General features: G+C 42.7%; 31 protein-coding genes, 3 long non-coding RNA genes, 1 other non-coding gene and 2 pseudogenes across 60 annotated transcripts; 22 read left to right on the forward strand and 15 right to left on the reverse strand.

The window, feature by feature from the left end:
- Positions 1-8927: 8927 nt before the first annotated feature.
- Positions 8928-14698, forward strand: LOC133491350 (uncharacterized protein C11orf87 homolog). The gene has a single exon (XM_061802327.1). The coding sequence runs from the start codon at positions 10097-10099 to the stop codon at positions 10496-10498; it is 402 nt and encodes a 133-aa protein (XP_061658311.1). The 5' UTR covers positions 8928-10096; the 3' UTR covers positions 10499-14698.
- A 7598-nt stretch (positions 14699-22296) lies between these two features.
- On the reverse strand, positions 22297-36760 carry mybbp1a (MYB binding protein (P160) 1a). Its single transcript, XM_061802317.1, has 27 exons — positions 36510-36760; positions 35259-35354; positions 35059-35142; positions 34902-34976; positions 34566-34673; positions 34272-34462; positions 33515-33682; positions 33122-33239; positions 32595-32884; positions 32420-32524; positions 31797-31922; positions 31344-31550; positions 31137-31245; positions 30183-30270; positions 29401-29567; positions 29219-29326; positions 29021-29143; positions 28375-28545; positions 28146-28303; positions 27923-28057; positions 27186-27270; positions 25862-25993; positions 25709-25777; positions 24637-24750; positions 24287-24388; positions 24083-24207; positions 22297-22871 (listed from the first exon to the last, which is right to left on the reverse strand). Exons 1-27 carry the CDS (start codon positions 36684-36686, stop codon positions 22502-22504), a joined length of 3801 nt encoding a protein of 1266 aa, XP_061658301.1. The 5' UTR covers positions 36687-36760; the 3' UTR covers positions 22297-22501.
- A 725-nt stretch (positions 36761-37485) lies between these two features.
- Positions 37486-41668, reverse strand: tbl2 (transducin beta like 2). The gene is made up of 7 exons (XM_061803618.1): positions 41477-41668; positions 40429-40547; positions 40138-40322; positions 39524-39675; positions 39308-39434; positions 39093-39245; positions 37486-38145 (listed from the first exon to the last, which is right to left on the reverse strand). Exons 1-7 carry the CDS (start codon positions 41601-41603, stop codon positions 37683-37685), a joined length of 1326 nt encoding a protein of 441 aa, XP_061659602.1. The 5' UTR covers positions 41604-41668; the 3' UTR covers positions 37486-37682.
- A 423-nt stretch (positions 41669-42091) lies between these two features.
- pom121 (POM121 transmembrane nucleoporin) lies at positions 42092-50908 on the reverse strand. The gene is made up of 13 exons (XM_061803617.1): positions 50305-50908; positions 49725-49931; positions 49484-49633; positions 48369-48449; positions 48119-48290; positions 47546-47634; positions 47373-47452; positions 47147-47265; positions 46925-47024; positions 46440-46691; positions 44763-46274; positions 43421-43525; positions 42092-43155 (listed from the first exon to the last, which is right to left on the reverse strand). The coding sequence occupies exons 1-13, from the start codon at positions 50847-50849 to the stop codon at positions 43055-43057; spliced, it is 3513 nt and encodes a 1170-aa protein (XP_061659601.1). The 5' UTR covers positions 50850-50908; the 3' UTR covers positions 42092-43054.
- A 366-nt stretch (positions 50909-51274) lies between these two features.
- On the reverse strand, positions 51275-61035 carry zw10 (zw10 kinetochore protein). The gene is made up of 16 exons (XM_061802628.1): positions 60772-61035; positions 60091-60225; positions 59913-60014; positions 58885-58962; positions 58224-58383; positions 56734-56883; positions 56301-56501; positions 55412-55548; positions 55147-55329; positions 54345-54574; positions 53980-54051; positions 53738-53907; positions 53248-53378; positions 53035-53166; positions 52238-52440; positions 51275-52124 (listed from the first exon to the last, which is right to left on the reverse strand). The coding sequence occupies exons 1-16, from the start codon at positions 60874-60876 to the stop codon at positions 52004-52006; spliced, it is 2310 nt and encodes a 769-aa protein (XP_061658612.1). The 5' UTR covers positions 60877-61035; the 3' UTR covers positions 51275-52003.
- A 1941-nt stretch (positions 61036-62976) lies between these two features.
- Positions 62977-68620, forward strand: mks1 (MKS transition zone complex subunit 1). Its single transcript, XM_061802630.1, has 18 exons — positions 62977-63434; positions 64000-64121; positions 64207-64259; positions 64326-64493; positions 65143-65240; positions 65331-65459; positions 65553-65657; positions 65741-65849; positions 65958-66014; positions 66619-66661; positions 66757-66819; positions 66896-66966; positions 67042-67111; positions 67190-67297; positions 67862-67995; positions 68078-68160; positions 68228-68325; positions 68425-68620. Exons 1-18 carry the CDS (start codon positions 63358-63360, stop codon positions 68514-68516), a joined length of 1680 nt encoding a protein of 559 aa, XP_061658614.1. The 5' UTR covers positions 62977-63357; the 3' UTR covers positions 68517-68620.
- A 412-nt stretch (positions 68621-69032) lies between these two features.
- ap2b1 (adaptor related protein complex 2 subunit beta 1) lies at positions 69033-81714 on the forward strand. 2 transcript variants are annotated; one of them, XM_061802626.1, is made up of 22 exons: positions 69033-69327; positions 70841-70895; positions 71010-71115; positions 71251-71386; positions 72080-72325; positions 72492-72682; positions 72903-73124; positions 73200-73320; positions 73428-73523; positions 74728-74843; positions 74951-75116; positions 75305-75403; positions 75824-76083; positions 76162-76354; positions 77228-77269; positions 77773-77928; positions 78038-78183; positions 78271-78400; positions 78488-78572; positions 78869-78955; positions 79902-80056; positions 80492-81714. In XM_061802626.1, the coding sequence occupies exons 2-22, from the start codon at positions 70859-70861 to the stop codon at positions 80564-80566; spliced, it is 2865 nt and encodes a 954-aa protein (XP_061658610.1). In that variant the 5' UTR covers positions 69033-69327; positions 70841-70858; the 3' UTR covers positions 80567-81714. The 2 variants fall into 2 exon arrangements, with proteins under 2 accessions (XP_061658610.1, XP_061658611.1); XM_061802627.1 differs by lacking the exon at positions 69033-69327 and adding an exon at positions 69395-69631.
- Positions 81715-81782: 68 nt separating this feature from the next.
- Positions 81783-85673, reverse strand: LOC133491478 (serine/threonine-protein kinase pim-1-like). Of its 3 annotated transcripts, XM_061802632.1 has the most exons (10): positions 85501-85673; positions 84699-84977; positions 84511-84615; positions 83467-83561; positions 83306-83350; positions 83024-83239; positions 82669-82849; positions 82433-82606; positions 81956-82066; positions 81783-81854 (listed from the first exon to the last, which is right to left on the reverse strand). In XM_061802632.1, exons 1-9 carry the CDS (start codon positions 85649-85651, stop codon positions 81975-81977), a joined length of 1338 nt encoding a protein of 445 aa, XP_061658616.1. In that variant the 5' UTR covers positions 85652-85673; the 3' UTR covers positions 81783-81854; positions 81956-81974. The 3 variants fall into 3 exon arrangements, with proteins under 3 accessions (XP_061658616.1, XP_061658617.1, XP_061658615.1); XM_061802633.1 differs by having other exon boundaries at positions 81791-82066; positions 84699-84961; XM_061802631.1 differs by having other exon boundaries at positions 81791-82066.
- An 812-nt stretch (positions 85674-86485) lies between these two features.
- LOC133491917 (hepatic and glial cell adhesion molecule-like) lies at positions 86486-91808 on the forward strand. 2 transcript variants are annotated; one of them, XM_061803647.1, is made up of 7 exons: positions 86486-86581; positions 88405-88746; positions 89457-89738; positions 90265-90358; positions 90429-90496; positions 90568-90641; positions 90708-91808. In XM_061803647.1, the coding sequence occupies exons 1-7, from the start codon at positions 86488-86490 to the stop codon at positions 90837-90839; spliced, it is 1086 nt and encodes a 361-aa protein (XP_061659631.1). In that variant the 5' UTR covers positions 86486-86487; the 3' UTR covers positions 90840-91808. The 2 variants fall into 2 exon arrangements, with proteins under 2 accessions (XP_061659631.1, XP_061659630.1); XM_061803646.1 differs by having other exon boundaries at positions 90568-91808.
- Positions 91809-92180: 372 nt separating this feature from the next.
- On the forward strand, positions 92181-99204 carry tmem120aa (transmembrane protein 120Aa). Of its 2 annotated transcripts, none has more exons than XM_061804286.1 (12): positions 92181-92366; positions 93566-93684; positions 93814-93945; positions 94030-94089; positions 94174-94269; positions 95507-95596; positions 96023-96088; positions 96179-96240; positions 96331-96423; positions 97717-97781; positions 98693-98761; positions 98829-99204. In XM_061804286.1, the coding sequence occupies exons 1-12, from the start codon at positions 92292-92294 to the stop codon at positions 98940-98942; spliced, it is 1041 nt and encodes a 346-aa protein (XP_061660270.1). In that variant the 5' UTR covers positions 92181-92291; the 3' UTR covers positions 98943-99204. The 2 variants fall into 2 exon arrangements, with proteins under 2 accessions (XP_061660270.1, XP_061660271.1); XM_061804287.1 differs by having other exon boundaries at positions 92237-92366; positions 93461-93684.
- A 2108-nt stretch (positions 99205-101312) lies between these two features.
- LOC133491831 (E3 ubiquitin-protein ligase CBL-like) lies at positions 101313-113798 on the reverse strand. Its single transcript, XM_061803476.1, has 15 exons — positions 112925-113798; positions 110563-110810; positions 109415-109561; positions 109180-109336; positions 107857-107978; positions 107576-107713; positions 106564-106651; positions 106354-106485; positions 106060-106275; positions 105343-105459; positions 104869-105155; positions 104572-104745; positions 103754-103845; positions 103069-103257; positions 101313-102986 (listed from the first exon to the last, which is right to left on the reverse strand). The coding sequence occupies exons 1-15, from the start codon at positions 113066-113068 to the stop codon at positions 102658-102660; spliced, it is 2580 nt and encodes an 859-aa protein (XP_061659460.1). The 5' UTR covers positions 113069-113798; the 3' UTR covers positions 101313-102657.
- Positions 113799-114498: 700 nt separating this feature from the next.
- alkbh4 (alkB homolog 4, lysine demthylase) lies at positions 114499-117440 on the reverse strand. The gene is made up of 3 exons (XM_061803477.1): positions 117281-117440; positions 116319-116507; positions 114499-115364 (listed from the first exon to the last, which is right to left on the reverse strand). The coding sequence occupies exons 1-3, from the start codon at positions 117437-117439 to the stop codon at positions 114843-114845; spliced, it is 870 nt and encodes a 289-aa protein (XP_061659461.1). The 5' UTR covers position 117440; the 3' UTR covers positions 114499-114842.
- Positions 117441-117700: 260 nt separating this feature from the next.
- On the forward strand, positions 117701-127291 carry lrwd1 (leucine-rich repeats and WD repeat domain containing 1). Its single transcript, XM_061803238.1, has 16 exons — positions 117701-117742; positions 118849-118935; positions 119019-119253; positions 119583-119702; positions 119771-119917; positions 120236-120370; positions 121327-121674; positions 122215-122329; positions 122403-122497; positions 123428-123638; positions 123727-123799; positions 124887-125030; positions 125108-125211; positions 125564-125722; positions 126163-126269; positions 126379-127291. The coding sequence occupies exons 2-16, from the start codon at positions 118856-118858 to the stop codon at positions 126523-126525; spliced, it is 2220 nt and encodes a 739-aa protein (XP_061659222.1). The 5' UTR covers positions 117701-117742; positions 118849-118855; the 3' UTR covers positions 126526-127291.
- Positions 127292-127966: 675 nt separating this feature from the next.
- On the forward strand, positions 127967-143386 carry bckdk (branched chain ketoacid dehydrogenase kinase). Its single transcript, XM_061802315.1, has 11 exons — positions 127967-128365; positions 131275-131343; positions 131420-131530; positions 132972-133019; positions 133856-133975; positions 134047-134145; positions 135219-135292; positions 135540-135668; positions 136866-136955; positions 137035-137190; positions 137794-143386. The coding sequence occupies exons 1-11, from the start codon at positions 128126-128128 to the stop codon at positions 137936-137938; spliced, it is 1281 nt and encodes a 426-aa protein (XP_061658299.1). The 5' UTR covers positions 127967-128125; the 3' UTR covers positions 137939-143386.
- Positions 141493-146281, reverse strand: orai2 (ORAI calcium release-activated calcium modulator 2). The gene is made up of 3 exons (XM_061802316.1): positions 146116-146281; positions 144302-144555; positions 141493-144215 (listed from the first exon to the last, which is right to left on the reverse strand). The coding sequence occupies exons 1-3, from the start codon at positions 146252-146254 to the stop codon at positions 143691-143693; spliced, it is 918 nt and encodes a 305-aa protein (XP_061658300.1). The 5' UTR covers positions 146255-146281; the 3' UTR covers positions 141493-143690.
- LOC133491345 (uncharacterized) lies at positions 146204-151489 on the forward strand. Its single transcript, XR_009792389.1, has 4 exons — positions 146204-146320; positions 148193-148348; positions 148687-148736; positions 151356-151489. It is a non-coding gene; the product is annotated as an uncharacterized LOC133491345 (long non-coding RNA).
- On the reverse strand, positions 148449-168416 carry usp28 (ubiquitin specific peptidase 28). Of its 4 annotated transcripts, XM_061802314.1 has the most exons (27): positions 168296-168416; positions 166988-167056; positions 164637-164714; positions 164380-164500; positions 164088-164172; positions 163354-163516; positions 162235-162321; positions 162025-162162; positions 161863-161933; positions 161185-161261; positions 160966-161114; positions 160743-160870; positions 160524-160619; positions 160262-160441; positions 159361-159563; positions 159195-159265; positions 158306-158534; positions 157032-157391; positions 155878-156011; positions 155135-155428; positions 154710-154805; positions 154419-154597; positions 152769-152847; positions 152510-152589; positions 152289-152412; positions 151337-151535; positions 148449-149492 (listed from the first exon to the last, which is right to left on the reverse strand). In XM_061802314.1, the coding sequence occupies exons 3-27, from the start codon at positions 164703-164705 to the stop codon at positions 149317-149319; spliced, it is 3588 nt and encodes a 1195-aa protein (XP_061658298.1). In that variant the 5' UTR covers positions 164706-164714; positions 166988-167056; positions 168296-168416; the 3' UTR covers positions 148449-149316. The 4 variants fall into 4 exon arrangements, with proteins under 4 accessions (XP_061658298.1, XP_061658297.1, XP_061658295.1 ...); XM_061802313.1 differs by lacking the exons at positions 166988-167056; positions 168296-168416 and adding an exon at positions 166426-166476 and having other exon boundaries at positions 157032-157388; XM_061802311.1 differs by lacking the exons at positions 166988-167056; positions 168296-168416 and adding an exon at positions 166426-166476.
- htr3b (5-hydroxytryptamine (serotonin) receptor 3B) lies at positions 167407-171030 on the forward strand. The gene is made up of 9 exons (XM_061804337.1): positions 167407-167437; positions 167629-167792; positions 167882-167926; positions 168002-168111; positions 168324-168493; positions 168882-169039; positions 169999-170209; positions 170285-170479; positions 170765-171030. Exons 1-9 carry the CDS (start codon positions 167407-167409, stop codon positions 171028-171030), a joined length of 1350 nt encoding a protein of 449 aa, XP_061660321.1.
- Positions 171031-171990: 960 nt separating this feature from the next.
- Positions 171991-176885, forward strand: htr3a (5-hydroxytryptamine (serotonin) receptor 3A). 2 transcript variants are annotated; one of them, XM_061803381.1, is made up of 10 exons: positions 171991-172231; positions 172475-172638; positions 172760-172804; positions 172940-173049; positions 173129-173298; positions 173638-173798; positions 174516-174726; positions 174812-175048; positions 175529-175725; positions 175822-176885. In XM_061803381.1, exons 1-10 carry the CDS (start codon positions 172159-172161, stop codon positions 175828-175830), a joined length of 1377 nt encoding a protein of 458 aa, XP_061659365.1. In that variant the 5' UTR covers positions 171991-172158; the 3' UTR covers positions 175831-176885. The 2 variants fall into 2 exon arrangements, with proteins under 2 accessions (XP_061659365.1, XP_061659364.1); XM_061803380.1 differs by having other exon boundaries at positions 175529-176885.
- An 8192-nt stretch (positions 176886-185077) lies between these two features.
- zbtb16a (zinc finger and BTB domain containing 16a) lies at positions 185078-311920 on the reverse strand. Of its 2 annotated transcripts, none has more exons than XM_061803920.1 (7): positions 311891-311920; positions 305794-307094; positions 261984-262081; positions 232706-232792; positions 201947-202117; positions 192868-193038; positions 185078-187203 (listed from the first exon to the last, which is right to left on the reverse strand). In XM_061803920.1, exons 2-7 carry the CDS (start codon positions 307011-307013, stop codon positions 186974-186976), a joined length of 1977 nt encoding a protein of 658 aa, XP_061659904.1. In that variant the 5' UTR covers positions 307014-307094; positions 311891-311920; the 3' UTR covers positions 185078-186973. The 2 variants fall into 2 exon arrangements, with proteins under 2 accessions (XP_061659904.1, XP_061659903.1); XM_061803919.1 differs by lacking the exon at positions 311891-311920 and adding an exon at positions 308889-309218.
- Positions 311921-325684: 13764 nt separating this feature from the next.
- Positions 325685-544017, reverse strand: ncam1a (neural cell adhesion molecule 1a). 2 transcript variants are annotated; one of them, XM_061803332.1, is made up of 19 exons: positions 543816-544017; positions 382448-382522; positions 379388-379597; positions 379176-379319; positions 375282-375419; positions 375068-375185; positions 373432-373592; positions 372076-372218; positions 365630-365780; positions 364099-364283; positions 363931-364027; positions 361757-361924; positions 358173-358298; positions 350170-350294; positions 347803-347983; positions 332543-332744; positions 332249-332365; positions 331026-331376; positions 325685-329088 (listed from the first exon to the last, which is right to left on the reverse strand). In XM_061803332.1, exons 1-19 carry the CDS (start codon positions 543865-543867, stop codon positions 328980-328982), a joined length of 2853 nt encoding a protein of 950 aa, XP_061659316.1. In that variant the 5' UTR covers positions 543868-544017; the 3' UTR covers positions 325685-328979. The 2 variants fall into 2 exon arrangements, with proteins under 2 accessions (XP_061659316.1, XP_061659315.1); XM_061803331.1 differs by lacking the exon at positions 331026-331376.
- Positions 409305-409423, forward strand: LOC133492326 (5S ribosomal RNA; annotated as a pseudogene).
- A 1864-nt stretch (positions 544018-545881) lies between the features above and the next one.
- On the reverse strand, positions 545882-575289 carry LOC133492179 (uncharacterized). Of its 2 annotated transcripts, none has more exons than XR_009792569.1 (3): positions 575152-575289; positions 571892-571965; positions 545882-545965 (listed from the first exon to the last, which is right to left on the reverse strand). It is a non-coding gene; the product is annotated as an uncharacterized LOC133492179 (long non-coding RNA). The 2 variants fall into 2 exon arrangements; XR_009792568.1 differs by lacking the exon at positions 545882-545965 and adding an exon at positions 562509-562652.
- Positions 575129-863196, forward strand: cadm1a (cell adhesion molecule 1a). 3 transcript variants are annotated; one of them, XM_061804228.1, is made up of 12 exons: positions 575129-575250; positions 787017-787034; positions 803658-803804; positions 814323-814475; positions 816590-816727; positions 821264-821422; positions 824422-824518; positions 834074-834246; positions 840869-840967; positions 846850-846882; positions 861159-861287; positions 862847-863195. In XM_061804228.1, the coding sequence occupies exons 1-12, from the start codon at positions 575178-575180 to the stop codon at positions 862963-862965; spliced, it is 1338 nt and encodes a 445-aa protein (XP_061660212.1). In that variant the 5' UTR covers positions 575129-575177; the 3' UTR covers positions 862966-863195. The 3 variants fall into 3 exon arrangements, with proteins under 3 accessions (XP_061660212.1, XP_061660213.1, XP_061660214.1); XM_061804230.1 differs by lacking the exon at positions 575129-575250 and adding an exon at positions 728105-728164 and having other exon boundaries at positions 862847-863196; XM_061804229.1 differs by lacking the exon at positions 846850-846882 and having other exon boundaries at positions 862847-863191.
- Positions 726042-726160, forward strand: LOC133492323 (5S ribosomal RNA). The gene has a single exon (XR_009792621.1). It is a non-coding gene; the product is annotated as a 5S ribosomal RNA (ribosomal RNA).
- A 19239-nt stretch (positions 863197-882435) lies between the features above and the next one.
- On the reverse strand, positions 882436-890389 carry LOC133491999 (uncharacterized). Its single transcript, XM_061803830.1, has 2 exons — positions 888978-890389; positions 882436-886470 (listed from the first exon to the last, which is right to left on the reverse strand). Exons 1-2 carry the CDS (start codon positions 889644-889646, stop codon positions 884404-884406), a joined length of 2736 nt encoding a protein of 911 aa, XP_061659814.1. The 5' UTR covers positions 889647-890389; the 3' UTR covers positions 882436-884403.
- Positions 890390-890475: 86 nt separating this feature from the next.
- sc5d (sterol-C5-desaturase) lies at positions 890476-897885 on the forward strand. The gene is made up of 6 exons (XM_061803831.1): positions 890476-890628; positions 891581-891798; positions 892742-892874; positions 892949-893049; positions 893602-894038; positions 896909-897885. Exons 2-6 carry the CDS (start codon positions 891589-891591, stop codon positions 896982-896984), a joined length of 957 nt encoding a protein of 318 aa, XP_061659815.1. The 5' UTR covers positions 890476-890628; positions 891581-891588; the 3' UTR covers positions 896985-897885.
- Positions 897886-898438: 553 nt separating this feature from the next.
- Positions 898439-913333, forward strand: LOC133491904 (tubulin-specific chaperone cofactor E-like protein). Of its 4 annotated transcripts, XM_061803621.1 has the most exons (10): positions 898449-898554; positions 899043-899075; positions 902852-902915; positions 905347-905494; positions 905566-905705; positions 906105-906286; positions 906384-906640; positions 907523-907649; positions 907837-907953; positions 910609-913333. In XM_061803621.1, the coding sequence occupies exons 4-10, from the start codon at positions 905356-905358 to the stop codon at positions 910952-910954; spliced, it is 1308 nt and encodes a 435-aa protein (XP_061659605.1). In that variant the 5' UTR covers positions 898449-898554; positions 899043-899075; positions 902852-902915; positions 905347-905355; the 3' UTR covers positions 910955-913333. The 4 variants fall into 4 exon arrangements, with proteins under 4 accessions (XP_061659604.1, XP_061659605.1, XP_061659606.1 ...); XM_061803620.1 differs by lacking the exon at positions 899043-899075 and having other exon boundaries at positions 898439-898554; XM_061803622.1 differs by lacking the exons at positions 898449-898554; positions 899043-899075 and adding an exon at positions 898561-898741.
- Positions 913334-916888: 3555 nt separating this feature from the next.
- On the forward strand, positions 916889-939363 carry tecta (tectorin alpha). Its single transcript, XM_061803619.1, has 25 exons — positions 916889-916938; positions 920255-920319; positions 920399-920538; positions 920655-920942; positions 921677-921814; positions 921988-922153; positions 922708-923120; positions 923749-924319; positions 924461-925071; positions 926301-926871; positions 928822-929450; positions 930122-930440; positions 930552-930764; positions 932217-932416; positions 932963-933343; positions 933413-933711; positions 933914-934194; positions 934271-934381; positions 934489-934691; positions 935506-935669; positions 935741-935989; positions 936936-937098; positions 937180-937264; positions 937352-937471; positions 938898-939363. Exons 2-25 carry the CDS (start codon positions 920256-920258, stop codon positions 938978-938980), a joined length of 6462 nt encoding a protein of 2153 aa, XP_061659603.1. The 5' UTR covers positions 916889-916938; position 920255; the 3' UTR covers positions 938981-939363.
- Positions 939364-943954: 4591 nt separating this feature from the next.
- LOC133491905 (ubiquitin carboxyl-terminal hydrolase 2-like) lies at positions 943955-952236 on the forward strand. The gene is made up of 12 exons (XM_061803625.1): positions 943955-944353; positions 945946-945993; positions 946079-946205; positions 947661-947772; positions 947874-947984; positions 949533-949597; positions 949683-949786; positions 949869-949949; positions 950033-950111; positions 950280-950387; positions 950473-950596; positions 951734-952236. Exons 1-12 carry the CDS (start codon positions 944198-944200, stop codon positions 951822-951824), a joined length of 1206 nt encoding a protein of 401 aa, XP_061659609.1. The 5' UTR covers positions 943955-944197; the 3' UTR covers positions 951825-952236.
- Positions 952237-960246: 8010 nt separating this feature from the next.
- Positions 960247-967126, reverse strand: LOC133491886 (uncharacterized). 2 transcript variants are annotated; one of them, XR_009792505.1, is made up of 6 exons: positions 966994-967126; positions 963233-963286; positions 963056-963174; positions 962614-962716; positions 961698-962066; positions 960247-960400 (listed from the first exon to the last, which is right to left on the reverse strand). It is a non-coding gene; the product is annotated as an uncharacterized LOC133491886 (long non-coding RNA). The 2 variants fall into 2 exon arrangements; XR_009792504.1 differs by lacking the exon at positions 966994-967126 and having other exon boundaries at positions 963056-963839.
- Positions 967064-982600, forward strand: tlcd3a (TLC domain containing 3A). 3 transcript variants are annotated; one of them, XM_061803588.1, is made up of 6 exons: positions 967064-967203; positions 967358-967420; positions 971248-971334; positions 974121-974340; positions 978505-978600; positions 979782-982600. In XM_061803588.1, exons 3-6 carry the CDS (start codon positions 971273-971275, stop codon positions 980064-980066), a joined length of 663 nt encoding a protein of 220 aa, XP_061659572.1. In that variant the 5' UTR covers positions 967064-967203; positions 967358-967420; positions 971248-971272; the 3' UTR covers positions 980067-982600. The 3 variants fall into 3 exon arrangements, with proteins under 3 accessions (XP_061659572.1, XP_061659570.1, XP_061659571.1); XM_061803586.1 differs by lacking the exon at positions 967064-967203 and having other exon boundaries at positions 967280-967420; positions 979782-980067; positions 980146-982600; XM_061803587.1 differs by lacking the exon at positions 967064-967203 and having other exon boundaries at positions 967280-967420; positions 979782-980067; positions 980212-982600.
- A 2953-nt stretch (positions 982601-985553) lies between these two features.
- LOC133491884 (smoothelin-like protein 2) lies at positions 985554-996066 on the forward strand. Its single transcript, XM_061803589.1, has 12 exons — positions 985554-986220; positions 990755-990815; positions 990891-990950; positions 991150-991260; positions 991897-992016; positions 992082-992210; positions 992306-992368; positions 992506-992563; positions 992657-992779; positions 993115-993229; positions 993552-993703; positions 995755-996066. The coding sequence occupies exons 1-12, from the start codon at positions 985777-985779 to the stop codon at positions 995879-995881; spliced, it is 1563 nt and encodes a 520-aa protein (XP_061659573.1). The 5' UTR covers positions 985554-985776; the 3' UTR covers positions 995882-996066.
- Positions 996067-997213: 1147 nt separating this feature from the next.
- LOC133491573 (adapter molecule crk-like) lies at positions 997214-1006077 on the forward strand. Its single transcript, XM_061802858.1, has 3 exons — positions 997214-997898; positions 999704-1000296; positions 1002683-1006077. The coding sequence occupies exons 1-3, from the start codon at positions 997679-997681 to the stop codon at positions 1002815-1002817; spliced, it is 948 nt and encodes a 315-aa protein (XP_061658842.1). The 5' UTR covers positions 997214-997678; the 3' UTR covers positions 1002818-1006077.
- Positions 1006078-1006697: 620 nt separating this feature from the next.
- LOC133491574 (14-3-3 protein epsilon) lies at positions 1006698-1013076 on the forward strand. 2 transcript variants are annotated; one of them, XM_061802860.1, is made up of 7 exons: positions 1006698-1007021; positions 1009640-1009839; positions 1009931-1010037; positions 1010684-1010890; positions 1010975-1011111; positions 1011235-1011289; positions 1012002-1013076. In XM_061802860.1, exons 1-6 carry the CDS (start codon positions 1006958-1006960, stop codon positions 1011240-1011242), a joined length of 723 nt encoding a protein of 240 aa, XP_061658844.1. In that variant the 5' UTR covers positions 1006698-1006957; the 3' UTR covers positions 1011243-1011289; positions 1012002-1013076. The 2 variants fall into 2 exon arrangements, with proteins under 2 accessions (XP_061658844.1, XP_061658843.1); XM_061802859.1 differs by lacking the exon at positions 1011235-1011289 and having other exon boundaries at positions 1006702-1007021.
- A 2665-nt stretch (positions 1013077-1015741) lies between these two features.
- LOC133491575 (glutamate receptor 4) lies at positions 1015742-1127828 on the reverse strand. 5 transcript variants are annotated; one of them, XM_061802862.1, is made up of 17 exons: positions 1127709-1127828; positions 1104531-1104685; positions 1098970-1099128; positions 1062311-1062550; positions 1055339-1055523; positions 1053578-1053631; positions 1050701-1050859; positions 1047177-1047344; positions 1046964-1047068; positions 1043402-1043512; positions 1037840-1038046; positions 1033578-1033951; positions 1026421-1026619; positions 1025755-1026002; positions 1020851-1020965; positions 1018168-1018305; positions 1015742-1015971 (listed from the first exon to the last, which is right to left on the reverse strand). In XM_061802862.1, exons 1-17 carry the CDS (start codon positions 1127816-1127818, stop codon positions 1015807-1015809), a joined length of 2892 nt encoding a protein of 963 aa, XP_061658846.1. In that variant the 5' UTR covers positions 1127819-1127828; the 3' UTR covers positions 1015742-1015806. The 5 variants fall into 5 exon arrangements, 4 of the variants coding, with proteins under 4 accessions (XP_061658846.1, XP_061658845.1, XP_061658847.1 ...); XM_061802861.1 differs by lacking the exon at positions 1020851-1020965 and adding an exon at positions 1022048-1022162; XM_061802863.1 differs by lacking the exon at positions 1015742-1015971 and adding an exon at positions 1022048-1022162 and having other exon boundaries at positions 1018169-1018305.
- Positions 1100258-1100378, forward strand: LOC133492337 (5S ribosomal RNA; annotated as a pseudogene).
- Positions 1127829-1141554: the final 13726 nt, after the last annotated feature.

Below are 1141554 nucleotides of genomic sequence, written 5' to 3' on the forward strand. Positions count from 1 at the left end.
GGCTCATTTGTGACCCTAATGAGGTCAAGATCTATGGACGGATGAAAATGAACGAGGAGCAGGCACAGCGCGGTTTATCTTAGACTTTTCCTGTAGGTGGCAGTGGTGTATCTTGAGAGCAGCCACTCTGGCAGACTTTAAAGTGTTAACATGACACCAGTGAAGATCAGTCAAGAGTTAAATTGCGTCTGCTGCTCGGCTGAAAATAACCTCTAAAACCAGGCAGTCGTTCATCATGTGATGTCACGGGTGGTTAGAAATACATCAATAACAAACACTTATACGGGGGGGAAAAAGTGGACTCCATGAAAAAAGAGCCCTGGAAAGTTTAAAAGACATAAGCTCCTTGACGTCAGTTTCAGTTTTCAACACGAAAATGGTTGCACATGATTCATTCTAAGAGGATGCATGAAAAAGACTCAAGGATGTATACCCAAAATGGAATAATAAGGCATTTTGGTTTGAAGCACGTATTTTTGTGGTGGGGGCGAGTCGATGAAAAAGAGGCCAGGAAAATATGAAATAATCGGCGTGAAGTTTCGTGGGCATGTCTATCATAACAGGACGTGCTAAAAAGTCTCAAGGACCCATGCCCAAAATTGAACAGGAAGTCGGCCATTTTGGTTTGAAGGAGTGATCTTCTCCCAAAACAGACTTCAATCGGAAGGGGTTATCCTAGACAGATGGCCGACGTTAAATTCCAAAGCTTTTCTACCTATGCCAACTAATGCGGGCGGAGCACTGTGTCGGCGTTTGATGGTTATTTTGAGGATTTTCCGCAAAAAAAGGGCATGTGGGAGCTCAAATCCCTGCATTTATATGTTCAGTGGCTGAGGAAACTAGAAGCAAACCCAGTAGGAACATCTTCACTTGCCGTGTTACAATAGTTTACACAAATCAAGATAAAGCTTTCCAAAAGCAATGTCTTGTTGCGCGTTCCTCCCACACCTCCTAACCAGCCTTGATCACAGTTCACAGGTGGTCTTTTTGGAGATTTTTTTTTTTTGCTCCCACAGCTGCATGAGTGGGATCCCCGCAGCGTTCCACAGTTCCTCCACGCACAAAACCCACACAGCCATGATCAGTTGCTTAGGAACAGCATTGTTCATCCCGTGTGGGTGCGACCATGTGTGGCCTTTTGTTCACATCAACTTATGTGTCATGCGAACTCGTGCGTATGCGTTGTGTCTGATTATGATGATGATGATGATCACATCACTACGCCTGAGGTTTAAGAATAGAAACAAACGACAGTCTGCCGAGATTCTGTCTTCTTTTTCCCAGATTTTTTGACGGGTACTAGTTTTAATTTTTTTTTCGGGTTCTTCAGTACGCCTCAAAATGGGCTAGAAACACATACAAGTCAAAGTCAGAAATTAAAAGTGAATCATTTCATTTTCCATGTAAACTAAAGATGCGAAGTAAATCCCGGTAAAAGCGCAGCTGCGTTTATTATATTGGAAGTGAGTCGACTCGCCAGGCTGTGTTTGCACTGCGGCTCTGCCAAAGCATATTTATGTGCGTTGCAGCTTCCTTTCGCATAGAATTTTTAGACACCGTCCACACTTCACACGCTATCTGATGCACTTGACATTGTGAAGAAAAGCAATATTACGTTGTGCTGCTACTTTGCAGAGGCGGCCACGGTAAATCTGCTGTTCATATGAGCGTAGACTGAAACGAACGTTTGTGGGATCAATTTTTCAATCATATTCCTCCCAAAAACTGCCACCATGCATGTCTACATTTATCAATCATTAAGGGTGAGTGCTTTTAAAAACAACAGTCCTTTGACTTAAGTGTTCAATTCTTTCTGTAACCAAGCTTACCCAACTGGAAACATGAATCTTAAATCAACTTTCCCCATTGAAATGAATGGAAATGCCATTAATCGGTTCCAGTCCCACAAAAATAACAAATCCTGAAATCATTGTAATGCGCACACACACGCACACACACCTTCACTAATCCTTGACAACAGTCATTAAGAAATAGAATTAATCGATTTGTGCAGAATGTTTCCCTCTCTGCATGCCCCATTCATTGCTTCCAAAAAGCCATTTGTGTCGTAATGAAACCATAATGCTGTGCGCGTGTGTCCGTGGGTGTGTGCGCATAGATACCAGTGTGGTAAACAGGCTTTTCTGCAATTAATTTGAAATTGTGCTGACAGAGACTCGCTGGGAAACAAGCCATGTGTGCGCACCCGTGTGTGTGTGTGAGCGTGGAAGGAATATCAAGATTATGGCCGAAAGCTTCTCAGCGCCTCCCTTGTATGGTTTGACATCATGAGCTCAAAGACAGACACACACACGCGGGCAAATACACACAAGCACTGATTGGAAAACAATGCGGACACGTCGATACGGGAAGCACCGGCAGATTTGCAACCCTTGAAGCCACTAAAGATTTGGAATCCTCGAAGCCACTAATGCTGCAGTCAAGAAGGAGAAAGAAGGAGAAGTGTGTATGACTCAGTACTGGGGAAAGGGAAAAAAAAAGAACTTTCACTTATAATGAGGGATTTACAAGCAGAAAGTGGAAGATAGTGAAACCATCAATCAAACGTGTCATCGAAGTGACCTCTAATTCAAAATAAGGCGCCTGACCAGATATCTCACATTTACATAGAGATTGTGTGTGTGTGCGTGTTGATTTAAATCATATAGGTGAAATCACTTACATTTTGTAAATATCAATAACAAAGACTCAATGCGTATAAAACTTAGCTGCGGTGACCCGCACGGGTCCATACTTAGACCAGTACTATTTTGTCTTTATATGCTCCCCTTGGGTAGTATTATGAAAACCACTTTATTAACCTTCACTGCTTTGCTGATGACACACAACTCTACCTAGCTATGAAACCTGAGCAAACGAATCAACTGAGAAATCTTCAGGCATGCCATAATTAAATAAAAGAGTGGGATGATCAGTCATGCATTGTAAAGTGCCCTGAGACAACTTCTTTTGCCTTCCTGTGCGGAGTTTTCATGGTCTCCTCGTGCGTGCGTTTGTATTCTCCAGGTCCTCTGGCTTCCTCCCACATTACAAAAAAAACTGCATGAAAGGTTCATTGGAGACTCCTAATTGTCTATTGCAAGTCAGTGCGAATGGTTCCTTGTCTATATGTGCCCTGGAATTGATTGGCTGGAAACGCATCCAGGGTGTAACCCATCCCTTGCCCAAAGTCATCTGGGATAGGCTCCAGCTCATCAGTGAGCCTGATGAGGATATGCACTACAGAAAATGGATGGATTGATAAATGTACACAGCGTAGGTTCTCCCAGTGGTGTTGCCATATGTACCACATTTGCATGCCGATTAGCGGGAGCTGAGTGCAAATCCGGTTACCACATGCGTGTCCATCTCCAGGTGTTATCAAGCCAAAGCTGTTATAGAAACACATTAGCACTCTAGTTCTACACTCTAAAGCGGGGGCTCAAAATCTTTTAGGGCCATGGACCCCTGAGAAGGGATTTATTAACTACCATGTTTACCACTAAATACCCTAGGCATTTAAAAAAAAAATCCTATTTTTGGGGAAATGAACTGGGAATTTTAAAATAACATAGTAATGGCTATTTGAACACCAACACGGCTGCAAAACACATGGCCAGACAGTGTAAGAACCCCTCACAGGCGTATACTGTCATGCGCAAGGCTGGACCATTGCCAAGAGGGGCGTGGCCTGGCCATCACGCTAGGCGGTGTTATCTCTGGCACTCGTCACAGCTGTTGCGCACTCGGAACTCTGATTGACCATGTATTTAATTTTGGAGTTTTGTCACTGGTGTTGCCAGTTCGTTGCCTTGTGTCAGTGTGTTCCGTTCACTGCCAGTAGGATTCTCCACCAATGAGAGTAAGTGCAGTGTTGGGCTATCCTCGTAAAAGCGATTTTGTGCCCTTTTGTTAATCACGTCGGGTTATGCTCCTTAGTTTGCCCCATAGTCATCTGACCTTGCTTTACATCTTTTGGATCCTGCCTAGCTTAGCGTATCTGTAACTCTGCCTTGTTTTGGACTGCTTTTTGGAATCGACCAGTTTTTTTTTTTAAATAAAACCACGCCTAACATCATGCCCTTGTCTTGGAGTCGTGCATTTGGGTCCGCCCCAGTACCGTTGGTCTGCGATATATATACTGTATTCTTTATCCTCTGCACATACTGCTAATTTTACTGCAGCTGACTATGCTTAGAAGAGACCATGTTTTTCATGTATTTATTCTCTAAGTATCATACTGAGCCGTGGTGGCCAAGATCCACATGCCAAATGAACACGTCACTAGGCATTGAAGCATGAAATCATGATGCACCAATAATTTTTTTTCTACATTTGTATGTTTTAATTCAGTACAGAGGCCCTGTAGCTCAGTGGTTAGAGCACTGGTTTGGTAAACCAGGGGTTGTGGGTTCGTATCCTACTGGGGCCTCCACTCCCTGAGAAGGGTTGCGTCAGGAAGGGCATCCGGCGTAAAAATTGTGCCAAACATATGTGCGTTCATCTGAGATGACACGCTGTGGCGACCCCGAAAGGGACAAGCCGAAAGAAACTTACTTACTTATGTTTTAATTCAGTACAATACTGCAAATTGCTAACATTTGTTTGTTCTTGTGGGGCTGGATTATATATCTGTCTAAATGCTACAATATCCAACTACTGTGTATCGAGTTGGATACACCCTGATGTGTTAAAGGACACCATTTTGGTGCAGCTGCAACGCTAGCCCACAAAATACATGGCTAGAAGTTAATGGCCACCAGGATGTTAGCTTTTTCCTGGCACCAAACCACTTTGAGCCCATTTGAACACCTGAGAGGACGTTCCTCTAATGCAATGAGGCAAGAATGTTAATGAGGGGAACGTTATTTATCAATGTGGGAGTTGGCCACGTTCCCAAGTAAAAACCTTCTTTATTTGAATATTTATGGTGCTTGAAATAATGTTGTCTTGGTGCTTAATCCTTGTCTCTCACCAGTTATATTTTTATTCAATATTTTTCACATCACTGCAAAGAAGCCCTGGGGAATGGTCCATAGAGCAAAAAAAAAAAAAAAAAAAAGCACACATGGTCTTTTAACTAATACAGCAGCGACGCCTCATGACCACCAACAATTTACAGATACTTTGAACAAGGAGAACAAAATAACACATCACATGATGTTTGCCTTGCCGCTCACCTGTAAGAATCCGGCCGCATACTAATAATTTAATCTGGCATCACCAGAATCAAATGTTTTATTGTTTGTACATTTTATGGAAACTGATCCATAGTAGACATGATCTGCTAATGCCACGTAAGTTTTAATGTTGTCTGTTGCAAAGTGTTTGAGTTTGTTTGGGGCAAAAAAATTGAAAACATGATTGACCAGTGATTGCCATAATATAACATAACATAATGACAGTGACTGATGATTGATCAGTGTGGACTCTGAGAACTGTCAGGAACCAACGGTGCGGGGGAGGACCCAGATGCAGGACTTCCGGGCATAGGCATAATGTTCAATGTGGTTTTATTCAACAAAGTGGTCGATACCAAAAGGCAGTCCAAAACAAGGGAAAGGCACAAAAACGCTAGGCAAGGCAGGATCCAAAAAGACATACAGCAAGGTCCGATGACTTTGGGGCACACTAACAAGCTGAACGGGACAAGATCAAACCAAAGGGCAGAGAATTGCTGTAACTAGGGGTTACTCTAACTTACGCACCGAAGCGGAGAGTCCCACGGGCAGTGAATGCAACTCACTAACACAAGGCAATGAACTGGCAAATGCCAATGCCAAAAACCCCAACTAAATACTTGGGCTAATTACAGTGCCTAATCTGAAACAGCTGTGACAGGTGTCAGAGGTGACACCGCTAAAACCACTGGCTTGGCCACGCCCCTCTTGGCCAAGCCTTGCTTGTGACAGGAACGAAGAGTTAAATCTGATAGAACGGAGAGTACGGGTGGTGGTATGCTTGGTGAACGGAGATCATTGATAGGTGAGGTTTTGCAGGGTGATCGTTTCCCCCAATTTAAATTCAATGAAAATACCATTAATCCATTCGAGCCCCACAAAAAAAGATTTGTAACGCATCTCTTCAAATTCAAAACAAATCGGACGACGAGCGGCTCGGTATTTGGGAATTGTGGCGTATTAACCAACTCTGGAGACCTCCCTGTACTATTTCATAAGGAATTGCCTCATTATTATTTCCTTCATGGGTGCTGCGGCTGTAATTCAAGTCAAAGCGAAGGCCGTGATGCTTTCATTTTCAAGTAAACACCAAACATGGCGATTTCCATTTGGAATGCTTTGCTGACCTCGAACACCGGCACTATAAATCTGTGCCTCTGCATCTCCACCACCCAACAACCTTAAAGACTTCATTTATGTCCTTTCCATTAGATGCTATGACGGACATTATTCAGTTACGCGTAGAGTCAGGCCAGGTTTTTCTGTATCCCTGCTGTGACGCGCTATAAATCCATCTGAAAGAGTCGCCGAATCCAAAGTGTCCAATGTCGGCCTGATTAATTGCATCAAGGTGACTAAAAGGCGTCCGCGGGGAGAACCAAAGACAACGGAACCTTCAAATCTTAGGAGGCAGTTTTTGCTTCGATCCACACTCTAGAATTTGTACTTCTAGACACACTAATTGATTTCAAACCCGCTAACTTTCGTACCCGAGAAGTGTTGTGTTTTTGTTCGTTTGTTTTTCGTTTTTAAACAACTTAAAACCTAGACTGTAGTCAAAATATCCCACATCTCTCCCAATTCTGACTGGTCATTGTCGCAAATAGAATTTTTTTAAGTTGCTTAAAAGTGTTTTAAAATGAATCAATATATAAAATGTTTTGTTTTTTTTAAGATCCAAAAAGTACGGAAAAAGTTCGGGATCAATTTTCAATCATTTCAGTGAACCGTCACAAAGTCTCCAGTTTTTCAAGTTGCAAAAAAAACCCAAAATTATATTAGGTCCTGAAGTACTGGGTAAAGTACTGCTAGCTTCTATTTGTGTGGAAAAAGCAATTGACGGTAAAGACCATAAAATAATTTCTAACTCATGGAAGCAGCAGCTAATATGCTGCACTGTGTGTATGTGGCACATGGAGACATTGCCAAACATGAACACACCGCGGTACGTGGTAAACCCAACAAAACTCAATGCAGCTCTGTCTCTTACCTTTTGGCTTTGACATGACAGCAGAGGTATAGGACACTCATGCAGGATGCAGATGTGTCAGACAGTGTAGGCCGGTGGTTGTCCCTTGAAAGTGGTTCTGGATCTTCTTCCCTGGCCTGGTTGATAACACATAAGTGTGGAAATGGGCAGATGATAAAGGATTCACTTAGTTGTTTGATGTCACACTTGATTGCTGGGCAGGCACTTTACAGACCCAAATATTTTTTTACACACGCCCTTCAAAAGTCAATTTTTCATTATATGTACCGTAATTCCCGGTCGACAGAGCGGACCTGGTTATAAGCCTCACCCAGTACATTTGTAAAGGAAATACCGTTTGGTGCATACATAGGCCACACCCGTGTAAAAGCTGGTTAGCGCTAACACTAGCGCCGAGCTAACAGGGCTGGTTAAAAAAAACATGCTGGTAAAAATGTAAATAAAAAAAGACACGTCAGTAACACACGCTAGCGCAGCGCTAACAGGGCCGGACCGGTAAATGTCACTTCCTCGGCACATATATTCCACCGGTCTCACTCTTACCTTTTCGGCTCGAGTCCCCCCTTGCGGCCGCAAATGCACAAATTAGCGGCATCATCGCATAAACCGCAGGGTTGATAGCGTCTGAAAAAAGTTGCGGCATATAGGCCGGAAATTACGGTATCCTTTCAGTCAGATGATCTCCAGATCACCTTAGTTCGATGGCTGGATTTTACATTAAAATGTAGATTTTTGCTAATGACAAATTGTGCCGCTTTAGCGCTGCATGAATATTAAAACAAGCGCAATGTTCACTCCGATTAGCCGCCACTCTCCCCACAATAAATGCCTGGCTCTAAACTGGGCTTGAATGGTCGCATGAATGTTTCAGCATGCACTTATCTACAGTGAGTTCATCATCCCGGGACCTTCACACACTCCCGAGGCCCATCCATTTTTCATGGAGGCCTGCTGGTATCTTCCGCGGGAACGACTGGGGAATGAGTGTGAGAATTTTTTTTTTTTTTCCTGGCGGGGTGGAATACCAATAAGCAGGGTGGCCTTCACGTCCGGCAATGTTCATTCACAAACATAGCAACAAAAAATAAATGGAGAAGAACGTGTACCTTGAGCTCAACTTTAGCTGCTAAAGCATGCAGAGTGCATCCCACGGCACAAGGAACATTTTGAGTCCCAGTGGAGAATTTGATCCGGCCCGACGTGCAAATCTGAAAACAAATCAGAGGAACTGTTCTTTGGACAAAATGATGAAACATGGATGAAGGGAGGTAGGAAAGAGGGAAGTGAGGCTGGAAGTGAGGATAAAGAAAAATGAAAGGAAGAACAAAAACAAGGAAGTTTGAGGACTAACTTGCCCATTGTTGTAAATGTGTGTGATGGCGACCAGTCCTGAGTAAACTCCAGCTCTTGCCCAAAGTCCGCTGGGATAGGCTCCCTAATGAGGACGAGTACTACAGAAAACAGATTAATAAACTTTTGATAAATTTAGCAGGGACTTCATAAAAAAGGGAAATAGCACCTGCAGCTTTGCCACCCCTTGAGTTAATGTGTGAATATGAAGGCATAAATTAGCGTTGATAATACAGAAGCTTCCTTGATACACATTGCCCAGTTCATCAGCTGAGACACTGGAAGGATTATAAATATCAGACTCATTTTTATCAGAGCACTCTGCAGTAGTTCTCAGCCACCTGATAAAAATAAACTTGATGAGAAACTCTTGATACAATTGTACTTATTTTCAGATTTGTCCAACCTTTTAAGACCACGAGTTGTGCTCCTTTATTTTCTCGTCCTCTTCTGTTTTCTCGTCTGTGTGGGGATTCTGAGTGCACAGTCAAAAAAGTATGAATTTCCTGTTTTCCTCTTTGCAAATCATGAACTAAGACAATTAATTTTCATCTTTCCTGATCTTCTGTGGCTTAAGAAGCATTACATTACTTTCGACAATCTTCAAAGCCTCACCATCTCAACTTTGTAGTTGACCCTAGCTGATCTGTCACGGGTAACCTTAAGTCATTATTAGTAATTTTCCAACTCCTCTGTTAGGTGTGCTGAATTTGAGTCCGATACCACACGATGTCAATAAAGGTTTTGTGAACATGGGTGACCGATTGCGCATTCATTCTTCTTACATTATTTCCCGCGGGAAAACAATCGGATGACACTCAATAGTTTAAAGCTGACTGCACCCTCGGGGAATGCCCACTAGCTTCTACGCTGATCACGGCCCCACAGTGAGAAAGTACACTTATCAATTGGCTCCAAGGTAAACCTATTGTACTTTATGGAGCATCACTTTCGGACGCCTGGAAGCAGAAATCATAATTAAGAAAAAGAGCAGCAGCCGCCAGTGGAACTTTAATGCAGCTGCAGCTCCTCATTCACATGCTGAGTTGGAGCAGCAGAGGAGGAGGAGGAGGAAGAGGGAGGAGTTTTTTCTTCTTACCCCCCCCCCCCCTCATCATCTAGCTCCAGCTCTGCTCATTGTTGGACAACGCTCTTATACACACTGAGTGAGGGACTCGTGACGCCGGGGCAAGGGGTTGCACATTGAGCGAATTGCGGCAATTAAAGACGAGAGAGAGGAACACCCCCAGGCTGGATGCTGTGAGGTCCATCATCACCATCATTACTATCAACATATTCTGAAATGCGTCACGGCATTTACACACTGGTCCCCGCACTGACTCTTACGCCAGGTAAGCCTTTTGTTGATGAAATTATTGTTTTTAGAAAGGTGTACAATTTATGATAAATTACAATAGGCCATCTTGAATGAGATTTGACTGTGAAATGGTTGCAAATGGCTTGTGTGTTGTCTGCTCGCCTCCCCATAGGTGAGCGCATGCGCTGCCCGGCTTCCCCGCGTTGAGCCCCCTCCACCCCCGCCCTCCTTCCCGAGCACACGCAGCACGAAGGCCGGATGACACCCCCGAGCTCCGCGTTGTCCCCGGCTCCCCGGTGCCTGCCGGGCCTGGGCGTCAACGGCACATGCGCGGAGCAGCTGAGCGTCGCGTTCCCTCCGCTGTCGTCCACCCTGGCCCTGCTGGTGCTCGTGGCCGTGCTGGCGGGTGTCGTGCTGGTCTCCGTGGCCACGTTCCACTTCCACAAGAGGAGGCTGAAGAAGCGGAAGATCCAGAGAGCGCAGGAGGAGTATGAGCGCGACAGTCGCAGGGCGGCGACGGCGGCGGCTGCAGGGGGGTCTGCGCGACCGTGCGTCATTGCGCGCCCGGTGCGGTGTGGCGCACACCGAGTAGAGGTGGTGACGGAAGAGGACCACGCTGGTGATCCAGTAGAGCAAGGAGTGACCCCCGCGGACTGCTAAACTCAGGGAACGAGACTGTGGAATAAACAGGAAAAAGCAATAAGGCACAAAGAACTCTCGTCCATTCTCCACTGCTGCTTCTCCATCACTCCCGTGCAGAATACTGAGCATTGCAGGCCTGTAGGATAGTACACCTACGCACACAAATGCATAAGAGCAGTGATTCCCAACCTTTCTTGAGCCAAGACACATAGCGGTGCCTTGAGATATGAGTTTAATGTGTTCCATGACTACATTAGGATCTCAAATCGTCTTTCCCCATTGAATTGAATGAACATGTAATTAGGTAATGCATTCTCACCACCGAATCATGAGAAGAATTGTACTGAACAGTATTTTATACAAAGCTCCCAGTAATTATAACTGGTCTCCACATAACCTGCAAACACAGGAAATACGAGTTAAAAAAAAAAAAAAAACACAACTGAACCTAATGCTGCACTTAATCTTATGCTGGACCACGAATAACAAAAATTTGCAGATAATTAACCCATTGAAAAAAAAACCTTACCTAACCCAAACGAAGTCTTGAAAAAGCGCATCTACATCTACATCACCATTAAGCGTTTCCGGATTGGTTCTTACCCCCAAAATAAAAAAAAAGAAAGATGAAAAAAATAAATACTAATCTGCAAATAAGTGAGTTACAGGTGCTGATGTGGTGGCCTGATGTTGTGAAGTTTGGTCCCACCATCTAGGAATCGAAGTCTGACGCGCACTTGTCTTTCAAGTTTCTCCTCACACCTCAAGGCAAAAAAATACCCGTATTTTTAAATAAAAAATGCATAACGACAAGATAAAAAGAAACCACAACCCAAAAAAAATGGATAATGTCCATTGGATAACTGCCGTCTAGTGGAAAAGCATTTAATTGCGGTGCCTGTCAATAGATGCTGCTGGCATAGATAGATGAACAAATCACTGGTAGTAATAAATTTCTGCACTATAGTTGGGAATCACTGCAGAGGTGCCCAAAATCCATTCCCGGAGTTTATTATTTATTTATTTTTTAACCCTCAGCGATGTAGCCACCACATAGTTCTTTTGCGGCGTTCCCAATTGTTTTATGTGTGAAGCTGTACAGTACGCCAATACCTGGAGTAATTAACACCCCACAAAATTGTTTAGAAATGCCTATATGAGTAGTTTACACAGTAAACAGTAAACTTCAAACTCTTTAATATCACAATATAATTTCAACAACAGCACCCTTAAAAGTAATTAGCTTGCACGTTTTATTTACAAAAAAAAAAATGCTCTAAAAATGGACATGTACAAGAGGGATCGATTTTCTATGGCGACATGCAAAGCTGCTCTCTCGGTCGAGATGCACCACTTCAACATACTGCCTTGACATCAATTGCTGCGGTACTTCCTTATTTAGACCAAGCGTTTGCGGTACGGTTGGGAATTACAGAACAGAGCACAAATGACCTGAATCGATGAGTTTTTCAGAAACATGGCAAGTGAGCACTTTTAGCATTACAACCTGAGCCGCTTATTTACGACATGGTAGAAAAATTCCCAGACGGATGATATAAAAATGCTATTTGGTTGAAATTCACTATCAAGTAGATATCCTGCCTGCTGACCAACTGGTAAAACTGTCAGTCCCCCGACCCCGACTTAAAATATCAGCTTGCTGGCATACTTCCACATGACTTTTTGCATTTTTAAGGCTCGATCATGCTCTTTCATTTTGTGGGAACCGTGACACCTTGGTTCTTGACCACAATCCATTCCAGAAAACGGTTCGAAAAGTGAATTGTTCGAAAACCGAATCAATGTTTCCCATTACAATGAATGGAAAAAGAAATAGTGTTCCGAGCTTAAAAAAATTGGGCTTTTTAAAGCATTTTTTAATCTTTTCCTGAGAATAAACCGCGTACTAGAAATACATGCATAGTTTAAATACTTTATATAATAAAATGATTTAAGAAATATATTTATTTTTTGCTTAAAATGTATGCTTTAGTAGTAGAGTACGCAAGGCTGAGAGTGCATTTCCGTATCTGTAGCGACTCGTTCCATAGCCTTGTAAACTTTTTTTATTAACAAAAGTGCAGATTAAGTTTAAACGGACATTCGAACAGCGTCGTGGGTGGGTCAGCTGGTCTGGCCGCGTGCAATACGTTATTTCCGGGTTTTGTTGGGGGTGTTCGAGTACCGATTTTCATTCGAAAACAGAAGCAAAAAAAAAAAAAATCTCTAAATTTTCGTTCGAACACTGATTTGTTCGAAAACCCAGGCTTTATTGTATTTCTATTGTACTACAACCCTACCCCGACGCAAAGCGAACATAGACCAGCCATGAACACATTTTGAGGTATTCAGTTTCTTACATTTCCTCTAAATTTACCTTCTCAAAGAGGACACTGTTGGAACGAGGTCCTAGATTTACGGGGTGTCCTCTGTTACTACAAAATTCCATTCTAACGAGACATTTACCTCACTTATACACCAGCGCAGTGGGTGGCATCCCTAACTTGGAAATTTTTTAAATTACCAAAAATGTGCATGAAAAACACTTGCGCATAAAATAAAACAATCCAATGAAGAACGGCAAAGCGGGGGGGCTTCTTATACCACGTGATCTTGCCGCATCTAGGAGCCAAGGAACTATGTTGAAGTGTGGGTGGAAGAGGTTCCTTTAGACAAAAGTAGTGCTTTGCTTCCATACTGCTGAACTATGGTGAGGTGCGTTGAGGAGTTTCATCTTGACAAAAGTCATGCTTGAACTATGGTGACGTGCGTTGAGGAGTTTAATCTTGACAGAAGTCATACTTTGTAGTCATCGTGCTGCAGTGAACGATGTTGAAATGAGTTGAGGAGGTTCGTTTGGAGAAAAGCAGTGCTATGCTGCCATGTTGACATCAAACACCTATGTTGAAGTGGGTTAAGGACTTTCATTTAGACAAAAGTAGTGCTTTTTCTGTCATTTTGGATTCATTCAACTAAGATGATGAGAGTTGAGGAGCTTATTTTACACAAAAGTAGTGCTTTGCCACCATCTTGTGGCATGCTGGTGTCAAGGAACAATGTTAAAGTAAGATGAGGAGCTTTACTAAAACCAAAGTGATGCTTTGTGGCCTCATTTTGAAATCCCTCGGCAATTGTAAATTGTTTTTTGTGTGGGGGTGTTAAATACTCTTGGATTTGGGTTCACTGTACTGTATAAATGCAGTGATGTTTCACTATTTTTGTACATACACAAAGCATAAATGAGCCATAAACATGAAAAATTAAAACATTCCAAAGCAGGATGGAGGCAAAAGGAAAAAAAGAAAAACTGCAAAATGATTTGCTTCATCACCTGGAACACGGGCTAAAACATCGTCAGAAGCGCTTATCTCAACAAAAACACAGGATTGGTTTTAGCACAAAGGAAAAGTGTGAAGAATCTCTGGATTTCTGGACTCAGCTGCAGAGTGGAATCATTATTCTTTCTTTTTTCTTTTTTCCCCGGGACACGCCCGCTCTAGAGTGTCTCACTCTGAACTTTTGCCTGCTCCGCCTCTCTTCGGACCTCCTCCTCCCTCTCGCCTAAGAAGCTTCTTTAAACTCTGGAGACGTTTAAATTTTAACTGCTCTCCGGGATGTGACACACGATTGTGTTGAATTATTCACACGTGGTGACACAACACACACACACATACACACGTACTTAGCTGATCTTCCTTGGCATGCCCTCTGACACACTAGCAGTATGTAGTTAGACTCTTAATGGATGTTGTGGTGCTGTTAGGCAGTGCAAAAGCTGCAAATAGAAACATTTGGCTTCTTTGTTTGGGCATCGTATTTCTTCCTTCCTTCTTTCCTTCAATTAAGTGACATGAAGTGCGCCAATGTCTGTTTTAGACATCTTAGCTCTAGTTATGCAAGACTTTTTGGCTGTAGGAATGTACATAAGATCCGTTTTTGTTTTTCTTCTACTGTGCATCAGATAGTAGCTAACGTTTCAGTGCTGATATTTGGAATATTCACGTTTGCGATTGTGATCCAAGAGAATCCTTCCCTCGAGCGGCGGTTTTCGTTTCTTTGTAATCTCTTTATATAGTATCATAAAATAGTGGGCCTATACATAGTCATGGATTTTATCTGTTCACTGTACATGTATGACATCATGAGGAATGTTTCCTGTAATCTGCCTTATAGAAGGAATATACTGTATGTAGTATTAAGAGTTTATAAATAAACATTGGGGGGTAAACGGTTGTCTTAATCTGTGTGGGTGGAGTTTCTCTCCATCAGTAGCTCCCGACCAACCATTTGGTACCGCGACCCACGCAATGCAAGTATAAGAGCGGTACAGTTACAGTGTGGGAGAAAATTTCCACTACCATTCTCGAAAGTTTCCATGAGAATCTAAGATGGAAATTTGGGGCAATATTTCACATCACTAACTTTTGCGGGAATCACAAAATAATCCTTTAATAAGGAAGGAAATTCAAAAAGTATTATTATGATTAATTACGGTAATTGGGGATTATTAGACATCTGAGTCTGCTTCCTATTCCGACCTGGTGGCAGGGAAAACGAGGAGTCTTCGGCGAACCCAATCGTAAAATAAATAAATCCTGCCGAATTTGGACCGAATGTTGTGAATACTCGACGAGAGGGACGCCCCTGGTGACGACTTCAGTGGACTAAGAATCATCATCTCTGAAATCTTAGTACCCAAATTGGAACCGTATTCGTTTGCCTTTGAAGCAGTGCGGCCTAGCTTAGCCTAGCCTAGCTTGCTAACAACAAGACGCACCTGTAATCAAATATTTGGAAGAAAGCATCAATCGCTAGTGCCTACAAGACCTGCAAAACCTACGTATCATATACAACGAGGTCCCTGAGCACTCGTAGTGAGGAAGTTGACCGACTTAAACTACCTTTGTTTAGCTGGCTAGACATCCATGTAAAAAAAAAAAAGAAATACTGCAACTCTTGTGGCCAACATTGCAGTAGCCTAACTGGTCAATTTTCCCCATTTCACTCGAACAGCAGCATATTCGAAGCTCACGCATCCTTCCGACTTTGGCTCGCAACACAGAGCAATAAAATGAACCCAGCGACGGCTCCATCTTATAAAACTCATAAAATGGGGCCCACTCACATGAAATCTGATTATTGTAGTCAAGATTATGATACAATATATTTTCCCAAGCAATATTTAAATTCCCCATTTACAGCCAAGCTTCATTCCTGCTCTATTCACCTCAATTACGTACCGTCGAGCATTTCCAACTTTAAATAGTGCCGTAACTTTTGTAAACCTAAAAGGTAGTGACGCTTCCACCCAACATTCCTTTCAGCGCTTGTTTTGTTATGTAACTGCTCAGATTCAAGTCGACAAATGACCTTTTCGTGGGAGCGCGTGCCGGTGTGCACAAAGAACCCCCCCGTCGAATACAAATCAGATTGGAACGCCGTTCGTCCGCTGTGACATTCCCACTCGTCTTTCCCCTCTGATTAATTGACTTAAAGGTTAAACGGACTCTCTGGCTCATTCTACCCGTTTTCCCTGGTGCCCCGGCGGCGCCTTGGTGGAGGTCACAGGAAACAAATCGGCAACGGACTCGAGTTGGCCGAGTACCAGGACGCTACGTGGCAGACTGTCCCTCAGCGAAATAAAAGAGCTGGGAATAAAAGGCTGCCTTCTGGCTGGGATGGAGGCTCGGCGCGATCCACAATAACCTCATTGTCATGAGTGCAAGGGAATGAAACGATTTGTCTCGGCTGTCAAATGGGAAATAAGTCAGGGGGGAGATGATTAATGTCGAAACGTGTCCTTCACATACATGTGCCCGGCTTTGACGCTTTTATGATATACTCAAAATTGATTAATCACTCTAATGGAATAGGAGCAAATCCTGGCGAGGGGCGACAGATGTGATACTCGTGTTTGTTTACGATCGCAATTTATGAATTTTTGGCACATCTTCCAGCAAATAGGGCTAAGAGGTATGAAGGCTCTTATATGGATATGGATGAATATGGATATTAGCTCTGGCTTAAGTGACCAGGAGTGGATGGGGTGGGGAGCGACCAGGGAATATGGATGTGGAGGTCAGGCCAGCCAGGAATAGAACGAAGACATGTCAGGAAGATATCTGACTAGATGGGAAAGTGGCCGTGAATAGATGAAGGTCAGTGAGGGGGCCGAGGTCGTCGATGGCCAGGAATAAGTGGAGGTGAGCCAGAATCAAAGGAAACATTTTACTCTGGGAGCAGGCGAGCAGTCGAAAGTAATCACCGATAGAGCTCGTGCACGTGACGCCATATTGCCGGTCAAACAGAGCTGCTCGACATTATGGGAGACGTTGAACCGGACGAGATACAATACCCGAGACCTGTTGTGCTGTTGGTTGTCACAACAGATGAGACGGATATTCAAAGATATCATTCTATGGAATACCAGCTGAAAAGACCAGAAAAGATCAATGGATTTCGGCAATTAAACATGATGGATGGTGCCCAACCAAAATAGACGCATGCCTGTGTAGCGTTCGCTTCATTTCAGGTGGGAATTATTCTTCTCAATCTCAAATTACCAGGAAGTATTTATAATGCCAAGTTGCCTCATTTGAGAACAATGCGTGTTAAAAAAAAAATGTCTGTCGCAGGTTAAGTGTGGCTGCAATCGCTTCCATGTACGTTCCGCGGAGTGGACTCCGTCCTCTTTTTTTTTTTTCAATCATAGTTAATGAATGCGAGTTTGTGTAAAATCAGAGGTCATTTATTCAAATATTGGTATTTGTATTGAATACTAGCTGAAAAGATCAATGGATTCCGGCAAAGGTTAACATGTGGCCGAACACACTTCCGCATTCACGAGCAGTCAACCCATCACTGTGTGGGATTTATTCCTGATGAGAACAGATCTAGCAACAAAGTATTTGTATGCGTCCAGACTTTTATACGCTTTCAAACTTTTCTGTTTGAATATCGATGACTTACTCACCAAATCCATGTGTAGATCCAGTTGTCCAAGACAAGCAGAAGCGAATTAACAGTCCGATTTCTTCATTCTTCATTCAAACATCGACTTCGGCATTAAATACGGATCCTCTATGCCGCGTTTATCTAATTTTTCCATGTACCTTCGTTTATTTTCACCTTCTAAATGTCTAACGGTGTCGGAAAAAACTCTGGGAGATGTATTTTCGTGTCGTCTCCAAGCAACTTCGCAATGAACAATGATTTCCTAGATCGGCAATATGGCCAATCACGTTATTTCGGTGACGTAGGTGCACGAGCTCCATACCACCAAACTACAAGAGCAATCCATAACCCTAAATCTGTGGTGTGTATGAAAACAACAAAGTCAACAACACACAAGCGTCACACTTTACTTCCTCAAGAAATCTTGTGATCGAAACTCAAGATGAAGTCGACCAACAAAGACAAATGAAAAACTTTCTATTTTATGAAGATGGGGACGAGACTAGTGACGAAGAACTTATAGCCATCAACCACAGAGGAACTGATGGAAGTCAGCAACCACGGTGTGGATGAGACTCGCATCTGCAGAGCGGCTGGAGGTCAGTGATCGTGGAATGGAGGGAGGAAGCTCATTAGGAAGGGAGAAAGTTAAGTGAAGGTCAGAGATCAATAAAAGTCGAGACATCAGTGACAATTAAATGTACGTTGGGCGGGGAACGCACGGGTGTCAGTTACTGTGGAATAGATAGAAGCCGGCAACTGAGGAATAGACGGCGGAAATGAAAGTGGGCCGTCAGGGGTGGATGGAGGGCAGTGACAAAGCGTGGAAGAAAAACACCAGGAGGACGCAGGGATGCAGGCCTTGGGTGGATTTCGGGAAGAATGAAAAATGATAGAATTAGGTCACCAAGAAGGCATGAATGGCTGTGACCAAGATTACAAGGAAAGTACCAGGAGAGGATGCCTGGATGTTGGGGAACATGGAAGGAAGAGAGTTGACTAATAGACTAACATGGGTGATTGCGGGGTTTCAGTGACGGTGGTATGGATGGATTTCACTTGTAAAAGATGTCAGTCACCAGTAAAGGTTGGAAAATAGAATGAATGGCTGAAGGTGAGTCGAGATGAGTGGGTGGATTGATAATCATGTTTAGCAAATGTAAAGTTAGCAGACACCGCTTGTAGTGTTATTGTACAATGAAAATTCACGTAGGTTTTCTCGGGGAATAGCCTAGATTTCAAATGGAGCCTCATTTAATCATAGTTAAGTCTTTTGTCATCCCGGGAGGCGTGAAATAGATTAGGCAATAAGAAGGTGCTTGGCCAGTCAGTGGGTTGACTCCTCTGAGGATTTAGGCTCGTTTTTATGATAGAACAATTTTGTGTGGGAATATTTAGACTTCCACAAATAGCAGAACGCTTTCTCACAACCAGTTACCAACTGCTTCTTCTTTTTTTTTACAGTCAAACATGATTCCGGAAGGCTTTGCAAAAGCCAATTATTGGGATTGAGCAAAACTTTACTGACTAGTCCACTCCCAGTCATTATCATCATGTTTGGCTGAAGTAAATCGGATTGGGGAGGGAGGGGGAAAGTGCAAAAGCGCTCTAACAACAAACATTTGTCAAATCGATCACTATTAAGTTAAAGATGATAACATCATTCATGCTAACATGTAGCTCCACTGAAGCGCACGCTACTTACTTTCTGAAACTTCATTCAATCTCCAGAACTGACTTTTAAAGAGCTGGCCCTGTGCTGCAGTGATGAATCAGGAAAAACTACAGCGTGCGATAAAGGAATGCACCAGATATGTCACAACTGCAAGTAAACATTGATTCAGACCAGTAGTCATTCAATAGAGTTACCACTGAGAACCGCTCTAGTCGAGCAACTAAGAACAAGTCGTTCATTAAAAGTATGAATATGTTGTCTCCAGTTGAGTATGTATATTTACTCAACACCATGTTTTGTGTCGTCAATCAAGTGGAAATCGCATAAGATGATGCTGGGATGAACCCTAGGGCCTCCTGTTGTAGCGGACGCACGTATGTACGTATTTCAAGTCTGAGCTGAACTACAGTGTTGAAGGGCCACACTCAAAGACAAATTGAACGGTAAATACTTATCAGATGTCCTTGTAAAACACTGAAACTCCAAGTGGGAACACTTTATAAGGCAAAGGCGTGAATTCAGATGTGACCATCACTTACCAGCATTTAACTTTGCCACACTGTTCCTCGGGGCCGCATTAGCAGATTGCTTCCCGGATGTCGCTCGGGGGGACGCGGAGGACGCCGCTGGGCCGCCTCCCGCTTATCTCATCTTCCTCTTCCCACTGCTACTGTCAGGGTTCGTCAGATGATTTGTCACCTCGGTTGCCGACTCATGATAACAGAGAGCTTTTTTTTTCCAGCCGGCTGCCATCTGAAGGAAACAAAACACTTGAGAGGGAATAACAAGTGGGCTACGGTAAAAGCCATTCCTGGATACTTAACGAACAATTTAATTGGGTTTTACATTATCAGAATTTTTGAGGCCACTCAACAATCAGCGAGTTAAAAAAAAGTGATAACCAGTCACCGATCCAATCACAAGATGGAGCATAAATTACCTGTTCATTTACTGTATATATATATATATTTACTGTGTACCCAATTCCCTAATGGGACAAGCCGAAAGAAACTTATTTACTTGTGCACCTAATTATTAAAAAATATATATATTTACAATAATGTATTTATGCCAGTGAGGCATACTAACAGATAAAACAAATTAATGGGCTTTTATTAGATGGAAGTAAATACATACAGCAATTAATGTGTCACCTTTTTGGATATTTTGGTTTGTTGTGAGCCGTGAGATTTTTCAACTGTCAAGTATCGGTATGTGCTTTGGCTCCAAAATGGTTGGAATTTACACTCGTCCTAACACCAGGCTGACATAGGGACAGAAACAGAAAATTTGTCTCATCAAATCGACGTAATGTCTAAATTCATTATAATGATACTTCCTCTTTTCCTTTTTTTTTTTTTTTTTTTTTGGGGGGGGGGGGTCATTTTGCGTTATAGCGGGAGTGAATTTTATAACAGGAGATGTTTGGCAGTGTGAACGATTTTTTTACGAAACCAAGTGCTCTTTTTTTGCACTCCCAGTTGAAATTTACATGAATACTAAACACGGAACAAAGAGAATAACACGAACGTGTATGTACAGATTTGTACATTCACGTTGGTTTCCGCTAGCTAAATGCTAACGCACAGTCCAAAACTGCATTGCTAATGAAACTAGCAAATATGTTAATTTAAAAAACTTTAAACAACTTACGCAACATACGCAGACAGAGTCAAACGATAATACCCAGAGGCATATATTCTGTATCCTTTGTCAAGAAAAAGATGAATATTACAGCAGTTTATTTGCAATGGTCTTTGTGTTTCGACAAATATGCTATCTATTTTTCAACTTCTATGAGACGATCTATACTCATCTCCCTACATGTCTATGCATCTAAACATTTAGAAAATATATTCCAATGTCTATTGAAAGAAATTAAAACATTATAATTAAAATTTGGATATAGTTGAAAACACTTTAGTGTAACGTTTATGTACAATTTATATTCTTAAAATGAGGGGGGGGGGCAAGTGGGCCTATTTAAAACGCTCCATCTGTACAATCAAAACATTGGAAGAATGTGTTTGAATTTGAGGGGATCTGTACTTTAAACAAGGTATTAAATTTATTAAAATAATCTCACTCCTGTCCTTGAGTTGTGGTGGAGGACTTTGTGCTAAATTGTATGCGGTTTCACCCCCCCCCCCCCCCCCCGGGCAGGGTCACTCATGGCTTTGAGACCCCCCCATGAGGGATAAAATACCGCCCGGTTGCATCATGCTGTGACTTGGCCTCACTCGGGACCGCTCCCCGCGGCTCCCAACAAGAGTGAGATCGCGGAATCAGAAGGCGTTCCCCGGTACCGCGGCCCAAATGAGCTCGGTGATGGATGAGGCGGCCGCTCGTTTGACAAGTGCGCCGGATTTATGGCAGCGAGGCCTCACTCGCCGTAAAGCGCATCCATTGTTGGGAGCACTACATCAGCTTTGTGACAGACAAATTACGCTTTGCTGTGATGCCCCCCACCCCACTTTCCCCACTCTTTCTTTGTTTGTTTGTCGGGACAAAGCGGCGAAACGTCAAACCCCGCGAGGAGATCATTTTTCACTCAAGTTACGTAAGCTACTTTTCGTCACTCGGACGACTTTTTGTGCAGTGCAACGTTGATTCATTTGGATAAGATTCTATGTGTGTATACAGTAATTTGATTAAAATTCAGATGAAATTAACAATGGAGAAGTCATAAGTCTATAAGGGGAGTCCTGGAATGCAAAACAATGACTCTACAACCGTAGAAGTGAGAAAATATTTTGATATTGTTATATTATTGATGGGCTCCAGCACTCCCCGCGACCCTCGTGAGGATAAGGGGTGAAGAAAATGGATGGATGTTGTGGCAGTCAGTTATGCCTTCAGACTAACAGTACTTTGTGGTGCTTGGTAATTATGTTTTTTCTTCTGCATTTGGTCTCGTTGAGAGTGTATCTGAGCTTTCATGCTATTCTCCCATTTCTGCTTCACGCTTTCTTTGAAAGAAAAGCAATTTTCCAACTTTGCGGCATATGAACGCAAAATCCGTCATTACTGCTAATGCGCGGTTGCCTGCACCTGACAACATCAAACAGATTTGAATTTAAATGGGAGTGTTTGGAGCTCAAATACTGCTTGCCGTTTTGCTTTAAAGGATCTCACACTTCTAATTAATGTTGCATAACACACAAAAGGTTGAGGAGTGGGTGCAAAGTGGCAATGAATCTCCAGCAGGAGAAAATTTATTGTGGTATGGGCTTCTTTTTTTCCCTTCCCTCGTTCTAATAATAACAATGACGCATTAGAAGAAAATAAGCACTCTCATCCTTACACTCTTTAGGGACGCATTTTGAAAAACACAAAGCAGTCGATAATGGATGATGGACAAAAAAAAAAAAAAAAAGTAAAAATCTGCTTTATTAAAGAGTCTGGCTTTGTAGTGGCCCTCTATCTTTTTTCTTTCTGTTTTTCTTTTTTTTAACCAACTTGCTGTCATCTTGCATCTTCTTCTTCTTGGCAGGGCTGGCATGCGACGGCGGCGCGCCATCCGCCGCCCGCTTTGTCTTTTTCTTGTTATTCTTCTTGCCTTGTCCTTTCTCTACCCCCGCTTTGTCCGCCGTCGGGGCAGAGTTGGCGGCGGCCGCAGCGGGCTCCAAGACGGGCTGCGGCCGTTTTTTCCTCTTTTTGCTTTCTGGCAGGAAGCCCTTCTGCTTCTTGGCAGGCTGCTGCTGCGTCGGCAGCGGCTGGCCGGCGTCCTTGTTGGGCTTTATCTTCTCCGTTTTGGGCCTCCTGAGGATGGTAGAGATAAATACATTTTTTAAAATTTGGAATACAATCCCCAACACCCGAAGCTCTGCAAAGCCCCGACAGAAGAAGCTGAAGTCATTGCTGGTGTCGAAAGAATAGAATAGGGGTACCAAGCGCTCCGTTATTCACTGAAAAACTCTTCTGTTCAGTGTTTTTGTTTTGCCGCCATCTTGTGTTAACTAGGTCCCAAGGAACTATGTTGAAATGGATTGAGGAGTGTCATTGAGACAAAAGTTGTCATCTTGTCCCATAATTTTTTGAAAAACTCACCATGTCAACACAATAAACTACATAGGTGCCATCTTGGTGCCAAGAAATTTTGTTGAATTGAGGAACCTTTAGACAAAAGCAATGTCTTGCATTAATTTTGGTGAGAACCGATCTTTTGATACATCCATCCATCCATCCATCCATCCATCCATCCATCCATCCATCCATCCAGTATGGGAGTTGCTTATCCTCACGAGAGTTGTGGGAGTGCTGGAGCCTATTCCAGCTATCCTGCCTGGGGTACACCCTGAACTGGTTGCCAGCATCTACTGAAAAACCTCCACCCCAATAACCCTTTGACAAAAGCCACGCTAAAATTAAACAATGCCAACTAAGCACCTCACTTCAATCGATAGGTTTTCAATGACGTCACCACCGCCCTTAGACCAATCGGATAAATTAACGATAGAAAAAAAACTTCACGCTTCACCTATCACTTGTGTTCTCTGACCTCAATGACACACAAGATGGCGTAATTGGAACCCTATCCATTACCGTAATGTCCAGCCTATAAGCCGCGACTTTTTGCACACGCTCTCAACCCTGCGGTTTATGTGGTGATGCGGCTAATTTGTGCATTTATTTTTTCTAACGACCGCAAGGGGACACTCGTGCGGAAAAAGTAAGAGTGAGACCGATGGAATATATGTGCCGATGAAGTGACTTTTACCGGTCCCGCCCTGTTAGCGCAGCGCTATCATGTTACTGCTGTGCCTCAGTGATTTTTACCGGTATGTTTTTTTTTTTTTTTTTTTAACCGGCCCTGTTAGCGCGGCGCTAGCTAGCACAAGCATTAAACACTATGTACCGTGCTGTATCTGTAGGCCGGGAATTCCAGGAAATGCATCGAGAAATGATAAAAGACTCCAGGCTTCACTGTGACCGATACAACCCTGTGTTCATTTTCCGCTCGCAGCACTCACATGACTCCAAAAACTTTCATGACGCTCCAGTAGTTGTCCTCTAGCGTGCCCGACTTCTTGAAAGCCAAAACTTCAGTCATGGGCTGCAGGGCGTCCTTGATGGCCTCTTGGTCCACGGGCAGCTTCTACGCAAACAAAGGTACCAGATGTTGGGGTCTCTTCCCTGTCCCGTTTCCCTTCAGTCCTCTCCCAGTGGCGACTTACTTGATGGTGGATGTGCTTGAGGAAGAAGCGGCACAACTCCAGAGCCTTGAGCAGCCTCTCCCGCAGAGCTTTGCTGTCCGTTTGACCCTCCAGCTTGAAAGTCTGAGGAGAAAGTAGCTGATTTAATAAACTTTGCATTAGGAACAGAACCCATTAGGGAACCTTCCTATTTGCATTTTATATTTAATACAGAACCTTGATTCAATCATGAATGTGTATGAAAAATGTGCACGTCTGTCTGAGTTTCTGTTAAACGTGACAAACATTGAGTGAATTCTGCCTAGCGACGAGGATGTCACTGGCAAAAAGGCACAAGAGCGTCGTTTATTTGAGGTGACGGGTCGACTCACCGCGGCCAGCTGAGCCGCCACCTTGGTGCAAAACTCCAACCACGGTGCGCCGCTCATCAGCTGCTGCACCTCCCTGTTTTGCATGGCGCGCAGCACCAAAACGCACGCCTGGCCCTGCGCACACAAACAAAAATCTCAATACAGTATTCCCCCAACATGCACCAGTAGCTGCTGCAAGCCGCAGTTTACGCTCAGATTCTCACACGCAGACTAACCGGTCAACCCGACTACCGATCCGTATGCCACGCCCCTAAAAGGCACATATCTACCACAGGAACGCTAACGCAGATACCCATACAGTGATTTACACTTCGTGAAACTAGTTTAAAATTTACATTTTCTTTTTTTATGCTATACGATGTTATTTTTCCTTATTAAAAACACTTAACCAAAAACAATTGTTTCATCATTGTCGATGGAGAATACGCTTCTTTCATTTTAATTTCTCAATCAGATAAACGTTTCAGGCAAAGAGCTATTTATAATACACTGTATGCTATTTATTTATTCATGTATAATTGCCAATCACATGTGGGCGTGCATATATACCATATTTATAATTGATGTATGTACTGTTGTGACATTGCTGTTCCCATTGTCATTGCCTGTTGTTTTAAATATGTACATGCAATTACATCTCAGTAGATCAGAATACTGTATCCTGGAAAAAGTTAATTTATTTCAGGAGTTCAATTTAAAAGGTGAAAGTCATATATTACATAGATTCAATACATGTAGTGGAAAGTGGAGTGTGTTTTGTTACAACAGTTTATGATTATTACTTAATGCAAAAAAATAAATAAAATATAACTCACAATTTGCCATTTCAAAAGATTTGAATATTTATAAACCATGCAAAATTATTTTAAATATAGGAGTTAGGTAGGGAAAAATCTTGTGAAATGTTTTTCCCTGTGTGTTGTAGCTCGTTTTTTTTTACTGACTTCAATGAACTCTTCTACCATATTTTCATTTATTGAGATGCACTCGGCTATAGACTGCTAATTGATTCAGCAAAATGGCTACTCTAATATATGTGACGTTAAAAATTGCTGTTCGGAACAACGAATACCTTTTGGTGATCTCTGACGCTCGATGTGATGTGCTGCACGGTCGCATCCAACAGGTGAACACACAAAACCTGCGTGTTACAGCAACGCACACGCGGCTTGCATTAATTAGCGCCACCATAAGACGAAACATCTGTCGCGCGGCGCTCGCTCACGGGAAATCTGTTGAACAGGTCGGTGAACATCTGGGTGGTCAGGGGGCTCTTCCTGCGACTCATGAAGGAGTGCAGTGCCTCCCGAAAGAGGCCGGACACCCGCTCCACGTCCACGTTGCCCATGAACCGCAACTGCGCACACACACACAGACACACACAACATAAGAGACACGAAATAAGATTGAAATGCATTTTGTACACCAGCCTTGACATCATGATTTCCTCAGAGGTTCAACACATAAATCGAATGGGGGGGGGGGGGGGGGGGGGGAGAGAACACATTGTATTATCTCTGTGAAGGTATTGTGGAGCTTATTAGATACGTCGGTGATGACCAGGTTTATACGTCTCGGGCTCTCCGCTGGGGATGGCCCAAATTATCTTGCACTGACCCACTTTTTGACCCAGTAACAGACAGGGAAAAAAAAAAAATAAATGCAAAAATAAAGAAACATCTTGCCTTGGACCCCAGCTACATTAAGCACCAGAGATCCTGTTAGAATGTACAACAGCCTTGAACAAAAGATTATTTTAATAAGTGACAAGTCACCGATTATTATTTTGCGCTTGAACAAAAAATTGCATAAGATGTAAATGGCGGTTTATAACTGCAGCTGCGCTTGTATAACCATCAGCCTGAGAAGGGTTGCGTCAGGAAGGGCATCCGGCGTAAAAATTGTGCCAAACAAATATGTGCGTTCATCTGAGATGGCACGCTGTGGCGACCCCGAAAGGGACAAGCCGAAAGAAACTGCAGTTGCTTCCAGCTTGAAGCCTTTAGAGAAGGTTCAAACTACAAATAAAGACAATCAAGATAGTTGTATTTACCTTGAAAATCTTTGCCGTTTGTATCAGCAATGTCTATGAATGATGGCGCAAATTCAAGTGAGGGTAATAATCTGGCATCTAACCATTTTAGCTGCAAATGTTAAGTGCATTTTGAAATGGGAACCAAAAACTATGGATTATGCAAACTGCTTACACTATAAATGCTATGGATTAGTATTAATGCATTAAACTCTTTTCCCCACATTTTTCTTTTGTATTCTGGGTGAAAAACTTTCAGGATTTGTTGCTAACACAGTTAGCCAAGATACGAGCGCAGCTCTTCCAACTACACCACGGCTAACACAGATTAGTATTAACGTGCATGTGCGTTAAAGCCGGAGATAACAGCGGCGAGCAGCGGGATTTTGCACACTGTAGGCTGTCTCCAGAGGAAAATAACAATGATGAAGTTGATTAAATCACTCGTCACCCTTTTTGTCTATGTCTGGCTGGCTGCTTCATTTTTGCAGAAAAGAGGGAAATAGGAATTACGTACCTCTGCTGCAGTCCCGGACGCTCCCTCCTCTTTGTTCTCGGCTGTGGGCGCTCCTCGCAACACTTTCACCACATACAGGGCAGCGCTGCAAAAGAAGCACGTAGATTAGATACACTTGAACAATATCAGAAGGTAATTCATAAACCACTGCAGAAATTCTGGTGAGATCATCCTGGTGAAAACATTGGCCAAGAATGCTTGAAAAAATTAGCTCCTCCATAACCGGTTTCACTAATTGACACGAAACTGGGTAGTTACGTCTTTTATAACTCCCGCAACCCTCGTGAGGATAAACGGCTCAGAAAATGGATGGATGGCTGTCTTTTATAACAGAACACGTGAAAAAAAATCTCAAGGTTGGAACAAAATTGGACCGAGTTAAACCAATTAACACAAAATCTGGTGGGAACAAAAATAGTCTCAAGGGCCCATGCTGCAAATTAAACAGAAATTCAGCAATTTTTATTCGATGCAGCCATTTTGGGGGAGAATTCAATGGAAAATGGGTGCACGGTAAATTAGAAAAATTAGTCATTAGCGGCTTTAGAGATTGACACAAGATTGTGTGGACATGTCTATCGTAACAGGACACATGAAAATGTCTCATGGACGCATGCTGCTAAAGTGAACAGAATGTCAGCCATTTTGTTTTGAAGCAGACATTTTGGGCAAATTCCGGGACAGTGTGACGGAGCACGGCTTACGGCTTTTATTCTTCTTATTCTTATTATAATCACCTGAAGTAGTAGAGCCCAACAGATGACTCGGACAACTTCTGCATTTTCGCCATCAGGTTGCTGAGAAGGTTATGGAGCTCCTCCTGTCTGTCTTCGGTAGTCTTGCAGTACACCTTGGCCCGGCACAACTGGTTCCTACAAAATACAAAGACGACAGACGGAGCAAAATAAATCATACCGGCTTTGTTTTAAAAGTTAAATCAAACATGGGCAGGTGATTTACTTGAAAATGTCTGCCGCCCTGAGGAGGAATTCCTGGTCCTGCTGCTCCTTGCCTGAGTTCATCACTCGCTCGATTATGTACAGGAGAGGCTCCAGAAGGTCCAGGACCAGAGGACTGTCAGCCTGCCGGGCTACGAACACCTCCACCAGATCCAGCACCTACAAAGTCGGTCGGAGAGTCAATTCTGACGTAGACCGATGCGCCGTGGCGACGCTATTCTTTGACCTACCTTAATCTTGAAATCGCACACCAGTGTCTTCTCTTTCCGGATTTTGACCTTGGCGTCCTTCTTGGCCTGGTTCTTCTTTTTCTGCTCAGAGAATAACGTAGACAAGCTCTTGTCCAGCTCCATCATGGCGTCGTCAGACAAGTCATCGTCGCTGCCCTCCTGGTCTTTGTCCTGGACACGCGGAAACAGAGTAAGACGTTATCATAAACACAAGTCCATTCTTCCATCCATCCATTTTCTTTGCCGCTTATCCTCACGAGGGTCGCAGGAGGGATGGAGCCTATCCCAGCTCTCAACGAGCAGGAGGCGGGGTACACCCTGAACTGGTTGCCAGCCAATTGCAGGGCACATAGAGACAAACAGCTGCACTCACAATAACACTTAGGGGCAATTTAGAGTGTCCAATTAATGTTGCATGTTTTGGGGATGTGGGAGGAAACCGGAGTGCCCGGAGAAAACCCACGGAGCCACATGCAAATTTCACACAAGCCGAAATGTGATTTTTTTTTCCCTCCACATTTTTCCTGCCTAATAGACGATCTTGCATGTCATGGCGCCCCTCAGTGGCGAACGTTAGTATGACACACACATGAAATGAAACCAGCGTCCATGTCGATCTTGACATTAGTCCGTGGAAAAGCCTCACCAGAGTATTCTTGTGCTGGAGGACCTTCATCAGCTCCACTCTGAAGCTTTGGTCCACCTCCTCCACGGCTTCCTCATTCTCACCCTCCTCAGAGTCAGTGCAAGATTCGTCGGACTCGTCCTCCTTTTTATGAACAAAAATGACTTCAGAACGATGTAGAGAAGAATGAAAGAAAGAAACAAAGAGAAGATCAAGCACCATCTCCACATCCTCATCACGTTTCGGTTTCTTCTGCTTGGCTTTTTCGGCGTCGTCCATGACGAGCACAGGGCCGTCATCCTCGCCATCTTTATCCGGATCCAGGACCTCAAACACCCAAATCAAGATTTTGAGTGACGGCGCCCTGGCACGCAGTCAAGGACAAGCGGGTTGTGACTTACATCCAAAATGGAGGTGAGGGCTGCGGCGTTGACGTGGGGGGAAATGGAGGCGAAGACTGTCTTGCACACCTGCCTGATGTGTCGGCTCGGCTGGGACAGGAGCGACAACAAGATGTCCACCAACACCTCCACCCACTCGGGCTCAGCTGCCTCTTGCGTTTTGCTGCCTGCGTGGAGGAAAAGTCACAAATCAACATTTAATGTGACGTTGTTATGGTCAAAATGCTGCTGTTTAAACTGTCGCATAATTGTATTCCATCTTTTCTGTTTATTAGTCTGTTTTTATTTCGATCACGTACATGCTTTTGCTATCGTAAATGTGTTTAACTTTGGATATTTGTTTTTATTTTGCTAATGCAACCTTCATTTTACTGTTAATTTTTGCAAATTTATCTTCGCTGCTGTGAAAGTATTTGTACTGTCAAATTAGTTTCAGTTGTTGCAAATGTGTTTTTACTTTCACAATGTTAATTATTTGGACAACTTGTGTTTACGTTTGCTGATACGTTTCCATTTTACTTACTTTTATTACGTTTGCAAATAGATTTTTTTTTCCCATCGTGCAAATTTTTATTGTACAATGTCATTACATTTAACAATTTGTTTAAATTTTCGTAAATTACTAACCGTGGTAAATTGGTTCTTTGTAAATTCCACTTTGATATTTCAAGTTTACACTGTTGTAAATGCATTATTTTAATCAGAATTTTTCAAATTTTATCTGGTACTGTACTTTGCAAATGTGTTTTGACTGTTGCATATTATTATTATTAGTCTGTTACCTTTCTTCCTTTTCTTGGCTTTCTTCTCCTGGCACGCCTCCACGCAGCTCTGCAGATCCTTCATGACATCCAGCAGCTCATCTGGAGCCTTCACCAACAATAACATGCTTATCGTCAGCCGGGGTTCCTAACTACTGTGATGCGTAAGATTAGTGTGCTGTGAGAGTATTTGCTTAGTTGCAGAATTTTGAGGAGGACTTTTTTTTTTGGGACTCATTCCAAAGCCAAGTCTTACAAAAGGATCGTGCTTTGGAGTCATTTTGTTTTCTATATTGAAGTGAAGAGTGGAGGTTTATTTGAGGAGTTCAAAGCCCTGTCTCATGGATAAAAGAACTTTGGCGTGCTGTGGGATCCATTGGGAATAGCAAACTTTTTCGTGTGAGCATCAATAACTCGCAGGGATAGGGGACCAAACTCTTCTGTGTACGCTGTGTATCACAGGTGTCAAACTCAAGTCCCGGGGGCCAGGTCCGGCCCGCCGCATGATTTTAGGTGGCCCGCGAAGGCAAATCGCGTATCGACTTCTATGATTTTTGTCCAAATATGGACCAAAATTTCAAATTGTCATATGATAAATTAGAAAATTTAGATATTGCAAGCATTTTGGCGTGCTCAATCTTCAACAGTAGTTGAAAAACCCATTTCCCTTGATTTCTGATTCTAAAAGAAAATAAATAAATTTCATTTGTAAATATGATGAGGCGAAAGATTTTTATGTTTTCACAGTCATAATGGCCCTCTGAGGGAAACTGTGATTACAATGTGGCCCATGACAAAAATGAGTTTGAAACCCCTGCTGTACATAGTTACAGATACATTTTTGTTTGGTGGGGTAATAGAGTCATTCCATTTGTTAAATGTAAAGCATGTGCCTTGGCTCAAAAACGTTCGGGAAACACTGATTTAGAAGATGTGTGAAATAAATACAGTTTTTGTTGACTTGGTCAACCGTACCTTGAAGAGGTGCATGCCCAACAGGAGGAAGAGCTGCTGGAATGCCCTGCTCTCCACTGAGTGGCCTTTCTTGGTTTTCTTTTTCAGGCTCGCCACCGACTCCAGCATGCTGGGAGAAAACAGACGTAGAAACCCAATTATTACATGCAATGACTAACGTTAAAAATTGTCATGGGGGAGAGAAGAAACCAGAACGTGCAGTCTGACCTGTCCCAGGCCTGCTTCTGCTCCTCACTGAAGGGACAGACAGCACGGACAAATGTGGGCTGGTGGAGCAGTTCTTGGGCGTACTGGACCAGACGGTAGATCCACAACGAGCCATCGGACGTGACGCCTAGCGTGCGCCTGTGGGTCACGGCTCCACCTTTGGATGCATCATCAGCCAGGGGCAGGTTATGCATGGAGAGGAGGAGCCTGGACGATGGACAAATTTTTTTTTTATTGTCATTGGATAAGATTACTAAAAAAATGCATTTGATTGCATCTCTCATGTAGCTGTGGGGAAGACTTCCAAGACTAAATATGTTAATGACCCTGCTATGGCTGGCGTAAATATTTTATCATCTCATCAACGTGGACTTCCACCCAAATTTATAAGGAGCATTGGAAGAATGCCTACCCACCAATGATAAAATTTAAAAATAGACGACGAGCACTCACCCGAAGCAGGAATTGACCAGCACTGCTCTGGTTTTCGGATCCAGAGGTACGTCGAGCTTATCTTGAGTTTCTGGAATGTCGATGCAGGCCTTCTTGGTGTTGAAGAAGCTGTGGAAAAAGATGAATCTGGGAAAAAAAATGGAATCATTAATTGTGGCCAGTAACATTCATTTGTAACTCTAGTTATGTAGATTTTTAAGGTATCTATATCAATATATTGCAGTTCTTGAGATACAGAACACATGTATAGCTGAAGGACTTTGTATGATGACCAAAAAAAAAAAGTTTTTTCAGTCACATTTTGGAAAATTATGCACGAATTGGAAAATTCTGCAGTGCAAATATATTGAAATTGGATATACACCTGGATATTTCAGGTATTTTCATTTGTATCCAAATTATTTTTATGGAGCAACTGAACTGTTCTATAACTATTTTACTCAACTTAATAAACAAGTGAAACATATTTACGGAGCTTCAAAGTAAAGTAATTTTTTTTTTTTTTTGCAAGGTCGGCAGTGTTCATTAAAAGGAGTGAGATTTTATCACTGCTAGTACAATATTTCATGCTTGTCTCACCCTTTTGAATGATTTGGTATATTTTCAATAACTGCTTTATATACCTGGCAATCTCCATAATGAACTCCTCATCCTTCTTGACCTGGTGGTTGTCCACAATTGAGGCCAGCCTATCCACAATCCACTTCCTCAGGCGGAATATGAGGTCCCTGAGGATTATGACGAATGGGTGAGCGGTCACTCTGCTTTCTGGGTTCACCGCGGTTCCTCTGTACTCACTCTTCCAAATGGTCCTGGCGCTCCTTCTGCCTGCGCGAGGTAAAGTTGAGCAGCTGGCCTATACGAGGTGTTAGGAAGGTGGTCTTTAGCCACGCCACGTAATTGTGCAGCGCCGTCGGCTGCAGGTGCTGGACCACACGCCACACGGACGGCACCACCGGGTAGCCCTGGTGGACGAGCGAGGAGAAGCCCACCATCACCGCTAGCTGCTTTTCGGCATCCTGGCAGCCCTCCAGGAATTTCGACACGGAGGCTTCCATCTCGGGCGCCAGCTTGAAGCGTTCTTGTTTCTGGAAAATAGGTGAATGTGACATTGAATACCTATTGGTGAGTCTGCATTTGGGGCAGAATCCACAAGCTCGCTAGTTAGCTAATACCTGTACTTTTAACGAGGGTCGTGTGAAGGTGGTTTGTGTGTGCTCAATAATTGAACTCCGTGATTACAGTCGTTTCATAACTTTACGTACTTGCTAGACGCATGGTGTTCATGCTTTATGAGCCTCTCCATATTAAGTATCCAGACTCACCTGAGCAGACACCACATGCTCGCCGTAGTGAATCATCACCTCCCCGGACAGAACCTCTTTGAGCTGGGACAAGGACAGAAGCGGCAAAGCGCTGCCCAACATTCGGAAACTCAAAAAGCTGCAGAAATAAACACATTAAATGGTTTATTTTACACACACGCCCCCCCAAAAAATCTGATTTTACATGCATGCGGACTTTATTTCATTAATATTAAACTAATTGTAGGTATACTGGTGGAAAGTTAGGGTGTGGAGCTGGATGCAAGTAGGTTAGGATATTAATTAATCCAGCCTGTACGAACTGATATTTAATGTTTGTGCTTTTGCTTTTGTCTGAGTGAGTGAGAGGGAGATCTGCCCCCATGTCTCAATACTTTTGTCCACTTGACTCACTGTGTGGGTCCCCAATGCTCCTTCAGCATTCCCTCCACAATGGCTTTATTCCAGAAGAGCTGGAAGCTGTCCTCCCTCAGGGAGAGCTTGAGGAGGTCCAGGGCCACCGCCGGGAGCGCGCAGTCCTTCTTCTCCGAGCGGGCGGCCATCTTGAGTACGTGCGTTAGCCTATAAGATAGAACAACGCAAACCTCTAAGGTTAACAGAAGAGTGCAAGAGTGTGCAGTGTTCCTGGGGCCGTAATTTTCTATATATGCCACAAGATGGTGGCAAAGTACTACTTTTGTCTAAGTCCCTCCCTCCCGAACTCACTTCAACAGAGTTCCGTGGCACCAAGCTGGCAGCAAACCACTACTTTACTGTAAATGAAGCTCCTCCATATGGTTCCTTGGCGTTATGTTTGCCACAAGATGGCGCCAAATCAAGTTCATCTTTTTGAAACTTCACAATTCACTTTAATGTAGTTTCTTGGCACCGAAATGCCACAAAATACTGGTTTGATCAAAATAAAGCACCTGAAATCATTTCAACATAAGGCACCAAGATTCCACAAAATGGTGACAAAGCACAACTTTGGACTCCTTAATTCACTTCAACGTCTTGTCTTGGCATTAAAATGCTACAATATGCCACCAAGGTAATACTTTTGATCTGGCCGGAGTACACAAAGAAAGTATTTCAGCAAATAACAACAAAGTTTTCACAAAAATGCACAAAAAGGGTTGAGAAAAAAAGGGAAGTATTTTATTTTTCTTACTTTTCAATGTTGTCACTGTTGATTATGTTGGAGGAGCCCAGCAGCTTTTTGAGTTTCTTGGGTTGGAGGATTTGCGGAAAGCGCTCGAGCGCCACCAGCAGCAGCTGGAGCTGCTCCGGAGTCTGGAAGGCCAACGCCAGGTCCGACTGCAAGGCGCTCAGCAGGACCTCCTCAAACACCTGCTCGGGAACCTGCCGGACACAAACAGTGCATTTACCTTCCTTGCCATGTGTCACATAACACCCACGTCACACCACTTTAAAATCACCGCTTCATTGGGAATGTTGCCGTTACCTCTGTGAGGATGTCTGTCAAGGTCTTGCTGGGCAGGTCCTTCAGGTGTTGTCGCTCCTGGGTGAGCCTCTGCAGAATCTGCACACAACCCAGGACCACCGGCGGCTCCTGCGTGGTTCCACAAAATGACAGCTAGGGTCAAGCATGCATCATGCAGTGGACATTTTCAAGTCAAACGCCTCGAAAAGCCAGTGTCATTTTTTTATTTTATAATTACAAGTAGTCTGTCTTTTGACATTTTTTGCTTCAGCCAACCAAGTGAGCTGCCGCCTATATTTGTTGGGTTTAGGTGCACGAGCACCCCCACACACACAAACAAAACACACACTTTCTTACACTGAATAGGCGCCCTGACTGGTGCAGCGCAAGGACGCCAAACAAGCTCCCAAACGCTGCATTTCTGACAAATTTCTGCAGGAAATGGGGAAAAAAACCATTTTGACACAGTATTTTCAACCATAGAGAAGAAAAAAAATCATTTAAAAACATTCACCTTCGTGGCTTTTTGTACATTGTGCTTCTCCCTGATTCTGTCGAGGATGTCCTGCAGAGTGAGTTCCTCAAAAGCGCTCAGGAGCTGGAAATAAAATAAAAAAAAAGCAGTTGGCATCTCAGCGACACGTCACATCAACACTCACAGGCCGAAATATTAGGTAAGCTCAATGAGGGGGCTGTGTCAGAATGTCCACCCACCTGACCCAGAGCTAAGCTGAAGCCGGGCCTTGCTGCCTCCCGTGTGTGAGCGAGGCCATCCAAGAGCCTCTTGACTGTGTACTCCAGCTCATCTTCCTGTGGGCAACACAATACACACAGACAGACACAACAATAAAACATAATGGTAAATATTACGCCGGGACGGTGGAGCGGCTCTAGATCGTTGGCCTCACAGTTCTGAGGACCGGGGTTCAAATACCGCAGCCGCTCGTGTTAAGTTTGCATGTTCCCCCTGTGCCTGCGCGAGTTTTTTTTCCGGGCACTCCGGTTTCCTCCCACTTCCCAAAAACATGCATTCATTGGAGAGTCTAAATTGCCCGTAGGTATGATTGAGAGAGAGACAGTTGTCTGTCTCCATGTGCCGTGCGACTGGCTGGCAACCAGTTCAGGAAGTACCCCGCCTCCTGCCTGAAGATAGCTGGGATAGGCTCCAGGACTCCTGCAACACTCGTGAGGATAAGCACCTCAGAAAATGAATGGATGGATAGTAAACATTACAAACAAAACATTATCATAGTAATTGTTATTACTTACTTGTTAATCATCTTTTTTAAATGTATTATTTACCAAATGGTTGGGGTTTATTACTGCCATTTTTTTAAATCTTAGTGTAGCATGCTGCCTTCAATATACGTTTGTTTATGTCACATCAATAAAATGTTAAAAAACATATATAACAAAATAAAACTGTCAGTAATAAGATTATTATTTATTTATTATAATATTCACTACAATGACAAACTTGTATTTATTATTTTACTTTACGGTTTCATAATTAATTGTAAATATTATTGCTATTAAATAATGGTTATAAATGATATTTGTTGTTTTCTGTTACAGTGACTGGATGGTAAAATATCGAATCAGCGAAACAATAAATAAAATGAATCATGATCATTTTCTATGACCAAAATAAAATTAAATAAACTACTTAGTATCCGATTAGAGGGGAATAAAACTAATGATAATTAAATGAACAACTTGTTATGGACTGGAAATGTTGGCAGCACAGTTATAATGTTATACGCATTTTATTAGGCACAAAAATCTGAGTGAGGGTTTAACTACAGTACATTTTTCAGCTTGAGAGTGAACTCGGTGGCTCGTGTACGATGTAAGGACTAATTTAAGGATTTTGACATTATAATACTCGTGAAACATTACTATAACCAGTTATTTATGCAATGTAATGTACTCAATTTAAAAACAAAAAGGACAACGTGTAGGCACCTTATTGTTGTCTTTGAGGTATTTAAGAAGGTTTTCCACAGCGCTCAGCCGAATTTCCTGGTCGGGTTTGGCTAAGTCCCAGAAGAAATCGAGAAAGACTCGGTTCTGTTGGAGGGCCCCGGCCGTACGGAACGGTTCGTCCGCTTTCACGTGGAGCTCCACCATGTTCACGGACATCTCACCGCAACATGCTCCGAAAAACACGGGGTGGAAAATAACGTGCTTGCCTCTTCCTGGTGCGAAGCGACTACTTCCAGGTCAGCCGTTTTCAAAATGGAAAAAACTTTATTGACAAAGATAAAATGTCAAATTGGATCCAGTGGATTTAAAAAAGAATTTTATAATAAACTACTACAATTAAGTGGGTGCATTGATGATGCTTCTTCGCTTGCTTTCAAATGTCTAGTTTTACAATTTTTCTTTTCGTAAACATTTGACAAATCGCTTTTGCTAAGTTGAGCCAACCTTATTTACATTCAGTGGTTGACAGACCCTATTTTTCTTGTACAGTATTTTGCCACCTAAAAAACAATATTTATTCACACAATTCAACGAATAAAAGGCCTTCTCTCATTGAGATGCTGAAACACTAATTTCAAATATTTCTCAAGCTTTATAAAGATTTCTAAATTCAATATTCCCTCACGCAATCATGGACATTCGGGAGGAACCTATCCTCTATTAGGTGAAACATTTGACTTATTTGCTCCTTTTATGCTCAAACCAAAATTTTAAGTGTTGCATTAGACTCAAGTATGTATGGTGAAGTGCGTTGAGCTTCGTTTTTCTTGTTGCATCTACAGGCAATTTTGATTTTTCCAATTACGCTTCACTACTTGTTTGCTACCTGATGTTTACCGTCCACTATTTTTAAGATCTGTGATTGACTGATGTCACCATGTTACCTATGATTAATTTGGGATTTTTTTTACTTTTCTGACAAGATTGTATTTATTTCATCTTGGAATCATTTCAGTTCAGTCATCTTTAGTACAAAAGGTTCGAAAAAATTGCGAGAAACTCAACTTGCATGTTCACATCTTGAATCGCAGACAGAGTTGTGAGAACCACATATTTGACGGGATAAGGCGCAAACAGACTGTTTATCATGACGTAAAAAGATTCTCTTTTTATTAAAAATTGCATGGAAAGGCAGTCACTGTTGAGGTGTTTTCAGTGGACGGAGGAGGCCAGCTTGGCGGCACGCAGGGCCTTCTGGGCGTCGCTAATTTGCTGCTGCAGCCTCTGCTTCATGCCCTCATTCTGTGCCTTCTTCAGCATGTCCTGCATGTCCTTAATGATCGCCCGGTAGCCAGGAGCGTTGTGAAACACTCGGATGGCCTTGTCGCCGCTGCACGCCAAAAAGCGCCCGGTGACATCAAAGCGGAGGGCCGTGACCTCGAAGCTGTGTATGCTGAGAATCTGCTCTTCCAACTCGCCGCTGGAGGCGTTGTACAAGGCCACGTTACACCCGTCACTAATGGCCACCACTCGGCCGTCGGGCGACAGCGCCGCCAGGCTGCCTTTGGACGACGAGCAGGGGACGGTCTTGAGCAGATAGGGATCCTGCTGCTTTTTGTACTCTACGTCCGTATTCCACAACTTCCAAGTGCCGTCTTTGGACACTGTCACCATTCTGAAACCAAGAAAAGAGAAAGGAAGTGACAAGAGTTCCTAGCGGAGACCGTCAGTTGTCTGATGTGTTCATGTTAAAATGTGCGCCCTGCAAAATCGATGCCATTTTATCTACGATCTTATGCCGACACATGCCTATACATTATATCATCTTAAAGCCTTCAGTGGCTGGAATTGGAATCTTAAACATGTACAACATATTTAGAAACCAATGTTTGAAAGACTTCACAGAGTTTTTAAAGTGCCGCTGTCATGAAATGCATGATTTTTAGTATGTAATTAATTAAAAAAAAAAAAAAAAAAAAAAAAAAAAAGGCAGCCAGAATGGACCCATCCGTATTTTCACTACACAACATGATTTTGACATATATGGCTTTATGTCACTCCCGCCATGAGAATGCTCTCGAGGGATTTGTTTTCGAGAAGAAGCAGGAAGTGACATCAGAATCAGATGCCCACTCAGGCAGGCTCGTCTGTTTCCACTAGTTTTAGCTGCTGGAAGGTAGCTTGTTCTTCCTTCGTGTTAGCCAAAATGCCGGCTCGTTGTATTGCTGGATATTGTTCGAACACTCGGGAGGATGGATTGATTCTTCATACTCTTCAAAAAGACCCGGTTCGTCGTGAAAAATGGATTGCACGGGTGCAAAGGACGAGAGCTTCGTTGGTTCCAAATGACAGTTTGTGTGTATACAGCTACTAAAAAAAAATAATAATAGTTTGGGGGAGGGGGGGCGTAATCCTCTCAGAATGTAACAAAAGGTCCGCGCACGGAAATTAGGGGTGCTAAATGTGTTGATGTACCCGTCGGCCCCTTCGGCCATGTTGGCTCATATACACTGTCTAGGAGTCTGTTGTTGGTTCGAAGTGATCCGCATATCATCTAAATATGGCTCGAAACGAAAATAAATTCAATTAAAAATAATTTATATAAAAAAACTTGTGACTTACTTGTGCGAGTCGTTAGAAAAGGCAAACGCGTGCACTCCTGCGGAGTGGCCTTTCAGCTCGAAGGCTCGCGTCACCTCCTTGAACTCGCCCGTCTTTGAAAAGCACACCTCCCACACCTTGACGTCTGGAGTGAAGCCACAGGATGCCACAAACCTGAGGGAGGAAAAAAAACCTCTTTGTTCGAGAAACAATAGCGGCCGGAGGGGATTTCTCACCTTCCACATGGGGAGACGGCAACATAAGAATTGGTCATCTGGTTAGTGTTGATAGAAGCCAGTATTTCACCTTTCAGGTTCCAAATGTTGATGGTGGTGTCATTGTAGGCGCTCATGAGGAACTTGCCTGCACGAAACAGTCCATCGACCCCATCACATTCAGCACCGGCGTTGTTGGTGGTGTTTTACTGAAATGTCATTTATTGCGCCATGTACCGGTATCCGCCATGCCGATGTTGATGATGCTGCCCTTATGTTTGATCGGGAAGTCCTTGGCAGCCGGTTTGAAGCTCATAGTGCCGTCATCTTTTTTAATCATTTTGAAGACACGGATGGTGTCGCCGTAAGACAGCCAGGTGATAAACGCCCTACGGGGGGAAATGCGAGCACACAGTTAGGGAATAAAGTGAGTGAGGTGTAGCCTTGACAAGACGTTTTTTTACACCTTCCAGCCTCCCTGCTACTGGAAAGATTTGGCAGGATCTCTGTTTGAAAAAAATGAATTGCGAAAAATCATCCAGGTTCACTCGAGAGTAGGGACACGCTTTTGAAATTAACTCAAGCCTTAGTAGTGCTTAATCTCGCGTTTATGGGTTAGACAGGGTTTAGTTTTAGGGATGCTTTTTGTGTCTTTGCTGACCCTGGGTTAATGTCATTAAAAAAAAAAAAAAACAGTTTGCGGGTAAGGCAGGAAGGAAAGAGGAAAAAAAGGTAGCAATGTAAGAACAGAGCAACGGAAGGCACAGAAAAACAGGATTACTTAAAATGAAGGTGACAGGGAAGGAAAGACAAGCGCACAGCCCTGGGCCACAACTAACCACGTGACTCACCTGGAGTCCGGGGTGAAGCACACTAGGGTGGCATGGTCTAGCTCCACATTGGCCCTCATGTACTTGTGATCCCGGTTGAGGAAGTCTTTGGTGCTCCATATTCGCACGGTGCGGTCATCGGAACAAGACGCCAAGTACTTCCCGTTACTGCTGAAATCCAGGGACGTCACAATCCCACTGTGGCCCTGAGGAAAATGGAGAAACAAGATATTGTGTCGAATGAAGAGCAACGCTCCTCGTCTATGCCATTTATACAGGAAATTGTGAGCGTCTAACAGCTTTTGGGTTTACCTTTAGCGAGCATGCCAGCAGAGGATGGCTGAAGTCGTGTTGTGGAGATTTATTTTTACGGCCGCGCAGCAGCTTCTCTTGCTTGAGTTTCTTGGCTGCAGGACCCTTTGCCGTGCTGCCTTCAGATGGAAGAACAGAAACCCATCGGAATTGCAATTTTTGGGCAAATGGACAGGAAGTCCTGTGAATCCCATTGATGATGTGCAGAAAAATTACCTAAAAGGCCACTCTATTATTTTTTTTAAATTTCCGATTCCCAAGACGGCAGCTTCACCCTTATGAAATTAGCCACAAAACACCCTCCCATTTTTGGAAAGGTGAATAGGAATTTAAATAAAAATTTAATGGGTAGATTCTTCATACGAAATTTTATATTATTTATCGTGTCAGCAGTTGGCTTTCCACAGACAGGAAAAACCTTGTCCTTTTCCTAATTATTCCACTAACTAGTTAATTATTGGTATCGGTGCATCATGGAAAATAGCATTGGAATAGGCCAATGATATTATCCTTATGATCACATCCATCAAGTGACTTTACTAGTTGCTTTGGCTAATTAAGGATTAACTGGTACTATTTAGTGATGCATCATGGAAAATAGCATTGTGGTTAAGTGATGGGCCAATGATCATTATCTGAAAAATGCATAGGAATTTCTAAAGAATTAATAAATTTATGTGCATTTTATTCAGTTAAAAAAAACAAGTCAGATTTCCCATAGTTTCTATTGGAAAGCAAAAGACGTTATTCACCCCAAATGTATGAACTTCAAAGTTTAATAACTTTGTCAGCTATTAATTTTGATCTCATTGGAAGTTCTTTCAGCATCAAACCAATTTGAAAATTTTGAATAGGTACCAAATTTTTGTATCACTTTTAAGTAAGCAGTGACAAATGTGTTTGTGCGGACCTAAGCATCATACACGGTTGTTCTGATTAATAGTCCGCTAGAAAAAAAAAAAAAACAAGTTGGCGTGTTGACTTTAGGTGACAGGCTAGCACGCTAACGTGAGCACCAACATTCGAGCAGCCTCCTGTAAACTCTTACTTGCGCAGTCGCTCGTCTGCTCGGCCTCCCCTCGCAGCTCCTCTTTCCTTTTCCCCAAGGCGAACGCGACCAACGCCACCAGGCCTCCCAAAAACAAAGTCAAAGTGACCAAAGCGACCACCTCCATCGCTGCGCCTAGTGGAAGTTGCGGTAGGTTCGTGTTCTCGCTGCCACGTAATTTGATTCGCGCCGCTAAAGATGATGGGATTGTTTTTTTTAATTCGTGACATTTGGTCGGCAACAGATGAACGTTGAGAGCACACCCGCGCCATCTGCAGGCCTGGTGTGGAACAGCGCAGCAAAAATACTGTTGACACGTACACACAAGTAATAAGTCTGGGTAGAAACAAAATAACCACATTCAATAAAACAATTTAGTGGGTTGAGCCAATACCTGATCAACCATGTTCTTGCACAAGAATGTTTAAAATATTCATTTAGCCCTTTCATGGTCCACATTTACAAAGAAGTGTTGACAAGTCAGCACTGTTATCAAATTGTAATATAAAAATAGCCTACACCGAGTTAATAAAATATTCACAGGAAACCTCACCGGTGCCTTTTCCTGTGATGCTGATAAAAGTAAAAATATAGAATTCAGACTGTAATGGCTTCTGCACTTTTACAATGGAAGATCCTTCCAACCATTTTTATTGAATCAGCAATCACTGGGAGCTGCACATGTAAATGTCATAAATACCTCTAATTGACAAATGGTGGCACTACTTGGCCAACAAACTATTCTGATCGATCTCTAAAACACTAGTCGAGATTGCCTTGAAATGAATTAAAAAAAAAAAATCATCCAAGCAGTTGCGGATGACGATTGAGAGGTAGTGTGACACAAAGGAAGTTAAAAAAAAAAAATCATTGTTTTTGTCACTGAAGCTGAACAATCGCCTTTGGTTTATCGGTATTGTTGTGGGGACACGTCAATTTTGAATGAAACAATTTTAAAATGCAATAATTCAAGGTTTGAGGTTTTGTCTGATTTTCGCATTGTGTGGACAGGTGCACACGGGCTGTGTATAGAGCAACTGGACTTTTCATCAGTCCATCAAAATGCATCCATGTGAGGACTTTCAGGAATGTTTGCAGTCAACAACCACGACGGGGAAGCAATCAAACCTTTCTACTTACTCAATTGTCCTTTATGTACAGACATGGTGGTCGCACACACACAGGCAGGCAGTAGAGTTGAAAAAATAATTCTAAAAAAATGCAAACCGGTTGACGTTTATTTACACAGCATTGCTGCGTATCCTTCCGTTTGTGTCCTCGCCGTCTTCCGTTCGAGCTTTCCGAGAAGGGAGACGAACATACAAATCAGTCTGGGTAAAAAAAATAAATTTTGTTGCCGTTCTCCTTAAGACTTTGCCTAATCGCGGTCTCCAAACTGACGCTGACGTGATTTTCACAAAAGTACTTAGTTTCCACCCGTACACTTGGAAGTTGTCCAGGCAGCTTTCAACATCCTTTGCAAATAACGCAAGCGAAGTACTTTGGTGGCAGTCTTGTTCGTGAGTGGGGAGATTGGTGAAACCTTAGCAGCGACTCAAAAGTTCAAGCGATGCGAAGTTACTTCTTCCTGTTGTGCTGCCTCCGCGCTTGTAGTCTCTGCCGCGCCCCGCTTGGCTTTGAGCCCGCCCCGATGGAGAAGGAAGGAGTCGCTGGTGAACCTAATTGGGGAAACACACCAAGTGTTAAGCGGGGTGGGTGCACAGATAATCCAACTAGATTTGAGCATTCTTCCTCCCTTCCGATTATATTTATATTGTAGTCTTCTCTATATATTATATTCTAGACTCTGCACTGAGCAAAATGCAACTGAATTTTGTTCCTCGTACACTTGTGCATACCTAGATGACAAAATCTGCAAGAGTGCACCCAGCTTTAGGAGCCAGTACCTCACAGTAAATGTAATATTCTATATTGACAACCTACCAAAAGGAACAGCGTTGAAGCCCTGGACCGGAGTATTTGGACTTCCAAAAGGAATCGGACCAGCAGCCACAGCAGTATTCTGGCCAAAAGATGGTGTGGATGTGGCTGTAGAAAACAGTCACCAAACGGTTGGAATGAACAAGTGAGAAAACACACTGGATTTAATGAGATATTCAAAAGTGATTCCTAAAAACTAGCACGTTATTTTTTTCGTAAAAAGCTGAATAAACCTCATGAGTGAAAGACCGGCTGAAAAAACTGCAAGAACTCTGCCAACCTCACTCCATTCACTTTCCACTGGTTGAAGGTTCAGCAAACTTTAGTGCTCAAGACCCACATTTCATTTTAAACACACTGACCAGATCGTAGATGGCTCCCTGACAAGAATACGCATCTAAGAGTTGAAACAGAAACTATACCATCAAGTACGATCACAAAACAGTTTAACCTAATTTCAAACTCATCTTACATTACCCTGAAAGATAAATGGCTTACAGAGAATTTGATTTCACATATGAAATATAAGTGGGAAAGGCATCTTTCACGAACAACTCAGGCTAAACTTGGCGACTCACTGAAGTTAACTTTGTTTCTTGGTCACTCATTCAACATAATTCCTTAACAACAATGTACTACTTTCCTACTAGACGGGGGGGGATTTGGCATCTTGTGGCGTGTTAGGCTGTTTCAGCGAGACCAAAAAGAATTTTCAGCGCAAAACTGGAAATATAGGTTCCGTAGAAAAACGCAAACAAGAATAATTTCTGTGATTAATATGAAGTTCTTATGGAAAACTGCCAAACACATGTACATCCAATACTAAGAATATTAACTGGTTTCACAAAGTGTAATTAGTCCATGTTGTGACAAGCCGAAAGTCACAACTGTGGTGTTTTGTGTTTAAGGGGCGTGGCTTAAAAAGTGACAACATAAACTAGGGTGCTACTGGCCAGTTTGTCTGCTTGTGTGTTGATGGCCTACAGCAGCTCCCCAAGAACATTCTCCTATTGTATTTGTGTGTTTGACTGTAGTGTTCAATTAAGAGCTAAAAGACTACCCGAAGCTCCTTTGTAACTTAAATTTGGTCTCACAAAACTCAGTTTTTTTTCGGCTTATCCCAGTAGGGGTATCCACGGCATGTCATCACAGATGAAACGCTATTTGTTTGGCAGTTTTTACGCCAGATGCCCTTCCTGACGCAACCCCTCAGGGGTATTGGTTTCACAAGACTATATCGATAAATAAATGGATGAATAGAGACCAAGCAGGAGCTTGTTACTCATTGTGTATTGCAAAATAAACATAATCAAACTAAACTGCAAATTGGACAGTAATAACTCACCAGCAGCCCCAAAGGTGAAGCCTCCCATCTGCGGTGTGGGATTGTTAGTAGCAGGTGTTCCGAACTGTGGTTGTGAAATGACGGCGCCAAAGTTAAACCCGCTGGATGCTGGTGGTGCAGGGCCCGAGGGGGTCTGCTGAGGACCGGCGCCACCAAAGGAGAAGGATGGGGTGCTCTGGGCCTGGGTGGCTTGACCAAAGCCCGGCGCCGCCGAGGGCGCCGTGGTGCTGCCGAAAGCAAATACGTTCGAGCCGCCCCCGAACGCCGGTTTGGGTGCCGTCACAAAACTGGAGGAGGCAGTCACAGCGGCTGCAGTTCCCCCAAAGTTAAAAGGTGCCGGGGCGGGGTTGGACGAGGGCCCAGCTGGCGCGACACTGCTTCCGAAGGTAAACGGCTTAGGTGCGGCAGTGGCTGTGGAACTGAAGGTCGACTGAGGGGCCAGGGTTTGAAACGACGGCTTTCCAAAGGTGAAGGTGGACTGGGTTGGGGCCTGAGCGACAGCGTTAGTGGTGGCGGCGGTGGATGCGGGCGCGGCCATTCCAAAAGCTCCAAATGAAGCTTTGGTTGTGTTCTGACTGACTGCGGTCTGACCAAAGGCAAACATATTCTGGCTGGGGACTTGAGGGGGTTGCTGCGCGGCTCCGAATGTGAAAGCGTTATTGGAGGTTGTGGTGGGGGCGGCGGCTGTCGTAGCGCTGGCAGTCGGGGGCGCAGCGGTTGTAGTGGCGACGGCTCCAAACTGAAAACCTGTTGTAAGAGCTGGCGTTGAGGTGGTACTCGAGCTCGTTGAGGGTGGTGCCGACCAGTTTCCAAAGATGGATTTTACGGCTGACTGAGCTGCGGGATTTGCGGTGCTGCTGCTGGTGGTGGTGGTAGTGGAGCCAGTGGTGGCTGCTGCAATGGAGGTCAATCCAGAGAAGAGTGACGGCGTAACGGCACTGCTTGTTGAGGCACCGAATATCGAAGAACTTAAAGAGACTGTCGCGGTAGAGGTCACGTAGGGTGGTGGTGGTGCAAAGCTGGCACCGGCGGTGCAAGAAACCGTTGTGGATGCTGTGGCTGAGTTTTTGTCTGAAAGAAGGGAGAACCCAGATCCAGTAGAGCTGCTTCCAAAAATGGCCTTGAAGTTTTGGACAAGGGGTTTACTCTCCACGGCTGCAATGGTTGACGGCGTGGAGGCGGTGGTAGCGACGGCAAAGATGGGTTTGAACCCCGAGGCCAGCAGAGGGTTGGAGACACTGACCGGCGCAGTAGCGATGGAGGTGGGGTTAGAAGCAGAGGATGAGACAGGAATGTCGTTCTGGTTCAACATTCCAAACACCCCGGTCGCCGGTAGCGATGGAATGCTGCTGGCGGGCTTGGAAACCTGGCCCAGGACCTGCGTGAAGGCAGAGGGCTGGTCCACGTTGGTCGAAGGGGGTTGGGACTGAGAGACGGGAGGCAGCTTCGGGGCATCTGTTAGTGCCTTTGGGCTTAAGACAATGGGTGTTGATTGTGAGCTCAATGCAGACACTGTGGGCATTATGAGAAAAAAAAATTAAAAGACAATTCATCAATGCTGTGCATCCAACATATGATACTGTGATTTCATCATAATTAAATGTGCGAACGCACCCATCACATGTTCCAATGAATTGTCTTGGAACCTGTACTTATCTGACACTGGGTGGTCCCTACCTGTGGTAGTGCTGGCAGCGGAGGCGGAGCTCACGGGACTCTTCATCTTCAGAGCCTCTAGGAGGGTTTTAGAAATCGCAGGGGCTGGGTTGGGATCCAGGTTGATGGTGATGGAGGTTTTGGGCAGAGGGGCAGCCAGGAGGCTGCTCAAGGTGAGGGTGCTGGAGGCAGTGGTGGTCTTGAGGGTTAAGATGGTAGACGAAGCGGGCATAGTAGTGGCCGACGGAGGGGCTGACATCTCTGGTTCGGGAACTAGACGGGGACGAAACATGTTCAGTGTTCAAGCTGATGTTCAAAGGTTCAGGACATGCATGATTTAAAGTGACAGAATACAGATTTTTTTTTTTTTTTTGCTTCTTAACAGGGTTGATGCCTTGTACTCCGCCCCCATATATGTAAATGGCCCCCAGGGTATTTGAATTCAAGATCTTTGTGAGGGTGAACGGCTCAAAAAATGGATGGTTGGATCTTCCGCATCAACTCACTGGGTGTCTCCAGGACCTTCTGGATCTTGTTGATGGTGGCCTTCTTCTCTTCATCCAGATCTTTCACAGTGATAGTGTAACCCAACTCAGGTGGAAGAGGCTGCAGATCAACAAATACAGATAGTTATAAAATTAATTCAAAAAAAAAAAAAAAACACTGGACCTCCAAGTACATGCAGTTCATAAAAAACATTACATACACCTTCATAGTCACTTGCTTACCAGTGAGATTTGGTCATCCCGATTGCTGGATACCAGCTGGATCTTACGTTTTCTCTTCCCACTGCTCCCAGAGATTGTTGAGGTTGTGAGTGTGACCTTGGGGATTGGAGTCTGTTTGGCTATAAGTCCCGCCCACCAAAAATAAAAATAAAAATTAATACGCAAAATGGCCCATATCATGCTTTATCACAGAGCTTCTTGGGCAGAAGAGATAGTGCAAATTTACATGTATCAAGTGATTTTTCTGTCACCGCCCTTTCTGATCGCACAGAGGACGCCGAGCTGGGAGAAAGGCCATCATCCTCTCTGGTTAAAAAATAAATAAATAAATAAATAAAATAACCCAGTTATAAGATGTAACATTCACTCAAACGTGGAGGATTTAGCATCTAAACACACCTCTGTTTTTTGGCAGTTCCGTCTGGTGTCTGAGAGCGGGAAGAACCCGGGCTGGACATAGGAGAGCTCGGCGCAGATGGCTTCTTAAACTGTCAAATGCAAGCATGATTAATTCAGCGCTTTGCAAATTTATAAATCCGTAATGTTTAATAGATGCAAAAATAGCATTAAAAAGGTTTGATCATATTGAAAATCAAGATAAAATGGCAAAAATAACAGCAGGATAAAGCGCACGCTCGAACACAGCAGTAACACGCCAAAACACAGCTTTATCAAGTTAAAAAGATTCAGGGTGAAAACAAGAAATCGTATTTTGGATTCATGAAAATGCAACAGTGGAAAAATTATTCATGGCAGATGCAAATCCACCAACAGTTTAAGCAAATTGCAATATTCAAGAAACAAAACAAGCTGAAATGATTAGTTAAAAAATAATTTGATGAAAAATGGCACCACCTAATTTTCTTGTTCTATAATGCAAAAATCTATTTTTCTCAAATTCGTCAATGTGATAATCGATTCAAAACCCGTCCTAAACGCAAGAATAAAACATGTCGGGTGTTACGTGTTTACCTGCATCAGGCCCTGTGTAGAACTGTAGGAGCTTTGGATGGGGTTTCTCTTTGAACCCAGCATCCCTCTGGGAGAGTGAACACCACTCGCAGAGCTGATGGAGGAGGTGCGGGACCTCTTGAAGGTGGACTCCTCTGTCACTGAGATCATACCTCGTTTTAGGCTTCCCGGCCTGGATAAATAAAACGATAAAATAGTACTATGGAAGAGTCAATCAATAGAAACAAAAAGCAAAAGGATTTTAGCTCACTTGGGGACCAGTTGTGATGGGGCCCCGTTGGGCAAGAGGGGCTCAAAAGCAGATTGAGCACTTCCTCCGCTGTCGTTACGCCTGAGGAATAAATTGAAAGCATGCACAATGATTTAAATGAGATTTAAAAAAAAATAATAATAATAATAATTGCTGATAATTTTGGTCATGATCATCGCAATATGAACTGTTCACGCCGTTCAATCTCTGGTACCAAGCATGAGTAGTTCAGATTTTTTTTTGTAGTTGATGTTACGATGAAGGTTTCAACTAATCACTGATATTAATTAGCTGTCTGCACAACGGTTTGTCTTCAGTCTTCAAAGACAAGCTCGCTCTTCCCAGGTGCACCGCCCCCAACTTGCACATTTAGACACTTTCATAGCCCATCAGAGAGTAGGGAATTATATAATTCTAAGGCCATATCCCTTAATGCAAGTGCAGGGTCATCCCTTGCTTCAGTACTAGAATAAGGGGGAAAAAAAAAGGAATGAATCCCAGGAGGGAATCTTATGCCAGTTTATTATAGCGACCCTGCATTTTTTCTTTACGTGGATTATTGCTCAAACTTCAGTCCGTCTAGGAGGCCACGAAGGTATATGGAGTTGACTTGTGATTGGTGGGGAAGGGAAAAGCACTTGTGTTTTACACGAAGTGTTGGTAAAAACAAGGTGGATGTTTTTTGATGTAGTTACGAGATTCATTATCTAGCAGGTGCTACTGTACTCTACTTTTTCTGTGAATGCAAGGCATTCGGAAAATAAGATAACTGACAGCTAACAAAAGGATTTTGGACTTTCGTCAGCTCGTGCTAGCGGACACCTTTTCAGATGGGCCTTCATAGCGTATATCATAGCGAATAAACTTTCATATTTTGCACCAGTTTCATTTTTAGAGATATTTCCACATGCACAGGGTGCCACTGCGTGCTAGCTACACAGATTCACGACCTGAAGCTTTCGGCAAAGCGCCCATGTTGTTCGTGCCAAAACACGTGAATGGTGATTAGTCAACTTCAAGCTCTAACAGTCATAAGTGAGGCGATAAAGCAGACACGTCAACAGGTTGGTTCAACCCCGAATAGGAAAATATGGCGTCAACTTTTGCCCATGTACCTTCTCTTGCTTGTCTGCTCAGTGGTAAAGTTTCTGTCTGCATCGTCAATCTCTCGTTTGCGCCTTTCCTTTAACACCTTAAGGACGCTCTCTCTGGAGCAGGGGTCTGCGGGGGCCTTGGGCACAGCAGCGCAACTCAGGTGCTCTAAACTAAACACCAAAAGAGAACAAATACCCCAAAAGTCAATAATCAGTAGTGCCTCTCAAATTTACCAGAGTAGCAAATAATGTTCAGTCAAACCTAGAGCTGGTGTGGTCGGGTCTGGCTATCTTCACAGTCACGGGACTGTGAGGCGCCAGTGAATTCCGAGGAGTCAGGATGCTCTTCTTTCTGAAGCCATCCCATCTGATGGGAGGTAGAACCCCAACAGAGGTGGCGCCTGGCTGCTGAAGGGGGTAATGCCGCTGGGGGGTGATGGTGAAGTGTCCCACCGTGGCCGATGGCTCCCTGAAACAATGAAGGAAATATACACTCTTTACTCATAATTGGTTGACATTGGGCAATCCAATTTCCTTTTTTTTTTTAAAAAAAAAACAAAAATTAATGTATCCTCAGACGGATGTTTATCATTCCTTTAGTGACAGTTCCCACTTCATAAGCAATTTAGTGATGTAGCAATTTAAGGGTACTTCCGAATTTTATTATTTAACTACAGAAGAGGGTAAGAATATTAGACAGTATGGTGCAGTGGAGTGTTGAATAATACTTAAAAAGGATTTCAAGGATCTTGACACTGAAGACTTGTCAGTGGAATTAAGAGATGTGTAGGGACTCCATTGGGTTTGCTTTGGGCCCCCAAATCATTGGAAGATAAGCATACCCGGCAAATGACAGCCTCCGGTTCGGTGTGTAGACAGCATGGTTGGGTCTGGATAACTTCTCCCGCAGTTGCTCTCTGGGGTTCCGGACCACTGTGGGCCTACCAAAGTCGCTGGTGGGACTTTCTGGTTTGCCAATGTAGCTTCCCATGAGAAAGTCACCGGGGCTAAAAAGAAACGTGTCGCTAGCTATGGGTCCTTCTCGATAGATAGCAGCGTCGGACGGCCTTTGTCTGAAAGCTCCAACAGACGCCTCGCGTGGCTCACGTCTGCCGACGTCGAGCTTCGTCTTCCTCCGCGAAAGCACAGACACGTCGCTCACCCACCAGTCCCAAAAGCGGCGCACGTAGCCGGCTGGAGCGATAAATCCACCCCGAGGATTGAGGCCTATTCTGGCGGGAAGCGGCGCTCCGCGAAACAGGAGGCACGCGCCGGCACAAAACACAACAGTCCCAACAATGTAAATAAAAGAGGGAATAAAATAAAAGGCTATACTAACTATGCCTAACGCAGAGAGGAGAGCTAAATTTTTCTCTCTAGGAGACATGGCGGCTGCGCGCCCATCATGCTGCTCTCTCGCTGGCAACTGCTTCTTCTGGGTTGAAATCTGGGTAGTTGTCTTTGACCTTTGGTCCAACAGCGGCATCCAACGAAAGATAGCGACATTACATCCACCCATCCATTTTCTGAGCCGAGGCACAGACAACCATTCACACTCACGAGGGCAATTTATAGAGTATCCAAATAATCAATGTTTTCAGGATGTGGGAGGAATTATTTTATCAGTAATTATTCTGATACACAGTTTATAAACGTCAATCATTTTAATATACTTAATACTCATGTACGGTAACATGTATAGTACATCTGGGAGTTGGAGTTTCTCTTGTTAGCTTAGCCAGAGGGGCCACATTATGTTTATAGTATAATGTGCAACGAACACATTTTAGCCAGAACAGTATTTTTAGACAGTTTGTTGACTTTGACAGTTTATTTTATTACAGCACCACAGGTCTGAGAGGAAATGCCATGTATGTCACGTCTGACAATGTTACGTGAACTTAAGGGCTTAGTGTGTAGAAATTCAACATAGAACGAAAACATAGGTTTGAAAAAAAAAGTGTTTTTCATTGATCATTTAGTCCTCCAAACTATTAATTTTGGTCATAGCCATGGCTCTTCTGTCTGCGCTCTATTAGCAACATATTTGAGCAGAAACGGTGAACTGAAACATGTAGAAAAACTAACAATACTCAGGCATGTCTCCTTTATTCTCACTGAAAAAACTACTTAACATTACTGCATCTTACCGACTCGGTGTAACTGTGAACTCTTCATTTGTCTGTATTATACTGCCCCTGATGACTAAAGCGCACAAGCAGAAGTAGCCGAATATGGGGCTGTTAAAGAATGAGGTTTCGATTCATTTCAAAGATGAGTTGCGTTACAAGCGTCATCGTGAAATGAATAAACTCTTAACTCAAGGCGAAATTGTAGTCCAACAGGAGTTCTCAAAAATTTGGGGTCCAAAGATACTTTTTCCCCAGGGAAACCCTCATACTCCCAATGCTACATGAACCAGACTAATTAAATAACGTACCCCAACGTGGAGTAGAAAATCATTTTCAATGAAAAAGTCATATTACGAGAATTTCTAACTTTTTGGTGGACTCATTGATGGTCATTTCCTCCTCCAAAACCTTATTTGATTTTGGTCATAGCCATGGCTCTTCTGTCTGTATTCTGGAACAAGGCCCGGATCAGACTCTTCACTTCATTGCTTGTGAACTCCAAAGCCAGAGGACCTTTACTGTCTGCCCACCTGAGAAGAGAAATCACACATTAATTTATATTCAGCAGAACTATTCTGTAGTACTGTGTGCTTGTGGGTGATGTGGAAATCAACTAAGATTTGTTGTTTTTTCAAGTGGGTACCTGTCGACAATCTCCTGGAGGTTGGCGCGCAGCACGATAACAAGCTCCTTGAAGGTGCTCCACTTTTTAACATGAAGGTGAACCTCCTCCTGGTACGTTTTGTTTTTTTGCTCGTCAGTCAGTGGGACAAAGATTAGCGGGCCTTCCTCGATGACCATCTGGCAGAGGGTGTGCAGGTGCTCGCCGTCCTCCGAGGAGATATCCTGGAGTCAGACACAAATGACAAAAAATAATCTGAACACAATGAGTATGAAAATGACATGTTTGTTCACTCTATATAAAGTACCTGTGTCTCTAATTGTTCAAATAATATATACTGCAGTATTTCCTGGCCTACAGAGCACACCTGGTGATAAGCCTCGGTTCACAAAAAGAGTTTATCGCGAACGCGGCGGTGCTAAGACTAGCGCGGTGGTGCTAACGCTAACCAGCCGGTGCTAACGCTAACTCGGCGGTGCTAATGCTAACGCTAGCACGATGGCGCTAACGCTAACTAGCGTGGCGGCTGTGAAAAATAGTCACGGCTTGTAGGCCGGGAATTAGGGTACTTGACTGTTTTTTACATGGGAGGTTGTGATCCCCATTAACTGTGAAAAACGAGGGATTACTGTATGTCTTTAACCGTAACACTATTTTGGCTGTGGTGCAGGTCGGTATGGGAGTGCTTCTGGGTACAGACGTGGACCGCGGTCTGCAAGCTCACAGCTCTAAATTGTTCATAGGTGTGAATGTAGTGTTGAATACTTAATACACCGTTGGCAGTGACAGGGTCCAGGTTAAAGAAAAAGCCAACAAACCTCCAACATAACGATCTTGGCAATAATTTCCACGACGGCCGTGTTGAGGAGGCTGCCCATGGCTTTACAGTAGATGTCAACAGGTAGGACATCCTGCCAGACCTTCCCCAGCTGCTTTAACTGATGGATCACCTGCAGACAATTAGGTGGACATTGTGCTGTTACAAGGGCATGAGATAAGAAAGCCGAAGACCCCCGTTAACCCCTACCCACCTGCCTCACAGCCTTGCTAGCCGCTGTGTAGTTGTCGGCGTCGTCCAGGTTGCAGAAGTTGTGAGCAGTGGACAGCCGCTCCAGCAACTCTGTCTTCTGGACGTTTAGTTGCGTTAGGAAGCACTGAGCACCTGGATAACATGCAACCCCCCCCCCCCCCCCCCCCCCAAAAAAAAAAATAAATAAAAAAAAAAAAAGGTATTTTTTGGAGGGTTGGGCAAAATGTTTTTTCAAGGAATATATTTGATTTTTATCATGAACAGCTACATTATAGAAATATTTATGGCAATTTTCTACAGAGTATCTCAAGGAAGTGTTTTAGGGACCATAGTTTTTTTCTGTTGAACCCTCAGTGTTGCAAATGCAAAACGTAAAAAATAATAATAATAAATAAAAAATCATTGTCAACAAAGCATCACCAATCACCTCTAAAGGTTTGACAATTTTGAACTGAGTTCTGAGTCTCCTTTAAATGTCAAAACAATGTTACCTAATTTCCTAAATGCTGGCACCATGTCGACAAAGGTGACCACAGACTGGCTCAAGGGCTGCGAGAAATGGGGTCTGAAATGGTGGCCCAAGGTGAGAAAGTGGTGGGCCAGGTACATGCAGTTGTTATGCTGGATGGCAGCCAGCTGGGGAAACTTGAGAAGGCTCTCTCTGAGGAAAAAGATGGCAGTGATTCATTTTCTTGTAAACTAAAATGTGAGATGTGCCGGAAACCGATCTTACTTGTGATATGTTGGCACAACGTCATAGAAGAGCTGAAAAATGTTTCGGACGGTGAAAAACAGCTGGGACGCGCTGTGGAGAAAAAAAGATGCTTGAACACATTTCTCTAGAGGTGGTTTACCTGACACCATTCTGAACCGGAAACATTAAAATGTTTCGTTTAATAGTCAGAGGATGACGCTCTGTGGCGACCCCTGACGGGACAAGCCGAAAGGAAAAGGTTTATTAGTCAGAATAAAATGCAAACATTTGGTAGTTGTAACAATGCAATCACATACCAGTTAGCTGTCATGTCCAGTGCGTAATTGCAACTTTTTTTTTTTTTTTATTTGTGAAACAAAATAGAACAGACGGTGAGAACACACCATTGTGCAGAACTTCCGACAGCCTCGCCCAGTGTACTGAGAGCCAGCTCCATCAACTGCTGTACAGACTCGCTGATGCGACACGCCGGAAGACACAGGCTCCACGCCGACAGCTGACTGGCATTCTCAATGGTGGCGGCGGCCTGCTTGCTGGGAGCTTCCTGCTTCGCTCGTGGCAATGAGTCAGGAACAGGAAGCTTGGGAAGACGCAGCTTGGAGTCTGGTGTGATCTTTGTGAAAATCAAAATGGTGAGTATATTTAAAGTCAAAACTAAAATGGCGAGATACAGGAGTACCTTGACTTACGAGTAACCCAACAAAAGTTTCGAGATATGAGCCATCGCTTGGCCAATTGTATTACTTTGGAATCAAAAATTGGATATACGAGCACTTAAATGATGGCGGCAAATTCAACTAACTTTTTTTTTTTAAAAAAAAAGGCAAAACGCTTCAAACTGTCACTCTGAGTTGAAGTTTTCTGTCAAACTTGACATAAAAAAAAAGAGAATTTGTCTTGCGCTCTTTAAAGCAATCACATAGCATAACTTTGCCGAATATGGAAATCCATGAGCTTTATGCTAACACACAAAAAATGCCATAGCCTGGCTAATGAACAGCATCTATGGAAGTTTTAACCCTTGAACCAACATATTTGAACACAAAAGGCGAAGCAACATATGTAGAAAGACTATCAACACTCAAAGGCTTATATACTCGATCCTCTACAAAAAAAAAATACTTTACTGCATCTTACTGACCCACTCACTGTAGGTTTACATCCAAAGTGTCAAATGTGTCGTACCTTGACGGTGTTGTGGATTTCGCTCGTCATGAGTTTGCGTGCTGCCACGATGACGTCCTTACACTTCTTGCTAGCAAAGTGACAGTTGACGTTCCTGGCGTATTTCAGTAGGTCTGTGGATTCGCTCCGTAAAAACTCAATTTCCTTCAGAGCCTTCTCAAACTCCTCCGTCTCCTTGATCACCTGTGACAATTACATACTGGTCACATGACGGGTTTCTTGCGGCCTTTAAGACATACAGTTACGCCACAGTCAATGGGCATACTGTGTTGTATTTTTCTAGTTGGCTGCTGTTGGTGGGGATAGAGTAGAGCAGACACTCGTGGATGATGCACCGGGAAAGCTCCTCCCATATCAGCTCTCCCAAGATAGTAGACAGCTTTTTGTCACGGATCGCCACATCTAGGGGGTGAAAAATCAAACATGAGCACAAGGCGTTGGGATCACATTCAACTTTGTTGCGGAGTTAGTTCAAGTCGGAGATTTTTGCAGGGGGCGAACCGGAGAAGCTGTCTTCTATATTTATATTGAGGAGATGATGAGCAATCCAATCAGAGCAAAGCTAATTTACATGTCGCATATTAAAATGAAATCCAGCTGTCTGAACATCTTGAAAAAGGACTTTTCACCACATTCTATCAGACAAACCTGATAAAAGTACATCAAAGATTATTTAAAAATCAATTGATGACATGGGACCTTTACATATTTTAATATGGCACTATAATATTGTACATGCATACAGTAGATACATTTTCTCTTGATCTCTGGAGATATTTGGGTCGCATTCCTTGGGTATGGAAAGTGCTATGCTACAGAAATGCTGTACTGTAAATAATGATTACTTGATTCATAAGACTTATTAAATTAAAATGTATTCATCTAAAAACACTGATCATTTACATTCACGGCTCAATATAATTCTAAGCAATAACTTAAATGACTGTTTCAGAGTGGATTTTTTGTAATTGGGCACCATTTTCCAACATTATTTTGGCCACTGATATGTATAATTTTGTAGACAGTACACTAGCTTGTGAGCAGGATCAGAAATGAAATTCTATGATATTCTAGTGCCGATCTTAATGAGATTTATTTTGTTTTGGCGGATCCCTGTTCTCTCCCGACAGCCATGCTACTTAAGCGTGATTCACCGAGGAGGTTTGAATGAAGAGTCTTCAGCACCAGGAGCACTTTGCTGTAGACCTGCGACGGAGTGGCATGCTCCTTGTGGCTGTCCTTCAATTGCTGGAAGGTCAGGACGATCCCCTTTCCTTGCGGCTGCTCGGACACAGACAATTCCAGTGACGGGTGCAGCACCACCGGCTTCAACATGTACTTCAGCAGCACGCGACCTGGAACATGCAACAACAGCAGTTCCTATTTTTGATACCTAAAGTAGTCAGCATATCATGTCGGTCCCAATTCAACTGGAAGTGGCATTACACACCTCCCTGCCTCTTTTGTTTTGTTTTTTTAAAGACTTGAATACTATTTGCCAAATTTATGCTTATTGCAAAGTTTGTTGAGTTCACTGCCAAGATAAAGCACTTGTATCTCAATGTTTGTGTTGCCGTTTTCGCTCACTGAAGAGTTCCATCTTGTGCTGAAGGTTTCCCTGGATGGCCAACGCTTGCAGGACGCTGCACAACTCAGCAGATGGCTCTGGTTCGCTGTCCTTTTCAGAATGGCTCAGACCCAGCTCCACCTTGAGAAAGGAGGCAACACCTGGAGGGTCTGTGGGTACAATAAAAAAAAAAAAAAAAAATCATCCATCTTATGTTGTTTGTCCTCACTCAGCACTTTCAACAAATTGCCCAATTGCACAGCCTTAAGAGTGTGTATTTCATGAATTGTGGGTCTTGTCGGTTTTCTGAGAATCTACTACAAATACTGGTAACTTGTTTGACATGTGGCAATAAAAAAATATATACTGAAAACATGGATTCATCTGGTGAGTCACAATGAACTGCTAGTATTTTGAACATTACTGTATATAGTTTGCTTTCCAGAAATTCACATACTCATGTTTTCAGGGGGAACCTATCCTCTGGTACTTGCTGTTAAACTCACAGATTAATGTTTTGTGCTCATTTTGAAATGCCCAAAAAGCCACAAGATTGTGAAAAAGGTCAATCGCAGTTGTTGTTTTGTCTGGCGAAGAAAGGGTGCACTCTCTTTTATTAGGTTGGGTGCTTATTTTGTCAGAGAACACAATATTCTGTGAGTCTTGAAAAATCAGTCCAATTGGGGTGGCTAAAACCTTTCCTCCAAGAGTTGCATTCAGAAAAATGGGTACATGCTGGGACCACTTAATTTTTTTTCTTAAACCAAACAAGCTAAAATCAATTCGCAGTGGATATATAAAGGGTAAACACCCGTTTCAATGCCAGGTTTTTGCAATAAAAAAACAACAACAAAACTACCATATTACCTGGAACATTTATAACTCAGTTGATTAAAAAAAGCTATATAATAAGTGTATAAAAAAAAAACTGGTTTGAACATCACTTGCAAAAAACAGTCGAGGTTCTTTACACTTGCAATGTGGACACGATGATGGTTAGGCGGCACAAGAAAAATCACCACTGATTCTTCTGCATCCATCCAAATCTAAAGTAGCGCAGAAACCAAGGTAGTTTTTATTTGTCTGTAACACAATCAAATAATCTAGATGCCATACATTTTTAAGTGTAATGTTTGTTGTAGCGGCATTGTGGGACCGCTGGTAAAGCATTGACCACACAGTTCTGAGGACCCGGCCCCACCTGACCGGAGTTTGCATGTTCTCCCGTGCCTGCGTTGGTATCCTCCGGACGCTTCAGTTTCTCCCCACGTCCCAAAAACATGCAACATTAATTGGACACTCTAAATTGCCCCTAGGTGTGATTATGAGTGCGGGTGTTTGTCTCCATCTGCCCTGCGATTAGCTGGCAACCAGTTCAGGGTGTACCCCGCCTCCTGCCCGTTGACAGCTGGGATAGGCTCCAGCGCTCTCTGTGACCCTCGTGAGGATAAGTGCCAAAGAAAATGGATGGATGGATATAGAAGCGTGATACACTTGTTTTCTTTCTTACCCTTTAAGGAGGGTAATTTCCAGATGACGAGGCGCTTCCATTCATCTCCCAGATGATACAGGAGGTTTTCCCTCTGCACGGTCAACTCCGAGCTGAGCGCGCTGATCAGAGGGAGCTCTGTTGCCTTCCAGACCTTGAGGGACTCCACGCTCGCCTTTGCCTGACAGAAGCAAGACAGACTTCAATCAGTGTCTTATGTTGTAGGTCTACACTCATCAACCACTTCATTCGGGTCGCGGGGAGTGCTGGAGCCTATCCCAGCTGTCAACGGGCAGGAGGCGGGGTACACCCTGAACTGGTTGCCAGCTAATCGCAGGGCACATAGAGACAAATAGCTGCACTCACAATCACACCTCGGGGCAATTTAGACTATCCAATTAATGTTATATGTTTTTGGGATGTGGGAGGAAACCAGAGCCTGACAGCTGGGAGCCTGGAACAAAATTACTCATTTTACATTAATTCCTAGAGGAAAAATAGTTGACGCGTAGCTAAATAAGACAAAATATTGTATTACAGTTACATTTATGATAGCGATGATTAAAATATTTTCTTCTTGAATGAAGCAATTTTGATGTGAAAATCTTGTAGCGAACTACATTAGATAGACCAAGTGTACCAAATTAGCAGTGAAGGGTTTTGTTGTGCAGTATTATCGTACCTTTTCCAGCTGGTTAGCAGCATCAACATAATTCTTCTGCGGAAGGGTTTTCTTGAATTCCTCCATTGCATTGTGAAACTGAGAGGGACAGAGACATTATGATTCTCAGTAACAGGTGGGTTGTTCTTTTTCACGACCACAGGGTGAGTACATATACATATATATATACATACATAAATAAATAACTCCGCAAATGCTCCACATCAAATTTACACCATAAACTCAGTTCCAACATATTCAATTTAAGGATGAATGAAGTCCCACCTTTACTTTTTAGTACCAATTGTGGGCCATTATTATTATTCGATAGATGAGCAACAGGAACATTTATACTCAAATTATTCAATTGTGACACCCATAGTAGAGTTTTTTTTTCATTATGCTTTTAGTCTCAGTTACACATACTCATTGAAGTAAACTACTCATACCACTGGAAATGAATAAGAGCACCAAGTATTACAGAAAATATGTTAACTGTAAATGTTGCTCTTATGAATATTCTTGATGGAATTTTTACTCATTTGATTATTGTTAGCATTTAGTCTAGGTTTGGGTTTACACCCCAATTTGTATTTACCGTATTTTCGGGACTACAAGTCTCAACACCCGATGAAGTCCATAAAAACGAAGATAAAAACATATATAAGATGCATTAGGGTATAAGTTAAGTTTTTTCATAATAAGTCTATTTTTTTAATTAATTAAATTTTTTAAAGCTATGTAAAAATGGAAATGACATCTAGCGTCAGTTCCTATATATTGTTTTAAATGAAAATGACATTTTGTTTTTACTATTACTGGATAAGACTATTACGTGACTGACTGACCTTACTATATATTTATATATATATATATATATATATATATATATATATATATATATATATATATAGACCTTAAGCTCATTGAAAGGTATTTGCGGCCATTGATGATTTTGTATTTGATTACACCTGCAGTAAACCACCAGTGCTGCCCCTGTTTGGGGATATTCTACAAAATTTTGTAATGTGAGACAACATGCCACATACCTCTTTTAGGTGTCCAAGCATGGTGATGATGCTCGTGTTTCTCTCCAGCTGCTGCTTCAACGTTGTATACTCGGCTACAGCCACATGGACATTTTGTTGAATCTGTTTTTAAAAACATTGACAATTTTACACTGAGACGAGCAGTCAATTTCATTTTTTAACCCAATTTTATGTGTACCTCAGTCTCAACAAGATTTGTAAGGGACTCCATTTCTTTGGAAACCTCATCGACCTGCACCATGAAGTCCTCAGATGCTTCTAAATTCAGCAGGAATTCACTGTAATTCTTGTTTATCATGTCACACACTTGCTCCTGTAATATAGTGGGGAAGTACATAACATGACGGCAAGGGCATGAAATAAAAAGAGACCGAAATTCATTGGGTACTACATTAACATTGGTTTATCTTGTTGTTTTTGTTTTCAGTTGGGTCACTGAGTGAGTACAGTAAAAACACCTTTGTGTTGCTGTGTTGAATGATGATCAGATGACCCAAATAAGATAGTGCTCTGAATTAGTTAAGGTTTACTTATAACCAGATCTTTGCAAGAAAATAAAAACGTGTTTAAAGAAATCTACATCAAACGCCCAACATTTGCTTTCGAAAGGGTTTATCCTTGTCACGGAACGGAGCCACGTAAACAAACTGGACAGAGTAAGCAGACCACAAACTTTCCCAAATTAGCTCATCGTTGTAGGTAAAATATGCATTTATAATTTATGGCTGGATGTTCCTAATATTAATAGTCAGACAGGAACGTATTATTTTTTGACGTGAGCGTTATCAGGTAAAATTCAACCAAACTTTCAGCAACTTAGCATCACGCTAGCTAATGCTATGCTAGCGCAGAGGTTTACCTTCGTATCGTCTATCTTGCGCGACATTTTGCTGATTTTATTGGACAGGTCCTCTTTCTCCAGTTTGCCAGACCTGGCGAGGACTTCGGTGACAAACGACGACATGCCGTTACGCAGTTATATTGACAGATATGTGACTGGGATCCTTCGTGAGGACTTGGAAAAATGGATGGCTATGTTCTTTTTTTTTTTTAATAACGCCAGCACGGGTCGCGCCAGGCGTTTTGATTGGCTACACTCCGACTCTGTCCTACTCTTCTTCGTCTCTCATTGAAGTGCAACGTTGACCACTTCCGCCTCCAAACATCAACTGAAAAAAATTAGGCTCTGAATTATTAACCATTGATTGACTTTACTCGTTGTATCCACGTTTAAACGGATTTAAAACAAGGCAATGCCAAACCATATGATGATTAATTAAGTGGGGTCGATATTTATTTTCTTTTATTCACCCTCTCTTTTCTTAATTTCACACTTTTTCCCCATCATCCTTTCCTTCTTTTTCATGCCTTATCTTCTCTTACATCCTGTTTTTATTCCTCCCATCTCCATCCTTCCTATCGACCTTCCATGCTCAGCCTCCTTTTTTTCATTTATTTCACACTTCATTCTTTCTATCCTTTTCTTTTAGTTCAGACTTCCACCCTTTCATCCTTCTTTCCTCACTATCTTCCTTCCATTTTCATCCATGTCTTTCCTTTAGTTCATCCTTCCCTTTCTGAACTTTTGAGCACCATTCATCCTTTCTTCCTGCCTTTCCACCCTGTCTTTTCTTCCATTGCTGTATTCACCCTCTCTTTTCTTAATTTCACACTTTTTTCCCATCATCCTTTCCTTCTTTTCATGCCTTATCTTCTCTTCCATCCTTCATTTCTTCCATCTTTCCTTCCTTCCCTTTTCATCCACTCGTCTTTCCTTGAGTTCATTCTTCCCTTTCTGAACACCATTCCTGCCATTCATCCTTTCTTCCTGCCTTGCACCCTTTTGTCTTTTCTTCCATTGCTGTATTCGCCCTCTCTTTTCTTAATTTCACACTTTTCCCCCATCTTCCTTTCCTTCTTTTCATGCCTTATCTTCTCTTCCATCCTTCATTTCTTCCATCTTTCCCTCCTTCCCTTTTCATCCACCAGTCTTTCCTTTAGTCCATCTTTCCCTTTTTAGCACCATTCCTGCCATTCATCCTTTCTTCCTGCCTTGCACCCTTTTGTCTTTTCTTCAATTGCTGTATTCACCCTCTCTTTTTTTAATTTCACACTTTTTTCCCCGTCGTCCTTCTTTTTCATGCCTTATCTTCTCTTCCATCCTTCATTTCTTCCATTTTTATCCACCCGTCTTTCGTTTAGTTCATCCTTTGTTCCTGCCTTGAACCCTTTAGTCTTTTTTTCCATTGCTGTATTAGCCCTCTCTTTTCTTAATTTTACATTTTTTTCGATCCTTCATTCTTCCGTATGTAAGTAGGTCCTGTGGCTCAGTCGTTAGAGCATTGTTTTGGTAAATCAGGGGTTGGAGGTTCGAATCCCACTGGGGCCTCCACTCCATAAGAAGGGTAGTGGAATATGCTCACATTGCTGTGCTATGCTATTTTTATATTTTGCGGTATATCGTTTCTATTTTAATTGATCATCTAATTTGTGTTTCTTTACTTAACAGAGGAGTAACACCAAGTCTATCTGTTAGTATATCATTTGTATATATACAAATAGATATAGACTACATGCATTATATGCTGATATTATACAATAATATGACTCTTTAATTTATACAATCCTGTCACATATCTTATACGCATAATTATGTGTAACGTTTCACAGAATTATGGGAAACGATTCACATATTTCTGGGATAGGTTTCACAGAATTATGGGAAACGTGACATTTTTTTGGTGTGGCAGTAATACGCTTCCGTTTACATTTACTTGCTGCACGTCTGTTTTGTATTATTGCAACGGGTACATGTTTACACTTCAGATGGTACAGATTTAAATATTTAACTCTTCTCGAGGTCATGTATGACCATCGATACAAATAGAAAAAAAATATTCAAAAAAAGGTTTACAAATACAGAAAAGACGGGAAGAAAAATGAAGAATAGATAAAAAATAAAGCGAAAAATGCCATGGCTCATGCTGCAGCCCAGTTACTTTGTTATTGTACGCTAAATTAAATGTAATTCAAATTTTACATTATTATTAATACATAGTTAATCATTCATTCCTGCTCTCATAAATCATTCGTTTTAATACAGTATTTAATTGTGTATTTTTCTTTAAATGAATTTTGGGCCATCCATGTGATCAATAGGTGGCGGAAGCGGTTGGGACCTGCCGTGAAAACAAACCGAAGAAGACCGATTTCTTATCTCTATGGAAACGCCAAATAGCAGCTAGCAGTAGATTTTTAGCATTTAGGTTAATCGCTTGTTCTCGGGCATTAAATCGTTCTTTAATATTTTGTGAGGAAGAGTTGGTCACTTAGCTGCCTTCCGAGGTAACGTGTGGAAGAAACGACACAACTGTCCCGCTCGCTGCTCAGGAAAAGCGACTGCTAACGAACCATATCGATCACAAAGTGCTGATGTTCATCCGTCATGACTGACTGGTGTAGCAGTGACACCGGCGAGGCTGTCTACCGGTCTCTTGATGCTATTATAAACCTGAGAATAAGGTTAGTATTAATAGTTTTTTATTTCTCATTTTAAAGACAAACTGTTTTCCAGTCGTCGTCGGTATAATCCGGATTAGGATTGGTATACACTACAGTACTGGCAAAACATTCGTAACAGAATGAACCTAAAATGCACATTTTCACAGGTGAGCTTCATTTGACCTCCTCTGTATTGTTTTCAATGGATCTGTCCAACTGCTCAACGTTTCAGTACTTTTCTCAAACAGGAAAGATGGGCAAAATGAACAGGTCTTCATCGTGCTGATCTACATTTTGACATCATAAGAACAATACGATACCACACAATTCATTAGCATCATCCCAAACAGTATGTTCAGTATGTGGCCACTGAGGCTGTCAAAAATGTCATTTGCAGGTTGCAACAAAGAGACCGTAAAACTCACAGAAAGGAGGCGGTCTCAAAAACATCAGACATCAGAAAAGAAGACAGAACAAAAAACACCAACATGATTGTATTTTGGTCACAGAATGAACTAAACTCTTATCTCAAGGGACGTGTGTACTTTAACGTGATGTTTATCCATATATGAATGTCTAATTAAAGGGTGTCGTTGGAGAGGGTGACCACCACAGCGAGTCTTTCCCAGCAACTCCAGCAACAAGTTCTTTCCCAGCACGATGGGGGAGTCATTGAACTAGTACCCCTCACCTCGCAAGCCCAGCCCGGTGAATATATATTGTTTTTCTATGCTTGGGTAGTGACCGCAGATTTCTTCTAGTAGTCAACATCCTGACATGTTTTTGTCATCAGGTGACAACAAGGAGGACATCATTGTTGGCTGGCAGGAGAAGCTTTTCAGTCAGGTAAGACCCCCTTTACAATGAAAATAATTTCACTGATTTGAGTTTATTTCACCTGTTCCTCTGCAGTACGAAATGGAGTTGTTCCAAAACGAAGCTGCATGTCAGAGCCCGCTGGACCGGCAGTACCACAAAGACGTCATGGCCCTGACCAAGGCCAAGGGCCGCAACAACCGCAGGATTTTCACCTACACGGATTACGATCGCTACACCAACTGTCATCCGCTCCAGCAATTGGTGTGTTGTCGACCACTTATACACATATATATATATATATATATATATATAAATCATCTTGAATGCATGTATACATTGGTGAAATTTCTGGTAATTTAAACAAAATAAACACACATCCATCCATCCATTTTCTTTGCCACTTATCCTCACAATTGTCACGGGGCATCCTTGAGCCTATCCCAGGGCACACAGAGACAGACACTCACACTCATAATCCCACCTAGGGGCAATTTAGAGTGTCCAATTAATGTTGCATGTTTTTGGGATGTGGGTGGTAAACCGGAGTGCCCGGACGAAACCCACGCAGGCACGGGGGAGAACATGCAAACTCCACACAGGCGGGGCCGGGATCGAACTCGGGACCTCAGTACTGTGAGGCCAACGCTTTACCAGATGATCCACCATGCCGACCCAAAATAAACATGAAAAACAAATTTAAAACATATGAAATACAGGAATGATCTGGACATTGTAATATGAGTAGTGTTTTTTTTCTCCACCATTGATGGAAAATTCCGTTTATAAAGTCTAATGAAAATTGCACATCATCCTTTGCTTTCATATTGAGTCCCATAAAACCCCCCCAAAAAAATCCAGCACTCTTGTAAGTGTAATTTTTGCTTTTTTTTTTTCCTCAACTTGAAAGCAGCAGGGGAGCGATTTACTCAACACAACCAAGACAAAACCCACTTTCCTGGCCGAAAGGATGGCCACCGTGCGACACCGAAGGCAGGACAGGAGAACCATGTGGGTTTGAAGCCCCGCCCCCCCCTCGACCCACCGCGACGACGTTACTTCGGCGTATGTGCGAAGATGGATCTGTCCTTTTTCTCGCAGGGACTCCAGTTTCCCCAAGACCAAGATCATCAACTGGGAACCCAGCGATGAGTTCAAGAGGAACAGTCACGAGGTGAACAACGTCATGCAGACAATGCACATCATGGGAGACCTTGGGCCTCCCGGAAGGTAAGACCAGCCACCCCACACTCACACGCGCACCTTTTTTGGCTCATTTTCCCTCCATTTCACCAGCAAATAGAAGCAAAACTTTTTTTTCAGGTTGGGCCAGAAGGAGAACGAATGTTTGCTGTTCACTGTAAAAACAGACAACAATGGGACAATCGTCGTCAAACCCGACTTCAACAAGGGCAAAGAGCCCTATAGGCGAGTTCACGGAAGACTCACCGACTGTAACGACGTTTGAAATGTCGTGTCCAAAAACGTTGTTTTTGTTCTGTTCGTTGCAGGATAACAACTACTGGGACCAACAAAGAAATTTGGCATCTCACGATCGAGAATGTATCAGCAACAATGAAGTCGGAGGAGAAGGAAAGGGAGCAGCACTTATACAAAGATGTGACGACACATTTTTTTCCCCCCAGAATATGATGTCAGATTATTAAACATTACTGTGGTGGGCATAACAATGTTAACACACTTATTTCATTCTGTTTATGTCCGTAGCTCTACGTGAGGCACAAGGAGTTCCCAAACAGCCTCGTCGGACAGGACTTTGAAATGGTACGTACAATAATTTGAAGTATGTACAGTACAGCACAGGTGTGAAACTCGAGTCCTGGGGGCCAGATCTGGCCCGCCACGTGATTTTATGTGGCCAGTAAAGCCAAATCATGTGAGTCAACTTCCGTGATTCTTGTTGAAGCTGTACCAAAATTTCAACTTGTTATATCATAAATGGGGGCGGCATGGTAGATCAGAGTAAAATTGGAAGTTAATTAAAATATTTTTGAGAAAAAAAGGATAAATATTTTTTTAATTATGTCACAATTGTATCAGATAATTTTGTTGCCCGGCTAACGATGGGAGATTATCTCGATTTTTTTTTTTTTTTTTTAATCTCAAAATATTCTTTTAAAAATACATCTTTTTGTTTTCATTGTAACCCTGTGCTCCTTCTTAGTATTTAACTAAAGTTCGGTTTTCTAATAATTGAAGTAATTTTTTTTTTTTTTTTTTTGCCGTTGGAGAAGAAAATAGACCCTGGATCAGCAGAAAAAATTGACAGATTTTTACATAATAACCTCAATGTCAATTCTGCAAAATTTTCAATAGGTTGAATGACAATCTTAGCCATTAAGTTTCTGATCTTAGTGTTTTCTTGTAGCCTCCTGCAGGTGTTCTGCGCTACCTGTTGAATGGAGAGATTGGTGAGTAAGGCTCAGCTCGTCGTTGAGTTTTTGGGTTTTGAAATTGTCTGCATTTCAAATTAAAGCCTCCGTCTTCCTCCCCCATGTCTGTCCAGTCTCTGCCAAGGGCTTTGAGTATGATAACTTATATATTCACTTCATAATGGAGCTCCCAAACAGTGAGTCACTGTCGCTTTTTACACTGTCGTCCTGATACAAATCCTTGAAAATAACCGTTTATGTGTTGTGGACTAGACTGGTCCGGCTTGCCAATGCAGTCCCACTCTGGCGTCACGCACACATCTCGGACCAAATCATTAGGCAAGGTACGTATTTCACAAGCTGTTGGACAAATTTCAGCACAGTGGAGACGCTGACATTTTTTTTTTTTTTGCCAACAGGATAATGTGGCGTACTTCTGCTACCCTTTCACCTTTGAGGTTTTCTACATGAGTGAAAAAGAGAACAAGGGTTCGTGTCGGGCCACATTTTTCTGCATGTGTGGAATTTTACAAAGAAGAAACTAAATGGGATTTTCTGTCTTTTCAGAATCAGGTCCCCAATGGCCGGTGTTGTATTTTCAGGTTCTCTCACTGGACTCTTGGCAACGATACCGAACCGAAGGCTATGGCTACCTGCTCTTTCCCTCCATGCCTGGTACGCTTATACCTTCAGTTTTTAATTATATTTTTTGTCAAAGGGACGGCACGGTGGAGCAGCTGGAAAGCCTTGGCCTCACAGTTCTGAGGTCCCGGGTTCGATCCCCTACCCGCCTGTGTGGAGTTTGCATGTTCTCCCCATTTGCCTGAGCGGGTTTTATCCGGGTGGGCACTCCGGTTTCCTCCCACATCCCAAAAACACGCAACATTCATTGGACACTCTAAATTGCCCCTTGGTGTGACTGTGAGTGCAGCTGTTTGTCTCCACGTGCCCTGCAATTGGCGGGCAATCAGTTCAGGGTGTACCCCGCCTCCTGCCCATTGACAGCAGGGATAGGCTCCAGCACTCCCCGCGACCCTTGTGAGGATATGCCGCAAAGAAAATGGATGGATGGATTATCTATGGTATATAAATGTGGGGCTGCCTGACGGCAGCAATATTCACATAATTGCAAAAGTAAATTCACACACCTGTGCATAGCACATTCAAATTTGTTTGGTAAATTCAATCTGAGATGTGTAATATTGGTAATAATATAAACATTGTGTGTGTGCTCTACAGGTAAACACACGCTGATATGTCACACGTGGCGACCGCTGCAAATGGGCACCGTTTCGGCACTAAGGCGCTTCTTCATTGGAGGTTCCCCAGAACTGGAGGACCACACCTATGTGAGGATTCCAGGACATTTCAAGGTGGGCTTAAAAAAAATAATTGGACACAAGTGACACATATTGCAATACGTTGATTTTTTTTTTTTTTTTTAAATGTCTGCAGGGAGAGAGGCTAAGTCGCTTTGGCTTTTGTACCCAAACCTCAGGAAGTGTGACTTTTAATCTTCACTGCATCCAGCAATCCAGGTAAGTGGGTAGTTTACAGAATTCTGAAAGAATTTTCTTTCTCACTCTGCTAGGATGTATCCTTTAGGGCTTTGGTGGATTCGACCAGATTGAGGAGAAGGAGGCAGCACAATTTCAATCAAGCCCAAGGATTTCATCATCATGATACTCTCTTGAGCACCATGGGTAAGCAGAGTACTTTTGTCAATGTAACTGTAAAAATCTACTGTCACAATGTAATATTATGATATGCAACATTTTGATGTGTGCATCCGACTCCACCAGAGGCATTTCAACGGGCCAGAAGGAAAATGCAAGAAGTCCGAGAAAGTCTTCCCATCGACTTCCTTGAGTCTGTCTCCCAAATTCAAATATGATCATCTCCCAAGAGCATTTGAAAAATTCTAAAAACAAAGTAGGGCTGTAATTTTGATAGTAGAAAATCATATACCTTACATGACTATTTCCTGTTACATTTTTAAATATATACTTTTTTAATATATTAAATAAAGGATGATTAAAAAAAAAAGTCTGCGCTGCCCATTCGTCTGATTTTGTTTTTGTGCTCAGTTTAATTTCAAATATTACTCACACATTACTTTATAATCCAGTATAGGCGATCAAAAAGTTTGATTTTTAGCTTCATAGGGATGACATTTGGATTTGTGCTGATATTTTTCGTTCTAATCGATAGGTAGTTGGAATCATAAAACGTTTCCAATATTCAACGATATAGACTTCATATTTAATAATCTTTAAGTAGGAAGTGACCCTTGTGAGGATAAGCCGTTCATAAAATAGATGGATGGATAAACATGTCCATGTTAATATCTCATAAAACAGGGCCTTTTATCCTTGCCATGATGCATTCAATTACCGCGGGAAGTATGTCGTTCTGCGTAAACGTCATTTCAGTTCAGAGCTACGGAAAAGCACAAGACCGTGCGTATTTTCGCATCCTGATACATACAAGAAAATAAAATATTAATTAAGGCCCAATTAAGCTCTTTAAATGAATGCAATGTCGTGATTCTCGAGCGCGACTTTTCGCATTCCATTGCAGTCCAACACAAGGGGAAAGTGGTCCGTGAACATCACCCGTAACAGATTCTCCATCTTCCTCCGGCTGCGACCAACCTTCGTCCTGCACCTACCAAAAGATTTCAGCTGGTCTGTACACTCAGTTCGGTACGTACATGGCTTTATTTTGACACGAAGTCTGCAACACTGTTGTTATATTTTTGTGGGGGCATTTTTCGTCGTCCGTGAACGTAGTCGTGGCCAAGCTTTTACCATCATCTGCAATGGAAATGGGGCCGAGTCTGTCGTTCTTTTTTTGGGTCATATTATTGTTTTAATAACTAGCATTAACAACGACTATATAAATGACATTTTTGTCACAATTTTATTGTTTCTGTTAGTATTGCCTGTCCGGAGAATTCTATTAGCTTACGACAAGCTAGTTAGCCAGTTAGCAGTAGCGAACATCTGGGTGAGCTTTTCAAGCGATCTTTTACGAAACCTTAACACATCCACATGCGCACTATTATGAGATTTGGTATGTTCCTGACGATGAACGAATACATAACGACACACTAGGCGTTTGTGTGAAAGACTTTTAAGATGCTACGTCAATAGAAAATAGGCGGAACAAGCGCTGTAGTCTCTTTGGACCATTTATTAGGTACACCAAAATGAGATTGGAATACAAGAACTGGGTTTAAAATTCTGCCAATATAACACAAGGGATAAAAGTACTCACACTTTACGCTTGTGAAGTACGGATACACGTGTTAAAAACAGTTTTTAAAAAGGGGGAAATGTAAAAATACTGATTTAACTTGATTTCCATGGTACAATATGGTCCATAGTACCATAGCACAGATTGAAAATTACAAAAGGAAATCTTTATTTTTACTATCAGTTGTAAACGATACCAGTTTTGAAAACTCAACAAAATAAAAAGACATTCAATGGGCTTATCGAGGAGGAAAAAAAAGATGTAACGTCCAAGATGTTAAAACAACATGCACGTACAGTTTTGCTAATCTTGGGAACTCAATAACCAAAAATCCTAAAGGGAAAGCAAAATAGCAGCTAAACTTTTTTAGGCTGGCATTGAGCACTACTTGTTTGACGTGAATAATGATTGGAACAGACAACAACAAAAAACATTCTCTGGAAGGAATTAGACTATTGAATACTGTATCTTGCTTCCCCGAATCTGTGGCATCGCTTGTATTTAAGCTCTGGTTCATGTTACTCTATACTGTCCTAAAGGTCCCAACTACAGTTAACTTTATTGCTCATTACATTTTTTTTACGATGTGATGTAATCTGTAGACATGTAAAAAAAAAAAACTACCTAGACAATTTTGACAAAGGTGCAGAACGTACAATTATCTGTTCACATTTGTAGAGATTAAAATAGAGTGTGACATCTTGCACACTGTGGTTGCAACATATATGAACAACAGTTGAAGGGAAACTCCAAGCCTCATTCTGTAATCAGTTCATACAACAAAGCCATGTATGAAAGGATGTTTTATGTCTTTTGTTGTTTTTTTTGTTTTTGTTTTTTTTGTAGTCACCCTACAGGGTGACTTTCGTCTGAATAGATGAGATCTTGTGGAGTGTATGTGTAAACAAGAGCAGAGCAGCTTTTGCCAGTGGTGTTGAATGTTCTGTACTTCTTCTGCAGACTACACCAACCACAATCATGACGGACTCGAAATATTTTACCACAAACAAAAAAGGCGAGTACACAAGTATTGCAAAATCCATTGCCGTTGCCGAAGCGATAGTTGAAAACAATTTATTCACACCAATGGGAAGTCAATTTGAAATTGACTTAATTTGTGCTCTTGCAGGGGAGATCTTTGAGCTGAAGGCCGAGCTGAACAATGAGAAGAAGGAGAAACGAAAGGAGGCTGTCAAAAAAGTCATTGCTGCCATGACGGTGGGCAAGGATGTCAGGTAACAATGTACAATCAAACTACTCAACATAGCTACAACTAAGGGTGGTTAATTGAGGAGGTTTAATTATTAGATTATTATCAGACCTAAACAATTAAAACTTCAGGTCTACAACTTGACCGAGTCTCTCTACAGCTCTTTGTTCCCGGATGTGGTCAACTGCATGCAGACCGACAACCTGGAGCTGAAGAAGTTGGTGTACCTCTACTTGATGAACTATGCCAAGAGCCAGCCGGACATGGCCATCATGGCTGTCAACAGCTTTGTCAAGGCAAGCTCAACCCCCTTACCTGGGGAATCCAGCATTATAATCCAGAGACTCTATTCTGCTGCAGCGCTATTTTTCTTGCCGTCCTCATTCAGCTTTGAGATTAAATTACTCGTCGAGAAAAAAATAGGGGAGAGCTTTGTTTTCACCGCATCTCGATCAGAACGGTGCTGTCAGTACAGTGCTTTTTTTTTTTTTTTTTTTTTTTTTAACTGTTTCCTGTGGTACCGTTTCAATATGGATAACTGACCATGATATGAAAGCATGTTAGTGTATTTGTTAGAATGTCTGCCTCACAGCTTTGAGGTTCCGGGTTTGAATATTGGCTCATGCACTTCTTATGTTAAGTTTGCCTATTCACCGTTTGCTTCCTCCCACACTCCAAAACATGCCTGTGAGTCTAATTTGTTGAGAATCTAAATTGTCCGTAGGTGTGAGAGTGATTCGTTGTCTTTGTGTCTGGAGACCAGTTCAGGGTCCTCTCCTACTTCTCGAAAAAGTCAGCTGGGATAGGCTATAACTAATAAGCACCGATGGATGGATGTGTAAATATCACCACTTATGGTTACATTGTGTTGTACCAGATGCAACTTCAATTAATCCTATATTTGTGAAATAGTTTGACCGCTCTCAATTTAAATTTTTGGCCGCAGTGGGAATAATATTGCTGATTACGATTCTTACGCCGCCTTCCAGGACTGCGAGGACCCCAACCCGCTCATCCGGGCCCTGGCCGTCCGCACCATGGGCTGCATCCGGGTGGACAAGATCACAGAGTACCTGTGCGAGCCGCTGAGGAAATGCCTGAAGGACGAGGACCCATATGTGAGGAAGACGGCAGCGGTGTGCGTCGCCAAACTTCACGACATCAACGCCCAAATGGTGGAGGACCAAGGGTTTTTGGATTCTCTGAGAGATCTCATTGCTGATTCCAATCCCATGGTAAGTGACTTGGTCTCTGAGATCCACTTAAGACAAGCAGATGCCTCCTTTAAATAGATGAGAAATTGGTCGTAAATATAATTGTCTGTTTGAGTTAATTGAGGCTGTTTTTCCACACATGCACACTAAAGATTAACAGCTGAGTATTTCCTCACGTCCCTTCGAGGTCGTCGCCAATGCGGTTGCCGCTCTGTCCGAGATCAGCGAGTCGCACCCCAACAGCAACCTGCTGGACCTCAACCCCCAGAACATCAACAAGCTGCTGACGGCCCTCAACGAGTGCACCGAGTGGGGCCAGATCTTCATCCTCGACTGCTTGTCCAACTACAACCCCAAAGACGAACGTGAGGCCCAAAGGTAACTCGTTTTTAGTCACATCTACAGTTCAACTCATAGCATCTTCAACTTGATTTACAACATTTGTGATGCAAAATTTAATGTGCTCAAAAAGTTTCACGTGAACTCTCAAGATCACCGCATTGCTATTAATTAGTAGACAAGAAGTATCCAAAATAAACTACAACAAAACTAATTCTGAGCTTAACTTGTTCTCTCGAATTTTTCTCTCCCTCCAAAGTATTTGCGAGCGCGTCACGCCCAGGTTGTCACATGCCAACTCCGCAGTAGTCCTCTCCGCCGTCAAGGTACTGATGAAGTTCTTGGAGTTGCTGCCAAAAGACTCAGACTACTACAACACCCTGCTGAAGAAGCTCTCACCGCCGCTCGTCACCTTGCTCTCCGGCGAGCCCGAAGTCCAGTACGTGGCGCTGAGGAACATCAACCTCATAGTCCAGAAAAGGTGCGTGTGTGAAATTTAACCTGCAAGTGAATACAACATATTTTTGACACTTTAATCATGTGGTAATTTGTGCAGGCCTGAGATCCTCAAACAGGAAATTAAAGTCTTCTTCGTCAAATACAACGATCCTATATATGTGAAGTTGGAGAAACTGGACATCATGATCCGCTTGGCTTCACAGGCAAACATCGCTCAGGTGTGTTACAAAAACCATCTGTCTGAGGACATTTTGTTACATGCGTGCTTGTCCTCACTTTCAAAAATTACAGTTGAATTATATTCTTCGTGCTTGGTGCTTTACAGGTCCTGGCTGAGTTGAAAGAGTATGCCACGGAGGTGGACGTTGACTTCGTGCGCAAGGCTGTGCGCGCCATTGGCCGTTGTGCCATTAAAGTGGAGGTATGACACAAGATATTACGTATTTCCGTAAATAATGTTTGGAAGCCTTTACAGTATTTACATTACTTTAGAGAGGAGCAAGTATGTTTCTAATCACTCATACGGGGGTATCTGTTCTAGTAAAGACAAATACAGCCACCATAGAGAGGGGAGCTGTTAAGTAAGGTATTATAACTGAGGGAAGATGTTAAAAAATATGGAATTAAAGAGAAGGTGTTAAATAAGCCAACTATTTACGGCAGGTGTTAAATTATCAGATATAACTAAGAGCAGGCATTAAATAATCAAGTGAGGCTGAATGTCGATTACCGTAATTTCCAGCCTACAAGCCGCGACTTTTTTTACACGCTTTCAACCTTGCATCTTATGTGGTGTTGCTGCTAATTTGTGCATTTTTTCTAATGGCCGCAAGGGGGCACTCGAGTGGAAGAGTGAGAGCAGTGGAATATATGTGCTGAGGAAGTGACTTTTACTGGTAGTTTTTTTTTTTTTTAACGACCCTTTTAGCGCTGTGCTAGCGTGTTGCTGCTGTGTTACTGTTGTGTCTCAATGATTTTTACCAGTATGCTGGGTTTTTTTTTACCGGCCCTTTTAGCACCGCACTAACACTACCGCCGAACTAGCATGTTTCTACTGTGTTACTGCCACGTCTCAGTGATTTTTTTTTTTTTTTTTTTTTTAATCAGCTCTGTTAGTGCTGTGCTACCGTATTGCTACTGTGTAGCTGCCGCAGCTGTTTTTTCTTTGTTTTGTTTTGTTTTTACCAGTATGTTGTTTTTTTTTTTAAACCAGCCCTGTTTGTGTTCCCGTATTGTTGCTATATTAAGATAAGCTATGGTATTAAAACTTTGAAAACGCTTTCTGTGTACCGTCTTTCTTTATAAATATCTCGGGTTTCAATGTGGGCACGTGCAGCTATTACACAGGTGCGTCTTATGTAAGTACCAAATAGTATTTCCTTTACAAATGTACTGGGTGAGGTTTATAATCCGGTGCGCTCTGTAGGCTGGAAATTACGGTACTATAGAATAAAAGCAATTATTCACGAGTGCAGTATTGTGTTGAGAAAAGCTTTTCACAGGACAGCTTAACACTGAAAGCCACAATTGTCTCCATGCCAGTCCTTAGGATGAGGCACGCAGACAAATTTTGTAAAACTTTCACTATATTGATGTCTTCCCGTCCCCGTGGTGAACCATCCCAGCAATCGGCGGAGCGCTGCGTCAGCACCCTGCTGGACCTCATTCAGACCAAAGTCAACTACGTGGTGCAGGAGGCCATTGTGGTCATCAGAGACATCTTCCGCAAGTACCCCAACAAGTATGTTTTTTTTCCCTCTCCCAACGACGACTCATTTCAACGTCACTGAAGCTGTAATGTCCCAGTTACTAGTGTGTCAGACTCCTGAGTGGCCCGACTTGTTCCAGGTACGAAAGCATCATTGCTACCCTGTGTGAGAATCTGGACTCTCTAGATGAGCCCGACGCTCGCGCCGCCATGATCTGGATCGTCGGCGAGTACGCAGAGAGGATCGACAATGCCGATGAGCTGCTTGAGAGCTTCCTTGAGGGCTTCCACGATGAGAGCACCCAGGTACATGTTTGTTTATATTCTACCATATCTCCTTTTCCTTCCAGTGTTCACAAATAGCACTGAAAAAGTTAATTTCTATTTGTCAATTTGACAAACCAATTCATCCTATCAACGTGTTAAAAGTAGGATTTCCCCGTCTTTTGGAGAGCAAATTGTCGACAGGAACAATATGGAGTTTTTGCTTGCAGGTCCAGCTCACTCTGCTGACCGCCATCGTCAAGCTCTTCCTGAAGAAGCCATCTGAGACTCAGGAGTTGGTGCAGCAGGTCCTCAGCCTGGCCACTCAGGTGAAAAACACCTCCAGGAGCTTTTTAATTCAAAGTTTTTCCCCTTTGCTTTCTCCTCCCTGTGAAATCACCAGGTCCTCTGTTTACGACGGTACAAGTGTGAAACATTTCAAAGTTACAAATGGCAGCAACATAATAGCTGGTCATGTTGGATAAGAATGCATGCTCTGCTCCCTTCGTACTTATACTACTTTTGATCAATGTTTATGGGTTAGAAGTGTTTCTCGTGCAATTGTTTACTGTAATTAGGACTTTACTACTGCTTTACGATAGGTTAGTGATGAAGACTCGTTTCCGATTTACATACAAATTTGGAGAAGGTTGCCATCGGTCAATAGGAACTGGAGGATGACACTGTGTATTTTACCACAATTTCTCTCCCGGACCAAATCCATTGGTTGATCCTCTCATCCTCTACAGGACTCTGACAACCCAGATCTGCGTGACAGGGGATACATCTATTGGCGCCTGCTGTCCACGGACCCAGTGACCGCCAAGGAAGTGGTGCTGTCCGAGAAGCCCCTCATCTCCGAGGAGACTGATCTGATCGAGCCCACCCTGCTGGACGAGCTCATCTGCCACATCGGTTCTCTGGCGTCTGTCTATCACAAACCACCAAGCGCCTTTGTGGAGGGCAGCCACGGAATCCACCGCAAGCACCTCCCTGTCCAGCATAGCAGGTACACACAGCCGGTCCTGGCATGTGCACTCCCCCGTCTACTTGTACATTTCTCTCAGTCTCGTGCACCACTTGACAGCATTGACACAGGGGAGAGTCCGGTGAGCGGCGGGCCAGCCGCCGCCATGGACCAGCCGCACGTCATCCCCAGCCAGGGCGATCTGCTGGGCGACCTTCTCAACCTCGACCTGGGCCCTCCGGTCAACGTGCCCCAGGTCTCCTCCATGCAGATGGGTGCCGTGGACCTCCTGGGAGGCGGTCTGGACAGCTTGGTGGGTTTTGAAAACAACCTTTAGAAGCATAATAATTTTAACCTAAGTTTTTAAGCATGTACTAGTATGAACTGACTCAGCTAACTCAGTTTAAATATTACCGTATTTCTTCAAGTACTCCCCCAATCAGTTTTCAGGTGCATTATCCATGTGAAATGGCAGTAAATAACATGGTGCCCACTGGTACAAGGTAGTCCCCAAAGACCCTTGAGAGCCTGTTGTAAAAATAGCTCACTAGTGATGGAACATTTTGATCTCAGATGAATGTTGTAGACGTGATTGTTTGAAAATCTAAACAACGTCGGAGATTTATAGAAAGTGTCGCATAAGGATTTTTATTTCTCCTAATTATTGTGAGGAATCACTAATATGTTAAGTGTCTTCACATAAACGAATCGTGAACAATTTATGACTCAATGATCAAAGGGAATTTCAGAAGATTTATTTCAGAAGTGTGTATCAAATTGGTAGCCCTTCACATTGGTACCCAAGAAATAGGTTTGTTATAAAAATTTGAGAAGTGGGGCCAGTACTTTTTCACAGCATTGTACACATAAAGTGTCCGTGTAAATAAGTGCTTATGCTTTATGCATTTTTCAGTAAACTGTGTTTTGCAGCACCGAGAACACATTTCGAGGATATCAAATATTTGGATGATGCCATTTTTTTTCCATTTGTCTTGTTTTCCACAATTAATTGAAGGCTCCTTTTAATGGATTGCATTTGCTAAGAAAAGTGTGTCTTTGTTTGTGGTCTGTCATGTTTGGTGTTTTTTTTTTTTGTTTGTTTTGTTTTGTTTTTGTGGGAGGGGGCTCTCTGCTCTCTCTCTCTGTCTCTCTCTCTCTGTCTCCCTTCCTTCCCCCTCTTCTGTAGCTGGGGGGAGACCTGGGCGGCGGTGTTGGGGGAAGTCCAGCTGTAAGTCCAAGCCCCTTCTTCTTTGGCTGCCCGCGTGCTGCATGCTCCCGCACTTACGAACCCACAAGTCTCGAATCGCCTTCCTCTGCGATTTCAGCTAGACGCCCGCTGTGTTAACACTTTGCACGTATTGGCCCGTGGTGAGGCATTAGGACCTCTGTTGTAGTCACGATTTACATGTTGACATTTAGAGAGCTTTGAGGGAGATGACTGACACATAATCACAACCGTTTTTGTATTTTCGGATAATATTTCTGGGATATTGAATAGATTCCAAACATCTTCAATGGGCTAAAACATGCAAAGTCACACCTTCCTCTCATTTTTACTATCCTCACGTCTTCTTCTCATCAGGGCTTTGGTAACCCGGAGAATATTTGCATGAGCTTCTTATGTGACTCTTCTCAGCTTTGTAGCATTTTTGTCACCGCCCTGTTAGTGACGCTGACTTAAATGTGCCCGATTCACCACAATCATCTATTCCTGTGATGTTGTTGCGTCAGGTGGGCCAGAACTTCATCCCGTCGTCTGTCCCGAGCGCTTTCGCTCCTTCACCCACTCCTGCACCTCCGGCCGTCAGCAGCAGCGGCCTCAACGACTTATTTGAGCTCTCTACAGGCATGGCAATCGCATCCGGAGGACACGTGGCCCCGAAAGCTGTGAGTTTTATTTCTTAATTCCGTGTTCTATTTAGGGTTAGGGTTAATCTAAATTTGGACTTCTCATAACGACTAACTTTCTGACCATTTACACTGGCCGTTTACCCAGGTGTGGTTGCCCGCGGTTAAAGCCAAGGGACTGGAGATCTCCGGAACCTTCTCCCGGCGCCAGGGCCACATGTACATGGACATGACCTTCACCAACAAAGCCCTGCAACACATGACTGACTTTGCCATCCAGTTCAACAAGAACAGGTCAATTAGCACTCTGGTTGTTTTCTGAGTTGAAACCCCCCCAAACTGAAGATGCAATGATTTGTGTGTATTTGTGATTTATGACAGCTTTGGGATGATTCCCACCAGCCCGCTGCCCATTCACACTCCACTGATGCCGAGCCAAGGCATCGACGTCTCTTTACCCATTAACACCATTGGGCCAGTTATGAAAATGGACCCTCTAAACAATCTCCAGGTACAGAAACTCCCCAAATTGACAATTAATAAACCAGACAGGATTTTATTTATGATACAATAAAGCAGTTTTCTGCTTTGTACACAGGTGGCCGTGAAGAACAATATAGATGTCTTCTACTACAGCGTCCTCATCCCGCTCAACATATTCTTTGTTGAAGATGGAAAAATGGGTTTGTCGTCATCTCCGTAACATGTATCTGCTTTATTTTCCACCAAAATGTGCAGTCCAAATTGGTTATCGCAAAAAAAGTTCTAATTAAAAAAAAATTCTGTCCCTTCGCAATAAAAAAAATTATGAAAAAAATGTGTTGATCAATTCTGATAGCTTTCTCAATGTTAAAATAGTGAAAAATGTGCTGTTTTTTTGCCACCATAGTTTAAAAAAAAATCTCGTATTGATGAGTTATTTTGATACTCTGCACAACTTTCTCAAATGTTCTCCAGCATGTCTTTTTTCTCTCCTTAGAGCGGCAAGTTTTTCTTGCCACCTGGAAAGACATTCCCAATGAAAATGAGCTGCAGTACCAGATAAAGGAGTGCCACCTAAATGCAGGTAGGCCCCACAAACCATAGCAGCAGCTTCAAGTGACACTAAAGCCCCCCCAAAAAATATCTCCAAGCCCTCATTCACTGCCATGGATGGCTTTTGAAGTCAAATGTCTATGTTAACTAGGAGGGCTCACTTGTTTTTTCTTTGTTCGCCCACATGCTTGTCTGATAGGATGCATCACAATCTCTTCTACTCGAATGGATCATCAACCTCTTTTGATGATACTCGTGATTTTGTACATTACCAAATAGCTGCTCACCCGTGTTAGTTGTCCAGTAGGACCTCCCATTTGAGCTACCCTTGTAGATGTGTTGCTGGTAGCAAACTTTACATTACTTTCTTGCTCTTGTGTTTGAAATGGCGCGTGTAAAGTGGAACCTATGAGGTCGAATACAACGCCGAGACGCTCGTCCCAAAAACATGCAACATTATTTGGACACTCTAAATTGCCCCTAGGTGTGATTATGAATGCGTCTGTCTCAATGTGAACTGCGATCGGCTGGCGACCAGTTCAGGGTGTGCCCCGCCTCCTGCCCATTGACAGCTGGGATAGGATCCAGCACTCTCCGCGACCTTCGTGAGGATAAGCGGCTAAGAAAATCGATGGATGGATGAATTTGGTTCATTTTTTAAAATGCTTTTCTGATTAACATTCACAACGGCAAAATCTTCAGTTTAAAAAAAAATAGTTATGTAGTTTCTGCAACTTCCTAAAAGGTTTGGTTAGTTTGATCTCAAATTTTGTGCATCTTGAAAAATTTGTAGGATTTTTTTAGGATTACCTCACTTGTTAAAAACCAAAACAGTCCATCCATTTTTCACTGATGTTAGCCCATTTAAGGTACAGTCAGTTGGATCTCAACATTGGACTTCAAAGGTTCCAGTGTCGCATCAAAGCATATTTTTTCCCATTTTTTTAATCGGGTAACCCTCAATCCTGATCTCGCAGACACGGTGTCGGGCAAACTGCAGAACAACAACATATACACCATTGCTAAGCGGAACGTGGAGGGTCAGGATATGCTCTACCAATCCCTTAAACTCACCAACGGCATCTGGATCCTGGCCGAGCTGCGCATCCAGCCCGGCAACCCCAACTACACGGTACAGTACCATGTCTGCAGAGGATATAAAAAGTTTACACACCCGTTAATGCCAGATTCTTGTTATATATCGGAAGTATGAAGCTTTTGTGCAAAAACCTACTGTACCCGACACATGAAAAAGACCGTAGATTGTTGCCACATAAACTAAAAATTCAATACTTGCCCCAAATTCCTGCATTTTTTTTCAACAGTTTTTAGTCCCTTTTGTGCCACATTTTCTTCACCTGACAATTTACTTCAGTGTTCCATGGTATGTTTAATACTTCAAAAATTCTTTGTCCCTGCTACCTTTGAAAAATGAGATTCCTGTTCAGTTCTCTTTATGTGGATCATAGCATGTGCTGTAAAATGTCTCAACAAGGGTGTGTAGACTCCCCCCCCCCCTCAATAGCCACCAAAAAAAACTAATTTTGTTTCCTGGCTGGTTCCGCAGCTGTCCCTCAAGTGTCGGGCTCCTGAAGTCTCTCAGTACGTGTACCAGACGTACGACGCCGTGCTGAAGAACTGAGCCAGTTGGCTTCACTTCCGCCATCCAACGGCAGTGTAACATACCTGGTCGAAATGGTGACCTCCCGGTAGATCAAAAAATATTGTTAAATGTTATATAGTTGTTTATGCAGGTGTGAAGTCATTGTGTTCACGGTTACAACAAAACATTCACGACTTAACAGCTTCTTTCTCAATAATTTTAAATGAGGAAAAAAAAGGTTATTTTGGCAGATATTTGTTAATCATTCCATTCTTAAACATCTTAATGTTGTGACCAATCTCAATAGAGAAATTCCTTTTCCCCTAAACATACATCAAGGCCTATTTAATTTTTTTTATACAACCCATTTAAAATAATGTTCAAACTCAAGATATATAATACCACTCCATCTTTGTCACTTCAGCTATTTTTTTTTTTTTGGATGAGTTAGCATTTCCCGTTAAGATGGTGTTGGAGTTCATGACCAAATTATTAGAGTGCTGTCACTCTAAAACTAAATATAATGGAACCTTTTAGTGCACAATTACAACTGTAAATTTAAATTTGGTTACTCACCAAAAGTTGCGAGCCAGTTTTCGTCATCTTATTATTGGACACGCACATAAATGCCATATACTGTTCATCTACCTCCTTTAGCCTTTTGGTTTGAGTGCTTTCCATGAATTCTTCATTGTCTTGGCTGTTGTCGAGCCACCTCTCATCCTTTTGCACCTCAATCCAAACTTGCAGGACCAAGCATGTAAGATGCTAGTTTTCATTGTTTTATTCTGACTATTGCTTACCGCTTGTGACCCTCAATGGTTGGCGCTTCGGGCGGCAACGGCCAAGGGGGCTTGTGTAGATTAGCGAAGATGTCGTTTGCGTCAGTATAAACGGCCTACCGTGGCATTACCCTTTACGTGATAATACATTGAAGCCGAATTCGAATAGAAACGGCTGTGTGAGTGTATCATTTGTGTTTGTGAGTTTATGTCAATGTACACTTTGGACCCCTTGTGGATTTTCTCTGGATTTCTGTATTTTTATGCACAGTAAGCTGCACTCCAATAAACGCGTTAAAGAATTGTCAGCCATGAAAGTGAGACTAGTTCATACGTTTTTCGCTGGAACATAAATGTTATTGCACCACTTCCGATATCAATAAAATTTCAACACCATGCGTACTGTGGTCAGTAGAAGTTTGGGAAAAAAAATTTAATGTAGAAAAACAGTTTGACTTTGTGTGGGAGTGGATGGGGAATCCTCACTTTTTTTTAATATATATATTTAAAGCTATCAATTTGGTGACATCTTTCATCCTGGCAATCTGAAGCAAAGACACATTGCAGGGGTGAATTCACATAAAATGTGACTGAAATTGTTGTTGTCTGCCTTTTAAAAAATGAAGCCCCCCACAAAACATCTTACCACGACAACGCTTGCGACGTTATCTGAGCCAGCGGTGGTTCCGCAGCTCTTTCAAGGTGGGCCGTTCCTCGGGTGCTGCTGTCAGGGTCTTCTGCAGGAAATCCCGACAATCTTGGTAAGACAAACGCGAAGATGGCAATTAAACGCTTTCAGACTTAAAAACGGGATCAGTCCATGCAAACTCGACACAGGAAGTGATTCAAATCCTGGAAAAGAATCCACTAGACTGAGTCAACCCCACATTTTCTATTTAATTCTTTTTTTTTTCCCTTTTCATCTTTATTTAATATTTTCATCTGTCTTTTAAAAGTTTATTTTAGATAAATTCTCTGCATTTTCAGCAAGTTAGTAACATTGTAAATCTTGGACTAAACACCTGATCAATTGGGTATTAATGACAAGCAGCGAGAGTTAATTGTGGTTCATTCTTAAATATCAGAAATCAATAAAAAAAAAATTCCCCAATGTGTTCCTTACCATCTGAAATTTTGTCGCTGATTTTTATCTCCTCCCTGAGGAACCCCTCCGTTTGAAAGTCCACGTCATGGTGGAGGATTTCAAAGAGCACCGTCCCGATCTGCCACGCGGTGGTGGGCCCCGCCCGGTACCAATGATGGCGGAGCCATTCGGGGGGCTCCAGAGAAGGAGTTCCTGGAAGGCCATGGGGTGCAATCACGGAAAGCGTTTAAAGGTCCAAAAACCACAAATCTTACCGAAAAACAGTCTGTAGAGCGATCTTTTCTTGGTGAAGCAGCTCAGGCCAAAGTCGATGATGCGCACGTGGAGCCCGTCGGGGGTGCTCTCGATCAGGATGTTTTCAGTCTTGATATCGCGGTGGAAGATGCGCTTCTCCTGAAGGTTTTCAGCCACATCCAGCAACTGTTTCAGGATGATCTGTGAAACAAACACAATGGGACTACGGATAGACTTAGTCCTGGACAACTGTCTTTTGTCTTTGTGCTGACCAAAGGATAGAAAATCTGTGGATTTGTCTCTGTCCTTCCATCTGTCTACGCCTTGTCCTGAATCTTAGGTTTGACAATTATCAAAGACCTCCCTCTGGCGTACCTTAGCCTCGCTCTCGTCGAGGCAGCCCCCTTTCCTGCTGATGTATTCGGTGAGATCCTCGGCGGGAACGGGCCTCTCCATCACCAGAATCAGCTTCTGGCCCAGGTTGTACCAGTCCAACAGCGTGACATACGGCGAGCGGCCCTCGGGCGAGTCTTTGGCAAGCTTTTTCATAACCGCCACCTCCGAGGACATGTTGACCCTGTCCTTGTGTTTCTGAACATCGCACGAGGAGCTTCACTGATCCGGAAAACAATCCCACAAAGCTGTTGTCGCGGTTACCTGTAAAGTTATATTGTTGTCTTTTGGGATGTGTTTGATGGCCACCTACAAAGAGCAAAATTTTGAACTGAAGTCCTGAATACATACGCTGGAGACCATTTGGAGAATCTAGTTAGCAGCATTGTTTGGATCTATGTAACACTCACTTATGTAATACTCACTGGGAAATTGTCGACTTTGCGGTAGCCGGCAAAGACGGATCCGCAGCCTCCTTCAGCCAGCAGCCTTTCCTGTACGTATTTAAGCTCCAGTTCAGCTAAACAGCCACACAAAGATGTCTCGCTTGAGTTGACTTGTCAAGCCATCCATCGTTCCAAGCCGCTTATTCTCACAATGGGCACGAAGAGCCGGAGCCTATCCCAGCCGGCTTCGGGCGAAAGGCAGACTACACCGTGAATTCGTCGCCATCCGTACTGAGCGGGAATGGATCCCACGCTACCCGCAGCAGAGTGAAACGTGTGTACCACTACATGATTTGTAAATCCATCAATCTTTATGTTTTTCATCCAAAAAATGCGACTCAAAGGGCTTCGGATGCATTGAAAATGTAACAATTCTACACGCCGCTTCTCCACTAGGACCGACCTGTACCATGTAGAACGTATTGAGTGAGGGAACCATTTCAGAGGAGCCGTCTGGACCAGAACCAGACCATAGACCGCAGTCACAGGCCAAGATGGTGGAGCCCCCGAGAGCCTGGGGCCCGCTGCGCTCCTAACGATGTGACCGAAGGCGATCGATCTTAGTTGCCGACTTACACCCGCCAGCTTGCCGATTGTCCATTGCTGCAATGGAAAAACTACAACCCTGGTTCTTCTTTGCAGGAAATGGTTTGATTTTATTGGACACCCACCATGGTACAAGTGTCAAAGAGAAAGAAATGGGAGAGAAAAAAGGAGTGGATATTTTAGAGGCTGTCGATAGCCTCATTCGTTAGTTGCATTCGTACCGTGCAGTGACGGAGACTCCACACACTTTGCTTTCTTTTGTCTTTTGCCAAAGGTACTTATAGAATGATAAATATAGTGAAGTTTTATTGTAAAATATACTGTATCAGTACAGTCCGGTGTCGTGGACATCACTTTCCATGTCATCATCTGTCCATTTTTTTTAAAATATGTTTCTCCACATTTGACTTGTCTTATTTTTTCTGTTTTGGGTATACAGGTTGTTATCTTCAAACAAAAAAAAAACGTTACACTAACCCCAGCAAACTCCCGAGACGTCGTCACCGCTGGGTTTAATCTTTTTTGGGTGAACGCTCAGTTCCGCGCCGCCTTTCGCCCGGTGACCTCCCGCTTCTGCATCCGCTGTAGGAATTTGTAGAATCGCGACAATAATAACCACAAGCTGTGCATTATTCCCACGGAAGGCAAGAGTTTGAGGCACCCACCGTAGTCACCATCGATGCGCTTAGAGTCCTCGTCATCCTCGGTCAGCTCGCAAAATTTCCTTTTCTTCCTGATTAGAGCCTTAGCGCCTTCCTCTACTTTGACCTCTGCTCTCGCGAACCGGCCATCTCTCTTTGGGCCATGAGAGGGTTCGCACAGGATCGCTCGGCCCGACCTGAGACAGCGCGCCTGGTCGGGACTGGACCTCGTTTTCGCGCCGCCGGCGCCACGGCCTCCGTTCGGGGCTTCCCGGCTCTGCCGTGCGCTGCAACACGTTGGTACTTTGAACACAATGTTGAGTTCAGTTGGACTTTTTCTTGGTCATCTATTCGCACAGCACTGTTTTGGCTGCTTGATTTGGTGAACGTGCACCATCTCACGTTGCCAAAGCGCTTTTATTACACGTTAATAACACTCAGTTTTGATGAACACCATCAGAGGTGTGTCTGAAACATATTTATATTTTGGTTGCCTTATCAAAGAATGTGTCCCCACTGGCCAGGTCGGAATAGTAGGAACTCCTTAAAGTAGAACGCGGTACGAAAACTCCAGCAACAATGACTAAAAGTGATTGGGGAACGGTCAACCAATACCTACTAGTGTCAACCAAAACAAATTTGGATTAGCTCTTATGTAGGCTACGTTTACTCTGTTCTCGATTTGCTGTGTTTTCTCGTGATCTAATGCAGCATCCGTACGGGAAGGGGGAGGGCTGCTGAGGGCAGGCGCCAAAGCCAAGCCACGCACCTGGTTTGAACATAAAACTTTTCCCGTGTAAATTCTAACACGAGCATCAGTACTTACCTTTTGTCATGAGATTCCTCAGCTTTGCAAACAAAAGGCATTTTTTGTTCCCAGAATTCATCTCTCGCGGGGCCCCGACGGTGGCAAAAATGAACAGACAAACCAATGCATGTTTTTTTAATATGCATAAAGCGACAACGACCGTCACCATTATTTCTCCGACGGATGCCGCGGCGAGGGGGCCGGCGCTGTGGGTCGCCCCGCTGCCCCTCAGCCGGAGGCGTGCGCGGCTGGCCCATGCGCGTGTGGCGCCACGCGTGGGCACGTGCATGCTTTAGTCGAGTGGCTGGGGAATGCGTGAGGGGCTTTGGCGTTGAGCTCCGGGTGAGGTCCGCGCGGCTTTTCAACGGGAGTCTTTCGTCCGACGTGCGTCTCAGTGACACGGGGTGCAGTGACGTCATTCGCACCCTCTAATGCAAAGCTCTCTTCTTGAATCCACGAATATTTTGCAGTCCTGTCATATTTTTTTTGCATTGATTCAGCAGGTCCCCTCCCCCCTAAAATTAGGTAACTAAAGACGTCTAGTATACACTGGTTATTTTAATACATATATATCATCAAATAATTTATTGATTTGGTCGTGATATATCATTTAAATGGGCACATTTGCAATTTTGCATATGCATTTACTATTTTATGAATACGTAATTGGTTAGTTACATTCTGGATAATATTAAAGCTAAGACTGCATTATTGTAAAATAGCGTTTAACAATTATACAAAAAAAAAAAATTGTCTTGACCTGGTACATCTGCCTGCTTTAAAAATGCAATCTTGCCCATGAGCGCAAAAGTTTGCGCACCCCCTTGCATCATTTTCATTTTAATTTTATGACTCAGGAGAAACTATTTTCGTTATAATGACAATAAATGTTATTCATTCATTCACTGAGTCATTGCAATTGTGCTCCGCCTGTGATTACGTCACCTCCCGGATTGGGGGCGTGGTTAGCGAAGCCGGAAAGTCACAATGATGAAGATGATGACGATGATGATGATGATGATGATGGCAGAGCCAGACTCGAAAGTCAAAATCAGTCCGTGGATTCTATTTTTGTCCTGTATGGATTTCTTCCACACAGGTTAGTCGCGTTTTGGCTGCGAATCTTAACTTGAAACTTGCATACACACAAATTAAAGTAAAAATAAAATTGTATGAGGCCCATTAAAATAACGGCGAAACTTTGCTTTTGGCAAATTAATACAGGACACTGAGACTTTTTATCATTGTACAACTTGTATCATTGAATTGAGTTTTACTGATCGTTTTTAAATTTGAGAAATTGAGATCATTTCAGTGAGAATTAGATATGAATTAAATTTTGGCATCACTTTGCCTGATTGTAAATAGTTATGCAATATTTGATTTGATTATGCATGTTTTTTGTGTCATCTTGGACAAAATGTGCCACTGATACAATATTATGTATGATACTCAAGTGAATACAGCAAAATAAAGTGGAATCATACTCCATAAATCTGAGAAATTTGATAGGTAAAAGGAAAATAACAAATATCGGTAAATATTATTTCTGTATCCCTTTTTACGAAGAACTCAGTGTTTCAGAGTTAAAATAATCATATAGTATTGATAAACATTTTGCTACAACTACAAGAAAAAACTGAATACATAATAGATAAGCTGCTATAATATGATTTTATCTTATCTTTAGTTTTAGATGGATTGTTTACATGCGCTGGGTCCCTATTCAGTGGTCCCAAGTATGACAACTTGCTGTCTGCAGTTTTTGTGTGTGTGTTCCATTTTCTTTCCATTTCTGTGTGATATCCGCATTTCTTGAGAGAAGTTTTTCTGTTTTTTTTTATTTTATTTTTTTTTGGGGGGGCGGGGGGGGGGTTTCTCCTACGGCATTTTGTCCGGCCATTGTTGCGAACTGCACAGTCACTATGAGCGGCTGTGTTTCTGCACCGCCAGTTTGGGGATTGCCGGGCCCGGGCGGCAGCTGTACGGCTCTCGGTGCCTGCCAGTAGGGAAACAATGGGCACTTTTGTCAGCGGATGCTGACCCGTGCGTCCTACAGACGTTGGCAGCGGTTACCATGGCGATGCCGAGCTGCCGTGCAAAGAGTCCCCGTAAATGTGGAGGTCTCGAGGAGGCCCCAGTTTTCCTTTAAAGGAGACAAAAAGTGAAAATAATGACCAAATATGGTTTCCTATTAACAAATTCATCCGTTTTTTTTCTTGTGGTACATTTTCTCAATTATTTGCTGAAAGTCTCACAAATTTGCATTTTGTGTTTCCTTTGAACATCCCAAAACCTGCCCAAAAGAAAACAATCAATTGGTACCAAGGAAGTATGTTGAAAAGATGCATCTTGACTGCTGCAAGATCTTATGTCAGAAAGTAGCCAAGTTTAGCCTGGGTTGTTAGCGGGAGTTACAGCGGGTCTTCACTGAGTGACTATTAAGAAGAAGAATAGAGGTCTTGTTGTTGCGTGAAAGTTTTTTTGTTTTTTTGCAAAGAGGACAAATAAATACTTCTGCATAATTTTTTTAGATTAAATAATCTGTTGGGCAGCATGGTGGTTCAGATTGTAAACGTTGGCCTCACAGTTCTGAGGACCCGGGTTCAATCCCACCCCTCCTTGTGTGGAGTTTGCATGTTTTCTCCGTGCCTGCCTGAGTGGGTTTTCTCCAGGTGGGCACTCCGGTTTCCTCCCACATCCCAAAAACGCACAACATTAATTGGACACTAGATTGACCCTAGGTGTGATTGTGAGTGCGGCTGTTTGTCTCTATGTGCCCTGCGATTGGCTGGCAACCAGTTCAGGGTGCACCCCGCCTCCTGCCCGTTGGCAGCTGGGACAGGCTCCAGCACACCCTGCGGCCCTTGTGAGGATAAGCGGCTAAGAAAGTCTAATTTTTGTTTGCTTGTTTCTCGGCAGGCGTGGTGCTAGCAGTGAACATGACGCTCCCCACCTCCCTGGTCCGTGGCACGCTCGGAGGCGAGGCCCTCCTCTCTGTTGACTACGTCAGCCTCAGTGCCGACCTCCCCGTCATCAAGTGGCAGCTCCGCCGGGAGAAGTCGGTCACCGTGGTGCAGTCCATCGGAACCGACATCGTGGGCACGCTGAGGCCCGAGTACAGGGACCGCATCCTGATTTTCCAGAACGGCTCCCTGCTCTTGCACAACCTGCGGGCGTCGGACGAGGGGCCGTACGACGTGGAGATCTCCATCACGGATGATACGTTCACGGGCGAGGGCAGCGTCGCGCTCACTGTGGATGGTAAGAGGTCTGATGTCGGGGTGTCCTATTGAATATTCTTAGAATCGAGCAATCTAGCGATGAGCCCATAATTAAGTTAAATCCATGCAAAACCGAGCTTCAACTTTTGGGGGAATTATTCCAAGAATCAGCCAACTATTGCTTTGTCGCAATTTTATGGCATCTTAATGTCAAGCAACTATGTTGAAGTAAGTCGAGCTTTATCTCGACAAAAGTAGTGGTTTGACACCATCTTGTGGCATCTTAGTGTCAAGCAACTATGTTGTAGTGAGTTGAGGAGCTTTATCTCGGCAAAACTAGTGGTTTGGCACCATCTTGTGGCATCTTAGTGTCAAGCAACTATGTTGTAGTGAGTTGAGGAGCTTTATCTCGACAAAAGTAGTGTTTTGCCACCATCTTGTGGCATCTTCGTGTCAAGCAACTATGTTGAATTGAGATGGGGGGCTCTATCTCAACAAAAGTAGTGCTTTGGCACCATCTTGTGGCGTCTTAGTGCCGAGCAACTATGTTGAGGTGAGTTGAGGAGCTCCATCTCGACAAAGGAAGTGCTTTGGCACCATATTATGGCATCTTGGTGCCAAGGCACTATGTTATAGTGAGTTGAGTAGCTTCATTTAGACAAAAGTAGTGCAACCATCTACTGGAGGGCCAGTTTTAAACCTGCATCAATTAATCACTGAGTTGCCTGAAAATGTCTCGCTCCTTCTCAGAACCTTTGTCCAGCGTTCACATCGACATGGAGTCGTCGTCCGTGCTGGAGCGCAGCGAAAACGTGGCGCTCAACTGCTCGCACGACGCGGGCACCCGGGCCACGTACAGGTGGTTGAAAGGCGGCAGAGCGCTGGGCAACGACAGCAGGCTGCAGCTGTCCCGCGACAACCGGATCCTCACCATCGCTCGCGTCACCATGGCGGACGACGACGTCTACAGCTGCGTGGCGGAAAACCCCGTGAGCGCCGTGGCGAGCCCGCCCGTCAGGCTGAGCGTCTACAGTGCGTAAAAGCTACTGCATGCCGGGTGAATGTGCGGCCTGCACGTATGAATTTCATTCATTTCAAAGACAGTTGTATTTCAAGTCATCTTTTCGCATTGAAATGAATGGAAATGCAGTTAATCGGTTCCGGCCTCCCATAAAATTACCAAGAGCTTGGAAAATTGAATGTATTTTTCACAAGAAAAATAGCAAAGTCTTGAGTATTTTAATTTATGAAAGCATACAGTAACACATTTGTTTCATAGAATACATAATTAAACAGTTTGTGCGTCATATTTTTATTTTATGTATTCATTGCGTGTGCCAATTGGCGTGTCCACCTTGACCACCAGGGGGCAGCATAACAGATGCATAGGAGTACTGCCTACACGAAAAACAAACACAAATGATGCATTTGTCATTTTTGTCTGAGGATAAAGAATCCGACTATGAGTGTATCATATTCATGTTCATATATCTGGTGCTTAAAATATTCTCAAATTAATCAAAAAAAAATAAGATTTACTGTTGTTGTATCCTCATAGAAAGAAGTTCTATCTATATCATCCTCTCCACTGGTGGCATCTTCCTCCTGATCACCTTGGTAACCGTGTGTGCCTGCTGGACACCATCCAAAAAGTATGTTCATCATGATAATAATCATAATAATAATGAAAATAAATTTTGAAATTCAAGCATTTTGTGTTAGGCCAAATCGACCACCAAGAAAGTCCTTCTCCAGGTTTTATAACCAGCGCGCGCCGTCTCGTCACTCGGGTATGAAATCATGACGTGAAAATGTAATTTATGCCGTTGTGAGCGGAATTATTAATTATTTTGAATCTCAGTTGATGCAACTCCAGAGGTGACGCAGCGCAATGGAAAGAACGCCATGACGTCACTTTACATCCTGCAGCAAAAGGTACTGTCACTCTTTTTCTGGCTTCTTCGGAATTCACCCGGTGGGATTTTTTATTTTTTTTTGCAGGATCTTTCCCCGGGCGACGCATCCGTCAACAGCATCGGGTCGGCTTCGGAACCGGAGAACCCGCCCGGCTACACCAACTACATTGATTCTCTAACGCGGGCTTCTGCTCACTCCAAACAACTCCAAGTATAGCGAACGATAGAAGCTATGTAAAATGAAATCCTGCATGGATTGGGACTATTAAAACGAAACAAAACAGGAAAACTGGTTATTATTTTACTGCTATGTTCAATATATTTGTTGGGAATACAGAAGTCTGATCCCAGACAAGCTACATTTACATATTTTTACACAATTAATTCATCGTGATTCATTTGAAGGCAATACTGCCTCACATTCTTTCCCTTTCAAAGAATAATAATAATAATAATAATAATAAATAATCTATATTAATAATGTAATAATAAGTGTAATTATTATAATTAAAATTAATTTTGAAAAATTCAACATACTGCTCTCATTAAGGTAGACATGTTCTGCAAATAAACTTGTATTTTTTTTTCCAGAAAAAAGTTATGAAAGGTGTGCATTTTCAAGATGATTTTTTTTATATTTTCAAGGTCAAGGTTGAACAAGGTTAGGGTTAGTTTTATTTTTGTCAGGTTAAAGTCGAAATATGAAAAAAAATGATAGAACATTATCAGTTAAAAAAAGTCTGAGATTTTTGAGAATATAGTTGGAATTCATAATTTTTTTTCATATTTCGACTGATTTACAAAATATACAACTTTATTTTCATGTTGTATTTTTTACACCTTTATAAATATGTACATATATATATGATATGAATGTGAAAAATGCTATATATTTAATTTCCCTCTTGTCATTTTCTCTATTGTGAAGATACTTGACTTTCAAAATGTTTTGGACTTTTTTTGGAGTTGCCAAATACTCATCTTTTAGAGAAATCGATGTTGATGTCATAAATGTATGTAAAAATGTATGTAATCGAAAATATCCTCGTAACGTGGTTTTAATCTTTAATCTTGGAAAAGTTATTTTCTCGAGTTACTTATTATTTTGAAAAAAATACAAATTCCTTCTTGTTGTATGCAACTTTACTCTCAAGATTACGACTGTAATGTATTTGTTTTCCCTGGAGTGGTGGTACGAGATTAAATAAATGAAAAAAAATATAGATATACATTATACAAGGCAAGATGTGTTTATTTTTGAGTGCAGTACAGTGTTTTAAAACGCTGGAGCTGATTGGCTAACGTGCTTCATTCTCAACCAGGCCTCCTATTGGTCATTTTGCGTTGAACATTAAGAATAATTTAACCTTTATTTAGCAGGTATAGAAGATTAAATGTATTACTTTTATTATTTAGACTTTTTAAAACTACTTTATAAACAGCAAAATACTTACTAATACGGTACTTCTAACAGGTATTAGCAATTATCGGAAAGATTTTTTTCAGAAGGGGAGATTTACACCCTCCCCTTTTTTTATTTTGAAAGCTATAACCGGAAACACGTTGTCGGAATGAGACGCTTGACAGCAAGCAGCAACTGTTGCCCACTTTTCACAACTCCGTAGACGTTTTCGCTACCTTACGCCACATCGCCCAAGGCGTAGCCGAAATGTTCAGCCCGACGGGTTTATCGGAGTGTTTTCGCGAGTGGGGAGAATTAGAGAAGGACTACCAACAAATTCAAGTAAGTACTTTTCACCATGTTAGTCTGACGTCAATGTCGCCTTGAACCTCCCTTTTGACATTTTTTTCCTTTCCTCCCTCCATTACCCGCTCGAATTTGACTTTTGCTTCTTTTTATGCAGTAAAAAAAAAAAAAAAAAAAAAAAAAAACGTACAAGAGGGCATATGCGGTTAATGTGTGAAATCGCAGGTGTCACGTGTTTAGCGAGCTCCAGGCTGCGTTTTACATGGGTCCCCGCATTACGACGCTATACAGTGACCGACGGAAGGTTGATCAAAGTTCTCAATCATAGTAATAGCATGGAAGTCGATTAGTGCCGCCAGGATTTGAATTTGAAATGTAAAGTGATCACATTTTCAATAGTTGTATTTCAGTGTAACTTTTCAATGTCAACAATTCAATTGGCTACAATTCGTTGTCCGAAATTCACCGTCTGTGCCACCAGGCAGGGTTACTTCCGGTCAGAACCGAACACCCAGCCAATCCATTTACGCGTTCTTGGTATGTGACGTCACGTGACTCAGAAAGCGTAACTGCTATTGGCTGGGCATTCTGCCCCGTGGCACAGACTGTGAATTTTAGACAGCGAATGGTTTGCCGGTTGAATTTCAGACAGCGAATTGTAGCAACTCTTGACAATGTGATCACTTTACATTTCAAATTCAAATCCTATTTCACTTTACATTTTCCTGCTCGGTGATGGTGTTGGTGGTGTTGGTCTGCCCGGCGACTGACTGTCGACCAGTTCAGGGTGTAGTCCGCCTTTCGGACAAAGCTAGCTGGGATAGGCTCCGGCTTTCCCACAACCCTCGTGAGGATAACCGGCTTGGACAATGACATGAGGTGACATTTCAAATTCAAATCATGGCGCCACTAATCTACTTCCATATAACAGTAGATATTATTTGGAAAAACCCTTGTAGGCCATTTGAAAAATGTAAATTGAAAAGCCTACTTATAAATGCGTCGGGACTGAACTAAACCCTCCAGTACTATAATTTTGGAATAGAAGTACAATTAATTAGTGTTATATTTATAATAACAGCTATGAATTTAAGCAAACAAACATGCTTGATGCATCGCTATCATCGCAGGTATAATCTGAAAAATATCAAAACCCTTGAAGTCAACTACGATTTTCCCACCGGAGCGGTGGAAGGAGAAAAATGGATGGGTGAAATCCTGCGTTTGCTCAACAGGACACGCACCGTCTGTACAGAGTGAAGCTCGAGGAAGTCACCAAGTTGCAAAACAGCTGCTCTTCCGCCATCTCACGTCACCGAAAGAAGCTGAAAGAGCTTTCGACGTCGCTACGGCAGTAAGTTCGTCTCCCTATTTATTTATTTTTTATCGTCGACTCTTACACAAGCACGTCAACGCGCAATGGAACAAAGTGTCGAGCTGAGACGCGCCGCGTGGGGTCTCGCACGCTCCTTCCTATTTTTAGATGCGGAGCCCAGCACCCGGAGCAAAAGTTAAGTCCGGCGGAAGTGGACTCCATCGGCGACATCGAGGTGACAATCGGCGAACGAGCGGATGCCTTCTCCGAGATGGAAGCCTTTCTGCCGAAGAAGAACGGGTTTGATTCCTTTCATTATCTGTTTCAGGGATCTTTCTGTAACAAGTTTCCCCTTGAAATAATATAAAATTTTTCCCGTTCCAGGTTATACCTCACTCTTGTTTTAGGGAACGTCAACGTCACGCTCCTCAATAAGCAGTCAAAGTAAGTCTTGGCCGGCCTGTCGTCACGACGACCGTTTCTCCCAGCGCACGCGCTAACGTCGTCGGCATCTTCCCTGCTGTACAGATTCGCCTACAAGGATGAATATGAGAAATTTAAGCTGGTGCTCACCGTCATCCTCTTCCTCTTCTCCTTCACTTGTCGCTTTTTATTCAGCTACAGGTAAATATGACAGTTATCTCGCATCATCTTTCCCCACATATGAATGGAAATGCCGTTATTCCGTTTCAGCGCCTGGAAAAACACCAAATAAAAATTGGTGAAATTTTTTTTAAATAACTTATTTGGTAGTTAATTTCGTGGTCTGTGAATTTACCGATCCTGTGACTTGTGGTAGCGCTATACCATGAACTCATCCAAACTTATAAGCAATTTAAGCGTCAAGTGTCATGCCTATAAACGTTCTAAAATAGATATTTTAAAGAAAAATACACTTATTTACACTTATTCACTTCGATGTCCATACGAAAATATAAATATGAGCGGAGAGCGCGTCATCAGTGCGGAAGTCTCATTCGACATTCAAATGGTAGCCACATTGCCTGCAACGTCTGTCCATTGCATCACACCGGGACATTCGCCATTGAAAACATGCTGTGCCACCTACTGTGGGACACGGAAGCTCTTTTCAAAGAAGAGAACGTCTCACAATCGAGTGAAGTGACCGGGGCAATATTACCCTATAGTTTTGTTTCGTTTCGAGCCATATTTAGATGATATGTGTATCACTTTTAACTAACAACAGACTCCCGGACAGTGTGTATGAGCCACTTGAGTGGCACAGACGAGTTCATCGACACATTTAGCACCCCTGACTTACATATACGGATCTTTTGTTACATTCTGAGAGGATTACGTCCCCACTCCCCACCCCCACTATTGTTTTTTTTTTTTTTTTTTTTTTTAAGTAGCTGTATACACACCAACTTGTCTTTTGGAACCCACAAAGCTCTCGTCCTTTGCACCCGTGCAATCCATTTTCCACTATGAACCGGGTCTTTTTGAAAAGTATGAAGAATGAATCCATTCTCCCAAGTGTTCGAACAATATCTAGCAATACAAAGACCCGGCATTTTGGCTAACACGAAGGAACAACGAGCTACCTTCCAGCAGGTAAAACTAGTAGGAACATACGAGAGTGCCTGAGTGGACGACTGCTACTAACGTCACTTCCTCCTTCTTCTCGAAAACAAATCCCTCGAGAAAATTTTTCATGGCAGGAGTGACAAAAAACCATATACGTCGTAATCATGTCGTGTGGTGGAAAAAAACGGATGGGTTCATTCAGGCTGCTCTTTTTTCATAAATAACATACTAAAAATCATGCATTTCATGACAGTGGACCTTTAACCACTGTTACCATAACAGTGCCAACTTAATTTTTTTTTTCTTCTTCCAGAGCCTTAGACGCCTTATTCAACTTCCTCCTCGTGTGGTACTACTGCACGCTCACCATCCGCGAGAGCATCCTCATCAACAACGGCTCAAGGTGCGCCCTACAAGAAACCGCTCGCGTACTTCGCCGACGGCCATCCTGAACTGGACAAAAAAAAAAAAAAAAAAAGTTACATTCACAATTTGACTCTGTGGGAATCAAACCTCAGCGAGTGAACCGATATTACACCATCAGTGACTCTGCATTAATCCTGATGGCAAAATTTAGACATAGTGATAGGTGTGACGGTCTGAGTGCTCCCCCGTGCTGAAAAGTCTCTATACCCATATACTTATGTACGTTCGCTGTGTTTTAGACTTTCTGAGACATCCAGAGTGAACATGAACACTTGGCGACTAGTTGTTGAATGGCACATCTTGAAGCACGGATGGGAATGTTTCAGACTGGCCGGAAGTTTACAAAATATACGCACATCCCGTCACACCGGCTGTCTGGCACCTCAATGTCGTGTGCTTTCAGGATCCGGGGTTGGTGGGTTTTCCATCACTACGTGTCAACCTTCCTTTCTGGTGTCATGCTCACATGGTGAGTCTGTGCTAACTTCACCTCTCTCAAGTCATGTCCTTTTTCTTTTTAAGCCCCCCTCCCTAACATTTTTGTCACCTCTGCTCACAGGCCCGAGGGGACTCTGTACCAAATGTTTCGGAACCAGTTTCTCTCTTACTGCTTGTACCAAAGTAAAGCAGCCCACGCCATGAGTAACTACAACAGGGACGTTCAAAAGGCATTATTATAATTGTGTGATTGGGCTTATCTCTCCTCTGCAGGTTTTGTCCAGTTTTTGCAGTACTACTACCAGAGTGGCTGCTTGTACAGACTGCGAGCCCTCGGAGAACGACACAACATGGACCTCACTGTTGGTCAGTTTCACACGTTCCAATTCTGAGTCCCGGTCTGATACCTTGGCACATGCATAAAGAAAGAAGAGGGGTTGGGGGGGAGGACGAGCGTCCAGCTTGTCTCGATTTGTCTTATTTCTAGTATTTTCACAAATGTATCCCAGTGTACTCTTTCATATGAATATACATCTAGTGCAGTAGCGAGTAAAACCAGCTAAAAAAATTAAATATTTTTAGACCAAAAAAAAAGATAGAAACAAAGGACATTTCCAAACATCCATTTTCTTTGCCGCTTATGCTCATGAGGCTTGGGGGGAGTGCTGGAGCCCATCCCAGCTGTCAACGGGCAGGAGGCGGGGTATACCCTGAACTGGTCGCCAGCCAATCGCAAGGCATATGGAGGCAAACAGCCGCACTCGCAATCACACCTGTGGGCAATTTAGAGTGTCCAATTAATGTTGCATGTTTTGGGATGTGGGAGGAAACTGGAGTGCTCACCTGGAGAAAAGCCACGCAGGCACGGGGAGAACATGCAAACTTCACACAGGCGATCGAACCCGAGACCTCAGAACTGTGAGGCCAATGCTTTCCAGCTGCTCCACTGTGCCGCCCAAATTACATTTCAATTCTGATATTTTTCACCTGAAACATATCAGCAGAAACGGGTTCAGCCCCAATTTACCAATCACGCCGTCGGGTTTAATCAGATTCAGAGATCTGTCCATCCATTCTCTGAGCTACTTATCCTCAGAAGTACCGCAGCCTATCCCAGCTGTCAATGGGCAGGAGGCGGGCTACACCCTGAACTGGTTGCCAGCCAATCGCAGGCCACATAGAGAGGAAAAAAAAAGTTACACTCACAATCACACCGAGGGGCAATTTTGAGTGTCCAATTAATGTTGCATATTTTTGGGATGTGGGATGAAACCAAAGTGCCCGCAGAAAAGCCACGGGCCTACAGTACCGAAAGAGAAAGCATTAGCGGGGGAAAAAAAAAATTTCCATTTTTTTTTTTTTTTTTTTTTTATCCCAGTAATGAGTAGTAGAACATATGTTGGGTTCACCAAAAACATTTGTGTGAATCGCTAAAAATCAGAGATGTTATTGAAAAAAATATAATGATAATATGATGACTCCTAACCACGGCTACACTGTTTGGAAATAAATGTGATCTGGAACGTATCCACCCTTCAATAAATGGGTTCACTCATTTGGATACATCGATCTCTCATCCAGCCATCTGGTCCCGCCTTCTTTCTTTCTTTATTTTTTTCAATAACTTTGATCAAGTTTCTTTGTTTTGTGATGGTTCAGAAGGTTTCCAGTCGTGGATGTGGAGGGGGCTGACTTTCCTGCTGCCGTTCTTGTTCTTTGGCCACGTGAGTTCAATTCAATACGAAAAATGGTATCCAATATACTACACTTGACTAAAAAAACAATTATGACATACCGTAATTCCCGGCCTACAAGAGCGCACCTGGTTACAAGCCTTACCGAGTACATTTAGAAAGTAAATACCATTTGCTACATACATACGCCGCAGCTGTGTAAAAGCCGCAGGTGCTCACAATGAAACACGAGATATTTACAAAGAAATACGGTACATAGAAAGAGCTTAACGCTAGCACGGCGCTAACCCTAACAGGGCTGGTTAAAATAAAACTTACTGGTAAATATCACTGAGACACGCCAGTAACGCAGCAGCAACACGCTAGCACAGCGTTAACGCTAGCGCAACGTTAAGAGGGCCGGTAAAAATCACTTCCTCGGCACATATATTCCACCAGTCTCACTCTTACCTTTTCCGCTCGAGTGCCCCATTGCGGCCGTTAGAAGAAAATGCACCAATTGGCCGCATTGCTGCATAAACCGCAGGGTTGAAAGCGTGTGAAAATATTCACGGCTTGTAGATTGGAAATTACGGTAGTTAAATAGAAGGAAAAGAAAGTAAACAAATGCTGCATTTTTTTTTTTTGCCAAGTAATCTTGAGTAATATCAGGTGTTCTTCGCAGAAGATAAAGAATGTATGGCAGTGACTGTTGCGATATTATCTTTACTTGTGTTGTCTTGTTTTTAAGTATCCGTTACTGCAAAGGTTCTAACGCTGCTACGTTAAGACTATAGCCCATCTCTTGCGTTTCCCATGATGCACAAGCACGAAGCGAGCAGAACTTGAAGGCAGCGTGGTTTGGTTTAAATACGCAACGTGTAATTCTCAAGCTTCGTTTTTCACCTGGGCCCTTGAAATGAAACAAAAATGAAGCGCGCTGTTGTTCCTCGTCCTCACAGTTCTGGCAGCTGTACAACGGGCTCACGCTTTTCAAGATGTCGCAGCTTCCGGAGTGCAAAGAATGGCAGGTGTGTAGCCCAATTTGCATCCACAGAAAAAAAAAATGGAAATGAAAAACTGGTGTTTGCATTTCAGGTGGCGATGTGCGGCTGCTCCTACGTAACGCTCTTCCTGGGCAACTTCTTCACCACGTTGGGCGTGGTGTACCACAAGTACATGATGAACCGAGACAAGGCCAAGTCCTTGTAGGACTTCAATGTTTGTAGCTCCTTTTCCAGACCTCCATTTTACCATTTCGCTTATGCGCTCGCTCGGCCCGCGTCGCCGCTCGAGTGTACGTACTGTGGATGTGATCTGTTTGGGTATGACTCAGAATATCATATCAATCGTCAGCATGTACGTAATTCTACGAGGCAAGCTTTTGTCTCGTGTATAATTTCCCTTCAAAACGTGCCTAATAATAATAATAATAATAATAAAAAGCACTCCTCCTCAAAGGCATCTTGCTTTTTAGTGTGTGATGTAATTGAGCCAAAAAAAAGCTTTAAAACATCCTATAGTTGCAACGAGAGTGCGGGGAAAAAGCATTACTTTTGTCTAAATTTAGCTCAATTAATATGTAAAAATTCCACAGCCTAGTAGCAAAACACTACTTTTGTCTAAATGAAGCTCCTCAATTCACTTCACCGTAGCCCAGGGGTATTAAAGTGATATTTTGTTGGCAGGAAGAGCGCCAGAATAAATGCTCCACATTTCAAAACAACAACAACAACAAAAAAAATCTTGACAACAAGTGACTTAGTATCCTTTCATCCATTTTCAATACAGCTTATTGGGCGGTCGAACGGAGCCGCTCGACATTTTTGGGGACGTTGAACCGAAGGAGAATGTTTACAATGCCCGAGACCTGTCGTGTTGTTGGTTGCCACAACAGACGAGAGAGATATTCAAAGAGATCATTCTATGAAATGCCAGCTGAAAAGACCAGAAAATATTGATGGATTTCGGCAATTAAAGGGGATGGATGGTGCACGACCAAAATACACACACGCCTGTGCAGCGATCGCTTCATTTCAGGTAGGAATTATTCTTCTCAATCTCAAATTACCAAGAAGTATTTATAATGCCAAATTGGATTGTTTGAGAACAATGCGTATTACAAAAAAAAAACCTGTCTGTCGCAGAGGTTTATGGAGGTTAAGTGTGGCCGCAATCGCTTCCGAGTACGTTCCGTGGAGAAGACTCTGTCCTCTTTTTTTTTTTTTTTTTTCAATCATAGTGAATGAATGCGAGTTTGTGTAAAACCAGGGGTCATTTATTTAAATATTGGTATTTGTATTGAATACTAGCGGAAAAGATCGATGGATTCCGGCAAAGGTTAACGTGTGGCCGAACACACTCCCTCGTTCACGAGCTGTCAACCCGTCACTATGTTGGATTTATTCCTGATTAAGAACAGATCCACCAACAAATTATTCATATGCGTCCAGACTTTTCTACGCTTTTGAACTCTTCCGTGTAAATCTCGACGACTTACTCACCAGATACATGTGTAGATCCAGTTGTCCAGGACAAACGGCAGCCAATTAACTCGGCATTAAATACGGGTCTTCTATGTAGTTTATTTACCGTTATTTCCCGCCTACAAGCCACGACTTTTTTTCACAGCCGCCACGCTAGTTAGCATTAATGCCGCCGCGTTAGCACCGCCACGTTACCATTAACAGCGCTGCCTTAGCGTTAGCACCGCCACGTTACCATTAACAGCGCTGCCTTAGCGTTAGCACCGCCACGTTAGCGTCAGCACGGCCGTGCTAGTGTTAAACTCTTTCTGTGTACCAAGGCTCAGTACCGGATGCGCTCCGTTGGCCGGGAATTACGGTCATTTTTCAACGTACCTTTGTTTATTTTCACCTTCTAAATGTCTAACGGTATCAGACAAGACTTTGGGCCTCGTGCTATAAGACGTAGTTTTGTGTCGTCTCCAACTGACTTAGAAGAACAATGATTTGTTAGACCGGCAATATGGCGACGTAAACAAAAGTCACGTGATTTTACGACGTAGGTGAACGAATTCTGTGTGTGACTTTTCTGACTTTGTTTCCAGTCAATCATCAATGCACAAAGTTATTTATGCATACATTCACACCTCCGGTACAATTTAGCCCAAACATACAACCACACAGGAAAAGGGCCCGAGTAGAAATTCACACCCAGAACCTCAACTGCGATGCGCAGGTGCTTATCACTAGGTGTCAAAGACCTTGGTCGACTCCCACAAAACCTCCGGGTCTCAACTGCTGTCTTGTGGCTTATGTCTCAATATGTAATAGGTCACATTCAATAACCACCATTTAAAAAAAAAAAAAAAAAAAAATATATATATATATATATATATATATATATGCTCCATTTAAACTTCTTTTGATAATATGGATTATTTCCATTTGACTTACCCAATAAAAACTGAGAAAAACTTCATGTAACGCAAACTTTAAAAGTTTCAAAATTCAAAGTGAAATTTTAATAATCCATATCAAAGTATGTATAACTATGAATACTTTTATAGACTGAAATAAATATTTCAATGATCAAGCACAGGCCCCAGCATTTTAAAGAAAATAGTTTAATTAAAAATCTTAATGGCTTGGGCATGAAATCATGGCAACACAACAAATGCAGAGGATATTAAAAAGACAATAAATAAATCATTTAAATAATGACAAAGCAGCAACAAACATTTTAGTAGGCGAGTTGAGAGAAAAAAAAGGCAAGTTTAAAGACTTCTTTTAAAGTGTACATGTTTAAGCGTCCATTTTAAATCAGACATTTTCTGTCTTGTAAATGAGGCGTGTTGGAGGTGACCAATCGAATGAGAGAGCGCGGAGGGGACGAGGGGGGGGGGTTGTCTTTCTGAAAGACACAAAAGTGTAAGTCGAGAGAAGACATATAGCACGGAGGTTATCGTCAATCACGCGAGATCCCTCGAGTGGCTCTCCAAAATAAAAACGTATCACCTTAAAAAGTCCTCCTTAAGGCCTTAAACATGTGACATGAAGTCAATGTGCTACCACGTTAGGTTACATCAGTCCCGAGACGACAATTCTTTAGTACTAGCATTGAAACTGTTAATCTCTTTTTCTTATTAATACCATCTGTGGCTACTGGAGGAAGAAAAGTCTTCCGAAATGGCGAGCAAACCTGCCGAAAGGCACATTTAACAGACACGAACTGACGAGATTCGTTCGAGTAAACCCGGAATGGAATGCGCTCGCTCTTCGCCCGTCCGCCGCGAGCTAGGGAAAGCGGCTTTCTTACTTTGTTGGCGCGTTTCAGTCTGAAAACGGTCCAAGAGAACCTCGAGGCTGCGTGTAGCGCTAAAAAAAAAGGTCGAACACGTCTCAGAAGTCAGGCGACGCACGGAACTAAGGATGGGCAAATGGGCTGCGGAACAAATAGAAAAAATGTCTTCAAGCTCGACACGATGTTACTGTTGAAGCTTTAATGGGCTGTCGAACAATTCGAGACGAAGCGACAATGACAGTGATGTCATCGACGTTACCTTAAATGGGCTGCAAAATAAAGGTATCGGGACCTCTCTGCCTAAACAGGAATCAGAACAAATAGTAGCAGGAAGTTGACGTAAACAAAGGCTGTGGAAACGAACACGCCCAGAAATATATGCTGCCGTTTGGCTCCAAATGCCCATCTCCGTTGCAGAACCACGGACAACCTTGTTCGTACGTTATTGTTTTCATTATTAAACAAAGCGGGTCGCAACGTAACACGACGACATTAACGGCTAGCGGCGCTTGTGTCACATTGAGCCCAGGCGGTGGTCCCTCGAGTGGTTACGTCGTACACGTTTATGAACATTTAAAGGCTTTTAAAGTTTTTCCTCGCGGGATGAAGCGTGAAAGAGTTCGGAGGCGACCGATGGCACGAGACGGGGGTTGCGGCGGGACTATGTGACGATGTGCGCGGGCGACGGAACCGACACAAACTCTCTGAGGATGTTCTTGGCCGTCTCCAGGTTGTTCCTGGCGATCATCAGCGCCTTCTGGATGTCCTGGATGGAGTAGCCCTGAGACATCAGGCACTCGATCTCGCCGCTCAGGGCCACGCCGGCGGCCGAGGGCGGAGGCGGCGTGTGCGAGGCGGAGGGCCGGAGGGGCTGCTCCTGCGAGACAGAGGGGAGCTCGCGGTTCGGCGGCCGGATCCGCCGGTCTGAGTTGGCGCGGCGCGGGAGGGGTTTGGGGGGGCTTTCGGGGTCCGCGCCGGCTGCGTACAAACCTGCAGTGGCAGGAAAAAAAAAGTTGCAAAAAAAGGCTGCATGAAAAACAGAAGCAAAAGGAGAGCTCCGAGCGTCACGTACCGGCTTCGGCGGCTCCGTCGATGCTGAGCGTGCCGAACGCTTTGGAAGGACCGTTGAAGTCGGCCAGGGCACGCCGGGCGGGCGCCGGTGGGGCCAGAGGGCGGGGGCAGTCGTACTCGTACGCGTCCTCGAAGGAGCCGTCCGTGGACTTGGGCTGGTAGACCACGGAGGAGGAGTGCTGAGGACGTTCTGGAATGCACACAGACACGTAAGAATCCACAATACACATGCAGTTGGACAGGAACATACGAACATGCACACGCAAATATGCAAATTGATCCAACAAAAGTATAAGAATACAAAAATACACAGAAAACAAATGAAATATTTTGTTTTTTTTGCCAGGACAAATGGTTAATCCAAGAAATAGCCTGTTCACGCCATATCTGCCTGGGCCCTTGTAGACATCATTCAAGTACGCACGTGCTTCTATTTGGTGTGTGGATAGCGACCTCGAGTGGCCAAGTCAAATATCTGCACCTCACAAAAGTGCAGTTTCAAAAACTAAACCCATTGAAATGAAGAACATTTTAAAAAAAGATACACACATTTATATAGGGATATAAAAGGTCACTGATGCAAAAGATTCAAAAACACGTCAGGGACAACTGAGCCGCCGGAACAAAACATGCCGCAACGTTTTGGTTGCATCGGTCAGCTGTGACAAGGAAACTGAGCGTTATACCGTGATCGCTGGCCTCTGAAGAGGCAGCCTGGGCCTGGATGTTGCACATGGCCTCGTACACCTGAGGGTCGCCGGAGTCCACGTCCACGCCGCTACAACCGCGACAACAAAATGGTCAACTATTTGGCGATTACATATTTGACATCTTACATTTTAGCAATGTTAAACAACGTATTCAAATCTACAATCACACGTAGCGTCAACAATTGTGAGACTTCTGCTCAGTAAAAATCTAATGGTTGAATTATAGCATAATTCCAGGCCTACAGCGCGCACCTGGTTAGAAGCCTCACCCAGGAAATACCATTTGGTACATGCATACGCTGCAGCTGTGAAGAAAGACGGTACACAAAGAGTTTAATGCTAACGCTAGTGCCGTGGTAACAGGGCCGGTTAAAATAAAAACAAAAAAAAAAAACATACCGGTAAAAATCACTGAGACACTACAAAAAGACGCTAGCGCAGTGCTAACAGGGCCGGAACGGTAAAAGTCACTTCCTCGGCACATATATTCCACCGGTCTCACTCTTACATTTCCGCTTGAGTGCTCCATTTGCGGCCGTAAGGTAAAAAAAAAGAAAAAAACGAAACCCACAAATTAGCCGCAGGCTTGAAAGCGTGTGGAAAAATGTCGCGGCTTATAGGTCGGAAATTACGCTAATCAAATGGCAATTACACCAAAAAAAAAGTCTATTTTGTGTTGGCTAGGGTTTTGACACCATATTGTGGAAACTAAATACTACAAAAATATGGGGGGAAAAAAATGTACAATTCACTGTCAATTCATTTGGATTGACGTGATGTCAACAGGCAATCACCTGACGCCATTGTGGTGGTCTGATTGGTTGGGAGGAGGCGGCGGCGGCACCAAGGAGCCGTTAATGATCCACGCGGCGCCCGATGCTGGCAGGGAGGTGGGACTCATGTAGTCGTTCTCCTCGCTGTCGGTCGGCAACTTTTCCCTGCTGGACACGGCCGACGTCGGCAGCGACCTGAACAAAATGAGTCCGAAAATGAAACATTCCGAGCCTCATCAGTGGAAATATGCAGACTTTATTGTTTAAATTATTATATATTATCATATTAAAAATGTGGCGATAGAGGGACTCGCGTACCTGGCGGCCAGGCAGTAGATGGCATTGGTGGCCGCCTGCGCCTTGTTTGCCTCGGCGCCGCCGCTTTGAGGCGCGGCGGGCAGGGCGGCGGTGGGCGCCTTGCAGACGGGCCGCGGCACCATGTAGTTGGCGGTCCAGGCGGGCGTGTCGGGCGTTGAGGGCAGGGGTCTCCTTTGGAGCCTGGAGTCCGACGCCGCCAGCGAGGGGCGCTCCGGAGGGGGCGGCGGCGGCAGCTCTCGGAGTGCCGGGGGCAGCGGGAGGGGTTTGTCCCGGTGTGTGGGCCCCATCTGTTTGCGGCAAGGAAAGACAAGGGGAGGCTCTTTTTTAAATTTAAACCCGGCTGCACGAAGATTCCGGCCATCTTTTTTTGAGGGGGGCGGAGAAAATTCCAAGAAAAGCTTAATGAGTGGTTCCAGCAGTCCAGATGTTATTTTTTCTCTCTATGAGTGGACAGCGTTTAGTAGACTTAAAGACCTTAGGGCAGGCTCCTTGGACCAGTTGGCTGTGTGAGCTGGAGGGTCTCTGCTGAAGGAGGTCCAGCCGGGGCGGGACCGGAGGCAGCTGGGACACGGGAGATGGCGGGCGGTCCACCTACGCAGAAGCAAGCGTTTTACAACCAAATACACAAGCAGTGTTCTCTTGCAAACTGCAAAACTACAGTTGCCACACGACAAGATGGTGCCAGAGCGCTACTTTTATCCAAATGAAGCTCCTCACCCTACTTCAACGTAGCTCCTTGGCCCCGAGGTGCCACAAAATGGCACCAAAGCAATATTTTCATTAGAAGACTCATCCCCACGCCAACTAAATGGTAAGTAACGTTTTTGTTTTGTTTTTTACTATGTTGTACATATCGCTTAACATTTAACCAGTCAGACTTAACGGCAACAATCGGATACGTCACGTGAAGTCTACACGGGACTGGGGGGGGGGGATTCAATCCGAATTGAGGATTTGGACTCCCTTTTAAAATCCAGCCATCATCCGTCTCCATTTGCAAATGGCTTGGCTCTCTTTGACGATGTTAACGTTCATGGCCTAGCAAACATGGAGATTAGTAGTTTAACGATTCATTATTTAAATCTATATAATATTTTAGTAATAAAATAAACAATTTCCCCTCCCGCCCCCCATTTTTTGGCACACTCTCACGACTAAAGACGTGGCCCCTGAGCACAAAAACGAGCGTACCTTGCTACAGGCCAGCCTGCTCATGACGAGGTTCTGGTCCTCCAGACGCTCGTCGTCTTCCTCGTCGTTGGTGGTGGCCGCCTCCGCCCGGCTGGCTCCCCCCTGGAAGCCGGCGAAAGCCCCCCCGCTGGCCTTGGGGTGGAAGGGGTCCACCACGATGGGCTCGGTGCCCTTGATCTCACAGCGGCAGAAGGGGCAACCCTGACCCTCCGAATCCTGAAGTCCAACACGTGACAACGCATTTGTAGACAAAAACGGAAGTGCTGTCAATGGCCGCTATGGGCCGCCTCTCACCTGCCAGGCAGTCAGACAGGAAGTACACATCAGGTGTCGACACGGTTCGATCTTGACGTCCTTGTCGTTCTCGGCGCAGATCTTGCACAGCTGGAACGTGGAGCCCATCTCGCAGTATAACTCGTACTGCTCCTACAAGCCAGAGGGAACCCACGTGTTGACCACAGCAGTGTGCGCGGGCGCGGGACGCGTTGATCTATTAGAACCGACCTGCGTGACTTTGATGTGGTCTTGTGGAGACGGTTCACACAGCCCTGTTAGGTCTGGGTTCTGTGCACGACCATCTGGGAATAGGTAGCTGTAGAATACACGCACACAAACGAATCATCAAAAATGACATTTATGGCTTGACATTTGAGTTTAATTCATAACCTAGAAAAACACCCACATCTCAAATCATCTTTCCCCATTAAATTTAATGGAAATGGCATTAATCTGTTCCAGCAATCCCAAAAACAGCAAAAATAAATAAATAAATCCTGCACCATTTGTGTACAAATATTCATTGCTTAACACACCTCTTCGGACCGGACAAAATATAGGTTGGGGAGGTCTGGTTGGTTTACCATAGCGCCGATAACTAACATTTCCAAGATGTTTAGAACGGCACATTGTGAAGAACACGGAAGTGGTTACCACCACATTTACTGATTTTTATTTTTTTATATTAAGGCCTAGAAGAGTTTTAATACAAATATTTACAGCAATTGTGATTTCTATTTGATTGTTTTACATGTATGGCCCAGATGTTATTTTCCAACAAATACACACTGGAAAAATTGCCAACTGCTACCAAAGGAGATCAAGTTTTTATCGGCTTTTGTTTTTTTATGAATAACCCAGTGGTAAATTTTGGTTTCTGGGTTATCAGAGCCCCTCACCGTAGCGGGCCCCCCGTCTGCATTTAAGGGAATTCCGCAATGCAAAGACGTTGCGACAGATGAGCGGCCTTGGAAAGGAGGTGGAAAAATCCCCCGGCTTTAGCAGCCGCTATAAAAGGGTCTACTGTTCTCCGTGCTTGCAGTTTACAGTCGTCTCGCTTGTTTACATATTTTGTGTCGGATTAGGTCAAATGGAAAACGCCAGGGTTGAGCTAATTACTTGCATCTCCCATCCCGTGTTTTGACGCATGCTGTCCCATTTGATGTCTTGCGCTTGTTTACGGGACGACGGCGGCCCTTTCGAATCTTAGGTATGCAAAGGTAAAGCCGACTTGACTCACAATCCCTCTCTGTAGCCGTCGATGAGCGCTTGGAACAGAGGCTTGTTATGAGGGATGGTCTGCAGGATGTTGCCGTCTGCCGTCACGTAGCCGATGGCCCACTGGCCCAGTCGCGTGCAGCTCAGCCTGAAGATGTAGCTGAGGAAGAGGAAGCAGCGCATCATTGTCATATTTTTGCTCCTCAAATTTAATATACATTACAAGAGGACATAAAATTTTGGGGCGAAATTCCAAGATCAAGCTAAAATGCAATCTAACCTAATATATAATCTAATGCTTACCTGCCAGGCTTGTGGATGAACCTGTGCAAACGAGCCTTGACCTCGTCGTACGTGAGGAAGGCCATGTACCCCGGGTGTGTGACAGCCAGACTGTTCCAGTTCCTCAACAGAGATGACCATGGCTACACAAACGCAAAAAAAAAAAAAAAAAATCAACGGAACGTGTTTTTGGAGACACTGAGAAATCAGGCAGTACGGCAACATCGACACCGACACGTGCCGATACCACCAGTCAGTCATCTTAAACACTTGTTGCCATTTAAGACCATCTTTAACACAATGCGGTACAGCTCCACACTTCCCACATAGCAGCCTCATTACTGTCAAACCAACGGACACTTCAATGGGCTTTGAGGAGCCCATTTACTAAATTACTTATTGCAACCTTGCATCTCATAATACTGTACAGATGTAGCTCATAAAATTAGAGCTGTGTACAGTACTTTTCAAAGGGTGTTTATATTTTTTTCACCAGGAGTTATATTCGCGCAAAGATCATTTTACTATTGCTGCAGTGTCTCAGTGATTTTTACTGGCGTTTTTTTGGTTTTTTTTAATCGACCCTGTTATCCCGGCGTTAGCGTGGCACTACCGTTAGCGTTAGTGCGGCGTTAGCGTTACCGCAGCGGGTCTAGCGTTAGTGTGGTGCTACCGTTAGCGTGGGGCTACCATTAGCATTAGTGTTAGCATGGCGGTAGCGTTACCGCAGTGAAAGGGCCAGTTTAAAAAAAAAAAAAACATACCGGTGTGTCGGTCTGAGCGCTCCCCCATGCTGAAAAGTCTCCTTGTGATGAATGCCCATCAGTTAGTTACTAACAGGGGAACTCTGGGTACGTAGCAGACACTTACTGGGAAATTTCCCCGGTCTCACAGTTCCTCTTCTTCTACATAGAGAGAGCTAACTACGTTATAACCTAACCCAACCTTAAAACAAAAAGTGATTAAAAAAAAAAAAAAGATAGATATATGTACGTTCGCTGTGTTCATCTTTGTGAGACATCCATAGCGAATATGAACATTCGGCGACAAGTTGAACCATGGATGGGTATGTTTCAGAATCACCAAAAGTTTACAAACTATACACGCATGCGCATTACTCACAAAGAGACTTTGCAGCACGGGAGCGCTGAGACCGTCACACCGGTAAAAAGTCTCTGTGTGCCGTCTTTGTGAATATGTCATGTTTCAATGTGGGCACTTGCGGCTTACACACGGCTGCGGCGTATGTATGTACCAAATGGTATTTCCTTTACAAATGTACTAGGTGAGGCTTATGACAAGGTGCGCTCTGTAGGCCGGGAATTACGGTACATCCTGGCAGACCTGGAAGAGCCTGGTGAAGATGTCGAACTCAAAGACGGAGATGTAATCGTTGCACGTGAGGTCAATGGTGGACTTGAGCGCCATGGCCTCCAGGCCCGAGCTAATGGGGTGGAACTCGTGCAGTGCCTGGCGGAACGTCCTCCACGGGACGATGGTCCTGGCGGAGCAGGCACGAGCCGTGGTCAGAAACCTCAACAACGCGGCAGGCCGTGTCGTCCGCCCCTCGCAAACTCACTTATCCCCGAAGGAGCGCCTCCAAAACTCAGCGGCGTCGGCCTTGGTGATGCGGAAGTTGTCGCCCTGGAATAGCCCGTTTGGGAAGATGGCTTTGAGCTCGGCCAGCATGTGGCTGAAGATGAGCGACAGCTTGGTGAGGTTTCGCCTGAGGGGGGAGGAAAGCAGACAAATGTGACAACATGCGATGGACCCCTCAAAACTGAGAGTGGAAGTCGTAGGACAACAACACAAATCACGTGACCTCACGAGGAGGAAGGAGACTTTCGCTTTGTAATCACTTTTAGAACAAATAGGGAAGTCGATGTGTCCGTCGGAGATCTTTATCCTAGAACGGCCACTCGGCCCGCTGCTGCTGCTCGGTGCATTGCGACACTGACGGAAAATCCGAGGTCGCATATTGCTTTTTATTTTGAGCATCACTCAAAGCGCAATATGGCTGAATCAGCCAGTATCGGTCAGCAAAAAAAAAAAAAAAAAAGCAAGTAACATTGAGAGACTATTTATGGCATCGGCAGTCATCTATACAGATTCTGTGGAAATTGGGAAATATAAATTTATAGTCGGCACAAGCAATTATTCATCAGGATGGCTGTAAAGTATCTTTAAGCCACTGAGAACGAGTGTGTGCTAACTTCATTTTGGTCGTTTTTAAGTGAAGCACGGGAATAAATTGAGAAAAGGCGTATTTTTCAGATGAATACTGGTTTATAATAAAAAGGTCCATATGTGGTTATTAAAACTTAGGCACCCCTTGATCATGGAACAAATTCAAATTCTATAGCATTATTTCTTACGGAAAAAATATATCCAATAACCAACTTGTTTACAACAGCTACTCAGAAGTCATCACTGTCAGCACTGAGCTAAAACTGGAATATGCAAATATCTGACAAAATTGTACATCCTCCAAGTTTTTTTTTTTTTTTTTTTAAATACAGCCTTGATTTGCATGTCCATAACAGTTTCTTTGTAACGGAGTCACCATGGTGGCAAACAGACTTAAAATGGGGTCAGGAGAGTGGTGGCAAATAGGCGAACCTCTGACGACAGCCATTTTGTTTTATTTATGTTAGCAGAAATGAAAAGACGTACTGTACACGTGCGTTATTCGCGGTTTTACGGCGATGGAAAACAGATGACGCTCACCTGGGCTGCGAGTTCTCTTCGTACATCCTCTCCTTGGCCTCCTTGAAGAGGCTCATGGTCTGCTTGGTCTTGTTGGTCAGGTTGTCCATGACCACGCGGAAGTACTCGTTCTCCCCCAGCATGTCCATGCGGTTTTCGTAGCGCGACAGGATGGTGCGCAGGTGCTGGTAAGTGTCGGGCAGCAGGTCCAGGATGTAAGGCGGGCTGTTCTTCAGCGCCACCTTGGGGTTCTGGCACAAGCGCACCACCTGGAGCAACATAGAAGCGGAGGACAACGTCAACGGGCGTATAAGTATGAAATCACGATGCACAAATTGTTTGATTCTTTACATTTTATTAAATAGTGTTATGACTATGACTGTCTATTTAGTACCTTGTGGGGTTGGAACAGATTAATGACAAGTCCATTCATTTCAATGGGACAGCTGGTTTCAGCTAGGAGTGTTTTGTGTGCGATTATGGAACAGATTAAACTCGTAGAGCAAAACACACTATGATATTTTGCAGCAATTTGTAAATTAAGAGTGTCTTGTATTAAAAAAAAAAAATGAAATCCATCACATGCTTTTTATGGATCATGATCTGCAGCTTTTCAAAAGTAGGTCATCTGGAGATTAAAACTGTGACCAAAACTTTTAATTAGTTCACTTTACTGTATGGTCTCTGAGGAAATTACGTACAGGTTTGTAAAGGTCACCACACTAAAGCCTTTATTAATGCTACAAGATATGTTTTAAATAACATTTTCCAATCTGCAAAAGACAGGTTAACCACTTTATAAGAAAAATTGAGCTCTGACGCTCAGAACCGTGAAGCAGACTTACGACACGCTACATTGACGTGCTGCTGACATCAACATCTCTTACTTGGTGAAACTAATTTGTACATGTAATTGATTTGTAACTAACTTTATCAATGCCGTTATACCAGATGACAACCCAGATACTTTGCTGTGCCGCAATAACGATTAATTTCATAGGCCTGATAGCATTTTTAACTTAATGAGACAAAAGAAGATACCGATGTGCTGATTAAAAGAAAAAAAAAAGTTTTTTTTTCCCCCACTGTGTAGATCCTGAGTCATCCAGATCATGGTATTCTGTAAAGGTTAAATTGAGGCAACAGGACACTTCTTCTTTGTTGAAATTGCCGTTTTCCCAAAACATTACCCAAAAAAAAAAAAAAAAGAATCACTTGTGCAATAATGCTGACAATTTGCTGGTCTATAGTTATCATCTCGCTTTTCCTCTTTGAAATCAACAGCATCGTTCTGTGGCTGCGTCGATTCCTTATTGCCGGCCATTTTCCGGTATTTCGGGCTTTTTTTTTTTTTTCTAATGGTTCCTCCTCATGCTTTAATTAGAGGTACGCTCATCGAATTGTTAGAATCGAGTATCCGACTGAATATTTAAGTTATTCACTTCAATGTTTCGGATTTTCACCTTTGGGGAAAATGACAGGGCTCGTACTTCGACAGACTCCCGCTGAGAAATTAACCCCAATGAGCCCAAACCTGAAAAAGGGGCGAGATAAATATTGTGTCCATTTTCTTTGCCGCTTATCCTCACAAGGGTTGTGGGAGTGCTGGACCCAATCCTGGGTCAGGCAGGAGGCCTGGGTGTACACCCCCGAACTGGTTGGCAGCCAATCGCAGGGCACATGGAGACAAACAGTTGCACTCACAATCACACCTAGGGGCAATTTAGAGCGTCCGATTAATATTGCATGTTTTTGGGATGTGGGAGGAAACCCACGCAGGGTTGGGGATCAAACCCAGGTCCTCAGAACTGTGAGGCCAACGCTTTACCAACTGAACCACCATGCCGCCGTATATATCATAAATATATATGCGTGTGTATATATATTTTTTTGATGACCTGAATAATGTGGGTGGTACATCGCGTCAAAATTAGATAGATTTTTGGAGGGTTCACCATGAAAAAACAACAACAAAAAGTGTGTGTGTGTGTGAGTGGGGGGGTGGGGGGGGAGGGCGCCAAGACCGCATCATTCCTCTCTTCTTGCACCTGTACTTGGTTTTTAGAATCTGGAATCACCTCATCGCGAGCTCTCGCATGAAAAGCTCACTGAGCTGAGGTTTCACCGGATTTGACGACAACTGGCGTGAGTCCGTATTTCTTTCTACTTTAGAAAGGATTTTTGGTGTGTATGAGGCTTCTTTACACCCTATCGACTCATCACGTCTTTGATTTCAGGATCAGTCCATTTTTAATTTTATTTTTTCACTAAAGCAAAAGGGCAGTGGAAGATCATTTATCATTTGCGATATGATGGGATTCAGCGGCTTCGTGATCACGACGCCGACGCTCATGTTTAAACCCCCCAAAGAACCCGAGGTTACCTTATCCATGAGCTTCCAGCACTTCTCCACCATTTTCTTGTCCACCACGGCGGGTTGGTGGGGCTGCAGGGGCTGCTGGTGGGGCTGAAAGGCGTCCTTCATCAAGCCGATGAGACCCGCGCCCCTCCTCGGATTTCCGGCCATTAATTCGCTCGGTGACCGGGGGTGGAGGGGGGGTGAGGCCGGTTGACAGCCTCGGGATGAATCCTCAATCTTGACTCCCTTTTTTTTTTTTTTCCGACACTTACGCGCACCGCCGACTGCGATGGTTATCGAGCAAGCTGAAGAGGAACAACAACAACAAAAAACACAAAGAAAGGGGAAGAAAAACGGCGCAGTAGAAACGATGTGAAGGCGACGCTGCTAGCTAAACGAGCTACATTGGCGGAAGGACGTAAAAAGCCTCTTCAGCTTGCAAAAACTCGACAAAAAGCACCGCCGTAACGCGGTGTCGGCTGCTTAACGACGGCTCCTCCCGTCGAGTCAAAGCCGCCCCGCGGTGCCAGTCGAGCTAATAATAAACCGGCCCGTGTTAATCCGCCGCCCGGAGCGATCAACAAGCAGGTTGGAGACCAGGAGCGGTTTACAGCTCGCAGCCGACGAAAAGTCAGCCAGCGAAGCCGCTCGGAGCTGACGCGGATGTCCGGCTGACACCTCCAAAATAAAACACGTGTTCGCTTTTTTTTTTATGCAAATACTGTGTGACCTGTTGCGTAGCGGTACTCGGTTCACGAACGGTGGATCAGCTGGTAAAGCGTTGGCCTCACAGTTCCGAGGACCCGGGTTCGATCCCGGCCCCGCCTGTGTGGAGTTTGCATGTTCTCCCCTTCCCTGCGTGGGTTTTCTCCGGGCACTCCGGTTTATTCCCACATCGCCAAAAACATGCAACATTAATTGGACACTATGTGTGATTTTGAGTCCGACTGTTCAGGGTGTGAGCTGCCTCCAGCCCGTTGACAGCTGGGATAGGCTCCAGCCCTCCCCGTGACCATCGTGAGGATAAGCGGCAAAGAAAATGGATGGATGGATGGATAGAAGACAAGAACACAATCTTCAAGAGGGCACGCTCGGTTACGACTGGAGGTAGTGTTAATAAGAGATTAAAGCTGTATGAAATTCTTGTATGTAGTCGAAAAAAAAATAAGACAATATTCCAAAATCACAAATATCGTAAAAATGAAGCAAAACATTCAGGGAAAATACAAAAACATTACATACAAAAGGTACAAATACGTAATACTACCAAAAAAAAAATTCAAAGATAAACCCAAATGTGTTAAAAAAAAGTTGAATGTATTTGGGGGAAATATACAAAATATTTTAATGAAATATTAGCTCAAGACAGCTCCTCTAGAGTTTATCAAGGTTACCATTTTTCATTTGTTTTACATTTCTAACCTTTTTGTTCAAATATTGATTGTAATTATGACATTTTATAAACTAGTTTCCATTCAAAATGTCACTTGAAAAAAATAGTATAATTTGTACCAAACATCAGTGGAGGTGTAATTAAGACATGTTCCATATATAATATTAAGAATGCATATAGAAAAAGTGGAAGATTGGTTGAAAAGTTGCAAAAACAGAAGCGATCACGTTTCAGCGGAGGCAATTCAAATTGCGTTTAATGAGCCAAACGTCACTTTATTGAAAAGAGCTCAACGGTCATGTTAAAAAAGCAACGTGAATTTTGCAGTGCAACCTCCACCCCACTGTAATCGCTTAAATAAATATATTCATTTATTATGAATGCACAAAATAGTCGAACGTCCCAAAAATGAGCTTCTGCACTGAATTTTAAATGATGTTACAGTGCACGTGTAGAGATGTGCCTGTGTTCAGAATTATGCAATCACACGCAGTCGTGTTAAAAGTAAGTCAGCGCGCTACGCCTAACAAAACAAAGTTCGTCGTCGGTCTAAACGGGAGCTCCCCTGAAGCTCGCCGCGATGTCGACCAGCCGAGCTCCGAGCTCGGCGTGCGGCCCGCCGGGGAGAAATTCGGCCGACAGTTCCCTGTAGGTGCTGCAAACCCTCCGTTCCCGCACGTCCTTCCGGAGAATGCCGTGTTTCCAGCGGTGCCGCGCCTCCCCGTACAACGCCACCAAAGACCTGCACGGGAGCGCCACGGCCACGTTCACCTGGCCCGCGAGTCCCAGCTGCGGGAGACCCTGCTCCAGCGACATGGTCAGCGTGGTGCCGGACAGCATGTTGATGGTGACCAGGCGCTCCCCCCACAGCCAGGAGTCGTCCAGGTGAGGGTCAATGGCGGAACCCCGCTGGGGGTGGTAGTCCAGATTGCATTGCTCCACGGGCTGGAAGCCCGCCAGACTTTCCTCCTCTTGCATTCGCAGCACCAGTTTTTTACTCAATGCGGGGAGACCGCTGAAACTGGCGGGGCGCACTTTCTTCTTCTTGAAGTTTACTTTTGGCCCAAAGTCCTGTAATAACAGCATTAAATGTTCAGTTGTTATTACAGTGTTATTACAGTGGTGGGGCAACTCGGTGGAGCAGGTGTTAAAAGCGTTGGCCTCACAGTTCTGAGGACCTGGGTTCAATCCCTGTGTGGAGTTTGCATGTTCTCCCTGTGCCTGCGTGGGTTTTCGCCTGGCACTCCGGTTTACCCCCACATAAAAAAAAAAAAGCAACATTAATTCGACACTCTAAATTGCCCCTAGGTGTGATTGTGAGTGCTGCTGTTTCTCTCTATGTGCCCTGCGATTGGCTGGCAACCAGTTTAGGGTGTACCCCGCCTCCTGCCCGTTGACAGCTGGGATATGCTCCAGCACTCCCCGCAACCCTCGTGAGGATAAGCGGTGAAGAAAATGGATGGATGGATAATTGGACGCTCTAAATTGCCCCTCGATTTGATTGTGAGTGCGACTGTTTGTCTCTATGTGCCCTGCGATTGGCTGGCAAACAGTTTAGGGCGTACCCCTCCTCCTGCCTGACCCGGGACTGGCTCCACGACCCTTCTGAGGATAAGCAGCTAAGAAAACGGGTGGATATTACAGTGGTGCCTTGAAAACATGAATGGAATTGTCATGAACCTGCAACCCCCCCCCACCAAAAAAAAAGTTTGGAATGCGTTTTCTTAATACAAAAACATTACTAAATAATTTACACTTTGTAAGAACACAATAACAATAATTACATAATTAAATGAGATTAAAGGGAATGTTTTTGCCACACTTTTTGCTTAAATTCAATGCATATTGTGCTTCTCACGCTAGTCTGCGTGCCTTCGCCACTGGGGGGCAGTATAGGAGAGACTGCACTGAAACTGGAACTGCACGAGAGTGTCTGCTTCACAGAAATATTAGTCATTCTTCGCAGAGAATAAATAATATTTCCCTATGTATACTGCACTAACATTGTTCTACATCTTTGTGTACCTGTTTCTTCCGACCCGACTGGGACAGATTCCAGACGTCCTGGTCCATGCTGCTTATCAGCTCCTTCTCCTCCTCCTCCGATAGGAAGTCCTCCCACAAGAACACGCCGGGAAAGGGGAACGATGCCGGCTCGCCATCTTTGCGCACGGCGAGCTTTGTCTCGGGGTCGTAGAAGAAAAGGTGCCTGATCTATTTCGATGTAGAAATAGTTGTTAAATTGTATTGTTAGACAGGAAAAAAAAAACAGCTTTAATTTAATTTAAAGTGAGCCATTATTCATCGGAGGGAATATGTTCTAGATCCACTTATGATAAGTGAAATTTCACTATCCAGAGTGTGCAAATGGACAGGTTTCCATTACGCCATCTTGTGTGTCACCACCACCCTTAGACCAATCGGATAAATTAAAGACAGAAAAAAAACTCGACGCTTCACCTATCACCTGTGTTCTTTGAACTGTACGACACACAAGATGGCGTTACTGGAAACCTCTCCATAATGATTGTTTATTTTGTGTTTTACTATTCTCCCATTGCCAATAAAAAGTTGAAAAGTCAATCCACAACCGTAACTCTCCTTTCCCACGTGAGGGCATTACAGTAAGCATACTTAAAAAATAACTATTGATATATTCTCTAAATGTTTGATAATAAAGTAGATACAACTACTATTAGCATCATATACTATTTTGTGTTTTTTTTAGGTGATATTTACGTCATTTTTACTTATACCTGATGTCTGTGTTATTTGATTTTAGTATACGTCTTTGAGAGATTAAAGCTAATACATAAAAGTAAGAAACACTTACACGTCAACAGGATACTGCAATTTTTGCGGCGTGTGTGCGTGCGCGAATCCATAATAACACGATATCCAGTTTGCACCGCGAGGGGACCCGTAGGCTCAATATATCACAAGCGACTAAAATGACCGAATGGCAATTCACAAACACAACAAATTACCTTCTCTTCGGCCAAGTGACTTTCTTTTAACTTCTCACACAGAAGACATCGCCGGATACCTTTGCATGCGCAAGAAGCAGCAACACCACCCGGAACCATCATCGTCCCGACCTGCGTCTTCTTCGACTCAATGTTAGAGGGACGCGTCGCCTCAAACATAGATAAATACTGCCATCTTGCGGATAGTTTGGGAAGCTTGTTTTAGCTTCTACCAAGTCATTAAATCACCATTACAAACAAATCAGATTATCCAACATTATTTTGGCGCAGGTTCCAATAAATGGATGCATCCATCATTATATATTCAAAATGCAGAAACGATCCTGTTTAGGGTTGCTGGTTTTTCAATAAAGATCTTAAAACGAAAAAAACACTTCCGTTTTAGAACACGCCCACCGGAATTACGTCTTTGTACCCGGGTAAGTTTCAGTTGTGCGTATTTGTTGCTGAGCTCCATCCATCGTAAGTACATTTTAAAGCTTATATTACCTAATTTAGCTATGTAGTTTCATATCTTTACGCAAATTTAGGCATAATAATATGTATGAAATAGAACTAGTTTAAGTTACGTCCTAAAAATTGACTAACAGTGGTCATGACGAGTTCAGTTTACAGTACAGAATGTACAAAATGGCGAGTTTTCATCCATAAATTTTCAAGTCAATGCGAATGTAGCGTGGGACCGAGTTGTTTTGATCCACGAGGAGCATCTTAAGTAATCACTATCTGTTTGTTCCTATGGAAGAAACATTTAAAGCTCAAAAGATGAGAGTAAAAAGGGGAAAGGAGGGAAAAGAAAGCTCAAATCAGTCGAATATTTGTTCTAGTACACTGGTAGACAAATTAATTCACATTAGGAGGTAAAAAGTCTCCATATGTTGTAGAGATGGGGTAACCAAGATTTGTAGCTCATATTCGTCTCCAGAAGAAGGGGATATTGGTGTACAATTTTTGCATGATACAAATTATAACACTTCGTTTATTAAACAGCTTTTGAGATTTTAAACATGTATACCTTTTTTTTAGGCAATAGACATGATTAAAATGCTAATAAAAATCCAGAGAGTTTTCATGCTCAGGAGTATGTCTTATAGATTTAAATAAAAACAAATAAATAGCTCCCCGAAGTTTTCCACGTTGAGTAGTTTTTCAAAATGTCAACAAAACTGAAATTTTATTCTTATTTTCAGTATAAAGTTCAAACAAAAATCAAAAAGTCCAGGAAGATCCCTGGGTCAGAAGTATTTTTAAAAATAATTATCTGAAAATTTAAATAAATTGTTCTTTTAAGCTTACCCAGTTTTAGGCAAGCAAGCATACATTGACGTTAAAAAAAAAAGATATACCTTACATCAAATTGCCATATATCGGTCAAAGACACCAGACCCATCTCTACATTAACTTATACATGTCGCTGAAACCTTTGATATTATTCTGTGTAGGTCAAATTGGGATTTGGGTATTTGGGCGTGGTTGCGACTAGTTCATCACACCTCCAACCAGGCGACTGTTCTTTCTTCGACTTGACCTCGTCTTTTACTGAAAGTGCTTCACATGCGTTTCCCCAGAGAAACAATGAAGAAGATAACTGAGAAGGTTCTACTAGAGAAAGGTTCTCCAAAAACCAAAAGACTCGAGGAGATCAAGTCATTAAAGTAAGCATGTTATAGGATTTATTTACAACTTTTTCCCCCGCCGGTTCCTCGCGACACCAAAGCAAACTTGAGCTCCTTTGCAGTCTTTCCAAGCTCGGACTGAAATCGACAGACTTGCCGGTCAAGCTGCTGTCCCGCCTCCGGTCCCTGGAACGCTGGGATCTGTCTGGGAACAGACTGCAAGAGTTCCCCAAAAATTTGGAGCTACCTAAGCTCATCTTCCTTGACCTCAGCGACAACCAGATGGAGGACGTCGACTCGATTGCGGCTTTATGCAGCCTGGAGGAGGTCAAGATGGAGGACAACCTTTATATCACCGTAAGGGGGAAAAGAACAGGTTTATGGAATGCTAACTTAGGTGAAAAACTATTGAAATAGTATTATATAATAACAATAATATATAAGTAACATTGAGGGAATGTAGCAGCATCCTAAGAGGTAGTTGAAAGTTTTGGTAATTTATTATTTTTCAGTATTGTATTTCTAATGTTTTTAAATATTGTATTATTTGTTTTGTTCATTTATTATTACTTGTACTTGTTACTTATTTTTAAAAAAATATATATTTTTAAATAGGAGACAGGAAATGAAGCTTTCTGAAATGTATAATTTCATTGTTTTAGTCACTGTCGTGTTTTCTTCCGCAGGTAAGTGACAGTTACAAGCTAATGACGCTGCTGGATAATTTGCGCAGTTACAACGGCAAACACATCACTACCACGGCCAATCACGTGCGCTTTGTGTTCACAAAGAACCTGCGCACCAGGGTACAGAAACATGGCGTCTCTCTAGCGTGTTTCCGGTCGAAGATGTCCCCTGACAATCTGTCTCGTAGATCATTGCCTTGTGGGAGAGGAACTACAGCCTCCCGGATCCTCTCACAATGGATAAAATGGCTGCCCTGGAAGAGGACTTTGTTGATGCGGCGCGGAGGCAGGTGAAGTACGGACCCAGTTCGCTCAGCGACTTCACCAAATGGAAGGTAGTGAAAAATGGCTGTGCGATTTTTCTCATATTTACTGTCTCTAGCACCTTCTTTTCACTCCCTCTGATGATTTTAAGCGTAGTGGTGACATTGGTAATTTAGACATTTTCACTCAGGGGTGTAGTCACTTTTGTTGTGAGCGATGTGGACATAAATACTGTGATTTATGTTGAGGAGTAAATCAATAAATAAAGTAAATCGTCTTTGTTCTCCAAGCTTTACAGTTATGTGTTATAACCGGATCATGGCACAATATTTTTTGCAGCTCATCCGGCAGGAACTGTAACGTCAAGTTTTCCATCGTGTGTCTTTCAGGTTGGGATCCTGGCTCGGGAGTACCTGCGCTCTCTGACGGAACCAAAGGAGGATTTGTCAAACAAAACCACCGTAAGCCAAATACACGGTGATCGCTCCACGAGATCTTCAGTTTCCAGTGTTGAAAGCGACTCGGTAAGAACTAGTTTACGTAGCGGCGTGAGTCATGCAGCACAAAAGGCTTCGCCCAGTTGCCGCCGTTGTTACTGTTTTTCATTGGATTTATACGTATGTTTTAAAAGTGTCTTTCGCAGAAATATTTATTCGTATTGTGACTTAGAGTACTAACACATCAGTGACACGTAAGAGTACAAACCACGGGCAGGCACGCTCAATTATTTTTCCACAAATATTTATGATATGTGTTGGGAAATCATTTGTCCCGTACTTGTGTTCATGCTCCGGAGATTATGTTTTAAGTCAGACAAGCTTTATATATTCATTTAATGACAATGTGATAGTAATAAATTTCAAAAATGGACTTGAATTAATGTGCCGCAAAAAAGGGTTTTACAAGAGATTAATTAACATGAAGGAAAGACGATTTTCTTTGATGAACTGAACGCTGTTGAAACGCAATTGGAAGTTTGGTGTATTCAACTGGGGTAGTTAGTCAAGAACAGATCCAGTTTCAACTAACCTGCCATAGAGAGCATAAATTGTTTTACATGTCGGAACAATGTGAAGCTCTGCAAACTGGTGCTAAACTGCAGTTAGGGGACAAAAATAATGCTACGCTGTGCGCAAAGTTTGCAACACTGCTCTAATGTCAGTATGCTTCATAAAACTGCAAAGCTGATGCTGTCAAATGCTGATGGCTTCACACCTGTTCAAATGACAACTGAAACAAAATAGACAAAAGGAAGTATAAAGTGACTTTTGGGACACGCAGCATTTATGACACATTTGGCTCCCGTGTTGTGTTAGTGGAGGTTTGTGATAGATTCTGGTGGGTGAGTTCCAACCTGCATAGAAATTTGAGTAAAGTCGCTCTTGTAGAAACGGAACTCCACGATAAAGTAGGGCCCGTGTGTAAAAGTTTGCACTAAAATCATCAGACCCTGCATTCATGCTGTGTGCTCATCATCCAGGAGGTCCTCACCCCCGTGAAAAGGAAGCAAGCGCCGGCATTGAGAGACAGCGACTTGCAGCTATCTCCTCGCAAAATGGCGCGATCCGAACCTGCGGTGTCCTCTTCGGCCGAGGGCAGCGCCGGGAAAATCAAACTCCGTCCGAAAAGCCGGACAATCACCAGTGGCACCGTTCCTGTGAGCCCCACCGCTGGGGGTCAATGTCTCTCGACATCTACCCGTTCCTCTGCGAAAAAAGAGGCCGCCAGCAAAATTGGGACACCGCCCAGAATAGTGCCAGTGAATGGTGCGAAGAGTGGACGGAAGGAGACGAGTGATGATGTGATGAAGAGCATCAACAAGACACAGGTATACAAGCGCTAAACTCATTTCGATTTGTTTGGCTTCTAATGGCTCTCTGCATGTGTCAAGGAATTTTCAGCACAGTGGTGGTGGTATGACTTATGAACCGAAGCACTCATACCTGAAATCATCCTATGCCACTGAAATGAGTGGAAATGGCAGTCTGTTTCAGCTCCACAAAAAAATAAACAAAATTAGTTTTTAGTAACTAAAATAATACTCTACAATCTTATACTTTGTAAAAAAACAAAAAAAAAAACAATCAAAAAGAAATTGTATAATTCAATGTAAAAAAAAGTTTTGTGCATCTTGATTTCATGGTTTAGTTCACATTGGCGATGTACTACTTTTAGTGAATGCGCCCATTGGCCACGAGGGGGAGTATTTTACAGAAACTGTACTGCATATGAAGAGGAAAGTCATGACTAAGTGACTCAGTAAGCTGCTATAATTATATTACGGGTATATTGCCAGCTCCAATCAAACCCTAGCCCCTACAGGAAAAGTTAAACATAATAATGATGGTCCATGTTGATTGTTTTGCAGCCGGTGCGTCTGGAGCCTCTTCACGTCTTGCAGTGTCACAGCAAGCAGGACAACCCAGAAGACTTCTCCACTCAACTTTGGTCCTGTGCCTTCCAGCCTCAGCCTGACTCCTCTGGTAGTTGTTTAAGACTCTCGCTTGTCTGATTAGTCATGACCTGTGGTGATGACATTTTTTTTAAATTGCACAGGAAGTCGCTTGGTTGCTACATGCGGTGGAGACTCTTTGTGTGTGATCGACTGTGAGACTGGCGTGGTAATGAAGAAGTATAAAGCGACTGGAGAGGTTTGTCTTGTGACTTGTTCACCTCATTATTGTTTCTCTTTATTACCCCGGCCAAGGAGGAGTTTTTAGGGGGTTCAACTCCTGCTACTGTGCATGAAAAAGCCTGCATCCAAAAAAAACCCAAACATTTTTCTCAGAATAATAAAGTAACTTCTAAAACTGTATATCCCATAAATTTATTTTTAAAATATATTTTCCAATCAACTGTTGAAAAAAAATATTGTCCTGTTTTTGGGCGGTATTATAAAAAAATATTTATATATTTAAAAAACAAATACATTATTTTTAATAGGTGTTTATATTTTTTGTATTCATCTCATTGTCCAGTAAAAAAGCCTGTAACTTGAAGTATACTGTGTTTTTATATAGAATTTAAAATTTTAAACATTGAAAAAATAAGTTTGGAAATAGACTTGGATGTTGGATGTCAACAGTGCAACATTTTTAGATTATTTTTATTCAGTGTATTTATTTGTATTTATCAAAATATGCATCAGCATCAAAATCTGTAGTTTCAGATTGCACACTGTTTATGCTGATTGTTGAAATTCAACATGGAAAATGATCTAAATTATACACGGTGGGCCAAAAGTAGAGTTATAGTTTCACATTTTTGATATGTACGTTTTGTCCAAGCTATTGATGCCATTGTAACTTGAACGGTTGGCTGTGAATGAGCGAAGTGCGTTTGTTTTTCTATCCAATAAACTATTGGGAGATCTAGGTAATTATACAAACCATAATTCTAAACTGGTATTACTAAACCTATTTTTGCCTACACTGTATGTTATCTTTGTAATTCATGTGTAGCATAGCCCTAGTTCCGATTCTGAATACATATAAAAACCCAGAGGAACTGTTATACAAAGCCCTTAATCTCCTCCAACCCGATAAATAAACATGAATAAGTTTGGTGTTTCTCTTCAAAAGGAATTTTTCTCGCTGGCGTGGTCCACTGTGCAAATGTCCCGAGGGGCCGATGACCCGGTGCAGCCGTGCAGCATCCTGGCGGCGGGCGGGAAGCGAGGCCTGGTCAAGCTGATCCACCCCCGGTGCAACGTGGCCTATGGCGAGTTCCGGGCGAGCCGCAGGGCGTTGTCAGTTCTCTGTTTCAACCACCGCCAGGGCAACTTCCTCTTCAGTAAGCAAACACTGTCACCTCGACAAAATAAAACAACAGTTTCTCCGGCGGGATATTGAAAGAGCCACTGTTCTTGTATCTCTTGCAGCGGGCTGTTACGACAACAAGATAGTCCTGTGGGACATCGGAGGGGTGGACAGCAAGTACAACTTTAAAGTTGTGTAAGTCCTTTAAAAAATATATATTTTTAAGAAGTGTGTTTGACCATATCGGTGTCTCGGTTAACCAGTTAACAGCCAGACCACTGTGCGCTCTCAGTCTGGAATTCCCATGTCACTAATCACGCAAGCCGCTGCCTTTTAAAGCCATACACACTCAAAGTCACTGATACTACAGTAGAACAATGACCCAAAGTGGACAACAACACCTGGACTTCCCATGCATGTGTTTACTACCCAAAATCCATTTTTGTTCAATTCCTTGATGAGATATTATTAGAATACAAAGTTCTAAAAAATATTCAACAGCTGCAGCCCTACAATAGACTCGACACATACCGTAATTTCCGGCCTACAGAGCCCACCTGATCATAAGCCTCACTCAGTACATTTGCAAAGGAAATACCATTTGGTAAATACATAAGCCGCACCTGTATAAAAGCTGCAGGTGCCCATGTTGAAACCCACATTGAAACATGGGATATTTACAAAGAAAGACAGTACACGAAAAGAGTTTTCAAAGTTTTAATACCTTAGCTTAGCTTAACATGGTAACATGAACAGGGCTGTTTTAAAAAAAAAACAACACACAGCCGCGGCAGCTACACAGTAGCAACACGGTAACACAGCACTAACAGGGTTGGTTAAAAAAACATACCGTTAAAACTCACTGAGACATGCCAGTAACACAGCAGCAACATGCTAGCGTGGCGCTAACGCTAGCGCGGCACTAACAATGCCGGTTAAAAAAACATACCGGTAAAAATCACTGAGACACGGCAGCAACACGCTAGCGTGGCGCTAACACGGTTGGTTAAAAAAAAAAAAACATACCGGTAAAATCACTTCCTCAGCACATATATTCCACCGGTCTCATTCTTTCCTTTTCTGCTTGAGTGCCCCTTGTGGCCGGTAGGAAAAAATGCACAAATTAGCCTCATCACTGCATAAACTGCAGGGTTGAAAGCGTGTGAAAAAAGTCACCGTTTATAGGTCCACTACTTAATCTTCTGTCTCTCACTAATAATGGAATTTTTTAAATTTCAAGTCGTATTTGTAGAAGTTTATTGTCCTCATTTGTTGCCTCCAGGCAGCTTCTGGTCTTGGAGAGCAGCTCCACCCCACTGCACATCTGCCTTCCGCCCACCAGGCCCGACACGCAGCTTTTGGCGGCATGCGACGACGGCCTGCGCTACTACAACGCGCAGCTCACTGCCAACGGTGCCACCAAGAGGTCGGTGTGAAAAGTTTGACTCTGGCAGTGGTCAGCTCAAACATCATTTAACGCAAGTGTCGACACGGGTTCTGAAGGTCTAAAGAAGCAGAGGTAACCTTTCCGGTTTATGAGAATGAAGACAAAGACCTCAACTACCACACCATTGATGGGCTCCGTTTCCTCACTGATGACATCGTGGGTAAGTGGACGCTCATTAGCCACAGCAACTCTTCATTCAAAAGAGGTGCGCTGGTGCTCTCCCATGGCATGGTGTCAAGAAACTACGTTTAAGTGTGTTGTGGAGTTTCATTTAGACAAATATTGCATTTATAAATCGTTTGCGGCACTGTTAGAGTTTTGCTAATTTCAATTTATTTTAAGTTGATATTTTCAATTGTTTACAACAATAATAACTAAAATAAATAAATAAACAACCAACAAATAATGATCCAATTATTTTGTGAGATAAGAGGAGGAATTAGATATGAGACAGAAGTTAGTGGGCCCACCCGTGTTACAGCTAACGCTAAAGTTGTTGTCGTCACGATCAGCCTCCAAGAACTTCACGCACAGCTGCATCTACCTGTGGAGCTGGAACCGGACACGATCGCAGCAGCCCGACAAGAGCCGCTGCGTACGCGCCATCGTCCTGGCCAAGCTGCGCTGGGCCCGCACGGAGATTCCTTACCTGGCGCTCAACACTTGCCCCGGTAAGCCCCGCAGCCCACCGGGGCCGACGGGAAACAAACTGACACGCATGCCAGTCGTTGAAAATGACAACAAAACAACAAGATAGGGCACAAATATACCTCCTGTCGGCGTGTATTCTTCCGCACGGCTGTGGCTTTTTGTTCATTTTAATTTTTTTACCTGGATTTAAAAAAAAAAAAAAACTTTCGAGATGAATCTTTTCACTCTTCTTTTCTAAGCAATTATAAACATTGCTTCCTCCTGTCTGACTATGTTGGCTCCTCAGTCAATGAATATGTGAGTAGGGTTAGCCGCTTGTTTTACTCATTATCCTCTGAGTCAATTTACATATTTACTTATTACAATTCAGAGACGGTAATATTGTAATGGAATTATCCAGAGGACTGACAAATGAGTGGTAATGCATAATATATGAAATAACTAACCCATCTGCCTTCAGGACGTTCTTACGTCGTTTGTGGCGACAGCGAAGGGAAGGTTTGGACGTACCACATCGCTAACCTCCAGGACAGGTTCCAGGCTGAGAAGCCCATCGGACCCACGGAGGTAAGTGGGTCCGGGTCGTCAGCGTTTAGCCGGAGAAGGGAGGAAAAAAAAAAAAACAACCTCTTCGCAGGTTCTGGCCACCCGTTAACGTGTCGCCCGTTCTGCTCAGGTGCTCCAGTGGCCCGCTCCCGTCCGCGAGGGCCTGGGCCAATTAGAGGGGCCGTCCATCAACTGCTTGGCCACGGACCCCGACCTCCAGTACCTGGTGGCCCTCAGTGACAAGAACATGGTGACGGTGTGGAAGAGGGCGCCCTGAGAAATTGAATACGAACTATTAATACGACTTGTATGATGAAGTGTCCGGCGAGAGTCGACACTCGTCCGTGTACCCAATGTTCTTTGGGTTCCATTCCAAAATTCAAGAGGTCAGTGGTTTCGGAATACGGTGTAACGTGAGCCACTACTACAGTATGCAAACACGCATACCACCTCAGCTATTTTTTTTTTTTTTACTTGTAATCCCAGTATAAGATCCTTTTTGATATACAGTATTTTAATCTTCTAAACTGGCCAGTTGTACTGAAGAAATGGTCACTGTGTGACATTTTTTTCCGATGATTTCATCACTGTACTTTTATTTGAGAGAGTTCCACAGAAACACAGTATTGTGTTGAAAGAGCAAAGTTAACATGACACATTTTAAGTACTGTGATTTATTTTTTTTCTTTAACCTGTATTGCATTTTATGAAAATGTTCTGACACTGCCGGCACGTTGGATCAGCTGGAAGGCATTGGCCTCGCAGTTCTGAGATCCCGGGTTTGATCCGCTTGCGTGGAGTTTGCAATTCGTTTGTAATTTTTTCATTTTTGATCCTACTGGATACTTTTGTTTAGCTCCTGTAGAGGACCTAAATACTAAATACCTAACTACAACATATTTTGAATAAAAGTGAAATTGTCATTGTTTCACGGTTGGCATTATTTTCTTTTTCATCCTTGTAAATGTTAAACTATGGTTCTGGCACAAGGCCATAAAAGGTGGCAGAAATGCCCACAATAATTTTATTCTGGTATATTTTTAAGAAAAAATGTACTGACTAAAATATTAACTGATTAAAATATATATTTACATACAGTAAGGTGTCTGGTCCATAAATATAGGGACATTGGCAAAGTCCTCACCTTCTTGGTGCTAAACATCTGATCTAATTCATAAACTTTCCCAACTTTTAACTCGCAAAAGTTATTCTCATTTGAAAATGGTAGTTGCACAAAGTATTGATGGATTTAAAAAAAATAAATATTAAAGGACTTTGTCACATTTATGTTAATATAATTTAAATCCAGTGTGAGCGTTTCACCCGAATTTTTATCCAGTTTTTTTTTTTGTTTTTAACCTGCAGAGTTTGTGTTCTGTCCAAGTTGGAGGGAAAACAACACTACCATTTTTATATTTGCAGATGCTGATTACAGTCATACATTTCAACGTTTGACCTGTATAAACTGATTAATATTTACCAGCGCTGCTGGCGTTCGCCTCTCAGCTGCGAAATGTTTACCAAGTTTTTCACACGTTTGGGTGAGAATGCGTGGGGACATAAGCTCCGCCCCTGTTGCCCTTTATTGGGCTGCTGATTGGCTCGGCTGTCGTCATGCGTATGGACGTAAGGTCCGCCCCTGATGCCCTGATCGGCCCGTCGATTGGCTCGGCTGTCTCCTGGTGAATCTCTTACCCCCCCCCCCCCCCACTAAATCATTGTGGCAGATGCATTCCTCCTTCCACTAGACCTGGTCGGTTTTGTAACATAAGAGGACGTGCCTTTGTGCACCGTCCTCGACGTGACCCCCTAATGCCGGCCTCGTAACAGGCCGGACCCAATTCCGGGAGAAGGACCGCCCGGGACTCGCGGCGGAGATGCTGAGCGGTGCGGCCAGCCGGGCCAGGCCGAGGCTGGGCAGCCTCTTCCTCGCGCCCGCCACCACAATGGCACCAGCGCTACCCGCAGCTCAACCACCACCGTCGGCGTCCAACGCGGGCGGGCGCCGACTGAGGTCCACGTCCTCCCTCCAGGGCGTCTCCGAACTCGCCCGGGAGCGCTCCAAGACGGTGACATCGTTTTACAACCAGTCGGCCATTGACGTCTCGGCGGAGAAGGTGAGGAGGATGTCGAGTTCAGCGCGGCTGATTGTGACGATAGCTAGCCTGACAGCAATGCTAACGGCTAGCTGGAAGTCAGCTGCGTTCACTGACGGTCATTCTCTTTCATGACTTTCTTCCAAACGTTCCTCTGGAGCCCCTCGAGCTTCATTATGGACGTTTATACCCATCATTAACACGTTTATATCGGTAAACTTCTACTTGTGTAATCAACGAGTAGTGTCATACTTTGGTTAATAATGGCGTCGATATAATCAATGCCTTCTGAAATGGTGGCGGCCGGGGTCACGTTAATATCACGCTCGGCTTTCTCCCTTTAACGACACCGCACTTTTTCAATCAAAAGTTACTTGTTTCGTCACATATTTTTTAAAGAAATGTTTTGTTGTTGTTGACATTCATTTCACTGGTGGTCTAGAATAATTTGCACAGTTGTCGGAGAAACCTCACCGGTCACGTTCATCGTAACCTATTTTTGCTCATGGGCCCTGAACGCAACAGGATGTTTTTCCCTTCTTCCCACGAGGAGTTCTCAGTTTCAATCTTTTGACACACTTTAAGAATAACTCTGTTACAATTATTCTAATTATTTTTTAATATAAATCTTTATCGGAGTGTATTTAACCTGAAAACATTTAATGCGTGCTGCATATTAGTTAAAGCGCTCACTTTATTCAACCGAAAACATGGACGCCAAGATGTCGGCCTAAAGTGTGAAATCACTTACTTTTCGTCTAAATAAAACTCTTAAACTGACGTCAATGGAGTTCTTTGGTACCCAGCTGCTGCAAAAGGTGGCAAAGCACTATTTTTATCCACACGGAATGTCTCAGTTCATTTCATAGGTCATTGACAAACAAAGCGCTACTTTTGTCTAAATCTCACTTCAGCAGACTTTGAAGTACCAAATGAGCTGTCTGAAAAAAAAATAACAAAAGAGTTGTGTGCGTGAATAGGTGCCACAAAATGGTGGAAAAAGCATTGTTTTGTCTAAATGAATTTCTTCAATGTGGTTCAGCATAGTTCCTTGTCACCAAAATGGGGGAAAGTCCAATTTATGGCTAAGTAAATCTCCTCAATTCACTTCAACACCTGTGAATTAAGCAGGAATTTGCCCTCTGAAAAGTATTTTAGTGAAAACATAATGTATGAATTACTGATATAAGTTGACATTTCTTAAGATGTGGCTGTCGTTCCTTGGCACCAACATGGTGGCAAAGTTTATACTTTTGTTTTGGCTAGAACGTAGCAAGAGTGAAGTGAAGATGGCACTGTCCCAAGGAAAGAAATTTTTATTTTTAATCTGCGTTCAGTTGTTTACAAGTCCAGAGCAGTTGTTTTGTTTCGATGTCAGGCGCCCAAGCAGCTCGGGATGCACGTGAGTCCAGAAAAAGAAGACATTTAGGGGAAAAAAAAGGGGAGTTTTTATCTTCCCGCGCTGCTTCCAGATGTGCATAAATCACCAGCAGCATTTTTGTGCAACGTTTTTCTCTCTGTACCATCTGCAGAAAAGAAGCGCAGTGGATAAGACGCGTCTGACGTGGTGTTTTTAACTTGATTATGAATTCACGTGCACGCCTGTGAAGTTGATAGCTTGTACATCCATGTTTCCCCAACCTTCGTGTCCAAAGGGATTATTGACGTCAGAAAATCTCCACCTAAATTTGGCAAAAAGTGTATGCAGAGTTCCTCCATAAATTCCATTCGTCACTTGATGATTCACCTCCATCCATTTTCTTAGCTGCTTATCCTCACAAGGGTCGCGGGGAGTGCTGGCGCCCATCCCAGGGAGGAGGCGGGGTACACCCTGAACCGGTTGCCAGCCGATCGCAGGGCACATCGAGACAAACGGCCACATTCACAATCACGCTTAGGGGCAATTTAGAGCAGGGGTGTCAAACTCATTTTTCACGCGGGCCACATTGTAGTTCAGGTTTCCCTCAGAGGGCCGTTACGGCTGTGAAACAAAAATATTGAATCATCTCATCATGTTTACGTCATTAATTTATGAACTAGTTTTGGAATCAGAAATCAAGGGTAATGTTTTCTTGAACTATTGAACTATTCATGTTTGGTATCACAAAAATGTCCCAACATGATCATTTATGAAACATGACCATTTGAGTTTTTGGTACCGATTTTTACAAGAATCATGGAAATCGACGCTGGGCCACATAAAATCATGCGGCGGGCCGGATCTGGCCCCCGGGCCTTGAGTTTGACACCTGGGATTTAGAGCGTCCAATTAATGTTGTATGTTTTTGGGATGTGGGAGGAAACCGGAGCGCCCACCCGGAGAAAACCCACGCAAGCACGGGGAGAACATGCAAACTCCACACAGGCAGGAACCCGGGTCCTCAGAACTGTGAGGCCAACAATTTACCAGCTGATCCACCGTGCCGCCCATCAAAAACATAAAAAGCAAACTTAGTTTTCCCCATTTTAGTTACATATTTTTCACATAGTGTTTCGTGTTCTGTTTTTCTTTTTTATTTGTAGTTACGTCATCACGTTGTGATTCTAAAAGCTGGGATGTTCGATCCTTTTTTTTTCAGATCGACACTAGTACCAGATACCATTCGCTCCTGTGTACTGAGTGATTAAGATGGCGCTAGAACTTTCGATACATCCAATTTCAATGAACACAATTGCATATCATTATGAACATACTTTTTTCTTTTTCTCTCACATGCACACAATGAGTGACCCTGTGAAACCGCTGAAGTGGAGCGCCAACTACTGGCAAGGAGGACTTGTGGGTTTTTTTTTTTTTTTTTGTCTCCAGTACTAGTGGCTGGTATCAGCAGGCTTCACGTGTAACAGAAACCTCGAAATAAAGCGGGTATTATTATTATTATTATTATTACTCGCCCATCCCTATTTAACGGCGTGTCTGTGTCTTCCAGGCCTCGGTGCGACTCACCTTAGCCACCTTGCTGTACGCTGGCAAGTCTCCGGACGGACACCACATCCTGGTAAGCGCTCGGTCCCGCCCCGGCGGCACCCGCGTCCCGCGCGCCTCCTTTTTGAGCTCTCGGTCCGATTCTCCAGAGCAGCGCAAAGTACCTGCACAAGGAGTTGCCGGTGCGCATCGCCCACCGCATCAAGGGCTTCCGGAGCCTGCCCTTCATCATCGGGTGCAACCCCACCATCCTGCAAGTGGTAAGCAAACGCCCCTCAGTTCTTTCCTTCCTGACCGTGGCAAACAAACTCTGAGGTGTACCTAATGGTATGTCCATTGTGGGGCGAGGGGGCAACCGTGACGGGCACAGCGGCACCATAAAAAGTTGAAGTAGCAGCCCGCAGCGCGAAAGTCGTGGCTGAACTTTGCCTCACTTTATCCGAGCTGCCAAAGGCAGCGTTGCGGGCCCTGGTTGCTAGGCAACCCTCTCAAGCGTTAACTACCAAAAAGAGGCTGCCTGCCACATGTTCTTTTTTTTTTTTTTTTAATTTTTAATCAAGCTTCTTACCAGTAAATGCCATTTTTAATTTTTTTTTTTACTTTTAATAGAATAGATGACTTATAGCTTGCCATTTTCTTCTCATCAAGATGTTGTTACCTCAGCCAAGCACAAAAAGATGGTTTTGTTTTTGTGTGTGTGCGGGGTTACTTTGCTAACATATTTATTCAAGTGTTTACATTATTTATTCAAATTGCTCTCATCAGTGGTGCAGGGGGGAAAAAGGGACCCATTTGTAACATTTTGAATGAAACTATACATAAATGCGTCAAGATATTTGAAACAAAAAAGGTGAACTAAATATATCAATTCAATTTGAAATGAAAACTTGAATGGTTAAAATGGTTATTTCAGCTTTCTGATTGAGCAAATTATGAATATGTTGTTTTTCTGCAAACTTGTATGGAATCAATGTAATTATATATAATACTTTTTAATATGTAAATATTGTATCATTTTAAGTGAACAAATCCTGGTTGCGTACTTTTTTTTTTTTCTTATCACACATTTATAAATATAAAATAACAAAAGTAGATCCACCCATTATTTTTTACTGTGCTTGAGATAATTTAAAAACCACAATTCTGTTCCCTGCTTTTAGTTTCCACTTCTCCAATCTTTTATGCTTTTTTTTTTTTTTTTTAAGTTGTTTTGTTTCCTGTTAAATTCACCCGACGCAGAAAGTCCATGATGGCGAAACTCATTGTTCCAAGTGCCTCACTTTCATGCAGAAACTTGACGACGAGTTCGCGTGTGTGTGAGTTCCAATGTATGAGTCAAGTGTTCTTCTTTTTCTTTCAAGCGGGACACCATCAGGGAACAAACATTTTTTTTTTCCCCTCTCATAAGTAACGTGCTGCCTCTTTTTTTTTTTTCTTTTTTTTTGATGAACTTTCCCCCACATTCTTTCTCGCCCTCATCGCACGAAGCACTCCTCTGTCTCCTCTCGATAAAACATCTTTGTGCGGTCAGCGAGTGACCCACTTAACAGTTGAAGTCGTCAAAGAGCAAACTTGTTCAAGTTTAGCAGCGTGCGAATGACCAGAATTTGTTGAAAATGTCCCGTGAGGCCCACTTGAGAGGCTTCCTGCTTGCAAGTAATGAAGGCTCTTCCCTTTTTTTTTTTTTTTTTTTTCTTCCAGCATGAACTCTATATCAGGGCATACCACATGGTCAGCGACTTTCCTCCTGTGAGTAACACGCGTACACGGACACACACATAAATGTAAACACCCGCAGGGTCAGGTCGAGTTCCTCATCGAGGGTGTTTCAAGGCTTCTTTCTGGGTGCAGTCTTTCACACCAAAGAGCTTAGAAAAGTGCCAGTTCAGGGCCGCAAGACCCGCCTGTGGATTTTCCCCGCAGTCGTATAATTAGATGACGCCTGGCGTCCAGTTTGATGAATTCAGTCGGTACTTGCTGAATTTCCCAGCAGGACCGCGCAGGGCAAGTGAGCTTTGGGTGGTGGTGGCGGTTGTTGCGAAATACCCTCTGAGACGCCCACTGACTCAGATGGTTTTGGCAGCGCACTGTTGTCTATTAAGAAAAGATATTGTACATGGGGGTAAAAAAAAAAAAAAAAAAAACCCAGAAACTAAAATCCTGGCTTTTGCAAGAACTGAAAAAGGGACCCCACGTAGAATCCGTGTTGGGGACCTTCACACAGCGACGTGGGGAAAAGGGGTGAAAAATGATGCCTGTCAAAGGCTGTATAAAAACGGCATTTTGTCGCTCTTCGTCTGAAACATTTGATCTTCCAATTTGGTCTATTTTTTTTTTGTTTGTTTTTTTTTCCCCAATATTTCATTCCACAAATCAAAACAATTTGTTATCATGCAAAGTTCATACACTATAACCCCGAAATGTGTAAAACTGCCGAGTCGGCTTCGTTGTCCTTTTTGATGCTATTGATACAGAACGGCAACGTAGGCAAACAGATTTAAAGTTGTTAGCAGGAAAAAAAGATGATCATACAAAAATAATACGTGTCACGGTAATGTGAGGGTAACGCAACGTGCCCGGTGCAGATCAAGGATCAGGACGTGGAAGCTGGCTTCTGCAAGCTGGTGCAGCAGCTGCTGGACGACCACAAGGACGTGGTCACCATGTTGGCGCAGGGTTTCAGGGAGTGTCGCAAGCACCTCCAAGTAAGACCAATAAACGCCTCTGTATTATTATTATTATTACAATTGATTCACGCCTTCTCTTGTGATTCCAGGACGAGACTATACTCCGCAACTTCCTGGACACCACACTGTGTTCCCGTCTGGGCATCCGAATGTTGGCCACCCACCACCTCGCCCTGCACGAAGACAACGTACGTCCCGCTATCTTTTTGTCCGTCTGTCTGTCCAGCCATCCTCACTACCTCCTTAATTAGCTATGATTGAAAGTTTTCTAAGCTAGACTAGCTACACTACAGATCGAGTCATCTCGATTGACGCATATGTTATATATATAGCTATACATGTTGGGTGGCTAATTAATTTAGCAAGACAGTTTGCATCGCGAGTTAGCCCATCTATCAGTTTAGGAAGTTGATCTTGTTCCTCTATCTTGGGTTTCTACTCGGTTTACATACCGTATTTTCCAGTCTATGTAGCGTCCCCCCAAACCCCCATACGCCGTGGTTTTATTGGTACGTTGTGAAATAAGATATTCATAGAGAGAGACTTTTTGTAAGTGTCTATTCACATACCTTGTTTCCAAACAGTGACTGTAACACGGCAGTAAAACGGCTCAAACGTAACAGAAGTTCATTTTTCGTCCTCCTCCTCCTGTTCACTGAAACCACTAAAGTCGTCATCTTCAGTATCAGAGTTGAAGAGCCTCAGAAAGTCTCGTCGTACATAATTTCAGTCTCTGTCGCTCTCATTTTCGTCTTGAAGTTGTGCTGTTCTCTTGTCGCCTTTTAATCCGTTGGTAAGACGAGAGTCTTTCATGCTAATCCACTGGTAGACGTCAGAAAAGGAAGACCTTCACAACTGGCCAGTTTTGTGAAAGATTTTAATGGTTTAAATTAAAAATATATATTTTGTGTTTGTGCTTACTACGCGTGCTGAAAGTAAAGTCTTATTCTTCTTTTACACATTGTAGGCAGCCCAAACACGAGAGCATGATAGGGAACGGCCATGTTTGAACTATTTGAACGTTTGTTTTGTTGTACTCAAACTCATATCCACCAGCAACAAACAAAAAAAAAACCCAAAACAATATTTTAGCCGCACCATTAAATATGCCGCAGGGCTCCCAGCGGACTAAAAAACTACTACCAGCTTGTTATTTGGAAAATATGGAACTTTGATCAAACTAATTAACCTTTCTATTTAGCTTTTCGTTAGCTGTCCTGCAATTTATCTTCCCTCCATCATCAATTTTCTGTCCGTTCAGGCCGACTTCGTGGGCATCATCTGCAGACGTTTGTCCCCCAAGAAGATTATTGAGAAGTGGGTGGACTTTGCCAGGTGAGCGCCTCCGATTGGTTGTTTGACGCGATCGATTGCCAGAGCGATAAGTGCGTTTGTTTTATTTTGTCACCCGCGGCTGATTACCTCGCACACACAGAGAAACGCACTATTCTGCGGGTTATCGCTCGGGTCGATGCTTTTGTCAGCTTATCACTTTGACTTCGTCACCTCTTGTGTATTTATTTGTAACTATGTACACGTACGTGTGTTTAACCCCGCACCCCCCGTGTGTGTGCGCACGCAGGCGTTTGTGCGAGCATCAGTACGGCAACTCTCCCAGAGTTCGCATCAACGGTCACGTGGCGGCGCGCTTCCCCTTCATCCCGCTGCCGCTCGACTACATCTTGCCCGAGCTGCTCAAGAACGCCATGAGGTACGGGCATGCAAACATTTTGGGAAATTGTCGGGGAAAAAGTCATTTTTCTGGTTCCAATGATCAAACAGATGGCAACAACAACAACAACTACACTGTTTATTTTATTTTGCTATTCAACGGAGAAACACGACATTTGCGGGCTGTTAATTGGCTGCTTTACCGTAAATCCCAGCCGACAGTGCATTTGTAAAAGAAATACCATTTGGTGCATACGTACGCTGCAGCTGTGTAAAAGCCGCAAGTCCCCACATTGAAACACAAGATATTTACAAAGAAGGACGGTACACAGAAAGAGTTTAACACTTGCGTGGCGCTAATGCTAGTGCCAGCGCTGCGCTAAAGCTAACAGGGCCGGTTTAAATAAAACTTACCAGTAAATATCACTGAGGCATGCCAGTAACACAGCAGCAACACGCTAGCCCAGCACTAACAGGGCCGGTAAAAGTCACTTCCTTGGCACATGCAGTGATGAAACGTACAGTGATGAAGCCGAATCGATGTTTCCCATCAAAATGAATGGAAAAAGAAATAATGCGTTCCATGCCCAAGAAAGTAGGATTTTTTTAAAGCTTTTTTTTTTAAGCTTTTCCTGATAATAAACTGCATAGTAGACATACATGTATAGTTTAAATACTTTATATAATAAAATTATTTAAGAAATATATATTTTTTTGTTCAAAACGAATAACAAAAGTGCGCTGGTTGTGCCGTGCGCGTTATGTCATTTCCGTTTTTTTTTTTTTTTTTTTCCCAGGAGCGTTTGAATTGACAATAACAAAACTCATCATGGGTGGGAACTTCTTGCGCCGTGCCCATTGTTATTTCCGAGGGGCATTTGAATTGACAATAACAAAGCGCGTTGTGGGTCCGCTGGTGTGTCCGCGCGCAATATGTTATTGCCGTGTTTTTTCGGGGGCGTTCGAGTACAGATTTTCGTTCGAAGACAGAAGAAAAAAAGATCTCAATTTTCGTTCGAAAACGGGGACATTCAACAATTCACCGGTCTCATTCTTAACTTTTCTACTCGAGAGCCCCCTTGTGGCCGTTTTAAAAATGCACAAATTAGTCGCATCACCGCATAAACCGCAGGGTTGAAAGCCTGCGGGGAAAAAAGTCGCAGCTTGTAGGCCAGAAATGACGGTAGTCCACGTTAAGAAATGCTTGGGCGGTTGGTCAAATGTCTCATGTCGTCAGGGCGACCATGGAAAGCCACTTGGACACGCCCTACAACGTCCCCGACGTGGTGGTCACCATCGCCAACAACGACATGGACTTCGTCATCCGGTCAGTCGCTTTTCGACCACCCTGAGAGCTTTTGAATTTTTTAATTTGGGCTTAATTTTTTGGTGTGGGGCGCGTACAGGATTTCAGACCGCGGCGGCGGCATCCCGCACAGGATCATCGACAAGGTGATGGACTACCACTTCAGCACGGCCGAGGAGAGCGCGCAGGACCCGCGCATGAACAACTTGTTCGACAACATCACCAACAGCGGCAACCATTCTGGACCGATGCACGGGTGACGATCGCACTCGCTAGCTTTTCCCAAATTGCACGGTTCTCCGAACCTTTGATTCAAATCAAAATCGTGGCGAAATAGTTTCAGAACGGGTCTTAAAGATTCCTCGCAAGTGTGTTGAACCTAAAAGTTAAATACAGCTGAAAGGTACCCAGGCAGCAGTTGTTTTGCACACCACTAGGGGGAGTTTTCTCACACTTCAGTGTCAATGAAAGTTTTATGATCGCAACAGTTCTGACATTGAAAAAGATTTTCAAATTTAATTTGGGGAGTAATAATTACAATCAAAATTAATGCGGAGCGGCAGCTTTTATTCATGCATCTTGAAATTGTTTGGAAAAATGACCACAATATTTTAATGCGCATCTTAAAAACCAAACCATTTTCATTGGTCATAAATTTACAAATTTACCGCTTTCACCCCCCCCCCCTAGGAAAAAACTTTGTGCGTGCATCCCTCAAAATTGAAATCCTCCGTCCCCTTAAAATATTTGTGTGGGCGTCTCAAAATACACACATTTTTAAATACAGTATAAAAAAACGCTGCAAATATTTGACTTCAAAATCTTTTTTTTTTTTTTTTTTTTTGGGGGGGGGTTTCAGGTTTGGTTTTGGGCTGCCGACTTCGCGGGCCTACGCCGAGTACCTCGGGGGCTCGCTGTCCATCCAGTCCATGCAGGGCATCGGCACCGACGTCTACCTGCGCCTGCGCCACATCGACGGGAAGGGCGAAAGCTTCCGAGTGTGACTCCGCCCTCGCCTTTGCGGTTCCTGCAACATTTCGTCTTTATTTTTTTCTTTTCTTTTTGCCTTAGAATTATAAGCTATGTTAGCTCTCAAATTGAGGACTTGTTTTTTGGGATTAGTTATCGGTACAAAACTCTGCGTCATGTCTTTACAAAAAAAAAAAAAAGTTACTCCTCATGAAGACACTCCAAGTTCGAAAGATGAAGGATCAACTCACTTGCCCAAAAAAAAAGCATGTTTTCATTTTTTTGGACTGGCAGATTTTTATTTTTTATTTTTTTGGGACTTATTGAAGCTTTTTGCCTTTTTTTTTTTCTCTGCGTGGTTCCTCACTGGTTCTCATTGCCTTTGCCGTTTTCCGTACTGTACTTTTTGACTTTTGCTGCGTAACGGTAGCACGCCGGAGAAGTATCAGCGTCTTGTGGAGTTTTGCTTGTTTTAAGCGAGCTTGTTTTTTTTTTTTTTTCTTTCAAGGTTTCCCCGCAATGTCCAGGCCAGCACTGACACAAAGGTGTGCAGCAACATTTTTATATTTTTTTCATAAAAAAAAAAAAAACCCAAACATTTTTAGCCTGTCCATCAAAAAAATAATCTAAATCTCAACAGGAGTTGAAGAAAACCCACTAAAGTTGTTTTTGTTTTGCATTTTTAAATATTTTTTTCTTCAAAACCTTTTTTAATGTATTTTCAGTTTTGTTAAAAACGATCAACACTTTTCATGCATGCATCTCCACAATTATAAAATACAAAAATCTGACTTTTACCTGCATGCATAATCAACTTTTATTTCAGAATTTTTTTCCACTATGTATGCCTCTCAATACGCCCCTCCCCTTTGAAGTAACAAAAACTTTTTTCTGCATGTCTTCAAATTTAATTTTTCTGGGACCCCGCCATCCCCAAACCAATCTCATTATTTATGTGCATACATCCGTACCAATTTTTAAAAATTATTTTCACCCAAAATAACCAAACATTTTTTTATGAAAGCATTTTTTTGAGGGGAGGGTAGTGTGATCAAATCTTTTTTTTAGTTCTTACTTTGAAAGAAAAAGGTAGACTCAAATGAAAGTGAAAGATGGAATTTTTTTTCTCAAAACAAAAATTCGACAAGTTCTGGTGCCAGGGAACGATCTTTTTGACGTTTAGCTCTTTTAAGCTCAGCTCAATGGGTGTCCCGATTTCTCATTTTTCGCAACATTGGTTTTTTTTTTTTTTTTTTTTTAAATGAATGCCACTTTTAAGTGACTGAACTGAAGAATGAATGCAATGAACTCGTATGGTTTCAATAGACCATGTGTGTAAATATGTAGTTAGTGCATGTGAGCAGTGAATAGCACACGAAAATGAAACATTGAAGCCCGGTGCCCCCATCTGCTGGTTAATAGAAGAAAACTAGCTGACTGAAGAAAAAACTAAAAACATTTTCAAGTGAAGTCACTGTCGCCTGACTTTGGCACCGAGTTTTTGTCTTCTGGCCGTTCAAGGTTTTGTACATTTTCTCTTCACAGAGAATTTAGTGTACACAATGACGACAAAAAGATGTATGATGATTATTTGCCGTTTTGCCACCCTATGTTTTCATGATGTTCTCTGCATTAAAACTTTGCATTGTTTTGGACTGTTGTCATTCCATGGTTCGACACTACAGTACTGGATTTTATCCCGATGTATAAATACACATGCAAATTAGATATGATTCACATCACATTATACTGGAAGTATTTATGGACAAGAAAAAAAAATCTTGTTTCTATTTTAGCATACACTTTTTAAAATTATTGTTCATTTTTTTTTAGTACATAGTCATTCCCAAGAGCCAAAACATGTTATGTTTCAGTGCAATGAAGATGCAGCTGCCTGTAATTATTCACACGGCCACCAGGTGGCATCGTGTGCACAGTCTAGCCCGACTATCTTCGGACAGGAGACAGTGAAAATGTGTGTTATTATTTTGGTTAAAAACAAAATAATTCAAAAGGACATTTAAAAAAACGCATTGGTTCTAAAACAAAAATGCTTAAAAAAGAAAGAGTAAAAAATGTCAAACCATGTTAAAGTGCCACTGTTATGAAATGCATGATTTTTAGTGTTATTAATGAAAAAAAAAAAAAAAAGGCAGCCGGAATGGGCTAATCCCTTTTTTCACCACAAAATAGTATTTTGACGTATATGGCTTTTCGTCACTCCCGCCATGAAAACCCTCTCGAGGGATTTTTTTTCGACAAGCATATGCTCATATTTATTTTTTCGTATGGACATTGAAGTGAATAATGTAAGTATTTTTTCATTACGATATCTATTTTAGAATGTTTATAGGCATGACACTTGACCTTTAAGTAACTTGTTACCTCTCTGTGAGTTAGCAGCGAGCATTAATAATTGATGTGAAGGTCAACTTTATAGAATACACACGCTTGTTACGAGAACTGCGGTTTATGTTCAATATTAACACAGGAGGCGTTTCAAGCGCTGCCCGGAGGAGGAAGGCAAAGTCAAACAACGTGAAACACTACCCGTGTTTCTATCGCTAATGAGAACAAAGGAAGTTAGTTGGAAAGCGAGGAAGTACTGGAGATCTCGCGCAGGTGTAAAACTCAAGGCCCGGTGTCTCTCTAGAGAAGATGGCAGCTAAGAAATTCACGTTTTCTTGGCCAGTCAAGGACGTTGCGGCGTTTGTAGCGAGCTAAGATAGTTGCCGTTTTGGTAGCTAGCTAAGGAAGGGCAGCTAATTAGCGAAGACTTAGCTAATTAAGAAAGTTGCTGTCGTCGTAGCTAACACGTCACAATTGGGAAAAACTAAAACGTTCTTTTGGTTTTGAACAGTCATGTGAGAAAATGGAAGTGTATCGCTTCAAGCAGCACTCGAAGGCTTTTGTGAGATTTGTCAACAAAGACTTTAAAAAAAATAGTGTAACAGTGTAACAGACCAAATTTGGATTAAGACTTAACAGTTAAATCATCACTTGTGCGGTGTGGACATCCGTCCATTCGTGACAAATATTAACATGGCAAATATGGCTTTGATAACATTGACACAAAAATAGCTTATAAGGAAAAAAAATGTATACACTCACAGGCTACTTCATCAAAAGAAGTATAATCTAATCGGATATAATGCAGATCGTTGGAGCATTATTGGTAACTAGGCAACGAATTTTGTCAAATAATTTCATACATGAGAGCAGGGGCATAGTAGTTACAAAATTCCATATGATAATTTACCTAATGAGATTGGAAATTGAATTCAAAAGTGCGTCGTTTCACTTGAACGGCAACAATGTTTACATGACTGGGTGGGTGAGGGGGAATTACATTTTATGTTTAAAAAAAGTAATTATACAACTAAAGCCGTGGTACTGTACAGCAAAATCAAGCACGCCTTGTGACTTTTTCATCTTAACGAAGGCAGTGTTCCTAATAATGTGACCTGTGAGTGCATAGCACAAAAAGGGAACAACGCATCGCTGTCCAGTGAAAAACATTTTTTTTTCTATAACTGTGTATCTATTTTACCTGAAACAAAGAAAATCACTTTTAGTGTTTTCAGATTAAAAAAAAAAAAAAAAAAAAAAAAACACAAAACAGATATACAGCATGTCATGTGAAACCGTGGCAACAACAACATGGCACAAAGAACAGCGTAGCCCTTTTTTTTTTTTTTGTGAAAATATTTCACGCCAATGAACAGACAAAACTAGATACCCAAATATTCCTTTGATATCCAGCTGAAGGTCACGCGATCTGAGGAACAAAAAACGCTAAGAATGACGACAAAGCGCCGACTGGCAAATGGACCTCACGCTCGGAGTGGCAAAAAAAGTTACGTGAAAAACGCAAACGCTGACAGAAAGTTGATATCCAACAAGAATAAAAGGAGAGGGGAGGGGGGGGGGTTCATAAACTTTCCATGGAAATAGAAGGCAATGAGCCAGGGAATTATAAACTTCTACTAATGTGCTGAATTTTTAGGAAAAAGGGGGTACTAGTACTGTATATGGACCTAAAGCACAGTAAAAGTAATATCAACATTGTAGTAGTGGGCCAAAATACAGGAAGTCCCATCGCTCAGTGGTTTGAACATTGGTTTGATAAACGAGAGGTCGTGAGTTCGTATCCCAAAGGGGTCTCGGCTCCCCCTGAGGGGTTGTGTCAGGAAGGGCATCCGGCGTTCAAAACGGTGCCAGACAAATATAAGCGATGTGGCGACCCCTAACGGGACAAGTCGAAAGAAACTTCTAGTAGTAGGCCAAAAGCGATACTAGTAAAAAAAAAAAACAATTTGAATTGGTGCACAGAGTGTGGTATTGAGGACAAAGCGCGCACTAGTAAAGTCCGTTCTTGGACCCCTCCTGTTCAGCCTCTATATACTACCCTTGGGTCAAATTCTTCAGAACTTTATGACTATCATAGCTATGCAGATGACACGTAAACACCAAGTCCGAAACCTTGGTGTTCTGATTGATTCCGACCTGACTTTCAACAGTCATTTCAAAAGTCTTTCACCATCTGAAGAACACATTGAGAGTGGAGGCTTGCATGTCTCAAGCAGACCAGGAAAAACTCATCCATGCTTTTATCTCCAAGTAGACTTGACTATTGTAATGGTCTTCTGACTGGACTCCCCCAAAAAGAGTATTAAACAGCTGCGGCTGGCGTTTTGACTGGAACAAAGCGGTCAGAGCATAAGTCCTGGATTCCAGTCAGCTTTAGAATAGATTTGAAAGTCCTGCTACTGGTCTATAAATCACTAAAATGTTTTAGATCCCGAATACAAGAAAGAAATGGTTACGGAATACAAACCCAGTAAAGCTCTGAGATCGGCTGACTCGGGTCACATAGTGGAGCGCAGAGTACAAAGCAAACATGGCGAAGTAGCATTTTGCTATTGTGCCGCACACAAATGGAAGAAATTGCCACTTGGACTTGTACACGCTTTTAAACGTTTTTGTCTCTTTGTTTTCGGGCGCTTTTGATCACGTAAAGCACATTGTATTACCTTTCCGTATGAAATGCGCTACACAAATTAATTTGCTTTGCGTGAGTACGCGGACCTTGAGCTGGATGTCAAGCCAATCAACTAACCTTTATTGAAAGCCATTTGAGCATAAAGCCGGTTAAGCATTTGGTCAATATTCTTGATATCCATGTTTTCATCATACTAGCAGGAGAAAAGCGGTAGCAAAATGGGTGGGTGGGTGGGTGGGGGGGGGTGTGGACAATTACAGTACTAGTAACCCACAGTTTTACTAATGCTTCATTCAACATAGCTTGAGACTGCACTGTTGTAGTGTTTTGTTTTTAACGTCGCTATTATATTGTTGAGTCGCCTCAACGTTTTTCTTTTTACATACTGTGCAGCTGTGATATTTTTCAAGTGCTCTGCAAATGAAGTTGCGTTCATCACCTTGTCGAAGGAAGTTGGAAGTTGTGAAAAAAAAAAAAACAACTCACGAGTTGCACATCTCACGAGTGCGGAACTGTCTTACTGGTGAGAACTAAAGAGCTTAAGCCGGATATGGCATAATGCGCTAATGGCTTTCAATAGCATGTATAGCACAAATTGTACAACTGAAGCACAAAATGGATGCCCACCCCCCACTTAAAAAAAATAAAAGCAAAACAGACCCTTTAAATCGCAATGCACGTAGCCCAAAATGGACGCCTTTAACACACTAGTGTACAGTAAGTCGACGTTTTTGGAATAAATAGCAGCGAGCGCCGTTTTTTTCTCCCCCGTTCAGCAAAGGAGCTCACACTACCTGCAGCGCCCTCTCCTGGCCGTCCAGCTGCACCTTGATCTTGTGCAGCTCCTCGATCTCCTGGTGGTGGCGCTCCGTCTTGTGACGCACCAGCGAGCGGTAGAAGTGGACGGTGAACACCACGAAGATGACGCCCACGGGCACCATGATGATGGTGGATGCCAGCGCCGCCCGCCAGCCGCCGTCCTGCACGGCCGCCGACCCGCCCGAGTCCACGGGCAGGAACTTGATCCAGCAGAGCAGCACCACCTCGGCCAGGAAGAGGAGGATGCCCAGCGCGGTGGAGAAGCCCCACGCCAGCTCGATGTAGTGGTGCATGCGCTCGTGCGGCGACTCGCTGACCGAGTTGAGGTTGTGGATGTTGCTGACGGCCTCCACGTTGGGCAGGATGCACGTGCTGATGAGCAACGCGAACAGGTGCACGGCCACCAGGATGGTGGTGCAAACGCTGAACGCCACCAGAAGCGCCCGCGGGTAATTGTACTGCATCTCCAGCTGCACCTCCACCATGGCGACCTCGCACCGCAAAACACAAGCAAAAAGCATTTCAAATATGCGGGGTGGGGGTCGTCCGAGAAAAGCGCCGGCTGTACGTGACTGACCATCGCGAAGCCAGAGAGCAGCGCCGAAGTTCTGCTGGAGGCCTTGAGCTTGGCCCTGCTCAGGTAGAGCTTCCTCCAGGACAAGGCCTGCACCGAGTGGTGGTTGGAGCTGACCAGCTCCAGGTAGCTGCGCCGCACCCAGTCCCTGTAGTCCATGCCGCCGCCGGCGCCGCCCCCGCCGCCGTCCGGGGGCCGCTCCGACATGCCCGGGGCCGGCGAGCCCGTGGGCACGTTGAGCTCTCTGCTCATAATACCTGATCGGGAAGAATTAAAATAAATAAATGCTACAATTTCACTTCATTGGTCTGAAAATTGTTATTTATTTACGACAGAGGATGCATCTATGTTCATAATTCTATGCCAGCGACATAACTGTTGAATGTTCTTCCACTTGTGCTGTACACTAAAGTTCGTCTCCATGTGCCCTGCGATTGGCCGACAACCCGTTCAGGGCGTACCCCGCCCCCTGCCCGTTGACAGCTGGGATAGGCTCCACCATTCCCTTGTGAGGATAACCAGCTAAGAAAACGGATGGATGGAAGAAATTAAACCAAGATAAACAGTCTCAATTTTTTCCTCCCACCATTCATGGAACTGATAATAGCAAAATCGAATTAAAAAAAATTAAATCGGGAATATATAAAAAAAAAAGTGAGATCATGTGGTTGCACAAGTCTGCACACCCTCCTATATCCAGGGACATGCCTGTATTCAGAAGTAAACAATGCATCCATTTTCTGAGCCGCTTATCCTCACAAGGGTCACTAGCATAATTAAACAGTCACATCGAATTGTTAAACGGGAGTCAGCAGACACCGGTCATCATTTAAAGTAGGACTGATGAACGCCAAACAAACTTCAGATGTTCTTGTAGTTTCCCTGAAATCCCAATTTGTAGCATAATTGGCCCACCAGTCCAAGTCAAAACGTAATTTCAACATTACACACTGCGGGAGAAAAAAAACATTCAATTTAAATGCCTTAATGAAACATTTTATCTAAATAAATATTCACAAATAAACAGTTAAATGTAAATGGATTTGAACAACAACAAAAAACATCAGGCAAAGTTGATTGATTTATAACAATAGTTTGTCAGGCAAATCTTTACTCCGAAGTCAGCATAGTTTGTGATTGACTCCGTTCAAATTGTTATTGCTGGCGTAAAGCGAGGACTGCATTCGTTATGTGACACTAATTGTGTCAAAACGCCACATTTTTAATAAACCGTGCAACAAAATAATTTACAAGCCTTTACTGGGCCGTGTCAGGTAGCTCAACTAACCTGAATGTTCAAGTTTAAAAAAAAAGAAAGAAAAACAAACGTCACGGGCTAACGTCGCATCTTCCGCATTCTATTACGTGCAAATTAAAAGGAGACGAATTATCCTCGGTATGACACCGGTGACATTCGGTACCGACTAACATAATCTCTACATTTTAATGAAAATCTTCACTGAAATTTAAAAAATGGGAGGGGAAAAAAGCCATGTTTATAGAGCCTTTGAGCACATATCGTCAGCAGACCGGCGGCGACGGGCTGTTTAAAAGTCAGCAGGCAAAAGTGGGATCCGACCACACACTTTCGCGAAAGTCATACTTATTTCGGAAAAAAATAATTTATAACATATTAGGAGTATAAACGTTGTGTTTTAACAGCTTTTCAGGCGAGGTTCCCCCACCTCCCCCTCCAAAAAAATCATTTTTTCGAAGATTTTTTTTTTTGCTAGCTATCCAAGTTATTTAGCTAGCGAGGGGCTAATCGAGTTTCCCGGTCCATTCGGTGATAAAAATATGGTTTTATTTGGACTCACCTGAACGACAAAATTGGAGTGGCAGTGAGTGAGCTGCTCGACACAGGAGAGAAAAAGAGAAGCTTGCAGCCGCTCTGCGGACATTCCACGTCCCTCCTACATTGACGAGTGAGCAACAGCTTCCGGGTTGCATTTCCATGGACTTGACGACTTCTCCACTTCCGCCCCGAGTCCAATCGTTGGCAAGTTTTGTTCACACTTTGAGGTGAATATTATGCTCACGATGTTATTATTTGTTGACAATTTCTCCTGGTAAATGCTTCATCATGCGAGCTGTTTTAATCGAGTTGTCAGTGTTGTTTAAAAAAAAAAAAGGGTAGATAAAGCGAGATTTGGGCTGGGTGTGTCTTCAACATAAAAGCGTAGAGTTTTTTGGGGGGGACTTTTAGAGTGAAAAGACAAGAAGACCCCCTTCTTAAATTCTTATATTTTTGCACATTTTCCCACTTTAACTCAATTCACCGCCAGCCCCCCCTCATCCCCATGTTAACATCGATATTTGAATTCAACAGCTGTCACTGTCAGTGAAAGATCATCAAACAAATGTAAATATCTGACAAATACAAGTGAACTTAAAATGCTCTTTTTAAATGATTTCATTGCTTAAGGAAAAAATATTAAAAACTACCTAGCCCTATGTGGAAAATTAATTAATTAACCCATTGTTAAATAACGAATTAATTGTGGCTAATGACAATTTTGGGTTAATTTTCACTCATCACATCCAAGCTTGGTTACGCCCAGACCAGTTCGATCAAGAAATCACCAAAACAGAATCTGTCCCGACAAAAGATCTAATTAAAAACTGCAATAAAATGTCATGATCAAAAGAAATTCCAGAACAGTCAAGAGTGGGAAGTTAATTGAAGACTCTATGGTGGTTTGTTTATATGTACCCCTGCGATTGGCTGGTGACCGGTTCAGGGTGTACCTCACCCTGAGTCAGCTGGTATAGGCTCCAGCATGCCAGCGACCCTAGTGAGGATAAGGGATGAATGGACATCAGTTTGGATTCAATTGAGCCATAGGGAGAGCCATTATCCTCACACGGAGTACAACGGTGAGTCACCCAGGAGGCCACAAAGGAACTCGGGGCAACTTCACAAGAAGTGGAGGCCTCATGACACAACACTGGATAAAAATGGCATCCATGACAGAGGTCAAATGTCAAAACCACTGGTGGTCAAAAAGAACGGAAATGCTCGTCTTGCCTTGAGGGGACCATCTTAATGATTCATGAGACTTTGGGGAGAATATTATATGAACTGAGCCAAGGAAAGTGTGTGTATCGTTCCATCTGGCGTTAATGTAGCATAGCATGTAAGAAAAAGAACATCATACAAAGAGTCGAACATGGTGGTGGTGTAATGGTCTTCGGCTGCTTTTCTCCTTCTGGACCTGGACAACATGCTGCGAGTGATAGAACACTAAAAATCCCGAGGGAGAGTGTTCATCACTTGACGAAAAAACTGAAGCGCACTTGGGTTCTGCGGCAGGATAACGATTCACAACACACCAACAAGTCAACTGATGCCTTTAAAAAAAAAAAAAATGAAGGTTTTGGTGTGGCCAAGTCAAAGTCCAGACTTGGTGCAGTAACAAACATAATTTTAGAAGGGGGACAAAACTTTCTCATGGCACTGTACGGCATATGGGAATTCTGTACAGCTTTGAGTCCAGCATTTCAGTGCGGAGCGCTGCATGTTATTTATGAAATATTTCTATTTATGGCTTTGTTTTTTTCTATTTTTTTTGGGGGTGGGTAGGGGGGGATGCCTCCGAAAATCCCCTCTGCATTGCTCCACTGATGTAGCTGTGCACATTGGACAGCTGCCACTGAGCCAGCTGTCATCTACGCATAAACAAAATGATTAAAGTGTTTTATTTGTTTTAAGAATTGCATGGCAGGGCAGTAAATGCACAAAGCAGAAATAGTCAACGTAAGTTTGAATGTGATTGGTTCACGGCGAACACAGTCACAACCCCGATTTATAAAACTGTGTGGTTTCGCTCACATTACCTCAGCTGGTTTGTTCATTTCCTTTATAGAAAAATACATTTTTTTTTTCCCACACAGGCAAGGTGACTCTGCATGTGCACTGCGATTGACCGGCAAACCAGTTCAGGGTGTACCCCGCCTCCTGCCCCGTTGACAGCTGGGATAGGCTCCAGCACTCCCCGCGACCCTCGTGAGGATAAGCGGTGAAGAAAATGGATGGATGGAGTTGCACAGGTTAGAGGTTGCAGCAAAGATGGAAAAAGCTTTGAAATTATGTTTCTTTTTTTTTAATGATAAAATCTTCAGACTTGAACAAGGGTGTGTTGACTTTTTGGATAAACTCTACGTATAAAGATGGGGTGAAATAATTTGCAACGAGAACAGAAAATGTATATCATTTATTGAGTAAAGGCGACGGGGATTACGGTGGCACACAAGATAGAAATGAATTGTTCTTGCACTTCAAAATCTCATTTGAGAAGGTTTATTCACCCAAAACTGGGGGAAGGGTTCATGTCAAAAATTATGCCAAATACACTTTTTTTTTTTTTTTTTTTTTTTTTTACATACAGGGATTAAAGCACAGTGTTTGCTCCGTGAGGATCAACGGAACCCCCAGAAGGTTGGTTAAAAACGGGCCTCTCGTTAAGAAGCCTATTGCACGTTCTTCTTATCTATCGCATCTCTCCGTCGCTCTGTTTACGTTTTGACTTTCAATGTACCAAAGTCTGCGCTGGAAAAATAGAAAGTCATAAAAAAAACAAAACATTAAAAAAAACAACAACAAAGGTAAATCAGCAGGATTTGTCTGAGGACAAACGTGACATTTTACCCGTGTCACTTCCTGCAAGTTCTCGCCAGGAACAATACTGTGCGTGACACTTAAAAGTGGGTGGAGCTTGCTAAAATGTGTGTGCTAGGGGATGGGAATTCAACTACATTTCCTCGATTGATTAATCGAGAAAATGAACGCTCGATTAAGTGCCTGAAGACGCGACGACTCGCCAATCGATCAATTCGTTATCCACCCATCCCCTCGTACTAATCCGGGTCAAAACGGCTGCCCCGCTACGTTCAACCGGCTGATGCTAATGCGGATGGCGACATGTGAACAGGAAACGTCACACGAGTTCAAACCCGGAAGTCCGTCGGCCATCACGCGTGGATAAAATAAAATAAAAAAAAAAGTCCGGTGACCGACGTTACTTGACGGCGACCACGGCGGTGTTGCGGATGGACTCCATGACGGCGGCCAGGCGGCTGCACAGGTCGTGCGCTTGGTTCACGTGGACCTTAGGGGGGTCTTTGAGGACCGCCGTCTCGGCCGAGCAGTCCAGCACGCGGGGCAGGAACTCTCCTAGTTTCATCTGCAGCGAGTCTGCACAGGGAAAGGAGAAGGGTGGTAACGTTGCGTTTTTTTTTGGGGTAAAAAAAAAAACAAAACACGATAATCGGGCCTGATTTAAGAATTTCTCCCGAGTGTCGGATGTGTCTAAACAATTATCTTGACTGATTATCTTGTGTTGTGTGTGTTGGGGTGCGTTAAGAGGGACTTTCCGTCCTGATCTGGTAAATGTTAAACCTGTGACGCGTACGTTCATCCGTGATTTTGGCTGAGCCAGGGACTCTCCCCCGGTTTTGATTTGCAAAGCAAAAATAGCTCATTAGGAAGCTTCGCCGTAACTGCAAATCACAATGACAAAAGAACTGGTTGTTGACAAAACGCCTGAACCGCAGAGCACAAAAGTTGACGATGATTCCGGTCTGTCCAGAACCAGGCACGTGATGTACCCGTGCGGATTACTGACAAGACGGAAGCGCCTGTCGCTGACTCTGCCGCTCGCACGAGATAACGACCAAAATGACATCAAAGATGATAACGTTACACACACGTCCTCGTATTTGCAGAAATATTTTATTGTACACTTGGATGAAGTGACTCAAAGTGACAGAAATATTGGCATTCAAAAACTCCTCATTGCACATCGAAGTACAGTAAATCAATTTCTATCCATCCAAGTGAAGTCAAAAAGTCAATTCAAGTCTTTCTTTTTCGTATTTTGGATGCTTGGTGGCACAATGTGGCATCTGACAGGTCAGCCTTGGTACTGCGCGCGGAGAGGGAGGAGACTCGCGATTGATCGTGTTGGTTTGTCTTGAGTGTACTGCACACCGTAAGAGCAAAAACAACAGCAGTTTTGTCTGGTGTCTAGCCTTGAGGAATTGGCACACGTTTACCCCGCTTAAAGGTCAAGTGTCGTGCTTGTAAACATTCTAGATTTTGGAATGAAAAATACATATAACATTAGTCACTTCAATGTCCATACGGAAAAATAAATATGAGCGGAGAACGCGTCATCCGTGCGCAAAGTTGCGGAAGTGTCGTTTGACATTCAAGTGGTCGCCATATTGGCTGGATCTTCTGTCCGTGACGTCACACCGAGGCATTCGCCATTGAAAACACGCTGTGCCACCTACTATGGGACACGAACGCACGCGTTCTGACACGGAAGCTCTTTTTGAAGAAGAGAACATCTCACAACCGAGTGAAGTGACCGTTGCAATATTAGCCTATCGTTTCGAGCCGTATTTAGATGATATGCGGATCACGGCCAAACCGCATGTGGACAAACCACCTCCCTGTCCGATCCAACTCCCCGGCAGTGGTGAACAACGGCATCCGCAGCCGCAGGTGACGACGACGTATTTAGATGATATGCGGATCACGGCCAAACCGCATGTGGCCAAACCGCCTCCCCGTCTGATCCACCTCCGCGGCAGAGATGAGCTACCGCGGCCCGGCGCCGCGACGTGCCACCCCGGATCTTTTTGAAAAGTATGAAGAACGCATCCATCATCCAGAGTGTTCGAACAATATCTAGCAATACAACGAGCCGGCATTTTGGCTAACACGAAGGAACAAAAAGCTACCTTCCGGCAGGTAAAACTAGTAGAAACAGACGAGACCACCTGAGTGTGCTACTGCCCTGTACGTCACTTCCTGCTTCTTGTCGAAAACAAATCCCTCGAGAGGATTTTCACGGCGGGAGTTACAAAAAGCCATATATGTCAAAATCATGTTTTGTGGTGAAAAAACGGAGTGGTCCATTCCGGCTGTCGTTTTCCCATTAATATCATACTAAAATTCATGCATTTCATAATAGTGGACCTTTAAAAAAAAAAAAAAAAAAAAAAGGTGTGTCAAGCCACTGTGGATCATACCATCCATATCTTGCCCCAGACAGCAACACCACTGGCTGCGGATGCTTTCCATGGTGTCACGGTCCTCCTGCGACGGCGGCACCTCGCGACTCATCAGGTGCAGGCAGGGGATGACCACCTCGTCCATGATGCCCACGCCCTCCTCCACCTTGCACTCGTCGCCGCTGGCGAAGAGCCGCGTCGCGCTTTCGTTCAGGGTCTGCGGAGGGGAAATGTTACCGGTTCAGAATGGACATGTCTCAAGCTAGTACCCAAGAGCGCTTTCATCGTAAACAATATATTTACGTTGTCGCTTAGAAGTGGGCGGCAATGTGGCGCAACTGGTTAGAGCGTTGGCCTCCCAGTTCTTAGGACCTGGGTTCAAATCCTGGCCCCGCTTGTGTGGAGTTCGCATGTTCAAATCGTGCCTGCGTGGGTTTTCTCCGGGCACTCCCGTTTCCTCCCACGTCCCAAAAACGTGTGCATTGGACACTCTAAATTGCCCATAGGTGTGAATGTGAGTGTGATTGGTGGTTTGTCCGTCTCCATGCGCCCTGCGATTGGTCGGCAAACAGTTCAGGGTTCTGAAAGAGACCTCCATTTTATTTCTTGTAAAGCACATTGAGTTACCGAACGTATGAAATGCGCTTTGCTTTTGCCTGTGGGAAGCCTTTGGGGAATGTGCCTCGCAGTTTGGAGGTTCTGGGTCTGAGTCCCAGTCCTTACTGTATTCTACTCGTGCTTGAAGGAGGTTCTCTCGGTACGCCCACATCGTTCGACAATCCAAAAGCATGAACGTTAAGTTCTTTCAAGCCCCCCAATTGCCCATAGGTGTGAATGCGTGTGTAACCCCGATGAACCGGCGACCAACGCAGGGTGAGCCCCGTTCTCTCGCCTAAAGTCAGCTGAGAGTGACACCGCCTCCCCCGTCACCCGCGTGGATGTTTGCACGGGAAAATGCAGAGTCGCTCACCGTGAGACACTTTCTCCTGTACAACGCAATCAGAGACGTGTCCACGCCGCGCTTCTCTCCGCTCCTCAGCAGGGCGGCGTTGGCGTCGTAGGCGTGGGCCAGGTAGGTCAGGGCCTCGCGCATCCTGCAATGCAAAACAAAAACCGTCACAAACCCCCCCCCCAAAAAAAAAAAAAAACGATCTACGGGACCCATCGCGGCGATTATGCGGTCACACTTACTTGCCGTGCTGGTAGTGCTCCAATCCGGTCAGGAGGTAGACAAAGACGGTTCGAAACGTTCTGTAGTCGTCATGCCACTGCTGTGGAACGTCACAAAATATTTGCGTGAGAGAATATTTTGCAAGTACAGTATGATTACGCTTATCAAAATATGTCGTCTATACATAGTATGCATGTCTACCAAGTCTTTAGGTGACACGTTTAAAGAGTAAAAAAATGCAAGTGCAAAAGGCTGCATTATGATATGAATCCCTCGTACCAGGTACTCATCCATGTCCATGTCCTCTGGCTTGATGAGGCGCAGTTTGGCTCGGGCTTCCCTCATGATGCTGATGGCTCTGCCGGATCCACAGAGGGACCACATGAGATGCTTTTAATTAATATATATACATATTTTGTTTTACAATTTACTTACTGAGCACAACATTGGGTACACAAGCACCAAATAAAATCCATATGAGGACATTCTCACGTTGAGGAATTGTGCAAGGGGTTCCCCGGAGCCACGATTTGCAAGTTATTATTTGGACACGAGATGGCAGTATTTTTACATTCTGCAATGAGTTCAGCTGATGAACAAATTTCTTTATTGCCCTAATAAATTTCCATGCATGCATCCATCCATTTTCTGAGCCACTTATCCTGACAAGGGAAATCAATTTTAATAAATAATATAAATAATAATACATTTTAATATTATTAAAATAATAATAATACATTTTACATAAGATAGATTTTACACAAGATACATTTCACACACAAAACTCTACTGTTTAATACATCACAATTATATAAATGATATATCAAACCTTTTGCACTCCACAGTGGCCCTTTTTGTCCACCTCGTTTCCTTTTTTGAACGATTATAGCGAATGTAATGTAATGAAATGAAAAAAAATGTAATGAAAAATCCCATGGTTGCAGAATTTTGTCTGATTATGTAATTTCCAATTTATGCTCTTTAAATACACCTGTAATATAATGTTAATATTAAACGGGTTCCTTTTGGGTCGAACATCGACACTTTTGGCCAATTTAAACACCTAAAAACTCAATTTAAAAATTCCTTGTTATTTCCGATCACACAAATTAGACTCATACAATTTTGAATAAAATGTCTCATTCTTGACGCAAAACATTTTTTCCCCTCATTTTCTACCAGATTATCTCATTTACCCATATTTCAAATATTTGTATTTCAAGTAATATTCTTAGTTACCAAAAGAGGTGTCAAATGGCATACTGTACACAAATGGAGAAAAAAATAAGTATGCAATTTAGGAAAATTATAATAAAGAAAAGTAGTTCTAAGACCGGCATTGTCGATCAGCTGGTAAAAGATTGGGTGGCCTCCCAGTTCTGAGGGCCCGGGTTCGATCCCGGCCCCGCCTGTGTGGAGTTTCCCCGTCCCTGTGTAGGTTTTCCCCGGGCACTCCTGTTTCCTCCCACATCCCAAAAACATGCAACATTAATTGGACACTATAAATTGACCCTAGGTGTGATTGGGAGTGCGACTGTTTGTCTCTATGTGCCCTGCGATGGCCTGGCAACCAATTCAGGGTGTATCCCGCCTCCTGCCTGTTGACAGCTGGGATAGGCTCCAACTCACACTGCAACACTCGTGAGGATAAGCGGCAAAGAAAATGGATGGATGGATGTTTCATTCTTGACGGAAAACATTTTTCCCCATCATCAGATTACCTCATTTATCCATTTTTCAGATTTTTGTATTTCAAGTAATATTCTTAGTTACCAAAAGAGGTGTCAAATGCCATACTGTACTCAATAATTTAGAAAATTAATTATGCAATTTAGGAAAATCATTTTTAAAAATGTAGTTCTGAGACCATACATTGTTTTACATGGGCATTGTGCAAACAAACTGGAATTTCAATGGCAAATATGTCACCTGTCATCGAAGCTGAGGTTGCGGTCAGTGAACTGCTCGAGCAGCGTTCTCTCGATGACGCGTTTGGGTGCTTTGTTCTGGAAGAAGTAAACCAGAGCGTGCTGCAGACGTGCGTCCTCCCGCGGCGTGGCCTCTTCCTGGGAGAGCTCGTACAAGCGGGAGTACTCCTCGTGGAAAGCCTGCCGGAAGAATTTGGATTTTGAATCCAATTTGAATTGATCCCAATCTGCATAAATTGGTGCAGTATGAAATGATAAATTGCAGGCATCTTCGGGGGAGCGACCGGCCCACCTTGATGAGTCCTGCCTCAGGGCCCTCGGAGTCAAATGCCTGTCTGGCCTTCGCAATGGCGAGGATGATCCCCTGCATGGCTGGAGTCAACATCATCTGTCACATGAGCACACGTGAAAAATAAATAGATACAAAAAAAAAAAAAAAGTAATTTTCAAGTATAGTTATCTTGTTTTATTTAGTGCACGGATTCAGAGAATAGAATTCATGTGAAACTTTGAGGCTTATATTTTGCATCGATCTTTTTTGTAATCAATTATTTGATGAATCGTTTCAGTCCAAGATTCAGTGGATCATTTGGGAAGCGATAAAGCCTTCCCCTCCGAGCCCACCCCACACACACTTTTTAGACATTTTCCTACATTTCTCAGTATGATTCATAAACGTGTATTTCTTGTTATCAAATCTCAAGTTTTGACGCTCACCTCTTCATTGTATCCGTCAGCGTCTGCCCTCACCATGATCCTGCCGACGTTGGGGATCTCTACCTCGGACACTTCGTTCTCGGGCTGCCGCCGTCTGGCGGGCACCCTGTGCTCCTCCGGCTCCTCGTCCACCCGATCCGCCTCGTGCTGAGGAGGTTCCTCGGAGGAGGCCTCAGCGTCGCCTTGCGCTTCTTCTTTTCCCTCTTCGCCCTCCTCCATCTTTGGCTCTTCCTTCGTCACCGAGAGATCTGACGGTGACGGGTTAGTGCTGAGCTCAACTTCGGGAGCGGGTGCCTGATGTGGAGAAGACCAACACGACCGCATATCCATCAATTATGGAGCATGATTTAAAACCACATGAAGTGAACGAGATCTTGGCAATGTCAGGTCGCGCGTGTCTCTCGACACATCACCGTCACCTACAGTGTGTCCAGGACACAAGCATGCAAACCAGAACGTTGTGTGCGCGGCTTTGTGTACTCAGAAATAGTTTGTACTTCATTTGCCAATAATAGAGAGCAACATCCACTGAGCTGTCAAAAAGATCATGTGGTTCCACCAAGTGTGCACGTCCGTGACTTTATCTGGACAGCGTGACGTGACCACGGCCTGGATGACAATCACCGTGTTAAGTGGGGAAATGGGACCCTTGAACCGAGGGGCCAAGAATACGTGACCTATAATCTAGAAAGAGAGTAGTGGGGAAACTGGGAAACAGCTGGTTTTTACAGGGATTAACACACCTGGCTTTCAGGCTCCTTTTCGGCTGCGAGGGTGTCGTCGTCGCGCTGGTAGGACCCCGGGGCGTCGCTTTTGGAGGGCTCGCCGTCGTCTGCCTGGCAGTCAGAACTCTGAGGGGGTGGTGATACCCCGGATTCTTTGCAGGGGGGCAAAGAATGAGACAAATGTTTATTTTGACTTGAAAATGACATTAATGAGCATCAAATTTGAACCCTTGCTGGGCACAGTACAGTTCAAAGTCACATTTATTTTATCCAAACTTCCATCCATCCATTTTCTTCGCCGCTTATCCTCACGAGGGTCACGGGGAGTGCTGGAGCCTATCCCAGCTGTCAACGGGCAGGAGGCGGGGTACACCCTGAACTGGTTGCCAGCTAATCGCAGGGCACATGGAGACATATTTTTGCGACGTGGGAGAAAACAGGAGTGCCCGGAGAAAACCCACGCAGGCACGGGGAGAACATGTAAACTCCACCGAGACGGGTCTGGGATTGAACCCAGGACCTCAGAACTGTGAGGCCAACGCTTTACCAGCTGATCCACCGTGCTGCCTTATCCAGACTTTCACATGAAACTCGAGGCAATGCCTCGAGGCTTGTTAACTCATTTAATTGGGGTGCAGATTTAGATAATTGATCTATAATTTTAATACTAATATGTAAATATCCTTACAATTGTATTCTAAAACAAATACAATAGCGTAATCCCAATTATTTGTCACAATTATTCTCCATGATAGAGAAAAATCTTTATTTTTACTGCACTACATTTCAACAAATTATATTGAACAATTTTCAGTGCAGAACGAATCTTTAAAATATAATCAATTCTCTATCAATTTTCTTCACCGCTTATCCTCACGAGGGTCGGGGGCAGCGCTGGAGCCTATCCCAGCTGTCATCGGGCAGGAGGCGGGGTACATCCTGAACTGGCTGCCTGCCAAGTGCAGGCCACATGGAGACGTACAAGGTATTTTAGGGATGTGGGAGGAAACCGGAGCGCCCGGAGAAAACCCACGCAGGCACGGAGTGAACATTAAAACTTCACACAGGCGGGGCCGGGATTGAACCCTGGACCCCAGAAATGTAAGGCCAACGCTTTACAGCTGCACCATTGTGCCGCCTCTCAGCGTTGACAGTTCAGAATAGATACAAACCTTCTGGGGGTTCTCCAGATTCTGGCTCTGTCTCTTTTTGGGCTTCACCTTCTGGTTCCGAAGCAGCAGCTCTCTGGCTCGACTCCTCGGTCTGCTGGGGTCCCGTCTGCGGCACCGGCTCAACGGGCGCCGAGGGCTGAGCGTCGTGAGCCGCGCCGGCGTCGGGCGGCTCGGCGGAAGAAAGCGTGGACTCGCCCTGAGGCGCCGCCGCCGCCGCTGCCGCCGCCTGGCATAGCTGCTCCTCCCACTCGCTGAGCTCCTGCTGGAACCAGCGGTTGTCCTGGTGCACGTAGCGCCTCAGGACGGGGGGCAGCGAGTCCATGCCGTGCAGCACCTGGCCCGTCTCGTCATCTGTGTCTTCTGAACGGAAGGTTGCTATTATTAGGATTTGACAGTTACCTCAATTATTTTTTATGACGGCGACGTAATTCTTTATAGGCTTTCACCCGTTTATAATGACATAAAAGTATAAAAAATTTGACATTCCCTGGATCCAGAAGACATCCACAATATGGGATGGGTTTTATGTAAATGTTTTTTAAAAGCTAGACATTTAAATATATATATATATATATATATATATATACACACATATACAAGTTATAAATAGATATATAAAAATATTTTATCCATCTATATTAAAATCTTTTTTAAATATGATTTTATTATTTAATTTTCTAAAATTTATTTATATTTTATTTTTATACACTGTTTACATGTGATCTTGTAAAAACTAATTTTATTCATAATGTGTTTATAAGTTGTTTATATATTAATAGCTATTTACATGTAGATCATTTTTTTATGTCATTGTATATTTTCATAAAATGTTATTCTTTGTATGTGTCTCTCTTTTTATATAAAGTTTTTAGTTCAACATATTTGATGTACATGGTCAACAAGTGTGCTTGTAGTTTTAATTTACATATAAATACTGTAAAAATTGCAACTGCACAAACTAATCTACATTGTATTTTTAAATTCATTATTAAGTATCTATTTTATCATCTATGACTTGTTTGAGTGAACACACATTTATCATTTGTTTTTCACTGTTTATATTTAAATACATACATAATTAAAGATCTATGTATCTAACAGAATAGCAAACCTGAAAGGAATTATATTTAATTTAAATTTAATATAATATATTTATCTACTATATTAAATTTTGCATTTATTTCACAGGCAATCAAAGTCTTCGTGGCTGTAGAATACCAAGTTTTATACAGAAGAAATAACCCCAATTGGGACCGTAGGGGGCAGTCCAGTACCAGTAATAAGATGGGGTAGCCTGTCATCGATGTACATCAGGCAGTAGGCGCTGGCGTTGGTCATGCCGCCAAAAGAGTCTCGCTCCAGCTCCTCCCACGAGGACTCGGTGATACTGATGTCATTGTACTTCATCCAGCGCCGGTTGGCGTGGTTGTAAATGTACGCCCAGTAGTGGCCTGCCGAGGCCTGGCCCTCGTGGACCAGCACGGCGTGAAGTCTGTAGGGTACCTTAGAAAACACAAACAAACATGACAACATTACCCTCATTATTCCGAAAATTGTACATTTACACAAAATATCACAACATATATTACGTGTGAAAACAAAACTTTCATTTTGCAAGAATGAAATACAAATATTACGAGAATATATTAGTAATTAAAAATGACGAAGAAAATCTCATTTCGCGAGAATGAAGTCCAAATTTTATGCCTGAAGTCAGCTGAGACAGGCTCCAATGCAGATAAGCACTATGGAAAATAGATGAATGGAATATTTTGAAACACCTTGAGACAATTTAGAGACTTCAGTGTATGTAGCGTGCACGTTTTTAGGATGTGTAGGGGAAACTGGAGTACCCAGACAAAAACCGACACAAGCACGGGGAGAACATGCAAACTCCAAACCGGATTTGAACCCGGAGAACTCAGAACTGTGAGGCGGATTTGCTAACCAGTCGCCCCACGTGTTGCCTTTAGCAAAATAATGATTAAAAAACAAAACAGTAGAAATGAAATTTACCCCCAGGGAGATCATTAAAAAGTGTCCCTTGATGTCGCTCTAAGTGCAGACAGTATATTCCAGATAAAAGTCAATACCTGAACGTGATGTGGGCCTTGTATACAATTGCACTAAACCGTGTGACCGAGGGAGTCGTGCAAACTTTACCTGGCAGAGGCTGTTGTCTGAGTACATGCCCTCCAGCGTCTGAGTAAGCCTGTCAATGTTGGCCTTTAGCTCTGCGGCGGCAAAACAACACACGAGCGCGGAGGCGGTTAATCCAAGTGACTGATTGCGACGAGCACGGCGCAACTTCCAAAGACTCGCTGAGTACCGCTGATGTCGTTCTCCACTTCCGTCCTCCATCGCTGGAGACAGCCTTTGACAAAGTGCACCTCCTCCTCGGTGATGCTGTGGGGGGCCGGATGGGGTGGGCAGTCGGCGGTGTGTCGGCACTGGGTGAAGGGTTTGTATATTGGGGTACGCTGGCAGCTGGACACCAGACCCTCCTCTTCTTCTGCTGCATCTGCTGGCTCACTGAGGGGAGAAATATTGGCATTATCCAACTACCCGGGCATCCTTTTTCCATAGCGCTTGTCCTCATTCGGGTCACGGCCGAGCCGGAGCCCATTCCAAACACTACATGTCATGATTTCAATTGAAAAGCCTTTTTCTAGCATATTTTTGGGGCGGATTGTTGCCCCCCACCAAAGATTTTGCACATACCAGACACTGCTGTGTCTGGTACTGGTGTAGTGAGTCATCTTATGTCAACTTATTGACGTTTCTTTGAATGTCTCTATAATAAGCAGTTATTTTGTGTTAAATTCCACTTTTACTTGATATAAATGGTAATTTACTGGAAATATTGTTCACTAAAATATTCAGGTTAGTAGCAGTGATGAAATGTGACACATCTATTGTATGTATTACTTTTTCTCTTGGACTCAGTTGCAAAAGTTCACATTTTGGACTGTAACATCTGTGAAATTATCCATCCATCCATCTGCCAAGCTGCTTATCCTCACAAGGGTCACGGAAAAGCTGGAGCCTATCCCAGCTAGCTTCTGGCGAAAGGCAGACTACACCCTGTACTGGTCGCTAGCCAGTCGCAGGGCAGATATTGACACCATCACTGAGCGGGAATCGATCATGTACCACTACACCATCAGTGACTCCCCCCCCCTGTGAAATTATAGCTTGAATTCTGCGATTTCCAGTGAGAACCTGCTCACCTGTCCTCTCGGGCGGCCGCCTCGCTGAGCGGGTGGCAGGGAGGAGGGGGTGAAGCCGAAGGTGGCCGGGCGTCTTCGGCAGGGGAAACGGCGGAGGGCTTGGTCGAGGCGAATTCTAAGACAAATTGCAGCATGTCCGCAAGAGGGAACTTGTTGGGTCCCGAGCCGTATTTTTTGTAGCTATGGAAAACACAGGGAATGCCTTGAAGGGGTACTGCTAGTGGGTGGGGGGACAGATTTAACGCCAGGATCTCTACTTTACCATTCCAGTTTCTGTTGAAGAGCTGCAAGCTGCTCCTTCAGTTTTTTCACTTCTCCTCTCCTCTCATGTGTGCACGTCAGGTTTTTGTGAAGATATCTGTTCAAAAATGATCTTTGAAAAGCTTTTTCTTTTCTTTGCAGTCAATCCTGTCGTACTGTGTGAACATTATGAACTGACTGTATATGATTACCCGTTTATTTTCCCTTCCAAAATAATCACCTGTCCATGTAGATGATTTGTGGAAACTCCAGCTTCTTGTGTATCTTCTCCGGGCGGCCCAGCTGCGTGTTGAACTCAAATCTGGACAGCTCGAACGTCAAAACGGGTGGCAGCTTTTTGAACCATCTCTGCAAAACAAATAAACAAAAGAAAAAAAATCAATAACAGAACATGTACAAACTGCATATCACATGCGCAATAAAAGTCCCCCGACGCGGCAGACCTCTCGACCAGGTGGAGCGCTGTGCTCCGCGTGGAGTGACTCGATCTCCCTCTCCACCATGGCGCCTTCCAGGCACTCATCCAGGTTGTTGAAGCCGTTCACTTGTAAAGGGTACTGGCCGAACTGCTCAATGTTATATGAGACCTGACCTGAACGGACACCCGTAGATATGAGCGGTTGCGTTGTGGTCGCGACTCTGCAACTGAAGTTCGCACGTACCCTCGTGCTTCCGCTCGGTCACAAAGGTGCCATAGAAAAGCTGGACCATGGGGTTGTGTTGTTTGTCTGCTGCGTTGCTGAAACCAAAAACACGTTATATAGTTACATTCAATTAAAGCGATGCAATATGATCCCATTATGTTCGCAGACTTTTTTTTTGTGGAAATCCCTGCGATATTGCGGAAATCTGCAGTTTATAGTGATCTTTTTCTTTGTTGGTTTTACAGAATACAGTAAATCTTGTAATGTCCTCGCGAGTGGCAAAGGGGAGTCACAGAAACGGATGCAGTTTTCTGCTGTTGTTGATCGCCGAGAGAACAGTAAAAAACATACACAATAAGCACAATTGTGCCGGTGCTGCTGTTGACCACAGCTCACGCCGACACTCACGTCAAAGTTTTGTATTTTAATGTTGTGACAAAGAGCTATGTATTTTCTCTCGCTTTCTATAGAAACAAATCTTCCCTACAAACAATATTTTTGATACATTTTATGCTTTTTTTTATGGTACGTGTTTTTAATAGGTCAAATAAAGCGCGCGGGGGGTGTAAAAGCAAACTAAAGTGTTCATGTGGTATCTCCACATCGTGGAATTTCAGCCATAGAAGGAGGGTCCGGGACATGATCGGATGAACGGGGGCTGTTCACTGCAGTCGCTAATCTACTCTTTGGACTTACTCTCCATTGGCCGCCAGCTGAAAGGCGTCTTCGAGCCAGTCGAGCAGTTTGTGGGAGAACTCGCTCACGTCCTGAAAATATATGGGGGAAAAAAAAAATCAAACAAAAGTTGGCATTCCGCCTATGTGCAAATAATTGACTCGACTCTTGCGTGTGTCGTACCTGCTGGGCCTCGCTGGTCCTAAAGGCCTCTCGCAGTAACTCTACGGCAGCAGAGGGGTCGACGAACCTGCGCGTGGAGCCCACCATGAGGGCGAAGAGGCAGCGCAGCTCCTGCATGAAGGCGATGTTCCTCTTGTCCTGTTAGCCGAAAGTCCACAGTCACACTTCAGCCATCTGTCTGATGATGGTGATGATGATGAAGACACTCACCGCGTGGCTCTTACACCTGTTCAGGATTTGCTCCGACAGACGGTAGTTGAGTACCAGCCTTTTAAACACAGGCAGGTGGAAGAGCGACTGCAACACAAAAAGTCCGATTGAGGTAACTTTGCTTATTACTACTATTACTATGTAGTTATTACCTCTGCCAAGGCAGGTATGATTTGATGGCCACTTGCTAGCTTGCCAGTATTACACAAAACTGCCGCTCGCTGTTGTTTCAGTCCTTACTGCTACCTTGTGGCACCACCCTGTTAATTCTTTTCTGAGAGGACAATGACTCCCCTGATGCTACAGGACAGTACTAACTAAGTTTTAATGTCCCTTTTCACATGCATTAAGGTGCTTTCCTTTTAGCCCCCCACGTGTGTTTCCCATGCAGGAACAATTAGTCTTATGTGTCACAATGATGCGACCGGCGTCAAGCACTTATGAGTCTCCTGATAACATTTGAGTGGGAAATTCATGCAGTCTGATCTCATGGTTACACTCAGCGTTGGCCACGGAGGATAACGAGAGCTGCCGAGTGAATCATGCGGTCACTTTGGCTCTAATTTAATTGTGTAATTACATTTTTGGGAGATCACATTCGCCTCTGTTGAATCTACAACCCTCGCTTCGATGGCAACGAGATTAAGATGAAGTTGTGTATTTCAAATGCTCAAGATAATATTAGCGCAAATGGGGGTGTTACGATAGGCGCCCTCAAATGTAGTTATAGTGTGTGTTGCTTTCTGATCAACTTTTTTACTTTTTCCATATCGACAGACGAGGAAGGTCGTCTATAGTTATTCTTCCTTCATTACAACAACAAATGATCAATTTATAACACTCTGCTCACAATCTGACTTTTATCACAGAAGGTACTTGAGGTTACACTTTATCATTTACAAATGTATCATGGTGATCTTAAAGCAAATGTGTTAATTTTTATAAATATTTGAAATCTCGGACTACAAAATTAGAGATGTTGGAAAAAGGGAAAGTCCGAGTTTATAAATATTGCTGGAGCCACGTTCCAGAGCTGTTTAGGGAACGAACAGGTGGGGGATGTTCAGCGAGCTCAGCACTCGGCGTTTTGGTGACAGACAAGAGCGAGTGTCGCCTCACCTGGATGACGGCGCTGAACCAGCAGGTGTTGCCCACGTTGCGAATGCCGACGGGCCAGTCTTCCTTGCGGATCCAGTCCGCGGGGCTGCTCATGTCGCTCTGGGCCTCGCACCGCTTCCTCTTACTCCTCGCTGAGTTCTCCTCGGCGCTGGCCTCCAGAGCACTGTCGGGAGATCGGAGCATGCACGAAAAACATGGATACGACATGTAGGGCCCACCCAAACATATTCGTGGTTGGCCATTCACCCATTAGTGTAATTTCTTTGGAACTTATGCTCTGTTTTTTGCATGGAGTGCTTGTGCGCGCTTGTTTTTCCATTTATGATGTAAGGTAAGTTTGCGCTCGCGTGTTAATGTGGCGACTATGCAGCTCTTATAAGCCGCATGCGAAGGTGGTTTGTTTTGTCACACGATTGAACGACTGAATGCAGTCGTTAATGCAACACGGTTTCATGATTGTGTACATGCAAGATGCACGGTGTTGATGCCGTGCTGATGATTCTTTGTGGGTATTGTTACCAATCACAGTAAAAAATAAATAAAAAAATCAATCCAAACACTATACAGAGTTAATGTTCTTCTTTTATGAGCCTCTCCGTTTTGAGTGCTTTGCCACCATTTTGTGGCAGGGCTCGGTCCTTATCCCCCCGCAAATAGAAAGGATTCACGGAATGAAGACAACAGTGTGTTTGGGTTGGATGCGATAGAAACTGGGGGAAGAAAAAAGCTGGTACCGGTGGAGCTCTTTCTCCTCTTCCTGAACCTTCTGGGACTCCTGCAGGCTCAGCTCGATGGCCGTTTGCAGCTCATCATGAACACCTGAAGAAAGAACATCTTCATAATCATCAATATTATGCCACCATTTTGCTAAAGGGATTCCATGTGACACACAGTGGAACATCAGTAACCACCACGACATCATTTTGAAACTAATTGGGGGATACTTTTCTAGTCAACTCTTTAAAAAAAAAAAGGCAAAATACATACCAATAAAGGCTTTCCCTCCTAACAGACAAATTGTCCTACCTTTTTGTCCTTCCCAGGCCCCTGCGGGTGTCCCGGACTCTCGCGGTTCTCCGGCATCCCCGGCCTCCGTCGGCTGACTTGTCAGCAGTCCGACGGCGTGTCCGATGTCACCCCGACAGGCCTGAAAGGCGGCAGGGAGATAAGGCAGGAAAAGATCCAGGCCACGTACTCTGTCTGCATACGTGCGCAAGGACACTTCACTTGACTTCACTCTCGTGACATCCAATAAACGATGAGTATCAAACGCTCTGACTTACTTTCAACGCTCTGCAGAGGATCTGTGGATCCTGGATGCCGGTGATCTCCCTCAGCTGGTTGATGAGCATCTCAGTCTGCTAAGGAAACAAAACAATAAGCTAGGCTTGACTTTAGGACTTATTGCATTATAGAGATAAAAAAAATGTCCAAAATTACTTGAGGCTGAGGAATTATGATTGATCAATTCATTACCCTCAGTCAATTAATGGTCTTCATAACTGTGTCCATAAATGTTCACGTTTTACAGCGCTGAAATTCTTTTTAGCAGTTAAAAAGGCGAGATGTGGTGGCTATAAAATGTCTACACACCCCTGTTCAAGTCCAACCTTGGTTTCATCAGACCAAACACAAAAGGAACCCGCGCTGTGTCCAAATCGGTGAAACCCTGATAATATCATAAACGTGGAATATTACCATTTTTATGATTGAAAAAAGGAAGTCAAGCAGCATCTCGGTGTGGCTCGTGTTCAACCTTCTCACGATGTATTCATTACTTATCAATATTTAAAGGAGCAACATTGAAATCACCGAAACTTGTCTTGACCAAGGACTTTTCGCCCAGCGTTCCTTTCCCTTTCCCGCTTGCCTGCCTGAAAACCATCAGGACGCATGCAAAGCATGACGACGCCTCATGTGAGGCACACTTGAAGCCCGTGACGCACACGGGCATGACAAATGCCCAAATGCCAAACTGCCATTGTCATACGAGGCCGAGACTTGGACCGGTTCAAGAGCACAAACAGAATCAAGTCACTGTCCTGAGTGGCAGATAACGCTTATGTATGTTTGGGAAAAATGATTCCTACCCGCGATATGAGTCGATGCTTAACAAATGCGACATGCTAATGAGATCCACTCTGGTTGACTCTCATGTAAAAGAGAGAACAAACAAACTGTGGAGCGTGTTTTCACCATTGTGGACACAAAGCATTTAAATACAAACTGGGGGTGGCGCGCTGAGTGTGACGAGCTATATTCAGCCCGTCGCTGCAACAGCAGGTGGATGCATCACACGAGCGCACACAAACATACAGAAAGCCAAGAGCAGGGGGCCCAGACTTATATGGCATCCGGGGGGTATACAGTATCTGAGAGCCCCTTGGTGAGCCTCTATTTTAAGCTGCTGACATGGATAGGACAGGCTTCTGTTTATCATTCCGCTCGGCATGCCAGCAGAACTCCATCACTGACCCGCTGCGACTCGCCTTCTCCCTGATCTCTCGCACACAAACACAAGCGCACTGACGCACGCCGCCGCTTTGGGTGGCGTAAATTAAAAATATTTAGGTTTGACAACCTAGAACACTGCAAGAGACGTCACTCGGGGGTTCACAAAAAAAATACAGCCAGACTGTTCATAGGTTTCTTCACAGTAAAATGTTTTGGTGACTTGTTGAATTTACCATATAGTATTAACATTACAATTTGAGCTCAATTGAAAACATAACACTTAGATCTACAGCAAAAAAAAAAAAAAAAAAAAAAAAAAGCAATGAGGTATGATAAATTACTGTATATATAATTTAATGTACTTTTATGGAATATTTAAAAAAATCCCCTTTATTCAGATGAAAGTGTAAGTTTTTCCCCTCTCATATGATGCTTTTGTATATGGGAAAAAGGTCAACATAACCCAGCTCGTACTGTCGACGGAGTTTAGTGAGACGGCCACCCAACAACACAGAAGGGTTAGTGTTCGCCCGGGTTAGTCGGTCCCCCACGGGATTTCACGCTAAGAACACCCCCGTCGTCCATTTTTTTGACTTATTTGTTTGGTTTTGCGCTCACCGAGTTGGCTGAGTTTTCTCCATTTTCGCCCTCTTCGGCTCTCATTGCAAAAAAAAAAAAAAAAAAAAAAAAAAAGCGAAGGCGAATTTCTTCCCGTTTTCGAATTTCAGCCTGGAGCGCGGAGTCACTGCCACTCCATCGGGCACACGCAGCCAGCCAGAGAGCAGAGACCCGCACGCGCGCGCTCGCCTCGTCGGTGTGCGGTGCGCGCGCGCGCGCACGCCCCAGCAGGGGGTGGAATCGGACGTGCGCGCGCACGGGCGACGTGATTGACGGGGAGGGGTGCTGTGGGAAGTGCACACGCGCATGGTGCCACTCAAAAGTGCCCTTGAGGTCTTCGGGTTTTCTATCAGCTGTCCCGTATGTGATGAAATTTAAAAATAATGGTAATAATAATCTTTAGAGAAAAGTCGCAATGCTGCTAAAAGTTGTCATGTTAAAAAAATTCACAGAATTAAGCGGTAATGTTACAAGAATATGGTCTGGCATGCATCAGTCATCTTTTATTGTGTTTATGTCAGACTTTAAGACTTTTATTTGAGGAAATTTTGTCATTGTTTACCTTGTGTTTTTTGTGTATTCTTGCCGCAACACCAATTTCCCTTCACCGGACAATGAATAGATTATGATTCTGTAATGTAAACAAGAATGAAGTTCCTGTGTTACTAGAATAAACTTGTAATCCTGCAAGAATATAGCTAGCACATTTTTATTCAGTTCATACTCGCGAGCGTCTGTGATGGGACTTTTGACGGGCATCTACTCTCACGCGTTTCATTATTCTATGGGCGGTATCAGCTTACTCGGGTAGGTGAAGATCAATATCGGAAAAAGCAAAAAAAAAAAAAAAATGTCCACACTATCCCGGTCTGTGTCGTGGCTCTTCATTTCGCACCGCCCGGGCTTCTATTTGATACAACCGAGGATACTTTGGTCGTTAAAACGTTAAACAAAGGAGAAAGAAGAAGGATTTCAAGCTCAATGTCTGTCATTTGGTTACTGCTATTGTCAGGTAAGATGTTGTTCTTTTTATTGAAATACAGTCATGTAAAACGAAATAAATTCTGCATGAGCAGTATTTTTTTTTTAAAACCCATGGCGTCGATCGACTTTCGCGGGGCCGTGCCAGCACAGAATGAGTCAAAAATGGCCACGTTTGGCACGCAAACGCTAATTTGATCGCGCCGCGGACGCGTCTCGCAGGCCACATAGCTGAAAGCGTTCCGGAGAAGCCCAAAAGGTCGCCATTGAATCAAGTGACAAGAGCGCTCCTGAGGAAATATGACTGCGGAGTTCGTCCCGTCCACAACTGGACCAGCGCCACCACCGTCTACGTTGACTTGATATTGCAGTCGGTCCTTGATGTGGTAAATACTCACGAGCCCTGTTGATCAAATCTTTTCGGCTTGTTGTGACCTTTGGCTTCAGAGGCAAAAAAGTTCTGGTTTTGTTTCAGGATTCAAAAACGCAGACTATTACCACAAGTATTTGGTACAGGCAGGTAATTTAGTGACATATTGACATGAATTGTAGATAAACAATCATGTTTTGATCAATCCTCATCTTGTTTGTTCAGATCTGGACCGATGAGTTTCTGGTTTGGGACCCGGCCGAATTTGACGGCATCAATGAGATTTCGCTGTCATCTGACGCCATCTGGATTCCCGATATCATCGTTAATGAACTGTACGTCGAGAGCAGTCGTAAAGAATGTCCACTTGGATCATGTATCGTAGGTTGTATCGTACAGTTTTAGAAATTGAGCGTTGCTATTTCTATGACAAACAATTTGACCAAGGGAGCTGCCAAAATGGACGACCAGTTACATAACCGACCGGATCAAAATTCTGTCCGAGTGCGAGGCTCTCACCTTCTCTCTTCCCCGACTCACCCTCCAGCGTCGACGAGGGCGGGTCGGCGGCCATCCCTTACGTCTACGTCAACTCGTCGGGCCGTGTGAAGAACTACCGGCCCATGCAGGTGGTCCTGGCCTGCAGCCTGGAGATGTACGCCTTTCCCTTTGACAGGCAGAACTGCAGCCTCACCTTCCGCAGTTGGCTCCACTCAGGTGGGCTCTCAATCGACACGACGCCAACGCTCAAAGTGCTGCGGACTGCAACGAAAACGCCCAAAGCTAAAACTACAATCCGGAGCACATACTTCGAAAGGAAGCATTTTATAACCGAGTCGGTGCAGAGCGCCACTAGCTGTGCTAGGTGGAGCCATTCAGTGTCATCAAACATTTTAACTAGTGTCTATTGAAGTCTAATTATTAACATTATTTATGAAGAGATTGCCTACACAGTGAATGAAGGTTTTCTTGGCAGCTCGGAACAGTTGTTGTTATTTTGTATGAATTAAATAGAAAGTGGAGGACCTAGTAAAACCTTCCTCGTGTCTCCTTGCCTCCGTTCCGTCATCACCCTCGATCGCCTCTCGCTCGCGGTCGTCTTCAGTGGAGGAAATCGACCTGGCGCTGTGGCGGAGCGCCGAGGCCATCGCTAACGATCAGAGGGAGTTCATGAATGACGGCGAGTGGGAGCTGCTGTCCATTCCGTCACGCTACTGGCGCCTGCAGCAGGATGACGCAGACTACGCCCACGTTTGCTTCCACGTATGTCCTGTTAGAAACATGTTTTATGGCCCTTTTAATGCCATCAGCACCATAAAGAATAATACATATTGACATATGCTTCCTTTGCAAGTGGGGAATCGTAATTACGCACTTGAGATCCGCACTCGGGCTTCAGCGTTTGAGTCCAATGTACGCGCCCCTTCAAGTCACAGCAAATCTACTTTTGAGAGTGCGCGCAGAACAACCGTCAAGCGTCAAAGGCCGGCCAGCGGGCTAACGGCAAATGATGAGGCTCGGTCCGTTTGCGGGCGGCAAGAATAAGAGGGGCTCTGATAGACAGGGAAAGGGCGAGCGACCATAATGAGACTGTCTCAGCGGCTGCCTGATCAATGGACGTCTTGTTAGCGGCGAGGCAAGAGCGCTTTTGCAGGTGGAACGCTGGCTCGGCTGCTATTCATGCAGCTCAAAGGAGCCGAGGGCTGTTCGATGAAGGAGAACTTCACGGATCGCTGAGTATTAGCGAGCATTTCTTTTAGACAAAGGCGTTTCTTTTTAATTCAGTATCGTCAGTAAATAACTGTCCCCCTGCGCGACCTTTCCTCAGAACACGTTTAACGGGACAATGCACGGCTTCGGTTGATGATGTTCAATATTACTGCTCGGCGGCTCTTGCACAATCTCATCTGAGCCGATACGTGACCACTGCAAATCATAAAGCCGGTTTGAAATGTTTTGTTGAATTAATAGCTATTAAATTAAAAGCTGGTAGCGTCGATTACAAATGAGGCTTGCAGTCTTTTATTGCTACAAATTTGAAGGGCAAATAAAATCCTTGTCGTTATCTTCTGAAACCAAATGATTTATTTTGCGCTCGTGTTGTCCATTGTCACTCAAATTCAAGGAACTAAATACTGTTTCTTGATGTAGCGAATGAGCGGCTATTGTAGGTCTTGATCTGAGCTGTCAAAGGGTTCCTAGTAGCTTATTTTGTGGTCCAGGTTTTGATCCGAAGGCGGCCGCTGCTGTACGTGGTGGGCCTCCTCATCCCCAGCATCTTCCTCATGATGGTGGACGTGATGAGTTTCTATCTGCCCGTGGACAGCAGCACCCGCATTGGCTTCAAGATCAGCACCCTGCTGGGCTACACCCTGTTCAGAGTCAACCTGACGGACGAGCTGCCCGCCACCGCTGTCACGACCCCGCTCGTAGGCAAGAGTACCATTACCGTTTTCCATACATCGAAGAACTGACCTCGCATTAAAAATCGCTCCTTTGTGTTCGAAGGTGTGTTTTTCGCCGTGTGCATGGCGCTGCTCATGCTCAGCTTGATCGAGTCCATCCTGGTGGTGAAGCTGCTGCACCACAGCGAAAAGGAGTTCCGGGAAATGTCCGTGTCGGCCTGCCTGCTGGACAAGTACGGCCTTGCAGAGAGCACCCTGACCTCCACCCGAACCCTGGACCGGCTCAACCAATCCCAAGGTGATGTTACAGATCTAGATTGTGGATTGTTTCAGCAGTTACTGGGGTTTCAGAGAGTCTAGCTGTTTACCTACTGTACTAGAAAATACAACTTTCGAGGAGAGTATTGGGCGTAGAGAGGTGTGCAGTGCTTGGTTCTAGAGAGGGTTGGGGGAGGTGTGTCAGAACGTAGCGTAGTCGTCAGGTTGTTTGTGAAGTCGAGATAAAATGAAGAACTTGCGGTTGATTGTAACATCTTTATTTGCATCAATCTCTAAATAATACCTTTCTTGATCTGGTGCTTAGATTTTGAGTTTGAGGCCTCACCAGAAGAGGACCTGGAATCGCTTACTCCTATCGAGCAAAATCCTTCCAGCCTCGAGTGGCTCCTCAGGGAGCTGGTTTCCCTGCGTCTGGCCTTTTCCCAGGAGGACACAGAGGCTTCGGCTCAGGCTGAATGGCTGGCACTCTGCTCAAAGCTCGACCGCTTCCTCTTCCGCCTCTACCTGATTGTTCTGGCCGTGTACGCCGGGTCCCTGCTGCTGTTGTGGGCCAGCTGGAGCTTCGCCTAACGGCACACTGATTTCCTCACTAATTCTGCAACGTGCTTCATTTTTGCCTTATGGAATGAGATTCTTTAAAGCTACGCAATATTCAAGCCCAAATTAGTGTTGGAATACTATTACTAGAATAGATCATGATCTCAAAAGAATTGTATCATCAGAAGAATTGAAAGAACAAGATATAGTCAGCAATTTGCTTGATTCTGTTCTCCGAATAAGTTTTGCAAACCTGCTTATAACCTGCCCGAGTGCTGAACTACTTCTGTTCCTAAATAAAACATTACTGTCATTGTCAATTTGTCTATTGTATTTCCTTTCATTCTTTGCTGTATTGCAAATACATACATAGCAGAGAGACGAGTGAGACATCAGTGGAGAAAATCAGGTATAATGATTTCCCAACAGTGGAAATATACTTAGTGATACTGCACAATGAGACGACACTCAGGGGAGTGAACGGAGCGCCGCTCAGATCGCGCTCATACTTTCATCCCACAGTCACAAAACAGATCAATAAAACCCGCCGGGGGCCCGACGATGGCTGCGTTTCTCGTCTCGGTTGGTTTCCTAATAGTCTGGATGAGAATATCAAAAGTGCGCCATTGAAAGCCGTCGGTGGAAGGATCTATATTAATGCAATTTTTACACTAACTGCAAAACTCCTGTGCCAGTGGATCGGGTTACGCGACGGTTCGGTAACACATCTGATAGCTGGCTGTGTGAGGTCACAGATTTTGAATCAGTCGACGATCCAACAAGCTCCATACTACATAAACAAAAGATTACTTTATTAAACTTATTCTGTGACAGCCTGGACATTGAAAATGATTAGTGGTATCGTAAACAGAAGGATAAATGGATGGCTATCACTATTAAAAACCTTTTCCAGATTGCAAACCACTGTGACTGATCGCTAACAAGTTCTGCAGCCTTGCCCGATTGCTAATGACTCAATTAACTGCCCTGACACACAATCTGGTTGCACACCCTTGCACTCGCTCGGCTTGGGTTTGGCTCATCGCATCAGTGCTCAGTGTAGGAGTGGCCTCTCACAGTTGGATGGCTTCCCCCTCGCGAGCCAGGCGACGCTAACAAGGTTTTCACGACACGACGAGAGGACTCAGGCGAACTATCACGATGAGACCGACATCGGCCTGGACTTCATTGGTTCTCTTCTTTGTTGTTGAGGGGACATCGAGAGCTTGCACGGGTACAGTACATTTTTATTCTCATATCTGTTTCACAGGTGATGATAAATATCTGTGTCCAGACTTCATTTAATTGCTCAGCTAAGAGAAATCACCTTTGGTATTCTAATAGTTTAATTTGGCAGGTACAGCACGTGTAATAAATCAGTTTCCAATAGAAAAGAGAAATGTCGGTAAATGTCAACAACGCGACGATTTGAGTGGTCTTCTCTCTCATAATTGGATGAACATTTAAATCATTCCAGTGAAGAAATTGGGCAGCAGCCCCGGCAGGTTCGCCAACGCCACGTTGGTACGTCTCTCCGAGTTTTTGAGCGCTGGCTACAAAAAAGGGGTGCGGCCGGTCAAAGACTGGCGGACGTCGACCCTGGTGGCCATCGACCTGATGGTTTACTCCATCCTCAATGTGGTGAGGATGTTGCGAATTGTCTAAAAATGCTTTCAGATATGTCCTGAAATTCTGATTGGTCAAGTGAATATTTGATGACTGTCAAGGGAAGTCTTTGCTATTTTCTTCTGTGATTCAACAGGATGAGAAGAACCAGGTTTTGACAACATATGTGTGGTACAGACAGGTAAACTGACAAACTGCAATGTTACTCGAACGAAATACCGTGCAAATTGACGCCGTACCAGTCGATGTATTCATCAGTGCTATTAGATCTAATGTAGTGATTTCATTAAGTTTCTCCCATTCTGGAACTTCCAAGTCCTGGACAGATGAATTCCTCGTCTGGAATCCCGAAGACTTCGACGAGGTCAAACAGGTTTCCATACCAACCGCCAACGTGTGGGTGCCGGACATCCTCATCAATGAGTTGTAAGCCCGAAAACTCTTCGTCGTCTCCTCCGCTATCGCCTGCGATATCGCTGACGTTTGACGTCCGCCTTGAAAACAGCGTCGACGTGGGGAAGTCTCCCGACATACCGTACGTCTATGTGACCCACGACGGGTTGGTGCGCAACTACAAACCCATCCAGGTGGTCACCGCCTGCACGCTCAACATCTACAACTTCCCGTTTGATGTCCAGAAATGCAGCCTGACGTTCCAGAGCTGGCTTCACACTAGTAAGCCCCACTCACTCGAAGAACAACAAGTTTGGGGCAGATGTGGAAGTCAAATATTTGGTGTTTTTGCAACAAAATCACAGGCTTAACAAATGGAATGTTATGGCATATGCCATGAAATATTCAAATAAATTGCACTGATATACTTCATGTTAGGACGTTCCTTGAATTCCATTTGCTAAACGGTCCAAATTGTAAACTCCAAGGCCTCTCACTAGTCCCAAGTCCTAGCTTCTCCGAGCTCTTTCTGCCCCCGCCGGGATGTGTGCTCGGAGAGAAGGGCCGAGCCGTTGCCATGACGGCCGTCCCGCCGCTGCTGACATTGTGTTCGATCGGCAGTTGACGACATCAACATCACGTTGATGCGCAGCCCCGAGGAGCTGAGGGAGGACAAGAGCGTCTTCATGAACCAGGGAGAGTGGGAGCTGCTGCACGTTCTGTCCAACTACAAAATCTTCAGCGTGGACAACGACGACTACTACGCCGAGATGAAGTTCCACGTGAGTTGCCGCTGCGGCCTCACCAGGCAAAACTTTGTATTACTCCTTCCTTTTAATCATCCTTGGTACAGCATTTCCAGTTGCTTTCAGGCCATTGAGGCAGGCCGGACTGTGCAATGTTCTTCCTTTTTTTTTCTCCGGAGGCCACATAGAGAAAAGGTGAAGGATGCAAACGCCACTTTGAAATTCTTGGACTCCCTGCTATGTTCAACCGATTAATCGATATTTTAGGGCAAGGCCAGAGGAAACCATGCGTAGGAAACAAAGAATGTCCAAGATTTGGTATTATTTCACACTTGACAAGCTGCAGACCCGTTAACGGTTAACCACTTTAAAGCCAGCGCCAGCCTACTGTAGGTCAACACAGCCAACTTTACACTCTCATTCGCTGGACTCTGATGTCACACAACAAGGCCAAGCCCCGCCTTTTAAAGCTATGTACATTCAAAGTCACAGATACAGTGTCGGACATGAGGATGGTGACCATGAGTAAACAAAAATAAGACCTTCACCTCTCGTGCGTATTTTACATTGCTATTTCTAAAGCTTTAAAATGTACTGTATGTAAAAATCTAATAAATATGGAGTTGCTACTTCATGGAGGAACGGAGGGAGGGACTGAAAGGGCGCCGGAAATGCTCTCTGGAAGTCGCGCGGGAAGGTGAAATAGTTTGAAATGAAGACCACCCCCGCAAAAAAAAAAAAAATTGTCAACAGGTGGTGATCCGTCGGCGGCCGTTATTCTACACAGTCAACCTGCTGCTGCCCAGCATCTTCCTCATGGTGATGGACATCGTGGGTTTCTATCTTCCACCTGACAGTGGCGAGAGGGTTTCCTTCAAGATCACCTTGCTGCTGGGCTACTCAGTCTTCCTCATCATCGTGTCCGACACTTTGCCCGCCACCGCCATCGGGACACCCCTGATAGGTGACCGCTACCCGCATGTCCAGGGCCCACGTTGTTTGATTCTGCGTGTTTCACTGATATTCCCTTCGTCTTGCCGGCGCCGTAGGCGTGTATTTCGTTGTTTGCATGGCGCTCCTGGTGATCAGCCTGACAGAAACGGTGCTGATTGTGCGTCTGGTCCACAAGCAGGACCTGCAGCCCCCGGTGCCCCACTGGCTGAGGTACCTGGTCCTGGAGAGAGCTCCGGCCCTCTTCTGCATCTACAAGAAGCACCGGCTGTGCTCCAGATTGTCCTCACAGAACTCCAATATGGACGACTACAAGGACAACAATTACGGAACTGGTGAGCTTCTGCTGATTCATGTTGCCTGGTACGCATAAAAATCCTGGTCTGGTCTATCTTTGTTTTGAGGTCATAGCTTGGGTCACCGTCAGTATTGTCCATCAACCATCTAGAACGCTTAGCCTCTTTGGGGTCAGGGGTACCTGGAGCCCATTTCAGCTGATTTTTGGTGACATTTGACTTCAGGTGACTTTGGGAACGTCCATCTTGTTGTCTAGTCCAGGGTGTACCTTGCCTCCTGCACAGTCACCAGGGATACACTTGACCCTAAAGCGCGATAAGAAATCAAAAGATGGATTTATCACAGCGTCAACCTTTTTGTTTTGGGAAAGTCCAACATCAACAGTTTGTCTTCTTTTAAGGATGCGGACAGCAAACCGCTTGAATTCCGGTGGAACTTGCATTTCCATCGCACTAGTTCTTTCCATGTTGTACTGTTATTCAGGTTCACGTGGCTTTCTGCTCATCTCTCCTCATTAGCTCAGTGCACGCTCCATCACACGTGTGAGATCGGCCGGCAGCACGAGAGGGAGGCGGCCCTGCTGAGCCGGGGGCCGCAAACCTCCAGAGACCCGTCCACCCCCGTCGTGAGCAACATTCTTCAAGAGGTCACGGCGATACGCAGCTTCCTGGAGAAACGGGACCGTGGCAACGAAGTGGCCAAGGAGTGGCTGCAGGTGGGCTATGTTCTGGACGTTCTGCTCTTCAGGGTCTACCTGGTGGCCGTGGTGGCCTACAGCATCACACTGGGTTCGCTGTGGTCCGTCTGGCAGGTGGCCTGAGGGCGCAATGTTGCGGTCGCTCCGTGGGAAGTGGAAATTACACACCAGTGGGCTAAAGTTTGGAGACACTTGCATGGTAAACCCAACATAAAGCGAATCCATGGAGTCCGTACCTTTGTACGACCAATTGAATTTACCATAAATGATGCTGAGACAAAAGACTATTTCGGGTTTAGCAAGTTCCGTGAAGGCCGTGCGCTGCTTTTCCGGGCCAGCGTTGAGATGTTCGCAGAGCCCAGGCTTGACCGATTCTTCCACTTACAGGATTATTGTTAAGATAGTTAACAGCAACACGATAACATGCATAATTAATCATTCCATTTGGTTAATTTCTCAGCCACAATGTTCCTGGTTCAATTTCAACCTGTAATTATACAACAGTGTCAGAATTTCTTTTTATTTTAATCCCAATATTCATAGTTAATGGGTCACTACGTACGTAATATTTGTCATTGCAAATATGGAAAATGACAAATGATAAAATACAGCATATATTTATTGCAATTACTGAAATTTGTACAGATGGCTTTGCTGGTTAATTTAGATAATGTATTAACTATTAAAAAAAAAAATATATATATATATGAATAAAATATACTCCACATGAATTTTTCCACATGAAATTCATTCATTCATACAATCAAAATTTTTTATGATATCGAAATATATACATTATCTATGCCCAAATCATTTATCCATCGTGTAAGGGAAAAATTATGTAAAGGATCAGTATTATGATGCAGTTGTGCCCGCCGGTAATGTTGTAGTTCTACTTAAATGCCCGAAAGGGGCGCTGTGCACTATCACATCGAAGCCTTTCCAAATGAGTGAGAAACAGGCCTGGCAGGATTAGACAAAGTTGACAAAAGATTTATTCAGGAATGTTGGAAATATTTTTGACCAAACGACAAAACGAATCGAATTGATTTCAGTGGACAGAATATGAAGTAAATATGATGTGAAAATGTACAGCACGTGTCATTTTTATATGTGGAAAAATTTCTACAAGCTACCGTGAGTGCGACGTTCTCTGTTGCTGTCATTGTTCTGTTTGCAGCAAGAGCGTTGAAGCTAACCTCAGTTGGATTTTCATGCTGGGATAATCTTCGATTATTTAATAAATCACATAATGGGAAACATGAAAAATGTCTTTGCCATTCTTGTACAACTTCAGTTACTCAACTGCGCGAGATTGATGTTGTTCTATTTTGCGCTCCATAATGCGCTGCACATTTTCATTGCGCAAGGCTTTCACTTTGCACGGTCAAGTGTGCAATTTTCGAATGTACGTCATTTGCTGATGCGTTCCTGAGCCCGCGTCAATTTCCTGGACACAATGATGCCGGTTTTTAATGCAATGCTGGCTGAGGGACGGAAGGTCACATGCCTTCTACTTTGCTTTTTGGGCTTGCCACTTAAATGTAAAGATTTCTCCAATTTCTCTGGATCTTTTGGTGATATTATAGACCGTAAATGATAAAATTCTGAATAAACTGAAATTGTTGGACTATTTATCCACACAGTTGTTTACAACGTGGTGTTGCCATTCCTTTCCTGTGAACAATTGAGTCTTTCAGGGAACGCTGCTTTTGCGTCCAGTCACGACACTCACCTGTTGCCGATGAACCCGTTCACCCGCGGAATGTTCCAAAGTTCTGGTTTTTGAGCATCCCTCAACTTTCAGTCTTTTGTCATCCATATTCCAGCATCTCAACTTCAACGGAAATAGAGTTTGTCTCCTCAAAACACTGCTGGAACAGATTATAGCAGGGAAAAGGTTAGGGAACACAAACAGATTGACCAGTGATGTCAAGAATAAGAATGTGGGTCAAAGGTCCAAGATAAAAGGCAGGTGACGACCGACCACAAGACGTCGAATGACGCAGACTCCGGCGGCCCTTTGGTCCTTCCTTCCTCGTCGGCCACAATAACATCAAAGTATGAGCTGTGAACACATTTGACTGGCAGATTTTCTGTAACTTCCTGTCCAAAGGACCCTAAACAAACAAAACACGACAAACCTCCAAAAAACTGATAAGAGCAAAGCTTTGGTTTCTGTCAGTAAGCGCAGGCACGTTAAGTCTACAGGTTACTCTGTAGTACCGACAAGGGCATCCTTGGCAGTTCATCAAATTTATTGATGAGTCCAAGTTTATTTGTCCAGATTTTTCGTTTGTTGCACCTTCTGTAGTTAAAAAGACATTCTCACCGATGTGTATGGTAGCGTTGCTAACTTTGGCATTTGCTAACGACATTCAGCTAATTTTCTAAACGGATTTAGCGACTATTTTTCCATTCATTTCATTTCTCTTATTTCAGTGGAAGTCAAAGATGGGTGAGTGCCCCCCCACACCAAAAAATCTGACAAGTACTGTATGTCATCCTTGGCGGTCGTGGGTGTTACATTGCGGTGTCACGACACGTTAGCGACTCATCACGTACGTGAGAAATGAAGAACGGTTTTTGTTCCCAATTATAGGTCAATGTGTTAATCGAAATGTTATGTATCAAGAGCACTAGCGGCATCAGTACTCAGTATTGGAGTGTAATCTCAAGAATAGCTACTTGTAACCACTTGGGAAAAATGTGGTATTGAATATCCCAAGTGGAAAATTAATCCAAAGTTAATTTATTGTAACCACACAACACCTATCCCTATACAACTTAAGTAATTTTAACCTTTACAGGTAGCCATTTTCAAAGGAACGGTTAAGCGCAGGTTACTGTACGTTGTACAAGTACGTCTCCATTTCGGAAGCTTAAAATCACAAAGCTACATTGAGCGTTCACACAAGAACGCCAAATTGAAAACTATCATGTATACTTCTTACAATATTGCCAAGTACAAAAGCCACCCCGGCTAACATAGCTAACTAGCTGAGAAGTAGCAAGCTATGTAGCGAGCTAAAGTTAGCGAGCGAAGTTGCCATATATACTCAAATAATAACAATAACAAAAAGTAGAAAATAACTTTACTTGTCTGTTAAGCAATTTACACTGTACTGTGTACAGCATGTCAGAATGAAGTTTTGTTTTTCCTCCCGCAGGTGTCGCCATTTTCCTGTTTGTCGACAAAGCTTGCTGCATTCCGCGCATGCGCTCATTAAAATTAGTTCATTTAAAAACAAACAAAAAAAAAAAGGGTTACACTTTTATTGATGACTTAGAAGTTTAAAAAGGGTGGATTGTTAAAATCTATCCAAAAGATGAAATGATTGTTTTATTGGTAATAAATCACCACGTAATCCATTTGAGGCAAAGTACTACATTGGACAAGTAAAACTACTACTACATAAAATTTAACAGTACACGAAAAAGCAGAAAATTGTAACATTAAACATTTTTTTAAACTTATATTTTACGGTTCTTTTCCCAGAATTTTTAAAGCTTGAGGAATTAGCAGATATTATAACCGACCTCTTAATCTGGGAGCTACACATTATTACCAACAATAAATAAATCTAATTTTTAACTTTATTTTTCAAGACTTTTAACACTTGCAAATTTACAGTACATGAATTGTAAGTTTGAGTTCTTGTGATCTTATTTTTCCCCCCTGCTTATTCTACTTCTACGTCTACATAGAATGCACGTGAAACTAAAAAAAAAAAAAAAAAACAAAAACCTAAACATTTACGTTCATAATCTTCTGAGTAGGAATGCATGAACAAATAAAGATAATTGTTGATTAATTAAGGAAACAAAGCGAGTGAGAATCCTAAGACAATTGACAAAGTCCATTGTTTATTTCCTGTGAGTACAATTGATTTTTATAATGAGACCCATAAATAAAACAAACAAACAAAAACAAAAAACCAATCCACTACGAAAAGACAATATACTGGTTAGTAGGATGTAAAAAAAAAAAAAAACATTTTTTTTTCCACGATCAAAAAGGCACAACATTGACGACTTTAGTGACAACATGGAAGGACCTGCAGCATGAAATCTTTTTTTTTTGTTTTTACACACTCCATCAGAGAACATTGACATGTTACAAAGAGATGTCTGATTCTACATTGAACTAATAATCAAGAAAAACAAAAAAAAAAACAAAAAAAAACTATCAACAGTGGTGAGAAATATGGAAAACATATTGCCACAGCGGAATGGTGGGGGAAAAAATAACTGCAAATTGTCGCTGGAAAAGACAAAGGACCTTTTATTTATTTATTTTTTGCAAAGCTCTAATGCAAATTTCAACAACAACAAAAATAAGCAATAAGAACAAAAAAAAAATAATTAAAAAAATAATTGGGCACCTTCTAAGATTAGGCTAAGATTAGGTGCTGAGGTAGACAAAAACTATAATTGAAATCATCATCAAAATATTAATTAAAAAAAAGAAACTATCATCTTTAAATTTCTTAATAATACAGAGACTTGTGCTGCCACCAAAATGGAGGAAAGAAGTAGCAGAGAAAGAAAGAAAAACAACAAATGCTTTGTTGCCTTTAAAAAAATAATAATACTACAAAAAAAAAAAAAAGCTTTGTTATGGTTGGTCCGAACGGGGTTGAAGTTATTGGTCCTCAGTGCTAAGATAAAAAAATAACTTTTTTTTTTTTAAATGACAATTTTCTTATCAATGTACGTTCGATGGTTGCATGGGTGTGAAATGGCGAGAAGAAACACCACACCAAAAACACACACAGGCACGTGCGAGTGCCAGCTCCAGGGATGCCATGAGTGACGCTACTTTTTTTTCCCCAGCCAAGAGTCCTGAACACAATGGTGCCTTGAGAAAGGAATTTAATTTGCTCAAAACTTAAACCACATCTTTCAGCATTAAAATGAATGCAAATGCCATTAATCCGTTCCTGGCTCCCCCAATAAGCAATTTTTTTCAAAGAATAAAAATAGCACTCCATAATATTTGTCAATTCAAAAACATACAGGTAATGAATAGAATGTAAAAAAAAAAAAAAAGTAACCAGTTTTAGCCACACTTTTTTTGCTTCAATGAAATTGTGCTGCTCCTTTTGGTGTGGTCGCTATGGCAACCGTGGGGCATTGTAATACAGGCATCCAGATACACGCGTTCGTCACGGCTTCCCAGTAAACTGCAGTAATATTACTCATTCTTCGTAGATGATATTGCTGGTGTTGAGCAAAATCCTTGGATGTCCTGAGCAATTGTTTTTTAAGAAACCCCAAAAGTGCCATGTTTGATGATTTATTCACACTTCGTTGTCGAGCAGCCATTTTAAACACTTTAATAATTTGTAAAAAAAAAAATAACAGACCCACTTGAGTATCAATTTGTGAAAATATAAAAATAACCACTTTTGGACATAAGTTTCCACCCCATGCCAGCGATGTCTGTATCTGTATACTGTCGGTCTCCATGTGTTGCTCAACAGTTTGTGTTCAAATTGTTGAAAGCATTATATTTATCCCGTCTATGACGTTTCCCATTATGTTTGCGTAAAGCTAGCGGACTTTAAGCTAAACCTCAACTGCCTTTTTTGAAAATTTTTCTTCAAAAATTTACAATGCTGCTTGTTGTGAAGTGAGTTGCATTCACTGGCACCAAATAGTGTTGGAGCTCAGAATTTCAAGGGTCAAAGAGAAAAACAATAGTCCCAAAAACTCAAATGTTGGGTCACACTTGTTGTATCTCAAGGCACTACTGTACTGAAAAATCGAATTAGCGTAAAAAAAATAAATAAAATAAAAAAAAATGGTGTCAACCTTTCATAAGTGTATTCACATTTTTGCAGAACGCAAACTTGATGCAGACTCCCAAAAAATGCTAGAAAAAAAGCAAATTTGGTTTTCATGACATCCCGCAGCTGCTGGCAGACGCTTTTTTTTTCCTTTTTTGAAACATTTCATCCGAAAATACATAAAGAGCGCATATTTTTTTTTCATTAACAATTTTCCTTTTAGGCACACAAAGAGTACAGGAAAAAACAGAGGAACACTGAGGGAAGAACGAGAACAATGCCAACGTGTCTTATAGAGTTATAATATTTTTTTTTTTTTTTTACCCAACATAGAAAGAAAAAAACAGTGGCATATTATAGAAGTTTTGTATTTGATTTAGTGCATTTGTCCACTAGTACGCACACACACGCATAGCTACACACTCAGGCACGCGCACAGAAAAAGTAGAAAACGTTCGGAGGACCATGACGAGTGGGTGGGTTGGGGTGGGGCTCACATTACTAACTTGACAGGAAAGTGTTGCATTGTGGGACTGTTTTGTTGTCGTTATTTGCAGATGGTGTTGTGTGTTCTGGGAAAAAAAAATAAAAATTACCACACCCCTTGGCTCACAGTGATATGGGACGTGCCATCCCTTCAATTTTTTTCTTTTCAAGTACAAAAAGAAATTAAAAATAATTATAATAACACGCCCACAGTCAAGTTTGATTGATGGGATGGTGAGTGACAAGTATTTTTTTTTTTGTCACATACAAAAAAAAGTTGGCCGTAAGATTTTTTTAGTCCTTCACCTACAATGCAATTGACATCCAGAAAGCAACACGTATAATTATTATCATCATTATTATTACAATATGTCCACACAATATCAAGAGGAGCACGGCAAAAAAAATTACACCCAGAGGAGACAAAAAAAAAGAAAAAAAAAAAGACAAATATTTGTTGCCCTGCTTGAACTCTCCACAAATGGGGGGGAAAAATGAAACAAGACCGACACGGAATACAAAAATATCACAACTTTTTTTTTTTAATATCAAATTGCCTCTGTCGGCTCTCGTTCAGGAATTCAGTTTTTGACATTTCTTTTTCTCTATGATTACTGAACATCCAATTGTCCATCGCTGCAAAAAAAAAAAAAACAAACAAAAAAAAAGACCTCCAGCACCTTTTGTTCCACCGTTCACGATACAAAACTACAAGTCTATTCACATATGTTCAAGTGTCTACGTTTTTTTTTTGAACTCACAAAGCAATATAGTGCTTTTTCCTCTTCCGCTTACCTTCCTCCTTTCTCTGCGTGTCACTTAAGGCTTCAAAAATTGCTTTTTTGTTTTGTATTTTCAAGTTTTTTTTCATTTTTTTTAATCATTCCCAAATGTTCCTTTTCTCTGACTACTTTGCCCTGTGCCACCAACCTCTAGAGTGGTCATTTTTTTTAAAAACTGTTTTACATTTTTTTAATTCAGAAGTACAGTATTTCCTCATATAGTGCCTGGCGGGAGGGGTGGGGGGTTAGCTACTTAACCGCAGATGGGAGAGGTGCGTTTATTGTTGGAATGCAGTGAAACCTCCTCTATTTGCAGTTGACAGAGACAAAGCCTGACTGTAAATAGTGAAAAGTCGCAAATAATTGACGCTACACAAAAAAAAAGGTGAATCAAAAAAATACAAATGAGAGAGGGATCAAAAAAATTTAAAGCGAGAACTCTGGTATGAAAAAAAAATTCAAATAAGTGGAGATCGGGTAACAAGTACGGGAGGGAACGTGTCAATCGGATTTGAAACTTGAATCCACGTTTTCTTCACATTAAGGGTTCTCAAAAAATATGCGACCAGTCATATTTTTTAAATCGAATCATCATGATAATGTAGAAATTTGGTGAAATAGTGAGAAGCAAATGGGTCACAAACACAACATTGCGGAGTCGCTCCGTCGATTGGAACGCAAATCGGTCACGAAAGATGAGCGCGCCGCTGCGATTCATCAGAGTCAGCAGGTGCTGCTGCTCTTTTGGGTAGCAATGCGGTGGGGCCGTTTAATTTCCCGACTGTAGATGTGTGGAGGGCATTTAAAAAAAAATAATAATAATTGTGTGACATTTTATTTTATAATTCTTGTAAAGTAAAGCTACATCAAATTCAAATTTGATTGGAATGCAACATTGTGGAGCAGGCACATCTGATCTTTTCAACACAGTGGAGTAGTGAAAATGGACGTTGTATTAACTCATACTACTCGTCATACTTTGACAAAGACAGGTGCTGCTGTTTTGGTGACCAAAGGAGTTGCTGTAAGAGGAAAAACGATCGGTGAAAATTGAAGCAATGGACGACTCCCCATTTCAATTCAGCCAAAAATGCTCTTTACACAGTGGGTGCTGCTCTTTTGGTTAGCAATAGTGACCGAAACCGATTTGATTACGCTTCAAAGTCGTTTTTCACCCCCCCCCCCCCCCCCCCGCTTATTTGTGGAGACACGCGACACACCCGCGTATATTCGAGAAGCGGCCGTCGTTTGAAGGAATGCAGTGACTTAAATTAGAGGAACAGAACAAATCAAAAGACACAAGCATGAGATGAAGTAGCAATGATGAAAAGAGTCATAAAACGACAATGTGCTTTTGCCAAAACAAGAACTTAGAGAGGTAGCTTTTATAACACACACACACAAACTAAAATAAAAAGACCACACCAGCTGACTCTTCCACAAGCGCAGTTAAAAATAATACCAAGTTTGGTGACAACGCACAGACAAACTAAATCTCATCGCTGCCGCGGCACTTTTGAACTGTATATCTGCGTACCAAAACACACACTACTTCATCACGCTGTGCAACGCATCACTCCGACTCGCGACGCAAGCAAAAACGTGTGAGAAGAACGCAAAAACAAAACAAAATAACAACACATAAAAAAACCATGAGGTCACTATGAGGTAATTCAAGTATGAAGTGAAAACGAGGAAAAGAAACCACAGACAAAGAGTCAATTTATCCGTCGCCCTATCGGTCCTGCCCCGCCCCCATCGATCAATCGACGATTCCCGCTTCCTCTTCCTTGGATAACAGTGGTGTCCATTCTTTGCCGGGCAGGTGGGCAAATTTCCTCGCCTTGGCGAGCAAGTCTTTTCACATTCACGTGTTGGGATCGTGCCGGCCGGCCGGTTTCGGTGTGGGGGGGGGTCGGCGTCCCCGCCCCTCCCCGCCCCGCCGGCGTCTCTCCCCGTTTCTGACATTCACTCCTTCGAGAGCAGCCATTTTCCTTTCCCAAGTCTGTCTTTTTGTGGTTAGTGTGAAATAAACGAGAGTATAAGTGGATGGCGGCGGTGTATTACGGTGATTAATGTGAATAACATAGCTCGATTGATATCAAACAGAGACTGTTGTCGTAGTTGCGGTGATACACTGTTGATGATGATGATGTTGATGATGATACAGAACGTAATAAAACATAAGTCAGCCTTTTGATACCCGAACCAGGAAGACCAATGCCGACAGAAGGAAAAAAAAAAAAAAAGCAGCACTATAGCCCCGCCCCTACCCAAGCCCCTCCCCCCACCCAAGCCCCTCCCCTTCCTACCCATTCAGGTTCATCCTTTGTTTTTAGTGCTCCCGTTTTGTCATCTACTGCATATTCCAACCGGCTCGGCTGACGATTCTCAGGGGCTATCCGGGAATACTGCGAAAAACTGGGGAAATCGACTCTTCCGCGTTCAAGTATTTTGTTTCAGTTCTGCTGAGTCAGCATTTGATTTTATTGTTTACAAGACGAACTTTGTTGGAAGAGTTGGGGCGAGGGAAAGAGGAAGGAGTCATCCAATTTCAGTGCAGACCCAAGAACTGTTTCTGTAAGGACACTTTTTGGAAATTTTCCGACGGGATCATTCGGGAATCTCAACGAGAAATTTCAGGTGTTTATCTAAAACGCACGTACAACTGTGTACAATTTGAATCAGGATTGTTCGCCTTCGAGTGACCGCAACACTAAGGATGCTTGGCGATGCCGTCATGCAATTTTTTTTTTTCAGCAAAATAAAGTAAAAAATAGATAAAGATCACAAAACCTTTCCAGAAGAAAGAACTGAATTAATTCCAGGGAGGCTCTGGGGAATTTGACATTGCAGGAACTTCTTTTCTCAAGTTTGATCATTTTCTCTGAAAACGTCTGCGCTCTACATAATTGTTTTACAGTGTTTTTTAAAAATTTTTTTCTGTACCAGGATCAAGAAAAACTATGACTATGCTGATTTGCACAAAACCTTTCAAACAGGGGCCAAGGAAGAAGGAAAAAAAATCTTGGCGATTGAGGACTTTTGAGCACTTGGTCACTTTTTTAGCACTTGCATCAGTTTCAAAGTGAACAATCAAAATCCAGGAAATGTGGGCTCTTGACAGAGGCCTGCACTCCACAAGGTGCCATTCGAGCTTCCTCTAACAAGGAGTATCGTTAGTATGATTACGAAAAACAAAAACAAAAACAACTAATTGGCAGATTACTACAAAACCGAGCGGAAAACTGGGACGTCGTCCAATTTTCAGTCCGCGTCGCATCTCGCAGTTGATAAATCAGGAATCTGAATGAACGAGGGAACGTACAGTATCAACACGTATGTACAATTTGACCCAATTTGGGATCGTATGATCTTGGCAGAATCGCGACTGAGGTTTTTAATCTCTCGTCGGAGTGATTACGCAAGAACTATTTACCGTATGGGAACTGCCCATGGAAGAAGCCGATCCAGGACGTTTCCCCAATGATTATGAGCACAAAAAAATTTGGAATTTTGGGACATTTGCCTCCAATTCCTCTGGAATTGGGTATCTACAAAGTAAATTGGGTACTGGCAGGCCTTGGCAGAGGTCTACGCTCGTATCAGTTGCGACGGCAACTACCAGAAACACAAAGTGTTTAAATTTTTTTTCCCCTCGAAACTGCGATTTCACATTCACATCATGGTCACCTGATCCAATTTTGCTGGGAGATTAGTCGTGTGAAAAAAAACAAAAAAAACTGATGACAACAAACATCGCTAGTGTCGCGGGCCAAGAGAGATTCTATGAATGAAAAGTGTAAGATTTCGTCTGGGTTCGATAGCCCTTGAGAATCTGTCAACGTTGTAGCAGCAAGACTTTCCCTGCAGCTCATGTTTGCATCACGAGGCAACCTGAAATGAAAAAAAAACAAACAAAAAACAAACAAACAACAACAACACAGTAACACAATACGCGCGTGTGCGGGAATGACCCGGTGATTCCGAATGAACGGCAGACACTCAACGTCTCTGCGAGTCTTTCCGGGAGGACCCTTTTTGTGTCGCCTCTTTTGCAAGAAAGGAAGAGAATGCGCTAGGTTCTCTTCAGTCTTTCGACGCTCAGCTTTTCCATCGCCTACCCTCCATCGCCATATCTTCATCTAACGCCTTAATTACATTCTCCTCATAACCCACCCCTTCCCCCCGATACCTCCTGGGCTCTCAGACGTAGCACAGGTACAGGTAGGTCTTCTCGATGCGCCAGTCCGGAGGGATGTCTTCAGGCTTGTGGCCCTTCATGTGCTTCTGCATGGCCGACAGGCTAGGGCAGTACTCCAGGCAGATGGTGCATTGGTAGGGCGAGGCGCCGTTATGGGTGCGCAGGTGCTTGATCATGGCCGAGTAGTCCCTGGATCGTTGGTGGCACAGCTTGCACTCGAATGGCTTCTCACCTGAGGGACGGCCAAGGGCGGAAGACAACGAGGTGTCACGGGGGGAAAGTTACACACACACACACACACACACACACACACACACACACACAACACACACACACACAAAAAATGCATTTGCGGGGCGGACAACGACGGGCACCAAGAAGTCTGGGCACTACGGCGCAATGGAGACTGTGGAGCGAAATACTGCAGCTCCAAATTCATCAGTTAGGAAGGTAAACAATGGAGGAGAACGAAGGCAAGGTGTACTTAGCTCTTAATCGAGAGATTTTATCTGAGGGGAGAATGTGGGCAATGAAGAACACACCACACCAAAGGGTAGGCTATGGAGTCAAATAATACAGCACAAACTCATCTGGTGTGATGTGAAAAAACAACTGAGAAGAACAAAGGTCGACCGTATTAACTTTGCAGGGCAAGGATGCAAATTTTATCCAAGAGGAGACTGAGGGGAGTGGAAAAAAAAAGGAGGGCCGCAGCAAAGTTGAGAATGTAAAATACGGCATCACAAACATTGAGCGAGAATGAAGGTCTTCTGTAATTACGCTTAAACGTGAGATCCATTTTACCCAAGGTGAGACTGAGGGGGGGAGACAAAGTGATGCACTTTAGCAAAAAGGAGACTGTGGGCTATCATACTGCAGCAGAAACGGATACCATCACTAGAATGCTAAAAAAAAACAGAGGCAAACGAAGGTCTCCCGGATTTACTGTTCTAGAAGGATTATCGGAGTGGGACTGAGGGGACGGAGGCACACAAATAGTGTGCAGCAAGGAAGCAAATTGGAGACTGTGGAGTACAAACATCCGACGGAATGCTAACAAATCATTGAGAATTTTGTTGTTTCTCGTGTTCACTGCACAACAGAAGTCTTCTGTATTTACTGTACTTTACGATGGATGAATCCTTTTTTATCTGCGAGGAGACTAAGGGCAGTGAGTATTTGCGCTGCTGCAGTAAAAACGCAAGCAATGGACTATAATTGGCGGCATGGTGGATCAGCTGGTAAAACGTTGGCCTCACAGTTCTGAGGACCCAGGTTTGATCCAGGCCGCTGCCCGTGTGGAGTTTTTATGTTCTCCCCGTGCCTGCGTGGGTTTTCTCCGGGCACTCCCGTTTCCTCCCACATGCCAAAAACACGCAACATTAATTGGACACTAAATTGCCCCAAGGCGTGATTGTGAGTGCGACTGTTTATCTCTATGTGTCCTGCGATCGGCTGGCAACCAGTTCAGGGTGTACCCCGCCTCCTGCCCGTTGACAGCTGGGATAGGCTCCAGTGCTCCCCGCGACCCTCATGAGGATAAGCGGCTAAGAAAATGGACAGATGTTTGCCTTTAACATTGTTAGTTGTCCAAACGGGATTAAGATTGGGTGGCAATCAACCCCTGCATATGTACGTCATCACGTGACGAAGCATTAGCCGATACGCTAACGACGCTAATGATGCTAATGTAGGCGGGGACGATCCAATTTCAGACATGTAAATGGCGACCTTTTGTCACTGGCATTTGAGCGGGGGAGCCATCGCTAAGGATTGCGTCGCCGCCGCCTCGCAAATGTCGCACGCCTTCCCCTGCTTGACCTTGACCGAGGGGCCCAATAAGTGTAAATATACGTCGGGCCACCCGACAGCTGCGGCCATCGATAACCGCACTGTAAACAAGGTGGCCTCATATAAGAGGCTAATAATGAATTGCAAATGCCCCCCTCCCCCCGGTCGCTATTGATCCAGCATCGGCATGTTCCGAGGGAAGGGTAGGTGGGGTCCTCGCCGGTTGTCGATGATTCATCAAGCGGCTGCCTTTTATGTGAGCTGGCCTTTGACGGCGAGCTTGTCGCTTGCTCTCGTTATCTGCCGAAGCCCCACCAGACACCCCCCCCCCCCCCCCCCGCGAAAAGGAGCTGGATGTGCATGTGGAGGAGGGAGCCAATTATTGGACAGGCTGCCTTGATAGCGAGGCTTAACGGCTGCCTCGCTGAAAGCGAGACGGGAGCGCTTGAGTGCCGTTTGTGCGGATTGGACCGCGGGTTCTCAAACTGGGGTGCACGAGCTGCAGCGGCGCATGCAAAATAATTTTGCCAGACAGTACTACGTTGTTGCATTTCGAAAAAAGATATAGCATGATGGCCGAAGTCATTTATGAGCATTTTGAAAGACGACAAATTTGACGTAACAGTCCAGTTGCTTTGAATCAAACTTTGCAAATGACCATAACTCTTCAAAAGCATATACACTGTGTGTGTGCGCGTGTACAGGAAATAGATAAATATATGTTATTGATAGTATGACAATAAGTCAAAAGGGATTCAGACATTTTTGCAATTAGGCTAACCCTAACCCATGCATACCACACCAATTACTCATCCATACCTTACCAGTGGGTTAATTAAAAGTTAATTAAAAATATATGATATGATTATGACATATCCAGTGCATCTTAAATGTGGATTTATAAAGTTTTTTTTTAAGAACAAAAGCTTTATTATTACAGGATAAATAAACATTTTAAACTATCACTTATGAAGTATTTTTTTTTTAGAATAGTCCTTTTTTTTCTAGAACAAAAGCTGAATTATTTGTGAATAGTCCAATTTATTCCATGAATAAATGTCTCTTTCCCTCAACGAAAGATACAATGGTAAAAACAAAAAAAGGTTGTATTTTTTTTTTATTTAAACGTAGCATTTTCGTGAATACAATCATTGTTTAGAGAGGCATTTTTCACATGATAATATTAAAAAATAAAGCAGTATTTTTTGAAATTCAATTGTTAAAATGTGACTTTCGTCCCTTGTTAAACTTTCCATATTTTGCAGTACGATAAGAACATTTTTCGTGAATCGGACTTTATTTTTTTTTGGGGGGGGGAGGCGGGGGGAAGGCATAACAACGATGTCTTCATTTTGAAATTCATTGCTTAAAATATGACTTTATTAAACTGGGGATTTTAATATCAAACGACATGACGCGGTTGAAAAAAATAACTGTTCTTATATTCTTTTATCATGAAAAACAACTTAATTTAAAAAAATGTTTTCTCGGAAAAAGTTCCCTTGGCCATCCGATACAATAACAATATGTATTTGTTATTGTAACATGGCTTTCTCCCCATAAAAAACACTTTTAGAATCCTAAACCAGGGTGTAGAGTATGTTTAATGGATGCTAAGGATTATGAGGGGATGCTTTGAAAAATGTCATGACCCCAAAACTTTAATAATGCCAAAATGTGTGTGTGTCGGTCCCTGTGAGGAAACAGTGAGGAAGCAGCAGCGTTCCGCCGGGCTTCGCGATCCGTCTTCGCTGAGCTCCCTTCCTCGGCGGACGCTCCCTTATCACTGTGTCAACATCTTTATGGGGCTCTAAATATACCGCGATCAATACGCAGTCTTTGGAGACATTTACTGTAGCGCAGCAGCACAGATATTCATCTGCTGTGCGTGTGTGTGCGTGCGTGCATCCGTGTACTGCTCCATATGCTGCCGCCACAATGGTTGACAATGAATGCGGAACCAAAAAAGTGCATTTACACTCAACATGAGGAACACATGCACGGCCAAATGACATCCAAATTCAACAGCAAGATTATAACATATACAGTGAAGAAAATAAGTATTTGAACACCCTGCTATATTGCAAGTTCTCCCGCTTAGAAATCATGGAGGGGTCTGAAATTTTAATCATAGGTGCATGTCCACCGTGAGAGATATCCTCTAAAAACAAAAATCCAGAAAGCACAAAATATGTTTTTTTAATGATTTATTTGTGTGATACAGCTGCAAATAAGTATTTGAACACCAGAGAAAACTAATGTTAATGTTTGGTACAGTAGCCTTTGTTTACATTTACAGAGGTCAAACATTTCCTGTGGTTGTTCACCTGCAGGAGGGATTTTGGCCCACTCCTCTACGCAGCTCTTCTCTAGATCAGACAGGTTTCTGGGATTGTCGCTGAGAAACAAGGAGTTTCAGCTACCTCCAAAGATTTTCTAATGAGTGTAGGTCTGGGGACTGGCTAGGCCACGCCAGAACGTTGATATGCTTCTTACAGAGCCACTCCTTGGTTTTCCTGCCGGTGTGCTTCGGGTCAATGTCAGGTTGAAAGACCCAGCCACGACCCATCTTCAATGCTCCAACTGAGGGAACCACTAACCCAAAATCTCACAATACATGGTCACGTTCATCCTCTCCTTAATACAGTGCAGTCGTCCTCTTCCATGTGCAGAAAAACACCCCTAAAGCATGATGCTACCACCCTCATGCTTCACAGTAGGGATGGTGTTCTTGAGATGGAACTCATCATTCGTCTTCCTCCAAAATATGGTTAGTGGAATTATGACCAAAAAGTTCCATTTTGGTCTCATCTGACCACATAACTTTCTCTCATGACTCCTCTGTATCATCCAAATGGTCATTGGCAAACTCAAGACGGGCTTTGACATGTGCTGGTTTAAGCAGGGGAACCTTCAGTCCCATGTTCAATTTCAAACCATGACGTTTTCGTGTATTACTAACAGTCACCTTGGAAACGGTGGTCCCAGCTCTTTTAAGGTCATTGACCAAGTCCTGTCGTGTAGTCCTGGGCTGATTCCTCACCTTTCTAAGGATCACTGAGACCCCACGAGGGGCTCAAAGGGGATCTTATCTTGCATGGGGATCCACTCCGATTGAGATTGACCGTCATGTTTCTAACGATTGCTCCAACAGTGGACCTTTTTTCACCAAGCTGTTTGGCAATTTCTCTGTAGCGCTTTCCAGCCGTGTAGAGTTGTACAATTTTGTCTCTGGTGTCTTTGGACAGCTCTTCTGTCTTGCCCATGTTACAAGTTTGAGTCTTACTGATTGTATGGGGTGGACAGGTGTCTTTAAGGCGGACTAACAGGTCTTTGAGGGTCTGAATTCTAGCTGATAGACAGGTGTTCAAAAACTTATTTGCAACTGTATCACACAAATCGATAAAAAAAATCATACATTGTGATTTCTTTTTAGATGATCTCTCTCACAGTGGACATGTACCTCTGATGAAAATTTCAGACCCCTCCATGAGTTCTACGTGGGAGAACTTGCAATATAGCAGGGTGTTCAAATACTTATTTTCTTCACTGTACATATCAAAACTACACTGAGTATTAGGAATGTACACCTATTTTAGTGACGTGACCGCATCAGCGTTTACAGAATATATTCTAATGGCTTCCACAAAATTGTTTGTGCTTTGCTCGGTGCTGCTGTTTTGGTTCGCAAATGTTCAAACGTGAACAACAGCATTCACTGCGTGATCAGCGCAGTAGTTGAACGATTTTCGTGCACTTACGCAGCCAAATAAAATTAGATATTAGTAACTGCCCTTGCTATGCTGCGCTACTTAACTACGAGCATGTTAGCATTTTATATGTCCCTACAAAAACGATCCAAATACGTGTGAATTTAATCTTTAGTTATCTTGTGACAGTACTGTAATGCATAAATACTGTAAGAGCATGATAACCAGTGAAATACATATTTTTATCTTGGAAAAGGCAGCTTTTTCTTTTAAAGACCCTTCCTTGTAGTGGACCTCATGAGAGACTAGTGTCCACTTAGCGCCATTTGGTTCATGAAAATCGGAACCGCACGTAAAGTATCCGAACCGAGGACACAACTTGGAAGTGTGTTTACCTGTGTGCACGCGGTAGTGGGTCTCCAGCTGGTGCTTGAGGCTGAACTTCTTTCCGCAGCCATTACATTCATAGGGCTTCTCCCCCGTGTGGATGCGCTTGTGGCCCTTCAGCGTGCTCTCGTCGCGGAAGCAGCTCCCGCAGAACTCGCACTCGTACGGGTGGTCCCCGGCTGCAAAAGTGGGGAGGCGGGCACCTCAGTCAGGCTTGTTGCGTACCAATTTACATAATAACCACCCCCACACTGAATTTCCATGAGTTAATCAGCAAGGGGTGAAGCTCCAGAGCCACTTTCAAGTAGTGGCTAGATGGGGGTTTTCCTTTTTTTTTGCCATTCGGAAAGCATCGTTTTGAACCATTTTAATAACACGGTGAATGTCATCAATTCATTATTAACGCGACTGAAATTATTACTGACTGGGATGCTTTCCCGTGCTTTCATGCTGTTATTTTCCTCAACAAGAAAAATAAACAAACCGAGATTTCGCCTGCCTTTAATGAAGGAAATTGCCAGGATTTATTTTTCTGTGTTCTCTGCCATCTCCAGTCAATAACGCATTGTTTGTGTTTCCATCGATCAAGCTGGAAAATCACCTGAAATGCGGGTCCTTAATTCCGCCGAGGTATAATTTGCTTCGGGAATTAATTGTATGCTTTTGTTCAACGAGAAGCCTTGATCTAAAGTGGATCTATAAAGTGTACACACCCCTCTTCAAATGACAGACTTTTGTGATGTATCAGAGCCTAAAATGCCACTTAATATTGGAAGAAGTTTTGAAATTATTTAACATGGTCCGTTAATTTGTATGACAAGAATACGAGCATTTGACGACTTTGCATGTCCGCTGTACATCCATCCACCTCCGTGTAACACTCTCCATTCATGTAACGTGGCCATTTCTGAATGCATTTCACTCCGACGCTGCAGGTTTAAGACGCCATCAATGACCTATGCTTTTCATTATCTGCCTGTCCAAGCAGCGACGTGCCTCCGAATAAATTGCATTTGTCGTTACTCCCGCCGCGAAGAGACAATCTCACAGCGCCCCCCACTCCCCACCACCCCCCTCTGCGTGTTACGTTATTTAAGGCATTATTGTACGCAGACGCCATGCTGTTGCGCGCAGACAGGCGGATGAAAGACGTACTTTAAATGCTGATCACATTTGGGCCGCGCCGCACTTGTCACGGGAGACAACGCGTTCAAAAGGAACGAGTTTCCCTGTAATGTGACAGTCGTGTGCGAGATTGGGGGGCGGGGGTGGGTGGTGGTTAGAGTGTGTGTCGAGGATCAATAAATGTGACACTCCTTATTTGTCTGCATGAAGTTATCAGCGCCTCCTGCTGTACGCAGAGGGGCGCCGCGGCCCACGGCGGAGATGGCCATCCGTCAGCGCGGTCGCGTGCCACGCCGGTGGAATAACAATGGCCTGGCATTCAGCTGCCTTTAATTAGAACGTCTGATCGCAGCAAGTGAGCGAGATGCTAATATTCGAGGCGGTGACACTCAATGGTTTGTTTACGCTTAATTCCTTCCTGTGGCATTTTCATGAATACACCACACAAAAATCTCCAACAGCAAGTGAAAGATTAAGAGGTTATGAGAATAATACCGACAGAATGCTCACGAGAGTTGATGCTGATCTCAAATGCTGTAGAATTAAAATTTAGCACATGTGCAAAGTGAAGAATGATGCAATACTAATTACTTACCAACTGGGATGTTAGCATCGAGTAAGATAACAAAATGACGCTGATTTACGAGGGTTTTGCATCTTTCTAAGTACAGTTTCTCAGCACCCTTGATGAAATGCTAACATACTAGCAGTTTTTATGCTAACATTGAGCTATATAGCAGCACAACGGCTGAGTGGTACAGATATTTTTAAAATTATCCTGCGTTGTATTCAGTACTATTTCTAACGAAAGCTGATTGAATGCAAACATACAGCAAGGCAGCCATTTCAGTAGCTAACGTTCTAAGGCAGAGTTTTATATTTTGCCTGAATTCATGTGCAATATACAATGAGAATAGATCAAACATGAGCATGGCTAATACATAGCAAGAACTCTGACCGAGTTAAGAAAGCGCTACAGCTATTTTTTCCTCTTTAGTAAAGTACGATCGAGATAAACAGACGAGAAAGTGATACCATTGGGTGATATTTATTCACTTTTCATCTTATTCTTTAATCGGGTACCTTACGGCCATGCTACCCTGAGAATGCTGATCGTCAGATCTCGGAAGCTAAGCGGGTTTGGCCCTGGTTAGTATGGGGGACGGCCTGGGAACACCCGGTGCTGTAAGCTTCTCCCCCCGGCTAAAATGCAGAGGGGTTGCGTCACGAAGGGCATCTGGCGTAAAACTGTGCCAAACAAGTGTGCGTTCATTTGAGATGACACGCTGTGGCGACCCCTAGCGGGACAACCCGAAAGGAAAAGAAAAATTCTTTAAATCGGGTACCATATCTAAAAACAGCTAAAATCCTAACAGTTGGTATGCTAACATATACCAAGCTAGTAACCTGAGTAGAGCAAGCCCCAAGTCAGACTGCTTAGGATTTTATTTTTTCCTATGTAATCAGGCACGATTCATCCATCCATCTTATTCTGTTTCTCCAGAGTCAGGTCGCGGTGGGCCAGCAGGATTTCATATCCTGCAATTTAGTCAGGCACTGTTTCAAATGGAAAATGATAACAGCCGAACATGCTAGCAGTTGGTATGCCAATATATATACAAAACAACAAGCTGAGTAGAGAAAGTGCTAAGGCGGATTGATTCGGGTTTTATGTGTTGCTCTGTAGTCAGTTACTGTTTCAAATTACAACTACAGGGAGTCCTCGGGTTAAGACGATCTCAACCTCGACTTTACAACGGCCGTTCCTCGTTCGCCATTTTGTCTGGCTAATGCTCCTCCGTGTTTGCGCGGGAGTATCTTTTCATTTTTCACCCTCTTTTTTCTACATTATCGCCCCAAAGAAGAAAGCTGTGTCTTTTAGCAATGCTTCTGAAGCCATAGGAAAATTAATTACCATGGAAACGAAGCTCAAGATCATAAAACGATTGGAGAAAGGAGAGAGACCAACACCGCCAAGGCTTCAATCGGTCGACCGTGGTGACTACTATTAAAGACAAAGCCCATATCTTAGCTCTTGTGAAGGGTTCCGTTCCTGTTGGAAACAATGATCACAAAACAAGGTTCTTCGATACTGGTCGAGATGGACCAGATTGAGGACCAGGTTCCTTCGCAATAGCTCAGCGCAGCCTCCCCTTCTTCTTCTCCATCCACCTCTCAGCAGTCATGCTAAGTACATAATCTTTATTTCAATGAATTTGTTTTTTTTATACAAAGTATTTTAATGTAAATTCTAACTTTAATGGTGGAATCCGACTTAAGTCGCTACTGTAGGAACAGATCTCAATCGTAGACTGAGGACTCCCTGTAATTAAATGCTAACAAGCTAATAATTGTTCGGCTGACACGTCAAGAAGGAACTCTACGTAACTCCATGTAGTCTTGTTTTGTAGAAAATACTAAGCACCGATCAAATGCTAAACATATAGCTAGATAGCAACCTTATTTGTGAAAGCACAAATCCAGAACATTAAGGTTTTTAGGTTTCGATTGAGAATTGCGAAAATGTTCACGTACTAGCAGTTGCTAGAGTAACATATAGCATGATTGACAACAGTTACTTGTATTTGAGTTCTTCGCTCAATCATTCACTATCGCATTGAAAATCTCACTCCCAGGGAATGTGGCGGGGAGCCAGCGACCCAAACGCTACTTTTTCTCTCTCACTTTATCGCCATTTTTTTTTTTTGTGTGTCCGTAAACTTTATCATCACACACTCAGCGAACTCACTTTTGGATTCTTCAAAAAAAGAAAGAGAAGGAAAGAAAAAAAAAGTGTGATTTAGTGCGCTATTTGCATTTATTTTACAAGCGGATACCCGGCATACAAGAAGAGATTAGAATGTGGAGAGAATAACGTATTCCGACGGTTCTCAGGAGACAAATCATACTTTGCACAACACAAATAACTAATGCAAACAAAAACACTTTTTCAAGGGTCCATATTATGGAAAATTGACTTAAATTGCTTGTATACAAATATGTGGGTGTCTGGAGCATCTGTCCACCCATTAAGTGTGAAATTAAAAAAACAAAAGCATTTTTCTTGAGAGTTTTTTTTAGGTTAGCGACACTCGTGTTTATCACACACTGTATGCTACGAATAATGTGTGATTTTAAGGATTATGGAACGTTCACTTTTTAAAGACAATCTCATACAAAGAAAACATGTCAAGGTTGTAAATTGTGTTTGTGGCATATTTTGGTTATTTTTGAGTTTCCAATTTAGAGGGGGTGGTGCTGTTCTAATAGGAAATGGGTGGAAGCTGGCATTTAGAGTGCTCGGCGTAGTCTAGACCGACTACTTCCTTTCTCTCTGGGAGCAGCAATAGGGAGGCCGCAGATGATGGCTCAGCACAGTGAGGTGGAACCACATTGCACAGGGGCACTGGACCCTCGGGTGCCCCTGGCCATCGACACCTGCGTCTCTCTGCCTACACACATACACACACGCGTGCGGCAACATCTCATGTGACACCCCAAAGGAGTGCTGAGGGTGGCGATGCCTCAGGGCACCATTGAGAGGGGGGGGGGGGGGAGAATTCTGGAGTGTGTGTGTGTTAATTCTATAGGTTTTAAATCACGGGCGCACAGCCACGGCTGATTTATTTGCTCGCCCAAATACAGCTGACAACACACACACACACACACCACACACACACACACACACACACGTTTGGGCACAGACAGCCAGTGAACAACAATGGAATATTAATGAAGGTCTGCTGTGTAATGCGTCCGTGTGTGTTTTAAGAGAAGGCACAGCTGCCAACACTGTATAATTGAGCACACGCACTCGAAACCTTAATGCACTGTGCATACATGCAGTAAAACTTACAGAAAGACCAAATGAACCTAAGCGAGTGTGTGTGTTGACGACAGTGCAGGTGTTTGGAGGAGAATAAAGATAGACAGATTAAGATGCTGAAATAAACACCATTAAATTCTACGTCTCTGACGCCGATCCCGGTCTCACGCCTCTCGGCTGGGTTGCGGAGATAAGGCGGCAGACAGGTAAATGAAGCATGTTGTAATGAATGTCTCGGGAAAAAAAAAAAAAAATATATATATATATTTTTTGCCCGCTTTTACTGTTTGTCATTCCGTCCAAGTGAACGTGAAATCAAGCAACGAACGCGCTCATCTGGAAAGCACGTCCACTGAAATCACAAAGACCGACTGAGGATTTTCATTGGGAATTGTAAAAACGTCTCTCTTCAGGTGAAAAATCTACTACGGGCAACAATTCTGGAACATTTCTTTCCCAAACATAAGCAAAAACCTGACCTTTTCTGGGAAAAATTGGTACATATATAGATGTATAGACCAAACAAGATATTTTTTTTTCCTTTTTAACTCACAAAATTAATTAATTCTCTTTGACCTATTCAATTATGTTACTGCTGTATGTTTTGTCCCCAAAAATACCACAAAGTACTATTTTCACATTAAAAACACTGCATAAACGTTTTTTTTTTGTGTGGAACAGACAAATGGCATTTCTCTTCATTTCATAATGGAAAGACAATTTGAAATACTAACTTATTTTACCTACAAGTGTGGCCACGGAACGAATTAAACTCCTATGTCAAGGGACCACGGTATATTTTGATCGCAAAAGAAGTCAAAAACAAATTTTGAATTTTTTTTTTTTTAAATTCAGGATGTGACAGTGACAGTATGGCATCATATAACTATAAGCATTCATTGTTATATTATACTTTTCTGAAACAAAAATTACATTACATTATCACAATACTATACCTCACTGTAGAAATCTGTTATCATAATGCTACGTCACTATCATATCACACTTCGCTTTTATACTCTCATGATATCATGGCACAATGTCCGAATCATATTTTAGATATCATCATCAGCTCACAAGGGTCGCAGGAGTGGGCGAAAGGCGGCCCACGCCCTGAACCGGTCGCCACTCAGTCGCAGGGCGACATCACTGAGCGGGAATCGATCCCACACTGCCCGCACCAAGGACTCCACATCACAATATTGTAACATCAAAGTATTGTGAGAAGTTAACCTACTTTCGATCATATCACATCACAAACAGTTTCATGACATTCCACTGCAACATTCTATATCACTATATCAGAGTCTCAATAGCACAGCATGTTATTACACTGTTATGACATATCTTCTGATTATTATATTAGCAAATAATCATAGTATCATGAGGTATATGATACTGTGATATCATATCACAGTGTCATGTTATCACATTTCCATATCATGATATGGTATATGTATCTCATTTAATTGTCAAGCGATCAGAGTATTATGCTACCATGCTACAATAATAGCATTACGATATTCTATCACGATATCATGTGATATCAGGTTATATGATGAAGAAAAAGCATTTTCTAAAGGTTCCACTGAGACGCATTTGGCCAGTGTTCTCCGTTTCCCCCAAAATGTGCACGAAATAATTAACTTCAAAGCGCAAATTCTGAGAGAACGACGTGGCGTTCTTTTTCTTTGGGCCGTTGGAGTAAACGAGGACCTACTTCCCACTTGGTAACACCCCCCCCCCCCCCCACCAAGCCTTTCTCCTCCCCGAACACAAGTCATATTTAAACGACGCTCTCATTTGTGATTTAACACCCGGCCAAGCATTTCCAGCGACATTTGCACCAGCTGGGCGGGCAGGTACTGTACAGACCCCCCCCGACAACCACTCTCTCCGGACATCCTATTGGTCCGACTTGTAAATGGTGGCTGACTGCTCTCATCTCACCGCCTTTCCCTTTTTCAAATATTTATCCAGAGCGCTGGTGAGCTAAATCGGCCGTGACAGTGAGACTGTTATTTAAGGTCGCAGACAAGCTGCTGAGGCGGGGGAAGAAGAAATAGTGAGGGAGGGTGGGTGGTGGTGGTGGGGGGGGGGGGGGGAGAGGGAGCATCCATCCTTCACTACTGGAATGGAATTCATTTCCATTTCTTCATATCTGTCCATTTGGCCACGTGTCAACAATGCATTAGCATCCTGCTGTGGTCTAAGCACACTCCGCAGCGACACAAATGAATAAAATAAGTCACGACCGCCGCAGAATGGATTTGACTGCTGACCTGAATGAAGATGAATGGCGGAGCGGCGCTCGTGGACGCTTCGCTACTGCCCCACCCCACCATCCCAGACAAAACAAGGCTTTTTACTTACTGTAATCTATTTTTAGCCTTGTCTCCATTTTTCTACCGAGGATGAACGCGGCTAAGGGAGAGTAGCAACAGGTTATCGTAAACAACTTGTTGGGCATATACCGTAATTTCTGGCCTCCAAGCCACGACTTTTTTCCGCACGCTTTCAACCCTGTGGCTTATGGGGGATGCAGCTAATTTGTGCATTTTTTTTTATAACAGCCGCAAGGGGGCACTCGAGCAGAAAAGGTAAGAGTGAGACCGGTGGAATATATGTGCTGAGGAAGTGACTTTTACCAGTATTTTTTCTTTTTAACCGGCCCTGTTAGCGCCGCGCTAGCATTAGCGCTTTTCTGCCGCGTCTCAGTGATTTAGGTATGTTTTTTTTAACCGGCCCTGTTAGTGTTGTCCTACTGTGTTAGCTGCCGTGGGTGTTTTTTTTATTTTTTTATTTTAACCAGCCCAATTCGTGCTAATGTGTTGTAACTTTGTTTAGCTAAACTAAGTTATTAAAACTGTCTGCCGTCTTTCTTTGTAAATATCTCGTGTTTCAATGTGGCCACCTGCGGCTTTTACACAGGTGCGGCTTATGTATGTACCAAATGGTATTTCCTTTCCAAATGTACTGGCTGAGGCTTATAATCAGGTGCGCTCTGTAGCACGGAAATTACGGTAAATCTACAGTTCATTGCTGTGATGTTTGCTCATTCCTCTTGACATGTATTTGTTCCTGTTCATTTTACTAGTGTGTGTGAATTAGCAAATCTGCAATAACTAGATATATGAAATTCAATTTGATTTTTATTTATTTATTTTTTGCAAAAATCTAAATACATTTTATTTTTCAATAATGTGTCTGTCCACTGTATTTTCAGGACAAAAACAATACAAGGTTTCTTTACAATTCAATTTTGTTTAAATATAGTCACTGCTGATTCTGATATTTTGTATTTTTATATTTTTCCAATAGTCTTTCTACATATCATGCTCATGTTTTGTGTAAAAAAAAAAAAAAGACATTTAAAAAAAATTTGAAATATATGTTTAAATTTGAACCAGTTCAGGGTGTACTCCACCTCCTGCCCGTTGACAGTCGGGATAGGCTCCAGTACTCCCCGTGGACCCCGTGAGGATAAGTAGCAAAGAAAATGGATGGATGTTTAAATTTGGTCACTTTCCAGTGTATACTTTTACTTTAAATAATTCTAAACATTTTAAAGAGGTGTTTCTTCTTGGAGTTACAACAACAATAGAATTAAATCATGGCATATAAATATTGTCAGCATCTTTTAAATGGAAAAACTATCAAAATATTTTCACGTTTTTTTCATTATCTGAGAAAACCCTAATAATAATATCTGAGCTTTATCAAAAACCTTGTTTTTTTTTCTAATTCTAAAATCTCTACACGAGAAAACAAGGAAGCGGAATTTCCAAATATATCCACGTTTCTAAATTTGCAGGGATTAAGCGTGATTATTTGTGCACGTACAATAGCTCCGCGTTCCGCACCTATAAGACTGTCTTCAAATGCCAGTACCCTGTTAACAAAATGCCCAAAATACAACTTGTGATCCCTGTGACTAACCACGCTAAACATCCCGTTTTATCAGGATAAATCCTCCGTGCGCTGCTAATCGTCACACATTTCACTTTGAAGTGTCAAAACGCCACAAAAGATAATCCGAAATAACAATTAAGCACGCTGGATGATGCAAGAGGGCTGCACAAGAGTGTATTTGAAATTGACTCGAGTGAGACCGTCTGCGTGGTGCCTTCACTGACCTGTGTGGGAGCGCAGGTGGCGTTTGAGCGCCGTGTGGCTCGGGAAGGTCCGGTTGCATTCGCTGCAGATGTAGCTGCGCACGCCGGCGTGGACTTCCATGTGCTGCTGCAGCGCCGTCTGCGTCTGGAAACGCTTGCCGCACAGCAGGCAGAAGATGGCCATGTCCGAACCTGCACAAAAACAGTTTTTTTTTTTTTATCATTAATAATTCAAAATTTCCTCCATTATGTTTAAAAACAGTAGTCGATAGTAAAACCAGATAGGCTATTACAGAATATAATGACAATGTATCCACTTATATATCATCATGATAAGTATCACGATGTCACAGTATCACTGAACATGTCATAGTACTATTACAGTATATCATAACAGTATAATAAATTCACAGCACCGTATCATGATTCACCATCCATCCATCCATCCATCCACCTTCTTAGCCGCTTATCCTCACAAGGGTCGCGGGGAGCGCTGGAGCCTATCCCAGCAGTCAACGGGGAGGAAGCGGGGTACACCCAGAATTGGTCGCCAGCAAATCACAGGGCACATAAAGACAAACAGCCGCACTCCCAATCACACCTAGGGGCAATTTTGAGCGTCCAATTAATGTTGCATGTTTTTGGGATGTGGGAGGAAACTGGAGTGTCCACCCGGAGAAAACCCACGCAGGCACAGGGGGAGGACATGCAAACTCCACACAGGCGTGTCCGGGATCGAACCCGGGACCTCTAAACTGTGATGCCAAAGCTTTCCAGGCTGAACCACCGTGCCGCCACCTTATCACCTTGATATCACAAAATGTTATCACGATATCAAAATACCTCCATATCACGATACATAATGATATACCACAATTCACAGCATCAAATTTCAAATGTTTATATTGCCCCCCCCAACCCCTCCACCCCTCCGTCATAATGCCGTGCCCCAAGTTGGAAAACGGAACACGCGTGAACATTTGAGCACCTTGACTGCGGTTTACTGTATTCAGGTGAGGAAAAAAAAAAAAAAGCCTGGCGCACAAGACATTCAGTGTCGGCGTTTGCCACCCGGATAAAGATCTCGTATGCAATACTTCAATCCTGCCTCGACTGTTTCGCACTTTCCCGCTGAGATAAAGAGCACACAGCTGCAAGCAGACAAACACATCACATCGCAAACACACACACGAACAGTTTGAACACACTTGCCTTAACACTTTTTCAATTACTAGGCCGGGTGAAACTCTAGGGAAGGGCTTGGGAGTGTTTGGAAGCCAGTTTCTATTTCATCAGTCAATAACGCATCTTCAGGGCCAAGCTGACACTAATTTAAAAATCTATGAAGAGCGCCGCGCCGCCTCATGTTCATAACCAGTGTGGCGGCGGCGGGCAGAGGCCAACACGGGGCCCTCCGCGTTGGATCAATTACCGTCTCACCAGTGGAGGGTGAGGAAGGACGATGGGAGGAAGCGGGAGTACCTCGCCGTGTAGTACATAAATTGGAACTGAACGCTGCCGCCAATAGTGGAAAAACTGCGAGTCATCGGGGCCCTGTTCTGAACATCTTCATCATTTCCTATACAATCTTGGGATTACTTTATATTTTGAACAAATTTACCAGAGATACACATGTACAGTATCCTTCTTTCGCAACCTGTAAAAATATACATTTTTCAGCAATAAACACGTGTCTTTTGTTAGCTTGAGCTTTTTTTTTTGTCGCTATTTTGTAAACTTCCGGCCAGTCTGAAACGTCCCCATCCATGCTTCAACGTGCGCCGTTCAACAACTTTCGCTAACTCGGAAATACCCGCAGGGACGAACATTTGTTTGTTTGGGAACACTCGTTCAACATTGGTGACGATTCGCCGTTGTGGCTCGACTATTCTGGTCTTGAACGCCTGTTTTGCGTTAGCTACTTTATCGTGTTTGTGTTGCGTTCATGTGTAGGAGATTAAATTGCCAGAAACTTTTGTTAGCTCCCTCTATGTAGAAGAACGAGGAGGAGGAACGAGTAAATAAGCGTCGGCTCCGTACCCAGAGTTCCCCTGTTAGTAACGAGTGCGCATTCATCACGAGGAGACTTTTCAGCACGGGGGGGAGCGCTCAGACTGTCACACCTTCTGTAACCATTCACTAACAACCCAGGTTAAACTGAGTCCAACAAAGACGGGAGAACAGTCGCGATCTATCGCTATCGCGTCTTTGATACCAATTACTGGACCACCTTCCTGTTTGAACAGGGCTTTGGCAACAAAACCAACGCACCCCACAAACACCCCACAAACATGGCCATCGTGCCGCAACCACGTGCTACAAATATTGCGGGCGTGCTTCGACAGAGTCCATAAAAATGGTGGAAATAATGGAGCAACACACTTTTTGTGAACATGGCGGACACACTACATTCGAACGGGTGTAGCGGTACAAGAAAAGTACCAAAATACTTGGCCGTCGGGAAGAATTTCAGAATATGATTAAAAGGATTTAAAAATAAAGAAAACTGAGTGCAGAAAAAGACCTCATAAACAAGACTTTTATTTAATTGATTTCATTTTAGGGGTTTAATAAAAGGAGTGTTGAGCATTAATTATTGGATTATCGGATGTGACTTTACAATCGCAAAAAGTGGCTCTTGCAGAACGGTGAAGCTTTGCAGGTTGAAAAAAAAAAAAAAGTCCCTCGAACCGAGTGGAGAAGATTCAGAAGCGTGATATTGTCTGAATATCTGTGATATTCCCCGAGTATCTATGTGCGCATTGTGATATGTTTTGGCTTTAAACACTTCATGCACTTGGAGTTGTGCAAAGCAGAGTTCAGAGAACCGTAGTACACACCTTGATTAAATTAAGCGCCGCAAACTTAGTCGTCGATGGAGGCACGCACGCCTGCGTGTGTGCGCCGTTTGCCGCTGATGGATGAAGAGAGCAGCGGAGAGATAAAAGAAGAAAAAGCAGGAGAAAAGTAGTTGACCCAGAAGGTCCATTACAGTGTAAAATTGAGTCAGCCAGAAGTGACAGCTGAAGAGGAAGCACTGGAGGTGGCGGCGGCGGCGGTGGGGGGGTGTGGATGTTGTGTGCGTTTTTTTTTTTTTTTTTTTTTTAGCCTCAGTCCTGTTTGGCTGTTTTGGAATAATTTAGCTCGCCTAACCAGCGTCTCGCTCTGTCTCCCGAATCTATTTATAAAGAAGCCCCGGCCCCTGCCTGGCCGCGGCGGTGCCGGCGCATCCTTAATGGCGGCGAGCGGGTAGCGGCGGGGGCCGCTGTTATTTAAGTGGGTGACGGGCGAAGGCCGGTAATGGAGAGGAATACTCCCCGATGGAAGGTGACGGTGGGTGGGCGGGCTCCTACTGACTAGCCGATTGAGAACATGAAATATATGACGTGTACGGGAATTAGTTTTGGAGCTCCACTGTGACAATAAGATGTTTGTAAAGAGGGGAGGAGCTACGTTTAGCCAGTATTATAAGCGGAAGTTACGGAGGGTGTTCGCTACCTGTGAAGTACGCATGCACTTAGTGTACAGGATATTTTGCCAATAAATCATATAAATAATGTTGAAAGGCAACTTTGAAATTATATTGAAGTCCTTTATTTAATTATACAATTATATTATATTAATTATATTGAATATTCTAATAATACCGACAATTACTGGTGCTTGGAGTTTTTCGTTATTTGCAGCAGTGCTCAGTTCGTATGCTAACATTTTTTTTTAAAATGATGAACCCTCCCGATAGAAAAATGAGCCCTACGAGGTTGGGGGGGGGGGGGGAGCAAAATCCCACAGTAACCGATATGTCCCCCCCCCCACCAAAAGGTTCAGAATTGCAGATAGATGGCACACAATGGCAGGAAAGCACTTTCTGTCCAAATTAAATTCCGCAACTCACTTCAACACCAACCAAAGATGTCGGCAAAGTAAAATTTAAAAATTATTTTATATACCGTAGCACAAAAAAAAAAAAAAAAAAATAGAGGCTAGGTTTTTTTCCTAATTGAAGAATTTGAGAATGCCAAGCCACGAATACGGAGGACTCCGCTATGCTTTTTCATTGAATCGTGACCCAAAAAAAAAAAAAAAAAAAAAAACTAAAATGAGCGGCGGCTTTGAGTTCGGACAACTTACGAAGTGGCCGCGGTGGTTGGGTTTTGCGCAACGACGACGGGGGTCGCAATGCGGCGAGTCAAAGGCGGTAGCCGCCCGAGTTAATGAGCCGGCGAGCCGCGGGACCTCGGCGCGAGGGGTTCAATCACGGGCCATGAGCACGGGCCTCCTCCTCCGTGACTGCTCCAACTCATCAATAGTGATCTATATGATGCCCGCCTTTCACCGTGGTCACACCAATATGCTCTTACTATGTAATACATCACATATTTAATCATACAGACGCAGCGCCACTCCATATATTTTTGATATTTCCAAGTCTTGGACTACTCGTTGGTGTGCAGTTTACCCATTTAGAAATGCTCATAAACACTCATAAATTTGCGTTTTACTTGAACTTCTTCTGCCTTATTTGCTGAAGAATTCACCGAATTCACGTTTTTTTCTGCTCAAGATGGCGACAGAGCCGAGGTTAATAGGAAAGTGGTAATTGTTTCCAGGAAGTAATACAGTAATAAGTGATACAGCTCGAATGAGAGACAAACATTACACAAAGAGGACCCAACCTTAGCCTGGGTTGGTATGGAGAGTCTTCGCGACATATGCGCGTACAGCGTATGCGCACTTGAAGCGGACAAAATCAAATCAGTCATTTTAAAAAAAGTACAGGCTAATGAATTTGAAATCATCCAACTATTTTGGGGCAACATTTTGAGCTAGAATTAATGGCAGTTATCAGCAGATTACTGTAAATTATAACATGAAAGTTTGAAAAGGTTACTATTACCATTTAATATTGTAGTAATTTGAATGTCATGTGCATTATTATTATTATTAATAACACCGTATTTAGCATCTCTGAAAACAGAACATCTGTGAATGTTCATACTGTTTTATCATTATTTATATAATACTGTATATACAGAGGCTACTCTTACGTTACACTTTAGGATTTTTGATTCATTCTTCTGTTACTACTACTACTACTACTATTACAATTTTTTTGTGCATTTTTATTTTCCACTTTGCAGTGTAAAGCCTCTAATCGATCACTAGAGGTAAACTGACAAAAGTGACAGCGATGCTCCGTTAGCAGGATTTATTTGGGGGGGGTGAGCATATACCACATAAATCTCGCGTCGGGTTGCATCGCACACGAAAAGGTCGTTGCGCGTCGCAAACGCAATTCACCTCGATGTAAACAAAAAGGTCGCACAGTCAAAAGCGATAAGTGACGGGTTAGCGGGGAGGAAAGGCTAAGGCCGTAACATTAGGCACACGTGCACAAATGCAGTTAACCCCCGCTTATTCGCTATTCATACTTTTTTTTTTTTTCCTGTGGAACCTTACAATGAGCTATAAAGTGATAGAGTTCACCTGTTCACACTTTGTGTTCTTTCGGTAATGTCGCAAGATGCTGCAAAAAATGTCATGGTCCATGAGGGTGAACATGACTCTCCTAATCGCTAAAACAACCCAGGCTAAAAACAAATCATTTACTATTCGCCAGTTGCTTTAGTAGCATTTTCTGGCACCTTCCAAAGATACCATGTTGACATGAGAGATGGCGCATCATTTAGTCAACCCATATCTTTGTCTAATAGAGAAAAAGTGCTTTGCCGCCACCTTGTGGAATCTCTTGGCAATTGCAAATCCTTTTTTTAAGGATCATTCTTTTTGTGGAATTTTGCTCTCTCATCTATCAGAATGTGTGCGGTTCAATATACTACTTTCCTACTTAGACATGGCTTGGGCAGCATCTTGTGGGTCTTTACACCAACAATATTTGTACTGAGCTGTATATATTAGGGAATATCTATCATTCAGTATTTTTGAGGCATATATTCATATTGCTGAGTCAAAAATGTCTTCAAATGCCCAATAGGAAAGTAGTAATTAGCATTTTTACAGGTTGTTAAGCGGCAACATACATGCCACAGTTTTGTTTTTTTTCCTGTGAGCCAATGAAAAGTAATTTTGGAAAATGACTTGAATGATATTAAAGTGATAGTTTATGAAATGGGTTTTTAACCCAGGCAATTATGAATATTCTTAGTGGGCCACCAGTGAGTCACGACTCCCTTTAGTTTTTAAAAATATTAGCAATACCTCACAGTATGCCTCCACGCAAGTTTCTAGATAATCCCAATAAATGTTGATCTGATAAATGCTTGCAAAAATGCATTTTACAAATGCAGCAATTAATTGTATGCTAATCACGGGCAGAATAAGACACGATTACTTTTAAATAAACTGGAACGTGGACAGCATGCAGCATGAATTAGTGAAACCAATCTAATTGGACATTTTATTGCTGAAGTAAATGTGATCTGTGTTTAACAGCTACTTAAAGAAAAAGCTGTAATCCCGGCTAAGTAGCATTGTAAACAACAATAAACAGAGTCCCCTGCATGTTTTATATAGAGCATCGAAACGCAATCCCTCATGCGAGTCCTTGGAGAAGCAGCAGTTCACGTGACAAAAAAATTTAAGTAAAAGCTACCGCTGTTGTATTCTTCCATTTTTGCCTGGCGATTTTTTATTTTTTTTCCCCCATCGGATGACGATAAGTCAAAGTCGGTGGGGAGGGTGGGGAGGTTGGTGGCGAGTGCCGACGGACGGAAGACGAACGACGGTCGTCGAGATTAATGCCACCAGATGCCAGGCGAGATGCCATATTAATTACCCGAAGATAATGTCATCAAAGCCATATGGCGGCTCCACCGGCCATTGAGTTGACGGGGAATCTTCTTTATTGAACCGTCACGCCGCCGCCAGACTGAGCGTGGCGCTTGCCCGCTGTTGCGGAGATTCTGGTGGCGGGCACACCACGATCGCCATAGGCGCTACGAGAACGTTCATAAACGTCGGCGCAGATCGGAATACAGGAAAATTTGACAATTTAGTAGAGTGTGGCGAAAAAGCGAAGTGTAGAGAGTCTCTGTCACTGAAATAAAGGAGTGCAGTCGATGAATTGAACAATTATTGCCGTGTTTGTTACTTGCCCGTTTCCTGTCCTTTGCATTATTATAATACTGCTAAAGTAGCCAGTGCAATCCGGTTCTTCCTTGAGAATCGCATGATTTAAAAAAACTAAAATCAAAAAGTAACGGTGATAGTACGCAGACAATCGCCAGGTGGGTGGGTGTGAGTCGCAGACTTTCATTTCTTCCCAATTGCACCCTTCAGTTACGTCACTCAGTCTCAGCGTGCGGCGGGCCCAATTATTTTCTCTCCATTTTCCCCCCACTTGTTCAGCAGACACCTTAATGAGAAAATAGACGCGGTAGGTAAAACCCGCGTTCTCACAAACTAAAAAAAAAAAAAAAAAAAAGGTTTTCCGATGTTGAATATACGATCCCGCCTTCAAGCGACTCCTCCCCCCGCTGTACTGCAGTGGGTATAAATTCGGAAATGTCGCCCGCGTATATGTGCTTCCCCCGCCCGCCGCCGCGCAGACTGTAAAGATCATAAAGGACGCACGCTGGGAATTAACGTCAGCGTGAGGAACGGCGGCTGAGGCCTTTTAACATGATTCACTGCGACACGGCCGCCCCCGTCTCCCCCCGCGCCGACTCGCGGATCATTTACAAAGACGGACCGCGACGGCCGTCCCATCCGTCCGGTCAAAGCAGCCGTCACCTGCCGTCACCGCTGCGACGCCCGAGCGCTCCCCAACCCTCCTGCTCCGTCCCCCACCTTCCAATCCCCACAAATCCGATTTAATCAGACAACTTGTGCAGCGTGGCTGGAAGTAAGAAAAAGGATAATTAGTAAACAGAGGAGCTCCTCGCCGGGCTTCATTGGCATTCGGGCCAGGTTACTGTGTCGCATTTAAAATGCGCTCTGATGAAGTCTACAGAATCAAACCATTTGTTACTCCTATTGAGGAGGCTTCAGGCTACCGGCAATTAAATTGGAATTAGCGGCGAGGAATGAGATCGGGCAGATTCATAGCGAGCGGCTGAAGAGAGAGGCCCTCTCTGTCTGGGCTTAGCTCAGATGTAAATTCGCCGCTGCGCAGTTTGTTTGTTTCCTGCGACAAAAAATGATTTTGACTAACCGAATACCCGCCCCGCCACTGTCTAATGACACACAAGGGCGGGGCAAAATAACAAAATAAAATCCCCAAAACATGCAACATTAATTGAACACTTTAAATTGCCCCTTGGTGTGATTGTGTGTCTGTTTGTCTCGATGTGCCCCGCGATTGGCCGGCGACCGGTTCGGGGTGTACCCCCGCCTCCTGCCCGTTGACAGCTAGGATAGGCTCCAGCACTCCCCCGCGACAGAGTGAGGATAAGCAGCAAAGAAAATGGTTGGATGGACAAAATAAAATCCATAAAAATACTGTAATTTAGTTTCGACGGAGTCGGGATGATCCTGTGCCGTTTTATTTTATAATTGACAGTTAAAATATTATGGGTGAGGGATGCATATTAAAGGATACATATGATGGAAAACTTTTTTTTTTTTTTTCCAATGGCTTCTACAAAAATGGTTGAGCCTCTGACGTGCGTCCCCACCCATCCAACGTCAAAACAAGGAAGATAAAATTGTGCCTTAAGATACTGTACAAGGCACTTTACGCTTAATCTATCTAAAGGGGAACGAATAAGTTGTATGTGCCCCCTACTAGTCGAAATATTAGAATGAATATTGGGTTCGTGGAATAAGTCCGTGATGCTGGCTGAAAAATAGGTTAAAAGGATGGAGGGGGGTGGGGGGGTAAGCATAGTAATAAAATGATGAATCCATGATTTGGAATCCATGGATTCATCTATTCACTGATGTTTTTTTTTAATTATTAAAAACAAAGAAAAAAAGTCCGGCCACTCTGTCTGTCAACATGTTGCTGCACCATTTGTGTTCAGACATTGCTATCTGTTAGCCCGTCTGTGGCGTTTTATATTTTTCCCGCATTAAGATATGCTACATGATTGTTTTTATGACATGACACAATTCTTTGTTTGATGTTTAGTTGGACAGTCACCAAAAAACTTGCCATGAATTTTCTCGTCATCCAGTTTCCATGTATTGCTCATATTGTAAGAGGCCGTAATAAGAGCCGCAAGCCCACATCCCCTTTACACCATCTGAAATGTTGTCATGCCCCTAAATGATTTCCAGGGTTTTCCATTCATTGCTTGGTATAAATGTAAGGCTTTTAGCGAGCCAGGCGGCCGGGGAGCGACTAATCCAGCGGGACCCGTCGAACCTGAATAACCACCACCCATCTAACATGCCACCTTTCCTGCAAAGGAATCCTAAATCTGTCCTCGTCCTTCCTAGCATTGATTCTCCTCACTGGCCATCTGGACAGTCAGTGTAAAAAAGGCGGTGAAAAAAAGGGGGGCTATATGATGAGTGTGGGGTGTGGCTTGGAGGGGGGCACAACCCACATTAGTCACAGTCTCTTTGGTCATTCCACCTGTACGCACACACACACAGAAAATGACCCTTGAACCCCCCCCCCCCCATCCCTGAAGCCGCTGACATGGTCTTTCCTGGTGGACAAAAGGCTTTTAGCACTTTGCTCGGCTGTCCGACACCGACTCCTCGGACAGGATGGATGGATGGGGGGGGGGGGGGGTTTGAGGTCTTTGGAAAAAAAAAGGATGAGGGTTGTTAAGAACAGAAGAAGGATTTCTGCGCTGATACATGTACTTTAAAAGTAATATTAATAAAAGGGTATTAGCTACAAAAGGCAACTTTGTGCTTCTCAGGTTGGCTTACGTGAGAAAATGGCAGGACAAGGGCAAAGTCACAATCACTTGCTGTTCATTGCGGGGGCCACGGTTGCACTCAAGACACGGAGGTGGGGGGCAGTGGCTTCAAAACACACTGGAACTGACAAATAATGCGACGGAAACTAGCAACATGGAGAATAATTGCGAGGTCGTTCTTGACCGAGGAGTCGGGTAAACACTCCCCAAGGCCCAGCACACGCAAATACAATTGAGCTGTTTTGTCCCAATTTTGACGCTTCCTGAACCAAGCACGTCACGCGGCGGACTATCTTAGGCCTTCTTAAATGAGCATTTTGTCTAAGATGTGTTGACAGTCTATTTGCCCCAATAATTACATCTAAAAATGGGCTGGCGCAACAATCTTAAATATTGAACAATATTTATGACTTCATTGCTTGCAAATCAGAAACTTTACTGCAACTAATTTGCAAAAAGGGGTTTTGACGAATGTAACATCATTTCACAAGATTTTTTTTTTCTTAGGCAAATACTGTCATGATGAGAAAAGTTTGAGATTTTTTTTTTTCTGAAATAAAGTTTTCATTTTTAGGTCTTAATTTTAATTTAAAATATTTTAAGTCACATTTTAAATGCATTCTTACATTTATGGGATTAACTAAAGCAAATAATTGGTTAATTTTAGGAGGGAAAAAAAAATCATTTTTTCTGTGACTTATTACCGTAATTCCCGGCCTACAGAGCGCACCTGGTTATAAGCCTCACCGAGTACATTTGTCAAGGAAATACGGTGATGCGGCTAATTTGTGCATTTTTTTCTAACGGTCGCAAGAGGGCACTCGGCCGGAGAAGGTAAGAATGAGACCGGTGGAATATATGTGTCGAGGAAGTGACATTTACCGGCCCTGTTAGCGCTGCGCTAGCGTTGCGCTTGCATATTGCTGCTGTGTAACTGGCGTGTCTCAGTCATATTTACCAGAAAGTTTTATTTTAACCAGCCCTGTTAGCATTAGTGGTGGCGTGGCTCTTGCATTACCGCTAGCGTTAGCCCGGCGCTACCGCTGTGCTAGCGTTAAACTCTTTCTGTGTACAGTCTTTCTTTGTAAATATCTCGTGTTTGAATGTGGGTTTCAATGTGAGCACTCACGGCTTTTACACAGTTGCGGCGTATGTATGTACCAAATGCCGCATCAACCGCAGGGGCTAGCGTGTGAAAAAAGTCGTGGTTGTAGGCCGGAAATTACAATAATCTAGAACAGTCTTTATTTTATGAGGAACACGTTACTCTTTAGCAGAATGACGTCTTTTTTTTAATTAAAAAAAAAAAAAAAAATCGCCTTTTGAAGTCTTAAGAGTCTTCTATGAGTTGGTCTGTCAGTACTTATTTGGCCTATGTAGCCAAATAAGTTAGCCCAAATATTGAGAACGAAGTACAATGCAGTGCACGAACTACTACCAAATGTCAGCCTTATTCCTCTCGCACATATTTTTCACGACAGCTAACGAAGACAGCAATGAACATTGAAAGTCTTTTTTATTCCTGCGCAACATCTGGTTGATGACTCATAAAAAACACGAGCACGGGCTAAAAAGTGATATTTGGGTTGCGAAAGAGGCATTCAGGTGCATGCAGCGAATCCAAGAGCCCAAATCCGATGATGTGTGGTGTTTACGTGCGTCTGCGGTGAACGACATTAGCCTTATAGGGCGTTTCATTAGCCGTTGCTCAATGGAGGCAATAAAGTGCAGCTCAGCCATCTGTGACCTTGGAGCCAAAATGGTGGACGGGACCGGCGAGGCAGCTCTGGTGGGCGAGGAAATCGGCGGTGGGGGTGGAGGTTTGGGGGGCACAAAAAGCTTTTTATTTATTGATATCGACCTCACGCGCGTGTCCATCAAACTGCACTGAGGGGAGGGGGGGGGAAAGCCGAGGAATGAGGGAAAGGTTTACAGTCCTGCGCCTCCATTTGGCTTAATTCCATTTAGAGGAAATTGAGTCGGAGATGCTGGAGTTTGTTCTCTCTCTCTCCGTTACTGCCATGTTGTCTCAGGTCCTATTTCAGTCGCTCGACAACAGTATCACCAGACGGACATAATGTTACTACGTTACAACGCCACTTAAAACAAGATTATTTCTCATTTCCTTTGTTTCCTATAAAAACAATCATTTCGGAGGCGGGCCGGCCTGCCGAATCTGACCAATTTCCACTTTAAGAGAGTCGAAACATCAATGCCACATCGACTTCATTCCTATTATCGCTCGGCGTGTGGCATTTCCTGAGGTCCACTTTTGTTCTGGGAGAGATTCAAAAAAAAAAAAAAAAAAAAGGAAGAAAGGAGATTTCCCTGGAAGCTCTGGAAGCTTAACATTCTCACAAGTAGCTGCAGGAATCGAGACAAAAAAAAAGATCCAAAAATAGGCTTCAGAAAGCACTTAAAATGAGAAAATGGTCCTTCCGAAGCTGACCGCTTCCAATGGTCTAGTCACTCAACAGAGGGCAAATATTTTGTTTACTGTACTTAAGTAGAATGTTGTACTGTATATTGCTTCATTTATGCTTCTGGCAAATTTTACTCTTACTCTGCTACATTTCTGAAACAAAATGTAGTGTTGTTGTGGTGTCATAACCCTGAAAGCAAGATATGTGAATACAAACGGCGGCGCAACACATGGCGACATAATTCTCGCAGATCTCTATTATTTCTCTTCTGTGATACATGACTAATATTGCTGCGCCTCGTTGAAGACTCGTGTTATTTGAGTTTACTCACTAGTTCCCGTCTCTTGAACATTCCATTTTTGTCGAGCCCTCTCTCCGTGGCATCCGATGGTAAATGAGATGGGGAAAATCGCAATAAATAATGAATGAATGCTTGCCGGGGTGGCTTAATGAACCAAAACACCAGCATATCGACTGAAATGTATATAAACACCAAATCGGAATTGATGGACTTGGCCCGGCAGCGTAAGTCCAGCCTAAATGATGATTTCAAAATAAAAATGAGTTTGACGTGTAATCCTCGCGGCCTAAAAATTGTCTGAAAATGCAGATAAGGCTCCATTATTGCTCCTGTAGGACTTTTTCCAGCCATGTGGATTAGCGCCAGATAATCATATAACGGCCATGATAGTGCCCATCCGCGCTCAACGAGCCCATAAAGTCAACTCTGAGTAAAGAGCAGCGCCGCTGCACACGCATGCACACACGCACACTTTGGCGATGGGGTGGGGAGTGCGGGGGTTGTGCGTGGTTGGGTGGGGGGGGTGCATGTGCTACGCAGCTGCACGACAGTGCTGCCTCCGACCGGCCGGGGGCGCCGCGGAGGTGCGAGTCCTCACATGACCTCGTGAGCAGGAGTTGACAGGCAGTTCACCGGGGAGGGGGGTGGAAAAAATGGCGTGGGGGAGAGGAGTGGGGGAAAAGCCTCTTACATACGACACCAGACACAACGTTGGCCGCCTCGCACGCGCTTAATGGCTGAGAATGGAGATTAGAAAGAAGTTTAGAGGGTCAGGTGTTTGGGGCGGGTGGGTTTTGCGGGTGTCACCGAGGTTATTTTCTCTCTCTTTCTCGCTCTTTTTTTTTATACACACATTCCAGCATGGGAACGAATGCGAGGTTACAGCACACACGGCAGCGTTCTTTTTTTTCTTTTTGAAACTACACGTCGTCATGACAAGTTACACGATACACACGACCCTTGTGAGGATAAGTGGCCCGAGGAACAAATTCAGCTCGTGAAATGACAAATGAGCCTCAATGAGCAGCAGATGTGCAACGCACGGCCAACGTTTTTCCCCCAATGCCATCCAATCTGGGCGGCGCACGGAGTTCAAAAGTATGAGGATCATTTCGCCCGCAAAAATGCGGTAAGAACTGGGCTGAAACAAATCACAAAGGAACAGGAAGGTTCTGACATTGAGATGTTTACAAAAACAAAATTCTGCAAAATTATTATTGGCTTCCCTCTCGGCATTACAGATACAATACGGTACTTTGAAAGAAACAAAATGTGAAAACTAGAAGCAAGTCGCTTGCACTTGCAGCTTTATCTCCTGGCTGTATTTCTCTGTTGGACAGAGCTTGGCAAATTATAGCATACCGTGGGAGTGAGGTCCCTCGCTAGGCTAGCTGCGCGACCCAGACGAGAAGCAATAAATCCTCTTTTCCTCGGACACTGCGGCCGTTCCTCACGTACACCGGGGCCAGAAAACAAACCCGCTGATGTGTGGTGAAAAAAAAATTAAAATAAAAATCCTCCTGACATGAACCTTAGCAAGCAGGCATAGCATTTTTACAACTAGCATTAGCCGTAGCGCCATATAATGTCTTTTATAGCGCACGAATGGTGTAAAAAAAATTCTATAAATATTTTTTTACTTTTCTAGACAGCTAAACACCAAAAGTTGTTCGCTCAAAAGTTGCTTCGTCATTTTTTTTTCCCCAAGCAATAAGAAAGATTTATGGCTACTGGTGGGTCCCATTCAAAGAGGTCCTTGTGTTTTTACTAGCGTGTAGGCCTTATCTGAAAATGCGAACATTTGGCAAAAAGATTACGAGCGCAAGAATGGTTGACTTTTTTATGGGTGTAGAAGTCCTTTAGAAAAAAAAAGTTAGCTTTTTACGATGGTGCAACGCAAACAGACAGACAGTTGTTTGACTGATGGCCAGAGACGTAAATTATATGGAACAAGACACCATCAAGTCTACCATAAAAAAAACAAAACAAAAAACCCATGATACTAGGTTTTTAACACAGATTCATTTTGAGTTTTCTAAATAAAAAAATCTCAGGGAAAAAAAAACTCAAAAGCCTGCATTGACAAATTATGTCAGCAATTGCTGTAATTTTATAATTATGGAATTTTGTTTTTAAAATTTTATCCTTGATTAAAACTAGTAACATTCGGAATCGAACCACTGTACTGCATGAATTCCTTATTAAAACTTTTTTTTCCCCATTTGTGTTACAGATAAAGACAACAAATTTGCTGGTTTGGCAACGGAATTCCACCCCCCCCCCAGTTTTCAGCAGTCCCGCTTATTAACATTGCATACGTTCCCAAAAACATGGTCTTTATTTTCATAAAAGAAATATAACTTGTATTTTTGCTTCCGATCCTGCGAAAACAACTTATATTTGGAGGTATATGCTTTTCATATGAAAACTCGTGTACAGTATATATTGGAATATTGCTTTCTGATGTTCTGTTAACATATGTATTGTATTGTGTGTCGACGTGCAAAATAATAAAGTACACGCAAGTCGTTAATTTACAAGAGAGATTTAAAAGCTAGAAATAGAATTACCAATAAGAATGCAACGGCAGTATCAGTTTGGGAGCGTTTTTCTTATGAAGTACATGAAGTAGCCTAATCAATGAAGTATAAACGCCCAAAGCGGCATCCAAAATGAAACGCAGCCATTTTAAAAACAGACTTTCTCTTCTTCTTTGGCGTGTTTAGGATTCGTGGCCTTTCACCTGACCTCGGGAACTTTGAGGGTTAGGAGGGGAGAGGCGGGGCGGGCGGCTGCAGTGCTCGCGGTGATGGGGGTTAAAGTGTAATCCCGGCCCTGTGACCACAAAGGCTTTGGGCCCCTCAGGGCCAAGGACCAGGCACATTTTCTGAATTGCGACGTTATCCCCGCGCCAAGGCAGAGAGAGAGAGAGAGAGAGAGAGAGAGAGAGCACATATCAAAGAGTCTGATGGTGGACTCGTTGGCGCTCGGCTCGTCGACATCCTCAATGAAACATTTGCTCAACAACCGCAAACTACAGGCAAACCCTCACAATAGTTTTTTTTTCTTGGTCTTGGGGCCGCATAGTTTGGAACAACAAACGTTTTTTTTAGGTAAAAGAAAAAAAAATGTGGTGACATGAGTTTTTCACTGGACAACCATAGTATACCACATTATTAACTTTCTGTGACCAGCCAGGAATTTCAGCATATTTTATTTTATTTTTTTAAGCAATAATCATATATTTAGGTGTCCTGTTTATGAGTAACTCCATGTGACTTTACCTGTTTTGTGAGGACTTGATCACTTTCCACTGAAAAGCATGCATGTTCAAATTATGTGATTACATTTTTTTTTGTTAAACCCTTTAACCATAATCCCTTTTCAAAACAAAATAAAAAAATGCAAACAATTTCAGATGCACTTTTTTTTTCCCCCTAGTGGACAGCATATCCAAAGCTCTCTTTTCATCATTTGATATTACATTATCCAAAGACAAAGATGTCCAACTTTTTTACTGTACTTAATCTTAAACAAAAATAATTAATAATAATTAACTTTTGGGAGGTTTTATTAATTTATTTTTTTAAAACTACAACCATCATTTAATTATTTCAATGGAGAAAAAGGCAACATTTGGAGACATAGTTGTCCCACTTTTTTACTGTACTTAATCTTAAACAAAATAATGAATAATAACAAAAAATTTCTGGGAGGTTTTATTTATTTATTTAAACATGAGAACCATAATTTAATTATTTCAATGGGGAAAAAAAGGCAATATTCGGAGCCTTACACTGTCTTTATGTTCTTAAACATTCTGATAAAAAATGTCAAGTAAAGTTGTTTCTAAGACTCAATTTTTAGCATTTACCGTCAAGTTACGGAGCAATGAAATTTATACAAACGCTTTTTGCGACACACGTTTTTGATACGCTTCTGCAAAATGAGGACATCGTGTATTTTATCTGCATGAATAAAAATTGGTATTGAGCGAGAACGGCACATTTTTGGACTAAAACCTGTTGATGTCCGCCCATCTATTAACAGCATTAATTGCCACAAGTGAGGTATTTCACTGATATTGTGTCGCGGCTAATTGCTTACTTAAGTCATTCATTAAAAAGAGTTTCCACGGCAGTGTGCATGCTGCATTAGCATGACTTCTATTCCATGGGGAGGGCTGACGGGAGAAAACCTTAACAAACGCTTTTTAAGGGCTCGACCGCCTGCCCGAACGCCTCTTTGCATGGCGACCTAAAGAATTTGCGCTTTAAAGAGCGGCTCGAGAAGACAGAGAAGTGAAGCGGACCAGAGAATGGCTTTAATTGACGCCTCCTCCATTTTCCCAGGCGCTAGGTGAAAGGGAGGGAGGGGTCCGCTGGGTATCGGGGAGCAGTGGAGGGGGGGGGTTGATGTGACACTGGTCTCCTGGTGTTTCCACTGTACAATAGGAAGCAGATTTGCAGAAGAGCTGACCCCTGACCTCTAAAGCCCCAGAAAGGGTCCGGGGTGCACCCCTCCACTCACCCCAAATCAATCAGCTCCCAGAGCCTGGACTGTAGCTCACCCAATCCCAAACATTCCACACATGGAAATCTGTTTTTGGACAACAGTCTGGGGAGGGGGCGTTGTGGGGAAGTGTTGCTTTGGATAGAAAATACAGTATTCAACCAAAACTTCTTTTCATATCAAATTGTAGGGCTTTAAAAACTGGCAATATCTCAATTTAATTTATTTTCCAATGTTATAAAATGCTTCAATCCAACTATATATACAAGTAATAATAAAAATATATTTTGGATTTTACATTTTTTTAATACATGTACAACAATTTAGTTTTTGTAAAAAAAATAATTATGTAATGTAATTTAGCGGAATATATTTAATATAAATTAAAACATTTTTAATCAAATACATACTTTTTTAAATATAAAAGATCAAAAATAATTAATGTTTTTATAACAAATTAAAACTATTTATAAAAGCAGTAATAATCCTTTCTGGGGCCCAGGGGGAAAAAAAAGGCATTCTAATCTACTTAAAGCTTCATTTTATCTTTTAATTCCTTCAATTTAATGCCATCCAGAAGAGTTAATGACGTTAACTCAAGACGCATTAAGCGACTGATGCTTTTGTTTCCTATTAAAGTTCCTCAAGGTCAGGCTTCGCATTTGGGAGGTGGAGAACATCTGGCTGGTGACCTCGCGCGCTCTCGCATGAGCATATGCGAGCGCATACATAATTAAATGCTAAATTAATTTCAAAGAGACAATTTTCACATTAGAGCGCCGCGATTACGAATGAAGGTCAGCGAGCTACAATAATGGCGGCTAATACGATGTCGTACCGGCCCGAGCGCACACACGCCCACGCACAACCCGACGCACAGCGACGGCCGTTGTTTGGTCCTTGAACAATGTTTAACTCCGAATCATGTGCGACTGCAAACACTTGGCCTCTGGAGTCAGATAAGACACGGCGGGCCAAATAGACCGGCATTAATAATTAATGAACGCCCGTGCAACTTCTTATCATCGAGTAAAAAGATAAATATTTAGCGGCCCACGCCGCTTGTAAATGTCCCTTGTAATTGCTTTGATGAGCTCACAATTAGCGGCAAGAATGTGTGCGAGCCAGTTGAAAAAGATTGGCAGAAAGAGTAGAAACACCGAAACGGGGTTATGGCCACAAATCACAGCAATCCCTACACCATCTGATACAGGGGGGGAAAAAAGTCATTTCATTTTATGCAATTAACTGGACTGCTAACACTATTGTAAACAATATTTATGACAAGTGTCAGAATTTTTTAAAAACATCAAAATGTATTGTGGCAGTGCATTATTTAGTCGCGTATGGCAGAGGTATTGTATTTTGGCCTAAACTGTTGATGAGCCTCATGTTAACGTGGTTGGTTTTCTTTGAATAAATATAACTATCCATCCATTTTCTTAAACGCTTATCCTCACGAGGGTCATGGGAGTGCCAGAGCCTATCCCAGCTGTCAACGGGCAGGAGGCGGGGTACACCCTGAACTGGTTGCCATAGAGACAGACAATAGTCGCACTCACAATCCCATCTAGGGGCAATTTAGAGTGTCCAATTAATGTTGCATGTTTTTTGGGAGGTGGGAGGAAATCGGAGTGGAGGGGAGAACATGCAAAGTCCACACAGGCGGGTCCGGGATCGAACCCGGGACCTCAGAACTGTAGCTTTCCATCTGATCCACCGTGAAGCCTAAATATAACTACTGATTTGTAATTTCTGTAACATGGGAACGTAATAGTGTACATGCAAGAAGCAAGGTGCTAATGTTTTATCCATTTTAAGTACTTTTCTGCAATCTTGTGGCATCAACGCACAATTATAAATGAGTCATTCACGACTTTTTGCTGTTCGCAATCTCCGTCCCTGTTCCTCGCGAACAGCTAGGGTTTGGAGTTTTTCCAAAACAAAAAATTATTTTGTTAACAATTGAGGAGTTTAGCAATCCATGGATAATGTGTCCGCGAATATGTGACAGAAAAAAAAAGGATGCGACTGAAATGCCCATTCTCGATTGAGTTTAGGTCTGTTCGAGCTGGCCTGCCTATTACTGAAAGTTGAATCAAGCCACTATTACTACAAAAACTACTACCAACCCTAAATAATCATAATATAATTTGAAATACACTTCAATAAAATACAGAAAAATAAAATCAAACATGTGCATAAATGTACCAATATGGATGTACGAATAAAAAAAATATGAAAATACACAATACACACAACAAAAAAAAAAATCAACGACTAAGACAAAAACACACCTAAAAAAGATTCAACTAAAAGAATAAAAATAGAAAAAGACTAAAAATACAATGTAAAAATATTAAAGTGGGCAAAGCTAAATTTGAAAAAAATGATGCAAACAAAACTATATTAAAACAAAAATACAGCATACCAAAAACCATAAAAAATACAATAAAAACAAAAAATAATTACAAAAACATAAAAAGAAATACACTGACATAAAATAAAAATACAAAATATATACAATAATTTAGATACTCCACTGACTTGCAACAAGGATGAGGGCCTACTTCATTAGTCTTGCTTTTGGTGGACCAGACAGGACCTCCCTTGAATCCTGTAAGCGGTATTAATGGTACTAAAGGTACTTATTGTAAATATGAGAAAATAATATCTACACTTAAACTCAGAAAAAATACAAAACTACATCAATAACTTCCCAGAATTTGTGTATCATTATTATTTTTATTATTATTATGGAGAAAACATTCCTCATTAGTGATGACCAACCACCAACCAATATAAATCCAGTGTTTTATTAAACAAGTCGGGATTTCATATTGAGTAATAACATTTGTAACTACATTGAGAGATTATTTTAGCGCATATACTTCATGTGGCTTCTTTTTGAGAGGTCTGGCGTGACATATTTTTTTTTTCCGTGGACAAAGCACTATGTTTTGGCTCGAGAAAAAGTGGGGAAACACGACGTAACGTAGACATTTGGCAAAAGGACAACACTAGAGCCCAGTGATGAAAGCATTCCAGGTTGCATCCCAAAGACACCCAAAAGTGTAGCTTGGAGCAGCAGGAATGTCATGTGATCAGGTGACCTGCAGATTCCCTTCTCACGGCACACCTGAGCAAACACGCCTGGCGACCTTTTGCCACTGCTAGTAAACAACTGAAAAGGGTCGGACGAAATATCACACACCTTCTTTTCAGAATCATACTAGAATGGTAACTGGACTTAAGAGTTTCATTTGTTCCACGATCACGCACGTAACACAAACCGCTTTGAAATCAAGTGTCTCCATTGAAATAAATGGAAATGGCAATAATCCGTTCCAGCCCGTGTAACACAAATACTTTTGAAAGGTTGTTAAATATTCTCCCCGATGTCAGCAGAGATAAGCTCATGAAGATAAGCGGCTCAAAAAGTGGATGGATTGATGGATGGACGTTTTTTTAAATATGAAAAGTATCAGTTGATAATATTGCATTACATAATAACAGTGATAAAAAGCTTCTTTCGGCTTGTCCCGTTAGGGGCCGCCACAGCGTGACATCTCAGATGAACGCTCATATTTGTTTGGCACAGTTTTACGCCGGATGCCCTTCCTGACGCAACCCCTCTTGGGGAATATAATAACAGTGATGGAATAATTGCAAAGAATGTTAAGAAATAAAACATGAGGAAACATGAAGTAGACTACTAAACCACAGTGGGTTTTCTTCGCAGAGGATAAAGAATACATGCCTGTGTATTGCTGTATGATCTGCTTCCATGTTTACATTCACAGTTTACATTCAAATATCAATTGTGTAAAGGTTTATGAATATTGCAACATCAATGCTAGTTAACATGATGATTATGCTAGCTAACGTACGGAAGAAAAAGTCACTGGTTTGATTAAATAAAGTGTAATTGTCTGGGAGGGGAAATAATACAGCTTGTGATAAAAAGCAAAAATAAATCAAACCAACGATGTCTTAGGGATTGATAAACTTTTAAGTTGGAGCACTCATAAGTCAAGGCTTGATTGTAATAATAAATATTAGCTTTCGCTATCCTTGCCTCTCTTTCATGTGCTTATGCCATCTATCGAAACAATCGCGTCTCACGGGGAAACATGCCATTAAGTGATAAGAGACCCCCGTCGCTGCGGGTCTTATGGCTCCCCACTTGAGTTTCCTTTTCAGCGTATTGTTCTGGCAGGACACATCGAAAGGCAACCATAATGACGACGCTCCAGGCCTCCAGGAAAAAACTCCTTCGTGGCGACAAAAACCCAATTTTTAAGTTCAGCGCCTATTCCCGTTAAAATGCATTCAAATTAGTCCCGTTCCACTGACATGCTATTCATGCAGAAATCAAAATGAAACAACAACCTTGCATTTCTATGACATGTGCCACAAAAAAAAAAAAAAAAAAAAACATAACTACACCTTCAAAATCTTTTGAATGAGACATTGGCTTTTATTAAGCGAGAATATCATCTTCGTTGTTGCCGCGACAACCCTGGAATGCCTTTTTTTCCGCGGAACAGCCAGAACACTAAGACTAAAATAAATAAAAAATTATGAAAGGGGTGGTATGTTTTTTTTTTTTAATGTAACATTCCAATATAAATACCACATTTAAAGACATAATAAACAGACTTTTGATATGCAGTAAATGACTTGTAAGGACCAGCAAGGACTACTCACTAGCCTTGATGGTAACGGTGCTAATCTGAAACATGCGCATGTACAAATAAAGAAAATCGCATCTGTGCCTTTACTCGGGCAACATCTTGATCGGCCATTTAGTGGTTTGGAGCATCAATGGACGACCTCGGACTGCTCTCGTGGTGCGCTAGTACTAGCATTGGTGCTAAAGTAAGAATTGAGTGTTGTATTGCTGTATAACTCAAAAACTGAATGAGTTTTCTCAGTGTAACTGCGACGCATAAAATTATTTCCTCTTTCGTGCTCCAAAGACGTATCAGCGCAAATTGACGCGATCTAGAAAGTGCCGAAATAAGGCCCGCAAGCCATTTTCATTACTGGGATCTTGCAGGCTCAAGGAGGACTTCGTAACAGGAAATCCCGAGAAGAGGGATAGCGACCTATCACGAGGTTTGATGGATGTCTTTTCATGGCCTTAATTGATATGCCGCTGCGGAGTAAAAAAAAAAAAAATAAATAAAAAAAAGGAATTTTTTTTTGCGTCTCCAAAACTGGACTCGTCTTATGAATGTGACCGGTCGAAGGGAGCGTCGCTAAGGACAATTGGCCATCTTCATTATCGCGGCTACTCCGTGCCATGGTCTGGAAGTAAATTAGTGAAAGCTGGTGTCGATAGGCAAGAGGACACGATGCTTCTTTTGTTGGGTGGGGGGGGGAGGTATGGGAGGGGTGGGGGGGGGGGGAGAAAGGTTGGAAGTACTGCTGCTAATCTCCTTGCTTCACAATTAAGGAATAACAAGGCCTAGAAGACTGGCTCCATTGTGAGCCCCCTAATCGAAAGGGTATTTGCGCTCTAAATTAAAAAATAAAAAGGCGCGTTGATATTTTAACACTGTCCTAAGATGTCGGCAAACAAGCTACGACGTAATTTCAAGGGGGAGATTTAGGCGGAGGAACAGCGGGGACAAAAGAAAGCGCCTCTGATTGTTGAGCCCATGTCGCTCGCTTCCAGGGGCCAGGGCTTCCGCGCCTCGGCGGGATTAAAATGGAACAGGGGATGTGTGGATGTCCACTTTTTCTTTTCTCTATCTGTGCTGCTTTTTTTTTTTAAATCATAGATATCCCGTGATACTGTGGAAAATATGGACCCTGTTGCCCCACATCAACCTGCGGTAAACTTCCTGGGGATGCCATGACATCATTATCGCTGTTTTGTTTCTATGATTGGTTAAGTCAAAGAATATAAACAATAAATGTGGAAAAAAAAAATTAAATATTATTCAAGTACTGAAAAAATAAATTAAAAAACATTAAAAAGGACAAATACAATATATCAAAAATGAACAATTTAAAACAAAAAAATAAGTAAAAAATAATGAAAATTAAGATAATAATGCCAAAGAGAAATATAAAATGTAATGCAAATAAAGTAAAGAATATAAAAAATATAGAACACCAAAAATAAATGAAAAATAATAAAATGCAAATTAAAAAGTAAATGAACAAAAGTGTGAAAACCAAAAAAAAATCAAATGAAAACAAAACAAAGTAAAAAAAAATACTACAGAAATCAAAATATAATATACATTTTAACTAAAACCGGAAATATATGTGAAAATAAAAGTTCCAAAAAGACAAACTAAAAAATAAAAAGTGAAATAAAAAGGTATGAAAAATTATTTATGCAAAAAAAAGTAAAACGAAACTTACAGTGGAACATCAGAGTTTGAATGACTCGGGGGGGGGGGGGGGGTCACACAAATTGGACATCAAACCCCTCCTAGGGTTGCCTGTTGGCAGCTGGAATAGGCTCCAGCACACCACGCGACCCTCATGAGGATAAGCGGCTAAGAAAATGGATGGATAAATTAATGCATTTTTTTTGTTTAAATACAGAGTGTACACGTTTTTACATAAATAAGAATTAAAATGAGGATTTATTATCTGGAGGTCGGGGCTGGGCTAAACTCATTGACATTTCTTATGGAAACTACAAAATAATATATCCATCCATCCAGTTTCTGTACCGCTTATCCTCAAAAGGGTCATGGGAGGACTGGAGCCTATCCCAACTATTTCCAGGCAAGAGGTGGGGGACACCCTGAACTGGTCGCAAGCCCATTGGAAGCCACATACTATATAAACACTCACACTATCACTTTTGCGCAATTTAAATTAATATGCCATGCATGTTTTTGGGATGTGGAAGGAAACTGGCGTACTAAAGAAAAAAAAATAATACAAAAACAAAAGACATTGAAGAAATAAACCAGAATATCTATTGAATAAAATTCATGTGAAAAAAAAAAAAAAACTGCAAAGCTTTTCATTGTATTCAGACGACTTATATTAGACAAAACATGCAAATAGAGTGGGTTTGGGAGGGGTTGGTGTTGGAGAAAGGGCGGCGTCCAGGGGAGTTAAGATGCTCCGACAAGGTGGGGGCACGCTCCTGCGGGCGGCGTGAAGGGTTGCTAAGGATATTGGCCGGCCAGATTTGCAGCGTGTCCTGCTGACTTCCATTTTATGGACCGTGAATCGCGGCTCCCGCTGGGAGTCCATAATCCGCCCCCCCCCCTCTTTGCCGTACCCCCTGCCCACCCGCCGCCGCGGCCCCATCATTTTATTGCCTTTTCTGGATGTGTGGCCGCCGTCTGCGGATTCACCCGTCCCGTTCCAATTTGTTAGTGGATCCCACCCACTTATTCGGGTCTCATAAGAATACCGCTTCCCGACTACCGACGAGCTGTTGTCCCACCGTGTTTCACACTGTGCTGCCTCAATGGGGCTGTGCCCACCAGTTCACGGGGGTTCGCGCGGGGGGCGGCGGGGCCCAGTCGGGTTACTTCTCAATGAAAGACCTCGGTGCCAACTCTCATTCAGACATAATTTCACGTTTAAGCGCGTCTCCTCCGACCGGCTCTTGCTTCTACGAGGCATCAATCAGCCCCATTCCTCCGCCTTGGAAAAACTCATTTCGATCTTATCGGGGGAAAATTTGTTTGCCGTGCAAAGAGGAGGCGGCCATTCGCAAGAGAAGTGACTGTAGTCAAGGTAGCACCACTTGATTTAATTTAGCCGCGATAGAGTCTCCGACCACTTGTACACTGATTATTTTGGAAGGCAAGGTGGGGAAGACGGTTGCAAAGAAAAACTGAAAGAAGGAAGCAAAGAAAGGGAACATTTCAAATGAGCATATGAAAAGCAGACCATTTTATTTTTTTTGGATTGATTATTTTGTGTTTTATTTTTAAAGTAGTAGTGGAATAATTTCATATCATAGTTCTACATTGTGCTAGCGTACTTGCCATTGCATTGCATGAGTTCAGTTTATTTGTAAGATCGACTGCGTATCTAAAATCGGTTGTAGTTCAGTTCCATGTCCATTATGCAGTAGAAAAATAAATCTTTTGTTGAATGGACCTTGTAGCGTAAATCTGGACTGAAACCTCGGGCGTTAACGTAAATGTTTTACCCTCACTACGATTGCTTATTCTAATGAGCTTCACATTTACATTCCTGTGACAAAGTCTAAATGCTGTGCGTGTGTTTTCTTTGCGTATAGCAGCTCTAATGCGCCCTGACAACTTAATAACATCACAATTAAGTCGATACTAAACAGATGCCAGGCTCGTGTGATTTGAGGCACTTTTGACACCCACGTGTTCAGCGCCGCCGTCGGCCTCGTTTGCTTCCGCGGACACAAACCGACGCTTATCGGATCGTCGTCCTGGACTTTTCCGTTGCCGCTTTTCAGCACGTTCTTCATCCCTCGCTCGCCTCACCGCCACCCTCGCTGCAGCTAAACTATTCCTGGCTTGAAAAAAGAAAGTGTTTACTCTGGAATCACGCTGCGCTCCCGCTGATGCTTGCCCGCGAGACGCTTTGCATATTTTCCGCCCATCTTATGAGGCTTGAAAAGGACAGGGAGGGAGGGGGAAAAAAAATTGAGAGGTAATGAAACGGGCTACGAAAATGAGCCTCCTTGCTCTTTATTGTTATCGCTGGGTTTACTCTGGGTGGGGATGATTCATGTAAAAACTGTGTCAAGCAACAGAGTCCTGCCCAGGCCACCGGCTTGGAGTCACACGGGGTGGCGGGTGGCGGCTGTCGCCTGTGCCGCCACGTCGAGTGACTGCTCGCTTTGTATGTACTTTTCCATGCAAATGACAAGCCCTGTGTGAAAGCTAAAATCACAAAAGAAGTGAACTTGTTCCTTTCCCTCCATGACCTACTTCTGATCTTTCTATGCTGTTTTTACAGTTGCATTAGACGGTAACCTTCAGCAGACATTTCCAAGCATCGGCCTCTCCCTGCGTTACTACTGTGTATTGCACAAGTGTTGTTAGGCTGGAGTCGACAGCGGCGATCGATAAAACCCTTTACTGCACGCAGACGGGGAAGAAAAAAAAAAAGAGCCCATTCAACATAATACAATAGGATAATGATAAAAATTCGTGAGGAAAGAAAAAAGATCATCTAGAAATGTAGGTTCTGAGGGATCACGCCTGCAATCAGGAACCTGCCATTATATTACTTATATATATATTTAGCGCCTCCCATCCATCTAATATATTTGGTTCAAATACCGAAGATGGATGAACCAAAATGTCGGATTGGTTGTGTCTTTTTGGCCAATGTATCTTGAGACTTTTTGTAGGTCTACTCATAATACGTATGCCAAATTTTAAATTGGCCATTCAAACAGGCTTCATGGTCTGAAATGGACCTTTACGACCTGTAAATCACTCATACAGTAATAGCCAATAAGATAGCCGCATTGTCTTAAACACTGGCTTGACTGGCCCCTCTTGTCGTCATGTCCCACAAGCAATGCTGGCTGTCAGTAGCGTGCGCTCGGAAAAGTTAACGTTACGAAGAAAATGGCCCTCAGAAGCGCTTGGGGAACGTGCAATTCTGATGAAAGATATCCTGCTCGGTTACAAAGGGGCCCGGTTGATTCATTTTCCAAAGCCTAAAACACAGTCGACGAAATGTCTACGATGGATTAAGGCTCGCGGAAGACCCAATACGATGGCCGCTTTAAACCAAAACAGCGGACTTGCTGTGTCTTTTTGGGTATGTGTTCTTGACATTTTTTTTTTTGTGGGTCTAGTACCAACCAAATTTCATGTTAAATAGTGAAACACAAAACTTCATTTGCAGAAACTGTGGATTATTCTGTACTTGTAAAACCGTCCTGAAACTGCACGCCGATAGCACGTGAGTAACCTGACATTTACTTTGGCCATGTCAGCTTTGTGAAGTCATGACATTTTATTTTTTGACTGATTTTACTTTGCAGTTAACACAGAGTTACTTTATTTTGCAGTTAACATCAGACTATGTTCCTGTCGAGCGCAGAGTGGAAGCAGCTCACCGCCAAAACATCCTCCCCATGGTTTGCTGGTTGACAGTCCCCCACAAAAAAGCTGCTAAAATTAGCCCCGGCTGCATATGTTGCATAACAGCCGTAGCACACATAAACAAGGCAGAGAGTAAATAGGCTTGGAGTTGGAAATATGACAGAAGCAGGCTTTTATTTTGGTTTTGAGGATGAAAGCTTCCCCAACCGCCTGGGAGAATGTTTGCTTACAAAAGTCCCACTTTGGAGGGGGAGATTCAACTCGCATCAGATATTCTTGGAGTTGTTTTAATATTTTCCATTACTTGTAAAGAAGGGGGAATATTCATGTTGATTCCTGACGACTGAAATAAACGCCACGTGATGTTTTCGCCGGGAATGACGACAACTTCAGGAATGCATCCGCAAGCTCCAAACCGTCCCGTGGTTTTGTTCTTTTCTCGCCCCGTCGAGGTTGAGTCAGGCTGGAGCTGATCGCTCCGTGCCACAATAGCGGCCATTCAACGTGGCCACCCGGCGAGGCCAAATACTGTGTCATCAAGAGGGTTGTTGGGCCACATCTGGCTACTGTACGCACATGACATGACAGCCTTTACCTTTCATAGACGAACACTGTGACCTGTCTGTATGAGGATATTGTTGGTTAAAAGAGAGTCATCCCTTGGCAAAAAAAGGGGGCTTGCATACGCAAAGGGTTCATGTGAAGGGGATTCGCACTGGAGTTCATTTTATCCACGAAACCATGATGAGTACAGTCGTACCTTGACTTAGAAATGTATTTTGAATTACTACTACTGTTAGGGGTCGCCACAGCATGTCATCTTTTTCCATCTCAACCTTTCCTTTGGTCTTCCTCTCGCTTTTTTGCCTGGAAACTCCATCCTCAGCACCCTTCTACCAATATACGCACTCTCTGGCCTCTGGACATGTCCAAACCATCGAAGTCTGCTCTCTCGAACCATGTCTCCAAAACATCCAGCTTTGGCTGTCCCTCGAATGAGCTCATTTCTAATCCTATCCAACCTGGTCACTTCCAAGCGAGAACCTCAACATCTTCATTTCTGCCACCTCCACTTCTGCTTCCTGTTATTTCTTCAGTGCCACCGTCTCTAATCTGTACATCATGGCCGGCATCACTACTGTTTTATCGACTTTGCCCTTCATCCTAGCGGAGACTCTTCTCTCACATAGAACACCAGACACCTTCCGCCAACTGTTCCATCCCGCTTGGACCAGTTTCTTCACTTCCTTAACACACTCTCCATTGCTCTAGATCGTTGACCCCAGGTATTTGAAGTCATTCACCCTCGCTATCACTTCTCCCTGGAACTTAACTCTTGCCCCTCCACCCCTCTCATTCATGCACATATATTTTGTTTTACTTTGGCTAATCTTCATTCCTCTCCTTTCCAGTGGGGGCCTCCATCTTTCTAATTGTTCCTCCACCTGCTCCTTGGTTTCACTGCAGATCATAATATCATCTGCGAACATCATGGTCCAAGGGGATTCCAGTCTAAGCTCATCTGTCAGCCTGTCCATTACTACCGCAAAACAGGAAGGGGCTTAGAGCGGATCCCTGATGCAGTTCCAACTCTCACTCAAATTCTTCTGACACACCTCCGGCACATCTCACCGCTATTCTACTGCCCTCATACATGCCCAGTACTATTTTAACAGATTTCTCTGCCACACCAGACTTGCACATGCAGTACCACAGTTCCTCTCTTGGTACTCACAAGCCGAAAGAAGAAGAAGACCTTCAAAAATGTTTCTGCGTACTAAGTTTCGGCCAGACCCAACCAACTTCTGCAAATCTGCACCAACACAGCCTATACAGAATGTATTATTTATTTTATTGCAATAATACTTCATATTTATCAAAACCTGAATTTACCGGTAGCTAAAAATGTAAGCGTGGAGCGTTTGTGTCGGCAAAATGCACGACTGTAGTCAATACATTGGGCGTCGATCACTGCATGGCAACATTGTTTAGGCAAAGGGCGACTGCTCGGGTGTGAAAGTGGCTCATCCGACTTCAACACGCGAATGATATCGCACACACACGCAGCCTTCCCATGTTGACATTCTTTGGCTTGACATGTAGAAAATTGCAAGCACGGGGGCGATAGCCCCCCCCCCCCCAAAAAAAAAAAACCTTCCATTGCTTCCAGACCGGACTGTCTATATTTAGAGCTCTCCTTTCCGCTGTTACGGCTGCCGACTCATTAGCCTTGTTTAACCTCGCCTATATGTCTGCCGCGCTGATTGGCTGAGGGAGTTCCTTCTCAAGAAACTTTGCAGAAACTGCCTTCGCCTCGCAGATGTTTTGGATGGGAACGCTGCAAAAATGGGGACAAAGTGGCCAAAAAATAGGCAGGCTGCCACTGGCGATGATGAGGATGAGTGACCGTTTTAGGAATCTCCTTGCATGCATATTCCCATCCCCAATCTTGAACCATCTAATTCAGTTAAACCCGAAATAAACGGTTGTTTAATTGCGTGCACGGATGTTTTGCATGGCACCACTGCATTGCCCCAAATTATAGAACAACATGATCCAAAGGAAAAACATGTAAAGTGGAGCGTCCTAAGTTCGGAATTGATTTCATATTTACACTTGGAAGACCGTTATGAATGTTGAAAAGAGAGATCGTTGAGTTTCGTATCCAGCATGAAATGCTTTTTCATGATGGGATATGAAAACCCCACGAATTCTAACGTTCAGGATTTGACCATTGTTTTCAGGAATAAACTGCCTTGGGAGTTGCAAAAAAAAAAACATGGAAAACAACTGTGCCAAAAATTGTACCTGTCAGATATCGACCAAATGTTTACGGAAAAGTACGTCTCAATAGTTTACATTTTAATACCACTAAAACTGTACAATTTGGATTTCCAACCCAATTTACCAATACTACCATTGCACAAAATTTAAAAAATGTGCAATTCCCAATACGAACCAAATTTGGGCAAAAAAAATCTTTAACACAATGCACAAAATGTAAGCAAACAAAATGCTTGACTTTCCAGGCGCAAAAATGCAAAATCTGAATTGGGAAAAAACATCTTTAACAAAATATGTAAAATGTCTGTAAAAAAAAAAAGCCTGAATTTCCAGGCACAAAAATGCAAAATCTGAAAAATTCTCGAGCTGGAATTCTAAACATTGTTGGGATGATAAAATAAAAAAACGCAGATATATGAACTTGTCAAACCTGAAAATGTACAAATTGTATAAAGATCTGTCACTCACTCACACACACGGATCCAAAATTAAGATCTGAGCACACCATTAGGTCTACTTAACACCAATGGACATCAGAGACAATCCTTTCCGTCGAAATTAAACACCTCATTCCGTCTCACATCTGCTGATGGAGGAGGATTTACTTCCGACTATTTTCCAGCTTGGCACGCGCGTGTTTGCGTCTCAGTAGCGGGAGGGAAAGGGGGGATCGTGATGAACAACGTCAGGTTCTGCCAAGTTTTCCGGACTATGTTGATTACTCTTGCGCCCGTTGTGATTTAGGGCTAATCCAAGGCGATGCCATCACGCCGTCAATCATCATGTCCTCCACGCCAGACGAGAATGGCCAATGCAGGCTCGTTGTCAAAAATGAAATATCTAAATGTACTGCGACACTCGAGGCAAGTGGTTCTGTTTGTTCCTACCGGTGTGGATCTGCCGGTGGGCCTCCAGCGATTCTTCTGTCTGGAATTGAGCGCCGCACTGGTCACATACGATGGCCTTCTCGCCAGCTGGAGGGCACCAAAAACAAAAGGAAAGGCCATGTTTACTACATGCCAGGCAACTCGGAGACACAAAACAACATCGGGAAACACGAGTGCAGCACACTGTTAAAATGGAAATGCTTCATATTTAAAGATACAATTCTTGGTCAATGTTGACATTTCCAAGGCAACAAATTATGGTATGATATTTTAATGGACCTTTCCGACTTGTCAATCACTTGTACAATAATAGCCAATCAGATAGCTGCATTGTTTTAACCCCTGGCTTGACACGCCCCTCTCGCCACATTGTCCCACAAGCAATGCTGGTTGTCAGTAGCGCGCGCTTGGAAAAGTTAATGCTACAAAGAAAATGGTCGATGCGCTTGGGGAACGTGCAATTCTGATGAAAGATATCCGGCTAGGTCAGAAGGGGCCCGATTGCTTCATTTTCCAAAGCCTAAAACACGGTTGACGAAGTGTCTACGAAGGATGGATTCTAGCGGAAGACCGCATGCACAACTAAATGTGAACAATATCAAGAAACACAAGGCTGTGTGGTCGAAGGTAAGTGAGGGAGAAGTATCTTCTCTGAGTTTGATTGAATTATGATCCGTGCTTTATACATTGCAGGAGAACAACTTACACTTTGTTAGTGTATCACTGACCTGCTGAATGAAGTGCGTAATGTTTTATGCCGAAGAGTCGGGTTAGTGACACGTAAATGCGCCATGTCATGCAAGAGAAATGTCTATTTGCCCATTTGTATCACAGACTTTTCAGACAGAGCACTGGGTTCAATCCCGAGAGAAGTCAAATGAATACATCCACTCATTTATAAAGACTGCAATGATATTACTCGTCATCTTTCCAACTAATAAGTACTCTGTGCTTTACCTGCGCAGTACGATTCCACTATTTTATCCTGTTGGATTTCAATATGAGGTTCGTGAGGCATCAAACTTTTTTGCATCGATCGCCAATATTTCGCGGTCACTCTGACATTGCGTCCTGTTCCATCTAAAATCTTAAATCTGTGTACATATCCTTGTAATATTAATAGTTGAGACCTCTCTGTAGAACTCTCTTGGACAAGTCTGACACATTTGTCAAAAAACATACCCCGATATTATCTGGACTACGCGATAGAGAATCGACTTCAAACATGTTATGTTCAATCGCCATTTTGAAAGGTTGTGGGACGCGGCTAAGGGGGCGGCGCTTCAGGTCGCCATCGGAAAGGTCCATTATTTGTTTACAAGTTGGTGAGTCTCTGGAGTGCCTGCCTACCCATCCAGTATGTAAATCAACAACGAAGTAACACTTTGTGAGAATGTGCTTGAGAGTGAGCCCTTCTGAATTTACATAACACTGTGCACACAGTTTCTCCACTCATGACTTGGCATCTAGTCTGGGCTAAGATAAACCACTTCAATGCTCTAAGCTTGACACAATGAAAACACCACGATGATCTTTGGGGATAAACTACCATCTATATTTTCAACACCCGTATGAAGGTTAATCCGACCAGAAAAATGTATCTGGGTCAAGTACTTTGAAGCAGGTATTCAAACCACTACTGTACGCCCATTTATCTGCTGTCAATGTAAACTGCCACTTTTCCTGTTCTTGCATTCCTCATATAGACAGTTGATCGTGCTGCCTCCAGGCTGCAATGTGTCACATTCACTTATTGAGATTGTGCACAACCTTGTACAGCAATAAACGTACACATACAGTGTGCATATCACATCAGAGAGCGGGCTAATTATGGTTTTATGGGCTTTGGCACGACGTACTCTACATGCCATACGCATCACTCATCAAACACATGCACCAAGTGAACATCTGGTGGTCGTGTTTGTGTGTGCATGCCTGTGTGTGTGTGGATTTGTGTGTCCAGCCCGAGCACACTCCGATCTCTCTCGGTTTGTTCTTGGCAAGGCCTCCTGGGTTACGACACCTCCAGAGAGAGCGCGAGAGCACAATGAAAACAGGAAGCCGATTCTTAGATGACAAAAAAAAAAAGAGATGAAAAAGAGTGAGGGGAGAGCGATATTCTGTGTGGTTTTGCAACCGCGGTGACACGAGGGAACGGCTTGTACTGTAACGAGCACCGACTGAAAAAAGCAGAAATGACACACAGCGTACATGACACGGTGTGCCTGCCAAAAGACTGCTTATGCAACAAGTTATGCAAAGGAAAAAAAAAAAGAAAAGAAAAGGAAAAAAAAAAAAGACAGTGAGCGCGCTGTACGAGTGAGCGTGGCCAGATCGCGCAACGCGACCTCATGAAAAGTGGCAGATCTAGGACTCATTTCTGTTTCTCACAGACGCACGCGAAAAGACTTCGACGCTAACTGCATATTCAAGAAGCATCATTACCGTGCGTATGGTGGCTGCGACAACAAGCATATGGTGGATTAGCAGCCACTTAACCTTTGCTGATCAAGACGGCAAAGTGGAAAAGACGCAACCAAGATGGTGCTGCGCACCTTCGCTTGCACACATCTGCAACCAGCTGGCAATGTAACATGGCACCTGAGTGAACAACTCATTTACCTTGGGAAACGGCAACAATGATACAACCGAAACGTCATGTTAATCACTCGCTTTTGTCTTGTTTTGCAGCTCCTTTTACTAGCAAAATGAATACATACTGTAAGTACTACTGTAAGCCAACCCGCAGTAGCTATACTAGAACTCGTGACGACAATCATCACAAGCTTACAAGACAAGCCACAACATATGGGACCCACTGCACAAACACAACAGGCCATCTGAGTTATTAAGTCACATTAAATTGAAGATATGATTTAGACACAGTATGCCATGTACATCCCTTACTCCTGTCTTTGCGGTGCACCTTCTTCTTGTAGCTCTTCACAAGCAAGATGAATATAAAATATAGAAGTCAAAAACCAAAGCAGCTAAAATGGAAATTATGACAACAATTTACCCTAAATAGTAACTACCATACATAGGGCAATATTCGCAGCAACAGAAGGAGCCATCTGAGCGAATACATAATTGCAGTGACTAGGAAAACAAAATGTCTAAATGATTACGGCATATCATGTAAGATACGAGCTTGTGCCTTGGTGTGTAGCTCATCCACATAGTTCCTCTTGTTAGTAGAATTACTTCAGCCATCCATCCATTTTCTTTGCCGCTTATCCTCACGAGGGTCGCGGGGAGTGCTGGAGCCTATCCCAGCTGTCAACGGGTATGAGGCGGGGTACACCCTGAATCAGTTGCCAGCCAATTGCAGGGCACATCAAGACAAAGAGCCGCACTCATAATCACACCTATGGGCAATTTGGAGTGTCCAATTTATGTTGCATGTTTTTCGCATGTGGGAGGAAACCGGAGTGCCCGGAGAAAATCCACGCAGGCACGGGGGAGAACATGCAAACTCCACACAGGCGGGTCCGGGATCGTACCCAGGACCTCTGAACTGTGAGGCGAACGCTTTACCAGTATCAAATGTTATTTGATATTGATGGCAATGCCTGCTTGCAAATGAACATGGCATCAAAGTGAAAACCACTTCGATTTAATTTGGGCAAAGTCATGTAATATGACCGGCGGCACAGTCAACAATGATTTTTAGTTTTTCAGATACAGTACTTCAATTAATTAAAAAAAAAAAAAAAACCTTCAAGACTGAAAACATCAAACGATCGAATGAATCACAGTAGACAATCCGCATGCTTGACACGTTGACTTGTGGTCCAGTCATAAACCGATTATTTACTGTCGTCGTCCATGACCATTTTCATCGCAGATCGGGGAGGGCAAGTTACTCTTTCCAGCCATTCTACACTCTTTCGTTCAGAATTGAGGGAAATTGCTCCAGATTGTCTTTTATGCATGTACCGCCGTTTTACCGCGCTTGTTTTCCTTCATTCTGACAGCAGAAGGACGTCCCCTTTGTAGCTTTTGGAAGTCCGGCCTTTTGTTGGCTGTGATCTAGAACACTTGAGACAAAGATAACAGCTGATGTGTACCCCCCCCAACCCGCACCCAAAAAGCCCAATTTCAGTGTTCACCCGCACGCCATGAAAGGGAGAACTAGAGATTTATCACTTTAATTTGGCAGGGAAAGTTACTAGTGGTGCGAAGGGCTCCCCGTGCCACCCAGACCTCCCTCTTCCGCTGTTAGCACCTAGCGTGCTAACAAGTGACTTGGCCGGGGGTGGTGTGTACCTTGGCTTTGCCCACTCGCCCCCGGGTTTTTGTGCCACGCCGCGACCTTGCACGAGTTGATCCTCCTTGAAGCGAGGCGCTCGGCGGACATCTCATCGCAATTTATGGGCGGGAGACAACGGCAGGGGGGGCACGGCCCGCACTAAACTCCCTCCCACCTGGTTCCTGGCCCATTTAGCGTTTACCACATGGCATCCCGCAAGACTCGCTGCTGCCATCTTGGCTTTTAAAAGCTGATTTACTACAAATGACCTCGCTTTTACAATACCATAGATGGCATTGTGTTGATCTTTGCCTCTAGAAAGCCACGGCTGCCTTTAAAAAAAAAAAAAAGTTTATTAACCAGATTCAATTCCTTTCACGCATAGTCGACACCTGAAAGCAACGCGGTGCAAGGACACGGGTTGATCTCATGGCCACTGAGGGCCGATGAATTCGCCATTCTCTCTGATGGAGTATTTATTCATCCGACGAGGCGAGGAGCATTTATCATCTTTCATTCACAGATGCCATTCATTCAAAGTGTGCTATAAATTTAAGGGAAAACCAAACATAGAACGTCAGACACTAAATACATAATGTGTATAAATTTGCTCAACAATTAATTACACAACCCGTCACCAGGATGATGCAGTGTTTTAATCCAGGCTCTTTTTTTTTTTTTTGATTGAGTTTCCCTTTTTGCTCAAGAATGATGAAATGGAAGCAGAATTAACATTTTTTACGTACAAATTTGAGAAGTCATACGAAATAATACATAAGATCAAACCACGCACAACTTCTGTTCATGAATTCAGGAAAAAAAATACAGGGTCAATCATTTGAAATTGTAAACTAAATATGAATAAAAAAACAAGTCTACAGTCAATCAGTACATTTGAAAATTAATGGAAACGGATAATAAATACATTTTCACATAAAAAAATACAAGTGATCTTAAAAAGCTTCTTGCGATATCAAATAAAAGATAAATAGATTTTATCTGCAATTGGTACATGAAGAATCACTGAATAAAATGTTTTAATTCTGCAAACTGCTAAAGTTTATTTTAAAAAATCCAATAGAGTACATTTGTTAAGTAGAGTTCAGTTATATTTCACTTTGAAGTAAAATACATTTGCATTAACCCTTTCTGGGCAGGGGTTGCAAATTTACAACCGGTTTAATATAATCAAAAATTTCAAGTCCAGAGTATCATTTTCTGAAAGTATCACATTTTTTTCTCAGCAAAATTTTATCATAACAGTTTATTTTCAAAGGCTGATTTTGGTGCTTTTTTTTTTTTTTTTTTTTTTTTTTTTTAAATTTAACTTGCATGGAATGTATTTTCAATGAATCATTTAAGTGCATTAAAAAATTCCTATACTTTAGCATAGTGTTAATATAAACACTGTGCATAATGTTACAGTGGCTTACAATAATAAAATCGTTTCAGCAATAAAGCTTAATGCTTAAATGGACACAGTAGGGCTGACTATGCGACCATATTTTAATGTTGGCCATGATGGTGGTACTTGGAGAGTCAAGCATTTTTTGAGGTGGGACTTGGTGTAAAACGTTCGATCCTATATTGCTCCAAGTAACACAAATAATATTTTGTACTACAAAGCAGCATGTTCGGGACACAACGGCAATCCGGTATTATTGCACGGCGTGAAAAAAAAAAAAAAAAAAAAAAAAAACAGTTCCCGTTTCACTTCCTCCTTGGAGAACTGTTGCACAAGCACTTATTTCATAAAAATCTGAAAAAAAAAAACCCCAAAAATAGAGAACAAGGCACAGAAGGGGAGTCCTGCTGTCATTCGAGCGAATGATATAACGTCTTCTGCTTTTGGTGCGGTTAGCGTCTGCGGTGATTCTCTTTTGTTTTTGCAAACCAAGCAAATTTGTGCAAGCTCTGAAGTCAAACGCCTTGAATGAATATATTGCAATTCGGAGATGGAGCCAAATGTTTGGGAATAATGCACTCAATCGTGGATTTGGGGCAGGTGTCAACTGTGGACCGGTAGCCACTCAATTGCCGGACATACGAAGGGCAAAACATTCCTGCTCTCATTCACATCTGTGGGCAATTTAGAGTCTTCAATTAACCTAAACTGTGTGCATTTTTAGAACGCGAACAAGCCAGCATGTCGGGATTCAAACCCAAACCACAGATCGGTAAGAATCTTATCCAGATACAGTGACCTGGTGTTAAGGGAATAAGAATTTGAAAATAAAATAAAAGCATACCGTGGAAGCTATGTAAAGACTCACGTCCAATGCAGCAAAAGAAATCTACGGTTGCTTGATAGCTCTACCCCCCCCCCCCCACACTATTTAAGTTGTTTTATTCTTTTGACACTTCTGTGATAATAGGAAATGTTTGAAAATTAGATACATGCAGCCAGTGGCGAAGTAAGATAGAAGCGATTCTACATTAAATGTAGCTCGAGTACACTGAAGACACCCACGAGAGAAATGTAGCGACATGATCAACAGCTAAACTACATCAAATCGACTTCAGATGGGTGGAGCCTCTCGAAAGAAAAACTACATTTAAAAAGGTTGCACTTGGTCTATTGGTGTATAAATGAGCACTTAATTTTTAAATGTTTGGATTATCATGCTTTTTAGTGGCACTGCAATATCAATATGGCTGGAATAACAGTGGGGGAACCCTCAAACGTGTATCCTTACGTTTGTGTCGGCCGTGTTAGATGTTGGCGAGATCGCCTTTTTGGGCTTGCGCATGTCACGACGGAAAGTGGAACTCTTCCGTCAGGACTCGATAAGTAACATCGTCTCCAGATGCGCGCTTTCAATCCCCACTCCGCTCGATTTTCCGACATCATCCGGGGCGGGGATCAGCGGGAGGATTTGTACGTGACGTTGGAACAGAAGAAAGGCCTTTGAGTTGAAGAACTGCTTGGGGAGATATAGCTTATGTGAACTTGACTGCTCTATGTAATTGCTGACGTATCTTAACTACCGCTCCTCAAAAACGTTTTGATGTTAAAAATACATTAAAAAAAAGAAAGGACGGCTGTAACTGAGCATGACCACGTATTCTTATGCAGCTGCGCAAACTACTTCGCGACATTATTGTTTTTTTTGAAACATTGGACGTGGTTCTCCCTCTCAGTATGTCAGCGGTGTAGAGACACAACCAGAAATACATTATTTGTTGTGAATTTTGATTTACGGAGCAATTAAATGAAATTGTATAACTAAAGCAACACGGTGGTTGCGAATCACTGGATTAGATTACATTTGCGGTTCCAATTATGCTGGTTGCAATTGGATCTATTGGTACAATGAGTTGTACGCATTGTCTCGCATGACTCACATGGAAGTCGGGTCAAATTCCTTTGAGTGTAGTTGGTCAAGTGTTCATACTGGCATTATTTGTTAAAGCAACATGGCGCGCAACAGCGCATTGTCTTGATTGCTAGCACAGGCGTTCCCTGGCCCCGTGACATTTAAGGTGACAACTGTTCGAGGTTTTGTGCGCGTAGAAGATGCGCAGACTCGCATGACTTGCTACTTGTTGATCCAACCTACTTCCTGTCGCAGGTATCATTGTTTGCAACAGATGCCCTCCTTCGGGAGCACGAGTCGAAACAGAATCTTTCATCAAAGACGGTCTCAGAATTAAACATCAGAGCGAGACAGCCTGTCGCCGCTCGTAACGACATAAAGTAGGCCATCATCTCCAGCGAAACATTTACATTTACCCAGCATCCTTTGACTGACTTTTGTGTTAGCGTAGGCTTTTTTTTCTCCTCCCGTTTATTTGACAATTTTAGTCTGCCACATTAAGGTTTAATCTGGAAACAGGAAGAACTATTTATGATCGTGTATCAGGCAGACTTGTTTGATCTTTACACAATGGTCCCTTAGAAGTCAAATTTTTGAGAAGGAATTTATTTGGATGTTGGATTTTTTTTTCTTTTTTTGATAAGGAATAATGGAATCGCAACTGATATGTAGCTGGAGTTAAACTTTTGCCAACGTAAACTTAAAAGTAATGTTTCAAGCAACACTTTAGCCTAGATAGAAAAGCAAAAAAAAAAATGTTTGTGGCAAACGGCAGAATTATATTGTCCCGCTTTTTGTGCATTTTTTTTCCCCAAAGATTCTATTTTTGTTTACCTGACAAACTAGGTCTGCTCTCAAAGCATTTTTTTTTTTTTTATCTGGGTCTGGACCGCTTTACATGACTCATTTCCAACTACATGCTCGCCTCCCGGATTTCGTCACGCAGGCGTCATGTTGTTACTACTTTTTAAGAAATGTATTTTGGCACAAAGCCAAGGGGGAAGAAGGGAAAAAACCCCAAAAACCTTTGGGATATTCCAAAGCGAAACGCTGCCTGTGCAGCTTTGCCATGGCTGCAGGAGGAGGGACTTGGCAATCCTATTTCTGAAGGCAGCGAGGCTAAATGGCAAATGAAAAAAAGGCTAATTATGGCAACTGGACAAGCAATATCACACCCAGTGGTTTTTAATAGAGTAAACAGTGTGTGTCAGTGTGCGTGTGTTTGTAGTGGTGGTGGTGGTGGGGAAGGCAGACAAACAGAAGGGCCGAAAAAAAAAAAAAGACTTCAACTAAATGTTTGTTGAGCTGAAGCAAACCGCTGACATAAAACTAGACCGTATGAAAGGAAAAAACTATCAACATGTATGAAAAAAAGCTTCACATACAACAGTTTTAAACTGTACCGACGCCAAAATTAGGCTGTGTTCACACTTGCCGGTGGGGGGGGGAGATTTTGATGAGCCCCAGGCTTAACGACAGAGACCTTGTAGCACCGGTCTGGCTACGCATGGCAGCTTTAGTGCGGTTCAGTGAAAGTCATCAGCCTTACATCCTAACACCCTGACCGTTAAATTGCTAACTTTGAAAGCATGAATTTAAAATTATCCAACCCCAAAACAAACACCCAACTTAAACCTAGCCAAGAAAAAAAATATATATACCCTGTCCCCAAAACACTGAACACACATAATCTCAACCCTAAAATATTGTTAATTACTGATACCAAAATGCTCCTATAAAAAAAAGGAAAAAAAAAAACAGCAACAGATTAATTCCAGAGCTTCCGTGAACAGACTGCACTCAATTTAAGAGGGTAAATTGTTATTTTTAGGTCACGTCAAAACACCTACGGGTAGCAACACAGTGCATGAAAGAGATTAAGACAACTATCAAACATACTCACAAATGAGATGTTGAGAGCAAACAGTGTCATAGATAAATAGAGATAATCTGTCAGCAAAGGGGGTATGGTGGGACTGTTTGTGATGGGGGGGGGTGCGGAGAGGACCCCATCAAAAGCATCACAAACGCGCTTGGCTGGAGAAGACTCGTCGGCGGTGAGGAGAAGGAGAAATCAAAAGGAAAGCGGGATGGAGACGGGAATATTCAGGTCGCTCTTGACAGCTTTACAGTCGGTTGCGCCAGGCGGGAACGTCTCGGGACAAATATTGACTCACAACCCCCCCCCCCCACACACACGAGTACGTACCGGCTTGTACAGGAGACCTTGTTCAAAAATGGATGAGCTCAGATTGCAACATCAGTCAACTGTTTTATCCCCCCCCCCCCCCCCCCAAATCCTGGCTCTTAATCCAGTTTGCCAGCAAACCTATTTGCTCGTCCAGTAGGTCACATATACACAGTATTCCGGGTCTAACTGTTCCCTATAAGGCTTTTCTCCGAATGGCCCAACCGTTTCCATAGATTTTTGGCCCGGGGGGGGGGGGGGAATTTTAGGCCACGCAGCCACTAAACAGTCTACCACCTTCGAGGATGCTCTAGAAAGGATGCAATGAAATTAAACACTTTTACAATATTTCTTTAGTGGTCGTATGTTCAATGTAAATTACTATCAAAGTTCTGTTCTTCTTTTTTGGGGTGGCGCAGAGACCATCATTTATCGACCAAACTGGAACTTTTCTCGCTCTCCGGCTGGAACGCCAAGAAAATAAATCCAGTACAGGTTGTAAAAGAAAGAGCGCAAATTAGGTGGTTCTTGCCAGACACTGACCAAATGTTCCAACTACCCCAGTGCGCAACCACACCCGCCTTCCAATATCTCGGCCCGGCTAACCTCCGCCCGGCCTCCAGGGTGAAAGGTGCCATGTGGTTTCAGCTCTGCTTTCAACCAAGCCTCTTCCATACACACACACACACACAAACACACAACTGTTGTCCACTATCCGCAGACAAAGAAGAAAATGCATGTGAACACTCCTGCATGTGTTTATTGTTGTGTACGTGAAGGAAGGAAACAAGAGCTGGACGCATAGACGAAGCATAACCCCCCCCCTCGGGGCTCTCCTGGTGTGAAGAGGCAGGAAGCAAGTAAGGCGCCCGAGTGGCCCCGGGGCCCCGCTGGTATTAATAGAAGCGAGCCGCGTCAGGGTGGGTGGGCTTCTTTTGGAATATAAACGTGGATGTGTGCCCACCAGTGACCCTCCGCTCATGGTTACCCTAATTAGATGATCAGTTCCACAATTTTTGTAGAGAATCCTGAAAAGAAGAAAAGTGGAACCTGGACCATATGATTGTCGCTTTGCATGTGCAATATAATCCCGATACAAAATTAATAAAATAATAGCAAAATTGAACATAGCACCTATGCTTTTGTTATTTTTGAGGATAGAGTTGCATATTTTTCCAGGTGACAGTTTTTCGTCAGATATTTCCACACTGCTGGTTTGTAGCGCGAGCCCACCACCTCTGTTGATTTCAGTGAGGCGCTCATGCTGTCAATGCCAAAATATATTGCTGATTAATCAGTTTTAAGACAGTACAGTAATCGCTATTGAGATCGCAGTGGTGAAGTGGACACACCGACAAGTCAGTTCAACCCCTGGTGTTACACAATCAGGATTTTTGGGCGGGCAATCTCGATTAGCGAGTTTAAAAAAAACAATAATGGATCCGATCACATGAGTCAGCTGAAATGACCTGTTCAGTTACTGTACATACCTGTGCACGTAATTGTTTAAAAATACATATTTTTACAATAAATAATGTATCTTTATGAATCAATTTATGCCAGGGATGCATAGTGACAGAACAAATTGTCTTCTATTATTGGCAGTAGATACATACAGCAATTAATGTACTGTATCTACTTTTTGTGACATTTTTGTTTGCTGGTGTGCCGTGATATTTTTTTTACAATAATAAAATATTTTTCTCGGTTCCATAACTGTTGGAATTTGCTGCTCGGGTCGGATAATCTGTTCAACAGAACGGCAGCATGTTTACAAACAACCACAAGCGGTAGCACTTGCTCGCTAGGCTAAGTAACGTTTTGTTGATAGCTTGCGAACCGTATCGCACTAAAAAAAGTACGTCGACATACGACCTTTCCTTTTCCGCAAACCTCCCACCCCCACCCCATTTTCTTCGTATAATACCGTCGGCACGATCCACTCGTGTTGTCATCACTTCTGTAATGATTGTATCCCGGTCGCAGATCGTAAAAAAAAAAAAAAAAAAAGGCTGATCCAATCAGGCCGATCAAATCGGTGGAAAGTCTAGTGTAATTTATTAGCAATGGTTGAACGACCGTGCTAGTTTTCTGTAAACAGATCGTTTCACCCGACTATCTGACGTTCGTCACGGGAAACCATCGCAATATTTTTGACACAAGCTTATATTGGTGCCAATTCTACACTTGGTTCTAACAGACCCATCTGGGACTCCTGACCACCTTGTGAACTTTGGCTCCCACCGTGACCGCTGCAGAATGAATTTTTTTAACTAGCAGCTAACCGGGCACGCGGCATCATTTACAGGGTTGTTAATGTATTTTTTATGGTTAAACAAGGTGGAACGGTGGTGCCGCTGTACAGCATTAGCCTTACAGTTCTGAGGACCGGTGTCACAGTCTGAGCGCTCCTTGTGCTGAAAAGTCTCCTTGTGATTAAAGCGCATGCGCGTATATTTTGCAAACTTCTGGTCAGTCTGAAACATCCCCATCCATGCAACTTGTCGCCGAGTGTTCATGTTCGCTATAGAAGTCTCAGAAAGACGAACACAGCGCACGTAGATATATGTGTACATCTTTTTATCAACTTTTGTTTTAAGGTTAGGTTAGGGTTAGGCTATAACATATGTTACATCCAGCTATGTAGAAGAAGGGGAACTATGAACCGGGGGATTTCCCAGTAAGTGTCTGCTACGTACCCAGAGTTCCCCTGTTAGTAATGCAAGCGCATTAATCACGAGGAAACTTTTCAGCACAGTGAGGCGCTCAGACCGTCACACCAGGCTTCAAATCCCGCCCCGCCTGTGTGGCGTTTGCATGTTCTCCCCATGCCTGCTTGGGTGGGTTTTCTCTGGGCACTCCCGTTTCCTCCTACAACCCAAAAACATGCATTAATTGGAGACTAAAAATTGCCCCTCGGTGTGTTTGTGAGCGCGGCTGTTGTCTGTCTCTGTGTGCCCTGCGATTGGCTGACGACCAGTTCAGGGTGTACCCTGCTTCCTGCCCGACGACAGCTGGGATAGGCTCCAGCACTCCCCGCGACCCTTGTGAGGATAAGCGGCTCAGAAAATGGATGGATGGATGGTTGGGGCAGGGAAAACTAATTTGGATGGTCGGGGGGAGGGGTGCTGTAAGACGTTTAGAATAAGTTCACCAATCATAGACAGTAGCAGGTAAAAGTAAGGTCTGCCCCGGGCCAGGTTTTGATTTTGGTTTTCGGTTACCGGCTTGGGGGACTCGGCCCATTTTAACAGGACCCTCCTGGCCGGGGCTCATTGAAAACCTCTCACAGGGAACACACAAAACTTTCACAGCTTTGTTTGCTGGAGAATTTTTGGCTGACGCTAAGGAGACGAAAGCCCCAAGTATTTTTTTTTTTTTTTTTGTATGCAGTGAAACTAAATGGTCAAAGCAGCAGAGAACTAATGCAGTCAGACACCAGCGACCCCCTCGCAACTACGCGGCATGATTACCAACAAGTCCCTCACCTAGCCTGGTCAATAACCTGTAAAGATTTACTGTTTAGGGCCCATTATTTCCTGCTTTCAAGTCACACATTGTCAAAGGCAAGGCAGAGTTTATTAAGGCTGCAGTCGTGAGGGCTGAGAGCAAAGTCATGGGTGTGTATGTATATATTATTTTTATGCCAAACACTTGGGTGCTGAAAGTTCTTGGAGAAGGAGGGAAAAGTGTTAAAATAGAGTAAGGAATTGATTGTAGTCTTTTGAACCTCTACGTTGCCTCAAATATTTTGTTTTACATTTCCATATGCATATGAATCCCCCAATTTATGAGTGTTTGACATCCGAGCCATCACTACAGTAATTTTTATTTTTTTATTATGTCATTATATATTTACACTCACACATTTCCCATACCGCTTATCCTCACTAAGGTCACGGGTGTGCTGGAGACGACCTCAGCTCTCTTTGGGCGAGAGGAGGGGTACACCCCACACTGGTCGTCGGGCAATCGCAGGGCACATACAACAATTCGCACTGACATTCACACCTACGGAAATTTATAGTCGTCAATTCACCAACCATGCCTGTTTTTGGGATGTGGGAAGTAAAGTGGAATTTCAAAAGGAAACCCACGGAAACATTGGGTTAACATACAAACTCCACATAGGTGAGGGTGGATTTCAACCTGGCTTCACAGAACTGTGAGGCAGATGTGCTATCCAGTTGTCCACTGTTACACCGTATGTTTCTATATCACGTAAGATAATAGTGTTATTTTTCGTGATGGAAATTGAGGAGGGGAGGAGGGGTTGTAACTGATTAATGGCATTTCCATTCATTTCAATGGGAAATGATGATTTGACAACATGATTTCTTTTGAGTTAGACACACACTTAACACACGCATGCACCCCTCCCCCACATTTCTACTGCAAATCCTGCAGTCGTTTCATGAATGGACTACTTATTTTAAAAAAGGAATAGATATGGTATGCTGTAAAGTTGTGTTCACAAAGGGCAAATTTAGTTTTTACATTTTCAAAGACGGCAACCATCTCAGGGTGGCCCCAGCACTCCCACAACCATTGTGAGGATAAGCGGCTGAGAAAATGGATGGATGGAGACAGCTTGATAGTTTCTACTCTCTATAAAGTATTACAAATGGCCGATTTAAGGGCCTCCACAAACACGACAAAGATGTTTCCACAAAGGCTGTTGACATGAACGCTACAACTTTCCATATTTCCCCACAATTGCAAGGCTGCGAATTTTATAAGAAAATAAAACTGTTCAGAACTTTGGCCGAGACAGATCCTTGTAACAATATAATATCACACATTGAAACAAATTCGGATAAAGACTCCAATCATCTGTTTTGGTGCATCACAGGAAGTCCAACACGGATCACAGTCATGGGAAATTCTTTAAACGTGCTTTTTTTTACGGCTCTCAGGTGCATCGATTTAGATGGTTGTTTTCATCTTCTGTTTCATCAAACAATTAAAACGTTAAAATGTTCCACATAAATGGAAACACGTGGCGTGTTCAAACGCCTAAAAAAACTATTTTCGCTTTTGACGCCAAGGCCGCGTTATCCGCCAATGGGCGCCACGCTGAGTCCTTTTCCATGAAGTCATCATTTGCACTCGTGAACACGAAGTAAGCGAAGGATCATTTTTAGGTCATGTTGAAAACCCCTATCAGACAACACAATTCATGCAGATTTTCTGCAAAAAAAACCAAAACAAATGGTCCGTAATTAGTTGAAAGCATATTTTGTAAATTCTTGAACTAAAAGATAACATCAGATTAAATACTGCATTGCTACTTTAAAAAAAAAAAAGTGTAATAGCTGAAGTCGATCATCCCATAATTTGTATCATTCAGAATGAGAATGTTGTAGAAAACTTGCAACTAAATCTTATCATAAGAACAACCACATTTTTATGACTTTGGATGCGTTTGACTTCTAGCGTCAGCTACAATGCAATATTTTGAAATTAACTTCATTGAATTAAAAAAAAAAAAGTTTCCATTCTTGAGTTCAGTGAAGATAAAAATGATTAACAATAGCACTGTACAATTTACTACTATTCATATACACCAGTGTTTATTTTAGTTATTCTTGAACCATTTGTGTTTTATTTTTGCAATTTTATTTGTGAAAGTTGTTCCTTTTTTTTGCATCACATTACCTTTTTAGCATATTGGTTTTTACATTCAAAAAGCAGTTAACTACTTTTTACAAAAGGTACGCCATTTAAAAAATGTTAAATAATGAAATGTGCGGCACGTGGCATTATGCCGTGATTCAATGGTTCACTTGTTTTTAAACTTGGAAATGTTACTTAAAAATAGTTAATACGGGTTTTGGGACGAGACCTTTTAACCTTCAAATGGGTGAAATTCTTTCACGCCGTGAAATTACAATTGTCTAGTCATTAACCAAATATTGAAGCGATCTAAATTCCAAAAAGAAGCTATTGATGTTAATTTTTTATTTTTATTTTTTAAATGGTCTTATCTGTTCACTGGGGAGTCCTTCTAAAGCGTGGCTATTTTCTTCCGCACATTGCACAATAAACAGCTCCCAATGTCAACTTCTTTTTAAGGATGAGGAAGTGCAACCTGCAAGCTGAAACACTTTCCAGTTCCTCCTTCCCTCCCGCAGCCCGAACCTGCCAACTTGCAGCACGGGCCTCTGGATATAAATACAGCAGAAGTGATACTGTAGAGGCGATGACAGGCCTTGGCGGGCGGCCAAAAGCATGCGAGCCCGCGTGTGTGTGTGTGTGTGTGGTGTGTGTGTGTGTGTGTGTGTGTGCGAGCATGAGCGTGTCTACGATCAGCTGAGGCAGAAATAGGCCAAATGGTGACTCGGCGGTTCAAAGGGTTCAGCGTGTCCCGAGTCGGAATTCCCCCCCGCCTCCCTTTCTTTTTTTTTTTTTTTTTTGTGCTGTTACCTCACCTGGGTTGGCGTGGAGGAGCAAAGAAATGGGGGGAAAAAAATACAATAAAAAAAAGGGTTTATTAATTAATTTCAGGATTATTTACGCAATGTATTTTTTTTATTATTTAATCTACTTTGTAAGGTGTAATATAACTATCATTATGTTGTAGTATGTTAATAGTTTATTGTTATTATTACTGTTAGGAACCTGTTACAGACTCTATGATGATATGGGGCTGCGTTAGTGCGAAGGGCATGGGTAACTTCGGCACCATAAATGCTGAAAGGTACATTCAGCATTTGGTTTGAGTTCTGAGAAACATATGCTGCCATCCAAGCAAGCGATGTCTTTTTCGTGGAGGCCCCGGCTTATTTCAGCAAGAGGAGGCCAAACCACATTCTGCACGTGTTCAGACAGCGTTAATACATTTAGCAGAATTTCTTCTTCTCATTCCTTGTTTTAGTAAATGGTTGAAATGCATGAACTTGACAACTATTAACGTCATGTATCGTTATCAGTAAATAACACAGACGTTTTTACAAGTAATTCTGAACGCTCACCTCGTTATTGATTACCTTTGTCTGCAACTGGGGTTGGTTGTTGGCCTTGGGTTGACATTTTAATGTAGCAGCTGTGGAAAAGTTCATTTTTGTTGCTTTCAGTTGTTTGACGTGTTTTTGTCGTTTCACGTGAACTTCCAATGCCTTGAAACCTCTTGATCCATAGTCAATATTATCCTGCACAATGCTTTACCAGGTCAATCGATTTTGCGAATGAAGTCGCTTAATGGAGTGGTAACTTCCTTCTTTCCAACGGTATCGACGATTTTCTCGTTCCATCCAGTCCCATCGGAACTTATTTTTTTACATATCTATCAATTTCTTTCACTCGAGAGGCGTCTTTCCTCTTGAGCGCCGTCATCGTGTTCACTTGAAAATGGCCCCGTGATCTGGCTTGTATGCAACAAGCGTTTTCATTGGTCAGGAGGAACACTTTCGACCAATCGACAGACGTGTATCTAATATTCCACCTCGCTTGCAAAAGTCGGACCTGGATATGAACGAATGTGGATTCTGGCATCGGTTACGATCGGAATATTGCAGAAAAACGGAGAATATATATTTATATATATATATTTAATCAATGCAATTTAAAAAGATGGAATTCCGCCCATAAATGGAAAAATTAGGCCGGATTTGGGTGGTTAAATTACTGGTACATTTATGTAGCTGGGAATATGTAGCATTTGTTAATTTAATTACAAAAATGGAAATATGAAGGGGGAAAAAAGTATTTCTACACTTTCTACCAGGATGAACTACTGGAGATTCAGCATCAAATTTCATATTTTATCCCCCCAGTACAACAGCTGTGTTAAATGAAATAAATTGTTGGTTGAATGGTTTTTATAACAATTTCTTCCCTCCCTTTGTTGTGTAAACTGCACAAATGTTCTCTCTGGGGCGTGTGCCACAGATATCCCACCCTTGCTGTGCAGGTAACTTTTCGTGCTCTGGAGGGTTCGGAGATGCAAATGAAAAACACCAGTGTTCCCTTTCTTGAGGCATCGCAAGACAAACCTTTAAAAGATGCTGTTTACCACCACATTAAAGCGCCCCCGTCCCTCTGACCGAGCGTATTAGTATTCTCTGCCCGCTCGCGCCCCCCCCCCCCCCCCCCCCCCAACAGTTATAACACGACATCCGCGCCATCTTTTATGTCGCGCCTCCCAGTGGAATTAGCGGCATAAAAGCAATCCTTGTGTGTCCCGGCTACTTCCAGATGGCTTTGGGAGCGCTTTTATCTACCCGTTGTCGTCGACATCTCCTTTCACTTTTCCCCCCACCCCGACATGAAAGTGCTGTGGGCAGATCTTTGCTTCACCGACTGCATTCCCCCCCCCCCAAAAAAAAAAAAAAAAAAAATATAAAGACCATTTCAGGAGGGAGCGCTTCCATGAATGGGGTTCATAAGTGTTCTAATCTGCAGTGCGAAAATTGATCTAAAAAGTTTCCCAGAGCTATCGGCCATCTTACATAATGGAATCATAACAAGGAAGTGCCTGGGAGAATATTTACTTTCATCACTGTTTGCTGTCACAACGGCTTTGTCGCTCCCAGATGGGAATCTGATTCAGGACATTTCAGTCCAAATTGTAAACAGCTTTCAGCATACAAAATGAATTTTTTAAAAAGACACTGAATTGAAGAGGATGGAAACTACTAAATTAAGCGCGACAGAGGTTGTACGATGTGGAATATGATCCAAATTTCCCCGCAAATGGTTGTCAAACCTCACACAAAAAGGCCAGTTGTCTCGATTCAACCAACAATCTACACACAATCTTTTCGCAAGCACATGTATTCTTTTTTTAAATGAATATTGTGACAGTAAGTCAAAAATGACAAATGCAATTATGCTATCAGGTTAACGATTAAAGCAATGAATGAAAATGTTCACAATGTAGTTGTTAATTTGTTCCATGTCACATTGCCTGCACAATTAATAAAGGTTTTACGACAATTTGACTTGACTTGTCCTGTTTCCATGACTTCCCGTTGGAGAAACGGCTTTGTATTATTGCCATCCTCAGGCTAAAGTTTTAGAACAATTTCACAGAAGACAGGGGTAGAAAAAAATGAACAATTGTTATGATAAGTAAATAACAATGCCTACAGTATGTGCGCTGTCACGACACAATGGGAGACTTGTCAAACAAGGTTGACTCGCATTGCTGGCTGCGTCAGCGCATGCCGGAGGCTCATTACAAGAAAACGATGATGTCGATAATCTAATATAGCGTGCAAGTGTAAAAAGTGCAGGAGGTATGAGAGCGAGTTATATCGTTACGGGGGGACAAGGTTCAGCTGTGTGCTGTGAGGCAACACAACCGCGAGGCATTTTTTGGTGGAAACCAGACGACAATGACAACTTCGGCGACGTGGCAAATTTACAACAAGCGCTGATGCCAGCCAGATATGCGGCACCGGCCCTGCAGCCGTCCCTTAAAATGTCAACAACTTCTTGTGCATGTTGTCGTCGAAAGATACTATTGACATCTAAAAAAATAAATAAATAATGGGAAAAATATAATCCACTGCAAAATGTTCAAACGTTTTCTGACTTCAAATTTATGCTGTTGTTAGGATAACATGAGTTTGTTAAACAAGGTGATAAGCAATAATGAATTATTCCGGTGTCAGAAACTGTGACAAGTTAGAAATTCTCTCTGGCATGGAATTTCACAAATGACATGCTATGACATTGAAATTGTCGTGAGAATAACCCGAGTTTATTTGTTGCTAAATAAGGCGATAAGCAGTCATAAATCATTATGGTTTCAAAACTCCACTGAGGTGTAAGGCAATGAGTTTTAAAATTCTTAAGAAGGGAGTCATGACGTTTGAAATGAAAAATAGGTTGACGAGGACTTTATATTTAAAAACATTTATCAATGAGCTTCAAAATTCTTGTTCCGAGATTATGTCAGATGGAATATTCGAAATGTTAAAGGAATTTCTTCTTCTTCTTCTTCATTGCCTTTCGGGTTGTCCCGTTCGGGGTTGCCACAGCGTGTCATCTTTTTCCATCTAAGCCTATCTCGTGCGTCTTCCTCTCTAACACCCACCGTCCTCATGTCTTCCCTCACAACATCCATCAACCTTTTCTTTGGTTTTCCTCTCGCTCTTTTTCCCGGAAGCTCCTTCCTCAGCACCCTTCCACCAATCTACTCACTCTCTCGAACGCTGGACATGTCCAAACCATCGAAGTCTGCTGTCTCTAACCTTGTATCCAAAACATCCAACTTTGGCTGTCCCTCTAATGAGCTCATTTCCAACCCTATCCAACCTGTTCACTCCGAGCGAGAACCTCAACATCTTCATTTCTGCCACCTCCAGTTCTGCTTCCTATTGTCTCTTCAGGGCCACCGTCTCTAATCTGTACATCATGGCCTTTATAAACTCTGTCACATACACCAGACACCTTCCGCCAACTGTTCCACCCCGTTCGGACCCGTTATTAGCCGAAGTAAAACATAATATATGTGTGTGAATGAGAGGGGTGGAGGGAGAAGAGTGAGGCAACAGGGAGAAGAGATAGCGAGGGTGGATGACTTCGAAAACCGCATTTTCCGCACTATAAGGCGCACCGCAGTATAAAGCGCAGCTTCAATGAATGGCCTATTTCAAGACTTTTTCCATATTTAAGGTGCACCGCATTATAAGACACATAGAACAGATGCTAAAGTAGAGGCTGGGGTGACTTTATGCATACATTAGATGTAGTTGCACTAAAGCCTCAATATTGATCCATATTTAAAGCGCACAAGATAATAAGGGGTACCTCGGCTTTTGAGAAAATTAAAGTCTCATTATGCCGGATGGAATATTCGAAATGTTAAATTAATTTCTTCTTCTTGTTCTTTTCCTTTCGGCTTGTCCCGAGATGGGTCGCCACAGCGTCCCACCTTTTTGTATTTGATGTGTCTCCAAAACATCCAACTTTGGCTGTCCCTCTCATGATCTTATTTCTAACCCTACCCAACCTGCTCACTCCAAGCGAGAACCTCAACATCTTCATTTCTGCCACCTCCAGTTTCCAGTTTATGAGTGGGGATTTTGTGCCAGAACCACTGGAAAATGCACAAAAACATCTGTTGAAAGTTCACAAAACCAAATAAGCATTACAATTACTTCCAAATAAATGAGTTCATTTTTACCACAAATACTTTAAAAACCAAAGCAAGTTAATAGAGTGAACTGTTGAAAAATGCTGACTTCAAGTTTCACAAAGGCCTAACAAGGGGTTTTTATTTTATTTTAACAGAGATAATTAAATTGTGAAATAAGGTAGGGAGCAGTGCCGAATTACTTTGGTGTCAAAATTCTATGACATGAAATTTCACAAAAAGCGTTTGCCTTTTGTGCCTCAGCTGCACTTGTTGATGTAGTCGTCCCTTTGTTATGATATGCACAAACTATATTCCCGTGGATCATTGCATCTCCATAACCTTCACTCGCTGAGTTTGTGTGTGTTTGGAGGTTACTTAAGGCTGTTTTTGCATGCATAACAAACACACAGACGCACACACAAATACTTCCAAATAGAAAGAAAGAAAGGGGGGGGGGAGCCGAGGGAGAGAGAGAGAGATGCAGCGTCGGCGACAGTGGGGATGAGAGCCGGCGAGTACGGGGACACAGATAAGGTTGCGGGAGCGGGAGGCTAAATTTAAATGGTAATTGGCCGACTTCCACAAGCTTGTGGGCATTTTAATGAGTCATAATAACTTCATTTAAAACCAGCTGAGCAGAAAATAGATTGGAGAGGAGCCCGTGGCTAGTATGGATTTGTGTTGTGCCAATGCAAGAGACAGAAGCACACACAAAAAAAAGCCCCAAAACTCGAGGGACATCTATCCAGGGCATCGCACAAAAGAAGACAGACTCGCTCATACATTGTTTCTTGATGTAATGTGCTACGAACACTAACTATGGCAATACACATATATTCAAAGTCACCCAACCGATTGGCTGTTTTATTTCCGGGGGGCAGTGGGGCTGGGGGAATGACTTTGTGCGAGAAATTTCCACCCAATCACATTTAGAGGTGAGTCAAAGTGATGAAATGAAAGTTTAATCAATGGTCAACGGGTCACTTTATGCTAATGAGGTATGATCCACCGTGGCATTAACTTGTACAACACGGTGAGCTGGAAATGAGTCCGAAATTTCAAGCCAATCACACTTCCACTTCCAAATTTTACCGGGATATGCTGTGACTTTTGTCTACGTTGACATTTGTCTCCAGTTAAAGCCAAAGTGTCATCCCTATAAACATTCTCAAATAGATATTGTAATGACAAATACATACAACATTATTCACTTCAATGTCTACACAAAAAAATAAATATGAGCAGAGAGTGTGTCATCCATGCGCAAAGTTGCGAAAGTCTCATTCGACATTCAAGTGGTAGCCATATTGGCTGCATCTTCTGTCCGTGGCGTCACACTGGGACATTCGCCATTGAAAACACGCCATGTCACCCACTACGCGAGACGAACACGCCCCCTTCTGACACGGAAGCTCTTTTCAAAGAAGAGAACATCTCACAACTGAGTGAAGTGACTGGGGCAATATAACCCTATCGTTTCGAGCCATGTTTAGATGATATGCGGATCACGGCCAAACCGCCTTCCCGTCCAATCCACCTCGCGGTGGAGATGAGCCACCACGGCCCGGTGCCGTGATGAGCATCATCCGCCGATCACGGCTTCAGCTGGGGTGGCACAGACACATTTAGCACCGCTGATTTACAGATTACGTCCTCCCCAAATATTATTTTTTTTTAGTAGCTATATTGATATCTACCTGTCATTTGGAACCCACAAAGCTCTCGTCCTTTGCACGCGTGCAATCCATTTTTCACGACATACCGGATCTTTTAGAAAAGTATGAAGAGCGAATGCATCCTCTCGAGTGTTCGAGCAATATCCAGCAATACAACGAGCAGGCATTTTGGCTAACATGAAGGGATTATACTAGTTTTACCTGCTAGAAGGTAGACAACGAGCTACCTTCCAGCAGGTAAAACTAGTATAAACAGACAAGACCGCTTGAGTGTGCTACGGCCCTGTACGTTATTTCCTGCTTCTTCTCGAAAACAAATCTCTCAAGAGGATATTCATGGCGGGAGTTACAAAAAGCCATATACATCAAAATTATGTTTTTTGGTGAAAAAAAAACGGATGGGTCCATAGCGGCTGCCGTTTTTTCATTAATAACATACTAAAAATCATGCATTTCATGAGAGTGGACCTTTAAAAAAAAAAAAAAATGCATAGAGCAGTAATTGTGTGTTACAATTTTCAATCCAATCACACTTTTGTATGTGGTGAAGGATTGTACCCGAAGTTATGCTTTCACATGCTACATGGACATGAGTCGTAGGTTGCCCACCACGAGTAAGACCCCCAGCCCAATCAAATGACTCAAAAATTCGCATACTTCCCCGTCTCCATGCACTTACACGTGTCTTGACCGTGTGTTTTCTACAGTCTTTATCATTCAAATGCGCAGGAGAGCAAATTAATTAGCCAGCTTTTGGCAATAATTGACTTTGACCACACACACACACACACACACACACACACACACACACACACACACACACACACACTACACGTTGACAACACCAAAGCAGCTGGGCTGGTGGGAGGGAGGCAGGGGAGGGATGATGAAACGAATCCAAAATTTAATCGACTGTGTTGTTGTTTTGAGCAGAAGGCACACAGTGTACTGTACAGCGAGGACCCATTAAAAAAAAACTGGTGGAAAAGGGGAGAGAGAGACAGACTTTGGTAGACGTGCAGACGTTTCAGCAATCACGCTCCATCAAAACACTTGTCTTGCATAAAAAATAAGACCTGGCATCACTGCGGAATACCAAATCAGGCCCATTAAGCAGAGCAAAGGACTGCTCGCTACTTAGCAACCCCAGAAAAAAAGGATTTAAAGTTGCCGTATCTCCATTCGAAACCCGACAAGTTCTTGTTACGCTGAAGTGTTTGATTGACAGGCTATGGGAAACGAAAGCGCGACGGATATATCGCATCAAGTTGACGCCAAATATTCGTAGATCGGCGTCCATGGATTCACCTATTCACCGATTGTTCCTGTTTTTGCAATTTTTTTCCCCCTATATTTTCCAATTTCCAGTATTTTTTGGGGTAACCAATCTTTATTAGCAGTTTATTCCCGCTAACTAGAGAATTCACGAGGCTATATCACAAAAGAAAATGTCAGAGTTCGAGTGTCTGCCAGACATGGGATCTTGAGACTATTTTTTTTTTTTTTTTTACATCATGCCCACCACATTTGCCATGTGGAACTTGCTTTGGGGACTGAATTCTCAAAGCATTCCCAGGGGTATACAAACATTATCCGACACTATGAACAAATGTGCCCTGGGACTCACTGGCGACCAGTGGCACTCCTGCAACCCTTGTGAGGATAAGGGGGTTTGGAAAGTGGATGGATATTAACAAGAGAAAAATTATTAAATGCCATCAAATTGCACATTTATTTACCCTGATAATGTCTATATGGCTTTCTATCACCTCTTCATGTATGTGTGCAGATGCATCATCAGCTGGAGCACCTGGAAAAAAAAATGCTAACGTATAAACTGCCCTCGGGCTGTACTTTCATTTTTCTTCTGAACTACTTCTTTTTCCGCAACTTGCTTTTAATAGATGGACTTTCCCCCCCACCGCTCAGCTCCACTCTCACTCTCTCTCTCACACACACACACACACACACACACACACCACACACACACACACACACACACACACACACACAACACACACACACACACACACACAACACACACACACACACACATTTTGGAATTTGTGGCCTGGAAGGCAGTCAGGTTTCATTAATTTCTGGGTTTGGGTACAGTACAGTGTGTTCCTTGACTCACATCTGTGAGCGATCATAAATTCTGGTATGCTGGCAGAACATCCAGACCTGCCGGCACAAACGTGTCGTCATCAGTGTGAGGGAAGAGGCGGCGGCGCGCCAGGACTGCCGCTCCGCCGCCACACACATAGACACACATACTGTACATACATACATACATACATACATACATACATACATATGAACACACGCAAAGTGAGAACGGTTGGCAGAGGAAGTGAGTTGTTTAACTTCATTCTCCATCTGAATGCTGCGTTTTACTCATCTGCACGCAATGGGATTAGATATTAACATTACTGAATCTAAATTATAACCCCCCCCAACAATAAACACATACAATGTGTTATGTGTAATAAACCGTTTATTCTATTGGTAATTCTGTATACTCCTTCAGAACATTTGAATACAAGCAGGCTTCATTTGGAAGAGGCACTACTTTAAAAAACTCCCAAATTTACGAATCGATGCATATTCATAAGCAGTATAAAATAATAATGATACTTATACTAACAATAATAATATTAAGGGTTCTATATACATGTAACTACTGTTTAGTCATATATTTTAGATCACATATATTTTTATGTTTATTTTAAAACAAAACAAGAGTAAAACAAAATAAAAAAAAAAAAACCCTCCCCCCCAAAAAATCTTAATTTAGGGAAAACCAAAATAAAAAAACTTAAAGGAAATGCAATTCCAAAAAAACATAAAAAACATTAAATGAGTAGCACAATACTTTTAAAATTGGTAAAGTGCTTCAAAAACTACAGAATGATCCCTCATGGTCTATGATTAAGTCCTCTGACATCCTAATATTAATGGTCTTCCTAGTTGTTGCCAACAGGGATTCAGGGGCCATCTGGTGATCTCATTATGTAATGTTGAATAAAACAAAATAAGGATATGGTCAGTGTGATTTGGATAAAAAGGTTATTTGATCGAAAAACAACAACAACGAGACAAAAAAAAAAGGATATTCATGGAACATTTCAACAGTTACTTAGTTTGGCAAAAGCTGGGGAAGTTTGAAAACATTTATCTAAACATTATAAAAGCTGCAAAAAAAGTTTTATGGATTTATTTATTTGGTCTGACATCTCTTTAAACATGAACATGTTTTCTTTCCCATTTTATTTTGACAGGTACAAGCAAAGGCCAAATGAAGGAAGAGTTCTGGAAAATTTGGAACGTTTTGGTGGCGCTAACTAACCATCAGTGACAGTGCAATGGAAACTAAAGACTGAAGACTAGAACGTTTTTTTTTTATTCTATCAATACAAGCAGAATGAATGAAATGTTGGCAGGTACTTGAACCGAATCAAATAAAGTTCTGACAATATACAAGATGATGATATGATCAGTGGGTGACTTAATCTCATCAACAAGTGGAGGCATTTTGTAAGCTCTCCAACAACATAACAGAAAATTATTACCCTGAAAAGATGCAGACTTTAGCTCTGAGGTGGATGTTTTAACTTAATAACATTGCAAGAACAAACATAACATGAGGGGAGGGATGAAATAAAATGAAATAAAAACAAGCTGGCACACTGTAGACCGACTGTACTGTACATACTGTACCCTCCCTCAGTGGTGGCACCCAGCCCAGACGGGACACCGGCCAAAAGTCTACAAGCATGTGCACACAAACGCAGACTAATAGATAGGTAGCTGGGCTGGAAAACAGACCGGCTGACAGACAGGCGGGCAGATAAATAGTCACAGGCAACGAGACAGGTACGCAGAGAGACTAGTAGGTTGGAATACAAATGGACAAAACAAAACAGTTACACTGATGAGCATGTGAGTAGGAAGCCAGGCGAGGATGGACAGAAAAATCGGTATGGAAAAACTGAATCAAATGGAAAGACAATAACGATAGAGGGACAGAAAAATCTGCAAGCAGGTAGGGAGAAAGACCGAAGAGAAGCTAGACAGAAACAGGGAGGCAGACAAGTAGGGCTACCAAATGGGCAGACGGACAGATCGGCATGTTGGGGGGGGGGGGAAGAAGGCGATAGCAAAATTGTCAAGACAGACAGACAGACAGGCAGCTATGGAACTGGGTAGGAAGAATTGACAGATAGACGGGTAACGCAACTGGTAGAATGATGGGTAGGCAGGTGGACCCGTAAGGAGTCAGAAAGTCAGGGAGCTCGTTCAGGAAGCAGCGAGACAGGCAACTAAATGGGCAAGATAGACATAGGATTCAGAGATCTATTGTAATTGCAACAGGTGGAACAAAAAAAAAAAAAAAAAAGTGCAGATCATTCAGTACATAGATAGTATAGAAAACTCTAATAACGATAAAACAATCAAGGTCAAAAATGAAAAGTAAAATAAATAGGCATTACAGAAACACCGATTGAGCAGATATTTACATAAGGTGCACCTGAAATGAAATCTTGCACATTGTGAGTTACTGAATGGCAGAAAGGACTGGCAGACAGGTGCAATGCAAAAGTTGCAAACCACTTGCTTGTCCTATCGAAAGCGATCCCGTGTTCAAAACTTTAGACTTGTAGTGTAGATCAGGTTAGGGTCTATGGCAACCGACAGGTCGGTTGCTTATTAAGCTAAGCGGAGAGACAAATAGCCAAAGAGATAGGACGACAGGAAGGTTGGGTAGGGAAGAACAAGCAAACGGGTACTTCGACAGAAAGACAGGTTCCGAGTTTGGTAAGCAGGGAGACGGGCAACAAAATAGGCAGCTAGAAAGGCATATGCCGTAAGACAAGCAGGCAGGTAGTCTACGCATAGCCAGACAGAAAACCAAGAAGATTAAGACAGACAGACAGACAGACAGACAGACTGAGACAGACACAAAGAGAGAGACAGTGGTAGAGAGAGACTGGAGGGGAGGGGGCAGACAGCCGTGGTGTTGCTGGTGAAACAACCACAACACGCGTCGCATACCAAAGAGCTATTCTGCTCCCTCTCTCTCCATCTCTCTGATATTCTGTCGGCTGTGAAGCGAGCTTGAAGGATGATGATGGCGGCGGCATTTGGGACTCGGCGAAGTGTCATCATTACACACAAAGTAAAAATGGAGACGCCTTGTCAGATGGAGAAAAGCCTTGAAAGTCAGAAAACGGTGGAGGCGGAAGAAAGTGAGAGAGAGAGAGAGAGAGAGAGAGAGAGAGAGAGAGAAGGGGGGAGAGAGGGAGAGATAGAGAGAGAAGTGTACAAGAAAAACTATCAAACAATCTTTGCCACGGCGCTGTCTCTTCCCTAACCGTCGCCTGTCTGCAGCACAAGCGCTCCTCTCGCCTTTTTCATCAGCAGATAAAGTACCTCAGAAGCAGCGTGGCGTAGGTTGTCGCTCGCTAAAAAAAAAAAAAAAGTTTGTGCACTTCTACCAAAAATACGCTGGTCGCATTCTCCTCGCAGTATGTGATCAGAGGTAGAAACCCATGTGATGATGGCAAGTACGAAGTATCGTTCTCCTTTTCTCCGAGATGTTAAAAAGCGCGTGATGAAATCCACCAAAATGACGACGAAATGAAAGAGGACAATTTAAATCTGAAAGGCCTCTTCGATGTCGGGAGTTGAACTTGTGCTTGTCATTGATCAGATCAGCAAATTATGATTATCAGCATGGGGTCCTCGCTTCACAATGCATAAAATTTCAACCAGAATAATACACGATTACAACGCACAACGAAGCTTTCTCAGTTACTCATTGGACCGTTTTAGATGTATGGGGTTTATCAGATAACTATATACAAAAATTCTCATGACTTTACTACTGCATTTGCTTAGGTTAGTTATATACCAAATAATATTACGATACAGTGCAATGAAAACTCGCATACCAAAAAAAAAAAAAAAAAAAAAAAAAAAATCAAACTGACAAGTGGACACAGTCAGCTAAGGATGCCAAATGGCAACTTTTGCAATGTTTCCACAGAGTTCTCCAGTTGACTTCGTTTCCCCATGATACAGTTCAGTTTGGGGCTAGCTAGACACGCAGCGTGATATCATAGCAATGGGAAAACAATCGCCGAAAGGCTACAATTCTTCCCTCGACAGACAGCAGTGTGCTGAACTTCAGCCTTCACGGGCAAACCGTCCCGCTATCGGAACACGACGGATAAACTAAATAAAACAAGATAAGCTTCACTCAGGGAGGTTTTACAAATGAAACAGGAAAAAAAATGGCCTGCAATTAACAGACAAGCAGTCCAGGGTGTACACTGCTCCTCACTTCAATGTCAGCTGTGATGGACTATATAGTTCACCTGCAACCCTAATGGGGACGAGCGCGATAGAAAATGCTCAACGCATCAGATCAAACTCAAACATCCGAAACAGTACCAAACCTTTCCCCCATACGACTTCTGAATTTAAAGCTGCAGTATCAGAACGGGATGGTGGTACAGAAATGATTGTCATGTTCTTTGTTCGTACTTGTCTTTAAGGGCAATAAATGTCATAAAACCGTGACGTCTGAACGGGTGACGATTCACAGGCATGTCTTGGGTTACACTTCCAAGAGCTCCTCGGGCCATTTCATAGACAAACCGGTTGAAAGTTCTACACAGTCAGGGGGAGTTGTCTAAGTGAGACAAAGCAGGCCGGTTACCAAGTAACGACCGGAGCTTGGTTTGATTTGCTCACCTGAATGAGACAGCAGATGCATGCGTAGACGCAGGCTGTCCAGAAAGCTCTTCCCGCACAGCTCGCATCCATAGGTCTTCATTCCGCTGTGCATCTTCCTGTGGACCGACCAGAGTGAAAAAAAAAAAAACAAAAATTACAATCAGGACCTCGAGCGACACGGGATGATTCGACAGGCGCATCCGGTTCGCAATTCGCCATCACGCCAGCCTTCTCGCAGTGAGCCCCCCGACCACGAATGCACATTGTAAATAACAGCAGGCGTTATTAACTCCCTGCATCCAACGAGCTGCAGATGGCAAAGGAGCCATAAAGGCAAACAGAAAGATTTATTCAACACTTCTCCAAGCATTTACGGGCCACTTTTTGATTAGCACTCTCGACACTTGCGAGAGGAATCCGATAGCCGACGTTAAGCTGTAACAGTCTTAAGGTCACGAGGTTGGGCAAGACGAGGGGTCAATATTTGATTGTAGGGGGCCGAGGAGGCCTTGAAGGTTAGCTAACTAAATAACGTGACAACACACAGTCTGGCCTTCGCCAAAGGGGGCTCCGTTACGAAATACTCAAAGAGCCTTGGGCTTGGAACAAAGCCAGTAAAACTCTTGAGAGATATCTGAAAGTGCTCTAAAGCAATTAAGGTGACACGAATTGCCACACAGCCGCTGCAGTCGCCTTGAGCCCGGAGAGATCTTCAAACACCTCGCCTGAAAAAGGTGTACGTACGCACGCACGCACGCACGCACGCACGCACGCACGCACGCACGCACGCACGCACGCACGCACGCACGCACGCACGCACGCACGCACGCACGCACGCACGCCGCACGCACGCACGCAACGCACGCACGCACGCACGCACGCACGCACGCCGCACGCACGCACGCACGCACGCACACGCACACGCACACGCACACGCACGCACACACACACAACACACACACACACACACACCACACACACACACACACACACACACCACACACACACACACACAGCTTTGATTATTGGCGCAGTCGCCACGTTCAAAGCTTGATCCTTTAAGCTAAACGATACCAAAGTCTGATCACTAAGCTTCACTTGTGAACGATGCGGAAATCTAACAAACTACATACGAGGGGCAAAAATATAAATCAGAGGAACTTGGCAATATTCATCGTGTGTCATACGTTGAAGTTCAAACACCCAAAAGTTGGAAAATTTGAAGTTCAACCCACATTTTTGTGAGGTTAACACAAATCCTGCTCTTGCAACACTTTTTCCCAAAAGGACAACAGGGGGTGAGAGGGGATAATTTAACAGAAGCTACCATGAAGTAATGTAGTTTTTAAAGTGCTTCTCACAGGTTTGATACTATGCCAGACGATTCTCGATTGGGGGCGGATACCTCTTGATTATCAGTCAGCTCCTCTTTCAATGGAATTTTGGGATTTCATGTTGATCATTTTAGCATTTTGGATACAGGTCTTCTACCTGATCTCATTGGAATGCGCACGTCTACCAGCTGTGGCCGGTGAGCCCATTTGGTAGGCCAGGGAAGACAAAATGTCAACAAATGTCAAATAAAAATGAATTTGCAGTCACCTTCGCTGAGCGATCAGCCGAGCAAATTCTCAGGGAAAAACAATGCCCTTGACAAGGGATTCACTCAACTCGAGCGAGGAGATGACAGCCATCCATCTCGGCTGCTCTCAGCGAAGCTGAAGCAGACGGTGGCGATGCCTCTCTAACCCCCCCCCCCTCCCCCCACCCCCAAAAACAGGACTGATTGATGTCACGCATCGAATGCAAATGGTTGCGCTGCTTCATGAAAGTCACAGCTAAGGAACCACTATTCTGTGTTTGGCGCCTTTGGAATAAAATGTGCAATTACAGTGCAATGTTCCGGCCTTGACAATGCTCAGGGAAAAAGGACGAGAGGAACTGGAATTGTCGTATCCGGGCAGTTTCCGGTCATACATGTAATTGGACGAATCAATAACAATCAAGCGAGGCTTGGCTACATTGTAAAGGTGCGTGACCTTATCCCGTCAGGCTACGCACAAGCTTCCATCCCCGTACTGGAAGTCATTTCCTCCAATGTTAATGCAACAACACAGGCAACGTTTTCACTTCACTTCATCAGCCGTAGGACCGTTCAGAATGAGAACTGCTGGCAGGTCTTTGCGATGCTATACAGCACAAGAGTACTTGCTGTAATCAAGAAACACAACCATCAAATCCTTCAATTTTATGTTGGGTTTTACATGCTTCTCATTTCTACACAAATGTGAAAATTCTCCCCAAACAAATAGTGGTGGTGGTAGGTTAGCTCTTCAGTTACCATACCTGGGTCCTGAAAAGTAGAATGGGGCAAATTCAGTAGCTATATGAGAGCTTTTTTCTTTATGAGAATGACGCCATAAACAGTTTAAAGACTACAAATGGATAGTTTGTGCAGTAGTGTAAAAATTCAGTGTCGTGCAGCATAAGAAGGCGGGTCAGTTTGCACCCAATTTATTGTTTTTCTTGGCCTCTTTAATATATGTATGGTCTAGGTACTGTAATTGTGACTTTACTACAGCATTAGTTCGACTATGTCACCTTTAGACAAAATAAAAATCCATGTTAATTGCCATTGCTGAAATGGAACTCAGTCGGAAAATAAAAACAGCTGTGACAAACTAGGAAATGACTCAGTTGAGCATAAACCTCAGCCAATGTCAAACAATCCTCAACCCCCCCCCCCTCCATCCCCTTCAGAAAATCACCAAAACTTAATGGGGGTCACGCAAAAATTGTTAGCATAACAGATAAAGAGAAAACTATTAATGTCGCATGGCAGTGGTAAAAATTCCGACTGGAATCAAACTGTAGTCCGACTACTCTGGATACAGTATTCTGTTGAACATGGTATCGAATAATAATCTTAGTTAGTGAAAACTGCAGACTTACTTGCTGGAATATTTTGGGTCAAATGAGCTGTCGGAATATCCGTTTTTCACAGATTTTTCTTGTTGTTTACCACATGGCATGCCCTGTTCTTCTCTCTCTTGTTTGCAATGTTGGAAAGAATTATTATGATTATCTGCCAAGGTAAAGCCAATCCGATGGAAGAGCGAAGGAGGCTTTAAAGAGACAGGAACTAAAATAGTACTCGTGGTCAGTGTATGATGATTTTCATTTAGTTCCATTTAAAACTGGTCTTCCTAAACTGGGGGTGCGGAAATTTAATTTGCTTCATGATATAAAATGCTTACATTTCACCAATCCCTCCAAGATTTGTAGCTCAAAATCACGAGGGGGGTGAGCCAACTCTGTCGGGATGGCGAAAGGGGTGGATGGCTTTAAAAAGGTAAACCCCAACTCCAGTGGAGTCCGTCCATCCATCTTCAAATGAGCCCGATGGCGGGCACAGACTTAAGATGAATTGAAACCAAATGACTGCGATTCCCTGACAAAATGTCCGTCGGAACGACACGGATTCGCCAACAAGCAACATGGTGGACAAAAGATGGTGGACAAAGGACGTCTTTTTTCTCCTCCTGTTAAGGATCATAGGTGAAGTACACACTTTCGCCAAGATAAGAGAAAAACACACTTAAGCGGTAAAGCGCAACACACACAGCGGCACAAAGCCTTTTCAAAGGGCTTTTGTGTCGCCCCTCAATCTGACTATTGTGTCGCCCAGACAGAGAACTGATAAGGTATGGATGGTCTTATTAAGGCCACTCCAATTGGGAACCATGCCATGCAGCCTCAACATCAATGTGGTGCGTGTGGATGTGTGTGTGTATGTGTGAGTGTATTGTGCATAAATAGCAATGGCTTACTGAAACACTACGATATTCGAGGCTTGATAAACTGGTAACAGTCTGGGACAATCTATTTAGCATTTAGTTTTCAGATGTGACAGTATCCAACTTTTGATGTACAATGGCGTTATTTAATAGGTACTGTACGTAAACTCAAATATCAGTAAAAAAAAAAAAAAAAAAACTTTGTTTCCCAAAGAGAAGCAGTTTTATTTGAACTGGATGATCGCTTAGCAAGCTGGAGTCAAGGAGCCGACTCCTCGATGTCGATCGGATTTAGTTTTTTGTTGTACATTTACTTTTATGAATTGCCCCCCTTCCTGAATAGTTTCTCTCTGTTCAAATCCGTAAATGTTAATGACTATTTCTCCGAGGTAAAAGCAGATAGTATAAGGCACTATATGTAGTCACTGACAATCGGATTTTAGGATGAACGCTAGGTGGTAGAAATGACATTGGTAGCTCAAGTTAAACCTGTAGCTCTTTTTTAGACGTAATAATTTCCATCAGGAAGAACTCGTGAGAAGTAAATACCCTTTTTATACTTAATTTTGGTAAGGGAGCATACTATATTCCCTGACCGTGTTGAGCTGGCCCTTTTCTGATTATTTTATATGTGCTCAAGCCCACATAGGTCCTGGTATGGCTCTACTCGCTATTGAGACCTGACTACCAGGGACTATTTCCAGTATGTGGATGCAGAGGTAAAAATGACAAATTGCCCTGTTGCTGGCACGCTACGCCACAGTCTCCACTTTGTTGCCCTTAGTCTCCTCGAGCATACAAGTTTGAGGATGACTCTCCTCGCTTTTGATGCTTTACCGCAACCAAAACCAAAGGACAAAATGTTCAGTACATTGTTGTCGTTTGGTTGCGTGGTAGACACTAATGCATTCAATATGGTTGTCGTTGTTGACTGTCGTAGTATTTTCAAGTGAAAAACCAACCGCATCAAGTTGAGGCCATACAGCGCTGGGGAAAAACATCAATAAATTACTCCAACTGCACACACTTGACGAACTTTTAACAAGCATTTTATATACACTTACAGACTGGCGCTTTTTAGCGGAGCGCATCATCTATTGCAGCGTCACACAATTGATCACCGCGGCAAGGTTTAACGAGATGTAAAAGGATACTAAATTGTCACAGCTCATGATTCCGCTCAGAGAAATACACACGCGCGAGCCTCTTTCCTAAGTGCGGGCTTTCATGTCGCGCGTCTGAAATACATGATTAGTGTTTGTGTGTGTGCAAAGTGATTCGAAACAGACTGACTGCAGCCATTAAGGAAGTTCACATAAACCTCTCTCAGGCCATTTGCCGGCTTAATAATCGACTTTGTCCGACAGTCACTTTTGACAAGCGCCGTAAATTTGAAATTTATATCAACAAAACATATGCTAATCACCTCCTCGTAAAACAAACACCCCCATGCTTGAAATGCGAATTCCATTATTCAGTTATAAAAGCTTGCCGCTCCATGTAATTTTTATTTTCATTTATTTCCTTTTTTTTTTCTTTTTTTTTTGCCTGTCTTGCCGATTTTGCCGGTGGACTTGTCTGGTCGCATTTATCACCACTACACTCAGAGAAATAAATTCTAGTACCCGTGCTCACAATTCGTCATATTAGAGCGGGAGCCAAACCCCTAGAAGATGGCATGCAAATATGCAGATACAAAAATCATTACGTGACATTACAATTATACTGTAGGTAGATGTGCTGCAGGTGTGTCAGAAGAATTTAAGGAGGAGGTGGGACTGCATAAGGGATCCGCGCTGAGCCCCTTCCTGTTTGCAGTAGTAATGGAAAGGCTGACAGACGAAGTTAGACTGGATTTCCCTTGGACTATGGTGTTTGCAGATGATATTGTGATCTGGAGTGAAAGCAGGGAGCAGGCAGAGGAACAGTTACAAAGATGGAGGCACGCACTGGAAAGGAGAGGAATGAAGATTAGCCAAAGTAAAACAAAATATATGTGCATGAATGTGAGGGACGGAGGAGGAAGAGTGAAGCTCCGTGGAGAAGAGATGGTGAGGGTGGACGACTTCAAATACTTGGGGTCAACAATCCAGAGCCATGGAGAGTGTGGTAAAGAAGTGAAGAAACGGGTCCGAGCGGGGTGGAACAGTTGGCGGAAGGTGTCTGGTGTGTTATGTGACAGAAGAGTCTCCACTAGGATGAAAGGCAAAGTCTATAAAACAGTGGTGAGGCCGGCCATGATGTACGGAATAGAGACTGTGGCACTGAAGAGAACTCGAGGTAGCAGAAACGCAGATGTTGAGGTTCTCGCTTGGAGTGAACAGGTTGGATAGGATTAGAAATTAGCTCATTAGAGGGACAGCCAAAGTTTGATGTTTTGGAGACAAGGTTAGAGAGAGCAGACTTCAATGGTTTGGAGACATTTGGAGGAGAGACAGTAGAGGAGTGATGAGGATGGAGCTGTCAGGGAAAAGAGCGAGAGGAAGACCAAAGAAAGGGTTGATGGATTTTGTGAGGGAGGACATGAAGACTGTGAGTGTTAGAGAGGAAGGTGCACGAGATAGGCTTATGTGGAAAAAGATGACACGCTGTGGCGAACCCTAACAGGACAAGCCGAAAGGAAAAGAAGAAGAGGAAGAAGGTTGAATCTGCCTTTGGCTGTGAAACATTTTCATTAAACAGGGCCAGATTTACTGTAATTGTGGAGTGGTGGCTAATCATAGTATGAAAAGAAAACAATACATGCTAATACTTCAAAGGAAAAAAAATCGTTTGCGCATGTGTGCTTATAATGGTATGCATAAATTTGGGCCAGGAAAAACCACGTACTTGGAAGAGACCGCAAAACCATTTTTGTTCCCGCCGCAGCCTTGAAAGCGTTCCTCTCTATCTTTCGTCCATCCTCTTATTTTTCTCCTGCATCCAGCACTTCCTTGAAGGCAGCGATAAAACTACCTGGAACGACGCTCGTAAATAAAAAGCTGCGGCGGAGGAAAAAAAACAGAGGGATGTGCGGCTTAAGATGGAGAGAAGAGGAAAACACAAAGATAAAAGGGGGCCAATTGATAAGAGGCGGTAAATTGAAGTAAGGCTGCTGCTACTGGGCGACGTGTTTGTTAATTCATTCTTTGGCCGTGAAGAAAAAGAAAGGATAATTGCGGCGGGAAAGGAAGGGGAATGGAGCTCATGCTTTAGGGATTTTAGCATCCCGTACGGGTCTGAAAGAAAATTCACTTCTTTTTCTCACCATGCTCAAAAAAAAAAAAAAAAAAAAAAGGCCTACAAATCCAAACACCTTTTTTTTTTTTAATTTTCAAGCTTAAAATTGGCTCACTAAATATGCCAATTTAAGACAAAAATGTATGATTTTAAATCATTTGGACTTCACGACTTCAGCTAACATCTTTAAAGTTTGAAAACTGAATATTAATATGGAAGTAACAGATGACAAAAATGAAGTTAGCTAGCTTGCAAAGCGACGCAAGAACCCAGAGTAGCAAGTTAGCGTATCTCCCCTACAGTTCTATTTCTGGGGTTGTGTGGGTTTTCTCTGGGTACTATGTCTGTCCCTCACATTCCAAAAACATACACATTAGCTACATTAAAGACTTAAAATGATTGATATAGCGATTGGAGGAGCTAGTTTTTACATATGCAATAAAAAATATGGAAGGCTTGATTGATGTTAGATTGCAGGGACCATTGTTAGCAAAATAACATTTGTAACATGTTAAAGAAAGGATTATGCAAGTATTAGGCGATATTAATTGCAAATAATGCAGAAATAATTTGTAACTCCCCTGAAAATCTGCGTATTTGCTAAAGATGCTAATGGTGCATCCATGCACAGATGTGAGGTTTTGACACATCCTACCATGACAATTATTAATTTGAAGGACATAAGAAAACAATATAGAGAAAACTCCTCTGATGCGTGGGAGATAGGGACTGAGCCTTCCCTCATATACCAAACGTTGTGAGAATTCAAGGGCCCCCCTAAAATTTTTCCTGTATTAACAGTTTGAACATAATTCTGTGACCAAGCATGATAACGAGGGAGTCAAATCTCCTGGATATAATCGCAAGATTGGGTCAACAAATATGTGTCGGATCATACAAAACGTTAATGCTACGGCCGACAAAAAAATGAACAGATCATACATTTCCCATCTTGGCAACCGATTGCGACATGGCTCACTATAGATGATTGGTTTCACCATTACATGTGAGGAGGGACTTCATTCCCCCCCCCCCCCCAGTCCATTTAGGGTAGCATACGGACTGGGATTAGTGGAGAACAATTTTTTTTTTCTTTACAATCCCGTCTGCATGTAACTCGATTATAGCACACATTTAATGGTAAAGAAAAAACCAAATGGGGACACCAGTGACACCTCATTGATTTGTTGCAAACACACACACACACACACACACACACACACACACACACACACACCACACACACACACACACACACAAACCGAGCGCGGTTTCAAACATTTACATGGTTCCATTTTGTGGTTGTCTGGAGAATCGGGTGGTTAAAAAAAAAAAAAAAAAACGTCTCCCTTTCTGTCATTTTATCCCGATTCCATTACGCTACCCCTATGCACCTCCGTGCTCAATCACAACGCATCAGGCGGGCTGGTGCAATGCCGCTGTTCAGCCCCAAGCCCTCGTGTACACATCAATTGCTTACCAGCATCCCACCTCCCCAAATGCTGGACCCCTGGAGTCCTGGGGAGGGTGGGATGGCTGCTCATAGAAATTCCAGCCACACACTGTGATGCTCAAACATGGATGACAAAAAAAAAAAAAAAAAAAAAATACAAGATTGGTTTATTAAAGCTACCAGACAAGTACCTCCCAGGTCCAAGGTCCCTGGATTTTCTCACTAGAAAAAAAAGTAGCCATGCAGCCACGGAGGTAACATGCAAAGTACACACTGGGGGTGCTCGGAAATGTGAGGCAGACACTCTAACCAGTCGTCCACCGTGCTCCCTTCTTTAAGTAGATTTAATATTATAAAGCACTAACATTCTGTATGGTTTGGAAATTATTACTATGATTAATTACAGACAAATAAAAACTACCTAAATAATGAACCAAGTAACAGTAGGTGAAGCCTTGGGGCTGGGGAAAAACTAAATCTCCAAATTTTACAGCTACAAAAATTCTACAGTTACTGTTAAATTCCCGAAACATCTCAAATGTTTTGCATTGATTCATGAGCGATGCATAATGTATACATCCAGCTTCCTAGGATTAATACAATAATCAGCGCTGTTGCTCTTCATCAATAGGGGGTGGTTAAATAAAGAGGAAGTGAATAAATGCATGCTTAGGCCCGGATTTTTCCCATTCAGAGACCTTAAAAAGAGACTTTGGCAAGTGAATAAGTAAGATGATATAAAATATGAAATATTTTTGGTACATCTGTAAGACCAACCTCAATGACTTCAATCATCACACCATCCAAATCAAGGTTTTGAACATTTCTTTTTGTTTGACAAGGCTGCCACTTTGCACGTTTGGGCTGATCCGAAAGGCTCCGGCATGTGTGTGCGTGTGCGCGCGTTTAGAAGCAGAGCACCTATAAAAAGCAGCTAGAAAAAAAAAAAAAAAAGTGTTCCCCTCTCGCCTCATGCATTATGCAGCGGCATCACCTTCCATCAAGTGGCAGAAAAACCTCAAAGATGTCTAAGTTTAGCTGGCAGCCTGAAAGCCAAACACACGGGAGGAGGCAGACGACATTATTTTGACTGCTCGCTGTCTGTCGCGCTAAGCACCTGTTACATCAATAAAACAGAGGGGCGAGGTGGGGGCGGAGGAAACCAGTGCTAAATGCAGATTGCGGCGCGCAGGTGAGATGAAAATGACGACGCATCAAAGTTTCGACCTTGGCGGAAAGTTTTTGTCTTAGGAGATTCCCTGAAGGCGCCATGTCAAAACAAGAGTCAAAGAAGGTGGGAGGGAAAGAAAGACGGAAAAAAAAGAGCGCTAGAAGACTTTAAAAATAGCGCTTGAAAGCAAAAGCTCGCTTTTATAGGTATGTCGATCCGTGGTAGAACAGGGTTTTAATTTGATTTTAAGAATTTTGATCCCGATTCAAAAGAATCATTGCCCGAGTACACTTCAGTTGTATTTAACTTTTAAGTTCAATACATACTTTTTAAAACATTTATTTCAGAACAATCTTTACTTAACAAAGCAAAAGATTTTAAGTGAATCATTAAGTAGTCCCTCCCCACCCCCCAATGAAAGCACATTGTTAATGTTTAAACTGTATTCATAGGGTCTTACAAAAATAGAACAAAAACTTTCTTAACTTTTAGGCCGAACAGACTATGTATGTATTTTAACGTTGATCGTAATCGTGGTACTTGGAGCATTTAGTATTTTTGTTTTATAGCAGACACTTGCTTGTTAAAAAATTGACAACTGTTGGTCTTGGAATTTCATGTCGCGAAGGGAAGCTGTCTTCGGGGGTCGAATCCCCCCCCCCGAGCCCCCCACTATGGCTCGTGCACGTGACGTCACTATTTTCACGGCGCCATATTGCCGGTCAAACAGAGCCGCTCGACATTGTGGCAGACATTGAACCGGAGGAGAATATTGACAATACCAGAGACCTGTTGTGCTGTTGGTTGTCCCAACAGACGAGACAGATATTCAAAGGGATCATTCTATGGAATACCAGCTGAAAAGACCAGAAAAGATTGATGGATTTCGGCAATTAAACATGATGGATGGTGCCCAACCAAATACACACGCGCCTGTGTAGTCATTTCATGTAGGAAGTATTCTTAATCTCACATTACAAAGAAGTATTTATAATGCCAAACTGACTCATTTGATCGGTCGCTGAGAGGTTTAGAGGTGTGCGTGTGTGTGTGGCCGCAATACGCTTCCCGTAGGAGGAGCTGACTCCCTGTCCTCTTTTTTTTCCCCCTCAATCATAGTAGATGAATCCGGTTTGTGTAAAGCCGGGGGTCATTTATTTAAATATTGGTATTTGTATTGAATACCATCTGAAAAGATCGATGGATTTCAGTTAACGTGTAGCCGAGTACGCTTCCGCGTTCACAAGCCGTCTCCCCGTTGGAAACAGATGCAGCAACGAAGTATTTGTATGCGTCCAGATTTTCCCCTACCCTGCCCTCATTTATTTGTCTGATGTAATTTTACGGAGACTGTGTTCGGTGTTATTCATTTATTTAAAGTACATGTTTATATGAAAATGAAATGTGACTTGAATTTGTTTATATGAAAATGAACTGTGACTTGAATTTGATAGTATTCTAAAAGTAACCAGTAGAAGACAAAATAAGTTTATTTAGAGTGGACGTATATTATTTTTGTCATATTAACTTTCATTCGATAATATGACAATGATGTGCATTTTTTTTAACCAATTACAACTGAAATCAGTCAATAAAAATGGAAGAGGCAAAATCAGAGACGCTTTTGTAAGTTTCTAAAAATCTCATTTGCAACTAAATATTTCAGTAACTGATTAGAATGCTGATCAGTTTACTTGTATAAAAGCTGTTTAGAACCTTGATTTTACCGAATGAAAGGAAAATTAAACAAAACAAATTAAAAACAAAATCTGTTATACATGAAGCCGGTTAAGAAAAAAAAAAAAAAAAAAAGTCAAGTTAATTAAAGTCAAACACGGTAATAGCTTCAAATCTGCCGAGTCGTAAAATTGTAAGCACCGCAAATGGAAGATTTGCATTTCAGCTTGTTGCATCACTTATACAATCAAGTCATGAAAGATACGTCTGTGCATTCTGTAGGGGATGCTAAACTTTTAAATTTACATTATTTATACAAGTCTGCATCAAAGTCTCGAAGGAATCCGTAAATGTCCTATTCAAATGTTTATCGGTAAAATCTACCCAAAAATGTCATGTTTGAGTGGTATAAATACTAACCCTATTGTATGGTCATTTTCTCTTAAAGCTACACAAAAAAAATGTAGACTTAAAAAAATGTTTTGCTGTGACTATTTTTAATTTAACTATTACAGTAATAACAATGCAACATTTTTAAAAAAAATGTTAGTTAGTTGTTAGTATAGATATTCTCTCTGCGGTCATTATTTTTATTAGTTTACAAGTACATGAGGAGAGCGGTTTATCATTTAGTTACATAATGTGGATTAAATAAATGTTGCTCATAGATTTATCATGAAAACCTACATAGAGAAAATGGGGGAAAAAGTAAAAAAACATTGACATAGTACTGTTTGGTTATTACAATTTAGTTATGTTATAAAAATGCACATACTGTACAAAAAATGGAAGGATAATGTAGAAAGATCTTATCGGTAGTGCTTGGTTAGTCTAATTTTATTCTATTCTTTGGGCTACATTTTAATACTAAAAATTGGAAAACAATGCTATTTTTATTCTTTATTTTATTCTTAAAAATGTGGAAAATGTTTAGTTATCCTCTTGATTTTTTTTTCGTATAATTAAAATTAATTACTTAATTCACTAAATAATGAATAAGAAAAGATGAATATAATGAAAAGTGTATATATATATATATATATATTCCCCCCCCCATTTTCTGGGTTAATTCTCTCACTATAAAAAAAAGGGGATAGGGTGAACAAACCCTAACATGTGTGCTACTTCCCAGATGTTGACTGGCTGGTTGTCAATATTCCGACCATGCCGGCGTCCCATTGCCCATGCAAACACACTTGCTGGTCTGGAATTGTCATTTCTCTTTGGCAAATTTGGTGTTTTGGGATGAATCTCCAAAACGATTACACAACTGCCGAGATGGATTTCCTGTTCATACTTCAGAAAGACTTGCCGATGTGAATATGTTTTACATCTGCAGAAAAACAGCTAATTGGGTAGATGACAATAAAAAGTATTATTCTTAGCTGACACTGATCCACAAGATTCACAAACTTTCATGTTTGGCCCTTTTTTTTAATGTTGCGCTTAGAATAAAAGTGTTGATCCCGGTGGGAATGATTAAATGTGACTCGCACAGTCTTGGAGGACTTCAAGAGAGACGCAATGATAATCAAGCGTGACAATTGCTCCTATTTCTGGCAGCACTCCCATCTTACCCCCGGAGCTTCCCAAAACCTGATGTTGGGAATCGTCTTTGGGTATTACGTAAGTGGTTCTTTTATTCGAGTTTCTTCTCTCCTCTCGACCCACCTAAAAGCTGTGCTTCCCCTGTTAGCGTGTGCCTTCGACTGGGGGCGGTCTGCGCCAAGAATTTGTCGGTTTGAATCAACGTTGACGGTCGTGTGAGACTTTTTGGATTTGGCCACGAAACGCGACTCGACACGGAGCCGTGCCAGCGCGCGGTAACCTGGTGGCGCGCAGAATCTGAGGGAAGCAAGAAAATTAATAGCACACACCTCTTAAATGCATACGCCACACAGACGGGACCGGGATTTGAACCCTGGTCCTCAGAACTTAGAGGCTAACGTTCTACTACAGCTGCGCCACCATATATATATATATATATATATATATATATATATATATATATATTTCATGTTTTCCAAAAATGTTCATATGACCTGCACAACTATGCTATTAGGCTCATGATTACCAAAATTATAAATTTCACATAAAACAGAAGAAAAATAACTAGAAAACTTAAAAAAAAAAAAAAAAAAAAAACCTGAGATTCTGCATACAAATACTGAAACATTCCAAGAGGAATTTGGACAGCCTGTTGCCCAGTCCTTAATAATTAAAGAAATAATGAGGAAAATATGGTGTAAACATGGCAGATTTTTGTGTGGAATTTATCTACTTGTTCATCACCTAAATTAGCAGTAAGTCTACCTTAGCTCACGCCAAGAAACCCGTGCAGACTTGCCGATGACACGCACCACTCCACAAGGCCCCGCCTCATAAAGGCACATAACACACAGCCTCTGCACTACATACAGCATTTTTCTATAAATTTTATAATGGCATTTTTGTTGTACATTTATGATGCATTCAAAAGTTTAAAAGCAAATAAAGCAGGGGAGATGGAAAGCTGTACTTAAAAAAAAAAAAAAGCCATCAAAGATTTTCACCTAATGCGAGAGAGTCAGCACCATTCGCTTTCGTCCAAAAATGACACTTTTTTAAATTTTATTTTAATTATTATTATTTTTTTTTTTAGCACGAGAATGAAAGCATGACTCGGCACTGGTGAGCCGCCAAGGGAGGTTTTCACCACCAGCCTCTTTCTAATGTAATGGGTCTCTTTAACACGACAGCAGATGCAAGTAAAATCTAATAATCCCCAACGTAAACGCTTTTTAAAGCCTTGCGCTGGATCTGTGCCACTATTATTGTATGCACACGCACGCACGCACACACACACACACACCATGAGGTTACACAGCTTTAGGAGGGGGGAAAAAAAAAAACAAAAAAAAAACGGAAACTACAGGAGCGAGCTAGTGAAAGGATAAAATATGTGCTGACAGCTTTTTGGCCAGGGGCTTGCGGCATTGAAAAAGTAGCGTCTGGGTGTCGGGCCGAGGTTGTGAGCGCATAACACACACGCGCACACCCGACTGCCACCACCGCGATTGGACTACATGACGGATAACGTACTCTCTCATTCGAACAGGACGCTAATGTAGCTTTAAATGCTCTTGGAACGTTTTCATTAGGAAGTGGAATGGCGGTCGGCTTGTTATTTGTGACACACTGGAGTGGAGGAGCATCGGTGCGTCATTTATACGCTTATATAAAGCTACAATATGCATGAGTGACAAGACGTATGACTTTTTTTTTTTTTTCTCCCAATATATAGATATGTTTTGAGAGTCGTTAGGGCAAGGCCAAATATTTGTTTTAAGTTGCGGGTAAAAATTTGCATCATGAGCGCTACATTACAGGAGCAAACGTCACAAAAAGCAGCAGGTTAGTGTATTTTCGGTGTTGTTACCCATTAAGCAACGACTTTCTAATCAAATAGTGTAGGAACATGTAGATAATTTAGAGTAACAATGTCATTAATATTCTTTATCGTCTGCAAAAAAAAAAAGGAAAAAGTTGGGGAGAATTTCCACAGTGTGTACCAAATGTTCAAACCATTCATTTTTGATGAGTGATGTAACATGAGTTTGAAATAAATTGATTTGGATCAAGGTTTTTGATACTATATGCATCCATCCATTTTCTTTGCCGCTTATCCTCACTGGGTCGCGGGGAGTGCTGGAGCCTATCCCAGCTGTCAACGGGCAGGAGGCGGGGTAGACCCTGAGCTCGTTGGCAGCCAATCGCAGGGCACATGGAGACAAACAGCCACACTCACAATCACACCTACGGGCAATTTATAGTCTCCAATTAATGTTGCATGCTTTTTGGATGTGGGAGTAAACGGGAGTGCAGGGAGAAAACCCACGCAGGCACGGGGAGAACATCTCAACTCCACACAGGCGGGGCCGGGATCGAACTTGGGTCCTCAGAACTGTGAGGCTTTATCAGCTGACCCACCGTGCCGCTGATATTATATTTACATGTCAAATTATTAATAGAGGCAACTATTAGTGAAAACATTTTTTGAGGAAGTCAGTTACAGTATTTGCAGTTTTTGGTGTCATGGTTATTATTATATTAGTTAAAATGAAAGAGAAAGGTATTGTAGACGGCTGGTGGGAGCGTGTGGCTCACAGTTCTGAGGACCGGGGTTCAAATCCCAGGCCCGCCTGTGTGGAGTTTGCATGTTCTCTCCATGCTTGCGTGGGTTTTCTCCAGGTACACCTACTAAAAACAAGCACGTAGGTAAAATTGCAGGGAAATTGAAGACTAAATTGCTCGTAGGTGTGAACGTGAGTGTGAACGGTTGTTTGATTGTCTATATGTGCCCTGTGATTGGCTGGCAACCAGTTCAGGGTGTACCCAGCTTCTCGCCCGAAGATAGATGGGATAGGTTCTGGCACGCACACAACCTTTGTGAGGATAAGCGCCTCAGAAAATGGACAGACAAAGGTATTAAGGCTTGAATAGTACAAACCTAGTTGAGAGTTTATCGTAGATGCTTGGTTTACGCTGGTGCTTCATCCATAGGGTGGAAACGTAAACCCAGTTTGTATGCAAATCGGAATCCACCGTAGGCCATCACTAATGTAAGATTAACACGGTAGCAAAGTCATACTTACTGTGTATTTTTTTCTGAACAACAGTAAAGACTAACCCATAAATACAAACTAAATAAAAAAAAAAAATAAGTGCTAACTGCGCTCTTGTGCACGATGACCTTGTATTCTTACAGATTTGTATTGTTTAAATACAGGGTATAGATGTTTTCACATAAATATGAGTATTTTGGGAATTTATTATTTGAAGGTTCCTAAGGAAAAAAATGTTTTGGATGTCGAACAAATCAAACTTTGAACACTTCACAAGAATGTTTATGTTCGAAAGCCGAGGTTTGACTGTTTGAGTTTCAAAACCATTTCCGCATTTGGTGAACATGAATGAATATTAATCCGTTAATAGTGAAAAATAGAAATGCAAAAAAAAAAAAAAATCTAGTGACTGGCTGTAAGCAGAACTGTGATAGAATTCCATTTGCATCATAAATTTAATCTGTTTTTAATGTTATTGATGTTGACATTGCATCCATCTGACATGACGCCTTTCGCATAAACTTCCACTTGTATATTTTCTACTTAATAGCACTTAACTTAATTAAGGTGATGGGTGATGCCTATCAGTGCTGCCTTTTTGCATGAGGCAGGCGCCAACCACGGCTGTTTGTCAGCCAACGGCAGAGCGCATAAAACAAGTAACCACTGCAACTTACATTCAAACCTATGGAAAATGTAGTCTTCAATGAATGTGCAGTAGGGTTGGAAGAATATAATCCAAATCAAATTGAGCCGGACATTTAAAAAGCAGTCACACCTTTTTTTTTTTTACCATTTCTTAACAAATAATGCAGTTTGACGCCCATCTCAATTTGGATGGTCTGGCAGGGGTCTGTCACTCTCAAAAGCGCCACTCGGTTTTTGTTTTTCCTGACATAGAATTTAAAAAAAAAAAAAAGAAGAAAAAAAAAACGCTTCTCATAGAGGCTGTTGCCACTTTGACAGGAAAAAAGGGGTTTGTTTTTTCTTTCTTGCTTCTCTTCCAAAACTGCAAATCAAACATCTGCTGCACAAAATGTCCCAACTGTCTCGAACAGAGTGAGCATCTTAGCGAGGCTCATGTTTTTGTTCAGGATACGCCAGCTGGGATTGCTTTTTTTTTTTTTTTTTTCCCTGTGTCTAAATGTGCGTGTGTTTGAGGTGCTGAATCAATCATACATGTAGATGCAATCCAATAACGCTTCCGAGCGAAAGTGCAGCTGAGGTCCGCGGAGATGGACGCGAGGGAGCGCTCATGTTGGCAAGCTGCTCGGCGGCTCCGTCGCAGCAGATGCAACACCAGAGAGAAGGTAATTAATAGCCCGGTGAGGCCGCAGCACACGCACACGCACATGTTAAATAATAATGTCTCCATTTGCCCCTCGGAGCAGCTTTGCGCCAACAACCGGCCTTCGCCTCATTATGCCAATCACATGGAGGTGGGAGTGAGGGGAGGGGTGCCGTGGGGTGAGGAAAAAAAAAGTGCAGCACCCCACACTGCCCTTCCACATTTGGACAAAACAAAAAAAAAAATCTTAATGAACTTAATGAGAGACATTGCACTGAACTGGCCGGTTATGAAACATTTTTGTTTTTAGGGGACAAAGAAAACCATCTTCTTCACAGATTGAACACATGTTGAAATCAGCAGCTGCTAAGTCTGCACTCGTCTGCCTGGCAAATGGATTTTTTTTCTTTAAAAAACTACAGCACGGGGGCCGTATATACAGCCCGACGGAGCATTTGAGCCGGCCTATGTGACTCTAAAAACAAATCATATGTTAATTCTTCTTGGACCTGAACATACTTTTCTGTTTCTCTGTTTTGACTGGGATCAATTGAGTATTAAGATATACATATAGGGCAACATGGTAATCTAGTGGTTCGAATATCCTTTAAGAATCAGGGATGGGATTTAAGATCTTTTTTGCAATCCTACTCCCCCTTTCCAGAAAAAAAAAAAGTAACGTTCGTTGAAGACTCCATAAGTTTGAATACGAGTGTAAATGATGTGCCCTGTGCCTGACTTGCAAACCATCCAAGGTGCACCCTAACTATTGTCTTAAATCAGCAGCTATAGAATCTAATTCTCGGGTGAATCAAATGCGACAGAAGATTGATTGATGGATTTCATTCATCAATCATTCAAAAATATGCCAAGTTAACTGACTCAATACATTGAATTCGACAGTGATTACCTTTGTTGAGTGGTGTGAGGCATGGAAAAAGACCGGCAATAACATCTCTGGATTTATATTTGGAGCATATATTGCTACTGTCCAAATTCTACAAGGTCTTATTTTTTGAGGGGATAAAAGGGTATTACTGTCACACTTTTTTTTAAACTTGTAAATAACAACATAAGATTTCCTACTGGAACAGAAATACATACACAATTTATCCCATCTGGGGCACCCTTAAATTTTGTGTAACACTGTTTACAGTATGGAGCATAGACGTTGTACAACAAAATATCCCAGTTTCTAGTGATAAGTCAATATAATAAGTGCCCCATGAAACATGGCGAACTAGTCTTTCTGGTCGTCTATACATCAGTTTTCCTGCCTGTCGGGCAGAATTCTCAAATTTCCAAACTCCAATACTACTTTTGAATAAATACATAAATAAAAATATGTAAAATTTGCTTCTTACCAAAACTCTGCGTCATTCAAGTTGGTTTACACCTTTTGTTGCGATCGTAAAACATTGCTCACCAGCATTCACACAGCACCACCCCAAAGTAATGTTGAATAGCTAATAGGTATAAAAAAAAATTAAACAAATGAATAGCTAATAGGTATAAAAAAAAATTAAAAAAAAAACACACACACAAATCTCCCAATTTTATCATGCTGTCAAGGACACTGTCACTAATTTGTCATTCATCCACAACAAAATCTGGCCTCCCTTGTACTTTTCCAACAGACAAAAATGACTTGAATACCTCACAAAACAATTGTGGTTACATCATCTTTCCAAATTGTTTGTTAAAGGTCTAAAAGCAGTGAGTTAAGTAATGAAAAAAAAAAAAAAAAACTGAATAAGCAACTTAAAAGGCGGCCATTAATGCACACGTACTGACCATCTTGGCTGGCCAGTTCCTTCTGCACTGAAGCATTACAACGATCCACTTTATCTAACGTATTTTCAGTCTGTACTGTCTTAAAAAAAAAAAAAAAAAAAATCTGAATTTTAATCTGGAGGTGACATAATGTTGCGCAGCTCCCGCAGAGTGAGGGAAAAGAGGCGGAGTTTTATAACACGTCAGAGTTGAGCATTAAAGAAAGTTAATAGATTTGTCGCAACTGGCTAGAAATGTGTAAAAAAAAAAAAGAATTCATAATGACAGATTAAAAGAATTGATTTGTAAAAAAAAACATCAAATTCACCATATTTGGACATGATGTTTCATCTTGAAAGCGATGTATACAGTATTAATTATCTATGAACAGTTTACGTATACACAGTCTCATTCATTATTATTGTAAATTTCGTGATCTTCTTTTTTTCAATTATTTGACACCATTCTAGCTGTATGTGCCACAATAATAATGGAATTTTCCCATTGTCGGACTGGTACTGGCATATTGTACACTACTAGTCCGTTGAGCACCACTAGGCTGCGAACAAGCCGGCGTATTTAGCGAGACACCTGCAGAGGTTCTGCTCAGGTGTCATGACAGCTTTAGGGTCATTTGGCTAAAGGTGCACCAGGGGGGGCGTCATTCAAACGCGCCTCTTAACAAACACATTTCCATCTTTGCATTCGCCTGTCCTCCCAGCCTCCCTCCCCGGTCGCCTCGCGTTGCTGCCAAACTCCCCTGCGCGTGTTAGCCTAAACAAGCAATTTACCGTTTTTGTTGTTTGCCTGACCTAGAGAAAACAATTTCAGAGGGGTCTTCCTGCGCTCTTAACAGCCTCGCGTTTGAACAGGTAAAAGCGACTGGTGTGCCACAATGGCCCCCTGTTTTTTTTTTTTCTTTACCTTTGTTTTTTTTTTTTTTTTTTGTCCTCAGAGAAGATGAATTGGTGAGCTGTCAGCTCAAGACAGGCCGAGTAGCAGTGTTTCTGTAATGGGACACTGGATGTGTCTTTGATTAATGGAAGAGCCATACTGAGCTGTTAGGGAAGCTGCTGCGGCCCCAGCTAGAGCGATTGAGCGGCGGATACGTGCTGACAGATCTGTGAGCGAGCGCAGCCTCCTACAAGCGCCCTAAAATAATAATTTTTAAAAAATAATGATAATTTAAAAAAAAAAAAAAACATACACCCGAGTTAACATGCAGCCTATTTACAAATCAACAGTATATATGCAGTTTGGTTCGGACCTCCATCTTGCTGTTGCAGAATCGTCAACCATAGGAAAGCCAGTGCATTTGGTGGAATCTCTCTCACTAGAGTTCCAGCTTGTTCTGGAATATGAGGAACCCAAGATATGTCATGTCTCAAAGGTGATTGTGTTGGGGTTCTCAAGTGATCACATTCTTCACCGGGATCACGACTGAAGGATAAGAACCATCTGGACAAAGCCGCAACTGCAATAATAGCTCAACAGAGGCCGATCCTCAGTCCACTAGAGCTTTTACCCCCCACCCTCGGAGGACCAAGATAGCCATCGGGCGTCACTTCCACTAGGAGTAGGTGATTGGCGGCTACTTCCTTCCTGGGTCGGGCGTGGGTTAACGGGGTCACCTGGATGCTCATACAATGCAACACCCGAGGTATCATTAGGGCAAAGGGGTGAAGGGGACGATTGTTTCCGTATTGCACAGTTGAGTTCTAGTTCGAATCCGCGTGTGGCTGCAATGGCGACGTATCTTGTATGATTTTGTCAGAGTTCAAAATGTGACCAATGTGGCCTTTGGTGATATCTAAGGTAATTGTAGCGGAATTGGAAAGTCCAACAGACCTAAACAATTATAGATTCTCACATGGGAACTAAAGACTTGCATAAAAATATAAATATAGATATCTAACCAACAAATCATTTGTCAGAATGTTGGTAAAAACCCAAGATAAAATACTACTGATAGCCTTTTCAAATAAAACAACAGCAAAGGCCACGTACAGGAATAGCTCTAAAGTATAAACTGTGATGCTAATTGGTTGCTTATGTAAGATCAATGACACAAAAGTTATGTGACCAAAAATTCCAAATGCACCAACAAGGATGATTCTCTACAGCAAATAAATTAAAAAAAAAACACAGGAGCTGATTGCAGTTCGGGGAACGACCGGTATGTTCAGCAGGGGCAGCGAGGTCCAAGGAGAGCAGCCATGTTTGATCGAGAACTGAGACAGTCAATTTGCGAATAACGGTGTCGCTAATTAATCAATCAATGCGTCTGGCGGGGAGTAGGCACAATTGTCAAGAATGTTTTGTTTGCATTTGTACTCGCTGCTTCAAGTGCAAATTGATTTCCGATGTGATTTTTCTTAAAAGAATGTATTTTTTGGGGAGGCTGAGCAAAACCGAGGCGATAAATGTGATGAGAACAAAAAGTTAAACAAAACTGGCTCTGCATCAAAATGTCATGGAATCTTTTTTTGGTCTTTCAACTTAAATCAACAACCATCTGTGGAAAAACAACGCCCTTTTGAAAATGTAGCGTCGGGAGCTTGATAGTCGATCAAAACGGGAAAAATCTAAAAATCTGGTTATTGTTTATCATTACTGGTGCTGAATTATTATGGCCTATTTAGAAGAAAACATTAATATCTTTAGTCTTTTTTTAAATATTTTGATTGTTTAATATTGGATACGACGTAGATCTTATTTTATATTTCAGATGAGTACCTGGTTGTTGTTGTTGTTGTTGTTTTACTATGGAGAATACAACATTTAATACACTAGCCTGGATAAATATTGATTGACAAACTTAACCTTAGAGTATTTACCTTATTTCTTCAAATACCATATTTTCTGCAATATAATGGCCCATTTTAGAACTTTTTTTCATATATAAGGCGCAACGCATTATATGGCTCATAAAATAGATGCTACAGCAGAGGCTGGGTTTACGTTATGCATCCATTAGATGCAGCTACACTAAAGGCTCAATATTGATCCACATATAAGGCGCACCGGATTATAAGGCACACTTTTGAGAAAATTAAAGGTGCGCCTTGTAGTGCGGAAAATACGGTAATTTCACTGCATTTTATACATTTGATGGGACTTCTACCATGCAGAATACAACACATTTAAAACACATTAAACCAAACAAATATTGACTGATACAAAAAGGTAACTTTCCTGTATTACCAACCTCATTTCTTTATATTTTGAACTTCAACTTACTATTTACCTAGGTTGTGTTTTTAAACTCGGTTGAAAACAATTTAAATGGAAAAAATGTCAATTGATTGAGAAGTAAAATCAACTTTTCAGTATTAAGCATCAAGTCGCTGAGCAGATGTCATTCCCGCATTATATTTGAGTTCATGTGGAAGTTAGTGTGTATGTGTGTGCATGTGTGTGTGTGTAGATAACAGGAGAGCTCCTAACCCCCCCATTCCCAAAACTACTACTATGTAAGAAGAAAAAAATAATTTAAAGTAAAAAATTAAGCGAAGTACTGTCAGAGATGAAAAGTAAGTAAAGACACTTCTGGTACTCGCCTGACCTCGAAACACTCCCCATTTCCCTTACATGTTCTCAGACAGTTCAGAGGGGGCTGGGCGGCTCAGACAAGTGAATATCTGCTTTAGTTCTTCCATATAAAATAAAAACAAGCTTCCATATAGTGTAGTGTAGTAACAGAAAAGTTTTAAGAGCAAGTATAAACCTTTTAAGAGGAAAAAAAACGGCATGCACAAGTGCTGCACGATTGCAAAGGGGAAAGGAATTTATTGAGGGCTGGGGGTTGTCACACTGGTTATACTGGTGTTTGGTGGGAAGGAGAGAGCATAGTCTTGCTGGGGTGGGGTGGGAGGTCAAAGGTCAGCTGCTTGCACTCAACAGCTGTCCTAAAAGCAGTAGAGATAAGGACTGAGAGCATCCTGTGTCTGTGCGTACACGTGTTTTTGCAAATGTGTGCATCGGATAGCAGCCGGTGGGCAAATAGATACAGTAAAGCGTGACAAACTGGAATCTTCACCTCAAAAGGAGTGGATTAGGACATCGAGGAGAGAGAGGTTGATGGAAGGAGGTCAAGGCTTGACCGGTAGGCCGGGTCATTCATCAAGCACTAATGGCCGGGGCTTTATGCTGTCGCCGTGAATGACCTTTGTCCGAAGCCATGCGTGGCTTGACCGCCGGACAATGGGCATCGGCAAAAGCATCCATTCCAAACACGTCAGTCTGGTTCTGAAGGAAGCAGCCGTTGATTACCAATGTGTCCGTGTGTGTGCATGTGTGGGGGAGGGGAGGAGGGAGGATCTTAACCTTAACAAAAAAAGTTTGTACACAAGTTAATGTCTTATCTCCAAGCTACGAGATCACAAGCAAAAGCAAGCTGCTGGAAGCCAACGTATACTAGACAGTTTGTTGGACGGATCAAAATGCCAGAGTCTGACTCTCTGAGTATTGAGCTGCATGTATTATCTGTTTAACAGTAGCAATTGTGTTTGTAGGATAGCTGCATGATACAGTAGAATGTCAAACAAGAGCATTCAATCTACGAGGGAATGACTATACTCTTGAGTTATAGGGCCTGAATGACCAAAAGTCAGTGCATTCCAAAACAGGCAGAAATATACAGAAGCTGATCTAGCAACAGGGCACACCCATTTTTGTGTCTTCCAAATGCTCTAAATTGCTGCCTAGTTCATTCTGCACCTTCTAGGAGTCGTAAAAACTATATAATTTTGAGTGCTTTGTGTAATTTCAACAAACCTGAGACCTGTGCCAGGAGAACGTCTTTATATAGCGCATCTGAAAGGGCAGGTGCAAACTGGCAAGGTGACGGAGAAGACCTTTGCTGCTCGTGTAAATATTTTTTGGAATTCCACAAACAGAAACGATTGCAACATCATATCAATTTAGAAATGTGATTTTTGGATCTTGTGTCACTGATGGTGCATGTGCTACACTCACCCAAATTTGGTGCACGCAGCCTGGCTTCGGTTTCCACGCAGTAACACAGTGACGGTGTGAATGTGAGTTGGGATGGTTGTCCATATCCATTATCCTTGTAACTGACTGGCAAAGAGTTCAGGGTGTAGTCCACCCTTCACCCAAAGTCAGCTGGGATTGGCTCCAGTGCCCCAAGATCCAAACCATTTTGGAGATTCTGAATGATCTAAGGGCTGACTTGGAGCTGGTCACAATAAGGAGTCATGCCAAATCACCTGGGAGAAAACTCCTTTCACCTCATTTTCTTGTGTGACCATTGGTTCGGGCCTCTCCCAGCGCATTTTTTGGGGGCGTGCTGTCTCAAGTTTTAACATATGACGCGGGATGGGTACTCGGGATGAATTAAATGAACCAAAACATGGCAATTATTCAGTTGATGGGTCCCCCCCAAAATGTCTTTCCTGTAAGTAATAATTGTTTGTCTTCCACTGGCACTTCCAGTTGCATCACTTTAAACTTCATTTTGCACTTGCAGTGCTTTCCCAAATGTTCTACATTTAACACCATCAGGACAACTTAAAGTGATCAACTTACTGTACATAACACTGTAATACATAAAATACATAAAACTAAATGCTATGTAGTTACACTGTACTGTACATACATGTAACGAGTACGGGCAATTTGTTGGACTGAGTAAACAGGCAGTTTAGTGCCAGCTATTAGTAATCTTGATAAAAGATTGCAATTTTAGTAAATCACGTCTAACACTCCCACCAGCAACGCATGAAATGTGTTATAGTGAACATGAAATTTAGCGCCTTCTATTTGGGAAGTTTGTGAATTGGGCCGTTAATAGTGAACAGCTGAGCTTATTTGAACAATGTTGCTAACCAAAATAACAGCACCCAAAAGCAGTCTTTTAAGTGAAAGCATCTTGTCGTATGCATGTCGTAAACAAATTACCTGCACGGTAGGAAAGATGATCTTAGGTGGATTAGCAATATAATAGAAGAACGTGATTGTGTCACAATGTTGTGTAAATATCGCTTCTTGATGTCTCTGTGCCTTGCTTTATAAAAGCCTTTCTTTTTTTTTTTCCAACTCTAGTTTCACATGACAAATACGGTAATATATTGTCAGAATAATTTCATTTTCAGTTCCTTTCTAGGATGCACTCCAATGAACTTAGTGGTGTTGCGCTAAAAATAAAGGAAAAGTTGGTTGAATGAGGGATGCTTTTCTTCCTTTGTGAAACAATCACTTCCTTATTGGAAGGCATGAGCACATTGTACCACATGCTGAATAAGATCAAATACCGCAAAGCAGGAAGTTGCTCCTGGCATGGCAACACAAACACCTTACTCATTATTTCATACATAAAAAGGAATTGAATAAGAGGGAGCATTCATATCTGGAAAAAAAGAAAGTTGGTAAAAACAAAAACAGTCCTTATCTTTTTAATAATTCTTGGCTGTGCGTGCCTTCTGGCAGGGATTGCGAATCTCGTACAGGTTTTAATAAATGCCACTTTGATTGTTCCGCCGTGTTATTGGACAGTCCATAAATGAGACTTGTTTTCAATTATTATAATTATATGGAGACTCATCTCTCCTGGACCCATTCGTGCTTCCTGGCATGGGACGGGTTTAATTAGTGGCGTTATGCAGTCGAGGATGTTGACACAAGGTGTAAACATGACAAATGAGGACGGGCTTTATCGCGCTAAGATGATAACTGGAGATAATGGTTTTGTCCCATTTTTCATGATTATTTAAAAGAAATGTATTAGTTTGTGTTAAAAAAAAAAACAAAACAAGCAAACAAACATCAATTAAGTCACTGATGGTCGGGGATAAGCGTTAGGGAAAAAAATGGATGGGTTTGATCACCCATCAGAGAAAGCTTTCTTCTATATAGTTTTAGAAAATGAGTGACTGACTAGCCAACTACTTTTTTTGTCAGGGTTTTTTTTTTTTTTTTTTTTTTTTTTTTTTGCTCCGGACCAGTTTACAGATTGGCAATGCTGTCTAACAAAATACATTCAAGGATGGCTCAGGTAGCGGGAACAAAAGGCAAATCCCGCTTTTAAGGTGTCAAAACGGTGCTTTGCCATTGTGGCTGATAACAAAGCCGCTGAAGGAACTCACTTTGAATAAAATGCAGGAAAAAAAGACGCGTGGTTAGAATGCATTCAAACTTGGAGTGTTAACAAATGTAATGTCGCCGCCATGCTTTATACACGCTGCCCTTAATGCAGAGTTGCTGCAAGGTTGTCGTGTACAAGAGCCCTTAACATCAGAGGGTTAAAAAAGAACATTTCTGAGTGGAAAAACTCGGCTTTGTACTGGGAAAAATACAATTTTTCCCTCCAATCAAAGAGCTTTATGTACTTGCACAGAAGAAGCAAAGCAGCAAAGTTAAGCACGAAAAGAATCGCCATCACAAGATATTCCTGTTAGCCTATATTAGTGACAATTTATTGCAATGTCAAAGATGGACACAGCAGTCAATGCACTTTCAATCACTTAAATTGTATCAAAGTAAAAACAAACAATAAGCACATTCATACAAGAGTTGGCACTCAACAATCAATGTGAAAACTGGCTAACAGTTAACCAGTTACCAGCTAGCTACAAACTTGACCTCAAAACATATTTGTATGACAGCTAAACATGGGCATATTGTATCATGTGGGAAGTTGAGAAATTATTGTCCAGGTCCAATTGTGTGGTACTGATTTTAGGTTTCCAACGTAATCGACAGTACATCAGACAGTGGACTGAGCAACCGGATCTTTGTTTTCAAAATCCACGGCGGTGAAACCTGAAACTGATCTGAATGCAAAAATCTGATCATTTCATCTTCAACACCGACAACGATTGACAGGTAGTCCATTATGGTACTATGATCCATCCCATTGCATTTCAATAAGGCAGTGTGTTCAACTCAGTCAATGAGAGCCATAAAAAGAAAATACATCTGAATGAAAATTGCTCGTCGGGATTCGTTTATTGATGATCTAATGTTTATGCAGCGTCCCTGTATCTTGTGGCTACAAGCGGATAAATTCCATTTTACATGGCCCTCTAAGACACAAGAGCCAAGCACACATCTGTTGGATTATCTGACACTAAGAATTTATTATTCTGTGTGATCCGAAAGAGATTATTAGGAATCATGCCAAAGTGAGTGTGTGGGTGGAAAAAAAAGGGTAAAATTATTCAAACGGCGTTTACAAGGAGTGGCTACCTTTGATCGATCAGTCATAGCACTTTAAAAAAAAAAAAAAAGAGTTGCCGCTACCGCTAACCTCTAAAGGAGAATTTCATCATTCTAACTCTGAGTGGGAAACAAAATATGGCCGACAACTTGAATCACAACTAATCTGACATTATGCACATGCACGTCGGTCGTGTGTCGGGTCACGGAGATGCAACGGCGCGGAAGGCATTGCTCCAACGGGCTGCCCCTTTGCGTCAGATTTCTTCATCTTATTTGGGTTGAAGCACATCCCTCGCATTTCGGGTTTGAAAAGTTGGTTCCGACAATGCATTGAGTTGGGTGGAGGATTTTACGATCTGAAAATTCAACTTCTGAATATTTTGCATTCAACATGGTGCCCGATTTAGTAACTGATTTAACTCATGGAGAACCATTTTGTGCAGGCACAGTGTTGTAGAGGTTAGCATTTCAGCCTAACAGTAAAGAGGGCCTGAATCGAGATTTTAACCCTCAAGCGTGGGGTTTGCATGTTCCCCTGTGTTTGCATGGCTTCTCTCAGGGGACTCTAACTTGCTCTCACACCCGAAAATGGTTAGGTTAATTGAAGAATTTGAATTTCGCATAGGTGTGAATTAGTGTGAAAGGTTGTTTGTCTATATGTACACTGTGACTGAGGGGCGGCCAGTCCAGGATGGACCCCATCACTCGCCGAAATTCAACTGGGATAGGCTCGAAGTCCCATGTGACCTCAATGAGGTCAAGACTTACAGAAAAAGGAGGGATGTATTGCAAGAGACGTGTTAAAAACCACAAAAACAAAAGGTTTCCACCGACATTTTTTGGGCTTTAGCTTTGATACTGGCTAAATATTGTGGAAAACACAAAAGGCAAATCTCTCACACTGAATGATCATGCTCATAAGTGATTGGTTGTTATGTACCTGGACAGTTTTACTAGCAAGCTACACATAATGACATTACAAGAGCAATCTAATTGTATTAGATGTAAATGAAGAAAAGTGTATCCTTATTAGCCCTATTATTCTCGCTGGTGGAAAGTCAAATAAGCAAACAAATCGTGCATGTGAAGCCGCGCACTCCACAGCACTTGCCGGATTAACCCAAAAAGTCATTAGCCGAGTACTTTTAGTGCCAACGAAAAACGTTTACAAGGACTTTCCATGGCTGCAGACTCGAGCGCTTTTTTGCAAGAGCGGCATGAAATCATGGGCAAACTGTTTCAAGAACCAAGTACTACAAGGTAAGACTGAAATCACGGAGGGATAGAAATTAATTTACAATTTGGGGATGGGATTAAGCATCCATCAGTCCCCAGTTGTTGTTTTGTGACATTATTGGTATTGTTGGAGAAAATGTGGGATTATCGTAGACAATTTTAATCTAGATTGGACAGGAAATTCGAGAAGGTCAGAATCTCTTTTGGGAGGTCTACAAGGAGAATGTATGAATTAAGGTTTGCATAAAATCTCAATTATTTCCCTATCATTGCATTATGATACAATGGGCCCTCATGGAAAAATATCCTAGTAATATAGTGAGCTATACTCCAATTACCACTCCGAGAACATCTTGGAATGATTGGCATTGAACAAAGTTGTGGGCAGTCACTGGTTTCATGTAAAACAAAATATTGTTTTTGCAAATGGTGTGATTGGAATATTGTTTGATGGATGATGAGATAGCACAGTTCAGTGGTCTTGGGTTTAAATCCAGGCACTGGCCTTCTTGTGTGGAATTTACATGTTCTCCGCAGGCCTGAGTGGATTTTTCCCAGGTAGTTGGGTTTCCTACCACATTCCCAAAACATACATGGGAGGTGAATTGAAGAAAAAAAATTGTCCTTTGGTTTGGATGTGAGTGTCAATGGTTTGTTTGTCTATATGTCAGCCCTGCAATTGGCTGGTGGGTAGTTCTGGTTGTAACCCGCCTCTTGCCCAAATTCACCTGGGGAAAGTAGCACCACACCAGTGACCCTTGTGAGTGTAAGTGGCACAGAAAATGGATGATTGGATCAGCTACACAAATCAAAACATTTTGATGTCTAGACCTTGGCCCTAAGAAATCCCTTGCAACATTTTGAAGATCCCTCTTCCAGGCCTTCAATACAAAACACTCCAAAGAAAAAAACTGAAAATATAGTGCCTCCTTGGGATTTTTTTTGTAAACCGAGGACCTCTTTTAGTGGAGTTCTGTACCAAATCGCCTAACTTTTTCACACATTTTCCCATCGCCAAATCAAAAATCGACATTTGTGAACTCACTTTTTTTTCTGTAAAACCCCACCAAACCTTAATAGAAAAACGCACCCATCTGCTGAATTTTCTGCCCTTTCTGTAACACTCTAAGATTCTCTCTAAAGGCCTCTTCAAAGGATTCTTCAAAGTCCAGTTTTATGAAAGCAAACGATTTGCTAACCTTGACCACCAGCAGATAACCAGCTGGCTTGACCACAAACAGCAGCATGATGGAAGAATTCAGTAAAAGTCCGATAGGCAAGCAAGGTTACTTGTGCGATTGAGTGCTGAAAAACCATCTGGTAAATTTCTCAAGATGATGCAGATGAAGGTCCGACTCACTTTTGGTCTTGGTGGAAATAAATGGCTGATCAGCTAGGAATGGTTCACTGCTCAACATAAAGTAGAGTAACCAACTAAAGACATCGATCCACCAATCCATCCATCTATCTATTTTTCTACCGCTTCTCTGGGTCGGGTCATATGGGCAGTCGCTTCACGAGGGATACCCAGACTTCCCTTTCCCCTCCTCGAGCAGTCACCTTTTTGTGGTGGAGGGATTTGTGTGTCCTGATGATCCTAGGAGCTAGGTTGTCCGGGGCTTCATGCCCCTGGTAGGGTTACCCATGGCAATAAGGTTCTAAGTGAGGGACCAGACAAAGAACTACTTCAAAACCCCTATGATGAGTACAAATATTGGATCTCAGTTTCCCTTGCCCGGACGCGGGTCACGAGGGCCCCCCTCTGGAGCCAGACCTGGAGGTGGGGCTTGAAGGCGAGCGCTTGGTGGCCGGGCCTGCACCCATGGGGTTTGGCCAGGTAACATGGCTCCCCCTTCTCATGGGCTCACCACTTGTGAGAGGGGCTATAGGGGTCGGGTGCAATGTGAGCTGGGCGGTGGCAAAAGGCGGGGACCAACTAAGGACAATTGCTTGCAATATATAGAGTACTAAACCAGATAATCTGTAGGTCATTTTTTAAAGGTATTGTTGTAGAATGAGTTTGAAATCATATTCATGTGCTTTGGGATGATAGATTGGGCTGTACATTATTTAAGAGTTCAAACCATTTGATATATGGAATTATAATGTCTGTAATTTTAAAATTTTTCCCAATAGCACTTTGGTCCGTAAACCCCATGAAGGTCAACCGTTCAGTGAAAACTGTCAATTGTTGTGATGCAAACATAAATTTTATATGACATACCATCTTTTCACAAATTTATATCACGACAAAAAGCCGCAGTATGTCAATAACTTTCCAAAAGGAAAAGAACAGTGACAACAGAAAACCAAATTGACTAATTGGCAAGCTGTGTATTTCAATTTAGACAGTTCTAGTCTATTCAATTTAACACTGTGCGACTGTGCGGACTCGACAGAGCTAACAGTCTGACACCTTGCCAACAGTGTACCTTCCCGAGCCAATAAAATCATAAAAACACCTTACAGGTCTTCTTGCCTCTTTGAACAGGCGTGATACACAAGGCAGCCGAGGAGACGGCAGACGTGATGGTGCGAACTGTGACAGTCGGGCGCTAGACACGACTTTACGCCGTCACGTACACGGTTCAAGTGTGCACGGATGTGGGGAAATATGGTGAGGATCAGCGCAATTTTTGGGCAAAATGGCGGTTGGTATCCAATGTGGGAGGCCCCGGGAGGGCAGGCACTGTTTACAGTCACACAAAGCCAGAAACAACGCCTGCTGAAGGACGAAAGCAGTTTTGGCGCCGAAGACGTTTTCCCATTTCTTCTTTTGAAGGTTTTCCTCTGTTTGGGGTGGAGTGTTGTGAAAGCGAGGGATTTGGGAGGTGGGGGTGGGGAGGTGGTGGCAGTGGTTTATGTTTGTGTACGCGCTGGCAGCTGAAGAAATCGGAGGGTCTCAAGCACATCTAAGTTTGGGCAATTAGTTCCAGTGCCACTATTAATGTGCTGAAGGGGTGCGCTCGGCAGGGGGTTGAGGGCTCTGCTCAAAGGGCTTCGGGCCTCGCTAAAAGAAGGGTGGACAGGGGGTTGAATATGGCCAACAAAGGTGGGGGTCAAGACCTCAGGGCCATGTGAAAGCTGCACCATGTCCAGTGAACACCCCCCCCCCTCCCTTTTCACCCACTACCACTTGGACCAGCTCAGTCGCAGCTCTGCACAGAATAACGCACCGATTAGTGCACCATTCTACCTTCACTTACAAACCCTATATGTCATTTGAAAATAGAATAAGAACGCTTTTATTGTCGTGGGTGAAATCTCCAAAGGTGAAGACGAATAAAAGTATGTCACACAATCATAAATGAAAACTTACACTGTAAATAATGAAAGATGATCCTGGTTTTAAATACAGTAAAGTGTGTCAGAGTGAAATAAGGTCCGTTATGAAGAATGAATAAGAGGAATTTTACATTTAAATGTCTATTTGGTAATGTCTTTTGCAATTACAACGCCAGCGTTAGCCCATTGGTTCTTGCTTTTAATGTCCTGAAACGTCTGCCAGAGGGTTAGCAGTTCCAACTGTGAGTATCCAAGAAGGTTCGTGTCCCTGAGGATTTAAGATGCTGACTTCCTTATGCAGTGAGAACACTTGTATTGTAAACATTCTGGATCATTTTACATTTTTTAAAAATGTCTCAGTGACCAAAATTACTGATATCTCACTGACAAACAGAGAAAGAATATCAGACGAAAATGTCCAACCAACATGCGACCGCGCATTCGACAGTGAGTGGCATTTTCCCCTGGGTAGTGAACTGCATTTCTGATCACCTTCCATAATACGTCAAAGGCACTTGGAGGAAATGCAACAATTAGTGGTTGGTGGTTCTGACTTGTGTGCAAGTCAACAGAACTCATGTCGTCATCAAATCCACTGTTCTTAAAATGTTTAACTCCGCTGTTTGTGAAACCAAGTTTTAAACATATTTGTCTAAAAACAAAACAAAAGACTGTAATTGTCCACACAATATGGCTTCAGTTGGTTTGGCACCGCCCAAAAAGGGTGCAAATAGGAAAATAGAACCATTACTGTGCTTGATTTGGCAGGGTGGGTCAAAGTGCTGACCGCTGGACAGTTTGACAGCAGCCTTTATGTTTCCACTGGACAATAGGGGTGAGAAATGGGTGGCAGGGAATGCTGCACAGGAGCTGTGCATACCCCCACAACTGAAGCTTGCTTCATCTGTAAAGTTCTTGCCTCGTGACCTCTCACCCCTACTGTCATTGTCCCAGTAAAAATAATCAAATCTGTTTCGGCTGCTTTTTTGGCGTGTCCTGAAGGGCGGGGCACCTCAATCCTGGCTGTGTGGTGCAGTACGCCGCAGTGGAGGGTTGAAACAAAGATTTATAGCGAGGATCGCGATGCTGCCAATCATGTGAAAGTGGGAATTGGGTTGGTGATATTGAATGGCAATTTAAGACTTAGCCTCACTTTAAATGGACTATTAAAAAATAAATAAATAAATCACACTTGATTAAAAAAAAAAAACACAATCCCTTGTCTCCTCGACATTCTTTGAATGTCAGTGAACACAGTTTGGGAATGACTGTGATCGAGCAGCCACTCCAAAACTTTTTAAGGCACGCAAACCCGTTCAACATCCCGACAGTGATCGGCCCACCCCATCTCCCTCACGCACAGTCTAAAAAGAAAACACACCACACAGTTTGGGAATCCCTGCTATTGAGGGTCAAGTTTTGTAGGTCAATGCGAGACGGATCCCAGTTGTGACAAACTGTCTACTAAACTAAACAGCCCGAGAGTCCATTGTTTGTGCTGTCAGGAGTCCAAGCCTTCGCTCTCAAACCAGTTTTACCTGATGGTTAGTTTAAACGGGTATGGAGAGAAGTGTAGCCAGCCCCCCCCCCAAAAAAAAAAAAATGGAAACAGAGTATAAATTATGATTAAATAAGTTGCAGATGGACAATTTGCAAAACCCACTAACCAGATTTCATCCATTAATTGGCATGGAAACGATTTTGTAAGTGTCATGAAGTTGGCTTCAAATGTACATTTTTAACCTATTCAGGACTCTGGTTTATGGTGCATGTGTGTTTCCTTACCAAGAAGCAACTTCCCCCATCATGCAGACAAAAGTCCAATCTGTAACCTCTGCTGCCCCCCCCCCCTCCTCGACCCTCTCCCCCAGTGCTCTTTGACCCATACTGGAGGCCTGGCTGAACACAAACAGTGGTCGTCGCCTCAAATACCCCTCTGAACCCTCATCCAAGCCGGGCTCCCATTTCACCCAGCCAATGAAAAGCCATACTGTAAATATCGGGGTGCGAGGTCGACCCCAGCGTTTATCTTTTCCGGAGACCCCTGCATCCAGTGTCCAGTGTACTGTAACAGAGCCTGACACTCACAATAGAGACCCTCTTGGGTGTTAGGCAGTGGGCTCTCTTCCCCACTCGGCCCACTCAGAATGGGGGGATTAGTGGGGTGGTGGTGGTGGTGGGGGGGTGTTGGTGGGGGTGGGGTAGGTCCCTGTCAGGCTCTCCGAGGGGGTCAACCCCCTCCAAACCAGGAGCGCAACCCCGTCCAAAGACACATTAGCCTTTGTCCGTGATGAGGGACATGGGAGCAGGGAAGGAAGGCGAGAATGTTGAGGCGGGGCTCAGGCCTGGGACCAATCAGTCTGACAAAAAGCGGGATCAAGTCTCTGGCTCCAAAAATCAACTTGTCTTTTATTGTACAGAAAAAAAACAAATGTAATCAAATCAAAAGTGAAGTGAAGGTTGAAAAATCAGTCATCTAGAGTCTCAGAGTTTTTTTATCAGGTCTGAAGAAGATATGAATCATACAAAGTTATGAGTTGTGAGGTGGGAAAGTTCAAGAAAATTAAAATTACAAAATCGATACAGCTATTGTAAGTTAGATGTTGTCTCATTAGCATTCATATACAGTTGTATGTTACTCAATTGCTTCTATTCTCGGTCTTCTTCTTTTCCCCCTGTGGCTGGTGATCCCTGCTTCTAGAGGGTCAACCAGTGGCGGTGCCATGACGCCTTCACATTTTTCTGCTTGTTAACGGCAGGGTGGCTGGGCCGATAGTGTTGGGAGTGGACCGGTATCATCATTATTGATGTCATCATGGGACTATTACAGTTGTTGATGCAGCCGTTATTGAGACTATTGTTCTTAACCGAGCAGTTTAGAGAGACATTCACCTCACAAAGTGTGAAATCTGTTTGAGGTGTTCTCGCTTAGAGGGATTTTTTTTTTCCATTGCCTCCGTCAACAAGTGTGTCATCATGTGGGGTTGACTTACTCAATGTTCAAAAGGCCTTGAGATAACTTTTGTTGTGAACTGCCATTATATAAAGACAACTGACTTGGTTTTGAAGCAACAACCACCGGTGAAGATGCACATCATCTCTCATTTGCACAACGAAAATTGCAAAGAGACAATTGTGTTATTGTTTTGGTCACAAATCATTCTGACAACCTTGACATCTGCGTGTGAAACTGAACAACTGCTTCCAATATGTCTCAAATTAAGACTCAGAATTGGATCTTATGCTACACAAAACAAAATAGGTAAAAACATTCAACCGGGTGTCTTGTTTTCAAATAAATTGTAAAGAAAAAAAAAACGTTCTGCATTTATTCATGAAGAAACAAGGTTTCTTCTACTAAAGCAGAAAGCAGGTGATGTCTTCCAAGCGTAGTCGTGTCTGCCGGTGAACCATCGCCTCTAACTGAGCGCACGAGGCAGCGCGAGGGGAGGCTAAGAGACGAAAAGACACCGAGATGGAGGCTCCGGGTCAGAGGCTAAGTGAAATATATCCCCGCTTCGAGGCATGCAAGTGAGAGGATGCAGGAAGCTGAGGGCCAGAGATAAGGACCGCAAGACGTGGCCGATAAGCGCCCAAACACCTGCTGAGGGAAGGTCTGCGCCGCCAGTGGCACTCCGTAAAACACAAGCGGCGCTGAGGGGGTGTAGAGGAAGGTGGAAGAGGAAAAGAACAAAACCATCAGCTGGGCGAGAACGGCTGCTGTAATCTGCTTTTCTTTCCCAAAGGTGAAAGCAGGGGCTGAAAAGTGAGGCAGCGGTGGGGGATGAAGCACCGCCCTGCTTTACTGCATGCCTAATGGCAAACGACTTCAAGTATACAGCGTCATTTGTAAGGTCGGCGGCCAGACAGCAGTGACAGAAATGATGCTGCTTGAGTCATGACATGCCACAGCGACCAGCTTCAGCGATCAGTCCACAAAATAGAATGCCCCCCCATGCCTCTTTACCCCCCCCCCAACACTACAACCAGTACCTCTTTTTACTAGCCCATTCTCGCCTTTGCTTGCCCAGGGACAAAAAGACAAGCACAGAACAATCTGGAAGCAGTCAAAGGAGACCTTGAAGATGCCAGACAGCGGGACAGACAGGATCCGTCAGGTGTCAAGAGGAAGAAATATAAAAGAAAGTTAAAAGTTCCAAAACTAAACCACCATTTCCAATGACCTCTGCTATTCAAAACCTAGCCAGAAATTGTCAGGTCAATTAAAAAGGTGAGAAGGACGAATCCCCTTTCCAAAAGAATCTTTTTTCCCCTTCGACGCTTGAGCTGACAAACGGCCTTCCAAAATTTCGGCATTAAATCTCTTAAATGGCCATCTTTTCATCGCGATTCCAAGAATGTGCGAACGAACAAGGTCATCTCATCAGTTATGCTGCATTTCTATGAAGCTACATGCATACTGATGATGTTCCATCTCGTGCAAACGCATTTGCTAGCTGACAACCCCATTGCTCGTGACCATTATTAATGAATAGAATAGTTTTCAACACCTCAAATGTCTGGACAAAATTCTCTTTTCAAGGGACCTATTATGAAAAATGCACTTATTTTTTTGGAGAGCTGCCTGTTTTTGTTTAGTTTGTTAATCTTCGCTGGATTGTGACATCCCAATTTGAATCATTTGTAGAGCATTTCTCCACCTGTGACTTGGCAACTCTGCTGGAAAAAGACCTGACGTGACTACAAAGTACTACTGTCATGTTAAAACTGCAGTGACAGATTTACATTAGCCAACAACTCTCTCTTTGTAAGAATCTCAAACACAGTTGCCTCCTTGCGGTTGGTGTAGATGTTGACGAGTGAAAATATAAATTGCCTTTTGATTTCGTCTTTATGTGGGCTCATTTTTCTCTTCCGACTCCGGGCTGCTTCATATAACAAGTAACAGCTGGCTAAGTTGCAGCACTCCAACTCAGCCCCCCGGTCATGGTAAGAGACAGAACCACTCACCCAATACAGAGTGGTTGACTAGTATATGTAACGTGATTTAGTTCTCTACCCTTTGTGTATTGTGCCCAAAGAATGTAAGATACCTTTTATTAAAGACATTTGTGTATGGTTTTAAATGAAAAAAAAAAAAAGCATTGTCTCCTTTAAAACAATAAAATAGTTAAGTTCAGTCAATTTGTATTACTTGACCATGAGAGTTAGTAGCCAATGAAATGGGGAAGGGAGGATAGTGAGAAAACCTGTTTGATCTTGTGTTATTAACGTTAAATATTTACAGAAGGTCAAGGTCATTGTTATCCCCGATTACACCTTAAACTCAGCTGGGCATCTGCAACGCATGAAAATAAGAAATGCACAGTGGTCACAAATCAAAACACCTCATCACCGTCATCATTTCTTCACTTTTTAATACTATGACTTCAAGCATACACCCCCCCCTATTCACCCCCCACCGCCAGCTGGCATGTGAAGGGCGGGGAACCTCTCCATCATCAAGCTGCCTACCTCGGCTTAATCTCTCCGGGCGTCTTTGGTCAGCAAATACATGAATCAATTATGGTTTTAAGCTTCATGCTGTGATTTATCCAACTGATCCCTCCTGGATTACAGCTCATCTCAGGAACTAGTGGTCGGGGTAGCTTGACACTCATCATCAAGGTGCTCCGATCCTTGTCGGGCGACACGTCAGGGGCGTGCCACAAGTAGCTATTGTACACGAGGCAATATTTTGGGAGTTTACTTTCGAACTAAGGTCATAAATTTCAATTTCTGAATGGCAGCAGTCAATCCTTGACTTTAAAAGCAGATCACCTTTCAGAAAATAAAAGCACAAAAAAAGAACATTGATTGCGGAACATATCTTACGATATTTTTAGATTTAATTTTTTTAATGCCAAATAAACTGCCATTGTTAATAATAGCAAACTTAATCCCAGGATGTTAATTTAATATAGTCATTGTTGGTTTTGAACTTGTTTACAACGAGCTAACAAACTCGAGATTAAGGATTTCTTTGCACTCTAGATTCAGGATTTCTTTGGCTCCTTTGAAATTTGTTTAAATGGAAAGTTAAAAATCCAAGAGTTTGGGAAAGTCGGAATTCTTTAGGGATGCATGGACACCCTATATAATAAACAATACAATTGTGGATCTACCCTGGCTGCCGTTTTGTTGCTCGACCTTTGTGATGGCGAAAACCAGCGACGGCTAATTTCACGTCCACCTGCTCCCCGCCTGCTTGACAAGACAGTAGATTACGCCTCACTTTCGTACCTGAGAGCGTTTTGTAACAGGTGACGGTGGAGAGAATGGGCTAATTTTTATGACTAGCTTCTTAGCGTGCCGCTATCACTCCACTGGGGCCCCTTTTGCCAATCGCTGGCGAGCCATTCAAGTAGCAACAAAGAGGCTAATTAGAAGCTCTCTCACTGCAGGCTGCGTGGGCCTCCGGTTTCATACTTCCCAGGGAGGCTGGGGGCCCTCCCAAGGTTGTTGTTGTTGTTGTTGTTGCCCCCCCCCCCTCCCCCTCGTCATACACAGAGGATATTTGTGAGCACGCTCGGGTTAGCCCTCTAGGTCTTACACATTTACTCATTGTGGAGATCCTCTCTATGGTCTGCCAGAGTGACAGAATCAAGGAGGGAGGGAACAGGCACGTTTCCTTTTATGTGGCAGGGACCTGGAGAGAGGATGCTAATGGGATATCGATGGGATTAGAACCCAGAGCGGAGCAGGTCCAAGGTTCGACGAACTGTTAAGTAAAACCCATTCATATCTGAGGCTGTAATTCTTTCACCAGTTTTCTAAAATGGAAAACCTTGATACAGATGCCTTGTGAGAGTCGAATAAAAGCAGTGAGCATCCTTTTAATAGTGGCAAAACATGCCACAGCCTCTGGGGTAGCAGATATACATCAGAACGTTTAAGGCCGATAACACATTTGCATGTCACCTGATAACATGCTGTAATTAGTACTCCCCTTGAGCTCCTGTACAAGACTATACAAAATAAAGATAGACACACACGAGGCACAGTACAGTACATTATCCTTATTCCTTACTGCAGACCAAAATCCCCGCCAGATACAAAAGATCTGTTTGTTTGTATTTGGTAAGCGCCCCCCACCCTACAACCCCTGCCACAATGTAACGGCAGAGGCAACGCCTGCGACGGCGGCAGCATCCGCTGGTCGCATCAGGTCAAGCTGCTAACTTTTATTGCACAAGCGCCTTCTTCCTCTCTTATCTCAGGAGGGAGGTGATCTAATCAGCTTGCCGATTAGATCACTGGCTTAGCCACCCGCTTTCCTCCGATTCTAAAGGAGCATCCTTGCTCCCTAGGAATCAGCATCAGGAGCACGTGCTGAAAAAAGAAAACCTTGATAGGGACTAAAGACATTTGAGTGCTTTTGTGTCATTGCTTTGACAAGATGGAGCCCCCCACACCACTCGTGTTAAGTCTCTAATCGATACATCTCCCTATCCTGACAATATGGACAGAGCACAGCTCTGAGATCAGAGCGATGGCAGTGTAAATCTTTACCGTTCAACCGGAGCCTTTTAAAATCAGTCTATAATTGGGCTGCAGCCAGAGGTTGGATTGGTAGAGGCGATCGCTACGCGGTGGGTCAAATGGGTGGGTCCTAAGGGCGTTAAACAAAAGTAGCAGCTTTGGACAAGAGCGGGAAACCACCTGTGTGAGGATGAGGGGCCTCAGCTCTGGAGTTTTGGACTCGATGGTTATGTGATTTTGGATCACTAGTTAAAGGTTAAGGATGAACTCCTCTCAGGTTAGGGTGAACATGGCCGACCACAAATCGTGTTTGTGAAGGATGATGCATTGAAATAAGAACAAAGGACTTCGGTGAATGTTCTTCTTGACAGAGCTGAATATCCAAGACTTGTTTTGGGGAAAAATGCGAATTGGTAGAAGCCTGAGGTCTACTACTTACAGTTGGGGCATTTTATTCCAAACCGGGACTAAATTTGCTGTGATTTGAGGTTGTCACTAACTGGGTGTCTGTCAGAAAAGCTTTTTTTCAGCTTTTGCAGAAATATTTTGATTGGGCATGAAACTTGTCCTCGAGTACTTTGAATAATGTAAAACTACCGATGAGAAAATCCAGGAAAAAGCGACGTGCAAGGCCATCAAAGGACTGTTCAATGTTAGTGGAAAAAAAAAGCAAAAATTTTACTGATATTTGACATTTCATCAAATTGTACTAACTTACAGTAAAAAGCTCGGAGTCGGCAGCAAGGTATGCCTTAACTTTAACCACTGCAGCTTCCGAAATGATGCAGTATACACTATTCCCTCGCTACAACGCGGTTCACTTTACGCGGCCTCGTTATGACAGATTTTTTTTTTTTGTGCGTGTAATTTTTTTAATTTTTTTTACACCATATGAATGCGCATTGTGTTCTGTATCCTGATTTGCTAAGATCCTAGGATAAAGTTGTATATTTTTTTAATCTACAAAGGTTTGACCTTTGAAAGTGTTTAAATGAGAAATATCAATGCCTTTCTGAGAAACGTTTATAGTGTGGTGAAGGGTTGAAGAGCCTTAAAACATAATAAATGAAAAAAAACTAAAAAAAAAAAATCAATCTGTAACCTAAAAACTATACTCTAAATGAAGAAAAAAAATGTGCTGTAAATGAAAAAAAAAAAAAAATTAAATCAACTTTTTCAATACAACCAATATTGTGTCCACACATGGAGGACTGCAAAAGTGAAGAGGAAGACTCAAGTGGATTCAGTTAACAGCACAATGTTGAATATGTGACTATCTAAGAATCTGGATACTGCGCTTGCAGATTTAGTTTTGGCACCAGCAATATTTTCAGGTTAGAGGGTGGGTGTCCAATAATAACAAGGAAGCGGTGACTGGTTGGTCGTTGCCAAGACACACAGGAATCCATGTGTGCGAAAGCAACCAAACATCTTCCGCCGGCTTCACCTCAGCATGAAGACCACGTGTGTGCATACGTTATCACCTCCAGGAAACTGCACAACTCTATCTGGACTATATCTACGCTTGGTTTAGCAAGGAGGGTAGCAAGGGGGTGATCAGCCCCCCCACTCTGATATATACAGATTAGAGCCTTGGGCCCGTTTAAACACCTGGAGCCCCAGGTTATTAGAGCGCCCTCCACAGAAGCATAAGAAATGGAAGAGTGAGTGCCGCCGTCGTCATTGTCGGAGAAGTAATGAACAGCAAAGCATGAGAGAGCAGCCGTTAATACGACCGTGATTATTTCCACTGCCGCCGATCCAAATAAGCAATAATAGGAATCGCGAGTGCAAACAAGCAAACAAAGAGAGGAGCAGGAAATCCTCATCGCATCTTTTAAAGTGGCCCGGCTGTATTCGGAGAATTTAAAGCACTGATTGCTTTCTGGAAAATGCTCACCTGTGTTACGCACATTGCCGCGTGGGTCGCTCATTTGCAAGAGATGGGGACAACAAACGCAGGAACGATAAACGCCAGACTACTTTGTGCACACCAAGGGCTCGGTTCAGAATACCAATACAGTGGAGAACTTTTTTTTCCCTCCCCTTTTTATATCAAAGCACTATGCATTCATTTCCACCCCAATAAATTGCTCGCACTTGCTGTTTATTGATTCATTTCTCAGTCCAAGATTTACTGAAATGTCACTAGTGGAAACTACAGCACCAACGACAAGGGCAGTCCACGGTCCTGCAGTAACCCATCCATCCATTTTCCAGGTTCTTTATCCTCACAAGGGTCACGGGAGTGCTAACTTTGGGCGAAAGGCAGACTACACCCTGAACTGGTCGCCATCCTAATTTATTACAAATCAATTGCACAATTTCATGGGAATGCATATTGTCCCTGTGTGATGAGGAAATTGCATCTCCACTTTTAATATTTGTCTCCATGTTTACCTATGCGTACTATTGAAATAGCATAGCCAATTACATCAAAGAAAATCACTCCTTATTAATTAGGCCACATTTTGAGGATGTCGATTTACTGCCAGAAAATATTTACCTCTATGTAGAAGCAAGAATGATGTTTTTTGTGTTGTTTTTAGAATAAACCGATAAACATTTAAAAACAAACTAGATGTCTAATTCATGCACGCAAGTGAAAACAAAAAACAAAAAAACATGTAGTTAAATTAGTCCTCAAATTACAAATTCCACAGATTGCATTGTAATGTAATGCTCTGCTGGCTTTTTTGGTTTGTGGAAACATGATGCGATATCTTGTCAGCCACTGTTATCAGTTCGCTTAAAAATGAAAAATAAACATAGGTTTGTTTTGCCCAATTGCGAAAAAAAGTGGCGTTTTGTTGAAATTATACAAAATTAAACTTGGCATGTAGGTATCGGACAGGGAAGCTATACCTGAGTGGTGTTCCTATGAAAATATGGACGGCTGATTTTTTTTTTTTTTTTTAAAACAAAAGTTGCAAACGATCACTTTTAATCCTACACAAGCACAGGAAGAACCTGAAACAGACCTTAGAACAGTAAAGCAGACACGTGTGTGCAGTGTTATTCAAATATCAAAATGTAAGTTTAATTTGCACAGTAACAAAACTATTTTGAAAACCTCTATGCGGATAAAGCCCTTCCCGAGACGGTTCGAAACTACAAATGGGTATTTTGTTCATTTTATTGATATAAACCAGAGTGCATTTGAGTGGGAACTAAATCTCAACAGGAAATGGTGCTTTCGGGCGCATTCATTTCAACATACACACACTTTCAATATATGGAGTCACCTCACACCAGTGACCTGTGCCACATCTGGAAACAATCCCACTCATGTTTGACGTGACCTGCCTGCACCAAGTGAACTCTGCCAGCTCTGTGTGTTTGTTGCCGAGGCGGCGGTGACCCTGAAACAGCGGCAGCAGGGAAATGATGCGTAGTTAGTCAAAGGCAACATGACTCCTACTCACCTGAAATAAAACATCTTATGTTTAACGTGAAAGGAATCGCCGCAGACGGACAAGCAGCTGGTTCGCGCTGAGGCGCATCTGAATCGTCAGGCAGACTTTTTTTTTTTTTTTTCTTCAAAACGCGTGATGCAACGTTTGATTTTGACACTTCAGGAGGCCGTCAGGACGGTTAACAGAGTCTTGTCGATGGATCAACCCGCCTAAATTAACCCATTAGTATGCTGAGGGGTAGAGCTGCGAGATCAATGCATGAAACGCAGTGGAAATCTCCTTTGATACGAGATTTCCCAGTACGGTCCAATTGATGAAATTCCTCTTGAACCACGGGCAACGTTTCACACGGCAGACTTTTCTCAATGCGGCGCTGTCCGTCCTTTAATGCGCCCGGACTTCATTTGTGGTGCGTTTTGAAAGCTGTTTAAAACTTGCCCAATGCCACCGCAGGTAGAACGAATGAAAAGTTGCTCCGACTTACATTCCAGTGAAACTTCTCGTTTAAGAAAGTTTGCTTTTTCACCGCAACAAAAGTAGTTGCATGACACTCGGATTCAGAAGGGAAATCATTCCAGGTATGAGCCCCACAAGAGGTGAAAGGTTAATCCTGAAGCGAACTTTAACCACAGTACATTCCCATTGATATGCGCAAACACTGAACGTAGCCTTCAAGGAGAGATGCGGTGAAAACCCGGCGTGCGCATCAGAGATAGATAAAATGATGCGACGACACTCAGAAGGCCACCGAAAATGTGATATTTTCCATTTAATCCCTTCGCTTCACAGGCCTTGAGATGGCCTTTTAATGCTGTGAGTGAAAACAGCAGTGTCATGCTAGTTTACTACCACTCCACTGTCCTGGAACTACCTCCTTATACCTGGGTGCAGCGCTCATTTTGGGGAATGACCATCATTATGGCTTCTCCTTGTTGGGAAAGGGCACAACTTTTATAAAATATAGAAACATTTATGGTAGGAGACATTTGAAAATTCTATGAGAACAACCTGTCACGACTAAAGACCAGTATAACTGTAAATAAAGATGGCGTATTTGCGTGGCACAGGTAGAGTAAACGCAACCAAGAAAAGAAAAAAAATCTCCAGCACTCCTCATATAAGTATAATCCTTCAACATTTTGAAATTAAAAGGCTAAAAGGTGTTTAAAAACAAAACAAAACAGTAGAACCCTATTCAAAGTTCAGTAGTGGAGAACCTTATCCAAAGTTCAGAAACTCATCTTACCTATGCTGCTCCACTGCGTCGTTATCTGGAAGTTCCACTCCACAAACATTGCAGCGTTCGTGCTGGTTCCTGCCGTCGGGTTTCATGCCCACCGCCAGCTCGCCGAGCTTGCTGAAAAACTCCCTCTGGATGAAGCTTTGTGGAAGCAGTCCGCCATAGGCGCTCAAGTCCACTGACATGGCCAAGGCCGGCGACATGGGCAGGGCGGAGGCCATTGAGACCGGCATGGACATGATGGCGTCGCCTTTGTGATTGACAGGGAGGGAGTAGAGGGACGCCAAGTGTTTCTCCGCCATCCCGGCCATGGCTTCTAAACCCATGTGGCTTACTTCGGCTTGAGGATCGCCCATGCCATCGTCGCGAACGTAATGCAGCTCGCGAGCACTGGTGATCACGCTGCTCCTGGTTGGCGTGCCCGGTCCGTCTCGATTCCGGTCATCCCCTCCTCGCTCACCGTTGCTGGAACCGCCGGACTCCATGCTTTCATGGCCATTTCCGCCCACGTCCACCTGCATCATTTCGGTCTTGATCTCATTCATGAGATGGTGAGTGTTTCCATGTTCGCCGCCAAAGCCTTGCTGAAGCAGGGTCTGGCCGATGCTCATCAAGCTGTCCACGGCAGCTTTGGTGGGGCTCAAGTTGGAGACGCCAAAGGATGTGGAGACTGAAGGACTCTGGTCCACCATGCCAGACATGGCAGACAGTTGCTCTGTACCCGACAGGTAGAGGTTCTCAATGGAATGCTTTTTGGAGTTCTTGACTCCGTTGTGGCCTTTGCGCTCATCGTCCTCCTCGGTGCTGCCGTCGTTAACACCGACCTCTGCGTCGTTCTCGTCCGACGACTGGATGGTCTCCAGGATCTTGAGGCATTGCTCCTCCAAATACTCGATCTCCAGGATCTCTGCCGCATACAGCAAGTCATCCAGGTCCTCCACCTTGGCCTGGAGCGTGGCAGTGTAAGCATAGTCCAAAATCTGCTGGAACGTCTTTGGCGACAGAAAGTCCAAGGTGTAATGTTGGCTGCTACGATGAAAAAGGATCTCAAACATTTTGCTGGTGCATGCCAACACAGTCCGGTGGGCGTGGAACTCCTGACTGTCCACCATGATTACCACGTCGCACAGCGTGCCCGCCAGGCGCATCTGGTTGGCCTTGTGCAGGAGCGCCGTGGGGTGGTTGGGGTTCTGCAGCTGGATCATACCCATCTTTGTTAAATCCATGACGTCAATGGAAGTCCACGAGGCCAACTCATGAGGCTAGCCTTCCCCCGCTCCGCAGTGGTTTGAGCTACTGTGGGAAACCTGCAATACAAGAGAGGACGTTGTCGGACTTCACGCTTGAAACGATTCGAAAAAATATCAAAATGCTCAAAGACTTCTGAATGAGTGGGAAGTTATTGTGGTCTTTTAAATCCAAACATCCCCGCAGGGATACTAAAGACCGCCAGAGCGAGAACATCGGCACCGACTGTAGATTTGTGAAAAGAGACAATTTGTGAGCAGTCTGCCTGTCTTGCCTTGCATACCAATCAGGCCAACATATGTCATGCAAAGGGAAAAAAAAGAGGAAGCCCGAGATGTCTTCATTCGTTTAGCTGACCGGTTAAACAGGCGCGAATTGAGGCAGCCTCACAAAAGAGTGTCAAAGCGGCCTTTTTGGAAATTAAATAGCAGACTCGTTCAGTATTCCCATCACAGCCCCGGGGGGGTGAGACAGCGGTGGGAGCGGTGGACAGAAATGGCTGGGAAGGAAAAAGGAAAAGAGGGACACAAGCGTGCAACAGTAAAACATCCAAAAATGAGCAATTAGTCCACGGGGGGAGTCTTGTGGGCAACATGTTGAGCCACCTACTAACTGAACAGCGTCCAAATAAATAGTTCATTGTACTTGACATGGACAGTTGAGCCATCACATCCACGCTCAATGTATATTGTCAAGCATTTCAAGACTGGTGGGGGATACAGCCCTGCAGCCGTTCTGGGGGAAAAAAAAAAAAAAAACCACCACTAATTGCATCATGTGAACAGCATCATGCAATGCTGCATCATGTGCGAGACTCCCAATATATACGTGCAGCTTTTGTTTGAGCAAATGGCCAGTGAACAAAATACTACAACTGGTTTGCACGAGTGGCATCGGTTTAAAACGGGAGGCGAGACGTGATGACGAAACGACAGCCTCTCTCAGTCAGTCAACGGAGGTCATTCGCGACATTATCTTTATTACAGCTTTGCCAATAGCGACCAATTTACGACCCCCCCCCACCCCTCTGTAATGCTTGTTGCGCTCTTTCGCTTGTGTGCGCACTTAATGGTGCGCCCCCCCCCCCACCCACCCGAGCGGGTTGTTATTAATACTATACCCCCCCCAAAAAAAACGTGCGTCTAGACGGTGCAGACACAACACGTTTGGCATTTAAATACACGCAAGCCGCTTCCAGATCGATGCGATCATGCGAGCGGGACAAATGTGCACGAATTCGATATTCCGACACATGCTCGGGGGAGGAAAGTACGCTTCATCGGCTCACAGGTGGTCACCCGAGGAAATGACGCCAAAACAAACAATTGAACGGCTGTCAATCAAATAATTAAATAAACACACAGACACCAATTTCTATATCATACAGTCCTTAAAGCGGAAAATAAGAGCGTCGGTTTAAAAAAAAAAAAAAAAAAGAAAGAAAAAAAAATCACGACGAAACATCACCGGGTTTAAAGTGTCCTTTGGTCTCCAGTATGCAAAACTCCTCCAGGTGGGCGCTGCTTGTCTTTGCTTTTTTTTTTTTTTTTTTTAACGTGTTGGTTGTGGTGGGAAGGTGGGGTGTGTGGGGGGGGTTAAGTTCCCGTCACGTTAACCATTTCCACAATGTGGCAACTTTAAGGACCTTTCATCCTAGGTAAGAGCGGCGTCCATGCTTGTCAACAACTCGGCAAGGTTGAACGGGGACACGGCGGAAAGGTGCACCCCCCGACACGCTGAACGAGCGCAACAAAGTAGATGGAAAGGCTTTCTATTGCAACAATTCATCGCAAATATGACAGAGAAGCGGTGCTAGTCAAGTGGCGCTAGCTCGTGTCAGTCGCGGTTCTCACCTGAAGTTAGCGAGTCACGTCCGGAGCGCACGCGGGCTAACAGAGGGGGACGGCGGGCTCGTGGAGCATAGTAAGCCCCGCTCTCTGGTTCTCTCTCAACGCGCACTAACTCCTTCCCTTGTCTCGCAGCCGGAGCGAATCAACACGGCGCTGACGTCAAGGCTGCGGACGAAGCAGCGCGAACGGCGAGAAAGTGAGACACCTAGGGGGCTGTCTAATGTCCACATGTGTCGGTCTTGTGCCTGTCACGCAGGCGGTGGGAAGGCGAGGCGAGGCCAAGCCAAGCCCCCTTTCCCCGTTCCTTCGTCAGCGCGCAGGTCGCAAAGTCTCGTGTGACTTCGCTCGAACGCAGGTTTGCGGGGCGGGTGTGGGTCTCCTTTTCGGTGTGTTGGTGAATTGGGTGGCGGGATGACAGTCGACAGTCAGTCGCACTTTTCCTGCTGAAAGACTTCCGCACCCACACCACCCACATGTGTGTTGAAAACTTTCACAAGCAAATGTTGAGGCCTCCACAAATATCACCGTGAGCGAGGCAAAGTGCGGGTGTTAAAGGCTTTCGACAGGGGACGAGGGTGTTGAGACCTTCCACCGGGAAAAGTGTGGGTGTGAAAACACTCACCTCCACCCCTTAGGTGTGACAAAAAGCATGACAGTTGAAACACACACATCTCCCGAAACATAAAATGTGGGTGTTCAAGCCTTTAACTCGGAAAAGTGTGGGTGTTATGAGATCGGAGAATTTTGATGAGGAAAAAAAATGGTGGGGCAAAAGAAGGTGAGTGTATGTTGGCATGACTTCATACCACAGACAGTCCTTGATCCTGAGACATGCCTTTGGGGCGCGGTTTATCGCACAACATTGCAAACGTAGACCTAAGTTCATTTCCTCTTCCTGTTCCGTCTCGCAACCAGGATGACCCAACCAAGATGTTTCCTTAACTCTAACCAGGAAATGCGTTCACCTTTGACGGGGGCGTCTCGCAGGGGGAGGTGTGTGTGTTAAATGTTCTGATTTTGTCCCCTTGACAACTTGATATCTTCATTTTTTTTTCATAACCTGGAAGAGGTGCAAATACTTTGACATACCTTAATCCTGAGGTTCACCCGTTAAGATAAGAAAACAACAAAAAATACTCGATGATACCTGTTGGGCAGGACTGTCTCTCTCCGATCTACTTGGGGGGGGGGGGAAGCTTGTTTAAAAATGTATTTAATATTCACAATAGCAAATCCTGATGTCAGACTAACTGGGACAAGAAAAAGAACGATAGCTAACTGAGTGTAATGCTAAAACCGGGCTTCTTCACAAGACCGCGTTCAAAAAAAGTTCTCCACGGTCCGCCGCGGCGGCACGAGTCGAATGACGCGTAGACGAGGTGATGACTTTAATCGGCGCGATATCTCGGCCGCACATCAACACGTCACCGGCCAAAGCTGATAGGATGCGTGCGGGTCGGCGCGCTCTATCTGAGGGAGGAGCCGACGGCTTGGCGGGCTGAGGAACGTCACTCAGTGAGTCCCATCAATCACTTATTGATAGAACGTCGCTCGCGCTTGATCTGGCCAAGCATGAGGGAGGTTTGTAGATATCCCGTAGCTGCTAACGGTCCACATGTCGAGAACTTCATCTTTGCAAACACTGAAAGCAAGCAGACCGAAGCAATGTTTGGACTACAATACCCCCCCCCCACATGTTCACTTATTTTTGTAACCCAGCCCCCACTTATTTAGTGAAAAACTCAACTATTCGCGGTTTTTGTCCTGTTTCTAAGACAACACCAGATGCCGCCAAAACCATGTCTAACAACAAAGTCGTACATGCTAGTGTCAAGGAACTATGTTGAAGTGATACATCTTTACTTCTACTTTCAACATATTACTTTCTATTATTATTATCCATCCATCCATTTTCTTCACCGCTTATCCTCACGAGAGTCGCAGGGAGCACTGGAGCCCATCCCGGCTGTCAACGGGCAGGAGGCGGGGTACACCCTGAACTGGTGGGCAGCCAATCGCAGGGCACATGGAGACAAACAGCCGCACTCACAATCTCACCTTGGGCCAATTTAGCGTGTCCAATTAATGTTGCGTGTTTTTGGAATGTGGAAGGAAACCGGAGTGCCCGTAGGAAACCCACGCGGGCACGGGGAGAACATGCAAAACCCACACAGGCGGATCCGGGATTGGACCTGGAACCTCAGAACTGTGAGGCCAACGCTTTACCACCTGAGACACCACCCCGCCTCTATTGTTATTAGAATCATGTAAATCTATGTTAATGCTATCTTACAGTGAAAAACATCATTGGTGAGTTAATGAAATTTAGCATCACTAATCTGTGCATTTTCGGGCACCAAATTATCATTTTGTGTCGTTTGGTGGCAACTGGAGTGTTGGCCTCACAGTTCTGAAGACCGGGGTTCAAATCCCGGCCCCGCCTGTGTGGAGTTTGCCCGTTCTCCCCGTGTCTGCGTGGATTTACTCCGGGTGGGCAGTCCGTTTTCCTCCCAGATCCCAAAACCAGGCATTATTTGGAGAGACTAAATTGCCCCTAGGTGTGATTGACGTGACCTGCGATTGGCTTGCGACCAGTTCAGGGTGTCCCCTGCCACCTGCCCGATGATAGCTGGGATTGGCTCAAGCACTCCCGGGAATCCTCGTGAGGATAAGCGGCTCAGAAAATGTTTGTCTATATATAATACAGGATTTTTAGTAGTTTCGCTCGATACTATATACCGATACCGTTATGACCAATAGACCGGATTTCTAGCACCACTTTAAAATTTTTCTGAATCATTCATTACATGCAACATTTTGTCCGATAGGCTTGCGTGAAAAGTTTCGCCAACAGGTTCCGGAATCACCTCTGACAGGACACGTCGGAAGGGAGGCCGAGGACCAGGGGACTTTTATAAAAATCCAATTTCCGTCAGACCGCCTTACAGTAGCGCTCTGGGAATCTTTAGATTCATCCAGGCACGGATCACAGAGTGCTTCATTACCTTTGAGCTGCGTGCTGCGCAGTCTTAGCCGGGGATAAAGAAAAAGGCACTCCCTTAATCTGTTTATAATCCGGCGTTTTACTGAGGGGGGGGGGGGGGGGAGAGATGAAGGCTAAATTATAAAAAAAAAAAAAAAAAAAAAAGAAGAAGAAGAAGCAGATCATGGGCACGCTTTGATATAATAACAAGGATTTAGCGAGGGAGCGACTGAAGAAAGTTTGGGGGCTTGTGTCAGATTAGACACAAAGAACATTAAGTGTCAGATGAGGAATTAGAGACCCTGATTGGGTGTTTATATATACCACACAGTACACACACAAATTGCACTTTAAAAAAAATAAAAGCCTTTGAATCCAAAGCACATGTTGATAATTTCATATTGACTTCCAAAATTTAACTTTCAGTCAATTTATGCTATTGATAAAAGGGTTATATTTCAATGTATTTCACGGAATTAGGGCACTTGCTGAAATTGAAATTCACATTTTCACCCTTTGATGATAATTTCATTCATCTTCATTTTAGTTTTGGGACATTTTCAACATATGTCATCGTTATTGTATGTATTTTATGATATGTAAATAAATACATATTTTTCAATGTTTATTTGAATATTTATTATGTTATATCTATTTATTTTATGTATTTATTATTGTATGATATTTATCTTTGGAGGTTTGGGGACTTAAAAAATTGTGGTCGGGGGCCAATTTTGAATTTTAAATTTTTCTCAAAGATGCTAAATACATCACAATACTTATGAAATTATTATTTATTTAGTTGAACAGTTGCTTACAAAAGCGTTTTGTTTTATTTTTTAAAGAACAAAATAGTTTTCCTGCACGTGCACTGTACGTATAAAGTTGATACAAAAATACTCCATTTTGCGATATTTTTGTGAGGCATTATTTTATTTTTCATTGAATGAATCGTGAAGGAATGAATTATGTCGTGCCACAAAACTGAAGTGCAGACTAGAGCCAATATTAAATTGTGTATGAACTCCTAGTTGAAGGCAACACGTTTCACTTTAATGGAGTAAAATGTTTGTTTGTCATATGTTGCTGTCTGCTGACCCCCCCCCCCCAACAATTGTGTGGATCCTGTAGGCATGTGTATGGAGGAGGTTTGTGTATGTGTGGGGGTAGTATAAGTTTTGTGTGGTGGGGGTGCGGGGATAGGGGTGGGGGGGTGTCCTGGCCCCCACACAGTGGACCTTTGTGAAACCCAACCACACTGAATGGACTCTTTTTACACTTGTGTAAACCTCGGGTTTAGGGAGGGCGTACGGGGGCAGTGAGGCCCCACCTCTTTGACCCCTGGCCCTCACCTCTGACCTGTGCAGGATTTTGGTCTGGAAGTGCTTCCCCCCACCCTACCCCACCCAAATATTTAAGATAGAGAAGTCGTTTGAAAATCTGGTCATGTGACGTCCATCAAAAACTTTTTTTTTTCCCCCGTAGGATTTCATCTCCATTTTGATCCCAAAAACTGGTTCCATTGCTGTGTCTTTAAGAATTCAGCCCCGGGAGCTGATGTCACTTATTGGAACAACATGCCGTTGGCTCGACCCGTTCATGAGTAGACCCCCCTTCCCCCCCCAACCCAAAAAAAAAAAAAGTCCCTGAAGAAATTGTGCCTGAAAAGATACAGGAGGTCTGCCATTTTGGTTTGAAGTGGCATTTTCAGGATCATTTTGGCCTTTACAATGTGTATACAACCCGAATTTGTCCATGTATTGCACCATCATTGATCACTCATGTACAGGTATAGCTAATAATTATAATCGATCAAGTCGTATTAAAGTAAGTATAAGAAAAGCATGAAATTGACGTTTCTTCCCTTTGGACATTTGAAAGGGATCAAACGCGGTCTTGGTTAATGTCTGAAATGGCTGCGTTGACCCAAGTGTTCGTATTCACCCGCCGCCTGTTGACTTGTTCATTTCAAGGTGGCAGCCGTGCGTTCTCAGGGTCTACGTTGAAAGAATCCCTCGGATCAATACCGCCGTTGTCCCGTCAAACCGGGCCTGCCTGGGCGGTTCCGGGTGAACGCCGTCTTTATCTGTGACCTCTACTTAAAGACATAATTAAAGGGAAAATGTGGCTGGCACTAAATAATATGTTCACTACATATATGGAGAAGTGTAGACAGCTATATTTACATACAGTATTATTTGCTTTCTAGTCATTAAATTATTAGAATAGATTAAGATAAAGAAACAAGTGGTGGAAATATTTCCATTAGCTGTCTAACGGATATTTCATCCAATGAGGCTTCAAATGTCCCCAAAAAGCCAGCTTATGACGGTGCAGCTTGACCTATCCTATCAGGAAGGCGGGCGGGAAGAAAAGAAAATATCCATAAAACATCCATCCATCCATTTTCTTTGCCGCTTATCCTCACAAGGGTCTCTGTCAACAGGAAGGAGGCGGGGTACACCCTGAACCGGTTGCCAGCCAATCGCAGGGCACATGGAGACAAACAACAGTCGGACCCACAATCTCACCTACGGGCGATTTAGTGTCCAATTAATGTTGCATGTTTTTGGGGATGTTGGAGGAAACCGGAGTGCCCGGAGAAAATCCACGCAGGCATGGGGAGAATATGCAAACTCCAGACAGGCGGAGCCGGGATCGAACCCGGGTCCTCAGAACTGTGAGGCCAATGATAATAATAATGCACAATATTTTAGACCAGGGGTGTCAGACTAATTTTTCTTGCGGGCCACACTGTAGTTCTGGTTTCCATCAGAGGGCCGTTATGTCTTTGAAACAAAATTATTGAAACATCTCATCATAATTACATCAATTTATGAACTATATTTGGAATCAGAAATCAGTGGTCATGTTTTTTTGCAACTATTCACGTTTGTGAACACAAAAATGCTTGTAATATCACAACGCTATCATTTATGACGCATGACAATTTGAAATTTTGGTACTGATTTTTACAAGGATCATGGAAATTGACACTATAGATTTTGGCTTCGCGGCCCACACAAAATCACGCGGCGGGCCCGATCTGGCCCCCGGGGCCTCGGGTTTGACACCTGTGTTTTAGACCGTTTGGATATTTAAATAAATAAATAAAGTATTTTAAAAGATGCAAGCATATATGCATTGTGGACAAAACAAATATGTACTTTGTTTAAAATTTCATTATTGGGAAAAAAAACAAATTATTAATTGTAATCTGTATCAATGTCTTAATTGTGTTTTGACATGTCATTTTTCTCTCTCTCATTTTTTTAAAAAATCAATTATAAAATTGTTGCCATATTTGGCCCGTCATTAGAAGACTTTTGAAGTCTTCACTTTTCTCTGTGACAAAATATGAAGCATCAAATGCTTGTCTGATTAACCCTGGCATGTTTATTAAAACACACACACACACACACACACACACACACACACACACACACACACACACACACACAGATGAGGTGATCTTTGAAGCACCTCCATTTGGCTCCAGTGTGAGCGAATTTGTCTACCTGTGTTCAATTTCCCGGCTTTGATTCGCTCCATCCTTTTCTCGAAGCGGCGCCTAATAGCCTCTTTCCCCGCTCGGGAGATTGCACGGGCACGTCGGAAGGGGGCAAAAAAAAAAAAAAAAAAAAAAGCCCCCGCAGATAGACGCCATTTAAAGTGCGCCGCTTGCGTGCTTCAATTAATCTGGCATCGGCGTAATGAGTCAGGGAAAACCTGCAAGGTGAGATGAGGGCTGATGGAGCAGGCGGGATGCACCCAAACGACAGAAGAAAAGGGGGAAAAAATGTGCAATTTGCTCATTGAGGAAAGCAATTTCAATTAGTTGATTGAACAAAATCCACACACGTGTTTTTACCATCAATTAGTGGGAAATTCAACAGAAAAATGGCCACAATCTTTGAAAAAAAAACCATTTTTTTTAAACTGTACAGGTTTAAAAAAAAAAATTATATATATATATATATATATAATATCGATGTATGTAATCTGATGAGGGGGGAAAAAAAAATCAACATTTAACGTATTTGCAAAAAGTGGACATTCCCAGCACATTGAGTAAAAACGTAAGAGAAAAAAACATTTCCGAGAATAAATTGGTAGAATTACAAAGAAATATTATGTGATATGTTTGTTTTATTTAATTATTATTTTATCAAATTAAATGTATTAAATCAAAATTATTTATTTAATTTATTTGAACACATAAAAATAGCGAATTCTCTGGACATTAAGGGAAGAAAATCATAAATTTGTAACATTATAAAGAAAAGTCCCCAAAACCGTTCAAATATGAGAAAAGTGCTGATAGGTAAAAAAAAAGATACACTTTAACACAGCCAAAAATGCATAATTACCTGGTCAATAAGTCAAATTATGAAGTAATAATCAGTAATTTGCCATGCTGTGATAATATAAAATAAAGATAGATAGATAGATAGATAGATAGATAGATAGATAGATAGATAGATAGATAGATAGATAGATAGATAGATAGATAGATAGATAGATAGATAGATAAAAAATAGTAATTAAGTAATCACAAAATTAAGAGAGTTCATTTGACATCTGTAATTTTGCGATACAAAAAATAAAATATTACAAAAATAAAGCTGCTTTATTTTGAAAATGTGCAAAATTTATGAGAACTAAGACAAAAATATTTAATAATACAAAATATCAGATTGGACCATGGATTAAACGTCATCTTCTTATTGTAATTTCATTTTTCAACTAAAATCCTTCTTAGTTTAGCTACAGGGAAGTTGAACCGGATGTGGTGGGCGACCGTCCGAGTGGCATTTCATGCTGAAATTTCGCGAGTGCCTCACATGAATGAATCAATTCTCCAACCCTTCACAGTATTTTAAACACGTCTTGTGATCATGAGAAATTAATTGACGGAGAGCAAATAAACGGCATATTTATGTCCAGTCGTTTTCGTCCTTTTTCTTCGCACGAAAGGCGGACTACAGTCTTCTCAAACGTTTCGTGGACACCGTGCCCAGCGAAGTGACCCACTCAGACCACAGACTGAAATCCATTTTTTTGCAAAATCGAGAGGAAAATCCACCGTTTCCTCTGTGCATGATTTTTGGAGCGCAAGGGAAAGTTGCCCTGGTAAAAATTTTCTATAGAACATTTCTAAATAATTTCTCGAGAACTATAGAACTTTAGGGCCCAAATCCGATTGAATTTCTATAGAAATTCTATTGTTCTGTAGAAATTATATCGAAAACCACAGCCAAAGTTCAATAGAACAAATTGTTCTGTACAAATTGTATAGAATTCTATAGATTTCTATAGAATTTCTACAGAAAATTTTTAACAAGGTGAGCTCCTCCTCAGCGACGTGTTAGCATTAGCGACGCCTAGCATTTTCTTATATCATCGTCAATATCAGGAAGTTGTGCTCGGTCAAACTTTTGTGCCAAAGAGACAGACAGACAGACAGACGTCAGCCATTTCAAATGCAATGGAACGGCAGCTGGGGGTTCAAACTTCAGGTTAATTGCCTCGCGGGCCTTGTGATGCTGTCTTTGGAGTCAGTTCCTTTGAACTCTGCCTCGCAAAAAGTGACCGGGCAAACGTTATCACCGACGGAGGTGGCGCGAGTTGCCAAATCCGACTTGGAAATTACGGTGCAAATCCGTGCTGCTAACGCGTACAGCAGACAGATCGCCCGAAATGAGCGACTCGCAGAAACAAGTCTACAAGTAGGGTTCCCGTCATCCCCACGGGATGATGTTCAAAAGGAACTGCAAACCGGAAAGTTTCCCAAGCTAAATCAGGACTAAAAGGAAAAAAAAAAAAAAAAAAGGATAATCAAAGTTGTGGACTGCAGCCATCTGTAGTATTACTGTGCTTCAGCTGCCTTTCATCCGGCGTGAAGAAAAGATCCACTTCACCTCCTGCGACACACAATAAGAATGAACCCACTGGAGTGGAATGAGTAAAACTCACCGAGTCGTCGACTGTCTCTTTCATTTTCACCATTTCTTTCCCCAAATATGCAGTCTGTCTCTCCTTGAACTTGCAGTTTTCCAAACAGTGCTACTGTCCCGCATTTGCATTGAAGAAATGCTTTCAGCAAGTCATTGTGCGGATCAGAGGCAACCAGGGGGGTGTTCATAGTCCTAAAGCAGCGGAGTGACTGCGCGGCCCGGTAATCACCTTTCAAGTCTTCTCGGGAGCAAGAAGGCCCGCTCACCGCGGGATGTCCGCTGGAAGCTAATCCGTTAGCACACCTCTTCCCATCGCTCGCCAGTTTCCTCCCGGCCATCGTCAAACAGGCTCCTTACTGTACTATACATACTAACTCAAGATTGTAGTTATTCTTTCTGGTTCGGATTAACATAGACATGCATTACGATATACTGCACCTGTCTGATTAAAAACCAGTGGAGTCGAACTCGAACTCTATAAATTATGCTCTGTAGTGGCTCAAACAATTCCATTCGGTACTCCATTGTGCTGATCAGAGGCAGCCGGGCGGCTTGTCTTCATAGTCCTGAAGCGGCGGACTGACGGCGAGGCACGGTAATGACCTTTCAGTCTTACCAGGAACAAGAAGGCCCGCTCACCGCGGGATGTCCGCTGGAAGCTAATCCGTTAGCACGCCTCTTCCCTATTGCTCGCCATCGTCAAACAGCTACTGCACTGTACATACTAACTCAAGATTGTATTTATTCTTTCTGGTACTGATTAACATAAACATGCGTTCCAGATATACGGCACGTGTCTGTTTCAAAATCTATAAATTATGCTCTGTAGTGGCTCTAAAACGATTCCCTGAGGTACTCCTTTGTTAAATGCCTACGTTTTACCACACAATGATAGTGTGTTAATCCAGACAAATGAACTTGATAAATGTAATATGAGCATATGCAAATGTAGTAGAGTGGAGGTATGTAGACATTACATTACAGTCCATGAAATATGTAAAAATATTTCAGGAGAGTTGCACGCGCTAGTTAAACTTGCTACATTAGAGGCGCGTACACCATTTTAATGCAAATACAGACCGAGTATGTTCAGCCGTGAGTAAGTTTTAGCAAGTGAGACAAAGCTCGCGTCGACTCGTTTGCCGTCGGACATGTTGTCCTCTTTTTGATTCCTACCTCGGTTGATGATCAAGAGCCCGCAGTGCCTTTCAGACAACGTGTGATCTTCATTAAAGCACGGCCCGCAATCAAGCGTCTTGTCGGCTGCAGTTTATTCATCCGGAACGCTTGAAGTGATCTGAGGAGAAGCCGTATTTACCATCCTCCGGAACAACAACATAACGCCAGTTGCCCCCCCAAAAAAGACAAATAGATCACCTTGTGCAGTCAGATGGTGTTTGGAAAGGAGCTGTTTGGAAATAATTGCAGCTGTTTCATGTTGGTTACTTGCCGCGCGGACCCTTCGGCCGCCCTCCGTTCTGTTGTCTGTTTTTTGGCCAGGGAAGCCCAGCGGGTAACAATGCCGGCAGCTGCGGCCGCAAGCTGTGAGCCAAGGCTTTTCATTTAGCCACAGTTTTTTTTTTTTTTTTTTTCCCTGCTTAAGAAGTGATGTGGGAAGTTATTTCTTTGAAGGGTACCACACCCTACCCCTCTTCTCCGACAACAAAAAAAAAAGCCCAAAGTTGCGTCAAATCCCACTCCGGAAAAAGTGAGGAAAACTAGCGGCCTGGATTACAGAGCGGGGGATACTTCCGATATGACCTCACGAGCAGGCAAATTGCCGTTTCGGGTTTTTATGAACATTTTAAGTTGGTGCTGATCATACGGAACAGCGACACAGAAAAAAATTCAGACAAATTTTGTTTTTACAAGCTGTGCAAAAAGTGCTTGCGATACTACCTCAGGTTACGGAAAATTGCCCGCGGACTTTGTCACCCCCATTCCAAGTTGGTGCTGATCATACAGAACAGCGAAACAGAAAAACGGCAGACAAATTTTGTTTTTACAAGCTGTGCGAAAAGTGTTTAGGATACTACCTCAGGATACGGAAAATTGCTGGTGGACTTTGTCTCCCCCCCCGCCCCATTCCATGTTGGTGCTGATCATACAGAATAGTGCCACAGAAAAAAGGCAGACAAATTGGGTTTTTACAAGCTGTGCGACAAGTCCTCACGATACTACCTCAGGATATGGAAAATTGCCGGTGGACTTTGTCCCTCCCCCCATTCCATGTTGGTGCTAATCATACAGAATAGCGCCACAGAAAACAGGCAGACAAACTTGGTTTTTACAAGCTGTGTGAAAAGTGCTTGGGCTACTACCTCAGGATACGGAAAATTGCCGCTGGACTTTATCCCCCACATTCCATGTTGGTGCTGATCATACGGCACAGTGACACAGAAAAAAGGCAGATAAATTGGGTTTCTACAAGCTGTGCGAAAAGTGTTTGGGATACTACCTCAGGATACGGAAAATTGCCTGCGGACTTTGTCCACCCAGCCCATTCCATGTTGGTGTTGATCATACAGAATAGCAACAGAGAAAACAGGCAGACAAATTTGGTTTCTTTGTTCCACCGGTTCCATGTTGGTGCTGTGTAAAGAGAACAAAGACAGGTTTAAAAAACAAAACAAAAAAAAAAAGCAGAAACATTCCATGTAAATGATTCTTGTGATACTACCCCAAAGGTGGGAAATCACTGGGTCAATTTTGTACCCGCGTTCTGTATGTGTGCTCATTATACCGAGCAGACTCGCAGAAAAAAAGCCTAGAAATCCTGGTTTTTGCAGCCAGTGTAAAAGGTCTGTCTGATAGTATCCCCGCAGGCGAAATATTGCCCGGTCCCCCATTCCGTGTCTGCGGCGTCCATTCACACCGAGCGCCGTCTCCGCATACTACCTTAGAATGTGGAAAATTTCCAGGGTTGAGTTTCGCGTCAGTGGTGTTACCAACAGGAAAAAAGGTGCGAGGATTCTGGCTTTGACCCGAAGTGGTAAAAAAAAAACAAAACCCTCTGATACTACCTCGGTTGTTGCAGTGGCGGAAAACTGTCTAACCTTGCAGAAAGCGTATAAGCTGGTTTTGATACTACCTCTAAAAGCGGAAAAACTGCAAGGTCGACAACATTGCCTCGTTCCGTGTCTGCTATTGCTTATGCCATTTATCCTTATCCTGGCAAATGTTTTTTGTTTTGTTTTGTTTGGATGTGTTTTTGGTGACTGCTCAAGATGTGAAAAAATCCGAGCGTTCCCGAGAGAAACGTTTGGCCGCTCGAATAAAGAAGACGGCGGAAGCGGCCTGGCCAACAATCAAATAAAGCAAAGGGAATTTTTGTTTCGTCGAATTCCAAGTTGCGCTGCAGCCGTCATTGGGAGCAGATCGGACCCACCAAATGCGCATTGTGAGGTTTTCGGGCCGCCTCGTCGTACTTTATCGACGTGACCACCGTGTTTGCGGTTCCCCCCGCCCCCCGAGTCATCTGGTGCCAGCATGGCTTCAAAGACGCGTCGTCATCTGCTTTGCGGAATAACTTCAACAATGAGAATAATCAGAATAATACGGTGAATTTCTTCCAGTGGAGTCGACTAAAACCACTCATTTGTCTGCCACTTGACTTTTCGTAAAGTCCTTTGCGGGCATTGAGTAAAAAAAAAAAGCCTTCACATGTCTGATTTTTACCGAGAGAGATTAAGGGGGGCGGGGGGAATAACAACATCTCAAAAACATGGTGTGACAATGAATAAAACAAATCAAATGTCCGGAATCACATCGCAAAACAAATAAATAAATACACACACAAAGTATGGAAGTAAGGAAGGCACTTGAGTTGCAAAAAAAAAAAAAAAAAAAAAATCAATTAAAAAAAAATCATGAATACAAAAAAAAGTCAAGCATAAAAAAATACTGAAATATATTGTGCATAAATTATGTGGCGGCCGTACTGGAAAATTCCAAAATATTCTCTGAACATGCAGCAATAAAACAAAATATTTCTTCAATTAGAATTACAGTAAGTAGGGAAATTAATTCATTAAAGAATGAGATTTGTGAGTGGGGTCAAATAAATGAATAGTAAATCATTTAAAGAAATGCACTGACAAAAATATGTAAACAAAAGTGTATGACCATGAATTGATAAAATAGGTCCATAATCGGACATTAAATAAATAAAAAGAAAATGCATAAAAATAAACACTAGATAAATAAATGCAAAGAAAGACAAATGAATAAACATAGCAGACGGATACAGAATAAATAGATGAATACCATTTAAATAAATACATTAAAAATGGAAAAAACTGAAGTCATGTCTATAAAATTATTCTCTCAACAGATCAGAGTTTGAAGAAAGAAAACTCTCCAAAAAACGATGAATGAATGGAACTCAAAAATCTACTTGGTTTGAATAAATACAGTTTAAAATAAATGAAAAATATTCATCACGAATTCATGAAACAAAAACAATTCTCCAGTCAAACCGAAAACAAATGCAAACAAAATAAATAAATTAATAGCTTGACAAATAAATGAAAAATAAATACATTAGCTCAAAATGTGCAAAGAATAAATTGACACAATTCCAAACTGAATGTTAATTTAATACACCTCAAATATGCCGTGAAAAATGTTGAGAAATATACAAATATATAAACATAGCCACATTATCAACAACAATGTCAAATGTTTTTTTTTTCCTATGGCCAAAATAACATTCATTTTGCAGATTTGTAGCAACTCATATTGTTGAAATGTGCTTTTAATTTTATTTTCTGTGGGAGTAAAGCTGTGTTCCAGGCCACCAAGTGCCGAACAGTCCCCAAAACCGTAAGACAATACTCCTTTATAAAAAGCACGCGTGACAGCCGAACAACGTGAATCATAACATTTTTTTACCCCCTCGTTAAAGTGGGATGGCCTGCAGAGGACCCAAATGGATTTAAATGGCGGGGGTGGGGGATGGGGGGGGGTGGGACTACAGCAACATCTCATGAAGTCAGACAGGTAGAAAACCCCAAACCACGTGCGCCGGTTTACTTATCAGCGCGCAAGATCATTGTTGGACCACACTGGACCATTGTTAAGGCGTTGTGATTGGGGGAGGGGTGGACCCCTCCCACACCCCCCCACACCTAATCTACTGTGTGCAGAGGTGGAGGATGGAGGCAAATAAGTACAAGAGGGGAAGAAAGACTCCAACTGAAATCTGATTACCTTCCACACAGTCCGAAGGCCGGACGGGACCAGCACACGGTCGGCAAAAGTTGCCCGGAGGCGAGATACGTGCAGTTGTCATGGTGACACACACCCTCGAGTGTGATTCAGTTTTTCCCAAATCTGCGTGTTGAATTTGAAGGCCCAACGCTGCCCGCCGGTCCGTCCAAGGCTCATTCTTAACGGGGATCATCATCATTCTGGCACATGAGCACAGCAGACAAGATCCAAAGTGACACAATACGCTAGATACTTACTTTATGATTGATTTAACTTTCATAAGTACCTTCTGATTTTTCAGCACATTGCACAATTTTGTCGTGTGAATGATTACAGGTCACAACTTCTCAGCAAGCCGCAGCAATACTCTCGGTAGAGGATAAAGAATATCCACCAGAGAGTGTTGTTTTGTCTGTCGACATGTGCTGCTCTACCGTTTGTCTTCAGAAATCTGTGGGTTAAGGTTTTGTGAGCATCACTGGTATTCATTAGCCCATTTATGACATTTTGCATCATATGTTAGCATCAAGCTACCGATAGGCCAATTGTGTGTGTTTTACGTACATAACATGCAATTCTTTTAGTTTCATGTTTAGTTTGACAGTAAACTTCACCTAGGTCTGGCACTAAATAAATTAAAGCTTCCTTTTTGAAGAATTGTCCATTCTGCCAAAAGGTTACGATGTTGTCAAGTCACTAGCGCCGCACAGTGCTTGTATCTCAAATTTGTACTCTCAAGCCAAGGAGAACATTCTGCTGAACAACGGTACATATCTTGAAAAACTTCTCAGCCGGGTCACTTGTATATTATTATACTTTACTTTATTCACACTGTGTTCCTTTTCATCATGTTGTAAAACTATTTCTTGTATTATTTAATTTTTTCCTGCATCTATGTGTTATTCAAACAATAAAAATTGAATGAGTCCAAATTAAAGCCACATTAAATTCAAATTATAATAGTCTATTCAGTCTTTATTTGCATATTATCTTACAATATTGATATTATGCTCACAACATTTGTCAGCGACCTATTGCGGCTCAATAGTTATGTTGTGTTTGATTTATCACATACCGTACGTTTAATCAATTAACAAAATCTTTTCAAGATGGTGGCACACACATTGGATTGTTGCAGCTCTCCTATTGGCTGTCATTAGATTGTGCGATCTAAAATGAAAAAAAAAAAAAAAAAAAAAAGGCGGGCAATTTTTATTTTAAATTTTTCAAATCAACTTTTACCGCCGCCGCTTCCACAGGCGTTAGATTAAACTATTCTGCCACCTTTTGGAAAAATGGAGAAATTACATTAAAAAAAAAAAAACACGACGGCATTACACGCTTTCAACACTTTTGTTCACTTTGATTGTACTCGGTGATCGTCATGAAGTTATAGCATCTTAATAATGGCTGTTTAACTTTGTTTTCTGTAAATGAATTCTATTTTTCTTCATTCTAAAATTGTTGTGTGAAAATGTGTTCAGTTTGGGATGAATTGGGAATCTGCTGCCTGTCGGTGGTCAACATGCGTTATTACACCACAAGGACAATCAATCTGTCGTGCCTCTTTTTTTGGTATACATTTAAAAATGTTTTTATTTATTGTAATTTATTTACATATTTCTACAAAACATTTTTTTCTCAATTGTTTTTTTTATGTAAGTACATTATTTCTGTGAAGGAAGTTGATGCATGAATGAAGAAATACAATCCTTGTATATTTATTTTAGATGAGATTATTTTATATACATATATATATATATATATATATATATATATATATATATATATATATATATACACATTATTTTGTCGAATCATTTGTATGAATGAAGATGAAACACGGATGTACAAAATATTGTATTATGTCTATATCACACAGCTGACTTCCTGGAATTGGCTTAAATAATAATGAATAAGTTAATGAAAAATTATTAAATGTATTTTTCCTAAAAACAATTTAGTGGAGTACACTATTTGGTGTCCCAGTTGAAAAATGTTTTTTTAAAAATTGTAATTAAATTGGTTTTCTTCATACATGGGCCAATTGAAAATGATCTTTAAAATTTATTTTCATTATATCCTGCGTACTTATGGCAGTTATGAAAACAAACTGACAAGCTATTTGTAATTCTTTCACATATTACAATTTAAGATGACCAAAAATATTTAAAAAATGACGTAATATTTATATATATATATATATATATAACTTTTTTTTTTTGAGTTAATTGTTGAAATGAAGAGAGAAAAGGCAAAGTAGAGTAACTCCCAAGTATAGTTCCAATTTTGACAGAAAGTGGCCAGCCCATTATTGCATTTAAAACTTTTCCTTAGCTTAGGTGCTAGTGAATCGCCATGTTAGTATTAATGTTATTTAATTAACATTTATTTTTTATTTTTTGTGAAATATTATAATTGACAGAAGTTTAGACTTGGACCACTATTGCACTAAACCCGTGACACTGCGTTGCAAAATGACCAAAACAGACTTTGCCCACTCTTGTTTTCAGTGGCCACCCCCCCCCCCAAAAAAAAAAAAAAAGATTAACATTTTTCAAAAATTGAAATACTGAAATAAGTTTTCCACAATATTGTAATTTATTCAGATACACATTTAAGTGTAATGCAATTAACTGATGGATGGAACCCAGAAAAAAAAAGGTGTGGAGGGGAAGGGAGGGGGGGACGACAGTGTCAAGAACCCATCACATATACAAGATGCCTCTATTTTGGAATATTATAATATAGTCAACCAAGGATGAATATTAAATAATTAAAAAAAAAAACAACAACAAGAAATGGGAACGTACGCCATTGTGGTTATAGTCAAAGGCACTGCGTCATTTCCAGTTCGCTTACGTCTTTGTGAATGTGTGTGCTGCGCGGCTACGTTATGCTAGCAAAGCGAATTCCGTGAAGGAGGCGGGGGCGAAAAGCCGCGATGGACTCACACATTGACAGTTGCAGTCGAAGAGGAGGATCGACTCTGTACAATAAACAAACAACAACGTGAGCACACTCATTTACAAATTGGAAAAAAAAAAGTTTTTACATGGCCAAATCTGAGGCGTGTGCACAGGAAAATTGCGAGAGGCTTACTAGCTCTTTTTGTAGTGTGGCTAAGCTAACAGGGTTAGCTGGAAAATTTACAAATCTCGTGATACAGGTTAGGGTTTGACAACCAAAATACAAAACCACGTATGTCCGAATTGTGATTTCTTTGTTTCTTGGTAAAAAAAAACAAAAAAAACAGCAAAAATAAAAAAGAATTTCTTTGTTGAAAACGATGTTCACTAGCTTTAGTTTGTAATCTATAAATTGTTTATGACTGAACACAATTTGTTATGACGACAAACTGTTTGCATGTGATGACCAATTTAAAAATTTTAATATTTACTCACTATCAAGTGAAAGCCATGTATCCACAAATTTCGTCTCAAAAGAACTTTCATTTGTGACGTAAATTACTCTTTGATGCCATTAGCCAGTGTTTTTTTTTTAAATTCAATAAATAACTTTTTTTTTGTGGCTGTACACCAGTCATTAAAAATGACAACAAAAATTGTTTACATGAAGACCAGTCAGAAATTTTGCTTTGTGATGTTTATGTTGCCATCCTTGTTGCCAAACTCAATTTGCCCTGTTTTTGGTATAAAACTAAAACTTGAATTAACAATTTACAAATGTTGCCATTTTATGTATTTCATCAATTTTTATTTTGTTGTCTGAAAACAAAGTAAAAGCATTCTGATGATAAAACAACACAATTGGAGACTTTTCATTGCAGTCTATTAGTTTGTTTCGAATGTCGTTAGCTAGCATTACCTTTCTCCAAATCTCTGTTAAAGATAAAAAGTTAAAAGTGATAAACAGCTCGAGACAAATTTACAAATTTTGTCATTCAATTTAGTAAATTTTCCCATCAGAAAAACAGCCCAAAAATTTTTTAGAGATAAAAAAAAAAATTGCAGAGAAATGGTTTGCTCTGTGTTGTAAGGGATGATTTAACATTAGCTTTTAACCCCAATTGTTTTTCGTAGTTGAAATAAACGTAAGCGTGTGACGATATTTGTGGAAGCCAGGGCCAACCGGACTAATTAAAAAAATCCATGGCACGTCACTGGCGGCATGTTGAAAAAAAACAGCAGCAAAAAAAAACAAAACAAAAAAAACAAACAAAAAAAACCAACAACTTGGTTTCCCGAAGTTAGCAATATGTTAATAACATGCGTCAGAGGAGATAACCGTGATTAACTTCGGAACCGAATAAATCGGTAGTCAAGGCTGATGCAAAAAAAAAAAAAAAAAAAACTGTAAAAATCTGACGTCGGAAACCGAATGCCGAGTGTCACGGTGAAATGTTTTGGCAGAACACACGTCACGAAAAAATCAGAACTTTGCGAATCTGAGGTGATTTTATATTACATTAAGTATGAATGCCAAATGTTAACAGTTGTACTAACGCTGATTTTTTTTTTTTTTTCCTTCGGCAACATGAACCCCAAGATCTTTCTCCCCTTTTCTCGCCTTCTTTTTCCTCTTCATGTTTTCCAATAGAATCATACTTTGTCAGAATCCTTAGATTAAAAACATTATAATAACAACATTATCACAATAAGAACCCAATGACAGCAACATGTACAGAAATACAGTAATTTTGCCCCCCCCAAAAAAGGCATGCTGACACTAATTACTAAATCTGGCAAACACTTAAAAAAGCTACAAAAGCAATAACATCTGCACATAATTCATGGATAACAACAACAAATGGCCAATGAAGAGCCACAATCCCAAGTCACACGAATCGCGTGAAAACTTTTTTTTTTTTTTTTTTTTTGATTTTTTGTTTTTTTTAATAGGTGAAGGCAATTATCTGTGAAGTAAAGCTACAGTCCAACAGAGTCAAATCTTATCGAATCTAGTTCATATCTGTGATGGTGCGAAAGAGCGTCAAAGGGCCACGCGGAACTGGAAACTTCCACAGTAAAACGTGCAGGGGGGTGAGGGGGGGGGGTGCTTAATGAGAAAGTTGCAATGTTTACAGACCCGACTTTGTAATAAAAGCTTTCATGGGGAAAATCGGGACAAAATCCCAATGATGTAAAGGTTTTTTTTTTTTTTTTTTAAATAATACGAAAATTATATGAAGTTATTTATTACATTTGTTTTCGTACAAGTTATAACTTAAAAGAATGACCCAAAAAATTGTTGCTTGTCACATTACAAATTCAATCTGGTAAATGTGCCATTTTTTTCCCCACGTTAAAAAAATGGCGCTACTCCTTGTAAAATTATGGCTTTGCTCATTTTGACTGATGACTCATGAAATTACAATTACGATTACATATTTTTTTTGACCTAATATTAGAAATTAGAAAAATTGCAAATACACTCTTGTAAAGTTTAGACTTATTTTTTTCTTGTAAAATGACAACTTATTTTTGTGATATTACAATATTCTTCCCATACAATTGCGACTTTCTCATGTGCTGATGTTCTTGTGACATTATACATAATTGTCTCCCCCCCCCACTGTACGGCAACCTGTGAAATGATGATTTTATTCCTGCAAAGTTACACGCTGTTTTCTTTCCAAGATTTTGATCTTTTATACAATTTTTTTTTTTTTTTTTTACCACTTCAGCGTGGCCCACGCACTCTTTCCTGCGAGAGGGCAGTTGACTAGAAATGTTTCTTTTTTTTAAAAACGACCTAAGGCAAAAAAGTCTTTGACATATTGTTGGTCCAAAGACACCAAAAGACACTAAATCCCATTCCACGACTGCTTTACCGTTGTTCTTTTCTGTCGGGATGGCGGGCTCGCCGCGAGAAAATGACGTGGAGGTTTCAGTGACTGCGACCCGAAAACCGACCATCCACCCCGCCCACCCACCCGCTTTGACCATCATAAACCAACCCCGACCCTCCGAGTCTCCCCGATTACGCTTTGCTCTCATTGCCGTTGGTCTGCGCCGCCTCGTTGGGGACCGTCTTCACCTCGGCCGCGGTGTTGTTGGCGTCCATCTTGACGTCGTCCTTGGTCATCCCGCTGCGAGGACGGAACACAAGGGAGCTTCTGTTAGCTTTTGTGAGACGCTTTCGAGAGAAATCTGTTCCGCCCGCCCCTCGCCCTCATTTTGGAAGCGGGTTTCACACATAACGGGATCACACCGCGGATTCCCCGAACGACGGCGTACGGGTGTCGCGGCCGCTTCCCGGCGCCGACGACGGCCGGCGTGCCAATGAAGACACGGGAGACACAATGAAACCAAAAAGAGCTGACATACACAACGCAAACTACACTCTCACACACAGACACACAAGCGCATTAGCGGGCCGTTTGGGGCGAGACGCCCGTTAGCGTTGTTGTTAGCGTGCGCTTGGGGAAAAGATGAAAATAACATCTGACACGAAACTCTTGTCGGATTAGAAGGGGGGGTCGGGGTGTGTGTGGGGGGGGAAACGAGGTCAGCATTCTCTATGGGAATAATGTGGCGCGAAAATAGCTTGTAAGGATCTAAAAATATCTGCGTTTCATTTAAAAGCACTGGCAAGCACTTTATTCCAGATACACATATTTTTATTAATTTTTATTTTTCATTATGGGTAATAAGGGATAGTGGCAAAAAATCAGTCACTGGGAATGCTAACTTCATTTTTTGGTCATTTTTAAGACAAGTGGAAAAATGAATAGAGGTTTAGTTCCAATTTTTACCTTAATTAGCTTAATTTTTATCTGTACCTATGTATAATGCTCACTATTGAGTTTTGACAAAATTACAGTACATACAAAATGCACTCAAGAATTTCACGTTTTTGTCTTGGGTGCTGGTACATCTACATGTTACCATATCTGACGATCGATTTGACGGACATTTGGATTAAGACCCCTACTGCAAGAGAGTTTAGCATCAGCCAGTGATTTTTTTTTTTAAACTGTAAGTTTATACATAGCAAAATAGATCCTTAAATAATTGCATTGGAGGAAAGCTGCACTCCAGCTACAAGCCTCACATGGAGATGCTAGGAAACCCAAAAGAATGAAGGCAGGAAGTTCTGCTAGCTACGACTTGTAAGCTAGCGAATGATTGGAAGGAGTAGATGGCGTCAGACACAAGCAGGTTTGAGGGCGGATAATAGCGAGCGAGGTGGTGGATGATGATGCTGCTTCTAGCCCGCTGGCGTCCCAGACAATCAGAACCATCTTATAGCGCTGCTAAAAATTTTCTCGCGAAATTCTATAGAAATCTATAGAATTCTATAGAATTTGTACAGAACAACCTGTTCTATAGAAATTTGGCTGTGATTTTCTTCAGAAATTCTGCAGAAAAAATAGAATTTCTGTAGATATTCTATGGGACTTGGGTCCTAAAGTTCTATAGTTCTTTAGAAATTCTTTAGAAATGTTCAATTGAAAATTTTTAGCAGGGAGGAAAGTTCACCACTTGCTTCAGGGAAAAAGTTAACAAGTTGAGTTTTGTTTTCGCAGTTGTTATGATTGTGTATACACCATATAAATAAATAAAAAAAGAAATTGAATATGATTTTCTTTCAACTAATTACAGTCCGTTATTTTTCAAAATCCAACTAAATTCTGCACCCTACGATGAAACTAAATCAAGCGTAGACCACCTTAATTGGCGGGGTGGGATCAAAATTTGAAACATTTTCTGGAATATGAATTTGAAGAAAAAAAAGAATAAATATGTCCTGTTGTTTTTGTAGAAAATTGTACTAAATGTGTGTGAGAAATGGCACTAGCTAGCTTTTAATTCCTTGGAATTCAAGATGGGGTAAAAAACAAGTTACAGAATACTGACGTATTTAAAAAATGGAAACAGGCCTAACTTTATTTTAAAATACGCCCCACCCCCACTAATTTTTTCCCCCAAAACCAGGCAGAATTTTCCTTTAAAATTTAATTTTTGAGGCGTTGGGACACTACTGGTGTAGTGGAGACAAATGTGGAAATGCAAACGTTCATACTCATTTTGGGCGTGCGTGTTGGCATCAGTGATTTGACGTGAGTCCTTAGTCAAGCCGTCTACTTGACTCGGGGGGCTCTCAGGGGCCTCCCGCTGCTTCCACGGCCCGTCACCGTTCGCGCTAACCGGCTCTGAGGCGCGGCCGGCTTTAGGGGCGTCGCTCAGGTTGACCAGCGGGCCGACGTCGGGTCGGCTTTCGACCGCGCCCGACCCTGCGCCGGGGCTGCTTTTCACGGGGTGGTCTTTGGCGAGGCCGGGGGCGCAAGCCGGGGTAAAGCGCTCGGCGACCGAATTAGTAGCATTGGACTGGAGCTCGTTTACCGCTGTGGGGCCGCCGTCTGCGGCGGTGGGCCTGTTTTCAGGGGGGTGGGGGGGGGTGGTAATGGTGGTAGGTAAAGGTGAGGCGTGGCGGCACCGGCAGGAAAGGTGAGGGTGAGGAAGTAAAGAAGGGGGAGAGGAGGAGGAAGAGTTTAGGCTGAGGGAGCGCTACTGTGCTACAGTCAAACAGATAAATCTAAATGCAAATTAGCAAAACAACACAAACTTTAAAAGCGACAAATTAAGTGGTGGGGAGGGCTGGTGAGGGCGAACTCATAATATCTCTGAATTGAAAAAAAAAAAAAAAAAAAAAGCAAATTAAAGCTGATGACCTTTTGTGGAAAATTCTTGTTAGAGCTGGAAAAGCATCCAGAATTTTGAGCTGAGTTCAAAGTTTGGAATATTTATGAATGAAAAACAGCCATATATGTCCTTGTTTTTTGGGGTTGTTGCTTTTTGTTCAAAATTGGACTGAATTCTATTTAAAATGGCTGCTAAGAAATGTTATATCATTAGCTTTGGACACCTTGAACTTAAAGTCAAACAAACATTTTCATATTTTTTTGAGACATTTGTGATTTACACAACACAAATAACCACAATAATTAGCTTGTTTTTAAAAATGAAAGTACATTACCTTCCAGCCATGATATTCATGAATTTGAATAAATGAGGATAATAGCCTGAATATAGTTTGTAAGCTACCTCGCTAGCAAACAAGACAGACAGAAGATAGCTAGCGTGCTAGCTAGCTAAATAGAGAGAAAGATAGACTTAATTTTAGCCTGTATCAAAGGATTTAAAAAATATATAGTTTTTTTTGTAGTTCTACGGTACTTTCCTCCCACGAGTAGAAAGTGAAGAAGCAACCGCCACCTCAGCAGACGAGACGACAACCGTACTCACTCAGGTTCCGTCAGAGGCGTGGTCTCGTTGGGCTCCGTGGCTACGACTCCCTCCTGGTTGTGCGTTGGCTCCTCCTCCGTCCTCACCTCCACGATGGGCTCCTTGGACTCATCCTTCCTGTTGGCACAAGACACAAGAACAGGTCAACGTAATTCTGGTCATTGTTTTTCTTCTTTTCAGCCTTGAGAGCTCGAGTCGATGTGGCATCTTCACAAAAAAAAAAATTCAGTTTCAAAAGGGTGTCAGGGGTTTATTTCTTTACATTTTTTGTCAGGGCTCATTTTCAGGACTCACGTGAAGGCGGCCTTGCCCTCCTCGATGTCCTTGGTCTTGGCGCCCGGGCCGGCCTTCCCGCAGAAGTTGACGGCGATGCACATGAGAAGGCCGCACTTGTTGAGGAAGTAGCAGGTGAGGTCGACGGCCACCAGCAGCACAAAGAAGACCACGATGAGAATGCCCACGATGGCGCCTGTGCTCAGGCCCGACCCGGACGCGCCTGGAAATGTAGTGACCACGGGAAGGTGTGCTGTCAAGTACCGAGTATGCTACGATGCCAACGCCACAATACAAACCATCAGAAGAATTTTTTGTTCAATAATATATTCAGCTTGTTAGCTTGTTGTTTATGCTAGTTGCTATGCCACAAAACTCAGGAGCCTTATGTGAAGGTGTTGAATAATTTAAGTACGGTGTTTATGCAACAAGAGTCAAGAGACTGCGTACATGCTAGATTTATGGTACTGATGTTTTATGAGCCTTTCAGTTTTTAGTGCTTTGCCGCCATCTTGTGCCACCTACACCCAGTTACAAATTGCTTTTAGGGAGGTGGATGTGACTTATTTGTAGGTTTTTGCTGTTCGTGGCAGGGCGTGGTCCCTGTCGTGAACAATGTGACTTTAAGGAAGGTCCTTTGTGGAAGAGCATTGCTGTTGTGCTGGCTAATAGTTTAACATGGCCGCCGGACCCCAGTCTGCGGTGGTGTCACGATGACTGATAACACCTCTTTTCCACTCCGGCCGCAAATACATTTTCCGGCAACGCACGCTCAATTGAATTGTAATTGGACGTCTTCCTCTCCTCGCCGGGCACGCCGAGGCCTCGCTTCCCAACTCGTGGTAAACACGCGACGACGCTTGTTTCCCCCCACAACCCCGTCGACTCATTTACATTTTAACAGGCGCAATAAATCATGTCACCGTACGTTCAAAAACGATAGTGGCGGCAGCGTAGCGCTCGGGTTTTGTCCCGCAGCGGGGGAGCATAAATCAGGAAGTGTCACGACGGACGATGCAGACATTTCTCTTCGCGGGCCTTGTCAGTTAGCGGCGCTCTGAGCTACACGCGATAAGCCTTAATAGCACAGAAAACCGGATCCTTTTTTGAAAAAAGCCATCAATACAGCTCTAAGATGACAGCTTACAAGCTGGGACGATGCCTTTAAGTGACAGCTAATGATTTTTACTTCACGGCTTGTCCAGGTAGTCTAGCAGACTGATTTTACATCCCTTTGGATACTAATCAAGTCCCAGTCGCTTTTCAAATATTAAAACGCTAATTAAAAGACTATTGGAATAAAAATGGCCGAACAGATTTCGAGGTACAGAACACGGTACTGGTGAAGTTAGCCAATACCAGCTACTGATACATAAGGGAAATAAATCTGACATTGAGTTAAGGCACCGGTGTCAAACTCAAGGCCCGGGGGCCAGATCCGCCCCGCCACATGATTTTATGTGGCCCGCGAAGGCAAATCTTGCATATCAACTTCCATGATTCTTGTTCAAATCTGTTCCAAAAATATCATATTGTCACATCATAAATCATAATGTTGAGGTATTGCAAGCGTTTTTACGTGACCAAACACCAACAATGGCTGAAAAACCCATTACCCTTGACTTCTGATCCCAAAAGTAATTCATAAATTTCAGGGGTCAGTATGATGAGGCGATAAACGATTTTTATGGTTTCACAATCACAACGGCCCTCTGAGAGAAACCGGAACTACAACTACAATGTTTGACAACCCTAAAAACCCTAAACCGCGGCGTTTAACATATCGGGAAACCAACGTCAGAAAGAAAGAGATCGATTTAAAAATACCAGTTATTATGTGAATTAAAATTTTACGTCCCAAAAGAACCTTTGGTGTCGGATTTACGCAATCGTGAATACTTGTCCTAGTATCAAACATTCCGACCAGTAAGTAAAGGTAGCACATTTTCAGCATTCCGGTATCTGTTTTGTGTTGTCTCGATAAGCATCAGTATTTAAACCCCCAAATAAAAGCCGCATTTCCCGACTGATTGTATTGTGTTTACGTATGTGACACATACCTCCTCACAGGAAGTTACGGTCTGATAGGCAAAGGCGCTACGGACCTCGCCGCAATAGAAGCGAGAGTTCCAATTTGGCCGAGAGAAAGTTTAGCGTATGGAAAGACGGGATGATCAAACGATAAAAGGGGCCACAGCGAATAGAAGAGGAAACGGCTGGGAGGACGTCAGGCGACTTTTCCAGGTGGACCTGAGCCACGCGACGTCCTCTCACCGAAGGAAGGAGACCTGGAGAGAGGACAGACAGCTTGTGGACACGGAGGAGGAAAACAACGCACGGGCAGAAAGACGGGAGGACAAAGACAGACAGACAGACAGACAGACACAAGACCAAAACGCTGACGCTTAGCTAAGTTTGTCTTCCAGAAGAATGATAAGAATAATAATAAGAATGTCTTGGAGACAAACACATTGCGGCACCTTCCAGACCTAACGCGTTGTAGCTGAAATCTTCACAGATAATTATTGTCGAATCTGCATCCAAAAATAGAACAGTAGTGAAGTTACTAACCCCCCCCCAAAAAAAAAAACCCATCATTAAAAGTCCTCTTTTTTTGTCAAGAAAAAATATGTGGAAAATCACACGAATACTCCTCTTTTTTCATTTTTTAAGAAAACAAAATCTGATAAAACTGACAAATAGGAATGGAAATGATCAAACTGGTCCTCAGAACTGTGAGGCCAACGCTTTCCAGGTGATCCACCGTGCCGCCTTCTTATTTACATCCATCCATCCCTTGCCGCTCATTCTCAAGAGGGTCACGGGGAGTGCTCGAGCCTATCCCAGCTTCCAACAACACCCTGAACTGGTTGCCAGCCAATCGCAGGGCACATTGAGACAAACAGTTGCACTCACAATCACACCTAAGGGCAATTTTGAGTGTCCAATTAACGTTGTGTGTTTTTGGGATGTGGGAGGAAACCAGAGTGCCCGGAGAAAACCCACCCAAGCAGGCACGGGGAGAACATGCAAACGCCACACAGGCGGCGCCGGGATTGAACTATGAGGCCTTCTTATTTACATTTATTTAAAAAATATATATATATATAATTTTCCAAAGAGATGACAAGAAGTAAAACTACAAAAGACAATGTTTTGGATGTTGACGACACAAATTATGTGGTGCGGGCGACTTGAAATGTACACACTTTGTCTTGCGTGCTGATTAGCAACAGTTAAAACCCCCTTGAGAAGCGATCAACGCGACAAAAGACACCTCGACAGCGTTGTCGCTTCTGATTATCGTCGCGCTGATGGAACATGACACGAAACCGGCGCGTCAGTGCCGATAAAAACAAATTGCTTCACGTCAAGTCCCGAAAGGGGAGACGAGAGAACGCCAGAAGGCGGAATGTCATCCCGCAGGATGAGGCTTTAATAAAAACCTTTCCTCTGTTTTCTCATCTTCCGGGTGGTGTCATCGCTGCGCGGACCGCAGGCGCTTGTTTCGTCCCAGCCCGGAGGGGAAAACTTGAGCCTCGCAAGCGCACGAGAGGCTTTTACAACTCAGATGGAAAAACATATTGCTCATTGCCTCGCGATGTTTCAATCCAATTCAATGGAGGGAGATTCTTTTTTTTTTTGTGGAGAGGTGATTAAATATGGTTTTTTTTTGGCAGAGGGGGGGAAAAAGCAGGAATAATTATAATAATAGGAGAAAATAAACAATTTGCTATAATATTTAAGTATTTTGAGGAAAAAAGTAATCATGTCCTGAGGAAACAAAAACACTGGAAAATGCAGAAATATCAAATTATGAAAAAAAAAATTCAGACAAAGTAGTTACATGAATGAGATTGTATTTTGTGAAAAAATAGTATCACTGGGAAAAAATAAAAGTGATGAAAAAATGTTTTGGGGGAAAAACAAGGTGCAATTAAATCCTACTTGAGAAAGGAAGTTCTGGGAAATTAGAACTTAAAAAAAATAGTACAGTGTGTTCACAGGAATGCAAAAAAGTTACACTACAAGGAAAAACAAGTTTGAATTTTTTTGGGGGGAGATTAGAAAATGAGTCCTTAAGTTAAAAGAATACAACAAAATTACAACACTTATTGAATTATGAGGACATAATATGACGACATAGATGTAAATAAATATAGTGAAAACAAATTTTATAGTATGACAATAGCCAAAGCGCAAAATCCAATTTATAGAGTAACTTTTCATGATAACAAAAACATAAAATAATAATAATAATAAAACTCAAAATTTAATAAAACAGCGATTCCCCAAGTGTGGGCTCCCTCTTGGGCAGGGGTGTCAAACTCATTTTTTGTCGCAGGCCACATTGTGGTTCCGGTTTCCCTCAGAGGGCCGTTATGACTGTGAAAGCATAAAAATCGTTTATCGCCTCATCATATTGACGCGTGAAATTTATGAATTACTTTTGGAATCAGAAATCAAGGGTGATGGGTTTTTCAACGATTGTTGATGTTTGGTAACGTTAAAAACGCTTGCAATACCTCAACATTATGATTTTGGGACAGATTCGAACAAGAATCACGGGAAGTTGACATACAGGATTTGCCTTCGCGGGCCACATAAAATCATGTGGCGGGCCGGATCTGGCCCCCGGGCCTTGAGTTTGACACCTGTGCACTCAGGGTACTTCACAGAATTACTGAATGAAATGAAACTAATTGCTTAATGATACAAAAGTTTTCTTTTTATTATAACTTTGTTTCCAAAGCCAGTTCAGTTCATTTACATACAGTTGATTTATAATAAACCTTAAGTATAATAGTCCGATTTATTCTTTCAGAACTGTTTTATTTTGCATAAATGTTTTAGTGGGCCATCACGTGCGTGTCCGTCCACATATTCTAAGAGGCAAAATATGAGCAAAAACTTTGCAGGGATGTTCAATGACATCATCGTATCGAGGCCCGGGTCACCTTGACCACGTGGGATGACAACCGGAAAATTGCGCTTTTGCGCCGATGTCGCTTTACCGCGTCAGTTTTTGGTGAATGCGGGTGTGTCTGAAAACCCGCGTTAAATGATTGATGAGCATCCAGAAGGAAGCAGATGCCCGAGTCTCCCCCCCCGCCCACTCCCCCACGTTCATTAGCGGCTGCCATGTTTTAATTAGCCAGGCTGAGGAAACAATCACCATGCGCATCTGTTGGATTAAAATAAAAACATACACGTGTTTCGATAGCGCTCAATTGTTGCGCCGCGTGCCCCCCGCGCGGCTAATTGCTTGTCGGTGTCACCCAGGGGTAATAAGAAAATAAAAACAAAATAAAGCTGCAAGCGGCGGTGAACGGGCCCCTCGCCACAGAATTTAGATGACGACGCCTCAAAATTACAATTAAACATTCATGACGTGTTCCGCCCACATTCGATGGTAATGGATCTTTCAAACAAAAATGGCTGATTTCCTGTTGCATTTCAATCATGGGCCCTCGGGACTTTTTGACGCATTATCTTGTGACGCACGCGCCCACTCAACTTCATGCCAATCGCCTTTTCTAACTTTTCAGGGGCCGCCGCCGAGTGAGAGACTTTTTGACCCCATGCTGTGCCCGCATTAGATAGCATGGGCAGAACCCCCCCCCCCAAAAAAAAAAAAAAAAAAACCCAAAACACTACCATTTCGCCTTAACCATCTCTTTTCAAATATTCAGTTGGGTGGATTTCCTTTTTGAAGTTCGTCAAAGTACCAGCCCTAAAACTCATACGTGGTTCCTTATCAGAACTTCACAGTAAGCTGCACCAATAAGAAACGAAAGATTATGCCTACATATCTTGCTTCGCCGTTTGTGTTTGGATATCCTATTAAGCTTAACAGAATTGATTAAGGCAAAGCTATTTGGGAGATTTTTTTTTCCATCCATCCATCCATCCATTTTCTACCGCTTCTCCGGGTCAGGTCGCAGGGGAAGTAGCTTCAGCACGGAATACCCAGACTTCCCTTTCCCCAGCCACTTCTTCGAGCTCTTCTGGATGGATCCTGAGGCGTTCCCAGGCTAGCCGAGAGACATAGTCTCTCCAGCGTGTCCTGGGTCGTCCGCGGGGTCTCTTTCCGGTGGGACATGCCCGGATCGCCTCACCAAGGAGGTGTCCAGGGAGCATCTGGATCAGATGCCCCAGCCACCTCATCTGGCTCCTCTCAATGCGGAGGAGCAGCAGCTCGACACTGAGCCCATCCTGGATGACCGAGCTTCTCACCCTATCTCTAAGGGAGAGCCCGGACACCCTGCGGAGGAAACGCATTTCGGCTGCTTGAATCCGGGATCTTGTTCTTTCGGTTATGACCCACAGCTCATACCCATAAGTGAGGGTAGGAACGTAGATTGACTGGTAAATTGAGAGCTTCGCCTTTCGACTTAGCTCCCTCTTTACCACAACGGACCGATACAAAGTCCGCATCACTGCAGACGCTGCACCGATCCTTCTGTCGATCTCTCGCTCCGTTCTTCCCTCACTCGTGAACAAGACCCCAAGATACTTGAACTCCTCCACTTGGGGCAGGATTTCATCCCCGACCCGGAGAGGCGCACGCCAACCTTTTCCGACTGAGGACCACGGTCTCGGATTTGGAGGCGCTGATTCTCATCCCAGCCGCTTCACACTCGGCTACGAATCGCTCCAGTGAGGGTCGGAGATCACGGCTTGGTGAAGCCAACAGAACCGCATCATCTGCAAAGAGCAGAGATGCGATGCTGAGGGCACCAAACCGGACACCTCCTACGCCTCGCCTGCGCCTAGAAATTCTCTCCATAAAAGTTATGAACAAATACAAGGGCAAACCCTTGACAGAGTTTTTTTTTTTTTTTTAAAGTTTTAAATGTAATTTTGACAGTAAACCCCAACAGCTTGAAAACTCTTTTGGAGGAATTGTTCACTATCTGCCAAACTGCTGCTTGTTTTCTAGTTAGTTCCGCATCTAAAATAATAATAACTGGGGCACGGCGGACCAGCTGTAAAGGGTTGGCCTCACAATTCTGAGGTCTCAGTTTCGATCCCGGACACCCGCCTGTGTGGAGTTTGCGTATCCTCTCTGTGCCTGTGCGGGTTTTCTCCCGGGCACTCCGGTTTCCTCATGACAAAACATCCATTAGTCGGAGATTGGTTGTTCGTTTCTATGTGGCCTGCGATTGGCTGGCAACTAGTTTAAGGTCTACCCTGCCTCCTGCCCGTTGACAGCAGGGATTGGCTCCAGCACTCCCGTGACCCTCGTGAGGATAAGCGGCAAAGAAAAAGGACGGATGGTGAATAATAACTGTCCAAATGATGGCTCGTATCTCATCAGGTGGCTTTCCTCCAGAGGTTTTTCTGTATTTCATAACGCCGGCTCGTCTGTGAGACTAATAAGTGGCGGTGGTCTACTACCAACATTAAAGATGTTTTTCATATTCAATAAAAGCCTTTTTTTTAAACTCAATAAAAGAGTAAGTGGGTAAGAGTACTTTGACGGCCACACGTTCCGCTCCAGCCGATAAAAGCATCACTTTGGTCAAAGAAAAACAGACACACTTTATTTCCACCCCAACAACAGTTACATGGAAACACACACAGAAATGTACTTACAAAAATGTCTCCAAACCGAAAGCAAGAAAACAAAACAAAAACATTCCACATAATCCAAAATAATCGCTCGTTCTGTCTTTTTGAAAGCGACGCATGTAATTTCACCCCTCCATCCCCCTTTTTTAAGAGATTCCCCTCTGCTTTCGGGTATAAACACAAGACGAGCGAAAATAACATCTGATTTCAGTCTGAAAAGATTATTATATACACACATAAAACATCGTATTTTTCCCTTCACTTCTTTCTTCTGTCCTTTCAAGGCATTGACGTCATTTTCCGATGCCAAATGGGGGAGAAAAGTGCATCGGAAGTCATTTGACGTTCCAATTTGGAGTGTGCATCCTTGTCCGCTTTAACACATTCATAATGCTTGACCGAAGGGAGCGGTGGTGAAGCGAATTACCGGATTGGTGGGGGCGTGGGGGTCTGGGGGGGAAGGGGGGGGGGACACGTCATGCTCTCTGCATGCCAAGAGAGGAAGAAATAAAAGCCTCTTTTTACTATTTGACTAGCTCGATCTATTGCAGACACACAATCTTGTAACTTTCAGAATCACGTTAAGGCATTATGAATGTGTTATTTCTAATAAACCGCCACCCGTTATCCGACTTGCAACATAAACACAACTAGGGATGGGCACTCAGGGGGAGGGATTATCGACTAATTCAAAATTCAACAATATATTTAAAAGGATGTCTCATCTGTTTTGAAATGCTTTTTGATCTTCAGTAGAGCAACGACGGGATTCCTAATGATCAATAAATTGATTATTACGCCCATCCCTGAATGGTAACCAGGGGTGTCCAAAACGCTTTCCATCAAGAGCAACATTGGGATAATAAAAATAAAAGAAAATTCCGCTTACATACACAATAAAGCAATTTCATATGTTGTGCAGTTGAATCTTTAAGGGAAGAAAATAACGTCACGACGACTGAATAAATAAAGTTTCCAATTAGAATTTTTCCCCATTAAAACTGCATTTACAGTTGATATGAAAAGTCTACACACCTCTGTTAAATTAAATTACATTTTTGAGGTGTTAAAAAATGAATTTGACTGAAACAAACCACGTTACAAAATTTTCAACCAGTGATGTGACCTTTTTTTTTTTAAATTATCATTAAGATGACCTCTTTATTATTATTATTACTATGGTTAGGCAAGTGTGTATAAATGTGATCCATAACATTCAAACACATGTTTGATTGGAGTCAGCACATTTTGTCATTTATCTTGGACTTTTTTTTTTTAATGTTACAAATTCCTGGCATTTGAAGATTGTTATGTAGACTTTTTATATCTGAAAACCAGAGCCCTGTCCATAGCTGAAACACAAGCAATTCGGATTTTTATCATTTGCCTTTCATCTTTTGATGTCAAACCCAAACGTTCTCAATCTGTAGAGCTAACGTGCAGGAATTAGCCTCACGTTTTCCATATTTTGACCTTAAAAAAATTGCATCAGCGCAACTTTTTTGAGAGATTGTGTATGGGGAGAAAGGCGAAGTGCATGGGAAAATTATCATTTTTGGAAATATCTGAGTTTGTGTGCACCTTTACAATATCCATCCATTTTCTTAGCCGCTCATCCTCACAAGGGTCGCGGGAGTGCTGGAGCCTATCCCAGCTGTCAACGGGCAGGAGGCGTACACCCTGAACTGGTTGCCAGCCAATCGCAAGGCACGTGGAGACAAACAGTCGCACTCAAAATCACACCTAGGGGCAATTTACAGTGTCCAATTAATGTTGCATGTTTTTGGGATGTGGGAGGAAACCGGAGTGCCCGGAGGAAACACACGCAGCCACGGGGAGAACATGCAAACTCCACACAGGCGGGGCCGGGATTGAACCCGGGACCTCAGACTGTGAGGCCAATGCTTGACAGCTGATCCACCTTGCCGCCACTTTACAATATTTGTCCACTAATTCCCAAAGTCAGACATTAGAAGGCGAAACGGAAAAGTTGGGTTTTGTGTGCACTTTACACTGTTTGCTACTTAGAAAGCATGATGCAAGAGGAACTGTTCGAAAGTGGGTCGTGTTCAGTTTATTTTTAGACTACGCTGTGGCGGGCCACTTGAAAAACGAGCACAACGGCCGAAAGTGGCACTTGAGAATCCCTTTGGACACCCCTGATAGAAAAAAGTCCTTCCATATAGCCATGTACAACAACTCAAAGGGGTGAGGGGCGGGGGGCGTGGGGGGAAACATAACAAAATCAGAAGACTTAATCCCGACAAAGAAAAGAGATGCACGTACAGAGCACCCGGTAATAAAGATCATGGCAGCAACATCTTGGACTCGCCATCTTGTTTTGAGCTTGTGTGTGGCTGCACAAGGCTCAAAAAGGCATAGAAAGCGAAAGGGGAAACGGGGGATTCAGACCCCCCCCCCCACCAAAAAAAACAAAACAAAACAAACAAAAACTTCTCCTCAGATGAGATCAGTTTTACGAGAGCCAGAGCGCAGTCAGCGAGGCGGAGAGCAGAAGACCCGGCAAACTGTACGTCACGCACTGGCAACCCAGCGTCGCTGCGAGCGTCCACCAATATTTCCACAACAGCGCGATCGAAATGCGACGCGAACAAATGAACCCCCACAATCCCACCCCCACCCACCCCCCCCGCCGAAGAAGGCGATCGGTGGGTACGACAATGTCGCGGTCCGCAGGTGCCCCCCCCCCCCCCGGCAACGCGCAGACAGGACGGGAGACAACATGGAGACGGGTGGAACAACAGGGAGAGAAGAGAAGGGGGGTGGGGGGGAGAGAGATAGGAGAAAAAAAAAAACAAGGTCAGAAATACAGAAAGCACAAGCCCTGAAAGGTTATAAAGATTTTAAAGTGAGGAGGTTTAACAAAAAATCATAATAAAATGAAGAGAAGTCATAGTGTGTTAGTGAGCAAGGCAGATGGTTTATTTTGCCAAGCGTGGGTGAAGGGTGGGGGGGGGGGAGCGATGGTGAATAAAGAAGCGTTTGCTTCTTGATACAGTTGCAAAACCGTGCAGGACGGAGCCCCCATCGGGAGTGGGCGCCGATGGGCGCCGGTGCAATTTGAGGGGAAAATCCATTCACAAAATCTCCACTGCAATGCTCAACTATCCACACGGTAAAACGTGGTTGACGATCGAGGAGCAGACAACTTCTGATAAGAGCTAGATGATGTGCTATGAATAATAAAGAAAATATTAATGATCCTGAAAAGGGGAATGCCTGAAATGGGGGGGGGGTGCTGAGGCTGTCCGATTAAAACTTGTATTACCATATTCTGATTGTGTAGCGTATAGGTGTCAAAGGCAAGGCCCGAGGGCCAGATCCAGTTCGCCACGTCCTAAAATGCGGCCCACTATGGACGTAGATTAGTGCCACCGGGATTTGAATTTGAAATGCCACAGAAAATGTTTTCAATAGTTGCTACAATTCGCTGTCTAAAATTCACCGTCTGTGCCACCAGGCAGGGTTACTTCAGGTCAGAACCGAGCACCCAGCCAATCCAGTTACGCTTTCTTAGAATGTGACGTCACATGACCAAGAAAGCGTAATTGCGATTGGCTGGCTGTTCTGCCCGGGTGGCACAGACGGTGAATTTTAGACAGCGAATTTGAGCAACTACTGAAAATGTGATCACTTTCAAATTCAAATCCTGGAGGCACTAATCGACTTCCATAGCCCACGAAAGCAAATTGTGTGAACCGACTTCATCTTTCTTGCTAAAATACCACAACTGGTTGAGAATTACAAGCATTTTTTTTAAACAGTCCCATTTTGAAATAAAATGTACAATAATTGAACAGTTTTCATGAGCTTTTGATTCTAAAACTAGCTATTAACTATCAATTTGTTGTGTATATGTAATAATAAAAACATAATAATAATGTTGGGTCCTGTGCTGTGAGATTTTGCACTTGTAAAATAGGAAACACCAGTTTGGAGTGTTTAGCCTGACTACTGGTCATGGTGGGGGGGGAGGGGAGGACAGAAGAACGGGCCCATGCATTTCGTTCACGTCATGAATGGATGTCCCCTCGCGCACTACAAGCACCTCAATAGCTTCTAAGCGGGGTGCAATCGCGCAGCCAAGGGAGGTTTGGCTGCATCAACAGTTGACCAGCACATTTCAAACTTTACAACATCGACAATTGTGTCACTTTTGCCACAAAAAAAAGAAGAGAAAAACAACAACAACAACAAAATATGATATGGCAACCACATGATGGAACTAAGCCATGTAAAAACAATCCTGGAATTAAAAGGGAGGATTGACTTGGACGATGCCCATGAGAACTGGCTCTCCCGAATAATTGGATTTTGTTGTTGCAGTTTCTTTTATTTTTTTTTTTTATTTTACACAATCCAAACCTCCCACAGCTATTTGGCTGGTGCCCAGGAACGGAAAGATACCGTTTTTTTTTCTGGGTTTTTTTTTTTTGCATGCCATGCGCTGACAGCCATGTAATGCCGATTGTGTCCAACAGGGTCAAGAGGCCAGAGAGTATTTATAAATATGTAAATACCATGCAAAGACTGAGAGGGGTGCATCCACAAGCAACCAGGCAACATTCTCATCTGTATGGTAATGCGTATGTACAATGCAGTGCGATGAGTCCAAAAGTGTGGTACCGCTTTTGGTAAAAGGGCTCCGTCTCATGGTAAGTGAAAGAATCACTGCCTGACTACAGCTCAGTTGTATTTAATTTTTAAGTTCAATATATTTGTAGTTAATTTGTTCGAACTAAATATTTTTTTTAAATGTTTTAAAGTAGAATTTTTATTTGTACATTTCATATGCAATTTTATGCATAACATAATACAGAGAAAAATAATGACACATTTTTTTCTTTTCCCCATATAAAGAAAAAAGTAAAAATTTTACTTTTTGTTTGTTTTTCCACTGGAAAAAAATAGATAAAAGTTTATATTTGCTCCAAAAATCTAAAATTCCAGATCCAAAAGTCCATTATTCTATTCTTTTGTGTTCTGGGGGTTGTTGTCTTTAATACAATATAGTATATCTCAATATAAACATTTATTATTTATACAGTATATGTGTGTGTGATGTGTGTAATATATATTTTTCTTTTTTAATTTAAAAAGAAATGGAGAAAAACATGCATTTCACTCCCCAGCATAAATAGAGTGTCTATTGTCCAAACATCTATCTTTCCATTTTCTTCTATTAAAAATCAATTACATTTCCAGAAACAAGCGTTTTCAATCAGATGGGGGTGCAATATTTTATACTGCATGCAAATGTCTTGAATAAACGCATCTTTGTGATTTTTATAATTAAAAGGGACTTCCAAAAAATGGACATCATATGTGGGTGCCTTTAAGGTTTGATATTGAAAGTAAAATGGGGCATTTTTGGAAAAAGATGCATTTGTATCGAAAAATGTTCCAAAGAGGCAAAAAAAAAAAAAAAATTGGTTAATTTTTTATTATAAGTGTTTTCAATATCAGCCTTCAGACTTCATTTCCATGTTTTTTTGTGTTCTCTCTTAGTGCTACAATGTGAAAATCCACTGATTTGTCCTTGGATAATCTCCACGATTGTTATAAAATGAGGCAATCAACTGAAAAGATTTTCCCATACAAAAGAAGAAAAGACTGGTTAAGACTTTGGGGTGAGGACGGGTGAACATTTTCTGAAAGTTGTTTTTGTCAAACTTTTTTTTTTTCCCTATTTTTTAAGCCTGCGGTGTATTGTGGCGGGGAAGCGGCCCAACTTCAACATTATTGCACACAGCACAACAGCAACAACAACTGCGGGTAGGCCGACCGGGACCGCTGGAGTCGAGCTTTTAAGGATAAAAAGCACAAAAAAAACAAAAAAAAACAAACTCTTGTTGCCTGCCAGACGAATATCTGCCGCCGCTTTCTTGTTTGCTGAGCGGCGGCCGCCTTAACGATGTGACTGAAGATTATAAGGGCGCGGCGAAGCATGATGCTAAGCTACGTGCCCACGTTTGCTTGCGCGCAAAGGTTCTCGCGCTGCAGTGTCTGCTCAACAGTTTACCGTTATCTTGCCTAGCCTGGCCGCTGGAATCCTGCCAGGTGCTTTTCAAATGCAAATCAGTTTCTGTTTGGTTGACAATCTGCACTTTGCATTTTAAATGCCACCCGCAACCGTGTTTTATGGCCATAATTTTACTTTTTTTTTTTTTTTTTTTTACAAAGAAATAAGCCACTTACGTAATAATATAGTAAAAAGAATGGGATATTAGCAGTTTTACCTCCACAGAATTTCAAAAATGCCTTTTTAGAGATAATAAATTCCTTGCTTTGAATTGACGTCTGGTACTCTATAGATAAATGTCCCTGGCCACAAAATGAGAAAATATGACAGTATAAAAATACCGCATGGGATTCTAAGAATGCATTTTTGCATAAATTGAATGCCTTACCCCTAATAGATGACTGGTATGGTTTGCATTTGAATAAATGAACATAGATGTCCTTAGGCATTAAACAAGTCGATATGGTGATTCCAGTTTTATAGCCAGGGTAGACCTATAATGCATTTTTACAACACTAAACGCCTTACCCCTAATGGACGCCTCGAACTTTATGCAATCAGTCACTCACATTTGAAATACGTACGGGGTGTGGTCAGTCATGCCCTCAGATATAAAGTTACGGGTGTGGTCCGCCAGTCATGCCCGCAGACATAAAGTTGCGTGTGTGTGTTCTGTTCGTAATTATGAGTGTACCCCTTTAAGAGCGGAGGGGGGTGGTGTCAGTTAAACTAGGAAGTAGAAGTAGGCTGAGCAGCAGCTCGTTCCATGCTAAAAACAAAAAAAAAAAGACGTCAGGCTGCGGTTCACTGCACTGGATCGGTTTTCATGAGCGCTGAGTGTGCGACAAGTGCGCAATTGCGCAACGGCACAGCTTTGAGAGAACATTGGTGAAGATTACACAAAATAAGCTATGTCTTTCAATATCGATGTATTTCTACTCGTAACAAATTTTACGCGCAATATTTTTCGTTTTCGACTGTGCAGATTTGCGAGTGCGACGGCGCGCGGGCGTAAAATCGCAGTGACTGTGAGGAATTGTTGCACTAGCATTTTTCTGGCCAAGAAATCACAAAACTGAATAAATGCCATACTTCAGAACAGAAGCCTTGTTCGGTCTTCAGCTGAATAAATAAATGCCTAAAGATAGCATGTGTTAAATGAATACATTTTTAAAAATTACGTTTCTGGCCACGGTAAAAAAAATACTTCTACACTATTAATTATCATTATAAAAAGCATTTTTTTTTCTTTTTTTTTTTTTACAAATAAACACCTTAATCCCAATTGTCGGTTTGTACTCTCTGCAGTTGTGTAAATACATGCCCTTAGAAAGTACAGAGTGAGTACCTTTCCGATCAGAGTGTTATAAAAATGCATTTTCACTCATAATGAATGCCTTACACCCCGCCCCCCCCCCCCCCAAAAAAAAAAAAGAAGCTTGCAACTCACGACGGATATTAAAATCAATAACTCAGGCCATTACTAATGTACTGCGGTTGATGTACTAGTCGCACTTTTCTGGCCACAACATGATAAAAATCCATTTTTATATTTGTACATGATTAAAGGCTAACCCCTAATTGCCTGGTCCTTTCTGCTACTGCCTGTGTGTGTTTGTGTGTGTGTGTGTGTACCCGAGCGAGGCAAAAATGAATAGAGTACCTGGCATGGTGGTGGGTTCTGTGGCCGTTGTGAACGACAGAATGCCGGCCTCGGACTTGCCCTTCTGGTTCACGGCCACGATACGGATCTCGTACTCCGTATTCCAGTCCAGCCCGCTCAGCACTATGTACTCGCTGCCGCGCGGCATGCGGATCTCGGGTTTCCAGTCGGACACATGCTTCTGGGGAAGGAAGTGGCAACAAAATCCGTTAAGCACTTTGTTTTCTAATCGTCGATAAAGGGGTTAAAAAAAAGATGCCACAGATTTTTAAAATGCTCTATGAAAGTGGCACTGACAGCAAAATATACATTTTAAAATAGGTATTGTTATCAAAACTACATATAATATTAATCACTTTGATGAGTCGGAAAAAGTGAGCTGGGAGCATTTTATTAAAGCGCAAAGTAGCGAAAGTATGACTCGACATCCCAGTGGCGGCCGTATTGTCTGTGACGTCATTTGCAGATGGCACACTGGGGCAGTCGCCATAGAAAACCACCAGCGGTGGCAACCACCCCGCGCGCATCGACTCATTTAGCAACCCTGACTTACGTACTTTATTAAGTTTTTACGATGTATATCTTTTGGTACATTCTGAGAGAAGGATTACGTCGTCACAAGCGGACGGAGCTTTTTATGATTGCTGCTTTTGGAGAAGTTGGTCGAGTTTGGTGTTTCTGTTTAGTACTTCTGTTTTGTGTTGTATTGTCTTGTGTGTGATTAAATTGCCTTAAATGAAAGTGGTTTGTTATATTTTGCCGGTTTGACCAAGGGGATTTATTCTAAACTCACACAACATACTACAAACTGTGAGACAAATTATCTCCCCCAACTATTATTTTTTTTAAAATAGCTCTATACACACCTACCTGTCATTTGAAACACACAAAGCTCTTGTCCTATGAACCTGTGCAATCCATTTTTCACCACGAATCGGGTCTTTTGGAAACGTGTGAAGAGCGAATCCATCCTCCTGAGTGTTCGAGCAAAATTCAGCAATACAACGAGCCGGTATTTTGGATAACACGATTAAAAAATGGATAATTTCTCGCCAGTACAACAGGTATAAACACTCGACTCCACCACTGTAGGCATCTCCAAAAAACATCACTTCCTGGTTCATCTTCAACACAAAATCCTTGAGAGACTTTACATGGCGGGAGATGAAAAAAAAAATCCACATACGGCAACGTTCTGACGTGCTGTAAACAAGGGGACGGGTCCATTCCATCTGATTTTTTTTTTGGTTAACAACATATTAACTTTTATGTTTTAGGTGTCAGCGGCACTTCAAAGTCAGCCCAACATTTTTTCCTCGTCCACATTTTTTTGTGTGTGCCTGTACATGTATATACTGTAACTTCATACACAGTTACATACTGTATTTGTCGTCATTTTATCTTTGTGATTGTGTATTGTTCAATGTCCTTGGGCTGTTTTGGAAGGTTCTTGAAATAAAAACAACATCCTATCCAAGGTTATAACAATCATCAAATTGGGGCAAATAAAAACTCAGATGATTCACACAAAAATCTTGCTTTCTTCTTACTCGGCTGCTCCTCCCCATTGAATACACATTTAAGACTGTCAATTGCATCATCTTAATTCGTACTATTAATTATATTATTATAACATAATTTAGTAGTAGAAGGAAATTGTAGAAATCTCCCAACTCAATTGAACTTTTTTGAACAACATTTTCAAAAACGATTTCGGAGCAGTTTGGAAATTTCAAGTCTGGGATTTAAAAAAAAAAAAATCATGATGCTCATTTAACATTAAAAGGAACACTTGAAAAGAGAACTCTCATATGCCACCGCAAGACCTTTGGGAAACTTCAAGTCAGGAAAAAAAAATATATTAATAAAAATCCATTCTGAAACTTTTGAAGTAGTAACGATCCTCTTTCAGTCAAATTCCAAAAACGGAAACCAAACCAAATTAACAAATTGGAACAGGAACTAAGCCGAGCAAAACTTCGAAAAATGTATCGAAAGAAACGGAATCAAACTGGGTTGAGCCTTGCCGTTGAGTAGCAAAAACCTGCAAGAAAATTGATGCCCACCTTAAAAAGGTTTGTAATTGCCTCTGGATGCCACGAGGGGGCTGCATCTGAATGAAGCTGCTCAACTGACTTCAAAATACCGTTGTAGTTCCTAGAGGTCAAGATGCCCTAATATGTTGCAAAACACTACTTTTGTCGAATTTTCTCTACTTACGCCGTTCAACATAATTCTTTGACATCAAGATCTCGCAAAATAGCGTCAAAGCGCTAGATTCATTGCGGCTGGTGAATTTTTCAGCAAAGAGTAAACATACGGGAAACACTAAAATATAATGACATAAGGCGACTGGAAAATACTCACAGCCTTGTATCGGACCAGGTAGTGCTTGATCGGGGAGCCGCCGTCGTCCTGCTTGATCCAGTTGACCTTAAGAGCGTTGCCCTGATTTTGGACCATGGCCTCCAATTTCGGGGCGCTGGGTTCCCCTATGCAGAGCAAAACGAGAGTGACAAATTGAGAGGGCGGTTGCTATGGAAACGGCTACCAGTAAGAGAAGCTGTTTTTTTTTTTTTTTTAGGCAACCACTATTGTGGAGTAAAGCGTTTAAAAAAAAAATGTCAAGGCACTTTTAGGCAGCAGGATGCTGGCTTTCACTTTGAGGCTGCTCATTAAGGGCAGCGTCCTGTGAGTAATGACCGCCGGGACGCCGGATAACGAGCTGCCGGGCGTCCATTGGACATTAATTGTAAGGAAGTTCAGTCGGTTTGTTGTTTGTTGACAGTCTGTGGTGGGAGACGCTTAGTAATTACGAAAAAAAATGTACCGGCTCCCCGGGTTGTACAAGAGTCTCAATATCACTTTCGAGATCACATATGGCAGATCTATAACGAACATTGGCTCCAAATTTGAACGTTTGCCAATCGCATTTAGCAAACAGGCAACAGTAAACGCTGAGGAAAGGCAGTATTGATGTTAGTGATTGAATCCCGAGACTTTGTGCATTCCAGTTAGCATGACAAACGGAGACACAAGTGAACGTTAGAAGAGAGAAGTAGTTCAATAGGGTGGGCAGGCAGACAATGTAGTAGTATTGCGGTTAGCTTGTTTTGTTGTTGTTTTCCTCGTGCAAGGGGGAGAGATTTTGTGAGAAAAGGAGAAGAAGAAATTCCTTCATGCAGGCTGTTTAGGGTGCTCAGGTGATATGTGTAAAAACTGAGAAAATGGAAGTGGAGTGTCATACTGTACTGAGTCAGCAGGATAAGAAGGGGCAATTAAATCATACATACTTGGATTTCACAAACTAGCATACTTTCTATTTTTCTAATGTACTTTTTTTCCATTTCCAAAACAGCTTCCGTGCATATCGACAGTGTTGGACAAGACATAATAGATAATAATCATAATAAATGACACATGCGCATAGACAATTTACTGTGAGAATCACCTGAACAGAACAGAACAGGAAGTAGTAGAAGATGAGTCATCAATCTGCATGCAGCACTACAGTCATTGGCCGTCCAATCAAATACAATAACCACATTTACCATGAGTAGCCAGGAAGTAGTGAAAAAATTATCTATAATTATTAAATCATGTCTTCAATTAAAGGTCATCACAGGGGGACATGAAGTAATTCTGCTCCGAGTTCAACACATTACAAAAATGCAATGAATCAACACAGTATTGGCTTAAACCAATATAAAATGTACATTACGTTTTTCACGTTGAATTTTTTTTTTAATGTTGCGTATTGGGTGTGGGTGGGGATAGTGCAATGGCATATTCAAATTAAAACAATCAATATAAGACTACCAAATACAATAGATTGTTATCTGCTTTCAGACAAAAACCTAATTAAAAAAAATTAAAAATAAAAACTCTTTTGTCAAAGTCACATACTCACTCTAAAACAGTTCCGCTGCGACAAAAACATCAACGCAGTGATTATTGCACTCCTGCGCATTGGTGTTCATTTTTAACGGTTCTTGTCTTCGAGAGTCATTTAGGCATGAATCGCAGCCGTGGTAATTAACGGGTTACGACGGAATTCGTCGGTTTGAGCGATGTCTTATTAACGGATGCCGCGTTAGAAACGTCTTCCGCTTGAAACGGCCTCGTCTTACAAAAACGCGCTCCTTAACAAGTCATTTGTCTGCAAGTAATAAGCAAAAGTTACCTTCTGTTGGCCGGCGATGTCGACATCATCAGCACCCATGCAAGAGCCACATGTCAATGTCACATGATGCGCAACCACACGATTGGTCGAGGGAGGGATGGGGCGGGGCACAAACCAGGGCGGGGCATGTCGGGAGTGGGAAGGAGGGGTACAAAAGGGAAACAGTTTTGGAAATGATGAAAATGTTAACATAAAAAAAAAAATTAAATTAAATGAACACAAACAACAAAAACACAAACAAAAATGTTTTTTTTTTTTTTAAACACAAGAGTGAGAGTTGAAAATGTTACTTCAAAACAACATCAATAAAGCTTTTATAATGGTGACATTTGAGCCTAATTTGACATTATTTTGTATATTATTTCTTTTTTAACTTCCAAGTTGTTCCAAACAAACAACCAGACTCAGTTCAACATTTAAAAATGGCCAATCCTTAACAAAGCCTTACCGTATTTTCTGCACTATGAGGCGCACCTAAAAGCCTTTAATTTTCTCAAAAGCCGACGGTGCGCCTTATAATCTGGTGCGCCTTATATATGGATCAATACTGACCCTTTAATACAGCTCCATCTAATGGATGCATTATGTAACCCCACCCTCTACTGTAGCGTCTATTCTATGCGCCTTATAATGCAGTGCGCCTTATATATTAAAAACTTTTAAAACAGGCCATTCATTGAAGCTGCGCCTTATAGTGTGGAAAATACAGTACTGAGTTTTATCTGTACCTTCATCATAGAATGGAACTTTGGATTATGAATTTAATGGCGCGTGAGATGAAACGCTCACAAACTGAGGTAATGTTTCCCACTGGAATGGTCGGAAATGCATTTAATCCATTCTTATCTATTTACCTTATTTTGCTCGTTGTGAGGTGAGAAATACTGTGCAATATAGAAATAGGTGAAAACACCACTTATGATAATGGAAAACTGTTTGCTTGCAAATTACTGCGTAGTTAGCCTTTTCGGGTACAGCAATGCTTACTTTTGCTGTAGTGACTGCTCGCCGTGAATGGCCGCCATCTCTCACGATGCACAACGGCAACGTTTTGCGTCACACTGTGGGATGTGGCGAGCATTTTACTAATATATAAAAAAAAAAACTAAGATAACCTGAAGCAGGAAGCCGATCATGTGTAAAAAAGCATCAAGTTCTGATGCCAAGACTTTTTCTAAAATGAATTCTTCGCAAACCGACTCATACATGAATTTTCTCATTTGGAAATCGAGGTTCCAGTGGAATATAGTTTTTCTGCTGTGATAGCAACATAAAAAGAAAAAAAAATGAAATGTTATTTCTTGACACTTGAAAAACCACAACAACACAGATTGGTCGTTAAAGGTTTGCATAAGTGGTCTAAAGTGCTTGTTCTATGTAATGCTAAAGCCAGTCTATAAATTGTAAGTATGACAAGTGTGATGACAATAGATTTTTGTTAGGAACATGAAGTTAGAGACGTACTTGTTGTGTCAAATATGAATTTTGACATCCAAATCTAGACTATGTAGTCACAGGGAAATTAAGATGGAGTGGGGAGGAGTTATTTTTGTTTAGGTTGTTACTTTATGGTCGCAAACCGAGCGATCCGAAGAGTCACCAAAGACAAAGATGTTTGATTGTAGCGCTTACAGTCACTGTAAAAAAAAAAAAAAAAAAAAAAAAAAAAAAAAACAGCATCTGACAGAATCGCTTCAGTCCTACTTTATGGACTGGACTGGACTGTTCTGTTCTGTTGCATCCAAACAAGTCAATAGTTTGATGTTCTGTCTGCTCCAACTCTGACCCACATTGGTTGCCAATCTTCTACCACCAACACCACCACCATCATCATCATCGTTAGTTAGAGCTAATCTCCAGGGGCCGACGGCGCCATTCCTCTTGCCACACACATTTCAGTATCACATCCGCTTGGAACTGGCCATGGCTTTAAATATCCGTGTGAAAAGTCAACTGCTTCCGATTTAAGAAGCCTCGTTCTTATGATCAAATTGCGATTTAGCGTATTAGCATATTTCAACAAACAAAGGCCAGGGAGACATTTATTGACTTAACTGTAGATAGGGGGAGGTGTCTATTACTCTGAAGGGTTTATTTTCATTAACTTTTTTTCGAATAATAAACAGTATTATCAGTGTACTACTAGGAGAAGTGCATATTTAAACAAATTAAAGATTGCTATGGGGAAATACGATAAGAAGCAAGGCGGACTTGGCAGAAAAAGTGGAACATAAACATGGATGCTCACATCATTGTGGAGCGACCACGTTGAGAGGAATGCTAATCATGGTTTTGCCTCCATAGTTGCCGCTGTTCTGGTTAGGAACCCAGCTCAAAGTGGCTCAACAATTGACTGTGCTATTAAAACCTAATTTGGGTCGCTCCAACAAGCGGGGAACTTGGTGAATAAATACAGTTCTAACAACCCCCCCCCCCAAAAAAAAAAAAAAAACTTAGAAAATTTGGGCCTGTATTGATATTACAAATACAGTAAAGCCTCGGTTACCGAATGTCCCCGTTTTCAAACAAATCGGTTTTCAAATGAAAAATTTGAGATTTTTTTGCTTCTGTTTTTGAACGAAAATCGGTACCCGAACGCCCCCGTAATGCGCGCGGCCAGACCAGCTGAGCCAGACACGCTTTGTTGTGAATTCCCACGCCGCCGAAAAAACCCGGAAATAACATACTGCGGGCGGCGCAACCAGTTGACCCAACCACGACGCGTTTTGTTATTGTCAATTCGAACGCCCTCCCGAAAAAAAAAAAAAAAAGAAATGACATAACGTGCGTGGTGCAACTAGTGTACTTTTGTTATTCTATAAAACACCTGCTCTGTACACAGACGTGTCCCGGTAGAGACTGTTGTTTTTCTTCTTATCGATAACTACCGTATTAACCCTCAATCATGGCTCCAAAGAAGGCAAGTTGCTTGTTTAAAGTTATTCTGCACTTTAGTTAATAAAAAAAACCAAAACGTCTAAACGTTTAAAAACGCTGGGGGCCGAATCGCTACAGATACGGCAATGTACTCCCAGCCTAGCGTACCCTACTAATAAAGCAAACATTTTTCAGAAAAAAATAAATACATTTCGTCAATTATTTTATTATATAAAGTATTTAAACTATATACGTATTCCTACTATGCAGTTTATTATCACAAAAAGCTAAAACAAATGCTTTAAAAAGCCCATTTTTTTTAGGATTAGAACGCATTATTTCTTTTTCCATTCATTGTAATGGGAAACATCTATTCAGTTTTCAAACAAATCACTTCTCGAACCGTTTTCTGGAACGGATTGTGGTCATGAACCGAGGCATCACTGTACAAGAAGTAAACGTGTTACAATGGCTCCGGTGGATTCCAATTAGACACGCTACATATAATTGGCACTCCAGTTGTATTTAACAAACGTCACAAAAAACACATTCATTTCAGTGCAGTTAGTAAATCCGGCACTATGCTAGTCCGTCCGGGTACGCTGTACTATACTAGCTATATCTCTGCACACCAGCGGCAAGCGAGTTAGCTGCGACGACTTCGAACACAACGCGACAATCGGTGGCATACTCACTAAGTGCCATACTGGTGGTGACAATAAGGGGTGGAGCCTCTGATGTTGCTGAAAGATGGCAGGGAAATCTTAATTGCTTCGTACAGTTGTGATACTACGATAGATAACTCTGGATATGTATATTGTATTAATCCGGTAGCACATCGTAGAGCAGCAAAATGACAGCTGTTATAATGTTCAAATAAACAGTATGTATACCAGTAAGTACAACCTACATCACTTTTTTTAACTGCAAAATTCATCCATCCATCCATTTTATTAGCCGCTTATCCTCACAAGGGTTGGAGGAAGTGCTGGGGCAGGAGGCGGGGTACACCCTGAACTAGTTGCCAGCCAATTGCACGGCACGTCGAGACAAACAGCTGCACTCACAATCACACCTAGTGGCAATTTAGAGTGTCTTATTAATGTTGCATGTTTTCGGGATGTGGGAGAAAACCGGATTGCGTGGAGAAAACCCACGCGGGCACGAGGAGAACATGCAAACTCCACACACAGGCGGGGTCCGGGATCGAACCCGGGACCTCAGAACTGTGTGGCCAACGCTTTTCCAGCTGACCCACCGCGCCGCCCTGCAGAGTTCACATAATCTTAATAAATAACTAATAAAATAATGAAAAAAAAATCTGCCACATTTCCAATTCTTTTCAAAACTCGGCTGATTTCTGTACCATCCAAATTCGTCCCGCGGCAAATGAAAATTCACATCTTTTCAGCATGAAGACGACATTAGAAGAACTAAATATAAAAGCGCTCTCCTCCAAGCACTAACAAGCCCTGTAAAGATTGGTGGGACTTGGAGCTCTTTAATGTGTAATCCTTACGGGGGAGATTTAAATGCAAAGACGTCCCAGCCTTTAACATTACGACCGGTAAGTACCTCATTGATTTCCTTATGATAATACACCTCGGTTCCCAGTTGCGTGTACCTCATTTAAAAACCCTCGCTCGACGCTAACGAGCTGAATTTGCAATTTACTGGCCGACGGGAAGAGATGTTAAGGAGGAGAAACGCTAAGGGAACGGTAAAGGGAAAAGCTACGCTATATATAAAAAAAAAAAGGCCATCTATCGCACTGCTTAACAAACCTGAACCCGCTTTAGAGAAATGGAACGGAATGCCACCTAGAAATAATAAAACAAACAAACAAACGTTGAAGTGATTGCTTGGCATTTGTTCTATCAAAAGGGGGGAAGGGGGAAACCAAGCGGACAGGGCAGGACAGAAAAGACAGAAGAAACTTACGTGTGAAAGAAAGGCCTGAGCGGTCCGATGGAAAACACAACAGATGGAAACCGCCGTGAGAAACAAACAAAAAGAAGAAGAAGGAGAAGAAACAGAGACAATGAAAATGAGAATTGAGAAAATTCCCCAAACGTGGCCTCGGGAGAATGACTTGGACTGACATTAACGTGAAGTGATGAGAAAATCCGGTCAAGTATGCAAGGTGTCGAGGAGAGAACCGACAGACGGAGGTCTGGTATGGATTTAAAAACAAACTGTCTACGATTTATTTATGAGCCTTTGTGAAGAGGGCCTGGGAAAACTCAGGTGTGGATCAATATGTGAAAAGAACTGCGTATGTGTGAGCTTTAGATGCGATATGTAAGTGCCTTATAGTAGGAGAAAAAAAAAACCATCTTGGGAAAACGCTGCCATTTGCTGCCAAGAAAAACAAAGACAGGTTACGAATCAATGCGAACGGCTATTTAAAGGTACGGTACGTCCTAAAGATGCGCTTACAACGATGAATCAATTAATTGAGTTCTTTAAATAGGTTGTTTGTATATGTGATACTCATGTGCAGTGGTGATTTTGAATATATATTTTTTAGGTGTCACTTGGTGTCCAAAGTTGGAGAATTAGATTACATGAGAGGAAAGAAATGGCATGGTAGAGAACAACAAAGTACCATTTTAAGTCGTCACACTAGCAACTCTAGTTATTACACTTTATCTTTTTCATATCGGGACATTAAAAAGACCAACGTTTTGAGGATATTTGAACTCGGTTGCTAACCAAAACAGCAGCACCGACCAAAGCACGTAGTCAGTCCGTCGTGTGAGTTAAAGTGAGGAGTGAGCAGTGTACATCCTTAACGGCCATTTTGAACATAATGCGGCTTATCACTTCCGTCCAGCGTGCCTCCGTTGTTGCTGTAACAGCACGTTATAATAGCGCAACGCCAAGAAGTGCCACTGCTTGCGAAAGTATGCTAATCCGTTGTAATTATGAATTCCAATACAGCAGCTGCATCAACTCCAAACCGACAGTTCAACCGGTGAACAGGATGTATTTCATTTCGACGCATTTGGTTTGCAAGAAAAGGAAAATCACCGAGGAGCAAAAACATTATTGCGCTCAAGATGCTTACCGACACGCAAAGGCTCATCTCAAGCAAATACCGTGAACGGTATGACGAAACTAAAACATATGCTTTAATTTTGCCTTTGTTAATAATATTCTTTTCTTTACACATTTGTCTACATTAAATGAGTGTCATGCTAAAAATTGCTTTGTCGCAATGACATCACCCGGAAACCTGCCTACGCTGAAGTTACGGCTGCCAAAAAGAATAGAGGATGTCGGGGTCGTGGGGGGTGGGGGTACGTACGGATTGGTCCGGTCTTGAACTTGACGGCCGCGCTGCTCTCGCCTTCTCCTTTGCCATTGATGGCGGACATTTTGACCTCGTAGTTGGTGTTTGGTATGAGGTTGTGAATGGTGATGCTCATCAAGTCTGGAGGAAAGACAGCAAACTTTAATTGTTCAGTATGCAACAAAACTGGGAAGAGTTTTTAAAAAAAATGGATTTATTTATAAAAAAAAAAAAATTATTGTCCACAAAATCCATTATTTCTTCCATTATTCTTTTGAGTAATGACTACCATTTTATTACAAGTTTTTCAAATGGTCATAAAACCCACCATTTTAAATTTGTTTCCATTTAAATTTTACAAGTTTACAAGTAATTTGAAAAAAGTGCATATCCTTTATCAACCCATCAATTTTCTGAGCTGCTTATCCTCATGAGGTTCGCGGAAGTGCTGGAGCCAATCCCAGCCGTCAACGGGCAGGGGGCGGGGCACACCCTGAACTGGTTGCCAGCCAATCGCAGGGCACATAGAGACAAACAGCCGCACTCACAATCACACCTTGGGGCAATTTAGAGTGTCCAATTAATCTTGCATGTTTTTGGGATGTGGGACGAAACCGCAGTGTCTCCCGGGGAGAACATGCAAACTCTACACAGGGGGAGGCCGGGATTTGAACCCCGGTCCTCAGAACTGTGAGGCCAACACATTTGCTCCACTATTTCACCCGCATATAATATTTTTCAAATTGTATTGTTTTGTACTTTTAAGATAGCATAAAAATAATACCCACAAAACACATACAATTGTAGTATTTCCCCATTTTAACTTTGTATTTTGTATTTCAAACTGCCCATAAAATCCAAAACATTTCAAAAGTATTTTTAAAACATTTTTTTTTAATTCAAAACAAGAAAAAACTCTCACATACAATAATGCCCATTAAAAAAAAAAACTTTAAAAAAGAAAATCCATAACTCATCTTGGTTATACAATATTTTAACATTAATGTCCAATAAAACTGTATCTGTGCCATTTTGCGAATTCATATACACCGCATATGCAGTGAGTTAAAACTGAGCATTATTATTATTTTTATTATTATATATAAGCTTTTTTTTTGGTATTAGATTGCATCCGATTGTGTCGGAGTACTGTGGCAGTACTTCTTTCAAACATGTGATGGCAGTCCTGCTTTGGAGAGGTGAGAAATCCAAGCCGAACAGCGTTTCACCGTACAGTGCAGCGTCTCCCAAAAAGTGAGGACATTTTCACTTTTCCTTTTTTAAACATTTTATTTCTCACTTTTGAAAGGATTTTAATCATGTAAAGCACATTGAATCCGAGTACCTTGTGTATGAAATGCACTACACAAGTACATTTGCTTTGTGTTACGTCGCTTCCGCAAGAGGTCTTCTCATTTTGCTTGCCAGCGTTTTAAACATTCATCCACCCATCCATCCATTTTCTTATCCGCCTATCCTCACAAGAGTCACGGGGAGAGCTGGAGACCTATCCCAGCTGTCAACGGGCAGGAAGAGCAGACCGAAGCAATGTTTGGACTACAATAACCCCCCACATATTCACTTCTTTTTGTAACCTAGCCCCCACTTATTTAATGAAAAACTGAACTATTCACGGTTTTTGTGCTGTTTCTCAGACAACACCAGATGCCGCCAAAACCATGTCTAACAAGAAAGTAGTACATGCTAGTGTCAAGGAACTATGTTTAAGTGATACATCTTTACTTCTACTTTCAACATATTACTTTTTATTATTATTATCCATCCATTTTCTTCACCGCTTATCCTCACGAGGGTCGCGGGGAGTGCTGGAGCCTATCCCGGCTGTCAACGGGCAGGAGGCGGGGTACACCCTGAACTGGTTGCCAGCCAATCGCAGGGCACATCGAGACAAACAGCCGCACTCACAAACCCACCTTGGGGCAATTTAGAGTGTCCAATCAATGTTGCATGTTTTGGGGATGTGGGAGGAAACCGGAGCGCCCGGAGAAAACCCACACAGGCACTGGGAGAACATGCAACAGGTGGGGCCAGGATTTGAACCCCAGTCTTCAGAGCTGTGAGGCCAACCCTCTAACCAGTTGCTCCACGTTGCCTCCTCGTTTTAAACATTGACGGCTGAAATTTACAGTTGTACAAGCTGTAAACCCAACACTTTACACATCCACAAAGTCTCATTTCTTGAGTGGCTTCCTACGAAAATGTGAGGCGTGCACGCGCTTGTTGCGAGACGTGCACTGTGTACTTGGTGCTGCTGTTTTTGGTTAGCAACAAACGAGCTCGGGGGTTGAATCTTTCATGTCACTGTGCAGACAAAAGCATTTTCGCAACACTCGCTAAAACCTTACACATGACCTGTTTATGTGCTTCAGTAGGTGCCGCTCTTTCGACTCACGAATGGGTTTTTGCACTGAACTCTTTCAACTCTGCGTGAACCACAAGTATATGAACTGACACCATTTGTAATTTTTCCCGATGGTTGAAAGGAAGGCGTCTATTTCGGTAGAGGCGAGAAGTTTATTTTTTCCAATGAATGACAGACTGCGACTAGCTGGGGCTCTCGGAGTAGCGGCAGCCAATTGACAAAATGTGATATTCAGCGACGTGACGACAGCTGGAGAAAATCCAGGTCCTGTGTTTGCAGAATGTTTGAATTTTACGTCTGTTTTCTCAGCCGTTGATTCGCTAACAGTGGGTTTCAGGATGTCATTACTGTAAAGTACCAACTGGAGCTTTATTGATTTAATTAAGGGGACTGTTGGGGCCATTTTTGTGATTCGGAATTCACCGATGAATGTTGAACGTGTGCGCACAGCGAAATGCAAAGTGCATCCCTCGGAGCGCTTGTATTTTATTTTATTTTATTTTATTTTTTTGCTTAGCGCATTGGTTTACATGACAGGTGGCTCTCGGGCCGCGAGATGACAGCAACCAGCGAGCAAAGCCGCTGACAGATACGCCCCATGCGGGGAAACAGGACAGGAAGCATCCAGATATGCCAGCGCCACCGCGTCTCGGCGGGACTGGGCTATTATCTGGGGCTTGAGCCGACTGTCATCTCAGCCTCACTCTTGGCCAGACGTCGGCTGCATGCGGCACTGTCATGTTTGGATTAGCTCCTGGTGATAGCTCAAGTGTTATCTGCCCCTCCTTCCGTCACGTCAAAGAGTCATTTTCTTTTTTTCTTATCCACAAAAAGTTGACAGAAGGGAAGTGCTAGCGTATTGGCAGTACAGTTCCCATCAGGTTTTGATTGACCAAAGCACGGAAAATGCATGCCTGCGTTATCATGAAGAAAATAGCTTATTTTCATGATTCTTATGGTACGAGTACCACGAGTGCAGGGGTCGAGTACCTATGGCTGCGACTGCCGTGGACAAAGCAGAAGAGAGGCCGTAAATAGGAGGCCAGCGACCAGATGGATGATAAGATTTTTTTTTTTTTTTTTTTTTTGGCACACAGTCACGCAATTGACCAAAACTGCTCGGATCAACACATTGAGCACCCCTCCTCTATAGTCTCAAAACACGGTATGAATGTCATTTGATTTTTGCACAATTTGTCTCATTGATCGGCCTCACCTTCATTGGCGTCGTATTCCTTTCCAGTCCAGTCCTGGCCGTCCAAGCGCCATTCCACCAGATACTTGATAATGGGCACTCCTCCGGAAGAGTCCGGCTCGTCAAACTCCACCACAGCTGAGCTGGAGAACGGCTCCAGTCGTTGGATCTTTGGCGACGAGGGCACCTCTGCAACGCACGAAAACAGGGGAGACGGGTTCAGTGCCAGTAGGGAACGATGTTGGCGAGCAGAGAGCGAAGATGGGGTGGAATACTAAGACCAAAAGGGGGGATATGTAACTGCGCCGACTTGGTAAGCACATCCTGTGTTAGCGCTGTTAATACAGAATAGCTCCATGGGGGAGAAAAAAAATCTGGAAAAAAGTCACTATTTACAGTGTAAAGTGGCTTTTGACACAAATTTAGACGTTCTAAAATTGCAGGGTCGATTTCACCCACCCAACTCTGTCTGAAAGGCCTCCGGTGATGACAAGAGACCCATTGGTTTGCGACGGTAAATGTTACTTGTTCCACCATGAAATTAAGGTGACTGCTACATTGAGCTTTGAGCTACATGTCAAATTGTTTCTTCAAAAGCGTCCTTTTGTCTATTTAGTCGCTTTAGGCATCCCAGAGCAACCCGTTAAAAAAAAATACAAAAGGCTATATGGTGGGTAGGTAGTATGTTACGCAATTGGCGTTTGATGATGTTACCACGGTTAATCTGACTTCACTGTGTTTGGTCAAGGTCTGCGACGGCCTCCCCAGTCTTGGGGGGGAACATTTTCAAGGTGGAGCGTTGCCATGTCCAATCCATCTCAGCAAGCATTCCAGTGGGATTTTCAATGCAGCATCATAGCAATGTGTCACATTGTAATTTTTCCTCTCTTTGTTGCCTGTCCTGCGGAATGTTGCGTTTTATCGGTAAAATCTAATCAGCTCTGGGCCAGGCACCATCCATCATTCTTTAGTCATTATTGCTTATCGTGTATGAGTTTGTGAGGAACTTGGAGTCAATAACATCCCCCCCAAAAAACGCTGCATCAACATAACATAAGAACATAAATACATGGTGGAATACCCTTTACACACAGAACCAGCATCGTACCTCAGTTATGGCTCTGATACTATCTCAAAGGGCGGAATATTAACAGCTTGATTGTTGCCCCATTCAGGGCCCATGTTATGAATTTGATTCAACCTCAAAATATTACTGGGATGACTTTCTAGCTTCTACTTCGGTTCTGTCTTTTTATAACTGCAACATGAAAAAGACATGGGTACAACCTAGACCAGGGGTGCCCAGACTTTTTTTTTTTTACCCCGAGATCTACTTTTCAAGCACCCAGCCTTTCACGAGCTACCGATGATGGGAGGTGGGGAGTGCGGCGGCGGGAGGATGATGATGACGCTCCCAAACCGTTTTAAGGTTAATGTTGTGTTGCCTCCTATATTTAAGAAAAAAAAAAAACAGAATTAGCTTTTTGTGCACTGTATTGTCTATGGCTTCATCCTGGATCCAAGGTGGAATTTTAAAATGACACACTGTCTCATCCTGCACTTTCTACTTTGGCTTCAGATCAGACCTTTCCCACTCGGAAAAAAGAAAATCTCATCCAGTTTAACCCCTTTTTTCTTCAATTATTCACATACTCCCAGTTTTTAAGAGCAGTGGGGTGGTTTTGAGGTAAACTAGGAAAAAGAGTGTGTGGCGGAACAGCGGTCGTTATTAGAGAAAGTTCCGTGTGCTGCCTAAAACAAACCAGTGGCTTCTTTTCATTTTTTTTTTACAGTACGTATGTGAATTGTGCCATTGGATGTAACAACCAGTCACTCATTGAATCACATTGCAAAATGCCACAAATGGAATAGCTGTATACAGCGTTAAACTTTCAATTTGCATTGGATTATTATTTTATTTTCCGAAGGGACTGCATCAGTGGTGCACAATTGCACACCTGCGCAATTTAGAGGGAACACTGGCTGACATCGATTTTTTATACTTTTTGGTACGCTGTCCCGCGATCAACTGGTCAATTGACGCATTGAGCATCCCTTACCTAGACTAATCTCAGTTCTTGAACTTCACACCCTGGTTCTATAATAAACCTCAAATAACCTGAGCACCAGCAAGGAAATGTCAAAGCAAGAATCTTTCTAAAATGTTTGTCATGTGATCTAAAAGAATCCCAAACCTGCTTGGATGAGGAGAAACTCCTTGGACTCGATACCCATCACATTGCTCGCTGTGCAGTTGTAGCTTCCAAAGTCACTCTGAGATTCAGGGAAAACCTGAGCAGACAAATAAAAATAAAGACTAAGGAGCTGCTACGTAACAACAGCGCTGTCGTTGCAAGTGTTACCTCCAAGTAGCTGATGCGCGGCGTGCTATAGAGCTTCAGATTGGTGGTGTTGTCAGAGGGTACCTGGAGGCCGTCTCGGAACCAGGTGACGGAAGCCCCGGGGTGGGCCTCCACCTCGCAGCTGATGTTGGCCGGGTTTCCCTCCCAAGTGTACACCGTCACCACTCCCATAATCTTTGGAGCATCTACAAGATCATCACTCCTACATGGTTAGTGGCTAACCTGGAGCGCTGGTTTCTTCAGTCTAGATGTTCAGTTCTGCGTGATACGCTGCGGACCCCGGCAGCCTTGAAAGGATACAACTAAGTGCTCTCCATAAAGAAACTACAGTGCTCTAATCAACCTTTGTGCGAAAAAATTCACAGGGTGAGCGGAGTTCAGTGAATTAAATATGGCCATGCTGAGTATTTTATTGTACAATTTTCATTTCCCTCAAGAAACCCAGCAGTGTTTGTTATTGCCGCCGGTGTGAAAAACCATATAGGAGATTTTCCACAAATTAATGTTCATTCATGCTCTATTGAAGCAAGCTGTCTATATTCAACCAGCTCCTATTCAGAGTGAATGGGCATTATTTAGATCACGCCATCACATCTGGAATCAGCATTCGCTGATTCGCGTGGCAAAGGGTTTTGACGTGAGTGTCAAGTGAAGAGCCGCGCTGTAAATAAAGGCCAACAGGTTTGAGTTTTCTCCTGACTGGGTAAAGAAACACTCTGTAGATCTCAGTGAGATATTGCGAGTGTTATTGATTTGTCTGCCAACTGGTGCAAACAACAATAGATGAAAGGGGGGCGGGCAAAAAAAAGTTGCCTGGATGTTGTCAAACTCCATTTCACGGTAGCTCACCGTGGACGATTGATGAAGTATCACCGATGAAGAATGTCAGCAACTGAACTTGGTCTGGCGTGATATTTAAGATATTCTAACCTTTACTCCGGTTAATATCTTCATGGAGCTTTTGTTCACATGGTACAAAGATCATTCCTGACAATCGCTGGATGAAAAAGACAGATGTTATTCATCAAGTATTTTACCTCAGCTAGCACTTGTTTTGACAGACGGTTAAAGATCTTGATCTCTTGTGTAGGGTTAGGATCAATAGGGGTTCTTGTTTGCCGCAGAACCATTAATAATCCCTCAACATTTTCAGAAGATTGGCCGAGGAATGTGTCTGCTGAAAAGGAACCCAGGATTGATTCAATCTTTAACCTCGGTTATATTTTGTGCTAATATAATCTGAAATCAATGGGGATTCGTGCTCCGCCCCTGAATGACAATCCACAAATGTTTCACAAGGATGGGTTGAGGGCAGTGATTGGTCCAGTGTTGACATTGGAGCGAAGACCTGACTTAAACATTTGTTGAGATGAAAAGCATTGGCTGATATGAAATAATTCCAGGATGTTATGGGTTGAAGATTATAAATACTTGAAGCAAAACCCAAATTACTGACCGCAGAAACCTTTGATTGATTCTTGTATATTCGTATATGAAATTAGTTGAGAATTTGGGCATCAGGGGGACTTACAGCGAACTTCCAGGTACACGGGCTGGGTGTCCTGACCAATGGAGTTGCTGGCGCTGCACAAGTACTGTCCGGCGTACGTGAAGTCAACGTTTTTCAAGAGCAGGGATGAAACCCGGGCGTGACTCCGTACCACGATGTTTCTGTCGTGGCTCTGTGAGCGAGAAGAGATAAAGGAAAGCGATTGTGAGGGCTAGACCACGCATGGATTTCGTTTCCATCAGAAACCGTCCAGAAGGGAGCGCTTTCCTGGGTAGAAAGAAACGCTGGAAGTTAAAAGTAGAATCTGTTAGAAAGACTACAACAGAGAAATGGGTCCAGTGACTGTACAGGATTTCATAAAATGTATTATTCTAGTAAAATGTTAGTTGGCTTCCGCCTGCTTGGTGGCAAATGGGGTAATGTAATGAATGAATGAATGGGGGAAAACCTTCACACAGTTGCTACTCCCCAATTGACCAATTTGTGTATTTTCTACATTTTTTCTTCCTATACTCACTTACTCGCAGAAAAATATGCCCATGTGCTGTTTTTATGTTCTTTTCCCAAGATCCCAAAATGGTTGCAAACTCGAGGAGGTCACAATAAGTTTGGGGACCGCAACTGACTCGCCACCGCATGTGCACACACATGTACGTAGGGTACATTTTCCCAATACCAAATCATCGTCGTCTAAAATTTGAAGTTGAGTTAAAAATGATATTGAACTGTTTTGCGATCATCCATCCATATTGTGGAGCCACACCCAGCAATCTTCGGACAGGAGGCCGAGGTACACCCTGAACTAGTTGCCAGTCAATGGCAGGGCACATAGAAACAAACATTTGGACTCAAAATCACACTTACAGCCAATTTACTGTCTCCAATGACTGAATGTTTTTGGGATGTGGGAGGAAACCGGAGTGCCCGGAGAAAACCCACGCAGGCACGGGGAGAACGTGCGAACGCCGTTCAGGCGGGCTCTACAAATACTCAATTTTTCTCACGTTTCCTTTTAATAATACAAATACAGTACATTGTAAATTAAAATTATTTTGGGCACCCTGTATAAATGATGACCTCATAACTGCGTACTATGACGACCCGGAGTACCGTATTTCCCGCACTTTAAGGCGCACCACATTATAAGGCGCACCTTCAATGACTGGCCTATTTTAAAAGTTTTCATACATTAGGCGCACAAGATGCTACAGGAGAGGCTGGGGTTACGTTATGCATCTATTAGGTGGGCTGCACTAAAGGCTCAATATTGATCCATATATAAGGCACACCTGATTATAAGGCTCTTAGGTACGCCTTATTTTGCGGAAAATATGGTAGTTTTAGTGTACAGTACATGAGATTCTCAGTATTCTCATATACAAGATTAGATGAAAACAGGTCCATAGAACCGCATGCTGTCTTACGTACACGCGCAACATAAACTTACTGTATTTGAAATACGTGTAAAAATGAATATTAACTTGTAAAAAACATCAAAACAAAAGGAAACGTGACAATTATCGTCATTAAATTGGCGGAAAAATCATTCGTACGCTTTTGATTATTCAGTCACCATTAGCATTAATTTCTGAACAAATTCGCATTGTCTAATTAAAACAAATCATTTGCATTAATGAAATCCTCCTTGGTCCTGTGTGTTGCTCTCCATTAGCCTGTTTATCTTTGTCACGGCTTGTCTGTCTTCACGCTGCAGAGCTCTCAGTTTTCAATGATGGGATGTACATGCCGAAGGAATATTAATAGAAAGGCATTAGCAGGAATAGAAGATGTGTGTGTATGTGTATATATCTTATATGTATGTGTTACTCGGGTGAGCTGTCGCCCAGAGGGAGAAAAAGCTTTCAAATGTGTTTTTATCAGCCTGCAACATGGTGCTTCTTCATTATTCATAGTCCTGTTTTTCAACCTCCACCACCTTCAGTGCGTAAATCTCGTAAATCGAGGCACCACTGTAGTACAACATTTCCAAATGATCATTCGAGCGTTCCAAAAACGATTAAACAGCAGAGACGAGGCCTCATTCGTCCCCGTTTCTGACGAGGGCTGCTTTGCATGTCACCGCAGTTCATCACTGCTCCTGGCAGGTTGCAACAATCAGCCCACGGCCGAATTTGAGCGTTGCTCCTCACTCCTTTAAAAGACAAACAAACGCCGCGAACTTGACGAGGCTGCCCGGGACTTTACGACAACGCTCGCTGGCCGCTCTTGATTGATGATTCCGCAGACGCGTTCAGCCAGAGAGCAGCGCTATCAGCGACCTAGCTAAAGATCTGGCAACATCAATGCCGGCGTGATCGATGCGGGCGCATGAATCAATAGATGATTTTCTGTGGCGGCGCAGCTAACGATCCAACAGGGGTTCCTGTTGTAATTACTGCGGTGTGGTGTGTTTCGGAAAGTCCGCAGCTCAGACGGATTGGAAACATCGGGATTAAAATCATTTGATAACTTAAATCGTGGATTTCATGCCCTCTACCCTGTTGAGGTAAGAACAGGGTGAGAACTGTAAAGCTGTATAAGATATATATATATATATATATATATATATATATATATATATATATATATTTTTTTTTTTTTTTTTGCTATCAGCACTCTTCTAATGGCAAAGGGCAACCCTTGATATCTAAATCTACTCAACCACCTTCTTCTTCTTTCGGTTTGTCCCGATTAGGGGTCGCCACAGCGTGTCATCTTTTTCCATCTAAGCCCATCTCGTCCATCTTCCTCTCAAACACCCACTGTCCTCATGTCCTCCCTCACAACATCCATCAACCTTTTCTTTGGTCTTCCTCTCGCACATTTGCCTGGCAGCTCCATCCTCAGCACCCTTCTGGCAATATACTCACTCTCTCGCCTCTGGACATGTCCAAACCGTCGAAGTCTGCTCTTTCGAACCCTGTCTCCAAAACATCCAACTTTAGCTGTCCCTCTAATGAGCTCATTTCTAATCCTATCCAACCTGCTCACTCCGAGCGAGAACCCGTCTACATCTCCTCAAGTCGCGAGTGGTGTAAAAATGTGAAACAAATGTAAGAGACTAACAAAAACAGAATAATAAAAGTAACTTTGATTTGATTTCTAATACCAATTCCCCATTCTGTGTTCTTATGAAAATTTAGCAGGATTTTATATGAAAAGCACAGCACTGTCTTTTGGATTAAAGGTGAAACATCTTGGACAAACAACAACAGTCCAGTTGCCTTGAGACAACTTTTGGGGATTAGTACGACCTGGAAGACTCAGAATCTACAAAGATGTACCGCATTGCTAAGTAGAAGACGGACAAAATTGTAGATTTAAACGAGTTAGTTCTGTTACTGCCCTTTTTATGTTACAATAAGAATGCTTCCTTTGTGTACTTAAAGAATATTGTGGCAGAAAACTCTGCGTGACACTCGTTCTATGACCAATTAGTGCACCGTGGTTGTTTTCACAGGTTTTTGTATCAAACAAAGCAGACGGTATTTCCGTTGCTGGAGGGGCGGCAACCCCTCAATTACCCCACCAGACCGTTACAGTACTAAATAATAAGAGGCTTTGCAAAGTATAGGAAAAAAGGTCTATTTGATAATGAACTAACCAGATGAAATTAAGTGTGGTACGTGACTAAATGTGGACACAGTTAGTGATCGGCTAAGAGCACGCAAGCTGAACGTGGGTTGAGTGAAAAACACTTTTGGGAGGTGCTCTAGCGTGTTAAGTCTGGGGCCCGTGCAACTACGGCTACAACTTTTTTAAGTCGCCATACCTCATATTGGTCGGGTCGTGTCCACGAAGCCTGGAGAGGACAAACACACAGACAAAAAAAAAAAAAACAACAACAACAAAAAAAAACCACACAGTGGAGCTTTTGAAAAAGGACTCAAGTGGCGGGGACAGACTGAGCCACATGTCAACAACAGCAACGGTTTTTAACATCGGGAACCTAACATTATTATTATTCATTTTTTTTGTACAAACGTTCTTCACATGGAGTAAGAATGTCATTGAACGATTATAGTGTTTAGAATTTCTAAACCTATCATAATTATCAAGATTTTCCAAAAATAAATGGAAAAAGTATGGAAAAATTAATGCAACACATTTGAATTTAACGGAATCAGAAACCCGCTACACTTTTTGCATTTTAGAAATAATAAAGACCAGTAAACAATTCGTATTTATACATATTTTTAAGAATATGAAGAGAATTAAAACAGAAAAGAAATGTTTTCATATGCTGTGACCTTTTGAGTTGACACAGTTCTGAATATACATAACCTCATACATTCTCTATAATAGAGATCAAAATACTGGTAATCAAATATTGATCAAATAAGTAGAGAGGAAGCAAACAGATCATACACACACCACAGAATCTGTTTTATCTTTAAAGAGAGGAAAAAAAAATCAGCGATGCAATTTTTTTTAGATTAAAGTCTGAAAATGAACATTTCATGAAGGGAAGATCCCATGAAATATGAAATACCCAGGGATAGGATGGCGTCCATTCCTAATGTATCCTCATCTCCCACTAATATATAATAAGGCAGTCGTATAGAAATAAATACAGTTTCCATTTGTAAGCAGAACACTTTTGGGACACCGGATGGCAAAGACAAAAAATGACAAAGACCTCCAGGGACGCGAAATACAGTCACGGTGATAATTAAAATTTGATGTCCGGCTTGTGGAAAAGATTGTATAACCAACTTCAGATACAACTATGAGCTATTTCAAAACACACGCCGAAGAAATTGTGAAGAAGGAACTTTTTCGCCATTCTGCATACTCCAAAAATGACCCGCTGTGCCGAAGAAAGCTATATTTTGCTTTTCAGTGTCTGCACTCTACTGCGGGAGTACAACAAAAATGTGTGTCTCCGGGAAAAGTGCAGTGCCGATTAGTTCCTGACAGATGCCCCCCCCCCCGTTGAGTTTCTGCTTCAGTGTGAGCCTGACTTCACATCCTACATTCACACTAATTAAGAGTTCGCTGTAATCATAGCGGAAAATCACATCTGCCAAGTATCCGTCTCGCGCACCGAAAAGCAAAATGTCAGAATACATGTCAACTTTTTGAAAAGAGCTGTGCCGTTTCATGGCTAAGCTTGACCAACTGTTTCTACTACCCCCCATCAAGTCATCCTCTTTAAAACCGGAGATTGAATAAGTTCACTTAGCAGGTATTCTCGCGGCTTGTTACACGAAAGAAAATGTCCTCTTCACGGAAGCCTGAAAAACATTTTCAGTCTGGACTTTTGAATTTGTCCATATTTTCAGTCAGCGTGTATTCTTTTGTCATTCTGTGACTCTAATCTTTCGCCCCGGTCTCCTGTTCACGCGATCATTGGTTGGTTTACACGTCATTTGTTACAAAAACTGGCCCAAAGCAAACAAAAATTTTGAGCACGGTATTATACACACTGCAATGACCTTGACTCAATTCATTTTAATCCTCAACAGGGTTTTTTTTTTTTTTTTCCTAAGCAGTTTTTTTCAAATATCAGCTTCGAACAGGAGAGATTAAAACGCAATCAAGTCTTGTACTCTTGAAGTTAAACTGCTTGGAAATGATAGCACAAGAACAGAATTTCATTAAGCAAATGATGTTCAAGTTCTACTTCAAGTGGGGAAAACAGCATTTAACATCGCTTAGTGTGAGTCTGTGCAGTTGCGCAACCTCAATAATAAAAGTATATCTATCAAAGCAAGATTCAACAGATTTATCATTTATCTTTCCTTTGGTCGGAAGTGCGATACGTTAACTTGTCATTTTTCATTATATCTATCATACTTTGGGTGAAAAAAACAAGGGTTGGTCGTTTTGTTGTTTGGGAAGCTAGCGAGTTAGCTAAATGAACGCTACTGAGCTGACTCCCTCCCAAAATTCAAATAAATACGGGCAACAAATGGAAGAGCTTGTTTTTTCACAGTATACTGTGGAAATTTTAAATATTTATGCTGGGGTTGCAACGTCCATTCATAACACCATGTTATCCTTCATTAACGAGGAAGTGACTTGTTAGCTAGCTACACAAAAGACATTTCGTTTCATGCTTCTTCTTTTTTTCCCCCGGAAATAAGTACCTTGTGGAGATCTTCCATTGCTATTATAGTTTCTTCTCTTAAAGGAGGACATTATATCACCTAATGCCAAAGCAAGAGGATTGATACTTGTTTTTTCATCCTTCCATTTTGTTTGGAATTAGGCTAAACGGAGTTACCAAAAACAAAGCTACGCGGTTGTTTTAAATTCTGCACATAATGTATCGTGCCAGTAAAATTAAACTGTGAGTAGCAATTAACGAAGAGGTTGAGGCTGCAACTGTGTAGCATTATTATAATATATAGACATGAATATACATGAATACATTAATATACATTATATTCATTAATATAGTGTATAGTATAATATAACTGTAATATAATATTGACAGGCCACATAGCAAATCCAATCATTACCTGCTCGCCTTCGGAGAACATCCTGTTTTGGAAACTCCAGGAGATGGAGGGCGTCGGGTCACCCGAGGCCTCGCAGGTAAGGGTGACTTCCTTGTCGAACTCGGTCGCCGTCTGGTTGTTCAGGTAAGTGATCTTAGCTTGCACTAGTTGAGAAAGAAAAATAAATTCATTAAAAATTCTATTCCCGTCATCTTTTTAATACTCTCGCGTTCGCTGATAATCAGCTCATGGATGAATGTTCAATTATTTCTGCTGAAATGAATGAGGGAACCGCTCGTGCGCACACACACACACACACAGACACACACACACACACACACACACACACACACACACACACACACACACAGAGACACAGTCACAGAAAAGAACTTCAAGATAAAAATAAAATATAAAAAATAAATGTTTGCCTGAAGCCTCGGGAAGCTGCCGGCTGCTGATCGGACCACACAAGCAAATGAGTGTGAATCATTAAAAAAAAAAAAAAAAAAAAAAAATATATATATATATATATATATATATATATATATAAAATACATTAAATGAGGTGGTAAGATAAAGAGAATAAAAAGTGTAAAAACTCAAAATCTACAAATGATTGTATTTTTTAAAAAATGTTCTTTTGTTTTTTTCTGCAATATTTTTGTTTTGAGAGTTGCATATATAGACAAAACGTTCATTATTATTATTATTATTACTATTATTAATCGAGTGTACTTTATATTCACAATAAAAAATAAAGCAAGTCATTATTTTATGCTAGTATTTTTCATGCATTTATCTATACTGTGCAAAATAATCATATTCTTATTTTTCTTTTATTTTTAATTTAATTATTCTTTCAAGCAAACTAAACCTAAAATAATATCAGGTGTAATAATTAATAAAATAATAAAAGGATGAATTTAGTTCTAATTTTTTGTTATTAAAAATAAATACTTTATGTAATGCATTAATTTAAAAACGAACAGAATGTATTCTGTAAGAATTTTGGAGCATTCATATTTAGAAAATGTAATACTGCTTGATTATGAAAATACTTGAATACTACTACTTTAAGTATAGTTTATTTAAAATATTTGTACTCCACTTTCACATACAAATTGTTTTATTCATACGTTCATATTTCTACTTTTTCATGATTATTATTACCAATTATAATGATTTTTTTTTTACTTAGTTTGCTGACAGTAGATGACTTTTTTTTTTTCCATTAAATGGAGAAAAGTAGTTACTCAAAGTGTGCTCAGTGCTGGAATGAACATATTTTCAATTAGTAGATAAGGAAATGTACTATTAGTGGTATTTATTTTACTTTACTTCTATGGATGGAAAAAAAAAAAATTCTCCCCTTACCGAACACATTGAGACTGACTTCCTGGCTCATCTCGCCTGCTTTGTTCCTGGCTGTGCAGGTGTAATCTCCCTCATCCACTTTGACGACATCTTTTATCACCAGCTCGGAGCCGTCCTCATTCAGACTGTACTTATCGCCTGACTCAAGAATGACGTTGTTGCTGCCGAGCGAAGAAGAAAAAGAGAGGAAATAAGGGATGAATAGGAAGGACAAACCTTAGTTCCTGTCGCGAGGGGACTCAGAAAATGGATGGCTTGGCTTCGGCAAAAAATAACTTCTTTGAGGTTTCATTTTTTTTACAAAGAACAAATTCACTATATAAAAAAAATTAAACCTCAATTCAAATCAATTCAAACGCAATTTTGTTCAGTCTCCTGAGATTCAACTGGGCTACAATTCGCTGTCCAAAATTCACCGTCTAAATTCAGTGTTCAGAAGACAGGGTTACTTCAGGTCATAACTCAACCCCCAGCCAATCTAGTTACGCTTTCTTCGTCACGTGACGTCACATATACTAAGAAAGCGTAACTGGATTGGCTGAGTCTTCGGTTTTGACCTGAAGTAACCCTGCCTGGTGGCACAGACGGTGAATTTTAGACAGCGAATTGTAGCCAGTTGAATTTCATGAGACGGAAAATACTGCGTTTGGTTGATTTTTTTTACATGGCGAATTTTTTAACATTGAAAAGTTAAACTGAAAAACAGTAACATAACATTTTCAGTGGCATTTTTAATTCGAATCCTGGTGACACATATTTACTTCCATATGCAACTCCTAATTGTAGTGTGAGTTCACCAGCCCGCTAATGCTAACAGCTAAAGGTCCATTCAGCAACGACATGTTTTCTTCTCCCAAAAATGTTTTTCCCTGAATTTAACAAGTTTCTAGGCTTAGTTTCTAATCAAAATACTAATTGTGACTTCTCTAACACTTTCACCTGCATCTGCTTAAAAAAAGAAGAAAAAATAGGAGTGTTTAGATACTTTCATGAAAAATATGGCATGGCCAACAGTTTTCTCCTCACGTACATCGCCTTCCCAACCCAACCCTCTTGTGGCCGAGGCCTCATCCTCATCATCATCATCATCATCATCATCATGTGGAGAACAGGGTGAGCGAAACACATCCATCAAATAGCACTAGAACATAGGAGCCTTATTTTGGATTCTGCAGCCAGTTGGTTTCGCTGTGTCATGTCTTGACAAAAGACTGCTAATTTCCTCAAATACATTGGTCGGGTTTTTCATTTAAGACAAATAGAAGCCTCCCTCAGATGGATGAATCTGTTTTTGCATAATTGCAATTGTTCACGAATGGATGTTAGCTAACCGCTGAATTCGGTTAAACTATGGAACGCACAATTGTCTGTCAGTGACCTATGCTGATGCAATACTGAAATCATAATACTAACCCATAAGTACGGTGACAACGTTTTCTCACACCACAAACTAGTTCATTGTAACCTTCTCAATTGAGGAACATTGAAAATGGAGGAGCCACTTCTGTTAATCATACCAATTGATTTGTACAAGTAAATAGTGAAAATGTCCCAATAAAATGTTCATGCAATTCTTAAATTCACATTGAACAAGTTCTCCATCATCGCAATGTATTCAGGTCAAGGTCAGACTTACTAGGTCCATGTGACGCTGGGTTCGGGGAAGCCGTCGGCGTCGCAGGCCAAGAGGGTGGAGCCGCCCATGTCGGCCGTGGCGTTGACCTCGGACTGCCTGGCGCGAATGGTGGGAAGGACTAGAAAAGCCACAAAGGTCGCAAAATGACAAAAGGAGTCACTCACTGTAATGACCATATTACTACGACTTCTGAGGGTGGAAGGGAAAAGCTCACCGTTCACGACAACGTCGATCATTTTGAAATTGATCTCTCCCGTCTCCATGACGCGCGCCTCGCAGATGTACGGTCCCTCGTCGGTCTTCTTGATGCCGCGGATCAGCAGGTGGCCGTTCTCCATCACGTTGTATCGCACTGCAACGGGAACCAACAAAATAGTCCAAAAACTTTTCGAGAAGGTGGAGTATTTGCGGTGCCACGGTGTGGCACAGTTCTGAGGACTGGGGTTCAAATCCCGGCCCCGCCAGTGTGGCATTGCATGTTCTCTCTGTGCCTGGGTGGATTTTCTCCGGGCACTCCGGTTTCCTCCCACAACCCCAAAACATGCATATATTGGAGACCCTAAATTGCCCCGAGGTGTGATTGTGATTGCGACGGTTGTCTGTCTCCATGTGCCCTGTGATTGGCTGGAAACCAGTCCAGGGTGTACCCCACCCTGCTTAATCGCTGGGATAGGCTCCAGCACTCCCGTGACCCTGGTGAGGATAAGTGGCGATCCCCGATGAAGAACAATTGTGTATATTACTTGTAGAGTAGAAAAGAAAAAGTCCCAAATTTATAGAACAGATTCCATAAATTACTGTATTTTCTGCACTATAAGGAGCACCTAAAAGCCTTTAATTATCTCAAAAGCCGACGGTCCGCCTTATAATCTGGTGCGCCTTATACGTGGATAAATATTGAGCCTTTAGTGCAGCTCCATCTAATGGATGCATAACGTAACCCCAGCCTCTACTGCAGCGTCTATTCTATGCGCCTTATAATCCAGTGCGCCTTATATGTGTAAAAAGTTTTTAAATGGGCCGTTCATTGGAGGTGCACCTTATAATGCCTTATAGTATGGAAAATATGGGACCCTAAATTATAATTAATTGTTGTAATTTCCTGCATAGCTGTTTTCATTTCACTGACTGGAAAAAGGGGACACATGCCTTTTAATACGTAGTAATAATCCCATAAATTTCCAAAGTGTGCGACCAAACAAGCAATCAGATGCTTACCTTAGGGGGAAAAGAAAGTCTTTAGGTCCAGGCCGAAAAGCCACCTGAAGTGTGAATTTCCGACATTAATTACTCCTCCCCGTTCAAAGCAGAAAAGGGGGAGTTGTAATGACTCAACGTGAGGCGGTTGAGGCCAAATTGAAAAAGCTCAATTATGCTAGCTAATCGAGGAAGTGCTTTAAAAAGGGGAGGCTGCGAGCGCCTCGCCTCCGTGCGCAGCTTGACAACCTGTTGTCGCCTCTGACTACAACGGCCATTAACGCAAGGTAATGGAGTGAGCCGCATTAAACGAAAGCAGGCGGCGGCTCTCACGCTTCACTCGGTCCGACTTGACCCGCCGAGCCTCCTTGAAGCTTAGCGGGACGGTCGTCTTTTTCGCATTTTAGACAAACTCTGTGAAGTTCATTGGAAGAAGTTTAGCTCCCATCTGAGATGGGGTCTGGTGAGGACAACAAAGAAATGCGCCCTTTAGACTGACTAAATTTTTGGAATTTTGAACCGATTAAAACCCTCATTGTGCCTTGCAGACGGCAAACTTTTGAAAACGGACCTAAAAAGGGAAGGTTTTTAAAAATAATTACAGGACAAGCAGGTGATGCATAGTGTTTCTTGATAAAGTGACATCACCAACCAAAGCCCTGACATTTTCCTGCGCTAATAAAAATGTTTTGCTCTAAAACCGGGCAGCTGAATGATTTCTCCACAGCAGGACCATCGCAGCCCGACGTCCGCCACTCCTGTGATGACAGTCAATCGTCGCAAATTTTGTACGCGTACGAGTCAGCGCTTGCTTCCCCGAGTCACAAAACCTCCATCCAGCCGAGATGAGTGCCTGGGAAAACAACAAATTGCCTGGAACCGCAGAAAAGAACATTCTAATTCCAGGCAGGTGTTGAAGCTTTTCTTGATGTTTTTCTTTCTTCTTTCCTGCTGTGTTTTTTTTTTTTTTTTTGTGACTCCTCGACGCAATGAAATGTGACAGCGCAAAAATTGGAACGCGACCGCATCCTCGACTTTTCAGAACTTCCGCTCGATTGTGGGGAAATTACCTTCAATATCGGCAGTCAGTCATGCGACAATGGATCAAACCGACTGTATTAAAAAATACATTCCGTATTTCTGAAAGCGACAGGCGAGGGAGTCTTACATGACTTTATACTTCGGTTCCCGCTCAGGTTGATGGGGAGCCCAAATTCCCTCCAGGCATCTTTTCTTTCTGACGCTATTCAAATCAATCTGCTCGGTAAAAAAGAATCAAATATTCACATTCATGCATTATCGATGATATTTTAGGAGAAATGGGCTTTGTTCCTGAGTGATGGCAGCAGAACAGGTGACTTAAAAAAAAATTCTTCCCATATAACCCCTAAAATGTGAATAATACAACGTATTTTGAACTTGTGGTGAAAAGAAGTCATATCATCAAATATTCTGTGATTAATTTCACCAAAAAAATCATGTATTGGTTATTTTTCTGGGACTTGGGTTTCTCATTAAGATCGCACCGTCCTGGAGGGTCGGATTGTATTGTCATTGGTTGGATTTTCATGACTGCCCGCGCATCATTGGATGAAACGCGCATCAAACATTATAGCAGCACTGTTGATTGCGTCAAACTCATTTTTGTCACGGGCCACATTGTAGTTATGGTTTCCGTTAGAAGGCCGTTATGACAAAAACCATAATCTTTAATCCCCTCATCATATTTAGACATGAAATTTATAAACTATTTTTTAAATCAGCAATCAAGTGTAATGGGGTTTTGAAACATTATCCATATTTGGTATAACAAAAATGCTGATAATATCTCAACGTTGTCATTTATAATACATGACAATTTGAAAATTCTGTACAGATTTTCACATAAATCATGGAAGTTGACGCAAATGATTTGCCTCCGCGGGCCCCAAAATATCATGCGATGAGCTGGATCTGGCCCCCGGGCTTTGAGTTTGACACAGTATCCGTAAAAAAAACACTACACTACTATCCATCGATCCATTTTTTTGCCGCTTATCCTCACGAGGGTCACGGGGAGTGCTGGAGCCTATCCCAGCTGTCAACAGGCAGGAGGCGGGGTACACCTGGAACTGGTTTCCAGCCAATCGCAGGGCAGATGGAGACAAGCAGTCACACTCACAATCACACCTAGGGGCAATTTAGTGTCTCTAATTTGTGTTCCATCTTTTTTTTGGAATGTGGGAGGAAACTGGAGTGCCTGGAGAATACCACGGGCACGGGGAGAACATGCAAACTCCACACAGGCGGGGCCAGGATTGAACCCGGGTCCTCAGAACTGTGAGGCCAACGCTCTAAACGGCTGCACCACCGCGCTGCCCTGTAAAAAAAACAACACTTCTTTACTTGGGAACGATTTGTTGGTTTTCCACATCTGGCTTTTATTAACCTTCTTTTATTTCTTGTTTTATGTTTTTATTTAGTTCATTACTAAATTATTTTAACGTGTGGCTATAAAAAACGTTGGAAAAAGTTTCAATAGAAAGGAGACCCAATAAAATGAGTACAGTATACACCTCTCAAAGGCAAGTCATTGTGTTAAATAATTTGTTGCGCACATTGCCACACGTTACAAATCAGAGACAATAATATGGCCATAGAGCGAGTGATCTCGACTGTAATATTGTGTGGTGACGCACAAGAGGGAGACCTTCAACAGGGGCGTGGATTTTCCAGAGAGGGGCAGGCGATGAAAGATAACTGGGAGTCGTTGGCTTCAAAGGGAGTGGTGGGTAAAAGTGGCACGACTGGTTCACATCTCGCCATCTTGTTATTTATCGCATCTCCACAATTACGACATTTTCCGGTCACTCAGCAATGGTGATTAGCATATCGGGACGAATTGGAGGGAGTTTTATTCGGATTATCTCACCATCTTTGTTGGGCTGGATCCTGACCCCTTTATGCTTCCAAAGGATGAAAGGCACCGGCGACCCGACCACGTCGCAGATGATGTCGGCGTCATCGCCCTCGTTGAACTCCTGCGGGCTGGGAACATTCTTGAAGGTGATCTTTTCTGAAACCACAAAGTCAAAAACCGATTGATCCCATGCTGCTCAAAATCAAAAGCCCCGGTTGACTTACGGAAGATCTTGACTTGGACCGTGGCCTGAGCCTCCTTGTCGCCGTTCTTCGCCACGCATTTATAGATGCCGGCGTGGTCGACGTCGGCGTGGTAGATGGTTAACGTGGAGGTAGTTTCATCGTTGCGGCTCACTTGGATGTTGGGGTTGTTTGGCAGGATCTTTTCCCCGTTGGGCGCGAACCAGTCAATGTCTTTCGCATCTCCCACCACTGAAGAAATAAAAAGTTATTTAATGAATGTGTTTCATGATTTCTAACTAGCTGGCAAGAAAAGAGCCTCAAGCTTACTAGTTCTGCTTGAAAGGGATAGCTAAATAAAAGTCGGCTCTATTCCTGCTCCTCTAATGCGTCGACTTACCAGAAACGCAGTATCAAAGTGTCTAGTGGATCTCAAATGTTAAATTTGGACAGTGACCGGATTGCACCTCTGATATTACCGTAATTTCTCGAGTATAATCCGGACCCCCAAAGTTGACCAAAAAAAAAAAAAAATCTTCTACCAATGTACAATGCGCACCACCAATTTCCTCAAAATATTAGGAATTATCTGTATTTATATTTTGTTTAATAAATGCTCAATCATTGAATAACATTTTATTAATACTGTTAACACATATTACAGTCTTAAATAAATTATTTAACGCTGTTTAACTTAAACATTTTTTTTGCATTTAATATTTGTGCATCAAATGTTTGTGCATTGTGGAGTTTGTCCTCTACATGACACATCCTTGGCCAAGACTTAAAAAAAACATCTGACTCATCTCCATCGGGTCGCCGGCGTCATCAGCATGAGTGATGACACACTTCTTTTAAGCCTTTCCGGGCAGGCGTTGCAAATTTGCAACAGGTTGAATAGAATCGAAAATTTTAAGTCCAGAGTATCATTTTCCGAAAGTATCAGATTTTTCTCTCTGCAAAATTTTATTTGGTCCAGAGAGGGTTAAAAGCAGCTGCACAACTACCCGTTGTAGTCGACATTTCTTGTCTTGGTTTGAGTTAAAACAAACTCATGGGCAGTTGTGTCTGATCTTTGGTGCAGTAGAAACAAGCATGCTACGCGAACGGTCGTAAAATGCAAGCTCCCCGAGGAGGATTCAGGGCGCACATTTCCGTAATATATATAAATGTGTAACATAAGACATAGAATATCATACCGAAATATATATGTATGCCTTTTTTTTTTAACCATCCTATGTACCTGTATACAACTATTCAACGTGATTGTAGTTTTTATTCTTCATCCGTACCTATATATAATGCGCTCTATGAAGTTTTTGAAAATATTTTGGGAAAAATTTGCCCATTATTTTCACGAAATTACGGTACCTCAAAAGCCGACAAATTCACGGGTCAAAGTCAACCGCACTTATCCAGCTTTGGTACCTTATACAATCCGGGGAAAAAGTACCAAAAATGTTGTCTTGTATTGCGAATGGGGAAAAAAAGCTATTTCCATGTTCCGTTGTTTTTGACAGCAATTGGGCCAAATGACGTCTTCGTGGATCTAACACGGTGTGCAGCCACAATGGCAAATAAATATCCATGTACACCGCTGCTGTGCGGCAAAGGCAGTGTGAAAGCTACAAATAAGCGGTTTCAACCATTTTACAGGGATAAAATCCTGCGCCTATATTTTAAGGGCTTTGGAAAATTGGAGCAAAAATCCCTTTTTTTTTTCTCTTCCTGGAACCAAAGTGGGAGAGCTGAAACATATTCCGCGGGAGCCAACAGCAATAGCTGAGGGAAAACGATAAGATTTTCTTCGGAAACAGGCCTAGCAGGAGATGACCGAAAGAAAAACCACGTGGCGTTGGAACGCACAACGTCCGGCTCAGTTGGGATCTCCGGAGTAAAATGGCTCACTGGCAACCAGGCACTCGGAACCAAAGACTTTTTGGCGACAGTACTGCAGATAACTTGAGTATTTCAACAAAGATGCAGTTGGAATAATATGAAGTGGTATCCTGAACGCCTTGTCAATTGTTAGGTGAAACGCTCCGCATGGATGGCCGCACACGCTCTCTTGTAATCTGACGGACATCTGCCAACGACGGCGTCTGGAATGACTGACTGACTTCACGCAAATACCATGTAGACGACAAACCGACACCTCAGTTTGTCCGTCGCATTCAGTGGTGGGTCGAACGGTGCTGACTCTAAGTTGGGTTCTCAGCCATCTCCACTTTACTGGAGTATTCACTTTTACTGTATTTTGTAGTTTTTAATCCTTTCTTTGTCAAAATAGGCTTGGTCATTTTTTTTTTCCAACCTCTGCAAAACATGAAGACATGACGTATATAGAAGTCAAATCAACCTGAGATTGAGATGTCGAATAATTGAGATCTTGAATGATTAAGATCTTGCGTTCGTTCAGGGTGGTGAAAAACAGGGATAGCAGTGACAGGGAGGAATATTAACCAGGCAAAATTCAAAAAAATCTAAAAAAAAACTATACATATATGCAGTTGTCATCATTAACTATGGATTTCTTTGTAACTTTTCACGTTAACCAACCTGTGGGAAAATATTTTGACGTTTTATTTGCATAAATGCCGAAACAATACAACCTAACTCTTATGCAACAACATGCAACATGGAAGGTGATTTTTCTTCTTCTTTTTGGTATGAGCACTATGTACATTATTAAAATAAAAAATAAAAACATGTTTTTGTGGAGACTTTTTTTTCTTCTTTTTTTTTTTTTTTTACATTTTACAGTCTAGTTTTAAAAAAAAAATGTTTATAGGCTCCAGCACTCCCCGCGACCCTTGTGAGGATAAACAGCTAAGAAAATGGATGGATGGATGGATGATTACATATGTATAGGAATAATGAGAAAATCATCACTTCCACAATTACCAATCTTTTTACCCAAGAACTGAATCAGTACTTCAACTTGATTACAAAACTGTGACTATTTTGACTACTTTTGGCACCTCTGCTGAAACTTGAGCATGTTCCCCCCCCCATTTTCTATTCTCAATTGTGAGAACTGTTTGTTTATGGTAACTGGACAAATTCTCAATGATTCCCATAAACGTCCAGGTGCTCACTTACCTTCGCAGAGGAAAAACTTGGACTCTCCCACGCTGATCTCTCTGTGTGTTGGAGTCACCTGCACCTGGATGGCAGCTGCAAGGAGAAAGAAACCAAATAAATGTTCGCTATCACTAAAAACAACTACAACTACAACTACAACTAACCCTTTTTTTATTGTGATTATTGGCAGTCCCAACACACAACAGATTGGACACATTCTAATTCTGAAAATGTTGTTGTCGGTCCGGCAAGAAGACAGAAAAGCAAACGTGATTAGCTCCTTGTCGGGACTTTATTGCTAAATAAGCAGAGATAAATCACTAGTCTCCTAATTATCTATGGTGCTGTTTTAGACTTTCGTCTTTTTGACTTAGTCGCTGCCATCTGTCCCTGTCCTTTCTATTTCTGTGGAGCAGAAAACCTTCAAGCCGCAAGTTTACAACCAAAACTCCGCAACGTCAAGTTAAACGTAACATTGTTTAGTTCAAGCTTACTGTTCTAGTCAATTCTGGACACTTTTTAAAAAACAACCGTCCATTTACCAGAAGTTGCAACACTGGTTTTGAGAGAGATTAAAAGGACAAACTTTAGTCGAGCATACAGCTTTTCTTGGCAGTCCTGGGAAAACAAATAAAAGGTGACAACGCTGCAATGGGCCGACAACGGCTTTCTGTTGTTCGTGAAACATGTACCTGTGACCTTGCGAAAGTGAAGCCGCTGACCGTGAGGAAGAAAAGAAGAAGAAGCAGCACAGTGACTGTCTTAGTAGTATTTTTAGCTGTGCACTCCATAGATTCATTTTCTCTCTGTGTTGATAAAAGGCACCAAGCTCAAACAATTCCAGGGCACTTTTCTCTTTCGGCAGATTGCTAGGATGATGTGAGGTGCTCAATCACAGAATTTCCTTCAACAGGTCTCTGTAAAAGGAGAAACTGGTTTATCGCACTCCTTTTCATAACTACAATAAAAAAAAATAAAAGGTTGTTTTCCAGTCATTGCTCGAGATAACTGCTTCCAATTGGGGCTCATATGGGAAAAGTCCCTGATAAGAGTGGAATGTGTGACCCTAGGAATTTGCCCAATATGGCTACTTGAAACCAAAATGGACAACTTCCGGATTGATTTCATGCAAGGGTCCTTCTGCCTTTTTTTATCCACTCAAATTTATGTCCATCTTCACTGAAAATACCCCAAAATTCACAGTATTATAGCATATTAAATGTGCAAATTGTCATTAAGGGTGACATCACCAATGATGTGATTTTTTTTTTTTGTTCCCTCTACCCTTGATCGTGACCTGGTTGGCAAAAGCTTCCTTACGACACCTCTCATCTGTGATTGGTCTGTGTGTGTGTGTGTGTGTGTTGCACGCTGAATTCTGATCTCGTGTTTGATAAAAGAAATCCCGCTGAGCCTCGGCTATGTCGACACGTCACACAAGCAGGTGGGAGTCTGCCTCGCGTCTCACCAGGAGGTTGGTGGGAATTCTTCCCAAGAACTCCCGCTACGATCCGGCACAGAGAGACGGGGATGGCTTCTTGACCAAAATAAGACACTCGTGTGGATATAAAGGAAAGGGTTTCAAAGCTACAGATTGAGGACCATGTGCAGTACATACCGTGCGAGCATTCGATTGGACCCACCAGGCAGTTCTAAATAAATAAGAAAAACCTCAAAGGAAGCTATAAAAAGCCACAAAAATCATTTCAACAAACAAGTGCTCATCTTATTCTGAGAAGACAGAACTGAACCAAGCAGCTAAGGACTTTTAACTTCTTCACCAAGGAGATAACATGTTCAATGATCTTTGGGTTAGTTTAATCCCCAAAAATGTACATTTCCAATTCAACGTGTATCTCTCTGATTCAGTTTTAGGCCCCCGTTAACGTGCCTGATGCATGGAAAAATCAACGGTCCCTCGCGTACTGTTTGCATTTTCAGGTTGGAGGTAGATACAAAGAAAACATCGTATCCATTTCGTACCCTCGCGTAGATACCGTGAACCCCCTCCAAAGACAATCCCACTGATTAAATCTGTGGTGCTAAAGACAACAAAAACAAGTGCAAGGTGTGAGAAGAATTGCTTTTCCCTGAGTCATTTTCTCACTCTCCAGCCTCAAAATAGCTAACTTGCCCTCTGCCTCCAAGGAACCAGGCCAGCTGCTGAGCCTCGTGCGTCCAACACGTGTGAGACTTTTCTTGATAAAAGCCAAGAAAGACGAAAGATGATAGCCCGTGGTGCTTTCCCTCCCACAGGTACTGTTAACTCACTTCCATCACCTCACATGACCCCAAAAAAGTACGACGACGTGCTGTTTAACATGATAAAATGTGCTAGCCAATATATATATATATATTGAGCCACAGGAAAAATTGCATGGTTGGAACTCACCACAATGCCCCATTTTACAGTTTAAAAAAAGGGTGAATTTTCTGATTTAAAGAAATGCTCAAAAAAGAGATACAGTTTTTGGCACAGTTTGAGATGTTGAGTAGCGTTAAAAACTGCCATAGTTCGCTGGACAACTTAGAATCCATTCTATGAGACACAGTCATGCAACATACCATGGACAGACGATTGCACAAACTAACAGCTTTCCAAGATTCTGAAACAACTTTTGAGGGTGTAAACAATATAGGCATAACTCACAGATTAGACATTAGCGTTTCTGGGAAAAAAAAATTCTCAGGAGATTTGTGTCAGGACAAATGAAAACCAGTGAGTAAATAGTCCCAATCATCCTCCGGCGGAGAGGATTATGGACTTTAGACATGGAGGCAAACAGGAAGTGGGCAGAATCAAGTCAACTGCTGCAAACCTTAGGTTAGAGGCACTTTTGTTGCTATTGCGGATCAGGAGGGTTTGCGCACTTAATTGGGGTCTGGCATTTGGCAAGGAGGCTACAAGTCACTGAGCGGTGCTTAGCATGCAAGTGGTGCGAGAGAGCAAACACTGCAGGGCAGTGCAGACATCATTGTCTACGCGCCAGACTTGAGATGCTTGCACTCCGTTCACGTACGCTTGGAACACAACCGCCTGTAGATGGACCACTTGCATTCATTTTTTTTTTTTTTTTTTTTTTTTTGTGCTCGACCTCTTTGAATTTGGCGAAACCAATTGCTACGAGATTCGATTAAAAAGTTACTCCGCCGACTCCGAAACCAAGGAGTAAATTTCATTCCTACAATTGACTGACTGAGACAGTTACTGAACACCAGTTGTGCTCTGAAATAAGACTGTCCCGACTTGAAAGTTTTTTCAGATACAAGTCATCGATCAGAGAGATCACAAATTGAAAGAATAGTTGTAATGCGCGTACAGACGCAGTACACAATAGCCATCAAAGCTACATTTTCCACCTTACCAACTTGCTATCCTGGGTGGAGCTTCGACCTGAAAAAATTTCTGGCTTCTGAGGTAGCAGCAGCAGTGAAACTGTCAGAATTCAGAAACGGAATGGGCCGAGGTCACTCAGTTGAACGCTATCCTTACACCTCAAACAAGATGGTGAAAAACTGAGATTTAACAAAAAACTAAATGTACGGTTTTCAACTTCATTAACAATGCCAGCCTTCCCAGCTAAAATGGATATTTGACACCGAAAGCCGTCGATGGAAGGGAATTTTTTTTAAGTATGCTAAATAAACACTTCAACCGGTTGTACGTGGCTCACAAAAGTTCACAACCTCTTAAACATGCTTCACGGCTGAAAGGGACAGAATCCAAGGTTGTTCTGATCCGTTCAATATGTGTGAGGTTGTTTCAGAGGGGTTGCGAGAATGAGGGCGACTGTGCAATATCTATTCATGAATCCCTCTGGGATTCTCCTTAATGAAAGCATTCACCTCACATGCGCATTAATGAAGGGGATGAAAGTAGAGCTTGAAGTGAAGGTGGCTCGCACTCAACCCCAGAGACCGGAAAATGATTGTCGACTGGCGTACGAGTATTCTCATCTGATCTGTTCTAATCTTCGGGCCCTTCTGTTTGTGTCCTATGCTCCAAAGATCACTGCTTCAAAGTGCTCACGTCTGTTCTTCACTTTGTATTGTCATGCTACAGGTGTACCAATGATCTTACAAAACCAACACTAATGAAGGAACTTATTTACAAACAAACGGACAATTTTATCAGTGTCTGGCTCAATCAATCAACCGACTGGGAGATCAGCTGACCAAAACCAACTGTTTGACTGACTAACCAAACAAATGAGCACGTAATTGATTAACCAACTAACCGACTAACCAACCATCAATTGTCTAATGAAGAGACAAACAGCAACCAACCCAGCGGGTCCCTAGCCAACTCACGAAATGACTGCCTAACCAGACAACTGACTAACTCACTATCTGATTGACGAACCCACCCATCAATAGACCAAACACTTAACAAACAGACTCACTAACTGACCAACAAACCAACAGACTACTCAACTGACCGAACGACCAAAGAACTAAACTAATTACTACCCTTCTAACTGAGAGTTCAAGACCAGCGGGATTGAATTTATCGACAGATGCTGACTAATTGAATTGGTGACTAAACAACAGGCAAACCAACCAATCAACCAACTCCCTACCCGACTAACCCACTGACTGATTTACTAACGAACCAAATGACAAACCGCCCGGAAAACCAACAGAGCTGTCAGCTGAATAGGTGACCTACTGCCTGCCTGGTTAAACAACAGACTGTCCTGTTGCCTGAGAAACCAATTAAGAACTACCAAAACAACTGAATTTCTGTATGGACCTAGTTTTGGGAGAGAGAGAAAGAGAGAAAAACACAGAGAGAGAGAGAGAGAGAGAGAGAGAGAGAGAGAGAAGAGAGAGAGAGAGAGAGAGAGAGAGAGAGAGATTTTGCCCCCCTCCCAACCCTCACCCCTCCAAAAACAAAAACAAATAAATAACAATTGATCCTTATGGACTAGGGAGGCTGGACTCGTTGCTAGAGGGGCACTGAATTGTTTCCCAAGGACAACCAAGGTGCCATTGAGCAAGTCACTGAGTCTCCAAATTGCTTTGTGCCATTCTCAATATTTTTGGTAATTGGTAGATGCACAAAAGTAGATTAAAAGTTGAGTTGTCATCCATGGTCACCTTTTCACTTCCAAATATCAGGAAAACAAAATCAACAAAAACAAAAAATGACAATCTCTGCACCAATGCACTTCAGGTAAGAATCAACGGCAAATGCTCAGTAATTTAGTGAAGCATTGCATAAATTGCACAAAATCTTTCTCTGAAATCAATGTCATTGAAATAAGTTTGAAGACTCTTCATTTACACAACAAACGCTTGCAATCCTGACCTTGAAAGCTCCATCATGGAGGCTGATTTAAAAAAAAAAAAAAAAAAAAAAAAAAAAAACCTCTGTTCTGAGGCAAAAAATCCTCCATGTGAATTTTTAGATCTGCTTGTGTAACTAAACACAACTTCAAGACACTCTTGGCCCACCGCCTGTGTCTCGTCAGTGGAGAAATGGTTGAAAGGAACACTCTGAGCTATTTTGTCTCTCTTTTAACAGCCGATGTGAACTGAGGCGGAACAGCCTCAGCCATGGGTGACAGCGTAGTGAATGCCGGCTGCCCGAGCGTATGTCTCACATATGTCAAGCCCTGCAGGACACTTTATTTTACAGGTTGCCTTCCATAATCCAATCAAAAGACGTAACCGTAATTTCTCAAAAAAAAAAAAACAAAAAAAACAAACAAACGGGAAAGTGCACACAATTGAAATGGTCGCTTTTTAAAAAATTTGCCCATTGCCTTCATTTCTACGTACTTTATATTACCACTACATCAGCACGTGCACAGTGATTATTATTAATGATTGTTGTGTACACAGTTTTTTGAAAAATAATATAAGTACAAACCTAATGAAATATAAATACAGATAATTCCCAATATTTTGAGCATACGGGTAGCAGCAATTTGGTGGTGCGCATTATACATTGGTAGAAGGGTTTTCCTGATTTTTAGGTCAACTTTGAGGGTGCGCATTATACATCAGGACGCATTACACTCGAGAAATTACGGTATGCGACGGAGGCTCTATTTTGATTTGCTGGTTGGATTGACACCATTTTTCTCCCAAACGGCCCAATTTCCAAATGTGTATTGAAATCAAACCATGGTGGTTTACAATTAGTTGAACTGTTATGAATAACTCATATACAAAACAGACAGAATTTGGCAACCTATAAGATTTCATCAGACAGGCTTTATAAGGGATTAATTACACTATGACATCAACCAATTAGACCTATTCTGGAGACTCGCAAGTCAAAAAATGCAGATAGCATTTTCTTTTAATTATTCCGTCCTCCAACCAGCACCGAGCATCGCTGCCCACACAATTTATGTTGGCGACGCAAAATAAATGAGCCTTTCAGAGCACATCCTACACCCTAAAGCTGTCTCCACCACTTATCATTAACCTGCTGTACTTGGAGACGGGGCACAAAGAGCTAAGCAGCCTTTTCCGCGCGCCGTGTGCGGGTTTCGGCTGCCTTAATCAAATCGACACAGGCGCGTCAGCTCCTAAGCTCTCTGAACTCTTCGCAGCCTTCAGTCATTCAGCAGTCGGTGCTTTGTGGGGATTACAGCTGTTGCCATCGCTTCCCAAACCCTACGACCTCGTTACTTGTCATCTGGAATTATTACAAGTGGAGGGAACACTAAGGTCTCTAGAGGAAATCAACAGTTTAGTACGCTTTAACTAGAAACGCTTCTCTAATTTCTCATTCTTATTCATTTCTTATTCATGCTCAGCTTGAAATGATGGACAGCCAAAAATGTACTACAGGGCAGCGAGGCGAAAACGTTTAAGGGAAGTAATTATATAACAATTGTGTTGTTTGGGCATTTTTTTTTTCTCCACTTGAAAATACTACGAAGAAGCCAGAAATTTGAAAATGTTTCCTAAATGCAAGTTCTGAAAATGACACGGCATCCATCCATTTTATACATAACAAATACCGCATTTTCGGCAGTATAAGGCACACCTAAAAACCTTTAATTTTCTTACAATTTATAATCCGTTGCAACTTATGTGTGCAATGAGTTCCAAAATCTGTAAAAATGTTGTTGTGCGACTTTGGCAAGGGGTCTGCTTGATTTATTGTCGGGCCATTTTCTGCTGACACAGGGACGTAATACGTACACCAGGGGAAATCAATGCGTCAAATGCGATGCACTGGCAGTTTTGTCGATTGCGTGAGCACGTGACAAAAACAACACGAAAAAAAGACGTCAGCCTATCATCCATCCTGTCGCGATCGCATCGCCTCGATTGACTGACAGTCGGTTTTACCAAATCGTGGCCTTTTCTGACATGTCACTGGAAGCTGGCGAGTTGGCATCCTATTTATATCTTTTGGGCTTTTTCACGGCCACGATACACTCTTGCGGTAGGTATACCACGGCTATGGGATAATGTGTATAAAAATGTTATAAATAACATGACTATTTCCGTGTAAACTGCCCGTGAAAGTGTTGGCCGAGCAAATGGAGGCCTTCCACGTGCGTGGGCAGTTCAAGCAATGGCAACACTGATCTTTGAAAATGGAGTAAATGCATCTTAAATATTCTTCATGGTCAACCATGGGTACGTCACAATGAAAACAACCGTGGCAGAAAAACAGTGCTAGCGCGCCCAATATGGACACATGATTGATGTATGTCTGATTCTAAACAGACGGACCCAAACTAAGGGTCATCACAGACAGTTTCGGTAACACCCATGTGTGATGTGTTTCTTAACGCAGCCGTGGCATTAAACATAAACTGCACTCCAAAAGCAAGTCCGGCACCATTGCAACTCCTCAAACAGAGGAAGATAGTACTCGGCGAAAAGCATTGCAATATGCTCAACAGCTCAAGAGCTCAAGTACTGCACGGAGATTCACACACACGAGAACGACACAATAGTCAGCATTGTTTTTCCTGAAAATCCTGCCAAACTTGGGCCAACGTGTGAAGTTTCACTGCGGCGCCGCTCGAGACAAACAAGTTATTTGGACAGATGATCGTCATCACAAGTGAGTTTAACAACTTCCTTTCATAGTAACGTGATTGAGAAAACACACCGTTGACAGTTATTGTTCTCGGGGAGCATTCCAACATGGCCGGCTCGCTCGTTAACCCTCATCATCGCGTTGCGGGCCAAAATCGAGATACGACCTGACCTGAATCTGCCTTCCAATTAAAGTTTATCGCAAGTTCACAAAGACCTTTGTGAGTAAGGTCAGACTTATCGTCTGGAACATTGAAATAGTTGCCGTGAAGCGATAGACCACCGATTAGGATCGAGTAATTTAAAACGGAAGTAATCTTGATGAACAGATGATTAATTCCTACAACCCATCAATACAAATTCACAAATAATTATCAAAGTACAAAAAAAAGTACAAGTTGAAATCAACGACAAATGTAATCTAAAATGGCCAAGAGGCCGAGAAAAAGGGTTTGATCACAAAATTTGGTTCATACGGTCTATGGATGAGAGTCCAATTAAAACCAATGGGGAAAATATGTTTAAAAACAGTATTGGTGTGAAACATGCTTTGACAGGAGCAACCCTTTTTGGTTATGAAAAGCTGAAAGTTAAAACCAACACACAAAATATGTTCACAAAAAAATCGTGTCAATATTGCTGATGCACGAGAGTCGTCCAAACCAACAGGAAAAAAGCAGGAAGTAGTAACCTACCAAACTAAAACCACAACAAAACAGAGTGAACTCTATTGCTCTTACAAAGAAGAGTCAGAGGTCTAATCAGATACACAAGCATGGTATCAAGACATCACGAACGACGATAGTTGTAACATGTTTCAAAATTGCTTGAATTTTGGGGCAGATTATTCGCCCCAATTTTGCTGAAACTCCAAATTTTACAACTATAGGAGCAAACCTTAAGATGCCGATATATCATTGTAGCAATCCTTCATTCTATGCAATGGTGAGTAGGAGAATGTCAGTGCAGTAGTAGTAGTAGTAGTAGAGGTATTATTACAATGGAAGAGCTGTTAGAACCGAATGTGACCTCAATTAGACTCCCTCATAGATGCTGTGTATAAAATATACAGTGAGCCACCATCTACTGACGGGCCCATTTCTGATATCCAAATATTTGATATTCCCTTTCAAGTTTTCTGTTTTTTGGGAAGACTCTGCACATCGCAATTGCTCAGGAATTCCGCTCGCGCGAAAAGGGCAAAGCGAGTGCAATTGCCAGTCGGCACCGTAATTAACTAACGAGGGCAAAAGAGTGAAAGCCACCCTCTTCCTCTGACCTCAAGGTGGGCCCCTGCATCTCAACACCCTGATAATCACTGTGGAGCCTCCGGTTGATGCCGGGCATACTAATGGGGGGAGGGGGAAATCCAATATCTGCAGCCCACCCACAATTCACATATCTGGAGTCAATTCTAGTTTCCTGGAAATAATTCAAGGCGACATAACAGATTTTTTTTTTTTCACAATTTACGACAATTCCTAGGTGTCATAATAGAATGTCTGTTGCACACTTTTGTCAAAATACCTCCCGGGATCAAGAATTATAGTAAAAGCGTCAACCGCTCTTTCGGGGACATTCTTGTCTGGTGCAATGGAGTCGATTATCACCCCGGGCCAGATAAGAAAGATTAATAGCCGACGGTCACAACGACAAGCATCAATGGTATTTTTACTCACGGAAGCATCACTTCATCTCCGGGTCAACGAATTACAGCGGTCAGTGAGTGTAACAGATCGATGCGTGCAAGTGGTGGACACGACACTTTTGACAAGGGTGATCACGGAAAAGCTGAAGCTAAAGCTAATCTGTGCTACCGTGACGGCTCTGATTAGCATTTTTCTTTTGACGTGATAGAGCTTCATCCCCGAGTCAAGCTGCGAAGTGATAGGCGGAGAAATTTGCTGTGGGGGCGCTAACATCGCAGTCCAGCAAAATCCAGCCCAGCTCGCTAATAGACACATTTTCCGAACAGGGCAGCTCACAAAACCTTGACTTGGCTGTGTAATTTCACACTTGATTGATGTGCAGGCACTTCCAAGACCCAATTATTTGTTTGCAAGCAATTCAAGTCAGGTTTTCCATAATATGTCACCTTGAATATGTCTCCGTTATGGCTAACCAATCTTCGGAAGTTCGGGAACCATTATGTCTTACTAATGTTCTTCAAGTTAGATAACTTTCAATGTAGCACCAAGCGCAGTCTCTGCAACACACTGCAGTGCGCTCTGCTACAAAGTCAGAGGCGTATTTATGGCGGAGACCCGAGTGTATTTCGGCACCTTTTACACCTTAATACCTGCTTCCTGTTTACAGCCCTGCAAGAGTTCAACACTGATGCCTTTTGCGACCACCATCGATCCCCGGGTCACAGGTGGACCTACTTACAGAAGTAGTGTACGCACTGGGAACACAGAGAACAAGATCCTTCACTTCTAATGATAATCCTGAAAGATGTAACACCCCTTAATGAGTCAGCATTTTGGCCCGCTGTCAGCTCTTCAAAAGAAACATTTGTCTGATTTTGTAACCACCAAGTACTGTGCAGCTATAGTGTCTCATCTTTTAAGGCATTACAGCACAAAAAACAAAAAAGAACAAGGGAGAGAGGTGGGTGGGGGTAAGGTGGAACTGAGATACTAGCGACATCTCTCAAAGTAGCACATTTTACATGCAAAATGAAGCCTCTCCCGCCTGACTGAGGTCAAGACATGGGGTTGAGCCCTGGGCAAGTCACCTGTCATTTATGAGAATGACACATCGTGGCATCTGTTCTTCCAAAAAAAAAAATGGTTAGAGGAGAAATTGAAAGATAGATCGTAAACATATCCTACGTGATCCAAAGCACAAGAGCGTATTGATGGCTGGGAAATAACCCATGTTGATTGAGCGAGCTAATAAATTGTCTAATACTTGAAGCTCCTCGCTGTAAAACTTTTGAAGAGACAATTTGAAAAGGGATAAAACAGTTTGCGTTTCAGATGGACAGAATTATTGTTTCAGTTCTTAGGTGTAATCACTACCATGTTTAGAAGTAGCAGCCTGGGCCTGCTCATTGGATAATTCCAGCATGGGTCAAAAACAGATTACCACATTCGGGTATGCGGTCAGTTTTGTTCCTTGGAATATTTTGACGAAATAATTATGGAGATGAGATACTTGAGATCTGTTTAAAATATATGTTTGAAAAATAAAAAGCATTCAATTTCTCCTTTTAAACAGATCCTTTGCAGATTATGTTGTTGTTGTTGTAGCCAGGCAATCACACTTGGAGGGTTCGACGATCGTTGGCCGGGTCGGGTCAGCCTGGGAAGGTTCTGGCGCGCCGAGCCCGTTGTCGAGAGAACGGTTGGCAGATTATGAAGGTGCCTCCCGACTGAGGTGTCTGAAGTCGATCTCAAATGGAGTAGGGACAACACAGGACACACTGGGGAGACAATGACTTGGTAAAGCCACAGGATTCCCCAGGAACACACGGACAAAGTGGGTGGGGGGAAGGAAATCTTGGCCTCCCTGCTTAAACTGCGTTTCCCCATGACCCAACCTTGGAGACGCAAAGGTAAATGATGGATTGAGGGATGGATGAATGAATGAATGTACAGGGAACAAGTCCGCACCTTTTGCCCAAAGTTATTTGCAATGGTAAAAATTGTGAGAGGGTGGACCTTTAAAGTCTTAAAATTCAGCATGTGACCCGATGCGATTACACCAAACTTTAGTGGCTTCTCTAACATTATGGACTAAAATCTTTGCTCAGAGCGATGAGTGACTTATCTATAAGAGCCTTGCCTGGATTGTTGATACTGACCAACTGGCCCATGTGGAATTTTTTTTTTTTAAGCAGCGAGCAGTTCGAAACTCAATGAAACGAGGAATCACTCTCCGGCTTTCCGACTCCTACCTTCCCACCCTGCAGGCATCTCGGCTACTCTCCCAACCCACAAGTCAAGTGGTTATCGTTTGTCTCTTCTTCCAAAAGGCAATTCCATCCAGACACGAGTTGGTATGCTGTTGAGCACAGGTGGGCAGGCGCTCGGCGAACGCGGATTCAATTTCACCCGGCTATCTATAAGAGCAGGTATGGGCGACACAATGAACTCAATCTGAGAGGCTGCGGAGTCGTTCTTTCTTTAAGGCCAGCAGCATCTCGCTCTATCAAAGAATTCTAAAACTGAAAAATCTGCATCACAATCAGACACTGGGAAAGGAGAGTTTAAAATCACACACCATTTTTTTCAGTTGAACACCCTTTTGTGAGCTGGCCTTTTGTTTGAGGCTACTGGTCTTGTCATTGAATTAATAGCTTATAATGCTGGCATGATGAAATGTATTTATTAATGTGGTATTCTGTCTTGAATTTGTTTTGTTTTATTGTTTTTCTTCATCACTGATAGTACACGGGTATATTCGCCTAACATTGAAGCAGGCAGCAAGGGTTCAGTTCCCACTCAGTGGCCCTGTGAATTTGCGTTTGAATAATTCTCTATTTCTATATGTGCCGCGTTTGGCAACCAGTCGAGGGTAAAGAACGCATGCTTGGCTTTATTTTCTGTTGTTTTGTATCCTGTAAGTTTTAAACAACTTGCACAGCACTTGAGCCAACCACGTGGTTTTGAAATGTGCTCTATAAATCCATTTGGATTGGACTGCATTTGGATTCTTAGCTTGTTGACCAAAATACGAATATGATATTAGGCCAAATTACCATCTGTAGAGAATGAGTCAATTCATACCTGTCTTTTCAGAACTAATTCTATTTGGACCTTCTTCTTAAAGATACAGTGGTTCATTGATAGTCGAAATCCTTAGTTTTAATTCGGAGGTGCCATTTGGTGGATGCTTTGCTTTGTGTCGGGAGTCAAAATCTGAAGTACGCGCGATCTTTAGATGGGCTTGAACTAACTAATGTGGTAAACGGACAATCTGATCTGGAGTCGGAGCTTCTGATGTCACTCGTTCGGCCCCACACCTTAAAGAGACGAATCACGAGAATATTGCGGTGTGTGTGTGATTTTCTGAGTTTATTTCTTTTATATGTTCTATTATTATGGTTTATTATGTGGATATCTCATAATACAGTGTTAAAATTCCTTCTTAAAAGCACGTATCAAAACATTTTTTTGTGGGTCTGGAACGGATTAATGGTGTTTCAATTTATGAACACTTATTTAGTAACGAGATTGGCCAAAGAACATATTAGATAAAAAACAGAGGTGCCACTGTATTTAAAAAAAAAAAAAAATATCCAAAAAAACTACATTGAAATATGTCAACTGTTGCTTGACTTTAATCAGAGCTGATCATTTGGGAATACTTTAGCAACTCAAACAAACTGGCTGCTTCTGGGTTCGTCCTGTGACACATGGGACGTCTTGGAAGCGGCGGGTGCTAAAGCCGACAATGTCCAGCGAATCAACCTGAGCCTTCAGACAGGATTGGACACGGCGCAGAGGCTACCCTTAAATCCATCCGAATCTTATTTTTCTCCACATAATCGTTTTTCTAGCCTATGGGAGGTTTTGCGCTTTTTTCTCATACTGGCTTTGCCAGTCTCACACCCCCCACTCCGACTCGCCACACCGCACACACACCACCGGAAATGTCACCTGCACATCAATGGAGGAGCCGAGGTGGATGTCAGTGAATCGCAAGGACGCAGACCCTCTCCAAATAAAGTTGGGATTGGCTGCTGTGAGACTTTTCAGTCACGCCCCAGAATAGATAGTACAGTAAATAGACCAGTTATTTTCGTGCACTCTTGCTTTTGTCACACTGCTGCCTAAATACTATCCAATTTTTGTAAAAGGTCAATTTCAGAGAGAAGCAGGCGGGAGGGTGTGCGGTGTGCCTTTGAAGTTTACATCCACCATATCAAAGGGATACAAGGAAATTATGTGAAACAAATTACGCTAATATGACGCTAATAGGCCAAGACAACAATGACAAGCAGGAGAACGGAGCTATTCTCATTAACTTTGCTGGTTAAGATTGGTCATACTATTAATTTTGTGGGGAACACAGTCTTTGGTTTATAACGGTATCAACATATGACATTTCAAGGTTGCCAAAGTTGCAAAATTAAGTACAGCAGTTTGCGCACTAGCATAAGAATGTGATGACACGCTAAAAGAAGGCACGCTCAGTTCTGGTCCTACTTGTGGGCTTTTATTCAACCATTATTTCATTGATGGCCTGGAAGTCTTCATGTTTATGAGTCATTCTTCACAAATTCTGACTTATTATATGTCATAATCCAGGTGACATTCAACAATATAGGAAAGGAACTCTGACGTAAAACCAGTATATTTGGTTACTTTGGTTTTTGCTGTTTTTCCAAATGGCTATGCAAAAATGTGACCATTTTTTTTTCATCCAGATCTTGCAACTCTCTGTGCTGATTACCTTTTAGAATAATAAAAAAATGTATTGAACAACCTACCAAAAATCTGTCTTAAAATTCCTTCAGGAAAGCTGTTGAACCTCGAGGCAGGTTGTGTCCTGCACTGTGATTGGTCAATCAAAAGGTCAGTTGCATTCATTACATTCACAAAGAATTTGGTTCTGAGAATAAAGCCCGAGACAAACGTGATTTACAATACTATCAGTCATCACGTCACACCTACTCATCAGCCTGGTAATATCTTCCTTCTTTCTGTCGGTGCTAATAAATACAACACAAGCAACCGCAGAGAAACCTTTCATTAGCCAGTCATCGACCAAACCCAAGCGTCCTTCGGCTGCTATTGACGGTTTAGAATCCGACTCGGAGCTCCCGCGGTGCTTTCATGGCTTCGTACGAGTCGGCCACCTGCAGGGAACGACAACGCTTGCATACAGATTTGACAGCAACTGCAAGTGGAGATCAGACTTAATATCTCCCTCAATGGTCACCGACATCAATCATTCTTGTAGCACATAATTTGAATGTTGTGCACTGTCAGGCGTAAATCATAAAGAGGGAGGTGTAATCCAAATAAACAAGGACGGGAAACCCTCCCCAGTGGGTCGCCAGCTGAAATATTCAATAAAAAGTGGCATATCCGGCTTTCGTTATTAAAGGCTTTGTTAACTTGCAGGATTGCTGCCGTCGCTTCTTGTTTTTCCTGAGCGAATTCATGTTCCGTGGGACTATCCGCAGTGCAGCGGGATCAGGCGAGCCTTAATAATGTGCTTGTGTGACACTAATCTAGAGGAGAAATTCTCCTGTTCAACAGCAGGAGAGTCAGAGTTGCTGCTGCGACTTGCGCAGCGGCGGTGGCTGATTGTGTGGAGGAGATTTGGGATGAAGGGCGCACTCCTACCTGTCAACATAAAGGGGGAACCTCAGGACACATCCCGCAGCAGTGGCCCAACTGCCAGGACAAGAATCGAGAAAACCAGAACAACAGAAGCAACCCAGCCTGTCTTGTGTCCACTGACGTTGCCGGCCATTCAAAACAACTTGCGATTATGCCAAATGCCAAGTTAACACTCACGACGGCTTGAAAGTGACTGCGAAGCAAAGGGGAATGGTCTTAAAAGACCCTTTGCGTTTAACGTGCGGTCTCCAAACCGAAGGTCCACCACAGACTCCCGAGTAGTGCATTGTGGGAAACTTTGAAGTGGGATTTTTCTGGATAGGAAATGTATTATGTTATGCGTTAATATAGCACATTTCCAACCGCCTTAATCCCACTAGCGCTAACCCTAACACAAAAAAACACCCACCCAACCTCACCACAATCCACCTTCCCCCGAATAACCCAAACGCCGTTCAATGTTCCATCTATAGGTCCGATTTACAATAGAATCTATCTCAAGGTGCTTTACCCATTGAGCATGACAAGTACCAACTTCTCACATTTTGCAAGAAAACCAACTGAATACCATACGAGCAGCACGAGGCCACGGAGGGCAAAAAAAAAAAAAAAGCTCCTGAAGGACGAAACTGCAAACAAAACCAAGACTCTGTGAGGCTACAGTTTGCCTCTGCCGGTTGGTTTTAGCTGGAGAGAAAAGGGACAGAGGGTTCCTGGAAAGAAAACGGGATAAAGGTGTTGAGCAGAGAGAATAAGTGGGACAACAGTACTAACCGGGACATAGTTCTAATCCCCAATCCTACCCCTGACCAAAACCTTGGAGCAAAATTAGCCCAAAATGAAACATCATTGTTGTTAAATGTACTGCAGTGTAGTTTCTTTCAGCTTGTCCCTTTCGGGGTCGCCACAGCGTGTCATCTCAAATGAACACACACATATATGATTGGCACAATTTTTTTTTACACCGGATGCCCTTCCTGACGCAACCCTTCTCAGGGAGTGGAGGCCCCAGTGGGATACGAACCCACAACCCCTGGTTTACCAAACCAGTGCTCTAACCACTGAGCTACAGGTCCTCTGTTAAATGTACTGCAGTAATCAGTGTAATTAATATAGCTAATAACGAGGGTACTACGAATGGTGAATATTCTTTGTTTATCCTGACAGTACTTATGACACAGTACTACCGTATTTGTTAAGTGGTAATCCACTGCAGGTCTGAATCAACTTAGTTAACCATGTACAAATGCAAATATTTTCCTGCAACAAGAAACTATTAAGTCTTACAGCAAGCACTTGAAAAATAAATAAAAATGAAAATATTATTTACGGGTAAATAGACCATGAATAGTTGCAGTTAAGTGGTCTTTATCATGCATTCGAGAACCCCCCCCCAAAAAAAAAAAAAAAAAAAATCAATCACATTTTGTTTGTTTGAAGCAGTTTTTAATGGTCTTCTTTTGGATTTTATTCCCAACAAGGTCAAATGTCTTATCCATGCTGTCAAAAGGAGAGTTCCATTGGGGTGGGGCAACCTGTCGAGCCAAGTCTAAAAAAAAGTGAGCGCAAAGTGCACAAATAAAGCATGTTATTTTGTCGCTTATGGAGGCATCGCTCCATGACAAAGTCGGAATATTATACGTGTAGCTTACCGTGGCAGCAATTCAGAAGGGCTTATTTGCAGACCGATTTATGGAAAAAGGCAACTGTCAATAGGTTGACTTTGGTGTGCAATCTCACGCTTGATGGGGGGGGGGGGGGGGCAGGCACTCCAGAGATCCAACTATTTGTATACAAGCCATTTAAAAAGGCAATTGTCCATAATATTTCCACATTCTGAGGTATTTCATTGATGGTTTTACTGAATTTAAAGGGTTTCTTCTTCACTCCTACAGATTTTCTCCACAAATATTCTTCCATGTTAGAGAATAGACCTGTCGTGTACAGATTTGTATGGAACATTTCCTTTTAAACCGCAGATATTTCTCGCGCTTCCATCCGGACAGCCGCCGTCGTTACGTTCAAATGGCCCGTGGAGTTTTCATCCACTCATTTTTATCGCTTTATCTCCCGTAGGTTCCTCCTACTTGGTATTCCTCCAAATTCTCCTTCCTTAGAATTTTTTTTTGGAGTTGCCTGAATGGAGATTCAAGGTCAAAGATGAAATAAAAAGCAACAGGGAAAGGCAAGAATTTATAAAGCACTTTCCACAGCGAGGTGATGAGCAGCAAGACCAAATACGGTTGAGTGAAGTGACGGAATTGATCAAAAATGATCATCTTTATGCTTTATTTAAAATTACTTACAATTTATAGGAATCGGAATGTCCAATATTTGTAAACATGTGCGGTCCTGATGAAAAATGGTATATTATGTGGGTCGCAAATATGTACAACCCTGTAAAACAGGGGTGTCAAACTCATTTTTGTAATGGGCCACATTGCAGATCCGGTTTCCCTCAGAGGGCCGTTATGACTGCGAAATCACAAAAATGTCTGACCGCCTAATCATATTTACACGTGGAATTTATGAAGTAGTTTCACAAATCAAGGGAAGGGGTTTTTCCAACTATTGTTGATGTTTGGCAACACAAGAATGCTTGCAATATTGCAATATTATCACTTGGGAAATTTTGGTGCAGATTTGAGCAAAAATCGTGGAAGTTGTTACACATGATTTGCCTCCGTGGGCCACATAAAATCACGCGGTGGGCCGGATGTGGTCCCCAGGCCTTTAGTTTGACACCTGTGCTCGAAGACTTATTCAGTAGTGCTGTTTGGGAAAGCTGGAAAAAAAAAATAAACTTCACTTGTTGACATGAAATCGGACGGTGTAACAACAAAACACAAAAAAGCTTTCAAGAACCCATTGCCAAAAAAGTGTGTGGCTGATTTTGGGCATATTCCAAGCTTGTACTTAGAGAAACTCCGACAAGGGAATTTTTCCGAAGGAGCCCTAATCAGAAGCATGTGTCCAAGACAAAACAAGTGATTCCGCATTATGAAGTATTTTTGTCAATGACAACTAATAAGACGTCAGGGTTTGGCGATAATTTTGAGGATTCTCTGAAAGTTGGAACAAATTCTTCCCAGATGTCAATTTCACCAATGTGTCATGAGCAAGGCTGGGCCGCTGGTCCGGGCGGTGACACCTGTCACCGGTCACAGCTGTTTCACATTCGGACTGTAATTAGACAAAATAATTTAAGTTGGACTTTTTGTCACTGGCATTTGCCAGTTCGTTGCCTTGCGTTAGTGAGTTGCATTCACTGCCTGTGCGACTCTCCGCTTCTACGTGTAAGTCAGAGTAACCCTAGTCACAGAGATTTTGTGCCCTTTTGTTTGATCCTGTCCTGGTGAGTTTGTTAGTTTGCCCCATAGTCATCTTTTGGATCCCGCCTAGCCTAGCGTTTATGTGCATCTGCCTTGTGGGACTGCCACACCGTGTATGACTCACTTTCCGGAATAAACCACATTGAACATTATGCCTCTGCCTCGAAGTCCTGCTTTTGGGTCCGCTATCGCACCGTTGGTTTGTGACACAATGCACGTGAAATTGAGTGGACAGGATCCAAACATCCAAGCTTTTTAAGAGAACAGGAAAGTCTCCAATTTGGCCATCTTGGTTCTGGATCTCCCATTATAATAAATCTTTGCTATGAAAATTTCCCCAATGAGCCCCAGTCCGACGCAGTCTATTTCGAATCCTTTACTGCGGGTGAGGCTTGGGTTTTGGTAAGGCTTTCTTGTATTCCAACTAAAGTGAGTGGAGCATGACTTTAGAGACGGTAATTTTGTGGATTCTCAGAAAATTGGACAAAATGATTCCAAGACATCTGTTTCATTGATCCTCAAGAAACCAAGTGGACATGTCTACCATAATAGAACGCACAAAAGTCTTAAGCACCCAAGCCAGAATCTGAACAGGAATTTGTCAAATTTAATTCGAAACAGCCATGTTGGTGCAGGTTCCAGAGCTCGTCGTACTTTAACTCCTACTAGAGAATTTTCCCAAATGAGACCCCAATGAGGAGCAGTTGGGTGACTCGAAATTTCAAAGCCTTTCAGCCTAGACCACTTAATGTGGGCAGAAATCAAACTTTGATGATCCCTTATAAGGATTCGCCTAAAAAAATAAAGGCAGCTATGAAAGCCTGTTCATCACTTAGTTGCATTCTCGTCGTGCGACTGAACTTAAGTGACTTCCGACAGCACCGTTGTCAAAGTGCGCCGCGAATTTTCCATTATTTATTCACACCGGGAGACGCCGCCGCATAATCCCTCAACACGCCGCCGCGTAATTAGCGCGGCAGCACCATTTTAAGATTAGCGTTATTACCCCGGCGCGTCTCAACCTCGGCCACAAACTCTGCCGCACAGTGACGACACGTGAGCAAAAATCGTCCGCGCGTTGCCCATGAAATATACGCTGACTAATTCTCACGAGCGTCTCAACAAGTCCATCATTTTTCTTGACTTTTTCGTTGCTGCCTCACCGCCGCCCAATGAACGTGATTAGGAACACAGGAAAAGGGACGACGCCTGCGCTTGGCGGGGCGCGTTCCCCGGCTTGAGAGCGTCTTCCGCAATAATGGCTGGTCAGGGACTGTTATCAGGCCGGTCGGCGGCGCAAAGCGGTAGAGAAGCAGGACCTCGTTTCCAACAGATTCAATTTTAACCGGACTGTCTTCTATCTGCTCCTTACAGGAATTTATCTTGCTTAGGAGGAATCCTGTCACGGCACTGCTCTTCGTCGACAAAAGCCAGATAAAAATCAGTTAAGTGGACTCAGAGGGTGGCAAAAATGGGAAACGCACTTACTGAGCGATTGGGCCAAATTTGAGCTGTTCCTTCCCCCGGGATCAAAGTCACCAAGCAAGCTTAAACTGTGGGATGTCTCGAAAAGGTTATCCTGAGCTATCATGCGGTGGAGGGAGTTTTAACAGTGACCTGATGGGAAAATGAGGAACTTGAAGCTGTTTAAAAAAAAAAATGCGTATCACATTTTTGATGCCAGAAAGACCGCGAAATGTAAAAATGCAGATTTTCACCTGAGGGGGGTGAATCTGGAACCTATCAATATTTACGGGGTCCCTGCAGCCCACTTCAGGTGTTGTTTGTCGAGGAGAGTCCAACTATGACAACGCCGCTACAAAAGGATAACCAGGAAGCACCACTATGCATCTCATCCATCGTGGCGCTCCAGAACGGATCCTCAAGAAGGACTAAAGTGACTTTCAAGTGGGGAAAACAAGAAGGACGCATTACGTATTCCGGTAAAAGCTGGCACGGCCTCTTTCAGATGTTATTATCACAATAAAATAATAATAACAATATCGTGGTTGGTCCTCGTCGTTTGCGTCTGTTTCAAGACAGCTAGGGTTGAATTTTGTGAGACGGGAGATTCTGGCTGCCGAAAAATAAATTAGTAGTGGTTGTGCCGATTGTTGTTGGGTATAGTGCAGTCTATCAAGTACTGCCTCCGTTGACTTCAAATACTTTACACGTCTAAATTGGGGAATCATTTATTATTATTTTTTTTCCTCACAAGTGGAAGCCAATCAGATTGCAAGGATGTGCCCTGGTCGCCATGTTAAATGTCAGACTCACCATTGGCCCAGCAGCGTATGCGTGGCGCGTCTCGTAAGCTGTACGCGGTGTACTATAATCACATTTGGGAAGTATTTCACATTGTGAAAAAAATATGCATTTTATGCCTTTGTCAACAATGATAAAAAACAGGAACAGCACAATATTACAGTAATACACAACAGCACCCATTCAAACCGGATGCTTCTCATCCCTTCCACTCGGTCTTGTTTCACTGCAAAATTCAATCTTTCAGCGGAGGGAGTCTTTCCAGTGACACACTTGGCATACTGATGATCCCTATCTTGCGTCTTGCGCACCCCATCTCCCAACCACGCACCCCGCGCCCCCCACTCCCCACACAACCTTCCGCATCCCCTTCTCCCCTGCGCAACCGCCACCACACAGTGTATATAATGCTCATCATGCATATGTTATTTAACCACCTGACTGGGAGGCGGTGGGGGGGGGGAATAAAAATAAAAATGTATCTGACATCCAGCTTCACGCAGGAACTTTCTTTTCTTTTACCCCCTACACCCTTTTCTCGACTGCTTCAATAATGTATGGATGGACGCACGACTGTAAAAAGAGGAGGATAGGAATAGACAGTGCAGGAGGAGGAGGAGGAGGAGGAGGAAGCGGTGACTGCGGCACGCTGCTGTTGGATGGTGCGATGGGGGGTACACACACGCACGCGCACACACACACACACACACCACACACACACACACACACACACACACACACACACAAAGGTTTGCCCTTGAAAAAAAAAAATGAGGACGAGCAGTCCTAACTGGGCTGAAAAGAATTCCCGTGCGGACCTACGGTGCATTCGGTGCAGCTGGCTGCGCAACACGCATCTGCAGAAAATGACAAAGCGCAATGTATCATTGTTCAACGAGGCCACGAAACAAGTAATAGAAACATAGATTGCGTTTCTAGACCGACGCCCGAGAGACAAACCTCACATTAATATATTTCCGGCGTTTCCAATCAAAACCGAGCACCATGTGGTGGTTTCCTCTGTAGTCGCGTCGACCGCCGCAGTCTGGACACTTCAGAGTAGAAACAGAGTGTTCCACAAAAGCTTTCAAAGGAGAGATCTGCAAAATTCTTTCTGGACTTCAAGTCAATGTGCATCTGAAGCAGGGCTCGGGAACCTTTTCGACCGAGAGAGGCCAAATATGTAAAAATGTACTTTCAAAAGAGCCATACAGTATTTTAAAAACCAACGACAGGTGTATTTGTGCATTTATGTTAGATCAAGACTTTTAGAGTCCAATAAGTCTTTGAATTATTTTAAATAACATTGTTACACAGTTGCTGACAAATGATGACAAAAGTACTTCTTCGCATTAACACTTCAGCTAGTGCTGCACGTTTTTGCTGATGGGTTTGGAGTTCATACATCATCAGATTAAGCTTCCGTCCGTTCATCGTGAACGTAATTCAATTTGATTTGCCATCACGATGGTGAACGGTTCTTGCCGACAAAGTCTTTTATTCGTTTGATTATCTTGTCTTTATGCAAAGTCAGCAAAAGGTTTATTGGCAACATCGAGTACGAATGCTTTGCCGTACCCCCCATCTGTGAATTTAAACACACAGCAGACTCCGCCCTCTCCACAAAGGCTGTCCATAATTAGTTGTTCCGACACGATCAGCGTTTAGACCCTTCTGCTCCTCCAGACATACTGTTGGCTGCCACGCAAAAACTACGGCACCCCCACTCGGCCAAACTGTCTCTGTGTCATTTGCGTTGCCTCCCACACCTAACTACGGCAACCCCAGTGGGATAAACCTTCTGTGCACGCCAGAAATCGCATGTACAGTATGTCGTTACAAGGGCTCCGCGACCCATATGCATCCACCAAAAGAGCCAGGAATGGCTCGCGAGCCATAGGTTTCCGACCCCTGATCTAAAGGATGAACTCCACATGAGTGTTTTGATTTATTTTTTCTTGGGCTATTGTGATTTTAATTATCTGCGTAAAGCCATCGAAGCAGAAATGGAACAAACTGCGACAAAAGTATAGGATTAGGTCAACAAGTTGTTTTTTCTTCTTTAGCTTTGTTTTATCACAAGTAGTACTTAAATCAAGCAGTGTCCGCAATAGTTTAGTGGTATTTAAATTTTAAATACAATTTCCGGTCGTGGCATATATTTTTTAAGCCTGTTAAAAAAAAAAAAAAAAGATCCATCGTACAGTGTATTTCTCAATCTTTAGATGTTTTGAGCTATTTTCTTCATACATAATTTTAACGTCGATCACGATGGTAGTACTTGGAGGGCCAAGTACTTTTTTTTTTTAAAGTTAGAGAACAACTTTGCTATGCTAAAAGTGCTGGCGAACAAACTGTTGGGCTTCCAACAAACAGAAGCAAAAATAAAATAAGCTATCAAAAGGTGGCTCGGAAAGCTATTTACGCAGCTGCCCGATGATATACGCGTTTACTACATCCCCCTGAGCCCAAGCGAAGGCCCGGAGCAAGACTATTTTTAATGGAGTGGCCTTCCGCGCGCTTCATCTCCTCAATCGCGGGCCCGCAGCCCCGGCCGACCTCGCCCGTCACAGCCAAGCGCCGTCATCAACAGAGACGCAAGCGGCTTCGCTATCATGGCCGCCCGATGCAGATAAACGCAACAGTTGGGGGTGGGGGTGTGGGTGTGTTTGAGTTTTCAATTACGGTAGTACTTTGTATGCATTCGACCAAAACGATGAAGTATCGGTACACAAGATATTTTCGATTGTGACTTAGCCAAGTTGTGACAAAATATTGCAATGTCCTTTAGCACACAGCAACATTTAATTTAAAAGCAGACATTACAATACTTATTTTCCATTTATGGATTTACACATTTTCCCTCGTGTTTTCTACATTTATTCATATATATTCTCATTCCTAAAATCCTTTTTAAATGTAATTTTCAAGTGATAGTAACTTAACACACTGTCAATAACACAAGTGAGTTTTTTAAATTAATGTTTGTCATCTCACATTTTAAACTATACAAAATTGTGATTATTTTAAAATAAACTGTATAATATTTTGAAATGTATTTATTTCTTTATTTAGATAAATATTGTATCCTTTACAACACCTTTGTTTTATTTGATTTATTTTCATTTGCATTTATGTATATTTATGTTAAATATTTGAACACATAAAAACAGCTCGAAAGTAGAAAAGTGCGATGTAAGTGAAAGTGAATTTATTCCATAAATGACAAGTATACAGTAAGCCGCCTCAACAACAAGACTTTGCCAAATGTTCTTCAATGTCAAGTGAACGAAAGGAAAATGAGTTCCAATTATCCTGTTCAAAGATCATAGCTCAAAAATATTAAGTGAGCAAAACACATTCTACTCAATAGAGTTGACGGCCTTCTGAGAAATTTATGGCTGAAGAGCACAATTGGAATAAAATAACTAACAAGATGCAGGAGAAAAAAGGTTGCATTTCCTTTCACATTGCAACAAACCACACAGTCTCCCGAAGAAAAAGAGAAACTTCAGCTCATAACGGTCAACTCCTGATTAATTATCGGCTTCTTTTTCCAACTGTGGGCACGTCTCGGCTGTGCGGCAGAAAAGAGGTTTTCTTTTACTTTAGTTTGGAGGAGCAGGTGTGGTGGTGGGGGGGGGGGGAGCAGCAGCTGCTTATTTTCGTGAATCAAATCGTGCAACCTTTGTACAAAAGACAGGAGTCAAAAGCAGAAGAAATGAAACACGGTCTGGAACTTTCAGAAGGCTCCCAACGTGTCATCTCGTCCGACGTGGGCGGCGTGCCGCAGAATAGCTCGAGCCCATTTGCCCAGAGTCTATGCTACCACGCCGCAAATTGTTGTTTTCGACCCGGCGTGATTTATACGGTGGCGGACGGGCGTTTGCTGACCAGAGATTGGACCTCCCATTTTGGCACGGTCAATAAAGAGCTTTCTTTGCGAGCCCGCCGTTGTCTTTGCGCGGCAGCAGACTGCCAGGAGGCTTCCCTTGGGGGTCGTGATGTACACGGGCTACGCCAGCCGCAATTTGATTGAGGCGAGCTCTATATAAGCCACCAAGAGTCACAGTCACAGTCTGGTGCTGAATTTTTCCCCGAATTGTCCTCAATCTCGACTTGTTTGACAGACGACCACCTCGTCACTGTCACAATTCATGTAACTAACGCTACTAAAACCAAAAGATCTTGCATTCTATCAGTCCTACTTTTATTTCAAATGGAACAAACAGGACAATTTTAAATCCCTGTACAGTGTAATTGACACCTCTCAAAAATGTTAGTAAGTGCTTATATTATATATAAAAAAAATGTTATCGCTTCAAAAAATAAAAATAACTACACACTTTGAATATTAGAAAAATAAAACGTACTTAAATAATGACTCCATTGAAATGCGTTGGATAAAAAAATGTTTGAAAAATCGCGAAGAGTGAACGCAAATACTGTACTATTGGATTTAAAAGTTAAATAGTACTGAATCGATGTTTCAAGTGGATTGAGAAAAAAATGAAGCCACTGTAATATTATGCAGTTTCAACCTTGCACAGATCCACAATTTGAGAATTTGTTTGTTGAATTTTAAATGTTTAAACTTTGAATACCGCACAGCCGATGATCCCAAAACACCAGATGTAATGTGAAAAATATTTGACATTATATTAGCTGCAGCGATAGTCAAAAGTCTTTGCATTTAAACCTCACTTCCGCCCATCATATTTTCCAACGCACTTCTGTTTTGGCGCGATCATGGGAACATCTTGATTGACTCTCATTAAGAGACTCTTAACGTCATCCTGAAAACTAAAACATCTGATCGGCGTAGCTCAGCTTGTCGATATCGTGGCAGTAGGCGCTCGGTTTTCAGATGGTGGTGCCCGCTTAGTGGGCCCGCGCTTTTTCCAAGGGTGGGTAATTTTAGCCCAGATCCCTGCGTCTGCCGAGCGCACCCCCAAATCCCAAAGCCATTTATTTCAACTGCCACAGCCGACAGGAATTCGTCTGCGTTACAGTGCTTTTCTGCAGCGACCCTCTCTATACAAATTATGCGCGCGCATAGAAAGACAAAAGGGAAATGAAAACGTTGACTCCCTCCAGGCTTGCATGCACCCGCTTTTTAAAAGAAAATATACTTTCAAGGTTTCTATTTCAAAGCCGGGAAGGAAAATTAAAAGCATCAGAAACACACTTTGATAGCTTATTCAGTTTGGTTGGCTGTGAAGGATGCTGCCGTCTCTGTGGCTTGCCGTTCTTTTGGTCTCGCGGCTCGAAAACATTTGGTGCCCAAAGCCAAAGCGCTTTCTCTTTGATCGGCATGTAGCGTTGCCTTTTAGCGGCGACGTTTTGGAAGGCAGGCTAAAGTATGTAAATAAAACCACAGTCTCGCTTCGGAGCAGCTCCTGTGATAACAAAGCTAATCCATTTAAGGGCTTGTAAATTCTCAACCAGTCGAAAATGAAGACGTAGTGCTCACAGGTGGACGGTAAGAGTGGTGCTATGACACACTTTGCGTTTCAATGGGATTAAAACTCAACATACCCGTGAAAAAATGAAAATTGAAGGCAGTTTTTTTGGGAAGCGCGAGGGGTACCCACATCTAAAAACTTTGACGATAATTCTATCCAATTATTGCAGTGAAACCTCCAAGGTATGGACACTCCTTGGGATGTAGGAAAGGTTTTTGCAGTTGAACTTTCAAAGCTGGACGCCCCCAAGGCTGGAAGCGATAGAAATTCATCGAAGAAAAAAAAAAGTGGCCCAAACCTTCGTCTCGAAACCACCAAAAGTGGAACGGAATTTGTGGACATATTCCACGTTGTACAATTTGGGAAGATCCACTTTACAAAATGGAGTTGTTCACAAATATCAGTGACCTTTTTTGGGGATTGGTTTCTACGTGGACATGAAAAGTGCTGGTCCAAATCCAAGTTTTGAGTATTTGACTGAAGGTTCTACTATAAAAGGGTTTACGGCCATGCTACCCTGAGAATGCCCGATCTTGTCAGATCTCGGAAGCTAAGCGGGTTAGGCCCTGGTTAGTACTTGGATGGGAGATCGCCCGGGAATACCAGGTGCTGTCAGCTTCTCTCCCGGGCTAAATGGACAGGGGTTGCATCAGGAAGGGCATCTGGCGTAAAAACTGTGCCAAACAAATATGCGTTCATCTGAGATGACACGCTGTGGCGACCCCTAATGGGACAAGCCGAAAGGAAGAGAAGAAGAGTTCTACTACAAAAAATATCGTATGACTTTGCTGGGATTCATTTATCTATTAAAAACCTTTCGACAAATATTGCAAAGTCCATCTATCCATCAATCCATCCATCTTCTACTGCTTAGCCATGTTTGGGTCACGGGGCCAGTATCTTCAGCAGGGAAACCCAGACTTCCTTTTCCCCAGTCACTTCATCCAGCTCGGGGGGATCCCGAGACGTTCCCAAGCCAGCCGAGAGACGTAGTCTCTCCAGCGTGTCCTGGGTCGTCCCCGGGGTCTCTTTCGAGTGGGATGCCGCCTCCAAATCAAATACCCCAGCCAACCTCATCTCGCTCCTCTCAATGCGGAGGAGCGGAGCTTTTTTTAACCACCTAAGTGACCTCCTCCCCACAAACAGGGCACATATCAACACCATCACTGAGTGGGAATCGCTCCATCACCATCAGTGACTTCATGCAAACACAAACTTGAAGACTCTTGGGTTGAATACATGTTTTATGAAACTGAAATGAATTCATTAATGGGGAGAAAATATGCCTCTAAAATGGCACAAAGGTAAATACCAAAATTGTCTGCTGTGGTGTTCAACTGAGGTTCTTTTCTCATCTCAGGTGATTTTCTAATTGGCATCTGTTCAAAGTGTCCAAGTATCCCAGACTTTCTGTTCGTATCTACTTCATCCAACCCACTTTCCAAAATTAAATACACCAAATCTTTCATAAAAGTGCAAACAAGGCAATCTAATACATTATGCACATTTTTAAAAAATGAAATTCAAGGGAAGCAATAAATATTTCAGTCAAAGAGGTCGAAAAACTAAACTCAATATTGCAGCACAATGTGTTCGTATTCATGTACCATAATATGTGATTAATTATCACCTTTAGGAGCCCCCGTTATGTGAAAAAAAAAATTGTGCCCAAAACAAAAGGATATTTGCCGTAGTTGACAGATATTTTAATGTTATCGCCGGCTAACGATCCGGCTTCCAATTAACGGCTCCGCCGAGAACACTCGCTCGTGGTGCAAACGTTACGCTTGACGAGTTCATAAGCTCACCGGGCGCCGTGCGAGTATGAAAATCTACGGAGCGCCTTCACAACAGAACAAGGCGTTACAAGCATTCCCCCGGTGACAAGTACTCTTTTGTGCACGACGCGGCAACAAGTTCTTACGGTAATTAAAAAAAAAAAAAAAACACACGGGAAGGCCTTGCTCAGTCTGCGTGAGAAGAAGAAGATTGGACAAACAGTTGGGCAAAGGTGGCTTTCGCTGCACTCGACGACCGCAGAAATTAATTGCCGACGGCAAAAATCATCATGAAGGTTACACGGGAAGTGCTGTTCGGGGACATGATTGCTTGTTGATTGCATCTCCTTTTAGATCCGTGTAGAATTACCCAGCTGTCCTGTAAGCGATGAAGTTGCAAGGAATGCAACAAACGCATCCTACATGACAGCATATGAATTGCAGTTCATTAACTAAACCTGTGCGATCAGATGATATCCTGTAATAAGGTATTTTGAGGTCGCTTGCGCCTCGGAGCTAACACTCCACAAATCCAAAAGCTAACTGTGAGGACAGAAAGCAACTGTCACTCCTGCGGCTGAAAACATTTGCCTAAAGGCACCAAAGTCAAAGTTATGCTGATGGCGTCAGATTATAGCGCCTTACTTCATTCCCCATTTTAAAATTGTAGCATCTTTTGCAAGTCAAATTCTATTGAAGAGCAACGTTTTAGTAATGGTTAAAAACAATGAATTGATAAAAGCCAAGATAACATCTCAATTTAAAAGCGGGATAAATGAAAAGATGATTAGGGTAGATTGTAGGGATGATTCTTGATCCTTGTGGTGGTTTCATGAAATCACGTCAAGTAGCTTCAGCAAGGATACCCAGACTTCACTTTCCCCAGCCACTTCTTCCAGTTTTTCCAGAGGGATCCTGTTGCGTTCCCAAGCCAGCCGAGAGACAGAGTCTCTCCAGCGTGTCCTGGGTCGTCCCCCGGGGTCTCTTTCCGGTGGGACATGCCCGGAACACCTCACCAGGGAGCCGACCCCGAGGAATTCCGAATCAGGTGCCTCAGCAACCTCATCTGGCTCCTCTCAATGCGGAGGAGCAGCAGCTCGACACTGAGCCCCTCCCGAATGACCGAGCCTCTCACCGTATCTCTAAGGGAGAGCCCGGACACCCTGCGGAGGAAAGCCATCTTGTTCTTTCGGTCACGACCCACAGCTCGTGCCCAAATGTGAGGGTAGGAACGTAGACCGACTGGTAAATTGAGAGCTTCGCCTCTCCACTTAGCTCCCTCTCCACCACAGTGTGAATTCCTTCCTCTCAATCTTTTCTGGTTAAAGTCAGGGTGGCATTGCTCCAGAGCCTTCATCGATGTGAATCTTTGATTAAGACGAATTCCAGATTATTCAGAACAATCAAAGAATTATGCACATCTCGGAGGATCCCGACGACTTGTCGAGCGGCAAAGCTTCCGCTCATGAAAGTTCAAATGCGCCACGAAGGGATGCTGTTACAAGTTCAGATCAGAGAAGTTTCTCATTGGAGAGGGGCTGCGCTACAAAACTCAGCCCCAACTGCTGAGGCCTGTAGGGATGCAGGCTCTAAAATGCTCGCTCCTATCCCCACCGCCCACTTTCATCCGAGAGCAGGACATAAGCGCAAACTGACGCTACTATTGACCAGGGAGAACATCTTCAATTTTTTTTTTACGTTGACGCGTTTGGAATTATTCATCAGAACATTCTCACGTTGCGTGCGGAAGATCCCAAACAGAAAGCTGTAGGGGGGAATTTGGGCTTTTGATTCCTTTTGGAAGCAAACCAACGAAAACGCGCCACACGTATCTCCTCTTCTTTCCCGTCGGATACAAAGATGTGTTTCGAGAAAACAGCTTGGCTCTCCAAACTGAACTATCCATTTGAGAAAAAAAAAACTGTTTAAAGTGAAGTGGCACATCTTTGTAAATTTAAGGACAGTCATTTTTTTTTGCCATTTGCCAATGCACTTTAGCCACTTCAGAGAAAAAAAACGTCACAAATGGCACTGTATTATTCACCAAAAATGTAAACCAGATTCCCGCAAACAGGGCGACAGGCTCCAGTTCCAGACACCAAACCCCACGGACTTCGTAGGGAACGTTTCCCCAGACGCGTTTCACAGTTGAAAGATCCAAATATACAGTGTGTCTCTAGAAAATAACTCTGCTCACTCGTCTGACTTATCCGCGAGAAGAGAAAAAGTTTCGAGTGAAGTGACTTTTCTGTTGCGTCATGAAACGACAGAACCAAAGCACGTTTTCAGGCTACACGAGTTCCAGACACTTATATGCTGGTACTGAATCCACAAAGGAAATCCAGTTGGGAGCACGATCATCCCTGCCCACAGAAACTTTGGCACCACGGAAGTTGGAAGCAGGAAGTAGAGCGCAGAATTCCACCAAAGTGTTGAAACTGGATGGCTTGACGTACAAGCAGTAAAACTCCACAGTGTCTGTTTAACATGATTCAGTACTGATGTTTTGGTTAGCAACAAATAGGCGCATTTGTCGCTGTCCATCCATCCATTATCTACCGCTTTTCTGGGTTGGGTCGCGGGGGAAGTAGTAGCTTCAGCGGGGATACCCAGACTTCCCTTTCCCCAGACACTTCTTCCAGCTCTTCCGGAGAGATCCCGAGGCGTTCCCAAGCCAGCCGAGAGACATGGTCTCTCCAGCGTATCCCGGGTCGTCCTCGGGGTCTCTTTCCGGTGGGACGTGCCCGGAGCGCCTCACCGGGGAAGGCGTCCGGGAGGCATCCGAATCAGATGCCCCAGCCACTTTCGCCGTATAAACAATAAAGTCTGTGCGCTCTGGTCATTCAAGTTCACCACGTGGGGCCTGAGAAAGTAGTCCCCACTCATCAATTAACGTTCATACTAGAATAGTTCCGGTGTGATGATGTCATCAGTGCCTGCTAATCCACTCCAATTCCTTCAACGACACTCTCGTCAGGGGCGGGCGAGGGAGCGTCTGGGCCTGGCGCACTCGTGTCTCTCAGACACCTACACATGCACTCAGACGATGCATTAGCAGCCACCGGGCCCTCCTCGCACAGTCCACTCGCCGCAGTTGCCATGGTAACGCCTGCCTCTCCTCCAATAGGAGGCAGCAGCAGGAGGGGACGGCGGGTGGGGGATGGCGGGGGGGGCGTCTGGGTGTGTGCTTTTTAATATGGAGGCAGGTGGAGACGACAAGGACACTCGACTATTGTTTTGCAGGGCGACGATGGGCCTCGTTTGCCGTCGTGGAGTGTTTGGGGCTACGTGACGTGCTAAACAGTAAATTATATACGCAGCGAAACGAAAAGGAATGCTCATTTTGTCTCTTAAACCCAAATGGCGGCGTTCCGAAAGGGCGTGATTCATGAACAACAAAAGTTTATAGTGTACTAAAACAAAACAAAACAACAAAAAAATATACTGCAGTTTACACCGCTGCCCGCAGGCAGGATTCATATTGATTCTATGATACTTCCACATATATTTTTGGGTTGTTCTACTGATGTGCCATAACATCTTTGAGCCTCGGGAATCGCAGAGTTAGAGACATATGGAGGCATTACTTCAAAATCAATATATCAGTGGGGGGGGCGATTAAAGAACCCGCTACGGCTGCTGTTACTGTCGGATGTGGGCGTAAAATGATAATGATACAATATATCACTGATAGCGTTGTTGACGTGAAGTGTTATTTAAGGATAACGTCGAGCAAGATTGCCGAGGGGAAAAGCTGGGGGTGGGAGTTGCAAGAGGCTATTTGTGTGCATATGTGACCTGGCTTAAGGGGATAAATGGGCGGACACTTGTTCGAGCCATCAGGTGTATTATTCTTTCACGCGCATTTTTATTGAAATGTCAGTCAACATATTTCTCTTGACGGGAGATGACACACAACACAATTTCTAAAAAAAAAAAAAAATCGAAGCAGACTTGAAAGTCTTAATTTTATGTGGGAAAATAAAAATCGTTCGGTACTGGAGCTTTGGACATTGTGCATCCATGCATCCATTTTTCGTTGCCGCTTATCCTCACAAGGGTCACAGGAGTGTTGTAGCCTATCCCAGCCGGCAACGGGCAGGAGGCGGGGTACCCTCTGAACTGGTTGCCAGCCAATCGCATGGCACATTGACACAAACAGCCGCATTCACAATCACACTTACGGGCAGTTTAGAGTGTTCAATTAATATTGCGTGTTTTGGGGATGTGGGAGGAAACCAGAGTGCCCGGAAAACCCACGCAGGCACGGGGAGAACATGCAAACTCCACACAAGGAGTGCCAGGATTGAACCCGGGTCCTCAGAACTGTGAGGTCAACGCTTTCCAGCCAATATAACACTTATTTTGATAAAATAGTTCTGCTTTATGGGCTCGCTAATGGTGTAGTGGTTCATTTGCCTGACTTTGGTTCAGGTGCCGCGGGTTCAGTTCCCACTCAACGATGGCGTCTATATGCGCCCTGCGACAGGCTGGCAAACCAGTTCAGGGTCTGCTAGGGTTGGCTCCCGCAACCCAAAACAGGATAAATAGTATTGAAAATGAAAAGGATGGATAGTTTTCCTATATTTGGTAACAAATTCAGTCCAATTCATTCACCGCTGATGGCGAGACTTTCTGCTCCATCAATGGTGGATGTTAAATTCGGGTGCAGGGATAGATAAACACGGATGGTAGAAGCGTGATGAAGAGGAGGGGAAAGCCCACTTGGTGCGGGCTTCTTTCTGGCTTGTGGTCAGATGTCAGATGGTAATGGCGGCCACTTATCTCTGCTGATCGGCAACGCATGCATTAGGATGGACGCTCCGCTATCTGCGCCACACACACACACACGCAATCAAACACGGTTATTTTTAGTCCACTGCTGCCATGACCGCCACCCCGCTGAGCATCTGTTAAGCGTCAAGGAGATGGCGAGAAAGGACTGTGAAAATGATGCAATAGCATAATTAACAATTCAAACTGTAACATGACCCTTATGGAAGTCCGAATTTGTTGTTTATTGCGGTGAAAATTGCTGGTAATTTTGGCCCCCCCAAGTTATTCTTGGAACCCATTAAATGGGATGTGCAGAAAAAAAAGTTTTTTTGTAATGTCTGGAAAATATATATACAATGGAATAATTTAACTGACCCCGATTTAATGGACAGAAAATAGCATCCAGCTGGAACTCAAAAGCAATCTTTTCATGCACCAGTAAGGTAAGATTGGATAAACAACTTTTCCAACATTTTAAAAGCCATTTCATATTTATTTACGATAATTCTGTTGTGCACAGGGTGTTTTTAGTACATAAGTTAAAAAAAAAAAAAAAATATATATATATAAATACACATTATTTTTTAATATATATAATATATTTAAAAAATATATACATATTATTTTTGAAATATATTATATATATATTTTTTTCATTTTTGCATGGAAGGGGTGCTTTATATATATATATATATATATATATATATATATATATATCTTCCATGCACCAGTAAGGTAAGATTGGATTAACAACTTTTCCAACATTTTAAAAAGCTGTTTCATATTTATTTACGATAATTCTGGTGTGCACAGGGTGTTTTTAGTACATAAGTTAAAAAAAAAATATATATTATACATATAATATACATATATATATATATATATATATATATATATATATATATACATATATATATATATATATATATACACACATTATTTTATATATATATATATAATATATATATATATATATACACACATTATTTTTCAATATATATATTTAAAAAATATATACATATTATTTTTAAATATATTATATATATATGTATATATATATATTTTTTTTTAACTTATGTACTAAAAACACCCTGTGCAAAACAGAATTATTGTAAATAAATATGAAACAGCTTTTAAAATGTTGGAAAAGTTGTTAATCCAATCTTACCTTACTGGTGCATGGAAGGGGTGCTTTATATATATAAAAAAATTTTAAAATATATTTTTATATCGTTATCATATGTTATACATTTTAATATATTTTTTATTTTATATAATAATTTTTTTAATATTATATAATTACTACTAATAACTTGCCATGAATTGACTTATTCGCTGATTTTTTGGGGGCAACCGATTCTCCGTTGTCGCCTGAAAACTTTCTGAAACGTCGAATAATCCAAAAAATGCCACACGATGGTGACAAAGGCTCCGTCTTAGTGCCGAGGAACTACACTACTATCCAGCCATCCATTTTCTTTGCCGCTTATCCTCACGAGGGTTGCGGGGAGTGCTGGAGCCTGTCCCAGCTGTCAACGGGCAGGTGGCGGGGGTACATCCTCAACTGGTTGCCAGCCAATCGCAGGGCACATAGAGACAAACAGCCGCACTCACAATCACACCGACGGGGCAATTTAGAGGGTACAATTATTCTACACTACTACAATAAGATATAAAATTTATGAAGGACACAATATGAATTTATTTGGATAATCCTAGTCAACAGACAAACAGCACTTAAAATCTTGGGGGAGGTCATGAATTCAGAGGATGAGACCGCAAGCAGCGCCTAACTGAAACAATCTCCAGCCGCAGCTTTTCAAACTAATGTTTCTTCGGGAACACAAAACATTCCAACCCATGTGGTCACCACGCTGACTCGACACAAAGAAAGGCCAATGAAAAAAAAAAAAAAAAAAGGGGGGGGGGAGTGAACGTTTTCCCAAAGTTCCACTTGGTGTTGCCACACACACACACTCCCGAGGAATGACGATGAGCTCAAGGATGCTTTCGCGACCGCAGCAGACGCCGCACTTGGCTCGTCTGTGGGAACAAAAGGCTGCTGCTGATATCAGGAGGGCAAAGTGACCTGAAAACTTTTTTTTTTTTTTTTTTTTTTTTTAGACAGCGACAAGGATGCCTAATGACAGGCCTCTTAGAAAATCAATACAAAGCTTTGTGCACGGATGCACTTTGATATTTGGCTGGAGCGCGTGGGCTGTGTTTAGAGCAATTGGCAGGGCCAGCCCTCCCATTTTCTCTCTTTTAGGGTGTAATTACGCAAAACCAGTTGCCTTTTTTGAAACACAACACATAGAGAGGCTATCAAAATAATCTACGTTCACGTCAACTAACCAAAACGTCATGTGTATGCGAGATTATTAGTTGCCAATGTTCGCCAACTGCTTGTATTCTTGTTTTTGTAATAAACAAAAATCTAATGTGATTTAAAAACAAACAATTACAAGAAAAAAAGACGAAATATTGAGAATAATTTTTTGCCATACCACAGGAAAAAAAATAAAATAAAATAAAAGAACACATTTGCATTATTCCTTTTACAGGTTTCAAATATTTCAGTATGTGAATGGCAGAATTATGACATTCCGATTGCTTCTCCCCCCCAACCCTCCGCATAAAATGACTTTCAAACACAATCACTTGTCAAGGGGGAAAAAAAAAATGTTAAGACTTTCTTCGACAAGAGAAAGAACAAGAAGCACGTTGAGAATAATGAGAGATTATTTGATAAAAGCTCATTGTTCAAAATAATACATCTGATGGCGTACAACTATTTCTCCTCGGGCTTGGTCATATATCCGTCTCAACCATGGACATGGGAAAGTGATAAGACAATATCAGAGTGTGAAGATTGTCAACTTTCTTATCTCACACTAAAACAAAAGATTCCAAAAAGTAGTTGCAGTACTGAGAATATAGATATATATATATATATTTACCACAAACTATTGTGGATAAAACATCACAACAACACGATAATCTACCTTTTCTCTCATACAACTAAAACTTTCCGCACTTCCTCAAATGTTTTCGTTTCCGGTTCAATTCCGAGCCGCCGAGTAAACATCTCCTTCGGCTCCGTTTCCTCGATTCGGAGCTAAACGCGAAAGAGAAACGACAGTCACGGGGGAAAACAAAAAGCCGACACGCACACATAAAAAACAAAAAAACAAAAAAACAAAGAGCAGATTAGATGCTGTATTGCAGCGGAAGCTCTTGGGAGATAAGTCGCAAAGAAAATCCTATTCCTTTATTCCCCCACATTCCCTGCCTTTTTTTTTTTCGTTTCCTGTCGCATTCTCACACCCTCCTGATTGAATCTGCTTTGTTTAATTATAATATAAAAAAAAAAAAAACATCTGATGCAATCATGGAGGGAGAATGCAAAAGACGCACTTGAAACTGAAAATGAACTCCGGCGCGGTCGCCTTTTCGAGCGTTCGCTCCAGCTCGGCGGACTTGGCCGAGCTCGCCGGAACGGCGCGATTATGTCTGGATGCGGTGGGAGGTCGCCTCGAAGTTCTATGAAGACGTGTTTGCTTGCGTCGAGACACTCGGTAATTGTGTCTAAAGAAACCATTGCGGGAGGGGGGGATTGTTGGGGGGTCGGCTATGAAGTGCTTCCTGCGCAAGTGAAAATACAAACAATTTTACTGCCTTCCGAGATACATTTTGTGATAATTCAGTGAAATGACCCACGCGGAATACATAACATACATAAATGAGTTGAAAGGAGTTTTGTCAGCATTTTTATAGCATGACTCCTTCTTTTGACTGGCCCCGATAAATCCCCGAGATCATTCAGAAGCTCCAAAATTCAGTGGCTATCATATAACAATAATAATTTTTGTTTCTGGCATTTTAATAATCTTCTCACCGCCTCTCATTTTGCCTGCACTACGCCGGAACTGCTTTCCGAAGAGGTTTACGTCAGGCTTTCACAAGGTACTATTTATATATGCAGTTTCAGAAGTACTATTTATCCATCCATCCATTATCCAAGCCGCTCATCCTCACGAGGGTCATAGGAGAAGCGGGGCCTATCACATCTAGATTCGGGCGAAAGGGGGATTACACCCTGAACTGGTCGTCAGTTATCAACAGCATCACTGAGCGGGAATCGATCCCACACTCCCCACACCAAAGTCAACCGTGTGTACTACTACTACACCATCAGTGATTCCTCCCAGAAACTGCAAAAAAAGAAACATTTGGAAATTTAATATTTGTACCAAACCTTTCGTAAAAGGCGGCACAGTGGACCAGCTGGTAAAGTTGTGAGGTCCCGGGTTCGATCCTGGACCCGCCCGTGTGGAGTTTGCATGTTCTCCCCGTGCCTGCGTGGGTTTCCTCCGGTTACTCCGGTTTCCTCCCACATCCCAAAAACATGCGACATTAATTGGACACTCTAAATTGCCAGTAGGTGTGATTGTGACTGCGACTGTTTGTCTCCATGTGCCATGCGATTGGCCTCCTGCCTGCTGATAGCTGGGGATAGGCTCCAGCACTCCCCGCGACCCTCGTGAGGATAGGCGGCAAAGAAAATGGATGGATGGAACTTTAATTAAAACAGCCCAGAGATGATATAAATACAAATTTTAGGTTTCTTGTCTGTGCAAATTTGAATTATTCACAGATAAACAAACAAAAAAAATCACTTTCTGGAATATTACCATTTATTTATATATTTTTGGAAATATTTTTTAATATCAAACAAGGCTGAGTATTGTGTGATTATGTTGAGTGGAGTCTTTTTTCGAGTTTGAGAAGGGCTCACACGGTTGATTTAAACGACTCTGCGGGAATCCACATTGTTAAAAGTCTTCCTTGATTGAGCAAAAACAAAAAAAACAAAAAAAAAAAAAACAAAACACTCAATCTTCTGTGTGCAAGCACTCAAGTGTTGTTCCTCCAAATGAGCCCCGGAGGTCTTTCACCATCTTTCGAGGACTCTTTGTCATGTCCTTGCTGATAACACCTCACACTCTGTTATTCCTTTATTGGATGTTGCGCCCACTGATTTTTTTTTTTTTTTTACCTCCCAAATCAAACGCCGCCACCGAGGAGCATCAGACACCGTCTGTCTTTCCCAACCCCCTAAAACTGCAGCGTCGCAAGTATGCCTCTGATAGAAGCATCTCCACTATTAGGAGGGGGACGGGACAGTATCTCCACGTGTCTCAGAATGATATTGTTCCGACTTCCCAACAACCTCTATCGTTCCTTTCTCTGACGAGTCGTGCAGCACAATACATTTTTTTTTTTTTTTTTTTGGTCCCGCTTATCCTGTCCGGGGTTGCAGGGAGCCAGATAAATTCTATCCCGGCTGATTTTGGACAAAAGGCCGATAATCGACTGGACTGGTTGCCAGTGGATCACAGAGATGAAAGAGCCTCTTGCCCTAAAGTTGTCAAGGAATGGAAATGACTGATAAATGATTGACAGAAGATATTATTCTTTTTATAAAACGGGTCGGCTATTGTAATCTAATCCCATTTTGTGTATGCTTAATCAAGGTTTTATGATGAAGGCAGTTATGCTTCGAGAATTTGAGCAGACCGCCGTAACAGATTGTGTTGAGCGATTGTTTATTTCAAGGTCGGAATCAATTTTCTGGATTTAAATTAAAAAAAAAAAAAAAAAAAAGAACCTCAGTTGTGACATTTTTTGTAACAAATCACCCGTGTACGTGTGGTTTCGAAAGCTCCCATTTTCCGGCAAGGGGTGCTCAATGCGTCGATCGCGATGGCGTGCCGGGAAAAAAAAAAAAGATGTCAGCCATATTTTTCTGATCTTTAGCTCACCGCGCACGTGCAAACGACGACACCGAGTACAGCAAAACAAGCTAGTCGGCGAGTTCCACCACTATTTTAAGCCCTCACTTTTTCCTTAAAGTACAGAAATCTCATCAACATGAGTATGGATGCTGGAGCATAGAAGAAGACAAAATCGTATCACTTTCATACGGAATGGCAGGATGACTTTTTTTTTTCCACGATGTCATTTTCGAAGCGCGTTTGCCTCTTCTGCCGGTGTAGTGAAATGTGGAGCGGCATTTTCATGGCAAATATGACGCCGACATTCCGCCGAAAAGCGAGCCGAGAGTGAGAAAAGCGAACGGAGTAAAAATCCCAAGTGGCCGCACAGCAGTCACTTTTCACACATCGGAGTTGAACAGCGAAAGCCGCCACCGAAGCGCCGTCCCGGGTTCATCACATCATTGTTAAAAACAAGAAGTCCTTCCAAGACGGAGAGATGGCAAAAGAAGCATAGCTGACTCATTGTCCCCATCTTTTAAAAATAAGGCGGAAATATTATCTTCGATAGAATCGGAGATTGGACGAATCCACTGACGTGAGCGACACTGCCCGGGTGCGCATTTTCATTCGTGTGGCGTTTAGTGATCATCAACGTAAACTCAGGTAGTTACAAAAAAAATGCTTACAGTAAATTATGTTGTGTAATATTGGCTAATGCGGTTATCCAAGGCACACAAATATACTGTACATTTACACACAAATAATCCGCAATATACTTTAAAATAAATATGTTTTGCATTTTTTTTAGTGGGTAGATCTTTGTGTCTTGGTCATTCTATTTCATTATTGGTCATTCTGCAATTACAACCCCCCCCACCCCCCCCCACCTCAATCGCGAGAGGGTGGCTGCTTGAAAAGTAGATCTTGGGGTGAAAAAAGTTCAGGCAACCCTGTTTTACGGTACGCAGCGGATCTAAAGCGGTCCACCATTTTGTGTCCAAATCGTGTAAAAACATGATCAGTTATGAAAAGGCAAGTTCTTACCTTTACGGAGATTTGAAGAGATCACAACGGAAGCCGGGCAGACAGACAAAACAAAGAAACAGACAAAAGAAAATCATGAAAGTCGTCGGAGCAAACGTCTTCAAGGCGATGGCCTAAAGACCGCAAACAATGTCTTCATTATAGGCTGGGACTGTTCTCTCAAAGCCGCAGGAGGGCAAGAGGTCCGGTCTTTGCCCGCTGAAAGGCTTCATTTCATTTTTTCCCCCTCCAACCCGATACAATAATTATATCTCCAGAACTCAAAACAAAACCACAAGAAAAGTTCCTCTGAATCGTGTTGTTTTGTTTTGCACGAGTGACAAAGAGGTCAAACAGAATCCCAGTATGGGTTTGAACAGGTCTTCGTACAAGTTTTTATACCAAGTACTACCTCAAAAACAAAACTGTGCAAGGGGTGGTGTGGTCGTGGAGGTAAAACATCGAGGGAATCCCTTCCCCCCTCAGCCGCAAATCAGACACTGATGAATTAGCTATTGTCAGCAACTCCTCTCCGGGTTCCGGGCGGCCATTGAGAACGCGAAACATTTGTTGTTTTAATGCTTCTTAAAGCGGGGAAAGCAACGGAGAGAAAATTTAATCAGTATTCATTGTCACCGGGTAGAAGTCGTGCTGATTGGAAAGCGACCCACAAAGCTGCAGATTGCACACGACTGCATAGAAGGAGGAGAGGTGGAATTTAGAGCCTTTGGATTTTGTCAAGAGCACGATGACTTGTGAGTCACCGGCGGCGGTGACTGTGACAAAAGATCCCCCAAAAAAAAAATGGCAAAAGTGCGTACGTGCAATGCCAAATGTTTCACACGGGAAACGAAAATGACACTTTTGCATCTAAATGTGCTCACCGGGGGACTTTCAGCAAAGAGGGTGACGGGGCTGAAATTGTGCGGGATTATTGGTGCGTGCCTGAAAGACACCGAATTTAATTAACAAATTCAATTTTCACACTCCCGAGCTCAGGAGCTAATCCGTGTTGTTTAAAACATGGCTGGCAAGCTCACCACAACGTACATTCTCATTTGGCCTTTTTTTTCCAATGTAATTATCTATTTTGGGGGGATGGCAAGGGGGGGGGGGGTTGATCAACTTAACGGCACCAAAGCAAGATGAGAAAAAGCCCCCCAAAATGCACCTGGTGCCAGCATCTGAGTGGAAAATGGGGGGGGCAAAAACATTCCAAGGAGTCATGAAGGAAATTAAATGTTTCGGTCCCATTTAAAAAAAAAAAAAAAAAGGAAACGCTATGGCTGCTTCCTGACACCGAATTATATATCGTAAAACAATTAATTTTAATAGACAGCATTTTACAGTGGGAAGTGTGTGCTGTTGTATCGCGCTCGCAACCGATTAATACTTAATGCGATAGCGCGTTGAATGCGGAAATGATAACTCGTCGCGAAACCCGTCCACAAAGAGACTTCACCACTAGAACGTCTGCGAGTCGCACTTAAAGCACACTCGAGTCCCATCGCACTTTGTATTTTATTTGCTTTTTGTATGCCTTTTTTTTTCCCGCTGAACAGTTATTACAAGTAATAATTGCTTCCCCCCCCCCTCCCAAACTGGAGCACTTACTGATGAATGAGAAGTTCGAATCGTATACAGCTGCTAGTTATTTTAAGCCATAACCGCCTGAATTATTCAAATTCCCGCCCTCTGATGAGTAATGTCTCGCTGAATAATTTAACTCAACAATTTCGCCACAGTCTTCTTGATTGGCCTTTTAATCCGGCGCCTTCAACTCATATCACACATTCTTTTTTTTTTTTTTTCCTCCCCTGGCAATAATTGGAGAGCCAATTCAAATTTGCTTTGAATTACTGGCTGCTGAACCTGATCAGTGAATGAGTCATCAGTCGTTTTCAGGGGGATGAGATAATAGCGCTATTTACCCCCCCCCCCCATAAGATCAGTAACTGCGACATTTGTCAGCTAATTACACTGTCGTATGCCATCCATCCATTCAACCATCCATTTTCTGAGGCGCCTATCCTCACGAGGGTCGCGGGAGTGCTGGAGCCTATCCCAGCTGTCAATGGGTTGGAGGCAGGGGTACACCCAAAACTGGTTGCTGGCCAGTCGCGCTCACAATCAGACCGAGGGGCAATTGAGAGTGTCCAATTAATGTACGTTTTGGGGTTGTGGGAGGAAACCGGAGTGCCCGGGGAGAACCCACGCAGGCACGGGGGAGAACATGCAAATTCCACATAAGTGGGGCTGGGATTCAAATCCCGATCCTCAGAACTGTGAGGCCAACACTCTACAGGTTCACCACCATGCTGCCTGTAGTGTTCCATACTCTTTAAATAATACTATTATATTATAAAAAATACATTTTAACACACTAATGAGTACATATTTGCTTAAACAGTGATGGATACAAAGCAAATATTGACTTTGCCTGTATTCCGTCATTAGAGCGAATTTCTCAACTTCTGATTTTATTTCAAATGTCTATTTTATGACGTACGGCAGGGGTGTCAAACTTATTTCTACCGCGGGCCACATTGTAGTTACGGTTTCTGTCCGAGGGCTATTATGATTGAAACCATGGAAATCTTTAATCGGCCCATCATATTTACACATTAAATTTTATCAACTACTTTTGTAATCATAAGGAGTTCCTGTAGCTCAGTGGTTAGAACACTGGTTTGGTAAACCAGCGGTTGTGGGTTCGTATCCCACTGGGGCCTCCACTCCCTGAGAAGGGTTGCGTCAGGAAGGGCATCCGGCGCAAAAATTGTGCCAAACATATATGTGCAGTGGCCAAGCCGAAAGAAACGAAACTTTTGGAATCATAAATCAAGGGTAATGAGTTTTTCAACTATTGTTGATGTTTGGTAACACAAAAAATGCTTGCAATATTTTAACGTCATCATTTATGATATGACAGTTTGAAATTTTGGTCCATATTTTAACAAAAATCACAGACGATACACATAATTTGCCTTTGCGGGCCACATACAATTCTGTGGCGGGCCGGATTTGGATTCTGGGTGTACCCAGCCTCCTGCCCGTTGACAGCTGGGATAGGCTCCAGTACTCTCCGTGACCCTTGTGAGGATAAGCGGCAAAGAAAATGGCTGGATGGATGGATATACATTACATGGATTCAACTACCCAGTAAGATCGGAATCAGAATTATCAGTCACGGAGCAATACGGAACAGAACGCCCAATACAGCAATAGTCCAGTGCAATTGCCATTGTTCAAGGGGTGTGAAGACTTCAAGGAATATATACAGTTCAAAGGACTGGTGTCAAACTCTGGGGGCCAGATCCGGCCCGGCACATAATTTTATGCGGCCCGCGAAGCAAAATTACGCCCGTCAACGTCCGTGAGTCTTGTTAAAATCTGTACCAAAATTTCAAGACCTGGCGGCTCGGACATGGAGGGTCCAAAGAAGGTTTTGGCTGCTTAGTTCAAATCGGGTGCAATTCCTTTATGGCGGGAAGGTAAGCGCCGACAATCAATTCAGCAGTTCTGATTGTCCATTGCAGTCGGAGTTTCTGTTTTGTTTTGTGGCAGGATCAAATCAGACTCTTTTAGAGGAACACAGAACTGAAGAGACGTTCATTAGCTGCCAAACTTCTGCTTTTGAAGGAAATTGGTTTCGCTGCCGCCACAAAACCTCAAACGTTTGCTCACGACTGCTTGGGTCACTTGTGTTTCAAGGCCCGTTTGTATATAATAAAGAATATCACTTATGCAGCGACAGAGATGCAAATTGTCTCCATCAAATGTTAACATTTAATAATGCAGAAATGAATCTTGCACATTATGAGCAAGCCATTTTACATCTTACCGGGGACAACCTCGAATTGGGCCCCTTCACACTGTGCAGCTCTCATCTAATTGTGCTATACGGAGGTTATAAATGTGGGCGGAGGGGGTGTACAAAGCAAAAAAAAAAAAAATAAAAAAATTGGAACAAGCCTACCCCATGCCGCCTCCATCTCAATCCCTTTTAACGACAGTTTCCAAGCCACCCTGGATGCAGCCCGCGTTATTGCAGGATGTCATCCAGACCGCCGCAGGGGGGTGTGCGCTTCTTGAAAAATGAGCCAGAATAACGAGGTATCTCCTACAGTGATTTGTAATAGTGCGGCGTATCAAGCTGATGTTACGGAAGATACCGCAAATGTAATTGTTGTAGGTATGATTATTATTGATGTCGATCGGGGACACACGGCACTCAGTGTCAGGGAACTTGCCCGGAACAAGTTATTCATTTGTTGCCGTTACAGGCTGGTTGAGGACAAATTTCCGTTTGCTTCGTCGAATGTCGCTCGTAACCCGCCAAATGTTCATAACTGCTTAGTTTGACCGTGATAAATATCACATACCGTCATGAGAAAGCCTGGACCACGGCCAAGAGGGACGTGGGATGGCCGAATCACATGAGGCACTGTGATTAGACAATGTAATTAAGTTGGAGTTTTGCCAATGGTTTTTGCCAGTTCGTTGTGTATGCTTTCCCACATCCAGGGTTACTCTTTTGGTTATGCTCTTTAGTTGACTCATGGTTATCGGACATTGTTTCTTGTGTTTTGGATCCTGCCTTCTTGGACTGTGTTGTCGTGCACAACTTTCATTTATAATAAAACCCACTGAACAACATGTCCTTGTCTGGGAGTCCTGCATTTAGGTCCGCCCGTGCACCGTTGGTTCGTGACACATACTATAGTCACAAAAGGCGCCATTATCATGTTAAACTTATCTTAGAACTTCACACTTAAATATCTCGGAGATTGATTGGTTTAAAAAAAAAAAAAAAAAAAAGCAACGGCAGGGCACACGTGCAGGGACTTGTGGTGAAAACTCCGTAACGTATGCTAACAACCCAGGCTAAAATGAGCTCTTCGCCGACAACTGTTCAGATGTAGGACTTAAACCGACTCCCTTGACACCAATTACTGCTTTCCCGGTCACCAGGGCTTTGGCGCCAACTTGTTGCATTTTAGAACATTACTGAAAAATATGGTTAAAATAAACAACTGCTGATTGTCAATCAGTTGGGGAAAAAGAATGGACAAAACAAATAGCAGTACTATACTCTTCAGTCTCTACTTCCTGTTCCTAGTCTGCTCTTGGATACAAACTGACACCGTAAAGATGAGAAGTAAATACAAGAGACCCTCAGTGTGCTCCGTGGCTGTCATTTTTTTTTTTTAGAATATCTTGTTCTGACTGATGTGCGTGGTGTTCAAGATTTGAAGCTGAAAATGAGCCAGCCCAAACAGACTTCCTGCGATGTGCCAAAAGTGACGGCAAAAATCGGGAACTTTTCTGTACTGTCAAGAACCATTACAGTAGGAATTTAACAGACTCAGGGTTGGATGCGTCAATCCTTGGGTAATCACCTTTCAGAGGCAGCTATGGTGTACCACAAGGAACTATTTGCAGTACTCTGTCAGTCTAAATTCCAGTCGATATGCCAGTTTTTTTCTGCCCTTTGTCTGCTCATGAATAAAAATTGTCTCCTTAAATTTGAGAAATAAATACAGGAGAGCCTCATTCTGCTCCATGGTGGTGATTTGTCACTCAGGCTTTTTTTTTTTTTTTTTTTTTTGACTGATCTTTGTGCTTTTCAAACTTCTCAAGTAGAAAATCAGCCACCCCAGACTGACATTGAGGAAGCACGCAAAAGTGGCAGGGATGATTCTCGTGTATTTTAAAGAATGATTAGAGTGCCAGTCAATCAAGACACGGGGTTGGATGCTTCCATCCCTGGTTGAGCACCTCGCAGAGGCAGCGATGACGTTTAATTGATGGGTGATCCGTGCAGAAGCAGCTTTACAAAAACGAATCGCAGATTTACGGCAACACCGCAGTGTAAATACGGCTCTTTCTCAGGGAATCGACTCTACGCAACTGGACTGGTTTGGTTGTCTTAAATGTTGTGCCTTTCATTTCGGCCTTCTCCGAAATACAGTTGTTGATCTGTTCATTTCATTTCATGAATTTTAACACCGTCTGAGAAGGTGCTCATATCACCGGGGGAATAGAGGGAGAGATGACATGTTGTCACAAGTTGAAGTGCAGGAAGGAGCCCGGGTCGACAAAGCCTCACAGGCGGCGCGCGGCGCGTTACGCTCCCAGGAGCACTCGAAGGTCTCGCTCATGAATATGAATGACACCTCACCTCCCGCGGGAGAGAGCCGGTGTGTCAGACACGCAAACAACCAACGCAGCATCGGCACATTTGGGCAGACGGATCGGCAGCCAGCCGTGACACCGCAGTCTCCGGCACAGGTGATTGAGTCGACGCTTTCGCACCCAAATGTAGCCGGCTTCAATAATAAACAGAGGGGACGTGGCCAACAGTGCCTGAAATAGATACACAGATCCATTACAGAGAAGCTCAACCCTTTCTGTTTATGGATCATTACTAAGCCATATCACTTGGGGTATAATGGCTTGTGACAAAAAGAAAGAAAAAAAAACACTCATCTTAGAGGTAGTGCCTTAGTATCCCAGTACTTCGGGATGTGCATTAAAACGTCGTTATTCGGGGAGCAAGTAAGTGGAGCCAACCCCATCTGTTTTAATGAGCGGTGGATACATCCTTGGACTGGGTGCCCGCCAACCGCACTTACACTTAAACGTACAGATACGTTGAACATATCAATGTGAATGATCCACTCCGAAAGAACAAGCGCTGACGCAGCTAATTTTTCCATCCTGTGCAACCTCAATCAATCCTTTCCCATTACACTAACTTCAATAAATCTTGCATAAAGCACATAAAGTGAAATAAATCTTTGTACAGTGTGTCGTCAGCATTGAAACAATCCTGAATGAGCGGCAGAGAACTTCAAAATGGCACAAAAAATAGAATCTTGTTTAGGAAACCAACAGTTATGCATGAAGGAAATAAATACTACAATCAATCATCTTGGTAAAATACCGAACCCCGTGAAGTGCAATGGTCAAGACTGCACCTTGATGGAAAGAAATTGACTCCATTCGCGGTCTAGTGTAGGCATAATTGGGAATGCCTGCTGGGCACGCAGAGTATATATAAAACTGCAGCTCGAGGAGGGAGGAATAGGAAGTAGTTTGTCTTGTGATCCAGAATATAGTTTCTTATTTTCATTTGTTGATGGAAATGGTTTGTACAGTAATCCACCATTTATGGCAGGGGGATACTGGAGGTTCAAGACCCGCCCGGGACTGTAAGAAATCGTACGTTAAAAATATTTCAACAGGGAGACTGCGGTATAACATGAATAACTATACAACTGCCATAAAAGAGGATAATTAAACATGTATTTAAACACCAAACGGCTCAACCAAAGCATTTTATATCACGAAGTAAGCTAGCACAATGCTAGCGTACTGTTTAACATGAACCAACATGAATGCAAAAAAAGAACCATTCTCACACACATACACACCCGAAGGGTAATTTTGAATCTTCAATTAACCTACTACACATATTTTAGGGATATGGCAGCAAACTGGAGTCCCCTGAGAAAACCACGCAGACATGGGAAGAACATCAAGACTCCAATCAGGCGGGACAGGGATATCGGCTATGGACATAGAACCCTATTAATAGATTAATTGGTCACGCTACCATGTCAGATATATCCAGACTAAATGCGGCTAGTTTTCAGAGTTCAGGACAATATTTCGAGCGTGTGTCAATATCCCCGAAATGCCAGTCATCTTTCTGCGCATATGTTGAACGCCCGGCTCCTTATGGGATCAGAGCATTCTTGCAGTTAAACGAAGAGATTCATTTTGTCGCCAACGTAGAGTCATCCTGACATTTATCTGTGGGTGGGATTGCTCTTGCGCCTGCTCATATCCTCTATATCCCCTCATCCATTCTTGAAACTAATATTAAAGCATTCGCTATTTGTATGTGCCTTCTTCTTTCACTGTGCCTTAATTATTTTTGGGGGATCTAAACTCAATATTAGCTTTTTTTTTTTTAAAATCTTTTTGTGCTTTTTGTGTAGAGAATTTGTTCTTAAATCTGAATAATCCAGAGTACTTTGTACAGCATTCTAATTTTGATCAGGTAAAATCCGTTTGCATGATGAAGACGACGATCTGATCAACCCTTGGAACCCAAGATGGGTCAGAGTTGATTAGTACTTGAACGGGAGACCAACTGGAAATACCGGGTGCCGTAAACTCTACGTAGGGACAACCAGCCTAACTCGATGTTACCCCCAAACCTGGATAAATTTGTGTCCATCCAAAAACCGCGATCCCAAACAGGGAAAAAAGCTGGGATGACAGAAGACCGTGTGTCTTGTCCACCAAATGCAGGTGTCTGAAAGTTCTGACCAAAAAGAAAAAGGGTTTATATGCTGTTACCTATGACCTGACTTTGCGTGTCGGCCAAAAAAGGTCCGAGGTAATCCCTCACAAACTCCTACAACAGTCCCTACAGGGAAGTTGCTTGCTGCTAAACTCGGCTTCCCGTCACAGACCCTGCCTCGGGCGAAGTCTGGAAGATAAACTGTCATGTTTAGAGTAGTGGGAGGTCTAGATGACGACCGTCTTCAAGATTTCTTGATCTGTAACAGGTAGATCGGCGATTGCTTGCAGGGTAATTAACTGGTAGAACGGCCAACGCGGTGAAGACAATTCTGCGATTCCTGGGGCATAAATGTGTACAACAGGTAAGACGGTGATTTCGGCAGAGCAATTGGAAATCAGGGTAATATTGTGATGCCCGGCATGGTAGTCGGATGCCTTGTATCGCACATTCCTTGGGGGAGGAATACAACGTTTCTTTTCCTGAGGATCATTTTGGTGATTGAAACACGAAGACATAAATTAGGATCTCTCTTTCATTGTTGCACATTATTGATGAACAACTTCAAAGTGTAGCTTCCAGTTTGAAACATTATTTCATTAATTTGATGGCGTTTTAGTCATCAGTCAAAAGTTGCTTTCACTCAATGTAATCATAGGCGCAAAATGTGTTTTGAATGAGAAACTGGAGAATAACGTGTTGGTTTTTTTATGAAATACCATTTAGAAGAATTCACTGAATAGGGCTGGTCGGTCTTAAATATATGGCCTGGTTTCAAGGCATCAAATTTACATAATTATAAGGAGGGCCCATTTAAAAAGAGACATTGAAATATGATTGAAAAGGCTTGTCCAAAAAGTAATACATTCTGAACTTTGCAAACTGAAGAATGACAGCAGAAGGGGAAAAAAATGAATTTGAAAAGTTGGCACAAAAAGATTCAGTGTTAATTATTACACGTCACATAAAATGTTTATTCAAATCTCGACATATCTGAAGAAAGCAATAAGTGTGGCCGTAGCTCTGGCTAGTTTAGCTGTTGTAGTTCCATCAATTAGTGAATCATCAATTGCACTCAATTAACAATTCAAGATTTATTTCACTTTATGTGCTTTATGCAAGATTTATTGAAGTTAGTGTAATGGGAAAGGATTGATTGAGGTTGCACAGGATGGTAAAAGTGGGGTTTTATACATTGGTCGACTAGTCGACTACGACTCCACAATGACGATTTGAGCGTGATGTCAACTGCAACAATAGATGAATTCACGAAAGGAAATTAGTCCGTCACCTCAACTGATTCAAATGATCTTCTAGTCGGTTAGTGATATAGAACCAGCAAAAAAGGAAATCGCCATGCTCCAGCACGATTTTGAAAAATGTAACAAGCCAGCGCTATAGAAGTGGAAAGCAAGTGGGAAATTATTCCATTATTCCGTACAGGGGTCCATGAATATTTGCATCCATTCATCCGTTTTCCATACAACGCATCCTCATTAGCGTCATGGGTATGCTAGAGAAACACTGCAAATTACCACTATGGAGAACCCGCTCCTGTGGTGCCCCCCCGCCCCAGCACGACGACACATTCAGCGGAAGGTGTGTTTTTTCTCTAGTTAGAAATACCGTCAATCTGAGTCCAAGCATCCAATCAACACCATAACACCAAAACATTGGTCACATTGTGCGTTGTACCGCAGTTTTTAATGCACTAATTTGCATTACAGTTGTGATATTTTATTCGGTGGGCATCAGATAATCCTGCCGGTCTTGTCTCCATCAAGGCAGGCGTGTAAAGGGAAGACAAACACTGTTCTCCATTTTTGTATTGAGTATCATTTTTGGTCATAATAAGCTGTAAAAGCAAAATCAATAAATAAAATAAAGTAAACACCCACGACAGGAAGAAAAAAAGCTATACAAAGCAATGTAACCCTGATATTTAAATCAGTGAGTGTTTGGAATTGATGCTTTGCTTCTTTTCTGAATCATTATTACATATCCTGTATTGATTAATTTTTTGTTCATTTTCAGGTCATTGGAGAGTTAGAAACTTTCCAACCTCCCACTGTGATGAATTCTTTCTTATCTTAAATGTGTCAGAATCAAGCTAATTGATGGATAGAAAAAAAAATATGGTTGCAATGAAACGACGTTTTCACCTTACGCAAGTTAGCATTGGATTAGCATAGTAAATATTAAAAAAATCAATGTCCAAACTCAAGAGAGGTAAGGTTAGAATAACTAATGTTTGATTACTTTTGTTGGCTGTGTTGTTAGATTTGTTTAAGATAGTTGGCCGTAGTATTATATTTGCTCAAAAAAGGAACAACCCTTTGCAACGTAAACGTTGCACATCTACATATGCTACATATGCTATTCTGCTATTAGATCAGTATTACTGAAGATTCACAATAAAATAAAAACAAAATTAAATTCTTTTTGTCCATGTTGTTAGATTACACATTATTATTTAGAATAGGACTGGTTGGATTTAGCTTTAGTCTGGCATGAACAACATTAAAAATCAACAATAGGAGAATTTGAGCCAGCTCCAGGAGTCTTAGTTTTATACAACTAATATTTCCTGAAAATATTATTATTACAGGAATGACATTACAGAAGGAGAAAAACCCAATTTTTTGCTCGTTAGCCATAGCCTTAGTTTAGCAATGGCAAAAATAAAATATCCTTGAATTTTCATGGTAAACATTACATAATTGGCTTTGCCCAGATTTAAGATGGCCATGGTATTAGGGAGCCATATTTCCTGATAATATATACAGGACTGTAATTTAGCTGTGCTTTCAGATTTGCACAGATGATGTTAGATGATAAAATAAGCCTCGATTTGTGGTGGTTAGCTTTAGCTGAGTGTGAACAACATTTCAAAATCAACAAAATATCCCTAAATTTGAGCTAGCTAGCTAGCTCCAATGTTGGTTTTGTTAAACAAAAGTTACCTGGTGAACAAGAGCTGTGTGTGTTGATTAAAAATTAAGTATTGGAGAAATATGATTCTTAACATGCCTATAAAATGACAATATTATTACTAGGAGAAGTAGTATTTCTTATTGTGAGAGCACTTCTTCCAACAAGCAGGATTCACAGAGCACAGAATTGCTTAGTTCCCGCCATAAAATTGAATAAAATTAAATATTTGTTATTGCAGCATGGTCACTTAGACAAACGGCCGCAGGCGATGTGATCTCATCTATCCGATTAAAATCCAATTTGTGGGAGTGCGAAGCTTCCCGCCGCTGGACTTAGTTCTTTTCGCATACACAAACAAGGACGATCTCCACTCGATAGCAAACCATCCCGCTAATGTGATCCTTGCAGTGTGTCGCCGCGATGCAGGATGCATCTGTCTGAATCAACTCATTGATGAATTTTTTTGACACACTAATCTGCGGCGAGACAAATAACGGACTCCTGTTTGCGGACTGAAGCCAACTTGTTGCGATGATGACTTATTGATCGAGCCTTTTTGCACTTGTGCGTGATGAAAAACGTCATGTCAAACTGGCCGAACGATGAATGGACAGCCATAACCTGTCCAGTTGGTCTCATTATCTGCCAATCACTTGTAGCACAGAATTGGAAGCAATAATACTCATTTCGATATCCTTCAGAAAATATATGGTGGATACTCCATTAGGTACACCTGATAATGTGATCCAATCCAAGACCGACAAGTAATTGATTTCCATTGTTGTAGATGCCTTCTCTTAAAAAAAATTACATTTTCACTGGTATCAATACATAATTTAACATTTTTAATAGCAATATGACTAATATATTTCAGCTGACAATAAACAATTCCAACTCTCTGTAAATGTTAACAGATACTACTTTTACTTTTGTTTTTTTTTTTTACCTCAGGATCGTCTTCCTCCTTAGTAAAGCAGTCACGTTATTTCAGGAAAGCTGTTATGGCCCAGGTCTGATTCCATCAGCACAGGTTTAGTACGAAAGAAGCGAAGCATCTCAAAATAAACTCGGCGCGATTATTAGCAGGGATTTACGGGGCTGCCAAAACTGTCACGCATACGCTTTCCGGCGTAAACCGCAACGTCGTGCTCGTGGCGTATTTACGATGCGTAACAAAGCAGCTGCTCGGAAAAGAGCTGACGACAAGGGCGTATGTTCTCGCCGCCCGGTGCTTACTTTACACACATCTGACGAGCAGCTTGGTGGCGTGGGAGCGTGAGGTATGCGACTACCTACATTTTTCGAAGGGAGGAAATATCCATTTGAACGGTTGATGCAGAGCGCTAACCAAGATGCTGGTAAGAAGTCTTCCAAAATGTCTGAGGAGTTTGGGAACATTTGAGGGGCTTAAATTGGTCCCCAATGTTTGACTTTAACCGCATTTCACATTGGCTGCCAAAGCTACATAGATCCCTGATTTTCTATCCTATGGTAAGCTGAGGTGATTCAATTAGAAAGATGGAGGCACGCACTGGAAAGGAGAGGAATGAAGATTAGCCAAAGTAAAACAGAGTATATGTGCGGAGGAGGAAGAGTGAAGCTCCGGGGAGAAGAGATAGCGAGGGTGGACGACTTCAAATACTTGGGGTAAACAATAAAGAGCAATGGAGAATGTGGTAAGGAAGTGAAGAAACGGGTCCAAGTGGGGTGGAACAGTTGGAGGAAGGTGTCTGGTGTTCCATGTGACAGAAGAGTCTCCACTAGGATGAAGGGCAAAGTTTAGAAAACAGTGGTTAGGCTGGCCATGATGTACGGATTAGAGACGGTGGCACTGAAGAGAACTGAAACGAAGATGTTGAGGTTCTCGCTCGGAGTGAACAGGTTGGATAGGATTAGAAATGAGCTCATTAGAGGGACAGCCAAAGTTGGATGTTTTGGAGATAAGGTTAGAGAGAGCAGACTTCGATGGTTTGGACATGTTCAGAGGCGAGAAAGTGAGTATGTTGGTAGAAGGGTGCTGAGGATGGAGCTGCCAGGCAAAAGAGGTGGCCTACAACGCTACCGCAAACTTTTTCAAGTCGCGTTAACATAAAACTAGCTGAAACAGTCCAGCATCTAATTACAGTTCTGTGGCATTTACCTTTCAAGTTGGATCCGATAACAACAAAACAAAAACAAAGAGGGACCAGACACGTCTTCCATCTTCAGAGTAACAAAAGTGTCGATGCTACATTCCTGCTCTCTCACCCCTGGCCAGGCTTTATCTCCACAACACAGTTTTTTTGTTGTTGTTTTTTTTTTTGTCCAGAGACGAAGAAGAAACAGAAGAGGTTGTAACGCTATGTGAATTATTCCCAAACCACGGCCACACAAACCCATCAAACAGCTCTCTCGGGCACTCTTTCACAAAGCACCATCTGGCTTTCTACTTCTTTAGCCATCGTAAGTCCCGAGTTGGACACAGGCTTCCCTCAATTCTCTGTCCATCAGGCTTTGACTCGATGTGAAACCTTCTTCTGTCAATATGAGAGCTACAAAGATGGCAGTTGCTGGTTTTGACAGTTTTGTGGCAGTATATTCGACAATGATAGTTTTGAAGTTTTGAGGAGAAATTGCATAGAGCACTGCATGGAATGCAGTGTAGAAGAACTTCTGAAAAACACAACAGCTGCCGAAGCACTTACAATATTATTATTATATGCCAAACACTGAGCTGCCTCGTGACCATAACATCTAATTATTTACCGTTACTCAATCATGGATTATCAGCCACATGCTGCTTCACTAAGTCGAAACACAGAGGCATTATTTTGCTACAGCATTCGCAACGATTACGTCACACAGTACTCCAGTACATACAATATTCCACTTCATTACATTGTCTTTTATTGTACTATTATGGTTTTATACGATATACTGCTACCGTATTTTCCGCACTATAAGCCACACCTAAAAGCCTTTAATTTTCCCAAAAGCCGACGGTGCGCCTTATAATCTGGTGCGCCTTATATATGAAAAAGGGTCTTATATTATGCCATTCATTGAAGGTACGCCTTATAGTGCGGAAAATACGGTAATTTTCTTTAACTGTAAATGGAGCTACCAGCTGGGTCAAGGAACAAATTGAACGTTTAAGTCAAGGTTCCATGGTACTACATGTTACAAAACGAGACAGGAAGTTGCATGTAGGCAAACCAAAACAAAGGGACACACTGAACAACAAGATGTACTCCAGGGAGACAAAAAAACTGCTCGTGGGAAAAATAAAAATCATGTCATAAAGCATCTTTATTAGGACCCCGTTCTGTCGCTGCGTAACTACCATCATGCACTCTTATTACAATGCAGTCACGTAGCGAGCCTTCTGGCAGCTAGAATGCTAATCAAACACAATCGAGCGTATTATCTGGTATTGTTTGTCACAATAAGATAACATTCAATTACAGGCCAAAGACACATGGGCAAAAGGGGGAGGAGGAGAAAAAAATTATAACGGAGTCGCAGACTAAATATTCATGTGCTTTGAGAGTGCCACTAGCTGGGCCTAAAAGCGCGGATATTAAACGATCGTGGCAGATTGGAGGAACCCCAATCTTTGGAGGTGGGTCCATTTAACACGTCGCACCGAAGGGCTCTCTGGATTCATTGAAAGCGTCTGGTTCACAGGGAGACACACTTTCTCAGAGAGAGTTAAGGAACTTGCGTAACAGTTGGAAATAACCCAGGGGGGTTCGGGAGGTCAAAAGCAATGACGCAACCGCTCAAGACAGGAGAAAAAGCGGGAGATTCTGCTTCAGTCCACAGATATATTGCCCATATTCAAAATACTATTACACCTCCAAAGTGCACGCCAAAGCATATATCGTGGAAATGAAGTACAGTCGTTTTAAAGTTCCATGTGCCGAGTTTCCAAGTCCAGAACAATTGCAGTGCCATGACGATGGGTCTGTCATTGGGGTTTTGTTTGTCTACTCACTGGGGAAGCTTGTGGATTATTCAGGACATCTGTCACTCTAAACTGACAGATGAAGACTGAAGACGAGCAAAGTCTTTCTGGCTTCTCCTTTGGGTGGGAAAGCAGCGGCCGTCTCCCTGCATCGCTTTGGATCACGAGCCTCACACGTGTGATGTACTTTATGTCGACGCTAAGAAGTGCAACTATGGTTTCGAGGATTTCAAGTAAACTGTCATTTCGCCACTGGGCTCACTTTTGTCGATGCAGTCGTAACCAGGTCACAGTTTTATTTTTGATTCAGTACAACCAAAGTACTTGACCTTGGTTCCATCTCTTTCGGCAAATGTGCTACGTTCAGGTCGACTGGACCACTGGCCTCATACCGTCCAGGCAGTGCTGACTCGGTCGTTTTACAGAGTCCAAGTAAAGTTCGTTTAAAGTAGTGGCTGTCTTCTATTGTTTTGAAGAATGAATAGTGTTGTTTTGTTTTTTTGTAGCAGAAGTGCACTGTGCAGGCTGATTGAGCCACAACCATCAGACGTGTCTGTCAATGTTTCCAGAATACAACTAAAGTCTTCTTTTCCGGGAGAAAAGCAACAGCTGTCTTCCCCTATTGTTATGAAGATGGGATATATTTATGCCTTTCAGCAATAGTACCCTGCTCAAGCCTCGTACCTGTCTAGGTAGCAGTACGTCTGGTGGTGTTTATGCAGTCCAATGAAGTCTTCTTGCCTTGTTCTTTGTGAGAAAAGGCAGCAGCTGTCTCATTGTTTTGAAGAACGCAAACATCTATGGCCTGCAAAAGTACCCCGTTTAAACCTCATACCGAGGCTGTCACGATCAAATCTTTCACGATTTTTAGAAACAATTACCGTCGATATATTTTGTCAAAGCTCAAGTACTTGCTGCCACTCCTGCAAAAAAGTTGTTTTTTTTCCTAAAAAATATTAATATGCATTCTATTGACTTTCTGAAGACTGGACTTCATCCTAAAACAGCATACGTTGGTGCTGAGCGTATGGTTAAAATTCGAGACAGCTTAAAAACACTCACTGCCATTGACGGCTTTAGACGTCGAAAATCCTGGGAAGGCCAGAAGTTAAAAGGTTTTAACGGTTAGCATTCACAATTAGCATTACCACACCAGTAATTACCGTCCGTCTTTTATCTGAGTCGCTTATCCTCACATGGGTCGTGGGACGAACTAATCCTGGCTGTCTTCAGGCAGGAGGTGGGGTACACCCTGAACTAGTTTCCAGCCAATCGCAGGGAACATAGAAATCATTATAGGTAAAAAAAAAAAAAAAAACAACAACAACAACAAAAAAACATTACCTACCATTCAGCTAACTCATACTTATGTTATATGTACATTACACATCTAATAATGTCTTAAAAATCACTTACAGATGCTCTTCTGTCATTTTTGGCTCAACCTATCAGTGGTGACAAAGATTCTGCATAAACATATTTTATTGAGTTGACTGAGCCGACTTATTCCATTTCTTTTTTCCAGCCCTATTGCAGACCTATCGCAAAATTGTTGTTTTTGTTTTGTTTAACATGGGCAAAAGCAGAAGGTACAATATCTTCAGGTATCATTTTAAAGGCAAACCCTGTTTAACCCATCAGTTAACGTGAGGTTGCAGGTAACGCACTCCTCCGGCGCTCCTGAAAGGCATCCTGTTGCCATGACACCACCACATTAGCCAAAGGCGGGCGTCATAAAAATGATGTACAACCGCAATGGGCGCAGATTGCAAACGGATCCACTGCGCCTCCCGAAAAGGAAAACGAGAGGACCGCTGCGGCGGATCGCAGGAACGCTCGAGATGATTTAAATGGTGATTAAAAAAAGCGGCACCGTATCATTTTTCATCCTCTTGTGTACAAATATGTGTTTGTTTTGGTGAGGAAAAAAATCCAGCCCCTCCACTTCATCTTGCTACATAAACATGTCAGAAGGTAGAAATCTGGAAATTCTTCAGCAGAAGGGGGAACAGATGGGCTAACAATGCACTTCCAAATCCAACGATTTCAAAAAAAAAGGGAACAACACAAATTGGGGCTATTTTCACTATTGCAAGCATTTTTGTAATATGTGAATATGTGCAATAGAGTGCCTTCCCAAAAAAAAAATAAACAGCTAATGCCACATTGGCTGCACGGTGGGCTCAGCTGGTAAAGCATTGGCCTCACAGTTCTGAGGTCCCGCTTTCAATCCCGGACCCACTTGTGTGGAGTTTGCATGTTCTCAGTTTTCTCCGGGTGGGCACTCCGGTTTCCTCCCACATCCCGAAAAACACGCAACATTAATTGGACACTCTAAATTGCCCCTAGGTGTGATTGTGAGTGCGGCTGTTTGTCTCCATGTGCCCTGCGATTGGCTGGCAACCAGTTCAGGATGTACACCGCCTCCTGCCCGTTGACAGCTGGGATAGGCACCAGCGTTCCCTGCGACCCTTGTGAGGATAAGCGGCTAAGACAATGGACGGATGCCACATTCTTGCTTTGGTACTTTGGACATATAGCACTTGTACTTCCACTGTGAGCGTTTTGACCACCTGTGGGCAGTATAATACGGATGTAGTGATATACATGGGGACGGTCCAAACTCTTCAGTAAGGTGCAGTAATAGTTCTTTTTTCCCCCACAGAGGACAAACAATACTGCACATGCTTGGGAGTATTGTGATATTATCTGTGTAAATATTCTGCGTTCAAAAATCCAATCCTTAAAAGTTTGTAACAATCCAACAGCAATGTTTTTAACAAACCCTTCAAAGGTGTTTTGTATTGTTAGAATCAAGTTAGAATTTCCAAAAAACAAAACTTTTCGTTTTAAATACACAAGTACTACAGATTGTCTGATGTTTAGTTTGACAGAAAACCTGAATTGGGAAAGGAATTAAATTGTTCACAATCTGATGAACTAGTGCTTGTTGTGAAGTGAGTTGAGTTACCCTCAAACTTCTGCTCGCAAGTCAAAGCAAAACCTCATCTGAAGAATGAATTGTATTTAGAAACATTTCCGAGCCGGGTCACTCATCTCAAGGTAACCATTAGAGTTTGGCGCCACATGCACAGAGCAGCAACACTAATTGACAAGCAGAATAGGGCAGTTTGGTAATGAAGTGCTGCCTCCACGAATGAAAATACAAGCGATACTTTTACTTCTAAGGAAGTCGCTATGGTCTTCACGCTGTGATTCCAGCAAGTATGGAAAAATGTGTTGAATTCTTTCTCCTTGGGGTATTTTCAGTTCTTAAGTCTCCGAGGAACTGTTTAAAAGATGTGAAAAACATGCATGTCTCCTATAATCCAACTGATGCTTATTTGGTATATGAATGAATGAATGAAGCAAATTCCTATCGGGTCGGAGTGAACAAAAGAACAGTTGTGAATTATGCATGCCAAGGAAACTTAACTTGTATCTGCGCTAGATAATGTCTTTTTTTCCAACATGACACTAAAGACAGCAAGAAGCAGCGCTGAGCTTCTAACAATAATATTAATGTTTTAAGCTTGGTAAAATTCAAATCTAAGCAAACTGACTGACTTTTTTTTTTCTTCCCCATTTTGGATTCATTTCTCGATGCAATCTCATGCCAGGTAAAGCCACATTCCATCTCCGGTCTGCTAATGCAGATTGAGCTTCCGCGGGGAGAGTTTTTGCTTATGCAAATGACACATAGCTGAATGACGAGAGCAACGGTTCGGGTTGAAGCATTTTGACCACTCGGCGTTAACTGGGCTCTCCTGAAAGCTCATTTCCCCGACGCCTGCTCGCTTGTTTGGCTGGAAAAGTCAACAGTGAACAAAAGGAAAAACGGAAGATAAGGAATTTGCAGATATTGACTGTTCGGGAGGCAACATTCAAGTCTTTCATTGCTTGTCACGGAACCGAATAAATGTGGAAAAACAAGCTAACGTCGGGCTAAAAAGCTCCTTATTGTTCCCGTCACGATTGCCCTCAGTGCGCTGCAGTTTAGCAAGCACAACGGCACTGTTTCCAGTCATTTCCCAAGAGCTCATTCAAAAAAATATTAGGACCGGAGCCTCGGTTAATCACTGAGGGACCGAGATTGTCAAAAAAAAAAAAAAAAAATTGAGCTCCCTGACAAGGAATTAACATCCTAATGGTATGATGGTATGGAGCGCTTGGTAAAGAAGGCACTTGTTATCAGGATGGATGTCACGGCGACCCAAATTTGGTCCCAGTCTGGGGGAGGGGGGAAGGGCTGAGTCAGCATTCCCCACTGCAGCCTCCATAATGATCCCTTCAGGAGAAATACTGTTCCCCGTCTTCCGCGATGACTTAGCACATTCTACGGTCCGCAGCGCCGACCATCAAAGGTAGAAAAATGTACAAGCACGGGGAGACGCGAGACCATAAAAACAATCAGCTGGGAGGGGAAATGCGTGAAATGTGCAGAAGCCTACAGGACCAAGAGTAGAAAAATAAAATAAAATAGGACAGAGGTTGGGGTCTTCAAAATGATCATTATAGATCAGCTGAATAGAAGCAAACTCAGTTGTTTTTTGTTTTTACTAAGACGAACTCAGTGCTTTTAGTTCAAATCTTTTTTTTTTAAGGGCTTGTTTGGGAACCCCACGCAATTGGGTGTGTTTGCCCTAATGGCAAGACCGCCCCCAGCGGAGGGAACTAGAAGTCCAGACCAGGACAAACACGGAAGGAGGCAATGAGTAACCATAAACCCTCGGTTGACTCCTGCAAATAAACCGACAGCCCGCATGTGTTCATAGCAGTGGGAAACCCAGGCGATCCCACCCACTTTGAAAAATAAACGCCGCCGGGCGAAAACGCACACAAACGCAACACACCGCTAGCTTTTCCCAGCCTTCTTTCACAGGAGCTTTTTTATTTTATTTTATTTTTTTTTAAACTCTCGCAAAAAGATTTGGCCAACTCCCTGTTTCTAATTAAAGTGATCTGTTATTGTAATATGTGAGCTTCAGATGGAGAAGAAGATCTGCCAGGACTGTATTTTAACAGATTCCTCTCTTGCCTTTCACTGGATTTAGGAGATGCGAAAGTAGAGCCTGGGGTAAATCGGTTTCATCGGTGTCCAGCGGCTTGGAAAATGGATGGATGGATGGTACAGGAGGGGAAAACTCCAACGTAACAAAGTGACTAAAATTAAAATAGATTTTTCTAGTAGCCGCAAACATTTGCATATGCCCACCTCTGAATTACATATACATTATTTTTAATCTTTATTTGATTATCTCCTTTATTCTTTCATTATTACATTTGAACCTAGAAAGTGATCTTGTCTCTCTGTGGAGCGACTTCCATCTATTTACAAACTTAAGAATGAGGCTTCCCAATAACGACTCATTTTTACTCAAAACATTGGCTTTATAGTTAATAAAAGTTTTACGAGCAGTCATTTTAGACCAAAACATTATTTGAGACCATGGAGGGATGGGGAAGCGTCCAAAAAAAACAAAAAAAGACAATAATCATGCCTTTGATGAGCTGATGAACACAATGCATTTGCTGTATTAGCGAGCGCCCAGCATTTTTTTCCCAGGACAAGCTCATCAAGCCAGCATAAGATGCACCCCCCCCCCACGTCCCCCTCCCGCCCCCTGTTGTCAGCAAATGCCAGCATGCATTTGCATCAGCAAGACAATGAGAATTCTTCGGTTCCGCTGCGTAGCATATCGAGGGAGTGGGGTTGGGAATTTAACGCAGCGCTTAGAAATGGCTCCTGAACCTCATGCACCAAATGCGCTAATTAAGCCACCCATTGAAAAATCCCGTCAACGTGACATCCCGTACCTTTGCTCGCCGCCCACTTCGCCAGTATCTTGTGAGTTGTCATCGCTTCAAGCGCACTCGGAGGAGTTTCCGGAGGTGGACTTGCACAAGATTTTAATACAACGTTCACAGTTGGTTCTAGGATTTTGATTTGTTTGGATCGAGGGGACATGTTTCCGCAGAGGAAGTCATGAAAATGGAGATTTCTATTCCACAGTGAAAGCGTCAGAATTGCATAACTTTTTCACCTAAAAATCGTAAAACTTTCGTAAACTGCACATACAGTACTCTCACATTAAAACACAAATTAATTTTGGGCTGAACAAACATCCCTTTTGAATTGGAAATTACTTCAATAAATGTTGCAAACCGTCACTAGGAGAGCATCCGTACTAATTTTTTTAATTTTGTACTCCAGTAAATTCAAGTAGGCGGCACGGTGGAGCAGCTAGAAAGCTTTGGCCTCACAGTTCTGAGGACCCGGGTTCAATCCCAGCGTTTGCATGCTCTCGTCGTGCCTTTGTGACTTTTCTCCGGGCACCCCAGTTTCCTCCCACATCCCAAAAACATGCAAAATAAAGTGGACACTCTAATTTGCCCCTTGGTGTGATTGTGAGTGCGACTGTTGTCCGTCTCTATGGCAACCACTTCAGGGTGTACCCCCGCCTCCTACCCGTTGACAGCTGGTATAGGCTCTGGCACTCCCCGTGACCTTTGTGAGGATAAGCACCTAACAAAATGGATGGATACATTCAAGTACAGTACACTGAAAAGCACCCATTCTAAACACTATAAATAAATATGAATCTGTTCTTCAGTAAATGTGAAATTTCTACAAACAAGGCATCATACTGATCCTTTGATAATATTTGAAATGTAACCAAATTCCATCGACAAACAGCCTTAGAACGCTTCAGTTAATGTTTAAGACCTCAATTTTGAGTTAGACAAAACTCTCTTTTGTGTTGTTGACAATGTCAAATTGGTTCGACTTCATGATCACGAACAAATTTAGCATTGGCCTCCCCATTTGCATAGACAACAGGAGGGCAAACCGGGAACATCTTTCCCTGGACTCTAACCGCAACCTCAGTAACCTGTGGCAGCTGGGAACGTCGACATTTCAAGATAGAGGACTCGCTCCGCACCCGCAACCCTGCAGAGGAAAAAATCCCCATTTCTGCCTCTTGTACCCACAACGTAATTCAACATCCACACAGGACCGTCGAGGTCTCGTGTGCCGAGCTGATAACATCCATCGTCATTTCCGCGCAGGAGGTTTCACTACATCTTATTAGCTGCCACTGAGAAAGATTAATGCGCCGCTGTCCCAGTTTCCTCTGCGGCTGAACAAAGAGCTCACCCTAAAAAATAAATAGTGTACCTGCAAGTGCTTATTAGCGTCAGGAAACGGTATTGTTTTGCCATTCCAAGGGTGGAATACATGAATGTGAAGTCAACTTCAAGTGGTTGTGAGATTTACCGCTTCGTTGACAGTCGGGATTGAATTCGTGCATGCGGCGGGCTAATCCACACAGGCGTCATCGAGTGCCTTTGAAAGAAACTAAATTAGGCTTCGACCACCAGGTGGTGAGATGACTTTCCTGGAATTGCTGTTGATCATTTTTCTTCCAACGAATGGATGATATGAAATGCCACGCCAATTACTTCACTGATAAACATGAAATCAGGACAATTTTGTCTTTTTGTTTTTCAAGTTCAGCCATTTCCCATCCCACAAATACATCATACAAAAAGTGCCCGCTCAAAGCTTCCAAACTTCAACCGAGGACAGCTGAACAGTTGAAAATGTCCTTAGATCACATTTTCGATAGGTTAAATTTTCTGTCATCTTTAATTTTGGCCTCTTTGAGGTCCAGGGAGCTCAGAAGAGCGCACGTCTGCCATTGCCACAAAATCGAATGTATCTCGAGGGGCGTAAAGCCTTCCAAAGGGAAGTAGGGGAACTACTGACCACCAAGGTATCACATCAAATGGACCTTTCCGACCTGTCATTCACTAGTACAATAATAGCCAATCAGATAGCCGCATTGTCTTAACCCCTGGCTTGACACGCCCCTCTCGCCATATTGTCCCACAAGCAATGCTGGTTGTCAGTAGCATGCGCTTGGAAAAGTTAATGTGACGAAGAAAATGGTCCTCAGATGAAATTCTGATGAAAGATATCCGGCTAGGTCACAAGGGGCTCGGTTGTTTCAATTTCTAAAACCTAAAACACAGTTGACAAAGTGTCGATGATGGCTTAAGGCTATCGGAAAACCACATGTACAAATAAATGTGAACAATATCAACAAACACAAGGCTGTAAGTTTGAAAGTAAGTGAGGGAGAAGTATCTTCTCTGAGTTTGATTGAATTATGATCAGTGCTTTATACATTGCAGGAGAACAACTTTCACTTAGTTAGTGTATCACTGACCTGCTGAATGAAGTGTGTCATGTTTTATGCCGAAGAGTCGGGTTAGTGATACATAAATGCGCCATGTCATGCAAGAGAAATGTCCATTTGCCTATTTGTATCACATCAGACTTTTAAGACAGAGCACTAGGTTCGATTAAGAGCCAAGTCAAATGAATACACCCACTCACTTCTAAAGACTACAATGATATTACTGGTTATCTTTCCAAGTAAAAAGTACTCACCCCGCTTTACATGCGCAGTACGATTCCGCGATTTTATCCTGTTGGATTTCAATATGAAGTTTGTGTGGCGTCAAACTTTTTTTGCATCGTTTCGCTGTAACTCTGACATTACGCCCTACTCCATCCAAAATCTTAATTCCGTGTTCATATCCTTGGGTGAAATAGTTGAGACCTCTCTGTATCACTCTCTTGGACAAGTCTGACACATTTGGCAAAAAACATACCCCAATATAATCTGGAATACGCGATAGAGAATCGACTTCAAACATGTTCTGTTCAATCGCCATTTTGGGAGCTTGTGGGACATGGCTAAGGGGGCGGAGCTTAAGATCACCATTGGAAAGGTCCATTCTACTTTTGAGGCTGGCAACAATTTTGGTCATGTTTTTGGGTCACCATTTTTTTTTTTTTTTAGGTCAACAACTACCCAGAAATCTGATGTTCAGCTTTTTGTGCTCCGTGTACAGAACCTGAAAACCTTCCAGACCCAAATCTGGAGATCACTGAGGACTGAATAAATGCATCAAATCCTTTTCCGGGGCTGTCATTTTTCGGTTGTGCTCTTAGGTCGGCTTCTTTGTTCTGCCTGTCCAATTTGTCAGTGTTAATCTCACTAAGCACAGCTCGAAGAACTAAATGACGAAAGTGATTTAATTTTGGGCTGTTTGTTTTTCCCAAATAAATTTGTCACTTTTCATATATTTTTTTTTCCAATAGGTACAGTTTGAAACATTTCATGACTAAGCCTTTGTTAATATTCCACCTCCTGAGTTCTCTCCGAATTTACAATTCAACGCTGATTACCTTCTCATTAAACCGTTCTAAGCTTTTTGCAGCAGAAACTGAAAATGCCACTCCCATTAATTACCCAAGCGGCTACGATTGCGTACCAATGTGACAGTCCAGTCTGTCACTAATGGAGGGAGATTGATTGTTTTTTTGTTTTTTTTTTCATATTTCCAAAGAAAACAGTAAAGATGCGTGAGAGGTCGACCCCTGGTCAATACTGCACCCATTTGCACGCTTTGACAACCGCAGGTATTGACGCACTGTACTAATAACTGCTAATTGAGAGAAGGCGGATGCGCGATATCGATGTTTACTCAACTGTGCAACTAACAGTTAACTGACTTCTTTACATATGAGTCGTGTCTACAAAATTACTTTAGTACAGATCCAAAACTGTACAGGAAATTTACCAGAACGGGCTGCACGTGTAAGCGGATCATGCCCGAGTGAAGCAGCAAGAGGCTCATTTCCCAAGGCACCATTTTTCAAACTCTGTGTTCCAAAACACAACACAGATTTTACTTTTGTGTTATATTTATTGTTTTTTGTTTAATCGTCGGTTAGACTAGCTTGTAAAAATTGTTGTAGAAATGTCTAGTCAGTCTTTAAAAGCAGGTTAACACTTTCCTACGGGCTAAGCTCCCCCCCCGCCCCCCCTCCACACACACACCTCCCACACCGTAGATTCCTTTTAGGAAATCTATCTTATTTGTTTAAGCAGTAGTGACGTTGATTATTTTCTTTTTTCATCTATAAGTTAAAAGAAATGGGTAACCGTGTGCAAATCGAGACAAGTCGTTTGTTTGAACACGACATTGTAATTGAAATTGGGGAGTTGAAGCCTGGTTGGGTGATGCATTGTTTGCAGGAAATGTGCTGTAATTGCCTTAAATAGGACGACTGCATCCGTTCTTGTCAATCTGATAGAAACTTTCCACAATGGACATTTCCAACTGGCAATCTTCAGCTCCGCCCCCCTTAGCAACAGTTGCCATCTCCCGCAATCTTCCAAAATGTCGACTGAACAGAACAGGTTTGAAGTGGATTCTCTATCGCGTATTCCAGATAATATTGCGGTATGTTTTTTGCCAGCATTGCTTGTGGGACAACATGGAGACAGGGGCGTGTCAAGCCAGGGGTTAAGACAATCCGGCTATCTGATTGGCTATCATTGCACGAGTGATTGACATGTCGCAAAGGTCCATTGAGAACGGTTCAACGTAAATGGCGAGCATGAGTCATTGCAATGACGAGCAGACACTGTCGTCAGCGAAGCTAACCTTTCAGGATCACACTATATAGCTGTACAATTAAGTTATTTTAAGTGGAAATGGGAGGAAATATTCCACTTAAATTAGATTTCAACACACACCAAGGCCGCCGATGATCACTTCCTCTTAAATAAAGCGATGCAATTAGCGTTGGATGTGCTCCGGCAGGCTAGATGTACACTTGTGCCTCAACACAATTTCATTTGCCAAATGGACTGTGTCCAGCTGAAGCGCCCTGTCTGGAACTAATGGCTGATAGTGACCCACTTAAGGGCTTCTTTGCCAGCCAACAGCAGCTCAGAGGGTGAGAAAAAGCTTTTCATGTTCTACATATTTCCATCAGGACGATGTGTTGGAAACCGCAGGAGGGAGCGTTGACGTCTTGCAATTGTGCATGGTGTCGGGAAATGTTCTGCGTAGTCATGAAACAAGTTAAGGTGACACGAGCGGGAGTGGTGCACTGCTACATTTTTGTTTCTTTACTTTTAACCGATACTTCAGCAAATTCCAACAAACTACCGTAGATCATAGATGCACATACTTTCAGAACTCTATTGACCTTTGAATTTACTGTATAATTCATGTAAATTTGACCAAAATTCCATTGATAAATGTACGACTGATCTGTAGGGATTAGAGAAACTCTAAAGATGACCATAGTTGCTGAACTCTGTCGATAAATGTTGAGACTTCTAGTTGTGTAAAAATCGGCCAAAGATTCCAAAGACAATTATTATCCACCCATGCATCCATTTTCTGAGCTCCTTATCCTCACGTGGGTCGCGGGAGTACTGGATCCTATCAGAGCTATTTTGAGGCAGGAGGCGGGGTACACCCTGAACTGGTTGCAATCCAATCGCAGGGCACATTGAGACAAACCGTTGCATTCACAATCACACCTAGGGGCAATTTAGAGAGTCCAATTAACGCATGTTTGGGATGTGGGAGGTAACCAGAGTGCCCGGAGAAAACCCCCGCAGGCACAGGGAGAACATGCAAACTCCACACAGGCGGGTTCGGGATTGAACCCAGGACCTCAGAACGGTGAGGCCAACGCTTTCCAGCCGAGCCACAGTGCCGTCAGACTGATATCACATTGCAGAAATTCCTTCAGGACTAATAACTTCTCCATTGTACACATCCTGAACTCGACAAATTAAGTTACGACCTGCGCTTTCATAATTTCTCTTAAAATAACAGACAGCTGTAATTACTAAAGGACCTTGTATAATTGCTGAAATTTTTCAAGGTTAAAAATTTTTTTACGAAGTTGGACTTGGATATAATTTTCAGGTCATAACAAAACTGCCCCCCCCAAAAAAAAACTGCTGCAGTTTGAGGTCGCTTTCTAATTGGCTATTGCACCATTTCAAATCAGAAACAGAGTTTGTGGATTTATTGACCTGGTGGTGACTACACGTGGATTTGTGGTTTGTAAACGTCCAACAAGTTCAACAGCTGCGACTGACTGCCCTCATCATTTTCAAAACAGTTTTGGGAGACACTCTTAACACACCCCTTTTGGAGACACCCAACAATTGCACCTTTGCTGACTTTGATTGGGGCTTAAAATCAGCCATATTACCAAAATGTATGACTGATATTCCACAGAAACATTCACCGATGAATAATGTGATACCAGCATAAAGACGGTATCACTTTTGATTCTCATCAGGTGCAGATTAAACCATCTTTCCATCTCTTAATTTTATTCCGCGCAAACAACAACATTACACTCAAAACGATCAGGTTTTGAGTTTCTCAGAATATGGGTTCTTGGACAATCGAGTCTTTTTTTAGAGATACATATGCCGTTGCTCCAATTTAACCCGAAGTGGTAGAGGCTGGTTACCATGACAACAAAACCGCAACGTGTGGCTGAGTGTCCATGGCGCTCATATATTGTGCATACATCCGATTCTTCTTTTTGCCACAAATGTCTAAGTTTAATGTTACGCGGTAAAGGGAGAAGCTACGCACACGTTACATTAAATCATTAGTCACGCACTTTGAAATGCGCGACTCCAATTATAAATCACCTCAGTTTTGTTTTCCCCATACACTTGATCAAATGAGTGCCATTAAAATGCAATATATAATCACTTCAGAAGCCTTTAAAAAAAAAAAAAGGCTGCTTTGTTCCGAAGAATCAATTAAGAGTCCTCAACTTAAATCAAGCAGAGGACCGTTTAATGTCAGGCTTTTGTTTTTCTTTCAGTTGTGCGCCTGATCTGACATCAATCCTTCTATAGCTTCATTAGGGTCACGGGCAGTTTGGAGCTCATCTCAGAAGAATGTGGGCAATATCCTGGTCAGTTTAAATGCATTTTTCGAAGCGGTAGTGATCCGTATATAAGCTAGTGTTGCTTTCTTCCATCATTGATTTTGGGTGGCGCGACTATCCTGGCATCCATTCAACCTTCTCGCAGTCTACGCCACACAGACCTCAAACGAGAACAGCTCAATTGACCTTGCTCTGCCACGTGTCTAAAAACACAGAACCAAAGCTGTTTGTTGAATGACACATTTGGATTCTTTGTTCCATTTCCAAAAACACACTCACCAAAAAAAAAAAAAAAAACTCAGAGAGATGCAAGCTGTGGATATAACTAAGCTTCTCTTCCGAAGTTTGGAATGTACTTGTATTGTACGTAAAGTAATGGAATGCGGTTGTTAGCTCTTTAACCAAAAACTTGTGGCACAATGTAAGGCCTTTTTATTTTCTGTGGCGCTAACAAGGTTAGCCAGATGCACCTATTGTTGCAAAATTTACATCGCGTTTGGTCTTGAAATGAAGACAATTGTGGTAGCACAATGGCACAATTCGCAGGGGATATTGTGATCTGCAGTGAAAGCAGGGAACAGGCGGAGGGACAATTAGAAAGATGGAGGTACGGATTGCAAAGGAGTGGAATGAAGATGAGCTGGAGCAAAAGAGAATATATGTGCGTGAACGAGAGGGGCGGAGGAGGAAGAGTGACGCTCCAGGGAGAAGAGATGGCGAGGGTGGACGACTTCAAATACTTGGGGTCAGCAATACAGAACAATGGAGAGTACGGTAAGGAGGTGAAGGAACGGGTCCGAGCGGGGTGGAACAGTTGGCGGAAGGTGTCTGGTGTTCTATGTGACAGAAGAGTCTCTGCTAGGATGAAGGGCAAGGTTTATAAAACAGTGGTGAGGCCGACCATGATGTGCGGATTACAGACGGTGGCATCAGGAAGCAGAACTGGAGGTGGCAGAAATGAAGATGTTGAGGTTCTCGCTCGGAGTGAGCACGTTGGATAGGATTAGAAATGAGCTCATTAGAGGGACAGCCAAAGTTGGATGTTTTGGAGACAAGGTTCGAGAGAGCAGACTTCGATGGTTCGGATGTGTCCAGAGGCGAGAGAGTGAGTATATTGGTCGAAGGGTGCTGAGGATGGAGCTGCCAGGCAAAAGAGTGAGAGGAAGACCAAAGAAAATGTTCATCGATGTTGTGAGGGAAGGACATGAACGCACTCGGTGTTAGAGAGGAAGATGCACAAAACAGGCTTGGATGGAAAAAGATGACACGCTGTGGCGACCCCTAATGGGACAAGCCGAAAGGAAAAAGAAGAAGAAGAAGAATTGGTAGCACAATGGTACTTAGAATGTCTGCCTCACAATTCGGCACTTTGGGCTTCAAATGCCACCTCCCTTTCTGGTGTTCGGACTTTCTCCCCAGCCAGGTGTGGGTTTTCTTCGAGGACTGACTTCATCCCAGTGTGCAAAACGTTAGCTTCAGTGAAGACTTAAATTGTTCGTACTGAAACTGAATGTCCCTCTAACTTGAGTAATTGGTTCCATTTGGACCCCATTGGAGAAACCAAAGCAATATGTCTGGCTTGCTTTTCAATTTCATGCGAGTTTCTTTGACAACGTTCCTTCCATCTTGTTATTTTGCAGAGAATTTCGTGCTCATCTGTGAAAAATGGTAACTTTCCGGAAAACTACTACCATTTAAGGGACCACTAAATCACATTACATCAATTCCGTTACGCCAGCAAACAATGCGATTCAGTCATTGAAATAATACAAATAAAACAAATTGTGAAAGATTTTAACTGGAGACCTTGGCAGGAACATTTTAATTCTTTCTACAATTGTCCACCACTGACTTTTGCTCTAAGATCTGGATCAGTTTATTTGCATCTGGACTTGTTTCGGATCATTTCCTTTTTGTCACTTTGATAAGGTAGATGTAACCTTGGTAGAGCAACTTGCAGAACCTTACGTCTGCTTCTGCTTCGAAATGTACTTTTGCTTTCGAAAACAGATATTACACAACGTGGAATGGGTATTCACGAAAGGTAAGTTATGACAGCTTGGCTCTAGTTTCATGTAATTATGCCGTCCTCTTAAAAATAAATAAATAAATAAATAAAAGCATATTTTCTGCCTGGCCTGCAAACTGAAATCCAAGCTGAGTTGATGTCCTTCTGCTTAACAGAGCGACGCATCGCGTCAAGTTAGTGAGTGATGTGGAGTTCGGTAATACTTTTTTTCCTTTTTTTTCCCATTTTTGAAAACATCATGCATCATAAGAGCGCAATGCATTAGGATTGCACTCTGAGGGGAAAGAATTTCAGAGCGCGGCTTGGGAGAAAAGGGCAAATATTGCGCCCGATCGATAAGGACCATGATCGAGTTCCCGTTTGAAACCAATACAAAACCCCTTTTATGTGTTGTTGTACCTGCGACAAAATCAAGCAAACTAACTGAGAGCTTGAGCCGCAATCCCTTCAGGGTGCATTTTGTCAAAAATGGAGTCAAAAGATTTCTTAACAGTCAATCGATGAATATGCCTGGTTTATATGACAGATCCGTTGCCAGTCAAGCAGGAAATATAGTCGCAGATTACAACAAGGACCTCTGTTTAGGACTGAGTTCAGTTGCTATGGCAGCAGCATAATCCAAATTTGAACACAAGTCAGAATGTAATTTATGCTAATACAGTCGTGTCTTGAAGAGAGTCAATATTTTTTTTATGGAAAAGACATTCTAAAATGATAGAAAGATAAAAGTACTGATTCAAGTCCTTAAGTAAAAGTAAACAACTGGAAAAATAAATTGACTGACTGTAAATGTAAAAGTAAAAATGAATAAATGAACAAATGGGTGAGAGTGTATGCCTCACAATTCTGAGGACCAATGTTCAAATCCCGACACTACTTGTGTGGAGTTTGCATGTTCTCCCCGTGCCTACGCAGTTTCCTCCCATGTCCCAAAAAACATACCACATTAATTGGACACTCTAAATTGCCCCAAGGTGTGATTATGAGTGCGACTGTTTGTCTCAATGTGCCCTGCAATTGGCTGGCAACCAGTTCAGGGTGTACCCCGCCTCCTGCCTCAAAATAGCTGGGATAGGATCCAGTACTCCCGCGACCATTATAAGGATAAACGGCTCAGAAAATGGATGAATGGATAAATAAATACATAAATGAATAAATGACAAACTAGATAACTTCACACCACTACCAAATTGGAAGGGGCTCCTCAGTGGTTCAAGCACCAAACCTCTGTGAAATTTAGCCTGAAACGGTTGTGTCGTTTGTGAACTGTTGACCTCTCAAGGAGGTAACCCAAAACATCTGAATGCGTTACAGTGGAGTTTAACACCACTGCAGAATGCGACCATAAAAAGACAACCAAAGGACCACGGCAGGTCGGTGACTCAGCTAAATGTCTCTCAGACCATTTTTCTAACAAACGCTAACAGTTTATGAAATTGGTCTCATATGGGTGCTTTGAATGCATGGTTCCAAGGTCGGGAGGTGGAATGGAACTCGATTCATCTGATCCATGATTCTACAAGGCTACATACATCATATGTCGACATGGATCAGGTGGACATCTTTCTCTGTATATTCAAATATTGCTTTTACAAGATGATTCTCCAGAAGCAAAGTAGAGGCCCCGTAGCTCAGTGGTTAGATCACTGGTTTGGTAAACCAGGGGTTGTGGGTTCGTATCCCACTGGGGCCTCCACTCCCTGAGAAGGGTTGTGTCAGGAAGGGCATCCGGCGTAAAAATTGTGCCAAACATATGTGCGTTCATCTGAGATGACACGCTGTGGCGACCCCGAAAGGGACAAGCCGAAAGAAACTTACTATTCTCCAGAAGCAAAGTAACGTGATAGAAGTCCAAACTTAAAACTGTGGGAACTGTTGTCTCTGAGGTTCACAGAACAAGACCTGCACTCCGAATAATGAAGACCAGCAACGCTTTCTAATGGTTAATAAATCAATAATAATTGCTGGTGCTCACTGAAATTGAAAAAGTGCAGCACAGTGAGTAAAGGGTTAGCATGTCTGCTTCACATTTCTAAGGTTCGGGGGTTCAAATGTTACTGTACACCCCCAAATGGAAAGATCACAAGTAGTACATGGACAGGTCAATTCATGTAGGTAAGGTGGCTAAATGGGTCCAACTACATTTTTCGTTCTCATGATATACACGACAAAACAGGATTCACCTCCTAATTCGGCGTCTTCCACTCAAAATCTGTGCTGGTCTTGAATTCAAAGTGATGCAGTACAGGGATCTGTTCGACATTAATTGGTTTGAAAACTTGAATTTTACAGACAAGCTCAGCGAGACCTTTGTACGTAAAAAAAAAAAAAAAAAATATATATATATATATATATATATATATATATATACATACATACTCTACGGATATATAAATCTGTGGCAATAAATGGTTGGATTCCAGTTGATGAATATAAATGTCCACGGCCGTGAAGGAGTAAATGTTTCTGTCTGCCAGTAAATGTAGATAGAAATCCCACCGAAAGAGCCCACATTAAAGGACTACATTATATTGGGTGGTCTTACACAGGTGGTCCTACATATTTATTTAGCAAAGCAGTCCTTGGTTAATTTTCGCCGAGATCAGTCAGCGCCGACTCATCCACCTTAGTAGAAAAATAGAGCGGATTTCATCTGTGGCAGGGAGAACTTCATTAGTACATAACAGTGTGTGAAGTTGTGGTGTAAACGAAATAATGAAACACCTAAAAAAATCCGGCATCACATATCTGACATTATGGTAAAGTTTTAACGATTTTTTTTTTTTTTAATGTGAAAAGAACCCAATAGGCTGTGGTTATTTTCAGCGCTGAAATATTTAGAAACGCTGCCACCTGTGGCTGCACAAACTCAATTTTTTCCCCACCACCCGCACCACTTTCTAGTTATTTCCCCGCCTCCTGCTGATTGTTCATTAAGCATTAGTTTGGTTAAATGTCTGTTTTCCGCACAAAAACCCGGGCAGGTTGAAAGGATGACGGAACAACGATGGCAGTCTGCCGCCGCTGTTTTTCTGCTTTGAGACAACACTTGAAAGAAAAGGCGGCTTGTTGTACGTTAGGCCGTCCATCTGTCGCGAGGGAACCCTGACATGAAATTGCTTGTGCAGAGCGGGGGATATTTCACATCCGAGACAGAAGACGTTGTGCTTCACACAGACGTATCCTTTATCTCTCCAGGAATGTTACGCAGGGGAGGAGTAGAGCGGAAAAATCCAAACTAAAACCCCGTGACGAAAATAGGGTCCAAATCTACAGATTTTCCCGATTATCCCGATCTGGGATATGGCGGTAATCGTAAACGTTCAAGCTGTTCAACGTGTACTGTGGCAAATCTTTGTGTATAGCCAACATCAAGTTGGGCCAAGCCAAGCATTCCAGGATTGTGAAGTCAAACGGAATCTTAGCCAATCGGGAAAAACACCTGAATCGAAGGCTGGAGCCGGACATAAATAGGGGAGCAAATCATGCTTTCTCTAAAATGGAAGAGTTTGAAGAAGATTTAAACCTTAATCACAATAACTACGTTAAGAACAGTCAATTAGCAACACTAGGTCACCGATGATGTAGCGGGACACACGCCTGACTTTGGTGCAGGGAGCATGGGGTCCATTCTCGCTCAGTGATTGCTGTGATACGTGACCTGTGACTGTCTGGCGACCAGTTCAGGGTGTAGTCTGCCTTTCTCACATTGTTAGCTGGGATAGGCTCTGGCACTATACTGACCCTTGTGAGGATGAGAAGGTTGGAAAATGGATGGAATTAATAACACTCCATCACGATAATAGTTTTTTTTTCTTTTTTCTGAAAATTAAAAAGTGACAGGTTTCTACCCAACTTAACAAACTTGTCGCTAATGCTCGGAGAAATAATCACTCCCCCCCCCCATATTTTTCAGCAAGACTGAATGACAAACTGCTTACCAACCAGACCCCAAATCGTTCCTATTTAACATTCTGCTTGTTCTGCATCTGCTTCTAAGATCTGGGACTAGAAACATCGAGCGACATGACTTAATCCTCCTATCAAAGAAAATTCACAGCAGAGTCGTCGTGACTGCATTATGACAGGCCAGAGAGCAAGTGTCAGTTTTGTAAGCAAAACTTATCAGAATTCGAAGTAGATGTGTTTGAATCGTTTGCTTCCGGATCAACGTCACCACTTTAAACTCACTTTTACGTTGACAAATAATACTTCGGGAGCATTCTCTGTCAAACCCAGGTTTATATTTTTGACTTTTGCACACTTAACCAAACGCGAACAATTTGCAATGCTGAGAGTCCAAATCCCAACTCCCCTGTTGATGAATTGTTTTGCTTCGCTGTTGTCATACGCTAATGCTCCGGTGAGGTGAGCTACAATTTGATGATTGTCATCGCTCTCTCTCTCTCTCTCTCTCACACACACACACACACACACACACACACACACACACACACACACAGAACGACTTGGTGCCATAAATGTCGGGAGGAGCAGATCTCCCCCGTTGCCTTGACGATACCACACTCCACGTGGAGAATGACAATATGGCTGCACGTATCCGACAGCCATGGCAACTTCCTTTCGCAAAGATGAATAAGGTCTTCATGCCCGGTGACAAATATGCAGTTAATACCTAAGAATATTGCAGACGATCACGTTACACACTCATAGGCAGGTGAACAGATATTCTCTGCATTTTTTAGCCGGTTATCCTAACAAGTGAAGCAGGGAGTGCTGGAGCCTATCCCAGCTGTCAACAGGCAGATGGCGGGGTACACCCTGAACTGGTTGCCAGCCAATCGCAATGAACGAAAATTGTGTTTTTTGTTTCCAAAGTAGACTCTTATTACAGGACGAAGTGGATCTTTTGCCAATGCCGAACTAGATTTAAAGAAATGTTGGCATTCAAACTACCCATCCGACATAATAATGTCACCAAATCAAAGTGTTAACAGTCTCCCAAACAGCAGAGAAAATATGTCTTAAATACCATCAAAATTGGAGGGAGGGATATGTAGATTGAGATCTCAAGCAGTGTTGCATCCAACCAGCCATCCAGTCCTTCCATCCATCCATTATCTGAGCCGTTTATCCTCACAAGGGTCACTGGAGGTCTGGAGCCTATCCCAGTTGTCAACGGGCAGGAGGCGGGGCCACCCTGAACTGGTTGCCAGCCAATCGCAGGGCACATAGAGACAGACAACAGTCGCACTCACAACCACACCGAAGGGAAATTTAGAGTTTCCAATCCATTAGGAGTGTTACAAATGTGCTCCAAAACTCAAAGCACTAAAAGAGCTTAATACCGTGGGATGGAAAAGATAATTGCAAAAGTTCAAGTTTTACAAGTTATAACATGCTTGGCATTGAAGCCCAATTTCAGTCCATTTATCGACTATCAGTCACATTGAGGTGACACATGCAGCTAGAAGGTCATCGTCGAAATTCCCAAACGATATCAAACGGCAGCCAGAACGCGATGCCTCGCCTCAGATCCGAGCTGTGAAATCTATGAACCCTCAATCACAACAAACCAAATCAGGCGCGACAAACGAGCTCGGAAAAGAATGGGGCAAAAAAACAAACAAAAAAAAAACACATACAAAAAAGGGTAATGCGTTCCTCCCACTGCGCCTCAAATCATTCCCTTTATTGAAGGATTGTTGCAGCTTGGCACCGAAATGCGCCTCTGATCCAAAACTCCCCCGGAGAGAGGAAATGAGGGACAGGGATGTGAAGAGGGGAACGATGAAGAGGTGGCAGTAAGTGTAGAGCAAAGAATGTATCAAAAGTCAGAGGCAAATGCTGTGCTCATTAAAGCATTAAGTGAGCATTAATTGGATAACCTGCAAAAAAAAAAAAAAAAAACACCAGTGACAAAGAATGCGGCAGTTAGGCTGTCAAAAGAAACCTAACAGCAGTCAACACATTCAAAATGAACACAATCTAGTGATGCACAACTGCGACACGCATAACCTCTGCAACACACTTTTGCCTTTTAGAGTTCATACAGTGTGCTTTGTTTTCATAACTAGCGCAAATCTCGTGCAGCGGTTGGTTTAATTGTGCGAGGAAGCGGGCTGGACCTGGTTTTGGTGAGTTTGTGAACTAGCATACCCGCTACACACTCAAAAGTGTGACATGTGTGCTTTTGTGGGGATCTTCACAGCCGACTTCAATCTTGACCAATCGAAGGGTGTCATTTCATTCCCTTTAAAAGCGGCGTAATAGTCGTGCATGAAGAACTTTCTAAATACAGATGAGAACTCCTCTTCCTCGTACGGTTTGGCCTTTGCCAGATCGTTGCCTCATGCCTTGTTCCTGCACTCTCGTGATTCCGTTCCCGATCTCCCGTGTACCGACCCCTGCCTGCCTACCGACCCGCCTCTCACACCTGACGGCCTCGTGACTGCTGCTCCCGTGGACCGCCTGCCTGATCTCCGACACTGGACTGAATAAAAACCTTTCCCGAACTGCCTCTACATCTCTCGAGTCGTGCATTTGGGTCCAACCCTGTGTTCTGGTCGTGACGATATGGGATGAGCTTCAAACTGCTGGAGACTTACGGTAAATATGCCCGCCCAACTCATGTATCTTCATCCCCTTCAACGCTGGTTTGTTTAGCATTCTTTTGACAGAATGTTGCCCTGTGCGGCCACACGTATCGCACATACCAGAAACGGCCACTTACATCCGTCAAAAAAGGCTCGTTTCAGCGACACTAGAAACCCAAATGAATCCTGTTCATTGAAGCTACTATGGAAATGTGTATGAGAGAGAGAGAGAGAGCGCAGCGAGCTGAGGACACATAGGGGTTATTTGTGTATATCGCTGTCAAACATCAAAACAGTCGCTGACCTTTTCAAGAGCTCAAGACGGATATATTTTTTTTCGGGGGGTTTTATTTGCATGCCAAATTCAACCTTGCAACAAAGACAGCTATCCACTGAAGCGCAGGCTGCGTCAATAAAACCCCAGCAAAGAAAAAAAAGGAGGGGGTGTATACATGAACCAAAAAATATTTGGATTTATTTAGGATTTACAAGGGGATATAAACTTGCCGCGATTACTTGCGTTACCTCATGTGAGAAGCGATGACAAACAAAGCATCGCTTGCTACTTTTACACTGTAAATCACCGCAGATTTCACTCCGCGCAGCTTAATTTATTCTGCTTCCCAGCCAAAAATCATTCCAGAGGAGGACAACAAATCGACCCCCTCCCACCCGCCACCCATCCCTTGCTCGGTGAATAGATTCCTTCGCAGAGTTGTGTCATCAATTTTTCAAGGGCACATAAACATGCTCTAATCTTCGCATTGTAATAGTTTTCGGTTCAAAAGAAATAACTTGAGGAGAAAGATGATTTTTCAGGGATTTTTCTCCGTGACGCCCGTGTCGTGACACAGGACTGGAGGCCAAGGAAAGCTCACAATTCTAGAGTTTAACGAGGTTATTTATTGTTTACATAAGAACACGCTCGTAAAAAGGATTAATCTTTGCATCAATAAACAGTTCCATGTGACTAAAATCGCTGCAATTTAAATGCCAGGCCAGTAGATGGCGATGCTACTTCGAAAAGAAACAAACTCCTACACAAAAACCCTTGGGTGTTCCACTATAGATGAGTTTTGCTATTTTCACAAGACCGATAAGTCATGTGACTGAGAATGATATCTTAAAAATGCCAGGCCGCTAGTAGGCGATGCTGCTTAGTTAGACAAAAAAAACAAACTTTCCGATGTCTTTTAAATAACCCTGGTTGGGGTATACGCAGGTTTTAGGGCTAGAATTTAGAAAATTATACTTAAAATATGTCAAATGGATTCCAAGCCACAGTTAGCAATGTTAATTGAACAATACCAACAACAACAATTCTGTTTAAAAACAAAGAAACAATGCTGTGCTCGTATGATATCATATCATATGTTTTTGTCTTAAGACAAGGTGAACCACCATGTGGTTCATTACCCAATTCTATTCCTCTAAATATACAGAAATATCGGAAATACTGCCAAACCTCTATTACCGTGATAGCTCATGTTTTCAACGTAACATAACGTACCAGAGCATAACCGAACGATTAATCACTTTGAGAGCCGTTTTCAAACATCGGTGCGTTTTAAGCTCCCCAAAATGTTGACAGGATTCGCGCGGAAATCCTCTCCTCTGGTGTGCAACGATGGCTGCTCCGTTGAGTCTGAAGCTCGCGTGCGAGGCCGATGCGCTCGGGCCCCCAGGTGGAGATCAACCAATGGATTCCTACCTCTCTTAATGACCGTGTGGCATGTCAAACAGCTGTTGCGAATAGTTCTGCAAACTACTTTTGACAAGCGCATTAACTGGGAGCAGGCAAGTGTGCGTGCCTGTTGATTTTTTTTCTTGAAATGACTTTGGCGGCATTGTGGGAAAAGGGGTTCGCGTGCCAGCTGCGCGGTGCAGAGGATTCGGGGTTCGAATCCCAAACTCAACCCCTCCTTTGAGGAGGTTTCGTGGGTGTTCTCATTCCCGAGGTACTCCGGCTTCCTCCCACATTCGAAAATGTGCATGGTACTCCAAAATCAACAAGTCCAGGGTGCAGCGTCTGATTGTTATGGTGATGCTAAATAGCATTAACAACTTCACAATAGCGTAGCATACCACAGTTACCACAAATGTATTGTTTACCTTGGAATAGACGAACATGAGCCTGTTGATTTTTGACAGATTCAGATAACAATATGGTCGACTGCTCAGCTTTAACCAAATACTGCATTTTTCAGGGTGAGTTTGGGGTTTTAGGAAAAAAGGGGTAAAAAAAAAACAAAAAACCTCTGCAGCTAATACTTGCCACTTGTGCAGTTGCCCCAATTAGATTTTAAAAGAGGAAAAATAGCTCTTTAAATGTATTCGTGCGGTTGGTGTCGGAATGCAGCATATGTCAAATCCTGCACACATTTCCTGCCGGGCCGCCTCAGACATCTGCGAAACGAATTCCTCGGCACGAAGGCAGGAGACAAAGACGGAGCAGAGGCATACGCATCCATGTCAAACACAATCCGGCGTATTGTTCCTGGAGAAGCCAAGCAATTTAACTGAATGCGCTCTAACCCGCCCTGCCACATAGCGAGGACTTTGCTTTCCGCTTCGCATCCCACGATGGCACACTTGTACGAGGGAAGAAAAAAAAATACTGCATGATGATAGAGTTGCATGTATGATTAATGTATAAAGGGTGGAGGACGGACGAAGAGGATGCAATAAGCCCATCTGATTATCACACCAGCGACGGTGGCCTCGGCTCCGCGCGGCCCAATGAGGCACTCGACCAGAAACAATGAACCCTCCGGCGCCGAAGAAGACCTAAGATGAATTCTAATCTAACCTTGTGAGAGTTGGGAAAAGGAGGACAAACAAGTGGGTCGCGCTGAGCCAGGGACACACTCATAACTCCCGCCGGGCTCCGACACGTAAATCCATTTCTAACCTTGAACAAAAGTCCGTTTTAACACACGATGTATGTATCTGGGTTGTTGTTTGTTTGTTTTATGCATCCACGGCAAATTGTTCTCCGTTTGTGAATCCTCTTCACCTCAACAGTATATTGCAGTCAATTTGTCACTTCCAAAATATATCACTGATATGAGAGCTGGAATAAAGTGGATGGGGGTTGGGGTGGACTGCGAAGAGCAAAAATCCACAAATAATTGACACTCAAATAATTAATTGCATTGGGGGGATAAAAATGTAACCCCCAAAAAATCCTGACATTTTTTTACTTACAGTGGTACCTCAAAACTGATTTAAGAGACAAATGCTAGTTAAGTAGCAGCTGAGTGGCCCAATTATTAGCATATCTGCCTCAGAGTCTGGAGGTTCGGGGTTGAAATCTGAACTCTAGCCTTACTCTAAACGCATGCTAGGCTAATTGAAAACTAATGTGTCTGAGGATATAAAGTGCCCTGCATAAGGATCATAATCAAACTCTGGTTTACCTGCGACTCTATTGAGGTCAAGCACGATAGAAAATGGATGTGAGGTAACCAGTTGACGGTTAATGAAACGAGCTAGCAGTCTACATCATTACTCAGGGCTCCTTCTTAGCAAATTCAGTAACGCATGCAAATGCAGAACACCCAAATTTAAGTACTTACAGGTTGACACTTCAAGGAAGAAGAAACGCACAGCGCGACAGTACATTACATTTGTCTGATTTGTCATCAATCACGATTATCTTTGACTGAAACACTCCAGCTGGAGATTTAGGATTGATCTTTTCTAGAGAACTGCTACTTCCTTTGTTACGGTTGCCAAGCAGAAAAAAAAACCTTGAACAGGTGTCTGGTATGCCTGTAGAGGTGACAATCAGCTAAATCGATGCGATACGAGGAAATGATGCAAAACAAACAAAGATGGACGAACGCAGAGAGACTGCCGAAAGAGTCAATACAGATACAAATGGAGGATATTAGAAGGTATGCAAACTCCACACGGGCGAGACCGGGATTTGAAACCCGGTCCTCAGATGTGTGAGGCAGACCCTCTAACCCGCATCTGTCAAACTCAAGGCCCGGGGTCCAGATGTGGCCCGCCACATGATTTTATGTGGCCCGCAAAGGCAAATCATATGTATCAACTTCTACGATTTTTGTTCAAATCTGGACCGAAATTACAAACGGTCATACCATAAACGATGACGCTGAGATATTGTAAGCATTTTTGTGTTACCAAACATCAACAGTTGAAAAACCCATAACCCTTGACTTCTGATTCCAAAACTAGTTGATAAATTTAACGTGTAAATATTAATATTATCAATTAAAGAGTTTCATGGTTTCAGTCATAATGGCCTTTCTGACAGAAACCTTACCTACAATGTGGCCCGCGATAGAAATTAGTTTGACACCCCTATTCCAATTGGTTGTCTGCTGTTCCACCCTACTTAGAACAGTTTTTAAAAAATGACAGAAAAATGCAAAAATCAATCCAGTCTGTTGAAGCTGACTGAAATGAAGGAGAGTGAGGTCAATTATGGTCGCTCCAGAAAGTATATTTTACTCGAAAAACCAAAATCCATTGTTCAAAAGGTTTGATTTAAAAATTCTTACCTTTATACAGCAAGAAGGGAGCGCCAATATAAAAGCAGCACATGAAAAAAAAGGGGAGGAGAAGTGCGTTAGTGAAATTGCTACCCTTGGACGCCTGTCAGTTCGACGGACGCAAAAAGGTAGTAATCGGCTTCACTTTACTGCACAGGTGTACTTTAAATAACGGAGTAGCAGAAGCACTAAGTGGTAGCGCCCGGTTAGCCATTCATTCAGTCCAACAGCTCCCCGGGGATGAGGTGGGGAAACTCGACCGTGAGCTCACACGGTGGACAGTTTTTCAGAACGTCCATTAGGCGCATGTGCACCAAGCAAGGAAGAATAAACCAAATGGAATACTTAAGAATAGATTTATGAGATGGAGCTTGATGAAGAGCTTTTAGCTTTTTCCATGAACTGCCACTGTGTTTAATGCCGACTGATTTGCTTTAGCCTTCGGGTGCTGCATCGGGTTGCGTCATTAATCAAGATTAAGCAACAAAGACCACCACTGGGTGTTCGTGGCCCCAAGGCTCAAATGTCCTACCGCTTCTGGGGAATTGACCTTTGCCTTCAGTTAACGTTACTAAATACGACAAGAGTTATGATCAGATACGAGTTTTTGTGTGTGTGTGTGTTTGTACAGTATCCTTTTGAAGGTTATGCTTATCATAATCAAATAATTTACAATTCAAAGTAGTTATGTTAGTCTTGTATTTGATCAAATATCCAAAAGATCAAGAATACAGTACATTTTTCACCTTCATCGGAAGTCATTTTGTTTCGAGGGGGTGGTTCTGTGTCATGGAAATTGGTGGACATGTTGATAATAGTGCGACGCTCAAATAGTGTCCAGAACCCATCCACTTAGATGGGCAAGGCTAAATTGACAAGCATTTTCACCTGCAAAATCAAAACGTCCAAATGTCTAGTAGCTAAGGTTATTCCCACCGACCAAACCGACCAGATTCCCAAATGAGAGCAGAAACCATGGAGTAGCTCAAACCATCAGAATCAGAATCAGTTTTTGCAGCACTATTTATACAAAACAAATCTGTTTGGACAGAACAGGCTAGCTGATGTTTAAGAGCTTAGCGAGGGTCTAGTATGAACAAAAGCTTGGAAAACGAGGATCAATCACACGCTTGAGGAGTTACAAACTTATCAAAAACCAAACTTATCCACAGAGTAAGACCAGAAAAACAAAAACAACGGGCACTGAGCCCCCCAACCCCCAAAAGCAAAGCGGTCTTTAGCCAGATCTGACATGAACTTCTCGCCCTCATCTGTTGTTTTTTGCTGGGCGGAATGCGCCATGCCAACGCATTTAATATCCTCCCCAACTGGAAATATTTCCCCCTTGATGACTGCACCTTTGAAGCGGCATACGGATTTTGCAAGCTTGTTTTTTTTTTTTTTTTTTTTTTTTTTTTTTTGAGGTGAGTTGGCGTTCAGTGGCACTTGGCAGACAAACAGCAGAAGAGAAATGGAAAAAAAAAAAAAAAAAACGCTCCCTGCGGATTTTTGGGGAATAAGACAAGGAATGCGGAGCAAAGTAACGAAAGTTCACTGACTCAATTGTAGCCTTTTAACATCAAAGTCCTCCTGGGTGTTGGAGATTTACATGAGATTAGCATGGGCCAGATAGGGAATTTAATTGAATTGTAGCGTGGTGATATCATGTATGAAAACAAGTGCTTAAATTAAAACAACCACAAGATAAATGTTTGAGGTTTTATGATCTTCAATACGCATACGAAATACAGAAAAAACATGCACCGTATCCCATTTAGCACCCTCGGATTGCCCATGCCACTATGTACACAATGTACAGTGAAGATCCTTCCGTGCCGTGCATGATTTCAAACCGTGACGTCTTCGTGTATTACCAGCAGTCACCTTGGAAACGGTGGTCCCAGCTCTTTTAAGGTCATTGACCAAGTCCGGTTGTGTAGTCCTGGGCTGATTCCTCACCTTTCTAAGGATCACTGAGACCCCACGAGGTGAGATCTTGCACCACGGGCTCCACTCCGATTGAGATTGACCGTCATATTAGCGTTTTCCATTTTCTAATGATTGCTCCAAACTGGACCATTTTTCACCAAGCTGCTTGGCAATTCCTCCGTAGCCCTTTCCAGCCGTGTGGAGTTGTACAATTTTGTCTCTGGTGTCTTTGGACAGCTTTTTGGTCTTGGCCATGTTACAAGTTTGTGTCTTACTGATTGTATGGGGCGGACAAGTGCCTTTATGCAGCTAACGACCTCACACAGGTGCATCTGATTCAGGATCATACATGGAGTGGAGGTGGACTTTAAAAGACGGACTAACAGGTCTTTGAGGGTCGAAATTCTAGCAGATAGACAGGTGTTGAAATACTTATTTGCAGCTGTATCACACAAAGAAATCTTAAAAAAAAAAATCATACATTGTGATTTCTTTTTAGATGATCTCTCTCACAGTGGACATGCACCTACGATGAAAATTTCAGAGCCCTCCAAGATTTCTAAGTGGGAGAACTTCCAATATAGCAGGGTGTTCAAATACTTATTTTCTTCACTGTACAATATATAGAATAGTGTGTTAACTAAACATTGTCAAGGATATGAAGAATGTGATAAAGTACAAGCCCTGGAATTCACCCAAATGGTTGCTTCAAACCAAAAATGGCCGATTTCCTGAACAATTTCAGTTATGGGTCTTGAGGCTTTTTTTGGAGTCTTCTCACAATAGACACGTCCTCCCAAACGAAAAAAAAAAACTGCTGTCGGGGGCTCATTTTTTATAACTTTCCAAGGGGAGTGAGTTTCGAGGGTGGGGGGGGGGTATGTGGGGGGGGGTTGTGATCATGACCCCTACAAAAAGTACGCAGATAACTAGTTTGCAGGCATCTCAAGGTCCCCAAAAGGCAAAAAACAAACCAAATGGAAAAGTTCTCAACCGTGTCCTTGAAGAATTTAGTTTTCCAGAAGATTTTGGTTGAACTTCAAATTTGCGTGTGTTGTATTTTTTACATTCAGTGATGTAGTACTATTACCGAGACCCCCGATACTCGCAACGGCTCCAGGGTCTCACGTTCTATCTCGATCAAAGCAATAAAGATGACGTAAACACAAATGGGATTCAGAGTAAAAATCAAGTAGGGAAGCTTTTTCATGACGCGGGAACAGCCTCACTTCCCACCGTTGCTGGCCGGGTCCACCTCATCCGTCACAGACTCGCTCTCATCTCAACTTAATCAGCCATTAAGCAGACAAAAGTGGACTGTGTACAAACAACATCAATTCCGAAGAGCGGACGTGGAGACCGGCGGCTCGGTGACACGGCCATCAGCGACGGCCTCATCGGGAAAGATGGATCGGGCGTCCGGTTGACATGTTTGACAGCTCATCGTTGGTCATTGCGCGTGTCGGGTGCGAGTGTCGAGGAGGAGGGTTGTACCGCTACTCTCCAGCTCGGGAGCTCGTTCGGGTGCACATTTGTGAACCGTCAGATAAAGGGAAGGTGCCTGTCAAAGGTGCTCGTGTTTGATGGAAAACGTAGACCTCCTTGAATGCCACTAGATGTGAATGAGGAGATTTTTTTTATGTACTACCCACTTTGCTCTCCAAATTGGCAATCAAAAATTACCTATATGGTTATGAGACAATGTATGATCCTCGAACTGATCATTTCCATTGCTTTTAGTCGGTGTAAAGGTTAAAAAATATATCATATATTCGTTTTTTTTTTCCCAATTAATAGTTCAATTAAGGCGGGTCTGTCTCACAATTGTGAAGAACTGGGGTTCAAATCCTATCCCCGCCTGTGTGGGGTTTGCATGTTCTCCCCGTGTCTGCGTGGGTTTTCTCCGGGTACTCCGGTTTCATCCCACGTCCCAAAAACATGCATTCATTGGACACTCTAAATTGCCCCTAGGTGTGAACGTAAGTGTGGTTGTTTGTTTGTTTTTCTGTTCCCTGCGATTGGCTGGCAAACAGTTCAGGGCGTACCACACCTCTCACAACCCTAGTGAGGATGAGCGGCTCAGATAGCGGATGGATGAATAGTTCCTGAGAGCAAACCTGTTGTGCTTTTCTTTAATTATTAATAATATTGGGTGTTTAATTAATGCGGCGACCGGTTTGAGACTGCTGAGTTCAGGTCCGTGCGGCAATCCGGACATTCACATTTAAAACTTTCATCATGTAAGATAACTTAAATTGTGAGAAACATTTTTTTTTTTTTTTTTTAACGAGAAAAGTCACACAGTGCTGTAATTTTTTAACTTAAAATATTCTTTGCCCATTGTAAGAGAAATAGCACGATAATATCTTATGACAGAAAATGTACAGTAATGACGATTAAATGTAAAGAAAATGTTTTTGCCACATTTTATTGCTTTAATTCAGCGGACATTGTGCTACTCCTTCTGTGGCTCCCTTGGGTTCCTGAGGACAGCATAAAACAAACCTTTGGATCAAGTTGGAGACGGTCACAACTCCTCAGTAAGTTGCAGGAATATTATAAATTTTTTTAATGATACTTAAATGATATCTAACTATTGTTATGATTTCTGTCTACATGGGTTGCTCCACTGTGTTCAAATAAAATACAATGACATCTATGCTCTTTGTCTGCCCCATCTTTGGAGTTCTGCGCTGTTGGTTCGCGTTTTTGGTCCTAAGGGAAAGCAATATGGTTGTTTTAAGTACACAATGTGTACTTATTTTTATGAATAATTTGACAGTAAACCTCAAGTATGAGAGCCAATGAACTCCTCAAAGTCCCCCCCCCCCACAATTATTCGTCGTCACAAAATGACAACTTTTATCATTCTCAGTGTGGTCTTAGTATTCCTTTGTATAATCAGTTTTTAATCAAGTTCAGAAAAAGGTGAAAAACCACCCCACAGACCCACTTGCTTTGCCGCTTATCCTCACGAGAGTTGCTGGGAGTGCTAGAGCCTATCCTAGCGCTCAACTACACCCTGAACTGGTTGCCAGCCAATTGCAGGGCACATAGAGACAGACGAATCACACTCACAATCACACCTCAGGGCAATTTAGAGCATCCAATTAATGTTGCATGTTTTTGGGATGTGGGAGGAAACCAGAGTGCCCGGAGGAAACCAACGCAAGCACGGGGTGAACATGCAAACGCCACACGGCCGGGTCTGGGATTGAACCCGGGACCTCAGAACTGTGAGGGCAACGCTTTACCAGCCGAACCATCGTGCCGCCTGAAAACTATTCTGCTCTCCAAATTTCTGTTTACGTCACAACCTAGCACTAGCTTGATAGTTTTCATTTTGACCTTTTCAGAGTACAAGACATATCTCTGTGTAATACAGTACTTGAAAGTAAGACTCCAGACCGCTGGCCGCCATCTGTTTCTGCTTAAATCCAGAACCTTTTTTTCTTTGTCTTTATTTTTAGACGGCTTACGGCTGAACCTTGGAGGAATTTATTACAGTCCACTTTCGGAGAGAAATGACTCACATCCAGTAAAATTGCTTACGAAGACAAAACAAATGTGCACACTGGCGTTGTGTGGTCTTGTAGTTTTGGGCTTCAACCTGATTCAGAGCAAAAGTGCTTTTGCAGGCTTTTTGTCATCCCCCACGGTGTGTCATATTGACGCGTTAGCCACTTTGTTGTGCCTGTTGACAAAACAGCTGGCTAACAACCATTTGTAAACTCATTAGCGTCTACGCAGGTGCACACTTTTGCTAATTTTTGGACAAACAATTTGCATTTTGCGTATGCAGAGCCAAATGCAGGCAAAAGAGTCACAGACGTAAGAAAAGAGCTGACAGGGGAAAAAAAAGTTGCAAGTAAACTTTGAAAAATATTTTACATATTTTTTCCAAGAAAATATTTCTGTCAGGGGAAAAAAAGTGTCTTTGAAGTTGGATTTTAGTGTGTAAAAAGGCATATTTGTACAATTAAGTTGTTAAGACAAAAAACACAACTTTGTACATGAAAAGATTTTGTATTTTAAAGAGTCAAAAAAAGTTTAATTTTTACAGTTTTTTTTCCAATTTGAAAAATAATATTTTCAAATGTAAAATACCATTTTAAAGTATTGTTTTTATGAAGAAAAAAAGTCAAATTTCTGCTAAAAAATGGTTGAGAGGAAATATATATTTCCACACAAAAGTTGCATTTTGATGAGAAAAATTTGAAAGTGATTATTAAAAATATCGTAATATTCTGAGGAAATTTTCATATTTTTCAGGCAAAAGTTACATTTTAGAAACCATATACATATGTACAAGCACAACATTTGCATTTCTACAAGAAAAAAGGTCATTTTTAGTAGACAACATTTTAGTACTGTTACGACAATGGCTTTAAAAAAGAAAAAAGATTACAAGAATAAAAAAGTTATGTTATAGGGCAAAGGAAAAACTGATTTGTGGGCAAAAAAAAACCTGTTGTACTTTTATTGGAAAAAAGCCAATTAATTGATTTTAGATTGTAAAATTAATGGCGCGGTTAACTTACTTTTACACTTGTAAAACACCCCTCATTTAACTCTCTAAGTCACATACCCCCAAAGATCAAGTAGTTTTGTTGAATTTAGTCGTGTTGTATAGAATTGTTTCTAATTTTCATACATCATTTTAGAATGTTATTCAAAATATTCCTTGTAGAGTTACAGGGGTGGCACGGTGGGGCAGCTGTGGAGCGTTGGCCTCACGGTTCTGAGCATTGGGGTTCAATTCCCGGCCTCGCCTGTGTGGAGTTTGCATGTACATTAATTGGACACCCTAAATTGCCCCTAGGTGTGATTGTGAATGCGGCTGTTTGACTCTTTGTGCCCTGCGATTGGCTGGCGACCAGTACAGGGTATACCCCGCCTGCTACCCGTTAACGGCTGGGATAGGCTCCAGCACTCCCGCGACCCTCGTGAGGATAAACTGCTCAGAAAATTGATGGATGGAATTTGTTACAGGTTTTGTGATGGGTGACCTTTGCACGATTTCTTATAGGATGTACATAGAAACGGAAATAAAGAATAAAAACCATGATAAGCGGGCTTCTCGTGTCCTTATTTAGTCCCATGTCCCAAAACACTCCAGGAGTAAATCACTTGATTCGTCCCCGCCCTCACACAAACAGTAGTACACTCTGGACGCGAAAGGCCTCTGAACGGCCAATTAGTGTTGACATTTCCCCGTATGATTGTTGACGTCGAGTAACAAGCAGTCCACTGGGCCTGAATGAAAAGAAAACGACTCGCAGTTTCAAAACACCAATAAAGAAGGAAACGTTTTCGCAGCGTGGTCACCTTCGTGGCATTTTCCAAGTACTTACGAGTAACTCAACGTATATGTTTTTCGCGTTTTATAAAATGAAACCACTCTAGAGGCTAATCTCTTCTCGGGAGATTTGCCGACGTCTCCCTCGGTGGCGGTTTTGAAGTTTCGCGACTGTTGGGCGGCGAGCGACGCGGCTGTTTTTCATGTATAAACAATAGGAAGAGGCACAAATCCCGCATAAAGACTAATTTAGCCCTCGAGTGGAGGACAAAAAAAAAAAAGAGCAAGAATGGAGGAGGACGTACCAGATATATACGTCGGCGATTCTCCCCACCTCCTGCGAAAGCCAGATAAATTTCACACGAGTGGAAAATGCCGCGGAGGATGAAAGTAAAACGGTGTATTTGTAGCACCGGCGGACACGCTTATCCTCAGAGATGGTTTCCCCTCTTTGTGCAGGAAAACTCTTTTCCTCGGGAGTTTTGCGCATTTCGCTCGTTCGGGAGAAGGAAATTGAGGATATGTGACCGTTTTTCAACAACTGCAGTTTATTATTATTATTTGTTGTGCTTTTTAACTAGCTTAGGTAGATGGCCGTCTCACGTCTTTCATGTGTTTAAAAAGGGGCCATTTCAAGCATTTATTTCACATTTTCCAAGTTTTTGGGGGAACCAGTACCACCAGCGCTTTTGATAAATAGAATTTCAAGAGAATGACAAATAATTGTGAACAGATGCAAATGATTCGCCAGTGTGTCAAACTGCTGCATTGGAGGCCCACAGATGAATTCCTCGATGTCAAAATGTTTTTGCGTGAAGTATCAAGTACCCAATACAATGATTACAACAAAGGCGGGTGTCGGTTCAAATATAACCCCCGCCCCACCAATGTGTCAACAACTTCACTGAGCAATCAAAGTATGCGCCACTTATCTGAAGCTAGCGCTAATCTCTGCATTCAACAAACTCAATGCAGCTCTGCTTAACTTTGGGTTTCGGCATGCAAGCAGGGGTGTCACACCGCGGGGGTGGGGGAGGGGTACTGGCTCAGCATGATAGCGTTACAGACGGTGTTGTGGCTTGAAAGGGGAGTTGAATCTTGGCTCAGCCTGGCTGGGCATGTTTATAAGCAGATAAACTCCGTGTGTGTGTGTGTGTGTGTGTGTGGTGTGTGTGTGGAGTGGGGTGGGGGGATTCACTGTATTTACATTTAATTCGTCAATTTTCCATATTCTTGACTTTAAGCTTATGAACAATCTTGTAAAAGACAATGCAGAGGCTGTAATATGCATGCCAGGCCATGAGTTGGCGACATAGCAAGGAAACAGAGCAAACACACCAATTTGTGGCGACCAACTTTTTGTAGATCCGTCCATTTTCTTTGCCGCTTATCCTCACGAGGGTCGTGGTGACTGCTGGAGCCAATCGCAGGGCAGATTGAGACAAACAACCATTAACACTCACAATCACACCTAAGGGTAATTTAGCGTGTCCAATTAATGTTGCATGTTTTTGGGATGTGGGAGGAAACCGGAGTGCCCACCCGGAGAAAACCCACGCAGGCACGGGAAGAACATGCAAACTCCACAAAGTCGGCGCCAGGATCAAACTCTGGACCTCAGAACTGTGAGGCCAACACTTTACAGCTGATCCACCCATTTTTGGATATCATGCTACTAAATACAGTAAAACTCAACAAAAACAAAAGTCTGCCCTCATCTGTGCTTTTGCGGCAGACACGGCATGCACCACAAACGACCGACCACGATATTTGTCCCAAGGCAAGAATACTATTGACGTAACGTATTGATCGGGATCAGTCATTGCGCACAGTGTGGCAGTACATGATGTTTTATCCACGCTTGGTGAGTCATTGCTAATGCTGAACTTTTGAAAGCACACAAGAAAGTCTAAAATATTTCTTACAGGAAATACTCCAAGAATAAATCCAATTAATCAGGTTGTGTATCAAAACTAAGCAGTTGTACAAAGACAAATTTTAAACATTCGTGAAAAAAGGAAACACAGGAAAACTAGGGCGGAGAAAAACCGAGGTTCAACCGGACTTTTAACTTTTTTTAATCAATAAAATATATTCAATATTGGAGGGGAAACAATAGGCACATTTTATCTCTTGCACTTGTGGGGGTACGTGCAGAAAAATGTGTAAAACCTTGCAAAAAAAAAAAAAAGTTAATTTAGCCTTTTTAAGATTAAGATTACCCCCCCCCCACACACACACACACCTGGCAGATACCCGAAAAATCGCATCACAATCGAAATTAACAAATCAACAGCACAAGCGTTAAATGTGAAATATAAATAAAGCCAGAAATTGCCGGTCCATATAAGGATCACTCAGCAAGATTTATTAGTTAAATGTTCCAAAAAGGCCAAAGGCGAGATGACAATTGCTTCCATTGTCTTGGCAATGAAATGAACGAGACTATTGTGGGAGGGCTTCCCCAGACGTCGCCGACGCCTTTCAGGGCTCCGCGGGTTTCCGGGCTGACCCCCGAACAACCTCTGACGCCGCACACTCACAAGGAGACTTTTTTTTTTTTTAATATATAATATGGGAGCCTCCTCTTTTTGTGGCAGCCAGACAAAAGCGAATGAGCGTGAAGATATGGGAAGCTCTGCTGGAAAAACGCTCCGTCGGTAACAACGAAGTTAATGTGTGACAATCGGCCGTGGGAATCGAGCTGGGAGCTTTGCTTGCCTTCATTTGTTATTGGTTGGTATCACTACTGAGGCGGGAAGGCCTTAAGAGGCCTCCGGAGGCTTTCAAGTCATGTAAGATAATGTCCAAAATGTATATAAACAAGATTTGTTTTTACCATGTTCACCGATTTATGAAATGTGAGATGCCACAAATTTTGGCTAACTCTGTGCTGACTGCTCTTATAATATTTAATGTACGCGAAATGACCACCACAGCAGACCGCAGACGTTACGATCTCGGTGTTGACCACACGTGAGGATCGGAAATATTGAACAGCTCAAACATTTACGAGTGATGGCCCCAATTGTTTTCCAAGATGAGTAAAATTCACATGTAATACACCCCAGACTACAGAATATTCTATCCATCCATCCATCCATTCATTTTCTTTGCAGCTTATCCTCACGAGCGTCGCGGGGAGTGCTGGTGCCTGTCCCAGGAGGCAGGGTACACTCTGAAGTGGTTGCCAGCCAATCGCAGTGCGCATAGAGACAAATAGCCACACTCACAATATCACCTTTGGTCAATTTAGAGTGTCCAGTGAATGTTGCATGTTTTTAGGATGTGGGAGGAAACCGGAGTGCCCGGAGAAAAGCCACGCAGGCACGGGGAGAACATGCAAACTCCACGCGGGCGGGGCCGGGATCGAACCTGGGCCCTCAGAACTGTGAGGCCAACACTTTACCATCTGAACCACCGTGCCGTCATTACAGAATAATCTCTCGGGATAATTTTTCAAAGACATCCGATAATTGGGCCTCATTTTCGCATCGATTATCAAGTTTTGCCCAACCCAGTTAAGAATGTTGTGCCCTGCTTCAAAAATTAAATCTAAATGAAATATGTATGCGGTTCTCCAAATGGAAATTAGTGATCCAGCTGTTTCTGATGTACCAAAGTTGGATGGAATTTTTGTGATAAATATGCATCTAGAGTCAAAAGTGTTGGTTTGAATCTCAGTTATCAGTCGTGAGCATTTTGGGGAGGGAAAAAAACAAAAATCCCTCATGGTGATCATGTTTAAGAGAATTCTGATAATTAGGATGGGAACCAGGAAAACAATCCATCAGTTTTCTTAGCCGCTTATCCTCACAAGGGTCGCGGGGGAATCCAGGAAATGTATCCTCAAATTAAGCCTGATTATCTGTATGGTTGTACATGAAAGGGAGAATGTATGTGATACTCCGCATAGAAATTAGTGATCCAGTTGTATATAAATAGCTTAACCCAAATATCTATGAAAAATATGCCTCAAGAATTAAAAAAAAAAAATAAAAAAGCAGAAATGTTAATTAGATCAACGTTATACAGTATCGCTAAAGCCATCAGCATATTTCAGTCAGTATTAAAGGATTAACTCTGGATTTGGGTTTTGGCTTTATGAACCTATGTTTAGCGCTGTTAGTGCTTTTATTTTGGAAGGTTTGAACTCTTCTTTTCTTCCCTGGATAGAACTACAAGGCTGAGCAGATCCATTTTGTGAACAAAGAGGTTCTGGGTTCTTCAGGACTGGACTGACTATAAACACAGACTTCTATATTCGCTTCGAGGTTGCCGCCGACTCGCATGCGGTGCTCGTCACTTGGTCAACAGGTTGCGTTTTATACGTTTTATCGTATTACATTCTCGTCAGTTAATTTCATCTCACAGAACATATTTAATTATTGTTAATATTCACTTTAAAAGATGTTTTCTAAAGCATCATTTGTCACATAAATTTCAGTCATGTTTTATTGGTTGCACTATGTGAACTGGTACCTCTAAATTTGACTCAACTGTTGCCATTGATAAACCTTTAATAATCGTCCAGGCAATATTGTGACTTTTTAAACATCCGGCATACAAATATAAGTCAAACAACTCCATTACTCATTTGTAGAAAAACAAAAAAGGAAATTCCAAAGACGTCCCGTGTGCCAAACACATTCTACTCCAGATGACTTGTTAAATGCGTCTAGACAGACATTAGGAAATAACTTTCCAAACCAGAAAGCAGCGACCGCGATCTCTTTTTTTCCCTTTTTTCCCCCCTCAGTCATGAAGTCATGAAGCGTTGCTGCTGTATAACCAACTATCAGTTTGACCTACATGTGCTTATATTCAGAGCTTGAGGAAGCCAGTGCCCCATGAATAGCTGATCGGCCTGAGAGAGTGTATGTTTGTGTTTGTGTGTGGCTCCAAAGAAAACCAGGGATTAGGTTCAGAGGCGAGACTGCATTTGCTGAGCTTTTTACTCTACAGACGTAAGTTTTCTACAACACTGGTTGGAGATATTTTCGAGTGGCATGTTTGAGATGGATACGATGACTTGGTGTCAGTCCGTTGTGGTAAAGAGGGAGCTAAGTCGAAAGGCGGAGCTCTGAGTTTACCAGTCGGTCTACGTTCCTATCCTCATCTGTGGGCAAGAGCTGCGGGTTGTGACCCAAAGAACAAGATCCCGGATACAAGCGGCCGGAATGAGTTTCCTCCGCAGGGTGTCCGGGCTCTCCCTTAGGGATAGGGTGAGGAGCTCGGTCATCCGGGAGGGGCTCAGTGTCGAGCGCCTCTTCCTCCGCATTGAGAGGAGCCAGATGAGGTGGCTTGGGCATCTGATTTGGATGCCTTCCAGACGCCTCCCTGGTGAGGTGTTCCGGGCATGTCCCACTGGGGAAGACCCAGGACACGCTGCAGAGACTATGGCCTGGGAAAGCCTCGGGATCCCTCCTGAAGAGCTGGAAGAAGTGGCTGGGGAAAGGGAACTCTGGGTATCCCTGCTGAAGCTACTCCCCCCACTGGATGGATGGATGGATGGATGGATAGATGGACCCAATGAGGGATGTTGTTCAAGCTTTGATTTGCTCATATTTGGAAAACTATTTTTTTCCTCTCAGGATATTACTTCCAATGAACATGTTGTTAGAACCTGTGAAGCCAAAGTACCCACAGAAAAGCCACTCGCCCATTACAATTCCCACACAATTAAATTGAATTTTAACCGTGATTATGAGCTTAGCTGCCATGGCAAGCCTGGTTGTCTGGGATTATTAAATATAAATGTGAGGTCTGCAGTTTCTTAACCAGTAGTCCTCCAACCACCAGGTGACGGATGCATGGTAAAGGCTTCATTATGCTGCCTAATTTTGTAAATAATCAAACGAAGTGCGCATCCTGCAGTGGGAGCCTCAGTAGTCGTTCACTCTGTAGACAAAGTGAGTCACACCAAGAGAAGAAAGTACAGTACAGCAAACATTGGAGATGATCTCAAGACACTGCCTCGTAAAGGGATCAGTTTTATGGGTGTTTCGATTCAGGGCAAGTGACATTCGACATAAAGTGTGAGGCAGAGTTGTCTTCATCACAAGGTAGCACAATAATTCTGTTCAACCATCTGAAAAATGAATTTTCAAAGTTACGGACGTGAATTATGTGATCCCCTTGCACAATTATTTCTACAAAGCGACCTTTCCTACACCGTCTGATAAAAGACTACCGTGCGTCCGGTGTCCATTCAAAATGATGAAGTCAGGCCATCCACCGCCACAATTGTTTACACGGTGGAGTTGTGTAAACTCTGCTTCCTGTATTTCTCTGCCTGTTTTATACTGCACTCAAGGGGCCAAGGTGCACACACACACCGAGAGGAGCAGCCCAATCTCCATTGAATTGAAGCAAAAATATTTTGTAAAGACTATTCAATTCTTACCATTTTATTTAATTATGTCATTACTGTGTGTTTGTAATGTAGTACAAATTTATATGGTTCTTTTTGGGGGGAGTTTTCTTTTAAAGGAATCTGTAACAGAGTCAGAGGAATTGTATCGTGTTTACTGTCGTTCATGGTCTTTACACACTGGGCTGGTAGTGGGCACTTGCCTGGTCGCAATCAGTCCATGGTTGTCATGGCAAAAGCAAATTTGGCATTGACCTCTGCTGTGCGGTGAGGAAAGGTGAGCAGGTTCACCTTCAATTACATCCGCAAAGAGTAGTTTCAAGCTAAGCATGCTTTAGTCCTTTATTCGTTGTGTGTTTTTCACCAGGGAATTTAAGAGAACTTGAAAACGTGCCTGGGAACTATTTTAAATAGAGGAAAATAAACTGTATATAGAAATACTATATCTCCTTGGAGGCTGCTACAGGTATCAGCACGTCAGTAATGAATGCACGTCTCACCGGATGACACTTGCGGACTGGAAAGCATGCGGGTGATATCGGTGCACCGTAGTCGGCTGCACATCCACAGGCGCAGAGATATTTTTCATTTCAGGCGGCGCTGTCATCTGTTGAAGTCGTCAACTTATGAACTCCCTCATGCTTTTCATCCCCACAGGACCCTGTCACGCGCAATAAGCGAAACCACGAGGTCTGGCGAACCGTTGACATTTTTCAAGATACTCTAAAGCCGCGTGGCCGTGGAGACGGAGGGCAGAAAAATGACCAAAAATGAAAATCGCAGCTGGGATCCAAACTGAGGAGTGTTTTTAAACTGACCGAGGCCAGAAGCCCTGCTGGAGATGACGGTGGCTAAACTGCAGGGGTGTACACATCAAAGTAGGCGGTTGAGGAGGGGTTGCGGGGCTCCCTAATCTTTTTGATCAAGTGGAGCTGCTTCTGAGACAGCGGTCACAGCTGGTTTCGATATGTTTCAAGCCGCCCGAAGCCACAACACAGAAGCAGCGCGAAGGCTTTTGGAGCACACAGCCATGAGCTCCTTGCTGGATCTGGCCTCCAAAGAGGTCAAAACACCTTCAGCCTGAATGGAAATAATGACATTCTGAACTCAAAACCAGTCTACCTTTTAGAGTCAGCTAGTATTCGATCACTGCTACCGTGTCCGGTTTTGCTACCATGATTGGAGACTATGTACCTGTAGGTTTTAAAAAACAACTACAACCATCAGAGCTAGTGTTCATGTCACAATATGATTGATGGGAACCGCAAAAGAACCAAATTATACCACAATCGCATTAATGTGTTCCATGCGATCCCTTTGTTTTGCCACTCTTGACTGTTCAATACGACTAATCACCAAAATTCTGTGATACAGGTTGACAGAAGTGGGACAGGCTAGTGGTGACATGTTTCTCCAAACCAATTTACCCAAGTTTAAGTCCAGGTTGAGGGTAGGTGAAGTTGATGAAAGTCAGAAGTGTTTATAAAATAGAGATCCCTTCAAATTAATCAGTACCCAAGAACCAGGGAGTTCTCAGTTTTAAAAAGTTTGGCACGTAAAGCACTCTCTAGTTGATTTGTATGGACGTGACAAAAACTTCCTCAACCTTGCTATAACACTCCGTCGCCCTTGGTAATTTTTCATTCTTGACTCACCCAATATCATGCTCCTTCAAATTCCTCTAGACAGTACATGCAGTAGACATCAACTACTTGGACTCCACTTCTACTTTTTAAAGATCCTCTGGTAAAGATGATGGAAAATCTTAAAAATACTTAACAGATGTTTGCCAATAGCATACAGTATGTGAAGACGGGGAAAATCTCGACAGCTGGAAGGCAGTTCTCTTGCCCCCCTTGTCGCTAATACTTTGCTCTGATGGAGGCGACGTAAACCAGGAGTAGACAATCTATGGCCTCTGAAAGATAGTTGGGCTGGAAAATTATTTGGCCTTTCGTGCAATGCTAAAACAAAAATAAACCCTAAAACCTGGGAATAGAATTCAGACACCTATGGTAAATTGTGTCAAAATAGACGGGTTAACCAAAAAGCCCAAAGTTCAAATCAAGGGTTAAGGGTTACGACTCCTTACACTTCTGTAAGAAATGGTGTCAGAAGCAGAGAAATTAATGGTTACACATTTTTTAAACCCAAAAGAAGGGTTCGAATTCTGGTTAAGTCTACTATTATTTGAATGAGATATGTCGTGTCAAAAGTGGGATGATTTTGATTTTCATTTGAATAAACGGGTTCAAATCCACAATGAGGGTACGATCGCTTTCGTGATAAATGGTGTCAGAAGTGGGACAATCTAGGTAGAGGGTTCTACAACTCAGAATACACCTGATAAAAGTTGAAGTAAAGCTATTAGCAAATGCCTGTGTGTTTTTTTTTTTAATCCAGTAAAAGCCCGTTTGAAGTCCAAGTTGAGGGTACTACTTTTAAAACGTTGTGTCAGAAGTGGGACTGTTAATGTTTTCTTTTTTTTTTTTTTTTTAAACAAATGATTAAGATTTAGTATATTTCCCTTTGTGTTCTCTTGCTTTCTAGGCCAAATTGATCTAAAGCTGTGACAAAAATAATTGTCATTTTCTTCAAAGTGATGCTATCTCATTTTTTAAAAGCACTATTTTTAGTCAGGATATAATCATGTGCAGTTCTGACCATATGCTGATAAATAATCTTAATGGCAAGGAGGAAAGTAGCTCGCTTTATATAATTCGGTATTGACCTCTGCGAGAACTGTCCTTGACCTGGTTCGGAAACCCCCCACCCCCCCACCCCCCTGATTTGAGAGCGCCTCAAATCCAAAGGGAGGGATTTGAACACCCGATCTGCAAGATTCATCTTGGGTTTATATGCTCAAGGGGCCTCGTAAATTAAGGGACGTGGGGGGGTTGGGGGCACCGTCAAACCGTAAAAACAATCGCCCGGCCTCCTTAAACAAAGGAGGCCTAAAGCAGCTTGGCCAGCGTTGTTACCCGTCGCCATATATGGTCGTGATTCCCCCCTCTGTGCAAACAACAATACCAAAGTACACCCGGAGGGCAAATGTGCCTCTTAGTGGTGCGTGAACGCATGACTGCTACAGAATCAATCCAAAACACATTTACAAGGGGGATCTGTACGTCGTCATACGTGATCCACGCAGTCGGCGGCAGGAAGCAAATGACTGCATTAAAGAAGCCACGGGCCAGCAGCTACGATGGACCTCAATAATTCCATTACTGAGGAATTTTTTTTTTTCCTTTTTCTTCCTTCTCCTCTCTTGCTCGGTGGATTCGGTTACCTTGCAGTGAGGGCAAATGTGTCCAGCAGCTGCTAGCGTATGGGGACGTGAGTACAAAGACGCCAGCAGTGAGCAGCTGCCTAGACAAAAGCAGGCCAGGGACGTTACCGTGCACGTGGACTGTGTTGAAGAAAACCATGGTATGAACGGTCTTTGTCTTTGGGGGTAGAAGCACAAGACCACCTAATCCAGGCGAACAGTTTCATGCAGTTCCAGATCCACACTGATGAAAGATCAAGGTTTCACATGACTAACCCAAGTCTATGATAAATGGCTCACAGTTATGGGGTTTATCAGTCCAATACACTCAGGTTCAAATTCAGGTTGAAGGTACTACGCTTCTGACTTTCGAGACAAATGGGGTCAGATGTGGAATGATTAACCGTGACATATTTTATTTTGTCTTTTTTTTCCCCCCATTTTCAGGTGCAGCAATGTTAATCCACCAATGCCTCAGAGTCCGAGGACGGGATGTTGAATGGTTTTCAACGCATCAAATCAACCTCGCTGAAAAATACAGGCTACAAATCAAAAAATAAAGTAATATTTCGCGGGGCGGTTAGACGTTGGAATCAAAGTATGTGGGACTGGTCGCTGGAGACAGCTTAGTCTATGTCAAGGTGTCCTTCAGCAGGGCACTGCACCATTAAAGTGCTCAGCGGCCCCACATAAGCCCGCTCGAGCAACGTGAGCAAGTATTAAAATGTAACCGTACTCCGCAACATATGTTTCCGGGCTCCCTCGTGTACGGAGGTGGGAGGGTAGAGGATGTAGAGGTGCGTGAACAACAACTCGGCACATAAAAGAGAATAACAGCCACCCCCCTCCTCGCCCAAGTGACTACTGAGCGGGTAACCCAAAAAAAAACAAAAAACACCAAGCCTCCTCTCGGGCGAAGGCCTGCAAGTATAAAAAGCCGTGTTGTGTCTTGACGGCCAAAACCGGAAAAAAATAATAATGAGGAGTGGGTTTGGGAGGGGTGCTAATCTATTTTTGTCGGGATGAGCTGCGTGTGTTGTGCAGAGGCACAGCACGGGCACGGCGAAGCGAGGGATGATCTCCACTTCCTGCGTGGTCAATAAACGGTGACTCGACTAACAAGCCTGTGAGGCCAATTTGATTTAGTGTTCCAACTCAATTATCCCAATGTTGTCCGCACAGCCATTTTGATCCCATTAGTCATGGACTAAAAGGGCCCGCCTCGCTTTCTCCCGCGCTCTTTTTTTTTTTTTTCCCCCACCTCAAAGGAGCGTTACCGTGGAGATCATAGAGATCAGTGGCTTGAAAAGCACGATTTTTCAAAGCAATAAGAAAGCCGATTTAGCTATTGATCTTAAAGTAAAGATAATGTGCTAAACAGGATCTCGGAAAATCTCACAAAACTTCCGTGCATCTAAAAGATGCAAATGTAACGAATTGTATTAATTCATTCTCACAAAACTTGAATTTATCTCATTTTCATTTCAATTTATGCCACATGACTAGCCAAAGAAGCCAGGTTAGTATAAACAAGCAGACAGATATACCGTATATTCCGGACAATAAATCACAGTTTTTTTTTTTTTTATAGTTTAGCCAGGGGTTCGACTTATTCTCCAAAGTGACTTGTATGTGAAATTATTACCACATTATTACATACATACATCCGTTTTTCGAGTCGCTTATCGGTTATTTTCACACTGACAACCATAAGAGGGCGCTCTAGGCCCGTGTATCGGATGACGGATGGAGAGCACAGCTTCCGGGTGAATCCGCCATGCAACTTTCGGGGAAGTCACTGGATGGTTCGGCAAAGTATGGGTTTCCGTGACAACCAAAAGCATCCTGTCAAGATGCAAGACTGGAATAGGCTAGTTGTAAATGTAACCGTTCTCAGTTGTGTCACATAACGTAAGCATACCGTTCAGCCTGTTGTTGCCTCTATTCTATTTTTATTTTAAATAACGTCTGAACTTGGTGTTGGATTTTATCAGATACATTTCCCCCAAATATACTCCAGTGTGACAAATATATATATTTTTTTTCCTACTTTTTTATGCATTTTATGGCTGGTGCGACTTGTGCTCTGGAGCGACTTGTAGTCCGGAAAATATGTTACTGTACAATGTCCCACGAGTATCTCAGTGTATCGCAGAGGATAAATAATCGATGATAGTGAGTAGCGCTACATCGAAATGTGTTGCTGCTCTGTTTTGTATATTATATGCACCGTATACTGGGAGTCAAATTGAACACTTTGAAGCCTCGTTTCGGAAGAATTCTTCACTATTTTCCAAAGTGACGCATAGTGAAGAGACTTCAGCTGAATTTACTGCCACCATACAGCGCTTGTATCTTAAGTTTGTGCAAGTCAAAGCAAAAATTGGTCAAATTAATATTTGTGTCTCGAAAAACTCGTAAATTGGGACATCGCAAGGCATGACAGTTTCAGGAACTGGGTTCGTCGCCCGTTATGCAGGTATGACAATTGTGTTAAAAAGTTACTTAAAGGAGACATGATGGAAAACTTTTCAATTGCTTGTATACAAATGCTTATAAACGTATACCGACCCACTCATTAAGTGTGATAATAAACAACCATGTCAATCATTTGTCTTCAGAGTATTTGTGAAAATGTATCGCTGTTCTGTAAACATGGAACAATGGGGTTCATTTACATATTAACTGTCTCCACACAGCATTTGTACACCTTTGTCTTGCAAGCTATTAGGGTGAAGATACAGCGTGAAATCTGCTGATGGAATATACTTTCTGAAACGCTATTACACAGAAATATCTACGTCGGGGGAGCAATGACAATGCTATAATGTCAAAACCAAAAGGTAAGCAGGGCTGAATTTATGAATTTTTTAGGGGGAATGCACAGATTCACATTTGCAAACTCTGTTGGCTACTGATTAACAGAATAAACTTGATTGGTTGTTAAAGTTGTGTCGACGTTGTGTAGTTATTTGTATTTCCCATCCATGCACCACAAAGGGGAGCTTATGAAGTTCTTTTGTTTTGTTTTTTAATGCTGCTTCTTAGTTAGACTCTTATTTCCGACAAATTTCCAGAAAATTTCCAAGGAAAGTTCAATTTCCTTAAAATAACAAACACAACTCGATAACGGTACTTGGGTTTTCCTTTTCTGAGCTGTTCCGACGATTCTGAGAAAAAATCCAATGGAACAAACGAGGACTCGATTTGAACCCGAGCTAAGCGAATGGAGCCAGTCGGCTCGCTTATGAGGTTGTGAAGATTGTGTTACCAGGTTGACAGAAGCGCAACTGATAGCCCGCGCCAGATGGTGCATCCAGACACATGTCGGCAAAAAAAATCAATGTGAAGCATCTCGGCCTGCGTCTTGGGAGAACGATGGTGCACGAGAAGCGGCGGGACGGGTACGAGAAATCGGTCCCGCTCGCATCCATCACAGCCAGCCGGGCGTCTGCATCTAATCAGATTTCCGCTGAGTGCCCCGCCAAAACTTGATTAAAGACTGAACTATTGGCATTTTACTAGTTTTCCGCGTCACTTAACCAGCCTCTCGCCACCTGCCCTCGTAAAAGTATCCCCCGCCATCCCTTGCTATAATGCTTATTTATGTGTTTACAGACTGTGATCCATTAAGGAAGCCCGATCTCTCTCCCTCTCGCTCTCTACCCGGCAATTTCGATTCCATAAACGGACGTGGCCTCAGGGAAAAGGCATGGGAGGGGGTGTAGAAACCCTGTTCTGAACTTCCATTCGTCTGTTATCCCCCCCCCCTTGTTCTTCTGTCCAGCTCCATTAATATATTGACTCCTCATATACTCTATTGCAGTGCTTTCAAGTTGGAAAAATTCTTTCCAGAGTCAAAATGGTCGATATTGTCAAAAATGTATTAACTCAAGAGGCAACGATATTCCGAATACTGTAATGTGAATCAATTAAAAAGACCAGGGATCAGGCAAAACTGTACGTGGATTGAAAGTTCAATTAGTTCCATGATTCAATATGGAACTCAGTTTGTTCCTGTCCAAATAAATAATCCACATTGAAATTCATTCAAATTCCATTAATCTGTTCCGGCCCTCCTCCCCTCAAATAGATGAAAGAAAATGTTACGTTATGTTGTATGGGCAGCACGATGGAAAATTGGTCAAAGGATCAGCCTCATAGTTGTGAAGACTCTGGTTCAACCCCCCCCCCCGTGTGGATTTTGCATGTACTCCCCGTGCCTTTGCGGGTTTTTTCCGGGCACTCTGCTTTCATCCCACATTCCAATAACATGCATTAATTAGAGATTCTAAATTGCCCTTAGGGGTGATTGTGAGTGTGACTGGTTGTCTGTCTCTGCCCCGCCTCCTGCCCGAAGACAGCTGGGATAGGCTCCAGCACTTCTACTACCATTGTGCGGAAAAGCACCTCAGATAATGGATGGATGTTGTATGTTTATTGTATATTGACTAGAACTGTTCTGTATTCTATTAAAAACATCTCATAAATCAATGCACCGCTGGATTGGATTTTTGAATACAGACCAAATAGCCACGTCAATTACAGATGAGGTAATGAGTGTAAAATTATGTATTCTAATATTTCCACGTCTTATTGCAAATTTTCTTTTACAACCCTCATTATTTCAGAGAAAAAAAGATATAAAAGGGCAGCCCAAAGGGAAACACAAAACACACAGGCAGAACGAATCCTTTTCATCCACTGAGGATGATGTTTGAACTCCACAATTTGACCCATTATTGGTCGTACTCCAGATTGTACATTTGCTGTGTTGAAAATGCTTAAATTAGCACGTCGTATCCCATTTTAATTCCAGGTTGTGGGCTTTGGATTCACTCAGGCAGAACGAGTTCAATTTTAGAGAAAAGGACAACTTATTAGCCGTTGAGAGGAGAACCAAAGGCAAGATATTGGAGTATTTTGCGAGTAATGCGGTGTATCTGTCGGACAATTACAATAATGATGACGTTCATTCCGCCGTAAGAGCAGATGGCAGGTAATCGGCGTTTCATCGTGTTATTAAATGGAGCGAGGAAAGAGCGAGCCCTTTTTTTTTGTCCGTCTGTCTAATAGGAACAGCTGGAAGTGTCTTTAAAATGGCCAAAAAACTGACGATCTGTCCTCAAACTGGAGCGTAAAAATCAAGCATGGCTTGAGACTTTACTGGGATCCATTTTACACTGGCAAACATAAGCACCATTTCAGGTACCTGGTCAGTGGGTGTTCCTTGCGCCTCGAGTCAATACCAAGTGATGACGTAACCTGATGCTTCTCCTTCATTGGGAAAGAAATGTTAGCCTTCTCTGCTGCTGTTGCTTAACTCTGAATGTTACAGTTCAGCATTTGCATTCCACAGTCTCCACTTAGCCGCCATGCTGTTTTTCAGGCTGCCCACTGTTTCCTCTTTGTGACGTTGATGAAAGAAAAACCCGCTATGCTGAATGCTTGTTGCTAGCTCCCAACTTCAAGTTCCCTCCCGCTCAAAATGGCCTGCTTGTGTTTTGCTTCTGGTGACTCCTTGAGCTAGCCAGAGACATTTTATCTAGTTTGGAGATTTTGTGGTGGATGGTGGGAAAAACTCTGAGGCTAAAACAGTCGCCAAGTAGCGGACGACATTAGTTCTGGACACTGCACTTGTTTGCAACGCTAAATTTGTTGATGTGCAACCCATTTCATGGTTTACACTGGTACTATTTTACTTTTCAGAGGCTTATTATATCATCCATCCATCGATTTTTCAAGCTGCCTATCCTCACAAGGGTTACAATTGTGCTGGAGCCCATCCTAGCTAACTTCGGACGGAAGGCTGACTACACCCTGAATTGGTCACCAGTTAGTCACAGGGCACATGCCCATTCTATTACAAGTTCCAAAAAAGATTTTGTGCAGCCTCTGCTGTCAATTTACTTCACATTTCCCACTTTGCTGCAACACCTTCTTGTTGTCTTTGTTGTTGCCTTTGATAACATTTGTCAACAGGGAACCCATTTCGTTGTTCAGTGGTTCAGCCCGGTACTATTTTGACAGAATTTTGATTTCAAGGCGTGCTGCTGGCTACCAAATTTAATCTTTATATTTTCAAAATGGCTGATCATCATTTTGCTTTTGTCAGATAGCCAGTCATAGCTAACAAGCAATTATCATTCGAAATTCTGACCGGATATTTTTTTGGATTTGTGGCAGTGGATACTAAAATTACAGCGATGCCCCCCTAAAAATCCTGTTATTAATCTTGACAGTGGAGGACTGCCCGACCAACATGGAGGACACCAACAGTGACAGCTGCAGTCTCCCAGAGGTGGAACTTGTCAGACTGCAGTTTCAGGAGGTGTTTTTTTTTTTTTTTTTCCTCGAAGAAATAATAAGTCACAAGAAAAATCTGTCCTGATCTGGCAGTGCTCTTCTTTGTAAAATTGGCCTGATTCTTTAAGAAGGGTGGGCAAACTTTTGTGCTCACGTTTGATTTTTAAAACAGAAAAATGGGCTAGTTTGTCTATAAGGAGGAAAAAAGTTCAAATCAAAAATTAAAATCAGATTTCATTCTCATTTAAGCATTGAATTGGGCTTAATGAGGCGCGATATAAACAGCAGTCGATGTGTGCTGACTCCGATCTACATAAATTTGAATATGATTGGTTAATTCTGAGGGTGTCCATACTTGTGCAAACACATGACGTCAGATTATTCTCGCCACTCTAAAAGCTTTTTTTCTTTTCAATCGAGCGGTAGAAGCTCAATCAATTTATCGTAGTCTCATTTTCTAACAAGAAAACGCGTTCATGTAAACTTTAACGAAGAAGGCAAAAATGGAGACAGCATAGCAGAAGACGAGCGTTAGTATTTTTGTTTTTTTTTTTAAATGCAATTTTGAAAATAACTCATCTTAAATCCAAACAGAAACCGCTGCCTGATTTTGGATTATTAAAAAAAAAAGACAAGTGTTTATCAGGAAAATCACAACAACAGACGTGTGAAGAATTGTTTCATATTAGTCATATTAGTTATTATCACGACGACTCATCGAAAGTGACCTCGTTGAAGTAGAACGCAATTATTCCACAGCCAATTCAATCATCTGTCTGCCAGTGTGTTACTTTCGGCGCTGCAAAAGCAGATTTTCTCGAAGCAAACGTCAGGGCGATGGCGTTAATGCTCCTTGAAAGCGGAATAAGAACTCCCTTCTTCCACACTAATGGATACGAGCGGAGGATTGCGGCCTTTCTTGGCTCTGAGAACAAAGCCAAAGGAACCTCCCTTGGCTCCTGGCACCTACATTCTTTTTTTTCCCTCTCTCTCTCTCTCTCTCTCTCTCTCTCTCTCTCTCTCTCTCTCTCTCACTCTACCCGAAGACCAAGAGGGCGCACAGTAAAAACAGGACACCCCCAGAACCCCCGCGAGGACAATTCAAGCTGCGCTGACAATGTACATTTAAATTGTTTTGATTCTTTCTGGCTTAAAGCCACAATGGCATGAAAACCTCAAACAATTGCTCAATGAAGGGTCCTTTCATATCCATCCATCCATGGTCTTTGCTGCTTATCCTCACAAGGGTTGCGGAGGGTTACGAGCAGGAGAAAGGGCACACCCTGAACTGGCTGCCAGTCAATTGGGGAATTGCAGGGCACATCAAGACAAACTGGGTCACACCTTGGGTCAATTTAGAGTGTCCAATTAATGTTGCATGTTTTGGGGATGTGGGAGGAAACCGGAGTGCCCGGAGAAAACCCACGCATGCACGGGGAGATGCTGCAAACTCTACACATGCGGGTCGGGGATTGAACCCGGGACCTCAGAACTGTTAGGCCAACGTTTTACCAGCTGAGCCACCGTGCTCCGTCCAAGTCCTTTAATATTTGCTGCAATAATGTAGCTGTAAAAAAAAAAAGTCACAATATATTTTTTTTCATTTAATTTAATTTTAATTTGTATTTGTGATTACTTGATTCATTGTTAATCATTAAATACAGTCTCATATAATTAAATAAGTATTTGAGCAATTCCAAAAATGGTTGCCACTGAAATGGGGTAATCCCATTTTTGTAGTTTTGTATGTGTATAATTAGATTTAAAATTGTCAGAGACAGAAACTTGATTGTTTTCTTTTTTTTTTTTTTTGGAGAGAGAGAGACCTCCAGAAAGCAAATGGCATAGATTGGAGATAGAACGATAGAATGGCCCATTTACATTTTTGAAGGACAACTCGAATGAAACTCTGGGCACACTTTCGGGTGACAATGCACGGTCAGGCTGTAAAATGCAGTTGCTATGTGGCGTATGACACTCTCTGGAGGTGGATTTCCATTTTCATTGGGATCGTTCACGAAAGATAAGGCTGTTTTAAATACCCAGTGGGGATTTCTGCTAATATTATCCAACGTAGCTGATGATAGAAGCATTTCCTCGACGATTAAAGGCTTACAGCATCATATCATGTGAGGAGAGGTACGAGAAATGCACCCTATTGTTCTCTTCAGATTAAAAAAAAAAAAAAAAAAAAAAAAAAAAAAAAACACCCCCCCCCCGCCTGCTCATCACCTCCTTCATCCCCCTCACTGAGATGCAATCGTGAACTAGATTTCTGTTTGTCAGCCCCCCTGGCAGATGTTTTCCATTAGCCAGATATCCGCCTCCGCACAATTAAAGTCGACGGCCCACGCTCGGACGGCCCCGAGATGCTTTGGTGCATCTCGTGAGCCGTGCGTGGTCAAGGCGGAGCGAGATTGGAAATATTGAAACATCAAAATGATCAAAACCAAGATAATTACACGTCTATTTAAAATAAGTCTTGCGAAAGTCTGCTTAGCTTAATGCTAACTAATCATGCAAACAAATAGCACCTGTGAAGCGGTTTTATAACCCTTTAAGCAACGGACATTTGAAAAGAAATGGTGGCGCAAAACATATAGGGAGATAATATAACATTACTCAAGGCTATATATTTTTTTATCATCTGCAAAGAACTACTGATATTACTACGGTTTACTACGGAGTTTTGATTGACCCTAAGTGTATCTGGGCAAGGCACGCACACCAAAAGGAGCAGCACAATGTCTATTGAAATGAAGCACAAAAAGACTAAAATCAATTCATTTATGTTATTGCTGAAAAAATTTCTCTGAAGTACATTAGTTTTTTTGAAATACCAGCATTATTACAGAACAAGCCTTCAAGGTTTTGTACGCAGTTTAAAGTGACTATTCGTGGGATAGTCTGGGACAATGTCGATTGTACAAATGTTGCAGATGCTACTCAGGTACGAGAGGCTAGTATTGGTCAACAGCAGATGAGCATTTGGTGCTGAGTGGTCAGACTACCATCGAGTGCAGAAATAATCTGTAATATATCGTACTAATTGGCCCAGCTGAATGTGACAACAAAACTTGAGGCAGAAAAATTGGCAACACGAATTGTACATCCGCTCTTCAAAAATTTAATTGCAAGAGGGAAGAAGCTGCTAGAATGCCTGCTAGTTTTGGTTTGCATTGTTCGGGAGCAACTACCCGAGGGAAGAAGCTGCAATTGCTGGCCAGGATCTGGCGGGTTCGATAAGAGTCTGCCTGCTCTTGTTTTAGTCCGGGTAGCGTGCAAGTCCTCAAGGGCGGGTCGGGTGGTGCCGACAATCCGTTCAGCAGTTTTGATTGTACGACGCAGTCCGAGTTTGTCCTTATTTGTGGCAGCTTCAAATCAGACTGTGATGGAGGTACACAATCGTGATTCAATGACTGCAATGTAGAACGGCGTCAGCCGCTATCGTGGCAGGGTGTGCTCCCTCAGAAGCCGCAGGACGTACATCCTTTGCTGGGCTTTTTTGAGAATGGAGTTGACGTTTGTCTCCCACATCAGATTCTGTGAGACTGTAATTCCCAGGAACTTGCAGGTCTTGATGGCTGTCGAAGTGTTCAAGGATGAAATGCAGACCCATGTTGACTGCATCATCCGCCGAACTATTAGTTCGATAGGACATGTGACACACTTGAGGTGGTCCAGCACATGGCATGAAAAGGACTTCATGACCACAGATGTCAAGGCAACAGGCAATAGTCATTAAGACCTGAGATTGCAGGATTCTTCGGGACCAGGATCACGGTGGAGCATTTGAAGCAGGTTGGAACTTCACACAGTTCCAGAGACCTGCTGAAGATCTTTGTGAAGACTGATGCAAGTTTGTCTGTGGAGTGAAAGTGTCCTTTTCAAATCTGGAGTAAAAGCTGTTCAGTTCATCGGGTAACCTACTATCCAAAGGGTTGGATCGACTCTTGTAATTGGTTAGTGATTGCATGCCAGGCTGATTTGGAGTCATTGGCGGCAAATCTTTGCTGTATAATCTCTCTTGGATAAATGGAGTTCCATTTCATTGTCAAAAATCAAATCATCAGTTGGCCATTGATAACCTTTGCTAATGCCCCATTCAAGTTCTGATGATAAGCACTTCAGTAGACTCAGTCCAAAAACCAACAACGCTAGTACGACTGGGACTACGAGTAATAATAATAATAAAAAAAAACATTCCTCTTTGCTTGAATGAGTGATCTTACCAAGTCATCACTCATTCTATTTCCAGAAACAGCTCCCTGAGGAGTCACATCTTTCAGAATGCGCGCATTTTTTTTTTTTGTTTTGTTTGTTTTTATTTCCCCCAATGTGCCCCAGAGGCAGATGTTCCAGGGACAAGTTCGGCACTTTACTGCGCAGGAGCCGCTTCTTGCCCAGAAGCAGCCGAAGCTGCGAGAACGGCGCAAAACAATTTGGAGTCGTATTTTTCAAGAAACCGCAAGCTGCTCGAGAACCATCTCGACGTTATTGAGTCGAGACATTTGTCTGTCCTCGTATCAATCAGACTAACAGAAACATTCCGTGCACATCAACTCTGTACGGTTAGACTAAGTCAAACATTGTTTTTGGCTGCTAATACTTATTCCTTAACCTTATTAACATTTTTCAATTTCCAGACATCATGTTCCATTACATATATCAGTTAAAATACACGCTTGAATTCAGTGGTTGAACTGAATTGTGGTCACCGGGAAAAATAAACGCTTCCCTAAAATAGACAAAGTAGGACGTATAATCACATCGTTTCACAGATGCGTGAACGTTAAATAATCATCTGCTGAGCCTGTTTTAAACTGGTTGCTAACCAAAACAGCAGCCCCTACAATAAACAGTTTCTCACATTGAGCGAGCCTTGTGGAGTTTGCATGTTCTCCCCGTGCCTGCGTGGGTTTTCTCCGGGCACTCCGGTTTCCTCCCACATCCGCAAAACATGCAACATTAATTGGACACTCTAAATTGCCCATAGGTGTGACTGGGATAGGCTCCAGCTCCCCGTGACCCTCGTGGGGATAAGTGGCTAAGAAAATGGATGGATGGATGGATGGAAATTGGACCACTGTTGCTAACCAAAACAGTAGCATCTAGCCAAGCAATTTTTTCCCTGGTGATGCCGGAATGCGGTCACTCAATGTTGTGTGTTGTCAGTTCTTTCACTGCTTTTGTTTTCATTTTGTTTCAAAATCCCACAGTCACTTGTTACAAATTGTCACGTTGCGCAAATATTTAAACCGTGAAGCCCGCATTCCCCCCAAAAAATGCATTTGTACAACTAAAGCCGAGGGCTAATCTTGCCTCTGTTCTTTTTCCACTTACTGATCTCTTTATTGTTGCTACTCTTTGTGACCGAGCCGTTTAAAAAAAAAAAAAAAAAAAAATCATATTTGTGTGATCTGTGCAAAGCCTTTGCCTCGCCTTACACAGGAACAATTTGCTCTTTTTTTCCTTCGCCAGTACACGATGACAACAAGCAGATTAGACTGGGAAAAGGGTATTTATCCCCTGCGGGCCCTCGCAATGAAATATTAGGCCAAAGTGGTTTTCTAGTTTATCATCATCATAATGTTACATAACATTTACTCTTCAGCGTATGTGATTAAAAAAGAAGGCCACTTGCCACTGTTCACAACACAGACATTCCAATGGTGGCATAATTTGGAATTGGGCCACGTTTTTCCAAAATGAAGACATATTTTAAACAGATGTGGAGATAGTTTTAAAATTGTTTTTGATCAAATGTATCCAGTGTTTAAAATATATAATAGAATAAAAAAAAAACAAGGGCACCAAAACTGTTGTTCTCTGTATCACATCACATTTTTCATCGTCTTAAAAGACTAATATTTCACTATGGGCACGGTGGTGCAGCTGTTTAGAGCGTTGGCCTCACAGTTCTGAGGACTGGGGTTCAAATCCCGGACCCACCTGTGTGGAGTTTGCATGTTCTCCCCGTGCCTGCATGGGTTTTCTCTGGGCACTCCGGTTTCCCCCCCACATCCCAAAAACATGCATTGATTGGAGACTCTAAATTGGCCATAGGTGTGATTGTGAGTGCGACTGTTATCTGTCTCCAGTGCCCTTAGGGCGTACCCTGCCTCCGGCCTGAACACAGCTGGGATAAGCTCCCGCACTCCCGCAACCCTTGTGAGGATAAGCGGTTCAGAAAATAGATGGATGGATGCTTTAGTATGGTTATTTAAATAATATATATAAAAATGTTACTCAAAGCTTTACACTTGAAGGTTTAATGATGGCTCCAGACGGGAACAGATTATTTTTGATATTTTCTGATGGGAATAAGCAAAGGTGAGGTCCTCGAAGAAACACAACTGATACCCATTTTGAAGCAGGTACGTGAGAATGTGGTTCTTGTGGGTGGGCCAAAGGCGCACCGAGTACATCCGAGGGCTTCGGGAACTTCAACAACATCATGATAGCGTGTGTTGTTTTGACGGGCAGCTGGGGACGTGGGTGCCATTTTGGCCGTATTGAAAGTAATCTCGGGCGGGGGGGTGACTGTGGAAACAAGTTAGCATTGAAGTCGACCGGCTGCGCTACGACAAATGGCTATTTTGGAGGGATCGTTCATTCATTCACATCTGTTCTAATAGGGCCAGAACGTGCGAAAATTGTGCGGGACTGCGGGTAAACAATTTCATCGCTCACTTTTTGCCAGGTTCAGTGATTGGACTGAACCCCAACCACGGCAGGATGGTAAGGCTGCGGCGACCCCCCGCCTCGGCCCCTCAGGCTTTCCACCTTGCGAATGAATCTCTTGATTGATATGTCACGCCTAAAAGCCGTACATGGATTTAAGGCCTCCAGCGCTAGCAGTCACGCTGCTGCAACAGCATGTGCATATGTCCTTTGAAAATTGGGTAATAATAGAATTTTGACACTATTGATATTTCAATCCAATAGCCATCCATCCATTTTCTTCACCGCTTATCCTCACAAGGATCACGCGGAGTGCTGGAGCCTATTCCAGCTCTCAACTACACTCTGAACTGGTTGCCAGCCAATCGCAGGCCACATCGAGACAAACAGCCGCACTCACAAATTACACCTAGAGTGTCCAATTAATGTTGCATGGTTTGGGATGTGGGAGGAAAACAAAGTGCCCCAGAGAAAACCCACGCACACGGGGGGAGAACATGCAGACTCCACACAGGGGAGTCCGGGTTTGAACCTGGGACCTCAGAACGGTGGGGCCGCCTCAATACAATATATATGTCATATTTTATCTGAGAAATGTAAGGGAATAAAGTCGGCTTTTTTTAACCTACACAATTTTGAGTGGTTCGTGGTAGTTTTAATCTTATCTGTGGGGGATTTATGATATTCTATTTATGTTCTATGTACGCATGTTACGGTAGGTAGTCTGCGCAACATTTTGGGTATTTACGGTGTGTGCGTGTTTATGTATACAGTATATATATACACATATGTATATATACACACATATATATATATATACATACAATAAATACACACACATGCACACACACCAAATATGCAGTACATATATATAGTCGTATACAATAAAGCAGAAAGAACAAACAAATTCAATCTCAAATAGCCCTTTTTACTTTTTATTAATCAATCCACTACCAGCTTCTAATGGCAGAATGCCAAAGTGTGTGGCTGTTGTTGTTTTATTGTTTTATCTCTCACTCTCTCGCTATCCTTCCAGTCGTTTGATACGCTTCCTGAAAAGAAAAGCGCCAGCCCCGCACCGCCGGCCTGTGTAATTACGACTACACAACGGCGACAGCATTTGGCAGCTGGTGCGCGTCGCCAAGCTGAGAGGTCGCCAACGCGGTGGAGGAAAGAAGTACTTTGATCAAGAAAAAAAACTTTCTTGCTTTTTTTGGTCCAATTTAATCAATCAGAAGCACTCAAATACGATCTGAACCCCTCACCCCCCCCCCCAGCAAATAAATAAACAAACACTCATCACGGGTAGACAGTCAGAATTAAGTCAGTTACAAGGCTAACGAAGTTGGAAACGAGTGGAGGATTTGAACCAAAGAGGAACGCGATCTAGCATGGCAAAAATATTTGTAATGTGGAAAATAAAAATACCCGGAATCAAGGTTGAACTGTTAACCAAAAGTGGAATAAGCAGTTGTGGAGGACTGCTTCGTATTTGTCCTTCAAATTTCTTATTTAGAAGGCTGCTTCATGCTTCTAAAAGGATCTTGTTAAGATTACAAGATTGCACCGTTTCAATTCAGTTCACAAAATTGAAAACAACTATTGAGCAATGCTTTGTTTCGGTCTTTTCGCCTTATTGTTGTGACCGAAATTTCATTTAACTACCCATAGTGGGCCAATGTATTTAGGAAACAGTTCCACATAATCTTAAATCAGGAAAAAAAAATAGTTCAATTACACAAAAAAAGAAAAATTTGGGGAGATTCGGAGGTTTTGCTCCATTTTTGCTCAATTTCTTTAGTTAATTGTTAACGTCCTGGTTTACCGAGAAGAATGTAAGATTAATTATTCTTATATAAAAGAAGGCAGCTATACCATTTTTGATTGTGAAAACAAGACATATAGAATTTATTTTCCCGTTTCTATAATAGTAGGATAACAAATGTTTGTTCAATATCGTTACTTTTAATACGCACAACAGACGATATGTGTGTATTCCACCTGATAACAGTATCAACCCACGCAGTTTTTTTAAAATCTCCCTATCATTGTTGTCTGTCCTTTATTTTTGTTCCTCCCCCCCCCCTCCCCCGATTCTTCATTTTTAAGCACTCTAAAACCAGAACCGCCTGCAATGGAATTGTTTTGATGTAATTCTCCTACAATGAAACCCTATAAATCACATCGGCATTAGGACTGCAAAGGAGTTGGTGAGGAATACTGCATTCCAGGGGCAGCAAATTAAAAAAAGTCTCATGAACCTTAAACACGAATAATATTATATAATAAAAATAAAGTAATGATTAAAAAATTCTGATGGTCATTTTTCGTTTTTACTGGTGTGGCGTTGAGATGAAAATTCCTTTCATGTGGTCCTAACGTACCGAGCGCGATAAATTCTGAGCTGACATTCTGATGGAGCACGTGGGCACTTGATACTCCCCGAGCCCCCGGACCCACAAAACCCTGGGATGGGTGGGCTGAGCGGGCCTACACACAGTGGCGGACAGCCGGCAGCAGGCAAAAAATAAATAAATATATATATATATATATATATATATATATATATATATATTTTTTTTTTTTTTTTTTTTTTTAATGAAAAGAAGAAAGTGGGTGGGGGTCGGCGTGTGGCTTGGACGCCTTCCAAAACGCCTCTGCAACTTAATGGCAACCAGATTCGTGAATGGAAAACAAAAAGTGAGGAAGCTTATAAAATTTACGAGGTCCTAAGAAGGTGAGAGTGTGAGTGAACGTGTTTATTATGTGCGACGCTGTCACTGGGAGGTCTACGAGGGAGATATGACCCCGCGCTAGCTGTCACTTTTTACTCTCACAGTGAAAAGATACGACTGCTTTGTGCACTCTTTAAATTAAGTGTTACACCAGCCAATTGACTAATACATCCTAGATCCCAAACTTTATCGTGCCATATGCCATATTTTACTATGTGCCATACTTCTACTCCATATTATGACGGGAAACTAATTAGTTAACAGTTTATTAGTGGAAGCCCTGCACATGTTTCTCTTCAATGAAGCAGCTCTCCCATCTTATGTCCCAACGCGTAGCATGTTGGAAGACAGGCTACAGGTTCTGTTACATTATTTCTTTTTGCTTATGGCTTGATTCATAAAGGGATAAACAAGTAACCGGCATCACCGATCTTATTGTGGTCAAATATCTCCACATGCATGCACATCGAAAAGTACCCCCGTATTCTGGAATGCGACGCATGTTATAAAGTGTCAGAACATTTGTAGGTGTTGTGATGAGAGCAAAGTTCTCAACGTCACACAATTGTTGAACTCGACACAATGTTTTAGTCGCAGAGATGGAGCTTAATTTTAAGCTGCCAGTCCTGCGGTCCCACTGGAATGAACATTTTAAGACAAGTGGTGAAAAGACGAGCCAAAACAATTGAGGCTAGCTGCTATTCTCATCCGCCACCTGCTTAACCTTAAGACCAACCGTACCCAGGGACCTCCGCGGATACCTAAAGACTGCATTGCCTTGTTGATAGGACATAGTCCAGCGACGGGAGTATAGGTGAAAGGCTTCTTTACATTGGCTGACTGGAAGGTGAAATGCCAAAAACGGGATTAGCAATTAGTCAACTTCAAGCTTTAAAAGTTGACACAAATTGCAAAATTGAGCACCAAATCCACACAACCGATACAAGGAAGTGCATGGACTGGAAACATCTCGACTGAGAAAACTCTTTAGCTGTTGCGGAGGGGCTAAATTTAACCTGGGTTGTTAGCGGAGGGTACAGCGAGAATTCGCTGCATGTAGGTATTTGCTCTGTTGAGTGGCAGCAATGGTAAGCCATTTATTTTGAAAGCTATATTGAAAGATGAGTTTGAAATCACGTCATCCATCCATCCATCAATTTTCTTTGCCGCTTATCCTCACGAGGGTCGCGGGGAGAGCTGGTGCCTATCCCAGCTGTCAACAGGCAGGAGGCGGGGCACACCCTAACTGGTTGCCACCCAATCGCAGGGCACAAAGAGACAAACAGCCGCACTCACAATCACACCTAGGGGCAATTTAGAGTCTCCAATTAAAGTCACATGTTTTTGGGATGTAGGAGGAAACCGGAGTGGCCGAAGAAAACCCACGCAGGCATGGGGAGAACATGCAAACTCCACACAGGTGGGGCCGGGATGGAACCCAGGACCTCAGAACTGTGAGGGCAGCGCTTTACCACCTGAGTCGGTCCCTATCCCACTATTGTAGATGAAATACATAAATGACCGAATAATACACGGCACCGTGGTGGACAAATGTTCAATATTTTTCCCCCAGGCTAGGTGGCATGAATTCAGCCACAGTTTAGCTCAATGGATTTAATTTGAGTAATTTTCGCCCATCCATATTTGTCATTTCATCAATAAGCAAGAAAAAAATGTCCCAACTTTTTCAAAATGGATGCAAGTTTTCACACTTTGAGCTTTCAATAACTGTAATAAGCGCACCAAACACGAAGGCCACCTGAACAAAACCGACCTGTCTCCCCAGAAAATGAAAATAACTCGTGCTAAAAACGCAATAAAAAAAAAATCAGTTACCAGGGCAACAAAAGGAGAGCGGGAGCATTTCGTTTGCGTAATGAAAATGAATATGTGCAAACTCATCTGTGTTTTCGTTAATGAACAATACGAGTGTTGGATGCTGTCCTCACAGTCTTGCAGGTTTGTTCCATGGAAGCTCAAATACTCCTAGCCCAACTCCAAACGTTCCAACAGAACTGACTTTATGCCCCAAAACAGTGTTTCTCAAGCTCGAGGGTCCACGAAATACAATCATTTTTAATAAATTATGTATTTACGACCGCTGCTCCGCCACACTCTTTTTCCTAGTTTACCTTACACCCACCGAGGGGTCAGACGTACACTCATAATTACAAATGTTACAGTATTTACGCAGCCCATCAATGTGGTTTATGATGACAGCACCCAACACCGGTACTTTAGTTGGCAAAACGGTCTGGGCAACGTAGAGCAAAGATGGGCTAGACATGCTGCTTATGTTTACTTATGATATTAATGGAGAAAATTAAAAAAGAAATGCTATTTTTTAGGATGCAATGATTGTCGGAGTATGTGAATAATCAAAGAAAAAGTAATTAAACTGGACGAGATTTTCCCTTTTGGATGAGAAGGTGTGTAATTTTAAAATTCCACCTTGGCACAGCGTGATCCAGGATGAAAGCATAGACAATATAGTGCTAATTCTGTATTTTAAATATAGGAGGCAACATAACATAACATAACAACATAACATTAATCTTAAAACGGTTTGTGAGCCCCCATCGTCAGTAACTCGCGAGAGGCTGGGTGCTTGAAAAGTAGATCTTGGGGTAAAAAAGTCTGGGCACCCCTGTTCTACAAGATGCCCTGCAGGGGGCCTTCAAGATCAGTAAAAAGGTATTTGCGTCCCTCCAAAAGCCAGGTAAGAAAACTTAACAATAAAAATTCCTGGAGAAGCTAATGAAGAGTTCCGTGTATCTTTGAGACAAACAGTGTGGGCCAAATTAGTTCCTTTTTTTGCATATTCTCAGAAGTCTTTTTGCGGATAAGTACTCACCTGTCGAGAAGGATGTGAGAAGAATCCACCGGACCGAAAAGAGAAAGAAAAAAAAGAGAAATTAGTTCAAAACTAAGCAAAAAAAGTCCAATAGAAAACAATCAAAACACATTCAAGACTCCTCTCGGACGACCTTTCAACGAAATCTGAAATGTGTCGCTCTTTAGGGCTGTTTACCCTCGACGCGGCAGATCATGATTACGCATAATGCCAACAAAGGGCACGCCGGTCAGAATATTAAAATGGTGGCGCTTGTTGGAAAAAAAAAAAAAAGCAGCTTCGGAAGGTTGCGCCGTCGCTTAAATCTACCGCGGCATTGTTTGCTTTTTTAATTTGAGTCAGCTTAACGGATTAGCGCCTGTCTCGGGTTACATCGCAACCTTTCGTCAGAGAGATAGTGCTATAATCGCTGGCGGCGAGATACAGCAGACTCATTTGCATGACGGCGCGCCGTTTACGTCTTTGAAAGGTCAGCCTTCCTCCGTGCCGGTAAATGAAATCGGTACAAATGAGTGGAGAAAAGGGGGTCGCACTTGGACACTAATCATCAATGGGACTCTGAGGAGGTTTTTCCAATAAACTCCTTGGGAGGATGCGACCAAAAGTGGGGAAATTCAGTTCAGCGAAAATGCACACTAAGTAAATTAGGCCAAATCTAGTCTTCCACATAATTATGAAAAAAAATAAAAGATAAATCAACAACTTGGTTATAAAGTACAGGGAGTCCTTGGGTTAAAACGGTCTCGACCTAAGACGTTTCGACTTTACAACGACCACCCCCCCCCCCGTCCGCCATTTTGTGCGGCTAATTCTTATTCGTGTTTGTGCGGCGGGAGTATCTTCGCATTTTTCGCCCCAAAGAAGAAAGCTGTGTCTTTTAGCGACGCTTCTGCAGCCAAAACAAAATCCATGTCCATGGAAACGAAGCTCAAGATCATAAAACGATTGGAGAAAGGAGAGAGACCAACACCACCAAGGCTTCAATCGGTCAACCGTGGTGGCAATTATTAAAGACAAAACCCGTATCTTAGCGCTTGTGAAGGGTTCCGTTCCTCTGTTGGATGCAAAAATCACAAAATTATTTGATACTTGTCGAGATGAAGAGGCTTGAGGACCAGGTTCAGCCTCCCCTTCTTCTTCTCCATCCACCTCTCAGCAGTAATGCTAAGTACATCATCTTGTTTAGTTCAAAGTATTTGTTTTTATACATTTTTATGTAAATTCTGACGTTAATGGTGTAATCCGATTTAAGTCAAAATGGGAATTAAGTCGCGACTCTCGGGACGAATCTCAGTTGTAGACTGAGGTCTCCCTGTAGTCACATCATACTTTTAATGCTAATTCAAGGCCCAAAATCTATTTACTGATCATGACATGTTTTAAATAAGAGCCTATATTAAATACTGCCTTAACATCTCTCTCTTCCCATGAACTTGTTATTCCATGAATGGTATCAGCCAGCATCTCATTTGAGGATGCATTAATTGCTTATCAGGTGTATTGTTGAAAGGGATTCATTGGTGCCTTGTTTACTCTTTCCCCTTAGGAAATTAATCACAATGCCCTGAATTTGTTCCAGCAAAACAAACTTTTTTTCTTTTTTTTTTTAAATTCAATTCGATGGACATTGTGCTGCTCCTGGTGTGACTGCCTTAATCATCTGATGAGCTAGCTTCAGAGCCCAGACAAATGGATATGGATGAATGGGGGACGGTATGGTGTCAATCGTGAGAATTATTCCACTTTGGAAGGTATGGTTCTCTGTACAATGGCAGGAAAGGATGAGTCAGAGACTACACATAATTCGCAAAGGTAATTTTGACATTGTCAAGCTCCATAAATACTAGTCCAGAACATCAATCCAACAGTTCGAGCTTCTTGAATATACTTTCCATTATTTCCTATGGGAAATTCTGGATGGTTAATGGAGGACTGAATTGTCCCAAAAATGTGAATACGAGAGTGAAGGGTTGTTTGTCTCTCTGTCCCCTTTGATTGTCTCGCCATCTTTTCCTGATGTGATCATTTTCTCTTGCCAAAACTCAAATAGGCTCAGCTGAAGCTCGCCTGCAACCTTCACGAGGACAAGGGGTATTGAAAATGGATGACTTAATGGGGGCTGGAAAATTTGAAAGTCAATCAGTGTCACGGAACACATTGCGTTCCATTTTGTAACTCGCCCTGCATTAGCAGAACAATTTCAGCTTGTCAAAGTTTTTCTTAAAAAAAATAATAAAATACTGAAGCACGTTCTTGAGCAGCTTTCTAAGCCGTTTTATTCTTCCTGATAAAAGTAGCGGAAAAGAAACTAATGTGGAGGTCAAATTAATAATCTACCTACGCTCCCACAGTGGTAATCACCTCAAGCCTCGCGGGTGCTCAAGAAAACGAGGTCAGGTTAAGGGGAGGGAAAAGTGTGGAGCAGAAAGTGGTGTCGGAGAAGAAAGGTAAGGTGTGGGGGGTGAAAAAAAGTTTTGGCTTGAATATAAAGAAAAAAAAATTAAAGAATGCAAATCAGGCGGGCAGCACGTTCAGCCTCTGAAGTGCTGCCAGCGGGATTCGCAGCACAAGCCAATTGTGGGGTATTGTATAAATGTTTTCTTCCTGTAAACCACTGTTGCTTCTAGACCAGAAAGAAGTCTTTTTGGCTCGGTTGCCATGGTGGCACCAGAGATGACCGGGCATGGCTGGAAGGACACAGGCCAAGATAACTTGCTTTAAGTCGCCGTGAAAAGTATGTAGACTGTAAACTTTTGACAACAAAAGAACCGGGGCCTTGGCACCAAATGGTTGCTCGTCAAGGTGGCGCCGTGACTTATATAAACCACGTTTCCACCAAGCGGTACAGCTCAGTTTACGATGGAACGGTAGATGGCAGCGGCAACGGGAATAGGTTCATCCAAGCAGTACAAGAAGTTTCTTGTGCTAGCTTGTTGCCGTACGCGTGCCGGTTGCGAGGTTTTAAAAGGTGACCATATGGACTCGGGAACTAATTATTCCAAATCTTCAAATCTTAATGAACAGTTCTTCTCAGATTGTGGTCGGATTTCGAGAGGCAGCGTATAAAGGTAAATGTGGGCTAATGGAGAAGATTAAAGTCATTTTTACAATACGTAGTAAATTATGCTAAATCAAATTTTCACACGGACGTGTCAATATTAAATGTTTTTTATTTAAAGGGCTACAGTCATGAAATTGATCATTTTTGGTATATTATTAATGAAAAACCCACAGCCAATATGGTCCAAAGCATTTTTTTTTTTTTTTAACCACAAAACATGATTTTGACGTATACAGCTTTTTGTAACTCCCGCCATGAAAATCCTCTCGAGGGATTTGTTTTCGAGAAGAACCAGGAAGTGACGTAAAGGACAGCGGCGCCCCCAAGTGGAGTCGTTTGTTTCCATTAGTTTTACCTCCGGGAAGGTAGCTCGTTGTTCCTTCGTTTTAGCCAAAATGCCGGCTCATTGCATTGCTGGACATTGCTTGAACACTCGGGAGAATGGATTTAGCCTTCATAAGTTTGCAAGAGACCCGGTTCGTTGTGAAAAATGGATTGCACGGGTGCAGAGGACGAGAGCTTCGTGGGTTTCAAATAACAAATAGGTGTGTATACAGCTACTAAAAAAAATAGTTTGGGGCGGACCACGTAATCTGTCTCTATACCGTAACAAAAGATCCGCGTACGAAATATGTCGATGTGTGCATCGGATGGGGTCAGGCTGCTGCGCGGACGGTGGCGAATCTGAAGAACCCAGCGGAGAATACCTCACTCAGCCGCATGCGCGCAGCAATGCGCCCCGGCTCAAGTACTGCGGCGGCTTTGAACATCCCCTAAAAGCAGCACAGCTCGGCTCCATTAAATGCCACCAAGGCGCCAAAAATCAGCCACACCGGCGGTCACGGCTTCTCCGAAGTCTGCGCGTCGGGCTTTGTGGACGGGGGCGGCTCTGAAGAACCCAGCCGAGAATGCCTCACTCAGCCGCGTGTGCATGGTGAAGCACCCCGGCTCGACTGTGTTGTTCATTGCATACTGCGGCGTCTATGAACACCCCCTCTGAAGCAGGACGGCTCGGCTCTGTCATAAGCCACGGCGGCCGGCTGCGATGAGCCACGATGGCTGGACGTGGATCGGACGGGGATGCGTTTTGGCCGTGATCGCATATCATCTGAATATGGCTCGAAACAAGTGTAATATTGCCCCGAGGGCTCGAAAAAATTGTGTAATATTGCCCCGGTAACTTCACTCGGTTGTGTGGTGTTGTCCTTTTTGAAAAGAGCTTCCGTCTCAGAAGGGGCGCGTTCGTCTCCCATAGTTAGGGTGCACCGCATGTTTTCATTGGCGAATGTCCGGGTGACGTCACGGACGGAGGATGCAGCCAATATTGCGACTACTTGGATATCGTAGAATGACACTTCTGCAACTTTGCGCATGGATGACGCACTCTCCGCTCATGTTTATTTTTGTTGAATAGACATTCAAGTGAATAGTGTTATATGTATTTTTCATTACAATATCTATTTTAGAATGTTTATTGGGATGACATTTGGGGTTTAAAAATATTGTGAGAATAGTGAGTCTTTAAACCTGCGGTAGCAAGTGTTGTTCATCACACATGTGTTTTGGTTGAACTTCAACATTCAGTAGGTTGGAAGGAAAACACTTAATACCTAGGACAAAGCAAGCAATGCTACACAACACAATATTATACAGTAACACCAAGGACAAACTAACCACGTGACTGTTGTGAGCGTAGCAGTACTTCGAATTCAACATAAACAGGCTTATACAAGGGTGGACACGGGATACAAACAAAACCAGAAAACCAGGTCTCAGACGTCAGGAATACTTGAGGAAAAAATAAATAAAAGACGGCTCACGCTGCTTAAAAAAAAAAAAGCCCTACTTGGCATCTTTGTAGTCTTGTGAGTCAGACTCAATGAGTCTTTAAAATAAAAAAAAAATTACAAATTCTTACGTCAAACAGCCGACCACTGGGAGAGCAAAACGGCCGTATCAGAGACATTCTAAGCAGACTCCAGAGTTGCCTTCTTCAGAAATGGATGTGTCTCGGCGGTGAACGGACTAACAGACAAATGCTGTTGCCGTCAAACAAGCAGGAGGCTGCTCCAGAGTCTATTGTGCGTCTGCCAGTTTGCTTATGTCACTATATTCTCAGGCTTGTCCAGTGCTCATTAGAAAACACCCCATCGGAACAACGTGCTTCTACCCATTCTTGCGGATTTTCTGCACATTGACATCAGCTTTTAAAGTTTCTATTCATGCCAAGCTGCTATTCACACTAAGATGCTATTCACATCTTTGTTCATTACATATCTACGGGTGCACTTACCCGCATGACTTTTGAAAGTAGTCGATGCTAACGCTATGCGGCGTGTAAAGAATTGAACACAAACAATGCAGCAACACTTGTAGACAAACAACAACACTCAGAGCTCCACCAGATGGGATGGGCTCCAGCACTCCCACGACCTGTGTGAGGATAAGCGGCTAAGAAAATGGATGGATGGACCTCAATGAATCAGTGAATAAAATACTGATATATTTGCCGTTACCATACATACTGAATTGCAGCTTATTATTCTTGCTGCCTTTGGTTCACATCCACATTTGTACAGGACGAAACCATGTCCAGATGTCAATCCATATACTGCACATATATGGTATGTTTTATGAATGTGCAGTGGCCATCCACATCTGCATTATTTATACGAGTACAGGTGCATACAGTACTATGCTGCTGACTACTATTGCTGTTCACATTTCCATGAGCCCTTGAGCATGTTCTGCTGTCGTTCACATCAACATGCGTAGTATTTTGCACGTGCCGTTGCCGATTAAAAAGTTCCCGACTACGACAGCCTTTTTTTAATTCACATTCACATCTGCATATAAAGTATTTATTCATGTCCAGCAGCCATTTAAGCAGCGCTAATAAAGACTGCTGGACCGCTCTATACATCGACAGCCACATGTTTGCACTGCTAAATCAGTTTAAACCCACTCGGAAACCGGTGTCCTTGTGGGGATTATGGAAAAGGCAATTATTTTTTATCAATATGACAGCATAATCAACTCATACCTAGGCAATCTCATTACGCCCTCGTCTCCGAGATCCCTAATCGGAACCTCTATTATCTCTTTCCTTGTCTTTTGTCCTGTACGTCGCCGGATTCAATTCTAATGTCATTAGTGGCTTTTATGCAGGCAATGACCCTTGTGTCTTCCGATAAATGATCTGAGGATTTTTACACGCGCCCACAAAAGGCCCCCCAACACATTTCCGGTCGGCGCTGTATTCCCATGGAAATGTGTTCCTTCATCGGGTGAGATTAAGATGCGCGATTGTCGTGGGCAGCGAGTCGGATACACCAATAATGTTTGTCCCGATCTGGCTGTCGAGTCGTAACATTTGTGAAATTACTAATTTGGCAAATTGAACGAGTAACAACGACAACAATAACAAGGCCGGGACAAAGACCAGGTACCTTCCCGTGGTGTCTCGCCTTGCACTTCACTCTGACTTGCGTTGTGGGAGGCGCCCTTTTCCCTGTGACTTCGATCACCTGTACCGCCTGCCAATGGGGGTTCCACAGGACCTGCTTCGGGCAGACCCGATATTCAAAGGGACTTCAAGGCTTCGTTTGCAGTTTCTGCTCGGGTTCTCTTCCGCTGGCCCCGGTGACGCCCTCTACCTCCATATCTATCACCCTGTCATCATTTGCTCCTGACATTTTCTTGTCATCTTCTTCTACTTCTTCTTCTCTTCGGAGGACTACGGACCCTTCCACATCAGGTCTAACGCTTCTGAGGACCATCCTCGGGCGCCTCAACAAGAACAACAAGGGATATTTGTCCGTCAATGGCATTTAGGGTAAACTTACAAAGTACACTCAAACCAAATTCAGACCAAATACTGAGCTTGCCTGGAGAGTTTCTTGCCGTTGCAATCGTTATCCTTAAGAAACCATATGGCATATTTTAGGACCTTTTAAAATGGAAAATCGGACATATGCTAACCTTTCTGAATAATTTCTATCAGTAGTTTGTATGCCAACACACGTCCCCGGCACTTCACATTCTTTGCGACAATTAGGAAAAGAAAGCGCTCAAGCAATGTTTGTTGCTGAGAATTCCAGGTGAGGACCAACCATGGACTATTAGCGTGAAAGCACCCAAAGAATGCAAACATACGTGTGACTGTCGACAAAAGCCAGTCAAGTCAATCTAGAACGAAGAGTTCTCGCATGTGACTTATTTCCTGGCCAAGATAAACATATTGTCCATCAATGCCACTTGAAGTTAGCCCGACCCGCACCCCCCTTCCACCCACACGAACCTGCAACGTATCCCTGTGGGCGTGAGACAGGAAATAGTTGTGATTCTCATCAGTGACCTGTCAGTACCCAAGTGAGTGATGGCTCTCCCCCTGAAAAAACAGCATTTAATAACATTTCCACCGACGGCTGTCACATTGGACGGCATGTTGCACCAATGAGGTGCACAGTCACTGAAGTCTGATACATCAAGTTGAACTTTAACAACAAGCTGAGGAAAACCACAGGGCTAATACCGCCATGTTTCTAAAATTTGAAAACTTGTCAAATTGGACTTCATTTGACTGTTTACACCAGACTTAGATTTCATGCTGTTACTTACGTGAGTCAGAAAAGTACATTATCCGAAGTCTTAGCAACTAGGATACCATTATTGAAAAACATGGCATGATAATTGAAGAAATCTGTTGATTACGTGCGGCAATGGCTATGTTGGATGATGTAATAACAATGTTATTATCAAGAATGAGAAAAGTGTAGCTGTGGCTCTGTTGGTAACTCAAGTTATCCAGTGCCTGAAGGGTCAGTGGTACGGATCTCAGCTCGAAGTGACAAAACAATTGGTTTATCTGATGAAAGAAAAATACATTTAAGAAAAATCAAAGGGAGGTGTACAAGCGGTGATTATCTGTGATGGCCAGATCTGTAAAACACCTCAAGAAGTCTTGATGGTATTATTTTTTTTTCCACCAGTCGACAATTTATGTGAATTGCTCGATTTGAATCGCAAGACTTCCTTGACAGTCTTCTGGACATCCAACACTGTCACTAAGTGAGAACTGAATGCACATTACGAGCGAACCACTACACTCCATGTAATTCCGTTAGCATCGGCAGACTTTCGACAAACTTCCCAATCTTACGGCCCTTCTAAACCAATTTCTCCAAAAGTTGCTCTCTCTTTTAAAATCAATGAAGCCAAACAAGAAAGCTGCATGAATCCATCCAATGCCAATCACGCATCTTCAGCAAAAGCATATATTTTGACAGGTCATCCATGAAAGATTTCACCTGATGTGTCAGGCTTTGGGGCGGGAATATGTAGGTAAATTTTCACAAACCGTCAAATTGCTTATTGACAAAAAGATTGGCGTCTCTAATCCCGTCATCTGTCTGGGGTGCCTGAAGGTCCGCCGTCTCCATCCGTCTGCTACACCCCGTTGCTCGCTCGGCTCCCTCGGCTTATCGCGCCGTAACTATCTGCTGTCTTCCATCTCATAGGCAGACTTAATCAGAAACATCCTTTCTTCCTGTCCAGCTGGCAGCTAAAAAGACGGCTTTGATGACGAATGCAACCTTCAAGACTCATCTACCACTTTTTCAAAAACACATGCTGGCATTAATTGAAACGGGGGTGGTGGGGTGATATCAAGCCTGGAGAGTTATGAGAGGTGTTATTTCATTTTTTTTTTTTACAATTCCTAAAATAAAAAAAAAAAAGGAAAATGACCTGATTATAATTTCATATATATATATATATATAATTTTCAGAATACTCTGAATGTTCAAGTAGGGGCCGACCAGAATGGGAAACCAGATGTGGAAGTAATATTATTAGATATCACTTATTTTCATTTAGTTTCAACGATATCTTCAAGATGTAGTCACTCCACCTAGTTTTTTTCTTCTTGATTTATTGTTGTACATTTTTGCAATGTTTTTTTTTTTTTATAATACCGGTATATCCATGACCGCATAATCATACCGTGATATGAGCATTATCAATGGCAAAAATAACTTATGATGAGTTATTTTGTGAGATATCTTGATCCCAAATCTTTAGGTTTCTCATGACAAAAATTCTATAAAATATGAGAGAAGGTTTTGGGATCAGTAATTTTCTCTCTTTCACTCCAGCTTCCCGTGTTTCAGGTCCTGCTCGCGCAATCGCCGGACGGCCTAATACGTCAATATCTACAGCACATTATATCTGTAGTACATTTTCCTCCACAATTCTGTGAAAGAGGGTCCATGCCTTGCCTAAGTTTGTATCCACGAGGCATCTACAATCCATTATATTTATATAATAATAGTAGTAATATAGTAATAATAGTTTCAACCATGAATATACTACAGATTATGATCCCAGAACACTGCGATATCACTTCAAGCTAAAATAAACATTTCATAGCTGATTTGATTTTGAAACAAATGCACCAAAGTTGCATGCTTCCAGACACACAGTAACTTGCACTCACAACCCAGGCTTAACTGAGCTTTTCCCTCACAAACAAAGATTGTCTCTAAGTTTAGATGTATCAATTAAACATGCTATATACACTCTTTACACAATTACTGTTCTACTTTTTATGCTTTTGGCTGCATCTTTTGACAAAAAAAAAAAAAAAAAACACAAATCAAATTTTTCTGCAACTTTTTGGCCATCGGTGCCACAGCATAAATGTGAAAAGGGAAATTTGTGAAAAGTGAAGAGTGACTATGCGTCTGATTATTGTAATTACTTTGTGGAATGATAACATTAGGAAGTTTTGAATATTTACTGGAATTATGACTTTACTACAGCCCTGGGGTAGATTATTGAGAGACTGGGGCTGTTTTCAGTTTGATTTCCTGTCACCACGGTAGGGAAGGTACACCGGCGTGAGTGAAGACCCCCTGTATCGTGTTACTTTGGCACAGCAGTCTTTAAGTTTTAGACTGAAACCAAAACCAAGACCTTTTTCTGTTTTTTTTTTTCCTCAATAGCATGCATTCCCACCATGACATCATCAAAATGAATCTCCAGTAGCCAAAGGTAGTAATTACTTTGACCTCGCAGCACACTCCTACAGAAACGGGAAAAGTCAGCTACAGTAGGAGAGTATCTTAAATGTGAGCTCATGTCGTCCTTTTGTCTCAATTGCTCACAGATGTTGTTCGCCTCACATCCAACATTGTGTAAATAAATATTAAAGGGCCTTCTGGACTCACACCAGTAAATCTGAAACATACCCTAAATCCATACATGGGATTGGGCCAAAGAAAACGCAAAGTTAAAAATTGTGCAATAAGCTATCGCAGCTGGCAGCTCGCGAGCGCGGCAGCGCATAGCAGAAAATTAATGAGCAGCAGGAGATAAATCTTCTCAAATGAAATGTTCGGTCTGGTGTTGGGTTCCCGTTTGATCCGTGACATCTGCTCCGCATCAGGAGTTAAAAGTAGACAAGGGTTTCCTCAAAGATTGCACCGAATGAGCCTGACATCCTCCAGCAAAGTGACGATAAACACGACGCTTGAAAAGAGGTCCAGAATTACTTATGATCTCTTACAATATTTTTTTTCCCCAGCTTCGGCAGTAGTATGAGGTGGCCCGCACTGCCTGTAAAATTCATCTCGTTTCCGTGTATTTTCCTGCATTGCCACGCTGTAAAAATGCCACTGAAATGAACGCGGGAGGGAAAACTTAAGAATTTGGAACAGCCGCCCCATGAGAATGCCAGTAAGTCAGCATTTTGCAATTGTTTCCTCCCCGTCACCGTAAAAACACCAAAAAGGGATAGCGGGACAAAGTCAATCCAGCAAATTCCCGAATTCTGAGGCAGCACCCCATTCCGCTTTATAAGGCCCATAAAAGTGAAAAACTTTTCGGTTGTAGTCCTTTATGTGGTTGCTTTTCATAAAGCGCAGTCACTCAATGAACTTGGTTGCAGAGGCCATTTTGTAGCGTCAAAGGTAGAAGCAGAAGCCCCTTCTAAACTACCTTTACAAACGGTTGTTTTTCTGCCTTTTTCAGCATCACTGAAGCGGCAGAGGGCAATATCAATGGCGACTCCTAACGGGAGAAACCGAAAATAAAAGAAGAAGAAGATCGGAAAAATCCTGCTTGATGAAAAAAATAAATTAAAAAAAACTGCATTATGCAGTTAGTGCTGATTAAGGTTAAGTAGCTACAATTGAGCAACTGAATATTTGTAGTATTTTTTGAGTGCCTTTTTGCTTTTTTTTTTACATTTTTAAATCTATTGTCTATGCTTCAAAGGTAACAAATGAAATATCGTCAAGAAATGGCTCTTGGAGCTGTTTCGACCTGCTTTAGCGAGCTGATAGCTGCAAATTGACATGGGGCCAGGTAACCCTCTTGGTAGAAGCCAGGCCCTGATTAATTAGAGCCAAAGAAGATGGAGGGGTAAAAAAAAAAAAAAAAACATATCTGGAGCTCAGTTCCCCTGTAATCTCTTTTCCCCAGAGACCATGTGACCGGAGCTTGACCAGGCTATGGACAATGACGATGGCGCCAGACAATAAATCTACTCTGTAAATCTAATCCAATTTGTTTTTTTTTTTCTATATTACTATTGATCTTCCGGCAGCAGAATTAACTGTTAAAAAGGTTACGAGACAGAAAACATCTTTGGTTTTTTTTGTTTTTTTTGGAGGTGGGGGAAGCAAATCCCAAGAGAACTTTTTCACCTTTTTTGGAGCAATGATGGGTTTTTCTCCAGTAGTCTTTTCATAATGTCACAGTGCATCTTGTTCACACTTTTTTCATCATCATTTTGCGCTAACATAAAAATGGCAGACAGGGAATAAAAATAAGTGAATCTGTGACAAATGCAAGAGAGACCAATGATGAAATAAAACAGGAGAACTATTCATTTTGATCATTGCGGATTTGCCAGGCATTACCCGCAAAATACTCTCTACTGTCAGTTAAATAACACATCATATTATTTTTTTGGTATTATTATTAGTATTATTCTTTACTGACCAAGCCCACAGAGTTCTTGGGAACGCTGTGTTCAGGTGCCAGTTTGCGCAAAAGCCTCCCAAAAGATGCTGGCAAATTTACAGGTTGCAGCGACCCAAGTGATTGTGTAAGAAAAAAAAAAAAAAAAAAAAAAAAGAAATGAAAAAATGAGGAATTTAAGTTTTTTTTATATGAGGTCTTGCTATAATTCATTAGGCTGCAGCAGTACCTTCAAATCCCTCTAAAGTGAAAATAGTTGTTTTATCCCTACATCTGAATGCCAAATGTGTAGAATGAGGCTGCGATAGCCCAACGCAGTGCTCAAAAGCGGCCACGCTGGCCCAAAGTTCTGTCCCCACACTGGTTATAAAGTCAGATTTTTTTTTTTTCTTCTAACCTCGTCATTTTCCAACTTTTCTCTTCACACCCGCGGCCGACAACGAGGCGCTCTAAAGCCGTCACGTCAGCATGCTATCTGGAGGGAAAATGCATTTTTCAAGATGTAGCCGCAGCTTGTTAACTGCACGTCGCTATTGCACCGGATAAATGTTCTTGTGTATAGTAGGAAAGGGGGGACTTCGGCGTCTGAGACTGCACAAACTGCAACAACGGTACGTCGAAGGAATAACGATTAGATGCTCCTATGCAGGTTTGGAGACTAGTTCAGTATCGGGACGCCACAGTTTGTTGATGCAAACAGGAAGGCCGACATAGACGCCGTCTCCGTAGTGGGAGACGCGGCATTAACCTTATAATCAGCTGTCTTAATTTCAATTGCTAGACTAAAATATACAGACATTATGTTAATCGTGTTTTTCCACTTCAGGGATACTTATTGAAATACTTGGCAAGATCAATTTAAACGTGCAAATTTCAACGTCGGTGTTGTTTGGTAGGGAAAACAACGTTCTTTAGACAATTTAAAGTCTACAATTAATTGAAGAAGCATGATTTGGAATGTAGCAGGAAACAGGAAACAATTTCAGGCAGGAAATTCTTCACAATTTCAGTGAATTGATGCTGGACTCCCAAGGAGACATCTTCATCTTCCAGTGATCATCGAGCACCTCACTGCCCTGTGACCTCGTCCCTTTTCTCCTGAGTCCTTTGCTTCTGAGCCATTACACAAAAGGTGTCAGTTCAGGACCCTCATTCCCATCGGTCACCACCGAAATAAAGCTTGGCCAGGGGCAGCCGCGACGCAGCGGTGGCAGTTTGGCTTTTATAAAAGTCACCACACCCGTGACTTTTTCCCGTCACGGCGTTCCCATGATAGATCAGGATCAAGTTCACTTTGGGGAAGCACACGGAACACCGGGGGAGATGAGTCATGGAACATTCCAGAGAGAGAGATGGTCCAGGGGAGCTTAAGCACCACCTTAAATGACCAGCTAGGACATGGGTGTCTAAAGTTTGGCGCTGGTGTCGTTGGCGGTCTGCTTTTTTTTATTGGTCTGTCACATGGAGACGAATATTAAAACTTGACACTGCGCACATCAAAAGGTTACGAACATAAATCTTTATGTTGAGTGCTAGCTCTAGAGTGTTTTAAAATAACAAAAATCTTAAAAAAAAATAATAATAAATAAAAAAAAAAATCAGTGCTACATGATGACATTTTATTTTGATGTAAAAACGTAAATGCTTTGTGGTTAGCACACTTTAATATACTATTATTATAAACTGTAATTTAGTATAAAATGTATTCTAATTGCATTTTTTATCTAATTATATCTTAACCTGATTGTCACAAGATAGTCCACTTTTTATTTTAAATTATTATTTTTGTCAAATATAAAAAAAGAGATATTTAAAAAAATAAAGCACACTTTAAAAAATAATTTTGGCAAGTAATTTTGTATTTACAATCGCATATATGCTGCATGTGAATGTTACAAGATACAAATATTGATAACAAATTTCAAAGTCGAATGATAAAGATATTGTGTTCTAAATGAATAAAAATTAGGGTATGACTAAGTAAGAACAGTATATGCTTATCTTTGAACATGTTATATTTAGTCCATTTAATCTATTTTAGCATGTTACATACACAAGGTCACATGACCGTCGCTACCTTCATTTTTTATATGCGGCCTTCAGTGGAAAAAAAACGTTGAACATCACAACATGAGGCGTTTAGATAGCAGGCTTTGGAGTTCAACACTGTTTTTGTCGTCTCTCAGTTGTCTACCTGATGAACTTACTATTGATACAATCAAAACTCGATTCAAGCAGACTCGGCGACTATCTTGCCAGTCGGAAGCAGACGTGTGCGCTCACGTAGATGAATGAAAAAAGATTGTCTAATCAAGTCAGCGCCGTCTCTTTGCACGAAAATCTTTCCAATTTCAAACCACCTGTTCAACCTGCATCAACCAATAAAAGTGCCACTGAGCTCAAAGCCAGTTTTTATAAACAACCTCAAATGATCCCCCGTCAAACACACATATACACAAACTCTCCTTATGCAGATTGCTCAAAAACCCAACTGTCATTACATAAAAAAACTACTTACTACTACTTATTTACTACTTACTGGTAAATATCACTGAGACACGCGAGTAACACAGCAGCAACACGCAAGCACAGCGCTAACGCTAGCGGAGTGCTAACAGGGCCGGTAAAGTTCACTTCTTCGGCACATATATTCCACCGGTCTCATTTCTACCTTTTCCGCTCGAGTGGCCCCCTTGCCGTCGTTGGAAAAAAAAAATGCACAAATTAGCCGCATCACTGCATAAACTGCAGGGTTGAGAGCGTGTGAAAAAAGTTGCGGCTTTTAGGCCGGAAATTACAGTAATTGATAAAAATCTGATTAGAATTTTGAGTCAGAACACAAGGGGAAGGCAAAAAACATGATCTGAAAAGAAAATCAACTGAATCAATGGAAGTCAAATACTGTTTCTCAAAAGAGTTTTGCGACAGTGGGCCTGTAGGCCATCTTGTCTTCTTCAGAGAGTGAACTAGGCTCTTTTGAATCAACAGCACCCCTGCTGGATGAAGTCAAGTCGTGCGCTTTAATCTGCCTACGCGATTCATCGGTGATCACTAAACATGTCGTTCACAGCCTGGCGTTGACCTCCTCATAAAAATAACTACCATAAAGAAATGCTCGGCTAAATGAACATCGGCGATCTCACGTTAAAAGAAGAGCAGCCCCGATGGAGCCAAATGTTTGACTCTGAGCATGCCATCCGAGCAACAGTTGCCGTGCGGCAAACAGGTTCTAATGGAGGGCTGTCTGTTGCGGGACCCCCACAGAACAACTGTTTACATCACTGGATGAACTGTGGACGCACTCAAGGGGGCAAGGGAGGTCCGGTGTGTGTCGCTCTTGCCGTCAGAACAAATATACCAAGAGTGCATTCCCCAGTGAAATTAAAGCCCTTGCCACCTCGACTGACACATTCACAAGCGCCTACAATGTTACCCTATCGCCATGGCGAGGACCTCCGACTGACACGCCACTTTCTCGTTACGCAACAGTTATGCAAACGGAGCACATACATGTCAATATTTTGTTTAGCCTAACATGTTGATACCTTGAGGTCAGAAACACTCCAGTACAAGTACAATTCCAGGACCAAGCCCTGCCCAAGAGAGAAAAAAAAATGATGCAAGTAATTGACCTTTAGTTTTATGCCAGAGAATCATAGTTCAGTTGTGGAACTTTTTTTCAATAGTTGCCCATTTATTTATTAAGAACCCTTCATTTTACTTTTGTATAAATGATGTAATATTTTTTAATTATTCTACATTAATATATATAGTAATAGAATTCAATTTATTTTATATGCAATAGATTTTAATTTTAACGAAGTAGGAACAAACTCGGGTGCTATTAGGCTATAGTACCGTAATTTCTGGCCTACAAGCCGCGACTTTTTTCCACACGCTTTCAACCCTGCGGTTTATGCGGTGATGCGAGTAATTTGTGCATTTTTTCTAACCACCGCAAGGGGGCACTCGACCGGAAAAGGTCATAATGAGACCGGTGGAATATATGTGCCGAGGAAGTGACTTTTACCAGCGTCTGTTAGCGCTGCGCTAGCGTTAGCACTATGCTAGCGTGTTGCTGCTGCGTTACTGGCGTGTCTCAGTGATATTTACCCAAAAGTCCGATTTCAACCGGCCCTGTTATCGTTAGGGCTGCGCTACCATTAAACTCTTTTTGTTTACCATCTTTCTTTGTAAATATCTCATGTTTCAATGCGGGTTTCAATGTGGGCACTTGTGGCTTTTACACGGCTGCGGTGTATGTCTGTACCAAATGGTATTTCCTTTACAAATTTACTCGGTGAGGCTTGTAACCAGGTGCGCTCTGCAGGCCAGGAATGACAGTATATTTCATTCAGTCTATGTTTTTTTTTTATCTATTATCTATTCAATTTTGGCTTTTACTTGAAAGTGAAAATTTGACATGCACGTGCTGTATGAAGGTGGTGACTCAATTCAACTCGTTTCACAACGTCGAGCAGAAAGAAATTCTTCTGGGGAAAAAAAAAAAGCTCCAAGCGGTTCATTATCACTGTCAGTTGAGGTTTACTTTCAACTAAAACATAAAACAAAAAGAATTACAGTGTCTATTGAAAACAACACTATAAGTTTGTCTTAAAGTCTGCAAGCTTCATTCTAACACATAATGTAAAATGCCGTAGAATAATGAATAGCACCAGTGTTGCAGTGTTAAAACCCATTTCAGGAACAAATATTTGACCAAACCGTGAAGCAATATATAAGCCTAATATGACCATTTTCACATGCATATATTCTTTATCCTCTGTGAAGAAGAGCTAATACTGAGTGTATATATTAACGGAACAGAACAAACTTTGAGGTACTACTGTCGCCCATGCAAAACTCTCCACTTATTGCGTCCAAAGGCCAAGACCAATTTAAGTATTTTTTGTGTGTTTGTTTGTTTTGTACTTAAGGGATTTCCAGTGTTTAACCGAGTGCAGTGTTGCATTGAAAGCAAGGCTTCTGGCCCGGAGTTCTGTTTGAATTAGCACCCAGGAAAAAAAAGGCAAACAGCCTCAACACACACACACACACACGTTTTGTTTATCTTACGCTGTGCAAAATTAACCATTTGGTCATTCGGAGCTCGCTGCTAGAAAAGCAATCCTTTCAGGGACACTGCCAGCTTTTTTTGGAAAAAAGAAGACAGCACATCTGCCTTTGTTGTGTCTTTAACGGAGACTTTTCAACAGATGATGTTTCTCCAAATGTATTTTTAATGGGAAAATGGTGTGACGTGGATCCTTTTAAGAGTTCACCGGACTGTCTCACCTCCATCGGAGGTGTGACAGCACGCAGGGGAAAGCGAAGTAGCCACCATCGGTCATGTAGAGTGGATGTAGCAAGGCTAGAAGAGAAGATCCCCAAAAGATGATCTATCACGGCTTCCCTTTAGCTGCAGATAATGGGAATGGGGGAGCTGGAACATTTGCTCAGTGGCTCCAGAGGAAAAAAAAAAAGTTGGCAGCACCGCAATCATCTTGCCATAAACGAGAATAGATGCGGGAAACGTAGCTTTCGGAAGTGGCAATTCCACTGTGAGGTTCAAGCCTGCTCTCAAAGAATTAAAAAAAAATCTTTCCTAAAAATACACTGAAATAAGACAACAATGAATATGATTTTTAGAATGACTTGGATAATTGGCAGTCAAAACTCCAAGGTCTCACAAATCTAATGGGAGAGTAGATATCCATCCATCCATCCATCCATCCATCTATCCATTTTCTATCGCCCTTCCGGGTCGGTTCGCGGGGGAAGTAGCTTCAGCAGGGATACCCAGACTTCCCTTTCCCCAGCCACTCTCTCCAGCTCTTCCGAAGGGATCCCAAGGCGTTCCCAGGCCAGCCGAAAGACATAGTCTCTCCAGCGTGTCCTGGGTCGTCCCCGGGGTCCCCTTCAGGTGGGACATGCCCGGATCGCCTCACCAAGGAGGTGTCCAGGGAGCATCTGGATCAGATGCCCCAGCCACCTCATCTGGATCCTCTCAATGTGGAAGAGCAGCGGCTCGACACTGAGTCCCTCTCGGATGACTGAGCTTCTCACCCTATCTCTGAGTGAGAGCCCGGACACCCTGTGGAGGAAACTCATTTCGGCCGCTAGTAGTCTTGTTCGTTCAGTCACGACCCACAGCTCGTACCCATAGGTGACGGTAAGAACGTAGATTGACTGGTAAACTGAAAGCTCCGCCTTTCGACTTAGCTTACTCTTCACCACAACGGACCCATACAAAGTCCACATCACTGCAGACGTTGCACCGAACCGTCTGTCGATCTCCCGCTCCGTTCTTCCCTCACTTGTGAACAGGACCCCAGATACTTGAACTCCTCCACTTGGGGCAGGATCTCATCCCCGACCCGGAGAGGGCACGCCACGCTTTTCTGACTGAGGACCATGGTCTCATTCTCATCCCAGCCTGTTCACACTCAGCTGCGAACCATTCCAGTGAGCGTTGGAGATCACGACTTGATGAAGGCAACAGAACTACATCATCTGCAAAGAGCAGAGATGCGACGCTGAGGCCATTAAACCAGACACCCTCTACACCTCGCCAGGTAGGTAGGTAGGTAGGTAGGTAGGTATCCTGCTACAAAATCTACAAAAAAAAAATTGTACGTGCCTGTTATCAGAATCTGTGCATCCAACACCACAGCTCTGCTTACCATTTGCCTGTGAAATTGACGTATTTTGTCCTTGACACATCTTCACCTAGCCTAGCTACTCAGAATGAAATTTTAACAGCAAAATCCTGTGATGTGCATGTGCTGTTGTGAAAAATGAGTTTTACAAAATAACTGAAGCTTAATTTGGAGGTCTCGCATTAGCTTTGCTTTCATGTCTCTGTAGAGGAGCGAGATGACTCGTGCAGCCTCTTCGCTATTAGTCTGATCATCAGGGCTCACAACAAAATACAGAAAATGAGGGGTTTCTCTTAAAGGGCTTTGACATCAGTGTCCTATGCACAGAAAAACAAGAAAAGCTCAGAAGTCTGGAAGCTCACGCTAAAAATGTAAATAATTAAATGAACATGACATGAAATGGCTGACACGAGCTATCCATCATGGCTGATGGAAATGTGATTGATATGGATGCACGCACGCGACTCTACACGCACGCATTAGCACGAAGCCATAGGGCAGGCTGCCGTTTTCGGTGAGTGAAGGTGATTCGTCAGACTTTTTTTTTTTCCATCCTCGCCGCGGGGGCAGCGTGGGATCGCGGATACTTCAGCGAACCTTAATGAAGGAATGAAGCGTGGCGGAAGTGTGACGGCGCACAGCCAGAGGGGACAATATGGGCGACACCGGGAGCAGGCTGGCGGCTGCGGCAGAGGCCAGGAAAAAAAAAACAAAAGTTTAAGTAATAAATGGAACAGGAAGTAAAACTTAATAGACCTTAGACGTATTCTGCTGTCATACGAACCCCAACCATTTGACGGTTCACTATTCGCAAATAATATTCTGTGGAACTGGATCCTCACCTATATGCATGCTTCACGATTTGATCCACAGGTACAAATGAAATGATAAATATTATGCATTGCTGTAAAACACAATATATGCATTTTTTGTACGGCTTGGTGATGGCGTGGCAGCCGGTTAGATCTTGCTAGCTCAAAACGCGGGAACATATTTCTTTGGGTCTGTGAAAGCTCATGTGCATTTTAATCGGCTGCGACGTCACATACCGGTGATTCGAAACTAGAGGCCGACCATCAGCTACTCATAAAAACTGCTTAACGACCCCTTGTGAACGGTGAGAGAGTTCAGTCCGGTTTGGCTGCATTGATGGGTGTAGAGTAGCCTTATTGTATCTTGGTACCGTGGTAAACCAAGGACCTCCATTAGTTTATGGTAAATGTTAGTTAATTTATAGCATATAAGGAACGAAACAACAAAAAGCTAATTTTACCGCTAAGTTCAATTATACTCCTCCTTGTGTCGAATTATCCGAGTGCGGAATCACGATCCATCTTGTTCGTTGCCTAAAGACCATTATTCACCGTTACTAACATGCAGAGTAATACCAAGCTACATCTGTCGAGGGTTTTGTGAATGTTCTACAATTCCCCAGTCATCTAAAAGAATCAATCGACGCCGTTTCTGAATACACAATATGTTCAACAGCTTTCAGCATTCCAGGCTGGTTATCACCTTTAGCCTCCCTTTGGCACCAATATGCCAGACTGCATCAGTGTCTCAGGTGAAGCCGAGCAGAAAAACAGGGGCACACCCCCTCCAGCCCCCCCGCCCTCCCGATCCCGCTGTGGGAGGGAGTTCTTCCCGCCTGTTCGGGGCATCGTCTTTGTTGGCGATGTCGCCTCGGCCCGGCGCCACCTCCTTCAGCCAGAGATCTCATTGCGCCACGTTATTTATGATTACCGTTTCGTCAGACGTAAAATATTGAGCAGCGCATCTGCGGCGTCCCTCCGAGAACAGGGAGCACCGTCCACTCCATCAATTCAGTCATCCCACCGCCTCTTCTCACAACTGCTTCGCTAATTGGTTTTTGTTTATGAGTTGTGTGATCACCGGCGACAGCGTAATTGGTGCCACTGCCTACCCAAGTCTAGCAGGGGGTGGGCTTGTCTATTTATCTGCTGTCGACTTCAGTTCTGCCGCAACGTTTTCTCTTCCCCGCGCCGCATGTTGTGATAATAATTTCCGGTTTTCATCGTTCACTATTAAGAATGAAGGATTCTTTTGATGTCCGGGGTCTCCGCGGGTCAACAAGCCAACGGCTCGGCTTACGGTTGTTCACGGAGGCTCGTTTTAAAGCTCCAGTGAATCAATACTTTGAACAGATTGACTGCAAATCTAAGGGACTGAGCACTCCGCTCACATCCCCACCCGTCCGACACGGGCTTCAAACCTGCTGCTTCACGTAAACCAACTGTAATAAACAGCAAGTCAGAAAATGACTTCACAACTTGTTACCAAGACTTTTAGAGCAGCTTTTTTATTTCATTGCACAGGCCCAAGTGTCGGTTTATACTCGTCTATAAATCCCGCAAAATGGCAAAAAAGCAATACATTTCCGAGATGAAATTTGTCAATTCGCTTGAACATAGTTCCTTGGTACCAAGATGCCCAAGAATGGCAGCAAAGCACTACCTTGTCAAAATTTGAAATCTTAATTTAGTCCAACCTAGTTATTTGGCACCAAGATGGCAACTAAGTATTATTTTTATTAATTATATGTACAATTTCAAATTCATGTTATCGGTATTTGGAATGTGTGACGAAGCTTGTGTACGGGGAAGGGGGGGGGGGGTCAAACCAATGTATTGAACGCCTTAGTCAAAACAACTAACAACAAAAGAGTAGAAAAACGCTCTTTTATTGACTCCTCAGCACAAAACATTTTTAAAAGGAATCTGAGGAAATCAGAGAAAAGACGACAACATTGACTGCGGAATGCAATAATGCTGTAATTCATAGATGGATGTGACGCGCTATCGTCAAAATACATTTCTTGTCCTGATGAGAGTAGCCTGTTTCGAAGGGGCCGCCACGTCTCAAGCCAATGAGCGACTGGACACTTGTCGTGCACCCAACGAAACCTTTAACAATTTTCAACGAAGTCCGACATAAGACAGGTGTTTGTGCGTTTCTCAAAGACAGAACAATGCCACATTGAAACCTAACGTTTGATTGTTCGCATGTTTACATCACTGCACTGTCATTTGTCCCTCCAAATCTTGGGCAGCTGCTGCAAAACAAGCTTCTTTTATGAGTAAAAGTCCATTCATACTCCCCTAACTGGACAAACAACTTGTGTAGACATTTATCAGTAGTTGTATAGATGTAAAATGTAAGTATCCGCTGCTGACTAACCAACGTCAGAAAAGTCTCTTTCAAACATGACAAAGCCAGCAGCTTTCCAAATTTTTGTGCTGCATAAATGGCCCTGAAGGCTGGAGAGTGGTCCAGAAATTGACACCCAACAGTCAGTCCTTGAACCAATTGCCGCTGAACATTTTTACTTGTAAATAACATTTACAAGGTACTTTTATTGTCAGTTCTTGAATATGCGTAAATTACGGTACTCAAGGGCCTGCGGTGATACAAATGAGAGTAAAAATAAGAACTAATATAAAATACTCAGTAAAACTATGGTGCATACAGTATAAAAGGTCTAAATTGAATATGCTGCACAATGATAGCATGTGCTATTTTTTTGTTAGTCGACTGCATGAACAACCTAAATTCTGTTTGTGCCGTGAAATGGTATTATTAATTCACATACGATGGTTTCTTGTCTACATTTTATGGTGCTTCTCTTGATTGTATTACTTCCAGTATATTTTTGGCTTGGTTGTTTTTTTTTGTTTGTTTTTTTTTTGGTGGGGTCGGGGAGGGCTGGCATGGGGATTTAATCAGATTTCAGCCTCTATGTGCTGCTTTGTCAATCTGTCCATTGCCATTATTGGCACTATTACCAACGGTACTGTCACAACCCAACAGTGCACAGTGCACCCAGATGCAGGACTCCAAGACGAGGACATGATGTTCAGAGGGTTTTTATTATAAACAAAAGTAGTCCACGATAACACAGTCCAAGTAGGCAGGATCCAAAACACAAGAAACGATGTCCGATAACTAAGAGTCAACTAAAGAGTAATAACCAAAAGCGTGACCGGACTATAATGGCGCAGTGGCGGAGTAACCCTGGATGCGGGAAAGCATACTCAACGAACTGGCAACTGCCATCGACAAAAGTCCAACTTAAATACACAGTCTAATCACAGTGCCGCATGTGAAGCAGCTGTGACGGACGACAGGTGTCAGGGATGAAACCGCTGGGAGCGGTGGCCAGGCCACGCCCCACTTGGCCCTGGTCCACCCTTGCACATGACAGGTACTGTTTAACTAATCGGGTTTCAAAGTTATCCTCACAGGAACAACAAACCGGATCACATTAACATTTTTCCATCCTTGGTGGTCAGAGCAAAACGTTCGACTAGCAAAACACATCCACAGCAATCTGCAAACATTTAATAATCCTCATCTCTGATGAGTCTGAAATATTTTATGGAAAATGTTTTGTTTTTGTCATTTGATAGCTATTCATCCTGGACTGCTCCAGACAATGCACACAGCACAAATGGGAGGTGTTATACAGCAATTTTGTGTAGTATTGATGATTTCTTTGTGACATGATTGTGGTGGCCTTTAAAAGATGGATTAAGTCTTGTAAATCTCCACTGAAGGCCCAGGATAAAATGTGAAAAAGTTCTAATGAGTATGAATCATTTTTGCAAGGCACTGTATGTAGGTTAATGGAATCCCAATTTAGACAAGGTAAGGTTTCCCAAAACGAGCCACCGAGTGACGTTGTTCTCGTGCCGCCGTCAAATGGCGACGAAGTTTACGACCTCCAAAGCCGTCGAACAAAAGTAGACAAAAGGAGGCGCCGCAGCTAGTGGCGAGGCGAGTGATTAATGAGGCCACACCAGTCGAGAGTATCCCCCCCCCCCACTCCCCGGTACTCCATCTCACACTCTGGAGCGCACGAGGGAGTGTACGACTAATGACTCCCGAGATTTCCTTTGATATACATTTCCTGAAAACACGACAGTACTTCCCTATCTCCTGGAAAGCCGTGGTTACACAAGCCGGATGCAAATTAGACGTCGGGTTTTAAGGAGTGGATTAGAATAAGACTCCCAAGAGATCAGTTTTGAAGATGTTTCTGCATAAACGTGTCAGTCGATAATTAGAGATTTCATTTTCAAATATCATCAGCCCTGACTATAATCTATTATCTCACATTGGTGTGCTTGAACATAGACTACTGGAAAAAGGAACAAGTTGGTCACAGGCAAGGGAAACATACAAGGGCCAAAAGCAAACTTTTTGAGAAGTGGAACGAATACAAAACGAACAACAATTTTAATATTTTGGGCGGGGTGTTAAGTAATTGCACTTAAAAAAATTGAAAGTAAATTGCGAGGCTAAATATAAAAGAAATGACGTGATAATAAATAAATCATCTAAAAACAATGGGTGCACTACTTTCAGTGCAGTCTCTGATTTGCTGTTTAAAATAAAGCAAACAAAATATTTGAAAAATCTGAGCACTTAAATTGTGCTTGCTGACAAAAACAACAAGCAACAATTTACCAGAAAAAAAAAAAACTTCAAGTTGTTCATCCCCAGTCTTAGTTGACGTTTACTGTAAAATTTAAGATAAAACAAAGAGAACTACATTACTTGAGTATTTTTTCCCCCCTTTCTTTTACAAAACTCTGTTAACCTTGTGGATACAAACAACGCAAAATCCATCGACGGGATAACCAGACAAGCATTTATGTTTTGGTGTTCTATCGATTAAGCAATGGGCATTTGAATACAAACAGTGCTGCAACAAATGTAGACAGACATACAGCATAGTTTTTATCCTCTGCAGATTACTGAGGAGTTGTGACCATCTTCTTCATTAACATAAGTACATGGTATACTGCCCCAGGTGGTATGTTTTGCGCTCTGAGCGTGGTCACTGACCAAATCAAACTCGTACATCCTGGTGGGTATCTACAGTATATTTGAAAATCTAAGTCACTGTAGGCTAAACTATATATAACGTACTTTCACATCAGTGTGATCGTCAACTTGAACCTTTCCGAAGTTTTACCCAAGCAAATTCCGACCCCCCGCTTAAGTATGACTCGAAATAAGTAACGTAATACAGCGTCCACAGATTCTGACTTCCCCAAAAAGTGACTTTGGCAGCAGCGATGCACGGATCCTTGTTCAAACAGAGCTGTGTCATTGGATCACTATCACCCCGCAACCCCCCTGGACCTCAAAATATGCACAGCTGCTGCCTGATTGCCCAGAAATGGAATGTCATTGCAAAAATACCCACAATTCCATAAATAGGATGGCTGGTGTGACAGGAAGCACCGTTCACACTCCACTCGCACTCGGAACGCCACACGCTGTTGTCCCTAACGCCCCATTTTTTTTTTTTTTGGGAGGGGGGGTTACATCTCAGTTTTAACGAGATAGCTTTCAAATTGGTTCAGATTTGATGAAAGGTTTACACCACCTGACCTACCTCCAAACCTCAACCACACCCTGCCCACGAAAGGAGGACCTCGCTGCTGTTATTGAGTTTTTCCCCTATCATTTTACAAGTCACCGGAGGAAAAACTTAAACCTCCAAATCAACTTATGGGCATCAGCTCATTCAGTTAACAATCACACTAGGAAGTTTTACCGGGCTGAGCATTTTCCTCAATTTTGGAGCCCAGAGGACGAACGCCAATCGAGTTAGGTAACTTCATACTTTAAAAGGAAACTTGATTGTACTTAACACCCTTTCCCATACCCAAAGAGATACATCTTTATTCAGTTTAACCTCTTTCAAAAGTCATCTCGGATTGTTATTCTTTTCCTTTCGGCTTGTCCCGTTAGGGGTCGCCACAGCGTGTCATCTTTTTCTATCTAAGCCCATCTCCTACATCTTCCTCTCCAGCACCACATCCTGGTCCATCACACTTGCCTCCTCTACTCTTCTCTTGACTGTCATTGTCTTCATTTATCAACTTCTCAAAGTATTATTTCCATCTATTTTGCACACTACCGACACCAGTCAACACACTTCCTTCTCTACCCTTAATCACACTAACCTGCTACACAACCTTTCGATCTCCATCCTCTGTCTGGCCAACCTGTAGAGATCCTTTTCTCCTTCTTTCTTTCTTTCTTTCTTTCTTTCTTTCTTTCATGTCCAACCTGGTGTACATCTCCTCATATGCCTTGTTTAGCATTCGTCACCTCTACCTTTGCGCTATGTCAAACCTCACTATATTCCTTTCTCCTCTCCTCGGTCCTCTCAGTGTCCCTCTTCTTCTCTAACCTCTTTGCTTGTATGAGTTCCTGTACTATTATGTTCCTCCAACAAGTCTTCTTCTCCCCTTTCCTACCAGAAGATACACAAAGTACTCTCCTGCCTGTCTCTCTGATCACCTTGGCTGTTGTAGTCCAGTCTTCCGGGAGCTCCTCCTGTCCACCGAGAGCCTTTCTCACCTTTTTCTGAAGGACTGCACAACTCTCTTCCTTTCTATGCTTCCACCACAGAGTTCTCTGCTCTACCTTTGTCTTCTTAATCTTGCCCACCACCACCAGAGTCATCCTACACACCACCATCCAACACTGCCTAGCTACACTCCCCCCTACCACTACCAAACAGTCAGTAACCTTCAGAAAAAATCGTCATAACTAAATGTTATCCACCTGTGCAATTCTACCTCCATTTTTGTAAGTCACCCTATGTTCCTGTCGAAGCAGACGCAGAGTAACTGCGCCGGAGAAGGTTGATGAGTCTTTGACCGCTTAGGGGTCGTGTGGATATGCTGCTGACAAGCACATTTGTCGTAAAATCCAGTCTATGCAGTATTTGCTTCAATGCCATGGACTGGGTCATCCAAACAGCGACCTGGTCCGTTGCGTCCTACCACAGCGTCTCAAAATCTATGATGTTGGCAAACGAACATAGACCAGTTCGTAGGCGCCACCGTCGGCTAGACGATGAACAAGACAAGCGCGGACTTACTGAACTCCACACATCAGCCGCCATCAACACCAGGCCGGCCTACAAGCCTAACATCGTCCTTGGGGGCTACCCGCCTCCATTTCACGACGACGAGCGGTCTCTGCCTCGGTAAGCACCCTCCATCCTCGCCCAACTGCGCTCGGGCTTCTGTCGCCTGCTGAACAGCTACAAACACCACCTCGACGACACAGTTGCCGACGTCTGCTCAGACTGTGGCACTGGGCCAAACAACACGCAGCACCTGTTAAACTGCCCGGCGCGCCCCACTACGCTCACGGCAGAGGATCTATGGCAGCGACCGACCGAGGCGGCCGCTTTCCTACAACTTTCGCGCGATTGTCTACGTCGACGCAGCAACACTGTCACGCTGGCTATCACAACAACACCCTATGTTCCCTGCCTCTTCTGACAAAAAAAAAAAAGTGTTCACTACTGTTATTTCCATCCTTTTTGCAACACCTATCACGATTTGTCCCTCAAAGTTCCTTCCCTGTTTGCCATGACTTTGTCACCACCGTTTCCTTTACCAATATATCCATTATGATATGCACCAATTACAACTCTCTGTGTCTGGGATGCTCAGAACTACTTCATATAGTTCCTTCCAGAATTTCTCTTTCACCTTCGGTTACACCCGAGGTGTTGGGCATAGCCGCTAATCACATTATACATAACACCCTTAATTTCAGGTTTCAGCCTCATCACTCAATCTGATACTCTTTTCACCTACTCCATTTCTCTTCCTATCTACTCCATGGTAAAATAATTTAAATCCTGCCCCTAAGCTTCTAGCCTTACTGGCTTTCCATCAGCCCTCTTGGATGGACAATTTCTCAATCTTTCTCCTCATATTCATCATGTCAACTAACTCGTGAGCTTTTCCTGTCATAGTCCCAACATTCAAAGTCCCCACACTCAGTTGTAGGCTCTGTGCTTTCCTCTTCTTGTTCTGCCGAAGAATCTGCTTTCTTCATGTTCTTTGTCTTCGACCCACAGTAGCTGAATTTCCACTGACATCCTGCGGGTTAACAGTACCGGGGACATTGTTAACCTGGGCCACAATGGATCTAGTATGGGATTCTTCAGATGAATGCTCAAATTTGTTTGGAAATGTTTTAAGCCGGATGCACTACATGATGCAACCCTCTGCAGTTATCTGGATTTGGGACCGCCGTACAGATTGCACTTGCTTGTGCTACCATAGGGCTAAAGTCATCTTGCGATTAAGAGAGACAAATGTCATCATGACGTTCTTTCCCAGACTTGGCTCATGCTGAGAACACTCCCAAAAGTGCTCCAAACGGCATGCGCTTCCCTATTAACATGCCAGGTATTTTTGTTTCTTTGTCCAATTTGAAGCCTCACTCTCCCCTTCATTTCCAAGAGGGAGTTGGCATTTGAGGTTTCCTCTTGACACACGATAGCCACTGCCAAGTAAGAGGAGCCATATCTGGAAATGAACTAATTAAGCTGTTCCATGTCATCAAATAAATGGCACCCTGAGATTGTTCCCTAACCCTGCCGTAATGAGAAAGGACACGACCATTAAAAACTCGGAAATTGTGAGGTAGGGTATAAGGGTACAACATAGATAGAAAAAGGATAGAGAAAGGCTGTGGCATGAGAAGCGCCTCCATTTTCCGCACCGGACGAGTGGACATGCTACATGTTAGAATGCAAAGCTTCGGCGAGGCTCATTAAAGTCAGCACACAAAGCGAGATGTGCTCCCTAATGAGCGGCTGCTTTGGGATAAAAAAAAAAAAAAAGAAAAAAAAAGAAAAAGAGGAGAGAGTTGTGTCCTTGGGAAGCTGACCATGACAGCCTCCACTGTATCCAAACGCGACCGGCCTTGTGCATGTCAGGACTAACAACCGGGCCTTTATCAGCGGCTTCTCCATCTCACTGGGCCCGTCCGTGTCTTCTGTTCTTCACTTCCTGTTAGAATTAGGGAGTGTTTCACCCCCTGGAAAGGCGGGTAGAGGTACGTCATAACCAAGTTAGGGAAGGGGTTAACATTAAGGCAAGGGTAAGGGCATCCATTCCAATAGGCTATTGGTTGGGGTAGGATTAAAGTGACATTGGGTTTACGGTTAGGGTTAATCCCAATTAGACCAGGAAATATGCGTGCAATATTCTGAACAGACATTATCTTCAGGGAAAATAAATGAAAATCTTGTGCACTTTTCATCCGTTGTGATAAGGCTGTAAAAGTGCACAACCAAGTGAATCATTTGCCGTTTGTCTTTGTTTTGCACTTCACACAGGTTGAGAAGTCTTGTTTAAATGTTACAAATTGAGATAGTTAACAAAATTTCAAAAACATAATTGAAGTGCTTGAGAACATTATCTCTACACATAGCAATAGCTTTTTATAATCAGGTGATTCCATACAGAATACTGGCATCAGAAATTCGAATGGAGATTTTTCTGGATGATAGCAATTTATGTCCCTTGCAGGGGGCATGGCAGGAAATAATTCAGAACCACTGGGTAAGGGTAAGGGTACAGATAGTGTTACCTTAGGTTAGGGTTAGGTGTAATTGAAATTACGGTTAGGGTTAGGAAAGAGGAAGGCTTTGACTTGTGTTTTGTTTAGGGTTGGTTTGGGGTAGGGTCGGTGACAGATAAGGGTTAGCAAAGTTTTAGCGGTGTGGCCAGATTGGTTATGAATCGGTTAAACTCAAATTTGTTCTTTCCTTTGATGAGCTTTTGGATTATGAGTAAATGCAGTAAATGAACTTGTGTGAGAGCCAAACCAAATCGGCAGCCTCGGTACAGTTCCAAATGAACTCCGCTGCTGTTTGAGATCTGAAGCAATCCAAGCCCAATTACAACCAATTAACATAAACAGCATAATCGAGAAACACTGTTGATTTCCAGAACCCCATGTGGCCGGGAGACGCTACATTGTTATAATAGTTTTTGTGCAGCTTGGATTTTCCTACCTGATTTGAACCACAAATGGTACAGCCCCCCTCGAGCTTGTGGTTTTCAGAGATCAGAGGGTTCCCAGCTGCCTTCTCGGTCCCTTCGGGGTGTCACTCGAGGAAATGAGTGTGGGCCAAAGCTACGGGAGTTTACTATGGTGCCACTGCCAGCTTGGCAACATGAAGAAGAGCCGAGCGGAACAACAGTGAACCGTATCAGGCAAATATTTCACCCAGAGCTTGGAGAGCCAGCCATGAGCAAGAAAAGTTAAATCATGGTGAAAGTGCAACCAATGCTGCATTGTTCATGAAAATTTCTATTGCCAGATTTTTGTTCTTGCGTCTATCCATTTGGGAGCTGGTAAGATATTTAATTTTCCATGAAAGATAACATGTACACAAAACTTGCGGTATTGATTTTGGACTTTGAAACTGCATTAAGAGCACCAAATAGTGAACTCCATTTTGCCGTAGATTGATAAAAATCTTAAAGCTCCATTCAAACGCTTATCATTCCCATCCCTACAAGAGATTCAAACAATGCTCAACAAAAAGCCTGTCTTTATTTAAATGGGGACTTGAAACATTTTTCAGTGGTGCTAGCAATGAACTCATTGCATTAAACGCATCGTGTCAACACATCTTTATGTTTGGCAATAACACTGCATGCACAATTTTTCCAAAACGAGCCGTCGTTCTTGATTGATGGCCAATTTAGCCAAGTTACATGCGCTACAACCCCATTAAACTTTCAGCAGGGCAACAGCTGCTCAGGCATTTACATCAGCGCTCGCGCAAAAATGTGTCTCGCTATTTTCATAGAACCCCGCCACCACCACCTCCTCTCTCAGCATCGCCGCAAATGACGGAACCCATATGAGGACGACGGCGCAAATTAGCCGATGCGCAGACGTAATGTAGCTGATAGCCCGAAGCATAAAGACGCTCAACCCTTCATGACACGCTGCTTGAAAATGCATGAATTCAATCATGCATATTAATGAAACATCCTTTGACATATCAGTCACTACAATTGGATTAGATTTTCAGCAGGGTGGATCCATAAAGTCCAAATTTACATCAATAAGTAACTGAAAAAGAGGAAGACATGAGCATTTTGCAGCAGGAACATTGTTACCCTTTCAGTGTGTTTTCTTATGCATAAAGGACATGAAAATGCAAGTAAATTGCGGACTCTAAAATGTTGCCGTGAAAGTAAGCATAAATGGTAGTTGGTCTTTATGCGACCTGTGATGGGTTGGTGAACAGCCGAGGGTGTACCCTGCCTCTAATCCAAAGTCAACTGATATTACTTCCATCTCACCGCAACCCTAATGAGGACAAGTCATAGCGTACAATAAGTTACAGAAAAATGGATGGATGAATTTGGGAAAGTTGGAGTAATTACAAAAAATAATGCAGCCCAATTGTAGCAGAATGCCCCAAAATTACTTGGCAGGTCCAAAAAACAACATTATTTGACAAATTCTCTCTTGTAAGAAGGGGAATGACAAAACAAAACAAAGAGAAAAATCTTATGGCTTCCATGTTCCTGTCCAGGCATAAATCCGAGCAGTCAATAGAGTAAAATAATTACCCAGAGAGAGAAGAGTAGAGCAATATGGGGTGATTAAAGGAGGGCAGTGACACATTTTCCGAAGAAAATGAGCCTGTGAGTAAACTTTGCAATCACCAAAATGCAAAGGAGAATGTGACGTAATTCAGCATGGCTTTGAAGTTGCAGAATTTCACACGTGTTTGAATAAATTTGTTTGTTGAAAGAAAAAAAAAAGAACATTCACCGCCATGGACGTTCATACTCGCCAACTGCAATCCAACCATTTGCAGCCACAGAAGAATATACTCAAGTTCATTTTTCAAAGGTTAGGCGTGGTAGAGGGCCTCATCGAGGTCGGCGGTGATATTTTGGTTTGTATACTGCTGTTTATGACGAACAGGTCCCTGTAGATGACGGAGTTGCATCGTTTTGGCTTTGAGATAAGAGCAGGTTTTGAGAAGAAGACAAAGATTAGGAGGTGAACGGCTTGTTGATTATGTGGGAGAGAAATGCAAACACGTTGGATGTCAGACAAGTTTAAGCACCTCACACGTGCCGAGAGTATGTATTTGCATGGTATAAACAAAGTACCTGTATATACCAAGGTAGTTGTTACAAAATGTGTGTCGCGATGATGAGAAAAGATGGCCCCGTTCATGGAGTTTATGGCGATCATCATGAAAAAAAAAAAAGCTTGAGCCATGTGGTAAATCAGCATCGCTCATGGTGCACTTCTTAGTTGTATATTTTAAATAATGTATTTCAACATCAAAAGTCAGTCTTTTTTTTGTTGTCTTATAGTTTGATGTGTCACAATATCAAAAATACTAGCGTCAAAGTTCTGTTGTTCATTTCACAAATTCTTGGTCAGAAAACTGTGTTTTTGGTGAAACCAAGCCATATTCAACAGTTGAATAAGAAAAACTGGAGGAACAAGGAGGAACAAGAGACCGTAATGTAGTTTTGGGTGCTCATATTGTCTGCCAGTGAAGGAATCAAATAAATGAACTTAATCTACATCTTTGAGTTTTAAATTTTAAAGAAGATACACGCTTTATGCTGGCTTCCCTCAGGAGGACGCTCACGCTCTGATTGCGTTCCCGCTCTCTGCTTTATCCCAGAAAACAGCGCTCGAGTGAAAAGACAGCCATAAATCCAGATGTTGAAGCCTCTCCTCCTTGGTGACACTCTGCATTGTGTCCCAACAACCCTGACGCCACTCCTCCTGCACCTTTGTTTGCCCACCCTGCCCCCTCACTTGGCCTGATTCAACTGTGACTCCTCCACCCGATCCTGAAGCTTTTCTTCCAAGGGGGGTGCGGTCCATCCAGTGAAATCCTTATGAATGACAACCGATCAAACACAACACGCAGAACCACTAAAAAAGGCCCTGCTACTCGTGGACTCATGTTCAGTAAAGGGGGGAAGTGATGACTCAATGCCACAAATCAAGTTGGTTTACAGGAGTGGCGGTATGACCGTACCAATAAAGGTTGTTGCTACTGCTTATTCTGTTCGGGTCATGGGTAGCTGAAGTCGATCCCACCTAAATTCAGGCAAAACTTGGACTGGGTGCCAGTCAGTCACAAGGCGTATACATATAAAAGACAGGCAATCATTTGTACAGTCACTGAGTTGGAAGTGAATCGACAATGCTTACACTAGTTAGGCGAGCGAGTCACTTTAGAATCCGTAACACATTGGCACATTTATAAGATTCATATTCCTCAATGTCATACAATTCTAAAACATTGACACGTTCAGGAAAGTAAATAAATTCTTAACTTCCATTTTGCTTTTTCTTTCGCTTTTTGTGACTTTTCAAAAGAAAAGGAGATCCACTGGTGTCAATTGCTGAAGTTATCCAGGCTTCAGTAGCAGTCGTTTTATTGTTTACCGTTTTAAGCAATTTTGAAGATAAGCATTTTGAAATTGTGAAAAGTTGTGCATTGAAAAGGAACATGCTCAATTTGATATTTTAACCTCCCACCTCAAGACCGTCATAGCAGCTGGCATTAACAAAAGAAATCAATAGTCCCTCAAGAACGGAAGAAGATCGGTTGTCGAGCATCGGCCCTTCAGGGCAGCACTGGCAAATGAAACTGTCACAAATCTGACCTTTTCGGTCTGCGAGGCTTTAAAATCAATAGGGAGGGCTCTTGCTATAACACAGGACCAGAAACAAAAACTTTTGGAGAAATCAAGAAAAAAATAAAAATCGAGGGGGAAATCTGGAACTATTCCGAATTTGAATTCTGCTTCCAAGACCAACCGGGTTCTTGCAACCCGATAGACTCTACAGTCTAGTTTTGAGGGAACAACATCTTAATTCAAGGCGAATAACTGACCTAGAATTACAACCATAGAGTGGCACGGAGACATTTCAACAGAAGCAGGAGACGTAACGAAGACTAAGTCCAACAACTTCCAAATACCTTCATGCAATCATACAAGCAATCTTGTGTAGCAAATCTATAGAGAATCTTATCAAGGGCTGTCCGTATCTGTATGCTTCCCGCTAGAAAGATGACGTTACCTCAGCAGCCACCTGAGACCAGCCAGGGACAACAACACATTTATTTCTGGCAGCGTTACCTCAACACCACACATTTCACAGGTTCGCTATATTGGATGTTACCAACTAATTAGAGGACGGGTGGCACGGTAGTTTGATCAAAAAGAGCAAAAGAGCCTGTCAAATAAATGTTTCCCAGCGCGTTTCATTGTTTTCCCGCCTCATGACAGGTTTCACGTTAATTTGATGATTGAACATCAAGCTACAACACAGGCTAACACTGCACCTTTGCCTTATTTAGCAACACATTTCCACCACTCTTGAAGTGTGACTGGAGAATTCCGGAAGAACTGATAAAAAATATCCAAGACTGAGCAAAAATGTGGACTGAACTAAAAACATACCACATATTGTATCACAGTGCTGAACAAAAATGTACAACAATAACAAAAAGAGCAAATAATCCTATTATTGTAATTAGCATTGAAAGTAGCTAATACTTAAACTATTTTGGTTGAGGTGAAACTATGTGAGACCGAGCAAAACCTTTAGACAAAAGTGGAACTATCCAACACTGTCAAGGGGAAAATGTTAACCACTGAGTAGACAATCGCAGGGCACGTGAAAAAAAAAAAAAAAAAAAAAAAAACAACCATTCAGACTCAAAATCCCACTCAAGGCAATTTAGAGTAGAGTAGGGTATATGGGAGGAAACCGGAGTGCCTGGAGGAAACAGGGAGGATATGCAAACTCCACACAAGCACGGCCAGGATTCGAACCCCGGTCATCAGAACTGTGTGGCAGACAACCGGTCGGTCACTGTGCCGGTGAAAATATCCCAGGCAGTATTGAAATGGAAAAAAGCCACTGGAAAAAAATGGAATGGAATACAGCAAACAACCAAGACTTGACAAATCTTTGAGGATACCGAAAATGCTTTGCACCTGACTATACTTACATTGTTCAAATTTCCAAGATTGATCAAACATATTTAGGCTTCCGAAAATATCGGACAAAAACCTTGAGGAAGTATTGACGATAAAAACAGAAGTAAACCTGACAATGAAAAATATCAGTCTCTGACGGGAAACATTTTACAAGTGCTGAAAATTTGCAAAACTGAGCCGAAGTCTTCATATTATTGTCCACAAAAATAACTGAATGGAAAAAAATGGTAAGGCAGTCTAATTGTACATTTTTAGCAGAAATATTTCAGAAAAAAAAAAAAGTTAAGACCAAAAAAAGAGATCCAAGACTCAAATAGACTGGACAAAACTATTTTCCTTTTTTTTCTGGACAATACTGAAAATGAGACCAACCAATCCAACAGTACTGAAAACATTTGAGACTTAAAAAAAAAAAAAAACGTATAGTTGAAATTGAAGATATAAATGTGATGAATTCAAAGTCTGCGCCACATGACCCCCCGTGCCTTTCAGGCCTTGCTGGTGTACAAAGTTCAAACGACGGCTGGGCCACAGAGGATGCTCGCCCCAAAAATGTGCTCACGTTGCCAATTCTGACAGTAAACAACCAGTTATTGCAATAGCGCATACCCTGCACATCTCGCAGTGCTTTATTCTCCCGGGGGAGGGGGGGGCAACACAAAGGCTGAGGCATCTTAACACCGGGGGGGTAATTTCAGACGGAGCGTCCACGGCTCCCACTGGGATGAGCTAACCCACCGTTGCCAGGCATTACATCATGACGGTGAGTCATAGTGCGAGGTCAGGAGAGAGTTAAGTGCACACCCTGCAAAGGTACAACAAGGCGGTAGATTTCATGGCAGGGAACGCAAGGAAGAGCAGCAAACCAAACAGCAGCTGCACATCTTTGAGTCAAAGAGCCAATCCCGGTCTTGACGGCTGCGCTGCGGTCGATAAATCATGAACTCGCGCCGATGAAGTATGCTCGGTTTTGAAGGCGGCGAGGTCGGCCGAGGGCTTGGAAAAGTGGACATTTGTTTTTTGATATTCAGGCCAAGGAATCTGTCTGAACCAAGTGAACAAAACTAACTGCAGTAAATGTGGAACGAGTGATTCGTCAATCGGTAAGGGTTTAGCATTCTGTGGAACATTCCGCCCCACGACCAGCTAACACAATCTTGATTTACAAAAAAAAACATAAAAAATGTTATCCATTTATTTAAAGACTATGGTACCCATATATGGCTGTGTGACATCTTCGCCAGCGCGACAGGCCCTTAACAGAGTAAACATTGTCGGCAACATTTAGCGGTCAGTATAAGCATTAAGGGATGACCCGCATCCCGACCGTAAGCGGCGTTAATTGGCTGTTGGTTACCGAGCAAAGTTACTAATTGAGCACAGGCGCAAAGTTTTTCTTCTAACCCAATGCCGTCAGAAGCAAACAAAACATAACAAGGCATTAATGGGGATTACTTGAGAGGATAATCTATGGCCCTGGACGACGCCAGACACCATTTTGGGATGAGATCAGGCACTGACACACCTCATAGTGCTAATGGGTTATTCCAACAACATTAAAGTGATCTTGAAAGTCATCATCGTCTACAAATTGGCTACAATCAGATTTTTTTATTGTAATGTATCTGGACTTATAACAGCAATCATTCCACTCACATTCACTATAATTTTGCACTTATGGTTAGAAGGAAAGCTTTCTCTACAGTATTGAACAGATGCAATGAGGATCAAATGGCGAACTGAATTTTACATCCCATGTGAAGTATAGTTAGTTTGAGTCACTGAGGTCATTATAAATGGACAGTTTTGGCTTTCCAATTAAAAAAAAAAAAACATTCAAATCCAACAACTACATTTTACTTCTATTGCCATGAAGTCAAACACGATCTCAAATCATCGTTTCCCATTGACATGAAGGGAAATATCATTAATCTGTTCAAAATTGCCCCAAGCCCGCTCCCCCCCCAAAAAAAATTACGAAATATGGGGAATACGGTACATTTAATAAGGAAAACACCCAACTGTTGTATTTTATTTTACAAAAACTGAGTTAAAACATCATAAAACTATAAAATTTATATCAATAATTTATTGCAGCTCCTGGTGTGCTTGACTAGGCCACCTGTGCGTAGTATCATATATATATATATATCCATATACATTTATAAACCTTGTGTATGAAATGCGCTATACAAATAAATTTGCTTTGCTTTGCTTCAACAGTTTCCCAATTTGTGTTACCATGGAGATCGTGACCAGTTTCAATGCAGCTGGAAGTAGCACGAAACAAATTTAAGCCTAAAATAAATAAAAAAAATAAAAACCTCTAGCTACCAAAGTGCTGTTTGTTGTCAAGTGAGATGCGTTCACTTCCACCATACAGGACTCATATGAAATGTTTGCCCACAAACCAAAGCGAAAAAACATCTGCATGAGACTAAATGATTAAAGTTCTAAAAATCTCAATTTAGCAGAACGTCAGTAGCTGCCATGCTGCTAGAGCAACTGCTACAAATAGTCATCTTATAAAGCGAGGATTTTGACCGACCATAAAATGCGTGCAGCGTACTGCGGTGTGGTTTTGCAGCAGTACTTGTTTCCATATTCCTCCATTTGTGACAGGCTTGGGACTTGTCAAGATTAAATGACATGTAAGAGCACATAAAGTACACATTGGAACTTATCTCGTACACTACATTTAATGGAGGCTTAAACCGTCAACATGGGTTGAAAAATGGACTGCGCATTTTTTAAAAATCATAACTACACCCTAGTCCTTTCTTGTTCTTTAACTTGACCTGACTCCTTACACTTAATAATGTATGTTGTGTACATAGTGTGCGAACTCTTTTGAAGCGACTCGTCATATACATAACACAAGCAGCAGTGGGGGGGACGGGGGCATTTTTTCGTATAATTTTTGTGCTTCTTTTCCCTCCACATTCACTTTTCAATAGGACACCCTCAGCGCTCACACAATGCAAATGGCTCACGGCCCTATTCATGCACTTATTAATATGCAAAAGGCCAGCCCATCAGCGTCGAACGGTGGCGAGAGATGAAATAGAGCGAGCGACTGTCAAATACAAATGCAACACTAACAAATTCAGGGCGAAGAAACACTGGCACACGGCGAGTATTTATGAATAATTAAGCTTTAGATTGAACTTTCCTTGGTGATATAAACACCCCTGCGAAGTATTAAACGGAGTCAATCTCATTTTTGGTGGAGAGTGAAAACCTTTGGGTTTGACATCAAGTGAGGAACACGAGCCAAGATTCAGAATTTATTTCGAGGTACTTTCATAGGATACTTAACATTTTGTTTGAAGCTACCTGTTTTACTTGTGAACAAAAGTACTCCGACATATGACAAGTACTGTATATTTTACCTCACAATTCTTCAACTAAAGAGACTTCAAGCTGTTTTTCCTGCCACTCTGAGTCGAGGCTTACTGTCAAACTAAACATTAAAGAAGAATTACACTTTGTGTATTTTAAACCAAGCCACATTGCCTTAAGAACAGCTGGCTAGCTTAGTGCTCATATGTAATAGTAAACGCCACTGACATCCTAACAGCATCGAGTTTTGTGGATTTGGAACCATTTCAGGAATGGATATTTTAATATGAACCGAGGAGCAACACGTGAGAGACGTTCTAACACGTACAGGCATATATTCTTTATCCTCTACATAAAGTGATTAATATTACAGCTTCTTAGTGAGTCACAGTCGTAGTAGAAGTACTATTCTTCATTTGTGTCTGCATGACTGATATTATATTCCCTCATAGTGGCCAAGGGGGCCAATGAAATCCAGTATTAAATCATCCAATCCAGCCATTATCAAAGCCACTCATCCTCACAAGAGTCACAGAGAAACCTGGAGCGTATCCCAGCTAGCTTCGGGCAAATGGCGGACTGCACCCTGAACTGGTCGCCAGTCAGTCAAAGGACATGTATCGACACCATCACTGAGCGGGAATCAATCCCACACTGCCCGTACCAAAGTCAGGCGTGTGTACCACCAGTACACCATCAGTGACTCCAGTATAAAAAATCATGATGAAAAAAAAAATCACATTTTTATATTCCACTTATGTTATGATGCATTTTTTTTTTTTTTATATAAAGTACAAAACCATACAGTGCTATTTTTTCCATCCATTTTCCAAGCGGCTTTTCCTGAATCACGGGAGTGCTGGAGCCTATCCAAAACAACACATGTCTGGCGGACTACACCCTGAACTGATTTCTTTTTCATTCATTCATTCATTCATTCATTCATTCATTCATTCAACCAACCACTATAGTCTCTACCATTGTTCCACCAAGTGGTACAGTCCATTTCACAATGAGTCAGTTCAGGGTTAGCATTTTCACTACAGGTTGTGTTGGCAGAACAGCAGTATCTACGTCATCTTGATAATCTAAAGCACAGGTGTCAAACACAAGGCCCGGGGGCATGATTTTATGTGGCCCACAGAGGCTAATCAACTTCTTCGATTCTAGTGAAAATCTGTACTGAAATTTCAAATTGTCATACATCATACATGATAACAATGACATATTATAAGCAACAATGGATGAAAAACATTACCCTTGATTTGTGATTCCAAAATTAGCTCACAAATTTCATGTGTAAATATGAGGAGGCAATTAAAGATTTTTATGGTTTCGTAGTCATAACGACCCTCTGAGGAAAACTCTATCTAAAATGTTGCCCGTGACAAAAATGAGTTTGACACTCCTGATCTAAAGCATACTGAAACAACAGCACCCTAACAGAGGAGTACCAAATCATAGGTCTACAATAAAAACATATTGCCTACCGATGTGAACTGTGAGAATGAGGCTTATCAGGTTCTACCTTTTATGGCTCGACGGAGGATTTTTGAGCAGTGGTTATCTCCGTTCGGAACCTGTTATGTGTTGATTACCATGACGCAACAGAGTAACACGTGTTGATTCTGTCACTTTTACACACAGATGGTGCAGTAACAAAGTTCCAGAGGCTTGTATTTATTCCGAGTGCGACCTTATAATTTTCCCCTTGTTTGGTTGCTTTTTCTTCCCCCCCCCCTCCCCCCCGCCACCCCGAGTTCCCCTTCATTCAAAAATAGCCCATATTATTTTCATAGTGGCTTTGAACACGCACAACCGCATTGCACTTAAATTCACATGTGTTTGCCATTTAGCAGTCGTACAATTTCTCTTGCAACTTTCACTGTGTCCTCATCTTTTTTGTTGGTCGGTGGTTGGAGCTAAATCTCGACGCTCAATGCAACAAAACATCCTTTTGGATGTGAATGAATTACGAGATAATGGTGACGTTTGTGTTGTCTTCACCTTGATTAACCTACCTTGCTCAAATTTGAGCAAATTATAGAAGAGAGACTAAAACATGAATCACACAAGGACAGTGAAGAAGTACTTCAAACGTGATGCTCCGTTTCACCGCCTGTGTTGTCTTGGGACTCCTTGTTCGCCACTTTGCCTTCAGATTCCAATAAATAAATATATAAAAATGAAATATTTGCAAAAGCCTTCAGACTAGAGAGATTCGTAAAATTCCCGCCATCCATAAACAGTTTATCATTCATCAAAATCCAACAAGATTCTTTACAACAATGTAGCAACAGAGAAGGAAATCGTATTTCATCCAAGGAGGCAACGGCAGCCCTCTACTGTTAATTCGAATACCAGAGATCTGATACATTGACCTCACGGAGGGACAAAAAAAAATCTAATTAGACTTTTGATGATGATAATATTGGTATTGGTAATATTGGTATTCACAGATGATGTTGTGATCTGCAGTGAAAGAAGAGAGCAGGTGGAGGAACAGTTAGAAAGATGGAGGCACGCACTGGAAAGGAGAGGAATGAAGATTAGCCGAAGTAAAACAGCAGAATGTGTGTGCATGAATGAGGGGGGCGCAGGGGGAAGAGTGAAGCTCCAGGGAGGAGAGATGACGAGGGTGGACGACTTGAAATACTTGGGGTCAACAATCCAGAGCAATGGTGAGTGTGGGAAGGAAGTGATGAAACTGGTCCAAGGAGGTTGGAACAGCTGGCGGAAGGTGTCTGGTGTCCTATGTGACAGAAGAGTCTCCGCTAGGCTGAAGGGCAACGTTTATAAAACAGTGGTGAGGTCGGCCATGATGTACGGATGAGATATGGTGGCACTGAAGAAACAACAGGAAGCAGAACTGGAGATGGCAGGAATGAAGATGTTGAGGTTCTCGCTCGGAGTGAGCAGGTTGGATAGGAGTAGAAATGAGCTCTCTAGAGGGACAGCCAAAGTTGGATGTTTAGGACAGAAGGTTCAAGAGAGCAGACTTCGATGGTTCGGACATGTCCGGAGACGAGAGAGTGAGTATATTGGTAGAAGGGTGCTGAGGATGGAGCTGCCAGGCAAAAGAGCGAGAGGAAGACCAAAGAAACGGTTGATGGATGTTGTGAGGGAGGACATGAGGACTGTGGGTGTTAGAGATGAAGATGCATGAGATGGCGACCTCTAACAGGACAAGCCGAAAGAAAAAGAAGATGATGATGATAATATTGGTGTTTACTCAGCCCAAGCAGTTGTTGGGACTAAAAACTGATTTGCGATAGTATTTTAGATTTTTTTTTTTTTTAACCAACCAAGAGGGTCTAACATGGTGCCCTGCTTGATCCTGGCTGACTATGTGCATGTGTATTTTCTCAAATCAATCAGCATTTTTTGGGACAGATAAGGACAAGTCGCTATCCATATCAGCAATCACAGAGTATACTCAGAATTTACACACAGAAAATTTAAGAATGAGACTCACAGAGTATTTTCACACCAGTTAGAAATAATCCGAGACCAGTGACATGACAAATCGAATCCTCATAATTTAATCGCAACAACACCGCGAGCCAGAGAGGGCGGAGTCACTCACGGCAGAAGCAAACATTTTTCAATTTTTGTTGACTCAGACTGTGCGAAACTAACTTGTCCGATGGTGGCTAAGGCGAATTGTCAAATCAGCAAACACAACTAAAGTGAGCACACCATCCTGTGTGAAATCAGGATCCCGTCGGCAAAACCCAAGCACATTTCGTCGCGGCAGTCTGAACTCCGGACGAAAGACCTTTATCTTGGTTTTAGAATTTGAATGTCTCAAAAAAGTTCTGCAAGTCTCATCTCAGCATCTTCACCAGCCTCAAAATTTAATTACCACTGAACTGAAACAGGAACGGGAAATCAATAAAGCCAATTAGCTTGCTGTGCCTTCTAATAAGTAATACCACCATTACCCTTTTAATACACCCCGGCCTATCAAATAACGCGATCAATTTCTTTGACTTTCTTCGCCTGCCGCAACAGAGCGGCACCAATTCAAAGATGTCTAATTATCTTCCTCTCTGTTCATTTAAATTTTTTTCTCTTCATGATCTTATGTGCAGTACAGTAATTTTTTTTTCGTTTTTTTTTTTTTAAATACGGGAGAAAGTCTGAGCAATGAAACATCGTCGACCTGGCTGTAGGACAGGGAGGACAGACTGACCGCGGTAGTTGACCCATTAAAAAATAGAAGCATAAGCAAGTAGACAAAAATTTATAATTGGAGACTGAAACTGAACTCAAATTAGGCTGAAATGATAGCCGAAGCCTCATGAAAACTGTGATTATAGCATATTGTTACTCCAAATCAATTGATTTGACCTTCCCCAAAATAAACAATACACGTGGGTTTGCAACAAGTGTCAAATCTTGTTCGGATATGAAAAGTTTAGTCTGACAACTCTGATTTCTCAGAAAGTGGTATTTGTTTGATGTATGTCACTACAATCTAAACCCTGGTGCACACCACAGAGTTTTTCCAGAAGTGACAACGAGGATGAAGAGTTCAACGGATTTGGTGATTTTTAGTGAGATTGAGAGTTTGGTAAACTAGTGATGTTGTTTAGGTTATAATTATCGTAATAACTGTTATTGTTATGTCAACATAACGCCTATACATGTTACATTAACAGACACCTATATATTATTTTTTATTTCCTTTCTAGGTAAAATATCTGATCTTTGGCCATGATTTTATTAAATAAATTCCTCCCCAAAATTGTGACAGTGCATTGCAACTTCTATATGATTCTTTTCTTCTTCATTGTGCATTTTATGGCTGGTGCGATTTATCCTCTGAAGCGATTTATAATTCATAAAATACGATAAATAGTTGTAATGAGAAGGTTACACGGAGCAGAAAAAACTGTGTGACTTTCAGCTCGTCTGGTCAGGGGGTGCCACACCGAGTCACTCAAAATGTGTTTAGCACAGGTTTTATGTTGGGATGTCATACCTGAGGCAACCCACACATTTTTTTTAATCCACCCTTGCAAATTTAAGATCCAAAATGCTTAATCAAACCACGTAATTTCATTGATGGAAAGGCCGCAGGCCTAACATAAACGTATGCTGCAAAACGCCATAGACGGGCTAAACGACATTTGTAATGATGTAACTTTAATTTCGAACCTTGAAACAGATGCTAATTTAACATAAACGGACCAGCCCTCAGCTGCAAAGCTGCACTGACGCAATCAATTTAGTCTGTGGGAATATATACTCAGACATATTATTTATCATGTTTTCATATCAAAGTTATGAAAAGTATGGCTTTTGTTAAAGCTGTCAGGCTGCGACTTCAAGCACGTGCTTCTTTACTCAAAAACTTTCATTTTGTTTTTGAAGATGACTGTGTCAATACTACAGGCAATTTGATCCATCTTATCCTCACGAGGGTTGTGGGGAGTGCTGGAGCCCATCCCAGCTATCAAGGGGCAGGAGGCAGGGTACACCCTGAACTGGTTGTCAGCCAATCGCAGGGCACATGGAGACAAACACCCGCACTCACAATCACACCTAGGGGCAATTTAGAGCGCCGAATTAATGTTGCATGCTTTTTGGAATGTGGGAGGAAACCGGAGCAAACCCCACCCGGGCATGGGGAGAACATGCAAACTCCACGCAGGCGGGTCCGGGATTGAACGCGGGACCTCAGAAGTGTGAGGCTAACGCTTTACCAGCTGATCCACCGTGCCACCCACTCCAGCTAATTTCAGTTTTCCAAAAATCAATTCAGCTGGAAATTGTGACAACGGCTCATCCGTCGGAACTGGAGAGACTAAAAACGGATAACGATGCCGAAGGAGAAAGACTCGGTGCTGTCAGGGAGATATCTGAGAGGAGACAAAGATGACACACTGGAGTCATTCGGGTAGCGGGCTGATTTTTTTTTGTCCTTTCTAGCCACGTTATAAGTGACAAATCTACTTGACCCACGAGCGACCAGCTGTGGCGTTGGAGTGGTCGGACATGACAAGACGCGGTCAAGTCTGTGCTTGCCAGTGGAAATAAAATCAATAGAAAGCAATAAGCACCATGCTAAAAATACCCGTTTTTCCAGAATTTGGAGAGTAGAATGTGGGCCAGTACTGCCTGAAAATGAAAGGCCTTGTCAATGAATATTTGTGTCTGATATTGCAGCGCTGGTCAGCACATGTGCTAAATATAACAGAGAGAAGAGACCTTGGTGCCCATAATGCCTAACTTGGCTCTTTGTAACCGGGCGGACGTCTCGTAAATCAACTATTCTTTCCATCTCCAAAGGCCCCTGGGAGCCCTCCAAACTACACTACGCCTATAGAACTGGCGAGCAGATGGAACGAGGAGGAGGAGGAGGAGGAGGAGGTTTGAGTTGAATGTGGTGGGAGGGTTTAAAAAAAATACAAAATAAAAAAAGCGTCCCCGAACCACAGGAGCCTCGGTATTGCCAGTTATTTTACGCACACGGTGACTATTTGGCAGTCTCCAACCGGATTAGAGACCACGGTCAGTTCTGTCTAGACTCTCATCTTGAAACTGTTCCCCTCACCATGCACATCGGAAAAACAGAAGACAACCGCAGATGCGTTCGCTTCCCCCATTCATTCATTTTCTGAGCCGCTTATCCTCGGGAGGGTCGCGGGAGCGCTGGAGCGCAACCCAGCTAACTTCGGGCAAAAGGCAAGACTGCACCCTGAACTGGTCGTCAGTCAATCGTAGGACACAAATCAGAACAATCACTTTAGTGGGAACTGAATCCACACTGCCTGCAAAAAAAGAACTTCTGAACATTTGCACACATGATGCAGGATTTGACACGTTTAGGGGTGATTTCAGCGTTGGAAAGGAATTGGAGTGGACCACACGATGTGGAGCCGTGATGGTTAAGTATCCACATAAAAATAACGTGAAAAAAATTCCAAGTAGCTTGAATATATCCACAAAAGCTCATTTTTAGCGTGCCAGACTGATTCCAAGCCACCACATTTAGAAACCTTAGTAGGTTGGTGTTGGTGGGTAACTTTTGGGTCCAAGCGCGGTGCCCCTCCGCCGGTAAACAAGCCTCCGGGTGGCTGCCGGTGTCTCCGGAGGATGCTGTACCAGCATACAAGTCCACCTCCATTAAAAAAAAAAAAAAAAAAATGAAACCTCATAAATAAACTCACCTGCGCAGGCAATGTAGAGGAATCCCCAGAGGACGTCCCTTATTTGAAGCATCTTTAACAGCGACTCGACTGATATTCTCCTCGTTTATTAAAACGATGGTAAACAACAACAGCCAGCGGGCGGATTCTGCTCGGGTGCCCGTTTGCGCGCAACAATGAGTGACAAGCAGCAGCGGCGGCGGCAGCGGCGGCAGCAGCAGCAGCAGGCGCGCACTCACACACTCACCCACGCTCACTCGCGAATCCACGCACCCGCGCGCACGTGCACGCGTTCGATTAATATCGGTGCGATTACTCCGCCCGGTGGCCCCTCGCTTGCACAGCATGCATTTGCACACAAAGGAGGGAGGGATGGAGGGAGGGAGGGAGGGATGGGGAGACGGAGGAGGCGCAGGACAAAGTAGTGCGCGGAGCGGGCAAAGGAGACGGCAGATGGTCCGCTAATTCGGATTATTGGGCAAGCGCAAACCGGCTCGCGGTTTGGGACGGCACGTGATCGTGGAAAAAGAAGTAGCAATCGAGTAATTGCGGGCAATTTTAGAGTGAGTGGGGAAGCAATAAGACGGAGAACGGGGGGATGAAAATTATGATACCGTGAGAATAAAGTTGTCTTGGAAACAAAAAAAGTTGCAATAAATGTTTATCTTTGTAACGAAAATGTACTTTCAAGAGAAAAAAAAAAAAGCCGTGTCAAATTTTATAAACTTCAACAAGTGGATTTCTAAACTCCAAAAGAAGAAATAATACTGTTGTGCATGAATAAGGTCACTTCAAATATAGATATTTTAAAAAAGGAAACAATGTAAGGCAGCATGGTGGAACAACTGGTTAGAGCCTTGGCCTCAGAGTTCTGAGGACCAGGCCGCCAGGCTGTGTGGAGTTTGGATGTTCTCCCCGTGCCTGCGTGGGTTTTCTCCAGCCACTCCGGTTTCCTCCCACATCCCAAATACATGCAACATTAATTGGACACTACAAATTGCCCCTAGGTGCGATTGTGAGTGCAACTGTTGACTGTATGTGCCCCGCGATTGGCTGACAACCATTTCAGGATGTACTCGACTCCTACCCGATGATAGCTGGGATAGCACTCACGCAACCCTCGTGAGGATAAGCAGCTCAAAAAGTGGATTTATATATCCCCACAGATGAAGCAAAACAACCACATTAAGAACATTTTTCCTATTATTAAAAGTATAGTACTGTACTTGAACCTCATATGAGGTTATTAGACCTTGGAATTATTCCCTTTCCATTGTCCACATGAGCACAATAATTCTCAAAACTATCCTTTGTCCCTCCCCGTGACCACGACAAACTCATGTATTTTTTTCCCCCACTTTCAAATTCATCCGACGGGCCAGATTGTACACCCTTGTGACGGCCAGTTTTGACCCACGGCCCACGTGTTTGACTACTCCGCTGTCGTACCCGCTGTCTTCTTATTTGCACTTTCACCAAAAGACCTTGTTGAGTGTAAAACTGGATTTGGGTGTGGGAGTACAAGAGATTATGCAGAAAGGGAAAAAGACATTAAAAAATAAAAAGGCTTTTCATAACCATTATTGCCTGATTTCAGAGATTCAGGAGACCCGTCAGTGTTTTATCTCGTGTTCCATCTTTTCTAGTTACTAAATAGTAGTTTAACCCTCTCAGTGTTAACGGCAAAAAATGAAAGATGTTTGTTGTTTTGCAAAATTTCCAGGGGATGCCACTGACGGTGGTTGCGTTCAGGATTATTTATCAAATAAATACAGCGATACAACAATACTTAATTAACCTAGACTAACATTCCTTTACTTCCCAAGGCCTCCTTTTAGTAGTCAGACACTAAAACTGTTGACCAAATTTGCACTTTAGTTGAAGTGTTCGAGGTTTTATTTCAGCTAGCTGGTGTTTTGTTTATGTTAGCTTTCCCAAAACAGCTCGGACGTTTCACTCCCTGCGTAGTCGGACAGAATCACTTTTGTTTTGTTTTTTCAAGATTGTTGAGACTTCTCAGATGTAGGTTTATTGAGCTGTGTGAACACTTTGGAGGCGTTTTGAAAATGGATGAGATTGTCCTTTACCTTGAACCGACGGATTGAAGCAAGGGCGTCCTCTAGTGGCCAAATGGCGGTAGCGCACCATCGTCTTTTCGGTTGACTACCCATCTGTTAAAAAAACAAAATAAAAAAGAGCAGGGAGCAGTTTTAATTACGTTTTTGTTATTTAAAAGTTCCTAATATGTGGACACGTGGTAACTTATTTTCTTTATTTATTTAAAAAAAAAAAAAAAAAAGAGAGGGGCATGGCGGTGGCGGTGGCCTCACAGATCTGAGGATTGGGGTTCACATCCCGGTCCTGCCTGTATGGACTTTGCATGTTGTTCCTGTACCTGCGTCTGTCTTCTTCGGGAACTCCGGTTTCTTCCCACAACCCAAAAAATATGCTTTAACTGGAGAGAATGTGAGTATGATGTGCCCTTCGATTGGCTGGCAACACACCTGCACCCTGGTTTGGCTGAGTACACCCGGTACAACTAGTCCGCCGCCAGATCGTTGAGCTTCATGTCCCGTTTGAGTACTCCCGTATCCCTGATCGTCAACCCGTGTGTACCGACCTTCGCCTGTTCTCCGACCAACCCCGTAAGCCTGACTCCTTTGACACTTCTGTCTGCTTTGATAGTTCTCCCGTGTACCGACTCCTGCCTGCCCGCTCACCCGCTCTCTTCGCCCGACGTCCCAACTACCGCTGCTGCACCTGACTTCCTGCTCGATCCCCGACCAAGGAATAAGAACGGTTCCTCCCCGAACTACCTTGCATTGTCCGAGTCCTGCATTTGGGTCCTACTCCCGTTCCGATGGGTCGTGACAGCAACCAGTTCAAGGTGTACCCCGCCTCTTGCCCGATGACAGCTGGGACTGGTTCCAGCACTCCCACAACCCTCGTGAGGATAAGCAGCTTGTACTCACAGTGAGACATGGTGGTAGCTGCATCATGCTTTGAGCCAGTTTATATTTACCAAGATCCGAAGCGTTAAACAGGGAAGGAATTATGTTTTTTTTTTAATTAAACAAAAACCTCTGTGAGCACAATAAATTCAAAATGTCAGGCAAAGTAAACTAATTTATTAATTTATGTGGGAATAGAGGAAAAATAAGAAACATTGGAAAGTGTGTGCTGACTTCCATGAACACATGTTACAATGTGTTTAGTTAATCGTCAACACAGCCATATGCAAGTAACAAAAGGCCACGCAGACTTGTCACTTTGTCTCAGTTATGTATGAATTTTTACATTTTTTTTTTCACCAAAAACTTTTTTTTTAAAGCATTTCAGTTGTAAAGGTGATTGGTCACATCAATGGTGGATTAAAAAAAATTAGGTCGGTCACATTTTTGTATACAAATCTGTGAAACTTTAAACAGTATATGTATAGACTTTTTATCCATCCATCCACTATCTGCTTATCCTCACAAGGTGCGTGCTGGAACGAATCCCAGCTATGTCCGGGCAGGAGGCAGGGTACCCTGAACTGGTTGCCAGCCAATCGCAGGCCACATAGTAACAACCATTTGCACTCACAGTCACACTTAGGGGCCATTTAGAGTGTCCAATTAATGTTGCATGTTTTGGGGATGTGTGAGGAAACCAAAGTGCTTGGAGAAAACCCACACAGGCACGTGCAGAACACGCAAACTCAACACGGGCGGGGCCGGGATTTGAATCCTGGTTCTCGATTGTGAGGCACCCCCTCTAACCTGTTATCAACGGTGCCACAGCCCTTGTGAGGATAAGCAGCTTGGAAAATGGAGAGCTGTACGTACTCTTTTAGGGGCTTTCGTCTTGCATGTTGTTTTGAATTACGCCTTTAGATGGCACTGCAGGACAAAGTTTAAACCTGGAGTTTAGTTTCAGCTTCATTATTCCTGCCACGCGGATGGATTAGTCAACAATAAACCCTAAAATGCATTTCACTTCATAACTGTGAGACAGACCCTTTAACCAATTGTCCACTGTGTCGCCTGGGAAAAAAAATATATAGGTTCCAATTTCCATATTGGTGGAGATTGATCAAAGTACGGTGGCCTTAAAGGGTGTAAAAGGTTCAATATCAGATGAATAGAATAGTACATGCATGGCTCAAATGCAATTTATCATGAACGTTTGGAGCATTCACTAATGTGTCTCTGCGGTCCACCAGAGGGTTCGGATATTTGTCTTATTTTTTTCAGTCTCTCTGGAAGGGATTTTATCGCAGAAATCCACTCCACACTCAGTGACTTCCCCACTCTTTAGGCCACCAGGCTGGAGATCCGGGCCTCGAGACTCCTGACTCCCATCTTTGCTCCCCTGAGGTTAATTACGTTTACTTTTCCAGGCGTGACTTGAAAAAAAAAAAAAAAAAATGAAAACCCACACGGAGCCGCTGTCGCGAACAACGAGTCGCCTCGGAGGAAGTCTCTTCACATGTGAACGGCCGACCTGCCGAGCGCGTGCTTAATGAAAGGGACACAACGGTGGTTGCGCGGCCGCTTGTCGGCCCGGCGGTTTCCTTGACTCCCACGTCTCCTCGGAGGTGAATGGACTTGCATTCCTCCACTCGAGAGGAAGGTTGGCTGGGGTCATCGTCCATATTCACGAGGAATATTGACAGGAGAAGAAGGCACAGTAGGCAAATTAGAGCACATGGCGCATGCATTCATCTAGTAGAATGCTTTACTATACTGAGGTCAAGCAATGTGCAGTAAATTCAGGATGGTAGCAGGGTGATGGGAATTTCCATCCATCCATTTTCTTAGCCGCTTATCCTCACGAGGGTCGTAGGAGTGCTGGAGCCTATCCCAACAGGCGGGAGGTGGGGTACACCCTGAACTGGTCGCAACCAATCGCAGGGCACATTGAGACAAACAGTCGCGCTCACAATCACACCTCGGGGCAATTTAGAGTGTTTTGGGATCTGGGAGGAAACCGGAGTGCCCGGAGAAAAGCCACGCAGGCACGAGGAGAACATGCAAACTCCACAAAGGACCTCACAACTGTGAGGCCAATGCTTTCCATCTGATCCACCGTGCTTGTCCGTGATGGGAATTTATTTATAAAATAAAAAAAAATAATACTATGATATAAATAATAATAATAAAAATAACCACTTTTAATTCACAAATGTAAATGTTTTTTTTTTTCTTCCCCTGCGAAACCTATTTTCAGATGCTCCCAGAAAAAGTTTGGTGTCTTTTTGTGATCTTTTTGTAATTCCAAAGAACGTCAGAAGATGGTGCCAAATCCCTTTCTAACAGGAAAGTAGTAATCGATCTCTTGTGTGTTCAGGTGTGTTGAAGTCAATAAATATCACCTTAAGGTGCTTTTACGACTTCGTCCATTTCATTTATTTTTTTTAGATTTTCGACTGAAATTTTGCTTAGGGGGTCGATGCCAGAAAGAGCGCCACCGAAAAAAAAAATGTGGGGAAAATGTTTAATTCTTTATTCTCCGAAAAACCACATCCATCCAAAGAAGAAAAAAAAAACGTTTTAAGACCTGCTGTGTGTGCAAATGTTTGGTTCAGATTTTAGTTTCATGACTAAGTGACTGAAATGCGGAAACCAAATTCACTTTGTAATTGATTGATTGAAATTTTGACTGTTTGAAAATCTTTGTCCATCTTGTTGTTGTTTGTTTGTTGTTCCATAGAAACGAGTGCACTGGCTTGACTGTGAGCCAGATGCGTTAACCACTAGTCGACATGCTTTCCTTTCATTTTGTGACCAAAATAAATGAATAAATAGATAAAATCACTTCTGGAAATGTGTTGTTAGCACACTAATGTCTACACGTGCCACCGGAATTCCTACAGCGTTGGATAAAAAAAAATGTTGTGTGGTGGCAACCGCTAATAAATAGAACAACCACTTCTTAACCTCCCATTACCAACTGCACATCATTGTTTGTATCCCTGTCGGCGCGCTCCTCAATCCGTGCTTCATAACAAGATCCCAAGGCGCCACCTCTATCAGCCAATGCTCGGCGTGTCGTCCAAACTATGACGGAGCTAAGACGCGTTTCGTATGCCGTGGGACAAAAGCGCGTCGGCGCGGCTTGTTTTAAATCATGCTCTCCGCACTCCTGACTGTCAGATCATCATGCGGTTTTATGTCCTGAGCGGGAGGACGATAAGTTACTCGCCGATGTCTCCTTTTCGTTTGCTACTCCCTGGCATCCAATAACACTGCTGTCTCGCACCTGCCCGCTAATAAATCCTTATGACTTGTTAACCGTCTCACAGGGAGACGCTCTGATGCGCAAAACTCTCCTCGCTTTGATGAATCACGTTCGGCTGCAAAATTTTTATCGGAGCAAGGATATTTCTGACGATAGTTATAGTTACTTATATTGCACATGGTGTTTACAAGGTCACACCCGAAAGGATAAAGGATTTTTTGTCACAACTTCAAACAATTCCCAGGGTATTTTTGACAACACACAAATATCACAGATACATCCTCTGTTTTGGCCTGTTCAGTGAACAAGGCCACACACCTCACAACTCAACTGATTTCATCAAGGGATAAAACATTTATTGCCGTGACAACCGGAGACGGACGAGGGAGTTTCGGTGACTTCAGGTGAACTGAAATTGGCCTGTTTTGAGTGATTGGGTTAAAAAAGATAACAAAGAAACTGAATGACATAGGAATGGCCTTCCAAACCAGGCTAATGTCAGAAAAGGTCAAAAATGAAAGTGTAAAAATGTATCTATCCATTTTATTTGCCACTTATCCTCACAAAGGTCATGGGAGTGCTGTAGCCTATCCCAGCTGTCAACGGGCAGGAGGGGGGGTGCAACCTGAACTGGTTGCCAGCCAATCGCGGGGGCACATCGAGACAAGCAGCCGCAGTCACAATCACACCTAGGGGCAATTTAGAGTGTCCAATTAATGTTGCATGTTTTTGGGATGCGGGAGGAAAACGGAGTGCCTTGGGGAAGCCCACACAGGGTTAGGGTTAGAACATGCAAACTCCACACAGGCGGGTCCGGGATTGAACCCGGGACCTCAGAATTGTGAGGCCAACGCTTTCCAGGTGAGTCACCGTTCTGCCCTTTAATTATTCAATTGTGTTTTTGAAGGCAGCACTTCACCACCAAGCCATGAATTACACTTTTTAAAAAGGCACTAAACATGCCCAAAAAATGTCATGAAAATTTGACTCACCAACAAGAAGAGTAATGTTAACAAGCCTAACAAATTTTAATGATTTTTTTTTTTAATTTGCAGACCATATACAATCAAGCTTCAAAACTTAAATAATAAGTGCCTCCTCTCAACTCTCAGACGCTGCAGGCATGACAGGAAAGGAATTAGACACTGGGGGGGGGGGGGGTGATAGTTTACACGATGTAAAATCATGTTAAGAGGCCCAATTTCAAAACTGAATGGTATTGTGGAGTCTAATCATAAAAATAAGCACAAAAGTCATCTGAAACTCACGTTGTGGATGTTCTACTCGCCGTCTGCAGCTTCCTTCAAAACATCAACGCAACAATGTTTTTTTTGTTGTTTTTTTTTGTCATTTCCTATTCGTGATGTAGCCATCATCAGGTTGCCAACCACACAGCGGAATGGTTAATGGGCCTTGCTATGGAAGCTAAGCTAACTCACAACAGAGCAGCAGAGACAAAGGAAACCTCGTCACTTTGTCCTTATACAGTGGTGGAAGGAACTCGCTCGAGAAAGTATATGCCCCAGCCCTGTGACGTCACAGGGCTACGTTTTAGCACCATGTAGAATGTCGCAGGGCACATCACGCTCACAATCACACCTAATGGCCATTTCCAATCAACCATTGACAAACACGAAACCCCAATACCAACCTTTTATCTCAAGAAGAAGAATCCCAGCCTCAGGGCCTTTCTGTCTAGGATTGGCATTTTCTCTTGTGTCTTAGTTTTCTCCAGGTACTCCGGTTTCCTTGACAACCAAAGTTTAGAACTTTAATAAGTTCCCTTGGGTAGGCTGCTGACACGAGAGCTGGGTTCGGTCCCCTGGGCGCTACACGGTTGCCACCAATTGTACCTTAGGTATCAATTGAAGCGCTTGGAAGTCAATGTAACACTGCCCGTCTAGATCAGTGGTCGGGAACCTTTTAGTCTGAAAGAGCCATAAATGCCAAAATATTTTAAAAGGTAATTCCAAAAGAGCCATACAATAGTTTTAAAACTAAAAGTAATTAGCGTGCTCTCTGATCTGAAATAGGAAAGAAACATTCCTGAGCGAAACTTGAATACGAAGACACCCCAAGTCGTCGTTTCAAGACAAAATCCTGCGATTTGAATAATTCAAGGTAAGAACTGTGGATTGCCATTCTGATACTTTCCTCCCTAACTGCCTTTTATTTAATAATTTGTGCCTAGATTCATGTGAGAGGAACATAAATCTCCCAAACAGGTAGGTTAGAAAAAAAATAAACAAGCTCCGGAACTAGCATCAGCGAGCTAAAAATTCTTTCCGTTCATCAGGACGGGCCACGCTAAATATACTCAATCCCCTTCAACTATACACTCAGTCTGTTGACATTTGCGTACCCCCTTTCGGAATACTTAAGAGCATCACTGAACAGCGATGCGTAGAGGAGAAAGCGCCCCGGATTAATCCCAATACCCAAGACACCAAAAGAAAAGCAAAAAGGAAGAGAAAAAAAATAACAAAAACAAAAGAAAGAAATTAATTGTGCCTAATTTGCTGCTGTCGAAGCAGAGATTGGATTCCGTTTAATGCTAAACAGACCAGCTCAGGAAATAAACACACTGCTAATTTAAAATGCTCCCCAAAGTGTTCCTTGCTTCTCCTTCTCTCTGCACTCTCCAGAAGAACTGTAGGCAGACTTTTCAACTTTAGGACAAAATGGTGTCCTTTTTTTTTTTTCAGATGACTAAATGATGAAATAAAAATAATATTAACAGTCACCTTTCTGTTTATATATTAATCAGATATCACCATTAGAACACTTTTCGTCGGTTCTATTTGAATGTGAATGCTGCAAAAGAGGCACACGCTGTATCTGCGCGAGTGACGGTGGCGTTTCGAGCAGGTTTCTGATGTGAGAGAATGAACTGCCTAACAAAAAGAAGAAATGACAATGCCGGTAATTAGGGTGAGTTAGTCATGCGAAGGCTGTTTAAAGCTAACTTGGCGAGAGGAGAGCGGCTGCATGAGTGCTTTGAAAGTGAGCCTTGAGTTGAATTTTTTTACGTGATAACTATACAGAACTGGAATTAAGGGGCATCCCTTGGATGACAGGTTCAGTCTGTAGGATCCAGGTTGTAGTGACAGGCAATTGTACTCTCGCCTCCAATTTAAAATGAATACGTATTTCATGCAGTGACCAAATGGTGGCAGTCATGCAACACACTCTAAGCTTGTCTGAACAAGGCCTAAATTGGTTGTAAAAGCTTTGGCAAGAGCTGTGTATAACACACTCTAGTTTCATATTGAGTACAGGCCATTACATCACCGCCTTGCTCAGGTGAACAAGTAAGCCGTGCGCTTCACGTACACCATCCCCGAGCAGGATGAAGCAAACGTGGAAAGATTGTGGTCATGCAAATATTAACATGAAGGATTCCTGGCAAAAATCCCTTTTTTCCCCTACTCATTTAAAAGCCCCCGCCAAGTCTCAAGGGTGGTTTACGAAATTTGGTGCTTTCGACTCGCAATTTGTGGCAACATGGTGTGTACCAAGTTTAGGGTAGAGGTACACAGCCTTAAGGCAAAACTGCAAAAAGTGTCAAGATGTTCGATGTTGCATCGATACGGCACTTTGCCAATTTTCAGGTTTTCAATTTTCCATGAGTCAGATTTAACCCTCAGACAAAACATCACACCCCACAAAAGATTTTCTTTCACCCTGCATCAAAGCAATGACCCAACTTTGGAAGTTCCATTGCAAATGAGCTTCATTTATCAACAGAGCGATCACAATGAATAGCACCACCAGACTTGCCTGTAGATGTCAGTCTCGCCGATCATTTATTCCATAGTAATAATTAAAAAAAAAAAAAAAAAAAAAACGAATGTTTGCTCTCCGAGCGCATCACTGTCGTCCACATGACAAGAAAAGTCTTCCCACAGGGCAAATCTTTGCTACCTGCCAAGCTCAGACGCGAGATGCAAGAGCATGAAAATTCATTAGCGGTGCTCGCGGTGATTCGAGCGTCCTTTTGAAGAAAGCCACGACTTCAAACTGGCTTTTTTTTCCGACTGCTAATGTCGGAGCCCTAATACATCATCCAGTGTCACAGACATGACATTAAGACCCAATTAGGACACATTCTCAACACATTTTGCATGCACTCCACAATGTTTGACTAATTTTTTGCAAGATGGCGGAATCCAACCTGGGACCCTTTGAGGCTTCCTGACTGGAATTAGACCTCCACGAGGTCCGCCAAAATCATCCTACATGTCAAATTCGGACAATTTAGGCACCAGCGTTTTTTTAAACATGGACCACACTTTCCGCATTATGTTTTTGATCATAATGTTACATATAAGTAACATTTTGGAGACAATATACTTGTCAGAATAGTTTTAACGTGACATACTTTTTACTTTGAAAATCACGGGCGTCCCAGCAGTTACTCGGTACTTAACTAAACACTGAAAATATGTATCTGTTGATTACATCAATTTACATGTACATAATTAATACAAACAGATCAAATGCAAAATGTACAAATGTTCTTCAACTTTTACCACATTTTCTATTTTCTTTGTATAATCATGGTTTGATGAAAACACGTTTCCAGTTAGTAAGTACATAGATGAATAAATAAAACAATACACACATAAATGCATAAATAAATGGAAATGTTCAGCAATTTGGCGACGCTCCCCGTGAAAAGGTAAATTGAATGAGATTAATCCCGTGACCAATAGCTATGTAGTTTTTACAAAATCCAACAAACACCCTATTTTGTGCTCGCTGGAGGTAACTACTCTCGACATGTTAAGCAACTTTCTGCGACGTGCTAGTGCCTTGCATTATGGGTAAGGAAAACAGTGTCAAAGAGCATAAGCGCTCAGCATTGCAACGCGAGCGACGAGGCGGAACGTGTGAAAAGAGGGCCTGCGTCCAGTGAACCGCAGCGACCTATCAGGGAAGCTTGTCGTCACAAACAAGTGTTCACACCTGAGCCACTGTGGACAAACCCATCTGTGTGCTGGCTTTGGTAAATTCTTGCTAATAATGATGATGATAATGTGACTAAATCTGTATCGAGAATCTATATTGTTTTTTCCTGAAACTTGTGGTCAAATGTGACATTTGTTGCACTTCGATTGTATTTCCAGAGCAACTTAAATTTTTGCTGATTCTCCCAAAAGCGGAGTAATGTTGGATCAACTTGGTATCTGTCATAAGCCAGCGGCACGGGGGCAGACCCAAATGCAGGACTCCGAGGCAAGGGCATTATATTCACATTTTATTCCAGTCGGAGGTCAAACACAAAAACGCAGGCCAAAACAGGTGGAAGCACAAAAACGCTAGGCAACAGGCAAGATCCAAAAATGTGCACAAGGTCTGATGACTATGAGGTAAACTAAGGAACATGGACAAGAGATGGTCAAACTAAAGAGGCAGAAGCTCGCTGTGACAAAGGATTGCTCTACACTAAACTTGAGACTTACGCAGAGTAGCGGAGTATCCGAGGATGCAGTAAAGCATATGCAACGAACTGGCAAATACGGATGACACATTCACCACTTAAGTGCTTGGTCAATTCATGTTAAACATGCGACACAGCTCTGTGACAGCTGTCAGTGGTGGCACCGCCCACAGCAGTGGCCAGGCCATGCCCCTGACAGGAATCACAATTTTGTTTAGGCGCTGTTTATTAAAAATATTGCCATGTGAGGAAAAAAACTCAAAAAATTCCAACATTTACAGGAAGTGTCATAGGCTTCTTGTAGTTAAAAGCTTCAAGCGGAAAATTAAGATGCTCAACAACCTGAAGTCGGTGAGGGAAAAGCTTGATTATTCTCCAAAGTATCTGCCGAATCGAATTTTTGTCGATGCTGCGTTCTTTTCCCTGGAATTACGCAAACGGCTGCTCCAGAAGCTGAGAGTTACAGTCAGTGGCGGTCGTAGCAGACCTTCCACTGTGTGGTTAATCGAGAAGAGATCTTTGTTTGAGAAACATAATATGAATTGTCTCAATCGTATTCAAGGGTTGCGTGAAATACTCCCATGCCTTTTCAATTTTGTTTATTTGAATAACAATATGGGAAACAATCGGTACAATGACCTTTACAATATGTGTAAAGAGAGCTTTTCTGATTCTATCATTAGAGGCAGAAAATTATTGGGTTGTCTTTGTACCCCCATTCTGTTTCATTGCATATTTTCAGAACAACAAAATGGAGGACGGGGGCAGGGTGATGGAAATCCTTGGCCTTTACGAGCAGTTTAAACTGGATTCTGACCCTTTCCAAAGGCGGAACGTCATTCCGTCAACTGTGTAACCCAATTCTAAGGTATTGCTGTTGATCAGTATCAGAATCAGAATTAGCTTTATTGGTGTTCCAAGTCTGTGCTGTAAGGTATTAAACTACATCACTTATTTGTGTGTGTGTCTTAAATATATCATCAATGAACAGTTCTTTGAAAAAAAAAAAAAACACACAGATGCTTCCCACCGTGGCTTCAAAGAGCGAAGGGTCCAAAGTTTTTGCTTCTTTTTTTTTGTGTTAAATAACTTTGGAATGGTGAAGAAAGTGTGTTATGACAGCTAACTCCAGTCTCCAGATCCCACAATTGGTCACACGGGAATGAAACCCCGAAGACCACACACACACACACACACACACACACGCGTGTTACAGAAACACACACCTTCGAGCACGCTTAGAACTGCTGTTGTGCTCGGAAGCGGGAGCAGGCGGCTACAGGAGGAGTGAAACATGGCTGACATTATGAATCGCATCTATTATCTGCTTTGTGGGGAAACCACGTGAGTCCTCGCGGGATGGAATGTTCCCTTGCTTGTGATCCTGACTCAGATGACACAACTCAAGCCAACGTGGGTGAATTTCAAAAGACTTGACTGTGCACTTTATGGCTGCATGGAAACTTCACTGGGTTGTGAAAACTACTCTAATAACACATACACACACACACTCAAACATGACTTTCCACAAATGTCCTCGTGTGTTCAACTACAGAAGCAAAAATACAGACACCCCAGATGCCATCAGATTTGGAATTCCATTTCCCGAAGAAACAGTAAAAACTTGCTTCTCGACTGTTACGGTTCCGATGCAAAAGATTTTCAAGATGTCGTTGGACGCACCACGCCCAAGCTCTTCCTTCTGTTTCCAAATTTTGCAACCAATGAGAGAAGAGCACTTGATCTCGCGTGGTGGATGGAAACAGACCATATTCTCAAACGTGTCACCTGATCACCATAAAACCACTTGGTGTTAAAGCACGCCTTAGCGCTGGTTCTATATCCTGTTATCGAGTTCTCATCATGCTTGAGCGGCAGGTTGAATGAACCTTTCTGACCTGTAAATAACTCGCACGATAATAGCCAATCAGATAGCCGCATTTTCTTAACCCCTGGCTTGACACGCCCCTCTCGCCATATTGTCCCACAAGCAATGCTAGTTGTTAGTAGCGTGCGCTTGGAAAAGTTAATGTTGGGAAAAAATGGATAAATAATTTAGAGGCTTCAATTAACCTACCGTGCATATTTTGGGGATAATAATAATAATAATAGAATAATAATCATGTTTGTTCAATAAGACTTGAAAGCGGCATCTGAAGAGCAACATAATGCTACTTTACAGTATCTAGCTGTCAGCCAATGGGAAACTGCCTTCATTACCGTGATCCCACTGGTCTCTTGCCACGGCGTCAAAAGTCTGTCAGACATGCACACAATGAGAACCGAACAATACGAAAGGGCACCAAATCAGGCTGCTTTGCGAATAATTGCTCAGTGGAAGCATGACCCAGGATTTCAGAAAACAATTTGCAACGGTGGGGAAACGGTATTGCAAACATTATCAAACTCGAAGTCGAACTGGTGCTACCAAGGCCAAATTATGTCAGCATGGTCATGCATTATTCACCGGATGAAGAACATTTTCACTTTCCATTTATTTTATTTTGGTGTTGGGAGTTTATTACAGCACATCTGAATGAATATTTATCTAACTCGACCCACAAAGTGGCTAGTGGCAGAGGAACTGTTACCTGCAAATGGCTAGTCGGCGAGCGTTAAAGCCAGTTCATACTCCCACGGCCGACAACCCCCGCATTGCATCACGTGACTTACGCATTGCCCTTGCGCAGCACCTCTGCGTAGCTTGCTGCGCACATCCTTCGTGGGGAAAGCCGCGGAGATCTTTTGAGAAGAACTGCGGCACATTTTCAAAACTGCGTGCACGGGTTGGACTTGAAAGTAAAGGCAAACTACACATGGGAGACCGTAGTGATGTCACCGTGATTTTTAAGAGCCCTTTAAGACCCTGGTTGCAGCCATCAAGACTATGTGGAACCACTGTATTCTGCTGCAGCTTCCTTCTTTGTTGCAATTACGTGAGGCCACGTGCTGAGGAGACCAACAATGACGTCTCCTCATAAAATCCAACCTTCACAGACAAATATTTCCAAATTGACTTTTAGGGCTGCACGGCGTGCCTGTAAAGAGACGCGCGCTTATTAAGAATTTATTTTTAATTCTGAGCATTGGAGTGAGGCGTTCCTGTAAAAAAAAAAAAAAAAAAAAGGCAGCCGTCTTTGTTATTGGTCCTGCCGACAATGGCACTCACTGCTTTGATATGCATTAGTTTCATAAAAAAAAGGCGTTTATATTTGTGGTAGTTTCTCATTCAGCAGGGCAGCAAAGAAGGGGAACGACTGGCAAGTGGCTCATTCACAGGCTATGTACATCGATGACTGATGCTGTTTTCAAACGCTCGTCTTCAAAATTTGCATCGTAGGGTCATAGTCGTGATGTCAAGCAGCTGCCTTAATGTGCTTTGGTTGAAATGGAAAAACACGCTTCCGTGCGACGTTACTATAGAGCTCGTGCACCTACGTCATAAAATCACGTGACTTTTGTTTAACCTCGCCATATTGACGGTCTAACAAAGCATTGTTCAATGCTAAGTCAGTTGGAGATGACACGAAAATATGTCTTATAGCACGACGCCCAGAGACTTGTCCGATACCGTTAAGACATTTAGATGGTGAAAATAAATGAAGGCATGCAGAAAAATTAGATAAACTCGGCGTATAGGACTGTATTTAATACCGAAGTCGATGTTTGAAAGTGTATAAAAGTCTGGACGCATACAAATACTTTGTTGCTGGATCTGTTCTCAGGATAAATAATGATTAAATCCCATATAGTGACAGGTTGACAGCTCGTGAACGCGGAAGTGTTTGCGGCCACACGTTAACCATTGCCGAAATCCATCAATCTTTTCAGCTAGTATTCAGTACAAATACCAATATTTAAATAAATGACCCCTGGTTTTACACAAACTCGCATTCATTAAATATGATGTTGTGACAACTAACAGCCCAACATGTCTCCCACAATGTCGAGCAGCTCTGTTTGACCGGCAATAAAATGGAAAATGGTGACGTCAAAGAAACGAGGACGGAAAATCCAATCCAATGCATTCAAACTATTTTTATGGTCAAATTGCTTTATTGTATGAACAGCATGGGATAAAAGTTGGTGTAAACCGTTTAAATTATTTAAGTGTGTAAGGAAAGGGAAGTCTGGGTATCCCTGCTGGAGCTATTTCCCCAGCGACCTGACCCAGAAAAGCAGTAGATAATGGATGGATGGATGGATGGATGGATGGATGGATGTAAGAAAAGATAGAAAGAGGGTAGAGCGGTGAGAAGGAAGCGATGAAAGATTGAAACCATAGTTTGAAAACCTACCTCGAACTGTTCAACCAGCCGAGAAATTGTTTACTTGTGTCTTGCTTTTTCTTTGGCTCCCCAAGACTTTTTATGATGCCATTGCAACTGTTTGAGTAGTTTTACTTCACTATAGTTTAAGCATCGTGATTAACTTCTCCTTCAATTTGTATGATAGAAATGCATGAATACAGTTTTTAAAATGGAGTTATCCGATGAACACATGCTGGTGGACTTAAATGAGGAAAAGGGGACATTTAACATTTATACCTCACGGTGGTATTCATAAACTCAACATTCCAATGTGTAATTACACACACAAAAAAAAACATGTTTGCATTAAATGCGCTCATTGACGCTTGCTCGTTACGTGAAACGATTGGTCTTTAAATTATACGAGTGGCTCAATCAACGCAGCGTAAAGAGAGCAGACGCAAAATGGCGTCAGATTGATCGGTCCGATGGCATGAAAATCTAATCTGAAGGTTCATTATTCCAATTGAATACAGTCATCAGAAAGAGATCTGATGAATAGAAAATTGCTGCTGCTGATGTTTTATTAACACCCACAACCGAACGTCTTCAGATGAGCTCATTTCTTACTGTGTTGCTCCCCGAAGGATTGAAAGGCCTCTAATTCTACAGGGGGGAGAATCGTGTTTCAACCGATGGACTTTCATCAGAGGTGGGCAGCATAATAAAGAGTTGATTAAGGTAAAAGAAAAAGGTAATTCCTCCCGTCACCCCCACAAAAAAACAACCCGAAGGTTATTGGCGGTTTATCGCCGGTTATTCAAGAATGTTGTTTTTAAAAAAAAAAAAAAAATCACTGCATTTCTAATAGGCATAAAATTTCTGCGGATTTATGGCTTTATTGTAAAGTATATTCCTCTTTCAACATACTAGGTTCCATCCATCCATGCATCCATCCATCCATCTATCCATTTTCTGAGCTGCTTATCCTTACAAGGGTCGCAGGAGTGCTCGAGCCAATCCCAGCTGTCATCAGGCAGGAGGCAAAATACAACCTGATCTGGTTGGCAGCCAATCACAGAAAATGTTAGGTTATAATTTAATATCATTGTTATAAATTGTATTCTCTAATTAGTTCAAGTATGAGTTCATTCATTCAATCATACTACTTTGGAAATATGCTATATTTTTGGTACTCAATGCCAAAACAACTCCTAGCTTGTTCCATTCTGGTGGGACTTTGACTTCCCAGCAACCTGGATACTAAAAGACTCCCAGAAAACAGATTATTTTATGAAATGGGATTAAACATTAAAAAGAAACTGTGGTTCATATTGACAAAGCCTGGAACATCATTTTCAAAGAGTAAAAATGAGCAGCTAAAAAGTTTGCTGTAAAGACCAAGTTTCCAAGTTTGACACGACGTTTTCTGTTGTACAGTGTGGCCTTTAAAATGTCCAAGATGTCCTTGTTGTACATTATGACAATCATATGGGTGTGTGTGTGTTTTTTTTTTTTTTTAAGAGTGCAGCAAGCATGATGAAATCCTGGCAATGGCCTACTCTGGGCCAATGATCAATGACGAGAAAGAAGGAACGCGTCAAGCGAAGGACTTGCACGCCGGCACAAAAGGAGGACATGTACTCCCCAGAGGAATTGGCACGAGGCCCCCATCGCTCGGTCCATGAGTCGAGGAGGTGGCCGCGCTACAACATACGACTTGTCCCAGCCATTTGTCAAAGTCGTGTTTTGCTGTCCTCTCAACTTTAGTTTCATTCTAGCGCTTTTTCCTCCCCAGATTCTAAGAAGATAACAATACGAAAACAGCAATGAACAGGCCCTCAACACCCCTTATTTCTTGGGATTAAAGGCATTTCCTCAGTACTATTTTTTTCCCTCAGCATGGTGCAGTGGTCCCTGACGTTTCAGCACCACGAGACGGTTTCATGAAAAGAATAATCGCGTCATGTTTTGTATGTGAAAAACAGCACTCTATAATAATAATAAAATGCTAATTTAGAAAACAGAAAGAAAAGACATAACTAAACATTTTTTAAAGAATAGAATTATTCCTATTCATTAGTGCAACCACATGAATGGCCTAATCAACAGACAGTGACTGGTACTTATATTTCTGGGAATAAACTGCATTGTTTACCTGGATGCCCATCGTGTACATACATCTCTCAATTAACAATTTTGGTACAGTATACACAGCACCAGTGATCATAGCACTTTCATGACAGCATTAGATAAGGTTAGGCAAACTTAAAGTCCAATTATTAATGGGAAATTTCTATTGTAATTTGTTTTTAGCCCACAACAGGAAGTGCTTTTCAATAACGGACAAGGATCCGATAAACCTATGTACGGGGATTTCTGCTGACAATGAAAAAGCACAAAACAATAATATTTCACCACACTGATACAAAGAGGTGGGTATTTAAGTTTGAAGATGGAGCTAAGCAAAACCGTCTGAGCAAAAACAGTGAAATGAGAGATGAAATTATTGCGTCAGAGTTGTACCTGGTTTAGCAAGCTAACTATCGGAGCAGACACCCTCACCCAGTGCCTCGTTGTCGTGTTGAAAATAAAGGTAACACCAATAAGCAAAAACAAAGCTTTAACCCTTTCTTACGCAAAAAAAAAAAAAAAAATTAGCTAATGAGGTGTAATTCTGTGTCATGTTTCCGAGGTCGTCGCGTCACCGGGAGAGTCGGCTAATTGGCACCGGAGCTGTGCGGCTAAAGCAGTGCTAGTAATGTATGAGAGTGCTAGTGGATTTTAGCGTGTGAAATAATGGCAACAGCAAGCTCATGTGGGGGGCAATTATGTCAAAGCTGTGCACATCCAAGATAACCCACCGCCTGACTCAATCTGGCTAAGTCCCGCCGGGATGGTGGAGGTAGGAGGGGAGGGGGTAGAAGGAAGCTTGCGGTGGCTCTGGAGAGAAGAGAATGAAGGCTCATAAACAAGCAGCTAACAAGCACTGCACAAATGGTCAGGCATGTATATGCTAGCCATCTGTATCGGAGAGCGAATGGCCTCCCCGCTACAACAATAGCTGCCAATAATTGCCACAAGATGGTTACATAACACGAAATGAACTACTCAACTCACTTCAACATAGTTCCTTGTGACCAAGATAAGAGACACAGCTTTGGCCAAAGCACAATAACAATCGGTGAATTTGTGAATGTTGAACTGTTATCCATCAAATACATGTTCCACAACTGAAATGAAACGGCATCACGGTGGATGACTCACTGGTGAGAGTTCTCAGTACCGAGGTTCAAATCTCAGCCCCACCTGTGTGGTGTTTGCATGTTGTCCCCCTGCCTTGCTGAGTTTTCTCCAGCCGCTCCGGTTTCCTCCCACATCTCATGCATACTAATCCAAAAAAATGTCATCACATTTAATAAAGAAAAATAGAACTCTATTGGATAAAAACATGGAAGAAAATAAAACCAGTTTGTTCATTTACAAAGTGTAAATAGTGCAAACTGTGTTGGTGTCCTAAATGTCTGCGTTGAGGGGGGGGAGGGGGGTGGCCCATCCTCAGGGATTTGAGGACTCGGGTTGGCTGGTTCCTTTGGATGTGAGCATCTGGTCGTGAGTTGTGGCTGGCAGCATCTCAAGTTCGACCAATCGAACTTGAAGAATGAACTGAATTGCTACTGGTCTCTAGATTCAAAGAAACATGGTAACGGAAATGCGTGATTGTTCATGTGTCTGCTTTCTACTGATCCACTCGAGGCATTGTTTTAATGTTTTGCAAGAAAAAATGTTGATGGAATTTGAGTTTTCAGCTTCTGTCTTGATAATGGCTAAAGCAAAGTGGCAGAAGGAACAAAAAGGCTCGTGGAGAAGTGTCTTGAATTCCAGGTGCTATCATGTAAGTGTTCAATTAGCTCTCAGCTCGAACAAATCTTCTCATTCATTTGTGTTATTCCACCTAATTAGCCACTTGGCATTGAACCGCTTGTATTTTGGCATCGTCAATCTGCCGGCAAGAGGAAGCACATACAAATGACGCAACAGGTATTTTTGTTATGGAAGATTCTCGACTACTGGCACCATCAGAAATCTAGCAGTATACAGCAACTTAATTCAACGCAGGTCATGCAAACTATGTCAGCGGTGCTTTATCTGCATTGTAAATGAGTGTCTTTCTTCAGGCTGGTGTAGATTATTTTGTCATGTACAGGGTTTTCCAGGCATAACCTTTATAAAGCACCTTTGTCCCACTTGGGAGCATCGTTTGTTTATATACTAACTGCTTAGTCGTAGTTGGGTATGTCGTTTTTTTATGCTCTGGGCAGCAACAGTGATTTCAAAATACCTACATGTACTCATGTTTCCCCTCTTCTTTTATTAATGTTTATATTAATTTTAATCTCAACTTCCCTGAAGGTTTCCTTATTGTAGAAAAATTCTGACTTTGATTAAAAAAATTGTCAAGATAATTCATCCGTGGTGCCACGTTGGCTCAGATAGTAAAGTTCTCACAGTTCTGAGGTCCGGGGTTCAATCCCAGACCCGCCTGTGTGGAGTTTGTATGTTCTCCTCGTGCCCGTGTGGGTTTTCTCCGGGCACTCCTGTTTCCTCCCACATGGCCAAAACATGCAACATTATTTGCACACTCTAAATTGTACCTAGGTGTGATTGTGAGTGCGGCTCTTTGTTTCTATGTGCCCTGCGATTGGCTGGCAACCAGTTCAGGGTGTAACCCGCCTCCTACCCGTTCACAGCTGGGATAGGCTACAGAACTCCCCGCGACACTTGTGAGGATAAGTGGCTGAGAAAATGGATGAATAGATAATTCATCCATCCATTTTCTGACAACATACCTAGTCTTACTCAGAACCGTCCCTAAAAGGTGTGCAGGTTTTAGTAGAAAGAATTCAAATCTTTGCAAATTGCTCGAAACTGAATGTATAATAGAAGATACAGGTGTCTGTGATGATCTTGTTAGTATGTAAATTGCGGCTAATCATAATCATCTTCAAGCGACTTTTTGAGCCACAGTCAAACAAGGTGATGCAACTGTGAAGGCATCCTCCTGGAAACTCTTCGCTTCATTCGGCAGAAATACTGCGACGAATACGCTCACCTCTCCATAACCTCCCCCTCCTCTTGCTTCTTAGCTCGTGTTGTTCACATTTACTTTGAAGTGTGCTTTGAGGGAGGAAAAAAAAAAAAAACGAGGACATTCCAGGTTAATTCTGCACCAAAGGCTAGAATAAGCGTTTTCAAGGGACTGTGCCATCTAACGGAATGTCCCGTTTGGCTCTATGACCATTAGACCATTGGAAACACTCGGGGTGATCATCTCGATGCCGAGAATTAACCATCAGTTTCTCCTTCACGAGCAAAGTCCCTTAAAAATCATAATGGGTCCTCTGCATTCATTATGAACACGTGCATATACATGTTAATAGCTGTTTATAAATACAAGGTCACACACAGAGACACACGCACACACAAGACCTCACCAAGGCAACGTCTCGCAACATAATGTAGTTTACATGCAATTACATAATCAGTTATGGTATGCTTGTCAAGGACAAGGATAAGAAGGGTTGGAAATGTTTCCCATAAACCAGTGGTTATTCACTATTAATGTTTCTAGTTTTTATGTACACGTTAGGTCTTTAAAATATTTTAAAATGATTCAGGTTGGTCTTATAGATTGGGTTATGGTAGCTCTAATGCCACGAAGGGTCTTTTTTCTTTTCGCATTTTGCCCCATAGGATGGAATGGAAAGTAATTTTGTGTGCGCTTTTCAATTATCATTTCAAGATGTGTGATGCATTTCTTATTTATAATTGAACCCTTGGTTAACTAAGCAGGATTCCAGGTTATATGAAATTGTACAACACTGGTCAATAATGGCAAATGCCAAGTCGGTATACTGGAAAAGGAGCCCTAATGTACCGTGTGCAAAAATGCAACACGGCTCAACAGAGGGTTAAAAGGTGTTTTCATTCAGAATCCTAGCAAATGTTTCACTTTTATTTGTTCTTTGACAGAAAGGATCCTGTTTACATGGGCATGTTTCATGCAATTTAGCGTCAAATACTGCTGTCCCAAGCAGCAGGTGGAGGAACAATTAGAAAGACGGAGGCATGCACTGGAAAGGAGAGGAATGAAGATTAGCCGAAGTAAAACGGAATATATGTGCGTGAATGCGAGGGGAGGAGGGGGGAGAGTGAGTGTCCTGGAAGAAGAGATAGCGAGGGTGAATGACTTCAAATACCTGGGGTCAACAATCTAGAGCAATGGTGAGTGTGGTAAGGAAGTGAAGAAACGGGTCCAAGCAGGTCGGAACAGCTGGCGGAAGGTGTCTGGTGTGTTATGTGACAGAAGAATATCTGCTAGGATGAAAGACAACGTTTATAAAAGTGGTGAGGCCAGCCATGAAGTACGGATTAGAGATGGTGGCACTGAAGAGACAACAGGAAGCAGAACTGGAGATGGCAGAAATGAAGATGTTGAGGTTCTCTCGAGGAGTGAGCAGGTTGGATAGGATTAGAAATGAGCTCGTTAGAGGGACAGCCAAAGTTGGATGTTTTGGAGACAAGGTTCGAGAGAGCAGACTTCGATGGTTTGGACATGTCCAGAGGCGAGAGAGTGAGTATATTGGTAGAAGGGTGCTGAGGATGGAGCTGGCAGGCAAAAGAGCGAGAGCAAGACCAAAGAAAAGGTTGACGGATGTTGTGAGGGAAGACACTTGGGGTTCGAGAGGAAGATGGAGGAGATAGGCTTAGATGGAAAAAGATGACACACTGTGGCGACACATAATTGGACAAGTCGAAAGGAAAAGAAGAAGATACTGCTGTCCCAACGAGGAATTAGGTTTTCGTTTCCATGACAAACGAGGGGAGAGTATATACCTTGCAAATAGAGTGGAACCTGGGGCGTGCCGATAAAAACAAAACAAATAAAAGGTTTTCATGGAGATTGCACATGGAAACTTCACTAAATATACCCCAAACGTCATTGAATTGACATTTTTACTAGACAAGTATTTGCTGCTTATCAGAGGCTAACACTGTTACTTAACTTTAGTCTGTGCATCCATCTAAACTCTGTGCAGCTCTGCTTACGTTGGAGAGCCATGGCCATGTATGTTTCTGTATATAGTTAGAGTTGTATGATAATGGTTCGGACAGTGAAGTCCTGCCCTCGCCTGACGAGGGCTCTGGATCCAAGTCGTGGGCGGAGATACCGGGCGTGGAGGTGGTCATTTTCGGAATTAACGTTGTACCATTGTGGATGTCCGTAATTCAACTTCCCATAGCCGACGTCATTACAGCGCATCTTTCAACTGTAAATCAGTTGAGAGTGACTACAGCACCCCCGCTGATTGGATTGGAGCCGTGTAGTGTATTCCATTTTTGCCCCAGTTGCTCCAAAGTGAGATTAAATTAACCAATCCCACACGATTGGCAGACTAACGACTACACAAGTAATTAATCTTGAACGCATCGTTGTACATTAGTGTGTATAATGCAAAATTAATGTTAATGCTGCATGCGTCAAGCTTCTCAGTCTCTTGCGGCGCGCTTAATAAAACAGGAACGATGCAATCAGCAAACCCAAAATAAATAAAGATTAAAAGGAATCCCGACAGACGGGATCAACGATGGACAATGTGACCCCTCAACCTATAATAATGCTCTAAATTCCTGCTTGCAATCGACCACGGGGTCCCAACACGTTGCCGGATGAGTGCAGCTTTTGCGAGGAAGTCAGCCCTTAATGAAATCACCCAGCTTTCTTATTGATTTTGCTCGCAGTACGCATGCAAATCAACATTGGATTTGGAGTAAACAATCGACAATTTGGGGCTCTCTATTTTTCGAACTGCATTATGTGTTCAGTTGCTAACCAACACAAAAAAAAAAAAAAAAAAAGCTTCCGGCACATGCTTATTTTGAATGTCAGGTCTCGAAACAAAAGGCAGGCGAGTCAAAAAAAAAAAAAAAAAAAAGGAAGGTACTGCTATCTCGGCATTGGCCAAAAGGCTTTTAAATTCAGGTGAAAATGCAGATAAGTAACAAGAAAGAAGAAAAAAAAACATTGCAGTTCAGGGGAAAGACGAAAAAGAGAACGAGGCGATTTAAGACCATGTCGAGAAGAACATTACAAAACAATTATATAAAAAAAATATTAAAACACAGGGCTAAGATTTCGATTGAAGCAAACTAAGATGAAATGCAAAACTGACTTATTTTATTCAAAGTAGATACCCTAAAGTTACAATATGGGTTACAGTGTATTCTCTCACAAAGCATGAACAAAAAGCTCTCGGCAGGAATAATTACAAACCTTCAGAACAATTGCAAAGTTTAACGATTGAGAACTTCTGATTAATTCAGGTATCACAGTTTGAAAAAAAAAAAAAAAATCCCACAGTGGATCAGCTGTAAAGCGTTGGCCTCACAGTTCTGAGGACCGGTGTTCAATCCCGGCCCCGCCTGTGTGGACTTTACATGTTCTCCCCGTGCCTGCGTGGGTTTTCTCCCTGCACTCTACTTTCCTCCCACATCCCAAAACCATAAAACATTAATTGGACACCCTAAATTGCCCCTCGGTGTGATTGTGAGTGCGGCTGTTCGTCTCCATGTGCCCTGCGATTGGCTGGCGACCAGTTCAGGGTGTCCCCTGCCGCCTGCCTTTTGACAGCTGGGATAGGCACCAAGCACTCCCCGCAACGCTCGTGAGGATAAGCGGCTAAGAAAATGGATGGATGAAGGGATGGATAGTAAATATGGTGAATGTGTGATAGGGAAAAGCCCTGTGGTCTGGATGAATAACAACAAGATGACTATCGAACAAGACTGAACGTGCGGTCTAAAGACCTTGTCCACAAGAACATTTGTATAAACTAAAAACAACCAGAATTCAAAAAAAACAACCAATAATTTAAAAGAAATGAAATTAATCAGACATGGTGACCATCTAAAAAAATCTCTAAAAGATAAATTTGAAAAACATACAAAAATATATAATTTAAGTTGAAGTCATAGGTCCATGAGAGTTTTTCATGGATCTTGTTCAATCCATCTCATGTTAATCGGTGAAATTGCTGCTGGGGGCTAATTATTTTCTCCTAACGTGTTCTCTCAAACCCAAAGAGGCAAATTATATATTGCAATTCTCAGAACAAATACACAGATTACACTGTCTTGCCCCTGAAGTGTCGAAAATGTTCCAGAGTTAAGTCGTCTTCATGCAAAAAGCGCATCCCCTAAGTCGTCAAAAACCTCTTCACAGGGCAAATCTTCAAACTGGCACATCTTTTGAACCTCCCCTGCCACTTTCTGAGGAATTGCATCCTTTCTACTTTGCACTCGGAGTGTTCACGCAATTACGTGAAATAGCCTGAAATCACCATACAAAACAAAGTCTTGTGGATCAAATTGAACAAAAATGAAAGTCCTGATTTTAACCTTTTTTTTTTTTTAAAATTACATTTCAATCCCAGCCACAGTTTGTGAGGGCTTCATCACAGGAAGGTCTGTTATCAATCTCATCAGAGCCCTGGCAACAGCCCACGTTATGATGAGCAAAGCTTCTTTGAACTTCCTGAGCCTCTCGCTACCCCTGGCTCTTTTCTTTTTGGGTGCGTGGGGTGGAACGGCGGTGGTGAGGAGCGCGTGGAGGGGCTGGGCGGGGCGGGGAGTCGTCGTTTGGCTTGTCAGCCACCGATCCTGCCAAGCTCACGAAGACCAAAGGTATGGACGGTTCACAAACAGAATTTTTAAATCTGGACCAGATCAAAGGCCTGAATAGGAAAACACAATAAACTGCCGGGAATGTCAATGAACCAACGGAAAGGACAACGTGATCAAACATTAGTTTTGGTACTTTTCTTTAGACGCTTTGTTTATCCACATATAAGAATCACTCCAGAATTGGAAAACAATCAATCAAGGCACCAACATTTCTGAAAAATGGACAATTCATTCAAAAATAGATTATAAACGATTTTATAGTTTGATTTGTCTAGCTCCACTGTGAACAGTACACTTTTTACAAGATATTTTGTCTTTGGTTTGGTGCAATCCTGTCACAGATACTTAAAGGGGAAATCCACTGGTTTGCACTAACAATGTATTCAATAGGTCATGTAATATGTACTCCATTTTGACAATGTGATATTAAATCCTCTCTCGTTTTACAGTGTTTTGAGAAGATTTTTATTGACAATTACGAATTTTCAGGTGCCCTGCTATTTTCGCGAGTCACATGACCTCCGTGCGTGGATCTGACGTGTTACGCGCCAGAACAAATGCTCGATGACATGGGGCGCCATTTATTATATTTACATGGGACGTAGGGGAACCCAATTAGCATGTGCTATAACGCTAGCATTAGCATTTCTTTGCAACCCTGTTACTGTGATTAGAGTAGCATTGAAATAAAATAAAATTGAAGTAAGGGTATATTCAGCAGTATTTTATTAAGTCTGTCTTTTTGAATGTTTAAAGGAGAAATCCACTGGTTTGCATTAACAATGTATCCGATAGGTCATGTAATATGTACTCTATTTTAACTATGCGATGTTAAATCCTCTCGGAGGAATACTTCCATACACAGCCGTGAGCCCGTTCCCCGAGCCCCGGACCTGTGGTGCTCACGGCTGCGTATGGAAGTATTCCTCCGTCTTCCCGATTAACCGATATTGCTATTTCTTCATCAGACGAGGATAAATCTGAGAAATCAAGGCTGGGAAAAATGGTGTCCCATGTAATCGAGCATTTGTTTTGGCACGTAACACGTCAGATGTGCGTACGTAGGTCATGTGACTCATGAAAATGGCAGCGGCCCTGGAAATTCGGACTTGTTGAATAAAATCTTCTCAAAAGGCTAATAAATGAGAGAGGATTAACATCACATTGTAAAAATAGAGTACATATTATATGACCGATTGGATACATTATTAATGCAAACTAGCGGATTTCCCCTTTAAACATTCAACAACACAGTAACAGGGTTGCAAAGAAATGCTAATGCTAGCGTTATAGCACAGGCTAATTGGGTTAACCTGGGTTAGAACTGATGTAACAAATCAAAAAACAAATCTATTTTTCCTGAAAATGTGAGTTCAAGCGACAATTATGGCTGAAAACATGTGAGAAAAACTATAAATTGAAACCCATGGTCAGAGCAATTAGCTTGATGACGGAATTTCATCTTAGTCAGGTAGCTGACTTTTTTGCCTTTGTCTAGATACCTAAAGTGGTTTTAGTCACGGGGTTGTGCGAATGTTGAGAGACACACAATAGTTAAATGGAATACATTACCAAATCATACAAAAACTATTTTAAAAACTGTTGTATTTTATATGTGCATAAAAATGAAGTTACCCCACTCTAGTTTTAAGTGACTCAATTATCACCATTTTTTTTTAACCCACATCAATGATTTCTTGTTATTTTTTTGGGGGGAAAATTACCCTCTTATTTCTATTAGGTCAGCTGCCTGCCAACGCTCTCAACATAAGCATATAATCACCCGTTTTTTCATTCAATAAATGTCCCCCATTTCCTTCTTCCCTATGTCAGATAAAAGACGGATAGCTTTATCTGACTCGCCTTTCATCCGCAAACATCGCACTGCAACCTCAACGATTCAACCGACGCCATGCGTATGATAGTAATCTTATCTCCAAAGTGCACGTGTCGTGACGACGCAGACGTGCAAACAACTTTCTTCCAAAACACTGTTGCCTGTGAAAACATGTGTTTAAAAATAGAATTTTCCGAGCAGGGACCCAGTTGAAGGAGCTTTTGTAGATTACAATGCCAGTCCCATCTTTTTTAAAAAAATGGCTGAACATGCAAACTCCACACAGACAGAACCGGGATTTGAACCCCAGTCCTCAAAACTGCGAGACAGATGTGGTAACCAGTGGGGCGCCCATTTTTGTAATTTTTTTTTTCTCAAAATATGAATGTCGAGTAAGATTGACTTTTCTATTCTTAGTCATTTATCTATGATGATGAGAAAAAATATATAGACATACATTACAGATGTTTTTTTTTTTCTGGAAAAAAAATATTAACAATTAATATTGTAATTATTTTCTCAAATTCCTGGAATAAATACGATGTCGTCTCTATCCTTTGCGGAAAAGGGAATACATATTGCAGTTTACTTAGTCACTTACAGTGGATGTGAAAGTCATCTTCGCTTGCGTCTTCATGACTGTCTTATCCTTCCTCCAGGTGGCCGCGTCACACACTGCAGAAGGAATCTCTATGAATGACTCATGATGGCAATCTTAACTCTTTACATTCTATTTGAGTAGTTTTTAATATTTTTTTTTAACATGCAGTAAGATAGGGTCTTATTTTCCTTGGAGTACTGTAGCGTATTAATGCCACTTCCATTCATTTTAATGGGGAAAGATGATTTAATCATGTTTCAACTTACAATTGTGGTCGTGGAACAAAGCGAAGGCACCGCTGTACTTTTTTCTCCCCTCATATTAGACATTTTTTTTTAAATGTGAAATGTTATTTTTTTTTCCCTCAAAACATTGCAACTTTATTCCTGGTACGATTACAACTATTTATACTTGACAAAATAAGTAGAAATGTATGGGAAACAATCATGTTAATAATTAAATTGCAATTTCCCATAACATTGTCTGGTATTAGTCTACAGATGTCTTTTCACGTGTAAAGACTCTCTGAACAGATTTTCAATCTACAATTTAGGAATTAAACACCACCTGTTCTATTTGCATGCATATAATAAGTAGAAAAATGTGCCTTTGAAAAGGCGAGGATTTGTTACAAATGTGCAAAACACAAAGAGGCTGTACCTCGAAATCCAATATACGGTGACCATTGAATCCCAACCACCTGGTCGTGTCTTTTCTCCCTTTTTAATTCCCAACATAATATTTATCTCAAGGAGCTCATTTCTCTGTGGCTGTTCATTGTTTTAAGTATTCATAGCACCACTCCCAACCATCTGGACAAGGTTTCGGTTTGACTTGTGCCTCGTGAGCAGCAAGACCAATAGATGGCAATGTTGATCACATCATGACGTGATAGGCAAGCCACTCATCCTCAGTTTTAATCCTTAACAGCCTTGAGAGTAACTCCTTGACATTATTTCCCATTAATTTTGTTGTTGATGGTAGTTTTTTTTTTTCTTTTATGTTGCTGAAGTTTTTGAAACTTGTATTTTCACAATCTAGGAACCTGCAAGGACATAGATGGTTGATTTTCCTGCATCGCTTTACTCTAAGGTAACTCGTGATTAAACGTGCTTTGGTAGTTTTGGTATTTATTAGAAATGAATGATTAAATAACCAAATAAATAAATAAAATGTATGTATTTATTTCTAATACTTTTCAACAGCTTCTAATATGAATTTTTAACTGGCATCAGCAGTACAGAAATTCATTATTTTTAACCTTCAAAACATCTATCCATCCATTTTCTTAGCCGCTTATCCTCACAAGTGCTGGAGCCTATCCCAGCTGTCAACAGGCAGGAGGTGGGGTACACCCTGAACTGGTTGCCAGCCAATCGCAGGGCACATAGAGACAGACAACAATCACACCTAGGGGCAATTTAGAGCATGTTTTTGGGATTTGGGAAGAAACCCAAGCGCCCGGAGAAAACCCACGCAGGCACGGGGAGAACATGCAAACTCCACACAGGCGGGTCCGGGATCAAACCCGGGACCTCAGAACTGTGAGGCCAACGCTTTCCAGCTGATCCACCGTGCCGCCGTAAATAGTAACAGTACAACTTTATACTTGTAGCATTCCGGCTTTCCCTCCTTCATAATATCATAAATTTATTCAAGTTTTCCATCAATATATTACCACTTTAGGTGTGATTGTGAGTGCGGCCGTTTGTCTCCATGTGCCCTGCGAATGGCTGGCAACCAGTTCAAGGTGTACCCCGGCTCCTGCCCGATGACATTTGGCATGGGCTCCAGCGCTCCTGCAACCCTTGTGAGGATAAGCGGCTCAGGAAACGGATGGATGGATGGCGGCAACTTTTCCACCATTCCCACACTCTATCCACCCACAATGAAAATGAGGAGTGTGCCAATTGCGTTCCAATCGACCCCAATGCATGTTTTATGGTTAAGAGGTCTGTGAATAGAGAACATGGAAGGAGAATACTGATCTTGACATGAAATCGTCATTCAATATAAAGATCGGAAAACCTCGCTACTTTTATGTTCGTGTACTGATCTGTGAAAATTATACGATAATTGCTGATCTTGCTCTTTCGCCCTTCCAAGGCACACTGTTGGTATACTGTTAAGTGGTTCGTAAGTTGTTCCAGGCATTATAACCTCCATGGTCCAAGGTGGAGCTGTCGCATAATGAGTTTTTATTTACACTCCAGTGAACATGCAGTCAAGTCTCCCAGCGGAGCAGGAATTGGAGAATGCATCGATTAGATAGATAGATAGATAGATAGATAGATAGATAGATAGATAGATAGATAGATAGATATAGATAGATAGATAGATAGATAGATAGATAGATAGATAGATAGATAGATAGATAGATAGATAGATAGATAGATAGAACTAGTAGTACATGGGTAGTTTAGAGTTTTTAGCCAACAGAGTGACAATCTGTTATTTTTTTTTTTATTCATTTTATTATTATTACTGGGGGGAAATAGTTCCCCCCCCCCCGCAAAACTGTTAAAAAAGGCACATATTGTGATTCATTTGAATAGTCTGACATCCAGTATTAAGTGTTTTCCTCCGAGTATGCTAACTTCATTGTCTCCCTTGATATATTACGTTTTTAAGGCGAGAATTGAACATAAATTGACATACTGGACAGCCATTAATTTTTCTCACGTTACATTTCTTTGCTGTGAAAATGTTTTTTTTTTTTTTTTTACAGTTGGAAACTGAAACCAGCTAACCTCCACACAACCTGTTGGAACCATCCCATCAACAAGAAATAGTAATAATAATAAAAAGACAAATTAACGTTGTTTGTTGTGAAGTAAGCTGTAGAGTTGATTGGCACCATAAAAAAAATGTTTAATGCTAAAAAAAAAAACAAAAAAAAACCAACTAATTCGTATCTCAAGGCACAAATGTAGTATGTTTTTTTTTTTTTTGGGGGGGGGGCACAATTTCAGTTTTGGTCCTTGGCCATGCTGTCTATCTATCCCTGGCCCTGATCCCTCCGTATTGTGTGGCGTGTGTGCAGAGAAACGGCCGAAGTTGGAAACAAACTCGCATTTTTTAACTCATCGTCACGACAAGCGATGGCGTCCAAAGAAGCGATGCCTCCCTCGCTTTGCATCCTATTAGCGAAGTCCCGGGGAGGGAAGGCGGGGAAAGAAGCGAGCAAGTGAGGGAGTGAGAGAGCTGGGGGGGGGGGAAGAAGCGGAGCTCCACAGTAGGTGAAGCTTCTCGGTTCTCACCACCATAACAGAAGCAGGTGTCCAACATGGCGAACGCAGGCTGCCGCTCTCTCTCGACTATTCTCTTTTTATCCATTTTCCCGGGGGCTCTTCTCCAAGGTAGGTTCTTCTCGACCGAACTGCATTTTTTTAATGGACTATACATGCACTTTCCCTCTTGATTCGTGTGGATTTTGAAGCACATTAATCAGCGTTTGCGAGGCTCGTGACCAAGCTGGTTGGATGTAAGGCTGCCGACTGTTGGTAAAGTTGGACTTCAGGCTTAAAAGGAAATATTCCCTGCCCCTGTTTTTTTTTTTTTTTTTTTTTTTAATCACTGTGGTATATTTGCTGGGAACTCTCGTCTGTCGCATTCTATCATGTATACATATACGTATACACACAGAGTCACACAACATAACGGATTTGGAGTTGCGGTCCACTTAAATCACGGCAATGAAAGAAACGGTGGTGCGTTCACGCGCACCCCGAATGCAGATGCCCCAATCAAAACCGCGCTGATTTTAAGCTTTCGAGTAAAAAGCAAACCAATATAATTATATATTTAAAAAAAAAAAAAAGGAAAACATCCAAGGCGATGCGTGTTTTTTTAACAGTCAAAAAAATATATAACTGCTTCTGTTGTCATTTCTGTCTATAACTCGGAGAGCTAAGCTTCTTGTGTCGGGTTTTCTTTGTTGATATACTACATCAACGTTTTATTTTCACCCCCCCCCAAAAAAAAAAAAAAAAAGTGAAATACAAAAAGAACAGCCGTGCTTTGGTGTTGTGCGCATACGGAGATTCGCCAAGAAAGATGCAAATGGTGTCTGTAAGTGTTGGCAAATGAGCTCGCGTGCTCCACGTACGGGGAAGAGGTTATCGTCAATGTGCGTGGATTGTCCGTTCAGGAGTGTCATCTTCTGGTTCTGGTCATCAGTTTTACATTTTACAGCCGTGCTAGTGCGTTGCCTATGCTCTGGGATGGTTTCTGGTGAACTTTCTATTCTGCAGTGTTTTCCCCAGTGACAACAAGAGTGTTCCTGTTGTTATTTATTTGCAGCCTTGTATTGCTTGGTTTCCGGCTTTTTCATCTGCGCATTGCCATGGAGATGTGATGGAATATCTGGAGGGAACACACCCTCCACCTTACTCTCTATCACCCATCACTATTACACTGGCAGCACACTCACATCAGTGAGACAATCATGATGCAATTGGTAAACAATATTTGTTGGGATTAGTTCTGCAAGTCAGTTATTTAATGGTTTAGGACAGGGGTGGGCAACCTGCAGTACCTGGGCCATATCGGAGCTGTGTGAGCGCTGACAAATGCTCTTCGTTTGATTCTCCCCCTCATAAATTTAGTGCAGTGTAGGCCTCTGAGACACTTGACACCGCTCTTTGTATAAATCTTTCTTTATGCTGAGTTGGTGCCGCTTAATATCGGAGGATGGCAGACGTTTGTCGCGTTGTGGATTATCCGACCGGTTTAATCCAGGACGTTGCTTTTATCCACGAAAAGCCTGCGGCCCAGTCATCGTGTTTATGACGAACGAGCACAAAAATTAAACGAGTCTGTGTTTGTTTTTGGACTGCAGCAACTTCTGACTCTGGCTTCAATGCAACGGCTCAAACAAAGCTCATGCAGCATTTTCACAAAGTGTATTAATTATTTAGCCTGACCAGTGCTGACTCGCTTTGTTGTGTAGCATTGCAGGGTGTTTTTTTTTACTTTTTTCTCACCAGAAATACACAGACAATGGTATAGAAGATTTTTATTATTATTTTTTTTTTCAAGATTAAGTTGAATTTCAACACCTGATTCAATATAAACTTGGTAAGAAAATAACATTTGAATAACAGTTATCTTTCCTCTGCCAAGGAAGCTAAACCTCGTGTAAGGGTGGGGCATGTGCCAACGGAGGACCCATTACGTTTTAGTGCAGATCCAGAATTTTCTTTCCACTGAGTTTTATCAACATTATAAGAAAAGCGGCAACATTTTACATGATGTCTTGTCTCTTGTAGCTCTTGATGAAAAATGCACGTCTCTTTCTTCAAGTTCACAGAATTTGTTCCTGGGCCAAATTATTGGAACTATACGGCCATGACCGTAATTTACAAGTTTGTATGTTTTCTTAAACTGATATTTGAAGCACTGTAGAATGGATCTCTTTTTGTTGTAATTAACAATATAGTGATGTGACTTTTAATGACACTACACCAGATAAAATGCCAAATGCTATATTAACGGCAGAATTTAGCAGCTTGTTTTGAATGTTAGCGTGTGCTACGTGACTCTTCTTTTGCAGAAAAATGTCATCATCCCTGTTAACAAATTAACTAATATTTTCTGCATTGTTGTTCATGTGCTCTTTAAATTGTGCAACAAAGATGCAGATACAGTATTTTTTTTTCTTTAGAATTGATTAGCCTACCAATGTATTCCATTGATTAATCAGATACAAAGTGATTTGGCAATAGTACAGAGCAATACCAATACAAAATATGCATGTGAGATGTATGTATTATTTTCCTCTACTCGGGATTGCTGTCTTTTCTCTGTCCACTATAATTGTGACTTTGAATGTGTGTGACTTTAAATGGCAAGGACCGTGCCTGGTGAGTGACGTGCGTCTGAGAGTTTAGTTGCCTGTTTTTGACATAGGTTAGCATTTCTGCGCATTGATTACTTGGGCATCAGTTATGGATGTTTCAAGTAGTGTATGAATGTGCTGTGGGTGTGTTTATTTTGTTATCGTTTGTTCGGTAGCTGTAGCTGTGTCTGTCCTTGACCACTTGTGGGGCCATTACAATATGTTTTAACTCGCGGTGGCAGGTGAAATCAAATTAGTTAGTTTCAATACCTTGTCTTGACGAGTATAGAGACAATTGTATTTATTTCTGCCTTGCCAAGGGACAGACCTGTAGCATATTTATATTTCAATAGCATTATTCTGTTACCATAGAAGCTGTGTAATTTTGTGTTGTCATAATCTTTTCTCTGTAATTAATCTAGTTAGTCCCTTCACATTTTTTTCTTTTTTGGTCACAGTTAATGTGATGCTTGTTTGTGATACCTAATGGGGTCATATTAGGGTGAAAATGTGGGTGCAAAAAAAAACGCTCAACTCAAGATGAAAGTACTGATTAATTAAATATTTGGCTGTTTAAAATTTAAAGAGCTGTGAAAAATGCCCAGTGGGAGTAATATCTGATGTAGTTATATGGATGGCTGAGTCTTGAGTTGAAGGATGACTTCAGCATCTAAAAACACTCCTCGGAGAAGTGTTGGGAGATTTTTAATTTTAGAATCTTGTGGAAAGTGACAAGTGAATGTTCCAAGTTTGGGATCAAACTCGTCTTTAATAGGGATGGGTTTGATCGATTAACTGATTATGTTGGTTTGCGTTTTGTTTTTGAACATGCTAGCTATTTTTCCAACTTTGCACAAAATTGACAAATAAGATGTCTTGTTTTTTATGCACTAAGTGGGTGCAAAGCGTCATTGGACTTTCACCTCAACCAGTTGGAGTCCCGGTGATGGAAAACAGGTGCGGGAATGGACTTGTTCGCTGCCTGTCGTCCTCAACAGCCTCTCAAAGTGTAATGAAGAACAATGCCTTTATTCCTCAGGGAGGAATGAACCCCAAGTGACCGAAGTCACTCATGCCCCACCCACCTCCCACCCTTCGTCTTCCGCCATCGACGGCTACTGTTGTTGACAAGACAACAGATGACTGGCTCGGGTCGCATCTGGCCTCTGTGCACTTAGTGTAATCAAAGCGCGAAAAAAGCCTTTACGGCCTACTTGTCAGGGAGCCGTCTGCTGATGGGATGTCAAGTACGCACCTTCCGCTTCCGAATCTCCAGGGGGAGGGGGGGGGGGTGGGCGGGCGTGGATGGCAATCTGTCCCCCGGAAAACAGCCTACTTGCCGTGGGCGTCTAATTAGAGTGAACAGTTTGACGTTGTTGCGTTTGAGACCATAGGAAAGGAGTCAAAACTATGTGAGAGAGGCTAGTGACATGAATACATGAATTCAAATATTTACTTAACATTACTTTTACAAACGTAAAACCTGGAAGTACAGCGGATGCTTGGAAGTCCAAAGGTAGAACACATAAAAATTCTATCGTACGTTTTAAGGAGGTCTGCCCTGCTCCTTATTTTTGCGTGAAAACAAGTTTCACTACTTGGTGATAACCTAGAATTCATAGTTGTAGTACATTACACATTGCCATTTTAAAGTTACGCCATTAATGTATACTTGTATTTTTATATATATATATATATATTATTTTTAACTACCCTATTTTCTTATGTGCTGCCTCAGAATATTTATTTTTTCTGTTCACTTGAAGAGAAGAGAGCCAGCATTGCTCTGAAACCTAATTTTAAGTGGACAAGGCGGTTCTTGATATATCAGATCGGCATTTATTAGAGTAGAGGTCACTTTTTACTGTACATGACACTGACAATATTTCAGTTAATGTTAGAAATGTTTTTTTAGCACAAATGTGGATGCTCAGTAAGAAAAATCTGGATTGTCTCGTAAACATTAGTTTTACTGATACCATGTTAGCGCACGGTGTATTTTTGTGATTTTTCTTTTTGTTTTCTCGTAAACATTCTCAATTGGGATGAAGTAGATACATGGATTTCCGTTTATTCGATGAGAGTAAGCGAAAGACACACTGCATTCCCTTCTTCGAGACGTTTCATCTTTCAAGTGGTGCCCTAAACAGTCAAAATTTCTCTTCATAATGTATTTTTTTCTGGGAAATGTACACATGTAAGCGATTTGTTGACGAGTCCAGTTTGAATTGAAATGTAAAGATTTTTTTTGTAGAAAAGACAAGTTGCTAGTTTTGTGACCTCCATCATCTTAGTATGCAAAGGAGGCACATGGTGGCATCAGAGCCTCTAATTGGACCCTTGTTCCCAGTATTCGCAAATACATTTATGAAGTGGACAATGAACGAATAAGGAATCAATCTCAATCTTTTTCGCTGGCCACTACATACGCAAATCTGTCGAATTGGCTGTAGTTATCTGAGAGGAAATTTATGTCTTTACGGAATACAATAGCGTCCGTTATTGCGGCACAGTAGGCTGGAGTGACGGGGCATCTTCCGCTTTCATTTTAAGATACACTCCAGCTGGTAATAAGTTTCAGGAAATTTGCACCTGATGAGACCCTTCAGGCTCTCTACTGTCTCCAATATAAATGGATCTCCCCCCATACCCCCGCCTTCACAATGATTTCTTGTCTTTTGCTCTCATTTTTTGCGACTGCGTTATTGAGGGATTGTTTCTTCTGTAGTGGGTGACGGCTGCCTTTCAACATTTTTATTTTTGCTGTTGCTGAAGTGAAGCCTAACCTCACTTAATCAGAAATGGTAGATTGTAACTCAGTGCCAGAGCGAAAGGTTTAGTAATAGCCTACAAAGTTTTGTAGTCTGACTCGATGTTATTTGAGAATAATAGTCAGCAAATTGGTTTTAAATCCAGTTAAATCTTCACTGACTCCACTTGGAGTCACTCATTCTCCGTGTTGTATTCTGACAAAAGATATTTTCTTTCACCTCCCCTATTTACTTTGTGGTCGAAATTGGGGTGAAGTGGCTACCGTGTTTATTGTACAACATAGTTACGTTTTCTTACCTCTTTTATACTTGGTGACACTTGCAAAAGCGTGCTGTTTTTATAGGCCTTCAGCATTCGCGATTCAGTAAGCGTCCTGAGACTGCAATCCCGCAGGAGGTAAAGATAAAGTAAGCACATTCCCGGGCAAAGGTAGCAAAAAATGAAAGTGCCGGCATTCCATGCCACTGCAAAACTTTTATGGACAAACAACCGAATCTGATTATTTTTGATACATTGGTGAAAGCACCCATTAGAAGCAAGGCGTGTGGGCGCCATTTTTGCCGTCAGTTTTCCTTGCATCTTGCATAAGTAGCACTTGTGCGTTTCCTCTAATTATCTACTAATAGTAGCCTTTTTAAAGTGATCGGAGTGGAGCCCAAGCACACTTTGCACTGCGTGGGAGGTCAAACACTTTGGAACATACTTTCTCAATCTGCTTTAACTATCTGTTTCAATGACAACAAATACATGCATTCAAGCCTGTACGTGTTTTTGAAGAGTAGTTTTACTTGATAGCCTCGCCCGGCCAAGTATGACTAAAGTAACGCACCAAATCGTAAATGTTTTGTTTGGAGCAGTACGAAACAACTTCGCATTTTCGGGGCTTACGAGAATTGTTTAAAACATCAGACATGTATTTGTGTTCTTCGCTGGAAGTAAGAATTAAATGGAAATGTTTTAACCGGATGCTTTTCCGGAAAGTAGTTCCCGTAGCTTTGAAGTGTGTAGTGTTTGTTGGGCTTCACTTGGCTGTCAGATTAATACCTTCTCGTCTGAAAATGAAAAATGGTTGAAGGAGCAGTTAATCCGCATAAGAGCCCCCCCCCCCCAAGTTTTTTCATAGGATAAGAAGCTCCAAATCTATCTTTATATTGATTTTGACCTCATGTGACAAGCCGTTTCTAATTTCTCTTTCGTTGTCGATGGTCCAACAAACACATTTGTTGTTATCCATTATTACAGTTTTGACATTTCCAGAAATGTTTATGAAAATAAATGAACAAGTGCAACGGTGAACTGCAAGAAACGTTGTTGTGTCCTTCCGGCAAGGCACTCCATGACTTGTTCCACAAAAATCTCAACAAAAAGTCACTTAAGAACCTATCCTATACAGGATGGACATTTTTTATTGTTAGTAATCCTGCTGATTTGCGTGACATTGATTCACAGCGGCCACTGCAAAATGCAAGCAAACACTTTATTGATTGATTCTGAAGCATTCCGATTCTCAATAACATTATGATGCTAGCTAGTTGTTACTATGTAGTTCATGTTAAACATGGAAAAGTATTTTCTGTCATCTAAAATGTGACTTAAGGGACATTATTTGAATTATTATTCCTAAAATCTAATTCCTGTTATGAATTCTGATGTAGCCCATTTGGGTAGCAAACTAGACCAATCCACTTGCTTGAAGATTCAAGACATCATAAGCTTGTTAGTATCAACATCAGCCAAAACGCTTCATCGATTAATCATGACCATCAGTCCAAGTTTATCTCGTGAACTTGAGCTACCGCAAGCAGAATTAACTTTATGTAATGGCTCAAGCCTGTTGACTGTCAAATTTGAAACGGGTCACCATGTTACCCCGTTCCGGCCGCCTACACAATTCGCCCCTCTCTTCCCGGTCGCCGTACAGCCTCCGTTTCATCTCTGACCTGTCGGAACAAAGCTAGCGTGGGATGCACCCTTTACACCACATTTTTATTACCTCCCACACCCGAATGCTTTGCCAATAATTGCAGCTTAGGATGCTGTCATTGTGCTTCTTAAAAGCATCATAACACCATCCTACTGTACGCGGTAATCCCCCCTCCACCCCCTGCCCCCCATTTATCACGTGGCTATCCTCATGCTCCAACAATATATACCCAGTCTTAGGAACGTGACAATGTCAATCTATTTTTTTTTTTTTTTTCTCAATAAGCCCGTGTTTTAGTTTTGATTCATTGGTTGATGGCAAAGTTGGAGTTCACGTGGTTTAAAAAAACAAAACAAGGAGGATTACAATGTAATAAGGTCAAGGACTGAGGAGTAGGATAAGGCTTTTGACTGAATGTCCTTGATCGGCTTGGGAAGAAAAGATTTAGTAATTTTTTTTTTATGTATTTTTTTATGACATTAAATGTCCCAACTCCCACAGGCCATCCAGAGTGCTGGAAAATGAGAAGAAAATAATAATAATAATAATAATCATATATTTAATAATCAAAGAAACAAGGTTTACTATTTGATGTGGTAACCAGATTATGATTGGTAACTCTTCTCCTTGTCATTTTTGTCATTTTTATTGCAGTGAGTGACGCTGTTTTGACCACAGCAGACGTGCAACAATAAATCAGCTATCAAATTGACTACTATTTTGATTGACGCTGAGTTGATAGTTAAACAAAAAATTGTGTAAAGCCTCAGACTTTAAGCCTTTCAGCAGTCAACGTTGTGCGATTTTCTGTAGTCCTCCATGGAACGAGGCAGATTATCTTTGTGTCTAATCAAAATTAGACATTTGAAAACATCTGCTTTTGCTTCGGAAAACAACGATCAACATTTTTTCCTATTTTCTGACGTTTCGGACGAAAGCTGTAAATTAATCATAATCTGTACCTTTTCTGTAATGTCAATATCAAAAATTGAATAAAGGGATGAATTTGTTAAATCCTATTCGAGTAATCGAAAAAGAGACTAAAATAATCGTTAATTGCAGACCTAGTTATTTTATTCGGTTAGCCTGATCGTCTCTGATTCTCAATAAACATCTATTATATTGAGAAACCACAGAGGAAGCTTAGACGCTCTGCTTTGACCCAGTAAAACTTTTCCGGCAGAAACACATCCTCCATTCTGTTTATCCAAACGTGGTGGGGCGTCGGTTATTTAATAAAGGTTTAACACTTATGATGGTCTGCCCCAACTGTTTTCCAATCAGATTGGGGAGGAAAAAAATTTAATTGGCACACCCGACAGCCGAGTTTGGCATTGGAAGGAAGAGAAAATGCATACATGCATGTTTGTACCGCTGTGAGCAACCATAAAGTGCATTTAGTTTGATTGCATCATAATCCAATTTCATCGACAATCAATTCTACAAATTCGACTCTTCTTAAACCGTTAAAAATCAGTTATTTTTAACTATTTTTAACGGGTTTCCGACGGCAACGTTAATCACATTACATTATAAAAGTTGTACAAGAGTAATGGGGTGCAACTGACTGTAAGAAAAAAAAAAAAAGAAAGAAAAATCTATTCATTGTCATTCCCTGTCCAGCCCAGATGCTGCCACTTCAATCTGCTCTCTATTTTGTCACACTAATGCGCCGAAAGATGACAAGGGTGGGTCATCTCGGAGCGGCGCAAGGGGGGAAAAAAAAAAAAATAGCAAGGGCTGAGCGTGACAGGCGATGTCAGCCTACCTTCTATTTCATCGTACCCACTCTGTGGTGGGGAAAATATAAAAATGGAAAGACTATTGGTCATTGCTAAGGGGAAAATGGCAAAGTTATAGTGTGATTGCAGGCTCCAGTATGGCTGCATTTGAAAGATTTATCTTGAATGAAATGATGAGGTGTCCCGTGCATTTCATGGAATGTGGTGCCATAATGTTCACGTTTCATAGGAGGGTGACATATATTAAGTGACGATAAACCACCTGGAGTTTTATGTAAAAGTGTGTAGATGGAGCAGGTCCCGTCATCAACCCAAAAACAGGTGTCGAAACCTTAGTTCTCTGGTATCGCTTATCAGTTTTTGCTTTTTTAGCACTTCAAACAAAACAACATGTTTTGGAAAGGATTTCAGGGCAAAATAATTTACAAGTTTAACTCATGTCGCAGTGATTCACCGCATGCCTCAAATGTGGCTTTTTTTTTTTTTTTTTACACGGCATTAGCAATTCATTCCCTGAATTGTTATCCTTCATCTCATGATCGCAACACAAAACAACTGTGACGCATACTCTGTTTGTTTTCATACTCTGTGCATGTACTGTACATACTCAGAAATTTGACTTTGACTTCTTTCTTGCAATTAAAATTTTCAAAAGCTAATTAATAATTCCACTGCAACATGCAGCAAATTTTCTGCTTCGAGCTTGTCCCATCCTGCAGGGCCAATTAGAATTAGTATTATATATGATGGACTCCCGCATGATGAGTCACTTCAAATTGCATGCACTCCTTAAAGTCTTAGCACCCTTTGGACAATGGTCATTGCACTGGACTATCGCTTTAATTGGCATTCTAACTGCTCTAAATGCTAGAAAACTGCATCCTTTGCAAAACTGTGATATATATATATTTTTTTAAAGAGAGAGAGAAATTCCTTGTGTAGTGTTTGCATACTCAGCCCAAAAAAAAGGTTCTAATCTCTCCCCTTTTAATCGACGTGACAAGACGAGAGTCACCCCCATAGTATTTATCGTCGTCATAAAAGTTGTGCTGACTTCACCATCTGCATGGACCTGTTAGTCACTGCGGTGGTTTACAAATGTGGATTTCACAAACAAGCTGAGTGAGACCTTCTTCCGCGCCTACCAGTTGTAAAACGTACTTGACGGATATATTTGTTGATGGCAGTAATTGGTTGGATTCCAGTTAATGAAATATACAAATCCAAAGCAACAAGGGAGTTAATGGTCCTTTATTTTAAATGCCGGTTTCAATTGACATGACTTGTTTCATATAAGTACAAGAAATAATAGCTCAAAATTGTTCTCCGATAGGAAATGCATCACAGTGAAACTTGGCCATGTTGTACACGTCAGCTCTTCTCTCCTCGTCAATTCTTATTCCAGAAAATGACAGACCCCTGGTAAATCATTCATACCCCAGAGCCCGCACGGCTGAACAATGCTCTGAAGTTTTGTGTTATTAAAGTTCCGGCGTGTATGGCAGTACTATCTAGGAATCTTTCCGAATCAAGGGGATTACGCCGCAGCCGGGCTGCTGTTTGAGAATAATCAGTCAAGTCTCAGAGGAGAGAAAATCCTTGGTAATTTCCCGTACTTGTGCTTCCATCAGTGGAGCATTGCAGTGTTCATATATTGGGAATAAGCGGTGCGTCATTCAGTTTCCGCTTCCCTTTTGGTTTTCATTGCCTGCCTGCATTTCGCCACAGGAATAAAACGATCTACAGGTATCTAGAAATTTGTATTATTTTCTTAAATCCCCTCCAAATCTTTTTCATTGGGTAACAACCATATGCATAATGTACACATGTCAAAGGTTAAAATTAGGCACATACCGAAATCTGAAGTGGACGATGCTAACTTTTACTGACTTAAAGTTGTGCAACTACGGTTGCATTGAACATCTAACATTAGTGGTATACTTTTAGACACAAGCAGCTATTTTTTCTGTCTTACCTTTAAACCTCTTCAAGAGACCAGCTATCTCAGAGACCAAGAAGTTGTCTCATGTCCTTGCTCTTAAAGTGGAAGACCGGTCATATGCATTTTAGGAAACGGGTGCTTACCTGGCGGCAATAACCTTTTCAGTATTCATGGCTGTATTAAGCGGCTGGTACAGTTTGCTATGCAAAAAGTATGTCATGCTTGAGGCTAAAGTGCGGAGAATGTCAACTCTTGGGCGCAGAGCAGATTTATATTACGGCCATTAGAAGAACAATCACACCTCAAATGTGAGGTGTCTTCAAATGGAGAATGTTCATTTTGATGGCTGACGACGCGGCTTTATATGTTTAGGTCTTTAATTGTGGTCTATAAGCATTAGCATGTGGTGCTGTAAGACTGCTGGAAAGGGTTTTCCTGAAGTTTAGCTTTTCTGCACATTTTACAGAGAAAATTTGTCATTTTTTATATAATTTGATCAAAGAAGACACTTGTAACAATTTTTTAAAAAATCTAATTTGACCTAAATCTGATTTCGGGGATCAATTGATGAAAAAGTGGAAAAGCGCACGGTGGTCTGACAAATTCACATTTCGCATCGTTTTTGGAAATCACTGACTTTATGTACTTCGTGCCAAAGAAGAAAGGTTTCAACAAATATTAGTTTAAAAAATTTGTTTTTGTTTTTATTTTCATGGATAACAAATGTCACTAATTCTAATCCTGGACCAAATCATCAACGATGAATTCCACAGAGATGATGCATCAAAGGTAGCTACTATAGATCTTTTTCAGATTGGAGACGAGTCAGATGCTTCTTTTGAAGTCTTGGCCAAGGATGTGTAATGTAGTGAATAAACTGCAGTCTGCACAAACATTTTATGCACAAATCTTTAATGGGAAAAACATTTACGTTAAACAGTGTTAGTTTATTTATTTTTATATAGTATTTATTTATTTATTTTTCAGCAGTATTAATAAACTGTTATACTATCATTGAGCATTCATTTTAGTTGGTTGAGTGATTCTGTTCTGACAATTACAGGCTACAGGACAAGTGTGTCCTGTAGCCTGTCCCGAGATATATATGACCGCTACATAAGCACATGCACAATTATTATTAATAATGATTGTGGTTCAACTTTTCTTAAAAAACAAGACAATTACAAACAATAAAAGTACAAACCTAGCAAAATAGAAATACAGATAATTCCCAATATTTTGAGCATGTGGATATAAGCAAATTGTTGGTGCGCATTATCCATTGGTAGAAGGGTTTTCATATATATATATATATATATATATATATATATTTTTTTTTTTTAACCTTTTTTTTTTTAAGGTCAACTTTAGGGGCTACTTCAGGACGCATTATACACGAGAAATTACGCTATAGTATTTTCATAGAAGTAGTGTAAATTGGAAATGAAATATATTGATTAAATTATGGACAGTCTGTGGAGGAGTTTGCAAATTAAAACCATAATATATATATGTTAAAAATAAAAAGAACAAAGCTAAGGTCACTATTTTTTTTCAACCTCGTATTTATTGTATTATTTTACTGATCTACTATTCTTGAGTTATATATTTTAGATGCATACAAAAAAACATCAAGGGTGGGAGGAGGGGGAGATTCATTACAATAAGTATTGTGAAGTGTTTTGCTTTGAATCCAAGCATAAACAAAGGTTGAATTAAAGTGCGTGTTGACCTACAAGTTGTACCAAACAAAGTTGACCTTTTTCTATCAGCCCTCCAAATAACATATTGAACTTTGTGGTTGCCTCTGCGCACTTAGTCTTCATCAAATATTAATCGTTTCCAGAGTTCACACTGCTGTAAACTTATCCTACCAGAGCATTGGTGCTTAGCTAATTTAGTTTTTTTCACCTCTTCTCTCAAAATGATTGGAGTGCAGCGCTATCCGCACAGTAATTATCATGGATGCTGGCTCGCTTATAGAAAACGTGATTTATGATTATTGGGAGGCAATCTACTCACTGTGGTCCTTTTAAGCAAAATACTTCATGGGATTAGAAAGTTTAAGTTGCTATGTGTGCATATTTGAATACTAACTACTGAAAAATCTTTTTCTCTAAAAAGACCAAGGAACAGGATAAATGTTGGGTCATACAGTGGTTTTCTTCACCACAAAGCACCATTTTCTTTGCTTTTATTGAACAACAACGAGATGCTTGCGATAATTATTGGACTGGACGATCCAGTTAGCCTCTTCAATCGCTAGTCTTGGGAAGGCTAGGTTTGAAATGGAGCAAGTATCACACTGCTTTTGGTACAGTGACTCCAACAGGCCAAGCGACACTCCATTTCAAGAGATTAGGTGCTGGCCAGTTGGAGTAACCAAGTCAATACATCCTCTTAAGGAAAGGATTGACCATGCCACACCTAACTGGAGCGATAGATTCACCGGTCCACTAAAATTGCTGTATCGTCACAAAAAGCACCACCTGAGAGATTCTTCCCCTATCCATCAAAACCTTCAGACTTAATGGTGGTGGTCTCACAGATAATCCTGTTATATAAAAAAGGTTTCAAAATAGATTTTCCAAACTCTTTGACATAAATTCGATTTAATCTAAATTTAGTACAGTGGGGCCTCGGTTAACAACGGAGTTACATTCTTACAGTGGCGATGTAATCTGAATTAGGTAAGTGCTGTAGTCTATTGCTAAACTATGATAACGCAATAGTAAAGTCACGTCAGGAACTATTTGTATGAAAAAAAAAAACACTCATAAGCCATAAATATTAACAAGAAAAAAGTTGTAAATGTATTGGGGTAAGACTATAGCTTCTTGGGTTACTCAGTCATGAAAATGAAGCAGAATAATTAAAATACAAGGTCTTAAAAGCGGGTAGACATTTACAGACAGTACATTTCTTGGAATGAGTACCTATAATTTTTTTTTTCACATTTCACACACTGCTCTGCTTATTCCAGTGTGTGTAATACTGTTAGTTAAATGATACGAAATCAGATATTATTTTTAAATGTTTTTAGTGTCTGAAATGAGTCATTTTGATCATGTATATTCTGCACATGGAATTGCTTTCCACCTTGTCTGTTTGGCGTAACTTCCTCTTTAAAAAAAAAAAAAAAAACCTTCTGGCTGCTGCTGTTTTCAATGACAACTAGACCAACTTCTTGTCTGCCATAATTGTAAAGATTGACTCATAAGTTTCGTGATTTTCATCATATTATGTGTGAATTTGGATGTTGTCAAGCCGAACTTCCACTCTGTTGCAGAGAAATGTCAGTTAATGTAAAAAAAACTTTACAGAAATTCAAAATTTCCCAATATATTTGTTAAACAATACACAGCTTAGATACTGAATCATTTTGCGAAGTACAGGTCCAACATGTGCTCATTAAAATGCCTACATGAGCCAAACATTTCCACCCTGACATTGTCCGGACCGTCAACGGGTTCACAGATGTTGCTGTTTGCATGTTCACCCCGATGTTGAAATTGATTTATATAAATCTAAAAAAGTGTGGGAGCTTGACCGTTCGACATTCCTATCATCATAACATGTATTTAATAGAATGAATATCAAAATCTCAACTTTTTGGGTGATGTGGGTAAGTCTTAAAGGCACCTTAGGTGGTGATATTGACTTATCTGTTCATTGCCTGCAGTTCAAAACCTTGAAATGTCTTGGATCAGCAACCAAGGACCACTTGTAATTGGACAAATCAAAAAGGTTTGCTTATGACAAGTTCCAAATCTGTACCCTGTCTCAGAACGAAATGCTACCTGTGAATCGCTTGCTCTCAAGCACCTACCGTGAAGCCTTCCCATTGAATTTCAACTAACCCGCATCTGATATCACTGTCTTAATATTTACCAAACACCAGAAACAACCAGCAATGGCATCCACCCAACATAGAGATACACAACGATGTGTATACTTTCCCCTAGTTAATAGTCTAGGCCCGGCTAAAATAAAAAAGGTTTTGATGTATTCTGGATCATCTGATCCGTCCGCTATCACTGTAGTCACAAATGGAGGCTCTTGTTTGAGACCCGAGTAAGAACTGTGAATATACTGATTACTACCATGACTCATCACCACCGCATTGTGCCTCATGGGAGGAAAAAAAAACACACACACACAATTGGGTCATGATATACTGCAAATCCATTCTCAGATTATGGCATCTGCAGTTGGGTAGGCGGCTTGAGAAGTTTTTAAAGAGTCAAAAGTGTGGAGGATGTGATACAACACACCTAAGTCTCCAAGGGAAAAAGTACTATGATAAACATTGTCCAAGAGCTGGTGGGGTTCTAGTTTGTTAGATAAACACAACGCCGACTGTTTTGGCTTTGTGAGTGTCTGCTGGCAGACTCTTCAAGAAAAGGTGAAAGTTGGACTTGAGTGCAAAATTAGAACTCAGGGGAAACGTGTTTGCAGTTTACAAAAAAGAAAAGTAAACACCTTTTTATTGTTTACTGCATCCCAGATTTCTTAACGCCCCTTAGATGCACTCCTAAAAGATCAATTCCAGACGGAAAACAATTAAATACGGTCCGCATCAGGGAATTGCACACTTGAATAATACGAGACATTCTGTATGTTTGTTTCAGTACTGATCCCTGAAGAGTTCAACGTTATCCTTAAAATGTATCTCTGGGATTTTGCATGTGGTGCATGATTTGAATTTATGATTGGCCTCGAAAATGATAAAGGTAAATTGCTGGATTGTTTGTACTATACATAGTATTAATAAAGTATCATTTTCAATTAGCTGCTCATTTTCTGCTGTGGCATTATGCGAACAGAGCCACCACACATGATGTGAAAACAATCCCCTTAGCTGTATAGTTAGACTTAATTTGCTGCCTCTCAGGATGGGAAAAAAGTGTAGACAGTCATGTACATATTTGCAGTATTGTATTTGTTGTTCGGTTCAGTGGGAAATAAACATGGCTGTCATCGTCGGCAATGTAATCTGCGCTGAGGTTGAGCAGCATTTAATTGCTGCTGGTACGCTCTTGTTATCTTCCATAGGAAGGAAGAATGAAAATGGCCGTCAGACAAATTAGGCTCTTGGTGGGTGGAAATCTAGCCTGTAGGGTAGCTTCCCTGGTAATTAGCCTCACCAGTGACAACTGCAGGCTTGTTACAAAACAAACCCAAAGACTGGACTTTGATGCGCGATATGGATTAGGTTGTTTTATATCCGACGCGTAGCAATTCTATGTGCAACCTGTAATATTACCAAGCAGACCTTGACAAAACCTTCATTAAATTTAGCTTGATTCTTGAGCAAAACCCTCAAACTGCTTATTCACCATTGCACAGAGTGTGTAGGTTTCGGGGAAATCTCAGTTTCTAAAGGTCTTCGGTTTACAATGGTCTTGACATGTCAGCGTCCGACATTAAACCTTTTTCAGTTGTGGGCGGATTATCCAAATTGTGGTGGCTCTCTCAGAGCTGGTACTGTCCCCATACATTAATGATACAATATTAATGTTTCTATGATTACACACACATGAACATTTCTTCATTACTCATTGTTATGTGGATTTATCCTGAATAATTTTACTCCCCATCGTCCGTTTGTGATAACAATACTTGTCAAAAGTATAGTTTATTTATCGCTATGGAAGCAATGGTTAGGCTACGCACCTCTAGCAAAGGATGGAAAGGTTTATTACATTAACTAAAATATATTGTTGGTGATCGAAGATGTGGCGTTGTGGTACATGCTGCACTTGGTCTTCCTTGTGAAGTGTGACATGATCACAAACTTATGATGTTCTCTGTCTTTTACAGGCGCTTGCCTTCTGGCTCGCCGCCATTGCGCCAATTATTTCTACACAAAGTGGGGCGTGTGCCCGCAGTTACATTGGACCCTATGGGAAAATAATTCCTGCGAAGCTGGGAGGCGGAGATTTCGCTTCAACCTCTTTGTAATGTAATCATTTGTGTTATTCAATTAATTATTGCAGCCCTAATGACATGACTTAACTACTCCTGTTCGCGTAGGGTAGCGTAGAATTAAGACAGGTTCCCATTTGAGTAGAAATTTGGTTTATCTTGCCATTGTCCACGAATGCTCTGGAAAGGTCAAGTTTCATTTATTTTTTGGCTCCTACAGCCAGGATCATTTTATTCCATTCAGGTAGACCACATTGTCCACTGCCTTCCATATTCCATATCTTTTTTTTTTTTTTTTTTTGTAAATCCTCGATGAAGAATTAGTCACGGATCAGGACTACTCATTTCACAGAGGTGGGCTGCCTTTTTGACAATGTCATGAAGGTGAGCAGGTGATGCGACCAATTTGGATACAATAGACACCTCACGGCAAAGGAGCCGAGTTCACGGGGCCACATATTAGTGAGGCTGAGCGGTCCGGTATAGCCTGGCTTTCTGTGCACCCTTCAAATGGGATTAAGGTCCGGCTATGTAACCACAGTCAATTTTGGTTTCACAAAACTGTAAATACAGTTTCATTATAGGCTAGCTTTGGTGATTCTGGGTGTTGTATCAAAATGGGAAAAGTATTTTCCAAGTGGTTTGCACAGTATTCTTTTTCTGCCCTGAGTCCACGAAGCTGTTCAATGCTAACATTTCGTCCACTTCATGACAATTTTCACTGAGAAATTCTCTCGCGTGTTGGCCTGCTGTTAAAACCATGCAGCTGCATATTAACAACATTTTTGCGAGTACATTTGCTGAAGGAACTATCCTTAAAAATCCATACTTCTGCTTTTTTGAAGATTGTCAAAAACTGTCCATTATAATATTAATAATAATATGAACCTTGGATAACGTTTCGGGTGGATCATTGACAGCATGCTTAGTTAAACGGAGTCGGATTAATGGATGCAGCTCAATAAACAGATGGTTAAGTTGGAAGGTAAAATATCTGCTTTAACTGTTGCTCCATCCATCCATTTTCTTCCACTTATCGGAGATCAGGTTGCGGGGGAAGTCCTGGCTTCCCTCTCCCCAGCCACTTCGTTCAACCTTTCCAACCAGAAGTGTGCTGTGTCATCCATAGGTGGGATGCAACCAGCACAGTTCACTCGGGAGGTGTCCATCCAAACCAGATGCCCATGCCAACTCATCTGCATGTTTTTCATCTTTCATCATACAACATTTGCTTTGTTTTTCGCTTAAATGCGCCCACAACATTTCGAGAAGCATGCTCTTCATTGGACAGCTATCATATACAGTATGGCCTTATTTGGTAAAAAGATGGAAAGTGACTGGACTGTATACACTGTGTCGTTGTTCATAAAAAAAAAAAAAAAAAAAAAAAAAACATGGCGAAGTTGTCATCTGTTATTTACTTCAGTAGGAAGGAAGTTCATCAGTCCTGTCAGTGACAGCTGTTGTAGAATTGACTGCCAACTCGTAGCCAAAGGATTGGGGGTAATATCCTGATTGTTCCTACAGTAGATTACATGTGTATGTAATCAGTTTCCTAAAAAGTACCACTTTCGGACATAATATCTTTTCTTCAGGCCAGCAGCGCCGACTTCAACATGTGCCAATTGCCGAGCATGAAATCGGTATGTAATCCATCCATTGTAAAAAAAAAAAAAAAAATCAGCTTTAGCTTTGTAATGCATTTCATTTCGTGTTATCTGCAGGCAGTGCCTGCTCTACCACTAAATATTCTGTCCAATTTCCCATTCATTCAGTGTTTGCATCTGCATCACCCTTCGTTTCCCCCCCTTTTAGCCCATTCTTTCCATCTAAGGAATACCAAACTCCAAATCTAAACAGAAGCTGAAAAACTCTTATTTGTTAATCAAACTTGGAATGAGCGATAATTAATTCTTTGGATTCTGTCAATTAATTTGCATAATGAGAGGTACCATAATTGTGACTTCTGCTACTGCAGCCCAAAATTGTAATTAGAGATTTAGTCTGAATTACAGCAGAATAAGCTTTTTTTATTTTTTTTTTGTTGGGGGGTTGGAAAGACGATTTAGCATCCGTTGCTATGGTATGTTATGCTATCAGAACAAAGGTCTTTCCACCCCCATTTTCCTTTTTGCCCAAGCCTGAAGGGAAGTGCTGGTTGGACTGATCTTCTAATCTGTAAAGAACCAAAATCTAAGCTTCCAGGGGGCACTGGTCTCTTAAGTCTTCTAAGGGACCTTGTCTTTTTCGTCCTCTGCCTCATTCTTCCACATTTCATTTGCAAGAAAATCCATAACTTTTACAGATTGCATTGCCCCTTTTTTTTGGGGTGGCGCAGGAAGATGAAGGGTTGCATTATAGCGGTGGTATTAGCCTTCTGCGTCGTGCACAGTCGAGCGAGGCAAGAAAGGAGGGGGGGGGGGACAAAACAAGAAAACAGGGCAGTGCAAAGCATGAAATAAAGGAAGAAATGTCACCGGGAGTCACGGGAGGACGCAGATCGATGCCAGCTAATCATCCACTTTACTTTGCTATATAGGCTCAATTAAAAGCACAGGAGCAGCTTGCTTGTTTTGCGAGATAAAAGTGCAAGGAGTCTCTGGGGAGTCTAGACGGGCATCTCCCTGCTGGGCTTGTGTCGAAACAAATCCTGCTGTGCCATCATGAGCCTTATGTCATTTTATTCTATAAACAACCAGCCATTTTATGTTGAATGTTATCTATGAAAAAAAAAAAAAGATAGTCAACAATCCAGTCCACAATCCTAACCGATCTTTTCGTTATCCCTTGTCTCCCTCCTGTTTAGGTTTCACGGACTATTGCATATTCTTTTTTTGGATGTTTATTTTTTCAATTTGTTAAATGGTCTAAAAAGTACATTTTCCAATGGTACCATGAAGGTTTTTCTCCTTCCATTTTTTTTCTGCCAGAGGTGCAATTGATCAACTTAAACCTATTCATTTTTTTATATTTATTTCGAGTTATAATTGTAAGCTCTCTTTTATATGATTATGCAGCTGAGTAATATTCGCAGTTTTATGAAAACGGATTGAATACATGCTGAGACGAGACATCATTCGCGTGCTCTTGTTTCGCACCGACATGAATGGCAGCCTGCCGCAGTCATAATTTGCTCCTCTCATTCGCTGCCGGAATATTCATGAAGTCGACATGTCAACCAATTGAAAGAAGGCTGCAGTGACAGTCGCTGAAGGCCCACCCGAATGTGGCGCGGAATTCTTTTGATGGCGCGTTAAGCGAGCACTGAAAACAGCTGTCGTTACATAACGATTCCTCTGCATTTAGCCTGCTCGCAGGCAGGAAAGCACAAAAATGTCATATTTCATCTTCTCCAGGCAGTGGGCCCAAATGTGTCCATTAAAGGATGTGGTAATATTGGGCCTAATATTTTGTCACTTGTTTTTGTTGTTGTTCCCAGTAATGACTCTAATACACTCAAGGGCAGAAAGGGAATATGCGATATTTCATACTTAGTACCCCTGAGCTTCCAACTCCTACTGCTTCATTTTTCTTCTTTCTGTAACATCGAATCGAAGCCATTTTTTTGACAAAGTATTCTCCTAGCGTCCATAAATATCCTCTCATGGGCTGAACCAATTGGTGTCCGAGTCTTGATGAGGGACAGGTGTAAAAATTGATCAGTCAATTGATTGTGTGTATTGATCTAGAGTTGGTGTGGTCATTGATGGTGAAATGGGAGTTCCGTTGATTGAAGCTCAACTAGTTTGCTGGCGAAAGGAAGAGATTGGTGTTGTTCTCATCACAAGCTATCCAGTAACGCTGTGGTTATCATTCTGCTACATTTTGACGCTACGCGTTGCTGTTGATTTTGGCTAAACTAGTCTGCTGGTTCAAGAAGTGAGTGAGGGACGAAAATTTCTCGCACCAGCTAGCCAGTTACGCTCTGTTTTCTATGTTTGCAAGCAAAATGGAGTACTGTTAATTTCAACTCGACTAGTTTGCTGGGTAAATACGTCATTTAAACACACCAGCAAGACAGTTAAGCTTGTATCAATCAAGACTCAGTCAAAGTCTCAGTCTCTAAGTTGAAAACACAACAACATAGAGAGGAATTGATTAGAGCTCAACAGGTTTGCTGGCGAAACAACTGAAACCACATCTGTCACACCAAGTGATCTAGTTACGCTATGAGTCTACCTTGTTGGGTATGTATATGTCCAAGAAAAAATTGAGTACGGTTGGTTCAAGCTTAACTAGTTTGGTAGCTAGAGATGAGATTGGAATGATACGTGCGATGACCAGTTTTCCAATTACACTGCAATGACCCAGTCAAGTAAATTATATTTTGAAGCTGCATCAGTAATATAGAGTACCCGTCGAGTCCCGCTATATGCATGCTGGTTTAGGAAAACACTGGAACCACACCTGTCCCTCCAAGGTAGGTACTGCTGCTGCTATAAGTCTTATCACGTCAGCTACGTTTTGAGGCAATACCAACAAAAGATCCTTGTTGATTCAAGTTTGACATAATGCTGGTTAAAAAAGGATTTCAACCAGTCAACCAGCTCTGGTGTGAAGGCACTATTCCTCTGGGAAGATTCAATCAGTCTAAGCAGCTTCATCTTGAAGCAATACATGTAAAATGGAGTGTCAAGACCAGCAAAAGACCACAAACTCTACCAGTTTGCTGCCGAAAGAAAGATTTACAACCAGGTGGCCAACTCTACTCTACTCTTGAGGCACTTTTCCTTTGTAAACATTCAGTCAGTCTAGGCAACATCTTGAAAGCAATATAATTCAAGCTCAAACTAGTTTCCTGGCTAATGACTAGATTGAAATCATTCTTGGCGCAACTTGTACCCACTTTGTAATCAAAAAGGAGGGTGGCCTGAAAAAATTCTCGGTGAACGAGTTTGCTGGGTAAATGAATAAGTTTGTCAAAAGCCTTCATTTAGTTAATCTTTAGACTTTTTTTTAAGTAGTCATTTTTTTAGCATTTTTGTGAAGCAAGAATAAAAACCAACAAGCAACAAGAGTCCATTTCCTTTTCGGATCACCATGACCCGGATGATTATCTAAACTGACGAGAAGAAAAACCAAAGCCTTTTAAGCTTTTAACCCGTGGATATTTGAACACAAACGGTTCAGCAAGGTATGTAGACTGATAATGTAACAGTACTCTGTGTCATATAATGGAGTACAGTATTCTTCATCCTCGGCAAAGAACGACTATGAATCCAGGCACGATAGTCTTGCGTTGGCCTTAATCCTGTCGTCAGGTGGCCAAAGCGCTCAAACCAGAATGAACAGCACAATGTGCACTTAATTAAATGAAAAAGTGTGGCAAAAAAAAATATTTTAAATTCTGAAATGTATTGTATGTTTTTTTTTCCCCCCCGAGTAAAATTTTACATTGGCGAGTGGTACAATATTTTCAATTGTTGAGGCGAAAACAAAATCATTGCATTTCTATTCATTTGAAAAAGGAAAGATGGTATGAGAGCTGCGTGTTTTGAGTGTGGCGAAAGAACGAATTAAATTTCTATCTTAAAGTACTCCTGTATTCTGTAAATATTTTTTTCCTTTCAAAGAAGGAGAAATTGGGCGGGGGGTTGCTAGGTCGGCTGTTACAATTGATTCAAGGCCGGCTTGTCAGTATTCAGCTGGGTATGATTTTAAGTTAACAGCCTCTTTGTACGCGTATGTGAATGCGCGTACGTGGGTGGTTCCCAATGACGGACATTTAAAACTCCATATGTGTTTCGCCGCCTGCGTACGATTGGTTCTGTGAGCGGCGATGGATGGACCTTGTTCCTTCACCGCCACTGAAATGCTCAGGGTCAGAGAAACGACTTCTTCAGATGGCCTTGCTTGTTTAAAAACACGCAATTGTGCGCCACAGTGTTGCTCGCCTGAGGAGGAGGACCTTGATCAGCCGCCTGTCAACTTTTAAAGCGTCTTCTCTTTTTTTTTTATATTTATTTTTTTTTATTCATACGTCCACTTGAGACTCTCCATTCAACAACGAGCGTTAAGTGAGGAAAGGAAGAGGCCGCACGGGTCAAGGTGGAAAACCCACCCGACCATCTCGAAAACAAAATGTTGCTGGTCTCCCCTGGCAACTCTGCGACGTCACTGTGACCATCCTTTTCTAAAATGCAAAGAGTATTTTTCGGCATTTGATTTTGAGATGGGTAAAGAGGGAGGGAAAGTGATTCATTTCTAGGAGTCATGAATGGTAATAGTGGCATCCATTTAAAAATAACGCATTCACACTGGCAAAGAATACAAACTACAATGCAAATTTAGAAATGCTATTTCTAATAAGGCGATGCTGGACGGAAATACTGGGCAATATATTTCAATGGGAGAAGTGTTGGATACAAGACCATCATTAAAAACTCTTCTAATTCAAAAGTTTTGACACTAGCACCTAAAAATTGACTTTCAAGCTAAAGAATTTTTGTCACATTTTTTTTTGGCTTCAATTCACTGGCCATTATGGTGCTCCTTCTGGTATGTGCGCCTTGGCCACCTCGAGACATTGCACACTGCGCATCCCACCTCCTCCGTAAACCACATATGTAGTTATAAAGTCGTTTTTCACAGAGGATAAAGATTATATGTGAGTATTGTTTTACTATCTCCTGACGTGTTGTGGCACTGTTCCTGTTTCCAATTTCCAACATTCACATGCCTACTAAAATATAATGGTTTGTTCCCCCTTTCCAAAAAGTTTTAATGGAAATCTTTAGTATTTTTTTTTATTTTTACTTTTTGCATAATCTGTTTTAACAAAGCAACCAACAAAGTGATGAAAACAAAAGCCACCACAGCACAAGAAGAAATAAAAAGAAAGCAAAATGAGGCAGCGGAGGAACAACGAGAGAATCGTCAGCGTGACTGACAAAGCGGCGCTGAGAGCTAGTTTAAAGCGAATAAAGCAATCGGCAAAACAGCACGGTGACTGTCAGGGTCATTATTAAAGCAGAAAGCAGCAGCATGCGCTGGGATTAATGTCTCCGATGCTGGCTTCCAAAACAGGAACAGATTAATTTGTCCACTCGCATTCTTACACAATGCATTCCAGTCTCAGGCATCTGAAGTGGAATGAGGCTAGAGTGTGTGTGTGTGGGTGGGGGGGGGGGGAATTCTCGACTTTTGGAGATTTGACGATACACAATCAGATTTGGAAAGTGTTTTAACCTAATGGCCTTCATTTAACATTATTACTGAAAACCGCTTATCATTTTGAAAATCTCGACTTGCTTATCATTAAATAATAATTGACTAATACCAGCAAGCTGGAACAAGTGATAGCGATTGAATAGAGTTTCGTATTAAAAGTGATGGTCAGTGACTGTATTTAGCAACAAAACTTGAGCAAACAATCCCAAAGTTATTGTCGTAACGTCGCTCATGTTCGGTGTTTTGTCTACTTAATGAGGCCGTCTCAGGTGAGCTACAAACAAAAAGATCTTGACGCATCCTTAATAATATCTATGCTGCTCTCTCGTCATTAAGATGGAGTGCGCTTTTAAAATCACTTTGAAGTGATGCATTGCTACGCAGAAAACAAATTTAATTCTTAAACCCACTCTGGGGGGAGCGTCTATTTTTTTTTTTCTTCCCGTCCTTTGAAAGGATGGCCCGTAAATTATATCAGTACACAAAGTGCAGAGCATAGCGCCTTGTCATAAAATCTTTTTGCATTTAAGTATGTTTTATGGCAGGCAAGATTTATCTTGTTTGCTTGTCTGGTGTGGATTGGGGGGGGGGGGGGAGACAATCTATTTTAAGGGATGGAGTATAGATTGACTAATACAAACTTGAAAAGAAAGTTTGAACCTAAGAAACTACAGTTTAAGTTTCGACTAAATTGTTCGAATTGGAATTACTGGTTGGAAGAATCTCTGAATGTTCTGAATACCTGCTTCAATGTTACATTGAGTCTACTCATGCTTCCCAGGGAAGTTTCAAACTACAGACGCCATCTCATACTTTGGTAGAAAGCAAACTGATAAAACTTAGCAACTGGAGCGCCACAATTTTGTTTCAATGGCTTTAAGATGCGATTTAATCCATAACTGTGGCACACAATTCAATGCACACCATACAGTACTAAACCTATGAAAAGAAAGACTAGACTCAATGCTTTCACCCCAAAACAGTGTTTCTATCTCATCTCATTATTTCGTAATCAACAGTAGAACTTGGATTGGTTCCAGCAAAAACACACATTTTTCACCAAAATGTCTTTTGTGAAAAGAAAAATGTAAGGCAAACAGTGACTTTGATGCCGCTGTTTTACATACAAACCCAATTCAACTCATTGTATTCTGTTTTTATGTAACACAGCGTCCCGACTTCAATGGAATTGGGTTTGTATGATATGTGAATTATCCCAATTGTGATGTGACAATTCAGTAAAATTCACAACGGTGCAGATACAGACACACTTTTGGAAATGGGCATTTAACAAAGAATATTTTGGTTATGAAATCGAATCTCAGATTCAGGAGGAGCAATGTGGTTTTCGTACTGGCCGTGGAACAGTGGACTAGCTCTACACCCTCGGCAAAATCTTTGAGAGTGCATGGGAGTTCGCCCAACCAGTCTACATGTGTTTTGTTGGACTTGGAGAAGGCGTACGATTATGCCCCTCAGGGAGTCCTGTAGGGGGGTTTTCAGGACTCTGTGGTACCAAACCCCTTGATACGGGCTCTTTAGTCCCTGTACAACCAGTGTCAGAGTTTGGTCCACATTGACGGCAATAAGTCGGACTCGTTTCCACTGACAGTTGGACTCCGCCAAGGCTGCCCTTTGTCACCGATTTTATTCATAACTTTTATGGATAGAATCTCTAGGCGCAGCAGAGGCATAGAGTGTGTTTGGTTTGGTGGCCTCAGCATCGCGTCTTTACTCTTTGCAGATGATATGGTTCTGTTGGCTTATCAAGCCGTGATCTCCCACGCTCACTGCAGCGGTTCGCAGCTGAGTGTGAAGTGGCTGGAGTGAGACTTAGCACTTCCAAATCTGAGACCATGGTCCTCGGTCGGAAAAAGGTGGCTTCCACTATCTAGGTCATGGATGAGATGCTGCTCCAACCGGAGGAATTGAAGTATCTTGGGGTCTTGTTCACGAGTGAGGGGAAAAATGGATTGAGAGATGAACAGGCGGATTGGTGCAGCATCTACAGCAATGCGGACATTGTACCGGTCCGTTGTGGTAAAGAGGGAGCTAAGTCAGAAGGCGAAGCTCTCAATTTACCAGTCGACCCATGTTCCTAGCCTCCCCTATGGGCACGAGATGTGTGTCGTGACCGAAAGAACAAGATCCCAGATACAAGCGGCCGAAATACGTTTCCGCCACAGGGGGTCTGGGCTCTCGCTTAGAGATAGGGTGAGAAGGTTGGTCATCCGGGAGAAGCTCAGTGTTGAGCCGCTCCTCCTCCGCATTGAGAGGAGCCAGATGAGGTGCCTGGGGCATCTGATCCAGATGCCTTCCAGACACCTCCCTGGTCACGTGTTCTGGGCATGTCCCACTGAGAAGAAACCCCATGGAAGACCCAGGACACGCTGGAGAGACTATGTCTCTCGGCTGGAGTGGGAATGCCTCGTGATCCCTCTGGAAGATGATGGATGAAGTGGGAGGGAAAAGGAAGTCTGGGTAACCCTGCTAAAGCTGCTGCCCCCGAGACCCGACACGGAGAAGCGGTAAAAGATGGATGGATTTTTCTTACGTAATTTCACACATGACAGTAGGAAGGCACTCCAGGGCTCTAACTGTTTGGATAAAATTTAAAAAGTAAAAATTCAAATTAAAACATTAGTTGTTGTGCAGGTCCTTGATGAAAATCTTCATATTTGGAGATTTTGGGCTGTACAATTTATGTTGTATTTGCCCCTTTTCACAATGCTTGTCAAGCAGAAATGTGATGTTTGGCTGTCATTTGCTCAGTGAACATACACTAATGCTTAACAACGCTCCTCTAATTCTAGTTTATTGTTTCCAAATGATGGTCTCAAGAAAAAAACAAAAAACAATCCTCTCTGCACTTTTGGCAGTGTACACCCAGGCCATAAAAACACCAATTACAAACATTTTACTTCTCTTTGCGCTGATGGGATATTGCAAGGGCGATTTATGATGCCATATCAAGCAGATTCCGTAATCCAGCCCAAGGCCGCCCTTTGTCACCGATTATGTCCATAACATTTATGGACAGAATTTCTAGGTGCAGCTGAGGCATAGAGGGGGTCGGCTTGGTGGCCTTGGTAGTGCATTTCTACTTTTTGCAGATGATGTGGTTCTCTTGGCTTCATCAAGCCATGATCTCCAAGTCTCACTGGAGCGGTTCGCAGCCGAGTTTGAAGTGACTGGGATAAGAATCAGTACCTCCAAACCTGAGGCCATGGTCGTCAGTCGGAAAAGGGTTGTATGACCTCTCCAGCTCGGGGATAAGATCCTGCCTCAAGTGGAAGATTTGAAGTTGTCATGTTCATGAGTGAGGGAAGAGTGGAACATGAGATTGACAGGTGGATCAGTGCAGTGCCTGGAGTGATGTGGACTTTGTATCAGTCTGTTGTGGTAAAGAAGGAGCTAAGCTGAAATGCAAAGCTTTCAATTAGATGTCAATTATACACTTTCTGCCATCAAGTAGATGAGCATTTATTTAGGTAGAAGTGTTTGGAGAACAGACTGTTACCCACATAGTATGTTCCCCCTCTCCACGTCGCCAGAATGATCCATTGGAAAGGCAGTACACGTGGTTCTTGCGCCGTCACGGGAGTTGCCAGAACGGGCTCAGTACAGCCTCGAAGTGCCTTAGGGACTCCTGCTCTGGATTTATTTTGTCAGGGTTCACTCCCCGTGTCTTCTTCTCTCCCAAGATTCCTGCAGGTGGTAGAGCTATTTGCCCAAAGCCGGGGGTTTGGTTCGTGAGGCACCAGGGCGTATCCGCACGCCGGTGGACCTGGATGCCACACTTCTGGGGGCCAAACCTCTTTTGAGTCCTTGCCAGTTTTGCCTGAATCCGTGAGGTATTCAGTTGCTCAGGTGATGGGCCGGGTGAGCCACTGAAGCATAAGTCTTGTGGTGGAGAGGTTATGTACTAGCAGAGGAAGACTAGCGCATTTGGCTCCCCGTTTTTGCATAAATGCGAGCCAGCATGTCAGTTGGAAGCGAGAATTGATGAGCAGTACTCTACAACTAGCACATAATGCAAATCACACCACCATTGCCACTGCAAAAAATAATCATATAATTAGTTGTATGAATGTTCTTTTTTTTTTTTTTTAAATCAGTGATATAAAAATACTGCTTTCAAATGTAACTCTCACAGATTGGCAGAAAGTTGCTTCTCGAGGCCATCTTTAAAGACAAAAATAGGTTGAGTGAAGTTTTTCCAAAAATCTCATGTGACCCATTCAAAATGCCGTGAATCCAAAATAAGCCATGTAAGTTTTGAGCGCGAGTGAACCAAGCTGTTCGGCCGCAAAGATGTTTTTGCCTGGCGGAGAGCCCTCCGCTCAAAGCCTGCAGATTGTTTTATCATCGACTCAAGTGAGCAGTCATCGATATCACGCTTCTCTGAAAGTTAGCAGCAAGAACAGCTATCCTCATGTGGTACGAGAAAAAAAGTGGGAACAGAAATGTAAAGGCTTTGTATGTCTTGTACTTTGTCATTTTGACTCTTTCAAGCAGGCAGGTGCATAAGGTTCTAGCAAAATGTTCACCTCAGTTCACACTGCTTTTCATTTTTGTGGTGCCTTCCTTTGAAAACTCAGGTTGTCTAAAATCCTTGAGCAGGTAAATCGTAGCAGATGGGCACCCTTTAACAATTTTTGTATTTAGTTTTATTCTGTTAGAGATGATGGATGGTATCAGATGCTTTTAAATTCTAATTTCATAAGATACAACTCTTTTTGTCAAATGAATTTCGAACAAAGCTCTCATCATGGTAACTCTACATCAGTTTTCATTTGCACCCGCTTAAGTTTAAACCTCTAAAGACGTACAATTCCAAATGCAGTGGTGCCTTAACGAAGAAGCCAAAATTAGAGTTTTTCAACCTTCGACTATGCCACCGCTTGAGTGAGCCAACGACTGTCAGAAATGTCATTTAAAGTTCCTTATATCTTCAATTAAAAGCTAACCTTTTTGTCACAACACATTTTTATCCACCATCGAGATAAATATTGAAAAAAATGCTTTGAGCAGTTTCGATAGCGTGCAACCTAGAGCGTAGACTAGCTAGCTATTTAGCACTGCTAAAAACAAACGCAGAAAACCAAATGCAAATGTATTTTTTGTGGTACTGTGAGTGTTGCTCTAACTATGTGGAAGGCTAGACAGTGGTGATTATAACTTTAACAAGATAGCGCTGATCAAGGGGAAACAATAAATAACCTGTGTCAAGCTATTTCATTCGATCCTTCTCGAGGGAAGATTGAACGCGGGGAACACAAAAACGCGACTACACTAGAAATGTGCCTCGAGTTAGAATATCAGAGGGCATTGTTATATTGTAAAGGAAATGTAAAGGAAATGTTCATGAATATGCTTTAAAGTTATCATCTGGTCACAAGCACGTAACCAGCTTGATCAACAGCTAGCGTTCGAATGCTGCAAGAATTAAACGTTGAGCAACTAAACTTTGTTGTTAGTTTTTTGTCAGACAGATAATTTTATCCATCTAAGAGCGAATCACAGCCGTATTCTATCGTTTGAATGCCTCCAGGCGGATACACAAGGAGACCATTTAATGGGTCTACCTGTCACTGAATGTCACCAGCAGAGCTATATGAACACGATACATAATTTTCAGACCATGTAAGATAAATTGGATCATTTCCCCGAGTAATCTCTCACTCCACATAAATGTGCCACGGCAGCCTGTTTGGGAATCACTGCCGTAAGGAATCCTAAAGAAATGAAGGACATGTTCACGTGACTTGATTTGACCTTTCTGAGACTTCATATAGTAAATCAGTGGATTCCATATCAGGATGTACAGATCAGATCGAAAGGTTGGGATTAAATGACTGACATTTACATGACCTTCCACTATCTTCACACTGTCAGTCTTTTTAAGCAATTAAAGTTAAATTCACACCTAGGAGAAAGGACACCGTTAGTTTTTATCACCTGTACTTTAACAGATAATATCAATGTTTGCATCTTATTAAAAAGGGAATCCTTGTTTGGGTGAATAATGAAGATTAAGGACGTGAAGTGTACTTTTTGCCGTCCATGTTGATACGAACACAAATTAAGTGAAACTTACTGCAGAATGATGATAATAGGCACCCCTTAAGTACAGAATAATGCAGCTCATTCATGGCGGTAGTACAGTCACGACATAAGGGAGGGGGACGTGGTGGGATTGCATTGCGAGAAAGGACACTTTGGGGGTGAAAAGAATGAGGAGGTCAAAGTTGATGGAGGGCAGCGCTTGTGCATTGTTTCCCCGAGCGTGCTCCAGTTCGAGCTGTCATCTCGGCTCTTTGTTGCAGCCTTGAGCACATGTGGGTGGGGGGCAGCTTTGCTCCCGGGGACCCACTGGTGGGAACTCTGGGGTCAGCGCTTTTTCCAAGCCGCTGGCTTTACAGTGGAAAAATTGCTCTACTGTACTTGTGCAATAGGCGTCGTGCCCAGTTTGAGTTGTCACTCTCCGGGGTGCCAGTGCAGACATTCCCCAACGCCTTATAATGCATTGAATCCAACGGTGTGCCCTGGGGGTCTGAAAGCTGTTGCTCGGGGTCAACAAAATCATTCGCAATAAATTCCTATGGTTTTAAGAAGGTGTATACCTAAATATGGAGAGACAGTTATTAAACATAAAAAAAAAAATCCTCATTTTGGATTATAATTGGGTACAAATAAAATGAACAGTCAATTTGTCATTTACGTGTGCTCTCCCATATAGCAAAGAAAGAGTCCAGCAGAAAATGGGGGTGGGAGGATGGCACGATGGCGACGCGAAGTGAATGTGTTTTGCGAAGCCGATCACTGACGTCGTTGATCAGATCGGCGAATTATGACATTCAAGCCGATCAACCAATCGACATAAGATGCTCATGATCGGATACCGATGTCACTGATCAAATCGGCATAAAGTCGAGCAAAAATATTTTGGAAGAAATCTTTTGTGTTGATAGCAGCAAAAAATTAACCACGGAAATTGATTGATCGCATAATTCACGACTGAATTTAAACATTCATGCATTGCCCTTGAGGGGAACTTTGACCTTCCCAACATGGCTGCCATGAAGGTACGTAGGTTGTCTGGGCTGCTCTTGTGTGCTGTGAACCCAGACTTCACAACTATGGCAGTAACTCCAAATAATAATAATAATAAAAAAAAAAATCCACCAGAAACAGAACTGTAGCATTTATGCCATTACACATACATTAATATTTGAATTTTCTCAAGTTTGTACTGAAACCAGGAAGTTGTTTTTACCTAATCAGAAATATCCACACTGCTCTACTTGTGCATGAAGTTGTTTGACTCTTTAGTAGGAATGTTCTATAATCCTCCTGACTCATTCACAACATTTTAGTGAAATGACCCCGTCCATATTTTTCGACATTTGCATTTGTTTTTCCAGTCCTCAGTCACAAGCCTTTGTGTTTGAATTCTCACATCCACTCTTGTTTATGCATTGCAAGGGAGTGACCAGTGTGGCGCGTCGTCTCCCCGCTGGCTCCGGGCTTGTCGCAGTGGGACAATTGTTGCACCGGCACTAGCACTCCCAGGACACGAGCGCGCACTGTTGTTAGCAACTTTCAAATGACGTCCCTCAGGCGCTTCCGAGCAGATGCTATGATGCAGAGCTGCGGCTTTGCTTGGCTCGCTTCGGTTTGATCATCTTTGTTTTCCATTATAAATAATATCAACAACGTCGATAAAAATTTAAATATTTATTTTGCTTACTCTTTTTTTTAAAAACTGTTTTCTTATTAGATTTAACTATCCTTTAAATCATCAATATTTCACAAGATTGTGAAATTAAGCAAAATTTTAGTAACAAAATTAGCCCCTGAAATTACTTTATGATGAATTTTTCTCACTTTATTCGTTTATCCTTTCAATAATAACAACTCCATATTAACCTACAATATGTAAACACAGTGAAAAGTCCACAACCAGTGATTTCCCAAATTTAAGACCTCAACCAAAAGTTTCGTTAAAAACATGAACGTTTTTTTTCCATTAGTTTAATTATGCGTTACTTTTCAGCCTATAACCAATAACCCGCGACTTTTTTCACACGCATACGGTGATGCGACTAATTTGTACATTTTTTTTTCTAACGGCCGAAAGGGGGCACTCGAGCGGAAAAGATAAGAGTGAGACCGGTGGAATATGTGTGCCGAGGAAGTGACTTTTACCGATCCGGCCCTGTTAGCGCTGCGCTAGCGTGTTACTGCCGTGTCCCAGTGATTTTTACTAATATGTTTTTTTTTTTTTAGCTGGCCATGTTAGCCCGGCGGAGCTAGCGTTAAACTCTCTGTACCGTCTTTCTATGTAAATATCTCGTGTTTCAATGTCTGCTTCAACGTGGACACTTGCGGCTTTTACACGGCTACGGCCTATGTATGTACCAAATGGTATTTCCTTTACAAATGTACTGGGTGAGGTTTATAGCCAGGTGCGCTTTGGAGGATGGGAATTACGGTAATCCTGAGGTCTTGGTTTAGTCAGTAGATCCCAGAATCCTCCACATCCTCACTCCGCCATCTTGGACGGGGGACGGGACAGTACAACAGGGCAAAATGTACACGTCAGGGCGTGAACTAGTCACATATGATGTGTGTAGAAACAAGTCTGTCCATTAGGACCTCGTGCTGATGTTCCTACCACAACCGACCTTAGTCCATGACTCCCTCTCACTATTGAGGAATAACATACTGATTGCCTCCTAATTTCGTTAACTTGACTGAGATACTTTCAAACGGGAAAAAAAAAAAAAGATCAGTGTATCAACGCTGACCTTTCCATTCACAGAAATGGCGCTGTCGTTCGCAAATGCGAGCGGCAATAAATATCCGGCTTGATATCGCTGCTGAAATGGAATTGTTTGCTCTGCTGCCATTACAGGAAAAAGGTCAGCACTGATAACTGACATTGAGCTTCTGTGTGCCCACGTAAGCGTAGACCGTTCTTCTATGACATTTTGTCGCATTTTTTTTTTCTTTTCACGAGGAACAGCTGATTTGTGGAGGATGGTTAGCGTTTACTTTGCAATTATATCTTTTTTTAAATGCCTTGGTTCATTTATAATTCAGACGTTTTGATGTGTTTGAGGTTATTAGTGGACCGTGACCAGAGAGAAAATTACCCTTACTTGTAATTATGTATTTCTCTAAGTGCAAGTGTCGCTTTATGTGAAATCACGCACAAGACGGTGAGAGAATGAAAGGGGGGGAAAAAATAAATTACATTTTGCAATTGGGATTTTAAGGCCACCGTGACCACGTGCAACATATTGATAACTGCCAAGTAAATGGCTGCCATTAACGCCTACTTTGAAAAATGCCGTGAAAACCTTTCACGACTTCGGCTGTGCTGACGACAATGAAATTGATGATAACCGGTTTGGGGTTGGGGGTGTGGATGGTGGGGAATAAAAAAAATCAGTTTTGACCAGTTACTCTAATTCAGTTGAATGTGTTCAAAATTAAAATGATCAATCATTAATGATGAATATTCATCTAGATGTGGAATTAGTGGTACCTCGTTCAGTCATGTGAACAAACTTGAGTATTTGCAACATGTGAAATATTAATAGGAATTAAAAATTAAACAGAACCTGCACTAGGAAGGTTTCTTTTTTTATTTGTCTTGTTGTTTTGAAACATTGAAATGTGGCTAATATCTTTATTTAGGCCTCCTTAGCTTTAAATTCTCGAGTTTTGCCAAATTTATATTTTATTAAACAGTTTGGTGTGCAAAGACTCTCAAAACTCATTTAGCAGCATTTGATTAGATATCATTGATCAGCAACAAGGAAAATGATCATTCGATTCATTGCAGTTGATGTGACGTATACTGGGTGAGTGAATATAGGAATGTTTTGAAACATCAAATTGTGGTGCAGGTTCTCGGCTACAGTTTAGCGGAAAGTGCTCTCACAGGTACATATGAATGCAGTTTTACCTTAGTCCTTGTTTTTACTTTAGACTGGTTAAAACTAAGTACTGTATAGGATACCTTGATAGATATTTAATTTCACCTTTTCCAAAAATTCTTGAATGGTTATTAGATTGAATCGGCTTCAACAATAACAAGTTAATGGTCGCTTTTATGGGTATCGTTTTTGAGAGAACCTTTCTGAACTCCTGCTGTGACAACGATTGTAGATTTTCCCCATCAAATTGTGTCCACTGTTGCTGGTGTTGGTGTAACATTTAATCGATCATTTGACAACAAATCAATTAGGAAATCAACAAGTATTTTTTATTGTTTAGTCATCTTTAGAGAACTTCTTTAACCTAATTGTCTAAATCCTTGAAATGTCAGCCTCTTAATATTTAAAAACCTGCACATTTCAGTTGTCCCTCATGAAAGCAGGCTGATTATTATTATTTTTTAAAATCAAAATAGACATTTGCAAACATTACATTTGATCAGCATTTTTGTCCATTTTCTGACGTGGACCAAATCAGAAATCCAATCATAATCAACTTATCTTTGTACATTGTCTTCTCTCTCAATTTGAAATACCGGTGGTGGTCCCGTTTTTGAATGACATGATGGAAATAAGAGTTTGAAAAAACCTGATTCATTGATGATTCTCAAACAATCTATTGACACATTAATCAGATATCAAAATATTGGTTAGTTAGCATTGTTACTTATCAATTAATCAGTATGTAACAGCTTTCTAATACTTTCTTTCCATAATTTTGACTTCTGCATTCCACCATTTTGTCGCCATGTTTAATAATGAGCTGCTAGATTTGCGACAAACCTGTTAGTACCCTCAAAAGAATCTTTTTACAGCTTTTCTGGTGAAAGAAATCACCTCAAGAGGGAAAATTTAAATTGGCATCGCAGAAAAACAGCAGACGTTGGTTTTCACTGAATTAATATTTCATTTGTAGCCATCAGCAGCAGGCTTAGTCGCTCTCAAATAAATGCTCGGGAACAGACACGGCATTGCTATTTTGAGCTCTAAACATGACCCTGTTAGAGACCGTGTCGGAAGTTCCCAGGCAGTGGAAGTTATACTTGGACCATAATGTCCATCCCCTGGGGATTTGCTTCCCACTGTTTATTGCCTACAGATGGAAGTCAAATAACACAAAAGTTACTTTTTTTCCTTTTTAAACAGTTTAATACTTGGTATGCTACAGTCTGTTATTTAACAGTGTTGGAATAATAAATGCATTGAATTCATTACATAATGGGTAGTTTCGGAGTTGCAATTTTGTGGTGCAACCGCAATGTTGACTATGACACAGTCCCGAGTATTGTTTTAATTGTCAGCATGGGGGTTGGTGGAGTCGCTAAACCTTTTATTCTTCGGACCAGCCCTCCCACAACCCATGTGAGGATAAGCCGCTTGGAAAATCAATGGATAGAATAAATGACTCATTTGAACTGACTCATCAGTGAGTCAGTCAGTTTGACTGTATTCTTGTACTTTAATACTTTTAATATTGTATAGTGAAACCCCTTTTATCATGTTGATCCACACCCATATATATATATATATATATATATATATATATATATGTTGTAAAATTTATTTATTTGTAATCACATTTTAAACACGTTTAAACTTATTGAGACACTTATTTCTGGGTTCTCACTCACACAGTTCTCCAAAGTGTACGCAGAATTTTACTTTATAAAACAACTATCAAATATTGTATTGTATTTCAAAATCAAATGGTTCAACCAAGTTAACTCTAAAGCTGCTGCCTTGATGCTAACACAATGCTAAACACCATAGACAGGCTAACAGAGAATCGCATAGATGTCACTGTATTTGTAAACTTTCTTGCAAGTGCTATTTTAGACCACAAGGAGCATCATTGCATACAGTAAAAGATAAACATTGTATATGTAAACAGCGGAATGTTCAAACAAACGGTAAACTTTCGCACACTACACTGATGGCTGTATAAAGACATAGATAGGTCAGGTTCTTAAATATACTGTGTGTTCAGTTCAAAATTGTTTGGTACCATCCTATAAGGCAAAAATCATAGCCATGCGAGTCATGATGCTTTTCACAACTCTGAATTAAAATCCTATGCATATTTGTGGCCACCCATGAAAGCGCGTCGGATTTCATTTACCGGGTGTTTATTGTTTATTGGTATAGGACGTAGCAGTGCATTGCAAAGCTCCATTTCCTAAATCATTGTGGCTCTTTTCATTGTTTTTCATGACGGCAATTATTTTCAAGCAGTGCACCATAAAATTACCGTTAAAATTGTTTCATGACACGACACTGGGGCGGGATGGGGGGTACTAAGATGTGCCCATGTGTCTTACTTCTCCTGAACGGATAATGGAAATCTTCCCTCGCGTTACACAAAAGACAGCAAATGGAGCTCAACAAATAGTGACAAGCGTGTACAATACTGCAGTGAACATCTGCCGCCTGACGTCGGAGTTGTTTACTCTCTACGTTACGCCGTTCACTAAAATGTACCCCTTTGCCTTTTTCGAATTAGTCACTACCATGTAAGTGACTAATTTGTAGTATTTTTAAGACAACAATGGTTGTCAAATGCAGGCTGATGGAAATATTGTGACAGGCCATTTCCTGTATGCATGATTTGAACCAAATAGTAATGTTTGTAAAGACAAAATTCACGCTAATATAATTGTATTTTTTTTTTTTTTTGGGCTGATGAAAATAGGTTGCTTTTTTTGTAATATTATTATCATTTACTAAATTTAAGATAATGTAATTAAATAAAAATTAATGTAGAAATTAGGGCTGCAAGTAAAGATTTTAAACTTAATTTATTTTATTTTATTTTTTATTAATCCTTGAATCATTTCAGGGTGTACCCCACCTCCTGCCGAAGATAGCTGGGTCAGGCTCCACCGCTCCCGCTACCCTTGTGAGGATAAGTGGATTCGATAATCGTGGATTAACTGATTAGTTAGATAAATGATTTGTTGTCGGTGATTTTGATAATTGAATGATTGTACAATAATCGATGAATCTAGTTGAAACATTTAACAAATGTTCAGGCTAGAAATTTCTGGCAAAGATTAAAAATTCAAGTTTAGATAAATGCCAAACATTTTTTTGCCCCTTTTCCCAAGATAACATGAGAATCTTAATGATAAAATTAAAACTGATGTAAAGATTTTGCATTAGCTTTTCGCAAATGCTATGTTCGTATCTACAGCCACTGTGTACAATTTGCCTTTCCAAGGGTGGATTGTTTCTGCCTTGACGGAAGACTCCTTTCGTCTCTCTTTTCAGTTCAGTCTGTTCTTTTTACTCTGACAGTATTTATTTTGCATTTTGTGTGTCTTTATATCGTGCGGAACATTTACTAGCTTTTCAGAAAAAGAATTGTCACTCTTCCCTCCACCGCTCTATGCGCTACATATTTGCTACGTGACTGGAGGCTAATCAAGCTACTTGAATCAGCGCTGCACTCTTCGCTGAGTTCAAGGCGCTGCGGCGTGTTGTCATTAGCGTAACCCCCGCGGGCTGAATGTTCTGCGCGAGGACTACTTCCTGAGCCACGGCTAGCCCCAGTGCTTAGTGGACAAAGCCGCCAGTGTGAGGATAATTTCAGGTCGTTTGCCTGGCCTGTTTAGCATGGGGATCATGGCTTGGCCTTACTTTAACAGACTTAATTACCCTGACAGCCTCCAGCCCGCGACCCTGAATTTATTATCTTGAACGGAGTCCTTGAGTCCGGAGAGGGTGACCAAAGCGAAAACAGTACTTGCGCCAAACCAACAGGTCAATGATCTCCAATCTATTTCACGAATGCAGTGGTACTTTGGTGAACACGTGCCACAAATTGTTTGGGGTGTTTGTTTTTTTCCGAGTAGTGAGACGTTGCTCGGTCAATTCTTATCTCCTGATTGCTTTTGCTTTGTGTTGCAATCCAACCTTTTACTTCCAAGTGCAAGAGTTTCACATCGACCCGAGTTGGAACGGATTCTTGGCATTTCAGTTCATTTCAATGCCAAAAATGTATTTAAGATCCAAGTATACTTTGCTTGGTCTCCAAACGGATTAAAATTGTACATCAGGGTACCACTGTATCTACAGTACTTTCAGAGTGGACATTAGTGTCTTTCTCACTGCAGTGACATTTGCTTGTTAACCGGGGCAAAGGGAAGTGAAGGTTTCCTGCCGTACAGTCCTAATTGCTCCTGTGATGCCACGGAGTTAAAAGGGAGAGAGCAGCAATTCAATAATTAATCAGCAAAGGAAAGAAGTCAAGTTATGCTGTTTTACTGATTATTTGCCATCTTTTGTTAACCTGCGATCGTTATAATTGCTGCTGCTTCAGGAGTGTGTGATTTTGTTGTCTTTTTGTCATGTTGACCATAATCTGACAGATTTTTTTAGAGCAGGGACCAGAGTATCACAGTAATTCACAAATTGTTAGTCATATTTTTGCCATGACAATCTAGAAATTGCGTGACAATTGGTAACCGGGTTCCTTCTAACACCCGATATGAAAAAATGTAGTGTTTGAGGCCGAAAGTGAAATTATGATTATAGTTGGACCTTTGGCAGTCAAAATTTTAACCGTTTATTGTTCTTTCTTTCCAAATTATTGTTTTTATTTCACAATACCGAACAAAGCACCCACGTTTTCATTGGTCCTTGAGCAGTTCCAATTAAATTTGTCTTGAAGTATCTTTATCATCCTTCAAACTGATTTCCCTTATTCGGCCATAGCATAGCAATTGAAATTCCATTTCTTTTCCGCGCTCAAGCAGTTCAAATTGAAATTGTCTTGTCAATTTTATCTTTTGTTGTTCTTTCAGTTCTGCCTAAATTTCTAAATTATTTGGCCAGAGCATGTCAAATGACCCTTTTTGATTTTAGTTCACATATGACCAAGGAAAGAGGGAGGGGGGGGGGGGGGGCATGTGAGGCCTGAGGTGAAATTAGGTTGTTTCTCTTTGGCGTTTTGGCAGTCACACATTTTCTAATCAATTCACCAGACCGACTCCACACAATTTTACGTGCTGCTGTTTAGGCGTTTATGAAAACAATTGTTCGGTTACCACACTTCTTGGCACCGTTGTATAGTTTAAATGTGCAATTCCCTTTGTGAGCATAATAACCTTCTGAAAATAATGTGCAGCCCTTTTCCGTGTATGGATGCTTTAAACGCCTCCTTCTCGCGTTTGTTTAAAGTCAGCATATTATGAAAATGAACATCTTGAGGCGGCAATGCCAAATGAGCAAGCAAGACCGGCCTTGTTTTTTTTTTTTTTTTTTCCTCTTCTCTTTACATCTTTTGCCACCACAACATTGCGAGTGAAGCTGATCTGAGCACTTTGCTCCGATTATAGCTTACTGCGACTAGACCGTAACTGTCATCTAATAGTGGAATCCTGTGGAATTAAATGGAACCTTGAGAACATCGAGGATTGCTCAAGTGTACTAGTCTAATTGCATGAAGATGATTGATAAAAATAAACAAATATTTTGGGCTACATTTTCACGTCGATTCAGTTCACTTATGAATTGCAGTTTAATTTTATAATAACAGTTACTCTTGTTTTTAGAGATGCTTTTCAAAATATAAAAGCACGTTTTGATGACACAAACCAGCTTTGGGCTGCCCATCCAAAATCTTTTGAAAATTTTATCAAGAGGAGTTTTTTTTCCCCAAGGTCATTTCAAATTTGCCTTCTGATTTCTGCGTAGAACAGTTTAAATTCGGTCACATTCAAATTTTGTGTTATTGATAGGGATACCATTTCTTTTTTTTTCCCAGACAAAGTACAAATACATAGATTTGAGTACTTGGTGAGACCAAATACCAATACTTGGCAATCCCATTACGCCTTAAAATGGTCTCTTTCCGCACATTTCACTTCATTGTAACTTGCAACACAGGTTATTTCAGATATAAAAAGAATCACACCTCAAGCATTATCATAATCATTGTCATAAGTTTGCTTATGTCTTAACTCGACATGCAGTGCCACAGCGCATCAGTGGCAAGCCGGCTTAGCAACTGGAGCACAGCTCCCTGAGCCGAGCGGAAGATGGTTCTCGAGAAACTCGGGCCGATCCTCAGGCATAATAACTTTCAAGTGGAGGTGACATGCCCGTAAGGTATCGGTGTCGTAATATCAGGGACATTTTTGCTCTTTAGATTTAGCTTTTTGCTGGGTTTTAAAAATGTGTCTTACATTGCAGTATTCAGGACATACTCCACTTTGTCTGATTTGCTGTCAATCTTCTTCTCGTCTTTTCTGGAAGTGACTTTCTTCAGGCTTTTGATTGGGGGGAAAAACAAATAAGGGTTAACAGTGGAAAGCATCTGGAATCTTGTCAATGCTCCCCCAAGAATAGTTTATTTCAGTGTGGAATGAAACCGTTAGGAGCTTGCCTTCAAAGTGAATATGGATCAGAAGGTTTTCTTGGACTGATCGAAGGCGTGAGAGAGTCAAGGGGGGGTTGTGTGACGAGCAAAACAAGTGTCTTTGTATCAAAGTCTGAATGTGTGAGTGGCAGGCGCTGTCCTATATTTAAGAAAAAGCCAATATGCATAATGGACCGTATGTGCTATCAGCGAGGCAGCGTGACAATAATAGATGAAGTGCTCAAATTCAGGCATCAGCACTTTGGCAAACAATGAGCCAGTTGAGGAAAAAGGTAATGGAGACTGCAAAATTGCAGAAAGAGCAGCGAGATAATGGGGCGATACAGTATATATATTTTTTTTTAATGCAAAAAGGCATCGGGAAACAAGAAAAGTGTCACTTTTGTAACATTTTTAGCGCATTTATTCAGCTGCTTTGGCTGGATATGAATAACTGCATCGATTATTTTTCCACTTGGAGGCAAAATTGCTTTTTGAACTTCAAACAAGGGAAAGATTGTAAACACAGATGAATTAAATTAACGTCAGAACCTGGGATGAGGAATCACAGAATTGATCTTTTGGAATTTGGTTGATTGTTGATTTATTAATCAGGTTTTTTTTGTTAAGGTATCGATCATAACACCCAAGCCTCCATTTTTAAGAAGAAATTAGTCTTTTAAAACATTTTAAAGCTGCCTAAAGGGAATGTGTGAAGGTTTTTGTTTTTTTTCTAAATAATTATTAATGTTCCTACAGCATCTTTCTGTGGTCTTTCATGTGCTGACCTTGAATGGACAATTCATTTGATATTTGCAACAAGGCTTTAATGGAAACGAACAGTCAATGCAAACAGGAGCTCGTGCCACGCATGGCAGTGGACCCGAGCGCATTTGTGACAAAACAAGGGTGAAGTGTGCTAGTTGAAGGCTTGCTGATGTTTATGCCAAAATTCACCGTTCTGCCTAGTAGTGAGTGACACTGAAGCGGGTCGCTCAAGCACGTCTGCCCCGACACGCCGCCGTATGGCCGGGTTATGTAAAGCTGAAGGGGCTAATCGAGTGACCACGTCCAATACAAAATGTATTACGGTGCATTTGCGCCTGACAGGGATTGATGGTATACATTACTTGTGAGAAATTGGGGTGGGATGGGTGGCAGATGGGGTGGTAGGGTGCGGCGGCAAAGTGCCGGCGAATTTCCGAGTGCGGGCGAGCTTTTGGGACAGATTGGAGGCATTTGTCTGATTTGCACGTGAAATTGTCGTCATTTGTCCCTTTTATATTTTACTCTGCACTCAAAATGGAAGCCTTGAAATGGAGCATATTTTGGAAAATTGACATTTTAATGGCCTATTTACAAATCTCTGAAGTGCCTGCCCTCCCATCAATTGTGAAATTACAGCATCCAAGTAAATCCTTTGAGGGCTATTTATATGATAACTCCCCCTGCACCAGCTTCTTCACCCAATGACTTGAAAGCTAAGCTTGGGGAAGATTGTTCTGTCGCCAGCAATAGACGCACTACAGAACACTGTCTGAAACACTATGTTAAAGCCAAATAATATAAAGTTAAAGGTTTGAACCTATAGTGGCCGTGTAACCAGTAACTCACAGTTGAAAAATGTACGGGTGTGGTCAGTCATGTTCGCAGATAGAAAGTTCCGGGTGTGATTAGGGATGGAATCTCAAGACCTTAAAATAACTTACTGAGTTGTTATACCCGAGTATGTAGTTGTTACCTAATACCATAATCATAATTTATTGACACTGGACAGAGACAGACATTTTTTAAAGAGGTCAATAGACATTAAATTTCAAAACTAAATATTCATATCGTCAAATCATTTTATTTCATCATGATGTATTGTTATCTCTCGTAATTTACGGAGCTATCTAGTGTCAATCCGTTGATGAAAGCTAAAAGTAGATTATCTACATCTTCCTAAAGCATGTAGAAGGGAAAAGTTTTCAACTTCAAGATAACACAGTACCACAAGGGAAAATAACATATATATATATACATATATATATGATATATTAACAGACTAGTCTAACATTAGAACTTAGATCAAGTCAAAGTAAATATTATAGATATCTCATACTCATTATAGATACTGTGTTTTATCAGCATAAATGTTTTCAATGTAACTCAGGGGTGCCCAGATTTTTTTCCCCCCAAGATCCACTTTTCAAGCAGCCAGCCGCGACTGCCATACAAAGGAGGCCGGCTTGCTAGAACGCGCCTTTAAGTGCACACTCGACGTATTGACCACACCTGAATCAAGCGACGAGGTGGATGATAGTCTTAACGTCTTTTTTTTTGGGCACACTACCACACGATCAAGCGAAACTGCCTCGTGATCGCTGCATTGAGCACCCCTGGTGTAACTGAATTTCCTTTGACATGGCTCATGATGTTGATGACTTTCGACGTAAATGCGCTTGCAGTATGTGAAGCACCTCAGAACATGCGCTTTTGGCATCACTTCCGTACATGCTCAGTACGGTTAACTTGCACTTCCTGTTTCCAGGTGAATACTGATTTTAGGATCAGGCTTGATTTGTTACCAACGTTTATGAAAATAAGCGACAACTTACAATATCTATTTTTTCTACCCCTAACAAATTTTACACGTGTGATTTTTTTCATGCTCGACTGTGCAGATTTGCAAGCGCGATGGCGCACCGGCGTGATCGCGCCCGTCGAATGTAAGGGACAGCGTGTAACCCAAATTTGTAGGCAAGTTGGACCACACTGTCAAGACAGTAACCTAAAGTAATAATATAAAAAGACAAGTGTCGTGAGCATGTCTTCTTTCTAGCACTTTAGACTGTAATATACACTTGCAAAGGTAAAACTATGTGCTCCAGAATATAAATAGAGGTGAATGTCAACAAAGGTCATAAAAATGGGCAAGGGCTGCAGCTATCGGAATATTTTTACGATTGAGCAATCTGCTGAAGGAGTAAATGTATAAAAATGGATTTTCCATGAATAAACAACAATACTAATACAGGATGCAATCACAAATGTGCCTGTGAGATGACATTTTACACTGTGGTACCCGTGACTTTGAGTGGGAGTGGTTTTAAAACGTGGGGCTCGGCCTGGTGAGCGACGTGGGCGTTACAGGCTGAGTTGAGTTGGCTGTTGTTGGCTCGGGTTAGCGGCTGGCTGTTAACTGATATCCAATCAGCATGTTGAGTGTGTGGGTATTGTGTATGAATGGCCTTATAATATTCCTTTTATTGCTTCAACCTTTCTTCATCGGGGTAATCGCCTCAGCCCAATCTCTAATGGTTTATACAAATTTGATGTTTGGTACCAAACTATACCACTTATCGGAAACCCAAAGGTGTTTATTTAAAGAGATTTAATTTAAGAACGTCTGTTAATTCTGCATAATTCATGAGAAGGTGACCTCACCCTTTACTCGCCTTAGTTCCACTAGACTGCCGAAGGAGAAGGATTCATGGACGCATTAGCTCATTCAGCTTTCCAGAAGAGTGACTGGCAGTTTTTCGACAAGGACGCTATGGATTACTTAACGCTTTAAAGCATGTCACCGGTAGGCGTGCTGCTGCTGCCAATTAAATGAAGTCAGAAGGTGAAGAGTATTCGTGCCCCGGCTGCCCACTGACGCCAGCAATGACGAAGTCGCTCCGTTTAAAATACTTTTCACCTTGGGCCCTGTTAGCGAGTGCGTGTTATCGTTAGTGATTGTGTGTGTGTGTCCTCTGCTCAGACTCACCATCAATGAATGCAAATATTTTATTACAGGGATGCAAGCCCATTCATTCACTCACTCGGTTTTAGGATTAAAGACCTTAAAGACTAACCCTAACCCTGAACACCTGACGAACTTCCGTGCACTTTGTGTTCTTTTTTTCAACACTCTTCAACGCAAATGCTGTGTAATTATTTCACATTTTATGTGAAACGCTTGACCGCGAGAGCAGGAGGAATGAATGTTCAAGCTCTTACTTACAAACGACTCAACTTTTTGAGCTTGAATTCTTTTAACGAATGTCCGTTTTTATATGTACATTGTGATTTAGACCAATATCTCTGCCGGTATTTATACAACATGCTGTTTGCTTTTTTTTAAAAAAAAACAAAACAAATTTTAACAAGTGGATTTACAAAACACAACCTTATTCTCACAATATGGAATTAAGTGCAATCAAAATGAAATGTAAAATAGCCTTCAATAAAATGAAGTTAACTGCATGTGTAAAACAAGCTCCATTGGAAAATTTCCACAATGTCACAATATTGTACTCGTTTGCGGATTAGCACATAAACAGCTACACACTTTCCTCCCCCCTTCTACCTGAAGGACCTGCTCAAGTGCTGAACTTTTCTTTCCCCCGGAAAAATGAGCAAAACTCCCGTTAGATCACAGGCGCCCAAAAAAAATAAGCGTTGTCGCAGTGTCTCGATGACATTTCACAGTGGACCTGTCATTTGAAATGTCGGGAAAAGTAAAGTATGACTACAAAAGAATGAAACAAACTTATTCTCGTCTTTCTGATGTTTCATGTCTGGACGGCTTTGCAGTTTTCATGGGTTGCGGTTTTGAATAAGAATGAGTAGGAGCGAGAACCTCACGATCGATCAATCCATTTGCTGACTACCAACCTCCCGCTGATGCTTTGACCTGAATAACCTTATGTTTGTTTTCGGTAACAGTGTCCCATGGAATTGTAATCATCTCGCTATAGTAAAGCAATTGTTTGAGTTCCAAGACCTGATATTCATCCCTGAAAGCTAATCTGTCCATTTACATTGCCTTTGCATTGGCAGATATGCAGGGTCATCTTCTGATCCGAGGACACTCAATTCTAAGGGCGCAAACATTATTCGAATAACCCTACTACAAAAAACAAAATGCCCCAAAGCTATGCTGTGATCATTTTTCCACACAAACAAATTTTAATGCAGTCGCTCCGTGTCGTTGGTGTGATGCTGGAGAGCTAGAAGGAAACTGACTGTAAAAGAAAAGCGAGAGTTCCAAGTTTGGGATCATTTCATACTTAACAGAGAAGCTAAACTGCAATAACCGATGACAGCAGCATGCCTACGATTGCCAGCGCAAGGTGACAGACGGATGTAAGCTGATTTTTAAAGAGGCCTCCCATCCTTGGAATTCGCCATTGGGTCACATGAACCATGGTAGTGTATAGTCAGCCATAAAGTCAGTTCTGGACTGGGAGTTTTTGATCTTCATCTTCAAACATTAAAGGCACAAATAATGCATCTTATATGCTTTATTAATTGCATTCAACTTGAAATATTTACTTATTCACATGACATTTGTAGTACGTCCTCAAATCAGTCTGTATCGTTGTGCTATCCATTTGAAACTTCCTGGTTTTTCGCCCGACAAGACTTTTGGCCTGGCCTAAACAAATGTTCAAAACCTTTCGTTTCTTACATATCGGGCCGGCGTGTGTGGGTTGAAATTTTCTTTCAAAGCCTGTGATATTTCAATCCATCTCTTGCATACAAACTACTTATTTTCCTTCCTTAGGGCATAGCTTTAACCCTTCATCTTCCTTGCATCATAATCGTTCTTGATTCCCGAATTCGCTGGCAGTTCTGTAACGCAACAAGGATGGATGACTTTATTTATCAGGGCTGATGTTTTGCAAACACTCCGTGGCCCATTAGCCACTAGCTCCTCACAGAGTCTGTAGGTGAGTTTAACCTTGAGCAAAAGGGTTGTGTTGCAAGACGCTGTAACCCTGCCAAGGGGCATCGTCAGCTCGCCGCGCTACAGTAAACGGGCTGTGTCGCTCTCATCCGGCTGTTTTTAAATGGAAGTGACCTGAGTTGGAAGGCTGCAGAAAAAGGCGGGCAAGAGTTAATACAGACCAGAGGGCTGCTCGTGGTGAGGCTGTTGGTTTTAAGCCACATGTCCTTTCGCCACGCCACATATTGTTTTCTTGTTGTTTGACACGTCATTCGTCATCCGTTTATTATATTGAATGGTGCCTGCAGGTTTTCTGCGTTTCACTGGCCCAAGAGATGCTTTCTGCATCACCAAATTTTGCACATTTTCTTTTGTATTTATTTTTACGAGTAAAATGCACAGCTATAGCTGGAGTGCCGCCAAAGTAATGTAATTTGAGTTCAGGGGCCACATTTATCCAGTTTGATCTCAGGTGGGCCGGCCAGTACACTTTTGGCCTAATAGCCTATAAATAATGATGATTTTTTGACAATTTATGGGGTGTAAAAATCCATTCATCCATTTTCTGAGCTGTTTGTCCTCACAAGGGTGGCAGGAGTGCTGGGATCTAGCCTATATATTTTTTTTTTCAATCCTCCAGGTGCGCAAACCATTGTGGCTTGTAGGTCAGGTGACACCATTCTTGACATGGCAATAATCATGCCTTTAGTGGAAATACAGCTTGAGGTATAGATCAGAGGCTGCTCTGGTCACTGCCCCGAGTTTGGCACAAAAACAAGACCGACTCATCACGTCCTGCTCAATTTATAGCCCACAGGCACGCTTGTGACATTTCTCCGTTATAGGATACGTCGCCGAAGAAATACTAATTATGAGGCGGCGGCGGGGTTATTTTTCTGAGGACGTTCCACTTTTTACATCAAGCGCTCTGTCCTCATCATGCAAAGCAGAAAATTGGCTACGAGGCCCCAACTTTTGACTTTATTCACGACCTGTAGGCGACATGCGGAGATGCACACCATGCCATAACAATGGCAGATAGGAAGGAGGTGTGTGCGCCTGGTATGTGTGGGTTTGGGGAGCATTGTGCTAGAGGGGTTTATCTTAGTCATGGTAATTGGTTTTGCTGGTGTGGAAGTCGGATCATTCGAGAAAACCTCATTCAGTCTGACTCCGTCCCATTTATCTGCCTGGAAGGCTGCAGGGGTGGAAAGGGTGAGGATGGGGGGGGAACCAGCCAGGGAGAGAGGAAGGAAAGAGTTGCTAGTGCTGCAGCAAATGCATTTTCATACAAAGGCTTGGGAAAAGTGAGCATCTCTGAAGCTACAATCTGACGCCAGCATAGAGTGAAAGATAGCGAGCTCTCTCTGTTGTCCTTAAATCTCCTCTCCATTTTGCACTTTTTATTTTTTGTCTTTTTTTTTGTACTGAAGCCAGAAAAGGAACGCTAGAGTTTTTGCTTCATATTCCCAAAAGATCCTTATGCATATTTCAGTTTTTTGTTTTGTTGCACTAACTGTTCTGCAATATTACCTCCAAGCTGCAACACAATTGAGGTGATTTGGTTGATTTACAAAACAAAAAATCCAGCTGAGATGAATTACATTTGGAGTAATTTGTTCCAGAGTTGCAGTCATAAAGCATTTAACTCCACAGCCAATGTTTTAAAGTACCATCCATCCATCCATTATGTGAGCCCCTTATCCTCACAAGGGTCGCGGGAATGCCGCAGCCTATCCCAGCTATGTGGCCAGGAGTTGGGGTACACCATGGAGTAGTTTACAGCCAGTTGTAGGGCATAGAGCAACAACCATTCCCACTCACAATCACACCTAAGGGCAATTTAGAGTCGCCAATTAATGCATATTTTTGCAATGTGGGAGGAAACCGAAGTGCCTAGAGAAAACCCACACAGGCTAACTAACGACTAAACAGTCGCTCCACCGTGCCACCGTTCTCAAGGACACGTTTTCGTCTTTTTCGCGTTTTGTGAAGTAACCCGAATTTGTACACACCGTCAGTTGGAATGTGACGTAGGTGATCTATAACCTACAGTATGTGAACACAGTAGTAAAGTCACAGTTGTGGTAAAAACCTTGTATGAAAAACGGTTCTATCCAATGAATATGAAACTTAAACAAATGTAAAACAATCAGCAGGAGTTACTTTGTTTGAAAAATGAGCTCGTAACTATTGCACAGGTGTGAAATAAAATCAATGCTGAATGGAAACGTTAAAACATTGCTTTAACACCCAAAGCACAGTAGTAAGAAGCTAAACTTGCAGTCTGTATCGTTAGATCACTTCTTCTTTCTTTCGGCTTGTCCCTTTCGGGGTCGCCACAGCGTGTCATCTCAGATGAACGCACATATATATTTGGCACAATTTTTACGCCGGATGCCCTTCCTGACGCAACCCTTCTCAGGGAGTGGAGGCCCCAGTGGGATACGAACCCACAACCCCTGGTTTACCAAACCAGTGCTCTAACCACTGAGCTACAGGGCCTCCTGTATCGTTAGATCACTACGCCTTGTTAATAACAAAACAAAATAAAACAAAAACAAACCCCAAAAAATTTTGAGCTAAGACTGATAGTCCTAACAAGCCAAAAACAAGATGCAAATAAACCTTCAACAGCGCTAATCACGGTTTAAGACCGTATGACGACAGAATCAGAATCAGCTTTAACGGCCAAGTACGTAACAACACACAAAGAATTTGTCTCCGGCAGTCTGTGCCGTCCTGGTTCACTTCTAGGAGTCAAAGTTGTGCAAATATGCATCGGTTTTCTAGCATTTAGAGCAATTAGAGTGTGTCAACCCCCCACATTGTTCATCACCAACTGTCATGGCACTAAAACACTCGCTATTGCTAGAAGGAGTTGATGCTAGCTGTAAAACGTTTCATGAGCTATGTCGCCACACTTTACGACAATTGACATTTTTCTTTTACCTAGACTTTTTATCCAAACTCAAAGCTATACCAACTTTGAAGTGAACTTTCTACTTTTATAAAACTTAACCTGGTAAGGTTTTTTTGAGGTAGGGGTGGGGTAGGGATGGAATCTTAAATAAGTAACTTGACATACACGCATTAGCAGAAATCATCTGTTTTAGATGAGATCAATAAAGGGAAAATCCTGAAGTCCCATTTTCACTATGTATTGTCCAAATGTCATCCGCCAAAGGATCCCAATGCATCCTCCAGGTTTTTAATAGCCGATCATAAAGCAGATGAATAAACATTATGTCATGGAGCCCATAGTGTAGAGTTTGACAGTCTGGCAGGAATGTTGCTGAGTAGCCAAGGCCGGTATCTCCCACAATGTGTAGTCTGTAGTTATTTGAATTTGTGGCTACTGGTTCTTGGGTCCTTTGCAGAAATACTGTCACCGCTAGCAGATGGATATTCTGGAACACATCGTTTAAGAGGTGAAACGTTGGTTTATAGCCCCTATGTGTTGAGGCTTGAGCAGACTACAAGGCCTGTAGTCATTGAGTGATGTTACCAGGGAATGTTGTTGTTTTTTTTTGTTTTTTTTTTTTTTGTCCTAGTGGCTTAAAAGTAGCTTTTTCAGCAAGTAGCCAAACTACAAACTGTCTTAGAATAAACATCTGAACTTCTACGATTCACCACAATCAGTTCTGGTGGGCAGCTGATTTAGATCATGTATATGCCATGAGGGATCACACCTGTCAATATCCCAATATTTTTTCCCAACAACTACCGCAACAACTATACTGCAATACTTTCCCCGTGATAATGTTCTTGACATAATGTAAAAAAAAAAAGAAAAGAAATCCAAGCAAATCTCTCTGAAAGTGAAATTGTGTAGTTTGGCAGCTCTGTTTCTGCTAGGTCAGATGCTAAACACGGTAATAACGGTATTTACACTATAAAATGGTAATGGTGCAAGGAACTTTTCTTTAAATCCTGGTTTACAAGCAAACCATAATCCTGGTTTACAAGTAAACCATATAGTTTCATCCTGCCTTTCATCATGCCACTGCTATGTCAGATGATGAACCCGGTAGTAACGATCATCACATGAAATGATAACATTAAGAGGAAGATTTTTATCATCATGCAGCAGCCATTTTCATTTTTATGCTGCTGCTGGATCAGACACTAAACTGTAGCCACAATAATTGCCCTTTCAAACAGCAACCGTGAAAGAAACGTTATTTTCGTTAGTCTTTTTCAGCCATATTTTAGATGTAACTGTCACTTCCTTTTCAGTTTCGGGATATTATTCTGGGTTCCTACCCTTTCACGCCAACAAGACCTCAGACCAGCCAGGTGGAAATCTTGGAGGTATATCGTGAAGAGTTTTGCAGACTTCTAGCGCCCCATTTGCCGGAATTCTTCCAAAGTTAGCGTAATGCTGCTGACCCTTGACACTCCCAAAGGACTAGGCTAGCTCACAAAGAGCTAATGCAAGAGATATTTTGGACCCAATTGGAATTTCAGCGATAAAACCCGCTCAAGATCCCATTTCAAGCCAGTATTGCAAAAATATCAATAAATGTACTGCGCCGTTGCGGTTGATCACGCTGTTTTTGAGGTTTTGGGTGGAATAAAAGAGTTCTCAGTGGACAGAAATGAGCTGATGAATTTTTTATGCTTCTTGGCACCCGTACAGCATTCTGCAAATAGCACCGCAGCACTCATTGCGTGCAAGAAATCGCAAACGTGGAATCTGGCTGAGCTATTTTCGATTTTTAAACGCTTATTCTGTCGCGCTAACGGAGAAATTATGATGAGTCCATTGAAATGGTGTGCGTCGTTCAAGATGCAGACGACCACATAACTTAAAAACTATCAGAGGTTTCATAGCATGTAGTAGAACTCCCCACTTTCATGAATGTGAAATAATGCCGTGGTACATTGAGATACAAGTTTCATGCGTTCCGTGACCACACTTGTAACTGAGAACGACGTCTCAAATCGTGTACGTAGTATGTACGGAAAGGAATGGAAATGCCAGAAATAAATTTCAGCCTGTCCTAGGAAATATATATGGAATCAGTGGTTAAAGCATCACGTTTTTTTTTTTACCTTTGAGAAGGGAGCACTTTCAGAACAACCGATTAACAAATCATGCATTGACATAGATGAACAAAAATACCGTTTTGTTGTGGTAAACAATTTTCAGACCAATTAGATCATTTCCTGTGTCACTTACTACATGATAAACTGTGGCAAGTCTCTACTCTGAGATATATTGTTTTCTGATTGTAAGGTGGAGGTTTTTGTCTTAAGTGAAAGATGTACTGAATAACTATTGCGGGCACGGCGTCTATTAGAGGGATTGCCGCCATTTGAGAAAATACAGTCAGTTAATTGCCATCCGCAGCTACGTTCAACCCCGCCTGAAAGCACCCCTCTGAAAATTAAATTGATCGAATGAATTAGCAATAGCGAAATTCAATTTGGTAATCTTGGAACTTTTAAATGGGCAAAGCATCTTTTAAGGCCACAAAGCATTACGGCGGTGGGATGACAGATTAGGGTCCCATTACTCAACATTTGTTATTCAATAAATCATTAATGGCCTCCATGAATAGCTGAAGTGATGGACTCGAGCTGCGCCGAGCTTGCACACCAGTCGGCGTTGCTGATGCATCACAATCTGCGGGAGAATGTGTGAGTATGGTGTGGGTGGGGGCGTGTGGGGGAAGGGGGGGGGCAACCATGCGCAGCGCTCCCTGATGCAATGCATTATGTATAGCTTTTTGGCTGTTGACGTGCAGCTTCTACCACCGTCGGTACTGCTGCATCATGGCTTTATGACAGTTTTGTAAGCTTAGACACCGGCGCGCTCGATTGTTCCTCTTTAACAGCGTTTTTACATTTCAAAACAGCCATTTTAAGGGGGCTGTTAGCCACCTTTATGGGTCGCTGTAATTTACAAAATGCAATTTTTTTTTTTTTCCAAAAAAAACTTTAAAGAGTGAGCCTTTAGTGGATTGACGAGTCGCCATTCACAAATTACAGTATCAGGAAAACCTTGGTTCACAAATGAGACTCTTCACAATGACATTTGTAAACTAAAAATTTCAAAGAAATATAGCCTTGGACAGTCACGGATTCAACCTGGAACGCTCAGTGCTTTTTTTTTCCTTTTTTTTTTAAAGCTCTAACTTAGCTTTAAATATGCATCCCGAGAAAGTGAAAGATGATGTCGTTCTTGGGGGCTGGAACAAATTAATTGTAAAAGTACTTCAGTTTCCAGTGATTCTGCTTTATGTATTTCTTTGGTCCTATTTCTGTATTGGTAAAAGATGCCACAAAGATTACGCCGATTCCCGAGCTAGTAGGAAAGTAGAAGTTGGTGTCAAAGAAGTACAATATGTTTAGGTGTTGTGTTTTGACTTTGTGTCAAGGAGGTGCAGTTAAGTTTAGCCTGGGTTGTCAACAGGAGATACGGACAGTCTTTGCCATATTCACAGTTCCTATGCATTTTTACAAAACTAAAATAATCTGTAAACCATTTATCTTTATGGCTAAAATGAGTTTGAAATATTAAAGTGTGTTGGGATTATGAATTGTCGGTTTATTTACTGCATTTTTATCAAACCAAGTTCTGCTTACTATATATTGGCTTATTCTCTTTAAACATTTCTTTGTCACACAACGTTAAAGGGAAAAAAATGAAACACAGCATTAAGCATTTTAAGTAGGTGGAAATGATCAACACAATATTTGTTTGACATTTAAGGCAAATTTATTCTACATGTTAAGAATTTAATGACATTTAATTGGCGACATTTTATTTTCTCCACTCTTGACAATGCTGACTTAATTTTTTGTTACCATGGCAAATGTCGGCAGCGCATGAGACAAATGGGTACTAAATGCCATTACTACAAGCCAAAAAAAAAAAGTTAGTGCCAGGATTTGATTTTCACTCATGGAGGCAGCACTTCATCCCCACGCAAATTAAAATTGTCAAATCTACATTTACACTCTCCTACCCCCGCCCCATCATGGCAATACTTTTTTGGTACTTTTTCCCCTTTGAGGCGTTCAACCTTCCGCTGTAACACAAAATGGAGACAGGAGACTAACCTTTCCTAAACGTATAATTTTTCCTTTTGTCGCTTAGCCTGTGTCAATTATCACACTCCTCTTGTACAATGTTTTTCGAGATCAATATGTCCGGAGGAATAACGCCGTTGAGCACCGTATCGACATCCGTAGGCAGACGCCGCTCCCGTTTGGGGAAAAATGAATAAAATTGCCGCCGCCGCCGTACAGTCGGTACAGCGCCGACCCTCCCCTCCGTCACCCCGCCTCTCGGGGGTCGGTGACGCATCGCTGTGGGGGTCTTGGTTGTCACCCAGGCAACTAGCGTCAGAGCTGAAACAACCTCAGGCAGGGAGCCCGGCTGTGACACTGACCCCCCACCCCTCACCAGACCGATCCCCGTCCTCCATTCGCAGCCTCCCTCGCACCATCACTCATGGCTTCTTAGTAGTTGAAAGCACTTCCCTTGCATCATAGCATGTCAAGGAAACTGCCATTTCCAAAGAGCCATCAGCGGCATCTGCCACTGTTGAAGCACAAGATGATGGACACACTGACGGGCACGAAAAGCGTCCTGGCAACCGTATGTCATCACCACATGCTTATTTTACTCGATTTCTACTATTTTTTTTTTCTTTTCTTTTGGGTTGGTCAGCATTTATTTTGCGCAGGGGGTTACTTGGCGTGTGGCGGAAAGAGATATTTGTACACACTTGGTGAAAGGAAACAACAAAAGTAGAATCATAATTCAGAATAATTCAGTTCTTCAAAATACCGAGGTGAAAGGTTTTGATTTTGAAGTGTGGGTGTACATGGGGCAAAGACTCTCCATAACTTCCACTAACAAGAGATTTTAAAGGGTCAATGTATCACTTGGACATACTTCCTTGACGCTATTTACTGCACTGTTTTTCTAGTAGCCAGGGCTTTTCTCGTGGCATTTTCACAATATAGAAATGATTTTCCCTGAATGTTTGGAGGCGGCACGGTGGGTCACTTGGTAAAGCGTTGGCCTCACAGTTCCGAGGCCCCAGGTTCAATCCCGGCCCCACCTGTGTGGAGTTTGCATGTTCTCCCTGTGCCTGCAGGGCACTCCGGTTTCCTCCCACATCCCCAAAACATGCAACATTAATTGGACACTCTAAATTGTCCCTACGTGGGATTGTGAGTGCGACTGTTCGTCTCTACGTGCCCTGCGATTGACTGGGTGTACCCTGTTTCCTGCCCTTTGACAGCTGGGATAGGCTCCAGCACTCCCTGCGACCCTTTTGAGGATAAGCGGCAAAGAAAATGGATGGATGGATGTTTGGAACTCTTGTTACAATGCTAGTTGAAAAGATGCTATTTCAGAGTATAGTTTAGTAATAATACAGTAATTGATTTTTCATGATTCCACAACCATATTTTTCTGGCGAAATGGTGTCGATTTTGGCCATATTGCCGGAGGTCAAATCCATCGGGCTCGTTTGTTTTATGGCAGACTTGTTGTCCGGTGCGTCTGAAAGGGTGAGACAAGATCAACAGTGACGCCGGCGCAAACAGATCATACTTCGGCACTCGGAGAAATGTGGAGTTTTCTTTTTACTCCGAGCAAGTGGAGCGAATTCACAGAGGAGTGCTAGAGCCATGTAGCATGTCAAGGCTGTATTAATAGAATGTCCCTCCAGCCAAACCTTTCCGGATTCTTGGGGGAAAACAATATTGATTATTCATACGGCTCACCTAAATGTAGAGCTCGCAACTCTTGATAAAATTATGGCAGTGATGTCGAGTGGAATGGAATCACGAGAGCCCAGTTATGTGGTCAGTTGTGGACTGACATATTAATATTGTGACATCAACTGTCTAGATAGACAGCGATATGATAGATTGTGATAAACAATGTTTAACTCTACTCCATCACCCGGTTTAAGGTTTATCTACCAAATCTTTTTTTTTTTTTTTTTTTTTAGATTTTTAATGTTGATATTTTTAAAAGATCAAATTTGCTTTTTTGGTAAAAAGATTTACTCTGTGATTTGTCATATTCGGCATACAATTAGGTTTTATTCGTGTTCATAAAGCTAAAATGATGAGAGTTTACTGAAACTCAGAGAACTGCCATGAAAGCACTTCATAATACCCGAGGATCTCCTTATCACAGGGAGTCTAATTTCTTAACCACTGTAGTTGAAAAGTGGTAGAAACAAGTTTCCGACCAAAATATTACAATAATTGAACATAAATAAAACTCAACCTTTTGTTTAATATTTCCTTAACTGTCTATAATGTTGAGGTGCTCAATTGGAGGAAAAAAATTCCACCACAAGTACTTAAAAAAACAAAAGTAAAAAACAGATGTACCCATGCTAGTAAATCGTTATTTATGTAATCTCGTGTTTAACATATTAAAATGTAAGTCACTTCATCCATCGTGGTGATGATTGCGTGAGTTAGTCTGAAGCGATTTTGCTGCCAGTTGCATGGCATCCACACTGAAACCAATCTCCTGCTTTTAAATTCCATCAAAGCTTTCTTTTTTTTTTTTTTACTCAAAAGTGTCAGACTGGTCATTTTGTATACAATATTGAACTGTTTTTTTTTTTTTTTTTTTTGTGCAGCTTTGGTCACCACAGGTTCTCTCTCTCTCTCTCTCTCTCTCTCTCCTTGGCCCTCCTGCGTTTTGCATAATAAATATCAAGCCTCCGTCGGGCCGGTGACAATCGGAAGTCCGATCGCTTCCACTTGGATTCCCGGATTCAAACATTTGACTTGTGGGATTTGGTGAGGAAGGACGGGGGGGGGGGAGAATGAAAGAGAGGGAGAGAATGTCTGCCGCCGATAAGCTGCGGGCAAGAAATTCACTAAGCGCGGCGGTATTTGAGAATGATGAATCAGGGATAATAGTCGTTCCCGCGGTGAATGTTGTCGTCATGGGACCTTTTCTTCAGAGACGACGTTTACCTGTCACTGTGTCTGCACTCCAAGGTGCAATTTCCGGGCTCCACGTTTCTCCGAGGCTTTCAAGGTTCAGCAGAAGACTTTTTTTTTTGTAATTATTTTAGAATGAACACCTCCAGGGGATGAATTCACTATCGTTGATCTGTGCAGATTGGGCTAAATGAGCCAGGTTATAATTGCTGGCAATAGAAGCTGCTCTACATTGCTGGCATTAACAGAAGTGGTTGTTTGCGTTGATGCTCTTACGTCCAGCAAGAGGATTACCAAGTCCTTTTAGAGACAATCAGTACATGGAGGTTAATTCAGTTTTAGGTGCATTAGGAAAGTCAAGCCCGGCTTTCATACGCAATTTGAAGTCCACCCTTACGTGATCCGCTGTTTCCTGTCCCTGCAACGGAAACTTAGTGCATTGTTGTAAGGAATGGTAAGAGATACTCCTGATATACCGTCATGTGACTTTTACAAACTTGCCTGGTCAAAGTGTAATGAAATACCAAGGGGATCAAAAGAAAAAGGATAATACATCAAAATTGGCACTGGCGTTGAGATGTATGCGAAATTGGGAAATGCTCACAAAGTGCAATGCAACAATTCATTGTATATCTCGAACAGTTTGATTACCAAAAAAAAATTCAAAGCAAGATCTTTCCCATTAACCTGAGCTCGCAACAGCAAACTCATCCACTGACGCCCACGTCACTCACCAGGCCATCCCCCACCCTTAAAAGCCATACACACTCAAAGTCAGAAAAAATAGTGTCGAACCTGAGGATAGGAAAACTTTATTTTTTTGTCTTTACTGTTCCGTTTCCATTGAAATAAATGTACATTGCGATGAGATAATTGGTAGAATAATCCATTTTCAATAGCTGCAGCCATAGATGTACATAATGCAATTTCCAAAGTGGAACACAATGCAACACTTTGAACTTTATTTCAGGATATAATGTAAAGTAAATTCAATTGTTCTGACCTTATACTGCTGACTTTTATTATTGTAGAGCCAGTGTTTAAGTTACATTTTTACAAATTGTCACACAAACTTTAAGAGAGGTTAATGAGATGTCGTGTGCCCACCCAGATATGAGGTTCTCTCTCTACTAAAATCTCTGATCCTATTTCTCTGGAAAAAAAAAAAGACTCTTTTACACACCATCTGTTCACCAAAGGATACATTCAGGAGCACTATAACTACCCTCATGAATTATTGTTCAGCGTCCTTGTGTCGCTCGAAAGGTGCTTTATGAATAAAATGTTATTATTGATTAAAAGTAAAATAAAACTTTGGGGGTTCCACTGTGAAGGTCACCTCAACTTTATTTAATTATTGAATATTTAGTCATATGTTATTATTTATTGTATAATTTATTTCCCGTTAATTCTCATTGTTTCCCAAGGAAACTGAAAAGGGGTTTTGGGTATCACTGTTTTGTGCCTTTGCAATGAGTATTGATAATGAAGTTAGGTATGTTTGGAAACCTGGAATTCCATAACTTGATGACTGACATTCCATTGATCAAGCTTCAAGTGTATTGTGCAGAAATTGCTAGATGCAGTCTGCTCTCTGTCCGATTGATTTAAATCCACATTGGAAATAAGTAATAATGCACTCTTTGTTGAGAGATTATTTCCCATTCTTACGCTATGGAATTTCCCAGTGTCCTGCTGTTTAATCCCAGTGTTGATGGGTCAACTTGACTGACCAGTTGGTCCAAGTGGTCCATCTGTTTTTTATTATTATTTTCTCCCCCCCCTAAGAACAGGCAACCCCACACTCGTGCAAGCTGGCATCTGAAGAGAAGGAAAGGGGTCTTAGCTCCCATTAGACAGGGTATTACATCCAAACGCAGACAAACCACTTATTAGGACAACACTATCCGGGGAACTAAACAGGGGATTAAAGGCCCATCGCATTATGCCGTTGGTCACAGGGGGTTCTCTTCAGCACCCTTTTCTAATCAGGCAACAGGCACCCGTGCTGATAACCGCTAAGCAATGAAATAGATTTTTTTAATTTTTTTTTTTTTTATTTTTTCCTCAACATCAAATATTGTCCAACCTATGTTTCAATAAATGATTATCACTGCAGGTGGGTTAGCTGTTATTTGCAGACTGATGGCTATTAAAATAAGCAATTGCCCGGACCGCTGGACAATTATACTGGACAGAATTTCTGATGCAAGACGCAAACTGTTGCATTTATGCATGCCGTTGCATTTTGAGTCGCTTTGTGTACCATCTTACTGAAACACGGAAAAAAAAAAAAACCTCAATGTTGACCCCCAATTCAACAAAAATTCCCCCCAAAATATTAACAAATACACAAACTCCAGTCAATCCAGTCAAAAGATTCTTGTTATTCCTATATAAGGTAATTATCGATCAATAGGGTGGAATTGATTTGTTGCTCAACCCTGTCCTGAAGTAATTTGCAGGCCTGCACTCTGGCACAACTCCTCTGCATTATTATTCTGATCAATATAAAGTATATCAGTATCATTTAGATTTGATTTTACAATAACAACAATTAATTGACTGATGTTTTCAGATGCCCATCCCTAAAGAGCAAAGACGATTCTCTTGACCGGGCTGATCTGCATCACGCAGTTTTGACTTCCTGCCTCGCGATCGCGGCTGACGGCCTCAATGAATTAAGCTTGTTTTCATTTACTCCCCGTGGATGGAATGCATCGGTAAATGCTTCCTCAATTCGGCAGAGTACTTTGTCATCGCTGGCACTTTCTATTCAACACGGGGACCTTTTCTTGACCCCGCCTTCACCGAGGCCTCGGATGGATTCTCCCCAGAGTGGGGCTCCTCCGCTTTCTGCCTTTCAGATTGGGATTTCTCCTCAGCCCTCGATCTACGCCTCGGGCAGGCCGTGTTCGTTTCATTGAAACTTCCTGAACCCCAGGAAAAAAAAAAAAGTGTTTTGATGTCGAATGCCCCCTTTGCTTCCGCGTGGATTCAAAGCATGTTTTTCTTACGGTCAAGGGTAATGCGAGTCTCTGTGAAATTCATGCCCCCTTTCATCTGGCCACACGTTGTTTTTCACTTAGCAGACAGGAATAGGACATCTACAGAAGTACTGTGATTCAGCCAATTTTCACAAAAGATCAATACTGAAATGGAAAAAAACCAGGAAGTAGAAACATAGCAACGTAACAAGCAGTGACAAGTATATTTAAGCTAACCTTAGCAGTCTGTTTTCACTCGATGCAGATGGTGGAAATGCATGATATGAGTCACATAAGGTCCAAATCAGCCATCACTAAATCAGCCTTCACTAAAGGTGGTCAATACCGGAGTCCCATCAAGCCTCACAAAGCAATTGGACAAAACCAGGAAGTAGCCTGCCAAAATAAGGTTAGGAACAGCGCTAAGCACTCTCCGATGATAAACCTGGCCATCTTTTCTGCTTAAAATGTGTATTCACAAAAGAAAAAGGCAAATCAACACAACAACGCCGGCTCAAAGTAAGTCTACTGATGTGCAGCGATAATGGCAGTTCAAATATTTGTTCTTTGAATTCCAAAATGTACAACTTTTTTTGGAGGGTTGTTGGATCTCCAGTGTGGCATTAAACCGTTGGCATTGACATTTATTGCATCAGCCCTCCATTTTTACATGATTCAAGTGGGAAATAAACAAAGCACACACACACAAAAAAAAAAAAAAACAAGGAAAGTAAAGTTCACACCCGGCGACACAGCCACCCATTCGGAGCATTTGCTGAAATGAAATCCAGTAGATCTGGAGAGGTTTGAGCCATGTCAGCCTTATCCAGGTAATTGAGTTCATAAAATTTAATGGAGAGTATTACTGTTCATGCCTAAATAATTTCCCCCAGTAAAACCCCCCGCTGGGCTTGTTTTATAGGCTTTCCCTATCTGTCATTCTATGTACTGTATATATTTGTATTAAACCGGCTTTTTTTTTTCATTTTTGCATTGTGCTCAGGAGGTGCTGTGTCTTTTGCACGAGGAATTTCCCCTATCCTTCTGTTTTTTTTTTTTTCGTTTGTTTTTTTTTTTAGCCAGTAGTATCACCGTGCATTCCAATCGCCGAGTACTTACTGGAGCCAGAAGCAGAGTTGGCTCTCTTCAAACTCGATTGTGCTTTTAATGCGGACGAGCTATTAATCTGCACTTTTATGCCGAGTCTTGAGGTTTATGAGACATGGGGTTGCTGGAACTGTCGGGCTGTCGCCGCATATACATATATATATATTTATTTATTTTTTCCTCCCCCATCACAAGGCAGCAGATGTTTCATGGTACCGTGGGAACTTTTCAGGAGAAGATCCAATCAATAAAACTGGGAAGAATCTGGCAACGCCGCGTCGACAGTGGCCAGGAGGCGGGCAGTTCGTCTCCGTCGTGTCAGCACTGCGCCATTCTTTAAATCGGCTTTAATTTGATTAGCTCCCCCGTCTCCGAGTGTATTAGTGTTCAGCAGGGACAAAGTTGAGTACAATGTAAGGTTTCCAATTAAGCATTTAATTTTTTAAAAGGATTAACTCCTTTAATTAAAATAAAGTTCAGACAAAACATGATGAGGTTTCAAGCAGCCATTTAAGATGACCTTAACATTTTCATATTAAAGGTAAAATCAACTGCAATTTGTTTTGCAATGTTTTCCCATATGAAATGGTAATGTAAAAAAAAAAAAAAAAAAGTTTGTTTTAAAACTTTACTGACGTTCTCAAGGAGTATTACAGTAGAAATAGGTTACTATTAAGACGGAAATACGAATTTAGATGACAAGTGGAAAAAAATTTGGTTATTTTTATGTGCAATATTTTGTAATGAATTCCAGTTACTAGTGCTAGCTATGATGCTATGATGACAGTGAATTTAATGGCAAGCAGCAAATAGCAACCATTTCTTAAAACAAGGCCAAGTGCTCATAACCCGCACCTTATACTGCCCTCTGGTGGCCATGGTACACGCATAAAGGAGCAGCACCATGCCCATTAAATTATCCTGATGCAAAGTTTATCCCTCACATTCTATTGAATGTTTATTACTGTATGTTTTTATACAGTACAATACTGTCCGGTACTGTTTTTAAAAGAAAATGTGTAACTAGGTAACTATGACTGGCAATATGAATTGTTTTTAGAGTTAGGTGCATGGTCATGGAACAATCAAGGCACCACCGTATACAAATGTAATTCTTTGGATGTACTTTAGGAGCTACTGCTAAATAACCTCGATGCTGGAAGAGAGGACAATCCTCCACTCGGGGAGTTCATAGTGTGTATCACTCTCCAACTTTATCAAGGGTGCATCCTTGCTCCCATCTGTTTCAGAAAGGAAGAGTTTTGAGGCAATTTGCCACCCAGTTGACTTAGGCTGTCGGTATGCGGGTGGGCGGAGTTAGGCAAAAAGACCAGCTGCATACCTGCAGGCGGCCACGCTGCTTAAATATCCTGTCCGTCCATCCTTTGCCCAATCTTGTTCATTTAAATTGTGCTGCCCCCCCCCCTTTTTTTTTTTTTTTGGAACAGATTGTTCTTTTATTACAAACAGTATGTCCAAATGCCCATGAGACACAAACTTAGTTAGTCCATAGAACGTTTCAGAAACATTCACATAATGTGGTCGACCACTTGGGCAAAGGAAAAGATGTCGTGATTTACTCGCGCTATTACAGTCTGCTTGCATTGGGGTCAAGTGTGGTGGTAGCTCTGGTAAATGTTCTGCACATTCATGCCATGTACAGGGTTGAAGTGATACATTATCACCTGATGTGGTTTTTAAAAGTATTTTTTTTTTTTTAAATCAAACTCATGCTGATATAAAGGAATGAAGTTATGGGAAAGAGTAGTGGAGGCTAGACTCAGATCAGAAGTAAGTATATGTGAGCAACAGTATGATTTCATGCCTAGAAAGAGTACCACAGATGCATTATTTGCCTTGAGGATGCTCGTAGAAAAGTACAGAGAAGGTTATAAGGAGCTGCATTGTGTCTTTGGAGACCTAGAGAAAGCCTATGACAGAGTACCAAGACAGGAACTGTGGTACTGCATGTGCAATTCCAGTGTGGTGGAGAAATATGTTAGAATAGTACAGGACATGTATGAGGACGGCAGAACAGTGGGGAGTTGTGCCATAGGTGTATCAGAAGAATTTAAGGTGGCGGTGGGACTGCATCAGGGATCCGCAATGAGCGCCTTCCTGTTTGCGGTAGTAACGGATATGCTGAAAGATGAGGTTAGACTAGAGTCCCTTTGGACCATGATGTTTGCAGATGATATTGTGATCTGCAGTGAAAGCAGGGAGCAGGTGGAGGAACAATTAGAAAGATAGAGGCACGCACTGGAAAAGAGAGGAATTAAGATTAGCTGAAGTAAAACAAAAGATATGTGCATGAATGAGAGGGGCGGTGGGGGAAGTGTGTGGAAGAGATGGCGAGGGTGGACAACTTCAAATACTTGGGGTCAGCAATACAGAGCGAGTACGGTAAGGAGGTGAAGGAACGGGTCCAAGCGGGGTGGAACAGTTTGCGGAAGGTGTCTGGTGTTCTATGCGACAGAAGAGTCTCCGCTAGGATGAAGGGCAAAGTCTATAAAACAGTGGTGAGGCCCGGCCATGATGTACGGAATAGAGACAGTGGCACTGAAGAAACAACAGGAAGCAGAACTGGAGGTGGCAGAAATGAAGATGTTGAGGTTCTCGCTTGGAGTGAGCAGGTTGGATAGGATTAGAAATGAGCTCATTAGAGGGACAGCCAAAGTTGGATGTTTTGGAGACAAAGTTCGAGAGAGTAGACTTCGATTTTTGGGACATGTCCGGAGGTGAGAGAGTGAGTCTATTGGTAGGATGAGGATGGATCTGCCAGGCAAAAGAGCGAGAGGAAGACCAAAGAGGCGGTTGATGAATGTTGTGAGGGAGGAGATGAAGACTGTGGGTGTTGGAGAGGAAGATGCACCGGATAGGCTTAGATGGAAAAAGATGACACGCTGTGGTGACCCCTAATCGGGACAAGCCAGAAGGAAAAGAAGATGCTGATGTCAAGTAGTAATTTGAATGTGATGTCGCACAATCCGAGGCATTTTGGGGTTGCCAAAATCCAAGGTGGCCAATATGAACAATATAACAGATGCTTTTTGCTTCCCTTATAGTCAAGTGTTTCTCACCCCACCTTCACGTGCACACACACATGCACACAATCCCACATCAGAACTGCTCTTGTCTGATCCTATTTTGCCTCCCCGTACACTAGCGCGCACACACTCCCCCCCTCGTTCAGTTTTAGCTCATAACTGCGTGACAATCGCACACCTGTTACGACACACATTCTCACCGGTGTAATGCTCGTTGCCGTGGAAATATTTCAATGAAAGTGGAAGCGGAATTTCCAAAAGGGGAAGCAGCAGAATGAGCTGTATTTTAACCCCCTCCCGCTCCGTGGATAATTTTGAAGTTCTGCCTGGATTTAAGTTGGCTATTTGCACAAAATGGATGCAGGCATCTCACTGCATTTTCATCTCACAATGTTTGTGTATCGTGAGGGATAGGATTTTATTTATTTTTTTTGAACTCCCCTTAATGCCAAAGCTCATGCCATACATTATTGTGCTTTTGCACAGACAACGTGACACCCCACAATCAGATGACGTCATAAAGTAGTTGTTGGACACCAGATGCTTTTAACAGAACGAGATGAGTTCTGCATCCTATTCAGATAGATTTAGCGCTCCGAGGTACTTTCTTGGTCGGCTTTGTTAATATGAAACACGGGAAATAGAAAAAGGCTAGCCTTTCGAGGCAGTTTAAAATGTACTTTTGATACTACAGTGCTCCCGTGAGATATGAGTGTCCCAACTTTGTCTGTTTTGCTATTTTTTATTTTAATGCCACTCCCAGCGCACCTAAAGGAGACGCACAATGTCTACTAAATTGGAGAAAAAAATATGGCAAAAATCATCTTACATTCTATTTAATTTAGCTATTTCTGTATATTTGTATGAAGTATAATGTTGTTAGTTTTATTATTCTTTTTAAAGAGTACATTCTAATTAAGTTAGGATGGAAGTTGGGACACATTCATGTCATTTCTATTCATTTCAACAAGAGGATTATTTGCGATAAAAGTATCTTGAGTTATGAACTTGGTAAAAATAAAATGGTCTGAAAATGAGCATTTAATTGAAGGTTTCAACTCAAATCCTCCCCATTGTGTTTCAATGACATTTATGAAGGCAGCGAAAAGAGCTGGAAAAATACCTGCTTTTATAGTCAATTTAACTGCGGCTTCTGATACTAGCACCAAAGACAGGAAAAACTGCTAGGTCAATTTTGTCCCTTCATTCCAAATCAGTGTAGAGAGTACCTCCACAGAAACATCCCGGCAACCGCTAACTTCTTCAGATGATGGAACAGGGGCAGATTTTCTGTGCACTTTGTTCCACTTATTCCGCGTCGGTAATGTTTATACAGAATGGTGGTTCAGCCTTATTCCAGCATTGCATTATCTGTTTTTCCTGCTTTGTCAAATAATCCAATCCCTCTCCTTTTTTGTGTGTTTTTCAGGTAAGTGAGGCTCGGTTTGCTGTGTCCCCTCTCCCTCCGTCCTGAAAGTGGCACCCCTCACCAACCTGTCGCTCTTCGCAGCGTAGCCCCCGGAGGTGGCGAGTCTGCCGATATGATTCACTGGCATCGGTGTCTGTTTAAAAAAATATATATATATTCCTCCTTTCGTCCGTGTCACCACCTTGTGACTGTCACAGGAAATGAAACATTAAACGAAAAAGGAAAGGAGGTTGGGGGTGGAGGGAACTGTGGGAATATCATTTTAATGTCTTCTGACCTCCTGCCAGGTGTGGAATATGCAATCAGGTTGGTAGAAAATATGACAAACAAGCTTGAGGGATGCGACAGGGGCCGCACAGATGTTGGAACAGGATGACACCGGGGTGTCCCGAGGGTGGCGCTGGTTGAATAAGCTGTTCGATTAGCAGCTTGTGGCTCTGTCCTTGCCTCGCATCGACACGTGTCAGCAATTAATCGTTGTTCTTTATCTCGACCCTTTAGTCATTTGGGTCATTGACAAAAATTCCATGCTGACCTTGTGTCCACGCTTTCAACCCCAACAAATACACACACACACACACACACACTCCGATACGACGAATGTGTAGTGGCTCCACTGAAGTTTCCCAACTCCTTAAGGATCCCGACCTTGGCGCGCAGACGATAAATAATTATCACTGCAACGTCTCAGATGCCGCTTTTGGCTGCGTGCGATTATTCCCATCCTCCTTGTCCTTCACATATTGGGCCCCCCGACGTACGTTTTATCTTCACCTTCCAGGCGGCCGAGATTAATCCAGTCAAATGTCTTTTAGCTAAGTCGGAATGTGGAGGAGAGAGGAACAGAGGGAAAGAGAGAGAGAGAGAGAGAGAGAGAGGGGGAAAAGAGAGAGAGAAAGAGAGCGGGCACCGAGATGAGGATCCTAATGGCGGAACGGTGTGTTTGCTCAAAGATCAGTCACTTCACAGCGCTGTTTTGGCTTTTAACTTTTCAAGACCTCATTGGCTTTGGGGATGATGAATTTTCCAGTAATGCTCTCGCGGCCCCTGGCATCAAGCTGATGCAATGAGGCTGCAATTGTTGTTGGGCTTTTTTTTGAGGGGGGACTAGTCGCCCATACTCGTCGGGTGGATCTCCATTCTCTACATTTTATGTGTTGGCTCCTCCCACCAGAATATCTACCGAAGAAATCCCTCAAGGGACCAAAGAGGGTGAAATATTTGTCCTTTCCGTGATTTGTCATCATTTCCCGGGGCCATGTCCCAAGGTTGCGGGACTCTGACCCCCCCGCTAGCATGTCTCCCCTTGCACAGCATCATAAACTGGAAAATTACCGGGCGACCGAGTTCGGTGCCATCCATACAGGATAGCGTCTAAAACAAATGGACAAATGTGGTCTTTTGCAGGCAGTCTAAAATGGGCTTCTCAGTCTGCCTTAGGAGGTAAATTGTGGATAGACTCCAGTCACCCACCCATTCTGGAAAAAATGCAAAAAGCGCTTCCCGGACTGTGTCCGGTAATAAAAAAATTGGCTGGATCGATTTCTGTTAGTGCCAATCATTCAGCGCACAGACAAAGAAAAAGGAAGCTACAAAATGGTACCTTCTACATAGTTTCTGAATCTATTCTCAAGTTGCTAAAACTGTCAAGTCGGTCAGTCTTCATTACCACCTTTCTTGGTTATTGTTGGAAAAAAGCTGGATGAGTGTCGTCTTTTACAACAGTGCAAAACCAGGTCTGAGACTTCCTCTAAAGGAAGAGACTTGCTAGGTTGACTTTCATAGCAAAAGAAACTCATGCTTTTTACAGTTAGTTTAAGAGGAGTTTCTGATTATACCGCCGACGGCGCAATATGGAAGAGGCAAATTCTGTCTTGGAGCAGTTTTTCAGCTTAGGGATACAAAAGGATCCAATAAAATGCTGGTATTGACAGCGCCCTCTGATACTACACCAATTATTATATTGCTGAATTTAACCCATCCCTCAATTTGGTGTTTCTGCTGTTTCTAAAGAGCATGGGCAGGAAAAACACACGAACAATGCTGTCATTTATATATATCTTTTATACAAATCACTGGCGTTCAAACAAATAAGAAAATATGTGGGAAAATGTTGGCTTTTCTGTGCCGTTGTTACAGATGAGCGACATGCATGGGAGATGTAGGAGGGAAGAGAGTTGGGAAGCAGTTGCAGTAAGACACATGAGATCCACCCATTGTCTGCCTCCACTGCAGACACATTCTTCAGGGGGTGCCTTTAAATGGAAAATTAGCCAAAGCCCGCAAAAGGTTAAATGATGCCACGGGCGTCTCTGCTCAGCTTGTTCTTTCTTGCTGTCCGAATCATTCCCATTCATGTCCCTGAGTGAAACACTCAACCACAGGCATTCCTCACTTCTGACCACAAAAACTGTCCGCCATTCAGTTCTGCTCCACGCTTTATGTGTCTTTGTAGCGTTTTTTTGTTCACTAGTAATCCATATGACCTCACAGTTTGGTGCTCAAGATTCCAGATCAATGGGCTCGGTGTGTTCGCTCGTGACTGCATACCCCCGAAGCGCTCCAAAGGCTTCCGACCGATGGGTCGGCCGAGACAGCAGTTGCCAGCTTTCGGTCCGCTGTAGCCTAATGAAACCGAAAACAAAATATGATTTAAGTGAGCTATATCGGCCGAGACGTCTTCCGTCTTCAGGTTGTTGCCGGTAACAGATTGTCAGTAAAACTGGCAATATGTTGTTTTCACAGAGGTAGCATTAGTCTGGAAATGTCAAACAGAATCATAGATGGTTGCAGTCTTGTTTATTCTCTACCGTGAAAATTTTGTGTCTCACTTTTAACAAACTCAAACATAGAGAGCCAGTTAAGCCATGATTTGAGCTGTGATTTATGTCGACACTTTTCGTGCGTATCAAAAGCAGTCATCTGCACGAGTTGCATGGCACATTACCACACTGTGCATTTTTGTTGGACTTCCAAGTCTAATTTTAATACCTGATGCCTTGATTTCTGTGCTTGACATACCAAAGGGCTTTCTCACATACGGTTCACTTGTTAAATGAGGAAATGAGCGACAAACTGGAAAAAAACTGAAAAAAGGTTTCACTTTGGGTTGGTTTTTTTTTTGGGGGGGGGGGCCACACCAAGAAATTTTGACAAACGACAAAACATGTAACTGTAGTAACTCAGCCTCACATCCCAGGACCGAGTTTGTTTGATTACTTTTTGTGACGCATTCCTCTCAGCAATGGTCTTAACAGCCCAGCCTCCATGTTGCCTAACTGGGCCGACATCTAGGTGCAAGTGGGCATTTTGTTTATGCTTCAGACTCTTCAGCTTCCATCTATTTTGACTGCCAGTCGCCAGTTTGTCTGTCGATGCCTCCAGCCTCAGCCGTCGTGGTGTCTTGCACGTCCAATCTTCCCGAAGATTTCTGAAAAGCTCCCTCACTCTTGCCATCTTGCCAGCCTCTGATCCCTCATGCCAGAAGTTTCAAACGCGGCGTGGCTAACCCCCCCCCCCCGCCCCTTTGTAGCGCGTCTGGCTGACGTCCTCCCACCATCACCGTCGCTGTTGCTGCTGCTTCTGCTTCGCGTTTTGGAGAGCCAGCACGGAGGAGGGCAGGAGGGCCGTCTGTGCCCAGCCCGGCCACCTGGCTGCCCAGAGGGGAAGGGGGCGTGGCGGGTGAGCGTGCGGAGGAAGCAGGTCAGCGGGAAAAGGAGGCGTTCCTTCTCCTCTTTCGATGGCTGTTTTACTCCTTGTGGCCCTCTGTTCTGTCTTTAAAAATGGGCTAAACAAAGAAAGGATACAGATGGATTGAAATCCTGCACCTGTGTGTTGCTAGTGCCCCAATGGTACACGCAGCCTGGGTTCAACTTCCCATTCAGGGACCGTGTGAACAGCTGCCCGTCTCACATGATCAATCCAGGGTGTGTAGTCAGCCCTTTCCCCAAAGTCATCTTGGATAGGCTCCACTCCCCCCCAAATAGGATAAGCAGTCTCGGAAATGAATTTTTAAAATTGTACAAATTCTCCCAGTTTTGTTGACGTTACATTGTTTTTAACAATACCCGCTCTCTGCCATAAGTGTCAATCCAACTTTTAAAAATCCTGTGAAGATTACAGCCAATTGCTCTGACTTTGTAATGTTTAAAACTAATAGCTCGAATGTGTTCATGTGATCATTGAGAATAATCAATCGCTTGTCCATCTTTTGTTAATTTCCATTCCAAACTTCGGCGGAGGGGTCCTTCTAATTTACAATTCATTTCCTATGACGGCGACATAATCAGCTCTTCTACCCCAGTCGGAGTGCTGCAGTCTATCACTAACCAATACTAATGCAGTTATTAATTTGGAATGAAAGTATAGTCTTCTAGGCCACATATAAAAAAAACAATGAAATAGAAAAAAAAAAGTATGGCGATAACTGAGTGTACCACCTAATCCTGACAATGTATTCTTACGCCACTGTGCAAACTTGTTGACTGGATGCCATTCGGAATCTTAAATCTGTATTTTGACTAGCTAGACCTCGATGGAGTCACTCTCTAACATGGTCTTAGTATAAAAGTGTCAATTTCATTTAAAGAAACGCCTCGCTTTTGTCAAACCAGTGTCCAGTGTTCAATGTTTACTTTAGAGTATTGCTAGCGAGAGACAGGAAAAAAAAAAAAAAAAAACTATTTAGCGCAGTCGACGCTGTGATGTTCTTTCCGATCCTGCTGCCACATCCTCGCGTCCCGTCTGTTTCTCTATGGACGCCCCTTGCCGGGGCAGGAAGCCACCGAGTTACCTGCGGCTCACCTCCGTGAACACCTGGTACACGGGATGAGAGTGTTTCAGTAGCATATGTGGGGACGATGAAACGGGCATGCCAAGGGAGCAGGAAGCTTCTCAGTATGTAGCGGGCTACTGTCTATAGGGATGGACCACTGATTACATTACCTTAATCTGCGCAATATTTCTGAATCTTTTTTTAAAGTTATTAGTCCCTGCCGTAACAGTATCTCAACTTCCCATAGAATCTATCATTCATCAGAACAGATCTGAACACCAATCCAAATACTTAAATCTATGTGGATTTAAATTCATATTCCAATCAGTTAACAGCACTTGAACACGAAATTCATCAGAAAATGTATGAACAGTACAAATGTTTTTTTTTTTTGTTTTTTGTTTTTTTTTGCTTTGAGTTTAATAAACAATAACAAGGCACTCTTGGGATTTGGAAAATCTGCAAATGTGCATGTTTCTTTAAACTGCGGGGTTTAAAGCTGGAGGGGAAAAGTTTGCGTCAAATCTCCTAACCTTTACATCACTTTTGTAGAAAAACGTCATTGGATCAAGACGAGATGAAAAAGGCGCTTCTCTTCGAATAGCGAAAAGATAGCGTGGTTTCGAATGATCTTGGAAGTTGGCGTTTATATTTTCTTCTATCATAAATTATAGGATGTGAAAATAAATACGTTGGACCCACGCTGTTCCCGGACGATAGGAATTGAGCCCGGCTTCAAAAGCATAAATCCTCAAGTAATTGACACTCCTTTTATTTACCATGATTGTTCTTTTTTTTTTTTTTAATGCAAAGGAGCAGGTCATTGGGTACAAAATAAACACAAGTATGAGATTAAGTAAAAAAAAAAAATAGGATAGGTTAAATAAAATCTGTGAATGGAGAAATTTGAAAACGCAGGGGTCCATTGTATTATGATGTCTACTATTGCCATTGTACATTGTCACGCTACGTAGCATGATGCTAACTTACTAACGAGTCATCCCTTGTTCTCCATATTTTTTTTTCTTTTGTACGCTTGAGTGTCTTTAGAAAAAGTCAGTAAACATCACGTGTTTTCATCAAATTTGGTCAGGATTTATATGTACTACAGGTGAGTTCAAGTTTGCATCAAGGAACCTATGCCAAATGTTTTTCGAAATCCCACTACTGCGATGTCGTCGTCCTTGTTTAGGGAAATTAAAGTTCTCAAATAAAAACAGAATCCAAAGAGCATTGTTTAATCCGAGAGAGCCCAATTATCACATACTTCAGATGGTTTACTTTGTGTGATCAGAGTATTTAACAAGCTCGCATCTCCCACATCACCGTGCGTTAGTCGTCACAGCCACTTATCGCTATTCCTATTCTGGAACGACTTTTTGCCCCTTAATTATTTTCCATCTCTTCCGGAGGAGACGACACCCGGTCCAGAGGTCAAACTGTGAGGCCAGGTGAAACTAAACTCGCCATATTGCGCTCTCCGCCTCCTCCTCGCTCTCCTCTCCCCTCGGGGCCATAATAGAGATTCTGGCCTCCCATGCTGTTCGGGCCACCTGTGTTATTATCTCCGAAGCTCTCCCAGGCAAGTTGGCGCTCCATAAGCGGACGGAGGCATTAGAATGAACTTTACGACTAAGTGGATTCGATGTCGGGGAAGTGTGGGATGAGCAGAAGGCGTAAAATTGAAACTGTTTTGTTTTTTTTGTGTGGGAGGAGAGAAACATGCCTCCTCTTTTCGCCTTTCGAACAATGGTGTCGATAAGAACACTTGTTGAAAGTACCAATGAACGTATTCCCCAGACTGAGACTCATATCATCCTGCCATTTTGTGTCTACGTGATTCATATCACATATTGTCATTTTTAGCATTCATACAAGTGCAACTCCTATTGAACAACAACAAAAGAAAAAACTGTGTACCTGCTGGTAACAAACATGGTGACCAACATGGAGAACTGACGAGTATACGAGTGACCCAGCCCACATCTCACTCTGATGTGTTAGCTTTCTTCTTTCTCACCTGCTGAATAGTGTTTTGCAATTTTTTTGTCATAAGCAGACATCAATGCAACGTAGAGGACATTGCGTTTTTTTAAATCTCCTATGCCCTGCAATGCGTGCTTCAAAGCAAAATGGCTGACTTTCTTTCGTACATCCTGTTGTAACGAGCATCCTCGCTGAATTTTGTTAATGTGTGGTTCCGATGCTACGGGATTTGTGGACGACTGCAGTCACTCTCATTTGACGGGCGCGATCGCGCCCGCGCGCCATCGCCCTCGCAAATCTGCACGGTCGAGCACGAAAAATCACGCGGGTAAAATTTACGAGTAGATAAAATAGATCTTAAAAGACGTCGCTGTTCATTTCATAAATGTTTGTTAACAAAACGAGCCTGTTCCTAAACCATCAGTTTTCACCCGGATAAAGGAAATGCAAGTTAACCGTACTGAGCATGTACGGAAGTGATGCCAAAAGCACATGTTCCGATCTGCTTCACGTACTGCGAGCCCATTTTACGTCGAAAGTCATCCACATAATGAGCCGTGTCGAAGGAAATTCAGTTACACCAGGGGTGCTCAATGCGTCGATCGCGAGGCAGATTTGGTTGATTGTGTGACGGCGACAAGACATTAGACTATCATCCACCTCGTCGCTTGATTCAGGTGTGGCCAACATGTCGAGTGCACGCATATAAAGGCGTGTTCGAGAAAGCCGGCGTCCTATCTATGGCAGTCGCGGCAATCCGCGAATCCACCTGCCCACCCAAGAGGCTGGCTGCTTGAAAAGTAGATCTTGGGGGAAAAAAAATCTGGGCACCCCTGAGTTACATTAAAAACATTTCTGGGATACAACACGGGTAATGTTTCAGTATCTAACTATAATAATTAAGAGATTGTGAGTTACTTTGATTTGATCTGAATTCTAATATTAGACTAGTCTGTTCATATCTAAATGTGAGTGGTCATTTTCTCCCGTGGTACCGCGTTATCTTGAAGTTGAAAACTTTTCCCCTCTCCATGTTTTAGGAAGATATAAATAATCTACTGCTATCTTTCATCAATGGATTGACAATAGATAGCGCCGTAAATTACGTGAGATTATAACAATACATCATGATGAAATACAATGATTTGATGATATGAATATTTAGTTTTGAAATTGAATGTCTATTGACCTCTTTAAAATGTCTGTCTCTGTGCAATGTCAATAAATTATGATTATGGTATTAGGTAACAACTACAAACTCTTTTATAACAACTCGGCAAGTTATTTTAAGGTCTTGAGATTCCATCCCTAATCACACCCGCAACTTTATATCTGCGGGCATGACTGACCACACTTGTACATTTTTCAAATGTGAGTGACTGTGACTGGTTAGGGCAGCCGCCTCATAGTTCTGAGGACCGGGGTTCAAATCCCAGCCCCGCCTTTGTGGAGTTTGCATGTTCTCCACGTGCCTGTGTGGGTTTTATCCAGGTACTCCACTTTCCTCCCACATCTCAAAAACATGCATTCATTGGAGACTCTAAATCACCACCGAGGGTGGGATTGTAAGCAGAAATGGTTGTTTGTTTCTATGTGCCCTACGATTGGCTAGCAAACACTTCATTGTGTACCCTGCCTCATGCACAAAGTTGCCTGGCATAGACTCCAGCACTCCCGCAACCCTTGTGAGGATAAGCGCCTCATATAATGGATGGATGGAAGGGTGAGAGTGAGTGAGTCTAAAATACATTCAAACATTATCACCAGCGCTTGTAAGAATTATTCAATCACGATTAAGTTGGTGTGTGTCAAGGACACCAAAAAGCTTTCATTTATGAATTCAAAAAGGCTTTGAGGTTTAAATGATAAACAACAATTGATTTTCCAAATTAATCAGTGTACGGGATTTAGTTGGGGAGGAGGAATTTGCAGAGTTCTCACAAGATGTGTGTCTCGCTTTTGCTCCCTAAAATGTTGGTTCAAGTCCGAATTGTTTTCAGCTGAGTACTTTTGGGAACATGTACACAAGTTTTCACTCGGTCGATTATTTGCTTTGTGTTAAGAGTAAACATTGATTTTTTTTAACTTCTTCATTTTTATCTAACCATGGGTGCTAAAAGGAAGCAGAAGATGTGATTTTCTCCTTCCGCCTGCCATATGTAATTTCACACCTCGCCAACATTTGTTTCAAACTGTTTACTTCCACTCCCAGCTGAAGCGGGCTTTAAAAATACAGTTGAAACAAAGAGTTTACACGTTGTGAATTGAACCAAACTACATATTTTTTTTGTCTGACAAAACTCCACTAACTTATTCCGTAATCCACTGGTGTCAAACTCGAGGCCCAGGGGGCAGATCCAGCCTGCCACATGATTTGACGTGGCCCGCGAAGGCAAATCATGTGTATCAACTTCCATGATTGTTAAAATCTGTACCAAAATTTCAAACTGTCCCATCATAAATGATAACGAGATATCGCAGGCAATTTTATGTTGCCGGGCATCAATAGTTGAGAAACCCATTACCCTTGAGTTCCGATTCCGATAACTAGTTCATAAATTTGATGTGTAAATATGATGAGTAAGTTAGAGAATTTTTTTTAGTTTCACTGTCTTAACGGCCTTCTGAGGGAAAACATAACTACAAAATGACAAAAATGAGTTTGGCACCCCCGACGTAATGCAAATCTATAAATGGGCAAATGAAAGTTGCATCAATATTCCTGTAGTTATAAACCTGGTATTGAAAAAGAATATAACTAATTATAGAATGTATTGCAGATATATTGTATTTCCATCTATATGAATAATGACATGGAGCTGGGAAAGCGTTGGACTCACAGTTCTGAAGACCCGGGTTCGATCCCGGCTCCGCCTGGGTGGAGTCTGCGTGGGTTTTCTCCTCCCACATTCCAAAAACACGCAACATTAATTGGACACTCTAAATTGTCCCTCGGTGTGATTGTGAGTGTGGCTGTTTGTCTCGGTGTGCCCTGCGATTGGCTGGCGACCAGTTCAGGGTGTACACCCGCCTCCTGCTTGATGACAGCTGAGATAAGCTCCAGCACTCCCCGTGATCCTCGTGAGGATAAGCCACAAATAAAATGTGTGGATGGATGATTAATCGCACGTTTTATTGCAGCTGCCTTCATGTTTAATCAAATCTACAGGTATTATGTCTATGTATTACACTGCTCCCTGGTGGCCATGGTGCACATACCTGAAGTAGCAGCACAATTCCCATTGAATTATCATAATAGACAAACTGTTTAGGTCCTTTACATCCTGTTTTATTTATGTAATTTAAAAGCATTACAAAAATGTGTTTTGTTTTTCCGGAGGGTGGAATACATTAATAGTACTTTCATTTATTTCATTGGGGAAAGTTGAATTGCGATACAAACGATTGGCTTTACGTGGTCACCGAATGAATTGAATTCACAATTCACGGCACTGCGATATGATTTTGAATCACTTCCATGTCAATTATATAAGGCAGACGGCCGAGTAAAAACATCCATGTACTGTACATTGATTGCGGCGCTACCCAGTCCGTCCTTGTATAAAGTGTTTACCACAAGGGCCGTGGCATTTGCTGTCAAATAGCTGCCGCTTTTCATCGGACATTGTTTACACGACCTCGGCCGCACAAAAGCTTTTCACCGGCTTCACATTGGGAGGAATGGTGGAGGAAAGAAAGAGTGGGAGGAAAATTAAAAAAAAAACAAAAAAAAAACCACCTTGTTGGCCTTTTGTCCAGCATGGGGGGGGGGGTGCGGATTATCATTTGGAGGTTTTTTTAAAAAAAAATTTTTTTTTATTTTAACGTCGCTTTCGCCGGCGGACAGCTGACGTCTCCGCCCGCCATTTACATGACAGGCGCCGTGTCGCAATTCAATTGGCAGGAAAGGTGTCGCCTCGTCCAATCGCGACACAGCCCTTTACCCCCCCTGACAAATTCATCACAGACAGTGTATGAACAATAGCACACTGATTAGCTTCCCACTTGATATTTTTATTTTTTTATATGTAGTTATGAAATTCGTTCAAAAAGGTTTCTGAAATCAGCGCGTCTGTTCTTTGTGTTCAACTGGAATTATTTCTGGATTTATTTTTTTTTTTTTTTAAAGGCTGATTCTTGGATTCACGTGTACTTGAAGTTTCTTTTTTTAGCCCCCACCCTTCAGTTAGCATCACCTTTAATTAGTGGTAAAGACACCAAACAGCTAATGAGATTATGAGTAATTATATGGAGAACATCGTATATATTGGCCATAAAGTTAAGTCTATATGCAAAGTCTCTAGGGGGGGAGTTTAGTTGGTTCACTCGCTCATGACTCGGTTTATGTAAATTATGACTAACCTGAAGATAAGACATAAATGTGGTCGTGTGGACTATTTTGACAAACTAATTGCACAATTTTTTTTCCCCCCACTTCATTTTGTTTAATGTCGCCCTCCAGTCCATAATGGTGATGAGGACACGCGCCCGTCGTCTTTAACGTTCGCTTTTCGCCGCAAATGGCCGTGACGATTTTAGCTCAAATTGCGCCGTGGTTAAATATCACATGAGGGGATCAGGGACTATTTAGCTAATGAGGTCGGTTCTCGATTGCATCATCCGTCACATCCCCCTCAAAGCGTTTTAAAAAAAAAAAAAAATTGCAACATGACAAGGCTAAAATTTCAGCAGGATATCACCCCCTCTACAAAATTCCCATTTCAATATTTTTTTTCTTCCACCAGTAAAAGAAGCAAATGACTGACGTTAATAATTTTTGCTTTCTTTTTCCCTTTTAGGATTTTCTATATTTCTCCTTTTTTCCCGGCATTAACATTCACAGAAAGTTTTTCTTCTGTACAGCTATTAAGAAAATGTGTGTGTGTGTGTGTGGGGCGGGGGGTTGGGAAGGGCTTCCTCTTGGAAAAATGTCCCGTCAAAGGTGCCCAACATGTCGATGAATCACCACTTTTGCGACGTATAAATTGGCACCGTCTCGTTGGCGCTGTTCAGCACCATTGACTCCGTGATTGCCTACCGCAAGTTGGGCTCCTTTCTTGTTATTTGGAACAATGTGAAAACGATTCTGCCCCTAAGTTGTGTGTTTCTTGGCAACAATGGAACTTGTTGGTCGCTTTAAAAAAAAAAAAAAAAAAAAAACAAAAACAAAGTTGCTGAATAGAGCAACCACATTGTTTGACACTTGACTGTGCTTTTGTAAAGGAACACCGGTCTCTTTGGAGCCATGTTGCCACAAAAAAATAAGAGAAAAATTGCTGTGAAAAAATCAACATAATTGTTTCATTTGATTACCGTAACTCCCGGCCTACAGAGCGCATCTGGCTCTAAGCCTTACCCGGTACATTTGTAAAGGAAATACCATTTGGTACGTACATGGGCCGCAGCCGTGTAAAAGCCGCAAGTGCCCACATTGAAACACGACATATTTACAAAGAAAGGTGGTACATAGACAATTTAACGCTAGGGCAGCGCTAACAAGGCCGGACCAGTAAAAGTCACTCCCTCGGCACATATATTCCACCGGTCTCACTCTTACCATTTCCGCTCGAGTGCCTCCTTGCGGCCGTTATAAAAAAAAAAAATGCACAAATTAGCCACATCACAACATAAACCGCAGAGTTGAAAGCATGTGGAAAAAAAGTCGCGGTTTATAGGCCAGAAATTACGGTAACTGACTAGCCCGTTGTTACTTGGGCTAATCACAGAAGATAGATTTTCAGCAAGACATTAAACCACCATCTTTTTTTTTTCTTTGACTTAATTGAAAAGTTTCTGGTGTTGGATATCATGACATGTAGTTCGATTTTTAGTTTCCGTCATTCCCTGCCTACAAGCCGCAACTTTTTTCCGCACACTTTCAACCAAGCGGCTTATGCGGTAATGCGGCTCTTTTGTGCATTTTTTTTTCTAATGCCCACAAGGGGTCACTTGATCAAAAAAGTAAGAGTGAGTGAGTGGAATATATTTGCCGAGGAAGTGGCTTTTACCGGTATGTTTTCTTTTTTAACCGCCCCTGTTAGCACTGCGCTAGCATTATCGCTGTGGTAGCATGTTGCTGCTATGTTACTGCTGTGTCTCAGTGATTTAGGCATATATATATTTTTTTAATTGGCCCTGTTAGTGCTATGCTACCGTGTTGCTACTGTGTACCTACTGTATTTTTGTTGTTGTTGTTGTTTTTTTTATGTTAAGCTAAGCTAAAACTTGGAAAACTCTTTCTGTGGACCGTCTTTCTTTGTAAATATCTCCTGTTTCAATGTGGGCACTTCCGACTTTTGCACAGGTGCGGCTTATGTATGTAACAAATGGTATTTCCTTGACAAATTTACTGGGTGAGGCTTATAATCAGGTGCGCTCTGTAGGCCGGAAATTACGGTAGACACGTTTATCTGCATGTTTACAGTACAATAATGTTGCATTGGCAGGTATGCGATTCTTACCCTTATTCCGCTCTGACAATTTTTCTTTCCGCCATTTGTGCTCTCGGGACCCATCAACACGTTGAAAAAAAGAATCTGGATTCAACACATGATCCATGTTCAGGAGTTTCTCGTTTTTACCATGTTCCATATATACAACGTTTCAAGGTGTAGTGAACTAGCCTACGCAACGGCATTAGAATCCTTTGTCACGCAGCACAAGCACTTTTATTGGAGTTATGACATGACTGAACTCAACATCAAATCCATTCCCAAAAGTTTTTCAAAGCGCTTAACAAATCTGCAGTTGCCCAAGAACAACGATCACCCAATCGGGTAGAAATGGAACAAAAACGAGGCTCTCATGTAGTGAAAATTGTGGCAAAAAATGTAGCTTGAACAATTTACCTTGTTCTAGCCTCAGAGATTTTGAGTACGATAGCTACATCGCTTGTCGGTAATGTTGGGGTTTAAGTGTTACACAAACCTCGTAAAGATTGGGTCATCTACAAAACGAATGAGGTCATCCAGATCACAGATTTGTATTTAAATGTCGCACTAAGAGTTTAGCGAGTCCAGCGGTACCTTGATTTGCCCCAACTCGTTCGAGTTACAATTTTTTTTTCTTCAAGAATTTCGGATTGATACCCTCCTGAGTATTCCCGGTTCGCAAAGCCTTTCTGCTCCCTTAAAAAGTTGGCACTGTCCTTTTCCAGCAGATTATTATTTAGCGACGCAGGCACTCCTGCCGGATTTGAGCAAGACGCCCGAAACGTTTCCCCCTTCAAGTGACGTCTCTTTCTGTCCTTTCCCCCGTTGTCGTTCCTTCAAATCGTTGCTCTCCCGTCGGCGTTTGGCGCCACGTCGTTTTTGGAACGATACGCTCCAGTCGTCTTGCAGTGTCACTCGTTTCCAGGTTCCCTTTTGTTATTTTCCTTCAAGTCGTACATCATGAATGAAACCTTTGTTTACGACATTTGTCTCCGTCTTTTAAGCCTTTTTTTGTCCGATGGATGAAGGTGCCAATTTACCCTTGGCAACTATCAAAGACTGTAATTGTTTGAATCATATTATGTGATAAGCTTCTCTTATGCAATTATTCACTTTCCATCACTTACTTGAGTCTGTGCGCCCCCCCTCCCACCCGCCCCTATTCTTCCCATTGTAACGCAATGAAATCAAAATTTCAAGTTTAACAGTGTAAAGGTTTTGAAAGTCTGTTCCGGGAGCGAATTCCTTGGACAACATTCTGAAACAGGTTTTGACATTAATCCATTCTTCCAGCCATCCATTTTGTAAACCGCCAATCCTCACAAGGGTCGCCGGAGTACCGGCGCCAATTTTAGGGCAGGATAATAAGGGTAATTTGGCGCCTTCACTAAATCCATGTTTTTGGGATGTGGGAGGAAACTGGAGTACCCTGAGAAACACAGGCGGGGGCCAGGGATTGGAACCCCGGTCCACAGAACTGTGAGGCCAAAACAATGCAACATTGTTTTCAATGTGTTTAGTTTGGTTCCTGGATTTTTTGCTCACCTATCAATCGTGAAATTAAATAGTAAGTAGTTTGTGAGCTGTTGCGTTCAGAAAACGTCTGTGAGAAAGCTGTTTCAATGTTTCCTCACCCGACCTCAGGTTAGTAAGTCATTCAGATATTTTTAACGTTTATACGTCTGCGCGTCTGTTTCCTTCTGGACAAGCGGGGAAAGGGATTTTCGATCGGGCTCTCGCGTCGGCTCTCGTTAGCAGGTGCAGGTGCACCTCACGCGGGGTGCAGTCATTTCAGCCGCTGAGTTCTTTCCGCATAATACACCCTCTGTTCCGACTCTTTAAAAAGACACCCGCCGCGGTGATTAACGTCAATGCAGATCTGCGCAGGGGCTGCGTGCTGCTTTGAGTACTTGAACGCCCTCACTCTTCATATCAAGGTGGTGACGCATTTTTGCGTGTAGCCGCACGGCTCTTCGTGTATGACAGGAATTGTGCGGGCAAGTAATTAGCATGTTCTAATTACTAGATGGCGGATCATTATGTTCCATTTAATCATTTGTAGCAACCTACATGATATCAACATGGTGTTTTTTAGTATATCAAAACATTTTTTTCTGGTTCATATTTTTTTTCTCAAATACTAAAATAGCTGATTCATATTTGATCTTTTTTTTTTTTTTTTTTGAAATACACAATTACCACCTGAAAAATAATGTCAGCCGGGATTTGAGCAGGACAAAATCATCAATCACGACTGCTGTGTTGACTTAAGTGCTTTTGGGCTACCCGCTGTGAAGCCCTCCTCAATTACGCCGGCAAAAGAAGCTCGTCCCAAAACAAAGTGGGCCGTTCTTCAGGGTCTGTGTTCCATCACAGGCTTTTTAGTCCCCGAAGTGTACGCCCTCAGAACATGTCAACAAATGTGACATTTTAAGGTTTTTTTAAGCAGTAATAAATCCTTGCTATTCGGGGCAAATCAGGACAGAGACCGACTTCAAAGTAAAGTAGCGTAATTTCCGGCCTCTTTTTTTTTTTTATACGCTTTGAACCCTGCGGTTTTTGCGGTGATGCGGCTAATTTGTGCAAGGGGGCACTGGAGCGGAAAAGGTAAGAACGACACCGGTGGAATAGATGTGCCGAGGAAGTGACATTTACCTGCCTTGTTAGCGCTGCGCTAGCGTGTTGCTGCTGTGTTACTGGCGTGTCTCAGTGATTTACCGGTAAGTTTTATTTAGCGTTAGCGTTAAACTCTTTTCTGTGTACCGTCTTTCTTTGTAAATATTTCAATGTGGCCACTTGCAGCTTTTACACAGCTGCAGCATATGTATGTACCAAATGGTATTTCCTTTACAAATGTGCTCGGTGAGGCTTATAATCAGGTGCGCGGGAATAATGGTCAGTGAAAAGTAAATGATGCCCTTCTCGCAATGATTTCCAGTTGCCTATATGGATGGTTAAAACCCTAAATGTGCCCAAAACACTTCAATGTCATTTTAAATAGAGGAGGGGGGAATTAATCAACTCTTTTGATAATCGATTTATTGTTTGAAGATATTGTTTTCCTTAAAATTGTCAAAATAATTGGAATTTCATTCTCTCAATAGTAAATATTCTCTGATTTCTGTCATCTTTCAATGAAGCCAAATGGATTATCTGTCTGCAGTGATGTACTGTACGACTTAAATGTCTTGAGTCAGGAATCGTTATCCACGGTATTGATTATAGCGTCGTAATCAGCACTGGCTGGTTGCTTACTGTTAAAATATTGTGATATCGCACTGTAAATTACTCCCGTGGATATTTTTTTTTTTTTTTAAAAAAGACCCGAAACATGTAGGAATTGCCTGTGTGTGTCAAAATGAAAGGATTTCTCCTCACCCCTGGCTTCCATTTTTCCCCACTTGATGGTTCAAATGTTATTCCCTAGCCCTGACACCTGAATTCTCCGGTTTGCAGTATTCATGCAAAATGGGGGCAAATTTCAATTTGCATTGATTTTTAGTGCAGACGACAGTTGGCCCGGCGCTATCTGAAAAGGGGAGGTGAAACATTTACAAAAGACCCTCTTCCTGTCTTGAGAGAGAGAGAGAGAGAGAGAGAGAGAGAGAGAGAGAGAGCACATACCTCAAATGAGCTCCCAGACAGCCAACTTGAATCGCGAAAAAAGTAGAGCGGCATTGTGGTGGAAGATGGCTCCTGGCTGCACTTAAGAAAAAAAAAAAAAAAAGCAATATTTCTTTGTGAAACATGGATAGCTCAACATGTCCAACAAAACTTCTTGCTTTAAATCCTCGCTCAGCGCTGAGCGATAAGCAGACGGACGCTTTTTAGAGATGGCAGCAAAATGCATTACGCTCTAACAAGCGACAGAATAGGTTGGACCGCGGGTCGCCGTGCAATGTTTTACTAATTTGCTAACAGATTTCCCACGTCTGGCCGGCGTATTATCGATGCATCATGTTTCCATGCCAGGCAGGACCAGGAGAAAGCGGGGGGGGGGGGGGGGGTGCCAAGTGAGGAGTCGGAACGGCAAAATAAAGACTTCGTTTCAGTATGCATTCCTTCACTCGACTGAAAAAATTGAATTTTTAAATTTGGAGAGATTCTGAATTGCAATGGGTTCTTCCAGCTCCCTTTGAAATTTTATAGTCTTGATATGGTATTTATGTGCTATATTTTTACCAGACCATATTTATATTACATGCCTTGATTAGCCTAGAAAAACTATGTTTGCCCTCATTTTACCCGATATAATTTTGTTGTGCTGATTTTTAAATATACAGACACAGTAAGTACACTCTACTACTTCCTTAATACCAACTACTACATTCTAACCGAGCCTGCCTTCTTGCGTTGTGTGACCGCATAATCCACGTTTTTTTTTTTTTTTTTCGAAGCTGTCACCCAACAAATAAAACCGCACGCCGACCCTTTCAAATTTTAATTTCATCCTTAAAGAGCGCTGAAGCTTTTTAGTCGCTCAAGAACTTTGTTTTCTTCCTCAAGCGAGAGAAATGCAGCGCTTGCATTACAGTTGGTGCGAGGCCGTGAAGTAGTTTTTGGAGCCATAATGGCAAATGAAGTGTCGCGCGGTGGTAGAAATCTCCACTTGGGAACACTGAGGCGTGATGATGACCTAAGCGTGCACCCTTGTACTTAAGAGCTTAATGTTTTGGAAACACTGTCATAGCTTTGAGCGAACGTGATCATTGGAAGGGAAATTTGTGTTTGGGTTAGCGCCAGCTCGTGTACGGCGAGAAAGATGGTTGGTCTACCTCTGAAAATTCCTCCTATGTATGTATAAATCGTATATAACAACAATAGATATCCTATGAAATAAACATTTTAACCTCGCCCTCTCACCTAAGATACAGCGTTCAAACACTTTTTATAAACATTACTGACCTATTTAAATTTTCAGAAAAAAAAAAAAGTGGCAATAAAGCTGCACTGTCGCTGATTGTTCTATATTTATGGCCTAGAAGTGCCCCCCCCATACAGCTATTCACAGTAATTTTTAATTATTTACCTTCTGAGCATCAGTTCGTCATAATCTGCGGCATGTTCTGACTTGCATACGAGGAGCAGCTGAAGGACTTTGGATTTTTTTTTGTAGTCGACGCTAAAGTTGTGACAGTCGCGTCGTCTTTGAATTGATGATGTCATTGATGTATATTTTTTCAACTCTCGACTCGCTCTCAGTGTCACCAAACACAAGCTCGCTCGCTCAATCACTCTCCCCGACTTGTTCACCCAGCCACATTCGGACACACGTCATAGAGCATTGCAAAACTCTATCACTACACAACAACAGGAAAATCATAGGATGTTTTTTGCAATAGTATATGGTTACAAGTGTTCTATAATATCGAACTTGGTCAGTTCTCCCCCCCAATGACACACACACACACTCGGGTTTTGATCTTTGGATAGCCTTGGGCCCCCTGAACAGACAGACTGGCAGACTAAAAGGAAGTACATCTGTGTTTGAGACTGGTTCAAGTTGTTAATTTTTCCTCCCCGCCAAACTTGCCACTGAATCTCCGCCTCATTTTGACTTCTCCCGAGATTGGCAGCTGCCTCCCCCAAGACGCTTGAAGGGGGAATGGGCCTCAGATCTATTTACTGAGCCCTAGTCCCATCAATAATGGATCAGCCTTGACATCTTTGTGAACAGACTGCTTCGGGATGAGAGCATTTTGATGTTCCACCTCTGACCCTTTTCTCCCTGAATTCCTCGGTGCCCGTGTTTTCCAGCTGGGAATCACCCGTTTTTATTTATTCATGGTATTGGAGCCACGCTGTTCTGATTGAGTGTTTTCACTCACAATGAGCGAAAGCGGCTGCTGGAGTGTGACGAACGACGGACGACTACGCGAAAGAGTCGGTGAAAACAGAAAGCGGGAATCAACAGAGGCGTATCCGGCGGGATTTGCATTAATGTCACCGCGGCTTATCCTCCCTTTTGAACACGAATCAGATTTGTGTAGGTTTTACGTCGGCGCCGATCACCTTTTCTTCCGCGAGCTGCCACGCGGTGACTGAGCGCTCGTCTGGAGCGAGACGCTTTGAAATGCGCCACTACGCTCTGCAATATGTCTCTCTCTTCCTCTCTCCCCACGGTCGCTATACGGGTGCCGCGAGATCAATCAGGCGGTCGGGCGGAGAATCGGCACGAGCCCCGCTTTTTTCTCTCTACTGAACTGAGATCAAAAGACTGGTGCGATGACACCATCGGCCTGCGTCATCAGAGGCTCTTGAACCCTGAACAATCGGTCATAATGTCGCTCTGAAAGGCTTCCATTGACAAACTGATAGACTTGGGTTGAGGGGGGGGGAAGACATTTTACTGTAGTTGTATGACATTTACGACCATCCCCAAGGAGCTGATATATAGTATTATATTATAACTAACCCTGATATGCAGTTGGATGCCATATAACTAAGCAAAACATCATAATGGCGAGGCTACTATTACATAATCTCTGACTGCGGGAAACAAAAACAGAAGAGCAAAGCGGCGCCAAGCAAGGTGCCATTCTTTCTCAACAGTCCGCTTCAATAACCCGGGCTTGTGATGAATGAGCGCTCGCCAAACTGGAATCTCTCTATCGGGGCGTCGGGGAAAACTAGCTAAGCGGGGGAGTTTAGTCACCACCTTAGTCCGACTTCACCGCGGCCATTTGGTGCCTGGAATCCAACATCTTGACAGGCCACCAATACAACCGGGCGTGCGCTAACGACAGTCGGCCAGACGACAGAGCTGCCGATAAACAAACGTTTGGAATCATCATCTAAAGCAATCCTGCAACCCAAATTAAATTAGCAAAGTGGGGCAGTATTTAAAGAAAAATGGACTGAATAATATTAATATTAAGAGACATTCAAAGCTCCTACAACGCAACCTGTAAAAGCAGGAAATTATCCCGTCTTGTTCTGTTGTGGCTATTCAGATTTTGACAATATCCCCCATCGGACATCCTGAAAATAATCCAAAAATAATGATTCCAGATGCAGTTTGACGCAACAGTCAGGTACTATCATACAAAAACACCCGCATCTCCCGTGACACCCTGTTGTCATGTAAAAGCCAAAAGGTAAGCAGAATCGCAGCAGGTTTTGTTGGACGTACGGATTAGCGTTAGCTAATAGTGTTAGCTTCTGATTGGCGGCACCTTGCACAGCGATCTTCTTGTTACAAAAGACGGGACATTATTTCAAATATGAATTGCCTAGTATTCAGATACTTCGTACGGTGAGTAAGATGGAGAAAAAAATGTTGATCAGATGTTTGCAAATATCTCGTTCTGATTTTACGCAACGATAATCCGACTGTTTTAGTGCAGTGAGAAAATCCGAGGAGTTGGACAGTTTCAAGTTAGATACCGTCTGTAACCTCCATCCATCCATTAGCCAAACCGCTCATCCTCACAAGGGTAACGCGAAAACTGGAGCCTATCCCAGCTAGCTTCGGGCGAAAGGCGGGCTACACCCTGAACTGGTCGCCGGTCAGTCGCAGGGCAGATATCGACACTATCACTGAGCGGGAATCGATTCTACGCTGTCAGGCGTGCGTACTACTACACCATCAGTGATATGGTCTCTAAATCTAAAGTCAACATAGTTGTCGATTAATTGCTTGACCGATTTATTGTCAACACATTTATTGCTGCTCCTTTAACGGCACAGTTATATATATATATATATATATATATATATAATATATATATATATATATATATATCGAATTTTGTATTTTTTCTCATTTTGTATGACGTCTGAATTTCCACTGCACTTACGGTGTCAGAAATGTCGAGTTGAGAAAACAACACATCTTATAACACACTCCAAAAAAAAAAAAAGTGATCCGTCAAATCCATTTGTAGTCAGCGGACAAGAAAGCAGATAAGACGGCTGCCATGTGACAGCAACGGCGTCGACTGAATCCACCTTATAATCACTGAACAAACAGCGCGCAGCTTACCCAAGCAAAACCATTTGTGCGCTTGTATTTGTCACAGGGCGATGGCGCTAAAAGAAATCTACTGCTTCCTTCTATAGTCTCATTTGGTGCACATCAGATAGCCCGTCCACCTTCACTGGGGGGTAAACAAAAGGCGAGGCGATAGATCCTCCGGCTCCGGTCCCGAGTGACTCGAGCACTTCAGGCGCCGTGTGAATGTTCAATCGCGAGAGGCGGGACGCCACGCCATGACACCGCGTATCATTTAAAAGTCGTTACGACCTCCTAATAAACGCCCGAGCGGCGACGCGAACGCGCCGGATGTCCCTTGGTGGTTTTCAAGACCCACGGGAGGGGACAAGGAGAGGCCGGAGCAGTGATTTACATAAGCATCCTCCCGTAAAAAAAATCCGGCATAATGAAAGGCAAACAAGTAAAGGGTGGCCGGATGGAACGATATTTAATAACGGCAGACTTGCGGATGTCTTGTCCTCCCTCTCGGCGGGCCTGCGTGTCAATACGGGCGCCACCGAGTGTTTAATCTGACACGATAAGACAAACCGTAAAGATTAAAAGCGACGAACGGCGACTTGTGAAATGAGATCTTAACGCGGGAATAAAATCGATGCCTCAGTGACGTCTCGAGACGATCGCAGATGTGTGTGTGCTTTTAAAAACAATAATGATCTTGTGCAAGGTCAGTTGTGATCTTGTTGATGCCTTGTTCATCCCAGATCCTTCATTTCACTGTGTAGTCATGTTATCACGATGTGATGACCTAATTTACATTTTCACTGTACATTTTCCCCCATTGAAACGAGTTGGAATGCCATTGATCTGTTCCAGTCCTCCAAAACAACCACCTTTTGTTTTGTTACTTTGATTGTAAAGGCCCCGTCACACCACGACGTTCTGGTCAGCGTTCTATAGCGTTTGAGGAACCGTTGATAGTCGCCCACGGTCGCCGGGATAGCGCCAGAAGAGCGTTCTTTGAACTCTAGTGAACGAATTGGCGGAGAACAAAAAAGTTTTGAACATGCACAAAAGTTCTCACCTAGACCAGCGTTCATCAACGTTTAATTTTAGACGCTGCAGAACGTTCAAGAACGTTCGTGGAACGTTTTTCTAATGTTCGCCGAGCGTTGCACGCATTTGGCTATCGTTAGTCAGTCGTTACTCTAGCGTTACTTGGTTGTTACTTATCGTTTGTTACCGTCGGACCGTCATCACTGGGGTTTTCATGGTGTAGTGTTTCCAGGGGGTGTCGCACGGTGCTGGTGTTCTTTTTCCTTTTTCCAAAGACATTGCTAGTGAAAGAGGCTTTGCATTCTTACTTGCGGCGCTAGTTGCTGAAGTCCACACTGACGCCTTTTTTTCGTCTAGGCGGCATGATGCTGACTGTTAAAACACACGAGAACAACTGAAGTGACTATTAAATTTCCAACGTTTTGATTCCCGTTCCACTGTAAAAATTACACACCAGCAAAACGCTATTCTGTCGTTATTCACGTGTTAGTCACACGCTCAACACGCTCGTCTACCGTTGACAAATCGCTCGTCGCGCGCCAGAGACACGTTAGCACACGCTAATGGTTTTTCGGGGTATCTTATTTGGTCGCTGTTACACGCTTCTCGTGCGTTAGACACACGTTAATCACACGCCAGATGTGTCATCCTCATTTGAGAACGCTGAAAAATAGAACGATTGAAATGTTCAGAGAATGTTGACCAGAACGTCATGGTGTGACGGAGCCTTAAAGTAGTGTTTGTAGTATTTGCATATATTTTTTGCCTTTAAGGGATGTGGCCTTATGAGTGACATCAAGATCTCTGTCTTCAGCTCAAGTTGACCTCTTACTGGACAGCTAGTTCAGTACTAGTGTCACCTCCATGCTCCTTGTGAGAGTTTTCATTTTGCATTCGTGTTGGACTGTTTTTCCATACATCTGCAACTGTCCCTCCCCACTTTTTCCTCCCACTTTGCTCTAGTAGTATTGTCGCTGCACCTTTCTTGTCAGTTAAATGCTGCAAAACAAAGTAAATAATTGACTAAGCAATGGCCTGCAACTTTGGAAAAGTCCCAAGTCGGGGTACTTCTGAAGTTAAGTTAACCGTAACACTAACACAGTCAGTAATTTTGCATGAAAAACATTTCTAGGATGAAGATATAAAACAATAACACGAATAACATAGGTACAGAGGTAACTGAGCGTACATCCTTGTTCCGTGTGACAATGTATTCTCGTTCCGTTCCTCCAACTAATTCATTGTGCACCTTTTGCAAGTTGTCGAAGGTTACAAGTGCTTCCGAAGAATCAGACATAATTGAGGCTCTGTGGTTGTAGCCTCAATATGTTCTGAAGAAAAATTAGCAAAACAAAGAAAAGAAAATCGGCCAGTCCAACATCTGCATTTAGAAATTCGGATTAAAAGACTTCTATTATCGCTTTGTTGATGGATTTTAGACCTTATTCGTGTTCTCCGCTGTGAAAAGGGTCATTCTTTAAAATTAAAACACTGTCTCACGTGTCTTGAAATTCTAAATTATAATCATAAAGACAAAAACAAACAAGGATAAATTATTAGAGTGTACACTTCACCCTGTTTTGAGGGGGGCGGTCATGGTTCACTCAAATGTCCCTCTGTTGACCCTTCCCCTCCTCTAGTGTGGCGCTAATGTAGAGAACGTTTTATGCTAGGAAGCTAGGAACGAACATTCACATGTGCCTCAATCCAGTATTACAAATATACTCGGGCAGTATTCTGTAAATTAGACCCACTGTTACATTACAATCCACCGCAACTCATTTTCATTCTTTTTTTTTTTTTTTTTTAATGGGTAGCTCACAAAATATTTCCTTTGTTGAGTAAGTACATGCACTTCAGAGACACGACTTATTTGCATGCAAGCTATTTTAAAAAAGTAAGTTTTCCACATGTTTCCTTTTGAAGACATCCACATATTAAAACCACTTTTCACACATCCGTCAGATGGCCTTACCCATAAGCTGTGCAAACTTGCCGAAATACGCCCCTCGCTCCACATGAATACCAATACCTCACTGGTCTCTATGGAAACTCACTGAACTTTTTTTTTTTCTTTGTCAGGTTTTATAATTGCATTATTTCACATTTTTGTCCCGCCGTAATGACGTTCCAAAAATGAGCTAATTACAGCAAGGGGGAGATGGAAGTCACGCTGTGCCAGGCGACGGGGGGTCTCAGATGATGTCGGATGGATTAACATGGCTGTTTACTTTAAATGAGGAAGTGTTCATTTAATAGTTCCTGTCGCCAATATTGCTTGCTGCTGAAGGTCTTTTTTTTTTTTTTTTGCTTTCTTTTCCTCCCCTGTGATGTCAAAACGGCAGCCAGACTCACCCCTACTTTTTGCCACTTTTAACAAAACGCTCAATAAACGAGTCGGGCAAGTTAAACGCGCTGAAAAATGAAGTTGAGCTTTCGCGTAGGAGGAGCTAAATTCACACCCGAGAAGCTGAACGCCTAAAGCCGCTGGTGACACTTGGGTGCATCGTTTTCACATGAATATTTATCGGCTATGTTATACCGAGCGATCATAAATGCACCCTATTGGCATTGAACTGGATTTCCCTATTGATTCGTGATGGTTTTCTTTTCGTCCTTCATTTAGTTTTGAACTGTGTTCGTTGGGTTTAAGCTCATGCTAGCATTCAGCTCATTAAAACTGCAAAACAGACGTCATCTATACATCCCATATGTGCTGAGAGTGTGTGGGTTGTGCTCGTGGCGTTCCCGGATGGATATTTATTACGAAATACAGTATGCTGTACAAGTTAAAAGATAACTGCTGACAAAATGTAAAAAGATAATGAACTTTATGTAGTACTTCTATTAGTTGTGGGGTTAGGGGATGGCCGCGTCGCTAAAGCGGTGCTACGTGACACAATTTGAAGTCCATGCGTCGTCTCTAGCCCACTCAAGCACAATTGCCACATGCAATTAGCTAGCTAGCTAACTTATCCCTGCTAAAAGAAATTTCTATAGAACATTTCTGAAGAATTATAGGACCCAAGTCCTATAGGATTTCTATAGAAATTATATTGTTCTGTAGGATTTCTATAGAATTTTTTTTAGCAGGGATGTGGCTAACTACATTCCTCCCCTTCACATTGTACGCAGACATAGACATGATAGAAGCTTCACGTTGGTGAGGCTGCTTTAGATTTTTAACAATTTTGGCATTTTTTTTTTAAATCATTCAAATTTAGTAGGGTTGTTCGTAATTTTCAATCAATCTGCTCATCCCAACTTCTGACCGACTTGATCTATCGATTACTGTGGCATGATGGAAAAGATCTCGCTCGGAATTCTCAGGTGGACGCCAAGTGTTTTTCTCGTTTTATCAATGTTTCAAAGCTGTTTTTGCTCTCAGCTTTGAACTCCACTGACTGCGTACCTGAGCGACTTCCCGCATCCTGATCTTTTTTTCCGCGATTTTTTTTTTTTTTTTAACAAGACGAGCAGGGTTGAGATGCGCAGGAAGTTGCCGCCGCCTGGTTTTATCAGAAAGGCGACCCGAGAGAGTCGACGTGGCCTGTCGATGACCCGGCGAGGACGCCGTGAAGACGGCATTACTCTTTAATGCCGATGTGGAATAACTGCCGGCGAGCTCATTTGCCAAGCCTTCCTTTAAAGGTCAGACGACGGGGGCAAGAAATGCATACTGCTGGAGGTTATGGGCAATATTGCAAATGCTGTTCAACTCGTTTGCAGTCAGAAGACGCAAAGGTAAAGCCATGCTTGTATATCAAAACCAATCAATAAGTGTCCTGGCAAATTCAGCCACCATTCCGCATATTTTATTGTTTCACAAATTTACGTGTATAAGAGAGGCAAACGTGTTTTTTTTTTTGTTTTTTTTTACAAAAAGTTACTTTCCTCGCTACTATACAGCATTGATGCTAAAATACTTGTCATTCTGTCAAGCTCTCATCGTACTGTAGAATCCATTAATTTATGAACAGATTGTACCTGTCTTTCCGCACAAAGTTCAGACATCCTGGCGATGTCGGATCTAATTCAATTAAATTAAACATTTGCACAAATGCGGGGATTTCCTGCAAATTAAAGCATAGATTTACTTCTCCAGCGTGATATCCATTGATTTGCCAAGAGTGGAAATGATCCATAGATTTTCAGATTCTCTGCCGTCCCCACCGCCTCCACCCCCATCCTCGACTTCTCACGTTTTAATTTGATCAGAGGGTTTCCGGATTAGCAGCGTGAGTTTTGCTCAGGGAGCCAAATGGGGTGGGCTGGCTAGCGTACCTGCAGCCAATATGCTTGCTGCATTAGCTTAACCCTGCCAATGGTTCTTGGCAGGGGCACTATTGAGATCCTCAGTTTGATATAAAACCTAAAACCATACACAGAACAGTGACCAGACACATTAATGGTGGTTTATTATTCCAATAACACCGATGCAGTAAAAAATACAGTTGAAACAAGATGGACTTTTCTGATCTATGCTTAAAAAGTGTGGCTCAAAGGAACCTTGAATGCCACCATGTCTAGAATAAACTATGTATTATTTAATTATTGTGCTCGTTTCTGATTGTTGTAAATCAGATTTGTATGGAGAATCTCCGAAAAGGGTTATATCCAAAATGCAGACCTTAATTGTACTTAATAATTACCCTTAGTCCCTAAATCCACTGTTTGAAGATGCCGCTCACCTTCAGGAGTATGGGGAACCAAGCCCCCTGAAACGGGCTGTCCGGTCCCTGTACAACCGGTATCGGAGTTGCCGGCAATAAGTTGGGCTCGTTTTCGGTGAGAGTTGTACTCCCCCAAGGTGGCCCTTTGTCACGGATTCTCTCCGTAACTTTTATGGACAGAATTTGTCGGCATAGAGGGGGTCCGGCAGATGATGTGATTCTGTAGGCTTCATCAAGCCGCAAACTATCACTGCAGCGGTTCGTCACCGAGGCTGAAGCGGCTGGGATGAGAATCGGCACCTCCAAATCTGAGACCATGGTGTAGTCGGTCGGAAAAAGGTGGCGTGCCCTTTGCAGGTCAGGGACAAGATCCTACCTCAAGTGGAGGAGTTCAAGTATCTTGGGGTCTTGTTCACGAGTGAGGGAAGAATGGAGTGGGAGATCGACAGGGAGATCAGTGCAGTTTCAGTTTGGTTTGGTTTTGCTGCTCCTCCGCATTGCGAGGAGCCAGATGAGGTGGCTGGGGGATTTGATCCTGGTGCCTCCTGGATGCCCCCCAGGTGAGGTGTTCCGGGCACTTCCTACCGGAAAGAGACTTCGGGGACCACACAGGACACTCTGGAAAGGCTTTGTTTCTCGGCTGTCCTGGGAAGGCCTTGGGATCCCTCCAGAATAATGAATTGGCGTAGAGTTTGAAAAAAATGTAATGAGTAGTATAAATCTATTATTTGAATATACTGAAATGACCGCTCGGCTGCAAGGTTGTCCCTTTTTAAAGATTTCATGGATGAAGATTCAATCGTTGACATGCCATTGACATGCTCTTGGGTAAAATTAAATAACATGGTAATTAAATTTAAAAAAAAAATAAAAACGCTAAGTGGTACGGCAGATGAAAGTACTGTATTTTTTTCAGATCTGACAAAGCGGGCATGGGAGCAAAAACAAAAGAGCTCTGTTTGGGAAGTATCACAGCGATGAATCTGTATTTTGAGGGCAAAAAATAAAACAAACGAAAAAAGAAGAGCCGAAATTGAGGCTCCGACCTTCATTTTGAAGCGCTCGCAGATTCGCCATTTGTGTCTGGTGGAACTCTCTTTTTCTCCATCCTCCTGCTGTGAGCAAATGGAGCTTCTTCGGGACTCTCGCTGCGTCTCGGGAACCGACCGGGAGCGCTCCGAGGCATTGAAATTGCCAAGTCGCTCCATCCTCCGCGCGTCGCACATTAGGCAAAATGCTTGCCTCGGCCCGGCAAGGTCCATTTAGTAAATGGAAGATAACGCACCTTTTTTTTTTTTTTTTTCCTTTGGAAATGTCGAATGACAGTTTTCCAATTTCAGGTCGCAGAGGTAGAAAGATGTACTAAACTAAACAACAGCTTGTAATATCTACTTTGAATTTTCTTGTCACGGACAGGTAAATCTTTTCGCATTTAACTGAGCTGATGCTATATATGTCTATATACAAGGGACACATACTTTACTCATGATATTTGCTGAACACCTGAAACAACCTGTAGAAATGCTCAAAACATAAAGATAAGAAAGTACATTAGGCCATGGATCATCACAGCAAGTGTTCAGTAACAGATGCGGACAGATGGTGTGAACAATATTTGAGTGAAACTGACCTCAGCGGATGTTGGAAAAGCCTTCTATCTTTGAGATCTTCATGAAAAAGTATTTTTTGTCGAGTACATATTTGAAACAAATACAATGTGATATTTTGACAGCACATTTGCATAACAACCATTGTGCCAACAGCAAAACAAAAAAAAAAGACCTAATTTTGCCGCTCAAATATAAAGGGTCGCTTCAACTTCACAAAGACAGAGTTAGACAGAACGCAATACCACACTTGGCGAAAACCTTGGGGGAATTTCAAAAGACGTATTTCCCCTTACATTTTGGGATGAATCAACTGGATTCAAAGTTATTAGGGATTCTAGGTCAAGGTCTCTAAAGGCATAACTCTAACAAAGCTTTTTGCGAGAAACTTACACAAAGATGGAATGATATGTCGTTCGGTTGAGTATAAATATTTTCCTGGTCAGAGTTGCTGCGTATTCTGGGTCAGTGAATCACAACTGGTGAAAAGGAAAAGTGGGTCATGGACCTATTTTGGATGGGACGTGGAAAGCTTGTAGTAAAAAAAAAAACAACATGCATTTATATGATGATTTTTTTTTACAATACAGAGGCATACCAAACTTCCCAGAAGGAACATACTGTAATTCCCGGGCTACAGAGCGCACCTGGTTATAAGCCTCACCCAGTACATTTGTAAAGGAAATACCGTTTGGTATATACCTACGCCACAGGTGTGTAAAAGCCGCAAGTGCCCACATTGAAACGTGCAACATTTACAAAGAAAGACAGTACGCAGAGAGTTTAACACTAACGTTAGCGCCGCGCTAACTGGGCCAGTTAAAAAAAAACAACATACCGGTAAAAATCACTTAAACACGGCAGTAACACGCAGGCGCAGCGCTAACAGGGGAGGACTGGTAAAAGTCACTTCCTCGGCATATATATTCCACCGATCTCACTCTTACCTTTTCCACTCGAGTGCCCCCTTCCGGGCCGTGAGAAAAAAATTCCACAAATTAGCCGCGTCACCGCATTAACCGCAGGGTTGAAAACGTGTGAAAAAAAGTTGCGGCTTATAGGCCGGAAATTAAGATAATAAGAAAGCGACAAGCAAAGTCATTTACTTAAGCACTTGCCGCTGGTTTATACTGCAAACGAACACAGCGCAGTCGAGCATCTTGCTGGTAGACGTCAAGGCTAGCCATATGCTTTCGGCGGTAAAGCAAACTCCGCTTATCCTCACAAAGGACACGAGAGTGCTGGAGCCTATCCCAGCTGTCTTCGTTCAGGAGGCGGGGTACACCGTGAACTGGTTGCCAGCCAATCGCAGGGCACATCGAGACAAACAGCCGCACTCGCAATCACACCAAGGGGTAATCTAGAGTACCCAATTAATGCATGTTTTGGGGATGTAGGAGGAAACCGGAGTGCCCAATTGGAGAAAACCCACACAGGCTCAGGGCGAGGAACATGCTTAATCCATAGAGACAGGGCTGGGCAGGATTTAAACCCTTGCCCTCAGAACTATGAGGCAGATGGCTAATCTTCTACCATACTGCCAACAGTCAACTCATTTTGGAAAAAAAAAAAAAAAATACTGCACGTACTTCTACAGAAAATACCCGTCATTTTTCCTCACTGAAATGAATTAAAATGCCATTCACCTTTTTTAAACAAAAAAAAAAGTAATATTGTACTATACACAGAGTAATAACATCAGTATACTTTACACCTTAGAAATGGTAATAAATAATTTGGTAAGGCTAACTCTTCATTTCGTGTTCATCTTCTATTGACAGCAAATCAATTGATTATTCAATGCACTTATTATTATTATTTTAGTGCTTGTCTTTTTAACGTCATAAACAATACGTTGAGTACTGCTAGCAGGTATAGTAACAATCACTGGCAGCAGAACACAAATCCATTAAAAAAAAAAATGCCCTGCGACATTTCTCCCTTATATAACTCCGGAGTTGAATCCTATAGCCTCTGTTTAGGCTGTCAGCTGTCAGTTTAGCATCGCCACCCGGCATCGCCGCTCGCGTATGCTCTTTTATGTCTCGGCGACACAGCTGCCTGCCGCAGCCCGCTTTTAAAGGTGTTCCTGCCTTCCCTGATGCCGATTGCGCACTTCACATCTTTACTTTGCCTCCCACGAGCATTCATCCGGGCCTCGCTTCCTTCCGCCGCTACCTGTTTGTTTTCAGTTTAACAATCGGGTGCTTTGTTCTCGGCATTGCAATCTTTATCACTTGAGGTATTTTTGTGTCATATACTGACTCTGTATTTTAACCTCAGCGGGGGGACTCATTTTTACCTGTGAGGACATCTTGTCACCATTAGAACCCCTGCGGCGCTAATCAATTAGCACTTGCATCATTCGGTAGCTTGAAGCGTCACTCGCCCTTTTCCCGAAGACTGCAAACGGAGAATAACAAGATGGTTTCGGCGTGTGAGGGGGAACAAAAGCAAAACATGACGTGAAAGGACTTTTGAAAGCATTACAACGGCATCTTGACTTCAAACTTGAATTCCTTCGACAAATTTAAGTTCATATGTTAATGTAACACGGTCTTGAAGTGAATGTTTGCAAACAACTACAAGAGTTAGTACGTCTATAGCTGGTCAAATAAATACTATAGACTTGCTACACAGTAGCTCGTTTCTGTTTTGGGATTACGTGGCAAAGCGGGCAAGCAGAGATAATAGCTACTTCCCTGAGAAATTAATACCTCTGTCGTTCTATATTTTGATTGTATCTATAAAAATCTGGGTGCATTCTTTTTGTGCGACTAATATACCAAATAGTTGTAGCTGTAATTGTAACAATGAAACCAGAATATTTTTGCTCAAGGTAATCAAACCATCAGAATCCGATGCCTGATTGGCAAAACTCTGCTATGTTTTGTTAATGGTCGACTCACCTCTAACGTTACATATTTGGGAGTGGCCCGATTCCAATCAGAGGATATCCTTGTTTCTGGATTGTGACACACACAAAAAAAAAAAAAAAAAAAATGCAGTCTGATTCGTATCTCGTGCCTTTTGTGTTGAATGAATCGAAGCATGTGGTGCAATGCCCCGCCTGAGGACCCTCCCCCATTGCGGCACACTTTTGACCTGTTGTCATCGCCACCAAGCTGATGGTGATTTCCAGGGAAACGTTGAGGAGAGCGGTTCGAGATCTTCTGGAGTGTTGCACTGGGTGAAATCAAAGTGAAGTGGACAATTCCTTCCGATGCGTCAAAGGGGGTCACCGGCGTCACCGGGTTTCGACGCGATAACCGCTTTTCTCTGCGGGTTTCTGACTCTCCTTACCCTTCACCGGGGATACAATCGAGGAAATTCTGCCCATTTGTCAAGGGAGGTTTCATCTGGCCTCATCTTCTCCTCCATCCATCTTTTCAAATGCCAGGGTGAACTGATAGAGGTCCACTTCCAGAGGGTAGGTGTGAGATTGTGGTGGTGGGGGGGGGGGATTAGCCCACCCACACTCACTGTCACTCTCGACCTCACGCCGTCAGAAGTGGTGCACGGGCGGGGGAGGGGGGTTGGCAGAGGGACGAGAATAGAGCGAGGAAGACGGCCAAAGACGAATCCCCCCGCGGCGGCGCAAACGCGCAACTGTACGCGCGGTGGCAAGAAGCCAATCGATGCGGTTTGATGAAAAACAACTGAAGCGGAGTGGCAGGAGTTGTTTGATGTGGCTAATGTCACGCTCGCCGCATGCGCGCTCGTCGTCATGGCACCTCGGATGAATGCAGCTGCCGGCTATCGCAGCCAACCGATATGACTGCCAAATCGAGTGCGCTAATTCCAGAATCTCGGGATAACTCGGGGAATATATTTATGTTTTCCTCAACATATAGCTTTTACACCTGAGAAAATGGACTCTCAGAGGATGCCGTTTTAGTCCTTTATCTGTTCTCAAATGGTCCTTACAGGATCATTCGAATCTATTTGGCTGGACCGTCGCCAATCTGATTATTTACCGGAGGCTCCATCGTACATGCTTGCATTATCTTTACCCGCTAATTGTGCAAATTTAAAAGTGATCTTACCTCCATTGGGAAATACTCGTAGAAGGCCTTCCCAGGTTTTCACAACCATACATCAGGTTGCATTAGAGAAGATCCAATTTTGAACTGTGGCTGGGCAGCAAGCCTAGTAAAAACTTATCCACCCGTCCATTATCGAGTCACGGGTGTGTTGGGTGGCATTCACACCTATGAACAGTTAAGATTTGATATTTTCATTGATCTATTGAAGATTTTTGGGGCGACATTCTTGAGTGTCAAGTTAGCCAGTAGTAGTAGTCATCGGAAATTATAGAAAAATCTCAAATGAGCGATAAAAAGTCTTAATGATTGTATGATTTAAAACTAGCAAAAAAAACGACACTAGCTAAACAGAGATCACTTGGCCACCATTCTCCCGGTCCAATTCTGAATTCTGAAACTCAAACGGTATTGTAAATAAACGACTGACTTCTGCAGTGTCGTCACCTCGAATAATATGCCATTTTCAATGCACTGCCACTGAAACTTACATCATGCAATTTGTCGCGATTTTTCTCACGACTTCGCATTTTCAGATTCGTGCTTTCAAGAGATTGATTTCAGTCTCGGCTCCCAAACACTGGCTTGTTCTTCGCCTTTTGGTTCGACTCGTCACATGTCACATCCGCTCTTCTCACTTTATTTATATATTTATTTATTTATTTTTTTTACTGTGCTGCTCTTAGAACTACCAGAGAGGGGGAAAAACTGAAGAAGAACTCATATGATGATAGTGGTGGTGTTTTGGTAAGGTTAATCAAAGAGGGGCTTTGTAGTGGCAGTCTTTGAGTGCTAGCCCAAAAGAGCTGCCTCTCCGCTAGTGCTTGCAAAGTGGGTCAGACGGAGAGGCACACACAAATGTATATTTAATGTCCCCGCTGGGACTGACGCTTTGGAGCATGAACAATCCTTTTCTTTTGCTGCCTCGCACGTACGCCGCAAAAACCTGACGCTCTTGCTGATTAATCATCGCAAATTAACAGCGTGGCAGTCAGGTTTTTACGACTTCGTTTTCATCTCTGTTGTGAAAGCGGCTTCAGCTTTTCTTTTCCTTTTTTTTCCTTCTCCCATCTCGTCTGGAAGTCTCACGCCGGCTTCTGGCTCACCGCGCCGTCGGCATGGGCGCATTTGGCATGCGAAGGTGTCATCGCGTCACTAGTTGACGTCGCGAAAGTCATTCCCCCGTCGTTTCCACCAATACCGTCCATCCATTTGTCAAATGTCGAGAGTCGTTATCCCTATTAGGGCGCCAGGTGTGCCACGGCCCATCCCGGCTGAGTTTGAGCAAGAGGCAGGATCACACTTTGGAGTCGCTACCCAATCGCATGACACATTCACATCTTTGGAAAATATAGAGTTTGAATAGATCAAACGTGGCTGTTTTTGGAAAACTGGAATAGCAGGAAAAAAAAAAACCACACAAACTGCGATTTGAACCCCGGACCTCCCTCAGGCAGACGTTCCAACCGCTATGACGCCATGCTGCCACCAACAGAGTTCCCCGCTGAAAAGAATTCTCAGCGAACACAAGTGAGGGAAAGGCACGAACTGGGAGGGGAGTGATATTTAATTGGCTGACTTCCCATCAGGTCTGATCAGAACCGGTGTTCTGTCAACCTAATCCCAGGAAGATTGTTTCTGTGAGAGCGTTCAGGCTGACATTTTCATATCCCCCCCCCCCCACCACCACCACCACCACCACCACCACTCACCTCTGAAGGCAATCTCATTCTGAGCCCCCCAACACTCCACTCACCCCAGGTGTGAATCCATAGCATCACCTTGCATTAATTATTATTCTTAGTATCCATGTTGAATTACAACAGGCCATTAATATATGTAACTCATGAGTAAATGGCCAGATTGAAATATTTCACCATATGATGAGTCTTGTGCTCTGAACTTGGGTTCAGAAATGTCTACGTTCAGAGAAAGTGGACACCCATTTGGAAATGTGGTTCCGACTCCATGACTCAAACGTGCTCATATTTGTCACGGCAAATAAAATTGGCATCTTAGATGACATGATGAGGTGTTTTGGTTTAATGCAATATTAGTCTGTGAAAAGTAAAGGTACTTCTTACTGTACTACTGCAGAATTATTAACTACCACATCTAACTAGTAATATGCCAGTATACAAATAATAATAATAAAAAAGAGTAACCATGTGTCTCCTTTAAATTGAATTTGTGAACCTTTTTACGAGGTCCTTCTTTTTGAATAACCATTGATCAAACGTAAGTTCAGTTGTATTTAACTTCTTTTGACGGTATATTTTAAAAACCTATTTAGGTGCAATTCTGTTTAAAGGGTTAGGGTTGGGATGTTGGTGACAACGGTGGTTATTTGTAGAGCAAAATGTATTTTTGAGTTAGTATTCGGTGGCAAAGTTTTGAGAACCATAGTTGTAATGCACTTGTCAGGCACCGTACGACATTTTTTAGTTTCCCGTAAACCGACATACAGAATCTTCACATCAGTTGCTTCGTGTGGAAGACAAATTCTCATCACAACATGGTTATAATTCATCGTAATGGTTAAAATGTTGCATAATGTCTTGCATTCATGCAAAATACATATATATATTTTGGTCTCTAACTTCCAGCATACTCTATGTACTCAAACTTTTGTCCATAGTTTGCGAGTTTTCGAACCCAAAAGTTTCAATGTGGATTTTCGGAGGGGCCATCGCTCTTTGCTCCGGCTTTGAAGTCGACTTCTGGCTTTGATCACCTTTGCCTCGGGGAAATCGCTTTCTCCGCAAATATCAAACTCCCGAGCTGAATCGCACCGAGTGCGCCATCTAAGATCTCAAAGATCTTAAAATGTTTCGTTCTTAACGTCTGCGCCAGCTAACGTTTTTATTCCGGAGAATATTATAATCTTGTTTTGAAAATTGTCCGTTCTGAAACGAGATAGTCGAGTTTACGTTCTGAGTACTACAGCCATATACCGACTGCTAGGCTCAGTAGTATCTGAATACGCAATTGTGGAAATATTTCAAAGCTGTAGCTCAAGGAAGCTATAACGATTTGAACTAAGATTGTAACGGCACTGTACGTGACAAATCAACGTTTAGTATAGACCCTGTTTACACCGTGCGAAGTCAATCCAGAATGGCGATCCTTTCAATCGGGGTGATCTTCTCAGAAGACGGACAACAAAATACATATTTGTTGGTTAAACGGATTTTAGATGTAGTCACTCTCAATAGATGGCAGTTTTGAGAGTGTAACATCCTGCAACTATCATAATAATTAACCATCTCCCTGTCTCTTTTGTGTTTTCTCCTAGGTAAGAACTTTTCCTTACTCTCTGTGGTGATGGTGATGGAGGAGGCCCGGCGGCCCAAACATGCGGCCAAAAGTTTTCGGGTGGCTAAAATTCGAGGCGAGTGTGATTAAGGTGACGCATTGAGCCGCCGTGCCGCGTAACAGGAATGGTACATGTCAGCAGCGTGAGCCGCAGACATATTGAACTAATATTTAAAGATCCAAATTCCAGAGCTGCGTCTTTTCGGGAGATGATATTGCTCAGTATCGGGCTTGGATTTACATGAAATAGGCATGTAATGGGATTGAAATCAAGACGTTTACAAATCAGACGGGAATTGAAAACCACACTTCCATGTGAATCCCATCAACGGAAGCTTCATGTCAGTGGAATGCTCCAAAAGCGTCAAATTGGAATTGTCACATGACGGCTGTGCGATTGCCCTATAAGGGAGGAGGGGTTGCTCGATTAAAAGATCAAAATTCAACCTAGCCGGAATCAGTACAGTGGAATAAATATTTCTTGTTGTTTACACTTGTCAGGATGTCCACACAAAAGCTGGCTTACTCGTCGGGCAATATAAGCAAATGCTCAGTGGGCCGTGGCCTCGAGGGGTTACCACAAAATGGGAGGGGTGTGTGTGTGTGGGGGGGGTGATCAGCCTTACGTGCGTCCGTTCGAACCGTATGTTTGTTGTGCTGCAGTACTGCAATGCAGCATACCCAGAGCTGATCCTAATATTGTGGTTACCTTGTTAGCGGCACGAATGACAGGAGGGATGCTTGCTTCTTCTCGCCGCAGCTACCTTCGTGCACTTGAAGAAATATGCACCGTCATATTTGATGTATCCGTGGCAGGGCGGCGGCGGGGAGGGGCTGCCGAGGGGGGGGGGGGGGAGCTAATTAACGTAAGTACACTGCATCATTGTGCTGCAGAACAGGACAACTTTGCATTTCAAGCGCTCCCCCGTTGCTTTGACGTCTTTTCGAAAAGCGTCAAGGGCGACTTTGCATAAGCAGGGATGTTGAAAACATCCAATCGTGCATTTCTGCAACTCTGGACATTTGTTAGCCAATAGCGGGACGCTGAGGACTGCATCTTCGGTTGTTTTCATTACTCGAGCAAATACGCCGCGGAAGTTCATTGTAATAACGCTAAATCACCCTCCGCCCTTGCAGCCACGGCGAGGTCAAAAACTGCACAGTAGACGCTTTTTTTAAACGCATAAAGAAAATGCTGTCAGAGGGGGCTAATCTGCCTGTGCCAAGGAGCCATAAGACACGCAACCCCTCCCATAAAATACAAGCCCATAATCATTTTATTTAGCACTTAGCAGGCAATGTAGTTAGCCTTGAAATCTCCCGGGAGGTTTCATTCTAGCACTGCCACGTAAAGTGCAGATGTAAACAATGCGGAGGCGACTAGTAAAGGTTGATGAGCCGTCTGCTGGGCTGGGCATTATGAAGAACGGGTGGTCCTAAATCAGAACCTGTACATAGTGTCAAAAGCAAAGTTTTTCTCATCATGAAGAAAAATGGCCTGAATAAGTACAAAGTGTGGTACTGAGCCTAAAGCAGCAAAACCAATGCTGGAAACTTGGCTTTAATGTTTAACCTTCAACTAATGTTTTGAGAATAAGTGTGGCACACTAGCTAACTATGCAGAGAGTGGAAGAGATATTGACAGAAATTTTGCACAAAATTCAACTTTTGCTTTTCACCCATCACCTGACAAAAAAAAAAAAAAAAAGTTAAAGGTGAACACAGCATTGGAGAAATTGTTGAAAAATTGGGTACTCTACATCTTGCCCATAGAAGTGAGGCTAAAGAAAAGTTGAGCAAGTTATATTATATATATATATATATATATATATATATATATATATATATATATATATATATATATATATTATATATATATATATAATATATATATATATATATTATTATTATATTAAAACCAGAATATTCACAAGTAGTACATCTATAGTTGTTTTTTTTTCTTTAACTTTGGTGTTATTTTTTTCAACCTTTCAAATTGAAAAGAAGTGTTGGAAGGGGTAAAGGAGGCGAGAAGTACGTTTTATTTATTCACTTTTAGCCGTTACATTTTTTTGTTCATTATTTCTTAAGGAGGTTCAGCCTTGACGGATCCAATAGAGTGGGCATGTATTTAGATAACATTTAATGTGGGCTCGTTTTGTGAAGTGGAATGACAGTGATCGTTGGTGGATACACACCCAAAGCATCTATTCTGGAATAAAATATATGCAAGAGGGAGTGGAAAAATAGGCAAGGCATGCACTTATCTTCCACTTGTGGAAAACCTTGCGTTGTTCAGAAGTTCAACGCGAGCAAAAAAAAAAAAAAAAAGACCCTTCTTGTGACCTTTCTCTGTCGAAGTGTTTTTTTTATTTTTTAAATTCCGGCAGACCTTGGGAAAGATTCTCAGAAGGAACAATCGGAACACAGGAAAGAATCTTTTGACGACAGCGCATCACTTTGTTGGTCAGACTCTGTTTAAAGGTCATCCTGTACTGTTTTGCTGCTTTCCTTGCAAATATGTATTGAATGTGTATGACTTGCTTTTCTCTTTTCAAGTAGAGTCTTTTTGAAAGTTTGCCATTGAAGTTTTATAGCGGGTTGTGTGAAAAATGGCACAAAACGGACTTTTTGTCCATATACGGCTTCTGAAAATGTTTGGCGTGTTTCCACCAAGCTTTCATGTGTCATCAAATATGCAAGTTGTAGTGAGAACTACAATGAAACTTCACATTTATGACTATATGTTAAAAAAAAAATGAACAGCTGTTGCTGATGTTTGCTGTGTTTATTTGTTCTCGGGAGTCAGTTCGGCCGCATTTTGAATCCGCAAGGCGGGATCTCAAAGCGGCGGTATCATTTTGCCGTCACTCTGGCGCTTAATTCGCCGCCCTGCACTAAGATGGATGTTTGAAAAGGAAAAGATAAAGCGTGAACTCCGGATGAACCCCCCCCCCCCCCCCACTAGTATTCAGGCATTCATAAAAGCAATCAAAGGACAAGATTAGCAATTTGTAATTGTGGAGCCGCGTTGTCAGCTGCTGATTACGCGATGAATGAGAGAACGCCGAGATGACTTTGGGCGAAGACTCTTCGGATCAATTTCAAAAAAGCTTGCGGTGGGAAAAGTGTCCCGGTGTTGCGTCGCGGCCGAGAGGAGGTAAAATCTCCCAGCTAGGAGGGACCATTGGGGGTGTAAAAAGTTGCTAGTGAACTCTGCTTCATTGTGTACTTGACTGATGGGATTCACCAAATGGTAGATTGTCAACATCAGCATTAAACCCCATCTTGTCATGGTGGAGGGGTTTGTGTGTCCCGACGATCCGAAGAGCTACGCCCCTGGTAGGGTCACCCATGGCAAACAGGTCCTAGATGAGGGACCAGACAAAGTACAACTCCAAAACCCCTATGATGACGACAAAAATTGGATCTTGGTTTCCCTTGCCCGGACGCGGGTCACCGGGGCCCCCCTCTGGAGCCAGACCTGGAGGTGGGGCTCGAAGGCGAGCGCCTGGCGGCCGGGCACGGCCCGAAAGGGTGACAATGGTCCCCCTTCCCATGGGCTCACCACCAGTGAGAGGGGCCAATAGGCGTCGGGTGGAATGTGAGCTGGGGGATCCGATCCCCGGCTGCAGAAACTACCTCTACCTGGACGCCTCCCCTGGTGAGGTGTTCCGGGCATGTCCCACCGGAAAGAGACCCCGGGGACGACCCAGGACACCCTGGAGAGACTTTGTCTCTCGGCTGCCGTGGGAACGCCTCGCGATCTCTCCGGAAGAGCTGGAAAGTAGTGGCCGGGGTAAGGGAAGTATACTTCCCCCGCGACCCGACCCGGAAAAGCGCTAGCTAATGGGTGGATGGATGGATGTCTTTTTCTTTTCTTCTTATAATAGCCCAATTTAGTCGTACTAATTGAAGTTCATGATATGATAATTGCGGAAATGTTTACTAAGAGCGTTTTTTTTTTTTTTTAAATCTTCCTGGGCTCCCCTCTTCTGTACGACTGCATTTTGAAGAGGTTTACTGGGGGGGGGGGGGGAGAAATTTTTTATTCACAAGTGCACCATATGAGTTTCAGCGCATTCTTCTTGATTTTTAAAGCACACATTAATATTTTACTAACCCAACCACCCACCCGCCCCCATCATTGTAGTTTAAATGAAGAAATTACAGCTCCTGAAAAGTATGTGATTTTTTTTTTTTTTTTTTTCCATGCTTTGAACCCCGGAGGCAATATTAGAAGACACCATAAAAATAAAGCATTGAAGTATTATAATATTGTTCCATTCTCTCTCTTATGTAGTACGTTAGAAAGAAAGGGAATACAGATGAACTAATGTTTCGGGAAGCCATTTTTGTGGCGTGTGTCTCATAGTTTCTGCTGTTTTTGTGCAATGTATTGCACCTTGTCATGATTATGATTATTACCTCCATTTTGTAAACTCCTGGTGTATTCCCATAAATTCCCACGGAAACTTCACAACTCCGGTGGCGAAGCGTAGTTTGTGGATGAATCGAGCTGTGGCCTTTCTTTGCAGAGTGCGTCGCGCACTCTCCGGACATGACAGTTTGGTGTTTCGGCCATATTTGTTTGCCTGGCGTCAGCCGTGAAGCGTACATTTAAAGTCAGTTTGGTCGCGGTGCATGGGAGAAACTCTCAAGCATGATTCAGCAGTGCAATTATCGCAGCGGCTGAATTCGGTTACCTTAATGATATAATGGGAGCTATCATTAATGCGCACTCTGTGATGTTTCCGCTGCATCTCTGGAGGATTCCAAAGTGCCTGCGGTCTGTGCTGCGGGGTCCGTTGCAAAATCTGAGCTGCAGGCGAGTTTTTTTTTTTTTTTTTTTTTTTTTTTTGGGGGATCTTTGAAAAGAAACGTGAGGGTGAACAGGAAGCTTTATTATATTTTAAAACCAATAAGATTATTTTATTTGCCTGTTGCACACTGGATTCGGCCAATCCCGTGACATTTTTTCCTTTTTAATTTATTTTTTTTATAAATTCCCTGTGCCCACAGTTGTCACTTGTAATGTGTTTTCGCGTTGCTTGAATGTGGGTGGGTGAATGGGTCTTTTTTAATTTTTTTTTTTTTTGCACGTGTGTGTGTGCGCACACTTCCTAGAGAACGTGTGTTAACATGACGAATGTGACTTGTGGTTACAAGGGCGGCAGAGTAATCGCTCCACCTGGTCTGCGATTGTCGAACATCCCCTGCTCCTTGAAAAAGTCAAATACGAGACGGGCCTTAATGGCTCCCCCGTGCCCGTCTTTTTACGAATGACGCCGCTAACTACATCTCTCTTAAGCGCGTCGCGCGGGTCGAGTGCAAGACGCATTCATTCGCCTTGCGCCAGGCGATAAAAATGAGTCACGTTCCACTGGAGAGCACTTAGAAGTATGAAAGGAGCGGCTCAAGTTTTACTTTATTTATTTCAAAAAGGGGATTTTCATTGCCATTAATGACAGTTAAAAAGCCTTTACTGATGTGTGCGCCAACCCCCCCCCCCCCGTGTAATTAGTTGCAGTTAATGTTAGGTTTCTCTTCTTTACAAATCACCATTAATAATAGCAGAGACCCTGCATAAAAAAAACAGACAGAAGCTTACAACGAATGGAATATCCAGCATTTATTTCACTGTGTCTGTTATAGAATTATGTTATTACCATTTTATAATATTGTATTGTTGCAACTGTCGGGGAACTCGGGCACAATTTTTTTTTTTTAAATTATTAATAGTGCCTTATTTTTAAAGTTGGTCAGGTCTCACGCTATGACACAAATAATCAAAACAAAGTGTTTGTGTCTTTCAAAACGACAGCAAAAACACAAACAAATTTTGACAAAACATTCATACAGTTAGCAACACACTTCCTGTTTAATGCTGCCGGTCTGAAAGACAAAGCGCACCGCTTCCTGTGCCAGATTGAGGTGAAAGAACGGATCGATTTACGGCGTCTACGGGACATAAAACACTAATTGCTCACATTTTGTTGAAAGGGGGTCATGTTAACCAGGAACTGGTAACTGCCGGCTGTTTTGAACTAGATCTGATCTCCAATGTAATTCCTCCTTCAAATACGATCTAATCACGTCGGGATGACGCCTCCTTTTTTCCAAAATACGGTGTGAAATCTCTAAAAAAAAAAAAAAAAACAAAAAACCTCAATTTATTTAAAGTTCTGACAATTGAAGTTTCTTAAAATCCTGCGAGAAACCAGAGCTCCTAGTAAGCCCACTGGCACGGTGACGAGGGAGCGTTTGGTTCCACTCGGCCGGGTTTGAGCGAAGATGAAATGCGCTCGCTCATCTTTATGATTTCAATTGATATTGCAGAGGGCGGTGGAAATATTAGAGGGACTGGTTCCGCGGCTCTGAATAATTGATTTATAAGGCGGCAGCTGAGGGGAAAGCGGCGAGTGGTTGCTCGTCATGCAGATGAACAGGAGTTGGGATTTGAAGGCGGTTGACAATCGCGTGATTTATTACCTCTTTAGTTGAAGACCATCCATTCCACAACACTGGATATAATTTGTTTTAATTCAACCTATTTCTGACATGAAATAATGAGTGACAACAAAAATAATCACTTTTTCCTTTTTTTTCTTCTTAATTTAAAGGAGAGATATTTAAATTATTTTTCAACATGTCTTAACATTTCTTTGTCAGTTTAACCAAAGGATTAAAGAAAAATATAGAGGACAATTTATGCATTTTTGTAAGCCTTGTTGAAGTCATCTTGCTTTTTTTTTGGGGGGGGGGGTGTAATCCTGTCTAATGCAAATGAGCCACTGCTCATCCCACCCCCATCTACTGCAGGGCCAATGCCAAGTACAACCTTTGTTACCATGTCAATCTGGTACTAGTATAGGCAGTCACTCACATTTGAAAAATTTACGGGTGTGGTCAGTCAGGCACGCAGATAAAGTTGCGGGTGTGATTAGGGATGGAATCTCAAGACCTTAAAATAATGTACTGGATTATTATAACATAACTGTAAATTAAAAATAAAAATAAAATGGAAAAAAATTCAAACTCAGAAATGATAATTTCCCATTTTAACTGACATTAGTCGAACAAGATTAAAATTTTTCATTGATAAAAATTCTTGATCTGACAAACTATCTGAATAAAAATTAAATGCACTGGCTTGTCAAGGAATAAACGTGGTAAAAATGAAAGTTTAGTTCAACATAATCGGCGTTCGTGGCAACAAGCTAGCGATGCATTGGGACAAACATTCCTCTCGGCAATCGATGATGAATGCGCCATTATGTGCATGCGCTCGACGTATCGGCCACACCTGAATCAAGCGATGAGGTGGATGATAGTCTAACGTCTATTTTTTTTTCTACGCTGTCACATTGCCTCGCGATCGACACAATGAGCACTCCTGGTGTAACTGAATTTCCTTTGACATAGCTCTTGATGACTTTCGACGTAAATGCGCTCGCAGTACGTGAAGCAGCTCTGAACATGCGCTTGTTTTGGAGCAGGCTTGTTTAGTTGACAACGTTTATGAAATAAACACGTAAATTAATGTCTACCCTACACAAAGTAAGCGACGTCTTTAAATATCTTTTTTTTTTCAACTCGTAACAAATTTTACGCGCGTGATTTTTCGTGCTCGACTGTGCAGATTTGAGAGCATGGAGGCGCGCGGGCGCGGTCGCGCGCGTCAAATGTGAGTGACCGTATAGGTTGTGACCAGGTAAGCGGCAACTGCTAGCTCAAAAATGGAAAGGAAAAAAAGTCATAGCGTAATTTTCACTCATAGGGTCAGCATTTTATCACCAACCAGTGCTGTGTCATCCACAGATAATGAACAGCAATGGCATTGTTTATTTGTGAATGAATGCTTATTGAGAATTAGGTGCAAATTTGGCTTTTCACACTTGACTAAAGTACCAGTCAGAAGCCGCAGAAGTAGTCACATTTCCTGAGTCTCGACAAGCTGCGGAGCAGATCTTCCGAGTCAACTTCCACACAGTGACAGAAGATATTCTGTTGATATCTCATTCTCTCCCCCTCCCCCACCACCACCACCCTGCCGCACCGCTTAGTGCGTCACGGGGGACTATTAGGATTCAGCCCGCTTTTCAGCTCGCTGGGAAGGAATAGATAAGAGCGGGGGAACAACTCGGATAAATAAACAGATCATGCGCAAAATAATTAACCTCTTGCGGATCTTTGACAGGTTCTGAAAGTGCTCGGGGGCGCACGAGGTGAGAGCTGGGAGGCCTGAATTTGGCCCTTTTTACGCCCAACCCCCCGCCCCCCGCCAGCTTTCGTGTGATATACGTGACAATGCTGGGACTTATTCGGGTCATCGTAAACAGAGTGAAAATTATATCTAGATGAAACTATTTCTTATATACAGGAAATATCCCGACCGAAACCAATTGAATTACCCGTTCTGTATTAATGATGATATTGTCTCCTTGTGTCGAGTTTAAGCGTTCTAGTAGACCATGACGTAAGGTCACGCCGCAGTGTTGTGTGCACCCACGTTCGTGCTGGGTCATGTCATTACGTGGCTCACGGTTTGGGGGGAAAAAAAAAAAGCATAATTCCGTCAAGAATGGACAATCAACAATCGCGAGTGGTGATTTTGATGAAGCAGTGGCTGTTGAGTCAAGTTCCAACAAGGTTTTTTCAGAATTGAAAACCACCTGGGCCTCGAGTAGGCTTTTTGGTGTGCAATTTCCGCTGACCTTTTTTGGAGCTTCTCATAAAAAAAAGAACAGGAGAATTTGTGGCCACCCAATCAGACCACTGTGGCCAGATTACAAAAAAAAGACAGAACAATTTGATGTACACGATTATTAGTATTAGGCAACAGCGATAAAGAGATCATCCAGTTTCATAAAGTGCTTCAACGCAGTTTTACCATTTTGAACAGAAATGAGCAAACTGCATTCTTTTTTTTTTTTAATCACCAAGTTTGACTCTAAAGTGAAGCAAGCATAGCATTTAACCAGTTAAATAACTTGAATTTGATTTTATTACCCAAAAAATATCCTCTCTGGATAACATTAATTAATGTAATCTAGTGTTGAAAGTGTAATTTTGGGTGACAGCTGTTGCAGAGAAATCTAACTTTGCCTCCCTTACATTGGCTTTTAGTGCTAATTTAACTCTCAAATGCGGACTCCTACCTCCTATTTCTTATTGGAGGTTCCCAACTTTTCGAACACATGCATGAATATTGCTTTATAGTCCTGATGAATACCTCAGAGAAATGGGAAGACAGGTTCTTGTAGATTAAAATGAGTCCATAGTGGGACACGATCATCATCGCTTGTAGAGTCCTGGAAATACTCAATGGCTCTTACGCTTATCAGAATGTAAACGTGCAGTATCTTCAATTCTCTGTCAGAATATAATCAAGGATACAGTGGAACACTCAAAAGTTTGAATTGAAAGCTTTTTGGCTGAAGCTAATCAAAGGTGTCATAAAAAAAAAAGAGAGAACAATATCAATTTAATTAAACATTCCTAATGGTTATGCCTGTCTAAAAGATAACCCCTGTTAATAAGTTCAATAAAATGTTCAAACCAACAAAATCTCAGGTGACAGCATATAAAAGTATTCGGACAACGTGAACTGCCAGTGAATAGATAACACCACAAACCAAATCCTTTGGGTCATTGGACCAAGGCAAAGTGATTGAGAAAATTAAGGAAATGAGTTGTAGGATGATTTTAGGCACCTTCTCTACCACCGGAGTTTTAATCAACAACGTGTCAGTGGAAAAGATGATGTTACTCGAGGTGAATTGCTTCCCAGGGAGATGGAAAAAACAGCTGTAATTTATATTTCAGACGGTAAGGTGATTATTTAGGGATTGGCTAATTGATCTGTTCTGTTTGACAGTAAAGCGGATCGCTAGCTGTTGTCTGCTAGCATGCTACCCATTGTGTTTTGCTATATTACTGAAAAGCAACCAATCACTCAGTTAATATCAATTATTTTGAAGTAAAGTAAAAAATACCTTTTATTCCAAGTTCAGGTCAGGTGTGGTTACTTGTGCCCTTTCCCCAGCTTTCCAAACTTTTATGCAACAAACTACATCCATCTTCTCTCAAGGCTGCTTCCACGAAAAGACACAAAAGTCCCAAAAAAAGAAAGGGAGAAAGCGATGGTCTTTGATGTTGGAATATTTGGACCACACTCAAATTGGGTCCTTCTGTTTGGTCTTTGAACTCGATGCTCTACATGCATTTAAGCCTTAGTATTTGAGACTTAATGATTCATTTCCCTGATACAGATTAGCCTACGCCAGCGTCAGAAAGAATGTCGGGTTGCTTTCCGCTATCTGCTTCGGATTGACAGAAGCGCTGCCAACCCCCGAATGCAACGCGGATTACGTTTCAAGTAACAAGGACCCCGATTAGAAAAGGTCTTCGCTTCCAAGCCTCCTCTGAATTCCGCGGCCGACGTACGAGGGCTCCCGTTTTTAGTTACCTCGCCGACGTCAAGCTCAGTGGAATTACGATGTCACGCGTCCTCCTACACGTCAATCCCGACGATGGCGTACACAGTGTCAAAGTAGCGTCTCTCGGTGCTCGCTCGTGTGTACTTTAAATTATTGCTCCACACGTGCCAGTCCTTTTTAAAATGCCACCTCGACTTTGGAAACGCTTGCTCCCATAAGGCAAAGAGGTTAATAAGACGCATTGTGGCTGAGCGGTATTGAAGATGTATTCTGTAATAAGATAATTGTGTTCATTTTCTCTGTTGCCCTTTTATGGCGTCAATAGTTCCCAGCTAGCTCAATTATACTGGAATTAAATGACAACTGTTTTCTGGAAGATGAAAAAAAAATAAATAAAAGGTCAGTAATTTGGTTCCCTAAGGTTATATTTTTTAAGACGTGAGACCCCTGCAGGAAGAAGCGGTGAGTCCTGCTGTGCATAGCCCCAAATCGATACTTATAATTGCCTTTAATAGTAATTGAATCTGAGAATAATTATGACAACAAGCTATGATCCCGCAATATGGAAGGGAAGCCAAAACTGGAAAAACGTGAAAAACTGACCGCCGTCGTCTCTGGCATTTCCATACCCCTGAATGATTGTCATTATGATTCTCAGAAGACTATGATAGAAGGCTCGATGTACGATGAATGTACGTGAAAGCCCATCAAAGCCCCTTGTCAGCCTTTTACCTCGAACCTTGTCATCCACTGTGGGTTTTCATAGCCCTTGCCTCAATGTCGTGTCGTCAGGCCTGCCTCTTTCATTAACACTCCGCCTCGTGATTTCTTCCACGCTTGGCTTGCGTTGTGCAGCCCGGGGGGAGTGACACGAGACGGCTTCATTTTCGCAGTGTTTCCTTTTCGCCCCGCTCTTTCTCGAACATCTTGATTAGGAAAGACAACATTAGTGGCCTCGCGGGGCGGCCAACCTCCTGAAGTGTGAGGCCGTGTTGGTACTCTTGCTCTCGCTAGCGGGGAGGATGGGGGGGGGGTGAACACTGGAAAGTCACTTAAGAGCACAGAGCAGCTCGCTCTCGGAAATTGAATGAAGCCAACAGTTGCTCGAGTGTGTTTAGTTGGTAACCTCTATAGGCAGCTCATCGTGCCACGTCAGCAGAGCTGCTTTTTTTTTTTTTGTTTTGTTTAAGTAGTCAGTAGTGGTCCTTATCAGCAGTTTATTGAAGGCTTGCAGTTACATTGTGCTCCTACGCGTTCTACGGCAGCAAATCGCTCCAGCTCAGCCTCCTTTAAAGGAGATGAATTTTTGATATATATTTTTTTGTATTTAATACAGTTCCCAAATAACAATTCCAAACAATTCCCATCAATAAAACGATGGCGTTGTTTGTATTTTGCTCTTAGCTACTGCTAATCTGTGCAGCCAACAGAACAGTTCACAGTTTGGCTTTCGAACTGTGTTGTTGAACCCTTGCTTGAAAATGACAGTTCTTGACCTACCCTACCGACAAAGTCACAGGCAAAGAAACTCTGTATGGCTGTCGTATAATATAGATTAATCCGACTGTTACCTTCAGGGTTCGTACGGGTCAGGGAATTTCTGGAATATCACGGAAAGAAACGTTGCCTTTTACAGGTCTTGGAATGTCTGGTAAATAAAAAAATATTTAGCTTCGGTCAGGTAATGTCATGGAATTTTCAGTCACTGTGATTTGACTGCGATCGCACTCTCAAATTTGCACAGTCGAGCACGAAAAATCACGCGCGTAAAATTTGTTACGAGTAGAAATACGTAGACATTCTCAGTGAACATGAAAACCAATCCAGCAGTGAACCACAGCCTGACTCCCTCCCCCCTCCCCAACACAGGAGCACCCACTCTGCTGATAGTTTACCTGGCGCCGCCCACTTTCGGCTCTTAAAGTGGTATACTCATATTTACAAACACCATCCACCCACACAGTCTGGGCAGCGTAGAGCAAAGAGTTAGACATGCTACTTGTGTTTATGCTCGATAATAATGGTAAAAGTTAAAAAAAAAAAAAAAGTGCTGTTGCTTTAATGAATGTTGTGTTATTTTAATAATGGAAGAAAAATGGTGCAACTGGATAAGGTTTTCTTTTTTTTTTTTTTTTTTTGAGTAAAAGAGGTCTGGTCTGAAGCCAAAGTAGAAAGTTAGAAAGTACAGGATGAGATGGTGTATAATGGTAAAATCCCACCTTGGCACAACCAATGCATAAATACCTAATTCTGTATTTTAAATATAGGCAACATTAACCTTAGATGAAAATATATGTTCAACATGTAATTATAGTTTATATTTTTAATAAGCATAAATTTCACAGTCATTATGACGCGCCTACTACATTGATGAGCTTTGGCACTTAATATTTAAGTGAAAACACACAATCATACAGCTGAAATATTGCTCTCTACCACAATCAGTCAATCCAATATTAATCGTGGAATTTTGTATTTAATACTTGGAATTGGAATTTTGATTCTCTGGCAGTGTATGAACCCTGTACCTTGCAGTCTGTCACAAATGCGAATTACTTGCTCACGGGGACATTTTCAGAAACACTCGTCACTTGTTGCTTGGCAAATAGAAAGTCGTACTGCCAAGGACAACCATATTTCCCATTTGTTAATATCATCCCATTATCGCTTGACATCGCGTCCCTGTAGACATCACAACCAACGACAAAAACTCAAAATACATTTTGAAGCTAGCTCCGCCCAGTGGGAAAGGAGCATAATTACGTCAAATGATTCTGAGTGGACGTATGACACAACTGAAATGTTTTTTTTTTTTGTTTGTTTCATACTTCAGTCAATCACAAGCTGAAAGATTTGCAGCTTGGGTTTCACAATAAAAACACATACGGGAGCTCCTGTTTCGCCGGAGGATGAATACGTCGTTTTCAGACGGTGTTCTTATAAAGCAAGATCGACAAGCATCCCGCCTTTTTATCGCTCATCCGCTGATCTGTCAAAACTGCTTCATGTACCCAACAGCCCCCCCCGTGACTACACACTGTCAAGCCAAATCCTGTAGCCTCGCCATTTTTTTTTTATTTTTATTTTTTTTTTTGTGCAAATGGGAATGCACTTGCGAGGGCTTCAAGGCTCAACAGCTTTGTTACCAAGGAAACTTGTCTTGGAAAGTTGGCCTCTCGCTGACTCCGAGGGGACGCGAGTGCCTGTTTTTTTTTTTTGTTTGTTTTGTTTTTTCTATCCCCGACATTGACCGGTATGCGTACCAGTGTATAGAGCACGCCTAAGTGCCTCTGTCCGACTCCGGCGTTGAGTGTGGATCTGGAGCAATAAAAGGCCTGCCTCGCTCCGACTCTAGATTAATAAATGTGTTGGGAGATGCAAGTTATTGGCCTTCCTTTTGTTGCTTTTTTCTGGGAAGGCTTTCTGCTAGAACTGGAATTTGGATTTGTCGGGCCGGAGTCCATTTTGAGATCGATTGATTCATTGACTAACGGGAGTGTCCTTTAGTGCAGAGTTTCTCTAACCTCTTTGGGACCAATAATCCTAACGCAAACACATTTTTTGGTCCGTTACCCCCGAGGATGACTGATTCGGGACATGTCCCAAACCATGTCAAAGCTTTATATGCATTCTGGTTTTGATTTCAATCTTTCACAAACCAGGTAAGTTAAGTGCGAATAGATTATCATTTGCAACGCCAACCTGGCAGCAGACAGAGGAGTAAAGCGAAGCAAAAAAAATATTGGGATATATGTTTGGTGAACAAAAGCTTCATGACGACAAAACATGACTTAGAGTTCTAAATTGTGTTCTATCACAGATTGATGTTATGAATTTATTATACCAGTTTATCATTCTACATTAATAATTGTAAATATTGCCGGTGTTATCTCGGGATCCTTTAAATGCATTTACTCGTTGTCAGGGGATTGCGTTCATTATCTTGTCATTGCTCAATGATCTCAACAGGTCCTCACTTTTAAAGTCTGTCATCCCGGGATGAAGGCTTCAATTGTCATCCTGTCTTGCAAATATAAAGCATTTGTTTTCTCCTGAATCAGGAAGGAATCCTATTAATGGTGGGCTGCGGGCATTTGGGCTTGGCGTCTGTCCATCAAGCGGATCATTTTGTCTCGGAGGTGGTCCTTCCAGATATGATTAGTGTCTCCGTAACATCTGCCTCCTGCTAAATGAAGGAAATCGCGGAGTGTTTTCCCAGTAAGTGCTACAACAACAACTAAAAAAAACAATATTTCTGATGTTGACCGTCAACCACATTCCAGAAACATCTCACTTGGTGGTCCACGGTGTTTTGTGGCTCCATCCCGAGGTTTCTTGCTGACTTCCTGGGAGACGGCACAAACAAATATCTAATTATGAATGCTAGTCTTTGTACTCGCCCGTCAAGGCTTCCTTTTTTTGAGCCTTCAAAATCGCCCAAAATTGCTTCAGAATGTGATTCATTTGGCCCCTTCTCTTGTTCTCAGAAGACCCATGTGAGTGCTAAGAGGTGATCGTGGAAAGCCTATATTGAAGTTAGCTCATTACCTGGACGTCTACATTGTTGTTGTTGCGGTCGGGGACAGAAAAACCTCTTGCCAGGTAGCAATTTTTAGCAACGCTTCTCCATTGTCAACCGGCGAACCGTGGACAAGGGAATGATATGCTTCCAAAAAAGTGCAAAGCCTAAGCTGTCAAATGCTGATGGCCTCGCATCGGTCCGAGTGGTACCTGAAACGAAATACAAAAAAAGGAGGTCGCGGCATTTGGGACAACCTGTATTTTCACACCTTCAAAAAAATATAGCTGAGCCTTCTTACTCTGTTGAAATAAACGAAGCATCTGTAAGCCTCCAAAATGAACCTAATGAATGCGAAAGTTTGTGTTTTAATGTGTATTTTTATGCCATTAAGATGAACAATGGCATCAGTGGATCTGACTGTTGCTTCTGTGTTTTCACTAGTCCAGACAACCATTGAAAAGTAACGTGATGTAAAAATATCATTTTGTGGCCAAAACACTCAAAAGCGCAAATGGGGAATGTTTGCGAGGCGAAGTGATAACTGAGGGAGGAAGATGCCAAGGCTGGCGACCACTTTCTTAACCAATTCTGTTATGTTTGATTACGTGAGGCATTGATTCCCCCGTAAAAGGGGTGTGGGAGAAGCAGAAAAATTCCAGAAGTGGCAAACATTTCCTCACGGAGGTAACAAGGTGACTATCTGAATTCATGAATTCGTTGTTTTACCCTCCGCCGTGACAGTCTAGCGGGTGAAAGTTAATGTGTCCTTTTTAAGCGCCTGTGGCAGAAACAGATAAGAAACGCGTCTTGAGCGGGAGTGAGACTCTTGTGATTTCGTCCAATTTGGCTCATCTCGTCTGCCGAGAAACCATCAAAAAGGAGTGGCTGCGCTCGCCTTGTTGCTCGCGGTTGCTGCGGGGGAAGGCGCAAGCAAGCCCTAATGTGCTGCCGGAGTCGAGGACTTCACAACTCGATTTCCTGCGGGAGATTGCGAGGTAAACACGTTGCCTGTCAACAATGCGGCTTTTGGAATCCGGCGAGAGGTTTTGTGGAGTTGAGATTACGGAGTCTTGCGGGAAATATTAAAATCAAGTTTTGGACCACATCCACTGTTTCAAGTTTTTTTTTTTTTTTCGGTGCTCAGGCCTTTACTCGAATTAAAATGCAAAAAAAACATTTTTCTGTCAGTTGTCATAGAAAAGCTAGCGCCATGAGACAAGTTTTGTTTCTTGAGCATGCACCAGACACTGTCGTCATTTAATTTTTCATGACAATATTATCCGTTACAAAAAACATACAGTAATGACATCATTAAGTAGAATTCAAAATATTCAGTTTATCATTCATTAAAAGGCCCATTGTGGTTCATTTTCCGCTGTGCGTGCCCAGACACACGAATAGACATCTCGGCACACTCATTAGTAATATAAGTTGTTCTCTGCAGAGGATAAAGAATATATGATCGTGTTGCACCATTTGCGTTCAAATATCTGTTCCCTAAAGGGTGATCACACCACCTCAATAGACGCTAATTGTTACCTGTTGTTGATTATGTTAATATTAGCATTAGCATTAACATAGCTAACTATTTTGTTGTCTTAAATACAGAGCATGTACAGCCGTGGCTCAAAACAGTGGCGCTCCAGGGGCCTCTATGATATAGATTTAGAATATATATTTTGTCCAATCAAAAGTCCTCTCATTATTCTGGCATTTAGCAAATATTCATAATTTTGATAATCTTATTTGACCTAAAACTGGAAATGTTTACTCTTTAATGCATACAATGTCAATGTTTTTAGCCACCAGTAACTATCAGCTGAGAGTTTAAAGCCTCATTATTGACAAAGATTTACAAATTATATTTGCCAATCTGCTGCTTGTTGTGAATTAAAAATCTGTTCTCAAGTGTCTTAATAACGCGGCGTTGAGGGGCGGGGCGGTCCTGTCCTGTGCACAAGGAGCCCATGCTCACCCCCCACCCTTTCTCCTCCGACTCTTTCCAATCCAGCAATAATTTTCTGGCAATATTAGAGGCTCATTTATTGTCTAATGAAGAGCAGCAAGATGCAACACAAACACGAAGTACAATTCTTGAACTGAAGCAGATTAATTGGAAGTGGAAGAAAGACGAACCGAAATCTTTCTTCCCTTTTATTTCCGGATCTCTGCTTACCTTTGCTACCCTTGAGAAATCATCTCTCTCTTAGTTTAAAAGCTCTTCAAATAGACTTATAGATCAATAGATGGCGAAGATAGTTTCACTATCAATATGCAAATCCAAAGTAAAACAGGATGATTAAAAAAGAAAAGGTAATTCATACATTTGCAACCCTTTTGCTCTCTGGAGAGTTTCCCCCTTTCGTTTAAGTTCAACCTGCAGGGAACGTAATGATGTCGGCTTTCCTCCGTAAGAACCCACGCTGTGTAGTTTTAATGTCGCCTGTCTCGAGAATTGGTGTGTTCAGTCATGTTCGACTTCATTTGCGGATTCCCTTTAAAGTCCCCCCCCCCCCTCTCTCTCTCTCCTCTCTCTCTCTCTCTCTCTCTCTCTCTCTCTCCTTCTGTCTCTCATCATCTGGGTTACCGATTTCAGCACTTCCAACACTCCCGCTCACCTTCTCCAGCCAGCCGTAATTTTTCGTCACTGATTTTAGGGGCGTGCTTGTTGGCTACTGGCGACAAGTGTGCCTGTAATTATTTTTTGTCTTTTGCAAATGTGCCTGATCAGTGGATTTGGCGGAGCTATCCAACCGTAGCAATTTAACCGATAGCAGCTGTAGACTGTTGGGGTTGCTAGCGGAGGAGCAAATGTTTACATTCGAGACGAGCACATTTGTGACTAGGTTACTAGGTGTAACCCGGTTAAACGTTGGCACAGGTAAAATTTCAGAACAATAGAGTCGCAATTAGGTTATAGGTTTTCTTTATGCAATGTGGTGGAATAGTTTGATTCATTTGTGAAAAAGAAATACTTTTATTTTATTATTGTAACCATTGTTTAAGAAGGACAGGAAGTGACGTGTTGAGGAGACGCGGGAAAAAGAGAGCGAGAAAAAAAAGGCTAGACGGAGGGAAAGGGACGAGTGGTGGTCGGAGGGCAACGCAAGGACAAAGAAAGTGAACGGTGGTTGATCGACGTGTTCGACAAGGACTGTTGAAAGTTCAACTGGGGTAGTGTCTCGTTTGAGTGGACTACTCGAATAACGCCGTAAAGTGGTGCAGTTAGCCGCTACCACATGGGCTAAGTGCATGCATGGGACTTGGCTTGGGCGCTAGCAAACAGCTAACGCTAGCTAGCCAGGCCTGTGTATTGGACCACGAAGGAGAGGACAATGGCGCCAACGTCGAGCTAACAAAGCTAGCGAGGCTGTGTTTGGACTTTAAGGAAGGAAAAAGGACAAGGACCGTGAAGACGCCAGACAGAGGGAAAAACCACCTTCACCTTTCTTCACTCCTGCCTTGGGAAGCACCGCAGTGACATTGGGGTTTGAATTTTGTTTGCCTACCAGCTATATTCATATTTGTTTGGGCCCTGAGCATGTGTGCATTGTGTATCTGTTAAATTGACTTTGTTTATTTGACTGTTGTGTATACATGTTTGATTTTTCCATCCTTTATTTTGTTATTAAATGTTCACACTTTTTTTTACATAACCAGGTTTATTATTTGACTATCTGCAAGACAGTTATTTGGTAGCTTGATTATTTAAATTAGGATAATATTAACTCATAAGGGGAAATATTATTTCAGAGACTTTTGATAGAGAATTAAATGCACAAGTACAGACTAAAATTATAATAGACATTTAGAGTAATTAACTTTGAGTTAATTTATTAGTTTCGTACTTTGGAGTAACAAAAGAACTCAGGTGGCTACCTCGTCGAAGTATTTTATACTAGCGAGGCGCTACATGTGTAACGTTTCAGCGCATTGGAAATTGTTTAGTGCATCTTCTGCATCACAGCGAAGAGGATATGGTGAGAGTGGTCTGTTTGTGGGCTCATTTTTATGGAGTCTGTTAGCCCTGAATGATAATGTTAGCAAAGTCACACCTGGACCCCTCAGGAGACTAAGTGTCATTGCATTATTTTAGTTAGTTTCAGGTATGTCGAAAACCGAATAAAACTTATTATTTTATATTGTTAGCTTACGGTCATGAGAACGTCAGATCTCGGAAGCTAAGCGGATTTGGCCCCGGTTAGTACTTGGGTGGGAGACTGCCTGGGAATTCCAGGTCCTGTAAGCTTCTCTCCCCGGCTAGATGCAGAGGGGTTGCGTCAGGAAGGGCATCCGGCGTAAAACTGTGCCAAACAGATATGCGTTGGTCCAAGATGTCGACCCCTAACCGGACAAGCTGAAGGAAAAGAAGAAGAAGATTTTATATTGTTATTATTATTATTATTATGAGTGGCACGGTGGCACATCTGGTTAGATCGTTGACCTCGGAGTTTCAAATCCCGGCCCCGCCTATGTGGAGTTCGCATGTTCTCCCCGTGCCTGCGTGGGTTTTCTCCAGGCACTCCGATTTCCTCCCACATCTCAAAGACATGCATTGATTGGAGATTTTGAATTGCCCCTAGGTGAGATTGCGAGTGGGAATGTTGACTGTGTCCAGGTGCCCTGCGATTGGCTGGCAAGCAGTTTAGGGTGTACCCGGCCTCCTGCCCGTTGACAGCTGAGATTGGCTACAGTAGTCCCGTGTCCCTCGTGAGGATAAGTGGCTCAGAAAACGGATGGATTATTGTTGTGATTATTATTTGTGGTGAAGTCTAATTTTAGGGACTGGGAACAGGAAACAAATCCTATTGTCCCAGTTCTGTAGGTAATTTGAATAAATCTTCTGAATTGTTTTGATTAAATACAATGTGAAAAATGTGCAGGAAACTTTGCTGAGTAAAAACATTTATTTTACAGTTAAATCTATCACGGATTGCAGCATTTTGTTTCCTAGTGAGGCAATTCGGCGGAATGGTTCATACATGGGCTTTTCTCATATAACGAGATGCGACTTAAGGTATTGGCTGTGACTAAAATCTATTTTCGCACCTCGTGAAATGTTATTTCGCACGCCCCTGGATTGGAATCCCGACTTTAGATGCCGACTGAGCGCAAGTCATCCACGGTTTTTGCTAGATTGTCACGATCCCCCTGTACTTCCATGACTTTCGAGGCATTCCCCCCGACCCCCCAAGATATTTTGTCTCCGTTTCCACCTTAGAATGTTCAAATCAAACAGTTCCAGTGTACCCGCCCAGCCAAACAATATTATCGCATTTCATGGTGGCTCGAAAGCTTCGTGTTTATCTGCTGCAACCTTCCCGTTCTCCAGTTGATCCAAACTCGAGCCCCCGCACGGCGGAGAGCCTTTGTGGCGTTATCCGGAATATTGATTGCAACGCTTCCTCGGAATCTGACTCCGTCCTAAGTGGTTTCATTAATTGTGCTCAGTAGAAATTTGGCGCGACTCCCTCTGCCCGGTAGAATGACAATTAGTTTCCCTTCCACTGTTTACTTACTGCTTTATGGTGTATATAATGAGGCCTACTAATTCCCGTCAGGTTTCGCTTTTGCCACTCTGGATTCACGTCGGCTTCCTTTTGTTTGTCTTTTTTTTTTATTATTTTTAGCTTTCATGAATATTTGTCATTCATTTCCCGTCACAATACGGGGGGAAAAAAACCTTCCCCTAAATATGCAGAAAGAAAGATGGGGTTTATCAATGAGTGCCGTACTGTTCCGCTCAGGTCATTATCCTAAGCAAAACAGATTTGAAATCATCGCATAATCATCTCCTGATCATAATTGGCTCACGGGTGTCCCAAACAATTAAGCGCAGATTGACTGCACGGACCTGATAAAAAAAAACTCCTATTAAAGCCGCGAAACACCACTTTTATTTTTCCCGATGAGTTACTTTTGTTCTTGTCATCTTTGACGGGCAAACCGGTGACTTTTATTCCTGTCTCCTTGAACGAATCTATAAAGTGTACCCTCCACGGCACAATTAACAAGAGCCCGACTACAAATCCTTGCAGGATTCATTGCTCTTTTCATTGGCTTTATAAATGTCACCGATCATGTGGTGGAAACGCACAACGTGAGCTCCGGTTGTGCAACAACGTCAGGTTTTTACATCTATTACACATTTATAGTTTCTGCTTTCACTGGCGCTTCAAAGACGATATCACGAAGCGGACAAATCTACTGTAGATGGACCATTTATTAGTTTTCTATTGATGTCGGTAAGATTGGTAGCTGTTCTCCATAGAACGATTGCCGTGCCTCAAAGAAAATCCACATTTTAAACATCTTATTTTTTTTTTTATAAAAATAATTCTTAAAAAAACGTGAGACTAAACCATCACTTAAAAATGGAGGTTGAAGAAATATATCAAACTATAAATGTAAAAATCTCCATTCTTTACAAAGTGGAAGGAATTATGACTTTAGTATTAAATTCTAGAAACTTGACAGGAAATATATTGTTGTATTTGGTTTAAATTTTTTAAAATTTGACATTGAATCAATATTTTAGGTTGTTTTTATTTTAATGTTAATTATCACTTTTTTTTTTTAAACATCCCACTTATTTGTTCAGGTAAATATTTTTTTTGATAATTTTAGCCGAGATAGTGAATTAAAAAATGTATACAAAATGCCTTTAAACATTAAAATATGATGATGATTTGAATTTCACAAAGGCATCACAGTGCATTTTAAAACGGTCACAATGGGATTTGCCTTTAAATGAGATACAATTACCAGCAGTACTTAGTTTTTTTATTAAATGAAATAGAATAATCAGCAGTATTTATTAGTTTGTTAAAAAAATAATCAACTCACTTGAAATTTCAGTCATTATAGTCTTTTATTGTTGTTGTTCCATTTGTATTTATTTTCTACCACTACACTAATTCCCTGAATTCAGTTTAATTTGTCTTTTGCCTACAATGTAGCTCAAATCAACTCTCCCCGTTGAAATGGATGGAAATCTTAATGCGTTCCAATCACTCAAACACATTTTATTTCATTTTTTTTTATTGTATGTTTTTATTATATGCTTTACCTCCCACATAAGTCACAAACGCAGGGCGGGAGGAGTGCACAGATCCGCCTGTCAGGATCAGTCTGGTTCCGTTCAGGCCACCTAAAGTGAGGCGGTTTGGCAGAGCAGTTCAGGAAGTCGGCCAGTATGCCAAGCACCGGGGTCTTTAGGTGGCCCATTCAGGCGAACGTCTGTGATGACAATTCCGATGGCGAAGCAAGGGCCGGGCAATAATGGACAGGTGGCGGCCGCCGGTCGACCCGCCTCCGAGAAGGGAGTCCGGCGCAGCTGCCGAGAAGCCCCTAACGGAGCCTGACGCTGTGTTCTTCCCGCTGGGTCCTGGTTCGGGTCGGTCCGTTGTTTCACAGCGGCCATTGAGAAGATGAGGAAGGCAAGGCAAGCCGTGGATGATGCAAGTTGCGGGAGGGCAGGGGGGGCGAGGTACCACTCAAGAAACTAAAACACCAACCACGACAGTTGTGTTTTGTGAAAATGTAATTTCCACAAAGCTGATCATTATGATGATGATATGATTATTTGGAATGAAATAAACAAGATGGGATTCCAATGGAAATTTGAGTGGTAAAAAGCAGTAAATGGTAAATTTTATGCATCCGCGTGTTGATAACAAGTAAGATGTTCTGGTATGCGACGAGGATATCTGGTGTGGTTAGGGAACGAGTTTTTGCACCGTGTCACGCGTAACACTACGGCATTACTTCCGGGCCTCATCAAACAACAGAAATGACTGACGCTGTTTTCCTTCTCAGGAAAATAAAATACAATTTCCATAACAGTCCCTCATGGCGTGAATACTTCACACTCATTGACAGGGTGAAGCATTAGCCCCCAGGCTCCGCCTTTTTCTTTTTTTTTATTTTCGTGCCGGTGTATTTGGGGCGTGCACATCCTGAACCTGTCAACGTGTCAGATGAAATAGGATAAGCATTTGGCTTCTCGAAGGAGACAAGTGTTGTCATGGCGAGTCCATTGATATGAAGTAATTCAGGAAGCGTAATTAATTTATTGAAGCAGGGGAAAAAAAAACATTCGCTGGCAGAGTCGGGAGACAGACCATCATCTGTTGTTGAATCATGCAATCGGGTACAACATTCTTTTACATGGCTGATTTATCGCAGTGTAGTATAAATGAATGGAAATGGAAACGTGTCGACACAAACGTGTTCTTGAAAGCAACATAAAAAGGTCGATCAAAAGGTGGGCAGAAAGGAAATTTCAACATTGTAGCATGACACAATTACAGGTGATCACAACCTTTCCATGTATTAAGACGGACTTACTAGCAGCCTATAAAATATTGAAGACACACCATCAGTCTAATGTTCCTAACCCATCAAATACAAAAGATCAATTTGACACATGTACCTCGCTTCATTTTCCCCGTGTATCACGTTTGGACACATGGCAAGTGAACTCGCTTCATCAGCGCTGTAAGTTCGGAAAGGGGCGGGGCTCCGACATCATTACTTCCCCGACAACTTCAGCTGTCCCAGCTTTGAGTGTTCGGGCGAAGAAGGCGAATTTCTGTTCCGCGTCATTCGCACCGTCGCGCACGGATTTGAATCTATCTGCACGAACTGCATTGACTTTGCACTGTATGTAATCACACAGCATGAAACACCCAAAACGCGCCGGGTGGGTACAACGCATAACTGAACCTAAACCTCCTTCTCAAGGGGCGCCAATTTTGGGTGTGGCATTTCCAAGTATGTCCATACTGTATAAGAATGGAAGATGTCCAAGACATTTGACTTCTTTGGTATCAATTCCCACGATAAAAAGACCTATTGCACTTCCTGTCAGCTGAAACTCTCAATCAGACTCATTTCCCTGGACTTCCATGAACACCAAATAAGACTTTTTCAAGCACAATCAGACAAACAGCAGGTCCCTCTCTTTTGTCCTTAAAATTGATCTTTTTGACAAGCTCACTTCAGTCAGGATGTCAAGCTTTTAGGCCCTGGGACGTAGATAAATGTTTTATTAAAAAAAATATATGGACCAAGTCATGGATTTACCATGCCTATCGCTAGTTTTGAACAACTGCAGGAGGAGCCCCTTAAGATTCTTAACCCTAACCCTAAAAAAAAAAAAAAAAAAAAAAAAAATGTACTTTCACGCTACATCTCGGATGTCCCCAGGGAGTCACTGTGTAATTGATGACCTTGATACATTCTGATGTACTCTTAAGGTTAGACTATTGTGGTCTGCGATACGTGGCGAGAGGCTGAAAAACAAAAAAGACAAAAAGGAGTCTAGAAAGTGTGGTGCGGATAAGTGGTGCTGTAGACCTTCTAGCATCCTGTGTTGTTCCAAAGTTTGCCTACTGTGCGTTCGCTTGTTTGGGCCGCAGGTGTTTCTTATTCAGTGTGAGACCGAAAAACCTCAGCATGAACATTGACCACAGAATCTAGGTTGTGTGTACCCGGCCCACCGCCACGCGGCCTCCCTGGTCAGCCCACACCTCCGTGACTTCCAAGATGATTGGTGTATTTCTAACACACTCATTTCCAAGCAGTCACATCATTTTCCTACCGTAGCTCGCTTGAGAGCTTTATGTTCCCTTTTTTATCGGGTGGCGAGTACTTTTAGCCAGCTTGACTGAAAACCGGGGTCATTGCACTTTAATCCCAGAGGTATCTTCCCCCAGGGGAAGCCAACACTCCAATGTTTCCTCTACAGTTGCCATGCAAGCTCCGAGGAGCAAGAAAAAAAACCTGTTGTAGTCTTGATTAGCAGCAGACTTTAGCACTTGGCTTCACCTCTCTGGTTCCCACCAAGAGTCACTGAATCATTTATCTTTCCATTGATTTTCTTATTTTTCCTTTCAGCCCCTTGGTGCTCCCATTTCCCATCAACTCTTTGCCTTGTTTTCCTCATTCTATTGTGCTCTGACACATCTCCTCCTACTATAGATTTGATGTCTCGCCCTCGGTCAGGCCCTACCCGGCCCGTTTGCCTCGTTCCCCTGTCTCCGTGTAAAGAGTCAGCCTTCGCCGCTGTGGGCCTTTGTCAGTTTTGACCAGAGACCTCGGACTCCAAAAATGAGATTCCGTTATTGCAGCAATGGCTTGGACTTGGAATCAGTCTGCTGCAGTAGTTGCAGTAGAACCGTAACCCCTAACCCTAATCCTAACCTCTCAACTCAAAACCCAACCCAACTATAGAGATATAGAATACAAGGCAGCCATTCACATATACTGTACTGGAGACTCCTCTGTCGCTTCTCAGTACAACAATAAAATCAGCTGTTCTTTGCATAGGATGAAGAATGTATGCCTGTGAGTTATACTGCTTCTGTTGGTATTCAAGTATTTGTTGCTTAGAGTTATTCGGTTATTATTCAGTCTTTCATTGGATGCTTGGTTCAGTTTTTCAATGCATGCACGGATTAAACGTGTGGGCATTCCCAAGGCAAAGTTCTGTTTGTCTTGAATTACACAGTGAGTAATCATGATTGTTTTTTGTTTAGATATGACCGCAAACTTGAACTGAGATTGCCAATAAACTGCTGTGTTTTGTGGCACGAATCAGGGTTCATACGCGGCCCTAAAAGTCCCTAAAAATGCCCAAATTTCTGAGGGTCCATTTAGGGGCCCCTAAAAGTCCTTAAAATTCACAGAAAACCGGTCAAGCCCATAAAAAGGCCTTAAAATAAAAAAAAAAAATCAAAGGCAGGATCTCTACCGCCAAAATTCTCCCTAAAAAAATTCATCTTTTATTTTAAAAAAACAGAGATCCTTCTGGCGTCCAAAAAAGCCAGAAATTGCCAAGGGAAGTCAGTCTGTTTTGACAACTTTTTTCTCATAGTCGCCATCTTGTCGTTGATATTCCATTGTTTGTTTTTGTGAGAAGGCATTTCACTTCGTCTTCGTAGCGTAGTTCTTTGATCGATCCAATAAGAATACTTGGGGAAGTACATTTTTCAAGATGCTTAGGTTGAAAATAAAAAGTTTGGGAGCTGGGTTTGTCGAGATCCAAAAGATCGGCACATGTTCTACTGTCATCTGTGCAAACACAGTTACCAGCTTGGAAAGATGGGCGTCAAAGCACTGGAGTCGCAGCAGAAAAACAGGAGACACGCTGATTTGGCGAAGACTGTCACATCTTCTGTTTGTATGAATCTGTTTCTGTCAAAATATCAAGATAGTGAAGCAACAACTTCAGGCAGTAGTAGGGATCAACCAAGCACCAGTACTGGCAGTGCATGCGCACCTACAATTGTCCAGTCATCGACTTCAACCAGCCAGAAGTCAGGCTCTATGAACGTAGTTCAATACGCGAAAACGGACTCGTTAAAGGTAGAGATCGTGTGGACTTTAAAAGTGATCTGCAGCCATTACAGCTACAAATCTTGTGAAAATAATTCAAAAGTGTTTGCAGTCATGTGTCCAGACAGTGACATTGCTAAAAACTACCACTGTCATATCAATGAGAACTACCACAAGGGGCGACAGGTGATCACTCTGACAGGTACTGAGGGACTGGAACCTTTGATGAACCAATAATGGTTGATGGCCCCATTGGGTGAGTCTTTTTTTTCCCTTATTCTTGATTTGCCACGATGGGCCTACATTTTTCGTGTCGGCCCCTAAGAATGCCCCTAAAAAGCCCTTACATTTTTTTGGTCAGCGTGAGTGTGAACCCTCCGAATTGATTGGCTTCCACTGTCTGGCACTTGTATGTCAATATTTGCTCCCGAGACCGAGCAAAAGACTGTCTTTTTTTTTTTACATGGTATTTTTGGCCCTCAAAATTGGGTATGAAATTCAGAAGGTACCATGCGAATTACCAACTGGACAGTCCAGAGTCTACACTGTCTCTCACCCGAAGTCAGCGGGGATCGGCTGCAGCGCGCCACCTTAATGAGGACAGGGTCTGTTGAAAATGGATGGATGGACGTTACTGGTCTTGAACAACTCTCTTTTGCATCCCCGTTTCTTTGCTCAAAGTAAGTCAGCATCATCCATTATTACTTATTTTCCTTGAGGGAAGTTGCTTCTTTTCCACCGGACGCTTATTCCTTCACTTGGAGTCGAGGATGATCTCTCCCGGCGAAGCACTTAAAAACACTCGCATCATCCAGATAAACAAATTACCATGCGCACACTGACCGGCTAGCGTGATCCCGGCTTAAGGCAAAGTCAAATCAATGCACCGTCTGTTAATTTATCTCCCCCCTGACAAGCCAATAGGCTCTCCGGAGTGAGCTGGCTAATGAGGACTTCCTAAAGGTTAAGTAAACACAGAGGATTTGGTAGAGGGGGGGAGGATTGCGAGATGACAGAATGATATAGTTCTGTTGAGGGTTAGTTCTAGGTCTGATCTTTGACTCGATCGCTTCATCATCGCATCCAAGATAAAACACTTTTTATGAAGGTGAACTGTGTTTTTCACTCTCCTACTGTATGTTCCTGCACAAGCAAGACAGTGGGATCGTTCTGGAATTTAAAACATCCCTTGCAGAAAACCTTTTGAAAATTCATCTGTGTCTTGTCCGAAAAACCTTGGCTCGATTTGTTCCACTTCGCTGGAACGGTTAAAAGTGAACTACAAAAGCAGAAAAATTTGAAAGAAACATGATGTTAAAAAAAGAAAGAGAGAGAAAATCAATATTCAGTGGGATGTCTACTTAAATGTGGAAAAAAGTTTGAAAGTTAAATTAAACTTACTGCCATCTTATTGTCTTTTCTTGTTGGGAAAAAAAAAAAAAGAAGCGATGCAACCTTAGTCATCTTTTTGGAGACACTGGCTGTATTTCCTGCTTCCTCAAATCATTTTCTCATGTTTCCCGACCCTGCACATTTGAGTGAAGTTATATCTGGAGGCATGGTATGAAAAAAAATTAAATAATAAAATAAAAAAAAAAAAAGGCCAGGGAATTTTTTCCCAACAGAAATGACGCTGGAATCCGAATTGCATGCGAGAACCAACGATCTAAACTACATTAGACGGCGGAGCCCGCTTACTTTCTCATGAATAAATAACAAATGAATGCGAATGGGTGGATGGAGACATCAAGTCTATTACCATTCCGTTGGCCTTGTCCGATATATTTGGGGGAAGAAATGAGAAACGAATTGCTGCATTATGCACCTAATTTTCTTTGAGGCTCCTGGCCCTCTTTTCCGCGACACTTGGCGAGCGGATTGTATGGAAATGATATTACTGTTGTGTCGAAAAAAAGAAGAAAACAGCGCAAGTTAGTTTCTTGAGTAGTAAACTTTTTGAATGGCCGCCTCGCTGCGGAGCTTTCCATCTTCTGTCAAGGTCCTTTTGGAGTTTCTGCTTATCACCTTGATGAACAATGTAGCGATGTCTAGCGCCCTTGTTTAGCCTCTTGTCATTGCTTTCACTGTTTATTTTGTTATTCTCAGACAGTTTTTCCACCTAATCCCCATCATCCCCGGCAGGGATTCGACGGGGCCCACTCGAAAAGCCAGCAAAAGAAAAAAGCTGGAGGTTCACTGGTGGGACTCCCTTGATGTTTGCGTCTGTTTCCTATGCAGGATTGGATTGGATTCCGCTCACAGTTACACTAAACAAAAGCCAAACTTCCCACAGCCCGGCATTCAAAGAAAGCAACCGCAGAGGTGAAGTTTAAGCTGTTTTCGGAACCTTTTAATGCGATATTTGTGTGTTTTGGTGGCAGGAATCTCCGGTAATCAAATACATAATTAGTCCGTGAGAAGAATATGCAGAGTTCGACAAAGTTCATTGCCCTAGAGGAGTGTCTAATGTTAAAGATCCCTAAACTCTTTCATTCCAAGAGTCTAATTTGGACCACGTACCAAAGAACCTAAAGTTAAACATGTATTCAGAACCCAAACAAAAACAAATAAAAACTGACACAAAACAAGTTATGTTATATATTCTAAAATTGAGTTTTTCTTCCCCTTAGTCCCTGCAGAGTGAAAGTAAATGACTTTGAAAGTTGTCAACAGTCCTAGCTTTGAAGAGTTAAAAATGTCACAGATGTAAGACTTCAAAATGGTGACCAATCAAGCCATTTTGTCTCTCGATCGAAACCATACCACCCTTCTCAACTGTCAATCAAGTACCACTTATACATCCTGAAAATACGAATGCTGCGTCATCCAGCAACTTTTTTTATGGCAACACGTTTGAGCCACAAAAATATATCCGCTCAAAGCGATCTGGTTGTGGTGGCGTTTTTCTACGCGGCGACGACGAGGCGCTTTAAAGCAGCCGCGCCAGCCCAAATCCCCTGAAACTGAGACGCTGAAAAACAGATTAGCGTTGTGAACAAGCCAGGTGTCAGAAATTCACTCTGCATTGAAGGTGGTCTAAAGCAATTTGTTTTTGAGACTTTATTGTCGCATTGTCTGTGTGACAGACGTGAACATGAACCGGTGAATTTGTCTGCGTGAGGAAAGAGACTGCCAATTGAACAGGAAGTTCAGTTCATGGTGGTGGCTGTGAATATGGGAGTATCTAACGTAAGTGTAAACGGTTGTTTTTCCCATACCACATGTTACCCTGCGATTGGCTGGGTTAATATCCACCTTATCCGCCGTCGTAGTGCAGCGAAACACTAAATAAAACGGATAGCATTCTGACGCCGAAGCGTTGTGTTCATTAATTTTGACATTCAACAGACAGATCTTCAGGACAAACCTCCACTGTAAGCTTTGACTTTTCCGTGGCAAGTTGTTTACGCGTACACTGAAAATTGGAATGTACAAATAACTCTTGCGGATGATGGATGAAGTATGCGCGGGATCAATACTATCAGTCGTCCTTGCACACGCTATTAGTATGTCTTTTGCAGACGTTAGTCCCGAGTGGCTGGTTCATTTTTGACGCTAGCTGTTGCTATAATTTGCTCGGCATGACACGCCGCATGTTTTGGTCACGGCGTCCGATCGGCGTGATGGATGAGGGCGCGCTCCGTCTCGGGGCTCTCTGACGCCGCCCCATCTGCTCCCGCCTTCCACCATCCACACCTTGTCTTTAGCCTCTCTGCCCTGGGCTCATCTCGACAAATAGTTGTTGTCACCTCGGCCTACTGTCTCGAAATGAGAGATGGCCAAACATGGACGGTAATTAGGCAAGTGCAGCCTCCGTGCCAAGGAGATCGCATTATCTTAATCCCCACATGCGTCCCAGCCCCTCCAAGGCTTCCTGTCGTGGTGTCGTTAAGAAAGAAAAGAGGATGATGTCCATCATGGAACAGCGAAACAAAGGTGCCACCTCGATCTATTTTAATGAGGAAAAACAAGCATAAACAAACCCCCCCGAACTTCTTTGTACCCACTGTGGATACTAATGGCTCTATAATGAAGCGTTTATGATCTTTCAACCAGAACTTTTTTTCCCCGCCTCTCTTGACTTAATGGATCGGTAATGTACCTTGTGTGCCTCATTTTTAACATCAAATCGAATCCATTTTCTACAGTGCTTTTTCACATTAGGGTTCTGGGTGAGCTGGACACTATCCAGTTGACTTTGCACCACTGTGCTGCCCAATCCACCACAAATTTGATTTGATTATTTTATACATCGCTTCCGGTCTTCAAGCTGGTAGCAGCTTGAACAGAAGGCTCTGACCATCCCAATCGTAACACGAGGACAGTTGGGGTTAGACAGGAGGATGCACGAGATAGGCTTAGATGGAAAACGATGGCACGCTGTGGCGACCCCTAACAGGACAAGCCGAAAGAAAAAGAAGATAAGAGACTTCAGTACGTTCCACCTTTTTAGCACCACTGTGTCTCCGGTCTTTCACTGACTTCCAATTCATTTCAGTAATGGTGACTTCATCCAATCTGCCACCCCACAAATGAAACAGCATTTGCCCGTGGATATTTTAATAAAATATCAGACATTCTGGCTGAGTAGGAACCGCCAAGTCTTCTTAGACTATTGTCTTCACATTGGCATCATAATGAGACTTAAAGAAATCAAGCGGCGGATGGATTAATTCCTTGGCAATGCGACTTCATTTATCCTCTTCTCAAAGGAGTCCAAAGAAACAATGAGTATAGATTTTTCCGGAGAGACAACCTCTGCCTGTGAAAAGATAATTGCTTTAAGTTTTACTAAAAGAGTATGAAAAAGGGTTAAAGAATCAGTATGGCCCGCTTTGTGCTCTGCCCGTCGAGCCCTTCCACATTTTACAGTCCCAGTAAAGTTGCATCTGCGTGCGTGACAGCCCCCTTAAATGAACCCCACCGAAAGCCTACTGTTAGTCGACATATTTTGCGGCTTATTACCGCATCGTTAATTAATGTTGACTATATAAATGGGGCAATATGGGGAAAGATTTCATCAGCCGTCAAGTTTGTGTCAGGCTTTTCTTAAATTTTTGAGAATCACATTCTATGACGGGTTTATAAAATGTATCATAGCTGAATGGAATGTGAAGAATTCAACTTAAATTGTTCAGCTCCTTCTTGTGTGCACGCCCTGGCCACCTGGGGGCAGCATAACGCAGAAATGGCGCTATATGCAAGCAGTGGAGACTCCTTAGTCAGCTGCAGTTATATTTGTCTTTTTTTTTTTTTTTTGCAAGGAAATACACCTATAAATATGATTATATGGCATTTCTATCTGTTGGTCCACTGTTTGTGTTCAATTTTTTAATATATTAAAATATACATGTAAATCTCTTGATTTTCTGATCAGTTTGACAGAAAATGTCAACTCATTATGAAAATAAATGTATCGAGCCTCCTTTCCTGACAAAGCGCTGCTTTATTGGGAAGTGAGTTGACATGAGGCCGCTGAAACCGCACAGTGCAAAACACAAAAAAAGGAAAAGAAATGCCGGCATGACTGTAAACCTTAAGATGGAGGTCACACGGAATATAGTGTAGGTCTGATTGTATCTACAATCGAGGCATCCGAGTGTAGTCGGTGTCCCAATAAAAAAAAAAAAAAAAAAAAGAATGGAAGCTCGGAAAACCAAGCTGAGCTTGAACTACCTGTGAGCAGCCCCCGCCCCCCTCACCAACCACCACCACCACCGCCACCTGTCTCCTCCCCAGCCAGACGTTCCTCCATGCTTGGTTGGCCCGGCTTAAAGTAGCGCAGTATAATGGAAATCCTCAGATGATGCCGAAACCACATTCGCACTTGGCTGAACTTTCAATTCCCAGCTGTTTTTCCTCCCGACCAAATCCTCTGGCCACCCTGCACCTCCTCTTCCTCTTTCCACACCGGCTCCGCCAACACCGCCGCTGCCTACGCCGCCTTTATAACCTCGCTGGCTTGACTGGCCGCCTGTGTCAGGCGCCGCCGAGGAAACAAGAATAGGTGAGCGGTGAATCTTGTGTCAGGGAAGTGGAAAAAAGTCGAAGCTTGCAAAAAATAACATTCTTACTAGATGTTTTTTTTTTTTCCTTCCCCCAGTTCATACTTTATTATAGGGCCCCAGATACAGTGGAACCTGTAAGGATAAGCACAATCTTCTTCAAGACACAGGTCGCCCACCGACTTGTTTACATTTCAAAACAGTTTTCTGCAATTAAAATAATAATTATTAATTACAGACTATGTAACAACTAAAAGATTTTTTTTTTTTTACTTTTATATTGGGAGTTATTTTATAAATTAGCAATGCAATTTCTTTTGCAAAAGTACCGTAATTTCCAGCCTATAAGACGTGACTTTTTTCACACGCTTTCAACCCTGCGGTTTATGCGGTGATGCGGCTAGTTTGTGCATTTTCTTCTAACGACCGAAAGGGGGCAAGGTAACAGTGAGACCGGTGGAATATATGTGCCGAGGAAGTGAATTTTACCAGTCCGGCCCTGTTAGCGCTGCGCTAGCGTGTTACTGCCGAGTCTCTGTGATTTTTACCAGTATGTTTTTTTTTTTTTTAACTGGCCCTGTTAGTGCACGCGGAGCTAGCCTTGGCGTTAGCATGATGGCGCTAGTGTTAAACTCTCTGTGTAACATCTTTATTTGTAAATATATAAGTATAATCAATATTTCAATGTGGGAATTACGGCTTTTACACAGCTGCGGTGTATGTATGTACCAAAAGGTATTTCCTTTCCAGATGGACTGGGTGAGGCTTATAACCAGGTGCGCTCTGTAGGCCGGGAATTACAGTATGTGACTCGCAAATGAAGGGAGCCACCAAGTAAAATCTAAGTAGGTTTGGCCCAAATCATCGTGTTGGCAAATTATTTTTTTAACATTTATGTACTTCTGTTCTACGTTTGGATCAGTGATTCCCAAACAGTGTGTCGGGGTACATTAGTGTGCCGTGAGCGCTCTTCAGGTGAGCTTTGGGAAGTTATCCAATTTGATGTAATTGCTAAAAAAAAAGAAATAATGTATCTTTCTTCATCTATTTATGCCAGTGAGGCACAATGACAGACAGAACAAAAAGAATCCTCTTCGATTAGATGGCAGGAAGTACATACAGTAATTAATCAATCCATTTTTGGTGACATTTACTTTTGTTTGTGTGCCGTGGGGTTTATTACTTTTAAAATATGTGCCTTGGCTTATAAAAGTTGGAAGTAACCGGTTTAGATCATATTTTCCTTGATGTTTTGGCCCAGAATTCCGAATTGTTTGTGCTGCAACTCGTCTGAAACGTCTCGTGGTTAGAATTTAGCGGTTATCTTGAAACCTCAGAAGCAGGCCTAATGATGGTGTCAGTTCAATTTCTGACTTTTGTATACGGCAGAAGTCATTTTCACGAAAACGTTGGTCTTTGTCCAAATGTCACAATCTCCGGACTACTGTTGGGTATGTCTGATCCATTACATTTGATCTCTATTGCCTGTAATTATTGACTCTTTGAAAGGCAATTATCTCATTTTTTTCAATTGTTTTTCTCATCTGACATGATTATTTGGCAAGGATCCCAAGAGTTAAACTTCTTCCTCACGCTATTCAGAGCTGCTCCTCCTGAACGGGCTCCGTTTTCATCGCACGTTGGAATGTTATTTTTATTCACGTGCATGTTTATTTCATGTGACAACCCCCCCCCGTTCCCCAAAGTTAGCCGGAGCAGCATCTGTATCGCGGATCAGCGATGCCTGCACGATTGCCAATCTGGTTATGTACGATAAAAAGGAAACACAAGACTCATTTTGCGCTCTTCGCGAGAAGTTGGCAGCGGGGGGACACACCCCTGGTGTAATAATCCCCCCTGCTGTGGAACGCATTTTGGAGATCATGGAAAACATTTCATTAAGCGTCCTTGCCTGTAGGTGTATTGATGCGCTTGTGCAAGCTAGCTCGGTGGGTGGAAAAGGAAGAAAATACACCCAGGAAAAAGGATGAAAACTTTGCATTTCACAGGAGTAGGAACAATTCCCTCAAGCCTTTGAGGAAGGGAGTCGTTTTCGGATGCCAAAAAAAACATTAAGATTTCCATAGGAGCAAATGAGAACTGGCAAGGGAAAATATGTTTAAACTTTTCGACGGACACGCTGAACTGACCGAGGCGTTGCGTTGCCATGAGTCACTTAGCGCTGCTTCATTCTAACACGTAGCTGAGTAGGAAGTGCGAAGCTGCTGCTTGTTCTCGCAACTGAATTCCATCTTCTGTTCGACTTGATCTTTCTGTTAGATGAAAACCAGGAAACATTTCAGGCCACCACAGCTATGTCGTTGAAAAGTTTCGTGATTAAACGGTGACTTTTTTTCAGGCGGCAAACCGGGGTTCAAATCCTGCCCCCGCCTGCGTGGAGTTTGTATGTTCTCCCCGCGCCTGTGTAGCTTTTCTCCTGGCGCTCCGGTTTCCTCCCAGTTTCTAAAATCATGCTTGGATTCATTGGAGACTCGAAATTGCCCCTTGGTGTCATTGTGAGTTTGACTGTTGTCTGTCTCCATGTGTCCTGCGATTGGCTCGCGACCTGTTTAGGGTGTACCCTGCCTCCTACCTGATGAGAGCTGGGATAGGCTCCAGCACTCCCGCGACCCTCTTGAGGATAAGCGGCTCAGAAAATGAGCAGATGGAGGGATGGCGTTTTAAAATATCTCGAGTAGTTGTGTCTCTGGACTCAGAATGTCTTCCAACCCGTCAAGGGTGGAATTACACAGCTGTCAAGATGTTTTGCCAGGGCAAATTTACATAATACCAAACCCACAAACCAAACTTTAATGTCCTACTAGATGCAGGCCGGATAATGCTCACAACCTACCAGGGAAGGCAGATTTTGGCAGCTAAGAACCTCCACTAACACGTTTCTTTTGGTACGCCGCCCAAGCAGCAGCCCCCCCGAGTTCAGGGCCCATTGTCTTCCAACGGCACACTGTGCCACCATAACTGAGTCGGACCCAGTAGAACAGCTCTCCGGCACCAGCTGTTCCCATATTTTACGCCCGGCGGCTCGCCGTGTTACTAAATATCGCTCATCTTACTCTTTCACTGCACTGCTCCGTGATGAGCATGAGTTTATTGTCGATGAGGCAATCAGGCTAAAAGCACAGAGAAGCGTACATAGAATGGTAAAGATCCCTTCGTGATTCATTTGGATTTTGGATTTTCTCAGAACATCTAATTGTGTCGGGATTGTGTCGTCATGCGGATGCTTGGTATGGAGCACGTCACAGCGCCAGTGCACGCCGCCGCCGAACTGTCAAACCAGCCGTCACGGCGCGTTTCATGTTATTTCGGTCGGTGGCCCACAATTCAAGCGGAAAGCATCCCTTGAGTGTTTGTACAGACTTAGCTGTTCGGCGTCAATGCCGCAACCCCCGTCACTTGGCGGGAGCCTTCGCTTTCATGCTCGGCGCAGTCGGCGGGGAAGGCTGCGGAGGAAAGAAAAAAAAAAATCATTGAGGCACCCCGGGAGGTAATCGAAATCGGAGGCGCAAGTTAGACGTTGCAGCTGCGAGATTGTCATGATTGGTAAACAGGGGACGTGTGCGGGGAGACGGTAGGACTGTAGAAATCGACCCACTTAGCTCAAAGTGCTACTTTGTTGTAATGAACCAAGCATTGACACCATTGGCAAACGTACCGTTTTGAGACGATGATTGATGGGAAAGGTAGAAGTGGACCTATAACTAAGTCTGCCTAAACGCTGATGACTGATAGATTCAAAGCCGTCTCCTCAAAGTGGTCTGTTTGCGTTTTTATGCCATCAAACAGCAGAAAAAAAAAAAAGTGACATCATGGTTGTCAGTGAGAATATTATGAAAAATTAACCGCTATCGCAGCTTGATTCAAAAACAAGCGCAGGACATTTATCTCGCCTTTAAGAGTCTCACTACGAGTTCGTATAATCACAACTAAAGTAGCACCCCGTGATGTTCCAAAAACTACAAAAAAAAGCACGGCAGGAATCAGTGCAGGTTTATCACGTTACAAATATATATCACGGCGGCTCCCGACTTTGTTACTTCAAAGGTGAAGAGGCAGATGTTTAATTTGGCCCGCAGAGTTTTGTGCTTTGTGGGGAGTTAATGCTTAAATGTGTTCTTGCAAAGCCATGTAATCCTCTATGTGATCAGGAGAGCGTGAGGTTTGAGGGTTACGGAAATGATGTGGATGGGGTAATCCCCCCGAGGTCTTAACTGCTCTTGGAAAACTGAAGTCATCCCTGATGCCTTTTTAAAAAAAAAAAAAAAAAAATGTTTTTTTTTTTTTTTTGCATGTCGTTAAATAATCATGTGTGCTGTGCGCACCGCAGCTCTGCTCCCCCCCCCCCCCCCGCCCCCTGCGATGCTTTGATGCGTTCATGAAAAAGTGCCTTTGATATGAAAAGTTACAGTAGGAGAGTGCGAGGGGGGGGGCATTTTTTATTATCCAATATGGAATTTGGAAAGCCGCAGTGGAAATTATGTTTGCCGCTTCCTCGCCACCATTTCCTGAACATTGTCTGAGGTTGGAAAACGCAATCTGGTCGATGAAGTCATCGCGCTGGAAAAAAAAAGGATCTTAATGGTCTTTATCATTTAAAAGGGACATATTTCAAAACTATTTGTATACAAATAGTCCTCTGGAGTGCCCTCCCAACCATCAAGTGTACAATTACACAACCAAGTAAACAATTAGTGAGTTATTTTTTTCCAAAATTGTGTCTGCGAGCATTCAGAACGTTCCTGAAAATATTCATCCTGACGTTTTTGGATCCAACTTCATTCGGAGGCCGCCCGCAGTGGTACTTTTTTTTTTTTTTTTTTTTTTAGCGGGCGGACTGGACATACTGCTGTGTGCTGAATCGTCACTGGAGAGTTATTCACCTTCTGGGTTAAATTACATAACAGTGATTGAAGTAGGATGGCACTGCATTGACTTGTAGTGTTTGCTTTTTAGGTTTACGTGATCGGAACGATAGCGGTTGAAACATAGCTTTAGACTGCTTGATGCAGAACTAATTAGGACCCACAGTACTTGCCAAATTATGAATTATGTACCCAGAAAAAGACACTCTTGTCGTGAAAAATGACTGTCGCAAGATGCTGGACACGTTTGATCCGGCCCATCTGTGATGTTTCTAGAGTGTATCTCTAAGCCCAAATGAGGAGGTTCTGCACGTGTCCAACTTTTAACGAGAGCTGTAATTATTATTTCTTCTGGTTGATTGGTGGGGCAGCGCCCTAGCTCCCTCTATTGGCCAGTCACCGCCGGTGTGGTGTGTTGTCGTTACGTGCGGGGTATCGCACGAATAGTAGGTCTGCCTTATTGGAGTAGAACTCGAAGTCAAGTCGTACGCGACTGTGTTAGATGCCACCCACCCATGGAAAGGGTTGTAATGCCTGGTTATCCGGATATTTTGAGCTACATTGAGCAGTTCCCTCGATGACTGACAAGCTCACCAAAACCGGCTTCATCTCCGCGACAGATAAAGACATTATGTATTTGTGCCGTGTCACTTTGCGCAGCGCTGCGCCAAAACGTTCTGCCTCTGCTTAGGGTCTGTGACTTTTGCAATTTGGTAACGCGGGGGTCAGGAATGACGGGAGTCGGTCTCTGACGGCCGCAGACATTTCCGCTAACCGCAGCGCTTCCCTTCAACAAGTTTCTTTCAAGATGAAAGCCAGCACGGGTGCCTTTCTTTCTTTTTTTTTTTTTTTTTTAATCTCTCTTCCATGTTTGATACACAGGCTGGGGTTGCGTTTCTGTTCTCGTCTCAAAGTGACACTGTGTCATTTGATCTCTGCAGACAGGGGGAGACATCTAACGCCCGATTGGCTTTAAAAAATAATATAAAAAACTGAGATTTGTCACTGCGCTAGAATATGTGCAGTTTTTCTTTGAAGGGACAATTAACATGGGAGCCAATTGCCATCGCCTTTCTGTCTTTTCCGGGCTGTCACAGCAGCATCCTGACATCTTGTTTTATCCGTTAGCATTGACGAGAGAGGAATGCTCTGTCTGATCAAGATGTGTCACGCATTGCTTCTGTCCTTTCTATGGAAAACCGCCACTGGGACAATGGATCGAGTCAGTGCCGCGGATTAGGACGAAAATCCAAGGAATTGTCTACAACGCTAAAATAAAGTGTATAGTTAAATAAAATAGCTATACAGATAGATAAGCAAGAAGGAGAAAAAAACTCATGATGGTCTATGTTAATGCTCTAAACCATAACTCGACCAAAAAGGCCAATTCCAACATAGTTTAATATAATTCCACCCTCATCCTCATCCAATCCTGAATCACAGTCGGACTGCCTCACCCACAGTCTGAATTTATGGAACGCTTGCAAGAATCATCCTAAAACAGTCAGGGGCAGGTTTGCTCAAATTCATTTCTGTGATTCTCCTGTGATTTTATGTGTAATTATCGTACTATAGCAGCCCTGCAGTTGTGAGAATTCAAATTTGATTGGGAAATTCTGACTCCCAGCAAGGCAGCGAAGGTGTGAATACGAGCCTCGGAATGTGACAAGCTGTGTGAGTTGACCAAAAAAAAAAAAAATACCACAAAGATTCGTCGATTAGACGACAAAAAAAAAAAAAAAAAAAAAGCTGGAGTCGCATGACGCTCAAACTGCCAAAATTATCACTCTGGTCTTCGCCCTCCCAACGGTGCAATTAACCTTGCAACTCGCTGATAAGTCACAGCTAAATTGGTCCAAAGTGGAGCTCATTTATTTGTCTTAAGCTATTTGGTACCCTGAAGCTAGCCTCTGTGACACCAGCAAAAGTAGGATAAAAAAAAAAAAAAATGAGGACACTTTCTCTTCACCCTCTTTTAATTAGCTCATGCCCACATATCCACCCCTCACCTTAAAGTTTCTAAATCTGCGGATTGGCCTCATTAGAGAAGTCCAGCCCGGCGGTGGGTGACGTGTGATCAATAGTCCGGAGTGCAACTGATCGCCCGCTGAATTCCGCTCCGGATCAAACTTGTTAGCAATGGAGAGAACTTAGTTGATTACGCGTCTTCCTCCCCTCGCCAAGCCCTCCCACCCTTTGCCTCTCTGCAGGACTGAGTGGTTGTCTGTGATGGGTGGGGAGTGGGGTGGGGGGGGGAGGCAGGGGCAGAAAAGGAGGAAAGATCAATTTGTTGAATTTAGCTGAGAGCACAACCTTGGCAAGTGCCTGCAACCCGCAGCAGATAATATGATTATCTGAAACAAATAACCCCACCTTGCTCCATTATGCAACTGAAGATCCGATTCGAGGAGCTCTTCCACTCTGGGCTTTAATTCCGATATTTACTGCATGCCATGCTCGTATTTTTTATTTTTTTCCTTGTTTTTATCCCCGCCACCCGCTTAAGAAAAATTAATAAATAAATCACAAGCTAATACATGGTCTGTAGATTGTATCATGGGATGACACAAGCCCGGCTAATGCAGTGGAACTATGCGCTATTTATCAGCAGCAGGAGGGAAAGGGGGGTGGGGGGTAAAATATGGAGGTGCTGGAATATCGATCAAGGTTGCCATTTCAACACGGAGGTATTGAACGGCGAAGATTAGCCTCCCCCTGTGAGAAGCAGGCAGGGGACAAATTAATGCAAGACAGCTATTTGTTTTGGTTTGTTTTGGGTATTTTTTCCCATTCAGTGTTGATCTGTTTTTTTTTTTTGTTTTTTTTTTTTTTTGTCCGACACAGCTCGCAAGAATCGACTGATGATTCGTGAGAGGTTTATTTATTTATTTATTTATTTAAACCGTTGACTGTATGATAGAAATTTCTTTTTGTTCACGATTTTGTGTTGTCATGGGAATTTAAGCATTTTAAAGAAGATCCTCGCTTTGCGAAGGTCCTGACATAAAAGGTTGGTGAACACAGGGCAAGTGACGTGGTCGCTCGCTACAAGAAGGAACGCTCAATAACTATCTTATTGCTTTTGAATTGATTTAATTTTTCAAATGAGTATTTTGTGTAATTTTGCCTTTGCTACTGCGTTCACGTCTCGTAGTGAAATACATCGTAAACAGAACCCTCAGTATTTTCACGGTGCGGACTTCAAAGAGAAAAAGATCAATGGCGACGTACTATTTTCATAGTAATACCTTTGGAAAAGTAGTTTTTGTATCCTTTGAATGAGCGACCACCGCCACAGTCATGGAACGCCGTTGTAAACCGACGTGCGTGGTGGGTGAGTAATCCTACAACTGATTGTGTAGAGTTTTTGTTGATCAAGTAAACCTGGAGCACACCTTTGACTATAAGGAGGGAAATTATGGTATTATATTATTGACACATTATTTGTGTTGCTGCACATGGCCGCTGTGCCATTTCTACCAATGTGACAGCAAAGCCCAATTTCTTTCCACTGGTGTATGAAAGTGTGCATAGGTGAATGAAAAGCTTTTTGAAGTCCTTTGGGTACCGTAGGGTATAGATAAAGTGCTGGACTATATAAGTGGCCTCCAATGTCCCTCACAAGCTCATGCAAATCCCCCCCCCCCCCCAACCCCCGGTATCTGGCTGGGAGAGGAACCAAGTCTCCCAACCTCCTATTTGCCCGTATTTTCATTTCTCTCACTTGAGTCTTTGTGCCGTCTTATGTTGATTGTCGGTCTCTTAAAGGTGCGCCGCAATCCTTTTGATCTAGCTGTATAAAAGACAGACCAATTTCGTGGTTCATGGTCAGCTCGCTCACGTTTACGCAGTCCAGTATGGTCAGTTCACCATCTTTTCAGCTTGTTTGACTAAATTTATATCCTCAAGGCAGGCTCCTTGTTGTATTATGGATTATTGCTGCAAATTTCTCCTTCAACTAAAACTTACAAGGCCGCCGTTGAGTCAATCAGTTTGTCATCTAAAGGGAAACATGAGCTCGAAAATACGAGGAGTGAAGTTGAGCTGTATCTTTGCCCACTAAGCAGGAAACAAAAGAAGAGTTCAGAACATTGAGACTTCTTAATCATTCATTTAGTCCTTGATCAACAGTCAGTAAAATGCCTATCTCTAATCACTAACCTCTTTTTAATAAAATTGTTTCTGCTAAATCATACATCAGTTGGATTATTACTCCGATTATACAACTCGGGGAAAAACTGAAAAAAAAAACAAGGGACCCAAGATAGGCTCCCTGAGGTATGTCATAATTGAATGCGTATTTCATTGATTCTCGCTCTTGTTCGCTGACAATGAAACTGCATCGGTCTTTCTGAAAGGAGTCGTCAATGTCTCCCAACGGGAACCTCGGATAAGAAAATATGCCGTTTAATTTCTGCTGACATTTAACTCGGATGGCTTAGTGTATTAGTCAAGGCGGCCGGTTCCGATAAACGTGTCAAGCGGGAGATTTATTTGTTTCATATTTTCTCACAGGCTCGAGAACCAGGAAAGAGTCATTTTAGATTATTTTTTTGGCGGATTGCATCAGCGTAGGGTTATATACGTTAAGTTTTCAGCCGACGCCTGCGCACGGTTTTCGACGCAAGTCCGTTAATAGTCAGCAAATATACGTTTATTGAGATTGAGCGCAAGAAAACAGAATACAGGTTTGTGTCAACACTCACGTAAAGGAAATGGAATCTGCTTGGCGGAGATAAGCCTCTCCTGGCTTGTGAATTCCAGCTACATTGTGAGCACGCTGCTGCGTTTTGGGGATCCGTTTCTGCCTGCCTTGCCATTGGCAGGAGCGACAGGTAGATTGGATGGGAAGACCGGCGATGCCGGTGTGGGTCAACGGGCTCGGGCATCTGACACCTGGAAAGCGACTGTCGGGGCTCCCGCCGGCCATTGGCATTCAAACATATGGCTCAGTCCCCCCGCGGAAACGGGACTGTGAAGTGAGAAGGCCGAAATCATTTATTTTTCCTCTTGGAATGCATTGGAATGATGGAACGCTGCGACTTATAAACATTACCCGGACCCGTTATTTGTTGGGGTGTCACATTATGCATCACCGGCCTAGAACCTTGAGTCGTCAAAGAGGAAATGTCGGAAAAATCCATCCATTGCATAAACATTATAGTTTTTATGATAGTCAAGTGTGGTTATCGTAAAGACAAATGGCCATTTAAGGCACACACTTTATACACACCGGAGTTTAAAAATCCATCACAGCGTCACGTCTTATATGATATTGTCGGAATATAAAACAATGATGCAACAGTGATTCTCAAATCCTCCTCACGGTTAGATCAAGGTTCAATTCCCAGTTGCATCGTGTGAGCGGAGTTTGCATGTTCTAGCCAAGTTTGCGTGGGCTTTGTCCAAGTTTTTCAGCTTTCTTCCACGTCGCCGAAAACACACTTGCTGTGAATTGGAGACTCATTTGACTAAATCGTCCGTCGGTTGTCTGTCTACGTCTGCCTCGCGGTCGACGCTTGCCCAGAGTCAGTCGAGAGTGGCTCCAGCTCCCCGACGACCGCAGTGGGGATAGCCAGGGTAGAAAATGGTTGGATGGATAAAACAATAATATTGGATTCAGTGAATGTGCCATAAACGATATATCAAGACAAAAATACAATCCATCATGTGTCATGATATCAGTGCAACTGAAAAATGATGATTTTTTTATTATTTTTTTTTTTTTTGCGAACGCAGCTTTAAACGATTGATGACAATGTACTGTAGAACTTTTGACTTTGCACCAGCTGTGAAAGTTTTTTGCTTTGGTTTGCACTGAACTCAGCATAATTCACATTTTGTTTGTGAATATACCGGTACTTATATGATGATTCTGACTTGGTTTAGTGAAATTGGACCTTCGTTTTTAACACCTCAGAACATTGCATCCATTCGCACAGGTTGTTGGTTAATGATAGCTATCCGTCAAAACAAAATGATGTGGTCAAATGGTTAAAAGCTACAAACAATAATCTACATAACATCAAAATTCATCGCTTGTTTATGGGAAAGCAACAATCTGTTAAAATGTCTACAGTTTAGCTGTCAGTCAACAGCAGTATTAATGTGTTTTCATGCGTCCAGTACGACACTGGGAGAAGCCATGTTTACATTTTTCCGATCAATAGCGAAGTAATTTTCCATATAGCCGATGGTGAAAGTATGTGCTGTATGTCATAACAGTCAGCATAATTCAAACTTAAATGATGCATTTTCCTCACCCATTTTTTACCAGTTCAGGGAAATTAGACCTTTATTATCAATCTTTGCCAGAAAGTGTTGTGTTCTTGATCCCAGGTTGCGGTTCACTCTATTTACACACTGTCATGACGATCACCACCACAGTTAGTTTTGCTCTATGTCATCACCAATGATAAGAAAGTTAATTGAAAATTTGTTGTGATTGACGTCTTATCGAAAAGTCAAACTTGTTTTCAAGTGGTCAAGGTGATGGACATAACAGACATCAAACAGCAACGTCGGAAATTTAATCTGGTATCATGAGTGATAGCGATGTCACATTTTACATTCATGTTACACGTTTGACTGCGTCTCTGTGTCAAATCTGCGTGGCCTCTGTCTTCACCTCCATCCAAGGACGACGTGTCACTATTTGCACTCGAACCAAAGTTTGTTCGCAAGTTCTATCAACTTAAATGTTGACTTGGCAATCTTTACATCGCCAGCCGTTAGTGAATCCATCACGCATTTAGGCTAAACATTGAGATGCCGCGCTGAGGTAATGACTCTTTCGCATGCATTACCACGGCGCAAAAAACATGACATGATAAATGAGGCCCGTTCGACTTAAACGCCACACCTTACAAAGGCGAGAGCCAATTACCCCTCGCCGGGCGTGCAGATATGCGCTCCTCTATGTTTTGACAGTGCGGTGCTACATTATAGTTAGCCTCTCACGCGCGCTCATCAGGCTCACACTTGATCCAGAACACAAAAGCTGTCAGACGGGTCACAAGTGCCGAGCAAGGGAAAGGGGCGGCCGGCGGCGATTTGGAAATTTGATGGCGTTGCCGAGCGACCGAACGAGGCGGGAGGGGATACGGTCACGCTACGCAAAACATTGTTACACGGGACGAGAAGAAGGGACACGTGTCTACGGTGGATTCGCTCGGAACCGTCGGTGTTTTCATGTAAATAAGCGGATACTGACTCGCGTGTCCAGGTTTTTGAGAGTAGCGAAAGGAGACGGTGCGGCCAAGAGTTATCAAAAGATAAAGGTCAACACAGTTGGAAGGATTGAAGCGTAAAAAAACAACAACGAAAAAACTCAACCAAAGCGATATTTTGTCGGGAAGCGACGACGGGCGCAGGCGTGCGTGTGTTTTGAAGGGTGACGAAGAATTACAACCTCACTGAAATAAGTCAAGCCAATCATACCATAAAGGCTGGGGCAGAGAAACTGCTTGGAGTGCAATTCCTAAAAAGCAAGTGAGCCCCCGTAACAAGAGCAAACACGATTGCATTTGCACCCGCAGAAATAGGAGCAAGCTCAATTTTGATTAACTTAGAAGATCTGTGTCTGTGTGGTGCATGCAGATAACAAACAAAAATTCAATCCAGCGTTTTCTCTGTATCCGAGGCAACAATTTACAATGAGAGCATGCACTCAATTATGGTGTTTATGCTGTATTATTGTTCTAGTCAATACCACACGTTGCATCGAAACAGGAGCTCAGAATATCATTCTCCTGTACTGTTAGCAAACGCCCGTGCCCTCAAGGATGAATTCATCAAACCGCCGAGCCACTTGGGAGGAGCTAACGTTGTGCCCTAATGCCATTCTACACCTCTGACATCGGCTTCTGACTTCACAGTTTAGCGAAATTCATAAAGGACTGTTTACATGCTCGCTAATGTTGAAAAAGCTCCATTAATCAGACATTTAACCAAAGAGGAGGGAGAACCAGAAAGGCTCCCAGGGGTATTCCATTGTCAATGTGTATTGCAATGAATCAGAATCAGCTTTATTGGCCAATTGTGTAAAAACAGACAAGGAATTTTTCTTCGGCAGACAGTGCTGCCCTGGTACGACATACAGAACAAGAACAACAAAGCGACGACAACAAAGAACAAGAGACATTTCTATTTATAGGAACTATTTCTTATGAGAGTCGCACAAGATGTAAACTCTTCATTTAGAACAGGTAAGAGATATGTCGACGTCTCACATTGTGTAAAGCTTGAACAGAGGCCCTTTACCCGTTAGCGGTTCCCGTTATAGTGCAATGACAATTGTGCAAAGGCACCGGTATAAAGTGACGAATCATGCGATAGTCTGCAAAATATATTACTAATACTAATATTGATTGGACGAGCAGGATGTGAGTGAGTATCCCAACAATAGCACAAGGCAGAAAATAGTAAATCTAATTGCTCATCAAGAATTTAACAACTTCATTGCCAGAGGGGGGAAAAAACTGTTCGAATGCCTGCTAGTTTTGACTTGCGTTGATCTGTACCATTTTCCAGACCGAAGGAGCTGGAAGAGCTAGTGGCCAGGATGTGGATGATCCAAAAAGATCCTGCCTGCTTTGGACCTAGTTCACGTTGCATGTAATTCCTCAATAGTGGGTAGACTTGTTCTGATAATCCGTTCAGGTGTTCTGATTGTCCGTTGCAGTCAGAGTTTCTCCATTTTTGTGGCGGCCCCAAACCAGACTGTGATGGAGGTACACAGTACTGATTGGATGACCGGTGTGTAGAACTGTCTCAGCATCTCATATGACAAGCCACGCTTCCTCAAAAGCCGCAAGAAGGTACATCCTTTGCTGGTCTTTTTTGAGGATGGAGTTGATGTTAGTCTCCCACTTCAGGTCCTTCGAGGCTAATTCCCAAGAACTTGACAGTCGACACAAGGTTGATGCATTTTACTGTGTTGTCGAGCTAACAGCTTTTTTTTTTTTTGCTTTGTAACAATCTTTATAGCGTAATATGATTCGAGCTGAAAAAAAAAATACTGTAAATGATAGCATGTGAAAATCGGGGGTTCCCCAAAGAATGCAGGTAAACCAACACCCCAATGTTGCGGTAACTATGAAGATAATCACATTATATAGACAATACTATGTGGACCCGCCTGTGTGGAGTTTGCATGTTCTCCCCGTGCCTGCGTGGGTTTTCTCTGGGCACTCCGGTTTCCTCCCAGATCCCAAAAACACGCAACATTAATTGGACACTCTAAATTGCCCCTAGGTGTCATTGTGAGTCCGGCTGTTTGTCCTGATGTGCCCTGCGAATGGCTGGCAACCAGTTCAGGGTGTGCCCCGCCTCCTGCCCGTTGACTCCCGCGACCCTCGTGAGGATAAGCAGCTAAGAAAATGGACGGATGGATATGGAATGAAAGACCCTAACCTACTTGGTGGAAGTACTGCAGTAAACGAAATGAAAGCTTACATTGAAAGCTGACATCGGCATAAGCCACATTTGCTTCGCGGTGCACTTAGTGTACCGCAATCCTGCTTTTTATACGTTGATAAGCCAAAGTACAGATCGCATCCGCCGATAAGATTTAATGCAATCTCCCAACCGTATTGCACGTTGAAAAATGTCACGGCGCGACATCCAATCACATGCCTCGACGCAGTTCAAGGCCCCACTTGTGTGCAGCGCATTCAAGGCTCCATAATATTTACAGTCACGTTGACGTAAAATATGAACGCCCCGTCTATTTCAACGCGGTTACATGAAGATGTAATGTCGTCTTCTTTCTTTTTTTTTTTCCTTCTATTTACGCTGCGCGAGGGAGCCGCTTTGTTGCCGTGTGTAAATGAAACCTTTTAATGATCTTTACACCTCCGCGTCATATCATCCTCCTCCTCCTCTTCATCGACCTTTTGGAGTCGTAAATGAGGCTATCGAAAACTCGACGTGATGCAAACTAGCCTCGGCGGGCCAGCGTTTAAGGTCGCGTGAAGGAGACAACCCGAGGCAAAGAAGAATACGCTCACATGGAGGAAGTGTTCGGTTATGAGTATCGTAAATTTACGTCATTTACGGTACTTGTGCTATGAAGCTAACATTAACAAGTATTTTTGTATAATTATCTTTTAAAAAATTTGACTGTGTGCAGCCTTAGTTGTCCTTGCTTTTCAACTAAAAGCACGTATTAGAAACTTGAATTATTATTATTTTGAAATGGTTAAAATGGAATAGGGGTCGCATGACATGTGGTAACATGAAAGGAAGTGATAATTTAACATAAATACAAGTGTAATTTGTGAGGAGACCGTGAAAAACATCATAATCTTCATAATGTTATGAAAGTTAGTTCATGTTAAAATAAAAGTTTACTTTTTGAGAACACGACTTTATTATTACCTGAATATAGTCATGATAATTCATGAATAAGACTCTTATTATGAGGGTTAATTCTTATTATTAGGAGAATAAAATATAGTGTTCATGTACGGAGAAGGGAGTTTTAAATTTGTGAGAAAATAATAATGTAAAGAGAATAATGACGTGATGATACAGGAATCAAATGGTAAATAAATCGTATTCAACACTTGTCCACAATCCCAAAAAAATTCAACCACTTCCTTCTTGTAATACTTTGAAATTTCAGGTGTTCTTTCATTATTTCCTCTTATTTTTTCAATCGGATTTTTTTTAACTTTTGTCTCTTTCTTCTGGTAACAATGACTTCATTCTTGTAATAATTTCATAATTTTCATATCATGGTATTCACATAGAATTTCTACTTTTTTTACCCCCCTGTAATTTTTATTCACGTAGTTCTCTAACTCGATTCTTGAGGTTGGAAAAGCACTTTTTCTTTTTAACAATAGATCTCATTTTTATTGGATCCTTTTCATTCTGCTCCAACATCGCGTGTGCTGCGGGAGATCAGACATGACATGGCCGCCGCATACATACAGTATATCAAGGCTAATCTTAAAGCAGCTAATTAATACCTTCATTAGCATGCATACGAGACGACGAACACGCAAAGGCGGCAGGGGTCACGTCGTATTAAAGCATATGAAGTCCCGTGCTTCTTACCGTGCCTGGAAATGAAAAACCACACAATATTCGGTCAGAGTTCATATCGTTGCCCTGGCGATGACAGCCATCTTCGTCACTTTTTGTCCGCAGCTGTAAGATGACTTTGCAAACTTTCCACTCGGTTTCAGATTGGGCGAGGGCAAATCCGCTGCCCTATGGGATCGTGATTCCGAGGACGTATGTGCGAGTTTGCATTTTTAATTCAAAGCCGACATATTGTGGAAAATCGACATGTTAATGGCTTGTACTAGATACAAATAGTTGGGCCTGCCAACTAATAATAAGACAGCGGGAGTGATACATTGTCACTGACTGGGGTTAGGGACTGAACCTTGGGGCAAAATCCCCCAAAAAAGAATCTCTGAAGTCCCTCCGAAATGTACCGTAACCTCCGGCCTACAAGCCGCGACTTTTTTCACACGCTTTCAACTCTGTGGTTTTTGCTGTGATTTGGCTGATTTGTGCATTTTTTTTCCAAAGAACGCAAGGAGTGGAAAAGGTAAGAGAGAGACCGGAATATATGTGCCAAGGAAGTGACTTTTACCGGCCATGTTAGTGCTAGCGTTAGCACTGTGCTAGCGTGTTGCTACTGTGTTACTGGCGTGTCTCAGATTTTTACCAGTAATTTTTTTTCTTTTTAACCGGCCCTTTCAGCGCCATGCTAGTGTTACCGCCGCGCTAGCGTTAAACTCTCTGTGTTCTATTTTTTGTGAATATCTCGTGTTTGAATGTGGGCACTTGTGGCTTTTACACGGGTGCGGCGTATGTATGTACCAAATGGTATTTCCTTTCCAAATGTACTGGGTGAGGCTTACAACCAGGTGCACTCTGGAGGCCGGGGATTACAGTATAGTCAGTAAATCCTCATCATAGTAATTGAAAGTGTAAACATACCAAAAAACATCCTATAAAACTTTATCATTTCAAACTCATTTTACAGCTCCACCATCAAATGTAAATGGCCTACAGATTATTTGAAGAACTCTTGATTTTCACTAACAACCTGAGCTAAACAAAGCTCCTCCCCGACACGCAAAGATTGTCTCTCAGTTGAGGTGTACCACTTCAACATGATTCCTTCTTACCAATGGACTACTTTCCTAATAGACAGGGCTTTGACATCCTTTTAGGGCATTTCGGAAAGAGTTTTTCAGGAAATATTGTGGGATACATTACAGAGGGAGGGAAATGCCAAAAATATAGATTTGTGAATACTGTATTGTAATTACTGTTTCTCCACGCATGACTTGGCATGACTTGGGAGCTAGACAAAAAGCCACCATTTCCAGCCGATGGTTGGACTTCACAGAAAAAATATAACAATATTTAGAAGTTCACAACGCAGGAGTAGAATGTACTTGCAGATCACGTTACTTCCACACCTGGGAACTGTTTGAAATAATATGCCGTACCTTCTTTAATATCCGGATGTATCATCAATGCACTAATGGATCATTTTAATCCCCTTTTGTTAATTTTCACTCGCAGACATCACAAATACTGTAAATGGATCACATAGTGAGACTATTCCACAGTAGTAACTTAAACTCTTGCATCTATCCCTTGCAAGTCTTGCCAAGACATGTGCTAATCCTATTTTTGGCTTGGTCTTCTCTAAGAATGGCTACATTCAGGAAGTCGGCGAATGAAGACGCATGCTGGTTCTTTTTTTTTTTTTTTCCCCTGTAGGTTAATTTATTTATAAAGTTTTTGTGTGTGTGTGCCTGATCCATCCACAAGACAGAACTCTAGAACTGTCTCTACCCACCCCCCACTGAAAATAAAGACACAAGAGCAACCTGGCAAGTGGCAAAGGCAATTCAGCAGCCTGGCAAAGGATGTGAATCGCGAGAGGTTTCCAAGACAGCCTTGAGCTGTCAAAGAAAGGAAAGCAGTCAGGCCGCCGAGATGTGCATTCGCGTTCAATTAAAGCAGCTGTGAAATATTCAACTGCGCAAGAGCAAGTTTGGGCGGCTGTGCCGCATCGTTTGATCTCGGTGTTTGTTCGTTACGTTGAAACCCCCCGTCTTCCCTATCAACTCGGCTCGATTTCTGTTCGATGTTACTTGGCGTCGTTGGTGCACTCGGATCAGTAAAATGGATCATAATAAAATTGTTGTTAGGGTGTTTTGTCCGTTGGCATTGGTCAACAATTTTCAGCTGTATAGGAATACTCCAAAGGCTTACGGCCATGCTACCCCGAGAACACCCGATCTCGTCGGATCTCGGAAGCTAAGCGGGTTTGGACCTGGTTAGTACTGGGATGGGAGACCGCCTGGGAATACCAGGTGCTGTAAGCTTCTCTCCCCGGTTAAATGCAGAGGGGTTGCGTCAGAAAGGGAATCCGGCGTAAAAGTGTGCCAAACAAATATGCGTTCATCTAAGATGACACACTGTGGCGACTCCTAACGGCAAGGCAAAGAAGAAGATATGAATACTCCAAAGTAACAAAATGGGCCAAGATTAACTCTAAAAGTGATCCACGTCTGCTTGAGCATGATCTATTGATCCATTTTTAAAGGACAGATTTGGGCTAAGGTGTTTTGTCCTCATTTTGAATCAAACCATCTTCACATTGGAAGTCATTTAAAAGAGGAACCAGTTATTGAGCCGTTCTGCATCAAGTTTGATGGGGCCATGACAGTTGTTTACGAGTATAATGGTTAGCATCCAGTGTTACAATAGGTTGAGAGTTTCTTTGCTGGGTTAAAAATAGGCCTAAATTTGGAGTTTGAGATTATGGTCTCCTCAACACGTCACTTCCTGTCCTTCTTAAGCAATGGTTTCAACAAAAAAATGACAAACAAAAGTATTTCTTTTTCACAAATGAATCATACATATTTAAATACAAATCCCTCCAAAAGAAAATAAAGTCAGCACACACAGTTTAACAGATATTCCACCACATTGCATAAAGAAAACCAATAACCTAATTGCTACTCTATTATACTGTAATTTCACCTGTGCCAACTTTTAACCGGGTTACAATTAGGTATATATAATTTGTTAATTACAGTTTTTACAGTATATGACCAGGGATTTTGGGTAGGGTTCGGCCATTCATTTAAAAAAAAAAAAAAAAAAAATGAAAAAGCATCGGTGTCCACTGAAAATCCTGCAATTGTATTGTCAATATATTCCACGGTTCACTTTTAATCAGACGTCAAACCAAAGAAATTCCCGGCTACCACCGAACACACCCGACTTGTTGTTTCTGCTTTTCCAGCAGGACTTAACTGTTGACTGTGATTGACATGAAGTGAGCATGTCCCCCCCCCAAAAAAAAACTCCCTCACTTGTTTTGTGTTACTGTCAGTTTGTCACTGGAAGTGAGTTCCGTTGGTCTAGCAACGCTAACTAAATGATTACAAACAACTCTTAGTATGATGCATTCGGGTTCTATGCCACGAGCGCAACAGTGACACGTGTCGTTGAACGAATACCTCACCGACGGTGTCAATCAAAACCGGGACTCATAATGCCGCCGTCGACTTGTAAAAGAAATATCGCTGGAGAACAGACCACGCGGGGGTGTAAAAATAGGGATTGAACGTGGGGAGATGAATGCTAGTGTGGCCAAAGAAAGCTGATAGGCAGAGCGGCGTGAGATGGATGAAGCCCGCCTGCGAGCACTTTGTCAACATTTGCCGCGAGGCCGCTAAATGATAAACATCGCGGCGACTCATCCGTCTCGCTGACAAACGGTTTCGCTCGTCAGTGCCATCCTTCCCCGTCGCATCAACTTAACCTGTCAGCCTAATGAGGGCCGCGGAAAAAAATTATATTCGAGCTAAGCCGCTGGATTAGTCGTTCTCATTTTCCCAATCAATGTTTGTGTGTCTGGCTTTTGTTTTTTTTGTTTTTTTGAACAGCGAGGTACACGAGGGCACTTCGGCGGTTTTCAAATTGATGCATGACTTGCATTAGAAGTGTCGGATGGCGCAAGTGCATTGTTGCTTCTCACATTACGCGGTGTTGTTGTTGTTGTTGTTGTTGTTTTAGTCAAACTTCTCGGTTTGGCTGCCAAACTAAAATAAATGCACATATTTAATTGAACCGTCAGCTGTCAACTCGCACCCCTCCTCCTTACTTCCGTAATCCTCTCAAACATTCAGAGTAATTGCCTTTCAATGTACCGTATTTATTTATTTTGGGTGCCTTGCGGTTTTCCCTCTCGTCAATTTTGCAGGCGAAATCTATTATTTAATATGTTCTCTCTCTTCTCTCCTTTAGGTGAGTGTCAGTCAACGACTTGTGGATTATTCCAGTCAGCTGCTTGCGCATGGTTGGGATTCTGCGATCAGGTTGGGGAGGACAAAAAAAAAAAAAAATACAAAACAAAAAGTGTGCTGTTTTCGGTGTGTGTTTGTGTAAGGTGGGGGGAAGCGTGTGTGTGTGTGTGTGTGTGGGGGGGGGGGGGTTAAGCTGTGATTCCGATCAAAGGTAAAGGGGGCCGGAGCTTCTGCTTCCCACGGCGGCAGTCTCGTCGCCTGACATGTTTTGGTTTCCCGTCGGCTTGAAGGCACGCGGAGGTAAAAGTAAATGTCACGGGTGACGGAGGGCTTTGGTCTTTGTCACACGGCCAACGGGGTTCATTGCGACTTGATCGCTGACGACTTCCCAAGGGGACCTGGCTGAAGGTTGTAATCGCCACCGCTTTGTCTTTGGGAGTTTGTTATTCAGTTTAGCATTTGCCTGTTTTTTTGGGTTTTTTTTTTTTTTGAGGGGGGTGACGAGCAGCAGAGTCTGTGGACTGATTGCCTTACACTGAAAATGGAAGCGAGTGGCTTGACTAATTATCTGGTCGATAAGTTCTCAAGTGGATGGATTTTTGGTGTTGGGCATCGGTATAGCCAAATAACACGGGGTCATCATCCAGATCAGTGGTCTTCGACATTGGGAGAGAACAGGTAGTCACCACGTACCACATGAGTAACCCACGGTCTAATTTAAACATATACTTATAAAAAGTTCTGCATATTGATATTTTTGTTTCTTACCTTATTAAATTGGAACTAAGTATCGTGAGAACTTAGTAACAGTCCCGTCATATAAATGATCAGCACCAATTACTGATAAAATATCACATATAAGTGAGTTTTGGGTTTTCCCTGTCAGGTTTCCCCCCAGCATGATTTGTTAGGCCCATTTTTTTTTTTTTTTTTTTTTTTTTTTTTTTTTTTACCAGATGCCCTTCCTGGTACGACACACCTCATTTTTTTCTGGTTCAGGGACCAGCAGAGGCTGGGAATGAAAGTGGCAAGCACTTTTGGATTAATTAGTACCCAAGAGCCAGCTCTCACTTTCCAAAGGTTGGTGACCCCCACCGATCCAAATTATTGACTCCAAATTAGGTTTGCAGTGGTTTATGCACCTTGTTTGCTTTAAGTGACTGATACTCATTTAACTTAATCATTATTATGTTTTTTATTCCGTATGGGCCTCATGGTTAGCTCTATGTAAATTGCTTTTTAGGCTGATTTTAATCTTTAATTCACTTTTGTATTTTCACTGATTTATTACTTTACATTTTGAAGTAGCTGGGTTTTTTTTTTGCCTCCTTTCGTATGCACGCTTGTTATTACCATCATAATTCTAAAGGCTGTCTTTGGATTTTGATACATACTTTCGATGCGAGATTAATTGATTTAATGTCATCAACAACTCCGAGTGGTTTGAATTCGGGTTCCCCCTGCCGGTGCAATTGGATCATTTGGAATTTAAAAAATGTCACTAAATTGAAATATACCTGTTTTGTATCAGTAGTCTACAGTGAAAAAGGTATGACCAAATATGGTGAGCCTGGAAAAAGTGAATGACTGGGAACCAGGCCAGGGTGTACCCCACCTCTTGCTCTAGATCAACTGGACTGGGCTGCCCAAGCGTTGAGCACAAAATGGCTGGATTAACAACCAAAATATAAAAAGAAAGTGGGGGGCACAATTTTGGCGATACTAGCTTTTTCCTGGACGGCAATATTTACTGGTACTGGTCGGACTCATGCATATGCCCGCGCCTGATTCTGATTGGCTAGCAAAAGCCTCGTCAGTTGGGACGCGATCCCAGTAGCACCTGCCAGGAGCGTCTTCCGCCGCCCGGTTCTCGACGATCCCACTGGCACGCGACTGAGCCATTAAGACAGATTATTGGCTACCCTCCTTGGCCTTTATCGAGACCACTAATTACTCTCTAGATGCTGCGAGAGAGTGAAAATGGTGACCAAACTGTTGGCTTTCATGAGCCATCGATGGCACTTTTCATTGGAGAGGTCTACTGTGTGTGCGATTCCCTCGTGGGCGTGGGGGAGGGGCGATATCGTCAAAAAGAGGATTGGGGTCATCTGCTTAAACGTTAGCTGACCACTTGCATTGCGTTAGTGTGTCCGTCAGATTCGGCAGAGCGGAAAATTGCGCATGCCGGAAGCGGAGTGACTTTCACGGAAAATGGCAGACGACGAGGCGCATATGGACACTCGAATGGCTTCGCAGCAACACGGTCGAGCCCTCTCCACCTTTGTCACTCACTCCCAACGTCTATTTCCACCGTTGTCATAACATTACCCCATTTCTTCAAATTGTAGCCGTCCTTCTAACACAGTTCCCCGGCCTTCATATAGCCAAGTTTAGGTTTTGGGGAGTGAATTTGGTGTTTTGGTTCGCTGTAAAGTATAAAGTGCTTGTCAGAATTGTAAAAACCTGTTTTTTGATAATAACGGTGAGTAATTTAACAGTTGCGTTCAATTAAAAACCCACACAAAGTGTCACTGCTAGGGCCAAATAAATTGCGGACACATTTTGAAGACCTGACTTTGGACAGGATTTTTCCCAGTTTTGCTGAACACACCAGAAAGATTGTTTATTGGAAAATGACTTCCCTGACCTCCCCGCTAAAAACTTTGACATCAAGAGTCTTAATGATGGTAAAAGTAGTGTTAAATGTTCGCTTATCTACTTCATTAGTCCTTTATATTTATTTCACAAAATTTTAAGCTATAATTATTATTTGCAAAACATTTTTTGTTAATATTCTTATTTTTTTTTAAACAGATTACTTGGGTTTACCTTATTTTCTATGGGAATAATAGATTTCCATTCGTACTATTCAGTTTTTGAACCTGATTAATCATGAAAACCGGGGTTCTACTGTATTCTAGTTATATGAGATACATGTCCAAATATGCAATTTTTTTAATCAACAGCATTACGATAGCAAACTACTGATAACCTGAATGAAAAATCCAAAGTAAAACGTCTGAGAATGAATTATTGTTGTCAATCAAATGTCACACGAACAGACTTCTTGAAGCTTAAAAATATGAATCAGCCTTCTTAATTTGGGCTCCCTTTGATTCAAATTACATGGAATTTTTCGCATTCAGACACACACTCCTCGCACTCCTTCATTAGCTCTTTTTTTCGCCCTCTCCACCGGCAGAACCACTCTGATGAAGAGCCCCTTCATCCTAAAAACACTTGAGCCGCTCCAGCAAAGTTCGGGGCCTGATGAGTTCAAGAAATGAGCCTTTCATCTTCAAGTTTGCAAATCGGGGAGCTCTCGGCGTAATTTGGACGAAGGCCTGGACCCATTTTGCTTTTGTTTTTTTTTTTTTTTGTTTTTTTTTTCCCCCGTCTGCCGTCCACCCCCCCCTCCCCCCAAAAAAATGTCTCTCCGATGAATCATCTTCAACTGTGACGGTGTAAATCTTTAATGGCTGTAATGAACTTTAGAGTATGGATTCAAATAGCCATTTTGCTGATAAATGACCCACGCAGGGCTCCGATACTGGGATAAATCATAAAGGCTGCGCGTTTCACTTTTTATTTTCCATCGCAAATCTGCTGATTTGAATAATTGACTGTGGCGCGCGGCTGCTCTGGAGATGGCCGTTGATAAGAAATAAGCTTGTCCAGTTTGAGTCACAAAAGAAAGATTTTGCCGTCATCGGTCTGCCGGTTCCGCAGCTCCCCGCTTTACGGTGTTTTGAGGTTACGACCTGCGTGCTGGATTATTTTATTATCACGGCCTTGACCGTTAGTGTAGGTTCGCGCCTCCTGACTTGAGTACAACAATCAGAACGTCGGAATGGAACTACGTCATAAACCGAGGACCCCCGGTACATAAAAACAGAAGGTAAAACGTGGCCTGTCATGTTTGGCTTATGACTGTAATGTCCTAAATGTCACACGATGGCACCAAAGCCTTGGCTAATAGGAGTAATTGGTGTCAAGGAAGTATGTGGTACATCTCAACAGTTTATGATCTCTGTATGACAGGGAGGAGTTGTTAACAGAGGTTTTGGAGAATATATCCTGTATGTTTTGGCTGTTCTTGTTTTTTTTTTTAAGCTTAATATTTTAAACGGCGGCACGTTGGCTCAGCTGGTAAAGCGTTGGCCTGACAGTTCTGAGGATGCGGGTTCGATCCCGGCCCCGTCTGTGTGGAGTTTGCATGTTCTCCCTGTGCCTGCGTGGGTTTTCTCCAGGCACTCCGGTTTCCTCCCACATCCCAAAAACATGCAACATTAGTCGGACACTCGAAATTGCCCCTCGGTGTGATTGAGAGTGCGGCTGTTTGTCTCTATGTGCCCTGCGATTGGCTGGCAAACAGTTCAGGGTGTACCCCGCCTCCTGCCCATTGACAGCTTGGACAGGCTCCAGCACCGCCCATAACCCATTGTGAGGATAAGCGACAAAGAAAATGGATGGATGGATATTGTAAACGTTGTGCTATGGCATCTTTTATTGCAGTGGAGACGTGATTGAGTGCACTGGTTGGGTTCAACCAGCAGAGGTTCTGTTGATTTAACTAGATTCATGTTTTTTAAAAAAAGCCCAACATAACAGCAGTGTTGTTGTCGAGCCACATCCACAATATGATGGCACGTCTCCTTCACGGTATACTTATTAAACGCATATTGGAATGTCACATTTCCTGCTTTCCTTTTCCAAAATGGCTGCCCCCGAGGTCAAACCCTTTCATCTTAACCCGGGCAAGCGTGTCAGTCCCAAATTCCCCTGGACCTTAATTGCGAGCATTTATCACGTCCTTCCGCCGAACGCGATAATAAAATACGACCCTCGCGTTTCGGCCCTTGTCAGCGGTTTTGCATTCGTGAATGCGCTCGGCTTGTTTAGAGCTCATATTTCAGCAATGGGAAGTGAGATTGTATTTCCCCCCCCCCCCCCCCACCCGCTCGCCACCACCACCTGTACATATGCATGGCATTGTGATTTATGGCTTTTGCAAAAAAAAAAAAAAAAAAAAGCTTGCATCCGATAGAGCGCATGGGATCGGGCCAGAGCTCACGCTCACCCGCAGCTAGAGTAGGTCCGTTCTGAAGCGCTGCAATATGCCAGCAAATGAGCCACAAAATGAAAGCGGGGGAACAGCAAGAGCACCGACTAAGCTCGGTTTTGTTCCTGTCCACAACACGTGTTCCGGTCGCCCGAGCAGATGTAGCGCGACGCATTATTGTCTGACCTTTAAGAGGCATTACAGAGCTGTTTTGTGCTGGTGTTCTCACCTGAAATCATGTAATAGATGCTGAATAGAGCGGGGCCTTTCAACACAGACTGTTCCATCTCGTTGGGGTTGTTCAACCATCAATATGCTTACCGTATTTTCCGCACTATAAGGCGCACCTAAAAGCCTTTAATTTTCTCAAAAGCCGACGGTGCGCCTTATAATGAGGTGCGCCTTATATATGGATCGATATTGAGCCTTTAGTGCAGCTCCATCTACTGGATGCATGACGTAACCCCAGCCTCTACTGTAGTGTCTATTCTATGCGCTTTATAATCCGTTTTTTTTTTTAGATAGGTCAGTCATTGGGGGTGCGCCTTATAATCCAGTGCGCTTTATAATGCCGTGCACCTTGTATATTATTATTATTTTTTTTTTGATAGGCCATTCATTTGGGGTGCGCTTTATAATCCGCTGCGCCTTATATATGAGTTTTTTTTTTTTTTTTTTTTTTTTTTTTAGATAGGTCAGTCATTGGGGGTGCGCCTTATAATCCAGTGCGCTTTATAATGCCGTGCACCTTATATATTATTATTATTTTTTTTTTGATAGGCCATTCATTTGGGGTGCGCTTTATAATCCGCTGCGCCTTATATATGAGTTTTTTTTTTTTTTTTTTTTTTTTTTTTTTAGATAGGTCAGTCATTGGGGGTGTGTTTTATAATCCGGTGCGCTTTATAATGCCATGCACCTTATATATGATTTTTTTTTTTTTTTTGATAGGTCATTCATTGGGGGTGCGATTTATGATCCGGTGCGCCTTATAATGCGATGCACCATATATATGATTTTTTTTTTGTGGGGGAGATATGCCATTTATCGGGGGTGCCCTTTATAATACGGTGTGCCTTATATATGATTTATTTGTATTTATTTTTTTTAGATAGGCCATCCATTGGGGGTGCACCTTAGTGTGGAAAATTCGGTACATTTTGAATTAGTCTTCACATCTGCGCTGAGAAAAAAAACTTTGATTAAATCAAAGGAAAAATATGCTAATTGTTTTTCCTCTCAAGCTATTTCTTCTGAAAAAGTCAAGTTTTTGTTTTAGAGCATGTCACTTATTTCAAACGGCTGCATAAAATGTTGTACTTTATTGTGATCGTATTACTGGTAAGGAGTAAGTGTGAGTCAATTAAAGAGACTAAATTGTCCGTAGGTGGGTCGTCTTGCTTTTAAAACTCAACCGTGTGGGTGAGCTGGGACCTATCCCCCTGCTGTCCATCCTGTCCAGCTGTTCACACTCTCCTTCACAGCTATGGACAATTTAGAGACTTTAATTAACCTTGCGTGCATTAATTTATGCAGGAAGATAAAACCCATGCAACACAATGATTGAGCCTTGGCTGCACCTCACATCGATTACGTCACCCAACATTCAAGTATGTCCCAGTAAGTGGAAGTGAAAGTTGCCAATGCCTTTTTATTTTTTTTTTGTCCTGTTCAGCTATTTGATCAGAGAGAATGGAGACTCTGCATCCCTTTATAACCGTAAGAGTTTTACTGTGTCACAGTGGAGTTTTATGCTTTCTCTGTGGTTTCTTAGTCATGCTTTTAGTTACCGTAATTTGCGGCCTACGAGCCGCGACTTTTTTCACACGCTTTCAACCCTGCGGTTTATGCAGTGATGCGGCTAATTTGTGCATTTTTTTCTCTAACGGCCGCGATATGATATGTGCCGAGGAAGTGACGTTTAGCGGCCCTGTTTGCGCAGCACTAGCGTTAGTGCTGTGCTAGCGTATTGCTGCTGTGTTACTGGCATGTGTCAGTGATATTTACCGGTAAGTTTTATTTTAACTGACCCTGTTAGCGTCAGCATGAGCGCCGCGCTAGCGTTAAACTCTTTCTGTGTACCGTGATTCTTTGTAAATATCTCGTGTTTCAATATGGGCACTTGCGGCTTTTACGCAGCTGCGGCGTATGTATGTACCAAATGGTATTTCCTTTACAAATGTACTCGGTGAGGCTTGTAACCAGTTGCATACTGTAGGCCGGGAATTACGGTATGTGGTTTCTTGTTATGATTGAAGTTTGTTGAGAATCAGATGTTCCCAGTGTCAATCCATCGAGTTGATAAACCGGTCGCTCGGTTGACTTTTCAAAAGGAGCTAAAAGAAAATGTAAACCAAAATTTCTATTTTCCTTCCTTTTCAAGTCTCACTGGAGATTCCTGCCTACTCGTTGGAAAGCAATCCAACCTCTTTTTCATACTTTCCTTTTTCCACATCCCACAAAGTGCTCAAGCAGCGCTTCAAATCTTGATTAATTCTAATCTAAAGAGCCTGTCAAAATTTGGAGAGCCGTGTGTGACTTTCTCCACGGCGGCTCCACTTAAGCCTTTTTTTAATTATTTTTTTTTTTTATTAACCTAGGGGGGACATTCGCGATCCGAATTGTGACGCCGTTTGCAGGGAAAAAAAAAAGGTGACTTCCTATACGGAATCAACAACAGACGAAGTTTACGGGGATGGCGGTAAAACAACGAAAGGGGTTCCCTTTTATGGAGGAGCTGTCCTCTTGCCAAATGACGCGCACCACTGGGTTTCATTCCCTAGCCTCCCGCCACTGCCGCCGCTTTTATTGAATTGTTTTCCTATTTCAAAGCCTACATATTACTTATGCGAACTGTGCGCAAATCTCTTTTTACCTGCTAGCCGAAGCAGCAACCATATAATGCGCGGTCGAGGATCGACGCCAGAGTTATGGTGGTCATTGCGATTGCATTTGGGAAGCGCTTAAATAAGTCCAAGGCTGGACTAGCTTTATACCGAGACCTTTTCTTCCAATATAATTTGTCATTCATACAACCATATTACTTTGTCTTAATGTCTGTTAGCCTAATGCTAACACATAATGTGAAACACCATAGAGGAGCTTAAGAATAGCACATATGTTGCCGCTGTAACCTTTTAAGCCACTTGTGTCAAACTAATTTTTGTCACCGGCCACATTGCAGTTGCGGCTTCCCTCAAGATTGTCTTTTATATGACAGTTTGAAATTTTGATCGTTTTTAACAAGAATCATAGAAGTCAACGCGTGATTTGCCTTCGCGGGCCACATAAAATCCTGTGGTGGGCTGGATCTGGCGCCAGTTTGACACCTGCACTTTAAGCAGTGGATACTTGAACACAAACGGTGGCACAACACACTCACGGCCATAACTTTTTGACAATCTGCAAAGTATGACTAATATCTGTGGATTACTGAAGTTAAAAGTCAGCGTTAAAACCCGTAAAGCTGATTTTTATAAAAGCGCAAATAGAGGGGAATGACGTGTTGAGTTTTTTTTTTTTTTTAACACTCCGCCTGACCACCTGCCAGTAAGTTATAATAGGACCAACCGTTGAACACGATGTGGATGTCTGGCTCCTGCGTCTTTGAGCGTCGGCCAATCGCAGCACTCGAGCGAAATGTTGAATAGAGCCCCTGCGATCAACTCTCATTCGGAGTCGCCACGTCGTCGGCCTGCTGAATGGGCAAACGGGCTCACACGACTACTTACAGATCCAATAAACGCTCGGTACAAATTGCTCTCGATCGTTCGGTCTGCAACCGGGGTAAATGGGGGGAAAAAGCGTTAATATAAACGACCAAATGAAACCTCCCATATTTTTTTTTATTATTCATCTTCTAACTGCGCATAATGGTAACAATGAAGCATATATTTTTTTTAATATATGCTACATTGTAACTGCGCAAGACTGCAGGGCTTTTGTGTGTGTGTGTGCGTGGGTGGAGAACCTCAAGCAAGGCCACTGCAGTTAATTCGGTTGCTTATTTTTAGTTTTGATTTTTATCGATCCCGTTCAGGGTCACGAGCTGCTGGAATTTGTTTTTCCAAGTGACTTTGGGCAATAGGTAGACCACGCCCTGAATTACAGGCCACAGAAAGCGCACCCGAGTTGCTGGATCGTCATTCCGATACCTCAGCAATTCTTTCAAACGAAACGTCCAAATTCTCTCATCAGTTTTCATTCATTTTTATTGGAATAATACATATACGACATATATACATTATGTATATATATATATATATATATATATATATATATATATATATATAATACAACATAATACTTTTTTATATGGTATCGTATTGTCAGTGACTCTTTAAATTTCTGTTTTTATTTTGAAATTTTATACTTTCTATTTTTATTTATTCATGTAATTTTTTATTTTAACTTTTTCTGTGATTATTCCCAGATTAATTTTGGTGTAACTGTAATATTTTTGGTGAGTTTTTCATTTTAATGTTTATGTATTTTTTGAATTATTTTATATATATATATAATATATATATATATATTTTTTTTTTTTTTATTCTCCTAAAATCATGACCTTTTTTTTTTTTTTTTTCAAATAATAGACTGATTTAACTGGAAAATATGGCTTTCAAAAAGTGATCTGCTTTTATATTTCTGTCTTGTTTTCATTTTAATTTTAATGTGTTTTTTTTTTTACGAGTTATTTTTATGTCTCTCTCTCATGCTGTCCTTTCTGCATATATATTTATTATTTATACGCACGCACTCACCACTGTGTGTGGGCACACGCTCTGCAGTTCTGGCGTTGCATTGATGTCTCTCACAAACACACGCGCGCACACACAGTGCACACAAAGATCCGCACACGTTCAACATTCCGTTAACATGGCTTTAAGAAAGATTAGCCGGGATTAGATTGAATCTGTTGCAGGACTGAATAGGAGATGAGAAAATATATTCAAGTCTGATAAATTGCAATCCCAAAATCTGATTAGTCATGATGTATCAAAGCATTCAATTATGTTTTTTCCTTCTTTCCCTCCCGCCGCCGCCCCTTATTCCAGTCGAAATGTTTCCCAGATTTTGGACTTTTTGAACACTGGTGATTCTTTTCGCGAAAGAGCAAAAGGGTTCACGGGAAGGTTGCGTATCATCGCAGTCTGAGCCCGAGAGGGTTTCCTCTGGTATGACTCTGGTATGAGAGGCTGATATTGGTCCACAACAGATGTGCAGAGGGCGCAGCGTCATGAGACTACGACAGTGAGTGTACGAGTATTGTGTAATAATTGGCCCGGAGGAATGTGACGACAAACTCAAGACAAAACGTGGCAGCGCGTTGCAGTTGAATCGTAAATTGGCTGTTTAAGAACTTCATAGCAAAAGGCAAGAAGCTGTTGGAATGTCTGCTAGTTTTGGTTTGCTTTGTTCGGTCACACTTGCCCGGGGGATGGAGCTGGAAGAGCTGGTGGCCAGGATGTAGAAGGTCCAAGAGGATTTTCCCTCAAAGCTGTGCACCTGCGCAATTGCGCACTTGTAGCGCACACGAAAACCGATCCAGCGCAGTGAACCACAGCCTGACTTTTTTTTTTTTTTTTAAAACACGGCAGCAAGCGGTCTCTAACAAGCTGCAGCTCAGTCACACCATGCCACGCACTCTACTTCCTTGTTTACCTGACACCGCCCACCTCCCGCTCTTAAAGGGGTACAGCCATAATTACAAACACCGCCCACCACTGGTGCTTTAGTTTAAAACACAGTGTGGGCAACGTAAAGCAAAGACGAGTTAGACATGCTGCTCATGTTTACTCTAGATAATAAGGGAAAAAGTAAAACAAAAAAGAAATGCTGTTGCTTTAATGAATGTCAGAGTATGTGAATAATAATGAAGTAAAAGTGATTTTCTCTTTTTTGAGTTATAAAGGTCTGGTCTGAAGCCAAAGTAGAAAGTACAGGATGAGATGGTGTATAATGTTAAAATTCCACCTTGGCGTAGCCTGATCGAGGATGAAAGCACAGACTTACAGTGCTTAAAAAGCTAATTCTGAATATTAAATATTAATGAGGCATTTAACTTTAATGGATAACACCAATCTGACTGCAGTGCATATGCCTGATGTTGCTCAGAGTGGTCAAAGGGGGCGATCACGGGTTTAGCGTGCTTGCTCAGACACGTCAAAAAACGTTGCCTGCTCTTGTCTTAGTTTGGGTCGTGTCCAATTCCTTGAGGGCCAGGGAAGGGTGGTGCCGACAATCCGTTCCAGTCGGAGTTTGTCCTCTTTTTGTGGCAGTACCAAAACCAAACTGTGATGGAGACGCGGTACTGATTCGATAGGCGCTGTGTAGCGTTTGAAACGGCACGCAGTAAATCTTTTACGAGCTGGAAAGCTACTATCGGATACGGGTGTCTTATTTTCAAAGTTTTGCCATGTACAAAATGCCATCGCAGCGTCAGAGAGCCCAATTCCCAAGGCTTGCTCAGTGGCCTGTGGTTGACGTGACACATCCTTGGACCCTGCAGCCATGCCCCGAGGTGGTCTGCTTCAAGCACAAACACACACACAGCTCAACACAATCTCGCACACATATTAAAGATGGATCAGATAAGTTGAATCAGGTTCGCTGACCCTCGGATGATGAGTGGGAGTTAGGTAGCGCCTCTTCCCTCGGCTTTCATTTTAGTGGCTGCAACTTTGTGGGGGATTTTAATTTGGTCCCACTTTTTCCGAGTCGGGTGGGGAAAAGATTTGAGAATGCGACTTTTCCATGAGCACATTTTTTTACCGTTTTAAGAGTAAACGGCGGCAACGCAGGCTGATCATTTGCACCCCTGCGTCTGCCAGACTGTCAAAGTCGAACTTTTCCATTAGCCCTACCTCTAGTTGCAAGTTAAATTTGTTGTACTTGTTACGTACATTCTGTGAGAATAAAAAAAACATTTTTTCTCTTTTTTTCCCCCTCATTATTGCTTGTTTAAAATTATTCTGCACTTTTGTTAATCAAAAAAAAGGTTTACCATGCCGGGGGCCGAGTCGCGACAGATACGGCATTGCACTCCCAGCCTAGCATACCCTACTGCTAAAGCATACATTTTAAGCAAAAAATAAATATTTATTAATAGGAAAAGCTATTTAAAAAAAAAAAAACACTTAAAATATTCTTTAGGCTTGGAACGAATTATTTCATTTTCCATTCATTGTAATGGTAAAACGCGCTTCGGTTTTTGAACGTTTCGGTTTTCAACCGGCCTACTGGAACGGATTGTGTTCGAGAACCGAGGCACCGCTGTAGTGGGCATGTTGTTTGTATTACTGAAAAAGTAAAACGTGAATACAATATGCTTCAAATGTAGTTATTAAATCTAGTTTTTATTAGATATTGTAAAAGAGTGTAAAATGTCCATTTTGCAAATGTCACCATCATTATCCATTAAGTCTTCCAGTGTAAGTCAAAGAAAAAGCAAAACGTGTAGACCGAATCCCTTTAATGCTAAACTGAGGTGTAGAACGCAACGTTGGGTCATCACACCTGCGGCCTTGGGAAAATGGATGCGGCGCCTTCCTTACTTAACACCTGGAAAGAAGAGGTGCGCGTTTGACACGAGATCTTTCATCACAGGTGGTTTGTGCCAATTGCGAGCGCACGTGGATTGAAACGTTCACTCACGCACAGAGTCACGACTGCCGAGGCAGAGGAGGCTCATAGCCTTATCTCTATTTTGGTTTCATCATGAAACACTTGAACCCACACACGCGGAGAGAGCGTTGTTTTTGGCGTTGACTTGATTTCCTTCCTCCTCCTCCTCCTCACTTCACCTCTTTTCGCAGGTCTCTTGTCATCCTTTCATCCTTACCGCTCTTCACTCTGACTTCCTCTGAGTGGGGAATCTTCTGTTATCTACACGTTTGCTGTAAATTGTTCACGATAAAGGACTTAAAGTATTACACTGTGACTGTACATAGTGTACATATAAGAATCTTACGCGGGGATCTGGTCGACTTGATCTGTTTTTGGCTTTTTTTTTTTTTTTTTTAATTAGAGTGTAGACCCTGTCAGCAAACATATGCGAGACCAATATGGGGCCGTGATCAAATAATTCCATCGCTGTTATTTTACCGTTTGCTTATTGACCACATGTTGTGCCAACTTTTGAAAATAGGGATTGTAATAAAGACCCAGAATTCAAGTTAACATACGAAGTTTGCAGGTCCAGTTCCAGTAGCTTTTGCAGGCAAGCCCAGACTTTCCTATTCCCAGCCACCTCAGGGGGATTCCAAGACTTTCCCAGGCCGGCCGAAAGACGTAGTCTCTCCAGCGTGTCCTGGATCGCCGCCCAGGGTCTCCTTTCGGTGCCCAGAACACGTCACCGGGGAGGCATTCAAATCAGTGACAATATTAGTGTAGATTAGCAAGAGACTTCCCAAATTTGGGTTACGGCGGCACAGTTTGAATGGAACTCAAATCGAAGACTCTCAGTACAGCGGACTTTTGCAGTGGGTTCGGGAAATGCCGTAGCCAGTTACTGTATTATTTGCAAACAGTTTTAGCCACGGATGTTTCTGCCGCGTCACATCACCCACAGTACAATACCTTCAACCCCCTCCATTCCCAACGCCATCTTTCTTCCCACCTCCTTTTCTCCCCGCTATTTATTTCCCTTCGGCTGCCCCAAATTAAAGCGTCTGCTACCGAAAAATATGCCAGCCTCCAGCCTATTGATAGGCTTGGAAGCGGGTTACAGCGTTTGCTCGCGTCCAAGAAAGCCTCCTTTGAAGCAAGCTGGTCTATACGTGCACAGTTAGACGTTATACCAGCATCCCTCTCCATCTCTTTCTACCTTTGCGACCGCCTTTTCATATTAATGAAGTTGGCGAATACGCGCCGGCATCGCAGGTCAGCGTGAGGACTCCAGCGCCCGTCCGTGCCAGTACGTCGACGGTGGAACTGGATGCATTCTCAAAGTTAATCAAGAAGCACGGTCGCGCCAAAGGAAGTCGTGCCTCCCTGGCAGATGCCACCAGAAGACTCTTGAAAATATAGATTTGGGAAATTATTCCATTTACTGATGGCCATAATACTCAATTAAGAATCTGGTTGACTGCGTGGCATCGATTTTTGACATATCGTACCTCAGCGAGAAAATATTGGCTCAACTCATGCTTTGCCTTCAATTGTTGCCATGCCTCTATTATGTAATAATTAGAAATCGACATCTTCCTTTGACCCTTCCCTTCAAACTGCTAGCTTTCTCGGTTTCTAAACGCTACTGTTTGCACACAGACATTAATACTTCCTAAAACTGAACTTTCATTTAAATACTCATTGTTCCACCTTGTGATCGGATGAGTGATCGCTGATCATTGAGTAGCGATCGGCCCCAAAACTCCTGACATGTGTAAAAGATCATTTTAATGTCGGTCATGATGGTGATACAATATGCGGAGAGCTAAATATTTTTTTGTTGCTGGCAATTTGAGAAGTTAGTTTAGTTTAGGAACATCCTTGGAAAGTCACCGTAGTCGCCACCAATGATTCATTTCGCCAAGCCTGACACTCGCAAAAAAAAGAGAAGATGTGGGGGGTGCTGGCGTTCGATATTAAAAAGGGATCATCTCGTTTCATCCGTCCCCTCCGGAGCCGGTGTGACAAAATGCAGTTCTGTAAAATCCCGGGCCTCCCGCCGATTTTTAATTGCAGATGGATGGTGGCTCGTTTCCGGTTCATGGTTGGGGATGTGTGTGAGGGGGAGGGATTGTTTGGTCTTTGGGCATCAGGGTAGAGGGATTTGCAATCTGGACCCCAAAGATAAACTGGATATTAAATCTTATATTATCATGGGCTAGATTACACTTTGAATGTCGATAATCGTTTCGTTAAATAACTCGATGAACATTTGTCCAGTATAGCTAGAAACTGATAAAGGTTTTGTCCAAGAACATTTTGGCCACGTGTATTTTTAGAGGTACTGGGTAAAACCTCACGAAAACGTAGATACGATAATAGTGGAAAGTTAGCTCAGACATTCGATGTCTATCACAACAAGGACACACTCAACAGTCTTAAGGATTCGCAAAATTGAACAGGAAATGGGCCATTTCGGTTTGAAACAGCCATTTTAGGCAAATTCCAAAAGGTCGTACTTCGATCAACTCCTTCCTACCAGGGAGTCGGCTTAAATGAGCCCCATTCGGAAGCAGGTATCCTCGACAGATGGGCCACGCTAAATTGTCAAGCTGTTTATGCCTCAGCTGCTGATGTTGGACCCCGTGGATCGCTTCTCGCGGCTTTCATTTTGGAGCTTTTTTTATCCAAAACGTAACCGATGAACAAAAGTAAAAAGGCTGAAAAGAAAAAAAAATGTTTTTGCCAAACGCTATTATTTCAAATGACTGCATTTAAGGATGGTATAAATGTGATGTTTCTGAACTAAAGAAACCAGGGATAAGAAGATAATAATAATAAGGGTCTGTCTGCCAGTACTTAGTTTTATTTGGATTATGTTTCCGTTATTTTTGTATCAGCGGCACGGTGGAGGAGCTGTAAAATGTTGGCCTCACAGTTCTGAGGGGCAGGGTTCAATCCCAGCCCGTTCTGTTGTGGCGTTTGCATGTTCTCCCCGTGGGAGTGGCTCCAGCACTGCTGTGACCCTTGTGAGGATTAGCGACTAAGAAAATGGATAGATGGATGTGTTTGTAACATATTTAGAGTTCAACAAATAGTACATTTCCTTCACTTTTTCATCATGTTTGTGACATTTTGCACTGCAGGTGTCTTTGTGCATCCACGTGGCAATGACTCGTAATTTCTTCACTCCTCCCCGACATGCAAAGCTTGAATCTTAGTCGAGATGCATCACTTGATCAAACTTTTGTAACACCAGTGTACTACTTTCCTTTTAGGCAGGACTTTATCTTAGGGCGATACACAAAGAGAACAAACGTATGTAAATCATTTTTTCGAGATTATCTTGCGATAGGGAAAACCGGTTCACCGGTGATTTGTGACTCGTAAAGAACAGTACTTGACAGCTCAGCACAAAAGTGTTTATTTTCTGCCTTCATGAACATTTTGACAAAAGTGTCGACGGCTTTGTGTTCAAATATGTTTTTAATGCTGAAAAATGAACGGGTAGCCGGGCTAACCGCGACAAATCAAGGAAAGGAGGATGAAACATCAAGGTGATTGTTCTCCTAGACTGACTAACATTCTCCGCCGTTTGCCATCTGATTCCCTCATTTGCACTTGCACCGAAAACACCTTTTGCAGCTAATAGGATTCGGAAGGCGAGTTTGTTGTACTCGGGTCGTGATATTTAGGTGACGCGCTGCATGCTGATGAGCCTGTTGAACTTTTCCATCTGACGCTTAATCTGATGTCCGCTCTCAAAGGTCTTACAGCAGCGTATAGGGATTTAAAGCGCTAATAAAGAGGAGCTCTATATGTAAACATTCACAGTCAGTCCACTGGAACTACAATCATCGTTAAAGGCTACGAATCACGCTAGATCTTGACTTTTTTTCGCTGCGCTGGACATTTGTAATCATCAACTGGAAACCAACCGTTGACTGCCACAGACGTTTATATCCGTCTAGTACGTTTTTCAACATGTAGGAGTGGAAGAGGGGCTCACCCAGTGAAGTTCAGGTTTTTAAACCTCTGTAATAATGAACAGATCCACGTAGATAGCATTGCATCAAGTTGGATGTGAGCTCAGCACAGCTTTTGAGCGGAAGATGAAGATTGCAGGGTGAATCTCGCCTTGTCGGGGCAGTTGTGACGGAGAGATAGGTCAATATGTTGGCGGTCGGAAAAATTTAGGCACCTGACATAATATGTGCATACGTATTGTATAAAGAGAGTATGCCTCACATAAGGTAGTAGAATTTCAGTGTCAGAATTATGAGAAAGGACGGCGTGAATGGAAAAACACCAGATTCAATTTGAGCCGTCGGTCATGGCGCGTTTCCTAGTAGTATTTGTGTAACTACATTATTTTACCATCAAAACCCTTTTCTAAGTGTTATTTTTGTTGTCAAGTTTGAAATGTCACCCAAAAAAAAAAATGTTAGCGTCACAGTATGCGTTCTACTTTTCACAAAAAGCTTATTTTCTACCCTTGTTGCTCGGAAACCGCTGTTTGGTGAAACCAACTCATGTTCAGCTGATGATTACTAAAATACATATATATTTTTAAATTTGGTTAAAAGTTAGAAACAAGCATTTTGCCGCTGCTGTTTTGGGTTGCGCCCTCGTTTCAATAGGCTCAGTGGCTCTGTAACAGATGAATTTCCAGTCAATCTGCGGTGTCCATTTGAGGAAGGCATTTTTATTTTCTGAAGTGGGTGTCGGATGACTTTCAACCTACCGTGCAACTAATCCCCATAAAAGGCAGGCCTGTCTGACATGTTTGTTGCTGTCATTTTTTTTTATCACCATGACAACAGGCATCACTCTTCCCACGTGTTGTTTGTGCATTAACGCTACTGTGGGCAGCGTCAAATGGCTTCGACGTGATATTGCAAACTCTTTTTTTTTTTTTTTTTTTAAGGCGTGAGGTTGGGCATGTTTGCAAATTCATACCGATGGCACACTGCAAGGACCACATTTCTTCTGTCCCGTCTTATTTTATTTTATTTTTGCTTTTCAAGGTGTTTTTTCGTTTTGTTTTTTTTGTTCAGTACTTCCCGAAGCTGTTCCGTTTCTCAAATATTCCATTTTGGCTCCCGCCGTGTATCCGGGGAGACACTTTCATCACGTTGCTCCGTCGTCGTTGTGTTGTCGGTGATTAAGGTCATAGCCGTCCGTCATTGTTTTATTGACATTAATCCTCAAATAGTGTTTGTTTCGGGGCTGCGGCCGCGGCCTCAAATTAAATATTGATGCTGCTCGAGCTCGTCTGGGATAATCTGCGAAGAAAAGTCTGTTGTTGCCTCCTAAAACACAAGTGTCGGTTCACTTTAGGGTCGAGCTGCTCCCCTGATTAGATTTCTTTGTTCAGTCGCAGGGAAGGTAGAATCCACAAAGAATACGAATTGAAAAACATCACAAGCTTCGGGCGAGGAAGAGTGTTTTTTTTTTTTTTATAGTCTGTGACGGAAGTGGGTTTAATGCTTCGTGGTGGTTGAACGCTTCCAAGATTTCATGGAGTCGACTAAAATGTGATGAACGTCGAGTCCTGGTTGATTATCAATGGCGTCTTTCAGCGTAAACATGGTTGTTTTTCATAAAGATAAATACTGTTTGATAAAATACATACATGGAGTTTACAATAAGTTAATAAATTGACTCACTCAGCATTTCAATGAAAAAGAATTTTGTAATATTTGGTTAGTTAACATAGCCAATATATTTATGTATATGCTTAAATGTATATATTTAACATTTTTTGTTTTGATCTCAAATTAAATGTATTTTTAGCAATTTATTTATTTGGAGTGAGGATAAGCAGCACGGAAAATGGATGAATGAATGAATTTTTCTTGTTTGTTTTTTTTTTTTTCGGTTCTCTCTCACCCTTACAGATGATGCGATTTAAAAATAAATTCCACAAGAAGTGTGTGCAAATGTGCAAAAATGACCTGGTGACTTTTAACAACAATTTGGGCTTAATTTAGCTGCTCACACACCCCAACACAAAACTCGTCACTCAGTCAAGATTTGTCACCTTGTTAAACTTCCTCGGAGCAATTACTGTCCTACTTTCTTAATTAGAAAGGGCTTTGGCCCCACGCTGCGCCATTTGAGGGTATTTCTTTAAATACCGGGCCCATGTGTTAGATTTCAAAATAATAATAAATAGACCTGGAGCAGAGACATTGCCGTGCTTTAATATCACAGGAAATGTACGAAAATGAAACCCAACATGCCGGAAAGTGGAAAGATTGTTGATTGGGGAAAAAAAAAAAAAAAAAAAAAGTGCCAGGATCCGTCACTTTATGGGTGCTTTAGGATTAACAAGGAGACACCTTGTTATTTATCTATTATTTGATGTATGGCACGCGCTCATTACACTTGAGGCAAATTCGCCCCCTCAATAGCAATAAAAGTCCCCCTCCCGTTGCGTTTTTCATTTTGCTTTCAATCCATATTTAATAGCCATCTAGTATATCACACTTGGCTAATAATTCCCTCGCCCCTCCGTCCTCCTCCTCCTCCGCCCCTGCGCTCGCGGCCCTTTGGAGAAAATATCCGCGGCTCAGCGGTAGTCAAGAGCGGCGATGCTTTCCCGGCGTGGCCGACAATGTCACGGCTTCCTGCGCCCGCCGCTGAGGACGGCGCTCGGCGCGGTCGGCGGCGCCATAAATGTCACTCAGACTTTGATGGGCCCTTCCTGTGGATCGATGCCAATATGTAGCCTACTGCCCCGGGGCCGGTGCACCCCGCCGTCCGTCTCGGCGTTCATTCAAGTCGCCATCTTTCCATTTTCCCCTTGCTTTGTCCCTCCGTCATCCCCTCCCCTCTCTACTTTCATCTTTTCCCATTTCTATCCATTTCTATCCATTGGAAAACAAGAAAAGAACTAATTCAACAAACTAGATGACGGAGAATCACAACACAGACATAAAGAAAAAGCATTTTTAGCAAGCATATTGTTTTCCTTTTGACATTTCTATAAAAAATGACTCTGGTAACAGGATAACAACTTAGTACTTATATTAAGTTTGAGACCTTTTTCTTTCTGCTTTTATTTTCTGGAGTCAAAGGACATCTTTTAGCTACATCAGAAACGCTAAATGCGTTGGTAAACACCAATTTAAAATGCTAATACAGTCAAGACTCAGTTCTCGAACATCATCGTTTTCGAACAAATCGGTTTTCGAACGAAAATTTTGAGATTTTTTGGCGTGTTTTCGAACAAAAATCGGTACTTAAACGCCCCTGACAAAACCTGGAAATAACATAATGCGTGCGACGCGAGCATCTGACCCACCAAGGACCCGTTTTGTTATTGTCAATTCGAATGCCCCCCCCCCAAAAAAAAAAAAAGCCCAGAAATGACATAACCCGTGCGGCGCAACCCGCACACTTGTTATTCTGTATAATGCAGCCTCTGTATACAGACATGTCCCGGTAGTGAGTGTTGTTTTTCTTCTTATGGAGGACTACCGTATGAACCCCCAATCATGGCTCCAAAGATGGCAAGTTTTTGGTAATTAAAAAAAATGTTTACAAAGCTGGGGGCCGAGTCGCTACAGTTACAGCAATGCACTCCCAGTCTACCGAGTATGCCACTAAAGCATACATTTTAAGTAAAAAATAAATATATTTCTTCAATTATTTTATCATATAAAGTATTTAAACCATACATGTATTTCTACTATGCAGTTTATGATCAGGAAAAGCTTAAAAAATGCTTTAAAAAAAAGCCAATTTTTTAAAGCTTGGAACACATTATTTCTTTTTCCATTCATTGTAATGGGGAAACATCGATTTGGTTTTTGAACAAATCACTTCTCGAAACATTTTCTGGAACGGATTGTGGTGGAGAACCGAGGCATCACTGTACTTAGTATCCTCTTTCTCTGTTCGTTTGATGGCATCCTTTTTGTACAGTAGGTGTATCCACCCACGTTACTTTTCCTGTCTCCTTATTGGTCCCGAACACGGTCCACTGTGTCAGATACTTCTGTCTTCAGTGAGTCTGGGGTGCTGAAACCCGCAAGATAATGAGCGGTCACGGTCGGTGTGACGCGCCAGTGTGTCGTTTTTTTTTTTTTTTTTTGCCTGCAAAGCAGTAAAAAGAGATTGACTGGTTCGGGGGGGGGGATAGAAAAGAAGAAGAATAAGGTACGCAGGAATAGGCCCACCACTGGCACAAAATCAATGCCATCCAGCGCCCAGTGAAACTAATCACTCACACAATGAGCAAAGACTTCAAGGATTGTGTGTGTCGGCGTGTGCAGAGGCATTTTAACGGCGCCGCAAAGTTAATTACGCCTGAGCAGCTCGTTCTCATTCCGGGTCGTCAAATGCTGACACTTTGTCCTGACCCTGAATGCGGAAAGAAGCTCGTGCTCCCCCCACCCCCACTGAACCCCCTCCACGGGTTCGACCTAAAGGGACTTTAATGAACTCCGTAACCGCTACTCACGTCTTCTGTGTCAATATGAGAGGTCAGCGCGGATGCTCCGTCGCGCGAAAAGTACAGATTTTACCCAAACACGCGATAGCTAATCCGGGTCACTGACGCTAACATGAGTTCTTCACCTACAATCACTTGGTCAAAAAATGGCATCACTATAATATAATTATGAGCACAGGAAGGTGCCTCTTAGCAAAATGGTGAGACTCTCAGCTGTATCACACAAATTGTTAAAAAAAATGTCAGGATTTGGTCTTTGAATAATATACTAAGTAGAGTCATACGAGTTAAATTCAATCAGGCAAACAAGCATATGCTTTTCCCTTAGAAAAATTGCAGTCCGATACATTGTACTTTTTTAAAAACATACAGTCATAACATAGATACATTGAATGTGAAGAATTAGCACTTTTTTCCAATTCAGTGGACATTGTGCTGCTCCTTCTTACAATTTGTTAGCTTGCTTTGGGTATTTTGCATCATTTCTTAGCATTGTGGTAAACTTCTCTAAAGCAAAACTGTTTTTTTGAAATAGGCGTGTAATTGTCTGTTTTATGTTTAGTTAAGATAGAGAGATAGATAGATAGATAGGTAGGTAGGTAGATAGATAGATAGATAGATATAGATAGATAGATAGATAGATAGATAGATAGATAGATAGATAGATAGATAGATAGATAGATAGATAGATAGATAGATAGATATAGATAGATAGATAGATAGATAGATAGATAGAGATAGATAGATAGATAGATAGATAGATAGATAGACTGCTGCTTGGTGTACCACCATACAGTGCTTGTATCTACAGTACTTGCTCACAAGTCATAGCCAAACATTTTTAAATATTTTCTGGGCTAAACATATTTACACTCACATAAAACAAATTGCAAGCCCATTTTACCAGTCAGTCGCCAAAACGGCAGCGGTACACATTCCGCATGTACCAGGTGTCATTATTTTGATTTCAATTTTGTTACCCTATGTTACAAATTGTTTCAGGTAAGGATGTTAAATTTTATTAAAATTATCAGCTGTGCAGTCAACAACGGTTTTATGACGGCAAGACTTTGAATCTCTATTGCATTAAATCATTTTGTTCCCTTTGAAGTATCACAACTCAGTTGCTTATTGATCGTCGAAGTGATTGCGTTTTGTGTGTGTTGTAGCCTAAAAATGTCAACCAACATCATAAAAGACAAAAGTCAGTCATCCTGTTCATAAATTCATAAATTGCAACGGTGGTGCAGAAGCAGGTCATGTGAGCTAAACTCCTTCTTCCTTGGTGGCCATCCCTCCTCTTGTCACCTACTGCGATTCGCTTTGCGCCAGTTTTATTTTTAGTGTTGACCTCGTCCAAAATGACCCCGACTCTCTCTGGGAGAGGGCGGAAGGGGGCGTCATTGATTTGAACCCGATTGATTAGAGGCGGTCACGTTTAATGGAGATCTGGTTTGCGCTAAACCAAAGACCGTCGGGATGTCCCAAGGTGGTCCAATCTTGTTGTTTCTGATGAATTGATGGGCCGGATGTAGGTCACCGAAGCTTTTGCACTCATTCATCTCGGGCAATTGGGCCTCTGGCCAGCAGGTCGAGTAAACCTCATTTTTCCCCGAGCACCTTAAGGGGACACGCGGCGGGGAACGGAACGCCGGCCTCGCAAGCGCCGTGGTCATCAGTTTGAGTCGAGCGCTGGACTGTCCTGACAAGCCTTCGGGTTTTCCAATCAATACGACTTCAGTCTCAATTACGCTTGCGGGTACAGTGGGACCTTAGAGCTCGGACACCTCAATTTGGAGTCAAAGCAATTATTGGAAATCGAACCGTTGCCATACGTGACGTCATCATATCACTCGAGCTGTCAGCATATCTCCGCAGCCTTCATTTTAGCTAGCATCAATGGATAAAGTCTGTAATTTTTTTTTCTTCGGAATTTTGCTTCTTGCAAGAGAAGATTTTGCGACTATGGCAGACTTAAGACAAACCTTTTTCAGGTATTTCCAGGGATGATCACCAATATTCATGTTTAGTGCGGCGACTTGTTTTGCAAGGGTTTCTTCTTCTTTTTTTTTCGGCTTGTCCCGTTAGGGGTCGCCACAGGGCGTCATCTTTTTTCCATCTTGGTTAATCTCCTGCATCTTCCTCTCTAACCCCAACTGCCCTCATGTCTTCCCTCACCACATCCATCAACCTTCTCTTTGGTCTTCCTCTCGCTCTTTTGCCTGGCAGCGACATGCTCAGCAACCTTCTACCAATAGACTCACTCTCTCGCCTCTGAACATGTCCAAACCATCGAAATCTGCTCTCTCGAACCTTGTCTCCGAAACGTCCAACTTTGGCTGTCCCTCTAATGAGCTCATTTCTAATCCTATCCAACCTGCTCACTACGAGGGAGAACCTCAACATCTTCATTTCTGCAACCTCAATTTCTGCTTCCTGTTGTTTCTTCGGTGCCATCGTCTCTAATCCGCACATCATGGCTCGCCTCACCACTGTTTTATAAACTTTGCCCTTCATCCCGGTGGAGACTCTTCTGTCCCATAGAACACCAGACACCTTCCGCCAAGTGTTCCACCCTGCTTGGACCCGTTTCTTCCCTTCCTTAGAAGGGTTTGATGTTGTTTGTATCGGTTTTATGATTAGTTAAGATAGATAGATAGATAGATAGATAGATAGATAGATAGATAGATAGATAGATAGATAGATAGATAGATAGATAGATAGATAGATAGATAGATAGATAGATAGATATAGATAGATAGATTGATTGATTGATTGATTGATTGATTGATTGAAACCAGAAGTTGCAATCAACAGCTTGAAGCCTCTGTTTGAAATATTTGTAATTTTCTTCCTGTTTTCCTTCTCTTTATTGACTCTGGCACGATAGGACGAGTCGGTATTGGTATATCGGTATATGATAGCGGTATTATGTGATCGTAATAGTTGAATGTCTTTGTATGTGCACGTTGTAACGTTACGTTAACTTATGTGTAACATATGTAGCTCAAATTTACTTTATTGCAAAATTGCAGTTACAGTATTTTTTTTTTTCCAAAGTCACTCAAATTGATCAAACATTATCACAGAGAATGAATATATTTTTTAACTGTAGATTTTTCTGCTTTTGTACATCATTGCCCCCTGTAGTATGTTTAAAGCCTGGGTGTCATCCCTATAAACATTCTAAAATAGATGTTGTAATGAAAAATACATATAACATTATTCACTTCAATATCTATACGAAAAAATAAATGTGAGCGGAGCGCGCGTCATCCATGCGCAAAGTTGCAGAAGTGTTATTCTACGATATCCAAGTGGTCGCCATCTTGGCTGGGTAATCCGTCCGTGACGTCACCCGGACATTCGCCAATGAAAACACGCGGTACTCCCTAACTATGGGAGACAAACGCGCCCCTTCTGACACGGAAGCTCTTGTCGAAAAGGAGAACACCACACAACCGAGTGAAGTTAACGGGGCAATATTACACTATTACACGGGCAAACCTCATCCTCGTCCGATCCACTTCCGCGGCGGAGATGAGCTATCGCGGCGACGCGCAGCCTTCGCAGAAGCTGTGACCGCCGAACGCGGCGCCTCAGCCAGTGTGGCTGATTTTCTGCGCCGTGGTGGCATCTAAGGAGGAGGTGGAGCCGAGCCATGCTGGTTTTAGGGGGATGTTCAAAGCCGCCGCAGTACTTGTTGAATACCGTCGAGCCTACCTGTTATTTGGAACCCACGAAGCTCTCGTCCTCTGCACCCGTGCAATCCATTTTTCACAATGAACCGGGTCCCTTACAAACTTATGAAGGCTAAATCCATTCTCCCGAGTGTTCACGTAATGTCCAGCAATGGAACGAGCCGGCATTTTGGCTAACACGAAGGAACAACGAGCTACCTTCCAGCAGCTAAAATTAATGGAAACAAACGAGTCCACTTGGGGCCGCCGCTGTCCTTTACGTCACTTCCTGTTTCTTCTCGAAAACAAATCCCTCGAGAGGATTTTCATGGCGGGAGTTACAAAAAGCCATATACGTCAAAATCATGTTTTGTGATGGAAAAAAACGCATGGGCCCATATTGGCTGCCATTTTTTCCATTAATAACATACTAAAATCATCCATGTATTGACACGAGCCCTTTAAGGTAACACGCAGCTTTTCAGATTGCCGTATCCATGGTTCTGTTATTATTGTTAACTCACGGTCATACATCCCGATATTAATTCCGTTGTGCGGCACCTGCAGTGAACATTCGGGCAACATCAAACCGTTGCGGCGACCATACTGAGATACTCTTTTTTTTTTTTTTTTTTTTCATGCGCCAATCAATGCTATCTAGCCCTTTAATAAAAGCCGCCAATATTGGATGTAGCGTTGGCTACTGACTGTTAGGGCGAGATAAGGCCAAAGTCATTCAAGCTGTTGTGCACCAACACGAGTTAGTTGATGTCGTGTTGATTATCGGGCCTCGTCTCTATTCATATTAAAGCCTACTCAACCTTGAGACTGACGGGGACACTTTGTTTCTCTTGACTGTTGTGTCCCGATCAATCTTTCATCCCATTATTTTCGCCGCCATTTGCATCGGGCTCCATCGCTGGGAGGTCCTGATCCGCGCGCGCGCTGGCACGCGAGCGCGGCACGATGATGACGGTCAGATGCGCGAGTGCGAGGAGGTCATGCCGACTGCTGATTACCCAGATGGCGCGCTCGCCGCGGGTCGGTCGCCGCTCGCAAATGCCAAATCCATCACGGCTCATCTGTCAAAAAACGTCCCCCGGGTGATGCGCTGCTCTTCGGGGGCGAGGGGGACACCATTTTGATTTAGGTTCAATGGATGCCGACCGAAAGATATGCCGCTTGATCCATACTGTTTCCGATGAACTGTCCTGACGGTCATGAAATATGGAATGCGGTGCTCGTTAAGTCATCCTCCTCATGTAATTAGTCACGGCATAGATGGCATTACGGGGGTATATATATTGTACAGAAGCTCATCTCTGCTAACATCTTATCTCGCGCTTCATTAACGTGCTCTGTCCTTGTCTGCGCGAGGCAGGAAATTAGATCACGGCCGGTATGCGCTGCATAAACCTGCCAAAGTACGGCTAGTATCACAGGCTCAGGCGTAACATTCAAATGAAGCGAGTTGCTTAGTTATGGATGCTAATCAGGGTGTCTGAAGTGCTTCACATCTTATCCATCATTAAAGGGTAGAGATCAAGGCTTCAGGTGACGTTATTGGTAAGGTTTTAATCATTGTTTTCGCTCATCCTTAAGTCTTACATTTTTTTCCCCATAAGTAAGGCCTTAGCTATCCAAAAAGATGCTTTATTTCTTAAATTCACATTTCCACTTTATATTGTCTGTCCACGTTTTGCTGCACCATTTGTGTTCACATACCTGTTGCTTAATGCGTTATAACACCGCCACATAGATAGCTATACATGTTTGTTAACCTGTCTACGGCATTTCTCATTAAAATTAGCATTAGCATTAATCAAGCAGAATCTATGATGTTTGTTTTGTTTTTTACAGTGTAAGTGTAATTCTTTCGGTCGCTTGTTATGAAGTGTGTTGAGCTGAGTTCACTGCTACTATACAGCACTCGTAATTAAAATATTTGCATGCTAGTCAGAGCAAAAAAATGTTGCGACACAGCTAGTATCTGGGAAAAACATGGAATTTGGGGCGTTCATATCTGAGGGCATTAATTTATATATCTCCTCTGACCACATTACTGTCAAGTCACTTATTTTCTTCCTCGGGGACAATATTTCTCACCTCGTCGAGATAATGCGATGACATCAGGTCCACCTGCCAACTCTTTCACCTGTGACTCAGCTTAAATACTAATGCGGAAGACACATCAGTCCACAAGGGTTTTAAATAATCAAGAATTTTTGAACCATTGTTTGAATATCCTCTCAACCAGCGGACTGTAGCCCGTAGATTGTCAACAACGTAAACCAGTAAATATAGACCGTGGTAAGTGACTTAGCACAGCAAATGTGTAGAATTAGCTGTGAATGTTCGTGGGAACACAAAAGACTCCATATGGTAGAGGCGAATGAGTTTTAACCCACTTTTTCCTCCTCGTGCTCTTGGAAGGATTTCAGCATATTTACATGCACGCGTGTAATCCATCTGGGCGAAGGGGGGGGTGGTCCCTTTTGATGTAAGAGTCTGCTTAACAAGCATGGCATCGCATATTAGCCCACTGTCCTTGTGTAAAAGCATGTGACACCATGTGTTTGCGGGAGCGATGTAATGCGTTATTGAGGACAAACCGCACTCTCCTGTTTACGAAGACGTAACCGGCGTCTATATTTAGCCAGGCGAGCATGTGACAAGGGTGCGTATGGCGCTATAGCTCGGAAAGCGTCTCAACAATCCAGCAGTAGATGATCCACCTGCAGCTGCCGCGGGGCCGTCGGGCCCAGATGGAGGCGAGATGTTGGAATTAAAGCGTTTTCACTTTGCGCCGAAATGTTACTAAATTGCACACATGAGATTGTGTCTTTTTCACACTGAATTCAAAGCTTGGCCATCTGTGATTGTTTTAGCACCAAAGTCATAACAAAGAGACTCTGGATTTCCAAATCCGACCGCATGCCAAAATGACAATTCTTCCCTTCTTGTCTTATTTGTCTCGTTAAATCCATATAGCAACTTCCATAAATAAATATATTGTCACAACTCATCAATTTCTGCAGTGGAACTTTTAATGCCGGGCGATTTTGATTTCCAGTAATACCAAATTTGACCAAAATAATACACTTTTAAAGTTCAACTTCTAAATATCATCAAGCATGACGTTAGCGTATCTCACAAGATCTCCTTATTGTCAAGGAGAAGCAGTTTGCCTGCTTCTTTCTTTGCATTTGATCTTTTGAATATCTCTGGTCTTCTTTTCTGGTTTCTACATGAAGAGTTTGTTTTCAAAACGCGACGCAGGCATTTTTTCAGATTTACGAAACCCACGCCAAAATTATCCAGCTCCAAATGGTAGTTATCGGGATACTGTGATTTTTGTTAAAAGTGCGACATATCGTTCTATATCAGCCAAGGAAGATCGCGTTTTATATCAAAATGCGACATATCCAGATCTTATTTAGAGCAAAATGCGACATAATTTCGTTCAATCAGCGTGCGCTGCTGAAGCAAGCAGCATCCAATCAGAATTCGTCTAGATGGAAGTTCCGGTATCTTCCACATCATCATCCAAAATGGCTGCGCCCACGTTTGAGAGAGATGCTAATGCCGAGTTTGATTTTACAGCTATAAATAAAATCAAAAGAAAGCAGACTCAATGAGTCAGATTTCAAACAGTGAATTTGTGAGTTTGAAACTGATTTCATTTTGGAGATGTGTGTATGAGATCGACTACCTATTTTTTTTCTGCTGGTATCCCTCGCAACCCATATTAACCTTGGTAAACTGGTTTGAAGCAGTTTACTTTCTTCATGATCTCACATCAACTTATAAATAAAATTAATCAACTGGGTGACACAATGCCTGCAGATGTCGGATTGCAGAATCGCATACAGATACACAAAATTACAATGATGTAAACTCAGCCTTTCCAAGACCTCATACTGAACAAACAAACAGTTTCTAAATAACTGAAAAACACATTTTTAAAAGAAATTCCCATTTTTTTCATCTCCTTTTTCAACATCTGACATTAGTGAGCTAATTGTGAAAATTGTGACTGGTGACTGACCCTTATTTCTGATACCTAACTCTCTAAATGTGGTGGTCATGGTCTTAAATATTATTTTAAAATGCTTGAAATGTTGAAAGGCAAATGGTTTTCATGATTGCCTATCAAAAGCAACTGATTTTTTAAAAAAAATACAGCTGCTCCTGAAGGTTTAAGTCGAAATTTGGATATGACTCACTTTGCCAAGAATAGAATGTTTGGATATGTCTCATTTTGGAGAAAAAATGAAATTTGTCATCAAAAAAACTCGGCGAATATTAAAGCCAATATTTTTTAGTAGTATGGTGTTTAGTTACTTTTTAGCATCTCTTTCCATCCCCCAATAGTTAGAAACATAAATTGAGTTTATTGTTTTCACTTCAATACCAAGCCCTTTTCTCAAAATGAAAAAAAACAGATTTGTCTCATTTTGAAAACAAACTCTTCACATCAGTCATAGAGGTTCTTTAATCTGTGCAGCATACGATAAAATCAATGAAGACTATCACGGCATTCGGTCCTGCCCAGTGTCAAAAAGCGGCAGGTAATGAGTCCTCCAACGGGCTGAGGACCCAAAACGTTACGTTAAAATGGCGAAGAACCTAAAGTTTGACGATCCAGGATAGCTGGAGCAGTTTGAGTAGAATTCAAAGTCTGTCATTGAAAGTCAGAGAAATTGTTTCCTTCAAGGCTGTGCAACATTATGGTCACTCTATTGTGATTATTACATGGAAAAAATGTCACTCAATCACCCCGCCAATATCAGTCAATAACAACGGACGTATGATTGTCTTAGAATGATTAATGATTTGACTGCACAGTATGACCGTCCTTCTGTTAGGACTTTGCCGCCAAAGAGTCATGACTAATACGAGATCTCTGATCAATGTTATCGGTCAGACTGCCTGCGTGGCGATGTACATATGTTATTGGCAAGTAATTTTTATATTACACTGGCCTGTTCGTGATCTTCTGACATTCTGCGGGAACGCGAGGAATGCTAGCACCAGAATCCATGGAATGTATTGGGGCGTCGTTGCTTTTGGAGAACCCAAGTCATTAGTATGCCAGGAAAGAAAACGCAAACAAAGGACGGAGGGAGGCCCGCCCTTTGTTTTTGTGTCAGTAATGTTGTTGTTGTCTCATGACTTTGAGGACAAGGCGCTGCAAGACAGACAACCAAATTTAATTGTTAGCCTCTGCGGCCAGCGGGACCTGGCGGTTAAGACGAGCCTGGCGGCGCCGGGTGTCATTCATTTCTTTCTGCAATCAGTTTTTTGATGGATCGACACAAAAGCCGCCGTGTAAACACATCCCTCTCTCTCCGCTTTGCATTTCAAAGCCCCTGGCAGTGCACCCCACCCCAAACAACCGCCATCCGTCCCAATAGTGTCGGCAGTTCTCCGCTCTCACCTTTGATTTGTGGCCGTGTTGTTCTCGCTGGCCCGTCATCAGGAAGCTGCTGGAATGACAGATTGAACTTTGTGAGATTAATGTTTCCTACTGGCCGGGAGGAAAGCTTGGCCGCGGTGAGATAGCAACCCTTAACGTAAACATGGCGTTTTCCATCTTCATATTTTGCAAGAATTTGAAAATAGAAAGAGAAGACAGCAGCTTTCTTAATTTACTGTTAACTAAGCAAAACCCAGCACCACTTCGGGGCACCTGTAACATGTTGGACCAGGGTTCAAATCCCGTCACCGCCTGTGTGGAGTTTGGATGTTCTCCCCCGTGCCTGTGAGCGTTTTCTCCGGGCGCGCCGGTTTCCTCCCCACATTCCGAAAATGGGCCTTCATTGGAGACTCTAAATCGCCCTTAGTTATGGTTGCGGGTGCGACTGTTGTCTGTCTCTATGTGCCCTGCGATTGGCTGGCAATTGTGGTCAACAAATAAATGAGCAACTGGTTGTGTCAAGTGTCTGTAAAAAAAAAATGTCACAAGGCACTCCACCGTCCTAAAAATGACAAGACTTTATAAGCAGAAATGTCGTTCCAGATAAGCTAACGTTTAACATAGCTTCTTAGAGCGCTACTAGAACTACTTTTACTTTGTATTTTCTGACACCCTGGATACAGGCCGGTCTTGGTAACGGCTAACTCCATGTTTGTGCTTGGGTTTTGTCCTATTGCTTTTTGCCTTGGAATGAATCCAATGCGTTGTACGACAAAGAGAATTAGCCAGATTTTACAAGAAGACAGTTGCTCCTTATGGTCAGACAATGCGGTGGTTGACTTTTATTCCAAATTAGCTCTCCTCTTCATTTGTGTCGCTTGTAGACGTAACCTTTAAAGGAAAACCTATCTCAAGTTTTCCCCAAAATTAGATACTATTTCTCCAGAGAACAGTTTAGCCACTATGTTGCTTCCAAATGCTTAATGGATTTTTTTTTTTTTTTTTTTTTTTTTTTTTTTAGTTTGTCAGGGAAAGGTCCGTTTCACCATTGGCTTTGACCATTTTTCTCTTTTTCCATTAGGGAGCCGCCTGAAATGAAAATTTTTATTTGAACATTAAACTCCCAAGTTATTTCTGTGTTCCCATTCCGCCGACGAAAGCTCCTCCCCTCCTTATCTGCGCTCGTCATTTATCAGGGAGCGACATCGGCCTCTTTGGCTTAATAAGTCTGTTTGTCTTTGCGCTCGCAAGGTTGGCTCCCCGCAGCAGTCTTCCACAGCAGAAGCAGGAAAGAAAACCTTGGGGGTCGTCGCTTTAATTAGACCCCACCACGGTAGGCAGGCGGGTGGAGGGTGACGGTAATGCCGCCACAGCACATTTGATTGCATGCTGAGATTTCTCCAGCAGTTTTGGAAAAGTCATTTGATGAACATCCCTCCCAGTCTTGTTTCTTCTCACCCTCATTTGGTTTGTCAAACTTTGGCAGTGCCATATTTCTGAGACCGGTTCCTTTTAATGATGGCTCTGGTGGGCTTCGCCACTGTTGGAGTTTCAAGCATTAATAGTAAGTAAGGAACACCTCGATTACCCGAGAGGTTCCGTCGCATTTTCCAGCCACCTTTAAAACTGAGGAGGGAGCCGGGGTGCCAAGAAAATTCTTACATCATACAAAGGAATCCCAGGCGTCTAAGTTAAGGGACAATGTGCCTCTGAAATCATGCAAAACTTCGAAATTCCTACTTTTATGTCACTTCGGGAAGTTTTGAAAAAATGCCTTTCACCGATCATTATACACTTTATTATCCGTACTTATTTTGTGTGGTCTTGTAGAAATAAAGCCAATAAAGGTTTTGTAATGGTGTTATCAATATTTGCTATAGGCACCTATTTTGAAATGATAGTTCTTTCATCAATACAAGTGTTTAGGTTACCTTGCCTGTTTGGGAAAAATCACAAAAGCAACAATAAAAAAAAAAAAACACAGAGTAAACAACAAGGCTTTTTTTTTTTTTTAACTTGGTGAAACGGTATTCTCGAAATTCCGCTCAGAATGAGGCAAGCCCCTCAGGCGACCGATCTTTGATTTGGACAAAAGGACAAATCTCCAACATCTGCCCTCAGGGGGTTATGCCCACCCCTCCATATCTCCCTCCTGTCCTTGTTTTTTTTTTTTTTTTTTTTTTTTTTTTTACACGTGATAAGATTGTGTGCGTTGCAAGACACATGCACTCCTTTCCAATAGAACAGAATCCAATTGAAAGCCTTTGTTGTCATTATATGGGCTTAGATAAAGTTCCCAGTTTTTTTGTTAACTGGGAACATTTTGGTTTGAAATCAAATGATGAATCTGTGAAAGACATCAACATTCCAGCTTTTTTTTCCCCAACTATTTACATCAGTCGCCTTCGCTCTGCTCACTATTGAAATGTGCTAAAAGTAGCGACTAGCAGATGCTATAGCTACTACTTTGTAAATTGGGTTTCCAAGCATGCAAAGTCAAATACCGAGTGACCTGAGCATCCAGATTCTCGCTGACCTCAATCCCCTCTCAGATAAAGTTTGTTTCACATTCAATACTGTTCTACCTCATTATTGACCTTTGGTATGAGAAGGTGCTAATTCTCGCAAAATTGTACTTATTCCAGTTACCTGGAGGGTGCACAACAGTTTGGCAATCCCTGCGATACAGTTCAGAGTCATCAGACTGAATTTATTAACTTAGCAGCACACATTCCAAACATAAGAACACCTTCCTCATTATTCGACTCGCCGAATTCGAAAGTTTCCATCCTCTGGGTCAAAACGGTCAACTTGAATTGGAAAAACTCAATCTCCCCTTGAGATTACGTAATGGGAAAAAATAAAAACATTTTTAACTAAGGCATTGCTCAAATATCGGAGGATGCGATCCTAAAAAAAATAGCGAGCCTTCTATTGTTATTTAAACCAACTAAATTGGGTTCAGTCTTGTCAAAATTCAACATATTCGCCATGCCAACTTATCTTTGGTGATGTTCACTTAGTGGATTCAGTGGAAAATAACTCGTGAATTAACCTCCAGGCCTCATTATCTCAAAGGTTGTTAAAAAAAAATGCACTCGGCTCCGGGAAGAATGGCCTATGACTTATTCACGCAATTTTTATAGCTCGTTCCTTTGATACGATTCATCTTCAGAGAGTGCAAAGGCTTCCGGTACAGCTGAGAGTTTGTTTTTATATGCTGTGAAATAAAACTGATGTGCTGGGCTGTCATTCAGTCGTAGCTGTCAGCCAAATATAGCCACTTCTTGAAAGGGGGGCGCGCCCTCGCTTCAACGCTCATCTTTCGGGTCAAACGATGCTATCGATAAGTCCGAAACATCTAAGGCCCAACATCAAATAACAAACTCGATTGCCGCTTGAATTATGGATCTACGAGGCTACACGTGGATTTACATGGGATGGTTTTGAAGCAATCCGTTGCAAACATAACATCAGACATAAAAGAAAATCACAGCAGGATCACAGCTTACTGAGAACTGCAGCGACATATGCCCCTTTTCCACTTCACAAAACCCACTCCGATTGTTACAGCAGTACTTTCCATTGAGACATGTTAACAAGCAGGTACTAATGCTCAAGACCAGACTATATACCATAAAAATCTATTTAGACAATGAGTTGAAGAGCATTCACAAAAGAGCAACACAGTGTCTGCAACTATTTCAGCTTGAAAAATCTCAAGTATTGACCTTTTTTGTAACTAAATTCTTGCAAAAAACAAATCCACATTTACTGGACTCGTTGATTACCACGGACATAAAATTGCGTCTGCAAAAACCCAATCGACCGACACCTTTTCTAGGGTCTGATGAGCGTCGGCATCGGCCGCCTTAACCCGGCATTGGGTTCATCCCGCAGCGCCAGTTCTACTTATCAAAAGTGGCCAACCAGGCGGCTCGCACGTTCCACGCCAGGCTCTGAGTCAGCGAGCCGGACCTCTTACCCATTTAAGGTTTGAGGATAGGTTGAGGCCGTTTCGGGCCCAAGGGTTAGGAACATGGACGTAAAGTTATGTTTACTCATTTTTTTTACTTGAATTTGTCGTAAAAGGACTTCGCGCAGATTCTAAGTATCTAAGCTTTGGGAATGCTTCAATGTGATAAATCGACACGAGATAGCAAGAATGGCTTTGCTCAGATCCTTGAGCGGCACCTTGAGCAAGCCTACCTCACGTATCCCATATCCGGCGATACCCCCATGTGGCGAAGTGACGTGAGAACGGAGTGTGGTGGTGAGAAGAATATGCGAGAATACCGGCAACTAACTCCACGACAGAGCTTTTTTTAAAGCAAAAAAAAATATATGACGAAGTCCCATCGTCATCCCTGTTGGAAAGGAAAGGGATGACGTCGCGTAAACGCCAGCAGGGGCGTGCGCTGTGGACAATTCCCCGGAACCGTCGACTGCCAATGTTGAGTCGGACTTCGGAGATCTTCTTCATGAGACTGTTGTCCATCAAGATCATCTTGAACGGTATCTGACCGTCATCCCCCTGAGCTCCCAGAAAGTTGCGAAATAGGTAAGAACTTGCAAACCTCAGAACTAACCACCACAGTCTGTCCTTTAATAACCCGTATACATATATATATCTTTTACTTTTCCTAATCGCAATAACAACATAAATATTCTGTGGGTATTGATCAGAATTCTATAAATTGCAGATGGTTCATCCAGCAGCATTCCGAGACCTGTTAGCAAGAAAGGTGGGGGGGAAAAAATGTTTTTCTCCGCTTCACGCTGCAGCAATGTTTCTTTTTATGATAATGTTTTTACATTTTTAATCTGTACAGAAGGTGCATCAAGTGATGATGTTGATTGTATTCACATTTACCACACGAGGACTTCTACGAGTGTCAATGTGAACACACAAAAAGTTCAAAGTTCATGCAATGTTCATGAATCAATGCGATGTTATTCTTGTAATAAACTATTTTGCAATTAAGTATCCCTTTTTGTGTTGTTTCTTGTTATATAATAGGAAAGCATTGTTTAGATATTTACAAATCACATCAATATGAATTTTCTGCTTGAAATAAATCTCTTCGCCAAAAGCTCTTTTTTTCGGTCTTTCTTGGAAAAGTGCATTTTCAGGAAACTTACCAATGATTCTATTTACTTGAGAATTGTAAAAGGTAGAACTGTACTTTTTTTTTCCGTAGGCCTTCAAAAATCAGTCAAAATGGTGAAAATTGGCCGGCACTGGACTTTCATAATTTGAGGAAAACGTCTGCCGTTGAATGAGATAATTAGGAGCTTTGTTGCCTGTGAGAAACAATGAAGTTGAAGAATAGATCAGCGCTGGTGTGAACCAGTTTTGACAGAAAATCCCGAGTACAGCCAGTCGGAGACCAAGACAAGCCCAAGACTTTTGATAGTCCAGTCTGAGACCTTCAAAATTTGTCAAGTGTGACAAAACTAAACTATTCAGATTCATCTTTGTTACGTTTGCAGACACAGACCTTGAGCCTGTGCCTTAGCATTGTACTCCGCAGTCTCCACTCTGCACTCGGGATTTCCACCCTCAATGGCGAGCCGTTTTCAAGATGACGGAAAGTGGAGCCTGTCCCAGGTTACACCCCTGGATTTGCCACCAGTCAGTCACAGGTTCCCCCATCCTTTTCCTGACCAAGACGTTAGCATGTCTTGATCCAGCTAGTGAGTTGTTGCAGCTGTTTTATGCAATTTTGGGTCTCTTTTTATTGGGGCGTTCGTTGAGCCACCGATTAGTTGTAAACATGCAAAACGGCTCATCATGTCTAGTTAAGAAAGCGGGTGGGGGGGGGTATGAAAGTAACATTTGTCTTGTGATTACCACCTGTCAGTACCTTGTGGCATCTGCAGACAGGAGGCTCCCTTAACAGGCTCGCCTGTCACCGCGCCGCCTTGTCACTTGAAGGGCGCCGACTCCGCGGCGCTGCCTAACACATCCAAGCGGCTGATGTAGCGAGTGTAGCCGTCAGAACGGGCTCCCATTGTAGCCCCGGAGCCACGGCTGATTGATAGTTTTGATAGCGAGGCCTCTGAGCTGGGATTGTGAGTTCGAGTGCACACTTAGAGGCCTGGCGCCATATACATGGAACTGATAGAAATCGAAAGTGGGCGATGAACATTAGTTAATGAGGATTGTGATGCCAGGTGCTTATCACCGCATCGAAGGGGGCCAGGAAACAGACGTTGAACAGATGTTGGTTCGAGGAAGGCTGTCGGGAGCCACCGTCGTCCTTAGCTAAACTGGAGGATAACCTGCCGGATGTCATTTGTGTGTTTCGCCGTGCGGCGTGGATCAGGTTCACCTGTCCCAGCTTTAAACACATCAGGCTGTAGGGAAATTGACAACAGGGGACCGCAAACTACCAAAGATGACAATGTTCTTTAGTGTCGCAAATTCGGGCTTCAAAAGCGTCCACATTTTAAACTGGATTCAGTCAAGGCATACAAATACCGTAATTCCTGGCCTACAGAGCGCACCTGGTTATAAGCTTCACCTAGTACATTTGTAAAGGAAATACCATTTGGTACATACATACGCCGAAGCTGTGTAAAAGCCGCAAGTGCCCACATTGAACCACAAGATATTTACAAAGAAAGACAGTACACAGAAAGATGCTAATGCTAGCACCGCGCTAATGCTAACGGGGCCAGTTAAAATAAAATTTACCGGTAAATATCACTGAGACACGCCAGAAATACTGCAGCAACACGCTAACATAGCGCTAATGCAAGTGCAGCGTTAACAGGGCCGGTAAAAGTCACTTCCTCAGCACATGTATTCCACCGGTCTCGCTCGTACCTTTTCCGCCCCCTTGCGGCTGTTCGAAAAAAAAAAAGCACAAATTAGCTGCATCGCCACATAAACCGTAGGCTGGAAATTACGGTAGTTATGTAATAACATTGAATTTAACAAATGTACTCTTCTAGATTACAAAAGGAGATTTTATTCAGTGACACTGTAGCATACCACTAGAGGGACAGCGCACTTACCACGCTAAGAATCTGTGCTCTTATGATACATACCTGCGAATCAGCGTTGAGCATAAATTTTTGGATTTTTCCAAAATTCTTGAATTAGCGGGAATGCTCCGTCAATCAGTGTTTTCCACAAAAATAGATCTCTTTCCACCCACTTGCAAAAAAATAAAATAAGACAAATTTTAAAAACAGGAAAAAAAATCCACAGGTGCCAGACTGCAAGTACGTGAGGGTCCGCTGTACTAAATCAAGTGTCTGCTTGTAGGTACTTTTAAATGATTTTTTTTTTTTTTTTTTTCACGCTCGCATTCTGAAGGTTTCCCCCCGACACCAAAACAATTCGGACTTGCCGGCATTGCAAGTTGATCAACAATCAATCAGCCATATTGATTGGGCAGAGTTTCCCCACTGTCATGTTGGACTAATATGGATTTGCGATTGTGTGCATGCGAGCACAGTCGGCGGCGCGCGCGGCAGCTCAGCGTGCGCACCGACTTAAAAAGAGGGCTTTAATAAGCATTTTGCGCCTCCCAATCTCGTCGGCTTTGATGTTTTTTTTTTTTTTTTTTTTTCCTTATTTTTATATCCGGCTTTGCAGTCGAGATTTAGCGCTGGTGGTGCCGCTGTGTGGCATGCATGATAAATGTAATTAATCAGTCACAGAAAACTTACTCAACATGGCAGCGCTCACTCGCCGTGATTGTCGGCGTGAAGGGAGCTGGCCTTCTTCACGCTGTGTTCTGTTTGATTCCGATTCTTTCATTATTTCTTAATGTTAATACGTCTCGAGTACAAGAGATGAAGGTGTACTATCTTGAGTTTAGTGGGGGGGGGGTTATTCTTTACGATTGGCACTGCATCTTACCAAAATCCCTTTTTAATACCCTATTTTATTTTTTTTTTTGTGAGTACTAGGTGGTTAGTTGGAAGCAGGCCTTTATTTGTACAGTACATTTATATAATTACACTGAACTACAAATTCAGTTTGTTCTGTGGCCAGCGCGTTTGACATTGCAGGATGTGCCTGTGGTTATTTTCAGAGGACGGTAAATTTAGTGTCAGTTCTGTTGCGATCTTCTTTTCCTTTCGGGTTGTCCCGATTAGGGGTCGCCATGCACGCCATTTTTTTCCATCTAAGCCTATCTTATGCATCTTCCTCTCTAACACCCACTGTCCTCATGTCCTCCCTCACAACATCCATCACCCTTTTCTTTGGTCTTCCTCTCGGTCTTTTGCCTGGCAGCTCCATCCTCAGCACCCTTCGAACAATATACTCACTCTCTCGCCACCAGACATGTCCAAACCATCGATGTCTACTCTCTGTAACCTTGTCTCCAAAACATCCAACTTTTGCTGTCCCTCCAATGAGCTCATTTCTAGTCCTATCCAACCTGTTCACACCAAGCGAGAACGTCAGCATCTTCATTTCTGCCACCACCTCCAGTTCTGCTTCCTGTTATTTCTTCACTGTCACCGTCTCTCTCTTCCGTACATCATGGCTGGCCTCACCACTGTTTTATAAACTTTCCCCTTCATCCTAGCGGAGACTCTTCTCTCACATAGAACACCAGACACCTTCCACCAACTGTTCCACCCCGCTTGGACCCGTTTCTTGACTCCCTTCCTACACTCTCCATTGCTCTGTGTTGTTGACCCCAACTATTTGAAGTCGTCCACCCTCGCCATCTCTTCTCCCTGGAGCTTCAACTCTTCCTCCTCCGCCCCTCACATTCATGCACATATATTCTGTTTTACTTCGGCTAATCTTCATTCCTCTCCTTTCCAGTGCATGCCTCCATCTTTGTAATTGTTCCTCCACCTGCTCCCTGCTTTCATTGCAGATCACAATATCATCTGCGAACATCATAGTCCAAGGGGATTCCGGTCTAACCTCTTCTGTCAGTCTATCCGTTACTACCGCAAACAGGAAGCGGCTCAGCGCGGATCCCTGATGCAGTCCCACCTCCATCTTAAATTCTTTTAACACACACACATACACACCTACGGCACGTCTCACCGCTGTTGTGCTGCCCTCATGCACGTCCTGTACTATTCTAATCCACATCCGACTTGCGCATGCAGTACCACAGTTCCTCTCTTGGTACTCATAAGCTTTCTCTAGGTCTACCAAGACACAACGTAGCTCCTTGTGACCTTCTCTGCACTTTTTGCACGAGCATCCTCAAGGCAAATAATGCATCTGTCGTACTCTTTCTAGGCATGAAACCATAGAGTTGCTCGCATATACATAGTTCTTTTGCTGTCATATACCCTCAAAAAATATACCTCATAATTCTATGTGAACTTCGTCATGTATCTATATCACATTATTGTTGTTTCACTGATGCACAATATTTTGTACAGGTATATAATGTAAGGGTGTTTTGGTACGTTTGAAACCGATGATAGTGTATTTCATTTAAAGGGTGATTTTTGTCGATACCAGGCTCAATAAATAATGAATAACGGGACAACGGGGAGGGACTTTCAAAGTATCCATGTTATGTAATTGCTCCTACAACAAATGGCGCTGTCCCCTGAGTTTCCTTGTTGCACCGTGTAATTATTCTGCATTTAATAGGCGCATCCTCGTTATCGCACAGGACCACCGTGATGTACAACGGCTGCGCGGGTGCTTTTTATTTCCTGTTTGCAGATGGCTGAAAGCACGCCATCAAATAAAGCGCAGTACAGACACTGTAAAGCACAATATAAACATTTTTGTTCGAATGAGGATTTTTTTTTTCTTCTTACCCAGACTTTCCAAAGAGGCAAAATAATTATTTTGGCTTTATCGCTTGGAAAAGATGCAATTGAAGCAAGATTCAACAGACTCCTCCTTTAATGGATGAGCATGAAATATAATAGGGATGATTAATCACGTGCCCACGTGACAAAAAAAGGCGTCTGCCTATCATCCATTCTGTCACTTTATTCAGGTGTGCCCAATACGTCAATCGCGTCGATTGACAGTCGGTTTGACTGATCCTGGCCTTATCTGACGTGTCACTGTGCATGTGCACGTAAAGGTGCGTTCTAGGAAGCTGGCGAGTTGGTCTCCTATTCATTTTTTCAAGGCTGTCAGGGCGATGATACACTTTTGTGTTTGCGTTCTTTGTGTGTCTTCCCCCCCCCCCCAACTCCCGATTGTTTTCTCGCCCGGGAAGTTGACTGCTTGAAAAGTAGATCTTTGGGCAAAAAGTCTGGGCACCCCTCGTTTCAGCCATACCATGACAATGACGGAAATCACTGTTTTCGCAAATCAACTTTCCCTATTGAAATGAAGGGAAGTGAAACTAATCTGATCTGCACTGCTTCAGTAGTGCTTTGAAATGCTGCTTTTCTATTAATTCAAGCCAAAAATTAACCGAGCGACAAATTGAGACTCAAAACACTCACAAGTTGCGAGTCTCATAACTCAAAGTACCGCTGTATAGATTTTAGATTTTATTTTTCCATCTATACGACATCCTCGGCGCAGTTCTCTCTCAACTCGGGCAAAGCGCATGATAGGCTTGTGGGGGTCGGAAAAGCTTTTGAGTGTCAAATTGAGTTAGTGGGATGCTGAGTGCGCCAGAGTGGCCAGTCTACAGTAGCACTCTTGGCCAACTTGATGGGCGGCATCTACGGCAGACACCTTTGACTCGGTCGGAGGGCGGCTCGCTGTGAATCGCACCTTGTGACAAGAAAGTGAATGGAAAGGCAGATGAAGTAAGACGTTGTCAGCACCTCCATTCGCTGGAGCCAGAACAAGTATAATTCTAGCCCCAGGCCAAAATGAATGGATCCTCGTTCCTCCATTATGGCAAATCCTCAAAATGATTGTTTACTTTTGACGACTTGCTCTGCCCACATTTAAAGATTTGTGATTTAACCTCACTCATCTTCTTCTTCTATTCTGATGAATTATTGCTGGATTTTGTTAAATTCCAGTCGTGAGATTCACCGAAAATGCTTCAAACCAAAATGGACAACTTCCTGTTCTGTTTCGTGCATGGTTCCTTTCATATATATATATATTTTTTTTTTTTGTGCGTCCTCATGATAGGCATACTCCCAATTGTGTGTCGCTGGCTGAAACTTAAAAGTAAAAGTTCATTTTCTGGCCCAATTTCACTTTTTTTTTTAGTCTGTTGCTGATTGCTGATGAACAGAAAAGGGAAGAAACAAACATTTTTTGTGTGGTTTAACCCTTTCCAGGCAGGGGTTGCACATTTGCAACAGGTTTAATGTAATCGAACATTTTAAGTCCAGCGTTATCATTTTCTAAAAGTATCAGATTTTTTTCTCTGCAAAATTTGATTTGGTCCAGAGAGGGTTAAAATGGCATTTTGGCGGCACGGTGGATCAGCTGGTAAAGCGTTGGCCTCACAGTTCTGAGGACCCGGGTTCCAACCCGGCCCCACCTGTGTAGAGTTTGCATCTTTTCCCAGCGTGTGGTATTTCTCCGGGTACTGCGGTTTCCTCCCGCATCCCAAAAACATGCAACATTAATTGGACTCTTCAAAATTGCCCCTAGGTGTGATTGTGAGTGTGGCTGTTTATCTCCATGTGCCCTGCGATTGGCTGGCGACCCGTTCAGGGTGTACCCCGCCTCCTGGCTGTTGACAGCTGGGATAAGCTCCAGCGCTACCAGCGACCCTCGTGAGGATAAGCGGCAAAGAAAATGGATGGATGGAAGATGACACGTTACTCCTTCTTTTGGTAGATTCAGTGCTTTTATTGTCATTGAATTGAATATTCTGTGAGTCCTCAAAGAGTCATAAAAAACCATTTTATATTGTTATATAAATGTCTTATAACAAATAAATACACCCCCCCCATAGACTCTCATACAGAGCTGCAGTAAATTCAAAATGAAATCCCCTTTTGTACGGTTGAAATGTAAAAAAAAAACAAAAAACAAAAAAAAAGAAATTCAAGGAGACAATATGGAAGTCGGGTCCCAAAAAAAAAGTAAAGATGTTACGACACGTTTGTTTATCTGGGCTGACTCAATTTGTACATTTGCATAATAGTGGATAGTCTCTTGGATGACGAAGCGAGAAACAATGTGCAAGTCTTTATGAAGGAAAGACAGATGCCCGTTGGGAAAGGGTGAGTAGGGATCCTCAAAAAGAAATGTGCTGCATTTTCCATCAGCTTCTTTTCCTTTTTGTGTGTGTGTGTGTGTGTGTGGTGTGTGTGTGAGGTGTCATAATGAGGCTTTTTAGGTTTTTGTTTAAAAGCCTGGACTTACCTTCGTATAGTCAGCAGAACAATGTTTGCCATGTCAGCACTTTAAAAAACACAAAGCAAAAAAAAAAAAAAAACTCAACGTGCAATGTTGCAACCAGGCACTTTTTTTCATTTATATATATATTATCACCCCTTTTTAGACTACACAAGACAAATCACACATCTTTGGAAGTACGTGGAAGGATAAAGCAAATCATATTAAGCTGCACTTAGCGTGGATGTGCGGCAATTTGTTGCAAAGCAACGACCGTCTCGTGCTTATTCATTACACGACCGTCACGTGACGAGCTCGTCGCGACCGTCCAAGCAAACTCTTCGGCCATATTGTATGAAATAGGCTCCAGACATCTCGGGAATTCTCTCGATCCACTTACCAGAAGCCCGTAGCGTTTATCTTCGTCTCAGAGCATATGCTAGCCCCCCACCCCCGGTGATGCAGTGTGCGAGCCACATCTGGCAGCGGAGTCTTCTTGACAGTAATGTGACTCGCAATATGGTCTTCAAGGGTTGGGAAGATCAAGGACATGCGCGTTATTAGGATACTCATTGACATTCTCTTTGTACGCCGGGCCCGTTTTTGCGTTTGATCGGCGAAACTAAAAGAAAATTATTTTATGTGGGTACAGTAAAAAAGGACAAAAAAGTGGCGGGGAAAGTCTCGCTTAAAAAATAAAAAGTTTTGGTTCGGTAGCATATGCGTATGATTCTATCGTTCGAAGACATGTTATACTGTTATTAGTCAGATGGTAGGATCAAATTCAATATGTATATAGCGCTTCAATAAAAAGTAACACCTCCAGGGTACAGACTTTTGGTCCTGATAGATGTTTCGTTGGTTACTTAGGCAATGAGGCAATGGAATCTTCCGATCTGTCAATCACTCGTACAATAATAGCCAATCAGATAGCCGCACTGTCTTAACCCTTGGCTTGACACGCCCCTCTCCCCGTATTGTCCCACAAGCAATGCTGGTTGTCAGTAGCATGCGCTTGGAAAAGTTAGTGTTACGAAGGAAATGTTCCTCAGATTCGCTTGGGGAACGTGCAATTCTGATGAAAGGTATCCGGCTAGGTCAGAAGGGGCCCGGTTGGTTAATTTTCCAAAGCCTAAAACACAGTTGACCAAGTGTCTGCGATGGATTGAGGCTCGCGCAAGAAACACAAGGCAGTATGTTCGAAGGTAAGTGAGGGAGGGAGAAGTATGTAATGTTTTATGCCCAAGATTCGGGTTAGAAATACGTAAATGCGCGATGTCATGCGAGAGAAATGTCTATTTGCCTATTTGTATCACATCCGACTTCTAAGACCGAGCACTGGGTTCAATTACGAGCCAAGTCAAATAAATACACCCACTCACTTATAAAGACTACAATGATATTATTCGTGATCTCTTACCTTGCTTTACATGCGCAGTACGATTCCACCATTTTATCCTGTTGGATTTCAATATGAAGTTTGTGAGGTGTCAAACTTTTTTGCATTGATCACCAAACTCTGACATTGTGTCCTGCTCCGTCCAAAATCTTAATTCCGTGTACAAATCCTTGCGTGAAATAGTTGAGACCTCTCTGGAGAACCCTCTTGCACAACTCTGATGCATTTGGCAAAAAACATACCCCAATATTATCTCCAATACGCGATAGAGAATCGACTTCAAACATGTTATGTTCAATCGCCATTTTGAAAGGTTGTGGGACACGGCTAAGGGGGCGTAGCTTAAGGTTGCCATCGGAATGGTCCATTGGTTAGCTGGTCTAAGTCAGTCATTCACTTAGTTTTGTTCGTAGGTTAATCGTGTTACTTCTTTGGTTTGTTGGTTGATTACTCAAACTGCCAGAATCTATTTTTACCAACCTCTGCAGAGACTTTACAAAGTCATAGAGCCTTTTCTGCAGAACTGGTTTGTTATCGACTGAGGAACCGTTTCAAGTTTTTTTTTCTTTTTTTTGCCCTTACAGTCCACTTGCAGTGGGGTTGAAAGGGTGAAGTATACCTTTTTCGTTTTGCAATCGATGTCAGTCAATGTCAGTGACTAACTCCATTTACTCAGAGTAGTAATTAAAAAACAAGATCCAACTTCAAAAAGCGAGTCACTTCTTTGCCAGGTTAACATTTTTTTAACAATGCCAGTCCAGTGTTGAATTTTTCAACATATTCCTTACAAAGGCAAAAGCCCACCTGCAATGTTGTGATTTTATTTTATTTTATTTTTGTGTTAACGGCGTGCCTTTGTTGTTCCGCCGCTAGACCAGGAGCGGAGGCGGTCGCAGTGCATCCGACATCCTCTGTAAAGCGATGAGTCACGACGCGGCGACGTCTCGCGGCGCGGACCACCTCCGATCTAACGCCGCGAGCCGGGACGTCAGCATGCCGTCTTCCTCTGAGTCAACTAAGCGACGTCTGTGGGCGATCAGTTCGTTTACAGGCGCCGCGGAGGATTCGAGGCAACTCGGGATTGTCACAACTGCTTTTTAATAATAGCAACACCGCCCTTGGTTTCCATGGTCACTGCTGACTGCTGTCCTTATGATCAACGTTGATTGAATTATTGCCCGAGTGAGTGTAAATGAGCAATAATAAATCATATGAGCCAAGTGGGTTTCGACTTTGAGGTTGAGATTCTAGCCACCAATCCCGTGGTTACTTCGTTAGTTATTTGGTAGAGTAGATTGATTGGTTAGTTTGAGTTGGCAGGTCAGTGTGTGTGTTTGTTTTTTGTTTTTTTAAGTAAGTAATTTTTTTTGTAAGCTGGTTGATCGCTTGTTGTTTTCTTCGTTTTTCAGTTGTCTCATCGCTTAGTTGCCTACCTTGTGTGCTGATTGGTTGATTTGTGCTAACAACTAGCCTAGGGTATTCGGTATTACTTAATGTCACCCAAAGTTCATCCATTTCCAGTATGTGTCCTCACTGTTATTAGCAGGGGCAAAAGCTACCAGAACGTAGACCAATTCGCTACATGCAGTCCTATCCGGAATTATGTACTGCAAACGACACGTTGCTTTCCTTGCTTGCCGTTGTCAACAATTAGTCATGCGCGCAAAAATGACGTTTTCCAAAATTTTAGAGCTCGAGGCGAAGGAATGCCAGCATTTTTACATCTCGTTGTTAATGCCAGCACTCGCTAGCGACTGAACGTTATATCTAAACGGTAGGAATTAATGGCAGCAGTCTGACTTGGCATCATCATGAGAGCTTGTCTTCCAGTCTGATCCAGGCTTTAGTTGGTTAGATAATTTGTAAGTCAGTCAGTAAGTTGGCGAGACGATCGATCGGTTAGTTGTTGAATCGGTCCTTCAGTCAGTTTTTTGTGTTGCTTATTGTTAAAGCAAATTTGTTTGCTTTACAGCTACATAATATTAGAAGAAGGCAAAAAGTTAAAACGTGAAAAGAATCATGAAAAAAATAAGATGCGACCAGTGGAGATAAAGCGCAAGTGTTTTCAGCCTGGTCTTGAACATTGTCAGAGTTGAGGCCTCATATCTTGAAATCTCATATCTTCTGCAGACACTTTTCCAGATTTCAGATCCATAAAATTGAAATCGAGCTCGGCCGTATTTAATCCAGACTGTTCATAAACAGGACACCAACCTCTGAGATTTTCAGAGCCCGAGAAGGTTGTTATGGCTCGAACAAAAAATTGTGCACAAGCAGAATGTTTTGAAGTCTGAGCGACAAGAATCCAGTGCGGAAGACCGGAGCACTTGGCTAATGGAGTCTTTTTTTCATGGTTCTAGTCAGGACTCAGTAGCAGCGTTATGGATGTACTGGAGCTGTCTTATTGCTCCTTGAGACAGCAGAGTGAGCAGTCGTCTAAACTGCTGGAGGCAAACGTGGATTTGTTTTTCTCAGTAAGATTTACACATGATTCCTTTGATTTTGACTTTTTTTTTTTTTTGCATGGTTAGAAGCTGTTGATGTAATTGATTTAATTTGCGTGTTAAAATACAAGACTGGGTCCAATATTACCGCTGGGTTTTTAACTTAAGTTTCAGAGAGAGAGAGAGTAACATTTTGTCTTTGGTAGTTAGTCACTAATGGTTTTTGATTTTGTCTGTTAGCTGGGTCGTTTGGTGAAAACGGTTTTGATTGACTGCGACTGAGAGCGGGTAAACACAACCCACTTCAGGTCTCAGGTGGCAATTAGCCACACCGACCTGTTAGACCAAATCGTGGGCTGACTCTCGAAGTTGACTATCTGGCAACCGCGAGCTCCAGTTGGCCAAAGAACCGTGGGCGACATGTTACTCACCCGTGCCTCGTAACAAACTGACGAGTAAAGCTTCAGTCTGGGACGCTTCCAATTGCCTCATCTCGAGATACCAGATGTCAGTTAAAGCCTTGGAACTGGAGATGAATAATGTATGAATACTTGGTGAACTTAACGAGAATTGTGTCTTTTAATCATTATACTATTGAAAGCCTGATTTCAGCATGGCCACCCAACCTGTCCCAGTTTCTTCAGTCGTGGATTCTTCTCCATTGTTCTTATGCTTTAGCAATCCGCCTGGTCATCAACAATTAAGCCCGCCACTCTTCCCCCAACTCCCACACACACTTGGCCTTAGACCCCTGAGCTGCGACTCTGCTGCCAAGGGTGGTGTTTTATAAAACAGACGAGAGGCAGATCCAAAAATACACTCAAATTGCCTCATTACTTATTAAAGATAAAGAGAGGGAGGGAAAAAAACAGCCCACAGCTTTTATTCTAAATGCGTGCTGGTTTTGTGCTGACCGTTGCGGTTTTCTATAGGGAATAGTCAAGACTCATCCAAGGGTTTTGCAGCATTGGAGGGACCCTCACAGCAAATTAAATCTTCGGTCCAAAGTTATCCTCATCTGCTTTGTTGTTTTTTGTTTTTAATGACTAAGGACTTTGTCAGGATCAACTGACTAAATGATCTTTTGGGGTGGGGGGGAAGCACCCATACTGATTCTGTTTTACCACCCGTCTTGGATCATCGAGATCATGTTTCGGGCTGTCGGTGAAAGAGAATCGGGAGCTAAAAGGGGAAGTCAGGGTAGTGCCTCTGAACATGCTTGGAAAGAAAGTGCTAATTTCTGTTGTTTACCTTTGACCTTATATACTGTATGAAGTGTCTGGATTCTGCAATGTCAAAGATCTGGATTCAGTTATTTTGTTCTCGGGTCTTCATTGGTCAGTCCATGAATATCGTGCCATTTATCTAAAATCAATAAATCCATAAATCCATCCATTATCTGAGCCACTTATCAGTGGTTGCGGGAGTAAATACGTAATGGGAAAAATTACTACAATCGTGAAATATCTCAGATATACTGTATATACATGTTTTATTACTGTTGATTGTGGACATCTCGTCAATAGCTAAAAACATTTAAAACTGTTTTAGTGCCTCATTTTCAAATGACAATCGGAGTTGTTGTTCCTGAAACCGTTTCTGAATTGTACTTCTTTCGGGGACATTCCAATTTTTGGGGTTCTTGGGTCCAAAGCATATCTTGCTTCTTTTGATTATGTTTGTCTGTTTGGGTGGGGTTGCTTTTGGATGTCCAAAAATGATGGTAGAAAAGTGGAAAATGTGTTTTTGTCCTGGCCGCTCAGTTTTCCTTACTTTATTTAAGACAGAAAAGTTTTCCCCACTTTCACGGCAGCTTTGTTCTCCACAGAAGAACCATCGAGCACAAGCTTTAAATGGACCTGAGATGGTCGGAAAAAGACGATGCTAACGCCTCAAAGATCTTCAGGAATGGAAGTCTTACTGATGCACGTCAAGTCCTCAGGGGGAGGGGGCGGGGTTCAAAGGACATTTGGGATCTTTCATCCCTGACATGAAGGTGGCGGGAAACATTATTGAGGCTTCACAACATGATAGAGGTTGCTTTTTTTCCACTCTCTTTCTCTCTCGGCGCTTGAAAGGGAAGAGTCATCTTTCTCCACCCTTTGAGAGAGAAGCCTCATACTGTAATTGACTGAAATAGCTGCTCTTTTCTTCGCGTCTGCTTTTTGAGGTAATTGCTATTTATGAAGTATTTATGGTCCATCATCTGCCAGTGTCAGCGCTGCTCACTGGGGAATATATGTGCAGAATTTTTCTTTTTTTTTTCCTTTTTGCATGCGGGAAGTGCGTCTCTTGTTGTGCTGCCCGGTTGAGATATTCATGAATTCCGCTGTCCTGCATCGGTGCACTTATATAACAGCATAAACAGGGCCTGGAGTCTTTTTTTTTTTTTTTTTTTTTTTGGGGGGGGGGGGAACTCTTATTATTGTACTTTTTCAACGACTGGGCTCGGTGTCCCTGAAGTCTTTGATGGAAATTTAAGAGGTGGTGATGCTGCTTTTGCTAGTTGAGAAATGGGAGAATGCTGTTAAAGCGTATGGTCAATAAAAGTTAAATCGGGCGGTGTCTATAGAAGTTGAACAAGTGAACTAGCGGATGGTGGAGCTTTGCCAATGGCTCAAGTAGCCATCAGCTGTTTTTTTTTTCGTCATCAAAAGCATAACTTTATGGCACACTTTTTATCAACTCAATCAAACACAGCAGTTCTTTATGAGTTTATTTCGTTCTGTGACCGTGTTCATAACTCATTACATTCACCTCAAATTAACTTGACTCCATTGAAATCAAAGGAAATGCCATTAATCCGGTCACTCACATTTGAAGAATGTACGGGTGTGGTCCACCAGTCGTGCCCGCAGATATAAAGTTGCGGGTGTGTGTTCTGTTTGTAATTGAGTGTACCCCTTTAAGAGCGGAGGGGGGCGGTGTCAGGTAAACTAGGAAATAGAAGTAGGCTGAGCAGCAGCTCGTTAGAGACCGTGTGGTTCACTGCGCTGTATCGGTTTTCATGTGCGCCGAGTGTGCGAAAAGTGCGCAATTGCGCAGTGGCGGTGGCAGTTTGCATACACTGCTCTCAAATCGCAGTGACTGCATTAATCCTCCTCAAAAAAAAAAAAAAAATTGTTCTGTTTTCATTCAGGAAAAATAGCTCCAAATTGTAATATAAAAATATGAAAACATAGTAAAAAAAAAAAGTTTAAGACACAAACTGCTTTTGTGAAGCGTAATTAAGTCAGTCACTCACTTTTGTGCTGTTTGAGAAGTACAAGTTCCATGCGGATGTCAGGATGGCCGCTTTAAACCGCACTGGCACACTTCTTGTTCATTTTGTTCTTGAGACTCGAGCTGTATTATACATGACTAGTTACAAGTCATTTGGAAGTAATTTGTTATATTGTAATATTGCTCGCTCTGAACTGAAGCAGTTTCATCAGTAAGGATATTTTGGTCAAGCTCTTCCTCTGAGTTATTGAGGCTTTCGTGTTGGGTAGTGAGTTATCGAATTTGGTGCCAGGCTAATGAGAGTTTGAATAAGAAGCCATTCCATGCCAGAAATTATATTTGAAAAAAAAAAAAAAAAAACAAGACTCCGTCACATTGTCTGAAATAAAATGTAATCACGGTGTGTACTGATGACTCACTTATAATGAAATAAAGGTTTTGCTATTTTACTTTACCGAAAATGTCGAACTCCACATTGAGCAACTTGACAGAGGTGACAAAAGTACTGACACTCTGTAATTGGAAACAAAACCTGCTGTGTACAAAATAGTTTCTCTGATTTTGCACAGTGCACATACTGAGAAGCTAACAAACTGCTGACAAAAAGTTAGCCGAAAAACATTGCTTTATGTAGTCAGCTCCATGTTTGTTTGTTTTTCAGATTCTAATTTAGGCCATAGATGTGGAACATCTCAATTTGCGCCTCATGATGTGTTATAATGTTCCCTTGTTTACATTCGTTCACACTTCTGCCATCTCTGTTGTTATTTTTTAAGTTCCAAGAATTAATGTAAACAAGCCTGATCCACATCTGTTTTCAAAAGTAGGGCTTGAAAGTAACATTTTGTCAGAAAAAAAAATGCACAAGTACACTACAACTACCTGAAAAATCTACTTAAAAGACAGTAACAAAATATTTATACATACTTCCCCACATTCCGCCACTGACGTCATATAATCGAAGGACATACGACGGCGCCAATGTCAAGGTTATTGTCGGAACAGAATAACGCATGCTCGGGTGTTGTTTCTTGGCGTTCCTTTGCCACGCCGTTCGGGCTTTATCTCTCCCGCTGCGCTTATCCTACTGTACGCGTCTGTGTCCGCATTGTGAGCCGCTAAGCTAATTGTTCTCGCTCATATCCTTTTCTCCGCCGATCCAATTACACGCCGCTCTGGACAGCATGAAAGAAGAAAAAAAAAATGAGGGTGGGAAAGCAGGGTCCCTCTCTGTTTTGGAGAATGGAGGAAGAATGAAAAGGTAGACGGCTAAAAGGGGAACACGAGAGAGGGGAATAAGAGCACTCCCGAGAGTCAGATTTATGTAAGGGAAGTGGATATAAGACCACTGGAGTATACGCTTGAAACCCTCTGGCCTCCATGCTGCTCATTTTAGTCATTGAGTCATTCTAGCTGTGTTCATTTCAATGTAATTAATCCCCAAAACATTTAATTGGCGGTTTCGATTCGTTTTGTTTTTTTTTTTTTTTTTTCCCTCCAGTGTAATTAAAAATGCCATCTATTATCTGCTGATTTTCACTATTTGCGGTCCGGCCCCTTTCACTATCCCCCCACAAATACTTGGGGTCCGCTATTTAATGATTGCTGCTATCCTCCCAAATAAGATTAGCTCGCCCCTGAACAAGGACGGGAAGAATGTACCCCCACCTTAGCTGGGCACCGGTTTGACACATCAGAAAATTGGCTGTGGAATTAAAACGGAACCTCGTTCATCTGCGTTGCCATTGTGTCAGATTGGACGTACACTACGACGTATCTGCGGCAGTTCACGCCGCGGCCAGACGGACGTGCGGACTACGCTAGCAAGGGACGGCGATAGCTTTGAAAATGAAGTGCCGCCGACTGTAACATGTTACAGTAATTTATTTCCTCCTGCTTATATTGCGCCTGTTACTTGGGAGTGCGTGCACAGAAAATGGCCTCTTGTTATTGTAGCTCTTGATCAAGCGGTGATAGGTCAAGACGACCGCTCCGAGCGAGGAATATTGCGAACGCTGCGTCTTGTGTCTTGACTGCGGGGCACGCTCTCCTTTTGTGCGACGGGATTAAAGCATCCATCTTGCTCGCCCGCTTCTCCCGGCTAATGGTATTAGGAAAAGGGTGGATGGGTTTCAGGGGGTTCTGTTAAGGAACATCTGATATGGGCACCGGCTGATTCAATTAAGTAAAGAGCAAGGCTGGAAGGGAATGAGTCCATTACGTAATAGCCCCGAGAGGGAAGCATTTCAATCTGTAAAACACAGCAGACAAACAACAACAAAAAAAAAACCAGCAAGGGACTTTTCTTAGAAGGGTCAAAGAAGAATGAATATACCGACGAAGGTATTTGTCGAAACGTCACTACCTGTACAGTGCTTACTTTGGTTTGGTTAAGTTCTGGCCTTGCTGGGTTGAGTTTGGGTTTTGTGGTGTTTGGGGAGTCATCGAACTTTACCGCTTGCCAGTCAAGTTGTGGGCAATTTAGAGGTTCTCTGTCTCCAATTTCTAATTTGGTAGCAATCAGACAAAATCTCCCAGACAAGATCCTCTTTGAGGGTTATTTGGAAGTTGCAAAAATAAACCCAAATGGATCCTCTAAACCAAAATGGCAGACTCGTTGAGTTTTGTGTTGGATAGTGATTTGTTAAAATGTATTTCCTTTTTACAGTGCACTTTCAGTTAATGACGAAACCCAAATTTTTAGCAGGGTTAGTTTGCCCGTGTGTCTACTGTCTGGTTCAAAGTTTTCGGCAATTTGACCAAATGTCTTGATCGAGTCCCTCTTTGAAGGACCCCTGGAAATCGCCAAGTGTCGAGACTCCCCCTTTGTTTTTATAACCTGGGTGCTCAGGACTTTTTGGGGGTTTACTCATGATAGGCGTGGCTGGCAAATTCCATGTAGTTCAGTGAAACCAGCAACAGCTCTTGTGTTCGATCAAGCAAGCTAGATATTTCCAAAGAAATGAAAGTGTCGAAATAATTATTTCTGCACACTTGCCAGCTGTGTCACCCTGACAAATCACTGGTGCTTCTGTTGTGATTGGCATCCAATGATGTTACTGAAAAACCTGCGAATGACAGTACGGACACACCATACTAGCAGGTGAGACTTAATTAGAAATCCAAGTTGTAAAAACTTGGAGTAATGCATGCCCACTGATAAAAACTGAATCACAGTTTCCAATTGTTTCTTCTCTATCAAACTAAGTGCATGATTAGCTAATGGTCACGTTAGCGCCACCTGGAACTGAAGCACATGCTTTGTAACAAACCAAATTACAGTACATACCCTTGGTCTCGCAGTTTATTCATACCAACTTAGTGCCTGGGTGTTAATATCGGCAACTATTTTAGCTGAGGTGGTAATAATAACCTTATAACCTTAGTGTCTGAAAAGCTTTAAACCCGTGGATTTACATTTACATTTACGGCCCTCACAGTTTCCAAGGTGTGGACTTCCGGACTGGAAAAGGTAACAGAAAATGACGGTCATATTTCGAGCAGGTCTGTGCCTTTCTCAAGAGCGGTTTAACGTCTAAAACGGGCTTCCACCACCTACAGGCAATTTGATATCTCTGTTTTCCCTGTATGACCTTCCGAAGTGAAGTATCTCTCCTCCAACCTCCAAGGTCACTTGTTTTACAGGCGCCACCGGTCGCCGCTCATGTTGATGGATGCATTTTAAATTGGAGGCAATTCAAAATATTCAAACCCCAAAGAGAGACGGCTTCACATGAATGCCCCTCCACTAGATTTCTCATGCATCAGGACTTTCGTAGTGTGGACCCCAAATCAGTTTCTCCACTTCCTCTACACTCTCGCACAGTCGAGAGGTCGGCCTATCGTCTCGCTCTTTGGTGTCTCTTCGCACCGCCGGGTCCCAACGCTGTCTGGAGCCATTGGGTTTCCATTACCGCAAATCTATTCTACTCATTTAAAATTGATGGTTTTGGACCTTCGCTTGACCCCCTGAGATAAAGGGGTCCCAAGTCTTTTCCCTTTTAAAACACCTCAAGGATTAGACTCAGAGCCAACCTCCCCACACACCCTGCTTATCGGTTTTCGTGTGGTAATATTTCAGTAGATGGAAAGTGTGCACTTTATTCCTTTCAGATTTGATTTTCTGATGACATGATGACTACCTTTTATGAGCTGGTCAATGATATTGTATATTAATCTTTCAAAGTACGAGTCATCAATTTATGACAAGAGATAACCCTGATTTTATATAAGTCAGAGTCTGTTAGAGTCTTAGCTTTATCAGTAATGCAGTCATAATGTCATGATTAGACTAACTATTTGTATGGAAAAACAGTTATAGGGCCATTCTCTAATAAAATGAAAAAAAATGTAAATACTGTGATACCTGAATGTGCTTTCCTGGGTCGCTAACCTGGAATAGCGCAGCACTAAAGTCATAATTATACTAAATATTTGTACGAAAAGTACGTCCAGGATCGTCCATCCATTATCCTAGCTGCCTATCCTCACGAGGGTCAGGAGAGTGCCGGAGCTTACCCCAGCTATCTTTGGGCGGTAAACTCTGAACTGGTTACCAGCCAATCGCAGGGAACATAGAAACAAACAAGCATTCACTATCACACCTAGTGGCAATTTAGAGTCTCCAGTTAATTCACGCAGGTACAGGGAGTACATGCAAACACACTACGTAGGTGGGCCCGGGATTTGAACCCCGGTCCTCAGAACTGTGAGGCCAATGCACTAACCAGTCACTGAATTTAAAATAAATAAAAACAACAAAGTATGCCATTAACTGAGTGTTCCATGTTGTGCGCCATGATATTTATTCCAGTGCCGATGCTCAATCTAGTTCATCCGACGCCATTTCTAGCCTCGAAGTGTGATTTGTCAGTAACACTGAAACTGACTTAGAAAGTCTTGGAAAGATTCGTATCAGCATTTCGGAAATATTTACTCAAGTCTAGGGACTGGGATTTAACTCCAGTGAAAAAAATTATTACTTGACTGATCCGTTGAGATGTGAGGAGTTTTTTTTTTTTTTTTTATACTACTGTGTTGGTACTGGTGTCGTATCGAGAATAATAACATCGCCGTAGCGGGGTAGAGATGAAACTGTCAGCCAATTAAATGTGATCCAATGTATGGCGGTTCGTGTTACCGTTTCAAGTTGTAATTAACATACCGTATTTAGCGTCACTGAGAGTAGGAAATGAATAAAGGAAACACTGTACTCAGATAGGTTGCAAAACATGGCGGAAGTAAGCGCAGGTATTGGTGATATTTTCTTCAAAGAAAAGGGTATTTCATTCATACTGCAAGCAAATCGAGACCGTCGGACTGAGACTAAAGTGGACTCCGTTTTTGCTGCATCACTTTGAAGACACAATTAATTCCACACATCTTATTAATTCTGAACAATCAATGAATCGATTAAAATCCCCGTTCCTGGGGCGGTGCGTCCTTTTTGAAATTCCTGCTGTTAGGGCTTCATTAAGCACCGGTCACGGCTTTCTGCTGTCTTCCCCCTCTAAAATCACCTTTGGTATGCCACATTACTCCAAAAAAAAAAAAAGCCAAGTTTGTGCGAGGAATTTTAAAGTGGTAGAAAAATGACTGAAGTTTGTTTGAACTATCTGTTGTGGATCGCGTTTCAATTCTGGATATTTAAATTGTCAGTGAATTGAGGGTGAAAATAGTTGAAGCACATCATTTGTGAAGATTGTTTTGGGACATTTGGACAAATGTTTTTTTTTTTTTTTTAATGAACTGCAGCTCATGAGCGCAATCATTTGCGTAACACTTTGAGTGTACACAATCCGCCAGATGGGATTGTAAACAAGCATGCAAAAATGTTAGCAGTAAGAAGCAGCTTGATGCATAAAGTTTAACTGTCACAAACGGTGCTTTTATTGCGTTGACTTGGTTCTCAGTTCTGCCCCGCACGGTCAAGGCACGCGTGGTTGTTTGAAGTGTGCTGCCGGTCGAGGGAGGCTACAAAGCGGGTTTCTCGGCCTTATCGGTGGGACAGACCCTGGCGTTCTAATCGCTGTGTAGCAGAGACAGCCAGAGGTAAAACGAAGCATGGATGGGTAGGCAGCACTGGGGGGGGGGGGGGGTGTTTCCAATGGTAAACAGGCGGGAGTTGGGGGTTTAGACTATGTTTATACCTCTTAGGTTACATCAAGTGACAGCCGCATTACAGCTCAGCACATGCCAGAGCTGAAATCCCTTTTTTTTGCGAGAGGCCAGTTCATAAACAGTCCTGCAAGCAAGTCTCATAGCAACCACACGGTCGGAAGCAGTCCTTCAGAACTGCTCAGAACAGCAACTGAAAACAGAGAATGTCTCATTTCAGTCCACTTAATTAATCCGCAAAGTGTCCACACTATTACTGACCTTTTGTTGGGAAATTTTTCTTCGGGAGATCGTCTCGCCGGCGAGAAGTGAATAGATGGCGGACACCCGCCAAATTTATGCAATCCTAACTCGATTCTCAGTTCTGTGAATTGTATGAGGCGGCTTTAAAGAAAACGTCACTATTATCCAAGACCCTTTCCCAAAGTTGTGTGGAAATGAGCCAAATCTTAGTAGAACACCAACAAATATTAGATTCAGTGACAGTTTTGAATGCTCAGTCCTTGCACAGTGTGGGTTCGGAAGGCTTTATGTCCCGCCGGAATAGTTTGGGGCTTTGGCAGAACCTGTTTTTTTACAGTTACTATTTGAAACTGGGTCGCTGGTTAATCAATAAACCCCTCAAAAGTTGAATCTGATGCTAATTTTGGGTGCTAGTTATCCAACAATCTAGGTTTTATGGCTTGCTGGACCAGGGAAAGAAAAGTCAGAACATCCAAGTTAGCCCAAAACTTACCGCGCCAAAAGTCGGATTTGGTTGGTGATGGCGCTTGGGGAGGGTTTGGGGCCAACCTGACAGGTTCGGGCTCCGGGGTTCAATGGCAAGGATGTGCAATGATTCATCCGCTTGCCGCTAAAAGATTCAAATTGCATTTGAGCTTTGTCTTCCATTGAAACCAACAAGCTGCCTTGACTTCATCTGTAAATGTAGCCAATTAGTTAGTAAATAAGTACCTGGGGGGGGGGGGGGGGACCGAGTACGGAGGAGATTTATTCGCGTCAAATAAATCTCCCCAAAAGGGAAATCTAACTTGACAACACGCAATGACTCAATATCGTCTAGTTATACTAGGCTATGGTAAGCTCAAGAACATTGCTTGTTTTGTCGGCGGCAGGAAGTGCAACCTTGCTCGGTAATGAAATGACAATATGAATATGTGTTGAAGCCACCAGAATACAGGTAAGCTTGTTAACCCAGAGCTGATAGCGATACACCGTGTTCCATTCGCCACACTTGATTTACCGCCCTGACTGGTTTAAGGGAAAGACAATTGGATCGGTGCTATTGATAATTAGTTTTTAATGTGCCACACTCATCATGTCCAATTTCATGCCCCTTAGGCAGCTGATCGCAGATTTAATCAACACATTATTGCTTGCTATACTTAAACTTGGGCGAGGGAGGATGGAGGTGGGGGGGGAGGCCACAGCGTTTGAGTTTGTCAGTTTATGCAACCGGGGGCTGAGGTCTTTTGTCGATTGAATGCCAATCCTAATATCTGGTTTCAGCGAAGTGCAAGGCAAGTGGTTTCCAGCTGTTGTTTTTAATACGGAGCTGTAGAATACATTTTTTTTCAACAATTAAAGCATGTATCCAGCCCGTCGTAACGGCTTACGTTACCAGGACAACTGTGGGCGGAGCTATATGTTTACAATCTTAAAAGGCGACTGTGAACTGTGAAGTGTAAAACATTTCAAAATATACATATATATATATTCCACTCGCCAATTACTGTTGCAACACAAACGTTCAAGTCAACTTCATCGAAGTATCAAGTATGTTGTTCTGGAGAAGCTAACATTTTGAGCTCATGTTAATCTGCATCAATGCTGTCAATCTGTTTTCGAGTCTGGCTTTGACATAATCATGTTTGTGTGTAAAAAATTGCAGATGTTCTCTCAATTGTTACGTTGAAATCTGAAACAGGCCGGAACCCCCCCAAAAATACAAATACATTAGTGCCTTCAGATAATTGAACCAATTTATACATTTTGTTTTTGTTTTTGACTTGACAATAAAATGCTGCTCAGTCATCTGAGTCTTTGAGGTATTTGAAAAATAGATTAGATTGATCATGTATTTGTGAGGGTAAGGTTTAGCCTCGAAACGCCATCATAGAACGAGGACACGCCATACAAGTTACTAGTGCTTTAGATGTCATTTAAGTGCCATACTTCCAGAACTCTCTCCGCCCTCATTTCGAACACCTCCGCTCAGTTGTAGCCCCGCAGCCTCGCTGACTCTGCTAATAACAATATCATCGTGATTGAACGTCGGCTGAGGTCGAAGAGGAACTAGGTTCTCGAATCAGGAGCCGCTGCATAGTAGGCATCTCGCTGCCCACTTGGGCCAACGCTGTCGTTTTGTTCCGAGGCTGTTCCCGTACGAGTGATATTTGCGGCGATGGGAAGTAACCAAGAACATACTTTGTTTCTGTACTTCAGGTATTCACGTAGTTGTCATTTACTGGGGTATTTATTTATCTGACCACTACTTCTACTATTACCTCTAATTTTTTTACTCAAGTATCTGCACTCCTACTGAAAGCATATTCAGAGTTCCCCCACATTTCCAGCTGTTTTAGAGCAATTCAATTAAACTTTCAATTTGCGTTTTGTGACCAGGTGACCACCGAACCTAGCAAGCGTCGGTTTCTGCATCTTTTACCAGATTTACCTTGATGACTTGCCATTCACTCAATGACCTGCGTCATCTTTTCTCACAACAGGGACACACATACATTCGTCTTTGGCGGTCAACAGTTGCATTCCAGTTTATGGAATATACATAAATGTCCACAGGAGTGAATTAATTACAGGATTACCTGTTGAGCCTCTTTGAACTTTGTTGCTAACCAAAAAAAAAAAAAAAAAGCAGTACATAAAACATTCTACCATCGTCTCTCCACAATGTTCTACTTTTATGCTGAGGGGAGCTATGCCACGTTTACATTCCGTCCCGTGTGCCTCCATTCTTGCCATTTTTCCAAAAATACTGCAATAAAGTGAATATTCGCTTTCAATTTATAGGCGACTCTTGTATAACCCCCTTTTATTTAAAACTCTGCTTACATTCAGAGGTCAACGAGCCCCCATCTGTCTAATAAGCTTTTAACGATGAAGCATTTGCATTTTCCGCAGCAAAACAGCAAGAAATCTCGTTTCCCCCCCCCCCCCCCCCCTGCATTTCATTTTATTTACTGTATATGATAACAGCATGAGCCTCTATAGAAGTGACCTTAAATCTCTGAAAGCTAACTTGCCTTTCTGTTTCCCCCCAATGCAGGAGCTGAACAGATCCCAGGTAGGTTCAGTCCATTAAATTTTCTTACATTCTCTCAAAGTTGGCCTTTTTTCATCTCTTTTTTTCCACTCATTTTCATCACCATGTTTGTGTCTGTTCTCTATTTTCCAACAGCCATCTCCCCATTATTCCACATTATTGCAGTTTTTCTTTAGCATTACATAAAATGTCTTTTTATTTCCAGTGTACACTATCTTTACATGATCTGATTTTAATTACGTTAGCTATTTTGTCTAGCTATTATCAGTTTTATTTTAACTACTGTACACTGGAGCCTTGAAATATGAGTTAGTTTCGAGTTTTTCGAGAGACGAGCTGTCTGGAGAGTTAATCTGCTTTGACTTGCCAACGTAGACTTGAGACAAGAGCACTAAAAAAGCTTCAAGTTCTTCTTCTTCAAAAAAAAAAGGCTGGATAGCACCGACACATTGAGCGGTATGTCGACTGGTTGAAGTCAGTTGGCCGCCATCTTGGTACTCCCAAAACGTGTGAAGGACATTTGTTTTTTCAGGTTGGATTAAGGCAGGATTTTTCTCAAAGTTTGGCATGTAGAATTAAAACTGGTTGTCTGAGCTTGACGTTTTTTCAGTTCTGGTAACATGAAGGATTTTTAATTTGAGACTTGGTAAACTAAAAAAGGTGAAATGCAAAGGAACGACATAGAACACCGTGACAACCAAGAAAGCTTGCATATTACCCAGGGCCCGATTTCCGTGACCTGTTAACTTTTCCCAAAATACGCTGTGAAGCACTATCGTCATAACATAGCAAAAAACTAAGCATTTTTTGTCTCAAAAACATAAAATTTTAAGTCAATCATTTCGATATATTTTTGTAAGTAAGGACTCTCAATGGGAAAATACACGCTAAACACTAAAAGTTCATTTGTTGTCTCTGCAACGTCCAATTTCAGACAGAAAATTGAAGCTTGTTTCCTTGCATTTGAAAATCAAATTCAATTTGCAGAGTTCTGTGTTATGGAATTCATCAAAAAATTCACAGAAAATGGGTATTCTTGCTTAACTACTGATGAGGTTTGGGAAAATATTGACATCGCTTTTTCGCGAAAAACCGTCGGCCTATAAAGGTGAAGCGGAGAGTGAACAGTGAAAAACAACAACTGTAAACGAAACTTTGTTCAAATGAATTAAGCTCAGCAGAAAATTAAAAAAAAACCTTTACAAGCAAACTTTAACAGTGTCAAAGTAAATCTTTTTAACTTACCTGTGGAATGTTTTCTCACAGCCACGAAACTGGCGATTAACGCACAGGTCAGCATGGTTGTTTTGGGAGTATCAAGATGGGGGATGGTGACTTCAGTTTTGGTGGCCAAATAGCCATCCATTTTTTTTTTTTTTTTTTTTAAGATTAGTGAGTACAGCAGCTTACGAATTTGAAACAATTGGATACCTTACCATTTTGATCTACTAGCTTCATCCTCATGACAGATTACAAAAAATGTGGCAGCACATGCAGACATGCAATATAAAACTACTTCCAGTCACATGGTCTTTACCCTCTAGTGCTGCTCTGAGCTCAGCTGAGAGGAGTTAAAATGAATGAATGGTATATCCTTCTGTCTGTCTGTCTGGAAAAGGTGGGCACCCAAACCAAGAGCAGCACTTTGTCTGTTTATTTTTAATTCTATTCATATGATGTCATAACTGTTTTTTATGAAGTACAATACTGAGTCATATGCATACCCGTTGAAATACATTTTCAGGCTGTCACTGTTAAATGTCATTGTATTCAAGTGATTCAAGATGTACATGTTTTGGCACCACTTTTATGTTTTATTTGTTTATCGATGTCAAATTTGTCCTTCGACATCCCAAAAACATGCAATATTATTTTTTTCCACTTGTATTGTTAGGTACGGTCTTGCCCGTCATTAGCCTCCAAGTACAGGCGCAGTAACGTTGTGACTCGCTCCTGCTCTCGTTTTTCGAAAAAACCCATTGAAACAAGTTTCAAGTAAAGTTTGTGTGCATTCTAACTCCAATCCAGCAAATGAATGGAAACAGAAATAAATAGAAATATGTATTTCCTCAGGCAGTAAATCAAGTCATAGCTCAGCTCCCCCACTCCGCCAAGCTTTTTAATCTAATTAGCCGCCCCAGTGACAGTTATTTATATGTGCATGAATTACACTTGAAAAGCCAGCGATCTCCCACGTGACCCCCACCCCCAACCACACTCTCGACCACCGCTTGGTTTGGATGGACCGAGACCAGTCCATCAGGGGCATCTCGGGCATTGGAATACCGGGAAGGTCGGTTGGCTGCAGAAACTAAATCATCGACTGAGGCTGGACTCCATCTCCCCTTTTTGTTAAGACCAGTGGTGCCCAGACTTTTTTTTTTTTTTTAATCCAAGATCTACTTTGATGTTCCCAAACTTTTTTTAAGGTTAATGTTATGTTGCCTCCTATATTTAAAATACAGAATTAGCTTTTTTTTGCACTGTATTTGTCTGTGCTTTCATCCTGGATCAGGCTGTCCCAAGGTGAACACCAGACCAGACCTTTCCCACTCGGAAAAGAGAAAATCTCATCCAGTTTCACCACTTTTTCTTCTATTATTCACATACTCCGACAGTCATTGTATCATAAAACAACAGCATTTCTTTTTTAACTTTTGCCGATAATAACGAAACGAAACATAAGCAGCATGTCTAGCTCGTCTTTGCTCTACATTGCCCAGACTGTGTTGCTAAATAAAGCACGCTGTCATTATAAAACACATTGTTGGGCTGCGTAAGTACTGTAACATTTGTAATTATGAGTTATTAGTTATTAGTTGTTATGGGGACAGGGACATTTTCATTCAGTTCACAACGAAAAGATGATCTGAGGTACGAATGATTTCCAGTGGCAAGTTAAGGCACCCCTGTGTTAATTTTTAAGTTTTTTTTCCCCCCACAGGCTAACGCAATCAAACGAAGCATTTCTTTGAGGGGGGGGTTGTCTTTTCCTCCGAGATCCGTTTCCTTTTATTGCATCGAGCTCTTCTCACTGGCACTTTCTGAGAAATACGACAACAACAACAAAAGGAAAAACACATTTAAAAAAAATAAAAAGGGATTATTCATAAATTTGAGGCAGGCGGGCGGCGTTGCTTACAGTGATGCAGGCATCCCTGTTTAAAAATATTGGATGCCATTTTTTTTTTTTTGTAAAAACAATACAGCAACACATTTACTCAGCGCTTCCTGAGTTTACCTGTCACCGCAGTCAACTGCAACCATGTTTGCCGTGTATGCTGATCAATAGAAGTCAGGACAACGGAGGACCGTGGTGGGGTTTTGGCGTGGCCAGGCTTATCCGTGTGTGCCCAGAGCACCTCTCTGAGCACACAAACACACATTAACAGCTAAATCATTCACATGTTCTCTGGCAGTGATCTTTTTTCACACAGTGGTTTGGAGCTTTTTCATATATATATATATAAATAAAATTTATTAGTTTTTTTTTTTTTGCAAGGGGTCCCTTTTTGGGGGTGATTCAACATGTCTAAAAATGCATCAATTATTGTCAGAGCATGTATCCTGCTAGCTGGTACTTGGCCTCACAGTTCTGAGGACGCCGGGTTCAATCCCAGCCCTCCCTATGTGGGGTTTGAATGTTCTGCGTGGGTTTTCTCCGGGTAGGCACTCCAGTTTCCTCCCACATCCCAAAAACATGCAACATTAATGGTTCACTCTAAATTGCCCCTAGGTGTGATTGTGAGTGCAGCTGTTTGTCTCGATGTGCCCTACGATTGGCTGGCAACCGGTTCAGGGTGTGCCCCACCCTCCTGCCCGTTGACAGCCGGGATAGGCTCCAACACTCCCGCGACCCTTGTGAGGATAAACAACCAAGAAAATGGATGGATGGATGTATCCTCTGTCGGATTTAAAAACACGGTCAGGAGCACCCCCTGGGAATTGGGGGATACGACGACCATATTTATCAATGGATGAGAAATTTTTGGATGTGTCTTTTATGAAAGGTTGCATGAAAAAAATCCCAGAATTGAAGAGGAAGTTGGCCATTTGAGTTTAATTCCAGGGTTTTTTGGATTATGAAAAAAACCTACGAGGAAATTGGCCCAAATGATCCACAGTCAGAAAGCGGTATCCTTGAAAAACGTGTGACGTAAAATTATTTTTGAGTTCCATTTGCCCAAATTATGTAAAAGCTCGAGTGCCTTTGTTGACATCAGCGATTATCTGGTGCAATTGGGCGTTACGCAGTCATTATTGCTCTGCCCAAGCCTTTTAGCATGCAGGCTAGCTGGTGGCTAACACCTCTTGACATGTCGTGTGACGACGCATCAGAATGTATCCCACCGTGGACTCGAATCGGACATTTTCTCAACTCAAACGTTCCGTGTCGAGTCGGCATGAACTCCAACTTTGAAACTCCCCGTCAGAAGCTTGGCGGCTAATGGTTGAGGCACAGCCCCCCCAGCACACCTCTTTGTCCTCGTTATGAAGCATGAAATGGTTGCCCCCATTAAGCCAGGAGAGTATTTTGTGGAAAGAAAAATAATCACTCAAGCGGTGTTACGGTTTTATATTTCTCCACTCTGTGGAGGGTGTGAAAGGATTCTCCGGTGCCAATCGATGGAGGTGTGTGAAGAAGGGGGTCGGATGGCAGTTTCACTAACACGCTATGACTAAAGCGACTTCCCTAAGCTCAAGTGATGCTCTCCCCCACCCCCACCCCAAAAAAAACGGAAGCTGCAGCTCTGCGAAATCACTTCAGCTCGCATTGACAGCTTGTCCAATACGGTTACACTAACAGCAAAACCTGTTTTTGCGTGTTATCCCCCAGCAGGCCTCTGACACTCCTCCCAATTTACCAAAAATATACTTGCTGTATTTTCCCATGGTGTCTTCCACTGCGGGACCGCTGACAGCGTCCAGGGGCACCGTGTTGTTGACCGTTAATTAGCGCAAAGCCCCGCTGCGTCCGCACACCGCCTCCTTCCCGTCACCGTTGTTTATTTGGCCTGTTGCAACCGTCTTGACGCGCTTAAAAAAACGCAAGGTAGCGGATGCGCCGCAGCAGCCCGCCTCTGCCTGTAACCTTCAGTTGGATGCCTTGAAAGCATTTTGTACTTTATTAGCGTATTATGATAACCAGATGCCCACCGCCCACCTCCCATGAAAAGGGGCAGCCAGTCCGGAATATTAAAGACGCCCCGGCTCGTTTACGTGGGGCTGATATAAATCTTGTTTGTTAAGCCGTCTATCTTTATCCGTCAGCATCGCGGGATGCAATTTGAGCCTTTCCTTCGTCGTCCTCTCCGGAACAGAAGGGCGACAGACGCAAGCAAATTGGTGCTTGCCGTTTCCAGCGTTCCGATTGCCCGGTTCGCATCTCGGAAGGCCACACCCACATGAAATTGCACAGCCATCTCAGGGAACGACTGTGGCAAATGTCGGCAATTGATTGGGAATGAGATCCGTTGACCTTACACGGTGCCAATACTGCACAGTAATTACACATTATGAAAACATTTTTTTTTTTTAAAACAACTGTCCTATTCGTCTGCATGGCCTTGAATAATGGTGGATCTGTCTGACTTTGAGCTGGGAGAATTTTCCTGTGTGGCACGGGAGTTTGAAATAATTCCTCTGCCTATTTTTAAATCATAAAACCCAGTGACTGAGAGAACCAGGTAAGAGTTGACTTCATACCGACCTGATTGGCTTGATCGGTATGGAGCTCGCGCACGTGACATCACCATTTTCCCGGCGCCATATTGCCGGTCAAACAGAGCCGCTCGACATTGTGGCAGACATTGAACCGGAGGAGAATATTGACATTACCCGAGACTTGTTGTGCTGTTGGTTGTCACAACAGACGAGACGGATATTCAAAGAGATCATTCTATGGAGTACCATCTGAAAAGACCACAAAATATCGATGGATTTCGGCAATTAAATGTGATGGATGGTGCCCAACCAAAATACACACACGCCTGTGTACCGATCGCTTCATTTCAGGTAGGAATTATTCTCCATCTCAAATTACCAAGAAGTATTTATCATGCCAAGTTAGCTCATTTGAGAACAATGCGTTTAAAAAAAAAAAAAAAAAAGACGGAGTCCAACGTACACGGAAGCGTGTTGCAGCCACACGTTAAATTTCGGTAAACCTCTCCCCGACAGACATTTTTTTGGGTTGTTTTTAAATATGCGTTGTTCTTAAATGAGTCCAATGTGTATTTAAAAAAAAGAAAATAAACCGTCTGTCGCAGAGAGGTTTACGTAGGTTAACGTGGCCGCAACGCGCTTCCGTGTACGGGTGCTGAAGCCTATCCTATTATTTTCTTTTTTTAAATACGCATGGCACTCATTTGGGAACAATGCATATTTAAAAAAAAAAAAAATCGTCTGTCACGGTGAGGTTTACCAAGGTTTAACGTGTGGCCGCAACACGCTTCGCTGTCTTTTTCTTTTTTCAATCATAGTGAATTAATGCGAGTTTGTGTAAAACCACGGGTCATTTATTTAAATGTTGGTATTTGTATTGAAAAAATTTGAGTGGCTTCATCACTATGTGGGATTTATTCTTGATTGAGAACATATCCGGCAACAAGTTTATCTAATTTTTCCACATACTTTCATTTATTATCACCTTCTAAAGGTTGAAACTCTGGGAGACGTATTTTCGTGTCGCGTCTATAGGCCGATAATAAGTATTTTATGCTGATCGGCTGTCATAATTCACCAATCGAATCAATGATCAGCTCCGCAAAAGACATTTACTTCAATCATTTGATGTAGTACTTTAAATATCTGACATCTGACATTTAAAAAAAATATATATATAAACGTCTGAGACAGACGACACGTAATACGTGGTTCAGACTCCAGGACAAAATTGCAGAATGTCAGAGTACTGCAATAAAATGGTCTATTCTGATACTACCACATCCCATCTGTTACGATCACTGGGCTTGATGGTACATTGTACAGGGAATAGAAAAAGGATGCAATGTCGCTAATGATGAAGAAAATAGAGCGTCACGTGGAAGCGGGAGGTGGAGTCAAGATGGCTTGAGTGGTGGGCGGACGTGTGTGTTTGCGCGTTTTCACGTTCGCCACGCTTGAGTCACGTCTCATGTTGACACCGCACTCCTCTGAATCAACCGCCAACGCGTCCACGCTAAGTTCTAACGTGGCAGAGAAGGCAGGGGGAGGTATGGGTCAACGGAAGGAAAACGGGGTTCCGAGGTGGGGTGGGGGGGAGATGGGGAGGGGACCGGAGAAAGAAAAATCCGGTGTTGTCGACTGCGGTGGAGGAACGGGTGGGGTGTGAGCAGCTGGAGGACACTGCGGCATCTTACCCGCATCCCTCTCGTGGTATCCGAGTGCCACGGGGCGCCTCTCCTTGAAGCACTTTGCGGGGAGCAGGCCTGATGTATAAAGCAACACTCGTTTGAGTGCAATATGAATATGAAGAGTTTGTAGTCTCAGCCGGGGTCTCCGTTCCACCTGGAACCTTGCAGAAAATACCCGAGATCTTGAAAACGATCACATTTGAAGTGAGACCGGCCCATGATTGATCGTTAAGTATTCATACAAATCTTTCTGGAGGAAATAAAAATGGATCTTTCTTAGTTTTCATGAGTCTTGCCGTGGACCCTACTGGAACCTTACAGACAAAATGAATACAAAGCGAAACAAAACGGGGAGAAGTTGACAGACATTTTCACTTAGGGGTGTACTCACTTTTGTTGCCAGTATTTTGGACAATATTGGCTTTGCGTCATACAAGCTGTTCATTAAATATTTTACATTGTAGCAAACTGTAATTATTTTTGTGTCTTGTAATGAGTGTACTTTTTGGAAATATCCATGTCCATTTACTAAGCCTCCTATTCTCACAAGGGTTATGGGAGTTCTGGAGCCTATTCCAGTTAATATGGCATATAAAATAAAATATCAATTCGGATGTCCTCATCAAGATAATTTTAGGTGGAATACATGGCTGCAAATATCTAAAGTTCTCGTGACCATTGGAAGTTAAAATATGTCTGCGTCACATTAACACGGAAATGAGCTCATCCCTTTCGAAATATTTGTTATATTTATAATATATATATATTTTATTTATTTATTTATTTATTTTTTAAACAAGGCGCTTTGGAATTTTAAATGAAGACATTTTTTTTAAACTCTGAGTTTATAACATTTTTGTTTATTATGATGCAAGGGTTATGGGAGTTCTGGAGCTTATTCCAGCTAATATTGCAGATGAAATAAAATATCAATTTGGATGTCGTCATTAAGGTCATTTTAGGTGGACTACATGGCTGCAAATATCTAAAGAAGTTCTCGTGACCATAGGAAGTTAAAATATGTCTGCGTCACATTAAGCCAGAAATGATATCATCCCTTTTGAAATATTTATTATATTTATAATATATATATATTTATTTTAAACAAAGCACTTTGGAATTTTAAATGAAGACATTTTTAACTAAGTTTTGAACATTTTTGTTTATTATGACATGAAGAAAGCAATATCCAATCCAAAGGGAGACAGTCAAAAAAAATCTGAAAATTTAAAAAAAAATTTTTTTTAGAAATAAAACTCATCGTAAAAAGTTGTGTGTTGATGTGCAAAATCACTAAACAGAAGGAAAAAGAAGTGCTAAGTGGACTTTGCAGGAAGGAGTATCGTAGCAGCAGAATATTCGTGACTCTAATTACTGGAAACACTTTCTTAAGCATGCAGAAAAGCAAAAGCTGGATACGGAATTTCCTCAAACAAACAGCACCGTAGTTTGCTGCTCTTTCAAGAAGAGCAATCGGTAAGACAAAATATTATATTTTGCCCGGAAGCCCTCTCGACACCAGCCATTGCGCGAGTGCAGAATGGCCGCGCGCAGCAAATCCTCCTTGATTGATTCGTGTCCGACTTCGACTCGTAATTCATCACGGTGACACGTCTGAGTGGGAGGTGTTGTCTCTGTGGGTATTCCGGGATTTTTTTTTAAAGAGCTCGGCCAGCGACATCGGAGGTGAGGCTTCCTCCGTGAGTGGGGGGGGGGGGCTCTACTTAAGCAAGATCGGTTCAAAACTCACAAAAAAACTCCCAATTTTTTTTTGTAAATATATATCTTTTTAAAAAAAAACTTATCACATTAAAAAGCTACAGCATGCCCAATGATATTTTTTTTCAAGTGCCGCCCCCCACCCCCCGCAGTGCTCGTACCTGGATGTCATTTATCACATCTTGCTAATTCAATTAAAACACAAGATTATTAAATCATTGCCAAAAGACAGAGTGCCGCCCTTCGTTGAGGAATTGCATATTTTTAAATGCGATTAACTGCGGACTGAATATTTAATGGCAGCCCATAGTGCAAATAACCGCCCGAGGTTGATTCGTCCAGATGATGCGATTACATACCTGCGTAACTTTGTTTCATTTGGGCATAATTAACGACCGTCCTCTTACATTTGGCGCCGTCTGTATTTGCGTAAACACGTTTTTGGACAGATATTAAAAATGTTAGCTGTATATTGTAGTTCGCGTCGTTTAAAACCAAATAAATCAGACTACCAAAAGAAATTATGGAGTGAAGCTTCCTGATCACGTCAGAAATACGTCATCTTCACATAATCTGAAAAAATAAATAAAAATAAGAAATGTTAATACAGCTAGTCAAATACAAGTAGTAGTGCAAACGTGACACCACCTGGAAATTTTCACATCTAATTTTTCACTCATCGAGAGTTGCAATCGGAATTGGACAACTTCCACCTTGAATTTCATTTTACATTTGTGTGACCGTTAAAATGTCAAAATCCGAACGTAATTGGGGTTTGACACAACAAAGTGAATCTTTTGTGGACTCCTGGCATGGGGGTGTCGTGGTTGTATGGAAGAGTTGCTGCTCGATGTTACATCCCCAGCTCCGCACACAACACTGTAAAATTGCCATTCGTATAAAAGTTATATTTTCAAATTAAGGTGCGGGCCAAAAAATATCGTGCCGCGGGCTGCGTATGGCCCGCCGGCCACGACTTTGAGACCCCTGTTGGAAAAACTCCAGGAGACTCAAATTAGAGCAAAACACAAGAAATGCTATGTTCCCAGAATTCGTTATCATTTGTAAATGTACTCATTTATTGAGTGATATTATCGATCTTATTTTTGCCTCCCGCTAACAATTTAGAGAAATTTTCCACACATTGTTCCAGATTTGCGTTCTTCTTTTGCAGACATTCCATACCCCGACTCCTACAATAAGATACAGTTCAAATTGTGTGCCCTTTTTAAGAGTTCATCCCGTGTTGCTCCTCTGCTGACATTTGATTTTTTTTTTTTTTCCTCGGTAAAAAAAAAGGCCAGCAAATATTTGACCCGTGGCGCTGAAGAGGGTCAAAGACGTGAGCCGCCGGCCGCCCGTGTCAAAAAGTCACGGCGTGGCAAAACAAAATGAAAGTTGTCAGGCGTAGGCGGCTGCGAGACGAGGGGGGGGCGACAGGGGGGGCTCGCCCGCGGGTCCGACTTAATAAGATTTTTGCGACGCCGTGTTCCATAACAGCTGTATGTCGGGCATATCTCGCGCGCATATTCAATTAGGCCACACAGATGGTCGCCATGACAGCGAGGAAGACACTCGTTAGGAAATTAACGCCGCCATATTAACGGCCTCAAACTGTTTTTTGGCATGTCATCATCTCGGCTGCTTGCTTTTTTGACGAGGGGGGAAAGCGAGTTTGCTTTGTGCATAAATGGCGGGTGTGTGACGGCTCGGAAGCATAAAAGGGTTGTCGTGAATAGGAAAAACAAAAAACAAAACACTAATCCTCATGTCAGTCTGTCATTTTCATTTCATTTCCATTTTACATTTGTATTTATTTATTGTCAAGCATCCGCTCTCACCTCATCTTAATTGGACGTATTGTTCGGCAGCGTTCACATCCCACGTCATGTGTTTACAAGCGATTAAATTTTGCGTGACATTTTAAAGGTAGCGCGTGGAATAATGGTCCCCTTTTGTTTGTGTTGTTGCTCATGCCGTGACCAATCTGCGCCATTGTGCCTCTCGCTGTTTAGTCTCTTGGCCGCCTTTTGTTGTTGTATGGCGGAGGCCGAATCGTGCCAAACAAAGTGATGCAATTTACCTTGGAGCGGTGATGTCACAGCCGCCAGGAAAAATTTGGAAAATTGGAACCCGGGCCAGGCCAGCACGGCGGGTCGCGGGTTAGCACGTCCGCCTCACAGCTAAGGCAGCAAGTGACCGCAAGATGGCGCTGAACCAATACTTTGAAATTAGACATGGCTTTGGCCTAGCACAAAAACAGAAAATAGAGGAATCTGCTCATGGCGAATATGTGTAGTTTTTCCTGTGCCGGCAATATTTATAAATGCTCTTTCTCTAGATTTCAGAAGGGACAATTAATTAAGACGCTGTTATGATAGACATAGTTTGTTAGGAATGAAAATGGTGCATGTTTTCCATTTTTAGCTTTAGCGCAACTTTAATACAGAACATAAAATTCCAGCCAATACCCAATCAATAAATTACAATTCACCAAAAACATAGTCAAAGTTACGAACCCTTGTATCATTTGTTCTTTACATTTTCAAAAGCCAAGCAAAAACAGGCCACAGGACCAAATTTGATTTTAATATTTCATTGGTCGGGTTGCTGTGACCGAAAATGTTTAGTGAGGATTCGAAACGGTACGTTAGCTAGTTGGGGACCACGACCACAATCCAGCAAACGAGCGATCAGCCATATCATATCCATTTTTGTAATCAGCTTCATGCGTACAATCTTAAATCGAAGGTGTTTTTCCGCTTCGTATTTTGGAGCTGAGCCTAAAATATATTTAATAACGACTGTAAATAATTCTTACTTTATTTTCTGCACGATAAGGCGCACTGCATTATAGGCGCACCTTCAATGAATGCCCTATTTTAAAACTATTTTTCATATACAAGGCGCACCGCATTATAAGGCGCGTAGAATAGGCTCTGCAGTCGAGGCCGTGGTTACGTTATGCATCCATTAGATGCAGCTGCACTAAAGGCTCAATATCCACCCATATATAAGGCGCACTGTCGGCTTTTGGGAAAATTAAAGGCTTTTAGGTGCGCCTTATGGTGTGGAAAATCCGGTATTTTTTTTATTTCCATTTGTACAAACGTTACACAGAATATTGTGGATCATTAATCTGTTTGACCTCCACGTAGCTAATTCGGCCCGCCGTCCGCTTTACAGTACGGACGCCGAGTCTTCGCTCGAACTGAAAAAAACTGCCAAAAACTTGCCGGGTGACGGCGCAGTCCCGGCCGACTAGCGTTTCCCTTTTAAGGTCTGCCGACAGTCGAAGGTCACATACAGATTAGCTGAAGAGAGGCTCGGCCATTCCTCGCCAAGACGCCCTTTGAAGAACTCCGCCTGTACAAGGATCTTGACCTTTTCCTCGGCTTCCTGGAGCTGTCAGTCAGCGCAGCGAGCCACTCGGGCTGAGAACATGTTCTCCGCTGGCTTTGTTGTCTTTCTATTTTCTTTTTTTTTTGATGTGGGAATGGGAACTCCAGCTCTTCTACGCCTCATATGTATACGTATGTATAACCTCCTCGCAGGTATCCAGGTGGTTTCCCGTGTTCATCCATGCATTTATTAGCTTGACCAATTACCCGTGCACACTCGCCGGGGCACACGGTAATGAGAGCCGTATCAAAAATTCAGTCTTTACAAAAAGTAAATAGAGCGCACGCCTCCCCTGTGGTCATGCAGTCCTAATTGGGATCGATGCCAAATTGCACACCTTCATCGACAGACACCTTCCAAGATGTGCCCGTTATTCATACTTTCCAATACAATAATTAACAAACAAAGGAATAAAAACAGACCTATTTAAAGGTCAAGTGTCACCCCTGTAAACATTCTAAAATAGATATTGTAATGAAAAAGACATATAACATTATTCACTTCAATCTCTATACGAAAAAATTAATGTGAGCGGAGAGCGCGTCATCCATGCGCAAAGTTGCGGAAAAGTCACCATATTGGCTGCTGTCCGTGACGTCACCCCGGACATTGGCCAATGAAAACACGCGGTGGGCCCTACTATGGGAGACGAACACGCCCCTTCTGACACGGAAGCTCTTTTCGAAGAAGAGAACATCACACAACCAGTTACCGGGGCAATATTACACTATTGTTTCGGTGGTGCTGAGAAAATTTGTTGAAATCAGTTGAGGAGCTTCAATTAGAAAAATGTGCCTTGCTGCCAACTTGTGGTATCCCGGTACTGGGAAAATATGTTGAAGTCAGTTGAAGTGCTTCATTTAGACAAATGTCGTGCTTTTCCGCCACCTTCTGACATCTTGGTGCCAAGAAACCCTGTTGAAGTGAGTTCAGGCGCTGCAGTGAGACTCGAGTAGTATTTTGACAGTATCTTGGTGCCAAAGAACTGTTTCAGTCAGTTGACGAGTTTCATTTGGACAAATGTAGTGCTTTGCTGCCATCTTGTGGTATGTCAACCAATCAAACGAATACCATTTTTTTTCGCGACTCCTTGCGCTGTGGATTCAAGAAAACGGTAAATCTTGGAGTCATTTGCCACCGATCCCATTCAACGGTCAGTCGTTTTGATTCCTCAACGCCGGATTGCGGCTTAATTCCGCGAGCATTTTTTTCTTTTTTTTTTTTTTTTTTGGTCGGCTCCGAGATGAAAGCCGCGACACGGAACCCACGCCTCGAACAGCTCGGTCCCAGCAGTGTTCTCGTGGCTTGATCAATAAATGAGAGCGGACGAGTTGCATGCAAATTCAAGAGCAGCACGTAATTACCCACAATGTATACCACTGGGATGCTAAACTATACAGTCGGGGATTTTAGTTTGCCAGTTTCACAGGAATCGAGTTTTTAGATGTCTTTTTTTTTTCTTTTATCATCAAATTATCACAGGGAAAGTTGCGAATATACACGTGCGCCAGAAAACAAGTGATTCTACGTCTGTTCAGGATAAATGGCGGCCTAACGTGTTGCACTGAATTGCCTCACGCCACGATGGTTTGGACCTCTCGAGCATTTTAATTCCATCAACTTACCACCGAGCTCCAAATTTGACAGCGTTTGGTGCGGAAGTTCGACTTTTGTGTGTTAAGTGTTGTCTCGTTGACGGTTTACACGGTCTTAGTTCTGGTGGGAGGCACGTTGTTGTGCTTCTTTAATTAAATGAATGCCTTTCACTGAAAGGCAAAAAATTTTAATAAAAGTAGAAGACGGAATGTGTTGATTTGAAGTGTTTTCGCGTAATTTATGTTCCTCTGGTGTACATTTGCCGACATCAAAAGTGCGGCCAAGCCAATCATCGGCTATAAATTACACAGTTTTTGTTTGTTTATTTCTTTGCGTGTTGTTTCAATAATTCCTTGAGACACAAACATTCTGAAACAGTGCGTTCCTGACACATTACCCAATAATATGATGTGATATTAATGTCAGTGCGGTGCTTAATCAGTACAAAACTAAACAATACTTAATAGCAACACACAATGTAATGTTTAATGCAGGAGAATTTTCAAGCAGATATGTTACACGTTTGTTAACGGTGCCTAGACGCGCTGTTATTTATTCATTTTTCACAAGGTGTCACATCTTCTTTGCGTTTTCCCAGACCGACCGTTTGTATGATGTAGTGAATACGAGCTCTGCAGGTACTTTTCATACATCACTGTGCCATTAGAAACGCTTGTTATCGCTGCGAAATGTAATGTAAATGAGCCTCTAAGACGTTATGGAGTCATTATTTAGGAGATTGCAACAGATGTTATGGAGGGTGTTATTCCCTTCAGTCTCCTCTTTAGCCGGTATACTGCATACTCTTTAGGGTTTAAGTCTGGTGATTGGCTTGGCAAAATCTGTTTCGTTGTATACATGATCCAAACGTAAATACTTTGAAATGAGAACTGAATGTTGTCTCGTGTTCATGTTTTGATGGCCACCCCTAATGGGTTGTATATTCTTCTTTTCCTTTCGGCTTGGCCTGTTAGGGGTCGCCACAGTGTGTCATATTTTTCCATCTAAGCCTATCTCGTGCATCTTCCTCTCTAACCCCAACTGCCCTCATGTCTTCCCTCACCACATCCATCAACCTTCTCTTTGGTCTTCCTCTCACTCTTTTGCCTGGGAGCTCCATCCTCAGCATCCTTCTACCAATATACTCACTCTCTCGTCTCCGGACATGTCTGAACCATCGAAGTCTGCTCTCTTGAACCTTCTGTCCTAAACATCCAACTTTGGCTGTCCCTCTAGAGAGCTCATTTCTACTCCTATCCAACCTGCTCACTTCCAAGCGAGAACCTCAACATCTTCATTTCTGCCACCTCTAGTTCTGCTTCCTGTCGTTTCTTCAGTGCCACCGGCTCTGATCTTTACATCATGGCCGGCCTCACCACTGTTTTATGAACTTTGCCCTTCCGTCTAGCGGTGAATCTTCTGTCACATAGAACACCAGACACCTTCCACCAACTGTTCCACCCCGCTTGGACCCGGTTCTTCACTTCCTTACCACACTCGCCATTGCTCTATATCGTTGACACCAAGTATTTGAAGTCGTCCACCCTTGTTATCTCTTCACTGTTCCCCCTTCGCCATTCTCACATTCATGCACATATATTTTGTTTTTCTTTATATATGGTGAGCAAAAAAAAAAAAAAACGAAAAAATTAGAACAGACTTTAGTATTTCAATACATTTGAAGCGGATGCGCGGCTCCCTTTGTGGCAATTGAGAGCATTGAGGAACAACACAGACGACTCTGCCCCAAAAAATTAATACACCCCTTCATGAATCTATTTTCTTTTGGGCCTCTGATGCCTGAAATTGAGCCACTCAAATTGTGTTCATCCATTCTTGCAAGATGTCTGCAATTCATGCCGCATAACCAACGCTTTTAACAACCCAAACAGACTTGAGTGGAAGGCAGTCGTCACGAATTGGACAAAATTGGAGTCTGAGCAGAAAAACAACCTGATTGGGCCTATTCCACACACTCACACACGTGTATATATATTGTACGTATTGTACATACTGTGTCCTCCATAATTTCTTACTTTCTCTCCACCTTATTGGTGGCCGAGTCATTTTTGTCAAGGTGCGATCCACCATGTCTGTTTTCATTGGCTCGGCTTTACAATTCAGTCCACGGATGGGTGGATTTTCACAGCCGGCGTCCAATTCCAATTTCATGCCTATATGTATTTTCCCCCTTACGTCCGTCGCAGTTACATTTTTTTTATCCATATTTGATAAAGGCTTGATGTCAAATTCCGTGTGGCTTTTATCCCCTCTCGCTCGCGACAAGCCTTCTCCAGATTGGAACGCACACACACAAAAAATAAAAAAAAAATGTCTGAATTATGTCACCTAAAGTAGTGGACACTATGCTCAATGATATCATAAATCTGTCAGAAACAAGACGGAGAACTTTATAGGGGCTCTTGTTTGTTTAGAATGATCCTTTTTTTTTGTTTGTTTTGTTTGTTGGACACTCACAAATCTTTTTCATGCTTTTAAACAGGCTGAAATTTTGTTGTTTCCTCACGCCGATTGCGTTTGGGCTTATCTCGGTGCTGTCTCTCGCGTCCAGTGGTGAGCCAGAACCTGGTGACGGACAACGTGTCGGTGGTGGAGGGCGAGATGGCCATCATCAGTTGTCGGGTGAAGGACAACGACGACTCGGTCATCCAGCTGCTCAACCCCAACAGACAGACCATTTACTTCAGAGACATGAGGCGTAAGTGACACTTTGACTTTTGTTTTTTGTTTTTTTGTTGTTTTTTTACTTGGTGTTGGCCGGCAGAGCGCTGACAAACATTTCTGAACTTTTCTCATTTAAAGCTGTCACTGCAGTGGCCAATTTGGATTTTGAATTACACTGCAAAAAAAAACCAAAAAAAAACCACAGTTTGCTGACTGAGTTCAGCGCGAAACCAAAAACAAACTTCAGGCGTCAGACCAGATCCTTGTTGTGTTTTGCTTCCCCTATTAGGGATTCTGATTAGGATTTACTGTATGCTCTCATTAATGGACAGAAAATATTAGGACATGGAACTATTACAGTAACACCAAAGGTTGCCGGTAATCACTCCCCACTCTTCGAGGAAGACTTTATGCTGATTTTGAAGTGTGTCTGGAACAGAATCAACCCACAAAATTGGACACAAGTTGGACGCATCCAGGATGTCGAGCTAAAATAGATGAATTAAGATTTAAGACAAGTTACATACAAAGATTAGCCTAACCAAATGCATGGAACAAATTGTTACACTTTTATTTGTATCAGGTTGAAATATTTTAGTACCAATATTTGAAATGAAAACTCTGAACTTCTGTTGTATTTTTTTTTTTTGGGGGGGGGGGGGTTTGGTCAGTCATCAAAATTTGCCATCATGCGCCGCCCTCACCCAATGACTAAAATTCAAGGTTTTGGCAATTTAGCAATGTACAGTCCAAATATAATTTCAAATGGACATAATTCCTTTTTCCGTTAAAAACGTCTTGAAATGGCAAAAATTGCACTGAAACGGCGGTGGCCCGTGTCTTTTCAAGTCATGGGTTTTTGAGACTTTGTTGGTGGGTCTATTGATGACAGACATGCCCACCAAAATTCCTGGCGCTAAGGCAAACTGGCTTCGGGGGCTGAATTTCCGCCCCAAAATTGCAGTGGGCGCTACTGAGGCAATTTCTGCTTAGCATGCCGGCAACATCAACCAAACTAAAATTTGAACCAGGATGAAGCCACCTGCTGTCACGAACCGCTGGTACCTGGGCGGATCCAAATGCAGGACTTCGAGGCAGAGGCATGATGTTCAATGTAGTTTATTCCGGAAAACTGGGTCATACACGGTGTAGCGGTCCGGCAAGGCAGAGGTACAGAAACGCTAGGCTAGGCGGGATCCAAAAGACATGCAGAAAGGTCCGAAGACTATGGGGCAAACTAACAACTCAACAGGACGGGATCAAACTAAAACGCACAGAATCGCTGTGACTAGGGTTACTCTAATTTACGCGTAGACGCATAGAGTCCCACAGGCAGTGAATACAACTCACTAACGCAAGGCAACGAACTGGCGAACGCCAGTGACAAAAACGCCAACTTAAATGCCCATCTAATTACAGTCCCAATGTGAAACAGCTGTGAGCAGTGACAGGTGTCACCGCCCAGAGCAGTGATGTGGCCACGCCCCTCTTGGCAGTGGCCAACTCTTGGTCATGACATCTTTGAGTATTTGATTACGGGAATGCCCTCAAAACAGCAGTTTCTGGACTTCTACAACCGTGTATTTCGAGTGAAATGGTTTTTCTCAAGATCCACAGCACCGAGTAATGGCTGGTTTGAAAAACATCGACTTCAAAATAAACCAGACCGAGGTGAGAGACAAGGCCAACAAATGAACACAAACGCATCACGTGAGCTCGAAGTACAAGCAGAAGCAGGCGTTAAGTTGTAGTCACGTTAATTAATATACTCTCATGTTACTTTCACTTCCAGGGAAGCTGCATTAAATTTGACCCACATATCTGGAGCGGGATTAACGCCGGAATGAGGTTAATGCAATCCGCCAAACAAGTTTCGTACAGCGGGCGGCGATGTCAGTCGTAATAGAAGCGGCTCATATCCCTAAACATTTAACGACCTGTTGTGTTTATTCTTATCCCGCCCAATTATGGTGTCACCGCTCTTATTAGCGCTGATCGGCTCGACGCGCAGGGCCTGCTAGCCTTTGCTTTGCTTCGCTTTAATTGATTTTTTTTTTCCCTTCACTTTGCAGTTAACCCCAGCAGCATTATGAGGATAAAGAGGTTCGCAGACAGACTGGCTATAAATTTAATCAAAATAATGGGATCTCAACTCTCTTTGTGCTGTAGTCATGTGTGCTATGTCCCGAGGAGTTCTATGTAATCTAAACACATGGTCACATAAATGATGGATGGATAAATATATATATATATATATATATATATATATATATATATATATATATACCAACTAAACAAACCTTAAAGTATTTATAATATATACGCATTTTTAGCTAGCATATTCCTCATAGAGATGTCTTACAAAAGGATTTCAGAATTTGTCATGTAATAATGTAGTAATAACATGTAATAACATTAATTGCACTGTTAAAACAATTACAAAACAATTCACTGGTCAACCTAAATGCGGTAACATTGAAAACATTTGATGGCATCGTAAATGTATGGGCGTTGTGTTCTAATTTTTAATGTTTTGGGGAGATTAAGAGGTGTACTGGATTACAAAGAATAAATATTAGGTACAGGAAGTGTACTTGCCTTTCACACCACCCACACTCTACTCCGGAAACAAATGCAGTGCAGCTCAGCCTCTGCCTAGCGGACGTCATGGTCAGTCACATTGAAGTGACATCGCACATACATAAATATCAGTGCTCCGCGTGATTAAACAAAACGAAACTTCCAGCTGCATTTGAACAGGCTTCCAAGCTAACTTTCTCAAAGTTATTTTTAGTTTAGTTTTTTGTTGTTTTTTTTTTTTTTTTTTTTTTTTTATTCAATGTCCGTCTAGGGCAGGGGTGTGAAACTCCTTTTTATTGTGGGCCACGTAGTAGTTACGGTTTCTGTCATTATGACTGAAACCGTGAAAATCTTTAATTGACCCGTCATATTCACACATTAATTTTATCAACTAATTTCTGAATCAGAAATCAAGGGTAATGGGTTTTTCAACTTTTGTTGATGTTTGGTAACACAAAAATGCTTCCAACATATCAACGTCATCATTTATGATGTGACAGTTTGAAATTTTAACAAAAATCATGGAAGTTGGTACACGTGATTCGCCTTCGCGGGCCACATAAAACCGTGTTGTGGGCCGCATCTGGCCCCCGGGCCTTGAGTTTGACACCTGTGCTTTATGGGCTCCGTAGGCACTTCAATGTATTGTGGAAAATAATCTTCTCCTCAGCAAAGTAAACACAACAAGCGCAAACTTTATTCCCACTGAGATTGATGGTGAAATAAACTTTAAATAATTATTTCAGAACTGAAGTAGCAGTAGTCAAACTGCTCCTATTGATAACATAGTAATGACGTGTAATATCTGTAAGGACACTGCAAAAACAAAGCAAACCATAAAAATTTACTGGCAACTTCATTTTGGTTTCGTTTAACCTTACCTGAATGATTTCTGCATTGTAAATGTGTTCCACTTTAATTTTAGATTGCATTTTTTTATGCATTTATCCTGATTGAGTAGTCGTAGAGGTTGTTGTATAGTCGCTTAGTAATAGATGTATTACGACTACACACTTTGTTCAAAATGATGACAGTTCAAATTTCTGGTCCGCTTAAATTTGGCTACAACCACAAAAACAAAAGAGTACATTGCAGTGTCGGACTAACTTGTGATTAGTAGTAACATAGTAATAGCACATGAATGACCTTAATTCACAGTCATTGTTACACCCATATTTTTGTTAGCATATTTTTTTACATTGTTCCCCAATGGATTTGAAACCCTAGCCCTGTAGTAAGAGTTGTAGTAGTGAGTGTCTAGTAATAACAAAGTAATGACACGTATTACCACGAAGAACACTTTTAGAATGAATACAGTTTAAGCCAACGGTCCTCAATAAATTCACATATTTTTAAATAACTTAAATTCATAGTCATCAAACCCTGTTTCTCATTTTTGGGGGATCCTGCTTTCTTGAACTGTGTAATTGTGCATCTCTTTAGTAAGAATAAAACCCACTGAAAATCATGTCTTTGCCTCGGAGTCCTGCATTCATTCACATATTGTTAAATAACTTCAATTCGTAGTCATCAAACCCTTTTTCTCGTTTTTTGGGATCCGGCTTTCTTGAACTGTGGAATTGTGCATCTCTTACGTACGAAGAAAAGCCACTGAACATCATGCCTTTGCCTCGGAGTCCTGCATTTGGGTCCTCCTCCGCACCGGTAGCTCGTGACGGTTTGGCGATTATAGCCTGAACCTTATTTTTGAGACAAATTTTACTATAGTTCGCATTAAAATGTAATCATTGACTGTACTTAAACAAACAAGCTGTGCCTCTGACCAACAAGAACGCAAACCGTCCTTTCCACCACCGTTTGGGACGGCAAGAGCCACCTTAAAAAGACAGAAAACAAGATTTAATGGTCACCGTTGCCTGACGGTAAGAAGGTAATTAGCCCCGCCCCCGCTCGCCCTCTCTTGACAGCCCATAATAAAACTCTGATGCGCTCCACTCAAAAAGTAGTGGCAGCCACTAATCACAATTGATTGCGGCCACTTAGTCTCCTCGGCCTCAGACTCGAGCAAACAGCCTGCCGACTGAAATGCGGCGTGACGGGACGCGCCGGGAGAATACGAGTTTGACGCCGCCCTCGCCGGGGGGACAAAAGGTGGATCGATCCAAATGACCCCCGTATATTTTCATACGAGCTATTTTCACCACTGGCCGTCTATGATTTGACCGTTACTGTCAGCCACATTTCAGCGCGCGAGATGATAACTGACCTATTTCGGGAGCCGGCGTGGCAGCTCCCGGCCACCTTTTCGCCATGATGAAGTGCGTTTGCGGGAAATGAGAGCCCTCCGTCATCCACTCCTGTACGGGGCAATCAATTTCCTATTTACAATTTGCGCCGACGTGAGATGGGGGGCGGATGCGAGGAAATGGGCTCCTTCTGTTCCGAATATGGAATAGTCGCATGGAGGTGATCTCGTTTTCCGGTTTCGAGCTGTAAACAGATCGGCGTGCAAAATGCTATCAAAACTTAGCCGGGCGGGGGGGTTGGGGGGGGGGTGAGTAGTCGAGTACCCGATTGAAGACTTTGATGGATGAGGATCGGTGGATGGACGGCATAGATGATTTGGCCAACTGGACAGTTTTTAAGCATAATGCTGCGTTGGCCTCATAGTTCTGAGGACCTGGGTTCAATCCCGGTGTGACGGTCTGAGCGCTCCCCCGTGCTGAAAAGTCTCCTTGTGATGAATGATGATGTGGATGGGGACGTTTCAGACTGGCCGGAAGTTTACAAAATATACGCACATGCGCATTGATCACAAGGAGACTTTTCAGCACCGGGAGCGCTCAGACCGTCACACTGGCTCTGCCTGTTTGGAGTTTGCAAGTTCTCCCCATGCCCAGATTTTCTCCGGACACTCTGGTTTCTCCCAAAAATATGCCACATTAATTGGACACTCAAAATTGCCCCTAGATGTGACTGTGAGCGCATCTGTTTGTCTGTATGTGCCCTGCAATTGGCTGGAGACCAGTTCAAGGTGTACCCCGCCTTGTGCCCGATGACAGCTGGGATAGGCTCCAGCATGCCCGCGACCCTCGTGAGGATAAGCGGCAAAGAAAATGGATGGACGGATGTGATTGTGAGTGCGGCTGTTTGTTTCTATGTGCCCTGCGAATGTTTGGCGACCAGTTCAGGCTGTACCCCGCATTGTGCCCGTAGACAGCCGGGATTGGCTCCAGCTTTCCCCGCGACGCTCGTGAGGTTAAGCGGCAAAGAAGATGGTTGGATGTGCTTGTGAGTGCGGCTGTTTGTCTCAATGTGCCCTGCGATTGGCTGGTACCCAATTCAGGGTGTACCCCGCCTCCTGCCCGATGACAGCTAGGATAGGCTCCAGCACTCCCCGCGACCCTCGTGAGGATAAGCGGTGAAGAAAATGGATGGATGTGCTTGTGAGTGCGGCTGTTTGTCTCTATGTGCCCTGCGATTGGCTGGGGACCAGTTCAGGGTGTACCCCGCCTCCTGCCCGATGACAGCTGGGATAGGGTCCAGCACTCCCCGCGACCCTTGTGAGGATAAGCGGCAAAGAAGATGGATGAATGGATGTCTGGGTGACGGATAGACAGACGCATGACTACGATGGACGACTGCATAGGTTGTGGCAGTGGAAGATCGGCAGGTGGGCGGTGGGTTGTGTGGATCGCAGTTGATTGGATAAAGGTTCGGTCAAATTGGATTGGATGGCCCTGATCGGGAGTTGATGGCGATTGGTGAGTTGGTTGAAGGCTCAGTGATGATTGGATAAATGGGCTAATAGTTGATCATAATTGGATTTGTGGAATAAAGTGGGTGGATTCTATTTGAAATTCCACATACACATGACATAGACGACGATTTTCCGGTGATAATGTTGAATAAAATCCAAAAGTCCAAATAAGGGAGGTTTTTATTTTTGATTTTTGATCCCCACGCCGTCGAGTTAACAAACCGCTGCGCCACCGTTTGCAGAAATACGCTATAATTAGACGGATGGGTGGGTATTCTAAGATGACTCTCCATTTTCCCATTAATATCCATATTTATTTTTGCACTGCATCTAATTATGAACTAAATTAACCCAACTTTCGTTATAAATCAGCATTTTGATCGTCCCAATCAAAACCAAAGCGATCGAATCAATCGGGAGTTTTCAAGAGTTCGAGCAGATCTCTCGAAACACTCGACGAGGTTGTCTGCAGTGTCTTTTTTTATTAGCAGCAAAGGAGGGAGGAGGACAAAAAATAGCGCGGGAACGAAAGGTTGCCCTAGTTTTCTTTTTTTTTTCTCCACTCACATATCTGCAAAACGAGCGACGCGTGATTCAGTGCACGCTGACACGTCTGTAATAGAAATGTCCGCCGCGCTGCCTCGCCGCTCACCTCCCCGTGTCACGGCGCGACGTCCCCCGCCGGCCCTCCGCGGCTGACGTCGCCCCGTGTCCTTGGGCGGCTCCAGAACTCGTCCTCGCGATCCTCGCGCCTCCCGGCTTCAAGTGTCAATCTTGTCCGATTGAGTTCGCTTTTCCTGTGTCGCAGCACAATGCCTCGTTTGGAAGTGACACATAAGAGGATTTGGAGGCCTTTGTGAAATGGATGAAATGTGATGGCGAGTTTTTTTTTTTTTTTTGATGAAACCTCCTCTTATCTTCATCACGTCGGTCGCGAAATAATTACATTTTACCTGCGGAGTCCCTTTGCTGTAGGTTTTCACTGATTCACTGCATTGCAAGCTTATTTTCATATTCCTATCACGCATAATTCGCAATATTACCGGATTACGAGGATATGCTGCAATTGTTACTTTTCTTGTGGTCAAATGAAAGCTTCTTAAACCAATACAAAACGGCACAAAATAGAACAAATGAAATGTACATAATGTTTTAAAACATGCATATCCATCCGTGCATTTTCTTCTGCACTTATCCTCACGAGGGTCGCAGGGAGTCCTGGAGCCTATCCCGGGAAGGAGGCGGGGTACACCCTGAACTGGTTGCCAGCCAATCGACAAACAGCCTGCACCCACAATCACACCTAGCGGCAATTTAGAGTGATTAATGTTGCATGTTTTTGGAATGTGGGAGGAAACCGGAGTGCCAACTGGAGAAAACCCACGCAGGGACGGGGAGAACATTCACACACAGGCGGGTCCGGGATAGAACCCGGGATCTCAGAACAGTCAGGCTAATGCTTTCCAGCTGCGCCACCGTGCCGCAAAAATATGTATAAATAATCAAAATATATATGGTCTCTATTGCACGGATTTCACATATTGCGAGGATGGTCCCAGACCCTCACCCCTCGTGATAAACGAGGGATGAACAAACTCCATCTATCTCCATTTAGGAGTGACTCAAATTCCAAGTTTTTCGAGATTTGAGCCCTCGCTCTGTCAATTTTTTTGCCTTGAACTGCAAGCGAAAATTCCCGTTACGAGCAGAAACAGCTTCACAAGTAACAATTTTCCAGAAATCTTTGAAAAAAGAAAGGGTTAAATTAACTTTACTTTACTTTAACTTGAATTTTATTCTAAAACTAAGCATACAATTTAGAGAATTACCTCTTGTGTAACCAAAGTACTTAACTTTGTCTTATTAAAGTCTACTAGCTTAATGCTAACACACATTGCAAAAAAAAAAAAACCTTATCGACAGGCTAACAAAACTAGCGTCAACTTTGCCGGAATTCTGAAATTATTATCGTGCATTTCTCCAGAGAAGCGCCGTCTGCATTGTAAACATTCTCTCGGTTGCGTGTGTAAACTGCGTCGCCGCAACGTGTCAATCTGGCAACGTGATTAATTGAATCAACGCATTGAGATTAGAGGCTAATGAATGCTAACGAGGGCCGCTTGTCGAGGCCGCGGCGCAATCAAGACGCTAAAGACGCCGGTTTCGGATAAGTCGCAGTTTTTGTCGCCAAAACGACCCTTAAAAATTGTTTCTGTCGTTTTCTGCAATGTTTTTTTTTTTTTTTTCCCAAATCAACTTAAAAGGTTTGATTCCTGGCCGTAAAATATGGAACGCCACCGGAGAGTTTCTAAACCCACGTTTGGCTCGACTGTTTTAACGGTGCACATCTTTCTCCAGCCACTCAAAATGTATGCATTGTTCTCGTTTAATGATGCATCAAATTAATCGTGGCGATTAATATTCCAACATCCTCTTTTTTTTTTTTACCTGCTGTCTTTTTCTTTTGAGGCACATCACGTTCAGCAGCAACGGCTTTTAGATGCCGTCTGGTGTTTTTTTTTCCTCTGTATTTTCACTTTCACCAGGGAGCTCGAAATCGTTTTCAGCAGAATCTTTGGCCTTCGTTTGTGTCTGGTGGACGTAGAAATTAATTGATTGGGTTGGTTTGTTGACTCCCGGTTAATCACACCCCCCCCCCCAAGCAGAATAATCAATCGGCCTTTTGGAGGCGATCCAGTAGCTTTTTAGTTGTTTTTACTCAGAGAATACAGTACAATGTACTAGGGAATAATTTGGAACTGGGTTGAATTCTTTTTATTTTATTTATTTTTTCATTTTTATGTATTTATTTTTACAGATGCAGTGGTGACTTGAGATACAAATGTAATTACTTTCATAGTTCTGTTGTCACGACAGAAGAGGCGTCTGTGCAAATAAGCGTCCACAGTTAAATCAAGGATTTGCAGAAATACAGTTTTCAGCACAAATATTGAAAAATCAAGCCATTAGCAGCCACCCGAAAAGGAAGTCATTAATGGCGGGTCAGTTAAGGATATCAAACTATTTGAATATATATTAAATTCGAGAAAAAAGAAAGAAGAAAAAAAAAAAAGAATCCAAGTTATTTCACAGAGCTGGAGGCGCACGGCAGAGTCTGCTGAAGTCATTAAGTGAAAAGCATGCGACACCGCCGCATTAAGGCAGTGACTGTAGTCAGGCTTATCTGTGCAATTAAGTCAAAGTGAGAGATCCTATTACAAAAAAAATATATTAAATAACCACCAACCTTCCAATGTGAGGGGATTAATGAACATTTGTAACCCCCCAAAAAAGAAAGTTCTTATTAAATCCTCCTTTTACAGTGGGGCCTAGACTTATGAGTTGTTTGCTCTGTGACCGAGCTCATATCTCAATGGATTTATATTGTTAATTAATTGAAATCAATTAAAATGCCATTACACCCCGCCCCCTCTGCAAAACAAATAAATAAATATGTTTAAAATGGGCGATTTGCTAGCTAAACCACCGTCTATCACAAAAAAATAAATCCGTTTAAAATGGGCGATTTGCTAGCTAAACCACCGTCTATCACAGTGATGGTTTTGACATTGTAAGCAGCTGCAAGGAATCATGGGAAGAAGGCCCTTGAGATTCTACTGCTTCCCAGAGTTTTTTGGGTTACTGGAGACAGTTAAGTTTAATATTGCTCTTTACTTGCTTTTGTTAATGCCCTTATGGTTAAAAACGGGCGATTTGCTAGCCAAACAATTAAGCGCTGTCCATCACAGTGATGGTTTTGACATTGTAAGCAAGTACAAACAATCGTGGGAAGAAGGCCCTTCAGATCCTACTGCTTCTCAGATTTTTTTGTGTTACTGTAGACAATTAAGCTTAACGTTGCTCTTTACTTGCATTTGTTGCTGCCCATATGGTTAAAAATGGGCGATTTGCTGGCAAAACCATTAGTCCATCACAGCGATGGTTTTGACATTGTAAGCAGGTGACTTGTTCTAATGCGAGTCTTTGCTGCCACATTATTGCCAAATAGCCAAAAATGCTAACTGTACCAAAGATGTGCAGGTGAGTAACTGCAATACACTGATCAATTAAAAACAGCTCGGCTCAAAATCTGCAAATAGCGAACTCCGATCTAGGAAGGGATTGCTGGATGTGTTCCATTTAAGAGGCGACCAGCGGTATTTTAAGACAGCTGGTGCCAATGCACTACTTTTATTATTCTCAGCGTCCAAACTCTCATTCTGTGCTCTCCTTCTCTCGATTCCTGCTCAGCACTGAAAGACGCTCGCTTCCAACTGGTCAACTTCTCCGACAACGAGCTGCGGGTGTCCCTGTCCAACGTGTCGCTGTCGGACGAGGGCCGCTACGTTTGCCAGCTGTACACCGACCCGCCGCAGGAGGCCTACGCCGACATCACCGTGCTGGGTAAGGGCCGCCCACGCCGCCGCACGCCGGTACGTGCGCGCTCGCTGATTGACAGCCGGATTTGGCAGGACTCGGAGCATCTGGAGAGTTGTTTGTACTCGTACAGTTTGGTGCGACTAGGTCTGAAACAAGAGCTTATAATGGAAAAAAAATTATAATCTTTTTGCCAAGATCGTGATGCTCACTTTGGAATGACACTGTCGGAGAGGTATGAATTTTGCAATATGTTCATAACTGTAGTTCATGTAGAACTACACTCGATCAAACTATGTGTTATTTTGAATATTTTGGCTAGCTACTCTCCAGAGCGGTTTCCCAAGGTTTTTTTTTTTTTTTTTTCCTGCTGACTCGAAAATTGATTTTACTTCCTCAAATATTCACACACAGCAACCATTAATGAAAGTATTTTTTTAAAAATCCTAACCCTGCATCCTGTTTCCCCGGATTATTTTTGAGATGTTAAGAGTCCATGTGCGGTCATTTCTGTTCACAACTGTCTATGTTTAAAAGGTCTCGCAAGTGACGGCGAATAATCAGAGGATAAGTGAAAGTGAATAGAATTATTTGTAGACCTCTAAAGCAGGACCGCTGCAAGGCTCGAAGCCGTCATCATTGTCGTCATGACCATCTATCATCTAATTATGTTGCAGTGAGGGTAAGCGCTAAGTAGGATCGGGCCAATGTTTTTTTTATTTGTTTTCATTTCTTTTTTTTTTCGCAGGGTCGTTAATTACTTGCAGATTTTTGCTCTTCCCAGCAGGGCTCTATCCCCATCCCACTACATTACTGAAATAATGCTGATCTCATATCGCTGTACTCATAAATGTATTTACTCGGTATGAAATGTGGGCCCGTTTAGTGGAAGACAAAGGCGATAGACTCAGAGGAAACCGTGGCGTCTTCCGTTGCATGAATGGCAACAGGTGGATGCACAGGTTAATTGCATCCTCTGCCATATTGTAGATGAGCATTTAATCATTTCTCCCGTTTCTGTACAATACGTGGCTGGTGCAGGTAGATGAACAAAGATATTTGCAGTAGGTAAATCATTCGTGAACCCGTTTGTGAATATGCAAAACCAGATCCTGCTATTTTGTGTAGTAATAGAGTTCAAATGACCTCACTCGTCTGTTAAAAACAGTACAGTAAAGCCTCGGTTCTCGCACGTCCCCGTTTTAGAACAAATCGCTTTTCAAACGAAAATATCGAGATTTTTTTTGCGTCTGTTTTCGAAAGAAAATCGGTATTCGGATGCCCCCGACAATACCCGGAAATAACATATAGCGCGCGGTTGGACCAGCTGACCCACGACGCGCTTTGTTGTGAATTCCCACGCTTCAAAAAAAAACTCGGAAATAACATAATGCGTGCGGCGCAAGGAGTGTTTTGTTATTGTCTATTTGAAAGCCCCCCCAAAAAAAAAACGGAAATGACATAACGCGCATGATGCCACCAGCGCACTTTTGCTATTCTGTATAACGCAGCCACTGTACACAGACGGGTCCCAGTAGTAAGTATTGTTTTTCTTCTTATCGATGACCACCGTATTAACCCCCAGTATGTCTCTAAAGAAGGCAAGTTGCTTGTTTCAAGTTATTCTGCACAATAAAAAAAAAGTTTGCAAGGCTGGGGGTTGAGTCGCTACAGTTACGGCAATGCATTCCCAATCTACTACTAAAGCATACATTTTACGTAAAAAATGAATATATTTCTTAAATTATTTTACTATATAAATTACTTCAACTATACACGTATTTCTACTATCCAGTTTATTATCAGGAAAAGCTAAAAAAAAAAATACTTTAAAAAGCCAAATTTTTTAGGCTTGGAACGCAATATTTCTTTTTCCATTCATTGTAATGGGAAACATCAATTCGGTTTTGGAACAAATCACTTCTCGAACTGTTTTCTGGAACGGATTGTGGTCGAGAACCATGGCAGCACTGTATCTATAAAGGTATTTTTGTGTTTATTTTTTTTCCCCTATACCAGAAAAGCGTTTTTGAAGATAGCATCTTCTCCAGTGACTGACGTGCTTATCTTATTTGTCTTATCTAATGAAAAGGAAAACATCAATTCCTAAAATATGACTTTTTTTTTGTGCCCTCCCGCAGTGCCTCCAGGTAGCCCCATCATCGATGCTCGCGACGAGGTCCTGAGCGAGGGCAACGAGACGGAGATGACCTGCACCGCCATGAGCAGCAAGCCCGCCGCCGCCATCAGATGGATGAAGGGCGATAAGGAGCTCCCAGGTCGGCGTGCGTCTCGCACCGTTCGCTCGGAGGAAAACCGACGCCTTTTTCCGACTTCCGCTTTAGATCACAGTTCATCTTTGTACGTGTCGGACTGACGTTCCGAAAGATTTGTTTTTGTTGCGGTAAATGTTACATCGGTAAAGGGACTTGACGCATCAAAGTGGTTCAAACAGTGGGTGGCCACTCTCGAGCTTCTTTGTGATGTCCCCGTGAGTTTGTCAACACACGAAAAATGTGATGTATCATTTTACGGAGAAAAATTAAATGGTGTGAACTGTAAATTAGGGAGTGAGCTGAGGTCCTCTGTGCTAAAAACAGTTTTCCCTCCTATTTTGCTTGAACTCAACTAAAATCTGAACTTTAAGCACTAAGATTTTTTTTAAATCTATTTCTCTCGAGTATCGTTCACAAAATACTTTATTAGTGAGCACTTCACGTTTGCCGATATAATCCATCCAGCTCACGGGTCAAGTAGCTGACGAGACAGTATTACTGCACAGGTGTGCCTCAGGCCGCCCACAATAAAAGGCCACGATGTATCATCCCGGCAAATGAGAAGTGTTTTAGATTTTGGGACAATATTTCAGATAAAAATGGGAAGGAAAATGCTTTGTACAAATAATAATAAAGACTGAACCCCTTAATTGGATCTCTCTGGAGTTGGGTCGACAAACCCTCATGTACTCCAATTCTGAAAGTACAGCCTCAGATCTTTCCTCTCTGCGCTCTCCTCGCGCTCGACGCCCCGGCGCCAGCCGTTGGCTCGGCGTCAGCGCGCCGAAGGCCTCATCAAAGCCGAGCGGGAGGCCAGGAAGTCGGCGCGGCGAGAGCTCGAGGGGCTGCGAGCGGGCACGGCGCCAGGCGCTTCCTGCCTCGGAGCATGCGAGCAAGCAGCGTTGTCAGGACTTTGAAACAAAAAACACACAAAAAAAAAGATCGTCGTCAGAAGCTGCTTAGAAAAAAAAAAAAACCTCTGAGCGACTTTCCCCTCAACGCGACTCTTCACCGCATTAAACTCGGCGTTGGTCAGCGTGGATGTTGTCTTATCTGTGAATATTGCAACGCTGCAAAGGTCACTTCTCGCCTCCAACTAAAACATCCCACATTTTGTTTTGTTGTTGAATTTCTCAAAATCTCAATCCTCAGATGTACTTTTTTTTCAGTTTTTGAATTGTTTTTCTTTTTTTTTTTTTGCCCCCCCAAAAAAACAGGACAAGATGTTAGTTTCTTTTATGCAATTGTACGCTGTTGTAGGATGTCCTCAACTAAGCCTTTCGAAAAATGCTCATTTACAAAGTGAATCGCGCTAAATGCTCCTCGACCCCGTCCGTCCTTTTTCGTGTGCTTGCCCTTGTTAGCAATGGATTGTCGTTGACGAGAATGGGCAGCACTCGGCGGTGCCAAGCAGATGCGCAAATGGGGAAATTACTCACTGCGGCGCAGTACTCGGCCGCTGCTTACCGTAAACGCGGATCGCTGCCGTTTGCGTGCTTCTGGTCTGTTGAATCTGTTGGCAACATCGGTCAAAAGGAGGTGTCACGAGCTAAAATCTCACAAAACAAACAGCGAGAAATCCCACTGTTGTGGTTCAAATTCAAATCTAAAAAAAACTGGACCAAGTCTTTAGCTGTTAGTAGCCAATGAGAGCTCCCAGAAATATCTATCTATCTATCTATCTATCTATCTATCTATCTATCTATCTATCTATCTATCTATCTATCTATCTATCTATCTATCTATCTATCTATCTATCTATCTATCTGTCTATCTGTCTGTCTGTCTGTCTGTCTGTCTGTCTGTCTGTCTGTCTGTCTGTCTATCTATCATTTTTAATAAGGAGGGATAAAATGTCAATAATCATCTTTAGGATTGCTCCTCCTCCTTACCAAAAATGGGAAAATCAAGAAAAAAATGTTTAAATAATGAATTATTCTGGTGGCACGGTGGATCGGCTGGTAAAGCGTTGGCCTCACAGTTCTGAGGACCCAGGTTCAATCCCGGCCCCGCGCTCTAAATTGCCCCTAGGTGTGATTGTGAGTGGGACTGTTTGTCTTAATGTGCCCTGCGATTGGCTGGCAACCGGTTCAGGGTGTACCCCGCCTCCTGCCCGTTGAGAGCTGGGATAGGCTCCAGCACTCCCCGCGACCCTCGTGAGGATAAGCGGCAAAGAAAATGGATGGATGGATGAATTAATCTGCAGGTACTGAGCCGCGAGGAGGCGGGGGTCCACTGTATCGGTAGAACACCATCTAGGCTACTTTGCAACGTCTGACGGACCAACCTGAAAATGTAGACAATAACGGGAACCAATAATATGTAATATGCTTGTAATTCAGTTTGTACATTGTGCCCTGATTTAGGGCTACCCCAGTTTAAGAGTTTTCAATGTACAAACTTTCGTTTGATGAATTTCTACTTTGTTGCTAGCCAAAATTTGAATTATTTGCAAGACTCAGATACTCCGCCACTCGAGTGAAGTGAAAACAAAGGAGAGCAACAGTCGCCGATGAACATTTAGCTTCTTATTCAACCGGAAAAAACAGAACAACACACAAATAAAGATCAAAACACTTGCAGCTTGCATGAAAAAGACAAAACGTTTTAGTTGGTTACGCAATATCACAATTGATCAGTGGGCAGACGATCCAGAGACCCAACAATTACCCCAGAAAAAGTACATTTTCCCTATTGTGTCCCATTTAAGAATTTTTTTTTTTCCTCAAATTTAGCAAGCATTTTCACAACTTGTTTTTCTTTTGTTTTTTTTTCAACCATGGGGAGGAAGAGTAAGAATTTGACTCCGCTTTATTTGAATGTTGCAGTCGCAAAGCCCGCCAATATGAAAATCCATGGGTCTCTCCGAATCTGCCTCATTATCTCCCCCAAAACTGATCTTTCCTATTCCTCTTATCCGGCTTGTTTGGTGATTTATTAACGTGCGCTTGCCACTGATATCGCCGTCTCTCTACAGCCGACACCGCGGCGGCACGGGATCAAACAACGCAGGTCATTATTTTATTTTTTTTTTACTGTTCTCGCACAAAAGGCGGATGGGATGGCAAAAAAAAGGGACTAAGGGATGTCTCATTGAGTGCCAGGGACCTGGGCGACCAATAGTTTTTAGTCTTGAGTGACAACACTAAGCTGGTCTTCATTAGGTACCTCTAACGCAGCACAGAGATGAAAGAACATTTAGGTTAAAAAAAGATATATACTTTATTTAAGACTTTTTCCCACCCTCATTCGCTGGACTATGCCGTCGCGGATCAAAGTTTAACTTTGGAGGAGGCACGAAAGAATACGACTCACTTCAGAAGTTCCAATCTAAAAAGGACTTTAAAGGTTTAATTTGACTCTCTGCTTTGGTTCCGTGATGGTCGCCGCTACCGGTGCGGATCTTCCACGTTATTAAAAGAGCAACGGTCGGACTCAAATAGGTCACGTGAACCGGCCGTGTCGCATTTGTGCTGCCGGCGGTCTTGACATGAGCTGACCTTTAAAAGAAACGGAAAGTCCGAAGGACCGCAAAGCGAGTTCGAGCCAATCTGCCGTAATTTGCTCGGGAAAGGAGCCATGGGGAGCTGCTCCTGATTTCTGAATTGGGGCTTTCTTGGCTACTTTTGTCAAGACCCAACCCCGTTGCTCCCAATCTGACGCTACCATATCATCACATTTATATAAAGATTCGATTTAAAACAGAAGACGCTGTTCCTTTGAAAGTTAGACACACATCCATCCTTTTTCTATAGCACTTTCCCTCTTTCTGGTATCGCCCTCAGAAGGCCCCATGTAGGACTCTAGTCGCGAATGTAACCCCAAGAGCCCCGTGATGATAATTGGATTTACGAGATGTGTAAACTCAAATCCGAACATGTATCGGCATCAAATCATACTGCTTAACAATATGTACAAAAAAATGGCATCATCAGTATTAAGCGAGTACTATAAGAGCCTTAGAAGTCTTCCCTGTGGGACGCCTTGCGACCATTTGGACACAGAAAACACACACAACAGTAACAAATCCACCAGTGCTATAAAACAGAGGTTTATTCTGGCTTCTTTAATCACGCCGTAGTAATCAACATTGAACTTGTAAGGTATAAACAAGGCTTCTGGCTCCTCACCAACCCACTTTCATGCATCTCAAAGACGTTCTGATTTTCCAGTAGTCACCTTTCAGGTCACCGCCATGTCAGGTGGCTGCACGGCTGCGAAGCCTCGAGAGGCGTCGTATTCATTATAACCGCTCCCTTTACACCCCGGCACATCACACGGGTTTGCTTTGCCGGCATCCAAAGAGGCAGCTGTCACCTCGTTGACAGGAGTCGAGCTGCGGGAGGGAAGGTGCAAGTGGGTACGGTGTCAGTGCGCTCTTCACAAGAAATCAACTGATGGCTGCAGCTGTTCGTATTAAGATCCGGCAGCACTTATTTCAGCAAACACGTTGCTTCCGCCGTTTTTAGCAAATACTCTGAGCCGTATTCGCTCACGATCGTGCGACTTCTAAAAGAGTTCTTTCTGTATTCTGTACAGGGAAGCCCAAAGTCGAGCTGACCTACGACAGGATGTACACAGTAACCAGCCGCCTCACGTTCACCGTCAACAAGGAGGACGACGGCGTGCCTGTGGTCTGCATCGTTGACCACCCTGCCGTCAAAGACTTCCAAGCACAGAAATACCTGGAAGTTCAGTGTAAATACTTTCATATCTTACTAGTGGATGTGAATATATTGACTGAGTTTATGCTTTTTTTAAAGGCAAAAGTGGGGCTATGAATTTGGCCGAGAGGTGGGGTACACACTGGACTACATTCATGCCTGACGAAAATTATGTGTCAACAATGAGCACATAGTAAGGTGTTCTACAGGGAAGACTTCTAGAGCCCCTATAGTACTGTATGGTCCATATCACAATCAGTTTTATTTCCAGACCTATTCATATACGCAGAGTGACAGGGAACTGGCTGACATTGGATGACATACCCACTTGTTGTAAGGTGTCCCACAGGGAAGACTTCTCAAGCCCTATAGTTCTATATGGTCCATAACACAATCAGTTTTAGTTCGAGACCAATTCATATACACAGTGTGACTGGGAACTGGCTGACATTGGATGACATAAATACTTGTTATAAGGTGTCCCACAGGAAAAACTATACAGTACCCATGTTACAGATCTGACTATTTTTCTTCTTTATATGCCTAGCTATATATCCAAAGGGTCAGGTAAGGGGTCAACATCACAAACCAGGCCTCCTGAGAACTGAGAGGCAGAGGTGCTGCTTACCATATACTGGACTGTCACTATAAATTTTTTTTAATTACTGTTTTGGCACAACTTTGGAGAGTTTCTCCGGATGCCGCCAATCGTGGCTTGTTTTGTTTTCAACCTGCAGGAACACACGCTAAAAATGAAAAGCAGGGGTGGGGGGCATTGTTGATTGTGTAAGCCTTATAAACTTCCAACCCCGTTAATGCACGGCGCGAGTTTTACGCACTGATTACTGATTGCCAGACAAGGTGATTTGCATTTGAATTACCTCGTGCGTGAGCAAGCGGTTTGTGTCTGCGTGCTGTGTAGTAAGAGCAGAGAGCTAAGAAACCTCATTGTCTGGGGACGGCATCAAGCCCCGAAATGGTTCTTCTTACGTGTAAGCAAATCAAAGCCGTTTGGCTCTGCTGCCTACTTGTTTTCTTCCCCTTAAGGTCAGCCGGCCGTGCCGAGATGGATAGTGCCCGTCTCGAGTGCATGGGCGCAATAAAGCAAATAATTCAGTTAGCATAATGATAACGGCCCTCTTGCATACAATACGTGCCATTTCGTCTCCCCCCCGAAGTGGCAGTACTTTAGTCTCACGGCGCACTGCAGCACAGAGCAGAGCGTATTTCTCCATCAGGCGCAGACGCTGAGCGCCGCCATAACTATTCGCGGCTATCAAAGTAACCCCAAAGACGGGGGGTAAAAAAAAAAACAAGGTGACGCGGCCTGCCTCTAAGTGGAAACAGAACCCGGCCGTCTGTTGTCTTTGCTAGCGGGTGCCCGCCAAGCGCGAGGCTTTGGCTTTCCGCCCCGACGACTGTCCATCACGGCGACTGACAGGATGTGATTTAGACAGATGGATGGCCAGGCATTGTTTGTTGCCAACAAGGTCGGAACACCGGAATTGAACATCATTCCTCGCCTTTGCGAAGCTGATCCGGGCCTACAGTCTACCGGCCGCTTAGTCGGGATTGACGCTGGAGACGTACACTGGCGGTACTTTAAGATACGGGTTTAATTTGTTCTGAGCGCTTGGTCGTAACTCCACATATGTCAAATTATCGTTCCGCGTTGACAATTTTTCATTTTTTAATAGGAAAAATAGCACTATTTGATATTGTACTTTGAGAATCATACATTGATGACCTAATTAAATGGAGTGTAAAGAATGAAAACGTTTTTTTACAAATTTTTTTTGTTTCGATTCAACTGACCTTGTGCTGCTATTTCTGGTATGCACACCTTGGCCGGATTTCCAGAGCTCGTACATGCCCCAAACACCTGATAGTTTGTTTACAGACCGGCAGAGTCAGAGCAAATGCTCAAACGGTTCTGCGCTCCTGTTTAAAGCATAATGGTCAGCTTCCAAAGCAAAGCAAAGCAAAGCAAAGCAAATGTATTTAACTCAATATGCTTTACACGATTAAAGGCATTTGAAAACAAAGAGATAAAACATTTAAAACAGGATAAAAATGGCAAACAAACCACATACAGTGCAAGAAATATGATCAAAAAGTGGATATATTCTAAAAAACATCAGAAAAAAGTTTTCAACCTGGATTTAAAAACATTCACACTTAGGGCTGGCATTTATGTGCAGCATAATAGCTCAATGCTGCTTCGCCATGTTTGCTTTGGACTCCGCACTCCACTATTTGACCCGTGTCAGTCGATCTCAGAGCTCTACTGGGTTTGTATTCTGGAAGCATTTCTTTCATGTATTCAGGACCTAAATCATTTAGTGGTTTTATAGACCAGTAGCAGAACTTTAAGATCTATTCTAAAGCTGACTGGAAGCCAGTGCAAGGACTGCTGATCTTACTGCCAAGGACTCCCAGTTCAAGCACTGGGATGATTTCAAGGTTTTGTTCCTTCCTAATGAGACCTTCCCTTTGTGTGACTCGTAAAAAGAGCAGAGGTCCTGATTTTGAAATCACTTCTCAGGGCATTCTCCATTGTGTGTAATTGTCAAGTCAGTCTGTTTCCCCCAATCCTAATTCAAAGGCGATCGTGAGCCGTTGATTCGTTCGTATTGTCCTCGAAACTCGAAAGTTTTCGTGGCAACGACTCAATGCCTCGCCCTGATGAAAGCATGAATAGAGTCAAACTGGAGAATAAAGGCCCGTCGCACTTGGGCGCCACAGAACTACTGCCTTCTATATATATTTTTTTTTTGATTGACACACCCCGAAAGATATGCGTTTAACAGCGGGATCGAACTGTACTGCATCACACGAAACGAGTACAGCGCCGAACGCTGCAGAGTGTTTGATAAAGCCCGGTGATCCCCCCCCTTGTGAAATGAGTCAGAGGGACTACAGGAAGATGTAGAAGGAAGATAATTTCTCACTCTGATGTTGGCCCACTTTCTCTTATCTATGTCGCTCTCTCTCACTCCCGCTCTCTCTATGTTTTTTTTTTCTTTCTTTCAGACAAGCCCGAGGTTAAGATCATGGTCGAGTTTCCTCAGGGTCTGACGAGGGAAGGAGAAAACCTGGAGCTGACGTGTCAGGCCAAAGGCAAACCTCAGTACGACACACACGCATGAATATTACATTTCTGTAACCTTAATAGATGGAAAATAATCACAGGTGCATCCAATGGAAACTCTTAAGATTGACCACAGTCCTGATCATTTAAATTTTTGATAATTTTGATGCACCGCGGTCAAATTGTCACCCTGCGAAAACCTTTTATACAGTAACTGTCATAAAACTAAAATAGAAAACTAAATTTCGTTGCATCGCAATAAATAAAAATATCAGGATATTCATCATAGCTTTTTTCTAATAGCATAATTACCGAAGTCATTTTTTAATATTAACAATAAAAGAAGAAAGAAAATATCTTCAACAACCTGTCCAGTTGCCTCGGTTTAATTTTTGTGGATTATTATTATTATTATTATTATTACTAACAATATACACAGAGATAAAGGAAAAAAATAACACAATTTGAGCAAGCACATTAATATTCTGTATTGATATTGTGAAAGTAAGTCAAAATGAGATTCTGCAATTGTGGGATTGATTTATTCCAGCAGCTCAATTTAAACGGTGAAATTCATATTCAGATTAATTTGGAAAATACTTTCTAGAAGCCCAATCCTACCTACACTGTATCTTAAAAATAATTTTGATGTTTCTTTTGTCATGTTCTACTTTCTTCAGATGGTGAACTGGATTTGTTTGTTAACCCGAAACTAAAATCTCCAAAATGATAAAGAAATCAATCAAATTACATTAAATTATTTTTAATTATTTATTGAAATACACATGTCAACGCAAAGCACAACACAAAAAAAAAAAAAAAAAAAAAAAGAAATGCCATCTTGGATTGCAAAGAAGTGGGGAAAAAGTACCAAAAAGCCCAAAAGGAAAAAAAATTATCTTTTGATGCATGGCAGTGGGTTGCAGTTTTGTGTGACTTTGATACACAGCACATACTCAACATTAGCATTTTCTTGGAGTACCGACGTAAACGTGGAAGTCTTTATTGGTCACCATTGAATGGTCATTCATTATCACAGTGTAATTGAAATAATTGTTCATAACTGTTGTCTGGGCTCCCTTCATTCACATTTAATGTGTTGTCACGCCATTTTTGGATGGTTTTAGCTTCAAATAATAAAGCATAAAAGTGGTCTGCTGCTTTTTGGAGGTTCAGAGAGGTCATACACTTGCCCTGCCCCACACCAAAAAAAAAAAAAAAAAAAAAGAATATTGTTGTTTCTTTATGATCAGTCTTGGCATAAACCGTGAATAACTATGCAGACAAAAATAATATGAATTATGCAAACGCTGTGTCCATTAGACCAGTGGAACAGGATGTGACTTTGATACCGGTAAGATCGAGAATGAAGCGCTTCACTGTACTGTATATTGGCTCCGCATGAGGTGAGCCCTCGCGGTATTCTTTCCTAATCAAAAGTGCGAAATAAGATGACGGCCGGCGTGTCGTTAGGCGAGAGACCGACTGATCCCGTCCTGAGGTCAGACGCTTCCTCGGTGTACATTCCCGGGCGCATAATGAGCAAACGGAAATGGACACGATACCTTCCAGCTAGCGAAAGCGAGGAGTCTGCTCTGTAATCATCAAACACTGCTCAATGGCTGTGATACTTTTTCCCAAGTGTTCGCTTACCGCGCCACTTGAATGTGACTGATGGAACCTGGAAAGCGTTGCTGGAAGAGGAAAGACAAAAGCGAGCGATCATTTTTGTTGGAAGATTGAGATTTATGCTGCCTTTTTATCATTACGATGTCCGGTGTATGTAAAGTAGCGATGCGAGATGAATCCGAATTTTCCCTCACGCGAGGTCCAGTCAACCTCTCTTTTAAATAGTAGCTGGTGTCAAGGAAGTACGTTAAGTTTTTTTTCCATGTTTTTTTTTTAAGTGAAATTATCTTTAAGATATTTTTTTTAAGTGTGTCCAGGATTCAACTATTAATGTAGGCGCACCAGATTATAAGCCTCACCCAGTACATATTTAAAGGAAAAAACATTTTGTACATACATAAGCCGCACCCGATTAAAAGCCGCATGTGCCCACATTGAAACATGAGATATTTGCAAAGAACAGACGGTACACAGAAAGAGTTTTAATAATGTACATTAACTTTTCTTTCCAAACAAGTGACGCAGGAGTGACACAGCAGCAATACGATAGAAACACAGCACTAACAGGGCTGGTTTAAAACAAATATACCGGTAAAAGTCACTGAGAGCAGTCTTCATCTTCCTCCTGTGCACTAAAACCGTAGAAGTCTTCCTCCTCAACATTGGATTGGAATAGCGTCAAATATTCTTCGCCTCACACTCGATTGCTTTTAGTTTGAAAGCTGCGTCATGTGCATTTCTTCTTGCGTTTTCCATGATGAGGATCTCTTTATGCTAATTTTATTCATGCACATAGTGCGAAGTTACATTAAACTTGCGTCTTCCTCGACACACATATCCCACCTGTCTCACTCTTTCCTTTTCTGCTCCAGCGCCCCTGGTGGCCGTTAGAAAAAAATGCATAAATCAGCCGCATCATTGCATAATCCGCAGCGTTAAATGCATGTGACAAAAGTTGCGGTTTATAGTCCAGAAATTACGGGATTTAAAAAAAAATGTGTAGGGCGTTCGTCAATAAATTTCTTTCTTTGATTATTCAATCATGGAGATTTCCTGTAGTATAATCCTGAAATTACCATTCCATATAATTTCAACACTTTGTAGGCACAACCACATCTTTATATACTATTTGTACTGTAACATGGTACTTACCTGGAAAGATGCAAAATTTGACTGGGGGGGAGAGATACGGTAGCCGGTGGTGACTTTTCAGCTCACTCTTATTCCCACTTCTCCTCCGCAGCAAAACAAGAGTGTTAAAAGCACTCCAGAAGAATAAAATCCAATAAAAACCATACATAGTTGGCTTCAGATGGCATTATATAGCAGAGGAACTCTGTGACTAAAAATAGCCGCGCTCCAATTATTGTAGAAGTCCACGGGTAGCCGGTCTCGAGTATTTGAGGTGAAACAGAGGAAGAAGTTTACCACCTGAGACCCACGGTCCACTCGCCTTCGTATTGAAAGTAATTGTTTATGAAGGTGCATCGCACGGAACACGGAACAATCACAGGCCTCAGGCAAATAAATCCCAGTTTTACTGTTGTCTCTTCAGCTGAAATTTACCAGGAAACCTCTTTACACAACCATCCGTGCACACATACAGTACATAAATCGATCAATCAATATCTTGGTCAAGTTCTCATGGGAAACTCAAGAAACTCGAGTGATGTCCTGACACCTGCGACCCCCAAACCTCCTCCTCCCATTGGACATTACAGCAACCCCCGGGGGTGGCGATCAAGGGACATCACTCTGAAAATACTCAAGAGCCGAGAGAGTATTGAGGGAGAGTGAGGCGTAAGCTTAGACATTTATCCATTCATTATCCTCCGCTTATCTGGCTGTGGCTCACGGGAAGGTCCAGAACAGCGAAGCACTCTCCGAGCACCTGTGAGATGTAGTCCCTGCAGTGTGTTTTAGTTCTTTCCCCAGACCACCTCCTGGTTTGACAAGCCTGGAAGGCCTCACCTCAGTGGTTGCCTCTCCGAGACATTAGACACCTTTTTCTTATTTCTATACCGGTTAAACACTGCAGATCACTGCTCACAAAAGGTTTGGGATATTTTACCACCTGAAGTGTGTACCCCTACATTTTTAAGGAGGATATTTTGGAGCCTATTACGACTACTGCAACAGTGAGTGTCTTCTGGAGAATTCTCAAAAGTAGGACAGTAGCTGTAGCTTGTTCAGTGTTGATTCTGCGTGTCTCAGCTTTTGAAAAATGTTCTTTGTTTACATGGTGTGGGTGTTTGCATTATGAAACATAATGGAGTACAAATAAAGCTATTAGGGCCGAAAGGCGGGGTGGTGGCGGGGAACCTGACAAAGTCTTCAAACATCAAGACAGCTGCTGCGTCTGGTGTCTATCACAGCAGTTTGTTGACAAGGCAGTTCAAATTTGAACTGGAACAAAGTCATCATCAGGAGATGTGAATGTGGCAGTAATGTGGCAACCGTGACAAGATTATTCCCTTAGAAGCGTCGTAGACTTTCAGAGAGCACAATACAGGAAGTACAGTGTCAGTCAAAACGGAAATCTTTGTGACCTGTTTTGTACCCATTATTTAGATTGGAAGAACCTGAAGTAATTTCTTTAGCGTCTGAGGGCACAAAATATATCCCCTTCACTTGAGATTATGACTCAGAACTCAAAACGTTGTTGGTGTGAGTCGTCTAGCGGTGTTAATATATGCAGTGAGAAAGAGATGCACTTCTACAATCAGATATAGAACCTTAATCAGAACTCTGGCCTTGAGATCCAAGTAAGGGACTGTTCATCTTTGGTATACCTCCCGATTTTTGTGTCAAATTATGCTCTGGATCCCTAAGGTTATCCACATCTGGATTTTTATAGACAATATAGTTAGCAGTTTCCCAGGAAGGTGGTGTTCATATGTCAGAACAATCTAAGATTCAGCATACTGGCATGACCCAACAGAGCCGGTAACTCGCCGGATGCTTCAAAGGACAGGATTGCTTTGTCCAGATTCAACATATAGCCAACTTCCCCATTATCCTGCACACGATAAGCAAAATAAGATAAATGGATGGATATTTGCAACCGGATGTACTTGGGGATTAAGAACCTGGATCAGAGATGATCAGAAATGACCAATAACACACGTAAGACCCAATAAATTCTCTCTGGTATTTCTAAACACGAAAAACTGATTCCTGAATAATCATCCTCTCCTGTGTTTTGCAACAAACAGCTGTTTCTGGAGAAAATAGTTCTTCCACGGAGACTGGAATTTTCCAACAAGTACACTGAGAAGACCCAAAGCTAGCCCTCTTTGCCCACGTCCAAGGGTTTTACAGTACATCAAGAAGGCTTGAACCAATCCATAACATTTCCGTTCTTTCCCATGGGCAAGGATGATTTCACGTCTGGAACATATTAAACTGGTATCTCAAGGCAGTGCTGTATTTAAATTCACTGCATTTTCAACCGTGAGGATAGGAGCTTGCGAAACTGGACCCAATTTTGAATAAAGAACCTTCACTCTCACCTCCCCCCGATAACCAAAATGCGTTTCCGCGAGCCAAGACGCTCATTGGTTCTCAAACCAGATGAAATATCAAACTTGGAGATGAGCCCAATCCGCCTGTATTCATTTTATAAAGCTGAAAACACAATCGATACAGTGAGCAGGGAATTGGAAGTCATTTTCATTACAGGGAACTGAGAATTGTGTAGTCATGACCAGCCTGTAGCGCGAAGCAGAGGAGGCCCAGCCTGGCTGCGGCGTGTCTATTTGTATTCAAGAGGACTCCCTTTCTTCTCTCCTTGCAGCCCACATCTTCTTCTGCTTCCTCTACAACTTGCCCATCAGAAACGACCGACAGTGAGCTCCCAGCTATTTGCGTGAAATTCAAATTCTTTTTTTTTTTCTTCTGTGGAATATATTCGATATTCGCAATGTGTTGTGATTTCTATAATGCCAAAGGATGCCACAAGATGGTGCCAAAGCCACGGTTAATTGAAAAATAGTCATTAAGTAATGAGTCGAAGTGAGATATCTTCTTCTTTTCCTTTCGGCTTGTCCTGTTAGCGGTGGCCACAGCATGTCATCTTTTTCGATCTTAGCCTATCTCGTGGATCTTCCTCTCTAACCCCAACTGCCCTCATGTCTTCCCTCAAAACATCCATAAACCTTCTCTTTGGTCTTCCTCTCGCTCTTTTGCCTGGGAGCTCCATCCTCAGCATCCTTCTACCAATATACTCACTCTCTCGCCTCTGGACACGTCCAAACCATCAAAGTCTGCACTCTCTCACCTTGTCTCCAAAAACATCCAACTTTGGCTGTCCCTCGAATGAGCTCGTTTCTAATCCTATCCAACTTGCTCACACCGAACGAGAACCTCAACATCTGGAATTTGATGCCGAGGAACTGTGTTGGAGATATCGGTGTATCTTTTCTTCAACTGGACAAAACCGTCTTCAATAGAAAAGTAGCGATTGGTGCCATCATGTCGCATTCATTGGCAATCTTCAACCTTACTTCCTGTTTTCCCTAATCATGTCTCTCGGCCCACCGGGTGACTAGAAAGGTATCTGACGTGATTTGTTTTCTGTGTTTCGTCTGGAAAACATTTTTAAGAGACGCACCAATCTCCTGGCTGCTGTTAACCACAGTTTGTGAGTTATTTGTTCTTTCCCGCCCCGTGTATTTCCTCTTTCCGGAGTCTTCACCTCACCTGCTTCTTCCACCCCGCTCCTTCCACACCATATGTTTTCAATATATATATATATATATATATATATATATATATATATATATATATTTTTTTTTTTTTTTTTTTTTTTTAAATGGGAAGTTAGGGTAGGGATCCCATCAGTTCTTGCTCTGGGGAAATAACAGTAGCAGGGGCTGTTGGTGGGGGTGGGGGGTGTTTTGTCCCCCCCCTTCCCCTGTGCCCGAGGTGGCTCTTTGCCCATTGTCATAAAAACGGAATCTGTCGAGCCGCCGTAAACCTCAGTCAAGGTAACGAAATATAGACAGACACACCTACACAGAAGTACAGAAGCCCGGCACGCTAGCAATTTGCAAACAAAAGCCCACCATGACGTGACTGTGGATTTTTGGTTTTTCATTTTTTTTTTCCCGACAGCGCACAAAGGGAGCTATGTCATTATAATATATCTTGTTTACGCGTAAGCAGCCTTTGATTAGCCTCCTTTGTTTTTTCCCCGAATGCCTGCGAGAGGTTTTTGATGAGGTGAAATGACGACGAAATGTGCTTTCGGGCGAGACAATCGACTTTGAGGCGAACGCATCGCGTTCGCGAGCATTGTCACGAGTGAGATGCGACGCGGTTGTTCAATTAACACCATTAGCCAGGTAATAATCTCATCGTTCTGGAGATTATTGAAAGGACGCTTGATTAGGTACACTTGCCAAATCCAGTACAATACAGCACAGGCATATAAAAAGCATAAGAATCATTACTGAGAATGATAAAGTATCTGTTCCTATACAGAGAAAATATGGTTTTGCAATATGGCACATGACAGTGTTGCTGACGCCCCTGCGAAGCTTGAACGATCAAACAAATTGGCAACTCCATTAAATGAGGCTTCAAAATTCACAAACTCTCAAGCCATTTTCGTTGCCGTCAACTGCTGTGTGGGTGTTGACTGAATGCACTGAAAGCACGTCAGCTGTCAATCAATTGCCGCTGCTACGACCTGGGGAGAATGGATTCTTCTTCCTCCAGGAACTTTCTTACACGTACACGTAGCTTGATTTCTGAGCTGGGGAAATGTATTCCTTTAAATGCTCTGGCGGGCGGAATAAAACCCATCAAGTTCGTCGTCGGGTCTATTATGGCGTGACAACGAGGCACTCTATAGCGGGCACCCCGGGTCAATGACCCTGTCTACATGCTGGATGTGATGTTGGACAGAATCCCTTTTAGTTCCTGTCTGGACACTTACGATCAACAACGAGGCGCTCTAAAGCAGCCTGACCACTGCACTATTCAATGGACAAAGGGGCATTTTGGGTGTGTCGGCCACTGCGTCGGATAACTGCCGATGCAAATGGGCTCAAGTTCTAGTACAGAGATTAGATTTACACCCAAATCAGAAAAACTGAACAATGTAAAGAAGCAGCTACTGCTTGATCTTCACAGGACCAGTTGGACAGCTAACATTTGCGACGAACGTTCAGCGAATATTATTCTCGTCTTCAGAGGTGCACATTTTGATCGCGTTTTCAAGGTGACGACAGTACACGGTGCTCCCTGCGACTGTTAACCGCACGTCATCGTCGTCACGGGCGTCACCTCATTTCCGCTCTGCCAGTCTCCTCTTCCATGCGTGGGATACATTAACAAAAAGAATTCGCTCGATGTATCCCAATCTTAATTACAGTAACATAGAAAATATTAGCCACCGCATTTGCATTTAGAACATTTCCCCCCCCCCCATAGGTAATGATATAAATTGAATGACTCTATTCAAGAGTCAAAATCCATTCTATTACATCTTAAATGAACTGCACGTTCTTTAAGGGACATTTGCAAGAGTAACAAGAGAGACCACCACCAAAGAGAAACAAATCCAAATCCGCACGTCAACACCAAAGATGCCCGGCAAAGAAAAATAATTGCTGCTGTTGCAATGTTACATGTTTAGCCAGAAGTCCAACTGATCAATTAGCACGCCTTGCCTCACAGTTCTGCGTTTGAATCTCGCTCATCCTGTGTTAATTTCGAGTTTTATCTGGTTTCCAGTTAGTAGCCAAAAACCTGTGTTAGCTTCATTGAAGACAAAATCATCTCAGAGGTGTGAATGCGAGTGTGCACAGCAATTTTGTGCTCTGCACTTGACTGGCAACCAGTGCAGGGCGTAGCCTGCTTCCTTCTACATTCCGAAAGTGCTCAGTGAATTTCCAAATCATATGTAAAAGCTATGCGGTATGATCAATAGTTGTGAACAAAAAAATTACGCTGATTTCAACAAAGTTAGTAGGTGTTTTGTTGAGGACTTGATGTACTACAAATCTGTTGAGTTATATGGTGAGGGTATAACCACAAAAAAAAGGCTTGAAAACGAGAGGGGGAAAAGTAACAAAATGAGGACTGTATTAATTATTAAGCTTTACACGATTGGGATTTTTGGGGCCAAGTACCGATCAGCGAGTTTAAAAAAAAAATGAGTCTATTGTCATTTACTGGATATACGTGTATACCTAATTGTTCAAAATATATATATATTTATCATAAATAATGTATCTTTGTTCATATATTTATGCCAGTGAGGTATAGTTAGAGACATACAGCTATTAATGTATCTGCCTTTTGTTACATTTTTGTTTGTCGGTGGGTCAGATTGTGCATTCAACAGGATGGTAGCATGTTTACGCACAACCAGGAGTGCTAGCACTAGCTTGCTAGGCTACTTAATGTTTTGTTGCCTCTTTTCAAGCCGTACCATATGAAAAATATGTGAACAGACCTCAAGCAAGCCTTACAAAAAACATCCTCCAATGTCCTGAGCGCCGGTGACCACCAACACGTTATTTTCCCCCATTTTCTTCTTATAATACAGCCGATTAATGACATCACTAATTGGATCGGCTTATTATGACATCAAAACCGATCAGCAAAAAATGCCAATTATTAGGCTGATAAACTCGGTGTAAAGTTGGCCAATAGAACAGGGGCAATTCACTTTGCAAAATGTATTCATATGAACATAACTAGCCCCTAAATTTATTATTGTATCTATAATATGGGCACCTATGGAATTTTGATATTTCTTACATCAAGTGGGGGTTGGAGAGAATGCTTGAATCAAGTTAAATGCTCTTACCAAAAACGTTTTTTTTTTCAAAACTGACTGAAGTCATGTCTTGGCTATTTTTCCTTGACTTGAAATATGTAATCTTTGGTTAGCGTGTTTGGACTTTGAAACGTTGTGATGTCACCGTTTGAGCGTTTCTTTGCTTTTCTCAGGCCGCAGCGGGTCAACTGGGTGAAGGTGGACGACGACGTACCGTCCCACGCCGTCATCACCGGCGCAGATCTTTACATCGAGAACCTCAACAAGTCCTACAACGGAACGTACCGCTGCGTTGCGGCCAACTCCCTGGGGGAGTCTTACGACGACTACATCCTTTACGTCTACGGTATGCCAACCCCCAAAAAAAAAAAAAAAAAGAAAATTCTTACCTCTTTTTTTGTGTGAATGTCGGGAGTGGGTTGCGATCGTGTATCACATGAAGGGTCGCAAACGAGTAGCAATCTTTTGGTCAATTTCCAAGGGAATTTTAGCCATTGTGTTTTGGGAGGCCAGCCATCCCTCATTTTATCACAAAAGTTAGATTCCAGACCCGCCCGCAATAGCTGAAATCCATAAAGTAGTTCTCACATTATTTTTGTTCCTTGTAGTATGAATTGTCACTTTATTTTTCTTTTTTATTTAGTTTTGTTTTAGGCTAGGAAGCTTTTATTTTACCCTCTTGAAAAAAATTACAGCATACGCTCAAATTCCCACAATATGACTGATTATGCGCCGTACGAATCACAAAAAATTCTGCAATGCAACTTAATTCATAATAAGTGAATGCCGATTTAGCGAGGAAACACCGTTCTCTAATTTGTACATTTTCTTACCAGAAAGATGTCATAGTCAAGCGTATATAAAAACATTTGTTGTTTTTGTCATAAGCCGACTTCTTTATTCTTGATTGATCCCTTCTGGAGGAAATCAAATCAAACAGTCCGAGTTCGTTTCTACCGTACTGTACATGTACTGTACTCTACTCTCAGCAGTCCCACATGGTCATGAGCCGAGGTCACCCCCCCCCCCGCCCCCGAATGACGTTCCATTTCTCGATTTCTTCCTGCCGTTCTTCTCCGTGCGGTTCTCATCCTCACTGCCACATTATCATAGCACATTTTCGCGCCGTTAGAACCAATAACATCAAGACCCCTCGCCGCCCCTCCTCTCCTCAGGCATGGCATTACGCTCTAATGTGTTCACTCTTCCGTGCTAAATGACTTCAATCTCACCTTCCACAGATAAATAATTTTCCCTCTATTGTCCTAGACAATTGGAAGAGTGAAAAGATTTTTCTTTTCTTCTTTTTCCTCCCCCCGGCTCCCGTTGCGAGAGGGAGCACGAAGATGCTCGGCGTCTGATGGGCACTGACTGAATAGGTTTTGTTTACAACGCGGTGAGTCGTGCTAATGAGGAGCTCGATGAAACAACAGAGGACGGTGTTGGCTGTATAGCGTGGCGTCTTAATCGCTGTGCTTCCTGTCTTCCATTATTCGTGGCGCATACAGGACAATGTATTATGTGAAGGGGGGGGGGCGTAAGAAACAACTGCAACGCGTCAAACGTCATGACAATCAGTCAAATACAAAACACTTCTTTTTTAGGAATATGTGGCCGACAAACAAATGTCATTTATAACGATGTCATCCTCCGCTGGATCTCAAATCATTTCTGTGTTGTCAGCTGCCAGATCTCATCAACGCGCTGATAATTCTGGGCCAAAATTTGCACATTTGTGAACAGAAGAGGTACAGGATGAAGTGTCCAAGGAAATAATTTAAAAAAAACTGAATCTCATATATATTGTGTCATAATTGGAATGAATTGTATTACCTTTGGGGTCGCTTTCTCCTGTACACGTCGTCCAGTTGGCAATGTATTGAGGTATGTATTATAGCCTCATTGACACACCCGTACAATTTGTATTGATTATGAGCAACTTGTGTCCTGCACTCACACTCTGAGTAGCACCTCGGTACATTTTCCCCAAAAATATTTTTATTTTTTGAGTGCAGGGAGTTAGAAACATGCCTGACCGTGACCTGACATTCCTCCACTATAACTGAAGCGTTATAATGTAGTAGTTACTGTGTGTGTGTGTTCAATCCCGGACCCGCGTGTGTGGAATTTGCATGTTCTCCCCGCGCCCGCGTGGGTTTTCTCCGGGCACTCCGGTTTCCTCCCACATCCCAAAAAATACATACAACATTAATTGGACACTCTAAATTGCCCCTAGGTGTGATTGTGAGTGCGGCCGGCTGTTTGTCTCGATGTGCATTGCGATTGCCTGGCAACCGGTTCAGGGTGTACCCCGCTTCCTGCCCGTTGACAGCTGGGATCGGCTCGGGCACAACCCTTGTGCAATGCATGCTGAGAACCCAAGAGAATGGGAGAAGTATAGTCTCAAATCAAAGCGCATAAACTCTGATTTCCACCCCCCCACCCCCCCACTACACAAGAACCACTAACAGTTTGTTTAAAGTGCATGAGGACTTACTAAAGTTTGGTTCCTCCAAAAACACAGACATATTTAATAGTTTTGCAAATGCATGTGGTGGCTTGTACAAGCTGCCAGACAGGCTCCTCATTGGGCCCAATAATTTCAGGTTTCAAAATGACATGCAGGTCAAACATTTTATAACGTGGTCGAGTCGATCTTTGTGGAAAAATGCAGAAAATGAGCCGCTGCACTTCATATAGGTTTGCCGTTCAGCAATTTTATGCCATGTATGAGTGGCATTTTCTTTTTATGTGAGACCTTTCCACCTGGGGAAAAAGAAATTACAGTGTGCAGTTCTTTTTTTTGATCGCTTCAAAGCCTTTCGTTATTGTAAAGTGGACCGTGAAACATATTAAGATGATGTGCTATGCGTTGGTTCAATTTAAAATGACATACCAACGGTCGTACATCTGTTCAGGAAGTGCGCGATCCGACGTTGCTTCTAGTAACGCTGAAACCCCCCCCCCCCCCGTTATCATTTAAGTTGCCCATCCCTTATCTGTACTACACCACAGCGCACCCTTGGATCCAAAACAAATACTTGACCCGTTCTCTTAGGCCAATAAATAATAGCGTGTCATGCATGTTATGACAAACTGTAACGAGTGTTAAACCCGAGGCAATCACGCTGCCGCCGGTAACGGCGTCCGTAACGATTTCCGAGCTTTTATTATAAACGGCCTGCCAGTTGATTCCCCTCCTTTGATCCACCCTCACGTAACGGCTGAAATTCCGGGTAAAAACGAAGTCCGACTACATGCGTTAGATTAGACCGCCTGCAGTTCCCTCCGTCCTGCTTCATAACATATATCACGTTGTTTCCAAACAAACAAAACACAAAGATTCCCGAAGCTGGATTTTGTTTGAAGGCAATGAGCTGGACAGCTTATACATACAAGCGCTACTTTCACCAGGATACACAAACCGGTCTCTGTTTAATATTCTCCGTACTGCGCCCAAATCTCTCACCGTTTGTCGCGCAGGAGCCACAATATCACCACAATGCTGTATTGTGGCCGTGCAGCGCAGTGATAAAGTGCACCCCTCCCCGCCCCAACAATACGTGCCGCAGCCCCCCGCACGTGATGGAGAGCACCGTAAGACGGGCTGACACTAACAACGTTAACGGGCCAAAAGAATGCATCTGGTATTGCTCGGGGGGGGTCTCTCGGAATGGCCCTAACTTAGCGGGGGTGAAAAAACACAACCATTACGCTTTTCCCTCTCCCGGCCGAGCGCGAGCGGGGAGTCAAAGGGTCTCGACTTGTTTACAGGCGGCCAATCACTGAGTTTTCCTCCGACGCCGCCACCGCCACCGCCTCCCTGCTCCTCCGTCTCCCGGCTCTTATTTATTCCACTGCTTTACATTTCCACCTCCGTTTTAAAAACACACGGGAATGGCGCCCCCCACCATCGCCGTTAGAGGCGTCAGATAAAATTTGAAAATCATCATGAGCCGCATAATTACTGTCAGAATAAATTTGGGGGGAGGGATAATGCGCCCTGTGACTCTTCTTCTTCTTTCGGCTTGTCCCGTTAGGGGTCGCCACAGCTTGTCATCTTTTTCCATCGAAGCCGATCTCGTGCATCCTCTGTCCTCACGTCCTCCCTCACAACATCCATCAACCTTTTCTTTGGTCTTCATCTCGCTCTTTTGCCTGGCAGCCCCATCCTCAGCTCCTTTCTAATCCTAAGGTTGGGGGTTCTAATTCCTCTGTAGTTTCCGCAGTTCTGAACATCGCCTTTTGTTCTTAAAAATGGGGACTAGTACACTTTTCCTCCATTCTTCTGGCATCTTCTCTCCCGCTAGTATTTTACATTGAATAAGTTGGTCAAAAACTCCACAGCCAATCTCTCCAAATTGCTTCCATACCTCCACTGGTCTGCCATCAGGACCCACTGTCTTTCCATTTTTCACTCTGTTCTGTTCAGTGCCTTTGTAACGTCTCCCTTCGCGGTCATTCACGCTGGTCTCTTCGACTCTACCTCCTCTCCCATTTTCTTCATTCATTAGCTTCTCAAAAGTACTCTTTCCATATTTCCATCGCTATCCTTCATCACCTTTACTTGCTGGCGATATAAAAACAACAAAGGGAAATGTCGCATTGTTGGCATCATGTTGAAGACTTTCACCACTCAATTGATATCTTGTGAAAGTTGCATTTAAAGCGGAATTAAAAATAGGAATATGCAGAAAGTCCATGAAGGGGGGCTACTGATCATTCCAAACAGCTGCTGGTCCCGGCACACTTGACAATGGGATGAAACAAATGAGACACCACCATATACACCCCCCCCCCACGACCCCCCTTCCGCCCGAGCTAGACTCGTGACGCTTTATCTGCCAGCGCACTACCCAACGGACCAATTCTCCTCTCTCAACATCTTTTTCTTTCGTCAAGGTTGTCTTTTAAAAGACGCAGAATGAGGATGAATTAAAAACATGTCGTAAACCAGCAGGGTCCAGCTCACCTGAAGGTCTTCGGGCCGCACTCGTACATTGGCTCCGGGCGCGCCGCCGCGCCGTCCATTTGAATGACTTGCTTGTAAGCGCGAGTGCGCGTTGTTAAGACTAACAACCGCAGATTTGTGCAGTCTGCGTGAAGCATATCCGCCCCGAGGCAAACAAGCCACTTTCATATGAAAAATAGCCTTGCTGCAGTCGTCGGAGAAATTTACCTACGGCGCAGTCACCTTTATTAACTTTATTTCCTCCTTTGTGCATATTTGGCAGGTAATTATTTTCAATTTGCCTCAAATTGGCAGCCAAAATAAGTGTTGGAAACTGTTGAGGATTGCTGCCCCCCCTCCACTCCACTCCAAAAAAAAAAGTGACTTATCATAGCTAATCTGGAAAATTATCAGTGATCCAAAAAAATCCATCCATTTATTTTCTTTGCCGCTTATCCTCACGAGGGTCACGGGGAGTGCCGGAGCCTATCCTAGCTGTCAACAGGCAGGAGGCAGGGTACACCCTGAACTGGTCGCCAGTCAGTCACAGGACACATCGAGACAGAGAACAGTCGCACTCACAATCACACCTCGGGGCAATTTAGAGTGTCCAATTAGTCCATCCATTCATTTTCTTTGCCGCTTATCCTCACGAGGGTCACAGGGAGTGCCGGAGCCTATCCCGGCTGTCAACAGGCAGGAGGCGGGGTACACCCTGAACTGGTCGCCAGTCAGTCACAGGACACATCGAGACAGACAACAGTTGCACTCACAATCACACCTAGGGGCAATTTGGAGTGTCCAATTAATATTGCATGTTTTTGGGATGTGGGAGGAAACCGGAGTGCCCACTGGGAGAAACCCCACGCAGGCACCCGGAGAACATGCAAAACTCCAGCCTGATCCAAAACATACTGCAAAAAAATGAAAAGAATAATAATACAATGTAAGGCAGGTCATTTTTCCCAAAAAGCTGCTTAAATGACATACAGAAGTACAAAATCCAGAATAAAATCATTTGAACTCAAAGAGCTGCTTCAATGTCCTGTTACAGGACATACTGGAGCTTTTGTCCACAAAGACCTTGACACAAACCCCTTCGCTCAATAAGCTCGTTGAAGGCCTGAAATCGTCACGGAAGATCCAAATCTAAGTTATTTGTTCACAAAAAGGTTTGTTTCTAAAAAGGTGCTTGAGTCACTGAAGATATCGATTCAAGTCATTTGTTCACAAAAAAGCCACTCGAATGCCTGACACCACTCAAATTATGCACAGCTCAAAGACCTTCGTTCAGAAAAAGGAATGCCTGACGCCGGTCGTGGAGAATGAAATTCCAAATTGTTTGTTCACAAGAAGCTTGTCGAATGACCCGCATCTCTCACAAAAGATCCAAATCCAAGTACTCTGTTTACAATTTTTTATTAAAGAGCCGACTCCAGACAAAGAGTCATTTGACTGACACCTGGGATACAATAATGGGATATAATAAGTCATTTTGCTACTGAAATGGGAAGCACTTGTAACACGACGGACAAATCAAAGTCATTTGTTCACTCGGTTACTTATTGTGACTGCTGACTTGTTTGGTTTGTGTTTGTCTTTGGCTCTTCCCCAGTCTTTTCCTCCTCTCCGAACGCAACGCCACTCATTCGGTCCCCCACGCCATCAAACGTCCTCATTGGCCTCTCCTGTTCACCCCCCCCCCCCCAGCTTTCACATTTTTCATCTCCTTCTCCTCCTCCCGCTGATCATCTCGTATGCGTCGACACATTTCCTCGTCGAAACCGCAGCGCACGTCGGCCGTTAAGACGTTTAATCACTCCTAACAAGCGTCGTCTTGCTGCGCGAGTCGACGGAAAACCAAGCTGTGAGGCAGCCTCGTTCGTTTCAGGGAAAACTCCGAACCCGCCCGGCGATACCTCGCTTTTTTTCCACTTTTTTTTTTTTTGTTTCTTTTCGTGCGCTCATTTGTATCCGCCCCCCTGTGAGTTTGTCATGTATTTGTCTTCTCATCCAGATGCTCCCACCACTACCCCCACACCCACCACTGCCACCACCACCACCACCTTCATCAACACCTCCTCCTCCTCCTCCCTCCACCACGAAGCCAGTCAAGGTACAGTATCGCCCGCACGCAGCGTGCTTGCGGATGATACCGCTCGCATCCTGTTTGTTGGGGGACTTCATTGTTGTTTTTCGAACGATACCGTCACCCGAGTTAAACCTTTGTTGTACGGGCGACGTAACTTTTACTCAAGACATAATCCAGTCCAAGCCAAAATCGAGCAAAAGATTGTAGGATTGTGTCAGGAAACCAGTGGTGCAGAGGGAGACCCAAATGCAGGACTCCCGGGCAAAGGCATGATGTTCCGTGGGTTTTATGATAAACTAAAGTTGTGCACGACAACACAGTACGAGAAGGCAGGATCCCAAAAAACAAGAATAACTATGAGACAACTAAAGAGCACAACAAAAGCGTGACTGGACTGTAATGGCGCAGTGGCGCAGTAACCCTGGATGCGGTAAAGCAAATGCCAGTGACAAAACTCCAACTTAAATACATCACAGTCAACCAATCTAGTGTAAACATTGCATAACATATTACCAATTGCATCGGTTACCATTTAAAGAACAAAATGTAGATCTGTGTGTGATGTGCCAAACAAATATGAGCGTGCGTCTGAGATGACACGCTGTGGCGACCCCTAACGGGACAAGCCGAAAGAAAGAAAGATCAGATGGAAAGCGTTTGCCTCACAGTTCTAAGGTCCCGGGTTCAATCCCGGCGCCGCCTGTGTGGAGTTTGCATGTTCTGCCCGTGCCTGCGTGGGTTTCCTCCGGGCACTCCGGTTTCCTCCCACATCCCAAAAACATGCCAAATTAATTGGACACTCTAAATTGCCCGTAGGTGTGATTGTGAGTGGGGCTGTTTGTCTCGATGTGCCCCCTGCGATTGGCTGGCGACCAGTCCGGAGTGTACCCTGCCTCCTGCCCGCTGACAGCTGGGATAGGCTCCAGCACTCCGGCTACCCTTGTGAGGATAAGAGGCTAAGAAAATGGACAGATATATATATATATGAAGAGTTCAGACACAAAAGCAGATGTATCCATTTTTGTTGTTTCTGTAGATTAGAAAACAACAAAAATGGATACATCTGCTTTTGCATCTGAACTATTCATATTCACATATTCTTTATCCTCTGCAAAGAATGACTAACATGACTTACTGAAGATATAGCACAGGTATAGAAGAAAGAGCAAAACATCCATGGACTTGAAGCCAAAAAAAAGTACATTTTCTTTACATTCTATTTATTTATGTCATTACTGTATATTTCTATAAAGTGGGTGCAAACGTTTTCATTGTTCTTTGGTTGGGGGGGGCTGAATGGACCAGATTATGGCATTTTTATTTCAACGGGAAAGCAGAATGAATTCAACTGTTGTTTTTTTCAAGGCATCACCTTGGCACCTTAGCAACAGGGCGATTTAACGTTTTTTATGTGACAGCAGTTAAATAAAGGGCTGAAACATTGACTGTTTTAGCCTGCAGCACATGACTTTGTTCGGGGGTAAAAGAAAAAAAAAATCATTTGAAATCTGAAATATTCCGCTGGAAATCAAACTCCTGGCCGTTGTGAGTGCAAACCCTGAGATGGAAAAAATACCGCCACTTTTTTCATCGGCCCGAGCCGGGCGCGCAATCAAAAGCCTCGCTGACAGCTGGCTCGATTGGAACAAATCTCACGAGGCCGGGCGGGAGTCACGGCCATTGTGCCTGATTATGCCGTTCGATTGGATTAAAAAGGAACGCCGGTCCGTACGGCGGCCATTGATTGCACCTGAGCGCGAGCGGCGTCTCGCGCCGACTCTCCCGTCCGTGGCGACGGACTGATTGACTGCAAGATTCACAAATGATTGCTCTTGTGTGCCTAATAACTCCCTCGAGAATAATTGAGATTAAAAAAATAAATAGCAGTATTTAAAAAAAATAATAATAATATTTGGTCCTCTCATATTAGTCAATGGTGAATATTTTAATAATGGATATTAACAGATGACCATTTATTTCAAGCAAAAATTTTTTTTTTTTTTTTTTGAAATCGTCTTTGTATGCGAAGTCGGGTCTCCGGAGCGGGTGCCCACCCGACATCTGAAGAAACTTTGACAAATTGATCAATCCAATCGAATCCGACCTCCCGTCTGCCGAGCGCCAACGTTTTTCAGCGGGAAGCCAAACTCGTTTACACTTTCTGCCAGATGTCCTCTCCTCGCGCGCCGCAACCAGGGGCATTTTATTATTATTATTATGACTGTGTGTATGGATTGAAAGAAGCAGCAGGTTCATATGGCCATAATACACTCTGCCAGTTGATTTCATTTAGCCGCAGCGGGCCTTCACAGATCAGAGACTGCCAAATGAATCTATCAGAGTGCTATTGAGGGTTTTTTTTTCATCACTTTCCCATTAGACAGACAAAATGGAGCACTTTAAAAATCTATACAACCCCCCAACACTCGGCCGTTAAGTGTGTCTCTGTGTGTGCGGATTTTGGGCGGTGGCCATAAAAAAAAAAAAACATTGGGAAATGTCAGAATTATTGTTCGCGTGTCTTTTCTCGCCGTGGTCTTACCTCCGGCCATTAGGTCATGGCAGTGATTTCCATTTACACACCTTCCAGGACCAAGACGTTTTTGTTGTTTGGTTTTTTTTGCTCCGACGTTCGTTTTTCGTCATCGCGAGAGAAAAATTTTCATCCCCGTGTGGACAGAGGCTGTAATTTAGCCATCCAGTCAACTGTGTTTATGTTCTCGGGAACGACGGCAATTTGTTTATTCGCCCGGTCTGCCACTTTCCCACGCGGCTGAAATTGGGCGGCGCCCATACAACACACTTGAACAATTTTTTTGAACTCCCGAACAATTCCCGACGAATAGGCTTCAAGCTATTAAAAGCCACTCCCAGATGAAGTTTACAGTCAAACTGGAAAAAAAAATAATAAGAATGCAAAGACTGAGAAATATAAGTGTCTTCCCGAAGAGCAGTTGAATTCATGAATAAAAGTGCAATATGTTCCCGTGTGGTATAAACAGCACACATTATGAAAGATGATATTAAGTCACTCCGCGATGCTGTGTGGATCCACGTTTATAAGGTCAGATTTCAACCGCGGTTCCCGTGCGGACGCAGCACGTTTCGGCCCGGCCTTCATTGGAATTCATCCCCCGTCGGATCTCTGGTGACCTCACCTCGCTCTCTCCCCCCCCCCCCCCCCCACGCCGGCGACACAATATGACAAATCATCGCCTTATTTAGCAGCCTGCCGGGGCGAACAATGGCCTTTAATTGCCGGCTGAAGGAAATAGATTATGAATGTGCGTGCGATGCAAATCAGACAATCTGGAGGTGAGCCGGCGTCGCGTCTTAATTGATGGAAGAGCCTAAACGAGGCCGATGAACCAATTCGCCGCAGTCAGGAAGTCGCAAATAAATATCTATTGCCTTTGTCAGGGTCTTCAATTGCATAAACACCATCTGGCGACATGTGGGGAGGTGGGGGGGGGGGCTTTGCACTCTTCCCTGTATCAAAGGCAAACCTAATGTGAAGGATTACACCCTCTTCTCTCGGTTCACCCCCCCCCCCCCCCGCGCAAGCCATTTTCAAATTGGAGTCACTCGACTTTAACTGATTTGATTAAGGTAAATTGCGAGCACCAAATATGCCGTCATGTGGCATACGGGACCTGAGAGGAGGGGGGGAGTCATAAAGCGGCATAATGGAAAGCACATGTTGGCGCGGAATTATAAAATCTTCTCCAGATATTGACGTTTTACGCCGTGATCTTAAAAGAGAGGAAAAACGAAGCCAGCTCCTCGTTGATCGATATTGAGAAAATAACCATCAGCAAAATACGTTTTACGCTGAAATTTATTGGGACGCTAAAACTGCAACCGCCCGCTGTGTCGCTTGTGTTTGCATCTAAAAGTTGTCCAATAAAAAGCATGTCTTTAAATTCCGGGTGGCCCTCGTACGCCTTCTCGGAACATGAATACCCACCACGCTTGAAAAACTCACCAATGGTGCTGATGAAAAATATTTTAGCCGTCGCGATGACCCGAATCTTACTCGGTTTGCACCCTATGGAAAGTTCCACAATATCAGCCCCAGACAGCAGTTTAGCTGGTTGATACGAATTTGTTTGGATATGAAAGAAATCAAAATTCAATAGGAAATGACTGGTTATGATTTGAATTGGCAATTTCATGCTGCCGTTTTTTATTTTTTCTAGTTTTTTGGTCTTTATTGGTCCATGTCGTCGTCCCGAGGATGGAACATTAGTATGTAGCGATCGGGCTTGGGGGGGGGGCGCGATGCACTGAATCCGCGATAGGTGAACCGCAAAGTAGAGAGGGGATTACTGTACACCGAAATCACTCATCTATATTATTTTTTTAATGAAACATGATGATTTAGATGCCGTAAATTAGTAGTCGGTGGTCATCTCTTTATTGCTCCAATCTGTTCAGACCACTCAGAAGCTGATTTTGGACATGGACGGAAAAACGTGTTTCGCGGGAGTTACGAAGCGAGCAAATCGTAGAAGCGTATTCGTTCTTGGAGTTAAGTCGTCCCGCAACTGCAGCTAGTCAACAACTTAATACCCGTAGAGCCCCCCCCCCAAAAAAAAAAAAACTTGAAGGGCTATCAAAACAAACCCCTGGACCTCCTCGAGGGAAAGCCGGACCCTCGCGGCTCTATCAGCAGAGCTCGGCGGGAGGCGGAAAACACTCGAGGAGATGGAAGGAAATCACAAAGCGAAAGCCAAGTACGGGAGGCAGGTCTTTTGGAAAAGCCATCAGACGTTAAGAGGTAATCTCGTTTGCCAGCGGGGACGCCCGGCGGCATGTTGGCATTCTGCGTACCGCAGGGGTGGCACCGAATGCTTTCGCGCCGCTCTAATTATGATTGGCGCGCGGTTATCGGCACGTGGCGCGACGGCAAAGGGCTCGTGGGAAGCGTGGAAACCGGTTGAACGTGCGGAAAAAGTGGAAGCGTCGGCCCGAATGGGTACTTTGAATAAAATGTGTCATTATTATCAATGTTTTTCAAATAGTATTTGGTTTATAATCAAATAATGGTAGTTTTAGTCAGTCGAAGGAAAAAAACTATTTATTAATAATCGTGCGAAGAATTTTTAATCGTATTTACTGTCTCTTTACGCCGTGTGACATTCAATGAAGATGAAAACAGTTGATTATATTTTTAATATTGAGTGACTCATTTTCCATCAATATTTGATTTTATTCCTCCCTTATAATCCCACAATTAATTGTTTCATGCATTAGAAATAACAGTAAAAATTGATCACATAGAATCGGCGCTAGTAGATAGATCGAATTTAATTATTGAATTATTTTGGGAGGGTGGATTCTATATTTTATGTGTTCGATTCATGTTTTGATTCATGTATTTTTAATTGGTTATTATTCATGATTGTTTTATGTATTGGTTGATGTATTGAGTCATGAAAATAATGACATATTAATCGACTCCCCGACTAGCAAGAGCAAATTTTCAGGCCAAAAAATTGTCCCTTTATTCAAAAATGACTAAGAGAGTCTTCACTTAGGGCTTTGACCCCTTTTGAAAATGCTTTCATCAATTCATGCCAACCGACGAGTCGATAAAAAAAAAAGCAAAAGTGTTCAGACAGCAATGTTTTGTGTGCGTGTCTGTGTGTGCGTTTATTGCTGCACAGCCTTTTGGTTGTCATCGATTTCCCTGTAGCCTGTCGTCTTTTTTGTGCTCCGTTTCTCTTGTTCAGAATGCTTGCTTATGGGTGTTTTTTTTTTGTTTTTGTTTTGTTTTCTTCCCCTCCCTCCCCTCCTTCCCCGTTTCTCCTTGATTTGCATGCCGTTTCTCCTGTTGCGCACCTCCCTCTTCCTCCTCCTCCTCCTCTTCCTCCACCATGTCCTCTCCTTGTGTGCTCGCTCAGACACCGCGCCCAGCACTGAACCTGCAGCTCATGGTTGGTAAATCTACTTTCTTCTTCATTTATTTTGTTTCCTCCTGCGTTTTGCAGCATGGTGATTAAAATTGACACTGTGTAAATAACTGGGCCTGTATGTACCCCTGCTCTTCTTTTTCATTTTTTTTTCTCTCCCCAATTTAAAACTGTCCCCAAGTGTCTTCGTAACAAGTCTGTGACGTGCGTCCGTCGAAGTGTAGCCCAAGTGTCAACAATTACTCTCATAGTTTATAAACTTAAAGTCCCACTGACATCCCAATATTAATTGTAAAATAGATATTGTTATTCACTTCAATGTGTATACGAAAAAAATAAATAGGAGCGGAGAGCGTGTCATTCATGCGCAAAGTTGCGGAAGTCTCATTCGACATCCCAGTGGCAGCCATATTGCCTGCTATGTGATTTAGAGACGTCACACTGGTACAGTCGCCATTCAGAAGACGCTATGCCACCGTATTTTTCCGACGCCCCCCTTCTGATACGGAAGATTTTTTCGAAGAAGAATCAAGTGAAGTGACCGGGGCAATATCATCCTGTCGTTTCAAGCCATATTTAGATGATATGCGGATCACTTCTAACTAACAAGAAACTGTTCGACAGTATGTATGACAGTATGGAGCGTATTCAAGAGGACCCATGCCAGGCGAAACACCGCTGGCTGGTTGGGGGGAGAGCTCCTTTCTCCTCCTGCATATGCCAAACAACCTCCCCGCCCGATCCACCTCCGCGGCGGTGATGAACACTGCGACAACAACGAACGCCGCGGCCGTTCTCATGGACACATTTAACACCCCTGACTTACGTAGTTTATTTAGTTATTATTACTGAGATCTTTTGTTACTTCTGGGAAGATTACGTCGTCCCCCCAACTTTTTTTTTTTGATAGCTCCAAACACACCTACCTGTCATTTGGAACCCACGAAGCTCTCGTCCTTTGCACCCGTGCAATCCATTTTTCACGACAAACCGGGTCTTTTGGAAAAGTGTGAAGAGTGAATTCATCCTCCCGAGTGTTCGAGCAATATCCAGCAATGCAACGAGCCGGCGTTTTGGCTACCAACGAGCTACCTTCCCGCGGGTAAAACTGGTATAAGCGCACGAACCCGCCTGAGTAGGCGTCTGCATTTAACGTCACCTCCTGCTTCTTCTCCAAAACAAATCCCTCGAGAGGATTTTCATGGCAGGATTTACAAAAAGCCATATACGTCAAGTCATCATGACGTGTGGTGAAAAAACGGATGGGTCCACTCCGACTGCCTTTTTTTTTTTTTTATTAAAAACATACTAAAAATCGTGTTTTTGGTGTCAGTGGGACTTTAATCAAAGGGTTACAATTACCAAAGTATACTGTGAAAATGTGCAATATCCCCCACCTTCCCCCTTAAAAGGGATTTATAATTGCCTATGGATGCCACAAGATGGCAGCGATTACTCAGAAGAGAGAGTCAAAACACCGACACCGTGTATCTTAGCATGTACACAGGCATGGACCCATGTTACATTCATGAATGTTTTCAGTACCGTAATTTCCGGCTTATAAACCGCAACTTTTTTCACACACTTTCAACTCTGTGGTTTATGCAGTGATGCGGCTAATTTGTGCAGTTTTTTTTTCTTCTAACGGCTCAAGGGGGCACTCGAGCGGAAAAGGTAAGAGTGAGACCGGTGGAATATATGTGCCGAGGAAGCGGCTTTTACCGGTCCAGTCCTGTTCGCGCCATGTAGAGTACATGGGCTGGAATTAGCAGCATCGGGAGAGAAACATATACAAACTTTGACTTTCAAGTGGACTGTTCGCCTCGTACGAGGACCAATCAAGGGCCCCCAATAAAACAGGAAATCTCGAACAACAAAAACACAAAGAAGTACGGGGAAAAAAAACAACAACCACAAGATGATGCCAAAGTGTCACGCGTTTCCACCGTCGACTGACACGACATGTCAGAGCAGCGCTGGCCTCGAAGCCTCTGAGAATCTTGTTGCCGTGGCGATGCCCAACTTGTTGCGATTTAAGCAACGAGGGAGCCGACACGGAACGGCCCCATTGTCCATTTCATTCGGTGGCGGGAGGGAGCGACCGAAAAAGCCTGGGGTTTCTGCTTTAAAACAGCACCGTGGGCAAGTGGAGAAAAAACAAAGTCACAGTGAATGCAACACATTTTATACCCAGACTTCCCTTCCCCTGGCCACTTCTTGCAGCTCTTCCGGAGGGATCCCGAGGTGTTCCCATACCAAACGAGGTCTCTTTCCGGTGGGACGTGCCCGGAACACCTCACCAGGGAGGCGTCCTGGAGGCCCAGCCACCTCATCCGGCTCCTCTCAATGCGGAGGAGCAGCGGCTCGACACTGAGCCCATCCCGGATGACCGAGCTTCTCACTCTGTCTCTAAGGGAGAGCCCTGACACCCTGCGGAGGAAACCCATTTCGGCCGCTTGTATCCGGGATCTTGTACTTTGGGTCGTGATCCCCAGCTCGTGCCCATAGGTGAGGGTAGGAACGTAGATCAATTGATAAATTGAGAGCCGCCCCATTCTTCCCTCGCTCGTGAACAAGACCCCAAGACCATATCCTCGAATCTCAATGTTACAATGACGTAGCGAAGTAGAGACTGTGGAGTATCCCTACTTTTGTCCAAGAGGGAGACTGAGGGTAAAAGAAAACAGAGCACTGCAGGAAAGTGGAAACTGTGGAGTCTAATACTGCCGCAGAACCAGAGATGATATTCTTAAGCATTTTGATGCATATTTACTGAAGAGTTATAAGGGTGAGGAAACATTTGGACATATTTTTTATCCAAGAGGAGATACAGGACAGTGACAAAAGTGGAGACTGTGGAGTTTAATACCAGCACAGAACAGATCCAATGATTTGCGTTTGATTTGTATTTGTGTTAAATTTGGTAATTTCAAGCCGTCTTCACTCAAATGTTGAAGATGGTTGCTGCAGAACCGGCCACAATAACGTTAGCGTGTCCGTTTGTTTCGCTAATTGCCATCTGCGTATCCTCAAATGTTACAAGGGAAAAACTGGAGGTACTTTTATCCAGGAGGAGATTGCGGGAAGCAAGAAAACACAGCACTGCAGGAAAGTGGAGGTTATCGATAAGTATCCGCATTATAAAATTATGTTTTAAGAGATTATAAAGTCTAATACTGTCTAATATGTGAGTACGCTAACATTAGCATCAGTGTTTACTTTCTTTCATTTCATTTCTATCTGTGTGTCCTCAAAGAGGTTGAGGGAAGGAGTTAAAATACTTTTTTCGGAAAACTGTTTGTTTTAAAATCATCCTGAACTACTTTCATGATTTGTTACATACACGTGGCTGAAAAAACAAAGCGTGCAGAGTCTCTGTCGCCGCCGTGTCATTTAGTGTTATGTCATTTTCCTCCATTTTATTTCATTTGTATGATATTCCTAAATTTAATACTGTATTACAAATGACTTTCTGTTTATGGTCTTACCAAAAATCCAATTACACATCTCATATCACTTTGATTAATTAATTAATTGTGCCAAAAAAATGAAAAAAATCACAAGTTTTTTTTAATGTAAATAAATTTCACCACGTGGAGTTCCAGCACGATGTAAAGAAGTTTTTTCGCAGTGTAACTGCAGTGACTAACTCACGGCAACGAGATAAGTTTGCACCCCTTTTAAAGGAAACATAAAACAGGACGTGAAGACGATGAGATGCCACTTTGTCACTTGTGAAAGTTTTTCTGTGCGCGGGAGCCCCCGCATTTCCCCCCTTGAAGATGAGTTGACAGCAACCCCCCCCCCCCCGTACAAAAGCCACTCACGCCTTCGGGGGGCCCTCCCCTTCAGATGAGGAGGCCTTTGCTGCATTCACGAGGATGACAGGTGACAAAACGGGGGTTGCCATTCCTTTCTTTAATATCTCTTGTTTGAAAAAAAATAATAGGCGGCTCTGGAGCAGCTGCTAAAGCGTTGGGCTCACAGTTCTGAGGTCCCGGGTTCAATCCCAGACCCGCCTGTGTGGAGTTTGCATGTTCTAAGTGTGCCTACGTGGATTTCCTCCGGGCACTCCGGTTTCCTCCCACATCCCAAAAACATGCAACATTAATTGGACACTCTAAATTGACCATAGGTGTGATTGTTAATGCGTCTGTTTGTCTCCATTTGCCCTGCGATTGGCTGGCGACCAGTTCAGGGTGTACCCCGCCTCCTGCCTGTTGACAGCTGGGATAATCTCCAGCACTCCTCGTGACCCTTGTGAGGATAACCGGCTAAGAAAATTGATCTTTAAAAAAATAATAATAATAATAATCATTTGGCGAGAAACACGCGTTATTTGAAAAACAACAACAATCATTTTGCAATGCTTTTCATGTCATGCAATTATTAAAAAAAATGAAGTTAACTGCTGTTCATATTTTAAAAACATGAAAAAAAGGAATTTTAATAGAGAAACAAGATATGAACATAGATAAAAATGAAACGTTTTTTTATATAATTAAATTTTTCCAACATTTTTGGCATCATACAAATTAGCCCCCCTCAATATTAAAATTAAAAAATAATCATTCTTAACTTTAGCAAAAAATAACAAAAGTCAGGTTTTTTTTTTACTTTTTAATATTTCAATATTCTATTTTATTTCTGTCATACAAAATGAATTATTCTTAAAATGTCAAACTTCAGCATACCATCTTTCATTTTAACGATGAATGACCAAATTGGAATGTGAAGGTATTTTTTTTTATGGCATGCCATAACATGTTTTAACAAGTAGTTAACCTCTGATAATAATAATGAAAATGTAAAAATGATGAAACAGTAATTTGGAACAAAAAAAAAAACACAATATGACTAATAATAAATCGAAAAGTCTTAACTTTTTTATTGATCAGGGCTGAAGAAAAAGCAAAACACACGTCCAAAATGTACCCTTTGTTTTGCTGACGCCTTCTCCCATTATCCTAGATTAAAATGACATTTAAAAAAAAAAATGCGATGTTTTTAAATGCTCCATACAAATCATGATTTTTTTTTGTTTGTTTCGTTTTGTGCCAATGATCCCTTTTTATCATTTCAACGAGCAGATGCTAACGAATTTGCCTTCCGCCGTCGCTGTCAATCATGCCCATCTGTCGGCCCGGTTCTGCTACCTGCTGCAAATGAGACACCTGCAGGCGCTCTCGCCAACTGTTAGCGCGCCATCGGAAAAAAAAAAAAATGCTCCAGACGAGTCATTACGCAACGAATCGGAAAACAATCATCTACGCATCATCTAGCCAATGACATTCAAAACCAGAGTTGAATTTAACCGGGCTAGAAGGGTTCTACTTTGGATTAAATTTACAGTAAACCTTTGCCCAAAACTTTCTAATTGCCTGAAGAGCTCGTGCACCTACGTCACCAAAGTCACGTGACTGGCCATATTGCCGGTCTAACAAAGCATTGTTTAATGCTAAGTCGGTTGAAGGTGGCACGAAACTATGTAAAAAAGCACGACGCCCAGAGTCTTGTCCAATACCGTTAGACATTTAGAAGGTGAAGATAAACGAAGGTACGTGGAAAAATTAGATAAACTCGGCATAGAGGGCCCATATTTAATGCCGAAGTCGATGTTTTCGCCGATAAGAAATTGGACCGTTAACCCACTTCCGCTTGTCTTGGGCAACTGGATCTACACATGGATCTGTCGTTGAGATTTAGATGGAAGAGTTTGAAAGTGTAGAAAAGTCTGGACGCATACAAATACTTCCTTGCTGGATCTATTCTCAATCAGGAATAAATCCCACATAGTGATGGGTTGAGGGCTCGTGAACGCGGAAGCGTGTTCGGCCACACGTTAACCTTTGCCGGAATCCATCGATCTTTTCAGCTCGTATTCAATACAAATACCAATATTGAAATATATGACCTTTGGTTTTACACAAACTCGCATTCATTAACTATGACTGAAAAAAAAGAGGATGGAGTCGTCTCCACGGAACGTACACCGAAGCGATTGCGGCCAAACTTAACCTGCGACAGACAGGTTTTTTTAAATTTAATACGCAATGTTCTCAAATGAGCCAATTTGGCACTATAAATACTTCTTGGTAATTTGAGATTAAGAATAATTCCTACTTGAAATGAAGCGATCGCTACACAGGCGTGTGTATTTGGTTGGGCACCATCCATCACGTTTAATTGCCGAAATCCATCAATCCTTTCCGGTCTTTTCAGATAGTATTCCATAGAATGAATATCTTTGAATATCTGTCTCGTCTGTTGTGACAACCAACAGCACGACAGGTCTCGGGTATTGTAAATATTCTCCTCCGGTTCAATGTCTCCCACAACGTCGAGCAGCTCCGTTTGACCTTCAATATGGCGCCGTGAAAACGGTGACGTCACGTGCACGAGCTCTATATTGAGTGTCGGGGAGTAACTAATTACAGTAGGGAGTTTAAATACAAAATGTATGTAAACATAGTCCGAGCGCCTGAAGCTATCAGATTTTTATTATTTTTTTTTTTTTTGTATTTGTTTTAACAAATATTAGCTTTCCAAAAAAAAGGCCTCTCTCTATTACCGGGTCCACTTTTCAGTTGAGTAAACACGGAAATTCCGCCAGCCACAGTACGAGTGAATACCTGTATAGTATATGACAATGTATTACACAAAAGCATTTGTGCTGTGATGTGTCAATAATCAAGCCAAGCTTTTGTTTTTTTTTTTTGTTTTTTTAATCTTCGTACACGACGACTGATCGGGACTCTAATAATAGAACCTATATCGCGATCTGGCTTGTTTACAGCCGACTTCCCGAAAACCTAATTTCTGAGGCATTACGTGCCTCCTTCCTCTCATGTGGCGCGTAATGCTCCAGTAAGCCGTATTACCTCGGAAATTACTTGGAGCCGCTGTCCTGTACGCGAATAAAGGGGCTCATTTATCATCGGATCTGCGTCCGGGTTGCCAGTTGTGGTGATGGGGGTGAGGGGGTGGGGGGTGGAAGATGCTGGCAGCCAGATGTTTTCATGCATTGTTATTGGCAGCAAAGCAAATGTTATTCGTAGATATTCTCAAACTATTTCACAAAAAAACAATAACAAAAGTATTTTGAGAGTTGAATAATAGTTTACAGACTTTGTTTGATTTTTAATCATCAAAATAATCTCAATATCAGCCTCTCAACAGTAATTGATTTCTGTTGTCTGATCGTCTCGGTGTTTATTCAAAATAAGTCTGCTTTTACTTTGGAAAACAATGATCAAAGTTTGTAAGTGTTTGTCTGCTGCAGTTGTAGCAAAAGTATTTGTTGGTTCTCAGTTGTCACAAAGTTTAGGTTGAAGGTGAGAAATTGTCCTCTCAGTTGTTGGTTCATGCAATTAGGTAGGGGGGAAAACGAGGCATGAAAAGTTACTAAAAAGTGTTCATCCGACTGGTCCAGGACAGACTCTTGCCAGAAGCTGTTTGCCGAACTCATTCAAATGCTCCCTATCGGTCTTTGTGTTTGTTTGCCCTTTCATTTGGGGAGGTTGGCACACTTCCCGTACCCGGGCACGGCAAGTGTCTGCCAGGCACACGTGTCAACGCAAAGCCCCTAATGTCATTTTGCCAGGCACCAAAATAAACACAGCCTCCCTCTGGTGTTACATGCAGATAGCAGTGGCGGCCAACTTCATTGAGGACGTCCTCGATGTCTTACTTTTTTTTTTCTTTTTCATTTTGCGTCGACCTTCTTGAGACTGCTACCTTTGCATCACGTCCTAATTCACTCATCTTTTGGTACACAGCAGTACCTTGACTATCGGTTTTTTAATTTTATTAGTTATCTTTTTCCTTTTCCGAGCTCGTATCTCCTTTTATTCCCATGTTATTGTCCCCCATTGAAATGAATGGAAATGCCTTTACTTTTACTAAATGAAACACATAAGGTCACTTCCAACATACTGTAGTTTTCTTGTATCTAATGTGCATTTTTTTCCCCCAGAAAATTTCTAAAAGTCAACGGAGCACATTATACATGGGTATAGGGGAAAATGTGGGGGGGGGGACTCACCGTTTATAAATCTATCCAGAGAGGTTGTGAAAAGTTCCAAGATGCCTCCGCCTCATAAAGGTAGACACTCTAATTCTAGGACCACGGCCACCTAGAGGTTATGAAATGGGTGTAGCCTACATTTTGATTCCAGTATGGCAGCGGTACATATCACTGCATAATTTGTACATCTGTGCTCATATGTTTACATACCCTGGCAGAATTATTGAAATACTGCTTCCAATATGAATGATGACTGAACGACAACCATCGTTATTTTCATATGGTTGTGTTATGTTTGATGCTAATGCTTCTCTGAAATGCTTGACAGTTTAATTTCGATCCTATAAAAATAAAAGGCAATTTTACTTAATTCAATTTTTACTAAATGAAACACATAAGGCCACTTCCAACATACTGTAGTTTTCTTGTATATAATCCACATTTTTTTCCCCCAGAAAAATTATAAAAGTCAACATTGCACATTATACATGGGTGTAGGGGAAAATGGGGGGGGGGGGACACTCACATTTTATAAATTTATCCAGAGAGGTTGTGAAAAGTTCCAAGATGCCTCCGCCTCATAAAGGTAGACACTCTAATTCTAGGACCACGGCCACCTAGAGGTTATGAAATGGGTGTAGCCTACATTTTGATTCCAGTCTGGCAGCGGTACGTATCACTGCATAATTTGTACATCTGTGCTCATATGTTTACATACCCTGGCAGAATTATTGAAATACTGCTTCCAATATGAATGATGACTGAACAACAACCAACGTTATTTTCATATGGTTGTGTTATCTTTCGGCTTGTCCCTTTCGGGGTCGCCACAGCGTGTCATCTCAGATGAACGCATATATATGTTTTGGCACAATTTTTACGCCGGATGCCCTTCCTGCCGCAACCCTTCTCAGGGAGTGATATGGTTGTGTTATGTTTGGTGCTAATGTTTTTTTGAATTGCTTGACAGTTTAATTTCAATCCCATTAAAATAAAATTAAATGTGTTTCTACCTTGGTTATCAAACATATGAGCACAACTGTGTGACTAAATAAAAGTAGGACTGTGAATTTCAAAATAAGAGCAAGTAAGTAAAGAGTATTTTGTGTTCAAATGGTGTGCTTAACTTCGAAGAGATCTTTGGAAAAAAAAAAAACTGACATAACTCGTGTTTTGATCATATGGGGGAAAAAAAGCCATCGGTGGAGAGCTTTTCCAGAATTTTGAGATCAACTTTGGAGGTGCGTGTTATTCACGGGTGGGCATTATACACGAGAAATGACGGTCGTTCCTTGTCACCAAGAAGTCACAAAATGGCTTGTAGATGCCAAAAATGTAATAAAAATGTGTTACCGTGAAGCTAAACAGACGGGCAAAGCTCGGTGGTCGTTTTAAATGCACAACTAGTAATTCTCTTGACGGTAAAGTTCAACTGGGATTGGCAATAAACACTTGAAATTTACAAGCTTCTTTTTATTCGTAGTTGTATTCAATATCTGCCAATTCAACTTCTGCTTCCAAAACGACGTTTGTTGTGGATAATTTCTTAAGAGCCGTCGAGCCACCAGCAACTCTTGAAATGCATCAGACGGCTCGGTTACGGCGCGATGAAAGCAAAGTCCCGTTTTTTTTTTGTTTTTGTTTTTTTGCGGGGGTTGCTAATTGTACTCGAAAGAAGCCACTCCCCAGCCGCCGTGAACACGACGGATGCACATCACCACAACGAGCCACAAGCTCATTTGGCCTCGGGAGCCGTGGAGAGTCCTCAACACGTCAGAATAAGTCACTCCCGAGACCACTAAAAGCCATTATTAGAAGGTGTTTATCGAGCTTGCTGTGGCCTAGATACAGCGCAATATCCCGAGAACGCTTATAGCCCATAATTATATTACATTTTGGATATAGACTGGCCCTGATTAGATAAATGATGAATGAGTCCATTAGGGGAAAGATACACGGTTTCTCGAGAGCTAATGGACTGTTGGTTTATTCCTGGAATGACTTTGAATGTTTGCTTTGCTTGTCATCACTAAAGATGGGAGAAATCCGGCAATTTATCGTCTCGTCTGCACTCATCGTTCTTGTCCAACAAAAAGCATGTTCGGGCCATTTTTTTTTTCCTTTTGATATCCAAAACATAAAATAAATAGTGTAAACGTGTATTTCGAACAAAACTTCAGCAGTTCAAACGATAGCATCGAACAGACTTATTAAATTTGTTCTTGAGTTAAAACCGTGTGGCAGATACAATGAGGGAACAGTTCTAAATAAAGTTGCTTATTCGCACTCTCATGTTAGAGAGGATGATGCACGAGATAGGCTTAGATGGAAAAAAGATGACACGCTGTGGCGACCCCTAACGGGACAAGCCGAAAGAAAAAGAAGAAGATTCGGACTCCCATTTGAAGTTTGCTGTCAAATGAAACCTAAAAAAAATCTCGCGGTGCTCCAACTTATAAAACAACAGATTGAATTCAAACAGTGAAGCAACACATGTAGACGGACATTTTAAGAATACTCATACTCTTTATTCACAGTTTAGAATGACTAGTAGAAATGCTGTACTGATGAGCTGGAAGAGTAATTGAGCTGAATCAAAGAACAGTGTGTCTTGTCGTGGCCAAGGTAGGCACACAGGAAACACTTAAAAGTAGTGAAATGGGATTGATTGGGGCAGGAAATGACTGCGAGATCATCGCGGGAGTCGCAATGTTACGCAATTGTTTTTAATCGTAGCACTTTCTGCTTTATTTGATGGCCTCCACTTTGCAAGCGCATGAATTAGACCGCTGTTTTTTTTTTTTTTTTTTTTTTTTTCATAATTAGAGCACTCTCTGGCGTGGTGGAAAAAGTCACTCGACATGAGAGTGGCAGCGTGCGCCGGGCGACAAGGAGAGGCTCTAGGTGACATTTTCAAATAGGTTCAATGAATAGGTTGGCGGCGACTTTAATTACATTTACTCTGTAGGCGAGAGCGTGCGGATCTTGACAAGCCGACGCGCTTTTATGACACCCCGCCCACTCGCCGCCGATTGCCCCTCTATCTGGCGACGGCTACGACCGCGCGGCAGCCAAATCGCCAACGCTTAATTAGCAGATTACCAGATCCAATTAGGAGATCTCCTCCGTCTCAAATCAAGGCCCCTGTCAACACGGCCTATGAAAAATGAGATGCCCCACCTGGGCGCTCGCGGTCGGCCTTCTTGCCGCTCCGTCTGTTTATCCCCGTGGACACCTTGCTTGGAGACCGTCCCTGTGTTAATCGTTTGTCTTTCATAGAGACCGAACCAAATTGTCACATCTTGAGATGAATTATTTTGACTGGAAACAAACAAAGTATGCCTTCGCGTCAGTGGCCACAGCTTATCCTCATTCGTTCGGTGAAGAGAATTTCAAAACTTAATACATGTAGAGCAAGGGTCTCTTGTACAGTACAATCTCGGTTCTCGATCACAATCCGTTCCAGAAGGCGGTTTGAGAACCGATTTGTTCGAAAACCGAATCGATATTTCCCACGTCTGCGTGCAGAGACTGCGTTATCCACAATAACAACGCACGTCGTGGGTCAGCTGGTCGGGCCGCGCGCGATATGTTATTTCCGGGTTTTGTTGCAGGCGATCGAGTACCGATTTTCATTCGAAAGTGAAGAAAAATCTCGAAATTTTCATTCGAAAACCGATTTGTTCGAGAACGGAGACGTACCAGAACCAAGTATTCACTGTATTTTATTCTCAGCATGGGGCTGTTGGTCAGAAGACTTATTTTAATTTTTCAGTTTTGGTTTATGTGCTGTACTTGCTAGCTCCAAAAGTATTGGAATTCTTCTTCTTCTTCTTGGTGCTATCAATTCCTTTGCCTCTGTTGTGTACTGAACACATTTGTGTTTCAGTTTAAAAGGTAAATATGAGGCGAAAATTCAGAATTCTGAAAGCGTATTTCCATCTAGATGTGCTAAACAAGTCTTAAGTGATCAAAAGTATTTGAACATTATACTACATGAGTGGCAGAAGTCTTTGGACAAACACAAAATAATAATCAAAGCCCCCCCCCCCCCCCCCAAAAAAAGACACGGAGTGATAGTATCGTGGTAGACACTGACTGGTTAGCTAGCTAACTTAGCTAACTGGCTAGTCCAAAATCAAATCGATAATAACCGTCTGTTCTTTTCACGGAACTATGGGGAAATAATGTCATATTTTCTTCATGCAGTTAAAGGAAACAGTTTGTTTTAAATGGTCATTCCATGTCTCTCTGTACCAAAAATGAAAAAAATAAAACCCTCACACTTAAGGAAGAGCAATAACTAACTTTCCCCAAACGGCGCCGTCTGTCTGGCGCTGTTTAAACCATTACCCGGGAAAAATTTCAAGTTTGACTCCCCCCTATGTGAGCTAATTACACAAATGTACCGCCTTCCACTGGGTGACAGTAATTGCTCGTAAAGTGGCGCTCGCCGATATGACATGCAAATTGTGTTATATGGTTTCGGAAGGGGTGGGGAAGGGTCAGTGCTTTCAGGAAACGACAGCAGATGTTTTGCAGCCGCCGTCCGCATAAAACAGAGCTCTTTAAACATGACATTCAGACAAACTTTTTTTACAGCCTTAAAATTGTAAAAAAAAAAATGTCTCTTCTACCGGCGGAGAACTCGCGCGGGCGTTAGCTTGCATCCGGAAGCAACGTCGGCGCAGTTCGGATTTGCTCGGATTAGGAATCCGTTTTTGAGAAGCGCAGTTATCCGATTTTTACGACCTCACGGTTCCATTGTTCTATTTCGGGAACGACCAAATTAGGGGACGAGACGGAGATGCTCCTTGTAGTTAAGTTGGAAAAAGGAAAACGCGGATAAGAAATGAGGCGCGTTTGGCCTACGGGGGAAAGAAATGTGGTCTTTCTGGTTTTCTTCAGACCACCTCACGCATGTGTTGCTTGCCTTCTTTCCCTCGGGGCCGGAGTCCACATTAACATCGTAATGGGAAACAATGTTAACGTCGAGATGTCGCGGGCGCCCGAAAGCAATTGGATGTCGGATGGATTTCTGCTCAGTTTAATTGAAGCCGCTGCCCTGGACTGAAAGCGAAATCTAAAGTCAAAATAACCCCTCTGGATTAATCAGGGGGAGGGGGGGGACAATTTTATCGAACGTGGCAACCACTCCTGCTCCCCCATTGTTCCTCCATATTGGCTGATGTTGTCCGTAATTTTTCTCTCTTCCGTTTCTTGGCATTCATTAGTCAAATGTGGCGTGATCCTCACGCTTCCTGGACCTCGCTTAGCAAATCCCCCAGTGCGAGGCTGGCGGAGAGTGGGCGGGTAGCGGGGGGGAATGATGCGGGCGGGTGGGGGTGGGGTGTTTAGCGAGCTACTGCAGTTAATGGATGAGGGGCCACTCCACATGAATAGATTGCTAAGAACCGATGCCAAGCATTTCTGATCCACTTTGCCTGCAAAGACTTCAAAATAAAATAGCCAGGACGTGATGCTTTTATGGAACAGCTCCCTTATCGGCCGTAAAACCTCAATGATACATTTTGCAATGAAAACATTTGGATTATTAATAGTTGTGTGTTTATATGTGCCCAGTGATTGGCTGGTGACATCATGGCCAAAGTTTGCTGGGGTAGGTTCTAGTTAGCACCATAGAAACTGGGCGATAGGGGGGCAGTCGGCGTGTTTGAATTCGGGTTTCTCCTTCACGTGCAGGGGTCTGAACGTACCCTGATCGATCGGCTTTTCTGTTCCGTTGATTGATCGCGATCCCTCATTTTTGGGTCATGAGGATCTTGGACGCCACCCCATCTGGATCCGACACATTTGAAGTAACCAAGGGTCTCGTGCTCAGGCGGTTGTTTGGTTCTGGTTGACGCTTACAAAGATGGATAATTGGATGAGATTTGGATTTAGATTAGAAGTAATTATCAGATCAACCCATTTATCTCTCCACCAAAGCTACTACACGCAGTGATTAAGTGACTGACTTTGTCTTAACCCGGAAAATGTTGTTTCTATTCATGAGGCCGTAATATCCTTCTATGATTTCATTCGATAAAAAGTACATTGGCGTACTAATCGCGCTCCGTCTTTATAAAAAATGTGCATTGTTAATTATTTGTCCTTAAAATTATCTGAAAGTATAGACATCAGTTTTCAGATGTACAGTATTTGTACGTTGTTACTTCCCGTCACTGGAATCAGGTTTGCTCTATATAATGTGCCTGAAAGATATGATATAAAGATATGTAATCTCGTTTTTTTTTTTTTTTTTTTCCTGTAGATTCTCGAGCCGGCGAGGGATCCCCGAGGACGGTGGACCACGCCGTGATCGGTGGCGTCGTGGCCGTGGTGGTGTTCGCCATGCTCTGTCTACTCATCGTCTTGGGACGCTATTTCGCGAGGCACAAAGGTAACCGACGCCGGGCAATCACGGGGCAGAAACGATCTCGTTCACGCTTAAAAATACATTTCCGGGTTTTAAGTCAGAAAGCCACAAAATAGTATATTTTCAATTAATAATGTGCCCGTGGATGAAAATATAAAGCTTGTGGGCCAAATGTATACGGGCAGTGCATACCGCTCTGGGTGTTTTCATATGAATGAGAGGTTGCGGGCCTCTTTTAAAATATTCACACACTCATTTTTATTCTCACCCACATCCTCTTTGTGTAGCCGACCACTTCTTCCTTAACACTCACTCTGTCTTTGTGTAGTTGAATAAATGTGATAAACTCCCAACGTACTCTATGATGCATGATGTTCGTATATCAATTTGCCTAATGTGTGGGGGTGATTTGAGTTCTCAAAGTGATTCCAAAGGTTACTCCAATCTGAAGTCACTCATGGTAGACGAATACACAAAAAAAAAACCTGAAACTGACTCAAGAGGCGCACTCTGCTTTCCCTCCGTTTCATTCAACACCCAATACATCAATCAATTTTTATCATTAGAATTATGAGGAAGTCCTTGGAAGAAAAAAATGTCCCTGGTAAGGTCCCCGGAGCAGGAAAACTTCGAGAGCCCCTCGTCTGGAAGGTTTCCAGCACCTGGTTAAATCTAGGTCACAAAGATGTATGGTCGGTACTAGCTAGGGGTCCCTAATGGGTTTGAAGGGTGCAGGGTCAGGTGTCCGTGACAATGAAAAAAGACTCATAGGGGGTAGCCTGCATACCGTATTACCACTCCCATCAACTTTAATGGTCAAAGGGTAGAATCAGCAACTCCAAGTGGCATCATTCCTCATTTTTACCTTCATCGGGAAGCTCGGCTATGACGGTGTGGGAGTAGATCTCCTCATTGAGCTTCCGAGTGGTCGGCCTGGCGGTTCATTTTCCCACCGACCGCGACAGGGTCAATTTAAAGCATCGGGATGAACCGTCTGTCGCACAGATTTTGCTGCGAAGTGGTTAAGCTTCATTTACTCAGGACATAGCTACATCTAATAGGGAAAAAAATGCTTCGCTGCCATGGATATCGACTGGAACCCAACCGTTTACTGCCAAAGACATACATATAGGTCAAGTGTATTTTTGAATATGTGAGTCAGCGTTGCTCAAGACACATTTCCGAGTTCTATATGTTATTAATTTGCCACCCAAGATCCTTTCTCGTTCCTCGTTATGTTGTTTCTATAGTTTGAGCTGTCATAATAGGAAAATATGTAATAACATCAAAGTCATTGATCTGCTTCATGTTTCTTTTGCCTAAAAGCAAATTTCCCTGCTTGTTGGGACAGAAAAAACTAGCAGCAAACTTTTTTTTGTGGTAAAAGAAGAGTGTCTACTCTTTTGGTGGGTTTCATATATTCCACTGTAACAGAATACTCAGCGTGTCTTGAAGGATCTGTCCAAATGCTCAAAAATGGCCGCCAGTGAACAAGCCATCCTTTGATTCCCTGAATTCCTGGATTATTCTTGTCAATTCCCGTGGAAAGTTTCCAACTTTGAAATTTCCTTCATCCTTCCCAGGTACTTACTTCACGCATGAAGCCAAAGGTGCGGACGATGCGGCGGACGCCGACACGGCCATCATCAACGCCGAGGGTGGCCACACCAATTCCGATGAAAAAAAGGAGTACTACATCTAAATCACTAGCAGAACCCCGACACCTTTAGCATCCTCTTTGGGACGCAGCTGTTATTTGGGGGGGCACTCTGGGATGGGAAGGGGCGGGGGGAGAATCCGAGATGGTTCAAGGTCATCTTTAGAGGGGGATAGACAGGAGATGCAAAGAAAAGCTGTTTGTCTAGTCTAGTCCGCAGATGTAGGTTGGAATGTTTTATGTGTTTCAAACAAAATAATCACAAAAGGATTGTTTTTAGGATGGGGAGGGGTGGGGGGGGGCAGGATTGTTTTTAGGATGGGGAGGGGTGGGGGGGGGCTGGGGTCTTGGGGTGCCAGAATATCACCGTAGAGAGCTTCACCATTCAGCACCTACCTAACGACACGTTTATTTTTCTCGTTGTTGTCGAGTCCCGACCGATTTGCAGAAGATTCTGTGCCTTGTTCGAAATGTTTTCGTTGCGTTCACAACCTCCCCCCTTCGTCGCGTCGGCGTTCTTCGCCGTAGAGGTTACGGAACAAAAAAATAAATACATGACAAAGCTACTCCCCCGTCACTTCCTCTTTAATGTGTACACATTTCATTACAACGTTCCAGTATACTGTGATATATCTCCCACCATTACGTCCCCCTCCCTGACTTGGAGAAAAAAAATGCATGGAATGCTTTACCATATCATTGTACATAATGATGACAAACAGTTGTGGACTGTAAATGACCCCGTCCCACCCCCCACGCCAGCCTCCTCAGTGCTTATCAAACACCACCACCTTCGCCGTATAAACAAAAACGAGGCGGCCAAAATAACGGGAAGATATTCCCGTTTGGCAACCTCAGTTTTGACCACCGCACAATTCCAACCGTGTCATTATTTTGATTGCATATTCTGGACTGTGTTATTTCCGTTGCGCGAGCTCTAATTGAGTCACAATGGCGGCACTCAATGGGATCGCAATTTACGCATTGGCCATCCAAAAACAAATTGAAATATCTGATATCGGCATCAGTCCATCAATTTAGATTGTTGATTGAATATGTCAAGTAAACGTGGTTTGAATTCAATCAAAATCTCCTAGTTTGTCTTGAAAGTATTTCTGGGAATGGCCCATAGACAGCCTGTACTCCGGTTTGGATCGCGAATCAAATTGTCGTACGTGTGATATACAGGAAATGTTTTTTGAGAACGGCCAACCAAAGGTGCTCACATGTACACCAAAGGAAAAGGTCTTCAAAATGAACCGAACATGTTTTGGGATTGTGGGAATACCTGGGGAATGCCCTCGTAAGTACAGGGAGAACATGCGAGCTCAATACGAGAAGCGAAATTCAGTCACAAAACCACCACCAGGATACCCAAAATGTCCAATTATTGGAAAATTTGATTTCACCCCCAAAAAAATTAAATGTTCGGTATAAATCCATCCACAAAGAAAACAAAATTAATGTGGACATCATGAAGATAACAAATATAAAAGTCGATAACCTCATTAGCTTGGCTCGCGAGCTGCCACTGAGAGGAGAGCGGGGATTTCACGTCGGTACCAAAACTTTGAGCCCAAAGTGTTAATCAGCCCCATAACTGCTGAGCTTATGGTCGAGTCCAGCAGAAGCAAACACTAATCTTGTCAAACCAAACAAATCTCAATATAGCTCTGTTTACCTTTTTACGTGCTTGTTTAATTTGACAACGGCTTGGGTGTGCAAGCACGGCAGAAAATTATTAACTATTTGTTCACAGTCCATTAAAATGCCAATCCATAAAATTTTTCTTTCAATTTAGGGGTTTGGAAAAAGAAAAGCCCTCAAAATTCCCTTCAACCACCTTGAATAATATCAAACTACAGGGTGTCCTCGGTCTACGACTGAGATCCCTTCCTCCAGTAGTCGAATTCCACCATTAAAGTCAGAATTTAGATCAAAATACTTTGTATAAAAAAACAAATTCATTGAAATTAACAAGATGATGTACTCAGCATGACTGCTGAGAGGTGGATGGAGTAGAAGAGGGGGAGGCTGTGCTTAGCTATGGCAGAGGAACCTGGTCCTCAGTCCTCTTCATCTCGATCAAGTATCAAATAATTTTGTGATCTTTGTATCCGACATGGGAACGGAACCCTTCACACGCGCGAAAATACGGGCTTTGTCTTTAATATTAGTCACCACGGTCGACCGATTGAACCCTTGGTGGTGTTGGTGTCTCTCCTTTCTCCAATCGTTTTATGATCCTGAGCTTCGTTTCCATGGTAATGGATTTTCATATGTCTTCAGAAGCATTGCTAAAAGACACAGCTTTCTTCTTTGGGGCGATAATGTTGAAAAAGGAGGGCGAAAAATGCGGAGATACTCCCGGCGCACAAACACGGACGAGCGTGAGCCAGACAAAATGGCGGACGGGGGACGGTCGTTGTAAAGGGCTCCCTGTATTACGACCTTTAAAAAAAAAAAATAAAATTCAAAAATATGTCATAACCTTGAACATATGAGTCATAATATGAGAAAATCATCGGCCAGAAAAAGTCTCTTACCGCTCTTCTGTGATTGGCCAGTCTGCATTGTGGAGGTGTGGCTTAGGAAAGGTCAGTTCATACGAAAAACAAAACGAATGAAATAGCTCAGCTGGAGTGGTTTTACGATAGCGGTAGAAACCCCCCGCCCCTCCCATTATCCTCAATAGTGTGACGTTTTTAATTTACTTTCCGCTTGCACGAACGTCCATCCTGAATTTCTTCTTGCTCGGTTGCTTTTTTTTTTTTTTTTATCAAGCAAAAATGACATTACATTTTTTTTTCTCCCCCCACTGGCGACCGGGGAAACGCGGAGGAATGCCAAAAGTCAACTGAAATCGATTCACGCGTGTTTGGGTTTTGCATGAGAGCGCCGGCGTGTTGGGGGTCGGGTCGGAAGTCGGTTTGGGACCCCGTCGTTTGTTTGTTCATTTATGTTTTCACACAGAAAGCGGCACGCCGAACAATTCTTGACTAAATCGCTCCCATTCCGTGAAAACGGTTTTGAACGTTTTGTCACTATTTAACAAATTTGTCATTAAAGACGATCACAGCCGATTTTATTTTAACTTAATTTTTGCTCGTTACGTTTGGAAAACCAAAACGGTAACTATTTAATCTTGGAAACTGCGACTAAATTGTTATTTTTAGGAACATCTGTAAACTTTTTTCTTTTTTCGGAATTTCGATTTATAATTCTAACCCTTCATTGGACAAACATAGAAGCAACCTAAACATAAAAAAATGAAGCAGCAACGTTAGCAAAAGACAAAAATGGAGTTGTCACCACAATATCTGGCCACGGCTATATCATCAAATGATTTATGTCCAAATTTTGTGATTTTTTTTTTTTTTTATTTTTCGTCCGACACCTTCAACATTATTGTCGATTAAAAAGTACCATAATTTCCGGCCTATAAACCGCGACTTTTTTCACGCGCTTTCAACCCTGCGGCTTACGCGGTGCTAATTTGTGCATTCTTTTTCTAACGGCCGTGAGCGGGCACTTGAGCGGAAAAGGTAAGAGTGAGACTGGTGGAATATAAGTGCCAAGGAAGTGGCTTTCACCGGTCCGGCGCTGTTTGCGCTGCACTAGCATGTTACTGCCTTGTCTCAGTGATTTTTACCAGTATGTTTTTTTTTTTATAACTGGCCCTGTTAGAGCAGCGTTAGCGTTAGCGTGCCGGCGCTAGTGTTAGCAATAGCGTAGCGGCGCTAGTCTAAGCGCCATGGCGCTAGCATTAGCATTAGCTCGGCGGCGCTAGCATTAGCATTAGCTCGGCGGCGCTAGCATTATACCCTCTGTGTACCGTCTTTCTTTGTAAATATCTTGTATTTCAATGTGGGCACTTGCGGTTTTTACACAACTGCAGAGTATGTATGTACCAAATGGTATTTCCTTTACAAACGAGGTGAGTCTTATCGCGGCACTCTGTAGGCTGGGAATTACGGTAATGCACAAAATGTGGACATATTTGCTTTTCTTTCTCCACAAAATATATAAACGTAGCAAGGATAAGCGGCTTGGAAAATGGAGGCGGACACGAACGAAGACAGTTTTCTGAATTTTGGCCGAGACTGTACGGATATTCTTTCGAAAACATCGGACCGTTTTAATATTTCAAAACAACGAAAGAAGGCACGGCGCAAAACCTTTTCAAAATATCGTTGAAAAGTCGCGTTAAGGACTCGACGGAAGTTTTACTTGCCGACTGTGTGGACGCATTCGGTACTTCACTGGCATGTTTAGAGACGCAACATCGTGAAGCATCCTCATTACGCACGATAGCTTTAATATCATCACCATGCACACAAAAAAATAATAACAATAAATACTACTGAAATCAACTCTTTCAAACCTGGACAGGAGTTGTGGGCATTTTTTTTCCACTGGATGTATTAATAATAAAGGGGGAATTTGCGTCGCAGATGAGGTCCAACCTCCTCCGCGGATTTTGTCGTTCATTTACTTCTGCACTTAGAAAGGAGTTTTCACACTAAGTTTACACTGTATGTTCATGACGTTGTTTTTTTTTTGTTGGGTTTTTTTTTTGTTGTTTTTTATTCTGTGGTCAGGTCGGGAATGGGGAAAGGTTCGAATTTGCGCTTTGACGTTTTACGGTCAATTATTAATTAGCATTTTTTTTTCAGTTGCTTTCTGGGGATCAAAGAGCAGCAGATTTGCCTTTTGGAAGCAGACTGAAAATTACTGTACCATTCACACAATGAACCCCAAGTACATTATTATATTAAGTTAAACGGTCAGTAAGGACCAATTTGGGAACTATTTGACAAATGTGTATTTAATTCTGTGTTTATGAAAGCTTTATGTTGTATAAACGTAAGAAAAAGGATGCTTCTAATGTCATATGACAAAAGTTAAAGAAATTTAGAGATGATTTAGAGTTTTTCCACATACAAAAAAAAAAAAATTGGAGATAAATGCTTAACAGTTTTAGCCAAAAAATATGATTAACAATTTTTGGACATGTTTTTCATGTTAATTTTTTTTCAATGGGGTAATGAGTCATCCTATAAATTTCTGAATATAAATTCAAAATAAATTTATAGGTAAATAACGGGATTTACATGCATATTTTCTACTAATTATCCATTCAAGTTAAAGAAAAAAAATCTAGAAAATGTAATTTTGTGAGTCCGTTTTTTTTAAAACAATGCCCTCAGGTTCATCTCCGACTCCATCAAAACAAAAAATGTCCAACGTCGAAGATTGAAGGCAAACCGGTGAGATACTTCGCATCCGTGCTGTACATGCTTTCTGTATTTTTTCTTAATTAATATTTGGTGCACTGTAAAAGTTCTGCAAGTACTGCTTTGTGTTGACATAAAGTGTACAGGGATCTGAGAAGTTGTCGTATTAACTGTCCACCTCGAACACACCGCCGCCTTTGGAAGCTCCAAAAAAGGAAAAAAAACAAAAAACAAAAAAAAGTGGTTTGGTTTCGTGTCACCGGTCATTGTTAGTTTTTGTTTTGTTCTTTGGATTCTTTTTGTCTTTCTGCTGTTCCTGGGAAATGTTCATGTGTATTAATGGAGGAGAGGAGATCCACATTCCCATACACATTTTGTATTGGTTCATAAATAGACATTTTTACAGAAAAAAAAATTAAGAGTTCTTGTCTTAATAAAAAAGAAATATCAATGTCCAAAATAACCTGTGCTCCGATTGTTTTTCTCTCTTTGATTGTGAATAAGTTGAATTAGCGCCATTGTTTCTCTTTTAGAAATACAATGTTACTTATTTAATATTATATATGTATATTGTCATCTCTCGGTGAAAAACATGGACGCCGAAACACTTTTTTTAATCCCAAAAATAAAAAAAAGAAATAAAATAAAAAAAAAACATTTCAAGCAGTGTTTTAAAAAATGTGCTTTAACAAAAGAATTTTTGGTGTGGGAAGGAAAAAATTGTGGTAATGCTTACATTTTTTTTTCTTTACAGAATTTGGAGATACAGTTATATGCTTTTCATTTTCATTTTTTTCTTTACAGAATTTGGAGATACAGTTATATGCTTTTCATTTTGTAGAGAAAAATTGATACTTTTTTATTTAAATGGTTTTCTATTCAATATATATATAGTTTTTTAACTTGAGATATGCGTTTTTAAATTTTGTGGATAAATCAAAAATCCCTCCATAGATGGAAGCATGTCATTCATCAGATTGAGAGAAACATTTACACTAATTTGGAAGATACAACGTTAAAAAAAAAACCTCCCAAAATTTTGTAACGTTTATATATATATATATTATATATAAACAAAATACTCCAAATTTGGGGATAAATTTTGCATATAATAAAATTAAAGTGCCAAAAACGTTTTAAGATTTTAAGATTTAAGATTCCCCTTTTAAGGGGGAAAATTAAGGGAACAAGCAGTAAATTTGAAGATATAACTTTTGAAATGTATTTCAATGTTCTTTTTTTATTTAATATAAATACGTTTTGAGATACTGCACACATTTTTTTTAATTTGATTTAGATTTGGGAGTGTGGGGATGGGGATGATGAATAGTCCCAATGTGAAAATGTAAATTGTAAATGTTAATGGCTGTCAAAATGTGTCTAGATTTTTCTCAAAGATTTTTTTAAATCAAAATGTTAGATATACTTTTTTGTTTGTATAAAAATAGTGTAGCCACAATAGTTGGAAATTAAATTAACAGATTTTTTTTTTTCCTATGAAACAATAATTTGAAGCTATGCGGTTTTAATTGTTTAGGACCAAAAAAAAAAAAAAAAAACAACAGTACAGGATTATCCTTGGAGATGTCGTGTATAATACTAATATCTTTAACAAATTCTCATAAAACTTTGACGCTGTGAAAATCGATTCCCCGGCAAAGACGGCGGACTCCTCAATTTCAATAAATGCAGCGAGACGTGTTATTGATTGCTGCGCAGTCAATGGTGACGAGAAGTGAGTTTTAGCCCTTATAAAAAAAAAAATGTATTCCTCCATTCTTATTTAATGGCCGTCGTGCTTATATTAAGTATTCCGCTGACGTGTGGCGCGGAGGAAGATATTATCTTTTTAATTACATTTTCACCTCGGGCTCTCCTCGTAGCGCAAGTGCCGCGGCATAATGAGCCAACATCTTAAATAAGTAAAGGTGATCCGGCTATTGATTAGAAAGTGAGAGCCGGCGGCCAGCTATCAGTCACCGAAAATGAACTTGTGAGCGCGTGTTTAATGTGCACGCCAGTTGCTCTCTTAAAGACCCATTACTCAATATCGTCCCAACAAGTCTTATAGAAATCTCATTCAGTGGACTTTAATTGCTTCTGTAGCGGGGGCGGCAGAGGAGGGGTAAAAAAAAATAAAATGGCGCTCTTGTCGGGACAGCCATATGTAATCACAGTTCACTGTGTTTTGGCGGGCGCGGATGCACAGTCGAGCACGAAAAATCTCCCGTGTGAAATTTGTTACCAGTAGAAATACATGCATATTGAAAGGTGTCACTTATTTTGTGCAGTCTTGACCAAATTTCCCGATAAGCTGCGCCACTACGCAATTGCGCACTTGTCGCACACTCTCAGCGCACGTGAAAACCGATCCAGCGCGGTGAACTGCAGCCTGACGTCTTTTTTTTTTTTTTAAACACGGAAGCACACGGTCTCTTGTTCAGCCTGCTTCTACTTCCTAGTTTACTTGACACCGCCCCCCTCCGCTCTTAAAGGGGTACACTCATAATTACAAACAGAGCACACACCCGCAACTTTATATCTGCAGGCATGACCGGTGGACCACACCCCATGACTTTATATCTGCGGGCATGACTGACTACACCCATATATTTTTCAAATGTCAGTGACTGTAATCATCATCGCCAGGGTAGCCCACGCGTACTTCCCGACGCGGTTTTGCGCAAATAATTCAGGTTTACACGCGCGACTGAAATGCTTTCGTGCGCCCTACTGAAATCACCTCACACATCTTAATATGACGCATCTCAGTCGTAAGCGTGAGAGGGTTTCGATAGTGTGTGAGTGAAAATAATTCAGTCGTGTGTATGGGAGCATTTTAGTTATGAGAGCGTTTTGGTGTTTGAGTTCTGTAGCAATGTGGACAAAAAATAATCTGTAGTGTATGTCGGGGGAAAGGAATTCTGTAATGTGAATGGTAGCATCGAGTAGGGTGTTTGAGTGGGGGTAGGGGTGGTGTCAGGGGAGTTTGTTTTTTCCTGTATGAGAGCATTCTAATATCGCATGAGTTTTCCGGTATTTCATTTGTGTGTGGCGCCCCCTAGGTAGAACGTCAACCCTGGGGTTCTGATGAAAATACTTTCACTCCAAAAAAAAAAACAAAAAAAACAACAGGTGCGGGGGTAAAGCCCCCTCCCCTCGCCCCCACCCCCAGAGATTGCCGTCCTGTGCGTCGTCACGCCGACGGTAGTCGTCTTTGGCACGTTCACCTCCCGAGTTTAAGAGGTCAAAACGGCGACGGTGTGAAATTAACTATCTATTTATGTATTATATATGCAACAGTCACCAATTATTATTTGCCCCCCCCCCTCCCTCGGATGAAATATGGAGAAACCGTCCTTGTTTGCAGCTACTCTCTGTTTAAGCACACGCAATTTAGCAGGAGGTCCAGAGGTTGTCGGGATGAGAGGGCAACGAAGAGGTTCCGGAACACACCCCCTTGGGCAACCGGGCATGATTTATTGATAGGAAAAACTGCAGACCTGCTCTAGGAAGCCTCATTATGGGGATGAGGACTGCCACAATTATGCTACTCGTCTTTGCTCCGCAATCACACCTTTGAAGAGTCGCTGATTGGGTCAATCGCCTTTGAACTCACCCCCCCCCCCCCCGCACGCTTATCCTCAGCGCTTTCTCGATGTGTCCGCGTGTCTATTTGGCCGGGAGGGATGGGAGATACGTTTTTTTATTTTTATTTTGTTCTCAAATGTCAAATAACTCCCAGAATTTGAAGATAAATGTTTTTGGGGTTTTTTTTGTGTAGAAGTTGAAGGAGAAAAATCTTGCAAAAGTCGAAGGAATGTTTTGTTTTTTTTCAGGGGCGGGGGACAAAAAGAAAAAGGTAACAAAATTTGAAGGTAGAAGTTTTGCAATTCAGATTTTTTTTTCTCTGATACATAGGAATTTTATCATTTATTTGTTTATTTATTTATTTATTTATTTTGGGTGGTGGGGTTGAAAGAAGACTGCCCAAATTTGGATTCTTATCATTTTTCCAAAATATAGCCAAAAATAATGTAATATTTGGAAATAAATATTAGGGATTTTTCCACATACAAAGACATTCGCAAAATATTCTTTTTCAAATACATCAAATACTCCTGACTTTTTTTTATTGATCACATAAGAAAAATAAATGTCTGCCTTTTTTCCTGCCAAAAACAAAGAATTTTTCCCAAAATGTGTATGTGTAGCTGTATATTTTTTATTTTTCAAAATTTATTGACACTAAAAAAATTGGAGGTTTTCATTTACTAGATTAAAAGCAAAAAACGTCCAGAACCTCAAGATAAATACATTTTATTTTTAAGATGAATTTTTTTGATAAAGATCACACAACAATTGAAAATACAAGTTATACATTTTTCATATGCAAAAGAAAAAAATAATACATTTTTGATTAAAAAATAAAAAAGAACACACGATATGCAGATATACACTTTCTGTTTATCAAATCAAACTTCCAAAAGTTGTACTGGATGAATTTGTCTTATGAAATAAAAACTCATATTTCACTCCTCATTTTTCATATTTAAAAAAAAAATCCAAAACAAATTTTGGATTACTCGAGAACATCGCGATGGTGTCACAAACAAAAAAATATTTGACTTAGAAGCCGTGTCGTCTCAATAAAATTTAACGGTGGTCAGCGAAGGGGTCACAAATCCTCACGAGTCTTGTTTCAGTGACATTGAAGTCCTCGGTGTTTTATCCACCGTAAGCCCGGAGGTCGAGTATGTATCCCCCCACCCGTCTATAAATTCTATGACTCCCCTAGAGGCCACTGGGAATTTTGCGCACTGAAACTTTTTCCAGGTTTTTAGCCCCAGGAAGACCTTCGGATGTAGTCGGTGAGAGGAATGTTAACACGGTACGTTTGCCACTGTGGCGCACGAAGTGGGAAAAGCCTCAAGGCCAAAACTTCACACATTTGCGTCGCTCGGGCTCAGGTCAAACGTAATCTTCATTCTGAGAGCGGGTCAGTCTGCTGGAGGGCTGCTGACTTCGGAGAAAGAACTGCCTTCTGGCGGTCTTAAGTGCCGACACTTGCCTCTATTCAGGTCCAAGTGTGGAACAAATAATCCCGGCAAGAGGCGCTAACACGTCGAGCGAATCCACGCTTACTGGCTTGCTAGCTCATTTGCGCACGAGCTTATGGGCTAGCAGACAAAATACTGCAAAAATAACTTCCCGTGAAATGTCTGTTTTGACACTGACGGCTGCGGAATGCTGGACGGACCCAACGCCAGAGAGTAAATTCGCAGTGGAGCCGTCCAACTCGATATCGGCTCGCTCTACTCCTCGTGTTTAGCATAACACTTTAGGGAAAATGCCTTTTTTGAGGCGGGGGAGTAGGGCATTGATAGATGGCTAACTGTAGTGGGAGAAATTGTGCAAGGTTTTATTCCTAAGTGGCTTCCATGTGAGACAAATAGCCGCACAGAAATAACAGCCCTCAATACAGTACTTACATAGTGGGGGGGGGGGGGGGAGTCACGCCACAAAGTATCCGACCCAGCCTGTATGCATCACCGAGTTTGATCAGATCCGAAACTGCTTGACCCTTTTGTCTTCTCAAGTGGAGGCAGAGTCGCTGACGCATTTTGGTCAACAGAGCTATCGAGCACAAATGTAAATGAGAACACTCACAAGGAGCAGACGCTTACACTACTGTACGTACAGTAACTATAAACCACTTTATGAGTATACATTCTATATAAGGTTTTATGGTATTTTTATAGAATACAATGTATTTTTTTTTAAATGTAGGGTTTTTTGATGGGGTTGGAACCAACTAATCACATTTTAATTAATTCTAATGGGGAAATTTGATTTTGATATGAGTAAACATAATTTGGACATGAGTCATGAACAAATTTAACTCACATGTCAAGGTATGATGAAATTCTGCTCATTGATAAAACGACCCCCACACCCCCAAAAAAAAATCTCAATTTTGAAAAATGAATACTTCTTTGGATATGTCCTATAAACTTCACAGATTTTGGTGGGGGGGGCAATACACTATCCCCTCAACAGTTGTTTGACATAAAAAAAAAAAAACATTTCTGTCCTTCACAGACAAGCTGGTTTCATGAAAAAACATCTCTCCATCGTTACGAAATACTTCTTTAACAACTCATTTATATTTTAAAGGGCAGCTCGAACCTGTCGGTCCAGCCCAAGATTAATGAGCGGCCTTTAGTTGAACCCCACAAAAATGCTTAATGCGTGGACCCATATTTGATGTCTTTCCATTATGTAGATGCAGCCTTTTGATATTCCTTCTCATAGTTTCCATTAACTCCTCGAGCTGTGATTTACAGTTATGCAAAGCTCGCATTTGTTTGTTTGTTTGGTTGCTTCTCGGGCCGCACAATCAAAGGCGTGCGGTTAAAATTAGGATCGCGCTGACGTTCCGTCCCAACATTCTTTGTTTGGAAGTTTTGTCACTTTTCAGATTGTTTCCTGTTTGCTTGTTTGTCATAGTCCATCTCCCAGCCAATTAGATCAGCCATTTGTTCAGCGTTGTACATCTTGCATGCCTTCAAGTTTTGTTTGTTTGTTTTTTAACACCCAATTACGTACGTGAATTTTAGTTGCGTTCATCACATTTGACTGTGCCTGCAGTCGCAAATTTATTGACAGTTTAGAAATCTGGCCAGGCAACCGCAGCTTGACATTTTCCTGTTTGCCCAGGTTGTGTCATATCGATCCGGTTTTGACAATAACGGCCCCGAAAACGTGACTCCCGTGTTCGCCAGGAACATACTGTAAATGGGCCTCAAAGGAAAAGAGGTCAGGTTTAGGGTTAGGATTGAAGAGTTTGGAGTCAGGTTTAGTATTTGGGGTTATGTTAGTGATAGAAGTTAGGGATAAGGAGGATTAGGATTAAGTCATGAGGGTCTTGGTTTAGAATTAGGGTCAGGATGTAGGAATTAGGATGAGGGTTAGGGATGCGAGTTGAGGATTTAGAGTTAGGGTTTGGGATAGAGGTTGGATAGCAGTTAGGGTTGGGATTTCGATGTAAGACTTCAATGCTTAGTGTAGGGTTAGGATTATGGTTTGTGTTAGAAATAGGGCTGTCAATAAATATTTTTTTATATCCGATGAATCACGCTTTTGAATTTTGATTCATTGTGATTAACAACAGGTGGAACGTAGACCACGTGTAGCGCCACATTTTGCTCTGAGATCATATTTTGAACTTGAGCGCTGCTTTGAATGCAAATGACCTTTGTTTTGTCCTCGCGTCTCATCGCGGTGACTTTTGAGGCAACATTTGCCCTCGATCAGACCTGGTTTGGGTCAAGATTGTGTCAGGGTTAGAATGCAGTTTTTTCGTATTATCGTCAAAATAAACGGACAAAGTGATTTTATTTATTTTCCATTCACCCCTGTCGTAACATTTCAATACATGAATATTTACATAGCTATAGATGGTGAACAGTGTATATATTGTAATATTTTCATTATCTTCCCGAAGAAATTGAAATGATGGATTATGGATTGTGGTCATTGCGATACATTTTGTACGCCTCCTCCTAAATTCATATGGTGTTCTGTTGGTATGGTTAGGGTTAGGCTTTACATAGCTTGCTCCATGCTCTCTTTAGACTGGGGGGGATACTTCAATGTTCTCATAGTAATTGGCACAAATTCAAACTTTCAGGTCCACATCAAGTGTTTGAAGTAGAGTGCCCTCCTATGGCAAATAAGTGTACTACAACAACAATTTAAAGCCGGTAGCAGTGACAAAATAACTGACATTTTGCAGAACCGATTATTCTGTTCTGTATTGTTCTAAAGTGGAGAATAATAACTTTAATCCATCATTCTTTCTTTTTTTTATTTCACAAACATCAAGTTAAATATACTTTTTCGTTGTGTGGGAAAAAAAAAAAGAAAAAAATTCTTTCTCCAGCCTGTCATGACCAATTCAGGGACGAAGGAGCCGCGCTATCGGCAGTCGGGCGGCGAGAATCCCGAATCTCAAGCTGATTGATCCTTTTCGCCACATCCTCTACATAGCAAGCGGAATTAATCAACGCGCACTTGATTTATAGGCTCCGCCCTGTCCCTTTCTCCTTCTACTCCGGTTTCCTCTCGCCTTACGCTGGTGGGAATTCATTTGTCTCGCTGATTAACGATAAGCAACATCTCCTCCAACTGCTGCCGGTAAATGAATAGAGATTGGGGACAGAGGAAGAACATCAAGGTCCATTCATCGCGATCACGTTCCGCGGCACGGCCGATTCATCCTACGTTCTATTTGGATTGTCGTCTTTGTAGTTTGCTTTGTTTTTCAGTCAGGGGGAGCTTTACAAGTAGCCGACCGCTAACTCCGCCATGGCAATAAAGGGTTAGCGTTTCCAGGAAAGTCAGGTCGTTTGCATGACAAAGAACCGCCCCCTCAAAACAGTCTAGTTTGGTATCTTGAAGTCATGCTGTGCCACCTACTATGGGACACGGAAGCTCTTTTCAAAAAAGAGAACATCTCACAATCGCATGAAGTGACCGGGGCAATATTACCCTATCGTTTCAAGCCATATTTAGATGATATGCGTATCACTTTTAACTAACAACAGACTGCCAGACAGTATGTATGAGCCAGCCCGGCCGAAGCCGTCCCCCTCGTCCGCAGCGGATGAGGCATGGCTTCGGCGGCGCGTTTTCCACCCACCTACTCTGGGACACGGAAGCTCTTCTCAAAGAAAAGAACATCTCACAATCGAGTGAAGTGACCGGGACAATGTTACCGTATCATTTCGAGCCATATTTAGATGATATCCGCATCACTTCAAACTAACAACACACTCCCGGACAGTATGTATGAGCCAGCTGCGCCCCTCGTCCGAAGCCGTGCTCGGCGCCGACGGGTACATCGACGCATTTAGCACCCTGTCATATGTACGTGGATCTTTTGTTACGTTATGAGAGACGGATTACGTGGTCCCCCCCCCAACCTCCCCACAAAAAACGGGGTTTTTTTTAGTAGCTTTATACACACCTACCTCTCATTTGGAACCCACAAAGCTCTCGTCTTTGCACCCGTGCAATCCATTTTTAACAACAAACCGGGTCTTTTGGAAACATATGAAAAGTGAATCCATCCTCCCGAGTGTTCGAACAATATCCAGCAATACAACGAGCCGGCATTTTGGCTAACACGAAGGAACAACGAGCTACCTTCCCGCCTGGTAAAACTAGTAGAAACAGACGAGACCACTTGAGTGGGCGTCTGCTACTAACGTCACTTCCTGCTTCTTCTCAAAAACAAATCCCTCGAGAGGATTTTCATGGTGGGAGTGACAAAAAGCCATATATGTCAAAATCATGTTTGGTGGTGAAAGAACAGATGGGTCGATTCCGGCTGCCCTTGTTTCTCATTAATAACATACTAAAAATCATCCATTTCATGACAGCGGACCTTTAACATTCCATTTTAATTCAATTCAATGTCACCTTCAAATGACCAGATTTGAAGATCCCCGCAGGAAATATTCTGCAAGCAAAAACAAGCTGAAACGTCGCGCCCTTTCGCTAAAGCCAGACGTTGCGATTCGGATAGATGGAGAGTGACGGATGCACCGATGCGAGAACGAAGGTCTTGCTTTAAAGTGTGAGTCAAATCTCTGGGAAAAAAAAAACAAAAAAAAAAAAAACAAGGTGAAGTGTAATGGAGGAATGGCATCAGAGGACATTATACGGACGGCTGTCTGTAGGTCGTACCGTCAAACTTCCATTTGAATTTCAGTCTTGTTTTTGATGCCGGAGATGGGTAAACAGCCCTTGAACCGCACTTGCACCTTTAAAAAATAAAAATAAAAAAAGCACCTCAGATAGCTTGTTTGTTAGCAAAGTGTCCGCGGTCACCGCTGAATAAGATCCACCTTTCGATGGCGTTTTTCTCCTCATCTCGCGTCTTGAAATGTTTGATCCCACCTCGGCTGGCCTCCGATTTCAATGCGGCAAAAGCGAGGAGCGAGATGCCAAGGAGGGAGGGGAAAAAAAAAATATTCCAACGGCTTCACATAATGCCTGGCCTCTCACCTTTTGCCCTGGAGTGCATTCGTGCTCTGCTTCCTCTCAGGAAGAAGAAAAAAAAATACAGGTTCTTTTGAGAGGGCTTTTTATTCCCAAAAATATCTGTTTGAGTGAATATTCGCGTATTTTCACTTCAAGGTTATCGCGCAAAATGTGGATTCTCCTGAACAAAACGAAAGAAAATCCTTGACAAAACAACACGAACGTTAAACTTGACCCGTTTTAAAAATCCAAACAAATGACAGCGAATCTTAACAATGGATATCGTTCCAAAGACTTGTACCCTCGCCACAATTCTGTATGATTTAATGTGTCCTTGTTATTTAGTTACTGCTTTTTTTTTTGTCTGTTTTTTTGCTTAATTGATCTCCAAACAGCGTTGGAAAGGGTTGACCTCACAGTTCTGATCGAATCCCGGCCCCGCCTGTGTGGAATTTGCATGTTTTCCCCGTGCCTGTGTGGCTTTTCTCCGAGGATTCCGGTTTCCTCCCACATCCCCAAAAACAATTGACATTAATTGGACACTCTAAATTGCCACTAGGTGTGATTGTGAGTGTTAATGGTTGTTTGTTTCTGTGTCCTGCGATTGGCCGGCAACCAGTTCAGGGTGTATCCCGCCTCCTGCCCGTCGACAGCTCTGATAGGCTCCAGCACTCCCCGCGAGCCTCGTGAGGATGAGCGGCTGAGAAAATGGACGGAATGGAGGGATAATCTGTAAACCTCAGCATTGGACGACAGCTCTCAGGCGTTGGACTGCCTTTGCCACCCCAGAATTCTTCACCTTTGCAAGGTAACGAACTTCTTTTCCTCATCCAAAGTGCACAAAACAAGGCCCATATCGACACATTTGGAGGCGTCGAACACTTTTGAACTCACTATTTGGGATTTAGATCAGTGACGGTGCTGAGCCAACACGACTCCAATGAGGATCGGTCTGGAAGCTGCTGTAGCTTCCAATCGTCCTCCATTTTCCCAATACTTCGCCATTTTGCGCGTTATATAAAAAGTATCTCTCCTTTGTCCTGTGATGCGTCTGCATGTTTCCCTCGCGAAAAAAAAAAAAAAAAAGGGAAAATTTGCAGGACGATTCGAGCCTATTCTATTTGCCCGTCTGCTTTGTTTATTGCTGTCTTGTGTTTTGTTTTGTTTTTTTGCTACAACTGCGCTCGGTGATAAGGACCACGGCGAAGCGGCGGGACTGCGACGAGCAGTTGGAGGCGGCCTCTGAAAGACATAAAGTGCAACCAAAAAAAAAGGCAGAGAGCAGCTGTGAGATGAAATTGTCCCTTTGGCCTGTCTTCCATGTTAGTCAGATAATGTTTATCATGCTACTCTTAGCCTGCTGACCTCTCGCCAGTTTGACTTTCTCTTTTTAACGCCGCTTTTATATGGGGCGGGGGGATACAACCGCTGCAAGCAATTTTTGTAGCTAGCTTGGAGGAAAACTACTCCCTTACTGTTCGTTAAATTGCGATTGCGTTTGTTGGCCAACTGGTCGGCGCATCTGCCTCACAGTTCCGAGGCCACCCCCGCCTGTGTGAGATTTCCACGTTTCCTCCCACACCCCAAAAACATGGAGGTTAACAGAAGACTCTAAACTGCATGAATATGAAACCGAATCGTTTTTTCTATGTGAACTGCGATTGGCGGGCGACCATTCCAGGGTGTCCCCTGCCGCTCACCCAGATTCAGCTCGGATAGACTCCAACGTGCTTGCCGGCGGACAGGAAAATTATTAAATGAATCCTTTTGTTAGTTCTACTCTTATTTGAGCCAGCCGACGGGCAGACAGAACTTTGTTTATAATTCTGTATATTCATCCTTTTTTTTTTTTTGCAATAGAATCATTTATCTGTTAAAATTTTTTAATAAAAACTGGAACAAATACAGCAGTGCAGGTATAATTGCTAACCCAAGGGAAATCTCCATACAAAATGTTGGCGCAGCACCAGTAAGTTTTGGGAATGAGTAAGTGTTGAGGAAGCTGTACTTTGCCGCTTATCCTCACAAGGGTCACGGGGAGCGCTGGAGCCTATCCCAGCTGTCAACGGGCAGGAGGCGGGGTAAACCCTGAACTGGTTGCCAGACAATCGCAGGGCACATCGAGACAGACAACAGTCACACTTACAATCGCACCTCGGGGGAATTTAGAGTGCCCAATTAAAGTTGCATGTTTTAGGGATATGGGAGGAAACCGGAGTGCCCACCCGGAGAAACAGTTGCACTCATGATCACACCTTGGGGCAATTTAGTGTCCAATTAATGCATGGTTTTGGGGTGTGTGAGGAACATGCACAGGTGGGGCTTGGATTTGAACCCCGGTCCCCAGAACTGTGAGGCCAACCCCCTTCTTCACTTCTTAATTCATATGAGGAAGGACACGCTGCAAATATTAGAACATTTTTAGACACTTTCACCATTTAATCAGTGCTCCATATTAAATATAAAAAAAGAAACGTGTAGTCAGGTCTAATGGTCCTTTCAGTACAACCTCAATATTTGGAAGAAATATGTCATTCCTTCAACCTAAATGAAAGCTGCGGTTGATTCATGTACTTTCTGGGATTGTTACTGTATATCATTATTATGCATGAGTTTATTACTGTGTGTCACTTGGGGGGGGGTCGGGTGAAATGACTGTCACTTACACATTAATGTGAGTTGATTTATGCCGTCTACCTTGCAGCATTCACGCCAGTGACTTATCTGCACTTGTCATCTCGTGTATTTAGTCACGGCGTGACATTTTTGATGCGCGCATTGATCAACATATCCGTCGCCTAGTGAGTCGCAGCTCACCGGGCGATATCCTTCGCCTCGATTCGAATTCTTTGTGCTTTCATTCCCGCTAATGACGAGATTTTAGCCCGTTTCCTACAATGCTTTGGGTGCACTTCCTCTGCGGAGCAACACGGTGAGTTAGCGAGGTGAAGCGCTTATTAGCATGTGTTCTATTTTGGCACCTTTATCCTCAAAGCATTTTTTCCTCATATTCACATTTTTGGGGGGGTGTTTCTGTTCAACCCACTTTTTCATCTAGGAGTGGAAGGAAACCCTCCAAAAGCATCCCCAACCCCAAGACGCTGTCAGGCGCACAGTAATATTCCACTTCCTGACAAACCCACTTTTTCGTCAGAGAATTCTGGTAAAACCATCCATCCATTTTCTGAGCCGCTTATCCTTACAAGGGTTGCAGGAGAGCTTGCGACTATCCTAGCTGTCAACGGGCAGGAGGTGGGGTGGACCCTAAACTGGTTCTCAGCCAATCGCAGGGCACATAGAATCAACCAGTTGTTCTTCTTTCGGCTTGTCCCGTTAGGGGTCGCCACAGCGTGACATCTAAGATGAACGATCATATTTGTTTGGCACAGTTTTTATGCCGGGGAGTGGGATACGAACTAACAACCCCTGGTTTACCAAACCAACGCTCTACCCACTGAGCTATACAGTCACACTCACAATCACACCTACGGGCAATTTAGAGCGTCCAATTAATGCATGTTTTTGGGATGTGGGAGGAAACCGGAGTGCCCGGAGAAAACCCACGCAGGCACGGGGAGAACATGCAGACTCCACACAGGAGGGGCTGGGATGTGAACCCCGGTCCCCAGAACTGTGAAGCCAACCCCCTTTAACTCGTTGCCCCACCGTTCCAACGTTGGCAAAACCTCTACAGAAAAAAACAGAGGTTCTGGTTTGACCCAGAAACGGTAAGAAAAATCCTTTTTAGGGCTCTATTTTTCGCCATTTTGGCTTTTTTTTTTTTTTTTTTTGTTATCGTTGCCGCATTTCCTCTTCAAAGCAACTGGTGCGGGTCTTGCTGCCACACTGCCGTCGCGGGCCGAATCAGTCGTTGGCACATGTTCCACCGCGACGCCTTTTATCGCTGGAGCATTACCGCGACGGACGACGGGGCAGCAGTACACAAACGTGTCAGGGTTTTAAGCTCTGCAAACATTGGCATCTTTCCCCCCTCCCTAGCATGCAACCCTCGTGCCGCCACCGCCGCCATTGGTTGCCTGCAGCATCGGCTATTTTGCCAAAAGCAACCCCGGGCAAGATAATAAGATGGCTAGCAGACATGTTGTCAATATTTTTGTCTTTGCTCAAGAGCCTGCTCGGCCGGCTGTTTCGCAGATAGAAGTGTTGGCTGATTCGTTTATTTATTTATTTTTTAATCCCCCACAGGAGTTTTGACTTTTCTCCACGCTACGAGGGGGCAAGTAGAGGCAAGTGTACGTGGTGCGGAGAGGCTCCAGACTAATGCGAAGTTCATTAAAATCAAGACACAACGCCGCGTATCAGTGGGGAGGATGCTTCTAATCAGTGCCTGTGGTTAGTCCGGCACTATGCAAAATGGAGAGGGTGCGCTCCTCGAGTGCAATCTCGTCTGGAGGAGGGTCGGTTGCTTGCTAAGAAGGCCACGCGGATGATTGGTTTTCCAGCGGGACGCTCTGGGACCGCTCTGGGGTCTGCCGTCTGATTAGCATCCCCGCCATTATTCATGTCATGAATACACAAGGAAGCGCGGAACAAATAAAGGCCGACATGCATCCAAGAAGCTGATAAATATCACATGGAAGCGCACGGGGCTTTCACATTTGAACATTTCGAAATTTCAGGATTGATGTGTTTGGAGCCCCGGGCCATGATGGGTAATTTCAGGTTGAAACAGCTCGAATAGCCACGTGGTAAGACCCAAGGTTCTTTCATAAACATTACATCGGCGCTTCCTTTCTCCCTTTTCCTGTGTAATAACCACATTTAATGTTCGCTCACATTGTTTATTTGTGTCCGTAAAAGTCAAAGACAACTCTGAATTCAGTCCATTTATCCAACAACAATAAAAAAATGATAAACAAATGCTAGGAGAATAAATTGAGGGCGGTGTGCGAATAGTCGCTCGTTTTTGGCGGGATCTTAGTGGATATTTGGACGTTGTTTTTAAAAGTAGGTGGCAGACCACAATGAAAAGTCTTCCACATTACAGCAGCTCCACAATCCAAGACAGTAGGTTTTTGCACCTCTCAACTCTTCTGTCCATAATGCACCAATGTTTGCGTAATCCGCGAACGCCATGACCAAATATGTCATTGAAGAGGGAGTTGGAGGACGGGGCTGAGTACAGATCCTTGCTGTGCACCTTTGGGAGGTGTTTTATGGACTCCAAATACAGTAGTTGGGAATCCCCAGAGCGGACAGTTTTGGTTATTGGCAAAAACAGGTTGATGGATTTTACCAAGGAGAATTCCGAGTGGTTAAGAACAGCATCCCTCACAAACCAGGTTTGGGAATGTCTGATGTTTCGTTGGTTCTGAACTGAGTTTGATAAATACCACGAGACTATCAACAACTGCTTGTTGAATGATTGGATGGGAGATTTTGGTTGTGTGCAATGGAAATACTAAGATCTGGTTCTCGGGGCGGTGTGGAGGATTGTGATTTGGGTCAAATGGTCAGAGGACCACGTGCATCCGTCCATTTTCCAAGACGTTATCCTCACAGACTAGCAAAATCTGGATCTGCAGCGATGCAAGGCTAGTAATAATAATCAAAATCCAAAAGTTTTGATCGAAGGCTACCGGACTCTGACATCAAGGGAATCGGGTATTTGGAAAGAGGTATTCGTCGGCTTTATCCGCCAATAGTCTCGGACTGTGTCTTTTCTATAGTTAGGTATTGCTCAGAGGTCTGACACTCCTTGGAATAATGATAACTGGTAACTTTAAATACTGAACGTAAATTCTCAATCGTGGAAAGGGCTCCTTCTTCCCACACCAAATAGAGAAATCAGCCCAGCGATGTTGAATAGAATTTCCATCAGTGTTCAACCAGTCTTTTGAAACGGTTTATCTAAAGATAATGGCTTCACGGGTTCATTACCTCATTGTCAAATTAGATTTCTTTTTTTTTCCTTTTTTTTCCCCTCCTCCAGGCAGATTGGAAAAGTGATTACAGATCACCAAAAGAAGCCTCCAACTTTCACAGTGGGGAAACGTGGGCGGGAGGCTGCAATGTCTGAATCGCGCGAAAGAGGTGTAAAAATTTGAGAAAAAGAAAAAAAAATCATCTGTTGGTGGGCATGAACAGTGACAAGACTTAGTGGTCCTGGGAGATGCCCGCTCGTTTCGCGCACTTCCTTATCTTCCACTTGGTGCCACCTGACCTCTTTTGCTGGTCAGTCCCTCTCCTCCCCCTCCCCGGCCTCGTCTTCCTTCCTGCGTTCTTTTCTCCACCTCTCGTCCTCTTCGCTCTCCTCTTCCCGACTCCCACGGTCTCTCTTCTCCCGTTCGAGCCGCTCCTCCTCTCGCCTCACCCGCTCTCGCCTCTCCTCCTTGTCTTTCTCGGTGAGGCGGCTGATCATTCTTTCAAAGTAGCTTTCTCTTCTCTCGCCCTCCTTTGGTGTGATGCCCTCTTCCTCTTTTCTGTCCTCCGCCACCCTGACACACATTTTCACACTGCTATCACTCCTCTCCTCCTTTGAACTGTCTCTCGCCTCCTCCGTCCCTGAACTACCCTCCATGACTTCCTCCAACGTGTCACTCTTTAAGGTCTCAGTAAGAATCTCTTCCTCGACTCCTTTGGCACCCTCCGTCTTCTGTTCCTCCTTTGTGTCACTCTCTTTCCCCTCGGTATCAACACTCGCTTTCGTGTTGGCACTGTCTTCCTTTGCCTCTTCCTTTTTGTCACTCTCCTCCATCTTGTCACTCTGACTTCCGTCTTCTTTGGCAATCTGTTCCTTCAACCCCTCCTGTTCCCCTTCTTTCGGCACGTCATCTTCCCCCTCAACAACAGTTTCCCCGTCCTCTTTGGCACTCTCTTCCTTTCTCTCGTCCTTTTGGTCACTCCCCCTCTGCTCGCCGCCGGCACCGTCCCTCCCCTCTTGTTCCTTGGGAGTGCCGTCCTCTGACTTTTCACTCTCTTCTACACTCTCTCCCTCTGCTTCCTTCGCACTCTCTTTGTCACCTCCCTCACTCTCTTTGGCATCACTCGAAACACTCTCTTCCTCACCCCCCTGCGTCGCCTCGGTGACTGGCTCCTCGTTTACCATGACACTCTCTTCCTCACCCATCTCTTTGCCATCTCTTGTGACACTCTCCTCCCCATCTGTCTTCTCGTCAGCCTCTCTCATCTCGCTGACGCTCCCCTCATCCTCCTTCACGCTCTCATCCTCCACTCCTTTCGTCTCCTCAGTCACACTCTCTCCCTCTTCCTTTGCACCCTCTTTCTCACCCTCTTCACTCTCTTTCCCGTCTTCCTCTCCCTCCGCCTTGTCACTCTCTTTTTCCTCAGTGACACTTCCAGAACCTGGCTCATTTTCTTCCTCCTTTTTCCCCTCTTCTTCTCCCTTCTCTTTCCCATCTTCATTGGGACTCTCTTCACTCAGCCCTTCCTCTGTCTTGTCTGTCTCTTTCCCCTCTTGCTCTTCATCCGGTTTAGGACCATCTTCACCCTCCTTGCTATCATCTTCTTTCACCTCCTCCGTGGTGTCCTCTTGACCCGGTTTGTCAAGATTATTGTCATCTTCTGCTTGCTTTTCTTCTTGATCACGATCTACTCCCCCCTTTGAGTCATCCTCTTCCTGTTCTCCATCTTTTTGGTCAACCTTTTCTTCTTGGTCACCATCATCCCCTTCCTTGTCCTTTTGCTCATCCTCTTCTCCATCCTCCTGGTCTTCCTCTTCTTCCCCATCTTCTTGCTGGTCACCCTCGTCCTCTTCCTCCTGGTCACCATCTTCCCCCTCTTCCTCTTGTTCATCATCTTCCTCCTCCTGGTACTCCTCCTCTTGTTCATCGTCGCAGTCTTCCCACTCGTCGTCGTCACAATCTTCCCACTCTTCATCATCGCCTTCGCAGTCCTGCTCGCCGGCATTCTCTTCCTCCTCGTAAGGCTCTTCTTGCCCGTCGCTCTCTTCTTCCTCATCACTCTCTTCCTCCTCATCACTCTTGTCATCATCCTCGTCACTCTCTTCGTCCATGCCACTCTCTTCTTCCTCCTCACCACTCTCTTCCACTTTGTCCATGGCTTCCTCGTCGTCTTGTTCCTCTTCGTCCTCTATGTCGACCTCTTCCTTGTCCTCTTCATGACTGGCCTCGCTATTGCTGTTGTCTCTCTCTGCTAGATTGTCATCGCCTCCTTCCCTTATTCCATCCTGCTCCATGACACAGTCTTGGTCCTCATTCTTGGCTCTTTTGTCCCCCTTTTTCAGTTTTGTCCATTCCTCCATCGTTCTGACAGCAATCTCCTGAAAAGAGACAGCAGGAGAGTCAGGCGTATTGCATATAGTTAAGCAAACACTGGATTTAAAAGGTTTACACATGCCTGCTCAAATGCCAGTTTTGTGTGAGATATATATATATATATATATATATATATATATATATTTAAAAAAAAAAAACAAGACCATGATATGTAATTTTGAAACTTTTTCAACTATTAAAGGAGAACGCAGTTTTCAAACTGTTAGCAAGTTTCGAATGTAGCCGCATTCATTTCACAACCCGATCGAAATCTCTACCCAAAGAAATAAAGCGCAGCTCACTCCTTTACGCGATAAACATGCAATATTATGAGTTTAATGTTGTTTATTTTGAAAAGTAAAATCAATGAAAACATAAGAAAGGTGATCAATTTACCAGATGACCCAGTCCGAACAGTTATGTCACTTGTCGTTTGTGCGTCGGCACGAGGGTTTTCCAGGTCCTGCGATATGCAGCCATCCGCATATAGGACACCACAGTTATTTGTTTACCCTTGATTTGAAGTAGAGAATTGTCCAATTCCTTTTTTTATTTATTTCCTTTTTTTTATTGCTAACTGGAGTTAAATAATCTGACCAAGAAACTACAATAGTCTCCTTTTGCATGAGGCTGCCGTGTCCCCTTGAGACTAGTAAGCGGGAGAGTGGAGTGAGCAAAAAGAATGACAGGCTGTTCCCTCACGCCTCCCTTCTCTACAGTCTGATTGTCCATTCTTGTTGTGCCATGTGTCGTTGTAAAATGATTCAAATTAAATTGTAGGCATAAGATGGGCCAGGTAAAGATTTTTTTTTCCATGATAATTTTAATGATATTGTACTGTCAGGTCATAGTTTCAGACATCTTTTCTTTTTAAACAGCAAAACTCTGACTTTGATGATACCCATTAGCTGTACAACTCAATTGAAAAATCTTTTCAAGAGGGGAAGTAGAAATTGCCGAGATAATGGTTGCACAAGTGTGCACACCCTATTATAACTGGGTAATGGCGGTGCGGCTGTGTTCAGAAATAATCACATTCAAACTAATGTTAAATGGGAGTTACCATACAAGCCACCATTTTAAGTGCTTCCATTAAACCCTAACGGGACAGCTGTTATCGTAATAGTTTCCAAATATTTCTTCATGAATGTAAATAGAGCAGGAGCCTGAAGGTTTTGTACGAACACTGAGTGGTATTTGAAACTGCTCAGTTTTCCCTTACACCTCGACTAAGGCCCCGGTTAGTTTGGGAGAAATAGCTCCAAAGCACAATGTTGCTCACCTCTGATCTCCTGATGAGCATTATTGTGTTTACCCCGAAGGCCTGCCACACACTCCCAAATGCAGTCCAACCAGATGGCACCGGACCGTCGCATTAAAGTGACCCCCCACATTGTAAATTAGGCAGTAATAATCTGCAATCCCGCAAACGGCATGAGCAAATTCAAAGTTTGAATTGCACCACAAACAGCGGCCAACAGATTGGCCACTCGTGAAAACAGCTGCCAAACCACACACGCAGGGCGACCCTTCACTTCGGCAGTCTTAATCCACCTTTTGGAATTTGTTTGTGTGCCTAATTCACCTTTTGGAATTGTGGACAAAATGTTCAACCTTGGTTTTAGCACAGCAATAACACTTTCCCATGTGCCAAATATTTTGAGTTTTTTCTTTAATTTCTTTGTAAACCACCCCACTGCCCAGACAAGAAAAAGATGGGAGATTGTTGTCACATGTACTAAACATCCAGTACTTGCCAAAAATTCCTGGAGAGCCTTCACTATTTCTGTCGACCTCTCGGCACCCTCCATGGCCGGTTTTTGTCTCGTCTTTTCATCAATTTTGTAGGGATGTCCCGTTCCTCTCACACTTCCATTCCATTCTCTATTCAGTGTGTTACATGGGATATTTAATTCCTTTGGAAATGGTTTTGTACTCTTCTCCAGACTGATACTTTTGAATAATGTGATCCCTCTTATGCTGTTGAAGCTCTTTGCAGACCAGGGCTTGCACTGTAAGATGTGACTACAAAAATATCAGTAGAAACCTAACAGAGCAGCTGAACATTTTTTTGAGCTCTTAAAATGCTGTCATTTCTATCCCATTTAACATGAGTTTGAATGTGATCGCTGAATTCTAAGCACATCCACATGTCCAGAGGGTGTGCAAACTTATGCAACCATTTTAATTCACCTCTCGAAAAGCTTAATTTTTTTTTTTAGGTGAGTTTTATCAGGTGGCAGGATGGATGAAGAGATAGCACATCTCCCTCACAGTTCTGAGGACTTGGGTTCAGATCCACCTAAATTTGATCAGTTCAGGATGTTCCCTGCCTCTTGACCAAAGACAGGTGAGCCAACACAACCTTGACCCTAGTGAGGATGAGCAGGATCAAAAACAGGTTGATGGTGTAATTTTTTGGACATCACAAAAACCTGGCATTCGAACAAGGGTGTGTAGACTTTTATATCCGGTGTCAGGATAGGTGCATTGAATACTAACATACACATACCACACGCAGGATCAAGCGCTCAAACTGCTTGACGTTTTCTAGAAATTCCTGTCGTTCTTTGAGCAGTTTGTCCTTCTCTCCCTTCCAGTTCAACTCCTTTTCAGACATTTCCAACGACAGAGAGTCTTTGGAGGCTTTCAGTTTCTCCAGCTCCAAGCTCGTTTTGTACAGTTCGGCCTTGGTTTTCAAGAACATTTTCTCGTTGGCCTTCATGCGGTGGGACACCTCTGCTTTTTCCATCACCAGCATTCTATTGTCTGCCTCCAGATAGCTGACTTGCGAGGCGATGCTCTTCTCCCGTTTGATCCAGCGGGTTTGCCAGACTTCGTTAAGCTGCACGTGGTATTGCTTGAGCTCGACATTACACTTGTGTAAGTCAGCGTTGGTTTTCAGTAAAATCCTCTCGTTGGCGTCCCGTGTGTTGTACAGTTTGGCGTATTCCTCTAACAGTTTGATGTAGTCCAGCTCCAGGTGTCTCAGGTAGGAGGCGATGGTCTCCTCCCGATTCAGCCACTGGGTTTGCCACTCCTCATTGAGCTGGATGTAGTAATGCTTGAGCTCTTCGAAACACTCGCTCCCCTTAGTCCACAACTGTCTGAACTTCTCCGTCTGATACTGTAGGAGTTGCACGTTTTGCTTTAGGGAGTAATTGTTCTCCGGGGGATCCATTTTCCTTTCCCTTTGGCTTGGTTCAGTGCCGCATTGGGGCCGACTAGCCTTTTTGCCCCCACTTATTTCAATCTTGGGTCGAGGTCCCGGCAGTTGTGGCTCTAGTACATCGTTCTATCGCTACGATGATTTGTGAGGATGGGATCGCCAGAGTAAAATGACTCTAGCCCACAGTCAGGTTTAGCCATGATGACAGCCAGAAAAGGGGGACATGGCTCTACATCACAGTCATGTGTCTAATAAGCTTTGTGATGACGTCATGGTGATGAGATCCAGGGTTACTGCCTAGATCCCCATGGTGACGTTTGTTATCATAGTTCCAGGACAAGATTGTTTTACCTGGAGCAATGGCGGCGCCTTGTGGTTAATTGTTTCTCTTTATGTTTTTCTTTTCCTGTGTGGTGACTGAAAGTGCCTGAGAAAATGCGACAATAACCAGAGTAAACTAGTGGGGCGTATTAAATGACGCCGAATTTAGTGAAGGATGGAAACCCCTGTAACCATCTATAAATTGATGCACTATCGTGCGATATGTTTGGGTTGTAGCTCAGGCCAATCTTAAATTATTATTATAATGAACGACGTTCCGTTTATTAAGCGGCTTATGCTGGTGGACGATGATCCGTTTTTACCGCTCTTGGACGAGCAGGATAGACGAACACACCGGGATGTTGTACCTGTATGGACCATCATCCAAGTTAGCGTCCAATTACAGCATTTAAGGTGCTTTTTTTGTGCAACATTTTTTTTTTTTGGGGGGGGGGGCGTTTGAGCTCGTTCCAGTCCAGCAAAACTTGTGCGGTGAGCAGATCGCCCAACTGGCCAATGGCAACGGACAACACAGCTGACGTGACCAGAAACTCCACGTTGATTGGCTGCTGGTGAATGACATCATACCATAGCGATTGGTTACTGTCCCCGTATAGGTCGGCGCCGGACCTTTCAACATTGTTCCTGTCCTGAAAAGCGTAACCACGACCAGGTACATTATTTATAACTACAATTTCATATTGCTCGAATATTAATAGATGCTTTTATCGTATTTGTGCTTGTTAATGAACACCTTTGTGTGCGGGGACACAGTGGACGATTGTTTCTGTGGGGGGGATTCGAAGAATTGAGTCAACCTAAGTGTGAGAAATACTAAAAATATTAAAAATATCTGTCACAATTTGATACAAATTTAACTAATAATGAATGAGCTGAGCTTAGGAAATTACACTTTCAAGATGGAACGCTAAATATGGGTCTGTAATGTTGTGTCCAATGCAGGAAAATGCTATTGAATAGTAATAATAAAATACGTCGTTTGCTATTCTTTTTCAGTGGTAAAAAAAAATTGGGCAATATATACACAAAGTCAAAATTTACCCACCTATACAGTTGCAGAACGAATGATTTAAGTAGAAGGACAGATATATGTTTCAAAACAAAAAAAAAAGTTAAACGCAGACTGAAACGCATTTCAGTTTTTTTTTCCAATTATATACAAAACCGGCACTACAAAAAAGTTCTTTTGCAAACTTGCATTCTGCTTCAACTGAGAAGAATAAAAAAAGAAGAAAAACAACTGAAAATATCTCTTAGCTTTTCGTTTTTGTATGTCATTGTGTTGCTCCTGTCCATTTTTATTTTTTTTTTCCAACTTGTAAGATCCGAAATCTCAAGGAATTAATAAAATTAAGATCCCAAAAGCAGTTTACATTACTTCTCTCTCTGTCATTTGTCATCTGTGCAGGTTGAAAAAAAAATTAGCCAATTTTGAGAAGTAAGCAGTAAAAAAATGCAGATGTTTTCAAATGAATGAAGTAAAAGTAAAAAGTCATCAGAAAGATAAATACTCAAGTAAAAAAGAATTACTGTATCAGATACAAGCCACTGTGCCAATCCACGTATAGGTGCTGTTGATATCTGTACATATTTCTTACATATAGGTTCAGCCATGGATCTTGTGTTGAACGTGGCCGACTACTACGTCTTTACGCCGTACGTGTACCCGGCATCGTGGGCCGAGGACGGCGCCCTGCGGCAGATCCTCAGCCTGTTGGTGGTGACCAACCTCGGGGCGGCGGTCCTCTACTTGAGCCTTGGGTCCCTCAGCTACTACTTCATCTTTGACCACGATCTCATGAAGCATCCGCAATTCTTAGAGGTCAGTCAATAAAAATAGTCGCCAAATGCAAGGACAATTATGTAGTACTTGTGCAGATATTCAGGTTCCCAAACAGTACATATTAAATAAGAGACAAAAAGTATAACTGCCTCGCACTCTAGTATCTTGAAAAATATATAATTTATCACTGGGACGGCAAATTTGGAATGTAACTTGTCCTCTTTGGCCCTCGACATCGTGCATTACCCTTGAGTCTATAACATTGTATCTTAAGAGGTTAGGTTTTATCACTCAGGTGACACTCTCAAATATTTTGTTTTTAAACTTTGAAACTTTGTTTTTAAAGTGGACAAGGAGGAAGTACAGACCAGTGACCTTGGAGTCCTCTAATTATCCCTTAGAGAAGAGTTTTTGGTACCCTCAGTTACCTTGTAGTAAAATATTAGCCCTAGGTAATAATAGACTGTACCTTTAGTGGTGTAAGAGTTGGTTACTTGTGGCAGGTATCCTTGATTCTTGACTTTTACAACTTTGGAGCATACCCAAACCTTCTGTACCCTGGAAAAGGTACAAACAGTTCCCTTGGAGTCCAGTAATTAGCCCTTTAGTTCACTCGATGACTCTTGACTTTTGTAGATAGGAAAGGTAGCGAGTAAACTTGGAAAAGGTATAAACAGACTTGGGTTTTTCAGATTAGAGCTACACGGAATGAACATGGAAAAAATACAGTTACCTTAAAGTCCAATAATTTGTCCTTTGGGCAATAGACAGCCTTCTTACTGGGGTTAAACCCCAAGCTTCTGCTTTTGTACCCTTGACACTAGTTGGCAGGGGGTTAATGTCAATTGATTGACTTTTATCGACAGTATTTTACTCATCCGGGACCTCAGTTCATGATCCTCTACGGTACATCACTGTAATGTGTCCACAACAATTTTCAAGTACTGTTCAAACTCAGACGTAAAACAATTTACTTCCTCAGAATCAGGTTCAGCGGGAGATCAAATATGCGTTGACCTCCCTCCCGTGGATCAGCATTCCCACCGTCGCCTTGTTCTTCGCAGAAGTTCGAGGGTACAGCAAAGTGTACGACAATGTCCACGACTCTCCGTTGGGTACGTTGGTGCCTTGTTCCTGGATGTGAATCTTTCTATGTTCACCGGCACTGATGGATTTTGCATGCTTGCAGGGTGGACTGGATTCTTCTTGAGTATGATCTCCTTCCTGCTTTTCACCGACATGTGCATTTATTGGATACATCGCTTCCTACATCATAAGCTAATTTACAAGGTGAGTGCAGTTACAGCCGTTCCTGCTTTACGTTTTTTTTACTGATATTCGTGTCTGGTTTGCCAGGTTTTAAAGCGTTGCAGTTCAAATGGATCGCCATTACAATGTTTGTAAATAATTATGTTTATGATGTAAAAAAATTTCCGCCCTGAAGTGTGTGTTTTTTTGGAAGTAATGTAGGTATAATGTATTTATTACGTTAGCTGAGGGCTCACTTAAATTTTCCCAAGTTGTGAACTGCTTAGACAGGCCACCATAATCAGAATTGACTGATCTAAAGTGATTTATTTTTTTTTAATATAAGTATTCAAATACATGCCAGATTGAGGGGATAACATTTGGAATGATGTATAAAGCACTCGTCTACTGTGTGAGTTGTGCGTGTTTCAAACCAGGCCAACCTGATACTCGTATGTTTTTGAAGGAAGTTTTTAGATTTCTTTGTCAAGAAAGTTTGATTTGAACCACTCTGGTTTGGTTTGAACTATAACGTTTTTGTGTACCGTCAGACATCCGAACAAAACCGCGTTTCTTGTCTTTCGTCGACCACAGCTCTTTCACAAACCGCATCACGTGTGGAAGATCCCGACGCCGTTTGCCAGTCACGCCTTCCACCCCGTAGACGGCTTCATGCAGGGGCTCCCATACCACATCTACCCGTTCCTTTTCCCGCTCCACAAGGTGCTCTACTTGGCCCTGTACGTCTTCGTCAACATCTGGACGATCTCCATCCACGACGGCGACTACCGTGTGCCCGGTCTGATGACGGCCTTCATCAACGGCTCGGCGCACCACACCGACCACCACCTGTTCTTCGACTACAACTACGGCCAGTACTTCACGTTGTGGGACCGCCTGGGTGGCTCCTACCGCCACCCATCAGCTCTGATGGGCAAGGGTCCCCACGAAGTGATCCGCAGGCTTCGGGCGGAGGGCAGGTTGGATGGCACCAAAGCGAATGGACAGAGAGAAGTCATGTGCAAAGAAGAGTAAGTTTTTTCTGGACACAATCACTAAAGACAATCAATAATGCTTCAGAAATCATACAATAATTGGTGTTCTTGTACTTGCCAAATAAGTAGTTGCTGAGTAGGGTATGAGCGGTGGTTGCCGTTTTCAAGCGGATTTTGGCTCGTCATTGCCCTTCCCCGTCTTTCAGTAAGTGTTTGAAAAGACTTCTGTAGGATACAGATTTAAGCAGTCTGCAAATTTAATCCTTGTTCTACATTCTGAATATGGGCAGTACTGTACTGTGCTAAAGTGTTAATCCACCATAAGACGTGTGGTTGAATTGCCTTTTGTAGGACAGCTGCAGTTGCTGCCTGAGCCTACCCAAAACACTAATGTCCATTTCCAATTTTGGGCAGGTGGGAAAACTTTGATGAGAATCTGGACATACTGTAGGTACAGGCAGCCGTCCGCATGGCATAAACAAATGCGACTTCTAATGGGGATGGAATGAGACTGACGTGACTCATATGTGCACAAAACCCACCGTCACGTTGCTCATGCCCACAAACATGATGTTCTATGTGTTTACAGAAGTAAACATGGTCCCAGCTGTAGGTTTCATGATGCATGCAAGGATTTTCTGCTTGAACTCATTGCTCTCACCATGTATTTGAGTTTTAAAGCATTTTCTCACCACTGACTGTTTGCTGCTCCTTAACCCCGGCATTGCTTGTCACACATCTCTGTTTTGTTTCTTCAGAAAACCGGACTTGTAATCCATAAAGTTGTAGTCGTCGATACATGCCACATTGGGCCCCAAAACTATCTGAATTGATCTGCAGTTGAAACATAGCGTAAAATACCTGCACCAAAATGGGTTCATAAGAACAGATTTTCAAGTAGGAGTACACGAGCCATGGAATTTGCTTTTAAATGGTTGCTTTCAACAGAAATAGCCTAGTTCTGGATCAGTTTTAGGCAGTCCCCCAGAATCAATATGGCACCACTCAGTAAGTAGCTTGCCAACTGTAAATATAAAGAAAAAAATCTACAATTAACGATGAACAGGCAATTCTCTGCTGAATGTCTGACTGACTAGCATACTTGTCTGATTGGGGATCATTTGGGTGAATTTCAGGATCATGAGAGTAAATTTCAGTTCAATTCCTTGAATTGGCTGCTCGATAAAACTAAATGCGTGGCTTCCATTTCAGTATTTCGGCATGGGTCCTTGACACTTTTTTGTGTATGTCTTCCACATGTCCACTCTATTTTGTGTAGACGGGTGAAACTAGTGTTGGGGGCCATTTTTTTTCCTCCAGAGGCTGGAAACTGGTAAAATCGTAAAATCACTGTTCTTCACTAATTCTTTAATCGGTTCTAGCCTGTCGTTAGTTTTTACAGCATTGCTAAAACAATGCCAGTTTAAGACATTTCAAGCGTTGCAGTCTGAAGAACCTTATCTCAAAAATGTTTTTGACATAATCATAAATAATGAAAAAAAAGGCACTTCAGTCCTTGTGGTTCATATTCTGTACTTTAAATACAAACCAGAAGAATGTGAAATGACAGCAGCAGTTACAATTTGTGGAATACTGTAAGCTAAATTGCACATAAGGAATAACAAACAAAATAGCAGCTGAGCATGTGAACTGACTCTTAGTAATGGTTGGGCTCAAGGTGCGGCCTTAAATCCATCTCAGCAGAAGAACATGGGTGTCCAGAGGAAGGACCGCATGGCCACTCCCGCCGCCGTACCTGCCAGTAATCCCATGGCGAGGTTGTCAAGCACCCCGTCATACGGGTCCCTCTGAATAATCACCTGGTGGGTGCCTGAGGAAGAAATGAAAACATGAAGAAGAAATAAGCACATTAATGGGCCAAACTGGGCTTTGATCCTGGATTTCAGACTGGAAGTGGGGAAATCGAAACTTCTGAGGCCTGACCTCAGGCTTTGAGTTCAAAGTCAAAATGGGTGCAGACTGTGATAAGTTTGAAAAAGCTTGTTTCAGTCAAGGTATGTTGCATCAAGACAGACACTTCAACAAATGTGCCTGCGTGACATTCGAAATCACAAATTGAGCAACATGCTATTTTTGCTGTTTGGATTCAAGTTCTCACTTTAAACTTTTCCACACAGCAGACTGTACCTGATCCTGCTCCAGGCGTCACATAGACCGTGTGATAGTGGCTGAGGGGTATGGCCTGATAGGAATCATCATAGGGGTCGTAGGTGAACACCTAGGGGTGAGATAAAAAAACGGTCTCGAATTGTACATTTTATACCCCCCAAAAAAACAAACCTAACGACGTGGATCTCACCGAGTTCCTCTTGGTCTCCAGCATGGTCAGTTTCCAAGCGCTGAAAGAAGGGAACAGAAACAACACATGGAAGGCAGTGGCATCTTTAGTTTTTTTTTTTTTTTTTTTTTTTTTTTTTTGGTGGGGGGGGGGGGTTTAATTATATTCTCCATGAACTTTGCCAAGAAAATAGCTGGAACAGGAACTAGAATGTGAGAAATTCTTTTGCGGAGTAACATGTTGGTGAAATGCTCCAGTTTTGGTAAGCAACTGAGTTCAAATGAGGTCATCGGCTAATTCTTGAATACGCTTGTTTGAACTCCAGTGTTGGAGTTTCATCTAAAAGAGTACATATTTTCAATAGGGTTTGCATTTTTGGTTAGCGCAGGGGTCAAACGGGCTCTGCGATTAACTCCGCGACACTTACATGGACTCGTCCTCACTGTTGGCGCACAGGTTCAACGTCGAGCCGGCCTTGAACTGCACGACAATGACATTCTCCTGGGGGTTGGTTTCAGGAGGTGTCACCCCTGAGATAAAATACATTTTTGTAACACTGAGATGCAACTCAAGACGGCTAAATGAGTGCTTTACCTCGACATTCTAGGCCGCAGCGCACGTCTATGCACGTGAGCTTGAGGTTGACGCGGTGCTCCAGCTCTCGCCGGCTGTCACTCTTGTAGAAGCAAAGACTGCCGTCCACCCAGAGGTCACACCAGTTCAACTTCCAGCGCTTCAACACAGACGCTAAACGCGCAACAAACGCACTCGATCATCCCGATAATAAGCAACAACAAGTAACACTTGGTCTGTTATCATGAACACCTGATGTACTCACTCTGTCTCCATAGCCAGCCTGACCTCATGAGCGCCATGTTTGTCAATTGCGGTCCAAATACAGGCTAAAGAACTTGAAGAGGATGGTTTTCTTTTGTTTTTATTCAGTACAATGCAATGGACCGTGTTCCTGCGCATTTAATTTGCGTCTGATAGATTATTCTTCCTCTGGTCACGGTTGAGTCACAGGATAATTCTGGATTAGGCAAGTATTTACTTGGACACACCCCTTTTCCTTCCTATTTCACCTGGATTTATTTGCGCTCTGGACCGACACACAATCTTGGATTAAATATTCCGATGAGGTTATTTGTTTTGTGCGTCCCTTTTTCTTATTTCATTCATCATATTCTGTTGTTGCAGGGGGTTCTAAACTGTGACATAACCGCATAAGGATTAGCCCACTTCGAACCATCTTAGTGAAGGCTATTAGTCTTCCCAAGTATAGTATGTAAGGCTTCCTTGGCCAAAACATTAGGTCAAATAAAATATATATATAGTCAGTTTTGATCGACACTATCAGAGAGGTAAGCAACAAATATGCAAAGTACAATCGCAATAATTAACCAACAAAATTAAAAAATGGATGCATTGCTGTCATTCAAAAGTCCTATTGTAATTATCTGTTGACCACGGGTGAGCAAATTTGTGCTCAAGGAGTTCAGAAGACTTTAAAACTAACAGGTGGGTCAAGTTATACAAAGACAAGGAAAAATAAAATGTAAGAAGCTGTAAACCATGTGTCTATTCTGATCGGGTTTGATTTATTTCACTTGACAATAAAACTAATGAAATAAAATGTAAAATAAAACTTCATCTAATTTTTTTTCACGTTTTACAATTTTGTGTTAAACCATTATTATTAAATATGCATTGTATTGCACAAGACCCACGTCTTGTTTTGTTTTGAATTTGCGGGAGGAGCTACAGCGAGTCAAATGCCATTTAAATACGTCATTTCCGAAAGAATAGACGGGACTTAATCTGAGACAACCCCCAGCAAAAATAAAAAACAGCGCTTTCTATTTTTCTAAATATTTATTTTATATTATCCCAATTTTTTATTTCTTTATGCATCAGTGGCATCTTTTTTTCTGTTGTGTTTCGAAATAACTCGACGTCTGAAGCCCTTAAAAATCGTCATATCCGGTAAAGAGCGCCATCGAAATGAAATTATACCGAATGAAAAACACCAACTTCGAGGTTTCAATTTTTCGTAGTGAAATATAGGTAACCTTCAATGTGATAATTGCGTTTTTTCTTTTTTTTTTTTTTCTTTTTTTTTTTTCAAAATCCGCGAGGAGGAGCCCTGTGCAACTTCAAACCCAAGTATGTTACGTCACTTCCTGCTCCCCACTGACACTCCAGCAGAAAAACACAAACATAACATTGCGAGTGGCTTCCGGGGCTTCCACGGTGAGTGCACTCACAAATGTCCAATATTCTCGCCATGTCGCTTTCGAACGACTCCGCTGAGAAGATGACAAGGTTGACTCGATAGCAGATGCCAAGGATGAAGTGATTTTGCGACATGTCACGACGGGACAAGTTAGTTTTAAGCGCACAAGTGTTGACACGGGGGTCGGCGCGTTCGCAAAAGCAGGTACACCGGACCACCGGTTGCAAGTTTTATCACCTGGCAGTATTTATCAGCACCGTGCAGGCCGTGTTTGTGGGGCGATCGCCTCGCCTTTAAGAAGTTTTCTCGACCCCCGGTCCAATTTGACTGGTGTTTAACGTGACCTTGATGGTTCTCGAGTGTATTCGACGACAGGAGTACGATTTTTAGGCTTTATTCTCAAACGACATGGCTCGTGCTTCAGCTCAATGTAAACAGTGACTTTGAAAGTACAGTACCTCGAATTATCCCCCCCCCCCTTGTGGTCTTTGTTCTCACAAAACAGACCTGTTCTTCAGGATACGAAGGTGTCATCGAGGTACTGCTCGACAATCTCTCCTCACCCCCCCCCCCCCCCAGGTGTGTACGGGTTGCTCCGAGTTATAACCAAAATAAATATTTGCATGAAAATACTTCTACCTCACAAACGAGCAAATACATATAACAAAAACAAAAAAAAACTTTTTGGACTGTAGTGTGGTGACTAATCTTGCCTGCTGGGCAAAAGTAGTTGCGCGTCCCTAATTTCCAAATGTCATATTTAAATGTATTGCTTATTTGAAAAACACTTCTGAGCTTCTGAGGAATGGTAATAAAGCAATACAATGAAACAAAAAGTACTGTGTTAAATGAGCAGATACCTTCCAGTGACATTTCTTCTTCTTTTCCTTTCGGCTTGTCCCATTAGGGGTCACCACAGCATGCCATCTTATTCCATCTAAACCGATCTCGTGCATCTTCCTTTTTTCTGGCAGCTTCATCCTCAGCACCCTTCTGCGAATATACTCACTCTCTCGCATCTAAACATGTCCAAACCACCAAAGTCTGCTCTCTAACTTTGCCTCCAACCTCAGCATCTTCATTTTTGCCACCTCCAGTTCTGCTTCCTGTTGTTTCTTCAGGGCCACCGTCTCTAATCCGTACGTCATGGCCGGCGTCACCGCTGCTTTATAGACTTTTCCCTTCCGCCTAGCGGTGACTCTCCTGTCACATAGAACACCAGACACCTTCCACCAACTGTTCCATCCCGCTAGGACCCGTTTCTTCACTTCCTTTCCACACTCTTCATTGCTCTGTATTGCTGACTCCAAGTATTTGAAGCCGTCCACCCTCACCATCTCTTCTCCCTGGAACTTCACTCTTCCCCCACTCATTCACGTGCACATACTGTGTTTTACCTCGGCTAATCTTCATTCCTCTCCTTTCCAGTGCGTGCCTCCATCTTTTTAATTGCTCCTCCGCTAGCTCCCTGCTTTCACTGCCGATCACAACATCATCTGGGAACATCATAGTCCTAGGGGAATCCAGTCTAACCTCATCTGTCAGTCTATCCATTACTACCGAAAACAGGAAGGGTCTCAGCGCGGATCCCTGATGCAGTCCCACCTCCAACTCAAATTCTACTGACACACCTACGACACATCTCACCTTCGTTCTGCTGTCCTCATAAATGTCCTGCACTATTCTAACATATTTCTCCGCCACACTAGATTTACGCATGCAGTACCACAATCCCCCTCTTGGTACTCTGTCATAGGCTTTCTCTAGGTCTACACAAGACACAACGTAGCTGCTTCTGACCTTCTCCGTACTTTTCCACGAACATCCTCAAGGCAAATAATGCATCTGTGTTGTGAAAAGTAAATCATATTCCACTTTTTGACCCTCATAATGTCAAAATTATCGAAAATGTTTTTAAAAAAAAACACCTCAAAGCCATAAAATTAAAACAGATCAAATGAGAAAGATCAAGTACGACAATGGCTGAACGCACCTTTTGTGCTGCATGTCTTAAGCTCTCTTTAATTTACGATAACACACTAATAAAAGTCATAATTACAATGTTTTCTAAAAATGGAAAAACACTTAAAGGCCACACGCATACATACATATATATTTATATATATATAAATATAATGGAAAAACAGTACGCAACAGAACATGTGATGATATACTTTTATGCCGACCCGTTGTCTATTGGTGAACTATGCTAACTCGCTATCCAAGTCATAACTACAAAAAATATTTTTAATGAAATATGCCTCCAGATACGCCACACATATATATATATATATATAAAATACCGAAAAAATGGAAAAACACTAAGCAACTTGGCATGTGACGATGTATTTTTATCTGTCTATTTATCTATCGGTAACTTTTTCCAATTCACATGCAAAGATTATTATGACATTGTTATTACATCCAGTAAAGATTGGTACGAAACACACTTCAAGGCCCATTGAAAGACCGTCAGCAGGGCGGTCGCTGACGGAACCTTCTAGTGCGCCGTGACCAATTATTCTTACGCTCTCTATATGGTGGACTATTCCTGGAAATAAAGGTGTTATTCCGGAATATTGTATTTGACAAGGTGCGTGACAATAAGTGCAAGGCGGCACAAAAGTGTGTTTGCCGTATGGTCGTCAGGCATAATGGCGCTTCCCCCCTTGCGCTATTGTCGGCGACATAATTCATGCCGTTAGCATAATAACCACCCGTAAGGAAGAAAGGATGTTTTCGTGTGCATGCGAATCATAATATTACATTTCCTCATGGTGTGTGGGGGGGGGGGTGGGGGGGCGAACTTGTTTAGTCAACTGCGTCTGTTTGGGGATTGAGAACATTTCTACCATTTCTGGGTATTTAACATTCTCTCTTGGGTGGGAAATTAATTTTCGAAGTCACTGATGGTGTAGAGCATAGGTGTCCAACTCAAGGCCCGGGGGCCAGATCTGGCCCACCGCATGATTTTATGTGGCCCGCAGAAGCGAATCATGTGGATCAACTTTCCATGATTTTTGTTTAAATCTGTACCAAAATATCAAATTGTCATATAAATGATAACGAGATATCACAAGCATTTTTGTGTCGCCAAACAGCAATAGTTGAAAAAACCCATCACCCTCGATTTCTGATTCCAAAACTAGTTCATAAATTTCGTGTGTAAATATGATGAGGCGGTTCAAGATTTTTACGGTTTCACAGTCATAACGGCCCCTTGAGGGAAACCGTAAGTACAATGTAGCCCCCGCCAAAAATTAGTTTGACACCGCTGGTGTAGTGGTTCACATGCCTGCCTTTGGTGCGGGCAGCGTGGGATCGATTCCCGTTCAGTGATGGTGTATCTGCTCTGCGACTGACTGGCGACCAGTTCAGGGCGTAGTCCGCCTTTCGCCCGAAGCCAGCTGGGATGGCCTCCAGGTTTCCCGAAACCCTTGCGAGGATAAGCGCCTTGGATAATGACATGACGAGACAATCACTAAAAAGCTCATCTATTCGCTGAAAATCTCACCCATTCTGTTTTAGTACTCAGGCCGAAGGGATAAAAGATTACTTTGGCGCCATCTGGTGACATCTTTGGTTTGCTGTTGGGCTTCATTCTGTCGACAAGTCAATGTAGTCTACTGTTACGATTTGCCATTATTCATAAACTTGTTTAAATACAAACGCTGATATAAATGACTTAATAGCATTTGTGTAAAATGGCACTGCGCATATTTGTTGTACATTCTACAGCCCACAGCGTTGGTTCTTTTTTGTCCGTTTAAAGCTCTTTGTTGCCATCTTGTGGCATCCATAACAAATCCAAAAATCTTGGACAAATGCTGTGTTACGCTTTACTGTACGTCGACGGAGTGGAAGCACGGCATCTACTCCGGGGGTGTCATACTCATTTTTGTCACGGGCCACATTGCAGTTCGGGTTTACCTCAGAGGGCTGTTATAACTGTGAAACCATAAAAATCATTTATCGCCTCATCATAATTCACACGTGAAATTTATGAATTACTTTTGGTAATGTTTTTTTCAACTATTGTCGATGTTAGGTGACATAAATACGCTTGCAATACCTCACCATGATGATTTATGATATGACAATTTGAAATTTTGGTACAGATTTGGACAAGAATCACGGAAGTTGACATACATGATTTGCCTCTGCGGGCCACATAAAATCACATGGCGGGCCGGATCTGGCCCCCGGGCCTCGAGTTTGACACACGAAGGCCACTATTTGAGGAACGACATCGAGATTGCCTTTTTCCCCATCTCTGCTGTTTTTTTCTTCACTTTTGCGTGTGTCTTTTCTCAGCCGGGGAATGTGATCGGATGCGCTGTTGAAAAGCGGTTCCGCTTTGCTCTGCGCCGCATCAAAGGTAAGAACTCGGCGGATCCGTGAGAAACTCTTGTGAGGGGAACATCAAACTCGAGCTATTTGGGTGTTACGGGATGATTCGTCTGAAATCGATAGTCCTGATCAGGCCGGATAAGACGAGGCGGGCTGTCTTCACCTGGACGGGGTACGGGGATAAAATCTAGTTTGAGTGACGTGATCACAATGTCGTCGTGATATTCATATTCACACGGCGGGTCCGTCCCACAAATGAACATTTATTTATTTTCACCGCCTGTTTTGACTGCAGGTCAGTGGCGAGTTGTAAATTTGGTTTGACTGGAAATGCCACCGTTCATCAAGTGTTGTTGTTTGGAAAAAGTGATTTTGGAATTTTTTGTATTTCTATTAACGCTATTTTAAATGACGGTCGTCACATTAATTGCTGAAAACAAAAACAAAAAAAAAGAGTGGAATAGTAAATTTAACTTCTTCTTCCACGGATCACATGACTGGCATCGTATATGCAGTATGTGCCCTATCAAACGGAGGTACAACAATTAATTGATTGACAGCTTATCAATTGTCAAAATAATCAACAATTTTATCAATTACCTTGTTTTTGAATCAAGGCATAAAAAATATTTTCCACTTGATTCACCGAGATATTGAAAAAAAAGCAACAGTTGATCTATACCAGATCAGATACATGGTTCTTCAAAAGCAAATATTTTTCATAAAAATGCTGCATGCAATGCTAGTACTACTTTGTGAATAAATAAATAAATAGATATGGCTTGTAAAAGGGAAAAAAGAAAATGCTTTTTGTTAGATTTAGAGGCAGTCATGTTTTCAAACAAGGCCTGGTAGTATATAATAATCACCATTTGTGGTTATTTTTGTCAATATAGCATAGTTGTCAAACTCAAGGGCCGGGGGCCAGTTCTGGCCCACCAAATGATTTTATGTGGCCCGCAGAGGCAAATCACGTGGATTACCTTTCCGTGATTTTTGTTCAAATCTGTACCAAAATATCAAATTGTCATATCATAAATCGGGGCTCAGCAACCTTTTCGAGGCTGAAGGCTCCTTCGTGAAGGGCTACGTGACCTGTTTGCGGCAAATTTCCGACTCAGTTCATTACACGGACATAAAATATTTTTGTTTTAATTTATTGTAGTAAATGACATTACAGGTATTTTAAAATTTTAATTCACGTAAGCAAGTCAGATTCAGAATTTAAAGCACAAATAATACTCACAATTTGTGGCCTACGGTATTTTTAGAACATACTTCACGGGCGCCTTATATGGTCCTCGCGGGCTACCATTCGCCCGCAGGCATCGCGTTGGTGACCCCTGTCATAAATGATAGCGTTGAGATATCACAAGCATTTTTGCGTCGCCAAACAACAAAAGTTGAAAAAAACCCACTGCCTTTAATTTCTGATTCCAAAACTAGTTCATAAGTTTCGTGTGTAAATATGATGAGGCGGTTTAAGATTTTTTTATGGTTTGACAGTCGTAACGGCCCTCTGAGGGAAACTGTAAGTACAATGTGGGCCCCGCCAAAAATTAGTTTGACACCCCTGCTATAGAGGGTCAGTTGTATAGTGGTCAGATGAATATTAAATTGGGGAGACTGCAAAAAAATAATAATTTAGGGCTTTTTCGTGCCACGATACATCACCAAAAAATGATCGTGGAATCGTTTTCATGCATGACTCCTTAAGCAGTGCTTTTCCCTTCAAAAAAGTCACGGATAAGTTTGTCAAATAGTTCATGTCTTTGCTTGTTGGGGGCTAGAGCAGGTCTAAAAAAGGGCAGGCGGCCAGCGGGGGGGGGGGTCAGATGGCAGCGCTAGAGCGGCCCCCACATGCCGTTCCACGTTTTGCCTTCCTTGTTCGTTGACGTGATCATGCCAACGAGCTATTTTTAAAGCTTTTATCGCCGCTGCCTCTGACGCCCGCGTGAGCTCTCGGCTCGGCGCGCTCCGCGGGCGAAATCTGAACTCCCGTCACAGAAACACTGTGGAGGTTCAAATCTTTTCCCATAGGAAATAAATTTAAATTATATAATCAGTTCAGTTCCTGAACTGTCATGCGAGTTTAAAAAGGAAGCTCAAACTGTTGAAACAGTCTTAAGTTGGATAAAACAAAAGGAAAAGTGTCTGCACTTACCGTAATTCCCGGCCTACGGAGCGCACTTGGGTTATAAGCCTCACCGAGTACATTTGTAAAGGAAATACCATTTGGTACATACATACGCCGCAGCTGTGTAAAAGCCGCAAGTGCCCACATTGAAAGCCACATTGAAACACGAGATATTTACAAAGGAAGTCGGTGCACAGAGTTTAATGCTAACGCTAGCACCGTGCTAACGCTAGCGCCGCGCTAACAGGGCCGGAACGATAAAAGTCACTTCCTCTGTTGAAAGAGTTCAAATGTGCTCAGGAGTTCAATTTTGTCACCCCAGGGCTGGACGATGGATCAGTCCTCTGATGGGGAGGAGGCTCGCACCTTCGTGCAGGTCATCAGCGACAAGTACAACACGGAGAACTTCCCCTACGGCCAAGGCGTGGGCGTCGTGGTGCTGCCCTCCCCTCCTGGGTCGCCCGTCAAAGGTGAGCGCCAGTTGCCGGTACGATCCTGTCGTCGTTTTTGTCACGATGGCAGGCGTTTCCCCCATTCGCAGGTCGCCTGTTTTTGCCCAGCGTGCTGGTTCTGAACGACTGCGGCATTAGAAAGGCGGGCAACAGGTCCGAAATCGCCGCTTTCTGTGCCCACGTGGTCGAGCTGGACCTGTCGTACAACGAGATCGACGAGTGGGCCGAGGTCAGCCAAACGATTACCGCGTGTTTCCGTTTCTCACCTCTAAACCTGACTTCAACCCAAAAAAATGAGGCAGAGGCTTTATTTCTTAATGTTTGAACGGATTTTTCAAAAAATGAGATTAGGATTATGCACTGTTTTGAACATTAATTTTGTAATTTTTAATCCACATATTGTTCGAGGTCGCTTGTGTTTCACGTGGAGAATCACTGGCCTATCTATTGAGTTTTTGATTTCATATCTTTAAGCCTTGGCAGCGCTCCATGTGCTTTTTTTTTTTTTTTAATTATTAACTTCTCCCACCATATTTTCAGCGTCAATATGAATGTTTGGCGTCTTCATCACTGCTCAGCAGCAGAAAACCACTTGACATCCAAATGTCATTTTTCCCGGGGTTGACAGATCTGCGCCATCGTTTCCAACGTCCCCCGCCTGGACTTCCTCAACCTGAGCATGAACCCGCTGAGCGGCACCACGCTGGAGCCGTGCATGGCCGAGGTATTCGCCCGGGTGCGCCGCCTCGTCCTCATCAACACGCACGTCAGCTGGGACACCGTGAACACGCTCACGGGAAACACGCCAGAGTGAGTCGAACCTCAATCGCTGACGATAGCACAAGGGCAGCAGGTTCGACTAAGTCAGGAACTGTTAACTTTTATGTGTTTCCTGGTTTGCCCCAAGGTTGCTGGAGCTCTTCCTGTGCCTGAACGACTACCACTCCGTGTCGCAGTCCTGCGCGGCCTGTCCATCGCTGCGCCTGCTGCAGATCACCGACAACCACCTCCGCGATTGGGGGGACGTGCGCAAGTTTGGGGTGATGTACCCCGGCCTCCGCGAGCTGGTGCTGGCCAACAACAGCGTGGAATGCGTGGGCGACACGCAGGAAACGCTGCAACGCCTCTTCCCCAACCTGCGCTGCATCAACCTCAACAACTCAGGTCAGGAGAGACGCAGCCAATGCGCTGTGATGTTCTCTAAGAAAGATGGAAAGTATGAAATTGGATGTTATTGACAGGGAATTTGTGGAAAATCGTAATTGTCGTTTACATGCTTTATATTTCCTACCAAGAGTCTGATGTCAATTTTGGAGTGACACAATGCCCTACGTACAATAATTAAAAATGGACGATTAATTGATTTATGTACACAATGAATGACCGTAATTCCGGGCCGACAGAGCGCACCTGGTTACAAGCCTCACCAAGTTCATTTGTAAAGGAAATACCATTTGGTACATACATACGGCGCAGCTGTGGGAAAGCCGCAAGTGCCCACATTGAAACCCACATTGATACACGATATTTTTACAAAGATGGTACACAGAAACAGTTTAACGCTAACGCTAGCATGCTAAGGCTAGTGCTAACGCTAGTGCTGTGCTAAAGCTAGCACTAACACTAACAGGGCCAGTTAAAATAAGACTTACCGGTCAATATCACTCAGACACGCCAGTAACACAGCAGCAACGCGCTAGCACAGCACTAACGCTAGCGTACCGCTAACAGGCCCGGTAAAAGTCACTTCCTCGGCACATATATTCCACCGTTCTCATTCTCTCCTTTTCCGCTCGAATGCCCCCTTGCGGCCGTTAGATAAAAAAATGCACAAATTAGCCCCATCACCGCATAAACCGCAGGGTTGAAAGCGTGTGGGGGGAAAAAAGTCGCAGCTCGTAGGCCGGAAATTACGTTTTTGTTTTTTGTTTTTTTTTAACTGAAAGCTATCAGATTTTTTTCTCTGCTAGTCAGTGTCTAGAAATGTATGGTATTTGTAAATTTGCAAACTTGTCGTCTAAATCCGGACAATTTTCTGTGGCGCAGGGCTGAGTAAATGGGAGGACATCGAGAAGCTGAACTTTTTCCCCAAGCTGCAAGAACTCAAAGTGATGGGGATTCCGCTGTTGCAGCCGTACACCTCACAAGAGCGACGGAGCCTCCTTTTAGCGCAGTAAGGCCAAACATACTGTACGTAGTGCGCCCTGGGAACTCGTCTTCACTTTTGTTCCAAGTCCTTTGACGTGTTCGTATTCAGGAGCTAAAAGAGACTCAGTACAAAAAAAAAAAGGGACGATATTTTAATGTTTCGTGTTTCCAAATTGCTGCCCCCCCCCCCCCCCCCCCCCCCCCCCCCGCAGGCTGCCAAATGTCTTGGTACTGAACGGAGGGGCGGTGTCCGACAGCGACAGGGAAGCTGCTGAGAGGTTCTTCATCCGGTACTACCAGGACTGTCCAGAGCAGGAGTGCCCGTGCCGGTACGAGAACGCAAAACATATCAACAGCAGTGCGCTGCATTATTTAATATTCTGCCAGTACATCTGTTACTTCTTTTTTCTCTGCAAAGACGCTCTGTTGTCCTGTAAGATGCTAATGCTAGCTTAGCACGCGCTAAAAAAGACCAAATGGCGAAATGCAATGGAACAGAACTCAACCTTTATGAGTAACAACAGTACTGTCATTGTATGAGTAAAACAACAGTTTCATAGTATTCTGTATTTTGAGTTCCTGAAGATGGAACCGTCTCGTCTGCCACTACTTTTGTCCAATTAATATGTTAACTTGGTGACCACGTGATAGACCGTGTTCTTCACTGCAAGCATTCCACTTAACTTGGTAGAGGAAAGTGGAGTCCCTAACTCGGATTGGGTTGGTGTTTGGTGGACGGGGTGGGGGGGACTAACATTTAGTGGGGGGGACAATACCACCACTCTCTTCCCACTCAATGACTCCTTTGTGCACATGATTCTTTAATTGGAAAACGGATACACAAGGTAGCAGGTAGATTTTTGTAAGCACATGTACCAACGTTGTCACTCTTAAAATGTTAAATGAGTATCGTTTTGTATATATATATATATATATATTTTAGATCACAGAAGATGACCATGGTTTTGGAAAGAAGGACTTGGTGGGCTGCAGGGGTAGTGTCTCTGAATCAATTGAGCAATTGAAGAAGTTTGAAATAAAGTAACGTTTCATGGGAGACGCCCACACATTTAGACCACTTCACTTAACACAAGGCATTAATCGTTAATCGGCAGATAATAAAAAGCAATTACAATGATGCCTCGATTCTCGACCACAATCCGTTCCAGAAAACGGTTCGAGAAGTGAATTGTTCAAAAACCGAATCGATGTTTCCCGTTACAATGAATGGAAAAAGAAATAATGCGTTCCACGCCTAAAAAAATTGGGCTTTTTCAAGCATTTTTTTTAGCTTTTCATGATAATAAACTGCATAGTAGAAATACATGTATAGTTTAAATACTTTATATCATAAAATAATTTAAGAAATTAATTTTATTTTTTGCTAAAAAATTTATGCTTTAGTAGTAGAGTATGCTAGGCTGGGAGTGCATTGCCGTATCTGCAGCTACTCGGCCCCCAGCCTTGTAAACTTTTTTTTATTAACAAAAGTGCAGAATAACTTTAAACAAGCAACTTGCCTTCTTTGGAGCCATGATTGGGGATTAATACGGTGGTCATCGATAAGAAGAAAAACAACAGTCACTACCGGGACAGGTCTGTGTATAGAGGCTGCGTTATACAGAATAACAAAAGTGCGTTGGTTGTAAATGTAAAGCATACATTTTAAGCCAAAAATAAATATATTTCTTAAATTATTTTATTATATGAAGTATTTAAACTAGTCATGTATTTCTACTATGCAGTTTATTATCAGGAAAAGCTGAAAAAAATGCTTTTAAAAAAAAAAAAACATTAGGGTTGGAACGCATTATTTCGTTTTCCATTCATTGTAATGGGAAACATTGATTCGGTTTTCGAACAAATCACTTTTCTGACCGTTTTCTGGAACGAATTGTTGTCGAGAACTGAGGCATCGCACCAAAATATGCAACTTTTTTTTGGTATCTGAAAATCCTTCTGTTTGAAGACAGATTGCTCTTCATTGGTCAGCGAAGGACAGCGATGTCTGTATTAAATATAAATAAAACAGAGGACAAAAACAGTACCATCTGTCGAGCCCGGCCACGAAATAGGACCGCTTAGGAGGAGGGAGTAGACATTGAAGTTAAATTAATCTGTTCATCAAGAGGTTCAGCAGTTCTTAAATGTCTTGTGTAACACTTGCAAGTCATTGAGAAATAGGCATAGCGTGAAAAGACCCGGCGAGCTGTGCAGGAAGTATTAGTTGCAGAAGGAGTGAGCGGACTGAAAATGAAACGGGACCAAGAGGGGACTGAAAGGACACCGGACTTCACGGCAGAGGAGATTTTGAATGTTCCATTGTGATGAGAAGAAGGCAGCGAGATCGACATTTTTAACCTTTCACACAAGTGTAGTCGATGTCCCTGTCCCAAGGTGTCTTGATATTGTCCATGAACCTTTTGTCGAAAGAACTAAGCGTTCAGAAATTAGCTTGTTTTGAGGGGCCAATGGGAAGTCCTGATTTAAGACCAAAAAGTGAATGGTGCACGCAAGCCCTGGCAACGACAATATCTTGGGGTTTTTCCTCATGGAGACAAAATTTGATCCCGATCTTCAGCCAGCCTAGCTTCTGAATCATGCGCTGTGAAGCTTGGGTAAATTTGCCAAATTGGGCTGTCTCAGGTGACATGGTGGGATAACTGGTAAGAGCGTCTGCCACACAGTTCTAAGGACGGGGGTTCAAATCCCAGCGTCACCCGTGTGAATTTGCGTGTTCGCACGTTCTCCGAGCACGCCGGTTTCCTCCCACATCCCAAAAAACAGACAATCATTGAAGACTCTAAATTGCCCCGAGGTGTGCTTGTGAGTCTGACTGTTGTCTGTCTCCATGCGCCCTGTGATTTGGGGGGGGGCTAAGTGGGTCAGAAAATGGATGGCCTGTCCGAGTTAAAAGCGACAATAACACTTTCAGAAATGGGCAGCCGGCAAAAGATTGATTCCGTTGTTTATGTATCTCACAGGTACAACGAGCTGGTGTCCAAATACGGTCGTCTCGCCCCGTTGGCCGACGTGGACCTGAGCCCCCGGAGGACAACGGTGGAAGTCCGCTGGGGCGACAGGGTCGAGGCAGTCAGCCTCCGCTTGGAACAGACGGTGGGTGACCTGAAGAAGCAGCTGAGGGCGCTTCTTCAGCTGCCCGCCAACGGGGTCAGGCTATTCTACATCAACCGGGAAATGTGTTCAGTGGTCGGACCAGAAGAGTTGAAATGCGGCTTCCGCGCCCTCCACTCGTACAGCATTCGAGACGGAGACGAGATCCTTATCGTCCCCAAGGTCAAAGGTCGTTGTAGCTCCTCACATCTTTGAGGTCTGACGCTCAGGGATTTTTTTTTTTTTTTTTTTTTGGGTGGGGGATTCAGGGGACTCGCTGAATCTGAATACTTACTGGATTATCTGACTTGAATTTATGTGATTTTATGCAACAAAATGTTGGCGCTAGTTCAAGGGCCGCTGGTTGTGAGAAGACCCTCGGACGTGTTCGTGTTTATTTGCGCCTGCTTCTTTGTTTGGCTCCATCCCGTTCCACAACGCGAGTCATATCGTCATGCCCCCTCCCCGAGTCGTCGTCACCTTTTCTCACATGTGAAAATGTTTGTCAATATTGAATATGTTTTAATATTTATGATTGTTGGCCCCGACAAGTTGCGGACCCTGATTCACTATTAACACAGCGCCGAGCAGGAGCTGATTGGATCATTTTAGTAAACAGAAAAAAATGTGGTGGCACAGTGGAGAAGTTGGAAAGCCTCACAGTTCTGAGGATCCCGGTTCGATCCCGGCCTTGCCTGTGTGGAGTTTGCATGTTCTCCCGGTGCCTGCGTGGGTTTCCTCCAAGTGGGCACTCCGGTTTCCTCCCATTTCCCAAAAACATCCAACATTAATTGGACACTCAAAATTGCCCCAAGGTGTGATTGTGAGTGCGGCTGTTTGTCTCCATGTGCCCTGCGATTGGTTGGCGACCAGTTCAGGTTTTACCCCGCCTCCTGCCCGTTGACAGCTGGGATAGGCTCCAGCACGCCCCGCGACCCTCGTTAGGATAAGCGGCTAAGAAAATGGATGGATGGATAAAATAATGTATCGTTTGTCATCCTATGGTCAGGAAGGGGCAAAGGAGGGAGAGAAACACACGCTGATTATCTTCATACGTGCGTACCAGGCCTGAATTGCTGACCAATCACAAGCCTGAAAGCTTTTACTGCTTTACATCGTCCAGACGTTAAATACCAACCGTGATCCGATAGATCGATGACCCCCTTCGGTTTTTAATTTTGGTACGGATGGCTTTTCTACTTGTTTACTGGCAACATGTTTTTGCTCGGACTTGGAACGATTTTGCTCGAGGTCATTCTTAAAAGTTACAAATGCAAAACACTCAACCTCAATGATGCTGAGGTGATCGGAGCGGCTTGAGCAAACATTTTTTTTTTTTTTTGTCTTTGAATCTTACCCGGATACGACGCAGAATTTGAGTGTCACCGAACGGGAACTAAACACCTCTGTATCGAGTGGGCTGGCTTGAGCCTGAATGCTCCCCCTTCTCACATCTCTCTCCCTCCCTCACAAACCTGACACCTCGAGTGTCCACTCTTTTTACACCATGCGGGGTCCTGACCTCTCCCACTGGCTCACTTTGGCGTTCAAGAGAGAAATTCCCACCAGAAGGAAGGGGGCTGGATTTAACCTTGAGAGACCCCCTTCCCCACCGCCTACTAGATGGTATCCACCGCTCTACATGGGCACTTTTTCTATTGGTACAACCGGGCATGACCAGGCACGATCTCGATTACCGGATCACTCTTTGGTTGAGCATTTGATGAAACTCACAGCAAGAAATTGAAAAAAAAAAGTTACGGTCAGCAGAATCAGGGTGGTATCTCGTTTGTTTATAGTCCAGGATAAATTGTCGGGTTTCAACACCAGCACCCAGTTCCAGTCCACACAGAAACATGTTTCAGTCTACCCGCAAGAATCTTTTTTTTTTTTTTTTTAAACTGGGGCCCAGAGTGGATAGACCTCAAAACGCGACCCCGTGCGGATAGATCTCAAAACGTGACCCTTGTGAGGATAAGCAACTTGGAAAATGGGGAAAATTAAGTTGCCCCTGGGTTTCCTTTTGTACGACACGTTTTTTTTTCCCTGAAGTGTTGACACAAGGTGGAATTTGTGATGTCCTAACTGATGAGGGAAAATGTCTTCTAAGACAACCGGAACGGTCCAGTCGCGATCGGTTCAATGCTCCGAAAATGAAATGAAACGAGTCAATGACAAGATTAACACGCTCATAAATCGGTGCACTCGTAAGTCAGCAAAAGTTGGAGGAATACGATGGTGTTTTATGAAATTATAAAAATGCCCAGAACGAGGCGAGCGAGCTGGTTGGTACCTTGCAGTGGAAAATAGCATACATTAACCCAAAATATAATATCTCGAGAAATCACTAAATCTGAAATGTTTCTGTAAATTTCCAAGTTGCGAAAATGTCATTAATTTCAAATATCAAGTTTACACAAACTGAGTGGATAAAATGTACGTTTGCTGCTTGTGGTTTCAAACTCAGGACCTTGCCTGGATACTTGGCACTAGACTGTTGTACTTTGGTTCATTTCGTACTGAGTACCCACAAACTTCGCAAAAAGACTCGAGTTTACCTTTACGTTTGGGGATATCTAAGAAACAAGTTTTGGATTGGGGTTTTATATATATATATATATATATATATATATATATATTTTTTTTTTTTTTTTTTTTTTTTTTTTTTTTTTTTTTTTGTGGGTGGTATTTGGTGACCTGAAGCTATCTTGGGGAAACCGGTAACCGGAAATAATTGCCAAATGGTGTTGGTTTTCATGAGTTTTGAGATGTACTTTTCATACTGGATTTGATAAGTCACTTGTGGACGTTTGTAATGCACCCATCACTCTCAAGCTTGTTCGCATGTGAATTTAGTAAGATTTTGTACAAATCCTAACCTGTAATGTGCTTAATTGAATAAGCACCTCCTAAAATCTTTACAGCTAAGGTCTGGTATTTATTGTTTTTTCAATAGCAGATTATTATGAAAACAATTTATGCCCAAACTGCTTTGAAATGTTTGCAAGACCTTGCTTTGTTTACCTTTTTAGTTCAAATCTCAACTGAATTTTTGCAAGAAAAAGTTGCACCCTCACTCACAGAAAGATTTAAAAATATAAGTAAACTGCCAGTGCCTGATTGTTTGCGCTCTACTGTCCAGGTTTATTAATTTATATCTTTTTGCTTGTTATTGTCAGTGGTGGATTTTTGTTATTTTTATCAATAGCAAGCCATTTCCACAGCTGTACTCAATGTATAATGTTGCTTTGGTGTGTCCTAAAGAAATAAATTATGATCGTGTCCTATAACTGTGTTTTCGAATTTTTTACGAGAAACTTTTCGAAATGTTTCAGGTGGTCGACTCATCAAGAAGTCGCAAAGTTTTGAGGGGATTCAGAAGGGTTTCATTTCTGGCTGGTCTACTAAGTCTCTTCACCAGGGAAAAAATAGTCCATCCCATGTGTTGTCAGACTGGGTCGCGTTTACAGAATATTCCTTTCCAATTAACCCCCACCCCTCATTCTCTTCCGACGACAGGGTGTTTAATCCTATTTGGAATGTTGGTTCCAGAACCACCCGTTTAATAGAACAGTCACCATCTTTTCTGTCAAAATCAAACATTTCTATTCAGCTTCTTTCTAATCGGGTTACCGTCTGATAGGGAATTCCGTCGTTGCCTCGAACTTAAAGCTGATTCTGATTCTGATATGGAACAAAACATCTTGGCAGCTAAGGTGCAGTTGCTACACTCCGCCCCATCTCACTATGGAATGATGGCGAGGGCAGTGGTGTAGGAAGGGCCTTAACTAGGTGTATTGTGCACTTCAAAGAAGGAATCATGGAGGGTAAAGGTTTGGGTTTCTGGAAGAAGTTTCAGCTCGTCTTGAATGGGCATTAAGAAGTGAGGGCAAAGCCATAGGTGACCGCCGGGATCAGAGGTGGCCCATTCCCTAAATCGATGGATAAGGTGACTCCAGAGGGGTCTCCAGTCATGGACCTGCTTTGTCAAGGTCAGGCTTGATGGGTTTTCCGGACATTAGTGAGAGTCGGACTGCATCAAGTAACATGTTAAAAGGTTTTTACTGAAAGAGAGACCTCGAGCCTCTTCTGGGTGTCGCCCATGTATAGAAAGAATGTATAGAAACTGCTAGTTCAATTTCTGACTCATTCTATGTCACGAGCACAAAACAGCAGTTTGTCCCTGTGTGAGTTCGTATCAGGACACCGCCATCTTTTTCACCTTTTTCATTCAGCGCTTCTCCCAAAACCTCTCCTGGGCCACCTGGTCATTGGTAACTCTTGATATCCTCAAGCCTTTGTGCAGTTCCGCCTTTCACCGGTCAGTACCTGTCCAATTTATGCTGAGTCTTAGAGGTGGATCATAAAAGAAGCCTCAGCTAAGAGAGCTTTAGTGCATCTTAATGGTACCAAGGGTCCTGGCCTCACTCCCGGAGCCTTTCACATGTCTTACTCCCTCCTTCCCACCTCTCCAGTTACCCTCCACTGTCCTGCTGCAACAAAGCCTCGACTCAGCGCCCTTCAACCCGCTTTCCCAGACCCCATCACCAAAAATCCACCTGAGAGTTCCCCCCCCCCCCCCTGCTATCGGCCGAGCATCTCCGGCAACTATGTGTCTTGGGTATCCTGGAAAATTTACGCTTTGCTCGATTAAAAAGGAAGTGAGACATAGTATCCAAAGTGGCTCATGTTAATTCTGTAACGTTACCTTGCATACATCTTTGGAAGGCCGGTTTAAGGACTTGAGGTTTCCCTCGTGAGGTGCTATTGTTTGAGTGTTTTAGTCAGTTTTAGTAAGCCAAGTAATTTCAGGAGTCCAAACTGGGGTGTTCTGTCGTTAGCATCTTTAGCAAGTAAGATTAAAATATCTTGAGTTGATTTTTATGGCCATGTATGCACAGTGTTCAGGGAAAAGCAAGGACAGCAGCTCCCAAATTCTTCACGTGTCACATGACATAATCGGCCCATAAAGCGGATTCTGATTGAGAAGACTGTTTATGTTCACGGTTGTGTCACAAATTTGATTGAATTTTATTGATATTCTTTTGGGGGATGAATAAAAACAGCTAAAACATTCTGATGTTTTCCACTGCACATATATAGTCATTTGCTCGAGAGATTTCAAAACCACTCATCTAGAACCATCCGGAAAATGAATGAAATGACAATTTAGAGAGAACTGATTTTCATTTAAGTACGGAAGCGTATTACTGCCACAACAACAACAAAAAAAGGTCGCATTTCAATTATGTGAAAAGTTTCACAGAAATATGTGATCATTTTCATCTTCATCAGAATGTTTTAGCTGTTTTTATTCATCCTCCAAAAGAATATCAATAAAAGATTAAGTTAAATTTGTGACACAACCAAATGATCACATATTTATGTGAAACTTTTCACATAATTATATGAAACGTGACCTTTTTTGGGGGGGAGTGGCAGTAATATGCTTCCGTATTCAAGAGATTTTTATCATTCTTTTTTTTTTACAGGCAACCAACAATCTCAATACTTGGAGAAATCTGGCTTCCATGTAATGTATTTTGAAATATTTTTTTTTTTTCTGTATGTAAATATATGAAAAAGAACTATTGATTTTCCTAAATAAAAAAAAATGAAGAACCTGATTTTCTTAAAACTTGTATCTCAATTGTTTTTGGGGGGGGGCAAAAACATTGAAATCAGTTGGGTTTTTTTTTCATATTGAAACAAATGAAAAGTAAAGAAAAGTTGTACTGTAAAATTGTAGATATCTGGTTGTCATATGACTTGTATCGCCAATTAAGCCAAATTACTTCTAGATGCAGTAATGGTTTCCGCGAATTGTTTGCTAACGTAGCCAAATGTGGAAGTTCATTTCTCTCCATCATTATTTCACATGTCTAATCTGCCTCAACTCTCTCGCCACTGGACATTCCTATGCTGTCCCTCCCCCTTTTCCCCTCCCCTCTTGCACAAACGCTCATCTCCTGTTAAATTGAAGTCAATCCCGCTGAAGTTGCCTCACGCACATTTTTCGCCCACGCCGAGCCTCATTTGACGGATTCAGATGGAGCGCGTTTGATTTGTGGAAGTTGGAAAACGGACGCCGTCGACTTGTTTGCGCCCTGGATGCTCGCCCACTGGATGGGGCTGCGTTGGGTGGGGGTTGCCAAATTGGATTAGAGAGGCGCTCCATGTCCGTCTTGTCGAGTTGGCAGGTGAGGTCATACTTTTTGACACATTATTACAAATTCTGTCAAGGTGCATTCCTGAGTACCCTCTAAACAACAACTTCAAAATTTGCATATCTTAACCTGTATGTTATTCATTCAAGCATTTATTTGCAATTATTAACAACAGCCCAGGGAAAATAAAATACCCTATCTGGGTAAACTGGGAATATTATACCTACTATTATGTCTTATATGTATAATAATAATAAAGTTGTACTGGTATATCATCATTGAAACATTCACATTTTTTATATAATATAACTAGTGAATATTTCATGATTGAAATAAAGTAAATAATGGTAAAATGGAATGGGGAAAAATGTCTAGTGTAGTTTAAATATCAATGTCAACATCTATAAACATATATACATATACAGTGGGGAAAATAGATTTTGCAAGATTTTTCATCGTAGGGACTTCAACTATGAGAGACACAATTGGCAAATCCAGAGACTCACACAGTGGGATTTTTAAATCATGAATTTGGATTTTCTTCTATGAAAAAGGTTTTTGACAATATGGAAACTAGATCTTAGTACAGAAATGTTTGTTTTACTGTATTTTCTGCACTATAAGGCGTGACGCATTATAAGGCGCACTTTAGATGAATGGCCTATTTTAAAACTTTTTTCGTATATAAGGCGGGCCACATTATAAGGAGCATAGAATAGATGCTGCATTAGCTGGGGTTACGTTATGCATCCATTACATGGAGCTGCACTAAAGGCTCAATATTGATCCATATATAAGGCACACCGGATTATAAGTCGGCTTTTGGGAAAATTAAAAGTCTTTTAGGTGCGCCTTATAGTGCAGAAAATGTGTTACTTAGGTCAAATGTTTTCTGGGCTTCTTGACCAGGTGGATATCCCTTGGAACGGGGATTTAGGTCGGCTCCTTGATACAAATATTCTGCACATCTTTCAGGTGTTCGGTACTGTCGCTGGGCAGTAGGGTTGGGCTTTGGACCTCTCCTGGACCATGAGATGCTTCGGAGTTGCTAATCACTTGTCCAGTTTGTGTGTTTCGGGCCTTTGTCTTGGAAGACTACATAGCCGAGGTGATCAGAGAGACAGGCAGTAGAGAACTTGGTGTGTTGTCTGCTAGGAAAGAGGAGAAGGGGACCTGGTGGTGGAACCCCAAAATACAGGAAGTCATACAAGGAAAGAGATTAGTAAAGAAGAAGTGGGACAGTGAGAGGACAGAGGAGAGGAGAAAGGAATACATTGAAATGCGACATAGGGAAAAGGTAGAGGTGGCGAAGGCTAGACAAGAGTACGGATTAGAGACGGTGGCAATGAAGAAACAACAGGAAGGTGAACTGGAGGTGGCAGAAATGAAGATGTTGAGGTTCTCGGTCGGAGTGAGCAGGTAGGATAGGATTAGAAATGAGCTCTTTAGTGGGACAGCCAAACTTGGATGTTTTGGAGACAAGGTTCGAGAGAGCAGAGTTCGATGGTTTGGACATGTCCAGAGGTGAGAGAGTGAGTATATTGGTAGAAGGGTGCTGAGGATGGACCTGCCAGCCAAAAGAGCGAAAGGAAGACCAAAAAAAAAAAAAAAGGTTGATGGATGTTGTGAGGGAGGACATGAGGTCACTTGGTGTTAAGAGAGGACGATGCACGAGGTAGGCTGAGATGGAAAAAGATGACACGCTGTGGCGACTCCTAACGGGACAAGCCGAAAGGAAAAGAAGAAAAAGTTGTGGAGGAACACCCAGTCAAGACCCATCTTAGCACTCTAAAGCAATACATTTCCCCTTCCATGCGTCACAATTGGGATTTTTGTGATCGTACTCTTTACCATTTAAGCATGTACCTAATTTATCATTTAAGCGCCTGGAGTAGAGTTGATCCCAAAAACATTTTTTTTTGTTCTCATCTGACCACATTGCCCTTTCCCATGCCTCCTGTGGATCATCTAGCACACTTCAGATGGGTCTGGACCTCTACTGGCTGGAGGAGCGGAACTTCAAACGCACTGAAGGATTTTAATCCATGATTGGGTGGTGTGTGCATAATATCCATCCGTTTTCTGTTTTCTGAGCGGCTCATCCTCATGACGGTCGTGGGACTGCTGGAGCCTATCCCAGGTGTCATCATCACGCAAGAGGCGGGGAACACCCTGAACTGGTTCCTAGCCAATCGCAGGGCGCGTGGAGACAGACAACAGTCACACCTACGGGAAATTTAGAGTCCCCAATCAATCCAGGGAGAAAAACCCACTCAAACTCCACACAGGCGGTGCTGGGATTTGAACCCTGCCCCTCAAAATTGTGAGGCCAACACTCTACAGCTCCTCCACAGTGCCCCCGAGAGAGAGAGTCTTCAAAGCACAATGCTCACATTTTCAATGCTAAAAGGTGACCATCAAATCCGACTTTTACTGATGGGATATGGAGTTTGCCAAGCTGCTGCCACTCTGCTATGACCTTGGCAAGCAAAACTCATCTCTCTAAGCCATTAGCGCCCCCCCAGCCCTCTCAATGGTAACGCGGTCTCCCTTTTGGCGGTCCCGTCAGAGCAGTAGGGAACAAGCCTGTAATCCATCGCTGCCTCCTCGCATGGGGACCGTAAGGCTAATGTGATCCTGACACATTGTCCTGGTACACATAATGGCTTCTTTTCAGGGGCACCCCGGGGGAGACCTGGGAGACTGCTCTTGAACAAGTCATCGTGAAATGTACTTCTGGAGCCACAACATGGTTGTGATCATACAGACTCTGACTTGTGGTAACTCCGCAATTCAGAGTTTCAGAAGACTCTGAGATGCGGTTGCTCTACACTGTTGCTTGTGACACTTTAGAGTTCAAGTGGACTTCGACATTTGGTCGTGCCACAAAGTTGCGTGACTTGATTGCATAGTTTTGTCGATACTGACGTGGCTCCACAAAGTTGAGTGTTATGATTAAGCGTTCCAGTAGATGCGGATCTAATTGCTCCATAATCTTGTGTGTGATTATTAGATTCCAGTAGACTGACATGTGGCCATTGTGCAATATTGTGTTCCAGTAGACGCTGACAGCTGATTTCAATCTTTTTTTTTTTTTTTTGTCTTAAAGGTTACTTTTCACTTGACATCAATTACCACAAACACTCCATAATGTTAGTGATTTTATTATGGTAGTAAATAAACACCAAAGAGCACAAATTTAAATGTTAAGGTTTAAAAGAAATTTCTCTGAAGTTGAATTAGTTTTTAATATTAAATGATGAGCCGTGTCAATGGTCCCCCAGGCTACTTATCCCACTCGTGTTTTGCTGGTTCTGGACTGCGTCTTCACATACTGGTTTTTGTTTAGAATGTTGAGGCCAGTCTGTCAGGTCCTTCTGCTCTGCATGGTCACCGTATCTGCTCGCACGAGAGGTATTTGAACATTAGGCACCTTGACATCTTCAAATGGAACCCATCCATTTCTTACCATATTTTTTTTTCCCCATTTTAGTCCGTACCCGTGATGTCCTGTATCCATTTGGACCTGTCCACATGGATCTGGAGACCCCCAAGATGGACGACGGGAGCTCCCCTGAGATTCCTCTGCTTGTGCCCTTCGTTTTCTTCAGTACTCCTTACCGCACTATTTATGTAAGAAGTGACCATCAACAGTTTCCCTCAGGAGCATTTTGCCATTCTTAACTGAGCGCAAAATCACGTTTTTATTTGGTCTATGCGATCATCATCATGTCGAATTGTCTTCCCAGGTCAACAATAACGGCGTGATATCCTTTAACGAGCATGTGAGCCAATTCACGCCAGAAGCGTTCCCCCTGAGTGACAGCCGGTCCTTCATTGCCCCCCTCTGGGCGGACGTGCACAACGGGATCCGCGGAGACGTCTACTACAGGGAGACCACCCGGCCGCAAATACTGGAGAGGGCGACGCATGACGTCCGCCGACACTTCAAGAACGTCCCAAACTTCACGGCAACCTGGGCATTTGTCACCACGTGGCACCAGGTCACCTTCTACGGCGGGAGTCAGACAACCCCGGTAAAGGCCAAAAACCTATACTGTAGAATTGTTTGTTGTTACAGTTTCTTAAACTTTACCCTAGATGTGAGAACTTTTGTAGGACCATTGAATGTTTGGAACTGTCTAAAATTAATTCTGTGGTGAGCTATCAGGGCTGCAAAAAAATATTCTACTGGAGTGGGATTACATTAGGTCCAGGTCCAGAAACCTCTAACAACTGATCTGAACGTTCCTAGAACTTTAGTGTGGAAATTAGGTAGTAAGTCAAATTAGGAACTTTTGGATAAGTGGGACTAAAGGCTGAATTTAGTTGTTGGGGTCATTTATCTGGGCCTTAAAAAAAGAACCTAGTGGGAGGATAGTTCTTCCAAAAGGTCCAGTCCATCTTTGGCGCTGCCGGCGCTGACTGATTGGATGACTACTAGTCACAGTTTTAAACAAAAAGTTGCTCATACTTGAATGAAAAGGCATCCATGAGGTCCAATTGCAGAACTTTTACTCAAACTGGAAATCTTTACAGCATTGATATCTAAACGTAGTTCATTTTTCAGGCTTCAAAAAATGCTTACTGGAGTGTGGAACTCTCGAACTATCTAAAGAACCTTGAGTTCAAGATTTGTCTTTGATAACTCTACACATGCCCATAAAGTATAATTTCAGACACGGATACCAGTTAGTCATAGTTGATGCACAGTGTTTGATCTGTTTCTCTCTTTTGTAAAACTGTTTCAATCCTCTTGTTTGATTAAAAGGTGAACACATTCCAAACTGTGCTAATCTCAGATGGTGCAGTGTCCTTCGCTCTGTTCAACTATGACGAAATCACCTGGAGCACAGGCACGGCCAGCGGTGGAGATCCTCTAACCGGACTGGGTGGCACTACAGCTCAGGTACACTTAATTCAGTTTAACACAGTACAGTGGGTGCCTAGTATATGACGGTCCGGACATCTGAGGTTTCAAGGTTAGATCTCTATAACAACAACAGAAATCTGTGACAAACTGAGGACCCTTGCACACAAATATAGACTGAAGTCCGCCTCACACGCTTCCCTTCTTTCCAGTCAGGTTTTAACGGTGGGGAAATCGGACACTTCTTGAACCTGCCAGGATCGCGGTCCAACGATGTGGTGAACATTGAGCAGACCACCAACGTGAACATTCCAGGACGCTGGTTTTTTCGCGTTGACCTGGAACTGATCGACCCCGCCAATGGCTGCAGCTACAATGGCAAGTTGAGCCTACTTTTCTGGCCTAAACCCTGCAAAAGCCCTGACGTACATTTCCAAACTAAATTTTAATATTTCTTCAATGGAATTATGTTAATGTATCCTCTTCGATAGCTGATGAAACATAAACCAAGTTAGCAATTTCTTTAACCTGTCGAATGTCATATCTTAAAAGCAATCACCCGACTGTCCTTCTTTCTCGTAATTACACCCAATCCAATTCAAGTAGAAGTAAGTGCTGCCTTGCATGTTGCGGCACGACATGGTCGACACGACACTACAAACGTACAAACCTAATTTCGTACACTGTAAAACTCATAAAAAAACAATGTGTTAAAAAAACATGAACCGTGATATAGAACACTCTTGCTCTTTTTGTAGTGTGGTTTCCATAATTCTCAAGTGATAGTAGTGATGTTAAGTGGTGGATTAAGTTGGATCAATCCCAATTATAGGTCCAGGTTCCAAATGCACCGTTCCTCACTGTCATGTGAACACATCGAGGGACTTTTCTCTAATGTCTTTTTACAAGTCTTTACTCTAAAACTTCTCTAGGTCATTTTTATAGACGGGGTGAGGTCTTCTGGCTTTCGGACCGCTGCTTACAACGATGCCGCTGTCTTGACGTCGACAATGAGGTGCTCTGCGAAGACACACCGTGCGGCCAGCTGGAGGCCTGCGAGCAACAGGACGGGGCCTTTTTTTGCCAGCCCACCCGCACCAGTATCTGCGTGGTGTTCGGTGACCCCCACTACCACACATTCGACGGTCTCCTCTACCACTTTCAAGGAACTTGTTCCTACCTCCTGGCTCGGCCATGCTGGAAAGCGGCGCGGCTGCCTTTCTTCAGCGTAGAGGCCAAAAACGAAGACCGCGGGGTATCCGCTGTCTCCTGGCTGAGAGATGTAACCGTAGAGGTCTACAGTCACCGAGTCACATTGCTCAAAGGAAGTTTGGGAAGCGTTCAGGTGAGCAACTGAGGATACGGTCTCGTTCTCTCTGAAATCCTACTCTGATGTCTGAATAAATCACGTTGCTGTCGATTCAACTATTTTAGTTACCCTTAGATCCATCACTGTCAAAAGTCTAAGGTCGGACCCTGCTGCAATGGGTTTTCACACTCATGTTCGAAAAACTCTGACTCAACAACCAGGCAGAAGTCCAGTTGCTTTTACTTTTGAGTGGAACCACGACATGGTTGACGAAGAATCTATTCATCTTATTTCTCTCAGAAGATAACTACAACCAGACTTACTCTTGAATTTAAAAATCAAGAAGTTGGTTTTCAACTTTTGATAACCATGGCATGAATAGCGGGGAATCTGATCTTCCTCTTTATGCTTGGTGTCAACAATCAAGATAGTCTAGTTGCCTTTTAACTTTTGAGGATGACCAAGACATGGGTGATAAGGACACACTTCTCAAATTTTTCTCCAACGATTAATTGATAGCAACTGGACCTCTTCACAGAGTCAACAACCCAGAAGGAGTCCAGTTGCCCTCCAAACTTTGACAAAGACAATGACATGGATGACTGATGATGCGATTTTTCTCAAATCTGTGATCTAGAATTTACTGATCCGATGGTCTCTCTAGGTCGATGGCTTCATGAAGACTCTACCGGTCCAGCTTCAGCTCGGCGCTGTCAAAGTCTACCAGTCCGGAGTGGCCGTTGCTTTGGAAACAGATTTTGGACTCCTGGTGACGTACGATGGCCAACACTATGCCTCCATCTCCCTGCCGAGCTCTTACTTCAACAACACGTGTGGCCTGTGCGGGAACTACAACGACGACCCCGCAGATGATCCTCTCCTCCCTGACGGCACCCTGGCGGAAAGTGCGGCTGAACTGGGCGGGGGCTGGCGAGCAGAGGGCGCCGACTGGCATTGTACAGATGGTTGCGTAGAAAACTGCAGCGTGTGCGATGTGCTCACGGAAGCGTTCTTGTTTGGTCCAGACTATTGCGGACTCCTAAACAAAACTGACGGGCCTTTCAGGGACTGCAGAGGCGTGGTGGATCCCACTGCTTTCGTGTTTAGTTGTGTCTATGATATGTGTAGCAACAAGGACAATATCACCACACTCTGCCAAGCCATCCAGGCCTACGCTCTGGCCTGTCAGGCACTTGGTGCCACAATCCATCCCTGGAGGTCTCGGACCTTCTGTGGTAAGTTTTAAACGACAACACCCCCAAATTAATGGAGACATTCCCCTGTATTTACCCCCTTCCACATTCCACACTGAACTAAATTTTTCCATTCTGTGACATGACAATGACCCGATTTCTCCTCTTTTTGCTGGATCTCAGCCCTGACGTGTCCACCGTTCAGCCACTACCAAGTGTGCACCAGCGCCTGTCCGGCCTCCTGCTCGGATATCAATGCTCCCTTGTACTGCGCCCACCCTTGCACCGAGGGCTGTCAGTGCGACCGAGACTACGTCCTCAGCGGCGACCGTTGTGTACAGCAGGATGACTGTGGCTGTGAGCACAACGGTCTCTATTACCCTCTCAATGAGACTTTTTGGGCAGGCCCCAGCGGCGAAGAAGGGGAATGTAGCCGTCGATGCACCTGCGTGGCCGCGGGTGAAATCTCTTGCTCCAATGAGTCTTGCGGGGAAGGCGAGGTGTGCACGGCAGAGGTGGGCACGCTAGGTTGCTACCCTCGCCGGGAGGGACTGTGTTCAATCGCTCAGAACGCTGTGACGTCATCCTTTGACGGCACCTTCCTGCTGTTCCCAGATGACAGCTCCTACTACCTACTGAGGCTGTGTGGCGCTCTGCCAGCTAATGGCTCAATGGTGGAGGTGAAGATAGGCAGACGGCTGGTGAACAAAGGCCCTGCTTGGAAAAGACCTATGGTAGTTACGGTTGCTAGCCTGGAGGTTCAGGTGGGAGGGCTGGATTTGGAAATGGTAAAGGTGAGCAGAGTGTTTCCCCAAATATTCTCAAATTCGCAAATTCCCCTTATTTGGAGATTTTTTTTTTTTTTTGGGGGAGGGGACTTCTGCACCATTGCACCAAACGGGATGAATAATGTATGACGAAAACATTGTTTTGGTGCCAGCATGTGGAAAATATGTTGAATTGAGTAGAGAAGCTTGATTTTGTCGTATCTAGATGGCAAGAAGTTCTGGTGAAGTTAGTTGGAAGTCCTTCGTTTTGATAAAAGCAGTTCTTTGTCACCATCTTTTTGCATCCTTGTGCTAAGGAACAATGTTGCGGGGAGCATAGGAGCTTCGTTCGCATTTGCAGTTTGTGTTTCAATAAATTTAAGAGTGTTTAAAGTTTGTATTAAAGCATGTGGGAGGTGTAAAACTATAACACTATACGCAGTAAACAGTACGGTGAATTGTCAGTGGACGGCCATTTGCTATCAAAATTTATTTTCTTCACGTTTGTGCAGAGAATCCTGTCCTTCGCTATATAGTCGTGAAATCACTTAATGACATTTTTTTGTACTCTTTCAATAATGCTCCAAGATTCCACAAGATGGTGGGGAAAAAAAACTGAGAGTGTTGATTGTTTTTAAGGGAGTATGTCAAAGTGATGCGAGGCTCTATAGCTCGCGCTGGTTTGGTAAGTTCGTATCCCAGTGGGGCCTTCACTCCCCTCGAGGGGTTGCGTCAGGAAGGGCATCCGGCGTAAAAACTGCGATCCCTAACGGGACAAGCCGAAAGGAACTTACACTCTATGTTGAAGTGATGCATCTGAACTGAGAGACAAACATCTTTGTATGGTGGGTAGGAGCCAAGTTTAGCCTGGGTTGATCGCGGAGGTTACGGAAAGTCTTTGCTGTGGACTGACATTAAATGATCTTATATTTCTAAGCGTTCTGGTGCAAGATGACTTTGAAATGCTATTAAAATGTTTTGGAATCATTGTTTGTCGGATTGTTACAATTTAAGGGTCAGTCAGGTTTTCAAATGTCGGGCTTGTTGCTTATGCTTGATAAAAAAAATGTCACTGTACTCCTAAACCCCGTTTTATGATGCAATATGGCTTACTTGAGGAGTATACTGTACATTTTAGTTATGTTTAATTTGAAATTGGTTCATGAGGAAAATGTTCTTCCCCTGACCAAAACATTTGGGGAGCTCTTGGTCTTAAATGTTTATTTCTTTCTCTGATGATCTGTTTTTTCACCTAGGTCAACGGCAAACTGACCGCCCTCCCATACGTCCATCCGACACAGACCATAAAGGTCTACAGAGCACCGGGTAATGGCACGGTTGTGGAATCTCGTGGTCAACTTCGGGTTCACTACACACAACAGGGCTCCATCACCATCTCCCTCTCCACTGCATTCTACAACGTCACCTGTGGCCTGTGCGGCGTCTTCAACGGTGACCCCGCGGACGACTTCCGCCTCCCCAACGGACGCCTCGCGGAGTCCGCCTCGCAGTTCTCGGAGGGATGGCGTTCCATTGCCGACGACATCCCCTGCAATGGCGATTGCGAAGACTTGTATCGCATGTGCACGGACTTACGCCACTATCAGAGTCCGAGGATGTGCGGCAACATCAACGACCCCGGGAACAGCTCCTTCCTGGCGTGCCACGGGGCGGTCAACCCCTCGCCGTTTTTCCGAAACTGCTTGTACAACATGTGCGTGAAGGAGGGCGACCGCTCAGCCCTCTGTTCTTCACTGCAAGCTTACGCCGCTGCATGCCAGGATGCTCAGGTGGTTGTCACTTCCTGGAGGACAGCCACCAATTGCCGTAAGTAGAAGAGCTGGAGCAAAGCAAGGCTTGAACGTTCTGGTTATGCATCCTGTTTATGGGATAGTGACATATTATTTACAGTACATATCAGAGTGGTTAGCACATACTGTGTTTCAGTCTCGCAATCGAGATTTACTGCCTTTGCAACCGTTAAAGATAATGACCAATGTGGAGTCAAGACAGGTAGCGGCGCTTCAGTTGGCAAGCTATAACAAGACCTGTTGTTAGTTATTTTAGCTTTTTTAGTACTAAAAAATAATCTTGAAATACTTCCATAAGTTCCACAAACAACTGAAACTCAGCCATACTTCTCAGGGTGTATCACTTACTATTTTCCCATTAGCGAGAGCTATGCTAGCATCTTGGGTCATCTTCGGACAGTACAGAAAAAGCACCAAAATTACACCGAAGGCTGTGTAATTCTTGGCATTGTACTCTCACTGTCTGCAACTTTTCTAAAGAGAAGCCACGTGTTTTAGATTGTTTTCGACCACGTGACTACATCAAGGGCACCTGGCCGTGTTGGATGAGTTCACTCTACTCACGCGCTGTTCACTCTAAGACTTTTGCAAATAAACCAGAGTTACGCAAATGTTCGTACGACTGTGAAAAGTGACACGTGATGGCCAAAAAGACTTTGGAAAGTTATTAGTGCTCAATAGATGTTGTTTCAAGAAACCGTTACGACAAGAAGTGTGCTTTGATCGACAATATCGACCCATGTGCCTTGGAGAAACTCAAATGGAGCACACAAATGCGGGCGTCGGTAACCTATCCAGACATCGTCAACTTTCTCCTCTTCTCGACAAGCGCTTATACCGTGGACCAACTAAAGAATTACAAATGTTTGGAGGCCTACAAGCAATTCATCAATGGCTGGGTTCGTCATGCGGCGCTATACATTGTTAGCAACCTGTGTCTCCACACTGCTAAGGGTTAGTCTACCGCATGATTATAGTCAGCGTTGTGTTAAATTATGTTGCTTATACCAACCAAAGAGGTGTGGATTATTATTTTCGTTTTTGTTACCGAGAGGGAGCGAGAGAGGTTCGACCGGGACGAGCCCGCACCATTTTCTCCACTTCCACGGCGACATTTTTAACTCAACTCACGAAACAGCTAGCGGTGCGGTAACTCGTTTTTGCAAACTTATTATAATGAAACAGAAAATACAGATTTTTGGAGACAAGCATTGCATTCACAGCTGCTAGATCGGCTCTGCTAATACGAGACAGCCACGGTTGTCGCCGTTTGGTTGCTAGCTGCTCCGTTTTATCGCACTGGTTCTTGATCACGGCTGGCAGTCGAAAGAAAGACGGTTTACGACGCCCATTTGAGGAACCGATAACATAGCAGCGCGCCCCCATTCTTACGCCTTTCTGAAATGATTCCTGGCTAGTTACGTGTGTTTACGTGAATTCCCCAAACCAAGATGGCGCCCGCGTTCTAAATCGGAATCTGTGTGACGTCAGTGAATAAAAGACTCTTGTTTTGTGTTTTGGTACTCGGGAAGTATTAGTGAATTAAATGTTGATGGGAAACTAGCGTGGTAATAAATATTTACCGAGTGATAGCATACACGTACCCCCCTACTCTGACGCCGACTCTTCTGAGCCACAAATATGCTTGTAAACTGCCCCGGCATCCAGCTAAAATCGAGAAATGTGACGGACCCCCATCGCAATGGTGTCCGTCCCATTTGTCACATTCTCTCCTCTCGGATTCAGAAAAGCCCCACAGGCCCTTATGCCCCATCGTGGACACCATGGTAATGACAGACCATGAAAAAACTCATCCAAAATCCTATAATGTACTGTGTTTCCAGCAAATGGAATGCTGTGGCCAAGGCGAACTTATCCTTTGTAAATCATAATATGCCCAAAAAGCAGATGTGTGAACGCACCTCCCCCAGGAATAATTGGTCTCTCTCTTCCTATACTGTTCCAGCTCTTCCCTGTCCAGCCAACAGCCATTTTGACGAGTGTGCCAGCGCTTGCCCCCTGACGTGCTCTGGCCTGGACCAGCCCGACGGACCGTGCCCGCTACCGTGCGGCGAGGGCTGCCGCTGCCAGGACGGCTTCGCCCTGCGGGAAGGCGCGTGCGTGCCCCGCGGCGAATGCGGCTGCGCGGGGCCCGAAAGCAACCGCCGGCTTCCCTCAAACCACACTTTCTGGAAAGACCGGGACTGCCTGGAGCGCTGCTACTGCAACGGTTCAGACAACAGCGTATACTGCTTGGTGGTGCCGTGCCATCCTCAAGAGTACTGCCAGGAAGACGACGGCTTGTACTACTGCAGGCCTCGTACTGAGGCCCTGTGCGTGGTGGCCGGTTATGGCCATTACCTTCCGTTTGGCGGTGTTTCGTTTGAGCTGCAGAGCTCTTGTAGCCTGAGCTTGGCCACCACTAACTGTGGGAGCAGGGACGATGCAATCATAAGTGGAAGTTTGCCTGCGTTTAAATTATTGGCTCTTAATGAGGAGAGAGACACGGGCCAGGCGGTATGGGTGAGGGGCTTCATGCTGGAGGTCTTTGATTTTGAGATTGAGGTGTCCCGAAGCTACAAGAACACCGCCATGGTGAGCCAATCATGAACGATATTGTTAAAATGAGTGAAGCTTGAACCCCCGGTTATTATTTTGAAATGTAAAACTTTTTATTTTTAATTACTTACATACTGTACCACGCAGGTGTCAAACTCAAGGCACGGGGGGCAGATCTGGCCCGTCGCATGATTTCATGTGGCCCGTGAAGGCAAATCATGTGTATCAACTTCCATGATTTTTTTTTTCAAATCTGTACCAAAATTTTAAATGGTCACATCATAAATGATAACATTGAGCTATTACAAGCATTTTTGTAATAGTTGGAAAAACACATTACCCTTGATTTCTGATTCCAAAATTAGTTCGGAAATTTCTTGTGTAAATATGATGAGGCGGTTAAAGATTTTTATCGTTTCACAGCCATAACTGCCCTTTGAGGGAACCCGCAAGTACAATGTGCCCCGCGACAAAAATGAGTTCGACACCCCTGCTGTACGCTTGGAACTATTTTTTACTTGTTGTTGTCTAAAAAGAAAACATCCAGACTTTTAATCTCAAGGAAACACTTTTCCGCACAGAGTATGGCAGGAGGCAGAGGTTTATGATATGTATCTAATAGTTCAAGTGTCCAATTGTCCATGTTGACCAAATTTGTAAATACGATGTTTTCGCCCAACAGCGACCGCTTTTCTTTATTCATTCAGGTGAATAAGGAGCAGTTGAATTTCCCCGTGAAGCTTGGCTCCGGGAAGGTCACCATCTTCACTTTGGGCACTGTGCTAGTGCTGGAGACGGACTTCGGCCTCAAGGTGGTCTTCGACTGGAACACTCTGCTCCTACTGACTTTACCCCATCACCTTTACAACGCATCCTGCGGCCTCTGTGGGGACTTGCCCTCGGGCTCTGGCAGCCCCACCGCCGACCACTGGGCCACAGCCTGGGCCGAGAGGGATGCTTTCTGCTGGGTGGGCTGCAGCGATTCGTGCCCGAGGTGCGGCACGTGGGAGAAAAACCTCCCGGATGGTAGCGCGATCGTTTTGGCCGGTGAAAACGGCGACACGGACGACAAACCCGCGACCGGACTCCGTTTCCGTCTGCGAGACGGTCGCTACGTGTTTGAGGAATCTGAGGCAGCGAGGCTGTGCGGCCTGATGTTGGATCGCGAGGGTGCGTTTGGGGGCTGTCACAGTAAGGTGGCGCCAGCGTTCTTTTTCCAAAGCTGCCTGCAGGACGTTTGCTTGGATGGGGGAGCTCGGGAAACAGTTTGCGGCTGGCTGCAGGCCTACGCCATCGCCTGTCACGCGCAAGGCATGCCTGCCGCCGGCTGGAGGGGCGGCACGCCATGTGGTGAGTACAAATTAACAGTAATCCCACGCATTTTAGCATTTCACTATTCACAAATTCACATTTTTGCATTTTTTCCCCCTTTGAAACCCATCTCCAGCTACTCATTTACAAGATCAGCTGTTTGCAAGTTTTGTGCTCTTTCTGAAATGTCCTAAATTGCCACAAGATGCCACCAGAGCACTGCCTAAATAGGAATCGGTGTCAAGGAAGTATGTTAAACTACAACTTCACGGCTGAATCTTCAAATAGAGTGCAAAAATTGTTATAATCCTGCAGATATTGTGCAGCATATGCAAATGCAAGCAATCGTGATAACAGAATCTAGACCTGCCATTGGCTCACAGTCTCACAGTCGAGATTTACTGCCTTTGCAACCGTTAAAGATAATGACCAATCTGGACTCAAGACAGGTAGCGGCGCTTCAACTGTCGAGCTGTAACAAGATCTCTGTTTTTAGTTATTTTAGCTTTTCTAGTACTAAAAAATAATGTTGAACACTTCCTTAACTTTCACAAAACAATTGAAACTAAGCCATACTTCTCAAGGTGTATCACTTACTATTTTCACATTAGCAAGAGCTATGCTAGCATCTTGGGTTATCTTCGGAGAGTACAGAAAAAGCATCAAAATTACACCGAAAGGTGTGTAATTCTTGGCATTGTACTCACGCTGCCTGCAACTTTTCTAAAGAGAAGCCACGTGTTTAATAGACATCCGGGGCATCTGGCCTGACCTGAGTGTCGCATGATGGCTAAAAAGACTTTGGAACGTTATCGGTGTTCATTAAATGTCGTTTCAAGAAACCGTTACGACAAGAAGTGTGCTTTGATCGACAATATCGACCCATATGCCTTGGAGAAACACAAATGGAGTACACAAATGTGGGCGTCGGTAACCTATCCAGATATCGTCAACTATCTCCTCTTCTCGACAAGCGCTTATACCGTGGACCAACTACAGAATTAGAAAGGTCTGGAGGCCTACAAGCAATTCATCAATGGCTGTCATGCGGCGGTATCCATTGTAAGCAACCTGTGTCTCCACACTGCTAAGGGTTAGTCTACCGCGTGATTATAGTCAGCGTTGTGTTAAATTATGTTGATTATACTAACCAAAGAGGTGTAGATTATTATTTTCGTTTTTGTTAGCGAGAGGGAGCGAGAGAGGTCCGACACCTTTTCCTCCACTTCCGCGGCGTTCCAGGTTGCATCTGGAAGGGCAACTGTGCCAAACAAATATGAGCGTTTCGCTGTGGCGACCCCTAACGGGACGAGCCGAAAGAAACTTACTTACTTATATAGTTGCTCACTTAGGCGAAACAAGACCACCCCTAAGAATCTGTAAACTTTAGCGAGACAAGCGATAACTTGCTAGGAACTGTTTTAAATGATGAAAAGGTGCTAAATACGTCTCTTTCAACGGACTCATTTTGTGTACGTCCAACATTCTCAGTCCAGAGATGTCCGGCAAACAGCCACTACTCCAGATGCGTGCCGGCGTGCCCTCCCCAGTGCGTCTCTGCCAGCGGCCAGCGGGATTGCGCCCAGGACTGCGTGGAGGGCTGCCAGTGTGACCAGGGATACGTCCTCAATGGCAAGACCTGCATCCTGCCTCAGGACTGCGGCTGCTACGCTGACGGCAAGTACTACGAGGTCAGTGTGACGCCCACAAATGCGCAGACACTTGGGATGCGCGGTAGATAGCGTGAAATCTTGCAGGGATCGAAGTACGCTTGGTGTAGTGGAAAACTACGTTAAGTGTCTTATAATGGTCACAAAAAGAGAGAGACAAAGATAACGAGCATACAGCATTTGCACAATATTAAAAAAAATAATAATTCTGAACTTTCCAACTGCATTTGCTGACATTCAACGAGGTTAACGTGGAAACTACTGAGGCCTTGCTATGTTTACTTATTTCTACAACTACGTTTCAGTTATGGCTGTCACCATGGATTCATTTTAGAATCGAATATCGTATCGCTATCGTTGAGCAATCTCTGCAAAAAAAATATATATATATATATATATATATAATATATATATATATATATATACTCTTTTTTTCTCATTTATGAGGGCTGGAGTTCTATCCTTAAGATGTATTTCTTAGTATTGAGTGTACAGTATAAACCCTGTTCAGATTTTGAAGCAACAAGCATTATAGCCTTAATTTTAATTTTAATTTTTTTGTTTTAGCCCAAGCATCTGTTCTGGAACGGGGATTGCACCAAGCGCTGCCAGTGCATCGGCCGCAACCTGGTGCAGTGCGACCCGCGCCGCTGCAAGGCGGACGAGGAGTGCGCCCTGCGCCGCGGCGTACGCGGCTGCTTCTCGCGGCGCCCCCATCAGTGCGTGGCGTCGGGCGGCGGCGTGTTCAAGACCTTTGACGACGCCTCCCTGCGCCTGCCCGCCTCCTGCTCCTTCGTGCTGTCCACCAACTGCCACAAGCTGCCCGACCTCTCCTTCCAACTCATCGCCAACTTCGACAAGCGGAGCGCGCCGAACCTCACCACCATCTCCCACGTCTACCTCTACATCAACGAGGAGAACATCCTCATCTCGGGCAACACGGTGAAGGTGGGAAGTGGAGTGCCACTTTTCCTCAAGCGGCGCCGAGATTTACAACGGTCTCACCGATCGACGCAGGTGAACGGCACCCCGGTGTCGGTGCCATTCGTGACGGGCCTGATGACGCGCCTGTCCGCGTCCGAGGGTTTCGTCGACATCGACTCGCCGCAGGACATCCGGGTGCGCTACAACCGTTTCAACGCGGTGAGCGTCAGCATGGGCGCACGGCTGCAGGACAAGCTGTGCGGCCTGTGCGGGAACTTCAACGGCGACCCCGGCGACGACTACATCACCTCCACGGGCGGGGTGGCGGCCAGCGCTCTGGACCTCGCCCAGAGCTGGAAGACCAACGGGATCCAGCACAGGTGGGTGAGGAAGTCCACTTACAGTTTTAATGGTGGAAAATGTTCTGTATCACAACAACATGGCATTGGAACAAGGGTGTGTAGACTTTTTATATCCACTGTACCAACACCCTGGGAAAATTCACTCACAGACTTGGAAAAAGAAAACTGATAATATGAGAGGGTAAAACATGAGAAACAATGCAACATACTGTTGTCTTGGATCGCCGAACAGGTGCGACGAAACCCAGTACGTGACGCTGGCCCGGTCGTGCGACAACTCGGCCGTGCTGGCCTTGCAGCGCGAGGACGCGTGCCTGAAGCTGACCGATCCGAAGGGCTTCTTCCAGCCGTGTCACAACCTGCTGGACCCGCGGCCCTTCTACCGGTCCTGCTACCTGGACGGCTGCTACAACCAGCGCGGGGCGCAAGTCTGCGGCTCGCTGGCCGCCTACGCAGAGGCCTGCCGCTCCATGGGCGCCCTCACCACCGAGTGGATCGTCCAGGAGAACTGCTGTAAGAAGCCCCGCGCTTGTGCATGCGTTTGCTCGCCCGTGGCAGCTAACATTGCGCGTGGGGACCGTATCTTTAGCAGAATGGATCTCCGACCCCTGCGCAACAGAGACCTGCACCAACTTCACTTGCGAGCTCGAGAACGGAGGCGACTTGTGCGGGTGTCCCGAGTTGCCCGCCAGCCGCCACGGTGAGCGCTTGCGGCACGATGCAACAGTTTTTCTGTCATCTGGTGGGCCGCAAACGGTCCATCATTTATCAATTTTGCGTTGTGTCCGGTGTTTCCGTGTGCGCCAGGCGACGACGACGTGATCGAGGCAGAGGTGACGTGCAAGGCGGCCATGATGGAGGTGTCCATCTCCAAGTGCAAGCTCTTCCAGCTGGGTTTCCAGCGCGGCGACGTCCGTGTCAACGACCAGCGCTGTGGCGGCGTGGAGGGAGAGGAATACATCTCCTTTCACATCAACAACACCAAAGGACACTGCGGTTCCCTTGTACATGTCAGTCAACTGTCGTGATTATTCTAAATACATTACAGTGTTGAGGATTTGCTGCACTTTCTCACTTTGTTAGTCCTTCACTCAGTTAGCCAGATTGCGCTCAACACATCACTAATTTCCAAGTTGCATTAGTTTTATTTAAAAAGAAAAGATTGGCAGGTTAGTTGTTTGGTTAGTTTGTTTGCTAGCTCGTAAATGAATTATATACATAGTAGGCCAGTTAGTTCGTTAGATAGATAGATAGATAGATAGATAGATAGATAGATAGATAGATAGATAGATAGATAGATAGATAGATAGATAGATAGATAGATTAGATAGATAGATAGATAGATAGATAGATAGATAGATAGATAGATTAGATAGATAGATAGATAGATAGATAGATAGATAGATAGATAGATAGATAGATAGATAGATAGATAGATAGATAGACGGCTAGCTTTAGGAAAGCAAAGGTAACAAGTTACTGAGGTGTTAGTAGCTAGCTAGTAAATCAACCTAACAATTAAAGTTTGTACGATAGTTTGTCAGATTATGAGGCTAATTTGTTGGTTAGTTACCTTGCTGGCTTGTTTGGAGGCTTGTTTTGTTTGGCCGGTCAGTTACCGAGGGAGCTGAATTATGGAAAAATTATTTAGTGTCATTAATTTTACACATGGACAACCAGGATAGTTAGTAGTAGTTGTTTGTTATGGTGACAAGCCAAAAGTCACAACGATATTGACCGCTGTTAGCTTATTTGTCAGACACATATTTACTACGAATAAATTACCTTTATCGCAGTCCGAATTGACTTTGTCTACTTTGACAGTCAAACGGCACGCACATTATGTACAAAAACGCTGTGTGGATTGAGAGCGTCAACAACACGGGAAATGTCATCACTCGGGATAGAACCGTCAACGTGGAGTTCTCCTGCGCATACGAGTTGGACCTGAAGATCTCGCTGGAGACCGTCATCAAACCCATACTCAGGTTAGTCAGTAAGCTCATAGACCTCGTTTCCGCACCCCGATGATTCCGACCACTTTTTATTTCCTCCCCAGCGTGATCAACCTCACGCTGGCCACCCAGGCGGGCAACTTCATCACCAAGATGGCGCTGTACAAGAACGCCTCGTACCGCCAGCCGTACAGGGAAGGCGAAGTGGTCCTGAGCACGAGGGACGTGCTCTACGTGGGCGTCTTCGTGGAGGGCGCTGATGAAAATCAGCTCATCCTGGTGGTCAACGTGTGCTGGGCCACGCCGTCGCGCAACAGCAGCGACCGACTGCGCTACGTCATAATCGAGCGAGGGTAGGCCTTGAAGCGGGTAATAAATACATATGGAAGAAAGATATATAGAAATCAATTCATTTAGTGCATTATAATTATTATTCTGATGGCTAATATCCATTCATCCATCCATTTTCTTTGCCGCTTATCCTCACGAGGGTCACGGGGAGTGGTGGGGCCTATCCCAGCTGTCAACGGCCAGGCGGGAGGGTACATCCTGAACTGGTTGCCAGCCAATCGCAGGGCACATAGAGACAAACAGCTACACTCACAATCACACCTACGGGCAATTTAGAGTGTCCAATTAATGTTGCATGTTTTTGGGATGTGGGAGGAAACCGGAGTGCGCGGAGGAAAACCACGCAGGCACGGGGAGAACATGCAAACCCCAGACAAGCGGGGCCGGGATCGTACCAGGGTCCTCAGAACTATGAGGCCAACGCTTTAGCAGCTGACCCATCGTGCCGCCATGACTAATATATATTTTTATTAAAATCATACCACTTACTGGCCGGCACGCAGATTATGGGGCGGAGGGGGTAGCACACCAACGATTGATGGAGGAAATATAAAGATCCTCTTCTGCATACAGTGACATCTCCATGCAAGACTATTCTGCTGTATTTAAAGGGAATGAGAGAATCTGCTTTGATTGGACAGGACCATAGTTGCAGACATCCCCCTTTTAAATGCGCCGACGTACACTAGTTACTTTTTTGGACCTTTCAGCCTAATTCTGTGACAGAGAGTACATGTCATATGCAATTGCAAATGATAAAAAAACAAATGTTATGAGAACAAAGCAATAGTATTGACACGGGGAAAATGGGATCATTTTATATAAATAGAAATTATTACATGCTACTTTGACATTGGAGAACAATATTTGATGCTTGGGTATCTAACACCGTACCGTAAGAGAAAAATGACGTACTTCTGTTTTGAACCTTTTGCTTCTCCTCCTCAGCTGTCCCAACGTCAACGATCACACAATCGGCATGGCGGAGAACGGCGTCTCGCTCACCTGCCGCTTCCACGTCACCGTCTTCAAGTTCATCGGCGACTACGACGAGGTGCACCTGCACTGCGACGTTTCGCTGTGCGACGCCGAGGGGCACGCCTGCAAAGTGGTGAGGAGGGCGGCCTTCCCCACGCGCCAAGAGCTCCGCCTGCGAGTTCCTCGATGCTAACGGAACATTTGTTGGGGATAGAATTGTCCGCCGAAGAGGAGGATGTCGTCCAAGGAGAAGGTGCTCAAAGATCACATACTCAGCGTTGGGCCCATTCAAAGACGAGGTACGATCACTTTATCGGCGTCTTTTCAGTCAAGGTTTTTCTTATCAACCGCGTCTCCTTGTTTGCGATTGTCGGGATTTATCTCAGCGATTGACTGGTGCGAGGAGGACAACGGCGGCTGCGAGCAGATGTGCACGAGCGCGGCGAGCGGTCCGGTCTGCAGCTGCGTCGCCGGGATGCTGCAAGCCGACGGGAGGAGCTGCCGCGGTAAGTCGGCTGCCGTGCCGCCTTGCCGCGAGGGCTTCGTTTGCTGCGTGTGACCGTGCTCGTAACTCCAATCATCCATCCGTCCGTCCGTTTTCCAAGACGCTTATCCTCACAAGGGTCGCGGGAGTGCAGGAGCCTATTCCAGCTAACTTCGTCCGAAACGATGACTGAATCCAAAAATGCTGAACTGTAGACATAATAATTGTGTGTCTATGTGTTGCTGCATCATTAGTGTTCAAATGTTAACGCAAAGATGGATAGATCCGTGCAGGGCGCCTAATTAAGCCAGGCCTACTTAGATACTGCTGTCATGCACCCCAAGCTACCGATCAAAATGGCGGACGCAGTGCAGCCGAAGCACGTTACGGGCGATTCATTAGAGCGAATTCCCGATAGCGTTTCCATTTCCTTTCTGCCCAAGGTATCAGAAACATAGACAAAGAGTGTACAGAAAGGCCTGAATGACTTTCAACAGGGATATATTCAAAATGTCATTGTTTCCCAAACGGTAACACCAGTTAAAGTTTCTGCAGCGTGTTAGCCTTACGGCCACGCGAAAGAATCAACCACCTCATAAACTAATGTTGGACATCGAATGCGATGAGATTTCTGATTGTTGTACGCTACATAAATATGTCGATTCGAGGCCGAGCTACGGCTGGAAGCTTTGAGTTTCGCCCGGCTCAGGTTGAGCTCTCTTCCTCTATTGGTGTTACACCGACTAATTGAAAAGCTTACCTTGGAACAGACGGCTTTGTGCTTATTTATCTTCGATATGTTCAGCTGGTCGTGAGGTTGACCACGAGCCGTAATCCGCTGTTTGCATTTATCTAAACTACGCTTTGGGGTGGGAAAGCGCGCCAGATATCCTCCCAGTAATCTTTCTGGATAGCGCTCGTCTCCATTACACGTTCCCCAGCCACCATATTCCCGAATCAGATACAAGCAGGACTATACACTCGCGATTCAGAGGCTTAAAGTGAGCACGCGCTCTCTTTGTTTGTTGGTAAAGGATCGCGGCTGTGGGCAGCATGGGCGGAGTTCAGAAAATGATGCTCACTGATTGGTCAAAAGGGAGCTGTCATTCATTCTCACAGATCCATCCATTGACACTAGTTTTTTTTTTTTAGCTCGCCTATGACGTTTTGGATAGGGTATTGGCAAGAAGCTCGTAGACGTTCATAAAATATGCGGTTTGGTCAAATAGACAACCAAACTAGATTTGGTTTATGTTCAAATGTCTTTTTGCCCGTAAGGCAAATTTATGCTTGGAACTGGAAACCAAAAAATTCAGCCCAACGACGGCACGTATCACGAAAAACTGACGGTTGGGAACTCTCAAGTCAAGGTGGAACTGTATAAATAAAAATGCATGAATGGCGAAAAAAACCCCAACTTTTTGTTTCATTTTCTTTTGCCGTCTTAGCGCTGAGCTCCAGCTGCACGCCCGCACCTGCGCACCTCCTGCTGAGCGCCGCCGTTTCTACGCGCCTGCTTCTTCTTCGCTGACTCGCAACTGCATCCAGAAAAGACCTGGACGTGCAAAAGACTGGCGGTTTGATTCATGACTTCACCTCATTCTGTCCTTGAGTGTTAGGCGGTCGATTGGGGATCAGCGTTGTGCGTTCCACTGTTTTTGCTTTTATCGTCAATAGGTGGCGCTGTAAGACGTGTGTTTTAGTGTACATATGTCCTCCAGGATATGCTGTACTTTAAAAGTTCTCATTTTCAGGGACTAGAATGAAGGAAAAATTATTTTTGGATACATTTGTACAATTACATCAACTAAAATACTCCAGCTTTTACGTGAATATATTTTTAAATATCACATATGCAAAAAAAAAAGGTAAATGAGCAAAAGTTAGGAGAAATGTAAAAAAAAATGTTCAGAGAATTAAGAGCATCAATAAATGTTTTTTTTATGAATAAATACGATGTCATTTTACAATAAAAAAAGAACCACATTTCACACAAATATGTTTGGAATTGAAGGGAAAAGTTGTAATTTTACAATTATAAAAGATTTGTTTTTCAAAATAGTGAGCAACAGTAAAGTTTTTTTTTTTTTTTTGTTTGCTACAAGTCATAAAATCACATTCATTTTCCAAGAATGAGTTAGTTTGAATTATAATTATTTTTATTACAAAATTTGTTTTGTGAGCATTTTGTTGAAAGTTTACTCGAACACAGTCGTAAAATAAAAATTCTGAATAAAAGCCTTATTTTACAACAAAAGAGTAGTTTTTGTGCACAATGTCATCATTTTACAAATAAAGTCAGATAATTACAAAAACATGCATTTTATGAGAAAAAGTGGCAAATTTGTAGTTTTACACAAAACAAATACGCTGATTTGTGAGAAGACACTAAATGAAATTTATTATTTTATGTGAAAAATACATTATGATAAAATGCGGTACATTTTCCAAGAGTAAAGTTGTAATTTTACAAAAATAAAGGCATCATGTTAAAGGTGTCTTTAAAGTAAAAATATAGTATCAATAGTCAAGATTTATTTATTTATTTTTTAGGATGAAGACCTCAAATTAGAAGTACAAAGTATTCATTTTCAAAGGATAAACATGTAATATTTGAAAACAAAAGTGTAATGTTGATGTAATATAGTCAAAGTAACGGACTTTATTCTTGTTCTAGTACATTTATATTTTCATAATTTGGTCTTACAAAAGTATAACTTCTCACAATGCTACGCTTTTATAAATTAGATGATTTATTTTCCAAGCTATCATCCGAGTTTTGTTGCAAAATAAGAGCATTTTTTTTTCACAACATAAGGAGTTTTTATTCTGGAAACTTCTGGAATTTTGTTGGGAAAGAAATGCTTCATGCAACTTTTGAATTAAAAAAAAAAAAAATCTTCCGTGCGAGCGTCCAAGTGGAGCCAAGCCCTGACCGATGACGGAAATGGGTGCCCTAATTCTTTTGTTCTTATACAAACGGGAAAAAAAAGTATACAGTTTAAATTGTGTCATCTGTCTTCTTACGTAAATCCACACAAGTGGATTTCGACTCGCCCTGTTTGGCCAACAGATGTCCTGTTTTGGGGCCCGGAGCCATTCATGGCCCACGAAACATACGCATGCTGTATGATTTTTTTTTTTTTCTTCACCCCAGCCCTATTGATACTCCAGCAAATAGTCGATCATTTTTGGCCATAACCAGAAATGACAAAACATGGAATATTTTTGGGGGCATTTTGTCTGATACTAAAAAAACATTTTTTTCAAAAATGGAGCATTATTATTTGTGATCTTCAAATTTTGTGGCAGCAGTGAACCTGATGAAATACACGAAAATGGACCCCAGCAAATATTTTTGACACGTTAAAGACCGGCGTGGCGGCACGGTGGCTCAGCTGGAAAGCGTCGGCCTCACAGTTCTGAGGACCCGGGTTCGATCCCAGTCCTCCCTGTGTGGAGTCTGCATGTTCTCCCCGTGCCTGGGTGGCTTTTCTCCGGGCACTCCGGTTTCCTCCCACATCCCCAAAAGATGCAACTTTAATTGGACACTCTAAATTGCCCATAGGTGTGATTCTAAGTGTGACTGTTGTCTGTCTTGATGTGCCCTGCGATTGGCTGGCAACCAGTTCAGGGTGTACCCCGCCTCCTGCCCGTTGACGGCTAACAGTCTCCAGCACTCCCGCGACCCTTGTGAGGATAAGTGGCTAAGGAAATGGATGGATGGAAGACCGACGTATGGATGTTAAACATTTCCTAGCATTCCAGGATGTAAGAAGGTTTTTTTTAAAGAGCATCAAAAACAAACAAAACAAAAACAAATCGACCTCCAGGAAACTTGCCAATTGACCCCTCCATACAGGGCACTTAACCACGCCTCCTGAAGTGACGTCACGCCACGTGCGCTGACGTAAGACAAACAGTAAAAATGGCAAATACAATACAATACATTCTTAACTGAGAGAGACGCCATGCTTCTGATTTCATTCAATCATTCACATGTAGCAATGTTATGCTAGCGAAGAACGACTCATTCGTTTATACGAGACGTGTATTAAAAATCAAATTTTGGGCATATCTTCGCGCAAACACAGTCTGGTTTAGCTTCGACCGCGAGCCAGCAAGAAAGTGACACGTTTGTGCAGTCCGATCATCTCTAAATATCGCTCAACAAAGAATAAGTGTGTCACGTCCCATCGGAACGAGAGGTAGGACCCAAATGCAGGAACTCGGAAGACGCAAGGTAGTTCAAGAAGAGACACGTTTATTGTATGCAGAGGTCGGGGATCGAGCAGGCAGTCCGGTGCAGCAGCGGTAGTTGTGACGTCGGGCGAAGAGAACAGATGAGCGGACAGGCAGGAGTCGGTACACGGGGAAACAATCAACGCAGGCAGAAGTATCAAGGAGTCAGGCTTGCAAGGTTGGTCGGAGAACGGACAAAGGTCGGTACACACAGGATCAATCAGGAGTACGAGAGTGCTGGAACAGGACATAAAGCTCAACGAACTGGCGGAGAACCAGTCGTCACCGGGTCCTACATATACGGGGGATGATCAGCCCGCATGAGGCACAGGTGTGTGCCTCCCAATTAGCGCAGCCGCGCGGGCACCCGCACAGCTCGTGTTGAAGCGGCAGGATCATGACAGCGTGTGTCAATCGATCACACGTAGCGGTGTTATGCTAGCGGAGAACATCTCATTCATTTATACGAGACGTGTATTAAAAATCAAATTTAGGGCATATCTTCGTGCAAACACAGTCTGGTTTAGCTTCGACCGCGAGCCAGCAAGAAAGCGACACGTTTGTGCAGTCCGAGACATCGCTAAATATCGGTCAACAAAGAATAAGTGTGTCAATCGTTCACACGTTGCGGTGTTATGCTAGCGGAGAACTTCGAATTCATTTATACGAGACATGTATTGAAAATCAAATATAGGGCGTACCTTCGTGCAAACATGTGTTCCGGTTGATATTAGATGGATTTAGTTGATGATGCGGTCTTCCACAAAGTTTGATCCATCAAAGGCATTTTTCGTACTGGGTCTTCGGTTTTGGAAACGGTACGAATCGAACTCCACCAACTAGCCTTTCAGGATACCTGTCGTCACTATTACAAAGTCCGTGACTACACCTCTTAACCATATTTTTTGTTAAATAAAACGCTAACTAAACCTATACTGGACCATGCAATGTTGTCTGAGAAAATGGCGGGAGCAAAAACGGGCTTTGGTTTATGCAGATCTCTGGCCTCTGATTGGTCAGTGACGCGGATTGCGCAATATCCACGGAGGGGTCAATTTCAGTTGACTCTTAATTCTATCCATCCATCCATTTTCTTCATCGCTTATCCTCACAAGAGTGGCGGGGAGTGCTGGAGCCTATCCCAGCTGTCAAGCTGAGGCGGGGTACACCCTGGACTGATTGCCAGCCAATCGCAGGGCACATAGAGACAAACAGTCACAATCACGATCACAGCTATGGGCAATTTCATATTGTTAATGCTAATATTTTAATATTTTACCGTCACGATGTGAAATTATGGATTCTTGTTGTTCAACCCATTGCCATGTCGGAATCACTTTCTGCTGACTGACGCATCGGTAGGAGGGCCTCCGAGTTGTCTTGCTTCCATGCTAATAAAAACAAAACACTGCAAACGTTATCGTGCCAACGCTGCACTCAAGGCCTGACCTTTGTGGAGCTGGTTTTGTATCTTTGCTTACATAACGCGCGCGAGCGTGCGTTCCAGAGTGCTTTTGCATTCTCGAAAATGGTGGATCTGAAATACAGATATGAGTACTTTATAGCTAAAAAAAAAAAAAAAGATGTTTAAAATGTTCTAAAGTAAGTTTGTATATTTTCAAGATTAAAGTCTTAATGTGAAAACAGTAATAGTTTTTCTTTTATCGGATAAATAGTTGTTGTTTTTTTACATATTTAGTTGTTGTTTCATTGGTTTTTATTTGAGTTTGTTGCTGTGTTGTGGATTTTTTTTTTGTAAATGTATCCCCCCCTCAAAAAAAGGACGATGAAAGATGAAAAATATACTGAATCTCAGTGTAATTTTTGGTTTTATTTTTGGTGTATGCTGGTAAAAACACACAAGGAATTTTTCTCCGGCATTCGGTTATTCCAAACAAAGAACAAAAGAACAACAAAGCAAAAACAACAAAGACATTTCTGTGTCTAGGAACTATTCCTTAGAAGAGTCGTGCATTGAATGAATTGTTTTTTTAAATTATTATTATGGAGATGCAGTATGGGGGACAGGTTTTATAGTAATTCATTAAAAAATAAGTATATGAAAAATGATAAAAATGTTTTCTTCATTGCAAAGAACAAGAAAAACATGATTGTTGGGGTTATCTTGTTGACTGTAGGGGGGGAGAACGGGAGAGAGAGCGAGAGGGTGTGAGAGAGTGAAAGAAAGAAAGAAAGAAAGAAAGAAAGAAAGAAAAGAAAGAAAGAAAGAAAGAAAGAAAGAAAGAAAGAAAGAAAGAAGAGGGGGGCGGGCTAGGCTCGGGGGAGGCGTTCAAGTCCAGTGTAAAAACGAGCCCTCCGCTAATATTTGGCAGCTCCTCTCGGAAGACGACCAAAGTGGCTCCATTTGAAGCCGGCTGTTGTTTATTTTTCCGGAGCTCCTTCGTACTACGTTGTCCTCCTACTCTCCTCTTTTTTTTTTAAATCCTCAGAGTTTCGCTTTTTTTTTTACACTCAAAGCGTCGACGCGACAGCCACCACCACCAGCATGCCTTCCCCGCGATACTCTTACACGGTGACGGTACCGGAGGAGCCGGCCGCGTCTTTCCCCGCCGCCAAGTCCGAGCTGCGGCGTCTGACTCCGTCCTTGTCCCGGTCCAGGCTGGTGTCCACCTTCAGGGGACTAATCATCAACCAGGCCAAGGTGAGCCCTTAATGATCCTACAAGTATATGAATAAAACATACAGCATTTTGTCCGCGTAACTATTGTTTCGCATCCAATCATATTTGACTCCAAATATATTTCTTGGAAATTTTAATCAGACAAATATGCTATTTGCTTTGATTACCATCCATTGATAAATCACGTGAAATTGAGTAAATCCTCCTCACCGGTAGTTGGCACCACACAGTGGAAGTTTGCTCTTTGACGGATCATCCTTTGCTCCAGAAAGAAAGGAGGAGAGGTCGTTGTTTACATATTTTCGTTGAATATGTCTGCATCAAAAATGCTAGCCTTGTCGGAACTCGGTATCGGGGAGTACTCGAGTGGATACATTTATTTGTATCGGTCTGGTGAAGAAAAAAAAATCCCAGATGAAGTTAGGATAATGGACTTCCATTTATGACATATGAAATATGATTTTGGTCTCTTGTTTTGCAAAATTCCAATGATTCCACAGATGTCATCTTTAACCTTTTTTTTTTTTTTTTTTCAAGATTAGCACTTCTAACTTGCTAGCACACTTAAAATACTTTTTTTCCCCAATTTCTCATGTTGGTGTGGGTGGCACGGTGAGTCAGTGGGTAAAGCGTTGGCCTCACACATCTAAGGACCCAGGTTCAATCCCGGCCCCGCCTGTGTGAAGTTTGCATGTTCTCCCCGTGCCTGCGTGGGTTTCCTCCGGGCACTCCAATTTCCTCCCACCTCCCAAAAACATGCAACATTAATTGGACACTAAATTGCCCCAAGGCGTGATTGTGAGTGCGGCTGTTTGTCTCGATGTGCCCTGCGATTGGTTGGGAACCAGTTCAAGGTGTGCCCCGCCTCCAGGATAGTCTCCAGCACTCACCATGACCCTCTTGAGGATGAGCGGCAAAGAACATGAATAGATGGATGGATGTTGGTGTGACCTTGTTGCCCTCCATTTAAGATTTTGTTTTTGCCCCCTAAAACCAAAACTAAACAATTCCTCAAGTTTCACAGTTTGTTTACACGGGGCCCATGTTGACACGGCTAACGTTGTACTGTTTCCCTACAAGTACAGAATGTTCAAGGCGTCACCTGAACACATCGCTCCCTAGGTTTTTCCTTTCTATTTTGCGGGGGGGGGGGGGGTGGGGGTCTGGTATTTGAAGTGGTCACCTGCCGAGTGGAGCGAGCCAGTGACCATCTGGCGGAGAAGAATTCGGAACAGAGCGTCCTGTATCTTGTCGACGCAACTTCCTAGAAAACTTCACAACACAACCTGATACCCCCTCCCTATCCGAAGCGCAAGCTAATCTTATCAGCCCCAATATTAAGGCCTGCGCTATATAACTATAACATGAAGACAAACAGAAAAATAATACTGCTTCTGTAGCTGAGAGAACGTTATGCAACTCGACACCACGGCGCGTTCCCGGCGGAGCCCGCATCACGTGTTTTGGGTGATGAACTCGTGTGGAACTCGGTTTGAGACGGGTGACTAACAACATACCTCTCGGGCCTGAAGTAAGGCCGGGCTATTGGACTGGGTTTCTATCATGCCGTGCAATAGCAGAAATTTAAATCCACTTTCTGTCTCTGGGAGCAGAAGCAGAGTCCGCAAGGCCTGATAGGACTAAAGAACCTGGGAAACACGGTGAGTGTCACATCATGCACCACACACCGAAATCCCCCCGCGAGTCTCATTTATCTTCATTTGGTTTTTGCGTGTCTGTTTGTAGTGTTTCATGAATTCCATCCTTCAGTGTTTGAGTAACACTCCCGAGTTACGGGACTACTGCCTGAGGGAGGTCCATCGAACAGACCTGAACAAAAGCAACTGCAGGCCCAATTCGGCCCTCGTGGAAGGTAAATGAAGTTAGTTTAGGTGTATTTTGTGAGATCAGTGTTGTGACAGTTAGGGAGAACCACTGGGATCACAGTCAAGTCCGTTGTCATTTACCCTGTAGTACCATTAGAAAACATATACGTTTCCTTTTAGTCCTCAAGATCTGTGGTCCATACGGAGGGCTGAAACTGCTTTTCAAGAGGCCACTGTCACAAAAAAATACTTAAAAAAACATGCTATCTTGAGAAAACATCCCAACATTTGAGTGAGTTTTCTGAAGTCAGTATTCTACAGTAAGGGAGTCCCACAGGGCTCATAGCTCGGTCCAATGTCATTCACCCTATTATCATTCGAAAACATCCCAGCATTATCAACGACTGTTCGCTAAGTAGACTCTTGTTTCCTGCGCAGCCAAGAAGATAAGATTCCTTGCGATACTGGCTATTTATCTACACGCCATTATGTCAAGCAAGCATGTATCGCGTTTGTTGCATAAAGACCTTGAGTCATTTTTACGACGCAGAAGTACAGTAGGTCAGATCGAGGTTTTTTTGTTCTCGTGTTTGAGCTGCGGGAGATTAAGTGGCCTTTGACAAAAAAACGATTGAAAATGTCTTTGTTAGTCATCGGAGGCAAATACCAGTTTGTGTCAAGCTTTGCTTCCTTTTTGTCCGTCAGGAAAAAGCTAATATTTACTTTAAAAAAAAAAAAGTGGCAAAAATATGCGCTGGCATGGCCTCAAATGGATTAGCTACTTTGGATGCTAAGGACAGCTAAGTTGTGACTCAATTTTATTTATTACACCTTTATTATTTTTTCCAGGTAAGGCAATTAAGAACAGTTTGTCATTTGCAATGCTGGCTTAGCTGCAGACAGCAAAATAAAAATAGAAATAAATACATATCCAACAAACTGTACCATGTGATAACACGACAAGTTTGGATAACAAATTACAATGTATCATCATGTATGATTAGTAAAAGGTTCATAACGGATTACAAACAGGTGCAGTGATTATGTACAAAATCCCTCACTAATATTTTGAAATGATTATATTGTGAAATTGGTTTTAATTATCTGTTGTAGAGTTTTCCAATCGTTTGGGGCAGAACATTGAAAACATTGGCTAAAAGTAGTGTACGTTGGTAACTAAGAGGTTAATAAAACTGTTGGAACGGAGAGCGCAGGTAAGCAGAGGACAAGGATCGGCTCGGGTTAATTAATAAATCATAATATCACGACAATCCCCAGATATCATATAAATACTCCTCCCGGTGGCGAGATAAGCTACAGGCCGCATCATCTTAAGTGTTTTTCATTCGTGAGAAAACATCCCAACGTTTGAGTGAATTTTCTGAGGTCAGTGTTCTATTGTGAGGGAGTCCCACAGGGATCATAGCTAGGTCCAATGTCATTCAAAAACATCCCAGGATTATCAAGGACCGTTCCCTAAGTAGACTCTTGTTTGAATTTAGAATTCGCCAAGCTGACTCAGAGCTTGTGGACGTCGGTCAGCAACGAGACAGTCACCCCCTCCGATTTCCGGACCCAGGTCCAGACATGCGCTCCCAAATTCGCCGGTTGCAAGTAAGTCGTGTGTCTGCCGCATTATTATTTTTATTTTTTCCCCTTTCACGCGCCCTGGAGTCAACCCCCTGACGCCCCGGGTGTTCTCTTGTCTTCTGCAGTCAGCAGGACGCCCAGGAGTTCCTGCGTTTCCTGCTGGACGCCCTCCACAGCGAGGTGAACCGAGTAACTGCGTGCCCAAGGGCGTCCGTCAAGGACTTTGACCACCTCTCGTAAGTTTGCGCGAGGGTCACCTCTGCTCCCAATAAGTCACTCAATGACCATAAAGCCAGATCATAATTTTATGATTGCATTCTTGAACGTCATGTCACCTTTATGTTTTTTTTGCATGCCTCAACATTTTTTTAATGCACTCACGTGCAATTTAATTGAAACACTCGATCCAGGTCAGCCATAGTGACATAGTATTTGGTACATCTGCCGCACCGTGCTAAAGTTCTGGGTTTGATTTTTTTCACAAAAAACAAACAAAAAAAAAAAACTGAAGTCAAAGCAGATTTCATCGGTCACAGTTGAGGTTTTGAATTGATTGCACAAATCCTTGGTTACACAAATATATTAACACATAATTTTCCATGACAACATCCATCCATCCATTTTCTTTGCCACTTATCCTCACAAGATTTGTGCATTTCCACTCACAGGTGATAAGTACTGTCTTGTTGGACAATGTATGTCATTATCACAAATGCAGAGTAAAATAAAAGAATACATAATATAATATAATATTCATCCATTTTCTTAGCCGCTTATCCTCACGAGGGTCGCGGGCGAGCGCTGGAGCCTATCCCAGCTGTCAACGGGCAGGAGGCGGGGTACACCCTGAACCGGTCCTGCGGCCAATCGCAGGGCACATGCAGACAAACAGCCGCCCTCACAATCTCTCCTTGGGGCAATTTAGAGTGTCCAATTAATGTTGCACGTTTTTTGGGGATGTGGGAGGAAACCGGAGTGCCCGGAGAAAACCCACACAGGCACGGGAGAACATGCAAATGCCACACAGGCGGGGCCGGGCTCGAACTGTGAGGCCAACGCTTTACCAGCTGAGCCCACCGTGCCGCCATGATAAAAACCCTTCTATATTAAATGTGTATTAAGCGACTGGCTTTTTTCAAAATGTTTGTAATAACAATTGAACAAACCACTTTTCACTGGCTTCTGATTTCAAAACTAGTGAGTAATTTTATTTTATTTTATTTTTTGGTGCATATGTAATAATATGGGCGACACGGTGTCTCAGCTGGAAAACTTTGTCATCACAGTTCTGAGGCCCCGGGTTCGATCCCAGACCCACCTCTGTGGAGTTTGCATGTTCTCCCTGAACTTGCGTGGGTTTCCTCCAGGCACTCTGGTTTCCTCCCACATCCCCAAAAAACGTGCAACATTAATTGGACACTCTAAATTGCCCCTAGGTGTGATTGTGAGTGCGGCTGTTTTGTCTCTCGGTGCCCTGCGATTGGCTGGCAACCGGTCCAGGGTGTACCCCGCCTCCTGCCCACTTGACAGCTGGGATAGGCTCCAGCACTCCCCGTGACCCTCGTGAGGATAAGCAGAAAATTGGATGAACGGATGGATGTAATAATGAGGCGATCACGCATTTATGCGGGTTCACAGTGATGGTAGCCCTCCAAGGGAAGCCGTAACGACGATGTGGTGCGCCACAAAAATTATTATTGTTTCGAGCCCCGTGCTGAGAAGATTTGTGTTATTCAAAAAGAAAACGATTAAAGTCACATGACTTCTCCATGTTCTCTTCGCAGGGATGACGACAAAGCCAAATGGATGTGGAGTATGTATTTGGAGCGTGAGGACAGCAAAGTTGTGGGTAAGAGTTTGTTTAAAGTTAGCCTCGCAATTGCCATCCTGGGAATCATTTCATTTAAAAAAAAAAATTATAACGTTTGTTTTAGATCTGTTTGTCGGCCAGCTGAAAAGCTCCCTGACTTGCACCGTATGCGGTTTCCGCTCCACCGTCTTCGAGCCCTTCTGGGATCTTTCCATCCCGATCGCACCGGTTAGAACCGCGCAAAACGATCATTTTCCTCACGCGAATGAGTCCGGGGCGATGTTTTTCCTCACGGGTGTCGTGTCTGCAGAAAACCTCGGGCGAGGTGACTCTGAAAGATTGCCTGAGGGTCTTCACAAAGGACGACGTGCTGGACGGAGACGAGAGGCCGGTAAGACTGACCCGGCCGGACGCCTTGTTTTTGTGGTTGGTTTTGAAAAGAAAGGTCGTCTCACTCTCGTCTCACCCGCGCAGACGTGCAACAGATGCAAAACCAGGCAGAAATGCACCAAACGGTTCAGCATTCAGAAGTTCCCTCAGATTCTTGTCCTTCGTATCCTTTTCGATAATAATAACAAATATGCTGAAAAACTGGCATCTTGGTGTCGAGGAACAAAACTAGCTCTTTGTTGCCATCTTGTGGCATGTTGAGGGGAAGGAACATTGAGTCTTCATCCTGTCGAAATGAGTTGAGTTGACTTGACTGGCCGCCGCCCTCCAGACCTGAAGCGTTTCTCCGACTCCAACGTCCGAGCCAGCAAGCTGTCCACGTACGTCGACTTCCCCCTCAAAGAGCTGGACATGCGGGAGTTCACCTCCGAGGGCAGCGGTACGTCCTGCGGCCTCCCAGAGAATCTTCCCGCTCTTCCTCGTTTGTTTATTCATTTATTTGTCCGTCTGTTTGTATCTTCTAGGAGACCGCGCCGTGTATAATCTCTACGCCGTGTCCAACCACTGGGGCAACACGCTGGGCGGCCATTACACGGCCTACTGCAAGAACGCCACGGTGGGCGAGTGGTACGGCTTCAACGACTCCAGGTCAGTTGGTCATTAAAAACATATTTTGGGAGAATTTAAATAAAAATAAAAGGCCCTTTTAGTTTTTTCCAATTACCGTAATTACCGGCAGCTGGTTATAAGCCTCACCCAGTACATTTGTAACGGAAATACCATTTGGTACATACATAAGCCGCACCTCTGTATTAGTGCTGCGCTAAAACTAATGCTAGCGCCGTGCTAAAGCTAACACTAGCGCTGCACTATTGCTAACGCTACTGCATTACATTTAACAGGGCCGGTTAAAAAACATACCGGTAAAAATCACTAAGACACGGGAGTAACACGCTAGTGCAGCGCTAACAGGGCCGGACCGGTGAAAGTCACTTCCTCGGCACATATATTCCACCGGTCTCACCCTTACCTTTTCCGCTCGAGTGCCTCCTTGCAGCCGTTAGAAAAAAATGCCCAAATAAGCCGCATCACCGCATGAACTGCAGGGTTGAAAGCGTGTGGAAAAGAAGCCGCCGCTTGTAGGCTGGAAATTAACACCTGGACAAAACCCACGCAGGCACGGGGAGAACATGCAAACTCCGGGATTAAACCCGGGACCTCATATCATATAATATAATATATCATGTCATAATAATAATAATGGAATTAATATAATATAATAATAGTAGAATAAATAGAATAGAATAATAAGAATAAATATGATAGAATATAAAATGCGTACTGTATTGTGTAAAAGTACAGAAAATAAAATCCTACATGACAGTCGTTGATGTTTGGGATTTTTCCTGTTTGCAGGGAGCATGTTTGTATCAATAAATGATGTGCATTCATTTAACTATTGTCCGAAGACGCCAGCCGTAGCGAAGTTTTCCCAAGTTCGGCTTCAGACAGTCATTAATTAAACTTTTTTTTTAATAATTAAAAAAATAATAATTAGATATATATAATAAATTAATGATTTTTTTTTTTTTTTTTTGCTGCAGAAATGTTAATTGCGATTGAGAATGAATAACTTCTTGGCCTTTCTTTCCTCATATTGTTATTCTTTTAAATGAGTCATTAAACTAATTGGACTGCAATTCTTTACTAAAAGGAGCCCCATTCTGGGTCACTTGTTAGAGCGATCGACGTTTTAACCATATTGTTGTTTTTTTATGTGTGCAGAGTGAACCATATGTCCTCCAGCCAGGTGCGCAGCAGCAACGCCTACATCCTCTTCTACGAGCTCGCTAAAAGCCAAACGTGCCACCTTTAGACAATCTGGGATGACCCGGCTGGAGACGTGACGCAAGCCGAGAAGCCCCGCCCCTTTTTGGCTAAGACTGTGACAAGAGACAGGTCATGTGACGATCTGGAATTTCATAAACAGTCACTTTTTTTTTTTCCAGAGGATTATTTTTGCTTTGTTTTCCTTTGCACTTTAAAAGCGGACGTTTGGAGAGAAAATACGTCTTCGGCTTGACTGCCGTCTTTTAATTTATTCTATCAGAATTAAGAGGTAAGGTAACTTTGCCGGTACTGTACTTCGTAAAGCCCTCCACAGAACTCCTGAGAGATGAGGCTTTATTATTATTATTTTTTTTGTACAGCGCGGTTGAATGTACAACACCGAAGGCAGAGCAACAGGAAATAAGGTGCTGTGTGTGCATTTGTAATAAAACATTAAAAGCCAGGCTTGCTCGGCTTTGGTTTTCATTGATGAAATCATTTGCAAAAATACAACAAAAACAACACAATATCTTTGTCTTAAAGGTCAAGCGTCATCCCTATAAACATTCTAAAATAGATATTGTAATGAAAAATACAAAAAACATTCTTCGCTTCAATGTCTATATGAAAAAAATGAATATGAGCGGAGAGTGCGTCATCCATGCGCAAAGTTGCGGAAGTGTCATTCCACATCCGACTGGTCGCCATATTGGTTGCATCTCCTCCCTGTGACATCACCCCGGACATTCGCCATTGAAAACACGCTGTGGCCCCTACATGCCCCTTCTGACACAGAACATCTCACAACCGGGGGAAGTTACCGGAGCAATATTACCCTATTTTTTTAAAAACCCTATTTAGATGATATGCGGATCACGGCAAAACGGCCTCCCCATAAATCTGTCGATGTACGCGTCAGACGGCTTCCGCGTCGGGCTCGTCGGCCCTACTTTGGAAGACTGACACGGAAGCTTTTTTTTCAACCGAGTGTGAAGTTATCGAGGCAATATTACCCTATTGTTTCGAGCCATATTTAGATGATATGCGGATCACGCCTCCCCGTAAATGTGTCGATGTGCGTGTCGGACGCGCACATCGACACATTTAGCACCCCTGTCATACGTAAGCGGATCTTTTGTTAAGTTATGATTGACGGAGTACGTGGTCCCCCCCCATACTATTTTTTTTTTGTTTTTTCGTAGCTGTATACACACCTGTCATTTGGAATCCACGAAACTCTCGTCCTTTGCACCTGTGCAATCCATTTTTCACGACGAACCGGGCCTTTTTGAAAAGTATGAAGAATGGATCCATCCTCCTGAGTGTTCGAGCAATATCCAGCAATGCAACGAGCCGGCATTTTGGCTAACACGAAGGATCAACGAGCTACCTTCCCGCAGATAAAACTAATAGAAACAAAGAAATCCGCTTAAGGGCGCTCCTGCCCCTTACGTCACTTCCTGCTTCTTGTTGAAAACCAATCCCTCGAGAGGATTTTCATGGCGGGAGTTACAAAAAGCCATATGCGTCAAAACCATGCTTTGTGGTGAAAAAAACGGCTGGGTTCATACCGGCTGCCATTTTTTTCATGATTTTGCATTTCATGACAGTGGCCCTTAAAAAAAAAAACAAGAAATGTATTTTACTTGGTGTTGGATTGTTTTGTTTTGTTTTGTTTTTTTTAACTCCCCTGTTGTGTTTTTTAAGCACCACAGTGGACGGCTGGTTAGAGCGTCTGGGTCACTGTTCTGAGGACCCGGGGTTCAAATCCCAGTGGAGTTTGCATGCCCCCCCTTTGCCTACGTGGGTTTTCTCTGCGCTCTCCGGTTTCCTCCCAGATTGCCAAAACACGCATGGTATGTTAATCGAAGACTCACAAATGGGTCGGTTAGTCCAGGGTGCACCCCGCCTCTCGCCCGAAAATGGCTGGGGAAGGCTCCAGGGTGTGGTGGTGACCCTTGTGAGGATAGAAAATGGATGGATGGGAAAAAGGTTGGCATACAATTAAGATATTCACATCCAGTTAGCCATTTTTATTTCACTCCAAAAGCTAAAAAAAATAAATAAATAATGCAAGTATTATTTTATTAGTAGTTTTCAAGGATAAAATAGTGATTCCATCATATAGGTAGTCTTGCTTTATTTGCTGAGCTTCAGTACTCTAAAGATACCGCCACCTGAAAGGAGAACATTTATTTTGATATTGTTGACACTTATTACCACAATTATCATTGTTTAGGTTGGTTTTAAGATGCTTCGATTCGGCAACATGTTTTAAATTGGTGGTTCTCGCTTTTTACACCTCATGTAATTAATTATGACCACGAAGACAATAGTAAAATAGAGTAGCAGAAAAGTAAGTTTAATTCCAAGATGGTTCTTGATTTTATTGGAAGTCAGCGTGATCATTTAATTCAATGATTATTTCGCGTACCACTAGAGGGAGCCCCTGTATCACTAGTTGTACTTGTGGTTTTCTTTGGAATTAGGATGCCTTAATTTTATTTCCTGAAATATTTAAAGCAGGGGTCACCAACACGGTTCACGTGGGCAAATGGTAGCCCGTGAGGACCATATAAGCCGCCCGCGAGGTATGTTCTAAAAATACCATAGGTCACAAATTGTTACTATTATTTGTGCTTTCAATTCTGAATCTGACTTGCTTACGTGAATTACATTTTTAAAATACCTGTTATGTCATTTACTACAATAAATTAAAAACAAAAAATTTACGGACGTGTAATGAACTGAGTTTGAAATTTGCCGCAAACAGGTCACCGGAGCCCTTCATACGATCGGCGCTCATGAAGTAGCCGTCAGCCTCAAAAAGGACGCCGAGCCCTGATTTAGACAAGCTCTGCGGTTTTTCAGGGGGCATGGTTTTGGCACTGGACCACCCATTAGCAGTGTAAAACGCCACAATGTGAACCACTAGATACTTATGCAGTTCTGAGTGTCCCCTGCCAAAAATAATCATTGGATCAAAAACCACAAATCGGGACACAAAGTTAGATTTTGGGACTGGTTCATGAACATTAGGCACGAAGTCCATTTGCAAGACTTTTGGTCCCGATCTCCATATACTGACTGAGATCTCCGATGTGGTCTTCAGGTCCACACTAACTAAGCTTTGGCTGTACCACTGTGAGGAATGTTAATGGATCGCGTGTCCTTGTGGAAGCGAAGAAAGGATGCAGTTCAAACTGGACTCACCAACAGCGGTCACACCGGCAATAGAACCAATGATGATGCCCGCGATGGAACCATCCGAAAGCCCTTCTGAAACCTCTTCGGACCCATCCTTGTCGTCGGGCTTTGCATCTTTCGTTTTCTCGTCAGCTGGGCTTCCAGCGTCGGCCGGGGCTGCAGCCTCCGCTGGGTCGTCATCTCCTCTGCACAGCATGGCTGTTCACGCAAAAGGTTGAAGACGTGTTTCGGGCCGGGTTTGGTAACTAGTGCCATCTTAAGTCCAGTAGTGAGAGACAAATGTGTGATTTCCGTCATTCACAGCACATGCCACACATAGTGGATGATTAAAGATCAAAAGGAAGTGTAGGGCACACGAGCATGACCCCAGAGGCACCCCACTTTTGTTATGACCACATGTGACCCATTTGATGTTTCTTTGAAATTCCTCTTTTTGTTGACGTGGTATTGTACAATTACAGGAAAAATTAGGAATCCACAGGTTTAGCAAATTTCTCAAGATTTTTAACATTGTTTTTATATCACTGTACCTGTACAGAGGAGGCACAGGGTCACAGGAAGTAGATCCACTTTCATCCTGTTATCGGGTTGGGGAAAGAAAAGCAAGGAAATGTCTAAAAAAAAACCAAAAAACATCTTAACAAAAACCAATAACCTAATTATTGAGGCTGAGGCCACACTAAATTAACAACTTGCTTACATTTAAATACCAAGTGCAGCTAAAAGTAAGCACACCATTCTCAGTACACTTCTGGAAAAACTCTTCTGATCGATGCAGATTGTGGTTTGTGAACGCAACAGATTGTGTGTGTGCGTGTGTGTGTGTGCATGTACATAAATGTTATTGATTTGATATTGGGGGGGGGCAAACACACACACAGTTGCTTCCACCATCGTAAACGATAAAAGGTGATAAGATTACACAACCGTTGAAGTGTTGTTGACGCAGAGAAACAAATACGTGACGTCATCACCGCGGCGCGTTAGATCAGCTCACAGTCCGGACCACAAACGAACTTGCGAACATGATTTCTACTCATGATTTTGAAGTCACGTTTGTGGTACATTTAGCGTTTATTTCAGTAGAATTTCTGTGTAACTTTTATGTGTCATCTGTTTTAATTGAATCGTTGCTTAAGTGCATTTTTAGTAGACAAATTGTCAGGAAATGAACACGCAAAAAGGACAACCCGTCGAGGAAATAAACGCGTAATAAGCACAGATGATTAAGAAAAGAGAACGTAATAAGCAGATTCATACTCGAGCTGCTCGAGCCACGACTGACGTATCCGATTTCCTCGATTATCCCATTACATCCAAAAAATATCCAAATGCATCCCTTTGAAACGAGGGGCCGGTCAAACCTGAACGCCTCATTTTTGTGGTTGGCTTCCAAAGAAAAGTTGACTTGTTTTGTCTGCCATGCAGACTTGCAACAGATGCAAAATCCACCAAACGATTTGACACTTCGACGTTCTCTCATATGCGTGTGCTTTGTCTCCTTTTGAATAATAATAATACAGTTCTATACATTGAAAAAAACGGCATCTCGGTAGAAAGAGACAAAACGTGTGCTTTGTTGCCATCTTGTGGCACTTTGCGGGCAAGGACTATGATGACGCGTAGACGTTTATCTCGGACATTAAGAATCATGCCAAAGTGAGCTGAGTTAACTTGACTGGCCGCCCCCTTCTATAAATGCAAATAGCTTGCCTTTTGGCGACACTCGCTGTTTTGAACTCAAAATAGACCATTTACGTAAATTGGAGTGATGAGTTTTTCGTTGGAGGAAGGGGGGGTCATGGCGGCCGACGTCATAGGCTGGCAGCTAGATCCAATCTACACACTCACCGTTCATACGTAGCTCTATTTAAACGCCAGTGACGTGATATTCTAGTCGACCAATCAAACGACGTAATCACGTCACGTGTCCTTACACAACGTCTTTCATTTGGCTTCATAGAAAAGGTCTTAACACAAAATCAGCCTACAGTACCGTGCAAATGTGGCGGCCATATTGGAAAGGTCGTCGCGACCATGAAGGCGAAAGTGTACTATTGTTTACATTTAGACGAAGAAAAACAGCAACTTTCATGTATTATTATTTGTCTGCCACTGTCTGGCCAAATCCAGATATTTCATATTACTTATAAATATTGCAGAAATTTCACATTGACACTTTAGTTTGTATTTTTTTATTATTGTTTACGGACGCATTTTTTGCCCCCCCACCCCAAAAAAAAGTTCACTATGAGCCTAACAAGTTTCATATTATAATGTGATATGGTTCATGTCATAACGTGATCAATTAAATGTTCTTACTGTGGAAAAACTACGTTATAACGGTTAATTTTGCATTATAACGGGAAAATTTCACATTGTGCTGTGAAACAAATTATGTTAAAAAGTGAAAATGTTCCCATTATAAAATGGAATTATTCATGTTATAATATGAAATTATTCATGTTATAAAGCAATTTATCACAGTATAATGTGAAATATCACATTATGACATGAAATGTATCACGGTATAATATGATAGTGAACCTTTTTTTTTTTTTTTTTTTGGTGCAACAGCAAAACCATAAGATTGCTGTTGTGTACCAAACACAAGTGAACCTAGAACCAGGAAACAGGTTCAAGTCAACTCTTTCAGGTATTAACTCGTGTCAGTATCTTTAAACCAACACGGAAGCACACCAGTGTCCCTAATGCCAATGATTTAAACCCCATTTACGACCCAAGCGCATCTTGTCAAAGAAGGAAACGGCAACAAGTCAACCCTCTTACGGTTTTACTGATTTTTGGACTTCTATCCCAACATAAGCCGACACGATATGGCCTTTGGAGTTACTAACAGCATTTTGTTTTTTATCATGTAGCAATTTAACTGCAGCCTGTATTGACATATGGGCTAATGGTTTTAGCTACCATAAAATCCAGAAGAGCGACTTGATGTGGTATAAAGTCCATCAAGACCCGGACACAGATGGCTCAGGCCTTCGGGATAGATAACCTTACGTGTTGGTCTCTAGGAAGGTAGCTTGTCGCACAGGGAGCACATAAATGTCTTATTCCTATAGCTATGTTTTGTTAGCTATGTTATATTTGTATAAAGGTACTCTTTTATTTTTGTTTTTAACTAACAGATGCCCATAAACAATAATGACGATACTTGGGCTAGCAAACTCGTTAGCGATGAGCTAGTTCGGTGAGGAAACGCAAATGTCTGTGTGAGTTCTACCACACTGTATTTGATTACAGCAGGGGTGTCAAACTCGTTTTTTCTCGAGGGCCACATTGTTGTTCCAGTTTCCTTCTGAGGGCCATTATGACTGTGGAACAAAAATATTTAATCATCTCATCATGTTTACATTATCAATTTATGAACTAGTTTTGGAATCAGAAATCAAGGGTATTGTGTTTTTCAACTATTCACGTTTGGCAACACAAAAATCTTGTGACACCTCAACTTTATCATTTATGATATATGATCATTTGAAATTTTGGTACAGATTTTTACGATAGTTATGGAAAGTGACACTCTAGATTTGGCTTCGCGGGCCACATAAAATCATGGGGCGGGCCAGATCTAGCCCCTGGGCCTTGAGTTTGACACCCGTAGACTACAATATAACCATACTGTATTCACGCCTTGAAATGAAGCAGCCAATTGACCCCTCCGTGGATATTGCGCAATCCGCATCACTGACCAATCAGAGCCCAGAGATCTGCATAAACCAAAGCCCGTTTTTGCTCCCGCCATTTTCTCAGACAACATTGCATGGTCCAGTATAGGTTAAGTTAGTGTTTTATCACGTATTTGGGTTATTTAACAAAAAATATGGTTAAGAGGTGTAGTCACGGACTTTGTAATAGTGACGACAGGTATCCTGAAAGGCTAGTTGGTGGAGTTCGATTCGTACCGTTTCCAAAACCGAAGACCCAGTACGAAAAATGCCTTTGATGGATCAAACTTTGTGGAAGACCGCATCATCAACTAAATCCATCTAATATCAACCGGAACACATGTTTGCACGAAGGTATGCCCTATATTTGATTTTCAATACATGTCTCGTATAAATGAATTCGAAGTTCTTCACTAGCATAACACTGCTGCGTGTGAATGATTGACACACTTATTCTTTGTTGAGCGATATTTAGCGATGATCGGACTGCACAAACGTATTGATTTCTTGCTGGCTCGCGGCCGAAGCTTAACCAGACTGTGTTTGCACGAAGATATGCCATAAATTAGATTTTTAATACACGTCTCGTATAAATGAATGAGACGTTCTCCGCTAGCATAACACCGCTACGTGAGAACGATTGACACACTTATTCTTTGTTGAGCGATATTTAGAGATGATCGGACTGCACAAACGTGTCGCTTTCTTGCTGGCTCGCGGACGAAGCTTAACCAGACTGTGTTTGCACGAAGATATGCCCTAAATTTGATTTTTAATACACGTCTCGTATAAATGAATGAGACGTTCTCCGCTAGCATATCATTGCTACGTGTGAATGATTGAATGAAATCAGAAGCATGGCGTCTCTCTCAGTTAAGAATGTATTGTATTTAGAATCTATAATATAGCGTTGATTTGAATGAAATCAGAAGCATGGAGTCTCTCTCAGTTCAGAATGTATTGTATTGTATTTGCCATTTTTACTGTTTGTCTTACGCCAGCGCACGTGGCGTGACGTCACTTCAGGAGGCGTGGTTAAGTGCCCTGTACGGAGGGGTCAATTGTGTGTACAGCACAAGTGTCAAACTCAAGGCACCGGCACAGGCCAGGGCCGGATTTTAACCCCGGTCCCCAGAACTGTGAGGCGGATGTTCATAACATGCGCCATAATATCCCATGATTCATGTTAAAATCTGTACCAGAATTTCAAACAATATAAACGATAATGAGATACCGCAAGCATTTTTGCAAAACATGTATCGCTGAAAAAAACGTTACACTTGCTTTCCGATTGCAAAACTGGTTCATAAATTTTATGTGGAAATGTGATGAGGCAAATAAAGATTTTTATGGTATCACAGTTTCAATAGCCCTCTGAGGGAAACTGTCACGACAATGTGGCCCGTGACAAGAATTTGTGTGACGCTCTTAGTTTACAGGGAAGTTATGTACACTTGGCGTTTACCCTGCTTGCTAAATAAATGATAAATATAGCAGACAAAATGTCATTCCAAATAATCTACGGTACACTCGTTTTTAAAGGATTATTTATTTAAAAAAAATCACATTCACATACGATTAGCCCTTTTTTTCCACTTCAAAAACTAAACAATGTAATTAAAAGTGTTCTTTGATTGTTAGTAGTTGTTTTAAAAACTTAATCTTAGAGACAATGTTGATTTTCACACTCTCCCAGTGTACTTCAGTACTCCAAAAATACCGCCACCTGAAAGGAGAACATTTATTATGACATTGTGACACTGTTATTACCACAATTCTCATCCTTATTTTGACAGGTTTAAAGGTGCCCAGATTCAGCATTTGGGTCTAAATTGATGGTTCTCAAAACTTTTTATGATCACAAACATGGGATAAGGGGTAGGACCCAAATGCAGGACTTCCAGACAGAGGTCAAGACGGCAGTCCAACAAAGGAAAAGGCACAAAAACACATGGCAAAAACCAAGGTCCAAAAACATGAAAAGGAGCTCTGATAACTACTAGGCACAAACAAGTCTTGATGCATTTATTTTTATATATATTTATAATTACTTTGTCTTTTTTTATTAAGTCCCTTCTTGCAGAAATCGCCCCATTTATCTGATCTTTTCGAGACCAGTTCTGCCGATTTCCAGAGCGCGATTTTGCCAAATGACCCACCCATTTGGCCACAATGTGAACCACTACGCTATCAATGCTCCTTCAAGACTTGCTTGGAATTACATTTTTTTTTTTAGATAACTAGGCCGAAAGATGGAATGAGATTGGTTGATTGGTTGATGCAGGTGTACCACAAAATACTCATGACATAATGGTCAAGGTGATAGATCGATCCTGAGTGTCCCCTGACCAAGAGAAGTTAATTTCATGCTTTCTCTGACATGTATTGGGTCAAAATACAGAAATCAGGCCAAAAGTTAGAAATTGGTATGGGATCATGGATTTCAGGTAGGTTTAGATATGGAAAATAAAGTTAATTGTCAAGGTACAAAGTAGGTCCAGATACTTCAATCTGAAGTTAATTGTCAAGGTACAATATGAAATATGAGTATTCGCTCCTCAACATAGGTTCAAGTCCCACCCACATCACCTTAGTCATAACTACCTATAATTGGCTTTCAAGACTTGTTTTAAATCAAAATGTAGAAACTGGTAAAGGTCCTATAATTTAGGACTGGTTCATGGATGTCAACTGTGTTTACTACAATGGGTACTTATGACTAAAGTATGCGATCGAGGTACAGAATAGGTCCTAAGTGTCCCTGCCCAAGTCAAGTTTATGATGTACAGCCAATGTATTTTAGTCATAAATACATAGCGGTAAATGTTTTGGAAGTCTAATTTTTAGTCTATTGTTCTTGATCTCAGTCTACAAATCGAACTGCCCAAGTCAGTCTGGAGGTATAAACTAAACTTAACTTTGGCTGTGGACACTCAGAACCAACTTGGGTGCCGTCAGAAATGTTAATGGCTCGTGTGTCCATGTGGAAGCAAAGTTAGAAGTGGAGTTCAAACTCGACTCACCAACAGCTGCCACACCGGCAAGAGAACCAATGGTGATGCCCGCGATGGCACCATCTGAAAGCCCTTCGGACCCACCTCCCCCGTGACCATCAGTGACGGGGGTGGTCTCTCTTGGTGGGGTAGTTGGAGCAGTTGGGGGTGTAGTTGATCCTGGCTTAGGTGTCGTCGAGCCTGGATGAGGTGTAGTTGGGGTTGTACTTGGTTCAGTTGAGGCTGTAGTTGATCCTGGCTTAGGTGTCGTCGAGCCTGGATGAGGTGTAGTTAGGGTTGTACTTGGTTGAGTTGAGGTTGGAGCAGATGTAGTCGAGGCTGTTGTAGGGGAAGTCGAGATTGGACCAGGTGTCGTTGTCTGCCCTCTGCACAGCATGACTGTTAATGCAAAAAGAAGGTTGAACACAATCCAGCCAAGATGAGGTTCAAACGGTGACTCCTGGCACATCTGCAGCATTGCAATCGGTCAATAGAAGTCATCGGAAGATCCCATTACATTTGGATGTGCACCACCAGCCTGCAACCTTCCATGTTGAGGAAACCAGACGCGATTACGCACAGTTTTGCCCAAATTTCCACTTCAGACTAATTGTAAAAAGTGTGTGAAGTGGCATCTGAGTGAGGTATTACTCATGTGCGCCCCCTGGAGAGCACATACTGTGAAACGACCATAACCGAACAAAGGATGATCGGCTTGATCTTTGACTATTATTGAACTCTTTAAAAAGGACTATCCTTCTGGACAAACAAGCTATGTGATAACGTGTGACCTTTTGTGAAATGGCTTGAGGAAGTCTTGCCACAGTTCCCCCTTGCTGTGACTTTAAATCAATCTTTTTTTCACGTGGTGTCGTACAACTACAGGAAAACGCAAATTCAGCAAATTTCTCGAGATTCCGAACAATGTGTTTTTATATGACCGTACCTGTACAGAGAATGTGTAGGGTCAGGGCGAGTAGATCCACTTTCATCCTGTTTGAGTTGAGGTTTGGGGAAAGAAAATCAAGGGGATGTCTCCAAAAGAGGGTCTGGAAGCAAAAGATTAATCAGGGTGGGGGGACAGCTCTCTCGTCTGTGTTTTTAAAACCTGAGAATTACTCTTCACCACATTAAGATAATACTCAAATGATCACCATCCAGGTAATACGTACTGGAAAATTAGCAACCTGATCTAAAAACCCTAAACCTCAAATATAAATCCTCAAACCTATCATTAATGTAGACTGAGCCTCAGCGGTATAACATACAGCATTTTCATTCTTGTTTTTACAAAATTATCAAACCCTAACCATGCCTAATGCAATAGAAAAAAAATTCTAGAAAATTCCATCCCCCCAAAAAACATCCCCAAAGTAAATTTTGCTCACCTGAGAGTTTTAGAATCAACACCAGGATGACCGTGGTTACCAGTTTTCAAATCTCTTTTTATCAGCCACCACCATCCGGGACCCTCCCTATTTGATGAGGCCTGACGACATACGCACACCTACACACACACACACATTGTCCAGCACAAGTGCTATATTTGGATTTTTATGGCTTACCTTGCTGCTGCATGATGGTGTAACATGTCCGGAAGTCTTTATCTACAAGTAGCACTAGTGGTATCTAGTTAAAAAAATAATAATAAAGAAATTGAATCAGTTTCATCTGTCACATGTGATTTTGCCACCGTGAACATCCTGTATCGAGCTCGTGCTCCTACGTCAAAAAAAAAAATCATGTGACTGGCCATATTGCTGGTCAAACAAAGCATTGTTGCAACTTAATTCTGTCGAGACAAAACGAAAATATGTCTTATAGCACGACATCCAGAGTTTTGTCCGATACCGTTAAACATTTAGAAGGTGATAATAAACGAAGGTACGTGTAAATATGAGACACTTGGCGTAAAGGACCCATATTTAATGCCGAAGTCGATGTTTTCACCGATAAGAAATCGGACTGTTAATTCACTTCCGCTTATCTTGGACAACTGGATCTACACATGGATTTGGTGAGGAAGTTGTCGAGATTTACACAGAAAAGGTCGAAAGTGTATCAAAGTCTGGATGCATACAAATACTTTGTTATTGGATCTGTTCTCAATCAGTAATAAATCCCACATAGTGATGGACCCACTTAGATTTTTTTCAATACATACACCAATATTTAAACAAATGAGCCCCGGTTTTACACAAACTTGCATTCATTAACTATGACTGGGAAAAAAAATCAGAACAGGGAGTTGTCGCCTCCGTACACGGAAGCGTATTGCGGCCACACGTTAATCTCTGTAAACATCTCTGCAACCTTTTTTTTTTTTTTTTTTTTTTTTAAATATGCATTGTTCTCAAATGAGCCAATTTGCCATTATAAATACTTCTTGGGAATTTGAGATTGAGAAGAATAATTCCTACTTGAAATGAAAGTATCGCTACGTAGGCGTGTGTATTTGGTTGGGCACCATCCATCCCGTTTAATTGCCAAAATCCATCGATATTTTCAGATGGTATTCCATAGAATGATCTCTTTGAATATCTGTCTTGTGTATTGTGACAACCAACAGCACAACTGGTCTCGGGCATTAGGACAAATGTGCTTCGGTTCAGCCGACTCCCAAGCAGCTTTGTTTGACCGGCAAACTGTCGATCTTTTCTGGTCTTTTCAGATGGTATTGTATAGAAAGATATTTTTGGAGAACTGCGTCGTCTACTGTGACAACCAACAGCACAACAGGTCTCGGGTAAATTTGAAGAATCTGCTCCGGTTAAACGACTCCCGCACTGCTGTTTGACTGGCAATATGGCGCCGTGCAAACTATGATGTCACGTGCACGAGCTCCATAGCCATCGGCATTGTTTATCATTGTCAGTCAGTCACGGGGTGACGGGCTCAGAGAGCCCCGACTTACGGTGGCTGTAACGCGCGAGGCAGGCTCGGGTCGGGACCTCGCGCAAAGTCTTTGCTAACTTTGCAAACTAGCCAAGATCAAATGAACAGGAAGTGGGGGGAGCGTGTGCACATGGCACAGAGAAACAGATGACAAATCTTTGTTGAGAATCAACCACCACCACGTTATTTTGAAACAAGGAAAGGATCCTTTTTCAAAGTGACGGATCAAAAGGACAAAGTAAAAGTTTACAGTCTATTGTCTTACGCAGGCTAAACCATAAAGATATCGTGAAGGTAGTTTTGATTAAGTGTAACTGGGTGTGGACTCAGAGGACACTAATCCATCCAATTTAAGAGCTGTATCAAAAATCGTTGGAGTTTGGAATGATCATAAATTTCAGTGTTGCGCTGTTATTCTACAATATGGAAAAAAAAAATCAGTGGATAGTCAGGTATCAAACTCCATGTTCAAGCGGACGTTCCAATGGCGGGAGGGCAATAGTAGCCACAGGTATAGTGAAAACTTTGTATTGTCCTGCTCGTTTGGTGTCAACGGTGATACATTTTTAAACAGGGGATTGTCACTGTTCAGGTTTGAGAACGGATAAAGAGAGAAAAATAGAGAAAAAGCAGAATATCCAAAGAAACCGTTAACTAAACCCAAAACTAGCAAAGTGATAAAAGAACTCACGGAAATCAATCCATGAAACAAAATCTGTTCTGAATTACGTAGGTCAAACTCATCAAAGATAAATCAAAAGGGCTCAGTTAAAGTTTACTGTCCATCCACTAGTACCGGCTAAAATAAATATAAAGATGCCGTAAATGTCTTTCTGATGAAATGAAACTGGCCGTGCGCCCGGTGGTGACTTCGTTTGGAACACCGATAGATGCTAAGTGAGCCGGATTCAGAGCTTTATCTTTTAAAAAAAATTAAAAAAGGTATCAGAAATGTTACAATATATGCATTAGTATTCATTTTTATTGTTGATATAATTGTTTATATTTTATGTACATGTATTTTGCTTTCAGTGTCATATTTTTTTTAATGTGTGAATTATTTAACAAAAGACACCTTTGTTTCTCCTTTTTCCCGGTTTATTTCATTTTTGGAAATTAGCATTTATGATGGTCTCTCTGTACTCTGAAATGAAATCATAAACCAAGTAAGTTACAAAGGTACTCACGGAAATATAATCAGTGGAACAAAATGTATGCCGCACTTTTGACTCATTAAAAGCGCCGAGATATGGTGACTTTCTTTCTGGTGAAATGAAACTGATGTGAGGTGACCGAAATGGGGTATAGGTCGGGAAACAGAGAATTTTTGTCTTTCCGAATATACATTACATTTCAGTTTTGTGTAACCTTACCTTTTTTTTTTTTTTTTTTTTTTGGGATTTTGGCGAATTCACCACTTACCTTTGTATGATTTCAAGCGTTCAAGTCAATAAACTGGTGAAAGTGTAGTGTATATTTAATGTATATTTTCAAACAAATAAAGCGAGTTTGGATCATTTCCAGTGCGACCCCTGAAGATCTCTCTGATCTGCCACAGCACCCATAGGTTGGGAATGAAGTGGATTAGAGTGTGGTACAAACATTGCTTCTAATGATTTATGAAAACAAATGCTACATAAATTCAGTTGTATTTCACTTTTAGGTTGGTTTTTATGTTCCATCTTTTCATTTTCTGTACTGCTTGGTCCCCAGCCAATCTTTAAATTTAATATTCAATTGTAATCCTCATGAACTGTCTAGCATTTGTTTAGGTACAATTTCTATGTAATTTTTATGTGTAATGTGTTTTAATGTATCATTGTTTAAGTGTGTTCTTTATTTACCTCTAATTATTTTTAATTATTTTTATTTCCCCCCCTATAATTAGTACATAATATTACACTGGGTTACAATATTAAATAGTTTCTAGGAATAAAATCCAATTTTTAATTTTAATTCTGGTCATAATGGTGGGAATTGTAGAGCTTAGTATTTTTTTTTATAAAGTGGTACTTGCTATAAAATGTTTCAGTATCACTGGGTAAGGATTAGATTTAACGCTGTGAGTCTGAGTAATAGGTTGGAAAATGTCCAGTATTACCTGCTTAGTGATTATATGGGGTTATGATTATGTGATTATTATCTTGCGTGGTGAAGATTTTTTTCAAACCTCAAGGTTATGTATGTGGTTTGTGTACTTCGGGCGCTATCTAGTGGCCGTTTGTAAGGAAACACGTTTAAATGAATCCACCTTTCAAACCGCAGATACGATGTTAAGCATAACAAATAATTTGTTATTCAAATTTACGTACACACCCCAAAAATAAAATAAATAAATAATACCTAAATAGATTGCAATAGCCCTCACTCCGGAAGCGAATGCTTTTATCATGACGCCTTGCTCTTATTTTGACAGTCCTCAGGAGGATACGTGATGTGCTTCCGTCCGTTTGCTTCACAGTAGCGGTGCTGCTGCTGCTGGCAGCTGATAACCGAGTAGCAGAAACTCGTCCCGGCTGGTGGCGGACTGATCCCGGCCAAAACTCACCACCGGCACCGGCACCATCGTCCGGGGCCACAGGACAGGATGCCCCAGCGGCCAGCGGCGTGAAGCGTCGAAGAAGCAGGAGGGCTAAAACGAGTTGGGTTATTTGTTTCATTTTTTTTTTAAGCGGCGACCCCCTCCCCCTTCAAAAAATATATGATCATAATAAATAAAAATAAAAAGGGGTCACTATGTTCCAAGTGTTAGCTTGTGGTGCCGTAGTTTTCCCCGGCTTGTTCTTCGCCTTCAGGAAGATCCTGCCCCGTGTGTTCAAGCATTGGAGTGATGCCGACGTGGTGCTCGTTAGCGAACGGTAAGAAAAAGCAACAACGACCGTTTGTCATGTCGCTAAATTTAATCTTTTTTTTCCCCCGTGTTTCATTCATTGTTGGAGAACGAATGTTTGAGAGGGAGACGTAGCTGTCGCAACGAGCGTTCTTAGCTAGCTCGTTTCTCCTCCATTGTTTCGAGTTAAACCTGCGCCGTTTATTAACGTCTCGCTTTTAAGCGTGTCCACGCGTGACTGCAAGTGGTCTTGAAAAAAGTTGTTTGTGTGACGCTGCCTTTGCATGCGTCCAACGTTAAGACTTCAAAGGGAGGTTGGGGAGCCGGATGCCAGTTGCCAAAATGTGGCCCGTGGATCGTGTGGGGGCTCCTCGGTGGACGACAATGTGGCCCGACGTGTAATTCCAATGTAAATCCAATCTATTTTGCGGATACTCATAATAGCTACAAAAGTATCAATGCATTACACTGGTAGTTCTTCATTAGGGCTTGGGTTGAGGTACAGCAATTACTGTACTTGAATAGTTGACGTCTGATTAATTGTTTAGAGCCATTGTTTTCCATGAAATTGGCCAAATCATCTGATTTCAGCCTCACAATAGTAAATATTTTCAGAATGAATTTTTTTAGTCCTCCATGAGAGGAGGCTGTTAATTAAAATAACATATTTGCAAACATCTCCCCTTACATTTTCCCTATTTCCTAGGAAAGTGCCCCCTGCGTTGTATGATTGATACATTGGGGGAAAACAACAACATATGTATGTGGGTATAATCTATTGGCCTTTTCACCCTTTAAAAAGTAAAATCAAAATAATATTTCCATTATGTTATTTCCTTTGTTATTACACATTTTGATAACATTTTGCTACATGTTCCAGATGCCATTTGGTATGGCCCTCAATGGACTTGCTAATGATTAGGGGAAAAAAAATGGAATGAACTCTGTGTTTTTATATATTACTTTTTGATGATCAAACGGGGACATTGATGGGAAGGTTAAAGTAATAGTCTTCGAAATGATTATGAAATGAATTTTAGCTGGTTTTATGTGAAGCTGTTTAAATGCAATCAGAGGTTGTCATGGTCATTACTTTAAAGAATAATCGTCGAATGACGGGCTCTCTTGTTGCACACTAGTGCACTTCACTGCTCATTGGTTCACTGTCACCCCGCTTTAATCCTCTCCCAAGCCAGGCCTGGGCTGACTGCTGCTGAGTTAGCTATGCCCTTCTCATTCCTGAATAATGCCTTCCTATTTCCACTAATGCTCATCTGACGGGAAAACGCTCTCTCGCCGAGCGTCCACGCTGCGGGCCACGACACGCGGCTTGTTTTTTCAGCCGAGGAATGAGAAACGAAAAACCCCTCGCCACCCTCGCGCTGAATACTGTCACGTCCTCGGCTGCAGCTTGCGGACAAACCGGACCGATAAAAGCTCCCCAAAGTTTTGATAAATATCGTTCACCCTCACAACCTTGCCCTGGACTCCAGATCATGTGCTTTTCTACAACTTCAGCTGATCGCCCCAAAGTCTTGACAACTTCACAGACCAAACAATTTAATGAGTGTCTCTTGTGTAATCCTATCAAAACTGCAAAAACCTGGCATCCTTGGTGTATGTAATAAAAATAGAGTACTGCTCTGCCTTTTACATCTACACCTGAAACAACAGAATAACTTGAATAATTCTCTTGAAAAATCAAAAAAAGGTTGAAGCAAAATCCGCCTCGAAACAGCACAGTGTTCATTTTTCGACATGGGCTAATCTTATGTAGAAATATGTTGGCTTGATGGCAGTGAGCCAGGAAAAAAGATTGCATGAAAGACAAGAAAATATCTGAAGTTTGGGATCATTTCACACTTAGGAAAATAATGGAGTGCATTTTGTACCACTTTAATTGCTAAGACACAAGTTATTGATGTTTGCTAATTTAAATCTAGTTTACCATAAGTCAATGTAACGTATTATAATTTCTCCACAAGTGGTCAAGCCGCCGGTGCATTTTCAATTGCTTTAGTAAACAAACGGTAACAAAATAAACACGTAACGATAAGCGCATCCATACATGAGCTGCTACAGCTACAACTGATATATCTGATTACTTGATTTATTGATGAGATGCTTGCCACAATACTAGTTTGAAATAAATAATTCAATAGCAGCAACCCTTTTTCGATGTCACGCTACCCTAGTCAGGACATTAGCATGTTAACGCCATAAAACTCATTTGTTTGTTTGTATTCGTCAGACCAAAGTTGAAAGTTGGAGTCGTTCACAAATGTGTTTGACTGGGTAGCGGTCAGGGTTTTTTATTCATACGCCGGTGCATGAATACTACAGTATACATCCATCCAGCTGATTTGTGTTAAAATTTGCACCAAAATTTCACATTGTCATCTAAATGATGACATTGAGATACCGCGAGAATTTTTGTAACCAAACATTAATAACAGTTGAAAAACCCATTCCTCTCAATTTCTGATCATAAAACTAGTTCATAAAGTGCAGTATACATACCAGTTTATTTGTTTACATTTTCCTGCTTCTTTCTGTTTTCACGCCATGCTATTCTGTTAAAATGTAGAACTCCAATATGCTGAATTTTTGTTCTGCTATCTTTTTTTTTTTTTTTTTTTTGGGCTGCATTGCCCACGTAAAGACGGCGGTGACGTATCCCGCAGCTGTCAGACATGGTGAGGGTGACTGCATGTAAAAGAGCAAGCGGGCCGTGTGTTTCTGCCGCGAGTCAACGCCGGGCCGGGTTTTGCGTTTGCAGGAACAAGCGAAAATGCCCAACGAGGCGCCTAAAAATTCCTTCCCCCTTTTCCTGTTACCCTCCACTCTCCCTCTTTCTGGTCATGCCGTTGGGCTGTCAGCAGCAGCAGCAGGGAGAGGGGGTGGGGGTTTGCTGGCTGACACACAATGAATGGACTGTGTTTAAAAAAAAAATAATAATAAAATCTGGGTCTTGTGACAACCCTGGAAATACCATTGCCAGTAAGGGTTTTGGGTTAATACAAATGCATATTAGATTTATCATGCGGGCAGGTTAGTTTCCCCTCAGATCAGATCGTCGTCTTCCGTCACGTGGTTTCGTGGCCATGGTCCCATACAGATTAGCGTGAGGTGACGGCAGGTTCACTTCGCCGTCGCACGACTACAAACGTGTCCATTGTTAGACCATTTCGCCATAGTTTTTTTTTTTTCAATGCGTGCAATAACTTGTGAACGGACAATTTTTGTGAGCTGCTTTGATGTTAAAAGTGTCAGTCAGAGTTTTAAATTAATCCTGCATCTTAATTGAGATGCTGAGAACTCGAGTTGGTTAACTGAACTTCTGTCATTTTAAGGAATGTGTGATTTAAAGTTTGATCATATTGGATATTCATATTAGATCATCTTGCTTGCACTTTTCTCCACAACTAATTTCATAGTCTAGATTGCTTGAAAGAAAAGAAACAAAACGTTTATTACAAAGAAAAAAAAAAGTGCAGTGCAATAGGGGTCGACATCCAAACAGAAAACAAAGGGGACAAAGGTGTTGGGGAAAAGAGTAGAAAAAATAGTGGGTGAATTCCAAATTCACCCAAAAAATTTTTGTCTGGTGAGACGTGCAGTTGGGCAGCATTTTTTTTTTTTTTTAACTCAATGACACCACTAAAATCTAGTTTGGCATGAATTTTTATAGCTTTTGGAGGTTTTTTTTTTTTTTGCTGATTAATCTGAATTGGAATCATTGACTTCTGTAATGAAACTGTAATAGCAAGCTGATCATGTGAAGAATGTCGAAAATACACTTTTACAAGCATTTGTGTCATTTCAGCGTTTTGTTGCATTTTGTCTGTTTTTCAGATTGGTGTCCTCCATCCATGCTGTCATGGCAACCACAGCAGGAGTGGTTGTGGTGTCGTCGTGCAGGGGCAATGTCATCAATGACAGGTTAATTGTTGAGTCGACCCTGTCATCAAACCATTTTTTTTGTAATATAACTCGTGCATAGCAATAATACGATTCACTGGGTTCTCTCTCTGTACTGTACTCGTTCATATCGGTACTGGAATGTATTGCAACATCCAAAAATGTTGAGAAGTCACAAATATTGCGCTTTGAGTTTGAAAAGGCTGACTTCTAAATGTTCTTTAATCTTGTATCAGCAATACATTTTATACTAAATGTTGATTTATCCTACTTTTTAATTTTTATCCCCTAATGTTTGGATCTTGTGTGGTGGGCTCAAACTTGTTCTACTATATCAGTGTAAGTTTATTTGCCGAACTAGCCCATCACCATTCTAGCCTGGAAGCAAGTCAGTAGTGGCTTCGCACTAGCGTTTTTTTTTTTTTTTTTTTTTTCGAACATGTGAATGTAAGCTAATGCTAGCCTCGTAATCCTACTGAGTCAGCGGCCAGACCCGGACAGTCCCAGTTTCAGGCTTCTAATCGCCACAGGGACCACCCCTCCTCTTCCCTCCCCTCTCCTCCCCTGTGGGCTTTAATTCCTTCACAACGCTGCTCAGTTTTGCTGTTCTGTGACGTGCACAAGGCCCAGGGGGGCTTATCAGACACATGCTTTGCAGTCAGACCCACGAATACTCTTAATACCCTATCACAATCTGTCGCTGCCTCCAGCCTTCGGCGTAACACTTTACTCCACATCACAGTGACCTCGAGAAACAAACTAAACAAGGACTGGAATCACAAATAGACCAAAAGGAAGATTGTAAAAGGCAAAAAGATGCATTTAGCTTGAAGTAATTTGCTAAGGCGACGCTAAATTTAGAAATGTAAAACCTCCATGGGTGTGTGTAGATGAGCCAGTGATAGCAGGCTGAGCTTTGTCAATAGTGTTAATTTGCATTACCTGAGAAAACATGCAATATATCTTCCGTGAATTCAGTTAGTCTTATCATACAGAAGTTACAAGGATTCTCTTACAATTTTAGTGTCAATTTCCAACATCTATAAACTGTGCCCCTTTGGAAAACTGTCATAAACGTGCAGAATCTCTGGCCTATTTTGGTACGTTTTGTGAATTTAAGTCAAATGATTATACTCTAAAAAAGTTTGCATGTCTTCAGTTTCTTGATGTCAACAGTGGGGAAATTGCGCTACATCCATGCTAACGCAGCAGCTTTGTTCTGCGTAACATGCTTCTGAGATGATACCGGGAGTTCTTATTCTAAGAGAGATTCCACTTGATAATTCAGAAAGCACAGAGTCGAATAAAACCGAGTTAGTCATTTGGCGGCGGCCTTTTCCAAGCCGTGTTGTTTGTTGTGCCTGACTCTGCTCTTAATCTCCACCCAACGACCTTATGAGCTAAAGAACTCTGGCGGAGGTCAGAGGGCAGTAGCCCGACTCTGTCCCTGAAGCTTTACTCCCCTCAGTCCATGCAATTAACTGTGCGCATAATCAGCACTCATTAGGTCAACCAGGCTGTTTATTATGCGGCGCTTACGTAAGGTTGCCTTTAAAGCCGTGACAAGGGCACAAGAGGGGCACATTCGAACAACCGATGAAATGTGACCTTACCCGTTAAGAAGCACAAGTTTGCAAGTGAATCCAAATCCTCAATTGACCACTGATGTGCTTTGACAAAACTGGGGAACACAATTTTTGTTGAGTTAGGTCGGACGTCTGATGGCTGTTTTTAAGTAATTTTTGTGTGCCAAATGCAAAACTGATCTCAGTTTTTCTCTGACAGGTGAACTGAGAACAAAGAGGACCAAAGGAAATGTATATGTACATGTAAATAAAACACTTAAGGGTTACAAGCTTTGAAAACTAAAAAAACAGCATAAGACAAAATAGAATTATAACTGTATGCTAGGTACAAGGTTAAAAGAGACACATTCTCTTAATTACTACTATGCTAGATTTCTGTTGTTAGATATTGATCGTAGTGACCTATCGGGAGCTTCACACCTCGCTCGGGGGAGCTTTCTCGTCAGACTCCGCGTCACTCCCATCCGAATATTCAACATTATTTACAGCCACAGGTTCAAATCTGAAATGGAGAAATCTATTTCTCCATCTTCCTGATCAACTGCTATTTCCTCATCAGATGAGGATAAATCCGAGAAATCAGCGCTGGGCATAATGGCGTCCCGCGTAATCGAGCCTTTGGTGTGACACTTCATACGTCACATCCGCGGACGTAGGTCATGTGACTCGCCAAAATGGCGGCGCCCCTGCATATTCGTAATTGTCGATTTAAAAAATCTTCTCAAAACACCATTAAATGAGAGGATTAACATCACATTGTCAAGATACAGTACGTATCACATGACCTTCTGGATACATTGTTGATCCAAACCACCGGAATTTCCCTTGAAGAGTGGCAGCGGAATTCAAATTTGTTCGCATCTAGGAATGTAACTTATGCTAACTCACTGGTAAAGTCATGATTTGAGTAAATATTGGTAGGAAAGACTGCCCTAAACTGAGTACCCCATTTTGTGAGTGTGTGTGAGATGGCCTTGCACTTCCAACATTTTCCTAAATTGCTCAGTGAACAATGCCCTGCAACTGCCTGGCAACCATTCCTGGGTTATGCTGCCTCTCGTCTGGGAAAGGCTCCAGCTCACCCTTGTCTCTAATGAGGATAAGTGAAGATTTAGAAAATGGATGTGATGAGGATGTCTCGGTGAATAACACCAAAAATGTGGAATCTATGAATATGTACAATGAGGTTACATTCTAGCCCAAACTTTTTGATCCCTTCAGGCACTGGCTGGCCACCCACTTTGTCATCTGGTTCGGCGTGCCCTACATGACATACGACCTCCTAGCCATGTACCTCAGCCACTACCACCGCTTCCGCGTCAAAGGTCATGAGGAGTACAAGCACCATTCCTTTGGGACGGTGAACGCCTTCGTCCGGCGGGAGTTCCTGCTGGTGCTGCATCACATTGCGCTGCTCACCGTCCTGCTGCCCGTCACGCTGGTGAGGAAGCAATTCAATTTAAAGTGGGTAAAAGCTAGTCTTTAGCATTAGCACACCGTTTTTTTGGGGGGGGAGATCAAGTCATTGCGCAAATGGTCCACCAAGACAAATGGACGGTTCACTTCAAACGAGTTTGAAAACAGGAAATGAACGATAACCGTCGACTCATAATGATTGATGATATTATTTCAGATCACAAAAACTCCGCCCTGCAATTGAAAGAGAAACAATAGATGCTGTTAGAATGGCCAGGAAGTCGATCGTCGAGAGGAAACGTGATGGCATTTAAAGGTCTGAACACGGTTACTGCGAAAGAATCAAAGCTCAGGAAAACAACACTTGATTGGGACAATCAAATAAGCATTGAATCATTACACGGAGGGAAGCGTCAGGCCAGGGGTGTTGAGCTCATTTTTGTTGTGGGCCACGTTGTAGTTACAGTTTCCCTCAGAGGACATTATTATCATCGCAGTATCATATTCACATATGAAATGTATGAACTAGTATTGGAATCAGAAATCAAGGCTAATGGGTTTTTCAACCATTGTTCATGTTTGGTAATACAAAAACGTTTATTGTATCAACATCATCAGTTATGATGATATGATCATTTGAAATTTTGGGACAGATTTTCACAAGTCATGGAAGTTGACAGATAATTTGCCTTCATGGGCTGGATTTGGCCACCAGGCCTTGAGTTTGACACCTCTGCGTCGAACCGATGGAAACATGGCTTTTTGTTTGACTGGGTAAAAAAATACCACATCACATTACGTTACATAATTTAGTTGTAGCTTTAGTCCTACCACCGAGCTCGCTTCACCTGTCTGCCTGTTTCAACAATTGAAACAGATAAAACTTGGTACAGCATCATTTGAAAAGTAAAGTGACAGGGGAAGCTGTTTGAGGTATTTGCAAAAAGATTGTTTTGGTGTATAAAGTACTTGTCAAACAGTATTGCGGAATCCCTGTAACCTGTTATGGTTGTAAAACTACCTCTGAAGGCGGAAAATTGTGAAGTCTTCACCTACAATTTAGCGACAAAATGCTCCTTTTACATGTAGTCTAAAGGGGGCTACATGAGCCATATTGCGAATATGATGTGAAAGTGTCAACAACCTTAAAAAATAGTCAAGAATACCTTTACTTTTAAGTCATGCGACCGAGGGATTTAGCACTCATACCCTGAGTACCCTTAAAAGGAGAGATATAAAAATAGGTGTGCGTTTTAGTCTCTCTTTGCAAGAGGATTAAGCATGTCACGCACACAGGTTAACAAGCGTGGTGGAAAAAACCAAACGGACAGATGGCGAGCGCCAATCCACAAATATACTTTTCTTCTCCAAGGCCGCAGGCAAACTAGCTCATAATTAAGTACGGCGTCTGTGTTTTGTCAGTCTTTCCGACAGCTTACGACTGAGATGGGATGGCGTAGTCCGTCCAGGTAGCTGTGGTGTCAAGTTCCTGGCGGTCTTTTCATGGGCAGATGGCAGCGTAAACTCATCCTTTATTTATCTTTGGCACGCTAGCTATCTTACCAAATGGAGCTTTTCTCCCGCGTCTCCATATCCATCTCGTCTGTTGTTGGATGGCGTCGGAAACTCCACTGGTCAATATTTGCAAATCCTTATTCATTATTGATGTTTTCGGACATCACTGGCCTCCAACTGTTATTAGTGGGGATGGTTCATATTTTAGCCTTTTGAAGGTCTTGAATTCAGTTTTTCCTCAGCATTAATTAAGCCAAGGTGTTTATTTGCATAAGAAAAAAATCATGTCCCTCTGTCCCTCAAATAAATATGAATGTTTGTATGGGAGGGTTAAAACACTTAAACTTATTAAAAGACACCTTTTAAAGTATCCCTTGGTGTCGTTCTCTTGCTCATACAGTTCTCCAAGAAAGAGGTAGTGTGTGCTTGCCTCAAACTGTTCATTACTCCCTGTTGAGTTACAGTTACAGTACTGTAAAACTGACATAAAACCAAAATTAACCATTGGTTATTTCAAGACCAAAACATTTAACCTCATGAAACGATGGTCTGCTACCTTAATGATGCTTAGCACCGGGTGTGAAACGGAAATTAGCATTGATGTTTAGACCTTTAAAGGTCAAGTGTCATGCATATAAACATTCTAAACAAGATATTGTAATGAAAAATACATATAACATTATTCACTTCAATGTCTATATGAAAAAAATAAATATGAGCGGAGAGCGCGACATCCATACGCAAAGTTGCGGAAGTCTCATTCGACATTCAAGTGGTAGCCATATTGCCTGCAACGTCTGTTCATTACGTCACAACGGACATTCGACATTGAAAACATGCTATGCGACCTACTATGGGACACGGAAGCTCTTGTCAAATGTATGAGCTAGCCCGGCTGAAGCCGTCCGCCGCGGACGAGGCGCCACCGAAGCCGGCTGCCGCGGACACAATCGAGTGAATATTACCCTATGGTTTTGTTTCGTTTCGAGCCATATTTAGATGATATACAGATCACTTCTAACAAACAACAAACTCCCAGACAGTATGGATGAGCCAGCCTGGCCGAAGCCACCCGCCGTGGACACAATCGAGTGAAGCGACCGGGGCAATATCGTTTCGTTTCGAGCCATATTTAGATGATATGTGGATCACTTCTAACTTACAACAGACTCCCAGACAGTATATATGAGCCCGGGTGGCGCCGCTATGAGCCAACCCGGCCGAGGACGAGGCGACGCCGAAGCTGTCCGTGGCGCCGACGGGTACATTGACACATTTAGCACCCCTGACTTATGTAGATGGATCTTTTGTTACATTCTGAGAGGATTATGCCCAACCCCCCAACTATTGTTTTTTTTTAGTAGCTGTATACACACCGACCTGTCATTTGGAACCCATGAAGCTCTCGTCCTTTGCATCCATGCAATCCATTTTTCACGACGAACCTGGTCGTTTTAAAAAGTATGAAGAATGAATCCATCCTCCCGAGTGTTCGAACAATAACCAGAAATAAGAGCCGGCATTTTGGCTAACACAAATGAACAAAGAGCGACCTTCCAGCAGGTAAAACTAGTAGAAACATACAAGACCGCTTGAGTGGGCGTCTACTCTTAACGTCACTTCCTGCTTCTTGTCGAAAACAAATTCCTCGAGAGGATTTTCGTAGAGCGAGTGACAAAAAGCCATATACGTCAAAATCATGTTTTGTGGTGGAAAAAAAACGGATGGGTCCATTCCGGCTGCCTTTTTTTTCATTAATAACATACTAAAATTCATGCATGTCATGACAGTGGACCTTTAAGCACTTGCTACTTCAATACATGCAAGACACACAGGCGTGTATTCTCTTTGGTTTGTGCAAACAATTATGGTTGGAGGTTAGCTGGGGACATTAAGGGTGCGCTACTCTGAATTTGTACTTGACTGTATAAACTGTAAAACCTGCAATATATCAATGTTACTTACAGTGAGCTGCAATATATTGGGGGAACTCTGTGCGCAGGTTAATTGCAGTCTACCATAAAAGAGCATTTCATTGTTTTGCATATTACTGTACATCACCGCCATGGGTGAATGAACAGACACATTATTTGTAGTAAATAAATACATTTTCAGATGAGTAAAGCCAAGTTGGACAATTACCTGCTGCAAACACAATGAAAAAAACGTAGGGTTTTGCGATAAGCAGTTTGTCTTCCGACAGACATTTACCACAGCTAATTACTTATAAGCAGCCTGGCTGCATAAAAGCAAGATTGGCTTCTCGCAATAGTTCCCAGTATGAAGTCTTGGATTGTGTCCTAATGGTGCAAGAAAGGCTATAAACGCGAGGAACTACTACCTTCGTTAGAAACCGAGCGGGCCTAATGGAAGGAAGATTTATTTGCCTGGACGTTTTGTTAAATGGTGCAATTGAACACTGTTCTGCAGTCCTTATAGTGAGATTTATATGTAGCGTTGTTGCGTTTTATACTTTGTTCTGTGAACAGTTCAATCTAGCATCAAATGTTTTAAGTGATATCTACTCAATATCCAACTTGTACCTTCCCTATCAAAGCTTGTCCTTGGATGCCAGCTGTGTTTATTTTCCACCAAGCTTGTGTTTGTTTTCCCTGATCTGCATGTGGTCTGTCTCCTGCCCTCACCCCACCTCTTCCTCTCTCTCCATTCCCAGTTCTTCCGGAAGGACCAAGGCGATTTCTTCATCGGCTGTTTGTTTCTAACCGAGCTCAGCACGCCCTTTGTCTCCCTGGGGAAAATACTCATTCAGGTGAGCTGGCATGCGCACACCCAGGGACACAATCTTTTGTCTGCCTTCTCGGTGACAAAGGTTTGGAGGATGTGGAATGCGCATGTTGAATTATTTGCATCGTCGTGAGGGATTGGCATTTTGTAGTATGCTTAGATGTTCATTTAGGGCAATGGTTAGGGGTAGGGTTCGTGGTTAGAGAATCTTACTTTGATCAACCAAATTGTTGTTACTTTCTGTGATCCTGGTCCAGCAAGGTTACATAATCAGAGGAAGGAAACATGATGTTATATGCCTTATTTCTTCAACTGTGTAGTCTTAAACCTATGCTAACAGTGCTGTACAAGAATTTAATGTCCACTTAGGCAAACTAGCTTTGGGGTCTTTGCTGACATCTACCGTCCATTTACTTCACTGCTCTTTCAGACAGCAAAAATGGCTGTTCTACACCATCATGAATACCCACAACGTCATTCTCCTCTTGGATAGCATTTATCTACTTACCGTGGTTAAGAGTCACCTATTTCTTTGTTGGTGTTTGTCGATAACCCATCAGTTCAATGCCATATCATTTGCAGTTTACTTCGGTACCGAGCATCTTAAAAGTGAACAAGTGACCATCACAACAATGTTCTAGATATTGAACGACAAAGTACTAGATTCGGTATGAATTATGTAAAACGCTTCTGGTCGAATTGATTCATCATTACTGCATAATTGTAAAATTTGAAGATATGTGTGTGCTTTAGTATTTTGCTTGGGCGGTCATGGGGACAGATTTTCTGCTGAGAATAGTGAAAACCCATAACTATACCCAAAACTTTGCTTCCGAAAGAGTCTCTTAATTTCAAACTCACCCTTAAAATAAATGGTATACAGGTAATTTGATTTATAAAAAAATGCACCAGATCTGGATGACGTGCGCACATGCACATGCACATGGGGGGCCAAGACCATCTGTAATTTCCACAAACAACCTCGCTCCTCTTCAACATATAAAGCTTATCTCTCGGTTAAGATGTATCATGTCAAAATACGTCCTTGTAACTGTACTACTTTCATAATTCTTGTGACATATTAGAGCAGCATAGAACTGGTTTCACAGTGGAAAAAAAGTGATGAGGTAAATTTGTGAATATGAATGGTAATACCGTAATATTTTGTAGTGTAAAAACTGATGAATACCGTGTTTCCTCCACCAGTTGGGCCTCCAGGAAGGTTGGCTGCACAAATACAACGGCGGCATGGTGCTGCTAACCTTCTTCGCGTGCCGCATCGCCCTCTTCCCCTACATGTACTGGGCTTACGGCCACCACTATGGCATCCCACTCTACGCAGTGCCCTTCAACCTGTCGCTCACCGCCAACCTGGGCAACTCGTGCATCCTGGCGCCACAGGTCTACTGGTTCGTCCTGCTGTGCCGAAAGGGCTACCGCCTGTACCAGCGCAGTCGGTGCCCACCCTCGCCACCGGTTAAGGACCAGTGATGTACGCTCACTGTAGTAACGCACTGGCATAACTACTGTGCTTCACATATTTGACTACCCACCATTGTACTGTATGTAGTCCAGGAGGACTGCCGGCATCCACCCCCCGCACAGTAAACCCTTCCTGTTTGGAATCTGCTCGTAGTGGACCTGTCCCAAGAAACAACTACTGATGTTTGGTGTTTCGAGCCCGGTCTGGCTGTGGATCTTACTGACTGTTCACGCCGCTGAAAAGGAGGTCGAGCAAACGCGTGAAGGACACAGTCGTTCTCCTTTTGCCGTTAGGATGCGAGCGAGTGGCTGCTACGGCAGGTATTTATTTGTATTGTATTGTTTTTAAGAGTGGCGGCTCTTTCTCTTGTTCCCGCCCACTCACTTTATCAGTGCGTGTATCAGTTGTTTGTTCTATTTTCAATTGGCCATCTCAAAATGAAAAAGTTAACTTCATTTTTTTTTTTGTTTTTTTTGGATCAAACATTTAAAAAAAATGAAAGACTTTTCATGATTCAACTGTGCGTTGAGGTCGGAAAATACGAATTGAAAATACATCTCAGGACTGCAACAACATTAGGGTGCAACTTGAAGTTTGTGTTATTCAAGATTAAAAAATAAGATAGAAAAAAAAATGATATACTATGAGAAATATACCTACGACTAAGATATGCCGTCCAAGTGGCAGTAAGACGGTAGCAGCGGAGTCACGAATGTTTTAAAAGTAAAAAGAAAATAGTAAAGTTACATCAGAGGTCACTGATTGTGAATGGCTGTCTGTCTCTAGTTGCCCTGCGATTGACTGATGACTAATCCGGGGAATAGTCTTCTTTTTCCCTGAAGGCAACCAGTGGGATAGGCTCCAGTTCTCCGGAACCCTGAAAAGGATAAGCAGTGTAGAAAAGCAATGAATGGAAGGAGTTATATTAGCTAGTTAGCTGCCACAATCGGTCAACAAAGACACATACATGCAGTTTGTGTCTTACTAAGAGGAGAGAGGGATAAAAATTTGGAGTTAAGAGTCCAAACAATGCATAATTTTCCATGTTAATATACTGCGGCTGGACCGTTTGTGGTGGCTAACGCAAGATAGCATTTAATACTTGTTACCGTCAAGGTCAACCCTCTGGCCAGGATTTTCAATTTCGTATTTGTGATCTGCACCCGGAATTAAATGATGAAAAATCGGCCATTTTTCAGTTTTTGTTTTTAATTGCCCAACTGCAAATGGAAAAGACAAATGATACAGTTTTTAATCGCACAGACGAGAGGTCCTCCGGATAGGCAGTATTAACTGGAGACGATGTAGCACTAGCACCTGTACCGCATTAGCTCTGAATGCTCAGTGCTTCTGTCGTCCGTATATTGTACATGAAGGTTCGTTGAGCTGAACGTGAATAATCCACTGGAACGCTTACATATAAAATAATATAAGGCTTTCACTCTACGCTATGTCAGTGCCTCAGAGATGAGCAATAAGATGAGCTAGCGTTAGCTGGTTAGTGTTAGCTGCCGGCGAGGCTTCGAGGGCTTTATACACATTCAGGTTCTTAGAGTTTCATCATCACAAATATATCTTAACATTTAAACGACTTGACACGAGAGGATATTCTCTTAATCATGAGTCCCTTTTGCGCCACCTGCATTTTCCCATTCCCCATTTCACTGTTGAATTAGGGTGGATGCAGTCGGCTCGGCAGTATTTCATCTTCGAGGTACAATCGGCGCTGAAACAGAGCAACGTGCCACTGGGTTACGCAGAAGAGGCACATTTTCTAACGGCCCTGGTGCAGGATAGCTGTATAAAAGTAGCCGGTACCTTATCAGTGTGGAATCCAATTCTTTTCAGGATCCCACACTGTTTGTTACACTTCCGACACACTTGGTTTTTTTCGTGCACTGTAAAGCTTTATAAACAACGATCTGTCTCAGAATGCATTTATGCGCTTTGTATTTCACGGCCCCCCTCCCCCCATAAAACTAGAATCTATGCAAAAAGGCGCCTGTACTGTATGTTTACAAAGCTGATGTCGAGTTAAATTGATTTAAGTCTTGCCCAGTTTATAGTAATTGAACTATTTATTTTCCAATATAATTCCGCTCCGCTTATCACACTGCATTCCAGGGGAAACACTGAAAATAACTCTCATTTATAATTTTTGGAACCCTTATGAGGGGATATGTTCGCAATTGTGAAGATGATGCCCATAAAGCAGTCGTAGCCTTACTAGCCTCAATGTAGATTTTTTCATCTTCAATATCCCTGAACATTATTTTGCTTTGTACTTTTCGTGAGTATTCAGAGCATGTGGAAACATCTAGCAGTGAAGTGGTGCTAATATTCAAATGTGGATTAAGTTGCAAAAGTCCCCCCCCCCCCCCATCCCATTGTTCAAAATGGCAGACTGGAGTTTTACATTTTTACAGATCCGGTTCTTCGTTTGGATTAACATTTGGATTAGCAGCCCTAGTTCCATATTAAATGGGATGTTATGCACATTTTTAATGCTGCCTGTAGTTCCGGGCTGTAGTTTTTTTTTAATCACAGAATCACAACATTTTACAATTAATTCACAAACAGATTAAACAATCACGTGACACTTGAGAGCAAAAAAAAAAAAACCTTCCTTATTTGTACCCTGCATTGTACATCCAGCCTTTTGTCTACATAATCCCCAAGACCCTCAACAATTCATTGATGCATCATAATCCGTTTCATGGATAGTTGTATAAATGATTTTAATCACTAACTTTAACTAAAAAATCTCAAGTCTGACAGTTTACTAACTATACTGTTTCGTTTCGATCGTCTTAAGTTCATCCTATTTGCTCAGGGTTTGATGAAGATTACTTAATTAGAAAGTTATTGGTCTATATCGCGGCACTGTGATGACCAAGCAGATTATGAACTATCATCACACAAGCTTCTACTGCTTCCTAATATGTTGTTATTCTAATATCTTTTTACTGGTTGGCAAACCAAAGACTGTAGGGCACTTTAGTTCATCGAAGCAGCATCAGTAATGTGAAGAACATCGTCATATTTATGGAGAACGGTAAATTTTTTTTGTCTTAATATATCAGTAAACCCTCGCAAAACATCCACTATCCCCATATAAACACGTTATTCTTTCCAAATGTTTTCAGGATCCTTCCATTAATACTTTGCATAGCTTTTATCGATGTCAAAAGAAATGGAAAAACAATGTGACTTGCTTTTGGGCAGCTACTCCACACTAGAGTGAGGGATGGCAGTGCGACGTGTGCGCATTAGCATGTAGTAAAAATGAATGATTTATAGCGGCAGTCAAGGTGGGTCGCGGGCTTACTCTTGATTCATCTTCAGTCGTGATAAGATAACTTTAATAACTCACTGTTACCTGATGCGAGGCAAGCTAAGTATGGGCCTTTCCTGTGTTTATCAACTTAATGCTAACAATCCTGGACCTAGGGGTTTTTAATTCTCAAGCATTTCATTTTCTCAATCATCAACCTCATTGCAAGTTCTTACGTCTTCATCTCGTCCGCGCTAAAATGTTAACAATGCAGCCCACCTGAGTCGGCGTTTTTATTTCCGTAGCAGCGCTATCGTAAATGGTGGATTTTGTTCTTGCCGTGACTTTATGGTCAAGGGTAAAATGCCAACTGCGACTGTATGCAATTAACAATTGTTGAGCACTTTGTTGTTGTAGCAAGGACCAGATACCTATGTGGAGATGTTGCCACATGCTAACGCTCGAAACGTACCGAAAGACAAGGCTTAGTTGTTGTGGCTCTGTAGCCGAAGAATTTAATATTTTTATGAAAATGTTTACTGTCATTGTTTTTGTTTTGTTTTAATGCTGATTCACCGAACATGGTGTATAATCTGTACAAAATAACAATTATTCAAAGCCCATTCTATTGCAATGTAACTCCCAAACGGTAAGGGGGGAAAAAAAAAATCATTGATTTACAGTTGTCTTAATCTTAACAAAGTTTAGTTAGTTCACATCATTTTTTTTTCTGTTATGATTCAAATGCAGAGCTGTTCTGATAAATAAAAATTTGAGCTGTGATGTGATGCTGGGTGGATTTTAATCCATGGACAGCGAACCAAATGTTGGCAAGTGGCATTTGCTGGTTGTGGCTCTGTTTATTTTGCATTACCAGCAAATCGTGGATTACACATGAACTTGGCAATCATTTTGAAAACACAAATTAAAAATACATAATTGAATATTTTTTTTGTTGCTTTTAAGTTACTGCTCGAATCACTACAACTGATCACAATTTATTCACATTTAATATTTAGGACTTATGGCCTTTGTTTTTATCTACTGAATAGATCAGCAGTCTTACTGTATGTTTGTTTGCTGTGCTCTTGTTGTTTATTTTGACTATTTGTAGTTTTCTGAGATTTAACATTTGTTTTCCAGACAGTCGAGCTCTGTGAACGCACCACTGGCACAACCTTTTAACACTTTGTCCAATCCCTCGCTATATTTTTGATAGTGTTCTAATATTTTCTTTAATTATCAGGGGTAAATCGCAGACTTTGATGGTTTGGACCTTGTTTTGTAGCTTGATATTTTGGGTGACTGGATAATTTTATGAAAAAATATCAAGAAAATAATGATGTGAACATTTCAACTTGGGCACCCGTTTAAAAGAAATAAAATTGATAGTCTTTTCAAATCATGTGTCTGTCATTGTCACGAGAAACAAAGCAGAAATTACAAAAATGGGGGGAAAAAAATCTATAAAATTTCAGGATGTCCCTCATGTTGAAATGAATTATTTAGCACATTAACTGCTTTTTTTTTCAATACATGTTTTGCATAGCTGGCTCTTTTAGGTGTAGTTTTACATCCCTGCCACTAGGAGACACTGTTGATTTAAACTGAAGCTATTTACTTTATTCGTTGTTCAAGCCAGCCACCCGTCTCAATTTATGTCATTATTTGATATTCATAATTTATATCTTTATTTGGGACAGTTTTATACTTTGGGGAAAAGGCCTTTTTCCTGTCACCAAGTGCATAAAACAAGATTCAGGAAGGCAGATGAACATATGGCAAGCAAGAAGATCTGGGAAAGTGTTTGCATATTTTCCATTTAAGTATATCACCTCCTAAAGTCCAAATAGTTATGTCCATTAAGTGTTTTCTAGTCGGTTGCTACGACGGTCCACACACAAATAATACAGGCCCCTCCTAACCAATAACCCCCCCCCCCCCCCTACACCACCCCTTTATGTCCCAAAATACAAAGACAAACCTGTTGCTCTCAAACACATGGAACACTTAAGTGTCCGAGGGAACAGAGAGGAAGACCCAACAGCAAAGCCTGAAAAGGGATGAGACAAGAACTGGATCCCTTTGGAAGGTTCGTTTGATGCCTATCCCCCAGTTGCAAACTTGATCTGTTTGCCTGACCTCCCCCCCTGCTGCCCCCACACCAACAGCATGTATTTATGTGCAGATTTTCCGTTCAGATGAACTGAGACGGGACGATCGCGCTAGAACGGAAAGACAAGAAACGCTGAGAGAAGTCCAAGACAAGAATGGGACTTTGATGAGTAGCTGGCAAGGACTCCTTGAGATCCTTTTTAAAGTGTTCTTGCTGGATTATATGTATGGAAATTGAAGGTATCTGCTGAGAGTTTCCGTTGGTAAAGGAGAGACGCCCGCTCGAGAAAACTCGTTTCTGGACTCTGACCTGGTACTACCAGATAGCCATGGACCAAGGCGCAAAGGGTGCCGAGGAGAAAATGGTGAGCAAAGCGTTGGTGGAATTCAACGCTACCTTGCAGGCGGCCGTGAGAGAGGTCCACATGGACGTGAGCGCGTTCAAGCAGCGTATAGAGCAGCGAATTGTGGATATGAGCGCCTTCAGTGCGCCCCTGGCTGAGGCGGTGGGCAGGCTTCAGGAGGAGAACCTGCAGCTCCGCGTCAAGCTCGAGGCCCTCAGCCGCCTGGTTGAGTCCCTCGCTGGTGTGCAAATTGACAGGAGCTCCCCTTCAACCGTGTCCAAGGAGAAGAGTAAGGAACGGGGTGTGGAAAACGGACTCGTCGACAAACAGTCCAAGACCCAGGAAGGCCATAGGGTCCAGGTGGGTCTGGGTGCATCCGGCTCAGCCCATTCTCCAATCCTACCTCCATGGAGAACAAAGGAAACGGATGTAAGTATTTAAAGGTGATCCTTCTCAATCTTTCACTTTTTCCTGAAATAACTCAATACTCCAAATTTTCAAGGAATTTTTATGTTAAAACACTCTTTGGATTGATATTTGAAATAGTCTGGATCGTTTGCCTTGAAAAGTTTCCCCCTGAATTGAGTTTTAAAATTACAGTTCAGGAGGTCCAGATGTTCCCAAGTGTAGTGACATGTTTTGAGAAGATAGAAGTTGGGAAGGATGGTAAAACCATTGTCCGAAACGGAAAAACAAAAGAAATCAAAAACTTGCTTGGTGTAGCAGGAAACTTGTACAAGGTGTGTGAGGTCCAATGGTTAAATGTTAAAGGTTTATTTTGTTTTGTGCAAATACAGTACCACCCACAATTTGCCAGTTACCCACCAAGCAAAAACTGCTTCCAATCCTTGAAGCGGGAAGACAGTAATAATGCAGAAATGATTAAGTGTTCCCCCACCATGATGCTTACCGAAAATGTCATCTTGATATTAAATCCTCATCGGGGTTACAGTCGAAGTTGCAGTTGAGTGAAAAATGATTATTTACGTTCAACAGTTTCTGCCTTCATTGTGCTTTTAGATATAGTTTAGCAAAACCAAGGGGAGTGATGAGGGTGTGAGAGCTCAAATTTTCTAAGGTTGTGAGGAACTGGAAAAAGTTTGAAAGCACTGGCCTGAACAGATGTACCACCAAAAATCAAGATTAAAAAAAAAAACAGTACCTGATGCCAGGTCTGTAGGATCCAGTAAGTATGTAAAATGTCAGTTTTTGTGGTAATACCCCAAAATTCCAATCAGTTTAAATCAAAAAACAGGCCTGGGGTCAGTGGTGCATCAACTTAACAGTTTTGTAGGTTTGCGAGAACCTGAAAACTCCCTTTGTTACATAATAATTCTTTCAGTCATGGTAACATCTCATCAGTATCATTTCACGCGATTATGTCCTCACACTCTCTCCCCCTCCCGGAACCCCCCTTTTCCACTTGTGGCCCGCGATTTATTGCCACCGCCATAGCCGCCAAAAGGTCATGGCTATTTTTGGCTTCATATTTCGCGGTCCAGTGTGGCCTCTTTGGGCCAGTTATCTGCCCCGTATCGACTTTCGGCGTATTCCTTCCTGAACGCCGTCCGTGTATATGAATCCAAGGGTAACGGGACTGACATTGGAATCAATACATGATTGTCAAGGAGTTCTTGGCCCATGCATATAACAGTAGACCAGTAGAGAAGTACACACTGTATGTAGTACTGTCATGTTGGGACGTCGTCACGCATCAAAAGTAAACCTCCGTGGCCGTGGAATCACTCTTCGCGGCCAGCTCGGCGCTCAAGTCTCTTAATGGAAAGTTGAATTATGTTTTATCAACCTGTCAACAATGAATAACTTCAGGGGGAAGTGTGATGAGTTCCACAGAGCCAGAAATAGAACTTAGTGCGACATGGGAAAGAGTCTGGCTGCTCAGTGCAAATTGAACGACACAAAACAGTATCATGTAGCCTAATGGCCAGTGAGGAGCAATAAAAATGGCCAAACGATTACGTCTTTCAGCTTTTTGTTAAAATGGTCAGCAGTTTTTTTTTGGAAGAATCTTGGAATTGGTTTATTGCTCCAAAAAATTAATGACTGTTTTCAGGGCACCCAGCATGCCAGTAAACTCATTTTTTCCAACCTTGTGGTGATAATGTCGATTTCAGGGGTCACAAATACCGGAACATGACCCAGCCCCAAAACTCTTTGTAGCGCCCACTGAAATTTGCCTCCGACACCAGACGGTGTGAAGGCCCTCATTTCGCAAGCTTGTGTATCCTTTTGCCAGACAGCCAAACACAACACCCCCAAAAACTCCCTTATTATTCTGCCGTTAATCTTCCATATTTGGGGGGGTTTGACCTTTCCTAAAAACTTTTTGTAAAAATCACCAGGATGAACCCAAATTTGAAGCAGTTATCTGAGACAGATACGTGACTCTGAATTGCTGAATCTTTTTGTTTGATGGGATGTCAAAGTCTCCCACTCAGTGGCTCAATTTAGGAAGTTAATAAAAATAATAAAGATTTATATACATTTTTTTTTTTTTTAATCATCTCAGTCACCAATTTGACTGACCCCTCAACCTGGAACACAGAGTCCACCACCCTTGGTTGTCAACCAAACAGAGGTTCTTCTCTATCAGAAGAAATATAGGGATAATATTTTGGACGAACTGGTGCACGGTTGGGGTTTATGTGGTTCCAGGAAGTTCAAAGAGATGGACCAAGATCATATCCTAAAAGGATTACGCGTGTCAGACCGCGACATCCTACAGAGGTCACCGCGGACCCCACAGAACACGGTGGTGCTAATCTCCCGTCCTGGTGGCAAATTGACAGATTGGAGGTCTGGCTGCAAGTGCCGCCAGACCCCCAACGCCTGTCTGTGTGTTTGGGGTGGATTGGGAAGGGGGGGGGGTAGCGAGTGTGCAAATAAAGGGCAACTTTCAGGGCGATATACTTAACTCCATCCCCCCCGATTTTGCAAAGCATCCATTTGGGGCTATATCAGGACACATGAACCGAAAGGAAACTCGCAAACGGGGCCGATTCCGACGAAAATAGACTTTCAGCGTGAACGTGGATGGCCTCAGCTGTCAGTGGGTGCGAATGTTTCAGCTGCTACAGTCACGAGCGAAGGACCTGCAATCGAATGGGACACGTAGGATTCATCTTTTTTTATCGTTATCATTTTAAGTTTATGGCAGCACCATTGGGCTCCGTATAAACAGATTAGGCATAAAATAATGCTACAAAATATCTTGTAAAATGATACATCCCTAAATATATTGACATTAAAAAATGTCTAAAATACTGTACATACATGTATTGTTCATTAATAGTTCTAATGTATGACAGAATGTAATACATTCATGGATAAAACATCATAGGATATACATGAAATCTAAACAATGTATTTGAGAATCCGTTTTAAAAATACATCAAACCTTTTTTTGGGTGTTACAAGTAAATGTTAGAATCACTCTGTCATATATCTGAAAATAGGCAAAAATTGCCAGGTCACACCCTGAACTGGTCGCCAGCCAATCACAGCGCAAAGACAGTCTGCTTTGTTATTACAATAAATTAATATTTACCATTGAGAGGTTCAAATGATAAAAGACTTGGATAATTTTAATTCGGAAATGGTCCAAACGATTAATCCAACCATTATCCAAGCCGCTTATCCTCACAAGGGTCACGGGAAAGCCTATCCCAGCTAGCCTCGGGCAAAAGGCGGACTCCACCCTGAACTGGTCGCCAGTCAGTCGCAGGGCATATATCGACACCATCGCCGAGTGGGAATCAATCCCACGCTGCCCGCACCAAAGGCAGGCATGTGTACCACTACACCATCAGTGACTCCAAACAATTAATCAATTATAAAAATCTTGATCCAGTTAATTTGATCGTCAGTTTCCAATTAATAGTTACTCCTCCAATATGTATAATATGAAATTTAAATATATCATGATGGGAACATGATTAGCCTATGCGAGGTTTTAATTTTGCATGGTGGGCCAGATTGCTGTCATCTACGAGTTTATTTTAGTCCACATTTGGCTTAAAATGCCATCCATGATGACACAGGATACACCTTGGAACATAAACAGTCAACAAGAGTCACGTTGTAGCGTTGCCAAGGGCGACTCGCAAATAGACAGAATGACAGCTGCGTATGTTGCATCACATACAGCCAAATATTGATCACGATCAGAACTCCCCTCAATTCGGTGTGTTTTAACACCATAAAGCAGGGGGTGTCAAACTCATTTTTCTCGCGGGCCACGTTGTATTTCGGGTTTCCCTTTGAGGGCCCTTTTGACTGTGAAACAATAAAAATGTTAAATCGTCTCATCACATTTTACGTAATTTATGAATCAGAATCCGAATTAGAATTCAAGGGTAACGTGTTTTTCAACTATTCATGTTTGGTAACAAAAATGCTTGTAATATCTCAACTTGATCCATCCATCCATTTTCTGAGCCGCTTATCCACATGAGGGTCGTGGGAGTGCTGGAGCCTATCCCAGCTGTCATCGGGCAGGATGCAGGCACACGGAGACGGACGACAGTCACACTCACAATCGCACCTCGGAGCAATTTAGAGTGTCCAATTAATTTTGCATGTTTTTGGAATGTGGGAGGAAATCGGAGTACCCGAAGGAAACCCACACAGGCACGGGGAGAACATGCAAACTCCATAGAGGCAGGCCTGAAATTGAACCTGGGAAATCAGAACTGTGAGGCCAACGCTTTACCAGTTGGTCCACCGTCCCGCCCTCAACCTGATCATTCATGATATATGACAATTTGAAATATTGGTACAGATTTTTACAAGAATCATGGAAATGGAGGCTCTAGATTTGGCTTCGCGGGCCACATAAAATCATGTGGCGGGCCGGATTTGGCCCCCGGGCCTTGGGTTTGACGCGTGTGCTATGAAGTGATTACGATCAAAATTTGGGATGTTTTGTACCATGCCTCAATAGGGAAGGGAGGCCCAGGCAGAGAAGAGCGTTGCCTCGGTGGAACAACAGAACTGGAAGCAAGGTGAGCGTACACTTTCGCAGAGTTGAACCGGTCATGTCAACATCCTCAACTTTGCCTTTTTCTGGCCGTTTTTAGAAAGTGGAGTCCAGTCCCACCTGACAGACACATCAATCACCAACGTCAACATGATGCCAGGTAGGTACCGTCAACAAAAGCTAATATAATCCAATGTGAAGAAATGCATTATGGTATTATTAGCCATTTCATGCTTGCACATACGAGGGGCAAAGCTACGATGATACCGTAAATGATTTCCATCCCGTCATGGTTTTCACGTCACCTGACTGATGCCGCGACAACTGGTCAGAATATCGTGTCACACGTTTTTTTGCAGATGCAGATGAACCCCGACCACATCTTCCGATCAGTGCCACGACCTCCAGAGCAAATCCAGAAGTCGGAGCCAAACCCGCTAAGTCCTTGCCTAAAGTCCACGATCCTTCTGGTGAATGTCATCCTAAAAATGGTCACTTTATACACCAATATGTAAAAAGACAAATGTGTTTGGTCGGCATCGGTCACATCGGGATTGAGGAGTTGAAACCGTATCAAGACAAAGACAATGTAGAGTTGAGACTCGTTCAAGACCAAGACTGAGAAAATGAGATGAGTTGAGACTGTCCCTTAATGAGTCTGTAATCACTCGACTAAGACTGTTGAGTTAAAACACAATCAAGATCTGAATGAACTCTTTGAAAGGTTAAGGCCAAATCAAGAACAACACTTTTAAACCAGGTGAAGACAAAGACTTTGAGGGGTTGAGACAAGTCAGGATCAAGACTTTCAGATCAAATTAAGAGCAAGACTTTGAAGGGGCTGAGACTGGTCAAGACCTAGAATTTGAGGAGTTGATACCAAGACTTGAGACAGTCAAAACCAAGACTTTAAGGGGTTTGGATTGGGTGAAGATCTAGACTTTAATTCTAGTTAACACCTAGATTAAGGAAATGAGAGTGAGTCACGGCTGAGACTTTCAAGAGTTGCAGGCAATTAATGCCAAACTTGTTTTAAGGTGTACTTGGATTAAATAACCTTGCAGCAGGGAATCAATCAGGCCTTCTGTCCCTGACTTCTTTGACAGATCTTCCCCTCACAGCTGTGAGCAGGAGCAACCCTCAAACTTCTGTACCTAAATCTGTTGAGACCTCATCTTTACAGGAATCCCACAACGTAAAACTGGGAGAATATCCATTTCGACACGGTAAATCCTTCACACCAAATCCATGCCACGTCTGTCCTTGGTTCTAAAATGAATCTTATTATTAGATGTTGGAGAGGTCAAATCACAATTGTGTCACTTGACCTCAATCAAAACCTCTGCAGAGTCGCCACCAACTGCGACACCAACATCCCAAGAACCGACTGTGAAAGCTGGGGAGTACCCCTTTAAGAGAGGTAGGCCAAATCCGAGGTACAAAGATAAGACTAGTGGTTTTGAAATAATGTTTGCCGCCATGTATACCTTAAAATGTTTTGGTTCGTAACTGTAGCACCAGTTTTGAAGGCACTGAGTCCGAGTCTGAAGAGAAGTGTGAGCTTTCCTCAACCAGCAGGTAAAAACTAGTCAATCTCAGTCTAATTGACATTAAAATTATATATATATATATATATATATATATATATATATATATATATATATATATATATCTTCAGTTTTATATGTGGACAATCAAATATTTTTTCTATCCAGAAAAGTTGCTTCCCTCCAAATCAATCATAAAACCAGGTTTTTCGCAGGGTTTCGAGAAGTAAGTCAATAATCGACCCTGATGTAAATTTCCATATTGTTTGCATCGGCAGTCAATTTTTCACTTCTTTTCTCTCGCTCTCTCCCTCTCCAGAAAAGCCTCCTCCCCTGTGGTGGACTTGAAACAAGATCTGACCAAGTCTAGCACACTTCCTCGTGCTGGTGGAGCTCAGGCCAAGCGGGCCCTCTTCGAGAGGATGAACTCCGACCCGATAAAGTTTGTGCCATTGAACCGTTTCCCTTTCCTTAAAGCTGAGTACACACATACCACTTGTCGGGCAGAATTACAGAATTTTTACCCGCTAAAGTTCGCAAAGACCCGATTGTCGGATGAAAATGTATCTTGAGTCATTCTCCTGCGGCGTAAGAATGATTTTTCATCACCCACCTGCTGTCAGGCCAACAATCGTGAACGTAAAAACAGGGGACACGCGTAGGGATAATCGGGATGAAATCTGGCCTTCTCCGCCAGGAAAAGCCCACAATCGATTCTCCGAAAGATTTTCCCGACCATCAGATTTCCACACGCCAATGAGCAATTCTCTTCAACAGGCCCAAGGATTCCAAGCCCAAACTGAAGCGCTCCCAGAGCTTTGGTGTTTCCAGCGCCAGTGGCATAAAACACATCATGTTGGAGTGGTGCCGCTCAAAAACCATCGGCTACCAGGTAGAAAATTGGTAATGCGTATGATTGTAATTTCGGGGATTGATTCAACTTGGAAATGTTACGGTTTTATAGTGTTCTTCGGTGTTTTGTCTGGTACAACTAAATGTACATTTGGTAATACATTAGCTGAAACAATAAACGGAAAGAATGAAAAAAATACGAGGAGCAAAAATTTAAAATGGCTAAGCGAGCCGAGGGAAGACAATTTTATTGAGAATTCCAGGACGTCGGTGCATTCAAGACTAAAAACTAGTTGAGCCAAGACTGGTACAAGCGCTGGTTTTGAAAGGAAGCAATTCAGGGTGAAACGTTCCTTCTGCAGAACATCGACATCCAGAACTTCTCCTCGAGTTGGAGTGATGGCATGGCCTTCTGCGCCCTGATCCATTCCTTCTTCCCGCTGGAGTTCGACTACAACACGCTGAACCCAGCCAACCGCAAGCAAAACCTGCAGCTGGCCTTCACTACGGCCGAGTAAGTTCTGTCATTGGGTTGAGACGTTTAGGAACCATTTTTTTTCTGACCATTGGAATTCGGGTCTTTATTTAATGAACTGAGGTGATTCCAGTTCCGGGCCATTTTGTTTTTTCCTGGAGGAGAACAAGAAGGTGTCCATTTGCGGAAGGTGGATCACCATCTATTAGGGGGTGTCAATTATTTGAGGAAATTGATCGCATTTTTTCATGAACATTTTTTGTATTTCTCATGCTCGGGAATATTAATGAGAGAGGATTTTTTTTTTCAGTGGATGGTGAATAATTGGGACATCTTTTAGAAGGATAAACACCGTTTCAGGAAATTTGATATCGTGTCAGGTTGGGTGAACTTTTCCCCATTTTTCCCGATGCTTAATAGGAAGGAGTCTACATTTATTTGAGGGTGGTGTTTAATATTTTTCAGTGGATATTGACTCATTAGGGATATGGACTATATTAGAGAGATGGTCACAATTTCAGGAAATATGGGGTCATTTCACAGGAAGAGAACAATGACTACCGTAATTTTCGGACTATAAACCCCGACGTTTTTCACACCCTTTCAACCCTGCAACTTACACGGTGATGTGGCTAATTTGTGTGGGTTTTTTTTTTTCTAACGGCCGCAAGGGGCATTCGAACGGAAAAGGTAAGAGTGAGACCGGTGGAATATATGTGCCGAGGAAGTGACTTTTACCGGTGTGTGGGTTTTTTTTTTTTTTTTCTGCCAGCCCTGTTAGTGCTGTGCTAGCGTTAGGGCTGTGCTAGCATGTTGCTGCTGTGTTACTGCCGCTTCTCAGTGACTTTTACCGGTATGATTTTTTTTTAATCGGCCCTGTTAGCACTGTGCTAGCGTGTTGCTGCTGTGTTACTGCCGCATCTCAGTGATTTTTACCGGTATGTTTTTTTTTTTTTAACCGGACCTTTTAGCGCTGTGCTAGCATGTCGCTGTTGTGTTACTGCCGCGTCTCAGTGATTTTTACTGCTATTTTTTTTTTTTTTTTAACCGGCCATGTTAGTGCTGTGCTAGCGTGTTGCTGCTGTGTTACTGCCGCTTCTCAGTGACTTTTACCGGTATATATATTTTTTTAACCGGACCTTTTAGCGCTGTGCTAGCATGTCGCTGTTGTGTTACTGCCGCGTCTCAGTGATTTTTACCGCTTTTTTTTTTTTTTTTTTTTTTAACTGGCCATGTTAGTGCTGTACTAGCGTGTTGCTGCTGTGTTACTGCCGCTTCTCAGTGACTTTTACCGGTATATATTTTTTTTTAACCGGACCTTTTAGCGCTGTGCTAGCATGTCGCTGTTGTGTTACTGCCGCGTCTCAGTGATTTTTACCGCTATGTTTTTTTTTTAACCGGCCATGTTAGCCCTGTGCTAGCGTGTTGCTGCTGTGTTACTGCCGCGTCTCAGTGACTTTTACCGGCATGTTTTTTAACCGACTCTGTTTGCACTGTGCTTGTGTGTTAGTGCTGTGGTATTGCCGCATCTCAGTGACTTTTACCGGTATGTTTTTTTTTTTTTTTTTAACCGGCCCTGTTAGTACTGTGCTAGCATGTTGCTGCTGTCTTACTGCCGCTTCACAGGCACAGTTTGGAAAGAAAAGCTAAGGTATACTCTTAAAATTTTGAAAACTCTTTCTGCACCGTTTTTCTTTGTAAATAGTTCATGTTTCAATGTGGGCACATGCGGCTTTTAATCGGGTGCGGCTTATCTATGTACAAAATGCGTTTTCCTTTCAAAAGGTACTGGGTGAGGCTTATAATAAGGTGCGCTCTGCAGTCCGAAAATTACGGTATTTTTCATGTGGATTTGGAAGCCATCTATATTATCATTTTCTCATGTGAATGGTGACTAATTGGGGAAGCTACTTTTAGGATGGACACCATTAGGGCACATATGGAATCGCATCAGGGCTGGAGAACCTTTTCCTGCCGTGGCCCATTTCACTTGTGGTTGGAGGGGAGGCATCAATTAGAGGGAAGGCTACTGTCTGAGGCACTACTCAAAGATATTAACCGCGTTCTCCCCGGTTCTCCTCCCGTGTCAGAACCCAGGCCGACTGTCTCCGTCTGATCGAGGTCGACGACATGTTGGAGATGGGCGACAAACCGGACCCCATGTGTGTGTTCACCTACGTCCAGTCACTGTACAGCCACCTTAAGACATTCGAGTAACTAACTCTGCATCGGAGAAAGACGCACATTGTCCTGTAACCAGACTTTGGACTGCGGCCCGAGTGTTTTTGTGCTACGAGTGTTCCTGGTGCTGTTGCTGTGTTTACAAAAGGAATCGTTGGAAGCAGAGCTCCACTATTTAATAATGCAACTGTCACAACTGCGAGTGTGGATGTGCAAATACAACACGGTCGTGCTGCAGAATAGCATGAGATGCATTTTGCAATATGTCGAAAATAAAGCCATTTTTTTTATATTTTCTATTCTATATCCTTATTTCAACCATCTACTAGCTTGTCATGAGTGAGCTGGAGCCTCTTCCAAACGGCCGCAGTACAGATTCAAACTTATATTTTAGAACTGTGTGGTGGACGTGAAAAACACTAGGGTCCTATGCTGCCCCCATATGTCTGGGAATTATGTGACTGAAGATAGAGTATTCATCGCCACCTACTGGCCGTATTAAAACAGTGCAATTTAACACCCTGTACTCACAAGACACTTCATTAGTTACAACATTCTCAAATTATGCAAAAATAGAATTTTGGATTTGGCAATGTAATAAGCCACATTCTTTGATCGACACAAACAATCCCTTTGGGCTCCTCAGTGTAGCTAAAAGTAGAAGTATTTTTCCCTTTTAACTCGAGCTAAAGATATGGGGAAAAATATGAAAATAGATTTACTGTACTACCTCTTGGGTAAAATATCCAAAGCCTCATTGTCCACATCAATTTAAAAATAGGCTATTTATGTCTTTACATGTTTTTAAATGTAAAACAAAAATTAAAAACAACTGGCACAAAACCCTAATTATAATATTAATATTTCACACAGATTAATATTAGTTAAATTAGAATTACGTGTTTACGTGCGTTTACTGAGGGTCGCAAACGCACCTTTAATTTTCTTTTCATTCATCCATCGATTCTCCGAACCTCATATTTTCTAAATCATCCATCCATTTTCTGAGGTTCTTATCCTCACAAGGGTCACGGGGTTGCTGGAGCCTATCCCATCTGTCATCGGGCAGGAGGCAGGGTACACACCCGGAACTGGTTGGCAGCCAATCGCTGGGCACACGGAGACAGACAACAGTCGCACTCACAATCACACCCAGGGGCAATTTAGAATCTCCTACTAATGCATGTTTTGAAGCGTGTGGGAGGAAAAACCGGAGTTCCGGGAGAAAACCCACGCAGTCACGGGGAGAACAACAAACTCCACACAGGTGGGGCCAGGATTTGAACCCGAGTCCTCAGAACAGTAAGGCAAACGCTTGACAGCTTTGTCACTCTGCCGCCCTCTAAATTAAGAAGCGTGTTCTATCCCCAAAACACTAATAGCAAACATTTCAGTTCATTTGAACCACGCGTCTACTTAATTTCTTTTCCGACGCTTCTCTAGGTTCATGAACGCACCCCTTCCCATTGACCAGGCATCCCTTCCGGTAGATGAGGTCAACTTTTCCCTAGATCCGCCATTTCAGTCCAGGAGTTTTCTTGTGGCACATTAGTTTGGGGCTTCCTTCAGACATTTTATCACACAAAACACTCGTCTGTAATGCTTTAGTCGCGCCACGATAAGATAGCAACCTTCCGCGCGGCTTCGTTGCTCGCGAAAACCCGCCTCAAGTCGTGAGAGTCCACATTTTGTTTTTCCTCAATGCCGGGGGAGCGTCCCTGACCCAAAGTTTTTTTTTTTTTTGTATGAGTTGCGGATAAAATAAAAAAGGAAAAAGAAGAAGCAGGGGGGGGGGGATAAGGCCTTGAGCCTCGGGCCGGTAATCGTTCAGTCATGGCTGGTAATTTTGACGCCGAAGACCGTGAGAGTTGGTACTGGGGCAGGCTGAGCCGCCAGGAAGCTGTTTCTCTCTTACAGGGACAGAGGCACGGCGTTTTCTTGGTGAGGGACTCTATAACCAGCCCCGGGGACTACGTGCTCTCTGTATCCGAGAACTCCAAAGTGTCCCATTATATCATCAACAGCATCAGTAACAACCGACTCTCCGGCTCAGGTAACGCTTTTAACTTGTGTTTCGTGCTGCCAACACCCTATTTTTTCGGAGCTACTCGTGGAACTATTTTAACAATGCCGTCCGACTTGCTAGGCTGTGGCCGCCGTCGCTCCGCCTTCGGCACCAAACCGCCATAGTGGAAAGACCGATTTGAGACGTTTTGGGAACACGGTGCACCGGGTCTCTTCTGGAAACCCCGTGGCACAAGCATACTTTGTTCATTTAACAATTTACAATTCGGCTGGGGGTAAAAACAATAAAATAAATCTGCTCACAATTTGCTTTAAGATAAATTCATAGGTGTAAGGGGCGGTGTAAAGCGGCTGTGCGTTCGCCACCTAGCTAGACTAGCCCATATAGCATTGCAGGAAAGAGGTGACTGCAATGTTTTGATTTTTTTTTTTAATTAAATATGAAAAAATTCAGATTTCTGAAATTTTTTTCGATTGCGCAAAAGTGCTTGACTTCGTGCTAAAGTCAAAAGTTTCTAAATGCAGTTTGGTTGCTGCGGGTGTTCAGGGTGTAGTCCGCCCTTCGCCCGAAGTTAGCTGGGATAGGCTCCAGCTCTTCACCGTACCCTCGTACGGATAAGCGGCTTGGAAAATGGATGGATGGATGGATGGGCTGTTGCATTAAACCCGATAAACATTTCTCATACATTTAATTGCTTATAATTGTAATGAGGTTTGCTAGTTGCCCCAGGGCGTGTACCGCCCCAGCCAAATGTTCAAGATTTTCAAAATGTGATATAATGAAACCTTTCAAAAATTGCAAATCAAAAGTCACAGCTATGAAATATTGACTTGCAATAAAGTTTGACTGTTCCAGAGTAGCATTCTTCATCATAATTTGGTTCTTCCTCTAATTGAAGTTGCCCTTATGATTGTCTGACAGCCAGCACAGGGCGTATCTTGCTTCTTACCCCAAAGTCAGCTGGTCTATCCTCCACTTCACCTTAAGCCTCATGAGGATTATCATTATAGAAAATGAATGGATGCTTGTTTCAAAAGCAAAATCCACGGGTGATGTGGGCCAGGATGATTACTTTGCTAATTCCAGCCTTTTTTTTTTTTTTTTCTCAATTGAACTCGGAAGGGTTGTGCTGTCACAACTGGGTGTGGAGTTGAGATGAGCGCTTGCATTGGCCTCTGTGGAATGTCTGTCATCCAGCCTGGCCGTGCACTCTCGGAGCCCGGCTTCTGACTCTTAAGGATACACTCGTGGCTCTTTATCACAAAACATTTTAATCCGCCTTGGCTGGATTTTATCATGTTGTGTTTCCTTTAAACTTTGCTCTTTCCAGATGGACGAAAGTTTTGGCCTTTCGATTGCGCTATACCACTTCAGCCTACATCCTTGACAGCAGTTATTTTTTTGATGCCACTTCTTATGAGAAGAACACAAAAGTGTGAATGGGTGCTAGAACGTAGAGAGCATAATTTTCTTTAAATAAATAATTTATATATATATATATATATATATATATATAATATATATATATGATTTTTGGGAGGCAGGCTGCACTGGATTCGATTTTGAGGATTTGGAGAATATTAAGTTACACAAGGTCACTAAATGTTGAATCGATTATTGGAAATAATCAACTAACTTGATTAACCATTGAGTCATCTGATTAATTGGAAACTAGTTTAGAAACTAATCATTAAAAAAATACAGTGGTAACTGTTTTCAAATAAGTTATTTTTTTCCAAACAATGAAGTCCGGGGGGGGGGGGGGGGGGGGTTAATCAAGCCTCCTCGAGTCAACGTCCAAGTGTTTAACTAAGCCACCATTCCTCCGCCAGGTCTGGCTCCTCCGCGGTTTCGTATCGGGGATCAGGAGTTTGAGGCCCTGCCGGCCCTGCTGGAGTTCTACAAGATCCATTACCTGGACACCACCACCCTCATCGAGCCCATAACCAAATCCAAGGGATTCGTCAGCTCCTCGGCCGCCGTCCCTCCGCAGCAGCCCGAGGAGGCCGAGTTCGTCCGGGCGCTCTTCGACTTCCTCGGCAACGATGATGAGGACCTGCCGTTCCGCAAGGGCGACATCCTGCGGGTGCTCGAGAAGCCGGAGGAGCAGTGGTGGAATGCTGCCAACCAGGAGGGCCGCGCCGGGATGATCCCCGTCCCCTACGTGGAGAAGTACCGGCCCACCTCGCCCACGGCGATCGGCCCGGGAGGCCCCGTCGCGGGGACGGGACAAGCGGGGCAGGTCGGGAGCGCGGCGGCCGGCGCGGACGGGACAGGGCCTCCCCAGGCCTTGGGTGACCCGGGCCAGTACGCCCAACCGGTGGTTGCCACCCAGCTCCCTAACCTACAGAACGGGCCGGTGTATGCCCGAGCCATTCAGAAGAGGGTGCCCAACGCCTACGACAAGACAGCACTGGCTCTAGAGGTAGGGTTTTTATTTATTTGTCCCCCCTGCACTTCCCTCCCCTCGCCCAGGGCATCCCTGATCTTCACCGTTGTCCTTGTTTGCCTCAGCCGAGAACGCGTCTCCCGCTAAATGGCCTCGTCACGCCTGTGCGCTCTCGCACAAAAGTGGCTTTGCAAATGGGAGCTGACGGCGTACACAGGCGAGTGCATGAATACAACGCTCTGTACATTGTAACGGGAGAGTCTCATTGTGCGACCCAGAGAAGCAAAGCATTCTGGGAGCTGATAGTTCAGCGATCTATCTACCTAGTGATTCCCAACTTCTGTTATCGTGCTGTGAGAAATCATCATGTTCAGATATGATCCTATTTCATGTCATATTCCGAAAATCCTTGTTCATCCACAGATGCAGCTCAAGGAATTAGTGTGAAAATCTTAATTTAGTCCAAAAATGAAAAGGATTTTTCATGCAGAATTTAGGCAGGAATTCGCCTTTAAAAAATTCACCTTAATGAATCTATATAATGTACAAGTTCAGAAAAAAATGAAACTTCCAACCTCATTGAATTTTATTCAGATCTACCTGTATTTATGCAATTAACGTATTATGACTGGGAAAACGATTCACTGTTCTTCCACTAGATGCCAGAAGGTACAATTAACATAATATGCACCTATTGCATATTACCTGGCCCAGATTTTACTTTGAGTAAGTCATTTAAAATGGGATAATTTCAGTATTTACTTTTTGTGGGATTTTATTTTATATTTGGAAAATCTCTGAACTTATGCCACAGAAAGCATTGACACTTAAATTCCGATGAGGTACTCTCAATTTACAAATGTAGTCGGAGCGAAGTGATAAATGGACCACATAGTTATTATTATTGCGTTGAACGGTTAATTACCTTCTGCCAATTACAGGTGCATCTCAATGGATTTGAATACTGCAGTTCATCGCATTTAAGGATTGCGATTCCAAAAAGGAAACCTGTCATTTATACAGATTAATTCATTACAACAGAATACTTTTTATAGGGCCAATAACCCCATTTCCATATGGAAAGCTGTCATTTTATGCTTGCATACCACTAAAAACATAACCAATTGAAAGCAGCCTTAAATGCTATATGGTCATAATGATATTTTGTCCACTCTTACATTCAGTGTGGATTTAAAATAAATACAGCAATAAATTTAAGTCAGGTTATCACTTCTTTACACTTTTGCTCAATCCATATCCATTTGCTGGTTTTCGTGACGTGAATTCAGTCAAAGTGACGGAAAGACACTTTTTGGAGAGAAATCATTTTGTAATACTCTTACAAAAAATAATTTTTGGCAAAGCATTACAAAAAGTAATTGCATAAATAGATTAGAAATATGAAAACAAAGGCAATTTTACAGGAAAGCCAATAACTATGAATATAGTCCAGTTATCACAAGAGTACTTCACATATTAATGAAGTTGTAACGATTTGAAGTCCCGTCGCAGACTGACAAGCGGGATCACTAAGTTGCCATTCTGAGACGTCATAACTGACACTGGCGGCGTAATGCCGACGTGAAACACTGCTACGTGTGCGTGATGTGCAGCTTTAAGCGTCTTCGAGCTGCTGGCGAAGTGACGCAATGATGACAAACTGGATATTTACTGCAATTTGCTGACTTCTTTGTAAAAAAGGGGAATCGGCCCTAAAGTCGGTTGCTTTACAAACATGTTTTGCTTGCAGTATCCTGAAAACAACAACTTTGTGACGTCATAATGTTGCAAGAATATTTTTCATCAAAAAACCTTACAAGATTAAGGCCTAAATATTTCGCAATTTGAGTCATAAATGAGAATAAATTATTACAAAATTAAAATACATTTTGAGAATTTATGCAATATATTTTTTTGTAATCGCAAGTAAAAGTATTTTCACTAGTCTGTAAAATAATGAAAATTGAATCATTTCAAGGAAAGGTTATGGCAATAATCAAAACATTACAATGATTAAAAAGTTGAGGGGGGAAACGAGAGAATTTACAAGAATAGTTTGACATAAATTGGCATTTCACAAGTCAAAATATTTTAAACGTAATTTTACAGAGAAAAAAAGTCATGATTTGATTAAAATGAAAAATGATGACACTAATCAATTTTTTTTCATAAAAAATAAAACGTTAATTTTTTTACTTTAACAATAAAAGTATGACAAAAATACAAACTACAGATCTGAAGAAGGAAGATAGTTTAAGTAACCTTACACGTAATGTTATGTAGAATATGAAACCAATTGCATGAGCCTTTAATTTCATTTTATTTTCTTAAATCCTTGACTTTTCTTTTCAATATGGCCACAAATCTCTTAAGTTTGACTCTTTTGTGAGTTTCTGTACATGTTTTTGTTTTTGTTCGGCAGGTGGGAGACATGGTGAAAGTAACCAAGATCAACGTGAACGGCCAGTGGGAGGGCGAGTGCAAGGGCAAGCGCGGCCACTTTCCCTTCACCCACGTGCGACTGCTGGAACAACACCACCCGGACGACGAGAGCTGAGAAACGCTGGCTGCCAGCGTCCCACCCCTTGCGCATTTTTGTGTCGGGGGTGGGGAACAAAGGAAAAAAAAAAAACCTTCCAGAAGCACACACCTACAAAGCAAATCTATGAGCTAAACGGGTCGCAGGCCCTCGGGGCCAACAGGGGAGGAGCTTAGACAGAACGCCTTCTTTTTTTGATGGACGGCAGAGCTCAGCAGTACGACAACCGTGAAAATATTTCTTCTTGTGGTTGCCGTGGTTAACAGTCAACCCCAAGACAAGACAGTAACACTTTGATTTTTCTCAAGGTATTTGAATGAAAACTGTTTTATGCTTAGGTTTCGCTCCCTGTGATGAATTTATTTTTTAACACAAATGGTAACTTGATTGTGGCTGTTATTATTTTTGTTTTAATCCCTCATTACATGTGCAAACCAAAAAAGTGAATGTTTACAAATCCAGTTTAGGGATGGATGGATGGCTCTATTATTGATAAGTCGATGAAAGCGTGTCTTCAGTCGATGCTAACCGGCTGCACGGTTTGAGGTCTGAAGCAGAACGGGCTACGCTACGGCCACGCCCTCGCAAACAATTCTGCGTGGTGGCATTTCGGCTTCATAAAACTGGCATTATAAGAGGAGTTCAAAACATTCTTTGACAATTCTACAGTTGTTAAATTTCCTTTGCCGTTCGAGGAAATTTTTTACGCCCATCCAGCCAAAGGTTTTTGTTTACTTTATTGGCTGCCTGCCGTTTATTTACTCTGCTAAGATGAACAAAATGAGATTTTTATAAAATGTATCATCTTTGTGACACCAAATATGATGATTGCTGGCCAAACTTCACCTCTGAACGTTTTGTTAGCGACCACATGGCTGCTAAGTTGCTCGCAAAACAGATCTTAGCATCTAATGACTATATGATAAAGAATGTCGTCAAGTCCAACCTTCGTCCAAACAAGTATGGCTAACGATCCCGGCTATATATGCTAAAATTAAAGAAAACAATCTGGGGAAGAAAAAAAAAATCTAGAACAAAAAATGTCTGCAACACCAAGGGCAATGCAAAATTAATTTGCCAAACTTCAGTTGAAGATGAGAGGATGAAAGAACTGGGCCTTAGCATCTCATGATTTTGCCTTGTCGTTAAATTGTAGTTACATGCTAATTCGAGTCTGGCCATACCCCAAACAAATTAACTATCAACGTTATCTAGTTTTTCCCCTGCTGCACTCTAATATAGGATCTGGATGGAATTGGTTGTTGATGGCTCTGGATGTAAATGTTCTCTTAGAATAAATATGAAATTTAGCCAAAGTTGAGTCTTCTGTCAATAAGTTGTATTCCATCTTGTCCTATAGGGTATTTGATCATAGAAATTTGGGCAAATGGCCAACCCTAGTCTGACCAGAACCTGCAAAATCGATTCAAAGATCAAAGTTGTGCATCATAAGCTAATTTTTCATTTTATTAAATGCCTTCCGTTGACTTTTTATTAGCACCGAAATGACTGGGAATGACTTTGTGGCATGCAATCCCAGCCTTAGTACAGGGTGTCTATTTTTGATTTATTTTGAATCCAAGCATTTACTTACCCAACTATCCTTGCTACCTTGCGATTGTTCGCTACACTAAAATGAACAAAAAGCTCTGGGAAGAATTCTTGGCGGCGGTGATGAGATGCGTGAACCTAAAATTAGCATCTGAGGCTCATTCACACTTTGTGTACTTCTAGTATTATTCTGCATCTCATCGCTTACATCTGATTGCAGAGGATGGATTTTTTATTTTTAAATGCCACAATCAAATCTACAAACATTTTGACCATGTTAAGACTGTGAACCCAAACCACATCTTTGACTCAAATTTGACAGGCAGCACTACAAATGAGCAGAAAGCTATTCTGCAATTAAAACATATACACGCTATCTCCAGTTTTGCCAACTTCTAATATGTTGTTTCCGAAAACAAACCCTATTTTGACCAACTCTATCTAGAATCCACTCAAACCAGCACATTGCTACATTTTTCACTTTGTAGTGTCTGGGTTATTTTTAAATCTCTTATGTCAAGTCACACCCAAAAAAAAAAAAAAAAATTGATACACAGTTTCTGTGTCGGTGGGAAAATGCAATCTGTGCTTCCAGGCTGTGCTGAGATGTGTATTACAGTAAACTGGTTTGTTAGCATGTCTGGCATTGTTTGAGGTTTTGGACTACAGTATTTACATAAGAACTGATGAGCTAGTGGCTGAATAACTCGCCAGTCAAGTGTTGCTTTAACAGCTCACCAGCTTGTATTCAAACGAGCTTTATCCAAAAGTATCCCATCAAACTTTTTGTCCTATTTTTTAAATTAGTGAATCACGGAAAATTATTCTGATAAGCATACGAACATACTTTGGGCTAGAAAAAAATATGCCAAGGTGGGGTGTTTGGTTTAAAGGAGTGTTGGGGCTGCAAAAAAAAAAAAATTATGAGGGAAAAAAAAAAGTTTCACCTCTGGTTTGATTCTGATATTGCGGGTTTTGCAACTTGAAAACAGCTTAAAAAATGTGCTACAAATATGACATTTGTAACGAATTTCAGTGTTCCTTTTATGTGAAACCACATTGCGAGCAGAAATACTTACCAGAAGAGTAAATTTGTGATTTTCCTCGGAAAATTATGGAACATTGAGGAAAAAAAAAGGGAACAAGGCATTCATGTTTTATTTGGACAAGAAAACATTTTACATTTAAATGTTCATATTTGAACTTTTTGTTGTAGAAATATTTTGTGTTACTTTTATCCAAAATTTAGAAAAGTCTTTTTAATTTCATTTTGGCATGATCACAATGACAACATTTACACCCCCCCCCCCAGAACCCTAATACTTTGTGGATTAAATGTTTATCTTTTGCCAAGTGAATGCTTAAATATTATGATTCATAACATTTTATTGTTGCCTTGAATAAAACATCTTGAATGGAATGAATCCTAAAGAAACCATTTATGAATCTGTTAATCACGCACCTTAATCCCTTCAATGCTTCCAAAAAATTTAAAGCCCCCACCTCCCACAAAAAAGGAAAAAAATAAATCTTGCAGAGCAGTAAATATTTTGTGCCATTCCAGACCAGTTTTAAAAGACCGCAAATGAGCAAAATGTAAGATTTACCATTTTATTTTGTATATTATCAAGGTGTTATGAAAATATATTTCAACTTGTGTTTTATTTTTCTGTATGATGTTATGTGTAAATAATATACCTGGTCAATAAAAAAAAAATGTACCAAGACCATTGTCGGATTGTTATTGGTTGAAGGGGTGTAATTTTTTTTTTCAAATTTAACCCGAACCCTGGCTAGAAACCATAATTTGAAACGTGAAGACCTGCTTCAAACACCAGTTTGATACAAACAAAAAAGGCTAATTTGATAACCTAAACCCTTGTTTAAAACACGAACCCAGTCTTGAAACCATTATTTGAAATTCTAACTACAAACTCCAGGGCCTGGCAGGAACCGCATTTTGAAAGCTGAATCCTGGATGTTTCAACTTCATTTCGCTTAAAATCCGAACGCAAATATCGACGATGAATACTAATTTATGGCGTCTTCTATGGTTCTGACGAATGTTCACATTTAACTTTAAACCGTAGAGAATCATTGACTCAAAGAAGAGTGATGCATTCTAAAGGTCACTTTAAGGTTCGGTTCCCGCAAAAGTGACGTCAAGAATTGCAATCCGTTTGCATATCTCCCCCACATATCTGTGAAGTTCAAAAGCCGAATTGGAGAGCTGCTTTGACTGTATACGACGCAATCGCTCTTTGTGATTTCGCGTCATGATTACGACATTTATCGCTTGTCTTTGTGTTACTACATCGAAGTCTGGTCATATGGGTGGAGTGGAGTCGCTCTCGTTTTTCACGCCGAGGAGGGTGGAGACGCCCCGGGTTCCCGGATGCTGCTACGACGCCATATTTGCCGCGGGAGCCTGGTGCTTGTTGCTACTCCTCCGCCAGGAATCACCGAGGGGCCTGACCAGTCCTCCCTTCTTTCTCTCTCTCTCTTTCTCTCTCTCCCCTCTTTTCTCCTCCTCCCTCCCTTCGGGACTTTTCCTTTTTTCGAACGCCAACCCCCCTCCGCCACCACCCACCGCATTAGCCTAGCACCATGGCGGACAGAGAAGAAGCAGTGTACCAGGCGAAGCTCGCCGAGCAAGCGGAGCGATACGATGGTAAATTTTATTTTTTTTTTAAATTTCTTACAATTTTGTTGGTAGGGCTCCGACCTTGCTCAAACTCCCCCCGGCTTCCCTCCTCCCTGGCCGATTCGCCCGCCCCCCTCCCCGCGTTGGTGCCGCCGTTCACATGGATCTGCGGGGCTCGATGGCAACAAAATGGCGGACATATATTCATTCGAATAGAATATATTAACGTGTAATAAAAAGAAGCATTCGCGCCCTGGGTGTAGACAGCGGCACTTCTACATTAGCACAGCACACTTGTATGGTCATTTTGCGCTGCATTTGAAAGTATAATCTCATTGCCCCCCGCCCCGATTTGATAGCTACTTGATTAGCCGCTAACCGAGGGAGCTAATTAGCCTGCTAGCCTTTCTTCGTCCTCGTCACGCCGAACTCTGCTCCTGGAATGCAACTCCACGTCTCATTCACACCCGTCAGAAACACGAAACCTTTATCACCGGAGGGCGTTTTTAAGGAATTGTGTTAAATTGTGCTTAAAACAGTATAGTGTACCGTGCCTCCAAGTGATTTATCGGGAGGGGGGGGAGGGTCGTCATGGTCGGTCTTGATGATTATGCGTAATTTTGACAAGTTTACCGGGTTTCAAATGAAGGAAGGAAAACCCTACAGGCTAACTCAAGTTGTGGTTGTAAATCAGGCCCTAGTTTGCATGCTTTGAGCAAGTGGTTACACACCAGCATCGTCATGCATATTGGTGCCTGAGGGTTTTGTGTGGGTGCGAGGGGGGTCCTAAAAGGTGGTCTCGCCCCCCTCACCCAGACCTCAAGCTCTAAAACCTGCCTTAAAACCCAAATTTGAAACCTTTACACTGTTTAAAACTTGAAGCCTCCAAAAATTACAACCCCAAGTGGTCTCGCCCCCCTCACCCAGACCTCAAAAGCTCTAAAACCTGCCTTAAAACCCAAATTTGAAACCTTTACCCTGTTTAAAACTTGAAGCCTCCAAAAATTACAAGCCCATTTTGATGCTCGAGCACTGTTGTAGACACCCCCCTGGATACCCTAACACAGGCTAGGGAAAAAAAATAGAAACCCTGTCCCTGAAATCTTAGATTAAACCCTTTCAAAGGTACCATATTTTACCCAACCAGCTTCGATTGTTTTTTTTTTTTAATGCGAAATATAATTTAAAAGCATCCACACTCTCCTGAGTTCCAGATATTTTACTGCCAGGATGCCTCGCACACATTTTGCAATTGAAAAATATCGCAGCCCAACAAAAAATGTCAGTTATTATTATTGTACTGTATGTACTTCCTGCCATCTAATAGAAGTGCATTTATTTGTTCTGTCACTATGCCTCACTGATTTGAAACCCCAACTTAAAACTCGGGCTGCAAATACCACAGTGACACCGTAGTCCCCACACTGTATAATATTACAGAAAGCTGCAGAAAGTATGTTATTTCAAATGTGCGTCAAAATGCTGGACATGTATTGAATGACTGTAATGTTAGTTAAAAACAAATACAATTGTATAAACTTGTTTGAGATGGGCGCCAGCACACCCGCAGCCCTAGTGAGGATAAGCTGTACGTAAAATGGGTGGCTGGATGGTTGGCGGTATTTTTAAAGAACCCTTTGGCATCCTTTAAAGAAATGTTACAATGCAAAGACGATAATAAAAGATCGCCAAGCAGTCACAGAAGACGCCTCGAAGGTGTTCAGTGTTGTTTTTCGTAGCCGTTCATCTTTTCAAATCAAATATTTGCTCCAATCACATTGCAGTGAATCACCTTGGGACAGTGAAACCGCTTCTGGCCCGCTTCCCAGCACCCTCCCAAGTCCAGAAATGGCCAATGTGCCGGTTCCATTAATGAAGTGCTGATGTCGGGAAATACACTTGCCGGGTTTGCAAACCTGTTAACAGTAACACCCCTGGCATTTTTTTTCCGAGGTAGCAGTGATCGTGTTTGTTTGTCATGCTGATGTTGTTTCTTTTATGAAATGGCGGACACTGGGTCTGACTCGTCTTAACACGAGCAAGGCTAGTTTCTATTAGCAACTGGCTAAAAGCAAAGAGAACATGAGTTAAGTTTAAGTCTCGGGGCTCACTACTCAATTTAATTAGCGACGTGCAGTGGCCACCATCTTTGTGGAATTCTCTTAAAATGACCTATAGATAAAAATGGACAAGTACTCAAAAATCTTCCAACAAATTAAAATGAGCAAAAATATTGCATCTTGAAATTCCATGACCACAGTTCTTCGTACACCAATAATGTAATTTGCACAATTTAGATACCTCTGCATTAGGCTCATATGACTTACTGGTGGATGTCATATTTGAATGAAAGTGTGCTACACCTAACCCTATTTTATACCTCTGAGTGGTGGTGGCATATTGGAATGAAAGTGTTCATCATCTCTAGATGGGGGGTGGATACAGTTATGAGTCTTAAATTTCCCCTATACCCATGTGTAATGTGCACGATTGACTTCTGACAATTTTTTTTTGTGCGGAAAAATATGCATTGTACATGAGAAACGGATGCCGAGGGAGGGCCGACTCTCGTCAGGTAGTCCATCGTTCATTTCTCTTCCCGTCATAACCGGTCTCCGATCTTCTCCGTCCGCCTCCTTTGTTAGAAATGGTGGAGTCGATGAAACGAGTGGCAAGCTTGGACACGGAGCTGACCGTGGAGGAGCGGAACCTCCTGTCGGTGGCGTACAAGAACGTGATTGGCGCCCGGAGAGCCTCGTGGAGGATAATCAGCAGCTTGGAGCAGAAGGAAGAAAGCAAAGCAAGCGAGGAGAAGCTGACTATGTACAAGGACTACCGGAAGCTGGTCAGACCACACGGTTAACACTCATCCCACACGCCGTTGCGGATCTGTTTGCGTCCCCAAACTGATTTCCTGTTTGTCCACGTGTGCGCAGGTAGAGAAAGAGCTGAAATCAATCTGCAATGACATTTTGGCCGTACTGGACCACCACCTCATCCCAGCCTCCTCTACGGGAGAGTCCAAGGTTTTCTATTACAAAATGTACGTTGTTTTTTTTTTTTATTATTTTCCCCTGCAAGTAATTGATGTCCCCTTTAAAAAAAATGTCAGTTACCTTTTTGATTTTATTTTATTTTTTCTCGCGCGAGGGGTAAACTGCAACTATACCACAAAGCAGGGTTGTCCCTCTCGGGACCGATTATGTGCCGGATGTCCTTCCACATGGCGGCCTCCTATCTCTTTGTATCCAGGCTCAGAACGGGCCGTGGCTGGGAATCGAACCCGTGGCATGTACCAATACGCTACGAGTGGAAATATATGACACACTATGGTTCCACTGCAGTTTATAATTTTAATTTCCAAGATGACGCAACCACTTCTTGTAAATAGTAATTATCCACACATACTTCTCAAGTCACTTCAACATAGTTCCTTTGCAGTGAAAGTCGAGTCTTTTCAAAGTCAAGTAGTTCTTTGACACCATAATGCCACAAGATGGTGCTTTTATTCCTTTGGCTTCAATGTAAAAAAATTCATTTTTTTCTTTTTCCCCAGAATAAAAAAAAAAAAATGGGGACTTTGTGGAGGGAGGCACATAACTTCTGTCGTCAGGAAATAATTGAGGATTGGTTCAAATAAAGTAGCAAAAAGTAACTCGTTGACCCTCCGTGTGCGTCGGCGTTTGCAGGAAGGGAGACTACCACAGGTACCTGGCAGAGTTCGCTACCGGCAACGACCGGAAGGAGGCGGCCGAGAACAGCTTGGTGGCGTACAAAGCCGCCAGCGACATCGCTCTCAACGAACTGCCGCCCACGCACCCCATTCGCCTCGGACTGGCCCTCAACTTCTCCGTTTTCTACTACGAAATCCTCAACTCGCCAGACCGCGCCTGCGGGTATTTGCCTGCTGTTTTTTTTTTTTTTTTTTTTTTTTTTTTAAAAGAAGGGCAGGATCTGATCGGCTATGAACGTTCGGGCAGGTTGGCGAAGGACGCGTTTGACAGCGCCATCGCCGAACTGGACACGCTGAGCGAGGAGAGCTACAAGGACTCCACGCTCATCATGCAGCTGCTACGTGACAACCTGACACTTTGGACCTCAGACCTGCAGGGAGACGGTGAGACACGCTTCTGTTTCCACCCCGTCTGTGCCCCTCCCCCAGCCCGCCGTTGGGCAGGATCCACTTCCTGTCTGTCCTTCTGGCCCCGCCTCCTCCTAACCTGTGATCTCTTCCTCGTAGATTCTTAAAGGGGACACCTCCTCATTCTTGCTCCCTCCTTAATAAACGTTGTGTTGTAAGTCTTTCCTCCTCCTCTGCGTGACTTCCAACTTTCCGGTCCCGGCAATTTCTCACCACCTTAACCGGTGCACTCGCGTCACTAACTTGCCCCTCGTTACCTTCACTTGCCCACTCGTCTTTTACTTGCCTTCTTTGTACCTTTTTTAATCCACTATTTTCCTCACTTTGACCGACTTGCTCCTTTCTGTAAATTTCATCGTATTTTGCACGTGTAGAAGGTTGCGATTTCCCGCCCTCCACTAACCCAAACTTGGTTTGCAGCTAATTAACCCAACGGCTTGTCACAAAATGGCAGTTGTGGCGGATGTCGGTACTAAACGGGCTGCTGGATCCTCTTGCCTTTTGTATGCACCAACATGGAGTCCTTTTTTTTTTTTTTTTTTCGGGGGGTGGGGAGGGGTGTCATCTCCATGGTAACCCTTCCACGCTTGTAGATCCACAATGAGAACTTTCTACCTTTTTGCACTTGACTTTCTTTCACTTGCGTCTGTTTCCATTTGTATTTATTTTTGACTACGCTGCATGCATGGACGCATGCTTGATTTTATTTCAGTTTTTCCGTATGTATGTCTGACTTTTTGTTTTTGTTTTTTGTTTTGCCTCTTTCTCACAGTAAAGGAGATAAACACACAGACGCCCTCTTTGCTCACTCTCCATACGTTTGTCTGAGCGTGTTGTCTCCCCCCCCCCCCCATCTTCTTTTTCAGGTGATGAACAGAACACAGAAGCACCGCCGGAAGCGGAGGAAGATGCCCAGTGAGACCCCAAAGGCCACGCCACGAGCCCACAACCCTTCCCTCCCCCGTAGCCCCCTTTCCTTCCTCCCAGCACTCCCTCCACTCTCCATCCTACTCCTCTCCTCCCTTCCTCCCACAACCCTCATCAACGCCTCCACGGTGGGTTTAACCCTTCAATGTGGGGGGGGAGATGTATACTTAATTTGATTTTCTTTTCCTTTTTTTCTCCCTCCCCCGCCTCTTTGATGACTTCTTTGCAAGATTGTGCCCTTTAAGGTCCACGTCCTTTTTTTTTTTCCTTTCTTCTTCCCGTTTTTTTATCCGTTTTATGCTTCATGTCGTTGCCAAGTACGCTTGCCTGTCTTTGTAACACACACATGCAAGAGTTTATTTAAAAGGTGCGTGCATGTGGTGTCGCCGAGCGCTTTCGTTTTTGCAAAGAGACGCAACAAAAGGGAAGCGCGGAACAACTCAAGTGCCCTCGTAGAACCACCTCTGACAGGTCTCATTGTTGGGTGTTTTTTTTCTTTCTTTTTTTTTTTTTTTTTTAAAAAGCGTTTCTAATCATGACAAACGGCAGAATGTCGCCTCTGCTCTTGTCCGCTTGGACCAACCGTCGCGCTTTTGGCAGGGTTCTGTAGTTGTGCTGACGTCCTTGTGTAGTCGTGTGGGAGGCTCAACACTTGATTGTATTATAAAGCAGTTTTGCTCGGGCAAGTTGAACGGGGACAAAAATAAAAACAAAAACAAAAAAAAAAAACAGTTTGGGAAATGGAAGCCTGCTGTATCTTAACCCCCTTCCCTCCCCTCAACCCAGTCCCCAGTTAACTCCTACAGGTTTAGTTTGATTTTATTTTTATTTCTTTTTCTTACACCTCTTCGGTCCTCCCCCCCTCCCCTCCCCTCTTGCTCCTGGTCGGTGTGTATGTTACGTGAATCTGATTTGTACTACTGGATGTTGTCACCGGAGCCACAAGTACCGTCTGTATTCTTTCTGAAAACACGGCATGGAATTAACATTAAACTTCAAACTGAAAGAACGCCATTCTGGCTTGTGCTTAAGGGGTCAACGGTGGTCCAGCCAAAGAGCTACTTAGTACCTGCTCTCTTATTCTCTTTCTCATGTGAGCAACAGAGTAATATCGGCCTGTATGTGAAGTAAAGCAAAGTCAAAACTGTTGTCATAAGATAGAGACACAAAAAAACAAGAAACAGACATGACTTATTTTCAAAATGAGGGGGGCTGGAGAATGTTCAGATTTATTTTCCTTTTGATTTGGGGAAAATCTTGATGGGTTGGGTGGAATTGTCCCTAATATGCGATAACTTATTTAGGGCCAAATTGTGGATTTTTTTAATCTTTTTTTTTTCCCATCAGTTCTTAAAAACAATTTGCTACAGTCCAATTATTATAATTTTTTTTTCAATGCAGTAAAGCCTCGGTTCTCGATCGTTCCCGTTTTCAAACACATCGGTTTTCGAACAAAAATTTCTAAATCTATTCGAACGCTCCCTGGAAATACGGGCGCAGCGCAAGCAGTTCACGCAGCCACGATGCATTTTTTTTTAGCGTCAATTCGAACGCCCCCCCCGAAGAAAACCCGGAAATGACATAACGCGTGCAGCGCAATCACCGCACTTTTGTTATTCTGTATAACGCAGCCTCTGTACACCAACGTGTCGCGGTAGTGGCTGTTGTTTTTTTTTTCTTTTGGAGGACTGCCGTATGAACCCCCAATCATGGCTCCAAAGAAGGCAAGTTGCTTGTTTTTATTATTCTGCTCTTTTGTTAATAAAAGTTTACTAGGCTGGGGGCCCAGTCGCGACAGATACGGCAATGCACTCCCAGCCTAGCGTACACTACTACTAAACCATAGATTTTAAGCAAAAAATGTTTCTTAAATTTTATTATATAAAGTATTTAAATGATACATGTATTTCGACTATGCAGTTTATCAGGAGAAGCTTTAAAAAAAAAAAAAAGCTATAAAAAGGCAGATTTATTTCAGGCTTAGAACAAATTATTTCTTTTTCCATTGATTGTAATGAGAAACATCAATCCGGTTTTGGAACAATTGACTTTCGAACAGTTTTCTGCAACGGATTGTGCTCGAGAACTGAGGCATCGTACTGAACATTTAAAAAAAAAAAAAATTGCATTTGTAAGTGGTACAAGAATGTTTTTCAGCTATTAATATTTTGTTACCCTTGTCGCATACATTGTGGCAGATGGTTAGAGTTAACAGTTTTTATCTTTTGTGTAGATCAATGGTGCTTGGTAACAAAAATGCTTGCAGTATCTTAATGACATCATTTGATACGACAACTGGAAATGTTGGTAGAGATTTGGGGGGAGAGAAAAATCCCGGAAGTGGATAGACATGATTTGCCTTTGCGGGCCACATACCGTCATGTGGCGGGCCGGATCTGGCCCCCGGGGCATGAGTTTGACACCTGTGGTGTAGATTATAATCCAGAAAAATTCGATTGAAGCACAGGGACCACCCCACCCCCTTTTGTTTTGGGGGAGGGGTGGTTTCCAAAGTGATGATTCTATTCGACCAACAATTTCGAGTTCCATGACACTTGTGGGGTTTAGAACAAAAAAAAAAAATTAAGAGCTAAAGGTGTTTTGTTTTTTTTTTTTTCGTGCCACAAAATTTATAGTCAAATATAATCTAGTGTACGTTTTTCCACGTTACAACTCTTGTTTGAGGGGTAAAAGATGTAGCTACACGAGTACTATTGTGTAGAATCCAAAAATGACAAGACACTTCATCACGATTTTTTTACTTAAAAAAAAAAAAAAAAAAAAAGGATCCAAAATAATAACGTACAACTGGAAACCGAAGACGTCGGCGTCCAGATTGAAGATTTGAAGACTCGAAGACAAAGGCAATGAGCGGAAAGGTAAAACAATGCGGCTGTCGCATTTTATTTTTCCCCCAACCCCCCCCCCATAAATGATCCAATGCACACTTTGACGGAAATATTTCAAACCACACTTAAGAGATGATGATGATGATGAGATCTGTTGGGAGTTTAGAATCTCCACACACAAATATGACTAAAAGAGCTACGTGGTTTTGTTTTTCCACCCCCATTTGTTTCTGGTAGAAAATATAGATGAGAGAATGAAGTTATGTTTCCAATTTACCGATTTACATGTTTTTCTTAATTTTTTTTTTTTAATCTTTGAACCCAACAACGTGGGTCGAAAGGGACTCTGCATTCCTTTTTCAAAAATGGATCCGTTAACGTGAGCCAGCTCCCTTTTTTGTCAGTAGTAGTATTGCCGTCAGAAAAACGGAACAAGTATCCACTGCACAGTCTTTGTACATGGTTTAAAAAGCAAGCACGTCCCTATGTACACCTAAATCAATATACATATTTACTTATGTTCACAGTTTCCTATCGTCATTGTCAATAATTTTTTTTTTTTTTGTAATATGGATACAAATCGGAAATCGGGCAATGTTCGCACATGTTGATAGTGAGTGTCCACGGAACATCTTCCCTTGGAAAAATCATCCGAAAAGGAGTTTTTGACTTATAAATGATATCACATCCCAGGTGTCCCCCATGGAGCCCTTCCAGGCCTCATCGGGATTCAAACGGCGCGGCCGCTAGTTTGAAGCAAAAACCTCAAGACAGTGTTCCCGGCAGGTCGTGAGTCGTGAGGCCCGACCAGAACCCCCCCCCCACCCCCCACCCCCCCCCCCCCCGACCCCTCCCTGCTCCTGGAAATTTAAGGCACTTGAGAGGTTTTTGGCTTTCACGGGAGCTCCGAGGAGACCAGGGCGAGGCCCGAGCTGTGGCGCAGTGGCGGCCCGGCGTGGATGGCCTTGGGGCAGTCGGGCGTCAGCACGCGGCCGTTCTCGCCCACGCTGCCGGTGATGGACAGGCGGGCCTTGTTCCTCATGGCTTCTGTAAAGGTGAGCTACAAAAAACACAAAAGTTGAAACGATTTTAAAAATTGTCACATGGCGTCAAGACTTATGATTTTTGCAGATTGGAGTTTGAAGAAAGACTCTAAAAGTGACACTTTTACGGTTAGAAATTTAATGGCGAGATTTTAGTGTTTTTATTGACACGACGACAGCCAAGTGGAAAAAAAAAAATGGCAAAAGTTGATTTTAGTGTACACATGAAATGTTTAACACACTATGGATTTCGATATTTTGACCTAATGTCTCAACACTTTTTATCGTGCTTGGACAAAAACAGTAAAAAAAAAAAAAAAAATACTATTTGTATTTCTTAGGTGTAAAATTTAAAGCAGCTCTTGTTTGCGTTCAGAGTCGAACGTGTTTACAGATAATGTATTTAACGTTCAATCACTGAGTGTTTGGGGGGGGGGGGTCGTATTAAATTTGAAATCTTTCCAAGTAACCATTTTTAGCAACTTTTAGGCTAGCTGTTAATTCACCAGACATAAATGTTACAAATTCAGGCTCTTTGAATTTAGATGTAAAACTGCTGGATTTTAGGGACAGACATTTACAGTTTTTAGCATCTAGATGTTATTTTTTTTTTTAAAGAGTTTTCTGTTCATCATAAGCAATCTTACAGACTAAAGTATTGAAAATGATTACGTGAACCTTGCTAATGCCATTTTGATTCCAGGGTTTCTTTAAATGAGACTGCTTTTTCTTTTGTTCAAACATTACCATTTGTTAGACTTTTCACGCGTTTTTGATACTCTATGCCGTACAAAAAAAAAAAAAAATCCAGATATTAAATCATTTCGAAAATGTTTTAGATGTGAATGTCATGATTAGGGTTGTCCACAAGGGGGCGGCATTTCACCACGAAAACGAATTGTGAGCCCAATTTCTCTCTATGAAAAAGCCTCTATGTTGTCACAAATCAATATGTACGCGTCAAAACTCCAATCTGCTAACAACGTGAGATGTACAGGCTTCGCTTTTCAGATGTAAGACATTGTCAGGAAGGTAGGCTCATTCGGAAGTAGATGAGTGCCACCGGGATTTGAATTTGAAAAGTAAAGTGACCACATTTTCAAAAGTTACCAATTCAACTGGCTACAATTCGCTGTCTAAAATTCACCGTCTGTGCCGCCAGGTACGTTTACTTCTGGTCAGAACAGAACAGCCAGCCAATCCATTTACGTTTTCTTAGTATGTGACGTCACGTGACTCAGAAAGCGTAACTGTGATTGGCTGGGTGTTCTCCCTGGTGGCACAGACGGTGAATTTAAGACAGGGAACTGTAGCAACGATTGAAAACGTGACCACGTTACATTTCAAATTCAAATCCCGGTGGCACTCATCTACTTCCCAGAGGCTCAGTTAGCAACACTTTACCACACGCGTATTTGCACAGTTGCAGGCCGGGGGGGGGGAGGCAAAACCGGGGAGCTGACTTAGCGACACTGAAGCTCACGAAGACCATTTTAGCTGCTTGATGGGGGGGACACAAAGAGACACGTGGGACAAACATACCTAACGCCATTCTCCAATTAAAAAAAAATGAATAAAAATGTAGCACCCAATTTGTGATAATACTTAATGCATCTTTACCAAGTATTTAAAAGTAAAAGTATTCTCGCAGTAACTATTGCTGAATTGAGACTAGTGGAGTGATTCTATGCATGTAGTGCGTACAGCGACCCCCCCCCCCCAAAAAAAAAAAAAAAAAAAAAAACTTTGCCCAACTTTTGTGTATGTACTGTAGTGGGTGCACTAGTAGAATGTCTCGAGAAAAAGGGCGCACTTGTCGAAAAGTGCTTCCGTAACTCACCACTTCCTGTCCCACGGACAAACGGGGGGGAAAAAAAAAGACCAGGACGTCACATGAGCACACGGCGGAGGAAGCCACTGGTCACCACAGACATGTAGCTAGCGTGGGGGGCAAGGGTCAGGGGGTCAGGAGGGGGCGTGTACGGGCGGGTGACACTTACAGTTGCCTGGAAAGGGGAGTTAGTAGGGGTCGAATGGGCTGAAGGGGTGGGGGCAGGGGTTAAGGGGTCTGCATACGATAAAACGGACTACACGTTATGAGCGTCCTCGCCGGTGCCGTAACCACCGAACGCCTCGCTAAGTTCAGCTAAGTCGGGGATGCTGGGCCTTGGGGCGGGGGGGCTCTCGGGGGGGTGGAACGGGGGGCAGTCCACCTTCATTCGCTTGGCCTCGTTGCGGGACTTGTAGCAGAACTCGATGAGGGCCACCAGCATGGCCAGGCCCAGGCCCCCCACCAGGATGTAGAAGACCCCCGCCACGTTGCTCAGACTGAGGGCCTGGGATGACTTGTCCTTGTGGGGGGAGGGGAGAAGAACAAGGACAGGTGTTAGCGTGCAAAGCTGGGGGGGGGGGGGGGGGGGTTGTCAGGCATTTCATGCAGATACAAACACCGAGATACTTGAACGCCGACCGTTCTGTGTGCCGACGTGCCACACGTGCAGTACTAGAACCAAACCGATCGACTGAATTACTAAAATTATCAGGAAAAATATGTCGCACAAAACCTCGGACTTCCAATTAGTGCGATTTTTGCCTTTCGACTTTCTTGTTCATAGAGTTCTGTTTTCATTGCTTACATACGTTGAATTGTTAAGATTTTTACAGATTGTTTTTAGCCTGGGGAAATTTTAATAACCTAATTTTTTCATTATTTTTTGCTCGTCAGACCCTAACCCTGCTTAAAACGGAAATGTTTTTACTGTTTTGGAACCGTTTTTACATATGTCCATTTTTTGCAGACATAAATGCTTTTTAATGTAATTTATTTATTTGACCCTTTTTTTTTTGCAGACTATTTTTTCCGGAACTGTCCCCCCCCCCCCCCATAATAATATACCAGTTTTAGCATTTAATTTTCCCTAGCCCAGGATGTGATGCTGTGATGTTTTTAGATTACCTCTTTTAATATTTTTATGTGCTATACTACCTTTTCTCATAAATGTTTTGTACAGATTACTGTTTTAAGGGTGCCGATGTAAATTTTTCATTTAACATTTTTATGATTTTTTTTTTTGGGTAACTGCTTTGAGATGTTTCCATTATTTAGACACATACGTTGTTAGACTACAATATAAATATTTTTACGGACCTCCCTTTTTCATAACTGCTTTTTAAAAAAATTAAGTTATTTTTCCTGTTCTTTTTTAGACGAAACATTTCACATTAACATTTTGACCAACTGCTGTTTTAAGCTGCAGTTGTTGTCATTATGCAAGAGGCTTATCCTTACAAGGGTTGCGGGAAAGCTGGAGCCTGTCCCAACTAGTTTCGGACGAAAGGCGGACGACACCAGTCAGTCGCAGGACAGATATCGACGCCGACACTGAGCGGGAATCGACCCCACGCTGCCTGCACCAAAGGCAGGCGTGTGTACCACTACACCATCAGCGACTTCTGCTCTTTTGAGCATTTAACATAAATATTACTACAGACTACCTTTTTTTTTGGGGGGGGGGGGGGTAAATGTTTTTGACAGAGGAGCAATTAGAAATCAAAAGCGTGAAAGTTTTCATGGACTACATTTTTTTAAGCATATATATATATATACACGCACACAATACGGATAGAGATTGTTATATTGCTACAATACTTCACGACGCGGTGAAGACGACGTGTTTCGAGTGCGGCCAAACGATGAGAAGTTAACTAAAAACATGAAGTTGATTGCAAAAATTGAGCCCGACGTACAGAGTGAGAAAAGCGAACAATACGATAACGATCCCTCAGCCAGTCGGCGTCGTGTCACGAGCGCGGCTGCTGCTGCCCAATTTCTTCGATTATACATTTTTTTTTCTTCCTGTTCCTGCCAGTTAAATGAATCCCCTCGACGTATCGAACACTTTGACACAAACGTCTGCCGTGATTCTCGCTCTCATTCTTCCATTAAATGTCTTCCAATCGCGTGATGAACGGAAAACCGAGCATCTTGTCACTTGCTTTTGTTTAAGCGCAACGCTTATTGCGTCACCTTGCCACAACCGGTGTTTGGCATGTCGCTTTGTTTCTATGCATACCGGTGCGAGGGTCTGAGCGCTCCCCCGTGCTGAAAAGTCTCCTTGAGATGAATGCGCATGCGTTACTAACAGGGGAACTCTGGGTACGGAGCAGACGCTTACTGGGAAATACAAAATATTCACCCATGCACATTAAGCACAAGGAGACTTTTCAGCACGGGGGAGCGCTCAGACCGTCACACCCGGGCAGGTGTGCGACGAGCTGCCATCCAAGTGGGCCACGCGCACCCCCTGCTGGTGACATTCAGCCAGCGCAGGCTATCCCCAAGCCCTGCGCGGCTTCGTACGCGTCGTTGAAGTGCGTCGAATGAATTCGCTCTGCCCGTCATTTTAGCTTTCATTTTATCGTCACTTTTTAGCGTGCATCCGAAGTCGTGACAAGACGGCTGTTTGGACTTTTTGGATTTGAAAAATGATAGACATGATTTTTTTTTTAGCATTCAGAAAGGCTAACTGCAAATGTTTTTCAACTGACGTATTATGTATGAATACATACAATAAGCCAGTGATTGACGACGCACAAGAAAAGAGAGCATTATTTCCATTTTTTTTGAGGGGGGGGGGCATCTTTTAGTTTCCATGCATCCCTAGCCGCCCAAGTGTTCTGAAGCTCCGAGCATGCGCGTTCAGTCACCAGTGCCATGCCTTGTTTCCATCATGCGCCGTTACGCTTTTTTTTTTTTTTTTTTTTTTTTTTGGAAGTGTGTCGCGTCGTCGTAACTCAACAGCGCCACCCGGAAGCGCCGTGAAAGTGTACACAAAGACAGACAAAAAAACAAAAAACAAAAAACCAAGGCGAGGTTCCTGGGCTTGATGGACTGACCTTGCTTCCCGAGTCCTTGGGTCCGCACTCCCCTTTATCGTACCACCATTTGTTTTTCAGTTTGTCTAAGACGCCCGCTTCGCTCAGTTTCAATACGGCAAGGTTTACCGGCGTTCTTCAAACCAAAGGGCGGGGGTCGGGGATGGGAAATAACATAAATAACATCATAGAACATGTTATTTTATGTTATTCAATCAAAATGTGAACCCCCCCCACCCCTGCAACGGGGAGGGGGCACCTCATGGCGTTGCCAGGAAGGGGCCCCACTTGTGCTACATGTCTGCTATTCTGCGAAGCGAGCGGGGGCGCTAACAGACATATACGTTTCTACGTGGGGCCCCCCGGCCGCATCGCGTAGCGGAAACGGGCGTATACTGCTGGGACCTTTTTGGGGCGGAGCACTGGTGCACAAATTGGATTTTGGGTCCAGATCCGTCGTCTCATAAACTTCATTGGACAGGATTTTACGTGCGGGCTCCCTCTCGTGCTACATAAAAGAATCACTGATTTAAATACAAATAAAAATGACTTTTAAAATATGGAATACAATCAAATATATTTGAACCTTTTTTAAATTTTACATCCAATACAGCCAAATCTTTTCATATTTGACGCGCTGCTCGGAGATGCAAGTCTAATTCATCTGCAACCACACTCGTCAATCAAAAGATTTGTATTTCAAATCGGCTTCCACCAATGAAATGAATGGTAATGCCGTTAATCTGTGACAGTATCCAAGGAATTTATTTTTGTTTTTATTAAAAGAAACAGCACTTTATAAAATTGGACTTGGATCTGTTCACGTTCTAACTGGTCCAAAGTCCTGTCAATAAAATTTAAAAAATGTATTATATTTTTATTACTGTTGTATTATGTTTATTTGAGCAACTTATACTGTACTGAATTATATTTAATTTAATTATAATTTAATAAATATTTTAAGTATTTTATCATTTCCACTAAAATTGAAAAGAACCAACTATTTGATGAAATTGAATTTAAAAAAAAAAATAAACAGCAGGTCGATAACGTAAAACTGTCAATTTTGCCCAAATGAAATGGAACTTCTGAAAAAAAAAAAATCCATCCCAAATCGTTTCCATTGGTCAGTATTGGTCGCCGCAGATGCGCCCGTTTGCCAGCACAAACACAACGACAAGAAAGACACGAGCGTGCGGCCCAACGTGAGCGGCTAACCTTCTCGCCGCCGCCGCCGCTGCCACACTCTCCTTTGTCGTACCACCACTTGTTTTTCAATTTGTCCAACAGGCCCTGCTCATTGAGCTTTAACACGGCCAGGTTAACGGCGCTTCTTGAGAACCATACAGAGAAATTGGGTGAGAAGGGTGAGTGTGTCGGTCCAATTGGCCAGGAAGAGAGCGAGAGAGAGAGAGAGAGAGAGAGAGAGAGAGATAGGGGAGGAAAAGCAGTAAAGGGAGAGAGACAACGGTGGATACAGTGCAACGAACGACACGCCAAAAAGCCAAGTCTCACTTTTCTACGACCATTTTTTTTTTGCTGAGTCACAATGGACGTATCACCGCGCTACATGATTCATCCTCCAATGCAATCAAATATAAGAAAATCTATTTTATTTTTGCAATTGGATGCTTGCTTACAATACGATTCATTGACCATTTTTTGCAATTTATTTTCAATTCAAAATTTAAATTTAGTAAATCAGTTTCTGTAAAAAATGTAAAATAGAGGATGAAATTATTTTATTGTGAAAGTCGTTAAAAAATATTTTGTTTGTTTTTATTTTACTATTACCAAAGGCTATTCAATGATGAAAAGCTTCAAAACAAGTTAAATAAAAATGAAGTACTTAAAAATACTTACTATTATTATTTTGGTTAAGTTTATTTTTCTATCAATTGAATAATTTTGTAATAATAACTTGTAAAAAAAATTGCAGTAAAAGGTACAATATTAGTATAAAACAATGTCTTGATTTTAAAGAAAAAATGTAGATGGTGATTCAGTACATAATTTAAAATTAAAAATACATAAAATATTTTAAAAAATTCATTTTGGAAATAACACAAATTAAAGAAACAAACCAAAAAAAGTTAATTATTCTGAATGAAATATGTTTATTTGAAATTCAAAATATTTCTAATTTAAAAATGAATGGATTTGATCATTTTTGTAATTATTTTTTTTATCCTATGATGATAAGCAATTAGGTTGCTTATTATTTATCTTGAGCATGTTACTTCTGAAGTAATATAGTTCCAATCTGAAGAAAAAAGCTTTTATTTTATTCCGGCGCTAGGCGGGTCAGCGCCACAACAGCGGTGGTGGGGACTACTGCCGCCTACAGGACTGGAGGTGAACAGCACGAAGCCAGATGGACATTTTTGTTGTAGCTGTTGGAGATTTGGCTTAGCGTGTACTTTGTTCACGTCCGCCACGGAGACACTAAAACACGTCGATGAAGTCGAAGCCTCGAATGACAACGCCAGCCACCCCCACCCCCGAAGTTGTCAATTTCGTTTGGTCACTTCGGGACAAGTGACTGGCAGAAGACGATAATCCCCCGAAATAACAAGATGGACGCTTGGAGGGGGACTACGGTGATCTGTCAGGGACTCTCATCCCTCCCCTCCCGGCGCAAAACTGTCTGCTCAAAGACGACGCAGCAGCTGCCCCCCCACGCCGCTGTCGGAATTTACAGAAGTTGGATGAGAAGTCAATCAATTGCGACCGCCAATCGATGGGCGTTTTCACGTTTGTCGCGCGCCCTCTGCACCTCGCCCACGTCTGTAAATTCCTCTCGGCCTTCACGAAGAGGCGGCGTTGATGTCGGAGTCAGTCGGTGCTTCGCTTTCGCATGACATCCCGGATCAAGTCTCAAAATCACTTTCTTCAAAGAAATCAACAATAACTATGACAAATATGAATGTGCTGATAAATTTAAAGGGGACATATTATGAAACGTCACATTGGACGCAGTGACTTCCATTTTTAACCTAAACTATAACCTAAATATGATCTTGTTCCATGTTATACATTAATTATTTCCCCAAACTATCTTTTCTTATTCCGTATAATTACTCTTGGCCGTCCACTTTCAGCCGCCGCCCGCCTCAAAAAAAAAATTAATCTGGGGGAAAAAAAAATCTAATATTCACATGGAATGTTAGATTTTTTTTTTCCACCCCATCAAATGTGATTCTTTGTGTTGCCATGTCTGTCCCCCCAAAAATGTATCCACGCTCTAAGTAATGATTATTGTAAATTCTTTTACATGAGGAAAAATATATATTTTTTTATTATAATGAGTCATAATCTGTGGCCTGCGATTGGCTGGCAAACAGATCAGGGTGTACATCCCGCCTCTTGCCTCTAGCTGGGATAGGCTCCAGCACTCCCCGCGGCCCTTGTGAGGATAAGCGGCTAAGAAAATGGATGGATGGATAACATAACATCATAATAACATAAGTTTACAATTATTTAAAACGTGTATAATTTTTTTGGGACAACCTTTATTCAAACTATCCAGCTACAGTGGCTTGAACTTTTTTTTTTTTTTAACAAATCAGAATTCGTACACTTCATAGGGAATATATTATTATTATGGAACCATGGATTTGTTTTGAAATATGAATTTTGGTACAAGATCGTTAAACTTTAAGTGCAATAAGTTCTTTAAATGCAACAATTTGTGTACATTTTTTTAAATGTTCCTTTATTTAAGTGTTAATGTTTCAATTGTACATTATGTTCAGTGGCTTATTATGGCTTATTATCATTATGTTTTTTCAAATCACTGCGTTGTTGTTGCCTGATAGCGACTCCATTTTGATGTTAGTCACAATGCAACCGCTATATTTATTCATTTAATAATCAGCGCATCTGGTGAGTCTGACTTATTTGAAATCTTTTATGTTTTTGTCTTATCAGAAGGGAACCCCCCCCCCAAAAAAAAAAAAAACATACCCATTGTGTATTTTGCCAGAAGCATTTCAAATCCAAAATTGCATAATATGTCTCCTTTAAAATGTGACACCGATGAGTGAAGCATGCCATGCAAAGATTTAACTCACCTGTGCGGGACCACCTGTGGAGAAAGTACCCCATTTCCTCATATAGTGGCCCAGAGCGCTTATTTACTCAACCGCAGAGGGTGGAAGGCGATGGCTATGTATTTTTCAGTACAGGAATATTCAGTATGCGTAAATGCGAGACTGCAAGCCTTTAACTGACCTGTTTATTTTCTCAGTAGGTGCTGCTGTTTTGGTTAGCAACAGTTGAAATGGGCGCAGCAGTACAAATGAACTTTTTTTCCCCCTAGGGGTTTATTTTTGTGAATAGATTTTTAGCATTAAATTGCTGTCAAATTGTTATTCAAGATAGTGTCTCTGCTTCATCTTGAATACTGCGATGGGAACTCACCGGTTAATCGCCACGCGGGTGGATTGCCACGTCGCGGCAGTGGATGTTGCTGTTTTGCTTAGCAACAGTTCACTCTACTTCATGCTAATGGTTAAATCCATCATGATTTATAGATTTAAAAACTGCACGGGGATCGAATTTGCAACAGGCAGAAAGACTCCACATTTCCATTCATTTTCAGAAACTGATTATATTCTTCGAAAAGTGCTGCTGTTTTGGTTAGCAACCGGGCTTCGGCAGTTAACCTAAAATTGAGGGAATGGAGCACATCCATTAGAGGAGAAACCATTATTGGAGGAAATAGAGAGGATTAGATCACAACGAAACCCTGCATGCAACAAACACGGATGTGGAAGCTGTCTTAAAAAAAAAAAAAGGCCACGTAGAAAAGGTCCCGCCCACCCAAACCAAAAACAGGAAGTGGCAGAAATAAAGGCGGCACGCCAGGGAAGGTGGAATACCATAACAACACGTCGGCCATATTGTTACACTATTCCACCCACCTTAACTGTGAACCCTTGGGCGTGGCTACGCCGTAGCCTTTGGAGTCCAGGTTCCCGCCCACTTTCATGGTGTCGCAGGGCTTCCGCTGTTCCGTGTACTCGTTCATGGTGGACTCCAGCAGGAAGGCGTACTTCCCTTTGGACTTGCGCACACGCGCCACGCCCTCTGCCGTGGTCTTGGTGAACACGGTGGGCTCGGCCGACTTCATGTAGCCCCACATTTTCTCGTAGACGGCGATCTTGGAGCGCTGGAGGGGGGGTTGGAGATTCAAAGTTGAAAGAACACACGAGCAAGTGGAAGAAAGACCGGTTTGAAAGTCGAACTTATCGTTTGTTTTGATAACATGGGAACTGAAACAGCAGACAAAGTACAGTAGTTCACTCTTTTAATATTTTGGGCCCTTTTCCACTACACAGTACCAGCTTGCTCCGGTTTTGGGAGGTCTGTTTCCTGCTGGAATTTGCGAAAACCACCCTCCACTATGTACCAATAATAAAATCCAGAGAGAGAACCCAAACTGAACCATACTCAAACCACATACACTCACACTAAATCCTACCCTACGCAGATACCCCAACCCTACGTTAATCATTTCCCAACCTTAACGAGCTATCGCTAAACATAAAGGGGCCCTACGACTAATCCCTGAGGAACAACCAACTCACCCTGAAGAACTCTTTGGTGGAGCCCGAGTCCAACGTGCCATAGGCGATGTCCGTCTGCTTGGCCAGGTCCTCGGCACTCTCGATGGGTGACACCATCCTCTCCACCGTGAGGAAGGCGGCCAGGTTGGCCGTGTAGGACGAGATGATGATCAAGGTGAAGAACCACCAAACCCCGCCCACGATGCGGCCCGATAACGACCTTGGAAAGGGGTACAAAGGAAGAGGCGGATCGATTAGCAGCGGTGGCAGAAACTAACAAAGTGCTAGAATTTCTGGCATGTGCGATTTTAAATCATTTGAAGAGTGAGATAAAGTGGCAGTGGGGAGGGAGCAGGGGTCGTCTGGGGGTTCCTGATTAGGAAAAGTGATGCACGGACGGACAAACATCGGGAGTACTTTCGCCAGCTCTGATTCAGCAGATAAGACAGTTTTTACTCATTAGTGGGGGATTGGGCTGCACAAACGACTCGTGTTTTATCCAATACACAAAAAAAAAAAAAAGAGCTGCACGCCCCCACGGCGGCGCTACCCCGCTTTGCACACTCGGGGGAGGCAGATAGCAGGCTGCCGAGGAGCGGGCGGCCGCGTGAGGAGAATCTTAAAGCGTAAATGCTGCATTGAGGAGGACAAACAAGACCTCCCCTTGGTGCAAATCAAACAGCGGCGGATACAAAACCCCTACAGGCCCCGCATGTCAGATGGAGAGAGCGAGGAGGAGACGGCAAAGGGAGAGAGAGAGAGAGAGAGAGAGAGAGAAAGAGAAAGAGAGAGACATCTGCAGTAGTCAGTGCTTTTCCTCAGACTCTCAAATGTGACTTCTTGCCATTTGGGCTGAAACCAGTACTCCCAGCAGGCACCGAAGCCGGCACCTAATGTCTTGGGTTTTGCATGCATCAACACACACGCGTTAAGACGCTTGTGCTTGTTCTTCATCGATCGCGTCCTCCGACTTAGAGTCCTCTTTTTTTTTTTTTAATGACCTTCTCTATGGCTCAAACAGAATTGGAGACGAGGCTCGTCGTAAACATTCACGTTAGCTTCAGCCAGCTAACACGAGGGCATCGTGGCACGACTTAACCCTATTCCGAATCTCACAAAGGCAATCGCTGTCATTGATTGTTAACCCTAAAGGCCCCGTCACACCATGACGTCCTGGTCAGTGTTCTATAGTGTTGGTAGTCGCCCGTGGTCGCCGGGATAGCGCCAGAAGATCCTTGTTTGAACGCTAGTGAACGTCAATGATCGCTGGGAATCGGCGGAGAACGCTGGTCCGGAAAAAAAGTTTTGAACCTGCACAAAAGTTCTCACCGAGACCAGCGTTCATCAACGTTTAATTTTAAACGCTGCAGAACGTTTGTGGAACTAACGTTCGCCGAGCGTTGCACGCGTTTGGCTATCGTTACTCAGTTGTTACTCTAGCGTTACTTGGTTGTTACTTATCGTTTGTTACCGTCGGACCGTCATCACTGGGGTTTTCATGGTGTAGTGTTTCCAGGGGGTGTCGCACGGTGCGTTACTTCTCGGACGTGATCTTCCTCCTGGTGTTCTTTTTCCTTTTTCCAAAGACATTGCTAGTGAAAGAGGCTTTGCATTCTTACTTGCGGCGCTAGTTGCTGAAGTCCGCACTGACGCCTTTTTTTCGTCTAGGCGGCATGATGCTGACTGTTAAAACACACGAGAACAACTGAAGTGACTATTAAATTTCCAACGTTTTGATTCCCGTTCCACTGTAAAAATTACACGCCAGCAAAACGCTATTCTGTCGTTATTCACCCGTTTAGTCACACGCTCAACACGCTCGTCTAACGTTGACAAATCGCTCGTCGCGCGCCAGTGACACGTTAGCACACGCTAATGGTTTTTCGGGGTATCTTATTTGGTCGCTGTTACACGCTTCTCGTGCGTTAGAGACACGTTAATCACACGCCAGATGTCTCATCCTCATTTGAGAACGCTGAAAAATAGAACGATTGAAATGTTCAGAGAACGTTGACCAGAACATCATGGTGTGACGGAGCCTTAACTCAAAACCTTATTCCAACTTAACTCCAAGCCTAAATTTTGTCCAACCTTGCTCTACGTCCCCATACTTTAGCTCACCCAACCATCACCACGACCTCACTCAAACCCAACTGGAACTCCAACCCAGCGTGACCCTTTGAATCCATTTCAATCAATTATTCCCAACAAATTTCCATTTTTCTCTGCATTCACGATCACACTGAAAAATAACTCAGTTGAAGGGTCTCGATTGGACGGATGGTTTTGTGTTTGACTGCGTTCCGTACTGCTTCGTGTCAGTCTTTCAACGGTCTGGTAATCTGTATTGTACCTGGAACATACCTCCAAGTCCTCAAGCGATGAAGGACAGAAGGTTCTGGCCTTATAGTCTTTAACGTTTGGCGACACTGTCATTTTTAGAATATGCATTTGAACACGTACACACACCGTAAGCCTCGCGCCGGTTACTTGATGCATTAGCTATGGATTTGAATACAAATGACTTTTCCTTTGTCCCCGCCAAGCTCCGATTCCCTCTCTTTGATTGAGAAAGACCTTACATTTAAGCAAAGAAATCAGCATCAAGATTTTTCTCATTGTTTCTCTACTGAGATAGATTAGTCATTACTTTGTCTGGGGATGATGGGGGGGGGGGGGGGGGGGAATGCAAACAGCGATAGGTAAAGTCAACCTCAGTTGCGATCTCGATAGATGGAGTGAGATCTTGCGGACTTAAAAACCCCAAAAATAAAACGGTGGCAGCAGCGACATGGAGGAATAAGGCAGCGCAGAAATAATGGTTGCAGTCGGGACCGCTTTTGCAACGCTGCTCCAATGTCAGTCGAAATTTGTTTCCCACTTGGTGCCTTTATACAGTGCAGTTGAATCAGTATCTATGGTCTTTTTTTTTTAGGGTTAGGGTTAGGTTAATTAAGTATCTGTACCAAGTATGAGTACCGTAATTACCGGCCTCCAGAGTAAGCCTCACACAGTACATTTGTAAAGAAAATACCATTTGGTACATACATACGCCACAGCTGTGTAAAAGCCCCAAGTGCCCACATTGAAACCCACATTAAAACACGAGATATTTACAAAGAACGACTGTACACAGAGTTTAACGCTAACGTTAGCGCTGCGCTAAAGCTAATGGTAGCGCCGTGCTAATGCTAACACTAGCGCTGCGCTAATGCTAACACTACTGCATTACATTTAACGGGGCCGGTTAAAAAACATACCGGTAAAAATCACTAAGACACGGGAGTAACACACTAGCACAGCGCTAACAGAGCCGGACAGGTAAAAGTCACTCTTCCTCGGGATATATATTCCGCCGGTTTCACTCGTACCCTTTTTGCTCAAGTGCCCCCCTGCGTCCGTTAGAAAAAAAATGCACAAATTAATCGCATCACCGCATAAACCGCAGGGTTGAAAGCGTGTGATAAAAGTCGCGGCTTATGGGCCGGAAATTGCGGTATTGTGGGTATCTTACATGCCGCAATCACCACTGTCTTTAGTGAGCATCTGAGTGCAGCAAAAAGGATCAGGCCTTCCTCACTTCATGAGCATTCGCCCGCCATGCGACCAGTCGTTGACGTTGATTCACTGTGATGGGCACGCGGTAAACACGGCGCAGGGGTTTGGCTTGGCGTGGAGAGGGTCTACTTCAAGACATTGCTACATTTTTATCTCTCATCTCTTGCCGTCTTAGCTGAAATGCAACATTTGAATACTCTCCAGGCGCGGATACAAATATACACAAACCCCGCTTGTAAGCGGCATCCGTTCATTAAATCTTCTTAATGATGTTTTGGTGCCATCTGTTGATTGTGAAGTTAATCTGATCACCGTAAATTAAGTGCAGCGCGATGAGGCCAAATGCAAACACCGGCGTGCGCGCGTTTGCACAGTTGCTTCAACTTCAGTAAACCGGCAGAAATTTGAAGCATCCAAAAATGTAAAAAAATGAAAATAAAACTGTAGCTGGAGAACTTTAGCGTCATGATGAACCAATTTGGTTCTTCCACGACGGCAGGAAGTGAGACGAATGGAAAGTGACTCCTCTCCCGGATTAATCAGTAACCTTTTCACTGCATGCCTTCACCGAAATAAAGTGGTACCGCCGCGTTTCGGTAAAAACAGCGTCTGGGGTTATTTACTCAACTGCATTTGGGGTCGGGCTGGATCTTTATTTGTATCAACACATTTGCAGAAAACAGTGAACATCGCTGCATAATCAGCGTTTTGACATTCACATATTCTAGTCTGCGCTTTAAAATATTTACAGAGATGTTGTGTGGTATTGTCCCCCCATCCCCACAAAAGACAACAGTTTGTGTCAAAGCTTTTTGGAAGATATTTCAACAAATGAAAAATTTTGACGCATCCGGAGCCGCCTGATGAAAAGCATCCCACCCGGCACGCGGCGGCGTCGCCGTCCGACTCGCAATTGCCTCTCGGCTTTGAAGCTACTGACACGTTGCATCTCGGCGCGCCGGCAGCTTGTACGACAAAAAGACTCTAGGACTGCTGACGGGAGGGCAAAAAAAAAAAAAAAAAAAAGACGGAGTGGAAAAAGAACAGCTGTGCAGTATTCCGGCTGGATGAGAGAGCTAAGTGGCGCATCGCTTGGGAATGATGGGAAGCCGATAGATGAGCGGAATGCATGAGAGCTCCTGTTTGGCCGAGTGGAAAGTGGAAAATGTGAACATCCCCGGCGATGCTTTACCACGTCTTCACTTTTGTGGTAAAATGCATCCTCGACAGGGTCGAGGTCGGGTGACTGAGCAAGCCATTAAAGAATAATCCATTCATAAATGTATATATTTATTAATTTTCCCTAAAGTAAAAAGGCTCGACATTTGCTTTGACTCCCGAACGTTAAACGCAAAACCTCTAAAATCCAAAATGTCATGATGACCGCCGTATTTTTTAACGCCAAATCCACTATGACACACACACACACACACAGACGCCTCCGTAATTGCACGCAATGTTCACAAATGCGACAGCTCACCCGGAAAACGTCGACATCCCCGTCAATGAATGCGGCTATTGTGTCAACCGTTTTATTTAATCTCCCTATTTAGGCAGTTTCCACGGAGACGTTACCACCTGAGACCAGGATATTAATCACCAAATTCATTATTACGGGCTGCCTAGAGGAAATGGAAGAATGGTATTAACCCTTATTAAGAGAGGGGAGGAAAAGGGAGAGATTACGGGCTATTTCTAACTCCCCAAAATTGGTTTAAAAAAAAAAAAAAAAGCACAAGAGAGAATAGAAGTGGCCAAAATAGAGGTTGGACTGACCAAATATACATAAAAGATGATTTTTACTCCTATAGTGAGTAAGTTAAAGCGGTGCTGGCTCGTGATTTTTTTTTTTTTTATTACAACATACAGATTTCTTTAGATTTTTTTTACCTATTATAATCTCCACTTGACAGGATTATTTTACCGATACAATAAAGCCGACCGTTCACCCTGCAACTTTGCTTGTCTTAATGTTATGGTGCCCAGAAAAAATACAAATACACACGGAGGACTGCCATTGCTTATGATATGCTCCAGTGTATGCTTCACAGTAGTTTAAAAGAGTCATATACTACTGACAAAATATGACGCGTTAGTTATCGTGGTTGACGGCTGTTCCTAATATTTTGACATTCCAGCGTTGCTAAACGAGGTCCCCTACTCAATTACAGTAATCGATCCTTGTGGGTTTACTGCAGATTAGAGCCCGCAACAAATTGTAAGGACTCACAGGAACTTCAGGACCGAGTCGAGCGCAGTCTTAAAATAGCCGAAACAATTTATCTCGTCAAAACTTGAAGCTTTCAGAGAAAAGCCAATCAGCTAAGCTAAGGAAGGCTCAAAAAGAAGCGCAGGCCCCGAGTGCTCATGAGGACACACGAGTCAATACTGTATGTGATGGTGTTAAAAAACAAAAACTTTAATCTGCGCAACCTTTAAGGGATTTATGGTTGTGTTTTAGTAAGATATGCAACATTGGGGAAATGAAGAGAAAGTCTCGTTTTAAAGGTCAAGTGTCATCCCTATAAACATTCTAAAATAGATATTGTAATGAAAAATACATCTAACATCATTCACTTCAATCTTTATGTGAAAAAATAAATATGAGCGGAGAGCAAAGTTGCGGAAGCCTCGACATTCAAGTGGTAGCCATATTGGCTGCATCCTCTGTCCGTGATGTCACACTGGGACATCCGCCATTGAAAACACGCCATGGCACCTACTGTGGGAGACAGACACGCCCCTTCTGACACGGAAGCTCTTTTCGAAGAAGAGAACGTCTCACAACCGAGGGAAGTGACCGGGGCGATATTACCCTATCGTTTCGAGCCATATTTGGATGATATGCGGATCACGGCCAAACCGCCTCCCCGTCCGATCCGCGGTTGCTCGACCTGCACATCAACACATTTCGCACCCCTGTCAAACGTAACGCGGGTTTTTTGTTACGTTATGAGAGACGGATTATGTGGTCCCCCCCAAAATATTATTATTTTTTTTAGTAGGTTTATACACACCTACCTTTCATTTTGAACCCACGAAGGGCTCTCAATCCATTTTTCACGACGAACCGGGCCTCTTAAATCCATCCTCCCGAGTGTACGAGCAATATCCAGCAATGCAACGAGCCGGCATTTTGGCTAACACGAAGGAACAACGAGCTAGCTTACCGCAGGTAAAACTAATAGAAACAAACAAGTCCGGTTGAGGGCGCGCCTGCCCCGTACGTCACTTCCCGCTTCTTCTCCAAAACAAATCCCTCGAGAGGATTTTTATGGCGGGAGTTACAAAAAGCGATATACGTCAAAATTATGTTTTGCGGTGAAAAAAGGCATACCGGCTGCCGTTTTTTCATGACTAACATACTAAAAATCATGCATTTCATGACAGTGGCCCTTTAAGACAAGCAATCTATGGTGGATTTATTATTGTGTCAATTCACGTTATTTTAGCCTGTGCAAATGTCAAGGGATTTATGGTCTTATTTTGGCATGAGCAACTTTGCGGCAGCTCTTTTTCTGGTCATGATGGTAAGTCTGGGTCTGGATCCAGTTCAATTCTGCAGATCTTTGAGAGTGAATGTGAAGTTGGAACGCGGGCGGCAAGCGTAACGCTCCTACCTGGGCGAGATGTCGCAGCCTTGTTGCATGAAAGCGCCCAGGGAGAACCAGAGGGAGTTGAAGATGCCGAACTCATTGGGGGGCTGGTCGCTCGGCGGACCGTCGGTGCCCTCTTCGGGCTCCTCGGTGTGCCACTCGTACGGGCTGAAGCGGCTGACCAGGAAGAGCACCACGCTCACGCCGATGTAGGCGAACACGATGCACATCCAGATCTCGTAGGCCAGCGGGTCCAGGAAGGAGAACACCCCCGGTTTGGATTTCTGGGGCTTCTTAATCATGATGGAAATGCCCAGAGACATGAAGGGCTTGGAGAAGTCAATCACCTCCTCCCGGACCAGCGTGATTGTCAAAGGGGCCACAGCGATTTCCGCTTTCTGTGGACGGTGGAAGAAAAGGAGAATGGTCAGAAACCTGCGTCGGGGTCCACGGGTGTATCGGATTTCAACTTGCACAACTTTTCCAGAAGTTACTACTTTTCTAGTAGGATTTATGGGAGTCTTCATCTAACGCACAACTTTTCAAGGATTTTTTTTGGAAGAAGTTATTGTATTTCAACGTGTCATTTTTCTTATTTGACACAACACTTTGTTTTCTCTTGCACAATTTCTAGGGGCTCTGCGGCTCTATGGATTTGTCCCATGCATCTTTTGAATAATTATCCATCGTCTTATTATAATGTGGAAGTTTTTGGAGATTTATGGTTGGTTTTTTTTTTTTTTTTTTTTTTTTTTTTTTGTCACTGAAGTTTTATATCAAGCACCACAGATTTGGGGAATGTTTTATTTACATTTGAAGAGTTTGTTTTCGAAACAAGACATAGGCATTTTTTTTCAGAAACTCGCGCCAAAATTATCCAGCTCGGATAATTTTGGCGCGAGTTTCGTAAATCTGAAAAAAAATGCCTATGTCTCGTTTTGAAAACAAACTCTTTATTTGTACAAATATTTTTAGGGGATTTGCGGGATTCTTATTTTAAACTGTGGAACTGTTAGATGATATATGGTAGTCTCATTTTATCCATCCATCCATTTTCTTTGACGCGTATCCTCACGAGGGTCACGGGGAGATCTGGAGCCTATCCCAGCTGTCGACGGGGAGGAGGCAGGGTACACCCTGAATGGGTTGTATTGAGACAAACAACCGCACTCACAATCACACCTAGGGGCAATTTGTAGTGTCCAATTAATGTTGCATGATTTTGGAATGTGGGAAGAAACCGGAGTGTCCGGAGGAAACACACGCAGGCACGGGGAGAACAAGCAATCTCCACACAGGCAGTGCCGGGGATCGAACCCACTGTGAGGCCAACTCTTTCCAGCTTTTCCGCCGTGCCAGTCTTATTTTAGCCCTCACAACACTTTTTGAGTTGAAGGAAATCTTATTTTCAAATGTGTGACTTTTGAGAGATTCACAGGAGTAAGCAGTAGTTTTTCCTTCTCAAATTTTCACTTCAAAGAAAAATGGAAGGTTCCTAAAACTGAACAGCATGTCGTCTAAAATCCAACATTAGAATCTCTCGGCGTGATAAAGTTGAGACAAGACAAACAAAGGGACAAGGAAACTCTCTCGAATGCCAGGAATCTAGGGAAGGCAATCCGGGGAGGATAAAAAAAATAAATGAAAAATTACAACAGAGGTAGAAATTGGACATGCTTGCCGAAAGTCCACACAGCAGATTACATTTGGGCGCTAATGTCGGCATTTTCAGGCCTCATCGGGGGGCAAGCAAAGACCTTTCCGAAAGAAGTCTTGACACTCCAATGACGCAGAGTTAAAGTTTTCTTATTCCTCAGCAAAATAGACGACAGCCGACGTTAAAAGACTCGGCAGGGCAAAAAGCAGCGGAGCGTTCGCGAGCGGCATTTGGGAAAAACCAAGACGAAACAAGAGGAACTGCGCACGCTTCCCTGACAGCTTCCGTTCGCTCAGACGTTCCCGTCGGTGGCCTCTGCCTTCGCTTGTAACCTCTGCTGTCACACGCTGGTGCGCCGCACTTGAGATGGAAAATATTTCAAAACACATTTTCACTGGCAGGAATTTTAGGTACAGCGGTACCTTGACTAATACTGAACTGAGCGCGTAGTCAACGGCCAATTGGAGGTGGGCTCGGTGCTACTGATGTCGCTCGCTAGGCCACGCGTGCAACACGAATGTAGTCCGAATACGAGCTCTGGATGGTGTCAGGGAGCTCAATTCAACCCACTTTGCAATCAAGCTGTTGTTGGGCAAATACTGTAATGAACAAGTAATCAAACCTTGAGCTGTTTAATGCCAGATCTAGTTGAAGTACAAAGTACTATACCACGAAAAGAATTATGCATGTATTTACAACTAAATATCTTTGCTTGAGAATGGGCCGCTTGCTTTATGCTAACATATAATAAAAAACGCCCTTGACATGTAAACGATTAGCTTCGAGTTGCTTGAGTGTAAGAAAACTAACTAATTAAAACTCATGAAGACAGATATATAACACTCACGGGTTATAATCCACTATGAAAAATTATTTTACAGAGTCACAGTATTCCAAAAAATATTCATTTCTGACTGCATGACCTTATTATACTGCCCTCTGGTGGCCAACGTGAGCAGACCAGAAGGAGCAGAACAAAGAACTGAATTGCTGCATTCATTATTATTATTATTTTTTTTTTACATTCTAATGTTGTTGCTGTTTTTTTTCTTCTAAAGTACAATAAAATATGCTTTTCTTGTTTTTATGCGAGGAAGCTGTTCGAAACTTTGACGCATTGTGGCACAACCGTGCATCGAATTTGCATAATAACGCCCAGTCACCGTGTTTCTGCACACACAGCTAAAGAACTAGACTGGACAAAAATCCAGAGCCACTTTCAAGCCACACAGTTTGAAACACTATCACGTGTTTGACGATTTGTCCTTAAAAGTTTCTTGATCTTTTGAGTAAACCGCGAGGGTCTTTTGCAGAATATATGAATGAGAGGGGTGGAGGGGGAAGAGATAGCGAGGGCGGACCACTTCAAATACTTGGGGTCAACAATCCAGAGCGATGGTGAGTGAAGAAACGGGTTCAAGCAGGTTGGAACAGCTGGCGGAAGGTGTCTGGTGTGGTAAGTGACAGAAGAGTCTCCGCTAGGATGAAGGGAAAAGTTTATAAAACAGTGGTTAGGTCGGCCATGATGTACGGATGAGAGAGACGGTGGCAGTGAAGAAACAACAGGAAGCAGAACTGGAGGTGGCAGAAATGAAAATGTTGAGGTTCTCGCTCAGAGTGAGCAGGTTGGATAGGAGTAGAAATGAGCTCTCTAGAGGGACAGCCAAAGTAGGATGTTTTGGAGAAAAGATGAGAGGGAGCAGACTTCGATGGTTTGGACATGTCCAGAGGCGAGAGAGTGAATATATTGGTAGAAGGTTGTTGAGGATAGAGCTGCAAGGCAAAAGAGCGAGGGAGAGGAAGACCAAAGAATAAGTGGATGGATATTGTGAGGGAGGACATGAAGACTTTGGGTGTTAGAGAGGAAGATGCACGAGATAGGCTTGGATGGAAAAAGATGGCACGCTGTGGCGACCCCTACCCTAACGGGACAAGCCGAAAGGAAAAGAAGACGACTCGGGTCTTTTCCAGAAGTGAAATATTACCCCAACACTTCTTGTCACAATTTGCACAAATGCATGACCTCAACTCGGAAGATCGAAGTTAAAAGGATGTGTTTTTTTTAAGAAGCCAGCGGAAAGAAACATTGGCTCTCGTGCTCCGGATGATCTTTCTTTAAAGAGGACTTAACTGGACATGTTTGGTTGCACAGTAGCCGTAAAAGCCCAGAGTGCCCATAAATCTTCTCCTCGCTGCGCACGAAACGCGATTACGCTCGGACCTCGCCATAATTACGGCTGGTGCCTTGAATTACTGAAACGCATTTGAAGCGGGGCGGGGGGCACTCAAAAGACACAAAACGGCTGCATCTGAGGAAAAGGGGGTGAGTATTTAATGATGGTGCGAGGCGGTATTTAATTTTGCATGAGTTCCGATGGAAACTTAGAACTCATCATTACAGAAAGACAGTGACACATTCACGCAATTAGTCCAAAGGTGGCGGAACAAACACTGATTTCACTTGCCTGCTTCTTTCAGTGAAAATCCCTATGGGTGCGTACGCGACTCCTTTCTACGAACAAAGTTGAAAAAGACCTGGCAGGGAACCGGCTTTGCCTTTCACGCAGAAACCAGCAAAAAGCAGGATTCACATTTACCCCTTTTAGACAAACAAAACGCTCCGTCTCACCCCGTACACCAGCTCCCCGACCATGCCGTTCCAGATCTTGGTCTCGGGGTCCCGGGCGCCGTACTTGCCGTCGGGCACGATGGAGATCTTGTACTTGATGCCGATGTGTTTGGCGATCTCGGAAGCCAGGTCCACGCAGTATCCTTCGTACTGGTCGTTGCCCTCGTACATCTCCCAGTTCTTCTTGAGCATCACGTAGGGACCCTCCTACACAAAAGGGGCCGAGGGGTGGGGGGACCACAACCAGTGAAGGCACCGTCAGACAGAGACACGGACGGACGGATGTCACACAGCGACGGACGACAGAATGGCACAAACATGTCGACGTCTTACCGCAACTCGTCCAGTAAATGGAGACCAAATTTGTTCGTATTTGACAAGTAAATGTTTATTTTGCAATACAGCCATCAATAACATTTAGGTGAGCATAAGCAGCGGTGTAAGAAGTGGCTGTGGGGGGGAGGGGGGGGAGATTCCATGAGTGTGTACCGGGTCCAGTAGTCATTAAGACAAAAGTAGCGCTTTTGCGCCGTCGGTTGGCAATATTCAATGTCAATTTTTGTCAGTCCCTCTGTATAAACAGCAATTTTATTTTTGGGATAAAAACAATTGTTTACAGTAACTTTGGAATAGTGTTGTGATACGTAGCAGCCTGTTCTGGAAAAATTTTGGTCACGTCACCACAACGACTACCGCGATATTTTTCGACCGCATGCGACGACGTCGTCCCCTCGCTCGGCTCTTCGAAAGCCGAGCTTCAAACCGACAATTACGGAATTGAACAGCAAAGGAGAAAGCGGGCGCGGCTTTAAATCTTATGTCTTTAAACCGTCACGTCCTGCTGGGAGAGATGTGCCCCCCCCCACACACACACACACACTCCCTCTGAGGTACAACAAAAAGAAAAAGAAAAAGCCATGCACGAGTAATCGCCGTGATGGGCTCACGCTGCATATGCGGAGCACAATCCGGGGTTAAAAAAAAAAAAGTCATCAAAATGTTAATGCGGATGGATGATACACAAAATCAAAGAGACGGGAGGGAAGCATGACTAAGCAGAAAGCGGAGGTAAAGCTGATGGGAAGTGAAAAATGAGCTGCCGTCAGACTTGGGGGGGTGGGGGGTGGGGGGTGGGGTCTCCAGACAAACACAAGCCGGACGTCCGAATGATGGCGGATTGGGACAGGTGGAAAAAGTTCTGGATCAACACAATCCGGAGTCATCAAAGTGGAACGCTGGACAAATTACTTTTGTCACATAAAATGGCCTCCTTACATATTGAAAACAAGGCAGGCCCAATTTATTCCACACATTTTTTTTTTGATTTCCCCCCCAAGCCACTACAAAGTAAAATCAAAGACGCTTGGATGCACCAACTGCAATGTGTCTATTCCCAGTTGCATCCGGCTTTAGAGGTAGTATCAGAGCCGGAGTGGCAACTTTAGCACTTTTACACTCCGTATAAATGAAAGCCTTATTACATCACCCCACGTTCCAGTCTTTGTTGCTGTAATACCACAAATGCGCAATGGGGGTAGGAAGCCAACTTGAAAATATTCTGCTTTGGAGGTAATATTAGAGTTGTAGCAGAGGCTAGAATGTCTGGAAATATCCGAATCTTCCATTATTTTCAGTATTATTATTCTGTATTAACAGCACCGACATGGAACAGCGAAGGAGTACTTGACTACATGTTTACCCCCTTGGCGTTAATATCAAACTTTGAGCATTACACTACCAGTAAACAACCTCATTATCCTGCCTTCATTTGCAATTTTCCGCTTTCAGGGGTAATTCAAGAGCCGCGAGGGGTGGGACAGAGGCTCTACCCCCGTTCACGACGGCTGGAAAATGTGACGTCACCGTTCTGTAAAGTAGGGGACCACCCCGAAAGGGAGCGCTAAATTTCAGTTTTCCGATTTCCGGGGTAGTATCAGAGGTGTGAAAGGACAGAAGGGTATTTGTAGGCTGTTTGATACTGCCGATAAATGATAGCATTTTCCTGCCTTTTTACCCCCCATTGTCGCCGTTCTGTACAAACTACCGGTACGTCCACACGGAATGGGGAGGGAACGTAGACCTGGCGATAGATATCAGATTCCCTGTGGCATCTCTAGCCAATAAACCCTTGAATGTATCAGTGTTCTACACAAACGGTACCGACCCGGAACGATGGGGGGGAGGAACAAAGTTGATGATTGATTTTCTACCTTTTGGGTTACTGTCTTGTGAAAACCGTTAAAAGAGAAGAACCAGAAAACATTTCAATGATCGACTTTTTTTTCCTGCCAAAATTCCGCCTTGATGTTATGATTTTTAAAAAATGGTGGTATTTTATCCGTATTTTATGGTATTTATTTGAAGGTGTTTAATTAGAGTATGTAGTTGATTTGAAGTCAGGCGTTCATTTAAATTATGTTGTTTAGTTGAAGTCAGGAGTTTATTTGAAACACTGTATGTTGTTTCTTGTAATTTCAAGTTACAATTTTATTTGACCATGAAAAGTTGAGATATCAGTACATTAAAAAAGGAGTTCAGAACACTAAGAGAGATTTTCCGCGTCGCATTAAAAATAATTTCGCTATGTGACGTGATCTACTTCCCGTGTAGAAAAAAGTTGGAGTTCCATGGTTGCAGTTGTGCTCTCAAGAGTCTCTATACTGATGTTATTACACTGTACTAACTAGGAACAGTTCCTTTATAATTTCCAAACGTCGCTTTATGTATTTGTGAGAACAATATCACCGGGAACAGCAAAAATGCTGGAAGACAGACGGCGAATCCGGCTGATTTCACGGGGATTTCAAGACAAAGAGCAAAAAAATGCAAAGAGGGCTTTCGTCTCAAAAGATTCTTCCCCCGTCCCGCTCGTAATCGCTTTACAGAAATCACGTCTTGTTTTTCCGCTCTCTATTCTCCGTTTTGGTACAACGGCGAAGGATTGAGTACGTGATGACTGAGGACTTTATATTAGCTCGATACATGGATATGGATTATAAATGGTCGACAGTGCAACGTTGGGATAAGCGATGAGCGCAGTCGGCGCCAAAGAAGCGGGAAAAGCGACGCGGTCAGAAATTTCCGGAAGCTCAGCCAGAGGACCCACGCAGCTGCTGGCTTGCCGATGTCGATGATTGGACGAAAGAGGAAGCCCTCGTTAGAGCAGCATCACTGAGATAAGGATGGACCCCTTTTTTTGGGGGGGGGCAAAATTTCCTTAAGTGACATTACAGTATTTTCTCAAATAAGATTTTGACTTGGAATTTTGCTTGGACTGTTCTGAGCTCCCCTTTCAATAAACACCTAACTTCAAAAAACTACATTCAATTAATGCATGGTGTTACTTAAAAAAACAAATATGAACACCTTACTTTTAAATAACTTCTTTCAAATAAGTAGTACAACTCGCCTAATTTAAATAAATGCCTTCAAATAAAATATGTAAACATATTATTCCAAATAAACACCTGACTTCAAATAAGTTACCTCAAGAAAACACTTCAAATATAGCCAAATTACCTTATTTCAAACAACTTGCATTTCTTCTATTTAACACAATTCATATCTTACTTACTTACAAATAAATGGCTTACTTCAAATAAGTTACATAAAATGAATTCCTGATGTACAGTAAAAAAAAACACCACTCCAAAGAAACGCCTGTGTTCAATAAACATCACTTAAAAACATAATCCTAACCCTAAAATAGCATAAATGCCTAAATTCCAATATATAATAAATATGTTATAAACAAATAGTTTCAATTCTATGAAAACGTTGCTTAAATAAACGTTACTTCAAATAAACAACCTTCTGAAAAATTAAACGCTTTACTTCAATAAACATTTCTGTGGGTTATGTCACGTCCATGAGCGTTTAATTTTGCCTCAATTACTTCAAAATCGACCAACAAAAAATCTCTTTTGAGAGTAAAATATACGATGCGGGTTTGTTTATGTTAGCGTGAAGCTAACAAATGGTTTGGAGCACGTTTGTCGAGCGCAATAAAACATCGGCACGCGCCACCGACATGGCCAAAGAGATGCCGAGAAGCGCAAACCGGCGCCCGTTAGTCTGTGTAATCTACGGCGAGGCAGGTATCCCCGGCACCGATTGACAGATTTACAGCGAAACAGGAAATCACTTTGACATTCATTGTCTGCTCGGTGGACAGGTTTTCGCGGAGGGGGCTGGGGGGGGGGGGGGGGAGGGTAAGAATCCCAAATTGAAGGATGTTTCTGATCACAACACGGAGCGTGAAATGCATGACACACAAGGACAAAGACAGCGGCGTGCTTATCCTCCTTTCCACCCGTTTGCATTCCATTACGGCTCCGTTTGCTTTTTAAAAAGGGGGGGCGGGGCGTCCGTGTCTTTCGGGGTTGCTTTGGGGCTCGTCTTCTCGTGTCAAGTCCCTCTTGCTGTCCGGCTGGGGGGGCTCAGTTTCTTAAAATGGGGTTCCACACCGCGGGCTGAAAAGAGGGGAGGATTGTGCTTGAGCTGGTGACCCCCAAACCTCGGCTCCCGCGACATCGCTCGGCCGCTCCGTTTACGCTCTCGCAAAATCACCCGGCCTTAAAACGATATTAGTGTCCCACGCACTGTAGCGCAGATTATTGCAGCGATTATTGCATACATGCGAGTTTGAATTTCACGTTTCATGCGTTGGGTCGGGACCAGGCATGTAAGGCAGCGCTGAAGAGATGCAGCGTGATAAAGACAAAAAGATGAATTGAGGACGACTGCGTTCCCCGTTTTTATGCGTGGCTGCTTCGTGTGTGTTGAAGTGTTCATGATTACTGGAAGAACGATGCTAATTTTGGTTAGCCTGTCTATAGCAACTTCCATTATATGTTAGCATTAAGCTAGCAGACTTGTTATTTCAATGTGTTTAAATATGTTTCATCTGCTTTATTTTTATGTCAGTTTTATAGTTAACTTCGACTGAAAGTGATGAATAGCGTTATTATTATATGGAGAGCTAAAAAGTGCAAATATAAATACATAAAACAATCCCAATAGTTTGATTTGTTCTGTATATTGTGGAGTTTCATCTATCATAAGTGGGTCTGGCACGTATCCTCTGCGATAAAAATTAAAAATTTGACTTGGGAAGATTTCTTCAAACAAGTTAGAGCAGCGGATGGTTAGCACATTTGCCTCACAGTTCTGTGGATCCGGGTTCAAATCCGGCCTCGCGTTGTGTGGAATTTGCATGTTCTTGTTACAACGTAAGCTGGATCTGGAACTCATTTATAAAAAATTTTCTGGGCTTTTTTTTGTGTGTGTGTGTTTCTTCTAAATAGCAGTAAATGAGCAGCTGCGTTGCAAAGGCTCAAACAGCACGTGTCGAAATCTGAAGCACGTCGTCGTTGCGGCACATTGCGCAAATCAAATTATTGAGAATGAGGGCTACAATTGCAGCTGGGATCATCGTTTACCACCCGTGTCGGGTCTCCTGCGCGTTTCCTCGAGGTGTTAAGATCCGCGTCGTTTTGCAACAAATTGTAATCAACAAAGCGTTTTGGTAGTACAAATCCTGGCTCTTTTTTTTTTTCTTACCATGATGGTGGTGACCACCACGGTGCGGTTTTCCATGCCGGATGTGTCGTTGGGGAGCAGCGGCGAGTCCTGGATCAGCACCAGTTTGTCGGCGTCGTTCCAGTAGCCGATCTGTAGGAAACGCAATGTAAGATGACAACCGCCTCGGGCCGAGACGATTCACGTGGAGCTGTTTGTGTTCATTTGCACAACGGCAGAGAGGACCGGGCCTTTGTTTAGTCACTCGGGCATCGATTTTAAGGTAAACATTTATCTGCAAATAAAGTGAGGGTTTCGTTTGTTTATTTGCGGCGAGGCATTGATTTGAAGTGAAATTTTAATTTAAACTGGGGGGTTTACGGGAGGGTGTTTATTTAAAGTAAGGTGTTTATTTTAGGACAAGATTATGATGTTTATTTGAAGAGAAACATACCGTAATTCCCGGCCTACAGAGCGCACCTGGTTATAAGCCTCACCCAGTACAATTGTGAAGGAAATATCATTTGATACAAACATACGCCGCAGCTGTGTAAAAGCCGCAAGTGCCCACATTGAAACGAGATATTTACAAAGAAAGATAGTACACCGAGAGTTTAATGCTAGCGCCGCTGCGCTAATTCTAACGCTAACGCCACGCTACCCTTTTGAGCCACGCTAACGATAGCACCAGGCGAATGCTCATGCAAGCGCCGCTGCGCTAATGCTAATGCTGCGCTAATGCTATAGAGCAACACTAACGATAGCACCAGGCGAATGCTCACGCTAGCGCCGCTGCGCTAATGCCAACGCTAACGCCATGATAACGCTATAGAGCCACGCTAACACTAATGCTAGTGCCAGGCTAACGCTCATGCTAGCGCCACGCTAATGCTAGTGCCACGCATTATAGGTCCGGTTAAAAAAAAAAAACATACCAGTAAAAATCACTGAGACACGGGAGTCACACGCTAGCACATTGCTAACAGGGCCGGACCATTAAATGTCACTTCCTCAGCACATATATTTCAACAGTCTCACGCTTACCTTTTCCGCTCGAGTTCCCCCGAGCGGCCGTTAGCTACAAATTAGCCAAATCACCGCATAAACCGCAGGGTTGAAAGCGTGTGAAAAAAAGTCGCGGTTTATAGTCGGAAATGACGGTATTTACAGTCAGGAGATTCTGAGTGAGATGATTATTTGAAGTAAGATCTTCATTTTAAGGTAGGCACTTATTTACAGGAAGGAATCTATTTGAAGTAAGGTATTAATTGAAGACAGAAGAGTAACTGGAAATAGACAAGATTGAGGCAAAGTCTTGTTTGAAATGAAATGCTGATTAGTCTTTGATTTGATGTGTTGCTATAATATTTATTTAGACGCAATGTTTATTTGAAGTGTGACATTTATTTGAATTAAAACAATGATAGACATAAGTGGGATGTTTACTTCGGCAGAGGTATATATTTGTACAAAAGTTAATAAGTGGACGAATCAAGACACGACGCTGTTCACTGATTGGTTGAGAGACTCGTTTCTTTTGTATTAACAGAATGTCGGATTAGGGTTAGGGTTAATGCTAAATGTGACTTTTGCCAAAAGGGAGCGAGGTAAGTTTTAAATTCAGCTCATTCCGAGCACGATCGCGACTCGGACGATTTCAAGTCTCGTCGGACGTCATTAGCTGCGAGCTGAACGGAAGCTTTGAGGGCCAAAACAAGCAGCGGTTTCACGGATGGATGCCGCTGAAACAAAGAGCGCAAAGGGCCGTGATTGTCTGCCACCTCCGGCGCCGATGATTGAGGGAGGTGACAAATGTGAGGGCGAGCGACACACATCGTGTGTGTCCCAACAGGACCTTCAGTGTGTGAGCGGAGACGGGCCAAAGCAGCATCTGATTGATGGAAGCACCAACCAGCTCCCCTCGCCCTCCTCGCCGCCGTCGCATCCGCTCTCCCCCTTTTGACCATTTCCCACGATTTTCGCACTCCTCGCATTCGTTCCTCCTCTCGGCATTAACGGAAAGTGGCTGACAGCTCATTTTGAAGTGACGCGTTCATTTGAAATCAGCTATTTGAAGGCACCCATTTATTTGTAGTCATTTTTTTTTCTTTTAATTTGACATCTGAAGCTTACTTTGCGTAAGGAATCCATTGGCAGTCATGTGATTTATCTGGGGTAAACCATGCAAGGTGTTGATTTGAAACAATGTTGATCTAAAGTAAGGCTTTTTAAAGCATTTGATGCAGGTTCTATATTTCATATTTTGAGAAACTGCTCATTTGAAGTCTGGCATTTGCTTGAAGTAAGGTCTTTGATTCAAGTCTTATTTGTAGTAAGCTGTTTATTTGAAATCAAGTCAAATTGGCCACACGTTTGAAGTAAGGTGTTTAATTAAAGTGCCACTGTCATGAAAAGGTGATGATGACAATGATTTTTAGTATGTTATTAATGAAAAAAATGGCAGCCGGTATGGACCTATCCGTTTTTTCACCACAAGACATGATTTTGACGTATATGGCTTTTTGTAACTCCCGCCATGAAAATCCTCTCGAGGGATTTGTTTTCGACAAGAAACAGGAAGTGATGTTAAGGGCAGTAGCGCACTCAAGCGGACTCTGTATAAGTTTTACCTGCGGGAAGGTAGCTCTTTGTTCCTTCGTGTTAGCCACATTGCCGGCTCGTTGCATTGCCGAATATTGCTCGAACACTCGGGAGGATGGATTTACCCTTCGTAAGTTTCCAAGAGACCCGGTTCGTCGTGAAAAATGGACAAGAGCTTCGTGGGTTCCGAATGACAGGTAGGTGTGTATAGAGCTACTAAAAAAAACAATAGTTGGGTTGGGGACGACGTAATCATTTCATAACGTAACAAAAGATTCGCGTTACGTAAGTCAGAGGTGCTAAATGTGTCGATGTGCCCGTCTGCCGATCGCGGCTTCGGCCGAGCTCCCGTGTCTCACGAAGGTGGGCGGACGAGCCGCCGCCCAAGCCGTGCCTAACCGGCTCATACATACTGTCTGGGAGTCTTTTGCTAATTAGAAGTGATCCGCATATCATTTAAATATGGCTCGAAACGATAGGGTAATATTGCCCCGGACACTTCACTCGGTTGTGAGATGTTCTCTTCTTCGAAAAGAGCTTCCGTGTCTGAAGGGGCGTGTTTGTCCCCCACAGTAGGAGCCACGGCGTGTTTTCCGCGGTGACATCACGGACAGTAGATGCAGTCAATATGGTGACCGCCTGGCTGCCGGATGACAACTTCCGCAACTTTGCGCATGGATGACGCGCTCTCTGCTCATATTAATTTTTTCGTATAAACATTGGAGTGAATCATGTTATATGTATTTTTAATTTCAATATCTGTTTTAGAACGTTTATAGGGATGACGCTTGGGCTTTATAAAGTCATCTCTGAATTTGAAGTATGTGGTCGATTTGAAGTCAGCTGTTTGTTTTGTATTCAAGCACTTTTTTTCTGGATCGAAAGTCAAATATTTATATTAAGTCAACCCCAGCCCTAACCATCATGGCTTGAAACACAGCGAGTGTGAAAAGATGGATGACGTGATGGAGGAATGAGGGAAGCTCGGCGTGACTGCTTTTACCCGTCTTGGTCCGTTATTCTTCAGCTCAAACACGTCCATTGTGTAGTTGACCCTGCGGCCGTAGTGGTCAAACTGGACATTACCTGTTAATCCCTGCAGCCGCACCTGAACAAAAACGGAACAGATGTTATTTCCCACGGAGGGGTGCGGGTGGTAATCATTTCCCAAACCCGATCAACTCGGACGGGACCCGGCGTTCGCGTTGCTCGCCACCTGTTTGAGAGTACGCTCCATGTCGATGCCTTGGTTCCACGGCGCGGCGGGGTTGGCCAGGCAATCGCCGGCGTTCCCTCGTCGGGAAATGTCCACCTTCTGCCTGCGCATGTTCCTGAAGGCCTCGGCCATCACCATCACCCCGTCGTACGTCAACGCCGAAGTGTACTGGAAGGTGCGATGAATTCATGTGTCAATTTGGGAATTTGTTGGGAGCAACTGGAAATGTTATTTTGACAAAGTTTTCTTCTTCAATCAAATCATGCGCTACAGAGATGGGTGGCGCCATAAAATTAATCATTAATCAGATCTTTAGCGGGTCCAGAAGTGTGATGTAATATAATACTGCTACTGGAAGTTTCTTCTGGGGCCATTTTGATTTTGATGCAGAACACAAGAAAAATACTAGGTAAATATTCTGCAGCACTTCCATCAACGCGTACTGTAACGTTTCCATGGTGATAGGGTGAAGTGGGTTGTGGTGCTATTGTCGAAGTGATTTCCTGCCTAAATGGGCTGTTAAAAAAAAAAATGTAAACGTGCAGGTGTAAGAACTCCAACAAATCGACAGCTGCTCATGTTCTGTAGAAGTACTGACAAAATGTGCAAAATCCGTTTTTTTGTGGGCGCATTCTGATATAGAGAATCAACTTCACGTCATTTGTTTCCTCGACAGGCAGCGTAAGATCGAAAAGTTGCTACGTGTTCTGTGGTCGTTCAAAGAATGTCGTCAAATTGGATGTTGATGATGCAAAGTCGGGTCGGCACGGTGGAGCAGCAGGTAAAGCGTCGGCCTCGCAGTTCTGAGGTCCCGGGTTCAATCCCGGCCCCGCCTGTGTGGCGTTTGCGTGTTCTCCCTGTGCCTGTGTGGGTTTTCCTCCGGGCACTCCGGTTTCCTCCCACATCCCAAAATCATGCAACATTGATTGGACCTCTAAATTGCCCCTAGGTGTGATTGTGAATGAGTTTGTCTCGACGTACCCCGCCTCCTGCCCGTTGACAGCTGGGATAGGTTCCAGCACTCCCCGCGACCCTTGTGAGGATAAGCGGCAAAGAAAGTGTCTGGATGGATGCAACGTCATGACACAAGTAAAGTTGCGTTCGTCTCTCTCATAAGTCGTCCGTTAGCCTCCCCAAATTCAGGGACCTAATCGAGGGTGGTGGTGTAAAGATGAAGAGTGAGCGCTTATCCCAAGCGAAGAAGGGGTGGAGGATGGGGAGGGGGGGTGGGGGGTGGGGTCTGACTTTAATCATCCCGGCGAGCGAGAGTTCATCAGCTTTGCTTCCGGCTGGGGGTGACTCCTTTTCATTAGCGCCCAAGTCGCAGTGACTTTATTGTTCTCTTCGTCACGCCGACGAGAGGCCTGCGGTGCGGACTTCCACGACACACAATTTGATTCCGGGGAAGGCCTTTAGTTTTACCGGTCTCTTACAACTGAAGTCAAGTCCAACATTATACACGATTAGACATGAATGCACAAAAGATTGTGGAGCGACCATATGTCACTTAAAGACCACTTAGGAGCTCCTGTTTTGGTTAGCTAGTGTTCAAATGGATTCAGTAACTCTTGAATGTCAGTCAATATAGTCGTATTATGCAATATTACTTTGTTTTCGCTTTTTATGTAGAATGTGGAATATTCATTTTATTATTATGTATTCATCCAACCATCCACTTTCTTAGCCGCTTATCCTCACAAGGGCCGTGAGAATGCTGGAGCCCACCCCAACCGTCAACGGGCAGGAGGCGGCGTACACCCTGAACTGGTTGCCAGCCAATTGCAGGGCACATGGAGACAGACAACATTAACAATCACACCTATGGGCAATTTAGAGTGTCCAATTAATGTTGCATGTTTTTGGGATGTGGGAAGAAACCGGAGTGCCCGGAGAAAACCCACGAAGGCATGGGGAGAACATGCAAACTCTACACAGGCGTGGCCGGGATCGAACCCGGGTCCTCAGAACTGCAAGGCCAACGCTTTCCAGCTGATCACCATACCACCATTGTGTATCCATTCATTTTCTTAGCCGCTTATCCTCACAAGGGAGCCTATCCCAGCTATCTTCAGGCAGGACGCGGGTACACCACAGACTGGTTACCAGCCAATCACAGGGCACGTAGAAAGATACAACCATCTGCACACACATTCACACCTATGGGCAATTTAGAGTTGTCATTAAATGCATTTGTTTGGGACTGGGGGGGTGGGTGGGGTGGAATTGAGCGCAGTACTCCTTTCATCCAGTGCATATCTTATGCACATTTATGACCAGCATGGGTACGGTCAGGAGTGAAGTGAAGCTTATGATGATGATTCATGACTGTGTTATGGCGATATTCAGATGTTTCCTGGAAATATCACCCCCCCCCCCCCGTACCTCAGATTGAAATTTGAGTTTCCGGAGCGCGGGCAATTTACCGAGGAACTCGGCACAGATAAGATGCACACCCACGTAGACACACGCGCACGTGGTTGTGTGAAATTGCTCCGCGGTGTAAACTTTTAATCGAAGCGCTCCCATCCATCAGACGCACACGTACATAAGCTTGACTCGCACTCTTTCCACACCGCTGCAGCTGCTTCATAAATGCAGTATAATAATACACCAAAAAAAAAAAAAAAAAAAAAAAAAAGAGTAAAGTGGGTCATTCTGTCACACGGCTGCAGATGACGAGGAGGACCAACGCGGGCCGACCTTATGACTTTAAATCTAATCTTTTACATCAGAGGCAAGATGCTTACTGATAAAATTGTCGTCAAAGTATCAAAATATCTTCATTGTAGAGTTATGTGTATTAGCCAAAATGTGCTACTTGAGTTTTTGGATTGAAAAATGACTCATTATAAAAAGGTTGCCAGGCTAGTGTACACAAAGGAAAAAATATTGTGATCCTTTTTTCATTTTTACTATTTTGAGTGTAAACATATCGCAATGCTAATGTTATTGTATTGAGATACAACATCATTACATGAAAAATGTCATGATACTTAAAGCAAAATATCGTGTTTGTTACTGTAACCAAAATATGGTAATACTTTTGCTATCATGTCCTAAATATGAGGTCAAAAATTGTCATTGACTATTGTCATATTTTGTGATACTGTTGTGACAACGTAAAATACTGTGATGCCATTTTTACTGAGGGTAAATTATTATGATAGTAACGTGATTGTAGGCAAAATACTATTTGAATAATATTGTCATAATATAAAGATACAACTTTGGTAGTGGCAAAAATATTGTGATATTTTCCTACTGTATGCACATATATTGCGTGCCAAATTTTGTGATACTAACGTTATCCAAGGAAAAGTATCACGATACTTTCATCATCGGAGAAAAATATTGCAATACTGTACCAATGTGACACTATTGTCATTGGTGAGAAATATCTTTATAGTATGGGGCAACAGTTATTCATCTGGATTTTAGAAAAAAAAATATCACAACACTATTTATTGTTAACCTGGTCAAAATAATATATGATATGATTGTTATACTATATCTGTCGCATTTACCTTGGGCGGTGCATCGGAGCCCGGGTACTCCCTCTGATCCAGCTTGTTCCAGCGCTGCATCAGTTTGATGACCATTGAATTGCTGAAGTCGACCAGCTGGAAGCCCGTCACATTGGCGCCGCCGTGCATGAAGCGCTCCAGATTGATGTCCTTAAAACCCTTGAGGGGGGGGGGGGGGGGGGGGAGACGAGCACAAAGACTCGTCACGGGAGGAATCGGCGATGCGGAGGGGCGCGCTGATTGCCGTTTGGTTTTGCCTTTCGACACCTCCGCGACTCAATACTGCACAAAATTATACCCCGGTTCCACAATTGCCACTGAAATAACTCGTCATAAAAAAAATCCATCCGTCCATTTCCTGAGCTGCTTATCCTTACAAGGGTCGCAAGAGTCCTGAAGCCCATCTTAGCTAACTTCGGGCACACCCTGAAGTGGTTGCTAGCCAATTGCACACACAATCACAGCGAGGGGCAATTTAGAGTGTCAAATTAATGTTGCATGTTTTTTTTTTTTTGCAATGTGGGAGGAAACTGGAGTGCCTAACCGGAGAAAACCCACGCAGGCACGGGGAGAACATGCAAACTCCACACAGGCACGGCGGGGATCAAACCCTGGACCTCAGAACAGTGAGCCCATCGCGCTAGCCAGTTGCAGCACCATGCTGAGGATTTAGCAGTGTTTTTAACAAAATCAAGACAATGATACGTTTATTTCAATGGTGGGATGTGCATTATGTACCATAATCAACTTAATCCATCTCTTAATAACATCACTACCCTGTCAAAATTCTCAAAACCAACATTACTATTAAATAATGCAATCTGTCTGTGCCACACAGGAATCGATATTTATCAAATAAACTAAACTAAACTCCACAAAATCCATCATACTCACCACAGCCGCTGATTATTAAATGTAAATAAATTAAACATCCGATCGCTCAGACTAGCCAATCAGAAGAGCGAATAATGATGATGTCATCGACTGCCAGCGCTCTGGCCATGTGAGGATGAATCTGAAATGTGATTCTCCCGTTTATAATATAGTTTTAAGTTTCTCCTGACTCTGAAGGGCAGATTATCTGGACATGGCAACAGAAAGGCTGAAATCTGATTGGACAAAAAAAAAAAAAAAAAAAAAAAAATCAACATCTATAGTGTAATAAATATGTATCAGAAGAAATGCAGCCAAGAGACATACTACATATTGGGAATAAATTAATAAAATTTAATTGAACAAATATTAGAATTTAGGTTATTATTGTAGGTAACTATGTCGTGACATCATATAAAATACATAAACAGAACATTCCGAATGGAATAAAGAAGAACCTCTAAGATCAAACAATAGTTTACGCCAATAGACCTCGTGCACCTACGTCATGTGACTGACCATATTTACGGTCAAACATAACATTGTTCAATTTTAAGTCCGTTGAGACAAAGTGAAAATATGTATCATAGGACGACGCCCAGAGTTTTCGTTAAACATTTAGAAAGTTCTAATAAAGGAAGGTACGAGGAAAAATGAGAGGCACTTGGCATAGATGACCGATATTTAATGCCGAAGTTGATGTTTTCGCCGATAAGAAATTGGACTATTGTCCTGCTTCCGCTTGTTTTGGACAACTGGATCTACACATGGATCTGGTGAGTAAATTGTCGAGATTTACACAAAAGAGTTTGAAAGGCATAAAAGTCTGGACGCGTACAAATACTTTGTTGCTGCATCTGTTCTCAATCAGGAATAAATCCCACATAGTGATGGAGCCACTCAGATTTTTTCAATACAAATACCAATATTTAAATAAGTGACCACTGATTGTACACAAACTTGCATTTATTAACTATGATTGGAAAAAAAAGACAGCATGTCTGCTCCTCGTACACAGAAGCGTGTTGCGGCCACACGTTAAACTTTGGTAAACTTCTCAGTGACAGACGTTTTTTTTTTTTTTAAATATGCATTGTTCTCAAATGAGTCCAATGCGTATTTAAAAAAAACAAAAAAACGCTGCGATAGGCTTCAGCCCCCGTACACAGAAGCGCGTTGAGGCCACACGTTGAACTTCGGTAAACCTCTGTGTGACTGACGGGTTATTTGCTTTTTTTAAAAAATACGCATTGGACTCATTTGAGAACAATGCATATTAAAAAAAAAAAAAAAAAAGTCTGTCGCTGTGAGGTTTACTGAAGTTTAAGGTGTGGCCGCAAAACGCTTCCGTGTACGTTGGAGAAGACTGCCTGTCGTTTGTTTTTTTTTTTAAACGCATTGTTCTCAAATGAGCCAACTTGCCATGATAAATACTTGTTGGGAATTTGCGATTGAGAGGAATAATTCCTGCCTGAAGTGAAGTGATCGCTACACAGGCGAGTGTGTATTTGGTTGGGCGCCATCCATCAGGTTTAATTGCCGAAATCCATCGTTCTTTTCTCGTCTTTTCAGCCGGTATTCTATAAAATGACCTCTTTGAATATCTGTCGCGTCTGTTGTAACAACCAACAGCACAACAAGTCTTGGGCATTGTGAGTTTTCTGCTCCGGTTCAATGTCTCCCACAATGTCGAGCAGCTCTGTTTGACCTTCAATATGGCGCCGTGAAAATGGTGACGTCACATGCACGAGCTTCCGCTGTGCTAATACTGTGAAAAAAGCAAATGAAATTCAACTCGTAGGGTAAAAAGAAAACAAAATAAAAGCAAATCCCAGAGACTATTTCTTTAAACTCTCAACGGCAGATTGAATAGCAAGCTTTCGCGCGACACGGATGAAATTTTCGCTCGACTTACTCCATTGCGCGATCTCGCAGGTGTTCGACTTATTAAAAAGTTTACCATTGCACAAAGAAGACAAGTCAATAATGTTGCTTTGCGCTCACCAGGTTGGCCATGATGTAATGGTAGCCTTTGACGTGCTTCCCCACGCTGACGATCTGCAAAGAGAGACGGAGAGGGGGCGCGGTGGGTGGGTGGGGGGGCGTTACAATTGACCGCGTGACATTGTCGTACGCTAATTGCGGTGAGCCATGCGCGCGACAGGCCAGCTAGCGTGACCGGATGTAAATACGTTCAGACAATGAAACACAAACACACACACACACACACAAGCTACGTGTTGATAAAAACCAATTTTGAAAGATGACATCTGCCGTAAAATCCCACCGGACAACCACTTGCTGAGAGTGTCAACCAAGCAGTGAGAAACAATTTGAATCTCTCTGGAGAGCTTTGGGAGGATAATAATAATACAATAATAATTTTTAAAAAAGCTTCAAAGGGCGACTGAAAGGAAGTCCAAAAGTGCAGAGTGGAAACGAGCGTGACGTCAGAAATCTCGCGTTCATCATAAATAGAAAGCTATTCATAATACCACCTGGTTACAAATATAACAATGGGGAGTGTTATCGAGATACTATTTTTTTTTTTTAAGCATGGGGAAAATATTATTATATTATTCCTCTCAAAGAATAAGTATCCAAACACTCCACGCTTGTTAATGGAGCAGAATTTCACGGCGCGAACATCATTGAAGGCATATATCATTTTGCTGCTCTTATCTTGGGGGAAAATGTATTATTTGGAAAAATAAGTCATGTTTGAGACTACTTCAGAACAGCACATGACCGCAGAGAGCCAATTAGAAGCGAGGGCTTCAGAAGGAGGAAGTCATATGACAAATGATGGGATGTAACCGTTACTGTGGCAAGATTTGTGGATAATATGTTGAAGCAAAAAATATTGTGATACTTACAGTATATTATTGAGGCAAAACACCATAATATAATTATCATAGTGGTCAAAATATTATCCTAGTAGTGTAAAGCTATCGAGATCATATGGGCAACATTATTGTGATACCTTCTTTATGGGCATAAAACATTATGACACTATCATCATTTTGCGGCAAATATAGTACTGTTACTGTAATTTATGCTACTATTATCGAGAATAAAATATTGTGAAAATATGAATTTCAATAAGATCCATTTTCAGACTGTTTCGGTGGTAAAGCGTGTCATCTTTTTCCAATTAAATTCTAAATATACATTTTTCCATTTTTTTGCGATTTTGAAGTGAAGGGGGGGGGCATAAAAAAAAAGCGCCCCATGTGTGAAAAACTTAAACGGCTTGGTAGATGTCAAGAGCGGAGATTCGGTGAATAATTGAACAGACACCAGTTGCCCTTGCGGAAAAGATGTGAGGAAGACGAGCGCAGGGGGAGGAGGAAGATGAGCGTGTCTACGCCGAAGTGGAACGCCGCGAGAGATCACAACGGGCACTCGAAGACCGCCAAACAAACATCGATGAACTGATTAAAGCCAACCACGCCGGATACATGGAAAGAGAAAGACATTCATATCGTCTCCATTAGCGCTTCAAAGCGCCATACTTGGGGGGAAAAATCCGTACACATCTATCTAGAACTTGGTCTTCTGTACTGATGTATCCTAGAAACAGTGAATGTAACGTAGAAAACAGTTTATACCAGATTATATTGCTATATTCATTAAAATATTGTGATACTCTCAGTATAGTAACCAAAATATTAGTATCGTCGTGTGGAAAATTTTGCGAAGAACAAAGACGACACGCCGACTGCGTTCTCCCGGTGCCGCTCTTGAGGCCCCCAAGCACCTGACCTGTTCCAGCATGTTCTGCAGCCTCTCGGCCTCAAGGTCGATCACAAACTTCTTCTCCTGCCGCCGGTCCAGGTCTTCCAGGAGCCGCCGGTAGTTGGCGTCGTTGAAGTTCTCCACGCAGATGGCGCTCACCTGCCAGTTGTTCTGGCCGGCCCTCTCCATGATGGCCTGCAGGATGGCGTATCCTGATGTGGTCGGACGGGAAACAAACCCAGAGATTTATACGTGTCAAAATCGTCCAGGCAGCAATCCACAAATATGAAACTCTTCTTCGATAACTTGCTCCATCACTATTAACAGCATAGTCATAAAAACTTGGGAATTTATCCAATCGGTGCTCATTTGGTCCTAGGAGTTAGCCAAAATAAGATTCCTGGAATTCGGACACAATGCTTGCTTCATACCATCCTCGAGTTCCTGTTCAATTTCAATTTTATGCATCTTTTTATGAGAGACACGGCCACACAATTTGGTGTCAATTAGTGAAACTGGTGACAGGAATTTTGTTTTTCGAAGGTTCCCGGGAACGCGACTGAAGGAATTCCCCCCTGCTTCAAACCAAAATTGGCAACTAGCTTACTAACTAACATTTTCTTTTGTCCAGTTATCAAAGACATACTCAACCCATTTTGTGGAAGTTGGTAAAACTGGAGTCTTGAGCTTTCCACGGAGTCCTGCTCACCAAAATAGGCTACTTCCTGTCCCGTTAGTGCCCAATTTGGTGTGGCATGTCGAAATTGGCGTCTTGGACTGATTCCCCCCCAATTTACCAGAACCAGTGAATCTGAATCAGTTTTGAGGTTTCACCACCAGATTCACATCAGAATACAGGGAGTCTTCAGGTTAAGACGGTATCGACCTAAGACTTTTTGTCTTACCAATGCCTGCCCCCTGTCCGCCATTTTGTCTGGCGAATGCTTGTCCGTGTTTGTCCGCCGGGAGAATCTTTGCATTTTTTGCCGTCCTTTTTAGACATTATCGCCCCCAAAGAAGAAAGCGTTGTCTTTTCGCAACGCTTCTGGAGCCCAAACAAAATCCATGGCCATGGAAACGTATCTCAAGATCATAAAACGATTGGAGAAAGGAGAGAAACCTACACCACCAAGGCTTCAGTCGGTCGACCGTGGTGACAAATATTAAAGACAAAGCCCGTATTTTAGCGCATTCCTCTGTCGGATGCAATGATCACAAAATTATTTGATGCTTGTCGAGATGAAGAGGATTGAGGACCAGGTTCAGCCTCCCTTTCTTCTTCTCCATCCACCTCTCAGCAATCATGCTAAGTACATCATCTTGTTTAGTTCAATGTTTTTGTTTTTTTGTACAAAGTATTTTGATGTAAATTCTGATTTTAATGGTGGAATCCGATGTAAATTCGAGTTAAGTCACTACTGTAGGAACGGATCTCAGTCATAGACCGAGGACTCCCTGTACACACGTTCAAAAAAAAAAAAACCCCAAAAAAATCAATGAATTTCTGGGATGTCAAAAAAAATAATACTAAAAGCGATTCCTAGAGGGCCTAATAATGAAGCAAAATTATGTAGATGCATCACGACAATAACATACTGGCCAGCTGTGCAATCATTTTCGTGCGCATGTTGCAGCCGAGGGGGCTAGGTCCACGTTATCAAGTTGCCGTGAAAAGACGACGAGCGACGGCGGCGAGCTGCGAGGGCGGCTGTTCGCCGGCGGGAACAGATGTCCTCCTTAAACGGCCCCTCCTGGTGGCCATGGCAATCTGGCAACCCGTCTCCCTTTGCTACCAATTAGTGGCTTAACCTGCACTCTGGCAACCGGGCGCATCCGCCCCCCACTCAACTCCCAACGGCAGCTTTCCAAACAACTACGAACCCACCAGGGAGATGAAGGCGTGGCGGGAGTTTGCATAGAAACTCGAGACGAAGAGGTCAAAATGTTAGGTACACCTCCACCTGTCTAATTACAGGAGAGTAATATTGAGCATCCCATATTTTCGCTCACAGAGGCGTATTGGGGTTGATCCATAGCAGCGGTACCTTGGGAGTGGTGTGGGGGGGGAGCTGCTAAAGTGTTGGCCTCATAGTTCTGAGGAACCGGGTTCGATCCCGGCCCCACCTGTGTGGAGTTTCCTTGTTCTCGCCGTGCCTACGTGGCATTTCTCCGGGTACTCCGGTTTCCTCCCACATCCCAAAAACATGCAAAATTAAGTGGACACTCCAAATTGCCCCAAGGTGTGATAGTGAGTGCGGCTGTTTGTCTCTATGTGCCCTGCGAGTGGCCGGCGACCAGTTCAGGGTGTACCCCGCCTCCTGCCCCTTGACAGCTGGGATAGGATCCAGCACTCCCCGCGACCCTTGTGAGGATAAGTGCCAAAAAAGAAAACGGATGGATGGAGGATTCTGTCCAATTGGAAGAGATGATTCCAAAAAAATCATTTGAAGTTAGTCGACTTTAAGTGGTCGATGCAGAGTAATAAAGTCAACTGGTCGACTCATCTGCTCATCCTCAAGCTAAAACATCTGTTTGCACATCGCATAGGTGGGTTTTTACTGTAATTTATAAAAATATATATCATACTTCATCATCTATCGACACGTGGCCATCTCTAGGCCAGCAGCATGTTGCAAGTCTCGACAAGATTACCCGTCCCGCCCTCCTTCGCCCCACGTTCGGATAGTGAGAAAGAATCCTCAGCGCGGGCCAACTGATGAATGTGCAGTTTCGGGTGGGGTGGAAATTCAACGTTGGCGGGCCACAGGTGGGCACGCGGCTTCACTTAGCTGCAAATCCAAATCTGCATGGACTGCATGTGTTTGCGGCCTTCTGCTTAGTGCTTTTAGACCGCAGATGGGGAATATTCCGCTTTTGGATAGAAAACAAACAACAAAAAAAAAGCCACACATCACAAACATGTACAGGCAGCCGAGAGCAGAGGATGAAAAATCATTTTTGTTTGCAGCCCGTCACACCCGTTCTCGTTCTTCAAATGCTCATCTCTTCCTTTCTTCACATCATTTCCCCCCCCCCCCTTCATATCCACCACTGAAAAAAAAAAAAAAAATGTTCCAGGGTCACCATTCTAGCCTTTGTCAACTGCCCAGCCACTGTTTTTGAGTTCTGGGACACAAATTGGTTTTTAACATTAGTAATAGTCATATAAGTATAAAAATATTGAAACGCATGGGGTCTGGTTTGTAAAATTATTCCAGTTAGCCATCTGCCTAAGCGTACAAAGATAAATTTATCTTCTCCGCAACGACCAAATTTGTCTCTTCACTCGTATAACATCCGACATCTACCGCGATTCCATTTCTGACGTCAATGTCCACTTTTGAGTGACAGTAAAAAGGACAAGACGGATAGAAAAGGGATGGCCTCAGACATCCGTCACTCATGTCCTTGTGCTCTCGTGTCTTTCTTCCATTCGATTTTTTTTTTTTCCCCCAAGACTCAAAAAAAAAAAAAAAAAACGCTGCCAAACGTAGCTGTAGATCGATCGTAGGTTTCCGCTGTCAGGGCCGCGTCAATTCCGCGAGGACGACTTGGAGACCCACGCAGGCACGGGGGAGAACATCCAAACTTCACACGGGAGGGGCCGGGATTGAACCCGGGACCTCAGAACTGTGAGGCCAACGCTTTACCAGCTGCTCCACCGTGCGGCCCTACCAATTACTTAATCAGGTGAATGAATAAAACGAGTACAATACATTTGAATGGCTGTAAAATCTGGCTATCCATCCATTTTCCGAGCCGCTTATCCTCATGAGGGTCGCTGGAGTGCTGGAGCCAATCCCAGCTGTCATCGGGCAGGAGGCGGGGTACAACCTGAACTTGTTGCCAGCCAATCGCAGGGCACATAGAGACAGACAACAACCACACCTAGAGGAAATTTTGAGTGTCCAATTAATGTTGCCAGCCATCCACAATCATGCTGAATTTGGAGTTTCCAATTACCGTATGTTTTCGGAATATGGGAGGAAACCGGAGCACCCGGAGAAAACCCACACAGGCACGGGGAAGAACATGCAAACTCCACACAGGCGGGGCCGGGATCTGAACCCCCGAACTGTGAGGCCAACGCTTAACAGTGGCACCACTGTGAAGTCTGGCTAATAAACCCAAATAACTCAACAAGCATAACAATGTCAATATTTTGTCTCACCCCGATTGGAACCTCTGTTGCATTTCATAAGGTTTGTGGAGCGGGTCGAATGGCTTTACAATGCCATCAAGCATTATAGAGAGAGAGTGTGTGTGTGTGTGTGTGTGGGGGGGGGGGGGCACTGCTGGGCGGGGGAGAGGTTGATGTTCAGATGGGAATCCATCCTAACATGCCCCCTCCTGCAGAGGAAATCAAAAAGGCCTGAATGCCTTGTGGAAAATGCGAAAAGTGAGATGTGGAGATGCGATCCAGTCCGTGCGATGGAAATGTGACACGATTGACTCTCTCTGGTGTACGTACATGAAGTGCGGGAGAGGCAAAAGATTGGATGTGAGACAAGACACCCCCCCCCCCCCCCCGAAAGGCACAACAGGAAACCGCGGAAGTCACTTCAGGTGTCAGAGAGCACGGGGGAAAACACTCGCTGCAACATTTGGACCAGGAGCTGCGCTGCGATATCGATCGGCTTTCTGCTCCCCGCGGCGAGCTGCGGACGAAGCGCCGCCATTATTTTACGCCGCGGTGTTTGCAATTTCGGGGGCAGAGGCCGTGCAGGAAATGAGCAAGTATTAATCAGATGGCTGCCTACTGACAGCAATAACCGCGTTTACAGCAATACGCTCGGATTGTTTGAGTTACAATAACCCCCCCCCTTTTTTTTTTTCTAAAACCAGAGCAAATGGACCTCGCTTTTTTTTTTTTTTATCCGCTTTTGGATTTTTCCAACCCTCCCAATACAGAACTGACGCTTTGCCACACTTTGATCTCACGTAATGACGAAAACTCAAATGTTGCACAATTTCGCGTTGTTCATTTCGCTAGCTGTACGTGGTTCAATTTTGGTACCCATCCATCCATCCATTTTCTGCACCTGCTTATCCACACAAGGGTTGAGGGAGTGCCCGAGCCTATCGCAGCCATCTTCAGGCGGGAGGCGGGGGGCACCCCGAACTGGTTGCCAGCCAATCGTAGGGCACATAGATACAAACAATTAACTGCACTCGCAATCACTCTTAAGGGTTATTTAGAGCACAGGTTTCAAACTCAAGGCCTGGGGGCCAGATGCAGCCCGCCACATGATTTTATGTGGCCCGCAAAGGCAAATCACGTGGATCAACAGCCATGATTTTCGTTCAAATCTGAACCAAAATTTCAAATTGTCATATCATAAATGATGACATTGAGATATTGCAAGCAGTTTTGTGTTACCAAACATCAACAATAGTTGAAAAATCCATTACCATTGATTTCTGATTACAAAATTAGTTGGTCAATCTAGTGTGTCAAAATGATGGGTCCATTAAAGATTTTTATGGTTTCAGTCATAATGGCCCTCTGACTAAGTGGCCCCCGATAAAAATGAGTTTGACACCCCTGATTTAGAGTTTTTAATTAATGTTGCATGTTTTTGGGATCTGGGAGGCAATCAGACAAAATCTACAGGCCGAATTCGTCATTAGACAGCTAGAAATTACAAAAATGATTCCAGAATGGCTGCTTCAAATCAAAATGGCGGACTGCCTGTGTGCTTTCAGAAGCGGGTTCTTGAGTCTTTTTCGTGGGTCGACTGATGCCTACCATATTTGATTTTCGCAAGTGAGTATTAAAACAATTGAAAAGAAGTTGATTTTCCCAGGAGTAGTCCATTCAGGTACAACCACTTGTACTGGCCAAAAATTGACCTAAAATGGCAGATTCAAACTAAAATTGCAGGCTGACTGTTTTGTGGCATAGGTTATTGGGAATATTTTATTGTGGGTCTTCTCATGATACTACGTTTTTTCATGGAGGAATCCGGTTAGTATGTCCCTTTAAGTGATTCAAAAATATCTGTCTCAAACCAAATTGTCAGAGTTTCTGTTTTTTTTGGGGTCATAGTTTCTTGAAAGTTTTCTTGTGGGTCTACTAATTGTCACGAACCTCCGGCACAGGGGCGGACCCAAATGCAGGACTTTGAGGCAGGGGCATGATGTTCAATGTAGTTTATTCCGGAAACTGGGTCATACACGGTGTAGCAGTCCAACAACCACTTGTACTGGCCAAAAATGGGCCAAAATGGCAGATTCAAACTAAAATAGATGGCTGACTGTTTGTTTTATGGCATAGGTTGTTGGGAATATTTTATTGTTTATATTATATTAATATTTTATTGAATTATTTATTGTGGGTCTACTCATGATGGTCCAGAATTTCACTTTTTTTTTTTTTTTTTTTTTTGGTCATAGGTTCTTGAAAGTTTTTCGTACAGAAACGCTAGGCTAGGCGGGGTCCGGAAGACATGCAGCAAGTTCCGATGACTATGGTGCAAACTAACAACCCAACAGGACAGGATCAAATAAAGGGCACAGAATCGCCGTGACTAGGGTTACTCTAACTTATGCGTAGAGCGTAGAGTAAATGCAACTCACTAATGCGAGGCAAGGAACTGGCAAATGCCAGTGACAGCCTGCTAGACCGTGTATGACCCAGTTTCCGGAAGAAACTACATTGACCATGATGCCTCTGCCTTGAAGTCCTGCATTTGTCTAATTACAGTCCCAATGTGAAACAGCTGTGAGCGGTGACAGGTGTCCACGCCCCTCTTGACGGCGACCAAGTCTTGCTCATGTCACTAATTGACCACCAAGGCTATTAAATTTCACAGCATTCGGTGAAACTGGTTTTGTGATTTTTAACTGTCCTCGGGGCACCACCCGGTGGGTTTGAGAGGTCTGAGACCACTAAATCATCGTTTTCATTCGGATACAAGTACCCACCGACTTCGGCGAGCCTTGGCGTATGTCCGAGCACCAAAATACAAAAGATAAATGAGACACGGTAAAGCTCACCCCGGTCGGTGTCGTAGAGAAAGACGAACTTGTTCCAGTCGTAGTGGTCCAGCAGGGACAAGAGCGCCCCCCGGATGGACGGGCGTAGTTGCAAGGTGAACTGGCTCTCGCCCTCGGTGGGGAAGCTGGGCGTGATGAGGGAGATGTGGAGGGCGCTGCAGAACGACGTCAGCGTGTGCACCGAGCGCTTGTCGTAGAGGCCGAAGATGGCGAAGACACCTCGGGAGTACTGAGAGCAAACTGCGGGGGCAGAAGAAACGTGTTAATCAGTGAGGCGAAAGGATTAAAGCCCATGAAATATGAAATTCTTTTTTTGTTTGGTTGTTCGGGAGGGCAAGTGCCTTACAAATAATCGGTGCATCACACCAGCAATCAACGCACCTCATTGCAGAGGGCATTCCAAGGGTTAATCTGCTCGTTTAGAACTTCTGTGATTTGTGAAGTTACAGTACAGGGTACAATAAATCCATCCATCCATTTCCTTAGCTGCTTATCCTCACAAGGGTCGCGGGAGGTGCTGGAACCTATCCCAACTGGTTGCCAGCCAATCGCAGGGCACATAGAGACAAACAGCCTCACTCACAATCACACCTAGGGGCAATTTAGAGTGTCCAGTGAATGTTGCATGTTTTTGGGATGTGGGAGGAAACCCGAGTTCCCGGAGAAAAGCCACACAAGCACGGGGAGAACATGCAAACTCCACACAAGGAGTGGCTGGGATTGAACCTGGGTCCTCTGAACTGTGAGGCCAACGCTTTCCAGCTTCTCCATCTTGCCGCCGGTAAAGTATATAATCAGTGAAATTTCATTTCTTTACTTTTGTAGATTTAAGTCCATACTTTAATCCATCCAATAGCCAAACCGCTCATTCTCACAAGGGTAACGGGTAAGATGGAGCCTATCCCGGCTAGCTTCGGGGGAAAGGCGGGCTACGCCCTGAACTGGTCGCCAGTTGGTCGACCGCAGGGCAGATAGACATCATCACTGAGGGGGAATCGATCCCACACTGTCCACACCAAAGTCAGGCGTGTGTATCCCCACTTTTATATTTTTACAAAAAGTTCAAACACCTGCAATACACAGTATATGTATAATGTATTACTGTTGAAGTACAAAATGAGTACTTGTGTGAATATCTCCTTTATGGAGTTGTTAGCAGTTACCCTGCCAACAGCATTAAAAAGAAAAAAAAATGAAACAAGAACAAGACGCAGAGCAACAATGGCGACCGATCGCCCACTTTAATTCCTTTAAAGGCCGCCACGACACAGTCAACACAGATCAAACCCACTTCCCCCCCCCAAAAAAAAAAACCCACAATGCTTTTTTTTTTTTTCTTCTACTTTCATCTGTGAAGCGGTGCTCTCGAGAAATTTCCTCCCCGCTATCAAAACGGTACAAAAGCATGCACGCCGGGCCACACTTTGAACCGGCAAGGAAAAAAACGACTGCCGGGTTTCCCAAAGGAGATCTTATTGTGGAAAGAGTGTCCCTGTGAACTGGAATTGCCCCTCACAGGGCAATACGACAGGAAGCTAATGAGCATCCTTGCCCTTAGCGAACCTACTGAAAGAAGAGACGTCACGGCAGCAAACATTGGAACTTGATGTCATCACTGATCTAAAAAAAAAAAATCATAAAATAAAAACACTGGATAGCACATACATATCTAGTGGTGTGTCGATTTGTTGAAGCCCGTTGGCCGCCATTTTGGTACTCCCAAAATGTGTGGCGGACGTGGTTTACAGGTTGGATTACGACGTGGTTTTTCCTCAAAATTTGGCATGTAGAATTAAAACTGGCCGTGCCAGTTTGACATTTTTTTTTCAGTTCGGGTAACATGAATGATTTTTAATTCAATTTGGTGAACTAAAAAAGGTGAAATGCAAAGGAAAGACAAAGAACACCGTGACGAGCAAGAAATCTTGCATATTACCTCGGGCCCGATTTCCGTGACATCGCACTGTCATCATAACATAGCAGAAAAACTAAGCATTTTTGTTGTCATAAAAAAACATTACATTTTAAGTCAATCAGTAAGATATATTTTTGGAAATAATGACCCGCAATGGGAAAATACATGCTAACCGCATTGTTCATTTGTTGTCTCTGCGACGTCCTATTTCAGACAAAATTCAGACCCGTTTCCTCGCATTTGATAAATTCAATTTGCAGAGTTCTGTATTGTGAAATTCAACAAAAAAATTCACAGAAAATGTGTTTTCTTGCTTATCCACAGATGAAGTTTGGGAAAATATTGACATTGCTTTTTCACAAAAAAACGTCGGCCAATAAAGGTGAACCAGAGCGTGAACAGTGAACAACAACAACAACAACCATAAACAAAAATGTGTTCAAGTGAATTAAGCGCACCAGAAAATTAAAAAAAAAACCTTTACAAACAAACTTTAACAGTGTCAAAGTAAATCTTTCTAATTTATCTGTGGAATGGTTTCTCACGGCCACAAAACTGGCGATTAACAGGATTAATGGGAGTATCAAGATGGTGGATGGCGACTTCAATTTTGGTGGCCAATGAGCCGTCCAGTATTTTTTTTTCTTTTTTTAGATCACTGGAGAAAACTTTCTACCAGTCGTTTGTCATGACATAACGGGGGGAGGGGGGGGGGGAGACTACATTGACATTCAATAGATGTTTTATTGATCAAATTTAGACAAAAGTGCAAAGTCTCCACAGATATATTTCCAAATTGGGTGTTCTTTATCATTTAAAAGCAAGTTTCTGGTAATATGCTGCTAATCCCAAAGGGTGAACAGGCCATGTACCTCCATTACTCACAAATATTATACTCACTAGTTATTGTATTTCTTGAGACAACATGTCATTTTTTAAATACCCTTCAGTACTATTAAAATCCCAATATGTTACACAAAACTGATATTTATGGCAAAAACGTCCAGGCCACGGTGATGAAACGTTCAAACCGTAGCTAGCTATCTTAGCTTCTTGAACCGTGAAAGTGGCGAGAAACGCACTGGTCGGCCTGGTTGTTTTGGGAGTATCAAGATGGCGGATATCAATGAGCTATCAAGTCTTTTTTTTGTTGTTGTTTTTTTTTAGATCAGTGGATGTCACCATCACGTCACTCTGGAAACACCTTCCCGTTGCCGCTCCATTACGCATCTCTCAAACGGTGAGTCGCTGTACTTTTACAGCGGCGCCTCACCTGATACAAGTTTTTCGAGCTAGGCCGATTTTTTTTTGTCGCCGAACGCTAAACGGCGGCAGCTAACGTCACAGCGAGCGGCGGATAGTGAGCAGTTCAAGACGCGGCGCTGCGCTGCACAGTTGAGACAAAAACGAAAGAGAATGAAAGGATTTCACTTTTCAAGGTACTGCTACAGGCTCGAACGCGTCTTGTGTGACTGCGCGTGAAATCTCGAGAGAGGACATCAGTGGGCTGTGCGGATTTTCATCCTTCTTTACTGCTCGAGTGCACCTGCTCTTGACCGCGACGCCGCTGCTCCTGAGGGCCATGATCCCTCAATGTGGACACACACAGACACACACACACACACACACCACACACACACACATATATATGCACTAGTGGAAATGGCAGCTTCACTAACAACATATCAGCGTGCATGTAAGGTATGGAAAGCTGACAAACTTTGTCTCCTCCTGCCTCTTAACTGCCACCCGTTCATTTTATTTTCCACGCCGTCAGCCTCGTAGGACACCCGAGAGACGCGACCGGTGGGGAACCGACGTCGTTCATTTCAAAACACCGACACGCTTTTATTGCTTTGAGGTGCGTCCGGTCGTGGGGACGCACAAGCGCGTGTGGCGGTTTCCTGCCGAGGCGCCTCCGACGGGGACAAGTGACAAAACGGTGGTGAATTGAATCATAAGTTCGAGTCGTTTTTGAAACACTGCGTCAAAAACGTCAATTTCATTTGTATTTGGTTTTCGGGGCAAATCTTCGAAATGGGCACAGTTGACCCCGAGCGCCAATCACATTAGATGGCTTTCAGAAAAAAAAAAGCCAGACAATTTAGCGTCGCCGACAGTGAAGAAAATAAGTATTTGAACACCCTGCTGTATTGCGAGTTCTCCCACTTCGAAATCACGGAGGGGTCTGAAATTTTCATCACAGGTGCATGTCCACCGTGAGAGAAATAATCTTAAAATAAAAATCCAGATATCACAATTTTTTTTTAACAATTTATTTGTGTGATACACCTGCAAATAAATATTTGAACACCTGAGAAAAACAAGGTTAATATTTGGTATAGTCGCCTTTGTTTGCAATTGCAGAGGTCAAACGTTTCCTGTAGTTGTTCACCAGGTTTGCACACGCTGCAGGAGGGATTTTGGCCCACGCCTCCACGCAGATCTTCTCTAGACCAGACAGGTTTCCGGGCTATCGCTGAGAAACACGGAGTTTCAGCTCCCTCCAAAGATTTTCTATTGGGTTTAGGTCTGGAGACTGGAGAGGCCACGCCAGAACCTTGATATGCTTCTTACGGGGCCACTCCTCGGTTTTCCTGGCTGTGTGTTTCGGGTCCTTGTCGTGTTGAAAGACCCAGCCACGACCCATCTTCAATGCTCTGAGGTTGTTCCCCAAAATCCCACAATACATGGCCACGGTCATCCTCTCCTTAACACACTGCAGTCGTCCTGTCCCATTTGCAAAAAAACACCCCCAAAGCATGATTCTACCACCGCCATGCTTCACAGTAGGGACGGTGTTCTTGGGATGGAACTCATCATTCGTCTTCCTCCAAACACGGTTAGTGGAATTATGACCAAAAAGTTCAATTTTGCTCTCATCTGACCACAAAACGTCGTAGCCACCAAATGTTCTCGTTCATCAATGAATCTTCCTCCCTGTTCTAGTTCAGCCCATGAGACATTTTTCCATCGTCCTGTTATGATGCGCCTCTGCACCAAACTGCTAGCAAAACCGTTGTCAGCCGTTTGATTGTGCGATGAAAACACAATTTCTTTACGTTTTGTTTTTTATTACCACAGCGCAAAAGCCAACCCTAACCCAATAGTGGACGATCCATCCGCGCCATAGCGGGCTCACGCGCCATGCACCGCTGCGACCGCGTGATAGGACGGTCGAGGGTGGGTGTGCCTGCGAAATCCCGGCCCCCGGTCCATTTAGCCCCACACCAGCGGTGACCCTGAAAGCTCATCCGTTGGCATCACACTCCGTTGCACAAACAGGTCACACACACGCACACATTGTGCAGCAGCTGATCAATGCTTCAGACTTGCGTGCGGGTGACACACAAATAAGTTCAACATGTCATTTCTACTGTTTTTCTACTTCGGAGCGCTTAACAGCTTTGTTGTCAGGTGCTCAGGGTGGAAATGTGAAGACCTGTGATCTCAATATAAAAATGTATCAAATAAGTAATATTCCAAGTCAAATAAATCCACGGACGGTTGACGGCAATTTACAAAGCGCCTACGGATGAACACCGATCCGCGACGGTTGCGGATGATGCGGTTTTGTACTTACGGCGTTTTCCTGTGACCTGGCGGAAACTCGGACACATAATCAGCAATACTAGTCTTCATGTTTTTATACTACATTTTAGTCATAGCTAGCTGTTTGTGATATTCAGGAGGTATAAGATGAGTTTGTTTTCCCTCATTGTGTCCCCGGAATTTAATTATGGGAAGTTATTTACGTACATGTGGTAATATTAAATCAATGGCGCCATTGAATATCTTATTGATTGGCAAAGGTCTTAATACCGCCCGAAAACGAATAACTCCACGCGTCAACCCGTGATCCGAGAATCGCCTCTGATGTAGAAGTCAATTCCGTCTGTTCCCGGGATCGGAAAACCCGCGGCGTATTCCGGCCGACGTTTCGGGGGCGAGAGGCGTGATACGGCCTCGGGTCGGTTGAGTGAGATCCAACGGCTAGAAATGTGCGTTTAGAGGAGTTTAACAACATCAATTCTCATCACGAGATCAAGCGCAGAAAAAAAAAAAAAAAAAAAAAAACATCTCCATCGACCCAAAACGACGACGGAGCAAGTGGGTGGAAAATAAAGCATGGAAAGTTAAAAAAAAAAAAAAAAAAATATGATGGAACTTCTGCGAGAGGAATAATAGCGGAGTCTGTTTCAATCAACTGCTGGTAAATATAACAATAATAATTGTAATAGCTAATCAAATTACAATGGTGTTTTTTTTTTAAATATACTACAATATACTTAACTTCATATCTTGATATTACAAACAGTTAACCCATTTTTACACCTGTCAGTCAAGAATGTTCAAATACTACTGAAACCTCAAATTATGTTCTGTATTTAAATGATTCATAAATATCTAAAGGAACCCATCCATCCAATTTCATTGCCGCTTGTCCTCACTAGGGTCGCGGGGAGTGCTGGAGCCTATCCCAGTTGTCAACGGGCAGGAGGCGGGGGACACCCCGAACTGGTTGCCAGCCAATCGCAGGGCACATAAAGACAAACAGCCGCACTCACAATCACACCTAGGGGCAATTAATGTTGCATGTTTTGGGGATGTGGGAGGAAACCAGAGTGCCTAGAGGAAAGCCACACAGGCACGGGGGAGAACATGCAAACTCCACACAGGCGGGTCCAGGATTGAACCCAGGACCTCAGAACTGTGGGGCCAACGCTTTCCATCTGCCTTAAAATTTATATTCCTTTAGCTAGGCGGCACGGTGGCGCAGCTGGCAAAGCTCCGGCACTCCCCGCGACCCTTGTGAGGATAAGCGACTAGGTAAATGGCTGGATGGATACATATTCAATCGTTTTAAACTCATTTATGACCATAACACGCAGCATGTCACACTGAGCTATGGGAACAATTTCCAATATGAAGAAGAATCACAAGTCAAACAGGACCAGCTGAACCTTAGAAGCTTTCATTTTTTGTCGTTGGAATCAAATCTTTGCAACAGGACAGAGGGCGCGACGTCCTTATGCGCGTGTGTGTGTCAACTTAAATAAAGCACCGCACGCATGTCCGCTTTTGTGCACATTCATTTACCTTCGGCGTCACACACGCACACATATAGAGGGGATATAAAGAAGAAGATCCAAGGGAAGCGGGAGAGTCCCACTGGACATCACGGCAACACATTTTGCCATCATGCATGAGGGCCGCTGCGCACACATATTGTATGAAGACACGCATTCACACACACACACACACACACACACGCACACACACACACACACACACACACACACACACACACACACACACGTGTACGCTGCACTTCTGTCAGCTCGCCGTTTGTCTCCGAGCGTGCCTCGGCTTTCAAAGTGATGGCCGGGGGGGCCAGCGCACTCATCACTTCCACGCGGGGCTGTCTCCAAATTAGGCAGCCTGACACTGCATGTTGAAAAGCATTAACGGTCGCTTTTGACGCCGCGCGCGGCGATAACTTTATAAGGCCGCGCTCCTCTCTAATTAAACTGCACGTCTCCGTCCGTCTCCGCGGTGTTTAAAAACGAGAGCCGAGTAAATAAGGAAACGGCGACCACGGTGTGTGCAAACAGGGGCCGGGGGGCATCCATTTTCTCAACTATAGATAATTGAGAAGAAGCTACGATGCATTAACTGTATTTGGAATAATACTGAGCAATGTTTCCCGGATTAGACAATTCATCTCATGTCAAGGGGAATTTATCGCAAAACACGAGACTATTACGGCCAAATGTAGCGAGTCCTATTTTTTAAAGGAGCAGATATTGTGGAAAATATATTTTGAAAAAGGCAGCATGGCGAAATAGTGCAGTGTTTACCGACCTTTATTGACGGGGCAAGGCACGTACTTTACAAGAAAAAAAAAATTAAAAAAAATCTCACAGCACACCATCAGACAAAAATGCCACAGAAATAATATAAACTGGTACCTCGACCTATCAAGCTAACACATAATGGGAAACACCATAGACGGGCGAAGGAACCTAGCATCAGTGCTGTGGTGCTTACATCCATTCATCCATTTTCTGAGCCGCTTATCCTCGTCGCGGGAGTGCTGGAGCCTACTCTTAGATTAATTGCATATAAAGTTATCATATTTTCTCTCTTCTTCTTTTCCTTTTGGCTTGTCCCATTAGGGGTCGCCACAGCGTGTCATCTTTTTCCATCTCAGCCCATCTAATCCTATCCAACCTGTTCACTCCGACCGAGAACCTCAACATCTCCATTTCTGCCACCTCCAGTTCTGTTTCCTGTTGTTTCTTCAGTGCCACCGTCTCTAATCCGTACATCATGGCCGGCCTCACCGCTGTTTTATAGACTTTTTCCTTCCGCCTAGCGGAGACTCTTCTGTCACATAAAACACCAGACACCTTTCGCCAGCTGTTCCACCCCGTTTGGACCCGTTTCTTCACTTCCTTACCACACTCTCCATTGCTCTGTATTGTTGACCCCAAGTATTTGAAGTCGTCCACCCTCGCTATCTCTTCTCCATGGAGCTTCACTGCTCCTCCTCCACCACTCACATTCACGCACATATATTCTGTTGTACTTCAGCTAATCTTCATTCCTCTCCTTTCCAGTGCGGGCCTCCATCTTTCTAACTGTTCCTCCGCCTTTCACTGCAGATCACAATATCATCTGCGAACATCATAGTCCAAGGGGATTCCAGTCTAACCTCGTCTGTCAGCCTATCCATTACTACAGCAAACAGGAAGGGGCTCGGCGCGGATCCCTGATGCAGCCCCACCTCCACCTTAAATTCGTCTGACACACCAACGGCACACCTCACCGCTCATATTTGCTCTCTTGGTTGTTGGCTGTTTTTAATCCTTCTTTGCTTAATGTGATGCAATCAAGAGGCCAATTGGGCGCCATGGAAACTTTTGCTACGATGTGCTGAAACAATGTGATGCAATCAAGTTACATTGGGTGCCGTGGAAACACCGGACAGGGATGCAGCAGACAACATAAAGACTGACGATCTCGAGAGGATGGTGAAGACATCGCAAAGACTCATATTAGCTGTTTTTGTCACATTTGCAACAGGAAGCAGAACTGGAGGCAGCAGAAATTTCTCGGAGTGAGCAGGTTGGATAGGATTAGAAATGAGCTCATTCGAGGGACAACCAAAGTTGGATGTTTGCGAGACAAGGTTAGAGAGAGCAGAGTTCGATGGTTTGGACATGTCCAGAGGTGAGAGAGTGAGTATATTGGTAGAAGGTTGTTGAGGATAGAGCTGCAAGGCAAAAGAGCGAGGGAGAGGAAGACCAAAGAATAAGTGGATGGATATTGTGAGGGAGGACATGAAGACTTTGGGTGTTAGAGAGGAAGATGCACGAGAAAGGCTTAGATGGAAAAAGATGACATGCTGTGGTGACCCCTAATTGGGACAAGCTGAAAGGAAAAGAAGAAAAAGAAGAAGCTTTGTCACATTTGCTTTATTGTGATGCGGACCAGAAGAAGAATTAAAATAAGTATCCGTGGAGATGTGGGCAGAACGGGTTGGAGATTGTTGAAGAGACATCCTACGTTCTCCTCGCGAGCAAGAAGTTCCTCTTGTCTTCCTTCCTTGAGAAATTGTACTTTAAATGTCCTGGGTTGCGTGAGCCTGGCTATCACCGGACACGTTACTGACCATGTCCCTGACTAAGCAAAAGCCTGCGTAAACCTGACACCTATCTCAGCTGTCAGCTGTCAGGAGGCAGGGTACACCCTGAACTGGTTGCCAGCCAATCGCAGGGCACATAGAGGCAAACAGACGTACTCACAATCACACCTTGGTGTGATTTAGTGCCCAATTAATTTTTGGGATATGGGAGGAAACTGGAGTGCCTGGATAAAACCCGCGCAGGCACGGGGAGAACATGCAAAGTCCACACAGGCGGGTCCGGGATTGAACTCTTGAACCTCAGAACTGTGAGGCCGACGCTTTCCAGCTTCTCCACCGTGCCGCAATTCATAAATATGTGGTAATAATTAAAAAAAAAAAAAAAAAAAAAAAAAAAATCACAAAACTATAACGACATCACGAGTGTTGCTCCTGACTGTTAATAAGCTGATTTCAAAACAGTAAACCTACAGTGAAATAACAGATTTACATTTCTACAGATAAAAGTGTCTAATAATCATTTATGACATGTTCTCTTCATGAAGTACTTGGGTGTCAATGGTTTTAACCCCCTACCTCCTGGGGTGGGGGGTGGGGGGTAATAATCTCATACCTGACACCACGTCCTGCCTATTGACTCGATACTTAATCATTGCTCATTATTGGGCCGACGCTGGAGCACAGTCCTCTTCCCTAAACGTATTAGGCTATTAAAACAGCAAGAGATGCCTGAATACATTCACGTAGTCGAGTAAATAAATTCAATCAAACAAAATGCCGCACATCCATCACGTTGGCAGAGTGTTGTATAAAATCAGAACTGAAGTGGCGCGACACAATTACACTAAGTGCGTTTACCCGCCGCATATATGAGCCCGTTGGCGGCAGAGGCATATGACAGACAAAAAGGGTAAAATATAGTTAGTTATGAATGCATGCAGACACCAGCAGCGGCACCCGGGGCTTGTCGCCACCACCGCCACCACGGAATCCGCTCGAGCTGAAACACATTTATGTCGCCAGACATCAAAACACAACAAATATCAGCGCTAATATTGTAGCGGAGAACCTCGAAGCGGATTGCCGGGGGCGCCTTAAAAATGAATATTTTAAGTGCCGGCGCCGTGGGACGCGTGAACCAAACTACTTGTAACCACTTAGCATCAATAAAACATGAGATAACCAGAAGAAGGGGCGAGAGCATGGGAAATTTATTGGGAAGTATCATGAATATCATCGGAACAGACTTCTAGACTCTCTTGCTTAACCGTCACAACCGCATCAGTGCGACACTGGTGGCAAACTACAATCTACAGTTAGATAGCTGAATTTCGAAGCCTAAATTAAATCCTAAAACTAAGCTACGATCCTTTTATCCAAATTTTGTGGAAAACCTATGGAACCTTCTCCACCAAATGCTCTTTATTGAAGCCTTTGGTCTACACCAAGGACAACCTCACCAAACAATGCCCAATCATTTAATCTCATCTTAAGGTACCAGACTCTTCTGTCTCACCCATAATGACCAAAATCTTCAGTCTTACCTCAGGCTACCAAAACCTTCAGTCTCACCAACTGCTAACAAATCAGCCCGTTTCACCCAACACGACCAAAATCATCAATCTTGCCTACTGCTACCAACACATCGGAAACAAAACCTTGGGTCTGAGTAAATGATACCAACGTTTCATGTATGAGTACAAAAACTGACAAAAATGATACAAAAACCTTTCGTGTCAGCTCATCTATAGCCCTCTACGTAGGGCTACAGACTCATAGAACACTACCAAAAATTTGTCTCTCATAATACTATAAAAGCCTCCGTTCTCAATAAATGCTACCAATGTCATAACCACAACACTAGGGCGGACCCAAATGCACGATTCGGTTGACAGGAAGGCGGTTAAAGGAAGAACTTTATTCGTTCCAAGGTCGAATGCCGGAGAGTCAGTCAGAGCGAGCAGTAGTATCAGGAGCGTCAAGCTTACCGGGTTGGTCGGAGGACAGGCGGAGGTGGGTACACAGGGGTTCAGGATCAGGAATGCGTAAGCGCGGGAACGAGGCATGGATGGCAACGATCTGGCAAAGCCAGACCGTCCGCTGGGTCCTATATATACTAAGGTTCATTATAGCTGATGAGGCGCAGGTGTGCAGGGGACCTGCACAGCCAGGGCTGGACCGGCAGGACCATGAAAACCAAAGTATTTGGTTGCCTCTTATGTGATTGTAGCTTTTAGTGTTTTCTCATGCTACCAAAACCATCTCCCCAAAGCTACCCAATTATTTAGTCTCACTTTTATCCTTAACAGTCTTTGGCCTTATGCAACTTCAGTCTTGAGTCATGCTTAAAGGTATCAGAATTCAGTCTCAGCTAACATTACCAAAGTCTTCATTCCTACCTGAACTTAAAATCTTCCATCTCACGTAAAACAACCAGTCTTCGGACTCACCTAAAATGACCAAAGACTTCTGTCTCACCAAACATTGCGCCTTGCAAAATCCTTTTAGGCTACCATTCTTCTGTGTCACCCACTGCGATCAAAACTTTAGGTCTCAAGTAAAATCCTTCTGTCCCACCAAATGCTACCAAAACCAGTGATCCAGATATCTCTATCAAGGTCCTCAGTCATACATAAGGCAATCAAAGTTTTCAGTCTCACATATCAAAATACTGAGTTTCAAGGAATGCTATGAAAGTCTTCGGTCTCATCTAATGTTAACAAAATCCAACCATCTTAATCCTACTCAAGCAGTCTACTAACCAAAGCTTTGGGCACCACCCATCGCTTTATACTTGCAGCTGTATGTCAGCCTAAGGGTTTAGAAAAGAGCTGCAGAATGAGATCTCAGCTTCCTATTCATTCAAGACGACTGCTGATAAGGTAAAACAAAGTGACACATGGGCGTGCCCAAATATTAGACGCGCACTTCTGCATGCGTGGATTGAGTCATTCCGGGACAGGATGTTTGGAAGGATAAAGTTCACTCTGCTTCACTGATTTTTGAGACAGCGAGTCCACCCATCCACCCTTAAACCATGGCAGAGCTGGGAGGACAACAGTTTTTTTTTTTTGTTTTCCCTCTGAGCTGACACTGTCAGAACGTTTCAGTGTCATATCTGCGGCGCTGAGTGGAAAAGCACACAGGCTCGCAGTGGTGGGTCCTTCCTCAAGCTTGGTCTCGAGATCACCAGGGAGGAGCAGACGGGCAGATGTATTCTCCTTACTCGTGCACCACTGCCGACCTGGACGGAGGGGAGGTGAACGACAGCCGGGAGTCGGGCAAAATGGGGAAAAGAGGGAGAGGGGGGGGCTAAAAGAGGACACAGCACAAGAGCAAAGTCTCAGCATGCAAAAGAGAGTCCGATTGAAGAGGGCTAATATCCTCACTCTGCCGCTTCGCACCCGCCCACCCGCATGAGTCAACCCTTCCCTTCCTTTCTCGTTCATTTACGTCACACTCATCTCCGCTTCCATTCATGAAAGCATCGGCGGTGTTCATCTAGCTTTTGTAAAAAGGCAGAGTCATGTGCCAAAACTGTGATGTCAGCCGATGAAACACAATATAAGATAACGGGGCTTAACTCCACTATTAGAATATAAAGTAGGCTCAGATTGGTCCAAACGAGTTGGTGCGCTTGATGTCATAACCATCCAGACACCTCACTATTGGTTGTCCCATTTTTATAGCTCTTATCTAGTTTTAGAAGTAATTACTGTATCTAATAATGAAAAAAAAAATAAACTCAAAAGACACTGCTGGGTTACAGCAATCACCACCAAATGTTTGCTACATATTCATTTTAAATATTACTGTTTTTGATGTGTGAGGGTGAAACAAATCGTTCACATGCAACCTTCCCAACCGCACATTCAAAAACAGAAAAATGCAACCTTAACACACTGTAAGATCCAATATTGCCCCTCGCTTCATATCATCTGGGATATTATTCGCAACGACCTACCATAGCTCACATGCTTTGTGCTAGCTTGCGCCGACCACCGCGGAGACATTTGCCCTATTTTTAGAAAGCGCTGAAAGCCGCTCAGACAGGCAGAAAACATCCAAAAGCGCACACGAAATACAACAGAGACGCCGGCTGGGCAGTTATTTACAACTTAATGTCGGCCTCCGGTGAGAGAGGAGCACCCGATATGCAAATTCAAAACATTTTTTAAAAATGAATCCGTGTTGCGCGTGCATGGATTTTCATTAGAACAAATAAGAGGGGGAAAAACCAATACGCTCCACTAATAAGGTCATCATTTCAGCAACAATGAGGCGGGGAAAAAATGGCTCGGGACAATCGTTCTGCCACTTGGTAAGAATCCAATTGTATCCCTTCAAACATGTTGACACGGATTTGTTTGTACCACAGCCAACAACTGTGAAGCCGGGCCAGTCTATTCCCATTAGGCCTGGCAAAGCAAGCAAACAATCAAAAAAATGCATCTGCACTGTCGTGTCCCTCAGCATTCTTTTTGGTTTGCACTGTTTGGGTGGTTTTGATGTTTTTCTCGCCTCACAATCTCTTGAAATAATTGCGGGAAGCAGACTTCATCGTAAAACTGCTTCTCGTTATGGCTGTGAATAACAAGGTCCATATAAAACCACACGAGCAACAGAGTCAATATTGCCGGGATACGAGGTTGATTTGTTCCGTGACCACGATCGTATACCCAATCATCTTTCGTCATTGAAATGAAGGCAAATGACAAACTGTTACATTATCCCCACCTAAAAAAAAACTCCCCAAATTTTGGTGTTTGTGTTATTTAAAAATGAAAATTAGCACCGTACTAAACGGTAATACTGTACTTTACAAACACACAAAACAGTGGAATAACAATTTAATTGAACGTAAAGAATTCAACAATTTTTATATTAATTCTGCAATTTAATTCTTTGTGCTGCTCCTTTTGAAGTACCTATCTTGGCCACTGGGAGACAGTTTAATACTATACAGTAAAGTCAGTACAGCTAAGCAGACTTTCCTAAGGCAAAGCTACTGTATATATTTTTTTAAGTACACAACAAAGATATTTCTTTTATGTTTAGTTTCACAATCTTCACCTGGGAGTAGCAGTAAACACTCTGAAGCTCCTTTTCTGATGAATTGTTCATTATTTGCCAAATTGCTACCAGATAGAGATCAAAAGATAGCGACAGACTGAGGGAACTTCATGGAGTAAATTTGAGGGAGTAAGAGAACAATAAAGATACACAGATATGTGGGAGAGACAGAGAGGGAGCAAGAAAGAGATTAAGGTCGAGAGAAATTAAGATGGAGAGCAAGCGATAGAGAGACAGAGTGATGGATGAAATGATAGATCAAGGGAGAAAGCGCTAGAGATTGATAGAGCTGGAAAGAACGAGATCCAAAGATTGAGAAAAGAGCGAGAATGCCAGATGAGTGCGTTTGACCAAGATGAGATGGACAGATAGCTAGCTAGTTAGATGGTCAGATCTATAGAAAGCTAGAAAAAGAGAGTGAGCAATAGATAGAGACAAAGGAGAAGCAGGAGAGAGAGAGAGAGAGAGAGAGAGAGAGAGAGAGAGAGAGAGAGAGAGAGAGAGAGAGAGAGAGAGGAGAGAGAGAGAGAGAGAGAGAGAGAGAGAGAGAGAGAGAGCGAGAGCAAAGGACGTGAGCGATGGGTTGAAGGTGGTTGGGAAAATCCCATATCCGTATGAACGTAGCTACAAGCAGATAGAAGTCGTAATGAGGAGAAATTCATGCCTGAACAGCGTACCTCAGTGTCGGGGGTCACACCGATGGAGACTCAGTATTGTATATTTGTGTGTATGGTTGCCAGTGTGCGTCCAAGGGGTGGAAGTTTGAAGCTAGAGGCTAAGTCACGGGCAAACGCCAGCTGGGTGCTCACAGGAGCGCGGGCGCCCAATTTGTGCTCGTCCACGCCGCCAATTACGGGAAGAGGGAAGGGCTACTTTGTTCCATCGCCAATCCTCGGCGATTTGAAAACGAGCGGCAAGCGTTTCCGCGCGCGTACACGCCGCAGCTCTTCCTTCCGAAATACGCCCTGCCGGTGAAGGTAAACACGTTGCATTATTCAAAGGGACCGTGAATAATCCAGAGACCGTGTTACGTTCGCAGGCCTCGTGCAACAACATGCGTTCTATTTCCCCCGGCATAAAAACAACCGTGACCTCCTAAAATGAGAGTTTGCTTACTCTGATTGGTATGAACTTTCACAAGTACAGTCAACTGACACTATCTGTGAACGATATGGACAGGAAAGCGGGGGGGGGGGGGGTATTTGACTCTACCCACCCCTAAAAGTTGTTATAATTATCCATATTATAGTTTATATCACAAACTATCACCTCAAGCCTCCCTGTCCGGTGTTTACATAATACCACCCAAACACTGAAAAACTTCATGTTTTGGCATCAGGTAGGGTATCCGAAGCTTCAAAGCCACTTCCAATTATCATCTAGCAAGTGAATAATTCAATTGCTTTTATTGTAATTGATGAAATCATTAATCAACATTCAATATTGTTTACCATTTCGACCGCTTTAATCCTAAGTGAGCATGCACAAAGACGTTAGTATTTCTCATACGTTCGTTATGAAAAGATTCACTTGTGCTGCGCTACTGCGTCATGCTTGGGTGACACCGACAGCAGTGCTACTGGAACTCGCGAGAGCGTCTGGCTCTTGCTGTCGGTGATGTGCAAAAGGTTGAACACTTTAGTATCTCAGATTAAAAACAGTTTTCATATGTCTCTCGGTCTTATTTATGCTCCACTGAGATTCCACTTTATTTACTTTCCAACGTACCAAGAAGTTTGCAAATTGCTACCCCGCCTCTTCCCGAACCATGTCATCAGATATACAGTAAGACGGGATACCCCATTACGTGAGAAGGGAGGGGGGGAGCACTTGAAACGATCATGACAGATTAAGCATTTGAATGTGTTTTTAAGAATCCGATTACTTGAAAACAGTTTTCACGAGATGGATGAGGGGCCCCAGAAATGTCATGGCCCCATGCTATTGCCTGTGTTTGCCTAAAGCTCAAGTTACCAGGGTCAGTCCAACTTGTGTGCTCAGGCGCTGCATTTAATTTTCAAAACGGGCAAAATCTTTCATCGAGGCGAAAAAAATGAAACGGAAATGCTCGGAGCGACGGATAAAAGAACAGAGCCCACGGGGCATACTTTGTCCAGCCCCGAGCTAGCATGTCAAACAGTGGAAATGGATGGACACAAACGCAACACACCAGACGCGTAAGATCTGCCCAAAAGTCTTTTTGCCCTCAAAAATCAAATCACTCACTCGCTTCGACAGTCAATTCCTGAGGATATTCTTCTCAAACAGACGTCGCCCTTACGAATGAAGTCACAAAATATAAAAGCAAAAGACTCACTGACTTCAGTCCCTCGATGCTGACTGAAACGAGGACGGATTGCATTATGACACGTCTGAAATTTGTCTGATGGTTAAGGTCTTTCCCAAAAACTTTGTTCAAAATCCACATTTTACAACTTTGAACTTTGGAGCTTCCTCTGTACAAAATATTATATCCATGTAGTCGATTGCTGCGAGTGGTCCCTCCACGCAGCCAATATTTCTTCCACCAGGCAGCTCCTGTTTCCTTTGGTTTCTCTCAGCCTCCACCTGTGAGTTTTGTACTTCAAGCAAACGCGCACAACAAAGAATTGGCTCATCCCGCGCGTTTAATTGCTCGCCGCTTCCAAGTAGCCTCCCCGCTGGCCCAAACGCCCAGGAAAAATCGTACATCTGATGATGTGGGCCAAGCAGAATCCCGCCTTCTACGTTTCCGCAACAACGTGCGATGCCCACGCGCAGCCTGGTGAGCGGCGAACAGAGGGGATTTAACCAGCTTCCAGCTCCATACAGTCCAGCAAAAATACAATCGATCCTTTGAAGTCCAGTTGAGAATACTTTTGAAGAAAGAACTGCCTTATTGTCACACGAAACGTCAGCTTATCTCATGAGAAGCTTCAAGATGGCGACAACTGGATGGATCAGATGAATCTGAAATGACAAACTTTGGCACTCGTTTCATGGGATTGCCCCAAAAGCTGTTGTTTAGTGTCACCTGTCCAAGAGCCATGATTCTGACTGACTTATTTGGGGAAAACTCCCGAGCAGGACTTCTTCAAAGCATGACACCTGGAATTTGCCAGAAATAGCTGTTTCCAAGTAAACTCTCAAATTTCCTTTTCAATTTTGGGACTTTCTCTTTGGGGGTTTTGTCATGAGAGACATCCATCCATGCATTTTCTGAACCGCTTATCCTCACATGGGTCGCCGAGAGTGCTGGAGCCTATCCCAGCTGTCAACAGGCAGGAGGCGGGGTACACCCTGAACCGGTTGCCAGTCAATCGCAGGGCGCATCGAGACAAACGGCCGCACTCACAATCACACCTAGGGGCGATTTAGAATGTCCTATTATCAATAGAATACTAGCAGGAGAGAAGAGGGCAGAAGAATGGCGGAAAAGTGTGCTAGTCCCCATTTCTAAGAACAAAGGGGATGTTCAGAGCTGTGGAAACTACCAAGGAATAAAAGGTGATGAGACACTCAATGAAGTTATGGGAAAGAGTAGTGGAGGCTAGACTCAGGACAGAAGTATCTGCGAGCAACAGTATGGTTTCATGCCTAGAAAGAGTACCACAGATGCATTATTTGCCTTGAGGATGCTAGTGGAAAAGTACAGAGAAGGTCAGAAGGAGCTACATTGTGTCTTTGTAGACCGAGAGAAAGCCTCTGACAGAGTACCAAGAGAGGAACTGTGGTACTGCATGCGCAAGTCCGGTGTGGCGGTTTCCCTGGAGCTTCACTCCTCCTCCTCTGCCCCTCACATTCACAAGCATGTATTCTGTTTTACTTCGGCTAATCTTCAAGTGCATGCCTCCATCTTTCCAATTGTTCCTCCGCCTCCTCCCTGCTTTCACCTCAAATCGCAATATCATTTGCGAACATCATAGTCCAAGGGTATTCCAGTCTAACCTCATCCGTCAGCCTCGCCGTTACTACAGCAAACAGGAAGGGGCTCAGCACGGATCCCTGATGCAGTCCCACCTCCACCTTAAATTCTTCTGACACGCCAACGGGCAAGCCGAAAGGAAAAGAAGAATTAATGTTGCATGTTATTGGATGAACTATTTGCTGTCAAGTTGTAAATCGCCTTTTGGGGACTGAATATAAAACTATCTCGGGAGCCCTACTGAAGGAATTCACACAAAATGGCTGCCTGAACCCAAAATGGCCAACTTCATTTGAATTTGGGACTTGGGACCATTAGACCTCGTCACCCAATGGGCATTGAGCGAGCAAGTAACTAACCATCTGGGCAACAAATGGCAATCAGTACAAAACTTGTGCTCACTCGCACTCGTGAAGCCGGCGCCTGCGGCGTTCTCGAGCTACCGTCCAGCGCTCCGGTCCAAGCTGCCGGATGGTACGTGCATCTTCATAGCGTGGCGGGAGTGCTGGAAGACAGCTGGACCTCTTCATCTCTGCGTAAATCTCCATCGGAGTGAGACAGCGCTAACGCTGACCTCATTACACCCGCTCACAAGTGGGCGCACCACCGGCCGGGCTCGGGATTTATCTCCTCCAAGACGTACCGACGGCAGCTTATTTGCACTCCTGCGCAGCGCTGTCGAGCGACAAGGTTACTCGGAGGATAGAATGATCCGGACGCGGGACTGCGTTTATTGACTTAACTGCACATTGGAAAAGCATCCATCGAAGGATGGGGGTCGCATCTATTCAGCGGAGGCCATTTTCTCTGCACATTGTGAGGATTATATTACAAAAGGGTAGACGGGCCAGAACAAATAAGCCGTGTTTCTCCCTGAAAAATGCGCACGGATGCGCAGCATTGTTGATCAACCGTATGTCAGCGTCTACTGGAAATTGCCACTCCGGAAGTGAAGTGAGGCAGAATGGGTGCAGCAAACACGCGACGACATGTGGGGTGGGGGGGAAACAAAAAACATACCGTGAGTAATGTTTATGGGATTTAATGGAAAAAAAAAAATCGTGAGACGCAAAGAGATGACGAGTCAGGTTGTTTCTGACGTGTGGTCTCGCTCGAGAAAAGTGGATTTAACGTCAACGCGTTCATAAAACAAACCCAACTGTCATCGCGGTCATTTTTTTTTTTTTTTTTTAACGGAAAGTGACAATATGGCATTTCTGACCTTGTTATTCAACGGAAAAGAATAATAAATTTTAAATAAAAATAAACGGCATACAAGCTTTGTGCGCTTGTTTATTGGGGAAGAAAAAAATTGATAGTCAACGAGTGTCACACAGCAGACTGTTATCTTTTGCAGCTTGCGGCTGTCCATAAAAACTATCTTTGTGTCTTGGTTGGATTCATTTGCATAGTTAATAATGTCATAAATCACATCATTTGCTCTTTGCTTTTTTTTTTCCTCCGGCAGAAGCAAGCATCTCATCAGTCCGGCTTGGAAAACGTGTTCTTCTCGGTGGGCCCTTAATGTGTATCATCATGCGGTCTGTTCCCAAAGGATCCAGACTTGGGGGGGGGGGGGGGGGGGGGGGGGCAGGTTGTCTTTGAAATCCCAAGTGAGGTTTCAAGGGCGATTCATGATGGCTTGCAACGCCGTCAAGGCGGGATCTTGTGGCGGTTGGACGGTGGACCGATGCTCAACAATCCGGCGTGTTGAGCCTCTGATTGGGCCAAAGTGCCAGGCTGGGGAATGTCAAGGGCAATGAGAAAAAGGAAAAAAAAAAAAAAAAAAAAAAAAAAAAACAAACCTTGCCTCCCCCCCACCCCCCGCTAAATCCTCTGCAGCGCTCAGAAAATAAACCCTGACATCAGCTGTGTGCAAATGTGCCAAAAAGCAAATGTAAAATGCGGCTGCTTTGTTTTTTTACCCCCCCTGCAAACCAAAGCTTATGCACCCCGCCCACCCCTCGACTTTATAAAATGCATTCATTATCAAAATTTGTCGACACTCGATTAATTAAAGTAACTGCAAGAAATTTTGGGGCGTGGTATTCACCCTTATATGAAGTCTTTGCTAATCTTCAAATATTCAGATACGGTATTCTCCATCCTCTTGACAATCTTCAAACATAAACAAACATCACGGTAATTTACTGAGTTGTGAGACTCTTCTTTGTGTATTATGTTTGTTTGTGTTACACTGCCCCTGGTGGCCAACGTGTGCACGCCAGAAGGAGCCCAAAGTCAACGGGCTGGGAAGCACGAAATCATGATACGCTTTACATTCTAGTGAGGCAATCCTGTTTTACTGTTTTTTTTAAAGATGCATATAAAAAAGGAACATGTAATGTATATTGTGGAGAGGTATTTTACTGAATTTATTCTTATCATAAAAATTAGATCAGGTGGTAACTATACAAAATCTGCTTTGTGAGTTGAACCAAGAAGATGAAGTCAGCATATAAATGGAGTGATTTGGTTATTACAAACCTTCCCTTGCAGTGCGACGACATGAGCGGCCTGACATCCCGCGACGGCCCTTACGATCATCTGACCCCATCCCCACAACCGGCCCCCCCACCGCCGCAGACCACCACTGAGGAAGTGTTATCAACCCCGCTAGATAAAAGTGCAATAATTGGCCAATCAACTTGCAATCAGGCCGCTCTTCTCCACTGGCCCGCCGGAGAGAGTTGAAATGGCGAAGCCGTCCAACGTCGGCTTTGTGGAGATAAAACCAGCTCGGACGCGCGCGCACACAGACACACACACAACACACACACACACACACCACACACACACACACACACACTGAATGGTGTGCAGAGCACATCTAAACTAGCAATGATCTGCTCTAATAACAGTGATTATTCGATAAAGCAGGAGTAGCATAAGGTGAAAGGTCAGAGTGCATACGTGTGTGTGTGTGTGTGTGTGTGTGAGAGAGAGAGTGTGTGAGGTAGAGATTTAGAGAGCCATTGGAATGGAATGTCTGCAATTCAGTTATGACTTAATTAGGCATCATGTTGTCGCGGAAGGGATTAATCATCGACGGCTAATGAAAATCAGTGTCCCAAAATGTATGCATGAAAACTGGGACTTGGATGAAATTTTGAATGATTTTGTCCATCGCAAAGTTATCTTGTTACGTTTTTTTTTTTTTTTTTTTTTTTTAGATGAAAACAACAAAATAGCAAAAATGTAACATTTGAAAATGTCATGCATTCATTAAACAGACAAAATAATTGAAAAATATCCAAACAGTTTTCCTCGTTAGGGTCGAGGGGATGAAATTCAACTAAATCCATCCATCCATCCATCTTCTTTGCCGCTTATCCTCACGTGGGTCGCAGGGAGTGCTGGAGCCTATCCCAGCTGTCAACGGGCAAGAGGCGTGGTACACCCTACACTGGTCGCCAGCCAATCGCAGGGCACATAGAGACATACAACAACCACACCTAGAGGAAATTTTGAGTGTCCAATTAATGTTGCATCTTTTTGGGATGTGGGGGGGAACTGGAGTGCCTGGAGGAAAAAACCCACAGAGGCACGGGGGAGAACATGCAAACTCCACACAGGTGGGTCCGGGATTGAACCCGGGACCTCAGAACTGTGAGGCCAACGCTTTCCAACTTCCCCACCGCACCACCTCAACTAAATACAAATAAATATAATTAAACTGAAATACAATCAAAGTAGAATTGTGCCCTGCAACTGACTGGCGACCAGTTCAGGGTGTAGTCTGCATTTAATCCGATGTTAGCTAGGACAGGTTCCGGCACTTTTGTGACCCCTGTGAGGATGAGCGGCTTGGACAATGGGACAAAGTCGAATAAAATTCAGTAATATCCTGTGATAAAAATTCAACCTCTTTACAAGGAGCGTAAAATTGGCTTTTGATAAGATCTCAGAACGGCAAGCGTTGCAGAGTCAACTTTGTGCACAAATTCCATATTGGCTCCATTTACATAGAATAAAGTTAACAAGACGCTGCCTTTTACAAGCGGTGTGAAAGTGGCATACATTACGACCGCATAAAAATGGAAAGTTTTGGTGATAACCCTGGCTTTTGCGTCAGTGCTGTACACACTTAACGACAAACGTGGAAACCTTCCACGGCTTTTAATGCCACTCCCAGTAGAAATTTACGGTCAAAGTAAACATCAAACAATTGCTGGACCGACTTCCATAAGGAAAAAACATTTGAAGTGGACCACAATGAAGAAAAGTAGACAATTCGTCTTCGAGTCCACCGGCCGTCAGATGGCCGGTAGGCTTCGTGCTTGTCCAGAGACGAAGAAATCGTCTGTGTTCAATGTGCGAGTATGTACAAACAATTAGCTCGCTGATTACACGCTCAATAAATGTCCATCTTTGATGGAGAAAGCCATCACGGACAATCTTAATTACGTGTACTGTTCATTAGTTCCACATCAGTGTGGTATCATGGAGGGGAAAAAAAAAAAGCTACTTGACTTGAAGGATCGATCCCTCTTGTGTCCTTTGTTAACTCGATGGAAGGAAGAGGAGAGCGTGCCGGGAGATTTCCCTTTTGTTTTCATTTAATGCGGAAAGAAAGAAGGAAGTTTGAATTTGAATGCAAAATGACCACTTCCAGATTCATTACCATGAGTGAATAACACAGTTTACAATATATTAGGAGGGGCGGCAGTCAAAAGGTCCATCCATCCAGTCATTTTCTTTGTCACTTATCCTCACGAGGGTCAACAGGCAGGAGGGGGGGGGGTACACCCTGGACTGGTTGCCAGCCAATCGCAGGGACATAGAGAAAAACAGACGCACTCACAATCACACCTAGGGGCAATTTTAGAGTGTCCAATTAATGTTGTGTGTTTTTGGGATGTGGGAGAAAACCGGAGTGCCAAGCCGGAGAAAATCCACACAGGCACAGGGAGAACATGCAAACTCCACACAGGCGGGTCCAGGATTGAACCCGGGACTTCAGAACTGTGAGACCAAAGCTTTCCAGCTGGCCACCGTGCCGCCTTTAACCTACTATTTGTTTTTTCTCCTACTGCCTAACTAAGGGCCCACTAGCTTAATGCTAACATACACTACAAAATGCCATTGACATGCAAATTAATAGCATCAATAAGAATGCTCACGATGCTTTTCTCTTTTTTTTGTCTTCTACCGTTTTTATATTGCATTCTATCACTTTTTTTTTTACCCAGTTACAATTCTCATATGCAGATATTTCAGCTGGATGCCGGAATGTGGGTAAAAAGCTCTCACAATTAACACAAAAAGAGTTTGGAAAGACTTCCTGTCCTAGTTTGGAAAGAGAGAATCTTTCAGAACACCCCCCCCCAAAAAAAAAAGACTATTTTTGTTTGTTGTCTTAATTGAGTGAAGGTGCTAGCTCCGCAGATGGCAGAGGCGCTTAAATAAATGTCATCCTCAAACATTTTCGCGACCCGCCGCAGCCTCGCTCACACGTTTCAACTGTCGCGAGCGATCGAGTTGACTTTTGCAAGTATTTTGGGCATCGTTTGAAAACAATAATACACACTAAGTATGTGGGGGAAGCTCCTTCTGGGAAAAAAAATGGAAATATACATCATCCGTTCTACATTCAAACAAGTGCCATAAGAAAAAAATAATGTATTTGCGTTTGTTTGTGGGGTAAGGCTGAAATGGAATCACTATTCATCCATCCATCCATTTTCTTAGCTACTTATGCTCAGAAGGGTCGCGGGGAGTGCTGGAGCCTATCCCAGCTGTCAACGGACAGGAGGTGGGGTACACCCTGAACGGGTTGTCAGCCATTCACAGGGCGCATAGAGACAAACGGCTGCACTCACAATCACACGTAGGGGCAATTTAGAGTGTCCAATTAATGTTGGATGTTTTTTGGGACGTGGGAGGAAACCGGAGTGCCCGGAGAAAACCCACGCAGACACGGGGCGAATATGCAAACTCCACACAGGCGAGTCCGGGATCGAACCCGGGACCTCAGAACTGTGAGGCCAACGCTTTCCAGCTTCACCACCGTGCCGCCATCGCTTTTCATGTCAGGTGATTTTTCTTTTATGCAAAGTCAGAATAAAAATGGCTTTTGGCTAGAAAAAGCAACACGAGGCTAGAACTGGACTTGTGTGACGTGAAGCACGGCTTGCGGGACCATCCTTTGGAATAAATGTCATGAAGAAAAACAAAAAAAAAAGCCCAAGAAAAAGCAAAACAAGCTGTTATACTGTATGTTGTGAAAATGTGATGGATATTGTGGTGATGTCATCAAACGGCATCGGAAGGCTCAATAGTAAATTGTTGTGTAGTGCAAATTGCCTCCCCAGAATTATTATTATTATTTTTTTTTCAACCTGTGTGACCTAAACACACACACACACACACACACACACACACACACACAAACGCATACACATGCCTCAGGGGGCACTTACATAACCGGCACACAGATGAAGAGGAGGAGGAATGGGGGGGGGATGGGAATGAGTTTAATTCGAACGAGATGACGTTCATTTCAGATTCTCTATATCAGTCACCAAACAAACAAGAAAAAAAAAGTTTCAAAAAAATGATGAAGACAGAATAATTTACTCGCAAAGGAAGTGACTCGGCGCAAAAACTGGACCCGCTCACTTGAGCACAAAGCTTCAGTTTTTGAACAGCAACAGGCAGATACGCACAATAGTTGTACTTTCTGCCATGTTTCATTAAAATGAAATGAATAAAATATAAACAAAAATGATTTTTCTTTGTAATAAAAAATACCAAATATATTTTTACAAAAATATTGTCACAGTATAAATAATATTTAAATATTTTTAAAAAGTAAATAATTTAACATTTATATTTATTAACAATAAAACAGTAATAATGATATTAAAATAAGAAAATCAAATTTGAGATATTTCTACTGTATATTAATTACGTATATTAGGTTGAAAACTTTTTTTCTCATGCTTTTTAGCATATATCCATTTTTTGATTATATTGCTTTTTTTTTTACTTTTGTCTTTTTTTAATATTGTGTTTGTCATTATTGTTTTTATTCCGTTTTAAATGTTTTATCTCTTTGCTTTCAAATGCCTTTAACCGTGTAAAGCACATTGAGTTACCTTGTGTATGAAATGTGCTATACAAATAAATTTGCTTTGCTTTACAATAAAATTAATGAAAAGAGTTTTAATAATAATGCGCCCATGCATCTTCCCATATACTCATCCTCATAGGAATGTTCCCATTATATAAATTAATAATAATAATAAAATATATTTAAAAAACACTTCATTCGGTACTACATGCCACGCGTTTGTCGTACGGTGTCGTTTGAGGACCACAGGGTCATAGTAACAGAAAAAGTCCTGAACTGGATCTGATTAGATCGTGCAGGTGAACCTCATTTTACAGAGTTTGTTTTTAAAGTAGGGCTCCAATTTGACTACATTAGCATCAACGTCGTTTGACCCGTGGGGACTCTTCCTTATTTAGCATATGACCTTAGCAAACAAACAAAACAAGAGCAGGATCGCGACAACATTCAGCGCAGTAATGACGGGCCTCAAGGGGATAAAGTCAAATACTTTGGAAACCGAAGAAATCAAACCCTTTAAAGCGCCTAAAATTTGGAGATCGACCAATATTTAACAAGAAGATATGACTTTATTGTCATTATCACTGTAAGTGTGACTATAAAAGCAAGACTACCACAATGAATACAAAAAGTGTACACACCCCTGTTCATATTATATAATCGCACAAATCATTCAAACCCATCATTAATGTGACGTATAAGCTCTGGAACTGAATTGGGGGGGGCGGGGGGCATACTAGAAGAATGCAACTTTTATTTGGCTGGCCGTTTAAATGGTGGTAACAGTGTGCTGACTCCCACTTAACATGCCTTTCAATGGGATTGGTTAACTCTGAACGCGGCCACATCCCATCATAAGCGGGTGTGCACACTTATGCAAACACATGCTCTCATTTATTTTCACTTTCTCCTCTCTAAACGCTATAAATTGCTTTTTTTTTTTTTTTTTTTACAATTGACGGGCTCAACGTCACGTTAATGGGGAAAAAAACCTGACAAGATTCATCTCGTTCTCATTTCCTTGCGTCGTAAAAACATGGCATCTATACAGGGGGTGTGTAGACTTTTTCAGAGCAATTGTACATATAAGGAGGTACAGTATATTGCCATCATCCCCCCCCCCTCCCTTCTTTCACACCATCTCCCCTTCTAGCCTCGACATCCTCCGGTTTCCTCTTTGCTTCACCGCATTAATCTCTCATTACCCCCCCCCCCATCGCCCCCCCCCCTCACGCTGTCCCTTTCTTTCTTTTGCCAGCCATTTACTCTTGCAAGCGGCAAAAGGCCCTTTATACATTTTCCCTGAAGACTCCTCAGACAAATGAGGAGAGAGTGTATGGGGGAGAGAGCCCTGTAAATGAAATCCCGTGCAGGAGAGATAATAGACTTAAATAAGGCCACCACACATACATGCGCACACACACACACACATACATATTTTCAATTTTTTTTTTTTTGGCGTTCAAAGAAACACAAAGAAGCGTCGCCTATGCCGAATGAGCATTTATAAGAGCACAGGCTGTGTGAGTCAGACGCTGCATATAAATGAGTCCACCTGGATGAAATATTACGATGAAGGCGGGAGGCCATCGAGGACGTCAAATTAACCCACGTTGCACTCGCATTGCCGCCCCCGCCCCAGCACCCCTCCCCCCAGTGCTCATTAATGCATTTAGGGGGTCAGGTCGACAAATAAGATGAAAACGACGCGCGCCGGATGCTCATATCGATGGTTTTTTTTTTGTCCCAGTGACATTAGTTATTCGCGATTTTTCTCCGGCGTCGATTACAACATTGTTATAACTGTGTCGTGGGACATACTTGATCGTCCCTGAAAAGTGAAAGGAAATGTCTTCAACTTTTGACGCTCCAAAGAGAAGAATGTTGTTGACAACCATGCCTGCTATAAAGCTCGTGCTCATCAAATCACGTGACTGGCCGGAAGTGCAGGTCAAACAAACCTTTGTTCAATGCTAAGTCGGTTGGAGACGACGCGAAAATACGTCTTGTAGGACGACGCCCAGAGTTTTGTCCCATACCGTTAAACATTTAGAAGGTGATAATAAACAAAGGTCCGTGGAAAAAATTAGAAACACTTGGCATAGAGAAGCCATATTTAATGCCGAAGTCGATGTTTTTGCTGATAAGAATGTGGCTATTAACCCGCTTCTGCTTATCTTGGACAACTGGATCTAAACATCTAGATCTGTCGTTGAGATTTACACGGAAAAGTTTGAAAGCGTAGAAAAGTCTGGACGCATACAAATACTTCCTTTCTGGATCTGTTCTCAATCAAGAATAAATCCCACATAGTGATGGAGCCACTCAGATTTTTTTCAATACAAATACCAATATTTAAATAAATGACCCCTCGTTTTACACAAACTCGCATTCATTTTGATTGGAAAAAAAAAAAAAAAGTCAGCTCCTCCGTACACGAAGCGTGTTGTGGCCAAATGTTAAACTTCGATAAACTTCTCTGTGACATATCTTTTTAAAAAATATGCATTGTTCTCAAATGAGTCCAATGTGTATTGAAAAAAAGGAAACTAAAGCGCTGGGATAGGCTTCAGCCCCCGTACACGGAAGCGCGTTGCGGCCACACGTTAACCTACATCACTGTGAGCGATGGTTTATTTTCTTTTTTTAAATAGGCATTGGACTCATTTGAGAACAATGCATATTAGAAAGAAAAAAAGAAGAGGTTTACCGAAGATTAATGTGTGGCCGCAAGACGCTTCCGTGTATGTTGCTAATGAGACCCTGTCGTTTTTTTTTTGTTTTTTTTTTTTGTTCATTGTTCTCAAATGAGCCAACTTGGAATTATAAATACTTCTTCTGAATTTGAGATTGTGAAGAATAATTCCTACTTGAACTGAAGTGTTACACATTTGTGTGTATTTGGTTGGGCGCCATCCATCCCGATTAATTGCCAAAATTCATCGATATTTTCTCGTCTTTTTAGCTGGTATTCCATAGAATGGTCTCTTTGAATATCTGTCTTGTCTGTTGTCACAACCAACAGCGCAACAAGTCTCGGGTTTTGTGAATATTCTGCTCCGGTTCAATGTCCCCCACAACGTCGAGCAGCTCTTTTTGACCGCCAATATGGCACCTTGAAAATGGTGACGACACATGCAGGAGCTCTATAGAAAAAAAAAAGGCTTTCAAACGCAGTGCGTCTGTCAGTATTTATTTCAAGGTAGCACTGTATCATGTAAAACTTACTTTATAAAAGGCTTGAATACAAATAAAACTTTTGCCATCTGTCAATTGTAGAAACTGTGCCAAGCAGATGCTTAAATGCTAAAAAAAAAAAAAAACAAACAAAACATTATTCCTAATAAGAGCTACGAGGCAAGCTTGCAGACGGAGATCCCAAACACCACAACCAGGCTACACCTCCCACTCCGCCGCCATTTGCTCATTGTAATTATGCGCCCTTAATTTTATGGTTTTATTTCTTTTATTCCGACAGAAGGCCAGATACTCATTTTGTACGTACCGCTCGCTACAATTTAAAAATCGGTCGTATACTGTGTATCCTCGACGCCTTGATTTAGTTTGTGTTTCCATGGCAACGGTGTAGCTAACGACGGATTAGCATGGCAGACGTACTCCCGACCATCCCCGCATTCCATCAGCGCCTTGGTGGATCAATACTTTGGATGTCCATCAGTGCCGGCTGACCTCAACTAGTCCTCACTTAGCGGTAGCTACATGCTAGTAGCCTGGTTTAAAATTGGCAGAAATACATACAGTACACACGCTTTATGAAGAGTGAACCCAAACAACGTTACCGACCTAGCGAAGTTTCTACGCTCATTCTGGAATAGTGGAAGGATACCACAAGATTTCATCAAAGTCCAGGCAAATTGGAATAAAGTAATTGGTGTCAAATGTCTGTTGAGCTGATAAGCTAACAATTGGCCTTAGGGTTCAATATCGCTGCGCAATTGCTACTTGTGTGCATCGTTCAGGAGTCAAATCAATTTGTTTACTTTTAAGGGTAATGTCGTAGGATTCATTTCTTCTTCTTCTTTTCCTTTCGGCTTGTCCCGTTAGGGGTCGCCACAGCGTGTCATCTTTTGCCATCTTAGCCTATCTCCTGCATCTTCCTCTCTAACCCCAACTGCCCTCATGTCTTCCCTCACCACATCCATAAACCTTCTTTTTGGTCTTCCTCTCACTCTTTTGCCTGGGAGCTCCATCCTCAGCATCCTTCTACCAATATACTCACTCTCTCGCCTCTGAACATGTCCAAACCATCGAAGTCTGCTCTCTCGAATCTTGTCTCCAAAACATCCAGCTTGGCTGTCCCTCTAATGAGCTCATTTCTAATCCTATCCAACCTGGTCACTCCGAGCGAGAACCTCAACATCTTCATTTCTGCCACCTCCAGTTCTGCTTCCTGTTGTTTCTTCAGGGCCACTGTCTCTAATCCGTACATCATGGCCAGGCCTCACCACTGTTTTGTAAACTTTCCTTCATCCTAGAAGACACTCTTCTGTCACATAACACACCAGACACCTTTCGCCAGCTGTTCCAACCTGCTTGGACCCGTTTCTTCACTTCCTGACCACACTCTCCATTGCTCTGTATTGTTGACCCCAAGTATTTGAAGTCGTCCACCCTCGCTATCTCGTCTCCCTGTAGCCTCACTCTTCCCCCTCTACTTTTCTCATTCACGCACATATATTTCTTTTACTTCGGCTAATCTTCATTCCTCTCCTTTCCAGTGCATGTCTCCATCTTTCCAATTGTTCCTCTGCGTGCTCCCTGCTTTCACTGCATATGACAATATCATCTGCGAACATCATGGTCCAAGGGGATTCCAGTCTAACCTCATCTGTCAGCCTATCCATTACCACTGCAAACAGGAAGGGGCTCAGAGCTGATCCCTGATGGAGTCCCACCTCCACCTTAAATTCCTCTGTCACACCTAAGGCACACCTCACCATTGTTCTGCTGCCATCATACATGTCCTGTACTATTTTAACATACTTCTCTGCCACACCACTTACGCATGCAGTACCACAGTTCTCTCTTGGTACTCTGTCATAGGCTTTCTCTAGATCCACAAAGACGTAATGTAGCTCCTTCTGACCTTCTCTGTACTTTTCCACGAGCATCCTCAAGGCAATAATGCATCTGTGGTACTCTTTCTAGGCATGAAACCATACTGTTGCTCGCAGATACTTACTTCTGTCCTGAGTCTAGCCTCCACTACTCTTTCCCATAACTTCATTGTGTGGCTCATCAACTTTATTCTCTATAGTTCCCACAGCTCTGAACATCCCCTTTGTTCTTAAAAATGGGAACTAGAACACTTTTCCTCCATTCTTCAGGCATCTTTTCGCCCGCTAGTATTCTGTTGAATAAGTTGGTCAAAAACTCCACAGCCATCTCTCCAAATGCTTCCATACCTCTACCGGTATGTCATCAGGACCAACTGCCTTTCCAGTTTTCATCCTTGTAGTGCCTTTCTGACTTCCCCCTTAGTAATCATTTCCACTTCCTGGTCCTTCACTCTTGCCTCTTCAACTCTTCCTTCTCTCTCATTTTCTTCATTCATCAACTTCTCAAAGTATTCTTTCCATCTATTTAGTACACTACCGGCACCAGTCAACACATTTCCATCTCTATCCTTAATCACCCTGACCTGCTGCACATCCTTCCCATCTCTATCCCTCTGTCTGGCCAACCTGGTGTACATGTCTTCATATGCCTCTTGTTTAGCCTTTGCCACCTCTACCTTTGCCCTACGTCGCATCTCGATGTACTCCTTTCGCCTCTCCTCAGTCCTCTCAGTATCCCACTTCTTCATCGCTAATCTCTTTCCTTGTATGACTCCCTGTATTTTGGGGTTCCACCACCAAGTCTCCTTCTCCCCTTTCCTACCAGATGACACACCAAGTACTCTCCTGCCTGTCTCTCTGATCACCTTCGTCGTCCAGTCTTCCGGGAGCTTCGGTTGTCCATCGAGAGCCTGTCTCACCTCTTTCCGGAAGGTCGCACAACATTCTTCCTTTCTCAGCTTCCACCACATGGTTCTCTGCTCTACCTTTGTCTTCTTAATCTTCCTACCCACCACCAGAATCATCCTACATACTACCATCCTATGCTGTCGAGCTACACTCTCCCCTACCACTACTTTACAGTCAGTAACCTCCTTCAGATTACATCGTCTGCACAAAATATAATCTACCTGCGTGGTTCTACCTCCGCTCTTGTAGGTCACTATATGTTCCTCCTCTTCTGGAAATAAGTGTTCACTACAGCCATCTCCATCCTTTTTGCAAAGTCCACCACCATCTGTCCCTCAAAGTTCCTTTCCTGGATGCTGTACTTACCCGTACGTACTTCTTCATCGCCCCTGTTTCCTTTACCAATATGTCCATTACAATCTGCACCAATCACAACTCTCTCGCTGTCTGGGATGCTCAGAACTACTTCATCTAGTTCCTTCCAGAATTTCTCTTTCAACTCTAGGTCACATCCTACCTGTGGTGCATAGCCGCTAACCACATTATACATAACACCCTCAATTTCAAATTTTAGTCTCATCACTCGATCTGATACTCTTTTCACCTCCAAGACATTCTTAGCCAGCTTTCTTTAAAATAACCCCTACTCCATTTCTCTTCCCATCTACTCCGTGGTAGAATAATTTAAACCCTGCTCCCAAACTTCTAGCCTTACTACCTTTCCACCTGCTCTCTTGGATGCACAGAATATCAACCTTTCTCCTAATCATCATGTCAACCAACTCCTGTGCTTTTCCTGTCATAGTCCCAACATTCAAAGTCCCTACACTCAGTTGTAGGCTCTGTGCATTCCTCTTTTTCTTCTGACGCGGATCCGGTTTCCTCCTCTTCTTTGTCTTCGACCCACAGTAGCTGAATTTCCACCGACGCCCTGCAGGTTAGCAGTGCCGGGGGCGGGCGTTGTTAACCCGGGCCACGACCGATCCGGTATGGGATTCTTTAGATGAACGCTCATATTTGTTTGGCACAGTTTTTATGCCGGATGCCCTTCCTGACGCAACCCTCTGCAGTTATCCGGGCTTGGGACCGGCCTACAGATTGCACTGGTTTGTGCCCCCATAGGGCTGCATTTCGTAGGATTCATTTGAAATGGTTAAATATTTGGTGGATCATAAATTGTGGGATACACACAGTTTCAACTTTTAACATAGATAAAAGCTAGATAAAATTAGATATATTTTGGCATTTGCATGTATTTTTTGGGGTCCCAAAACAACACAAATTACTGCATTAAAATTTGATATCAATTACCCATTGTTAAATAAAACATTCCTCAACCAAGTGAACTGGGAGTACATTTTAGCTCGTGCAGAACACATTTAACGCTTTTCTACTCGAGAACTGTCATGTGACTTGTTTCACACAAAGATTTGCCACACTGGTGTTTACTGGCCACCAAAATATTATTATCATGTCATTTTAATGTTTCATAAGAGCCCTTTATCACATTGTTCAATGAAACAACACCATGAGACAAGACGGTTGTCTTCGTTGCTTACCATTTAGCCTCTAGCGGCATTTGAATGTGATACTTTCAAGAAGCTAAGCTAGCTAGCTACAGTTTTAGCAGGTTTGCGATTAATCACCGTGGTCTGGACGTTTTTGCAATAAATATCAGTTTTGTGTGACACATTTAGGTTTAAATAGTACTGAAGGATATAAAAAAATAACATTGTCTAAAGAAGCACGGTAACTACAATGTTTGTGAGTAATGGAGGTACATGGCCTGTTCACCCTTTGGGATAAGCAGCATTTGACCAGAAAAAAAATCCCTACGAATTATTCGGAACTTATAAAAAACACATTGGGAAACAGGGAAGAAACAGAAAGAAATGAATGAAAGCATAGATTGTAAAGACAGTGTCGAAAAGCAAACGACGCGGTTCGATATCAGATTCTCACCCCCCCTCGCTGGGCCCTGACCTATCACAGCCATTGATTGGCCCATGTAATTCTGCTCTGATTTGCCTCGTCCAATTCAATGGGCCGCAGACCGGCTTCCCGCGAGCGCTGAGCCATTAGCGCCAAGGTGGACAATCACACCATCCCCTCGTCTTCCCGGGAAAAGATGCATGTCCATGTAGGGTACGAGTTTCTTCCACCTGAGCGTTGGCTTCGGGACCCCCGCTGCTCTCGAGCCTTTGGTTATTGAGAGGGGCTTAAAGCAGTTTGTTTCCAGTGTGGTAGCCCCCCCACCATTCCCAGGCCTCCATACTGAAAACGTACCGCATGTTTCAAGGATGCTGTAACCTTGCAAGTCGGTGTCAGATGATTGGAATGAACAGCTACCGAGCAGAGGATAGACTGTTTTTTTGGGATAAAAGGACCACCCCTCAAACAAATATTTGTTCCGTATCGCATATTTCTTGCAATTGCCCGTGCTTCGCTTCCACGTCTTGCTTGTACTGTTTTACGCAAGCAGTCACTTCATTTTGGACTTGAGCCGGTTACATTTGGCAAAGATGTATGCCGACTACCACTTACTTTGATGATGATTCAGCTTTTTATGTTAAATTATGCATCAAATTTACCGTGTATTTGTGTGTGTGTGTGTGTGTGTGTGGTGTGTGTGTGTGTGTGTGTGTGTGCGCATCTGTGCAGATGTGTGTTTGTGTGGCGTAAACTTGTCACTGTATTACAAACACTTGGACTTTATGTACCATTTCATTCATAGATTTCCTTTAAAGATATGTATTAATGGTATCAGTACTTATAAATCAATTCTTATTTTTTATGCACTATCATAATCACCCCCCACAATAAAATAAATATTATTTTTCAATACATTATTTGTAAATAAAAAACACTTTTAATTTAACATTTTTGTGTGTTATAATTGAATTAATGAATTTAATTTTGTGTGTTATTTTATTTCTATTATTATTATTTATGCATTTAGATATTTATGTATTTTTGCATAAGTGTTATTTGTGTCATTTTGCTCATTTTACAATTATGTGTCCAGCTGCTCCCCTACAACTAGAACTGCAATTTTTTATATGTTTAGAGCTTACAATGCCGAATGTTTATGTCAAGATGAAAATAAATGAAAACAACAGCGGGTCATTTATTGAGTGGAGTCCCATTATTTACATTTCCCTTTTTATCAATCTTTTTGGGGTGAGAGGGACAATATGATATTTTCTTTTTCTTTTATGATACTGAAAAGTATCAGTATCAATATCAAATAAATACAGTATCAAATAAACTTGACTATAGTATATATTTAATATAATATAAATATGAGGACTGTCTTATCTCATATTTCAACTCTGTCACAGACGGGGGGGCATAAAAAAAAAAAACACACAAAAGTCGCACACAAACAACACTTTTGATTGGCCAGCCGAGCTCACAGCACTTCATTCCCTGCTTAGTTTACGCATCGATTTTTCTAAACAGCGCATCACGCGGCGCATTGCACAAGACATGGGCCCGTTGTAACCCATGTCCCCCCCCCCCCATCACCCATCACCCCCCATGGGCAACTAGAGGGAAGGAGGCAAACCCCCCCCCCACAGATCCTCGCTTTAAAAAAAAAAAAAAAAAAAAACCACCTACTTCGATTAGAACATCTTTTTGTGTGGTTCTTTGCACACATCACATTGCATTTGAATGGCAGCTTTAAGACACCAAACTTAACAACAGGATTCAACACAGCAGTGATGTTCCCTCGCATCACATCAGATCCAGTCAACATCCACATTTTGATTAATAGTTATAATACTTTCCCTTCCATTCAGTTAAAAAAAAAAAACAACAAAAAAAACAATAAATCCCTCACCTTCACAACAATAGCACATCAGTGCTATTGTTCGTATTAGGGTAGACACATGGGTCAAACAGTTAACTGCTGAGCTCTGTCATGAGCAAGACTTGGCCACTGCCAAGAGGGGCGTGGCCACGCCGCTGCTCTGGGTGGGGACACCTATCACCGCTAAGAGCTGTTTGACATTGGGACTGTAATTAGACAGGCATTTAAGTTGGCGTTTTTGTTGCTGGCATTTCCCAGTTCGTTGCCCAAATCCAGGACTTCGAGGCAGAGGCATGATGTTCAATGTAGTTTATTCCGGGAACTGGGTCATACAGTAGCAGTCCGAAAAGGCAGAGGTACAGAAACGCTAGGCTAGGCGGGGTCCAAAAGACATGCCGCAAGGTCCGATGACTATGGGGGAAAACTAACAACTCAACTGGAGAGGATCAAACGGAGACTCCCACAGGAAATGAATGCAACTCACTAACGCAGGCAACGAACTGGAAAATGCCAGTGACAAAAACGGCAAGTTAACTGCCTGTCTAATGATAGTCCCAATGGGAAACAGCTGTGAGCGATGACAGGTGTCAAGTCAAGGCCAAGTCTTGCTCATGGCAGAACTCACATGAACTCTGTTGCGAACCAAAACAGCAGCACCTACCAAAGTACTGTGTATGGAAACTGTCTCTGGTGAATTCATCCTTTTGAACTTCTCGGCACAGTAAAAAATATAACATTATGTCACGTCTTAAATGGCAATATGCATGCCGGTAAAGGCACAAGTTAACGAGCTAACCACCGAGACTATTTTACTCTGTTGCTAGCCAAAACAACACCACCCACCAAGGCTCGGATGAATTATAGTGGGGAGTCTAAGCAGTTGATTAACATTACACACAAACAGTATCTTTAACAACAATTAGCATTCTGGAGGAGGCACAAGTTAAACGTTACCCAGTATTTTTTTTTAAATTTATTATTATTATTATTTTTATATATTTTTATTTATTTATTTATTTATTTAAATCAAGCAACATGCATCACTGATGTGCAGGAAAAAAAGCAACAGACAGTAACAAATAACACCAGATAACGTTGAGCTATTCTCTATTACCAAGACAAGTGATGAAATTAAGATAAGCAACTGTGATGATCTAATTAAAACCTCCTGTGTATCTCGTGAAAAACAGCTTATCAACAGGGCGTCGACGGCTCACAAAAGCACACGAGGAGAACTTACAGGCGTTGGTGACGGCGAAGCTGTTGGCCGTCTCAATGTTGTCCACGTGAGGCACCAGGTTGAAGGGCGCTTCTGAGGCATTGGGGCTGGTGTTGTGCAGAAAGATGGCCAAGCGAAAGGCGGTGTACTCCTGATCTGTGTTTCGGATGAACAAGCCGCCTGGAGGGTGGGGGGGGGGAACAAAGACAATGTGTTGGAAAGGGAAAAACTGTTTTGGGAAGACCGCGGTCAGTCAGATTATGTTTTTGGTATGTGGAAACAAAGTCGGGGGATATTAATGAGTTGATAGACTTTGGATCTCTCAGGGGAGATCATTTAAATAAAAATGTCCATAAATGGGAATCGACACAACAGAAAAGCTTGAATCCTGACATCTCCAACATATGGAAACTGGGATTTTCAGATCTTAAACCAAGATACACAGAGGTTCATAAAACCACGTTTCTGGGAGCCTAAAATGTATTTGTGACTCTGGCACTGTAAAGCGTGGAACCAAAGCACTAGAGAAAATGGAAATGATTCCCAAAATAACAGGAATACCAACTGCTTTAACCATGCGAGACTTCCACATATTCCACCCTAGTCTAGAAAATCCAAACCGTTCGACCATCTTAAACTAGTGACCCAAATCACTAGATCATAAACCCAACGTTAGGTTTCTTTTTCCCTAAAGTAATACTCCATCGTATTTCATGGGCCAAACAGCTTGACCAAAAGTGACTATTTCATCCGAATACCAGGAAAACTGTTTGATCCTGTGGAACCTGTGATTATTCTGTTAAACCAGAAATTGCAACCTGGCTGGACCATTCGAGAATTCTAAGTCTGAACCTCAACTACCAGACACAAAAAGATTTGTGACTATCCATCCATCCATCCATCCATTTTCTGAGCTGCTCATCCTCACAAGGGTCAAGGGAGTGCTGGAGCCTCTCCCGGCTAACTTCTGGCAAGTCCGACCAGAACTGCTTGCCAGCCAATCGCAGGGCACATAGACAATCATTCACAATAACAAACAAACCTATGGGCGATTCAGAATCCCCAATCAAAATTTATGGCTATTTCCTCAAAAACCACAATTCCCAAGAAGATACTCTTGAGAATTTCAGTGACTTGTAACTATTCCATCATTAAACGAGGGACCCGAATTACTAGACCCCATGGAACTTATACTTATTCCATCGCCAGTAAAACCAGAATCCCTAAATGTTAGCTTTTCCAAGATTAGTGATGACTTTTTTTCTTTTTTTGTAAATCCAAATTAAACTTCTTTACCCTGTGATATCTGTCTTACGGCCACGGTACCCTGAGAACACCCGATCTCGTCAGATCTCGGAAGCTAAGCGGGTTTGGCCCTGGTTAGTACTTGGATGAGAGACCGCCAGGGGAAATACCAGGTACTGTAAGCTCCTCTCCCCCGGCTACAATGCAGAGGGGTTGCGTCAGGAAGGGCATCTGGCGGTCAACTGTGCCAAACAAATATGTGTTCATGTGAGATGACACGCTGTGTCGACCCCTAACAGGACAAGCCGAAAGAAAAAGAAGAGGAAGACCCTGTGACACGATTAACTCATAGACTAGAAAACCTAGCCCAAGTCTGTAAAGAACTATAACAATTCTATCAGAAACCAGGAAGTCTAACTGCTGGACGCTGATACCATTCCATCCCAAACCGTGAATCCTTAGCACTTAACCATATAGGACCTGTAGCTATGTCATCTAATGGAAGGAATCCTAACTGCTAGACCATGAGAGGCTTTATTTGTCCTTGTTAAACAAAGATTGCATGTATTAACTTGTCTACCATTCAGCAGTGTGTTCAGCATCTAATCTGTGCTAGCACGTAAACAAACGTCTACAGCACGAAAGACAAATCGGAGCTGGGCCAACGGGAATGTCCTGCAGTTCCCGGCTTCTGTTTATTCATCAACCGTTTCCCCACAAACACCATGGCGTCTTTGGGTTGGAAAGTCAGGGGGAAATCACCAGAGGACCCGAGGGTGCGCATGAACATCTGTGCCACACAGCACGGCGATCCATCCCATCCGGCGTCGGCCATTCAGTGAGGATGAATGTCAAAGCGCCGGCGGAAACCACGAGGGAATATAAGGGGAATCACCAAAGTCACGCAGGGGAAAGAGTTATGATCCTGTTAAAAGTGACAATCCAGCCACCAGATACCCGCAATATCCACTTAATCTTTGTGCCTGAGATGTCAAAATTTGAACAGGATATCTCTAGATACTGAATTTTCCACGTAGAACCAGACCATGCTAACTACAGACAAGGTCTGATTAATATATTGCTAGGTAAAAGCAGTACAATCCGGTACGGCAGACCACAACATTCGCACCTTATAAAAAAAATACTAGTATTTATCAAACAAGCTGTGGATAAGATTTAAATATTGGTTCCTCTCGGCCTTCATCACATTACGACCTAATTCGTCTACAAAGATCCTCATTATGGATGTTCATGTTCCTGCAAATGTCAAAGGTATTTTAGGTTGGAGGCTGTTTGTTTCACATTTCAAAAGCGTGCCTTCGGGATCTACTTTTTTGTGCGCAAATGTCTTTTAAAGCAAAATGTCAGCGTCTGTGTTTTTATTTTTTTTTAACGATTGACCTCCTCAAAGCTAAATGTGTTAGCAAATGCCTGCAGTCTGTGTTCATTCCAAACTAGAGACCAAACCGACCAATGAGTCAGGATGGACTTTTATCGGTAGAATGGGTTGTGGGTGAAAGAATGACCAAAAAAAAAAAAATTCAATGTACCATGTGGTTATCAGTCCAGTATTGAAATACTACATTATATTACTAAGATACTGTAAAGTGGGGAAAGGCGAGGTACACGTCAGTAGTTGTCGGTTGTGTTTACAGCAGTAACAAACAATCCAAAGATTCTGTCACAAAAGTTTCCAAAATCTCCTCAACCAAGCAACTTCAGCAATTGTGGTAAGAAGTATTTGGTTTAAGTCATACAATTTAACACTCATTACACCGTGTATGACCCTGTTCCTTGAATAAACCACGCCTAACATCATGCTCGCGTCTCGGAGTCCTGTATTTGGGTCCAGCCCCGTACCGGAGGTCTGTCAAGGTGCTCATATCTCAAGCCACCAGTGACACAAATTCATGTACACATCTGAACAGATGATACAGAACAAGCTCCGCTAACTGTGCGGAAATAATTTAAGATTTGGTCATGTGATGTTCCGCATATGACAGATTGTGTCACTTGAACAATAGAGTGTAAAACCACATGACGAAGATTGTAGATTTAAAAAAAAAAAAAAAAAGATCCACATTAGGCAGTTCTAGTGGTGATACGGTAGCATTGCTATCATTAGCAGCGTTGCTACATTAGCCTGGAATGCTAGCGGATCCATCCACCTGGCTACGTTAACTTCCACTAACGGCACAATGGCAGATCGCCGCCGGTCCACCAGCCCGGTTTCATAACAAAACCCGACCTCTGAACTCCCTGGGGGCACGATAGCGTATCCCGTAATATAAAGAGACAAGCACAATCATCGGAACAGCCTGTCATTTCACATCAGGAGGGGGAGCGCGCGAGATGTCAACGGCATAACATAAAAACCCAGCCGTCCATCCGTTTTCTATAGCACTTGCCCTTTTCTCGGGTCGTGCTGTGCGAGAGCCCGTCCCGGCTGACTTTGAGCGAGAGAGGCGGTGTGCACCTCTGAACTGGTTCCCAGCCAATCACAAAGGCACGTATAAATAAACAATCCTTATCAATTCAGCGTCTAATTACCCCAACCTGCATATTTTAGGCATTTGGGAGGAAGCCAGAGCACCCAGAAAACAGCGTTCCTATTCCACCGTGTTCCCAACTACTGAATGATGTGTACCCCAATGAATTGGACAGAACAGAAAATTAACACTCCATAATATGCCGCTTATCCTCACCAGGGTCGCGGGGAGTGCTGGAGCCTATCCCACCTGTCAACAGGCAAGAGGCGGGGTACACCCTGAACTGGTTGCCAGCCAATCGCAGGGCATATCGAGACAAATAGCCGCACTCACAATCACACCTAGGGGCAATTTAGAATGTCCGATTAATGTTGCATGTTTTTGAGATGTGGGAAGAGTGCCCGGAGAAAACCCACGCAGCACGGATCGAATTCAGGTCCTCAGAATTGTGAGGCCAACAGTTTACCGGCTGATCCACCGTGCCGCCCAATATTGTTCATCAGTGATTTACAAAGTGTGTTACAAGTACCGCTGCTGCTACACGGGCACCCTCTAGTGGTCACCCAATGAATCACCGCCTCAGTTCAGCTCAATTGTACAGTAATTAATTTTTCAGTTTAATAGGGATGAAATAAATCTCGCAAGAGTGTTTATAAACCTTTATTTAGGTGCAATTTTAATTTTTTTCTTGTTTGCTATGAAGTGTCATTGAATGATTACTTAGACACTCTAAATTGTCCCAAGGTGTGATTGTGAGTGCGGCTGTTTGTCTCAGTGTGCCCTGCTATTGGCTGGCGACCAGTTCAGGGTGTACCCCGCCTCCTGCCTGCTGACAGCCGGGATAGGCTCCAGCACTCCCTGCGACCCTTTTGAGGATAAGATTTTATTTCATTTTCCTAAAATTAATTCTCAAGAATTTTGACTATTTGCTTCGGGGGTTTGGAGATCAGTTTGTGGGGAGCTTGGACTATGAACCTTCACCATAACACATTACCAAATTTTGGGGGGCTTGAGAGTTTTTTTAGGGCGCTGAAGACCCCCGACAGTAGTGCCACCAGTGTAAAAAGTAAGCCGTTGCACTTTTTGTGTTCAATCTGTTGCTTAAAGGTTTAAAACACTACAATGTAAATGATATTTCGCGTAAGTATAAAGTTGACAGAGCGAAAGGCTAAGCTATGTGGGGGTTTTAAATACATAAAGGTGAAATTCTCTTTTTTCCATTTTTCGTTTGACAGTAAACTTCAGATGCGCGTGGCGACAAACAATTGTTCATTCATTGTATTGGACAGTATTTGCATACATTGCTCTTATCTCAAGTATGTACTCTCAAGTCAAAGCAAAAATTTAAAAATAAAAAAAAAAAAATCAATCTAATAACTGCTCGTTTTTAGTTAATTCGTTTGTGGCTCAAGGTGTACAAGAACCTTTAGGCTGACGGTACCGGACTAAACCGGATACTAGTCATTGGACGGATTCTGTCAATCTCAGTGGAGTTTAATTGCATGCACACGCGCACACTGCGTGCACGTACATGCTGACTGCATGGAGGGGGGGTGGATAGCAGTCACTTTGCTGCAGTGCGCTGACGGGATGCACACTCTTGCCCCGGCACGCGCGCGCGCATACACACGAACACATGCACGCGCACCGAAGAAGGAAGTGTGTGCTCAAGGATGGACGTCAAGATTTGCGCGCGCACGTCCCCGAAAATCTTTTGACATCAAAATGAAAGACTGACAGGACGTCCGCGCGCATTCATCCATTCACGGTTGATCCAATTCAATTCATGGAATTGAAAAAAATTAAATAAAATGATTGGGAAAGCAGTCGAGTATTCCGTGCACTTACCGATCTGGACGCTGCTGGGGAAAGCAGCCAGCGACAGTCCGCACAAGCCCCAAAATATCAACAAAAACCAGCGGCGAGAAGAAATCCTCATTTTGTGGCGCTTAGAAACTGGATGGACGCATTTGAAGCACCGGCGTCTCGTTAAACAGCAACATCTACACGTGAAGACTCAAATCATCATAAAGAAAAAATAAAAATAAAAACAAACAAGAGTGACCGATGGAAAGCATTTAAATATCCATCTCTGGCTTTCTTGTTTTGTTTTTTTGTTTTTTTTTTCTCCCCCCTCCCCCTTCTCCTTGTTCCTTTGGAGATCTCCGCCAGCGTTTTTTTTTTTTTTTTTTTTGGACCCTCAAAACTGCGTCCGGTCCGGCGCTGGAGCTTTGCGCACAGCGCCACCAAAATGAGGAAGAGGAGGGAGGAGAGGCAAGGAAGAGAGAGGATGGCGGGTTGGGGTAGGGGTGGGGGTGTGGGGGGAGGAGAACATCAGCCAGAGGCGGCCAGTGAGCGTGGATGCGGCTGACCAATGCTTTACTAATCCTACATTTATTTTTAAAACAATGTGAAATATTCAAAAATGTAAATCAATTTTTCCCCTCGTTTGTAATCAAACAATCTTAAAGGTTAAAATGTACTCGCTTGTTGCTCATTACATAAAATAAAAAAATAAATACACTAAACAACCGCATTCAGCAAGAAACATGCAGTAGCCCCACTTTTCTGGGCCACAAATTATTGCACCAGGTCAGATCGGGCCCCCTCTCCTGATGTTTGACACCATGGTTTAGGCTAATAGTTCTTTCATAGCATCAAATATTGTTATTCTTTTTGAACAGTTTGACTTTTCTATATTAACAAGCACCGAATTCAAAACCTACAAGGCAGACCGTCTCTTCCACGAGTTCAGTCGGATAATGAGCGCGATATGTAAGAATTGAAATTGAGCCATATTGATTCTCTCAGCATGTTACAATTAATATTTTATGACTAACGAGAAGAGGCGCTACTCTGAGTAACGGCACAGCTTTGATGTCTGTGCAATGAATGGAATAAATTTAAAGGAAAACGTCTGCATCCTCTCAGGAGAAACTCTTGCAAGGTTTTTGTGCCGAGGTCCAAAAGAGATTCATTTGCATACTAACTTCATAACTCTGTCTCTCTCAGAACTTTTTCTATGGAGATCGATAGAGCTGCCGAGACAGGCTCGCGCGTCGATACTTCATCATAAAACCGTCAATATTCTAATCCTCCTGTAAATTCTTGGAATTGTTTGTTTTTTTTAAAATAGTCACTATAAATTAGAAGGTGGCGTCTCGGTGGACACGACACATTTGATTCATGGCTTGTGGAATATTGCGTAGAACACAAGCTCAAATCTCTTCTTAGACACCTGACATTTGCAGTTTGGGAACATCCATCAACCGTTTGGATCCTTAGTAACTACTAAAACTCTAACAAAAGTTAGAAACGGGGCACTTGACTGGAATGTAGATTTCACCAGGTATATTGTCGGCGTTGTAGCCAGGCAAAATCGCATTGTTCAGTCGACTTTCTAGTTCCAGGAAGGCAGCCGCTTCCCTCGGGCTTTTCCACAGGTCCATTATTCTGCATTTCAGGCAGAGGTTGACGATAGCACTGTCAACACTTCGTCCAGAGTGGAGTTGCGATAGTTTGGATCTTGTAGCCCGCAGATCGATTTCGGTTTTGTCCACCCCAGCGGTTGGGTAGCCACCAAGGGTGACTACCGGTTTGTTGCCCGCCAAAGCATCTTCAACCGCCGTTCGATGGACCCTACATAGCCAGTCTCGGTAGGCTTGTTCGTCGAACACCGTCTCGGTGGGGATGTCTTCGATGTCTTGACGGTTTGACACCTGATTGCACGGGTGCGCGTAGCGTAGCAGATACTGCCGGGGCGAGTAGTTCGTTGTGTTGCTTCACCGGTAGGATTTTGGTCTCACGATGCAGGTGGTCCTCGTTAGCCATGGCCATGCAGCCGGCGGTGACTGTGAGGGCGGCGTTCTGCCGAGTCTGGAGCTTCTTCCGGTGCGACAGCTTGAGCGAGGGAGACCACAGAGCGCCGGTGAGCGTCTCGGTCACTACCGTCAAAGTTCAGGCTGTTGTACTTTGTTAGGTTTAAACCCAACCGCCGGATGAATTATGCAAATGAAGGAACAAGATAATTTAGCTCTAGAGGAGAAACACGTTTGACTGACCAGCTGCAAGGCCAACTCCCGTTCTGAGTCAGTCTTACCAGAGTTTATTATTCTTTTTATTCATTTCTCAAAACAAAGGGTCACAAGATCAAAAAACAAAATGGAGGAACAGATAGCAACACCAACACAAAGACAAATACTGAGATAAAGATTTACAACAATGGTGCTTGAGGAGGATCTACTTTGAAGTCAGCAACGGGGGTGCATCATCCCCAGAGATGTGGCTGGGTCACAGTCGGGTCGCACAGCCACTCGCAAAGAGAATGAGTTGGGCAAGGATGATATCAACAAATGCATGATAAAATAATAAACCTAACACTTTCCACGAAACATACTGGAATCTTTTGGAGCGTGGAAATGAAGTCCAAAAATGGGTCTTACGGAGACTTACGGTCCTTCATACCGGGTACAAGACAGTAGCTTGTTATTTTACTGTATACCCTTGACTCAAACATAGATTCCTGGCGCTAGATGAGTACATATGTCTTTGGAGAACTGTAGTGCAGGTAGAATGACTTGGAAATTGATGTGGTGGTACACATTACTTGTAACTTATTCCTGTAGCAGTTTCGACCCTGAAGAATACAACCTGGACCTAGGAGTGCAGTACTTCCTGGTGTGGGGGGAGGGATGGTATGCAGTGGGGGTACAAGACGATACCCTTTAGTGGCACAATTTGTCATGTAAGTGGTGCTCTCAAAGTTTACGTTTTTTGTACTTTGATACTTTTTTATTTTTGAGTTCTGACTGACTTTCTGAATGAGTTGGATGTGCGTTTGCGTAATGGACCACAGCCATAACTCCGGTGCTGAGCAGATGGCAATCCCACGCAGGTTTCCCTAGCTCACATTCGAGGCGGGGGGGGGCGACCGTCGCGTTGCTCAGCGACTCTTTAGGAAGGAATCCCGCCCACGCACACGATTCTATATACTGTACAAGCGCAGCGTCATCATTATAAATGAGAGTCTCCAGCTTTCTCGGTCGGAAAAAAGAAAAATATAAAGTGAAGTTTTTTCGGGGAAAAGCCACCCTGCAAGTGGATAAATCAAACCTTTGAGCTTAAAAGCCTCTAACAAGTAACACTTTTCCAAACAGCTTCCAATTTAAAAGGGAAAAACAAGGGCGGTTACATCACATTTTGGACGTTTAGAATCAGCTGGAGTAAACTCGCACAATTTATTGTACATTAAAACAGTATGATGAAAGATACATCGCGTTATGATGCAACTATTCCATTTTAAAGCATTTAGAGAGGAACCGGGGTTAGAAAAGGAGATCTGAATAGATCTAACACCGGCTAATGTGCACTTAATGCTCCGTAGGCCTTGTGTTGATGGGTTTCATCCAGAGCTGAAGTGGAGCTTCAATGTCCGCCGTCATGGCTGAGAGCCAGGGTCTTCCCTCTGGCTGGTGGCCGAATGGCAGCGGCGGAAGGTTTTGCCAGGAGTGACGAGCCCCATGAGAAGGTGCTCCGAAAATGAGCTTTTAAGGAAATGGGTAGAGACAAAATAAAGGGGGTTTCTGCCCAGAGAGCCTTGATTGTCGTCCTTTGTTAAAGATTTGGACTCAGCGTTTTTGTTTTATTCATGGGCCTCAGCTGATAGAGTGGATTGTTCACTGAATGTTGGGTCGATGGTCCGAATCCCAGCTCGAAGTGTTTCTTAGCAAGGGACTGAAACCTACATTGTCTCCAGGGTGGTATTGTAAATGAGAATGTGTTCTGAATGTGTTTTCCTGACCGGGTCAAACAAAAGAAACTATAGATGGGATCCCATTTTTATATACACCGGTTGTTAGGGGAAACATGGTATTAATGGTACACATTCTGCAGATTTTTTTTACTTCCATTTGCCTTGGAGGTCTGAGAACCAGTAACCCTGAAACTGGATTTCAACAAGGAGCTGTTGACATGGTAGCCAGATTGCATGAACGATCCTCGTGACAGCACACTCCATCTCGCTGGCTCTTCCACATTCGAGGTGCGAACCATCCCATTTCTGACACCGCATCTGTCACAAAAGTCTGAGGATGTTTATCCTAAAACGGAGTTTGCCAGATTTTGTACACAACCTAAAAAGGATGCCACACTCCAATCCTACATTTTCCACTTGTGACACCGTACTTGTCAAGGAGATCACAGAAGAAGTAGGCTGAACCTGGATTTGACCAAAACACCTTTGACCTTCTGGCCATACCAGGTACAAAAAACAGTGATGACACAGACCACCATACACTTTCCATGGACTAACCACTAACCATCGCACTCCTGATGCAAAATCTCTAGAACCCTCAACCAGGAAGAGAACTAACGAGAGAGCCAGACACTTTTGGAATGGTCGTTAGGTTATTACAGTCACTTTCGCCAAGGATAAGTGGGCCTAAAGTCCAGTATAGGCTATAAGTGGGGAGTTAGAGAAAGCAGGCTGTTTGCATCATCCCCCCCATATAAATAATCAATGACTAAATCAAACAAACTGCTGAGGTCTAGGGAAGGCAGAGTAGAGGACGAAATGTGGCATCGGAGTAAGGAATGACAGCGAGAACCGTGGAGGGTGAAACGAGGAGGGCACAGTGTACAATATGAGAGAAACGGAATGAGACAACAGGAGACAGAGGGGATCCGAGCCCCGAAACGGACCCTCAGGACGAGCAATTTTGAGGAGCCGGGCACCTGGTCCACCCGACATGGCCACGCCATCCACGCCGCAGGTAGCTACCACGGGGGAGGTGATACCCCAACGCTATGTTCTTCAACAAACTCGGCAGTCCCATAAACTGTTCCAGAAAATTAAAGACCCTGGTTGAAGTAGGCATGCGTGGGACGGGCTCTCCGTTTGACCGCCACAGTGTGCGCAAGAGCTCATTACACAAGTATTCGCCTCCTGATTGATCGGCATGCAATTATAACAAAGCGATCCTGTAATCAAAGTCTCGACTCGCTTTAGCAGGCACGTCCTCTAAAATTGCCCAAACAATGAAAACTGCTCGCTCATTTGCATTTTTATGCACTTTTTTTTTGTCAGCGTGTAGGTAGAGGAAAATTTCCATGCGTGGAAGTTAGCTCGGATAGGCTCCGGCAGTCCCGTGACCTTTGTGAGGATAATCAGCTTTAAAAATGGATAGGAAGAATGTCCACAGCGTGAAGATGATGACTTCTTGTTTACAAGTATGTACAGCGACCTGAAATGTTCATTAAAAATCATTGCTAAACAATACATTGCACTAACTATTTATATTTCCATTAGTTACATTGGGAAAATCTTTAAAAATATTGAGTACTTGAGTTAAATATTGCTTCGATGATTGGCTGGGAGAAATCACAGCCTTATATACCTATAAGGATTAGGGCTGGCGCTAACAAATAGTTTTAGAATTGATTATCCTCCATTTGTGTAATCCGCCAACATGTATTTAATTTATGTATCTGGGGTGTACTTCTATCCTTAAACTGTATATGTTGGTACAAACTGTAGGGTTATGAGAGGACAAAAATGAGCCTTTGCTAAATGATTAGCATTAGCGATTAGCATTACAGCGCTAGATATTGACATTTTACAGGTGTTCCCTTGTCATTTTCAGCAATATCTTCTTCTGTTCCAATACTGAGTGTATCTGCAACAAATATCAGGTTGATTCAGGGTGACAATATTACTTTTGATTGCCTCAAGGCGCAAATTTTTGCTTCGACAATTTCTCGTGCTCGATTTAGCCGAGTTAGGCGATTGTCTGAAACAAGTGAAACCGATTTTGACTCAAGGGTACCAAATATGGTTCCTTTCATTGCTAGAGGGTTCGCTCATGAAATAATTTGAATGTGGACTCTCAATTATAAATGCGACATTCAAATCATATCCAAACCAAATTATGCTCGCAACCAATCGGGAATGTCAACAACTAAGGCGTTGAGCAAGTCTTCAATTCATTTCTTCCTTTGGCAGTTTTGCTCAGAGACAATATTTGACGGATCCGACAGTATCTGGCGATTAAACTGAAGCCGTGACGAGCGGCCAGAAATGTGTGACGCGAGCCAGGACTCTAACGTAGCCAAGCTGGCGAGAAATGAGCTCTGTGAATAATTTACATGTTCCTGGCTAGCTGCTGTGGGCACAGAGTTGTAGTAGTTTTTTTTTTTTTTCCTCCCCCCCATACAAAGTTAATCATCATTTCATAATACAAGGAAAAAATGTCAGTCTGGTTAAAGGTCAAGTGTCACCCCTATAAACATTCTAAAATAGATATTTAAATGAAAAATACACAACATTATTCACTTCAATGTCTTTATGAAAAAATAAATATGAGCGGAAAGAGCATCATCCATAAAGTTGCGGAAGTGTCATTTTGTCATATTGGCCGTATCTACTGACCGTGACATCACCTCGGACATTCGCCATTGAAATCACGCTGTGGCCCCGAGTACGGAAACCCGCCCCTTCAGACACAAAAGCTCTTTTCGAAGAAGAGAACATATCACAGCAGAGTGAAGTGCCCGAGGCAATATTACCCTATTGTTTAGAGCCATATTTAGATGATATGCGGATCACAGCCAAACCACCTCCCCGTCTGATCCACCTCTGCACGGCAGTGATAAAAAAAAAAAAAAAAAAAAACGCCGCGGCCAAACCGCCTCCCTGTCCGACAAAGCCCGGTGGCGATCCACAAGGCCTGCGGAGGCCGTCCTTCAGCGGCTGCTTTTTTTTTTGTAGTAGTAGTAGTAGTAGTATACACACCTACCGGTCATTTGGAACCCATGAAGCTCTCGTCCTGGGCACCTGTGCAATTTATTTTTCACATCAAACCGGGTCTTTTGGAAAAGTATGAAGAGCGAATCCATCTTCCTGAGTGTTCGAGCAATATCCAGCAATGCAACGAGCCGCCATTTTGGCTAACACGAAGGAACAACGAGCTACCTTCCCACAGGTAAAACTAATGGAAAGAAACGAGTCTGCTTGAGCGCGCTACTGCCTCCAACGGCACTTCCTGCTTCTTCTCGAAAACAAATCCCTCGAGAGGATTTTCACGCCGTGAGTCACAAAAAGCCATACACGTCAAAATCTTGTTTTGTGGTGACAAAAAACGGATGGGTCCGTACTGGCTGGTGTTTTTTTTTTTTTTCCTCATGAATAACATACTAAAAATCAATTTCATGACACTTGACCTTTAGAGCTACAGTGTGCGGGGCATTGTCAAGGTCCAAGGCCAATGACTACAGGCAAAGGTCACTTACTGTTTCCACTGTAAGGAAACAGCCAGATTATTTATTTATTTTACATGCGAGCTTAGTTTATACCATTAAAGGAATTCCCACAGTGCGTGCTGTATGCGCTGGCAATAAAAGCTAATGAATAGGGATTTCCTGAGAAGTCAACAGAAAACATGAAATTCTGAAACGCACAGGCAGCCATCGGAGGGGGACTCAGAACTGGAGTGATTTGCTCCCTCCTACGTGTTCCAATTAAGAGGCGGGCAGCAGCATTTTGAGCAACCGGAGACGTCGTAGGACTGGTTGCCTCCAAAATAAAATTGCATTATCATAATCCAGCCCAGGTAATAAAGTCATGGATTAACGTTTCAAGGTGGAAACTTTCCAATGGACGTTTTATGTAGGGCGCACCTAAAACACAATACGTGACCATTTGTCCCCCTCAAAACGTTTCACTATGTTGATCAACATTTCTCATCCGCGCTTATCCTGAATGTTACTTTTAGTGTCATCGTTTAATGTGAAGGCCGAGTGGAACACATTGCAGAAGCACTCGCCCCTCAGGATAGCGTGCACGTGTGTTGTTTTATACAGTGTGCGCATGTAGAGTGTGTGTGTGTGGCATCACATGAATAGCGCTGTGCTCCCGTGTGCCATTTGCGATCTCGACAGAGGCTGCGGGCGGGATTACTCTGAGATGGAAGTGGAAAACCGTGCTGCCGTTTGCTGATAAATACTCTTTTCTTCTTCTTACCGCCACCCCCCCCCCCCCCTCACCCCTGCATCCCCACCTCCCCCCATATTATACTGTCACACACAAACTTGCTTTACGCAACACTGCAGCACAGTCGCTTCTCGCCACCTCCCCTTGTCAACCCTCAACAAATAATTAAGTCCCGTACGAATCTGTTGAACCGAATAGTTGACTGTATTTCTTCTTGAAGTGGACTACTCGCTTATGTATTTTTGAGTATTTTGTCTTCTGGCTGGTCAATTTGAAGACAACTTTCACCTTGTCCGACGCCGAATTGTGACAATACGGTCAGCGTAAAAGGCTGTACGGATGCTACCAGCGAATAGAAATATCCATCCATCCATTTTCTTAGCTGCTTATCCTCACAGGGTCACAGGAGCGCTGGAGCCTATCATAGCTGTCAACGGGCAGGAGGCGGGATACACCTTGAACTGGTTGCCAGGCAATCGCAGGGCACATTGAGACAAATAGCCACACTCACAATCACACCTAGGGGCAATTTAGAGTGTCCAATTAATGTTGCATGTTTTTGGGATGTGGGAGAAAACCCACACAGGCACGGGGATCCAACCCGGGACCTCAGAACTGGGGCGAACGCTTTCCAGCTGATCCACCGTGCCGCTCGAATAGAAATATCTTACCAAAAATGAGCCAGATAGAAACTATCGTGGAATCTAACACAAGCACAAAAGCAGGGTTGTAAAGTGACAAGAGTTTTGGAAAAAATATATTTTTTTTCCCCTGTCTTTTCACTTTTGAACTGAATGTGTTTATATCATAATACATAATGGCAGTTTTTGTTGCATTGGATAAGATAACGGATATAGAGGGCTAAGATGCCGCAGTTTTGCGGGGGCGGTCCTGTCTCACGCAAATGCCGACTCCGCCCCTTCTAAACTGTGACGAGTGGCAGCAGATCAATTTGTTGAACTAAAATTAAAAATAAAAAAATAAATTGTTACAAAGATGGCATTGCATGGATTGTATTTTCCCTTTCGGAGGCAGCACTTCATGACGACGATGCTTAATTAAACTTGTCATTCAGTGTTGCGATCCGTCCACGTGGTGCATGCAGCGCTCGCGTCGCCGGACACTAATGGAGCCCGATTCAAACATGACATTTATTTACCGCCTCCGTCCTGTGCTCAAATCATGAATATAAAATGTGTCGTGACCTCTTCGCTCGCCTCCATTCTCACAGTGGAGGTGAGTGGTGGGGCTAAAATGAAGAGGAAAAAAGTGCCCGCGGTTATCAGCTGAATCACACGGCGGTGATTCATCGGGTACGCACACAAGCTGACCAATAAGAACAACAACAGAAGCTGCCAGCTTTTACTAATAGGTCAATTACTTGTGCGTGCGCTACAGACATAAACTCGCTGCTGCATCTCATAGCCGTCATGCGCCTTTGAAAGCACTTTGACGGTTTCAGTTTTACTCCTTTAAGTAATTTCTTCGAGTGTCCTGTAAGTGCTACAAAACACTATTAGACAATTCCAAGTACTGGATTTGAGATTATTGTTGGAATTCTTTTTTGCAAATGTCCGCATGTGAAACATGTTAATTCGAAACTTTTAATGAATATTCAGAAGAATTTAGCACTACATTTATTTGTCATGGTCTTACACACACTTTGAACACATTTGTAAATATTCTGTTTACCTTTTTTTTTTTTTCTTTACTTTGATATTCTTTTTTCGTCGGAAATATCGGGTATAGGAAGGATGTTTCAAATTTGCCGTTTTTTTGGCAGACATTGAATCAGTATGAGAAGTATTTGAATTATTAGTGGAATATTTCAAGTTGTAAAATTAAATTACGTTACAAAATAAGGGAAAGGTTTTTCAGACTTGATCATTTTCCATTGCATTATTTTTTTCATTATTAATAAAAAAAATCAATTTATGAAGGTTTACAATTTCATGGTGATCCAAATTATTTCATTAGCAGTACAATTGGAGACAAGAATGTTTTTTTATGATTTCATTGTTAATGTTACTTACTAATTGTGCTCTCATTATTATTAAGAGTTGTAGTAGTAGGATCATCATCATCATCATCATTGTATATAATTTGGGTAATTCTGAAGGTGTACAAAGAGGCACTGATCCAAATTATGATTGTTTTTTAAAAAAAAAAAATAGCAGTACAGTACAAGCAAGGCGGCACAGCTGGAAAGCATAGGCACTCCCCGTGACCTTCGTGAGGATAAGCAGGTAAGGAAAATGGATGGATGTAGAAGCAATAGTAGTAGTTGCAGCCAGTAAAACATTTTGGCTACTATCAAGGCTACGATACAGTACAGTTGCAAGTCATTACAAAATACAATACAAATACATTATATACAGTACTGTACAGTATAGCATAACGAGACCCCTCAGACTTTTGCAAATATTTTTATAAAATATTTTTCAGGGGATAGCACTAAAGAAAAACCCTTCCCTAGGACAACGTAAGGTAGTCAGTGTCCAACTTGTTCGACAATGGTGCCCTCAAAATAACAATACTGTCTTATTTTATATAGCCATTAATGTCTAAACCGCTGACAACAAAAGTGAGAAGACCCCCCAAGTGAAAATGTTCAAACCGGGGCCTACATTTCCAAAAAAAAAAAAAAAAAGTGTGGGGTATACTCCCTTTTGTGAGATACAGAATACATGCATGTATGGAGTTACATTAATACCTCTTGACAGTGCGACTGCTCTGCGGCAGTTTTCACACTGTATACTTATATACTGTATAGCGTTCACACGGTATACGACACCCCCCCCTTGGGACTCGCATTTGTGCTGACAGCACAAATGGCTGTCGTGATTAAAGTTTCCGCTTCCTCTCTCCTCTTGCCCTCCACTAATTCCTCACTTCTGGCACGCAGACGCCGCGAAAGGCGAAGGCGCTCCAGGGGAATGCGAACATCCGAAAGGTCCGAAAGGAGGCGGGGGAGGCCGGTCAGATGTGATTCGGTTTTGACAACATCTGTCGTACGGGATGATCGTCAATGATCAGTGGTTTTTTTTTTTTTGTTTTTTTTTTTAAATCTGTTCCCCTGTAAATCTTTGTGGGAATTGAATTGGTCTGTGTCGAGGGTCAAACTCCCCCCACCATTTTGGTATTTTTTTCATTTGACTGAAATTTTAATATTTGGACTAAGGTCTTTTGGGCGCATATTTTGATTTTGTATGAATTGTGTTACATGGGAAGCAACACTCTGACATGCAAATTAATTAAATTAAGCAATTAATAAAAGGAATTATTTTGTACAGAAAATAATAACATTTAGTGACAAGTGATGAGCTTTACTGCCCCCTGCAGGACTGGAGTGGACCAGTATCATTTTAGGATGTTCTGGATTTAGGATTTTCTTCCTTCTATTTCTATCCATCCATCCATTTTCTTTTGCTGCTTATCCTCACAAGGGTCACAGGGAGTGCTGGAGCCTATCCCAGCTGTCAACGGGCAGGATGCGGGGTACACCCTAAACTGGTTGCCAGCCAATCGCAGGGCACATCGAGACAAACAGCCGCACTCACGATCACACCTTGGGGCAATTTAAAGTGTCCAATGTTTGCATGTTTTTGGGATGTGGGAAGAAACCGGAGTACCCAAAGGAAACCCACGCAGGCACGGGGAGAACATGCAAACTCCACACAGGCAGGGCCGGGATTGAACACAGGTCCTCAGAACTGTGAGGCCAACGCTTTCCAGCTGATCCACCGTGCCGTCGTTGGATTTATTTTTATGTTACTATTTTTTCATTTTGATTCTGAGTTGTTTTATCAAAATGTTGTATTTATCACTACGTTTGGTCAAAGCGCAAAACGGCACCAATGCAATTTAGGACTGGCGCAAGTTCCAAAATTTGCTCCCCCCTCCCTCCTCCAAACTGTTTGCTATTACATCAGTATTACTTTATCAATAGTGTTGCAATTATGTCGCACTGCGAAATCCTCTCACCAAAGCAGAAAAACGTACTCCGAAACAAGAACGTTTGTTGAATCCTTTTCCAATTTTAGGTTTCGGTGTGACTTTTGACGGTTTGTTGCTTGAAACTCGTGTCTCTAAGGATATTAGCACGATTACACAAAAGAAACAACAAAAACAAGTCCTCCATGCAATTCGGTCACGTCTAGACGGCCAGCCGAGTGTTTTCCTTCTGGCGAGCTCTCTAATTTTAGCGTGCCTTCATTCACATTAACTCGTGCCAATTAGAGCGTTTCAGTGATTTTCCACGCTTTATCTGGACTACTTCCTGCAGCGGCGTATTCAAATAACACCGTCCGACAGGCACTAATTCGAGAGCCAGGACGTTTTTTCCTTTAATTACACGCTACTCCGTTGTTCCGGAGCGCCTCCGACAAACGCGGCGAACAGAGGTAAAGTCAAATAAACGCGGAGAGCAATTGTGAATAAAAAAAAAAAAAAAAAAAAAAAAAAAAAAAAAAATTGTTACTTCAATAACGCGAGTTTAAACATGTTTGTTTACATTTGTTTGAACTTGTCCAGGGAATACTTGAATACAAGTTCCTCGATCACGGGCGACTATTTTCCTTCAAATGGAAAAGGAACGTTAAGGTGATATTTGTACATATAATATTCTGGCGGGGCTGTGTTAATTATGCCAAAGCAACAGGTGGACTCATTGGAGCCAATCAAATACCTGGAAAAATTTTGCGGAAAAGGGCACCATACAAACGATACGTATGCAAATTTCCCCATTGTGGGATTGATAAAGGGTATGTTAACTAACAATAACAAAAAGGATGGACGCTGAGTAACGAGTAATTACACCTTAATATACAGTAAATATGACAAAAGAATATAACAGACAAACATATTGACTTATGTAAAAAAACATTTTTAAAAAACGACAACGTATTTTAAGGAGCTGTAACATGCAAAATATATAACAATTTGCTGAATTAATTTCAAACTTAAAAATGCAATCACACACAATCACAAATGACTTATTTACACACACACACATATATATACACACACACATATACACATACATATATACACATATACAAATATACACACATATATATACACACACACACATATATACACACATATATAAACACACACACACATACATACACATTTTTTACAAACAAAATTCTGGCCAGTTGAAATGAACAAAACAAAATTTATATATTTTTCAATAGTGTATACGTGAAACTTTTAAACATTTGGCATGCTAAATGATTTGGGTTCAACCTCTCCAAGGTGTCTTCCTTTTTAAGCAGTTCTATGGCAATTTATGTATTTAAGGTGTGGATTTACACTTGCATTGCATTCTGTATGGAGTATTTGGTTTAAGACTCATTATAGGCAACAAATGTAGTAAAGTAAGTAAACATGAAATCATCCACCCATTCCTGAGCCCCAAAGGCCTGAAATCAACTCATTTGAATTGGTCAAGTTTATCTACATCACAAGGGAAGATCTCCACCTTCCCTTCCTGCCCTCCAGCGCTGTGAACATACCATGTGCGCTATCCAAAGTGAATCTTCTACACGGAGCCAACCAATCAGAGACCAAATATGGACAAAGCATATGCAAAACTGGGTCAAGTCCACGTGGGCGAATCAATCCGTGGAAGTGTAAATAGCCAAAATACGGTCACGTTAAAGTGCGGCGTTATCTCCCATTGCGGCGTTCTCGTGTTTGGATGAGAGCATTGGAATAGTTCATCATTTTCTAAATCGTTAGTCCGCTAATGAATGGTAGAACACACATCGGGTCACTTTCCAGCACATTATCCTCCCTGGCAGACGCGCCAATTCCACAATCCAAAACTCTGCTCACTTGCGGGAGAAAAAAAAAAAAAAAAAAAAAGACACCGTGTGTTTTGCGTTTTCTTCGGCTCTCAGTTACAGAAGGGTAGCAAAAAGGGAAAGTTGGAAGATAACTAAAACAAAAACTTTCGGTAGTACTTGTAAGACTCCGCCACGCAACGTTCTTGTTCCCCCCACCGTCGTGTTGCTTTCCTCCTTTGCTGGAAATAGGGAAAATTGGCAGGTAAATGACACCCCCTCAGCGCCCGAGAGGTTTATAATTGCTCTTAGATGTCACAAGATGGTGCTAAAGCGCTATGTTGTTGGAATGAAGCTCCTCAACTCACTTTGACATGGTCTTTGGAACCCAGATGCACCAAGATAGTCGCAAACAATGTCTAAATGAAGATCCTCAGCTCACTTCAACATAGTTCCTTGGCATTGAAATGGCGCAAATGTACTTTATAAAATTGAAGTACCCCAACTCAGTTCAACATAGTTCCTAGGCACAGAGATGCCACAAGATGGCGCAGAAGCCGTACTTTTGTCTAAATGATACTCTTCAGCTCACTTCAGCACCCAGCGTGTCTACGTGAAATTCCTTAATTCACTACAACATTGTTTTGGGGCACTTATTTCGCACTAGATGGCGCCAAATTAATATTTTTACTGCTTCACTCCCCCTCCCCAAACAATCCACAAACGCAGAACAGTGAATATTTCGGGGGTTCGCTGATGTTTTACTTTGTGTTTTTAATCACACAAGATTTGACTTCTGTTTATACTTTCAGTTAAAAGAAGATAAAATGTTCCATCAAAACACTCGAGTGGATAATGGGATAGTGAGATTTGGAGCTTGGAATAAAAAAAAAAGAAAATTCACTTTATGATGGCAAAACTGTCTTGGAATACGAACAACTTGGAACTCAACTGACGTCGCGGAAGATTTTCACCTCTGCATCGAAAGACTCGGAAAAACGTGACGAATGTAAAAATGAAAGTGGATGATTTCTACCCCGTGGGGGCCACTTTTGGTTGGAGGGATGCTTAATTAGCAAAACCGGCCAGGAAACGCCTAACTGTCTTATGTTTTTTTAATAACGCACAATGAGGCTATTAAATATTAACCGGCATTTTATTAAGTGCTTATTTATCGAAACAGAGGAGAACCTGGGCATCAATATTTAAACGGGGCGCCTACAGGAATGCGGGAACGGTGGGGAGAAATTAAGTAATCAAGGAAAAATTTGATTTGAGGAGGAAAAAAAAAAAAAAAAAAAAAAAAAGTGCGACGTCACCCGACTGACTCAGTGGGCACTATTAATAGCCACGGGAAAATGCCACTGCCGTCAAAATTGCTCGGATCAGAACATTTTGCTCGTGACGTCACCCGCGAGCTCTTTTGACGCCTAATTGGTCGACCGGCACCGTCGCCTTTTGTGATTGGTGGATGCGAAGGCCTCGCAGCCTGATCTGATCTCACACCTGCTCCCCTTGGAATAAAAGACCCTGAAATGGCCAATCCATTTTCTGGAGTGTGTTGTGCTCATTAACGGTGCAGCTAGAGAGTCGGCTCTCGGATGACTTTTGGGAGAGGGGCGCATGTTCGCACCAAAGGACTAAAGTCTTCAAAAGAACCAAACTTGCAAGTTTTCAGATTGTGGGGTGAAGCAAGAGCCTTTTATGGTGGTTTGAATTCTGAGCTTTTGTGCAACCTTAGAGGACGACTTCTTAATTGCTACATGTATTAATCATACGATCTTGGAAGCGTTTTAATATTTAATCTGCCAATTTTGATTAGGTTTAGTGGCAGCCAGTATCCAATTCATAATCGGAGTTCCTGTCACATATGATGGAGGTCTGATTCAAAACAGAAATTTGCTGGTGGTTCGGAAACTTTGTCCAACTTCAGGGGGCAATTTGTCAATGGTTACATGGATAAATGATATAATCTTAAGGGCATTTGAATTGAAACATTCCAATTTTGGGTGATTTTAGCTTGGGTTTGAGTGTACGTCATCGACAATGGAATAGCCGATCTTTCCGTTGAATTTCTTCCCATAACTACCGTAATTCACGGCCTACAGAGCGCACCTGGTTATAAGCCTCACCCAGTACATTTGGAAAGGAAATACCATTTGGTACGTACATACGTCGCACCTGTGTAAAAGCCGCCAAGGGCCCACATTGAAACATGAGATATTTACAAAGACGGCACACAGAGAGATTCATCCTAGCGGCACCGTGCTAACGCTAATAGGGCCGGTTAAAGAAAAAAACAGACCGGTAAAAATCACTGAGACGCGGCAATATCATGCTAGCGCAGCGCTAACAGGGCCAGGCCGGTAAAAGTCACTTCCTCGGCACATATATTCCAGTCTCACTTACCTTTTCGGCTCGAGTGCCCCCTTGCAGAAAAAAAAAAAAAAAAAAATGCAGAAATTAGCCACATCACCACCATTCAGCACCGCATAAACCTCAGGGTTGAAAGCATGTGAAAAAAAGTTGCGGCTTATAGGCCGGAAATTACGAATATTTATTTGCAAAGTATGTTAAAAAAAAAATTGTCACAGGTTTCGCATATAATTAGGGTCTGATTGTAATTAGATTTTTTTGTATAACGTATATTCCAACTGAATCTCATGGGAGGGAAAAAAAAAAAAAAAAAAAAAAAAAATCCGACAAGCCTCACGTGAACTAGTAAAAACAACTATGGCAGCCAAGACTACGGAACTAGTGACTGAATCAAATTAGAATAGAGAAGCCGTTTCATGGGTAATTTCGTGTTGTCGCAGCAGAATTTGTCTCAAGTGTGACGAGACTCAATTGAATGCCTGCAAGGAAGACATTGAAGCTGTAGTTTGTGACCTCAGCCATAAATATAAACATGCCACCCCCTGTAGGCCAACATTCACAGACCCCCACTTTCTCTTCCTTTTTTTTTTTTTTTTTTAATAAATTCAAGGCTTGGCCTAATCCATCGCAGGCTCAGCGGAATCTCGCAACCAGGCGCTCTAAGAGCGAGCGAGCAACCGAGCGGCAGCCGACGCTTTCAGCCGCCGTGACAAGAGCAACTAAACGACAAGTGGGACGCGCTTTCGAAAATCCGGCCGCCCTCCGCCAGCAAACGCCACCCCCCCCCTCTCCCCCCGATGGCTTGTTCCGCATTGTTCAAGTGTCCTTCGATATCCATGCGTGTCAGAGCCACTGGATTTAGTTGGGGAAAGAGCGATCGTGTGTTCCAGTTGGAGGGCCCAACCGAGATTTACATTTGTACACATATGCTAACAATGCAATGATTTCAGAACTGGAGCGGGTCAACAATCCCATGAACTGCTTTGAGCAAATATCCAAGGTTAGGTTTGTTTGTAAAAGGTTGGAGGCGTGACCCCTGAAAATTGTATCTAAAGAAAAATTTGTTTGTTTCAAGCATGCCCGTTATGATTAGACCTGCAAAAACATTTCAAGATCCCTTGCCACAAAACACAAGAACGCCATTTTAGTTTGAAACAACCATTTGAAAATGATTTTGACCGATGGCGCCCAAATGTGAACTCATTGTACTCCGTTAAATTGTCAAGTTTTTGCTACATCTCGTGAACTAAGTCCTAAAAAACCGTTCAGTACTCACTTGGGTCCCTGTATGACCACTGTCAGAGTTTGGTCCACATTGCCGGCAATAAGTCGGACTCGTTTCCGGTGAGAGCTGGACTCCACCAAGGCTGCCCTTTGTCACCGATTTTGTTCATAACTTTTATTGACAGAATCTCGAGGCACAGAGTGTGTTCGGTTTGGTAGCCTCAGGATCACATCTCTACTCTATACAGATGATGTGGTTCTGTTGGCTTCATCAAGCAGTGATGTCCAGCTCTCACTGGAGCAGTTCGCAGCTGATTGTGAAGCGGCTGGGATGAGAATCAGCGCCTCCAAATCTGAGACCATGGTCCTCAGTCGGTAACTGGTGCCGTGCCCTCTCCGGGTCGGGGATGAGATCTTGCCCCAAAAGTAGGAGTTCAAGTATCTTGGGGTCTTGGAAGTCTGGGTATCCCTGCTGAAGCTACTGCCCCCGTGACCCGACCCGGAGAAACGGTAGAAGATGGATGGATACTCACATAGGAACAAGATTTCGACAGGGATGTTTATCATTGTCATAACCACAAGAACCCTCACAAACTCGTGCCCGAAAAGAAAGGATTTGTACTGTTTTGGTTTGAAGCAGCCATTTCACGCTCATTTTGACAATCTCTAGGGGTCCTTCTCACTAGAGATTTTGTCCCATACCGTTGAAATTTGATTGCGTTTATGAGAAGTAAATTACCCCAAAACTGAAAAAGAGGGTTTTTTTTTCCCCCATTTGTGTTGGAGCAATCCAGTACAGCTTTAAGTTGACCAAATTGCAGGTTCGTTCGAATCAAATCACCACCCCCGATTTATTAGATAAACACCCGATGTTGAACTTTAACAGGCCATTATTGACATTTATACATTTTACGACATCATATTGTCTGGATGACATGATTTCATGATAAAAACGGGGAACATGTAAATGCCGCTGTGGCCTTGAGCGCCTGGCTGTGCCTTCAGTTCCATCGCAAAACCGTGTGGCCCGACAGTAAGTGAACCCTCAATTACGGAATCAAGGTGAGAGGATGAGACAGGCTCATCCATCACCAGGGGGAGAGGACCGGCGAGGTGAGGCGAGACGCTCGGAACTGGCAGCCGCCTGCACTGAAGAAAAAAAAAAAAAAAAAACAAAACCTGGGAGTATTGTTGAGAATTACGATGCAAAGCTGCTGTGGCTCCCAACTTTTCAATGACTCTGTTGCAGTATGGCCAAAAGCACAAAGATGCTCTCCCCCCCCCCCAATCCACTCAAATGTTGTTTAGTCATAAAGTGAAGCCGTCAAGATGTGCTTTAACAGCTTAAGTTTCTTTCAGCTTGTCCGATTAAGAGTCACCACAGCGTGACATCTCAGACGAATGCTCGCATTTGTTTGCCACAGTTTTTACGCCGGATGCCCTTCCTGACGCAACCCCTCGAGGGTGTAGAGGCCCCGGTGAGATACGAACTCACGACCCCTGGTTTACCAAATCGATGCTCTAATGGCCGAGCAGTGGGGCCTCTCAATATGTTATTTAAAAAAAAAAAAAAAATAAAAATAAAAAAAATGTAAAAAAAAAAAAAAAAATTAAAACATTTTTTAAAAAAACTCACACTAAATGAAATCAAACTTTTAGCATCATCCAAGGTGTGCGACAAGAAAGTGATTGTTAAAGAAACATCCATCCAGGGGTCGCGGGGAGTGCCAGAGCCTATCCCAGCTGTCAACGGGCAGGAGGGGGGGGGTACACCCTGAACTGGTTCCCAGCCAATCCCAGGCAACATGGAGACAGACAAATCGCACTCACAGTCACACCTATGGGCAATTTCGAGTGTCCAATTAATGTTGCATGTTTTTATGATGTGGGAGCAAACCGGAGTGCCCGAAGGAAACCCACGCAGACACTGGGAGAACATGCAAACTCCACACAGGCGGCTCCAGAATCGAACCTGGGACGTCAGAACTGTGAGGCTTTACCAGCTGATCCACCGTGCACCCATCAAATAAATTTAGTTAAAGTTCACACCTATGTGCAATTTATAATTTTCAATTAACGTACCTTGCATGCTTTTGGGATCTGGAAAGAAACCCCACGCATGCCCTGCGATTGGCTGGCGACCAGTTCGGGGTCTACTGCGTCGGATAGAAAAAAATTCAGTTTTTCAGCGCCCGTGATGGGGAGCGGCTCAATGTGAGTTTATTCAGGCTCTTCAAACACGAGATGCGCGGAATTCAGTGTGTTTGTGAACGACTGGTGACTCCGCGCAGCATATGGTTTTGTTTAAAGGGAGTCTTCCATGTTTGAAACGGCCAGACGGAGAGATGCAAGCTCGAAAACAAAGCCAAGTCCTCCGAGGTGGGGGAAAATGTGGGTCAAGCCCACACAACAAAGGCACCAAGAACCCGCTGGCAACTTGAAGTTTCCTCCCTCTCTTACCCTTCCCTCTGACATTGGTTCCTTCCGTTCAAGATCCCAACCTCATTTTCAGTCCGATTAGGACGGGATGTTCGTGTGGAAATATCAAATCTGCGGCAGTAATTGCCCGGGCAGGCAACAGATGCGCTTTAAAGTGCTAATGTAAGAAGCGGCGACGAACGGCGCAGAGCTGGAGTCAGCACTTTCGCGGGGGGGGGGGGGGGGGGGGGGGGGGTATTGCGAAGGGCAGCGCTGATAACGAGGCCGCCGCAAAGTCACTTAAAAGTCAATCAATGTTTAGGCAAAGTCGGGAGTGGAGCGCGATCCTTCCTCGCCCAGTAAAAATTGCCTTCAATTGTTGCGAAACCAGGTCGGCAGTTGGAAACCGTTGCCAGATCATCCTGGTGAGTTGATTTTTTTTGAAGGTTTGACCCCCCCCCCCCTCCTCCTTCAAGCCTGGTTATACTTAGCAAAAGGCGCTAACAAGGGACTATCTTGAGGCTAAACGGAAAGATTAGTCAAAACAGGAGCTTTCAACATTCTTGTGTTATTCGTCTCAGCGCTAACTGAATACTACATTGGCAGCATGTACACGTTTATCCATCCATCCATCCATCCATTTTCTTCCCCGCTTATCCTCACGAGGGTCGCAGGGAGTGCTTGGAGCCTATCCCAGCTGTCAACGGGCAGGAGGCGGGGTACACCCTGAACTGACCGCCAGCCAATCGCAGGGCACATGGAGGCAAACAGCCGCACTCACAATCACACCTTGGGGCAATTTAGAGTGTCCAATTCATGTTTCAGGTTTTTTGGGATGTGGGAGGAAACCGGAGTGCCCAGAGAAAAGCCACGCTGCCATGGGGAGAACATGCAAACTCCACACAGGCGGGTCTGGGATTCAACCTAGGATCTAAGAACTGTGAGGCCAATGCACCGTGAACGCTAAATGGTCTCCACCTACCCACACCAGAAGTCTTTTGGGGGTAACGTTTTCACATAATTATGTGGAAACATTTTCACATAATTATGTGAAACGAGGCTTTTTTGGGGAGGGGGGTGGCAGTAATACGCTTCTGTAGAAGAATATGAAAATGAGTACTGTTATTTTGTCCGTCAATACTGATTAAAATTAATTATATATACTGTTGGTAAAAGAAAATGTTTAGTAGGATTGGGGGAAATAAACTGCAACAAGTACATTCTTCAACTGCACTAAGAGAAGAGAGCAATGTCACATAGTTTGTTGGTGAGCTCAGAAGTTTTTGCCATGTGAACAATGAAATATGGAGCTGGTCCGGGGTGGCAGACTGTTTACAAACCCGTCTTCACCGAGGAGAATTCTCTGGGGAGGAAACATGCTAATCAGTGGCTAATTGGCTCACAACGCTGGAATCAAACTGTCAACGGCGCATTGACTCTTATCGTGAAGACAACCTCTAAAATCGTCACGCTCACCGCCTCTCAAAGTCACCCAATTTCCCCCGTGTGGTTGCGGCGGTTTGGGGCGGGATTAACGACCAGATGAATTTACGAGGCAAAGTTATGGATAATGTTTACCTGTGAATCATTTATAGTGCTGGACCCCGTTCACCCACCCGTGGAAATTACTGCCTCGCCTTCAGGACATAAATTATCCATCAGGTTTCAATCAGTCACCACTGAAGCACCCGGACTGCGGAGTCTCTGACCAACTGAAAGCGGCAATCCAAAATTCTAGCAATAGTCATCGTAGAAATATCCCAGATTTTCTTGACAAGTGTCAGTTGCCAGACTATCTTTTGACGCTAGTAGTCAGTAGTGTGCCATTTGGGCTCGTTTCCCGGTTCTTGCCACGTTCCAGTTTTGATGAGAAATTAAACATTTCGCTAATTCAGACTTGCCAGGAAAGCTGCAATGGTGCACAAGTTAAAGCAAATAGCTCTACAGGGAGGCGGCAGGTGGTTCAGCTGGTAAAGCGTTGGCCTCACAGCGCTGAGGTGCCAGGTTCGATCCCAGACCCGCCTGTATGGAGTTTGCATGTTCTCCCGGTGCCTGTGTGGCTTTTCTCCGGGCACTCCAGTTTCCTCCCACATCCCAAAGACATGGAACATTAATTGGACACTCTAAAATTGCCCCTAGGTGTGATTGTGGATTGCGGCTGTTTGTCTCGATGTGCCCTGCGGTTGGCTGGCAACTCATTCAGGCCTCCTGCGCGTTGACAGCTGGGATAGGCTCCAGCACTCCCCGTGACCCTTGTGAGGATAAGCCGCTACGAAAATGGATGGATGGTTAATTGTTTCTGAAATGTTTCATTAACTAACGAAAAAAGATGATTTTTTTTAAAGATGTCTTTTACTACAATGTTTTTTTATTTACAGTATTTTCATAGAATGTATTTGACATGTATCTGTACTAGCTAGCTGTACTAGCTTCCATTTATCCATGAAATGTGAATCCTTTATTGTAATAATAATATAATCTTAAACCAAATGCTAAACATCCAAACTTTGATTTGAGGCAAGATTCTAACATAATCGAGCAAATAAACGGGGGTGTCAATTTAAAAAGTCAAAGTCATACATTTAGTCATTCAAACTAAATATAACCATATAAAATAAAAAAAATAAAAATCAGGAAATTGTAAAATCATATGAAATCAAAGGTCCTCTTCCTCAACCAAAAGAGAAATTAAATTATTGACGTCATCACCCCCCCCCCCCCCACACACACACACACACACACACTTTGAAAATGACTGGCATAGTACAGAAACTCACATAAAGAACAATTACTAATTGAATTAATTGAATATGGTGTGTACATATATCACTTTTCATAACCTCTGCATTAAGGTTAAAATCTCCTGTGTTTAAACAGCCCTCAAAATATAGCAGGACATTTCCGACAGCAGGACTTCTTCCCAATTTTCCTCAGAGGCAACATAAGGTCCGTTATGCTAATAGGGGAAAAAAAAAAAAAAACCTTCGCTCAGGCTTTCAATTCATATTCAAACCAAAACTAAAAACACCAACAACACTCGAGTCTCGTCCAATTACGACGAAGTATGCTCGCATGAACCCACAGCAGATTCCCCGAATGCTACCTAAAAGGGTAAAATCCTAGGTTGTCGCTTTTTGGAAAGACAGCTAAACTAACGGCGCACTTCACACGAAAGGCACAAAACATAACAACAACATGACTTGCTGAATCTAAAAAAAAAAAAATAAAACTGACCGTGCTTGGAAAACGTGGTAGCATCTGGGCAGAGGAAAGCGGCAACAGGAAAACAGAAAGAGTCGAACTTTACATAACCGCAAAAAAAAAAAAAAAGACATGAGCCTCATCCGGCACAGGTGAAACTAATTTGGACGGAGCGAGCCATCAAAAAGTGTGGGAAGAAATTAGCATTATTTGATTATTTTCAATTTTCAAATCATTTAAAATTAATAACAGCTAACCCTAATTCAATACAGTTTTAAAAAAGCTTCATATGTAGTCATTTAAAAAGCTCAAAACGTGTGATTTTTGTAAAAACGTCATCCTCATAATGATCTCTTTTAATAAAGTCAAATCATGTGTTATGTTTGTTTTCATTTTTTATTTGGTTTGATATTTTGAGTGCCTGTTCGCCTTATAATTGTGTAAAATGATATATTTTGTTGAAATTTTTAGAATATAATATATAATTATTCTACTATAAATGTTTCAAGCGGACAGTGGCGCGACCGGTCAGAGTGCTGGCCTCACAGTTCTGAGGACCCGGGTTCAATCCCGGCCCCGCCTGTGTGGAGTTTGCATGTTCTCCCTCATTCCTGTGTGCATTTTCTCCGGGCACTCGGATTTCCTCCCACATCCCAAAAACATGAAACATGAATTGGAGACTCTAAATTGCCCATAGGTGTGAAAGTGAGTGCCATTGATTGGCTGTTTGTCTGTCTCCATGTGCCCTGCGATTGGCTGGCAACCCGTTCAGGGTGCATCCCACCTCCTGCCCGATGACAGCTGGGATAGGCTCCAGCACTCCTACGACCCTCGTGAGGATAAGTGGCTCAGAAAATGAATGGATAGTTAGTTATTTCAGAAAGATGATCTTTTCAAGTTTGTTTGATTTATTTTTTTTAGAATGTATTTGACATGATCTGTACTAGCTTCCAATTATCCGTGAAATGTGAATCCTCTATTGTCATAATAATATAATCTTAAACCAAATGATAAACATCCATACATCTTCTTTGCCGCTTATCCCCACAAGGGTCGCGGAGAGTGCTGGAGCCTCACCCAGGGGCAATTTAGCGTGTCCAATTAATGTTCCATATTTTTAGGACGTGGGAGGAAACCGGAGTGCCCGGAGAAAATCCACGTAGGCACGGGGAGAACATGCAAACTCCACACGGGCGGGTAAGGGATTGAATCTGGGACCTCAGAACTGTGAGGCCAACGCTTTCCAGCTTCTCCATCGTGCCGCCATGATAAACATTAATTCAATAAATATAACATTTGGTTAAAATGATACATTATTAAACAATTTAAAGAGTGACAAAAAAAATCAAAGTAAAAAGAATCATCATACATTTTCAATCCAAGACTAAAATGTATTTTTTTAATTTTGTTTTTATTCGTATAATCAAGCACGATGCCATGTTATATTATTGCGTGTTACCATATTGATAACAATACTGTCAGTATCCTTTGGAACAGGGACAAAAAAAAAACAAACCTTAATGGACATGAAAAGACTGAACCTTCTTATTTTTATAAAGGGGATAATTTTATATCTTGTATTGGACCTCATGTTCTGGTCAGCGGTTGTAAATGTTCCAAACATGAATGATTTTTTTATTTTTTTTTTGCATTCTTTGATGGGGATAATGAACCGGAAACTATCAAAGTATTTGGCAGCGTTCCCGTTGTCAGTGTTTTAATCTGAACCGCCGCGGGATCGTTACCTGAGTCGGCCCAGAGTCGGAAAAAAGGTGCAAACAAAGAGGATTTGGGTTTGGGGGGGGGGGGTCCTTGGACTGCACTGGCAGCATTATAATTAGTTTCAGGGAAGCAGTGTGTTTAAGGATGATAAGCGAGTGCTGGTTTGGTTGACGAGGAGTCAGCAGCAGCTTGTTATCTGTGTATAACAGAGAGAGGGGGGGGGGCTGCAAAACACCCTAATAACTTTGAGAGACAGGGGTTAGGGGGGTTGTGTTGATGCTGCCACTGGCAAAAGATTTTTTGGGGGGGGGGAAATGTACGCCGACTTAGATCAACATCTGCATACGCTTGAAAACGATCTATTTTCTCGGCATTGCCGAAGACTCCCGAGGCTGTGCTCCTCCAAAGCTATCAAACTCGCACCACCGTCGGGCATCCGCCGGCAAATGTCGCAGGACCAGACCGTCCGTGTTAGCGTCGTGGATAACGCGCCCAATCGTTATTCGCGCTGCGTCGCGGCTGCGGAGAAGATGCGGCGCATGTCGAGACGCGACTATCAAGTGATGCCCGCCGCCGCCGCCGCCGCCCTCCCCTTCCCCTTGTCTGATCCACTCCTGTATGATGTGAGGAGGCAGAACAACACTGGAAAAAGCTGAAGTGGCTTCTGGGAAATTGCACGCCAAGATGATTTTCAACACAGCGAGACTGATATGGCTGATTGAGCGCAGCCTATTATTGTTATCGGGTGTAAATTGAAAGTAAAGTGCACGTTTAGCTTCTCCAGAAGGTAAACACACTGGAAATGTCTTTTTAACTGTGCCAAAAAGATAAATGGTGCCGTATAAATCACAACAATCCATTTTTTAATATGAAGCCAACCATTCGTGTCAAGATGGGACACGGGAGACTGTACCAGGCTACGTCGCAATGTCAAATTCCTGGTCAGGACGTGCCTCGAAAAAGCAGCGAATGACTCTCAACCGGGTCAGACCTGGTTGTGGAGTAGCAAAAATGACTCGGGTCCAGTAAACATGGGAGCGTATCATCCCGCTACAAGCACCAAAGGATAGCGCTAAGAATATTGTGCCGCTGATCTTCAGGTCTTAGTTTTGGGATATACTGCATGAACTCTCCCCCATAACCATAAGAAAAAGATTATTTAGATTTTTTTAAAAACTCTATTGACAAAAGGCAATTAACAAAAGAAGAACAGCAAGAAAAATCTCTTTGAGTTACTCTGAGGTGATAATGTGGCTATTGTAGACCCTCAGTGAGATTTAGTCCCTATGTTCTGTCCTAGATCAACTCCCTGCTAAGTTTCCCCAACTCGAAGGAACACCTCACTGGGGCAGGCACCCAAGGATCCATGAAATACAGGACATAGCGCGGCTCAGTTTTGAGTTCATCCTGGTTGACTTGCGTCAAAGAGTGAGTCCAGACACCCTAACGAAGGGCGACTCATTTGTGCCCTTGTCTTTCTGGTCTCAAGCCAACTCGGTATGCAGCAGTAAAAGAACAAGGCTCTCAGTTGGTGGTGGTAGGGGCCTAAATAGGGATGGTCAAATTTTCCCGTCACTGTCCACCTCCTAGAGTTCCTCGGAAAGCATACTGAGGTACTCTCCAGCTTGATTTGCCTCACCTTGTGTCATGGTCCTGCCAGTCCAGCCCTGTCTGTGCGGGTCCCCGGTATATATAGGACCCAGTGGACGGTCTGACTCTGCCAGATCGTCGCCACCCATGCCCCGTTCCTGCAATCCCGTATTCTTGATCGTGAACCCTGGTGTACTGACCTCCGCCTGCCCTCTGACCGACCCCGTAAACTTGACGTCTTTGATACTCCTGCTATCTCTGATCGATCTCTTGTGTACCGACCCCTGCTTGCCCGCGGACCTGCTCTCTACGCCTGACGTCTTAGTTACCGCTGGTCTACTTGACTGTTTGCCTGATCCCCGACCTTGGAACAAATAAACACTTTTCCCAAACTGCCTCTGCGTCTCCGGAGTCCTGCATTTGGGTTCTCCCTCTGTACCAATGGGTCGTGACACATGGGAGGCATCCAGGAGGCACCCAAAATATGACCAATCCCTCAGGCTGAGCCCAAACACCTTGCTACAGAAAAAACAATTATGCTTGTAGGAGCTACTGATCAATTTCCACCAAACGCTTGTGACCATAGTTCTATGACAGAAGAGGAAGGGCGTGGGGAATAGCAGTCTAAGTTGGGATGTCCAGATTTTCTGTTTCCTGCCCAACTCAGTGTGTCTTGAGAGTGCCCCGAGGTCTACTCTATACTCTATTCAGGAACACCACACCAGGGAGGTGACCATAGGGCGTCTTCATGTAAGGTTAATTTCAAGACAGATCCCTTCACCGATGTGCTGTTGCAAGATTTCGACTAATTCCAAGGCGCTACATTATTCTCACCCACTGATCCTCATTGATGTACTAAAAGCAGAGAGTACTGTACATTGGACTTCTAAAGAACCTTTTAGTTGAGATGCGCGAGCCACCTCTTTCTCCTCTCTTGATGTGAGAGAGTAAGGACTCAGTGTCCCTTCTGAATGAACGAGCACCACCCTCTCTCTAAGGACAGAGACTCAGCGCATGTACCAGTGACCTTGTCCAATCGGTCACAAACCGTAGCTTGTGACAATCGCTGAGTGTAAAAACATAGAGCCACTGGAGAATTGAGTGCTTTGGCCTTTTTTGTCTCACTCTCTTTTTACCACGAGAGTCTGGGATCGCAGACACGACACGGAGCCAAGATCCGGTCGATCTTGCTACTCAAACGTAAGACCCAGAGATACTTTAATCTCCTCCGATGAGCCAGAACTTCAGTCCAAAACTCTTTTGTGCATAACAACCTAAATGTGGTCGAGTAATCCAAGGAGTTTTTTTTGTTGGTCTCCAGAGGGAAATTGGCTCTTGCAAAAAACACAACAGTGTGGGGCAAACTTGTGTATTGACCTTCCTGAAAACGTGTTCCTGGCATGTCAAAGAAGTTGGAGTACTGTAAAGTCAGGACACAATGCAAGGACTCATGTCAGGACAGGTCTGTGAACTACTTGGACCTAGGAGAAGTGAATTTCAAGTAAAGGTTTCATAAAATACAATGTAAAGTTTTTTTCAGTGGTCTGAACCCGTGAAGCAAATTTTGAAATGTTATCTTCAGAATTAGTAACCTCATCACAATTAATCTTCTCCTTTCCAGCAGAGGGCGGAACAAAAGTTACCGGGCGACTAGGAGACGTTACCCCTGAAGAAGGACAAAAGTTTTAGATTTACAGCGAACAGTCTATCTTGGGCCGTTGTTTTTGTTTCTTAATTGTTTGTGTAGATCTACCGTACTTTATTCCACAGAAAAAAGAGCATACAGTCAAATAAAATAAACGATTGGAGACACCAGACCAAGGAGGGAATACCAAAGTGCAACAAGGTGATTTCAGCAGCGCTGCACCAAATAAGTCATCAGGAGTGCAGTCACCTTTTGTGCGGAGCAGTTAATTTAAAGTTCCGCGCGTTGTGTACATTGTCTTCATTTATCATTGGGCGGGGGTGGGGAGGGACGACACGGGCACTTTTAGTCATTAATCTCAATTTTATCCACTCCGTCCAATTTAAACGCACTCCTTCTGTCTTTATGACCCGCTGGTGTGAAGGATGTTCCTGGAAGTTTGGAGTCAGTAACTTCCTACAGCTAGCTAGCAAGCTAGCAAGTTCAGTAGCTAGGTTGGTACTGTAGTTAGGTGGTTTTAGAGCAAGCTTCATAGAAGGTTTAGTCACAAAGATCAGTCTTGTCCCCCAGTTTATTTGTTAAAGAGGCACCTTAGTCTACGCTAATCCCAACATTTGCCATTTCTGGTCTTCCATTACAAATGGCGTGCAATGAACGACAGTAATAAAATAAAAAACATCGAAAGGGTGTGCAATTTTAACTTAAAATGTGTCCATATTTCACTTAGGGAGCATACTGGGAGTGCTCCCAGCATGCTTTGCGGCTCGACTAAGGATGTAAATCGCGTTTAAAGTGCATGTTTTGCGTCAATTAATTCTTCAGTTGTTGTTTTATCATTTGCTAGTTATGCCCCAAGTGAAGGGAGGAGTTGAATTATCTTGCGGTCTTGTTCACGAGTGAGGGAAAAACAGAGCAGGAGATCGACAGACGGATCGGTGCAGCGTCTGCCGTGATGCGGACTTTTTATCGGTCCGTTGTGGTAAAGAGGGAGCTAAGCCGAAAGGCTAAACTCGTAATTTACTAGTTGATCTACGTTCCTACCCTCACCTATGGCCACGAGCTGTGGGTCTTGACCGAAAGAACAAGATCCCGGATACAAGCGGCCGAAATGAGTTTCCTCCGCGGGGTGTCCGGGCTCTGCCTTAGAGATAGGGTCGGTCATCCGGGATGCGCTCAGTGTCGGGCCGGTGCTCCTCCGCATCGAGAGGAGCCAGATGAGGTGGCTGGGGCATCTGATTCGGATGCCTCCCAGACACCTCCCTGGTGAGGTGTTCCGGGCACGACCCACCGGAAAGAGACCCCGGGGACGACCCAGGACACGCTGGAGAGACCATGTCTCTCGGCTGGCATGGGAACACCTCGGGATCCTTCCGGAAGAGCTGGAAGAAGTGGCTTGGGAAAGGGAAGTCTGGGTAATCCCTGCTGAAGCTACTTCCCTCAGTTCTTTTGTTCTTTTGTTATCATCAGTTTGATGCTAATTATTAAAATATGAATGTAAGACAGACTGTAAATCCACATTTCCCAACTTCAGGTGCTGTTTGTGGTTTATTGTTCACATCCTTCATCCCCCCCCCCCCTCTGGAAAAATGCAAATGAGTGTTTGATTGGCATCCCTGAAGGAATAAAAAAACGTTTGCCTCTCGCCATGAAAAATAATGCGAAAAGTTGCATCTACCATAGGCTCTTTCAGACATTTACGTTTAATTCCGAGAGAAATCCCGTTTCCGGGCTCTTTAGTTCAGCGCTCTTAATTAACCGCGGCGAGATAACAACCGGGGAGTTGCAAATGTGGCCTGGGACCACGCGGCGGACCAATAAGGCGTTGCGGAATAATTCCCCCTTTCATAGGAACGCCATATTCGCACTGATTTCTTTTGCACCGGCGAGCCTTCATTACTCGTGTTGTTTTGAATCAGAACACAGCCGTACAGTCGGACTGGACAGCTGCATCGTGGACTTGAACCTGCACGCCTTGATTCAATTGCTTACATGCATAACATTTATTGAAGCTCGCGTCCAAATCATTTTCTCTTCCCTCATGCGCCGAGTGCAGGTCATCTTGTTAGTCGCTTTACGCTTGAGCCGTTAGCACAACGTGCATCTGGACTCTCGACTGGCATTTACTGCCGTCAAAATCTTTCCAAAAAAAGCTGCATTTTTCATAAGGCTCTGGAACATTTTTCCCCTCAGAAAAAAAAAAATGGAAATAATCTCCTTGAGACAGTCACCGCTATAGAATGTTTCTTAATTGCACAGGCGATCTTTTCAAGTAATATTTCAAGTCTCTTTTAAATCCTACAACTCAGAACTGGATTGATCAACATCCATCCACCCATTTTCTTATCCTCACGAGGGTAAAATGATGTTACCCAATGTTCATATGAATTATAGGTTAATTCAATTCAGAACAAAGCAAATTGGGAACAGCTGAATTCCAAAATTGACTTCTGGGTGTTTTGTTTTGTTTTTTGTTCTTGTGAGGAAGGGAAGAGACCCATTTTCCAATATTTGCCCAAAAATGGTGGATCAGCTAGTAGTATTCTAGTATTCTGAGGTTCCGGGTTCGATCCCGGCCCCGCCTGTGTGGAGTTTGCATGTTCTCCCCGTGCCTGCGTGGGTTTTCTCCGGGTGGGCACTCCGGTTTCCTCCCACGTCCCAAAAACATGCAACATGAATTGGAACTTGGAAATTCTAAATTGCCCATAGGTGTGATTATGAGCGCGTCTCCGTGTGCCCTGCGATTGGCTGGTACCCAGTTCAGGGTGTACCCCGCCTCCTGCCCGTTGACAGCAGGGGATAGGCTCCAGCACGCCCCGCGACCCTTGTGAGGATAAGAAAATGGATGGATGTTGATCAATTAATTCCTGAATTGTAGGATTTTTGAACAAGTTTTGATTGGATTCACAGTTGAGAAGTTCTGCATGACTTTTGAGGTAAATGTCTCCCTGAATTTTGAAAATTTGAAATAATTTCAAGAGTTTCCAGGGGCGGTTTGTCTACACGACTTGAATTTTCGGAAAATGGGCCTCATGCATAATTGTCACACATCTGTATCAACGAACGACGCTTTCAAATGCCTTCCTCTTTCATCACGCAAATCATTGTGTATTTTTAAACACGTCGCACGGTCCTCATCGCAATCGTTTTTTTTTTTCCCCCTCCCTTACTGTTTTTGATTAGCTGACACGTCGCGCAGATGGCAGCGACAACCCTGGCGGAATTTCAACATGAAAAGTTGCGGGACAAAGTTGATTTCATGCCAAACACGAGTAGCGACGCCGACGAGAGGCGATCAAAGGATGCGAGAACTACATGTGGTGCCTTCGTTAATTAGCGGCAAAGAATATGGAACAGTGCTAATATGGATTTATGGGGGCACTTGCTTCCGTACGAATCAAACATTTGTAATCAAATGTTTGGCGAATAGTGAACAATTCTTCAAAAAAGACATGCAGCAATCAAATGAAGTATTTTAAATAACCACATAGCTTTGCCTTCTAATGCTGACGAATAGCATCTACTATATGTGGCAATTATAGCACTTTAAGACAATGTGCAGCAACACAAGTAAACTGACAATATATCATGGGGATTTAAACTTACAAAAGTTTACAAAAAATGTTTTTTATATATCTGTATATGCTGAAAATGAAACGATAATCTTTATCCACTGTGAAACACAGCAATTAATACTGTAGCTTACTGACTCAGTGTACAGTGGTGCAGCAACACAAGTAAACTGACAATATATCATGGGGATTTATCGTTAATCTAACATTATAATTTTTATAGTCACAATATCAGGAAAACATGAAAATATTTGCAAAATTTTTTTTTTATATATCTGTATATGCTGAAAATGAAACGATAATCTTTATCCACTGTGAAACGCAGCAATTAATACTGTGGCTTAATGACTCGGATACAGTGGTGCAGCAACACATGTAAACTGACAATATATCATGGGAATTTATTGTCAATCTAACATTATAATTTTTATAGTCACAATATCAGGAAAACTTACAAATGCTTACAAAAAAATGTTTTTTATATATCTGTATATCCTGAAAATGAAATGATAATCTTTGTCCACTGTGAAACACAGCAATTAATACTGTAAATTACTGACTTGGTGTACAGTGGTGCAGCAACACAAGTAAACTGACAATATATCATGGGGATTTATCGTTAACCTAACATTATAATTTTTATCGTCACAATATCAAGAAAACTTACAAATGCTTACAAAAAATGTTTTTTATATATCTGTATATGCTGCAAATGAAACGATAATCTTTACCCACTGTGAAACACAGCAATTAATACTGCAGCGTACTGACTCAGAGTACAGTGGTGCCTCGAGATACGATAATTTGTTTGGTCACCACGCTCTTGACTCAAATCATCTTTCTCAAATGAAGTGCCAGAATTATACAGGTTGTGCATTATTAATTCGCTGTGCCTTCTTCTGGTGTCTGCAATTTGACCACCAGATGACAGCAAAATATTCATAAAGACAGAGACAAAGAAGAACTCCAGTCAATGACACAGTAAACTGCAGTAGGACATTATTTATCACTAAAGAGAAAGAATATATGCCTGTGACTGCTGTTATGTTTTTTGTCTACATGTGTTGAGGTACCATTTATGTTCATGTAGCCATTGCTAAAATTATTACACCGCTTTTTACGTTCTTATTTGTACCCCTGTCAATGGCATTTTCCATTGTGTTAGCATTAAGATCGATGAAGTCAATTGTCTGTGTTTGTTTTCATTACACAAAGTACTGAAATATTACTATTTTTTTTATGTTTAGTTTGACAGCGAGCTAACAAAAAGCTTCAAGACATATTTGAAAGTATTCGCTAGCTGCCAAACTCACATCACAACAAAATGACTTCTCGGCTCGACTTCTTGTTTTTTTTTGTCGCCATTTTCCCGGAATATGAACATTAAAACTTGAGATTTAATCATGCACAAACTGAATGTGACTCACGCGTATGTATTTGGGGTGGACGGACGGACAGACGGAGGGTTTGGTCCTCCGAGGAGAAGACCCTGTGCCTTACCTATATCCCAAAAACTAGCAAAGATGTTCCCATAATCCCACCCAGGGAATATGAATCAGATGAGTAAATATTCATCGGCTCGTTCTCGTCTCTATCTGGCGTCCCCCCCGCTTTCCACCTCCCCCATCTCCCCCTTCTCGCCATCACAGCTGTGAAAGGCGAGGTTTCACAATCCTACTCCGACAGGATTCCAAGCGCATCTTCTATGAAATGATTTTTTTTTTTTTACATTCATTTTCCGCACCTCTCCTTCAACGACTAGAATAAAAATAAATAATCAAACGGAACGCACTGTTTTTTTTTTTTCTTTTCTTTTCTTCCTCCCCGGGCCATTGTTTCCCCTAATTGTGGGTTTTAATTGAATATAATGTGAAATCTCTCGCCGGGCGCCCTCGCCGCCACAATGGAGTAATCCATTCGCCCACCCGCTTATTCGAGGCGCTGACAGGAAGCAACGTTCCGCGGCCCGGCGGCCTGGAGAGAATCAATTGGCTGTGGCTGGAGGAGGAAAAGAGAAATCACGCTGAAGGATTTGGAACAGGCCACTCGACACACAAACACACAACCCTTCCTAATCGTGAAATATAGTCATAGAGTTCACGTTCATTTTCCTAACGAGTGCACGTTCATTTAGCCATTTATTAAACATTTACACCATTGAATTGTTTTAAAGAATGAACTCATCCTTGAAAGGAGTTTTGGGGGGAAATTCTTTTTTCTTTTCTTTTTCAATCTGTCAAAACTAGTTGAGAATGAACCAACAGCGCCTCTGGTGGTTGAAGTATAACGGTGCGCTCCGTTCAAAATGATTAATCAGCAATTAATTTTACAGACTTACTCGTTTTTTTGTTTTTTTTTTTTAATTAGCGCGATCTTGCTAACTTTGCGCCTTCACGCTCAGGGGGAAGCGAGACGGAGGTGGAACGGCGAATTTAAACAGCGTCAAAAAGTTGCATTCGTCGGGAGCTCGGATAACAGGAACACAGCTGCGCCCGCCGACGCGGGAAGAGGCCGAGTGAGACAAGACCCTAACGAATCAGCTGCCAGCAGTCAGACCGATTTGAATTTTTCTTATATTCTATTTTGATTTTTTTCCTGTGGGAGTGACGCACATTTTCACTGAGCAGGATCCAACGTACCTTTCGAAGGACCGAGTTGAACTGCTGGGGCAATTTTGAAAAAGCGGCACCGGCTGAGCTCGGGTGTCGGGTTTGATTTTTTTCATCGTTTTTCCTCCACGAAAGAGGATCGAGGAGATGAGCCGACTGACTTGATTCGAGTCGGACTTGAGTCACCAATTTGAGGATTTGGCACCAAAGCTTTTGAAAAACTGGATTTTGACTTGATCTGCATGATTCGACAAGTACTGTTTATACAGCGTCTGATTAGCCTGATAGCATAATTGCCCAAGACAATATCATTTTTTTTTATTTGTGTCTGTCCGGATTGTCAGTCATCCAGGTCATGGCAATCCACAAAGGTTCCCTCGAGGCGACCGGACTCTTTTTATTTGAATTTGTTGGCTTTTTCTTTTCTTGTTTTCAGAAAAAAGAAAAAGAAAACTTGGCAATTATGCTATTAGGCTAAAAGCTAAATAATTTGAAAATCTGCTTTCTGAAAAGACCAAGCCGTCAGTTCTGTGACTTATTCTGACCTTTTCTAACTGCTAATATTAACTTGAATAGAAACAGAAAATGAAAATGAAGGCTTAAGTGAAATGCTTTAACAGTCTGGCGGCTGTTCTAAGGTTTTGTTTTGTTGGTTTTGAGAATTGGAGACTTGAGCTTGGATCAAATGCAACCTAAAATGTGGGGCTTCTGAAAGAACCTTCTTTAAAAATCCATCCATCTATCCATTTTCTTTGCTGCTTATCCTCACTAGGGTCGCAGGTCCTATCCCAGATGTCAACGGGCAGGAGGCAGGGTAAAACCTGAACTGGTTGCCAGCCAATCGCAGAGCACATTGAGGCAAACAGCCGCACTCACAACCAATTCATGTTGCATGTTTTTGTGATGTGGGAGGAAACCGGAGTCCCCGGAGAAAACCCACGCAGGCACGGGGGAGCACATGCAAACTCTACACAGGGTGGCGCCGGGACGCTTTTACCAGCTGATCCACCGTGCCGCCTTATTTAAAAATCTTCGACTTAAATTGTTAATATTTGTTTGCGCGATCGCCTCGAGGTCGGAGATAATAACCTATTCAATGCATAACTGGATTACAAGCAGCAAAATTCGCATGGTCATGGTCTCTTTTGCTTTTGGTTATTTGTACATCATGACCATTTTTTTTTCCAGAACGCTAAGACTTTATTCCTACGACGCAGAGAGCCATCATCCGCACCTTTACCCTGGCAATGCCCTAATCCCGGTGGACTCATTTTTCAGGGAATTATAGCAACTTTTTTTTTTTTAACTAATAAATGTCTTTATAATCAACCCAGAGCAATGCAAACAGAAGACAGAGGAAAGAAAGATCCCGGCTGTCGGGCCTCTGCAATTAAATTCTGAGCTATTCGAGCGGGGGGGGGCTTACGTAACGTCTTGGAGGAGGACTATCGTGAACGGTCGCATTCTATTTTGATGCCCTGGCGACTTCCTTGCGAGAAACGCTGACCTTCATCTCATTGCTCTCCTGTCTCCAGACAGACTGGAAAAAGGCCCGTCAAATTGAGCATTCATAACACCGAGATGTGACAAAATATCGCCAAATCCTGTCTAAATGGGAAAATAGCACATTAACCGTGTCAGGTGTCGAGGAACTACAGTGAAGTGATACTGTGCATCCACATGAATAGCTGTTTGGTTTTTGGACAGCGGAAAAGTGGCGCGTCATAATTAGCCTACTGCTTGAAAAGCATTTTTTTTTTTAAAAACTGTAGTTGCGTTGAATATGCAGCACAAATAATGAGATGAGTCACAGGACACATTGGAACACAAAGCTGTCCACATGAGCGCTTTTAGGAGAACGCAACAGGGGTGTGATGCGTTTTTAGAGCAGGAACTACACAACAATGGGTGACTAAAAAGGGAAGTGTTATCTTGTGGGGTGCGTCACACGGCAGCCTCCGGGCCTCCACCAGGTCCGGGCAACGGGACGTTTCCAAGTGACTCACGGAGAACGCGGCGCTAAACGCCCTTTAACGACTTATCTCCCCCGAAGAAGAGCTGTCGAGGATGACGAGTTCCTCAGCGGGACGCTCGGTTCTATCAGATTCTGCTCGCGTGTGGGAAGTACCCTGAACATGTCTACTCGTGTCAAACGGCCTACTTGAAGGTCAAACGCACACACAACATTTTCAAGGATGGTAGCGAAGTGTTTTTACGTTGTTACTTCCGACCACTGCCATAAATCACGGACTACCGAAACCCAGGAGGATTTTTGTCTGCAGTTCCGGAGTCAGGAGCGCAGCCCCGAGGGAGGTTTTTAGAAACTAACGTAGAGTTAATGAACGTCATCAATCCGGAACACTGCGTACAAGAAAAGAAATTTGTTTCTTCTACGGCGTCGAGCTGTCACCGTTTCGCCCGAAAAAGAAAACGAGCGCGCGCCGTCACGAGGTCACGCAAAGAGTAAGGAAGCCATTTTACGTCCCCGTCGTATTTATTATTAACGCGGCGAGGAGGGCGATGAGCTCCCTTGATCGTTGCTTATTGCGTAAGCGAAGGCAAGGAGCGTCAGCGTGGATGTTATTATTCTGTCAGGGAAAACCACTTTAATTAATCACGGAAAAACTCGGGAGACTTTCTCTCTGTAGACCAGCTACAAGTTTTTATGTCAGTGAAGCCGCAGCGATACAGCAGATGGTACAAATAGTTGCAGTTGATTAGGATTAAGCTGCACAGGCTGCAAC

Source organism: Syngnathoides biaculeatus, chromosome 18 (genome assembly GCF_019802595.1).
Source record: "Syngnathoides biaculeatus isolate LvHL_M chromosome 18, ASM1980259v1, whole genome shotgun sequence".
Taxonomy (NCBI): domain Eukaryota; kingdom Metazoa; phylum Chordata; class Actinopteri; order Syngnathiformes; family Syngnathidae; genus Syngnathoides; species Syngnathoides biaculeatus.

Coding starts and splice junctions, on each gene's coding strand:
- zw10 (XM_061802628.1), bottom strand. CDS start 60,876: ATGTCGTCGTTTGTCACCGAAGTCCTCGCCAGGTCTGGCAAACTGGAG. Junction 55,549..56,300: donor TCTTCATTCAAACCTCCTCG/GTGAATCACGCT, acceptor TTCACCCCCTAG/ATGTGGCGATCCGTGACAAA. Junction 53,908..53,979: donor GTTGTGCCAACATATCACAA/GTAAGATCGGTT, acceptor CTTTTTCCTCAG/AGAGAGCCTTCTCAAGTTTC.
- zbtb16a (XM_061803920.1), bottom strand. CDS start 307,013: ATGGATTTAACAAAGATGGGTATGATCCAGCTGCAGAACCCCAACCAC. Junction 262,082..305,793: donor GACGCAGTGGAGCAGCATAG/GTAAGATGAGTT, acceptor GTCGGTCCACAG/GAAGATGCACAGCGGAATGA. Junction 187,204..192,867: donor CCACTACCGCGTGCACACAG/GTAAACACACTT, acceptor GCCGTCCCTCAG/GTGAGAAGCCATTCGAGTGC.
- sc5d (XM_061803831.1), top strand. CDS start 891,589: ATGGATCTTGTGTTGAACGTGGCCGACTACTACGTCTTTACGCCGTAC. Junction 892,875..892,948: donor TGTCCACGACTCTCCGTTGG/GTACGTTGGTGC, acceptor GCATGCTTGCAG/GGTGGACTGGATTCTTCTTG. Junction 894,039..896,908: donor GAAGTCATGTGCAAAGAAGA/GTAAGTTTTTTC, acceptor TCGACATTCTAG/GCCGCAGCGCACGTCTATGC.
- LOC133491574 (XM_061802859.1), top strand. CDS start 1,006,958: ATGGCGGACAGAGAAGAAGCAGTGTACCAGGCGAAGCTCGCCGAGCAA. Junction 1,009,840..1,009,930: donor ACAAGGACTACCGGAAGCTG/GTCAGACCACAC, acceptor ACGTGTGCGCAG/GTAGAGAAAGAGCTGAAATC. Junction 1,010,038..1,010,683: donor AAGGTTTTCTATTACAAAAT/GTACGTTGTTTT, acceptor CGGCGTTTGCAG/GAAGGGAGACTACCACAGGT.
- mks1 (XM_061802630.1), top strand. CDS start 63,358: ATGACTGACTGGTGTAGCAGTGACACCGGCGAGGCTGTCTACCGGTCT. Junction 64,494..65,142: donor GTCATCCGCTCCAGCAATTG/GTGTGTTGTCGA, acceptor ACTTGAAAGCAG/CAGGGGAGCGATTTACTCAA. Junction 66,015..66,618: donor TCGGACAGGACTTTGAAATG/GTACGTACAATA, acceptor GTTTTCTTGTAG/CCTCCTGCAGGTGTTCTGCG.
- cadm1a (XM_061804228.1), top strand. CDS start 575,178: ATGGCGAACGCAGGCTGCCGCTCTCTCTCGACTATTCTCTTTTTATCC. Junction 816,728..821,263: donor GGGCGATAAGGAGCTCCCAG/GTCGGCGTGCGT, acceptor TATTCTGTACAG/GGAAGCCCAAAGTCGAGCTG. Junction 821,423..824,421: donor GAAATACCTGGAAGTTCAGT/GTAAATACTTTC, acceptor TCTTTCTTTCAG/ACAAGCCCGAGGTTAAGATC.
- mybbp1a (XM_061802317.1), bottom strand. CDS start 36,686: ATGTCCGTGAACATGGTGGAGCTCCACGTGAAAGCGGACGAACCGTTC. Junction 34,463..34,565: donor TGACAGACATCCTCACAGAG/GTAACGGCAACA, acceptor TGTGTCCGGCAG/GTTCCCGAGCAGGTGTTTGA. Junction 29,144..29,218: donor GTGATGAGGATGTGGAGATG/GTGCTTGATCTT, acceptor GTTCATAAAAAG/GAGGACGAGTCCGACGAATC.
- LOC133491884 (XM_061803589.1), top strand. CDS start 985,777: ATGGACCAAGGCGCAAAGGGTGCCGAGGAGAAAATGGTGAGCAAAGCG. Junction 991,261..991,896: donor TAAAGTCCACGATCCTTCTG/GTGAATGTCATC, acceptor CTTCTTTGACAG/ATCTTCCCCTCACAGCTGTG. Junction 992,780..993,114: donor ATGAACTCCGACCCGATAAA/GTTTGTGCCATT, acceptor TCTCTTCAACAG/GCCCAAGGATTCCAAGCCCA.
- tbl2 (XM_061803618.1), bottom strand. CDS start 41,603: ATGGAGGTGGTCGCTTTGGTCACTTTGACTTTGTTTTTGGGAGGCCTG. Junction 39,435..39,523: donor CATCGGCATGGCGGATACCG/GTACATGGCGCA, acceptor TGTTTCGTGCAG/GCAAGTTCCTCATGAGCGCC. Junction 39,246..39,307: donor GCCGTCTCCCCATGTGGAAG/GTGAGAAATCCC, acceptor TTCCTCCCTCAG/GTTTGTGGCATCCTGTGGCT.
- bckdk (XM_061802315.1), top strand. CDS start 128,126: ATGCTGAGCGGTGCGGCCAGCCGGGCCAGGCCGAGGCTGGGCAGCCTC. Junction 134,146..135,218: donor TCGCCCTGCACGAAGACAAC/GTACGTCCCGCT, acceptor CTGTCCGTTCAG/GCCGACTTCGTGGGCATCAT. Junction 137,191..137,793: donor CATTCTGGACCGATGCACGG/GTGACGATCGCA, acceptor GGGGGGTTTCAG/GTTTGGTTTTGGGCTGCCGA.
- LOC133491999 (XM_061803830.1), bottom strand. CDS start 889,646: ATGGATCCCCCGGAGAACAATTACTCCCTAAAGCAAAACGTGCAACTC. Junction 886,471..888,977: donor AGCGCTTGATCCTGCGTGTG/GTATGTGTATGT, acceptor GTCTCTTTTCAG/GAGATTGCTGTCAGAACGAT.
- LOC133491904 (XM_061803620.1), top strand. CDS start 905,356: ATGGATCAGTCCTCTGATGGGGAGGAGGCTCGCACCTTCGTGCAGGTC. Junction 905,495..905,565: donor TCCTGGGTCGCCCGTCAAAG/GTGAGCGCCAGT, acceptor CCCCATTCGCAG/GTCGCCTGTTTTTGCCCAGC. Junction 906,641..907,522: donor CATCAACCTCAACAACTCAG/GTCAGGAGAGAC, acceptor TCTGTGGCGCAG/GGCTGAGTAAATGGGAGGAC.
- tecta (XM_061803619.1), top strand. CDS start 920,256: ATGTTGAGGCCAGTCTGTCAGGTCCTTCTGCTCTGCATGGTCACCGTA. Junction 920,943..921,676: donor GCGGGAGTCAGACAACCCCG/GTAAAGGCCAAA, acceptor TTTGATTAAAAG/GTGAACACATTCCAAACTGT. Junction 930,765..932,216: donor GAGGGGCGGCACGCCATGTG/GTGAGTACAAAT, acceptor CAACATTCTCAG/TCCAGAGATGTCCGGCAAAC.
- htr3b (XM_061804337.1), top strand. CDS start 167,407: ATGTCTGTCATTTGGTTACTGCTATTGTCAG. Junction 167,927..168,001: donor CAAGTATTTGGTACAGGCAG/GTAATTTAGTGA, acceptor TTGTTTGTTCAG/ATCTGGACCGATGAGTTTCT. Junction 170,480..170,764: donor CCGGCTCAACCAATCCCAAG/GTGATGTTACAG, acceptor TCTGGTGCTTAG/ATTTTGAGTTTGAGGCCTCA.
- LOC133491575 (XM_061802862.1), bottom strand. CDS start 1,127,818: ATGAGGCTCATGTCTTTTTTTTTTTTTTTGCGGTTATGTAAAGTTCGA. Junction 1,047,345..1,050,700: donor GCTCCGATGCACCGCCCAAG/GTAAATGCGACA, acceptor CGCACCTTCCAG/TACACTTCGGCGTTGACGTA. Junction 1,020,966..1,025,754: donor CCCAAGGGTTCACAGTTAAG/GTGGGTGGAATA, acceptor TTTGGTTTGAAG/AACGCCGGTAAACCTTGCCG.
- LOC133491917 (XM_061803646.1), top strand. CDS start 86,488: ATGATGATGATGATGATGATGGCAGAGCCAGACTCGAAAGTCAAAATC. Junction 88,747..89,456: donor CGTCGCGCTCACTGTGGATG/GTAAGAGGTCTG, acceptor GCTCCTTCTCAG/AACCTTTGTCCAGCGTTCAC. Junction 89,739..90,264: donor CGTCAGGCTGAGCGTCTACA/GTGCGTAAAAGC, acceptor GTATCCTCATAG/AAAGAAGTTCTATCTATATC.
- usp28 (XM_061802311.1), bottom strand. CDS start 166,470: ATGAGAGCCGAAGAGGGCGAAAATGGAGAAAACTCAGCCAACTCG. Junction 159,564..160,261: donor GCGGCCGCCCGAGAGGACAG/GTGAGCAGGTTC, acceptor TTCTCCCCTCAG/TGAGCCAGCAGATGCAGCAG. Junction 154,806..155,134: donor CTGACGGATACAATGAAGAG/GTGAGCGTCAAA, acceptor CTCATGTGACAG/ATGATGTTGACTCCAGCCAT.
- tmem120aa (XM_061804286.1), top strand. CDS start 92,292: ATGTTCAGCCCGACGGGTTTATCGGAGTGTTTTCGCGAGTGGGGAGAA. Junction 96,089..96,178: donor TCTGGTGTCATGCTCACATG/GTGAGTCTGTGC, acceptor CTCTGCTCACAG/GCCCGAGGGGACTCTGTACC. Junction 96,424..97,716: donor CAACATGGACCTCACTGTTG/GTCAGTTTCACA, acceptor GTGATGGTTCAG/AAGGTTTCCAGTCGTGGATG.
- pom121 (XM_061803617.1), bottom strand. CDS start 50,849: ATGTCTCCTAGAGAGAAAAATTTAGCTCTCCTCTCTGCGTTAGGCATA. Junction 49,634..49,724: donor CCCGACCACACCAGCTCTAG/GTTTGACTGAAC, acceptor TTTGGTGTTTAG/TTTAGAGCACCTGAGTTGCG. Junction 48,291..48,368: donor CCATCACAACTGGTCCCCAA/GTGAGCTAAAAT, acceptor TTATTTATCCAG/GCCGGGAAGCCTAAAACGAG.
- LOC133491905 (XM_061803625.1), top strand. CDS start 944,198: ATGCCTTCCCCGCGATACTCTTACACGGTGACGGTACCGGAGGAGCCG. Junction 946,206..947,660: donor CAATTCGGCCCTCGTGGAAG/GTAAATGAAGTT, acceptor GTTTGAATTTAG/AATTCGCCAAGCTGACTCAG. Junction 950,112..950,279: donor CCCTCAGATTCTTGTCCTTC/GTATCCTTTTCG, acceptor GCCGCCCTCCAG/ACCTGAAGCGTTTCTCCGAC.
- htr3a (XM_061803380.1), top strand. CDS start 172,159: ATGAGACCGACATCGGCCTGGACTTCATTGGTTCTCTTCTTTGTTGTT. Junction 172,232..172,474: donor GACATCGAGAGCTTGCACGG/GTACAGTACATT, acceptor AAATCATTCCAG/TGAAGAAATTGGGCAGCAGC. Junction 173,299..173,637: donor CCAGAGCTGGCTTCACACTA/GTAAGCCCCACT, acceptor TTCGATCGGCAG/TTGACGACATCAACATCACG.
- LOC133491478 (XM_061802632.1), bottom strand. CDS start 85,651: ATGGTGACGGTCGTTGTCGCTTTATGCATATTAAAAAAACATGCATTG. Junction 83,562..84,510: donor CGTCTCGGGAGTTTGCTGGG/GTTAGTGTAACG, acceptor GTGGCTGTTTAG/CTGAACTGGAGCTTAAATAC. Junction 83,240..83,305: donor ACAACAATATAACTTTACAG/GTAACCGCGACA, acceptor TGCGATGTTCAG/AAACACAAGGACAGGGTCAA.
- lrwd1 (XM_061803238.1), top strand. CDS start 118,856: ATGAAGAAGATAACTGAGAAGGTTCTACTAGAGAAAGGTTCTCCAAAA. Junction 123,639..123,726: donor CCAGGGCAACTTCCTCTTCA/GTAAGCAAACAC, acceptor TATCTCTTGCAG/CGGGCTGTTACGACAACAAG. Junction 125,723..126,162: donor GGCGCTCAACACTTGCCCCG/GTAAGCCCCGCA, acceptor ATCTGCCTTCAG/GACGTTCTTACGTCGTTTGT.
- LOC133491350 (XM_061802327.1), top strand. CDS start 10,097: ATGACACCCCCGAGCTCCGCGTTGTCCCCGGCTCCCCGGTGCCTGCCG.
- LOC133491831 (XM_061803476.1), bottom strand. CDS start 113,068: ATGGCCGGAAATCCGAGGAGGGGCGCGGGTCTCATCGGCTTGATGAAG. Junction 109,562..110,562: donor GAAGAGAACTCGCAGCCCAG/GTGAGCGTCATC, acceptor CTCCCCCCTCAG/GCGAAACCTCACCAAGCTGT. Junction 102,987..103,068: donor CGACGGAGCCGCCGAAGCCG/GTACGTGACGCT, acceptor CTGCCACTGCAG/GTTTGTACGCAGCCGGCGCG.
- tlcd3a (XM_061803586.1), top strand. CDS start 967,299: ATGTTCCAAGTGTTAGCTTGTGGTGCCGTAGTTTTCCCCGGCTTGTTC. Junction 971,335..974,120: donor GGCAATGTCATCAATGACAG/GTTAATTGTTGA, acceptor TGATCCCTTCAG/GCACTGGCTGGCCACCCACT. Junction 978,601..979,781: donor TGGGGAAAATACTCATTCAG/GTGAGCTGGCAT, acceptor TTCCTCCACCAG/TTGGGCCTCCAGGAAGGTTG.
- ap2b1 (XM_061802626.1), top strand. CDS start 70,859: ATGACGGACTCGAAATATTTTACCACAAACAAAAAAG. Junction 75,404..75,823: donor TCCTCAGCCTGGCCACTCAG/GTGAAAAACACC, acceptor CATCCTCTACAG/GACTCTGACAACCCAGATCT. Junction 78,184..78,270: donor ATCCAGTTCAACAAGAACAG/GTCAATTAGCAC, acceptor GATTTATGACAG/CTTTGGGATGATTCCCACCA.
- ncam1a (XM_061803332.1), bottom strand. CDS start 543,867: ATGCTTCAAATAAGGGACGTCCTCTGGGGATTCCTCTACATTGCCTGC. Junction 364,028..364,098: donor CGCGCATCAGCTACTTGGAG/GTAACACTTGCA, acceptor TTGTCTGCTCAG/GTTTTCCCTGAATCTCAGAG. Junction 332,745..347,802: donor AGAACCCACCACCATGCCAG/GTACTCTATTCA, acceptor CTACATTTCCAG/GCGCGTCCGGGTCGGGCCTG.
- alkbh4 (XM_061803477.1), bottom strand. CDS start 117,439: ATGTTTGAGGCGACGCGTCCCTCTAACATTGAGTCGAAGAAGACGCAG. Junction 116,508..117,280: donor GTCACTTGGCCGAAGAGAAG/GTAATTTGTTGT, acceptor ACATCGAAATAG/ATCAGGCACCTTTTCTTCTA. Junction 115,365..116,318: donor AGTCGGGTCGGAAGAAACAG/GTACACAAAGAT, acceptor CTGTTATTACAG/GACTTTGGGCCAAAAGTAAA.
- LOC133491573 (XM_061802858.1), top strand. CDS start 997,679: ATGGCTGGTAATTTTGACGCCGAAGACCGTGAGAGTTGGTACTGGGGC. Junction 997,899..999,703: donor CAACCGACTCTCCGGCTCAG/GTAACGCTTTTA, acceptor TTCCTCCGCCAG/GTCTGGCTCCTCCGCGGTTT. Junction 1,000,297..1,002,682: donor AGACAGCACTGGCTCTAGAG/GTAGGGTTTTTA, acceptor TTTGTTCGGCAG/GTGGGAGACATGGTGAAAGT.
- orai2 (XM_061802316.1), bottom strand. CDS start 146,254: ATGGAAATGCAACCCGGAAGCTGTTGCTCACTCGTCAATGTAGGAGGG. Junction 144,556..146,115: donor ACTCCAATTTTGTCGTTCAG/GTGAGTCCAAAT, acceptor CTTCCCGATCAG/GTATTATGAGCAGAGAGCTC. Junction 144,216..144,301: donor TGCTCTCTGGCTTCGCGATG/GTCAGTCACGTA, acceptor TTGCGGTGCGAG/GTCGCCATGGTGGAGGTGCA.